General features: G+C 41.6%; 4 protein-coding genes and 1 non-coding gene across 7 annotated transcripts; 4 read left to right on the top strand and 1 right to left on the bottom strand.

Annotated features, from left to right (window-relative positions):
• Positions 1-47,160: 47,160 nt before the first annotated feature.
• On the bottom strand, positions 47,161-302,524 carry TRDN (triadin). Its single transcript, XM_069974192.1, has 27 exons — positions 302,494-302,524; positions 280,023-280,209; positions 223,064-223,273; positions 212,073-212,114; positions 200,409-200,462; positions 197,252-197,383; positions 189,238-189,267; positions 185,029-185,055; positions 178,252-178,311; positions 169,994-170,050; positions 166,553-166,612; positions 148,173-148,232; positions 145,811-145,867; positions 136,828-136,887; positions 134,008-134,070; positions 131,747-131,806; positions 128,096-128,155; positions 126,395-126,454; positions 126,109-126,165; positions 124,639-124,695; positions 120,056-120,112; positions 119,018-119,074; positions 117,007-117,189; positions 109,718-109,777; positions 71,949-72,020; positions 49,083-49,145; positions 47,161-47,255 (listed from the first exon to the last, which is right to left on the bottom strand). The coding sequence occupies exons 2-27, from the start codon at positions 280,129-280,131 to the stop codon at positions 47,161-47,163; spliced, it is 1,902 nt and encodes a 633-aa protein (XP_069830293.1). The 5' UTR covers positions 280,132-280,209; positions 302,494-302,524.
• Positions 302,525-310,437: 7,913 nt separating this feature from the next.
• On the top strand, positions 310,438-865,954 carry NKAIN2 (sodium/potassium transporting ATPase interacting 2). 2 transcript variants are annotated; one of them, XM_069973668.1, is made up of 7 exons: positions 310,438-310,628; positions 493,482-493,619; positions 548,273-548,353; positions 729,250-729,450; positions 813,687-813,747; positions 846,749-846,830; positions 865,303-865,954. In XM_069973668.1, the coding sequence occupies exons 1-7, from the start codon at positions 310,575-310,577 to the stop codon at positions 865,310-865,312; spliced, it is 627 nt and encodes a 208-aa protein (XP_069829769.1). In that variant the 5' UTR covers positions 310,438-310,574; the 3' UTR covers positions 865,313-865,954. The 2 variants fall into 2 exon arrangements, with proteins under 2 accessions (XP_069829769.1, XP_069829770.1); XM_069973669.1 differs by lacking the exons at positions 729,250-729,450; positions 865,303-865,954 and having other exon boundaries at positions 846,749-846,834.
• A 19,651-nt stretch (positions 865,955-885,605) lies between these two features.
• On the top strand, positions 885,606-885,708 carry LOC138796112 (U6 spliceosomal RNA). The gene has a single exon (XR_011363723.1). It is a non-coding gene; the product is annotated as a U6 spliceosomal RNA (small nuclear RNA).
• A 20,369-nt stretch (positions 885,709-906,077) lies between these two features.
• RNF217 (ring finger protein 217) lies at positions 906,078-972,883 on the top strand. Its single transcript, XM_069974893.1, has 6 exons — positions 906,078-906,797; positions 947,047-947,280; positions 950,149-950,313; positions 956,598-956,799; positions 962,779-962,850; positions 964,149-972,883. Exons 1-6 carry the CDS (start codon positions 906,285-906,287, stop codon positions 964,220-964,222), a joined length of 1,260 nt encoding a protein of 419 aa, XP_069830994.1. The 5' UTR covers positions 906,078-906,284; the 3' UTR covers positions 964,223-972,883.
• An 8,271-nt stretch (positions 972,884-981,154) lies between these two features.
• LOC138794794 (myosin heavy chain, embryonic smooth muscle isoform-like) lies at positions 981,155-1,016,224 on the top strand. 2 transcript variants are annotated; one of them, XM_069973667.1, is made up of 8 exons: positions 981,155-981,227; positions 982,454-982,568; positions 984,883-985,067; positions 986,919-987,073; positions 988,796-988,958; positions 992,732-992,887; positions 995,564-995,731; positions 1,015,613-1,016,224. In XM_069973667.1, the coding sequence occupies exons 1-8, from the start codon at positions 981,219-981,221 to the stop codon at positions 1,015,808-1,015,810; spliced, it is 1,149 nt and encodes a 382-aa protein (XP_069829768.1). In that variant the 5' UTR covers positions 981,155-981,218; the 3' UTR covers positions 1,015,811-1,016,224. The 2 variants fall into 2 exon arrangements, with proteins under 2 accessions (XP_069829768.1, XP_069829767.1); XM_069973666.1 differs by having other exon boundaries at positions 992,729-992,887.
• The last annotated feature ends 2,225 nt before the right edge of the window (positions 1,016,225-1,018,449 follow it).

Genomic DNA, 1,018,449 nt, shown 5'->3' with positions numbered 1-1,018,449 from the left:
ATTGCCGTTCCCATGCAGTTTGTTGTGTAATTCTGTGTCTGGTAAGACCTTTTGGAGCACCGGGGACACAGGATTACACTACAAACTGCACCGGAACGGCACCGAAGATGAAGGTAAGAGACATACTTTCATCATCAGTGCCCAGAGCGCAATAGGGAGCTATCAGCAGTTTCAATTTGTCTAATCTGTTAATAAAATAGTTTCCCTTTAATGGTTAGAGTAATGATAAAAGACTAATAACTTTTGGGGAAGTGAATGTAACTAGTGTTAAGAGAGCATGCTTGATGCTCAACAGAGCACCTTGTGGTGATCGGGTAAAGGTGGCCACACCTACAATAATTAATGGCTAAAGGATTTTTGGGCCATCAGTTATATCTCCCACCCACTGCACTAACATATTATTTTTTATTATTTATATTTAAATGAACATAACCTTATTCTGCATTTTTAAGTGCTCAAGCTGTGCAATTAGGCTATGTTCACACACAGTCACAATGATGGCCATTTTTATTAGACGGCCCTCATTTATTCACAAATAACAGCCATTATTTTTTACATTGGCCATTATATAAATAAAGGATGTTATTTATCCAATAAAAACTGCAGTCATTTTGGCTGTATGTGAACATGGTCTAATGTTGTCATCTTTCATCTCATCCCTTGCCCTCTACTAATAATGAATGAGATTAATCTGCTGTCCTTACCCTAGTCTACACAGCAAAGGCAAGAAATACTGACAGAAACTCTGACCAAAATATGAAGCGTGAACACAGGCAAAAATTGGAATGTAAAATAAATAAATTAATAAAAATAATAATTATCATTTTTATCAAGTAAAAATGTCATAATAAAATTTGACTTCGGATATGTTCACGCTATGGAATCCGTGCAGAGACTTCAAGCAGATTCTGATGGGTGGCCTCCAATTGAAGTTCTGCCTGCCATATAGAGTCAATATTTGCTGGCGGAATCCGGATTCCGCTGTCCATCCAAAGAATTGGCTTTTTTTTTCTTTTACAATTCTCAATTACTGCATATAAAAATATATTTCTTTGAGGACTGATAAACATCACTGCTCATGTAATGTAGCTTTTCTCACAAATAATATGAATACGAAGAGTCTGATGACTATGTGGATTCCTGCATCAAAAGTTTGTTTTCCAAAAATAAATTTTATTTATTTCATGAATCTGAAAAAATAACTTTATATAGGGTAATTACTAATTATCTAGTAAGTCCAATAGGTATCCTTTACCTTTTTTTGGTGTTACTACAGATGGCTCCTCTGGTTCTACAATAGAAAACGATTTTGTGGGTTAAATTGTATGACTCAAAGATATCATAGCACTATGAGCATTATAGGTATAACTGCCAGAGCGTATAACACAAAGCTATTGGCACCTTAATGCTAAGGATTTCCCTCCTATTGAAGCACATTTTTGTGCTGTAGTTACCTTATGAGTGTCTTTTCTTATTATAATACCTCCTCAGTAATAAAACTTAGTTCTCTAGGAACTTCCTTCCTAGTGACATAGTTGTGAAGGTATAGGCTATGTTCACACAACATCAAAAATAGAGAAAAGGCGGCTTTTGATATTTAAAAAACGTCTGTTATTGCCGCAATTTAACTGACTGCAATAGCAATGCATTGAAGTCAATGGAAAGACAGACATCCAATGCTCACAGTGTATTGAATAACTGACGTTTTTGCCGCGGACGTCAAAATAATGAACATTGTCATTATTTTCGGACGTCTTTTGCAAACAGCGGACGTTTTTTATTAGTTGTTCACACACAATTTTTCTTTTGTTGACCGTTCTCTCTGTTTTTACTATTAAATTTAATGGACTTTTCAAATAAGCAACACCCAAAGGCCAAATAGTAAACCCAAACTAGAATAATGTACAAATACCAGTCAAGCGGAGGCCAGACAGCTAAATGACGTCCCTTATTTTAGACTCAAAATGACGGACGTCATTTTAAACTAAGTTGAAAAAACACTGTGTGAACATAGCCATACACAGAAATCAATTTATACAAGCCTGCTTCTCTTTAAAATAACAGCCATATCAGCAGTAGCAGCCTTGCCCTAGTAAAGCAGTACTACAAAGCAACCAACTGGCAAACACTGTCAAATTAAGTACTGTAGCTTGTAGACAATAGTATTGTAATACAGTTTTCTCTTAGTATACTAAGTATCCTATGCTATCCTAAAACTATACTAAGTATAATAAGAGAAAACGTAAGGTTAAAATCTCTGAACACATAGCAGATGTTAACTTAGCTTACAGATCCATTCCGAAAAGATCCATGTCGGGTTTGTCCTGACATTTTTTTTAGGGTACAAACCCACACACCGTATACACAGCAGATACGCAACAAATAAGCAGCAAATACGCAGCAGATTTGTTGGTGCAGATTTGATGCTGTGTTCAGTTATTTAGATCTAATCTGCTGAGTATTTGCTGCGTATTTGCTGCGTGTTTGCTGCGTATTTGCTGCGTATCGCAGCAGTAAATACGCTGCTTATACGGTGTGTGGGTTTATACCCTTATAGGTTACAAACCCACTTGGCGGGTCTGCAGCGAGTCTCCATGCTGCGTTTTTGCAGCGAGACTCGCTGCAGATCCCGGCCCTATACTTTTAATGGCAGACAAACATGCAGCAGGGATGTACATCCCTGCTGCGAGTTTGTCTGCAGCCCACCCCATTAACCCCCCGGCCGCCGGAGCTGATACTTCACCTGATCCCGGCTCCGGCGGTTCCTGATGTCTTCAGCAAGCCGGAGCGGGGACCAGGTGAAGTATATGCTCCAGCCAGCCCCCCGCAGCCCCGGACGACCGATCACCCCCCCGCAGCCCCGGCCGCCCGATCGCCCCCCCCGCAGCCCCGGCCGCCCGATCGCCCCCCCCTGCAGCCCCGGCCGCCCCCCCGCAGCACCGATCGCACGCCCCCCCCGCAGCACCGATCGCACGGGGGTGTGCGATCGGTGCTGCGGGGGGGCGATCGGGCGTCCGGGGCTGCGGGGGGGCGATCGGGTGGCCGGGGCTGCGGGGGGGCGATCGGGCGGCCGGGGCTGCGGGCGGCTGGCTGGAGCATATACTTCACCTGGTCCCCGTTCCGGCTTGCTGAAGACATCGGGAACCGCCGGAGCCGGGATCAGGTGAAGTTCCAGCTCCGGCGGCCGGGGGGTTAATGGGGCGGGCTGCAGACAAACTCGCAGCAGGGATGTACATCCCTGCTGCGTGTTTGCTGCCATTAAAAGTATAGGGCCGGGATCTGCAGCGAGTCTCGCTGCAAAAACGCAGCATGGAGACTCGCCGCCAAGTGGGTTTGTAACCTTAAGGTACATCATGGTGATCTCACTAGTTTATGCATATTGGGCATTAATTGTGTACATGAACTACACCGAGGAGGTGATTGGGTTAGCTTATTACAACAACGCAAGGCCAGCTGGATCTTGCGTTTAGATACCCGATCACCATCAGGTCTAAATTTCCGTAACAATTTGCCCTATATTTACTAAAGGATCTCCTCCCATCTTCGGCTATTCATGTGTTACCTTTTTGTATACTTGTCCAGTGCTCTCATATAGGACTATAATGGTCTGATTTTTATTTCTTATACACTAACATACTTCTTTGCCTTCAGTTGTTATTTTTTCTTACATTGTTGTGGTATATTTTTTATGCATAGTATTAACACACAATGGTTTGTGTGGATGTCCTGTCCTCAAATATTGCCTTCTATAGGCAGATTTTACTGACATTGATTCAAGAACATCCACCATAAGCAATCAAGTCAGTGTGTTATAGTGTTGACTCATGGTGCCTTTTAAACATATGCGTTACTATACAGACACAGCGTGCTACTACAGTAGCGCTAATACTTAAACAGTTTTAGAGCTCCTGGCATCAACATCATTGTGATACCAGAAGCTCTGAAAATGCCTAACCCTTAGAGGATCGGGCCAATTTCAATTTTAGCGTTTTCGTTTTTTCCCTCCTTGTGTTTAAAAGCCCATGGCAGTTGCATTTTTTCACCTAGAAACCCACATGAGCCCTTATTTTTGCGCCACTAATTGTACTTTGCAATGACAGGCTGAATTTTAGTATAAAGTATACTGTGAAACCAGGAAAAAATTAAATGTGTGGTGAAATAAAAAACAAACAAACATTTTTTTTGGTTTGTTTTCATGCTGTTCGTCCTGGGGATAAAACTGTCTTGTTATATATGTTCCTCAAAATGGTACAATTACAATGATATGTTACCTGTTTACCTTTTTTTTATTTGATGGCTTTTAAAAAAATTCTAACCATTGTTAACAAATATATGTTCCTTAAAATCGCTCTATTCCCAGGCTTATAGCGCTTTTATCCTTTGGTCTATGGGGCTGTGTGAGGTGTCATTTTTTGCGCCATGATCTGTACTTTCTATCGGTACCTTGATTGCGCATATGCGACTTTTTGATCACTTTTTATTACAATTTTTCTGGATTTGATGCGATCAAAAATGCGCAATTTTACACTTTGAAATTGTTTTGCGCTAACGCCATTTACCGTAGGAGATCAGGAATTTAAAAAATTAATAGTTCGGACAAATGCGGCGATAACAAACATGTTTATTTATTTATTAATTAATTAATTTTTATTTATAAAATGGGAAAAGGGGGGTGATTCAAACTTTTTATTTATTTTTTTATTAATAACACTTTTTTTTTTTTTACACATATACTAGAAGCCCCCCTGGGGGACTTCTAGTATATGCACACTGATCTCTCATAGAGATCTATGCAGTATAGATACAGTATACTGCATAGATCGATGAGATGGGCACTCTATTGCTTTTCTGCCGAAAACAATAGAGTACTGAGAAGGGATCAGCGCCATTACGGCGCATACCCCGGCTGGTATGAGACGCGGGGATTGCTCCTTCATGACCAAGTATGGCTGCCTATTGCATTTTTTGTAATTATGGTTTAAACAAATGAAATGCTTGATATTTTTTTTTTAATAGTAGTAAATTGGCTACTTTAGGTTTTGTGCTCCTAGCTTAATTATATCTGATGTTTCCACTGGTTGTATTCCTGCACAAAAATTGCTTTCTGGAATTTCTCATTCTCTAGTTAGACAGGGGGAAAAATAGTACATATCAAATCATGGTTTTCTTTGTAATTTAATTTCAAGTTTTGGTATTCTCTTTTTTCCCTATGGACCATCCAACAAAGTAATTACCAAAGTATAATTATTCTAATTTGTGATCCGTTCATGATATATTGAATGCACTGTTAACGGATGCAATGAATTTCTAGGTCAGATTTTCTGGGAGTAAGCTAATGAGATTAGGTTATGTCTTTATATCTCTAACGGCATATATGACATCTAATGGCATATATAGTTCTACAATAGAAAAGGAAATTGTGGGTTAAATTGTATGACTCAAACAAAGATATCATAGCACTATGAGCATTTTAGGTATAACTGTCAGAGCGTATAACACAAAGCTATTGGCACCTTAATGCTAAGGATTTCCCTCCTATTGAAGCACATTTTTGTGCTGTAGTTACCTTATGATTGTCTTTTCTTATTATTATGCCTCATCTGTAAAAAAACTCAGTTCTCTAGGAACTTCCTTCCTAGTGACATAGTTGTGCAGGTATAGGCTATGTTCGCACAACGTCATAAATAGCGGTCTTTCTGGTCTATTGCTCAGTGACAGCCAATTCAGCCAATCACTGGCTGTGGCGGGACAGCTCAGTGATTGGCTGAGCATACTGTCATTAAGTGGGGGGCCGGAACTGGCTCTGGAGGGAAGAATGTGGACAGGTAAGTATGGCTACCTATTGCATTTTTTGTTCAATTATGCTTTAAACAAATGAAATGCTTGAGATTTTTTTTTTTTTTATAGAAGTAAATTACAAATCTCTGGCACTTTCTGGCTACTTTAGGTTTTGTGCTCCTAGCTTAATTATATCTGATGTTTCCACTGGTTGTATTCCTGTACAAGAAGTGCTTTCTGGAATTTCTCATTCTCTAGTTAGACAGGGGGAAAAAAGTACATATCAAATCACGGTTTTCTTTGTAATTTAATTTCAAGTTTTGGTATTCTCTTTTTTCCCTATGGACCATCCAGCAAAGTAATTACCAAAGTATAATTATTCTAATTTGTGATCAGCTCATGATATATTGAATGCACTGTTAACGGATGCAATGAATTTCTAGGTCAGATTTTCTGGGAGTAAGCTAATGAGATTAGGTTATGTCTTTATACCTCTAATGGCATATATGACATGATGAGAGAGAGAGAGAAAGAGAGAGAGAGAGAGAGCTGTTTTATGTGGATTCCATGTTACAATGCACTTCACACCAGGTACTTTCCAGTTCATGTAATAAAAAGAATTGAAGCAACAATGTCATCTGCAATTTATATTAAAAACACTAGATGGCAGCCTTGCCTTTTAGATGTGCTGATCAAATCTACAGTATTATTTGTATTTGTAATGTAAAATCATACTGACAGTATAGAATTCATAAAATAACATAGAAACTCCCATAAATGAATGACATTAGTTTTCCCCATCATCTTTTTAGATGTAAAAGAAATGTTTTATTGGTTAAATGTGTTATTAATGCGAGTCTTGCAGATTAAAATGTATATTGTAGTATATCCACCAAAATCATTAAGTGAAGTATAGTACATTACAAATAATAGCAGTGATAGGCAATGTTAACACAATGTTTTTTTTTAGCTCTGTTTAAAATTACGTCCGTTATTTTGAATCTAAAATAACGGACGTCATTTACCTGTCTGGCCTCCCCTTAGTGCAATGACGGCTGTTGGTACATTATTCTAGTTTGGGATTACTAATTGGCCTTGGGGTGTGGCTTAATTGAAAAGTCCATTGAATTTAATAGTAAAAATGGAGAAAGAACAGTTAAAAAGAAAAACTGTATGAGAACAACTAATAAAAAACACTCCTGCTGTTTCCAAAAGACGTCCGAAAATAATGATCATAATCATTATTTTAATGTCCGCTGTAAAAACGTACATTATTAAATACAATGTGTGCATTGGACATCCGTCTTCCCATTGACTTCAATGCATTGCACTGCAGTCAGTTAAATTGCGGCAAAAACGAACGCTTTTTAAAATATCAAAATCGTTTGCCATTTCTCTATTTTTGACGTTGTGTAAACATAGCCATATGCTGTATAAGGCTTTGGATTAAATTTCCCAGGTATGTTTCTCCTTTAACCCTTAGGCGACCGTGGACATACCCAGGGCCGCCTCACCGCTCGTAGCCTGGGACCACAGGTATTAGCGGGCACGGTCCGATCGCCGTGCCCGCTAATACAGTAATCGGATGCAGCCGTTCCCTGGTGTCTAGTGGGGAGAATCGATCCACACATCTTACCCCTTCCGGGATCAGCGCCATAATGGCGCTGATCCCGGCTCGGCACTCGATTGCTTCCGGCTGCAGCATCCGGAAGCAATCGAGTGCCTATCTCATTGATTTGTGCTGCATATCTATGCAGCACAGATCTGAATGAGAGATCAGTGCACTTATACTAGAAGTCCCCCAGGGGGGCTTCTAGTATAAGTGTAAAAGTTAAAATAAAAGTGTTGTTATTAGTAAAAAGCCCCCTCCCCTAATAAAAGTCAGAATCACCTCCCCTTTTCCCATGTTATAAATAAAAATAAACAAATAAATAAACATGTTTGCTATCGCCGCGTGTGTAATTGCCCGAACTATTAATGAATCACATTCCTGATCTCGCACAGTAAATGGCGTAAGCGCCCAAAAATCCGAAAGTGCAAAATTGTGCATTTTTGTTTGCATCAAATCCAGAAAAATTGTAATAAAAAGCGATCAAAAAGTCGCATATGCGCAATCAAGGTACCAATGGAAAGAACACATCATGGCGCAAAAAATGACACAGCCCCATAGACCAAAGGATAAAAGCGCTATAAGCATGGGAATAGAGCGATTTTTAGGAACATATATTTGTTAACAATGGTTTGAATTTTTTACAGACCATCAGATACAATGAAAAACGAATACCCCCCAAATAAAAGAAATGTGTTTTTTTGGGGGTTTTTTTCAATTTCACCACACTTTGAATTTTTTTCTGGTTTCACAGTGTCTTTTATGAAAAAATTCAGCCTGTCATTGCAAAGTACAATTAGTGGCGCAAAAAATAAGGGCTCATGTGGGTTTCTAGGTGAAAAAATGCAAGTGCTATGGCCTTTTAAGCACAAGGAGGGAAAAACGAAAACGCAAAAATTGAAATTAGTAGGGTCCTCTAAGGGTTAAGGGGTGTGAAGTGTATCTATTACTATGTATGAGCAGACCTGTCCATGTTCAGTTCGACCAGTTCGGCCTAACCGGAAAAAAATATCCAGGTTAGGGTACCTGGACTGTACTTGGGTCTGAATCCAGCCCCACTGAAATCAAGATGGACCAGAATTTTTGGGCCCAAAAAGTTAGCATCCATATCATCCCAAATTAATCTACTGGGGGCCAGACTGTTCTCTGTTGGGAGTGAGGGGGTTAAACTTAACCTCCCTGACTCCTCGAGTGCGGCATTTTCTATCCTCGCCAGGTCAGCTCCTTCAACAGCCAATCAGCCTATTCAGTCTGGCTACCAAGGCATTAAATGGGTATGCTATGCATCCTCACTTAACCCCCTGGTAGTCAGATTGTTCTGGTGCATGGGATTCCCACATACCACCCTGGGGGCCAGAATATGGGAGGAAGTAATTATATTAACCATCATGGGCTCAGGTCTTTTGTCTTCAGCAAAGATCTTCTTTCACAGCACTTGATGTGCTGGGTCGGCTCCTGCAGTGTCTACTCAGCCAATCAGCCACTGAGGTGAGATAAGGTGGGATACCGGAGTGCAGTGATTGCAGGAGCCAACCAGAGCACAGCAATCACTGGTGAACAGAACAAAACAGAAGACTGGCGCCCGGGGCAGTAAGTACAATTTGGGCTTGAACCCCAAGTTCGCTGATCCCTATTTAAAACCAGTTGTGTGGCCTTGAGTGGCCCTGCACAAGCCTTGATTCAAATATAATCGGACATCTATGGTTCACATCCAACCTTAAAAAGCTTGAAATGACCTGCGGATAAGAATGACAGAAAATCCCCGAATCCTGGTGTGCAAATCTGTGACATTAGTAATCGATTATTAAAACACTGCTTGTTATGTCGATGCAATAGTTTAGTTTTTTCATTTTCTGTTTTCATTTTGTTCAGGGGAATGCAGAACAATAGGGGGAATTTTATTTATTTATTTTATTTTTTTGAGTCAACAACATCAATTTAAATAGATAAATGTATGTTACAGAATGAGGAAAATAAACAAAGAAAGCAGAAGAGCAGCCACTGCCAGAGCTAGGGATGGTTATTTACTGTAAAGAAGGAGGCTCTGCTTACTTTTCCGTTTAATTGTCTTGAGATGTTTGGCTGATGGGATAAAAGCATGAAAAATAACTAATTTCAAGTCATTACTACTATGTAGTAATTTGATGACATTTCAACATATGCAGTATGGTCAGTGTCTACTTTACATTCAGTTTTTTATGTTATGTTACATTTACTGTATTAGGCTCACACTACGTTCACACTACGTAAATTCACACTACGTAAATTCCACAGAAATCACGGCCATTGTTACAACAGCTGTGATTTGTGTGGTACTTACGTAGTGCTGCAGGCTGAGGGAATCCCAGCCGGAGTGCATTCACATAGTATACACTCCGGCAAGGATCCCTACCAGCGCCATAGAAAACTGACATGTCCGCACGCTCCATTGTGTGCTGTGGGGAGTTCTGATGCGAACACGCATTGCATCAGAACTCAGCGGGACTAAAGATCTTTTCTGAGACCGGCCGTTCCATTACCTTGCCGGGTCATGAAACGGCCGGTCTCAGAAAAGTTCTCATACTACGTGTGACCATAGCCTTAGACTTGTTCTGTGACTCGTTATATTGTTATATACAGGTATGTGTAACTGATGTAAGATCAGTTTCATCTATAGTATCATATGTTGAGTTAACTATGTGATTAGAAACAACTGTTAATGATTCAGGCTTTTAAAATTCTTAATAAGTAATCCGCCAATATTAGATCAGTAGGGGTCTGACTCCTGGAACCACCTCCAAAAAGCTTTTTGGAGGGACTACAGTGCTCATAAGAGCTACAAGTGCTACAGGCTGTTCTATGTTTACATTGATTTCTGGTTTGTACTTTTACATGGGACCCTATTAAATGGGACGATTATTGTGCAAAAAAAACATTATATTGTTCAAATTTAAACAATAATTCCGTATAATTGCAGGCAACAATGAAAAAATCGTTCGTATGTTGTTGATTGTTGATCTGAACCTTAAATTATTGTTGATCGTTCGCTAATCCTTTGCTGTAATTCCACATTCGTTCGCTCAAGTTCCGCATTTTTCCACTAATCATTCAGTGTAATTGCAAATTTTTCATTGTTTTGTTGGGATCAGAAGGAATAAACAATCGTAACTAATGACCATCGTTCGTTAAACGTTAAAAATTGTTAAAATAGGACCCTAAGCGAGTATGTGACAATGCAACAATACCCTTTGCAGTTCCCTTTTAAAATGTCCTTTGATGTCCATACACATACCCCCTCTGAATTCTGTAGATTGAAAACTAAAGGTAAGTTAAAAAAGATACATTGGAAATGTATGAAAAGCTTATAACTTGCTTTCTTCCTAGCCATAACGAGTACAAACATGGATCAGAATCTGTTTAGAATCTGTTCAGATTTGACAGGTATTTACAGTAAGCATTAAGATACATAGATGTGAACGCCAATTACACAATTTACCTGCTTTCTTTTCTTCCTTCTTTTCTTTATCTGAAAGATAAGCAAAAGAATTATTAAACACAAAATGCAAGATAAGAGAAAACCAAAAAGCAATTTTGATTATTTTTGCTTTAGTCAATGGCATAGCATTTAGCTGTAAATATAAACATAATGTAGATTACTTTTGGGTAAAATAAACCATGGTATGGGAAATTTTTGCAAAAAAAATTAAAATTGATTAACCCCTTCAAGACCAAGCCTATTTGCACCTAAAAGACCAGGCTCATTTTTCAAAATCTGACCTGTCTTACTTTATGCGCTTATAGCTCAGTGATGCTTTAATGTATGCTAGCAATTCTGACATTGTTTTTTTGTCACATATGGCACTTTATATTAGTGGCAAAATTTTTTTGTGAAAAACATCAAAATATCATGAAAAATTAGCATTTTATGAACTTTGAAATTCTCTGCTTCTAAAAAAAGAAAGTCATATCACATAAATTAGTTACTAAGTCACATTACCTATATCTCCTCTTTATTCTGGCTTCATTTCATAAACATATTTTACTTTTTTAGGGTGTTACGGGGCTCAGAAATTTATCAGCTAATTACCACATTTTCGTGAAAGTTTTCAAAACTGATTTTTTTAGGGACCAGTTCTTTTCTTAAGTTGATTTAGGAGGTTTGTATACTGGAAATCCCCATAAGTGACCCCATTTTGGAAACTACACACCATAAAGAATTAATCTAGTGGTATAATGAGCATTTTAACCCTACAGGGGCTGGAGGAAAGTATTCACCATTAGGCCGTAAAAAAATGAAAAATTTAAATTTTCCAATAATATAAACGTTTAGATTAAAGTTTCTCATTTTCAAAGGGAACATGAGAGAAAAAGCACCCAAAAATTTGTAACGCAGGTTCTCTTGAGTACTATGGTACCCCATATGTGGGCGTAAACCACTGTATGGGCACACAGCGGGGCTCAGAAGGAAGGGAGCGCCAGTTAGCTTTTCCATTGCAGATTTTGCTGAAGAAGTTTCCGAGCGCCAGGTGCATTTGCAGAGCTCCTGTAGTGTCAGCAGAGAGAAAAAAAACATAAGTCACCCCATTTTGGAAAGTACACCCCTCAAAGAATTCATCTTGGGGTAGGATGAGCATTTTGACCCCACAGGTGTTAGAGGAAAGTATTCAAAATTAGACAGTAATAATGAAAAACTCTAATTTTTCCAATAATATGTTCGTTTAGTTTGAAATTTCTCAATTTCACGAGGAACAAGAGAAAAAAAGTACCCCAAAATTTGTAACGCAGGTTCTCATGAGTACAACAGTACCCCATATGTGGGCATAAACCACTGTATGGGCACACAGCAGGGTAATGTGGGGTGGTTACGGACAGTCTGGGGTGGTTCCGGGTAATCTGGAGGTGGTTACGGGCAGTCTGAGGTGGTTACTGGTAATCTGGGGTGGTTACGGGTAATCTGGGGTGGTTACGGGTATTCTGGGGTGGTTACGGGTAATCTGGGGTGGATATGGTCAACATGGGGTGGTCACGGACAACCTGCTGTGGTAACGGCAACCTGGGGTGGTTAGAGGCAACCTGGGGTGGTTAGAGGCAACCTGGGGTGGTAACGGGCAACGTGGTGTGGATACGGACAACCTGCTGTGGTTACAGACAATCTGGGGTGGTTACAGGCAACCTGCTATGGTAAGAGGCAACGTGGGGTGGTTACAGACAATCTGGGGTGGTTACGGACAATCTGGAGTGGTTACAGACAATCTGGGGTGGTTACAGACAATCTGGGGTGGTTACAGGCAACCTGCCGTGGTTACGGCAACCTTGGGGGTTACAGGCAACCTGGGGTGGTTAGAGGCAACCTGGGGTGCTTATGGGCAATGTGGGGTGAATACAGACAACCTGCTGTGGTTACAGACAATCTAGGGTGGTTACAGGCAACCTGCTGTGGTTACGGACAATCTGGGGTGGTTACAGACAATCTGGGGTGGTTACAGACAATCTGGGGTGGTTACAGGCAACCTGCTGTGGTTACGGATAAACTGAAGTGCTAATAGGTAATCTGAGGTGGGTACCTGTAATCGGGCATGGTTACGGGCAATCTGGACGGGGTCACTGGCAATTTGGGGTGGTTATGCGCAACCTGAGGTGGTTACGGGCAACCTGGAGGGGTTACAGACAATCTAGAATTGTTACGGATAGACTGAATTGCTTATAGGTAATCTGGGGTGGGTACATGTAATTTGGGGTGGTTACAGGCAATCTGGGGTGATTACGGACAATCTGGAGGGGGTCACTGGCAACGTGCGGTGGTTACGGACAACGTGCAGTGGTTACGGGCAATGTGCGGTGGTTACGGGCAACGTGCGGTGGTTCCGTGTAATCTGGGGGGGTTACGTGCAATCTGACGTGATTACAGACATCCTGGGGTGGTTACGGGCAACCTGCGGTGGTTACGGGTAATCTGGGGGGGTTAGGGGTAATTTGGGAGTAAACTGCAATTATTACTATAATAAAAAGTGTGTGTTTTATTTTTTTGTATGTTTGTCACTTTTTGGGGGTGGGGGCACATCACTTTTTATCCCCTGTCACCTATCATTTATGGGGAGCACATGGCACAAGCAATCAGCGGTAAAAAGTATATACCGCTGATCGATTGTACCGGGACCCCACAGGGGGGTCCCCGATCACTGTCCCGTGCTCTCCGCTACCTCCCGTGGCGGAGAGCGTGGGGCTTTCATTAATTTTTACTTTAAATCACTGTGAACAGACATTAGTCTGTTCACAGTGATGGCGGCGGCCATCTTGGATCTGATGGCCGCCGCGGGGAGGGGGGGTTAGTGATCAGGGCACTAAGGGGGCTGATCTGGGGTCTGATTTTACTTATTTCATCTCCCGCCACCGTGGATTCACGGTGGATTCATGGTGGGGGGGTGAAATACAGCAGCGGCACCGGCCCATTAGTGACCGCCGTTTCGGGTTAATGGGGGTCAGCTGCGGGATCACAACTGATTCTCATTATCTCCGTTGCTTCACTCAGATGAGAGCGGGATCGCTATCCCTCCAGCGATCCAGCTCTCATCATAAAGCCCCCTGAAGTCAGGAACATATATATACATTCCTACTGCACGGGGCATGTGCAATAGGAACGTATATATACAGATTGCTGACGTGAATGGGTTAAACTGCGCAGTACTGACCTTTAATGTCCTCCATGCTGTTGCTTATTGCTTATAAGTGGAGTATAGATGGGCCAACATGCTCTCTCAAGCTCACTATTTGCTCGACGTATGGGAGTTAAAAGAACTTGACAGAGTATAAAATTGATAATCTCTTCCCTGAATGTTTGACAGCTTTAATTAGTGATTATTGCTATGCCACAGCCATGTTGGCTGCAAGCATAGTGTGATTCGCCAGGCACATCAGGTGACCTGGGTGTACATAGACCCAGGTCTCCTGACACTCAATTGACTTGTGTTCTGTTACCCGACAGAAAGAGTTGTTTGAGCAGGGACAGAGCAAGTGGAGGGCTTAGTGTACTTAGCTAGGTACTGATGATTAACTTAAACACAAAACAGAAAAAAATAGTAGTCTGTCAATGTGCCTGAAAAACAACAACAACATTATATTCCAAACAATATACCAGTATTTTACAGAATAGTGATACTGGTATACAGCAAGTAATACTCAGTAATCCAGTCCTCTCCTGGGCTTGGCTCCAATACTGCATGTATGCCAGGAGGGGCTTTGGGTTAACCCCAAAGGACTGTCTCTGAGGGTCATTGATATCCCTATTGGTCATGCATACAGTTTCTGACATGTAATACTGCAGCCATAAAAGTGTACTCCTGATTGTGTGTGGTTTGTCTGTGTCTTGGGGTTATCCTGACCTGTCGCTCCAAGTGCTTGTCGGAGGCCGGCCCGGGGTGAACACCCGACGCACACACAGAGTACACACACTATATATATCCCCGCTTGTCTCCTACCCTTTTCTATATTCATCTGATTTTTCTATTTATTTAAACACAACAATTCTATATAATCTCTAAACAGTAACCACTGTGTTTTGTGAAGGTCTCCTGATGATCCCAGGGATATATCTGGGTGAAACGCGTAGAGACTTGGATTGAGACAGAGATACTTGTTTATCGCAATTTTTTCTGAAGTCTGGTTTCATCTTTATACATCTGGGCTAATCTATCCCTAAGTATACCAGTCTATCAGAGGGTCAACACCCTAGATCTGTTGTGAAGTGCCTATTTCATATGTGTAGAACACTTGTTTTAATACAGTTTTTACTTTTAATGCATATCTAATAAAAGTTAGATTTTATACGTGATTCTGGGAAATTAAATATAATTTACACGTATTTGGACCGTGGTTATTGCACGCCCAAACGAGGTGGTGCATCTGTGATTTCAGGAGGTGTTGCAGGAGTAAAACCAGGTGGTATTGTAAGAGCAATGACAGGGGGTGTTCAGAAGTATAACCAGGAGGGTTTTAGGAATAATGCCAGGAGATGTTGTAAGAGTAATATCAGGAGGTGTTCAGGAGTATAACCAGGAGCCGTTGTAGGAGTAAGGTTAGGAGGTGTTGTAAGGGTAATGCCAGAAGATGTTGCAGGAGTAATGCCAAGAGGTGTCGTAAGAATAATACCAGGAGATGTTCATGATCAGAAGGTGTTGTAGGAGTAATATCAGGAGGTGTTGCAGGGGTATTATCGGGAGTTGTTGTTAGGGCAATAGCAGGGGGTGTTCAGAAGTATAACCAGGAGTTGTTGTAGGAATAATGTCTGGAGGTTTTGTAAGAGTAATACCAGGAGGTGTTCAGGATTATAACCAGGAGGTGTTGTAGGAGTAATGTTAAGAGGTGCTGTAAGGGTAATGCCAGGAGGTGTTGCAGGAGTAATGCCAGGCGGTGTTGTGGGAGTAGCTTTCTGGCCCCTTACCTGGCACCTAAGGTTTATTGGTTGTAGGCACAGCTGTTATGTAGTCCTGCAGCACATACTGGTCGACAATATTGCCTCTCATCCAAAAGTCCTTTTGATACAGTACCTTGGGAGTCTTCATTGCATCCATGTATGCTCCCTCACTTTCTGAGGCTTTAAAGTGCACCAGACACCTTCCCCTCTTCCTCCACATTGACTTTAATGGGGTTGAGCACTTGAGCATTTGAAAATATTCGACTTGAGTAACAAGCATTCAAGCATTTTAGTACTCAATGATCTCTAAAGTGGAGATGGCATCCAGCTTATTCTCCCCAGTATAAACACAGATACTACACAACAAAAATTCTAACCCCCCCCCCCATTACTATTGCAAGTGGGGAACACTACCCCAATGCTTTGCTGCTACAGTAATTCAGCTAATTGGTTATGTGGGAGCATACAGTATGTCACAACTTTGTCTCCTACTCTGTACCTCCAGTGACTGTCATACCATTGCAAGTGTGAGCACTACTGGAAGTGAGAGGGAACCATTTGTTCTAAATTTAAAGGCCACCACTGGACAGAGAAAGTAGCATCTCCTGCTCTGGGTCTGTGCAGTCTATGCAAGTATTTTACAACCAGTTCAGAGGCAACTAAAAAATAACAGATGAAGCCCGCAGGATAGGATAGACTGCTCAAGACATCTAAGATCATGTTAAAGTTTAAATGAAAAACCACAAAAATATATAGAAATACATGTTTTATGTATTTTTATATGTTTATATTTTCCAAAGGATGATCTCTACGTTTTGAAAGTAGATATTGTAAAAAGTGTATAAAATAATATCATTTTAACCTTTCACATGGCGACTTCACGCTCCATTCTTAAATTGCTCATATTAAGTACCTTAGGAACTGAAAATAGCATCCCATATTACTCCAGTTCTTACAAATGAGGTGAAGAAAATGAGTAAATCACAAAATTTGATGGAAAAAAAAAAAGAAAAAAAAAAGGAAACAGGCATGACACATGGAAATTGAATGTCTATCCAAAAGCTTAGGCAAGAGACTTTAATAAAATTCCAAATGTGTTTCAGCTGATAAAATAGGTGAAAAATCAATGTGGAAATATTCCCTGATTTCAATTTGTGCTGAACGCTTGTTAAAGCCTCCTTCTTTAGATGATGTTATAGGGCTGCCTAGAAATCCAGCGCTCGCTATATCTCCAGGAGTTGCGTCATTTCGAGATGGCCAGGTTATCTTGTTATGACATATTTTCTAGGACATTTCTTACAGTTATTTTCAGCATTCAATGTTTGCTGAGCAATACATGTCAAAAAAAGTAAATGGAACAGAAATGATCTAAGGAGATGACGGCAGGAAGAGATAAACTTAAAGAGCACTTCAATAAGCTGCTGTATTTTTCGATTTCAACCTCTAACTCTGGGTCAGAGAAAAGTTGCAGAGAGTGCTAATAAAGGTTGTACATACCGGAGAGAACAAGAAATCCATATATTGATCAGGTGCTAGTATAAATCTTTTCAGGGCAGAACGGAATAATGGAATCCAGGTCAGAGATAAGAGCAGGAATCTCAAGGCCCTATTAAACTAAACGATTATCGGCTATGTTTGGCCTTTACGACCAATTATCATCTGGTGTAATAGAAGACAACGATCAGCCGACATGAATGATGTCAGCTGAACGTTGCTGTCATTTGTCTTTCAACATGTTGAAAGACAAACGACCAGGATAGCAACGATCTGCTGCTGTTGCTTCGTGGTATAGGAGCATGGGCAGCAGATCGCCGCTATCTTCTATGGGTTGCCCAGGCGATTAAGCGATCACCCGGGCAGCCCACACCTCTCCGCGCCCCGTCCCCCCAGGTCTCACACGCTCGCTGCCGACGTGTGTAATAGCGCCGGCAGTGAGCAGGGAATGAGGAGCAACCGAGCGCTGTCAGTGCTTGTTTGCTACATAACATCGCCCTGTGTAATAGGGGCTTAACACTTGAGGTCCAGCCATCTTGGGCACCCCTATGGCTTGCATTATCCTCAATTATGTAGGCAATTCAAATAAATAGTATGTGCATATGTCCTTTTATCTGTGATTTTATCTGTGATTTGTAAGAGCTAACAAGTGACAACAGGTTTCAGTAAGCCCTTCCATACATCATCTACCCCTCTGGGTTTAAAGTAGAGATAAACTAATTAAATCTTTCTAACCAAGATTGGTTTTGAAATTTGCAAAAAGTTTGATTCAGTAAAGAGGGTGGCAACGCATAAAAAAAAATGGAATGTTTATCTGTCCACTCTTCATTGGTATCTCCAATGTCTCCGATGAGTGAGCGGGCTGTCACTCTCAAGACAAGAATGAAAGCCTGTTCAGCCAATCATTGACCACTGCGCTGTCCTGTCTCAATCAGTCATTGGCTAGGGGGATTTTGGCAACTGCTGGGGACATAAGAGGCTGGAGAAGGAGGACACCGGGGGAGCGCGGACAGGTAAGTATAGATAAGCAAGCTTTGTGAACTGCACAAAAACAGCTAAACACCTACAATCTTTTAGCATTTTTATTGCAGTCTGTTTAATTCAGTTTGGACAAACCAGAGCTTAATGTCAAAGTTCGGTCAACCAGACAAACGAAACTTTTAAAAAGTTTGTTCATTTCTAGTTGAAAGCAATTTTACTTAGGCCTTCCAATTTGGCTTTTGCACAGTACCCCTAGTATGGCATAAATCTTCTGAATGATTTCCTATATGAGAACTTATTTACTTACTGAGAATTTATGTAAATGTTGGTTATATCAAAGAGCTTGGAAATTCTATCTAGACAAATATTTTTCAACTGAATGAATTTAGAATGCTTCTTTTTTTAGAATAGCTATACTTTATAATAAGTATATATTGTAAGTATAAAATATTTGATGTAAGCGGTACAATAGATCATGCTTTAATGAGAGTTTTACCATATATTCACACACAAATGCCAGTATATGCACACACACACACACAAAAAAAAAAATATATATATATATATATATATATATATATATATATATATAATATGTCTCTTTTTCTCTTTTCAGAATGCCGAGGGAGGGGATGAGTGGGAAAAAAACTTCTTACCTCACAGGCTCCAGCACTGCCGCTTGCATTTTGCTGTTCTGGTCCCCGTTCCCCTGCATTACTGGTATTGAAACAGGACTTGGGACTTGATATGGCAGGCCCGCATAGCCATGTCCTGCCTCTACTGCTAAAGGGCTAAGCAAGTCCCCAAGTTCCATGTCAAGACCAGGAAGCGGCCGTGGATGGTAAGTGGATGTTATTTTTTTCTCCCAATCCCTCCCCAGGCATTATTAAAAAATGGGTTCCCTTTAAAGGAGAAGTCTGGGCACAGACTTTTGTTTTTAAAACTGCTGGGAAAGAGGTGGGTAAAGAAAACAACATGCACTTCTACTCTATTCCCCTGATCCCTAACCCCTTTCTGGCCTAGAAAGGGGACTTGGGACGTGAAGTTCCAAACCCGCTCAGCCAATCAACGGCCATGGAGGGGTCCCGTATCTGCTGCTGACTGGCAGAGCAGGCTTGAGACCTCACATCTCAGACCTAGAAGCAGACAAGGACTGGGAACTAGAGCAGAGAACAGTGGGCTCAATGCTGGAGCCGAGGAGGTAAGAGCATGTTGTTTTGCTCCCCCATCTCCTCCCTGATTGTTTTTTTTTTTTTTTGGGGGGGGGGGGGAATCTGTGCCCAGTCAAAATATGGCAATGTTTTATACCTATCTTTCTTTTTCTTTACTTTACAAAGCCTAAGACTTCATATGTACTGTATGTATCCTTAACCAATTCAAATGATCAATAAAGGCAATTGTACTCTGTGAACAAGTTTTTGAAGAGGATGTACCACCAAAGCTTCAATATAGAGATATACATATCATCCTGTTGGCGCTGCTGTGTAGAATGCAGTGATGTGGAGCTTTTGTCCCTCTGTCGCTCGGTTCCCGCTATTTTCACTGAAATGTAGATATGCTAATTACCCTCAGTGAAGCACTGGAGGCCGACCGGGTGCCTGGAATTCAAGTACCCCCCCCCCATGACGCGCTCATGACAGCACGCCTCTTCTATCTACTCTTCTATGCCGAGTCCGGCCTGCTGCACAGCCCCACCTCCTGTCTTCTTCACAGCCGACCCATCATCACGCTGTGATTACAGGGGCCGTTATCAGAGCGGGGTATAAGTCCTACTGTGCAGGCTCATACCCCGCTCTATGCTGCTGCGTTGGAGAACTGTCAGTACAGTAGAGAAGCATAGAGCTTATAGAGCGGGGTATAAGCCTGCACAGTAGGACTCATACCCCGCTCTGATAACGGCGCTTGTGATCACAGTGTGATGACGGGGCGGCTGTGAAGAAGACAGGAGGCGGGGCTGTGCAGCAGGCCGGACTCGGCATAGAAGACAAGATATTTCAGGATTAGCATAGGAGGCGTGCCGGCATGAGCGCATCACCGAGAGGGGAGGAGAGAAACTTGAATTCCAGGCGCCCGGACGGCCTCCAGTGCTTCACTAATGGTAATTAGCATATCTACATTTCAGTGAAAATAACAGGAACCGAGTGATGAAGGGACAAAAGCTCCACATCACTGCATTCTACACAGCAGCGCCAACAGGATGTTAGGTATATCTCTATATTAAAGCTTTGGTGGTACATCCTCTTTACACCTATGTAGTCATCTACTGAATAAATCATACATAGCCTGGCAAAGGGAGAATATGCTTTGAAGTGCCCATGAATAAGTTTACAAGGGCTATTACAAATAGATTGTGGGAACGTACGGTGCGTATCTTGTATTATTTTATGTACATCCTACAGATGACCAATAGGTGGCACTGTTAGGCTATGTATAATACCATATTTAGCTGTGAATCCTACAAAATTCAAGAAAGCATGCCGAATTACCTTGAATTATTTTTGGATACTCTTCCTTAGCTGCTGCAGCTTTCACATGTTCTGTAAAAAAGACAAATTGCTAAGCATGGTATTCCATATCTTCTGTACAAGGTTTACAAGCAAACATTCATTGTAAGCTGATCTTAATCTCTCTTATGTTAAGAATATATGTTGCTGGAGAAACTGAAGAACTGCAAACTCTGTGGTGTATACTGTTCTTGCAGTCGTAGAAAAATTTATCAGAAATTAAGAAAACAAAATAAAAGACTTTGTGGCGAAGGTTCCTCTGTATTTGTATTCCTTTGTATTTACTACAATTTACTACACATAACACTTGTTTTCTATCAGACTTAATTATAAAAAAAACTAAATTTATTGTTCAATGTTTGACTTTGAAGTATGATGTTTACCTTTGAGAATATATATATATATATATATATATATATATATATATGTATATATATATATATATATATATATATATATATGGAGAAAAATACAAAAAGGCTAGTTTTCTCCTATTAATCACCAATTAATAAAATGCAAATTAATGAAAATGTAAAACTAAATTTAAAAATTTTAATTTATTTTTTTATTTCCCATGGACATATAATATAGCTCTTTGGGCCTCTAGTTTTTCTTACTCATCTCCAATCCTCTATGCCTTGATTGCAGTCTATCTGGTAAATTGAGTGGTTGGACATAGGCAGTGGTGGGTCATTCTTATGTGAGACTGTGGTTTCCACATTTGTGTTTAGAATTCACTCCGAAAGCTAAAAGAACCACAACCCTTTTCTTTACCAATAATTCTGTGATGGTGCTGGGATTATCTGTAGAAATGAGTGAACCTAACAAAATTTCGTAATGAACACGATCCACGATGATGGTCGCACAACTTAATACACAGAGAAAACAAAAAAACAGTATGCTCACCTGTCAGTGCTTGCCTGGTATCCTCTTATGGGCCTTCTGTGCCCCCCCCCCCCACTGATCACTGCCATGGTCAGTGATTGGCTGAGTGGGTTGTCACTGCTGAAGACAACAGTGACAGCCTATTTAGTCAATCATTGACTGAGAAAAACAGTGCTATGGCCAGTGATTGGCTGAGTGAGCTGTCACTTTCGTCAGGTTCTGGATCTTTAGTCCAGAAGCTGGGCCCACTCCATACACAGGAGATGTAGGCTGCTGAATCAGTGATCCCGCCAATGTTAGCCAATGAGCTGTATAGTTCATAACTGCTGTTATCAATTGGGATATCTATACATTTTTGGAGTGCCTCAGTGGTGGTGCAAGGGTATGTCTTAAAGCTTCAGTTACTGACTGCAGCAATACTCACATGTGAGGACCTGCTGACAAGACCTTATAATCTTGGAATGTATTAGGAAAGTATTTATTTTTTATGGCTGTCTTGTAAAGTCTCTAACAAGAATAAATCATGCACCAGTACTTTTGAATACCCATATACAGTATATGCATGCCTTCATACATCTTTCAAGTGAAGGCAGAGATTAAAAAGCTGAAGACTGCCCTTCACTGAACATTTAATATAAACCACAAACAAAACTTCTCTAAAAACTTGGGAGGATTTTAGTTTCTCTATCTGAGTCCTCTTTAGTCTGTCTGCAAGGAATGGACAACCACCCCGCAAAACCTACATACCTCTATGAGTATCTATCAAATAGAGTCTGTCGACAACCACCGTTCCTCATTCCTACTGCGTCCAGCTCCCATCTGGCTAGAGCTGCCTCGAAAACATGGATACAGCCATTGAACGCCTATGGTTGTATCCATGTCTTCCAGGCAGCCATAGGGCTGCATCCATCTCTGGGAGGGAAAAATTTAAAAACCTGAAACTTGATGTGGCACTAGTATTGGCACTATTTACATTTAAATAGTATAGAAACAAACATCCAAAGACCCGAACGCCAACCTGGCACAGTCTGGGGTATTGGTTTCAACAAATACCATAGACTGCAGTGTAAACAAAGCAGAACTTTATGGGCAAAGGCCAAGGAAGAAACCATTGCTGGAGAAAAGAAATAAAAAATAAAGACTGGTCTTTGCAAAATAAAAGTAACTTTACAAATCACAATCCTTTTTAGAAAATATTTTGTGGACAGTTGAAACATAAATAAAGTTTTTTGAAATCCAAAGCAACAATTTGTTTACAGACGGCCCAATGAAGCTTATAAGGAAAAGAACACCCTATCAACAGTTGAAGGATCCATAATGCTGTGGGGTTGCCTTGCTGTGTCTGATACAGGTGGCCTTGACTGTATCACAGGAATAATGAAATCAGAGAATTATTAAGAGATTTTAGAGCTAAATGTCTTACCCAGCGTAAGGAAACTTGGTTTGAGTCAAAGACTATGGGTCCTCCAGCAAGACAATGACCGAAAGTACACATCTAGTACACGGTAGAGATAAGCAAGCTGGTTCAAGGTTTGGGTTTGTACGAACCTGAATCATCAGCATTTTAATCCTGCTGTCTTCCTGCCTAGGTTATAGGCTGTATCCCTGTTTTCCTGGTCAGACTAGGGCTGGCTCCACCTTTCCCTCATCTCTAGTACACAGGAATGGTTAAAACAGAAAAGTATACTGTTTTTAAATGGCCACCCAGACTCCTGATCTCAATCCCATTCAAAATCTTTAGAGATGAGCTGAAATCTGCCATTGGAAAAAAAATAACCCTGCAAACATTCAAGAGCCTGAAAAAAAACTGCAAAGAAAGAGTGGGAGAAAATACCAGATGCAAGAAGTGCAAGAAGCTTATAGATGGTTACAAGAAATGTTTGGAGGCTTTCATCAATACCAAAGGGTGTGCAGTCAAGTGTAAACTAGGGGTGCCTATATTACTGCACATGCTGTTTAATCTGTTTCTTCTTTGAAATTACAACTTGTAAGTTGAAAAGCAATATTTTATTGGTGTATTACTTTGGATCACTTATTGTAATGACTGGAGTCAGGGATCCGCTGTACCACCGCTACAATGGTGTAGCTGCACCAGGGAACCGAGTCTAAGGTCTTCGCTAGTCACTACCCCTGGCAAGGCTTGCTAATGGCGGCAGGTGAGGTGCAGCTGGAGACATGGAGGCAGGCAGGTACACAGTTGGACTCAGGAACCACAGGCAACAGGGACCACAGCAGTACTGATGGAAGTAACCATGGGCAGGAAACACAGAGACCTGGGACCACACACTTTAGGAAGCATTCAGAGGCTCCAACACTGGGATCAGGGCAGGGCAGGAATTTAAATGGTGTCTGTGCACATAACCAATTAGAGATGTACTGTCCCTTAAAATTTCACAGGCTAGGTGCACGCTCACCCTAGGAGGCAGGGGTATGCACGCCGGCAAACAAGGTAGGAGGCAGGAGCACAATGAAGGGGTAAGGCGCCCTGCATGGCCAAAGAAATTGTGGCGCTGAGCCACAGCAGAACAAGATGGGGAGTGGACAAGACCATAACATTAAAACATTATGAAGATATAACATTGGTACATTTCCATTTATTTGTAAAGATATTGTACAGTCTATGAAAAAATTAAAGGGTTCCAATAATGGTGAGCAACACTAGTAGGCCTGGCTAGTATGTGGGGCACATTTATGGGATTACCTACTGCTTGAGGGATATAATGGGTAACTACCATGTGGGGACAATGACTTTAGGATAGGCAGTGCCAGGAATGCTGCACGCTGCTCTGACGGTGCCAGAAACACTGCATGCAATCTTCATTAAATATTAAGGTTGGCCCGCAACTTTCTCTAATTTCTTTATTTTGGCCCACTGTGTATTTGAGTTTGACACCCCTGCTGTAGATCCATTGTAAGCAGGCAAAAGTAAGAAACTATTTATATGAACTCTTATTTTCCTTTGTTTGGTATTAAAACCTCCACTTTATCGTGAAATAAAATTCCTTTCTCTATTGATTTACTTGTTATTTGTACAAGGCAGCTAAGTGAATTAGTTTAAAACGATAACAACAGTCAGTACAATACACTCAACCCTAAGCCGAAAAAAGTCACTGTCAAAACACAGTCAATAATAATTCCAAGAAGAACTCAATAACAGAAATGAAAAGTAAATCATTTAAAAATTGTATATCTAGATTTCAGGACTGCAGAAGTCTAGTCATGTCTGGGAACAAAAACATTGATTTATAATAGACACGAACAGATGATATGACAAACACTTGTGTAACCTACTATAAGTATAATACAATATTTTCTTCATTCTCCTACATTTACTCTTTTGCAAACTTTTTCCATTGTATTATTAGGTCTATTAGTCTTAACACCATTAAAACTTTCCATGGATCGGAAACATTATTGGACATCTTTCCATTTCTTTGGGATCTACTAACAATCTAATATCTACAGGATTTGTAATGTAAATTGCTATGACAATTGCTATTGTGCTTTACTAAACTAGCATCCCATATCAATTCCCACCTGTCTTGGAAAATCAGCCATTTCAAGGCTTGTATGCTAAGATTTCCCTATAGGCAATGGATTCCCCTTTAGAAAATTTAAGGGATGAAAAAAATAAAATTAATAATAATAATTCATGAGGGGTAAGTCTGCCTATTATAAAGAAATATTTTCCCTATCGGACCACCCCTTTAATATTATTTAAATAGCTTCTATCCCTGAATTTATTCTATTTTAGTATCTTTCAATGTGCCGATACTATAAATTTAAGAGAAGCAAACCAAACTTCACAGATCAAGACTCCTTACAAAAGCTTTGTAAAGTTCGTAATTAGTTCGTAAAGATGGCAGCCACAAATTTTAATGCACATACAAAACTAACCATATACAATTGTGCTTAAAAGTTTACATACCTCGGCAGAATTATTGCTTTCTTGTTCTTTTTTCAGAGAATATCAAGGATAACCCAAAAACTTTTGGCACTCATGGTTAGTAGTTGGGTGAAGCCCATTATTGTCAAAATACTGTGTTTTATCTTTTTAAATCGTAATGACAACCGAAAACATCCAAATGACCCTGATCAAAAGTTTACATACCCCAGTTCTTAATACCATGTATTGCCCCCTCTAACATGAGTGACAGCTTAAAGCCTTTTGTAGTAGTTGTGGATGAGGCTCTTTATTTTTGCAGATGCTAAAGCTGCTCATTCTTCATGGCAAAAAGTTCCTGTAAATTCCTGGGCTGTCTTGCATGAACTTGATAAAATGATATTGAGCTCAGGAGACTGAGATGGCCACCCCAGAACCTTCACTTTCTTCTGCTGTAGCCAATGTCAACTTGGCCTTGTGTTCTGGACTGTTGTCACGGTGGAACGTCCAAATACGTCCCATGCCCAGATTGGCTGCATTCATCTTTCCTTCAACTTCAAATTTGACAGTAAATGGCTTCACCCAAACACTAACCATGAGTGGAAAAAAAAGGTTTTATGTGATCATTCATATTCAAAACAAGAAAGCAAAAATTCTGCCGGGGTATGTAAACTTTTGACATCAACTGTACTTGTAATACATATTCAAGGAAAAGAATTCCAAATTTAACATTAGTTCAAAATATATATGTTGCTATATATGCGTAGACATAGCACTAATTAGATCATTCAGCTAAGATATTTTATGAGGCTGCTATGAGTCATGAATACTGTGGAATTAATAGAAATGTGATTTCCTTCCACTTACAATCAACTGGTTGTTTTTCCCTATAATTTTACTCACAGAAAAATACATGTTCTGGAGAAAATAAATCAAATTTGATTTGTTTGGAATGACGAGACAATCAGTGTTGGACCAGATTCAGAAAAATTTCATGAAACTAAATAGCTGATGCTAAATGTACATTGTTCTACAACAGATTTAGATTTTCTTAAGGAGACCATAGTCATTTCACTTTAGAGTATGTTCACACTGAGTAAAACAGGCGGAATTCTGCCTGTCTCAGTGTGTCATAGCCTGATTATGGGAGAGAGCGCGCTCCTCCAAAGCCGCCGCTCTCCGCTCAATGAAGTTACATGTCACTTCTTTGAGCGGAGAGCGGCGGCAGCGGTGGAGCGTACGCTCTCCCATGCACATGACACAGTGAGATAGGCGGGATTCCACAACGGAAAGTTCCGCAGCGGAATTCTGCCTGTTTTACTCTTACAGTACCCTTACAGTAAAAATTATATATTAATTTTAGTGAATTGTAATAACAGTAATATATAGTATAAGACAATCAAAGAGTGGTGATAAGAGGACATTAACGCCTTCATGTCACCAGTCTCCCCTGTTTATGGGTCTTTTTTCTGTGAGCATTGAATATTTTTTTTTACAATCTCAGTGTAGGGGGCTGGGATCATTATAGATTTGAATATGAATGAATGGAACCGACTCCGTTTGTGTGCTCTCTCTAGTCTATGTGTATGTCAGTGTATTTATGTGGTTGAAGTCGATTTTAGTGTCCAATATGTGAAAAAGCTTAGGTTACAAATACAGATGAAGGCAACTCAAGTCTCAGCATTTGAATACCAGTGGTTGAAGAAGTTGGATTCAGTCTTAGGGCTTCCTGGAAAACATGGATACAACCATAGGCTATGTTCACACTACCTAAGTGCCGTGGAAATCACAGCCGTTGTTACAACCGCCGTGATTCTTGCGGCACCTACGTAGTGCTGCCCTCTGAGGGAATCCCGGCCGGTGTGTATACACCTAGTATATACTCCGTCTGGGATCCCTAGCGGCGCTGTAGAAAACTGACATGTCAGTTTTCTGCGGCCGCTATTCACTAACCCTGTCATTTCACACAATAGAGTGAGCGGCTCCGGTCACTCGCTCTATTGTGTACTGTGGGGAGTTTACTAAGTGTGAACATAGCCACAGGCTGTATTCAGTTTTACAGGACTCCAGAGGGCTGCATCCACCTGGTTTGCACAAAAATCTGCACCTTTTCCGTGATTACTTGGAAGGTGAGGAGGAGTCGTGGCCTGTGTCTGATTTATCATGGTTTAAACCTGCAAACAGGTGTATAAAATGGCAGAAGACTCTGGAGCAGATGTAGATTCCTGTTCCCATTGTCCAGCAGGTGCAGGTCCCACTGGATCCAGCAGTCTGCTGGATTTTAGCGTGCGCCTTTAAGTAAATCCAGCAGACTGCATGGGGGTGAAGCTTTATTCAAGACTGGCGTACAAGTACACTGGTCTTGATAAATCTTATCTATAATGGCTAATTGAAAAACATTCCTAATAAGTATCTATATCTAATTTGTTCAAACAAGTTTATAAATCCCAAGTGTATGACCATAAAGAGGAGGAAGCAAATGTTAGCAGTTATAACAATAACAAAATATAAGCAACACCTAAAAAGAAAAAAAAAAGAAGACTACAAGGACACAGATATGGAACATCACAAGTTGCACTACCATAAATAGTGTTATAATAAATAAAACAGTGTAATAAATGCGGCAGTCACATATAGAAAGCTGTTGAGGCATGTCAGTAACATTAATATATGGGATGATAGCTGTTCTTTTCTGCAAGCTCTTAAGCGTGAACCCAACAACGCAATGATTCTTTACGGTGACACTGATCATGGGTGACACACGGTGTCTCCTCAGTGAACTCTGAAAATGTAAAAGGTTGAATAAAGGTTTTACTAGAATAAAATATATGATGTTGTACTGCTTCATAGAGGTAGATGTGTGTTCCAATTCAACAATAACTCCTTTTTCAAAATAATAGACCTCCAACACAATGAGGATAAGATGCTGTGTCTAACTACCTTCCAAGTAACAGATTTTAGCCGTTCAATAAACCTGAATCCAAATTATTAAAAAGAATGACTTATAATTATAAGATAATAAACTAAAACCCTTTTAATTCCAAATCAGCCATGGACTATTTCTGATACAACAACTCATCTTCATTGAACTAGATGTAGATGAACTGCAATATCAGAACCAGCTTATGGACTGGCACATTGCTGTTTCTGGAAAAAAGAACAGGCTTTTTGTGATCCTGGAAAATCTTTTAATGAATTCACGTATGTTGCCGGCTTTAGGTATGTCTGATTTAGCAATTATGACTGGTGGCTGACACCACCAGTCAACTCTGGTTAGGGGCTGGAGGTTGGGATCTCTGTCCTAACCACGGAATGGGACTGGGACTCCAGCCTCCATAAGAATATTCCCCTCATCATCCTTCTTGCCTGCGATAGAGGATAGCGTTATTCCTGAACTGAATTTACTGGTTTCCTGACTTTGCTGTCTTTGACTTTGTTACTCCCCTCCCACCCTTGGATTATGTTTTTTGTATTGTGCAGACCAATAGTTACCGACCCGGTCCTTTGACCATGATTTTCGTATTTGTGTGTGTTAGTCTTGTCCATGTTCTGTGTCTCACTTTGCATAGGCTAGGGACTGTCGACCAGCTGTCCGCTGCCGCCTAGGACAGTCGAGGCAATTAGGCAGGGACAGCGGGGTGGGTGCCAGTTCCAGGACCTCACCTGTCCAGTATCATCTAGTTCCCTAGTCCTAACATTAACATTACCCAGAGGAGTAGATACCATGATCTACGTGCCAGCGCTAACCAGGCGATGTAAAAAAATCATTAGTCATAGTGGTCCATTCACTTTAATATTAAAACATATATTTAAAGCAGTACAAAGCTATTGGGTGAGTAGGTGTGTGGGACTTGTTGCAATACACGCATCCTCCTAGTTTGTATTTGTATATACTTTTTGGTGATTTCACCTATGTGTGTTGCTCATTGAGCAACTGCAGCTTTAAATAGGTTTTTTACTGTTTACACTTTATCTTTTGCTGCTATTTACTACTGTTTATATTATTCAATACCCAGTGGAGGGTGCCTGTATTGCCACAGTTACTTTAGTCTTCATTAATTCTCATGCATGTGCAATATATGACCTCATAAAACATTTTTCTATGTCCCCTCACCAATTTATGTATTTGGTTCTGTTTCATTCCCCTTACCTTTTTAAATTTTTTCATTCATTTTGTATGTATTTTAAATTAAAATTACCTAAATAAAGAATACAATTATATTTATTTGTGATTGTCCTGCACTTTTTTGATCCCCTGTGGATCTTTGTTTTGGTGTAATATATATTTCTATGTGCGTTCAGGACTGAACTATTTGGGCATTTTTTGTTTGGACAGTACAAAGCTATGTTGACACAATATCTTTGGAACATAGGCCTTTTTTGCTTTAACTATAAACATAAAGGGAAACTCAGTGGGGGGAATTCTTTCAAATCAACTGATTTAAGAAAGTTATTTAGATTCGTAAAATTTTTTTCTATTTAAAAATCCTTTCAGTACTTATCAGCTGCTGTATGTACTGCAGGAAGTGGTGTATTCGCACAGGAACTTTCCAGAACAGTAGCAAATCCCCATAGAAAACCTCTACTGCTCTGGACAGTTCCTGACATGGACAGAGGTGGCAGTAGAGAGCACTGTCTCAGGCTACAAAGAATTGGCGGGGGGGGGGGGGGACCATAGCTGGCATATTTGACAACAGTACCTTTACCTGGTTCCATTGCTTACTTCTGTGGCCAATCACAGGATAGTAACTGTTCCTATCTGCTATGCGATAAAATAGTGACATAGTGCTCAGGTGCCCCTGTCTAAACAGGTTGTCTCCATACCAGGAAATGATTTACAATACACTGCTATAAATAGCATGTGTGGCCAAAGTTATTGATGCCCTGGCTTTGCAAGGTAATATGCGTGAAGAAAAGTGAAAAGCTTCAGCATCACAGCAAGGGAGGGGTTAAAAAAAAAGCCACTTTAAACTGTAAGTTACTTTTGCTAATGACAAGCTATAGAGAGAATGGTAGAGGGGATTACAGCAAAAAGGGATTAACTCGCAGAAGCAGAGCTGATGTAACTGTCAGTCTAATTCTTGATTTTACATTTTAGGCACAGCATGGACCCTGTGGAGGAAACAGGCCCAGTTCGCATACGCACAGTCCAGACTTACTCCTGCACATAGTACTAGTTAAGCCCTTCCCCCCAACTTCCTATGTTTCACTTTGGTGTGTCTGTTACTAGAGATGCAAGAGCCTAACAAAAGGCAGCAAACTGCAAATCAAAGCTGTGTTCCTCCATCAGGCCATTTGACGGCTGTCTTTTTGGATGGCCATAATTTTGAGGCCAAATAGCATTCATTGTTTTACAATGACGGCCATGATTGTACAAATGGAAGATGTCCATTAAATGGCTAAAAAATACAGTGTGAACATAGCTTCAATTTGCAGTTTACTGCTTCTTGTTAGGCTCGGTGCATCTCTAACATGTTTAAAAGTAAGAATGCAAACATTTTTAAAGATTTTTTTTGCTAGCAGATGAGCACAAGGCAAAGTAATAGGTTAACTACAGACAATAATCTGACTACTAGAAAATACTGTTCATGGTATATAGTTGCCAGTCTACAAGGAGTTGCCAGACAACAAGGTTTTTTGACATCATACAGCTGCTAACTTCAGTACTGTGAATTCCAATACCTTATCAAGTACACTAATACTGCATGTACTGTATATAAGAGATTTTAACACAGGAAATAATTACAAAAAAGTTGCCTTAAAGGGAAACAATCCAAAAGGAAAAATTGGCAATTGCAAGCAGCGCTACATCAAAGGCTCACCGATCGCTGTCGACTCCAGCTTCGACTGGGTTCTGGTGTTGTCATGACCTGGCGGGAAGGGCCTGCTAAGCCAGTCAGTGATTGCAGATGTGTCCTACCCTAGTCCCTGCTGGCTAAGTGCCATTCCTGAGTCGGGTAGTGACAGTGCAGGAGCTGGAGATCCAGTAGTCCTGCATCGGTCAGCCTTTTTTAAAGCACTGTGGGGGCACAGGGATGGGTAAATAAAGCTTCTTCATTATGTTCCTGCACCCCTGTGCCTGCAGAGAATTTTTTATTTTGGCCCGGCTACTTCTTTAATTATATAGCATTATATAAATTTTTTTAGGCTATGTTCACACAACGTTTGTTTTCTTAAAAGTACGGCCGTTGTTACCGATTGCAACAACGGCCGTGGATCAGTTCTCTATTATAGACACATCATTGATCAGAGCTGTGTACAGTATATAGAAGTCCTCCAGGGGGCTTCTAATTACCGTGTATGTTAAAAAAAAAAAAACACAGCCCTTTTTTTTTAAAGATTTACATTTTTTAAAAGCCATCAAATAAAATAAAAGTAATGCAAATTGTATATTGTTACAATCGTAAAAACCTGAGGAACATACAGTATGTAACATGTCAGTATTACCATAGAGTGATCGGCGAAAACACACACACAAAAAAAAATAATAAAATGAGTTTTCATTCCCATTTTTTCACCATAGATATAATTTTTTCTATGGTTTGGCAGCATATTTTATGCAAAAATTAAGTCTTTCATGGCAAAGTAAAATTATTGGTGCAAAAAATTAGGGCTCATGGGGGTCTGTAGGTGAATAAACACAAGTGCTATGGCCTTTTAAACACGAGGAGGAAAAAAATAAATTAGAAAAACAAAAATTGGCTCAGACATTAAGGGGTTAAACTTACAAATTTTCAGTCAGTGATCAGGTCATTAACAAACACAGCTGCACCTATGTAGACAACATATACTGCGGTGACTACATTGGCATATACTAATGTACCTATTAATTAAAAAAATAAAAAATAAACTGCTGATAAACGATAACAAATAAGCAGCAGATCCAAGAGGGTGTAAGCACACGGAACCTCAGTCATGCAGTTCTACTAGTTACTAACAAAGAGTTCCAGCTAGAATTGAAATATTTCAATATAGGTTAATACAGGACAGACACTTTCTTCCATTATGGGGTGCTGCCATTATCTTTGTGTTGTTGTTGATAAATGTGTTATACCAGATGTCAGTCATGTTTTGGCACATATATTATATTTACTTTTTTAAGTGACATATTTTCAATATTCCATGGCTCAGCATAGGCAAAGGCACGAGCAATGCACTAAACTAACTGCCTGATAAAAGCAGAACAGAAACAAAATGATTGAGCTACAGTCAAATCACTGCTCGACTTTTATAAGTGTAAAATAGAGGATTTGGCTCTAAAGACTATTCTAGTTCCTTGACATCATATTTCCAATAAGTAATCTTAATAGTCGAAATACAATTTTGAAGTGGAAAAGTGGATCAGGCTGATTTACCTGTCAGCAGAATTTCCTTTGCACTTTTAAAATCTACTGAACCATTGGAATTGAATTTGCTACACAAGTTCAGTCTAGAATATGAGCTTTTATGCTGGAAAATGATGGGATATCATTTCCATAAATCACAATATTAAATGACAAAATGGCAGATTTTACAGGAATAATACCTTAGAAATGATAAAATGCATAGATATGTATCCTATAAAAATACATAGAAGTGTATGTAGGATATTAAACCACAGTAAACACTGTGCATTAAAAAAATCTCTTTTATTAACCCCTTAAGGACCGGGCCTGAAATGGCCTTAAGGACCGGAGCAAATTTTATGAATTTGACCAGTGTCACTTTATTCATTAATAACTTCGGGATGCTTTTACCTATCCGGCTGATTCTGAGATTGTTTTCTCGTGACATATTGTACTTCACATTTCTAGTAAATTGGAGTCGATACTTATAACGAATCTTTATGAAAAAAACCAAAATAGCGTGAAAAATTGTGAAAAAATGCATTTTTCCAACTTTAAAACTTTTCTGCTTATACAGAAAATGGTTATACCACATAAATTATATATTAAATAGCATTAGCAACATGTCTATTTTATGTTGGCGGCATTTATTAAACTATATTTCATTATTTTTAGACAATAGGAAGCTTAAAACATTAGCAGCAAATTTCCAAATTTTCAGTAAAATTTCAAAATCAGATATTTTTAGGGAACTGTTCAGGTTTAAAGTGTATTTGAGGGGACTGTGTGTTAGAAAGCCTCACGAAGCACCCCATTTCAGAAACTGCACCCCCCACACTCTGCAAAAGCATATCCAGAAAGTGTTTTAACCCTTTAGGGGAGTCACAGAAATAAAAGCTAAGTGTGTAAGAAATTTGAAAATTTTAATTTTCTGTGCAGAGATTTTACTGTAATCCAATATTTTTCATAATTATAAACCTATTACCAGAGAAATGCACCCCAATATTGATTGCCCCATTTCTGCAGTTTATAGAAATACCCCATATGTGGCCCTATTGCGCTATTTGACGCAACCACAAGCCTCAGATATAAGGGAGCGCCTAGTGAATTTCAATGGCTCCGTTATTTTTGGTCATTTTTGACTGTACCACTTCAGGTTGGCAGAGGCTCTGGGGTGCCAAAACCTAAAAAACACCCCTAAAGGGACACCATTTAGAAAACTACACCCCTCAAGGAATGTAACAAGGGGTGCGGTGAGCATCTGGACCCCACAGGTGCTTCACAGATTTTCCCAACAATATGGCTTGAAAAAAGACTAAAGTATTTTTTACACTAAAATGTTGTTCTAGCCTTCAATTACTCATTTTCACAAAGGGATAAAAGGAAAAAAAAAAACACAAAACATGTAGCGCAGTTTCTCCCGAGTACGGAAATACCCCACATGTGGACATAAAGTGCCAAGCGGGCGCAGGACGAGCCTCCAAAGGGAAGGAGCGCCAATTGGCTTTTGGAAGCTGGATTTCACTGGAATGGATTTCAAGGGCCATGTCGCATTTACAGAGCCCTCGTGCTGCCAAGACACTGGAAACCCCCCAGAAGTGACCCCATTCTGGAAACTACACCCCTCACGGAATCTAACAAGGGGGGCAGTGAGCATATGGACCCCACTGGTGACGGGCACAAATGTGGAAAAATGTGACGTGAAAGTGAGAATTTTCATTTTTTCACTTTCATGGCACAAATGTGCCCGTCATCCAGGGGTCCATATCCTCACTGCACCCCTTGTTAGATTCCTTGAGGGGTGTAGTTTCCAGAATGGGGTCACTTGTGGGGGGTTTACAGTGTTTTGGCAGCACAAGGGCTCTGTAAATGCGACATGGCGTTCATCATCCATTCTAGCCAAATCCAACCTCTAAAATCCAAATGGCGCTCCTTCCCTTCAGAGGCTTGCCCTGCGCCCACATGGCACTTTATGTCCACATGTGGGGTATTTACGGACTCGGGGGAAATTGCTCTACACATTTTGTGTTTTTTTTTCTCTTTTAACCCCTTGTGAAAATGATAAATTCAAGGCTAGACCAACATTATAGTGTAAAAAATTTAATATTTCATTTTCACGCCACATTGTTCCACATTTGTGCCAGTCACCAGTGGGGTCCATATGCTGACTACACCCCTTGTTACATTCCTTGAGGGGTGTAGTTTCCATAATAGGGTCACTTGTGGGGGGTTTAACTGTCTTGGCAACACAGGGGCCTTTTGAATGCAACATGGCCCCTCGAAATCCATTCCATCCAAATCCAGCCTTCAAAAACCAAATGGCGCACCTTCCCTTTGGAGGCTTACCCTGCACCCGCATGGCGCTTTATGTCCACATGTGGGGTATTTCCGTACTCAGGGGAAATTGCTCTACACATTGTGTTTTTTTTTATCTTTTAACCCCTTGTGAAAATGAAAAAATCAAGACAAGATCAATGATTTAGAGTAAAAATTAAAAAAAAATTACACTAAATGTTGGTCTAGCCTTGATTTTTTTCCATTTCCACAAGGGGTTAAAAAAGAAAATGAACACAAAACGTGTAGGATAGTTTCCCCTGAGTACGAAAATACCCCACATGTGGACATAATTTGCCATATGGGCACAGGGCAAGTCACCAAAAGGACAGAGCGCCATTTAGAGGCTGGAATGGGGGATGGAGGCCATGTCGCAATTACAAAGCTCCTGTGCTGCCAGAACAGTAGAAACCCCCGACAAGTGACCCAATTCTGGAAACTACACCCAATAAGGAATCTAACAAGGGGTGCAGTGAGCATATGGACCCCACTAGTGATGGGCACATGTGTAGAACATGTGCCGTGAAAATAAAAAATACCATTTTTTTCATTTTCACGTCCCAAATGTGGCCGTCACCAGGGGGCCATATACCCGCTGCCCCACTTGTTAGATTCCTTATGGGGTGTAGTTTCCAGAATGGGGTCACTTGTGGGGGGTTTCTACTGTCCTGGCCGCACAGAGGCTTTGTAATTGCATCATGGCATCCTCTAATGGGAATGGCGGCCATACCTATTTAGCTGGGGAAAAAGGGACAATTCTAATTTATTTGGGGGTATTAGGCCAATTATTAGTTTATAAGGTTGGAAAATGACAGGTGTCCATCAAACTCAACCTGTGTTGATCCAGAGGAAGGCAAAAACCCCTCGTGAGGCAGACGACAGTAGCCTCATCACAGGGGAAAAATTCCTTCCCGACTCCATATTGGCGATCAGAATAATCCCTGGATCAATGTGACCCCTGAAATAGGAATAAGGGACAGAATTTAGATAATGTAGAACCCCAATGACGTGTGGTGCGCCTTGGAGCGATCCAGTATGCAGAGGCTGGGGTGATCAGGACAGGTGTCACACTGGAAAATGGCGTCCTTCCTGATCCCCCTGTTACCCCACACTCTGCACTTCTTCTGGGGTCTCCTGTTCTCCAGTGTGGGGGACGTCACCTGGAAAATGTTGTCCTGGTGCGATACGAGGTCCTTCATATCCAGAAGCGCTGGGTCCGCTCCATGGCTGCTAAATATTAGGGTTCTATTACTGCTTCTGATATGTTCAGATCGTGCCGCAAGCTACAGTAGCTCAGGCAGCGAGGGACCAGAAGAGGGGGTGCTGGTATAAAAGTTATCCCCGTACAGGTGGTGACCTTTATCCAGCAGTGGGAAGATCAGTTCCCCAACGATCTCCCCACTAACTCCGAGGATGGGGGGGGGGGAGTGGGCATCTGGGGGCTGGATTCGAGTGTCCCTTCCTTCATACATTCTAAGGGTACGTGCACACTGCGGAATCGCGAAGGATAACCCTTTGTGCATTCCGCAGTTGGCACCCGCCGGCGGACTGATGCAGGCGCACGTCTCCGTCCGTGTCGTAGACTCCATTCTATGCAGGGGCGGATTCCGCTCTGCGTCCAACGTGTTGATGGAATGACGGATGATGGAATCTGCCCATGCATAGGATAGAGTCTATGACACGGGCGGAGACGCGCCCCTGCATCAGTCCGCCGGCGGGTGCCAGCTGCGGAATGCACAAAGGGTTATCCTTCGCCATTCCGCAGTGTGCACGTACCCTAAATCTGTAAGTGTACCCTGAGGTACTCTCACAGAGTTTGTAGAATTTCACGCCATACCGTCATCTCTTATTGGGACGGTACTGGCGGAAAAGACGTGTCTGGGGGGCAGCGTACGCTACGCTACCTCCAGATACGTCATTGGAGGATGAGGATGAATGGAGGAACAAAGGACCCCCCATTCATCCTCACTGGCTGTTTCGGTGTCGGAGGCAATAATAACGTATGCGTCCGACACCGAAAACACCCTGGGGGCCACTTTTATATAGGGATTGGTATATGGGGTATGTAGTGGTGTAGTGTAAAACTTTATTCAATGTAGTGTGGTGTAATGTAGTGTTTTTTTACGTGTTTTTTACAGTAAGTATACAAAAAAAACCTACGCCAAAAATGGTGTTGCTGATAAATGCCGCACTTATGTTCGGCACTTATCAGCAGACCGTGGCAGTAGGATATAAAAAAAAACCACCCTACGCCAAAAAGGAGGAGTTGCTGATTAGCAGCGCACTTTCGTGCGATGCTGATCAACACTCAGCGGCGATAGGGTGCGGAAAATAGAAAAAAAAAAAATTGGGAAAAAAAAATTTTTTTTTACTACATTCTGAACATCCCTGTAGTGGCTGATACGTGTATTACACTTATCAGCCGCTAGGGGGCAGCAGAGCGCAAGATCCGAAAATAGACGACGCTGGAGCCGGAAAAATACGAAAAAAGACGACGCTGGAGCCGGAAAGAGACGATCGGGACTCACGGAAGAAGCCGAAGTCCCGACAAGATGAAGAGGACGCCGGGAACCCGGAAGACGCCGATCAGGACCCCGGGACAGGTGAGTAATGTACAAATACCTGCTCCGGACCCCTCAGCTACCTAGCTGAGGGGTCCGGAGCAGGTATTTATTACTTGTGGGGACTTTGATCGCCGTGAACGGCCGGCCAGCCAGTTCACGGCGATCGGGACGGTGGTACCGTGACCACCATTACTTTTTACAGTAATGGCGGTCGGTGCCGTCCTCGGACAGCACCGACCGCCATTTTTTTCCGGGTCATCGGGCCACCGATGGCCCGGAAAGGTTCCGATCGCCGCTATGGGCTTATCAGCCAATAGCGGCGATCGTCGGCATGGGGGGGGGTTAACAACCCTCCATGCCGACAGGGAGAGATGGCCTGCTATGTATTATAGCAGGCTATCTCCCCCGATCGGGACCCGGCCGGCCGCGGCGCCCGTTTAAAGGGATGACGTACCGGTACGTCATGGGTCCTTAAGTGACAGTGATCCATGACGTGCCGGTACGTCATGGGTCCTTAAGAGGTTAAATTAAATGGGCTCCTGTTATACACAAATAAAATTTAAAAAAAAATTAAAAAAAACATGTCCGTTTTTCATAAAGTCTGTTTTAGGCTATGTTAGCACAAAGTTTGTTTTTGGGCGTATTTTTTGACAGCCGTCATTTTGATTTTAGAAAATACAACTTTATTGACAGCATGGAATCATGCAGAGTAACAGGAAGACTGTAAGTAAGAGTCCTTTTACACAGATAAATCACTAAAGCCATCATTTAGCGAACGACGAGTGATAATTTGTTGTCTTAAAAGATGTTGTGTACCTCTGACGCATGTGTAACGGTGGCCAGGAGTGATATGTGCCCACTCCTGTATGTACTTGCACATGGCTCTCTAAAGGTAGAACATGTGTAGTGTAAGTGTAGGTGTGAGAAACCGCAGAGTTCAGCAGTGATACTTAACCAGGAACATGCCTAGTGAATTTTTTAAGGTAAAGTACAATATCTGTCTAGTGCAAAAAATATAAAAACAATATAAAAACACTGAATTCCTTGAGCTGGGTACTTGTAATACTTAAATGGACTTGAATACATTGGATACTTGTTACTTGGAATAGACTTTACTTGACTTAAGGTAGTGGTGGTGGACTGACAACAAGTTCAAGACAATTTGGGCCCTATTAAGACCCTAAGGTATTTAGCTATGAGGGCTTAAGAGAAAAAGTTTCTACATCCACAGGTATAAACATTCCCCTAATGCTGTTCATGGGCAACAAGTGACACAGATCCAGTGATGTAGGCACCACCTTATGGGTAGAGCTAGCTGTCAGGGAGACTCCTAAGGAAACCTAGCAGTTGTCAGTAAGGTTTTTGGATTTAATTGCATGTACTTCGCAACTGTCTTTTCCACCTGTGTCAGTATTCAGGTTTGAATAAAGGAATAGCTGCTCAGTGTGGCTAGAGTTGACCCCTTGCCCCTAGTTACTGCAGCCTCCCCACAAGAAGAAAATACATTTTGACAGTTAACCCCTTAATTACGTCTCTTCAGCTGTGTTAAATAGTGAAAAATACAAACTGACACCAGGTGGCAGGAATGCAAACTACATCATTTAGTCCCAAAGCATATAGATACCTACTGTAGTTACTGACCTTAACATGTTGTATACAAGCAGTGCATCCACGCTCTGGGACACTGCATTTATACAAAAAAATAAATCACTACAAAACTTTGTCAATTCCACTGTTTTAATATTGTTTGTAAAGTAATATTATACTGATCCCAGCAAATGACCAAATTAAGTTTGTTTACACCAAAAGATTTGCAAATGATCAGCACAAAAGATGTGTTGAATAACAACAAACTACTTTTCATCCATCGTTAGAGGCACTGTCGCAATTATTATTATTATTATTATTATTATTATTATTATTATTATTTTATTTTTATTTTTTTAAACAACAGGGATTGTAATCAAAAACATTTTTGTAATATACTCTTTTTAGTTTTCTGTGTTTAAATCAACATTATACATATTATACATAGGTGTTTCCCTTCCTGACAAACTAAAGCCCATGCTCCCTTTGTGTCGATATTTGGTCTTTTCTCTGTTCAAAAAAGGAGACTAAACACAGGAAAGCCTTAGGGGAGATTTATCAAACTGGTATAAAGTAGAATTGTCCTAGTTGCCCTAGCAACCAATCAGATTCCACCTTTTCATTCCTCACAGATTTTTTGAAAAAGAGGTGACATTGGATTGGTTAATTGGGGCAACTATGACAATTCTACTTTACACCAGTTTGATAACTCTCTCCCCTAGTCCTTTGCACACTCACAAATATGGCTTAGTATTGATTGACAGCCATTTCTAAGAGTGCACGGAGTGTGAAAAATCGTCACTGCGCATATATATACCTTATGCACATCCAAATTCAGAAGCAGAGAATCCTGGGGGTGTTCGCATTGTATGGTCAGCTCTCCTGTCACACAGCACCAAAACCTCTGTAACAATTCAGTGACGTTATACTTACTGAACTGTTGCATAACAAAGAGCATTGTTTCCTGGTAAGCAGGCCTACTGTATATTGCAAACTGCTTACCATAACAACCCCTGTTGATTTCTTAAAAAAAAAATGTGACAGTGCTTTAAATTTGGACAGTATTAATCTTTCTTGAACAATAATCATTCTGTGTAAAAGGGCCTTAAAGAGGACCTGTTAGAGCCCGGCCAACCCCCCGCTAGAGCCCCTTATACTCACCTCGTTCCCAAAGTCCAGCTTCTTCAGCCAGTCCTGGGACGGGGACATCACCGTGGGAAGCCCGGCGCGCTGCTGAGGTGAGTCCGACGCTGCTGAGATGAGTCTAACGCCCATAGAGAATGACGTCTCCATTCATTCTCTATGAGTGTTGGACTCATCTCAGCAGCGCGCGCTGAGCTTCCCACAGTGATATCTCCGTCCCCGGACCGGCTCCAGGAATGGGACTTTGGGAACGAGGTGAGTATAAGGGGCTCTAGCGGGGGGTCATCCGGGCTCTGACCCGACACAGGGGGTGACAGGTTCCCTTTCAGCATAATAGTAATTAACATTATCCAAACAAGAACAAGGATTTTGCAAAAAAGAAAAAAAAAATATTATCAAAGAACGAAAAGCTTGAGACACAAGACAAAAACACTGGCAAGAACAAGAGGGAAGAGAACATGGTAGAAATAAAGAAGCCAAGAAAAAGGTCCCATGGGTTGTCTACAACATGTAGAGTATGTCATGAATCCCACTGAGCTAGAAAAGCATCCAGTTTATTCTTTAGGGTAACCATAAGGTAACTGTATGATATTTTTAGACACGCTAAATACAATATGATAGTTAACTAGTAAAAAAGAAGTAAAAAAAGAAAGTAAAAGTAAAGTAAACATTCATTGGACCAAAATGTAATGATTAATGCACTCGCTAATCACAATTAGTTAATTTCTTTACATATTAGATCTTTAAAACCATCATGAGTTGCCATCTTCAACTGCTTTACTGAGTATTTTTCATGTCTACTTATAAATCAGAGTAAATCCATTTAAAGTCATTTCAATTATGATTTGCTTGCCAGCCTCTAATGCTCTAGTTTGCATCAAAGAGGAGGCAATTAAAGGATGTTGAAAAGCCCTTCAAGCTAACAGGTGCTGCCAATCAATATCTCAGCGATATCAAGAAGCCTTAGACTAATTAAAGTAATAATCTAAAAAGAATTTCAAATGGACTGTCATGACAAGCTCAAATTGCTTGCAATTGCTCCAAATTTTCAAGGCAGTTAGTACAACAGCAATATATGCAGCTGTCAGTCATCTTAATTTTATAGCAACAATACAAATGGATAAACTCTTTTTTTTTTTTTTAAAGCAAAATGTTACTTTTCTGGAACTCATGCAATCAAATGAGAGATAATTCATCATTAGAAGGATTTTACTTTATATAGAAATCTGTTCCCCCGTGATGCAGAAGTACCAGCTTCTATTACTGGTATCTATGCCAGGCTAAAGATAAATATCTCCTGATTTTTTACAGTTTCTCTTCACATCTGCATAAATTACCTTAAAACATACATTCTACCAAATCTAAAGACTTTGTCAATTCTAATATGCAGTAATGAATACTATGTTTTCCTTTTACTTTCAGGTTTTTTTTACAGCTACATTTGTAAGCCGTATTGTTTCACAATTTATCAAAATATCTAATTTACCCTGAAGACTGTTGCTCCTTTGTTATCCAATCAAACTAAGGCTAGGTTCACACTGCGTTTTTGCAATCCGCTTTTTTCATCCGTTTTTTGCAAAAAAAAAAAAAAAAAACAGATGAAGAAAACAGATGCATTTGTGTGCATCCGTTTTGATCTGTCTTTCCATTGACTTCCATTGGAAGTCAACGGAAGAACAGATCAAAACAGATGCACACAAATGCATCAGTTTTTTTTTCCATCCGTTTTTTTTTGCGAAAACAGAGGAAAAAAAAACGGATTGCTAAGACGTAGTGCGAACCTAGCCTAAATAAACTTCCCCCTCCCTTCACTCTCCCTCTTAAGAGATATGGTTAGTGATGAGCACAACTCAAGCATGTTAGAGTCCGAATGTTCAACATTTTAATACCAATGGCTGTTGGATGCAGCCCTAGGGAATCTGGGAAAACATGGGTAGATATAAGTTATAGGCAGTGTCCTTGTTTTCCTGAGCTGCATCCAACTTCTTCAGCCACCAATATTGAAATGCCAAACGATCGGACGCAAGCATGCTCCAGTTGCGCTAGTCTCTAGACATGGTTTATAACACAGTTCGGGAGTAGCAGAAAAATAATGCACATTTAGCTTATTAATGGGGTACTCCGGCGGGGGGGCATTTTTTCCCCGGAAACGGGGAGGAGGTGGCTGAGGGAAATGAGGTCCACTCACCTCCCCGGTTCCAGCAGCGGGTCCCGTAGCGCGGCGCTCCGGTCCCTGGCCGCTTTCTGGTGTCTGACGATAAGTCTCTGCTTAGCCAGTCAGTGACATAGGCGGGATCTAAGCGGACTTGAAACGGATTCCACCTCCAACTGGCTGAGTGGACCTGAGACGTCATGTCTCGGGCCCGCGTCAGACACCAGGAAGCGGCCGGGGGCCGGAGCGCCGCGAAGCAGGACCCGCCGCTGGAACCGGGGAGGTGAGTGGACGTCGTTTGCCTCAGCCACCTCCTCCCCGGTGTCAGGAAAAAAATGCCCCCCCCCCGCCACAGTACCCCTTTAAAGTTAAAGGAAACATGTTATGATATAAATATATATATATATATATATATATATATATATATATATATATGTATATATATATATATATCTTTTGTTTCCAGTACTGGTATTTTACAATACAAAGGTATATCAAGTGATTACATGTACATTCTTGGTAAAGAACAGTTTTCTGAACACAGGTACTGAAGCATACAATATATAGTACATCCAAATGTCATTGCAATCCATCAAACGGGAACAGTTGTCATGTCATTGTGTACTGTCATAGCCTTTCATAACTTTTAATATTTCTTATACCTTTAGGTATTTCACGCTGGTGACTGGAGCAGCAAACATGTATGTAATTGAACAAACAAGTCCATGACTACAACAGTGACCAAGGAAACCCCTACAGAAAGAATCCAAACCTCAACCAATTACTCTCAACAGTCACAAATTCCATAGTATATGTAATCTGTCCAAAGTACTTTTCAGTGCTTCAGTATTATACAGTTCTGTAAATCGAAAGATAGACATTAACTCGGTAATCTACTCTTAGTAGTGGTGTAGAATAAAATCTTTCCATTTTGTGAAAAACATTTTGGCCTTCTTTACTTTACAGTATGTACAGTATCATATAATAACATTTTTCTTAGTAGTAATAGCAGCTCCTCCAAAATGGGAAATAATAGGTTGAAGCCAGTGGCATAGAATACAGCCAGTGGCAAAAATGCAGCATTTTAGCCCCAATATGGCCTAGGGTCAGCTGGTCCTCGGTTAAATCAAGGGAAGTAAACAAAATTCCTAATTTTCCACTTTACTATATATATTATAAAAGAATCTTGAAATCTTTTCTTTTTCCTTTTTCATCACACCTTGAACTAAGCTGAGACAGAGACATGTGACACCATTATAAGACAATAGCAGCTCCCTTTGGAATGACCTCTATAAAGGTTAGCTCCCAATAATCTCAAGGGGAAAGGGTGTCTATTGTCCTCTATGTCCATGGGGCTTGCTATAAAGCATATCACTAAATGCTGTGAAAATAGGTTTAAGCAAAAGGGCATCCCCCATAACAATTTACAAAAAAATGTTACAGTCAGAGAACAGAAACATTATTGAGACTTAGGGCCAGTTCACACAGAGTAAAACTGGCGGAATTCCTTGGCAGAACTCTCTGTGTCATACAGGCAGTCTATGGGAGGGCACGGAATTCTGCCAGTTTCAGGGAAATACCATTACGCTATGGCTATGTTCACACAACGTCAAAAATATTAAAAAGGCGGCCAATTTTAATGTTTAAAATAACGTCCGTTTTTGACAAGATTTAACTGTCTGCAAAGCAATGCATTGAAGTCAATGGGAAGATGGACGTCCAATGCACACAGCGTATTGAATAACGACGTTTTTCCGCGGGTGTCAAAATAATGAACATGATCATTATTTTCAGACGTCTTTTGCAAACGTCTAGTTCACACACAGTTTTCCTTTTGTCACCGTTCTGTCTCCGTTTTAACTATTAAATTCAATGATGGACTTTTCAATTAAGCCACATCCAAAGTCCAATTAGTAAATCCAAACTAGTATAATGTACAAACACCCGTTAGTGCACTAAGGGGAGGTCAGGCTGCTAAATAACGTCCGTTATTTTAGACTCAAACTGACGGACGTTATTTTAAACTGAGATGAAAAGACGTTGTGTGAACATAGCCTTACTCTGCATAATGTACTATAGTAAAGATATCTTACCTGTTTTTTTCTCTTTCTTTATTTCAGGGATCGGCTTTTCCTTTTCTATAGCCTTTACTGAAATAGTTAAAATTAAAAATATTAAATAAAATAAAAATACAATTTATGATATTATGCACAGGTCAACTAAGTTTTGTAAAAGTTACAAATTGCTTTCATTCATCTCAGTTCAAACAATGAAACAATTTGACACATTCTCCATGTTTATGTACTGTATGTCTTTTCACATTGAGGCTATGTTCACACCCTGTTAAAATAATGGCCATTTTTTGGACACCCCTCAATAATAGCAAATAGCCTCTATTATTTTATAACAACAGCCATTATCATATATATATATATAACAGCCATTACTTGTCATTAAATGAAGGCTGTCCAATAAAAATGGTCATCATTTTAACAGGGTGTGAACATAGCCTAAAGGGAACTTTGGATAACACATTTTCAAAGGAATTAAATTATAAAGAGTAATATATATACAGTGGTGCCTTGGATTACGAGCATAATTCGTTCTGGGTCGGTGCTTGTAATCCAAATCCCCTCTTAAACCAACGCTAATTTTCCCATAAGAAATCACTGATATGCAGACAATTGGTTCTACACCCTAAAATAATGATTTATTATTCTGAATAATATGTAAAACAAATGAAAAAAAAACATTCAGAAACAGCAGAATATGTGATATTATAAGTTACTGTACAGTAATGGAGAGGATGGGAAACACAAGGGCTGACAGAGACTGCAGGGAGCATGAAGGAATAAGCAGGGCAGATGTGGGCACATACATGCAGCACTCTGTCTGGGGAGAGAGGCGTTACAGCTATGGAGAGATCACCTCCACAGTCCTGTCCCCTGATGTAAGCCTCAGCCTGAAGTGGGGGAGACTTCCTGGGTCAGAGTACAGGGCTGTAGACCCCGCTATAAAGACCATGCCCCTCCTCCACCCGTGCTCCCACCCAGTACAGGGAGCTCTTAAACCAAAGCAATGCTCTTAAACCAAGTCACAATTTTAAAAAACTGTGAGCTCTTAAACCAAAACACACACTCTCTCTCTCTCTCTCTTATGTCAGAAACTTATTTTACACATTTTTTTGCACAATTTTGATGTCATGGTTTAATGGATTGCCAATAAAGAATAATTTTTATTCCGAATTGCTGGGCTCCAATCAATGTTTTTACATTAAGGGGAACCTGTCAACTGTGTACTATGTATGGAGCTGCAGACCCCAGCAATTATTACATACCACATAAACTAACCATACCTTTCCGTAATGTTATGACTGTAAACTTATAATGCCGCACTATTGTAATGCAGCTTTAAAGGCTGGGTTCACACTATGTATATTTGAGGCTGTATTTGTGAGGCTGTATAGCAACCAAAACCAGGAGTGGATTGAAAACACAGAAAGGCTATGTTCACATAATGTTGTAATTGAGTGGATGGCCGCCATTTAATGGCAAATTTTTGCTGTTATTTTAAAACAACGGCTGTTATATTGAAATGATGGCAGTTATTTACCGTTATATGACGGCCATCCACTCAATTTCAACATTGTGTGAACAGAGCCTTTCTGTGTTTTCAATCCACTCCTGGTTTTGGTTGCTATGAGGACCTGACTTGAGGACCAAATACTGCCTGAAATATACAGTGTGTGAACCCAACCTTAAAGTGTAACTGTCATTTTTTTTTTAATTGTAGAAATCAGTAGTCTAAAGCGATTTTAAGAAACTCTGTAATAGGTTTCATCAGCCAGACAGAGCCTTTCTGTGTTTTTAATCCACTCCTGGTTTTGGTTGCTATGAGGACCTGACATGAGGACCAAATACAGCCTCAAATATACATAGTGTGAACTCAGCCTAAGCATGAGTCCCAGACTACGTGTTTGTCTCCTGCCTTGGTCTGTATTTTTGTCCTCTTTTTTTTATCTCTTTTTTTTTTCATTGACTTTCATTATTGCCTAGCAACTTTGTACTAATATCTGCCCCTCCTGTTTTGACCCTAGCTTGCCATTGTGTATATTTGTCCATGTCTCATATTAGTCTTAAATTTGTCTCGTATTTGTCTCCTGTTCAACCTATGTAAGTGTAGGGCATGGTTCCGAGTTGTCCAGTGTGGCCTAGAACACATTGAAGCAAATAGGCAGGGACAGTGGGCATGGGACAGCGTCAGGGCTGCACATGTCTCTGCGTCACCTATGTGTTCCTTTACCTGTTCTGACATAAACAGTCACAGAGAGAGAGAGAGGGAGGTGCTAAACAGAGAGGTGGTGCCAAACTGCAGCAGAACACTTTCTCCATGTCCTGCTTTTCATGAATGATGTTAAAGGTTCCCTGTTGGAGGCTAAATTTGTAGTTAAAAAAAAATATATATATATATATATATATATATATATATATATATATATCTTAAGGAAGGTCCGAACCCACCGAGGTTCGGGTTCATATATATTTCCCCTTGCTGGATTTAATACCTGTTTTCTTTGCCTCTTGAACTGCCTTCTTCTCTGGAGCTTTTTTCTTTAGTTCTTCTTTCACTGCAATAGAGTGAAATTACAATTATATAAATGTAGGCCATATAATTATTTAACTTAAAGGGGTTGTGGGGGATTTTTACGGTAAACTGTTTCACGTTTCCTGTTCCTTCCACTGAACATGATAACAGCTGGAGTCATCGGGTGGGTGGGGCAGGTTTTAGCCCTGCCCCTGTAGACGGAGCTGATATTGGAGCTCAGTTGAAGTTGTAGCCATAAGGGTAGCAGGACATGGAGGAGAGAATGGGCTTATAGCTACCTTGTGGATGGCACACTGGCTAGCCTTGTTGCCTTGTAGTGTTGGACCCCAAAAAAGGTAGCTACCCCTGCTCTTCTCCATTTCATGCTGCCCTTTCTGCTACAGCTTCTACTGTGCTCCAATATTAGCTATGCCTCATTAGCTGAAAAGATACAATGTAGCTGTCATTTTCTTGTCTAGTATGTTGGCTTACTGTTTGCAACTAAATAGCATAATAGTATTATAATAATTTATTTTAGCATCTACTAAAAAAAAATAAATAAAAGAAAACCCCCCAGTAATTTACCACCACACGAACAATATGGTTTCAGCTGCTTGGTCAGGTCAGTGTAATAAAGTTATTAAAGCACAGGCTCTTTTATGTTTTCTGTACAACAGCAGCAGTATTCAGTAATAAAAGTTGTCGAACATTGGACAACCCCTTTAAGGTCACCTGGAAATTTTACATTATTTTTATAATAAAAAAAGGTAAAAGACAGAAGTTCTCTTGATTCAGAAAGAACCCCACTCCCAGCACCTGAAATGTAGGATGAATAAAGTGGAACTCTACAAATGACTACATTCTGTCTGCTTAATGGCTGCATACAGTGTGTCCTATTTTATGATGGAATAGCATGTCACAATATTGTGCCCCCAAAATAAGCTGTTTACTACTAGAAAATGCTCCAAACGTAGTCTCAAATATAGCTTGTTCAGTCTATGCAGCTTTTTGGCTATGCGGCAGGTATACTATGGAATAATCTTACATTTTTTCTCGCAATTTATACCCACATTGGAAAAACAATTTTTGGAGTCTCTGATTTCATACTAGAACCTTTTTAAAGGTTGTAAACCTCCATTTCTTCAGAATTAAATCTACCTTTAGGGTACAAACCCACTTGACGTATTTGCTGCGTGAATCAGTCTTAAAAATAAGCAGGCAAAACGCAGGTTGGCTTTATACAATTGTTCTGTGTTAAAATACGCAATTGCGTATTTTTGAAGCATGAAGCTACATGCGTTTTTCGCACAGGTTGTTAACAACTGCTGCTTTGCTAACAACAAGCTTCACGCTTCAAAAATACGCAATTGCGTATTTTAACGCAGAACAATTGTATAAAGCCAACCTGCGTTTTGCCTGCTTATTTTTAAGACTGATTCACGCAGCAAATACGTCAAGTGGGTTTGTACCCTAAAAGGAAAGTGACAGCCATACAGGCCACTCACAACAAAATATTTTCTCTCCTTGTTGAGTTTTGATCTTAGATACAATGTTTAAAGCTCCAAAGTGACATGAGTTTTGGAATGATCTGATAGAAGTCAGGTAACCATTGTTATTAGAGATAAGTCCAATCGTTCAGCATTTGATCACCAGTGGCTGAAGAAGTTGGATGCAGCCCTAGGAAGTAGGGGATATTCACACACCGTCAAAATAAGGGCCGTTTTTTTGTACTGTCATTTAACAACAAATTGTGTCCATCATTTTGACAGCGTGTTAACATAGCCATAGACTGTGTCCACGTTTTCATTGACTCTCTAAGGCTGCATCGAACCTCAAATTTTGAATGGACACTCATTGTTATGCATTCTACCTGCTTTCTTTGGCTCTTGAACTTCTTTCTTCTCTGGAGCTTTTTTCTTAAGTTCTTCTTTCACTGCAATAAAATGGAATTACATGGATAAGGGGGAGGTATTGTTTTATGACATGAATAGAGAAAAGTCTGTTAGGTCGCTTATAATAATTTTTAAAGAAACACTGAACTTTTGCCATTGTTATTAAAGTTGTTAAAAATTCACAAGTTCTTTGAGTGGATAACCCTTATAACTAGAGATGAGCGAACTTTTCAAAAGTTTGTTCTGACCCGACTTCCGGATTTTTAAAAAAAGTTCGGTTCGACCGGATTTCGGATTTCTTCGGAAGTCATAGTTTAAAGCATCTATATGATACGGGAGTAGTGTATTTGGTTGTATTTAGGGCTCTACATGTCAGTAACATCATTATCGTTTCAATATCTCAAAGTCAATTTTATTTATTTATTTTTTTTAGACTTCAATATTCACCATTACAGGGTCTATGCAGGAAAGTCATCATTACAGGGTCTATGCAGGAAAAAGGTCACAAATGCAATGAAGGAGCAGCAGTAGTCATTGGAGGCCAGTGGAGGTCCAGCAATAGTCATTTGAGGCCAGTACAGGAGCAGCAGTAGTGAACATGGAGGCCGCTCCTCTTAAAGCTATACCGATGTGACACAGGGGGTGGGCTAGTGCAACATCCCTGTTGGTTGGAAGTGTCCCGGGCATCATGGGAAAGCGCTTTTACCGCCTGGAACACTTCCTGCTTTCTAAAACGGCGGCTGCCATTTTTGAAAGCAAGATAAAAAATAAATAAATAATTCGGAGTGGACTTCCAAAAATCCGAATCCGACAACACTCGTACTTTTGGGAAAATCCGACCCGGATCCCATACCCGCCGAACCAGTTCACTCATCTCTTCTTAAAACATTGCAATTTCGGATGACTGTCTCAAACACATTTCAGTGTACTGTATCTGGCCCCATGCGCAGAAGGAACATAGCGGCAGGTTCCATTCTTCTCTTCCCTTTAGTATATACTTTTAGGATCTTTTTTATATCCAGTGATTTTGAAATGTATGCTATGTTTCTGTACATATTTTATTTACTAGAATGTATTTCTCTTTTTACATACTTTGTATCTGGTATGTTTAATTTCACCTGTCTATGTTGGTCATATTTGTTCTCAGACCGGGTATATGCACACTACGAAAATCATGTGTATAAGTTGCAGAAGATTCCACCACTTGTCCCCCTGCGCTCCCGCTTGATGTTCCAGCCATAGTTGTTATTTCTGTAGTGTGCATATACCCTAAACTATGTAAACTATAAAATTAAAATAAATTAAAATCATGAGCTTATTTGTTGTTACCATTAATTTACTTGGTTCCTCTGAACTTGTTATTTGGTCAATGGGGAAAAAAAAGAGGGAGATACAAAGGCTTCATTTCCGGCCATATATTCCCAACTGGGTAAATTTAGGATGAAATAATTATTGTTAAACAGCTTTAGATTATTTACACAAGACAACTAAAATGCTTATTGGGTAAAAGAAATAAATGATCAGAAGACAGGTTTATGGTCAGTAATATATTCACTGAAAGTGCATTATTGCACTAAAAGCAAGACATTTTTCACTACTTCTTACACACGTGATTTAGGAGGTAAAAAGTTAATAATGCTTTTCAACAGATCAATAGCCTGATCCCAGACAAAGCATGGCTTTGGACATCAAGAAATGTGTACCTGTTTAATTTAACGCAAAACTCTGGGTAAAAATAACCATTTGATATAAGCTTTTCTATATGGTCCAGCTGTTCATTGGTGCCAAGAAATTACCACTGCATTGCAAATAGGAGGAAATGGGAGTGCAGATGCAAGATATGAACATTGTGGACCTCACGTGAACATAAAAAACTAGGGCAAAAGCAGTAGTTTTAATCACAATTGCTAGGCCACTAGGTAAAAAAGATGGCCATTTTTATTGGATGACCAATATTTGATGACAAATAAAGGCCTTCTTTTTATTACATCTGTTATTGTTTTAATAACAGCTGTTGTTATAAAAAAAAATGGCTATTTGTTGTTAAATGATGTCTGCCCAATGAAAATGGACATTTGTTAGGGCTAGGAAACTGGACGAAACTGGACAGTTGATGCCCTAGCACTGACACCCGTCCTGTTGTCCCTGCCTAATTACCTCGCTGCCCTGGACAACAGCAGACAACTTGTCAACAGGACCTAGCCCATGAAGATGTGACACTAAACATAGACAAGACAAACAAACACAAATAAACAAGGTCAGAGGTCCGGGTTGGCAACTAGTGGTCTGCACGGTACAAAAAATGTAATCCAAGGGTTAGTCAAATTGTCAAAAGCCAGAAAGTAAGGGAACCAAAAATTCAAGTCAGGAACAATTGCTAGGTCAAGAGGAAACTCAGGGTATGAGACTTTATCACAGGCAACGAGGAAGGAGAAAACACAGGTCTATGGGAGTTGAAGTCCCAACCCCAGAACTGATTGGGGCCTGAGACTTCAACCTCCTGAACATAATTCAAGCTGACTGGCAGCTGCCAGTAAGCATTACAACACACACCATAAGCTGACCACCCGGCCGGGGAACGATGCAGCCGGTTACCAGAACTGGCATTGCCGCATTTAACAGGCCGGGCGCGTCCTGTGGCAGTGATGGTAGCCAAGCATGCAGCCCAGCTCATGACAACATAATGGTGTGTGCCTTAGGTTATGTTCCCACATTGTCTTTTTTTGTACCTAAAAAAACAGTACCACTCTTGTTGATGGGCTCCTTTCTGGAGTTACTGTTTAGCCTCATTTACATGAATAAAGTAGAGTTTCAGCGTTTCCTTTTTTAATCTACTGCTGCTTTGCTGCACACTTGAGTTCAGACAAACCCTAGCGTGTTGGAGGTTCCCTCATGTTTACTCTTTAACCACTATTTTTAAAATAAGGAATTTTTTTTTACTTTTTTTTTAATTATTAGTGTTGAGAGAACCTGTCAAAATGCTTGGGTTCAGTAATATTATCCCAACCTGAAGGATTTGATTACTGGTAGCTGCAATGTTGTGGCATCCAACTTTTGCATCTGTGGGGAATCAATTTTAGGTTTGGATAATGTCGCTGAACCCAAACATTTGGACATAGCCTAGTGGTGATCTTTTAATTGTATTAAAAATAACATGATATTTAGCCGCATTTAAATTGTCTTATGTTTTATACATATATAGAACAGAAAACTTTGCACATATTCATATACAGCAAAGAAAAAAAAAACAAACACTTAAGCCATTTACTGGCACTGGCCCATTCCCAGGGACATATCCAGAAGGTTTTCTTAATTATTTTTACTTTGATTTCACCTTATGTTGTAAACAGGAAAGACAGTGATCAAACTGTGATGCCACTTGGTGTTCATATGTGTGTGAAAAAACACAAGGACACCTCCAATGTCAGCTACTAAGGAGCATGAACATTTGGGCACATTCTAGGCACCGCTGGGATATCAGAAACCAAGCTGCTTTTTTAAAAGACTTTCAGAGCATTAAAGCAGAACTCCAATTACACCACCTGCTAGGATGTGTTAGCTAGATGTTTAACATCAGCTGTTTCTTTTTTCTTAATACTTTTTCTTAGCTTGCCCTGCGGTGAATTAAAAAAAAAGTATGTAAGGGTTAATTGAAAACTTTTTTTCTGTGCTTGGTTAATGAATAGTTGTACAATACTGTTCTTACTGTGGAGTGAAAACACACAGGTTTGATTGCAATTGCATTGCAGGTTCTAATACTGCAACAAAGTTCCTATATACCTTACTATTAGAAAAAATAATATGAGGCTGTGAAATACCACAATGCAACTGCAATGTAACCTAAGGCTATGTTTACACTACGTAAAAGTACGGCCATCGGCAACAACGGGCGCACTTTGTACGGTGTGGAACACTGCCTTTACTGCTATGGGATCCCGGCCGGAGCTTATATACATAGTATACGTTCCGGCTGGGATCCCATACGGTGCCGGTCATATACGTAGTGTGAACATAGCCTACAGTAATTGTACATATTCACCCCTTTAGGATTTTTGTGAATGTAAAGGACACTCTGCCTTGGAAAAATGACTACTTATGTATAATCTATTATTTTTTTGAGATGTTTAAAGGGAATCTCTCAATTGAAGGTCAGGCTTCGAACTGCAGACACTAATACAGCTATTATGACAACAAAACCTATGGTACCTCTAATGGAGCTGTCTGTGCTTCAAAAAATAGAAAAGTTCTGTTTTATCCAAAGCCAAGTGTTAAAGTGGAGTTGCCAGGCCTTTGAAGTGCCACAGACTGCCGTGCCTCCTTGTCCCTTCTTGATTGACAGTCAAGTCTTGTCTAGAATGATGGACTGTTGTCTATTCCAAGTAAGGTGACTAATCCCCAGCTTGTTTGCAGACTAACTTTTCCCATGACATGTCTCTTCACTGCATCACACGTTCCAACTTTTGTCATCACTTTTGTCACCAGCACTGGACCAATGTCACCCCAACATCCCCTAGAAGGCTCCATACTGCCCTGGTCAATGACCTCTGTTTCAACTAATTTGGGGATCTGTGTGGAGTTTAGGCATTTTAGTGGTCCTGTTCTTCTCCCTAGCACTCCAATTCCTCCTTCTATCAATCTCAGAAGTATACCTTCCATGATATCCAGAGGGTGGAATTGAAGTGTCGAGAAGCAGAGCAGGTAGGACCTTTTCTGCTCCTCAGGTAACCCCTCTAACATTAAAAAAAACACATTAATATACTGATTACGTTCAGATATAACATATTTTGCACTTACAAAGTTTACCTGTACCACTGTTTGCAGTGCTTTCCACCCATAGCATTTGCATGCAGGATAACTATTGGTATATATTTTAAGCAAAACTCCAACAAGACAATTTATTTAACTGGCAGGGTTATTTCAGAGGCCTCATTGATGGGCAGAGGCTAAACATCCACCAGGTATCTCCATTCCCCCAAAGCTCTGGCATTTGGCATTGACATCAGCCACTTTATACTAAGACTTCTGTTTGGAAGGTAAGTAGTTATCTCCAATGCCACTGGCTGTCAGTAGGCCACACATACTTCTTTCCTGATATTATAACATACAGTACATGTATGTTTATGGGGAATCTTTCAGCTTTAATTCAGGTTCCCTGGTTCAAGGAGAAACATAGTACGTGTCATATATCAACAGCACAGCAAAAAGTAGCCGACACTACAGCCTAGAGCCGAACCTGAAAGGCAACCAGGTAATGAATGGGGGGGGGGGTGTTCGGCGGTGCTAGTTATTTGTACAGTCTCTGTAGTACACAATAGATAATGGAGAAATGAGAAAACTGCACTCACCGAGCACCCAGCTGGCGTCTGCTCCATGATGTCCGCACTTAAGAAATAAAAGAAGTTGTCACAAGTGTCGGTGAGTGCAGTTTTCTCATTCCTCCATTATCTATTGAGTACCTGTCATATATACCTGTCGTGTAAATGCTTTTATTCTCTGGTACAAAGAGTCAAAGAGGCTGCAAGCAATTTGAAATATGAATTGCAGCAGATAGTTTCACTTTAACAATTGAGAGTAGTTAAAGGGAATCTGTCATTAGGTTTATGTTACCTTAAACTAGGGCAGCATAAATTAGTGACAGAAATGCTGAACAGATCTGTGTATAACTTACATTATTCTGTTTAGCCGTTCTCCTAATATGCAGTAGAATAGGATTCTTGCCCCAATCAATCCCCCTGCCCTCCAGCTGCTGATTGAAGTTTGCTGCCTTTAGACATCATGGATATATAACTGCCAATAAACAGCTGGTGGGCGGAGTTGTTTGCTTCTCATGAATAATATGGACTACTGAGCTCATGCACATAATGGAGAGGACTACTTATTGTCTATGTTATTCAGGAGGATATCTCTGGATCAGCTGTACAGAACAGTGTAAGTGATACATCATTCTGTTCATCTTTTTTTCACTAGTTTATGCTTCTCTTAAATAGGACACCATAAACCTATCGACAGAGTCTCTTTAAAGGGAGCAAATTCATTCTCACTGTTTAGGGCAGCATGAGCTGTAAATAATTCTCTGACTATGCAGGGAAAATGTAGCTTTACCTAATAGTCCATTCCTAAATTTAGCTATTCGACTATTTTAAGTTTACTTGATAATTAACTTTATCTTGTTATGTCTAGCATTCTCAGATAATTGGAAAAGTTGTCAAAAGTTCTGTAGTCTGATTTTACAGACTTACTTTTATGAGAAGAAAGAAAACAGAATTGAGATCTTGTTAGTTGTACATGTGTTCGAAAATGGGAAGATGCCTCACTGGCTAATGGGGATTAACTTAGAACTCCAGAGATTCCAAGGATTATGATTAAATGGGTTGTCCGGCAGTGTCCCTGGTGGGTCCCCATTTATATCCACTTCCTGGCTGAGGTCAGTCACCATAAGAGTAGTGATTGGCTTAGCAGGCGTTTCCTATGTGATGATAACACCTTCAAGAAATATAGGAATTGTCTGGGACCGACAAAACCTCCAAAGCGCTCCCTTGAGTGAAATGGAGCAGGTGTCATAAGGTTTCTCCGGAAATCGGCATCGCACGGTGGATTAATAACAAAGTAAAAATGGATTCATTTAAGGCAACGTGTTTCGGCTTGTTTGGCAACGGACAAGCCTTTCTCCATTGCCAAACAAGCCAAAACGCGTTGCCTTAAATAAATCGATTTTTACTTTGTTATGAATCCTCCGTGTGATGCCGATTTCCGGAGAAACCCTATGACACCGGCGCCATTTTACTCAACGGTGCGCTTTGGAGGTTTTGTCGGTCCCAGACAATTCCTATATTTCTTGCTGGATTCTCCTGCTAACATTCTGTTAGCTGTGATGCTCCCTGTGATACCGGCTGCGGTGTATTCTACAAGCGTGATATAGTGTTGTGCCTATATTTTGCACAACACAAAAAGGTGAGTGCACTTGCAACTGCACCAGTTAATAATTGCACCCTGAAAACACAAATTGCACCAGAAGGCGCTCCCCTGTTTTTTCTCTCTTTTCATGATAACACCTTTTAATATATATGGCCATGTTCACACGTCAAGAATAGAGAAAAAGCGGCGGCTTTTGCAATTTAAAATAACATCCGTTTTTTCCGCAATTTAACTGAGTGCATTGCAATCAATGGAAAGACGGACATCCAATGCACACAATGTATTGACTAACGGACTTTATTGCCACAGACGATTTAACTGCAGTGCATTGCAATCAATGGAAAGACGGACATCCAATGCACACAATGTATTGACTAACGGACGTTATTGCCACGGACGTCAAAATAAGGATCATGACAATTATTTTTGGACATCTTTTTGCAAACAGCAGACGTTTTTATTAGTTGTTCACACACAGTTTTTCTTTTTTCACCGTTCTTTCTCCGTTATTACTATTAAATTCAATGGACTTTTAAATTAAAGGGGTACTCCGGACAAAATTTATTTTTTAATGTTATTACAAAAGAAAAGTTATAAAAATCCCTAATATACACTATTTATGGGAAATGCACATATGGTGCTATTTTCCCTCAACTTAGGAGGTCAGGCAGGCTCACTTCCTGTAAAAAAAGGTGACGTCACATCTCAAGTGCCGGGTCCAGCAGGGGGCGCATGTATGCATCTATATAGATGTATCTCCCTCTCTGTGCTGGCTGATACTGACCCCGCTGTGGAGGCCCCTCCCCCCAACTAACTCACCCTGCCGCCCGGTCAGCATTCCCCCATATAACTCTGAGCCCATCCGTCCTGTGCAGGAGCGCTGACCCGCCGCTCGTTCCTGGCAGGGTGAGCATTCCTGTACCTCCCCATCCAGCCGCCCGTGCTCTGATCTGACCGGTCCCTTGCAGGAGCGCTGACCTGCCGCCCGGTCGTGGTGCTGTGAATGTTCCTGCACCTCCGTATGCATCAACCTGTCCCCGTCTCAGATACCCACAGCGCAGGAGCAGGAGCGGGTGAGCGCTGAGGCGAAGCGAGGACAGCCTCTGTGCCCCACTGTGCCTCACCCGGACGCCCGCTCCTGCGCTGTGGGTATCTGAGAGGGGGACAGGTTGATGCATACGGAGGGGCAGGAACACTCACAGCACCGCGACCGGGCGGATCAGAGCATGGGCGGCTGGGTGGGCAGGTACAGAAGCGCTCACCCTGCCAGGAACGAGCAGCGGGTCAGCGCTCCTGCAGAGACCGGGTGGGCTCAGAGCTAGTTGGGGGAACGCTGACCAGGCGGCAGGGTGAGCTAGTTGGGGGGAGGGGACTCCACAGCGGGGTCAGTATCAGCCAGCACAGAGAGGGAAATACATCTATATAGATGCATACATGCGCCCCCTGCTGGACCCGGCACTTGAGACGTGACGTCACCTTTTTTTTTACAGGAAGTGAGCCTGCCTGATCTCCTAAGTTGAGGGAAAATAGCACCATATGTGCATTTCCCATAAATAGTGTATATTAGGGATATGTATAACTTTTCTTTTGTAATAACATATTAAAAATAAACTTTGCCCGGAGAACCCCTTTAAGACACATCCAAAGGCCAATTAGTAGCCCCAAACTAGAATAATGTGCAATGCGCCGTCATTGCACTAAGCTAGACAGATAAATGACGTCCGTTATTTTAGACTCAAAACAACAGACGTCTATGGGGAAAAACACTAATGTTCCTGTGGAGAAATGGCAATGCATATTTGGTGTTTTTAATGGCTTTTTCCCCGAAGAAAAAAATCTAGTCTAACAGCAGCAGAGTTTGTTTGTGTTTGTCATTTTCTCATAGCCTTTTTTTTTATCATCTCTGGCATTTTACCCCTTTTTATTTTGAATCCAGTCATGTTGATTGTTTACCATGTGATTCCAGAATTTCTAAAGAAGAAATGGGGTAAAAAAATATATATATATTTCTGGCGTTTTTACCCCCCCTATTGAAGTATAAAAAAACACCATAGCAAAAAAAACCTCATGTAGATGTGGCATCTCATTTTTCCCAATTTACTCTCAGCTAACGTCTGGCTGCAGTTTTTTTGACCTAAAAAAACACCATGCGTCATGACCTGGGTGTTTTTATTAACTTTACTTAAGTTTACTCTATGGTACATAAAGTGCCCCATAATTAGCCTCAAGGGCTTAGCATAACAGAAGGAAAAGGAAACAGGTAAGATATCTTTGACAAGGATTATTATCACCAAATGGAGCTTTTTAAAATGTTTGACAAGCCTGTGCTCTATCAAGTGACGCTGCATTCTAATTACCTGCATTTTAACTAATCATTAAGTCTCACACCCTGCTCCAAACATCCAGGCTGCATACAAATGTGTTACTTAAAATGTAGATAACATATATTTAACATTTCATTACCAAGTTATATACATTTGGAATGCTAAAGTGAAGGCTTGAGGTGTTTAGCAGTAAAATAGTGGCCAAATGAAAGTAAGAAACATGGTCACTTCAAATCTTGACACTTTGACTCTTTACTAAGGCTGCATGAGGTGCAGTAAATATTTTTGACACATAATTGTACTTGGACTTGCACAAACTCACAGTTGTATAGAGCGGCAATGGAGTATCCATATGTTGTCCAGTATGGAGGTTTACTATTATTATTATTATTATTATTATGAAAATATGTTTACAGCAGAGGACACAGTATCTTTCTTATACATAATATGGAGTCAAAGATACAAGCCTTAAGCGGAGAGGTTGACTTATTACAGCTAAAGACTCCAACCACACAACGTCATTTTTTGGCTGTTTGACGGCCGTGTTTTTGGATGTCAGTCATTGTTTCAAAACAACAGCCACTATACCACACCCTTTGAAATAACAGCCGTTATTTGTGAACACAAGGATGGCTGTCCAAAAAAAAAGGCCGTCAAATGGTCAAAAAAAGATGTTGTGTTCATGGCCATAGTCATGGTCATGGTCATACGGCTGCATCCAACTTTTGCAGCCACAGGGAGTTAATTGCCGAGCATTCCGGTTCAGAGAAAGTTGCCGAACCCGAACAGTTCAGCCTCTCTGCTCAACACTAATAGAGTATCCATGAACTGTCATACAGGCCCAAAGCTCATGGCTCAGCCATGTACATGATGCCTAACGCTCACAGTTTAATGTAGATATTCTTTACTCTACTGCATTTGTTTAGTAGTGTTGCCTCATCAGAGACAACCCTTTCAAAATGCTCCTGGCACCTATTCGAAGAGCTGATTTTGCCAGGGGAAGTCATAGACAGCAAAGCATTTTTCCTAGGAAATGTATATAGCTCTGCATGTTACCTCACAGAGCAAGGACATAAGTAGCAGATCCAACTTTATTATGTACTTTGGCCACAGCAGGACATCTGGACAGGGTTTACATTCATGACAAAACCATTGCGAAGCGTCACTATGGTTTTAGGTGAAAGTTCATAATAATGTGTGTGTACATGAAGAATAACTAGCAACTATAAGAATTGATTTTAAAAAATGTTTCAAGACAGTGATCATCTGATGATCGGCTCCCCGGATGATCACTATCTCTATTACACAGGGTGATATCTGCCTGATTTAGTGGATAATAGCTCTGAGCCAGGGGTGTAGCTCGGATTCATGGGGCACCATAGCAAAACTTCCCACGCACAACTGACACGCTTGCTCTGTTGGTCCACTGCATTTAACTAAAAGGGCCCATTAGGAGCTGTTATGGTTAAATACATAGGTGTAGGAGACTACTTTCTGCCTAACCCTTTATGCACTGAAATGTTTAAGTGACACAAGCCTCACTTACATGCTGCAGCACAAAAAAGGGTTAAAAGCAGAAGAGAAGGAGATGGCTGGTGCACTGATAACCTCTGACCTCTGCAGAAGCTTCAGAGATCAGAGGTCAGGGGTTATCAGAGTATTGAAGCAGAGATCTTCTTCTCTTCTTCTTTTTACACTTTTTTGTGTTGCAGCATGTAAATGAACTTTGGGTCAATAAGGCGTTAAGCAGAAGGACACAGGCCGGCTCTTATCTTTCCTGTGCATCCCCGGGCCCCCCTCCCCCATGGGCCCCATATAAGCTTCCTACCCTGCCTTTATGGTAGCTACACCACTGCTCTGGAGGGATGGAGAAAGCTATATGTCTTGATGATCCAACCTGTATCCATGTCAGGTACTGTCCCGAGCAGGACAGTTCTCGGCATGGACAGAGGTGGTAGCAGAAAGAACTGTGTCAGACTGGAGAGAATACACCATTTTATGCAGCACATACATCAGCTGATAAGTACTGTAAAAACTGAACTTGAGTCTTTTAAATTGAATTAATTTACAGATCTGTATAACTTTCCAGACAATTTAAAAATACTTTTTTCCTCTTTTATACTCTTTCCTACTTTTTCATTTTGCATTCCCACTTTCCATTTGTGTGTCTCTACTATTCACCGAGGTATGTGACATATGTTGCACTAGAAATAATTTTCAGTGGTGTCAGGTCATTTACTAATGGTTCACCTTCCATTTCAATCTGCAATGTGATGAATTTCTTCAGTGAATGCCTCAATAACTAATACAGGCTATAGAAATCTATGTAAACCAATGGAACCTGGAGGCAATCGGGAAGTCATGTCATGTCTGGAGATGTGAGCATCCTCAGCGGTATATTCGCAGCTCACATTCTGAAGCATCCCAGTTAATGAAGAGATGAGTAAACACGCTGCTTGCTCCTGATTGCACAGTTGGCTTCTCAATATGTTTCTCAGATCGTTTTTCCTTTTGAGCGTTGGGTTATGGAGTCTGTATTTTCTCTTGTACTATGTTTAAGTGAGGATTGCATCCTTTCTGATTTTAATTCACAGCCTGACACAACACACTACAGAAAAAATGTTTTTAAATGACTTTTATTACTGGCTTGTTTGATTCTACCTCTAGAGTATTTATGCCATGCGAGAGATTTAGGAGAACAACTAATTTGGCAAGTATTATCAAAACAACCTCTTGTTTGGTACAGATAAGGATGACATGTAGACTGTGCAGGCGAAAGTGTCCGAGAAAAATAAAGGAAGACCAAATTTCACAAGCAAAAAGATTGAATAGAAACAAAGAAGAGACGGCAAATGCTACTGATAAGCACTAGTGGCAAAAGTGATTCAGTGAATAACAAACAGCACACACATTGCATAGCAACGGACGCTGTCTTCAGGACATTCCTGCAGCCGAAACCTCAGCAATAACAGGTGCATTTATACCCCCAATGTTAAATGGGGTAAAAAGAACATAGAGCTTATTCATTGTATAGTGAATTTTTTTAAAATATTTCCAATATACTTTTTATAATTAATCAGTTTTTAACTTCTTATTGACCGTAGTGTTTCAGTCCTAAGTGAGTAAGCAGTTTTAGCACAGGGCGATTAAGTGGTTCCCACATTTTATTGGTTGGTAAACCACAGTAATATTTCTTTTTTTCATAAATCAAAAGGTTCTTTTTTAATATAATTATAGAGGATTTTATTTTTATATTTTTAAACATCCCAAACAAAAATTATAACGACAAATGCTATAGGTTATTCAGGCACTTTTTGCTCTGCTAAGCAGGGGGCACCTGATGATTACATGCTCAAATCTCCCATTGATTTCAATGGGGTTTGTTACTTAAGTAGAACACTCGAGCGTTGAAAGATGCTTAAATCCAGTAAGGCAGCATTTTAATGCTTGCTTAATATTATTGTCAAAGTAATACAATTTTGTGTTTTAAATATTGACAAAACTAACTGTCCCAAACCTCCTCATCCCTTGCCCTCCATTGATTATCATTAGAAGGGGTGGGTTGGATGACGCAGCAGTGCTCCTAATGGTGATCTATTCAATGAGAACCGGTCCTAACAAAGCGTCAAGGACACAGTGTTTTATTAAAGGGGTAAAGAAGACACAGCTGCACTTGATAATGGGTGTCAGTAATGAGCAGGGATTACTACACCACACATGGGGCATGTTCCTTGGTCTGGAGAATATCTGAAGCTTAAGGGTACGTTTACACTTACCGGATCCGCAGCTGATTTTCTGCTGCGGATCTGCAGCGGATCCGCAGCAGATGTCATTTTAATAACTGAAAACAGCATCAAATCTGCACTGTCAAATCTGCTGCAGATCTGCTGCGGATCTGCTGCGGATCCTGTAGGTGTGAACGCACTCTTTAGGAGAATTCTAAGACTGGGGTGATTTTTGGCAGAGTGCTAGGGAGGATGAAAGAAATAACATGGACTCACCTCCCCTACTCCAGAGCCCAAATCCCGCAGCTCTGGTCCCCCAGTCCCCAGACGCTTCCTGGTTAGAGAGGGGACCTGGGATGTGATGTGCCTGGTGCACTTAACCAGTAAGAGACCAAGGCTCCCGCACTGCTGACTGGCTGAGCGGGCCTGAAATATAAAGTCCCAGGTGCCCAGTTTTACCAGAAAGTGTCTGGGGTCCAGGGAGCAGAGCTGTGAGATACCAACATCAGTGCTGGAGTGAAGAAGGTAAGTCCATGTTATTTCTTTACCTCCACCTCCCCAGCACTTTGCAAAAAATCTGTCCTTTAACACTCCTTTTAAAAAGTTTTTTGGGGAGCTAAAAAGTTGCATAGGTGAAAAAAATTATCCTATTTTGCACTGAATTTAAAAAATAATGTATCCTTTATTATTGAATGTTAATATACTTGGGGGAATTCTGGATTGGCCTAAAGTATGATTTACTGGTTATTTTGTTTCCTTAAAAAAAATGAAATACTGTCATAAGCATTACTAAATTAGCTTGATATCAAGAAGACTGCAGACTGAACTGTTAGCTGAATTTTCCCGACTATGCCAATGAATGATAGCTAGACTGCTGACTTTTTATGCTTGGACTAGTTTAGAATTGATAAATACTGTATGCAGGATTTAATTAAGCATAAAATATTGTTATAGTAAAAGACCTTTCGAATATATCATTCCTAGATCTGAAATCAATATTTTGTATGATAAAACTGCTGAAATCTGCTAAATTATAAAGCTAGCAAATGATTCAGGGAACACAATAATATACTAACATTTGTCACCAAGTGATTTTATTCAAGCTTTGCTTCGATAGAGCACTATTCAGGGAGAAAATTATGTAAAAAATGCTGCAAAATAGGATTACTATCTAAAATAGTAATGCTACTAGTTATAGGGATAATATAATCTAGTTATAATGGATAATATAAATCATTTATTAAATTTCACCTGCCTAACCCAACAAGAAGTGTGGCACTGCCTTAAAATCACCAGGCCCAGATGACATCCACCCCTGTGTTTTGCAGCAATTAAGTATTGTGCTAGACAGACCCTTATTCCTAATATTTGAAGATTCTATAAAAAGAAGGATTGTTCCACAAGACGGGCGCACAGCTAATGTGGTACTAATATTCAAGAAGGGTTCAAAAAGTGATCTTGGAGACTATAGGCCTGTAAGTCTAACATCTATCTTGGGTAAAGTGTTTTGAGGGTTTTATAAGAGATGAAAAACTGGAGTGTTAGTGTGTTAATAAAAAATATCTTACAACACAGCAGAGTTAGAGGAGTTTTTAAGTGAAATGGGTGGGCTACAGTACCAAGACTGATTATCAAGCTTGAGCTTATTTAGTATTGAAAAACAATGTTTTAGGGACGATAAGATCACAATGTACAAATATACAGAACAGAGATCTTTCTAATGATCTTTTTACACCTAGCCCTGTAACCATGACAAGTGAGCATCCTCTACATCTAGAGCAAAAAAGGTTCACCACCAGCACAGGCATGGATTCTTTACTGTAAGGGCAGTGAGAATATATAACTCTCTGCCACAGTATAATGATTCATTAAATAAGTTTAAGGGAGGCCTGGATGCTTTTCTTGATAAATATAACATTATAAGTTATGATCACTAGAATACATGTGATAGGGACATTAATCCAGGGATTTATTTTACATAGTAACATAGTAACATATTGATTGCCTTTTTGGAGTAAGAAAGAAAGTTTTCTCCCTGTGATGGGGGAATTGTCATCTACCTTTTAAGAGTTTTTATCTTCCTCTAGATTATTATAAGTTGAACTTGATGGACTCTTTTTGGATAAATGGTCTTTTTTTACCATATTTAGGCTATGTTCACACTACGTATCTTTCCGCTCGTAGTGCGAACCGCAAATATACGCACGTAGTTTTGAGGTTGATGCGTTCGCTTGAAAGTATACGATATATGCCCGCACAGTGCACACTACGTATGAGCTTATGGCCGGATTGTATACGACGCCGTGAAAAATGAACAAGACCATTGTTTGAGGACGGAAATGTTGAAACTCACGGCCGTGGATTTCCATGCGGTCCCGTACGAAGTACTTATTTCAGCCAAATTGAACTTGATTTTTCGATTCAAAAGGTTCTGTGTGGTTTACGGGGCTTGGCGAAGATTTCCAAGTAAATGACCTGCCTCAGATCGCTTCGAAACAAGCTAGGGAAGCATAACTGTACTGCGGGCATATGTTCGCGGTTAGTACGCATCCTGCCGCGTGTCTATTTTTCCCATGTAGTTTCACGGCGTACGATCTACGGACGGATTCATACGCAGTGTGAACATAGTCTTACTATGTAACTATGTAACAAAATGCAAAGTGAAAGAAAAGAAATCAAAGTCAATTTAATTAATGTTTTGTTTTAATCTACATAGATTTTTTTTGTGTCGTATGTCTTGGGGCACCACAAGTTTTTATTATAATATTTGTGTAGATGGGAATTTTTGATCTGGTTTTTATTATTTTTTTCTCATAGATAATAGGACAAAAAAAAAATCTGCAATCCTTGCTTTATTTTGCTCTTCTTTTGTTTATGTCATTCACCGTATGGGAATAATATTTTTATATTTTACTAAATAGGACAATTACACATATTAAATATTCATATTTCATTCAATCATTAGATTGCTTACAGTGGTCAATGCTATGCCCATGCATAGCACTGATTAGTGTTATCTGCGCTCATCTCATTGGGCAGACTCTATGATAAGATCGCTGATATGACTGCATGGAGGTAAGTATGAGACCTCCGTCAATCAGAGAAAATAACTCGATACTCTGCAGTCACACTGCAGGGCTTCCAATCGGACAGTGGCAAGAGCGCAATGTTTAAGGGGTTAATGGTGGGCAGCAGCCGTCTAATGAACAAGAAAACCATAGAAAGTTATGGTTACACCAGGGCAATAGAACTGGCACAGTGGGGGAGCTTATATTGATTCCTGGCATTTTTTTTTTTTTTACAATTTTACCAATTTATATTTTCATAAATAATATTTTGGGGGTTCTGTCTATTATAGAATGATATACAATATACTATTGTAAAATGAAAGGTGCCATTACAAAGTATTCTCTTACATGGCCATGTAAATAGAAAAATGAAAGTGCTAGAGCTCTTAGAAGGGGAGGAGGAAAAAACTAAAGCGCAAAAATGAAAATTTGTGCGATCCACTGGGTCATTTTGGGCTTGGTCCTCAAAGGGTTAAAAGCTGGTCCATCTCTCACCTTAGTTCCTGTCATCTTCGACAACCATAGATGCAAAGTGTAGCACAGTATACAGAGGCATATACTGTTACTCTACTGAATGGCAGATGATTTTTTTTTTCCAGACAGGAATAACAGTAGTCCTAAAAAGAACTTTGGGGCAGTTGTGGATTACTGTGTATACTCCTACTGCATACTCCTATCACATAAAGTGTAGCACACTATACAAAGGTGTATACTCACTGTTCACCAGTGACTGTCACATGAATGTATAAACCAGACACGGTAAAGCACTGTTCATTCATTTTCTTTTACATTTTACTTTTCCTTCATGACTCAAAATTTCGACAAAAAATATAACAAAACTTATTCAGTGCACATAAACTCACACCACCCCGAGTGCGGACACTTTAAGGGAGTCCCGTCTTCACGCCTTGCATCAGCGCTGCTGGTCTTCCAGTGTCTCTTAGGCTGAGACCTCCGTTATGAAGGAGAGGCCTGTAGCTGGCGTAGTCACGCCACTCCTCCTTTCTCAAGCAACACCAGGCCGGTTAGACTTTATAATACTGGTACAATACTGTACGGCAGATGATTTTTTTTTTCTAGTCCTAAAAAGAACTTTTGGGTAGTTATGGATTACTGACTATTACTAGCTGTTTGTCAGTATCACTATTCTGTGTAATACTGGTGTAATGTATACAATACAATTTATTTTTCAGTCAAACTAACTGACTAATTATTTAGAAAAGCACTATTGGATGATTTTTTAAGCTAATCGCCAGAACCTAACCACACTAAGCCCTACACTTGTTGCCCCTGCTCCAGCAGCTCTTCCTCTCAGCTAACAGAACTCAAAGGAGCATCAGGTTAATTGGGTCTCTATACACCCAGGTATCCTGATTAGGGATGGTCCGAACCGAGTTCGGGTTTGGGTTCATACGAACCCGAACGCTCGGCAATGATTCCTGCTGTCTGCCCTCTCCGTGGAGAGGGTGGATACAGCGGGAGGACCGCCTGGAAAACTGGGATACAGCCATAGCCATAGGCTGTATCCCAGTTTTCCAGGCGGTCCTCCTGCTGTATCCACCCGCTGCACGGAGCGGGCAGACAGCGGGAATCTGATGCCGAGCGTTCGGGTTCATACGAACCCGAACCTCGGCAGTTTCAGACCATCCCTAATCCTGATGCAAATGGCCAATTAGTACTATGAAAGCAGCCAACATCTTTGCTCTCCCAGCCACTTTTCAACAGATTTATTGGCTGATTAAAGCCATGCGGTGAGGACTCTTTCAGTTTTAGTCAAGTATCAAGTACTTTCGAGTACTGTGTTTGAAAGAGCATACTCTATCATCTGTAAAAGTTCCATGAATGCCAGACACCAATCCTTATATCAATATACCGTAATCCCTATATCTGTCAGCATATGTTTAGAATTTTAAAAGAAACACTCTGGACAAAACATTTACACTGTGCTATGCCTTATGTATGCTCTTAAGTACAGGCGGTAAAGCTTTTTCAGTATTTTAAGAAGCACATGTGGAGATAATGGCAATCTGGCACGGTAGTAACTAACAATGTGTTAGGTAATTGCTGGTAGAAAAACAAAAGTATTAAAAAATGCATTTCATATTCAACTGTTGGTATTTTATCTGCTCAATAAGCTGAGGGCAGAAAATAATATATGGCAGAGAAAGTGGAAAAGAGGAAATACAAGGTGAGGCCACGTTCATACAACATAAAACAACGGCCGTTGTTGCAGATTGTTTATTGACAGTGGCCAGCTGCATTTGTTTCTATGGAACACCGGCCGCACTGTATATACTCTGTATACTCTCTTGTTCTCTACAGCATCACAAAAAACTCACATGTTCATTTTGTGCAGCCACAACTCACTGAATTGCGGCCGCACAAAATAGTCTGTGCACACAATGAATAGTAGGAAAAGGCTAATTCAGTAACCTAATGCAAAGGGGAAAAAAGTTCCTGTAGCTCTGTGTGGTGCAGAGAGATATAATTCTGGGAAGAGCAGCAAGAAAGTAAAACATTCTACAACATACTTCTGATGGTATAGAATATTAGTTGATTGGTTAAGGGGTTAAGTGCCACACACTACTGCAGAAGAGTCAGAAGGAGCTGAACAGTCTGTCTTTAATGGCTCACTGGCCAATCAAAAGTCTTTGGCAATAATTCCAACACGTTAGTGGTAGATGATTGGAGCAGGGGTCATCCCCGAGCCAATGCAATAGTGTGAAATTGTGTCCCACTCTTCATTACTTTGCTTAAAGTGTCACTGTCGTGAATTTTTTTTTTGCAGAAATCAATAGTCCAGGCGATTTTGAGAAACTTTGTAATTGGGTTTATTATCCGAAAAATGCATTTTTATCATGAAAAAGCAGTCTGAAGCTCTCCCCCCTGTCTTCATTGTTCTCCTATGGAGAGAGCTAAAGAAAAGACCAAAACAGGACAACAAAGAGTTAATCTACAAATCCCTCACGGGATATCTCTACTGACCATCACCAGTGACCTGTCTGAGCTCAGATTACAGCTGTCACCCAGCTCCGTGCCTGTAATCCTCTGTTATCTGCTTTCTGCTGCCGGCTAACTCCCTCCTTCCTCCTCCCCCCTCCCCTCTCCCTAGAGCAGACAGGGTACGACTCCTGCAACAAGTCACAATTTTCAGATTTTTTGGAGTGGATGAAAAAGAGGAAGGAGGGGGGGACCTGGGAAAAGGCTTTTTACATGCAGATAATGGCAGATTTGGCTAATAAACCCAATTACAAAGTTTCTTAAAATCGCCTGGACTATTGATTTCTGCAAAAAAAAAAAATACGACAGTGACTCTTTAAGCCACTGTAGAATGTGACATTCAGTTCACAGTCTGTACTTTCTGGAATGGGTTTCCCACTGGTAGCTGTCTATGAGTATCTAATTCTTGTAGTACTCTTAGTTTTGCTTTTCTGCAATATCCAATCTGCAGAGTTAAGGTATAGGTCCTATAGACAAATAGAAAACTAGGCCCAGCCCCAAATGCCATAGGTCCTAGACTTGCAATGGAAATCATGTGTTTATTCATCTAGCTTTTCCATCTGCACCTCAACTCCACTATGCCTAATACCCCATCAGGGCATGCCTCAGAGAAGTTTCTTATACACCATTAGTGCAGCCCTCTCTATTTTTTGACCATCTTAAGGTGAGTGGGAAAGACTGAAGGATTGTCCAAGTCTATCTGACTATGGACTATGCCGATTTGCACATTATTTTATTCGCAAATGGCCGATTTGCAAATAAAATATTTGCAAATCGGCACTTTCCGCCGGGTACGCCGGGGGGTGGGGAGGGGGGTGAAGGGGGCGGAACGGAGGGTGTGGACTTAGAGTCCCCACGATTCACCATCCATTCCCCCAAAAGATACGCTTAAAACCTACTCCAGTCCTCATCTGGCGTAGGTTTTCTGCCGTGCGGACCGGAGCGCACGGGATTTATGTAGAGGCATCCGCCTCTACATAAATCCCTGTATCACCGGAGATGCGGGGACATTTTTAAGTCCGGCGTAAAAAACGTCGGACTTAATAAATGTCCCCCAAAGAGTTTGGAAATTCCACATTCCATTTTCTCCTTAAGGAGACTTTAGACATTTCGGAAAGTAAGGCAATCACAATAGTCCAGGTCAGGTGAAGTTGGTGTCTCGTGTAGGTCCTTGATTTTAACTGGTTAAGCTTGTTTGTGGAGAAATAATGTTTTGGAGAACATAGTAGGGGATGATGCTTTTCTTAGTTCCCCAACGATGGCAGACTTATCTATATGGTTTAAGTCCTGAATGCTAATTGCTCTGTTAGTTTGCAAAAGTCAGTTAAAGACACCTGGTTAGGAGATGAATGAGGCATCAAACTGCCTCAGAGAAGTCTAACCTTCATAGAAAACTTGATTCCGACTTTGCTTTCCCAATAATAAATAGATATGTGAAAGTAGATTTGTGGATGATGACCTTTGAGTACTTGCAGGGGACATCGGATCAAATTTCACAGTTTTGATAAGTTTAATTTTTTCCCTATTGATTTCTTTTCTAACAGCCATCTAGATAAAGCATCCGAGTATCTTCCCAGAATTTCGTTAGTTCGAAGAGTCCTGTTGATTCTTGTCGGAATTTTTTTGGCATGTTTCATCTTCATTACATTCAAATTAATTCAATCAACAGAAGAGAGAACTTAATGGATCTAATGAACGTCTCATGGTTATTAGATTCATCCTTCATTAGACTGATTAGAAGAAGAGACTTCTGTCTCAAAAAGTTATGTAAAGTAATATGTGATTATTATTAGTTTAATTCTAAAATAAAGTGAGTGCATAAATCCGTGCAAACATGTCAAATATAAAGCAGATTTTAGTGGCATTGATCAGCCGTTCTCTCTTGATAGCTAGATAACTATTCTTTACAAAAAAATACATATTTTTATATATTATTTTAGAATCTTAATATAATAATCCCCATCCTGCAGTGACAGCAGTTTTGGATGTGATTCTCCGGTAGCCCTGGATTTACATCTAAAAAAAACCTGCATGTCTTTTGAACCATTCCTTAGGCCTCAAGAGCATGGCAGAGGGTAGCACACATAACCTTACTATTTCCCATTTTGGTACCGCAAGCCATTCATTTTTTTATTGGTTTCTGACATATCAAGAGCATATGGAGGTACAGCATGGACTGGTAACAAATTCTACTTCGCAGAGTATCATTCCTAGTCCATTCTAAATACATTTCAAAGGGCAAAGACAGCAACAAGAGTTTTAGGGTTTCAGACCAGACCTAGAGATTTTGTCTTTGCCAAGCCAAAGGTCCTTCACCCCGCAGCAGGCAATGCAGCTCAATGCAGTGGACACTGTTATTTCAAGATATCTGCTGAAAGGAAACCAGTTGTATTAAAAGTACTATGCCTCCATTTCTCCAAGATTCTAACAATCTTGTTACATTACACCTATCTCTGTGTCTGGCTCATCTTCTGCAAACTTAACATTAGTGGTACCCTAGACTTTATGGAAAATGACACTATACAGGGTATGCTTTGGGAAATTGGTACCATCTATAGCTTTGGCTGTCCAGGCATGATGGGAATTGTAGATTTGTAAAAACTGGAAGGCTTGAGTTTGACACCTGTGATCTATAGGCTAGCTGTGCCACCCTTCTTCACTGTGCCAACCCATGGTGCATTGGAAGGTCTAATAGAAAGCTTTGCACCAACCTGAAAGTAACAACATGTGGGACAATTTTCCTAGTCATCAAACACTTTCTATCCCCTTCGATGCTCCCCTTGGTTTACCACATATTAAATCTTATGTAAATACAAGAAACAAACACCACTTAGATACAGCTCAGGCTACTCTCAAACTTAACACTGTCTATCATCCCCTGTCAGTCATATTTTTTTTTTAACATCCCTTTATTAAGGGTTTGCAATTTTTAAAGTTAGCCCTATTCTCAGGAGTCCCAGCAGTCGGACCACCCATGATCACGAGGGACCTGAGTGTTCTGTTCCCGTACCAAAAAGTGCATGCACCTAGCTACTTCATTTTTTCAAAAAAAGCTGAATGTTCTTATTTTTTTCTTTCTGTATAGTATTTGGTAATAGAGATGAGAACAACTCAATCATACTCAAATACCATTTGATTACCGGTGGCTGAAAAAGTTGTATGCAGCCCTACGGAGTCCAAGAAAACAAGGATACAGCCTATGGCTATATTCACACAACGTCAAAAAAGGAGAAAAGGCAGCTGCCTTTTCTTTTTAAAAAGACATCCATTTATGCTGCGATTCAATTGACTTCAATTAAATGCATTGAAGCCAATGGAATTACGGACATCCAATGCACACAGTGTATAAAATGACGAACGTTGATCTTGATAATTATATTTGGATGTCTATTGCAAATAGAGGACATTATTTTTTAGTTGTTCACAGACATTTTTTCATTTTTCTCTGTCCTTTCACCATTTTTACTATTAATTTCAATGGACTTTTTAATTAAAGACATTTCCAAAAGCCAATCAGTCCAACAGCCAGAAAGGGAACAGCAGGAAAAGCCAGACAGCGGAATGACAGATGCCATTTTAAACTCAGAATGAAGAATGTCCGTTTTTCTTTTCAAAAATGGACAGGAAAAAACTGTGGGTGAACATAGACTATAGCTGCATCCACCTTTTTCAGCCACCGGTATTCAAATGCCAAACGATTGCACCTGAGCATGCTCCAGTTGCTCTCACATTTAGTAAAAAATAATAAATAGGTTATTTAAACTAAAGCAAAAGACTCAAATAATGTTGCATAATACACTATAATAACATACCTTTTTTAGAGGAAAGTGAAGGTGCTGCTGCTTTTGCAGAGGAAATTGCAGGGGTCATTGGTTGTTTACCAGCTGTAAGAGATTTAAAAAATATATATATATATCAAAATCAATTACATAAAAACTTAGGTTTACATTTCCCATGGATAGATTAAATATTGACGGCTATAATATTCTTTAGAAGATATTCACCACCTGAATTTAGGTTTTTAGGGAAATTAGGTTTGCTGCCAATTCCCTCTGTTCATGTTCTGCCTTTATTTTGTTTTCAGCTCTGCCTTCAACATTGGTTTCTAGGGATGTACCAGATGACTTTTTTTTCTAAGCATCTCTAGAAACTAATCTCTTTTTTTACATGTCTTTACTCTTCTGAGCTGGGTTGACACAATAATGGTAAAAGAAAAGGGTTAAGTAAGCATGCCTGCTGTCAGTTCATATTATTTCCATTCCTTGGCTGCTAATGAGATTTTTCCAAAATTTTGGCTGCATTTTTCTTAATAAAAAAGGCTCTCACGCACAAGCATATAAAATCATCTTACAAGCTGCAAGTTGTATGGAGCCATAATATAGAGGTCATAGACTTCCAGACTTCCATGTCCCCTTTGTTCCTTCATATACAATTTTATACTGAGGCATATAGAGACTGTCTGCAAGATGACCTGATGAGCACTGTGTGGTAGAACTGTGCCTATATTTCCAGTTCCATAGTGCAGAGCCTCAGGACACTGTGTGACTGTGTGGCTGTTAAGGTCATAGCTGGATTGACACTCTATTGTAGAAAGCCATGCCATTAATATCACCCCAGAGTATTCTAAAAATGGAGTATTAAAAATAATAAATAATAATAACAGAAAAAAAGAGGATGATATGCGGAGAGTGGAGAACATCATATGTTATTAAAGAAATCCGTAAGTGGTTCAAATTGACAAATGTTCAGTTTTGTGGATTTTGTTTTAAATTAATTTCTATGTAATGATGATGATAATAATAATAATAATAATAGACTTCCGGTTCCGGCGCGCGCATGGTCGGCTGCAAGTGAGGGAGCTCCGCATCGTGATCTCGGGAATCTGAGCCCCCTAGCCGCGAACCACTCTGCCGAGGGTCTCTGACTCGCCCACCGTACTCCCATACCGGGTACACATGGATAAATTTGTACAACGCGGCGGGGAGCCGCCGGCACAGGTCCAGACGCCGCAGCCACAGAGGGAGACTAGGAGGCAGATGGACAAGATGGCGCCCGACACACCGCGCAGCCAAACACCCCTTACAGGTACCAGCTCAATGGCGTTTTCCCCCCCTGACACCCTGCTGGGAGAGACGATACAACCCGCACAGGCAATATCGGGGTTCTCCTGTAAAGAATTAGCTGCGGAAGTGGCGAAAATACTGGGCCCGGACATAAAAGCCTCTCTGGAGGCCACCGTAGCTGCCACCCTCACGAGCCTGCAACAGGAGGTGACTACGCACTCGGCCCAGATCTCAGATTTGGACAAACGCTATACCATCCTGGAAGATGAACTATTTAATACTCAGAACAAGGTCAGACAGCTCATGCGAGCTCATGATTTTATGAGAGATAAAATAGAAGATCTTGAAAACAGGTCTCGCCGGAGCAATTTGCGCTTAGTGGGTCTGCCGGAGTCCATAATGCCACGCCAGCTAATACAACTATGTGCTGTTGACCTTCCACAAGCGCTTGGCATAACATCTGCAGTGACTGTAGAAAGAGCGCACCGCATTGGACCACCGCCCCAAAATCAGCAGACTAAGAGGGGGGATATGACCAAGCCAAGACAAGTTATTGCTAAGTTTCTGAATTTCGCGGACAAAGCAAATATTTTGCAGGCATATAAAAAGTCCAATACCCCTCTGCTTTTACAAGGGCACAAAGTCCTATTATTTGGAGACTATTCGGCGGATGTAGCAAAAAAGCGCAAGGCTTTTGCCCCCATTTGTACAGCCATGGTTAAATACCAGATCCGTTTTGCCTTACAATATCCTGCACTGCTCAAAGTGTTCCGGCCGGATGACACTTTTGAAATATTTCATACCCCTGAAGCGGCAAGCCATTACCTGGATTCTTGGAGGAATCAAGAAGCTTCCCCTTCTGCGAGCCGAAAAAGGGGCAGACTGGAACCCCCTATTTCTTCTGACAGCATTGCTGACTGACCCGTATCCGATGATGCTACTGGACCTTTTCTGAAGCAGGACTTGCTGGGACCCATGTGACTGTAATGTCCATAACTGAATTGGGACTTCCTAATTCCTGATTGTTCCTGTTAATAAGATGGTTTGGCGTTTTGTTTGTCTTACTTTTAGCCATAAGGGGTTTAATGTTTGCTTGCATTGGAATTGGGGGGGGGGGGGACAAAAGGGGAGGAAAAGGGGAAAAAAAAAAAAAAAAAAAAAAAAAAAAAAAAAAAAAAGGGTGTTGGTTTACTGTTTCTGTCGTAGAAATCTTTCTGCCCCCTTTTCTTTTCTTATAATCTACTTTTAACACGGGTCTTTTGGAAGACCTCTGTGAGTGGTGGGGTTTTGTAAATTCTTCTTACTGAGAGATCCAGCGGACTAGAGGTAAAATCTGCTGGACAATGGTTACGACTTTAGGCGAGCGGGGCGATGGCTCGACCACAATGCGCGGAAGAAGCGAAGTCCTTGATCTTTTCTCAGTCGCCAGTTTCTTTATTTTTTTGATTTTGTTTGAGTACATTTTGTGTTATGTGTTCTTTAATCTTGTTGTCTTTTTGTTCTGTTATGACAGGATTCGTCTCACATCACCTCCACTTTCCAAGGGGCCCTACTGGATGATCTATATTGCAGGTATGCTGACGCCGTATCTTCTCTGTGGAGACATTACCTAACATGAAAATAGCTACCTGGAATGTAAAGGGGTTGAGGTCTCCACAGAAGAGATATATGGTGCTTAGACACCTCAAACGGCTAGATGTTGATCTGGCACTGTTACAGGAAACCCATTTAGCTGAGGAGGATTATGTTCGTATGCAGAAGTTATGGGTAGGGAAAGTACTAGGCTCCCCTTCAGTGGGCCGCAAAGCGGGCGTCTTGCTGTTAATACATTCACGGGTGTCGCACACTATACTTAAGGCAGATGCAGATAATCAGGGTCGGCATCTACATGTAGTCTTAGATACCGCGGCCGGGAAGCTGAGCATCCACAATGTATATGCCCCAAACTCCCCGAATGAACAGTTTCTAACACAACTGACTCATTCCTTGCTCACTGACCCGGAACATTTGGTGTTATTAGGGGGAGATATGAACGAGGTGATGCATGGCTCGGAGGACAGAAAACGAACCCAGTCTGGACACACTCCTGTACCCTCTGTAATTACTCCATTAGCAAAGCTAGCAGATTCTACCAAGCTATATGATATATGGAGACACTATAATCCAGCCGAACGGGAGTATACCTTTTACTCCCATTCCAGACGATCATGGTCCAGACTGGATTATTTTCTGTCCTCGGAATCATTATTACGAAAAATTAGTTCAGCCTCCATATCTGACATGGTCATTTCGGACCATTCCCCGGTTCTGATACAGGTAGAGGAGCAAACTCCCCATGGTACAGATATACTGTGGCGCTTTCCATCATTTATGACAAAGGACGAGGAGTTTGTCCAACACCTCAAAGGTTGGTGGATGTCATATAGTCGGGATAATGAGGCACATTCTGATAATCCTACATTGTTCTGGGAGACAGCAAAAGCTGTCCTCAGGGGACAGATAATGTCATTCACTGCGGCGCGTAAAAGAGAGGCCAGGAACAAACATATGATGGCCACGAAACAACTTAGGGAAACATATACAACATTTTTACAAACTGACACTGAGGACTCTAGGGAGGCTTGGAAAGCGGCTAAAATGGTGTATGACCTGTGGTTGGACAGACTAGAAAGCTTTCAGCGAGATAGACTTAGCTCGGAATTTTTTAAATATGGAAATAAAGCAGGGAGGCTGCTGGCTCGATTAGCGAAAGGACGGCACCCGGCTCAGCACATACTTACTCTGCGGGATGCGCGTGGCTCTCTCCACAAGAAACCATATGACATTAATAGGATTCTGGGGGAATTTTATAAAACCTTATATGAAAAGACGACAGTGGATTTGTCCCTGGGTAAAAGTTTTCTAAATAAATTGCGAATGCCCACATTGTCTGAGGAGGATATAGAATTTCTAAACTCGCCGATCTCCATGGAAGAAATTGTAGGTACGATAAAAATATTGCCCAACAGTAAAGCGCCCGGCCCAGACGGCTTCTCTAGTGAGTTCTACAAAGCCCTACATGAGGACGTCGCTCCCATCTTAACAAAACTATTTAATGGCATCCTACAGGGTGGCCCAGTGATGCCCTCTAGTAATGTGGCATATATAAAAGTCTTGTTAAAACCGGGCAAGGACCCAACTTTGCCCGGTTCGTATCGGCCGATCTCCCTCATGAACCAAGATATTAAGATACTCACTAAGATCATGGCAAATAGGCTGGCACACTATATGCCGCAGCTCATTGGCCCTCATCAGGTAGGGTTTATCAAGGGGAGATCGGCGGTTGCGAACATACGACAAGTCTTATTGGCTCAGGACTGGACCCGCCACCACAGCTCACAGAGTCATAAAGAAGCTTTATTGAAGATTGATGCCGAAAAGGCTTTTGACAATGTGGACTGGGGGTGGCTAGGCCTGGTACTGACCCATATGGGAATCAAGGGGAATTTCCGCTCACTGGTGGATTCTTTATATAGCACACCCCTGGCACGGGTACATACTCCCGGATTTTTATCCGCACAGATACCACTGCAAAAAGGGACACGGCAAGGGTGCCCACTGTCACCCTTGTTATTTAACATAGCACTTGAGCCTCTGGCGCTTTATCTATCCCGCACAACTGAATTCTCTGGTATCGCAGTGGGTGGAGCGGAGCTGAAAATAACATGCTTCGCAGACGATATGCTAGTCTTCCTGCAGTCACCTGAGGTCCATTTAGATGAGGTCCTTCGGATTATCTCAGATTATGGGACATACTCAGGTCTCAGGATAAATGTGAGTAAGTGTGAGCTGCTCTTCTTGGCACCACATGTCTGGTCACCCACGGGGCATTACCAGGTCACTGTGGCCAGAGATCATATCACCTATTTGGGAATTAAAGTAGGTAGGACTCCTGCAGCAATTTATAACTTAAATTACCCGCCCCTGATAAAGAAAATAGTGCAGGAACTAGAGAGGTGGAGGTCCCTAACATTGTCCCTGTTTGGTAGAGCCCACCTACTAAAAATGATCAGTTTTGCACGCATTCTGTATCCTCTTCAGACAATCCCGCTGTTGTTAACTCATGTGGACATCCTAAAGCTACAGTCATCTTTCACACGCTTCTTGTGGAACGGGAAGAGACCACGTATAGCATATACTAAATTATGTATGTCTAAATGGGACGGAGGTGTCAAGTTTCCACATATCCGTCATTATAACTTAGCGGCTCTGCTAAGACATATTAGGGATTGGATATTTGACACCTCTTTCTTCTCCAATACTGCCCTGGAAAGAGAGTTGGCGAGACCGTATGACCTGACCATGCTTCTGCATACGAAATACTCCTCCTTACCCCCCCAAATAAAGAATAGTTGGTTATTGAGGGATACTTTGATGGCGTGGAAAACGCTACGCAAATTATACAGGTTGCCCATATACGTGTCCGATTACCTACCGCTTTGGACCAATCCGCAATTTCCCCAAGGCAGCTCTAACTGCCAATTCCGACAATGGGAATCAAAAGGGATTTCGAAGTTAGGAGATGTTGTTGACCCCCAAACGGGTAAGCTTCTTCCCTGGCTCAGCCTCATGAGTAAATATAATCTGCCCGAACAGCATTTTCTAGCCTATTCGCAGCTTCGAGCCTTTTATACCTCCATACAAGTTAAAGACGTAGATGTGGATAGATGTGACCACTTTGCTAACCTTCTGGGTCCCCCCAAAGATATGCACTCACTATCAGTGCTTTACAGGGACTTAACTAGTCAACTGCTTAGCTCAGTGGCCACAACTGCCTTTGGTAAATGGGAACGGATACTAAATGATAACTCCATGTCCAGGAAAATAAGGGAGGGCTTTGAAAAGGTGAAATTGGCGATAGTAAATGAGCAGTGGCGGGAGATGCAATATAAAATTATTCATAGAGCTACCTATGCGTTTGATCTCACATATGCTGCAGCCCCCGCTCACTACTTGCGTAAGTGTCCTAAGTGTGATCTGGACAAAGCGGACTTATTACATGGTCTCTGGGCTTGCCCCTCTCTACGCCCTCTGTGGGAGGAAGCGAGAATCTATATACATGACATATGGGGAATAGAGGTGCCTGACGATCCCAAGGCGACTATATTCCACTATATGCCTTTAGACCCGGAGGATGATGCATCCAAATGTATAGCTGTTAAGGGGTTGCATATAACCCTATTGGTAGTGAAGAAATGCTTGCTTAGACATTGGTTGGAACCACAAATACCAACTTTGCAAGAAATAATAGCAACCTTGAAACAGCTTATGATTCTCGATAAAAGGGATACTGAACGTCACAAGGAGAAATCCACCTCCGGTTTTTTCAAGAAGTGGAGATGCTTCTTGGAAAAAGCACTTACTGACTCCGAGAGGACTCAGATTATGGAGACATTCAAGTATACCACTTGGTATTGTAAGGAAGATCTGAGGGGCACATTACGGAACCTTAGAGTACGGTCATGATAGCAAGGGCGGATGCTGTATGGTTCCGAGTAGGAGGAGGGTGGCGGTTTTTACATCATCGGGGGCATCTGTTTCCCTTTTGGAATGGGTTACTACTGATTTTTGGTGTAATTTCTGAAAAATTTCTGTGGAGATCCTTTTGGTTTTTTTTTTTTTAGGCCCTCATGGAGAGTGATGGTGAGACGAATCCTGTGAGAGTTTCTGATAGTTTTGCCGGTTGACAAGTTTGGTATATACCTCGCTTCTACTTTACAAATTTATATGTTTTGCTTGCCCTTACTTATTATCCCCTTATGTATCAATTGGATTTACTGCCTATCGCTAGCGAGTACTTTATTATAGTGCCTAGTCTAAGTTTGGACGGGCTTGAAATGGACCGATATTTGCAGTAATTTAAGGGATGCATCACGGGAAAATGGGAAAAGGTGATGGAGGCACAGTATTAGTATCTTTAATGTTGCTCTATAACATGGATTGTACCGGATTGTTATCGCTTGTTATAACTTGAGTAATGTATGTACAACCCTGCAACAGCCTTTCAATAAAGTGTTTTGAAAAAAAAAAAAAAAAAAAAAAAAAAAATAATAATAATAATAATAATAATAATAATAATAATAATAATAATAATTTCTATTACTAATAAAATAATTATAAATAATAATCCTTTTTAAAAGCCAACATTTATGTGCATAGGTTCCAGGAGTTTTTAAATATTGCATTACTTGTCATATTATATCAGGTTTACACTTTATTCTTTGCTCTATCTCTTAGAATAATACTGTGACAACCCATCCTGGTGTCTATCCAGGTAAATAATGTATGACTTCTTTAAAGAGCCCACAGCCACACTCTAAGCACATACAGTACAGCCTGCATCATGAAGGATTAAGCTAAAGGAATATTATTTGCTTGCCATTTAATAGGTTGCATAATCTATCATGGAAACCTAATATAGTGTGGCAAAAGTATTTAAAAAAAAAATTGATTCATCAAGGAATAGAAAAAGTAAATGTGAGTTTTAATTTTATTGAATTGTTTTTTCACTTAGAAAACGGTGATATGTAAGTGTAGACTCTTTGCTATAATGAACTATATTAATTTGTAGGTTGTTATTATTATTATTATTATTATTATTACTACTACCACCGTTTTTAGGCCTTTCTTCAAACTACGTAAAGATTCAGTGCCCTTCCTTACTTAAGGGGTTGTCCAGCGAAAATCTTTTTCTTTCAAATCAACTTGTTTCAGAAAGTTATATAGATTTGTAATTTACTTCTATTTAAAAATTTCAAGTCTTTCAATACCTTTCAGCTGCTGTATGTCCTGTAGAAAATGTTGTTTTCTTTTCAGTGCGACACAGTGCCCTCTGCTGCCATCTCCGTCAGAGACAGGAACTGTGCAGAGCAGTAGCAAATCCCCATAGAAAACCTTTCCTGCTCTGGACAGTTCCTGACACAGACAGAGGTGGCAGCAGAGAGCACTGTGTCACACTAAAAAGAATACATCATTTCCTGCAGGACATACAGCAGCTAATACATACTGGAAGACTTAATATTTTAAATAAAAGTAAATTACAGACATATGTAACTTTCTGAAACTAGTTGATTTTCGCTGGATAACCCCTTTAATGTTTTATTAATACCTTTGGCAAGGGGCAATTGTTACTTGGAGACACAACTACCACTCTGCAAGGCATAAGCCAGCCTTCAGCTAAAACCTACTTATACCATCTAAACTTTTATATGTCTTTTTTGGTATCTGAGTTTGACAAAATTTATTAAATTTACTAAGTGTGCCTTTGCAGCATCACATAGTTTACTTATTTGTCTAATTTATTTTTTATTTTGACTGGATCGCTTAAGCCGTTCACACTCTATAAGAAGGTTTATCAGTTGCATGACTGGTTAGTAGAGATGAAGGAACCTCGAGCATGTTGGAGTTCATCCGAACCCGATCGTTCGACATTTGATTAGCGGTGGCTGCTGAAGTTGGATAAAGCCCTAAGGCTATGTGGAAAACATGGATATAGTCATTGGCTGTATCCATGTTTTCCAGACAACCCTAGAGCTTTATCCAACTTCAGCAGCCCCAGCTAATCAAATACCGAACGTTCGGGTTTGGATGAACTCCAACATGCTCGAGGTTCGCTCATCTCTACTGGTTAGACATCTACTGGATGTCAGTCAGAAAGTAACAAAGAAATGGACTTATTTTAGGCCTATTCATTTGCTTTGCTTTATTTGATAACAGTAAAATGAGCCTGTCTACTTACTTTATTTTTAATAACAAATTTCATTAGTTAAAGCCCTTCCAAATCCATCATCCAATAGTTAGTATCTCATGAGTTTCCTTTTTATCAAAGAGGAATCAGATGTACTGTATATTCCTCAATAAAATAGCAAGAAAAAAAAAGAAATAATAAAAGTAAGATTGTGAAATGAATCATGACTTTAAATATGTACCTTCAAAGTAAAACTTGGATTAATAGGATGCAAGTACTTCTTTGATAATATATAAACCTATGCACCTGATAATGGAATAACCCACTGTTCATCCAGACCATGTTCACATGCAAATTGTTTTCATGAATCGACTGCTTTCAATGTTATCTTGTATAAAGAGTGTTTCAAGTTCTTGGTTACTGTATATCTAAAATTATATGCATGAAGCTCCATCTATTTATCTATCTATCTATATATCTTTCTATCTATCTATCTTTGCTTCAACTAAATATATTTATTTGCCATATTAGAATTATTAAAATATTTTTTACTAATATATTGCATTAATAAAGTTATATTACTTTGTTACACAATTTCAATAATAAAAATGTATACTCTTTCATTTATTTAAGGCTTTAGGCTTTAGTTTTTTATCTTGTGCAGGGTAAGTAGTTAGTATTATGTTCCATTTACACAGATCGATTATCGTTGGAATTTTCGTGATAACGATGGCATTTGAGCGATAATCGGCTCGTGTAGACACAGCGAACAATCAATCGACAAGCAAGAAACCGTTCATTGTGGTCTTTCAACCAAATCAAATCATTGTTGGTCGTTCGGTAAAAATTTGCAGATCACTTCGTCTAAACAGTCTTTTACAGATTCATCCTAATGTGTGAGATGGGCTTAAGCCATATTAAAACTATTGCAAAAATGATTTTTTCAAACAATTTATCTATTTGTGTAAATGTTGATCGTTATAAAAATCAAATTGCTTTAAAATTGATAAACGATCGATTGAGCGAATTATCGCTCCGTGTAAACAGACCATTAGGTTTTCTCAGTCTCACATCATCTTCTTTTCCTCCTTCTTTTTGGCCACTCTTTCTTATATAGGCTGGTTTAAGAGGTGAGTCCCCTAAATTCTCCTTGTAATATCCATTTAAATTAGGAACCACACATGCAGTTTTTGGGGGAGATTTATCAAAGAGTGTAAAATTTAGACTGGTGCAAAGTGGCCACAGCAACCAATCACAGCTCAGCTTCCAGCTCTGGTGAAAGGCAAGAGGAGCTGTGATTGGTTGCTGTGGCCAGTTTAAATTTTACACCCTTGGATAAATCTCCCCCTTTGAGTGAGTCATCCAGTGGATTGCACAAAATCCGGACATGGATCCAAAAAGAAGGAGATATATGGAGATGAACTCACTTGCAACATTTTGAGTTAAAGTGACACTGTCACCCCCTTAGTGCATTCTGACATCTCTACACAGGTGTAAAGGGTAAATTTAGTGTTTTTCATACCTTATTTCATATCATACGTCATGGTGCTTGTTCAAGTAAAAAGTGTCCTTTTATCAACTGCAGATTGTATTAAGTGGGCGTGGCCTCGCGGCACTAGAGCCACATAACCCCGCCCACAACGGCACGGTTGGCCCCGCCCCCTTGACGCCCATTGGTTGTCCAACGTAAAGGGGGTGGAGTCTAGACCTTTTCGGCCAGCCTGTTCCAATGGCCGGCGAGGGGGCGGGGCCAATTGTGCCGTTGTGGGCGGGGTTATGTGGCGCTAGTCCCGCGAGGCCACGCCCACTTAATACAATCTGCAGATGATAAAAGGACACTTTTTACTTGAACAAGCACCATGACATATGATATGAAATAAGGTATGAAAAACACTAAATTTACCCTTTACACCTGTGTAGAGATGTCAAAATGAACAAAGGGGGTGACAGTGTCACTTTAAATTTGTTTTTGTGTTGCAATATTTAATGGCATTTTATTTTTTATTTTTATTTTTTTAAGGTCAATAACTCTACTTTCAGATGTTACTTTAAAATCTAAAAGGAAATTACTGTGGAGTTTGGTTTTCAGTAGAGATGAGCGCAACTCCAGCATGATCAAGACAGATTGCATGGCATTTAATTACCAGTTGCTGAAAAAGTTGGATGCTGCCTTAGGGAGTTCTGGAAAACACTATAAGTAATGTTTTCCCAGATTCCCTAGGGCTGCATCTAACTCCTTCAGCCATTGGTATTCAAATGCCAAACGATCAGGCTTGAGCATGGTTGAATTGCTCTCATTTCTAATTTTGAAGTCTGTAAAAGTGCAAAGCAAATGTATGATTCCAGCCTAACGCTATGTTCACACAATGTAAGATTCATACTAATCACGGCCGTTGTTGTTGATTTGAACCACGGCTGGGATTTATACGAACCTTACATTTTGCTGCCTTTTGAGGGATCCTGGCCGCAGTGTATACACATAGTATACACTCTGGCGGGGATCCGTAGCAGCGCTGCGAGAAAGTGACATGTCAGTTTTCTGCGGCCGCTAATCATTAAATAGCAGCCGCAGAAAACCCTGTCAGTGTACACTATGGAGCGAGCAGCTCCGGCCACATGCTCCATAGTGTGTAGTGGGGAGTTCTGATGCGGCCATGCACAGATGCACCCGTATCAGAACTCAGCAGTGCTAAAGATCATCCGGCAGGTACTGCAGTACCAGCCGGGATAATCTCCGAAACTAGCCACTCTATGACCTCCCACATGTGAACATGGCCTAAAGCAGTAAAACCAATACATATAAAAGAGTAAAGAGTTAGAAGCTGATTAAGAGTTATACACAGTTATATAGGTCTAAAACCTATAAAGAAATGTATTTAAAAAATTCATGAAAAATTATCCTTATTATCTTTAAGTAACTTAATGCTTTGGCAGCTGGAACCCTTGGAGTTGTAGAATCATAAAAGTTACATAATCAAACATTACCTCTCGGCTGTAGTATCAAGGAGATATAAAGATTCCTAATGTAGTGCGCTCTCCACAAATCAGATGTAATATCTCTCTACAGACCTCAGGATCAGCCAAGAGTTAAAGCAGCCACCGTAATGTGCTATTTATGAGCTGTATATTCAAAGGTCTAAAATCGCTCACAGTTTATTTAACCAACATTACAGCTGTATACCATTTCCAATTCCCTTTTTCTAACCTTGTGCTGGGAATTCTCATCTAGAAAATCATATTTCATGTCACATACAGAGGTCTGTTTTCTCATTTATACCCACCCATGCAGATAAATTCATCCTTGGCCAAGCCAGATTATTAGTTGTTCTGCCGTCTACCCAGCAGCAGTAAAATCAGGAGCCCTGCGATAATAAACGTTTCTCGCTTCTTTCCTGTGCTACAGCATGAAAGAACGGAAAAAAAACCTATACATCTTAGGATCTTTGATACTTTTGCTCCTAAGTAGAAACCTTCAGATGAAAACTCCACAGACGTTAATGGTATTTTCTATAAAAAGTTGATTGTTTCCCTGGAAACTTGCATAAAATACATTCCTAAAAAGACTATAGAAGATGATTATATTTCTGTTAACACTGAGAATCATGCTGCCAAATGTCTCATTACTTAGTGAATGCAGGAAAGACAATAAAACATATTGAATCTTCTAAACATTAATAGTCAATACATCCTCTACATCTTCATTTTGGTTTGTTTCCCATTAAGCAGCAAATATATAGCGTGATAATTATGTGCTGGAGCAGTATGGAAACAACATATTCGCTTCTCGTAATATCGTGTAATGAGATTGCCGTCACTGGTCCTATGGCGGAGCTCAAACTGAGAGCTGTAAATGTTAAGCTTGTTGAGGCATGAGCAATAAAAATATTTCTAGATGCCATTTAATTCCAGACATTATTCCTGTAATTTCTTAGGAAGTGATCCTCCATATGTTTTTTTTAGAAATAGAATGTGAGACCTCTGGAAGAATTTATGATAGTGGCAGGTTCTTGAATTTAGAGTTACGGTTGTAAAGGCTTAGTAGGGAACGAAGATGTAACGGTGGATGACTGACGTACAATCACGGGTATTAAGCTGCCAGACACGGTTTTAGTAAATGAAGATGTAACTTGACAGGTGACTCAAAGGTTTCAAATAACCCAGGAGAGCTGTGGACAGTGGTGGAAACTGTGTAAGGACACACAAAGTGACTACAGAAATTTCCCTGCTACAGAGATTCCACTGCTATTTTTCTCACACTTTCCTCTATGTCTCCTTTATACCTAATAAACCTTCTATGACCTTGCTTCTCGCAGACTATCTCTTTTTTCTCCCTGCCTCTCCCTTCTCTCCCCTAACACTGTGCTCTGTCCACTGTACATCAGCTGAAAGGTGGGCTGACAGCATATTCTGTATATTTACTGAAGAAGGAAGTGTAACGCGGCAGGGGGGTAGTTTGCAGCCGATTGGCTGGCTGCAAGAGATTATGATGAATCCTTTGCCCCTGTCCAGGGCTGTATTAATAGCTGCTACTGCCCTAAACCTGAAGACGTCCCATCTTGGGGAGCGTGGGATAGAGTTGTTTCAGCCACATGAATTTCTCTACATGTAGAAACATTGTCTGAATTACGTTTCCAATTTTTAACTGATTAAAACATACATTTCCACATGGAATGAATGATTAGAGCCATCTGCATATTGTCTGAAGGAATTCTCACCACAGGGTTGGTAGATTGGTAGATAACAGCTCCAGGCGTCATTGCCATACCGGACCTGACCAATACTGCCACACGAGACCTGATCATACCTCCCTCCTCCCCCCCTCAAAAAGTCACCAGATTAACTGGCAAGTCTGACCGGGAGGTGGGAGACAAAACAAATAAAAACAAAAACAGTTGTTTTTTTTCCTCCCCTGCTTCCTGGTGCCGCCCCTCCTGCAAGGTACTGCCCTGGGCATCGGACCACAGGTGCCTAGTGGTAAATATGACCCTGCCCTGCCTTTTCACTGTATTATCTAAGGCCAGCAGGATATTGTCATGCATTAAAACAGGCATGGATTCTCGGGACAGAGATATAATATTACCAGTTTATAAAGCTATGGTGCGGCCTCATCTGGAGTATGCCGTCCAGTTTTGGAATCCGATTCATAAAAAGGATGTTCTAGAGCTGGAGAGGGTACAAAGACGGGCAACTAAACTAATAAGGGGAATGGAGCATCTTAGTTATGAGGAGAGATTAAAAGAATTACATTTGTTTAGTCTGGAGAAGAGACATTTAAGGGGAAATATGATTAATTTATTTTTAGATGTTCCAGGTAAAACCCCCTCAAAGGACAAGGGGGCACTGCCTCCGACTGGTGAAAAAAAGGTTCAACCTTCGGAGGCGACAAGCCTTCTTTACCATGAGAACTGGGAATCTGTGGAACAGTCTACCACAGGATCTGGTCACAGCAAAAACAGTAGAGGGCTTCAAAACAGGGCTAGACAAGTTCTTAGACCAAAATAATATAAATGCATATGTATAGAACCTATCACCCCTCCCCCTTCCCTGTATCCATCCCCTCCGTGGTTGAACTTGATGGACATGTGTCTTTTTTCAACCGTACTACGTAACTATGTAACTATCCTGCACCATCTTCATGAACTCATCACGAACTTAAAAAAAAAAAAGTTTCAGTTGTAAACCCAACTTTTTGCAAAGTTCGTAACGAATCTCGGTTTGAGAAGTACAATTTGCTCATCTCTAGTTGAAACCCAGGAGGCATATTTCAGCCAATACCATTAACACAGATGCATTTCTTTAAAATCTATCGGTCCGACATAAGGTTAGTGGATCAATAGGAAATTGACATGGCATGTCTTTGTAACAAAATTATAGCTGCACGAACTGCAACCCTACTCTAAAATAATGAATTTGCTTTTATCTGGATTTTATCCTTTTACTATTTATTAAAGATTCAAAATGAATGAATCATGAATAACAAATCCAAATACACTTGCGATGTGACTAAAGTTGAGCGAACTTCGAGCATGCTGGGGTGGGATTCAAACCCGAGAATACGGCATTTGATTACTGGTGGCTGAAGAAGTTTGATGCAGCCCTAGAAAGTCCTGGAAAACATGGACATAGCCTATGGCCTATGGCTGTACCCATTCTTTTAGGGCAGCCTTAGGGCTGCATCCAACTCCGTTACCCTCCAGTAATCCACTCCAATACTCATCATTATGGCACTCAATTCTCTCAGCGGATTTTCACTCCACTGCAAAAATTTATAGTGTCATGGCCTTGTAAAAGTTAACTATTTAACTGCTGTGATGTTAAAAATAATAAAGAGATTGTGCTTTCCTGTCCACACTCACCAGGTGCACACCTGATTGCTTCTCAAGGTTCTCTGCTCAGTAACGGACTGCTTAGCCAATTACTGGCTGTGGTGGGATGGCGCAGTGATTGGCTGAGCGAGTCGTCACGAGCAGGGGACCTGGAGAAGCAAGTAGGAGTGAGCCGGGGGATATACACACACTCTTTTAAAGTGTACCTGTCATCTGGGCCTCTGCCAGATCTGTGGTGTACTTCACTCTGTGGGTGGAAGTTCGAGTCTCCATGGCTATGAGCACATACAAGACCACAATGCGTGCATTCCTCATTCTAATCTAGTGGGGGCTGCACGCATTATTGTCTCATATGTGTTTGTAGCCATTGAGGCCCCTTCTTCTTCTTCTGGAATTCACAGCTGATCCAGCAGCAGCTCTGATGACAGGTACACTTTGAAAGGGAACTCTGGGTAAGAAAAATTTACCCCTTTTTATCCCAACCCATAATCTAAGCTTGTTTATAATAAGTTTCTATTACATGAATTGGGCCGTTTATTCGCAGCACATCCTGACTCCCTGAGGCTATGTTCACACACAATATTTTTGCTCAGTATTTTGGTCCTCATATTGCAACCAAAACCAGGAGTGGATTGAAAACACAGAAAGGCCAAGTTCACACACTGTTGAAATTTAGTGGATGGCCGTCATTTAATGGCAAATAATTGGCGTTATTTTAAAACATTGGCCGTTTTTATGAAATAAATGCCATTATTTGTCATAAAATGATGGCCATCCACTAAATTTCAACAGTGTGTGAACAAAGCCTATCTGTGTTTTCAATCCACTCTTGGTTTTGGTTGCAATATGAGGACCAAAATACTGAGCAAAAATACTGTGGTGTGAACCCAGCCTGAAGCTGCTGAAAATCCTCTCTTCCTGTTCCACTCTGTCTCCACTCTTCTGTCCTCCCCCTCCCTTCTGAGACAGAGGTCACATGCTCTCTGTGTCTATTGTTGCCATGGATGTTGTAACATCTCATCTTTAACCCCGTTCATCACTGACATCACATAGTGATCACCTGGCCAAGGGTGGGAAAATAACAGTGAAGGGGTAAGGAAACACTGTTGTTTCATCTCTCTTATTCTATAATCTCTAATTTATAAATAAATAGATACTGTGTTTACTGGGCAAAGCAGAATTAGATTGAGACAGTGGTGGGCAGATACTCCAAGACAGGTGGATACCTGGCAGTTGGCTTTGAGGTGCAATGCATGCTGGGAGATGTGGTTTTCTGACCTGCTGCCATGATGTAAAACTGGGATCATTTGTAAACTTTTGAATATGGCTGTACACAAGTTGGAAAAAAATGTATAGCATGGTACCGTGTTAGCCAGAAAAATACATATTGTTTGCTGGCCAGTAAAGGTATCACTCCTAAATTACTTTGATCACAAGTATTTACCACGATATGTACACAAGTTGGAAACTTTTCATTTTCATTTTACTTTTTATGAGATCGCTGGCGTTCCCTTTCAAGTTACTTTCATATTATGTAAGAAAAACACAGCAGATCAGTCCCTAAAGTTCAATAAAACACTTAATCTTATTTTTGATTCAAATATTTACTACTGGGGTTTACTATATTTTTACAGTTATGTCTTGCTGTCAGTATAAAGTGTATGGAGGTCTTCCGAGAGTCCACTGACCACTGATGGCGAGTAGATGATTTTGGTGGCCATAGGAGTCGACTATGATACAATTTCACTACCCAAGTTCTGGAAGAGATAATTATTGGTCAAATGATTGTTTGGCCACCACGTATTGACGGTATATAGCCACCTTTACAGTTGACAAAAAAAATTAAGCTCAAATACAGTGTTTTCAGTAGGATGCCACCAACTAGTACCATGGTGATAACTAGGGATGAGTGAACCGGCTGAGGTTCGTGTTCGTATGAACCTGAACCATCGGCTTCTGATACCTGCTGTCTGCCGCTCCGTGGAGAGGGTGGATACAACCTTGAGGACCTTCTGGAAAACTGGGATACAGCCATAGCCATAGCCTGTATCCCACTTTTCTAGGCGGTCCTCAGGCTGGGGGCAGACAGCAGGAATCAGAAGCCGATAGTTCAGGTTCATACGAACCAGAACCTCAGCTGGTTCGCTTATCCCTAGTGATAACCTATACAAGTGTTTTCCAAGTTGTAATACCACTTACAACCTGAGACAGATGTGACACTGTTGTTAGAAGAAAGCAGCTATGTTTTCTCAATTCTGGATATCCCTTTAAAATTATTTCACTAATGAGTATGTTTTGCAGTGATTCTGTGGTTTATTTTATGTACTCAGCAGTAAAGCTGCATTCATTAAACTGGCTTCTTTTATATTTATACTCAGGACTTAGTCCTTTGTCTACTGGTGTTTGTTTCTAAAATAAAAGGGCACATTGTTTAAACAGAATCTTTGTCTGGCCTTGGTATATTATCCAAGACTTCGAACACTATATGTACTTAAGGTTTTAAAAGGTCAGATGATGACAATGCTGTGAAAAGTAATTTTGTAGAAATGTTTCATTCCTATCAGCTTTGCCAGTTATGGATTTTTCTTAAAAATACCAAGGCATTCATGCTACGAAATGATTTATAACTACCTTTTACCCAGGACCAAAATGTATAAACGCACACTTGCTGTACATACTGATAGATCTCTTACTCTGACGTGATGAATAGTCCTGCTTACCTGATAACATTTGTAACATGATTGTGTGTTTTACCAGTTGGGAGATGGAAGATATTTTTTATATAGTTTACAAGCTGCAGTCAATGAATTTGTGATTATGTATCTGAACTGTATTAATATGTGTTCTGCAAGCTGTCTACTGACAGAGGGATTGTATTATCATCTGAATACAGAGGAATAGTGACCTGTGCAATAGGATATGATTGTTAGGAAGTATTTTTAGTAGCTATGGTTCATAAACATGTAGCATAGAGTTTTTTTTATCTCACACTGGTTTCCCTTCTAAAGAACGGAACTGTGGTATGGTTTAATTCAAATCAGTGAATTTACTAAAATGTTTCTAAATTTAATGCACTTAAAAATCTTAGCGGCCACAGTTCTCTAGGTACATATTATGTACACAAGGAGGTGCAATGTTTTTTATTTTTTTATTTTATTTTTTTATAACACAATGTTATATAATATATGCTTATTTGAAACCTGATTTTTTTTTCACTCTAGACATCATACTATTAAAGCTTACTGCCTTGTGTCTGGCAATTTGTCACAGTATTAGACTCTACCTAACCAATAACCATGTTTTTTGTTCTTTTGAGCATTTTTTTCCTTGTGACACCGCTTCAACCTCACTGAAGTCTATGGCCCTTATGATGTTGCAGGGATGGGGATGGGCGGCAGCAGTGATCCATATCTTGGTGAATCAGGCACATTGAGGGCATGTAAAGAGCAAGTGACTTCATTGCCTTATTGTGGCTGCACAATAGAGACAGAAAACAGCACTTTCAGTGCATATGGATTATTCACAGCCAAGTCAACATCCATGGGTTTCAGAGCTGGGCAGCAGCAGGGAGAGGGTTGAAGGGCCAGGAATGACACTGACTACCAATGATTAAAAATGCTGTAAAAGGAATGCATGGTATTGTAAAGTGTACCAAGAAAAATTAACTTCTTCCTAACCTGTCTCGTTGCTGTACCTGATTGTCATCTATTAGTGTATCTGATTCTGATGCATCTGGCTGCTTTTCAATAGTGTATCTGATTGTCCCCACTATTGTAACAGTTCGCTTTAAAACTTCTAAGCTACTATGGCCCACCACAACTATTTCTCCCACAACAGCCATTGGGTAGAAAAGAGAACCCGAACCCCACTCACAGGGATATAGTCAATAATAGGATTGATAATTACTTTTTTTGTCAGTTGTCTTCTGTCAGGACTCTAATGTTAGTCTCTTTCTTAAAGACATGGCCAGGTATATCAACCGTGCAGCATCTGTACTAGATCTCTGTGTCATACCAAGATCCATAGTTGGACTTTTTAGATTAAACAGTAAATATACATCTAAATATGCATCTTATTGTGGAATATGTTATAAAGCATTTATTGTCAATTTTCATGAATTCTTGCGATGCATAAACAAATAAATAAAGTGTAGTAGCAAAAGTAATATGTCCTGTGAATTATACTGTAATTGACCTACTTACAAGGACTCTAAAGGCCACTATACACCTTCAATAACTGACGCCTGTCCTCTGTTCTCCACATACACAGGAACATTCAGCAGGGCTGAACATCCCTGTGTTCTCTATGGGGAAGGGAGGGGAAAGCCGCAGCGAGATTTTCCGTCATGGCCGGCCCCTATCACCAACGATATCATCTGTTGGTGGGTTCTCTAGATGACATCTGCCAGTGACAAAATACGCAGCAAGCGGCACAATTCGGACGCCATAAGTCTAAGGTGTATGGGGACCTTAACTGGTGTAGCCCATTGCTAATAGGACTGGCCTAAACAGGTTTATTACATTCTCTGACCTGTCTGCATATGTAACGTTACTGACCAATAGAGGTGTTTACTAACTTAACCTGAACTAGGAACTTTTGGCTCAGCTCCCATAATGGATCCAACTTCACTGTTAGGCAAGTGCATATTTTGACCATACGCAAACACCACCTTGGAGACAGTTGAAACTTTAAGAATGGGCCAAGAACTTCTGAAGAAGAGGAGATGAGACTGACTATTGACAGACCAATGGGCCCAAGGCTGTATCAGAAATGGGCACAGAGCTCCACTTTAATGCCAGCAAGGTGATAGCATATCATAGATGGGGTATCGGTATGGACTGGTATTAATAAAAATGGGCTTGTTGCACCTTTTCATATTGAAGAATGACTCAAAATCAACTTTCAAACCTACTGACAGTTTTTAGAAGACACTCTCTTCAAGCATTGGTAAAAGAATCATGATTTTTAATTAAGGACAATGATTTGTATGCATGCATTGAAGTACTTCACTGCCTGGCTAGCCAGTAAATGCCTTAAAGATGAGAAAATAATGATAAGGCTACCTTCTTCACCAGACTTAAACCCTGCTGACAATTGTGGGCCCTTCTTCAATTGGAGATTTACAGTGAAGGTAAGCAGTACTCCTCTCTGTCACTGTCTAGAAGGCTGTGCTTCCTGCTTCACAAAAAAAGTGATTAACACCAGTATACTCCTTATAGCTAGCCACTTGGAGGTTTATGATGTGCTTAGCCTTAACCACAGGCCATGTACATCCACGAAAAACACACGGCAAAAGTCAGTCCATATCTAGCCCCAAGATGACAGAAGCGGTGATTTTTACAACTCACAGTCAACTTGGCAGGATACATTGTCTGTTTTTCGAAGAAAGACTCCTTGTCATGTTGCATCTGCCTACCTCCAACACACCAGTGGTTTTTAAAGGGCTTCTACCCCCAGCCTCCCCTTCAGACACTAAAGTTAGTGCTTTGATGTAAAGTATAAAGCCTACTATGCTCACAGGCCAACAGCATGTCCATGTCTGCATCCTTTCTGGTGGTTGGTAATTTAGGATACCTTTAGCCTTGTTGCCAATGTCACAATCCAATATGGCAGAGACACTGGCCACTAAGGGGACCTCCTTGCATTGCCTATATGTAAAACTATGACTATAAAGCACTAAAAATCAGAGACTCTTTAACTGTTGTAGTCATCAATTGGACAAATGCCCAATCCCCAATTCTCCAGATTGCCCGATTAGTATAAGGATCTAACTTCTAACTGCACGGGAAAAGCGCTGAGGATTGAGTTAAGAGACTTACCTTCAGCCTAAATTTTTATGAGGGGCATAAGGGGAAGAGTGAGTGGTTAACTTTATCAGTGTACTGAGGCCTAGGGTTCCTTCCCCAGTGCACCAAATGGCCTCATTGACATAATAATATATCTGTTGCGAACATCCAAGCACCATACTATGTGCCTCTATATAAGGTCCACTATTATACTCTATTAACAGGTTAGGATATTCCCTTTAACTGGTTGTCATATAATACTATATTTTTATGTATGGACACAATTATTGCTGATTCATTTGTTTGAAATTTCAAAAAGTGAATCATAGTAAGGTTACTGGAGATAGAGGCCGGTCACGATGAAAAGTTTTATTTTTATATCGTCTTTTTTGAATCATGCAGTGAATCATTATTGTAATATATGCAGCATCAAACACATTTTGATACATCTAATGACACCTAAGACAATTGAAGGCATGGAGAGCTGTGGCATATTTGTCAATATTCTAACATAATATTGTGTTTTATTTTACAAAAGCGGAGCACAGTGACAAATTCATTTCCATTGTTAACATAAAAAAAGGCTCTGCTGTATCAATGTAAATATACTAAACTAAAGATCAGTCACATAAACATAATGTAAAGCTGTTTCTATTTGGAAATTCAATTTTTATAATACAAAAGGGGACAATTCTGGCAACAATAACAAAAAAACAAGAATATTTATAAAGCTTTACATCTTCACTTTGAGGGAAACCTTAGTGCAATTATTATGTGATTATAATAAATATTGAGCAATTATCTAAAGATTAGTACACAAGTAAGTCTTAATGTGTTGTGCTTCTTATACTAATAACACAATTATTGTTGTAATGTTCTCCTAGCAGACAATACCAGGAAGTGCTTTTAGGGTTATAATCAAATGATCATCAAAACTGTCAAAATTGCAAAATACGTAAATATTGTATTGAACTGTTCATTACGATAGGAAAGGCTGCACAAAATACTAATAGGTTTGACAGCACTTGTCTATCTCAGTCAAGCTAGGGACACATTATATCTATTCTTTTGATAAGTCAGGGTCCTAGATAGGGGGCTTCTCAGGAAAAACTAATAACACAAATAATAAAAAGATAAAAAAAAGAACAAGCGACCCAATCAGAGATTAGTTGGTTGGAATTACAGATAAGCGAAGCAGGTGGAAATTTGTTTTGCAAATTTCGCAAATTTTTGATCAAATTCGTTGCAATTTGTGAATCGAATCTTAAATAATTTCATTACAACAGCCAAAACTATAGTAGCTACAATACTGGGACTATTACAGAAGGGCGAATTTGTTAAAGCATGTTGTTGTAAAAGTGTCAAATTTCCGCCATGGACTGTAGTGGACCTTGGTGGATCAGTGGCGTAATATATATTTTTTTCCCAGGACAGGAGTGGAGTGCAACCACTGATTATGTAAGGCGCACACTCAGTTCAGTAATGAAACCCAACTTGTTTAACCCAGTAGGAGTGGAGTGTTAGCACTGATTAGGTAAAGCATAAGCTCAATTCATTGATCCCAGTAAATTGGTATAACTCAAGAGTTTACAGGAGTTTATAGTGCCCAGTGTGTGAATAATATGGACTTTGTCTTCACTGGTCCCAGTATATTCATATAGGCACCCAGTTACTTGGTAAACTAGACATTCAGTTGCAGCTACATCAAAGAATCACCCATATTCAGCCCTCCTATCCTCTCCGTCCCTAAATCCCTCTGTTAGTCTCTCCCTGCTCTGCTCTAACTTCCTGCTGCAATCTTGTTCTCTCCTCCAGGATTCGCTTCACTCATCTCTAGTTGGGATGATCAGAAGAAACACAAGAATATATTATTTTACTGAAACAGTAGTTGGTGGTTGGTAAAGAGCTAGCTAACTTTTTGTGCAGTGATCTACAATAACATATTGATGCAAATGGTTGTTTTTTTATCATTTTTATTTATTTTTTTCCGATATTTTGATAAATTGTCAATCCTGGTATGTGTCCCCCCTAACATTTTTTGTTTACACTTTTTACAGCAAGGGAACAAGATTGTTAGATTTTACTAGATGTAAAATATGTAAACTTTTATTGGGGGGAGGGATTTAGCTGTTTTTGAAAACAGTCCCTTAGGGGACTTATATATGCAATCATTAGATTGCATATACTGATCAATGCAATGCTATGGTAGTAAGTATTATACCCCCACCTGTGCGAAAGTAATAGACACCCCCGCAGTTACGCAGGGGTAACAATCAGTCAGTGACAGTTACTTCACACACAGGGGGATATTTACTAACAAATCTAAAAACACGATTTTGTCAAAGATGTTTTGGCATAATTTCCAATCTAATGTGTTTAGTCAAATGTATGTAAATTGTCTAATAGCATAGTAAATGTGTCTTAAAAATAATGATCTTTTAATTAGTCTAATAAATTCGCACTTTCGATCTAATTAACAACAAAAAAAACTAATTCAAAAAGTCGCATCGAATTTGGATAGTCTTGTCTAAATAATCTTCATAAATTCATATTAGATTTATTTTGAGCACAAACTAGATATATTAGACTAAAAACAGGCGCAATTAGTTTGATAAATGTCCCCCACAGTTTTTCTTTTTTTCACCTTTCACAGTTTTTACTCCAATGGACTTTTCAATGAAAAGTCCACCAATAGTCCACCAACAGCTGTCACTGCACTGATGGGTGGCCAAAGAGCAGAATGACCAACATCATTTTAAACTCAAAATGACGGACACAGGGAAAGATTTATCAAACATGGTGTAAAGTGAAACTGGCTCAGTTGCCCCTAGCAACCAATCAGATTCCACCTTTAGTTTTCCAAAGAGTCTGTGAGGAATGAAAGGTGAAATCTGATTGGTTGCTAGGGGCGACTGAGGCGACTTTATACCATGTTTGATAAATCTCCTCCGTAATTTTTTCTTTTCAGAAACAGAGAGGAAAAATGTTGTGTGAACACAGCCTATGTCTGATGCTGCAGTGACATTAATTAACATACCTGGTTGGCAGAAGCAGTGCCTGTGCCATCTGCAGTGGGTCTAAACTGTCAGTAACAGCTGGGCACCCAATGGAAACTGTCATCAAGGGAGCCATGCTCTGATCATGACAATTACCTCTATAGGTGCTGTGGTCAGTAACACCGCAGCATCTAGCGGTGTTATCAGGATGATTGTAGAGTCCTGATGGTAGCCATAGATGATAACTATGAAAGCCAATCAAGCTCTGCTCTAAGAAAGATTCTGATTAGCTATGCCTGTTAGTTTAACACTGACAGGCATAATACACTGCAGTACTGATCGGTTATTATATCAGCCATCAGCAGATGGCACAATCAAGTCTCCTAGTGGGACAGCTTTAAAAAAAAAAGAAAAAAAAGAGAGAAATAAAAAATTAAGTTGTTTTTTACCAATTTGGACAAGAAAAAACCTGCACGGTGAGCACAGATAATTTAAAAACTAGAAAAAAGCAAATTTTTCCAGTTTTTCCTGAAACGGCTACCGACCAAAATCTACCATTAACCTAAAGTACAATGAAAAGAAATAAACGGTTTCACATCAACTTGGATAAGTTAAAGCATTGTGGAGCTATAACCACATAAAGGGAGACAGGTCAGATCTGAAAAATGAAGAATGGGCTAAATTTACCCCGGACCAGAAAGGGTTAAACATACAATATAAGGATTTTTTTTTTTGTTTTTTTTTTTTTAATCTTTCATTTAACTACATATATTACAAAAATAATCCTGAAATGCAATAGCTTCCCTTCTGGCCATTAGGCCTAATAGTAAACAGACCCTACCTGTTCTGCAGTCTACATTTTAGCACAGACAGGATTATAGTGAAAGGCGACACCAGTAAATAGATACAAAAGGATAAGGAAATTTAAAAGAGGTAATAGTCAGATCACAGAGCATGCCTACAAAACTAGCCCATAAAAACCATTAGGTTCTCTTCAGTCTATTGTTTCACATGTCCATGGGGCTTGCTGTAAAACATTTCTTTAAATGTTGATTAAAGCAGCTCATGCCAGATAATTTCCTATAATAATATACTAATAAAACAAAATACATGGTCATAAAATAGACACATATTAGAAGATATAAACATGTTTTGGTACCTGGTCCTCATAAATTAAAACAAAATTCAGACAATGAGTTCCTTTTTATTCCCAGGAATTGTCTGTGCATACTCTTATATGTACAGTAAGAATGGAAAGAAAAAAACACAGTAAAATTAGAAAATGTACTATCTGTCATTATATATTTATTATGCAGTGAAGATGACAATAGTATTAATCATCCAGTCTACTGCTCAGAGATGGACTAATATAAAATGACTCATATTTGCCCTATGCTGAGTCATTTGTTTAATGCATCCATGTATTTCACTGCATTGCAGGAAATATTCTTTGTTAATAAGGTGACTACAATTATTTGTTCCCCAACTCCAGACAGCGCCATGAGCCCTAAATACAAGCTGTAAAAGTATTAAATTGTTCTGATTGTTTAAAATACAATTAAACATGGTTGAGATCTCAGTAAGTCATGGCTTCCCCTATTCATTGAGTTTCTACCTTGTTCTGTACTTGGGAGGGGAAGAGATTTTAGTAGAAAATCTATTGTTACTTCTCAGGAAGCTATTGCACTGTATTGAATTTTATTTGCTGCACAAAAGGCAATGGTAACGATTAAAACAAAATACAGCACAGTATGGAACATTCAATAGATAGATGGTGCTGCTTTGCAATTCATTTTAAATTGTTAACACAATGGGATACTTACTACAGAAGATATTGTCATTTCATTACTGGCTTTTAAAATGCCATTTCCTCAATGAAGGCAAATTCACCACCGGACAACAATACGCTACATAACAAGCTGTGGGCATTATAGTAGTAGAGCATACAATATTTGTAAAATTCCTTGGATTAAATGCACAGACTGGTTATCTTTTTAACTCATTAAGCTAGTCAAATTTTACATAGAAATACTACCAGTTTATATTCATATGGTTATTGTGTGCATTGTGCCGGACCAGGGACTGTTCTATGACCCCACAGATTAGCTGGACCAGCAAATCTACTGGCAATAAGCGGACAATAAATAAAGCATCATTCCTGAGGCTATGTTCACACGTTTTTTCAGCTCAGTTTAAAATTTAGCAGACTGGCCTCCCTTTAGTGCAATGACTTGTGTTTGCACATTATTTCAGGGTCCATTTACACAGAAAGATTATCTGACATTATCTGCCGAAGATTTGAAGCCAAAGCAAGAAACAGACTATAAACAGAGATCAGGTCATAAAGGAAAGCCTGAGATTTCTTCTCTTTTCAAATCCATTCCTGGTTTTGGCTTCAAATTTTTGGCAGATAATCTGTCAGATCTTTCTGTGTAAATGGACCCTTATGGTGCGTTTACACAGAGAGATTTATCTGACAGATTTCTGAAGCCAAAGCCAGGAACAGACTATAAACAGGGTGCAGGTCATAAAGGAAAGACTGAGATTCCCTTTCTTTTCAAGTCCGTTCCTGACTTTGGCTTCCAAAATTGGTCAGATAAATCTGCCTGTGTAAACGCACCATTAGTTTGGGGTTACTAATTGGCCTTTGGCTGTGTCTTAATTGAAAAGTCTATTGAATTTAATAGTAAAAGCAGAGAAAGGAACGGTGACAAAAGGAAAACTGTGTGTGAACAACTAATGAAAAAACGTCCGCTGTTTGCAAAAGACGTCCGAAAATAATGATCATGTTCATTATTTTGACGTCCGCGGCAAAAACATCCGTGTGCATTGGACGTCCGTGTTCTCATTGACTTGAATGCATTGCCATTGTAGTCGTTTACAATGACTACGTATGATTACGTTTTTTAAAATATGAAATTCAGACGCCTTTTCAATATTTTTGACGTTGTGTGAACATAGCCTTACTATGCATTCTAAGTGCATGGGGTCCTTTAATTTGACTGAAATCCTTGCTTTTCTAAGTAGTTTGTAATGTTCTGTATGCATGGAACACCTCGAAAACTGCAGACAAATCCTGCAGGTCATAGCTGCAAGGTGCAAAGAGGGGTGATGTAGGCGCAAGGAGAGCTGTAGCTTTAAAATGTTGCACCACTGCCATATGTTTGCCTGTGGTTACAGCTTACATATACCTTAAGGCTATGTTCCCACACAGTATTTTTGCTCAGTATCAGGTGTGGATTGAAAACAGAGAAAGGCTATGTTCACACAACGTTTTTGCAGCTCCATTTAAAATGACGTCCGTCATTTTAACTCTGAAATAATGGATGTTATTTAGCAGACTGGTGTTTGCACATTATTGCAGTTTGGGGTTACTAATTACCTCTGCGGCTTAATTGAAAAGTCCATTGAATTAATAGTAAAAACGGAGAAAGAACAGTGACAAAAGAAAAACTGTGTGTGAAAAACTAATAAAAAACGTCTGCTGTTTGCAAAAGACGTCTGAATATAATTATCATGTTCATTACTTTGACGTCAGCGGCAAAAAAGTCTGTTATTCAATACATTGTGCGCATTGGGCATCCGTCTTCCCATTGATTTCGATGCATTGCCATTGCAGTCATTTAAATTGCGGCAAAAACAGACTTTTTGTAAACAGAAAAATCAGCTGACTTTTCTCTATTTTCGAAGTTGTGTAAACATAGCCATAGGCTATGTTCACACACACTGTTGAAATTTAGTGGATGGTCATCATTTAATGGCAAATAATTATTGCCATTAAATGGCGTGCATCCACTTAATTTCAACAGTGTGTGAATATGGTCTTTCTGTGTTTTCAATCCACTCCAGGTTTTGGTTGCAAAATACTGACCAAATACTGAGCAAAATAACTGTGTGGGAACATAGCCTAAATGAGTAATCAAATCTCATGAAAAGATGGCATATTGATAGGATATGCTATTACTTTTTGGTCAGTGGAGTTCTGACCTTTGGGATCTCAATGATTGTGAAATTGAAGTGTGGCCCCATTCAAGTGAATTCTATTGAGATGAGAAAATTCCTCAAAATAGAAACTTGCAGAGCAAAGACAAGACACAGGGATGGACAAATACAAGGGTATAGAATATGCTGAATGTTATGATAAGTGCACCCAACTGTTTGCTTATATTTTATTGAATGTTTTAAAGTCATACATGAATTTATAGCACAAAATGGGTGGAGTTTAGCAATCTGTGCATACAGAAATATTCAGACCCTTTCACTTTTTTTTTTTTTACATGTTGTTATGTTGTAGTTGTGTGTGTGCTAAATAAAATGAAAAAGTCAAGTTTTTCTTAATGAAAGTTTTGGAAATATTTTCAAATTTATTAAAAAGAGAAAATTAAAATGTTTACAAAAACGTATAGTTCTAAAGGCCTCACAATTCTCTTGGTAATCTTTGAGATGTTTCTATACCTTGATTGGAGTCACCTGTGGAAAGAAAAACACTACAGGCTAAAAGACTGTTTCCAATTATTATTGCATTTATTGTTGCCAGCTAAATCATCATACCTGGTGGATGCAGTATGATGCAGAGTACCTGAAATACTGGTGAATAGGAATAAAACACTATTGCATTGCCCCAACATCTAGTTTCACTCCACCAGTACCATCATCAGGCAATGGGGCTAATGGGAATTAAGTTGTGAATCACCACACCATCCCTTTTAAACACCTATTGTGTTTGTTAATAGGATTTGAACCAGTGTTTGGTGTATCTGGGGCCCACCAGAGGAAATGATCCTGGGGGCCCTCCAATGAAGAACTAGTGAGAACCAAGATGTCAGTCAGTGTTTGTGCAGGTTCTAAAGGTGTGGGCCCACCAGAGGATCCTCTGGTCTTCTGGTGGGCCAGTCCGACACTGATTCAGACTCAACCCTGTCCCAGAAAAAAAGCCAGGCCATGGGGAGTACAGCCTTGAAGGACCTTGGTAAGAGAGGTGACCAAGAACCTACTGGTTCCTCTAGTTGAGCCCCAAAGATCCTGTGTGCAGATGGAAGAAACTTCCCGAAGGTCAGTCATCACTGCAGCACTCCACCAATGGAGAGCTTTATGGCAGAGTAGCCAAAAAGAAGCTTCTCCTCAGTAAGAGACACATAGAAGCCCTCTTGTAGTTTGCAAAAAGCACCCAAAGGAATAATTTCCTGATCTAATCAAATAAATATTAAACTTTTGGGCCTGAATTTTAAGAACAATACTTGTATGGCAGTGTTCAAACAAAATTCCAGCTCCCAGGCTCTACTTAATGTGCTGACAGTGTGCAGTAGTTGGCAGTCCCCTTTTGAGCATGGTACCTTTTGGTAATTAGTTTGCGCAATAGATTATTCACAATCTCAGGTCTCCTATTGTAATGAAGAGTCAAACAGGAGTTGTTTGTGCCACACACTTGCACACCTCACTATTCCTTCCTCCTCCCTCCTTTTCTTAATGAATAATCAATGCTGCCCGGCCTCATGCTTACTCAGCTGTCACACAGTGTCCTCTGTAGGCAGTTTATGTCTGAAAGAAACACTCAGATATAGTTGAATCTCTGAGCCCAAATGTGTTGGACCAGTAGTCTAGGAGTAACTCGTCCTGTCTACAAACCTGCCAGCAGTTCATTCTTTGGTTCCGATCTCCGTTGAAATTAAGTGGATGGCCTCCATTTAATGGCAAATAATTGCTATTATTTTAAAACAACGGGCATTGTTCTCCTGGTTTTAGTAGAAAAAAGTGACCAAAATACTGAGCAAATTCAGTGTGTGTGAACATAGCCTTAAAAATGATACAATAATGAGAAAAAAATAAAATAAAATGCAATCTTTCATTTACGTTAGGGGATCTGAACCAGAGAATGAACTGCTGGCAGGTCTCTAGACAGGTGAGTTACACATAGACCACAGCTTCAACACATTTGGACTCAGCGATTCAAATATATCTGAGTGTTTCTTTCAGACATAACCTGCCTATAGAGGACTGATCTGCAATCGGAGACACTGGCTGACAGCTGAGCGAGCAGGAGTCTGGTCAGCAGTAATTATTCATGAAGATGAGGGAGGAGGAAAGAGTGGTAAGGTGTGCCAGAGTGTGGCACAAACAACTCATGAGAAAAAAAGAGACAGGGGGCGCTTCCTCGTGTAATAAAAGATAACCAGGTGAATGGTAGCAAGGTCTTACAGGGATCCACTCACCTGGATAGGTTGTGCAAAATTTAGGCACAACTCTATATGCAGCATAAAGGGGTGTACTCCGCAGCTGTACTGGGGGACGTCACCACCGACGGTGGGAGAAGCAAATGCAGATGTGTAATCAGCCGATTACAGGACCAAGAGTCGAATCCACACCAGGTATAATAAGCGCAGGAGTATTCAGATTTGCACACAACGGTGCAACCAGGGATTATCCAGAGGTAGATGGCATAGTAAACATATACTCTTTTATTGCAACGCGTTTCGGCCCTATTTGTCTAACATGGGCCTTTATTAAGCATACAGAGCAGACACTACATGAGCAATATATGGGCACATCTTAATGACATCATATTGGGCTTCCGGGTTGGTGACCTCAGGAAGTCCTGAGACAGAGGTAAACAAATATAAGCACATGACAGACAGAGGTAAACAAATATAAGCACATGGCAGTCAGAGGTAAACAAATATAAGGACATGGCAGGTTGTCACTATGTAAACCAAGGGCAAATAACATATGTAAAGTTCATCAGCCCATAAGTCCATGAGATTCCGAAGTTCACACACCAGAAGGATCACTCCGTTCCTCCACACCACTGGAGCCCTGTTTATCAGTCCAGGATGGGGGTTATTGTCCTCAAGCAATGAATTTTACCCACATAAGAACACAATCATGTTTATTTAAACAGACCATGCACTTTAGTGACTACATTCACTTTATGCTTAGTCTGTACAATCATTTCTTTGCATGGACTAACCTCTTCATTTATGTGGAGATATATGGTTGTTTATTTATTTATTGATTTACTGGTAAGAACTGGTTATGAATTTATGGACCTATGATTTTATGAACTTCGGAATCTCATGGACTTATGGGCTGATGAACTTTACATATGTTATTTGCCCTTGGTTTACATAGTGACAACCTGCCATGTGCTTATATTTGTTTACCTCTGTCTGCCATGTGCTTATATTTGTTTACCTCTGTCTGCCATGCGCTTATATTTGTTTACCTCTGTCTGCCATGTGCTTATATTTGTTTACCTCTGTCTGCCATGTGCTTATATTTGTTTACCTCTGTCTCAGGACTTCCTGAGGTCACCGACCTGGAAGCCCAATATGATGTCATTAAGATGTGCCTATATATTGCTCATGTAGTGTCTGCTCTGTATGCTTGATAAAGGCCCATGTTAGACAATATAGGGCGAAACGCGTTGCAATAAAAGAGTATATGTTTACTATGCCATCTACCTCTGGATGATCCCTGGTTGCACCGTTGTGTGCAAATCTGAATACTCCTGTGCTTGTTATACCTGGTGTGGATTCGACTCTTGGTCCTGTAATCGGCTGATTACACATCTGCACAAACAACTCATGTTGGACACTTTATTACAGTAGGAGACTGAGATTTTGCATAATCCACTGCACAGGCAAATTACCGAAAGAGAGCATGCTCATTAGGGGATTGCCAGCTACAGAACACTGTCAGCACCTTAGGTAGGGCCCGGTTATTGACAGATTCCCTTTAATAAAGTCCCCCTTTTTTATTAACCCTGGCCAGATTTACAGCAGATTTACTAAGAGGCGCACAATAACCCTAAGCAAACAGCCCAAATCACATAAGACTGGCTTTCATACAACTCTGTTAATGTCCTTGCATGGCCAAACCAGAGCTCTGATTTGAACCTAATTGAGCATCTCTAGGAGATATCTCAACATTACTGTCCACTGATGACCCCCATCCAATCTGACAGAGCTTAAGAGAAGCTGCAAATAACAAGGCCAGAAATTCCCCAGATCTAGATGTGAGAATCTTGTGAGAAAAATGTATTGCTGCCAAATGATATTCAAGTAATTACTGAATAAAGGGTCACGTTATCACTTTATGTGGGGTATTGACAGAATGATTGTGGGGGGGTACTTGAACTTTTATTTAAGCACAAGGCCACGACATAACAAAATGAGAAAAAGTGAAAGGGTCTGAAACCTTTCTGAATGCATTGTAAATGCAAAACGAACGAGTTTATAGTTTTAAGTCTTCAGTAAGAATTTCCAACCATTTAACTGCCACTTAAAGATAACATAAATGTGCCACATAAACTTTCTCTCTTCATGTTTGAGATTATAGCAGAAGAAAGGTTGTACAGTAGTCCAGACAATGGATGGATGGGGTACAGAAACCCTGGACACATTTGGGCTATTTTCCCACAATGTCTTGTTAGGTGAAAAACTGCCACTTTTTAATAATGACGACCATCAATAACAAAAGATTATTACAAACAGCCGCCATGCTCAAAAAACACCAATTTGTTGTTGTTGTTTTGTTCCTTATATGCAAAATGAAGATGAGGAAGTGAAGAGAAACCTTTAGAGAATAACACACAAGCTGCAGAGGGTGTTGAAGCAAAAAGAAGGATTTTTTTTTTTTTCTTAGAACCTATGGAGAAAATTTATTTGTTTGCACCATAAGGCTATGTTCACACAACGTTATATTTAAGTAAAGAACAGACGGTGATTGCAATGGAATCAGCATCCGTTCTTTACTGTAGGGGCTGCATTGCATTGAAGTCAATGCAATGCCGCCCGCTTGTTCACATATCGTTATGTCAATGTCCGTTCTTTACAACGGGCGTTAAAATAATGTACCTGTCTACTATTTCCAGGTGCTGTTAAAGGAACACCGTTCGGAAATATTAGCTGTTCACACAATGTAAAGTCGGCCGGCACATTACAATGAAGTGAATGGCTAATGGATTTGTTGGCATACTCAAAGGTGCCCGCAAGTCAATTTTAAGAAAATAACGTTCCTACAGCCGATACAGAGGAATCATCTGCAGGAATGTTTTGAATGCAGCTTGCTGGCCAACCGTATAACTATGCAACGGATGTTGTTAAACGTAGTGTGAATATAGCCTAATAAGTACAAAGCAAAAGTAAATTGCTCTTCAATAAAACCAATGACCTGAAATAATAATAATAATAATAATAATAATAATAATAATAATAATTATTATTATTATTATTATTATTATTATTATTCCAGATTATGACTCCAAATGTCTGGTGGTTTGCAAAAAACAACATTTTTTTCTATAGTAACAAACGGACAGTTTAAACATAGTTCTGAGATAAAGTTTCAGGTAACATACAATCTTCCAATTTAGCTTATTTCTACACACTAGAGGTTTGCTTTTTTTAAATGATCACAATTTCCTTAATTGTATATTACCTTAAGTGATAGAAATTCTTGTAGAAATATACATTTCATAAGTAAATGGGCCCAGAAATCATTTCATATGAGTTTTTGTGGGGGTGGGGACTTCACAACACTACATCTAAATAAACCAGTAATCCTGAAGGCAGTTTTCATGCTGTGAGATTTTTTTTCCCCTAACATAAAATGCAGTAAAATAGTTTTTTTTTGTTTTTTTTTCTTCCAGCCTTACCAACATGGTTTCCTAGCATTAAAACAAATTCTTCTTCTGCAATGCTGATCCAGTCTTTTGCAAGGTGTCAACTCATAACTCTTTTGTGCAAAGTGGGTTTGTGGACAATTTTGCAATATAGGTTTTGAATGCAGGCAGAACCAAATAACAACATTCTGTTTTTGCTATACAGTTCTGTGTAATATTAGTTCTGACTAGAGAGGAAAGCAACGGGAGCATGCTAGAGGAGGACTGCTCGGTATATAAATACCAGCGGCCTGTGGCTGTATCCATGTTTCCCAGGACTCCCTAGGGCGCATCCAACATTGTCAGCTATCAGTATTCAAATGTCAAGCAATCCGACTTGACACATCTGATTTGCTATTGTCTTAGGAATATATTGGAAACTGTTGGGTATCTATTATTGATCCTCATCATTCTTCATTGACTCCTATTGTCATGTGGTACCCCCTTGTTTACTGATTTCGATCTCACTGGATTACATTCACTAACATTGCTGTTTTTCTGCTACATTACTTTGTGTTTTGCATACATGGTTTTGTATTGTGTGGCTGCAATGATACATAGGTGTACAAGCCTACAGCCACCAGTATAAATACCATTTAAAGGTATTTTCCAGGTAAATATAAAAGTTTTGTATATGCCTACCTGTGCCTAAAGGCTGACATACTTATCTCCCTTGCCGCTGCCTCCATCAGATCTTCCCTTTCCTGTTCTTTCTCCTTCAAATGACATCCTGCTCTGCCCTGTGTTTTAAAAATATAAAGAACAGGACCACAATGGGGACCAGAAGATCTGACACAGGAAGTGATGGGAAAGCAGGGGAGGTAAGTATTCCGGCTTTTATTGTTTTAATGCACAGGGAGGCACATACTGAACTCAAATAAAGTATGTTACTATTTAAAAGTGTACTCTAGAAAAAAAAATCTTTCAAATTAACTGGTGCCAGAGATTTGTAATTTATTTTAATTTAAAATGTTTAAGCCTTCCAGTACTTATCAGCTGTTGTAAGTTCTGCAGGAAGTGGGGTATTTGTTCCAGTCTGGAGAGCATGTTCTAAAAGATGGCCGTAAAACGCGCCAAAAAGATAGTGTTTGAAGATAGCATGATAGTTAAAAGACACACAATGTGGTTTGCGGAAAAAAATAAAAGTCAGCTAAATATAATGTAAGCACAAGTGTACGTGATTACACATACATAGCAACTATAGTTTAATTAATTATTATTATTATTATTATTATTATTATTATTACATTACCCCTTCCAATACTTAGCTTACATGATGACTTAATAGATTTGTGTTTTCATGTAATTGAATGTAAGTAATTTCAATATAGTAAGCAACATTGAAAAGTTGAAGAAAATCCAAACTTCTATCATAACAAGGAGTGTAATATACAATGTTAATAGAACAACCAGACAAGCTTATAGCACTTTATATGTACTATATATCTCTTGGCCAATGCAGATCACATCTTCTCCAAAAACCAACACACAAACCCTTTCTGCTATAAGATTATCTCATGCAAAAGCCTTCTAAGCTGCTGTGACAATCCACTCCTAAATAATACCAGTTCAGCTCAGTAAGCTATGAACGACAAGAATTTGCAGGGCTAGAATAGATTGTGCAAAGAATTTTGCTTGAAAGTCGTTCTTCTGTGCAGTTTATATAATCTGAAATCACTTTCTGGAACAGCATTTGCTAGGTTTGCCATAAATGTCTGTTTGCAGGTGTTTTTGTCACTATAAGAGCGTGCTATTTTGTAAGCGCTGAAGCCTGGCAGTAGGTCAAATATATTCTTAAGTTATTTAGAAGAGAGTGTCCACATTCAATAAATTGCATTTTTTTTTATTCTATAACGGTAAAAGAAAGAATACACAGAAGGAGGTGTTAGTCTAGTTTGACACATTATAATATCATATCTGAGAAAATATTTTAAAACGTTGGGACTTACATTGGGTAGTAATCAGCCAGTTTGGCCTATTATTGTCCCGTTTACAAGGACAATAATAATCAAAACAAAAATCAATATAATCAATAACAAAAATCCACTCTATTCATCTGATGCAGAACTCTGGAATGTGTGGATTTTTGCTAGCATCTTACCAATCAGAAATATATATAACAAATCTGCCACATGTGCGGTGGTGTACAAAGAAGAGCACCACATACAGTAGCATGGATCACTTATTTTACCATATTTCTCTACCCAGAACAGACGATTTGAATGTTTGTTTCTTAGTTAACACCTTTTCCGTAACCGCTGGGCCAATGTGCCTCTACACTAGCTGCTAAGAATTAGGGATGGTCCGAACCGAGTTCGGTTCGGGTTTGTACGAACCCGAACTTTCGGCAATGATTAACGCTGTCTGCCCGCTCCATACAGCGGGCGGATCCAGCGGGAGGACCGCCTGGAAAACTGGGATACAGCCATAGCCATAGGCTGTATCCCAGTTTTCTAGGCGGTCCTCCAGCTGTATCCGCCCACTCCACGGAGCGGGCAGACAGCGGGAATCTGATGCCGAGCGTTCGGGTTCATACGAACCAGAACCTTGGAGGGTTCGGACCATCCCTACTAAGAATGCATTTCCACTTCAGAAGGAAGTGCTGCACAGGTACAGGTACTTGACTTACAACCAGAATGGGAGCAGCTAAGGCTGGACTTCTTTTCCACAAGCGTTGCCTTTATGGTACATTGACTCCTTAACATTGATTCATTTACATTTTCCATATATTTTAGCCCTCATTTGAATGTTTGTTTTTTTTTCTCAGAAGATAAATACCCTTTAAGATTTATAGACACGAGTAAGCACTAAAGAGTAAGAAAGTGCAATAGCCCAGAATTCCATCAGGTCAGTTTATGTACCTTGCTCATTGCAGATTCACAATACAGTACAGTACACCAGTGCTTACCTACAGTAGTTGTGTACCACTATAACTACTCAATTAAGATTTCCAAATCCATAACTATCAGTTCCTTCCATCTCTGCCTGGTTCCTGAGATCTTTTCCAATTTATACTTACAAATGTCCGGTTTGGTGCACTGAAGGCGGGCCCAGAACCCCCAGTGCACCAATATCCCCTCCCCTCAGTGACGCACCACCTTCAGAATCAAGTTTATCCCCAGTCTGATGTGTCACTATGGAGAGGAGACATTGGTACTGGAAAAGCTGGGCTAGTCTCCAGAGTACCAAACCAGAAAATTGCATAAGAGATCTAAGGAACCAGGAGGCAATGGGAGGAATGAACTGCACTGTTACAATGTGCACTGTGGCACCATTCAGGTGATATGGAAACCTTAATTGAGCAGTTATAGTGGTTCTTTCTCTTTAAAGATGAAGAGATCTTAGAGATATTAAAGAGATCAGCAGAATAAGTTTAATACTGGATATCTGTCATTTGACACTACTCTTTGTGAGATCATTATGTCTAATGTATGATTGCACAATGAATGAATGATGACAGGTATCACAAAGTGGCATTGAGTAGAGACGACAAATTCAGCTTTGCTACATCTGTATCTATTTTATCATACATTGATTCTTTAAACTTTGCTGTTAGGCTCAATCACATGCATAGCCATTATATACCTTATTTGGGGTGCAATATGCTATAGCAACTATTAGTAAGAAAAAGTCTTTTATTCTTGTGGATAAAAAAAAACTGATAAGACATTAAGTTTTGTTGGAGTAAGATGAGACTTATTAGAGGAAATGCTCTTCCATCCAATCGGAATGGTTTCTTATACTATCTTGTGCAGTACGGGAGAATTCTGTTTGTAAAGTAGAAAAGTTATCACTGCACATGAAGTTCTAATTAGACTTGTAAGAAAGGTAAACCCTATTAATAAGAAGTTTCCCAGAGTGCTATCTGGGTAGATTTAGACACAATTAGCTGCCAGTTCTTGTCTTTATTACAGAGTTTTCTCTGTGGAACTAGTTTATCCACAAGGAATTAAATGCCAAGGTAAGTTGATCCTATCAGAAAAGCAGAGAATATTAAGCTAGCGCACAAAGACTTTTTTGAAATACCTGTATATAAATCCCCGTGAGCATACATGTCAACCACATAGCGACAGAACTGATACTGATCTAACAGAACAAAAAGGGAAAAAAAGACCAATCAACAGAATGGATACATCAAGATGGCTGAGGAAGAGAGAAAAACACATACAGAACAGAGGTAACAAGCTATAGGAGATGATGTGCTGAGTAATTCATGAAGAGCAAGAATAGAAGAGCTGAACTGATACATAGTTTAGTCTACACATAGTTTATTCTACACCATACCATATCTGCCTAGAATATACAATTCACTAAGCAAGGTACAGCTGTAGAAAGGGAATGTAGACTCTACTGGGTTATTTAAAAGAAACTGGTCACCGGAGAAGAGAGGGAAGAGCCCGCCCGACCCCCCGGTGGAGCCACGGATACTTACCTCATCCTGCAAGTCCCACTCCAGAAGCAGGTCCGGCCGTGGAGAAATTGCCGCCCAAAGGTCTCCACGCGATATATGTAAATGGGAAGAGATGAGTCCGACGTCCATAGGAAATCACTGGATCAATGATTTCCTATGGACGTTGGACTCATCTCCTAGAGCATTATTAAAGACCCTAAAATTTGGCTGTGGTATAGTGTTAGGCCTCATTTACACGTTCCGTGCATGGTCCATTTACATGGACAGTGTGCAACAGAATACATTATCAGAGGTCCTAAACAGTTTTAATTATCGCAATATTGTACTGACACAGCCGATACCATGAAGATTTAGGGCTTATTCCCACATCCTGTATTCCATGGCATCGACAAACAGGGAAGCTCTGTAGTAAATGCTTTCTCCTCCCGGCATCACATATCAATATGATGCTGGGAGCAAGAGAAGTATTTGAATCTATGCATGGTACCGTAATGAAGCAGCTGTCTGGCTGTGTCATTACAGTGCCATGAAGAATCAAGCACTTACCCCGATCCTGGCATCATATTGATACATGATAACGGGCGGGGAAAGAGTCCTCTACAGAGGTTCCCTGTCCATAGGAATACAGGACGCAGGAATAAGCCCTGATTCAGAGATCTCCACATCATAATGATAAATGATGCCGGGAATCATGCACAGATCATATTCACAGAACATCTAAACTTTTACTTTTGACACATCATACAGACATATACAGGACTTATACTTCTCCTTCTTACTCAACTTCTTTCTTTCATTCAAAAAGCTCCATGAAAAACTTCGGTGTTTTATCTTTTAAATTTTATACAGTTTTTTATAAATTAACCAAAATATTTTATAAAATTAAATTAATTGTTATTGTAATGCAAGCACCTACAGCTGATTGTGCTTGCATCAGACTTAAATTAAGAGGGGTGGGGGGATTGGCAGTCTGCATCTATTTATAGCAATTTAAAAAAAAAATGTGTAGATCTGCCATTATACAGATAAATTTAAAAGGTTATTCCTATATTGACTATGCTTGACCAAGCACCTTGTGGTGCTTGAGTTTCAGCAAGACACTTTAGAGTTTTATAGTGAAATGTATTGCATTTTTTCATTCAAATTTTTGTATATTTCATCTCTTAAAGGATGATATATAAAAAGTGGCATGAGAAAATGCAATATGTTTCTGCGAGACACATTAGAACTCCGGCAGTATGCTATTAATTAACAATTTTAATGTGTTTTGCAGTAACATATTGCATTTTATATTCTTTCTATTTACACATTCCTTGAAGGTGAACCAGGCATCTTATGCTGTGTTGAGCAGGGAGCACCTGGTCAAATGCTGGAGTCTTCCATTATTTCCAATCAGGTTCATTTCCCCAAATTTAAAAAATGCTTGACTCAAGTAACAAGCTCGCCCAACACTACTTTTGGCTTGTTGTGGCTGCTAGAAGTGCTCAGGAGGAACCCAAAAAACAGTCAAGATTGTTTTACAGTTTATGCAACTCTTATTGTCATCAATGGGAACTATGCAAACAGTGTAGCAACAAAGGCTCCTGGTGATGTGAACTCTACTAACACTTTCTAAAAATAACAATTTGGGCCACATATATTAATCAAATTAATGCAGTTTTTCATACAATAACATTACATGATATTCATTTACTAAGCATATAGCTTTAATTTTACAATAATATAATATTGCAAAATATTTACTTTACTTCTAGGCGAAAAACTACACAAGGTCAGAATAGGCATTCACTGTAGAAAGTTCTCTTAAAGGGCATTGGTGGTGCCACTATTACAGATCACCAAGAGGGCTGTTATATTGAATTTACTGTAATATATTCAGCAATGAAAAAGATGAAGGTCTCCAGCTCCAATCCATAAAAACTTTAAACTATGCCATAGATAAGAACTGCAATAGTTTGAGATGCATAACATTCCATTCGGTTTTTAATATGTATGTGAAGATTTCTTTTAATTGTTAACAATAGCTTAAAGTTGTTGTTGTTGTTTTTTTATTCTTTATTTCCTTTTACAAATATTTCCATTAAAGCATAAAAGCTGCAGATCATAAAGCCATGTACAATTTTTATCTTCAAATATATAACACATCCCTATAATATACATGTACAATTGTTTACTCAATAAATTTTAATAATGATTGTAGCTGGTGACCTTAGGAGTGAGATATCTTTCCTTTCATGTGTCACGGAACGGCCAGTCTCTGCACAGATCATCCTGGCTGGTACTGCAGTATCGGTCGGATGATCTTTATGGCCGTAGTGTTCTGATGCACGCGCATCAGCGTGCACCCGCATCAGAACTCCCCATAGGACACATTGAATCAAGTGGCCCGAGCCGCTCGCTTTATTGTGTGAACTGACAGGGTTTCCTACTGCCGCAATTCACTGAATTGCGACCCAAAAAACTGACATGTCAGTTCTTTGCGGCGCCACACGGGATCCCGGACAAAGCATATACGATGTGTATATGCTCCGGCCGAGATCCCATAGAACAATAGGCTATGTTCCCTTCTGCACAAAGTACGGCCATTGTTGCCAGTGTGTTACATAGTGTGAACATAGCCTAATACTGTATATTCAGCTTAACCCATTCTTAAAGGGGTTATCCAGCCTTAAAAAGAATCGATAACCTATCTTTAAGACAGGCCATCAGATGTTCGTAGAGTCCACAGTTTGTGTTGTCCTATTCAAGTTAAGAGGACAGCACTACTGTTCCTTGCATTATGACCACAAATAGTAAATTGCAATCATGGAAGAGGAAAACATTGAGGAAGTTGCAGCATTTATTAGTGTTGAATCCCCTTCAAACAGCTGATAGAAACGTTACCATGCTGATCTAATATTGATGGCCTATCTTAAAAAAAAAAAAACAATTCCTGCAGCTAAATAACCTCTTCACAAAAATACTTTTTAATTTCTACAATGCATTCGGAAAGTCTTCAGACCATTTCACTTTTTTTATATTGTGGCGTTGCGCTAAAATAAAAATCAAGATTCCCTCAGTATTCTGCATATAATACCACAAAATGACAAAGCAAATTTACTAAAATGGAAAAAAACTCAATATTTATTTGACACAAATAGTTAAACCCTTTTGTGAGCAGCCCCTGTGCTCCCAACCTCCGTCATTCCTGATGAGAACATGGCTGGATTCTGTCCTATTGATTACATCTTGGTTAAAAGGGGTTATTCAGTAGCGGTGCGGCGCTAAACAATTATTCACTAAATAACACACATTACAAAGTTATACAACTTTGTAATGTATGTTATGTTAGTGAATGGCCCCCTTCCCCGTGTTCCCCCCACCCACACTAGACCCAGAAGTGTAGTGCTCTATACTCACCTGATTTGTGTCGACCCCCGTCCGCCATATTGTGACAATGATGTCATCTTCGGGAGGCCGGCCGGACCGCAACAAGCCCTCCTTCATGCGGCCCCCCCCCCCTCTGTTTGCGGCTGAGTAGCTGATGATGCGGCAGAGGGGGGGGGGGCGCATGAAGGAAGGCTTGTTGCGGTCCGGCCGGCCTCCCGAAGATGACATCATTGTCACAAGATGGCGGACGGGGGTCGACACGAATCAGGTGAGTATAGAGCACTACACTTCTGGGTCTAGTGTGGGTGGGGGGAACACGGGGAAGGGGGCCATTCACTAACATAACATACATTACAAAGTTGTATAACTTTGTAATGTGTGTATTTAGTAAATAATTGTTTAGCGCCTCACTACCCCTTTAAGACCAGGACCTGATTTCCTTTAAAACTTAGTCTTTCACTGTACCAAATGCCTGGTACAGAATAGCGTATACTTAGTGTGCCTATGCTCACTTCCTACCCTGTGATTAGTTATCCTAACTTATTGCCTTCCTGACTTTAGTTTGTATCCCTGACTATGTGTTTGCCTTCTGTATTTTGGTCTTCTGTTTTTTTGACTCCGGTTTGCCTTTATTGCCTTGCAACTTTGTACTAGTTTCTGCATCTCATGGTTTGACCCTAGCTTGCTGACCACCCGCCATTACATATATCTGTCCTTGTGTTATACTTGTTAAGTTTGTCTCATGTCCTGTCCCACCAATATTAGTGTAGGGGATGTCTCCAAGTTGTCCCGTGTCATTTAAGACATGTTTTAGCAAATAGGCAGGGACAGTGGGCATGGACCAGCATCAGGGCTGCACTTGTCTTTGCATCACGTATGTGTACCATGACCAGTCCTGACACCTTTACTTGGTACTTAGTTGAGGAACCTTTGGAAATTACAGGCACCACGCTTCTTTGGTATGATGCTACAAGGTTCGTACACTTTTTGAGAATTGTCTGCTATTCTTCTCACTAGATAATCTCAAGCCTTGTCAGGTTGGATGGGGATTTTCAGTGGACAGCCATTTTCAGGTCTCTACAGAGATGTTTCATTAAGTTCAGGTAAGATCAGGCTGGACTAGTCAAGGGCATTTACAAAGTTACATAGAAACATAAAAACAATTATCAGCAAAAAAGGACTACTTGCTCTATCTAGACCGTCCATAAATTATTTTACTAATTGTTAACTTATTATTGATTGTATACTTTTTAAATTCTGTGTCACCACACAATCCTGTCTCTGAGCTCTACAGGCAGTTTTCCCCTCCTCATTGCTTCCTTTTCACCTGATATACATTGCCAGCTATGAGAACTTATGTTGACAGGTCTGTGTCTTTCCACATCATGTCCAATCAATTGAATTGACCAAAAATGACTTCAACCAAGGTGTAGAATCATCTCAAAGATGATCAAGAGAAATAGGAGACCCCCGGAGCTAATTCAAGTGTCACTTCAAAGGGTCTAAATATGTGAGTGAGTGGAATGCACCCACACTACACAGTGAACAGGGCCGGAAGCAGTTTGTCTCTGTTCACTGTTTTGCAGTGGCAACGTGTAACTGCAGCTCAGCTCCTATTCGAATAAACAGGAGTTGAGCTGCAGTTACAGTTCACCAGAGTATACAGGGAACAGAGAGAAACTGCTTCTGGCCCTGTTCACTGTGTAGTGTGAACTCTGAACAGTGACTGAACATGGTCCTGTGGGGGGAGACTTTTTATTTTTAAGCACAAGGTAACAACATAACAAATGTGAAGACTTTCTAAATGTATCGTATGTATTCTTTCTTATCTTGTCTTTATTGAAATTGCATAGTCTGATGATTCACCAGTTGCTGATATAAGACTTGCTGAAAATATCACTTTAACCAAGCTTTTTATCTTCTAGTTGCCTTTTTTCTAGTTTATTGTTATCATTTTATTTTTTTTGTAATTAAATTCCAAATATAAATGGCAAACATTATATAATTACTATTTGCACTGTTTGGTGCTATTACACTGAATACAAGGCCAGTTATAGACTAGAGATGAGCGAACCTCGAGCATGCTTGAGTCTATCCGAACCCGAACTTCTGAACTTGGCTAAAGCCCTAAGGCTATGTGGAAAACATGGATATAGTCATTGGCTGTATCCATGTTTTCCAGGCAACCTTAGAGCTTTATCCAAGTTCAGCAGCCCCCGCTAACAAATACCGAATCCGGTTCGCTCATCTCTATTATAGACATTTACCCATTACATACCATTAGGTATCTCATCTCCTTGAAAATATCAAGTCAAATTTAGCTACATCTGTAATTTGCAATGCGTATGGCAGCTATCTGCACGGTGTATAGCATAGTTGTTTGGATCTTACTTGACAGAACAGTTAGCATACGGTAGAGCACTTAACGGAAAACTTACAGCACGTATGCTATATGCATATATAAGTGCTGACTGTTATTAGGCTTATATAAATCCTGTGTTCCTTCATCTTTGTAATAAATGTCCTTTATTTTCTGGTGACAGTGTCACAGAGGCATGTCTGATAGACTACTGGCTCCTGTCCCTCTATTGGAATACCACTGCCAAGCGCCCTACCAGGATACTCTAAAATTTTGCACAACCTTAGATGGCTGAGCAATTGTCCAAGAGCTCATAGAACACCAGCAATGCCAGAGACACATCGCTGTGATACTGTCACTGGGGAAAAAAGGACATTTTATACAAAGATTAAGGAACGGTACAAAAAAAAAATACTGTAACCGGTAACTGTCATCATTTATATAAGCATATACTTGATGTGAGTTTCCCTTTCATTTTTGACACGGACGTTTGTGCATTATGTGGCATTTTGTAGCATTAACACATATATTTATATGACCCTATAATTTACACATATAACCCAGTCGCCAGACTACCTTAGAATGCTTTCTAACTTGCTTAGTGTGGTTGTTTTTTTAAAGGGCAAACATGTTTTTCATGTAACAACCTTTAGATTAAAAGTGTGTTCACATGAAGAAGATGCTTTGCTAACAATCTTCAGTTTGATTGGGTTCTGGATTTCTACAAGCTTTATACAGACAATTGGAACAATGACATACATTCCTGAATCTAGTGGCAGTGTCTGTACTCTGCAGTACAGAAAATGAAAGAAAATATGATTATTTTTCAAAAGCAACTTAAGGCTATGTTCACACAACGTTTAACAGTGTCCGTTGCATAGCAACAGACGCTGTTAAACTGATGGCCGCCGGGCTGCATTCAGGACGTCTGTGTTAAAAGAACACCGTAAACTATAGCTGTGACCTGTGAGCCCTCAGCAACTGTTCAGAACCAGCTATTGGAATTTATACCATTACTGGTAAATATTAAAAAAATATCCTTTAATACTTTTTTTTTTTGCAATAAGTAACAATAAATAAACATTATTTGATTGGTCTGGGGTCTCTTTGCCACATTTACAGTTTTATTTAAATGAGTTCTACTTGTTCTGTTTGGAAAATCTTATTAGTTTTTACCTTGCGTCTCGACTTTGCTTTCCACCTTCTCCTTCTTTTCCTCCTTGGTCTTTAGCTTTGTTTTGCTTTCCTCTGATGTTTTTGTTTCCTTTGTGGCTTTGGGTACTTTTGTTTCAGATGTTTTAGCCTTTATTTTTTTCTCTGCCTTTTCCTCTGTTAAAGAGACCTTAGCTTTCTTTTCATCTGAAAGCAATAAAATCGATGGGTTTTAACATGTAGAAATAAATGTAAGGTAAATTCAGTGAATTATATAATTTAAGCTCATTGATTTGTTTACACATCATCAAAAATATTAAAAAGGCAGCAGATTTTCATATTTAAAATAACGTCCGTTTTTGCTGAGATTTAACTTACTGAAATGCATTGAAGTCAATGGGAAGACGAACGTCCAATGCGCACAGTGTATTCAATAAAGGACATTTTTTGCCATGGGCATCAAAATAATGAACATGATCATCATTATTTTCGGACGTCTTTTGCAAACAGTGGACGTTTTTTACTTGTAGTTCACAAACAGTTTTCCTTTTGTCACCGTTCTGTCTCCGTTTTTACAATTAAATTCAAAGGACTTTTAAATTAAGTCACACCCAAAGTCCACTTAGTAACCCCAAACTAGAATAATGTACAAAGACCCGTCAGTGCACTAAGGGTGAGGCCAGGCTGCTAAGTAACGTCTCTTATTTTAGACTCAAGATGACGGACTTCATTTTAAACGGAGATGAAAAAACGTTGTGTGAACATAGCCTAAGAATAGTTTCTCCTTATTTCTAAATTCAGAATCCGAATCTTGATAATAATGGCTGTAAGGATTATAATCATTAACTGTCAAAATCTTACATATATAGGCTATGTTCACACAATGTCAAAAATAGAGAAAAGGCATCTGATTTTGATATTTAAAAAAAGGTCTGTTTTTGCCACGATTTAACTGCCTACAATGGCAATGCATTGAAGTCAATTAAAAAAATTCAATTAAACAATGGACGTTTTTACAGCGGACTTCAAAATAATGAACGTGATCATTATGTTCGGAAGTCTTTTGCAAACAACGGAAGTTTTTTATTAGTTGTTCACACACAGTTTTTTTTTGTCACCGTTTTTTCTCAGTTTTTACTTTAAAATTCAATGGACTTTTCAATTAGGCCGCACCCAAAGGCCAATTAGTAATCTCGAACTAAAATAATATGCAAACAGCAGTCATTGCACTAAGGGGAGGCCATATAGCTAAATGATATTAGGAAGAGCCCGGCACTCACCAAGTAGATTATGCTTCTTTATTGTAGTGTAGCAAACATATGGTACAATATCTTGTACCATATGTTTGCTACACTACAATAAAGAAGCATAATCTACTTGGTGAGTGCCGGGCTCTTACTAATATCTGAACATTTTTCTCACCTCGAGCACCACCGCCACGGAAGTGCCGTCTTCTACATATTTCTACATATAGCTAAATGATGGCTGTTATTTTAGACTCAAAATAACAGACGTCATTTTAAACAGAGCTGAAAAAACGTTGTGTGACCATAGCCATATATTAGGCTGGGTTCACACTGCATTTTTGATGTCCATTTAACTGATTCATTTTTAAATAATTACTTTTAACATGCACATTTTTTTTATTTTTTATAATGGAAGTCAATGGAAAAAAAATCTGATTTTGCATCTGTCTTTTCATCATTTTTTATACATTAAATGGATGTATTAAATAGACTGCTAAAACATAGTGTGAATCTAGCCTTAATATTTCAATTAGTCACCATTAAATGAACATTAACTTTACTGTAAGGCTATGTTCCCACAGCATTTTGTCCTTTATTATTTTTTAAAATGACATCCCTCATTCCAAGTTTTGGCCACCTGTCATTACAATAACAGCCACTGAAACAGTATTCTAATTCAGAGGAATTTCATTGACTTTAATTATAAATCAGTAATAACGGACAGTATTTTTTTTTTTTTTACTTAGTGTGAACATAACCTACAGTATGTCAGAAGAATAAGTACTAACCTTTGACTGGCGTTTTTTTGTCAGTTTTGGCAACTTTTTCTGGTTCAGCTTTTTCTGCTATTAAAAAAAAAGATTTTATTTTAACAAGTGTACGATATTTTAAGTGCATTTCATTAGTTAGATGGTATGTTTGTTAGACTGTACATATATATATATATATATATATATATATATATATATATATATATATACATACATACATACATACATACATTCATATTAAGACACACACACATACACATAATTCATAAGTCATTAAATAAATTATTGACATTAATTATCTGTATGGCTATGTTCATGCAATATTTTTTCCTCTCCATTTAAAATTACGTCCGTCATTTTGCTGTTTGGCTGTCCGTCAGTGCAATGACAGCTGTTGGTACATTATTTTAGTTAAGGGGGACTGTTTGCCCTTTGGGTGTGTCTTTAATTGAAAAGCAATTGAATTTAATAGTAAAAACGGTGAAAAGACGGTGAAAAAAAATGTGTGAACAACAAAAAAATTACGTCATTTGTTTGAAACAGACGTCCGAAACTAATTGACCTGATCATTATTTTGACATCCGCGCAGATAAAATCTAGCATTTTATACACTGTATACACTGGACGTCCGTCATTCAATTGACTTCAATGCATTGCATTACGGTCAAATACATCTCAACAATAGTGGATGTTAAAGATGAGCAAAACGAGTCTTACGAATTCCAATTCACAACGAATCGGGCATTGAATTCACTTCATAGCATATTGCAAATTTGCTGGATTCGCTTCATAAATTCGCAGCAATGGCAGCCGCACATATTAGCTTGCAGTACTGTCTTTTACTGTCCGTAATCCCTTGCGCCCATTCAATCAGCTGCAAACCCCACTGTGATGTCAGCAACATCCCCCCCCCCTGTATATAAGGTGATATATTTGTGAATTTTGCGAAATTTCCGAGTGATTTGCTCAACTCTATTGGATGTCTTTTTAAATTTTCTTTTTTTTTTTCTCTAAAGTTGTCTGAACATAGCCTATGTCAGAAGCATAAACACTAACCTTTGACTGGGGCTTTTTTGTCAGGTTTGGCAGGTTTTTCTGGTTCTGCTTTTTCTGCTATTAAACAAAGAATAATGTTATTTTAACAGATTTATGTAATTTAAGTGCATCTCATTAGTTACGTAATATATTGATTTTAGCTCATTCATAGGCTATATTTCCACTACGGGATTCTAGTATGAAATGGCGGCTGCAAATAATTATTATTATCGTTATTTGTAACCATCTTTATGAAAAGATGTCCGTCTTTTGCCATTAAACGGTGAACTGGTCCGTTAGTGCGAACATAGCCTAATAAAAAACACCAATAGTCAGTACACAAAAAGCTTGTTAAAAAGCTGCTGAGATGCATTTTTAACAAGCTTTAAGACTGTGGAAATGCATAATGCATTTATTTATTTATACTGTATACTTACTGCTACAGTCTTCTATTTTCACTATTACAGCTCAGCCGCTGTAATAACTGCAGTAACCTGGTACCACCACAACACAGATTATAGAGTCAACACCCTGCTAATTAACTATCGATGGCCATCTACATAAACCATCTTTTTTTTTTTTTTTTTCTCGGAAAACCCCTTTAAATGAAACTGTATATCAATTTTTAGTAATTGCAAATTCAGGGTAGCTTTACACCTACCAGATCCACAGTGGATTTCACACTGTGATTTGCAGCTAAATCTGCTGCGAATCCTGGTATAATGAAGGCCTATGGGGGCACATAACTGCAGAGGAATTTTCATTCCGCTGTAGATATGTAACATAACCCCTTTAACCCCCGACCCCCCACAGTCCTGGCCCGAAGCATACATTACCTGCTCGGCGTCACGGCTGTGTGAGGTTCTCGGCTCCCCTCCTTCCTCATCAGCCATGGCTGACTGCCGGGAGATGCTGGGACGCCCCGAAGCAAGCAGGAGCCTGAAGCAGGTGATGTATGCTTCGGACTGGGGCTGTGACTGTGCCGATGCCTCTAATAGTTAATATATTAAATTAATAAAACACATTTTCTTTGTAATAAAGTCTCTTTCGTTGGTCAATAATTTAATTCTAACGAATCCATCATTTTGCAATTAAATATACTGTTAAAATAAATAGATATATAAATAAATGTATATTTATATATATTTATTTTTTGACAGTATATTTAATTGCACAATGATGGATTCGTTAGAATTAAATTATTGAACAACGAAACTGAATTTATTTAATCGAAAATGTGTTTTATTAATTAAATATTAACTAGTACAGGAAGCTCCATAAGCCGTTAATTCATATTGCCGGCAAAAGAGCTTTCTGTACTAATCATCACTTTACTTTAATGAAAACATCAAATGTTTCTTCTAATTATGTTATCACAATAGCATTATTAGAAGAAACATTTAGAATTATATATGCGCTCAGCTGATTGGCTGATCGGCTGAGCGCACATATAATGAGTCGGTCCGCAGTACAGTGACTTCATTGTGCTGCGGACCAGCAAAGAGACAACATCGGGGTGAGTATTCAGCTCTCCCCACCCCCTCCCCAGCACTGCACCCCTCCCAGCAAGGAAGGGGGGGTCAGTTAACCCCTTCCTTGCTGGGATGGGTGCAGTCTGACATCAGTCTGGCCCCCAAGGGGTTAAGGGGGATGCAATACATCCTCCCTTAACCCCTTGGGAGCCAGACTGTAAGCAGCGATCTGTAAAGATGCTGCATACTGTAAGGTGCACAACACCGCTCACAATGATGGGTGTTGTGCTCCTGTTTGTGTGTTTTTTGTGTGTTTCTCCCTTTTTGTTTTTCAGATATCGGTATCCTGGGGATTACGTCGGATTCCGTGGACTACGTCGATGACCAGCGTTTTTTTTTTTTTTTATAAAATGGTCAATGAGGGGTGTGGGGGTGTTTTTATTTGAATAAAAATGTTTTTTAACTTGTGTCTTGTCTTTATTTCTTTACTTTATAGACTTAGTAGTGGAAGCCGTCTAATAGACGGAATCCATTACTAAGTTGGGGCCTAGTGTTAGCCGGTATAAAATGGCTAACACTAACCCCCTATTATTACCCCAGTACCCAATGCCACCAGGGGTACTGGGAAGAGCCGGGTGCCAGTGGTCCCGGAGCGTCAAAATTGGCGCTCTTGGACCGAGCAGCAGCAGGCTGGTAAGATTTAGGCTGGGGAGGGCCTAAACCAATGGCTCTTCCCACCCTGGTGTTACCAGGCTGCTGTCGTTTGGTTTTTAACCCGGCTGGTTATAAAAATAGGGGGGACCCTATGCGTTTTTTTTTAATTATTTATTTATTTTAAAAAAACGCATAGGGTCCCCCCTATTTTTATAACCAGCCGGGTTAAAAACCAAACGACAGCAGCCTGGTAACACCAGGGTGGGAAGAGCCATTAGTTTAGGCCCTCCCCAGCCTAAATCTTACCAGCCTGCTGCTGCCCGGTCCAGGAGCGCCAATTTTGACGCTCCGGGACCACTGGCACCCGGCTCTTCCCAGTACCCCTGGTGGCATTGGGTACTGGGGTAATAATAGGGGTTAGTGTTAGCCATTTTATACCGGCTAACACTAGGCCCCAACTTAGTAATGGATTCCGTCTATTAGACGGCTTCCACTACTAAGTCTATAAAGTAAAGAAATAAAGACAAGTCACAAGTTAAAAAACATTTTTATTCAAATAAAAACACCCCCACACCCCTCATTGACCATTTTATAAAAAAAAAAAAAAAAACGCTGGTCATCGACGTAGTCCACGGAATCCGACGTAATCCCCAGGATACCGATATCTGAAAAACAAAAAGGGAGAAACACACAAAAAACACACAAACAGGAGCACAACACCCATCATTGTGAGCGGTGTTGTGCACCTTACAGTATGCAGCATCTTTACAGATCGCTGCTTACAGTCTGGCCCCCAAGGGGTTAAGGGAGGATGTATTGCATCCCCCTTAACCCCTTGGGGGCCAGACTGATGTCAGACTGCACCCATCCCAGCAAGGAAGGGGTTAACTGACCCCCCCTTCCTTGCTGGGAGGGGTGCAGTGCTGGGGAGGGGGTGGGGAGAGCTGAATACTCACCCCGATGTTGTCTCTTTGCTGGTCCGCAGCACAATGAAGTCACTGTACTGCGGACCGGCTCATTATATGTGCGCTCAGCCGATCAGCCAATCAGCTGAGCGCACATATAATTCTAAATGTTTCTTCTAATAATGCTATTGTGATAACATAATTAGAAGAAACATTTGATGTTTTCATTAAAGTAAAGTGATGATTAGTACAGAATGCTCTTTTGCCGGCAATATGAATTAACGGCTTATGGAGCTTCCTGTACTAATTAATATTTAATTAATAAAACACATTTTCGATTAAATAAATTCAGTTTCGTTGTTCAATAATTTAATTCTAACGAATCCATCATTTTGCAATTAAATATACTGTCAAAAAATAAATATATATATAAATATACATTTATTTATATATCTATTTATTTTAACAGTATATTTAATTGCAAAATGATGGATTCGTTTAAATTTAATTATTGAACAACGAAAGGCACTTTATTACAACGAAAATGTGTTTTATTATTTTAATAGATTAACCATGAGAGACATCGGCATTAGTGCAGAGGATCGCAAACCCCGGTAATAGCAATTCATGTAAACTGTGTTCTCTGCTTTCCCAGATGCATCCAGAGGTGTTTGCATCACTTTCTTAAGATTTTATTTGTTATTTGTAGTTGAACCAGATTTCAAAGTAAATGACCGTATGTTTTGAGCCGCATGTCTATTTTTTCCCACGGCCGGAGTTTCATCCGCACATTTACAGCCGCATAAAAAATACAGCCGCACAGTTACATAGTGTGAACCTAGCCTCAATGTGTACAGCAAGTATATTTTTCAGAAATCTATTGTGCAGCACTGAGCAAGATTTCTGTAATGCATATATATTTAGAATTTGGTAACAGTAAACATTCAGATCAAAGTTCTCCTCACTCTCAACTGCATAAAGTGAAACCTTAGGAAATGGATTATTCCATGCAAGTCTATGGCACTGGTTCTGTCACCAGAGATGTGAGCTATGGAGATGGAGAGGGGCACTCTATCTGCTAAGGTTCAACTGTATTGGGCAGGGAGAGTGGTTCTCAGAGCTCTTTTCTAGTGCCAGTGCTATTTTGAAAAGAGTTGCTAAACAGTCATTTTTAATGAAAGCACTGGAGGTAGACATTAATAAGTTTAAACTCTCGGGCTATGTTCCCACAATGTAATTTTTTGGCCGTCTTGTAGGTGTCTTTTTGGATATCGGTCATTTTTAGGTCAAATGATCTCCAATTTCTGCAAAACATTCCTACGTTATTTGCAGAATACAGCTGTTATTTGGCCTTAAAATGTCGGCTGTCAAAACAGACGGACATAAAACGGCCAAAAAAAAAAAAAAACATTGTGGGAACATAGCTCTGGAGTGAACTAAGAAATAATAATGTATTATTAAATATTTAATCACTAATTTAATGAATACAGTAGTTAAATAAAAATAATAATATTAACATAACAACAATAAACAATGTACATTGTATGGTATCATTGGTAAATTAATTGCTCACCTTTAGCTGGGGACTTTTTCTCAGGCTTTAAAACTTTTGCTATTTCTGTTTTTGCAACTATTTAAGACAGAAATATACTACTGTAATAAAATGCAATTACAAAGTAGAAGAAAGTATATTGTATAATTCATGTATAAGTGATATATTATTTTACCTTAAATACTGTAAATAATGTGTGCTCCGTCTTCAAGCAATCCATCATTAGTTTAACTGGCATGTTTGCTTAGTGGATATGCTCTGAATTTTCCACACAGTATTCGCAGGCAGAAAATCTGCAGTGTATGGCTATGTTCCCACCTCAGGAAATATAGCCGTCTCGTGAAAGAGATGCCAGCTAACAATAATCATGTTCATTATTATTGGCCGTCTCTTTTACAAGACAGCCACCTTCCCCTATTAGGCTATGTTCACACGGTGTGAGAGACCGGCCGTTCCGTGACCCCGGCCGGGTCACGGAACAGTCGGTCTCTGCCCGGATCATCGTGGCCAGTACTTAAGTACCGTCCGGATGATCTGTCCGGCCGCAAAGCTCTGACACTCCGGCCGGGATCCCATTGAAAGTAAGGCATTGTTCCACCGCACCACCATGTTGCCATACGTAGTGTGAACATAGCCTTATAGTAGAAAAAAGTGGATGACATTTGTAGAATTTTCATCTAAAGGCTATGTTCACACAACGTCAAAAATATTAAAAAGGCGAACGATTTTCATATTTAAAATAACGTCCGTTTTTGCCAAGATTTAACTGACTGCAGTGCAATGCACTGAAGTCAATGGGAGGAGACAGACGTCCAATGCTCACAGCGTATTCAATAACGGACGTTTTTGGCGCGGGCGTCAAAATAATGAACATGATCATTATTTTCGGCCGTCTTTTGCAAACAGCGGACGTTTTGCATTTGTAGTTCACACACAGTTTTCCTTCTGTCACAGTTCTGTCTCCGTTTTCACTATTAAATTCAATGGACTTTTTAATTAAGCCACATCCAAAGTCCAATTAGTAACCCCAAACTAGAATAATGTACAAACACCTGTCAGTGCACTAAGGGGAGGCCAGGCTGCTAAATAACGTGCGTTATTTTAGACTCAAAATGACGGACGCCATTTTAAACGGAGATGAAAAAAAACTTGTGTGAACATAGCCAAACAGTGTGTAAAAAAAAAAATCTGCACATAAACTGTTAATCTATGTTGTGTGCAGCGAGATGAAGATATCAGGGAGCTGGGGAGAGAAGTGTTCAGCTCATTGCTTCTTCCAGATATATCTACAGATTGGTGGAGGTCTGAACACTCAGACCTGACCAATCAAAACTTTTGAAATGTCTCTGTGACATGTCAGAAGGTATTTTATAATGACAGGACACATAAAAAATGATGTACAATAATACTCTTGTCTAAAGGCAAATTCACCCTAAACTTTGCCCCCAACTTCTATATATGCCCCCGTGCTATGTTTATCATGGTGCTTACCTTTGGTAACAGCTTTTTTGTCCGTTTTGTCCTTTTGATCCTTCTCTTTGACAATTGCTGGAATAAAACAGAAATAAAAATATGCATGGGCAATTAGAAATGAGCCATATTATTATGAGATGAACATTTCCTATCACATTTTAGTTATCGTACCGTAGCACATCTTTGTATCAAGTCTCCCGCATGAAACTTTTGTCTCAATAAATCCCGCAAGCTCTAACCAAAGTAGATTTTAGTGTCCACATGACTATCTCTTTCTGCTCTCTAACTTGGGATATTAACAAACCTTTTGCAGTGACTTTCTTCTGAGTTTTGTCCTTTTCTTTAGGTTCTTCCTTTGGAGTTTCTGAAATATATGTAGGTAAAATATGATGCGTTACCAATAACATTGACTGTTTATAGGCACTGATAAGAAGATCAGCACCTGAAAGCTTCATATCAATCATGGTGGCAGCTTTATTTTCAATTATAAACAATAATTTCTAGCCATTTACCTGCGCCTTTTATTCTTAGGTGAAAGCAGAATTCATAAAAGTTAATTCTTTAAATAAGAGCTGACATTTACAGCAAGACTGATTAGAATGCAATAGGTCTTTGTACACTTCATAGTCAAATGGCAATGGTTTAAAGGAGTATTCCGCTCAAACTAAACTTTTCATATGCTGCTGTCCTTGGGTAGAACATAATAAACAACCTATTCTTAACTCTACACGTTTCCCCCGTGTCGTCTGACGTCATCTTCAGGTCCCAGCTGACCGTTCCTCCACTTTTCGGTCGAACTAGTTCCACCAGTGACAGCCCTCTTAATTAATCACTAGTCGCTGCGCTGTCCTATCTCAGTCAGTGATTGGCTGAGCGGGCTGTCACTGGCAAGACAAGTCCGCCTCAGAAGGGGAGGAGGAAACCATCAGCCAGAAGACCTGAAAAGTGCAGAAAGGTAAAAAATAGGCTTTTGTTTTGTTCTCCTCAAGGGCAGCAACATATTAAAAGTTTAGTTTGACCAGACTAGCCCTTTAAAGTGACTCTGTACCCACAATCTGCCCACCCCAAACCACGTGTACCTTCAGATAGCTGCTTTTAATCCAAGATCGGTCCTGGGGTCCGTTCTGTCCTAAAAATCAACTTTTAAACTTGCTGCCCTATGTAAAACTGGCGTGGTCTAGAGTGTCTGTGCATTAGGCTGGCACAACCTCTCTGTCCCTCCTCCCCATCCTCTTTATCATTAGGAATGCCCCAGGCAGTTATTCTTCTCTTCATCAGCTGTGTAAACACTGCATATGGGCTAGATTGTTAAAGCACCTGTGCAGTGTTCACTACAGAGGGATAGGAAAAATCCTGGCAGCAGCATTCCTAATGATGAAGAGGGGGGGGGGGAGGGACGGAGGGGTGGTGCAAGGTTAAGACACAGATACTCTAGGGCACGGCAGTTTGACACAGGGCTGCGAGTTTGAAAGTAGTTTTTTAGGACAATAACTACATCACCTGCCGAAGGGACCCCAGGACAGATCATGGATTTAAAAAAAGCAGCTATCCGAAGTTACAAGTGGTTGGGGGCGGGGGGCAGATTGTGGGTAGAGAGTTGCTTTAAAGGAGTTTGTATTTTATATGTATGTTGCCTTGGAAGTTGTGAAGATTTCCTGCAAATTAGTTTTGACATTGTATTTTGCACAAGAAAACAAGAGGAAAACAGGGTGGTCTATTTTAGGCTGTGTTCCCACTATTGCTTTTTTTGTCTGTTTGGAGGCAATATAACGGCCATTATTTTATAAAGACGGCCATCAATTGTGCAATAGCAACCAACATTATCAAATAACAGCCATTATTTGGCCTCAAACGGCTAAAAAAAGACGTAATGGGATCCTAGCGTTATAACTAAAAGTTTAATTTGCGGTTTGGAGAATGCAGGTCAGTGGAGACAGCAGACAGGTTGTCTTATTAAAAGAAAAGAAAAAGTTTGTATCTTATGAATAGCAGAAATAGATCTTACCTTTGCTTAGAGTTTTCTTCTCAGCTTTCTCTTTTTTTGCAGGGGACTCCTTTACTGCTGCTAAAGTACAACATAATTATATGTATGAGGGGATCATAGGAACCAACAAAAGGAGTAATAAAAAAAATCTACCTAATGTCCTTACATAGTAACTTGTAGGCTATGACAACTCAATGTCATTTTATGGTCGGATGACAGTTGGATGTTGGTTATTTCACTGCCAAACAACGAACAGTATTTTAAAACAACGTCCATTATTGGTGGAATAACCCTGTTGACTTAAAATAATGGCAGATGCTTGTCCGCAAAATTGCAGCCTTTCAAAAAAAAGTCTGTCAACTAGCAAAAAAAAAAAAAAAAAAATTGCTGTGTGGTCGTGGCCTTAGGCTACAGTATGTTTACACATCGTCAAAATTATGTCGGTTTTTCAATTCTAGGACATGTGGGGACAAACTTCTGGCATAGCAACCTTAGTTAATTTGCATCATTTTTGCACCAAGTTGGAACTAAAGACTGGGAAAAATATGGTCACTTTCTATTGGACCACCATTATTTAAAAAAAAACTAAAAAACGGTCATACAATGTGCGTTGTTCTAAAATAATATCCGTTATTTGCCCTTAAATGTCAGCCGTCCAATAAAAACATTTGTCATTCTGACGGTGTGAGTTCATTTAGCATGATTATGTTACTATTAAACTTCCACGCTTGTATAACAATATACTTTTCCCTATGCTCACTTAAATGCTCCAAATATCGATCTACCACATGAAAGCACTGTTGAGATGGGAACACAACACACCTTGGAAAATCTTCCACTAATTGCCAAAATTCCTCTATAGATTTAACAACTATACGGCCATGACTTAATGTTTGCATGCTATAAACTAGACTTAAACCCTCTTTCTACTCCTCCCTTTTTTGTATGTGTGTGTTTTATAGATCTCAGAGAATGCAAAGATGCCAGAACAATAGAACAACAGAACTATAGAAATGTTGCCCAAAGGGGTATTCCGCAAAGATTTTTTTTTATTTCAAATAAACTGGTATCAGAAAATTATACAGATTTGTATATTACTTCTATTAAAAAATCTCAAGTCTTTAAGTACTTAGCAGCTGTATGCTCTGCAGGACATGGTGTATTCTTTTCAGTCTGATAAAGTGCTCTCTGCTGCCACCTCTGTCCGTGACAGGAACTTTCCAAAGCAGGGAACATTATCAATGGGACAGTTCCAGTCATGGACAGAGATGGCAGCAGAGAGCACTGTGTCAGACTGGAAGGAATAAACCACTTCCTGCAGAACATACAGAAGCTGATAAGTACTGAAAGACTTCAGATTTGTAAACTGAATTAAATTACGAATCTTTATAACTTTCTGACACTTTATACATAAGTTAAGAAGTCTAAAAACTCCCAAGAACAAGTCAAGGAGAAAAATAATAAACTTATCTCTGTGAATATTGTCTTCTATTATTCCAAGCAGATTCTGAGCATTAAATATCCTTTATATTAATATAGTGACATTTAAAATGCTGCATTTACATTGCTAACTGCCTGTCCATAAAACATGCAGCAAATGCGTCATGTGCTAAATATAAAAGCCTTACTCACAAATGCATTTATCCAAATCCATGCTGAACAATTACACAGAAATCACTTTTATTTGCCATATGTATGTAGTCAGCAGATACTTCTACAAATACCATGAAGTCAATAAATCCCAACTTATAACATTGGACACGTAATAGAAAAGCCAAGGACGCAGATAAATAAGGCCAGCTGCTCCCTGCATAATTAATAAGGCATTTAGTGTAAGTAATGGAACTCAATTTATCAACACTTGGTGCTACCATTGTAACATACAGTACTGCTGCCAAAGTTACCGAGTGCATATAGACACAGCAAAATTGACAAAGGCTCAGCTTGGTTTTGTCCTCAATCCACTTCCCATCCATCCACATAGATGCAGTTATTCCCAAATATATGTACTGCATTGCATGGTTTATGATAATATAGGAAGCTGCAGGGATCGCCTAGGATGCATTTATATACAGTACTTCTGTTTATGAAGGCAGAAAAAAGTAGGGACAAACACATATGGACAACTTTTTTTTTATATGACCCTGTTAGGTAAAACTCTATGAACTGGAGTAGATCAAGGGCCTTATTACACGCAGTGGTAGTCTGCCGAATCTTCCCAATTCGGCCAATTGTCGCTCCATTTAATAGAGAGAACGATCAGTCGGTGAAACAATCATTGGCTGATCGTTTCTTTAGGCCCTGACCTTAAATCATTGGCCGCCGAAAGTGCATTGCTACATGTGATAGCGATACATGGCCGACAGATGACGATTCAACAGTTAATATTACCTGTCCACGTCCCCAGCCAATCACTGGCCGCAGAGCACAGGAGGAGATTGGGCACATGGACGGGTAATATAAACTGTTAAGGCAAAAGCTTCACGGACTTTGCTAACAATGTCCGTGCAGCCCTTGCTAAACGTTTATCGGGCCATGTAATAGGCTCAGTAAAAAAGTGCCGACCTAGCAGATCTGCACTCATTTACAGTATTGATCCTGCTATTATCGGCCCATGTAATAGACCCTAACTGCAAAATGCAGTGAAACACTTTGAACTTGACTAGTCCAGTGATACAGGGTCACCCAGATGTACTACTACCCCCAGTATACAGTACACTGTATTGATTGCAAAGGTAGAGGAACTGATAGTTAAGGTAGTTTCATTATAGGAAGGGTTGCTCAGCCTAGATAACCACAAATGGAGGGTACTGTTATTTCAAATATCCTCCCTCTATGGGATTCCCCATAGAAAACCTCTCCTGCTGTGGACAGTTCCTGTCTTGGCCAGAGATGTCAGCAAAGAGCACTGTGTCAGACTGAAAATAAAACATTTCCTGCAGGACATACAGAAGATGATAAGTACTTTTTAATAGAAGTAAATTACAAATCTCGATAACTTTCCGACGTCAGTTGATTTGAAAGAAAAAGATTTTCGCTGGACAACCCCTTTAACGCTGACTAGCCATTGGCTGTACACTGAGTTAACAAACTGATCATAGGGCTGCCCATAGGCTCAAAGTTAAATGCAGAAGCATGGGTACTGCAGTGGGGCACTAATATGGCTGCTGCAGCCGTGATATTAAAATCTAAATAGACCTCATACATAAGGCAATTATTAATTATATATTTGCCACTGTGTTTTTTTTCCTTATAAAACATAACAGGTACACTTTAACAGGGCCATATTTACAGCTAGTGCTGCCCCTGGCACTCGGACTGCATACACCCCATTAGGGCAATTCCATAAGTGTCTGAATACTTTGCATGCAGAATTATCACAAATATGCAGCAAAATTTGCATGAGTTATGTACAGATTTTGTTTCAGATTCACAACAGATTATATTCCATCTCTTTAGCTTGTGGCCATCATCCTGATGCAAACGTTTACAATTTTATAACCCATCTTTGGACCTTTAGACTTTAGATTGTTTTTTCAATGTTATTAACAGAATAGGTTCTAGATCTTGTAGTCCCCCCACCTTGCTGGTCATAGACTGTATTTCAACCCCTCTTCAATAAAAAGAAAAAAAAAACTTCCCATTTAAAAACCATTACACATAAAAAATTACCTTTTGCTGGAACTTTCTTTTTCTTTTCATCTTTTTCCTTCTCTTCTGTTTTTGCCTTCACTATAATTGATAAATGAAACTAAATGTACTTATACATTTACAAAATTCCAATTTAGTCTTATCATGGGTAAGATATCGGAGCTTTGTCAACTTATATCATTTGGAAATATTTATTTTACTGCAGAGGGGGTGTAAGCAGTATGGCGGAAGAACTACAGAGGGAGGTATACAGTATGGAGGCCTAACTACAGGGAAACTTACAGTATAGGAGCCTAACAACTGTGGGGGATAAAGTATGGTGCCTTACTACTAATACGGTGAGTATAGGGGCATACTCTGTGTCTCCAAAAATAAGAACGACCCTGAAAATACCATATACAAGTTATATAATGGTCAAAAATAGTGCTACTCCTAATGTATTCAAACAGGCCAGATTATTCTGAAAAGTTTTCTAAAGTGACAGTTTCACTTTAAATCACAGTTTCTCTCTTATTAGCAGAACACACACAAGCAGGTGTAAGCAGTGGTGTTCTGGAGCTGGATGCATCACCGGCTCCTGCTTGCCCTGTAATTTTTTTTTTGCTACTTGCTAATGTTCTATTCCCAACAAATTGGCAAACACTCGCTTGGCAAACAGCTATTTCTCCCAGCTCGTCCATAAACATTTACCCTTGACTAAGTGTATATTATTAGTTCAACGAGATCAATTTTTACCATCAATGTCTGAGGATGGAGGGCTGTCAGGCTGCCTCTATACATGTTAGATCATTGGTGATTGTAATAAATAGATTCTGTAAAACCAGTCTAATGTTTATAGCCAGTGTAAGAGGCTAAATAGGAGACACAGGAAGGTATTTTATCCGTGGATGTTATGTTATTAGGTTTATGCTATTCTTATAATTGTGAAATCTACTGCAATCCTAAATATTAGTGCACATCTGTAGCATATTTGGTTTTTATAGCAATTACTGTTTACTTGTTACATTAATTTGCGTATAGTGAGTGTATTAGTGAGTAGAATAATTTTTTCTTATTTCCTCCCTCCTTCTAAATTTGGATGCATACTATACAGAAAAAAATATGATTATTATTAAAGTGGTTGGCCACTTTATAGTATAATTGCTCAGTGTACAGTATAAGTACAGTAAGTGTATTCACTGCACTTACTGACAGTAGTTCCCCATGTACCTCATAGAGCTAATATTAGACTCCCCTACTTCAGGGTGGGCTGTCCTGCTCTGTGGAGAGTCTGTCCATAAAATGGCTGACATGAAGGAGCATGTGACCATGCATCACCGCCAAGTGTCCAACACTGAGCCTTTATATGCCTACGGTGGACACTTGGGGGGCGGAGCATGGTCACATGTTCTTACATGTCGGCCATCTTATGAACAGACTTACCACAGAGCAGGGCAGCCCAGCCTGGAGGACGGGTGTCTGATTTTAGCTCTATGAGGTATACAGGGAGCTGCTGTAAGTATATACAGTGAGTATACAGTACTTACTAAGGCCATGTTCCCACTATGTAAGTTCCGTAGTTATCGGCAGTGATTACTACGGAACTTATGTAGTGCTGCCTTATATGAAATCCCGGCTGGAGTGTATACACACACCAGGATCCCTAGCGGCACCGCAAGAAACTGACAAGCTGCAGAAAGTCCTATCAGTTCACACAATGGAGTGTGTGGCTCCAGCCGCACGCTCCATTGTATGCAGTGGGGAATTCTGATGTGGGCGTGCACGGATGCGCCCGCATACGAATTTGAGGGTGGTAAAGATCATCCAGACAGTACTGCAGTAACGTCCAGGATGATCTTTTCTGACACTGGCTGCTCTGTGAACCGGCTGGTCATGGAACGGCCTGTCTCTTACAGAGTGGGAACATGGCCTAATACTGTACACTGAACAATTGTACTATAAAGTGGCCAACCCCTTTAAAGCCATCTTCTATTTACATCCTAAAATTACATTTTTCTGAGAGGATAAACCCCCGTCTTCTTTAGTTAATACCTCAGTTTTTTTGCACGTATACATCTTTTGAGGCATGCAGTTATTTAAACTGTTGGGGTATTTAAGTTCAGTTACAATTTATTTAATTCAGCATCCTCTTCTGATTAATTGCAGCATAAAAATGTTGCTTGGTAATTGCTGTACAAACTCTTAATAAATTCTACTTTATATATCATAAAGGTTGCTGAATGCAATGACATGGAGATTGCTGGCCTTGTTTGTCCCTAAAATAGAAAGTAACATTAACTAACCTTTGGTTTGTGCCTTGGTTTTTTCTGCTTTCTCCTTCTCTTCAGTTTTTTCTTTGGTAATTACTGTAATCAGACAAATAAGAGAAGAAAGTGGAATCAGGTTATTATAGCCATTGTATATATATATATATATATATATATATATATATATATATATATATATTTTATAGATTAGAGTGGTACTCCAAAGGGGGAAAATTCTCAGATTAACTGGTGTCAGTAAATTATATAGATTTGTAAATGACTTCCATTTCAAAATCTGGAGTCTTCCAGTACTTATCAGCTGCCGTGTGCAGAAAGTGGTGTATTCCTTCCAGTCTGACATGGGGCTCTCTGCTGCCACTTCTGTCCATGTCAGGAACTGTCCAGACCAAGGGGAATTTGCTACTGCTCCGGACAGTTCCTCACATGTACAGAGGTGGCAGCAGAGAGTACTGTGTCAGACTGAACAGAATACAGAACTTCCTGTAGGGCATATAACAACTGATAAGTAAGAAAACATGGAGTACTCCTTTAATGGAATGTTCAGAACGTAAGTATGTCTACCCTTTAACTCCATGTGCCTGAGCAATTTAAAAAAAAAAAAAAAAAAAAAAGGTTGTGGCTGGAAAAATACAAATACATCAGTAAATATTTCGTTATTAAAACTATAGAAACTATATTAAACAATATTAAACAGTTGCATTTTGTTCTGTCCATATAAAAAAAAAAAAAAAAAAGCATTTTTCAAGTTTAAAGGGGTATTCCAGGGAAAATCAATAATTTAGCAAAGGAAAGGGTTAACCAAGGTTAACACTTTCCTAATATACTTACCTGTTGTTTTTTGGCCCCCCAAGGAGATCTCCGGTCCGGTCACGTGATCTTGCAGCTTGTGGCTTGGATCCTCTTCTCCTTCCGGTTCGGTGACGTCACCCAGCCGGCGTCGCTCTCCGTCTCATTAGCAGTAGAGCACTGAACCCTGACTGGCTTGGTAGCGTGCAGCCAATCAGGGTTCAGTGCTCTGAATCCCCACCACGCTTCAGAGTGGGGGTCCCCTGAGGCTGCAGTAAATTATCAGGGGTCGTCGGGCTCAGTGCCGGTCACCAGTTACATGGGCCGGCACTGCACTACAGCAGGTGAATGCGTCAATCATCACTGCGCCTACCGAGTCCCGGGAGGGGATGCGGCGGGCGGCATTACTTCATTCATAGCTACCAGACACCCGGCTGCCCGCCGCATCCCTTCCCCCCAGGGACTCAGGGTCGGCATCGGTGGGGAAGTAATGTGTAACGGCTGCTGATCCCCCCCGGCCCCCCCTCCCTGTGTCCCTGTCAGAGATCGCTCCCCCCTACCCCCGGAGCGTGCTGCTGGCCCCGATCTCTGCACTGGTCTGAAGCACCTGTACTCAGCTGACAGGCTCTGTGTACGGGGCAAGACAGAAATCTCTCCTGCCTCACTCACACTGAGCCTGTCAGCTGAGTACAGGTGCCTGAGACCAGTGCAGAGATCGGGGCCAGCAGCGCGCTCCGGGGGTGAGCGATCTCTGACAGGGACACAGGGAGGGGGGCCGGGGGGGATCAGCAGCAAATACATATTACTTTGCAGGACTTCCCCCCCTCCCTGTGTCCCTGTCAGAGATCGCTCACCCCCGGAGCGGAGCGTGCTGCTGGCCCTGATCTCTGCACTGGTCTCAAGCACCTGTACTCAGCTGACAGGGTCTGTGTACGGGGCAAGACAGAAATCTCTCCTGCCTCACTCACACAGAGCCTGCCAGCTGAGTACAGGTGCCTGAGACCAGTGCTGAGATCGGGGCCAGCAGCACGCTCTGGGGGTGAGTGATCTCTGACAGGGACACAGGGAGGGGGGGCCGGGGGGGATCAGCAGCCGATACACATTACTTCCCCACCGATGCCGACCCTGAGTCCCTGGGGGGAAGGGATGCGGCGGGCAGCCGGGTGTCTGGTAGCTATGAATGAAGTAATGCCGCCCGCCACATCCCCTCCCGGGACTCGGTCGGCATTGCTGACGCAGGGGGGGGGGGAGGGGGTTCTGCGGAGTGATGATTGACGCCAGACCCCGCATTCACCTGCTGTAGTGCAGTGACGGCCCATGTAACTGGTGACCGGCACTGAGCCCGACGACCCCTGATAATTTACTGCAGCCTCAGGGGACCCCCACTCTGAAGCGTGGTGGGGATGCAGAGCACTGAACCCTGATTGGCTGCACGCTACCAAGCCAGTCAGGGTTCAGTGCTCTGCTGCTAATGAGACGGAGAGCGACGCCGGCTGGGTGACGTCACCGAACCGGAAGGAGAAGAGGATCCGAGCCACAAGCTGCAAGATCACGTGACCGGACCGGAGATCTCCTTGGGGGGCCAAAAAACAACAGGTAAGTATATTAGGAAAGTGTTAACCTTGGTTAACCCTTTCCTTTGCTAAATTATTGATTTTCCCTGGAATACCCCTTTAAGTAATGAACTTCATTGAAATAAACAGGGGACTTGAGCATTTAACCAGGTGCCACCTGATTGACAGAGCTGAGGGTATCTGGTTAACCTATTGCATTTTTAGCTTCAAATTTTTGTACCTTGAAGGTACAATGTTTAAAAATCCCTTCAAGGGCCAAAATATACACTAATTTGAACAAAAAAATGCAATAGGTTACTGCAGTAGGTGGGAGATATAACTGATGGACAAAAGATTGTTCGGCCATCAGTCATTGAAGCACCACAAGGTGCTTGGTGAAGCATCGAGCTCGATTGAGCACTTTGATGCCATATCAAGCACTATGTTCTACTTGTTCAACACTAATATATACATGTACTGTATAACCAATACTAACCCTTGATTTGGTCTTTCTTTTGGGTTTTTTCCTTTTTCTCTGGCTTCTCTTTTGTTGTTTCTGAAGGAAAAAAAAATGTCAAGTGTGTGTAACAATATTAACTACAATATCTACAACAGGCTAAAAATCATCATTTCATGTGGCGTCTATGTCTCTATAATAGCTAAAGTTAGAAAAAAAAAATCATGAAATTTCTACCTAGACAACCAAACCTCCCAGCAATTGTAGCAAGTCACATGTTTACTTTGATAATATAAGAACTGGAAAACTGTGCTGCTTGAATGGTGTAGTAATAATGCAAAATAAACCTGGGTGATTAGGCTCTCTAGAACTAATATACCATTTGCTTTAAAGATCAAGCACCCTACAGTGTGGCCCATTTACAATAATAGAGGACAAATACTTATCACAGCACTTTAACTTGAATTCTTTCCAATTTTGCCGTTTCCTTGATGATGAATTAAAGTTATGATGAATTGGTCTTCGGCAATGTCATACATTAGATATGTTAATGAGGATTTGCTGATATACTATGTAGATTCACCCCAAGCAAGCAATTATGTGCTGGACTAATGCAACGGAGGCCATGATTATTGAAGCCTACCGAAAAGCACATATGCTTTGACCTTTAGTTAACCTGCACTAATATATGAGGGATCTGCACTTACTGCAATTGCCTAATGTAAATGTATTATTAGGATTGCTCATTTTTCCAAGTGAAAGTGACTAAACGCTAGAAAGACTAAAAGAAATGTGATTTTTTTCCTCTGGAGTTTTAGAAATGAGTAAACAAATAGCCTTTTTATGTGTATTGCTGTCACACCACAGATTGGGGATCTACCCAAAATGGGGGGAGGAGATGGTCTTTGGGAAATCCAACCAAAATTGTTTACATAGAGTGAGCCAGCACATGTTAGCATATAAGACTATGGTCAGTGCTGGATAGTTGCTGGGAAGTCATGCTGAAACATAGTTGACGTTTAAGGGCAATGAATCACTTCAATAATATGTCAATGTGCAGTGACTGATAATGACTATGTATTTCCACCCCAACTAAGCGATTATGTTGTTGACTAATGCAACCAAAGGCATGATTTTTGCAGCTTACTGAAAACTAATATACGCCCTGGTCATTAGCTAACCTGGGCCAAAATATGAGGAATCTGAGCGTACGCAATTACCTAACATACACGTTTCCTCGACAAGATTCAATTTACTGAAGTTTATAATAAAGTAAAAAACTTCCTTTTGTTTAACTTCCATTTTTAAAAAAAGGAAAAGGTTAAAGCTTTGGCCAATGAGGGGGCGGAGCCAGATGCCGAGCTAAGAGGACGTGTGCTGCAGAGCTCCGGCGAAGACACACAGAATAACGGTGCATAGCCCGCCTGAAAGCATCTGACTTGGAGCCATGGGGAAGAGGAGCACTCAAAAGACCCCCAGGAAGACTTCGGCTGCCGGAGTAGTCGTGGCGGGACTGCTAGACGCCTATTTAGCGGGGGACCCGACCGGGACTCAGGGCAAGATGGCGCCGGCGCCCCATGCGCTGCAACCGACCCACTTCCATCTGCAGTCCGGATTGGCAGGTGAGAGAGAGCCTGACCGGACGGCCCCTCTGGTGTCTGACATACTCCCCCCACCCAACCCGACGGTTACGGAGGGACATGAGGTAGGGGTGCGCAGCAAGATGGCCCAGACGCAGCTACCGGCCGGCTCCTGACTGCATGCGGAGGTCATAGGTGAGGAGGAGTGTGACCTGAGAGCCCCCCTGGAGGCAGTGGAGCTGTCCCCCCCAGCCTAGCCACATCGGAAAGTTACGATTCTCCTGCCGGGAGTCCTACTACCCAGGCTCACCACGTGACGGCGGCCATTACTGCCTCTAGGGACACAGACTTACTGCAACCACAGGCAGCCACTGTGGATGACGCCTCCTGTTCTTCCCGATCCTTCTCCGCTCTCCCCCCCTGACCGACTAAGCAGAACAGACTGAGAGGGGCTCCCCACCCCATGGGCTTACAGAACCCGATACCGGCCTGGTCCCTGACTGGGGTGGGACCCCATATAAACAACATGACTGGGCCTGGTATGGAGCAAACATCTGCCTGGGGATCTTCCCCATTCTCCCCCTCAGATGTGAAGGAGGCTGACAGGGCACTGCCTCCCCCCCTGCGTGCTTACTTGCAAAATATTCCCACGAAAGAGGACTTTCAATCTCTCATACATAAGTGAAGGCAGCCTGTAAGGGTGAAATAGCGGCCCTACGATTGGATATACAACATATTGGGCAGAGGGTGGACACTCTGGAAGAGGACCACGATTCCACCAGAGCATACATAGCTGACTTGCAAGAAACAGTGCAGGCACAGAGTGAGGCCCTACATGAATGTCAGAAACATCTAGAGGACTTGGACAATAAAGGACGCAGACATAACATCAGGATCAGGGGCCTTGCAGAGCCGCCTCAAGGAGAGGACTTACAAATAACACTCACTGCCCTATTCAACCAGATTCTAGAAGCTCCCTCGGGTCATGTGGTGAAAATGGATAGAGCTCACAGAGCTCTTAGACCCTAGGGCACCAATGCCCAGCCACGAGATGTAATCTGCTGATGTAATAACTGACTTTACGCTTAAAGAAACTATAATGCAAGCTGAGAGGAATCAGAGGACCATCAGCTTTGTGGGAGACCAGGTCCAACTCCTACCGGACCTCTCATGGGTCACTTTGCAATGACGTAGGCTGCTACGTCCCCTCTTGCGTACCCTGCAGGAAGCTTGCATCCCGTACCGTTGGGGCTTCCCATTCAGTTTGAATGTACACTATTATGGGGTGTCCGCAATACTGCGAAGTGCAGCTGATCTCCCACGATTTTGTGATTCCCTCGAGCTCCCGATTCCAGATCTCCCCAATTGGGAACTTTTGCCTGCCAGACCACCCCCTCCTCCGGTGTGGGAACGAATGGGAGCACGCCGAAAGCGGATTACCCACCCATCTTCCCCGCCAGAAAATAGACTCTCTCGTAGGCAACCGCGACTGTGAACTCCCACTATGGCCATTTATGCTTAGGTCCTCCTTACCCTTTTTGATATTTGGTTTCAGGTTCAATGCTAGTTAATGTTACTCTATTTTGTTGATGCACCTTTTTTTTATCATGCAATGTTTATCTCTAAATTGTTGGCTGTCCCCCCGGCAGCTGGTTGGTCTGATTGCTTACATTTTGGCGTACTCCTTCAGGGGCGTCTTCTCTGATCCCCCCTCTCCTGACAGGGACTTTGTCGCTCCCGTTGGACCCTATTGTGGATCCTTGGGGTAGACAAATTCACCCAGAAGTTTTGCACTAGAGTCTATTGATGGCCCAGTCAGCGACTGTCCTACCACAGTTGACAGTTAGATCCATTTGGATTGTGTTTAGTTCAATGTTACTAATGGTTTGCTTCTTCTTTTTGTTTTTGTCTGTCTTGTCTCCCTCCCCTCCCTTCTCTCCCCCCCCCCCCCGAAGGTGCTACCATAGGTCTCGTAGGTGGATCTCCAATCGGCGCTGCTGGCTCCTGGCTCCGGGCGCAGGGCTCTCTGACCTCCATGTCAAACTCACAGGTGACTACACTACTCCACCTCCCCCACTGGCTATCATGGTGCGTCTAGTGACCTTTAATGTAAAAGGGTTAAATGTGAAGAGACGCTTGCTTCTTAGAGAGTTGAAATCTCTTAAGGCAGATATTGCCTTCATACAGGAGACACATCATGATAGCTCATGCTCTTTTAAATTTGCCCACTTTCAATACCCCACGGTGCATACTGCCACCCTTGACAAAAAGAGAGCAGGCGTAGCCATTCTGATCTCCAAACTATGCCCTTTGACCGTCACTCAAACTGACTCTGACCCCGGTAGATATGATCCGGTAGATATGTCATTCTTACTGGCCTTCTGTGGGGCTCCCCAATACTTCTCTGTAACCTCTACTGCCCCAACACAGGCCAGATTGCTTTTTAACGAAGGTGTTTGTTAAAGTTTCTCGACTCCTGGCAGACATGGCTTCCCCGATTCTGTTCATTGGGGGAGACTTTAATGTCCCTCTTTCCCCGGGGATTGACCGTGCTACCCGGCCCAACGCCCCAACCTATACTCCTACAGTCCCAAAAATTTCGCCAATTGATCAGGCGATACGAACTTTTTGACCTCTGGAGGGTGCAGCACCCTTCTGAGCGGCAGTACACTTTCTTCTCGCACCCTCATGAGATGCATACGCGTATCGACTATCTTTTGGGAAACATCTTGTGCCTACGTCTCACAGCTGCTGTGGACATTACGGGTATTACGTGGTCAGACCACTCACCCATTACAGTAGACCTCAAAGATTCTACCTCACCATGTCGGGTCTGCCACTGGCGACTCAACGAGCTGTTGGTGAAAACCCCTGCCCAGAGGGATTCCCTTAAGGAATGTATACGCAAATACTTCTCCATGAACTCTGGGAGTGTCTCCTCCCAGGCCGTGCTATGGGAAGCCCATAAGGCAGTCCTGAGGGGGCACTGTATCTCAGTCTCCACTAAAATGAAAAAGGATTCCCAAGCACAGGCCCTGGATCTTGCCGCACAGATACTCTCTCTAGAGGAAAAAATGGTTGCCGCCCCCTCCACCTCCATCCTGAAACAGCTAGTGGAAACCCGTACCCGCCTCAAAGACCTAGCGGTCCTAAAAGTAGAAAAATTGCTTACATACACGAAGCACAAATACTACGAGAAGGCGAATAGGGCTCACTCTCTCCTAGCCTTCCAGTTGCGGGATAGCACGGCGCTGACTGCCCCTTTTGCTGTTAAAAAAAGGGGAGGTGAACTTAGCTATGACCCTGCTCAGATTGCGGAGTCATTTGCCGAATACTACACTTTCCTCTATTCCCTACCATCCCAGTTCCCAGGGGACCCAAAGGCCCGTGAACGTTGTTTACAGGATTACTTTTTGGCCTGCCACCTGCCCACTAGCGACGAGAGCCTGGCCGCGTTGAATTTGTCATTCTCCATGGAGGAGCTCACGGAGACTATAAAGGAACTGCCCAATGGGAAATCTCCGGGAGCTGACGGTCTGCTGTACTCCTATTATAAAACGTTCCAGGAGGTGCTAGCCCCACATCTACTGGAGTTGTATAATTCCTTCCTGCAGGGGACCCCCGTACCAACCAGAATGCTAGATTCTTACATTACAGTAGTCCCTAAACCTAACAAAGACCCAACAGACTGCAGCAGCTATAGACCAATCTCACTTCTAAACGCCGACTTGAAGATTTTCACTAAACTGCTCGCAAATAGACTGGGGGCCCTCCTGCCGGGTCTCATAGACAAGGATCAGGTTGGCTTTGTACTGAACCGTCAGGCTGGGGACAATACGAGACCCACGATAGACCTCATAGAGGTGCTGAACCGGATCAAATCCTCTGGCCTTCTCCTCAGCTTAGACGCTGAGAAAGCCTTTGATAGGCTGAGCTGAGGCATTCCTGACTTAAGGAAATATTACTTGGCGGTGCCCTGTTAGGCCCTATGAGGCGAGCAGTCTGGACGGAGGCAAAGCAGTAGCCCCACTCCACTCTGCTCCCTCACTGCTTGAGCCCTTTCTGTATTACCCGCAAATCCCTGGGAGTTTGGATGCTGACACCATAGCTCCCTGGCTGGCTGCGGGACTATTTCAATATGCAGATGTAGTAGACCCACTCAAAAGCACAATTCTTCCCTTCCCGAAACTTAGAGACAAATTCTCTCTCCCCCTGCAAACTTTCACCTTTTGACACTACGGGCAGCGGTCAGAGGTCTTTGTGGAACTGTACCCTTTCCCAAACCTTCTGCCTTTGAATATCTATGTAGAGTGACCAGGAATACTCGGGGTCTCATATCTGTGATATATGACTACTTGACTCCTCCATCTGATGACCCGGAGGCAACTCATGGATACATGACAAAATGGGAAACGTACTTGGGGAGGCCGATCCCGTATAGTTTGTGGCAGATAATATGGTCCCAGGCAGCAAAGTCCTCTGCCTGCGTAAGTTTCAAGGAAAACCAGTTTAAGATACTTGCACACTGGTACCACACACCTGACCTCCTCTGTTGTATCTGTCCACAGACGCCCCCCACGTGCTGGAGGTGTGGTCGGGACAGGGGGACACTTCTGCACATTTTTTGGGAATGCCCACTTCTGGTATTTTACTGGCGGGATGTCCGCTCCCTAGTTAGGGAGGTGCTTCAGGTGGAGATCCCATTAGACATTGCCAGCTGTATGCTAAATGTTCCCCCTAAACAAATGCGTAAGCCAGCTGCGAGACTGCTCTTGCACATACTCACGGCTGCCAAGTGCTCCATCTCGGCCAAGTGGAAACAGTCTCAACCTCCCACTCGGGCACAACTCATCCAGAAAATGACTGAGATTAGGCGAATGTAGTACTTGACCGCCTTGAATGCCAATACCATAGAGAAATTCTCCAAGATTTGGGACCCTTGGGTAGCCAAATTTAGGTCCACCACTTCTCCCTAATGTTTCTTCCCTTACATGTCTGTCTGTGTCTTTGTCTCGTCTTTTATAGTTCTGTTTGGATTTAGTGAGCCCAGGTTGTTGTGCTCACAGACTGAACCCGCTACAGTTTTTTACAGATACAACTACTCTCAGAGCGCCCACTGGCGGTATCGGCCTAGATACCCCTGTGAGTCCCTAACCGGACAATCTCTCACCTTTGGTCACCCCTGGACTTTCTGGGTCCGACGAGTAGGGATGCGTACATGTGACTTTTGAGGCCGAAATTCCACGGCGCAGTTCCACGTCTATGTGCTACAATAGTATTGCAACGATATTCTGTCTGAGAGACGTCTTGTATTTGTGTCATGGCTTTATACTAATGTTGATCGTTGTATGTATAAATAAACAGTTATAAAAAAAAAAAAAGCTTTGGCCAATTGTAATCCTCACCAAATAGCAAAAACACAAAATGACTGCTGCTTCTGTTGGTTTGACAAAGGCCAGAATTGGCCAAAACATTGCAATTGAATTTATTTCATATTGTATAGACTGTGTTCAGGTGGAAGACCAGCCCTGGCTAAACACAGAAGTTATAAATTATTAAAGGGTATCCCTAGCTCATGTTATTTCCTATTTACATGATTAGGATACCATGGTGATCAGTGGCGATCTGTCTCCTGCACGTTCACAGCCAATGCTCTATTTATTCCCAATAGGGCTTAGAGCTCGGCAATGTTCTGAAGCCCAATATGCACAAAAAATAATAATAATAATACTGGCCACACATGACTGGTGCACTCTGTTCATCCAGGGGGACATTTTACCTCCATTCTATGGATAGTGGTTTGACCCCTACTGATCAGCATTAGCCTTCTACCACCACCACCATCATCTGACAGTTTTCGCTTTGCAGTCAGTCAAGATTAAAGGGCAGATTATGGGAATAAGGAGGTTAGATAAGTCTTTAGTGGATGCTTGAAGGCCTCTATAGAGCTTGGAAATTAGAGCAATCCAAGGCTCAGGAACATCAGCTTCTGTATGTTTAAATGTAATTTCTGAGCTATCTGGCACTGGCCTCATCCCTTTAAGAACTGAATTTGTGAAAATTTATTTTCAGTGAACAAGTCATAAAGTTTAGATCCTGCCTTTTACCTTTACATATAGTACACATACAGGTTCTGGAACATTAAACATTTTGGATAGTGTTGAGCAGACTTACTGAACTGTTTGGGTTTGGAAAAGTTCTCTGAACCTGAATGCTCAGCATTTGACTCCTGGCAGTTAGAGAAGTTGGATAGAAAGTTGGAAGAAAAACATGGATACAGCCTGGACACAGCATGGATACAGCTGGAGAAGTTAGATGGTGCCCTAGGTAGTCCTGGAAAACATGCATGCAGCCAAAGGCCACGTTCAGACACTGTATAACAGCGGCCATTCTGTGACATGATCGTGTCACAGAATGGATGCTGTCTGTAAAGTTCACTTCAGCTGGTACTGCAGTATCGGCGGGATGAACATCACTTCTTTTTAACTAGAATGCAAGCACATTCAGGTGTGCCCGCGTTCCAATTACCGATAGAGGACAATGTAAAGTACAGCTGGAGACGGACTTTACATTGTCTGCACAGTCTATTTCGTGTGGCCACTGTCCACCGAATAGCGGTTGCACAAAATTGACATGCCAGTTTCCTGTGCAGTCACAAGGAATCCCGGTCGGAGTGTATACAATGGGGGACATTTATTAAGTCTGGCGTTTTTTTTATGCCTGGCGTAAAAATGTCCCAGCAGCTCCGGAAGTCATGGGATTTATGTAGAGGCGCGCTGCCTTTACATAAATCCAGATATCACAGAGCCTCTACATGTAGAAAATTTGAAACCTATGCCAGCGTAGGTTTTAGAAAAATGACAAATGCAGCAGACCCAGAGTCCGCGTCCCCCGTCCCACCCCCCTCCACGCTCCACTGGCGAAGGTGGCGTAAGATGGCCAGATGCAAATATTTTATTCGCAAAACGTCCATTTGCAAATAAATTAAGTCGCATCTGGCCAACAAATACAACTTTTTGCTTGATAATTTTCCCCCAATGTGTCTACACTCAGGCCGGGATTCCATAGTAGTGAAGTCGATCAAACCTGCAATACCGGCCGTTGTTTAATCAAAAAATAGAGTGTGTAAATGGTCCAAAGGCTGTATCCATTTTTTCCTTGCAGCCCTAGGGTGCCATCCAACTTCTCCAGCTGCCGGGAGTCAAATGCTGAGCCTTCAGGTTTAGAGGACTTTTCTGAACCCGAACAGTTCAGGAGTACACTCAACATTCTGGATTATTAGATCACACAAAAATATTATGAGGTAGAAATAGTGCCATATTAACAGATTGTACTGGATTATCAGGTGTGATATTAGAGAATGTGCAGATTTTTTTTCCTGAGCTATTTGCAGAACATATGAGCTGTACAGTACATAGCAACTGATATTGCTGGCTACTAACCCTTGGTTACAGGTTTCTTTTCAGCCTTTTCCTTTTTAGGTGTTTCTTTTGCTACAGCTGAAATAAAAAAGATATAGTCGTAATAAGTATAACGTTAGTTGAAGGAATCTAAGATCTCTCATGGCCTAATGGCCAGGGCACAGTAATTATACCTGTCAATCATCTTTTCCAGAATAAAAAAACAAAAAAAAAAAACACCTGTCTACATGCCTCAAGTGACTTCTGGGACACACCATAGATAAGCTGACATGTTGGTCATGTTTTATTAATCATCCCCATTTATGCATTATAGTATCAATATTATAATCATAGTCTGATGAAAATATTTTGAAAGCTATGAAAGTTAAAGATTGTTGAAAGATAGTTAAAGAATGAATATAAAAGTAAAGGGGTATGCTATGCTGCAATGTTTATAGTGACAGGAGAAGTAGGAAAAGAACTACTGAATATTTTAGCAGATATATTTTATATAGAGAATTAGATATAACATTCTAGTTTTTAGCTTTGTATAAGTTACAGTATTTTATGATGGGTCTAGAAAGGAAAAAGTTTAAAAGACTATTTTAATGAGGACTCCAGATTTTTTAACATTATCATTTCCAGATGGCTGAGCTTAGTGGAAACTTTCCTGCCAAATGTATATTTTCTTTGAAAAGATGGTGGCAAGCATTCTGAAGGGGGAAAAAAAACCCATATCCCATATTGCTAAACATGGGAACACCTGAACTCTTAATATACTTTCCCAAAGTACCGGAGTGTAACAGTGCACTAACATTTATAACAATACTCAATATTATAAAGTATAATAAAAAATAAAAAAAAAAAAAAAATATATATATATATATATATATATATATATATATATATATATATATATATATATATACTGTGATGCCTAATTCTGGGCATGAGTGAGCTGCCCATAATTTTCAGTGTACTTGAGTCAAGCCCTTCACTAGCTATAACAAAGTGTACCTTTTTTTTCCTGGAGTGTTTATTTAACATAACATTAAGTATTATAAGAAACCTCTAAAAGTTGTATAAGAGTATTAGGGCCCTATTCCACCGGACGACTATCATTTAGATTATCGTTAAATCGTTCGAATCTAAATGATAATCGTTCGTTTGAAATGCAGTTAACGATTAACGACCGAACAAGAAATCGTTGATCGCTTTATAAGACCTGGACCTATTTTTATTGTTGATCGTTCGCAAAACGTTCGCAAATCGTTCGCATTGAATAAGACATTGTTCGGTCGTTCGCAGTAGATACGAACGCCATAGCGAAGAAATAGCGAAGAAAAAACAATCGCAAATACGATCATAAGTAACGATTATCGTTCCATGGAAATGAGTGAACGTTTTCAGGTCTTTCGCAATAGCGGTCGTATGAGATTGTTAATCGTTAACAATTATGCGAACGATAATCGTCCAGTGGAATAGGGCCCTTAGTGTATTAGTGTATTAGATATATTAGAGTTCTCATCTCATATACAAGCTTTACTGTAGCTATTCAAAGGTAAATTATAATTTATTTTATAATAAATTGAGTCTCTATAAAATTTCCATTTAGAAAACCCTCAATGTTGTCTTAAAAGGGTACTCTGGCTAAATGTATTTATTTGTTTTAGATCAACTGATGTCACAAACTTATATAGATTTGTAGCTGATTGCAACTTAAAAATCTAAAGTTTTCCAGTTCTCATCAGCTGCTGTATGTCCTACAGGAAGTGATGTATTCTTTCCAGTCTGACACAGTGCTCTCTGCTGCCACCTCTGTCCATGTCAGGAACTGTCCAGAGCAGGAAAGGTTCTGTGTGGATTTGCTTCTGCTTTGGACAGTTCCTGCCACAGACAAAAGTGGCAGCAGAGAGCACTGTGTCAAACTGAAAAGACTACATTACTTCCTTAAGGACATGCAGCAGCCGATAAGTACTGGAAGACTAGATTTTAAAGTAGAAGTAAATTACAAATCTATATAATTGTCTGACACTGGTTAATTTAAAAGGAAAAAAAAAATCGTCAAAGTACCCTTTTAATTCTAGGAAGATGCTGGAGAAATGAGGGATCAAGCATGTTGGATTTTAACTGCCTGATTCCTCTGCAGTTAATTTTTCTTTTTTTTTTTTTTAAAGAAAACAACAGATAAATCTAGTATACTGTGTTATACCAAATGCAGGGATTGTGATAGCTGAACATAATTCACATACATGTGGATTGGCCGCCTGATATGTTTGGTGGCCTCCTGACTTCCTAATGGCAGATCTTCGGGGAGCAATAGGGACTTTGAAGTCTGGCAGCAGCTGTATGTACAATATCTATGAGAAAATACTGTATATACATATACATTTTATCTACATACCTGCCGCTGGCACCTTTTTGGCAGTTTTCTCCTTTGTATCAGGCTTCTCTTTTTCGGCAGCTACAATAAAGAGGTAAATATATTCAATAGCTTTCGAATGTCTATTTGGCATTTGGAGCTACACTCAGCTATTATTTTACAATACAACAGTATTATGATTCATGAGTACTCAACATGATTTCAGTGCTTATGGGTTGGTTAGAACTGAGCATTGTCACCACTGAGATATCCACAAGGCTCTTTGAAAAAGAAAATTTTTAGCCGATTTTCATAATCTGGCTTTGATGCAATGATCATTCTCTGGTATTGCTCTAGACAGTAAGTATAACCCCCCATTCACCCACCATGAGCTCTGACAACCCCCCCCTCCCCCTCACACACACACACACATACACAGGCAGGGTTAACCAAACAGGAAAAATTACTTACAGTCCCGAGCTCCTCAGTCGATCAGCAGCTGAGGTGGTACACGGCTACAGATGCTGATTGGCCGAGTACAGTTTCCACTAATGGTGCGTTTACACGGAACGATTACCGTTAAAATTTTCTCAATAATGATCACATTTGAGTGATAATTGGCTTGTGTGAACACAGCGAACGATCAATCGACGAGCGAGAAATCATTCATTGTAATCTTTCACATGTTCTCAACATGTTCTCGTTGGTCGCTCGCTAAAAATTTGCAGATAGCTTTGTGTAAACAGTCTCTTCACCCTATGTGTGAGATGGGCCTAAGCGATCTTAAAAATTATCGCAATAACGATTTTTCTAACGATTTATCTCTTGGACTAAACGCTGATCATTATAAAAACCAAATTGTTGCTTCAAAATCGTTAAACGATCGAGTGGGCAAATTATCGCTTAGTGTAAATGGACCATAAGTCATTCATTGACTACAGAGGTGTCCTGCCTCAGCTGCTGACTGGCTGATTGCAAGTGAAGTGAGAAGACACCCCAGTAGGAGTAGGGTACTGTCACAACTTCCCCTCCCCCCTTGTGATAAATGAGATGGCCTATGCAGCCTTCACGGACTTCTGACCACCTCATTTTTAATTCATGTCTATCCATTCATCCCTAGGTTCCAGTCTTGATAACCCCCCCCCCCACACACACACTCTAATGTGTTATTTGTTTGACTTTAAATGACCCACAAGGCTATACTGTATACTTATGTTTGTGCTTGAATTTACAATAAAATCTAGAATAAAAAAAATACATTTTAATAGAAAATAAGTACAAGTAATATTTACAGGAGACCAACTTAACAATAGATAAAGCAATACATTTCTAGATACTTTCCGCATGGAATTATTGCTCATTGCTCTTAATGTTAAACTGTTATTGTGATTTTGTATGTGGTTTCTCTGTGCCCCTATACCATATGTGCTGGGGACGCTCAACGAGGTTAACTGCCATTTAGTCCCTCGAGTCAAGTTACCTGCATTTAATCGTATTATCGACACTCTGGGATATGGAAGAAGGTTAACTTTTATTAGAGATGAGGGGTAAATAGGAAACTAGGTTTATTGGCAAAAGTTTTACTGCACAACCTGACATTTATTTGCCAAAAGAGATGTTTTAACATTGTTATAATATGGTTAAAGCCAATTCCCCTATTTGCTTTGCACAAAAGAAACATCTCACTAAAACCCAGAGGGCAATTTATTTTATGACACAGTGAAGAGAAATAAACTGTTTTATTTTTCATGGAACACTGTGTTAGGAAATGCCTAAGGAGGTGGTGCATGACACAGAGGTTTAATCCACAGCTTAACCACTTGCCTCCGCAGCCTGTTTTGTCCTTAATGACCAGGCTCATTTTTCGAAATCTGACCTGTCTCACTTTATGCGCTTATAGCTCAGTGATGCTTTAATGTATGCTAGCGATTCTGAGATTGTTTTTTCGTCACATATGGCACTTTATATTAGTGGCAAAATTTGGTCACTACTTTGTGTGTTTTTTGTGAAAAACATCAAAATATCATGAAAAATTAGTAAATATTGCATTTTATGAACTTCTGAAATTCTCTGCTTCTAAAAAAGGAAGTCCTAGCATATACATTAGTTATTAAATCACATTACCGATATGTCCTCTTTATTCTGGCATAATTTGGAACACATATTTTACTTTTTTAGGGTGTTATGAGGCTTAGAAATTTATTAGCAAATTATCACATTTTGTGAAAGTTTCCAAAACTGATTTTTTTTAGGGACCAGTTCTTTTTTTAAATGGATTTAGAAGTCTGGTATCCTGAAAACTCCCATAAGTAACCCCATTTAGGAAAATAGACACCTTAAAGAATTAATCTAGGGGTATAATGAGCATTTTAACCCTACAGGGGCTGGAGGAAAGTATTCACAATTAGGCCGTAAAAAATCAAAAATGAAAATTTTCAAATAATATATACGTTTAGATTAAAGTTTCTCATTTTCAAAAGGAACATGAGAAAAAAAGCATGCCAAAATCTGTAACGCAGGTTCTCCTGAATACAATGGTACACCATATGTGGGCGTAAACCACTGTATGGGCACACAGCCGGACTCAGAAGGGAAGGAGTGCCAATAAGCTTTTTTAATGCAGATTTTGCTGAAGAAATTTCTGAGCGCCAGGTGCGTTTGCAGAGCCCTTGTAGTGTCCTCAGAACAGAATCCCCCTAAAAGTCACCCCATTTTCGAAAGTACACCCCTCAAAGAATTCATCTTTTGGTAGGATGAGCATTTTGACCCCACAGGTATTAGAGGAAAGTATTCAAAATTAGACAGTAAATATGAAAAACACGAATTTTTCCAATAATATGTTCGTTTAGTTTGAAATTTCTCATTTTCACGAGGAACAAGAGAAAAAAAGTACCGCAAAATCTGTAAAGCAGGTTCTCCTAAATACAACAGTACCCCATATGTGGGCATAAACCACTGTATGGGCACACAGCAGGGCTCAGAAGGAAAGGAGCGCCAATTAGCTTTTTTAATGCAGATTTTGCTGAAGAAGTTTCTGAGCGCCAGGTGCATTTGCAGCGCCCCTGTAGTGTCCGCAGAAGAGAACCCCCCCCCAAAAGTCACCCCATTTTGGAAAGTGCACCCCTCAAAGAATTCATCTTGGGGTGTGGTGACCATTTTGACCCCACAGGTATTAGAGGAAAGTATTTAAAATTAGACAGTAAAAATGAAAAACTCTAATTTTTCCAATAATATGTTCGTTTAGTTTGAAATTTCTCAATTTCACAAGAAACATGAGAGAATCCGCACTCCAAAATTTGTAACGCAGGTTCTCCTGAGTACAACGGTATCCCATATGTGGGCATAAACCACTGTATGGGCACACAGCCGGGCTCAGAAGGAAGGGAGCGCCAATTAGCTTTTTTCAGTTCAGATTTTGCTGAAGTAGTTTCTGAGCGCCAGGTGCGTTTGCAGTGCCCCTGTAGTGTCCGCAGAGTAGAACCCCCCCTAAAGTCACCCCATTTTGGAAAGTAAACCCCTCAAATAATTCATCTTGGGGTGTGGTGACCATTTTGACCCCACAGGTATTAGAGGAAAGTGTTCAAAATAAGACAGTAAAATTGAAAAACTCGAATTTTTCCAATATGTTCGTTTAGTTTGAAATTTCTCAATTTCACTAGGAACAGGGGAGAAGCTGCATACCAAAATCTGTAATGCAGGTTCTCCTGAGTAGAACGTTACCCTATATGTGGGCATAAACCACTGTATGGGCACCCAGCCGGGCTCAGAAGGGAAGGAGCGCAAATTAGCATTTTCCGTGCAGATTTTTCTGAAGAAGTTTCTGAGCACCAGGTGCGTTTGCAGCGCCCCTGTAGTGTCAGCAGAATAGATTCCCCCCAAAAGTCACCACATTTCGGAAAGTACACCCCTCAAAGAATTTGTCTTGGGGTAGGATGAGCATTTTGGCCCCACAGGTATTAGAGTAAAGTATTCAAAATTGGCCAGTAAAAATGAAAAACTTGAATTTTTCCAATAATATGTTGGTTTAGTTTCTAAATTTCTAAATTTCACAAGGAACAGGAGAAAAAATGTACCCCAAAATCTGTAATGCAGGTTCTCCTGAGTACAACGGTACCCCATATGTGGGCATAAACCACTGTATGGGCACACAGCAGGGCTCAGAAGGGAAGGAGTGCCAATTTGCTGGAGCAAAACCGCAGCTAGTAATGGTTATTAGAATAGCGCAGTTACTAAAATAAAATAAAAAAATTAGATTACAGGTAATGTGGGGTGGTTACGGACAGTCTGGGGTGGTTCCGGGTAATCTGGAGGTGGTTACGAACAGTCTGAGGTGGTTACGGCTAATCTGGGGTGGTTACGGGTATTCTAGGGTGGTTTACGGGTAATCTGGGGTGGATCCGGTCAACATGGGGTGGTCACGGCCAACCTGCTGTGGTTAAGGCAACCTGGGGTGGTTAGAGGCAACCTGGGGTGGTTACGGGCAACGTGGGGTGGATACGGGTAATCTGGGGGGGTTAGGGGTAATTTGGGAGTAAACTGCAATTATTACTATAATAAAAAGTGTGTTTTATTTTTGGTATGTTTGTCACTTTTTGTACTTTATACATTCATTTTCACTATATTACTATGATTACTGTGATATTTTCTATCACAGTAATCATAGTTTAGTGACAGAAACCAAATTGGTCTCTTTCACTTTAAATTTTCAGAGCTGGCTGGTTGTGGGGGGGGGGGGGGACGCTATAACTTTTTATCCCCTGTCACCAATCATTCATGGTGACAGGGGATAAAAAGTGCCTGGAGCACATGGTACAAGCGATCACTGCCCCATGCTCTCCGCTACCTCCGGTGGCGGAGAGCATGGGGCTTTCATTCCTTTTTACTTTAGATCACTGTGAACAGACTGTCTGTTCACAGTGATGGCGGCGGCCATCTTGGATCTGATGGCCGCCGCGGGGAGGGGGGTTAGTGATCGGGGCACTAGGGGGGCTGATCTGGGGTCTGATTTTACTTATTTCATCTCCCCCCACCGTGGATTCACGGTGGGGGGAGATGAAATGCAGCGACGGCATCGGCACGTTAGTGACCGCCGTTTCGGCGGTCACTAAGGGGTTATTGGGGGTCAGCTGCGGGATCGCAGCTGATTCTCATTATCTCCGGTGCTTCACTCAGATGAGAGCGGGATCGCTGTCCCTGCAGCGATCCCGTTCTCATCACAAACCCCCGTCAGTAACAGGAACGTATATGTACATTCCTACTGCACAGGGCATGTGCAATAGGAACATATATATACAGATTGCTGACGTGAAGGGGTTAATGGTGTTCATCGGGTGGTATATTTAATGTACAGGTTAATAGAGGGGGTCATTACGGACGCGGCGATACCAAATATGTGTATCTTATTTATAGGGGGTCGTTTATAAAGGTAGGGTTGGTGAATGTGTATATTTATTTATTTATTTTAACTATTTATGTATTTATTTAATTAATTTGTAATTAATTGATTAATTAATTAATGTATTTGTGTGTGTTTACTTTTGCAGATATATATATCATGCATTACAGCACATGATGTGTGCTGTAATGCATGATATAGTGAATGAGCTGTCAGCTTTACAGCTGACAGCTCATTCAAAGCTGAGTACGGGGAGGGAGCCAGAGCCGGATCCGGGCAGGGGTAAGCCAGGGGAGGGAGAGGGAGGGAGCTGGGGGGGACGAGGAACGGGGAGCCGGAGCAGGAGGGGGGGAGGAAAAAGTGGATGAATGGGAAGCCGGATCGGGGGAGGTGGGGGCAGGGGGGGGGGGCTGATCTCATGGATGGAGAGGGGAGGGGGCCGGATCGCATGGGGAGGAGGGGGGGGCGGATCGCATGGGGAGGAGGGGGGGGCCGGATCGCATGGGGAGGAGGGGGGGGGGCAGATCGCATGGGGAGGAGGGGGGGGGGCCGGATCGCATGGGGAGGAGGGGGGGGGGGCCGGATCGCATGGGGAGGAGGGGGGGGGGCGGATCGCATGGGGATGAGGGGGGGGGGCCGGATCGCATGGGGAGGAGGGGGGGGGGCCGGATCGCATGGGGAGGAGGGGGGGGCGGATCGCAAGGGGAGGGAGCAGGATCGAGGCGGGGGAGCTGCAGCACGGAGAGGAAGCTGGAGAGGGAGCTTGACTGGGGCGGGGGGAGCAGCACGGGGTCAGAGCAGGAAGGATAGAGGCTGGGGGAGGAGATCAGCAGAGGTGGCAGGAGGAGGCAATGTCCGTAGCCTCCTCATGCCGCCCTGATCAGCCGGAGGCATCAGATCTCCCTATAGACGCAGGGGTCGCAACGACCGCGGCGTCTATGGGGTTAACTGCCCGGGGGGGAGCACGGCTCCCCTCCGGGCAGTGGCAGCGGGAGGAGACTGTGTTACACAGCCTCCTCCCGCTGCCCGATCTCAGATAGGGAGAGCGGGGGGAGGCAGAAAAGGCATGACGTCCAGGGACGTCATGATGCATTCTGGCACTGCTTTTCATGACGTCCCTGGACGTCATATTGGGGGAAGGGGTTAAAAGGGTAATCCAATGAAAAAAAGTTGTTTCAAATTAACTGGTGTCAGAAAGTTGTATACATTTGTAAATTACTTTTATTTAAAAATCCAGTACTTATCAGTTGCTGTATGTCCTATAAGATGTGTAAAAGAAAATGCAAAAGAGGAGCCCGTGGAGCCTCATTGAAGAGTCTCAAAACACAGGACTAGCCAGATATCCGTCCGGGAAGGGCCTATAAGATGTATGACACAGTGCTCTCTGCTGCCACCTTTGTCCTTGACAGGAACTGTCCAGAGCAGTAAAGGCTTTCTATGGGGATTTGCTATTGCTCTGGACAGTTCCTGACATGGAAAAGGTGGCAGCAGAGAGCACTGTGTCAGAAAGTATACAGCACTTCCCGCAGGGCATACACCAGCTGACAATTACTGGAAGACTAGAGAATTTGAAATAGAAGTAATTTACAAATCTGTATAACTTTGTGGGACCAGTTGTTTTTTATTTATTTTTTTCCACTAGAGTAACCCTTTAAAAGAAATCTCAGTGTCTGTAGTGTGATTATGCAGTCAGACTCCCTTCCATCATCTTACTAATATTCATTTGGTGAATGTAGCAAAATGCAGGAGCCAGATTAAAGGAGATATAACTGCAAGAATATAATACACAAGGTTATTGTAGTTTGTAACCATAGATACACAAAAAATAGGCTTAGAAAAAGACAGGACAGAGTGTGTTCTGGTGTCAGGGATGTTACAAGGGTGAGGCTGCATTCACACGTTCCGTGTTCTGCACGGAACGCGGACGTGGAATGCCTGTAATGGACTTCTCCCCCCTCCTGGGCAGCATCTGTGATAAGATGCTGGGAGCGGAGGAACTGTACAGATATGTGCAGCGCTGTAATGACAGCGAAGCGCGGCTGATTCAGTACAGCGTGGTACATACTGTATCTGTACAGTTCCCCCTCTCCCAGCATCTTATCACAGGAGGGGGGAGAAATCCGTTACAGGCATTCCACGTCTGCGTTCCGTGCGGAACATGGAACTTGTGAATGCAGCCTAACAAAGGTGCGTGGACAATGGTCAAGACATTGGGAGAGATTAATGAAAGGGTGTAAATATACACCTGGTGTAAACTGCTCACAGCAACCAATCAATGCTCAGCTTTCAGCTCTGGTAGAATAAAAGAGGAGCTGTGATTGGTTACTGTAATGCTGCGTTTACACGAAACGATAATTGGCCCGATCGTACGATTAACGTTGTCGGAGTAACGATTTTTTTTTTCATAACGATCAGCGTTTAGACGGTACATTATATCGTATGGAAAATCGTTTTGCAATCGTTTTGTGATCGCTTAAGCCTATCTCACACATTGGTTAAATCGGCGAACGACTGTTTACACGGAACAATCTGCGAATTTTTTGCGAACGATAAAGGACAAATTTGAGAACATGTTGTAAGATCAAAATGAACGATTTCTCGTTCATCGTTTGATCGTTCGCTGCGTTTACACGTACGATTATCGTTCAAATTCGATCGTTATCGCGCAAATTTGCACGATAATCGTTACGTGTAAATGCACAATAAAACTCCCTCATTGACTTTAATGCAATGCCTTACCTGCAGTAAAGAACAGACGCTGATTTGATAGCAATCAGCATCTGTTCTTTACTAAAAAAAAATTACATTGTGTGAACATAGCCTAAGGGTGCATAACACATCTGAAACGTGTTAATGTTAGTTGGGGTCGGTATCGCTTTGTGTGAACATTATTGGTGAAAGAAAATAAAGCTGAAAAACGCTTCTTCATTTTACGCCTGTACTCAAGCCTTTTTCTCACATGCTACAATTGACAGAGATTAGAGTGTGAGTCTGAGCGGGTGATGTTGACTAAGCGGTAAACTGGCATACCATTTTTCTTTTACTGTTCTCAAGGAAAAACATCCAGTGAAAGGTATTCCTGTATCACCATCTAATTAGCTTAAAGGGGTACCCCGGGCAAAATATATTTTTTAATATTTTATTACATATGGAAAGTTAGGCTGCATTCCCACGTAACGTGATCCGTCACGTGGAATGCATGTACCGGAGTCCCCCCACGCCCGGGCAGCATCTGTAATTAGATGCTGGGAGCGGGGGAGACTGTATTCATAAGCGCCGCGCTGTAGTAACAGCACCGTGCGGCTGATTCATTACACCGCGGCGCTTATGAATACAGTCTCCCCCGCTCCCAGCATCTAATTACAGATGCTGTCCGGGCGCAGGTGGACTCCGGTACATGCATTCCTCGTCCGTGATCCGTTAGGATCATGGAACGTGGGAATGCAGCCTTCGACAAATCCCTAATATACACTATTTACGAAAAATGCACATAAAGTGCTATTTCCCTCGATTTAGTAGATCAGGCAGGCTCAATTTCTCGTAACGTCTACGTCTCAAGTGTGTGTTTTCAGGCAGGGTCCAGACGGGGGAGCATGTAGAAGTATAGAGAATAGGAACGGATGGAGGAAGAGAGCACTGCACTTCTACATATACGTCTATTCTACAAGCGCCCCCTGCTGGACCCTGCTGAAAAACATATACTTGAGACGTAACGTCACTTTTTTTAAAGTGAAATTGAGCCTGCCTGATCTACTAAATTGAGGGAAATATCACTTTTTGTGCATTTCCCATAAATAGTGTATATTAGTGATTTGTCTAACTTTACATATATAATAAAATATAAAAAAAATACATTTTGTCCGGAGTACCCCTTTAACTTGCAAGATGCTACCTTTCCACAAGGGGAAATATTTCTGCATGACAATTAATACCCTTAGTAAAAATCTGTGCCACAATGAATTACTGTCTCCTGTAGTCCTAGAAGGCCAAAGGAGGTAAACACGAGAGATCAGCAAACCGAGTCTGGCGAATCCAGATTCGCTGCGATTGTGCATGTAGTTTGCATTTTGTGAAGCGAAGGCTCTGTGATTTGTTACATATCTCACATTTGCTAAATATGGCAGCCACGATGGCCCCGCAATATTAGCTTACAATACTGTCACTTGGCGGCAGCAAGGGATTATCCATAATCTCTTGCGGCTGTCCAATCAACTGCAAGCCCCATTGTGATGTCAGCTCCTCCCCCTCTATATAGGGTGAGCTACTTCCTGGAGGAGGGCACTTGGCTGTGCAAAATGGGGAGCAGGATTGCTGAAGGCATTTAGAGAAGAGCAGGGAGAGAAATAGAGAGAGATAGGGACAGAGAGGAGAGGATAGGAGGGTACATTGTGGGTGATTGCATGTGGGAGCTGTGAAGCCAGTGTCAAGTATACCAAGTCACAGGGTGCTGGGTGTGCATTATACAAGGTCACTAGGTGCTGGGTTTTTATTATACCAAGTCATTGGGTGCTGGGTGTGCATTATACCAAGTCATTAGGTGATGAATGTGCATTATACCAAGTCACTGGGTGCTGGGTGTGCATTATACCAAGTTACCCAGTGTAGACAGTGTCCATTCTAATAAATAACTGGGTGCTGTGAATAAAGTGTGCATTATACCAAGTCACTGAGTGCTGCAAAGACAGTGTCCAATCTAATAAATCTCTGGGTGATGTGAATACAGTGTGCATTATACCAAGTCACTGGGTTCTGTGAAGACAGTGTCCATTCTTATAAATCACTGGGTGCTGTGAACATAGTGTGAATTATACCAAGTCACTGGGTGCTATGAAGACAGTGTCTATTCTAACAAGCTTTATGGTGCGAAGACCATTCCAATCTAAAAACTTCTTTGTCTTTGGTTCCCTTTAAAATTAACAAAAAAAGTAAAATACCCAAGCGTGCAACAAATCTCTTTTTCAGGGTATGACCAGCTGCCAAGGTGGCTTACAAAGTTGTCCCAGCAGAAGACAAACTCAGACTCCATGAGACAGACTCATCAACTGGAGGAAGGTTGAAGCTCCTTGTTACAGCTAATAGGCACGTGAACACCAGCCAGGCCAGGGTTGTTAACTGGATCTGGAGTAGTACCACCACCATTCCATGCCAAGACAAGGATGTTTTCTCTGCCCTGTCTCCTGTTGTGCCCCAGACCCAATTCCAATAGCCAGTGCTGCCAGCAAGAGAATTCCTGGCAAGCCTAGTACTTTCCCTAAACTTTGAGATGCTGGATTTGGAGGATTTTTTTGAGGGATATCCTGACAGACAAGAATTGCAAGAAATTGTTGAAACTTCCAGAGAAAACACGTCCCAGAGCAGTCAGGAGAGTCAGGCAGAGGTAGTTTCTGGCTAAAGAGCGGGACCATACTGCATGCCTAAGGAGGATGAGAGCTTTGGAGATGACAAGTTTTTCCCAGACTAAGATGATGATGACGTTGTACACCCCACATGGAATCTTGGTCCACAGATGTCATCATCAGACGATGAAGCTGCGTTTCTTCCACTGATTTAGCGTCAGGTTCCATCTAAAGATTGTGGGTCAGGAGGAAAAAGGGGTAGGCATACAGCGTCAGCCAGTAGACATCTGGAAAGCCCTGACACTCAAGGGCTACCACAAGGCAGCAGCAGCGGCGGAGGTCCAGAAAAGTGATCAGGCAGTTCTGTCTTGGGGCGCATTCAGCTATTTGAAACATCTATGACCATAAAGTGGGTCAGGGTCCAAACCCAGGCACCACTTCTTTGCATCAGCAAATGGAGTACCACTACCCCACTGCCTGGAAGAACTGGGACTCTCAGGGCTCATGTCAGTCTCCATCTAAGTAAAGTCCTCAATAAAATATTCACCCACCATAATTGATCTTATCTTTTTTTTTTTTACATACAAGTAATTTTACCCGTTACGCTAAAAACTAATCCTGTAGAAATACCCATAGTCGATTCGGATATATATATATATATATATATATATATATATATATATATATATACACAGTATATAGTATATGTAGTATACTATGTAGTATATGTAGTATATATATACACAGTATATGTATAGTGGGTAACTCTTCACCAACTTAAAGTTGTTGGAAAATGTGTCACTCTTTTATTTAATACAATCAGTATAAAGCTTTTTTGAATCTGTGCTTTTCTCTATTCCATTCCTTATCCCATGCTATGTGCTTTTTCTGGTGGGGTTTTTCGGTCTGTTTAAGTGTATCCAAATTCACTACATGTTCATCTCCATTATTTGGCAGTTGGATGGCCAATTCAGCTCAGATGTCGGATTACAGTAATTTTAATTGACACGTTAAAAAAAAAAGTTGATTTAAGAACTCAAAAAATTCCTATTACACTAAGCAGCGAACATCTTGAAAGACCACGATCAGCCTACATTGTGCATATCGACTCATCGTGGTCCTTTAACATGTTGTAATATACCGAATGGTTATAAGCCAGAACAGCTGGTAATTGGCTAATGCTGCGTTTAAGCGAAACAATCATTGGCCCGATACGATTTCGGAGTAACGATTTTTTTTTCATAACGGTCAGCGTTTAGACGGTACGATATATCGTACGGAAATTCGTTTTACGATCGTTTTGCGATCGTTTTGCGATAGCTTAAGCCTATCTCACACATTGGTTACATAGTTACATAGTTACATAGTTAATACGGTTGAAAAAAGACACATGTCCATCAAGTTCAACCAAGGAGGGGATGGTTACAGGGAAGGGGAGGGGTGATAGGTTCTATACATATGCATTTATATTATTTTGGTCTAAGAACTTGTCTAGCCCTGTTTTGTAGCCCTCTACTGTTTTTGCTGTGACCAGATCCTGTGGTAGACTGTTCCACAGATTCACAGTTCTCATGGTAAAGAAGACTTGTCGCCTCCGGAGATTAAACCTTTTTTTCTCCAGGCGGAGGCAGTGCCCTCTTGTCCTTTGAGGGGGTTTTACCTGGAACATCTTTTCCCCATATCTCTTGTAGGGGCCATTTATATATTTAAATAAGTTAATCATATCTCCCCTTAAACGTCTCTTCTCCAGACTAAACAAACGTAATTCTTTTAATCTCTCCTCATAACTAAGATGCTCCATTCCCCTTATTAGTTTAGTTGCCCGTCTTTGTACCCTCTCCAGCTCTAGAACATCCTTTTTATGAATCGGGTTCCAAAACTGGACGGCATACTCCAGATGGTTAAATCGGCGAACGACTGTTTACACTGAACGATCTGCAAATTTTTAGCGAACGATGAACGGCGATTTTAGAACATGTTGTAAGATCAAAATGAACGATTTCTCGTTCGTCATTTGATCGTTTGCAGCGTTTATACGTACAATTATCATTCGAATTTGATCGTTATCGTGCGAATTCGCACGATAATCGTTCCGTGTAAAGGCAGCATTAGTCTGGCCGATAATCGCTTGGTGTAAAAGCCTTTAGTGCTCACTCAACACTAAACCCCATCAATCTAGCATTTACTTCTTATTCATTGTATATGTGATAACTGCCTCTAACAGAAATATTGCTTAGGCTAGGTTTACACTGCGTTTTCAGCATCCGTTTAACGGATCAGTTTTTTTTTAACGGTCAAAAAAGTACTGTCAACAGTACTTTATTGTGCGTAAAAAAAAACGCATCCGTTTGGATTCGTTTTTTTTATATTGGAAGTCAATAGAAAAACGGATCAAAAACGGATGCACACAAATGCATCCGTTTTTTGCAATCCGTTTTTTGCAAAAAACAGATCCGTTAAACGAATGCTGAAAACGCAGTGTGAACCTAGCCTTAAGGGTACAAACACACACACTATATACGCAGCGTATTTACTGCTGCGATATGCAGCAAATACGCAGCAAATACGCAGCAGATTAGATCTAAATAACTGAATACAGCATCAAGTCTTCACTATCAAATCTGCTGCAGATCTGCTGCGTATCTGCTGCATATACGGTGTGTGTGTTTGTACCCTTAAGGGCTCGTTCCCACTGAGGAAAGGTAGCGGAATTCCGCGACGGAATTGTCCGCCGCGGAATGCCGTTAGCCTCCCGCTCATAATGGGAGTCTATGGGAGGCGCGCGCTCCTGCCCTGTCCGCGCTGAAGAATGAACATGTTCATTCTTCAGCGCGGACAGGGCAGGAGCGCGCGCCTCCCATAGACTCCCATTATGAGCGGGAGGCTAACGGCATTCCGCGGCGGACAATTCCGTCGCGGAATTCCGCTACCTTTCCTCAGTGGGAACGAGCCCTAATGTAATAGGTAACCCTTACTTATAGACTAGTGCATAAACTGATTAAAGGTGCGTTTACACCTACAGGATCTGCAGCAGATTTGATGCTGTGTTCAGTTATTTAAATGAAATCTGCTGCAGAAAATCAGCTGCAGATCCTGTAGGTGTGAACGCACCATAAAACTAAATAAATTGTATTTGCATAAAGTGTTAAGTAAAATTTGCTGGACATAAGGCTTCAATGCTGCAGGCTTAAAGCTCATATGTTTTGAAGCTGTTAATCATTTGGAACATATTGAATCAGGCTGCAACAATGTGCTAGTTCAGCTGTTGGCTATCACCACTGCTAATAATAATGTGCAGCCACATAGACAGACCTTACTGGCACAGAATTCCTCGGTCCTGATTTCTTTCAGTCTGAACACATTCTCCCATCTCTTCATTTCTTTTTCTCTGCCAGAACATTATTCTGAGACCTTTTAGCTGAGATTTTTAAAATACTGCAACACTGTAATCTTTACATTTTTAGATTACACAAATCATTGATATCCCTAATTTATAATAGGGACAGCAGTTCAAATGTATTATTTGGCTTTGATAGCTCTTGTACATATATTAAAAAAATGGTTCAGGAAGACTCAAGGGTATAGATAATCAACATTTCCTACACCAAAAATCTAGAATCTAGTGCAATTTGTAAAAATAAAAAAGTTAAAAATCACCAATGTTAAAAACTTAGTTTAGACAGCCTTAGGGTACAAACACACACACCGTATACGCAGCAGATACGCAGCAAATATGCAGCAGATCTGCAGCAGATTTGGTGGTGCAGATTTGATGCTGTGTTCAGTTATTTAGATCTAATCTGCTGCGTGTTTGTTGCGTATTTGCTGCGTATCGCAGCAGTAAATAGGCTGCGTATACGGTGTGTGTGTTTGTACCCTAAAGCATTTTTAGGGTGCCTTCGCACCTACCGACTCGCAGCGTTAATAACGCTGCGAGTCGGCTAGGTCCTGGCAGATCACTGTCAGTACATACACGCAGCGGTCTGAACGACCGCTGCGTGTATGTAAATCTGCCTGCCGCTTAACCCCTACTGATGCCGGCCGTCCGCCTCCCGCTCAGCTCTGTAAACATTACCTCCTCGCTTCACGGGGTCCCGGCGTCCTGCTCTCGTGCCCGGCCAATCAGTGTGTTGCCCTGCCGCAGCCACTGATTGGCGGGGCGGGAGAGCAGGACGCCGGGACCCCGTGGAGAGAGGAGGTAATGTATACAGAGCTGAGCAGGAGGCGGCCGGCCGGCATCAGAAGGGGTTAAGTGGCCGGCAGATTTACATACACGCAGCGGTTGTTCAGACCGCTGCATGTATGTACTGACAGTGATCTGCCAGGACCTAGACGACTCGCAGCGTTATTAACGCTGCGAGTCGGTAGGTGTGAAGGCACCCTAACAAGTATTTTGCATGATTGTATTGTAACAGATCTAGAAGGCAGGGTAGAGGAGGAAAACGGCACTACGGCTGTGATATCAGAGGTACTGGGGACACGGGCTTCTGTGATGCAATGATATGTTTGACATCGGCGGTGCTCTATACCTTATGTACAGTCCTAGCTTAACTTGCCCAAAGAAGATATAAAGAAGATCTGTAGTATATCCTGCTAGATGGGCATACTATGCATCTGTGTACTTTGCAATTTACATGGAGTTACTGAAAGGTTTCTTTAACTTTCTAGATGCAAATCAGTTTGAGGGTAGCTTCACACGTACCGTATCGATGCATTTTTATCGCGTTTCTATCGCTGCGTTTTTGGTGCGATTTTTACATGCGAGTTTTGATTTTCACATGAAAATCAAATCATGTGAAAATCAAAACGCGCATGTAAAAAACGCACCAAAAACATACCAAAAACGCACCATAAGCGCAGCAAAAACGCAGCGATAAAAACGCGATAAAAATGCAGTGTTAAAATAGCAGCGATACGGTACATGTGAAGGCACCCTGAAAAAATATGGTCTGCAGAACTGCATTGCTTCTAGAGGAGTATACAGGGCCTAATAGATAGCACCTCCTGTGACATTGTGCAGGCTTTCTGAAGATGACATTGCTACGGACATGACCCTTATTGACAGGATTCACTGCAAGCCTCAGAGATAGACAGATAAGATGTGCTAAATGCATGGTATATTTAGACACCTTACAGCTATCTCTCTCTCTCTCTCTCTCTCTCTCTCTCTCTCGGAAATTGCAGCATATTATAATCATAGTTATTCAGAAAGGTTTGTCATTAATAGAAAATATATCAGAAACATCGTTCTTAGCTCTTTGATATATTTATTTTTAGCCTCTACCACATATTTCTTCCCAAGGTTAGTGATTGAAAATTGTTTAGCAGCAGTATAAAAACGTGAAAATGCTCTCCTATTCACTGAATGTGCCGGCTCTGAGGAAAGAGACACTTCATCTTTATTGTCGTGTCACTGTCATTTCCCACCAGGGAGCTAAGAGTGAAGAGAACAGCTGACGTTACTGCTGTTACACTGATCCTGCTTGTGGTGACATTTGTGAGGGCCAGGACTGGCTATCATGTTCTCTTACTGATGTCACAGCTATTCATATGGGCAGTCTGCACTGACATCATAGGAAAATGAGGTTAAATAGCTAGTAAACTATAAGGTGCTAGACTGGAGTCCTGATAGGTGTAATACCCAGTGCTGAGAGCAGAAACAGAGACTGAAACACTGACCTGGTGTTGACTTTGCTTTATGTAAACAAGATTTCTTCTGTCTAGTGTTAAAGAGGCACTGTCACCATTTTTTTTTATTTTAAGAAATCGATAGGGGTTGTGATCAAAAGTAGTTTTTCAATATACTCTTTATTATTTTTTTTTTAAAAGTTTTCTATATTCAAATCAATGTTATACACATGACCACTAGGTGTCTCCCCTTACTGCCCATGTGTACAGCTGCTGTGCATCCAAATTCAGTAGCAGAGAATTCTGGAGATGCTCGCATTGAATGGTCAACTCTCCTGTCACACAGCATCAAAACCTCTGTTACCAGCGACATTATACTGACTGAATTGTTACATAGCAAAAAACATTGTCTCCTGGTAATCTGCAGAGCTAATAATATAATTAGCAAAAGTTAATAATATTATTACCCTAAGGTAATTGCCCTCAGTTGATATACAACCTGCATGATCAACAGGTGTCTTTCCTTGTGTAATCCCGCAAAGTACTGGGACTTCCTGTGTTTGGTCACTTGACATGTCACTTAATCATATGATGGAAGTCAGAAGTCAGGTTGATGGGGTTAAACAAGTAGAAAGATCACCAAGTCAAGGCCCAATATGCAGTTCTTGCACTGCAAAAATTTCACATTTATTTCGACAGTGAGAGAGCACGACCCAGGATCGGGATCCGATTTTTTTTTTACATATTTTAAACTATGTTCACATAACTTTGAAATTATGGTTTGCCTTTGTTTTTTTGGACAGAAGTCATTTAACACCAACACATGTCTATCTTTTGATAATTCCGGCCACTAATAATGTTCATGTTGGGGCATCATTTTTAATTTTGTGTACACAAAGCCAAATTAATTTATTTCTATATAGTATAGTCAGATGAGGAAAACAAAAGGTAATAGGGGTTGGCCACTTTATAGTTAAGTTGCTTAGTGTACAAGATTAGTAGGTGTACTCAAAGTACTTATTGACAGCAGCTCTCTGTGTATCTTATAAAGCTAATATGGGACCCTCCTCCTCCAGGCTGGACTGCCTTGCTCTGTGGTGATTCTGTCCATAAGATGGCTGACATGGAGGAGCATGTGACCATTTCCCGCCCCCCAGTGTCCACAATAGGCATATAAAGGCTCAGTGTTGGACACTAAGGGTGGGGCATGGTCACATACTCCTACATGTCAGTCATCTTATGGACAGACTCTTTACAGAGCAGGGCAGCACAGTCAGTCAGTGAGTAGACTTACTAATAATGTACACGTCACAGTTTTACTAAAAAGTGGCCAACCCCTTTAATGACTGCTGCTATTATGTGATATATATATATATATATATATATATATATATATATATATATATATATATATATATATATATATATATATATATAAAAAAAAAAATATATATATATATATATATATATATATATATATATATTTTTTTTTTTTTTTTTTTTTTTTTTTTTTTATTGCTGCTTGAAATACTGTAAATACATTCCACAGGTTAGGACATTAAAAGTTCATCATAGGCTATAAATATATTAGAGCTAACGAAAAGCATGATGCTGTACTGAATCCAAACAGCTATGGGCTTTGAGCCAATACAATGTTTGTTATTTCAAAAGAACAGCCATCATTCTCAATGTTGGGCTTAAAATTATGGTCATTCAAAAAATCTGACAGAATTGCAAAGAAAAGCTTTTACCGAAACCGTCAACATATTTTTAAAAAGAGCCATTATTGTTTCAGCAGTGTAAAAACCCTGGCAGATATTTTAGATGTCGGTGTGTATACACACAAAGAACCCGCTCATATGCCAAATTTCACAGTGATTGTTTGCCAGCACATAGCAGTAAATGTTTCTTTTAATAAAGTTTCTAAGTGACAAGTATGAAACTAAGTTGTGCTTATAGTACTTATTAATATTTCAATGTTCACATTGTCTGCCCACTGCTGGCTTTGCTGGAATAATCTTTTAAAATCATATTTTATTCAACATCGAGAACACTTCTGTTACCTTTGGCAGGGGCCTTTTTCTCTGGCTTTTCCTTCACTTCAGGCTTTGGTCTTTGAATTTCTAGAATGTAAAACATGATTTGGGTTAAGCTTTGAATTTACCACAGTTAGACCAGGTATGGTCAATAGCGATTACACATTTTGGATTCCATTCAGCTAGTGCCACCCGGCAGTATAGTGCCACCCGGCAGTCCCGTGCTTAAGGGGCCTTTTACATATAGCGATTTGTCGGCCGCAAATGAGCGCTGATCATGGTTCTCATTTGCAGTGTCTTTGGTTCATTGCTTAGGAGGCAGCTTTGTATGGGCGGCAGATTTTATGGAGGGGCCATAAATTATTCTATCTGCTACACACCACTGACTTTTGCTACACAACACTGACACCATTGACCCCATGACCTGCAAATGATAGTTGGACATAGATGTAGAATGCATGGAAGTCAGGACTGCAAACACTTGGCAAATTTTGTTATATGCCTCAGATATCACTACGCTACAAGTGATCACTACTAGAGATGAGCGAACCGGGTTCGGGTTCGAGTCCATCCGTACCCAAATTTTCGGCATTTGATTAGCTGGGGCTGTTGAACTTGGATAAAGCTCTAAGGTTGTCTGGAAAACATGGATACAGCCAATGACTAAATCCATATTTTCCACATAACCTTAGGGCTTTATCCAACTTCAGCAGCCACCGCTAATCAAATGCCGAACGTTCGGGTTTGGATGGACTCAAGCATGCTTGAGGTTCGCTCATCTCTAATCACTACCCCTTTATATGAAGCTCAAGGTGTAATGGTAGCATGAACAGAAATAAGATCATCAGGAGTAATCACAATTAGAGAGCGAGAGAGCGAGTAGTGAAATATTCTAAAGTTCGAAATTCAAATCGAATAGACCAAGATACTCGACTATTCGATCTAATATCAAACCCCATTTAAGTCAATAGGAAAAAATGCACGTTTTTTGGAAACCTAAATTTGACCACTTGGAGGTCACCAAGTGGACATTGACACCTTTAGAAAATGGTGTAAACCTCTCTGGAATGAATGGGAAAGCAGGAGAGCAGTATTAAACCACTATTACAGAGAGCAGAAATTACTAGTAATGAGCGAATAGTATTCGTTCGCATAACTATTCGATTGAATAGTACGCTATTCGATTGCGTTCGAATTTTCAAACGATAATGCTGTAAAATTTTTATTTGCCCTCCCACCCCCCTGGCACTTTTTCCCAGCCAATAAACATGTAGGGGAAGGGACAGGCACAAGGAATAGGCAGGACTTTAAAAAGCTTTAACTGTGATTGGCTGGCTAAACTACGTCACCTCCTGAATATACGAATAGGGGATTTCAGAATCGTGTCACTTGCTGGTTGAAGCTAGAAAGGGAGAGACTGTATACCAGGGAGAGAGAGCTTTTAGGTGAAGTTAGGTAGGGAGGGACCCCCAAAAGCCCTTGTTAGGGCTTAAAGTATAAAAAACATATATTTAGAAGCTGTTGTGAGACAGGCTGTATTCTGTGGGTATGGGATAATAGCTGTTATCTTGCTACTACTTATTTGCGCAGTCTGCGTCCTGTAATGCAGTTTACCAGCTCTTTAATTTTATTATTGTAAAATTAAAAAATAATAATAGTAAAAAAAAATATATATATATATATATATATATATATATATATATATATATATATATATATGCGGTATATGGCTGTATGGTGTGAGTGTGGTATAATACCTGTTACCTTGCTACTTCTGATTTACGCAGTCTGTGAAGGCGTTGAAGAGCTCTTTAATTTTTTTGTTGTAAAAACAATTATATATCTGGTATACGGCTGTATACTGTGATTGCGGGATAATACCTGTTATCTTGCTACTACTGATACTGATACTACTGTAGTTATCGTTAATTTTCGTTATTACGTATTTTACACTGCACCTGACCTGATACCTATGTAAGTGCGTACTGCTAGACAGAAACATACGCTTCTACTTTACGTTCAGAATTTGTTCGTAAATCTTCGGCGTACACTATGGAAAATTGGGATGTTTGTTCATCACTAGTATTAGATGCAGTCAAGCATGCTTCCCCTGCTGTCCCAGATGCATTCCAGAGGTGTTGGCATCATTTACTAAGGTGTCATTGTGCACTTGGTGACCGCCACAGGCAGCAGAAAACCTAGAATCGGCCCTGCTTTACACACCATGGCAAATCGAGGGGCCCAGGCTGCGCAAATGACCTTTGTATCGATCGTGCAGCCCGGTAAAACTGACAGCACAGATACATATATAAATCACAAGCAGCAGTATCTTTACAGTTTTAAAAATGTTAATTTACAATCTCCCACTGGGCTACTGACCTGATCTTAAGGGTCTCTGCATGGGCTGCTGACTTTTTTAGGCAGCAACCTATGCAGTACTCAGTGTTGCTGCATGTGACATGCTAGCAGTGCAATGTCAATGCTCCTACCAGTTGTATTGGGCAATTTGGGGAATATTATTCTGTATGTGGCAGCTTGGGAAGCATCATTTAAAATGGGACACTATGCGGGCACAATGTTATATAAGAAACTTAAAAATATATACTGTATTATACTTTAAATATATACTATACTAGCACTTTTGTACACTATCTGTATGGTGTTATTTGGCCCATCTAATAAAGGGAGGGCTACACCAAGGGCCATCTACTTAGAAGCAATGTCCACTATAAAGGGAACTTATATAGGGGGTTATTAAGGATAGGTTCTTTTCTATTATATTTTATGGTTCAAAAAACATTTGTTTTAGCAAAAAAATTACAGCCAGAAACAATCCCATTAAATTATTTTACATGAATTGGGCCATATGTCTGCAGAACCTCACTGCCTTGTCCACTCTGTCTCCACTCCTCTGTCCTTCCCCTCCCTTCTGAGACACATGATACAAAGCTCACACAAAGGTCACATGATCCCTCTCTTCTGTCGTCAGGCAAGCTGTAACACTTCAAATCTAACCAACAGCCTCTCCTAAATAGTATAGGGGAGACACATTTGTTTCATCTCTCTCTCTCTTTTGCTGATCGTTTTTTTTTTTTTTTATTTTTTTTTTTTTGCACTTTTGAAAATCATTTGGACATATGCAATTTTGTAAAAGAATGAAAGGCTTTGTGCACAGACTTCTAGTAGTAATTACACCTTTAAACAATATAGCAATCACTTCATTATATCCAAGACTGACATTTTATTCCCTAGTTCATTTCAAAGAAAAATTAATTTGCTTGACAGTAGTTTATATAGAGCTGACATTATGAAATGAGGAAATTCCTCTTTATAGTTGCCCCTGTGAGGTGTACCTCTATGTGATATTTACATGTGGATAAAGCCAAAAGGCAGGCAGGAAATAAAAAACACATTCTCATATGATACTGGCTGACATTTACAAATGTTATCTTATATTTATATACATACCTTTGTGTTTTGCCTTTTCAACTTTTTCTTCTTTTACTGGCCTGTCTTTAAGGAGTGCTGAAAATGAAAATTACATTTACAACTATAAGAATGACTGTTTATAATATGGTGTCTTACTTCAACTTCTCCAAAGGAAAAAAAAGTTATATCACCGGCTCGGCGCCGGAATGTAGATCCCAGCAGTGTGGTCCATCTCTAAAACTGACTGGGCCTCTTTGCAGATAAAGATAGTGGTGCAGATGGCAGGAACCAGGTGTCAGTTTGAAAAATGTTGGGTTCTACTCACTGGCACCGACCCGGTAAAATATTTTTTCTTTTTCCTTTGGAAAATTGATACATTCACTTTTTATATGAATTAAAAAAGAAATCATATAAGTCATAATAAAAAACCTAGAACAAATTAAGCCTAAAAAGTGCTCTATATTTATGGAGCTGTTCCTTAAAGGGAATGTCATATGAAGACGACCCCAGTCCATGTGCCCTATGAGAGTACATGGGCATCAAAGAGGAAAATCCCCTCTGTAAGCCAGAATGGAAAACGGTTCTGTGTAATTTGAAGTCGTACTCGTATTAAAAAGTCATGGCTTCACCTGGCAAAATTAGCTGTTTTGTTTATCAAAAGTGCCAAATTGGAAATTTTAGGAGTATATTTCAAGTGCTATAAATGTACAGTGCATGATGGTAAAGGATTAAAAACTACTATTTCTAAACAAATACAAGGGTATATGCAAAATCGATTTTTAGAAAACATCTGTATATGCAATGTGTATTAAGGTCCCAAGCCCCTATTCCTTCCTCCTCGAAAATCTGCATAACAGGTTTTGCTTCCAATATCCCAGCCCAACCAAATCATGGTGTTGCTCAGTAAGAGTACAGTTACAACGCTCAAAAACTCTTACTGTACATGCATGGAATTTGGCCTGGCCATGCCCAATGGGCAGGAATAGGGGTGCACCAGGAGCTTGGGACCTTCAACAGCACGCTAAATTAATTAATTTCCATATTATATTTTTATAGCATGTCTTGTGAACAAGATAGTCAAAACACCAATGTATTTAGAATCCAAGAGGCCACACATTCATTTCACAAGGATTGTATGTGTTATGGTGGTGATGATTGATTTTATTGATTTTAAGACATTGTCCGGCTTCTAAATCATATCTTTTGAAATAGCGCTCAGTTATTAGCCAGGGAGGACAGCTACAGAGAATAACTCACCCTTAAAGGGGTTATCTAGCATTAGACAATTTTTAATGTAATACTGCCCTATTAAAAAATATAAAAAGCATCTTATGCTTACCTTTGTGTGCTCCTTCAGTATTCTGCTGCAGCTTCTAGGTGCTCCTATGGCACCTTCTAAGACAAACTCATTTCAGGAGTGACAGGCCGTTCAGCCAAACACTGCCTGTGGTGCTATCCCTTTTCAGTCAGTGATTGGCTGAGCAGTCTGTCACTCCTGATGTAAGTGTAAGTGTGGGGGATTCACAGATGCCACAGGAGGACATCAGGGGAGCATGGATATGTAAGCATAAGATGTTTAACCCCTTCACATCAGCAATTTGTATATATACGTTGCTACTGCACATACCCCGTGCAGTAAGAATGTACATGTACGTTCCTGACTGTGAGGGGGTTTGTGTGCAGGCCGCTGCAGCGAGAGCGGACCCGCATACATCAGTGTCCCGGGAGCTGAGGATAATGCAGTTGCCTTTCATTAACACCTTAAATGCAGCGATGCACAGCATTAGCGGTGTTTAAGGTACTCAGTAACAGGACAAGCTCCTGTCACAGAGTGATCGGGACCCGGGCTGCAGGGGTCCCGATCGCCTGTACCGATGGGTGGGGGTAACGTTGCATTAATTTGACCCGGACATTTGTGCATCAATGGGCTCGGTCTTGAAGGGGTTTGTCAGTAACTTACCTGACCGCGCTCCAGCGTCGTCTGGTCCGGCTGGAGCGCAGCGCCGTCCTCCTCGGCCGAGCCGGGTGACGTCACGGAGACCCGACGGCGTCCCTAGTAACCAGGGAAGCCGCGGGTCTCGCGTTAGTGTACGTCGCCCGGCCAAGCAGCTGAGTGCTGTTGAGCTCAGGCTGAGTGACGGATCGCTCTGCCGCTCAGCCTGCAGCGCACCAGCTGCTATGTGTCTGGATTCAGGAGGCCGGACCAATCAGTCTTTGGTCCGGGCTCCTGATCCAGTATAAAGTGTTTGCAGTGCCAGCCTCTAATCGCTGGCTATTAGTTTGTTCTGATCCCAGCTCCCCAGTCCCTTGTATTCTGTCCTATCCTTTTCCATTTTGTCTTGCCTGGATTCTGACCTTTTGCCTGTCCCCTGACTCTCCGCTCGGTTCTGATTTTGTACTGCGTTGCTCGTTTGGTTCCTGACTCGGCTAGTTGACTTTCCGCATTTTGTTTGTCTGTCTGTCTGCGTTTTATGTTCTGCACGTATACAGTATAGGGATTGTCTTCGTGGTTGTCCGCGACCGCCTAGGGTCGACTGAGGCAAGTAGGCAGGTGACAGTGGGTGGGGTCAGATTTAGGGCCCACTGTCGAGTGTCTTGTCTTCACCTGCCGATCGTGACAGAATAGCCAGCCTGTACAGTTTCGTGACGTGCACCAGGATTTCTATTATGGATCCTATGAAAGCATTGTTGGAGCAAATGCAGAACCTAAACTCTATGGTACAGAGCCTTGCTGAGCGGGTTCAGGAGCAGGAGGCTGCTCCCCGACAAGTTACTATGACCACCCCTTCCCCCCCTGAACCACCGGTACAACTCCCAGAAAAATTTAAGGGTGATAGAAGGAATTTCCGGACCTTCAGAGAGGGGTGCAGACTGTTCTTTCGACTACGTCCCCGCTCCTCAGGGGACGAGTCCCAAAGAGTGGGGATTATCATGTCACTGTTGCAGGGGCCACCACAGGAGTGGGCATTTTCTCTTCCTCCCAACGCCATAGAGTTAACCTCGGTTGATTATTTCTTTTCAGCTTTGGGTTTATTGTATGACGACCCTGACAGGACTGCTGTAGCCGAACGACAGTTGACATCTTTAAAACAAGGTAAAAGGCCAGTTGAGGACTATTGCGCAGAGTTCCGCCAGTGGTGTATCCCATCCGGTTGGAACGACTCTGCTCTGCGCTATCAGTTTCGGGTGGGCCTATCTGAGCAGCTAAAGGACTGGTTGGTAGCTTATCCTCCCCCTGAAACGTTAAAAGAAACCATGACGTTAGCCATCAGGGTGGATCGTCGTACGCGGGACAGACGTAGGGAGAAAGGAATCGTTGAACTCTGTAAAACCCCTACCTCTTTTCTGTCTCCTTCTAAACCTCCTCCTTCCCCGTTACCACCTCCGGAGGAACCCATGCAGATCGGGGCTACCGATGCGAAAACTAGACGGGCCCATCGTATGCAACATAATCTGTGTCTGTACTGTGGCAAAGCTGGACATCGTGTTCGGGAATGTACTTCCAAGCCTGGATCATCGCCGGAAAACTCCAGCGCCTGAGTGACTATCGAGGGGGTCACTCAGGCGCACAGGTACCACTCGATAAGAATAAATTAATGGTCCCCATCTCACTATGTTTGGGTGAGAAGTGTATTTCGGGAATGGCCCATGTGGATTCAGGGGCATCCGCTAATTTTATTAATTCCGGGTTTTGGTCCAGTCTGGAGGTATGTCCACTTCAGCTTAAATGCCCGCTGAGTATTACTGGGGCGGACTTTACACCACTGGCTCAAGGTAGAGTGAAATATATCACTCCTCCTCTAGAAGTAAAAGTGGGGTCGATCCATTCGGAGTGTCTTGATTTTTTGGTTATGGACAATCTGTCTTCCAATGTCATTTTAGGTTTGCCCTGGTTGACCCAGCATAACCCTGTTTTTGATTGGGCAAGCAGGGAGCTCGTCCAATGGGGGCCCGGGTGTGCTGCTCACTGTCTTTCTTTAAATTTAACAGGATGTTCTTCATTAGAAGGGGAGATCCCCGAGTTTCTGTCTGATTTTTGTGATGTTTTTGATGAAAAATCGGTGGATGAACTACCCCCTCATCGTCCATACGATTGTGCTATCGATTTGGTTCCTGAATCTAAATACCCGAAAGGGCGTATCTTTAATTTGTCTAGACCAGAAAGGGAAGCTATGCGGGACTATATTAAGGAAAGTTTACATAAGGGTCACATCCGTCCCTCCTGTTCTCCCCTTGGGGCCGGATTTTTCTTCGTAGGTAAAAAAGATGGTGGATTACGTCCCTGCATTGATTATCGGGAGCTAAATAAAATCACCATTAAGAATCAACACCCGCTCCCTTTGATTCCAGATTTGTTTGATCAGATTGGGGGGGCCCGGTGGTTTTCTAAGATCGACCTCCGGGGGGCCTATAATTTGATTCGAATAAGGGAGGGTGACGAGTGGAAAACTGCATTCAATACCCCCGAGGGACACTTTGAATACCTAGTCATGCCCTTCGGGTTGTGTAATGCGCCTGCAGTTTTCCAACGCTTCGTCAATGATGTGTTTCGTGAGTACCTGGGTCGTTTTGTAGTGGTGTACTTGGACGATATCTTGGTTTTTTCTCCAGATTGGTCTTCACATGTCAATCATGTTCGCAGAGTTATGGAACTGTTAAGACACAATCAGTTATTTGCGAAGTTGTCGAAGTGCCAGTTTGGTGTTCAGGAGGTCTCTTTCCTGGGATATAAAATCACCCCTAGTTCTTTTGGTATGGATCCCCTTAAGGTGGCAGCCATTGAAAAGTGGGAACGCCCCAGGAATCTTAAAGCTCTTCAAAGATTTCTGGGTTTCGCCAACTACTACAGAAAATTTATTAAAGGCTTCTCAGTAATTGCTAAACCCTTAACCGATCTCACCAGAAGGGGTTCCGATATAGATAACTGGACTCCTGAAGCCATTCTGGCCTTCGACAAACTCAAAACATGTTTTTCTGTCGCTCCAGTGTTGATTCAACCTAACTTTGAATTACCTTTTATTGTCGAGGTAGACGCATCAGAGGTGGGTGTAGGGGCTGTCCTCTCACAAGGTCCCGTAACACTCACTAACCTCCGACCCGTTGCCTACTTCTCTAGAAAGTTCTCCAAGACCGAATGCAACTATGACATTGGCAATAGAGAGCTCCTTGCCATTAAGTGGGCATTTGATGAGTGGAGACATTTTTTAGAGGGGGCTAAACACAAAATTAAAGTTCTTACCGATCATAAAAACCTCGTTTATTTAGATAAAGCCAAGCGCCTTACTCCACGGCAAGCCAGATGGGCATTGTTTTTTGCACGGTTTGATTTTGAAATCACCTTCAGACCAGGTTCCAAGAATGTAAAGGCAGATGCGTTATCTCGTAGTTTCAGTGTTAAAGAGGTCCCTGTAAGAGAATCCGAAACCATCTTATCTCCTGGGGTGGTGGTGGCAATTCTGCAGCCCGATCTGGCTGCTCAGGTGGTTCAGTCTCAGTCCATGGCACCTAGAAACACCCCGGAAAATAAACTATTTGTTCCCCCTAATCTTCGGTTGAAAGTGTTGGAAGAAACACATTGTTCAGTACTGGCAGGTCATCCAGGTATTGCTGGTACCAAGTATCTACTGTCTCGTCATTATTGGTGGCCATCCTGGGCTACGGATACTAAACTGTTTGTAGAAGCTTGTGAGATTTGCACCAGGTCCAAGGTTCCTCGCAGGTTACCGGAGGGACTTCTTCAACCCCTGCCTCTGCCTGCTAGACCTTGGACCCACATCTCCATGGATTTTATAACTGATTTACCACCCTCTAAGGGTAAAACGGTGATTTGGGTGGTTGTTGACAGGTTCTCGAAGATGTGTCATTTAATTCCTCTCAACAAACTGCCCAATGCTCGTACTTTGGCCTCTCTTTTTATTAGTCATGTCTTACGGTTGCATGGGGTACCAGAGAATATCGTGTCGGACCGGGGGGTACAGTTTATATCTAGATTCTGGAAAGAGTTTTGTGGTCGCCTAGGTATATCTTTGTCATTTTCTTCAGCCTTTCATCCACAATCCAATGGACAAACGGAGAGGGTAAATCAGTCACTGGAGCAATTCTTAAGGTGTTTCGTTGCAGGCTCACAGGAGAAATGGAGAGAATACTTACCATTGGCTGAATTTGCCCTGAACAATCGTGAAAGTCAGTCTCTCAAAATGTCGCCTTTCTTTTGTAATTTTGGGTTTAATCCTCGTTGTTCTTCTGTACATGCGTCCGAATCCACTAATCCATCCGCCGAAAGAATTTACAGAAAACTGTGCACAGTTTGGGCCCAGGCTCTGCAGAACCTGGTTAAAGCCCAAGAGAATTGTAAAAAACAATCTAATAAAAGACGCATATCTGGCCCTGAGTACAGGGTAGGGGACAAGGTGTGGCTCTCCACTAGAAATTTGAAATTAAAGACACCATCTGGTAAATTGTCTCCAAAATACATTGGCCCTTATCCTATAGTAGAAATCATAAATCCAGTTTCATTTAAGCTGCTGTTGCCTAGGAGTCTTAGAATTCACGATGTTTTTCATAAATCTCTATTGAAAAAATTTGTTAATCCAGTGATTCCGTCTGCTCCTCCCGCTCCGTTGGTCATTCAAGGTGAACTGGAATATGAGGTGGAGAGAATTCTGGATTCTCGTCGGGTTCAGAGTTCTTTACAATATTTAGTTCATTGGAAAGGATTTGGACCAGAGGAGCGCACTTGGGTAGCTAGTAGAGATTTGCATGCATCACGTCTAGTTAGACAGTTTCATCTGCAAAATCCATCTAAGCCTGGTCCCTTAGGTAGAGGTCCGGATGCCCCTCCTGAAGGGGGGGGTAATGTCAGTAACTTACCTGACCGCGCTCCAGCGTCGTCTGGTCCGGCTGGAGCGCAGCGCCGTCCTCCTCGGCCGAGCCGGGTGACGTCACGGAGACCCGACGGCGTCCCTAGTAACCAGGGAAGCCGCGGGTCTCGCGTTAGTGTACGTCGCCCGGCCAAGCAGCTGAGTGCTGTTGAGCTCAGGCTGAGTGACGGATCGCTCTGCCGCTCAGCCTGCAGCGCACCAGCTGCTATGTGTCTGGATTCAGGAGGCCGGACCAATCAGTCTTTGGTCCGGGCTCCTGATCCAGTATAAAGTGTTTGCAGTGCCAGCCTCTAATCGCTGGCTATTAGTTTGTTCTGATCCCAGCTCCCCAGTCCCTTGTATTCTGTCCTATCCTTTTCCATTTTGTCTTGCCTGGATTCTGACCTTTTGCCTGTCCCCTGACTCTCCGCTCGGTTCTGATTTTGTACTGCGTTGCTCGTTTGGTTCCTGACTCGGCTAGTTGACTTTCCGCATTTTGTTTGTCTGTCTGTCTGTCTGCGTTTTATGTTCTGCACGTATACAGTATAGGGATTGTCTTCGTGGTTGTCCGCGACCGCCTAGGGTCGACTGAGGCAAGTAGGCAGGTGACAGTGGGTGGGGTCAGATTTAGGGCCCACTGTCGAGTGTCTTGTCTTCACCTGCCGATCGTGACAGGGTTTATATGTTTTCTAATAGGGCAGCATTATATAAAAAATTGTCTAAGGCCAGATAACCCCTTTAAGAACCCAGTGGTAGAGGAACTACTGTACATCCAACAGGAAGTGGGTTTCCCCTATAAAAAGTTCCTATATAGGAAAGTACAGCTCAATGAAGGCTATCACAGCAGTGGCACACCCCGATATTCTCCTCTTGAGGAATCAAAATGGATAATCCCTTTAAACAATTTTTGTTTTTTTTGGGGCCTCCAGTATTCTCTGAGACTGAAAAGGAATGCAGAATAATAGTTGATCTGGTTGTAGCATGCAGGTGTGTCATTAAAATCATTCCAAGTTATAAAGGCAGCAATTCTGATAATGACATTATAGAAGGCAAATGCTTATATTATAATAAGTGTTTGGGTTTGACAAGGATATCCAAATCCAAACACTGAGCATTTCATTCCCCGTGGCAGCATAATTTAGATGCCACCCTAGTAATGCCTGGAAAATATTAATACTGCCATAGGCCATAGGCCATATCCGTGTTTTCCTGATAGCCCTAGGGCTGCATCCAACTTCTGCAGCAGCATTGAATTAAATGCTCAGTGTTCGGGATTGGAGAACTTTATCAAACCTGAACAGTTTGAAAGCTCCGATCAAGAATCATTCATTGTTAAATACACATTTATTTAAACACTGAACCCTCCACACATTTCTTAAGACATTAAAAGGAACTACTACTAAATGATCAATCATTTATGTATTTAAATTATCTTACGTCTTGATATAGGTTTGACTTGCAATTTTTCGTGTTTTTCTTCTCGGTCTATATGAACAACTGTAACAGAACAGAAAGAGAACCTATTAAGATAACAGACTGACTAATGGACATAGGCTAACATAAGGGCTATGTTCACACACTGTAAAATAGAGGAAAATATACGACTGTAATTTTGTGGTAAAAATACATTTTCAATATATGGCTATTTTCACACAATGTTTTTTCAGCTCCATTTAAAATGATGTCCATCATTTTGAGTCTAAAATAACGGACGTCCTTTAGCTGTCTGGCCTCCCCTTGCAATGACTGGTGTTGGTACATTATTCTAGTTTGGGGTTACTAATTGGCCTTTGGGTGTGGCTTAATTGAAAAGTCCATTAAATTTAATAGTAAAAACAAAAAAAAGAACAGTGACAAAAGAAAAACTGTGTGTGAACAACTAATAAAAAACATCCACTGTTTGCAACAGAGGTCCGTAAATAATGATCATGTTCATTATTTTGACGTCCGCGGTAAAAACGTCAGGTATTTTAATGCATTTTGTGCATTGGAGGTCCGTCTTTCCATTGACTTCAGTGCAATGCTATTGCAGTCAGATAAATCGCGGCAAAAACTGACGTTTTTTAAAATATCAAAATCAGCCGCCTTTTCTTTTTTTTTGACGTTGTGTGAACATATCCTAATAATGCGCTAAATTCAAGTCAATAGGAAATTGACTGGCAGTGCCTATTATGTATAGAATAACGTCTTTAATTGATAACAACCATCCAAAGGCTATGTTCATGCGTCGTTTTGTTTTTAAAGAAAGGATGCTGATTGCAATGAAATCAGCGTCCGTTCTCTCTGCAGGGACGGCATTGCATTGAATTCAATGCAATGTCGCCCACTGTGCTCCGACATCGTTATTTTAAGAATGAAAATAATGAACATACCTATTATTTCCGGACGCGGCCGTACTTTACATTTGAGTGAATGGTTTATTGATTGTAAAAAAAATAATGTTCCTGCAGCCTACAGCAGAATCAGCAGCAGGATCGTGCAGAACGCTGCCCGGCAGCTGGAATTATAACACCATCCATTGCTATGCAACAGACGGTATTATACGTTGTGTGAACATAGTCTTATAATGAATACACAATAATGTTCACATATTGTTTTATTTTCGATCACAACTAGAAGTTAAAAATTATTGTCCCTTTGTATGGCAAGATGAACAAATGAGCTGACATTACCTGCCAATTGGCATCTTATATTACTAGTGTGTGCTATCTATATAGATGAATTCCAGTGCTGTGTGCATGAGATGTATTTTCACCAATTATAACGAGGATAAAAAAAATATAGGTCAGTTTATGGAGAAAGTATTTTGTAGTTTTGCAAAGACAAGAAACATGACCTAAATATGTTTATACCATCATTCTGACTTATGTAAATAAATATTTCGACAAAACAAAATCATATGGATGTAAAAGTAGGTGAATTAATTAATTCTGAAGAACATTCTGCAAGAGATATCTCAATCTGTCCATGAATTGCAAATGTTTAACCAGCGTTGAAATGAAAAATGAAGTGTGAAAATGTTCCATGTTGTTCTGAGCATCCATCACAATCAACAGGTTAGTTGATGCATTAGATAGCAAAATATTTCAATTTATGAGTTATAGCCGTACATTGTTGAAGGGAACCTATCAGCTGTTTCATGCTGCCTGAACAATGGCGTCTGATCCTGACACAATTGGTTGGCTGGTTCAGAGGAATAATAATACCTCTCAGATCATTGTATGATATATATATATATATATATATATATATATATATATATATATATATATATTTTATTTTTTTATTTTTTTTGCTCTTTTGTCAAGTAACAAAGTAACAAGTTTTAAAATACAAAAAAATTACTAAAAGTTAATACTTAGCTAAATATACATAGAACATCTTAACTACTGCCAAATATGCCTTTTCATGGTGGTTGTTATGTATAGTGTGGGCTTGGGAGTTTGTGCATGTGTCCCATTTATTTCACCTGCCTGCAACTACTGGAAGCTGGAATAGAAGCATACAGAGAGTGAACTGACACGTGCTGCACCTGTCAGTGTCCCAATCTGCACAATCAAAACCCAATATTAAAAGGGTTATCCAGCAATACAAAAACATGGCCACTTTTTTTTTTTTTTTTTTTTTTTTAAAGACAACGCAACTCTTGTTAGCAGTTCAGGTGTGGTTTGCATTTAAGCTCCTTTCACTTCAGTGGAACTGAGATACAAAATCCCACTCAAACTGGAGACAAAAATTTTGCTGTCTCTGGAAGAAAGTGGCCATGTTTTTGTAGCAGTGGATAACCCCTTTAAGGAGCTAATCAGTTACCATAGCAATATGATGCCTTCTGAAGGCCTCTGTAGCTGCTATGATAATCTGCTTGCACAACTTGCTTCAATCATGCCATACAAACAGTGCTAATTACACTGATCAATGCAAGGCAATAGAATTACATTGATTAGTATAAGCAATCTAATGATTACTTGTAAAAATAAAAAGTAAAATAAATAAATCAGCCCCTTCACCACCACCACCACCACCACCAAGAAAATTAAATAAGTAAATCATTTGTATCAATGTGTAAAGAATTAAGGGTCATTGGTGTAAATAAAAAATAACACCAAACATCAAAATTGCTGATTTTGATGAATAATAAATGAAAAAAAAATCCCATCTACTGCAAACTGGTCCCAATAAAAACTACAGATCATGGTACAGAAAATGTAACTGCTTCAAAGATGGAAAATGAAAGGTAATTCAAAGCCTTGTTTCTTTAAAAAGAAGACAAAAACAACATAACAAAAACTATATTATTTTTTTTTTTTAAAGTTGCAGACTTGTAACTGTTTGTCAGTACATTTTGGGGGAAATTTATCAAAGTGTGTGAAATCTACATTGGTGTAAGCTTCCCATAGCACCCAATCACAGCTCAGCTTTCAGCTCTGGTAACATGAGAGCTGAACTGTGATTGGTTGCTGCAGGCAGTTTACACCAGTGTTTATCTTACACCCTTTGATAAATCTGACACCAATCGTGTTTTTAAAACATACTACTGGTCCCACACAAAAATAAATAAATGAGATGGCTCTGAATAAATACTCGTACAAGAAGAAGAGTTATAAACATACCAAAAATCATTGACTAAGGGGTTATACATGTGCACACTCAATGGCTATGTCCCCACAACATTTCTTCCTCTCTGTTTTTGAAAAGAAATAACGACTTCCATCATTCCACTGTTTGGCTATCTGTCAGTGCAGGGATGGCTCTTGGTGCATAATTCTACAAAGTTTAGGTGGACTAATTGGCCTTTTGGTGTGTCTTTATTTAATTGAAAAGTCCATTGAATTTAATAGTAAATACGGAGAAAGGACGGCAAGGAAAGAAAAACTGTACAACTAAAAAATATCATTAAAAAAATTGCAATGATCATTGTTTTGACGTCTGCGCAAACACAATGTGCATAGGCCATCGATCATTACATTAAAAAAATCTATGAAATCGCTGAAATCAATTAAATCGACGCAATAATGGACGTCTTTTTTTTTTTTTTTTATAAAAAAAAGCAGAGGCTTTTTCTGTTTTTTAAACGTAGCGTGAACATAGCCAAAGAGTGATCGATTTGTTAAAAATAAAATAAATTCGTAACTAAATAATACTAATCTTATTTTAAATTATAATAATTGTCAATAGAATTTACCATGTATCGTCACTGTATCAGTATGTTAATGGAGGGACTTTTTTTTTTTTGTCCCAGTTACCAGTGTGATCCTCTTAAACGTGAAATGCTCAGGCAGCATTACCACTGAATGTATGCACAATGGAAATAATAGGAATGCATTTAGAAGTCAATTTCTTTCCTATTGAGTGTTTTGATATGTCGCCTCTTTTATGACAAATGGCTTTAATTTTCTGGTAATCACATCATATTATATTGCTAAGTTGATAAAGAGGATCTCATTTTAAGGAAGACTTACATGCCCGGCGTAAAACATGCAATTTATCCTTATCAATGTGACACATTGTTAATAAATCCTAATATTACCAGCTAGTATTCAGGAAAAAAAAATGACAGGATGTAGAAGCTGCTGGGCTAATCTTTGTTGCCTTGGCAACTGAGCAGTTTGTGAAAAGTTTATTACATTATGTAGAGGCCGTATATTTTTTAGAGCATGCATTTTATTATTAGATCCCTCATTATGCCGTAGACATTCACAAAACGCCTCATTTTCTCATGCCTCTCTTGCCTGACCTCATGTCATAGTGTTAGTGTACTTGTTAAATTTTATGCCGCTGAGCAAGGCAAACATGATAAGGGGTTTATGGCGGAAAAAATAACTGAGGATTAATCGGAATTGTTGTCTAAATATCGTGAACAAAAGGTGCTGGGAAATTTGTCTTCTGGAGAGGATCGCTGTATTCTTCCTGACAAATCACCTGCTGCAATGGTTATAAAAACAATCATGGGGTAATGACTACTGTTTTATTTCATTAGATTTATAACCATCATATTTCACACAGGCCGGCTTAGCTGATCAAAGCATTTAATAGCTAGGCCCTAGAGAAAAGGTTTAAGAAGGATTCTAGGAGGCTGTGGCTGCTTATTGATAACATTCACACAGCTGATAACATTCACACTCGCACAGCTGAATGAGATTGTTTACAAAGGGTTAATTGTTAAACTGTCGAACTGTAATATGATCTGTGTCTATTCTACTGAAGTATGGGGTGATTTCCCCTAACCAATCCTTGAGCTGGGTACCTCATGATATTCCACCAATCACAGACCAGAGTGAGAGCCTTTCAGTTTGTTTCTGCCCAATCAGAGAACACTTAATACCCTGAGGGAACACTAGTCAGTTAGTTCCAGTCAGGATATCTCTAGGGGAGGTGTGCACCAGAGGGAGCTCCTGCTGTGGTTTTCTTATAGGGCCTGGCTGAGGCCAGGTCCCCTGTGCAGGGCTTCAAGCCAAAAGATTCCTCATTATTTCTTCTCACACAACCCTTTATTGGATATGTATGGCTAAAAGCCCACAGAGGAGGAGGTTGAGGTGAACAGAGACTAAAAAAGAAAAACTCTACCTACTCTCTCTTCATTCTGATAACTAAGACAGGATTTTCAGTCAGTGGCTAGGTAAGCGTGAAAAGCCACAATACTCCACTGCTTTTGCTAGCTCTACCCACAGGGTGGGGCCTGCATTGCTGTTTCTATGTCACTTAATTCCAATAGACAGCAATAGGCAGAAGTTTATGCCCGTGTTCATAGGTACTCTTTCTCTAAAGCCCCCAAAGCTGAGGTCTAGTTAGAGCCCCTAATAACTCTGAAGTAGCCCTCAGCCCACTCCCCTCCTCATCAAGACAGCGTATCCAATTAAGTTCAAGTCAACTAGGCCAAGCCAAAGTAACCTAAGGACTTGTCAAGTACTGTACTACAAAACTATTTCTACTCCAGCGAGAAGCTGAGACATAACACTGTTACTACTCCAGCGAGAAGCTGTAAAAAGAGAGTATATATTCAAGTGTGTCACTTACCCAGCTCAAGTTATTGAGTTTTTTACTATTACTATTATTATTATTATTATAATTATTATTATTATCTCTATGATTGAGTGAGAGAACTGTTTATCCTTTATACTGCACTACAAACGGATTCTTACAGTAAACTTGTTCCTGTTTAAGTTCACCAGATACCAGATGTGTGTTGGTACACCCAGGGGTGGGCTTATACCACTCCTGGCCACCATGACAAGTGCCTCAGGTGTACACCACCATCTTTCACTATGTAAGTCCACCTGGCTCCCCTGGGTCGCCACCCCGCTACTTACTTTAATTACCTAAATGTAGTCAGCTAGGGACCACGTTTGGACCACTTCCTGCTCTAACAATTTATTTTGCTGTAATCAACAGCAGACTATGGTATTGAGTACAGCAAAAAAAGCAAAGAAAGTGGTATTATCACTAGCTGGCTACACTTGGGACATTAAAGGGGTATTCCACTCAAACATAACTTTTGACATGTTGCTGCCCATGATGGGAATAACAATTCCTTTCATACTTATTATTTATTCAGTCTTCTTCCCCCAGTTCTCATCTGCTGCTTTTTGCTGAAGACACAAAAATATGTGTGAGTTTTTCTCTCTGTCTCCTCCTCCTCCCCCTCCCTTCAGAAACAGCTGATGTAAACAAGTCCCTGAAAGGCTTTATCTGCAACATTGTAGCTTTTTTGTAGTGTTGGAAAGGTTATTTGGAGGTCAAGTTGCTAATAAATTCACTGTGATTAACCCTCCGACAGACAGAGGAGGCAGCAGAGAGCACTGTCGCAGACTGGAAAGAATACACCCCTTTCTGCAGAACATACAAGAGCTGATAAGTACTGGAACACTTGAGGTTTTTTTTTTGTTTTGTTTTTTGCTACAGTATCCTTTTAAGATATGAATATGATAAGATATGAGTTATGCTTGGTTGTTAACTAGAAAGTTGCTTTTAGGCAGATTAATAAATTTGGGCTATAATCTTATATACTTTATTTTTCTTCTTTCAAATATTTTCCTTAACCCTGTTAACATAGAAGGCACAACTAAATGTATAGCTCTTATATGTGTATACTCACATATGTGTGTCTCATCTTTTGTTAATATAAAATCTTTATTTAAAAAATGTAGTTAAAATAAAACTCATTTTGTAGTTGATTAAAAAAAATAAATAAAAAAATTAACAGACCAAGAGCATTACCTTTTCGTGTGATTGGTTGTATCCCACCTGAAATGAGTACATCAAAGAATTCATAAAAAATTATTATTCTTAAAATATACATATCAAGGCTAAGTTGCCCCAATGGGAAAATGACGTCCATCTTTCTGGACAGCCTTCATTTTAATGCCAAAAAACAGCCGACTATTTGTAACAACGGTTGGAAATAATGTTCATGATCATTATTTGTGACCATCATCACCAATGGATGGTAAGACGGCCGTCATTTTACTGTTGTGGGAACATAGCCTAATGTGGACAATTTCTAACTATAAAAATGATTGTCTTATGAAGAAACCCCCTGCCATGTTTTCTAATAAGGCTCATTGGCATCACAAATAGAGTTCACCACAACGATCTGTACAAGTGTTCCCAATCTTATGGACTTTTACAGTCCTTGCATTACTGATCCAGATGAATGGCTACCATGCAAGATTACTGTACATTTTCCCTGCAGTGACTCCCTGTGGCTTCTTTTGCAGAACTGGGTCATTTCTGGAAATCCCAGAGGTAAGACCACACATGATCAGCTAATTGCCCCTGGGGTCATATTCTGAATATGTCTCTAAACAGAGCTCTGTACATAGGCTTGCATTGTCTTATATACAGTAGCTTTTAAATATATTATTAGTAACTTAAGACCTTAATACACCAACAGATATCTACATCCGTGACGTCCGTAAAAAACATGGAGCAAATCTATCCAAACTAGTAGTATTCACATTTTACGGAAACGGAGAGGGAAATGGAAACAGATGAAATTCAGGATGCAAATACATATGATATTCCATGGATCACGGAGAAAAGATAGCAGGAAGTTTTGCGGCCCAGAAAAATCACTGAACATGTCAATGAGGCCTAAGGGTTGGAGGGGCAGGTGCTAGGGAGCAGGGACAGTTTCGGAAGAACACCTTGTCTGTGTTATTTAGAAACAGGAAGATAAACAGATAAGGAAATGGAGAGAGAGCCTCAAAGTGAAAGCATACTATGTTGATTTATTTGTGACAATATCTAAAATCTGTATTCATAAACCTCATGTGTAAAAAATAGGTATAGATATAAAACATATAAAATAGATACAGATATACAAACAATATAAAAAAAAATTGCATCTGATCTTATATAGGCAATAAGGAGATGTCCATGGCAATGTGCCAATAGCTAAAAGTCTATTATGTCCGTATATCTCACAGTATCCATAATGCTTGCTGTATATCTTGTGATCTTACCGGTCCGATGCAGCAGTTCATAGACAATTTGCTGGTAATAATGTAATCTTACCGGTCCAATGTAACAGTACAGTAACAGTAACAGTACATCGGACCGGTAAGATTACATTATTACCAGCAAATTGTCTACGAACTGCTGCATCGGACCAGTAAGATCACAAAACATACAGCAAGCATTACGGATACTGTGACATACGGACATAATAGACTTTGAGCTATTGGCACATTGCCATGGACATCTCCTCATTGCCTATATCGGATGCAATATTTTTTTTATATTGTTTGTATATCTGTATCTATTTTATATGTTTTATATCTATACCTATTTTTTACACATGAGGTTTATGAATACAGATTTTAGATATTGTCACAAATAAATCAACATAGTATGCTTTCACTTTGAGGTTCTCTCTCCATTTCCTTATCTGTTTTTCTCCTTTACCTGGTGTGAACAGGGACACATTGCTGAGAGCTATCCAGTGGCTGCAGCAGTAATTCTGTGGTGGCACGTACCTATCTAGATACAGGAAGATGTAGATGAATTTTGATCCCGGAAGGAAAGCTTAGCTATGTATGTATGTCTGAAATAGTGTCCCTGTACCTCTAAATAAAGATCAGTAAAAGATCCTATTACCCTGCATTTAGTAAAAAAAAAATATACAAAAGCATTTCAGGAATGTCTGTAAGGAACTATGTTGTGCAATATGTTTCTATTACTGTAACTCCTGTAACCTCTGACCAGTCCTTTACATATGACCACCATTAGTGTATTGTCAGCATGCCGCATGCTTTACATATAATCTTTATTTGGCTTTTATCTATTATTATCTTCTTTAATAAATCAGCTTGAGAATAAGGACTTGTTTGGCAAGTGTCATTGTTGATTTTAATCGTGGTAGTTGATTTATGATAGAACATGACAGTAAGTGAATATGCTGTAGTATTAGCTGGTTTCTCATTACCACACTTCAATACATCTACTATTGCATTCAACTATTTTAGTCACAATTGAATTATGTTAATAGGTGTGATTGAGTAAAATGGAAACCCATTCAAGCAACTTTGAGTAAAGTCATAAAATACTGGCTAAAGCTCAGTGTACCTATTGTAAAGGTGCCTTAGGCTTGAAAGTACATAGATAAAGACCTTATTTATACCCATAAGGCTCCCAATCTAGTCCGTGAACACTTTCGGATTACAGACGATGAACCTTGTGTATGCTTGCGTGCGGCATTTGAATACCAGTGGCTGAAGGAGTTGGGTGAAGCTCTAAGGAGTCCTGGAAACATGGTTACATTCTATGGTCTATGGCTGTATCCATCTTTTCCAGGCAGCCTTAGAGCTGCATCCAACTTCTTCAGCCACCAGTAATCAAATGGCGCACCTGAGCATACACAAGGTTCATCATCTTTATTTTGGATGGATCGAGACTTGACAGGTTAGACGGAGATATTAAGTGCGGATTCTGCAATGCTATGTTAGGAAATAATTTTTCAAGACCCCCTAAAAACTTGGTTTTCATACGATTTGCCCCCTTATTTTTATGCAGAAAAGAATATATTTTTTCTTTTCAACTGTGAATCTCACTCTTTTGCAATACATAAAGGTGAAATCCCAGAGACTCTGCACTGGAATCTATAGCAATATCCATGTCTTATTGATTTTGAAGGGGGATAACAATGTATCTACTACAAAAATATTCTTCCACATCTGGTCAACTGTTCCCCCTTACAATTCTATGATTCACTGTAAATGACAACTTTAAACTGATTGAAAAGATAACTATTAGGGATGAGCAAAGCGAATCCAGCAAAGGTTGCAAGAATTGACTTTGTTTATAAAAAAAAAAAAACAAGGTTGCAAGCTTTTTAAAAAAAAAAAAAAAAAAAAGATATGCTCCACGCTCCACCAGTGTCCTCTTTGGCTCCGGTGTCCTCAGCCACCTCCAGCCTGCTCAGCCAATTACTGGCTGAGTTGGCTGTCAATCTTGTCCGGAAAGTGACAGCCTGCTCAGCTGGTCAGTCAGCGTGCTGGAGATGACTGAAGACAGAGACAACGGGGACACCAGAGGATCATGGGCAGGTGAGTATTGATGAGTGTGCTGAGTATTGATGAGTGAACTGCACCAAAACAGCTAAACAATTTGTTTTAGGTTCGGTTCGCAACTTTGCAAATTTTACGCCAAAATTTGCTTTTTGGCAAACAGAAGTTTTGAAAACTTCATTTATCTCTAATAACTATGGATCACTGTAAATGCACAGCAAATGCCCCAGCTTTGGCTATTCAAGTATGAAGGAAACGGTAGTTTTGCAACAATTGGAGGGCTGAAGGTTCCCCATCCTTAATCTACTGCATAAGGATACTTTACAGAACTTCTTTTTATGCATAAAAGTTTTCATACTAAGGCATGCTAAAGTATTTATTTAATATTCTACAAAGTGTACATTAATATGCTTGACAGGAGTTTGTAGCATAGTCATGATATGTGCTAAGGATTAATGGTTACAGAATAATTAAAGGGGTTATCCAGCGCTACAAAAACATAGCCACTTTTCCCCTTCTCTTGTCTCCAGTTCAGGTGTGGTTTGCTATTGAGCTCCATTTACTTCAATAGAACTGAGTTTGAAACCCCACTCAAACAAGAGACAAGAGACAAGAGAGGGGGAAAAGTGGCCATGTTTTTGTAGCGCTGGATAACCCCTTTAAAAAGACTGTTGCTTGTATGTTGTGGGCTTCCTAGGATGCTAGAATTTTCCTGGTAGCTATGGTAATGCATTTACAGTATATATTAGTGCAATTATATAGGTTTCAATGTTTGCATCTATGATCGACTACTTTAATAGCTCAGCATTATATCAACTTCATAGTTTTGAAACACAACTCAATCCACTGAGTATTGTAAAAGTTCCTCTTATGTTTTTCTCAAATGAGAAAACCAAAAACAAAATCAGAAATAACTAACCTATTTTTTTCACTGCCGACTCTGTAAGTCCTATATTGGAATAAAAGAAGACTCATAAAAAAAAAAAAAAAAAGAAAAACTTGCTGGATGCTGGCACGTTGTTACAGGGGTGTTTGGATATATTTAGTTTTCTGTAGCATGTTATATGCTACACATGAATCCCACAGATGTTAGCACCACAGACGCTTGATATCCAAACTGTTACATTTAGCATGCATTACACTAAACAGTATTAATGCTCACCCACTGATACTTTAGAATGAAAAATCACATCACACTGGTTGCAAAACAGGCAAAGTAAGAAAGCTGGCATGCAATAATGAAAGAGTGCACGGTCCCTGCTTAGAGGGTTCTGGCTCAGTCTCCTGAAATGAACATATTTCCTTCAGCCCTCATTCTTTAACTTCCCGGAGAGTTGCAGATGTTTATTTTTCTTTCGTTGATCTGCTATGTCACCAGTGCACAAAGTATACTATAAAACATGCAGTAGCATATTAATGTAAGCCACACAGAAATGTATGAACATGGCTCTCCTTATTATTATTTCCATCTAAACCTCATGTAACTTTCTTTGCTTTTACTGGCAGGTCCAGTAGATTAACATCAGGTCCAGTAGATTAACATCTTGATCAGAGATGAGCGTACCACGTTCGGTTTCGAGTCGATCCGAACCCGAACGTTCGGTATTTGATTAGCGGTGGCTGCTGAACTTGGATAAAGCTCTAAGGTTGTCTGGAAAACACGGATACAGCCAATGACTATATCCATGATTTCCACATAGCCTTAGGGCTTTATCCAACTTCAGCAGCCACCGCTAATCAAATGCTGAAAGTTCGGGTTCTGATCGACTCGAGCATGCTCCAGGTTCGCCCATCTCTAATCTTGATCATTAATAATGATAATAAATAATAAAAAACATAAAGTTAAAATGTAAAGTGGGGAGGGGGTTAAACTCAAATCGCAATGCCTAGGTTGTTGTGTTTTTGGTAATTTATTATTCATTGTTGGGTTGTTGGGAATTTATTTAGCTTGCACTACAAATAGGAAACTGCAAAACTACAATCAAAAGTACAGTCAATGACTGTAACTAGAGATAGGAGAGCATGGTCTATAGAGTATAGTATTTGATCGAGTATCGGGCTATTCAAAAGTACTTGATACTGGAGCGAGTTCCTTGTGCTGCTCAGATGCTCGTTAACAAAAAGCTTGTTGAAAGGCTGCTGAGCATAACACATTTCCACAGCCGGAACCCTTCAAGGCAACAGTGGATTTTTACCTTAAGGGCCTAGACAAAGATAAAACTGAAATCCTAGGTGTATTGATCCCTGGGAAACATGAATATGCAAATAATAATAATAATAATAATAATAATAATAATAAAAAGCCTATAGATCCTTATTTAAGAGTCTTAAAACACAGGACTAGCCTGTGGGAAGGACCTAGCCAAGGGGTGGCTACTGTAGGGAAACCACCAAAACCACCATATTAAGTGGCCCTATAAGTCAATGTAATGACAAGGGAAAAATCAAGGCCAGGTATCCATCCACATACAGCTGTTTCGGGGTGTTGCCCCTCATCAGTGTAGAACAGGATTCTGGCAAGGTGGGAGCAATGCCTAGTAGAGCCATAAGAGAAACAGATCGCTGATCTCAGGGAGACCAGCTAAAGATAACACTGCCGGCTGCTAGTTAAAGCGCTCTATGCAGTGAAATCCTAGGTGCATTGCTTTCTGGGAAACATGAATATTAAAAAATATATATATATTTTTGCACTTTTATTTTCCAACTTACAGGGCTGTTTGGGGTCTCATTTTGTGTTAGTTTTCATTGATGTCATATTCTTAGAAGGGATATTTTAATCGCTCTTTATTTATTTATTTTTTCTGATACACAATGCAAAATGCAACAAAAAGAAAATCATCAAATTTGGCACTTTTTTTGCTTCTTCTTTTTTGTTTACACAGGAATTCTAATGTTATATTTTATTAGATCAGACAATTACGCACACTACAATATATAATATGTTTATTTATTTTTATGTGTTTTATATATAAAATGGGAAAGGAGGTCATTAAAATTTTTATTTGAGGAGGGGCTATGTCATATTTGAAACCTTTTTTTTTTTAAATTTTACACTTTTGAAGTCCCTCTAGGGGACTATCACATTCATTCATTACATTTCCAACACTGATCAATGCTATGCCTTTGCAAAGTATTGATCAGTGTTATCTGCGGTCCTTATATAGAGTCAGACTTTATTAGAGAATCATAGATCTGACTATAATGAGGAAGGTCAGAGACCTTTGGCAGCTCCTGTCCCTGTTAGTCAAATGCCACTAAGGATTAATGGCAGACAGCTGCGCAATTGCAGTGACCCATTAACAGTGAGGACCTGGCTGCTGATAGTTTGCTTCATAGAGCCTCTAGACCAGTCATGTCAAACTCTGGCCCGCGGGCCAAATCTGGCCCGTGGTGCCAATTTTTTTGGCCCGCTAGGCAATTCTGAGTTTGAATTACATCTGGCCCGCAACGGCTATGGGGGAGGGTTGGCTACTTTATGAGACAATGGGGGAGGTCTGGCTACTATATAAGAGACTATGGGGGAGGGCTGGCTACTATATGAGAGTACTAGGGAGGGCTGGCTACTATATGAGACTACTAGGGAGGGCTGGCAACTATATGAGACTATGGGGGAGGGCTGCCTACTATATATGAGACTATGGGGGAGGGCTGGCTACTATAAAAGAGACTATGGGGGAGGGCTGGCTACTATATGAAACACTTGGGGGGACTGGCTACTATTTGGGCACTACTGGTAGGGCTGACCCTTATATGTGAGACTACATGGGAGGGCTGGCTACTATTTGGGCACTTTTGTGAATGCTGGCTACTACTGGCTGGCTACTGTATATGAAAATACAGGGTGGGCTGGCTACTATGAGACAACAGGGTGGATTGGCTACTATATAGGAGACTATGGGGAGGACTCGCTACTATATGAGACTACTGGGGAGGGCTGGCTACTATATAAGAGACCATGGGGAAGACTCGCTACCATATGAGACTACAGGGGAGGGCTGCTTACTCTAAGACTATTGGGGAGGGCTGGCTACTATATGGGACACTTGGGGGGCTGGGTACTATTAAGGCACTATTGGGAGGGCTGGCTAATATGTGGGGCAATTTTGGTTGGGTTGGCTACAACATGGGGCAATATTGGGGGTTGGCTGGTACATGGGATGGGGTTTAATCACATCATAGCAATTTATCAGGTCATTTATCATAGTGCACAGCAGAGGGAGACGCACACCACTGACAATGCCAGGAACATTGCACGCTACTCTGACAGTGCCAGGACCGCCGCATTCGCAATTCAATAATTATGGCCCGCGACTTTGTCCAATTTTTACATTTTGGCCCACTGTGTTTTTGAGTTTGACACCCCTGCTCTAGTCCTACTGGCCTACCAGTATGCAAAAGGTCCTTAAGGGGTTAAAGTGCACTTGTCACCTTGCCACAATCAGCCCTTCCAGATCAGCGGTGAGATCTTCTGCTAATCCAGACGATCGGGTCTCCATGGATACAGAGATGCAATCAGACAATAATGCTTTTTTCTTTGGCTGTTTGACAGGCGTTTTTTAGGCTAAATAACGACTGTTTTTTCATAATGAGGGACAATATTTTAACAGAGCTGTTATTTGTTCTCAAAATAACAGCTGTTCTAAAAGACGCTAATCTAATGGCCAATCAACGACTTCAATCATTTTTATTACATTTATTAAAAACATCTTTGCAGTTGTGATTTGTTGAAAATTTACTTAGTGTGAACTCTGTGAACTCTGTGCGGCTCTGTCTTGGTCATTCCTGTCTTTCCCTGACTGCTCATCAAGGCTATGTTTACACTATGTAAAAACAACGACCGTATATTATAACAACAGCCGTTGTTGTACAAACAATGACCATTGTTATAAAATGCAGCTGTTGTTTTTACATAGTGTGAACATAGCCCTAAGCTGAATTCTGAGTTTTCTATCCCCCATGATTGATTAAAACCCACTAAAATTCTTGAGATCTTGTGAGATGTTACATGAAGCTGTAGGCCGGAGTTTCCCTTTAAATTTACTTTAACTTTCAAACTTCATTTTCTGACTCAACCAATTTTAATTGATAATGTGAGAACAACTATCAGGAAATCTACGCAGCGAGTTCTGGAGCAAAGTGTTTATTTAGGATTATTTATAATCAGGAGCTAGATCTTATAGCGTTTCAGCAGCTGAGTAACCAACACAGTCAATCACACAGTCTAAACAATAATCAGTGTACAAACATTTGATAAAAAAGTTTTATTTTAATTAGAGATATGCTAATATTGGTAAGCTGAAGGATCTCTGACATAGTGTAGAATACAGCATAGCCGCTTATGGACGCTGTAGTACACAGAAATCCTCTTATCATCCTATCATCATACCATCAATATTCATATAGTTAAAAAAAACAACTTGTGTTTGTGTGATCGAGCTTAAAAAGTAATAGCTGTCTATCTATCTATATTAGGCTATGTTCACACAAGGTATGAGACCGGCCGTTCCGTGACCTGGCCAGTCTCTGAAAAGATCATCCCGGCCGGTACTGCAGTACCTTCTGGATGATCTTTGCAGCCACAGAGTTCTGATGCGGGCACATTCGTGCGCGCCCACATCAGAACTCTCCACTGCACAATATGGAGCGAGCGGCCAGAGCCGCTCGCTCCACAGTGTTCACTGACAGGGTTTTTTACAGCTGCTATTCAATGAATAGCAGCCACAGAAAACTGACATGTCAGTTGTTTGTGGCGCCGCTAGGGATCCCGGCCGGAGTGTATACCATGTGTATACTCTCCGGCCGGGATCCCATAGACAGCAAGGTAACGTATATTTTCGTAATAATAATAATGACCGTTGTACAACAGCCGTGGTTTTACGAAAATATACGTTGTGTAAACATAGCCTTAAGCTGTATGAAATTAGTTTTGAAGGAGCATGCTCCGAGCATAATGCTCAGTCAAGCCTCATGATGCCCTATCGAGCTTGGTGCTCAGGGTGCTGTTTAAATATTGTGCTATTGTAGTGACACAGCAAGTACAATAGTATGCCGGTAGCTACAAACTGTTTAAAAACTAATCCTAATTTTTGTATATTTCGTTCACACATTCCTCCAAGCAACGAAATGCTCAAGTCTCCCATTGGTTTCAAAGGGTTCATTACTGGAGTTGAGCACTCGAGCATTTTAGTGCTCGCTTTTTGAGGAGGATGTGCACACAGATCAATGTATTTCATCCATTCAATCTTATTACAATACTGTACATCAGGGCTTTTTTTTTAAATATAGCAAAATGTGTCACAGCTAGACATTTTTAACCTTTATTCTTGAAGGCTTAAGTTTCAGATGTAGCAGAGCTGAGTTTGTTGTGTTGTGCAAATCACATATCTATCTCTTCTTGTAAACCTGTTGTATTACCTTTCCTGTTTTATTATGCTTACATCTAAATGACCAATGGCCTCTCTTTCAAGAGATAAAATATACAAAAAATAGAACAAAAAAATGCATTAGGTCAATCAAGCACCCTCCATGCTGAGCAAGAGGCAGCTGGTTAAATGTTTCAGTCTCTCATTGATTTCATTGGAGTTTGTTGCTAGAATTAAGCACTGGAGAACTGAAAAATGCTTGACTCCAGTAATAAGTACTCATTTCAGCGCTCACTCAACACTAATTCCCACATATGGGTATGACTGTGAGAGTGGTGTGGCTTAAAGTTGCCAAAACTCTACCACTTTTCATTGGCACATTTTTTTTTTTGTTACAAATAAGCTCATTTAAATCTTGTCAGTGTTTCAATAGATTTTAATTGAAAACTGGATCCCTGAATGTGCTGACATTAATTAGTCCAAATACTTCACATGCAGTGGTATGAGGCAAACCATATTATTCTTTATTGATTTAATGAAACATACAGGTTTCAAAGGCAGCCCTGCCTTCTTCCTCAGCTGTATATACCAAGGTGGTGGCAATACTTTGTTGAGGGATCTGGCCGAGAGTGAGTTGGCATTTAAAGAGGTTTTAAAAGCAAAATGTACTGGTGATTTCTGCACAGGATAGCTCCTCAGTCACTGATCAGCAGGGTTACGACAACTCCATTTACTGTGTAGTCTGGATGTCGAACAACTGATCCTTAAATGTAAAGGGGGGTCTAAATTGTGACTGTAGGTGCAGAGTGTATATATGTGTATTTGTGAAAATGAATCTGCCGTGTGTATTTGTGTGTGTGTGTGTGTGTGTGTGTGTGTGTGTGTGTGTGTGTGTGTGTGTGTGTGTGTGTGTGTGTGTGTGTGTGGATATAGTACTAGGAGAAAGCTGGTGAAAAGTAAATTTCACTTTTCATTCCTTGGAAAATGAAAGGTGGAATCTGATTGGTTGCTAACGCAACTAAGCCAATTCTACTTTATACCAGTTTGATAAATCTCCCCCAGTGTGTTGGGGGTGCTGGGCAGAGGCGGACATATCACTTGGGCAGCCTGTTTAGCCAATAGAGGGGTCCACCAGACTCAGACTCTAAAGTATCAGCTTAGCATGGCACATGTCTGTAGTGGGCCCCTCAGGCAGTATTAGCACCCGGAAAGTGTGGGCCCCCTGCTCCTGTGGGACCCACTTAGTGACTGGATGCTGTGCCCGGCCAGGGCTGGTTCTCCTCTCTCATCCTCTACTCCTGCACACTGCTGCTGCTGCCACCACCTCCTGTACTCCGCTCCCCCTCCTGTACTCAACTGTCCGGCATATCTTGTGTGAGGAGGAGAGAAGAGAGAGTATGTGATATATGTGAGTATGTGTATATATATATATATATATATGTGTGTGAATAAATTAGCTGTGTGTGTATGCCTATAGGGGAGATTTATCAATTTATCAAACTGGTGTAAAGCAGAATTGTGGAATCAGATTCCACCTTTCATTTTCCAAGGAATCTGTGAAGAATGAAAAGTGGAATCTGATTGGTTGCTAGGGGCAACTAAGCCAATTCTACTTTGCACCAGTTTAATAAATCTCTCCCATAGTGTTGGATTGCAGGGTGTATATATGTATATATATATATATATATATATATATATATATATATATATATATATATATATATTTGTGTGAATGAGTCTGCTGCGTGTGTAGATAAATTAGAGAGAGAGAGAGAGAGAGATTCAGACTGAATGTCTGAATGGGGGGGATTATTTACTAGGGAGTGGGAGTTATCTATCTCCCCCAATGACTTGTTTCAAGTGCAATCCTCACGAAACCATACATTGTAAGGTAACATTAATTGTAATGTACTTAGAATTCACATGCTTAGCTCTGCTACATCTGTACAAAAAATACAAGTTTTAGAACAACGTCATCATTTCACAGAAAGTAGAGCATGCTTTGCATAGTTATTATAAAGAGATATATCCCTTATATTTTAGCAGGGCCTTTTCAAGCACTAGCCTGAGGATACACTCAGCACAATGATAGGATGGGTAGGGGGCACTAGGGGCAACCTGAGACAAGTCAGAAGAAGCACTGCTGCTTGTTAAAGTACTAGCCCACTATCAGGACATGCTGAATGTAGAGGGCAGTAATTGCTGCTATGGCCGAAGGAGGAAAGGAGTGGAGCAGTGTGGGCTTTTCTCTGCAGCCGGGCTGTCATTGTTTTCTCTGGGCTAAACCAGTAAATGCCGCAAGGGGGAGGGGTGGGGGGCTTTTGGCCAAATTACTTAAAACTGCCCTGCGTTTTACTACTAGTCATGTTTAACCCAGTGGTTAAATAACTGAGGTTAAACATGTATAAGGACCTTTACAGGTGACATTACAAAACATGCTGCACTTTATATCACAAAACACAGACCGCATAGAAAAATGATAGTACATGCGGAAAGAAACCTCACAGCACAATTGGAATGAATATGCATGTAGGCATATTCAGTGATGGTTGTACAATATAGTGACAATACCTTTTCGCTCATCATCAAATGATATGAAGTCAGAAACAGTAGAGAAGATAGCATGTATCCAATCATAAGTGTCGTCCACAGCTTCATGTATGATTCTCACTGGGTCGTTCCTCAGCTTGCTTATTGGTCCTCCTGAATATATATGTAAAAAAAAAAAGAAAAGATTAGTTTTTTATCCCTAAACTCAGAAATGTATCCCTGTAACAAATAGCATTCAAGGCATTTCCCAGTAATAACCTGATTTTTCTACTATAACTGCCCTATTCCACCGGACGATTCGCATAATCGTTAACGATTAACGATCTTAAACGACCGCTATTGCGAAAGACCTGAAAACGCTTACTCATTTCCATGGAACGATAATCGTTACTTATAATTCTTCGCTATTTATTCGCTATTGCATTCGTATCTATTGCGAACGACCAACCGATGTCTTGTTCAATGCGAACGATTTGCGAACGTTTTGTGAACGAGCAATGATAGAAATAGGTCCAGGTCTTATAAAGCGATCAACGATTTCTCGTTCGGTCGTTAATCATTAACTGCATTTCAACCGAATGATTATCGTTTAGATTCGAACGATTTAACGATATTCGTCCGGTGGAATAGGGCCCTAAGGGTCCTATTACACAAAACAATTATCAGCGGTACTTGGTTGATCACTGGTCGTTCCAGCTGATGTTTGTTTTGTGTAATAGCTCACGTTGAAAGGCCACGATCAGCCGACATGCACGATATCCGCGGATCGTTGTCCTGATTGGATCTAATGCTGGATTAGGGGTGCATACTGGTAGGAGACATTTAAACTTCCATTTTAGTGGTTTCTTCTAGGTATTTAGGATTATGTGTATGAATATATACACATAGGTTGTTCAGTAACACGGAAATAATTGTGAATATGTATTATAAAATTCCTAAACATTGTGTTAAGTATATTGTCATTCAGATATCATTTTACTCCAAGTCAGCAATAGAAACTAATCTAATCAGATGTTATGTCCTGATATCCTATTGTTTTTTTTATTCCCTATGCAAATTAGGCAGTTTGGTGCAGGGGGTGGGGCTTCTAATCCACCACAGCCGACCTGCCTCTCCTAATTAATATTGGCACTCTGCAGGGACATCACTATGGAGATCATCACTGCAGAGCACCAGAATTAGAATTAGAAGAGGAGAGCCAGACCGGGCGGATCTGTGCTCTAAGGGTTTTTGCCCCACCCCCAGTGCACCAAACTGTCTTATTTGCATAGGGAATACACTACAAACTTAATGAAACTGGTGCTGAGGATTATCATAAGGAAACTACCCTCATTCTCAGTGCCCTGTTCTCTACAATGACATATCAGCAGGTTAGATGTGTGTAATCTACTGTTAGTTTCCCTTTAATAGTAATAAATCTCTTTTAATAAAATGTAAAAGGTTCATTTGAAGTCCTATGTAAAATCACAAATAACACATTATTCGTCCATGCTTCAGAAAATGTATGATATCACAGAATAAAAAAAAGTAAACCAATGTCTGATACATCTGTATAAGTGTAAAATCTACTACTCAATTCTTTATTAATTAATTTTCTCTATTAAAGTGCCTAACTCCACCCTAAATAATGGACTGTATTAACAGGCATATGGTTTCCATCAAAGACCATGCCTCAGTGCAAGTGGACATTCCAGGCCACCCCCCACAGACTTCCAGCAGGCTATGCTAGTCCTTAGTAGACAATAGAATCATTATAAACTATATCAGTCATTTTTAAGCAACGCCATTCTGTTTACCACCATATCTAACTGCAGTGTTGCATCAAACATGCCAAAAATACATATTTGCATTCCCATTATCACAAATGTCCAGTGTAAGCAAGCCAATGCAAACGAGGAAGATGCACAATCAATTTTTAGTTGATTGCAAAATCCAGGGGTCCTCATCTTCACAAAAATAATTTCCTAACTACAACTTTATATAGGAAAACTATAACTTTAGTAAGGAATAAAAAATCTAGTTAGGGGCATGGAGTATTTAGAGGAATTATTTGACTTCTTGCTTGTAATTCTGCCGAGGAACTGGACACATATTGGCAGGTTTTAACATTTTGCTATTTCGGACTGCTCCAGTAGAAGAGAATTAAAGGGGTACTCTGGTGATTTTTTTATTATATTATTATTATTATTATTATTATTTATTTTTTTCCAAATCAACTATTGTTAGAAAGTTATGCAGAGTTGTCAACTGATTTTATAAAAAAAAAAAGAAGAAAGAAGTCTGACGCAGTTGATAGCAGCTGATAGGTACTGGAAGGCTTGGGTGTTTAAATAAAAGGCATTTACTATTCTGTATCACTTTCTGACACCAGTTGATGTAAAAACATTTTTTTTTTTTAAATCTCCGGAGGTCTCAATAAAAAATTTCGTCCCGTTAGATGACTGAAGCCTACAGACAACATTATATGCACAATTGTTTGTATCCTCTGAACACCCCTTCTACCGAAAAAGCTTTTCTAACTTTATTTTTGTCTTTATTATTTGTGTAGTATTGTTTTGTTCATACAAAATCTGTTCATATGTATAGACTACATATTCTGATCCATGACTTTAACTGTAGCCTGCCTATGAAAGGGGTAAATTTATGCAAAACTAGAGGTTGGCTGGAATTATACATAAATGTTTGCCTTGATCATTAACATAATTGTAGATATACTGCAACGTTTACTTTATAAATCAGCTTTATTACAGCTTTATATTAGCATTAAGCATAGTTATATAGTAGCATTTAGTAACTGAAATCTTATCTTGCCATTTACCATTTGTGCTGCAGTCTTATCTGCCTGAATTTACTGAGTAATTGATGTAAATATGCAACAAGTTCCCTGAATAATGCAACGTCAAGTGTCTCTTCTAAGTTTCCTTTTCCATTCTAAAACGGAAAATCTCTTTTTCATCCCATAATGACAGTTTCATGCATGACATAAACTGATCCATAAGTGACATTAATAAAGCAGTGAATATGCCATATAGCAGCCTGCTCATAAATAATACCCCACTTCTGGCTTTCCTAACACTATATTATCATCCAATGTTATGATTTATCCCTGAACACAAGCTCATTCGGGAGGCAAAACCATGCTCAAACAACATGCAAAGAGATGTAGAATGGTCCTTGCCTAGAGGGCTTTCAGCTCCCTTCAAAGCATTGCCAGCAACAGGCTGGTGAGATCCTATTAGGACAAAGCAAGTGTAAGTAGGAATAGAAGAGAACAGCTACAGGTTCAGTATATGGTACCATACATACAGTAGACAGCATGAAAACTGTTAGCTAATAGCAGAAACCCCGGACACAAAACACTTTAGCTCTTGTAATGGAAGTTAAGTGACTATTATTTTGTGCGGCTGAAGCATTCAGTGAACCATATGTTTAGTCTATGTTAGTATTAAAGCAACAAAAGACACCTGTGCTAGGAAAGGTAGGCTGTCTATTGATGGACTTGCTAATATTGTACCCTGACAGCAGAATAATGGTAACCTTTCAGCAGCTAATGATTTCATTTATCAATGCTGACCCAATTAGCAGGTGAAGGACCAGTACAGAAAGCAAACTTTCCTGAAGTCCTAGCGTCCTAGTCCTAGTCTAAGAGAGTGTCTGCATCACTAAATATAGTGATGGACTGTGATCTAGTGTAATATAAAGAGACAGGAAATATACTGACTAGAGGTACACTTGTAATTATATCCGACAGAACATGTTCCGTTATAGAACAGCTCTAGACTAGTCTGCTATTACCTACGAGTGGAGGATTATTGTTTGTCAGCATACACTGTTATGTTAGGCAATTGCATAACTGACAATTCCGTTACACTCTAGCGCTGTTCCATAGGCAGACCACAGCCTAACGGATTCAAAGGGGATCTGTCACTAGGATCATATTGCCTTAAAGCCAAGGTACCAGTAGGAGTAGTGCCCCCAGCGTAGCAATATCCCCTTCCCCTCTGTGACGCTACGTTATTAGAGTCGAGCATGGCCCAGTCACCGAGGGGAAGGGATATTGTTACAGTGGGGGCTCTGGGCCCACCTACAGTGGAAAGAGCAGGCCAGTGCACAAGAAAATGGTGCAGAGTGGGGGAACCAGGTGGCATTTTGAAAAAAGGACTGCTCCTAATGAAACATTCGCTTTAAATGCAGGCAGCATAAACTAGTGACAGAAACACTGAACTGATTGGAGTATTACTTACATCATTTTTTTTCAGTCGTTCTCCTGATATGCAGGAGAATGAGTTTTGTACCACACCACTACCTCTGCCCTTCAGCTTCTGATTGACAGCTATCTGCCCATAGACAGTATAAATAGACAACAGCCAATCAGTGGCTGGTGGGCTGAGTGGGCATCATTATCCAGGAATAATGGCTGTTGTTTATTTACGGACATTATTATGAAACAATGGCCGGTATTTGGCCTCCAAATGACAGCTGTTCATAAACACGGCCATTATTGTGTTGTATTGGGGCATTTTTCTATCATATATATTGAGGCATTTTTTAAACTAAAGGAATTCATTTTTATGCAGTGTTCCTACCAGTCACTATATATATATATATATATATATATATATACTATACTACTAGTATATATATATATATATATATATATATATATACTATAGATCACGGTGCTGGCTGGTAGATAGGGAGGACTTTGTTGTAGGACTGAGGAACTTGAGGAAGTGCTACCAGGCATTTGGAGTCTTATCGGCCACGCAGTGATACACTGGGAAAAAAATATGCAAATTTTCTCTCCTCCAGAAGAAAAAGATCTTGCTTTCTTGAGTAAAACATATTGGAGGTAACAACCCTGAAAGTCACTGCATGGTCTATAAGACTCCACAGACAAGGTTGACACTCTTCTCAAGGAGAAACACCACACTAAGCAGTCAGAGGAAGTAATCCTGCTCTGATCACATTTCTGCTTCTAACATTTCTTTCACTTCTTGAGCCAAATCAGCATTGGCAACATGAACTAAGCCGAGTGGCCATACTACTTCAGCACTAACTATAAAAATAAAGCAAAGTGGAGTTGGTCATTAGACATTACGTAGTGTCTCAGTACGGCGTATTTTGTGTGGTGCGATGAAAGTTCACCTGATTAACCCCTTAAGGACAGAGCCTGAAATGGCCTTAATGACAGAGACAAATTTTATGAATATGACCAGTGTCACTTTATTCATTAATAACTTCGGGATGCTTTTACCTATCCGGCTGATTCTGAGATTGTTTTCTCGTGACATATTGTACTTTACATTTCTGGTAAATTGGAGTCGATAATCATAACAAATCTTTATGAAAAAAACCCAAATAATGTGAAAAAATGTGAAAAACTGCATTTTTCCAACTTTGAAACTTCTTTGCGTATACAGAAAGTGGTTATACCACATAAATTATATATTAAATAGCATTAGCAACATGTCTACTTTATGTTGGCGGCATTTATTAAACGATCTTTAATTTTTTTTAGACAATAGGAAGCTTAAAACATTAGCAGCAAATTTCCAAATTTTCAGTAAAATTTCAAAATCAGATATTTTTAGGGACCTGTTCAGGTTTAAAGTGTATTTGAGGGGCCTGTATGTTAGAAAGCCCCACAAAGCACCCCATTTCAGAAACTGCACCCCCCACACTCTGCAAAAGCATATCCATAAAGTGTTTTAACCCTTTAGGGGAGTCACAGAAATAAAAGCTAAGTGTGTAAGAAATTTGAAAATTTTAATTTTCTGTGCAGAGATTTTATTGTAAACCAATATTTTTCATAATTATAAACCTATTACCAGAGAAATGCACCCCAATAATTATTGCCCCGTTTCTGCAGTTTATAGAAATACCCCATATGTGGCCCTATTGCGCTATTTGACGCAACCACAAGCCTCAGATACAAAGGAGCGCCTAGTGAATTTCAACGCCTCCGTTATATTTGGTCATTTCTGACTGTACCACTTCAGGTTGGCAGAGGCTCTGGGGTGCCAAAACCTAAAAAACACCCCTAAAGGGACACCATTTAGAAAACTACACCCCTCAAGGAATGTAACAAGGGGTGCGGTGAGCATTTGGACCCCACAGGTGCTTCACAGATTTTCCGAACAATATGGCGTGAAAAAAGAAAAATGTATTTTTTACACTAAAACGTTGTTCTAGCCTTCAATTTTTCATTTTCTTAAAGGGATAAGAGGAAAAAAAAGACACAAAATGTGTAGCGCAGTTTCTCCCGAGTACGGAAATACCCCACATGTGGCGATAAAGTGCCAAGGGGGCGCAGGACGAGCCTCCAAAGGGAAGGAGCGCCAATTGGCTTTTGGAAGCTGAATTTCACTGGAAAGGATTTCAAGGGCCATGTCGCATTTACAGAGCCCTCGTGCTGCCAAGACACTGGAAACCCCCCACAAGTGACCCCATTCTGGAAACTACACCCCTCAAGGAATCTAACAAGGGGCACAGTGAGCATATGGACCCCACTGGTGACGGGCACAAATGTGGAACAATGTGACGTAAAAGTAAAAAATTTCATTTTTTCACTTTCATGGCACAAATGTGCCCGTCATCAAGGGGTCCATATCCTCACTGCACCCCTTGTTAGATTCCTTGAGGGGTGCAGTTTCCAGAATGGGGTCACTTGTGGGGGGTTTCCAGTGTTTTGGCAGCACGTGGGCTCTGTAAATGCGACATGGCGTTCATCATCCATTCTAGCCAAATCCAACCTCCAAAATCCAAATGGCGCTCCTTCCCTTTGGAGGCTTGCCCTGCACCCACATGGCGCTTTATGTCCACATGTGGGGTATTTACGGACTCGGGGGAAATTGCTCTACACATATTGTGTGTTTTTTTCTCTTTTAACCCCTTGTGAAAATGATAAATTCAAGGCTAAACCAACATTATAGTGTAAAAAATGTAATATTTCATTTTCACGCCACATTGTTCCACATTTGTGCCCGTCACCAGTGGGGTCCATATGCTCACTACACCCCTTGTTACATTCCTTGAGGGGTGTAGTTTCCATAATGGGGTCACTTGTGGGGGGGTTCAACTGTCTTGGCAACACAGAGGCCTTTTGAATGCAACATGGCCCCTTAAAATCCATTCCATCCAAATCCAGCCTTCAAAAACGAAATGGCGCTCCTTCCCTTCGGAGGCTTACCCTGCACCCGAATGGCGCTTTATGTACACAAGTGGGGTATTTCCGTACTCAGGGGAAATTGCTCTACACATTTAGTGGTTTTTTTTATCTTTTAGCCCCTGACAAGATTAATGATTTAGAGTAAAAATTTTACAAAAATTACACTAAATGTTGGTCTAGCCTTGATTTTTTCCATTTCCACAAGGGGTTAAAAAAGAAAATTAACACAAAACGTGTAGGGTAGTTTCCCCTGATTACGAAAATACCCCATATGTGGGCATAATGTGCCATATGGGCACAGGGCAAGCCACCAAAGGGATAGAGCGCCATTTAGAGGCTGGAATGGAGGATGGAGGCCATGTCGCAATTACAAAGCTCCTGTGCTGCCAGGTCAGTAGAAACCCCCGACAAGTGACCCCATTCTGGAAACTACACCCCATAAGGAATCTAACAAGGGGTGCAGTGAGCATATGGACCCCACTGGTGACAGGCACTTACGTAGAACATGTGCCGAGAAAATAAAAAATACCATTTTTTTCATTTTCACGTCCCAAATGTGGCCGTCACCAGGGGGCCATATCCCCGCTGCCCCCCTTGTTAGATTCCTTATCGGGTGTAGTTTCCAGAATGGGGTCACTTGTGGGAAGTTTCTACTGTCCTGGCCGCACAGAGGCTTTGTAATTGCATCATGGCATCCTCTAATGGGAATGGCGGCCATACCTATTTAGCTGGGAAAAAGGGACAATTCTAATTTATTTGGGGGTATTAGGCCAATTATTAGTTTATAAGGTTGGAAATGACAGGTGTCCATCAAATTCAACCTGTGTTGATCCAGAGGAAGGCAAAAACCCCTCGTGAGGCAGACGACAGTAGCCTCATCACAGGGGAAAAATTCCTTCCCGACTCCATAATGGCGATCAGAATAATCCCCGGATCAACGTGACCCCTGAAATAGGAATAAGGGACAGAATTTAGATAATGTAGAACCCCAGTGACGTGTGGTGCACCTTGGAGCGATCCAGTATGCAGAGGCCGGGGGGATCAGGACAGGTGTCACACTGGAAAATGGCGTCCTTCCTGATCCCTCTGTTACGCCACACTCTGCACTTCTTCTGGGGTCTCCCTTTCTCCAGTGTGGGGGACGTCACCTGGAAAATGTTGTCCTGGTGTGATACGGGGTCCCTCATATCCAGAAGTGCTGGGTCCGCTCCATGGCTGCTAAATATTAGGGCGCTATTACTACTTCTGATATGTTCGGATCGTGCCGCAAGCTACAGGGCAGCGAGGGACTGGAAGAGGGGGTGCTGGTATAAAAGTTATCCCCGTACAGGTGGTAACCTTTATCCAGCAGTGGGAAGATCAGTTCCCGGACGATCTTCCCACTAACTCCGAGGATGGGGGGAGGGGGCATCTGGGGCTGGATTCGGCTGTCCCTTCCTTCATACACTCTAAGTGTACATGCACACTGCGGAATCGCGACAGATAACCCTTCGTGCATTCCGCAGTTGGCACCCGCCGGCGGACTGACTCCATTCTATGCACAGGCGGATTCCGCTCTCCGTCCAACGTGTTCATTCTTTGGATGGACGACGGAATCCGCCCGTGCATAACATGGAGTCTATGACACGGGCGGAGACGCGCCCCTGCATCAGTCCGCCGGCGGGTGCCAGCTGCGGAATGCACAAAGGGTTATCCTTCGCCATTCCGCAGTGTGCATGTACCCTAAATCTGTAAGTGTACCCTGAGGTACGCTCACACAGTTTGTACAATTTCACACCATACCGTCATCTCTTATTGGGACGGTACTGGCGGAAAAGACGTGTCTGGGGGGCAGCGTACGCTATGCTACTCCCAGACACGTCACTGGATGATGAGGATGAATGGAGGAAAGAAGGATCCCCCCCATTCATCCTCACTGGCTGTTTCGGTGTCGGAGGCAATAATAACGTATCCCTCTGACGCCGAAAACACCCTGGGGGCCATCTTTATATGGGGATTGGTATATGGGGTATGTAGTGGTGTAGTGTCAAACTTTATTCAATGTAGTGTGGTGTAATGTAGTGTTTTTTACGTGTTTTTTTTACAGTAAGTATAAAAAAAACCTACGCCAACAAAGGAGTTGCGGATAAATGCCGCACTTATAAGCAGACCGTGGCAGTAGAATATAGAAAAAAAACACCCTACGCCAAAAAGGAGGAGTTGCTGATTAGCAGCGCACTTTCGTGCGATACTGATCAACACTCAGCGGCGATAGGGTGCGGAAAATAGAAAAAAAAAAATTTGGGAAAAAAAATAAAAAAAATTTTATATTCTGAATATCCCTGTAGCTGCTGATAAGTGTATTACACTTATCAGCCGCTAGGGGGCAGCAGAGCGCAAATTCCGGAAAATGACGAGGCTGGAGCCGAAAATAGCCGAAAGAAGACGACGAGGACCGCCGGAAAGACCCGAAGACCGAACGGAATGACGGAGGACGCCGCGAACCCGGAAGCCGCCGATCAGGAGCCCGGGACAGGTGAGTAATGTACAAATACCTGCTCTGGACCCCTCCGCTACCTAGCTGAGGGGTCCAGGGCAGGTATTTACTATTTTGTGGGACTCTGATCGCCGTGCCACCGGCCCGATCGCCGTGAACGGCCGGCCGGCCGTTCACGGCGATCGGGCCGGTGGCACGGCGATCAACATTACTTTTTACAGTAATGGCGGTCGGTGCCGTCCTCGGACAGCACCGACCGCCATTTTTTTTCCGGGTCATCGGGTCACCGATGACCCGGAAAGGTTCCGATCGCCGCTATTGGCTGATCTGAATTGATCAGCCTATAGCAGCGATCGTAAGCACGGGGGGTGTTAACCACCCCCCGTGCCGAGAAGCTATGATGGCCTGCTATGATTTATAGCAGGCCATCTTCCCCGACCGCTGTGTGTGAACACGCAGCGATCGGGGAAACATCGGGCGTAAATTTACGCCCTGATGCGCTAAGTACCAGGGCGCCAGGGCGTAAGTTTACGCCCGATGTCGTTAAGGGGTTAAGTTATACTTTAAGTATAATGTACGGTAAAGTTCATTTGCATATTTCTGTCATTGTAGATGATAGTCAAGGATTTGAACCCAAGCACATTTATACATCTACTATTTGTTGCCAGCTCTGGTTGACATAATTAGGACCTTTAACTTGCTAGATTAGTCTAGAACTTTCCAGAAAATGGGGATAACCCTCTGGCCTACTCAGTTATACTTTAAAGGGCTAAAGCCAATCACTGCAAGACTTTGGCTAATTTACCCCAAATAGTTTATAAATCCCAGCCCAGCCCAGATACCGACAGCTAACTGGGAGAGTCAGTTGTCAGTCAAATCACTGTGATCACAAACACCTAGTGCTGATCAGCAGGTAGAGTGCAACACTGGACACTGCTACAACCAAGAATAGCAGAGCAAAACATGAAAAGCAGTTTGACTGCTATGGATGCCGAACTGATTTATCATAAAATATACTGAAAAAATAAATAAATTTCTGGGCCAAAATTGAAAAAACAAAACAGCAGTTCTGCACCATCTAAGGTACAGTGGTACCTTGGTTAAAAAGTAACTTGGTTTAAGAGCGTTTTGGTTTAAGAGCTCACAGTTTTTCAAAATTGTGGCTTGGTTTAAGAGCATTGCTTTGGTTTAAGAGCTCCCTGTACTGGGTGGGACTGTGAGTGGAGGAGGGGTATGGTCTGCATAGCGGGGTCTACAGCCCTGTACTCTGACCCAGGAAGTCTCCCTCACCTTCCAAATCATAGCAGATCCACTTCAGGCTGGGGCTTACATCAGGGGACAGGTCTATGAAGGTAATCTCTTCATAGCTGTAACCCCTCTCTCCCTGGACAGAGTGTGCTGCATGTATGTGCCCCCATCTGCCCTGCTCATTCCTTCATGCTCCCTGCAGTCTCTGTCAGCCCTTGTGTTTCCCATCCTCTCCATTACTGTACAGTAACTTATAATATCACATATTCTGCTGTTTCTGAACGTTTGTTTCATCTGTTTTACATGTTATTCAGAATAATAAATCATTATTTTAGGGTGTCTGCATTTCTATGATTTCTTATGGGAAAATGTGCTTTGGTTTAAGAGTGGATTTGGATTACAAGCACAGTCCCGGAACGAGTTATGCTCGTAATCCAAGGCACCACTGTATTTTGTTCCTACTACATTTAGTTCTCAATAAAACTGTTTTGTTATCTTTATTCTGTAGGCCAGTACAATTACAGTGATAGGCAGTTTATATACTTTTGCTCTTTTGTACTAACTTTAAAAAATGTAAACTTTAAAAAAACAATCAAAAAACAAAAACATGATTTTGAATCAACCTATTCTAACTTCTATAATTTCGTAATTTTTTAATTTATATGACATATAACAAATTTTTTGCACTGTGATCCGTAGTTTTTATCGGTATGAGACTGGGGAAGTCAACAATTTTGGTGTTTAGTATTATTTTTTGTTTATGTTGATAACTGTGCTGGATCAATAGTGGTTTATTTTAATTATTCAGACTATTCTGCGGTGATACCATTTTTTTTTTTGTTAATGTTTTTTATTTGTTAAATGGGAAAAATGGGATGATTCCAACTTTTATAAGGTAAAGGTTGTGTTGAACTTTTAAAAAAAATTTCCACAACACTTTTTAAGTCCTCCTAAGGGACTATAATAAGCAATCATTAGATTGCTTATACTGATTAATACTATGCTTCTGATCAATGCTGATCAAAGCTATGCTCCTAAGGCCGCTCTATATACACCACAAAAAGATGCCATAAAAAGGTGTATTACTGGTTAATACTGTCCTTAAAGCAAATGTACCATCAGGTACATTCGCTTTAAGTCTGGCCCATGGATAGAATGGAGCTGGCACGGAGAAGCTGGTGAAGTGTTTTTTTTTTTTTCTACCGCAACCCGATTCCTGTGTACGGCACCGTTCACAGGCACCGGACCGGGGGTGAAGCACTGGAGACGGGCCGTCCCTCCCCCAGTGGGAGGAAACCCCACGCCCCTCTATGATGCGGCCCCATTGACTTTAAAACGCTGTACATGGGAACTGGGCGCGGTTCAAAAAAAAAAACTGCGGCACCAACTACCCCACGCTGGCGTCATTCTATATATGTGAACGGCTTGAAGAGAATGTTGCATTTTTTTGTGTTCTTGTGTGTTTGCAACTTCAGCCATAGTAACGTGCTCCTGCCTAGTGTGAATGGTGTTCTAGGATAGCTGACCAAATTTTTTTTTTTTTCTGTGTTGAAGACAATGTACCTAATTCTCTGTGGAAAAAAAGGGCTTTTTTATAGCATTCACGTGTCTGTTGCCCATAGCAAACCTGCTTTCCTGTCCAAAATTACACTAATAAAATGAAATAGTGAGTAGTTGTTATTGCCAACAATGTTTTTTTCTTTTTCTTTATGCAAGACAGTTCTATACGTTTCTGTACACACGAACAGCTGTTATCTGGAGATCCTCTATGCTCGCTGTAAACCATAGATACAACAGATGCAACTTGTACAAACAGTGGTGAACTGTACACTCAGTGGGAAATAGAAAATCTTTATTTAAAGTGTACCAGTTACCATGAAAACTTTTGACACATCGTAGAGACAGGTAAAAAATGTTGTGTGCTGCCACATGTTTCTCTCCCCTCTCTGTGTCTATGAGATAGCCCCATAGACTTACATTATGAAGCCATCTTGGTCACATGATACAGAGTTGGGAAAGAATGCTGTAAGGCTGGGTTCACACTACGTTTTTGCAATCCGTTTTTTTGGGGGAAAAAACAGATGAAAAGTGGATTGCAAAAACGGATGCAGTTGTGTGCATCCATTTTGATCCGTTTTTCCATTGACTTCCATTATAAAAAAAGCGGATCAAAACGGACCTGTTTTTTTTTTGACAAACACAAAAACGTTGCTGACACTATTTTTTGTCCGTTAAAAAAAACAGATCCGTTTAACGGATTGCAAAAACGCAGTGTGAACCCAGCCTAAGTGTGGACTATTTCCTGCTTATTCTCCTGATCAGTCAGGATCTGAAGACTCAGATCCCAACCGATAAAGGCTTTGGATATGTCTCAATGAATTATCGAAAATGGTGGGGTTTTTTTCCAGTAGACCTTACAGGTCTTTTATATGTAAAATTACGGATCTCCTCAAAAATACGGCACTCCCATAGACTTCTATGGGACAATATGGGACATGGGACATACTAGAGCTTTTTAAACATGGATTAGCAGCTCACAGCAACAAATCAGATATCTCCTACACAATAGGACACTTATTAACTTTCATAGGGCTGTACTTTATCCTTGTAAGCCTTTGATTTAATACAGATCTCTTTTTTTTTTTTTTTAGGGGGGGGGGGGTAAAAAAAGCAAGAGGAAAAACACATGAATGAATAAGTTCCATGTTCCAAAAAATCTTAAAGAACACGCTAGGGCAATAAAGTCATAAGTCACTGCTAGGCCGAACCCCCTTTAAATAAATATGAGTCATGTGTAGATTATCACAACTGCTGTCCAAACCTCAAATGGTCATTAGTCAGCTGGGTATATTCTATTTGTGTACTTGCGGATTATAATTTGCAATGTTGGTTTTATATGTAACTCATTCACTGCCAGAGTTTTTATCTTTTCTTGTACAGGGTCAGTACACTGTTTACTAAAGATGCTGGGGTAGAAAAATTAACTGTGTGCTAAATATTTAGTGTAATCTGAGCCCCCCAAAGATAATCATGTCAATTGCACTACATTTTTTTAATGTGTTTTAGACATTTTTTTTTTTTTACAAAGGGGCATGGGATTTAGGAGCATAGCTTAAATCCGTTATTGTGCACTATAAATGGATCAAAAGTCTATCTTTATACAGATTTGTAATTAACTTCTATTTAAAAGTCTCAAGTCTTCCAGTACTTATCAACTGTACATAGCAGTAGCTAATCCCCATAGCAAACCTTTCCTGCTCTGGACAGTTCTTATGGACATGGACATAGGTGGCAGCAGAGAGCACTGTGTCAGACTGGAAAGAATACACCTCTTCTTGTGGGACATACAGCAGGTGATAAGTACTGGAAGAATGGGGATTTTTAAATAGAAGTTAATTAAAAAATCTGTATAATAGTGATGAGCGAATAGTGAGATATTCGAATATTCGATATTCGTACGAATATCCCGCGAATATTCGAATATTCGATCCCATTAAAGTCTATGGGAACAAGTATTCGATTAGTGAAAAACATCTATTTGACCATTTGGAGGGTAAAACCGGAAGCTGGGGGATTTGAACACATATCAAATATTTATCGAATATTCATGGGATATTCGTACGAATATCGAATATCTCACTATTCGATCGAAAGTCTATTCAATCAAACAGTATTCGCTCATCACTGCTGTATAATTTTCTGCCACCAGTTGATTTGAGAGGGGAAAAAATTATCTATCTATCTATCTATCTATCTGTCTATCTATCTATCTATCTATCTATCTATCTATCTATCTATCGCTGTGCTATCAATTAATTCACACATGATTAGTATCTGGAATCAGTATGCCTATGCATTGCAAATACACCGCATAGCCAGTTTCAAAAACAACTGTAAAAACACAAAAGGTTAATAAAAAAGAAACACTGCAGGCAGAATGTCTTTACCAGGTGGTAAACAGGGGTCATCACAGTACTGGGAATAGGTGGCTATTGATGATGGCAGGAGCATTCATGGAGATGATGATAATGGAAAAATAAAGGAAACATGTTAGTGGATTGCCCTGGAAATTCTATGTATGAAGAATATTGGTAAGCACTGAGCACTTATGTGACTAGTAAACTAGTTATCATCATCATCAAATATCAGCCTCTTTGGATAGTAAATATAATGTTCAGCAACCAGTTTCTAAATAATGTCCTTTTTTCTCTAGAATACTGTACCGAAATTCCAGTGAGCAGAAGCTTCTACGTATTTCCCTAGAAGCAGCAAGAAAGTTACATATTCAGCTTCTAATCTCAAGCCTTCAGTTCTATGGCTCCCCACTTTGTTTACTGGGCTGCAGCAATGATATGACCATGTGACCACAACAGCGGATCACTGGCAGCTTCAGCCTATTAAACAAATACAAAGCTGCTGGAGAACTATATAACTGCTGGTTAAGAGGAGAGGAAGATGTTTTAAGTCGTATGTGCTTACCACAGATGGTCAGAGTTGGGTGGAGTTTAAGTATTATTAGACATTCCTGGGCATTTTGTATATGGTACTCGGGGGGGACCCCTAACCTGCTATAAGGTTGTCATGTGCCAGGGACGCTACAGCCTTGGCGCCATTTTTGTTAGATCTTCAGTTGTATGACTATGCAAATTAGGTGGGGTAGGACTAAAGCTTCTAGTGTACCAATCTGCCCACCAGCTGCCTCCTCTTGAGGCTATACTCACTCAACGTATAATAAAAGAAAAATGTGGCCATAACTGTTGTGGATCCGCTGTACTGCTGTTAGCGATGGCGTAAACCGCACCAGGGAGCGGAGTCTAAGCTGCCGCTGGTCTTTACCAGTGCCCACCATAACGTGGGATGGACTTGCTGCGGCAGGCGACCCCAGGTCGCTACCTCTGGCTTAGCGTGCTGGTGGCGGCGAGCAAGGTGCAGATGGATACTGGTAGGCAGGCAGGAACACAGCTGGAACCGGGACAGCAATCACAGGCAAGAAGCACAGATAGCAGGAAAAAGGTACGACAGGTGTCATGGGTAGGAATCACGGGCAGGAATACAGAGAGTTGGGCCACACACTATGGTAACATGCAAAGGCTCCAACGGGGAATGTCAGGACAGGTGCTGAGTTATAGGGGAGGTAATAGATGCAACATCCAATAAGGGACGTACTGTCCCTTTAAATTGCCATCGGAGGCGGAGACACGCGACAGACAGAGAGTGGCTGGGCAGACCTGAGCAGGGCCAAGTAAGGCGCTCCGAGGGGCTAAAGAGGGGCAACCTTGCGCCATGGCATGTGGGCACCAGCGTCTGCCTGAAGACACGAGCTGGAAGAACGCAGGGAACGTGTGGAGCAGTTGCCCAGAGCACGGGACATGGCTGCAGCCGTGACAATAATCTTTAGGTAGGACATATTTTTTTTTATATAATAATGCACTCCAAGGCTATGTTCACACAACATCTTTTCATCTCCGTTGAAAATGACATCCGTCATTTTGAGTCTAAAATAACGGACGTTATTTAGCAGCTTGACCTCCCCTTAGTGCACTGACGGGTGTTTGTACATTATTCTAGTTTGGGGTTGCTAAGTGGACTTTGGATGCGGCTTAATTGAAAAGTCCATTGAATTTAAAAGTAAAAACGGAGACAGAATGGTGACAAAAGGAAAACTGCGTGTTAACTACAAATAAAAAACATCCGCTGTTTGCAAAAGACGTCCGAAAATAATGATCATGTTCATTATTTTGACGTGGCAAAAATGTCCGTTGTTCAATATACGCAGCAAAAACGCAGCAAAAACGCAGCAAATACGCAGCAGATGTGAAGGTGAAGATTTGATGCTGTGTTCAGTTATTTAGATCTAATCTGCTGCGTATTTGCTGGGTATTTGCTGCGTATCGCAGTAGTAAATACGCTGCATATATGGTGTGTGGGTTTGTACCCTAAGGGCAGAAAAAGGGGCAGAATGGTGCACTGATGGCTGTAGTCCCACTCCTAGTGCAACAAACCACCTAATTTACACAGTATCTAACTTGCTTATATGCCTGTATAGCTCACGGAGAGCTGAGGATGAAGGTAAGTTTCTCACCTTATGTCTCAGTGATATTTTCCTCTACTTTGTAGTTGAATCCATATGCTAATAAGACAGTTTGGTGCAATGGGGGTGGGACTACAGAACTACAGTGCACAGATCCGCCCAAGCCCGCCCCTTCTGTTGAATATTTAAATGGCACTTGCCAGTGATGAGCGCCAGAGTGCCGTCACTGCAGAGTGCCACCCAAGTATTCATTAGAAGGGGCGGGCTGGCTGGGGCGAATCTGTGCACTTAAGTCCCGCCCCCAAGCCCCCTATTAGCATGTGGTTTAAACTACAAAGTACACTTAAAAGGCACAGAGGATGAAGGTAAGAAACTTACCTCCATCTTCAGCATCATGTGCTCTATAGGGACAAAGATGCTTCTAACCTGACCAACAATCTAGTCATTATTTGCATACATTTCCTTTGTACCAGTCAAATTTTTACAGTTTAAGGGAGTGGATTGAAAACACAGAAAGGCTCTGTTCACACAATGTTGTAATTGAGTGGATGGCCGTCATTTAATGGCAAATATTTGCTATTATTTTAAAACAACGGCTGTTGTATTGAAATAATGGAAGTTATTTACCGTTATTTGGTCCTCATGTCAGGTCCTCATAGCAACCAAAACCAGGAGTGGATTGAAAACACAGAAAGGATCTGTTCACACAATGTTGAAATTGAGTGGATGGCCACCATATAACGGTAAATAACATCCATTATTTCAATATAACAGCCGTTGTTTTAAAATAACAGCAAATATTTGCCATTAAATGACGGCCATCCACTCAATTACAACATTATGTGAACAGAGCCTTTCTGTGTTTTCAATCCACTCCTTGTTTTGGTTGCTATACAGCCTCAAATATACAGCCTCAAATATACGTAGTGTGAACATAGCCTAGCTAGGCTATGTTCACACTGCGCAAACTTACGGTCGTAATTTTTCACCGATTTTTGTCCGATCGCACTTCCGACCGTAAGTGCTAGCCGTGAACATACGGCTGTTGTTTAATGTGGCTTCCTAGCATGATTTCAAGCGGGCTGCCACAGGTCGTTTACTTTAAATATACCGCCCAGCCCGAGAAACCACTCAGAATATATTTTATATCAAAATCAAGTTTACTTTGGCAGATATAAGATGTACGTTCGCGTCGGCATTGAAACTCACGGTCGTAGGTGCAGCATTTCCGGCCGCAAATTTTCACGGGGCCGTATAAAATCCGACCGTAAGTTCGTACGTAGTGTGCACTTCCCGGCTGTAGTTCCATTGCATTACATTCATATCAGTGAACCTCAAACTTACGTTCGTATTTTTGCGGTCGTAAATACGACCATAAATTTACGCAGTGTGAACATAGCCTTACAGCGCAATAAGACAGTATTGAAATCCTTTAAAGCAGTTACTGTGAAAAAACACAAAACACATTAAACATGTTTGGTGGGCAATTTACTTTAAGTGGATAACACTCAATTTCTTACCTTCTTTCCAGAAGACTGTAATTTAATTAAGGTTTTCTTAGTACAGAGGCTTATGTGAAATAGGTTAGTAATTGCACCAAGTGTTTCCAGATATGGTCATCAATTAAAATACTGTTAAACGCACATAGAGCGAATACAGAAATGATCAGCAGGAGTTGACAAAACAAGTTATCAGAATAAGAGATGAAGATTGAATTTTAAATCTGTGCACGGCATGTGGTTAATAAAGGAAGAAAAATGGACTTGTAAACAGTGGACATGTAATTGAATTACATGGTAGAAATACATTATTGTGTAATTCCGTTGGTTTAAAAGAAAAACTATTTTTTTATTTAGAAAAATCGTAAATAATAAATTGGGCCTCTGCTTGAAAAAAAAAAAAAAGCCATTAAAATTTGCATGATAAGCATCACAAATTAGGACATAAGGAGGTATGGATTTTCTCACCCATTTGCCCTAGTTATTAGATATGAGCGAATAATTTAAAAGTTCGGGTTTGTCTGAAATTAAACTAACAAACGCACAAAAACAGCTAAACATTTGCAGGTGTTTATCTGTTTTAGTGCTGTTTAGCTCAATACTTTGTTCGTTCATCAATACTTACCTGTCCGCACTCCCCTACAGTGCTTCTCCTGTCTTTGGTTGCCCCAAAAGGCAACTCCAGCCCAATGAGCCAATCACTGCTTGAGACAGGACAGTGCTGCGGCCAGTAATTGGCTAAGCGGGCTGTCACTCTATCGGCTGGAGACACCAAAGACCTGTAGGAGGCATCAGGAGAGCCCAGATAGGTAAGCGTAACCTTGGCTTTTTATGTGTATAAAGTTGTGCAGCTACCATTTTTATGAACTTGTCAGAAACTTTGGGGACACTCTTGACCATCCACGACAAATAATATAGGTGGAAATATAGGTCAGACCTGATGGAGCGTCACTGCCTGACACCTTAGTTGTAGGACAAATAAGCAGCAGCCAAAGCTCAACTCTGAATGCTCATCTAGGAATGCTTGTCTGTGCCTAACATTCCTGTGTATTGGGGGATGGGAAGAGGGGGTGGATGGAAGAGATAACTGATCAGCTGTCAATTATTGAGAAATATGGCCACCTAATGCAAACAGCCTGTTTAGTTGTTAACAAATTCCCAGCTATTCTAAGCAGGTTAGATAAGACTGGGTCGGGGATGGGGTGGTGTGTTTGGTTTCAGCGTTTCTGTCCTATTCTGAGCTAAATCTTAAAATAAGTCAGTTTCACTGCTATGACAGGATCAATGTGCTTCTCATAGGAAGGACTAGATAAATTATTTATATATGACTTTGTATTGTGAATATCTCCACAATAAAGACACTGGTAGCCTAATTTCTATTTATTTACATAATATGATTAGTAACAGGTCAAATCATAAACAAATGGTTGGAGTGTTTCTTTAAGTGTATCAATAGCCTTCAATTGTCATCTATAATTCTGCGTTTACACGGAACAATTATTGTGCAAATTCACACGATAACGGTCAAATTCGAACGTTAATCGTACGTGTAAATGCAGCGAACGATCAAACGACAACAAGAAATCGTTCATTTTGATCTTTCAACATGTTCTCAAATCGTCGTTGATCGTTCGCAGCTCGCAGCCAAGCCACGCATCCTACAGCCCCCTGCGCAAGCACGATCGCCACCCCCGCCGGCCGATCAGCACCCCCGCCGATCCGATCGCCACCAACAATTTTTAACGACAATATAACGATTTCGCCTTTGTTGTTCCACAAAGCGATTATCGTTAACGAGCAGTCGTTTATGAACGATAATCGTTCCGTGGAATAGGGCCCTAAGTATCCAATCCTGTTATATACTCCAATATTGCTTGCAGACTTGAACATTGTTATATTTACATTTTATCTTTTGTTTTTGATTTTACATAATTAGGAAAATATGTTCTCCTAGAACTTTATATAATCAACATATAACACATGAAGATTTTAGTATGTTTTCCCTTTTTGCTTGTTTTTCCGACCTAGACTTTGACCTGCCACAACTCATTAGTTTTTAGTACTGAATATGAGATCTTCTGGCCTGAGAATAATAACCATAGGGAAAGAATCACACTAGACATTTTTTTGCAAAAAAATAAAATAAAATAAAATAAAAACATAAATACATAAATTTTAGATTTAGAGTCAATAAAAAAAAATATTAAAATCCATATCCACATGGCGTTGTTGTTTTTTTGTGTGATCCTTTGCAGTTTTGCAAAAACACAGCATGCTCAGAAATGCTTTTTTTTTTTTTTTTTTCAACTGGTTCAGAAAATTATATAGATTTGTAATTTACTTATATTTAGAATTCTCAAGTCCTTCCAGTACTTAAAGGGGTAGTGCGGCTGTGAATAATTATTCACAGAATAACACACATTACAAAGTTATACAACTTTGTAATGTGTGTTATGTCTGTGAATCGCCCCCTTCCCGTGTCCCACCACCCCCGCACGTGTACCCGGAAGTGTGTGGTGCATTATACATTACCTGATCCGTGTCAAGGGCCACCCGCCATTTTGTGCCAAACGTCATCTTCGGACGGACGGCCGAATCATTGCCGCCGCCCCCCTTCCGCTGCGTCACAACTGCGCTCAGCCGCGATTGGCAGCGATTCGCCGGCCGGACAAAGAAGACGTCACTGACTGAAGATCGGAGACGGGTATCGGCACGTGATAGGTAATGTATAGCGCACCACACTTCCGGGTACACGGGTGTTGGGGGTTGTGGGACACGGGGAAGGGGGCCATTCACAGACATAACATACATTACAAAGTTGTATAACTTTGTAATGTGTGTTATTTTGTAAATAATTCTTTACCGCCGCACTACCCCTTTAACAGCTGCTGTTTGTCCTGCAGGAAGTGATATATTCTTTCCAGTTTGAAATGGTGCTCTCTGCTGCCCCCTCTGTCTTTGACAGTTTCTGTCACAGGCAGAGGTGGCAGCAGAGAGCACTGTGTCAGATTGGAAAGAATACAGAACTTCCCACAGGACATACAACAGTACAAATCAAGTATTATTTATTTATTTATTTATTTATTTATTTATTTATTTTGCTGGAGTACCCTTTTTAAGAAAAAGTGTTGTTCTAATATTAGTATAAATGCCAAAGAGTGTTTTACATTTTATACTATATAAGTTTCTATAGAATACTGAGGTTTATTCTGTTATCCCTACCTTTGGCCTCTGGTGAACGAAGCAATATGGATGCACTTGATGTAAACAGTACTTTATGTGTATTAGGATTCCTGGATAGCCAAGCATTGTGGCAATAGCTATCTTCACTCATACAAGCAAAGGTTGCTGTTCCTAATTTACTAATCTAATATACATATGATGTCATGTATACAGAATAATAAATGAGTAAACTGCAATGTTAAATTCAACAAATGGCATAAATATACAGTAAATCTTTGCCATTTTTATGATATACAACAGCTGCTTCGCATTATAGCAACATTATATACTGATTAGTACCGAGATTATGTTTATGTCTTTTGTATGAATATTTAGTGTCATAATCATCAAATGCAAATGAACAGATATGTATAGTAGTCTACATTGCTGATGCATGTTACAGAAATCCCAGTGGGGAAATATTATAACCGCAATCTAAGCTGGTGTAAAGCTTAATGACACAAATAAATAACATTGCATTGGCTTTAGCCTTATTTCCATATCTACAGTACCATCAAATTAAGCGCATGATGTATGAGGAATGGAGTAATGAAAGGCATGGATTTGTAGCAAACATTAACTGGACTGAACACTAAATAGAAATTTACATTTCATTATCTGAATGTGAATAGGGAAATGACAATGCCAGAAACTTTATTACATTTTGTGCTGAAATTAATCCTACTGTCAAATTTGGGAAAGACAGGAGCTTTTCTAAGACTAGATGTAATGAACTACCTGCTACCAAAGCAAAAGGTAATGATGAATAAGATGGTTGAAGATTATTTTTCTTGTTATAAAATTATAGTCACCTTACAATAAATTATGTTTTGTTTTTAACGTTCAAAGTAAAGAAATTATAATAGATGCCCCCCAGAGAAACCCTGGGAACTTCGGTAAAAAAAAGTGTTTTTTTTTTTTCTTTACAACCAACTGAGTCAGAAAGTTATTTAGATTTGTCCTATATATAGATATAGATTTACTTCTATTTAAAAATCTTAAGTCTTTCAGTACTTATCAGCTAATATATATGCCCTGCAGGACGTGATGTATTCTTTGCAGACTAACATGGTGCACTCTGCTGCCACCTGAGCAGGAAAGGTTTTCAATGGGGGTTTTCTACTGCTCTGGACAGTTCCTGACATGGACAGAGGTGGCAGCATAGAGCACTGTGTCAGACTGGAAGGAATACACCACTTCCAGCAAGACATACAGCAGCTGATAATTACTAGACTCGAGATTTTTAACTAGAAGTTAATTACAAATCTATATCTTTTGGCACCAGTTGATTTGAAAGTAAAGACAAAAATATATATTTAAGTTCCCCTTCAACTTAAAATTAATTAATTGATACTATTTTAATTAATTATACTATATTGGCAAAATTGTAAAAAAAAATCACAATGCTGCTGCATTCTGTGTGCAGACAAATAAAAAAAATAAAAAAAAGGATTAAAAAAAAAAAAACTGTGGCCACAAAGTCACAAATCCTTAATAGATCAGTTGGGTTTCTATAAAAGGTGATAGTGGCTAAAGCTGTTTTCTTTCTTTCTTTCTTTTTTTCTTTTTTTTTCTTCTTCTTCTTTCTTTTTTTTTTTTTAACATGATTATTATGTACTTTTAAATTTTGAGTGTCACACCTTCAGTATTTTCAGTATGTTTAGGAGTTATCTATTGTAGTAAAGGACCGTGAAAATTTTACTGTGAGTGTAAAGAAACAAAGAGTGGGCACAATATAACACTAAATTTCCCCTGCAGTAGCTGAATTGGGCTTCCTTTCAAAATAACAGATATTCACTAGGGGTAGAAATCACCTTTTCATATCTTTAGTCTCTCTTTCTGTTGTCCTGGCACTCTATCCATGATATTGGAAGGTTTCCAGAAGAACTATCCATGTAAGATCTACAAGGCATTCACAAAGACTTCAGACCCAATCCCTTTTTCATCTTGTGCTAGGTTTTCTCCCTCAATCTTTACTCAATGACCCATAATTAAGAAGTAAAAACAGAATTTTAGAGATTTTTGTAAATTTACTAAAAGAGGGGAAAATTTAATTTCACCTGGTCATAAGTGTTTGGTATGGCACCTGAAAATTAGCTCCCAATTTCTCTTGATTATCTTTGAGATGTTTCATGTTACACCTTGACGCTATGTTTACACATAGCATTTAATGTGGGTTTAATTAGCGTTAATTTAATTTGGATTGAAGCGAATCTGTACCCACAATCTGCCCCCCCCCCCCCCCCAAACCGCTTGTACCTTCAGATAGCTGCTTTTAATCCAAGATCTGTCCTGGGGTCCGTTCGGCAGGTGATGCAGCTATTGTCCTAAAAAACAACTTTTAAACTGGCAGCCCTGTGCCCAATGGCCGGGGCTCAGAATGTCTATGCATTAGGCTGGCACAACCTCTCTGTCCCTCCTCCCCGCCCTCCTCATCATTAGGAATGCTCCAGGCAGATTGTCTCCTATTACCCACCTGTGTCAGCACAGCACAACGTTAAATCGTTAAAGCACCTGTGCAATGTTCAGACAGGAGAAAATGTTCAAGTGGCATTCCTAATGATGAAGAGGGTGGGGAGGAAGGACGGAGGAGTGGTGCAAAGTTAGGGCACAGATACTCCTGTTGGGCACGGGGCTGCAAGTTTGAAAGTTGTTTTTTAGTACAATAACTGCACCACCTGCAGAATGGACCCCAGGACAAATCTTGGATTAAAAGCAGCTATCTGAAGGTACAAGAGGTTGGGGGGGGGGGGGGGGGGACAGATTGTGGGTACAGAGTCACTTTAAAGAAAAGCTAACAGCAGGTTAGACAAATCTAATTTGGCTAAATGTCCCTATTGCACAAGGGCACTGAGGATTAAGGTATGTCTCTTATCTCCATCCTCTGCGCCATTCTCATGCACTAAGGCAGTTTGGAGCACTGGTTGTGAGGCTACCACCCCCAGAGCACCGATATAGCCTGCTTTACTGATAATCATTTGTAGCCCTCTCCCCTGGCCCTCTCCCCTGTTGTTATACAACAAACTGCATGAGAACTGCGCTATGAATGGAGGTCAGAGACTTATCTTCCTCCCCATGCACAATAGGGAGCCCCTATAGGGAATGTAACATAACAAAGTTTGAAAAAGTAAAAGGGTCTAATGACTTTGTCTATGCTTTGTACATGTACAAATAAAATGCCTGCATAGCATTGGAGGACGTTTTTCAAAACTCTAGTTACATGATATTCTCAAAACATTAGTTCATATTCTACAGACTAGCTGGCCATATTATTTGGGTTATACAATACTCTGAAAGCAATGGCTGTGTTATTTTGAGCTGAAAAGGTAATAGATCTGTCATTTTAGTTTTTCCATTAGACTTCCTTTCAAACAACAGGAATTCTAATATATGGATACGATGGACAACCTCAAGCAGCCCTGTACATAGATGACCTTGGGAAGGAGTGGTCTGTCAGATCAAGAAGTTGAGATAAGAATGGTCTGGCCCATAGGTGAGCTCAGGAGGCAATAGCCTGGCACAGGAGCTACTGAGAAATAGGCTAGCACATAAAAGCTGAGAAATAGATTATCTGGCCGAGAAGGGATTGATTTGGTGGAGCTTAAAAGGAATAGCATGGGACACACAGGTTATATGGAACCGGAGGTGTTGATTAGCAGGTACTATAGGAATGGCTCTAGCAGATGATCAAGCAGATAAGGATGGCTTATTTTTTTTTAAGTCAACCTGAACTCTCTTAAACGTATTCAGGCTTAAAAAAAAACGCCCACTCTCTTCCAGAAAAAGCACCACTCTTGTCTCCAGTTTTAGTGTTGTTTTGCAATTTAGCTCCATTCACTTCAATGGAAATGAGTTGCAAAACAACACCTAAACTAGAGACAAGAATGGTGCTGTTTCTGGAAGAAAGTGTCCATGTTTTTCTAAGCCTGAATAACCCATTTAAATCTTTCTCTAATGCCAGATGACCCCTCTAAGATGTGATGATACCATGTCTACCTCAGGAGCTAGTCACAATAAAAAACAGTGGAGGGCTTCTAAATAACATGTACTGTATGTAATGTAAAAATATAGAATTTGTCTATCCATCCATACCCCTTCCCTTCATCCATCTCCTCCCTTAGTTAAACTTGACATACATGTGTCTTTTTTCATCCTTACTATGTAACTATGGTAATTGTGAACCTACCTGCAAAGGTTTTGTAATCCACTAAATCGAAAATTACAATAGCAACTGCCGACCATGTCACTATGAGGGCGACCACAAGAATCCATGCCGCTGGAGAGCTGAATGTCGTCTTCAGATCTTGTGAGACTGATCTTGTCATCTTCAGTGGTGGCTTGTGGACAGATCCATTCTTACCATCTAAAACGGTTGTAGTTGTGGTGGATGAACGACCTGCGCGACATAGTACAAATAAGAAGGACTTAAATTAAAATGTTTTTCAACATCAGTTTTATAAATGAAAGAATGGCAATAATCATGGGGAATTAAAGTGAGGTGACCTTATATTTGTATATCTTATATCTTGTCATTAAAATGAGCAGCCCTTGCTCATTTAGAAAGTAAGAAAGTATATACTTACCTCTCCATCCTCCCTGGTATCCTCCTGCCTGTTGCCTGCTGTGTGCAGCTGCCGCTGAAGCTTTTGAACTCGTTTATATAGTGACATACTGATCAGCCAAATACTGGCCAAGATCGAACAACACCATAGCCCGTGATTGGCTGAGTGGCCTGTCACTTCAGAGATGGTTTCAGTAGCTTCTGCGGCAGATGTAGTGAGGCAGAAAAGGGCAGCAGGACCCCAGGGAGCCTGCAGAGTTTAGTATACTGCAGAGTTTAGTATGACTGTCATCGGCCATCTGCCGCACATTACATTTATCGATGCATGGCCAGCAGCCGATGATTTGTATACTTACTAAAAGACAACGATGAGCTGATGATCAGCTTTTTGACTGATCGCTGTTTTATTGCATGGAATATCTGCCCGAAGCTGCCGGATTTGGCAGATTATCGTTCCGTGTAAAAAGACCCTAAGTATGGATGGTTTGTTGTGTCATGCTAGGGGGAGGCTGTAAACTACGTTTAAGATTTCCCTGGCCAAACTCTTTAAAGTAATAAAAAGAGAAAACACATTGAGGAACATTTAATATTGAGTCTAAAATGTGCAATTTTTCATTTTTCTACAGAGTATTTGTCTGTTTTTTTTACCCAGCCAAGTAGGACTAATTCAGCAAACTTTCATTGATTTGTGAATAGAATACTCACTGAATACAGTGGTGCCTTGGATTACGAGCATAATTCGTTCCAGGTCCGTGCTTGCAATCCAAATCACTTTTAAACCAAAGCAAATTTTCCCGTAAGAAATCACTGAAATGCAGACAATTGGTACCACTCCCCAAAAATGATGTCGGCTGCTCGTTGCAGTCGTTTGTCTTTCAACATGTTGAAAGACAAAAGACTAATATTTCAACTATCTGCTGCTATTGCTCCGTAGAATAGGAGCGGCGGTAGCAAACACCCGGGCAGCCCCCCCCCCCCCCCCCCCCCCCCCGCAGCTCCCTGCGGCTCCCCTGTACTCACCCGCTTGCTGCCGACACGTGTAATAGGGTCTTTAGGCTAAAAATGGGCAAAAAAATCCAATTATTTACCTAAAAATAGGCCCAAAGCCCTTGATAAATACTCCCCTTTGTGGTATGAAAAATTATTGAATTAGCAAAAATAGACAATACATACAAAGATGAGATCCAGTAAGTGATTATTTTTCTGTGATATCTTTTTTCACTCAACGATAAGCAACAGCAGAGATGTCTAATGTTACTTATCTCTCAACTACTTCTGAGCTAAACATGCATGTAAACTCTAAAGCTGGTCAGCAACAACTGTTTATCTAATCTTCAACGAATGTCTATGGTTGTTTCGACAGGATAAGCTAACATTCTCCTTCAATATAAACTACCCAGCTGTCCAATGTCTCATAGGGTAAGAAGTATCTGGAAAGTCATTTTTAACCTGCGTAATCCGTTTTTACCCCAGTGGTCACCAGAAGCAGCATATATTTCTGACATCCACTGTCTCCCTCGATATCCACAACCAGCCCCCTGAAACTGCTTGTATCTTCAGATAGCTGCTTTTAATCCATGAGCTGTCCTCGGGGCAGATTGTGGGTACAGAGTCACTTTAAAACTATAGGGGGTGGAGTAATAAACAGGGTTTTAAAGATAGAATACTTATGTAATGCTCAACCCTTTTCATGTCAATGTTCATGGTTCAAAGTATGAGAGGAGACAGCACTTCCAAAAGCAGAGAAAGGCTTGGTAAAAGCCAAAACATCGATACGCTGCGTGGTATAAGTACACGTTTGCTTTTGGAAATGCTGTCTCCTCTCATACTTTGGATTATCAGACGGATGGATGGTTCAGTCCGGTGAGACAAACACCTGGTGAAATTTCTACTCTATTTTCTGTGCTGCTATTTTTGAAGATTTATCTAGAATATTCATGATTCAGTCCATTCCGAAAGCAAGTAGAGATAATAGAACATATTTCTTTTAAGTTTTAGGTCTTCTGAGAACAAATTGGCCATTGGATTTGATTCAATGGAAAGTATCAAGATTGCTTTGAAATGTGTCTCCTAGCAATGTGTTTAATAGTCAAAAGTATCTAAGCTATTTTATGGCAAGGCAGCATAATACTTTCGATAAACTCAGGTTGGGTTTAGTGGGATTTTGGTTTTTTAACCCTAACAGTAACCTTATCCTTTTCTGTACACAGTTTTGAGGGATTTCCATGAAAATAATCCCAAGATTTGGTAAAGTTCATATCTTTTGGGAATTAATTTTATTTGTTAAAAATTGATTTACTCATCTCTAGCTGTTAACCATAACATTGTCATACAGTATTTATGGCCGTATTCAGGGAACAAACATTATTTAAAATGACAGACACTAATATTTGGGCATTGATACAATTCTTGGCATAAATATCAATTAGAAATACAACATATTGCTAAGTAAATTTTCCAATTCACTCTGCTACAAAATAGTCAAGACAGACTGTCCTTAATCAAAATCATAACTTAAATATTTGTCGGCGCAATGCCAGTTACACAAGTAGCAATATACATGGGCCATAAACAAGATAGGAAATCCAAATAATTAGACTTTTTATAAATAAATAAAACTTTTCACTTAGACTCCTCGCCAACACTCTGTAATGAAAATGCTTTACAGTTCAATCTTTTTGCTTAATTGCTTCTTGTTTTGTCACAATCCTCCTCCATGTCGGAATCTATTTCTGTGTAGTTGAAAATCTTGTCTTTTGAATCCATAATGAAACCGAAGTACTGTACTGCGAGACAGATTTATGGGCCGGGTGCTAACATGAACAGCTGTGATTGCAAAATGCTAAACTGCTAACAATCAGCCCGAAGGGGGACTTGACATGTATATGAAAATTATTCATTTGACAACAAAATGAGGGGTTGACGATGTATAGAAAATTTAACGCATAAAAGTTTGTTTATTTTGTGCGTTAATTTGAACATATATTGTATATTTATTGACATAGACAAGTTCAGCTGGAATTTGGTTCATTAACAAAACTCATGGTGGAAAAAAAGGTGTAATTTACTTATATTTCCCCATTGTTTTGTTTTTTTTTTGTTTTTTTACGCTATGACCATTTAGAGTACTGTGATGCTTTCCTGAGGTACAGTAGATGATAGGTTTTCGTAAAATTAGACTACAAAAAGTAGTAGATGCCTGGAACAAATTTCCAGCAGGTGTGGTAGGTAATTTTTTGTAACTGACTGTAATGACTGGAGTGGATCCACTGGACCGTCACCAGCGATGGCGTAAGCCGCACCAGGGAGGCAAGTCTAAGGGGCCACTGGTCTTCACCAGGGCTCACCGCAAGGCGGGATAGACTTGCTGCTGCAGGCAACCCCCAGGTCGCTACCCCTGGCTTGGCTTGCTAGTGATGGCGGACGAGGTGTAGCGGGAACAGTAGGCAAGCAGACGAGCAGGAAGGCAGGTGGTCACACAGATAGCAGTCACGAGCGGAACCGCAGGTGGCAGAGACTACAGGCAGGAACAACGGGCTGGAACAATGGGCATAAACAATGGAGAGCTGGGCCACACGCTAATGGGAAACATACAAAAGACTTCAACAAGGCCAGGGCAGGACATGTGGGGACATATTTATAATGTCAGTGTGTTTGGTGCAACTAACAGGGCGACCTATCCCTTTAAATGTGTGACAGCCGGCGCACATGCGCCCTAGGAGACATGGACGTGCGCGCCGACCAGGACAGCGGGGAGCAGGCACAAGGGACTGTGAGACGCTCCCAGGGGCCAAAGCTACAGCAGCACTGGGCCCCTACCCATGGGCTCAGACGACTGCAGCAGTGGGAGGAGAGGGAGAGCGGGTGAGGCGGCGGCTCGGAGCACGGGGCGCCGCTGCAGCCCTGATACTGACGATCTTCAGTAACATGCCTGGGATAAACATTTTTAATTTTTTTTTTTTGCTTTATAAGATACACATGACAAAGGCACCCCTGGTTTAGACAACTGAAAGAGGGGAAAAATTATTTCATGCTAATTAAACATCCCTGTCAATGCAGAGCTGGTTGTCTAATTTTCTGAGACAATGAATTTGGGGTTTCCCTTGGCTGTAAGCCATAACCATCAACATTAACAGAAATAAACTCTGTTTGTAATGATACAATATAGGGGGTTCAAATTGTAAATTAACTTACTGAAAAATAATGACTTGATGATAATATTCTGATTTATTGAGATGCACTTGTAAGTATGCACTTTAGAAGTCAATAATATCATTTTTATGTCATATGTCAATAAGGCATTAATGTTTCTGAGGGCCACATTGCATACATGGGGTCAACTACCCAATTCTTACATATGAAGAGACCAATAAATGAATAGGTCAAATCATTTCCTTCAGAAAATAGTGACAACGAGAAGTATGATAATGTGTATTTTGCAGCATCTGTGTTCAATGGAAGAATGGCAGTATAAAAGTACATGTAACATCTGCCACACACAAGGTAGTGTATGAGTTTTATCACTTAATTTGTTGTATGAATATAAATTTTAGCGCAATGTCAATTCACGTAATGAGTAGCATCTGCTAAATATATATAGAACTGTCAACGTTCATAAAGATTTAGGAATGATTATATCAAACCATACAAAAGGTTTAGAAAAATTTATTTTATTTTAAAGGGGTTCTTTAGGATTAGAAAACGGTAGCTGCTTTCTTGCAGAGACAGGGACACTTTTGGCCTCAGTTTCAATTCCATTTTGTTCATTTTGTTCCATTCCAGTTTTATCTTCAGTTCCATTGAAGCCCCAATGACAGGTGTGGCACTCTTTTTGGAAGAAAGCAGTTATATTTTACTAATACTAGACGTCCCTTTGATGATATTCTTTACGATAGGCCATCAATGTTAGATCTGTGGACCTTCCAATATTACCTATTCGACAGAGCACTCCAGTACACGCTGCAGATTTCTCATTTCTACATGAGTGCTTGTACTAGCACATGCAATCCATAGTGATTGCTGCTGCTGTTACATAGTTTTTAGGTCAAGGAGACACATGGTACCTTTCATATATTCATCTGTTCTTCTAGACTGTAAAAACATGCTTTTGATCTATTGTACAAAGAGTCAAAGAGGCCCGAGCAAGCTGTAACGCCTCCCTACTGCCCCTCCCATATCTGACCCGGTTTGGGATTCAGCTTCCATATGTCAATCAAGCAAGAGGGGGGGGGGGGGGGGGTGAGAAAGTGCATCTTGCAACAGATCAGGCTTTGTATCAAAGAATAAAATCATTCTGAAGTTACATAAAGAACCATGTGTCTCCTTAACATAACCATCTTACAGTGTTAGCAGTTTGGAATGTGAATTACAGCTGACAGATTTCCTTTAAGCCTTCCAGTACTTATAAGCTGCTGTATGTCCTGCAGGATGTGGTGTATTCTTTTCTTCCCAGTCTGACACAGTGCTCTCTGCTGCCACCTCTGTACATATCAGGGACTTTCCAAAGCAGGAGAGGTTTTCTATGGGGCTACTGCTCTCCTGTTACTGACAAAGGTGGCAGCAGAGAGCACTGTGTCACACTGGTCAGAATACACCACTTTCTGCAGGACATACAGCAACTGATATGTAATGGAAGACTTGAGATTTTTAAATAGAAGTAATTTACAAATCTGTATAAATTTCTGAAACTAAATGATTTAAAAAACTTTTTTTTTTGTCCATCCAGAATATACTTTCAAAGCCTGGATAACTATTTTAATATACTATACTATGTAACTGTTGTGACTCACAAGCTACTGCTGAGTGGGTGCTGGGTGCTGAGATCATGCAGGGTGTAGGTATAGTAAATAAAAAAAAAAAGATACTAAATAACACTAGATGCTTTTATGTCTTTTGTGAACTAGTCATTTCAAGGCTTTGTTCACACCCCGTTAAAATGACAGACGTTTACATTAGATGACCATCATATAATGGCAGATAATGGACGTTATTTTGAAACAGATGGTGTTAAATGACGGTCACCCAATAAAAACGTACGTCATTTTGACGGTGTGAACATAGCCTCAAGATGAAAATGGGCAAAAAATATTTTTTAAAAAAGCACATTTTTAGAAAAATGAATGAGTCATGAATACTTAAAAAAGGACTTAGCATTTTTACAGCTGGTAAATTACAGCCTTAAAATTTTACTGAATGGGAATTATTGGCAATCTTTCTTTCAAAGCAAGTTGAATGGACTCTATAGAGACACATCAATTGTGTTGTCTTACATCGATGACGTTAAAATTTTTACTTGACTGCATGAATTTATTTGAACTATGTTGTGTCAATTTGCGATTGAAGATGAAACTTTTACATATAGAGATTGCTGCTTTAATACCTTTTGGTGTTAGATTTAAATGTGATCTGACAGAAAAGACCTTTGTACGCTCCTGCATAAAATCTGGGACGTGCAAGGTTCTGTAGGCACCTAGATGGATACTAAACTAAGCTGTAAAACAGCAGGAGGCCTTACACTTTGTGTGAACTCACTTTAAGCATCTGATTTGAATGGCAAATTGATATATGGTCTGCCAAAGATAAAAATAAAGTTTAGGTTGAATTTTTTTTCCTAGTCTTTCTTTGTGCCCGACTGTCTGATAACATTACCGATTCCATCTGCATAGTATTATTTTGATTATGCTGATTTAATTTCTGCATACAATTAGTTATTGTGGTCCCATTAATTGCAAACCTCAATCAGTTATATTCAGTCACATTTGTAATCAGGTTACCATTAAATTCTTAACTAAATAATTTTAATGATATGATATGCATATATAATAATTCCAGTAGATTTTCATGAAATGCTTTCAGACAGTGCACCTGGGCCCTATGCAGTTCACATGAAATTGTTGGACTGTATATCCAAAGTGCCAGTAACTGGATTTTAGTCTGCAAAATAGTACACCATTTATTAATTAATTGCTAAAGTAATCAAAATGCATGAAAAAGTCTAAAACTGTGTACATATTAGAGATCCAATTGTTCGGTATTTGAATACCAGTGGCTGAAGAAGTTTGATGCAACCCTAAGGAGCTCAGGAAAACATGGATACAGCCATTTTTTCCATAAACAACAATAAGATTTTTTGCTTTATGCTTAATTTTGAGTAGTTTTTTTCTTTTTGAACCTGAATCTGTTTCCCTTTGGAAAAATACCTGTCACCATAGGCATTTTTCACCGGTTTTCCCCTTTGCAGGCTTCATTTATGATTTTCAGCTGTCCCTAACCTAGTGGCTGGAGGCTAGCTGCAAATGAAGCACTTAACTGAGATACAACACTTACTAAATCATTTCTGTGCCTGTCTCTGGCTCTTTTTAGTACTCCTTCCCCCCCCCCCTTATACTGTACCTTTGCTAAAATATTTAGACTTTTTTTATTCTAATTGCATATAACATGCTTTTACCTTGTCATCATTTTTACCTTTTTAAACCCTGTATTGATCAATGTGTGTTTTTACCTAAAGAAAGTTCCACTCTAAAGCCTCTATTACACTGGACGTTCCCTGCTCGGGTGAGTACAGGGGGTCCGCAGGGAGCTGCGGGGGAGCTGCCTGGGGAGCTGCTATCACAGTCTTTTATCTTTCAACATGTTGAAAACGACAGCAATGATCAGCCGACATCTTTAATGTTGGCTGATCGTTGCCTTCTATTACACGGGACGATTATCGGCTGATAAGCGTTCTGTGAAATAGGGCCTTTAGACCTTGTTCACACTACGTTTAACAGCATCCGTTGCAAAGAAACCTCCTGTATCAGCTGCAGGAACAATTTTTTTCTACTATTGAGTTACGGGCACCGTCGGGTGTTCCCGCAAATCAATTGACCAGTCACTTCAATGCAAAGTGCAGCCGCCGCTGCACTTTATATTGTGTGAACAGCTATTATTTCCGGACGCTGTTAATTGAACAGCGTCCGGAGATAATAGGCATGTACATTATTTTAATGCCGTTCTAAAGAATGGGTGTTATACAGTAGCATAGCTACCATAGAGGCAGTGTAGGCAGTTGCTATGGGGCCCATGCATGACTGGGTAACCTCTGACCTCTGTTCTCCAGCTGGCAATCAATTAGGAAAGGAAAATGTGCAGAAATCAGTGCAGCAATAAAGCGTATGCATTGTGTTGTGCGTAGGGGAGGGGGGCCCCTTACAAATTTTTGCTATGGGGCCCTGTGAATCCTAACTACGCCCCTGACGATATAATAACGATGTGTGAACATAGCGGGCGGCATTGCATTGCCTTCAATGCAATGCTGCTCCTGCAGTAAAGAACGGACACTGATTCCATTGCAATCAGTGTCCATTCTTTACCTAAAAATGAACAACATGTGAACATAACCTAACACTGTAACACATAATATCAGTAAAAGTATAAACTGAACTGAACTGAATCTAGCTGCTATTTCTTTTTTGTTATTTTGTGTGCTTCATTTTCACCAGTGACTCAGCTTTAGGTCCATTTTGGTGTCTGCTTTCTCTGGCAAGAGTACTCAAGTATTGCGACCCAGTCCATTAGGATTTATAGTTCCACAAATGAATATAATTCTTTTCATTTGACCATAGATGCAATAGGATACTTTTTACTACCATTTGGGGCAAAGGTAAAAGGAAGTAAGTAAAACAGTGCAGAGTGTAGTATTATTGATACTATACGCAAAGTGAAGGCATAGGTGAAGCAGGCAGAAAGGCAAGTGTGGTACAAGTACACCCAATATGTGCAAAGCCCTGATGTCTGAAAAGGAGATACGCTTTTGTCAGTGTCTGCTGTACAGCCCAGTAAGATGCAGCAGCAGTTGTTATTGGTAAGGGTGTTGAAACACTATAATGAGAAACGTGCATTTGAAGGACTAGAGTAAAAGAATTAATTTCTCAGGTTCGTACCAAGTTTCACGTTAAAGCGGTACGCCAGCAAAATAAATAAATAAATAAATAAATAATAATAATAATATATATATATATATATATATATATATATATATATATCAAATCAACTGGTAAAAAAAAGGCCCAGAGAGTTGTAATTTACTTCTATTTTAAAAATCTTGTCTTTCAATACATACAGCTGCTGTATGTCCTGCAGGAAGTGCATTTGTTTCAGTCTAGAGAGCAGGAAAGATTTTCCATTAGGATTTGCTACTGCTCTAGACAGTTCCTGACATTAATAGAGGTGGCATAAGAGAGCACCACTTCCTGCAGGACCTACAGCAGCTGATAAGTACGGGAAGACAAGATTTTTTCTAATAGAAGTAAATTACAAAGCTCTGGCATTTTCTGGCACTCACTGGAGTACCCGGAAAAGAGCAAACAAACAAACTCACTAACTACGGTAACTAACTAACTAAATAAATAAATATAAATTGCTGTATTGATCTATAAAGAAATAAAATGAGACACAGTAGCCATTCTGTCCTCATGAACAATTCTGTTTTTAATCAGGTAGCCATTGTTATGTCGTATCTGATTTCATTTAGATACGCAACAAGCACTGCTACATTGGCTCTATAATCATCAGAGTCTATAACTGACTATATTAATATTTAGATAATGGGGTCATGAGTAGCTCCTGAGTAATAATGAAATCTATTATGAACTTTAATTTACTAAATGACTCCCCTTATTTTCTTTCACAGAGTCAAATATATGCATCACCAATTTCCATATTCTGGGTATACCACAGAGAGCCTGCCAAGTCAGGCCAGACCCAGCGAAGCAATTAATCACAAGTCCTTCTGGTAATAATTTCCTTTTCCATTATATGAAATGAGCCGATGTGCTGCAATATATTAGTGAGTGCTGGTAAGTAAAGCTGGATATGTATACATAAATGCATCATTCTTTCATCAAGAAAATGAATATTTATGATGCAATTAAACCACAGGGCCCAGAGCAGCTACTATAGTCTAAGCCTATGTATTTGCTTGGAATTCACAACAATTTCTTAGGTGTGGGGCTTTAACAAACAACATAAACTAAGATACCGCTGTGATGCCCCTGCACACGTCTGGTAAATTTATCCAAATTTATTTATCAGAAAATCCAGATAAATTTGCAGACCCATAGGGTTCTATTGGACATGGATATACCTTTCAGGATTTAAGATGCATTGCATGGCAGCCCAGGCCAGCACCAGCAACGAGGCAAGTGCCACTGAGTGCTGACGCTGGCCCTTTAATTGTACATACTCCTGATCAGGAGCACATCCAGTCTTATTGGCTACTGTGATTGACAGGGCCGGGAGCCATTGGCTCCCAACCTTGTCAATCACTCTTGTGGCTGGAGGCAGCACAAGAATGAGTTGCAATATACTTACACGCTACCTCCCCCCTCAGTATTGTGGTGTACAAGTGATGCAGCTCCATAAGAGCGAAGAAGAAGAAGCTGGCCAGGAGCACCACTGCAGCCGTGCAGCAGGTAAGTATGTATTTTTCCCTTTTCCATTTTTATGGCCGTTTTTTTATCCTCCTGAAAGGCTTTTAGATCAGTGTTACCTGTCCATAAAAGACATGTGAAAGGGCATGATGAATTAAAAATAGAGCATACTGCTACCCCCTAAACCAAAAGTTGCATTCATTCTAGAATGCTGCCTGTGCAGTTTTTCTGAGAAAAAAAAAAAAAAAGCCTTGTCAGCGAGCAGGTCTTCTTCATTCAGTTTTACAGAGGCAACATCAATATAACAACAGCAATGATTGATGTAATATACTTTTATTCACTATACTAAAAGAATTTGTAACTACCCTATGACTCAAGATACGACAGACCTGCTATGCATTAGACCTCATAGACATGCTAACATTTTGACACTCAGTATTTTCAGGAGTGCGGTTTTTATGCATTATGTGTTAAATACATCAATCATATTTTTTGCTTCCTGTAGGCAGGAAAACTGTATTTTTGACATTTCTGAAATCAGAAATCAAGTAAAGATGACTTAAATTACTCTCCTGGCTCTCTTTACTAAGGCTCATTTCCCTCATAATATTTGTGGTATGTATCCAAAATCATCTTTTCCACACTGGTGCTTTAGTAATCTGTGTATTAAAATATTTTAGTTTTTGTTGTAACAGAATTTAGCTTTCTATTTCGGGGAAAGTGAATGCTGACCTTTCAGCTCAGCACTTGCCTCCCCCTCATTCCCTGCTGCCTACCTGTGCTATTACACTAACAGACAGCAATTGGATAGCAACGGGAAGGGCTGCCTGAACAATTCTTAGATTGTTTGAGCAGCCCTTTTAAATCAGCAGGGGTCTGTTGCTACTGCTCCGATTACAAGGAGTGATGTGTAACATGTTGAAACACCACGATTAACATACACTATTACACTAAATAATTATAAGCCTTGTAGGCACTATAGCAAATGTGTAGTCATACACGTGTCCTAATGGATCTGAATTAAAAGACAGTCACAAGTAATATGTGGGTAAAATGCATTTCAGGTAAGGATGCCATAAAAATATGGTACACCAAAAGGATCAAATTTTTTCCCTTTCAATACAACAAAACTCCAGTCCATGGGCTGGGCTTTAAAATGTACCTATCATTAGGAAAAAAAAAAAACAGAAAAAAACTTTTGACATGTCACAGAGACATGTCCAAAGTTTTGATGAGTAAGTCAGGAGAAGAGCGCCATATACATGTTTTCTCCTAACTCTTTGTTATGTGACCTAGGCGGACTCCTAATGCCAGTCTATGAGGCCTTCCAAATCGGGCGGACACGTAGCATGGCAAGGAATGAACAACAGCACTTCTGTCTCCCCACAGGTTCCCCTGATCGGTTGTGTCTGAGCTCTTAGTTTTAAATTGTTTAGCGCAAAGATTTAAACAGTTTCAGAACAACCTGGACTCGTAATGATACACGATGCAGAAAATTCCGCATGACAGTCTGTAGGACACCTTCCCTTCACAGACCGCAATGATGGAACGGAACGTGTGAATGCCCCCTTAAGAGCCAGCAATCCCCTAACGGACAAGAAAATGTCCACTCTCCGGCTGATCGTTCAATCCTGACGGGTCATAAAATGATGAAGTAGGAGATGTTGTGGCCAATGGCTGATTAATACTAGAGCCGCATTATTGTCAAGCCATGTACTAAGCACTAGAATGTTCCTTGTAAATATGTATAGGAATAAGTGCAGTACATTGGTTAATATACCTTACTTTCAGCAAAAAGTGGTAAAAATGCACTAGAATGACAGCAGTACCAAACAATACAAAAGATCACTTTGTAAAAACCCTCTAGAGACATGCTGTAGATCCAATGTAACACATGTTGAAAAATAGCTCAATAAGTATACCAGTGATGTTTCCTGCAGAGAAAATGTAGAGTTCCCGTACAGGTGTGCCACTGCGCTTTTATTCCACCTGTCAAATGATATCTCTGTCAGGTGTCACAATCTGGCATATTAAGTGCCTTTCCACACTATTACCACTTGGTGTCTCACTCTCCCCTAATGCTGAGTACAGCTGAAGGTCTAAAGGGTTAACTTTGTTTGTTCACTGTTTATCTGTAGTCCAGTCAGTGGCTTTGGTGCCTCACACTTCCTCATCTATCACACTCTTACTATTAGACAGGCCGATTGTGGCCCAATAATGAATGTAAACGAGCGCTGATCTGCTAGATGGGCGCTCGTTTACTGGGCCTATTAAAGAGCCTGATAATTGTTTAACAAGGGCTGCAGGGACCGGCACGGCCAGTGATTGGCTGAGTGGCCTGTCAGCTGACAGGCCACTCTGAAGCTGGAGTGCACGGACACGGGGAGAAGCACAGAAGAAGAGGAGCCCTGCAACCTGGACAGGTAATGTATAATGTTTAAACAAGGGCTGCAAGGACATTGGTAACGATGTCCCTGCAGCCCTTGTTAAACGATTACCTGAGGGAGAAGTACAGAGGAAGAGGAGCCCTCAACCTGGACAGGTAATGTATATCGTCAGTCACCGGCCGCACACCGGTCTTACAGGTAGCTATGCGCGGTCAGTGGCCGACAATTATAGGTCAGAACCTATATCAACGATCAGCCGATGACAACGATCATTGCCTGATCATTGTCTTTATTACATAGAAAGATAATCGGCAGAATCGGGCCGATTCGGCCAATTATCGTTCTGTGTAATAGTACCCTTACACTTCACCCCTTCTACCACTTTCACACCAATAAGAGGTTAGTCCCAGTCACCCCTATTTACATCCTTTATTTTGTGCTCGCAGGAGCTCTTTTGAGTCTTATTTAGTGAATGGTGATGAGAGAGAAACTGAAAACTAGGGTCCCTGCTAAAGTCTATACCCAGGCCTGGCCCTCAGGCCAGGGCCTGGGGCCTTGTCAGGGACTTTCTACTAATAGTTTTGCAGTGCTAAACCCAGAAGTGAGGTAACTGTCACCTGGGAAATCCTTGCCTACTCCAGGGAAAACCGTCCTACAGATAATCCACTTATTAAGGATTAATCTGTAGTGGAGCAAAGTAGCTAAGCTGATGAACTCCACTGAAACCTGCTTGACCTACTTGGGGAACCTGGAATGGTTAGCTACACCCAGTTGTTCAACCCTGTGACTAGTTATACCAGTCCTGACACTCCATGGGCCCTTCTGGCATAAGGCAGTCTTCTTCTTCTTTCTTCTCAGTCCTAAGCATGAGTATAAAATTCTTTACCACAAGTCACACACTACAAGCTGTCCCTGCAGAGTTCTGCACTACTAGGCGAAGCCCCAAGACAAGCCCTGAACCTTACTACACCTAAGTAACACCTACCACAAACTACCTTTCTTGGTTCAACCTTTTGAAAGCCTAGTGTAAGTATACTCAGGGGTGGGCAAAACACTCCTATTCACTGTGTCAAGTGCCTAGTCGATACACCAACAACTATCCGACTGCTAACAACACCTAGCAATCCCAGATTTCTGCAAAAATGTCAAATTTTATCTTTACTGGTAAAATTAATGAATAGATTGTCAAACAATACGTGGGCTAAGTCTACCAGAGAGAAAGACACTCTCCACTGTCCCGAGCACTGGAGATTCCCCTATCATATCTATATGCCTGGTTTCTCTGATACTGTTTCCCAACATTTTCTGTGGAATTTTTGTACATTATTTTTTTAAAAATGTTGCAGCCAGACATTACTTGCAAGTATATAAAATTGAATAGTCTACATTTACAGGTCATACTCTAGGTAAGGTGCTGTTTTCTGAAGTTCCTATGGGATTTTTTCTTATCATACATAATAATGCAGGGATGTGGAATCTTCAGCCCTCTAGCTGTTCCAAAACTACAATTCCCAAAGCCTGTCCAGGCATGATGAGTATTGTAGTTTTGCAATAGAGAAGGGCCAACGGTTCCCCATCCCTGTAATTGTAGGAGACCTCAGTATTTTGTGTAGATGAACTCCATTTAGAATAGAATTAAAAAAAAAAAAAAAAACATCTTTGACCATATTTTAATCCATCACTTTTTTTTTTTATCAATTAAGAATGTGTCAAGGAAGCAATATATGTCTTCTTCTCAGACACTTGGCAGTAGACTGAAGACTTGTGATTGCTTTGAGGATTTTATTAGAACTAATTTGTCAATAACGTTGACAAAAATTCCAAAGTGGAGATTAGCAGATTCTGCCAGCCGAGAGCAAAATATTTATCATGATGGTCTGTGAGAATGGAGAAGAGCACAGAAAAAGATTTAAATTTTAGATGCTATTTTCAACATCACATAGTGAGAGGATATGCGAAAACTGTCTGATTTACATAACAAAGGCCTTCTCACAGGTTTGGATTCCCTATCCCTCTGACAGTCTGACATTAGCCAAACGTGGGGGAAGGCTTTTGATGTTCTCTATGGAAATGGAACACGGAACAAAAAATGACAGGCTTTGTAAGTTACCTATTATTTTCCATTCCAATAAAAAAATATGTATTTTTCTGACAAAGTGTTAACCACTTTTCGAACCTTCTATATACTGTACATTATAATAAGGTTAAGACAGAGGAACTTTAAATCTAAATATTATCAAGGCAACCTATTTGGTATTTCTGCATACAATTTGACACCCATGTTTAGAAATAGAGCAAGCACTAAAATGCTCGAGTGCTGGTTACTTGAGTCGACAATTTTTCAATGCTCGAGTTCTCGTTTCGAGTAATGAACCCCTTTGAAAACAGTGGGAGACTCAAACAATTCACCAGATGCCCCCTGTGTGGCTGAATCCATTGATTCTAATGGAGCCATGTCCCAGAGGGGAGGGGAGATCGTCACACTGGGGGCTGGCAGTGCTTCATGCCCGGTCGGTGCTCCATAATAGATTGGCGCTGTGCACAGGAACTGGGTGGAGGTTCAAAAAAGGACCATGGCACCGGCATCCCTGTGTCGGCGCCGGTCTATTCATTTAAAAAAATAAAAAAATCAAAGTACAAATGGTACATTCACATTGAGTGAATATTCACGTTTTTGAGGCAAAAATATAGTCTAAACCATGTTCGCACCACGTAAGTAAAGTATTAATCACAGCAGTTTTTGCCGATTTTCATTGTGCTGTAGCTAAAGGAAATCCCGGCCGGAGTGTATACACATAAGAGGGATTTATAAAGACCGGCATACAAGTACGTTGGTCTTATATTAGGCCCTGACTTCGCCCGAATCTGCGCCCGGCGTACTAAATCCAACTTCCAGCAGGTGTAGATTTGGATCATGATTTCCACCTGAGAGCAGGCGTAAATCATGATAAATGAGGCGCAGGAGGAGGCCATGCCTCCTCCTCTCCTTGTCATGTCCCCCCAGCTCCCCCATCGGGAGAGCGGGGCATATGGCAGGTGTACGCCAGGGAGAAGGGGCGGATCTGCACCTTCTCCCTGGTGTACGCCTCGGGCGGACGTTTTATAAATATCCCCCATAGTATACACTCTTGTGACGCCATTTTGTGCAGTGGGGAATTGGGATGCGGACACGCACTGGTGTGCCCGTATCCGAATTCAGAATCTTCAGTAACATCGGCAGTTCTGTGACCCGTTCTGTGACATGGCCGGTGTTATACGTTGTGTGAACATGGCCTCAATTATGAAAATACTGCCTTATTTTCCCTCAAAATATACTATATTATGAACATACCCTTAAAGTAATGATATAAAAAAGCATGACTTGATAGAATACAAAGTAACAAAATAGTTTTAAAATCCACAGTGAATGAAACAATATATCTATATATCTATCTATCTATATCTAATTATATTATATATATATATATATATATATATATAGTGAATATATATATATATATATATATATATATATATATATATATATAAAAAAAATCTCAATATGACAGCGATTCCAAAAGTAACAGGAAACTGACAGAATCTATACCAGCATAATGATGGTGCTTCTTAGAACAAGCACCAAAAATAAGGTTTGAACACATTTGGCACACAACCTCTAAACATTCCACACAGTCCTTTCATGAAGCTGTAAGGATATGCCACCTGTTTTAGCTTTTTCCCCACTGCCAAAAGCAGAATAAGAATTCATCCAACGGCTGACCAAAATAAAAGGGCTTGCATCAGCCATATGTCTACTAAGGCTACAACGTCATTAAACTATAACAACATATTATGTACTCATGGGATTTTAGAAACTATAAAAACTGTCATAAAGATCTACAGAAAATATATAAAATGTGAACAAATGTATATCAGCATTAAAACATTATACTAGGCGAATAATCCAATTGTGTCACTATATCGAAATGACCAGAACACTATAGTTAAACTTACAGCTGCTTCTTGTTTTATGTTGGTTTGTGCAGGATTTGAGGCACAAAAACTTTTTTTTCCCCCTTAACCCTTACATGACTTGTTGATCATTAAAAGCTCTTCTGCGTTTCTGCAGTTATAATAACATTCAGTTTTAAATCTTTTAGCGTTTGGGATATATATATATATATATATATATACTAGAAAATGTACCCAGCGCTGCCCGGGTATAAAGTGTCAGTGTGTTAATTAGATTTGTTCTAAGGTGCCCAGGAGGCCAATCTAAAGGTATTCTTTCATCAGTGGAATTAGTGTATACCTGTTGTGCATAGTTGGAGGGGTTCTGTATACCTACAGTGTATAGTTTTTAGGGGTCCCGCATATCTGTAGTGCATAGTTGGTGGGTGGGGGGGCTGTATACCTATAGTGTATAGTTGGGGAGTCCTGTATACCTGTAGTGTGTAGTTGGGGGGCTGTATACCTGTAGTGTATAGTTGAGGGAGGTCCTGTATACCAGTAGTGTATAGTTGGGGGGGCTGTATACCTGTACTGTAAAGTTTGGGAAGTCCTGGATACCTGCAGTGTATAGTTGGTGAAGGTCCTGTGTACCTGTACTGTAAAGTTGGCAGGTCCTGTATACCTGTAGTAAATAGTTGGTGCTGTATACCTGTAATGTATAGTTGGTGGAGGTTTTGTATACCTGTAGTTTATAGTTTGAGGGTCCTGGATACCTGTAGTGTATAGTTGGTGGAGGTCTTGTATACCTGTAGTATATAGTTTGGCAGTCCTGTATACCTGTAGTGTATAGTTTGAGGTTCCTGTATACCTGTAGTATGTAGTTTGTGGAGGTCCTGTATACCTGTAGTGTAAAGTTTGGGGTCCTATATACCTGTAGTATATAGTTGGTGGAGTTCCTGTATACCTGTAGTGTATAGTTTTGGGGTCCTGTATACCTGTAGTATAGAGTTGATGGGTGCTGTATACCTGTATTATAGAGTTGGTGAAGGTCCTGTATACCTGTAGTGTATAGCTTTGGGTTTCTGTAAACCCGTAGTGTATAGTTTGGGGTCCTGTATACCTGTAGTATATAGTTGGTGGAGGTCCGGTATACCTGTAGTTTAAAGTTTGGGGGTCCTGTATACCTGTAATATAGAGTTGGTGAAGGTCCTGTATACCTGTAGTTTATAGTTTTGGGTTTCTGTAAACCCGTAGTGTATAGTTTGGGGTCCTGTATACCTGTAGAATATATTTGGTGGAGGTCCGGTATACCTGTAGTGTAACATTTGGGGGTCCTGTATACCTGTAGTATAGAGTTGGTGAAGGTGCTGTATACCTGTAGTATAGAGTTGGTGGAGGTCCTGTATACCTGTAGTGTATAGTTTTGGGGTCCTATATACCTGTAGTATAAAGTTGGTGGAGTTCCTGTATACTTGTAGTGTATAGTTTTGGGGTCCTGTATACCTGTAGTGTATAGTTTGTGGTCCTGTATACTTGTAGTATATAGTTGGTGGAGGTCCTGTATACCTGAAGTATATAGTTGGTGGAGGTCCTGTATACCTGTAGTGTATAGTTTTGGTGTCCTGTATACCTGTAGTGTCTGTATACCTGCAGGGTCGTATTTACCATTAGGCACCCATGGTCTGGTGCCTAGGGTAGCACCTTGCAGAGGGGCAGTACCCTCCCGTTCAGAAAATCTGGCGTTTTTTCGAGGGGGGGTATGGTAGTATTGGTCAGGTCTGGTATAGCGGTGTTATCCAGTCACAGTATGGCGGTATTGGTCAGGTCTGGTATGGCAGTGTTATTCAGTCACAGTGTGTCGGTATTGGTCAGGTCTGGTATAGCTGTGTTATCCAGTCACAGTATGGCGGTATTGGTCAGGTCTGGTATAGCGGTGTTATCCTGTCGCAGTATAGCGGTATTGGTCAGGTCTGGTATGGCAGTGTTATCCAGTCACAGTATGGCAGTATTGGTCAGGTCTGGTGTGGCGGTGTTAAATGTGATGCCTGGAGCTATTACCTACCTATCCTGATGCTAATTGGTGAGTGAGGATGGGGCGTCTTCAGGTTTACTGCTTAGGGCAGCAGCAACTGGTAATACTGCCCTGTATACCTGTATAGATGGAGTAGGGGGTCCTGTATACATGTCCTGTATAGATGGAGTAGAGGGTCCTGTATACATGTACTGTATAGATAGAGTAGGGGGTCTACCAGTTATTTCTGTGGATCTGTTGTGAGGCAGCTGCCCTAGCAACCATTTACATTCCAGCCTTCTGTGAAGGTAGTAATCCTATTGGTTGCTAAGGCTCCCAACTGCCGTTTACTGCTGGAGACATGCAGCTAATTATATCACCTGTGTTTGCAGTGAGGAGATTTTCCCATTCATTTCTATGGGTCGCCGTTCTTCCCCCTCCCCCTCCCCTCCTGTACATCTGGCGGGGACGGGACCTTTCGCAATAACCTTCCCGGGCACCCAATGTATCTATGTGCCAAATTTGGGGTCAAATGGTTGAGGCGTTCGGAAGTCTATACGGGACAGACAGACTTTCATTATTTTTATTATAAAGATGTAAACACAGCCTGTGTTAATTTGATCATAATGACGCATTTAACTCGATGTTCTAATTGACCTAACTGACCTCCCTGACACAATTGATGTTAACCATGTCTATCTGTGTATATATATATATATATATATATATATATATATATGTATATATATATAGATATATATATATACAGTGGTACCTTGGTTTAAGAGTAACTTGGTTTAAGAGCTCACAGTTTTTCAAGATTGTGACTTGGTTTAAGAGCATTGCTTTGGTTTAAGAGCTCCCTGTATTGGGTGGGAGCGCGAGTGGAGGAGGGGTATGGTCTGCATAGCGGGGTCTACAGCCCTGTACTCTGACCCAGAAAGTCTCCCTCACCTTCCAAATCATAGCAGATCCACTTCAGGCTGGGGCTTACATCAGGGGACAGGACTGTGGAGGTAATCTGTTCATAGCTGTAACCCCTCTCTCCCTGGACAGAGAGTGCTGCTATACTGTGCTCACATATACCCTGCTCATTCCTTCATGCTCCCTGCAGCCTCTGTCAGCCCTTGTGTTTCTCATCCTCTCCATTACTGTACAATAATTTATAATATCACATATTCAGCTGTTTCTGAATGTTTGTTTCATTAGTTTGACATGTTATTCAGAATAATAGATATTTATTTTTGGGGTGTGGAACCAATTGTCTGTATATCAGTGATTTCTTATGGGAAAACTTGCTTTGGTTTAAGAGTGGATTTGGATTACAAGCACGGTCCCGGAACGAATTATGCTCTTTATCCAAGGCACCACTGTATATATATATATATATATATATATATATATATATATATATAAATATATATATATATATATACAGAACATCAGAACTCCCCACAGCACACTATGGAGCTCGCACTTGATTAGCAATGGTTGAAGTTATATGCAGCCCCAGGGAGTCCAGGAAAACATAGATACAGTCATAGGCCATAGGCTGTTTCCATGTTTTCCCGGACTCCCTAGGGCTGCATACAACTTCTTCAGCCACCCGTATTCTAATGCCGCACAATCAGTCAATCAGTCAGATCGGCTTCTAACCCTCCGATTCCCAAGAGAGTTTCCCTAAAGCCTCTCTGTGCAAGTTGCAAGCCTCCTTTTTAAAAGGCCAATAAAAAGCTCCAGTACCGGGTCTGTCTTGAGCTACAGTGGGGACCTGGACGAGCCAGGATGGGAATGACAGACCCTGCCTCTTTCCAAATCCAAATCCAAGTCCATAAACAGACATTTCAAAAATTTCTATACCAAGTATATGTTGCTAGGGATTCAAACTACTTCCAGATTCCCCATATCTCCCCAGCTTTCCCTGCATGAGACATGAACTTTGTTAAACCTAGTAGACACATATCACAGGTATCTTTTATGGAGAAGTCCGGACAAAATTTGTATTAAAGTTTTGTATCCCCCCCCCCCCCCCTCTGCATCCCTCTGCCATTATCCTCTCCAGCAGCCACAGCCCATACAGCTCTGGGAGTTGGGTCGTGACATCACCATTTTATCCAGGAAGTGAAGCCTTGATGCAGTAGTAAGTGCAGGGAAAAACAGCACTTTATAAGCATTTCCTGTACTAAGTGTATATTAATAATTTGTATAACTTTTGGGGGGCAATACAATACTTTAATAAAAATTTTCACTAGACTTCTCCTTACAGTATTGTAATGAACCCCAATCACCATTCATGTCAATGTATGTTTAAAATGAAGATGACACAGTTTCCATGACCAATAAGCAATAATCATCATAGATATTGATGTGACCTGTGTGAGTCATGCTTCCAGACAAAGGATCATAACAGACATGGGAACATTTTTATTCAGTTCAGAAAGGCTACATGTTCACAGCATTCAGCGAATCTGAATTGGTGATATGTCACTGCTGATTTGTGATACTAAGCAGCCAATAGCTAAGTGCCTTGTCATGTAATACAACCATCCCATGTAGTCAGTGCAAATGCCAGCTACACATATAATCAAAATCTGGAGATAAATGTGGATCTTGTCAGTCTGCCAAATTCCTCTTTTTATGTCTTCTGCCTGCAATCATTTTGATGCTGAATGCAGCAGGTAATAAAAACACTAGCAGTGAAAAGTTTTTCTCTGTGTACACCTAATGTTAAAGGGGTAATCCAGAGGGGAAAAAAAGGTTTTCAAATCAACTCTTCCCAGAATGTTATACGGATTTGTAAATAATTTCTATTTAAAAATCTCCAATCTTCCAGTACTTATCAGCTACTGTATGTCCTGCAGAAAGTGGTGTATCCTTTCCAGTCTGACACAGTGCTCTTTGCTGCCACCTCTGTCCATGTCAGGAACTGTCCATATCAGTGTCCGCATAGTAACCCTTTCCTGCTCTGGACAGTTCCTGACATGGACAGGGGTGGCAGCAGAGAGCACTGTGTCAGACTGGAAAGAATACACCTCTTCCTGCTGGCATACAGCAGCTGATAAGCAGTGGAAGAATTGAGTTTTTTTTAATAGAAGTAAATTGCAAATCTACTGTATATAACTTTCTGACACATGTTGATTTGAAAATGGAATACTTTCTGGAGTACCCCTTTAAAGACATGTAATAAAATGTAAGCCCTCAATCAGTTAACTTAGGTACATGATGTCCTCACACAATGTGATACTTTTCATGTTACTGTGTGGCCTGACTAAAGTAACTTCAGGTCTGTTTGAGGTTTAGCATTTGTCCAAGTGAAAGAGTACTTTTTAATGTACATGTATTACATGGCCAATGCACAATCCCAGGCATGTATTGTCATATATACACCTAGAGAGATAAGTTGAGAGGGAACTACAGAATATTATAGGGGGTATCTACTAACAGCTTTTAGGGCATATCCCCAGGTTTATATTTAAATAAATGTGCCTTTTAGCATTTTTTGGTATTGACATTTGAGTTCTATGGAGAGTGTGGCTATGAAATTGGGTGTTTTTTAATTTAGGCATCTATAGGTACAAGTTCCAGTGGTTAGATCTACCAATTGTAATTGTAATATACCAGAAGGAACAATGAAATAATTTTCCATTAGCGGTAATAATAGTAAAACTCCTACATGGTTCTAGATAATAAAGATATGCAAAAAAACAAAATCCTCTTTATAGTTCATTAAAACTGCACGAATATAGGCACTTGTGAAAATTGGGTAAGGGACAATTGGTGTCAGCATGAACACATCAGGACGCTGCTTTTATGACAAACACCAGCGTGGAACAATAATAGGAGTAATAATGCTGTACGGATAAGCAGCAAGGTCTTATATTACGTCCATAGCCTTTAATCTAGTCATAATTGTACGAAGAACAAGTAATATACTCGATAACTGAAGCACTTAAAGGAGTCTGCATTAAGTCAAAGACACAGCGTACAGTGTTTTTATCATGCTTGGGATTTGAAGAGGAAGAAAAGAAGGAAGGATACATGCCAAAGAGATGAGAGCAGCAGATGCATTGGACACAAAGCACAAAGACATCAGACATCAAAAACACACATCAGAAGCATCAGCATAGGATAGTATACACATCCGACACACATCATAAGGACAGCATACACATCAGACAGGTGTAACATGTCACTGGCAGTCCGCAAGTTTTTTCTTTTTCCTCTGTGTGGCCTGCACCAGATGAAAGAAGAGAATATCCTGTTGACATGGGAGTGGGGAGCAGGTGAGTTATTTGTTTTTGGTATGGGCGGACCTATTTACTGACTGGGGACAACCATTTAGCCATTAGGGGTAAACAATCTACCTACTGGGGTACACTTATGTATGTACTGGGGTCTTCTACTGACTGGGGGAAATTATCTACCTACGGGGAACTATCTGCCTACTGGAGTAACCTGCCTACTTAGGACATCTATCTACTGGGGGCACCGATCTACCTACTGGGGACACTACATTGCCAGGGGAACCGCTGTACCTACATGGGAACGTATCTATTAAATGGACGCATGAGCATTTAGCACACTATAGTGGTGGTGTTAAAAAAAAGTTACAATCCCATTCCTATGTCTGGCAGATTCTGCTAAATTTATGTGAATTGCAGCTAGATGAAATCATCATGGTAGTCCAGGATGGATATGGTGCTTTTACAGTATGACAGTTTTTTTTTCAGTCACTGGGCAGTAGTAATATGTAGTCATGGTGTGGCAGCATTACTTGTCCCTTGTACAGAGGTCATATTAGTCATTTTGGAAAATTGGAATTTGTGTAGTAAATTTATGGTGATAATATTTAGCCATTAGAGATTGTAATATAATGTTATAATGTAATAATATAATTTTGGTCTCATCGCAGTGGATTTTATTCAGTAACAGTATGATGGTAATGTAGGCTGCCTTTGAGCCCCATGCCACTCCATGCCCCTCTGCTGGAAAAGCTGGATCCAGTCCTGTAAAATATCTCCCAGTTTCCCAGGACTGGATCCAGCTCTCCAGGCACCTGAAGTGAAGTAGCATGGAGTGGAACAGAGTTCAAAGGCAGACGGTTTACAAGTTCACCATGGAGCCTAGTGTAGCTCCTCGCTTTACTACTACTGAAAATTTTGAGCACGCTTGGGTCGTTCTGAAACTGAGCTTGCAGCATTTAATTACCTCTAGAGTCCTGGAAAACATAGAAACAGCTATGGCCTCTGGCTGCATTCATGTTTTTTAGGCAACCTTAGGGTTGCATCCAACTTCAGCAGCCACCGGAAATCAAATGCTGCAGGTTTGGCATGCTCAAAATTTGCTCCTCTCTGTGAATGATGGTCATCTTTCATAACAATGGCCACCATTGTGCAAATAATGTCTGCTATGTCTAAAATAGTGGACATTATTTGCGCAATAACAGACTTTATTATGAAAGACAGACGTCATTTTTACATAGCGTAAACCTGGCCTAATAGTGATTAGAGATGATTGAACAAGGCCGAAGTTCAGGTTAGTTTGAACCCGAACCATCAGCATTTGACTCCTGCTGCCTTCCTGTTCCATGGGGAAGGTGGGGACAGCCCGAGTACTTGGGCTGTCTCCACCATCCCCACAGAACTGAAAGGCAGCAGGAATCAAATGCTGATGGTTCAGGTTTGTACGAACCTGAACTTCGGCACTGTTCGATCATCTCTAATAGTGATATTTGTTCCTTGTATAGTGGTATTATTTGGTATTATTATATAGAGGTATGCTATATGCTGCAGACTTTATGCACAAAAACCTTATTTATGATTTTCATTGAGGATGAGGGAGGAGTGCAGCATTTTGATTTTTACCTCAGACATCGGAAAAGCTAAACTAGATACTACAAGCAACAGTCAAGCAAAACACATACATTGGAAAAACACCTCCCACAAAATGACAGGCATGATCCAGACAATGGGCACAAATCAGGCAACTGCAGCATAGACAGTACCAGGTTATATACTGTGTGCTTATAGCTACACTATAAACCCTCCCTAGGGCCATTGGACATTCTAGTTGACTGGCCAGGGCCCAGCTGCAAATTAAAATTGTGGCTCCTGATTGGCTGTGAGTCTATATCCTGTGCCAACCATGATCACAAAAGTTTGAGAATACAATACAGAGGCAGTGATGGTGGGCGAGCAAGAGAAGGAACTATGTTTTTTTTCCTTCACCTGCTTAAGGACAAACTTAAAAAACCCAATAAAGCCCCAATGACCTCTGGGTGCTGCTGTTACTGCGCAGTGTGGGATCTGAGCTAGGATAAGAAAACGTCATAACTTTATACATTTACACCGAGAGGCTGGGGAACGTCAAACCAGTGCGCCAAAGCAGGTCATTTAAATATTGGCTTTTTCATCTATAACTCCAAAACAGCACATTATGACATGAATATCGATGGAATCTGCAACATCACCTGCATCACCACATCACCTACAGGTATATAACAGCAGGTTGATATTTAGAGGAAGCCCATATTATTTAGGGAACATACAGAGAACAACTATATAAAAAAAAGGAGAACACAGCTGAATGGCTGTTTAATAATTTAAATTCCCCTGTCAATGCATTTAAATGGCCTTGCTGTGTGCTATTGGTGGTGCAGTAGTTCGGTTGGACTCCCTGCAACCCTATCAATGTAGTAATTGTTCTTGTGGCCGTCTTGTGGCCGTCTTGTAAAGGCAAATGAGTGCTGATCTTGCTGATTCGTGTCCAATGGCCGAATAGCGTATAATATAAAAGCACCCTAACTGTTTGTCATGAGTCGTTAAGGGGTTAGGGTTCATAAAGAAATAATAAGTTTATATACTAAGGCCCAGATATATCCACTTGTCTGAGACAAAAATGTGTCTGATGTCAACCAGTAACCTTTATTCTTGGAGAACAGGCTGAGCTGTCATTGGTTGCTAACTCTCTGAGACCAAAAATCAGGCACATTGGCCCAGATTTATCAAGCTGCCTGCAACTCACACCATTTGGTTTAACCCACAGCAACCAACCACAGCTCTGGTTTTACTTCACCAGAGCTTGTTAACATATAAAACCTGGGATGTGATAGGGGATTGTAAGGGGGGGGGGGGGGGAAACAGGCAATGTAATCATATTCAATACTTGCAGCCATCAATATCAACAGACAGACGACTTTTCCTGCTATGATCACATTGTGGGAATATAGCCTTAAAGGTATTTGTTATTTGGTATAAAATAGTGGCCATTATTTGCCATTTAATGATGGCAGTCCAATAAAAACGACTGCCATTTTGACGGTGTGTGAATAATGTGATAATGACTGTGACAATCATTATCAATAAATGGCTGCCTTTCCCTAATAAATGATGGCACATTTCCATAGTGAGAACATACTGTACATAGGGCTATGTTCACACACCTTCAGGCTATGTTCACAATACGTATATGTCCGGCCGTAGTTCGTACACGGCCGGACATGTGCGGCTGAAACTACGGCCGTGGGAAAAATAGACATGCGGCTGGATTGCGAACATGCGGGCGAACATACGCCCGTAGTACAGTTATGCTTCCCTGGCTTGTTTCGAAGCGATCTGAAACAGGTCATTTACTTGGAAATCTTCGCCCAGCCCCGTAAACCACACAGAACCTTTTGGATCTAAAAATCAAGTTCAATTTGGCTGAAATAAGTACTCCGTACGGGACCGCATGGAAATCCACGGCCGTGAGTTGGAACAGTTCCGGCCGCAAACAATGGTCTTGTTCATTTTTCACGGCGCCGTATACAATCCGTCCGTAGGCTCATACGTAGTGTGCATTGTGCGGCCAGAAATCGTATACCTCCAAGCGTACGCATCAACCTCAAAACTAAGGGCGTATATTTGCGGTTCGCACTATGGCCGGAAATACAGGTAGTGTGAACATAGCCTCAAAATGGTGGCCATTTTTGTTGGCCTTTCATCACTTAATGATAAATAACAGATGTTATTTTGAAGCAACACCCGTTATTCCTATAATACCTGCTGTTATTTACCAATAAATGTTGTCCTGCCAATATAAACGTTGTAATTATGATGGTATGTTAACATAGCCAATGTTCAAAAAATGCTTTCAAAAACATTTGTAAAGAACAGAATGGGTCTACAGTATGTTCCCACAACATTTTTTTTTTTTTTGCAGTTTGAGGCCTAATAATGGTAGTTATTTCATATTAATGTCAGTTATTGCACAAATGAAATTTAGCTGTGTTCACATACAGTTGAAAAAACGACTGTTTCTATTGGACGGTCATCATTTAATGGCAAATAACAGCCATTATTTAACAACACAGCCATTGTCATAAAATAACTTCCGTTGTTTGCTGTTTAAGCTGTCCTATAGAAGAATTGAAACTCATGGGGTGTTAACAAGTATTAAATCATGATGAATGTGTGTGAGAGAGGCCTAAGCCACATTTTTTCCTATGCACTTTTGCACAGATTTAAAATGGAAGCCTGGGGTCGGATATTGCTTTCAATAGAGCCAGGGAGGAGGTGGATGAACATGCACCTACCTCCCGAGCGGGGACCTAGGTAATGAGGTGTCAGTCCTGCTCAGAAAGACAGTGGCCAAGGTTGCGCTGGAGCTGGGAAGGTAGGTGAATGTTGTTATGTTCAGCCACCTACTCCCCGGTTCTCATGAAAAAAATTTCGACCCCGAACAGATACAGAATAAAGATCATGAATATAGATCAGATATACACCAGCAGACTAGAGTGAGGTCAATATAACATTCACTAGGTCTTGCACTACAACTACCAGCAACTCCTGTTTGCATTTACTGTAGGAGAATGTAATTTGTCACTAAATGATCCTGTGGTGTTACAGTAAATCTCACATAGTTATATAAGAGGATACACTGTAACTTTAACTACAGTTGTCCAAATACTTCCTGTAATAACTGCAAGCATGCATATGTACAAAGGGTTAAAAGCACAAGGAGCTGATGAGTCCACTAAATGTTGTTCTTATGTCACATTAGAAGATGGTCAGAGATTATCCTCAGCAGGTTTCGGATTTCAAGTTATTTATAGAGGGTACAAGAGATTTTCTTCTCCAGCATCCAAAAAAAAAAAAAAATGTAAAACCAAACTCTTATTTAATAACTATACAACTAGATACAAAAACAATGAAGATCATATTATTCTCCTCTTTCCTAAATAGTAACTGGCAGATACAACAACCAAAAAAAAAGTTTTCTTTCATCAAATCAATAGAGCAATAGAAAGAAATAGCAGGTATGGCCTTGAATGAGAGATTTAATTATTGACATGCCTAATGTAACATTAACTCTACCATTGCGAATCAATACAAACTAATCGTGCCTTAAAAATGCTTGTATTACCTTCAGCTGCGTTTTCCATCATGGCGATGATTGGACATTAAGGATGGCGGTAACAGGTCATAAGTCTTCAGGTCTGGAGACGCGCAATTGGAGAGTTTTTGGGTAGGATTCTGTGTTTTTGGTAACTCAGTTCCTTCCTCTTTTATGCTGCCTGGAGCTACTGTAGATTCAATTCAGCGTCCCCCTCCTGAAGGCTAAAGGTAAAAGAGTCCTACGCGTTTCCAGGTCACTGCTTGAAAAGTTTTACAGTCCTTCTGAGGATCCCTAATAATATTAGGTGTTCAACTCTAAGAAGAACCGAAAATCTGAGACAGCAAAAAAAGCAAAGGAACTGATTCGAGCCAGTCAAGGCCCTGCAGTTTGTCTCATAATAACTGCACTTTGCCTGGGACAGGTCTCTGAGTGTCTTGTAACATTATCCAATAATGTTCAGGTTTATTCTTAGCACACTTGCCTTTGCATTCTTCTTGGCCTTATTTGGTTGAGGGTGGGTCCCATCTGTGTTGTCTGTCAAGCACTGCTGGACGTGCCAGTGAAGACCCTCACTTCAGACGCTTCTCACAGCCACTCTTATTTACATTATGTTAACATGGTGCTACTTCTGGCCTCTTGTTTCCATGCAATAATGCTGAACACAGAAACCAGAATGGGAGCTGGGATAACCCACGTTAACAACGCATTGTGTGCCAAACAAGAAAGTCAGGCCTGCTTGGATAAAATCAGCTCCATTACATCTCAACGCAATCTACAGTTCAAGCCAGATTTAGTATTGGATATAAGGTTGCATCCTTAGTCATTGCAAAACTGGATACCGATGATAGACGCAGTATTGTAGACTATGGGGGAGATTTATCAAAGTGGTGTAAAGTAGAATTGTCTTAGTTGCTCCTAGACACCAATCAGATTCCACCTTTTATTTTTAAATGAATGTGCGAGGAATGAAAGGTGGAATCTGATTGGTTGCTAGGGGCAACTGAGCCAGTTCTACTTTACACCAGTTTAAGAACTCCCCCTATAGTTCTATAGTAATTGTAGACTACAGTTCTATAGTAATAATAGTAATAAAGACTGTACACTATGATGGAGATTTATCAAACATGGTGTAAAGTGAAACATGGCTCAGTTGCCCCTAGCAACCAATCAGATTCCACTTTTCATTCCTCACAGACTCTTTGGAAAATGAAAGGTGGAATCTGATTGGTTGCTAGGGGCAACTGAGCCAGTTTCACTTTACACCATGTTTGACAAATCTCCCCTATAGTTCTATAGTAAAAGAAATAGTAATAAATAGGAGATCAGCTGGTCAAGAAGCCATTTATGTGGAAACCAGGGTCAGGCAGATAAAAAGGGTTTCACCTGGATTGTTTTATATTCAATGCCTTCTGCCTACAATAGAAGCGTTTTTAACACAAATATTAGGCCGGGTTCATACTACGTTTATGCAATCCATTTTTTTTCATCAGTTTTTGCAAAAAACTGATGGAAAAATGGATGGATTCATGTGCATCCGTTTTTATCTGTTTTCCCATTGACTTCCATTTAAAAAAATTTTTAACGGAGATGAAAAGACGTGTGAACATAGCCTTTTTATGATGGAAGTCAATAGAAAAATGGATCAAAACAGATGCATACGAATGCATTTGTTCTTCCATTTGTTTTTCATCCATTTTTTGCAAAAACGTATTGCAAAAACGTAATGTGAACCCAGCCTTACTCTATGTCTATGTTCACAAACAGTATTTTCGTCAGACTTTTTTCAACCAAAACCAGGAGTAGATTGAATACACAGAAACTATATGAATCTTTCCATTATAATTTTGCCCTGTCAGTTTAACTCCTGATTTTGGTTGAAAAAATACAGAGCAAAAGACTGATGGAAAGACTATGTGTGAACATAGCTTATGGGGGAGATTTATCAAAGGGTGTAAAATTTAGACTGGTGCAAACTGGCCACAGCAACCAATCACAGCTCAGATTTAGGCAGTGCTGATAGGAAAGCTGAGCTGTTATTGGTTGCTGTCGGCAGTTTGCACCAGTCTAAATTTTACACCCTTTGATAAATCTCCCCCATATATGTGTTGCTTATAACAGGTGATTGCACAAAGGGATCCTGGGTGGAATAAAGCTCCTCGCAGGCCACTGACATGGAACAGGTCCAGCAAAACTACAGAAAGCACTCTATAGCTATGTTCACACAACATCAAAATGTTGGCCGTTTTTTTTTATGTGACCCAAGTAATGTAGAATAATAGTAAATAAAATTGAAAATGAAATAAAACTTTAGATGCATGGGGTGACAGAAATGCGGTGCTTGCAAAAAAGTAAATTCCCACAATAATATATTAAAATTATTGACCCAGTTCCCTAAGCCTCACCTACTTTTTAAGAAGAATTTGTGAAATTTGCAGACATGAAAAAGTCATACGTTTTATGCAAAATTTAAGGAAACAAATATAAATTTTTGCCAAAAAAACATGATAGGCTATGTTCACACATAGGGGAATATTTACTATGAAGTCTAATGTGTGCAACTGTTCTAAAAAGGATTGGTGTATATTTTCCAATATGTTCCAATATCTTGTGACTGATTTATTAAAATGTAGCTCTGCCATAGTAAATGTAAGTAAAAAGTCGCACAAAAGTTGCAAAACTTGTGTTAGCATATATTTACCTAGTACTGACCAGACGTAAGCCTGCACCTGTTTGTGCAAATTTTTAAAAAGTCACAAATTATAAATTGGGCGTTAATCCCAGATTATGTGAACTTTCAGGTGAATACTCAAAAAAGGCAGATTAAAAAAAAGTTGCATCTAATAATATTAATATTATAATAATATAATATTTGCCAGTCAAATACTGGTTAAAAAATAGAACTTAGACTAAAAATGGGTGAAAAATCCAATTATTCACCAAAAAATCAGCACAAAACCCTTGATAAATTTCCCTCATCAGTCTTTTTTCAACCAAAACCAGGAGTGGCACTCGATATTACTGTAAATTCGCTCATTTTTAATTAAGAGTATTATAAATAAACCCTGTTACTATAAAACTGTAGACATAAAAGACTGCAGTATAAAACATTTATAGCAATTCGGTTTTTCCACAATAACATTGAGAAATTTGTGCCAACATATTGGTGAAGTTAGTCTCTATGTAGCTTAAAAGGACAATGAACAGCAAAACATTTATTGCTCCCGTATCTCATACAATTAGTAGAGGAGTGATTTTTGTCACTGTTTGGCTATGTTCACACAACGTCAAAAATGTGAAAAAGGCGTCCGATTTTCATATTTTAAATAACGTCCGTTTTTGCCGAGATTTAACTGACTGCAATGCCATTGCATTAGAGTGAATGGGAAGATGGACGTCCAATGCACACAATGCATTGAAAAACTGACATTTTTGCTGCGGACGTCAAAATAATGAACATGAACATTATTTTCGGACGTCTTTTGTAAACAGTGGACATTTTTTATTTGTAGTTCACACAGTTTTCCTTTTGTCACCGTTCTGTCTCCGTTTTTGCTATTAAATTCAATGGACTTTTCAATTAAGCCCCATCCAACGGCCGATTAGTAACCAAACTAGAATAATGTGCAAACACCCGTCAGTGCACTAAGGGGAGGTCAGGCTACTAAATAACGTCTGTTATTGTAGACTCAAAATGACGGACGTCATTTTAAACGGAGATGAAAAAACGTGTGAACATGGCCTTTCCCTGTAATACTCATTGTCACATTGGCATGACACCGCTATGGGATTTGTGATGAGGAGGGGTGCTGAACTGTTTCCCCTGCTTGCTATAAGACTGTTATAGCAGCTATGTGCAGGCACCACTCAGTACAGCTCATGGCATATAGATTTATATCACTCCATGGAGTTCGGCACTTGTCGTATAAGTTCATATGCTCTAAGCTCCACTTAGTGGCAACTGCTTGCTGCCAGAATTTTATTCCAAAATGTACAGAAAACACCACTGCTGTACAGAAACAGTATAATATGGAATTAAACAGCAGACCTAAAACTGAAATTCCAGACATTAACATGAATAGTCATTGAACATTTGGCGGAGCTCACAGAAGGTAAATGCTGTGTCCTCTTGGGATTACTCTATGCTTGTGTGGGACACACATATAAACTTTAAAATGCCATAAAACCAATCCAGATTTTTACATTCACTTATCATATCCGTCTGCTCCAATTTTCTAAACTAAAATTAAAAATGAATTTTAATGGTGCAGACCTGACATAAGCAATTGACCAATATTGGCTAATAATAACGGTATAGCTGACGGTTTCTCATTGGGTGCTTTACTCTTTCCCTATATAGGACACTATTTTCCTATCATGAACATGAATAACTAGTTCTCGGATGGACTATTATTTTCTGACATAACCTGTATTGCAATGTGGCAACTCTTGCAAAATATGCCGTGTACAATGGTAGCATAGGTAGCATTATAGTCTGTGAGCTCTTTATAGCCTCTAAGCTCTTGCAGGCAGAGCTTTCACCCCTCATGTATGGATAATTATATGTGTATCTCTGTAATGTCTGATTTTTGTCTATGTATGTTCCTCCAAAATTGCAAAGTGCTGCGGAATCTGTTGGCGTTATGTATAAAGAAAAATTTTATTATTATCATTGGTTACTGTTTCCATTACATTCTTTGTAGTCATTAACATCAGCAGCGCTTCCATAGACCAGGAAGATGCAACGGGCAGTCATGAGGCCGGACAGCGCAGAACATATGTTCATGTTTACTCCGTTCTCCCTATGGCACAAATTCCTCAAGTCAGCGTGATCACAATGATAGACAATTTCTTTAACTTTTATTTTATTTGACTGCTTTTAAAAGATTAAAACCTTTAAAAGAAAAAACTAAATATGTTTAAAGGGAATCTGTCAGCACCTATGGAGGGGGAGTGGTGATGGCCCGCCTCACCACTACCTCCTCCCAGCTTGTATTGAATATTCATGGCGCCCGTCCCCCGGCCTCCAGGCGATGGCATCTGTAGCTTCCTGGTTCAGTGTAGTGCATGCACGTTCCCGCGGCGTGATTCACGCATGTGCCGTAGTGTGTCGAAGTGGCGCACTGAGGGTCAAAGCCTATGCCCTCAATGACTTCACTCAGTGCCACTGAAGCACTACACTATGCCACTTTTTGATCACTTTTTATTACAATTTGCTGTGACAAAAAATCTGCAATTTTGCACTGTTTTACGCTGTTTACTGTTTGAAATCAGAAATGCGATAATTTAGTGGTGTGGGCGATTCTGCATGATGCGATAGGGGAAAAGGGGGGTGATTTACAATTTTATTATGGGATGGGATTTAATTAATGAAAAAAATCTTTTTTTTTTTTGCAGTAACTTTAAGTCTCCCTGGGGAACTTCTATGACCACTGCACTGATCTCTCATCTATGAGATCAGTGCTTGATTACTATGGGCCGCTGGAACTCATCATAAAGGATTGCCAAGCCAGGATCAGAGTCATAGTGTTACTGAGGCCCAGCCTGGCCAGAAAGCACGGGTTGCTCCTCCGTGATAGCAGCGCGTGGGGGTGGGCAAGTTTGGGGCGCGATCCGCCACTAGACCCTAGGTCATGGTGTTTTATTGCCATCTAACTGCTGCTACCAGTTTTGGCAGCGGCATTTAAATAGTTTATTAGCTGAGCACCTGCAACGGCTAATATCTGCCGTCTTTGGTTGCTGTCAGAGTGTGACAGCATGACTCCTCTCTGAAGCCCCTTACCCTCCCCAGAATAGCGCCACCCCTGTCCCAGGTTGTATGTGGTATTAAAATTTAGCTCCTTTCGCTTCAATAGAACCCTGCTGCAAAGCAACGTGGCCATGTTTTTCTAAGCCCTGACAACCTCTTTAATAAAAATTCAGTTTAAATGGATAAAAACAAAATAAGATTCTAATCTCACAAAGTGGTTAATGTTTAATATTGCAATTGATTATCTAGGTGACATAATCTTGGAAATAACATATTAATTGAATAAAGCTATGTTGAAGCAATGATGTTTTTAGGCATTTAGAAATCCAGTGTTCTAGAACAGCAATAGGTTCTCTATACTTATTATTAATCTACATCATTTGTACCCAGTTTCTGTGTTATAAATTAAAAAAAAAAAAACGGCATATTGGTATAGTTTAAGATAAATTTTTGGCTCCTATAAATCAATGAAATACTGTAAAAATGGTGAAAGTAGGATCTGAGTGCGAACAAAGAGCAGATAGTTGAATATGTATTTCTAGAGGCAGATATACAAAGGAAAAGATAAGTTATAGGAATATTCCATTTTCATATAGGCACAATGTGCAGCCTGGGGTTCACAAGCTGCCAACAATACTTTTCTCTGCATTCAGTAGAAGAAGGGACCGTCATAATCCATAATGCATAAAAACACTTGTCTCTGTTATTGCTAATGTATACAATACCATTCCATAAGTTTGTAGCGTATAGTACACATTGGGGAAGCATTTTCAAAACTAGTGCAATTGGCCATTATTAGTGATGAGCGAATACGGTTCGATCGAATAGATATTCGATCAAATAGTAAGGTATTCGATCTATCGAATATTATCGAATAGTTCGCCGAATATTCGATAAATATTCAATAAGCGTTCAAATCCCCCAGCTTCCGGTTTTTACCTCCAAGTGGTCGAAAAAATGTTTTTCAATAATCGAATACTTGTTCCCATTGACTTTAATAGGATCGAATATTCAATCGAATATTCGAATATTCGGGAGATATTCGTATGAATATCGAATATTCGAATATTTCTCTATTCGCTCATCACTAGCCATTTTCCACTTTATTCTTTAGGGTTCCTTTTGAAAAGAAAGATGTAAACTGGTTGATAAGGCCACTGCTCCTATTTTACTCCCTACCGGTTGTGATGAATCCCTCACAGTATGTCAACATCCATGGAATGGACTGTAAGTTTCATCTGTAAGAAACTTAATTGTGAAATTCATGCCATGTCATGAAAGTAGGGCATTTAAGTAGAAGAATTGAATGGTTCCCCATCTCTATGCTGTTCACAGGTCGACACATTGTCTACTGAGGCATGGCATCCCACTCTTCTTGAAGGGCAGCCCTCAGATCATTGAGGTTTTGGGGTACAGAGTTTTAAGCCTCTACACAGTGATAGAATTTCTATGGGATTCTATGGGTCTGGAGAAAGTGCAGACCTCTCTATTTAAGATCACAGAATCTCCAGCAGTTGATCCATAATGATGTGACTTCGATGAGCTGGAGCATTGTCATCCATTAAGATGATGATAGACCTGTGTTGTTCATGCAGAGGCACAATGACTGGATTACTGATGGGCTTTTCACTGAACCATTCACAAAGTGTAGGGCAGTTTTGTGTTGACTAGACACATCTGCCTACAATGTAACAGTGGCTGAAGCACAGTGTTTTCCTTGACATCTCCAACATCATTGATGGCCTTCATTTCTGCTCAGCTTGAATTGACTTTCAACAGTAAACAGCACCGAGGCCCAATGGTCCCTCACCCAGTGAAGATGCTCCCTTGACCATGCAAGACTGAGCCTTTAGTGTTTGTGATGTTACAGTGCAGGCAGGTGTCTAGGTGTCTAGTCAATACAGAACTCTATTGCCTCATATATGTCCTTATTAGCGATAAGCGAGCATGCTCGTCCGAGCTTGGTACTCGTTTGAGCATTAGGGTACTCAATGGTACTCGTTACTCGGACAAGCATCTTGCGATACTCGAGAAAATCGCATCATCCGTTTCCTGTCAGTTTGGGTGCGATTTCTCAGCCAATAAACATGCAGGAGACCCTTTGGTACATCCTGCGATCACGTGGGACCCATACATGTCAATAGCAGCGATTGGTTGGCCAGATCAGATGACCCTGCCATATAAAAATTGTGGCAGCCGAGGCTCGGCTCACATGTATGCTGGAAGAGATTAGGGACAGAGCTGCTGCTGGTCAGGGAGAGCATTAGGGAGGGAATTAGCATTCCAGTAGGCAGGGAATACTAGCGAAACAACCAAACAGCCCTTGTATGGGCTTCAAATAGTTTTTAAATGTTATTACTACAGACTGCTGGCTGGGACTTGCAGTGCTGCTACCACTCACCAGCACACTGTGGTGATCAGCTGCTGGAAGAAAGGGGACATTAGGTGTTGCATACAGACCCCTAAGAAGTGCTCAGTAACTTTTATTATTTTGTGGCTGGTGGTGCTGCTGATGTACATTGTATTGCTGTGATTTGTAGTACACCTGCATAGAAATTCACTGCTCATTGCAAGGGGGTGCCATAGAGTGTATTGGGGCAGCCACCACCAGATTGTATACCACAGCCCCCCAAAAACTAGTGGGACCACTAGTATATTTCCAGTTTTCTGTCTTTCTTACTCAAGCCATATCTAAGTTCACTGCTGCTTGCACAGTGTAAAGGGGATGTCACAGAGTTTATAGGTGCAGCCACCAACAGATTGTATACCACTGCCCCCCAAAAACTAGTGGGACCACTAGTATATTTCCAGATTTCTGTCTTTCTTACTCAAACCATAACTAAGTTCACTACTGCTTGCACAGTCTAAAGGGGGTGTCACGGAGTGTATAGGTGCAGCCACTAACAGATTGTATACCACAGCCTCCAAAAAACTAGTGGGACCACCAGTATATTTTCTGATTTCTGTATTTCTTACTCAAGGCATATTTAAGCTCCATACTGTGCAGTGTCCATAAAATGGTGAAGCCCAGGGGTAAGGGTCGAGGACGAGTGCGTGAGGTTCCAAGCGATGCAGTGGGCAGAGGCCATGGTTCAGGGTGACACAGCAGCACCCGTTGAGGAGGGAGCAGTGGCACACCGCAGACGTTCACTCCCTAGCTTCTTCGCCCAACTTATGGTAGAACAATATTGAAACCGCAGCAGTGTGAACAGGTGATCACGTGGATAGCTGATAATGTGTCCAGTATCCACCACCCAGTCTTCCACGCAGTCCATCCATGCTACCCAAGGGAGTGGAACCCTTGCTCCATCAGCTCAGCCTCCTTCCCCACAGCCTGGCCCCTCCAGGGAAAGAAGGGATTCAGATCCACCACCATGCTCCCAGGAACTCTTTTCTGGAACCTTCCCTGAGTCTGAGCACATTTATTACAAATTTATTACACATTTATTACAAAATCGTAACAAAGACTGCACAGTGTTTTGCTCATTCTGGAAAGATGATGCTCAGTGATACACAACTCTGGAAATTGCCCAAAAGGTTGCGGCAATATTGTTCTTCTTAAGAGTGGATTATTGGTTTTGTCTGCCCGTTCCCTGCCACAGGGGCCTGCAGATCCTTGCACTGTAAGGAGATACATACTCCTCTGGCTGCGAAGGGGCAGAACATGGCAGAAAATTGCCTTTCAAAAACGGGAAATAAAATGAAGGAAGCTGACCTTGCCCATCTTTCCAAATGAAATACGAGAAGGATCTTCACATAAAAATGCACAAACATGTGTTTCTTTTATTACCAAATAGTGCTACAATGAACAATGCAAACTTTGCTGTCTAATTCTGTGTTTGTCTCTCTCTCACTCTTTTTTTTGTACAATTTGGAAACCGAGTGGTAAACTTTGTCAGTATTCTGTTCTGAAGTGTGTGTCTGTATACAGACCTGTGTGTGTCTGTATACAGATCTGTGTCTGTCTTCTGGCATAAAATGATAACAAAACAAAAGAGGAAAAAGGAAAAAAAAATCAGACCATGCTCAAACTAAAGAAACAAATGACAATTCTAGTTGTCGGGCAGCACATAATTAGTAAGGCAGGACTTCAAGTGATGATCCCTTTGCATGAGACAATTGCCAGATCCTCAAGGAATTAAAACCAGGATGCCTGAGCCACATCAGTTCTGCAGTTATGTTGAGTATTGTGCTGAGACAGCCATACCCCATGAACATCGCCATATGCCTGCCAGGAGATGTGTCGCTCTGCTCCCCCGTCCGCCACCAAAAATAGAGCCAGGCAACTCCTTGATCATTCATTCCATTAGTTCCCTGAACAAGGTCAGTGATTTGATCAAATCCCTAGGGAAATGATGGAACGGCGCTTAATTTCCCTAGTGATTTGATCAGATCCCTGGATTCTATCATTTCTATCATCTTTACCTTTGTTGGCCGAACAAAACCTGTTTACACAGGATGATGTGCGGCCAATAAAGATTTTTTTTAAGCAGGTTCTAAACAGACGATTAGCTGATAATCAGGCATTTCTTGCTGATTGGTGTCACTTTTACATAAGTCCATTAGTGTTTCTAGCGAAGCTCCTGGCAGATAATCGGCCCGTGTAAAAGGTCCTTAAGAGTTCTAACCTGTAAACTTGCTTTATTAGACCATTTAAAATAATCTCTATTATTAATTCTGTCTTATACATAATGTATTCTATTGATCTCTGCTAAAAATATATATATATATATATATATATATATATATATATATATATATATATAAAATTAAATATAATAGTATGTTGTTCCTGTCTCATCTACCGACACCTCTTGCTTCAGTCATTATTCAGGGGGAGTTGGAGCATGAGGTCTCCAGAATGCTTGATTGCACTAATGTCCATGGAGCTTTTCAATATCTGATACATTGGGAGGGCTACGGATCAGAGGAAAGGGTTTCTGCAGGAAATCTGCATGGTGATAGGTTAAAGTGTCACTGTCGTGAATTTTTTTTTTTTTTGCAGAAATCAATAGTCCAGGCGATTTTAAGAAACTTTGTAATTGGGTTTATTATCTGAAAAATGCATTTTTATCATGAAAAAGCAGTTTGAAGCTCTCCCCCTGTCTTCATTGTTCTCCTATGGAGAGAGCTAAAGAAAAGACCAAAACAGGACAACAAAGAGTTAATCTACAAATCCCTCACCTGATATCTCTTGGGACAGTCACCACTGACCTCCCTGACCTCGGATTACAGCTGTCACCCAGCTCCGTGCCTGTAATCCTCTGTTATCTGCTTTCTGCTGCCGGCTAACTCCCTCCTTCCTCCTCCCCCCTCCCCTCTCTATAGGAATAGACAGAGTGTGACTCATGGAACAAGTCACAATTTTCAGATTTTTTGGAGTGGATGAAAAAGAGGAAGGAAGGGGGGACCTGGGAAAAGGCTTTTTACATGCAGATAATGGCAGATTTGGCTAATAAACCCAATTACAAAGTTTCTTAAAATCGCCTGGACTATTGATTTCTGCAAAAAAAAAAAAAAAAATACGACAGTGACTCTTTAAGTGTGCTCTAATGTGTTCAGTGTATTGGTTTTTCTGTTTCGGTTCTGTGTCTATTCCTCTCTGCCTCCATAGCTTATAGTCCATTGTAGGGTCTGCATTGTAGGGTCTAAGAAGTTCTTTTGGGGCGGCACGTCTGTGTCAAGGGTGGTGCTCGTAGTAGGAAAAAATTCCTATAACATCATGAAAGTTCAATCTCGGCACTCACCATTTTCATGCTTCAAAAAATCTTTATTGTAGAAAATTCATAAGGTTTTTTTTACAGCGGTAAAAACAGGACGTTTTGGCATCAAGTTGAGGAAGGCTTGACGCTGAAATGTCCTGTTTTTACCGCTGTAAAAAAACCTGATGAATTTTCTACAATAAAGATTTTTTGAAGCATGAAAATGGTGAGTGCCAAGATTGAACTTTCATGCATTGTAGGGTCTGACCCAGCAGAGAGGGACAGGGCCGAGGGTGGGTAGCAGCGCTTCACTATCCTACATTTATTGCCCTAAAGCATTTCAGTACTGTTTAATAAAAAAGCAAATGGCAAAGCAAAATTAGCTAATTTTGAAAGTCAATGGGGGACATTTACTAAGGAGTCTAATTTGTGCGACTATTCTAATGAGGATTGGTGTATATTTTGTTCCAAAATCTTGTGACTGGTTTATTAAAAAGTAGCACTATCATAGTGAATGTACAGTATCTAAGTAAAAAGTTGCAAAAAAGTCGCAAAACTGCAAAAATTGTGCAAGCATATTTACCTGGTACTGACCAGACATAGGACTGCACCTGTTTGTGCAACTTCTAAGCAAGTCGGAAATAATAAATTTGGCGCTAATTCCAAAGATGGGTAAAAAAATCCAATTATTCAACAAAAATAGGCAAAGCCCTTGATAAATTCCCCCCAATGTGCCTGTTGATATCTGAACATCAAAGTATTTGGAATGATTTGAAACATGTTTGTTTCTATAATAAATCCATGTAACCCCAGTTCCTCTAGAGATACATGTTTTTTCTTTGAAGTCTTAGGCATGATTACAATTAATTGTCATGTTATTCTAAACTCAGGATATATAAAGTTGATACATGAACAAAACGCTCTGTGTCAGAGCTCGTTTCTATGTGACATTCTGTAAGATATCTTTGTAGGCCATGAACGATTTCTCAGAATAGTCAGATTTCAATATGAAAGCATTCTGAGATTAGAAGAATATGTCAACTCAGACTTGTAGCAAAGCATATGTTGGAGCTTATCAGTCTGTCATGATTTTAAAACTTTTGATCAATAATCTTTTATTTTTGATAGCTTTGTAGATGTATTAAATATACATTAGAAAAGTACACAAAGCATGCTACAAATCATGAGTGTTTAGTTACATTTCCTTAACAAATTAACATTCATAATTTAAGGCCCTATTACTATCAAACCATAAACTATTATTTCTTTGAGGCAAGTTATTAAGGTATAGGACAATTTACTACTTATGATTATACTATATCACAGTAAATAATATTTAAAGTCATCAAATAATTTCAAAAGCAAATATTATATATATATATATATATATATATATATATATATATATATATATGAGAAAATAAGTAATTACTTATGAGTATTTATGGAATAAGTATTTGATGATAAAGAAAAACAGAATTTAACATTTGGTCCAGAAACCTTTGTTTGCAGTTACAGAGATTAAATGTTTCCTGTAGTTCTTGACCAGGTTTGCACACACTGCAGCAGGGGTTTTGTCCCACTCCTCCATACAGATCTTCTCTAGATCTTTCATGAACAATATACACCATGAAATTAGTATTTTATGACCATTTTCATTATAATCCGTTGTTAGATAATTTTATTTTATTTAAAATGTCCTTTATTTACAGTATGTAAAAACATAAAACTTATACAGTTAACATTGCTGCTTACATTGCGTTTCCAAGTTGTATTATTCTGTGTAAAAAGCCCATTCTTTTATCATTACTGGATTTTAATAATACATTTCTGTTAAAACACATTATTATCTGCATAGAAGCCTGACATGCTGCAATGTGCACTTCAAAGGATGCTTGGTAACTACTCAAAGTACCATAAAATCCCAATATGCCGGTGAATATACAAGGAGTATTGTGCCCCCTACTGAACATTACAAGTGCACACATCTACTGTGACTTTCATTGATTGAAAAAGATAAATATACTATATAAACCTTATCTTTTCTAAACACATAAAATGTTTTGTATTCACTTTGAAGTTTAGAAAAACATTTCTTAAAACAAAGCTATATTTAAAATTACTGTCATAGTCATTATAGTGCACTTTGAGGTTATCTTCCCACAACAATTTTTTTCAGTTTAAAAAATGCTGTTTTCCATTTATAACGGCTGCTATCAATGATCATAATCGTTCTTGATGGCCGTTATAAACAAACAAAAAAAACAGCAATTTTTTTCACCTAAAAAAGTTGTGAGAGCATACTGTAGCCTTAAAGGGGTATTCCACTTAAGAGCTAAAAAATGAAATGCTCCCAAAACCTAGCTGGTTTCCATGAGTAATTTGAGACATGTTCTATCTCCCTTTGGTGAGATAGAGTGGTCGGCACTGCTGTAGGCTATTATGTCTATAGGAGGTATTATACTGACGTATATAAGAGGACTGATGTGATGTCAATACGGGTAGTGCTCACTCAAAACGAAGGACAGTGTAGTCCAAATAGAAACCAATCCATACAAAGAGAGTAGGAAAAGATGAGGGCACTCACCCATGTGCTTGACTTCTTTATTTCATTCCATGCATGCAGACGTGGACATGGTCTGCCCGCTGCAGTGAGGACGCCAACCCCTCCCCCGGTGACACGTGACAGCTGTTTCACACGTAGATCACGTGCTTCGGATGAAATAAAGAAGTCAAGCACATGGGTGAGTGCCCTCATCTTTTCCTACTCTCTTTGTATAGACATGTTCTATCTTACTAGCTGCCGCTGTTCCTGAGCTACAAGTTTTTCTAAAAGCCAATCTATATCCAAGATGGCGCAGGCCAGGAAACTACACTTCCCAGCATACATTGCACCTCAGAGCCAACTGCCAAGTACCTGCCGATTACTGGCTCAATCTGCTTCTGTTTTACAAAATACTGTATCTATTAATCTATCTGTTATCCACAGTCACTTTTATGGTATGGCAGTGTGGGGTATTGTGAGTTCTCTGTGATTCTGGGGGAATTGAGAGAAAGGTGCCTTGGGTCGGGAAGCTCTATTGTAGTGAAGTTTAACAGGATTTAACCAGGTATTTAACCAGGGGCCATACTTACAGGTATCTGAGCTATCCTGTAATCCATCTGATCAGAGTCCGACTGGCCCACAAGAGGGACGGAAGATCCTCCGGTGGGCCCCCAGCTTTAGAACCTGCACTAACACTGACTGACATGTCCTTTCTCACTGGTTCCTCATTGGTGGGTCCCCAGGATCATTTCCTCTGGTGGGCCCCAGATACCCCAGTCCAGCACTGCATCTGATTCCCACTGGGCTGAATGTTCTCCCCTTGTGGCAAATCCAGTTCATGTGCTGTGATCTGTCTGCTCTTTCCATATATATCTGGCTTTCTCTGTCACTGTTTCTCCTCATACAAACAGGTGTGCTTCATTTTACCTCACAGAACACTTACTGGACTCTTTTCATGATTTCTGTTAACTCTCTCACTGCCAGCCAACTAGCAATGTTGTGTGCTGGCACACAGGAGGCTGTCACTGTTCTGATGTTTCCTCATGCCTTGGCCAGGTGCTCACTGATTGGTGTGATGTCAGTGGTGGGTGGGGTTAGAGAGGAGGTGTGCTTTCCTCGCAACAGAAGAGACCAAGTTCATGTTACTTGGGTCTCAGAAGGGAGAGGGAGAACAGAGTACTGGACAATCCGTTTAAGGCATTCATTTTTAATTGGTTACTTTTAACGGACAGAAAAACATAGTCAACGCTATTTTTGTGTCCGTTAATAAAAACGCATCTGTTTCAATCCTTTTTTTTTTAATAATGGAAATCAATTTAAAAAAAAAAACTGATCCAAACGGATGACACACAATTGCATCCGTTTTTTCCATAAAACCTATACATTAAACGGATTGCGAAAGTGCAGTGTGAAGCCAGTCTTACAAAAAGTTTAGATTATGGGTGGGGATTTAACAGGGTTAAATTTTATTAATTGGAGTACCCCTTTAAATCTAGAATCTAGAATATGAAAAAAATGATGGCTGCTTTTTTTCAGAAACAGCACCACTCTTGTCCTTTTTGTGTGTGGTTTTGCAGATCAGTTCCATTGAAAGGAAAGGAAAGGAGCTGAGTTGTAATACCAGGCACAGCCAAAGGACAGGTGTGGTGTTGTTTTTGAAAGAATTCTTGATAAGCCCTTTTAGGCTATTTTCACTCATGGTATTTTGGTCAATATTTTGGTCGGTATTTGTATCCAAAATCAGGAGTGGAACTGACAGGGAAAAATTATATTGGGAAGATTTGCACAGTTTGGCTATGTTCCAACTATGTATTTTTTTTGGCTGGGTGGGCTATAACTCTCCGCTCAGCCACTCACTGACTGAAAATGGACAGCACTGCAGCCATGGTTTGGCTGATCGAGCAGCTGAAGACACAGAAGAGAATGCTTGGGGAGCGCAGACAGGTAAGTATTGGTACAAAAGTTCAAGTGTGGTACAGCACACTGATTGGTTAAGCGGGGCAACAGGGAGCTGGGAGTCTGAGAAGCAAGCACAGATAGGTAACGTATTAGCCCGGCAGCAGTGGGTTAAGCAGGAAGGGGCTTTACATAATCGTAGTGGAATGAAAAATCTGCTGTGAGTATGTAAAGCCATAGAAATTGAAAAGAATGAGTATTGTAGCGGATTTTGCTGCGGAACTTGCAGCGTGAAATCTGCTTCGATACTGTACTGTATGTGTGAAACAATTGACTTAGTAAAACAATTGCTCTTCATACAATCCAATGCAATCAGTTTTACTGGTGGCAAGCAAACTAAAAAGTAGTGTTTAAAGCAGAGGACCCCTTTAAAGCAATCATCGCTCCTGAACGATGCACACTACGGCTATGTTCACACTACCTTTCAGACCGGCCATTCCGTGACCCCGGCCAGGTCACAGAACGGCCGATCTGTGCCCGGATCATCGCGGACAGTACTTAAGTACCGGCCGGATGATCCATCCGGCCGCAGAGCTCTGATGTGGGCGCATCAGCGCGTGCCCGCATCAGAGCTTCCCATGGCACACAGTGAAGCAAGCGGCCAGAGCCGCTCGCTTCACTGTGTGAACTAGAAGGTCTTTCTGTCATGTCAGTTATTTGCGGCCCCGCATGGGATCCCGGCCGGAGCGTATACAATGTGTATACACTCCGGCCGGGATCCCATATCAGATAAGGTTATGTTGTACACCGCAAAAAGTACGGCCATTGTTGCCGATGGCAACAACGGCCGTACTTTTACGTAGTGTGAACATAGCCTACATATGTAATACTGCTCTTATCATTTCCTACAAATCTATAGTATACACTCAATAGCAGTAAATACCTCGGAGGAATGTATTACATAAACCACAACTGCGAGAGTTTGAGAAATATGTTGATAAAAGTGGGATGATCCTTGTATTACCCTTGAGACTAGTTTGCCTGTATAAACATTACAGAAGTACAAGCTTGTGTGACTTGCTGTTTCAATTAGAGCCTGTTTGTTAGTATTGATATATAATGATATGGGAATCTCAGACATGAGAAACAGCAATTTGTCATTCTAACAGACGGGTTCCAAATTAGCTCTTTTCCTTAGCAGGCTTGGGATGTAGACTTTGCATACACAATGACTCCTGACATTACATCATATTTTAAGTATATATAAATTACCAGTTAACATTAGACCTGTTACATCAGTTTACCAACTGTAGCCATATAAAAGGAAAGCAAAAAACAATAAAGCTTTAAGATAATGGGATGGAGATACACAAATGTTATTTCCTAGTTTACAGACAGACTGCTTTTACAGATAGGCCAACTGCACTGTTTAAAAGGGTACTCTGACAAAAATATTTTCCTTCAAATCAACTGGTTTCAAAAAGAGCTAGAGATTTGTAATTTACTTTCATTTAAAAATCTCAAGTCTTCCCAAACGTATCATATGTTATATGTCCTACAGGAAGTGGTATTTTCTTCCCTGTCTGACACAGTGCTCTCTGCTGCCACCTCTGTCGGAGACAGGAATTGTCCAAAGCAGGAAAGGTTATCTATGGGGATTTGCTACTGCTCTGGACTAGAAATGAGCGAACCGGGTTGGGGTTCGAGTCCATCCGAACCTGAACGATCGGCGTTTTATTAGCAGGGGCTACTGAAGTTGGATAACGCTCTAGGGTTGTCTGGAAAACATGGATACAGCCAATGACTATATCCATGATTTCCACATAGCCTTAGGGCTTTATCCAACTTCAGCAGCCACCGCTAATCAAATGCTGAAAGCTCGGGTTCGGATGGATTCGAGCATGCTCGAGGTTCTCTCATCTCTACTCTGGACAGTTCCTGTCATGGACAAAGGTGGCAGCAGAGAGCACCATGTCAGACTAGAAAATACACTGGAGTATCCCTTTAAAGAAAACTTGTCATCATGATAAACCTATTAAAATAAGGAAATCAGTGTACCCACTTAACAGCATTAACACGCCAGGGGGGCTGAGAAATGGCTTCCAGTTTTGTAAGATAACATGAACGCTTTGAGACTATTTAAAAATATGTAATTAGGGATGAGTGAATTTACAGTACTAGCGAAGCACTTCACTAGGCTCGCTGGTTGGCTTGTCAGCCGGCTGCATTTGAACTTCACGCGGCTCCTGTCTGGGTGTCTAGAAAATCTTGATCCGGGAGACTTCTCCCAGTTTTCCAGGAATGGATCCAGACCTCTCAATCACCAGACAAGTGCTGGGATAACAGTTCAGACTGGTGGGAAACATGCACACTGAATCATGGCCAAAAGTGCAGTCTCAGCCGTACAGCTGCAGACACAACAGGTACACTAAGCATATGCCGCAAATTTTATATTCTGTGGCATAGAAGCCATACACCCTCACCCAGGGGCCCTCTATGGTCCCTTGACTGTTAGATCTGTTATTAAAAGTTTTGTTTTTCATGTGGCTTAATTCCTGGCATTATAGAACTGTTGTTGTTGTATTTTTTTTTTTTTTTATAAAAAGATAAAAAACATTATCTATTGAAACTCTCATTCCCAGCCTCTATTGTCAGCATTCTCATGTTCTCTCAGGTGTACTAAGTGCACCTGTTCTGTCTGTCCTCTCTTTGCAGGCAGCTGGCACTATGAGAGCGTCATTTGCTCTCTGCCTTGCCTTCTGCTCTGTGTTTGCCAGGATATCAGTTTTAACTGAAGTCAGTTTTTATCATTTCTGGTTCGCTGATTGGGAAGCAGCAATTGAAGTTAACCATAATGACTCACTGATACTGCAGCTTAAATACAGAGCACATTTTCCACCACTTATACCTTTGTGTTCAGTTGGGCTGAGCCTTCCGAAACCTATTTTTCATGGTCTGTAAATTGCATAAAAATTTACTGTAATTGTAAGAAAATGTCTGCAAACAATTTTCTTGATATATTTAATAGTTTTAACTAGATATGAGAGAACTGAATCCATAGAATCTGGGCTCATGTCAAACTTCACAGAAAATTTTGTTTCTAAAATAACCCTTACTTTTGGACAAGTTTGATAGAACCTTTAACAAATTTTTAAGGTGTTTTTGGGCAGTGGCTTGAGCAAGGGATTATCCCTAATCCATTTTGTGAGTGTAATTTCTGCTCAAAGTCTTCCCCTATTGATGGCCTCCCCCTTCTATATAGTATAGCAAGGAGTAGGAAGTCGTCATTCAGTTGCTGGAGCTGGGCAGAGAAGCATCTGTGTAGTGTAGTGGAGACAGAGAGCAAAGAAGATTATAGCTTTAGGAAGGTAAATGTAGAGTTAGACTCCTTTAGAGTAGGAGGTGTCAATCAGTGTGTCAGTTGACCCACTAAGGCACTTCCAGGTTACATCAGTTCCCTGTTTTTAGTGTGTGGCACTGTGCTAGTTGTGTCACTGTTCCCAACAACATTTTTGCTGGCTATCTTGGGTGAATTTAACCCACTGGAGCACCTGGCATTTTACATCCCTTACCTGTTTTGGGTATATTTTGGCACCATCATAAGTTTCTTATTACCAAATGAATTCCTTTCTGGTTATCTTGGCTACGGCCACCTCCAGCTGTCTGTCCTCGGCCCCCATCGGGTGCATGCTACTGCTGCTGCTTCCACCTCCTGGTCTGGGTGCTAGGCCCCTCAGGATCAAGAAGGGTATTCTTGCTGTCGCTGCCACCTCCAGGTCTCTCTGATAGGCCCCTTTAAGTCTAAAAAAGTTCCATTGCTGGTTCCAGGTGTATGTTCTAGGCCCCTCTGGGTAAGATAGATTGCCCCTCAGGGTGCTGCCACTTTGAAGTGTCCACTGCTTTACTGTGAGAAAGCATAATTTAATGTGTGGTGACCAGCCAGATATGATGTAGGTACTGGTGTTTTTTAGCTCAGCCGGAGGTGTGACGCCAGAGCTAGTGCAGCAAACAGGTGTGATGTTGATACCTGCTTGTTATGTATGGCTGAATGGGTTCCCCAAATGGTCGGTTGTTGCGGGTCCCTTGGGCTCTTGTCACGGCAGTCCTGAGAACTGACCCACCCGGACTGTCGGTACCTCCACCCCTTAAAAAAGGGGAAAAATAACTCAAGGTGTGCGGTGGTGTGTGCATAGGTGGAGCCAGAAGATGACAGAGTTCTGTGCGTTATTATAAAAGTATAACAGTTTTACTGTAGAACTTTGCAGGTTACAGTACATGTTTCACAAATAATAAATATTGACACACTTGAATGCTTGATCTTAGTGCTGTAGGTAGGTGCAGTACTTGAGAGAAGTAAGAGAGGTAGTTGCGGTAGTGCTTGTGTAGAGTAGAGTAGAGTAGTATAGAGGAGTTTGCCAGAGGAGCCTTAACCCAGTGTAGCTTTGTACTCTGCTGGAAATTTTAGTAGATATCTTGAGTGAACTAATACTCGTATTCACATTTAGACTGTGTCTGATGACCTTCTACCCTCTGGTAGCGTACAACTCATCCCAGTAGGGTAGTACAAGCCCCAGCCATGGTTATCTTGGTATACTGGTTGCTTTGTCCTACTGAGGCTAGTTCCTATCTTGTACAGGATAATGCCCTACTCTGTTTAGACATGTTCCTGGCATTGGTCAGGGTGTTCCTTGGTGACTACTCTGCCTGTTGTGTGCTTAGCACTGCATGGTAAACATAGTGGTAGTTATAGAAGAAGTGTCGGTCTTTAACTGCATCTGCTAAGTTCGGTGGCTAGACTCAACTGAACAGTGTCACTTCCTCCCACACAGAGCAAACTATCTTCTCCTACAGGGAATGAGTGTTTGTAGAGAGCCAGGATAGGTTGAGAGAGAAAGAGCACCTTCTATTGATCAGCAAAAAACACATGGTACAACAAACATTAACCTATGACTTCTTTCAGCTGTGTAAAACAAATAAATACATAGGAAATACTGACACCTAGTGGGGAAACTTAATAAACCTCATCCACCACCTAACCTGAGAGAAGGCTTTTTGACAGGAGCAAAGAACACTAACAGTGAGACACCACAAATGCAGCTCATCCGCCATCGTCCACTGCTGACCAGGGATAAAAAGTAATTTTACACTGCTGATCCACCAATGTCCAATGCTGTCCTGGGAGAAAACATAATTTTATGCCACTGATCCACCACGTCCACTCCTGTGCTGAGAGAAAGCGTCATTATACAACACTCATCCACCGAAACTGTCAATACCATCTTCTACTGACAGCTTCAATGCAGTAACATCAGATATGGTGAAAGTAAAATTTTTCGCACTGTAAAATGTTTTTTTCACTGTAATAGCTACTGATGCCTCACAAACCTATTCTCTGTAATACTAACACTAATATAGCTACAATAGTACTGCTATTATAATGTGGTTTGTTTAGGTACTATTCTCAAAGATGGGTTAGAAAGTGTCAGCAGCTGCAGTTAGCGGGGAACAAGTAGTAGGACACTGAGGACCATGGAGAGGTAGGTAATTATTAACTATTTTCTATATACAACTTGCAGGTAGGTAATTAGTAACTATTTTCTATATACAACTTGCATGAAGTGTCACTGCTGCCGATGTCCGTGTTGTCCTGCACCATGTCAGAAGTCCATTAGTCTAAATTTTATTTAATCACGTTGACACATCGGCTTGGTAGCCATCTTATGTCAATGTGTCATGCTGTGACATTTGGGGGCTGGGTTAAGCCAGCCCCCAGCTCTGCTCCCACCTGTGATGTGGCTGCAGATTACTCGGCATCTATTGGAGCAAGCTGCAGATTACATGACTGCCGGCACGCACTTCACAGACAGGGGCAGAGCTGGGTGCTGGCTTAACAGGGGACGGATGCTTGGCCAGCCCCCAAATCCTCACAGAATGATGCGTTGACATAAGATGGCCGCCAGGCCTATGTGTCGACACAATTAAAAAAGATTTAGACTAATGGACTTCTGTGGAGGGTTGGGGGGAGACACAGAAAACGGATATTCCAGCAAGGAAGCTTATAGCACTACATGACAAAGTTATATAATTTTGTCATGTGGTGCTAGATTAAAAAAAAGGCAGCTCTGCACTACCCCTTTAAGTGCTAATCCCTTGAAAGAGTTTTGCCACTTTATAGTAAAATAGTTCAGTGTACAGTATTAGTAAGTGTACTCATTGTATATACTGACAGCATATCCCTGTGTACCTCATAGAGCTAAAATCAAAATCCCTTCTTCCAGGCTGGGCTGCCCTGCTCTGTGGTGAGGTTGTCCATAAGATGACCGACATGGAAGAACATGTGACCATGCCCCGCCCCCCAGTGTCCACCACTGAGCCTGTATATACCTATGAAGGACACTGGGCAGATTGTAGTGAAGCTTTAATAATGGGGGGGGGGAGCATATCTTATAGTGTTTGTTCATTTTACCTCAGGTATAAACCATTGAGCTCAGTTCCTGGGGTTACCAAACTCTCAGTCTCCTCAGCGCTTCTGGAACGCATTAAGAATCGGATGCTAATAAAATATTTCAAATATAATCGAAACATTCATTAGTGTAACATTTTAAATGTTTTACTTAAAAGCAATGATTTCCCCAGTAAAAGATGACACTAATATGCAGTGTTTCTAATGGTATTACACTACACTGGTAACCATAGCAATAGGAGAAGCCTATAAAGGACATTATTGTTAATTACTGCATATTTGCATCTAAATTGTGTGTCTACTCTTGGATATGATCTTTTTACTCATATAGAAAATAAAAGCATTAACTTCAATCCTTTCAGTGAAATGTATAAACACCACAATATTTATACTGGGATTCTTAATAGGTCTGCAGGGTAAACATAGCACATAATGGTGCTCATCCTAGAGTTCTCCTGTGCAGAAGCTGGTCTCCTCCTTGAAGGTCCGGTATTTAAAAGCACCAAGGCTGTAAAAGAAGACAATTATATTATATAAGGAGGCTATTATACGTAGCGATGTGTGCCCAGCAGCCAATGATTTTTAGGCAACATGAAATGGCAAAATTAATAGTTCACTGTGCGCCACTGTCAGTGTTTTTATAACATCCACTGACATCTTATTCCCATTGGAAATGGACGTTCAGCCTAGAGTCTATGCTAAGCAGCTATTTCCGGTGGGAGTGGCACATCATTGGATGTTATCAATGGATCATTGGATGTTATTGGATCAGTGAATTCCCTACAAAACATTTTTGTATATTTTCTTGCCTCCACTCATCATTTGTTCCTATTTATCACTTTTTAATTGCTATACTTTTGATTTGTCATAATCTTTCCCAACCCTACACACTACAACCATGTAGTTATTAGAATTGATTACATTGATCTTTCCTGCAGAATTTTGTACTACATAATTGCTTTGTACAGTATGCTTATCCATCCTTACTCTATTTATTATCTTTCTCTTTCTTCTGTTAATTAGGGCGCCTACTGTTTTCCTTTCTTACCATGCTTAATAATCGCATTCCCTCTTACACATTTATTAATCCCATAATCCAATTCCCTTGAATTCAGTATCTACTTTCCTTGAAATGACCTTTCAAAATCATCAATAATAGAATATGATGGATTTTTTTGTTTCCAATTAAGAAATTTACAACTTAAAGGGATACTAAATGCCAATTTTACAGCCCATTGCTTTCAATTGGGCTATTCAGATGTTCCGTGATTTCACGGATCCGTGATCCGTTAAAAAATAGGACATGTCATTACTCGGAACGGATGCACGGAAAGGATTCCCCATAGAAATCAATGAGATCCGTGTTTTTCACGGATGTACACGGATGTGACATCCGTGTTCATCCGTGAAGAACACGGATGTGATGTAATCAATGTAATTTAAAATGCTTTAACACAGATCCATGAAAAAAACGGACATGAATACAAAACGGATGCAAAACGGATGAAAAACGGACTGTTTTGCACGGATCACGGAGGTTGCTGCCGGACCACAATCACGGACCGGGAAAAACACTGAACGTGTGAATGCAGCCTTAGTAGTTAGGCAAGGGCCTCCTATCCAGCCCCTACCTCCTACTACAGAGTTCCTTATCCTATTTCACCTCAAGCTTTCGTTGTTACTACTGATTTATTGCCCTAAGTACCAAACCACTGTTACCTTTTGTATTGCACTGAAGATATTTTCAAGTAAAAATCAGCATTGTTTAATTTGGGACTCTGTCATAACGGCCAGGGGTCTTGGTAGAAATGCTCTTGCCCATGTGACGGCGTGACAGCCATCAGTGGAGGAGAGTGAAAACGCCCGATCCTATGCTGACTGGGTCTTTACAGCAGGCTTCTAAATTTTGCATTATCACCAGCACATCTTCTCGTGTATATAGGGTTATGTGTGGCTGATAAAGTTAAAGGGAAGCTGACAGCACAGATATGTATAAATCTGGGCTGTCACTATACAGATCACAAGCCGTCTATATTTATCAGCCGCACGGTATGTGATCCAGCATCCAGTTCTCAAGTCCTCCAGCCACTGCTGTATCCTCAGGCCACCACCTCCTCCAGAATGACTGACAGCCTAAGAAGGTGGGCCGGTGGCCAGAGAACTATAAGCCAAATACTGTCTCACAACAGGGCCGATTCTAGCTTTTCTGCCGCCTGAGGCAAGAACCGACAAAGCGCCAATACACCAAGACACAGATGAAGCAGTACTAGCAGCTGTACTTGAATGAGCTGAAAGATTGCATTTCAGCATTATATCCCTGTTCCCCCACATTCCCCCTACAAGATTATCATTCCCCCTGCCCTCCTCACATTCCCTGCAATATCACCATGCCCATAGTGCCCTCCTCACATTCCCTGTAATATCACCATGCGCATAGTGCCCCTCAAATTCCCCATACAAAAACTCCAGCACTCCCAGGTCCCCCCATTCAACATGATTAATGCCTCAGCTGAGTATCTTACCCTGTGACCTGGCAGCAGTCTAAACTGCAGGGACCTCAGAGCAATAGTCAGGGAGAGAAGATCCAGGACAGGCACAGTGCAGCATCGCAGTGTGTATGGGACAGCACTATAGATAACAGTGTGCGCCGTGCGGTGACCAGATCTTTTAACTGTTTGAGCCACTATGGGCCCCCTGAGAGCTTCAGGCAGCTGCCCCAAACAACAATCTGCAACTTCTGACCTCTGACCTCAGGAGCCGGAGTATTGCACTATGCTGAGGTCAGCTCGGAGTTCGGCAGTGCAGAGAAGACATAATATAGCGTCCCAGCTGCTGTTAACTTTTTCTTTTCTACAGTGTGTAAGTGATGCAGAGTATAATGACTGCATTACTGAAAGGGTTAACAGCAGGAGACAATATATCTATGTCTTATGTGATGTGAATACCTGTGCATACGAGGCTTCCAGTGCCTCCTCAGCGCTTCTCATGAGGCAACTGACAGGAAACACGGCTGGGCACTGAGCACCGTAACTAGTTGTAATGATAAGGACACAGGGCGCTGATGCCGCCCCCCTCAAGGGCTGTGTTATCTGCCGCCTGAGGCGAACACTTTACTTCGCCTCATGGCAGATACGGGCCTGTCTCACAAGCAGGTAAAATAGTAAGGCAGAAGGTAAGTATGCACTGCTTGGAAACTGTATTAACATATATGTATATGCATTTCCATGTCTGCATGAGTGATACAAGGATCATTCGTGCTGCCCGGCAGCTCGATTTGTTGTTTCGTGTTAAGGCACTGTAAACGGGCACCGATCTTGCTGATAAGCGGCTGGTTGCGGCAGCCCACAGATGACAAATCCTTTACTTTGAAAGGACCCTGAAAGTGCAAGTTAGCAGCAGACAAATGTAAACATAAAATAATCCTACAGGCAAGATGGTGCATCCTGTATAATGAACATGTATGTAGACATTTGCCTAAAGTTTTATTTACTTTACTCGGGGGCTAATATCTACATCTGTTACGATGAGATGATTGCCAGACCAGCTTACTGGGTCAAGCCTTTTAGCGAAAAATGTTCTTATAATAGAATTACACATTTCTGAATTATGCTAACATAGTTACTATTAAAAAGAAAAATTGTAAAATCAGACTAAGTGATAAATTGTTCTATTACCTAGTGTAGTTATTTTTTCATCACATGTATTCTAGTAATGAATTTTGCACAATTAAGCTAACAAGTGCACTCACAGTGCTATGTAATTAGTCTGGAACATCTATAATTGCTCAATTGAGTCAAGTTATTAACACAGGTAGTGGTCTGGATGCTTCAAAGGTTTGATTTTCTCTCGACAAAAAATGACTAGTATGTGGGCAATAGATATTCAGCCAAGCGTTCTGATTTGTCATTTAAGGCTTATGGGACAATTCCACCTCAGAGAACTTCAAGGAATGTCAAGTACCCCATACCAGTACATGCTTATGGTTTCAAGCAGGAAAAAATAGAACAGAATTATTATTGCCGAAATATTTTCTATTTTGTGAGTTAAAGGCAGACAAATCCAAATATGTGTTTATATTCAATGCATTCGGAAAGTCTTCACTATTTTCAAATTTTATGCTGAGGTCTTGTGCTAAGGTAAAAACTAAATCAAGTTCCCCCCCAATCAATCAACACTTAATACCCCATAATTAGAGAAAACTGAATATTAGAATTTTATTTTAAATTTATTAAAGATTTAAAAAATTATAAAATTTTATCTGGAGTATTTAGACTCTTTGAAATGACTGAAATTTTTTGAGATCTTTTTACACATTGATTGAACTGTTCTGACTTTTTATTTTACCACAAGGTGGCAATATAACTGAATGTTAAAAAATTTAAATGGTCTTAAAGGAATTATCAAGGGCTACAAAAACATGGCCACTTTCTTCCAGAGACAGCCCCACTCTTGTCTCCAGCTTGGGTGGGGTTTTACTTCTCATTTCTATTGAAGTTAATGGAGTGTAATTACAAACCACAACTGAACTGGAGACAAGAGTCGTGTTGTCTCTGAAAGAAAGTGGCCATGTTTTTGTAGCGCTGGAATATTGCAATCTTTGTGCATTTTGGGGAGCTAAAAAAAAGCTAACAGACTTTGCCACACATTTTTGCGTAAAATAATTGCACATGATAAATCTGACTAGAAAGGTAAAAAAAGTGCAGCCAGGGTAATCTGAGAGCTCTGTGTTTCTTTCAGTCTGGTCCATTTTGGGACCTAAATTGTAACATTGAACAGTATGATGCTGATAATGCTTCACCCTTTATCAAGGTACAAGAATGATTGTCCCTGGGCAGTGAGCAGTGGTTACAGGGCAGCCAGTTGCACATGACCTGCTGTGGCTCTGCAACCACATGTCTTGCATATGGCTAAAGCCACCCATGAACACACCAAATATATTGCATCGCCTCCCCTTTTAACTGCCAGAAGTCACAGTTGCTAATGATTGTGGCATCTAGGGGGTTAAACAGTCTAGGACAGAAATCAGCGTATTTGGAGCGGGCTTAGTATGCATATGACACTTATTTACAGTAAAATACTCAGACTCCCGGCAGTGTAATAGCACATATTGAAAGATCATGCTGAAAGATCACAATTTTGTAATAGGAGCAGCAGCTGCAGACGATTGCTGATTTCAATTGGCCCCTCCCACTGCCCCCTGCTTGCTGTCTGTGTGTGGGCTCACAGGGCTGCTTTTGCTGAATATCGGCCCCTGAATATCGGGCCTTAAGGTAGGTGAAATAATCTATCCCTGCTCGTTTGGGAAACCATTAAGGTAGACTCCTTCATAAGGGCGCCATGCTACCCCTTATGCCAGATCCTAGATTCACCTTTGTAATACTCCCTACACGTTTTATTCAATACAATTGGTCAGAGGAGATTAATATATATTGTCTAACCAAACCTCGGTTACAATATCTAAATGGGTCAAGTACGTGTCAGCAGTGGCTGAGAGAGACGAGAGATAGAATCTATAGAGGTTACAAGAATCCTTGAGAGACACTGGGGTGTATTTCAGCTGGATCTAGACATCACAGTGACTGAAACATACCAAGTCATCTATAGACGTGGTCATAGCTTACATGACAGATGGGTGAAAAGTCCCTCCCCCCCAAAAAAAATAAAAATAAATAAATAAAAATTTACGGGGCACCTGGCTAAATAGGAAAATGATTAAGAATCAAAGGTGTAGTGAGTACATCGCATGCAAATACATGGATGTCATCAAATTAACATACAACACTGTCATAGATACGAGGTACCAAATCAGGATCTACATCAGCTGTAGATCAAAAGGAGTTGTGTATAAAGCTACTTGCACCTGCAAAATTGAGTATATAGGCAAGACCACAAGAAAATGTAGGTGCTGCATAAGGAAATGTGAGAAACGTGTGTAACAAGTTAGATAAACCTTTTCCTCCCATCACATAAATTATGTATAATGGTGATATGTCATTTGCTATACTAAGTGTCACTGTCGTTATAACTTTCAACATCTAAATCAGCAGTAGATGTGATATAAAGCAAGTTTGCAATATACATTTTTTTTGTTATCATGCTGTAAAACAAAGTTGAACTTACCAGAAATCCAGGTCCAGTCTCCTGAAGGCAGATCTTCTGGCTTGAGCTGGTTGAAAAAAAGAGACAGGAATTCCGTCCAGTACAGAGAGTCAGGGCTCAATGTGTCCATCAATCACATGACTGCCTTCTCTCTGTGAGCGCTCAGATAACCTGGGATACACAGGACTTCCTGTTTTCTGACTGTTTCCTGTTTTTTAAGAGAATAAAAAAAGTCAGAAAACAGGAAGTGTCATGTTTTCCATGATAACTAAAAAATAAATAAATAACAAATGTAAATTGCAAACTTGCTTTGTATCACATCTAATGTTGATTTAGATTTTGAGAGTTTTAACAACAGTGGCACTTTAACTGTGCAAATATATAGTTTACTTTATCCATGATTTGACATTGTGTGTTCCGAGGTGGTAAGATTGCTAATCCTATTGTTTACACTAGGGCACATGCAACAATAGATAGAGACATGTCTACTTTTGGCAATAAGCCAGTGCTGTGGAGGGGTGCATTATTTGTGTGTTTTATCAACCTTTTATAGCACATATCTCTATTAGAGTACCATTCTGTGATCAGCATGCATGTGACAGTGTGCCTAAAGAAGTCGATTTTAAATAACACAGCAAATATTAATGGAATACCATGATTAAAAGTTCCAAGAATACTAGTATCGTCATGGCCTGGACACATTCATTAGCAAGAACAGGTGAATGAATCTGTAAAGCAATAATGGTTTTCAATTACATTAAATACAGTAGACCCTTTTTCCTCCGCTAGTGTTTGACCCTGCATATTGTGCTCACTATTTACGTCAGGCTTCAAGGACCATTACCTCTGATTAAAATGAAAGCCAAGGTTTTACAGCTAGTAGACTATAAAGGAACAAAATGCAACTTCGTAATAAGCAACAAAAGAAAAGTGTACAGAATCAATCAAATATGTTCTTTGTTCATATTATCGCATCAATACCATTGTAATACAATGCTGCGGGGTTTTAATATTTTACAAAATGGCCTTCATGTACATTTCTACATTCCTTTTACAGATTCTATCACAGATTCCAAAAATCATAGAAAATCTGTAATATAACTTGAGGGGGGTTTCCAGGTAAAATGAAACAATGGTCTATCATGAATAACAGATCTGTAGGGTGCTTACTAGGGGCCTAACTAGAAATGGCTGGGCCCCATAGCGACGTTTTCAATGCCACCCCACCCATTGCTGAATGTCTAACTCTTTGGGGGACATTTATCAAAACGCACCTAGTCATATGCCATGGGGCAATCTCGATGTCTGTCCAGACTCTAATCAAGTGAACGGGTGGGATTTGATTGACAGATGGAAAAAGATGCAGCCGTGCTCCCCACCCCTTCCCCCCGGTATGTTGGGATCGGGGCAATCGCCACACACCCATGCCCCCATGCACGTTTTGTAATCTGCCTTTGTCAACCCCTTGACAAAAGCAGATGCCAAAACGTGTGTCAGGGCAGGAAGGCATGACGATCCGGGGCAGATCGGTATACAGTATATTACTTCTTTAGGCTATGTTCCCACATAGTATTTTTGCTCAGTATTTTGGTCAATATTTTGCTATCAAAAGCAGGTTTGGATTAAAAACACAGAAAGGCTATGTTCACACACTGTTAAAATTGAGTGGATGGCCATCATTTAATTGCAAGTAACATCCGTTATTTCAAAACAACAGCCATTGTTTAAAAAAAACAGCAATTATTTGTCATTTAATGGTGGCCATCCACTCAATTTTAACAGTGTGTGACATAGAAACAAACACACTTGCTGCACGGCAGCAACGCAGCTCCTGTGGCTGGAGGTATAATTCTGCCTCCAGCCAGAGGAGTAAATGACAGGATGGAAAGCTAATGGCTCCTCAAACACAGCAACACATTTAGCTGTATGTGTACGGGTGGGTTCACACTGCGTTTTTGCAATCCGTTTAACGGATCCGTTTTTTTAACGGACAAAAGAATAGTGTCAGCAACGTTTTTGTGTCCGTAAAAAAAAAAAACGGATCCGTTTTGTTTTTTTTATAATAGAAGTCAATGGAAAAAGGAATCAAATTGGATGCACACAAAGGCATCCGTTTTTTACAAACCGTTTTTTCATCCGTTTTTAGCAAAAAACGGGTGAAAAAAACGGATTGCAAAAACGCAGTGTGAACCCAGCCTACCTTATTAGGACCGCAAACAGTTAAAGAGCCAGGTGCATTTTCTGGATGCGCATCCAGAGCTGTCCGGAATTCTGGATACTCACAAAAGCTTCTATGACATATCGGTGGTCATTAAGAGGGTAATCCACTGTTTTTTGGGAAGCATGTGGAATAAATAATGTTATGTTTTAACAATTTGAACATATTCAGATGCAACAATACCGACTGTGTTTATATTTGTAATAAATTGGAATTGTTTAATTTTATATAGTTTGAATTATTAACCTCAGAGGTTGTGCATAGGGGTGACATGGTGCCCATATGACCATTCCAGCAAAACTCAGGGCCCTTTTACAGAGCGATAATCGGACGAAAAGAGATTTAGGTTTGAACCTATAATCATCAGCCGCCGGCCGCACATCACAATTACACGTAGCGATGCGCGACCAGCGGCTGGCGATTTTCAAACAGTATACATTACCCATCCATGCTCCAGGGCTCCTCTTGCGATCTGTATCTTCCTGTCTGAGCTAACAGGCCACTCAGATAATCACTGGCCGTGATGGTCCCGACTAGTGATTCGCTGAACGGCCTGTCAGCTCAAACAGGCCGCTCTGAAGCTGCAGTGCACGGGACCTGGGAAGATACAGATCACAAGAGGAGCCCTGGAGCATGGATGGGTACTGTATATTGTTTAAGCAAGGGCTGCAAGGACATTGGTAACGATGTCCATGCAGCACTTGTTAAATGATTATTGTGCCGGGTAACAGGCCCAGTAAACAAGCACCAATCTAGCAGATCGGCGCTTGATTACAGTTATGATCGGGCCCCCATTGGCCCGTTTAATAGTACCGTTATACTTTAAATGCCTGTCATTCTAACATGAGCCCTGCTGTGTGCCCAAACAAAAGTATATGGTGACATACATTTTGAGATGCATATCTGTGTTTCGAGGGTAGAGATGGGCTAGCACGCTCAGGAGGCGATACTGCAGTCACTGATTGGCTAAGCAGACCCCCCCCCTCCCCCAAGGGGGCTAGATTGTCATTGTCACTTTCAGATTAACCAGGGGGCACCTGGTTAAATACTTGAGGCTCCCATTGATTTCAATGGGGCTGGTTACTCGAATCGAGTACTTAAGTATTGAAAAATACTCGACCAGAGTAACACGCATTCGAGAATTTTGGTGCTTGCTCATCTCTAGAAATCAACAATTTTAAGCTTAATATACATACTATTAGAAAAATTTAATTTTTAAATGCAAATGCAAAGACAAGAGTGACAGCCAATTACTAGCTGCGGTGCTGTCCTGTCTCCGTCAGTGACTGACTGAACAGGATTTTGCTGGCTTCGTGGGACACCACACACGAAAGACTCCGGGGGAGCATGAACAAGTAAGTATAGATGAACAAAGTTTTTGAACCGCACTGGAATAGCTAAATGCCTGTAATGGTTTAACTGGTTTAGTACGGTTCGTTTAAAGGAGAAGTTTGGTACTTTCTAAAAGCTGGCAGCCTGCAGGGGGAGTGGGGAAATTGATAACAAATAGGAACTTACCTCTCCTCGTGCCCGCTGGACCTGCACCAGAAGTTATTTTCCCCCGAGTTGGGATGGCATCACGAATCGAAGGAAAATGGCTGTCCCGACTGACAGACTGGCCGTCACTGACTGGCTGAGTGGCCAGTCCATCATCCAGTTTGTGAAGTGGACACCCTGGAGATCTACAATCCTGGCAGGAGTCTCGCTGCCGCTCTCACCACTCACCGCGGGCACAGGAAGAGGATAGTTCCTACCTATAACTAACCCCCACGCACACACTTGCAGGCTGCCGGCTTTTAGAAATCGCCGGATCTCTCCTTTAAGGTTCAGTTTGGATGAATCTGAACTTTACATTAAAGTTAGCTCATCTCTATTTAGAGCAAATATCTTCAACCTAATTCTTAATATTAAAATTAACTCCCATCAGTCTTAATGACAGAAACATGACAGTCCTGAGTTACTACACAAGCTTTCCCGAGAAATGTAATTAATATACCAATTTTAAATATTTTCTAATGACCACATCGGCTCTTCTCTATTACTCTACATAGATTTAACATTGCACAAAAAGAAATCTTCGCTGACCGATGTTGAAATATGGGGGGGGGGAGTTCTTTTTCATCTTTTTATTAATTGCAGTACTTTGAAATGCCCACAGGAACGGAGCTACTCAATAGAGCATGTCTTTCATCCCTTTTAATAGAACAATTCTACATTATGAGATGTGCCCTGTTATCTGACATTTTGAGAATATTTTCATTTCTTCGGCACCAGCTTAACAAGTCGATGCTAACCTGGTTGACATTCAATTAAGATATTGTTAATGAAGCCACACATGCGGGAGTCTTTAGGGACGGCTGATTACTGGCCGATTGTTCCCTCTCGCTCACCAGCATTGAGCTGCCAGTTTCCAGCTCTACCCCCCTTACAAAGTTACCTGTCAGAAAGGTGTAGAGCCATCTAACTTGGTTATTGTTTTCAGTGAATAAAACCCCAGCATGCCGAATGTTTCTATGTTTATTCTTAAATAAAATCCAGGCTGCAGCTATTCCTAACTCCTACAAGTTTAAATGAATGTAAAGCGTGGAAATAATTACCTATGTAGGCAACCAAGCACAGTAGAGTTTTTCAGTCATGTCAACCAAAACAATTGTCACAGAACAGAGGAAGGAAAAAGGTCTGATGTGAATTCAGTTTACAAGGAAAATAGAGCAACAGGAATTCTTTTTATCAAATGACAATTTTAACAAATATAAATAGGCTTTTTTTTTGCAGTATTTGGGGGGGTTTCTGGTTATTTTTTAACACATGGAAATATTGTATGAAATTTACTCAATATGAAAAAGCTAAAAATATATAGATTTTATATCAAAGGAAAAAAATGTATCTTTCTTTCGATAGATATATAGATATGACACAGATGATAAATAGATATATAAATATCACATAGATGATAGATAGATAGATAGATAGATAGATAGATAGATAGATAGATAGATGGATAGTTAAAAAATCCACTGCACTCTTATATAAAAGGCTGGGTGCCTGTTACCAACACCCGATTCAAGGTGTAGTAATATAGTATCCAAAATTGTAGCGGCACATCCAAATCAAGTGAAGAAGTGTTTTTTCTTAAGGGACACTTCTTGAGCAAATAAACACTTCACTTGATTTGAATATGCCGCTACATTTTTGGATACTAGAGAGATAGATAGATGGATTATGAGCATAATTTGTTCCGGGAACGTGCTTGTAATACAAATCCACTCTTAAACCAAAGCAAAATATCCCACAAGAAATCATAGAAATGCAGACAATTGGTTGGGAGACTTCCTAGGTCAGAGTACAGGGCTGTAGACCCCGCTGTGCAGACCATGCCCCTGATCCACTCGCACTTCCACCCAGTACAGGGAGCTCTTAAACCAAAGCAATGCTCTTAAACCAAGTCACAATTTTGAAAAACTGTGAGTTCTTAAACCAAAACACTCTTAAACCAAGGTGCCACTGTCAGTGGCTTAGCTACAGGGGTCGCAGCGGTCGCGACCCGACCCGCCAGCTAGGGGGGCCCAGCCCCCCCTGCCACCTCAATGTGCCCCCACTTTAACAAGCTGCTTGCATTCATGGGTCACACGGACCCATGGATGCACGCAGTTGCTTAACAGCAAGCCAAGTGGGGGCCCGCCCATGTTCCGCCCGTGTCCCGCCCACATCCCGCCCATGTTCCGCCTACGTCCCACACGTTTCTCTGGCCACAGCTGTAGCCTAGTGGGGGCCCGCCTATGTTCCGCCCACATCCCTCCCATGTCCCGCCCGTTCTGGCTAGTCACCGCGGTAATGGAGGTGAGTGGGGGCCCGTCTACGTCCTGCCTGTTATCCACCTGCACCCCACCTATTCTTCAGCTGCCGGTCATCCCAGGTGTCAGAGGCAAGTGGTGGTACTGCCTGTGTCCCACCCATTCTGCTCCATCACCCTGCTCTGTCTGTGTGTGTTGTGGACCTGGGTGTGTGTGGTGGATCTGTGTTTGTGTCCTGTGTGTGGTGGATCTGGGTGTGTGTCCTTGGTGTGTGTGGTGGGCCTGTGTTTGTGTCCTGGGTGTGTTGTGGATCTGTGTGTGGTGGACCTGGGTGTGTGTCCTGTGTGTGTGGTGAGCCTGTGTTTGTGTCCTGGGTGTGTGTGGTGGGCCTGTATTTGTGTCCTGTGTGTGGTGAGCCTGTGTTTGTGTCCTGTGTGTGTGTGTGGTGGGCCTGTGTTTGTGTCCTCTGTGTGTGGTGGACCTGGGTGTGTGTCCTGGGTGTGTGTGGTGGATCTGGCTGTGTGTCCTGGGTGTGTGTGGTGGGCCTGTGTTTGTGTCCTGGGTGTGTGTGTGGTGGGCCTGTGTTTGTGTCCTGGGTGTGTGTGTGGTGGGCCTGTGTTTGTGTCCTGGGTGTGTGTGTGTGGTGGGCCTGTGTTTGTGTCCTGTGTGTGTGGTGGATCTGTGTTTGTGTCCTGTGTGTGTGGTGAACCTGTGTTTGTGTCCTGTGTGTGTGTGGTGGATCTGGGTGTGTGTCCTGGGTGTGTGTGGTGGACCTGTGTTTGTGTCCTGGGTGTGTGTGGTGGACCTGTGTGTGTGTGTGTGTGTGTGGTGGGCCTGTGTTTGTGTCCTGTGTGTGTTGTGGACCTGTGTTTGTGTCCTGGGTGTGTGTGGTGGGCCTGTGTTTGTGTCCTCTGTGTGTGGTGGATCTGTGTTTGTGTCCTGTGTGTGTGGTGGACCTGGGTGTGTGCCCTGGGTGTGTGTGTGTGGTGGAACTGGTTGTGTGTCCTGGGTGTGTGTGGTGGATCTGTGTTTGTGTCCTGTGTGTGTGGTGGGCCTGTGTTTGTGTCCTTGGTGTTTGTGGTGGACCTGTGTTTGTGTCCTGGGTGTGTGTGGTGAGCCTGTGTTTGTGTCCTGGGTGTGTGTGGTGGATCTGTGTTTGTGTCCTGTGTGTGTGGTGGACCTGGGTGTGTGTCCTGGGTGTGTGTGGTGGACCTGTGTTTGTGTCCTGGGTGTGTGTGGTGAGCCTGTGTTTGTGTCCTGTGTGTGTGGTGGGCCTGGGTGTGTGTCCTGGGTGTGTCTGGTGGACCTGTGTTTGTGTCCTGGGTGTGTATGGTGGAACTGTGTTTGTGTCGTGTGTGTGGTGGACCTGGGTGTGTGTCCTGGGTGTGTGTGTGTGTGGTGGACCTGGGTGTGTGTGGTGAATCTGTGTTTGTGTCCTGGGTGTGGTGGGCCTGTGTTTGTGTCCTGGGTGTGTGTGGTGGACCTGTTTTTGTGTCCTGGGTGTGTGTGGTGAGCCTGTGTTTGTGTCCTGCGTGTGTGTGGTGGACCTGTGTTTGTGTCCTGGGTGTGTGTGGTGAGCCTGTGTTTGTGTCCTGGGTGTGTGTGGTGGATCTGTGTTTGTGTCCTGGGTGTGTGGTGGACCTGGGTGTGTGTCCTGGGTGTGTGTGGTGGACCTGTGTTTGTGTCCTGGGTGTGTGTGGTAGACCTGTGTTTGTGTCCTGGGTGTGTGTGTGGTGGACCTGGGTGTGTATCCTGGGTGTGTGTGTGTGGTGGGCCTGTGTTTGTGTCCTTGGTGTTTGTGGTGGACCTGTGTTTGTGTCCTGGGTGTGTGTGGTGAGCCTGTGTTTGTGTCCTGGGTGTGTGTGGTGGATCTGTGTTTGTGTCCTGTGTGTGTGGTGGGCCTGGGTGTGTGTCCTGGGTGTGTCTGGTGGACCTGTGTTTTTGTCCTTGGTGTGTATGGTGGAACTGTGTTTGTGTCGTGTGTGTGGTGGACCTGGGTGTGTGTCCTGGGTGTGTGTGTGTGTGTGGTGGACCTGGGTGTGTGTGGTGAATCTGTGTTTGTGTCCTGTGTGTGGTGGGCCTGTGTTTGTGTCCTGGGTGTGTGTGGTGGACCTGTTTTTGTGTCCTAGGTGTGTGTGGTGAGCCTGTGTTTGTGTCCTGCATGTGTGTGGTGGATCTGTGTTTGTGTCCTGGGTGTGTGGTGGACCTGGGTGTGTGTCCTGGGCAGGCCCGGACTGGTAATCTGGCAAGGCGGGCAAATGCCCGCTGGGCTGGCCGGATTACCAGTCCGTGGGCCGCCCGGGCTGAATGATACAAAAAAAAAAAAAAACAGCGCTGCGGCCCGCTTCTTTCTGCCCAGACGCTCGGCCGGCCGCTGCCCGCTCCTAACATGCTCCTCCAATCTAATCAACGTGGAGCAGGAGCATGGGGCCGATGCGGCCGGCCGCAGCGGCCCCTCGTTAGTTGGAGGAGCATGTCAGGAGCGGGCAGGGGCGGGCCAGCCGTGCCAAGGTGAGCGGGCTGTGATAGCGGGAGGGGGCTGCGGTGGCATGTCTCCGCCCCGCTTGGTACCTCTAAGTGCCGAGGCCGCAGACGTGCCGCGCGCAGGCACGTCTGCAGCCACCTCCACCAGGCCCCCAGCGGTGACGTCACTTCCCTGACGCGCCGCTGAGGACCTGGAGGAGAGAGAGGAGAGGAGCTGCCGCCGCCGCGCTGCAGCTGTGGACCGAAGATCCAGGCCGAGGAAGAAGCTGCTGGGGAGCGAGGTAAGGTGAGAATGTTGTTTTTTTTTGTGTTTTTTTTTATATAAAGCCCTTCACATGTGGCCACATATCGGGAGGGGGGAGACACGCAGGGGGGCTATTCTATGGGGGGGGGGGGAGGTGTGCAGGGGGCCTATACTATTGGGGGGATGCAGGGGGGACTGTTCTGTATGGGGGGATGTAAGGGGGTTGTTCTATATGGGGGGATGCAAGGGGGCTATTCTATATGGGGGGATGCACAGGGGGGCTATTCTGTATGGGGGGTGTGTGCACAGGGGGGCTATTCTATATTGGGGGATGTAAGGGGGCTATTCTAAATGGGGGGATGTAAGGGGGCTATTCTGTATGGGGGGATGTAAGGGGGCTATTCTGTATGGGGGGATGTAAGGGGGCTGTTCTATATGGGGGATGTAAGGGGGCTGTTCTATATGGGGGATGTAAGGGGGCTGTTCTATATGGGGGATGTAAGGGGGCTATTCTATATGGGGGGATGTAAGGGGGCTATTCTATATGGGGGATGTAAGGGGGCTGTTCTATATGGGGGGATGTAAGGGGGCTATTCTGTATGGGGGGATGTAAGGGGGCTATTCTATATGGGGGGATGTAAGGGGGCTATTCTGTATGGGGGGATGTAAGGGGGCTATTCTATATGGGGGATGTAAGGGGGCTATTCTGTATGGGGGGATGTAAGGGGCTATTCTGTATGGGGGATGTAAGGGGGCTGTTCTATATGGGGGATGTAAGGGGGCTATTCTATATGGGGGGATGTAAGGGGGCTGTTCTATACGGGGGATGTAAGGGGGCTGTTCTATATGGGGGATGTAAGGGGGCTATTCTATATGGGGGGATGTAAGGGGGCTGTTCTATATGGGGGGATGTAAGGGGGCTATTCTATATGGGGGATGTAAGGGGGCTATTCTGTATGGGGGGATGTAAGGGGACTATTCTGTATGGGGGGATGTAAGGGGCTATTCTGTATGGGGGGATGTAAGGGGGCTGTTCTATATGGGGGATGTAAGGGGGCTATTCTATATGGGGGATGTAAGGGGGCTATTCTATATGGGGGATGTAAGGGGACTATTCTGTATGGGGGGATGTAAGGGGCTATTCTGTATGGGGGGATGTAAGGGGGCTGTTCTATATGGGGGATGTAAGGGGGCTATTCTATATGGGGGGATGTAAGGGGGCTGTTCTATATGGGGGATGTAAGGGGGCTATTCTATATGGGGGGATGTAAGGGGGCTGTTCTATATGGGGGGATGTAAGGGGGCTATTCTATATGGGGGATGTAAGGGGGCTATTCTGTATGGGGGGATGTAAGGGGACTATTCTGTATGGGGGATGTAAGGGGCTATTCTGTATGGGGGGATGTAAGGGGGCTGTTCTATATGGGGGGATGTAAGGGGGCTGTTCTAAATGGGGGGATGTAAGGGGGCTATTCTAAATGGGGGGATGTAAGGGGGCTATTCTATATGGGGGGATGTAAGGGGGCTATTCTATATGGGGGGATGCATAGGGGGGCTATTCTATATGGGGGATGCACAGGGGGGCTATTCTATATGAAGGGATGCACAGGGGGGCTATTCTATATTGGGGGGATGTAAGGGGGCTGTTCTGTATGGGGGGATGTAAGGGGGCTGTTCTGTATGGGGGGATGTAAGGAGGCTATTCTGTATGGGGGGATGTAAGGGGGCTATTCTATATGAGGGGATGTAAGGGGGCTATTCTATATGAGGGGATGTAAGGGGGCTGTTCTGTATGGGGGGATGTAAGGGGGCTATTCTGTATTGGGGGGCTATTCTGTATTGGGGGGCTATTCTATATGGGGGGATGTAAGGGGGCTATTCTGTATTGGGGGGCTATTCTGTAAGGGGGATATTCTGTATTGGGGGGCTATTCTGTAAGGGGGGTATTCTATATGGGGGATGTAAGGGGGCTATTCTGTATTGGGGGGATGCAGGGGTGGCTATTCTATATGGGGGATGTAAGGGGGCTATTCTGTATTGGGGATGTAAGGGGGCTTTTCTGTATTGGGGGCTATTCTATATGGGGGATGTAAGGGGGCTATTCTGTATTGGGGGGGCTATTCTGTATTGGGGGGCTATTCTGTAAGGGGGCTATTCTGTATTGGGGATGTAAGGGGGCTATTCTATATGGGGGGATGTAAGGGGGCTATTCTGTATTGGGGGGATGCAGGGGGGGGGGCGATTCTATATGGGGGGATGTAAGGGGGCTATTCTGTATTGGGGGATGTAAGGGGGCTATTCTGTATTGAGGATGTTAGGGGTTATTCTGTATTGGGGGGCTATTCTTTATGGGGGGATGTAAGGGGGCTGTTCTATATGGGGGGATGTAAGGGGGCTATTCTATATGGGGGGATGCATAGGGGGGCTATTCTATATGGGGGATGCACAGGGGGGCTATTCTATATGAAGGGATGCACAGGGGGGCTATTCTATATTGGGGGGATGTAAGGGGGCTGTTCTGTATGGGGGGATGTAAGGGGGCTGTTCTGTATGGGGGGATGTAAGGAGGCTATTCTGTATGGGGGGATGTAAGGAGGCTATTCTGTATGGGGGGATGTAAGGGGGCTATTCTATATGAGGGGATGTAAGGGGGCTATTCTATATGAGGGGATGTAAGGGGGCTGTTCTGTATGGGGGGATGTAAGGGGGCTATTCTGTATTGGGGGGCTATTCTGTATTGGGGGGCTATTCTATATGGGGGGATGTAAGGGGGCTATTCTGTATTGGGGGGCTATTTTGTAAGGGGGCTATTCTGTATTGGGGGGCTATTCTGTAAGGGGGGTATTCTATATGGGGGATGTAAGGGGGCTATTCTGTATTGGGGGGATGCAGGGGTGGCTATTCTATATGGGGGATGTAAGGGGGCTATTCTGTATTGGGGATGTAAGGGGGCTTTTCTGTATTGGGGGCTATTCTATATGGGGGATGTAAGGGGGCTATTCTGTATTGGGGGGCTATTCTGTATAAGGGGGCTATTCTATATGGGGGGATGTAAGGGGGCTATTCTGTATTGGGGGATGCAGGGGGGGGCGATTCTATATGGGGGGATGTAAGGGGGCTATTCTGTATTGGGGGGATGTAAGGGGGCTATTCTGTATTGAGGATGTTAGGGGTTATTCTGTATTGGGGGGCTATTCTTTATGGGGGGATGTAAGGGGGCTGTTCTATATGGGGGGATGTAAGGGGGCTATTCTATATGGGAGGATGTAAGGGGGCTATTCTGTATTGGAGATGGGGGCTATTTTGTATTGGGGGGCTATTCTATATGGGGGGATGCAGGGGGGCTATTCTATATTGGGGGATGCAGGGGGACTATTCAATGTTGGGGATGTACAGCAGGGGGGCTATTCTATATGGGGGATGTACAGGGGGGGACTATTCTATATGGGGGGATGTACAGCAGGGGGGCTATTCTATATGGGGGATGTACAGGGGGGACTATTCTATATGGGGGGATGTACAGCAGGGGGGCTATTTTATATGGGGGCATGCAAGGGGGACTTCTCTATATGGGGGGATGCAGGGGGGACTATTCTATATGGGGGATGCAGGGGGGGCTATTCTATATGGGGGGATGCACAGGGGGGCTATTCTATATGGGGGGATGCACAGGGGGCTATTCTATTTGGGGGGATGCACAGGGGGGCTATTCTATATGGGGGGATGCACAGGGGGGCTATTCTATATGGGGGGATGCACAGGGGGGCTATTCTATATGGGGGGATGCACAGGGGGGCTATTCTATATGGGGGGATGCACAGGGGGGCTATTCTATATGGGGGGATGCACAGGGGGGCTATTCTATATGGGGGGGATGCAGGGGGGGCTATTCTATATGGCGGGGGATGCAGGGGGGGGCTATTCTATATGGGGGGGATGCACAGGGGGGCTATTATATATGGGGGGGATGCAGGGGGGGCTATTCTATATGGGGGGGATGCAAGGGGGCTATTCTATATGGGGGATGTACAGCAGGGGGGCTATTCTATATGGGGGGATGCAGGGGGGCTATTCTATATTGGGGGGATGTACAGCATGGGGGGCTATTCTATATGGAAGGATGTACAGTAGGGGAGCTATTCTATATGGGGGGATGTATAGATGAGGATGTTGCTGGAGCGAGAAGCCTAAAATGTCTGTCTGGCAGATCCCGTGGAGAGGAGTCCTGGCCAGAGAAGCCTTCATGATGGCCGGAGATAGATTGAGAAGAAAAGGAAAAGTGGACGTTTCTTCATACAGAGAAGACGCCGACTGTGAGTCACAGTATGTAACTGCACCATAATCACATATAAGGTCTGCAGAACCTTTATACAGCTGGAATCTACCTAATGGGCCTATTACACGGGTCGTTAGAGGAGCAAACGAGCGCTCTCAGCGCTCGTTTGCTCCTCGTTCCCCGCACGCTGCCGCTGCTATTCAGCGCGGCAGCAACGAGCGGGTGAGTGCGGGAGGGGGCGGCGGGGAGCTGCAAGGGGGCTGCCCGGGTGATCGCTGATCGTCCGGGCAGCCCATATGATATAGCAGCGTCTGCTGCCGACGCTCCTATTCAATGGAGCAGATCGCTGCTATATCAGTCACTTGTTTTTCAACATGTTGAAAAACAAGCGACTGCAACGATCCGCCGACATGAACGATGTCAGCTGATCGTTGCACTCTATTCCACGCGACGATTATCGTCCGTAGCGGCCGATATCGGCCGAATACGAACAATAATCGTTCCGTGGAATAGGGCCTTAAGTATCAGGGGTGTCAAACTCCGGCCCTCTGGGTGTTGCAAAACTACAATTCCCGTCATGCTTTAGCTGTCCAGGCATGATGGGGATTGTAGTTTTGTAACAGTTGGAGGGACGGAGTTTAACAACTGTGTTCTATGGTCACTGCTTTGGGAGAATATTGGCCATTATAGAGTGGCTGTTATTTGGTGCCAGAATAGTGGTATTATCCAGTCACCGTATGGTGGGAGTAGTGAGCACGGTGTGATGGTATTACTCGTATTATTGGTAATATTAGTGTTTTATATAGTGGATTGTATTCAGTCACAGTGTAGCGGTATTAGTCATTATGTGGTGTTAATGGCAGTGCTTATGGTGTGGTGATATTATTTGTTACTTATATACTGGTAGTTTTGGAGAGAGATATAAGATAGATAGATAGAGAGAGAGAGAGAGAGAGAGAGAGAGATAAATAGTAGATAGATAGGAGATAGATATATAGGAGATAGATAGATAGATAGATAGGAGATAGAGAGAGAGATAAATAGGAGATAGATATCCCGTAGGAAATTGCTATGTAGCACCTTATTTTGTAGCTTTGATTACACATTTGTAGCAGACACATTTTAATAAATAAAACCTTACTACTTATACCGCCATTATATGGAGTGCAGACATAGGATAAAAGGGATTTAAAAAATATAGTAACTTTTATCCAAAAACAGCACCACCCTGTCCTCAGACTCTGTATGGTTATTACAACTTGGCTCCATTCACTTCAATGGAACTGAGCTGCAATACCTCACACAAACTGAAGAAGAGTGTGGCACTGTTTCTGGAAGAAGGTGGCCATGTTTTTCTCCTTTAAAGGGAATCTGTGAGGTCCGTACCAGGTCTAGGGCTGTAGATCTCAGCAGACAGGAGTGAGGTAGATATCACTGACAGGACCTTTAGTCCAGTGTAAACTTATATAATTGTCTTTTTTATTTCCAACTAAAGTTTCACAAAAGCAGCGGCAGCAGCAGCACCCTATAGGTCCATCAGTTAGAGCAGGAAGGGACGGGGGCAGAAGGTGCTGCGGTGGCTCCACCTCTGTGACACTTGATGAATATATGATTACAGAGGTTTACAATGGACTAAAGGTCCGGTCCCCGACCTGTACGCTGGGATCTACAGCTGTGCACCTGGTATAGACCCCACAGGTTCCCTTTAAGGGCACGTTCATACCTAATCCAATGCGGATTTGATGCTTCTGATTTAATCAGTTGAAATGAATGCATAAATATGCCGCATCAAATCCACAGCAGATCATGTTATAGCATTATTTTTGTGTGCTGGTGGTGGGTTCACATGTTTAAGGGAGTAGTGGGGACATGGCTAAATGAAGCAGAATTTGCTACAGTGCGTATTTTACACGGCTATCCATGATATGGTGTGTGGGCTGCTGGGGTTTGATTGCCAGGGCTGACTTTAAGTCCCAGTCCGGCCCTGGTCCTGGGTGTGTGTGGTGGACCTGTGTTTGTGTCCTGGGTGTGTGGTGGACCTGGGTGTGTGTCCTGGGTGTGTGTGGTGGATCTGTGTTTGTGTCCTGTGTGTGTGGTGGGCCTGTGTTTGTGTCCTGGATGTGTGTGGTGGGCCTGTGTTTGTGTCCTGGGTGTGTGTGGTGAGCCTGTGTTTGTGTCCTGGGTGTGTGGTGTACCTGTGTTTGTGTCCTGGGTGTGTGTAGTGGACCTGGGTGTGTGTGGTGGATCTGTGTTTGTGTCCTGTGTGTGTCGGTGGGCCTGTGTTTGTTTCCTGGGTGTGTGTGGTGGATCTGTGTTTGTGTCCTGGGTGTGTGTGGTGGGCCTGTGTTTGTGTCCTGTGTGTGTGGTGGATCTGGGTGTGTGTGGTGGATCTGTGTTTGTGTCCTGGGTGTGTGGTGGATCTGTGTTTGTGCCCTGGGTGTGTGTGGTGAGCCTGTGTTTGTGTCCTGGGTGTGTGTGGTGGATCTGGGTGTGTGTCCCGGGTGTGTGTGGTGGATCTGGGTGTGTGTCCTGGGTGTGTGTGGTGGATTTGTGTTTGTGTCCTGTGTGTGTGTGGTGGATCTGGGTGTGTGTCCTGGGTGTGTGTGGTGGATCTGGGTGTGTGTCCTGGGTGTGTGTGGTGGATCTGGGTGTGTGTCCTGGGTGTTTGTGGTGGGCCTGTGTTTGTGTCCTGGGTGTGTGGTGGGCCGGTGCTTGTGTGCTGTGTCCTGGGTGTGTGGTGGGCCGGTGCTTGTGTGCTGTGTCCTGGGTGTGTGTGGTGGGCTGTTTGTGTGCTAGTGCCATCCTCTGTCGGGCCCACCTCCTGGAGTGGTATGGTGTTACTGGTCAAGAGGGGGCCCCAAGTTGACCTTTCGCACCAGGGCCCATGACATTTTAGCTACGCCCCTGGCCACTGTAGATAGATAGATAGATAGATAGATAGATAGATAGATAGATAGATAGTAGAGTAGAGCTGAGCGAACCCTAAACTCTCTGCATTTCATTAGAGGTGGCTTAGGAAGTTAGATGCAGCCCTAAGGCTGCCTGGAAAATATGGGCATAGCCATTGGCAATAGATTGTATTTATGTCTTCCCACACTCCCTAGAGCTGCATTCAAACGATTCGGTTCACTCAATTCTAATAGATTGCACAAATCAAGGGTTGGTACAGGCAGGTGTGCAGAAACCTTTGTCAAAGGTACAACATTCAAGTAGTTGAGGAAGACCGCTGCAGTACTTCTTCACAATGAAAAAGTGTTATTTTTATTCCCTTTAAAGGGGTTGTTCACCAAGAAAAAAAAAATCTTTCAAATCAACTGGTGCCTGAAAGTGCCAGAGATTTGTAATTTACTTTCTTTCCAGTCTGGAACGCAGGAAAGGTTTTCTATGGAGATTTGCTACTGTTCTGAGCAGTTCCTGACATTGCCAGAGGTGGCAGCAGAAAGCACTGGGTCAGATTGGAAAGAATACACCACTTCCTGCAGGATATAGATAAGTACTGGAAGACAAGATTTTTTTTTTTTAATAGAAGTAAATTAGAAATCTCTGGCCCTTTCTGGAACCAGTTAATTAGAATTTCTTTTTTGGGTGGGTGGGGGGTGGGGGCTGGGATCTCGCTTTATTGAATTCAGCAATGATTCTGCTGCTTCACATATCCATTTCAAAAGCTTTAAAAATGGCTCTGTAAGGGGCAGCTGGAGTGTTGCTAAATTTGTTTGATGAAATAAAGCTAAGTCTTTATAACTATGCCATAGTGTTGCAGTGATCTTCTACTACTTGCATTGCTAGAAAGAAATGAAGCAGCACTCTAAGAGTTCATAAAGTGTTGCCAGCCGACACAGGTCCCGACCAAGAGTTCTATCAATGTAGTTGCAGAAAATCCATGGCACAACAATCTTCAAGAGCCTTATGAATATTTATTCAAAATTCATTGTGCAGCAATCTAAAGACCCAACGTTTCGGCAGCTACTTGCCACCATTTTCAAGCTTAAAGGGAACCTGTCACGGGGTGACAGGCTCCTGACCCCTCCGCTAGAGCACCTTATACGTACCTGATCGCGCTTCTTGAGACGGTCGGGTGACGGAGATTTCAGTGCCCGAAGCCCGGCGTGGGCACTCCTCAGATGAGTCCAACACTCATAGAGAATGACGGAGCGTCGGACTCACCATTCATTCTCTATGAGTGTTGGACTCGTCTCAGGAGCGCGCACGCCAGGCTTCGGGCGCTGAAATCTCCGTCACCCGACGGTCTCAAGAAGCGGGACCCGGCGCGATCAGGTACGTATAAGGTGCTCTAGCGGGGGGTTGGGAGCCTGTCACCCCGACACGGGGGGTGACAGGTCCTCTTTAAAAATGGTGACAAGTAGCTGCCGAAACATTGTGTCTTTGGATTGCTGCACAATGAATTTTGAATAAGTATTCTGTTTTAGAAGATTGGTGTACCGTGGATTTTCTGCAACTAGATAGATAGATAGATAGATAGATGATAGATAGATAGATAGATAGATAGATAGATAGATAGATAGATAGATAGATAAATAGATAGATAGATAGATAGATAGATAGATAGATAGATATGTAAAGTAGATTGTCGGCACTCCGGATAACGTGAAAAAACTGTGCAAATTTATTCAAAGTTGTCACAGCATTACAGGAAGGTAACGTTTCTGTGGCCTCTCGCCACCATTTTCAAGCCAGTGGCGAGAGGCCACAGAAACGTTGCCTTCCTGTAATGCTGTGACAACTTTGAATAAATTTGCACTGTTTTTTCACGTTATCCGGAGTGCCGACAATCTACTTTACATATCTACAAGTGGGCTCGAGGTTGGAGTTCCTTGCCTGGCACCCTTATTCTCCTGAGTGCTGCTGAATTTACTTAAAGATAGATAGATAGATAGATAGATAGATAGATAGATAGATAGATAGATAGATAGATAGATAGATAGATGATAGATAGATAGATAGATAAATAGATAGAGTCCAAACAACGTCAGCATTACAAAAATGAAATTAATAGTGATTTATTTTAGCTCATAGGATACAGCAGCAACGTTTCTGTTCAGTCAATGTGAACTTTTTTCAAGCCAGTGAACACTACCCAGCATACTGGTTTCTTATATACAGCACAAAACACATGTGGGTAATTGAATCAGTGTAGCAATAAAAATGTACAAACATAGTGCAGATAGATAGATAGATTGATAGATAGATAGATTGATAGATAGATAGATAGATAGATAGATAGATAGATAGATAGATAGATAGATAGATTGATAGATAGATAGATAGATAGATAGATAGATAGATAGATAGATAGATAGATAAAAAAAAAAAATCACATTTTCTATGCTGGTTTGTTTATTGAAGATTGTGGACCCAGATCAAGACACCCAATCCTGTATGTACACCAGAGGTATGCTACTTTTCTTGAATAGATAGATAGATAGATAGATAGATAGATAGATAGATAGATAGATAGTCATTAATATCTATTCATGCCTTACACCTTTAATTTATTGTATCAATAACTTTGACCCACAGATACCTACTGTACGCATGCTATAGTTTATATGGTTGAAAACACACAAGAATCATATGGGACCCGTGTCCTCCTCCAGGTGTGCGGTGTTTTCAGCCAACTCAAGCCCATTCAGCCAATCACGGACAGAGATAGGACAGTGCTGTAACCAGTGATTGGCTGAACAGCCTGTCATTTTAGTGACAACCCAATGACAGCCTGCTTAGCCAATCACAGGCCGTGGTTCTTTCTTGTCTCAGTCAGTCAGTAATTCGCTGAGCAGGCGTAAATTTGTTTAGCTGAAATGGAAAAGATAAAGGATTCTGTGCACTTTTTCTTTTTGTTCTGGAAAATTAATTAAAGAAAAACAATCCACCATATATCTCAGCCAATTACTGCCTGCGGTGCTGTCTCAGTCAGGATTTTAGTGGCTGTGGGAGACACCGGGGGAGCGCGAACAGGTAAGTATAGTTGAGAATTTTTTTTCATTGCACCAAAGCAGCAAAATGTCGCAATCTTTCAGCTATTTTAGTGCTTCACTGAAGGTTCGGTTCAGAAAAAGTGTGCCGAACCTGCCAAACTGAACGTTTGAAAAGTTTGCTTATCTTTACTAAATAGCTAAGGGGCGTATTCCACGGGCCAATCAATAATGTAAACGAGCGCCGATCTGGTAGATCAGCACTCGTTTACTGGGCCTATTCCACGCCTCGATGATCGGTTAGCGAGGGCTGCAGGGACATCGTTACCAATGTCCTTGAAGCCCTTGCAGCATACATTACCTAGCAGGGCTTCTCCTCCGCTCCATCTTTATCCTGGTCCCGCTCGCAGCATCAACTCTGGAGCGGCCTGACTGAGCTGTCAGACTGCTCAGCCAATCACTGGCCGCGGCGGTCCCGGCCTGTGATTGGCTAAGCGGTCTGACAGCTCAGTCAGGCGGCACGGAAGCTGCTGCTGTGTGTGGGACCAGAAGACAGAGCGGAGGAGAAGCTCTGCTAGGTAATGTATGCTGCTTGAATCGTCAGTCGCCCGCCACACACCGCTATTCCACGCAGCGATGCACGGTGGGTGACCTGATTATTTTAGGTTTGGGCCTAAATAAACATGATGACACGATCATCAGCTGATCGTTTTCTCTATTCCACCGAGCGATTATTGGGCCGATTCAGCCGATTATCGCTCCGTAGAAGAGGCCCCCTAAAACTATAATTTATCACTGGACTCAAGATGCTGTGGTGAGGGCATGTTTAAGGCTGGACAGCATGACTTTTCAGAAGAGCATCACTATCCCGTGACTCTTCGGCAGTATTATACATCCATGACTCTTCAGAACAGCAACCTAACCCCCGGACTCTTCAGCAGTATCACACATTCATGACTCTTCAGAACAGCGACCTAACCCCCGGACTCTTCAGCAGTATTACACATTCATGACTCTTCAGAACAGCGACCTAACCCCCGGACTCTTCAGCAGTATTACACATTCATGACTTTTCAGAACAGTGACCTAACCCCCGGACTCTTCAGCAGTATTACACATTCATGACTCTTCAGAACAGCGACCTAACTCCCGGACTCTTCAGCAGTATTACACATTTATGACTCTTCAGAACAGCAACCTAACCCCCGGACTCTTCAGCAGTATTACACATTCATGACTCTTCAGAACAGCGACCTAACCCCCGGACTCTTCAGCAGTATTACACATTCATGACTCTTCAGAACAGCAACCTAACCCCCGGACTCTTCAGCAGTATTACACATTCATGACTCTTCAGAACAGCGACCTAACCCCCGGACTCTTCAGCAGTATTACACATTCATGACTCTTCAGAACAGCGACCTAACTCCCGGACTCTTCAGCAGTATTACACATTTATGACTCTTCAGAACAGCGACCTAACCCCCGGACTCTTCAGCAGTATTATACATTCATGACTCTTCAGAACAGCGACCCAACCCCCGGACTCTTCAGCAGTATTATACATTCCTGACTCAGCAGTGCTTTGCATATAATTTATTTAAAATCTAATTATCCCAAAGTATAATAAAGTCACTTGACATGTTTCCTTTAACATTTGTTTTATATTTTTTATCCATAGTTTTAAAAACTATCTTTTACTGTACTGTACAGTACTAAGGTATTTCTATATCTTGGAACATAATGGCTGTGCATAATGATATGTACAGGTATCTGCTTACATTATAGTGTATCTAAAGTCTGCCACAGCCATAATTACAAGATTGCAGGATTCTTCTGCAGTGATACGCTTTAATATTCCAAAAATACAGAAGAAAATATTATTATTTATAATAAATTACCATTACATTTATATAAAAATGCAATTATTTTCCATACCATAGACCAAGATCACCGCTGTGCATACGAAATAACGCTGTTCTAAAATGACTGTAGTATGCATAGATGCTTTGTCCCACATGATTGCCCTAGCAGCGTACAAGTAGCCCAGAAGGAAAGCTATTTGTTGAAAGAAAAAGAAGATTGGAGTGCAGGTGGCTTATTGGTGACAAGTGAATAAGTGACAAAATGGAAGTGCTTCACATGGTTATAAGCTTTTGTTCCCTGGGGACTATGAGAGGATACATTAGCTCTTCATCCTACTCTATTAAAATCCTTTCAGCATGAGAACCTGAGTAAAATAAACAACATCCCATCAATACAAGTTCTTGGATTTCCTACTAATTTTTCAATGCAACAAACATTGCGTGCAGATAATAATAATAGGATCTTGTCATTTAGTGTAAATAGATGGTTCTTTTTAGTGTTTTACCATCTTATGTGTTTTCATTGATGGTATTTTATCATGCTGAATACAAACAAAGGAAGACAATTTGAAACTAAAAAGGGAACTCCAGCAATTTTTTCTTTCTTTTAAATCAGCTTGTGTCAGTAAGTTATACAGATTAGTAATTTACTTCTATTTAAAAATCTAAAATTTTTCAGTACTTATCAGCTGCTGTATGTCCTGCAGGAAGTGGTGTACTCTTTCCAGTCTGCAAAAGAAGAGCCCGTGGAGCCTCATCAAAGAGTCTCGAAACACAGGACTAGTCAGATATCCCTCCGGGAAGGACCCAGCCAAGGGTTGGCTCCTGTAAGGGGTGGCTCCTCCTTCTTTTGCATATTCATGTTTCCCAGGGGGCAATGCACCTAGGACTTCACTGCATTGAGCGCTTTCACTAGCAGCCGGCAGTGTTGTTGTTTGGCTGGTCTCCCTGAAATCAGCGATCTGTTTCTCTTATTCTTTCCAGTCTGACACAGTGCTCTGTGCTGCCACCTCTGTCTGTGACAGGAACTGTCTAGAACAGGAGAGGTTTTCTATGGGGAGTATGAACCCTCTCCTGCTCTCCAGAATGGAAAGAATGCACCACTTCCTGCAGGACATACAGCAGTTTTGTAAGGCTTGAGATTTTTTTAAAGAAGTAAATTACAAATCTCTGCTATTTTCGGGTACCAGTGGATTTAAAAGATATTTTTTTTGTGTTTTAGAGTATCGCTTTAGAGGTTTTTTCTTTTAAATTAACTGTTGTTAGGAAGTTATATAGATTAGTAATTTACTTCCAGTACTTATTAGTTGCTGTATGTCCTGCAGGAAGTGGTGTATTCTTTCCAGTCTGACACTGTTCTCTTTGCTCTCATCTGTCCATTACAGGACATGGTTAAGTTAAAAACATTCAAAATAACTACCTCTAATTGGAAGCACAAGAAAAGACACTGTATTTCCTCTAGAAATAGAAATAATTTGCAGTTTGGGTAATATAGGACAAGAATAATAGCATGCGCTTTGTTATATTAGGCATATAGTATCCCATTTGTTTGGACCATCTAGTAGAATTGGCTGTGAAGAAGTGATTACTATCACACAAAAACATTCCACACACCCACTAATATGGGACCAACATACTCTCATACACCTTATGGATCAGGTCACTGACATTGTCTCACCTTGCTTGTGACTTGTGATTTGAGCCCGAAATGTAAACGCAAACATAAAAAGTGAAAAAAAAAACCAGGAAAGCTTGGAAGAACATTGAAGCGTTACATATGTAGGTTATTCCTTATCTTGGTGGGCCCAGTTTTTTTTTTTTTATTTCCCTGGTGATAGTGAAGATGAAACACTGTGGTTAGACAACAAGAAGCAACCAAATTAACAACAGGAAGTGCTACCTCACATAATACAGAATGTGGGGGAGATTTATCAAACATGGTGTAAAGTGAAACTGGCTCAGTTGCCCCTAGCAACCAATCAGATTCCGTCTTTCATTCCTCACAGACTCTTTGGAAAATGAAAGGTGGAATCTGATTGGTTGCTAGGGGGCAACAGAGCCAGTTTCACTTCACACCACGTTTGATAAATCTCCCCGTGTGTTTACCAGTCCCTGCGCCCACCCAGATGTACGCAACTGCGCAAGTTTCCTCCCATCAATCTGAAAGAGCCAATGAACGTGTGGGGAAGGAAGGTTATGTATTAGCCATGTTCCCTACTGGAATTACTGGGATTGGTTGTTGTACGATTATCATCATTATGTATGTTAACCTCTTAAGGACCCATGACGTACCGGCACGTCATGGATCACTGTCACTTAAGGACCCATGACGTGCCGGTACGTCATCCCTTTAAACGGGCGCCGCGGCCGGCCGGGTCCCGATCGGGGGAGATAGCCTGCTATAATACATAGCAGGCCATCTCTCCCTGTCGGCATGGAGGGTTGTTAACCCCCCCCATGCCGACGATCGCCGCTATTGGCTGATAAGCCCATAGCGGCGATCGGAACCTTTCCGGGCCATCGGTGGCCCGATGACCCGGAAAAAAATGGCGGTCGGTGCTGTCCGAGGACGGCACCGACCGCCATTACTGTAAAAAGTAATGGTGGTCACGGTACCACCGTCCCGATCGCCGTGAACGGCCGGCCAGCCGGCCGGCCGTTCACGGCGATCAAAGTCCCCACAAGTAATAAATACCTGCTCCGGACCCCTCAGCTAGGTAGCTGAGGGGTCCGGAGCAGGTATTTGTACATTACTCACCTGTCCCGGGGTCCTGATCGGCGTCTTCCGGGTTCCCGGCGTCCACTTCCTCTTGTTGGGACTTCGGCTTCTTCCGTGAGTCCCGATCGTCTCTTTCCGGCTCCAGCGTCGTCTATTTTCGTATTTTTCCGGCTCCAGCGTCGTCTATTTTCGGATCTTGCGCTCTGCTGCCCCCTAGCGGCTGATAAGTGTAATACACGTATCAGCCACTACAGGGATGTTCAGAATGTAGTAAAAAAAAAAATTTTTTCCCAATTTTTTTTTTTTCTATTTTCCGCACCCTATCGCCGCTGAGTGTTGATCAGCATCGCACGAAAGTGCGCTGCTAATCAGCAACTCCTCCTTTTTGGCGTAGGGTGTTTTTTTTTTATATCCTACTGCCACGGTCTGCTTATAAGTGCCGAACATAAGTGCGGCATTCATCAGCAACACCATTTTTGGCGTAGGTTTTTTTTTGTATACTTACTGTAAAAAACACGTAAAAAAACACTACATTACACCACACTACATTGAATAAAGTTTTACACTACACCACTACATACCCCATATACCAATCCCCATATAAAGATGGCCCCCAGGGTGTTTTCGGTGTCGGACGCATACATTATTATTGCCTCCGACACCGAAACAGCCAGTGAGGATGAATGGGGGGATCCTTCTTTCCTCCATTCATCCTCATCCTCCTCATCATCCAGTGACGTGTCTGGGAGTAGCGTAGCGTACGCTGCCCCCCAGACACGTCTTTTCCGCCAGTACCGTCCCAATAAGAGATGACGGTATGGCGTGAAATTCTACAAACTCTGTGAGAGTACCTCAGGGTACACTTACAGATTTAGGGTACGTGCACACTGCGGAATGGCGAAGGATAACCCTTCGTGCATTCCGCAGCTGGCACCCGCCGGCGGACTGATGCAGGGGCGCGTCTCCGCCTGTGTCATAGACTCTATCCTATGCATGGGCGGATTCCATTATCCGTCATTCCATCAACACGTTGGACGCAGAGCGGAATCCGCCCGTGCATAGAATGGAGTCTACGACACGGACGGAGACGTGCGCCTGCATCAGTCCGCCGGCGGGTGCCAACTGCGGAATGCACAAAGGGTTATCCTTCGCGATTCCGCAGTGTGCACGTACCCTTAGAGTGTATGAAGGAAGGGACACTCGAATCCAGCCACCAGATGCCCACTCCCCCCCCCCATCCTCGGAGTTAGTGGGGAGATCGTCCGGGAACTGATCTTCCCACTGCTGGATAAAGGTCACCACCACCCGTACGGGGATAACCTTTATACCAGCACCCCCTCTTCCGGTCCCTCGCTGCCCGAGCTACTGTAGCTTGCGGCACGATCCGAACATATCAGAAGTAGTAATAGAGCCCTAATATTTAGCAGCCATGGAGCGGACCCAGCGCTTCTGGATATGAAGGACCCCGTATCGCACCAGGACAACATTTTCCAGGTGACGTCCCCCACACTGGAGAACGGGAGACCCCAGAAGAAGTGCAGAGTGTGGTGTAACAGGGGGATCAGGAAGGACACCATTTTCCAGTGTGACGCCTGTCCTGATCCCCCCGGCCTCTGCATACTGGATCGCTCCAAGGCGCACCACACGTCACTGGGGTTCTACATTATCTAAATTCTGTCCCTTATTCCTATTTCAGGGGTCACGTTGATCCAGGGATTATTCTGATCGCCATTATGGAGTCGGGAAGGAATTTTTCCCCTGTGATGAGGCTACTGTCGTCTGCCTCACGAGGGGTTTTTGCCTTCCTCTGGATCAACACAGGTTGAATTTGATGGACACCTGTCATTTCCAACCTTATAAACTAATAATTGGCCTAATACCCCCAAATAAATTAGAATTGTCCCTTTTCCCCAGCTAAGTAGGTATGGCCGCCATTCCCATTAGAGGATGCCATGATGCAATTACAAAGCCTCTGTGCGGCCAGGACAGTAGAAACCCCCCACAAGTGACCCCATTCTGGAAACTACACCCCATAAGGAATCTAACAAGTGGGGCAGCGGGTATATGGCCCCCTGGTGACGGCCACATTTGGGACGTGAAAATGAAAAAAATGGTATTTTTTATTTTCACGGCACATGTCCTACACATGTGCCCATCACTAGTGGGGTCCATATGCTCACTGCACCCCTTGTTAGATTCCTTATGGGGTGTAGTTTCCAGAATGGGGTCACTTGTCGGGGGTTTCTACTGTTCTGGCAGCACAGGAGCTTTGTAATTGCGACATGGCCTCCATCCCCCATTCCAGCCTCTAAATGGCGCTCTGTCCTTTTGGTGACTTGCCCTGTGCCCATATGGCAAATTATGTCCACATGTGGGGTATTTTCGTACTCAGGGGAAACTACCCTACACGTTTTGTGTTCATTTTCTTTTTTAACCCCTTGTGGAAATGGAAAAAAATCAAGGCTAGACCAACATTTAGTGTAATTTTTTTAAAATTTTTACTCTAAATCATTGATCTTGTCTTGATTTTTTCATTTTCACAAGGGGTTAAAAGATAAAAAAAAACACAATGTGTAGAGCAATTTCCCCTGAGTACGGAAATACCCCACATGTGGACATAAAGCGCCATGCGGGTGCAGGGTAAGCCTCCAAAGGGAAGGTGCGCCATTTGGTTTTTGAAGGCTGGATTTGGATGGAATGGATTTCGAGGGGCCATGTTGCATTCAAAAGGCCCCTGTGTTGCCAAGACAGTTAAACCCCCCACAAGTGACCCTATTATGGAAACTACACCCCTCAAGGAATGTAACAAGGGGTGTAGTGAGCATATGGACCCCACTGGTGACGGGCACAAATGTGGAACAATGTGGCGTGAAAATGAAATATTAAATTTTTTACACTATAATGTTGGTCTAGCCTTGAATTTATCATTTTCACAAGGGGTTAAAAGAGAAAAAAACACACAAAATGTGTAGAGCAATTTCCCCCGAGTCCGTAAATACCCCACATGTGGACATAAAGCGCCATGTGGGTGCAGGGCAAGCCTCCCAAGGGAAGGAGCGCCATTTGGATTTTAGAGGTTGGATTTGGCTAGAATGGATGATGAACGCCATGTCGCATTTACAGAGCCCTTGTGCTGCCAAAACACTGTAAACCCCCCACAAGTGACCCCATTCTGGAAACTACACCCCTCAAGGAATCTAACAAGGGGTGCAGTGAGGATATGGACCCCTGGATGACGGGCACATTTGTGCCATGAAAGTGAAAAAATGAAAATTTTCACTTTCACGTCACATTTTTCCACATTTGTGCCCGTCACCAGTGGGGTCCATATGCTCACTGCACCCCTTGTTAGATTCCTTGAGGGGTGTAGTTTCCAGAATGGGGTCACTTGTGGGGGGTTTCCAGTGTCTTGGCAGCACGAGGGCTCTGTAAATGCGACATGGCCCTTGAAATCCATTCCAGTGAAATCCAGCTTCCAAAAGCCAATTGGCGCTCCTTCCCTTTGGAGGCTCGTCCTGCGCCCGCTTGGCACTTTATGTCCACATGTGGGGTATTTCCGTACTCGGGAGAAACTGTGCTACATGTTTTGTGTTTTTTTTTTCCTTTTATCCCTTTGTGAAAATGAAAAATTGAAGGCTAGAACAACATTTTAGTGTAAAAAATACTTTAGTCTTTTTTCAAGCCATATTGTTTGGAAAATCTGTGAAGCACCTGTGGGGTCCAGATGCTCACCGCACCCCTTGTTACATTCCTTGAGGGGTGTAGTTTTCTAAATGGTGTCCCTTTAGGGGTGTTTTTTAGGTTTTGGCACCCCAGAGCCTCTGCCAACCTGAAGTGGTACAGTCAAAAATGACCAAAAATAACGGAGCCATTGAAATTCACTAGGCGCTCCCTTATATCTGAGGCTTGTGGTTGCGTCAAATAGCGCAATAGGGCCACATATGGGGTATTTCTATAAACTGCAGAAATGGGGCAATCAATATTGGGGTGCATTTCTCTGGTAATAGGTTTATAATTATGAAAAATATTGGATTACAATAAAATCTCTGCACAGAAAATTAAAATTTTCAAATTTCTTACACACTTAGCTTTTATTTCTGTGACTCCCCTAAAGGGTTAAAAAACTTTCTGGATGTGCTTTTGCAGAGTTTAGGGGGTGCAGTTTCTGAAATGGGGTGCTTCGTGAGGCTTTCTAACACACAGTCCCCTCAAATACACTTTAAACCTGAACAGTTCCCTAAAAATATCTGATTTTGAAATTTTACTGAAAATTTGGAAATTTGCTGCTAATGTTTTAAGCTTCCTATTGTCTAAAAAAAATGAAATATAGTTTAATAAATGCCGCCAACATAAAGTAGACATGTTGCTAATGCTATTTAATATATAATTTATGTGGTATAACCATTTTCTGTATAAGCAGAAAAGTTTTAAAGTTGGAAAAATGCATTTTTTCACAATTTTTCACGCTATTTTGGGTTTTTTCATAAAGATTCGTTATAAGTATCGACTCCAATTTACAAGAAATGTGAAGTACAATATGTCACGAGAAAACAATCTCAGAATCAGCCGGATAGGTAAAAGCATCCCGAAGTTATTAATGAATAAAGTGACACTGGTCAAATTCATAAAATTTGCTCCGGTCCTTAAGGCCATTTCAGGCTCTGTCCTTAAGGGGTTAAGTACATGCTATAAAAACGCAACGCTGAGGGGAATTTTTTTTATAGTCTTTCCTGATTCTTGTTCTGTCCAGTAGGGAGAGTGAAATGAGCAGGGACAGCATCTGAATTTAGTTAGGCAGCAATAGTCACAGTGGTAGTTGTAGTGTGGTAGTGGTAGCCGCAGAGTTCTTATACGGGCTCATCCGAGCGCGCCTGCAGCTGAACTCCCCACTGCACACTATGGAGCGAGCGACCGGAACGGCTCACTCCATAGGTCGCACTGACAGGGTTTTCTGGGGCTACTATTTAATGAATAGCGGCCGCAGAAAATGACATGTCAGTTTTCTACTGCGCCGCGAGAGATCCCGGCCGGGATTCCATAGAAGATAAGGCAATGTATCTTTTCGTAAAAAGTATAGCCGTCGTTGCCGATTACAACGGCCGTACATTTACGAAAATATACGTTGTGTGAACATAGCCTCAGGATGCATTTCTTAACCCTATAATGACTAGGCATCCTTTGTGGGGGAAAAAGAACCCAACAGTCCTTTTTAGGAATATATATATATATATATATATATATATATATATATATATATACATACAGTGGTGACTTGGATTGCGAGCATAATTCGTTCCGGGACTGTGCTTGTAATCCAAATCCACTCTTAAACCAAAGCAAATTTTCCCATAAGAAATCAGAGAAATGCAGACAATTGGTTCCCCACCCCAAAAATAATGATTTATAATTCTGAATAACATGTAAAACTAATGAAACGAATATTCAGAAACAGCAGGATATGTGATATTATAAGTTACTGTACAGTAATGGAGAGGATGGCAAACACAAGGGCTGACAAAGACTGCAGGGAGCATGAAGGAATGAGCAGGACAGATGTGGGCACAGTATAGCAGCACTCTCTTTCCGGGGAGAGAGGGGTTACAGCTATGGAGAGATTACCCCCCACAGTCCTGTCCCCTGATGCAAGCCCCAGCCTGAAGTGGATCTGCCATGATTTGGAAGGTGAGGGAGACTTCCTGGGTCAGAGTACAGGGCTGTAGACCCCCTATGCAGACCATGCCCCTCCTCCACTCGCGCTCCAACTCAGTACAGGGAGCTCTCAAACCAGAGCAATGCTCTTAATCCAAGTCACAATTTTGAAAAAACAAAACACTCTTAAACCAAGTTACTCTTAAACCAAGGTACCACTATATATATATATATATATATATATATATATATATTTCCCATTAATCTTTCTGTCTGGTTCTGCTATGTTCCAGAGTGATTGCCAGTATATACACACAGGCGAATAAAAGATACACTAATGCTCCGCTATTATGCATTTTACACTTAGCACCTGAAAATCTGAATGCTCGTGCGTACCTCTAGACCGAAACGTACGCTTCTACTGTACATTCATTATTTGTTCGTTCGTTTTTTATGTCCATGTTCGTGACCCTTTTTCTCATGTCTGGATCCACTTTTTTTCAGTGATTCTCATAGTATGTAGTCAATAGGGTATAAAACACAAACATGGTACAAATCTTTCCATATACTTTTTCTCAACGTTTTTCAACCTTAGAATTGTCTAAAATACACGTTAAAGTAACTGAAACCAGCTGCTTTACTACAAGCATTCAACCAGTTGCTTTTTCTTAAATGCTTCTACTGCGCTATTTATTACACAGGGTAAACCCCATGTGCATTGTCGTTTCTTCCTCCTAATATGTAGACAATGTATCATAATTCTGTGTTTACAAAACAAAACAATTCATGTTTAACAAACTTTGACTTAAGAGGGTATTTCTGTATGTGGAAGCACACAGCATGCTCTGAAAGCCTTTCCACAAGCTTGATGCCTTGGGAATCTCCCTATGGATCTCTCCAGCAGATGTGTGAATGGCACAGGGTGAAATGTCTATCAGATGACTATACAACCAAGACAAGGAGGAGAAGGAGGTGGTAAAGAAACTGAGAGAGGATTCCCCCCTGTAGCCCTCCTCCTCTTCTCCCTCACACCTCCTCCTCCTTCCCCTTGTGTGGATGAGAGCATCTCTCCTCTGCTGCTTGTGATCCAGGCTCAGGAGCTCTCTCTCATTGCTTGCAGCATGCAGGGAATGACATGTTGCCAGGCTGCTGCTTCTTCTCTGTGCTGCCTCCAGCCCTGGGATATGTGAGCAGCTGGAGAGATCAGCAGCCTCTTGTGTCCCACTCCAAAACCCCTGACTGATCCTAGCAGTAAAGGTATGCTGTGGCTGCAGGTGACCTCCTAGGTCCTAATGCCGAGGTTTGCACTGAGACCTACACAAGACACTTGCTATTTGACTTCCCTGGGAGCTTGCTGACAAGGAGTATTGGACATCAGGCTTTTGGAAACCATGGGTGTTTGCAGCGGCAGGTGCACACTGCTGTTTATTTGTGGGATGCAACTGGTAAGTGACACACTGGCTATCTGCTTCCCTCTTGCATCTGTACTGTGCCAAATTGCATATATATATATATATATATATATATATATATATATATATATATAAATTTAAAGGGTTTTTGGATGCAATCTGAACTGTGTTCTAAATCAATTTTGATGCCATTGATCTCTGCAAAGCCTAATTGAGTTGAACAAGGAAAGACCTCTACTATAACACTCATCCTCCTTCCAAATTCAACTATAGTTAATCCTCCAAAGCATGACTTGCCTGGGAGAAGTAGTGTTAATAGAAGTGGAATTGTGAAGCAGAGAGGAGGATGACACAAGCCCCTGAACTGCAGACAAACTGGCAGCTCAAGGGTAACCTATAGTGTAGTAGAGGTGTTTGCTTATTTGCATGAAAATGTATGAATGAGCTTTGGTCCTGGTTAGCAGAAAATGAATGAGGACTGAAGGAAGGCTAAGGATAGTGCTATGCTATCTTGTATACCATTGCTGCATTTCATTCTATTAGTATAATTATGGTTGTGGCAGCATGAAAGAAGTAAGGACTGCAATATAAGCTTTCAATGTGTTTTCATTATATTGATCTGTGTCTTTCAAATTGGTGAACATACCCTTTAATGTTCTGTCTTCACAACTTGCAAAAAATTACAGAACTGTCAATAAGTTATGAGGAAAAAGAGAAGGCCCAAGGGGCATGTAGGGTATCCACTTGCAAGGCTTGACAAGTCATGTGATCTGGGCTATTTGTGTTATTTGGTACAGTAATGTGAAGATGTGGTCTAGTGTGCACCAAGGAGTCGTAGAACTCACTTAGTGCAGCTATGCGGTGTGTCCTCTATGATTTGCTGTATGCAGTTACTGGAGTTCATTGTAGCTCTATTGACTAAGCAATAGGGTGGAAATAGCAGCGTGACCTTATTGTATGTTCTCTGTCATTTCTTTTCACATCTCTATATGTTTAGGATGCAAAACCTTTGTGTAACCGACATGATTCATTTATTTACGGTCTAAAAGGAGCAAAGTTGCATTGAGTAGAATAACACTGGGATGTGTGCCAATGTCCTTTTGTTTGCAGTAGTGCGCTCCCACAGCTTTAAAAGCCTTTTTTTATTGGCCAGAAGTAGTCAATATTGTGTGATTTTTATAGCAAAACAGTCTTGAAATGATTTATGCTTTGTTAAAACAATACACGGCTAATAGAGCTGTTTTTTTTTACATTTATTTGAATACAAAGTAAGATACAGTGCAATGTATTAAAGGGGCGGTATGTCAATCATGTTTGTATAGAAATAACAAAAAATTATATTTCTGAGCAAATTGTGGAATTTATTTTGCAGAGGAACAGAACTATAGTAAAAGTACCTATAGAGTAAAAAATAGTTTCTATGAAGTTTGTCTATTCCTATAATGGCCACTAGTTGGCAGCAGATATATAATTTATTGACAGAATGAAATGTTAATTCCTTTCTTATTAGGGGAAGAGAATAGGGAAGGAAGGATGTTCACAGCCTATTGCATTGACTGGAGTATGTCTTTAGGTGAAGTCTTGTTGGTCTTGGTTAACCAGGGAGCCTATTGCATACAGTGTCTTTACTTGTGTAAATTTCATGTGATCATAACAATACGACAATATCAATGTGTGTTTTCTGTGATTTTACATACTGTAGAACTGCAGGTAAAGCTGCTAAATTATCTTATGGTGAAAACGGCAGAAAATCAATTGTTTTTTTTTATGTTACACCTGATATGTAGGTGGCGGAAATGTGACTGAACTTTACATCTATACATCTGAATGGGGCTGTTTCTGCAAAGCGTGCATTTATTTCTGCAAATCCCATTTAGACATTTGGGCCAGTTGCAGAACTTTCTGCAACAAATTTGATACTTTATACATGTACCCTCAGTCAGCTATTTACTGTATGTACTTTGTAAGCTAGAATGATCTAATTCATCAGTATATGCACAACATAGGTTATTGTTCTCCAAGTATTTCCTTACCTCTTTATTGATCAATAGCATCAATGAATTCCCATCAATTTTAAAATTCAAGGTCCTCAATGTTGGAAACTACGATCCACTCCAAACAACCCTTTTCTCGCTAGAGTACATCCGACCTATGTGCATATCATTTTGAAATTCAAGAGAGATGAATGGTCACTGATTTGATAGGAGTGCTCCAATATAAACCCATCATTTGATGGCATTTGCTGGGAGAATGTGACTTAATGATCTTCCTTTAACAAAATTATTTTTTCATAGCGCATAAATAAATTGGCAGCTTGTCTTTTTGGGCTTTGTCCTACATTTTCTATGTGCTGAGATGTAGAATAGTATCATATCACATTGTGTTTAATTGTAGATAATTATGTAGCATCACAAAGATTAGATGGATTCATTTGCTTCCTTATTGTATTTTGTGAAAATATCTAGTTCTTCTAATATTGTTATTATAATATTAGTGGTACTGTTTAATGATACTGCAGATCTTTTTATTGTGGACCACCTGCCTATGGATGAATACTCACAGGTGGCTTTGCGTCTGTATCTGGAATATTGGGGGGATGAGTAAGGATGGATCAGCTGTGAATTGCTATAATTGTTGAAATGGCATTTATCCGGAATATGCTGCAATACATTTGCACTTCTTTTCACTTGATGCTTTAGAATTTCCTAAGTGCTGGATTTTACAGCTTTGACCCATGTCTAGTATATCACATTGTGTCATATTCTTTATAATACAGAGATTACTGTGTAATACATTCTGATGCCATAGCTATCTCTAATAAAAAAAAAAAAACGTCCAGAAATGTGATTTTAAGATCAGAATGTTGAGTAACGTGCACAGAGAAAGTTGTTGTCCTACAGTATTTTCTAATAGGCTTGGTTCACTTTTTGTTTTAACATACAGAAAAAACTTGGTCAACAACATTTTTGGGTACACTAAAACATAAAAAAATATCCAACGATCCATTTCAGTCCGTTTTTTTTTTTTTTTTTTTAATAATGTAAGTCAATGGGAAACTGATCCTGTTGGAAGGCATGCAACTGTATCCGATTTTACCATTCCTTTTTGTCATTAAACGGACAGCAAAAGTTAAACAGACAGCAAAAACACAGTGTGAACCTAGCCACAGATTTATCAATAAGTGGTCATGCTGCAACAAATAAATAAAAATGTTTTCCTACATTTAGGCTATGGGAACTACACCTTCACTTCCAACGGATGTATATAAGCTCTAGAGATGAGCGAATCTCGAACACACTCGAATCCGTTCGAAGCCGAGCGTGTGGCAATTGATTATTGGTGGCTGAATAAGTTGGATGCAGCCCTAGGGAGTCCTAGAAAACATTAACATAGCCTATGCAATTTTTGCTTGTGCTGCTATTTTGTAATAAGAAAATTTTACGGGATGTCCAGGACTCCGGAGGATGCCTGTGCAGTGGCTCCTGACTCCAATCTTACAGTGCCATTGATTCTTGACTTCTCAAACTGGCACTGGTGAAGGACAACTACTGTAGTCCTCAGCGTCCAGATTCTGCTACTAAATTGACTCTTAGGAGCATGGAGAGCAAGCATGGTAAGGCCAGCAACAGTGATGTCACCACAGCGCTACTGGCCTGAATTGTTAGTCAATTTTGAATGTCCTGCCCTTCCCAAGGATATGTTCACACTGAGTAATATAGTCCCTTCTTCCTCTGTGTCTCTATGGGAGGGCTCGCGTGCCTCCACCAACCGTCGCTCTCTGCTCAAAGAATTGACATGTCAGTTGTTTGAGTAGAGAGCGACGGAAGCTGAAGTGCGTTAGCCATCCCATAGAGACACTGTGTGACCCTGAGTGGGTGGGATTCTGCCTATATTACTCAGTGTGAACATACCCTTAACCAGAGAGGAAGAGAAGGACAGACTGCAACACAGTGGGGAAACAGCCAGGTGGGGAATCCTCTTTAATGAGTATACAAAAGGTTCTCTCTCTCTCTCTCTTTCTCTCTCCCTCTCTCTCTCTCTCTCTCCTTCTCTCTCTCTCTCTCTCTCTCTCTCTCTCTCTCTCTCTCTCTCTCTCCCTCCTTCTCTCTCTCTCTCCCCCCCCTTCTCTCCCTTCCCTCCTTCCTCCATTCCTTTCTTCCTTCCTCCCTCCCTCCCTTCCTTCCTTCCTTTCTTCCTCCCTCCCTTCCTTCTCTCTCTCTCTTTCTCTTCCTTCCTTCTTCCCTTCCTTCCTTCCTCCCTATCCTCCTCCCTTGCTTAATTTTTTCTTTTACCTCCTTCCTTCCTCCTTATCTTCCTTCCTTCCTTCCTTCTCTCTCTCTCTCTCTCTCTCTTCCCTCTTTCCTTCCTTCCTCCCTCCCTATCTTCCTTCCTTCCTCCCATCCTTCCTTTTCCCTTCCTTCCTTCCTTCCTATCTTCCTTCTTTTTTTCCTTCCTTCCTTCCTCCCTCCCTTTCTTTCTTCCTTCCTTCTCTCTCTATTTCTCTCTCTCTCTTTCTTATGTATGATGACACATAAGAGTATACATGTTTAATTCCCTAGTTAACACAAATAGTGTCAGGTATACAAAATGTTCCCGACAGTATAACAAGCTGCATGGGTTTCACACAGCCCGGCTCACCAATTATTTACTACATCTTTGATCACACTGGTTCATGGTGTCAAAACAACATTTTCCTTTAGTTGGTGTTTCGTTTTCTAGGCTAGCACTTCTGCAGAAATAAGAGATATCCTAAAACTTATATCCAGTCCAGAAATTAGCAGTGTATGCAGAAGTGAACATTAGGCAGCAATTTACTTTACATGAGGTGATTTATACATACTTTTCTGCTTCATTATCATTGCTGGTACAGAAAATCATGAAAAATTATTTCTTGCTACCTCAGGAGATTATCTAGTTCATGGCAGCAGAAAAACACATCCCAGTGTATTGTATCGCGCAGTATAGTATATCCTTATTCCGGCCATTAAATCATTTTCTAACATTAAGTCACTCCACTCAGTTGTGAATCCGTAACTTCACTGTTAGTATTAGTCATTGACCCAGAGGTTTTCTTTGCTTAATGTAACATTTCATATGCCTAAATGATACACTAGAAGAATATTAACTAACCCTCAACTGGAGATGTGATTTCATATTGAAAAAAGGGGTTGGAAAATGACTGCTTAGATTGTGGGCTTCTTTTAGATACTATAATCATACAGAAGATATCTGGTTGCTGGAGCCCATGATCTGCATTACATCTGTGTAACATTCTGAGCAGTCAGTCCTTAGTAGTGAGGAGCAAACATGTTCGTAAATGTTCATATGTTCGTACAAACATGACGCTAATTGATTGTGTTCGCCGATCATAATAAATTTGTTTGATGATCAGAATAGTCATAATGATCATTTTCGAATGAATTTAAACTTGCAAATGTAAGCAACTCCAAATAGAATAAGACCATCAGTAAGATATCATAGACCTTCTATTACGAGTACACGGTTTGGGGTTTACTGGCAGAGCGTCTAATCTTTTCTGTGTAGCAAAATTCATAAAAGGAACATGAAATAACTTCTGTGTACTTTGCCTGCAATGTAAAGCTGCTTAAAGTCTGTCTGCTTTATTTTCTGATCTGACTGGCCCCACACAGCTATAATCAGTTTCTAAGCTTTGTACTATGTCTTTATATCCCACGAATGCCAGTCCAAGTTCATTCTGTAAAAAAAAAACATACACGCTTAGCATCTCTCTTCCCATGGGAACGGGAAACCTATTTCCATCCGATGATATATAATGCACCACAGAATGGTGGATCACATGTCTAGCACAAGCCAATTTTAATCATGTTATTACAGTATTTGGTAAAGGTAACCTGGAATGAATAACAGAGCATTACATCAGTGATTATAGAGAAAATAGTTTTTAATTTAAATAATTGCAGATTTTGCAAACAGAACTTAATAAATCTATACTTACCTGTCCATGATCCCCTGGTGTTCTCTTTTGTGTCCTTAGCCGCCTCAAGCCCACTCAAGCAATTACTAAGTGAAGGGCAGTGCCCCAGCCAGTGATTTGCTGAGCGGGCTGTCACTCTTGTGAATCACTGGCTGTGGCACTGTCTATTCTCAGTCAGTCAGTAATTGGCTGAGTGGGCTGTCACTCTCTAATCAGCCAATTACTGACTGACTGAGAAGGGACAGCACCAAGCCAAGTCATTGGCTGAGCAGGCGCTGTACCTCACTCAGTGATTAGCAAGCGGGAGGGAGCAGCCTTAGCAAGCTGGAGGGGGCTGAAGACACAATGAAGATGACACTGGGAGAGCGCAGACAAATTTTTTCGCTCTTCTCTACCATTTACCATACAGGATCAATGACAGTTCCACACAGTGATATGTGTTTTTGTTTTTGTCTTCTGCCGGGTCCTGGCAGTGAATTACCTTTTGGCTATTCCTACTCAACATTTGCTTGTTGTGGTCCCTCCAGTGTGCTGCGGTGACTTCCCCAATACGTTGATTAGCGTTGTGCCTACTTGCACAACCCTAGTAGGTGAGTGTACAGTTAACCCTTTTCGGGTGTTTCTACTGCTCACTTTATTTTACTTTGACTATATTGCACCAGGAAGCGCCCTTCTGTTTGTGTTTTGTTGTAGTACTATAAATCAAAGTAAATTGGAGTTAATTATGGCAAAATTCTATGCCAGCCGATCGATGGCCTCAATCTGACAGTGTGGTGGAAGCAGTGTCAATATTGTGTAAAGTTTATTAAGATACATGCACCTTTTCATAAAATAAGAGCATTATATGCAAGTGCTTCTCTTGTTAGAAAATGCTTGTCTTGGTCTACTCTCCCATGTATCTGTCAAAAGCAGGTCAGTCCTCCGCCTCTTGCTTTGCTTCAATCATTCTGGTGATATTATAATTCTCAACTCCAGTCGTCAAGACCCCACAACAGGTCCTGTTTTGAGGATCTCCCTAGTATTTCACAGGTGACAGAACTATACTCAGTTCATCAGGTATGACCACAGCTGTTCTTTGTATGGAATATACATGACCTGTTGGCCAGTCATGAGGGCTGGAGTTGAAAAACACTGTTAGGCCATGATCAGATCATCGCGACCGGTACTGCAGTATTATCCGGATGATCTTCACTACGAATTTCCCGCTGTATACAATGGAGCCTGTGGCCAGATCCGCACGCTCCATTGTGTGAACTGACATGTTCTCTGTGGCCACAGAAAACTGACATGTCACTTTTCTGCGTGGCCGCTAGCGATCCTGGCCGGAGTGTATACTATGTGTATACACTCCGGCCAGGATTTTCTCAGCTTGTAGCACAATGTAAGTTCAGTATTAATCACAGCCGTTGTTGAAAATTGGCAACTATGGCTGTGATTAATACTAAATTTATGTTGTGTGAACATGGCCTTAAACTGTTGTTGTATGTGTCAAGACAAGCGTGAGGTTGTATAATCAGAATACATTTGATATGTTTTGTGGCTTTGATGTCATAAAATTGTGCTTGCTTTTAAAAAAATTTTTTTAGTCCCAATCTAATTTTTAAAAGATGCTCTGTTATATGTCTATATGACAATACATTACTGTCTCTGCATTTAAAATGCACAGAAATGTGTTAGGACATACTTTAACTATTTAGGGATTATAATTAGACATTGTTGGGGTGTTTGTTAGGCCCAGGGTTATAAGGGTCTTCCAGCCAATCCCAGTAATCACCTTACTGAGAGCAGTAAGACAAGGAGATAATCCTCCCTTTGATTGTATAGTGATCAGCTTATTTTTACAGTGCTTCAGAGGCTACACTTCCAGGATCAAAGATAGCCATCTCCAGCCCGCTCAGCCAATCACTAACTGAGACAGGACGGCACCAAGGCCAGTGATTGACTGAGCAGGCTGTCACTCCTGACATGTGGATGACAGCCCACTCAGCCAATCACTGGTCGTGGCGCTTTCCTGTCTCAGCCAGCTATTGGTTACGTGTCTGGAGGCGGCTGGAGACCCTAGAGATGGGAGGAGGACACTGGTAGAGTGCGTACAGGTAAGTATTGATGAATAACCTTTAAATTGTGCAGCCGCCATGTTTACTAACTCTTTGCAAAAGTTTGACTTTTTGCTAAGTTTATAACAAACCTTGTTTCATATTATTAGTTTTGCTAATCTTTATTCTTAATATTTTTAACTTACTTCTTATGTAATTTTCAGTGATAAAGTCAAGGGATTTCTATGCAGTACAAAATATTATGGGTACATGAAAATACTGTATAGTATAGCAGTCTTCATAACCCCTGACCACCTCCTTTGAAATCATTGTTTATCTGTCTTGAACTTCTTTGGGGTTATCTCTGTATGGTTATACTTTGACCATCCAAGACCTTATAAGCCAATCATTTAACAAGCCATTATTAGGACTCCCTTACAAAATGTTATGGAATAACATAAAAGTAAAGTGTACTTCTCAAATATATTATTTCTAGTATAGCTATGACTTATTATTATTATTATGACTTATTATTTACTATTGTCTACATAGGAAATTTCGGAAGTGTATCCACTTTCTGAATGCCTCCCTGATTTTACAGTTGTTGCATCGTAATATAATACTTAATTTAAACATGCTAGTTTTCTTACTATCTATGACCTCTTTGAACTAACAGTACTAAAACAGTGGCTTATACTCTTTTAAAGGACTGATTATCACTGGAACTTCTTTATAGAAAGAAAGATATTGTAACCTTTATATAATCTTGTAAGAGGATCACTTTAACTGCAGTGGATTCAAACAGAGAAGAAAGGCAACCATTGCTGGCTCTTGAGCCCTCAGAACAACAGGCTGAGGACTGCAGATATATAATGGGTTATTTTTTAAAGTGAAGGTGTACTATTTTTTTTTTTTTTTTTTTACCTCAAAGCAAGGTCTTCATCAGGTACCTGATGAAGTTTTCTAATTCAGGGAAGAAGCACATTTTCTTCTTGGCTTTAGAAATAGATCAAGAGGCAAGTGAGTTTACCATGATAAATAATAGCCTCCCAAAAAGTAACACCATTAATTTTCTCAGACAAGAATATCTCTTCTGAATAGTCGCTATTAGTGAAGTATATATACATATGCTATATATACTCATCAATGTGATGTCCTAATATAATTTTAAGGGGTTGTCTACAAAAAATAAATAAAAATCACTCTTAGACATGCTGCCAGGGCTGCCGGAGACATGTCAGTAATGTATACTTACCCAGGGGCGTAACTAGAAATGGCTGGGCCCCATAGCAAACCTTTGATTGGGGCCCCCCCTACCCCAAATCCACCCCCACCCCTGACCGACCACTACGCCATCAACACACCCAGATCTACACAGGTTCTGTACTCCATATAAATTACAGTGTAGTTACATCAGGTGACTCACAGGGGACGTCTTCTCTGATCGGAGTTCTTCCCTTTTCATCATCTTCTCCATCTGTCCTGGGCCGTTATGAGAACTTCTCGGAGCCACGAATCCACAGAATCTGCCAGACAGACATATTAGGCTCCTCACACTGACACCATCCTCATCTGTATACAAACTGCACATCTGTAATGGCCCCTTTGTACCCTCTTTCAGTGAGTAGCCCTGACTCCTTGTATAGGAACATATATATATATATATATATATATATATATATCCCTTATAGTATATGCCCCCCTCTGTGTAGACAGCTTATAGATTGCCCCTTGTTCAGTGCTCCGTATAGATGGCCCCATGTGCATCACCTATATCAGGGGTAGGGAACCTCGACTCTCCAGCTGTTGCAAAACTACAACTCCCATCATGCCTGGACAGCTAAAGCAGTAGTTTTGCAACAGCTGGAGAGCCGAGATTACTTCTGTGTAGTCCTCTTAGAGATGACCCTGTATGTTGTCCACTCCCCCATATAGCCCCCTTATGTTGTCCAGCCCCCATAAAGCCCCCTTATGATGTCCAGCCCCCCCCCCCGTATAGCTTCCAGTGTTGTCCATCCCCATCCCACATAGCCCCCAGTATTATGCATCCCCAGCCCCCACATAGCCCCCAGTATTGTGCATCCCCATCCCCCATATAGCCCCTAGTATTGTGCATCCCCCCACATAGCCCCCAGTATTGTGCATCCCCATCCCCCACATAGCCCCCAGTATTGTCCATCCCCAGCCCCCATATAGCCCCCAGTATTGTGCATCCCCAGCCCCCACATAGCCCCCAGTATTGTGCATCCCCAGCCCCCACATAGCCCCCAGTATTGTGCATCCCCAGCCCCCACATAGCCCCCAGTATTGTGCATCCCCAGCCCCCACATAGCTCCCAGTATTGTGCATCCCCTTCCCCATATAGCCCCCAGTGTTGTGCATCCTCAGCCCCCACATAGCCCCCAGTATTGTGCATCCCCCTATTTAGCCCCCAGTATTGTGCATCCCCAGCCCCCACATAGCCCCCAGTATTGTGCATCCCCAGCCCCCACATAGCACCCAGTATTGTGCATCCCCAGCCCCCACATAGCCCCCAGTATTGTCCATCCCCAGCCCCCATATAGCCCCCAGTGTTGTGCATCCTCAGCCCCCACATAGCCCCCAGTATTGTGCATCCCCAGCCCCCACATAGCCCCCAGTATTGTGCATCCCCTTCCCCACATAGCCCCCAGTATTGTGCATCCCCAGCCCCCACATAGCCCCCAGTATTGTGCATCCCCAGCCCCCACATAGCCCCCAGTATTGTGCATCCCCTTCCCCACATAGCCCCCAGTGTTGTGCATCCTCAGCCCCCACATAGCCCCCAGTATTGTGCATCCTCAGCCCCCATATAGCCCCCAGTATTGTGCATCCTCAGCCCCCTATTTAGCCCCCAGTATTATGCATCCCCAGCCCCCATATAGCCCCCAGTGTTGTGCATCCTCAGCCCCCATATAGCCCCCAGTATTGTGCATCCCCCTATTTAGCCCCCAGTATTGTGCATCCCCAGCCCCCATATAGCCCCCAGTATTGTGCATCCTCAGCCCCCATATAGCTCCCAGTGTTCCCCTCTGATAAAAATAAACAAAATACAACTCACCTAACCACACGCTCCCCCGTCGGTCGCCGGTCTCCTCTTCTCTCTTCCTCCGACCAATAAGCCGCTCCATGCTGAAGTCCCAGGCAGCGCCATCACTGAGTTCAGGCTGCGCCCCGGCGGCTGGGACTTCCTGTACAGGGAACGCAAACCGGAAGTCCCAGCCGCCGCGGCGCTCAATGATGGCGCTGCCCGGGACTTCGGCAGGGAGCTGCTCATCGGGCGGAAACTCTTGTGATCGCAAGCAAAACGCTGCTTGCGGTCACAAGAGTGATTGACAGCGCGGGAAGCCTATGGTTTCTCGCGCTGTCAATCACGACACTTAACACCCGGGAGGCCCGCTCGGCCCCCGGGTGCTTCAGACAGTCAGCTCTGGGGGGCCCAGGCCACGGGCCCCCTGGTGCCAGGGGCCCCGTAGCGGCCGCTACGGCTGCTACGGCGGTAGGTCCGCCCCTGTACTTACCTGTCTCGCTCCCCCGATGATACTGGTGCAGAGCAGGCAGCCTGGGAATTGTACACAGCAAGGGACTTACTTGTCATCATAAAAAAACTTTTGACATATCATAGAGACATAGATTGGAAATATGCTGCAGCAAACTGCAAGTGTCAGGACTCGCATATACTCCATTCAGCTTACATACAATAAAAACTTCTAGAGTTTTTGTTTATAAAAAAAAAAGTTGCTTAGAAAACCATTTGATCAAATAGAATGTACAAACTCACCACATTAAGGTGAACCCCAGATAGTTGGACTCTACACTTAGCTCATGGCCTCCCTCGGACCTAAATTCTACAAAACTGGGCATTGGGGATCAACTAAACTCTGTGTAAAACACCCACGTAAGCTGGGTGGAGTGCAAGACTAAAAGGAGGTAGCCACACACCCCACATGTAACACAAAAAGCAAAGAAATAGCCAGCACTTTACTTACACTTTTTCACACTGTGCAGTTTGAATAAGAATAAAATAAAATAAAACTTTAGAATAGGATTTTATTGTATGTAGGCTGGAGGGAGTATATGTAGTGAGTCCTGACACTTGCAGTTTCCTGCAGCATCTTTCTATTTTTGTCTGTATGTTAGCCATGGTAGTGTGCAAACTGCACAGTGTGAACAAATGATAGTGAAGTGCTGGCTATTTGTTTACTCTTTATGTCATAGAGACAGGTTAAAATTTTTGATCGGTCTGGGTCACATGATTGTGAGAACGAGCAGGGAGAGGACTGTTCTGCAGCGCTGTCCACTTCCCACTCTGTATCAATGAAAAGTGGTGGGCTCCGTGGTGGTTGACTTATATTAGGAGCCCGACTCATCACAAATATACAAAACTGGGAGAGGACCAGGCTTAGCGCCGTCTTCTCCCATCTCGTTCTCACAATTGGTACGGGTCAGAACATTCAGACCTGGACAGATCAAAGCTTTTGACATGTATCTAACACATATCAAAAAATGATTTATGATGACAGAAACACAAATTTACACTAGCAAAGAAAATGATGTACTATGAAGAAGTTATTGGAATGTAATGCAACTTTTTATGTGTGAATGTAATGATGATATGTAAGTCCTTACAATACTTGGGGAAACTATAAAACTGAAATAAGCTCTAGTATTCTGTTCAGCCACATCTTGTAGAACATTTTCCCACCGATGTTACAGCCAGGCCTGTAGATCCTGCACACTAGTAGGTTTCCAAAGCCAGCTCGCCATAAATACTCAACTGGCAAAAAATCTGGCAACTGGGTAGGTTAAGAAAGTTTTGTTTTCTAGAAGCCCAGCCATGTGAGGCTACACATGTGGCTGCACAATTTCCCGCACATATTACTGACGTAAACAGAATGTAGCCTCGGAGAGTCTTTTTTTGTAGGGCAGTGGAGAAAACAATTTTACGCCCTCTTGTGAAAAATCAATGTGTAATCCGATCACACCTGTAATCATTTACATATCTGCCAACCGCCCGGTGCAGCCTCCGGATACTTACCCTTTTCCGGCAAGTCCCGGATATCAGATATTAGCGCCCGAAGCTGTGCGTGCGCTGTATGCAAATTACCTGAGATGAGTCTGATGCCCATAGAGAAAGACTTGAGCCGTCTTTCTCTATGGGCATTGGACTTACCTCTGCAGCGTGCTCACGGCTTCGGGCACTGATATCTTCGTCCCGGGACCGGCTCCTGGAGCGGGACTCGCAGGAAAGGGTAAGTATCTTGAGGAACATGTATACCAAGTCAGTTTTACCCTAAGGCAAAAATTATGTCTGCCATTGCAAATTACAAATAGTGGCGCAAAAAAATAAGGGCTCATCTGGGTATCTAGGTGGAAAAATGCACTCACTATGGCCTCATATACACAAGGAGGAAAAAAGGAAAGTGCAAAAATAAAAACTGGGTGTGTCCCCTAAGGGTTAACAGGGGGGAAAAAAGTGGCTCCTGGAATGTAGTTTATTTTTTTTGTATTTATTTTTAATAAAAACACACTAAAATATAAAAAGAACTGTATGTATTTGATATCAATGCATTTGAGACTATTTCATTTTATGTCATAGTTTCTCCAGAATAAAATTAGCAAAAATGTATTTGTTATATAACACTTTTTTTTTTACCCATTTTCAAAGTTCAAAGAAAGAAAAAGAGAGAAAAAAAGTAAAAGAACTGATGTTCTTTTACTTTTTTTCTCTCTTTTTCTTTCTTTAAAGATTAAGGCTATGTTCACACTAGGTATATTTGAGGCTGTATGTTTGAGGCTGTATAGCAACCAAAACAAGTAGTGGATTGAAAACACAGAAAGGCTCTGTTCACATAATGTTGTAATTGAGTGGATGGCCGTTGTTTAATGGCAAATATGTGCTGTTATTTTAAAACAACGGCTGTTGTATTGAAATAATGGAAGTTATTTACCGTTATATGGCGGCCATCCACTCAATTTCAACATTGTGTGGACAGAGCCTTTCTGTGTTTTCAATCCACTCCTGATTTTGGTTGCTATGAGGACGTGACATGAGGACCAAATACAGCCTCAAATATACATAGTGTGAACCCAGCCTAAAGGTTATGAGATCACCCCTTTGACAGAATTGACCAGTTTGTGCTACCACTTTTCATTGTTCCAACACCTGGCTGTTCCTTGACAGAGTGCTCAGTAAAATCAATAGTTGTCCATTTCAATGGTGCCTGACTGCAGACAACCACTTCTAATCTTATAATTAGGATATCAGTCATTTACTATTATAGGGAGTATATGTATAAGCTTTGAATAATGAAAGTTGTAATTAGTAGGATTGGCATCACTATGACATTTTTTTACAGCTGTTAACTACAGAAATGCAAGCATACTGTATATCATTGTAGCCTGTTTATTACACTTCCTTTCTGCTGACAGTACTTTATATAATCAATTCATTTCTATGCACTACTCATCAGCAATATGTAGTGGAAATCTGGCTAATCTAAACTTTTGCCATTATGTGTACATTCAGATACAGAAACATAACTCTTTTACTCCTATTTCAATAAGAACAATTTGTCAACCAATACCCTGCTCTGCACTGAAGAGGGGCAACAACCCCAAAACAGCATATGGTAATTCTTTCCTTTTAAAGAGATTGTTTGGGTTGGCATACATCCCCAGTCAACACTCCTAGATGGAATGAAACACTGACTTGAAAGGACAGCACTTTGACCAAATGGTGTGAGAGCTATTTTGCATATCCTTTCTTCCCAGAATTGCTAGTGAAACAGGAATAGCCTTTGAGCCTCCACATCTCTTTATGATGGACTTTCCTTAAAAAGAATTAGTATCCCTTTGACCCACGTCTATAGACCTCTTCCTAGCCAGCCAACACCCTACTCTGATACACACTTGATACCAGAATCTTCAGTATTGCAATTTACTTCTCACAAAAAAGACAAGATACACTTGTTTGCAATACTGAAGATTCTGGTATCAAGTGTGTATTGGATCACTGTGCGGGTTTTATAAGCGCCCGTGCGAATACCGGTTGAGGACTGGCACTTGGCGTTTTGTTTATTTTTTAACCCCCTACTCTGCACTGAACAGGTATAAGAACCCTGAAATGGCCGTCTGCAGATGAGAAGTCTTTTCTTTTGGAGAAATTGTTTAGCTTGGAATATATCCCCAGTCAAGGCTCTAAGACTCCTAGATGGAGTGAAACACTGACTTGAAGGGATACCACTTTTCCTATGTAGTGTGAGAGCTATTTTGCATATCCTTTCTCACAATTTACAATAGAAACTCTTGAATACAAATACAAGTAGTGCCTTGGATTACAAGCATAATTCGTTCCGGAATTGTGCTTGTAATCCAAATCTACTCTTTAACCAAAGCTAAACTTCCCATTAAAAATCACTGAAATGCAGAAAATTGATTCCCAACCCCAAAAATAATGATTATTCATTCTGAATAACATGTAGAACAAGTAAAAAAAAGATTTAGAAACATCTGGATATGTTATATTATAAGTTACGGTAGAGTATAGCAATCAGCATGTGGTGTTTAATGTATAGTAGGAGCATAAACCTGAAAAACAGCTGCTGTTTGTAGATACAGGATGGAACTACAGATCCACATAATGGAAAGGAAAGGAAACACAATGGCTGACAGAGACTGAAGGAATGAGCAGGGCAGATGCGAGCACAGTATAGCAGCACTCTCTGTCCAGGGAGAGAGGGGTTACAGCTGTGAATAAAATTCCCCCCACAGTCCTGTCCCCTGATGCAAGTCCCAGCCTGAAGTGGATCTGCTGTGATTTGGAAGGTGAGGAAGACTTCCTGGGTCAGAGTACAGGGCTGTAGACCCCGCTGTGTAGACCATGCCCCTCCCCTGCTCCGCCTCCCACCTAGTACAGGAAGTTCTTAAACCAAAGCAATATTCTTTAACCAAGTCACAATTTTGAAAAACTGTGAGCTCTTAAACCAAAACGCTCTTAATCCAAGTTACTCTTAAACCAAGGTACCACTGTATTAGATTTATGTCTATAATTAGGGTTTTTAATACATTTGCAAGATATTTGTAATGACTAAAGGGTTACTATTAGCTCATGCAGAAAAATAATAATTATTTTATTAATGCAAACTATAACAATTTCTTCAAAATATTAATTTCTACCGCCACATAAAAAAAAAACGGGCCAAGAAAAAAATAGTTATTACCTCCAAGTGATTGAATGTTTCGGAATGTGTTTCCTCCCATTTAACGAGCGACTGTTGGAGAGCAAGACTGTAAGGCTCATTATTAGTAATTATATGAATTATGTAAAATTTATAACAGCAGCATCCATTATAATGAGTGTGTAGCATCAGGAAGATTTACTGTATAGGAATGAAAGCTCAGAAACGTGGCATTAAACGTACAACACTGTAATTCACCTTTTAAATCTTAGGCTAGAACAAAAAAGTACAATAAAAATAGATTAAAGGATCAAATCCAACAAAAGAAATACTGCTTGGGAAAATTAGCCATCTGTTCAATGAGAAATCTGCATGTAGAGTCAAATCGGCTAATCAGAGAACCCAGTTAACTTCTGGTCACAATAAAGAAGTTAAGTAATGAACTAAAACCACATTGCCAGTGAACATCATTTTATACTTCTTCAAAGCAATGAGGCAGTGCTATCTATGTCTGATATGGAAGAGAAGCGGGAATACAGAAATAAACGATGCCCCAGGATGTACTGGGACAAGTGAATCATATCAAAGGATGTTTTGCAGTTTTATCTAAATAAAACTTTTACTTTTTTAACTTTGTGTTTTAATTCTACACATTTTTCAAATTTTCTTTTAATAAACAAAAAACATAAAAGAAGCTGGCAGAGTAGAAAGCAATAGATGTGATTCCCATCAAGACACAACTTTAGTTTTTCAAGAGAATCATAATTGAATGTTGTGTTGTAATTGCTATCTTTTCTTGACCCCAGAAAGTTTGTACACTCTACAGGAAGTGTCAGATTATCTCCTTATTACATGGCCTGATCACTAATGCAAGCGAGTGCCCAGTGACCAATGGGTTTTAGGCTGGGATAAACGACAACGATCAGACAATAACTGTTTCATTAGCTCATCATTGTCTTTGGCAATCTCTTAGCAACTACTCACTGTTGGTTGCTCTTGATCTTTCTGCAACATATGACATTGTAGATAACCAGCTTCTCAGTATGGTCTCCTCAATTAGTCTCATCATGGAATCTCTTCCCGCATGATTTTCTTTTTCATTTTTTAAACAGTTTGGTACGAGTGCCAAGAGTCAGAAGCCCACTAAATGTGATGGTATTTTCTAAGAAATACTCCTCTGAGCCAGGGACTTTGCATCCAAGCCAGAAAAAGTCTTCATCCTCCTGGTAACAGTCCTGCCTTTAACTTCCTTCCAGTACTGGCGCTGTTGAGAACCAGAATTTAAATGAAATCTAACAATAAATTTGGGAAGATTTGCTTATCTTTATTCTAAACTAAGTAATTTTATAATCAATGTGGGTACTGAAGTCTACTTTGGTTGTCAATTGTCACAGCTGCCAAAATTAGGCACAACAATAAAGTTTGGTCTGATCATTTAAGGTCTAAACCCATTTTAATTTTTGCACTTTTGTTTTTTCCTCCTTGTATTTAAAAGGCCTTTTTTTTTTGCACCACTAATTGTACTTTGCAATGACAGACTTATTTTTTTATGAATTATGCTGCCAAACTGGGTGAAATTGAAAATAAGATGCAAATTTTATTTTATTTTTTTGGCAGGTTTTGTGTTCACCCTATGGTAAAACTTTATATGTTCCTCTAAAACATTAATTTTATTTGACAGCTTTTAAAAAATGTAAATCTTTAAAAATAAAAAAGTTCCTAAAAATAACCATCCTTTTAAAGCTTTTATCCTTTGGTCTATGGAGCTTTGTAAGAAGTAATTTTTTGCGCCATGATGCTATACTTTCTATCAGTACCTTGCCTATATATGTGCGACTTTTTAATCACTTTTTATTACAATTTTTCTGGATTTGATGCGACCAAAAATGCACAATTTAGCACTTTTATTAGGAGAGGAGATTTTTTTATTAATAAAAGCAACTTTGTTTTTTAACTTATACATTAATTAGAAGTCCCCCTGTTGGACTTCTAATATAACTACCACGATCCCTCATAGGGATCAGTGTAGTATACATTATACAGCACTGATTGATGAGATCAGTGCTCTTTTGGTCTGGTCTGCTGTCGGGATCAGCGTCATTCTGACTCTGAGACCCAAGCAAAACGCACCCTCAAGCACACTAGATTCTCTTTAAACCCATAGTGAAATAAAGTAGAGGGAACAGCTCACCACTCCAGATGGGAACCACCTGTGCTCAAACTCCTCAAGTGGTAAAAGCGGCCAGAAGTGAGAAGTAGGTTCTGCAAGGTGTTCTCCAAGCCAAACATTTTTAGGCTGTGTTCACACTACGAATATTTCAGTCAGTATATTTCAGTCAGTATTGCAACCAAAACCAGGAGTGGATTAAAAACACAGAAAGGATCTGTTCACACAATGTTGAAATTGAGTGGATGGACACCATTTAATGGCAAATATTTGCTGTTATTTTAGAACAACGGCTGTTATATTGAAATAATGGAAGTTATTTACTGTTATATGGCGGCCATCCACTCAATTTTAACATTGTGTGAACAGATCTTTTCTGTGTTTTTAATCCACTCCTGGTTTTGGTTGCAATACTGACTGAAATATACTGACTGAAATATACGTAGTGTGAACGCAGCCCCCTTGCATAAAAGCACAGTCCTTATGTCCCAACCAATGCGTTTGGGTACGCTTAACTTTATAATTGTTTTTATACAGCAAAGATGTTTGGATTGGAGAACACCTTGTTGCTGAACCTACTTCTCAATTCTATTTCAACCCATAGTTTCTTTTATTATAATAGTTATCTTGTGTGAGTGGCTTTCTGTTTTCAGCTCCTCTCTTTCAGCTGCTCAGAAGTGGATTATGAATATTTTAATATGTTATGTAACCTAAAGTAACAGATTTCCTCATCCTGCCAACACATAATGCCATTGGCGATATTAAATGTCTTCCATGTACCTTTGATACTCCAGCATTTCAGCAGTTCACAATGGTCTGGTACATCATTTTTTTCTGTTATGTATTCAGACACATTGTTGTTTTTACAAGCTCTGATATAGTTCTTATCTGCCTGTTTTTCCTCCTTTTAGAGCTTTGTTTCATTTACATATCATTCCTCCCCCCTAGGCATTTTTGACATTCAACTAGCCCTGGTGATTTTAATGTTAAATGTTTTACTGAAATTTTAATGTAATATTTAATATAATTGACATAAAGTCTGTGAGATTCATATACTGATTGAGGGTCTAAACTTGAAAGTGTAGCTTTACAATAGTCTGGGCATGTTACCAAAAATACTGCATACGAAACAGTTGTTGCATTTCTCAAATCTGGGCTTGTTTCCAAAGCATATATAATCATGCATCAACCTGTTAGTTTAAAGCAGCAGCCCTGAGTTTCACTTCATAAAACTACATTTTCTTCTATAATGTCTTGATTTTATTTGGAGGTGCACTAAGCAAGTCTTGGAGATTTTCTTATGTTGATAAGAACAGTTGTAGATTTCAGCATGGTTTACAGCTATTTCCAGTAATAAACTGTGATACCTTAGGAGCAGGAGGAGGCCATGTTTCATGCCCCCCTTCCTCGCCCATCAAAAAATGCCAACATTTTCTCAATGTGTAGCTGCAAAGCTACAATATTAGTACCCCTTCTAGCACTAAGTGCCATTGTTATACAATATTAATACTACAATCACTAATAATTGTGCTCACAGATACTGTACTACCCTCAATGAGTAAAACAAAAAAAATATATATATATATTTTGTCTGTTTTTTTTTTTTTTTAACAAACTATTGATACATATGGGAATAGATAGATCTGTGGCAGATTCTATCAGAAGATTAGACTGCACGGAGGTAAGGAGTATAGCTCCGGCAGTCAGGCAGTGAGATCGGGACCCCCACAGACACGCCGCTGGGTCCCGATTGGTAAGTGGCAGGAGATGCTTCTGTCACTTACACTTAAAAACAGCATTTAAGGGGTTAATGGTGGGCGGCCGTGCGATCGCAGTGGCCCGTTTTTAACGGTGAGGGCCTGGCTGCTCATTGCAGCCGGTCCCCACCTGCTAGGAAGCTCCTGAGCTCGCTTCATAGCGCGCAACACCTCCCCCACTTTGCATTTAGTCCCAGCCAGTAGGGGTGTAAATGTATGCCCCTGGTCGTTAAGGGGTTAAACTGGCTTGAGAAAGTACTTACCCTTCCCAGTTCCCTGCATTTTTTGTATTTGCTACTTAACAACATAAAATTTAAATAGATTTTTGAAGAGTTTTCATTATTTCATGTAACAAACATGCCGACAACTTTGAACATTTTGGTTTCTTATTATTGTGAAGCAAACAACAAATAGGATAAAATAACAGAAAACGTCATTGTGTATAACTATTTAACCCCTAAAGTCAGTACTTCTTAGAGCCAACTTTTGCCGCAATAATAGCTGCAAGTTGCTTTAGATACGTCTCTATGAGTTTGCCACTAGTGTTTAGCAAAGAACTTGAGTGCTCGCTACTCGATTCAATCATTTTTTTAATGCTCAACTGCTTGACTCTAGTAACAAACCCCTACTGAAATCAATGGGAGACTCAAGCATTTAACCACCCCCACCACCCCTTGCTCGGCAGAGCAGAGGGTGCCTGCTTAACGTATTACCTTTTTGCGTTCTAATTTTTGTATATTTTGTGAAGGAATATTTTAATATTTGAATTAAAAAATGTAATAGGTTTCTGAAAGGCACAATAGAATTCTGGTGGTATGCCCGTAGCTTGGGGCTTCTTGCTGAAGTTGCAAAGTGCCAACAAACTGACAGTGTTAAACATGTAAACCGATTGTTTAAATAAAATGAACTAAACCCAGATTGATGAGTGAAGCATTTTTTTTTATTTTTCATGAGTATTTTCAATTTCCATTGTATGACGGGAATTTTTAAAACCCCAAATAACCCTTTTAGGCAATAATTATATGAAAGCAATGTGAACGGATTTGCTATCCTACATTTAGCATGAGATAGATCTGTTCAGTCTCCCCGTCTATTCACTTTGCAATAAACGATAGGCATAAAAGAAAATAGTAACATAAAAATGTCACAGAATGTCAGCAGAAGGTCAATGATATGTCCTGTTCATTTCAGAGAAGCAGCTTTGGCCACCTGCTTAAATTTTTAACATCTCATGTATTATTTATATTTACAATAAAAGAATAATAAAATCTCACTCTAAGACAATAAGTACATGAAAGAATGTTCCACGTATTGTGCAGCGTTTTCCATCTTATTAATCGCCACTTTTCAGAACTGAAGCCAAGGATGTGGTTTTATAAATTCCTCTGCAATATGATTTTAAATCATAATTGAAATGCTGAAATATAGATCAAGAGAAAACAATAATATAAATAATAATAATACAAACACTTTGTAATAAGAGAGGGACAGGGCCTCTCTACAAGTATTTTGGGTGAGCCTCTCTTCCAACTATTGCATGTCGGAACACCATCAAAATGCAGACATAAAGGTGGAAATTTATCATTGTTCTGCGGCTGATGTATGCCACGGAGAAGGGGCAGATTCATTCATTCTCTGTAGCGTACATCGACTGTAACCCTTGCATGCCTCCTTCCAACATGGCTGTCTTCCCGCTCTGGACCCCTAGACATGGCACATGTCAAAAGTAAAATATATTAGGATGGTATTATAAGGGGTATTCTTGTGCACCTATGGTGGTTATTGGTGTCAGATTGTAGTAACAATTGTTCTGCTTAATTTGACCTTTGTCTTCCAGTGTGAGACACAGGCAGCTTTAAGCCTGTGCTAGGAAAGACAGCATCAAAGTCAAATATCGTCATAAATTGGTGATATTGAGGATGAGGCTTAAAAAGAGAACCAGGGAAGCTATGTAATGTATAGTTTGTAGTCAGAAGCCTAAGTTTCATTTCGTATATGTGCACAATGTTGCCTGGCAGTGACCAGTTTAAAACAAACCACTATATGGGACTACAATTTGTGGTGTGTCAGCTATCCTAGACCCGAGTAATGGCGATCCCTGAGAATGACTAACCCCCATTTTGTCACAAGCTCCTACTGTGATCCCATTCAAAAATAATCTTCACAAGAATAGATACAGCGATGGCACTCACCAACTCCAGTATTTCTTACAGGTGCAGTTGTGCCATCTATTACTTGCTATGGATTATTACCCATTCACAAATGATGCCTCAACAGTACCCCCCACTCATTAATAATGTTTCCTTCTCCACTTGTGTAATCTGCACTCTGTGCCCTCCATACAGTAATAATCACTGTGTTCCCACTTACAGCAGTAATAAAGCCCAGTGAGCCCTCTTACAGTTATAGGACCTTAAATTGTAATAATGTCCTCCTTAGACTCTTGAGTAATATTGTCCCCCTCTACCCCATAAAGTAATAATGTCTCCTATGCCTAATAATAATAATAATAATAGCAGCATCCCCCTGTCGCTCCATAGTAATAATGCCCCCCTGTGTCCCCATATAGGAATAATGCCCCTTTTACCCAATACAGTTATAATTTATCATACATGGTGTAAAGTGAAACTGGCTCAGTTGCCCCCAGCAACCAATCAGATTCCACCTTTCATTCCTCACAGACCCTTTGGAAAATGAAAGGTGGAATCTGGTTGCTAGGGGCAACTTAACCAGTTTCCCTTTACACCATGTTTGATAAATCTCCCCAATTGTATATAATTTGTATATAATTTTGCCTATAGATATAACTAGGGTTAACATTATCCCTGACGCAACAATTGTTAAGTCAACTAGAAAGTTGAGTTAAACGCCCCACCGCAGCGCACTGATTGGCTGACCGCCAGGAGACTGAGAGAGTGAAGTGGCGCTGAGGGATGGGATTGACACACAATCCCGCTGCGAGTATGTTAGCCCATTGAAGTAAATAGGAAATTTGCTGCAAATTCGCAGCTAGAAATCCGCTGCGGGTACGTTACGTGTGAAGCTACCCTAAAGCAAAGTGATCATTTAACCTCTTTAGTAATATCACCAGACCTCTGAAACAGACCACATACCTCAACATGTATTTTGGGTTGTTCCTTCATCAAGGGGTGAAAGACACCTAGAGATAGGGGCAGTAGGTTATAAATTCAGTGATTGCAGCCTGGATGCCCGTTGCTAATGATGTTCCCATGATGTTGTCATAATGCAACAGTAATCTCACATGTTAGCAGTTATGGTAGCATCTAGGCCCCAATGCAAAATACTGCATATAACAGTGCCAGCATCAAGTGTCATAGTCTTCTTATGTATAAAAGGGGCCTTTGAGCCAATCAGGATCATGTGTGACCACTAATTTTGTACACCATGTGTGCTGTACAATAGCCCGAAGAAACCTCTCTCCTAAACATAGAAAGTGATTTTCAGACTTGTATATGTAAGAGGATGGAGGCGTTTGGAACTGATAACAAAGATTCAGCTCATTCCAGAATGTGCAGTGACTGAGAGTGATTTCTTCCTCGTCAGACAAATTCATTGGCAAGTGCTCATTTGGCTTAGAACCACATGAAAATTAGCTATTGTGACATGGAGATGTGTATGAAGCCAGCTGGGTTCAACCCTGTCAGACACAATTAAAGTGAATTTGCAGTTGCAGAAAAGAAAAGTCAACCTCCCCTTTCCTGCAGTGAGCACAGTAATACTCAGCCGGTAATGTTCCTACTGACATATCCAGCCCCAGGGACATCATTTAGTAAAATTCTATTTTTACATTAGATTTTGTAGAAGTTTGAAACATTTTCCTTATTAATTATTCCCAGTATTAAAACTCAGAACAAGTAAAATAAAGAATACAACCTGATGTTAAGAAGAATTAAAATATAATGATTCTTTTTTTACACAGTAAAAATAGATGGAAAATAATTAGAGATGAGCGGACCGAATTAGAGATTTGTTACAAACTTTGCAAAAAGTTCAGTTTATTACCAAACCAAATTTCCTGCAGTTTCTCACAGTTTGTAAACAGTTCGTGAAGACGGCAGACACACAATTTAAAGGGGTACTCCACTTAATAAAACCCATAATCTAAGCTTGGGTGTTATAGGTTTCTATTACATGAATTGGATCATTTGTCTGCTGCACATCCTGACTCACACCCTGAAGCTGCAGAAAATCCTCACTTCCTGGTCCACATGGTCTCCACTCCTCTGTCCTCCCCTCCCTTCTAAGACCAAGGTCACATGAACTTGGTCTCTTCTGTTGCCAGGCAAGCTTTGACACCTCATCTTTAACCCCACCCACCACAAACATCCCACTAATCAGTGAGCACCCAGCCAGGGCCTGGGGAAACAACAGACCAGTGACAGCCTCCAGAGCAGTATGAGGAAAAGGAAACTGTTTTTTTCATCTATCTATCTATCTATCTATCTATCTATCTATCTATCTATCTATCTGTATAGATGGACATGTGGCACAGGGTAAGCGTGCCTGTCACTGTATAGGGTTAATTAATTACCTCTGACTGGCAGTTAGAAAATGCCAGAAGTGTCAGTACACAACATTGCTAATTGTTAGCCTGACCAAAGCGTCCCCACCCCCCACCCCCCAATTCCCTCAGAATTAAAAAAAAAAAAAAAACTCACAATACCCCAATACTTCTAACATGGAGTGGCCTGCACACAGGAGATGTCCTTTCCAAGGAAGAGTGGATAAAGATTGCCAAGTGCCCTTACAGCTGTTTCCCTAAAGCTTGTTCTCTCTATTCAATGAAGCTGAGTATGTTTTATCTATTCTACTCCATACACCAACCAAACTATTCTTCCATCTGCAGATACCCCTCCACCTCCCACATTTTTAGAGGAAGCAAGTGATTGGTTGAAACAGACACTTATCACAGTTTGCAAGCAGTGAGCGTTTCCTCCAGTGACAGGTGGGTTTTCAGGCAACTGGTGCAATTCAACACAATATCATTACATTCTGTCGGAACATTCAAAAGGCTTAATTTACGTTGCAACCACTGAGTAGACGGAACAATAATGCCCCAAATTTATTACACCTATCTAATTCTTTCTGTCAGATTCTGTTTAAAAAAAAAAGAAGAAGAAAAAAAACATAAGGAAAAAAAAAACAATACAATAAAGCAAAGTTGCATTACCAGTAAACTATCATATGTGTCTCTAGTGACATGTATACTGTACAAACATAATTAAATTGTCAGGCAGCAGATGAAAGCATTCCTAGTCTTTTAAAAAATTTTATCTAAAATAATTTCCTCATAAGACGTACATTGCAGTAAATCAGGATTTAATCAGCATAATCATCGGTAAGTGCAATCAATAAACAGCAAAATATCTGCTAAATGTTTCTTGGTAAGGGCTCATCTTCTGTATTTAGCACACAGTATCAGTAGATATAGTGTATAGCATGTAGCATTTTGAGAACACAACCCAAGGTAAATTACAAAAATCTATAATTAATTACAAAATTCATAATTCAATGAATAGCGGTGCTTCTAGGGAACCATGTGTATAGACTCCGGCCGGGATTCCATAGGTGGCAATGGCACGTATATTTTCGTTTAATCATGGCCTTTGCAGTCGGTAACAACGGCTGTAGTTATACGAAAATATTTGTTGTGTGAACATTGCCTAAATGAGTAAAAGCGACACTTTTAAAAATATCAGTTTGCTGAATGTTGTTCAATTGTTTAAGCCGATTGCAGAAAGCAGAAATTGCAGACACTATTAAACATTGTACATTACATGATTGTTACTCTAATAAACACCAGTTAAAAAACGAATCGGTACATGTTCAGTATTATTAAAGTGTGTTTAAACATCAGGTTTTTCTTGTGGGAAAATGTATAGCACATTTAGAAGACAATCCTAGACAGACATTAAATTTTCTGACACTAATTTGCCGCTTAAGATGCTGTAGATTGGCAATGGAATTGGAAAGCAGGAGAGGTTTTCTATGGGGATTCGCTGCTGTTCTGGAGAGTTCCTGTCTCAGACAGAGGTGGCAGCAGAGAGCACTGTGTCAGACTGAAAAGAAAACATTTCCTGCTGGATATACAGCAGCTGATAAGTAAGGGAAGACTTGAGATTTTTAAATAGAAGTAAATTAGAAATCCATAAAACTTTTTGAAACCAGTTGATTTGAAAGAAAAAGATTTTCGCTTGATAAGCCTTTTAAACTTGTTCACTTCCTGTTTTCTCTTTGTGGCAGGAGACAGACCTCAATAGAGGTCTATGGCCTATTTCCTGCAGCGAGGAGAGAGATGGGAAGAAAAGCGTTCAGCTGCACACTTCTCCTGGCTCACTTTAGTAAACAGTGGAGATCTGAGCACCCAAACCCCAACAAACCAAAGCATTTAACTAAAGATGAACAAACCAAACTTCATGGACCAAGATTTGTTACGAACTTTGCAAACAACCTTAACCTTAAATCTCATTCTTAGTCTGTGGTACTAACATCACTCCTATGCATCAAGCTCGATGTCTGGGGGTTTATGCCGGACTTGGATCTATCTTTTACTCCCTATATTTACACTCTTGCACACTCCTGTCAACTACATCTCCAGAATCTGGCCATTTCTCACCGATGACACCACTCAGACTCTTACTGTCGCCCTGATCCATTCTCGTCTTCACTACTGTAACTCCTTACTTATCAGTCTTCCTTTCTCTAAGCTCTCCCCTCTCCAGTCTATCCTGAACGCAGCATAGACTCATCTTCCTCTCCTGCCATTACACTAATGTCTCCCCCCTGTGCCAGTCACTGCACAGGTTGTCCATTAAGTCCAGAATTCAGTTTAAATTCCTCACCCTCACCCAAAATATCTCTCCACAAATCTGCCCCTCCATATATCTCCTCCCTCATCTCCACCTACCATCCTACCCATGCAAGACTTTTCTCGAGCTGGACCAGTTCTCTGGAATTCCCTACCCAAAGACCTCAGACTCATTTCCAACACTTTCACATTTCAAGTGTACCCTAAAGATTCATCTCTGAACTACCTTTGTTGCATATTAGATATTTTAATAAATGAGCATAGAAAGGAAGTGCTTCAGCAGCACATATAACACTAAACACTGTAGTGTTATAAACACTATAACATATATAACACACACACACAAAAAAAGTCGTGATGGTTGCACCTGCACATGGGGGCTGCGTTCACACTACGTATATTTCAGTCAGTATATTTCAGTCAGTATTGCAACCAAAACCAGGAGTGTATTAAAAACACAGAAAGGATCTGTTCACACAATGTTGAAATTGAGTGGATGGCCGCCATATAACGGTAAATAACTGACATTATTTCAATACAACAGCCGTTGTTCTAAAATAACAGCAAATATTTGCCATTAAATGGTGGCCATCCACTCAATTTCATCATTGTGTGAACAGATCCTTTCTGTGTTTTTAATCCACTCCTGGTTTTGGTTGCAATACTGACTGAAATATACTGACTGAAATATACATATACTGACTGAAATATACGTAGTGTGAACCCAGCCTTAGTAAAATTGGGGAAAAGGTGTTCAATACTTACCACCATTTAGCGCTCAGAGATAGACACTCGTCAATATATGATGTGATGGAGATCTAGCCAAGAACGATATAATCCACTTACTTTAATATGGAGGAAAGATCATATGCACTGACCTGACCCCCTCCAAGAAGCTTGATATCAAATGGCATCAGATGACATGTGGCAGATGTGTATTCCAAAAAGTGGTTTATTCCAAATATAGACGGCAACACGTTTCAGTGGGTACTAATTCCACCTTTTTCAAGCCAACAGTATTTACAGAAAATAGAGTTTTTATAGTAATGATTACTTACTGTACATGACCACCGGGGAGCGGTATGGATCTCTCGCCGGGCCGGAAGTGACGTGACGCATGGCAGACCGGAAATGCCCTGCGTTCCAATGGAATCAATAGGATTTTTAATCACTTGAGGAGAGATTTCATGGTACCAAACACAATTGATGATTGACGGTATCTCATAAATTTCCAATAGGACTGAAAACAGGAAAAAATCACAGCCGACTAATATACTCTGATCCTAAATTCAGCACCCGGATCCTAAATTCACAGAATATTGCTTTTACCTGAAATAGTTACCATTTTTAGAAGGACTGTTAGATTAGTGATTATATAGACATGTTAGTCAAAAGTGAATCTTCCCTTTAAAAATTAAAACTACTAACATTTTTATTATGTATTTATTTTAATTACAATGTGATGTGGAAGGGTTGAATTACCTGGTTTATTCAGATGTTTGGATATCATTGCAGTTAAAGCAAAGTACATATGTAAGGTATGTTCTCACTACGTGAACGACCGGCTGGTCTCTGCCAAGACCATCCCGGACGGTACTGCAGTACCGGCCTGATGATCTTTCCGGCCGCAGTGTTCTGATGCGGGCGAATCAGCACGTGCCAGCATCAGAACCTCCCACAGCACACAATGAAGCAAGTGGCCGAGCCGCTCCCTTCATTGTGTGAACTGACATGGGTTTCTGCGGCCTCAATTCACTGACTGCGGCCGCAGAAAACTGTCATGTCAGTTATTTGCGGGCCTGCATAGGATCCCGGACGGAGCATATACAATGTATATACGCTCCAGCCGGGATCCCATAGAAATGTAGGCAGTGTTCACAGGCATACAAAGTACCTCCGTTATTGCCGATGGCAACAACGGCCATACTTTAACGTAGTGTGAACATAGCCTAAGTATGGTAAAAAGGTTTATCATAGGTATCAAATATTTAACAGTCTCTTTAGTTTAGCTAGTCACTATGATAAAATCCTCAATTCATATTGAATTAATTTATAGTACAAGAATACATATGTATGGTTTTGTTTAAAAAAAAATAAAAATAAAAAAGCAACTATTAGAATTACATTTGTTAACATAAGATACCCTAAAGGAAGCTTCTAGCAAGAAAAAGTCTCAACTAAAGGGAATTAATTGAAAACAATAAAAAATTAACATTTTAAAAAAATTAAAGAAAATCAAATAACCCTTACTATAAATCCAGCATCGGGATGAAGCAGTGAAACACTAGAGGCAACAGTGTGTATTTGCATGGTATGTGTGTGTATGTACCTCTCCCACTTCAGGTCATGTGCAGAGGCTATTAACCCCTTAAAGTAAATTTGTAATCCTCCAACCACATAAACCCCCTTCCCCCGTACCATTGTGTGTCTTTCAATAGAACATGTTCAGTTATGAGGTTGAAATCTGTGCTGGTGATGTTATTTTTTATTTTAGGATAGCAGGGTCAAAGAGGTGAGGCCTAGAGCTGCCATGCCCTAGTCCTGCAGTTCCTGTCTGTGCCTATACCCCACCTCTCTTCCATTCAGCTATACCCTTGCCCTTCTTCCCCGTTTCTCCACCCATAATGTTGCATATGCAGGATTGGAGAATGACCAAGCTATAATCCAGCCCAATGGAAGAGGCACGGAGAGACCCTGCTGGGAGGCAGCATTGGGCCCCTCTTTTTTTTTTTAACCCTGCTTTACAGAAATTAAACGACGAGGACGATACCAGCACAGATTTAAAGCTTAGGAGTGAGCATGTTTTATTGAAAACTTGACAACAATAGCAGCAGTTTTAAAGGATAATCGAAGGGGTACAGTTTTGCCTTAATGGAAAATTATGTACTGTACATGTGCGTCTGGGGTTGCTGTACTTAAATGCAACCTCATATATATGCATGGGAAGAAGTTAAACTGTCATTGTGCAAAATATATTAGCACAAGGAGTCAAAGACTTTTCTGAGCTCCTGAATTGCGGCAAGCTGTAACACCTTCTTACTGTCTAGGTTATCGACCACCACTCTTCTCCCAGGAAAGTTTTTTTGAAAATAATAAAGTGCACTTACCTCCCTGACTCCCGTGCCACCAGTTTCATATTGTTCGGCTGCTTCTGGGATCTGATGTTCTAATGCTGCAGGTCCGTCCCAGCCAATCAGTGGTGTCCTGCCTCAGTCGCTGATCGGCTGTGTGGCATGCAATGTCACAGCCCCAGGACCTGGAAGCAGCCAAACAATGTGACTGATCAGTAAGATGACAGCAGCACAGGAGTCAGGGAGGTAAGTACACTTTATTTTTAAATAACCTACCACCAGGCATGTATTGAAAATGACTCCGGTCCGGAGTACCCCTTTAACTCATGATAAGATGCTACTTTTGATTTTTGCCGATATCACATATTTGCATTTGAGTTCTTTAAAAAGTGTTGCATCAGATTGAGCAATAAATGGAAAGAATTCCCAGTCATTAACTGTAGTGCTTTTTATGTACTTTTCCCAACATACAGGCTTTAGTACAGCATAGAATGTTCTGTATGAAATTACTTCCCGAAACCCCTGTTCAGTCGTGTAAATGTTGAGCATGATTAACGAGAATTAGTGATATCCCGATGCATTTATATGCAAGCTTCTAATAGGCAGGGAAAGTTTGCTAACAACCTATGCTTTAATTCAGTTAGTAGTGCTAAGAATGGGTGATAATCTGATTAATTCTTGTTTTACGAAGCCTGTTGTTGCTTTTTAATTATAGAAAGTACATCTTTATCATTACAATCCTGACCTGCAGGAGCGGCTGGTAATATATTACATATGCTTGATAATCCTTTTCTTTTTTATACTGCTACAGTGCACTGACAGTTGAAACTGGTAGACCGCTGAATATTTTTTTTGCTGAAAAGCAGGGCATTTTTCAACTATTGCATTAAGCCTTTTAAAGCTAGTGAGGCTGGTGGAACACTGATAAGCAGAACTTCAATGATTACAGCTTAGAATGGATTCTTCAGGCTGTTCTACTTGGAGCTAGAAAACCAAACCTAATAATTTATTAGCAACCTAACAGAAGACAATTAGAAATTAGAGCTTTTTGTATTTCCATAGTAGAGGCTGATGGTTATTTTCATGAGAAATATTAGGTTGGTGACAATAGAGATCCAGATTTTTGTTATGCCGCTGTGTTCTGTTGATGGTTGCGGAAACATTCTAATTGACTTACACTTTAAATTAGCCACTGTGCTAGGATGAGAAAATCATTTCACATGTACAGGGTATAAATTATGTCAGGGTCTCAGAATTAAGGCTATCATTGGCACCGCATATCACATGATTAATGTAGTACATTACACCGCAAGAGTTTAACAAACAGGCAATTAGTGCAACAATTATATGGAATGCAGTGAACAATGCACAACTCATTATTTAAATCACTATGGCCAGTGAAGTATAAATTAGAAGTGTTAAATTATCATTCTGCAGCAAGAAAAATCTCCATAACATTCCATATAGAATTAAATACGTTTTTCGGGCAAGATGGACTGATGATACATTGTAGTAATATAAATAAGCAAATTCCCAGGATTGTCAAACTGATGCATTGCAGTGGACCTACACATTTCTATGTAAGCAGTAGTGTTGAGCGAGCACTAAATTGCTTATGTGCTTGTTACTTGAGTCGAACAATTTTTAAGTGCTCAAGTGCTCAACTCAAATAACAAATTCTATTGAAATCAATAGTAGACTCATTAGACCATTAGACTTGTGGTAGAGCATTTAACCAGGTTTCCCCCTGTGCTCCACCTATTGCATTTTTTTGGTATGTATTATGTATTTAGGTAAAAGCAATATCACACCCTATACAATTTTTAATGTCCAATGTGTCATGCAACTACAAAATAATAGAAGGCATTCCTCATACTGTAAAATAAATGTTACCTTTCCTTTGATGTTACAGATAATATTTGTCTTGGTAGTTGAACAACTAATGTATTACCAACAATCCCAGATTTTAGTTCCTTACTGTAAGAAATGTGGCAGCCAATATCTAACACAAGTTTGCTGGCAAATCCACATAGCCACTGCCTACCAAATTTTGGCCGTTGTGTTACAGCAACAATGACCTAGTCCAAGAGAAAGATCATATACTACACCTGTGCAGCTGTTGCACCCTGGCAACATCCTGGCTGCAAGTGATGGACGATGGCTGCGTGATTCTGCCAGTGATGCCACAGTGTTTCCAGCGAGATTGTGCCGACATTGGAAATCATGAGGGGATCTGCATATTAGCCACATGCAATTGTTGGACCATGAAACAATATCCCAAATGTCTGAGGTTCAACCCCTTAGTCACTCATGTGACACTGGTATATCATGGGAGGCTGTCACTTAAGGACCCATGATGTACTGGTACAGTACATCCAGAGGCTTCATAGAGCGTGAGAACCTCACCTTTAATGATGGGCTGCTGCAATTGCGCACCACAATTGTGGCATTTAACTGTCAGTGACAGGAGTGGAGTCTGACCAGGACCCTATCAGTGTGACTGCAGGAGTCTCAAAAATTGCTCTTGACTGCCGGAGGTCTCTTACCTTCCTCTGTGCAATTAGATTTGTGATCCTCTAATATAGTGCTACCCAAATAAATAGCTCCCTTTTCCCAATGTAGTATGCTTAATTGTCAGATGTAATAAAATATAACAATAGTGTTCTCAAACGGTCAATAGCCACCACCCCCCCCCAAAAAAAAACAAAACAAAAAAAAAACTGATGATTTTTTGTTACATTCTATATTAGAAAAAATAATGAGCGATCAAAACATCCCATCTACATTAATTTAATACCGATGAAAACTAGAGATAATGGAAAATAACCCCAAACAGCCAAGTAGGTTGAAAAATAAAAACGCTCTGGCTCATAGAAGGCGAGAAGGAAAAAATTAAAGCACAAAACTGAAAATTGACCTGTTCCTTAAGGTCAAAAACCACTTTTTCCTTAAGAAGTTAAAAAAGGTCACCTTTTGAAAGCTCACATGCTTAAGGCTATAAGGCTATGTTCACACACGGTCAAAATGATGGCCGTTCTTATTGGATAGACATCATCTAATGGCAAAAAGTTACCATTGTTTAAAAATTATGGCCGTCCTTTTGACAGTGTGAACATAACCTAACAATGTTATAGTCATTTTCACCTTCTGAAGTGTGCCTGATTTATAACTTAAATATCACTCGTATAAATTTTAGGTTTGCTAAATTAATTTAAAGTCACTTCACGGTTTATGCTCATTCATATCTCTTATTTATAAAATGTTTAAGATGTTGAAATATTTTAAAATATTACTTAGTGTTCCTTTTTGACATGAATGAATGCAAACATTTTGGAAACGATCATATTGGACTATGCAATATCAAAATCAAGATTTATGTATAAATATTAAAAACATAATATAATAGTCATCATATAATCTCTATGTCCTCATTAACTTGGAATATGCTTCTGTGTTTCAGGGCAATCACTGTCATTTTGTCATCTCATAAAGTGTATTGGGCTTGATGTGAGTGATATATCAGGCATTGTTGGTCAGAAGCTTCCTGAGGCAATTACCGAGCTGATGTTGATATGTCCAGTTATCCCTCAAAGGACTTTTCCTGGTTGTTTACTAGAAATGAATGACAGCAAAGCATTGCCAAGGCCTAGAGACATATTTAGATTAAAGAATATTCTGTATTATTTTCTGGAATTTAATATTAGACATGTATTAAGGCTTTAATTAAATATATTTTCTTTAAAAATGCAATTTAAAATGCATTCCCTATACAATAAAAGAAATGAAAATATTTTCTTTTTGTCAACGATCAATGTGATGTTGACAGAAACGTAATTATGAATTCATTGTGTAAGAACTGTGCTCTTGTGTTACCGTTCTGCACAACAATAAAAGCAAACAAAAAAAGAAAATAGTAAATATAATACATAACCATGTTTACTTTGGTAAGTGGTCAGTTTGGTTTACTTATATTTAAACTGAACAATGCATATTAAATATTTAGTGATACATTTTCTTATGTGCAAGTATTACGGGCATGAGAAGTGTAGCCACAATAAGTACACCCTGTAAATGAATACTGCCTAATAAGCAAATCTAGTTAGATTAAACCCTAAATGTTGAATATATTTGCCAATTATTAATATTATAATTAATTCCCTCTATCATAGAATTTTGCTAAATATATAGCTCTAACATTCTAACAGCCATAAATCTTTTATTTTTTTTATACACAGAGCCATTTGGGGCTTCATTTTAATGGGACCTATGGTATTATATTTTTATTATTTGTAGGCTAAATTGAAAAAAAAAAAAAAAAACACGATTCTGCAATTTTAGGGGTTTAGTTTTTATGCTGTTCAGCAGTGTTGAGCAAGCACTAAAATTACTGAATGCTTGTCACTCAAGTTGAACACTTCTCTCATCCTGGTAGATACAATGGGAGCATGGCCTTCATTGGGTATTCGAGCCGCCTTTTTCCACCCACAACATAAAAAGGTGGTGGGCTAAGGCCTTATTCACACGTTCCGTGCAATTAACCATGGTCGCGGATCCACAACCACAGATAATTATAGGGCCCTTTGAAGTTAATGTGGCCATTCACATGATCTGTGGTGCGACCCACACCACGAAAAAATAGGACATGTCCCAGTGCGGATCGCCCCACCCCCACCTGGCAGCAGAGATAACAGGAGCGCATGATGTGCTCTCCTGTCATCTCATCTACTACTCACCTATTCCCCGTGCTGATCGGCTACATGCTCTACCCGGAAGTGGCCTGGACTACGCTACCTTCTTCTAGCAGCGTAGTCCAGGCCACTTCTGGGTAGCGCATGTAGCCGATCATTATGGGGAATAGGTGAGTAGTAGATGAGATGACAGGAGAGCAGATCATGCGCTCCTGTCATCTCTGCTGCTGGGGGGGAGGCGTGCCGGGCCGCGTTGGGGGCCGTGGCACAGACAATGTGAATGAGCCTTAATATCACAGCTATAATCAGGTGTTTTGGTGATCATTAATCATTCGGGTTTGCACGGACCTGAAGGATTGGCATTTGAATCCTGCTGCCTTGAGAAGGTGGATGAGGCCCAGGGATTGCCAGGCAGTTTTCTCACTGCATCCATCTTCTCCAGGCAGCAGGATTCAAATGCTAATGCTGTATCCCACAGTTGCCACTCCCAGGTGCATCTGATCTTGACACAAATTAACATTCCTATGTGACACTAACAAACCTTAAACCGTCCAATTGGAATGCTTGTCGTATGCAATTCAAGTTCCTGTGTGGCCAGTGTTCTAGCTGCATTTTAGCAATAAAAAATAATTAAAATAATAAATTAGAGATGAGCGTACTTGCTGAAAGTTTGGGTTTGAATGAACTTGAACGATTGGCATTGAATCCCACTGCCCTGAGAGGGTGGATGCAACCTGAGGACTGGCTGGAAAACGCAGATTATCATGACTATCCAACTTTTTTAGACACTGGTGATCAAATGCAGAATGTTCAGGTTTGGATGAAACCGAGCATACTCGAGATTCGCTTATCTCTAGAGAATAGCATTGCCATAAAGGGGTGCTCTTGCTATGTAACAACATTTAGGTACGTATTACTTATCAAAATAACTTACACACATTGTGATATTTTTTGGTAAAAAACCTTAGTCAGCATAGTCACTATATACAGTCTGCAGTTTCACAATTCCATGAACAGAAACCTGAGGTGTGTTTTGACACCTTTATCTCAACAAACATTACCTTGTCAGGAATTGATCTTCCTTGGACTTTAACTTTAGACTTATGTCATACTTAACAGATTTAAGCACTATACCACCTGGAGGGAATTATTGATACTGTGCACCTAGGGCAAATTGGGGAAAAGACATAACATTTTATTATACAGTGGTACCTCGGTTTTTTAACTTAATTGGTTCCGGAAGGCAGTTTGAGAACCAAGCAGTTTGAAAACCGAGCAGTGTCTTCACATAGGAAATAATGTAAATGTGATTAATTGGTTCCAGCAGCCACCAATAATTACCTACAATACTCATCTATTACACTGATAAGTGCTCAGTATAATCACTACAGTACAGTACAGAACAGCACTATACTGTACAGGACATTAAACACAAGAAATGTTCATCAGAACCAGCAATTATAGTACAGTAGTCACCAACTCCTCACCCATCCTTTACTGTATAGCGTCCCCCCCATCCAAGCACTGTAATGTATGGGAGATGGTGGTGCACTGCCTGTACTACTACTGCACTGTATATGCACTCCAGCAGTCTTATACAGCACTGTACTGTATGTGAAGCCTCACCACTGCTTAACTCGCCAGGTACAACCCACCATCCACACTCGCAAAAACGTTCAAAAACTGAGCAAAGTTCGAATTCCAAACACTACTTCTGGGTAATTCGTTCGAATACCAAGTAGTTCGAGTTCCAAAGCGTTCGAAAACTGAGGTATTACTGTACTTTACTGATCTCCACCTCACTTGCTAAGTGGGTGGGGCTTACCACAGAATGGGATTGGTTTTTCGCAAAGGGAGCATGGCCATCCCTGCATGCTCAATTTGATATAATTTACACCTGCAGGAAATCACTACAATTTACATGGACAGCCTCCAAAGCCTTCCGTAAAAAAAATTCCCTCTATAGAGTCTTGCTTCATAGAGCTTTGCCTAACAACATGCTTGCTGCATCCAGGAATTAGACAGTGTTTGCAGTTGCTAGCCATCAAGGCCGTTTGCAGTAAGAGCTGTCTTATAGTTACACTCAACTTTATATTTCCTGTGATTATTCAGGCTGGTCAGTGCTCTAGTTTTACTGAGCTTAACAACATAACTCTCTCCTGCGTACCGTACTTTGCGTAGATTTTAGCACAGCTGATCTCTTGCTCTCCTGTGTGCTGAACTCTATGGCATCAGATTATAAGTGTAAAACTGTTCTATTGCCTTTCCTCTTAGATTTTAGATCTGAGAACCAGCCTCATTACAGAATCATCTGGCTTTGTATTGAGTCTGGCAGGTAAAAATCTGCTCTGTTGCATAACTTTTTTTTTTTGTGATTAAACTAATGGACTGTCTTATATAAGTAACATTCTCTAAAAATTAGACTTTTTTTGTAAATTTTATAAAGAGCCAAGTAGCAATTAGAATTGCTAGTTCAAGTGTGGTGTCTTATTTTACTGTTCTAATTGTAACCTCATAAACATATTGGAAGAAAAGTTTTTGGGATAAGGTACCCCTGACCTCCCTTTATGTGGTATTCACCAGGGTGCTGCGCTTTCACTTCTGCCAGTCCATTGTCCAGTGTCACTGTGAGACGTCAATCTCGTCTGGCTGTTTAAGTCACTCCTCTGTATCTTTCTCTACGAGACACTAGATCGAGCATCTCCAAAGTAAAATGCAGCTGGCCAGCCAATAGGTTACATACTGTATGCCCTAGTTAGACCAGAACTATATCAGCGGACAGGCGTAGGTGACTTAAGAAATAAAGGGGAGGGGTGCTTCTTGCACATTAACCACTGCCAGATGACTTTTTTTTCTGTTTTTGCCTTTCAGTACCCTACTATTGAGGAGCGAACTTGCTGTATATTTAGGTTTTTCCAGTCTGGAACACTTGGCATTTGACTCCCAGTGGCTGCTAAAGTCGATTTTAACCATCAAGAGTCCTCTCTTCTTTCGATCACTGAGCAAGTTACTTACCCACTTCCACACATTTTCCCCCAACCTACAAATTCTCATTTTATGTACCAACCTTTTTGTGTGGCACAAAACTCAATATATATGAAATCCAGTGATTTATCCCTGTTCAATCTTAAACTCACCTACTCACAAAAGCTGATTATGTTAGTTTGATAGGAACAAACCTCATAAACCCATACGTATATGGATCTATATATTTATTTTTATTGAGACTTGAAACTTGCCTCCTTCTCCTAATATGCTGCTCTTTCCATCCTACCCCTGACAGCTCATTGTCTAGGTTATGACCACCACTCTGCTCTAAAAGCAGTGGTCTGGTTAATAGATAGAAATATAGATAGATGGAAGATAGTGTTGAGCAAGCGTTAAAATGCTTGAGTGTTTGTTACTTGAGTGAAGCATTTTCCTGTGCTTGAGTGCTCAACTCGAGTAACAAACCCCATTAAAAACAATAAGAGCCTCAATCATTTAACCAGATAGATATTGAATTTATATAATTAAAAAGTGTAATTCTTGACTAACTTTAAGGAGAGATAAAGGGGGGCATACCTGCAGTTAATAGCATCCCTGATGATGAAGCGGCTAACTACTGTTAGTCTCAAGACGGGGAGGTAGGGACAAGACGAGACAGATGACCCTAAGCCTTAACCCACCCAACTAGCTACTTGCCTCAGTCGGCCCTAGGTCACGGACAACCAGGAAGACGTGCCCTACACTTAATAAGAGTAACACTGAACAAGACAGACAAACAAAATATAGGATAGTCGACAAGCCAGGTCAGAACCAAATGGACAATGCAGTACAGGATCAAGATCGAACGGATAGTCAAAGGTCAAGCGGGAGGTCGGGTAGTAAGGCAAGCAAACTGAGGGATTAGGAACAGGGATCGCAGGAATAGACAGGGGGAGCTGGGATCAGGGTATAAACCTTAACTGCCAGCAGGGAAAAACTGGCTCTGCTTTCATTAATGAGGATCAAGAGCCCGGTCCGGATCCCCATTGGACCGGCGCTCTGATCCTCAAGGTTCTGGACAGGAAAAGGCATCTGTCAATCACAAAACACTGCTCAGCGGCAGTGATCAAGGCTGGCAGTGAGCAGTGTAACTCCTGCATTGCCAGGAGGCTGAAAGGCAAGTGGGTGTGTCACACAGAAAGTAAAAACATGTATGTTATTTTATTTCTAATGTGAATCAAATTTTTCTTAAAGCCTCTTTCTATCGTCTTTTATACAGCCTAATATGTTTTTGTCTATAGCATAGTACAGGCCAGAAAAAAGGATTGAGAATAAGTTACTAACCAAATATGCCCTAAGGTAAAAAATATTATTATAGCTGAGAATGTTAAAGCGTAACTGTCATTTCAGGGCCATTTTTCTGAAAACATTAAATATCAACAGTACAAGCGATTTTAAGAAACTCTGTAATGGGTTTTATTTACTAAAAGAGTTTCCTTCTGTAGTGAAAAAGCAATCTCCCAGCCTCCCCCCTCACATCAAATGAAGCAGGATTTCTGTCTCCATTATGTGGCTATGGAGAGGGGAGGGGCTGTTAGGAGTGACTGAGCACGGAGCAGCCCTGCAAGCACAACACCCTGCAATCTTCTCTCAGTAAGTTCATAGATTAGCTCTGACCTTTCTGACCCCAGAATCCTGCGGTTTAGGTGCCCAGAAAGTCTACAAACAGCTGACCTTCATGTCACCTCTTCCTGCTCCCTCATTTCCCTCAGCCCCTCCCCCATTCATAGGCTTACAATGGAGAGAGCAGAGCCCGTCTTCACTGGCTTCTCTGTAATGAAGACATGTTTGCCTGATAATGCACAGATAAGAAGTCAGGGGGGGAGGCTGGGAGATTGCTTCTTGAGTACAGAAGGAGGCTTTTCTGGCTGATGAAACCTATTACAGAGTTTCTTAAAATCGCTTATACTACTGATTTCTGCAATAAAAAAAACATGACAGTTATGCTTTAACACCATTTTATAGAAAATTTCTTCTACTGAGGATAAAGATAAAGGAAGATATAATGCTCCGAAGAGTGATATAACAATGTGTAAAATATTGTAGTTTACAAAAAAATTATCCAGAAAAATCTGTCCAAAGCCATCATCCAGGGAAAAAGGACCAGCTTTCAAAAGTGATGAGAATATTGTTTAAGATAAGAATGCATAACACTGAAAAAGACAAATCTTCCAATACTACTTCACACATATTTTCTATCATAGAAACTTAGACTTATAGCACATAGTGCCTATGGGATGACAGCTACATATAACCTCAATTCCAAAAAAGTTAGGATGCCCGGTATAAAGTAATTTAATGTCAATAAAAACAGAACCCAATTATTTGCACATTTTTTAGAATTATATTTTATTCACAATAAATATAAAACACATCAGATGTCAAAAGTGAGACATTTTACAAGGTCATTAAATAAATATCACATTTAAAACTTAATGGCATCATTGCATTTTACAAAAGTTGGGGCTGGACATGTTGGCCATTGCTTAGCATCCCCTCTTTTCATAACACTCTGTAAACATTTCGGAAGTGAGGAGACCAATTGCTGGAGTTTTGAGAGAGTAATCTTGTCCTATTCTTGTCTGATTCAAGTTGGATAGTTCCTCTTCCTTAGAAATCTCTATCATTAGGTGCTTTTTTTCTGAAGTTGTGGCTAACACAGAACTACCCATGGCTATGTTCACGCAATGTTTTTCCCTCTCCATCGTTGAAAAGAAAAAATTACATCCGTCATTTTGCTGTTTGGCGGCCCGTCAGTGCAATAACAGCTGTTGGTATTTTATTCTAGTTAAGGAGGACTAATTGGCTTTTGGATGTGTCTTTTATTGACAAGTCCATTGTGTTTAATAGTAAAAACGGTAAAAGGACTGTGAAAAAAATAAAACTGTGTGTGAACAACTAAAAATTAACATCCAGTGTTTGCAAAAGCTGTCCGAAAATAATTGTCATGATCATTGCTTTGACGTCCACGCAGACAACATCCATCATTTAAGACACTGTGTGCATTGGACATCCATCGTTCCGTTGACCTAAATGCACTGCATTAAAGTCAATTAAATTGGGGCAAAATCCTGATCTCTTTTTTGAACATTGTGTGAACAGAGCCTATATGTGTGCCCAGATATTACTTCATATCTGATATCCTTATGATCCTTTCTTATGATATAGCCATAGGCCATAGGCTGTAACCATGCTTATCACGACTCCTTTGGGGTGCATCTAACTTCACCAGCCCCCGGAAGTCAAAGTGGATAGTTATAGGATATTCATTGCATTAACGGACGTGATTTATGCTAAACATGGCCTAAGAGTGTAAGATAAAATATTGCATTATTTGTAACCAGCATAAGAGCTTTGTAATGCTTAGGAAACACTAGGAACAAAATACAGTATAGCAGCTACCTATATTACAAGTGTTAAGCGAACATACCATCAGGTACATTCACTTGTTGCACATTAATAGAACGGCGCCCATGTCACGGAGGGGAGGGAGTTTCGTCCTACTGGGGGTAGCCAATCCCGTCTCCAGTGCTTCAGCCGGGGCTGGTGCTCAGCAATAGACTGGTGTAGCGTGCAGGAATCGGGCATGGTTCAAAAAAAGCATCGGCTTCCCTGCGCCGGCACTGTTCTATTCATGTGCAACACTTAAAGCAAATGTACTGATAGTACATTCACTTTAAAACTCATCATAGGTGGTGGGCCAGATCAAGTGATTGTTTTTTTGTACAGTGCAGACTGTATAATGATTTCACTTTTACTGTTAGATTATTTCCCCTTAAAGTTACCTTTATATGTTAAGCATACTGTTATTTCAGAAGGACTGTATGTATATAACAGCTGTGTTCAAGGATGGTTTTGTCGCTGTAATAAAAATAGGAGACAAGCTCTATATTAACATAACTAAAAGGCTAGATATTGATGCAGTTATTTTTTTCATTATAGCTGCTCACATCATGTCTGCCACAACTCATAATTTTTATTTCATTCCATAATAGTGTTAAACCTTAACCTTGAGAATACACATGCATTCATTTCTTATTGTTATAGTAGTACTAGGGTTTTTACTTAAATGTGATGGAATGATGATTTATACTCAACATAGCCCATCCATTTATATTTATATTAAAGTGGATTGGCGGATTTGTCATTTAAATAAGTGAATCTTTTGAAATGTTTTCACATATTGGATATACATGATGAATATGATCTAGTACAGTGTTTTGAGGTCAGATTTGCTTCTCGCTCAGGTTCCTTAATGCTCAAACCATTCAAATCTTTAACCCTTTGAAGACCAGGCCAAATGTTATCTTTGCGCTTTCTTTTTTTCCTCCTTGTGTTTAAAAGGCCATAGCGCTTGCATTTTATCACCTACAGACTCACATTAGCCCTAATTTGTTGCAACACCAATTGTACTTTGCGATGACAGAATAAATTTTTGCATGAAATATGCTGCAAAACTATAGGTATCTTGCTTACATATATCTGACTTTTTAATCACTTTTTATTACAATTTTTCTGGATTTGATGTGACTTAAAATCAGTAATTTTGCACTTTGGCAATTTGTTTGCACTTACGCCATTTACCGTGCATCAACAGGAGTGCCATAATTTAATAGTTTGGGCGATTACGCACATGGCAATACCAAATTATGTTAGGGGATTCCTCTCTGAACTCTCCTCGTACATGTACACCCTTGGTCGTCAAGGGGTTAAAGAGTTGGTTTATGTTCACACACCATCAACATGACAGCCGTTTTTATTGGACATCCGTCATGTAACAACAAATAACATTTTTTAACAATGTCCATTATTATACGCATAAAGGCAGTTGGTTTTACAAAAGAAGACTGTTCTTTGTCATTAAATGATGGCTGTCAGTGGTGTGTACATAGCCCTACTGTCATGTGCAATAACTTCTGACATGCCATTAGACATGTCAAAAGTTACAGATTACATTGGATCTCACTCTTGAGAACTGCTGCAATGCAGAATTACAACTTGTGTTTCTTCTGTTAAACCATTAGTGCTGGCTTTTAAAGACTTTTCTATATACAAATCCCATTTGTTTCAAAAGAGTTGTATGCTGAAAATATATGCATCTTTCCAAACATATGTACAACAAGTATGAAAAATCTGATAACGATTTTAGTAATATACAGTATAATGTATGCCCTTAAATAAATTAAGGCATGTTACGAGTCACAAAAAGATAATTGACAGCAACTTCCTGAACATTCGGGTTCAGTCGGAGCCGAAGACTCAGCATTTGACTTCCAGTGGCTGGTGAAGTTAGATGCAGCCCTAGGGAGTCGTGGAAAGCATGGATACAGCCTATGGCTGGGTTTACACTACGTATATTTGAGGCTGTATTTTTGAGGCTGTATAGCAACCAAAACCAGGAGTGGATTGAAAACACAGAAAGGCTATGTTAATGTTGTAATTGAGTGGATGGCCGTCATTTAATGGCAAATATTTGCTGTTATTTTAAAACAACGGCTGTGGTATTGAAATAATGGCAGTTATTTACCGTTATATGACGGCCATCCACTCAATTTCAACATTGTGTGAACAGAGCCTTTCTGTGTTTTTAATCCACTCCTGGTTTTGGTTGCTATGAGGACCTGACTTGCGGACCAAATACTGCCTGAAATGTACGAAGTGTGAACATAGCCTATGGCATCAAACTTCTCCAGGCAGTGTGAGTCAAATGCAGAGCATTTGGGTTCAGCCAAACTTGAACATTTGGAAAGTTTGTGTAACAATAGGCAGCATACAATTACAAAGTCAAATAAATGCTTTTGTACAAAGCATCGAAAGGATGACCATGACTTAGATTGGTGCCTATGAGATTCTTTAAGGAGTAACTATCATTCTTCAGCCACACGCCAGAGATGGAATTCTTTCAGCATCCCCACTAACTGCATTGTATATAACGGTGCTGCCGGAAGAATTCCTGAACAGGGAATGCAGTGGCAGGATTTTGCCAGCATATCTTGCTGTCAGTGAAGATTAATAGTTATGCTAAGAGTTTTCATATGGGCTGATACATTGCCATTTATTTCTCTTTTCTCAGATGCTGACTTTAAGATCTGTATGTTATTCTAATATTTCTACTGACATCAATGAACATTTACAATTAATGTTTGTTATATTGATTCAAATTGTATGCAACTATGTGAATGTACTTTATCATGAAGAATTATTGAGACATTTGTTATAAAAGGTTCTGAGACGGTCGTGTTATTTATTCCCTATAGATCTGTATTTGTCTGTATTGTCCTGTAATGAGTGCAAATGAAATATACAGGGTTATCCAGGCTTACAAAAACTCTGATGCTTTCTTTAAGAAATAGCACCACACCTGTCCTCAGGTTGAATGTGAATTTTGCAGCTAAATTCTTTTTAAGTGAATTAAGCAGAGATGTAATTCCACACTTAACCACACATAGGGGTGGCGCTGTCTTAGCAAGAAATTAGCTGTGTTTTTCTAACGGTGGATAACCCTTTTAATGAAAGGGGAATAATAAGGTTTTTACCTATCACTGTCAGTTATCATAAGTTGCAGAAAGCTAGAACTGGCAGAAGTTGACAGATGTTTTCTTCCTTTTACAGCAGGCCTGACAGTCTTGTTTTCTTTCATTAGTAGCATAAAAGTGGATTGTTGCTAGGTTTGTCTGATGTGTGAATAATTGTGTATAGAATTTTATTCAAGCTACAAAATCCTCCTCTGGCGGCATCATGCCCCTTTTAAGCTTTTCAAGTCCATAAGTGGCTCGGAGATAACAAAACAAGTATGCGATTTGACAAAAAGGTTAAGTTAATTATGTTTTGTTTCAGTAGAATTCAGAAGGATATTATGTCCTGTACATTGTTACACTTTATACACTTTATATAGTAAAGCTAAGCAGGCAGGAGTTCAAAAGCTGTATTCTAGAATAGCTTTATAGCACATGAGGGGGGATCTAAAATATTTCAAGATGAGGGGAGGGAGGGAGAGTGGGAAGGGGCACATTTATAATAAAAATTTAATAGAATAAACATTTTGTACACTGCTCTCTGGTAAGCACCTTCCTTAGATTGATGGATGTGCTCATTAACTATGGAGCACTCCCATAAGTCTTAGTGATGAGAGCAGCTCTTATTTTGAGGAACAGGACCTCAAAGAGAAAGTGAAACATGCAGGTGAAGTTTAACATTGTATTTACATTTGTGTGTGTGTGTCCCAAATTGATTTTCTCTCTCCGAAGGCTATGTGGGTACAATGTCTTTTTTTGGCCATTTTGCAGCAGCATTTTTTTTTTTAGGTGCCGGAAAGTGTCAAGTTTATGCAAATGATGGCTGTAATTTGCATAAAACATTAGCGTATGGGTATCAAAATGATGGCCATTTAAAAAATGTCTGCAAAGTGGCAAAAAAAAGATGTGTGCACATTGCCGAATTTGTTTTGAACTTTGCAGTGGTACCGTGTTTCCCCAAAAATAAGACCTCCTCCTAAAAAAAAGACACCCCAACTAGCCTAAAGTAAGGCCTCCCCCCGAAAATAAAGTACCGCCACCCTAAACAAAGGCACACTCCCAAAGTAAGGCCCCCGCAGCCGCCCGCCACCCGTGTCTCACCTAATCCACTTACTGACCTTCACAGCCGTCATTACAGGCATACTGGTTCATGCCCCCCAACATCCTGCCGCATGTCCATACGCACGCCAGGGGTCAACTGATGCACGTCCCGCCATATTCTCCCGGTCGGCCGCTGGTTACACTGAGGATGTCGGTGAGTATTCGGGGGGGGGGGGGGGGGGGGTTGGAGAAAAATAAGAGTACAAATATAAATACAGCACTCTTTTGGCATACTCTTTCCGGCTCTTTCCGTTGCTCTATAGAAATGAATAGAGTTGCGGGTCGTTGCCAGATCTACAGCTCTATTCATAATAGAGCCGGCGTGGCCCGATACAACCTCCTACTTTTCCTCTATCCTGTGGAAAGGGGAAAAGTTGTTTTTTCCTGAACAACCTTTTTAAGTTATGAGACTAGCAGCATTGAGGAGGAGTTAGATGCATCTAACCTGCTGTTATATCCCTACAGTCCATGGGGCGCTGCGGATGAAGGTAATTAGTTTCCTTACCTTAATCCTCAACACCAATTTTGTTAAATTTGTAGTTTATTCTCTATGTAAATTAGGCAGTTTTGTGCACTTGGGGTAGGAGTACCACCCTCAGGGAACAGATACTCCCTGGCGGCCACCCCGTTTAATAATTATTGGAGCAGTACTCCGGCCAGCCAGCTCGGTGGTAGTGCCGCCCCCGTGCAGAAAGCCAATTTATTTACATAGGGAATAAACTACAAATTTAAAGAAAATGGTGCAGAGGATCATGGTACAGAAACTACCACTATTGGTCACCATATGGCTGTGTTATCGGTTGTATTGGTGTTTGTATAGTAATAGTGTACACCATAACATGTGTATGTCTATATTTTGCAATTGGCCCGTTGTGAGCCCTCTGTTTATCCCCTTTGGAACACCATCATGTACCAGGTACATCATGGGTCCTTAAGAGATTTAAGCTTTGCATACTGAGCTTTCCTTCCAAGCTTCTGCCCATCAGTGCCTGACCATGGTTAGATACTATAATTACTTAGACAGATAGCTCCATCCGAAGCAATGTCATGTTGCTTTTGGTGTTTCATTTTGAATGAGATATTGCGTGCATAGCCTTTAGTGATCTTAGCTGGTTTGGTGCGAGCTGATGGCATGACACCTGCTATTGACCTATATACGGCTTGATGGATCCTAGGTTCTTGATGCAGTTTAAAAACATTACAGTACATGTATTTTTCCAGTCATGTTTTAGAACACAAACAGGCCACACTATCTTTACATGTATTATAGAATTGGCTGAGTGCTACTTAGTATTAGTATAATAAAGTCAGTTATCAGAATATAGAGAAAGTTAATAATACAGTTAATATACAGTGAAAGTTAATAATGATACTCTCATGAAAATGGTACTGTCAATATGTGGGCTATATGAAGCAGCAAGTGTGCAGTCAGTTCCTGACATCAATGGTCAAGAATATAGATCTGACTTAGACAATGGCTAAATTGTGACGGCTAGTCACTGGGTCAGAGAATTTATAAAACACCAGGTTTTGTGTTTTTTTTTCCAGTATGCAATGGTTAGTGCCCACTACAAGTGGTGCATGTTGAGACAACCATTGGAGACAATCATGGGAGCCCAAGATTCATCATTGACATACAGTACATAGGGAGCAAAGATTAAAGTGACTCTGTACCCACAATCTGACCCCCCAAACCGCTTGTACCTTCAGATAGCTGCTTTTAATCCAAGATCTGTCCTGGGGTCCATTCGGCAGGTGATGCAGTTATTGTCCTTAAAAACAACCTTTAAACTTGCAGGGCTGTGCCAAATGGCCGTGGCCTAGAGTGTGTGTGCATTGGGCTGGCACAACCTCTCTGTCCCTCCTCCCCGCCCTCCTCATCATTAGGAATGCTCCAGGCAGGTCTTCTCCTATTCATCAGCTGCGTCAGCACGGCATATGGGCTGGATGGTTAAGGCAGTTGTGCAGTGTTCACTGCAGAAGAATAGGAAATATCCTACCAGTGGCATTCCTCATGATGAAGAGGGTGGGGAGGAGGGACGGAGGGGTGGTCCAAGGTTAGGGCACGGTTACTCTAGGCCACGGCTGTTTGGCACAAGACTGCAAGTTTAAAAGTTGTTTTTTAGGACAATAACTGCATCACCTGCCGAACGGACCTCAGGACAGATCTTGGAATAAAAGCAGCTATCCGAAGGTACAAGTGGTTTTGGGGACACTTTAGCAGAAATTTATGTATGGGCCTACATAGCCAAAGAGGACTGTTTACCACCAGAAGCGCCGACAATCTGCCTACAGAATGGGGCATGAAGCCATTGAAGCCGATAAATCACATTTTCTTTTATAATGTGGGTGCATATGCCTTGCTACCTGGGGAAAAGATGGCACCAAAATGTACAATGAGAATAAGGAGAGCCAGAGAAAGTATTGATGCAATGATGCAGCCAGTGAATGCAGCCATATACAGTAGTTCTATCTCTGCTTGCTCTCAGTGAATGCAGGTATATGTAACTGTCTTTGTGTCTCAGCTCTGCATATTGTGTTTTTTGCTCTAAGGTGGATAACCCCTTTAAAGTTAACTAAAATATGATGTTCCTTTAACACCGTTTATGCCATTTTTTTTCAGTCAACTATTCAGCCATAGGCTATGCTCACATGACGTTTTTACCTTTCCGTTTATTATTTTTTAAAATGCCGTCTGTCAGTTTGAGTTGAAGATGACATCAGTCATTTTGCGTTTTGGATGCCTGTCATTATAATGACGGCTGTGGGTACATTATTCTAGTTTAGGTGGACGGATTGCCCTTGTGTCCTTGATTGAAAAGTCCATTGAATTTAATTACAGAATTTGAATGGGGTAATAACGGACGTCATTTTAAAACAAAAAAGCGGACTCCTTTTCTCTCTCTCTATACTATCTAGACAGCTTTTTTGGTATTTAGCAGAATCTTTTAAAGTATCATAAAAAGGATCAATTCCTTGCGACATATGACAAAGCATAAGTCTCTAAGATTATGAGTTATATTATAGCGCCTTTTTTTTTCATTGTTTTATTACCATATAATCAAAACTAAAAATTGTTTTCTGCAGCCTACTTACAGAAAATGCTTGTGGCACTAAACGGAAGCTTGTATATTGCTAAGGCTTCCATTAAATGTATCTCTATGCTGTACCTTTACACTTGGTCAGTCTTACAAATTAGGTTTATACCAAACAATACGAAGCATTATGTAACATTTATATTATGCTTGCTATTTAGATTGTCCAATGTAGCAGTGTTAATACAACAAAACTGTGCACGTCCTTGCCACTATGTGCTATGATATTATGAAGTTGCTTGTGTTCTTTTTCATCAATTGACCGGCAAGTCTTATAAATGATTTTCCTAAAAGGTTAGACTTACTTTTCAGGCACTAAAATTATTTGCAAAAGATTCCTACATTAAAAGCACCTGTCAGTTTTCCTAACATCCAAAAAAGCATCATGGAAAAAATGTTTAAGTCCAGCCAAGGTAACAGCATCTCACGAGGCGGATATAGATGAAAAAATATCAACATCAATATAACATTTCAACCGCAATGGTCTTTTTCAAGTATCATTGCGGTTGAAACGTTGTATGAGTGCCATGCTGGAATAAACAACTTTATTTTTTCATCTATATCCGTCTCGTGAGATGCTGTTACCTTTGCTGGACTTGAGACTGTTTTTGCCCTATTTTGGCACTAGGGTTGGTAACTATTGCATCCCATATTGATATATTTTTTACTTACCTGTTAAGACTGGCAAGTCTATGAAGAGGAGTGCTATAGTATTTTTCTATTTTTGAAAAAAATGTTCAGTCATTATTCATTGCATTAAAATCTCCATACAAAATTCAGGGGGGAAAAGGACATAAAAACACCAACATGTTTCGGGCTATGACGGTTAGTTTTTCTTAGACCACAAAAGAAACTGAAATGTAATATATAGGAGCACACCAACAATAATTGAGAACATACAAAAATATGTTTATTAATAATTACCACACAATACAAAAACACAAAAAATGGCAAAGGAAACTGGATCCCTGCACATTAAAAACATTTAAAATTCCCAAAAAGGGAAAAACACACTGGGACCCACACAATAATGGAAACCCACAGGCCAGCAAGCGGTCATGAAATGTAGCCCTATAAACCCTCAAACATCATGAAGTGAATAAACAACATAAACAAGAATGGAAGTGTCTACATCAAAAAACCAAAATATGCAAGTGTAATGTGAATGGTGGATAACTATGAAATACTAAACAATAAATAAATCAGTAGTGCATGTCACCAAACACAGAGGGAAAGGAGCGACTCGTTGCGGCCCATGATGCCCCTACGCGTTACGTTCCACCGGAACTTCGTCAGGGAGAAAGAGTACCATGCAGGGATCCTATTTATTTGCTGTTAGAGCTAGAAAGACATCTGTTACAAATAATTCATTAAGTTTCATTACATCACCAACCTGTAAGCAGCGATTCATCTCTCATGATGTATGTGAACACAGCAAGATGGCGCCCGCGGCGTGCCGATCCCCCCACTGCGCATGTGCAGGAGAGGTGCTGGCAAGAAGTTAGACCGGAAATTGCATCAATAGGGCAAACGGCGCGTCACAACCTATCATAACATATTAAATCACATGTAGAGCAGCACTGATGCCTACTAGTATGCCGGGCGCGTGCGCACAAAACTATTGGCAAAAGTAAGACTCAGGGCACTGCATAATACACAACATGATAGAGTAGTCATAGATCAATCAAAAAATCAATATTGCATATATATCATTGATCTCTTAAATACCATAATATGCCATTGACAAATTCATTATAAACTATACGTTTCACTCCTCCATCACATGCGCAGATAAAACCAATCATAATACATCACCGACTTTAGTTCAACCACTGAGTAAGGGAATCAGAAAGGTACGGCACAGGTATCTAGTCGCCGATAACATATACAGATTTCATATCGACGAAATACTCGTGATAGCCCCAACTAAATATCTAATATCAACGGTCAAATAAAACACTTACAACTATCCAAACAAAAAAAAATATATATATACTGTATATATATAATATATTAATATAAATAAACAGTAGCACCTGTATATATGGGAATAATTCAGATTGCCCATGTTAGTTCTTCTTATTGGCATACAGAATGAGGCCATGTTCACACAACATAAGTAAAGTATTAATCATGTCCATTGTTGCCGATTTGCAACATGGCCGTTATTAATACTTTACTTACATTGTGCTGCAGCTGAGTGGATCCCGGTCGGAATTTATACACATATTATACGCTCCGTCCGGGTTTGCTAGATGCACACCAAAAAACTGACATACCTGTCAGTTCACACAATGGAACGTGCGGCGAGGGAGTGGGATGCGGGTGCACATGGGCACCCGCATCCCAATTCATCAGAAAGGATCTTCTCTGACACGGCCATTCTGTGACCTGGCCAGGTCACAAAACGACCAATGTCTTACGCCATGTGAACATGGCCTAAGGGTACGTTCACACTGAGGAAAACAGGTGGAAATTCCTTAGTGTCTCAATGTAATCTATTGCATGCCTCCGCTCTCCTCTCAAAGAACTGACATGTCAATTCTTTGAGTGGATAGCTGTGGAGAGCGGAGGAGCGCAACAGATTACTTTGAGACTCTAAGGCAGTTGGGATTCAGAGCAGTTTCCACGGTGGGGGTTCCACTCGGAATTTCCGCCTGTTTTACCCAGTGTGAACATACCCTTAGGTTACAACACTCAAACATATTTGGGACAGACAAAGAACCAATAAATGCTAATGGTACCCTAATACTGTATGTACTGCCCTAACACATAATTATTATCACATCAGATGGAGAAATACACATATGCACCTAAATGTGTTACATATTTTTTTTTTAAAGTATTTAAATAAATGTAGTGAAACTAAAAGTGTCCGTATCCATGTTTTCCCGGACTCCCTAGGGTTGCATTCAACTTCTTCAGCCACCATTCCAATGCGAATGATCGAACTCAAGCATGCTAGAGTTGGAAAAATTACACAGGAAAATATTTTTTCATATTACTTTACTCTTGATCGCCCGTGTTCCTTTATTTTCCAACAATACAGACCTAGGTTTCTCTGTTTCGTGTATCTTTAAAATAGCCGTGTATGTAAGAAATTTAAGATTGCAGCAATACATATCTCCTCACAAAGACGTTCTGCCAGCTAGGCTGCCACTGTACAACTAAGGCCCCGTTCCCACTGAGCAAAGCTAGCGGAATTCCGCAACGTAATTGTCCGCCGCGGAATGCTGTTAGCCTCCCGCTCATAATGGGAGTCTATGAGAGGCGCGCGCTGCTGCTCTGTACGCGCTGAAGAATGAACATATTTATTCTTCAGCGCGTACAGAGCAGGAGCGCGCGCCTCTCATAGACTCCCATTATGAGCAGGAGGCTAACGGCATTCCGCGGCAGACAATTCCGTCGCGGAATTCCGCTAGCTTTGCTCAGTGGGAACGGGGCCTAATAGAAACGCCAACACCGTCCCTAGTAAAGCGGGGCCTATTGCTGGGGGTGTGTCAACGGCGTCCCTAGTGGCCGGCCCGCTGCTATAGCGCTGCGGGGCTTTAATCTTATGTAACCGCGTCCGGGATTTCACCACCCCGGCCAAACAGCATAAGGTGTGTGTAATTGCCAGTCAGCTGTCAGCAAGTGGCCAGGACCTGGAATCTCAGCCCCATTTGGATCTGGGGCCAGGACTCCAGGTTACATAAGTACCTTCCCTTGTCTCATGTTCTTTGCCTGTGATAGTGCCTAGTTAACTACTGTTACTGTACTTGACCTAGCGTTTTTCTGCATTTGTATTCTAGTTACCTGACTTCTGCTATTAACCCTTTCACCACCCCTTTGGACACAATTATGTACTTCGCTGCTCTGTTGGTTTTTGACTTGGACTTCAGACCTCCCCCTCAGCTTCAGGACTCACCTGTACTTGTGTCTCCCTGTCCCTTTCCTAACAGGTATGGTGTAAAATCAATTTCTAGAGCAAAAAGAATTCAGCTGTGTTCAGACACGTAGAAATAAAATATCTACGAGCCAATAGCAACGAGCCAAGGACTGTGTCAGGGTCCTAACAGGTACAGGCATCACATGTTTATTAACCTCTTAACGACGCATGACGGGTATACCCATCATGCGGCCGTTAAGAGTAAATAGAGAGGGCTCCCGGCGTGAGCCCTCTCTGCAGCGCGCGGTCCCCGGTTGCTAACTGCAGCCAGGGACCGCGTGTATTAGCCGGCGCGGCCGATCGCCGCGGCCGGCTAATTAACTATTCAAATGCCGCTGTCAAAGCTGACAGCTGCATTTGAATAGCAGCTGTGCCCCCTCTCCCTGGTGTCCAGTGAGGGATCTCCCCCCCGCGATGCGATCGCGGAGGGGAGATCCGTTCTAATGAGCCGGCCGGGGCTCAGCGTCAGAATGACGCTGATCCCGGCTCGGCAATCTATTCAGATGGTCTGCAGCAGACCATTATAATAGAGCACCGATCTGATGGATCATTGCTCTATTATATACACAGGATTGATCTCAATGGGAGATCAGTTCTGTGTATATAGAAGTCCCCCAGGGAGCTTCATATTACTGTAAGGGAAAGTTAAAAAAAGTGTTTTTATTAATAAAAAATCCCCTCCACTAATAAGAGTCTGAATCACCCCCCTTTTCCAATTTTACAAAAATAAATAAATAAATAAACATGTTTGCTATTGCCGCGTGCGTAATCGCCCGAACTATTAATTAATCACATTCCTGATCTCGCACGGTAAATGGTGTAAGCGCAAAAAATTCCCAAAGTGCAAAATTGCGCATTTTTGGTCGCATCAAATCCAGAAAAAATGTAATATAAAGCGATCAAAAAGTCGCATATGCGCAATCAAGGAACCGATAGAAAGATCACATCAAAAAATGACACCTGACAAAGCCCCATAGACCAAAGGATAAAAGCGCTATAAGCCTGGGAATAGAGCGATTTTAAGGAACGTATATTTGTTAACAATGGTTTTAATTTTTTACAGGCCATCAGATACAATAAAACATATGTTACATATCGTTTTAATCGTAATGACTTGAGGAACATATATAACAACTAAGTTTTTCCATAGGACACACGGTGTAAAAATGAAGCCCCCCAAAGAAAAATAATTGCGGGGTTTTTTTTCAATTTCACTGCGCATATAATTTTTTTCTGGTTTCGCAGCATATTTTATGGAAAAATACAGCCTGTCATTGCGAAGTACAATTAGTGACGCAAAAAATAAGGGCTCATGTGGGTCTGTAGGTGTAAAATGCAAGTGCTATGGCCTTTTAAGCACATGGAGGAAAAAACGAAAACGCAAAAACGAAAGTTAGCACGGTCCTTAAAGGGTTAAGTGATCTTATGCCAGGTACTAAAGGCTTAAGTGGAAAGACAGCTGTACAACCCCAATCTCCCAACCTCTCTCGGAGCTTAGACCTCTTCTTGGATACAATGTGATTCTTCATAAAAGCTGTGTACGGTAGGTCCCTTATAATTGTATTAAAGTTTACATCTATATCTGGGACTCTTTGTTGTGGCAAAACGGGGCCCATTTGGAGTGAAGAAAAGACCCATCCTTTAGACCAACATTCAAAAGAGAGGAAGGGGGAGATGCGCGCCCACTGAACATATATAGTTTACCCTTTCAGGAAGATCCCACTGTTCATATATCAGTCTCTGTAGAATAAATCTGTTGTGGCTCTTCCTTTGACTCAGAGACTTTCCTTTTCTTTTTTTCTTATTAATTTTTCATCCTTTTCCCTGTCATTCCCTTGCCCTTCCCTCCCTCACATTCCCCTTCTCCTCCTCTCCTCCCTACCCACTATCCCTGTTTCTTTCCCTCCCCCTCCACTTCTTTTTTTAGCCGGATCTGGTTGTCTTTGTTTTTGTTTCTTCCCTTTTAACCTATTTGGTAATAGTTTAGAAACCCCAGAAATAAGTCGGATACAGTATTATGCGCTAGCTGTTTGTTTAGAAGAAAGTTTAAGGCTAGGCCTTGATGTAATGTGAGCATTTTTGTTTTGATTTCTGCCTGCTGATTTTTTCTAAAACTTCTGATTTCAAAATGTTCAATCAAATCTTAATACGCAAAAAAAAAAAGAAAAAAAGAAAAGACAAATAGCTGTAATGTTCCATAATGAAAAAAATGTATAAATGATAGAATATTTCCTGAGAGGTATATGCTGGTATCTATTGTGAAAAAACATGGCATACCAAAGGGGAAATGGGGGCTTGGACAAAACGTATTTGAGACCTGAGTGGGCCCCCAACCCAAGTAACATATATTAGTATTGCTTCAAAGTAGCTGTAGTAGCTGTAGATAAACTTACTCCTTTAGCTGATTCCTTTACTAGAGTCAGTAAAATTGAAATTGCATTATATTTTTTATTAACCTTAGATGCAGTTTCCATTTCCTGTGGTGCTCTTGATTATTACATTTTTTCTCTGTAGTAGGTCAACCTATTTTTCTGTTATAAGTTTTCATTTCAGCCATGAAGCCTCTTTTTCTAGCGCTTTGTGTTCTCAGCCTAGAGATACATAAACAGTGGAATTCACCACAGATGACAAGATTCTTTCCAATAGTCATTAGTCATTTTGTTTTTTGCTATCTTCCAGCTGGCTGCTCAGAAGGTACCAAATCCTTAACCTTCATTTTGGTCATTACAGTTCAACAGGTTTGCTACTCTCTATGTTATTTCCTAGATACTATTTATGTTCTCATTTCTTAATTTTAAATGTAACATTTCCCGGGATTCTTTAGTTCTGTAGTATTTATTTACAACTGGAAAATGTAATGTTTATTGATAAGTAATAAACTATACCATACATTTATATATTATTTATTACATACTGATGTGCACTATACAAAGGTGTTACATCATTACCTATCCACCCTCCAGAGCCATCCCCCATAGCGCCTGGAGTGCCACTCCGGACTTACAGGACCCTTCCCCAGAGCAAGAGCACGTCCCACTATTCTGCTCTAGCTCCACTTGCTGGGTCACGTCACAGATACCCGACAGCATCCCTGGTTACCAATAATGATGGACTCAACACCCAAGTTGACCGGCAGGAGTCCCTGCCAGTCAGTTGTCTCTACCACATGTATTCTGGTGGAAGATCAGGAGGCTGGTCCAATCACTTCCTGGATTGGGTTCCTCACCTCCTCTAAAATGAATCATTACCCTGTTATCCACACTGGCTATTAGACTTGTTTTCAAGCATGCTAAGTGTCTTCATATCTCTTTCCTGTATTGTTACCTGGCTTCTCCTGACTTTGCCTGTTACCTGACTATTCTCTTAGATTCGTTTTTGGTTTGGCCCATTTGGTTTTGACCCTGACCCGTTGACCACTCCTTATTTGTAAGTTTTTCTTGTCCATCTTCTGTATTATAAAATTATTGCAAGTAGGGACCGTCTCTGTGGTTGTCTGCAGTCGCCTAGGACTGTTGAGGCAAGTAGGCAGTGTCAGTTGGTAGGAACAGATTAGGGCCCACTGTCTGTGTCTTTCCCCGCTTCTTCTCAGGCTTTACCCTACCTATGGTTATGTCGGGCAGGTTTACTAGTGCAAATGTGCCACATTATAGCCACAATTATGTGGCAAAAAAACTGGTGCAAAAATGTGTATGTGTTTTAAACTTGTTTTAGATATTTTGTCACCACATTCGACAAGTAGACATGGCGTAAAAAGAAGATGGGTTGAATTTAGTGCAAAACTTTTTTTTAAAGTGAGCTAACTTGGTATCAACTGGAGTAGACTAGAGTGTCTAAAGCTGCATCCATGTCATTAAACAGCATTAGCCACCAAGATAAATATGGCACATGTTTAGATTGCCTAGTCTAAAATTTTTCAAAAAAATACTTACTAAGGTTCTGCCAGGGGAGGGGGGGGAAGGGACCTAAGGACTAATACGGTTAGATTTTCCTTAAAGGGTTATTCCCACCTCCTCTTTATACCTTGCACATTGCTTAGAGATTGCTCCACTTCCTGGTTTCCTCAGCAGGAGGTCTCCTTCACTGGATAGGTTCTCTTCCCCAGCAGCACTAGGGCTGGCATCATGCTGTTGGCCTGTGCTCTGTTCTAAGCTTTGCTGTTCTATGCTCCGCTAAGCTACACCAACTCTGACAGTTCCATGGAGCAGAGAGCTGTCAGTTTGATGGTTTACTGCAGATAAGGTGGTGGCAGGGGAGCCTGTACACACTGATGGGCCCTCTGGCCATGGAGTGAGTCATCAGCGCAGCCACTGCTGATAACATGGGGGTCAGTAACCAAGATAACACTGCAGACACATCAGATGGCCTAGCAGGGAGCCAGAGCTAAAAGGGTAAAAAGAGCCAAAGCTTCTTAACTTTTAATTACCTAATGTTTTAGATATAGCTATGAAGATGGGAATACTCCTTTAGGCTGGGTTCACACTACGTATATTTCAGTCAGTATTGTGGTCTTCATATTGCAACCAAAACCAGGAGTGGATTGAAAACACAGAAAGGCTATGTTCACACAATGGTGAAACTGAGTGGATGGCCGCCATATAACGGTAAATAACTACCATTATTTCAATACAACAGCCGTTGTTTTAAAATAACATCAAATATTTGCCATTAAATGGCGGCCATCCACTCAATTTCAACATTTATAGATTGTAAGCCCTCGCGGGCAGGGTCCTCTTCCCCATGTATCAGTCTGCCATCTGCCTTCATGTAATGTGTTTCGATCTTGTAATGTTCTTGTTTGTTACCCTTGTCGCCTGTATCGCGTTTTGGAATTAAGTGTGCTTTATAAGTAAATAATAATAATAATAATAATTGTGTGAACAGAGCCTTTCTGTGTTTTCAATCCACTCCTGGTTTTGGTTGCAATATGAGGACCACAATACTCACTGAAATATACTGTGTGTGTGAACCCAGCATGAGGCTATGCGAACCGCAAATATACGCCCGTAGTTATAAGGTTGATACGTACCCTGGAAAGTATACGATATACGGCCGCACAATGTACACTACATATGAGCATACGGCCGGATCGTATACGGCGCTGTGAAAAAAGAAGAAGACCAAGGCCGGAACTGTTCCAACTCACGGCCGTGGATTTCAATGCGGCCCCGTATGGAGTACTTTTTTCAGCCAAATCGAACTTGATTTTTATATTAAAAGGTTCTGTGTGGTTTACTGGGCTGGGCGAAGATTTCCAAGTAAATGACCTGCTTCAGACCGCTTCGAAACAAGCTAGGCAGCAAAACTATTCTACGGGTGTATGTTCGCAATTCTCCCGCATGTCTATTTTTTACACGGCCGGACATATACGTAGTGTGAACATAGCCTGAGGGTGCATTCACAGGTACAGGATCAGCAGCAGATTTAATGGTGCAGATTTGATGCTGTATTCAGTTATTAAGATCAAATCTGCTGCGTATCTGCTGCAGATCCGCAGCATTAAATCCGTAGTAATACGGTGTGTGTGAGGCTACCCTTAAGGGGAGTGCCAAAAAGTTAAATGAAGACTTATAGGCCACTTATATGCTTGCTTTACTGAAATTTGGAAAAAAGATATGCAAAGTAGCTCTAAACAAAACAAAGAGCATGTTTTCTGGTGCCACCTTTTGAAATGTGGCCATCTACAGATGGGTAACTGTCCCTCCCGGGTGGGATTTTGGCTTGGCCTACTAAAATACCCAGTCATTTTCTTGAATGAATCAGTAACTTGAAAGGAAGCAAGATTCCAATAGGGGGCATTATGCAGTAACTTGAGGTTGCTAGGTGTTGTTAGCAGTGGGCTAGGTGTAGGGGCACTTATCACAATCACCCCCCCCCCCCAGGTATACTAACACTAAGCTATGAAAAGGGTAGAACCAGGTGTGTGTGGGTACAGATGCGGAGCAGAATGAACACAAAGTCCAGCTTAAATAAGAGAATACTTTACTTAGAAAACATCAGTGCAATACAGCTTCAAGAGTCAAATGTGCAAAACAATGTCAGTTCAGTGATGGACAAAACAGAGAACTTGGCTTAGGTGCTTGTAGTATAAGTATTAGGTGTTACCTTAGTACAATTAGGCTAAGGGACTGTCTTGGGGCCTTTTCTAGTAATACAGAACTCTGCCAGGGCAACTTATACTGTGTGTGACTTAAGAATCTCACGCTTAGGACTGAGAAGAAGATTTAAAAAAATGCCTTAGGGCCCTATTCCACAGTAACGATAATCGGCCGGATCGGCCCCATTTGGCCCGATTAGGCCGATTATCGTTCGGTGAAATAGAGAGAACGATCAGCCGATGATCGTGTCATCGGCTAATCGTTCATTTAGGGCCAGACCTAAAATCATCGTTTCCCCACCACGCATCACTACGGTTGAATAGCGGTGCGTGGCGGGCGACCGACGATTTGAGAAGAAACAGCAGCATCATCATACATTACCTGGCTGCAGGGCTTCTTTTCTGCGCTGTCTTCATCCCCTGGTCCCGCGCACTCTATCTTCTGAATGGCCGGTCGGCTGACGGAGCGTTCAGCCAATCACAGGCCTGGACCGCCGTGGCCTGTGATTGGCTGAGTGTGGCCTGTCAGCTGATCGGCCATTCAGAAGATAGAGCGCAGGGGACCGGGTAGGAGACGGAGCGGAGGACAAGCCCTGCAGCCAGGTAATGTATGATGCTGCAAGGGCTGCAAGGACATCGGTAACAATGTCCTTGCAGCCCTCGCTCAACGATCATCGGGCCTTGGAATAGGCCCAGTAAACGAGCGGCGATCCTCGACCTGTGGAATAGGACCCTTAGGCTAGAAGAGCCCACAGAGTCTCTGGTCTCAGAGATCTGGTGGTACGAGTCCCAGGGTTGAACAAATAGGTGTAGCTAACCTTTCAAGGTTCTCCGAGTAGGTTGAGCCGCAATTTGTCGGATTACAGGCACTTTGCTCCACTGCAGACTTATCCCTTGTTGCTGGTTGTCCTTACTAGGTATCTCATGGTTACCCCCGATGTAGACAAGGTTTTCTCAGGAGACAATTACCCCACCTCTGGGTTTAGCACTGCATACTTGTTACTAAAAAGTCTCTTTGGAGAATATGTGATCCGTGATTCCTCTAAATAAGCTTCAGCAGGAACTCCAGTTTTTTTTCTGTTTCCCTTTCTCAAACTGAACCCAAAACAACAATTTCTCCCACCTTGAACTAGCTATCCTATATAGGGGTGACCATGACTAATCTCCTATTGGTTGGAAAAGTGTTAGAAAGAAGTGTATCTGATATAGGGGAGAGTGACATAGGGTAGAGTGAGACACCAAGTGGTGAAAATGCAGAATAACACCCCTCATCCCATAGTAAGATACCTGACAGAAATACCGTTCGACAGGTGGAATTCAAAGGTTGTGGCACACCTGTACTGGTACATTACAATTAGATCAGACAGCAAACTCTTGTTTCTTTGAGAGCTACTGTGCACATTTTTCCCCAAGTGACCTTGGAGTATGCATTGTATGTTTTTTATTCACTTGATTAGAAGTGCTCTTATAAACAATACTTAAGTGGTATGTACTATAACTATTTTATTATGAATTGCAGTATTTGTACACATAAGCTGCTAGCTTGGTAAGTTTTTTTTTATGTTTTATTTTTTTTATGGATGTGCTTTGGACCTAAAACAGCTTAGTCACTTCATAATGCATCATGTTTATGGCACATATCAGGGTTCTTTTTAAAAATAAAAAGGTCAATAAAACACAATACAGTAAAACAGTACAGCATTATGGATATCTTTATGTTCCTATTGCTGCTTAGAACATAACATGCTTTCATTGGAGAAAAATCTGAATATTTTACAATAGATTTGTATTCTAATAAACAGAGGTGAGTATGTGATTTCAGGATTAATAAATTCATTTTACACCATTCTGTTTCACTTTGTTACTAAATAAATTGATGAAAATGGAACAATGTTATATACAAGCTGAACAGAATGATATAAAATAGTTACATATTCAACTAACAAGGGAATTGGTGGGTTACTCTAATGCTGGGTTTACACGGAACGATAATTCCCAATTGAACGATTAACGATGTTGAAGCAACAATTTGTTTTTTTATAACGATCAGCGTTTAGATGGGGAAAAATCGTTAGAAGATTTGTAAGAAAAATTGTTATTGTGATCGTTTTTAAGATCGCTTAAGCCCATCTTTTACATAGGGTGAATCTTTGAAAGACTGTTTACACAAAGCGATCTGCGAATTTTTAGCGAACGATGAACGACGATTTGAGAACATGTTGAAAGATCAAAATGAACGATTTTTCGCTCATCGCTTGATCGTTTGCTGTGTTTCCACAGAACGATTATCGCTCAAATGCGATAATTTACGGCTGTCGTTGTCAAACGACAGCCGTTATTTTGCATAAAAAAAGACGTGTGAACATAGCCTGATAGTGAAAAGGGAAATACAAATATTATGGTATGCTGCCTGAGTTTTAGTCAAAGTAACAGCCATCTTTTCACAATTTGAATACTGCATACTGTATAAGGATATGTTCCCACTATGTCTTTTTTAGACGAATAAGTCCAAATACCATCTGTCCTACAAATTATGCAAATTTGAAATAATAGCTGTTATTTGGTGTTAAATTTGAAATAATAGCTGTTATTTGGTGTTAAATGTCCAAAAAAAAAAAAAAAAAAAAAAGATGTGGGAATATAGCATATGTTTGATCAATGCCTTCATAAGAAAGGAAACAAGGTGCAGGGGTTGAGCCAGGGTTCACAGTATTATTGGCTTCCATCCAAGGTATACATTGGTGTCCTGGAATGAAAGGGTGCATCTAACGCCATAGATGTACTGTATAATAACTGTAGTATATTAAATGTAGTCTGGTTGACACAAGAATGAGGGCAGAAGAGGAATGCAACTTGAGTAGCCAACCCTGTTGAAATCATTGGGAGACTCTAGCATTGAATGAAAAATATACAAAAATTTTAAGGAAAAAATTCAATTGGTTTCTGCAGCTGGTGGGAGATATAACTGATGGCAGAATGATGAGTTATTAAAGGCACTCGACCAAACATACTCACTCAAAAAAATAATAATTGTTTTTTTATTTTTATTATTGTTATTAGATGTGAGTGAACGTGCTCATTCCAGTATAATATTCGCTTTAGTATCTGGCTACTCGAAAGTACATAATACTCAAGTGAGTACTGTGTGCTGCTCAGTAAAGAAAAGCTTGTTGAAATGCAACTGAGAGGCCTTTCCACAAGCTTTAGGGTGCCCCCAAACCGCTTGGCAGAGTGGAGTGTAACTGGTTAACCTTAAAGTGGCAGTCTGTTAAATTAACCCTGTGGGGGCCAGACTGTACTCTGTTGGTGGGGGAGGGGGGATTATGCTTACTATCGTAAGGATCGGAGATTGCATCTATTGCATTAGAGCCGCCATCTTCTTAGCAGTAAATTAGCTTAAAACATCATATTTTCGGTTCAGTTTTGCTTTTGTAAATGAAAAATATCAAAATTTGAATAAAAATATGCTGTATTAAGTGAATATATAGTATAGTATATATATAGTATAGCTATAATGTTATAGATGGGAAGGGGATTGATTCTATTGCATTATAGCCGCTAGCTTCTTTACAGTATAGTACCTTAATACAGCATATTTTCAATCTAATTTTGCTATTTTTCCTTTACAAAAGCAAGACTGAAATAAGTTTTAAGTTAATATACTTTTAAGAAGCTGGCGGCTATAGTGCAATTGATGTGATCCCCAATTCTTTATTCAGCCCCCCCCCTCCCCCAAAAGAGCCCACAGGGGGCTAACTTAACACCCTGGGGGCTAGACTGTCAATTACAGATTAAGCAGGTACCCTCCGTTCTGCCGAGCGAGGGGCACTTGGTTAATTACTGAAGTCTCCCATTGATTTCAATACTTAATTACAATTCATTGATCAAATTGAGCACTCAATTTTTGAAAAATACTCTACTCAAGTAACAAGTATTTTGGTGCTCGCTCATCTCTAATGGTTCTAACTTTGTGCTTCAATTTATACCATATAATTGTGAGAAAAACGAGCTTTTCAAAAATGTTCTGCTTGTAATAAAGATAGTCATACCTCATGATTGAGTTAATGATTCACATTTACAATATGTCTAATTCACATTGGCATCTTTTTTTTTTTTTTTTTTTTTCAAATTAAAAGTCCTGCATCTCTCCCTCCAGCCCCAAACCCTTCCTTTCACTTTGGTGCCAAAACAGCATGAGATGTGGCTGAGCAGGGAGAAAGAACAAATCTCTGGCAGCCATTTACCAGACTCCACACTGGGTCAGAAGTTGGCCAGCGGGTTGTGAAGCTGCACACCAGTGATTGTTAATCATCAGCTCTATATTTTCTCTCTATTTCTTTGCCTCTGTCTGTTTTCTACTTTCCTTCTCCCTGCAACATTGGGCTCCTTGGCATACTGAATGTTCTAAATGTCAGAGTTGTCCTGGAACAACTTTCTGTATCATACAGATACAGTACATCCATATAATAATAATAATAATAATAATAATAATAATAATAATAATAATAATAATAATAATAATAATAATAAATATATATATATATATATATATATATATATATATCACAAATTTTGTGGTATGCAATAATTTTTTTTAGACAAAGCAGCACCCCCTGATCATCTGCTCGCCACCCTTAGTACACTAAGAACAGTTCTGGGAGCAATTGACTCATACTCAGTGTTGCGGTGGTGCCAGGTTACTGCTACCTTGGTTGTTATCCACTTCAATAGGAGACAAAAATCGCAGTAACGCAGTGCTGCTGCTTCACTGACTATAAGCAAACTGCTTCCAGGTTTAGCAATAAAAAAAAAAAAAAATCTGAGCCAGATTAATAAAAGTCAGAGTAATAAAAATCCAGACAATATGCAAACAAAAACATAAAAGTATCTAAACTCCATAGGATGGGTTGCAGAAAAAAAAATGCATAAACTTTGAAATGGGCCACTAAATCCTTTCCCTAAAAAAACACCCTAATGCACACTTCTTGGCAAATGGGGTAAACACTAGAGATGAGCGAACCTCGAGCATGCTTGAGTTCATCCGAACCCGAGCGTTCTGCATTTGATTAGCGGTGGCTGCTGAACTTGGATAAAGCCCTAAGGCTATGTGGAAAACATGGATATAGTCATTGGCTGTATCCATGTTTTCCAGACAACCTTAGAGCTTTATCCAACTTCAGCAGCCCCAGCTAATCAAATGCCGAATCGGGTTTGGATGGACTCAAACATGCTCGAGGTTCACTCATCTCTAGTAGACACCCTTATAATGGTGGCCCTACACAAGAACCTCTAAATATTAGGCCCTGACTGTACCATTCTTTCTTACGCATTTCCTCCATGAGTATTGTAAGGACCTCTCGGGAGATATCTTATAGGACTATATTAGATATAAATTGTAACTTAAGGGTACAAGCCCACTTGCCGGATCTGCAGCGAGTCTCCTTGCTGCATTTTTGCAGCGAGACTCGCTGCAGATCCCAGCCCTATACTTTCATTAGTATAGGGCTGGGATCTGCAGCGAGTCTCGCTGCAACAACGCAGCAAGGAGACTCGCTGCAGATCCGGCAAGTGGGTTTGTACCCTTAAGTTACAATTTATATCTTTATTATCTTTCATTAGCTGGGCGATCGGGGCTGCAGGGGGCGATCGTACGGCCGGGGGGTGCGGGGGGCGATCATGCGGCCGGGGGCGATCGGGGCTGCAGGGGGGGCGGGCAGGATATACATTACCAGGTCCCCGCTCCTGCTTGCTTCGGCGGCTCCCGCCACGTTCTGCCCAGCCAATCAGTGCGCTGCCCTGCCGCAGCGCACTGATTGGCTGGGCGGGCGGTGAAGACACCAGGAGCCCCGAAGCAAGCAGGAACGGGGACCCGGTAATGTATAATGTCCGGCGGCTAGGGGGTTAATGGGGAGGGCTGCAGACAAAATCGCAGCAGGGATGTACATCCCTGCTGCGAGTTTCTCTGCTAATGAAAGTATAGGGCTGGGATCCGCAGCGAGTCTCGCTGCAAAAACGCAGCAAGGAGACTCGCTGCAGATCCGGCAAGTGGGTTTGTACCCTAAAAAGTAGTTTTCGACATAAAAAACGTAATTTGTTCCCAAAAGAAGAGGCAACATTTGCCCAGCAGTGGATGAAATGTTCATTGCGGCTAGGTTCACACTATGTATCTGTGCGGCTGTATTGCGGGCGGTAAATCATCGGCCGTATTTTTCCGGTTAATGTGTACGCTGGAAAGTATACGATATACAGCTGCACAGTGCACACTATGTATGAGCCTACGGCCCGATCGTAAACGGACCCGTAAAAAATGAACAAGACCATTGTTTGCGGCTGGAACTGTGCAAATTCACGGCCGTGGATTGACAGGCGGTCCATATGGAGTACTTAAAAAATAGCCGGCAATAATGCCGAATGCCGATACCTCTAATAGTTAATATATTAAATTAATAAAAAACATTTTCTTTGTAATAAAGTCCCTTTCGTTGTTCAATAATTTAATTCTAACGAATCCATCATTGTACAATTAAATATACTGTTAAAATAAATATATATATAAATAAATGTATATTTATATATATATTTATTTTTTGACAGTATATTTAATTGCACAATGATGGATTCGTTAGAATTAAATTATTGAACAACGAAACTGATTTTATTACAACAAAAATGTGTTTTATTAATTAAATATTAATTAGTACAGGAATCACCATTAAGCCGTTAATTCATGTTGCCGGCAATAGAGCTTTCTGTACTAATCATCACTTTACTTTAATGAAAACATCAAATGTTTCTTCTAATTATGTTATCACAATAGCATTATTAGAAGAAACATTTTGAATTATATGTGCGCTTAGCTGATTGGCTGATCGGCTCAACGCACATATAAAGAGCCGGTCCGCAGTACAGTGACTTCTTGTGCTGCGGACCAGCGAAGAGGACACATCAGGGTGAGTATAAAGCTCTCCCCACCCCCTCCCCAGCACTGCACCCATCCCAGTAAGGAAGGGGGGTCACTTAACCCCTTCCTTGCTGGGATGGGTGCACTCTGACATCAGTCTGGCCCCCAAGGGGTTAAGGGGGATGCAATACATCCTCCCTTAACCCCTTGGGGGCCAGACTGTAAGCAGCGATCTGTAAAGATGCTGCATACTGTAAAGAGCACAACACCGCTCACAATGATGGGTGTTGTGCTCCTGTTTGTGTGTTTTTTGTGTGTTTCTCCCTTTTTGTTTTTCAGATATCGGTATCCTGTGGATTACGTCGGATTCGGTGGACTACGTCGATGACCAGCGGTTGTTTGGTGTTTTTTTTTTTATAAAATGGTCAATGAGGGGTGTGGGGGTGTTTTTAACCCCCCATTATTACCCCAGTACCCAATGCCACCAGGGGTACTGGGAAGAGCCGGGTGCCAGTGGTCCCGGAGCGTCAAAATTGGCGCTCCTGGACTGGGCGGCAGCAGGCTGGTAAGATCTAGGCTGTGGAGGGCCTAAACCAATGGCTCTTCCCACCCTGGTGTTACCAGGCTGCTGTTGGTTGGTTTTTAACCCGGCTGGTTATAAAAATAGGGGGGACCCTATGCGTTTTTTTTTTTAATATTTATTTATTTTAAAAAAACGCATAGGGTTCCCCCTATTTTTATAACCAGCCGGGTTAAAAATTAAGCGACAGCAGCCTGGTAACACCAGGGTGGGAAGAGACATTGTTTTAGGCCCTCCCCAGCCTAAATCTTACCAGCCTGCTGCCGCCCTGTCCAGGAGCACCAATTTTGACGCTCCGGGACCACTGGCACACGGCTCTTCCCAGTACCCCTGGTGGCATTGGGTACTGGGGTAATAATGGGGGGTTAGTGTTAGCCATTTTATACCGGCTAACACTAGGCCCCGACTTAGTAATGGATTCCGTCTATTAGACGGCTTCCACTACTAAGTCTATAAAGTAAAGAAATAAAGACAACACACAAGTGAAATTTTTTTTTTATTCAAATAAAAAGACCCCCACACCCCTCATTGACCATTTTATAAAAAAAAACACAGAACAACCGCTGGTCATCGACGTAGTCCATGGAATCCAACGTAATCCACAGGATACCGATATCTGAAAAAAAAAAGGGAGAAACACACAAAAAACAAACAAACAGGAGCACAACACCCATCATTGTGAGCGGTGTTGTGCTCCTTACAGTATGCAGCATCTTTACAGATCGCTGCTTACAGTCTGGCCCCCAAGGGGTTAAGGGAGGATGTATTGCATCCCCCTTAACCCCTTGGGGGCCAGACTGAAGTCAGACTGCACCCATCCCAGCAAGGAATGGGTTAAGTGACCCCCCTTCCTTACTGGGATGGGTGCAGTGCTGGGGAGGGGTTGGGGGGATCTGTATACTCACCCCGATGTGTCCTCTTCGCTGGTCCACAGCACAATGAAGTGACTGTACTGCGGACCGACTCTTTATATGTGCACTCAGCCGATCAGCCAATCAGCTGAGCGCACATATAATTCTAAATGTTTCTTCTAATTATGCTATTGTGATAACATAATTAGAAGAAACATTTGATGTTTTAATTAAAGTAAAGTGTTGATTAGTACAGAATGCTCTATTACCGGGAATATGAATTAACGCCTTAATGGAGCTTCCTGTACTAATTAATATTTAATTAATAAAACACATTTTTGTTGTAATAAAATCAGTTTCGTTGTTCAATAATTTAATTTAAACGAATCCATCATTGTGCAATATACTGTCAAAAAATAAATATATATATAAATATACATTTATTTATATATATATTTATTTTAACAGTATATTTAATTGCAAAATGATGGATTCGTTTAAATGTAATTATTGAACAACGAAATAGACTTTATTATAACGAAAATGTGTTTTATTAATTAAATATATTAACCATGAGAGGCATCGGCATTACTGCAGAGGATAGCAAACCCTGGTAATAGCGATTCCTGTAAACTGTTTCCCTGCTTTCCCAGATGCATCCAGAGGTGTTTGCATCACTTTCTAAAGATTTTATTTGTTATTTTTAGTTGAACCAGATTTCCAAGTAAATGACCGTATGTTTTCAGCCGCATGTCTATTTTTTCCCACGGCCGTAGTTTCAGCCGCACATTTTCAGCCGCATAAAAAATACAGCCGCACAGATACATAGTGTGAACATAGCCTGAAGGGGTAATCTGGGAAAAAAAGTATTCCAGGACTTATCATCTGCTGTATGTCCTGCAGGAAGTGGTGTATTCTTTCCAGTCTGACATAGTGCTCTCTGATGCCACCTCTGACAATGCCAGGAACTGCCCGGAGGAGGGGTTTTCTATGGGGATTTGCTACTTCTCTAGCCAGGTCCTATCACAGGTGGCAGCAGTAAGCATAATGTCGGACCGGAAAGAAAACACCACTTGCTGTAAGGGAACCCAGGACTTGGATGGAAGACGGACAGTCAGTGTGAACCTGAGAAATAGGCCCCCAAGATTGTCCCTGCCTTCTTGCCAGCCCAGCCCTAGGCAGTTGGCAATATGTGAAACACAGAAAAAGATAAGGCAGACAACCACGATAAAGAATAGTCAGGCAGATACAGAACACACGGGAGATAGCAGAATAGTGCTAATAATACGGATATACTACAGATGCGCAATGGGATTGTTCGGGTGGATAGCGGGAGGAAACTACAAACATAAAAAAAAAAATACTGAATTTGTCCATAAAGCCTAAATCTGGCAGAAGAAACCAGACGGGTGTGGTGGAGAACCTGTCAATCACCACACAGGGTGTTCTAGAATCAGAGTTCAGACCAATACAAAGGAAAACTAAATCTTTGAGGGGTGCAATAAACAGCATAAATAGCTTCATCCTAAGGGATTATATGCACAGGTGCGTTGTGATTCAATATATGCCTTAAAAGACGGTACGCACAGGAACTTTGGGTGTCTTTATTATATGCATTAACACTTTAACATCTGTATTCTTATATGCATGGATACTTTACCATCTGCCTTGTTATTATGCACTAGCACTTTAACATCTGCTTTTGTGTTCTATGGATATATGAATTTTGTTGTTGTTTATGTTGGAAGTGTCCAGCTTATCTTATTACTATTAGATTTTTGGCATCTTGCACCATGAACCCAACATGTATTTGCACTTGTTCACACAGTGTGGCTGTCTTGTGGCCATAGTGTGACTGAGAAACAATGCTTAAAGGGGAAATATCATCAGGTTAGACGAATCTAACCTTCTGATAGTCCCTAATAGTGCCCGTGATGCTGAGGAGAAAGTTATGTGTCTTACTATCCTCCTCAGTGCCGATCCCAAGCTGTTAGTCGTCGTAATCTTCAGCCTGTTAGTACTGCTCTGCCCCCAAAGCATTATTTGGCCCACTTCTTTTAATGATAATTAATGGAGCTCATGGGCCAGATGATGCGGCCGGGCTCTTAACAGTGCTCCCAGCCAAAGATTACGCCACCTAACAGCGCGGGACTGGTGCTAAGGAGGGAGTTTAAGGGGTGATGCGGTGACCCCCCCTAAAAAAAAAACACAGAAGCACTCAGATATATACTTACCATCCCTCCAGTGATGATCGCCATTCGAATCTCCCGCCGGCCGTGTCCCCGCCATCTTTGGATACCGTCCTCACTTCCGGGTCTGGGTGCACAAGCACCGGCTGCCTTTTCATTGGTTTGAGCGCATCACATGGCTTCCAGCAAGCTCAGCTAATCAGAGCTGAGCAATCTGAAAGCCATGTGATGCGCTACAGCTCCAGACAGCTTATTAACACAAATTACAAAGTTATATAACTTTGTAATGTGTGTTAATTAAGCAGAAAAAGTAAAACGCTGCACTAACCCTTTAAGAAACATACCTTCCCCCTCAGCACCCCAGGTGCTATAGAGGGCTATCAGCAGGTTAGACTCATCTCACCTGCTAGTAGTTCCCCTTTAATTAATTAGTCCCACCCATACGGCCTGCACAATTGGATGTATTTAGCACAGCTATTTCTTGCGGTGGAACACGTAAAGCAGCGGCCATTGTTTGACAGTAAAAACATCAGGCATGTCAAACAATGGCCATTGTTTTACATAGTGTACACATAGCCTAGGCCTGTAGTATAAGCTCATGCCGATTTGTCTGCTTACTGTGACTACTACCCACCTCCAGATCCCTTTACAATCTATCTCTTACTTTTTTTTTTTATTTTATCTACTGCTTGGCAAATGTTGCTTCTTATTTTGGGAACCCATTATATTTTTTTTGTTTTAAACCACTTTTTAAGTTACCACACTATATCTAACATAGCCCCATAAGATATCTCCCATGAGGAATCCTTGTAATACCCATGGAGGAAATGCATAGAGAGGAAAGGGCCTAATAGGAACAGGTTCCTTTGTAGAGCCACCTTTAGAGATGAGTGAATCTCAAGCACACTGTCAGACTAACACAGACACAACCAGACAGTGGGCCCTATCTGAACCACCCACTGTCCCTGCCTAATTGCCTCAGCCGACCCTATGCGGTCGCGGACAACCACGGAGACGTTCCCTGCGCTATATACGTGATACACAAAACAATACGGACAGACGAACACAATAAGGAATAGTAAACCAGGCCGGGTCAAACCACACGGGCAACGTAGTACAAAATCAGTAATCCAAAAGAGTAGTCACAAGTCAGGCAGGAGGTCAGAAAAACGAGTCGAGCAGTAGGAGGGATAGGACGGGGAGCGCAGGAATATACAAGGGAGAGCTGGGACCAGGAATACACCTAATTAGCCAGCGCTGGGACTCAGTCTGTGCTTAGCTTTTATGCTGACCAAGAGCCCGGTCTGGATCCTCATTGGACCGGCGCTCTGATCTTCCAGGTACAGACAGGCAGAGAAACCTGTCAATCACAGCAACAACACAGGTGTAAAATCAAGACCAGGAGCTTCTCAGCTTAACTCCTGCATAGCCAGAAGCTGAGAAGCAATCGGGTGTGGCACACAAAGGAAAAACACCAGGTCCAGTTCACACAGGCTACTGCAGATTCCTGACACACACTTGGTTCTTCCGAATCTGAACGTTCTGCATTTGATTACCGGAGACTGAAGACGGATGCAGCCCAAGGAGTCCTGAAAAACATGGATACAGCTTATGACCATTACTAATCAAATGCAGAGCATTCAGGTTTGAAAGAAGTAAGTGCACTTGAGGTTTGCTCATCTCTACCACCGATATAAGGGCATCTACCCTATGTGCCAAGAAGGGTGCATTATGGTGATTTTTGAAGAAATTAATTTGGTAGCCCAAGCCTAAGTTTATACTTTTTCGTGCTGCACCCTATCCTGCACTGTATGTACAGTAGTTCAGATACTATTTTGGTTATGTTCATACACTCACCGGCCACTTTATTAGGTACACCTGTCCAACTGCACGTTACCACTTAATTTCTAATCAGCCAATCACATGGCGGCAACTCAGTGCATTTAGGCATGTAGACATGGTCAAGACAATCTCCTGCAGTTCAAACCGAGCATCAGTATGGGGAAGAAAGGTGATTTGAGTGCCTTTGAACGTGGCATGGTTGTTGGTGCCAGAAGGGCTGGTCTGAGTATTTCAGAAACTGCTGATCTACTGGGATTTTCACGCACAACCATCTCTAGGGTTTACAGAGAATGGTCCGAAAAATAAAAAAAAACATCCAGTGAGCGGCAGTTCTGTGGGTGGAAATGCCTTGTTGATGCCAGAGGTCAGAGGAGAATGGGCAGACTGGTTCGAGCTGATAGAAAGGCAACAGTGACTCAAATAGCCAACCGTTACAACCAAGGTAGGCAGAAGAGCATCTCTGAACGCACAGTACGTCGAACTTTGAGGCAGATGGGCTACAGCAGCAGAAGACCACACCGGGTGCCACTCCTTTCAGCTAAGAACAGGAAACTGAGGCTACAATTTGCACAAGCTCATCGAAACTGGACAGTAGAAGATTGGAAAAACGTTGCCTGGTCTGATGAGTCTCGATTTCTGCTGCGACATTCGGATGGTAGGGTCAGAATTTGGCGTCAACAACATGAAAGCATGGATCCATCCTGCCTTGTATCAATGGTTCAGGCTGGTGGTGGTGGTGTCATGGTGTGGGGAATATTTTCTTGGCACTCTTTGGGCCCCTTGGTACCAATTGAGCATCGTTGCAACGCCACAACCTACCTGAGTATTGTTGCTGACCATGTCCATCCCTTTATGACCACAATGTACCCAACATCTGATGGCTACTTTCAGCAGGATAATGCGCCATGTCATAAAGCTAGAATAATCTCAGACTGGTTTCTTGAACATGACAATGAGTTCACTGTACTCAAATGGCCTCCACAGTCACCAGATCTCAATCCAATAGAGCATCTTTGGGATGTGGTGGAACGGGAGATTCGCATCATGGATGTGCAGCCGACAAATCTGTGGCAACTGTGTGATGCCATCATGTCAATATGGACCAAAATCTCTGAGGAATGCTTCCAGCACCTTGTTGAATCTATGCCACGAAAAATTGAGGCAGTTCTGAAGGCAAAAGGGGGTCCAACCCGTTACTAGCATGGTGTACCTAATAAAGTGGCCGGTGAGTGTATATTGTATGGCCATCTATGACTGTGGTTTGCTCCAGTTTCTTTTAGTATTTTGTAAATTTAGTTGAAGTATTTTTCATAATTTGATCAGCACTATCACTTGCACATTTCCAACTGGTTTCAGACCTCAGTTAAGTGAGAGTGCCCAACAGCTGATTGTGGGGGTTCAGGGCATCCAGTGGATAGACTACCGTGTTTCCCCGAAAAAAATAAGGCAGTGTCTTAAATTAATTTTTGCTCCTAAAGATGGGCTTTTTTCTTTTTTTTCAGAGGCTGTCTTATTTTTCCACACTTAGGGTATGTGTACACTGAGTAATTTATACGGAAAGTCAATTGTGTTATCCGTCCCTCGCTCCCGCTCACGGATAGCGGCGGGCGCGTCTCTGCCCGTGTCATAGACTCCACTCTATGCATGGGCGGATTCCACCCTCCGTCCAAAGAATGATCAAGTTCATTCTTTGGACGGAGGAAGGAATCCACCCGTGCATAGAATGAAGCCTATGACACAGGCGGAGACACGCGCGCCCGCTGCAGTCCGCGAGTGGGCGAGAGCTGGGAATTCCGCAACAGAGGTTTTATCTAAATTCCTCAATGTGCACATACCCTTATTGTTAAAAAAAAAAAGAACATTTATTATATACTGTATAGTAGTTGTCATCACAAACCAGCATAACCAGACAAATCACCCCCTCCCTTTAGTGGCATGGTGGCGGCGGGGGTCTTACTTTCGGGGATGCCTTATTTTAAGCTATCCTGTAAATCCTCCACTATGCCTTATTTTAGGAGGATGTCTTATTTTTGGGGAAACGGGGCATAAATAGCTTTTTTTCTTGAAAAAGGTAAAGTCTTTGGTTCTAAACTCTATTTGTTCAAATGATTGACTATTTCTTGTGTAGGAAAAGTTTTGCTGTGTTTCTGCTTATTTCCTTGTTTACTTTTTTTCTTTTACACGCTGAGCTGGAAATAGTTTATACTTTTTCTTCCTCATTTTTGCATAGTTATTAAAATTATTTGTTTGGTTCCATGAATCTTAGTGGCTTTGGTTATACAACTATAAACTGACAAATTTGTTATCTATTTCCATTTCCTCCTTCTGCTTTACTGCAAAAGATATTAGTGAGAAAATGTGATCGCATAAAATAACAGAGGCAGCACTAGGGTATACATACTATTTCAGAAAGTAAATTGCTGTTTTCTAAGAGAACACAAAACCCTGTACGCACCTCTACAAATAACTCAGAAATCTATAAACACAGCAGTTTTTTTGCGTTATATACGATGAAGCTCGGGTGTAGATCATTGAAACCTCCACATGGGAGATGATAGGCAAGATGCAGCAGTGGATATTTATTGATTTTTTTACTATATTATGTAAGATATAATGTAGGTGCTTGTCCATTTAACATTTCAGCTTTGAACATTTCCTGCCAAACATTATTTCCGATACGGTATTAATCTTCAGCATTCTAAGGCAAGTTGGTTCCTATTTCATACTACATAACAAGGACATAAAAAGGATCATGGCAGGCCTTAACTAAATGGGACCAGAACATTGGGATAGGTGAGTAGTAGTTTATAGAACCCCCTCAAAAAAAAAAAAATAATAAAATATATAAATATTTATATATATTAAAAGTCGTCATTAAAAAGTATCATTGGTCCTGCAAACAAAAAAAAGGCTCTTACATGGCCATGTAGATGGAAAAATAAGAGTCTTAAAGGCTATGTTCGCACAGCGATTTTCAATGGACGTTGATATTCAAAATAACGGCCACTGTTTTGCTTGCCAAATAATGGTTGTTATTTAACGTACTTTGGCTGCATTTAAGTTTAGGTTAAATGATGGCCATGTTCCATACCCTTTTGGGTGTGGCTATTATTAAAGCTCCATTGAATATTTTTGAAAAGATGGTAAAAGGACAGCAGAAAAAAAATCTGTGTGAACCATTAAAAAATAATGTCCATTGGTCGCTAAATAACGTCTGCCAATAAATATCTTAAACATTAATTTGATGGCCGTAGTGAACAATGGCCGTTATTTTATGCACTGTGTTAACGATCTTTGTTTCCATAGACTTCTGTGAAAATCCTTAAAGACTGAAAACGGCCATTATTTTAATAAAAGAGACAGTGTGTGAACATGACCAAAAGGTGATGAGCAAAAAAACCAAACTGCAAAAATGAATACTAGCTCTGTCTTCAAAGCCAAAACCGATTGTGACCTCAAGGGGTTAAATTAAAGCGAGCCTAAACAAAAATATTGGAAAGTTGGAGAGCAATTTGCTTATTCGATCACTATTGTTACAAGCTGCAAAAGTGCGATAATAAAGGATGGAATTGATGATGATCTCTAATCCCTAGCTATTTGTCTGAGAACTCATTAGCGGAATATGGACTGCTAGGTACAGAAACGTGTACAGTGTTTTATCTATCAATATTCTATACACATAAAAACGGTTTGCCATCATTTTAACTGCTTTATAGATGAGAACAAAAGTCAAAAATGTCAAAATTTTGCTGTGGTCATAAGCATTAGTTTCATAAAAATAAATCTAATAAAAAGAAAATTATTTAAGGCATATTTTCTACCAAATCTTATATAAATTAATAATTTGTTTTCTGTAACTAAAAGAAGATTAATTAATAGCAGGACATGGTTCACAAGGGCTGGAGCTTAAGCTATATGCTTCACACATTAATCCTAGTTTGTTAAGCTTTGCATTGCCTTAGTGGAAAATACTAATTAAAATAGCTTACTATTATAATAATCCAAATACTTTATAGATGAACTGTTTTAAAACAAATTTTAATTGGTGGACTCCAACATTGGTGGATTATCATAGTAGCAATATAGTGATCAAAACAGACCAGTACTGTAGACTACAATTACTTATGTACATATGTTCTATTTTTATCAGACAAAATAATTGTACTGTTTAAAGGGTAAATGTTTTTTTTCTTTCAAATCAACTGGTGTCAGAAAGTAATATAGATTTGTAATTTACTTCTATTTAAAAATCTCCAGTCTTCCAGTACTTATCAGCTGCTGTATGTCCTGCAGGAAGTGGTGTTTTCTTTCTAGTCTGGCAGAGTGCTCTCCGCTGCCACCTCTGCCCATTACAGGAACTGCCCAAAGCAGGAGAGGTTTTCCATGGGGATTTGCTACTGCTCTGGACAGAGGTGGCAGCAGAGATCACTGTGTAAAACTGGAAAGAATACACCACTTTCTGCAGGACATACAGCAGCTGATAAGTACCAGAAGGCTGGTGGTTTTTAAGTAGGAGTAAAATACAAATCTGTATAACTTTCTGACACCAGTTGATCTGAAAGAAAACAATTTTTGCCGGAGTACCCCCTTAACAATGCTAAAATAGGCACAAAAAAACATACCTTGCATCCCAAAACACAGAAAAACCCAGCAGTAGCACATCTATTAAAAAAAGAAAAAAAAAGTTATATAGAGTATACAAAAGAGTAAACCCTTTCTTACGTGAGGGTAAGTCCTCTGTGGACAGATGTAGTCAGTATTTTAATTTCATGATCTGCAGAAGGACATTTTTTAACATATGGGAACACTTAAACAATACAATATAACTCCAATTCAATCGCACCTTTATGAAATCACCATGTCCAGTTATGAAGCAACACTGATGGTAAATCAATGTCTCCTGTTTTTGTTAAAATGGAACAATTAACAGGCAAATCACAGGAGAGATTCTGCAGGTGGTGACCATTTTTCTGTTCTCATCCCTTTTGGCAGTCTTTTTGGTCACTTTTGCATCTTGTCATTGCTCTCACCCCTAGTTGCTCTCACATGAGGCAGTGCCTACAACCCACACAAGTGGCTCAGGTAGTGCAGCTCTTCCAGGATTGCACATCAAAGTGAGCTGTGGCAAGAAGGTTTGCTGTGTCTGCCAGCGTAGTGTACAGAGACTGGAGGCGCTACCAGGAGACGGGCCAGTATACCAGGAGACGTGGAGGAGGCCGTAGGAGGGCAACAACCCAGCAGGACCGCTACCTCTGCCTTTGTTCAAGGAGGAACAAAAGGGGCACTGCCAGAGCCCTGCAAAATGACCTCCAGCAGGCCACAAATGTGCATATGTCTGCTCTGTCAGAAAACTGTCAGAAACAGACTCCATGAGGGTGGAATGAGTGCCTAACTTCCACAAGTTGGTATTGTTCTCACAGCTCAACATCGTACAGGGCGATCGGCAAGGAGAACACAAGGATTGGCAGATTCAACATTGTGCTCTTAACAAATGAAAGCAGATTCACACTGACCACATGTGACAGACGTGAGTCTGGAGATGCCACGGAGAGTGATCTGCTGCTGCCAACATCTTTCCGCTGGACTGGTTTGGCAGTGTTTCAGTAATGGTGTAAGGTGGAATTTCTTTGGAGGCTGCACAGCCCTCCATGTGCTCTTAGAGGTAGCCTGACTGCCATTAGGTACCGAGATGAGATCCTCAGACCCTTCGTGAGACCATATGCTGGTGCGGTTGGCCCTGGGTTTCTCCTAATGTAGGACAATGCTAGCCTGTAGTGTGTTATTCCACTTTAATTTTGTGTGTGACTCCAAATCCAGGCTTTCATTGGTTGATACATTTGATTTCCATTGATGATTTTTGTGTGATTTTGTTGTCAGCACATCCAACTTTGTACAGAATAGATATAGGATATGTTATTTGAGTGTTCCTTTTATTTATTTTTTTAGCTCTCTATCTCTTGTTCTACACCACAGACCAAGATATACTGACACAAATAATAAAATAAAGACATCAATTGAATGATGATATAAAAATCGCGATAAGTTATTGTCAGATAATGTTCTTCCACTGACCAAATCAAAGGATTAAGATTGCCAGGAAAACAGCGGGAGTGAGTTATAAACTATACTGGCCGTATTTTATGATGACATTTCTACAATACTGCCGGAGATCATAGACATGGATGCACATACTTTAAAAAGCTGCTAGAACAGATAAATGCCTATGAATACACCAGGTGTAAAGGCTTTGGTATAAACAAAGAATCATAAGGGGAAGACATGTGATAAATAAGTTGAAGTAAAGAACTGTAAATGAGCACAGCATGAGTCTGACAAAGCAAAGCTGCGCCGATCAAAAGGAAAACAGAGAAAAATGAATATATTAATAATGACTGCAGGCAGAATCGCAGTTTGACGAAACGCTTTCTGGGAATAAGATCCAGTGCTTGGGGGGGAAGAAGTATTGTCATATTCCTTTCTGAGTTTTCAGTTTGATACTGTAAATAATCAAGTAATTTAATGTAGAAGCATTATTATATTATGCTGACAGCTATTATACTGTATAATAACACTAGCAGGTGTCCTCTGTAATAGTGAATTAACCTTAATAGTAGGATTTAGAAAACTGAAATAGCAGGCATAAAATTAGGCTATTTAAAGTGAATGTACCGATAGGAATAACAAAATAAGATTTCTATACAACCTGATCGGTACTGCCAAGCAGAGGCTAACGGTGCCTTTATTTCCTCAAACCGTTGTCCAGGTCTTGAGATCTCCTCCATTATGGAAGCATGCAAATGAGCTAGTTTGGTGCACTGGAGGTGTACCAATACCCCCTCCCCTCGGTGACACAGCACAGAATAGATTCTGAAGGAGGTGCATCACCAAAAGGAGGGGATATTGGTGCACTGGGGGTGCTGGGCCTATCTTCAGTACACCAAAGTAGCACATTTTACACGTACAGAGAAGATCTCAGGAATCTGCGGCGGTTGGAGGAACAGACAGCACAGTTAGGATCTGCTCGGCGGTGCCGATCAGGTTGTATAGAAATTTTACTTTGTGATTCCTATTGTTATATTTGCTTTAATCCTGCTACTGACTGTCCACCATGCAAATATATGCAGAACATTTTTTTAAATTCCCAATTAGGCAATTTAAAGGCATTATCCAAGCACTGCAAAAAAGGCACACACCAACCTTAGTCCCTTACAGCTCCTGTTATGATTTCATCCGGTCAGTCGCTCATGCCATTACTTCTAAGATGAATTGTCCCGGTGACGGCCCACTCAGCCAATTAGTGAATGAGGTGGGACATCGCTTTGGTCAGTGATTGGCTGAGCGGGTAGTTCCTGCGAGACATCTTAGAAGTAGAAAGTAACTAGATGAGCAGAAGGCTTGATAATGCCACACTGGATGCTGATTGGGGACTGAAGTATGTGAGTATACCTTAATATTTTCATACTGCTATTAGCCATACAGTCTATAAAAATGGTGCCTAGAAACCTTTCAGAAGGAGTATTCCCATTGTGTAAAGTAATGGGGTGTCTATAGAATTTATTTGGTCCCAGAAGCCCCACTATTCCTAAAGATATAATGATGCTCCTTTCATTGGCTTTTACTGTCCAGTAGTGGCCACCCACATGGCTGTGTAAGAAGCTGTACCAGTTTTATGTAGATGAATGATGCTGTGTTGTAGTTTCCAGGGCCGCGGATGGCAGAGCCCTGCTGTGCCATTTAAAGAATGAAGGGGGTGCAGTGCTACAGCTTCTTCATTCTCTTTACCGTTGAGATGCCAAAGGTCAGACCCCAACCAATTACCAAATGTGATGAGATATGACGTTACTTTATAAGATAAGGAGAAACTTTTTAGCAAGGATCAATGAGTTATGTATTTGAGCATGAGAATGTGAATAAGAAACAAACTAGGAGTGCTAAGGAATGATATGGAATGATATGCGTGATGGAATGATATACGTGATGATCTTTAAAGAATGCAATATGACTGCTCCCTGACAAGACCAGATAGAAAGCTCATTAGTGACTCCATCCCAAATAGCGAGGACCATGAGAAATGTCTGATGTTGCGTAAATGACATAGAATTCAATTACTGTATATGCTCTTGAATTGAAGGAAATGTGTCTAATAGCCTCAGTCTTAGAGGATTACCTACCAGGACTAATTTAACCCCTTCATACTGCAGCTAGTTTGGGCCTTAATGACCAAGCTCATGTTTCAAAATGTGACCTATCTCACTTTATGCAGTTATAGCTCTGTGATGCTTTAGCGCTACTGCACTTTATGATAGTGGAAAAAAATTGGTCAATATCTTGTGTGTTTTTCTTGTGTGAAAAACATCAAAATGTCCTGGAAAAACTTTTTAATTAAAATAAAATTTTTAATTTGACGATCTTTAAAATTCTCTGCTTCTAAAAAAGGACTTTATTTTGGCATCATTTGTTAAGAATATTATAATTTTTTAGGGTGTTACATGGCTTAGAAGTGGATCAGCAAATCATCGAATTTTCATGAAAGTTTCCAAAACTGATCATTTTAGGGACTAGTTCATTTCTGAAGTGGATTTAAGAGGCTTGTGTGCTATGAAACCCCATAAGTAACCCCATTTTAAAAACTTACTGAGCCTGTTACACAACTGGACAATAGTTAGTGATGTCCATGCAGCCCTTGCCTATAAAGTAATTTTCCATGTTTCCCTGTCTTCTAGCTTCTACTCACTACTTGCAGCCCCCACTGGAAGTTCTGAGCTGGTCTCTGAAGTCACAGGTCTCTCAGCCAATCACTGGTCATGGCACTGTCCTTTCTTGGCCAGTGATTGGCTGAGCGGCCTGTCACTTCAGAGGTTGGCTTAGAAGTTCCAGTGGCAGCTGTGGGCAGAGCGCAGAATTGAGAAGGACACCAGGGAGTGTGGACAGGTATGTATAACTTAATAACTTAATTAATAACTTAATTTTTTACACTGTCACCAGTTTTTGGCCATGCATCGCTATTACACATAGCGATGTGAGCCCAGCAGCCAATGATTTTTAGGCAAGATGAAACTACATATTTGGGGAGATTCATCAAACTGGTATAAAGTAGAATTGTCTTTGTTGCCCCTAGCAACCAATCAGATTCCATCTATCATTTTTCAAAGAATCTGTCAGGAATGAAAGGTGGAATCTGATTGGTTACTAGGGGCAACTAAGACAATTCTACTTTACATTAGTTTAATAAATCTCGCCCATCGTCTTTATTAAAAAGAGTAAATTGACCTATTTCAGCAGATTATCGCTCTGTGTAATAGGGCCCTAAGGACCCATGTGTATAAGCCCTAAGTGTGATGTAAGTCACAAGTTTCTTTCATATTCTGCAAGACAGTGACAAGGGACATACAGTAAAGAATGAGTTTTAAATATCGATTAATCCAATGTACAGAAAAATGTATGTAATGTTAAATGCTGATGTGTGAAAAAGTCTAAGGGGATAAGTGGTACTCCACTTGAAACATAGATACCACACTGTGTCACATGGGTTACATAACAGCAGTCCTTTACTAACCGGTTACAAAGTATCAATCTAAAAAACACTTTTGAAATACATCGAAAGACTACTACTAAAACATACTGTGCATCTACAGTGTAAAGGAAGTTTCATGGGTAAAAGTGTCATTACAATCCGGTGATCTTTTCATTGGTAAACTAGTGGAGGAATTTTTATTACCAATTTGCAACATCTGTATCGGGATTCAGCATTGTCCTCTGTAAAGTACAGCATACTGTAGGATCTACTGTTGACCATGATTTTGTACATATTTTATATTCTTTCACTGGTCTGAACATTGCTCTATTTCACTTTTTGCTGCTTTGATTGGATTCCGCTACATCCATCTATTTCTCCTGCTGAGTTTGATGTGGGCTGTAGATTGTTAAAGTGTACCTGTATCCAGGCCCGCTTTTGCCATGAGGCGGAATGAGCCTTCCGCCTCAGGCGGCAGATTTTGCCGTCCGGCAGGGGGCGGCATTATGTCCCCCCTGCTGTCATTTTTGTTAAGTATCACTTAACAAAAATGACAGCGGCCGCTCACCTGTCCCGTCGCCTGCACTCTCCACATCCTGTCAGGTCCCGCGATGTCACCCCGCAGCTGTCACGGACCTCCAGGCTGTGGTGAGTGCCCGGGGTCGGTGGGGGACGCGCTGGGGTGATCGGGTCGCACGGGGCCGCCCTGCGCGACCCGATCACCCCACTCACTCACCACAGCCTGGAGGTCCGTGACAGCTGCAGGGTGACATCGCGGGACCTGACGGGATGTGGAGACAGCGGAGAGCGCGGGCCGGCTGCGGCGTGGGACAGGTGAGCGGCTGGCTGCGGGGGGGGGGGGGGGGGGCGGGGTTGCGGGGGGGATGCCGGCCATCACTCGGGGTGGCCACCTGAGGTTTGCCTCAGGCGGCAGAAACCCCAGAATCGGCCCTGCTTGTATCATTAAAAAAACAAACACTTTTGACATGTCATAGACATGTCCCTCTGACATTAAACACGTCTTCAGGGGCAATCCACAATAATACCAATAAGATAAAGTAAAAATTATATGAATAGGCGCACACACCACCAAATATTGGAAAATGTATAACAATTAAAAAAACCACAAAGTTTATAGTCCACCATGGAAGTAAAAACATAATAATTAACCTCCCACTGGGAAATTCAGGCAGGATATAAGTCCTGAATGACCTCCAGGGACAATCGATTCGCTTTATACACATGTAGGATGTCAGAGGGAGACATATAACTAGTAAAATAATACTTACTTGGTTACGACCACTAGTCCCGTCACTGCCCGGCCTCCTCTCACAGGTTGCGATCCTAGGCAACTGTGTTAACATGACAATGGGAAAAGGGGACAAAAAACAAAAAAAGCACTTTTGTTAATTCAAAGTATTTAAAAAATTTCTTTCTTTTGCATTTCTAATAAAGTTTAGGTGATGGGAGTACCCCTTTAAAGTCTATAGCGCCCCATTCTCACAGCACATTTTCATTCCGCTGTGATAACAGATAAACTTTCAGATATTGTGCTGCTGTTGTATAAAAAAATAATAAAGAAGCCATTCTTACCTCTCTGCATTCCACCAGTGCCCTTCTGCAATGTCTCCAGGTTCCTCCATCATTGACAGCCTGCTTAGCCAATCACTAGCTATGGCACTGTCCCATCTAGCTTCTATTGTCCTTCCATCTGTAACAAAAAACCTGAGTTTTATTGCTCCGGCTTATCCTAATGATGTATCCCCATGTAAAAATGTCTTGGTGTACCTTCTCTTGAATGTTTTTCTCTTCTCTCGGTTATTTATTCTCTCAGGGGCCTCTGGTCTCTGAAACCTTGCAGATATATTTGCAGTTAGCCAATAATATTCCTTACTACCGTACCCTGCGTACAAAATGGTTTAAAAGGAATTCAAGAGCTTGGCGTTTTAATGTAGCAATTGAGAGGAGACACAGGGCCACAAATAGTTAATGTGAGCGTCCAACAAAGTGTCTGAATTCTTCTTAAATACATTTTACCATAGTTCTTTTTGTAAGCAAGGTATTTGTTATTTTAAATTCCTTCTGTAAACATGTCAATTATTCATTGAAATACTGATTCCTTTCTGCCATGCCTAGAAAGACAGCTTCTGCTTCAGAGTGATTATGTTCTTGGTGACAAAATGCCATCCCACCACAAGAAAAAGAGAGCGCTGAATTATTAAATGTCTGATCTTCAACTCATTCGGGAATTTTCTGAAGTTGTGGAACCTGGCAGGTTGTCAGGGAAACAGAAAAATGCAGTATAATGCTTGTGTTCTGTGTAGACTATCTTCAGACGTTCTTTTTGGATGGGTGTAATTTTACTATGCAGCTGCTTTGTAGATAAAAGAAGTTATAAAATAAACAAAGTTGTATTCATGTCTCATTACATAAGTTTCTCGCCGAGTTATATTGGTTAGTGGATGAAATCAGATCTAATTTATGCTCAAACGTAGTCATACAATACACACTGGTGGTTTCTACAGCTCCAATTGTAAAGGAATAATCTTTAATTAGGAATATTTTCTGAAGAAGCTTGTACAATATGACTTGAGTATAAATCTTGCTCTCTACCTAGTAAACAAAAATCTTACATTAGAATCTAGATAGAAAGTGGGAAAATGGTTAAAGTAGAACAGGGCTATGTTCACACTCAAAATGAGGGATGTTTTTATTGGACAGCCATCATTGAACAGTAAATAATGTCTGTTATTTTATAACAATGGACATTATTTATATAATAAAAACAAATAATCTGTCTAATAAAAATGGCTGTCATTTTTTTAACAGCCCAGGAGTATTCAGATACAGGGCTAGGGCAGTGAAAAATTTTACTAGGGCATACAAAATTGTTAGCGTGGATGGCTCTGGGTTCCTGCTGCTTGCCACTGCTCCCTATTCTGCAATTTTATTTCTGCAGGAAATGCTATCTCAGCACATCACTGGTGAGGTCATCACTGCTGCAGTCAGTGACTAGCTCAATAAGCATTTTGGGCAGGAATGAAATGTCAAAGGAAGTTGGGAGCGATGGCAAGCATTGAGGATAGGGAGCCATTGGAAGGGCAGCTGTGATGGGTTGAATGTACACTGTTATTCTCAAATCAGGAACCATTATGACAAATGTCGGGTGTGAGGTTGCAGCTGGAAGTTCCTAGCCAAAATTACATCCAGCAGCCGTCAGTGGGACCTGGGAGAAGTGCTACAAAGGCACATGGAGAGGGCATGGAGGGTATTGTCCACAAGTCCTATGTCAGGACTGGCAGGCGTAGACAAGACAAGAGACAGTGACCCTAGATCTGAACCCACCCACTGTCACCTGCCTACTTGCCTCGGTCGACCCTAAACGGTCGCGGACAACCACGGAGTCGGTCCCTACACTGCGTAGGTGAATACACAAAACGTAGACAGACAAACAAAACACAATGGAGGATAGTCAACTAGCAGGGTCAAAACCAAACAGACAACGCAGTACAAAATCAGAAGGAGAGCGGATAGTCAAATGTCAAGCAAGAGGTCAGAACACGGGCAGAGCAATAGCAAGGGGATTAGGACAGGGAACGCTGGGAAAGGAGTAGGGGAGCTGGGACTAGTGACAACTAATAGCCAGCGGGGAACTGAGGATCTGACTGCTTTTTATCCAGGGAAAGAGCTTAGGTCCAGCAGTTGATTGGAGCAGCCCTGATTCCAGCACCAAGCTCAGCTGAACAGACCTAGCAGTGCAGTAACCCCTGCACTGCCAGAAGTCTCACAGGCAAGGCAGGTGTGGCTGAAGTAAAACACAGTTCAGACACAATTCATATGCAAACACAGACAAAAATTCAGCGCTTCCTCGGCCGCCTGGCACAGACCGAGGAGCGCAAAGTCACATTCCTAACAGTACCCCCCCTCTTATGAGGGGCCTCCGGACCCTCTTTCAAAGGACTCGGCTTAGAGGGATTGCGAGCATGGAACTGGCGTATGAGACGAGGAGCATGAATATCTTTGCTCGCCACCCAAGTTCGCTCTTCTGGGCCGAACCCCTTCCAATGGATGAGGTATTGGACAGAGTTCTGCACCCGACGAGAGTCCAGAATCTTTTCCACTTCAAACTCAAGATCCCCCTGAACGATCAGAGGGGCAGGGGGAGTAGATGGCAACACCGGAGTAACATACATCTTTAATAAAGATTTGTGAAACACATTATGAATGCGCATGGTTCTTGGCAGTTGTAACCTGAAAGAAACAGGGTTAATGATTTCAGTAATGGCATATGGACCAATATATTTAGGTGCTAGCTTTCCGGACGGAACCCTAAGCTTCAAGTTTTTGGTGGAAAGCCACACTTTGTCACCCACACAATACTCTGGGCCAGATATGCGTCTTTTGTTGGCTTGTCTTTTAGAAGATTCTTGGGCTTTAACCAAGCTCTCAAGAGCTCGAGCCCAGACTGTGCACAGTCTACTATAGGTCTTTTCAGCGGACGGGTTAACAGATTCAGAAGCATGCGCAGATGAATACCTTGGATGAAAACCATAATTACAGAAAAACGGCGACATTTTGATAGATTGATTTTCCCTATTATTGAGGGCAAATTCTGCCAAGGACAAATACTCCTTCCATTTGTCCTGGGCACCAGAAACAAAGCATCTGAGAAATTTTTCCAATGACTGGTTCACTCTTTCAGTTTGCCCATTGCTCTGAGGGTGAAAGGCAGATGAAAATGACAATAAAGTGCCCAATCGACCACAGAACTCCCTCCAGAACTTAGACACAAACTGCACCCCTCTATCAGATACAATGTTCTCTGGCACCCCATGTAGCCGTAGAATATGATTGATAAACAAAGATGCTAAAGCACGTGAATTAGGAAGTTTCTTAAGGGGAATGAGATGGCACATTTTGGAGAATCTATCAACAACAACCCAGATGACAGTCTTTCCTTTTGATGGCGGCAAGTCAGTGATGAAGTCCATTGAAAGGTGAGTCCAAGGTCTCTCAGGTAAAGGTAGAGGATGTAAAAGACCTTCGGGTAATCTGCGAGGGACCTTGGACCTGGCACAGACCTCACAGGCCTCAACAAACAGTTTAACATCTCTGGCCCAAGTAGGCCACCAATAACAACGTGAGAGCAAATACTTTGTGCCAGCAATGCCCGGGTGACCTGCTAATACAGAACAATGGGTCTCTTCAAGAACCCTGAGTCTAAGATTAGGAGGTACAAAGAGTTTCCCATCTGGAGTATTCCTGGGTGCTAGGGACTGTGAGTTTACCACCTGAGCTGCAAGTTCAGGTTGGAGAGTGGCAATGACCACTCCTGGTGTTAAAATAGTCTCAGGTTCTTCCCTGGGGGCACTGCTGACATCAAAGCTGCGAGACAGGGCATCAGCTCGGACATTTTTAGAACCAGGACGAAAGGTAATCTCAAAATTAAACCGGGTAAAAAATAATGCCCACCTGGCTTGCCGGGGGGTAAGGCGTTTAGCCTTGTCCAGGTATAATAGGTTCTTATGGTCAGTTAAAACCTTAATCTTATGCTTAGCCCCTTCAAGAAAATGTCTCCATTCATCAAAGGCCCACTTAATGGGCAGTAGTTCTCTGTTGCCGATATCATAATTACACTCTGTTTTAGAGAATTTTCTTGAAAAGTAGGCTACAGGGCTTAAGTTAGTCAGTGTCACAGGACCCTGTGAGAGAACTGCTCCAACCCCTACCTCCGAAGCATCCACCTCAATGATAAATGGTTGCTCAGGATCAGGCTGAATAAGGATTGGAGCTTCAGAGAAACACCTCTTCAACTGTCCAAATGCCTGTACGGCTTCGGGGCTCCAGTTCACCAGATCTGCCCCTTTTCTGGTCAAATCAGTTAATGGTTTAGCAATGACAGAGAACCCCTTAATAAATTTTCTATAGTAATTGGCAAACCCCAAAAACCGTTGCAGGGCCTTGAGGTTAGTTGGGCGTTCCCATTTCTCAATAGCGGTCACTTTAAGGGGGTCCATACAAAAAGAGTTAGGGGTGATAATATAACCAAGAAAAGAGACTTTCTGGATCCTGAACTGGCACTTGGACAATTTAGCGTAGAGGTGATTCTGTCGGAGTAACTCCAATACCTTACGGACGTGACAAACATGAGAGGACCAATCTGGTGAAAAAATTAAGATGTCGTCCAGGTATACTACCAGAAACTGACCAAGATATTTACGAAAGACATTATTTACAAAGTGCTGAAAAACTGCCGGCGCGTTACTTAACCCAAAGGGCATGACTAGGTATTCAAAATGCCCTTCAGGGGTATTGAAGGCAGTTTTCCATTCATCCCCTTCTCTTATTCGAATCAGATTGTAGGCCCCACGAAGATCAATCTTGGAGAACCACTGAGCACCCACAATCTGATTAAACAGATCCGGAATAAGAGGAAGGGGGTGCTGATTCTTAATGGTGATCTTATTAAGTTCACGGTAATCTATGCAGGGTCTAAGTCCACCATCTTTCTTCCCCACAAAAAAGAAACCAGCACCTAATGGAGAGCAAGAGGGACGAATATGACCTTTGCGAAGACTATCCTGGATGTATTCTCGCATGGCCTCCCTCTCGGGTCTGCACAAATTAAAAATTCTCCCCTTAGGATATTTGGACCCTGGAATCAAATCAATAGCACAATCGTACGGACGGTGCGGTGGCAGAACTTCCACAGATCTTTCATCAAACACATCTGCAAAGTCAGCTACAAACTCAGGAATCTCTCCCTCCATAGTAGAGCAGTCTGTGACATTTAATGCAATACAGTGAGAAGAACACTTAGAACCCCATTTAATCAACTCCTTAGTGGACCAATCAAATACAGGATTATGTTGTTCCAACCAGGGCAAACCCAAAATTATGTCAGAAGACAAGTTATCTATGACCAGAAAATCAAGAATCTCCTTGTGTACTGACCCAACCTGCACCTCCATAGAAGGAGTAATGTACCTGACTTTACCCTGGGCCAGGGGTGTAAAATCAGCACCAGTAATAGTCAACGGACATCTAAGCTGAAGCGGGCATATTCCCAGAGCTGACCAGAATGCAGAGTTAATGAAGTTGGCCGAGGCCCCCGAATCCACATGAGCATAACCAGAAACAGATTTGTCTCCCAAAAACAAAGAAATAGGCAACATTAATTTGTTTTTCTTTTCAAGAGGTACCTGGGCACCTGAGTGACCCCCTCGATCGTCACTCAGGCGCTGGAGTTTTTCCGGAGGTGGTTCTGGTCTGGAGGTACATTCCCTCACCCGGTGTCCGGCCTTTCCACAGTACAAGCAGAGATTATGTTGTAGGCGGTAAGTCCGTCTAATCTTGGCATCCGCAACCCCGAGTTGCATGGGTTCATCTTGCAATCGGGGAACAGAAGGACTTAACTTAGGAGTAGAAACAGCAGAGGACAGGGTTTTAGAAGATTCAGGGGTGTCTTTCTCTCTGCGTCTGTCTCTGAGTCGTCTGTCCACCCGTATGGCTAATGTCATGGTCCCCTCTAAAGTATCAGGGGTAGGGTACACTACCAATAGATCTTTAAGCTGATCCGACAACCCCATCCGGAACTGGCAACGCAGAGCTGGATCGTTCCAGCCGGATGGTACACACCACTGCCGGAACTCAGCACAATATTCTTCTACAGGTCTCTTACCCTGTCTCAGAGAAGTAAGCTGATGCTCTGCTACTGCCGCCTGGTCTGGGTCATCATATAATAGCCCTAGGGCAGCAAAAAATTGATTCACGGAGGTCAACTCCATGGATCCAGGGGACAATGAAAAAGCCCACTCCTGAGGGGGACCCTGCAAGAGGGACATAATAATGCCCACCCTTTGGTCCTCGCCCCCAGAGGAGCAGGGGCGCAAACGAAAAAACAACTTGCATCCCTCTCTAAATGTTCGGAAACTCCTCCTGTCTCCCTTAAACTTTTCAGGGAGCTGCACAGGAGGTTCCAGAGGTAGAGGGGTGGTCATGGTCACCTGTAGTGGTGCAGTCTCTTGCTCCTGGACGCGCTCAGCAAGGTTCTGAACCAGCGTGTTCAGACCTTGCATCTGGTTAACCAGAGCCTCCATGGCGTCCATGATGCAAGGTGACTGCAAAAAAAAAAATATATATATATATATATATTTTTTTTTTTTTTTTTTTTTTTTTTTTATGGCTGGCTATTCTGTCAGGACTGGCAGGCGTAGACAAGACAAGAGACAGTGACCCTAGATCTGAACCCACCCACTGTCACCTGCCTACTTGCCTCGGTCGACCCTAAACGGTCGCGGACAACCACGGAGTCGGTCCCTACACTGCGTAGGTGAATACACAAAACGTAGACAGACAAACAAAACACAATGGAGGATAGTCAACTAGCAGGGTCAAAACCAAACAGACAACGCAGTACAAAATCAGAAGGAGAGCGGATAGTCAAATGTCAAGCAAGAGGTCAGAACACGGGCAGAGCAATAGCAAGGGGATTAGGACAGGGAACGCTGGGAAAGGAGTAGGGGAGCTGGGACTAGTGACAACTAATAGCCAGCGGGGAACTGAGGATCTGACTGCTTTTTATCCAGGGTAAGAGCTTAGGTCCAGCAGTTGATTGGAGCAGCCCTGATTCCAGCACCAAGCTCAGCTGAACAGACCTAGCAGTGCAGTAACCCCTGCACTGCCAGAAGTCTCACAGGCAAGGCAGGTGTGGCTGAAGTAAAACACAGTTCAGACACAATTCATATGCAAACACAGACAAAAATTCAGCGCTTCCTCGGCCGCCTGGCACAGACCGAGGAGCGCAAAGTCACATTCCTAACATCCTACAAAGCAGATATTAGATGTTTGTTTTTCAGGGACCCAAGTGAAATGCCATAAATTTAGGGATATTACACCAGCTGTCCTGGATAACTCTACATTCCTAAATATATGAGAATTTGTAACAGTGGTTATCAGGCCTCCGAGACATTTTGCTAATCTATGCACCTACATGCTGGATAAAGGGTGTAGTATATTCTGTGGGGAAAAACATTACCAGTATTAATTTACCTTAACTAGAGATGAGCAAAAGAAACCTGTCTTACCTGGCTTCTGTCCAAATTTAGTTTAAAAAAAATGTTAAGAATCGAACCCCACCCACTGTCCCTGTGTTCTTGCCTCTATCGGCCCTAGGCAGCTGAAGATAACCATGATGACAGTCCCTAACTTAATTATAATGGTTCACAGAACGAGACAGACAAAAAAAAAATAGTCGACAAGCCGAGGTCACAAGGGACAGATAGCAGAGGTACACAGTCGGGTCACTTAGCAAATGGTCCGGGCAGGCAGAAAGCAATTATAATCATAATACCGAAAGCTCGGGTCAGATAACGCCAAAAGATACACAAAAGAACAACACAAGAAATACCAGCACAATATAGATCCTAGTCTAATAGCCAGCAAAGAGGTTGGACCCACATCTATCATAATGTAATGGCATGTCCTGCTGAAACCTTTACTTTATAAGATGAGAAACCCTTTAAAAAAATCATGTAAAGGCTAAAGTAAAAGAGAAGAGAGAATAAAAAAAATATTTTTAACAAGTTTATTTCACAAAATTTCCATAGATGAATGCACAGTATAATTTATGTACTTTTCACAAGTCTAAAAGGGAATTCTGAGCAGTAACTGTGATTATATAGCAGCTTATATCTTCCCCTAATTTGTTTGCTAATTAGTCAGAAAAGTTTTTTGAATGTACACATCTCAAATTAAACAAAGCCAATGCTTAAATTTACAATTCACATCATGTTTTGTATAGCATCCTGGCTTGTGGCTTTTGTCTTCAAAGAGCTATGTTTCTGCATCTTGCAAAAGGACCAAATCAAAGAATTGCAGTGCTTTTTTTACTTTGATTTGGCTTGAACAAAGAAGAGCGTTTACTAAAATTGCATCAAGAACAATACCACATATATTTTAAGCCTTATAAATATAGAGTCCTGAATTATACATTGAAATCAAATATATTAGTTACAACTAGAGATGAGCGAACCGGGTTCGGGTTCGAGTCGATCCCAAACCCGAACGTTGGGTTGCTGCTGAACTTGGATAAAGCTCTAAGGTTGTCTGGAAAACATGAATACAGCCAATGACTATATCCATGATTTCCACATAGCCTTAGGGCTTTATCCAAGTTCAGCAGTCACCGCTAATCAAATGCAGAAAGTTCGGGTTCAGATCGACTCGAGCCACAGTTCACAAAGGGTCTGTTTGTAGTTTATAATATGGAGACACAAAGTTCTGCCTAGTATTTAAAGATGTAGCCCAGTAGTATCGCTAATTTGGTTTCAGGCTTCTTAAATAACAGCTATTTTTTTTTAAATGCAACATTGTTTTAAAATAACGTCAGTTTTTTCACATCAAATGGTGGCCGTCCAATAAGATGTAGCCTGTGTAAACTTGATTAACATTGTGTCAGGGATCATGTTAACCATGGTTACATCTGTATTATTTAAAATTTCTCAATTTCTATTATCACAGTAGAACATTGACATGAAAATAATCAATAATGATTTTTCTCTCCGTTTTTTTATTTCTTAAAAAGACATCCGTCATTTTGAGTTTAAAATAATGGCCGATTATTACAATGATGGCTGTAGGTACATTATTCTAGTTCAGGAACTTTTGGGTGTGGTTCTTTTTTGAAGTAATAGAAAGGCGGTAAAAGGACAGTGAAAGAACTTTTGTGTGAACAACTAAAAATAACGTCCATTGTTGGCAAAAAAAGTCTGTAAATAATTATCATGAACATTCATTTGACGTCCACGCCAACATTTGTCATTTAATACACTATGTGCATTGAGCGGACGTCTCCAATGCATTACATTGACGTTAATTAAAATGCGGACAGATGTTTTTTTTTTTTTTAAAGAAAGAGCAGGCGCCTTTTTGAACTAAGTGTGAACATAGCCCAAAGCTGACAATTTTCTCAATTTTCCCTCAATATGTAAGTTATAGCTCCAAGGCTGAAAGGACTTTGCTCTACGGTGCTGTTGGAATCCTTTTTTCTGGTATGTCCTTGGGACATGTCAAAAGGTTTTATTGGTCAGGGCCCATGTGTTCAGACCCGATCAGTAGAACGAGCGATGAGTCACTATGCCTTCCAAGAAGTGGAGAGGTGGGTGCTTGACTACAGGAGTTGCATGTTCATTCAACACACTATCACTGGAGCAGGAGATTGACTGCCAGTGGACAAGGGATCCTTAGCATGGGACTGGCAGGGGGTTCATAGGGTATTGCTCCTTTTATAACAATAAAATCTAGCACTCACCATTAGATGTGGCAAAAACGCTCAGTTTATTCCATTGTTAATATGCAGCAGGGAGGGAGACATGCAGTGGGGCTAGGACCTGGCCCAGGAGTGTTTTTTGCCTTATCTAATGGTGATAATTATCATTTGTTTCGAATATAGACATGGGTCTATTCTCTATAAAGACACTGGAAAGAGCTGAGTACTGTACTCGTCTCTCTCCAGCAGCTCCATAAAGAATGAATAAAGCTGCGGGTCATGTGCTGACCCATGGCTGTATTAAAAAAAAAAAATAGGAACCAAGGGCGATCTGGGGATACTGAGGTCAGATTTCTTACTTGTCCCCTCCCCTGTTCGAAAGGGGACAAGTAAATTTTAATTGGAGAACCCCTTTAATTATAGCTCAAATTCCAATGACATTGTATAGAACATTTACACAGTGATAAAAAAGCAGCCACATACACTTGAACCCTAAAACATTTAAATAGAGTGAGTTTCACTGCATAGATTTATTACCAATAAAAAGGTTTGTTTATAACAGCCAAGTGGCTGCATTGTTGTATCCCTATGATTCCGCCATTCTCCCGTGCTATGCTGGTATCATGGTACTGTATGTAGAATTCTTCAAATCTATTCTGTGAAATCTCAGCACCTAAACCACAGTGGGTAGCTGCTGCTGTTGGCACAGAGATTGTTAATTTAAGCATCTCTTCCATGATAATGAAACTAAAGTGGAAGAGGCTAATTATAGATATTATCGACTAGAAATGGGTAAAAAAGTCTGGTTCTAAAATATCAGCTGCCAAGATTGTTTCCCACACATTAACCTGCATCTGTGAACTGGCAGTGTATGTGCAGCGCTGCGTATAACTATCTGGAGTTTGCACAATTAATATCGTTATTAGGTTTGGAATTTTTGCCTTCAGTTCTAATGCTTTATAGCAAAACAGTGTTCTTTTTATCAACTGAAATAAGATACATGGTTTATTTTGAAGTGCAATAAATTTTAGGCCTGTATTCAAATCATATAGATGAACTAATAAAAAATAACTTTTACAAGTTTATTATAACATTGCCAACTAAAATAAGAAAAATACACAGATTTGTAATTATAATTGTTGGCAGAAAACTGAAAAAAAAAAAAAAAAAAAATTACAAGGGCCAAATAGGTTGCCGTTATGGTCCTCATATTTATTCATTGACATTGTTGCTTTGTAGTGTGGATCAGAATGTTGTTCCAGAAATAATGATTTTTGACACCCTGCCAGAAGTCTAATATAAGCATGAAGTTCCTCTTTTGAGATATTTTTCTATGTTTTGTTTTTCCCCTAAGCAATATGTTGTCCTTCTAAGGCCCCGTTCACACTACAGAATCGGTGCAGAGAATCTGTGCGGAACTTCCCCCGGGCGGACTTGACGCCAAATCCTGCCTTCTAACAGTTTGAATGGGAGGGCTCACGTGCCTCTGCTTTCCACTCCTCTCCGCTCAAAGAATTGATATGTCAATTCTTTGAGCGGAGAGGCGTGGAGAGCAAAGGTGGATGAGCCCTCCTATTCAAACTGATAGAAGGCAGGATTCAGTGCCAAGTCCGTGCGGGGGAAGTTCCGCACGGAATATCAGCACTGATTCCGTAGTGTTAACAGGGCCTAAGTTTGTGTGATACAGTAGATACCAAACCTTATCTGAGAGTCACTTAGAATTACTGTTAACACCTATGAGGACAAAGTCCCCTCATAATGCTTTTATTTACCAAGAGGCTAAAACATAACTTTTATCATATGCAATATGTGGTCATGTTCACACAGTGTGAAACACCGGCTGTTACTGAGGATCATCCCGGCCGGTACTGCAGGGATTTAATGAACTTAATTTCTGTCAAATTCGGCACCCGTGTGCGCCCGCATCCCAATTCGCCGCTGGAGCCGCATGCTCCATTGTGTGAACTGACATGTTCTGTGCGACCGCTATTCAATGAATACGGGCCGAAGAAAACTGACATGTCAGTTTTTTGTGCGGCCGGATGAAATCCTGGCTAGAGCGTATACTATGTGTATACGCTCCGATCGAGATTCCATTAATTCCAATACAATGTATGTTTTGTGTAAATAACCGCCGTTATTGCAAATTGCAACAACAGCTGTGATTCATGCAAAACATACATTGTAGGAACATGGCCTAAAAGACGAGCAAGTGACACAGTGCTCTAGTCATGATTTTAAAAGGACACTGCAGTTATCTAGTATTGTCAATAAGTTAAATTGTTATTTGCTAGTGAGGACCGTAACTGTAGAACGCTAGCGAGATATGCGGTCAGTAGAAGCAGTCCCCAGCCGGAGGTGCTAAAGTACTGAATATGTATTCTATTTTGAATGAACGTGACTGGACTACAAGCGATTACGCTTAAGACACGCTGCAGTCCAGACCACTCTCACTGTTTCCAGTACTGGTTGCTCTCTATGGAATGATACAATAGGTCAGTGTGTGAGAAAGGAGCTACCGTTCCCTATTCTGGATATCTGCTCTGGCTGGACTATTAGCTGAGTAAGCGATTTTGCGGTACGCTCCTCCTACCTTGCTAGTCTAGTCTTCATACACTGATCCTACTAAACCTGCAGCAAACAATTAAAATGTTTCATCAGACACACACTGACTTTCTCTAAAACATCATCAAATGGTGGTCTGATACCGGTAACCTCTTTTCAAAGGTGGCTGGCTTTTTAGATCGAGGGCAATAGGAGGAGAAAGGGAAGCCGCAGTCGGTTATCCACCAATAACCTTTGAATGTGTCATCAAACGTCATTGTGGTCCTTATAGGTTGTTTCAATTGCACATGTTCACAAACGTAGTCTTAAAACTGCTACTGTGTGGACAACAAGTGTGCATGTCACTGGACATCGGTATATCCTTATTGCACATGTGTGCATACTTAGTCTCAAAACCCTTTTTTTTTTTTTTTAATTCACAGTGCACAAAGCGACTTTATTACTTTTTTGCGCATGTGTGAAGACCTAGTCTTAGAACTGCAATGGACTCCAAGGACATATGTCACTGGACTTAGTTGATTTAAAGTTACAGTATATTCTTTATTGCACATGTGTCCACATTTAGTACTAAGGTTGCTTCCCATTTCACATATCACTGGACTTAGTAAATCCGAGGTGTCAGTATATTCTTATTATGCATGTGTGCATTGCTGCAGTGCATGTCCCCCGACTTAGTATTTTTTCCTAAAGTATAAACCTGGGGCATTGATGCATTTTGATTCGTTTTATTTTTATTTTTTATGGAATGAAAAATGGATGAAAAAAAACAAATGAAAAAAACATAGGGAGGCATTTATTAAGTCCGGCGTTTTTTACGCCGGACGTAAAAATGCCCCCGCAGCTCCGGCGCAACGGAGATTTATGTAGAGGCGGACTGCCTCTACATAAATCCCGTGCGCGCCGTTGCGCACCGCCGAAAACCTACGCCAGCTGAGGACTGGAGTAGGTTTTCGGCGTACATTTTGGCGGAACGGATGATAAATCGCGCGGACTCTGAGTCCGCGCCCTCCGTTCCGCCCACTCTCCGCCCCTTTTCCGCCCCCTTTCCGCCCCCTGGCGTACTCGGCGGAAAGTGCCGATTTGCGAATATTTTATTCGCAAATCCGCCATTTTTGCTTAAAAAAAGACGCAAATCGGCACTTTCCGCCGAATATCAGCCATTCGCCGGATGATACATGTGGCCCATAGTGTGAACCCAACCTTAGTGTAAGTTCAACTGCTGGGAAAAGATTGTCGAGTAGCAGCCGAGGTTAATCTAAAACTTGTATATACCTTTAAAAGGATTTGAAAACGTGAATATACAATGTTGGTCCTCAAGGCTAAATACTGTACTCATATTGTGAAAAAAAAAAAAAAAAAAGCACTTTGCCCCTCTGCCATTCTGTCTCGCACCCCCTCCTGATAGTGTGTAAGCTCATGCATGCGAGCAGGGACCTCACTCCTCCTGTATGGATAATAATATGTATCTCTCTGTAATGTCTATTTTTGTTTGTGTATGTACCCCAGAATTGTAAAGTGCTGCGGAATCTGTTGGCGCTATATAAATAAAAATTATTATTATAAATAAAAATTATTATTAATTATTAAAAGCAGCAATATGTAGGTAATCACCTAATCTTATAATCGTAGAGTAAATAGAACGTACAGGGCAATTCAATACAACCACATGAAGAAAAGCAGTAATTTAAAACTCTACTATGAAATAAACAGAGAGAAAAAATGTGGGAAAAAAATAAATATAAAAATAAAAGATGAAAAAAGTGATAAAAGGCCTAAAATGAGGCTAAAAAGGGAAAACTAAAAATAAAAAAAAAAGAAAATGCTGAAGAAAATAATAAAAATAATAAAAAGGTGGAAAAATAATCCTTGAAAAATGTACCTCTCATTTCTTTTATATGGTCCTACATTCGAATTTGTAATAAACTTTTCAAGAATAGTTGGCCAAACCCGCTAACGTTGATCTAAGTTGTACCATGATCCTCTTTTTATAGCTCCTTGTTGCGCCCTGGAGTAATGTGCCAGAGCAGGATCCTGGTGAACCCCTGCTCCACTATCATGATTCTTTTTCTAAAATTTTAGTTATTAATCATTTAGTAAATGACCCATAGTGCACTGCTAACATGAAACCACTAGATCTAAAGCTGAAGGCTGCAATGTTAAATAATGGTCCACAACAATGGTCAGCTTCTTTGTGTGATGTACAGTGGATTTTACCAAATAAATGTCTTTGGAGAACTGTGAATGCTTTGTATTACAAAGTCAGATCAATACAAGTGTTGCAGTTTTACTACGAACAGCGGAGCAGGGGAAATGGATCAAGGCAATGCTGTAATCAGTCAGGTAATTGATGAGATGGCTGGAGGTAATATTTCCTTTCTTCCCTGGACTTTGTCAGGCTTATTCAAGCAGTTTATTAGAATCTCTCATTTATAACTGTTTTGTAATACACTGCAGCCTTTAATTTCGAACAGACTTATAAGCAGGTGTTATGTGGTTGTAAACATTAATAAAAAGGTTAAAAAGCTTAGAAAATTGGAAAGTGTAGACTGACATTCAATAACATTTTACAGTTTATAGAAAACATGTTTAAAAATAAGTTGAGTAACATCATCTAACTTATATAAAGCATGCTCTAATATCTCTGTTTGCTTTGCAAATTTTTGGTCAAATTTGATAAGATTCACAAATTGAATCTTAACGAAATTCATTAAAACAGCCAAACTATATTAGCTGCAGTAGTGGGTCTATTACAAAAGGGTAAATTTTTTAAAGCATGTTGTTGTAAAAGTGTAAAAAAATTGGAAAATCACCCAAAATGTCAATCACCCAATTTCCGTCATTCTTGTTCTCTCTGTCCCTATATATGTGTTAGTCTCTCCCTGCTCTGCTGGAACTGCCTGCTGCCATCCTGCTCTCTCCTCAACAAACAGCAGACTGGCCACCTCTGTTAACGAACCACCTTATATGGGGGGGGGGTGCTGACATCACAGAGGGGCCTGCAGCTGATTGTATCGGCGCTAGGAATTATGGTTAATCCCTTTCTCCCACCTAGTGACGCTTCAGACAGCATGTGCAGCCGCCATTTTGTTTTTTTGCAAATTTCCTTAACAAATTGGCGGGAATTTGCTTCGCAGAAGGAAGCAAATTACCAGCGCGATTTGCATCGAATTTCTAATTACAATTCTGGTCATATGGTAGACACTTTGACAATCAAGAAATATGATGCCTGTGACATTGCAACCAAAGTAGCCATGAGCTTCAAGTTACATGGGGCACTGGACATATTACCTGTTCCTGATTTAGTTTAAGTTCTTACTTTGTCACATACAATTCACTGCCATGGTGTTTTTATGGCAGACCCATTAGTCATACATTTTTCCAATTACTCTTCAATTGTTTTTAAAATGTGGGGGAAAAGCCTACTGGTAAGATTGGATAGGTTGAAAGAAAAAAGTGGTTTGCTGTCTTTCACAAAAATCATGAAATTTTGGAATTTCCACAATTATAGAATACTATCTTGTGGAGAGGGTTAGCGGCACATACAGGTGAGAATGAGCAGGTATAGCCAATAATGTATATCGGTTCGGATCTGAGCCGACTGGCAGGCGGTGCTAACTGTGTAAAAGACTAGTAGAGGCAATCAACAATAGGAGAAAAAGAAAGCCAGTTGCACTCACCGGAGTAGTCTTCTGTAGTTTATTTCACTTTATAAAAAGCAAGGGCATGGTGCGGACATATCATGAGCAGGCGCTCAGTGCAAGGGGTGGTGACAGTCTGTTTCACGCTCACGGCGCTTCTAAGGACCTCCTCCTTCTGCCACGTCATTACGCTATTCAAATAGCTTAATGAAGTAGTGACGTAGCAGAAACATGTGAAGTGAACAAAAGTGAGGAACATAAAAACAATTAAAAACAAAACAGTAATGAGTATATTAATATTTACAATAAATAATTCCTATCTACTCGCTCATTAAGGCCTCCCGGTCCTTCGGCACCCGTTTTTATTATCCATTCTAATTCGGTTTTAAGTAGTTTGCGGTGATTGTCTTGTCCCCTTTTAGAATACACTCTTTCGATCCCGGCTACTTTTAATGCCGATGGATCCCCTCCGTGCACACTTTTTATGTGTTCGATCAAGCGCGGGGCACCTACGCCAGTCTTTAAGGAGTATATATGTTCTCTAAAGCGTGTGCATAGTGGTCTTTTGGTTTGGCCGATATAGAAGCGGCCACATGAGCAGAAGATAGAATAAATGACTGAGTGTGTTTTACAGCATATAAAGTCTTTTATAGAGATATCTATACCATTTAATGTTATAGAGGAACCTTTTTGTACATAATTGCACCATTTGCAGGAACCGCATCGATAATTCCCTTTAAGATCGTTGCTCAACCATGTTTGATTTTTATATTTTTCTTTTGATGTAAACTTAGTATGAACTAGGATATCTCTTAAGTTGGAGCTACGTCTAAAGGCTATATATGGTTTTTCTTTTGTCCATTCATCTAAGTCGCTATCCCCCTGTAAAAGATACCAATATTTTGAGATGGCTTTGCGAATTGGCATTGCCATGGCAGATAATTTAAATGCAAAGGCAAACCTTTTATTAACATCTTTAATTTTTTGTTTTTGTTTAGTGGATCTCAATAGTGTGATACGATCTTTACTGGCCGCTTTACTCCTGGCCTCTTGTAAGAGTTTTTCAGGGTAACCTCTATGCAGCAACCGGTGGTGAAGATTGTCTGCTTGCTCTTCGAATGACTCTAAGTTGCTATTAATGCGCCGTAACCTGAGAAACTGACCATACGGGACGGCCCTTTTGGTAGATCCCGTATGGTAGCTCTCATAGTGTAGCAGGGTATTAGATGAGGTAGGTTTCCTGTACCCTGATGTTTCAATGGTAGTGCCCCTTTTATGTATCATCACATCTAAAAATTCAAGCTCATTAGAGCTAACCTTATAAGTGAATAACATATTCATGTCATTACAGTTATTCAACCAGGTTATAAAATTTTCGAAATTCTTCTGTGTACTAGTCCATATGACAAACACGTCATCTACAAAGCGAGTATATTGCTGCACAAATGGGAGAAATTGATTATTCTCCGAAAAAATGTATTGCATTTCAAAGGCAGCCAGATAGAGATTGGCTACACTGCAGGCCACCGGCGTGCCCATAGCGACGCCGGAGACCTGCAGGAACCAATCCCCATCAAAGATAAAGGTGTTGTTGGAAAGGATCAGATCCAAAGCCTCAGAGATGAAAGAGACATACTCTTCACTTTTATCAGTCTGGCGAAGCAGGTTACAGATACTCTCTATTGCCGGTTTTTGAGGTATGCGAGTATACAAAGACTCTACGTCTATAGATGCCAACAAAAATTCCTCCCCATGCGTGCAGCTCCCCAGGACATCCAAAAATTCATTTGTGTCCTTAACCAGGGAGGGAACCCCTCTCAAAAGCGGGTTCAGCAGCCAGTCGACATACTGAGAGAGGGGTTCAAGAATAGAACCTACCCCTGACACAATAGGGCGTCCTGGGGGGCTGCACACATCTTTATGCATCTTTGGAAGGAAGTACCAATATGCTGGTCTATACTCCGTAGGTAAAAGCTTGCGAGCCATGTTGTGAGAAATCATACCTCGCTCAACCTGAACTCTTAGGAAACTCTGTAGTTTTGTGAGGGTTTTGGGTGAAGGATCTGCGTCTAGTTTTTTGTAATTATTGCTATTATTTAACTGACGTCTAGCTTCCATAACATAATAATCTCTAGTCATGAGCACGATTCCACCCCCCTTATCCGCATTTTTTACTACTACATCTTCTCTTCTCTTTAGCTTCTGTATGGACTCCCATTCGATGCTACTCAGATTGTACGATTCTTGGGGATATATTAGAGCACGTACATCCCCGAGGACACTTTTGTGGAAAAGATCAAGATTACTACCTGGCACTAGTGGGGGGTTAAAAGTGGATTTAACTCCCTTAGTGAAGGTTTCCTCTGGTATTATGTATTCTTCTTTTTTTATAGGTATGCCACCTGCCAATTCTGCTAATATCATGAGGCTTTCACGTTCCTGTTCGGTATTTAAACTAGGGGGAATAAATCCCAATGGGCCTATATCTGAACGTATCTCACCCTCACATTTAGTATCTGTAGGACTCATTTTATTTTGGAAAAACTTTTTTAGGTTTAATTTACGAATAGCGGCATAGAAATCTTTCTCAAATTCTGCTATGTCGAAGGGCTCAGGAAAACAGAAGTTGAGACCTCTCGACAGAGCAGAGATAGTAGCCTCATCTAGGACAATATCTGTAAGATTAAAGATTTTTATAGTATTAGAGTCATTAGTGTCTTCTAGTGTCTCCAAGACACACTCTTTCTTTTCCCCTTTCTCACTCCCCCCGGAGCTGTTTTTCTTTCTTCGACCTCCCCTCCTGATCTTCCGCCTAAAGGGAGAGCACGTCCATCTTCATTCGGTTTGGATGCGATTTTTTTATTTCCATATGATGTTCCTGGGTCAGAGGCACTCGAATCAGAATCGGTAGTCCAGAATTCGCTACGGGGGCGATTACGGGGTTTATTTTTTCTTTGTTGTCTCCTAGTTGTTTGTTTTTTCTCAAAGACTTTATTTGTTTCATAGTCCGTCTTATCTCTCAGATATTTGTCTCTTTTTTGTTCCTTTATGGTTATTTGAAGCGTGGTCAGTTTTTTCTCTAATTTAGAAGAAAAGACTTTAAATTGTTCTTCAGTCATTCTGGCACTTAATTCAGTTTTTGCTCGACTTAGTTCATTTGTTACCATTTGGTATTCTTTTCCATTTCTCTCAGTCACTAATTTCATGATTTTCAAAGAGTGGTCTAAATGTAACTGGACCCATTCCTGCATGAATTCTGGATCTTCCGTATACTGAGACGCTTCTTTGTAGCATCTGAGGCCGCGTGGCACTCTTTTACACTCAGCATACGACTTTAAAGAGTGAATGGTCCAGAATAAACGGGTTTCTTTTTCAGCAAGTGTTTGTATCTTAAATTCTAATTGTCGAATACTCATAAACTGCAAAGGATCACTTGAATCACATGCTGTGAAAAAATCACTGGCACCTGCTCGTCCAGCACTCAACGTAATGTCCATGCTAGCTCCAGCTGGGGCTGTATCCATCGTGCTGTCATTAGTGTCCATGGTATAAATTCGTGGATCACTTCACGTCCGATATGGTTTATACCTCTCAAAACTGTGTGCTCAGCTAAGAAAAGGCAGTCATTAGAAATACTATCTTGTGGAGAGGGTTAGCGGCACATACAGGTGAGAATGAGCAGGTATAGCCAATAATGTATATCGGTTCGGATCTGAGCCGACTGGCAGGCGGTGCTAACTGTGTAAAAGACTAGTAGAGGCAATCAGCAATAGGAGAAAAAGAAAGCCAGTTGCACTCACCGGAGTAGTCTTCTGTAGTTTATTTCACTTTATAAAAAGCAAGGGCATGGTGCGGACATATCATGAGCAGGCGCTCAGTGCAAGGGGTGGTGACAGTCTGTTTCACGCTCACGGCGCTTCTACGGAACTCGCATACCTCAAAAACCGGCAATAGAGAGTATCTGTAACCTGCTTCGCCAGACTGATAAAAGTGAAGAGTATGTCTCTTTCATCTCTGAGGCTTTGGATCTGATCCTTTCCAACAACACCTTTATCTTTGATGGGGATTGGTTCCTGCAGGTCTCCGGCGTCGCTATGGGCACGCCGGTGGCCTGCAGTGTAGCCAATCTCTATCTGGCTGCCTTTGAAATGCAATACATTTTTTCGGAGAATAATCAATTTCTCCCATTTGTGCAGCAATATACTCGCTTTGTAGATGACGTGTTTGTCATATGGACTAGTACACAGAAGAATTTCGAAAATTTTATAACCTGGTTGAATAACTGTAATGACATGAATATGTTATTCACTTATAAGGTTAGCTCTAATGAGCTTGAATTTTTAGATGTGATGATACATAAAAGGGGCACTACCATTGAAACATCAGGGTACAGGAAACCTACCTCATCTAATACCCTGCTACACTATGAGAGCTACCATACGGGATCTACCAAAAGGGCCGTCCCGTATGGTCAGTTTCTCAGGTTACGGCGCATTAATAGCAACTTAGAGTCATTCGAAGAGCAAGCAGACAATCTTCACCACCGGTTGCTGCATAGAGGTTACCCTGAAAAACTCTTACAAGAGGCCAGGAGTAAAGCGGCCAGTAAAGATCGTATCACACTATTGAGATCCACTAAACAAAAACAAAAAATTAAAGATGTTAATAAAAGGTTTGCCTTTGCATTTAAATTATCTGCCATGGCAATGCCAATTCGCAAAGCCATCTCAAAATATTGGTATCTTTTACAGGGGGATAGCGACTTAGATGAATGGACAAAAGAAAAACCATATATAGCCTTTAGACGTAGCTCCAACTTAAGAGATATCCTAGTTCATACTAAGTTTACATCAAAAGAAAAATATAAAAATCAAACATGGTTGAGCAACGATCTTAAAGGGAATTATCGATGCGGTTCCTGCAAATGGTGCAATTATGTACAAAAAGGTTCCTCTATAACATTAAATGGTATAGATATCTCTATAAAAGACTTTATATGCTGTAAAACACACTCAGTCATTTATTCTATCTTCTGCTCATGTGGCCGCTTCTATATCGGCCAAACCAAAAGACCACTATGCACACGCTTTAGAGAACATATATACTCCTTAAAGACTGGCGTAGGTGCCCCGCGCTTGATCGAACACATAAAAAGTGTGCACGGAGGGGATCCATCGGCATTAAAAGTAGCCGGGATCGAAAGAGTGTATTCTAAAAGGGGACAAGACAATCACCGCAAACTACTTAAAACCGAATTAGAATGGATAATAAAAACGGGTGCCGAAGGACCGGGAGGCCTTAATGAGCGAGTAGATAGGAATTATTTATTGTAAATATTAATATACTCATTACTGTTTTGTTTTTAATTGTTTTTATGTTCCTCACTTTTGTTCACTTCACATGTTTCTGCTACGTCACTACTTCATTAAGCTATTTGAATAGCGTAATGACGTGGCAGAAGGAGGAGGTCCGTAGAAGCGCCGTGAGCGTGAAACAGACTGTCACCACCCCTTGCACTGAGCGCCTGCTCATGATATGTCCGCACCATGCCCTTGCTTTTTATAAAGTGAAATAAACTACAGAAGACTACTCCGGTGAGTGCAACTGGCTTTCTTTTTCTCCTATTGTTGATTGCCACAATTATAGAATACTTACTCAGCATTTTATCTTATGATGCCTTAAAATGGAACGATAATCTTTCAAATTTTGAGCGATAATCGGCTTGTGTAAACACAGAGAACGATCAAGGGACGACCGAGAAATCGTTCATTGTGATCTTTCAAAATGTTCTCAAATCGTCGTTGGTCATTTGCTAAAAAATTTGCAGATCGCTTTGTGTCAACAGTTTTTCACAGATTCAGTTGCTCATTAGAAAGAAAGCCCCCGCACCACTTCCTTGCCGCTTGAGGGTCTCACCCTCCTGCTGCCACTCAGGACCCCTTGTTGCCAGAAGGTGCTCAACGACACAATAGGCAATAGTGTCATAAACGTCTGTCTTTCACAGATTCAACCTATGTGTAAGATGGGCTTAAGCGATCTTTAAACTACCGCAATGACGATTTTTAAAAAGATTTTTCACTTAAACTAAAAGCTGACCGTTATAAAAATCAAACTGTTGCTTCAAAATCGTTAAACGATCGAATTATCGCTCCATGTAAACGCACCACTAGTAAATGCGATTGTCATCTCATGATTAGTTGTTTTCGGTCAGCTGTGTGTAAAATAAAGCATATGGTTAGACCAAGCAAGATGTGACAGAAGTGTCAGAACAAAAAAATCTGAGCAATATACCATGAAAAAACCTTTAAAAATGTACAAAAAATCTAACAGAATACGTGTGTTGAAACAGGAGTCAATGCTTGTCACTGCAATTGACTGAATGAAATTGAATTCACACATAGAAAAGCTGTATGAAAACCAACACTAACACTTTAATGGTCAGAACACAGGTTGACGTTTATAACAGGTTGTTGCCAGTAGTGTAACATTCATTGCTGTACCGCTTAATGGTCTGGTAGTAACGCCGTGGGAGACCTCCTCCATAAAGGTCCATGACTATTCTCATAAAGGGAGTAAATAAGATATCGAAACTACACAAGCAGTTTGCTGTATAAGCCAGTGGTTAACCTAGCTACAATGCAGAAAAATGTGCAGCTTTCTAGTTTTTTGAGCAGATTCTTCACTCTTTTCCGTCTGTACCAACTACAGATGAATATTAATGTACTGTATACATGCCTACTTCAGAAAATCTTCCTATTAAAGTCAATGTAATTACAAAACAATGAGTTATGTAAAACATAATTACATTTAAGAGTGATAAAGAAATCAGAGAATAACTGAATTCATTTTTAATTATTTTAAAGATAGAACTGTGCAGATTTATTACTCTGGGGAACTTCTTATGGTGAAATAAAAGTTGTATAAGAATAAACCAGAGAGTGCTTGAGAAAGAACTGAATTTGGATCACTTGTGCCAATGTATTACTCATTTAGGTACTGTATATTTGGGCACCTGGCACCTGGGCAGAGGCCTGTCAGGAAATAGAGGGGGGTTACCACTCCCACCTCCTCTAATGAGCAGAGAACTTGTAATAACTGCAAGATGACAAATGGGTAGACCACTGTAGGAAAGAGGTTCTCCAGAAGGAGGATTAGATAAAAGCAAATCTTCAACTGAGGGCACTAGAGTTTAAGATGACCCAAGGAGCCCTTTAAATCCTCTATTCTCAATTATTGTTGGAATACAATTTATGAACCTTTGGGAAAGCTGGTACCCGGCTCTTCACAATACCCCTGAGGTGTTGGGTACTAGGGTAATAATACATGGGTTAGTTCGAGCCATTTTATGGGCTAACATTAAGCTCTGGCCAAGTAATGGATGCCAACAGCTTCCACTACTAAGCCAGTAAATAAAAAAAAAACTATAATACACCATACAAAATGCACTTTATTCTAATAAAAACACCCCCAAACCCTTAGTTGACCATTTCATAAAAAAAAAAAAAAATCTTCCAGTCACGGAGGTAGTCCACCAAGTCTAACATTAGTCTTCTGGAAACGGGTTCCTGTAAAACAAAAAACAAACAAATAATTAGTACATGGGGGGGGGGGGGCTCTTCCTTTCTGTGGTAATGGCTGCAGGTAACACATGCATTTGTGAACTGCAAACGGGACCTGGACTTACAAGTCTTGGCACTGTCTGTAATTCAAAAGTTCAGTTCAGTTGGCTGAACTGCCAAGCGCAGTGGGAAAAAACGCCCACAAGTACCCACAAGTACCCACATTGTGTACCCACAATACATGGAGTGGCAGTGGGTGATATGCCGGCTATATTCAGAACTCCCTGAACTCCCAGTTATGCCTGACTTTGCTCCAGGACTTGAGCTGTGACTTCTCCCTTAAGCCAGGCTTTTATATCTCCTGCAGCAGTAAGAGTTTAAAGGGGTTATCCAGCTCTACAAAAACATGGCCGCTTTCCTCCAGAGACAGACCCACTCTTGTCTCCAGCTTGGGTGAGGTTTTGCTCCTAAGTTCCATTGAAGTGAATGAAGCTTAATTGCAAACCACACCTAAACTGGAGACAAGACTCGTGTTGTGTCTGAAAGAAAGTGGGCATGTTTTTGTAGCACTGGATAACCCCTTGAACCTGCTTATTCCTTATCCTGGCCCTTGAAACTGGGTTTGAATGACTAGCCATTTAAGTGCCCTATACAACAAGAAACCCCTTCAAATGTAACAATAAACTCATTACTTAACCTTAATAATTATTGTTTATTAATTCTTTATTTACAGGAACCAACTCTCAAGTCCTTTATTCTACTAGTCAATAACTACAAAGGCTTAGTAGTTACAATGATTTTGACCTAGTGCAGAACAGTACAATTGCAAAAAGCAAGGATTTGTTGTGATTTTAGTATTGATGTCCATTAAAGGGAATTTGTCAGCTGTAATTCATATTCCAAACTAATAAATTAAATCTGGAACTGCACACGGATAAATTAGAATAAATGGCTGCCAATACACTATTTTAGAAACGATACCTCAAGCTTGAGGTAGAAAGAAAGTACCGTACATTGGTTCCTCGGTTCTCAAACTGCTTGGAACTCAAACTGTATTTTCAAGGAAAGTTTGCTTTGGTTCTCAAACTATTGCTCAGTTCTCACTTTTCAGGCACCCAATCTTGAAGTACAGTAATACTGGGATATTAGCACGAAAATTTACCTGGAAGTAACGTTCAGAATTCAAACTTTGCTCGGTATCTGAACGTTTTTGTGAGAGTTGATTGTGGGTTGTACCTGGTGAGTTTAGCACTGGTGAGGCTTCACATACAGTACAGGGCTATGTTCACACTACGTAAAACAACGGCCGTTGTTTTCACCAAAACAACAGCCGTAGAATTACGAGCATACAGGCTGGTCGTGAAACAACGGCCGTTGTTTAACCCCTTAGCGACCCATGACGTATCTGATACGTCATGGTGCCGCGGGGGGTGTTCCAGGCTGACATGTGCAGCCGGGCAGTGCCTCTATTAGCCGGTGCGGGTCCCGTTGCCGCGCCGGCTAATTAAGCCTCTAAGTGCAGCTGTCAAACCTGATAGCTGCACTTAGAGGCTTCAGACCTCACGTCCCTGGTGTCTAGTGGGACGGATCTCCCCCCGCGATCTCCGTTCTTCTGCCCATGCCGAGCCTCAGCGTTGGAATGACGCTGATCCCGGCTCGGCAATAGATTGCTGTGGCCTGCAGCAGGCCATAGCAATCTATGACCAATCTCATCGATCTTTGCTGTGTATATACACAGCATTGATCTCTATGAGAGATCATTGCTGTTTATATACAAGTCCCCCAGGGGGACTTCTAGTTAAAGTAAAAATAAAAGTAAAAATGTTTTTTTATTAATAAAAAATCCCCTCCCCTATTAAAAGTCCAAATCATCCCCCTTTTCCCATTTTATAAATATAAATAAATAAACAAACATGTTTCTATCGCGCGTAATCGTCCGAACTATTAATTAATCACATTACTGATCTCGCACGGTAAACGGCGTAAGCGCAAAAAAATTCCAAAGTGCATTATTGCGCATTTTTAGTCACATCAAATCCAGAAAAAATGTAATAAAAAGTGATCAGAAAGTCGTATATACGCAATCAAGGTACCGATAGAAAACGCATCATGGCGCAAAAAATGACACCTCACACAGACCCATATACCAAAGGATAAAAGCGCTGTAAGCCTGGGAATAGAGCGATTTTAAGGAACATATATCTGTTAACAATGGTTTGAATTTTTTACAAGCCATCAGATAATATAAAAGTTATACATGTTACATATCATTGTAATCGTAACGACTTGAAGAACATGCATAACCAGTCAGTTTTACCATAGGGCGAACGGCGTAAATGCAAAACTCCCCGAAAATAAAACAAATTCCTTTTTTTTTTCAATTTGACAGCGCAAATGATTTTTTTACGGTTTCGCAGCATATTTTATGGAAAAATAATGCCTGTCATTGCAAAGTACAATTGGTTTTGCAAAAAATAAGGGCTCATATGGGTCTCTAGGTGAAAAAATGCAAGCGCTATGGACTTTTAAACATAAAGTGGAAAAAGCAAAAGTGCAAAAACGAAAATTGGCTTTGACCTTAAGGGGTTAATATTGCCTCCTTGCATGTTTTTAATCGGGCTGAAACATGTCATTTAATTGAAATACTGCGACTAGCCCAATAAACCACTCAGTAAATTTTTTACATAAAAATCTAGTTTAATTTGGCAGAAATACATTTTACGTGTGCGGCCGCATTAAAATTACGGCCGTAGTTGTAACATTACCGGCCGCAAATAAATGACATGTTAATTTTTCACGGGTCCGTACGAACTACGGCCGTAGTCTTATACGCTGTGTGCATTGTACGACCGTAGTTCGTACGGATTGCTATATCGTATTTTCCACAAAACAACGGCCGTAGTTTTGCGGTGAAAACTACGGCAGTTGTTTTACGTAGTGTGGACATAGCCCAGTACTGTATAAGACTGCTGGAATGCATACACAGTACAGTAGTAGTACAGTCAGTGCACCACCATCTCCTATCCTGTACTGTATAAGACTGCTGGAGTGCATATACAGTACAGTAGTAGTACAGTCAGTGCACCACCACCTCCCATCCTGTACTGTATAAGACTGCTGGAGTGCATATACAGTACAGTAGTAGTACAGTCAGTGCACCACCACCTCCCATCCTGTACTGTATAAGACTGCTGGAGTGCATATACAGTACAGTAGTAGTACAGTCCGTGCACCACCATCTCCCATCCTGTACTGTATAAGACTGCTGGAGTGCATATACAGTACAGTAGTAGTACAGTCAGCGCACCACCAACTCCCATCTATTACAGTGCTGGGATGGGGGGGGGGACTCTATACAGAAAAGGATGACTGAGGAGTTAGTTACTACTGTACTATAATTGTTGGCTTTGTTGAATTTTTCTTGTGTATAATGTAGTGTACATTATATAGTGCTGTTCTGTAATGTCCTGTAGTGATTAAACCTGACACTTACCAATGTAATAAATGAATATTGTAGGTGATTATCTGTTGGTGCTGGAACCAATTAAACACATTTACTTTATTTCCTATGGGAAAACACTGCTCGGTTCTCAGACTGCTTGGTTCTCAAACTGTCTTCCGGAACCAATTAAGTTCGAGAACCGAGGTACCACTGTGGGCACATACAAATATCATAAAATGTAATAATCTTTATTAGAAATGAGGACTAAAAACATTCTGTATACAGAAAGTAAAGATACAGATCCATTCCCACCTCAAGACATGCATACATGCAATGCTATGCATTATAGAAACCTCTTTTCAGATGCAATGAACAATATCTATTATAACTGATGAGGACATGCACAACCCTATGTGCAATTGGATGGTAAATTATAAATACAAAAAAAATACAGTGTAAGGCTAAGTTCACACCAAAGGATTTTTTGATATTTGTTAGTGACAGCCGTCTATAAAGATCATTTTCCTGGCACAACCCTTCCCCACTTGTCTAAAAAAATTTCTGCACAACAGTGCTTTATATATTAACCGATATTGTGTGGTAACAGAAGGAAAAGAGAAGAGCCCAACTCACAAATGGTACCGATCGTCCTCACATGTGTCCGCCTTGGTAAGAAGGCCACAATGCCGGAAGGCCTGCCATCGCATCACATGGCACTTTGCCATTGGACCATGTTAAGCAGGGGCGTTGCTAGGGTCCTAAAACATCCGGGGCACGGGCCCTCTCAGTTGATATAAGTAGATCACGGGGGAGTTCTCTGCACTGACTTTATATATACAGATGTATGTGTATATGTGTTTTTACTTCGGGTTTATTCCCAAGTCCTCTTGCTTGCAGATGCTACGGATAGGGAAGCCCTGTAGTGGAGTATTTCCCCATCTGGCATCATGTATCAGTATCATACTAGGAGCGGGGAAACTGAATCTCCACGTCTCTGTCATTACAGTGCCGCAGAGTTTCACACAGTTTCTCCGCTCCCAGCATCATATTGATACATGATGCCAGATGGGGAAATACTCCACTACAGGGCTTACCCATCTGTAGCATCTGTAAACTACAGGATTTGGGAATAGACCCTTATTTTATTTTTTTAAACAAATGGTCATACAGGCTAGTATTTAAAATAGTAAAAGGGACTTACAGTTGATGTCTTTTCTGATTAAAGTTGCTCAGTTTTCTTTTTCTTTTGCATTTGGCCCAAGTCACAACTCTTCTCTGCAGAATCTGCCAGATAAACATTTTAGGATCCTTGCTCCAGCACATACAATAAATAGACCCCCCCCCCCCCCCCCTCTGTGCCCATATGCCCTCTTTGTGCTCCCATATATTATAGGCCTCCTCTCTCCCCCACATAGTATTAGGCCCCCTCTGTGCCCCTATATAGTATAGGCCCCTTGTGCAGCAGTCCCCATATAGTTCATGCCCCCCAATGCAGCATCCACATATAGAATAACCCCTCCTGCTGTGAATCATCCTCATATAGTATATGCCTCCCGTACAGCATCCCCATATAGAATATGCCCCCTGCTGTGCAGCATTCCTATATAGAATACACACACACACTGTGCAGCATTCCTATATAGAATACACACACTACACAGCATCCCACACACATACACACACACTACGCAGGATCCCGCACCCACATACACACACTATGCAGCATCCCACACACACACACACACACACACACACTATGCAGCATCCCCCACACACATACACATACTATGCAGCATCCCACACATATACACACACTATGCAGCATCCCCACACACATACACACACTATGCAGCATCCCACACATATACATACACTATGCAGCATCCCACACATATACACACACTATGCAGCATCCCACATACACACACTATGCAGCATCCCCCACACACATACACACACACTATGCAGCATCCTACACATATACACACACATACACACATACACACATCCCCCACACACATACACACACACTACGCAGCATCCTACATACACACACACTACGCAGCATCCTACATACACACACTATGCAGCATTCCCCCCCCCCCACACACACACTATGCAGCATCCCACATACACACACTATGCAGCATCCCACATACACACACTATGCAGCATCCCCCACACACATACATACACTATGCAGCATCCCACATACACACACTATGCAGCATCCCCCACACACATACACACACTATGCAGCATCCTACACATATACACACACTATGCAGCATCCCCCACACACATACACACACACTACGCAGCATCCTACATACACACACTATGCAGCATCCCCCCACACACACACACTATGCAGCATCCCACATACACACACTATGCAGCATCCCACATACACACACTATGCAGCATCCCCCACACACATACATACACTATGCAGCATCCCACATACACACACTATGCAGCATCTCTCACATACATACACACACTATGCAGCATCCTACACATATACACACACTATGCAGCATCCCCCACACACATACACACACACTACGCAGCATCCTACATACACACACTATGCAGCATCCCACACATATAAACACACTATGCAGCATCCCCCCACACACACACACTACGCAGAATCCTACATACACACACTATGCAGCACCCCCCCACACACACACACACTATGCAGCATCCCACATACACACACTATGCAGCATCCCCCATCCCACATACACACACTATGCAGCATCCCACATACACACATACATACACTATGCAGCATCCCACATACACACACTATGCAGCATCCCACACATATACACACACTATGCAGCATCCCCCACACACATACACTACGCAGGATCCCGAACCCACATACACACACTATGCAGCATCCCACACACATACACTACGCAGGATCCCGCACACACATACATGCACTACGAAGGATCCCGCCCATTCACCAGGGGGAGAGCTAGGGTTTATGGGGGCCCCATAGCAACAAAAAAATTTATGGGGGCCCCCCCTCCAGTATGCACCACATAAAACGTTTTACAAAGTGTGTATCTTCATGCCCTATATAACAAGTTATGCCCTGTGCGCCCCTCTGTGCACCCATATAGTATAGGAGGTCTTCAGTGCATTCATATAGTGGTTGTTCCCTTAGATGTAACCCCCATCCATTAAGTACAATCATATATCTAGCCTCCAGGTTAGTATTCCCCCCCCCCACACACACACACACCTGTAAGCTGTGTCCCTTCGAGTAAATGACAAACATACATACATGCTCACCTGGCTTCTGCTTAGTCCTTCACTTCTCCTCTTTCAGACACTGGGAGTTGGGGGGAGACAGATTCTGCTTAACCCCTTATGTACTGCAGGGTGTAAGTGACAAAAACTTCACTTACAGGCTGCAGCACAAATATAATTGAAGGGCATAAGAGATGGAGAGGTCTTCTTCCCTGGCTGCACTGGTGACCCCTGACCTCTGCACAGATCCCCGCACATTTTTCTACCTGGTGGCAGCTGGAGATCGGAGGTCAGGGGTTATCAGTGTACAAGAAGTGAAGAGACCTCTAATTCTCTAAAGCTCTTTAACCCTTTGTGCTGCAGCCTGTAAGTGAAGTCTGTGTCACTTACACACTGCAGTACATCAAGGGGTTAAGTACTCTGCCAGGCTCAGGCACAGGGTCCAGGAAACGCTGCAGCCGTGCTGAGACCCTGTCTGTGAGGTAAGGCAGGGGGTGAAGGAGGGGTGCCGATCGTGACATTGAGACACTGTCTGTGTGGGGCAGGAGGGGTGGATGGAGCTAGGCTAAGCTGTGCTGAGGGGGGGCCGCCATTGCCACTCATTCTGCAGCATCTCCCCTCCCCCTCACACTGCCCATCCGCTCACTGTGCAGCCTCCAAGTGGACACAAAAATAAATTAAAGGCCACTTACTCGGCTCCTCAGCTGTGTCTTCCTTCTTCTGGAGCCTGGCTGCACACTCTCATCACCCTCCCCTGCCGGCTCCTCTGAGGTGCGTCGGAAAGTGACGTCAGCCGTCAAAAGTGTGTTGTAGCAGACGTGCCTGCGCATGGCACGTCTGCTAAATTGGATGTGATTGTAAAGGGGCTGAGCGAGGCTGCGGCCCCGAGGTGTACTGGGGGGAGCTGGGCACAGCACCCGGGGGCTGGAGGGACGCAGCCCCGGAGTGCAAACTCAGGAAATTCCGTAGGCAAAAGATTCGGGGCAGTGACCTTCCTATTCGGGGCACTGGCCCCGAATCTTAATGCCTAGCAACGCCACTGATGTTAAGTACAAATATAAAGGCCCTAAGTATGTGATAAAGAGGGGCACATGCATCACAGACACATATCAACGTGGGCCAGTTTTGTGTACGCTTAAAAAAATGATGCTCCTTAACCTTTTTTTTATAATGAAAGTCAATGGAAAAACAGATCAAAATGGATGCACACAAATGCATTGTTTTTTCATCAGTTTTTTTCCATTAAATGGATCTGTTAAATGGACAGCAAAAACGTAGCGTGAATCCACCTTAAGGCCATGTTCACACAATGTAAGTTCAGTATTAATCATGGCAGTCGTTGCTAATTTGCAACATGGCTGTGATTAATACTGAAATTACACTGTGCTACTGCTATAGGGAATCCCGGCTGGAGTGTATACACATAGCATAAACTTCGGCCGGGAACACTAGATATGTCAATTTTCTGCAGCTGCTATTTATTGAATAGTGGCCGCAGAAAACATGTCAGTGCACACTGTGGAGAGTGCGGCTCCGGCTGCACAGTCCATTGTGAGCAGTGGTGAATTCAGATGTGGGCGCACACGGGTGCGCCCGCATCAGAATTCAGCAGAAGTGAAGATCATCCCGGCCGGTACTGCAGTACCGGCCGGGATGATCTTCTCTGACACTGGCCGTTCCGTATCTTACGCCATATGAACATGGCCTAACAGTGTAAGCAGATTAGAACTTGAGGTGAAGCTTACATATTCCCTTTACGATAAATAGATAATGTTGTAATGCATATATCAGCATCTTTCTATGCATCTATAAAGTAAGCAACCACACTTTATGATTGGAGCAGGGTCAGATGTTATGGGCGCCTATAATTAATGCAGCATTCTTTTATTTACATCTACAGTAGCTTAATCATATCCGTATATAATATTTAATGATGGGGCTGGGAATAAATGATGAGCAATGAAAAGAGAAGTGTTAAGGGTATTGTACAGTATTGTACTGTAGCACCAGAGGAAGCTCAGATCATGCATAGATGAGGAATACGCCATTATGGTTAAATCAATGTTTACTTACTTTAATTAATTCTGGCTTCCCTCCCTTGTCGTCTTTAGTATAAGCTAAAGGAGGTGATCTATATTCGTTTGCTGCTATCAATAGAAGCTGACACAAGATATTAGTGGTGATGATGGTAATAATGAAACAATAAGCAGAGCTAACCTACCTTTTTAACAAAAATCTATAATTCAGCGTTGTAATTTTATACTTTTTTTCTTTTCCTTTTTAAGGGTGCCTTCACACAGGAGGACACGCTACAAGGTAAGGTCCTGGTAGGTCCTTGAGACTACATACTCTTTCAGACCGCTGCGAGTATGTAATTCACCGCCCCCCTTAACCCCTTAATCGGCTTCTGCGCTGTCTGTATACATTACCTAACTCCTTGCTGCATGGGGTTTCCGACTTCCTGCTCTGCTGCCCAGCCAATCAGTGTGTTGCCTAGCCGCAGCCACTTATTGGCAGAGCAGGAAGCCGGGACACCATGCAGCAAGGAGACAGGTAATTTATAAAGACAGCGATTAAGGAGCCAATTAAGGGGTTAAGGGGGCTGGTGAATTACATACTCTCAGTGGTCTTTCTGATCGGTGCAAGTATATATTCACAGGGACCTGCCATGACCTTACCTCATAGCGAGATTTCCGCTGCAAATCGTCCTATGTGATTAGGGCCTAAAGCTATGTTCCCACACAGTGTTTTTGTCAGTATTTTTACTGCAACCAAGTAGATTGGATTGAAAACACAGAAAGGCTATGTTCACACACTGTTGAAATTGACCGGATGGCCGCCATTTAATGGCAAATAATAGCCATTGTTTTAAAATAACGGTAATTATTTGTCATAAAATTTTACTTAATTTTAACAGTGTGTGAATGTAGCCTCCTACATTCCACTCCTGGTCTTGGTTGCAAAATCCTGACTAAGGCTATGTTCACACACACAGTATTTTGCTCAGTATTTTAGTCCTTATATTACAACCAAAACCAGGAGTGGAAAGGCTACATTCACACACTGTTGAAATTTTGTGGATGGCTGTCATTTATGGCAAATAATTGCCATTATTGTAAAACATCAACCGTTGTTATGTAATAATGGCCATTATCTGTCATTAAATGGCGGCCATCCACTAAATTTCAACAGTGTGTGAACATAGCCTTTCTGTGTTTTCAATCCACTTTTGGTTTTGGATGCAATATGAGGACCAAAATACTGAGCAAAAATACTGTGTGTGAACCCAGCCTTAGGCTGTGTTCTCTTATTGCCATTGAATTGCCCTTTTTTCGTGTTTTTTAACTGCATCAGGTGCTGGATTGAGAACAAACAGGACCGGAATGGTTTTGGCCTTAAAGGGAACCTGTCACCCCCCGTGGCGGGGTGACAGGCTCCCGACACCCCACTACAGCCCCCTATACTCACCTGATCCCGCCGGGTCCCGCCTCTGGATCCGGTCAGGTCACAGAGATCTCAGCCACTGCAGCCCGGCGCTCGCACTGAGAGATGAGTCCAACGCTCATAGAGAATGACAGGAGAGTCCAGCGCGTTGGACTCATCTCTCAGCACGCGCGCTGGGCTGCAGCGGCTGAGATCTCCGTGAACCGACCGAATCCAGAGGCGGTATGCGGCGGGATCAGGTGAGTATAGGGGGCTGTAGCGGGGGTCGGGAGCCTGTCACCGCGGCACTGGGGGTGACAGGTTCCCTTTAAGGTACAGAGCCCATTTTTTTTTTATTTAACCTTTCTCACTTTATGTGGTTACAGCTCTGTGATGCAATAACTTATCCATGCAATTCTGAGATAGTTCATGAAATGTTGTACTTCAGGGTAGTTCTAAATTTTGTCTGATATCCATACAATTTTCTTGTGGAAAAAGCTTTTTCATGAAAATAAAGGACAAAATAAGCATTTTTCTAATTTTTTATTTTCTGTGGTCACTGTGCAGGTTTAATCATGTGATAATTTTGTTGCCAGCATCATTACACATGCATACTAAATACTGTATGTGTATTTTTTTTTCTTTCTACATTTATTATAGCGTTGGGGGCTATAGGGGTTATGTGTTTTTTTCACTTTATTTATTTATTCATTTTAGTGTTTTTTTTTATGTTTATGTTACTGTCCCACCATGGAATTTATTTGATTGCCTGATGGCAGGCACATTACATTGTGGTGCTGATCTGCACTTCAATGTAATGTGCCTATCATAGGCAAAACTGATCAGACTCAGCCTTGGGCTATGTTCACACAACGTTCTTTTTAAGTAAAGAACGGACGCTGATTGCGATTGCCTCAGCGTCCGCTCTTTACTGGCGGGGCGGCATTGCATTGAAGTCAATGCAATGCCGCCCGCTGTGTTCTCACATTGTTATTCTAACACCCGATCTTTAGAACGGGCGTTAGAATAATGTGCCTGTACATTATTTCCGTACGCTGTTCACTCAACAGCATCCAGAAACATCAGCTGTTCACACAACGCAATGTGCAGCACGGCTGCACATTGCATTGGAGCAGTGGCGAAATTTGGGGGGTGCAGGGGGGGCTGTCGCTCCCGGGCCCACTCAGGAAGAGGCCCACTCAGGTCTCAGACAGTTAATGCTGTCTGCAAAAGCTATTGCTTTTGCAGACAGCTTTAACACATGTCTGTAATGGCCAGTGCCCCCAAGACGGCAACAGCACCTGGCAACAGCGGGGCCCCTGCTCCCGAGGGGCCCGCTTAGCTGTCGGACGCCATGCCCGGCCAGGGCTGGTTCTTCTCCTTGCTTGCTTCCTCCTCCCTGCACACTTCCTCCTCCACGCTGCTGCTGGCCCCTCCTCTCCCCCACTGGCTGCAGAGCATTGTATGAGGGGGAGGGGAGACAGCAGATGGAGGGATCCTGCCGTTCAGGCTCGGACTGGGCCACCCAGAGGCAGGAGATAAAAGCAGCACAGAGAGAGGTGAGAGGATGTAATGGCTGCTCCCTGTCATGTAATGCCCTCCAGCTGTCCTGATGGCATACAGTTACACCCCAACACTGTGCAGGTGCTCCTTCCCTATAGCACATTAGAGACCCCCTCCTCCCCATTATACTGTATCTATGACGCCCCTCTCCCACCTAGCATTACCCTGAACTCTGTATAGGACCCCCAGCACCCCCCCAAATGCCACCTCCCTCAGCACAGTATGTACACCCTCCAAAGTCACTTTGGACTTGAGTCCCCCTCCCCCCAGCAGTGTATATATATATATATATATTCCCTCCTTCCCAGCCCTGTATATATATCCTCTCTCCCAGCCCTGTGTATATATCCTCCCCCACCAGCCCTGTATATATATATATATATATATATATATATATATATATATATATATATATATATAATTCCCCCCCCCAGCCCTGTATATATATATTCTCCCCCCCAGCCCTGTATATATATCCCCTTCCCCCAGCCCTGTATATATATCCCCTTCCCCCAGCCCTGTATATATATATATATATATATATATATCCTCCCCCCCCAGCCCTGTATATATATATATATATATATATATATATATATATCCTCTCCCCCCAGTCCTGTATATATATATATATATATCCTCTCCCCCCAGCCTTGTATATGTATATCCTCTCCCCCCCGGCCTTGTATATATACATATCCCCTCTCCCCCAGCCCTGTATATATATCCCCTCTCCCCCCAGCCCTGTATATATATATATATATCCCCTCTCCCCCCAGCCCTATATATATATATATATACAGGCTCGGACTGGGCCACCGGGGGGCCGGGGAAACCCCCGGTGGGCCCCGAGCTGGAGTGGGCCCCCCCGCTCCTAGGGGGGCCGGGGGCCGCGCCTCCCTTTTTAACTGGAAGCGATCGCAACAATCGCTTCCAGTTAAATGTAAGGAAGTGTTCTAATTGACAAAGCGGGAAGCCGTAGGCTTCCCGCCCTGTCAATCACTCTTGTGACCGCAAGCAGAGATTTGCTTGCGATCACAAGAGTGTCGCAAGCTCCGTTGCGAAGTGCCGCCAGCGCCATCACTGACCTCAGTGTGCGCCGTGGCGGCTAGGACTTCCGGTTCATGGAGCGAATACCGGAAGTCCCAGCCACCGCGGCGCACACTGAGGTCAGTGATGGCGCTGGCGGCACTTCGCAACGGAGCTGCTCACCTGTCAGGAGAAGAGAGAAGAGGAGGCCGGCGACCGACGGGGGATCGTGTGGTTAGGTGAGTAGTCTTGTGTTTTTTGTTTTGTTTTTTTATCAGAGGGAGCCATCTATAAGGGACACTGGGGTAAGATAAGGGGGGGGGGGCTGTATACAGGGGGAGGACAACATTAGGGGGGCTGTATACAGGGGGGACAACATTAGGGGGGCTGTATACAGGGGGGACAACATTAGGGGGGCTGTATACAGGGGGGACAACATAAGGGGCTATATACAGGGGGGAGGACAACATAAGGGGGGCTATATACAGGGGGAGGACAACAGAAGGGGGTCTGTATACAGGGGGAGGACAACAGAAGGGGGGGGCTATATACAGGGGGAGGACAACATAAGGGGGGCTATATACAGGGGGAGGACAACATAAGGGGGTCTGTATACAGGGGGAGGACAACATGAGGGGGGGCTGTATACAGGGGAGGACAACATAAGGGGGGCTATATACAGGGGGAGGACAACAGAAGGGGGTCTGTATACAGGGGGAGGACAACAGAAGGGGGTCTGTATACAGGGGGAGGACAACAGAAGGGGGTCTGTATACAGGGGGAGGACAACAGAAGGGGGTCTGTATACAGGGGGAGGACAACAGAAGGGGGGGGCTATATACAGGGGAGGACAACATAAGGGGGGCTATATACAGGGGGAGGACAACAGAAGGGGGTCTGTATACAGGGGGAGGACAACAGAAGGGGGTCTGTATACAGGGGGAGGACAACAGAAGGGGGTCTGTATACAGGGGGAGGACAACAGAAGGGGGGCTATATACAGGGGGAGGACAACATAAGGGGGGCTGTATACAGGGGAAGGACAACATAAGGGGGTTATATACAGGGGAAGGACAACATAAGGGGGCTATATACAGGGGAAGGAAAACATAAGGGGCTATATACAGGAAAGGACAATATAAGGGGGCTGTATACAGGAAAGGACAACATAAGGGGGGGGCTGTATACAGGGGGAGGACAACATAAGGGGCTGTATACAGGGGAAGGACAACATAAGGGGCTATATACAGGGGAAGGACAACATAAGGGGCTATATACAGGGGAAGGACAACATAAGGGGCTATATACAGGGGAAGGAAAACATAAGGGGCTGTATGGGGCAAGGACAACCTAAGGGGGCTATACGGGGGAATAGACAACATAAGGAGCTATATGGGGGGTAGGGATGGCCAACATAAGGGGGCTATCTATATGGGGGGATGGATAACACAAGCGGGCCAGTTATAAGGGGGATAACACAGGGAGCCATCTATAAGGGACACTGGTTGGGGGCAATTTATAAGGAGGACAACACTGAGGAGGCATCTATAAAGGGCACTACACAGAGGGGGACAACAATGTATAAGGGTAACTATACTGGGTGCGGTGTGTATACAATAGGGCATGCACAGAGAGGGGCATCTACTTTAGTGGACTACACAGAGGGGTCATCTATAAGGGGACTACACAGAGGGGGCCATATACTATAGGGCAGGAATAGGGAACCTTGGCTCTCCAGCTGTTGCAAATCTACAGCTTTAGCTGTGGCTGTCCAGGCATGATGGGAGTTGTAGTTTTGCAACAGCTGGAGAAGTTCCCTACCCCTGATATAGGGAATGCACAGAGGTTGTCATCTACTGTAAGGGGATTACACAGAGGGGGATCTCTACTATAGTAGAGGCACACAGGGCCATCTATATGGAGAAAAGGGGCCATCTACAAGGTGTGTACACTATATATATATATATATATATATATATATATATATATATATACACACACACACACACACATACACACGCTACAAATAGTCAGGGCTAATCACTGAGAGAAGGTGTAAAGGGGCCAATACAGATGTGCAGTGTGTAGAGAGATGAGGATGGTGACAGAGTGAGGAGCCTAATATATTTCTCTGGCAGATTCTGTGGATTCGTGGCTCGGAGAAGTTCTCATAAGGGCCCAGGGCAGATGGAGAAGAAGATGAAAAGGGAAGAACTCTGATCAGAGAAGACGTCCCCTGTGAGTCACTAAATCTATGTGCACTGTAACGTATATAGTGTAGAGCTGGGGCTACCTCTATATGACTGTATGAGGGGATATTGATCTTTTGTTCAGAGGATTTTATTCAGTAGCAGCGGTGGTGTTAGTCAGTATTTGGTGGTGTTAGTCAGTATGTGGTGGTGTTAGTCAGTATGTGGGGGTATTATTTGTTACTTGTAATCTGGTGTGGTGTTCATTGGTCTTAGTATACCAGATTTGGTCAGTAACAATATGGTAGCAATGGTTGTGGTGTGGCGGTAATATTTCCCCCTTGTGTACTGGTAATATTGGTCTCAGTATACAGGATTTGGTCAGTAACAGTATAGCGGTAATATGTATGGTGATACTATTTCCCTCCTGTATACTGGTTTATTGGTAATATCGGTCTTGATAGACAGGATTTGGTCAGTTACTATATAGCGGTAATATGTGTGGGGATATTTGCTCTTTGTATACTGGTGTTATTGGTAGCTGTATGACTTGTATCTAAGTATACAGCGTTATCATACAAAAAAATTGTCTTATAGCCTAATTACACCGGCCAATAATCGGTAACAAGTGCTCCTAGGAAGTCTATTCAGCCGATGATCGGCCCATGTAAAAGTGCCAGAGATCTGCTGACATGCAAGCAAATGTCCCATAGTCGGCTGATTTGATCTTTTGTGCGGCTAAGATCATTGCTGTCGGCTGCACATCACCTGCCCTGCTGATTAGCAATCATTTGCAGCCCTATGCTGCCCCATATCACGCCGTGTTAATGGACCCTTATTAATGTTACCATAGATAAGTGCGGTGGCAGAAGGGTGGGCCCCAAGAATGATTTCCCCTGGTGGGCCAAGGCACTCCAGTCCGACACTGTATATATATATATATATCCCTCTCCCCCATCCCTGTATATATATCCCCTCTCCCCAGCCCTGTGTCTATATATCCCCTCTCCCCCCAGCCCTGTATATATATCCCCTCTCCCGCTACCCCTGCCCTTAGGTTGTGTGTGGTATTATAACTTGGCTCCATTCACTTCAGTGGAACTGAGTTGCAATACCACACCCAAACTGAGGACAAAAGTGGTGCTGTTTCTGAAAGAAGGCAGCTATATTTTTCTAATCTTAGATAAGCCCTTTAATTTTTTTTTTGTGGTTCTATATATGAAATGTAATGTAGAAGAATATTCCCTTTCAGAAAGCCTTGAGGTTTTCTGTGGGTAACATCGGTTGGGGGCCCACTTAGACTCACTCGCCCCCCTAGGCTGAACCCCTAGCTACGCCCCTGCATTGGACTGAATGGCTAATTGGTTTGCGGGCACAGCCGCCGGTGCTTGCAAATCAATTGTGAAAAAAGAACATTCCTGCAGCCGATACGGAGGTATCAGCTGCAGGAACGGGCTGAGTGCAGCCTGATGGCCGGCTGTTTAACAGTGTCCGTTGCTATGCAACAGACGCTGTTAAACGGTGTGAACCTAGCCTTAGGATTGTGGGAACAGTTATTCAAGTAGTCCAAAAATAAACAATGACAGCACTTCCAAAAATAATCCTTGGGAGTTTAATACACACCAATGCGACGTTTCGGCATAGTAGCCTTTTTCAAGCAGTGATACAACATGTTCCACAGACCCAGTATAAGGCGATGTTCACACTACGTAAAAGTACGGCCGTTGTTGCCATTGACAACAACGGCCGTACTTTATGCAGTGTTGAACATTGCCTATTCCTCTATTGGATCCCATATACACATCGTCCGGCCGGGATCCCGTGCGGCACCCCAAATAATTGACATGTCAGTTTTCTGCTTTCAATGAATTGCGGCCATAGGAAACCCATGTCAGTTCACACAATGAAGTGAGCGGCTCTGGCCGCTTGCTTCATTGTGTGCTGTGGGAGGTTCTGATGCAGCCGCCCGCTGATGCGCCCGCATCAGAACCCTGCGGCCGAAAAGATCATCTGGCCGGTACTTAATTCCCAGCCGGGATGATCCAGGCAGAGACTTTCTGCCTGGATGATCCAGGCAGAGAGTTTCTTACAAAGTGTTAACATAGCCTAAATGTGCAAGGCAATCAATTAATTAACCCCTTAACGACCGCAGACGTATATTTACGCCCTGCGGTTGTTAAGGACGTTCAGAGCGGGGCCGCGCGGCGGCGGTCCCGGGTGCCGCTCGTAGCCCGGGACCGCAGGTATTAGCGGGCACAGTCCGATCGCCGTGCCCGCTAATACAGTAATCGGATGCAGCTGTCAAAGCTGACAGCTGCATCCGATTACCGTTTGCAGTATCATCCCTGGTGTCTAGTGGGGAGATCGCTCCTCCGAGACAACGTGATCTCCGTTTCTGAAGCCGGCCTTCCCCGGCTCGGCACTCGTTTACTTTACTGCAGCAGCCGGAAGTAAACGAGTGCCTATCTCATGGATCTCTGCAGCATATCTATGCTGCAGAGATCTCTATGAGAGATCAGTGCACTTATACTAGAAGTCCCCCAGGGGGGCTTCTAGTATGAGTGTAAAAGTAAAAAAAAAAGTGTTGTTAATAATAAAAAGCCCCCTCCCCTAATAAAAGTCTGAATCACCCCCCTTTTTTTCCAGGTTATTAACAAAAGTAAATAAATAAATAAACATGTTTGCTATCGCCGCGTGCGTAATCGCCCAAACTATTAATTAATCACATTCCTGATCTCGCACGGTAAACAGCGTGAGCGCAAAAAAAATCCCAAAGTGCAAAATTGCGCATTTTTGGTCGCATCAAATCCAGAAAAATTTTAATAAAAAGCGATCAAAAAGTCGTATTTGCGCAATCAAGGTACCGATAGAAAGAACACATCATGGCACAAAAAAATGACACCTCATACAGCCCCATAGACCAAAGGATAAAAGCGCTATAAGCCTGGGAATAGAACGATTTTAAGGAACATATATTTGTAAACAATGGTTTTAATTTTTTACAGGCCATCACATAATATAAAAGTTATACATGTTATATATCGTTTTAATCGTAACGACTTGTGGAACATATATAACAAGTCAGTTTTACCCCAGGACGAACGGCGTAAAAACACATATCCACAAAATACACAAAATGTGTTTTTTTTTTCAATTTCACCACAAATTTAATTTTTTCCTGCTTTTGCAGTGTCATTTATGCAAAAATTCAGCTTGTCATTGCAAAGTACAATTAGTGATGCAAAAAATAAGGGCTCATGTGGGTCTCTAGGGGAAAAAATGCAACTGCTATGGCCTTTTATGCACAAGGAGGAAAAATCGAAAACGCAAAAATCAAAATTGCCCCGGTCCTTAAGGGGTTAATCATCAATCAAGAATATATTCATGTGTATAAATCATGTGTACAAATAAAAAAACAAGTGCCAATAGTGCTTACATATTTCAAAAACATAATCTAGTTTGAAATCTGTGACAAACTGAAATTCATAATGTTTTCATACTTTAATAATACATAATCGGTGAAAAAATCCACACATTAAATCAATACCTAATCAATAATATAAACAAATAGCAGAAGGTACACATACATATATTAGACCAGGTCCCTGGAACAGCGTCATCATGTTGCGACCACGTCTTACCATGCCGGGCTGCGCTGCAGGGACATGTGACCGGAATCTGGTGACCCTAAGCCCGATCATGTGACCAAAACAGTGTTGCCACGCATGCGCATGAGAGGTGCCATACAACAGGGGAGTGCATGCGCCATGAGAGCATACAAGTAAAGGCCACCATAGATACCTATCAGATACTTATATTATGCAGGCCAGCTAGACCAGTGCTTCTCAATTCCAGTCCTCAGGCCTCACCAACAGCTGTACTGTGCATGTGACTTCTGATCCCTTATACATGTGCCTCTCTCTTCACTCAGGGCTCTTGATAGCGTTGTTCAGCTTGTCTGTCTGCTAGATCCTGCCTTTCCTCAGATTGTCTGTATTCCTGGTTTCCTGATCCCTTGCTTGTTTATAACCTTCTTTGTCTTTTGATTTAGTGTTCTCCTTTAGTCCTCAGTGTGCCTTGCTTGTCCTCTGAGTTCCTTGCCTTGTCCTCTAGTTACCTGGTTATTGTCTCTGGTTTCTGTTTCACCGTGTACCTTGTTTACTGTCTGTTATTGCGTATCGTTCCTTGTACCTTTTCCTTGTATCTCCGTTCCGTGTTTATTAGTGTTTCTGACCCGGATTTTGTGACCTTGACTTTGCTTGTGGATTCTGACTCTGTACTTCTGCTGCCCGTTTGTTGCCAACCTTGCCCGTCGACTATTCTTTATTGTGTTAGTTTGAGTTTCGCACTTACTGCAGCGTAGGGAACGCCGCCCAGTTGCGGACGGTTGTTTAGGGCCTGCTCTGCAAGTAGGTAGGGACAGCGTGGGGGGGTCTTAGCCATAGGGCCCACTTGTCCTGTGTGTCTTTATTCCCTGGGGCCCTGACAAAATCTGCCTTTTTATTTATCTTCTACAGACCTACATCTAAATAATTGAACTAAAGGAAATAAATTTAAATATATATATATATATATATATATATATATATATACACACACTGTATTTTTGTGGCTATAGATTTTTAATGGTAACCACGAAAGAGGAGGAGGAGGAGAAGGTTATTGACAATATAGCAATCATTCACCTTTTTGTAAGCTGACACTTCTATCCACCTATTAATCATGTTCAATACGAGATGGACTGGAAAGCCATGAAACTGCCTTTACATGTAAAGGAAATCTGAAACAAGCTGGAGACGTGTTTTTATACTCACCTTACTGGCCTACAAAGGTAGCAACCTCCAAAGAGTGATTATTTCTTCCTGTACTACTGATTTATGATGTGCTTGAGGCAAGAAGGGCATTTATATATAAAAAAAAATTGACAGTCTGGGATGTAAAATAGGAAAACTAAGGTAAAGACAAAAAATCATATTGTTACCTCATAAATTAGAATAATGTATATGATTAGGTACATACTGTCAAGCATTGAATTAAACCCTACATGCAAAAGGACATACAGTAGTGTCTGCATGGGTGGGTGAAAGGGGTGAAGGGTGTGTGGAGAGGTCTCTACAGCTTAGTCTGCTCCATACTCATTGGCTGGTGACTTCTTTTATAAACTGAAAGTTGCCAATTATAGCTGTCACAAAGCCAACTCAATTAATGGCCATTTTATTTTAAACACTACACAGCAGCATTTAAAAAATATTAGTGGATGTGATTGGTGGTTAAGTAGTCACATGGGCTCACTATGATGTGGTTCTGGGGAGCCAATTTGTTGCCATAACAGCCTGTGGAATTTACAAGGCCTCCATGGCTGTCATCAGTGATCTGCTCTTACAGCCTGCCATAAGCAGAAAGTACTAGTAGATCATGGATTGAATTTAGTATTTCCCTATACAGAATTGTCTAAACTACTAACCTGTTCCCAACCATGGACGTAACTGTACATCTCATTTTACATTGTGTTTATGCTCAGGGACATACAGTTATGTCCTGGGATAAAACAGACAGGAGCTGTGCCTGTGCAATCTGTGGTGGGTCCCAGCCAAGCATGGGTTAACCCTATAGATCAGTGCGATCGCAGCATCTATATTGTAGAATAGAGGGAAAATTCTCTCTGTGTTCAAAACCAAACATAAAACAAATCACACCTGGAAGCATTAGGGCTCTAAATTCTGCTGTTATATTATAAGAAAAATACAAAGGAAACAGCTCATAAAAGTGGCCATCTTGAGGCTGGCAGCTGTACACATAGGTTGGCAGTTGTACACATAAGCCACACCCCCAGATTCCAAGCTTATATGCTGCAGGATTTCAAGCTTGTGTGCAACACAGCCTCTTATCAGCAGTAGGGTCAGTACATTAGAGTAGTATTACATGGGCTGATGAAGGCCCAATAATAACTGTAAATGAGTGCGATCTGCTAGATCGGCGCTCGTTTACTGGGCCTATTACCTGGCCCGATTATCGTTTAACAAGGGCTGCAGGGACATCGTTACCGATGTCCTTGCAGCCCTTGCTTAACTTTATACATTACCGGTTCAGGCTGCAGGGCTCCTCTTGTGGTCTTCTTCTCCCTGAATCTCGTGTCTCAGCTGACAGGCTGCTCAGCCAATCACTGGCTGTGGCGGTTCCGGCCTGTGACTGGCTGAGCGACCTGTCAGCTCAGACAGGCGCTCTGAAGCTGGAATGTGCGGGACCAGGGGAAAAGAAGACCGCAAGAGGAGCCCTGCAGCCTGGATAGGTAATGTATATCGTCAGCCCGACAATTATAGGTTTAGGCTATGTTCACACTCTGTGTGAGACCGGCCGTTCCGTGACCCCGGCCGGGTCACGGAACGGCCGGTCTCTGGCCGGATAATCTCGGCCGGTACTTAAGTACTGGCTGGGTGATCTTTCTGGCCGGACCGCATCAGAGCTTCCCATAGCCCACAGTGAAGCGAGCGGCCGGAGCCGCTCACTTCACTGTGTGAACTGACAGGTCTTTCTGCGGCTGAAATTTACTGAATTCCGGCTGCAGAAAACTGACCTGTCAGTTTTTTCTGGCGCCGTACAGGATCCAGGCCAGAACGTATACAATGTGTGTACGCTCCGGCCGGGATCCAATTGACAATAAGACTATGTTCCACACCACAAAAGTACGGCCGTAGTTCTGCGGCGAGAACTACGGCCGTAGTTTTACGTTGTGTGAACATAGCCTTAAACCTATAACCTATCAGCCGGTAACACTGGTCAACAAATTTTCAAAAGTTGTTTGGTTCAGAAAAAAATTTGCCATTTCTTAATAATTTTTATGTGCTGAATTCAAATATCAAAAATGTTAATTGTCTCTAGTTTCTATGATATGGAAGAGTTCTCATATTACTGTTTTGTGAATTGTATAGAATACAGAATAATAACCGACATATTTATTACTTCTGCAATCATAAGGAAGCAAGTTTACTGTTCATAAACTTTTGAAATATATTCATAGGAAACTTAGTTCTATCTGAAATCAACTACAATTTACAGGCATATCCAAGAATTTTTACTAATTAATTATGTTTATTGAACTTTAAAATGTAGGTCATCTGATTGGTTACCATGGGAAACTAAGACAGTTTTACTGTTAGTTTTTGATTATCTCACCCATGGTCTTTTATATCCTTCTATTGGTCTTTCTAAGATGATGCAATATACCAGTTGATGATGCAATACTGATGATGCATACTTTCCCAAGTATTGTATCACAGGCTGTGAGAAATATAGAAAGTACGTCTATATCTTGAAAATTAGAGCCAATTTAAAAATTTGATTGAAATCATTTTTAATGTCAGCACCCCAAAATTAGTTAAGTTCAACTGTTTTCATGTCGGAATCTTTTTGGCTGTTGACCAGTGTAATCGGCCGAATCGGTCCGATTCGGCCGATTATCGTTCTCTGAAAAGGGGTTACTGTCCCCTGAAAAGGGGTATATAAACCTACAATATCTGAAGCTACTGGACTAGTGTATGCAAGCATATAATATTTTATGAAGTTCCTCTGGGCCTTTGCATCTAATCTCAAGATTATTGGTACTGTGCTGCTGAACTCATGTATCTAATCCTATGATAATTAAGTTTTAGTGCAGCAGTGTATCTAAACCCATGAAATTCTTTGACTTTGCAGCTATGTCCGTGATGCTGTCTGCACAGCATGTGTATCTAAGCTGTTCTGGTCATTCTATCTATTGAGTGTGTCTAAGCTTATCATGTATGACACAGTTATACTGTACCAATGCATCAATCCCATAAAAGTCATAATAGTGCTTATATTATATGTAAGCCTATAAGAATTATCATGGGATTAAATACACATGCACAGCAGTGCATTATAACAGTGAGTGGCACAACAGAACAATATCAAACATGATCGCTTTCGGTCCTTTTCAGTGTGTAGAATTCTCGTCCGTGGGGGCCGCAAATGAGTGTCGATTAGTGAGATTGGCAGCGTGTTTGCAATGTCTTCACAGGGTATGAGAAATCACACAGATGGGCTGCATGAATGATCCTTGTATCGTTAAAGCAGCCCTGGAAACTGACAGCACAGATATGTATATATTGGGTTCTGGGATATGTATATATCTTATACTTGCCCACTTGTACTGCTTCCAATACATTAGCTGCATGAACTAATAGCTTACTTGCTGCCTTAGAGATACTACTATTTTTGACATGTGCCATGTAATGAGATCAATTTTATACATGTACTATATGTACCACTTTAGCAAAGTATGAAGATATATATATATATATATATATATATATATATATATATATATATATATATATATTCGCTTTGCATATGCATGTAAATGAAGGAAAAAATAAATAAATAAATATATATATATATATATATATATATATTTATATACATATCCATCCATAACACCGTACACTATGGTGTTTTTTCTCTGTGTACAGTGCCTGGAGATTTGGGTTGCTCTAGTGAAATATTGTTATGGATTACTGTCATCCTGCATAACAAAGAGACGCTTAGATTTGCTGGTTTTGCGAAGCGAATCTACAAATGCTACAGCTGTAATTGTCTTGTTAGGCGGTAGAGTAAATTAGTGTGAGTTATATTGATATAGCTTTAATTGTGGGACATATTTTAGCAGTGAAAATATTTACATTGTTACATTTGTCTGGAATTAATTTGCTGCTGACACAGTTGTTTGCTTTGTGTGCGGCATGATTGACTACAGTCTGCTTCTCCAAATTTAGAATAATTTTTCTGCCCTTGCACCGCAGACAGTTGCTTTGTATCCAATTGAAATTATTCCAGTATGTTTCTTGGTGAATAGATTCAACTATAATTAAAGAGAACCTTTCACCAGGTTTGACATCTTTAAACCTTTCCCACCACATTGTGTGACATTAACTTTCTAAACACTTAGCTATTGGCCCCCAGTAGCACCACATAACTTGGCAAACAGAATTAAGAGGGGTACTCTGCTCAGGTAAAATAAATGTTAATCACCCACCCTCTCCTGGAGACTAGCAATTTGTTCCATACCTGTTTTTGCTTTTTCAGTCCCCCCCCCCCAGTTCTGAGCTGATGCTTTTTACTGAAGACACAAAAAAACAGTTTGTGAGCTGTTCACATCATCTCCGCCCCGATCTCCTGCAGAATCAGCCGACCAGGGGCGTTGTTTACATGAGCCGTCTCAGAAGGGGGGATATCAGAGCGGAGACGAAGTGAACAGCTTACACACAGTTTTGTGTCTTCAACATAAAACAGCAGGCTCAGAACTGGGGAAGGAGACTAAAAAGACGATAACATGTATTGAACAAACAGTTAGTCTCCAGGTAGGGAGATGATTTAACGTGTATGCCTTAACGATCCAGCATATGTTCTGTGTTTAGACAGGTGATGAATAGGAGAAATTCTGCCTGGGGCATTCCTAATGATGAAGAGGGTGGGGAGGAGGGACAGAGAGGCGCTGCAAGCCTAGGGCACAGACACTCTAGGCCACCCCAATTTGATACAGAGCTGTAAGTTCAAAAGTTGTTTTTTAGGACAATAACTGCATTAACTGCCGAACAGACCCCAGGATGCATCTTGGATTAAAAGCAGCTATCCACCGATTCATATGGTTTGAGGGAGGGAGGGGGCAGATTGTGGGTACAGAGTCACTTTAAGGGCCTTTTACACAGGCCGATCATTGGCCTGGACTGTTGCTAGAAATGCTCCTGCGGCCGAAAATAGGCCTAGCTATGGAGCATCAGTTACTGATTTAAATCTCCAGCTCCCGATTTGCATGGAGAGCCTGGCAGCTGCGATTTGGCCCCACCGCTGATAGGCTGGCCGGCCAGGCGGGTACGGGACTGTCAGCCCGCCTCAGTGGCTGCAGAGACACAAAGGGTGGCACAGCTAGAGCGAGTCCAGGTAAGTAAGTAACAATAAATGGGGAAAAGTAATGTGCGAGTGCTGCCCTGTGTGACATGCTAGTACAGGACAGTAAGGCATCCATATTATATATCCAATATAATTTGACTATAACATAGAAGGCACCTCTACCAGTCAAGCTTTTTAATATACATATTACATGTAATTACTTTACATTTCGAACATAATGCCATATGTAAATCATGCATTAGCAAACATGCTTCCAATTAACAAGCTGATTATTTGTTTTTTTGCACCTAGAATACATTTAGATGTATTAGATGAACCCCAATTAGAACATTCAGCTCCCAAGTATAGCACTTAATAAATCCCCGGGGGCTGCGATTATACAATGCCAGTGACTCTGCTTCACATACATGTGTTCCACTCTCTAGAGATACCCTAATGAGTTTATTAAACCATTGAAAGCAAAGTGGCAATAGCTAATAGAGAACTATTCTCAAGGTAATTTACTTAACTGTTGGTTTTGTTCAGGCTTTAATAGCATCTTATTTAGAAATGGCCACAACCTAAATTCTATCTTTAAATGATCTTTCTTAACTATTTCCAGCTTTATGTCTTCTAGTCTATTATTTGCAGAGCCTCCTTTTGGAAAATGGAGATACATTGCATTTTTTATTTATTCTCCTCAGGCTCAGTGCAATTTCTGCTTTCACTTCCAGACTCAGATTTTCCAATCATAGATACCTCTTTTTTATTCACTGGTGGATTGTGTCTATGCGCTCTCGCACTCGTATTTCTGTATGCCTTACGCTCTTATATTTAGATTTTAAAGTGTTCTTATTTCATTCATGTGCGATTGCCTCTCAATGTGCAAATCATATGGGTATATTTTACAGCATTAGATTCTTAGTCTGTATATTTTAATTCTATGTTGTTTTTATCATACATATATATATATATATATATATATATATATATATATATACTTTAAAAAAAAAAAAAATAATGTTATGAATAGGTTGATCTCTATTGCGGTTTCTTTTGATGGCAGCATGCTCAGTGATTTCTCGGCTGTGGAAGAGCACACCTCCAGCCAGGGCTGTATTAACAGCTGCTGCTGCCCCAGGCACTAAACCTGAAGACGCCCCATCTACACGCACCTATTGACGATACCAGACCTGACCAATACCACCATACCCCCCACCCCCCTGGAAAATACACCAGATTTACTGGCAAGTCTGAACAGGAGAAGGGAAACTAAAAAAATAAAAAATAAAAAATAAAAGTTTTTTCTGTCCCCCTGCTCCCTGGTGCTGCCCCCCTGCAAGGTGCTGCCCTAGGCACCGGACCACGGGTGCCTAGTGGTAAATATGGCCCTGCCTCCAACCGCACGCTCCATTGTGTGCAACGGTGAATTGGGATGTGGGCACACACGGGTGCGCCCACATCCCAATTCAACATACAGTAAATAAAGATCATCTTCTCTGACACGGCCGGTGTTATACGCCATGTAAACATGGCACAACACTGTAATAGGTTTTATTAAGCAAATAAGTTTCCCTCTACTAAAAAAGCTGTTTTCCTACCTCCCTCCCCCCAATACTGGTATTCCATACTGTATGTTTGATTTTTTTTTTTCTGTGTCACACAGGGATATCCCTAATCCTAAAAAGGACTTTTAGGTTGTGGATTAATGCTAGTATTCTTACTGTGTACTCCAATAACACAAGCTGAAGCACAGTTTATAACTGTGTATACTAGCTGTACCATATATCAGTATTCTGTATAATACTGGTATATTGTTTGTAAGATCATCTTTTTTCTGTCACACTGTGAGATTACTAGTCTTGAAAAAGGACTTTTGGGTCTTTAACAGCTACTGGCCTGACCAACTTACCTGCCTGGCCTGCCCAACTACTAAACCTATTGCCTACACTTCTATCCCTGCTTCAATATCTCTCCATGTTAGGAAAACGCCAGCAGAGTCGAGAGTCAGGTGACCTTAATCTATATACACCCAAATTACCCGATGCAGCCAGCCTACCACTGCTAAGCCAGTAACCAACATGGCTGCAGCATAGCAGTATGTGTCGGCCTCCTCTCCGCCATTTTATTTTCTAACTAAAGACACCAAACATGCGGGGAGGAGACTTGCTATTTAATTGAGTAGCACTCGATACTGAAGTATCAAGTTAAGTATTGAGTGCTTTTGAGTACCCCAAGCAAATAGTGTGATTGAAAGAGTATGCTTTCTCATCTCTAAAGACAACATTTTGATTTTTCTTATTTTGTTTATTTGCCCCTTCATGCTCCAGGGATTTCTTTGCAGGGATTTTATTCTGTGCTGTCACTGTGCTAATGTCCCTGTGTTTTACATGCCTCTATTGTTTTACTCTTCTATTGTCCCACTCCCCCACTTTTTTCCTTTTTAATTGTTATTTTTAATTCCTTTTGTTACTAAAAAATTAAAAAAAAATATTAAAAACTGAATGTGTTGAAAAATGTTATTGTACAGGCTTGGTAAAACTACATTGCGTTAAGGTGTATTCCATGGTGAGACTAAGAATTTGGTCAAGATTTGTTATTATCTATTCAGTCTTCTTCCTCCAGTTCTGAGCTGCTGCTTTCTGCTGAAGACACAAAAATACCAGGAGGATTAATCAGTGAGTTCATCAGCAACTTGACCTCAGATTAACCCTCCCAACATTACAAATAAGCTACAAATACAGCCTTCCAGGGACTTGTTTACATCAGCTGTCTTAGAAAGGGGGAGGGGGAGATTGAGAGAAAAGCTTTCACACAGTTTTTGTGTCTTCAGCAGAAAGCAGCAGCTCAGAACTGGGGGAAGAAGACTGAATAGATAATAACAAGTATAGAATGAATTGTTAGCCTCACCATAGGTAGCAACATATGAGAAGTTATGTTTGAGCAGAATACCCCTTTAACCAATGTTTACCCGGGGTTCCTTGGACTTGCCAGATAAAATTACTCTGATGAGCTGCACTACAGTTATACAGAACATTTCTGCATTCTCTTTAAATTCCAAACTGAATTTGTTATCTTTTAAACATACAGGACATATGACCTGTAAAATCTAACAGCCTTACCTCAACATGACATGGACAATTGTAATAAATGTTTCTCTTCAAGGTCATCTCCAAACAGGTCTGTTTTCTGCTAGGCCATTGGAGCCCACTATTATATCAGAGTGGGCCCATTGGAGGATTCTTTGGGACTAGTTGGGGTAGGGCAAGCTTGTTCTCCTTACTTAGCTACAGAATGATGGACACAGCTTTGCTAAAGATAGCAGTGGAAACTTTATCCTATTAGTGCACAGTCCAATGTAAGGTAAAATAAAGTAATATGTCCCTTTTATTTTTTAACACGTAAACATTGCTTTTTTGTCAGATCCCGGTCCCGTTTTTTTTTCTGCAGACAGTATCACATTGTTTATGTCTGCTCAGCAAGATGAGCTCATGTTCTGAGTTTGTTTTATGACTTTGGGGCATTTGGGGACTTTAAAATCAATACTTATAAGTGTGCACTTATTTTTATGCCCTAGAGGAGCATTGAATAGGTTGACAGCTTGCCCCACTTGTATAGAAGAAGATCGGATTTGTCAAACTAAGTGTAACAATAACTGATGTAAACATCCAATTGTAACCAATCACAGCTCTGTAAAATGAAAGCTGGGCTCTGATTGGTTGCAGTTTCTATGACACAGTTTGGATAAATCTGGGCCCATATATTTATATACAGAAGAAGATAAGCATAAACAGATCTCAGTTAAAATTGCAAAAAGATTATAGATCTTGCATATATATTTCACTTTATAAGACACACTTTTTATCAAGAAAATATCTTCATAAAGAGTGTCCTACTGCCTACATTTTCCTACAGTTTGGGCTAGCTGCTCAGTCCTCTCCCCTCTCCTGCCAGAAACTGATCAGTGTTGGGCAGGGGATGAATCTGGATGTGATGTGCATCACATCTAGATTCCCACATGTGGAAGCCCCATATAAAAACTTACAACGGAAGCTGAAGGGCCTGCAGGACCTTCAGTGATGTCTCAGTCATGTGATTAGTCACATGACTGTGAGGAATGTACAGTCCAGATACAAATATTGTAAGAAGGGACAATCTGTATTAAAATGTGCGTGTGCCAGTCTGTCTGTCTGTATGTATGTATGTATGTATGTAGCAGAGCTGTTTGTGTATGATGATGTAGCAGAAGTTTGTGTGTCTGAGGGTATGTTTATGTAGCAGAGCTGTTTGGTTCTCTGTGTAGCAGAGCTGTTTGTGTATGGTAATGTAGCAACAGTTTGTGTCTGTGGGTATGCTTATATAGCAAAGCTGTTTGTGTTTCTATGTAGCAGTGCTGTTTGTGTTTGGTGATATAGCAGAGGTCTGGGCCTGTATATTGATGTAGCAGAGCTGAGTGTATTTTGATAAAGCAGAGCTGAGTGTGTATAATGATGCAGAGCTGTGTATGTGTGAGTATAAGGTACTTGCATGAAGAGTGTTAAACTGAACTTCTCATTTCAATAAACTCTAACCTTTTCACTGCAATGACCTCTTCACTGTCTTAAACCACCAAGGAAGCTTACTCAGCATAAACTTTTTGTTTCCACAACTGGCCTTACCATTTTACCCGACAGGCCACTGTCAATTACTCGCTTCACTAAGCAATAACAAGAACATTCTCTACTGATACAAACCACTTGTCAATGTGACACCTTTGAATAGTAAAAATAAAGAGCACCTTCAAAAATCAAGCGGAAAAAATGTGAAGCTGAAAGAGAAAAAAATCATCAAGTACCTGTCATATTATTAGACAAGGAATTGCAGAGTCATATTGCAGTGGACCACTGTGGGTATTTAATGTTTTCTGTACTTTATTTCTAAAAATTGGGAAGTCTTTTGTTATGGTAAAAAAAAAAAAAAGTTGCCTTAGATGTTAATGGGTCCAACACAGAGAGCTGGTTATCTTTTATAGCTAAACTAGAAAAAATAGTAATTCACAGGGTGTACAGCTTTACTCAGTTTTTGCCTTTCTCTGCAATAGTCTGTTGAAAAGAGTGACAAGTTGTTATAGAATTTAATACTAGACATACCATGCAGCTTCCAGAGTACTGTAGTTTGAGAAAGGAACATGCTTTTTCTTTCAGGCAAGTAAGAATAAACTATAACGTTAAAACCATATGATAGATGATGCAAATAACATTGATTATCTTGTTACAATGCCACCTTGAAATGGGTGGAATATATTAAACAGCAAATGAACAGTTAGTTTTTAAAGCGAACTAGTCAGCAGCTTTTTGCTGTCTAGAGTTAAAGTCTTTTACTATGGATGGTCCGATCTGAGTTCGGTCCGGGTTCGTACGAACCCGAACTCTCGGTAATGATTTCCGCTGTCTGCCCGCTCCGTGAAGAGGGTGGATACAGCTGGAGGACCGCCTGGAAAACTGGGATACAGCCATAGCCATAGGCTGTATCCCAGTTTTCCAGGCGGTCCTCCCGCTGTATCCATCCGCTGCACGGAGCGGCCAGACAGCGGGAAATCTGATGCCGAGCGTTCGGGTTCATACGAACCCAAACCTCGGCAGTTTCGGACCATCCCTATCTTTTACAATACAACTTCCATGTTGTCCTATTTCAATCTGTCGCTCCAGCACTGAAATACGGTAAATTCCAAATTCCATTTCTGTTCCTCTGGGCAAGCAATCTTAGGCCCGCTTCTTCTCCTTAATTAAAGTATGCCTACATGTAAATACGACCATTGGGGATCAATATAGCCAGCCACACGCTAAAAGCAGGTATACCATCACACCTGTGTGCTGAGTTGGCACTGGCGTCACGACTATATCCTATCTGGCTGAGCTATATTCCTACCACTGACATGACATCATCCCAGTCGGTTGACCACCCGGTGACCACCACAGAAGCAATTTAGACCTACAGTACTTTGGAGATATTTGCACTGTGTCATGAACACACAGCTCAGCAGCATTCTTGTAGCGAGCATTTTCACTCGCAGTGGATGGTGGAAAGTGAAGAGTTAAAAACTGCACATTTTTGCCATATAAATGGATTACTGAAGATCAGTGGCATACAAATAACCAAAGCAAAGGCCTTGCTGACAGACCAAATGTCTCTCTCATACAGCAACCTAAAACCACCTCTTCAACAAAACCACAGCAGTTTGGGCATGGTATACCTGCCTTTTCTCTTATACAGTAAATGTTGTGATTGGTCAGATAGTATTGACTATTCATGTACAGTGTCATCAGGACAGGACTGCTGTGATTAGTGTAAAGTAACATACAGTATGCAGTGCCATCAAAATACAATTATTTGCAGTAGACATCCAAGAGGTTAATTGAGTTAGAAATTAGAAATGACTTTTTGTCAAAAATTGTGCTATTGATGTGCTATTTACCATGATCATTTGTAAACTAAAGAAAACCTGGTAACCCCTGTTCATATTTAGCATTACATAGCTTTATTAAAATCACTGTCTATGTGCCAGGACATTCAGAACAAGAAATGCTCTGTATGACCATGCTACAGTGTACACTGTGGCTATTACATGAGGTTCTTGAACACTGAGGCAACTCTATTAACTCTAAATTCTCTGAGAATATCTGAATATTTTTAAAACTACACAAAATTTCAAATGATTCTGGATGTAGTTTCCAGATGCTGATCACAGAAGCTTTGCAGAAACGGTTAAAAAGCATCTTTATGCCGGGCTAATAAGTGTCAAAGAGGTGTGGCTTTGACTCTATCAGCACTTGCCTCACACAGCCTCAGGCCACACCACTCTCCGGTCATACTGTATCTTAAGGGCCGGCCTTAGAGTAGATGGCACCCTGTGCAGAATTTGCTTTAGGTGTCCCCCACCCAAATGTTGTGATATCAGATTCAGTGCTCCATACAAAGTATAATGCCCTGAAAGTGCCCACACACAACATCAAGAGCTCCAGTACATACATACGGTAGTTATCTTGTAACACTCTTACCACCATACAGTTATTACATATTGCTTAAAAACTGCTCTGAACAAAACAAAATTTTTTTTTTACTAATGATACCACTAGATAATACTGCCACTCCATGACCACTATCACTACCACTATAGAACCTATAACAAAGTGCAGTTACAACCAGTGACGCGCAGGGGGCATCTTCTCTAATCAGAGTCTTTCACTTTTTCTTTTTCTCTTAATCCAGCCCTGGACACCTTGAAATCTTCCCCTGGATGTAAATCCTCTCTTCAGAATCTGCTAGAGAAACATTTGAGGCTCCTTGCTACATCACATAAAGGAGTTAGGCCCCCTCTGCCCCTATATAGTAGTTATGCCCCTCTATAACCCCATAGCTTTAAGGTGCCCTTGTGCCCCCACATAATAATTAGGTCTGCTCTGTGCTCAAATATGGTAGTAAGGTGCTTATATAATATAGGCTCCTCTATGCAGTTCCCACACAGTATAAGGCCCCTCTATGCAGTCCCTATATAATATTAGGCCCCTCTGTGCAGTCTCAGTGTAGCATAGACCAAAAAGTGCTTAACAGTAGTATAGACTAGTGTGTGCTGCCCCAGTAGTATATACCCCTTGTGTGCTGAGCAAGAAAGTCGGAAACGTCGAAGCGCTCCGCTGTGAAATCCCGCCTTGCTCAGTGTCTCACTGTGATTGAATGAGAGGGCGGACGCTCCTCTGCAGCCTCCGCTGTCCGCTCAAAGAAGTGAATTCCGACGTTCTTGCTCAGTGTGAACGGGGCCAAAAAGGTGCTGGTGAAACTTTACAAGAGGTAAGATGGGTTGCCTTCACTTACCTTTCAGGAACAGTGTGGATCATCATCCAGGTACACAGCTCATTCTCAGACTCTCTCCCTCTCCTTCCAACACATAGCACATGCTCAGTCTTGCCCCCTTCTGCTAAGTTCTGTACTGACCTAGCTGTTACTAGAGATAGAATTTCCCTAACAGCAGGCAATGGACCACAAATTATGGGAAGGCTGACACCTAGTAGCCAAGGTTTTCAAGTTGCCTTTCTAGGGTGTGGAGTCATTTAAGGCACATTAAGTCTATCAATTAAGGGGAAGTTGTTTAAATTGACTGTGAACATTTTTACATTTGGCTCAACAAAGAGCGATAAATAATAATAAACTTTAATAATAATAAACTTTATGTGTTTACCGGATCACTTTGCAAAAGAGACTTGAACATAGTTCACATCATAAAATCTGTAGTGTAGCTTCTGTAGGCTACTTCTGATTATAGCCAGAACTGTAAAGTAACCAACCCCCTTTGATACCACTCAGTTTTTATCATTGAGAATCTTTGAAACATAACTGAGCAAATTGACAGGGACTCTTTGCTTAGAATGTAAAATCAAAAGGTTTCAGTAACTAAAATCTCCAGTGGTGCTGAAATGGGATGAAATGAATATATAAGCAAAGCTAAGACTTTTCAGTTTGGAAATTAGTGGTGGTTCAATATTATGGGCTACCTTCATGTTATCTGCTGACAAACATCTATTACATGTCATAAGATCAAGTCTGCATGGAATTCCCTTTAACTGTGGATTTTCTACTATTGATGGATTCCAAAGGTGTGAAACAGATCTGTCCACCAATAGGTGTCTAATAACATGTCATGTGTGAAGGATTACATAGATGTGAGTATCGCATACAAGAAAAAGCTCTGTTTACTGTGTTTATAATTCATAGCAAAGGGTAATTCAATGGCAATAAGAACATAAGGACAAGTTCAGCTCTGCTACTTCAGCAAACTAACTTTTCCCCATGTTCAAATTACAGCATAGAACCATTATGTTCACCCATAGAGAAAAAAGAATTAACTACTTATCATCATTACAATTGTCTTTTAGTCAAGCAGCCGAGTATTTCTTTGTGCTCTTATTGACCAAGCAACATAAATTCAGAGCTACTATTAGGAGTTTGGTACAAAGGCATAGTTTGGTATGGAATTGTGCCCCTAACCTGGCCCATAAATTCAAGCTAGTGGTAATGCGGACAGTGTATGCATTGCTGCTTACCAGGGGCATAAGCAGGATCCCAGGTAAATAGCAGCAGTCTCCTCATTTCCCTGCTGGCAATTGAGTGTTACTCAGCTAAGCACTTTACCTCTCCTGGTTCTATTACTTCTGTTGCCTGACTCATTGCTTGATCTTCTTACCTGCTTTGTCTGCTGCCTGCCCTGACCCCCTTGCCTCTCCCCAACTCTCCTTCTGCCTTACGTTTTTGTACCACGCTGACCGCCGTTGCTTACCCTGACCGAAGACTCTTCTTTTTTGTGTTTGTTTTGTCTGTCTTTGTTTTGTGTATAACCTGGTGAAGGACAGGGACCGTCACCGTAGTTGTCCACGGCTGTTTAGGGCTGTTGAGGCAAGTAGGTAGGGACAGAAGGTGGGTTCTAGTGGCTAGGGCTCACTGTCTTGTCCTGTTCCCTACCTCGGTCCAGCACATTTGTGACAGTTGGTTAGCTGATTTTAAGAGTAGATGACAGGAGAAATGGGAAGAGGGGAGGTTCTTGATAACAAAAAGAAGCATTTTTGACTGATAAGATATATTACACTGTTACTTATATTTGCTTTAACTATTGATATATGCAAGGATTCTAAAAAAAACAACAAGTAAAACTGTTCCTATTGAACTACAATTCAATTGATTTCATAGCAAAGCTGTTGATAGTTCTAACCTACTGACCTGTACTTAATGCAAAAATAGTAGTTGTCAAAGGGTTTCACAGTAGCTTTATAAAGCAAATTCTCTACAGAAAGGAGATACCACATAAAAGGGACATATAGTAGAAGGATGGCAACCTATTTTTACTGATGTGAGGCTCTGACAGAGCCCATGTAGCATTCGAGCCCTATAAAAGCTGTTGTGGCTGTAGTTACCCCCTGATTCCACATTAGCATATTCACATTATTCATTAACCAAATTGAAGGTAATTAGTGGTACATTCCAATCAGAGTGAAGTTAAATCTTCATCCACTCACGCTGCGTACAGAAGTCTGTCGTTTTCCTGTTATTCTTGACCGTGTCGCTAGCTAACTACATTAATAAGATTGGACGGTCTAGTACATTTTGCTTGGGAGCACAATTAAGAAGACATTTACATTACATTTGAAAATATACTGAAAATAGTGTAATGTGGGAAAAATTAAAACCTCCAGGGAGAAAGCTAATGGTCCTATCGGGTTTGTTCATTACTGGTTAAATTGCACAGGAGTTTTCAGTAATTCATGCATGACCTTTATCTCCTGTAAAATAGATTGGGGAATTTAGCTTTTCTCACTTCTTGAAGTGGCAGGGGATCATGCCTTCGGAAACTTCAAGGGATTTTTATTAATGAGCAACACTTCACAAAACTGAATGACAGAGATGAAACTGTGAAATTTACTGGGTCTCTGAAGCCTGAAAAACGAGATTGCAATCGTTGTTTAGCATATTCATAGTAGAATGTGGAGTACAGCAGACACTACAGCTCATTCGTATACCACTGGCCATAAGCAATTTAATTTATTAATGGTTCATTTACATACAGTAGCACAGCTACATTCTGTCTAGAGGAAATTTGACTTTTTGGATCCCACATTGCAGCAATATACAGGGAAATATACAAGTGATATAAAAGTGTGTAATAAACTAGACTCATTTTCTAAAATATTGCTGTAGACAAGGTGATAAATGGATAACGTATTCACAAACAACTATTCCATCCTCTGGCTCCAATCTGTGTCTCAACCTCTGTTATGTGTAAATATTTCCCCAGATCTGATTCTTCTAATACATTCAATATCTGGTGCAGTTTAAATTCCATAAAACTATTGATATTCTGAAGCTGTAGTAGTTATGTATAAGAGAGATTATATAAGATTATATATTAAATCTAGAGGCAGTGTAAGATGGAGAGAGTGGGGTGAATTGTTTGTCAAGACAGGAGTTTATGGGAACTGATTAGTACCACCATACCATATACCAAACCCAATACTACCAGTACTGCCAGTATCTAAGAAATATATTTTATGACCAATGGTACACAGGCTTTCTATGCCCATATACAGTTGTTAGGTCTTCTCTGTGTCTCCATACAATAGTTAGGCCACCTTCTGCACATCCATATAGTAGTTAGGTGTCCCTCTGTGCATCCATATATTATACAGATGTCTTTGTGTCCCCCATATTGTAGTTAGGCCGCCTCTGTGCATCCACATAGTATTTAGACCCTCTCTGTGCATGCATATACTAGTTAGGCTCCCCTCTGTGCATCCATATAGTAGTTATACACCCACTGTGCATGTATATATTAGTTAGGCTCCCTCTGTACCCCCATTCAGTAGTAAGACCCCTATATGCCCCCATAGCTAGGTAATCTTTCTCTAGGTAAAACCTCCCACCAGTAGGTAGTATCCTCCTGTAGGTATTTCCCCTGGATTTTAGCCCCCATCCCACTGTAGGTAATGCCCCCTGGTGGTTGCCGCCCCCCCCCCCCCCCCCCAATACATAGTATCACCCACGCTACTTTGTAGTAGGCATCCCCCTAAGGTGGTACCCCTATATAGTAGGCATACCTCTGCTGGTAATCTCCCTGTTATACCCGCAAAGGGTAGTATCCTCCATGTAGTAGTAATCCCCTTGTAGGTTGTCCCCCTGCTAGCCCCCCAATATGTTAATAGCCCTGCTAGCACTCCCAGTAGATAGCCCCCTCAATAGGTAGTATCCTCCATGTTGTAGCCATCCCTCTGTAGGTAATGCCTCTTGGTAGTTAAACACACCCCCACCCTCTGAAAGTATAACTGCTCTCTCCAATCCATTAGCGCACGAGTTACGTCATTTATGCGCAGGGGAGAAGGGAAAGAGAATGACCTCTTGTGGCTGGAGGCAGAGTACTGCCAGCGACCACAAGGGTGATTAGAATTTAACTGTATACACTTATCAGAGGCACATACAGTTAACAAGTTAGTCCCAGTACCAAGCAGCCAATTTGGCTACCCCAGAAGCAGGGGGCCCTGATACTCTGTCATTGGATTAAGTTAAGAGCCCAGTCAGATGACCGCTTGCACACACTGACTTTGACAGCCCGAGGCTCCAGCAGCAGGATGCACAGCAGGGTACAATCAAAGTCAGTGTGTGCAAGCGGTCTTCTGACTGGGCTCTTAACTTAACCCAATGACACAGAGTATCGGGCCCCCTGCTTCTGGGGAAGCCAAATTGGCTACTTGGTACTGTGCCTAACTTGTTAACTGTATGTGCCCCTGATAAGTGTATACAGTTAAATACAATGTGCAGTGTTCTTGGCTGGGGGCCCACCAGAGGTTCCTCCGGTTTTTCGGGGGGGGGGGGGGTCAGTTTGACATTATCTCAATGGATAATAGATTGTGGTGGTATAGAAAAACAATACGGCAGAATTCAAGGAGCAGAGACGTTGAGTATAGAAAAACTGCACTAGAACTTTTTTTTTGGTAACCAGGTTTGTGCTCTTTTATAAAAACCACATTGTACACTATATGCCATATATGCTATGTAAACCTGCCAAGCATAAGTATAGTCATTATGTATTCTGCATTTCAAATAGACTTTGTCTCTGCATTTGTTGCCGCACCATCTCCTGCTTGCTTTACCATCATAAATCCATGGATCTTAACTTCGTTGTATGCTTCCTGCACCAGTCTCTGAAACACTAATATACACATTGGCGTATTCATGTACACTAATGCACTCCTAAAGGGATTGTAAAAGTTAAGTATTATAAATGCTGTGGAGTAGCAAGAGGCACGCATATACTACATATTACATATTCCTCTTAGTGTTCCCAGGCTTGGTATTAGGTCCTAAAATATTTTATAACCACAAGGGAAAAAGTGCTATGTAGCCTTGTGCATGAATAATGATGTGTAAAATTTCTCCACTTGCCACTTCCACCATTGATATTTAAAGGAGAAATCTGGTGAAATGTATTTATTAAAGTATTGTATTACCCCCCAAAAGTTATACAAATCCCCAATATACACTTATTACGGAAATCCAAGTGATTTTTTTTCCCTGCACTTACTACTACATCAAGGTTTCACTTCCTGTATAACTTCCTAGACGTGTGGAAGGTGCGTTGGGGGTGTGTGGCAGCTCGCAGAGAGGGTGAGGCCTCAGTATGCGCAGCATTTATCATTTTTTTCCGGTGGAAAAACGATAGTGAAACCTACACCAGCTCTGAGCTGGAGTAGGTTTCACTTTGTTCGCATGTACAGGCACCGTGCACACAGGATTTATGTAGAGGCAGTGCGGAGCTGCGGGGACATTTGTAAGTCTGGCCGAAAAAAAACGTCTGACTTAAATGTCCCCCAAAGAGCTGTGCGGGCTGTGGCTGCTGGAGAGGATGATGGCAGGGGGACACTGAGGGACACAGGGCACTGAAGGGACAGTTTTTACGCCTGGCTTACAAATGTCCTTGCAGCTCCGGAGCTCAGAGCTCAAATCCTGTGTGCACGGAGCCCGTCCATGCGAACAAAGTAGGTAGCTGGCGTAAGTTTCACTATAATTTTTCCACCAGAAAAAATGATAAATGCTGCACACTCAGAGGCCGCACCCCCTCTGTGAGCTTCCACACACCCCGTAACGCCCCTAAACCGCCTCTCTGCTGCAAGAGGGACAGATTTGGACAACTTTTGGGGGGGGTAATACAATACTTTAATAAAAAAATTTGCCAGACTTCTCCTTTAAGAGGCAAACGAAACATGGCACACAGCAGAAAAAAAAACCTTTATACAATCCTTTTATTTTTTATTTTTTTTATCAAATTGACTAATGTTTTGAAAAGAAGATATTTGACCAGTTGTCTATGTGAATAAAAAAAAAAAATCAGAAGCCAACTGCTCTCTAATTATGACCCAAAAGCATATTACTTTTACATGTACAACCAGCTATTTCAATTTCCTACACAGGTTAGTGAGAACCTCCTAATGACTAAAGCTGTTCTTGTTTTTCAGAGCAGCTTGGCTTGTTAGAGCAAATGTACTACAGAATTTGGCTCATTTATAGAAACCTCTTCCATTAAACCTGGGAGACTCCACATTTCAGAAGAATTCAGATCTAAAAGTATTCACCATCATCTAAGTATGATTTCAGTATTACTACACTGGCAGGTTCTCACTTGTCAATGATACTACTGTCAGAGTATTTTCATTAAAAAAATTTCAAGTAAAATATTCTCAAGTTACTCCAATTTATCACATAAATGTTATCTTTACAAACGTCATTAATTCTGATAATATTGTTTGGCGAATTGCTTATTTAAAAATTGGGAAACTTGTTTTATAGTTTGTATTATATTTTTGTTTTTTCTAAATGATATCACCTAGGCTTTATTGAAATACTCCAATGTCCTCTCTGTGTCAGGTTCCAAATTTAAAAAAATTTTTTAAGGGGAATGTGTCATCGGAAAATTTTCTAATTTTCTATTTATATTATAAAATAATCCTGATATCTATCCTGCAGTTTTCATTCTCACCACATGGGCTAAAACTAAGCTGAGACTTCCTGTTGTGTCTGAGGTGATAAGAGAAGGCAGCTATTAATTGATCTGTACAGCATTTCAGCAATATGTGATATCAGTAGACAGCTTAAATAAAAGACATTAGCAGCTGTCTGTGGAATGATCTTTTCAAAGGCCAAAGAGGATGCCCAATGATGTTTCATGTTCTTTTTAAAGGGACAGAATCTGTCTATTGCTGTCTATGTCTATGAGTCTTGCTGTAAAGCATGTCACCAAATGCTGTTGAGAACAGCCCAGGCAAAATCACAGCCCCCATAAAAAGGTACAAAAAAGAAAAAAAATTACGTCAGAAAATAGAAACAGATTAGAATAAAAGAACACATTAGGAATCTGACTCTAATAAGAATAAGAAAATGTAGGTGACACATTCCCTTGGAGGGAGCTTGGAGAGAAGTTCACAGACATCAACAACCTTGGTATTAAGGCAAATTCTTCTGTTTATTTAGAATAATACCCCATATTTATAAACATAGAACAAGAAGGCAGGATGACGTTGGTGACCCCCAGGTTCCAACTGGCTTAGCTGTTCCATACAAATTAGTTTTTAGTTTGAGTAAAGCAGCGGGTCATCTACATATAAGGCTAGTAGCATGACCAGGTAGATTGGTAATACAACTTGTTTATCCAAAATTCCAACCAAGTGCCTTAAAACTCATGGCACTAAAGTTCTCAAGGCCTTTACATCAACACCTGCATATTTCACGATTATCCATTTCCATCCCTCACAGCCTTCTAAGAGCCTTACAAGAGCACAGAGGCCACAAACTTCTAGAACTGCTGATGATTAGACTGAATTCTGTATTTAATGGAGACGTTCACAGTTCAGCCTTATCTGGCTCCATACTTAAATCCTTGGAGCTGTATAATATAGTTATGTACAATATGTTATCTATAATATAGTTTTGTTCTAGCTGTCCATGGGATGTTGGACTGTGCCATTATTGGAACAATAGCATAGTACAGTGGAGTCTAGAAATCAGAAAAATATGGGATCAGTAGAAGACTGAAGGCTGGATTGCAGGACAATGAGCATAATATGCATAAAGGCAACCAAGAACTTAATAGGTAGAGGGGGCTATAATGTGTCACGGCCGCGGCGGCGGCCCGTGTTCCGAGCTGCCGCCGCGACCTCGTCCTGCCCCATGCAGCCGCCGGGGTCCTTGTGCAGGGACCCGGCGCTGCTGCTAGTTCGGCCCCTGGGGGCGCCTCACCTCTCCTCCGCTCCTGTCTCCGTCTGTGCCGGCCGGCGCGCGCGTCCCCGCCCCCTAGGGCGCGCGCGCGCCGGCTGTCTAAGATTTAAAGGGCTGGTCCGCCCTTAATTGGTTAGTTGCACCAATAACTCCCTATAAATCCCAGCATGCCCTGTCCCTTGTGTTGGAGCCTCTACATGCTTCCCATAGCGTTTGGCCCAGCCCCCTGTTGTTCCTGTTTCCTATCCGCTACCTGGTCCCTAGTCCTTGTTCCTGGTTCCTGCTCCCCTCTCCCCTGTCACTCCATTGCTCCTGTGTTCAGCCTGTCACCTGCGGTTACGTCTACAGACCTCTGCTAGCACCATCTCCTGCCTACTGCTCCTGCCACGCCTCGCCTGCCGTCGCTAGCAACCAAGCCAGGGGTAGCGACCTGGGGGTCGCCTGCCGCAGCAAGTCCATCCCGCCTTGCGGCGGGCTCTGGTGAAAACCAGCGGCCCTTTAGACTCCGCTCCCTGGTGAGGTTAGTGCCATCGCTGGTGACGGTCCAGTGGATCCACTACTCCAGGCGTTACAGTAGGCTCCAACCATGGATCCCGGCGAGGTGCCTGATATCCGCGAAGTAGCCCGAGTGGTCGCCCTACAGGCTCAACAGATCCAGCAACAGTCACAGCTTATCCAACAACTGACTGCAGCCGTACAGCAGCATACCACAGCTCAGCAGTCATCACCTCCTGCAGCCTCTTCAAAATTACGACTGGCTCTCCCAAGTAAATATGGAGGTGACCCCAAGTTGTGCAGAGGATTCTTGACCCAATGCACTATGTATATCGAACTTCTAAGCAGTCAGTTTGCCACCGAGCGCTCTAAAGTGGCTTTCATTATCAGCCTATTGGAGGGTAGAGCTCTGGCCTGGGCCACGCCACTATGGGACCGTAATGATCCGGTTGCTGCCAATCTCCGAATCTTCCTGGACGAGTTCCGCTCTGTCTTTGAGGAACCTGCCCGTGCGTCTTCGGCTGAGACTGCTCTCCTCAATTTATCCCAGGGGACTTCCTCCGTTGGTGATTACGCCATCCAGTTCCGCACCCTGGCTGCTGAACTAGACTGGAATGAGGCCGCTCTGATTGCCACCTTTAAAAAGGGCCTGTCCAGTCAAGTGAAGGATGTGCTCGCTGCCCGAGACCTGCCTACCTCTTTGAACGAACTCATCCTACTGGCTACCAGAGTCTACACCAGGTTTTCCGAGAGAGAGGAGGAGGTCCGGCAAGAACGGCGTCTGAGTCTGCCCCGTCGCCATCCTCGGCTGGCACCGGTGTTCCAGAATCCCGTTGCTCCCATGTCCCATTCGTCTCCAGAGGTTCCTATGCAGGTGGAACGTGCTCGCCTGACAACTGATGAGAGGACTCGTCGGCTGAACCTGAATCTCTGCCTCTACTGCGGTGGTTCGGATCACTTTCGGCTGAGATGTCCCCAACGTCCTCAAGCGTCCGGGAAACTCCAGCACCTAGGTCCGGTGGGAGAGGTCTCCCTGAGTGTGAATGCCACCTCTCCAAGTTTGTCTGTGCCAGTTTCCATCCAGACACCCTCACAGGACCAGCGGCCCCTTAGACTCCGCTCCCTGGTGAGGTTAGTGCCATCGCTGGTGACGGTCCAGTGGATCCACTACTCCAGGCGTTACATAATGATAGTATAGGTTTCTGCAGGAGGTCTTCTTTAACTGTACTACTACCGGGATTGACTCCCAAACTTGAAATCATTGCGGCATATATTTGTCAAGGTATTGGAGACATCCCTTGTGACATGACACTTTACACTGCTGATTTTGCTATTGCATATTTATGCTGCAAATCTCTTGATCTATAACATCCCGGAGGAGCTTTATTGTAGACTGGAGTGCAGCTGGGTTCACATATTGTAAGGCAAATTCATTTATCAAGACCATTAGAAACAGTCTGACAAATATAAGTATGCAACTGAATTTTTATACATATGTCTCTCACTGATTTCAATTCTCCAATAATAGGAATGTATACAACACTGTTGAGGTAAAGTAAATCTAATGTATACTGTGCAAAAGTGTTAGGCAGGTGTTAAAAAAAAGTTTGGTAAGTCAGAATACTTTAAAATATAAAAGTGTAATTTTTTTTTATCAAGTACTAAAATGCAACATGTATAAACAGAAGAGGACTCTAAATCAGTGTTTGGTGTGACCACTCTTTGCCTTCAAAACACCATCAAATCTGCTACCCTGTTACCAGTGTCTTATATTGATTTTTTTCTCCCAAAGATGTGCTATGTCTTATTTACAGGGGATGTCTTATTTTTCCATGAAGAAGAATTAACACTTATTGTTGAACAAAAAGAAATGAACATTTATTATATCCTGTACAGTAATTGTCATCACAAACCAGCATAACCAGACAAAACCATCCCCCATCCCCCTCCCTAGCGGTGTGCAAGCAGAGGTCTTAATTTTGGGGGATGGTTTATTTTCAGGGGAATGCATCATTTTAGGCTATCCTGTAAATCCTTCTATGTATGCTTTATTTTCGGAGGATGTCTTGTTTTCGGGGAAACAGGGTATGTACACTTGCTGTACTTCTCAGAGAAATAAAACCAGATCTTCTGTAGATGTGGGTTTTCTCAGATCCTCCATGTCTTCATGGAATGACCACAGTTAAGTGAACCTAATGAACTGCTAGGGTTCGTCAACATTCTCTGAACCCGAACACTCAGCATTTGACTCCTGGCTGCTAGAGCCAGTTGAATGCTGCCCTAGGGCTGGCAGGAAAACATGAAGACAGCCTATGGCTATGTTCACCCAACGTATATTTTCTTAAAAGTTGTTGCAATCGGCAACAACGGCCTTACTTTTTACAAAAATATACGTTGCCTTGTCTTCTATAGAATGCCGGCTGGAGCGTTTACACATAGTATTTGCTCCGGCTGGGATCTCTCGTGGCACCGTAGAAAACTGACATGTCAGTTTTCTGCGGCCACTATTCAGTGATGGCATCAAACTTCTCCAGCAGCCGTGAGTCAAATATGTTTAGGTTCGGAGAACGTTGTCGAACCTGAAGAGTTTGACAAGTTCGCTCAATAATAGTAATGACAGACTCGATGATCTTGAGATCACAGGTCTATAAAAACCATGTAACTATCCAGCAGCGTCCTGATATTTGCCACTGGTGACACCATCCAGGTCCTGCTTCTGCTTGCTGCCTTCATTCTTTCCGCTCCCCTCCTGCCCACTATGCTCATCATGAGTCTGTCTGCTTGTGGCCCAAAGTAAAACTAGTTGACTATCACAATGGGTCCACATCCGTGCTAGGAAAAGAAGAATCCAGTCCTGGGAAACTAAGAGACATTTCCCAGGACTGGATCCATCTTTTTCTAGCACTCAGGAAGGAGTGGCAACAGAGTTAAAAGGCAGATGCAATGCTGATAAGTGGATTGCAGAGATAACAAAGTGTTTTGGTTTGTTATTACTGCAAATTCGCTCATCTCTATTTGGGATCATTGACTTGCTTTGGCGTATGAGGTGGCATGAAATTGTTTTTTACATCCTCACCTTTGTAATAATACACCTGACTATAATCCTACAATATCTCTGAACTTGTGCAAGTGCTCCTAAAAGAACAGATGATCTTTTGAAGCCAAGGAGAGGAAACAATAAATATTGGTTTGATCTAGACTCTATTCTGTTCATTCACATTGCAACACTACTTTTTTTGTATTTTCAATTTGATGCAGCATGTGACATAGTGATGCTGCTATCAATTCAGAGTAAAGTGGTACTAATGGCCAGAAACAACACCAGTGGCAAGGCTGGTGGCATTAAAATAATGCCTGTGGAGATGTTATTATACCACTGTCATTCTTAGTCTGAACTAATGACTCAGGTATCACAGATCACCAGTTCCCAGATGATCTACATTTTTTCAGTTCTTCAAAGATACAAAAAACACTCAACCTGGCCTCATCAATCTTTCCAAGGCCAGGGTCACAGAGTATACATTTGTTGTCACAATGAACCTCTTCACTATGTCTTGACACTTGCATGCATGGTGTGCGTCATAATATCTGTACAATGCTGTAAAATATTTTGTCACTTCATAACCAACAATAAATAATATGGTGTGTGTTATCACACCTAATGTATTAATGTACACTAATGAATTTGTGTACATTGACATCCTATTAAAATGCTTTAAGAACCTTTGGGAAGAAAGGATATGCAAAATAGCTCTCACACCACTTAATCAAAGTGGTTTCCCTTCAAGTCAGTGTTTCACTCCATCTAGGTGTCATACAACATTGACTGGGGATATATGCCAAGTCAAACATTCTCCCCAAAAGGAAAGACTGACCATCTGCAGACAGCTGTTTTGGGGTTGTTGCCCCTCTTCAGTGCAGAGCAGGGTATTGGCTGGCTAGTGAGAGGTCTAGAGACTCCAGGCCATAATAGTTCTCCATAGGGATAGCTATTTACATATCCGTTCTTCCTAGAACTGTCATTGGAGCAGGAATAGCCTATAAGTCTTCACACGTCTTTATGGTGGATTCCCCTAAAGGAGAACTAATATCCCTTAAGGAACATTGTGATTTATTTACAAGCATTATTGCTTAAATGTGATACAGTGAAGGAGAACAATTGTAAAAGAAGGCTACTCCTCACATGGAGCAACACAGCATTCTATTGTAAATAATAATTTTTGATGTTCTTCACATCAGTAGCATGATATGCTTGATGCTTGTAGAACAAACTAGGTGGCACAATTTGCTTAGTGATTGAAAGTCAAACTTAATAGTACTGAAGCCTTGCAGTTGCAAACATATACACGTTTCTGAACTGTTCAGGGTCAGGTGCCATGACATACAGGTCCAAACAGGTCCACCACAGTCAAGATGCGCCTAAAGTAATTGTCATTTTTTTTCCCCATTCTACAGTGCCACTGTGGGTCCTCTTCCACACTGCCTAGGTGTTTCACAACTGTTGTACCTCTATTTAAAGGACAACTGCAGCGGGCCGGAAAAAAACACAGACAAACACACAGATCATATTCACCATCCCTCCGGTGACGATCGGCACTTGAATCCCCCGCCGCCTACGACTCCGTCACCTCCGGCCCCGGTCTTCAGAACTCCCTCACTTCCGGGTCGGTGTGAAGTCAATGGGAGAGAAAAGGCTGCAGGTGCGCATGCGCAGCGGCAGCCTTTTCATTGGCTGGAGCGCATCACATTGCTTCCAGCAAGCTCAGCCAATCAGGGATTTCCAAGCTGGGAGCCAAGTGATGCCTTTTCAGGTCCCATTCACTTCAGCAGAAGAGGATGAAGACCAGGCCCGCCCCCTGCTGTGACGACATCGTCACAAAATGGCGCCGGGAGAAGAGGACTGGGTCGACCGTAATCAAGTACGTACACTACAGTTCAAAAGTTTGGGGTCACCCAAACAATTTTGTGTTATCCATGAAAAGTCACACTTATTCACCACCATACGTTGTGAAATGAATAGAAAATAGAGTCAAGACATTGACAAGGTTAGAAATAATGATTTGTATTTGAAATAACATTGTTTTTACATCAAACTTTGCTTTCGTCAAAGAATCCTCCTTTTGAAGCAATTACAGAATTGCACACCTTTGGCATTCTAGCTATTAATCTGTTAAAGTAAGCTGGAGAAATTGCACCCCACGCTTCTAGAAGCAGGTTGGATGGGCACTTCTGGCGGTCCATACGGTCAAGCTGCTCCCACAACAGCTCAATGGGGTTCAGATCTGGTGACTGTGCTGGCCACTCCATTAACGATAGAATAACAGCTGCCTGCTTCTGCTGTAAATAGTTCTTGCACAATTTGGAGGTGTGTTTAGGGTCATTGTCCTGTTGTAGGATGAAATTGGCTCCAATCAAGCGCTGTCCACTGGGTATGGCATGGCATTGCAAAATTGAGTGATAGCCTTCCTTATTCAGAATCCCTTTTACCCTGTACAAATCTCCCACCTTACCAGCACCAAAGCAACACCAGACCATCACATTACCTCCACCATGCTTAACAGATGGCGTCAGGCATTCTTCCAGCATCTTTTCATTTGTTCTGCGTCTCACAAACGTTCTTCTTTGTGATCCAAACACCTCAAACTTGGATTCATCCATCCGCAACACTTTTTTCCAGTCTTCCTCTGTCCATTGTCTGTGTTCTTTTGCCCATCTTAATCTTTTTCTTTTATTGGCCAGTCTCAGATATGGCTTTTTCTTTGCCACTCTGCCCTGAAGCCCAAAATCCCGCAGCCGCCTCTTCACTGTAGATGTTGACACTGGTGTTTTGCGGGTACTATTTAATGAAGATGCCAGTTGGGGACCTGTGAGGCGTCTGTTTCTCAAACTAGAGATTAGTTTGTGCTTATCTTCTTGCTTATTTGTGCAACGCGGCCTCCCACTTCTTTTTCTACTCTGGTTAGAGCCTGTTTGTGCTGTCCTCTGAAGGGAGTAGTACACATCGTTGTAGGAAATCTTCAATTTCTTAGCAATTTCTCGCATGGAATAGCCTTCATTTCTAAGAATAAGAATAGTTTCAGATGAAAATTCGCTTTTTCTGGCCATTTTGAGCGTTTAATTGACCCCACAAATGTGATGCTCCAGAAACACAATCTGCTCAAAGGAAGGTCAGTTTTGTAGCTTCTGTAACGAGCTAGACTGTTTTCAGATGTGTGAACATGATTGTACAAGGGTTTTCTAATCATCAATATGCCTTCTTAGCCAATGAGCAAACACATTGTACCATTAAAACACTGGAGTGATAGTTGCTGGAAATGGGCCTCTATACACCTATTTAGATGTTGCACCAAAAGCCAGACATTTGCAGCTAGAATAGTCATTTACCACATTAGCAATGTATAGAGTATAATTGTTTAAAGATAGGACTAGTTTAAAGTTATCTTCATTGAAAAGTACAGTGCTTTTCCTTCAAAAATAAGATCATTTCAATGTGACCCCAAACTTTTGAACGGTAGTGTATATTTTATTTAACCTCCGGGGAAGGGGGGGGGGGTCGGAACGGGGGGGTCGGAAAGGGGGGGATCGGGGCCAGATAGGTTATTTAGACACATTACAAAGTTATATAACTTTGTAATGTGTGTTAAATAAGCTAAAAAAAACACCTGGAGTTGCCCTTTAACCACCCATTATTGTGATTGTGTGACTGTCTTACCCTCTGCACAACAATAGTAACATCCTGGACTATACTGGTGTGGAACATCCATGTCCTAGTTGCATCTAAAACCAAAATAGCTGAGTTACAAAAGTGTATGAGCGAAGAATTCCAACAGCTTTTCCCAGTAAGTTCAAACGTCAGGTTTATTCAATCACTTAAAAAACACACAAGGTGCAGCACAGCATTTCAAGTGACGCCTCTCCCGTCTCACACAGGCATTTTTAACCTTGAAAATACCCGTGTGAGACGGGAGACATGCCTTTGAATTGCTGTGCTGCACGTTGTATGTTTTTTGAAGTGATGGAATTAATCTACACGTTTGAAGTTACTGGGAAGTGCTGTTGGAATTCTTCGCTTATATACACTGATCTGTGGTCAGGATCATCCAACTGGCACCCCCAAGACCTACGAGCTCCAGGCAGTGCTGTCCACATTCCCGTTGTAAGTTAGAAGAGTGCAGATATACCTGTTTCTTCAAAAATTCTAAATACTATACAATTTAATTGGGCAATGGAACATGTAATAGCTATGAAGATGGATTAAATGTCTATATTATATAATGGAACAAATGGCTTGACTTTAAGGGAAACCAGGTATAATGCCACTCCCTTCTCACCTTCTTGGTTTTGTTTGCTTGCATGTATTGATGCCCTTTACAAAATTGTAATTGTTTAGTATATGAGAATTTGGAATCTTTAACTAAGTTCAAGAAAAAGTAAAAATCTGTAGCTAAGAATCCAGCACTGGGGTGAGGCAGTAAAACATGCTAAAACCAGCATTGCCTCTTTGTGTTTCTCTACCTCTCTCCTTTCACCAGCCCTCTCTTCTCCATGGATGTCTGGGGGAGGGCTGTAAGCTTATCTCAGTGAAGCTTAAAATCTTATTACTTTATGGATTCTAGCATTGAAATTTGCATGAGAGCACGGTATGAAGGAGAAAGAGTCTGATAAGTGAAGAAAGAGTCATTTTTCTTTGCTTTGATTTTAAGTTTCTTGTCTTCGCTTGTACTGTTGATTTATAAAAAGTTGTTCATAGTCAGCTATGCACTTTAAGGCTGGGTTCACACTACGTATATTTGAGGCTGTATAGCAACCAAAACCAGGAGTGGATTGAAAACACAGAAAGGCTATGTTCACATAATGTTGTAATTGAGTGGATGGCCGTCATTTAATGGCAAATTTTTGCTGTTATTTTAAAACAACGGCTGTTATATTGAAATAATGGCAGTTATTTACCGTTATATGACGGCCATCCACTCAATTTCAACATTGTGTGAACAGATCCTTTCTGGGTTTTCAATCCACTCCTGGTTTTGGTTGCTATGAGGACCTGACATGAGGACCAAATACAGCCTGAAATATACATAGTGTGAACCCAGCCTAAAGTTGTTTTAGCTGTAAAAATCTAAATCATATACAGCAAGTTTGCAATTTACATTCACTATTATTTTTGTTATCATGCTTTATAACAAAGTTATACTTACTTGTATGCAGGTTCAGTCTCCTGAAGGCAGCTTTTAAGTCTTGTGTTGGTTGGGAAAAAAAAGAGGGACTAAAGTCATCTGTGTGCAAAAAGAGAAAGCAGTCGATTGATGGATGCATTGAGCCGTAACAGTCTGTACTAGCCAGACTTCATGTGTTTGGTCTCTTTTTTTTTTTTCTTTTCAAATAGCCTAAAAAGCTGCCTTCAGTAGACTGGACCTGGATACAAGTAAGTGTAGCTTTGGTTTAAAGCATGATGACCAAGAAAAAAGAAATTATGAATGTAAATTGCAAACCTGCTTTATATCACATCTCCTGTGGATTTAGATTTTGAAAGTTATAATAGAAGTGACAGTTTAGGGTCGAACTAATTAACTTCTGATATTTAACAAAACATAAAAGCATTAGATCAAATAGAAGATTGCATTTAATAAACGTTTTAAGCATATTTTTTTTTTCTTTAAAATGAGTTCAGTAAGTTAACTATATGAGTATTATAATAGGTTGAAACATGTGCTATTTAGGTTTGTAGAAGCACCCAATTTCAATGTCTTACTTTTATCTTTTTACTAGTATTACCTCTGTAATAGACTTGTGCCCCTTAAAAATCAACAAAACATATAATTGGACAAAAAATGCTCACTTTTTTTGTACAATATAATACTAGCTTGTGCCATGCTGTTCTAGTCAGTATCTGAGATTGCTTCTTGCTAGAGCCATAAGGTAACTTGCAGCCAAATGCAAAATCTTCCATATGTCATGTAAAATACTGGTTTCAGCTTCTGTCATCTTTAGCCAATTTTAGACATCTGGGGACTAAGAGGCTAAAGTGCTACCTTCCTACCATCTATAGATATATTGTTGCCTACTGCAGTCAATGCCTTTTTAGCAATACACCTTGTTTCAACTGCATTTTTGGGGCACTGTAGCAAAAATGTTTTTTTTTTTTTTTTTTTAAAGAAATCAAAAGAGGCTGTGATCACAAGCAGTGTTTGAATATTAAAATCAGTTATACATATGGTCACTGGGTGTCTCCCTTCACTGTGCATGTGTACAGCTGCTGCGTGTCCACATTGAGTAGCAGAGAATCCTGGGGGTGCTCGCATTGTATGGTCAGCTCTCCTGTCACACAGCACCAAAACCTCTGTAACCACACAGTGACGTTATACTGACAGAATTGTTGCATAACAAAGAGCATTGTCTCCTGGTAAGCATGCATAGGTGATAATATAATTTGCCTAAATGAATTGCCCTGTTATACAACCTGCGTAGTAAACAAGTATCTTTCCTTTAAAAAAAAAAAAAAAGTGACTGGTACACTTTAAGGATATGTTCCCACCAGGTTAAAATAAGGGCAAATAACAGCCGTTCTTGCAAAATAACAGCCATTATTAATTATGATCATGAGTATTAATAAGTCCCATTGTTTTGCAACACCTAGTGGGAACAAAGTCTAAAACTGATTAGTAATATTTAAAGGGGTATTCCACCCAAGAGCTTAAAAATTACCTAGCTGATATACTCAATAAATCCCCCTGAATATTTTGATCTATTTTCCTTCTTTCTAGCTGCCACCGTTCCTAAGTTCCAAGTTTTTGTAAAAGCCAGTCTATATCCAACATGGCGCCAGCTGGGAAACTACATCTCCCAGCATGCATTGAAACTTCAACTGCCAAGTATCTGCCTCATCTTGTAGTATCTGCCCACCACTGGCTCACTCTGCATCTGCTTTAGGCTGGGTTCACACAGCATATTTTTTCAATTACCAGCGGCTGTTTTTGAAGATCGCTACTCTGGTCACAATTTATTGAAAAAATACATTGCATTGTTTTCTATGGAATCCCGGCCAAAGTGTATACACACTGTATACACTCCAGCCGGGATTCCATGCGGCCGCACAGAAAACTGTCACATCAGTTGTGCGGCCGCTTTTCATTGAAAAGCGGCTGCAGAAAACTGACAGTGCAGACAATGTAAAGTTTGTCTCCGGACGGATTTTTCATTGTCTGCAATGGCGAATTGGCATATGGACACACCTGTATGTGCTTGCAGTACTGGCCGGGTTGAACTTCACAGACAGCGGCCGTTTTGTGACACGGCCATGTCATAGAACAGCCGCTGTCATACATTGTGTGAACTTAGCCTTACACTGTAAACAAAATATCTATCTATAGTATTTTCCCTATATTGCTCAGGGGGCTGTCACTGTTTTGTTGTTTCTCCTCTCCTTGGCCAGGTGCTTACTGATTGGCAGGATGTCAGAGGTGGGTGGGGTTACAGATGAGGTGTTATAGCTTGCCTGGTAACAGAAGTCACAGATCATGGGACTTTGGTCTCAGAAGGGAGGGGCAGGACAGAGTATTGGAGACCAGGAAGTAGACCAGTTTAACCAGGAAGTGAGGATTTTCTGCAACTTTAGGCTATGTTCACACTACATAAATCTCCGGACGTATCGCGTTCCGTGAATAAGCAGCCGGAGATTTATGTAGTTTGCGTACAATGGAAAGTATACGATGTACGGCTGCACAGTTTACACTACGTACGAACTTACGCCCGGATCGTACGCGGCACCGTAAAAAATGAACCACACCATTGTTTGAGGACGAAAATGCTGTAACTTACGCCCGTAGCGTAACATGCGGTCCCATACGTAGTGGCGATTTCTTCATTTTTCCACTTTTCTTTGCCGATCCAAAAGGTTCTGTGGGGTGTCCGGGGCTAGGCGAAGATTTCCAAGTAAAAGACCGCTGTCAGATCGCTACGTAGGGCGCTCCGGAAGCGTAAGTAGACAACGGCCGTAAGTTCGCGGTCCGTACGTAGCTGGCCGCAACTTGCGTAAATTCCCGTCCGGAGTTTAACACGTATATGTCCGGCAGTGAAAATATGCGGCCGGACAAATACGTAGTGTGAACATAGCCATAAGGGTGTGAGTTAGGATGTACAGCCAACAAACAGCCCAATTCATGTAATAGAAACCTATTACAAGTAAGCTTAGATTATGAGTAGGGTTACATTTTCTTAAGTGGAGTACCCCTTTAAGGACGAATGATAAAGGGAGAAGAAGTTAGTCTTAAACAAAAAAATATTTGGACCTATCATCGATATTTTACTTTTTACTCCCTCGGAATCGTTGTAGCTGACAATGTTATAGGCCTTTTACTTGCCTCGCTTCTATCTAAGAGAAAGACAACCAGTGTTTTACGGCCAATCAATAAATGTCACTTTATAAATATAGAGCAATGTCATTACTGTCTGTTTTATGATATAGATAATAGGATCATTTCAGGGCATTACCTCCGTTACAAAGCATCTTTGTCTTTCATTGTCAGGCTGTTGGCTACTGGTTGCAATAGAAATGTGGTAATGCCAATAAAAGCTAAAATGGGTTATTACAATTTAGTGTGAAAATTTCAACTGAAAAAGAACAATAGAAGCATTTCAATTGCTAAGCATCTTAGAAAACCACATCCACCTTGAAACATTATATGCGTAATTGGAAGATGCATTCAAAGACTCATATATAATCTAAATGTTTCCTGATTGCAGGCGTCATTGTAGAGAATTAAGAAAGCATAATGATACCTGGCGTACTGCATTACATAATGGTTTGATAGACTCCATGCCATGAAACGCCCTTTAAGGAGAGAAAATCCATTTTTATTGTTGCAATTTTGTTTGTAATGGACTAGAAGAGCTGAACATTTCTTACCAATTGTGAAGTCTCGAATGAAAGACAAGAAACATAACAGAGGGTTTAACTGTATTTACTTTGAGGCCATTCTATCTAAAGTAATACTTTCATGTGGATCATGTTCAATGCCTAACAAAACATGGTAGAAATATTGCGACACCAATTACTGTATTGATGAAATCACTGTCTTTTGAACCCATTGAGCTCGTACAGCTTGTTATCCATGATCAAATAGACCTTTCATGGATACCAAGGGAAATTGCTGTTAACATTACGACACAGTCTTTAGGGAAAGTTGTGACCGAAGGTTCTAAGCAAAATGTGTATGACTTACTATAGTACAGAACACTTAGGCAGCAGATACCTGATACTTATATGATTGCTTATGGTATACTGTAGGTATACAGTTACAAATGATCTAATGGTTTTACAGTTTAAGGCTGGGTTCACACTATGTATATTTGAGGCTGTATTTGTGAGGCTGTATAGCAACCAAAACCAGGAGTGGATTGAAAACACAGAAAGGCTCTGTTCACATAATGTTGTAATTGAGTGGATGGCCATCATTTAATGGCAAATATTTGCTGTTATTTTAGAACAACGGCTGTGGTATTGAAATAATGGTCGTTATTTACTGTTATATGGCGGCCATCCACTTAATTTCAACATTGTGTGAACAGATCCTTTCTGTGTTTTCAATCCACTCCTGGTTTTGGTTGCTATGAGGACCTGACATGAGGACCAAATACAGCCTCAAATATACATAGTGTGAACCCAGCCTAAAGGAGAAGTCCAGTGAAGGTGAAAAACGGGAGAAAGGTAGAAGGGGTGTGGGAGAATAATACACAAAGTATTCTTCCCCATCCCTAAGGCCCTGTAGTGCCACTCTGTAGTGCTCTTCCACTTGCAACATCATAAACTCGAGTGATCGACTGCCCACTCAGTCATTCAATGACAGAGGCGGGACATTGCCCCAGTCATTGACATGCTGAGCAGGCAATCGCTCAGCTGGGCCGTGACATTGCATCTGTCGGGTATCTGACGTACCCAGATTCCAGCCGAAAATTACATCAGTAATTACGGCAGTTATCACAACCTGGGAATGGCGCAGTGAATGGACGGTGAGGGGTGAGTTTACTTGTTTATTATTTTCCGGCACCTCCTGTCTTGCTTACTTTTTTCATTTCCACAGGACTTCCCCTTTAAGATTTAAAATGTATAAACTACAGATAAAGCAGAGCTGTATGCGTCAGTAAACTGTGTCTAGTGTGCAACGCAATAGCGCACAATAAATTTTATTGCATTATAACTGAAACTCATAAACAGCACTTTGTGATACTGTAAAACAATGATATGCAAAATGACAAACATCTCAACTGACAAGCAATAACAACAGCAGCAACTGGTGGCATGCCAAACTCTGATGTATATGGATAGATTGTAGATACAGTATAAGGCTATGTTCACACTATGTATAGAGACCGGCCGTTCCGTGACCCGGGCGGGTCACGGAATTGCCGATCTCTGCCCGGATCATCCCGGATGGTACTTAAGTACCGGCCAGATGATCTTTCGGCCGCAGGGTTCTGATGCGGGCGCATCAGCGCACGTCCGCATTAGAACCTCCTGTAGCACACAGTGAAGCGAGCGGCCGAAGCTGCTCGCTTCACTAAGTGTACTGACAGGGTTTCCTACGGCCGCAATGTCAGTTATTTGCGGCCCCGTGCAGGATCCCATAGAACAATAGGCATTGTTTACCCGTACAAAGTATAGCCATTGTTGCCGATGGCAACAACGGACGTACTTTTACGTAGTGTGAACATAGCCTTATACTCTTTCAAAGCTCTGGGTATTATACTATGTACAACTAATCAGGCACGAGAGGAGGTCATGCCTTCTCCCAGCTTTGCCGTGCCCCTGGCCTGTTCATTAGATGAATGGAGTTTAAACTTGAAAATAATCACAGATTTAAAATTAAACATATTTGGTATTGCTGCATATGGAATTGTCCAAACTATTAAAATATAATGTTAAAATAGAATATAAAACAGGAAAAAAATAAGTCAGGTTGAGGCCAACACAGGAGATCACGCAGAACCAAGTCTCAAATTCAAGGACGTAAGTCAGGAAAATCAATCAGAAAGTCGATAACAAGAAATACTAATGCTAGTGTAGGTGGCAAAGTACTCGATCACAGGCACCTGTCAGTGACAGAGACCTGTTTAAATCTCCCTCTATGGAGGACAGTGGGCCTCTAGCCATTCATCATCAGGGCTGGTAATGGGTGAACAACATTCTTCCATTAGCGGCAGCCCCGGACAAGGGATGCTGCAGGAACATGGGCAGGTAAGTTCAGGACAATTTCAGGCCACAAGTATTTTTTTTTTCTGTTTCACAGTACATTTTATGGTAATAGAAGAATGTGTTAAAAGGATATGTACATTTATAAAGATACAGACTGTCTTTGCAGTCTGTATTTTATACTTTGCCTAATTCCACTGTTCTGGTCCTGTATAGTTGGGTGCCGCCATCTTGTTTTCTTCAATGCAATTCAGCAATGCGTTCCGCCACTGATTTTCTTCATATCTCAGCACGGCACATTTGTCGTATTATCCTGCACATTTAGAAGAGGACAGAGACCACCCAAACAGTAAGACACAGCTGCATAACGCAAAATCCCTATAAAGAAGAGCAGCGGGCAAAGGCTCATGGGAGCCAAAACACCACCGCAAAGGATACTGGGAATAAAAAATATTAATAGAGAAAAGTAACGAGCATAAAATTAATTATTTATAATTTAATTTAAAGTTCATATAACAACAATTTACTGTAAATAATAACATAAGAATACCCCCGTAATTTTTCTCTATGTAAGTATGGTGACCATGAAATCCCCACTGAATGGAGACTGCCCCTCTATTCATTCTCTGTGGGATCACTGTACTGTATATAGACAAATGCAGCTTTTGGAGGAGCGGCACACATGCACAGCCAGCCGCTTGGTTCTGGGCATCTCAAGGAAGGAACCCTATTGGTCGCCCCCACCACCACCCGGCACGATTTCTTATACCCTGTACTGTGGATAGAACATAACTTGTAAAGAGAGGAATCTTTTTGCAGGCTAGGGCATGCTGATTCTTATAGAAAACCTTGCACAGAGAAACATGGTGCCTTTAATATGGTGCTCTGGTGTGCAGATTTTATTGTCTTATCAATATATAAATGAGGGTGTATGGTTCACCGGGAGGGAAAGTCCTTTGGTCCTTCGGTGCACCGGCACAGCAGATTGCCAACAGCAGAACAACCCAAATGAATATTGCCCCCACCCCCTCCCCAGTGCACTAAACTGATTATTTTATATACTGAAAAAAAAAAATGTTGATAAAAATGTCTCACCCGGAGAGAATTTATACCACGTGTATCTGTGGAAGGTCCGCTATAAGAATCTGTAAGCAGGTTAATATACCCTAACCCATTGATTCCCATTGATACGTAATTATTTGTATATTTATGCAAAGTATGTTCTACATAAAATGTAAAATTCTTATATAATATGATGCCATATTGCCATAACTGTAAGCTGATTTCAAACAGGTGTGCTTGTGCGATCGGCTTCATGGATCATTTAGCAGAATATTTATTACACTTGTTAGCAGCAGAACACTGTGTCATTTTCAGCCATTTTTAACTGAGAAATCAGATGTATATTAGTCATTTATGGGAAAGCAAAATTATTTTCAGAAAAAAAAAATCATACAAAAAGCCAGTGTGTACAACCAGTGCCCATAGATGATCTCTGCCTGCATCTGTGGGATCATACAAATGCCTACATTAACATGAAAAATTTGGCACTTAGAATAGAATATCCCAAATCTAAAAACAGCTGCAATGTGCGTTTCTTTCACAAGAACATGCCGTAGAATACAAAACAACATTTACTATGCACAATAAATGCTTACCGTTCTGGCTTTACTTTATGCTTGCAAGGACTACTTAAAGGGGATCTCAGTGATTTTTTTTTTTGTTTTCAAAATAACTGGTATCAGAAAGTTATATACATTAGTAATCTATTTCTGTTTAAAAATGTAAAGGTTTCCAGAACCTATTAGCTGTTGTCTGTCCTGCAGGAAGTGGTGTATTTTTTTCAGTCTCAGACAGTGCTCTCTACTGCCACCTCTGGCCATGATAGAAACTGTCCAGAACAGGAAAGGTTTTCTAATGGGATTTGCTCCTGATCTGGACAGTTCCTGACATGGACAGAGGTGGCAGCAGAGAGCACTGTGTCAGACTGGAAAGAATGCACCACTTCCTCCAGGACATCCAGCAGCTGATATTAGAGATCTATCTGGAAATATTTTTGCCAATCTTTGTGGTGTCATGTACCAGCAGTATAATAATTTACGTGTTGATTCTAGGTGGCCAATACAATGCGAGACTCTGGATGGAAGACTATAAACTAAGTCCCATTGTTGCTGTGTATAAACACAGATTTTTAAATAGAAGTAAATTACAAATCTATATAACTTTCTAAAAACTAGCTGATTTAAAAGAAAAAGATTTTTGCTGGCTAACTCCTTTTATGTCCTAGGCCAGCAGGTATAGGCTGGGTTCACACTGCGTTTTTGCAATCCGTTCAACGTATCTGTTTTTAATTGGTTACTTTTAACGGACAGTAAAACGTAGTCAACGCTACTTTTTTGTTTGTTAAAATAAAAAGCGCATACGTTTTGATCCATTTATTTAAATAATTGAAATCAATGGAAAACGGTTCCAAACGGATGACACACAACTGCAACAGTTTTTGCATGCGTTTTTCTATAAACAAGCGCGTTAAACGCTTTGTGAAAACTCAGTGTGAACCCAGCCATACTGACATTAATCCTGTAACTGTCTTAGATATAATTCATCGGCTCCTGTGTGATGAGGTTATTCTTCCATAAAAGCAATGCATTGATCCAAAGGAGCGTGCCAAACATTTTCTTTCCAATTGCGAAGACTTCTTCAGGAAGTCTATAGAGGTCACATAGAGCCTAGTAGAAGTATTTGTTGCTTTATTACAGCTTAGCTTAGAAACAGTCATACTGTATACATTAACATTTCCTTTTCTGTTCCCTTGAGTAAATAACAAAGTAAAATGTATAGTATTTATTTTTTTGTTTCCCTGAAAATATATAACTGTGCTCCAGTTAAGTATATAAGTGAATAAAATACACATCCTTACCAAGCTCTTCATGTAAAGATGAAATAAAATAATTGTATCCCTTTAGTATGATTCCTGCTGTCAGTTTATCCTGTAAAAAAAAAAATCTTTTTTTTTTTTTTTTTACATTGAATTCCAATAAATCATGACTATTTCACATCAAACTGGTAAAAGTTTCCTTGTACTGCATTAACAACTGCGCTAATAATAAAAGAGAGAGAAGAACATTGTGAACATACTAAAGGGAAATTAACTCTGTTGGAAAATATTGTAGAAAAATACATCTTTATGGACTGAATTATAATGTTCTTTAGCTATGTAATTTTATGTATAAAAAATATTCCCTAGTATAAAGTAATATGCCATTCCTGTAGCTTCTAAAACCAGCGTTATCTATTTCTTTTACTGCTGTATTTTATTCTTTTAACTACTTATAACCCAAAGAATATTATTCAATTTATGTCAAAACTGAAGCTTAACACGGTGACATGCTTCCATATCACCAGGATATTATTGAAATCCATGATCCTGTCAATCATTATGATGGAAATATTTTACATCACGGATTTGGCCATAGTACAGTTGTGCTCAAAAGTTTACATACCCCGGCAGAATTTTTGCTTTCTTGTCCTTTTTTCAGAGAATATAAAGGATAACACAAAAAACTTTTTTTTTTTTCACTCATGGTTAGTGTTCTTGTGAAGATATTTATTGTCAAACAACTTTTTTTTTTCTTTTTAAATCAAAATGACAGCCAAAAACGTCCAAATGACCCTGATCAAAAATTTACATACATACAAGTTCTTAATACTGTGTATTGCCCCCTCTACCATCAATGACAGCTTGAAGTCTTTTGTGGTAGTTGTGGATGAGGCTCTTTATTTTCTCAGATGGTAAACCCGCCCATTCTTCTTGGCAAAAAGCCTCCAGAAAACTGTCTACTCTAAGCTTGCACAGTTTTAGTACATCTGGGCCATAGACTTCCATGTGCTTCTGTCATGGCTAAATCTGTGATGTAAACTTACACCACTTGTGACTTTATCCTGAAAGCTAACAAAAGTACTTTTATTATTGGCAATGACCGGTAAATCAGACCATGACTAATGCATATGTACATTTAACCCCTTCATGACCAAGGTCATTGGTGCCAGGATGTCCGGGTCAAATTAATGCGTTCCTCTTCGCCTCCTAAGAGCCATAAGACTTTTATTTTTCCACCTACAGGGCTGGTTGCGGTGTCATTTTTTGCGCCATGATCTCTAGTTTTTTTTTAATCATATTGGTGTACAAGAAAAATTTGAATAGCTTTTTATTAATTTTTTTCCTGGTATATAACTTGAAAAAAAACATTTATTTGTTTGTTTTGTTTACGCTGTTCACCGTGCGGGAACAATAATGTTATATTTTAATAGAGCTACGATATGTAATGTTTATTTTATTTTTATTTAATTTTTATACATATTTTTATTTTTATAATGGGCAAGGAGGTCTTTTAAACTTTTATTGTGGGGGAGGGGTTTATAATGGTTTTTTTCATACTTCTTTTTATTATACTTTTTTTACACTTAAATTTTACTGTTAATCATGCAATCATTAGATTTCATATACTGATCTATGCTATGCCATAGCATAGTGTTATCTGCGATCTGTGCAGAGACCCTGCCTGAGAGCAGACTCTATTTACACAACTGTAACACTTTGAGGCCATGTTCACACGCTGTCAAAATGAAGGCCATTTTTTATTGGATGGCTGTCATTTAACAGTAAATAATAACCGTTAATGGGGTTTGTTACTAAAATAAGCATCTAAGTATTGAAAAATACACAAATAACTACACCTATAAGTCTTCATAATACACAAATAAAAAGCATTTAAGTATTTTAGTGCTCACTTCACTAGTTTCCACTATACATGTATACAATGGGGATTGTGGGAAGGTGTCTGGACTGTTGCATGGCAATAGCAGGATCAAAGTTCCGAGAGGAAACCAGGATTGCATGGAGGAGCAGATCTCTATTGTGATATATAGTAAGTTACTTTACAAAAAAAACAGCACATCTGTACTACTTTCTATTAATGTGTGTTGTACCCATCCCATTTTGCTAAATACTTTGCTTAGAAACAACCCCTTTACCTTAAAATTAAACAGATTTTGCACCAACAAAACTGTGCAGTGCTGCTTTATCTACAATTATTGCATTTGTGCAGTCTTACACCTATCTGTATTGATCACTAACTACAGTCCCTCATAGAAACCTTCTCCTATTCTCTATTGGGATATAATGTAGTCTCATTAAACAGTGGATTTTTTCCACCATGGCCACCCTTTTGGATCCTACATACATGCAGCAAACCTGCAGTGCCATTAAGTATTTCTGTACTACATAAAGTAGTTTGACCATTTGAATAATTGCATATTGGAAGTAAATGTGGCAAAATCTAGAATTTCCTTTTATGTCTGAGGCAGTGGAGTGACACTAATGAAGATAAGTGTGATTCTAATATCTTCTATTCAGCTATATCTCAGCTCATCAGGGAGTTGGGAAAGCAATGCACACAGCTCAAGGTTGGAAGATTTCCGTAATTATTCTTAGTTCCTTGCTTCTTTCTCATCATTGAATATATAGATTGAACATACAATGTTACTGGACAGTTTATGACATACACAAGTATTCTTCTTGTTAGGTTAAGCCTTTAACCGTATGTGCTTAATAAGTGCAACTACAAACTAATTATTTTATTACTGAAGGTGTTTTGGCACATGGCTTCTTAATGAAGCAATTAAAGGGAACCAATCATCACAATTGTGCTAATATGGTTCCCTGCAGCACAGTATAGATCTAATGTGCTGCGTGCAGTGCATGGATGATTGACAGGCAAAGAGGCTACTAATGGTAATTTGTGCCTGTCAATCATCCTCTCACTGCATGCTGACAGGCAGAGAGCCGTGACTAGTCACAAACTGCTCCTGGCTCTGATGACTAGTTGCCGCTCCTCTCCCTGCCTCACGTGGCATAATAATACTTCTTTTTCACCTTTATAAAGCTAATGGTGCAGCCATGGCTGGTATGCTCTGTGAGCTGCACAGTATCTCTATACTGTGCTGGAGGAAACCATTTCAGCAAATTGTGCTGACTGATTCCCTTTAAGGACATTCATATGTAACAGTGTACACATACAGCTTTATTAGATATGCCCATACACATACACATTAGATACACATTAGATATGCACATACATATAGGTTTCTTTAATATCTTAATTGAGAAACCATTTGCCAAGACCAAAGAGCTAAGCAAAAGAACACTGCAGAGACACCATCACATGTCTCAACGTCAGTGAACTAGCCAGACCTTCCTCCGGGAAGGAACAACCAAGCCAAGGAATGTCTCCAACAGACAGCTGTTTCGGGGTTTTTGCCCCTCATCAGTGTGGAGTAGTTTTCTGGCTCGTGGGAGCAATGACTAGTAAGTGCATGCAAAAGGACGCTGGTTGACCTCAGGGAGATCAACCAAAACACCGCAGAGACATCATCACGTGTCTCAACATCAGTGTATTCTAGAACATTGCCCCCTGGCAAAAACCCCGAAACAGCTGTCTGTGGATGGATACCTTGCTTAGGTGGTTTCCTTAATTGGAGACATTCCTTGGCTTGGTTGTTCATTCCCGGAGGAAGGTCTGGCTAGTTTACTGACGTCGAGACATGTGATTGTGTCTCTGCAGTGTTCTTTTGCATATTTGATTTCCCAGGGGGCAATGTTCTAAAATACACTGACGTTGAGACACGTGATGGTGTCTCTGCGGTTTTTTGGTTGATCTCCCTGAGGTCAACCAGCGTCCTTTTGCAAGACAAAAGAGCTGTCTAAGGACATCAGGGACAAAAGTGTACACTTGCACAAGGCTGGGATGGGCTACAGGAAAATAGAGAAACAGCATGGTGGGAAGGGAACAACTGTTGATGCAATTATTAGAGAATGGAAGAAACACAAGAGGACTGTCAGTCTTCCTCGATCTGCAAGATCTAACCTCGTAGGGTTAGAATGGTTCTGAAAAAGGTCAGCCCAGAACTGTACAGGAGGACCTGGTCAATGACCTGAAGAGAGCTGGGACACCATTCTCAAAGATTACAGGCATGCAAGGTCCCCCTGCTCACGCCAGCACATGTCTGGGCCAGTTTGAGGTTCACTAATAACCATCTAGATGATCCAGAAGGCATGGGAGAAGGTCATGTGGTCAGATAAGGCCAAAATAAAACTTTTTGGTACAAACCCAAGAACATAGTCCTAATGGACTGGTTCATGGCCTTTTTAAGGTCCTGGAGTGGCTTAGCCAGTATCCAGACTTGAACCCGAACCTAGTAGAAAATTTGGAAGGAGCTAACTCAGTATTATCAGGTGACAGCCCTAAAAACGGAAAGATCTGTATGGAGTAGTGGGGCACAATCCTTGCTGCAGTGTATGCAAACTTGGTCAACAACTATGTTATCATAGACTCCATCTTTCACAGTTGACGTGTACCTACGACACAGACCTCTTTATTCTCTGTGGGTGGAAAAACTTGCAAAAACTGCAGACTATGAAATACTTATTTTTCCCACTGTGTGTATATTAAATGACTGATTTTACTGCTTTCTGCGTATGGTGATGAGATCCCCAGTGAAGTTTTTGCAATTGCTTCTAAAGTAAACAAATGAAAATTTATCTATGATAAGATATTACTACAGAATATACATACATGTGACACATCTTAGTTTAACGTAGAAAAAAAATATATATATTTTTCTATTTTCCACAATTTTTTAGTAAATAAAAGCATCAGACTTTTAAACCACTTAAATACAGTATGTACAGTAAGTACAGTATGGGACAACAGAACGATCCTTAACCTCTTCACCTCCACAATACAGCTACAGTATATACATTCCCCAGAGCCAGGCATAATGACAGGCAGCCTTGGTCACACCAGTCATTATACCTGCATAGCGATTGCAGTGTTTAAGGAAGTTAGTGACAGAATAAGCGATGGTGGAGGTAACTACTCATACCTCCGTCCTGTATTATGGGTGATCTGTGCATAGAGTCTGCTCTGAGGCAAAGTCTATGTACAGTTCACCAATAGTATTGATGAATGCCATGTCATTATAAAATATGTAAAAATAATTAAGTAAAAAATAAACATATTATTTATTGTAGCGTTTTGAATTGAGAGGCAATGGCTGCTTGCTCTGCTAGTCCACTGTTTTTAACTATAAGAGCCCATTAGGAGCCCTTATGGTTAAATACATAGGTGCAGGAGCAGCCTACCTTCTGCTTAACCCTGCTTAACTTATGTACTGCAGTTATCATTTTAAGTGGCCCATTGGCATGACTGAAATCTAGTGCTGAATGAACATCCCAATGTTCGGTTCGGATCCCATACAAAGAACAAAAAAAATAAATAAATTATCGATTCAGTTTGTGTTTGCTGAACATTCCTGAACAAATAACAAACGTACAGTAGAAGCGTACCTTTCTGTGTGTACAGATTATCAGGTGCAAAGCGTAAAATATGTAACAGTGGAGTAATTACGAGGTGCGTAGTATTAGCGTATCTTTTATTCGCCCATGTATATATACGCAATGGCGTGCATACATGTATCATGCAATATGTGCGAGCTATGCTAGGCCGCAGCCTACAGTCAGCTCAGCAAGTCAAGATGTCCCAGCGAGGCTCCCCTTTTGGCCTCCAAGAACTCAAACACATTGAGAAGATAATGGACAGGATGGACTAAGATGGAGCATGTTCACTACAGGGTTAGGAAATGAATCCTTATAGTGCTAAAACACTGGATTCCGTCACCCTCCCTACACTGACAGTTTCAGAACGTTCCAAGCCCTACTCAGTCAGCTCTCCCTCCGTTCACTGACTAAATACCACTGTGAATATTGCTGCCTAAATTCAGATGCTGTCCCTGCTCATTCTACTCTTCCTACTGAACGGCACAAGAATCAGGAAAGACTGAGAACATTTTCCTCAGTGTCTAATCTATTCAAAGGTAACAATATGGTTCCTGCAAGGTGAACAGTCTAAACTAAAAGAATTTAAAAAAAAAACACCAGCTGCTGGAAAGGGTCACAGGTGAGCTAACTGTTTTTTTGTTTTTGTTTTTTTTTAAAGTGGTCGTCCCATACAGTGGGGATCCGGCCATTTTCGAGCCCCCCTACACACACACACACACACACACTATACTATATATATATACTACACTATACGATGACCCCCAACTTCTAAGAAGATTTTTTTTAGGTTAAATTGTTGTCTTATACGCTGGAAAATACTGTACTTGGATATATATTACTTGGATTTTTGCTTTTATATATGGAGTTATCCAAAAGTGTAGCTAGGATTCACAGGTCCCATAACAAAAATTGTAAGGGGTCCCCTTCCCTTACGCACAACACAACATTGCACATATATATGTATACTCTGTGATGTGGCTAAAAATAAAATTTCTTGTGGCCAGAGGCAGCCTGCAGCCACAAGAGTGACTGGCAGAGCAGAGAGGCAATGGCTGCTTGCTCTGCTAGTCCACTGTTTTTAACTATAAGAGCCCATTAGGAGCCCTTATGGTTAAATACATAGGTGCAGGAGCAGCCTACCTTCTGCTTAACCCTGCTTAACTTATGTACTGCAGTGTGTAAGTGACCCAAAGTTCAGAAAACAAGGAGACATCGGGGTTATTAGTGCGGTGAACCAGAGATCTCTTTGTTTTCTGCTTACTAGCCCTTTTTTGTGTTGCAGCATGTAAGTAAACATTAGATCACATACACACTGCAATACATAAGGGGTTAAGCAGAAGGACACAGGATGGCTCTTACCTTCTTCCCCAGCCCCCCCCCCCACTCCAGCATGGGCCCCATAGCAGTTGCCTACCCTGTCTCTATGGTAGCTACTCCTCTGGAGTTATCCATATCAGATTTTTTTAATCTGGCTCGGTCATTAAGACACAAAAAAGCTTGGTCACTAAATGGTTAAGAGGGATAACTGTGTATGAGGGTGTAACGTTTACCCATGATGACTATCTTCTACATATCACTAGATATTAAAGAATCTTATAAAGTGTTATGATTTTAGATCAATAAAAATTAAGCCACTTTTTTTTTACATCTTTATATAGTGTATGTGGCTGAATATACAACAATTTACTTTTAAGATAATAATGGATACAATGCTATAATTTGTCACAGTAAAAACAGTTATTTTGCTTTTAGAGTTTGTGAAAAATGAGGCTCATTAGACTAGTACCAGTTCTCATCTGAGTGGTCGCAGGCTTTTTAGACATCCTCTCAATACTGTACATAGCAAATGACTTGAATCCTCAATATGCCTTCCGGCAAGGAGGGGAAATAAATTAAAGTGCTGTGACAGATTACTGTTTATATCCAACATGACAGGAAATTATGTAGGTTTTCTGAGATCGTTCTCAGGTTATATTAATTGAAATAAATCAAATGAAATCAAGTGAAATTGTGTAGTACCATGTAAATGGGCAATATGCCTTAGGATAATTATACAAATCATAGGATAGTTATCATTTTAAGTGGCCCATTGGCATGACTGAAATCTAGTGCTGAATGAACATCCCAATGTTCGGTTCGGATCCCATACAAAGAACAAAAAAAATAAATAAATTATCGATTCAGTTTGTGTTTGCTGAACATTCCTGAACAAATAACAAACGTACAGTAGAAGCGTACCTTTCTGTGTGTACAGATTATCAGGTGCAAAGCGTAAAATATGTAACAGTGGAGTAATTACGAGGTGCGTAGTATTAGCGTATCTTTTATTCGCCCATGTATATATACGCAATGGCGTGCATACATGTATCATGCAATATGTGCGAGCTATGCTAGGCCGCAGCCTACAGTCAGCTCAGCAAGTCAAGATGTCCCAGCGAGGCTCCCCTTTTGGCCTCCAAGAACTCAAACACATTGAGAAGATAATGGACAGGATGGACTAAGATGGAGCATGTTCACTACAGGGTTAGGAAATGAATCCTTATAGTGCTAAAACACTGGATTCCGTCACCCTCCCTACACTGACAGTTTCAGAACGTTCCAAGCCCTACTCAGTCAGCTCTCCCTCCGTTCACTGACTAAATACCACTGTGAATATTGCTGCCTAAATTCAGATGCTGTCCCTGCTCATTCTACTCTTCCTACTGAACGGCACAAGAATCAGGAAAGACTGAGAACATTTTCCTCAGTGTTGCGTCTATATTGCATGTGTGTAACTATGATAATGGTATGTAATTATGCTAAAGGTACAGCCAATCACAGTAATGCCAGTAGTGAACATGGCTACTACATTACCTGATGTGCTCTTCCTTCCCTACACATTCATTGGCTCTTTCAAATTGGTGGGAGGAAACATACGCAGTTGCATACATCACAAGATAAACATCATAATATGTTTACGTTATCTCTAGACTATTGCTCAGTTTACAGGTTAATTAAAACATTTATTACTTTGTTTTTCTTATTAGACTCTGTTTTCAAGTCTGTGAAATTCAAAAATGGGAAAATCTTACATTTATACTGCTGCCTTCCAATATGAAGATCATCTGTAGGGTGATGGTTGCAGAACCATATATAGTATCACACCTGCAAACTTGGCTGTTATCACAACAAGATAATGAAGTACTTAAGATTTTCATTTTCAACCTGCAATCAACTGAACTTTTTTTTTTTTTTTTTTCTGTGGAATGCATTTTTACATTAGTGATAGTTCTATTTAAAGAGGAACTACAACATCAGGTAAAATGGACATGCTGCAAAATTCTTGACTAAGAGAGTGGGAATATCTAGCCCTGTCTTCTCCAGTTTGCTAGGCCTAGACAGTTTCCAATTCCCCTAAGCAATCAAATGTGTAACAGCATCAATGCTAGCAACAACACATAAGTCCTCCAAACCATCAAGAGACTGCTGTCCAGTAAAACTACGTACAGAATAACTGAGAAAGGGGTTGGTTGGCTGCTCATTTTTTGTACCCTGATCTATCATTTTTATTGGAACACCATTGGTAGAAGGCTTGGTTTACACTACATTTTTGCAATCCGTTTTTTTTTTCCATCCGTTTTCGCAAAAAAACAGATGGAAAAACAAATGAAATTGTGTGCATTTGTTTTGATCCGTTTTTCAATTGACTTCCATTGTAAAGAAAAAAAAATGGGTCCGTTTTTTAACGTACACAAAAATAAGGTCAAGTACATTTTTGAGTACCTATTTTTGTGTTCGTTAAAAAACGGATGAGTTTTAGGGTATATTCACACGAACGGGCTCGCAGCGAGATTCTCGCTGCGAGCCCGGCAGGTCCTGGCAGTTCCCATACACTACATACTGGCTGCGGTCTAAACGACCGCAGCGAGTATGTAATTCTGCCGCCCTTAACCCCTTCTGCTCCCGCCCGGCTCCCCCGCTGTAAACATACTTTACCTGTCCTCGCTGCACAGGTCCGGCGTCCTGCTCTCCTGTCCGGCCAATTAGTGTGTTTCCCAGCCGCAGCCACTGATTGGCTGGACGGGAGAGCAGGACGCCGGACCCGTGCAGCGAGGACAGGTAAAGTATGTTTACAGCGGGGGAGCCGGGCGGGAGCAGAAGGGGTTAAGGGCGGCAGAATTACATACTCGCTGCGGTCGTTTAGACCGCAGCAAGTATGTAGTGTATGGGAACTGCCAGGACCTGCCAGGCTCGCAGCGAGAATCTCGCTGCGAGCCCGTTCATGTGAATATACCCTAAATCTGTTTCTTTTATAATGGAAGTCAATGGAAAAATGGACTGTGCCTGAGATAGACTCTACGTGCAGTTTGCCAATCTGACAGGATGGAGTTAAGTATTCTTCCTACGTCTGTCAGGGAAACTGATCGGGACCCCCGCAGGACATACAGCAGCTGATAAGTACTAGAAGACTGGAGATTTTTTAATAGAAGTAAATTTGATTTGAATGATTTTTCTTTTTACTGGAGTACCCCTTTAAGGGGATAATGGTGCTCAGCAGCATGATTGCTGGTGCTTGTCATTATCCTCAGTTCCTGACACATTCTTGTGTGCAGGGCTGATCACACTGAAGCAGCCCTGTATGCATTAAAAACCCCAGCTGCACAAGTTTCAGCATTTGATTACAATCTCTAGACACTTCTGACAAACTCTGTCCCAGTGCATCACTTTTTCCTGGAGTGTTTATTTAAATCTGACAGTATTTAAGTATGTACATTTACTTATATTGAATGTTTATGAACAATACCCATTGTTTAATTGCATGCTGGATACATACTACATTGGTTCTTCTTGTTATCATCTTCAGCAAAAGGAAAGAAACCCCTGCGGCTTCCATGTTTACAATTCTGTAAGCAATCATCACTTGGCTTTGAAAGTTCTAATTGCAATTTTTTTTTGGATGATGATGTCCTGGGGTGTACTCATCATATTTCTTCATATAGTATTTCAGTTAATTGTTGTCACTCAACTGTAATTAAAATATCTATGTGATTTCACACTGTTTGAGATGTGGACTCCCTCCAAGGTATTATTGTCCCACTGCTTTCAGTAGCACACAATGCTAACTGCCATAATCACAGTCCTCTTTAGAATTTCAAGATTACAGACATTAAACTAAATAATTTAATACGGATTAATGGTGTCACTCTACATATTTGGACTTAAAGGGAATGTGTCAACAGAAGGTGACCTACAGTTTAACTCCTCAAGGATCAGGCTAATATTGGCTTCAATAAACCTGACTTGTGTCACATTATGTGCTAATAATTTTGTGACGATTTTACCTTTTCAAATAATTCTGAGATCATTTTTTTGTGACACATTGTTAGTGATAAATATCTGCAACAAAAAGTGCAACAGCAACCTACAGGTGTAAGTGCTAATCATATATACTCTCCCCCCAGCATACAAACAATAAAAACCTGTTCCACAGATATTTTAAAAATATCCTAAAAGTATCTTAGCAACCTTTTTGACCAGACAGAGTGTACCATGTCACCACATTAATTTGTCCTCAGAGACATGGTCCTACTCTTGCATTTTCACACTAGCAATGGACTCTCCTGGGATAAATAAGCCTACAACTGGCCAGATAGGAGATCTCTTTTTATAACACTTGTGAGACATGGGTGGAGTGCACCTTAACACGGTGACATGGTACATTCTGGTCATTTTGCTAAGATCCTAATTTTTTAAATATCTGTGAAGCAGGTTTTTATTGTGTGTATGCCAGGGACAGGATATACATTAAGCACTTGCTCCTGTGGGTTGCTGTTGCACTTTCTGTTTTTTTGTCTGTACTTAAAGAGTAACTGTCATTTTAATGTCATTTTTCTGAAAACAAATAGTCAAGTCTGAAAAATCAATAGTACAAGCGATTTTAAGAAACTCTGTAATAGGTTTTATTTAGCAAAGGAGTTTCCTTCTGTACTAAAAAAGCTGTTTTCCTAGCTCCTCCCTCATTGCAGAAGAAGCAGGATTTCTGTGTTCATTATGCTCTATGCATAATTCATTGCACTCCACCCATGTCTTTCAAGTGTTATAAGTAGAGATTTCTATCTGCCCAGTTGTAGGCTTATTTAGCCCAGGAGAGGCCATTGCTAGTGTAAGAATACTAGAGTAGGACCATGTCTCTGAGGACACCTTAACCTGATATACTCTGTTTGATCAAATAGTTTGCTAAGATCGGCTGCAGGAACGTACTGAATGCAGCCCGGCAGCCGGCAGTTTCACAGCACCCATTGATATGCAGCAGACGCTGTTAACCGAAGTTTGAACATAGCCTAATAACGCATTTATTTTTTGGCCTATGGTGTTGTGTGAAGTGTAATTTTTTTGCACTATGATCTGTAATTTCTTTTGGTACCTTGGGTAGATGCGACTTTTTGATCAATTTTTATTACAATTTTAATTACACTGTTTGACTATGTTCACACAACATTTAACAGCCAGCTGTTGGGCTGCTTTTAGGACATTACAGTAGCTGATACCTCTGAATCGGCTGTATGAATAATGGGTGTGCTGGGAAAGTCTGGGAAAACAGGGATGCAGCCTATGACTCAAGTTGTACTCATCACTGGTACAGTACAGTTTATTTTGTTTACATTGTTATTTAGTTTAGAACTCTGAAGGCTGTTTTTTTTTTTTTTTTTTTAGCTCAGACGATTCCTTTAAAGCGAATAAACCATGAGGTACATTCGCTTTAAGTGTGGCATATCAATGGAATGGCACCGGAGCGGGGAAGATGGTGCTGTTGTCCTATTTTTGAACCATGGCCTGCTTCCCGCGTACTGCGCCGGTCTATTGCCGGTCACCAACCAGAGCTGAAGCACTGGAGGCGGGCCGGCCCGCTCCCAGTGAGAGGAAACCCCTACTCTTCTGTAATGCGGCTCCATTAGAATCAATGAAATAGAATTAGTGCTTTATTATTGGCTTCAACAGACCTTGGTTATCAAGCACTGATTGCAGAGACCAATGCATTACATATGTACTGCATTGATCTCTATTAACAATCAGTGTACTGCTCATTGAAGTACCATAGGGGGATTACAAATTATAGTTAGAAATACATAAAAAAAAAATCAATTAGAGACGAGTGGAGGAAATATAATGATTCTAGATTTGCTGTGAATCATGCTGTCAATTTGCTATGTTTTCCTTAAATTCCTTCTGATTCGTTTCAACGTTCGCTAAACATGGGTACATTGTGGGTGGTTGTCTGTGGGAGCTGTGAAGCCTGTGTCCATTTTTTGAAAGGAGTCAAATAAAATAAAAGTTATATAAATTGCCTATCGTAATTGTACTGATTTGAGGAACATAGATATCATGTAAGTTTTACCTTATGGTGTCACAAAGAATATGAGCTCATATGGGTCAGTAGGTAAAAAAAATGCAAGCGCTATGGCGTTTTAAACACGAAGAGAAAAAAAATGAAAGCACAAAAATTTAAATTGGCTGGACTGTCATGATGCAAAAAGGGGTTAATAGTTTTGAAAAGATAAAATTCTGGTTTAAATAAATCAGAAAACAGAGTCTAAGTATATGGAGTGAGAATGAGCTGGTGATTATGTTTGTTAATATTTTACTGACAACAATGCTGCTTATTTGCACAGTGTGAGAATATTTAATACCAAGTTTATTTCTGTAATGATAGCAAAATTGAGAAGAACAAATTACAAACTCCTGTATTTATAAGCTCAGTGATCACAGCAAACAATGATAGAACACTACAGCTTGATTCATGAATGATGCTGAATATATTATTCATGGCACTCCGTCTTCTAAATATACCCAAAGCGGCAGCTATGGCAGCAGGGGATCGGGAAGAGAAGGATTTAGCAGATCAGGTGATTGTCACCTTTTCTATATCTATGTATTTTGTATGAAGGTAAAGTAAATACATTATTGTAAAGCTAGCTGTTCGTAATCCATTATTTGAGTAATTCTATAAATATTAAAGTATATTACTTCTTCAAATATATAGTAAAATGTGTAATTCAGTATTTTATTTGAGTCATCACGCAAATGTTAAAAATATTGTTTTATGCAAATCCCATTCAAAATAGAGCGCATTATAATGTCTGCCCTATTTAAAAGGATTTTCTAGTGAAATACTTTTAATGGCATATCCACATATCCATTTTTATTTTAATTTTTTTGCTAAAAAAAAATTTCAAAAATCTATTTGCACAGTCATTTTTTTTTTTTTTTTTTTTTTTTATTTATTTATTTACTGGACAGTAGAACTGACACATTACCATTATGCTGTAAGTCAGTATAATGTCAGCAATACCAAATTAGACACTTTTTGTTCTGTTTTACTGTTTTTGAAAAATAAAAAAATCTGGAAATCACTATGACTCCTAAAACTTTTTTCCTTTTTCTACCTTCGGAACATTGAGAGGGCTTATTTTTGTTCTGTTGTTCGGATTGGTAACCTTTTGAGTTAGATATCACTTTTTACTCTCTGTTTTGTAAGATTTGAGATATATATTTTAGTTTACTTTTAGTTTATATTTTCTTGTTTGAAAAATGGAGATAATTTGACATTGACAGCAGATTACAGCTCCAGATAGGAGCCAGCACACTCTGTGACATAGCTGTACATTGTGGAGGGGAAATGGTTAATATTAAACATGCTGTGTAGAAGAGTTCACTATAGAGTATATGTTTGCCAAGTAGTAGTACTATAATATGTAGTTCCTATATAGTAGTGGTAAAAAATAGCTGTTCACAATGGTTGTGCTGTACTATGGTGCTATAAGACTTTGTTCACGCATTGTAAAATAAAAGTAAAAGTCTGTGCACATACTCTTAAAAAAAAAATCATTTTTACAATTTGTGCACAGAAAGACATTTTTCCATAGACTTTAATGTGCCTTATTAGATAAGAAAAACGGCAGTATTTTATACTTATTTTATCCTTATTTTCCAGTCATATTTTTTACTTCTATACTACTGTGTGTGAACATAGCCTTAAAAATCCCTTGTCTTCAGCAGTCCCTGTTTCATCTCCCATTCTTAGGGTCCATTTACACAGAAAGATTACCTGATAGATTATCTGCTAAAGATTTGAAGCCAAAGCCAGGAATGGATTTGAAAAGAGGAAATATCTCAGGCTTTCCTTTATGACCTGATCTCTGTTTACAGTCTGTTTCTGGCTTTGCCTTCAAATCTTTGACAGATAATCTGTCAGATAATCTTTCTGTGTAAATGGACCCTTACAATGAGACAATATCTATTCACATCAATATTAACCAGGTAGTTCCTGGCAATGAAAAAAATTATGTTTATTGGTAAATTTCAGTATATAGTATAGCAGCATTCAAGGTCCATTCAGTGCCTGGTGGTCTGTGAAGCTTTTAGTTACCAGCTCTGTTTAGACCACAGTAGGTTCTGTGACTGCCGGTGACTTTGTAATCTTTTAGTTCAGTGTATTTATAATTGATTCTGGTCCAGTGGCTAAGATATTCATGGTGGCAATTTATTTTAGTTTTACAAGAACATTTCATTTCCTGGTGGTTAAATGTTGAAGGATTTGCCTTCTTTTTAAGAAGTTTTGTCTTTGAACTAAGGATACTGCTTTAACCTTTGTTATTGCTTTAAATCTGCATCTAATCAGGGTCCATTAACAGGTACCGTATCTCTGAATTGTTAAACTAGTAGCGAAACTTGCCGAAAACTTGTTAGTTTAACAATCCACGTGTTGGGTGAAGATCTAGTTATCACTTTTTACCTCCTTGAGCTGTCCAGCAAGCAACATTGTATAGCACAAGCTTCTTACCATACAAGAGACAAGACTCCTATCTGCTCAAAGTGAAATCTTCAATTCCTAAGCGTGTCCGTGACCATACAGTCTTGGCCCCACTTAGGCTGGGACGTAGCCATACATTGTATTCCTTCTACCCAGTCTGTAAAGAAGGAGATATGTATTGTTGCCATTTAACTCTATTGGTGGCATGGATCTGTGTAGATTGCTGCTTACTGTCCCCATTTCCAGGTATAAAACCAATCAGCAGCAGTAATACGAATTAATACCCCAGTATAATTCCCAGTCTAATATTACCAACCTGCTACCGCTCCAGAACAGAAACAGCCGAAGCCTTGTAGCATCAGGTGCTGGGGTGATAATACGGGGGATAGGGTTAGCCGCTTTAGGATCTAACACTCAGCTCCAGTTTAGTAATGGTTGCCGCCTATCAGACAGCTTCCACTACTAAAGGCCCTATTCCACGGAATGATCATCGCCTGTATTCGGTCGATATTGGCCGGTATGGATGATAATCGTCCCGTGGAATAGAAGGCAATGATCAGACAACATCATTCATGTCGGCAGATCGTTGCGTTGTATGACTTTCAAACATGTTGAAAGACAGACGACTCATACAGCAACGATTTGCTGCCGTCGCTCCGTGGAATAGGAGCGGTGGCAGCAGACCGCTGCTGTATGCTATGGGCTGCCCGGACGATCTAGCGATCACCCGGGCGCCCCCCCCCCCCCCCCGCAGCTCCCCGCGACTCCCCCCGGACTCACCCGCTTGCTGCTACCACGTGTAATAGCACTAATAGCGCTTGTTTGCTCCTCTCAGTCTGCCCGTGGAATAGAGCCTTAAGTCTGCAAATGAGTAAAAGAAACACTACCGCCCATATTTCAAACAATACTTTTTTTTTTTTTTTTACATCATGGTCCTGACACGGTCCTGAGTCGAGATCAGCTGTCAGTATAGATCAGAGATTTTTTTTTTACCTTTTTATTTCAAAAATCGGAAAAGGGGAAGGATTAACATTTTTTATTATTGGATGGATTATTAAAGATATCTATGAGCAATAATTTGATTACTCATAGAGATCAGTGCGATCAAGACATCTCAGTGCAATTAAGGCTCTATTACACATACATATTATCTGACAGAATTTTGAGACAAAAGCCAGAAATAAATAAAAAAAAGGGAGACATCTCAGTCTTTCTTTGATGACCTGTTCCCTGTTTATAGTCTGTTTTTGGCTTTGGCTTTAATGATCTGTCAGATATCTGTCAGGTACATCTGTGTGTGTAATAGGGCCTTCAGACAGTCATTGAAGGCCTAGCAGAGCCGATCTAAAGCACTGAACTAGCAATATCATGCTGTTAGGTCATTTAAATTGAAAGTGACAGTCAGCACCCTGAACTTAACTGTACAGCAATTATAAAACAGGTACATGCCTACTCCTCACGCTCGGTACGAGTGACGTCGAACCTTGCACCTTACACTATATTCTTGCGCTGTATTACATTTTTATGATCAGTATTTGCACAATAGATGTGTTGTTATATTGCACTTTATCAATATTTTTACATTGTTTACATGTTTCTGTACTTTATAGTGGTTTATTTTTGCAGTAATATTTGTGGGGCTATATAGTCATTTTATTGGATATTGTAGGCTCTATTATGTAGCTACATGCTTTACCTTGTTGAAATTCTTTGGAGGCATAATGTTTAATAGATAGAGTTCTGTAGAGGTCCAATGGCCATTGGGCAATGGTGGAATCATACCCTTTACTTTTTATCTAGCTGCTTGGAGGCGCGTCTCTAGAGGTGGATGTGGTCATCGCATCCGTGCAGCCTCAATATGCCACTCTGTGCATGTCCAGAAGCATATTGTTCTCTGGGCCTATGTGAAGGGTTTGAGCTGCGCCCCGAATGTGATGATGTTGCTCCGTTGCTTCTCGTGACATGAACCGAGGATCCAGTGGTGTGTAATTACATTAATTTATGACCAGCATAAATAGGATGTTGACAATAGTGTTCATATGCCTCTAGAGGAAGCATCTTACGTGAAACACTCTTGGAGTAAGTTCAGGGTACTTATTGTCACTTTCCATTCCCAATGGCTGCAGGGCCGCTATACCTATAGGGCTTACAACTGTGATCATTATGCAGAACCTATAAATTGAACTGGGATCTGGGCATTGAGCAATCGTTACTATTGTTTGATTAATCCCATGCATTTGTGTGTAGTGATGCAGTGTTAATAAAGTCTTAATGGAAAATAACACCCATGTTTGGTGGGTAAGTATACTTTGTAGTAGTGGATTTCCAATTTGTTGATTAAGCTAATATGATTGAGTAAATTAGTAAAAATATAGAAACTTTCTAAGTATTATCAGAAGTTTTTTTTTTTTGTCACACAAAACTTTAGTATATAAAAGTTGCTCTCTCCATGCCCCTTAACAGTCTCATGCTGCAAATAAAACAAAGGTTTTTAAGGGGTTAACACACCGTTAATTAAAAGTGTGTGACATGTACATAGGCAGCAGGACAGAACCTCATTTATCTTCACTCCTTTTCTCTCTAAGTCCTAGTATAGGGATTTGTAGATGATTTAATGTGTCTATAACTTTCTGAGTGGGACGATTTCAGGAGATATGGAGCCTAGGTGAAAATATTATTATTGTCATATTTGCCTTGTAATGGAAAAAGCTATATACATTCTGCAGTTGCTCATTTGGAGCCCGTTCACTGCTATGCATCGCTGATTTAGTGCTGAAAAGCAATTGGCTTTAACTGCTCACAAAACATTTCCTTATGTAAGAGTTATAAAATGTAGTTATCAAATATATAACTTTAAAGTACATGAAGACTAAAGAGATGGAGAATGAATAGAGGAGTTCTCTTGTGATAGTATGTAACACTAGAAGCTTATGTAAATGAGTTTGGACCATAACTGAGATTACAATGCTGAGTTTTTACCATCTAAGCTTCTGTGTCATTCGGTGAAGGACTGTGGTTCAGTGTAACGCTAAAACATACTGCTGAAAATTGAACTTAATTGGAAATGTAGTAACTTTTCATCAGTATGTATGAGTATAGTAATGTTACAGTATATTAGGAGAATGTTATTTACTAATAGTAAGTAATGACTTACTTAAGAGGGTATGATAACCACCTAAACTTTTGACTTTTAATCATTTTTAGCAATTTGTGGCTTCCTATTTCATCTACAGTTCCATAGTGAAGCCTTTAGTTTGTGATACCGCAACGGTAGTAATGTGACTTGGGGTCAATTTGAATGTCTAAAAGAAAGCTGTAATTCTCCTTTAAAAAAGGTCCCTGTGAACTTTTCTACCATAAATAAAACAGTGACATTTCCCAATAACACTATACTTTTACCCCAAGCCAATACTTTTCCCATTTCACAGTGAAACACACTTTCCCAAAATATTGTGAGCTTCGTAAGATTTTTTTAAAATAAATTTGGATTTTATTAATATTAAATAATATATTATTTTATTGTTATATATAAAAAATAAATTATTATAGAGTTGTGTCTACAACTAAAAACTTTACCACTAGCAAATTGTACATTGTAATTGACCTCAGTGGAATGCATTGAAGTAAATTGAATGATGGACACAGTGCATAAAATAACTGACGTAGATCTTTTAGTTGTTAACACACAGTTCTTTTTTCACTGTCTTTTCACTATCTTTACTATTAAATTCAATGACACAAAGACACACCCAAAGGGCCATCAGTCCATCTGAACTAAAAATGGCAATCTGAACTCAAAATTTTGCATGTTATTTTAAAAATAATAAATGAAACAGAAAAAAATTATGTCACCATAGCCTATAGATGTTATGAAGATGGCCAGCTGATCGGTGTTGGTTTGACCATTGGGACCACCATGTTTGGTCACCATTTTCTTCACTTGGACTTGTACTTTATTATATTTCATAATTTTTTGTAATTTGTTTATGTAAATTTCAATTTCTTTGATTATCATGTCTGTTTTTTTTTTTTTATAGGCCTGCATTCTGGAGAGACAAATATTTGACTTCCTTGGCTACCAGTGGGCACCTATTTTGGCAAATTTTGTACATATCATTATTGTTATACTTGGATTATTTGGAACCATTCAGTGTAGGACGCGTTATATAACAGGCGTAAGTATGTGTACATTTCTAGTATAGTTATTTCAACTTTTTTGCTAATGTTGGATTATGATGAGTAGAATAACTTGCAAACTAGTTCCATTAAACTCTGAAAGTACTCTGGAACTTTCTAAATAAATGTTAAATTCCCACACAATAAAAGGTTATCAATAAATATAAGCAAACTGAACTTCCAGAAATGAGATGTGTTGCAAGTTTTGTAAAAAGTTTGGTTCAGGACCAAACCAAACCTTTTACAGTTCTTTATAGAGGGGTAACTAGACCCTACACAGACCCTTCTCTCTGGGTGCCCTGCCTAACACAACAAGACACCCACAATTATAATGGCGATCCTATACTCGTATCTTCTGATATTCCTTCAACACTAACACAAAATGCAAAAGAAATCAGAAGTTAAGTATGTCAGGTATACAGCGGAGCATCACCAAGATTCCATAATTAGTAGGACTGATTTTACTATTGTCAGTTTTTATACACCTATTGGGTTCCACTTACAATATGAGGACCACCAAAATAAAATAGAAATCATATATTGGCAACATGAAATCCAGATATATACATTAAATGATGCACAGAAGATCCCGCACAGTAGAAGAAGTTTTTCTCCATGGTGTTTCCTTTTGTTTCTGTTATTGTGCTTAATTCATCAGGGAAATACTAAAAATCCATAAAAATCCATAAATAGAAATAAAAATAAAACCATAAATAGAAAAAGTTGTTAGTAGAGATGAGCAAAGTGTTTCTGGTGAAGTCAGAATCACACTGTCAATTCCCTTTATTTTGCAAAGTGAATTTATAGCCAAATATACTAAACATGGCGGCCATACATGTTAGCTTACAGAACTGTCACTTTCGAAGTACGGGATCGAGGAAGAAAGCTTGGTAGAGGACAAGTGTGTCCCAGAATACAACGATGATGATGACATTGAAGATCCCACATGGAATCCACCTTCACAAATGACATCCCATGGCCATCAATGGAGATTAAAACTGTGTCTGTGCCGTTAAGCCAGTGTCAGGTCCCATGGAAAGATTATGGGTCTGGAGAGAAAAAGGGTAGGTGTACAGCATCAGCCGAAAGACATCAGCGGAAAAGACCATTCCGCCACCTATAACATCTGTGATTACAAAGTGGGTCGGGTCCGAACCCAGGCACCATGTTTCAGTATATGAAGTACTGCCAAACAACTGACTGGAAGAACCAGGACCCCCAGGGGACCCACCTTAAGTAATCTTATTTTATTTTTTAACATACCAAGTAATTTTACCCCTTATACCAAAAATTATATCCTGTAGCAAATGCCCATAGTCAATTTGGATGTATTTATAGTGCATTCATCTGTGGATGTTTTTTTTCTTTTTTTTGCTGGTTTCTGCTGCCTAAATTATCAGCTGTTTTTCAGCCACCTTTCATTACTATGGGGCGGGCAGGTAATACAAAGTTCAGTGCGGAACTACCTAGTTCAACACTGAAACTGTGTATTTTCCAACTTCTACATTGTACTGACTGGCATATTGATCCACTGGTTTTAAGCAGAAGTCCTGGAGGGACATGTGAATGCACCATTAGGGTGTGTTTTTTTTAGAGTGACCAAAGCGAGAGTGGGACAGTCACTCCCATACCCCATCAGTGGTATTCCCCTTCCCTGTTCATCTAAGCTGGAGACCGCTTAAACACCCCAAGAGATGCACACATAAGTAGTGTCTTGCACTTTGTCAAACCCATAACCCGGTGTTGATATGTATGCATGTAGCAAGGTAGAAGACGGAACTCCGGACAATGAGTGGTGCTCGTGGTAGGAGAAGGTCCCAGTAAGTATAATAGTTAAATCCACTCACAGTTGAAAAATGCTTCTTTTATTTAAGTGACTAAAGCAAGTACATGAGAGGACGCGTTTCGGCCTATGGCTGATGAAGGCTATAGGCCAAAATGCGTCCTCTCATGTACCTGCTTTATTCACTAAAATAAAAGAAGCATTTTTCAACTGTGAGTGCCTGGATTTTACTATTATTGATATGTATGCATGTCTTGGAAAAAGCCATAGTCTCGGATTTATAAAAGTTTTTAAACACATTATTTCCACCATATTGTTTACAGTACAGTACAATACAGTACAATGGGAAAATCTTCTTCAACTTAAGGATGTTGGAAAATTTGCCACTCTTTTATTTAATACAATCAGTGTCTTCATGAATCTGAGCTTTTCTCTATTCAATTCTCCATCCATCTCCATTGGGCTGATTCAACGGCGTCCTAAGATGTCCATGGAGAAAAGGTTAAGTATACACCGCTCATTCGCCAATGTCCACTGCTCTCCTGGGAGAAAGTGTCATTTTATGCCTCTCATTTACCAATATCCTCTGCTGTCCTGGGAGAAAATTGATATTATGCCGCTGATCCACCAAGGTCCACTGCTGTCCCTGGCGGAAATTGACATTGATCGACACTAATTGACAGTTTTTTTTAAATTGGCATTTTCCAATTATTGACACTATTACAAGAACATCCTTTACACTATTGCAGCTACTATCTCCAGGGTCCAGTAGCCCTTCATGGTCAAAATGAGTGTGCCCAGATTGATGTAGGTGGTACCTTGATGGTTGTCTCCACACTTTATACTTCCCCCCTCTGTAGTTGGCCTGTGTATCTTCTTTCCCTTATATTCAGTGTCCCCTACTTTGCATCTTCTTACCCCTTTGGCCTCCCCTGCAGCTTGTAATGAGTAGGTGGGGTTGAAGCATAACCAGTCTGGCACTGATTGGCTGATTCTCACACCCAGTGTCAGACATCTGGTCAGCTGACTTTATCTAGGGTTTTGATTTTTTTGAGCATCGGGCTTACATTTCATTTTAATAGGTTCTGCTTATATATAATGCTTAGTAAGGAATGTAAGGAGTGTTTTTGACCTCTTCGTAGCAAATGTCATCAAGATGATTTGGATTTTTATTTTTTTTTATTCAAGTGAGCTTTTGATACATTTAGGTTGAAGCAATGTTAAAGACTGCACATCTGTTTGTTAGCTCGAGGCACTGGCTTTGTGTTCTGGTTATATTTAGTAGGAAACATTTTTATTAGTCTCTGTGGAAATCTTTTTACATCTGGCATTTTCAGGAACACCTTGTACGAAAAGAGCACAAGACAGTTTTTCTTAAATTGTCCTTGGTCTGTCATATTAGTCTGCTTTGCCCCTTAATTCCTGCTGTAAGAACCGACTGATGGCTTCTCTACTGCAGGGTCTGCTCTGTGTGCACTCCATGTTTACTGCTTCCCACAATGAAAAATGACTGTGAGCGTTCCATAAGCAGCGGTTTCAGTAAGAGAGGATTACTTTCTTAAATAAATGTCATACGGCGGGTTTCTAGATGTGTGACCAGTATATATATTTAAAGGTCTCTGGTTGCAGAACAAATCAAAAATATCAATGGTCATAAAAATAGCTTCTATTTTTCATTCGTCTTTACTTCATGCCAGCTTTTTAAAGTATTGTTGCATATACACGTACACTGTTTTTTTTCCCCAAATTGCTCAAAAAATCTCCTCTTTATATCCTATTGTTGTTATTATTATTATTACATCAATATACAGTTGCTGCCTGAAATATTTAACCCCTTAGTGACCGCGGTATCGGCTGTATCAACGGTCACTACTGGGCTTTATTCTGTCCTCCTTGGCTTTTTACGGTGGGAACAGAATAAATGGTACTGGTGCAGGAGCGCTGGTACCGCAGGAGATCAGCTGTCAACAGTAATTTACGCCTCTGGTAAGTTTTAAACTGTTATATGCCGCTGTCATGTAATTGGTTCTGGTCAGGTGCAGGATTATACTCACCTGATTGGAAGTCCCGCGGTGAGGTCCAGGCCTCCGATCATTGTCATGGCAATCCTAGATTGCCAGGGTGAAGCCTCTACACAGCCATGCAAGAGGCATGGCTGTGCAGATTGCCTGTAGCTTGTTGATGACAGGCAGCCGTAGTAGTGCAGTGTATTGTAACAGTGATCAAAATATCACTGCTTAGTGTACACTAGTGTACAGTAAAGTACACTAGTGTAAAAGTGAAAACAATGTTTGCACCAAAACACAAAGAAAAAATACCCCCCCCCCCCAGTCCCCACAATAATATCCCCTTCACATAATAAAACATTACATGAAACCACCCAAAAAACATAAAACCTATACATGTTTGGAATCGCCACGTCCATAACGACCCAATCTATAAAACTATTTTATTCATTATATTGCATGACTCAAGCTGTAAAAGAAAAATAGAAAAAACAGCACCAGAATTGCTGTATTTTATAAATCCGCTTCCGAAAATACGTCATAAAAGAGATCAAAACGTCATATATATGTAATACTTGGTATAAAAAAAAAAACTACACATCTTCCCGCAAAAAAATTAGCCCAAACCCAGCTCTGTCGTGCGAAAGATAAGAACGCAATGGATTTTGCAATGTGGCGACAGTTTTTACCCTGTTGTTCAGGAAGATAGTTTCTATTGTGTCAAAGTGGTAATAATAAAAAAAAAATATGCAAATTTGGTCTCGACATAACTGTAGTAACCCAGAGAATACAATAGTTGTGTTATTTTTACCGCATGCATAATAGCATATGTTTGATATTTAAAAAAACAGGAAAAAATAATTATCATTTTTCCAATGTTTCATGATATTTTGATGTTTTTAACAAAAAACACACAAGATAGTGACCAAATATAAAGTGAAATATGTCATAAACAATCAGAATGGCATACATTAATGCATTACAGCGCTATAACTGCATTAAGTAAGACAGGTCAGATTTTGAAAATTAATCTTGTCACGAAAGCTCAAACTAGCTGCAGCACTAAGGGGTTAATCCCCTCACCAAACAAAAATATTTACTGATACATATTTCAGTTATTGGGAAAACCAACATTTACTTAAAGAGGTATTCCAATCTCAGTAATATACAGTATGTATAGTTAAAATTGTAGGGTCTATCAAGTTAAATGCTTTGAATAGTACATTAATTTTGCAAAGTTGCCTCCTCCTAATATCTCTGCTTTTTCTCTCTGATTGTTCACAGCTCATTGTCTAGGTTACCAACCATCACTTTGCTCCAAAAGTAGTGGTCGGACTGAAGAACCTGTCACCTGGGATGACGGCGCCGAGCCCGCCCGATCCCCCTCCGGTGGAGCCCTGGATACTTACCCTTTTCTGCAAGTTCTGCTTCTGGACCCGGTCCCGGGACAGAGATATCGCCGTTGGAAGCCATGCATGCTCTCAGCAGAGATTAATCCGATGCCCATAGAGAATGACTGCTCCAGTTATTCTCTATGAGCATTGGACTCATCTCAGGTAATTAGCATACAGCGCACGGCGATATCTCCATCCCGGGACTGGGTCCAGGAGTGGGACTTGCAGGAAAATGTAAGCATCCGGGCCTCCACCAGGGGGTCGGGCGGGCTCGGCGCCGTCAGCCCGGGTGATAGGTCCTCTTTAAATCATAGTGACAACCAAAAACATCCAAATGACCCTGATCAAAAGTTTACATACCCTAGTCCTTAATACCATGTATTGCCCCCTCTAATATCCATAACAGCCTAATGTGTTGATAATATCCATGACAGTCTTATGTGGTAGTTTTGGATGAGGCTCTTTATTTTGTCAGATGGTAAATCTGCCCATTCTTCTTGGCAAAAAGCCTCCAGTTCCTGTAAATTCCTGGGCTATCTTGCATGAACAGCATGCTTGAGATTTCCCCAGAGTGGCCGAATGAGATTGAGGTCAGGAGACTGAGATGGCCACTCCAGAACCTTCACTTTGTTGTGCTGAAGTCAATGGCAGGTCGAATTGACCTTGTGTTTTGGATCATTGTTATGCTAGAAGGTCCAAGTACGTCCCATGCACAGCCTCCAGGCTGACAGGCTGATTAGTGCAAATTTGCCTCCAGTATTTGCTGATAAGGTGCTGCATTCATCTTTCCTTTAACTTTGACCATGTTCCCTATACCTTTGTAGCCCACACATCTCCAAAACATCAGCAATCCACCTCCAAGCTTTACAGTAGGAATGGTGTTCCTTTCATCAAAGGACTTGTTGAAACCTCTCCAAATGTAACATTTATAGTTGTGTCCAAAAAGTTCTATTTTGATCTTAATACTCTAAATTACCTTGTTCAAGAACTTTTGGGGCTTGTCTCTGTGTTGTTTGGCGAGATACTTTGTGTCATTCGCGCAGTAATGGCTTTCTTCTGGTGACCTGACCATGCAGCCCATTTTTCTTTAAGTGCCTCCTTATTGTGCATCTTCAAACAGCTACACCGCTAGTTTTCAGAGAGTCCTGTATTTCAGGTGATGTTATTTGTGGATTTTTCTTTGCATACTTAGCACAATTTTCCTGGCAGTTGTGGCCAAAATCTTTTGTTGGTCTACCTGACTGTGGTTTGGTTTTTACAGAGCCTCTGGCTTTTCATTTGTTATTCACAGTTTCAACACTGGTGACTGGCACTATCAATTCCTTCGATATCAGAACAAAGTGAAGGTTCTGGAGTGGCCATCTGGAATGGCCAGAGTAGGAGAGGCTTTCTATGGGAATTCCCACAGAAAACCTATTCTGCTCTGGACAGTTCCTGTCTCAGCCAGAGATGTCAGCAGAGAGCACTGTGTCACACTGAAAATAAAACATTTCCTGCAGGACATATAGTAGCTAAAAATATGGGAAGACTTGAGATTTTTTAATAAAAGTAAATTACACATCTATATAACTTTCTGACACCAGTTGATTTGAAAGAAAAAGATTTTCACTTTAAAACCCCTTTAACTTCCATTGACCTCCAGCCAACATCTGGCCGCTAGCGTTTAAAAAAAAAATGCCATGGCGTTTTATTGATGTTTTTCTGAGGTTATAAGGCAGTGTGAAGCCAGCCTAATAAAGTAAATCAGACACAGACATTTATATAATTATTATGATATCTATAATTTGATCAGTTTATGAAGTAAATCACTCCCTTTCCTAATATACAAATAAAAATATGTTTAAAAAAACACATATATTATATCTTAACATGCAGAATTATCAGATCTAATAAAAGATTACAATATTGCTTTTGCATCTTGACCAGTATAAATGAAAACAAGGAGAAAAAATAGGTTTTAAAAAAATGTTATTATACATCAGAAAAAAATTTCTACAAAGCGATCAAACACTAATATGATACCAATAAAACTATAGAACCCAACCAACCTTGTAGGTGCAAAAATAAGCATTTTGACTGTTAGAAGACGAGGAGGAGACCACTGCTTTAATGTGATCTGGATATCCGTGCATCATGTAGGGGTTAACGAATGTATTTGCAACAATATTCAATTTGAAGAGCCCTACAAGGTTCACTATGTTAGTTGGCATGGGAATATCCCTTTACCTTTGAAGTTTAAATGAAAACTGTAAATCTTTTGACATGTGCTCTGGTATTCAACCCCCAGCTTCAGTACATCCTTTAGCTTTTTGGTAATTGCTAACAAGTTTCCTACACCTCTACACTGAAATCTTTGCTTACTCTTTGTCAACTTTTGATGTTCCTTGTAGTTAAAAATGGAGTTTGTCTTGGAGTCTGGCCATGAAATCTTTGTTTATTCGGTGCACATCTTATAGTTTTCAGTTAAGCACTTGTACCAGCCCTCACCATGTCATCCTTATAATGTCACCGAATGGCACCACAGTAGCTGTCATGATCTTGCCCACTCTGTTTACCACCCAAGGCTCAGTCCTGGCTACTTCTCCGCTACAATAAATAACCAACACCGCACTCCTCGAGTAATATAATAGTCCATGCACATCAAGCGGATTCCACCAAATCCGTTATATAGCAACGATACTTATAAAAAGATGTGTACAATGTGCGAGAAATACCTTCAAGTTGCAGCTTTTCAGTGTTCACTCCATACGATCAAGGAGAATACTCACACAGATGCAGACTTTTGCGTTATTTTTATTTTTCATTACACCGGTATCTCGTACAGGACTAAATCCAATGCTCACAGGCTGGCGTGTTCCAATCTCAGTCCAAACCATCCAACCTCGCGGCGGACGTTTCGGAGGACAGGCTCCTCCTTCCTCATGCGCGAGGACGTACAGGTGAGGAACGCCTTAAGACTTAGACAAAGATCATGTGATCCAACACTACCTGGATCATTACAGGTGAAATACCCAATATATGTATACAACTTTATGATAATATACATAGTACAGACGCATGATGCATAATGGAGGAAAATACTGAGCTTTATAAGATATACGCATGCGCATTAAAGAAATGCTCTGAAGCTGCATACCTCATTCAGTCCAACAGGACTGAGAGTCTCCAGCTTCAGAATCCACCATGTTTCCCTCCGGAGCAATCGCTTACGATTCTCCTCCACATCGCTACAAGACTCAAGTTGTTCCAATATTTGCCATCTAAGGTCACATACATTGTGGCGATTTTCAAAGAAATGACGTGCCACAGTAGTTTCTCCGAATTCCTTAGTATCTTTTTTATCCTTATTGTCGCTGAACTTCCTAATTGCTGACTTATGCTCATTCAAGCGAATTTTAATTTGTCTGCTTGTTTGGCCGACATAGCCAAGCCCACATGGGCATTTAAGCAGGTAAATTAAATTGCGATCGTTGCATGTAAAAAATCCTCTTACATCTATTTTTGTCCCCTTACTGGGGTGGTAGATCGTGTCCCCTTTAATTATATTGTGGCAGTGTTGGCAATTCATGCAAGCAAATGTACCTTTTCTACTCGATGTCAAAAAGGTCTGTCTGCTTTGTTTCTTTTTCTGTATGTCACTTTTAACCAATAAATTCCCTATTGCAGTATTTTTCTTGTACCCAAAAATGGGACGTTCTTTAAAAATTTTCCCATACTGGGGGTCGCTAGCCAGCAAGCCCCAGTGTTTCAATATGGAGTTTTTAATTAAATTTGCATGTCTATCGTATGTCGAGCTAAATAACAGCCTGTTCTCCATCTTATTCTCCTTCTTCCTCTGTTTTCTCACATCATTCCTATTCATTTCTCTGACTTCTCTTTCTGAAGATTTTAATTCTCTTTCCTTATATCCTCTCTGTGTGAATTTACATTTAAGAGCTTTTGCGTTTTTTTGATACTCCTCTTCTGTACTCGAAATCCTTTTAGCACGGATGAATTGTGATTTAGGGAGACTTTTAAACACATGTGGAGCATGATGGCTACTACGAACCAGAGTATTGTTCCTATCCGTGGGTTTCGAGTACAGAGTGGTATCAAAACCGCTCACGTTTTTCTGCACTTCAACGTCTAAAAAATGAATCACACTACAATGATATTCCAGTGTGAATTGTATGGACGGATGACAGGCATTTAGCCTAGAGACAAATTGTACCAAAGCACTCTCACTTTCTGTCCAGAACAGGCACACATCGTCCACATAGCGAACCCATGTGGACGACGTGGGCATGCCACATTCAGCAATGTACTTCTCTTCAAATTCATGCATGAAGATGTTTGCGAGACTTGGTGCCACCGAAGACCCCATGGATACGCCATGTAGCTGTAAGAAAAATTCATCATCAAATCTGAAATAATTTCTGGTGAGCACCAAGTCTAGCAACCCCATGAGGAAATTAATCATGCTATTGTCCAATCGGGCATTCCTGCAGAGTTGCTGTCTGACACAGGACATCCCCTCCTCCTGGGGGATGTTAGTGTATAAACTTTGCACGTCCAACGTGCATATGAAATTAACATCTTTAGAACTTACACTATCCAGGATGTCGAGGAAATGTCCTGTGTCCCGCAAGCAACGTCCCAGGTTTTTGACTATGTCCTGGAGAAACGAGTCCACATACACCGACAAGGACTGCAGCAGCGACCCGGAACCCGATACAATCGGGCGCCCAGGTGGGCTGCTGCAGTCCTTATGGATCTTGGGGAGGAGATACAGTACTGGCACTCTCGGGTGATCTACTTGCAACATTCTAGCGGTCCTTTCTGCAATGATACCTGATGTCAGTGCATCTTCTACATATGTATCAACCTCTTTTTTAAATTTAACCGTGGGGTCCTGGCTAAGCTTGCGATATACTTTCTCATCTGAAAGCTGACGAATGGCTTCCGCGACATAGGAGGTGCGATTCTGAACAACAATCGCACCTCCTTTGTCTGCTTTCTTGATAACTATAGAAGGATCACTTCTTAGATCCTGAAGAGCTTGCTGTTCTATCTTGGTAAGATTACCGTACCCTTTCGGGATACCTTCCCATTTGCTATGTACTTCCTCCAATACCATACGTTCAAACATTAGCAGAGATTCATTATTTACCATCGGATCAAACGTACTTTGTTTCTGCAGAGAGACGGGGACCACATCTAATGGGGATGAAAAACATCTCCCAGATCTTTTTACATCAAAAAAATGGACCTTGATCCTCATCTGTCTGCAGAATTTATACAAATCCACGCGGAAATCAAATTCAGTAATGTCCTTAGTCGGAACAAAGCCCAACCCCCGATCCAGAACTCGGAGTTCCATCTGGCTAAGTGGTCTATCAGAAATATTAACCACCAGGCTGTCTCCTTTGCACATATCTCCAACTTTCTTCATTTTTTCTTTTTTTCTTTTCCTCGAGTTTTTACGGCCTCTCTTTTTTCCTTCGTTGTATTTTGTATCTCCACCTCCTCTGACTGTGAACTCGTCTCCAGGTCTCCTATAGCGTCTTTCTGTTTTGTTGTTTTCTCTAAAAAACGCAACTGTTTTTTCTGTGTTTTCCCGGAGCGGCTATCAGCCCCACTTGAGGTTTCTGATAAATACTCTGTAGATTCAGAAGATCTTGAATTTCTATCTTTTTGCCTATCTTGTCTAATCCGTCTCCTCTCTTCTGCCCATGTATATACGCGGTTGAGAAGGTAATCCCTTGTATCTCTCTCAAATTTAGAAATTTTTCCTTGCAATATTACATTTCTCAATTTATCAATGGATTCAGATAAATCTTCCTTAATCTTCTGACATTCTTCCAGAGTTTTATTATGCTTAAGTTTTTCTTCAATGTCACAAATTTCAACGTCAGCTTTTTTAATAGCTCCTTGTAAATGCTGAACTGTCAGGAGCATAAGGTCAAGCGAATGTTGGTTATTTAATGCATACCATTTCTGGTGATATAATGCATCATCATGTAATAGGATTGGGGATAGTTTACATCTTAATCCCCGCGGAATTCTCTGCACTTTTAAATATTCTGTCAGCGTGGACGCGTGCAATACAAGGCTAAGTTGTTTCTTTTTAATAGCCTCCAGGTGTTTCACATAATCAATCTTGCATTGCTCTTTGGCTTTGTCAAGTGTTAACCCAGCCGATGTAGCTTGAGTCAATATGCTTATGCGATCATCTTGAGAAAATGAGAACACGTCAGCCTTATTTTCAGTGAGCTTTGAAATCTCATTAAAGGACATATTCACACGTGCAAAACAAGTCCAGGTCAAAGCCTTCAGTGGAAATACGTCTGACAATAAATAACCAACACCGCACTCCTCGAGTAATATAATAGTCCATGCACATCAAGCGGATTCCACCAAATCCGTTATATAGCAACGATACTTATAAAAAGATGTGTACAATGTGCGAGAAATACCTTCAAGTTGCAGCTTTTCAGTGTTCACTCCATACGATCAAGGAGAATACTCACACAGATGCAGACTTTTGCGTTATTTTTATTTTTCATTACACCGGTATCTCGTACAGGACTAAATCCAATGCTCACAGGCTGGCGTGTTCCAATCTCAGTCCAAACCATCCAACCTCGCGGCGGACGTTTCGGAGGACAGGCTCCTCCTTCCTCATGCGCGAGGACGTACAGGTGAGGAACGCCTTAAGACTTAGACAAAGATCATGTGATCCAACACTACCTGGATCATTACAGGTGAAATACCCAATATATGTATACAACTTTATGATAATATACATAGTACAGACGCATGATGCATAATGGAGGAAAATACTGAGCTTTATAAGATATACGCATGCGCATTAAAGAAATGCTCTGAAGCTGCATACCTCATTCAGTCCAACAGGACTGAGAGTCTCCAGCTTCAGAATCCACCATGTTTCCCTCCGGAGCAATCGCTTACGATTCTCCTCCACATCGCTACAAGACTCAAGTTGTTCCAATATTTGCCATCTAAGGTCACATACATTGTGGCGATTTTCAAAGAAATGACGTGCCACAGTAGTTTCTCCGAATTCCTTAGTATCTTTTTTATCCTTATTGTCGCTGAACTTCCTAATTGCTGACTTATGCTCATTCAAGCGAATTTTAATTTGTCTGCTTGTTTGGCCGACATAGCCAAGCCCACATGGGCATTTAAGCAGGTAAATTAAATTGCGATCGTTGCATGTAAAAAATCCTCTTACATCTATTTTTGTCCCCTTACTGGGGTGGTAGATCGTGTCCCCTTTAATTATATTGTGGCAGTGTTGGCAATTCATGCAAGCAAATGTACCTTTTCTACTCGATGTCAAAAAGGTCTGTCTGCTTTGTTTCTTTTTCTGTATGTCACTTTTAACCAATAAATTCCCTATTGCAGTATTTTTCTTGTACCCAAAAATGGGACGTTCTTTAAAAATTTTCCCATACTGGGGGTCGCTAGCCAGCAAGCCCCAGTGTTTCAATATGGAGTTTTTAATTAAATTTGCATGTCTATCGTATGTCGAGCTAAATAACAGCCTGTTCTCCATCTTATTCTCCTTCTTCCTCTGTTTTCTCACATCATTCCTATTCATTTCTCTGACTTCTCTTTCTGAAGATTTTAATTCTCTTTCCTTATATCCTCTCTGTGTGAATTTACATTTAAGAGCTTTTGCGTTTTTTTGATACTCCTCTTCTGTACTCGAAATCCTTTTAGCACGGATGAATTGTGATTTAGGGAGACTTTTAAACACATGTGGAGCATGATGGCTACTACGAACCAGAGTATTGTTCCTATCCGTGGGTTTCGAGTACAGAGTGGTATCAAAACCGCTCACGTTTTTCTGCACTTCAACGTCTAAAAAATGAATCACACTACAATGATATTCCAGTGTGAATTGTATGGACGGATGACAGGCATTTAGCCTAGAGACAAATTGTACCAAAGCACTCTCACTTTCTGTCCAGAACAGGCACACATCGTCCACATAGCGAACCCATGTGGACGACGTGGGCATGCCACATTCAGCAATGTACTTCTCTTCAAATTCATGCATGAAGATGTTTGCGAGACTTGGTGCCACCGAAGACCCCATGGATACGCCATGTAGCTGTAAGAAAAATTCATCATCAAATCTGAAATAATTTCTGGTGAGCACCAAGTCTAGCAACCCCATGAGGAAATTAATCATGCTATTGTCCAATCGGGCATTCCTGCAGAGTTGCTGTCTGACACAGGACATCCCCTCCTCCTGGGGGATGTTAGTGTATAAACTTTGCACGTCTCTCTGCAGAAACAAAGTACGTTTGATCCGATGGTAAATAATGAATCTCTGCTAATGTTTGAACGTATGGTATTGGAGGAAGTACATAGCAAATGGGAAGGTATCCCGAAAGGGTACGGTAATCTTACCAAGATAGAACAGCAAGCTCTTCAGGATCTAAGAAGTGATCCTTCTATAGTTATCAAGAAAGCAGACAAAGGAGGTGCGATTGTTGTTCAGAATCGCACCTCCTATGTCGCGGAAGCCATTCGTCAGCTTTCAGATGAGAAAGTATATCGCAAGCTTAGCCAGGACCCCACGGTTAAATTTAAAAAAGAGGTTGATACATATGTAGAAGATGCACTGACATCAGGTATCATTGCAGAAAGGACCGCTAGAATGTTGCAAGTAGATCACCCGAGAGTGCCAGTACTGTATCTCCTCCCCAAGATCCATAAGGACTGCAGCAGCCCACCTGGGCGCCCGATTGTATCGGGTTCCGGGTCGCTGCTGCAGTCCTTGTCGGTGTATGTGGACTCGTTTCTCCAGGACATAGTCAAAAACCTGGGACGTTGCTTGCGGGACACAGGACATTTCCTCGACATCCTGGATAGTGTAAGTTCTAAAGATGTTAATTTCATATGCACGTTGGACGTGCAAAGTTTATACACTAACATCCCCCAGGAGGAGGGGATGTCCTGTGTCAGACAGCAACTCTGCAGGAATGCCCGATTGGACAATAGCATGATTAATTTCCTCATGGGGTTGCTAGACTTGGTGCTCACCAGAAATTATTTCAGATTTGATGATGAATTTTTCTTACAGCTACATGGCGTATCCATGGGGTCTTCGGTGGCACCAAGTCTCGCAAACATCTTCATGCATGAATTTGAAGAGAAGTACATTGCTGAATGTGGCATGCCCACGTCGTCCACATGGGTTCGCTATGTGGACGATGTGTGCCTGTTCTGGACAGAAAGTGAGAGTGCTTTGGTACAATTTGTCTCTAGGCTAAATGCCTGTCATCCGTCCATACAATTCACACTGGAATATCATTGTAGTGTGATTCATTTTTTAGACGTTGAAGTGCAGAAAAACGTGAGCGGTTTTGATACCACTCTGTACTCGAAACCCACGGATAGGAACAATACTCTGGTTCGTAGTAGCCATCATGCTCCACATGTGTTTAAAAGTCTCCCTAAATCACAATTCATCCGTGCTAAAAGGATTTCGAGTACAGAAGAGGAGTATCAAAAAAACGCAAAAGCTCTTAAATGTAAATTCACACAGAGAGGATATAAGGAAAGAGAATTAAAATCTTCAGAAAGAGAAGTCAGAGAAATGAATAGGAATGATGTGAGAAAACAGAGGAAGAAGGAGAATAAGATGGAGAACAGGCTGTTATTTAGCTCGACATACGATAGACATGCAAATTTAATTAAAAACTCCATATTGAAACACTGGGGCTTGCTGGCTAGCGACCCCCAGTATGGGAAAATTTTTAAAGAACGTCCCATTTTTGGGTACAAGAAAAATACTGCAATAGGGAATTTATTGGTTAAAAGTGACATACAGAAAAAGAAACAAAGCAGACAGACCTTTTTGACATCGAGTAGAAAAGGTACATTTGCTTGCATGAATTGCCAACACTGCCACAATATAATTAAAGGGGACACGATCTACCACCCCAGTAAGGGGACAAAAATAGATGTAAGAGGATTTTTTACATGCAACGATCGCAATTTAATTTACCTGCTTAAATGCCCATGTGGGCTTGGCTATGTCGGCCAAACAAGCAGACAAATTAAAATTCGCTTGAATGAGCATAAGTCAGCAATTAGGAAGTTCAGCGACAATAAGGATAAAAAAGATACTAAGGAATTCGGAGAAACTACTGTGGCACGTCATTTCTTTGAAAATCGCCACAATGTATGTGACCTTAGATGGCAAATATTGGAACAACTTGAGTCTTGTAGCGATGTGGAGGAGAATCGTAAGCGATTGCTCCGGAGGGAAACATGGTGGATTCTGAAGCTGGAGACTCTCAGTCCTGTTGGACTGAATGAGGTATGCAGCTTCAGAGCATTTCTTTAATGCGCATGCGTATATCTTATAAAGCTCAGTATTTTCCTCCATTATGCATCATGCGTCTGTACTATGTATATTATCATAAAGTTGTATACATATATTGGGTATTTCACCTGTAATGATCCAGGTAGTGTTGGATCACATGATCTTTGTCTAAGTCTTAAGGCGTTCCTCACCTGTACGTCCTCGCGCATGAGGAAGGAGGAGCCTGTCCTCCGAAACGTCCGCCGCGAGGTTGGATGGTTTGGACTGAGATTGGAACACGCCAGCCTGTGAGCATTGGATTTAGTCCTGTACGAGATACCGGTGTAATGAAAAATAAAAATAACGCAAAAGTCTGCATCTGTGTGAGTATTCTCCTTGATCGTATGGAGTGAACACTGAAAAGCTGCAACTTGAAGGTATTTCTCGCACATTGTACACATCTTTTTATAAGTATCGTTGCTATATAACGGATTTGGTGGAATCCGCTTGATGTGCATGGACTATTATATTACTCGAGGAGTGCGGTGTTGGTTATTTATTGTCAGACGTATTTCCACTGAAGGCTTTGACCTGGACTTGTTTTGCACGTGTGAATATGTCCTTTGATGAGATTTCAAAGCTCACTGAAAATAAGGCTGACGTGTTCTCATTTTCTCAAGATGATCGCATAAGCATATTGACTCAAGCTACATCGGCTGGGTTAACACTTGACAAAGCCAAAGAGCAATGCAAGATTGATTATGTGAAACACCTGGAGGCTATTAAAAAGAAACAACTTAGCCTTGTATTGCACGCGTCCACGCTGACAGAATATTTAAAAGTGCAGAGAATTCCGCGGGGATTAAGATGTAAACTATCCCCAATCCTATTACATGATGATGCATTATATCACCAGAAATGGTATGCATTAAATAACCAACATTCGCTTGACCTTATGCTCCTGACAGTTCAGCATTTACAAGGAGCTATTAAAAAAGCTGACGTTGAAATTTGTGACATTGAAGAAAAACTTAAGCATAATAAAACTCTGGAAGAATGTCAGAAGATTAAGGAAGATTTATCTGAATCCATTGATAAATTGAGAAATGTAATATTGCAAGGAAAAATTTCTAAATTTGAGAGAGATACAAGGGATTACCTTCTCAACCGCGTATATACATGGGCAGAAGAGAGGAGACGGATTAGACAAGATAGGCAAAAAGATAGAAATTCAAGATCTTCTGAATCTACAGAGTATTTATCAGAAACCTCAAGTGGGGCTGATAGCCGCTCCGGGAAAACACAGAAAAAACAGTTGCGTTTTTTAGAGAAAACAACAAAACAGAAAGACGCTATAGGAGACCTGGAGACGAGTTCACAGTCAGAGGAGGTGGAGATACAAAATACAACGAAGGAAAAAAGAGAGGCCGTAAAAACTCGAGGAAAAGAAAAAAAGAAAAAATGAAGAAAGTTGGAGATATGTGCAAAGGAGACAGCCTGGTGGTTAATATTTCTGATAGACCACTTAGCCAGATGGAACTCCGAGTTCTGGATCGGGGGTTGGGCTTTGTTCCGACTAAGGACATTACTGAATTTGATTTCCGCGTGGATTTGTATAAATTCTGCAGACAGATGAGGATCAAGGTCCATTTTTTTGATGTAAAAAGATCTGGGAGATGTTTTTCATCCCCATTAGATGTGGTCCCCGTCTCTCTGCAGAAACAAAGTACGTTTGATCCGATGGTAAATAATGAATCTCTGCTAATGTTTGAACGTATGGTATTGGAGGAAGTACATAGCAAATGGGAAGGTATCCCGAAAGGGTACGGTAATCTTACCAAGATAGAACAGCAAGCTCTTCAGGATCTAAGAAGTGATCCTTCTATAGTTATCAAGAAAGCAGACAAAGGAGGTGCGATTGTTGTTCAGAATCGCACCTCCTATGTCGCGGAAGCCATTCGTCAGCTCTCAGATGAGAAAGTATATCGCAAGCTTAGCCAGGACCCCACGGTTAAATTTAAAAAAGAGGTTGATACATATGTAGAAGATGCACTGACATCAGGTATCATTGCAGAAAGGACCGCTAGAATGTTGCAAGTAGATCACCCGAGAGTGCCAGTACTGTATCTCCTCCCCAAGATCCATAAGGACTGCAGCAGCCCACCTGGGCGCCCGATTGTATCGGGTTCCGGGTCGCTGCTGCAGTCCTTGTCGGTGTATGTGGACTCGTTTCTCCAGGACATAGTCAAAAACCTGGGACGTTGCTTGCGGGACACAGGACATTTCCTCGACATCCTGGATAGTGTAAGTTCTAAAGATGTTAATTTCATATGCACGTTGGACGTGCAAAGTTTATACACTAACATCCCCCAGGAGGAGGGGATGTCCTGTGTCAGACAGCAACTCTGCAGGAATGCCCGATTGGACAATAGCATGATTAATTTCCTCATGGGGTTGCTAGACTTGGTGCTCACCAGAAATTATTTCAGATTTGATGATGAATTTTTCTTACAGCTACATGGCGTATCCATGGGGTCTTCGGTGGCACCAAGTCTCGCAAACATCTTCATGCATGAATTTGAAGAGAAGTACATTGCTGAATGTGGCATGCCCACGTCGTCCACATGGGTTCGCTATGTGGACGATGTGTGCCTGTTCTGGACAGAAAGTGAGAGTGCTTTGGTACAATTTGTCTCTAGGCTAAATGCCTGTCATCCGTCCATACAATTCACACTGGAATATCATTGTAGTGTGATTCATTTTTTAGACGTTGAAGTGCAGAAAAACGTGAGCGGTTTTGATACCACTCTGTACTCGAAACCCACGGATAGGAACAATACTCTGGTTCGTAGTAGCCATCATGCTCCACATGTGTTTAAAAGTCTCCCTAAATCACAATTCATCCGTGCTAAAAGGATTTCGAGTACAGAAGAGGAGTATCAAAAAAACGCAAAAGCTCTTAAATGTAAATTCACACAGAGAGGATATAAGGAAAGAGAATTAAAATCTTCAGAAAGAGAAGTCAGAGAAATGAATAGGAATGATGTGAGAAAACAGAGGAAGAAGGAGAATAAGATGGAGAACAGGCTGTTATTTAGCTCGACATACGATAGACATGCAAATTTAATTAAAAACTCCATATTGAAACACTGGGGCTTGCTGGCTAGCGACCCCCAGTATGGGAAAATTTTTAAAGAACGTCCCATTTTTGGGTACAAGAAAAATACTGCAATAGGGAATTTATTGGTTAAAAGTGACATACAGAAAAAGAAACAAAGCAGACAGACCTTTTTGACATCGAGTAGAAAAGGTACATTTGCTTGCATGAATTGCCAACACTGCCACAATATAATTAAAGGGGACACGATCTACCACCCCAGTAAGGGGACAAAAATAGATGTAAGAGGATTTTTTACATGCAACGATCGCAATTTAATTTACCTGCTTAAATGCCCATGTGGGCTTGGCTATGTCGGCCAAACAAGCAGACAAATTAAAATTCGCTTGAATGAGCATAAGTCAGCAATTAGGAAGTTCAGCGACAATAAGGATAAAAAAGATACTAAGGAATTCGGAGAAACTACTGTGGCACGTCATTTCTTTGAAAATCGCCACAATGTATGTGACCTTAGATGGCAAATATTGGAACAACTTGAGTCTTGTAGCGATGTGGAGGAGAATCGTAAGCGATTGCTCCGGAGGGAAACATGGTGGATTCTGAAGCTGGAGACTCTCAGTCCTGTTGGACTGAATGAGGTATGCAGCTTCAGAGCATTTCTTTAATGCGCATGCGTATATCTTATAAAGCTCAGTATTTTCCTCCATTATGCATCATGCGTCTGTACTATGTATATTATCATAAAGTTGTATACATATATTGGGTATTTCACCTGTAATGATCCAGGTAGTGTTGGATCACATGATCTTTGTCTAAGTCTTAAGGCGTTCCTCACCTGTACGTCCTCGCGCATGAGGAAGGAGGAGCCTGTCCTCCGAAACGTCCGCCGCGAGGTTGGATGGTTTGGACTGAGATTGGAACACGCCAGCCTGTGAGCATTGGATTTAGTCCTGTACGAGATACCGGTGTAATGAAAAATAAAAATAACGCAAAAGTCTGCATCTGTGTGAGTATTCTCCTTGATCGTATGGAGTGAACACTGAAAAGCTGCAACTTGAAGGTATTTCTCGCACATTGTACACATCTTTTTATAAGTATCGTTACTTCTCCGCTACACCCACCCTCTCACTTGTCCTAGGTCCATTGGTGTCCACGGGCATACCATGGTCTGCTGCTGGCTTCTGGCTAAAGCTACAATTCCACCTCCACTAGGGTGCACTTGCTGCTGCTCATCTGGGATATTAGGGAACAGTGTGTCTCCACCTATTTTTGCTTTTCACTAGTGCTGTCCTACCTGCACTTATTTACAGTTGCTCTGCATGTTTCTCTTTGGCTAAGCATTGTTGGATTCTCTCATTCCTGGCAAAGGTGTGTTCTGGTGTTTGCTATGCGACCTGTATGTGAAGCCTCCTGCCCTGTTCCTTCACCTGATTGATAACGCTGCTACCCCCAATGGGGATGGAATGACCTGGTGTTTTCTAGACACAGAGGTCCAGTATCTCTGCCCGGGAACAAGATAAAGGGTAAAGACTAGAGATGAGCGAACTTTTGAAAAGTTCGGTTTGCCAAACTTTACCACAAAGTTCGGGTTCGATCCGAACCTAACCTTAACAAACTACATTATAATAGGAGAACAATTGCAGGTATATTAGTGGTAGTATTACAAAATATAAGTTCGTGAGGCTGGGGGTGCGACAAGCTGACTCCATTCTGGTCAGGTGTTTTTGATGCCTACCGGTTGATATCAGGGCGGACGGCACCCAGGACTCCCCAGGTGGAGCTTCTATCTATTCTCCCTGACCATAAGCGAAATTTGGGGGGTGCAGGGGGGGCAGTGGCTCCTGGGCCCACACTGGCAGGGGCCCACTGAGGTCTCAGAGGCTTAATGCTGTCTGCAAAAGCTATTTCTTTTGCAGACAGCCTGCAGAGCGATGAGGAAGGACCTGTGGTGACGTCATAAGGGGGCGGGGCTGAGAACTGGAGAGGATTCTTGTGGAGGAAGGACCTGTGGTGATGTTATGAGGAGGCGGGGATGAGAAGATGCTGGTGCATGAAGGACATGTGATCATTGTCCTCTTATATCTCCTCCTGTAATGTGATAGATAGATAGATAGATAGATAGGAGATAGATAGATAGATAGTAGATAGATAGATAGATAGATAGGAGATAGATAGGGGATAGATAGATAGATAGATAGATAGATAGATAGATTGATAGATAGATAGGAGATAGATAGATAGATAGATAGATAGATAGATAGATTAATAGATAGATAGGAGATAGATAGGGGATAGATAGATAGATAGATTGATAGATAGATAGGAGATAGATAGATAGATAGATAGATAGATAGATTAATAGATAGATAGGAGATAGATAGATAGATAGATAGATAGATAGGAGATAGATAGATAGGATATAGATAGATTAATAGATAGAGATAGATAGATAGATAGATTAATAGATAGATAGATAGATAGATAGGAGATAGATAGATAGTAAATAGATATCTAGCAGCTCATCACATATCTTGGATTGTACATGTATGATCACAACCAGCTCACCCCTTTGAGGCTATGTTCACACTGCGTATGTTTCTGCACGTAGTTTTGAGGTTGATGCGTTCGCTTGAAAGTATACGATATACGCCCGCCCAATGCACACTACGTATGAGCTTACGGCCGTATCGTATACGGCGCCCTGAAAAATTAACAAGACCATTGTTTGAGGACGGAAATGTTCCAACTCACGGCCGTGGATTTCCATGCGGTCCCGTACAAAGTACTTATTTCAGCCTAATTGAACATGATTTTTCGATCCAAAAGGTTCTGTGTGTTTTATTGCACTGGATGAAGATTTCCAAGTAAATGACCTGCCTCAGATCGCTTTGAATCAAGCTAGGGAAGCATAACTGTACTACGGGCGCATGTTCGCGGTTCGTACGCATCCGGCCGCATGTCGATTTTTCCCACGCCCGTAGTTTCACCCGCACATGTACGCCGGCGTACGAAATGCGGCCGGACTCATACGCAGTGTGAACATAGCCTTAATGTCTAAAAACATATTACCTATACCACTATTATTTTTAGGCAAAGATAATCTGGTTAAAAGGGTTCTCCAGAATTAAGAAAAAAAAACATAGTTGCTTTCTTCCAAAACAGCGCCACCCCTGCTCTTAGGTTGTGTGTGGTATCACAGCTTGGCACTATTCACTTCAGTTGAATACCACACACAAACTGAGGACAAGAGTGGTGCTGTCTGTGGAAGAAGGCAGCAATATTTTTCTAATCTTAAGCACTTAAAAAAATTTTGTGGTTCTATATGTGAAATGTACAGAAGCTTCTTACACTGCTCTTTATCCTTATCCACTATGAGTAATGTAGAAGAATATTCCCTTTATTATTCAGAAAGCCTTGTCACCTGCTGAGGTTCCCTTTGGGTAAGGTTGGTTGGGGGCCCACTCAGACTCACTCGCCCCCCCTAGGCTGAACCCCTAGCTACGCCCCTGTCCCTGACGCTATAGGCCGACAGAAGAAGAGTATCTTACGTTTCTGTCTGTCTGCAGCTCGGACTGTCATCCCCCGCCACTGGCGCTCTATGCAGATCCCCACCATGGCGGAGTGGCAGGCCGAAATGTCGCACCTGCACCGCATGGAGGAGCTATCTGCTGAGGCTATGGGGTCCAATAAGCGATATAAGATGGTTTGAATGCCTTGGTTACTCTTTCGAGATACTCCTGCCTTTCAAACATTGTTTTCTGAGGAGGTAACCCAATGAGTATCTCAAATTCACGATTGCCTTTCTTACCCCTGTAGGGGGTTGGTCCCCTTGGTCAGGGCAAGTACCCCCTCCTTCCCCCCCCCTCCTTTTTCCTCCTGTTCTGCCCTGTCCCCCACCTGTCTTTTCTTCTGTTTCCTTTCTTACTTTTACTTACTTACCTCCTCTAACCTCCATCCGAGGTTTCTCGTCTATAGAATGTTTTGGTATTGGTTGTCTCGCTGCAGTTTTCTTGTATTGATAGTGGCCCACTGGGCCCGGTGTAGCTGATGATTATTGAACCATTAATGGTCCTGGGGGGTTTCTTGGACTTCATTGTCCCCATCGTTGGGAACACCTCGGGGTCTCTGACCCATGGACTGCCTGTTGGGTCTGCAATGTTGCGCCTACCCCCATTCACAATGTCTTACCCAATCACCGAGTGCCCCTATAGGTGCCCTCTTCATTTCACTTCCTGCTTACAGCGGACTTTTGCTTATGATGTGTTACACATTCTTTTTTTTTTTTTTTCCTTTTCTGGTCCTGTATTTGTTATGATGGACCCTCTTTGTATACTGTTTTTATGTTTTCTTGTCTTCTTTTGAAAATAATAAAAATTGATTACACATAAGTTGGTGAGGCAGCAGTAGCTATTACAGTTTTAAAAAATTAGAAAATCTCATAGTGCCAAAAATGTTAATCCTCAGAGAGGGCATTAAGCTTTCACTATCGGCGCACGTGCACCAGCTCAACTAGATTTAATGGGCCAGTGTGCTCATGATTGGCTGCAGCCTTCGGACTTTCATTATTTAAACCCTGGCTTCATTCAGCTCTCCTGTTATAGCCTCAGCTCTCTGTTGCAACCTTGCATAGGGCCCCCAGCTTTCCTGCCTGTCACTCCTACCCGTGGTTCTTGCCCTCTGTGACTGTTGCCCAAGTTCCAGCCCTAAGTTCTGCTGCAATCCAGCCTGCCTGCCTACCTACGTGTCCTTTACTGCACCTCGCCCGCTGTCGCTAGCAAAACAAGCCAGTTATAGCAACCTGTGAGTCACCTGCAGAAGCAAGTCCAACCCACCTGGCAGCGGGCATTGGTGAAAACCAGTGGCCCCCCAACACTCTTAGGCATAGACGGGAACCTGACATAATGGGTTCACGTCCGCTGATCCTGACATTAATTAGGGGCAATCTATGTTACCAAAAGGGGCCTAGAACAAACACCTTGAAGTGGCAGCACCAGCATTGACACTTTTTTACACCTGAAGGGGCCTATCACCGAGATCTGGAGGTGAAAGCTGCAGCGCACTAGATTATGAGGGGAAGAGTTATCTCTCCATTCTTTTACTTCTGGTGGTTTGCGTGGGGGCTGCACCTCAGTGGTAAATAGTGGTACTTCTAGTTACCAAGGGTCTATTACTGCTGTCTGAGGTGTTGGTAGTGTTGCCCTTGATATTGGTAACAGATAACAGACATCTGTGGTGTTGCCACAGAAATTGGTAAACAGAAAACAGACATTTTTCATAACATTTTTTTTTATAAAATTAGCATCTTTCTCATTTTAAAATTTTTGCGGTCACCGTTCAAATTTAATAATATGATAATTTTTTTTGCCAGCACGTGCCAATACTAAATATGTGTACTTTTTTACTACTACATTTATTATTGTATTCAGGGCTATGTGTATATTACTTTTTTTGTTTGTTTTTAACTTTATTTTATTCTACTGTCCCACCATGGGGACCTTACTTTGGTATTGCCTGATTACAGGCATATTGCATTGTAGTGCTGATCTGCACAAGGAATGATGTCTGGGAAGTAGCAACCCAGGTGTGTGATTGCCCCCACCCACCATTCTTGTGGGCCTGTCATAGGTGTATAATCCACCTCTTCTCCTAATGTTAGGTTTTGGAGGTAATCCCACTTCACTGATCCCTGACTCACAAACAGGGTTCCTTGATGCTCCTTGTTTTTTAGTAAACCGTAACCCCTCTGCAGGTTGAACTCCGCCACCAGTGCTTCTTTTCTTTCAGGAGGCGTTTCGTTCGGCTTCAGTGTTCTCAACCATCTCTTCACATCCCACTTCTGCTGTTTCTTTGTTTTGCACTAGCCCCAAAGGTTCACGTATGGCCCTGCAGGGTTGGGCTTAGGGAGTTATATAGATTGGACATATTCTTCTTACTCAAAAAGCCATTCCGGAATTGATGCTTCTGGACTTGTAGGCCTCAGCATTAAAGTGGGTGGCCTCATAGCAGGTAGCTCAGATGTTTCTGTTGATGCCTCCGCTTGGTTTATCAGGTCACCCAAACTGGATGATACTGCCTTTATACTGTGGGAAGAGGAGCTGAAGGAGAAGGGACCCGTTTCACTTGAGATGCCTGTTGTACTCTCGAGCATGTCAGGTGTGGCTTGAGTGGAAGCGCCCTCACCATGTGTTAGCTATGCTGACAGCTTCTGAGCTATCATCTTCCCCGGATGGTTAGATATCTCCTCCCACTATGGCAGGGCCATAGTCTCTCACTGGGGCATCACGCTCCCTAAAATGGTGGCGCTGTGTGGATATTCCGGCAGTTGGTAGAGAAGTTTGTTTTGGTCCTTGTAAACTTTTCTTCCTTTGCGAGGAGGCAGGTCTTGGTTCTTTCCCTGTTTTGGACAAACGTGCTACACTATATTGGAGAGCAGTGGCCATCAATAGGGGGAGACTTTGAGCAGTTATTACACTTATAAAAGAAATTAGGGATAATCCCATGCTCACGCCACTGTCCTAGAACAACTTAAAAACCTTTTAAACCACTATTTTTTTAACGTTTTTGGTAAAGCTCGAATTGAACCCGGGTTTGATAGGTTCGCTCATCTCTAGTGAAGACCTAGGGGGCACTCAAACTTTGCTCCATGATGTGGCCCAAAATCATGCCGTTTGCAATTGTTCCCTAATTTTATAACTTTTTTAGAATGCACCCACTGGGGTCTTGGAATGTTAAATGTTTTGGATCTTTTTTTTAGTTGTGATGAAAAAAATCTCCTACCTCAGCTTTTTGGAATTTTATCTATGAATCAAAAAAGCTTACTTATGTTTCAACTCTGCATAAGGCGATAAGAACTGCCAGAAACCTTACATACAAATACTACATCCTGCATTTTCTGTGTTTATTTTATCTATTACTGATCTCATAAAGAAGTCATCCAAAGCTGAATCTTGCTTCTGCAAGAACTTTAATTAATAAATGCTTAAAATATTTAGTGAGGTTGAAGTGAATTTCTGATTGTAACTGTATATACTTTACAGAGGAAGGTGTAGTAAACTTATAGACCATTCACACGTCCGCAAAATACTGACTGTGAACACACAGTATTCTGCAAACCGGACCACAGAAACTCTTTTAATTTATCTGTACAGTAGCACAAATATTTAAACAGTTTTCAAGGTTCCAGCATCATAATTAGAGATGAGCGAGTACTACTTGATCGAGTAGGTATTCGATTGAATAGTACACTATTCGAAATACTCGATTTTGATTGAGCATTCGATCAGAAACGCAGTAAATATTTAAATCCCCTCCCACCTTTCCTGGCGTTTTTTTTTAAACCAATAACTATGCAGGAGGTGTGGTACAGGCACTAGGAACACACAGGTAGTGAAAAAAAATCACCTACATTCATTGGCTGGCTAAACCATGTGACTTTTACAGTCATAGAATAGTGTATTTGAGATTTGGATTGAGGGAGGTAGTCAGGTATTAGGTTATATTAGGCAGGAGAGACCCACAAAAGCCCTTTTTAGGGCTAAAATGATAGAAAAACTCATTTAGCCAAAGATACACAGCTATTAAATCGGCTAGCAGCACAAGCACATAGGTGTGTTCAGACAGGTAGCTGGAGTACAGTGTGAGGAATAGGCTGCAGTGTATCTGTCAGTGTAGGGTATATGGCTGTATACTCCTTGTGTGCCACCTTAAAAAATCTAAGAGTGGTGCAACTGTTCTTGGTGGTGTGTGCCACATCATAAAGCCAAACACCTATTCCCTGCTGTAGGGAATTCTTCCATCATATTAGTCAGGGTATACGGCTGTATACACCTTGTGTGCCAACTTAAAAATTCTAAGTGTGGTGCTACTGTTCTGGGTGGTGTGCGCTACATTATAAAGTCAAACGCCTGTTGCCTGCTGTAGGGCATTCTTATATTATATTAGTCAGGGTATATGGCTGTATACTCCTTGTGTGGCAACTTAAAAAATCTAAGCACAGTGGAGGAGAGGAGCCATCGATTGCAGGAATATAATAAAGAAATCTTGCAGAACATGATGGAAATATTCCCACCTACCATCGCTGGCGACAGAGAGGAGTGTTCCTCCCAAAGCCTGACAACATCCATCAGGTTTACAGCCACCAGGGGAACACTCTCAGAGGTGTGGGACACGTTTATGTCACCCCCTCGTGAAACTTCCAATGAGCAGGAGGGAGTACTTGGCTGACCGCCGCCCTGTTCTCCCCACGCCCTACACTTTCTGTGTCACCAAGTTGGACACGTGGCTGCAACTGTCCCTGTACACCTTGGAGGTGCTGGTCTGCTCTGCTATCAGTGTTCTGTCAGAAAGGGTTTTCAGAGCTGCTGGGGGCATCATCACAGATAAGTGCAGCCACATGTTAACTGACAGTGTTGACAGGCTGAGACTGATAAAAATGAACAGCCACAGGATTGACCCAGACTTTGCTTCTCCACCAGTGGAAAGCAGCCAAAAGTGAAGTGCCATGTGTCTGCTCCAGATCATTTTCTCCTCCTCAACCACCGTATAAAAAAAAACACCATTGAGGCTCACCTGAAGGGCTATTCTCATAATTTTCTTGGGGGCTCTTTCAAGGGCCTCCATATAATTTTTAAGAGGGCTATGCACATATTTTTTCAGGGGCTCTTTCAAGGACCTCCATAGAATTTTTAAGAGAGCTATGCTTAAAATTTTTTGGGGGGGGCTCTCCCGCTGCTGCACAGTAAATTAACATCGCTGCAGCCTATGCCTGATGCTGCTGCAACATTAATTTACGCTGCAGGTTGACACAGGCATAGAAGCTGCGCCTGTGTCATCCACAGCGCGTCCTGGCTATCAATGATAGCCGGGGACCCGCCGCAACTCTCAGCACCTGAGCACCCCTCCGATGCTGAGCATTAACCCTATAGATACTCTTCAAGGGCCATCCATACAATTTTTCTGAAGGCACACCTCAAGGGCCTCAAGCTAATTTTTGAAAGGGCCTGTAACTCCACTTTTAAAAGGCTCACCTCAAGTGCCTAAAGTAAATTTTTGGAGGAGTCACCTCAAGGGCCTCAAATCCGCTTTTAAAAGGCTCAACTCAAGGGCCTTGTGAGAAGGTACAAGGTGTCATAGTATATGACAGATACGTGTCACTGAGGTGCCTGGCCTCGGTGAAGTTAACTAGTAGAAACCCTAGGTTACTGACACTTTAACCCCTAGATGACTCTGGGCCTACCTGTACGTCCATCGATCGCCTAGGGGAGTTCAGAGCGGGGCGGCGCGGTAGCCCTGCTCTGAAACGCCGTGGTCCTAAGTGCTGCATGCTGCATGAGCTATAAGCATAGGAAAAGGTACGTCCAGGATAGTCTACGGGTGTTCAGAGCGGGGCAACGCGGCGGCCCAGCTCTGACCGCCCGGGACCGTGGCTATTAGCGGGCACGGTCCGATCGCCGTGCCCGCTAATCAAGTAATCAGATGCAGTTGTCAAACTTTACAGCTGCATCTGATTGCTTGCTGTCAGCCATCCCTGGTATCTGGTGGGGTGGATTGCATCCCCGGGACCCGGAGGAGCAGTCCACGCGTTCGGCACCGTCCGGAGTCTGCGCTGTAATGGCACAGATCCCAGTTGGGCACTCGATTGCTTTCGGCTGCATAGATCTCAATGATTGATCAGTGTGCTTATACTATAACTCCCCCAGGGGGGCTTTTAGTATAAGTGTAAAAAAAAAAAAGTTTTTTTTTATTAATAAAAAGCCCCCTCCCCTAATAAAAGTTTGATTCCCAAAAGATCCCAAAGTGCTAAATTGCGCATTTTTGGTCACATCAAATCCAAAAAAATTGTAATAAAAAGCGATCAAAAAGTTGCATATGCGCAATCAAGGTACCGATAGAAAGAACACATCATGGCGCAAAAAATGACATATGACACAGCCCCATAGACCAAAGGGTAAAAGTGTTATAAGGATGAAAATGGAGCGAATTTAAGGAACATATATTTGTTGCAAGCCATCAAATAAAATAAAAGTTATACATGTTACATATCGTAGTAATCTTAACGACTTGAGGAACATATATAACAAGTTAGTTTTACACCAGGGCAAATGGCGTAAAAGCAAATACCCCCCAAATAAAAGAAATGCTTTTTTTTTTTTTTTTTTCAATTTCACCACACATTAAATTTTTGTTCTGGTGTCGCAGTGTACTTTATGAAAAAATTCAGCCTGTCATTGTAAAGTACAATTAGTGATGCAAAAAATAAGGGCTCATGTGGGTTTCTAGCTGAAAAAATGCAAGTGCTATGGTCTTTTTAAAAATTTTATTTTGCCCGGTCCTCTAAGGGTTAAGGAACATATATTTGTTAACAATGGTTTGAATTTTTTACAAGCCATCAGATAAAATAAAAGTTATACATGTTACATATCGTTGTAATCGTAACATCTTGAAGAACATACAAAACAAGTCAGTTTTACCCTTTATCGGCTGTTTTTTTAATCTTCCATTTCAAATTAACTCGAATTCAATTCTAACTTTCATTTACCTTTTTTGGGGGGGAAATTAAATGGGAATGTTAGATGCCTCACCACAAAATCAAAATCAATTTTTAAAGGACTCACTTCAAGGGCCTGCTAATTTAATTTCAATATGTTTCAGGTGAAAGAAGTCACTATTTAGAAGCAGGATTAATCAGGTCAGTAGAGGCAGTAGTGGTGGGTGTTTTTTACATCAAATATAATTTAAATTTGCCTTCTCTTGAACATTCAATTAACTCAAATTCAATTTAATCTTTCATTTAACTTTTTTTTTAATCAAATCAATTTTTTGGAGGACTTACTTTAAGGGCCTGGTAATTTTCTTTCTATGTGTTTTAAGGTGTAAGAAGTCACTGTTTAGCAGGCAGGATCAATCAGGTCGGGAGAGGCGGTACTAGTGGGTGGTTTTTTCATCAAATTCAATTTAAATTTGCCTTCTCTTGGATATTCTTTAAAGGATATAAAATATGAACAATAAAATTCCACAGTCTCTTGAAAGGACTGTATTGTTATCAGTTTTCCTGTAACTTCCAGGATTTTTGGAGAGCTCACCTCACCAATGGGCCTCAATTTCAGTTTTTACATGGTCTCCATGAGAACCACACCCCTTCATGTATAGAACGTTTCTGACCACATCACACACACAAACACACTCTGACATTTAGCGATGGGTGCTGCTGTTTGATTTTCCCCTTGCCTACGCCATCTGTAGTTGTCATAGCCAACGTGATTTCAAAGGGTGCATGAAATTTTTTTTTTGCTTAAAATATGGCTTAATGTCCATGCCAATGTAGAGGAAAGAAGGTTTCCTGGTGTATTTTCAACTTTACATAGAGGTTATATTGTATTTGGAGTTTATTGTTGAAAGGCTGTGATAGTGGCGTAATAATGCAACTTTGGCCTGTTAGATGCACCCAGGCATGCTTCCCCTGCTGTCCAAGTTGCATTTCAGAGGTGTTGGCATAATTTCCTGAGATGTCATTGTGGACTTGGTGACGAAGGCAACGAAACGCGCGTCGGGGTGGTGGCGTCCTGGAGGATATACATTGCATACTATTATAAAAGGTATTTAACTGTCTGGATTCCTTGATTTGATGGGGAAATAATATTTGATGAAGGGTGGATCAGAGACTTATGAATTATCTGTGGGCTGAGTCCATGAATTGAATGCACTTGCACTTTATTATTTATCACATTTACTATAGTGTCCTAATATGTGAATACATCCCCCTGTTCTGTGACATTTGTTGTCGGTCAGAGATTCCAGCATATATGATCTGGTTACTTTAGAAACATCTCCAGGATAGTCACTGTTCTTTTTAATGTTTGGTCTGTCTCTCTTTTATGTTAGTGGTTTTTATGTATATTCAATAAAGATATATATGGTATTTGCTACGAAATTTCAGCATTTGTTCTCTTTTTTTGGGTTAATCTATCTTTAAAGAGTTATTCCAGGGGCCGACAGAGACTGCAGAGGCCCCCTGTGCAAAAAATGTTTTTGGGCCCCCCATAACCTATTTGTATCTCCACCTTTGTGCCTTAAAAGCACACATATGTATGCCCTGGTATCCGGTACATGAGTCCTGGTTTCTCGGGAGGGCCCTACACCACAGATGCCAGGGCCCATTAAAGGACTGTACTGCAGTCTGTGCAGGCCCCAGTGTGAGACTGGGGTCCTTGGGGCCAACCAATAGAACTGATCATGGGGGGCACCCAAATAAAGAGCTTATCAGAAGCAACATGCTGACCTGGTCCTATCCTGTACTGATGGATCTGTGACCACAACTCCTGGAATAACAATTAACTTCAACTCTCTTACACCTCATGAAGCCCTCAGAGAATGCTGGGAGTTGAAGTTTCCCAGGGCACAATCCCTTGAGGTGTCTACTGATTTGTACTTCAAATCCCAGCACATCCTGAGGGCTGCAGACTGCAGTAAATGCTGGCAGTTGTAGTGTTTGCAGCTGTTGTACTTGGAGGGTCCTGGGTGCATTATACACTGGATGCTTTGGGGGGATCAGAATATCTAGCTGAGAGTGTGGCAGTGACCTCAGAACAGCACTAATAGCGGATAGAATAAATGGGCCCTTGATCACTGCTGGGGCACAAGTGGGTGACATGTACTGTATGTGGATGCACAGGTGGGATACATGAACCAGCCTGGCCGGGCACAGCATCCGACTAAAACTAAGAGAGCCCCCAAGGATCAGGGGGCTCGCACTTCCCGGGTGCTGATGGCACCTGGGGGGGCCACAACAGACATGTGCCATGCTGAGCTGACACTGTACAGTCTGATTCCTGGCGGGTCCCAGGAAAGGAGGTTTCTCCTAATAGAACAGGGGTCATACTGACAGCCAGGCTCCGGCATTCGCCGCATGGGGGACTCCTATCCCATATTCTAAGCCTGCTGTAAAAAGGCAGTGCCCTAGAATAAGGACCGCTGTGAAAAATCTTATCGGCGGTCATTGAGAGGTTGAAAATCCAAGATATAGATTACTGTTTTTTGTTTGTTTGTTTTTTAGCTAAATGATTGCAATTAATAATCCAATTGTAACTCCAAGCCTCTGCATGTAATATAAGATTGCCTGGCACAGGCCCTAGACAACAGCAAATCGCTGATGTGTCTGTAGCTAGAAAGATGGCATTTTCAATTTTGTTGCCTATACAGATATCAAAGTCTAAACAGAAAATTGGATGCACATGTCTTTTGAGTGACACTACTAAGAAGAAAGCTATTTTTGCTCTGACACTAGAGACAAGCATAACAATGTGCAGTCACATGATAGAAAACATAAAAGTGCTATAGAATGTTATTGCGGCTTCTACTCTTGTGGTTTGGCTGTTAAATCTTCTATTTATTTAAAGCTGTAATATAAAAATGATTGTCTGAGTTTAGCAGCCAGTGGTGCGTTATTATGTCTGTGGATGTTACTACATATAAGTATGTGGAGCTGTGTGCTTTGCCCTGGACTGATACTGTATGCTGCTTAAAGAGAACCTATCACCTAAAAATCACTGTCCCTATTATTAAAGGTCCTCTCTCCCTAAGTCTATTCCTGAAGATACAGACTGCCTTTGCAGTCTGTATCTTATTCTTTACCTAATCCTCTTCTTCGGTGTAGTAATGCACGCACGTCCTTCTTCGGTGTAGTAATGAACGCACGTGCGTTCCAGCGTGACGTCATCAAGATGGCGGCGCCCCGGCATTACTGCACCGGAACAAAGGAGTAGGTAAAGTATAAGATACAGACTGCAAATGCAAATGCAGTCTGTATCTTTATGAAGTCTATTTATGAAGATACAGACTGCATTTGCAGGCTGTATCTTATACTTTACCTAATCCACTTGTTCCGGTGGAGCAAGGCCGGTGTCGCCATCTTGATGACGTCACTTTGCGTTCCACCGCTGGAACGCAAGTGACGTATTCAAGATGGCGGCGGCCGGCCTTGCTGTACGGAACAAGAGGATGAGGTAAAGTATAAGATACAGACTGCAAAGGCAGTCTGTATCTTATACTTTACCCAATCCTTTTGTCCGCTGCCGGGCGCCGCCATCTTAATTTAGTCACTTGCGTTCCAGCGGTGGAACGCACAGTGACGTCATCAATATGGCGGCGCCCCCGGCATTGCTGCCACTCTGCATGACGGGAGCTTCCTGTCTCGCGCCGGCTCTTTTGAAAAGAGCCGGCGCGAGACAGGAAAGTAAAGTGTGTATATCTAAAAAATACAGTTAAAAAAATAATTAAGTGTATTTGCAAATATTAATAAAATTTAAATGTACAGCTAATTAGCAAAAAAAAAATTTTTGAATTTCGGCCATGATTGGTTCTCTTTAAGTAAAGTCAATTGGGTAGCATTCAATTTAGCATGAGGATGATCAGACTGACCACTGATTTAATATGCTCTGTACTATTAATACTTTAAGGATCATTTAATATGCATTGCAGTGTTCCGGTCATTTCAAGGCTATTTTAGTCTTATTACAGCGACCTTCATGCAGAAACCAGCTCTAATGCTTAGTTTCCCTGTTGATCAATCCAGTTAAAAAGCTACTTACCAGTGCTTTTGCTTTGAGGCCAATAGGAACTTAACATTTGTTTTTTCTCCATCTAAAGATCAAATAGGGATTAGCGTTCAGTTATAATGTGATGCTAGCGAGATGAGTTGGTTAACCATCCAGAAAATGTACTGTCTGCTGAAGCTGACTGCAAAGATATCTTAATTCTCTTATAGCAAAATTGTCAGAGACAACTGACATCTATTCTTAAGAAAGATTCGGCTTTCTTTTTTCTTTTTTTCTTGTCAAATCTGTGTTTATTAGTTTTTTTTAGTATGAGAGTGTATAAACGGTATTGAAAAATAGAGTTAATAAATAACAGAACAATAGGGGGGGAGCATTTCTTTGGAGGGTGGCACAACCCTTCATGTGCTATCCAGAGGTACCCTCAAAGCCATTGTGAGACCATACAGTATGCTGGTGCGGCTAGCACTGGGTTCCTTCTGATGCATAACAATACTAGGTCTCATGTGGCTGAAGGTTCAGCAGTTCCTGCATGATGAAAACATTGATGCTATGGACTGGCGTGCCTGATCCCCACACCTGAATCCAATCCAGCACATCTGGGACATCATGTCTCGTTCCATCCACCAACACCTTGTTGCACCACACACTGTACATGAGTCTACTGATACTTTAGTCCAGTTCCGGGAGGAGATCCATCAGGAGAACCATCTGCCATATCATCAGGAGCATGTCCAGGTGTTGTAGGGAGGTCATACAGGCACGTGAAGGCCACACACACTACTAAGCCTTTTCTTGAGGCATTTCCACTGAAGTTGGATCAGCCTGTAATTTGGTTTTCCACTTTGATTTTGATTATCATTCCAAATCCAGACTTCCATGGGTTTGGAATATGGCAGCCTTGTCCAGCCAATAAGCAGTTGGAGTGTAGACCTGCTCCAGCCACTGATTGCATGACAGTTTTCTGGTGTAAAATAGACGCAAATGTTTGCACAACCCTCATTTTGCACAACAAAATGTGCAACCTTTCTGTGCGTATGCTCCAAAATTGGAAGTATTGAACAAAAATTTGCTCTGCTAGGCAGTTTAGTTTTGAAGAAACTTTTTTTTTCAAGGAAATGCTTTAGAATTCTAGAGTGAGCAAATACAGATCTTAGATCTGTTAGAATTTACAGTACATGTGTCAAGAATGTACTATGACGAGATAAGTGACTATTAATTAATAAAATATTAATAGAGATGAGCGAAGCGAATCTGGCGAAGTGAATATGGCAAATCAAGAGTTGATATGAATCGCGCTGTCAATTCGCTTTATTCGCTCACAAGAAAACACAATGGCGGCCACACACACTTTCTGGAGCGTCATGAGATGCGAGAAAGAAATTAACCATAATCCCTAGCGCCTGTCCATTTAGCTGCAGACCCCTCGGTGATGTCAGCACCTCCCCCCTCACCTTCTATATAACATAGTTCATGAGCAGAGGTGGCCAGTCGGCTGTGTGTGAAGGAGAGAGCAGGATGGTAGCAGGCAGTTAGAGCAGATCAGGGAGAGACTAACAGAGCGATATAGGGACAGAGAGGAGAGGAATGATGAAAATTTGATGATTGACATTTTTTTTTTAATTCTGATTTTGACACTTTTACAACATGCTTTATCAAATTCAGCCTTCTGTAATAGTTCCAGTGTTGTAGCTACTATAGAGATCAATGCTGTATATATATCTCTACTATAGAGATCAATGCTGTGTATATACACAGCAAAGATCGATGAGATCGGTCATAGATTGCTATGGCCTGCTGCAGACGCTGAAGCCCCGCACGGGCAGAAGAACGGATCTCCCCCCGCGATCACATCGGGGGGGGGGGGGGGGGGGGGAGATCCGTCCCACTAGACACCAGGGGCGTGAGGTCTGAAGCCTCTAAGTGCAGCTGTCAGGTTTGACAGCTACACTTAGAGGCTTAATTAGCCGGCGTGGCAACGGGACCCGCGACGGCTAATAGAGGCACTGCCCGGCTGCACATGTCAGGCGGGATCAGCGCCGTTCAGAGTGGCTCTGAACACCCCCCGCGGCACCATGACGTATCAGATACGTTATGGGTCGCTAAGGGGTTAAAGAAATTCATAAAGATTCTATTTGCGAATATTACCGATTTTCACCAAAAGTTTGCGAAGCTCTTGAAACAACTTTCCAGCTACTTTGCTTAATTCCTAACTATAGTAAATACTAGAAAATGTACCCGGCGCTGCCCGGGTATAAAGTGTCAGTGTGTTAATTAGATTTGTTCTAAGGTGCCCAGGAGGCCAAGCTAAAGGCATTGTTTCATCTGAGTTAATCAGTGGAATTAGTGTATACCTGTAGTGCATAGTTGGAGGGGTTCTGTATACCCACAATGTATAGTTTTTAGGGGTCTCGCATATCTGTAGTGCATAGTTGGGGGGGCTGTATACCTATAGTGTATAGTTGAGGGAGGTCCTGTATACCTGCAGTGTACAGTTGTTGAAGGTCCTGTATACCTGTACTGTATAGTTTGGGGGTCCTGTATACCTGTAGTATATAGTTGGTGATGTATACCTGTAATGTATAGTTGGTGGAGGTCTTGTATACCTGTAGTTTATAGTTTAAGGGTCCTGGATACCTGTAGTGTATAATTGGTGGAGGTCTTGTATACCTGTAGTATATAGTTCGGGGGTCCTGTATACCTGTAGTAAATAGTTTGAGGGTCCTGTATAACTATAGTATAGAGTTGGTGGAGGTCCTGTATACCTGTAGTGTATAGTTTGGGGTCCTATATAACTGTAGTATATAGCTGGTGGAGTTCCTGTATACCTGTAGTATATTTGGGGTCCTGTATACTTGTAGTATAGAGTTGGTAAAGGTGCTGTATACCTGTATTATAGAGTTGGTGTAGGTCCTGTATACCTGTAGTGTATGGTTTTGAGGTCCTGTATACCTGTAGTGTATAGTTTGGGGTCCTATATACCTGTAGTATATAGTTGGTGGAGTTCCTGTATACCTGTAGTGTATAGTTTTGGGGTCCTGTATACCTGTAGTGTATAGTTTGGGGTCCTGTATATCTGTAGTATATAGTTGGTGGAGGTCCTGTATACCTGAAGTATATAGTTGGTGGTATATAGTTGGAGGTCCTGGTATATAGTTGGAGGTCCTGTATACCTGTAGTATATAGTTTTGGGGTCCTGTATACCTGTAGTGTAAAGTTTGGGGTCCTGTATACCTGTGGTATATAGTTTTGTGGAGGTCCCGTGCACTTGTAGTGTATAGTTTTGGGGTCCTGTATACCTGTAGTGTCCTGTATACCTGCAGGGTTGTATTTACCCGTATGGCAGTGTTATTCAGTCACAGTGTGTCGGTATTGGTCATGTCTGGTATGGGGGTGTTATCCAGTCACAGTATGGCGGTATTGGTCAGGTCTGGTGTGGCAGGGTTATCCAGTCACGGTATGGTGGTATTGGTCAGGTCTGGTATAGCGGTGTTATCCAGTCACAGTATGGCAGTATTGGTCAGGTCTGATATGATGGTGTTATCCAGTCACAGTATGGTGGTATTGGTCAGGACTGGTGTGGCGGTGTTACCCAGTCACAGTTTGCCGGTATTGGTCAGGTCTGGTATGGCAGTGTTATCCAGTCACAGTATGGCGGTATTGGTCAGGTCTGGTATGACAGTGTTATCCAGCACAGTATAGCGGTATTGGTCAGGTCTGGTGTGGCAGTGTTATCCATTCACAGTATGGCGGTATTGGTCAGGTCTTATATGACAGTGTTATCCAGTCACAGTATGGCGGTATTGGTCAGGTCTGGTATGACAGTGTTATCCAGTCACAGTATGGCGGTATTGGTCAGGTCTGGTGTGGCAGTGTTATCCAGTCACAGTGTGGCGGTATTGGTCAGGTCTGGTGTGGCAGTGTTATCCAGTCACAGTATGGCGGTATTGGTCAGGTCTGGTGTAGCAGTGTTACCCAGTCACAGTTTGGTATACCTGTTGTGACCTGTATATACATGTACTGTATGGATGGAGTAGGGGCTCCTGTATATACATGTACTGTATAGTTGGAGTAGGGGGTCCTGTATACATGTACTGTATAGATGGAGTAGGGGGTCCTGTATATACATGTACTGTATAGATGGAGTAGGGGGTCCTGTATATACATGTACTGTATAGATGGAGTAGGGGGTCCTGTATATATATATATATATATATATATATATATATATATATACTGTATAGATGGAGTAGGGGGTCCTGTATATACATGTACTGTATAGATGGAGTAGGGGGTCCTGTATATACATGTACTGTATAGATGGAGTAGGGGGCCCTGTATATACCTGTACTGTATAGATGGAGTAGGGGGCCCTGTATATACATGTACTGTATAGATGGAGTAGGGGGCCCTGTATATACATGTACTGTAGAGATGGAGTAGGGGGTCCTGTATATACATGTACTGTATAGATGGAGTAGGGGGCCCTGTATATACCTGTACTGTAGAGATGGAGTAGGGGGTCCTGTATATACATGTACTGTATAGATGGAGTAGGGGGTCCTGTATATATATATACTGTATAGATGGAGTAGGGGGCCCTGTATATACATGTACTGTATAGATGGAGTAGGGGGCCCTGTATATACATGTACTGTATAGATGGAGTAGGGGGTCCTGTATATACATGTAATGTAAAGATGGAGTAGGGGGTGTACCAGTTATTACTGTGGATGTTGTGAGGCAGCTTCCCTAGCAACCACAACTCCCTGTGAAAATGAAAGCAGTAAGGCTAGGTTCACACTGCGTTTTCAGCATCCGTTTAACGGATCCGTTTTTTTTAACGTCCAGAAAAATAGGGTCAGCAACGTTTTTTGGTCCGTTTTGGTCCGCCAAAAAAAACGGATCCGTTTTTTTAAATAATGGAAGTCAATGGAAAAACGGATGCACACAAATGAATCCGTTTTTTGCAATCCGTTTTTCATGCGTTTTTTGCAAAAAACGGATGCGTTAAACGGATGCTGAAAACGCAGTGTGAACCTAGCCTAATCCTATTGGTTGCTAAGGCTCCAACTGCCGTGTCTGCTGCAGCTAATTATATCACCTGTGTTTGCAGTGAGGAGATTTTCCCATTCATCTCTATGGGGCGCCTCTCTTTCCCCTCCCCCTCCCCTCCTGTACATCTGGCGGGGACGGGAACTTCGCAATAACCTTCCCGGGCACCCAATGTATCTGTGTGCCAAATTTGGGGTCAAACGGTTCAGGCGTTTGGAAGTCTATAGAGGACAGACAGACAGACAGAAGGACAGACAGACAGACAGACTTTGATTTTTATGATATAGATACTTTATACTAAATTAGTGAACAATCAACAATAAATAGTAAATGGTGGACATTAATTCAGTTACAGCAATAAGCGTAACAGGAAAATATATTGATGATTTAAGAAAATATTTATTATAAATGGAAGTGTTGACTTCTCTACAGGAATAGCTGAGTCGTGGAAGGTGCTGACTTAATAGATCACAGGTCCCATCTGTCTTTGGGTTACCTTGTTACATTGGAAGCCGTATTCAATCCCCTAGATAATTTGCCCACCTGAGCCACATTATTATAGCCATCAAGCAGCACGTTCACTATTACTTCAGCCATCCATGCCTGAAAGTGATTCATGATTTGTTGTCAACACTTTAAACCCCACTCATTTGTCTTCAAAGTTTTCATTTAAGTCCTTGTTTTATGTGATTTCGGGAACAAAAAAAAAACCGTAAAATAACACCTACACTGTATATCAGAAAAAAACATTTAATGTTAATAAATGTCTTATTTTATTAAATGGATGATGAATAATAATTGATGATATAATAATCAGCATTATCTAATAAATTAAAAGAGAAAAAAAGAAGTACAGTGCAAATAGAATGCACAAATTATTAGCTAGCTACCTACCAAGTTAATGTCTCTTGTATTAATGTACTGTACTGCATTAAAAAAATAATAATATGAAAATGTAATATAAAATAGGTTTATTTCTTATCCACATAAAAAATGTTATTTATTATTTATTTATTATTTATTATGGTGTTACACAATTAGTGTTAGGCTATGTTTACACAACGTCAAAAATGGAGAAAAAACATCCGATTTCGCTATTTAAAAAAAAGTCCATTTTTGCAGCAATTTAACTGACTTCAATGCAGTTGCATTGAAGTCAATGGGAAAACGGATGTCCTATGCACATAATGCATTGAAAAACGGACGTTTTTGCCGCGGACGTCAAAATAATGAACATGAACATTATTTTCGGATGTTTTTTTCAAAATATTGTTCACACACAGTTCTTCTATTGTCACCGTTCTTTCTCTGTTTTTACTATTAAATTCAATGGATTTTTCAATTAAGCCACAACCAAAGGGCAATTAGTAACCCCAAACTAAGATAATGTGCAAACACCCGTCCTTGCACTAAGGGGATGCCAGGCTTCGAAAAACGTCTGTTATTTTAGACTCAAAATAACGGTCGTCATGTTAAACAGAGCTGAAAAAAACATTGTGTGAACATAGCCTTAGTGTAGTACAGATAAATGATAATATTACTACTTACAGTCAATGTTGTGTAGGATGCTTATTTATTACACTAAAAAGACTTTAGGCTTTAAGAGTACTTTTGACATGTCATCAGGCAAGAGACCCGCTGTGATCAGGTGATATAGCAGGGGAGAGAGTTCTAAAAATATAAGTCTATGTCAAGATTTGTAGCCAGGTCTCAACCGTGAAACCCACTGTGATCAAAATAAATTTTTTATGACAGGTGTAGCTGAATGGCGCTCCTGTATATACTGAAGAAGGAAGTTTGACGTTGAAAGGGGGTGGCATACAGCCGGTTAGCCAGCTGTAAGGGATTATGGTTAATCCCTTGCACCTGCCCTCTCACTGTACTGTCCCAATACATTCTGCCATCTTTATGAACTTTTTAGAAACTTTTAAAATGTTTTAGTTTGGTCGCAAACTAAACATTTTGCAAAGTTTGTAACAAATCTTCATTCGAGAAGTCCGATTCACTTATCTGTACTCACAATAAAAGAATTTGTGCATATACAGTGTACACACACAAATAGTTTATCATTACACATTTTTCATTTACTGGTGATATCAGAGAGATTCCAAAAACAGTTGTGTGATAAGTGAGAGATACAAGGTTCTTTTTCTGTTTTTTGTTTTTGTTTTTAATAGGTCCACCTATTTAAAGTACAACCCTCAGTTCTAGGCAAAATGATATGAAGTACAAAGGAGCAATTTCATTTAAAAAAAAAAAAAAAGTTTTGACATATCCTGTATTGGCATGTAAAAAATGTTTGATTGGTCAGACCCCTTTAGATAGTTAGCGACAGAAACATTTTCAGAAGTGATGTAACCAATCCACTACAAACATTGCTAAGGCATAAGTTTTATATCATCTCTCTGAAAAATGTCTTTAAATAGCAACAGCTTTTCTATATTATATCACCATTTACAAAACGTAAAAACACAGAGCAGATCAGCAATCTCCAAAGCATCTGTTAACCAAATTATTAAGTCCCTTTCCAGGCACTTATTACAAGCTTTATTTCTTGTCCCTGTCCTTGATTATTTGAATTTAATGATGTTCTGGAACTCATAATACTGCCATCATGCTTGTGTTAAGCGAGCTTAGAGCGCAGAACATAAGGGTGCTTAATCGAGCTAGATGTTCCACCAAGCACCTTGTGGTGCTTAGGTAAAGGTGGCTATACACCATCAAAAACGAGTAAGTTGTCATTTATATCCCCCCTGCCCTACCTGAGAAACCTATTACATTGTTTTGTTCTAATGTTTGTATATTTCGTCCCTTGAAGGGATGTTTAAATGAAATATACAAAAATTTGAATGTAAAAATACAATAGGATTTTGGAAAACAAAGTAGAACTCTGGTGAAATGCTGACAATTGCGAGCAGGGGACACTAGGTTAAATGCTAAAGTCTCCCGTTGATTTTATTATTATTGAAAAATGCTCAACACAAGTAATGAGCACTCAAGTGTTTAAGTGCTCACTCAACAGTCGTCATAACCAAATTTTCAGGCTACAATGTTAGGTTTGTATGTTACAGGCTCATAATTGTGAAGGACAAGCAAACAACAAACAGAGTTGTTAACAACATCTATTCCTATCACTTGTCTACCAGAGAACCTAAGCAAAACTACATTCTAAATATGCACTGCCAATCTAAAAGCAACACGTTTTTATTTTAAACACGTCAGCAGGAAGAAAAATACCCTACATTTTTCCATCACATGTAATAGGGATTTCATCTGGGACCAATGATGATTAAGTGGTCATTGTTAGAAAACCATAATTGAAACTGTCAATATACTGCATATATGGTATACAATGGCCTAGCCAAAAATCTATTTGACTGCTGCTCTTAATATAGGCAGAAAACCATTTACAGTACTTACGCCATGCTCTCTAACACTGCTACATAATGCATTTAAATAGCAAATTACTCATTCATAGCACCATAATATTGCAAACTCCACACTTAGATCTGTTCGTGTAAAAGTACCCTATCACTTAAAGGGGTGCTCCAGCGTGGGGGCACTTTTTTGGGGGGACCGGGGAGGAGGTGGCTGAAATAAAAGACGTCCACTTACCTCCCCGATTCCAGCGGCGGGTCCCGCATCACGGTGCTCCGGTGCCCGGTTCCCGGACGCTTCCTGGTGTCTGACGCCGCCCGAGATGCTACGTCTCCGGGCCGCTCAGCCCCTCAGTGAAGGAGGCGGGATCCGTTTGAAGTCCGCTCGGATCCCGCCTCCTTCACTGAGTGGCTGAGCGGCCCTGAGACGTAGCGGAAGCGGGCGGGAACCGGGCACCGGAGTGCAGTGATGCGGGACCCGCCGCTGGAACCGGGGAAGTAAGTGGACGTCTTTTATTTCAGCCACCTCCTCCCCGGTCCCCCTAAAAAAGTGCTCCCATGCAGGATAACCCCTTTAAGCGCTCGTTTAGCGAACCACAAGTCATGTTTTTTTCTTTAAATGATAGACGTTTAGACACAAAAAAATATTGCTACAAAAAGTCGTTAATATGTGCAAGCAACTGAATGGCGAGCGTTTACACTTCAAGCGATTGATTTTAAGGTCAGCTCAAAAGATGCGATTAACAACATATGAACAAATTTTCGATCATTGTTTGGTCATTTACGTTGTTATTATTGTTTGCACAAGAAGATTATTGCTCAAATTTAGATGATTTAACAATTTATTGCACGATAATCGGCCTGTGTAAAAGGCCCTTTAGATACTAAATTACATATATAGAGCCTTGTGCTCCTAGTAAATACAAACCCAAGTACAAAATAAATATAGCCCTCTGACCATGTCCCTCCCAGAAAATAAGACAACCTACCAGACTCCAGAACAAATAAAGACCCCATATCAACTACTCTTTCAGTGCAAAGGTTTCCGTTAAGCCGATTTATGTATTTAGTTGTCAGATGTTGATTACATTAATGACATTTTTTGTAGCAATCTATAATTTTAGTTACAATCTGTTACTATCTTTATGCTACAAAATTCTAAAAATCTCAGACTATTTTAAAAAGAATTATAAGTAATCATTACTAATTATACCGAGGTTTTTCCCTCATTCTATAAATAATGTTTGCTGTTCTCATAGCTCTTGCTGTTCAATAATACAATTTCTATTGAATAAATTTGCCACGCATATTAGATAAATAACCTGTTTATAAGATGATATCATAGCTTTTTCAGCAAAACAACTTGTATAGAAGATACTTCGGATGACCTTCACAGATATGTTGTCAGATGAGAAATACAATATTGTGTTTCCCTTAGCTGAGCAACATTTGCTGCTCCATAGTCAGTGGACTGTAACTGTTACAAGTCAACTCTTTAGACTCCTTTATTTATTTATTTTTTTCTTGTTTTCCATCTTGAATAGGTAATACACTTTCAACAAACTCTGCATACATCAGTAGTACAAGCCAATGTAAGGAACGTTTTAGGCTGACCCATACGAGCGCTTATGTTGTAAATTGGCATTTGCTAAGAAGATCATTCATGTGGCCCTTTTACTTACATCATTGTTGGCCACACATTCCCTCATGTGCTCAATCGAGATGAGAAAACATGCCTAAAATTAAAGTTCACACAAATCTGAACGATCGGCATTTGAACCTCAGTGGATGCACCCCGAGCACTAACTTAAAAACATAGATACAGCCTATGTGAACCTGAACTTTTGCTCACCACTAGTGGTCAAATCTCACAACCACAGGTACATTTAGGCCAGGATGGACACAGACAGTGAACCCTAAACTTGTCCCCGTTTGCTGTCCCTGCCTACTCGCCTTAAACAATCCTAAGTGACTGATGAAATCCACAGAGATGGTACCTTACCTGTGACCTGTGAAACACAGAAGAAAGATTAATAAACTTAGAAATTATATGTAGGAGGCCAGGGATCTGGTCCAGCACATGATTGGACAGAAAGACAGTGGAAAGACAAGATGTCAATCACCTGGGCAAACCAAAGTTTTTGACTGTGAAATGGCCAGAGGGAACTCAGCAGGGAAGAGACAGGTGCTGCAGATAAATCAAGCACAAGCGATTAAAATTGTTGTGTGGCTGAGGAATACCTTACTTACCACTTAAATATGCTAAAAAAGATGAGCTGCATTTTGAGAGTGCAGTAAAACAGCTAAAAGCCTGCAATCGTTTAGCTGTTTTAGTGCAGTTTATTAAAGTTTGGTTCGGCATGGACACAAACTTTACATTTAATTTTGGCGAACCTGCCAAACTGAACTTTTGAAAAACTTGCTACTTTCTAGTGAAGATCCTTTGTAAGTAGAGTCTAGTCTAACCAGGCTGAAATCCCTTTAAGTAGATATATAAGCCATAGAAACCAAGCTATATAACTGCTTTAAATGCTTTAAAGCCAAAGTCTTTAATTAACCTGCTAACTGCAGTATCCGTAAAGGCATTGTATGATTATTGGATTTTGCAAAAATAACAGTTCAGTAAAGTTACAGTTGGTTCACAGAAGTCTGGAGTTCTGAATGCACCTGCACTGAAACAATTTATTGACAAAGGAGTGTGTCGTACACTAGGGACACCTAACATTGCCCCCCTGCCACATGACATATGGTATGCCCTACTGCACCCAGCGAGCCTTTTACTATACCATCTGATGCAATCCTGGTGGCCCCCCTATAACAACATATGCTTTAACTTGCCCAATCATCAATACCCCCCTCCCTCTGACACACTGTTAATTAATTGTGTCTGTGTCATCTGCGGTGGGGGCCGGCTATCAATGATAGCCGGGGACCTGCCGCAACTCTCAGCAGCGGAGCTGCGCTCCGGTGCTGAGAGTTAACCCTATAAATACTGCTGTTAGCATGACCGCAGCATCTGCAGGGCTCCAGATAGAGAATTCTCCCTCTACAGAGGGAGAATTCTCTCTCCAGTGTCCATCTGGTAGCCATGGAAACCGGAAGCCTCATCATTGTTATGATCCCATAAGCTGATGTCCAAACACGACCTGGGCATTGAGGCATCATTGACCCTAGGTCGTGAAAGGGTTAAATCTGTAGTTTTATCATTTAGATCCAGATGCACACTGTACATTTCCTATTTGAAAAAAGTAAGGATATTATAGACTCAATAGCTTCTTCATGGCTAGGTCCACTTTTTTTATGAGTCTAAAGGCGGCCATACACCTTCAATAACTGATGGGCAAATGATCGTTCAGCTGTCAGTTAAATCTCCTGCCCACTGCCCGTCCTCCCCATACACAGGAGCTCCAGCATGGCCGGGCACTCCTGTGTTGTCTATGGGGACATCTCTCTCTGAACAAAGGGGTCGGCCATGATTCATCTTTGATATACTCTATTAGTGATGGTCCACAACGGCCCTATACACGCTAGACTGACAGCCAAAGTACGTATAGATAAAGTTCTAGGTGGTCCTTGTTCTTTTTTTATTTGTATTTCATATATATATATATATATATATATATATATATATATATATATATATGCATATCCATTGGCAAAAAAAAAGAAACATAAAACCCCACACATCCAATTATGTGCCATCAGTGGGCTGTGCTACAGGGATTCAGTGTACTGTTAGATACCCACTGAGCTTTTGTGAAACATAGATCACATCAAAAAGGACGTACAGAAAGCATTCCCCCGTATTTCCAGACATGAAAGAATTGTCTCAGAAATGATGTTTCCAGGCATCCTTTAATAGGAAGGAAACTATGATTTTCACATACTATATTCTTGAGCTTAGATCCAAAGCTTCTTTCATCTGTGAAATAACTATAAAATGTATGTGGGTTTCCTCTGTAGCTCATTTTCTCCATCCAGAATTGGGGAGTTTCTTACTGACGATGGGTTGTTAAAAGTTCAGTTTAAGAGAAATGTAACTTCTGCATTACTTTATGCAATATCTCATTATGAATATCATATGCCAGCTCTTTTCCACACCTTTATGTTCTCTAATGTAAAAATAATAATCTATGGGTTTTTACATTTGCACTACATATAATCAGTTGTGCAGTGTCTAAGGCCAGGTTCATATATGATGAGCAAACTTTTCACTTTTTTGTTTGGTAGGTTGACAGAACTGTAAAACTGAGTTTGTGTTCATCCGAACCTTAAAGTGAATGTACCATCAGGCCTGGGCTGAAGCACTGGAGGCGGGCTGACCCACCTCAGTGGGCAGAAACCCCCGCCCCTGAATGACACTGCTCCATTAGAATCAATGGAGCAGTATCATACAGGGGCGGGGGTTTCCTCCCACTGGGGGTGTGTCAGCCCGCCTCCAGTGCTTCAGCCCAGGCCTGATGGTACATTCACTTTAAACAAACAAACAAACTAAAACAGTTTAACAATGTCAGGCATTTAGCCGTTTTAGTGTTTATTACAAGGTTTTCTTCATCACACCTGCCCACATTCCCCCAGCTTCCTTCTTTTCTGGTCTCTGGATTCCTCTGCAGCCAATCACTAACTGATACTCTTTTCTTAAGGGTAAATTCACACGGACGGATCCGCAGCGGATTTTACGCTGCAAATTTGTAACAGCCCGCTCAGCCAATCAATGGCCATGATGCTGTCCCATCTCAGTCAGTCAGATTCTCTCTCTCTCTCTCTTTTTTATTTTTTTATTTATAATGTCTCAGAGGCTAGTAGCTTATAGCAAGCTAGCGGCAGACGCTTATTCTTTAGCACAATACAAACTCAAGGTCATATTACACTAAACGATTATTGGTCATATTTGGCCGATATCGTCCGTTAAGGCCGATAACACTGGTCAACAGCCAAAAAGGTTACGACATGAAAACAGTTGAACTTAACTAATTTTGGGGTGCTGAAATAAAAAATGATGTTCAAATTTTGAAATTGGCTCTAATTTTCAAGATATAGACGTACTTTCTATACTTCTCACAGCCTGTGATACAATACTAGGAAAAGTTTGCATCATCAGTATTGCATCATCAACTGGTATATTGCATCATCTTAGAATGACCAATAGTTATGGTATAAGGCTAGGTTCACACTGCGTTTTTGCTATCCATGTTTTTCATCCTTTTTTTGCAAAGAAAAACGGATGAAAAAAACAGATGCATTTGTGTGCATCCGTTTTGATCTGCTTTTCCATTGACTTCCATTATAAAAAAAAAAAAACACGGATCCAATTCTTTTTAACAGACACAAAAGTAGTGTCAACACTACTTTTGTGTCCGTTAAAAAAACCCAGATCCGTTTCGATCTGTTTTTTTTTTTTTTTTTTTTGGAAGTCAATGGAAAAACGGATCAAAACGGATGCACACAAATGCATCCGTTTTCCATCCGTTTTTTGCAAAAAACAGATGAAGAAAAACGGATTGCAAAAATGCAGCGTGAACCTAGCCTAAGGTATCGGGGTAAATGGAATCCATTGCAGATTACTGTTGGACAGTTATCAGAGACAATCCCATGTATGAATACAAAAGACGTGTAAATGCACTGAGAAGCCATTGTATAAGGACCTACATTCAAGAGTTCAATAAACATAATTAATTAGTAAAAATTCTTGGATCTGCCTGTAAAGTGTAGTTGATTTCAGATAGAACTAAGTTTCCTATGAATATATTTCAAAAGTTTATGAACAGTAAACTTGCTTCCTTATGATTGCAGAAGTAATAAATATGTTGGCTATTATTCTGTATTCTATACAATTCACAAAACAGTAACATCATTCAAAATCATAGAAACTAGAGACAATTAAAATTTTTCCTTGTGATACTTGAATTCAGCACGTAAAAATCATTAAGAAATGGATAATTTTATTTCTGAACCAAACAACTTTTGAAAATTTGTTGACCAGTGTAATCGTCCCGTGTAATAGAAGGCAACCATCAGTCAACATGAACGATGTCAGCTGATCATTGCTGTTGTTTGTCTTTCAACATGTTGAAAGACAAACAACTTACATAGCTGTGATCTGCTGCCGTCACTCCATGCTGCAGCTATTCTCTTGGGCTGCCCAGACGATCTAGCGATCACCCGGGCAGCCCCCCCCCCCCCCCCCCCGCAGCTCCCAGCGGCCTCCCCTGCTCTTACCTGCTTGCTGCCACTGCATGTAATAGCATCGACAGCAAGCACTGAACGAGGAGCAAACTGCTCCTCCAGTCAACCCGTATAATAGGGGTATAGTTACATAGCTTATAAAGTTGAAAAACGCTCCATTGTGTGAACCGACAGGGTTTTCTGCAGCCGGTGTTCAATGAATAGCGGTCGCAGACAACTGACATGTCAGTTTCTTGCGAGCAGCTAGGGATCCCGGACGGAGTGTATACTATGTGTATACACTCCGGCTGGGATTCCTTAGAAGGCAGAACTATGTAAGTACTATAGAAATCACGGCCATTGTAAAAGAATGCACATGTTCATTCTTTGTACGGAGGGCGGAATCCATGGAGTCTATGACACGGGTGGAGCCCACATTAGTCCGCCTGCGCGTGCAAGCTGCAGAATTCACAACAGGTCATCCGTCGCCATTCTGCAGTGTGCACGTACCCTTACACAGTGGGAACATGACCTCAGTTTGTAACCAAAAAACCCTCTTGAGGCAGATGTCAATTTCACTATACCTTCCTGACTTTAAATATTGCACTCAGAATACATTTCCGGGTGAATACACTGCCTCCTGAAATCTAGTACCCATAATTAGTGTTATTATATATTATTAAGGAAAACATCCAGGCCAGTTCTATAGTCTTATGAAATTATTTTTTTCTCTAGATGTAAAGGATGCCCCCTTGGGGATTTTCTGAAGGAGTTTTTTTTACTATATAGTTATAAAAAATACTGTCAGTGATTTTCTTGTCTACTACATGTATAGTATTATCAACTTCAGTAACACTTTATATGCACACTGTAGACGGTAGCAATATAAAAAGCCTGTGTAATACAGATCATCGAAACAGATGTTTACAAGCAGGCAGAAGCCCGGCCTATACAAGTTTACAATCTAAAAAATATAAGTGTACAATTTATGGTATTCCCCTATTCCCAGAAGTTGATCGCAAAGTTATTATAGACATTTATTGCATCTCAAACTGATAAGCCATAAATGTTCCCTCTCAGGAAAAGCCCCATGAGTTATATGTTTTTATTTGTCCAAGTTGTTCTTACTCAAACTCCGAAAACATGTCAGCGGACCAAAAATACTACCAGCAATGAAAACATTTCTTAACTTGTCTATGTTTTAATAATAGAAGAACGGATCACTCATGATTTCACAATAGGAGAAAGGCCAGGAAGGTTCGATTTTCATACAGTTTTCTTAAATGTTACAGTCAGGTGAATTTACAACTCATACTAGTGTTTCAATGCAGTAAACATATTCAATGTAAGTTATCCTCCTTTAGTGGGCCCATGTCACCTCCAAACTAGACGACATGGAATCCGCTTGGATTCTCCATCAAAGAAGTGACATGTGAACACAGCCCCATACTAATAAAAACATATAGGGGGAGATTTAACAAACATGGAGAGAGATTTATCAAACATGGTGTGAAGTGAAACTGGCTCAGTAGCCACTAGCAACCGATTCCACCTTTCATTTTCTAAAGAGTCTGTGAGCTAGTTTCACTTTAAACCAGGTTTGATAAATCTCCCCATGGTGTAAAGTGAAACTGGCTCAGTTGCCCCTAGCAACCAATCAGATTCCACATTTTTTTTTAATCACAGACTCTTTGAAAAATGAAAGGCGGAATTTGATTGGTTGCTAGGGGCAACTGAGCCCGTTCTACTTTACACCAGTTTGATTAATTTCCCCCATAGTCTACAGTCTGTATTACTATTACTATTATTGCTATAGAACTGTAGTCTACAATTACTATAGAACCATAGGGGGTGATTTATCAAACGGTGTAAAGTAGAATTGGCTCAGTTGCCCCTAGCAACCAATCAGATTCTACCTTTCCTTTAAAGAGTCTGTGAGGAATGAAAGGTGGAATCTGATTAGTTGCTAGTAGATGAGCGGACCATTGGACTTTTGGTCCAACGCCATTGGCGCTCTCTCATCATGCCTTTGATCCCGGCCACATACTTGTGCTCCCGCGAATATGCGGCCAGCATATCCCAGGGAATTCAACAGGGATTCCCTGGAATATCCTGGCTGCATATTCCCGTGAATGCAAGTATGCGGCCGGGATCAAAGGCATGCCGAGAAAGCAAACTGCTTTTGGACCAAAAGTCCGAGCAATTCGCTCATCTCTAGTTGCTAGGGGCAACTGAGCCAGTTTCACTTTAATACAGGTTTGATAAATCTCCCCATGGTGTAAACTGGCTTAGTTGCCCCTAGCAACCAATACAATTCCACCTTTCATTTTCCAAAGAGTCTGTGAGGAAAAAAGAAGGAGTCTGATTGGTTGCTAGGGGCAACTGAGCCAGTTTTACTTTACACCATGTTTTACATACAACAAGAAAAAGATCCCATTACGGATCAAAGAAATGCAGGGACAAACATAGATCAATATATCAAACAGAATTTTTTATTTAGACAATTCATATGAATAAAATACAATATATCACATTATCATGAAAAGAAAAAACACACAAAGGAATAAAACACGACCAAACAGATGAAAAAACATACAGGTGGTGAGGGGAGATATACACATATTTTATAGGATCATATATTGCACATGCTATTCAGGATATATGTAATTGAGGGAATGCAGGCAGCCTCCACTAGATGGCGCACTGAATGTAATTATATACAACACTAGATAATGTATAACCTGGCAGAAGCCCTGGAAAGTACGGGAGATACACAATTAAGTGTCTCCCACACAGAAAATAAACTAATGTCTAAAATTTATAAGTAATGGAGGATGGCTGCATTCAATATAGTCCCACTCACCCACTCACCCTACGCGCGTTTCGCGTGGTTTTATCAAGGGATGTGAGCATTGGGGGGAAGCCATGATCTTATATACCACCTTACAACCAATGAGAATTGCCTATGACAGGTGAAATAACTCACCCTAATGACGAGCTGACCGATAGTCTGAAGTTGCATCCTAATGGAGGAGGTGGGTGGAGACCGAGGGGATAGTCTATGTGGTCACGTGACAACGTGCGTCACACGTGACTAAAGGGGATGGTCATACTAGTCATGTGACAACAATCGTCACTTGTAACCGGAAGTTGCGTCAGATCCCTCAAGTCACATGATCGCAATTGCGACCATGTGACTGGGAAGCAGCTAACACAGGCAGGAACTTGTTGTCATGACAACGCCTTGTAGATCACATGACCGCCTGTGTTAGCTGCTTCCCAGTCACATGGTCGCAATTGCGATCATGTGACTTGAGGGATCTGACGCAACTTCCGGTTACAAGTGACGATTGTTGTCACATGACTAGTATGACCATCCCCTTTAGTCACGTGTGACGCACGTTGTCACGTGACCACATAGACTATCCCCTCGGTCTCCACCCACCTCCTCCATTAGGATGCAACTTCAGACTATCGGTCAGCTCGTCATTAGGGTGAGTTATTTCACCTGTCATAGGCAATTCTCATTGGTTGTAAGGTGGTATATAAGATCATGGCTTCCCCCCAATGCTCACATCCCTTGATAAAGCCACGCGAAACGCGCGTAGGGTGAGTGGGTGAGTGGGACTATATTGAATGCAGCCATCCTCCATTACTTATAAATTTTAGACATTAGTTTATTTTCTGTGTGGGAGACACTTAATTGTGTATCTCCCGTACTTTCCAGGGCTTCTGCCAGGTTATACATTATCTAGTGTTGTATATAATTACATTCAGTGCGCCATCTAGTGGAGGCTGCCTGCATTCCCTCAATTACATATATCCTGAATAGCATGTGCAATATATGATCCTATAAAATATGTGTATATCTCCCCTCACCACCTGTATGTTTTTTCATCTGTTTGGTCGTGTTTTATTCCTTTGTGTGTTTTTTCTTTTCATGATAATGTGATATATTGTATTTTATTCATATGAATTGTCTAAATAAAAAATTCTGTTTGATATATTGATCTATGTTTGTCCCTGCATTTCTTTGATCCGTAATGGGATCTTTTTCTTGTTGTATGTGATGCTTTTGGTGCATTTTGGGACTAGTTATTTTTTGGGCGTTTTCTTTTATTTTGGTTTACACCATGTTTGTTAAATCTCCCCAATTGTATCTTTATTATAACTTAATTAAAACATTCAAAATCCATACGTTGCTCTTATACGGGGGAAGAAAAGCATTACAAACTAATAATTATGGTGCGTTTACACAGGCAGATTTATCTGACCAATTTTGGAAGCCAAAGTCAGGAATGGACTTGAAAAGACAGGGAATCTCAGTCTTTCCTTTATGACCTGCCCCCTGTTTATAGTCTGTTCCTGGCTTTGGCTTCAGAAATCTGTCAGATAAATCTCCCTGTGTAAACGCACCATAATTCAAATTAAAAGGGTAGATAAAGCATTCAACTTCTGCAGCTGTGGGTAATTAAACTGTTCGGGTTTGGATAATGTTGCTGAGCCCGACAGATCTGCTCAACACTACTTAGAAATCCGATTATTAGATACATATAGTTTAGACCATATACAGGAATTATAAGTTACAAGTCAGGATAATATCAACTGGTGCTCCCAAGAGTTCGAAAAATCTCTGTCATATGACCTTTAACTCGAAATTATTCTGTGCACCTCATTTACTTCAATTTTAATAAATCTTTACATGCAGAAAGTTAACCTTTCTTATTATAATCAGAGGTGAATATTCATATATTGTACAAAGCCTTTCAAATCATTCATCAATCACCATCTAAAACGGTGTCAAAATGTGGCCCCTCCAGCTGTTGCAAAACTACAATTAGAATCATGCCTAGACAGCCAATGCCAAAACTTTAGCTGTGTAAACATGATGGGAACCTAAGCATCAGGTTGCTTAGGTTGTTCTGGGAGCAGTGGTGCCAAGGAGTTAACCCTCAATGACCTTTAGGAGGATATGTAGTAAAAGTTAACACCCTTCTACAGCCCATTGAGGGTTAACTCATTGATGTGTTGACTGTTAAAGGGGTATTCCACCCAAGAGCTAAAACCTAGCTGGCCTTACCAAGTCCCCCAAAGTATTTTGGGCCATCTCCGGTCTTTCCAGCTGCTGCTGTTTCTGAATTACAAGTTTGTGTTAAAGCCGGTCTATATTCAAGATAGTGGTGGCCGAGAAACTACATCTCCCAGCATTTCACCTCAGACTCGCCATCTGACCACCAGGGATGATTTTTACAAGGAATTTAAATGTCACTGTCAGTATTGACAGCAGCATTTAAAGGGGTAATTAGCCAGCACAAACAATTGGTTTGTGATAGCTAATAGCTGTGGTAGCTGATAGCAGCCAGGGGCTGTGCAGTACAGAGAGGGCTCTCTGTACCCTCTTAACACCACCATGCCTGACAATATGATGGGTTATGAGGTTAAGGTCATAAACTGTTTCCTAGAAAGCATTGGTCAGGACTTTTAAAGGGGTATTCTCAGCTCCCGTAGATTCATCTCAGCACCATTGCATCACACACTCACTTTCTGGTTTGGGGGGGGGAGGTAGCAGTGCAGCGATGCTGAGCTGAATCAGCTCTCCCAATGAGATCCAATAGCCCTGGAGACATGTATGAACTCAGAAGGAGACATGGAAGGTCTAAAAACATTGTTACCAGCTCTCCAGGATCCTGGATACCCTGTGTTTTGCTAAATAGCTTACTTTTACATTCTCTCACCTAACAAAAGTTTAGGTAATGAGAATAATAGTGTGTATAAGTCCTTTTGCCTAGGTGTCACCTCTAATATGTGTCCAGGATGTCAAACATGTTGGCCAGCATTTCTTAGAGGTGAATATGGGTATATTTTTACTTAAAGTGACACTGTCCCCCCCTTTTTGCATTCTGACTTCTCTACACAGGTGTAATGGGTAAATTTAGCAGTTTTCATACCTTATTTTACATCATACGTCATGGTGCTTGTTCAAGTAAAAAGTGATCTTTTATCAACTGCAGATTGTGCTAAGTTGGCGCACAATCGTCATCGGCACACAGTCCCGGCTCCTCGGCGCCCATTGGTGGGCCGACCAAGATGGGGCTTAGACCTTTAGGCCAGCCTATTCCAATGACCGGCGAGGGGGTAGAGCTTATGTGCCTATGACGTGGAGTGGTGGGGCCAACGGTGGTGCTGTGGTCGGGGCTAAGTGGCACTAATATCACGAAGCCCCCGCCCACTTAACACAATCTGCAGGTGATAAAAGATCACTTTTTATTTAAACAAGCAGCATGACGTATGATATAAAATAAGGTATAAAAACTGCTAAATGTACCCATTACACCAGAGTCAGAATGCAAAAAGGGGGTGACAGTGTCACTCTAAGTTTACTAAAGGTAATGTTTCTTTTTTAGATGCAGAGCCTGCCTTTTGTGCATGGTGCTTTATTGTAACACTTCTTAATGCTCTACGATCCCAGCTTGGAACAGTTCCTGTTAAAAAGCAGAAACTATCCCACTGAAAGGGATTGGCCTTTTGCATGCATCCATGTGTTAACTTTTGTAGGCTCTCTAGGTCTACCAAGAATCCAAGAAACTAATCTCAAGATCACAAGTATCAATAACAACCTGTCATTTGTCAATAGAATGATCCATGTGATAAACATTTTATATGCAATATGTAATGAAGCTAAACATACTTTCAATAAATAAATAAGGAAAATTAAGAAAGTAATCAGTTCCAAGTAAAGGAATGTGTGCAAAGAGGCAGAAAAAGACAAGACAATTGCAGCTTTAAAAAAAAAAAAGTAATAAGTAAGAAATTTCCTGCTCTCTGCTCAAAATGTTCAATAATGATTTTTTTTTCTTATGTCTTGTCTTTTACCTCTGCAGTATGCTGCTTGGCTCGTAGTGTGGGTATCTTGGAATGTATTTATTATTTGTTTCTATTTGGAAGCGGGAGATCTTTCCAAGGTAAGTTATTCTTTTACAGAGCTTATAAATATATTATAAATAACTATACATGATTGGAGAAATAACTCTGAATAATCATGAGATTCATTATAATTTTGAGTGTATCAGAGCCGGTTTTCCATTTACCTTGTTCTATTTAATGTCCTTGAGATTCTGAGCCAATCGTCTAAAGCAACATGATCTACCAAATGTATGCCGTGCCGTCAGTTGTACTGTTTTATATACAAGGAAATGGTCAACTTCAGCTTCAAGTGTTACTGTTGTTGACAATAAATACTCTAGTGATTATATAACTTTAGAACAAGCTAGTGGACAATCACTCTTATCATGGTTAAACAATCCAAATATATGGTAACTACTACAAAAGTAATCTTTTTTGTTTGATATTTTTACTAAGTGTAATATTCTTTATGACACATATTTTCTTTGCAAAAAATTATAAAATAGATGAATTACTCTCAACATGACTTATAAAATGTAATGCGAGTAAAATTATTAAAACAAAAAAAACTTAAAGTACAGGTGTTCATAAGCTTAAAACCAAATGTAAAACCAAATGCATAGGATTTCCTATATCTCCAGGCGAGATCCAAAGGAAAGTTTATTCTGTATGTAAAATATAATTTTAGTCACAGAAAACACTATTCACACAGGAAAATATAAAGTAGGCTTTTAATTAAAGCATATTAATTCCAAAAAATACAGGTTAACTGCTGTTAAGCTAGAGATCAGCCGAGTACAGGCAGGAACCTTGGTCCAGGATTCAAGGTTAGATAAACATTTAGAAACTGCAGCACTCCATGTAATCCAAATAGTCTGATAATTAGAGATGAGCAAACTTCAGGTTTAGTCTGTTTAGTCTGTTTTCGGTAATTTCTCAGAAACATTCGGCATTAACTCCCTGTATCTGGAAAAGTTGGTTGCCGCTCTCAGCAGTCCTGTAAAACCTGGATATAGCCTATGGTTGCATCCATGTTTTCCAGGACCCTCGGGGGCAGGTATCAGCTTTTCAGACGTAGGGGGTTTAAATGCCGAGTGTTTGAATTCGGAGAGGATGCCGAACCTGGACTTGAACTTGAAATTCACTAATCTCTACTGATTATTTATCAATAATAATTCATCAAATCCCATGTCTGCTTTAGCTTGCTCATAGAGCCTGTTCAAACAAACTGTAGCGGAATATGATCGGTAGGTATATAAAGATTAAACCCATACTGGATAACTAATGCAACCATTTTTTATAATTTTATTAAAAGATTTTTGCATTTTTAACAAAAGAAGACTAGACAAGGCAACAACATGTTGCACATCAATAGTAACATTGGCAACATGCCTAATATAAACAAAACAAACAAGAAACCGTTGTCTCTTCCAGGAGTCACTAACATACAAAGTACATCATATTGTAATAATCACTTACGGTATCTATTCTTAAAAGATATAACCTTTTTGTCAGGGTCCAGGTCCAGGAGCCTTCAGGGGATCACCACAGAACTTTATAACTAAACCCAAAATAATATACATTAGTCCGAGAGTATGGCGTAAGGTGTGAAGTGGATCAGGGTTATGCCTCTGAGTGTGCATAAGGGTTAGTATCTGCTGATAATATAGTTGGGAGGTGTCCAGGAGAGTTAAGAGAGAGATTAGGGGGGGGGATCTGGAAAGGGAAAGGAGGAAATTAGGGGGTAGGCTAAGCCATTTTCCCCAGTTGGATCTAACCTTTGTACCAGAGTTCAATCTAGACGCAATTGACAATTCCATCTGACAATTGTAGTCGACTACATTCATGATTTCATGTACATTGGGAATAGTAGTACTCTTCCAATTTTTAGCAATACAATTCCTTGTAGCTAACAATATATGTATAAAGATAGTAAGGTCAGATACATTCCAGTCTTCTGTGCCCAACCCTAAAAGGGCCATACCTGGGGTCCACAAGAACGGGGTACTAATAAGACGCAGAAGAATGGAATGGATCCGTGTCCACAGAGGCTTAATCTTTGGGCAAGACCACCAAATATGCATTAAATTACCAGTGTCAGCAAGGCAACGCCAACATAAAGGTGAAGAGGTAGGGTAAATTTTTGATAGCCTATATGGGGTTAAATACCACCTATATAGCAGCTTGCGAGAAGCCTCTAGGTGGTTAATACATCTAGACACTTTTTGCACTGACGTAAAAACATGCTTCCATTGATCTTGTGAGATGGCGCATGCTAGATGCAACTCCCATTTAGCTAAACATGATAGGGTATATGAGTTTTCTTGTAAGGCTTTGTATGCCCGGGAGAGCCCTTTAGGTAACAATAAAGGATTAGTAAAGTACTGTTCATATGCAGGGTTGGTGGATCTGCTCTGATTTAATGGTAGGTGTTGGCGCAGACAATGTCTTAGTTGAAGATATTTGTAAAAATCTCTATGGGGTATGTTATAAGATGACGTCAGCATATGAAATGACTTAAGTATATCATTGTCATACAAATCCCCCATTGTGCTTATACCCTTAGCTAGCCATGCATTGTAGTTGGAGTTAGGGATTAGTCAGTGCAAAATGCTCAAGGGCATAGATAAATAATGGGTTGGGAGAAGAGAAGTCGCAACCCTGGGGTTCGACCACACATGCAGTGCCGCTATGATCGTAGGGGATTCCTGTTGTACTTTAGGCGGCCTAAGTCTGGCCGATCCCAAAAGAGCTTTCAGATTCCCGTCAGGAGTGCAATATGATTCAATATCTACCCATTGTCTGGATTTATCATTTGCCCACCAGTACCTAAGCTGATCCACCAAATTAGCATAATAGTATGCTTTCACATCTGGACACCCTAATCCTCCATCTGCCGGTGATAAACATAAAATGCGCTCCGAGACTCTCGCTCTCTGTCCACGCCAAACAAAACTATTAATAACTTTTTGTATACGCTTCAGCATGAATACTGGGATTTTAACCGGAAGGTTCCTAAAATAATAAAGTATCTTGGGAAGCATAACCATTTTAGCAGAGGATATCCTGCCTATCCAAGATATCGGTAACTTAGAATATTGCGCCACATCCTTAGATATATCGGAAATAAGGCTGTTAAGATTTTTCATAACTAGTTTGGACAATGGAAAGGTTAGGGTAATACCTAAATACGGAACTGAACCGTCGGACCAGGCATAAGGGTAAAGTGATTGTAAATGAGAGCGTAGACTTGGTGGAATGCCCATGTCTAGAATGAGGGATTTATTTGCATTAACTTTATAGTAACTAATAGCTCTGTAACTCTGCAGTATACGAGAAACATGGGCAAGGGAGTCAGCAGGTGAGGAGAGACATAAAACTATACCATCAGCAAAGAGCCCAATACGGTGCTCATGCTTACCTACAGATATACCCTTAATCCCATGTGCAAACCTAATAGTTTGGGCCAGTGGTTCAATGGCTAACACAAATATGGCTGGTGACAAAGGGCAGCCCTGTCTCGTCCCGTTAGTTATCTTAAACGGGCAAGACAGGGTGCCAGAGGAAAATACTTGAGCAGAGGGTGAGGTGTATAAGGCCATAACTGCTCTAAAGAAAGGGCCCTGGAAACCAAACTTGAGTAGTACAGATTTTAGGTAGCCCCAATGAACCCGGTCGAACGCCTTCTCCGCATCCAACGTTAGGAGCAAAGAAGGCGTTCGCCGGTGTTCAGCTGCTGAAATAATATTAATCATTCTACGGGTGCCATCCACTGTTTGTCTACCTTTCACAAAGCCCACTTGGTTGTTGTGTATTATTTGGGGGATAATGTCTACTATACTATGGGAAAGTAATTTAGAAAATATTTTTAAATTCGAATTCAATAGGGAAATTGGGCGAAAGAGGGTATATCAGGTTTTTTACCCGGCTTAGGCAGGGTGATGATAAGGGCCTTTAGCATTTCGGGTGGGAAGGAACCTGAGGTCATGGTAAGGTTAAAGATTCTAACTAAATACGGGGTCAGGATGTCTTTATAATGCTTAAAGTACTCGTTTGTGAGTCTATCCGGCCCTGGGGATTTGTTGGACTTAAGTGTACGGATAACAGTTAAGACTTCCGGGGCTGTTATGGGTTGGGCAAGCGTTTGTTGCTGTTCCAATGTAAGGGAGGGAAGGGATATCTTTTTTAGAAAGTTATCTATGTCGACCTGGGTTGGCTGAGGTGTAGACTGATCACGGGATAGATTGTATAGGGAATCATAGTATTCTGCCATGACATCTGCTATACCCTTGGGGTCCATGATCTTTTGTTGCTGTTTATTGAGCAGGTATGGGATACGGGCTCTAGTTGCCCAATTGGACAAACACTTAACTAGTAAGGCAGATGGCTTATTACCATGCCAGTAATAGCTAAGTTTCATCCTCTTTAGAGCATAATCATGTTTATGAGCCAGAAGTTCATGAAGCTTCTTTGTTAGAGTAGAAATTTCCTCTGCATTTGGTCCATCGAACTGTGTTTTATTTTTCCTATGTAGAACGCCTAGTCTATCTTGAATTGTAATTAGTTGTTGCTGTCTCATGCGTTTGTCATAGGCGGCCTGTTTGATAAATTGACCTCTAATGGCTGCTTTATGGGCGCACCATAGGGTATAGTCTGAGACTGTGTTGTTATCATTAAAAGAGAAATACTCAGAGAGTGAGGTACTGTAGATACAGCAGGGGAGTAAGAGGGATGTTGTAAAATATAATTATTCAACCTCCACACTGAATTTGAAGGAGAAGTAAATTGTTCTTCTATTTCTAGAAGGATGGGTGCGTGATCGGACCACATGATGGTTCTAACAGCAGAGGAAAGGATACGAGGGAGGTTAATATGGTCTACTAAAAAGTAGTCTATCCTCGAGTAGGACTTATGAGCATTAGAGTAAAAAGTAAAGTCCCGCTCTGATGTATGCTGTAGGCGCCACACATCGTAATATCTATGTGTATGTAACGTGTTAGTAAAGGATGACGGCTCAGACCTTGATCCCGGATTGGTAGAGTCCATAGACGGCCACAAAGTTTTGTTGAAATCTCCGCCTATGATAACAGCGCCATGTTTGAGTACATCCACTTTAGCTAAGAGATGCAACAAAAATTTGTGCTGTTGTTTGTTTGGAGCGTAAGCTGACACCAAAGTATAAGGGGAGTTATGAAGCTTACATTGCAAAATCACAAACCTGCCGTCTTTGTCTATTAGTGATTCCGTAATGGATACCGCAACAGAATCCCTTATAGCTATAGCGACTCCACCTTTTTTTCTTGTGGCGGGCGCAGAAATTATAGTAGGGTACTTTTTATGCTTCAGGCGGCTAATATCCTTATCATTTAGGTGAGATTCTTGGATATATAAGGCATCAATGTTTTGGGAGGTTGCTTCTCTCCATATGAGAGACCTTTTATAGGGCGAGTTTAGTCCCTTAACATTCAGGGACAAGAATTTACCATTGTGACCAATAGGAACTAGGGTTGTAGCCGCATAAAGAAACAAAAGTACCCAAAGTACATCAGTTAGATACCAATATGCTAGGATAGGAGCATTGACATACCTAGAGGAGACCAGAACAGATGAACAAACAGATGTATGAACAACAAACAAAAACATAGACTGTCTCAACAAGACAGGGAACCTGAGGGGAACCATTGTGAAGACCAAGGGTCTGTCCATGGGGGACATATGAGATAAAACTCAACGTCACTATGTCCTCACAGCCTTCATGGGAATGAAGGACACCCAACCTGAAAGAAAAACTGTTAGGGAAAAGAACTGTTAGGGGAAAGAAGAGGAATTAAAAGAAATGAGAAAGGCATCAAACGCTGTAGACTCATGGCACTCGTCATCTGCTCGGTCCGACCATAGACCATTCCGGATCCAAGCGAGGTGGTGATGGTCTTTTCTCAGCTGCTGTGGATGGTGTTGAAGACAAAAGGTCCTATTCTTTGCAGAGCTGCAAAGCCCCGGCTGGTGTGCTCACCATGCGTTTGGTACCGTCTTTCGTTATGATCAGTTTCATTGGGAAGCCCCAGCGATACGGTATTCCATGTTCCCTGAGCACTTTGGTGCTGTGCGCAAAGGCTCGCCTTCTTGCCATAGTGGCCGCAGAGAGGTCAGCAAACATAGCAATCTCACGGAAGCGTTCCGGAAGTACAGGTTGCCGTCTCATTGCCTCCATTATTCTTTCTTTGACATGAAAGAAATTAATTCTCAGGATCACATCCCGTGGGATATCGGCAGGTATACTTTTCGGTTTAGGCAGACAATGGATCCTATCGATTATGAGATCGGTGTTAGACAGGGAGGGCAATAGAGCTGTAAAGAAATCAGTTGCGAATTCAAGCAGAACATCCGGTCTAACTGTCTCTGGAATACCGCGCAGGCGCACGTTATTCCTGCGGGAACGGTCTTCAACGTCCGCTAATTTTAGTTTTAGGGCCTCTATTTCTTCCTCCATGTTGTTGGTGGCATCTGCCATTGTATTATGTGCCGCTGTGAGCTCCGCCATTTTGCTTTCTACATGTGCCATGCGTTCACCAATACCATCCACATCTTTTTGTAAAGAAGCACACATTGTCATGAAATCCTTATGAATGGAGCATTTTAAGTCCTCTAACATGTTGCGCATCATATTTACAGTGAGGGGAGCATCCCCCGCCATTGTCCCTTTATGTGCCCTGGCTGTAGATAGTGGGGAGTCATGACACTGTGGGCTCCTCTGTAGGTTTTTCCACGACATAGGAGTAGGAGGCAGAGAGGGAAAGTCCAGGTCTACCAGGCATTTATCGCATGGTGGGGAACCGCTGCCTTCACAAGCAGAGTATGCCACTACACTGCCCTGTGATGGGAGAGCCGAGGCTGGGCTATTGTCTGTGGATGGTGGTAAGGATAGCAGGGGTTCAGGTAGTGAGGCATGTCCGCTTACCTCCTCCATCATCAGGTTCTGTAAGTGGGAGCCCGTGGAGTCTGATCCTCGGTGGTTAGGTGCTTGTGCTTGTGGCGTAGTTATATACACAAAAAGGCTCACTGGTGGATAAGACACAATAACCCTGTATAACAATATAGGGCACAGAAATTTACCGCAACCCCGGGCGTCACTCCACCAAACAACCAGAACAACCCACCAACAGAATGGATACACAACAAAAACTATGAGCATAAAGTCTGAATAGTATCAAAGTTTATTTACCATGGTACATAACACAACATGATTAGGAATAAAAATTACATAAAAATTATATATATATTTCTAAAATAACCACTCAATGATAAAATTTCCATATATATAAACAAACCCACATAAAATGAATGGTTCGCCAAGTTATGAGTGTGAAGACTTGTCTATTTACATGTCAGAGATGTGTAAACATAGCCACCCTATTAGTACACGGACTATATGATTATCTGCAGACAGTACAAGTCTTCCATAGTGTCTAAAACTCACCCATAGACAAGTCTTCACACTCATAACTTGGCGAACTATTCATTTTATGTGGATTTGTTTATATATATGGAAATTTTATCATTGAGTGGTTATTTTAGAAATATATATATAATTTTTATGTAATTTTTATTCCTAATCATGTTGTGTTATGTACCATGGTAAATAAACTTTGATACTATTCTGACTTTATGCCCATAGTTTTTGTTGTGTATCCATTGTGGCGTAGTTAGCATGTCCGGCGCGCGCCCGGTGCCATCTTGGACGGGTGCCGCTGCTGTTGTAAACTCATCCACCTTCAAAGAGCTTCTCTTCTTGTTCTTGCCCTTCGACATGTTGCTGCCGGTGGTGTAGCACAGATTATGCTGCAGACTATGCTATTTGCGAGGTTCGGGTGTCGAGTTTGAGCCGGTTTCAGGCCGTGCAAGGCAGGAGCTCAGCGTACACGCAGCTTACTCCATGAGCAGCAGGACACGCCCCCCAAGGTTGATAATTCTGCATGAATACTGATCATAACATACAAAATACATATTATGTTATGCTCAGGTGTTATAGTTGAGTGTCCTTAATAATTCAATTATTCATGTCTCTTGAGATTTGGCTCCATGACCTTACCACATCTGGGCACTAGGATTTTTGCCCATTGTGCAATAGTCTTGCAGCTGGTTCTGAGCTGCACGCTGAGCATTGCTGTAAGCGTGTTAAACAATGATGTGCCGCTCCCACCAGAAATGGCCACTCAGCATAGAGTTTATGCAGACTGGCCATTTTAGATAGAAACAGATCATCATTGGATGTTGTGAAAACACTGAAAGGAGTGCAGAGCAGCGGGGGAGCAGGACAAGTAAGTATACATTCCTAACATGTCCTCCGCAGCCGGGGCTAAGTATGATTTTTTTTCCCTGACAACCCTTTTAATAGCTTTAGCAGTATGCTTGGGTAATTTTTCCGCTGGAAAGTGAACTTCTATCCTAGTTTAAAGTGTACCAGTTATTTGTAAAAACTTATTACATCATAGCAACATGTTTTGATCGACCTGAATGTTTAGAACCGTATCGATTGGGAGAACAAGCCTGGCTGCCTGTCACGTGACATCAGTCAGGCTCGATAGACTTGTAGACTTGATGATCATGTGAATGGAGCCAAACGCAGTAGTCTCACTGTGTAGCAAGTTAATGGCATCTGAGACGTAATAACAAGGTCTGGCCACCACACAGCAAATGGAGGAAACTCCTTCTAGCCCTATTCACGGTGTAATAGGGCTGAGATTAGGGGTGCTGGGTGTTGGCACTCCGCCAATCTCTGACTAATCAGCTATCCTGTGGATAAATCATCAGTGTGTTTTGCCCGGAAAACAGTATGGCTGACAACATTTTGGAGTGATTGAAAATGTGTATGACTTATGTCATGTTTATGTTCATTAGAGTGGTTAATATTTGGAATTTAGCAACCATTTACATTTCTGGTATACAACTTTTTTGTTACATTTGGCTGATTCACGATGCTCACACCACCTTTGAGAAAACCAGATTTACTGTTTTACACCAATGACGTGGCATATATCATAGTGGACAGAACTGGCATACTGTAGATATCTGTGTGGAGCCCAGGAGCAGATTTATTAAAGGACCAGTGCTTCTTCATAAAATCAGCAAAACGAACGGTGGCTGTGACAACACTCTTAGAATGTCACTACCTCCCCTATTGTTATTATACAGAATGGAATAAATAAAACATATAATATTGGGCTAAATTCAAAAGATTTTCCTAACTTAAAACATTTTCACAACATGAATAAAGTGTCAGTCATACCAAGTGTTTGGTCCCTGTATTGTTAAGCTTCATACAATAAGGCTAATGATCCAGCACTGCAATAAAACTTTAGATTTTATTCCAACTTTAGGTTAAAAATGCAGACATTGCACCATAATGCAGCACACCACAGAGGTTCCAATGTCTTGTCCCCAGGAAGCCAGAAATGGAACGTGTGGAGTCCTCTCTAAACCCACCCGACCCTTTTTCTATTTTAGGGACAGCACATGGTGAATTCCTCTTTTTTTTCTACTTTATTCACTTACATACTGCATTATTTACTGTTTTCTGGATGGGTTATGGGATATATCTTCTATTTTAGCTTATGTGCTTTCCTCCTGGGTCAAGTTGGACCAATGTTGACATTTTAGTATTTTTAATGTAAAGTGGTAGCTAGAGCTTGTCTCCCTAGCTTTATTGCTCCTGTACTTTCTGCTGTTTACATTTCTATATTTATTATTCTCTATTTAGTAAAGAATTGTCTTGATGTGCTACCACTTTCGTGCATACGCTTTTTCTATTGGGCTATCCTATAGTGCACATGGGCTAAGTTTCATACCTTCATCCTCAGCACCATTTTCGGATATGAGCAGTTTATTCACTATGCTAATTAAGCTTTTTGGTGCACTGGGGTGGGGCTACCGCCCTCAGTGCAATGCTACACCCTGATTGACCTGCCCCTTCTAACAACTATTCATTAGGAGTCGGGGTGGCTTGGTGCACTGAGGCCGGTAGCCCCACCCCCAGTGCACCAAAACGCTTCATTAACATATTTAATAAACTGCTAATATCCTAAAAGGTAAAACAATTATCTTAATCTTCAGTGCAACATATCAGCAGGTTAGATGCTTCTAACTGCTGATTGTTTCCCTTTCGGTGTGGGAATAGCTTGGTAGGAAACAATGGTAGTAGTAAGCATCTATAGGTTTTAGGTTATCATTTATTGCTGTCATTTAAAATTTAAACAAGTGAAAGTTTTTTATATATATATATATATATATATATATATATATATATATATTTTTTTTTATCAATTACTGTTTTATTAACAAGTTGCATAAATAAAACTGTGCCTAATATCTCTGTTTAACATAGCAGTTCTGTCTCTAATGCATCTAATGGAGTGTAGCCTGAATTACATTTCTGTTTGAAATGCTTGATATTCACTTAGCAAAGATAAAAGAAGCCTTTGAGGCTATTGTGCTTTATTAGCTGTCATTTTTGGCATATTGCTTATTAGCCAGCTATTCACATTTCACACTCATGTTTTCATTTTGTGCATTCATAGCTGAGAAATAAATATGACACCAACCCGTAATGACACTCATAAGTATTTCCTCTTGTTAGAAAATGACATGTCGAGGCTGAAAAATATATTACATTAAATTGGTTTAAAATGGAGAATAAAACATACCCTTCAGGCAAGTAATGATATAAAGTATGACTTTATTCCGAAGCCACCACAGGAGGTAGGTTTATGGTGTTCCTTTGTATTGGCAGAATTCAAACCTATTAATGTCACTTTAAAACAACATAAATTATGCTCTATATACTTCTATCAAATGTGATGGAGTCAACCCACGAGCTTCCTGTACTAAGCATTGCCAGAGGGACTTTTAAAATGTGTACATATTACCCTTGACTTTTTAATCTGATTTTTTTTTGTGTACTTTTCACACTGCTACAAAATTTGTCCTTTTATCCATTCTGACCTTAAACCAATATTCATGCGCTAAATTAAATAACATGGTAGTTTTGTTGTAAAATGGTAATATGCTGACCCCAGGAGTGCTAGGGCATCCACAGCTGTGTGCCTGCCCATTGTACTTAGGTGGTGGGTATACTTCTCTATCATTTTATCTCTTCTTCTTCTTTACACAAAAGTTAAAAGGATATCTAATTGAATTATCTTTTATTCTCTAAAAGCATTTCCAGAGCAGGAATGTCACAAGTAAGAAAAATCCTTTACTCTAACTCCGGCTTGCAGCCCTGCTTGGGCTAATGAATGTATGAGAGAATTTTAGATAATGCAATTCACTGATTTATGACTTTATATTCTTCTAAATTAGAGGGGTACTCCAAGGATTTTTCTCTTTGAAATGAACTGGTGGCAGAAAGTTATATAGATTTGTAATTTACTTCTATTTAAAAGTTTCAAGTTTTCCAATAATTATAAACTGCTGTATGTGGCGAATTCCTCACTTAATGCAAGGAGGACATATAGCAGCTGACAAGTACTACAAGGCTGGAGATTTTTAAATACAATTAAATTACAAATCTTTACAACAACAGTTGATTTAATTTCCCCCCCCTTTTAAGCGCCCCTTGACATTAACCGGGATTACTAGAAGAAGAGAAGTAACTTTTAGTATTTTCTTTCTTATTATCTTAGGATAGATATATGTTTATCCCAGGTGTTTAAATTCTGTTATTGTAGATTTACCAACCACCTCTTCTGGAAGTTTGTTCCAGGTATCTACTACTCCTTCAGTAAAATAATATTTTCTCACGTTGCTTCTGATCTTTCCCCCAACTAACCTCTCACTGTGTCCTCTTGTTCTTGAGCTCAGTTTTTTACTAAACACACTCCCCTCTTGAACCTTATTTAGTCCTTTAACATACCCCTTATTTAGTCCTTTAACACTCCCCTTTCCCTTCTTTCCTCCAGACTATACAGATTCAAATCCTTAAGTCTTTCCTGATATAGCTTATGTCTGACACCCTCCACCATTTTTGTAGCCCGTCTTTGGACCCGTTCTATTTTATCAATGTCCTTTTTTAGATGAGGTCTCCAGAACTGGACACAGTATTCCATATGTGGCCTCACCAGAGCTCTATACAGCGGGATCACAATCTCCTTCTTCTGCTGTGTGAAAGTATTAGTCTTTCCTTTATTTTATTTTTTTCTGTTGGCATTTTTTTGTGTGGGTGTGTTTTTGTGGCACTTATTTAGCCCAAGAAAAGACAGTGAAATATTGTGTCTGGGGGAAGCTTCAGACAACTTACCAAAGGTGCAGTAAAGATTAGTGAAGGTGACTCCTGACATTAACACTGGGTAACTGAATGAAGCAACCATGGAGTACTGTGTTGCCGTGTTTTGTGTTGTATTGCAGTAAGGGACTGAAAAACAGCAAGCAGCGGTACCATCATTTATATAATATATATACATCAATGTGAAGGGGATGCAAGACTCACCAGTGTTTGCACCCCCTTTATTGGTGGGGTACCCCGAAACCGACCCCATCAATCTGGTATGAATAGCTTTTCCTAGGAATAGGCCTTTAATAATTACAGAAATGTTAAATATTTTCATATGCAGGTGAAGAGCTGTTTTAACAAATAGTGCCCCATTAAAGTGGTATTCCAGTTAAGTAAAATACATGCTTTACAATCCCTCCTCCTGGAGACTAACAATTTGTTCCATACTAGTTATTACCTTTTCAGTTTCCTTCCCTCAGCTCTGAGCTGCTGATGTCTACTGAAGACAGAAAACTGTGTGTGAGCTGTTCACTCCATCTCTGCTCTGAATACCTCCCCCCCTCACCTTCGAGACTTTTCATATATCCCTGGCCTGCTGTCTCTATATCTCTGCACTCTGTAATGCTGTGAGGGTTAATCTAAGGTCAGGCTGCTGGTGACCTCACTGTGATTAACCGTCCCGGCATTACAGAGTGCAGAAAAAGTCGGCCAGGGACACTGCTTACTTGAGTCATTTCGGAAGGGAGGGAGAGGGAGGGGTTCAAAACAGAATATGAGATAACAGCACATGCACAGTTTTATGTGTTTTCAGCAGAAAGCATAGGCCCAGAACTGGGGTAAAGATATTGAAAAGATAAAAACAAGTCTGAAATGAATTGTTAGTCTTAGAATTATTAGAATTATTTAACATGTGTTTTACCTGATCAGAATACCCCTTCAAATTTAGGGCCAATAATTTATAACAAGAATGGTAAGATTTCACATGAATATCATAACACAAAGGGCAAGATTTATTAATCTGTCTGAGACAAAAATCACATACATTTTTTGTCTCAGACAGATAGTAACCAATTACAGCTCAATTTTCAATTCGCAAACTGTGATTTGTTATTGTCCATCTCCACAAAGGATCTATAAAGCTTAGCCACAATGAACACTAGATTCTTTGTCACCGTTGATTACTTAGTTTGGTGGGGCAGCCAACTCGAGGGAGAATCCTAGTTGTTCCAAAAAAATTTCATTTAAGGATTATGGATGGCACTGTGGTCTTTGGAATTCATCATACGGACAATTAGTATCCTTTGGACACATGTTGATAGTTCTCTAACTAGCCAGCCAACACCCTGCTCTCTACTGAAGAGGGGCAACAACCCCAAAACAGCTGTCTGCAGTTGGAAATGGTTTTATACCTTTCTCCAGATCTGTGCATTTACATAATCCTATCTATGAGCTCTACAGGCAGTTTTTTTCCCTCCTCATAGCCTGTTTTTTGCATCTATCTGTCTATCTATCTATATATCTATCTATCTACATAGCAAAATCCGCAGCACACCAAAAGTAAATGCAAAGGTGATTTATTCCATCTAAAAGTGCAGGTACAAGTTACAATGTAAAGGATCTCCAAAACAAAAATACAGCTTTTGTCCTTATCAAAACAACCCCCCTCCGACACACATAAACTGAGGTCCCACCCCACCCACAGTGCAAGAAAAGCATTACATAGAAATCACAGGAAGATGTGAAGAAGAACAAATCCTGAAGGCAGGCAGAGGGTCATGAGTAACCACTTTCCGGCACCTACACAGCAATAAAATTTCCATAAAATACATATTACATTCTCAAACAGTGGTTAGACAGTCCACGGAGCTAGGGCAAATGCACTCAAGGGACACAAGAGAATAATATATATTATATAACCAGCTTTTTTTGTAGAAAGAATTCACTTCCACGGTACACTAGTGGGAGAACAGATACTTTCCACCATACAAGGGCTTCAAAAGTCATCTGAGGGACCACTATATCAAACTCCTGGCCTCCCCTAAAATCTCAAGTATTTTGGTTAGCCAGTAAAAAGAAAAGCCTTCATCCGTATTGGTATTAACTAAACCCAGCACAGTACACAGAGGCTAAGTGGGAATATTAATGCCATATACTCATGTGATCAATGTCAGGACCTCCCTACAATACCTTTCAAGGGCTATGCAACTCCACGTCCAATGAAGAATGTGGGCATCTTAAAGGGTAACTGTCATATTTTTTTTATTGCATAAATCAGTAGTATAAGCGATTTTAATAGGTTTTATCAACCAAAAAAAGCCTCCTTCTGTACTCAAAAAGCAATCTCCCAGCCTCCCCCCCCCCCCCGACTTCTTATCTGTGCATTATCAGGCAAACACGTCTTCATTACAGAGAAGCCAGTGAAGACAGGCTCTGCTCTCTCCATTCTATCCTTATGGAGGGGGGAGGGGCCGAGGGAGATGAGGGAGCAGGAAGCGGTGACATGAAGGTCAGCTGTTTGTAGACTGGGCACCTAAACCGCAGGATTCTGGGGTCAGAAAGGTCAGTGCTTATCTATGAACATACTGAGAGAAGATTGCAGGGTGTTGTGCTGTGCAAGACTTCTCCATGCTCAGTAACTCCTAATAGCCCCTCCCCTCTCCATAGCCACATAATGGAGTCAGAAATCCTGCTTCTTCTGAAGTGAGGGGGGAGGCTGGGAGATTGCTTTTTCAGTCCAGAAGGAAACTCTTTTGGTTTATAAAACCTATTATAGAGTTTCTTAAAATCGCTTGCACTATTGATATTTAATGTTTTTACAAAAATGGCCCTGAAATAATAGTTACGCTTTAAATATCTATTATTGCCATAGTTAATATATAGTTGATTGGGCAGGGATGGGGCTTAATGGCCTCTGTGACACTCTCCACCGCAGATAAAAAATAGACTATTGAAAATGGTATTACATGTCCAATTGATGGTGGTGAGAACAGTACATACCAAAACAGGGGTAACAGTATCACTTAAAAGCCTTTTCACCCCTTCAATTTACTTACTAACAAAATGACAGAATTTTAGAATAGAGATAGATAGATAGATAGATAGAAAAGAGAAAGAAGCCACACACCCAAATATTGATGAATGGGTGCTTGCCGAGTCAGTCCTTTGGCCAGGGATCCCCAATGTACGTAGCAAAATCCGCAGCACACCAAAAGTAAATGCAAAGGTGATTTATTCCATCTGAAAGTGCAGGTACAAGTTACAACGTTTCAACTCACTCCAGAGTCATTTTCAATGCTTGAAAATTACTCGGGAGTGAGTTGAAACACCTTTATTTTTTCTATGTTTATGTCTTTTTTTTTTAACTTTAGAAATTTTTATTTTATATTCTTATAAAAAGTTAACAAGGAAACAGGATAAAATCCAATTCCTCTCATACCACTATACATCAATAGACCTAAAACCCTCCCCAATCACCTACCCCCCCAACCTAAGATTACCTTGTGCTATAGTAACCCAAACCAACTAAATTTACAAATACATTAATCTTTTAAAATCTTGTGTGGTTACAACCCGCAGGGCATCCAAACTCTTATCCTATATTCCCTAATCTCCTATTCTCCTCCACTCCCATTCCTCAACCTACCATATATTAGTTTTAATCAACCACACAGGCGGCGGCGCAACGCCCCCCCCCCCCCCCCCCCCCCGGGGACCCGAGCGGGACAAGGGACCGAGCGAGACCCAGCCACACAAACCCGTTCACATCTTACTCTATGCTTTGACTTAGCCTCTTATCCTCCGCACCTCTCCTCCATACTGCACTTGCTGTCAGACCTACCCCAACGGGTACCTCGGGCAGCCGGCTATTCCCCCACTCTCACATTGAAAGACTAGGACCCTGTCTCTCCAGAGCCCCCAGTCTCCAACCCCGATCCTTCCAGTGGACATCCACCACCCATATATTATGAGCAGCAGGTGCCTCCGAATAGGTGGGTTATACCATACCTCCATCCGACTCATGAGGCTAACACTCAACAAGGCTTAAAAACCTAAAGTGGTTCTAGGCCCATCGCTCCCTTCATTACTCATCGCGGCGGCTCCAACCAGTTCTTTTTTATTATTTGACAGTGCTCTTACGGCTGGACCCCTCACCCCCCAATCCCACCCCCGCTCCCGGGCCGGCACGGGCGGCACCGCGCCACCACCTCATTCATCCATCATGCTCCCATCCTTATTACCTTTACAATATAGATGCCCTGAGGGCACCACGCAAGTTACAATTCTTATTTCATAACCTCCCATTTATTACTTAACCTCCCCAAATGGATTACCGAAACACATTGTATTACAAAAAAGGAAAGGAAATAACATTTGCAATCCCACCCCCCACCCCCCTCCTCGGCTGGCAGGATAAAAAAAAAAAAAAAAAAAATTCTAATTACTATGACTACACCAATATTCCTCCCATTGCGCTAATTGTTCTATTAATTTAGCCTCTTTCTTTTTCTTAATATAAGTGTTATGCCAGAGTTCATTCCGTAGAATTGAGGTACCCAATTCTTTCCACTCCCCAATCCTTAAAGGATTGGGCGACATCCAATTCCGCAAAATAATCACCCGTGCTGCCAAAAGAAGCATGTAGTTTACCTTTTTTGTATCTTTAGACATATGCTGTTCTTCAAACATCCCCAGAGTTGCTGAGATATATTCATCTTCAGTTACTAACTCAAATAAATGTGTCAAAACAAGAAAAACCTCCCTCCAAAATTTATTTATCACCCTACATTCCCACCAACAGTGTTCTAGTGATGCATTGTCAGCTCCACATTTACAGCAACCAACCAAAACTCTTTTTTTCCATTTATTAATATCACTTGCTGTGTAATGCAGTCTATGAGTGCAAAAAAACTGATTTATTGTGTATTTTTTATCTGTGATATATCTGCATGCATTAGTGTATACTTTCGTCCAGAAAACTTGATCCTTATCACCAATTATTTTCCCCCATTTCTTCTGTGAAATAATTACAACTTCTCTCTTAAATAAATTACTATATATCTTATACATTTTAGTAATTTTACCCTTAACATTGCCCGGTGTACCTACTATTTGTGCCACTCCTTCTGAAATTATTACATTCATATTTACATTTGATTTCCTAATAGCATCTTTTACTTGCATATATCTAAAATAACATAACGGTGCTCTCCCATCACTATTTAACTCATCATATGAATTAAAATTCCCATTTGTGAAGAATTGACAAACATATTTCAACCCACGTCTAATCCAGTACTCTGGTTCTGGGATTTTCGCAACCTCTGGGAACTGACTGTTATGCCACATTGGCGTGAAGGAATACACTCCTTCTTTTTTCCCACCCTTTCTCATCACTTCCCATACTTTAATCATCAATTTATACGTCGTATTTCTCGGATGATGTTCCCTTAGTTTCAACTCTAATACCTCAAAAATATCTTCCGCACATCCTTTTTGATCTTTCACCCACATTTCCATAAATTTTACTCCTCTCCAATTCACTAACCACGCTAAATTAATGGCAATGAAGTAACAAAAAAAATCGGGCACTGCTAGTCCCCCCTTCTCCTCTGGCAATCTTAGAGTATCTATTTTTAGCCGCACTCTTTTTCTGTTCCATATAAGTTAATTTAGTAATCCATGAATTTTTTTAAAGATCTTTCTATCTAGCCACACCGGGGATCCTCCTAACATATAATTCAACTGCGGTAGCCATATCATCTTTATTAGTCCCACCCTATCTGCTCTTGACAGGGGGAGCCTATTCCAAATTCCCAATTGCTGCTTCATCTTTTTTAACCTTGGGTGGATATTTAAGCTTATATATCTGCCCATATCTGCTGCAATCCACACCCCTAAATATTTAAACATTCCATCCCGGCTCAATACTTCCAAGTCTGTCTTACATTTCACTTTAACCCCGGGGTCCAAGGGTAGCAAGACTGATTTCCTCCAATTAATGGTTAACCCAGAAAGCAGGCCGAATCTCTGCAGTTCTTCCATCACTCTTTCCAGACCAACCTCCGTGTTCCCCAAAAACACCAATAGATCGTCCGCATAGAGAATTCTCTTTACTCTTTACATTAATTTTTAACTCCTTGTATGAATATGTTTATTGTTTTGCCTAAGTATTACTTATACATATACTGAGCACACTATTTACCATCCGATACTGCAAGGGTCTTGTGGAATAAAAGGCTCAGTGTATTAGTGTATCAGCTATATCTCTAGCAATAACAGTGTCTATTTTATGTGTTTTAAACACTAATAAAATAGTAAATAATTTTAAGCTTTCTTTGATTTCTTTGCATATAACATTCAGCAGGAACAGTTGGAGACTGTAAATTACTTTCTATGGACTCTAAGGACTAGAGTGTTTCCAGGTGCTGAACAGTTCCTTCAGGGTCCCAGAAAAATAAAATAAAGCCACCCTCACCTGGTGCCCAAAGAAGGAGCTCATCCTGACACAGGTAAATAGCAGTACAGGACATGTAGTATCACACTGTGCTGTAGAGAGGAAATACTAGGCACACAGCAGTACAGGACATGTAGTATCACACTGTACTGTAGAGAAGATACTAGACACACACATCAGTACAGAACATGTAGTATCACACTATACTGTAGAGAGGAGATACTAGACATACACAGCAGTACAGGACATGTAGTATCACAATATTTTGTAGAGAGGAGATACTAAACACACACACAGTACAGGACATGTAGTATCACACTGTACTGTAGAGGAGACACACATCAGTACAGGACATGTAGTATCACACTGTTCTGTAGAGGAGATACTAGACACACACAGCAGTACAGGACATGTAGTATCACACTGTTCTGTAGAGGAGATACTAGACACACACAGCAGTACAGGACATGTATTATCACACTGTACTGTAGAGAGGAGATACTAGAAACACAGCAGTACAGGGCATGTAGTATCACACTGTACTTTAGAGGAAACACACAGCAGTACAGGACATGTAGTATCACTGTATTGTAGACGAGATACTAGACACACACAGTAGTACAGGACATGTAGTATCACACTGTACTGTAGAGAGGAGATACTAGAAACGCAGCAGTACAGGACATGTATTATCACACTATACTGTAGAGAGGAGATACTAGACTCACACAGCAGTACAGGTCATGTAGTATCATACTGTACTGTACAGATGAGATACTAGACACACATAGCAGTATAGGACATGTAGTATCACACTGCTCTGTAGCAGTTGAGAGGTGATAATTAGAGTGATACTGTAGAGAGTTGATACTAGAAACACAGCAGTACAGGACATGCACATAACAACCACTGTATGCTAACACTACTACCTCTGTTTGCATTTATCTCGTAAAAATGTAGATATACTCGATCTTTATACTATGACAGTGAGAGTTGACACTAGTAGCTAGATAAGACAAAAAGATCAATCTCCTTTCCTCTGTAGAAAGACCTCTGCACAAGTCACAGAGGTCACAGATCATGCATAGAAAGCTGACCCTCATAAAGAATAAGATCTGGAGATGCTCATTGTGTTCATGGGGCTTGCTCTAATGCATATCACTTAATGATGTTAAAAATAGCTTAGCCAGATGACTTCCCTATAATGTATTAAACACAAAATATTTCGTATTTCAGAACGGCTGTAGTTGTGCAAACAACGTCGATTTCACAAATAAGGGCCGTTGTATTGAAATACGGCTGTTGTTTTTACATAGTGTGAACTAGTGATGAGCGAATACTATATATATATATATATTTATTCAGAACAAAAAATGTTTCAGTATTGTGATCTTAATATTAAAAAAAGGTTAGGCAATATATTTTAGACAAAATAGCTCCAGTAGTAAAAGTTCAGCACAAATTCTTTCCTATGAAACAGCAGCCACTAGAGATAAATTCAGAGACAAAACTGTGTAATCCTGACAATAACTGTGATTGACTAAACAATAAAATAGGAGGCAATAAAAATACAACAAAATGTTAAGAATAACGGGCTGACAAATTACAGTTTATTACAGACAAAAAAGCAGAAAAAAATGAAAATAATACACAGAAATTATCATATAATAAATTGGATTTGCACGAATTTGCACAATTAGATTTAGAGTGAAGCATGCCAAGCTTATTAAGCACATTTCTTATATGTTCATTTAACAGTGTAATTAACACTGTATACAGAGTAAGGAACATCCTGTCAACATTTTGCCAGGGTTGGGCGATTGATCTTTTATAATGAGCAACTTCATTTAGAATTGCTTGATTCAGAGCTATAATATGTACAGAGCTATGATTTTGTTGGAACTAAGCGGAATGAAAAAAAGAGAATTTTAAGACTTAACTGTTTACAGAATGCATTAGAGTAAATCTGCCACCCCCTGACCACCCACTGAGCTGACAGCACTGCTGGATAGATAGCAATAAAAACATTAAGAAAATACCTATGTTGCCTGTGTCTGTGTTTTTATTTTCATGAAAAAAATGCCTTTATTTAGGCCATGAATAGTGTCAGGGAGGCGGGGCTTGTGATTTCTACATATGCACATTGCATGTCACTGATTATACAAAGGGGCAATACATAGCACAGTCATAGTGATGCTAGGGCACTGGGAATAATAAGCCTCACCGCTTCGACTCTATTTATGACTTTTTGAGTGCTTTTATTGTTATCTATACAGTGATACCACCAGCTTGGCAGATAGTAAAGGGGTAAGGGATTCATAAAAAAAAAAAAAATTTGGAAAAAAAATACTTTGTTAAAATACAGTATTAAATGTTGGACTTTAGTCTTTCGCAGGGATCTTTGGGCACTAACAAAGCTGGGTTTCATATCCATCATTATTAGCACTCACTAAGGTATAGAAATATATAAGATGGCCACTAACTTCCTGTACTATAGAACATAAGATTTTTCGTTTTCATCCCTGGGGAGCTGTTTTATTAGTGCAGTAGTTTCCATGGATTTAAGACTGTTTGTATCATTATGTTATGGATTACATCCTCTGGGCATACTCTAGAGCAGTGTTACTCAACTCCAACCCTTAAAGAAGCATTCTGATTTTTTTTTTTATGTTTTCCCTGGCAGCAGGCTGACACATATACCAACCATTGAAGATTGGTGTCCCTACACACAATGGGACAATTATGGTCTGGTCTACATTTATGCTCCTTCTCTGACCTTATGCTACATTACTCACTGCCGAAACAAGACTTCTATAAATTTCTGCAAATACGACATTACCTGTCTGGTGAAGGTGTGCCTGAGTCTTACCCCAAGACGCTTTATGAACTTTTCTTTTACAATCCCAGGAAACTACAGAAGGGGACATCTAAGGCTTATCAGGCCATTTGTGATGCCACCCAAATAATGGATCTCCCAATTATGCAGAAATGGCACAATGATCTGAATGTGCAGATCCCAATAGAGGACTGGAGAGCTTCATTTAGACTGCCTTCCCTGGTGTCCAGATGTACTAATCACCTGGAAGCAGCAAGGAAGGTTCTTTACCAATGGTACTACACTCCAGAGAAACTAGCAAAAATATATTCTACATGCTCGAGCCTATGTTGGCGTTGTGGGACGGACACAGGCACACTACGTCATATTCTGTGGGCGTGCACCATGATAAGGCCATTTTGGAACTCCATTAATCTGCTTTTATCTGAAGTCCTGGCGAAACCTTTTATATGTGACCCACTGATTGGTCTCCTACATATTGGAATTATAGACCTTCCTCCAGATGAGCGTTCCCTAGTTTACCATGTTTTAGCAGCATCAAAAATCGCCATTAGCCGACATTGGAAATCTCCAACCGCCCCCACCAAACAAGAGGTGATTGCCTCAGTTAATTTTAATTGTCGAATGGAGCGTTCTATAGCGGCATATCACCACACTAGTGTAAAAATGGATAATATATGGCACAAATGGATGTCTTCTAAATACTACCAATATTAGCACACATTACTCTTCATTACTCTTATTATCTGTGTGTAAGCGGGTTGTTTCCTTTCTTTCTTCTCGTTTGGTAGACCATGTTGGTCTCTGGTTGGCCTCCGTCAAGGCCTCTAGTTACAATAACATAAATGTATGGAAAACTTAGTCACTCCGTACTGATGTATATTGCGATTGCATTACCCTACAAATATACATGTTAAGGATTTACATACAATGTGCAATGATGTCAATATGCCTTGTAACCTGAAGATTATTACCTGATTGTGACTAATAAAATATTTTGAAAGAAGATTGGTGTCCCGCGGCACGGCTTCATTCCAGTCCTATGGCGCCGTTCAAATCCCATGGGTGCCCAGGTGACCTCTTTGCCAGCTGGCACACAGTTAAGGAGAGCGGTCTCATAGAGATGCATTGGAGACCCTTATTTCTGGCCTTTAAAAGTTTTATAGAAAGAAGAGGGTGTAAAGAATTATGACGTCACTGTCAGCTGTATGTGAACAGCATTGTAGGACTGGAATGATGCTGCGGCACACAAATCTTCAATGGTAAGCATATGTGCCAGCCTGCTGCCATGGGAGACATTTTTTTTAAAAAGCGTATTGCTTCAAATGCTTTACGCCCCCACGAAAGGTCATGTTTTGAGGATTTCCTTAGTATTTTACAGATAATATATAATTATAATCAGTACATTAGGTATTACTACAGCTGTTCTTTGTACTTGATAACTGGCCTTGAGAAACTCCGCTGTAGAGGTAGCCAAAAGCTTGGGTTTTGGCAGATTACTTGCCAAGCCACATGAATTACAATGTTGCTTATATTGATTTTAACTCTTGTGAGTATGTAAATACTAGCCCTTTGGTGCTGTTGTATGAGGGAGATTTATTAAAGCAAATGTACCATCAGTACATTCACTTTAAGCTTTGCCCACAGATAGAAAGGCGCCGGCGGGGGAAGCCAATGCTGTTCTTTTTAAACTTCAGCCCAATTCCCATGTACAGTTCTGTTCTATTCTTGGGCACTGGCCGGGGTGAAACATTGGAGGCGGGCTGCCCCGCCCCCAGTGGAAGTAGACCCCCACCTTTCTATGACGCAGCTCCATTGATTCTAATGGAGTCGCGTCTTAGAGGGGCGTGGTTTTCTCCCACTGGGGGCGGCCTGGCTAGCCTCATGTGTTTCAGCCCTGGCCATGCCCGGGAATAGAACAATGCCATTTACTCGTGGCAGGATACACTGTCAAAATCCTGTCACCATGCTCCCAGTTTACGCCATTGTATACAATGCAGTCAATGGCATATGCCCTTACAGGGAGAGCGGCAGTATATACTGCCGATTTCTTCTTCATTCCACTCCACTCACTGCTTGGAGACAGTCATATTTAAGGCTATATTCGAACTAGGTAAAAATTACAGACTTTTTTGGACAGCATCATTTCACAGCAAATACCGGCCATTATTTTATAACAGTGGTCGTTATTATACACTTAAGGGCTGTTATTTGCCATGAAATGATAACCGGCAAAAAAAGATAGCCACCAATTTTTCATAGTAGGAACACTTTTCTGAAGGTTTGGGTTCTTCCAAAGCAATTTCCCAGCATCTTCCAGTGCTAATTTGCATACTCCTGCTTTTCAAGTCACAAGATTCCCCCCCCCCCCCCAAGCCTAACCCAAAGGATTTTCCCAGCTTTAATTACTATTTTATCGTTTATTTTAATTAGCTTTTGTTGATCTTTAAATGAAGCTAAAATGAAACATGTTTACTGACCCTTAAGCTATACACATTGTAATCAAATCTAACATAATGAGTTTCTCTTTTAGTGTTTAACATATGTATGTTACTGTATATTCACTGCTTACAACGTTACAGTTTTATAGGAGGAAAATAGATATCATTAATCTGATCTAATTACATTAAGGAAAAAATTGTTTCTGCACAAATTATGTTTCTAGATAATTGCAAATAGAGCTGGACGCTTCCACCATTAGTGTTACATTTAACAACAGTGCTATGATAAGCACATTTAAATGAGAAAATTATTTGCATGTGTTAGGAGATTATGCTTAATCGAGGGATTTCTATGAAAGTATTAAGTGTTTAAATGACCTTTTAGCAGATCTAGGATATGGCAGCTATGCCATAAACAACACTGTCTCAGAATGGAGTTTATTTCAATTTACAATTACCTTTGTTGCTAATGCTATAAGTTTTTTTTTAAAGTGAAAAGTTCGATGACTATAACATTTCTTCTTAATTATACACTAATTTGTATTCATATTTCTAGCGCCCATAAAGAAAAATAAAAAATAACAGGTAACAAAATAGATTATTTACAATTGTGTGTTTTACGAGATCATTCTTTAAATAAGGGAATCTACAATGTATGGCAGTGCTGCACCCTCTCACTGCACAAAGATCAAGCAAATCCTAGGATCAATGTAGCTGAAATGCCTGGAAAGTTGCTCCTGGAGTTTCCTTTTTCAAAGCTCTTCTATAGAGTTGAGCGAGCACTTAAATGCTCAAGTGTTTGTTACTCAAGCCGAGTATTTTACAATGCTCGAGTGATTAAAAACAGGGGGAGACTGGAGCAATTAACCAGGTGCCCAACACTTGGCATAGCAGAGGGTGAATGGTTAAAGCAAATGTACCATTAGGTACCTTTGCTTTAAGTGTTGCATATGAATAGAACGGTGCTGGGGAAGCTGGTGTCAAGGTCCTTTTTTGGAACTGTTCCCGTGTACGGCACCGGTCTATTCCCAATCACCGGTCTGGGCTGAAGCCTGCCCCCAGTGATTCTAATAGAGCCGTGTCATAGAGGGGAGGGTGTTTCCTCCCACTGGGAGCAAGCCGACCTACCTCCAGTGCTTCAGCCCAGGCCAGTGCTCAGTAACAGACCGGCACTGTGCGCCGGAACCGTTAAAAATAGGACTGCACCACCAGCTTCCCCGCACCAGCGCCGTTCTATTCATATGCAATAACTAAAGCAAATGTACCTGGTGGTACATTTGCTTTAACCTGAAATGTTACAAAGTGACACTCTGGCCCCCACAGTGATAATGTGACCCCCTAGGGGCCAGACAGTGCTCTGTTGAAGGGGGGCTTATATTATACTTACTGCTCCGGTCTTCTATGTATCCTCCCTTTTTGCCGCTCAGCCAATCAGTAGCTCAGGAGGGAAGCTGATGCAGCCGATGATTGGTTACACTGAGATTCCACTTAGGTAATTAGCATCTGAGACAACACAATGCTGCAACCGCTAAGTTTCTGTATGACGATTGTGCAGCTAGAATAACTAAGTATCATTTTAAATTCACCCCCTATGGGTTTTAAAGATCACCTGTCAGAACAGACGCTGGCTGACTGGCACCGACTCCTAATGCAGAATTTAGGCATCATTGTTCTGTACAGTTCAGGCACAGTTGACCTTAGCTGAGAGGTACTCTTTAAGGCGGAGGAAATGTATTATGGATTCTACAGCCTCAAAGCCTGTTGAAAGGCTGCTCAGCTACAAGATTTTTGTAACCCGAGCACCCTAGCAGCACAAGGTTCCCGAGCACCCTAGCAGCATTGGGCTCGATCAAGCACCCCAATGCTTAATGGAGCACCATGCTCAACTAAGGGTGCTCGCTCATCTCTACTCTTCTATTCACTATTTGAGAAGTCAAATACTGAAATCTCTTTAAAATGGACACCTAAAATTGATATACAAATGGTCTACTAAGGGAAAGTCCTCTCAAAGAAGGGATATACAGACATCTAAAAATATCATCCCAGAAAGTTCTGTTCTATATTGGTTGGGTATTTTGGAATGGGTTAACTCACTCTTTCTCTCTCTCTCTCTTTCTCTCTCTCCAAATATATATATATATATACCGTTCAAAAGTTTGGGGTCACCCAAACAATTTTGTGTTTTTCATGAAAAGTCAAACTTCTTCGCTACCTAACGTTGTGAAATGAATAGAAAATAGAGTCAAGACATTGACAAGGTTAGAAATAATGATTTGTATTTGAAATAACATTGTTTTTACATCAAACTGCTTTCGTCAAAGAATCCACCTTTTGCAGCAATTACAGCATTGCACACCTTTGGCATTCTAGATGTTAATCTGTTGAGGTAAGCTGGAGAAATTGCCCCCCACGCTTCTAGAAGCAGCTCCCACAAGTTGTATTGGTTGGATGGGCACTTCTGGCGTACCATACGGTCAAGCTGCTCCCACAACAGCTCAATGGGGTTCAGATCTGGTGACTGCGCTGGCCACTCCATTACCGATAGAGTACCAGCTGCCTGCTTCTGCTGTAAATAGTTCTTGCACAATTTGGAGGTGTGTTTAGGGTCATTGTCCTGTTGTAGGATGAAATTGGCTCCAATCAAGCGCTGTCCACTGGGTATGGCATGGCGTTGCAAAATTGAGTGATAAATTAGTAAGCAGGCTCTCTAGGAATAGGTATATGATTAGTATATATGATCAAGTGAATATGTAGGTTGTGGATAGTGGTGTATACTGTCAGGATAGTATTGGGATAGTACGAAAATAGATATACAGTAATTATTACTTATACAAAAGCATGACTTAATATGTAAAATAAAATATAGTAATTTAATAATTCATATACATGATATAAAACACATAAAAAGGTGCAATTCATAGAATCAGAGCTCTCATGGATGAGCTCATATAGTGTCCGATTGTATAATATGTAGAGCCAAGTTCAGCTGTCCGTGCCGGGCCCTTTGCGCAGGCAGCTGATAAGGAAATATATATCTATTGTAGATGACAGATAGCCTGTAGTTATATCAATCAGTCAATTAGATAATGATTATTAGTATTATGATACCGTAGTGCTCCTTTCGAGACTTGTGAGTTATTGCAGACGTAGCGCTTGTATATGGTGAAGTTCAATTGCGTTAATTATCTCTGTATATATGGCTCTGTATCTCCACGATACAAGGCACTTATTGTTTCCACTGACAGTAAAATAGTCTTGTAGGAAAATAGTTCTTGGAATATTTATTCCTTTGTAGGATGTAACCTATGCACACTGTAACCCTTAGGAGACAGATCGCACTCGTCCTGCAGAGTATGATAGCCTTAGTGCACAAGATGCAATCGGCTTGCATATATCATATGGGTTTACAAGGGCAGATATAGCAGATAAAAGCATATATTCAAATATTGATGGTGGATCATCCACCTCTCACCCGACTTTCAGTGGTTTGTAGAGATGTAAGTAGCCGGGCAGGGAGCTCCTCTGTGCGGCTCTGTATTCCTGTTCACGCTGGGAAGCTCAGAGATCTGTGTCATCTGCGTTATCTGCGTTCACCGTTCTGCTGATACTGTCAGGGCGTCTGCATGTTGGAAAAGCGCGCGCTCATTCGAATGTCAGTTGGTAGTTCATGTTGACATACTACGGCTGTAGGATTGTTTGATAAAAGGTGTGTATGGCTCTGTTATCCTCTTTAGACGCGTTTCTGGAGCTTTCTCACTCCTTTCCTCAGTAAAGTATGGATAACTATAGGATATGGATATAGTTATCCATACTTTACTGAGGAAAGGAGTGAGAAAGCTCCAGAAACGCGTCTAAAGAGGATAACAGAGCCATACACACCTTTTATCAAACAATCCTACAGCCGTAGTATGTCAACATGAACTACCAACTGACATTCGAATCAGCGCGCGCTTTTCCAACATGCAGACGCCCTGACAGTATCAGCAGAACGGTGAACGCAGATGACACAGATCTCTGAGCTTCCCAGCGTGAACAGGAATACAGAGCCGCACAGAGGAGCTCCCTGCCCGGCTACTTACATCTCTACAAACCACTGAAAGTCGGGTGAGAGGTGGATGATCCACCATCAATATTTGAATATATGCTTTTATCTGCTATATCTGCCCTTGTAAACCCATATGATATATGCAAGCCGATTGCATCTTGTGCACTAAGGCTATCATACTCTGCAGGACGAGTGCGATCTGTCTCCTAAGGGTTACAGTGTGCATAGGTTACATCCTACAAAGGAATAAATATTCCAAGAACCATTTTCCTACAAGACTATTTTACTGTCAGTGGAAACAATAAGTGCCTTGTATCGTTGAGATACAGAGCCATATATACAGAGATAATTAACGCAATTGAACTTCACCATATACAAGCGCTACGTCTGCAATAACTCACAAGTCTCGAAAGGAGCACTACGGTATCATAATACTAATAATCATTATCTAATTGACTGATTGATATAACTACAGGCTATCTGTCATCTACAATAGATATATATTTCCTTATCAGCTGCCTGCGCAAAGGGCCCGGCACGGACAGCTGAACTTGGCTCTACATATTATACAATCGGACACTATATGAGCTCATCCATGAGAGCTCTGATTCTATGAATTGCACCTTTTTATGTGTTTTATATCATGTATATGAATTATTAAATTACTATATTTTATTTTACATATTAAGTCATGCTTTTGTATAAGTAATAATTACTGTATATCTATTTTCGTACTATCCCAATACTATCCTGACAGTATACACCACTATCCACAACCTACATATTCACTTGATCATATATACTAATCATATACCTATTCCTAGAGAGCCTGCTTACTAATTTATTCCCTTGTTCACTCTCAGGCGTAGAGACAGTAGTGCACTCGGAGTCAGGGTTTAGCCACCATATTGTAGGGGTGTAGCAAACAAACATAATTTCTTCCTTCTAAAATTGAGTGATAGCCTTCCTTATTCAGAATCCCTTCTACCCTGTACAAATCTCCCACCTTACCAGCACCAAAGCAACCCCAGACCATCACATTACCTCCACCATGCTTAACAGATGGCGTCAGGCATTCTTCCAGCATCTTTTCATTTGTTCTGCGTCTCACAATTGTTCTTCTTTGTGATCCAAACACCTCAAACTTGGATTTATCCGTCCACAACACTTTTTTCTAGTCTTCCTCTGTCCAATGTCTGTGTTCTTTTGCCCATCTTAATCTTTTTCTTTTATTGACCAGTCTCAGATATGGCTTTTTCTTTGCCACTCTGCCCTGAAGCCCAAAATCCCACAGCCGCCTCTTCACTGTAGATGTTGACGCGGGTGTTTTGCGGGTACTATTTAATAAAGATGCCAGTTGGGGACCTGTGAGGCGTCTGTTTCTCAAACTAGAGATTAGTTTGTGCTTATCTTCTTGCTTATTTGTGCAACGCGGCCTCCCACTTCTTTTTCTACTCTGGTTAGAGCCTGTTTGTGCTGTCCTCTGAAGGGAGTAGTACACACCATTGTAGGAAATCTTCAATTTCTTAGCAATTTCTCGCATGGAATAGCCTTCATTTCTAAGAACAAGAATAGACTGTCGAGTTTCAGATAAAAGTTCTCTTTTTCTGGCCATTTTGAGCGTTTAATTGACCCCACAAATGTGATCCTCTAGAAACACAATCTGCTCAAAGAAAGGTCAGTTTTGTAGCTTCTGTAACGAGCTAGACTGTTTTCAGATGTGTGAACATGATTGCACAAGGGTTTTCTAATCATCAATTAGCCTTCTGAGGCAATGAGCAAACACATTGTACCATTAGAACACTGGAGTGATAGTTGCTGGAAATGGGCCTTTATACACCTATGTAGATATTGCACCAAAAACCAGACATTTGCAGCTAGAATAGTCATTTACCACATTAGCAATGTATAGAGTGTATTTCTTTAAAGTTAGGACTAGTTTAAAGTTATCTTCATTGAAAAGTACAGTGCTTTTCCTTCAAAAATAAGGACATTTCAATGTGACCCCAAACTTTTGAACGGTAGTGTATATATATATATATATATATATATATATATATATATATATACACACTACCGTTCAAAAGTTTGGGGTCCCGGGCTACGAGCGGCCCTGCTCTAAACGCATGGAGGCAGCCCTGGACGTACGGGTACGCCCAAGGTCGCCTAAGGGTTAAACTGAAGGGTAACCAATAACCATCATTTCCAAATTTCTGACATGTCACCAAACTTGTTAGGGTCCAAGTGCTGACCCTAACCCTACTTGCTTAAAGGAAGGGGCAGAGGGCCCTCAGCAGAGTGCGGCATCTGTTCCTTCCTGATCATCACTTCCCGGATAGACAAACAGCAACAAAAAGTGACGACCTCACCACCTCTGCCCTATTTTGGCAACTGTTGGGGGTAAGGAGGCTGACATGTCAATATGAAAGTTATAGTTACGTCAATCGTTCTATGAAGTGATAGTTACCCTTCCCTTTAAGGCACAAACAGCATTAACAAACTATTAACTGTGGCGGTGTGTATCCTAAACATCATTTTTGTCAACTCCATTTCCTCACTCTCCTCCTCACTTTGAGTTACATCCATGACAACAACCTCACTGTCTGACAACCGTATCTCATCGTCATCATCAGCAGGGCCGGCGTCAGCACCCGGCTAAGTAGGGCAAATGCCGGGGCCCCCAGCTCCTCTAGGGGCCCACTCCCGTTTGTTACTACATTTTTTTTGTTAGTAAAAAAGAAAAAAAAGTGTAGTAACAAAGAGGACTGGGCCCCTAGAGGCCGCATGTGACATTTAGGGGCCCGCCGATCCATACTGGGGCCCCCGAGCACCTGTCTTCCATCACAAATCTTCCCTACAGCCGAGTAGGAAAGAGGACCTTTGAGTCTGAAGGACCTTTGATGATGTCACGGGTCATGTGATCGGACACATGACCTGAGGGCAGCAGGTAGGCTCTGCAAACTAAGTGTCCTGTATGTGCTGGTTCTTCTACTTGTTTTGTGTATAGAGGTCCTGCTGTAATATATCTATATCTATTACAGCAGGATATATATATATATATATATATATATATATATATTACAGCAGGACCTCTATACAGAAAACAACTAGATATCTGTATCTATCTATCTATCTATTTCCCTATCTCCTATCTATCTATCTATCTATCTATCTATCTATCTATTTCCCTATCTCCTATCTATCATATGAACATGGTGAGACCTCTAGTTCTCCTATATTCAGGCCCTGCAGTGATATACAGTGTGTGTGTGTGTGTGTGTGTGTGTGTGTGTGTGTGTGTGTGTGTGTGTATATATATATATATATATATATATATATATACACACACACTGTATATCACTGCAGGGCCTGAATATAGGAGAACTAGAGGTCTCACCATGTTCATATTATAAATAAATATATATATATATATATATATATATATATAATGCTGGTGCTGCTAGTTCTCTAGTATACAGCTCCTGCTCTGTGTGTGTGTATGTATATACACACACACACACACACAGAAGGAGCTGTATACTAGAGAACTAGCAGCACCAGCATGATATATATATATAATCCTGTCACTGTGTCTGACTCCTCCAGAGTCCTGACTACTGCAGAGATCAGGAGATACAGGAGGAGAAAAATATGCAGCAGCCGCATGTTTCTTCTGCTGCAAATCTTTCCTCGCCTGTCTCTCCATGATTTGCTCCTCAAAGGGGCCCGCCGAGGCTCTGTCGCCCAAGGGCCCACAAAAAGCTGGAGCCGGCCCTGATCATCAGACACCTCTTCCCCACTCTCATCACCCACTGACTGCGTGAGCTGCATAGATTAGGGCATCAGGACAGATCGACTGCTCCGGTTGCTCTGACTCAGGGAAGGGTCCAGAAAAGAGTTCCTGTGGGCATGGTGGTGGATCTGAATCCCTTCTTTCCCTGGAGGGGCCAGGCTGTGGGGAAGGAGGATGAGCTAATGGCTGGACCTAGATACACGCTGTGATACCCCCTTACAATGAGCAGTGAAGCTTTATAAAGGTGTACTACAAATCCCAGCAATACAATGTAGTACCCACTAGTTTAGGGGGGGCTGTACGGTACTATCTGGTACCGGCTGGACCTAGATAAACGCTGTGATACCCGCTTACAATGAGCAGTGAAGTTTTATAAAGGTGTAGTACAAATCCCAGCAATCCAATGTAGTACAGCAGGACCACCAGCCCCAAAATAAAAAAAGAGTACACTGAGCACTTCTTAAGGGTCTGTATGCAACACCTAATGTCCCCTTTCTGCCAGCAGCAGATCACCACAGTGAGCTGCTGAAATCGTGGTCTCAGCACTGCAAGTCCCAGCCAGCAGTCTGTAGTAATACTATTAAAAAAAGATTTGAAGTCCTGAAAAGGGCTGTTTGTTTGTATTGCTAGTATATACCCTGCCTACTGGAACGCTAAATCCTACACTGACACTCTCCCTGAGAAGCAGCAGTTCTGTCCATAAATTCTCACAGCATGCGTCTGAAGCGAGCACTGCCGGCTGCGTGTTTTATATGGCAGGGTCATCTGATCTGGCCAACCAATCGCTGCTATCGACATGTATGGGTCCCAAGTGATCGCAGTATGTACCAAAGAGTCTCCTGCATGTTTATTGGCTGAGAAATAGCGCCCAAACTTACAGGAAACGGATGATGAGATTTTCTCGAGTATTGCGAGTACCAAGCTCGGACGAGCATGCTCGCTCATCACTAATAATGACACTTTTTTTTCCTTTTACACTTCTAGTATCTGCACACTGATCTCTCATTGAGATCTATGCTGCATAGATATACAGCATAGATCAATGAGATAGGCACTGCTTTGCTTCCGGCTGCTGCAGCCGGAAGCAATCAAGTGCCGAGCCGGGATCAGCGCTGAGTAGGATGTGTAGATCCACCCCACTAGACACCAGGGATGAGGCTGCATAAAGTCTTCAGATGCAGCTGTCAACTTTGACTGAATCCTTAATTAGAGGGCACGGCGATCGGACCATGCCCGCTAATAGCCGTGGTCCCGGGCTACATGCGACCCCACTCTGCACCGCTGTGGTCCCGGGTGCCGCATGTAGCCCGGGACCACGGCTATTAGCGGGCACGGTCCGAACTTCCTGAGTTAAGGGCTTAAATCAAATTTGCCCGTCTGTATTATTAAATTGGAAATGTTATGCTCAATGTAGGTTTAATTCCAACACTTCTTGGAAAAGAACGATGGTTTCTAGATTTATTGAATAAGTTGGATGTCTGACATGAAGACAATATATCAACATTTATCACAGCCAATGAGATTAGCATATTGAAAGCTTGCCCTTTACTTCATTAAACTCATGTACCTTTCTAGTATCATGACTATTACAGGAAAGACGTATCTTTAAAATTCTTAAAAGCACTTCGGGCAACCAGCTAGAGATCTAATTTCCTCAGACACCAATCAGAACATGGAACCTGTCTGTGTATGTATTCATCATTCTAGACACCAATTAAATATGTCCTCACATTGCTCATTGCCGGCTCTCTTGGCAAGATCATCTAACTGTTCTATCAATTAATGGGATTTTTCAAAGCCAAACTAAACAGTATAGCAAGAGTAATAGAGGAAATAAATTGAGTCTGAAAAAGCCTGTAGGTTATGCTGCTTTTGCCAGCCCTGTGCCTTAATCATTTAATTACACAGCATCAGATTCCCAAGGAAGACTTTTAGCTTTGGAAGAAAACACTGTGCTTTTACGTCTTTAGATTGTTGGATAAATGTACAATTCTCACAGCTGGGATGACAAATAGGCAAAAGTAGGCATTTGCCAAAGTAGCACCTGCTACCTGCTCTAGGGGGGTGCATTAGCTCTAAAAGCAGTGGTCTATCTGGGGTATATATAGTTATAATGTAGATGCATAGAGATATAGGGGGACATGAGTGCACCGGTCTTAAATTCTTTTCTCTGGACAGACTTACTAAGAGGTGCACGCCTCTTAGTTAACGTATAGTAGCTAGCCCTGTGCAATAGCAGGTGTAGATATATATCACAATTATTTACACCTTTGAGCCTCCTCCCCACCTCGGCGCACAGCAACTCAAAGAGCATGGTCGCAAGCTCTGTCCCCTCACCTCTCTCCCCTTCCACTGTTATAAGCTTCTAACAGCAGCGGGGGCAGAGGGCAGGGGACAGAGATAGGGACTTCCACTTATGGCATCATTATGATTCCATAAGCTGAAGTCTTAATTGACCTGGGTAGAGATGGAGCGAACCGGGTTCGGGTTCGAGTCCATCCGAACCCAAACGATCCGCATTTGATTAGCGGGGGCTGCTGAACTTGAATAAAGCCCTAAGGCTATGTGGAAAACATGGATATAGTCATTGGATGTATCCATGTTTTCCAGACAACCTTAGAGCTTTATCCAAGTTCAGCAGCCCCCGCTAATCAAATGCCGAACGTTCGGGTTCGGATAGACTCGAACCCGAACCCGGTTCACTCATCTCTAGACCTGGGCATTGAGGCATCAATGACCCATGATCATGAAAGGGTTAAAACATTTTCTAGCAGTATACATTAGGTAAAAGTCTGTGGGGGGGTTTTCCCACATGACCGATTTGTCAGGAGCGCATTTCACTTTCCCCACTGAAATAAACATACATAACGGACGTGATTTAGCAGCCTGGCCCCCCCTTAGTGCAATGACTGGTATATGTACATTATTCTGGTTTGGGGTTACTAATTGGACTTTAGTGGCTTAATTGAAAAGTCCATTGAATTTAATAGTAAAAAAATGGTGACAAAAGAAAAACTGTGTGTGAACAACTAATAAAAAATGTCCGCTGTTTGCAAAAGACGTCTGAAAATAATGATCATGTTCATTATTTTGACGTCCGCGGTATAAACGTCCGTTATTCAATACATTGTGTGCATTGGACGTCCCTCTTCCCATTGACTGCAATGCATCGCGGCAAAAACTGACGTTATTTTAAATATCAAAATCGGGTGCCTTTGACGTTGTGTGAATATAGCCATATTCATATCATTCATACCAACAAATGGATCAGTTTTTGTACTGTACAAGTATATGGCAACAAGGTGCTACAGGATACGTATCCTGCTTGACGTCATATTTTTTTTTACTAAACACGATTTTTTGAATTTTTTTAGAATTTTTCTAAATCTCAGCTAATTCTGCGTAAGAGTAATTATTGCACGGTCTGTTGCTGTATAATATTCTGCACATACGAGAACTAATCTACATATGCGCGAATGCGGATGTCAAAGTTGACTTTATGAATGCAGTGGGTTGCAACAACATCCAGAGAACTTACTGGAATTCGATATCTTAAGCCAAGAACTCTTGTGTGAAAAGAGCAGACTTAATAGCTAAGCAAGTTGGAAAGTTGAATTAATTAGCTTGGATGTCAGTTTGCTCCCTTTTAATGCTTCATCCTGTAAGTGCGAATGTAAGAGCATAATTGAACCTAATTCTCTTCTTGTGCCACTGACACATATTCAAGTGATAATTCTAATAGGTATGGAAATGCCAAAAACAGTGTAAAGATTTGAATGATCTGTTGAACAAAATACTTTTGACTAAAGCACAATAATACATAATTATAGCTTGACACTAGTTAAGACCCTAGCAGGGCTTTGTAAGGAGGTATTGTAGTTCCATGCTTCATGTCTGGTGGCAATGTCCAATGTTCTATTTAAAAATCTCAGGTCTTCCAGTACTTATCAGCTGCTATTTGCCCAGCAGAAAGTGGTATTCTCTTTTTATTCTGACAAAGGGCTGTCTGATGCCACCTTTTTCAATGACAGGAACTGCCCAGAGCAGGAAAAGTGTTTTATCAGGATTTGCTACTGCTCTGGACAGTTCCTGACACGGACAGAGGTGGCAGCAGAGAGCACCGTGTCAGACTGGAAAGAATACACCACTTCCTGAAGAGCATACAACAGCTGATAAGTACCGGAAGACTTTAGATTTTTAAATAGAAGTAAATTACAAATTTACATGACTTTCTGACACCAGTTGATTTGAAATTTTGTTTTTAAAATTTGGATAAGGTAAATCCTTCTGAGATACAGTACCAGTAGATAACCTAGTGTAAGGTTTACTTGATCTCAATAAACTTCTTCACTGCTTATATAGTCACGTATCAGATGTAACAGAGCTCAGTTGTTACTTCGTAAAGTATTATAATAAAGGACTTGCCGTTTATGTTCAGGAAACGAGGGAGTTCAGAGGTGAGAAAAAATCTGAAACAATCAGCTTGGGTCGGTAGCTTGGTAATTCATATTCATAATCCATAGTAATAGACATTGTTACAGGATAAAAACACCCCACAGACTGGCAAGTCTTAGCTGCCAGCTGGCGGTGAGCTGGAATGCTTTTGGTTCTTTTCATGAGGTCAGAGGTGCCACTGGGCCTAGCTGGAGGTGGTAATTCCCCTGTGATGTCACGCTGTTGGGTGGTGTTGTTCACTCAATGTAAAAGTAGCAGTTTCAACAATGCAAAGTTCAGGAATGAGACCTCTGAACACTAGGATTCAGTGAAACAACTTTATTTCTTTACTGACAGTCTCTGTATAAAAAAAAAAAATCTGGCAAAAACTTCTAATATGACACAGGCTGTGAATTACAAGACTTGCAGTGGACAGTAAAGATATAGTCACAGTTCCCTTTAGCAATTTTACTTTAGGTAGTGTTATTGGAACACAGTCTCAGAATGTTTAGGAGGACTTAAGGCCCCGTTCCCACTGAGCAAAAGTAGCGGAATTCCGCGACGGAATTGTCCGCCGCGGAATGCCGTTAGCCTCCCGCTCATAATGGGAGTCTATGGGAGGCACGCGCTCCTACTCTCTATGCACTGAAGAATGAACATGTGCGGGCTGTGGCTGCTGGAGAGGATGATGGAAGGGGGACACTGAGGGACACAGGGCACTGGAGGGACACTGAGCATCCCTCTGCCATTATCCTCTCCAGCAGCCACAGCCCACACTGCTCTGGGAGTTGGGTCGTGACATCACCATGTTATCCAGGAAGTGAAGCCTTGATGCAGTAGTAAGTGCAGGGAAAAAAGCACTTTATAAGCATTTCCCATAATAAGTGTATATTGTGGATTTGTTTAACTTTTAGGGGAAAATACAATACTTTAATAAAAATATTCACCAGACTTCTCCCTTAACCTCTAAGGGCCCATCGGGAACATGTAGCAACCTTTTTTGACAGGTTACTAACATGTAAAACATGTATATATCTTCATGCAGTGAATTATCATGATGCACTAAGAAAGCAACTGCAGTAACTTTGAACCATTTCTAGGGTATATTTTATATTAAAGGAAAACTAGGAGAGCAGGTACATACATCTGGTGAGAACAGAGAGAAGTCTCTACTTATGCATATACTAATATGCTCAAGTAGGAGGGCATAGGAACCGACGGGCAGGACCGTGCACCATGCTCCAAACGGATTTATTATCATATTTCTTTTTTTTTATAAATTACTGATAAACAGTGTCGAGGAGCAACACAAGATCTGCGGTGGTGCCAGTAACTACTCATGTGTATGAACCTGCTGATAGTTTTACCTTAATAATTACATACAATAGAGGATATAGTAATAAAGACTTCTGCCTGCTCTCTCTGTGTGCCGTACAGCCATTCCTCTTCATTCATACATGGTAAAGGGTTAATAATATATATGTGTCTTAGGGAGAAGACAATTCTTACCTGGAAGTGGCAGGCCTTGGAGGGATGGAGTAATGAGAAGAGATACATGTCACTCTCTTTTCCTCTAAGGGGTGAGCTGTCATTCTTGGTCATGCTGATGATTTTGCTTCTTTTCTTAGAATTTCAGAACTGGCCAACAATGTTTTGAGTTAAGATGTTTCTAGGTTTTATAAAATGGTCGAGTTATTTGCTTCATTAGTTCTATTGAAACTTTACAAAGCACACTTACCGAATAGCTAGAATGCATAGATTTTCTCACATTTTGGCTTCACACATAGTATTTCCATCAGTCTTTTTGGCAGTATTTTTTAAACCAAAACCAGAATGGGTTTGAAAACACAGAAAGATTAGGTTCACAATACGTAAACATGACAGCCGTCATTAAAAAAAATACATGTAGTCATTGTGCAAAGAACGTCTGTTAAAAAATAAATAATGGAAGACAGCCGTCATTTTTATGTAGTGTGAACCTAACCAAACTGTGCAAATCTTCCCATTATAATTTTGTCCTGTCAGTTCCACTCCTGGTTTTGGCTACAAATACCGACCAAAATGCTTACAGAAATATTGACCAAAATACGTGTGAACATTTGGCTACTAAATGACGTCTGCCCAAAACAATGGCCAATAACAGACGTTGTGTGGTTGTGGGCAGAGCCTGCAGTGAATCATTATCTCTGGGGGTTGGGAAAATTGTTTTACATATTTGTTAACTAGCACAAGAAGGGTAAAGGTCCTGATTATAGGAAGGGCACACACCAAGCACATGCCCTTAGGCTGTATGCTCCTTGGGGTCGCCATCATCCATACTTCCTGCCCAGGTAGATACTCCTTACTCAGCTACCTAACCCCTTGGCCCATGATGGCTTACATGTATGTCATGATGTGCAGTGTCTTGTTGTACCATGATACCAGTGGGAGCTGGCTGTCCTAATACTCCTGCCCTCATTTATATGGAAAAACTATTTTCTCAATGCAAAAGAAGTTAAAGAATCACAAGGTTATTAGCACATAAATTAAGCCAGGACAGATAGGAAAAAGAGTCTTGAACTTTGAGGCCAAAATTAGCCTGGTCCTTAAAGTCTAAATGTCATGATGGCTCCCTGCCGAATCAGCAGAAGTTTTAATTCCAGAAGTTTGGGATGCCGTGGATATGAACACACAATGAGACCATAATGGGAATGGCCCCCATTGGATCAGGATGGGGGATGTGCGTGGTGCAGTTTTATTGTGTGTTCATATCCATGGAGACCCAAACTTTCAGATTAAGAAAGGAAATCTCTTCTAATCCAGCAGCGGGTCGTCATGACAGTTACACTTTAAGTTGTTCACGAACTTCCAGCACATCGTTACAATTGTTCAGGTCACACTGCTAGATATTATTCCACTCAGACTTTAAAACGTTTACTATAGGGCCATGAATTTTACTGATATTGATTATTTATATGTATAATCACTTATACTTACTTTATTGTTTATACACTCATTGATTTAAAAAAAAACAAAACACAGCAAAAAGGAGTAATTGGTAATGAATGGAACTCATATGCACAGTATGAACGTAATGATAATATGTAACCTGACAAAATGAGGGGGAAAGGATATGTTTGTTATACAACTATAAGGCTACATTCACACAGAGCAAAAGGGGCGGATTACGCGAGGAAATATTTCCGCCTGAAATCAACTGACGCTGAATTCCGAGCAGAATATAAGCAGAATGTAAGCAGAATCCCTGCGTATTCCGCTAGTAAAGTATTCAGCTCGTAATCAGCTCTTGACAAATTCAGCGCGGAATACTCAAGGAATCCGCGCTGAATCCGCATGCATTCAGCGCTGAAATTCAGGGAGTATTTGGCGAGTAAACTAGACTATACCAGAATATATACTAGAATCCTCCTCCCCCCTTTTTTCCCCATTTCCGCGCTGATTCAGCGCGTAATTTCCGCTTGTATTAGGCTTGTATTCCGCCCTGAATACGCGCGTATTCCGCGCTGAAACAGAAAATCAGAGCCCCATTGGTTTGTATAGGCTTCCGCTAGTGGAAGAATGAACATGTTCATTCTTCTGGCGGAAAGCGGATTAGTTCAGTACGGAAATTCCACCGTGTGAACTGCAAAGGAGAATTTCCATTCAACACAATGGAAATTAGCTCTGCACCTATTTTAACGGCTGAAATTTCAGCGCTGATTCAGCGCAGAAATTCAGCTGCTCTGTGTGAACGAGCCCTAAGGCCCACAGATGTTATAGCTAGACCTGTAATTCCTGCACACCATAGATTAGGGACCCTGACATGCCAGCTGGTCTTTTAAATGATTGATAATTAAACCAGTGATAAGACAAAGGAAGTGTTGCATTCTGGCAGAGTTATTCGTGGGAAACCCTTGCTGTGTGTGGGTGAGCCTTATCCTGCTGAACTATGCCAGTTGGAAGCCATGAGAGGCAGCACAGATGGCCTCAGGATGTCCTGTATATATATCGCTGAGCTGTTAGTGTCCCATATATCACTACTAGAGGTGACCAACTGTTATAAATTATGTTTATTTTTGTCAAAAAGTGCATACTGCTTCCCTCTAAAAGTTTCATGAAAATAGGCATCCCTACATACTTTCTGGCCACATCTCCTATATTTGGCTGCACTCGGGAGTCAAGTGAGACCTGGGTTCTATAGGTAGGATAGGGTTCCACCCTGCTTTTTCTCAGTGGATTCTACCAACCTTTAACTGACCTTTGATGATTTATCTGGAGCTGAAATCAATGTACTTAATACTGATGCTACAGGAAAAAGCAGTAAGAAAGTTTCCAATCCTGTAAGATGTACAAGTAGTGCTGATGTCCTATGCTAAATATGTCAACTAAAGGGCATCTAAGGTACAGTAACTATCACTTATTGAATGAAGGTGAACAGTTTAAGTTTCCTTCAAGCCTTCACTGAAGGAAAGGCATGGCTTATGTACAGACACAATATTGGATAAAGGGGTATTCTGCTCAGAATTAACACACAGTAACACAGTAACACAGTAAACAAGGTTGAAAGAAGACAAGAGTCCATCAGGTTCAACCCAGGAAAATCCTACTGTGCCGATCCAGGAAGGCGAAAAACCCCCACGAGGCAGAAGACAAACGCCCCACCACAGGGAGAAACTCCCCCCCCCCCTCCCCCCTCCCCCGACTGCAATGGCAACCAGAACAATCCCCGGATCAACGTATCACCAGAAATCTAATGCCCATAACTTGTAATATTATATTGTTCAAGAAAAGCATCCAGGCCTCCCTTGAACTTATTTACTGAATCAGCCATGACAACATCATGTGGCAGAGAGTTCCACAGTCTTACCGCTCGTACAGTAAAGAACCCGCGTCGATGCTGATGATGAAATCTTCTTTCCTCTAGACGTAGAGGATGCCCCCTTGTCATTGTTACAGACCTAGGAGTAAAAAGACCACTACAAAAATCTCTGTACTGTCCATTCATATATTTGTACATTGTGATCAGATCGCCCCTAAGACGTCTTTTTTCTAGCGTAAATAACCCCAAGCGTGATAACCTGTCCTGGTACTGTAACCCACCCATTCCCTTAATGACCTTTGTTGCCCTCCTCTGCACCCGAACACAGAACATAACAAACAGCCTAGTCTTGCTTTTTCACGCTCCCTCTGTGTTCTACTGTGTCATGGTCGGTCCTCGGCTTTACAATCCTGCCTCCACTTTGGACATGTACTTGTCTTGGCTGAGCGGGCTAATACTACCGGAAGAGTCCGTCTCAGAAGCTGAGGTGGGATAATTTAGACGGGGACCAAAGGTGATGCAGGAGAACACTGTGGGGGGGGGGGTGGAAAGGTAAGAATGGGCTGTTAGTTATGTTATCATATAGGACAGCAACATATAAAAAGTTAATTGTGAGCAGAATACCCCTTTAATATTATTTCTCAAAGCTGTTATTAATAAGCCCATTGCATTTCAGCTATTATTTTTACATTATAGCATAGAAAATATAGAGGCTTTCAGTAACAACTTCTCAAAGCAATGAGTGTCAGCTGAAGAAGCAGCTCAATAAGACTATCATTTCCCATCAGCTCCCTCTGACAATCACACATTTACCGGACAGAGAAAGGAGAAAAGATTGACATTCAGTGCCAGGTAAGCCAACACTATCATTGCATCAGATAGACTTTCCTAGTTATGAAGGACAATATGAATATTTGATGGCATACACTTCCCAGAACTGCTACTGTTATTTTGCCTCACTTGCTGCAAATTATTCTTCCTTCTCTATGAATGTCTTCTTATATATCATAGTTCCTCCAGGAAACCACAAGTCTTTCCTGTGCGAGCTTATGTCTTCTCTCCTGTGTAGGCTGCAATTGTAATTCTTAGTCGTGATAGAATGATATAATGTCAGGATCAGTCTTTTGAGATTTTACCCACTAAACATCTGTCATGATGCATCTGCTTGTGTGACAGCTCCGGCAGCTGAGTCATGACTGTGTCAATTGTAAACAGATTGCAAAGAATTCACTATTTCTCTCATTTTAGGTGCAGTATTCTGAGCTTTCTATTAATACTTTTTATGTGTGTTTTTTTTATACTCTGCTAGCTTGCAGTCACAAATGAACATTAAAGGGGTTGTCCAGCAAAAAATGTTTTATTTCAAATCAACTGGTGTCAGAAAATTATATAAATTTGTAATTTACTTCTATAAAAAAAACTCAAGTCTTCCAATACTTATCAGCTGCTGTATGTCCTGCAGGACGTGTTTTATTTTCACTCTGACACAGTGCTTTCTGCTGACATCTGTGGCTGAAACAGGAACTCTTCACAGAAGGAGAGGCTTTCTATGGAAATGCCTATGGAAAAATCTCTCCTGCTCTGGACAGTTCCTGTCTCAGCCAGAGATGTCAGCAGAGAGCACTGTGTCAGAGTGAAAATAAAACATGTCCTGCATGACATACAGCAGCTGATAAGTATGGGAAGACTTGAGATTTTTTAATAAAAGTATATTACAAATCTATATAACTTTCTGACACCAGTTGATTTGAAAGGAAAAGATTTTCACTGGACAATCCCTTTAAGATTATATAAATGTAGGTAGCACATATTTTTACCAAAATTTTTCCCTTATTTTTGTCTGAGGTCTAACTATATTGCTGCGTATAAATATGAAACCCATTTGGTCTGTGTTAGAACGTACCGCATTTGCAGCAGATTTTACGCTGAGAGTTCCGCAGCAATATGTGGTACAGTTATGTCCTATGGCCTCTTGCCATACTTGCTGCAGATCCACTGTGAGAATGTAGCCCCTCTTCATTATTAACTAATTATCCGCTGGACCTTTAAACAAGCTAATACATTACATGCTCGCACTCCGGCTTGCTTTTCTGGCTCCCAGGTCACTGACATCACTCAGCTGTCCCGCTGCAAGACACTGATTGGTTGGGCGCCGTTAGTAACATTGAAGCCGAAGCGGTAAGCATCAGCTCCCCGCTATTGTATAGTGCGAAACTGATTCCCCCCCCATGTCCTGCTGCAAGACACTGATTGGTTGGGCACCATTAGTGACATTGAAGCCGGAGCGGTAAGTATCAGCTCCCCACTATTGCATAGTGCGAAACTGATTCCACCACAATGGAAGCCTTTATTAACTGCATTTAGATGCCACTGTCAGTTTTGACAGAAGCATTTAAATTAGCCAGTGCTTACCTCTCCGTGCTTCCCCGATGTCCTGTTACATCGCCCTGGTGTCATCGATGCTCAGCTGAGCACCTTGTGCTGTTTGTGTGTTTAGAATACAAAAAAAGTCTAATGAAAGACATTTCAAACCCATTTGAAGGGGGGGGGGTGAAATTATACTTACAGCTCCGATCTTCTATCTTCTAGCTCCACTATCGCAGCTCAGCCAATAAGATCAGCAGCTGCAATGGTGTCTCTACTAATTGGCTGAGTGAAGATGGTAAAAATAGAACATAAAAGACTGGAGCTGTAAATAAAATTTCCCCCATCCAGCAGATATCAATCTGGCCCCCAGGGGGTTAACTTAACCCGCTAGGGGCCAGACTGTCTCTTTGTAACATTTCAGGTTTACCAGTTATCCTCCACTTAGCAGAGCTGGAGGCACCTGATGCTCAAGTCTCCCATTGTCTTTAAAGGGGTTATCCAGCGCTACAAAAACATGGCCACTTTTCCCCCTACTCTTGTCTCCAGTTCAGGTGCAGTTTGCAATTAAGCTTCATTTACTTAAATGGAACTGAGTTTCAAAACCCCACCAAAACTGGAGACAACAATAGGGGGAAAGTGGCCATGTTTTTGTAGCGCTGGATAACCCCTTTAGTAGGGTTTGTTAGTTGAGCACTCAAGCAATAAAAAATGCTCGACTCGAGTGACAAGAACTGCAACATTTTAGTGTCCGGTCAACACTGTGGAATAACACTTCAAGTAATCTTTAAGGTGGTTTTACTGGCAAAATGGACTGATAACTCTCCACAGGATAGGTCATCAGTCCAGCACCTCACCGATCAGGGATTCTGTGGATAGTTTATTAGTCAATTTTGCCAGAAAACCCCCTTCAAATGTGACTCTTGAAAAAAAGATGAGGGACCTTTTGAGTGTTTTGGAAAAGTCACAATTGTTTGAGTTGTAGATATAGTAAAATGTTCAAAATCTTTATGATCAGTTTATAAACTCTGCAAGTAAGCAGACATAAGTTATTACTCTCTTTTACACCCTACACTTCTCTCCCAACACCTGCATATGCTTAGATAGAATGAGATTGAAATGATTATAGATGAAATCTGAAAGCTTTTGTATTCAATTGTTCCAATAACCCCTAAGGGCCAGAACCAGGAACATGTTATGACATGGAGCCATCTAAATAGATGATGGCCACAGCTGTTTGCTGAGCACCATGGTGTTACTTAAAATTCCATTTGTAGTTTATATCACAGACAGATTTAATGCAATGTGCAAAAACACAGAGAATCAAACACATGGCAGCATTGTTTTAACCAAAGTGATAGGGGTAGAGGTTCTGGTGTCATGTTTGACATTTCCCTGTAAGCAGTATGAGGCCATTGGTGCAGATCATATACAGTAGCCCAGGTTTATCAAGCTTCCTGAAACAAACTGTGTCTGGCTTTTTCTACAGCAACCAATCATTGTATCAGAGCTTATTAAAGTGACTCTGTACCCACAAACTGCTTGTACCATCGGATAGCTGGTTTTAATCCAAGATCCGTCCTGGGGTCCATTTGGCAGGTGATGCAGTTATTGTCCTTAAAAAAAACAACTTTTAACTTGCAGTCCTGTGTCAAATTGGTGTGGGCTAGAGTGTGTGTGCCCTCATCAGCAACACCCCTGGCCAGGATTTCTCGTAATCATCACTTGTCTGAACACTGCACTGGTGCCTTAAAGATCCAGCACATGTGCAGTGTTCAGACAAGTGATGATTACGAGAAATCCTGGCCAGGGGTGTTCCTAATGATGAGGAGGGCGTGGAGGAGGGATGGAGAGGTAGTGCAGGCCTAGAGCACAGATACTCTAGGACACACCAATTTGACACAGGGCTGCAAGTTTAAAAGTAGTTTTTTAGGACAATAACAGCATAACTGCCGAACGGACCCAGGACAAATCTTGGATTGAAACCAGCTATCCGATGGTGCAAACAGTTTGGAGGGGGGGGGGCAGATTGTGGGCACAGAGTCGCTTTACGATATAAAACATTAGCTGTGATTGGTTTTTGTGGGTAAACCAAACAGTATGGGTTTCAGGCAAGTTGACTAATCTGAGCTTTGAAACAATGACTTACACTGTATAAATATACTTCTTGTAATATATTAAAGGAGTACTATTTTTTTTTTTCAGTCAACTGGCGTCAAAAAGTTATAAACATTTTTAAATTACTTCTATTAAAAAAAACTCCCATTTTCTTTTGAGTCTGACGCAGTGCTCTCTGCTGCCCCCTCTGTCCATGTCAGGAACTGTCCAGAGCAGAAGAGGTTTGCTATGCGGTTTTTTGGATAGTTTCTGTCATGGACAGAGGTGGCAGCAGAAAGCATCATGGGTCAAAAAGTGCTTGAACATATCTAACATGGTACGGATTTTTAGGTATGTTCACACTCTTGAGCCTGATTTACAAATCTGTAAATTACTATAAAAATGGAACAAAGGCAAAAAAAAAAAAAAAGGGAAAAAGGCAAAAAATAGTATAATACTGCTTCTTCTGTACCTCCTATAGCTACACCCCTGCATAAGATAATTAACTTAATAAATACACATTACTTCGTGATATTCTTTTCGGGACTTTACATATGCTATGCCCTTTGAAGCCACATAGTGGTTGTGATTTGTCTTGTGGACAAATTGTTTTCTTATGTTTTTTTAAATCCATGAATTGCATCTTAGGTTCCTATTTATTTTATCATCCCTTTGCCATGATGCTTTTGTAAATAGTACCTCGGGAATACAATTGCACAAACTAACAATCTCCTCTAGTAAAGATGTGCCATAACTTTGAAGCCAGAAGTCAGGAGAAGTGGCGCTTACATTTTCTGTCCCCATACTGGCACTGTACGATGACATTTGGCTGGCATAATTGTATTCACTAATTCGATTTTGATTGGATGTGTAACATATGTCATATTCTAATGGGAACTTGTCCTGGAGACAGATTTTCTTTAATAAAATTTGTACAATCAATTTGTGGGCAAGCATGTCATGCATTATATGTCTACTGAGTCCCATCCCAATATGTTACTGTGAGCATTCATGACATTAAGTACAGACTATCATTGGGGCAGATATGCTTTTATTTTTGTGAATTTAAATATTACTTTTGAAGCTAAGATTCTATTACGGGAACAGGCCGGCATTAAACTACAAAACGCTTCCCTCTATTGATAACAATGGCAGCAAATAATTACTATTATTTGTGGCTGTCATTATTAATAGGCAGCTGCCTTTTCCCAATTAAATCCCAATAAAAATGTAACTTTTTCCTGATAAAATAATTCTTTTTTTGAATTTCATAATAACTTTCACTTATTTGTCTCTCACTTAAAGGCTAGCCAAAATACTTCTGTTATTGTCTGTTGGTAGAGGAGCATTGAAATATTCAGTCCTAAGGCAAACTTAAAGTGTAACTGTCATTTTTTTTTCCACAAATTGATAGTACAAGCCTCTTACTATATTCCAAAAGCTGTTTTACAACCTTCCCCCTCACTTATTATCTGCTTATTATGCAAAATTGCATAACTTGCTAAGTTGTCTTCATCCCAGTGGAGAAAAGTGAAGATTAGTTTGCTGAGGCCATTATAACCTAAGGAGGGGGAGGGGCCGAGGGGGTTGAGTGAGCAGGAAGAGGAGAAAACCGGCTCTGCTGTTTTTGACGGTCTGGGCATATAAAACACTGGATTCCCAGGTCAGTGCTTATCTGGAAATTTGGTGGGATAAGTTTGCAGGATCATGTGTTTTGTAGGGCTGCCTCTTCTGCTCTCTATGCTCATTCACTCCCCTTGGCCCCTCTCCTTCCATAGACCATAATGGACATAGAAATACTGCTTCTTCTGAGGTGTGTGTGTGTGTGTGGGGGGGGGGGGGGTCAGTACAGAGAGCAAATCTTTTGCTTAATAAAACCTATGACAGAGTTTCTTAAAATTGCTTGTACTATTAGTTCTTATTGAGTTCTGAAAAGTGACATTTAAATGACAGTTACACTTTGATGGAACAAGAGTAAAATTCACTGGCAATTTTAAGTAGCAAACATGCTTAAAGCATTATCCATGGGGAAAAAGGTACTTTATACCAAAAGCAGTATATACATATCCTCACAACTCCTTTCAGTTCAATTATAGAGCAAATATCAAATATCGCATAGAAATTTAGATAAATGTGATACTGTTTCTAAAGGAAATCAGTTATGTTTTCCCACTCCTGTATAACCCCCTTAAAATTTGCCAAAATCCTTATCCCTATTTTAGATAATCTAATAACATTTAGGTATTTGATCTTTAATCCCCCATCACACTGAATTCATTTTTGATGTATAAGGGCTCGTTCACACAGAGCAAAAGGGGCGGATTACGCGAGGAAATATTTCTGCCTGAAATCAACTGACACTAAATTCCGAGCAGAATGTAAGCAGAATGTAAGCAGAATCCCTGCGTATTTCAGCACGAAATACTCAAGGAATCTACGCTGATTCCGCATGCATTCAGCGCTGAAATTCAGCGAGTATTCAGTGAGTAATAATAGAGGGAGGTGCCAACAACAATTTTGCAGACTTTGGAGACTAGACTATATGGTACCTGAATTTTCTAGAACAGACACAGATAACCATGACTGGGGCTCGTGCTACCCACCTAGGATGGGTTCTATGACACTAGGGGGCAGGAGGCGGTCAGACATAGTCTAAATGTGAGAGCGAGTATCTCTTCACTTCACTACAAAGATATCTCTACTAGTGTTTGGCAGAGTACAAGGCTACACTGGACAAAGGCTACTCTGGCAAACTCCTCTCCTCTCTACCTTGTACAAGCACTATGTCAGCACTCAAGTGTATGTCAACATTATTTATATCTGCAAAACATGTACTGTCAGAGTTATATAGTAAAGTTGTTCTATTTTTCTATAAAACGCACAGGACTCTGCCTATGTCTGTTTGCACCTACACACACACCACCGCACACCTTGGGTTATTTTTCCCCTCTTCTGTGGGTGGTGGTACCCACATCCCGGGTGGGTCAGTTGCCACCCCAGGTTGCCCTGACAAGAGCCCAAGGGACCCAATATAAACCCGGAAGGTTACCAACCATTTTGGGGAACATACCACTGGCCATACACAAGCAAGTATCAACATCACACTTGTGTGCTAGACTAGCACTGGTATCACAACAAATAACATCACTGGCCAAGTAGTAGCTAACATCTTGCCGTAGGACCACCACAGAGGCTTAGGAAGGAAAGCAACAAAGTGGGATGCAGCCATAGGGTAGTGCGGTTTGCTGGAATCTGGCAGGCAATTAGTGACAGCTGGTGGGAGATTTCGTCTGTAATCATGCCCCTCTGAGCATAATTACAACTGCAGAGGGGGGCAGTCCTTTAAGCTTGTAAGGACACTGTCATTGCTGGCCCATACCCAAGACGTGCATGGCGTACTGCACATGTCCGGCCTAGGGATAACGTCGGCGTCTATACAAGATTATAGGATGGCATTCTATGTGATGCTGTATGCTGTGCAATAGTAATCCCTCTGAGAGAGGCATGATTACAGCCGAAATCTCTCACCAGCTGTTACTACTGGAGGACGGCCTGGATGACTAGATAAAGGTAATTAGTATTAGCAGGAAATTTTATAATGTCATTTTTGGGGGCTGGGAGGAGAGCTAGTAGCAATTATTTATGTTGTCAGAATCAGTGCTGGGGGCTTTATAGCACTTTATATAGCGTTGCAGGTCCGTTTTGGCAGTGATTGGTTCCGTGAAGAGACAAAAACACCGCTTTCAGCTTGGCTTTTCATTGTTTTGTTTTTTTTACTTGTGGTGCTGCAGTGTCTACGATAACGCTAGTCGCTGAATATCATCTTGTACTTATACACTTCTTAAATTTACTGCTGGAAATTATATGTTGTTAAGTTACCACATTTCATAATTTGTTGACCGCAAGTAAAACTTTATTCAGGAGCAGTAAGCTTCTAACCTTTACACAGAAAATATATAAAAAAACATAATTTGCAATCAATATCAATAGTAAGATATATGCTGTATACTAATGGTATAGGGAATCTAGTCTTTCTCCATATTGTATAATTTTCTGCTTTGTAAGCGCCCTACCTATCCGACTTCCATAATCAATTTATTGGGTTTTAGAAGCCCAGCGAGGAATAGGAGACAATGTTAAATGCAACCTATCAAATTAATAAAAAAGACACATTGGGCAATATGCCTGTCTTCTATTACTTAGTGCCAAGCTCCTGAAACTTTGGAATATAGCCAGCTGTTTTATCATGGAAACATAAATAAGTAAATGTACCATTTTGACTTCCCAGGTTAAAATAACCGTGCATAGCACATTGAAATTTTGATCCCCCAGGCTCACACAGTGGGTGATGCTGTAACTGCCAGGACCAAAGTCTTAATGTGGTTTTAAATGCAGCCTGAAGGGCTGAAGGTTCTTTATGACTCATTGGATGATTGCTTTCCCATTGTAACAGCTTGCTACATCTTTTACTATTTCACAGAATCACATTTTACTTTTTAATGGCAGTGGAAAACAATCTTTTGTCAACTGATGTGATCTGATTTTATTTAAATCCCTCTATACTTTTTACATTTAGAGAAAAGCAATCTGCCCATAATGAAAACAAAGAGCATAGCCGAGACAAGTCTTCTGCAGACGTTACCGTAGGGTGAGCTGTTTAGTATACATAATTTATTATGCTGAAATAATGTGTCCATAGCTACTAATAAAAACAACATTAATGGGAAAGATATGGTCCTTGACATCTCAAGATTGCATGTAAAGTTACAGCTTAAAGCTCTTCCAGTTTGAAGAGTAGATACGGTCTTGTTTTAGTATCATTAAACATTTTAGATTTTCTTTGGAAAATGGGAATCCTATTCTTATCTGAGCGGCGATCTTCATACAGGATAACATCAGATTTATATTGTATACTGTGTTTCTCATTGTACTGTATTGTCATGTATTGTAAGTATTTCAGAATTAAAGCAAATCTGTCCGGGCCGGTACCCACCCCTAAACCACTCCGTAGGCCTTTAGGCCGGTATTTTAGGGAAAAGCCAATTTTATTCTAGTGGGCAGAGGCCTAGAGAATCCATGCTCTAGGCCTGCAGCTCTTGTCTCCCTGCTTTTCTTAATTTCCAGCATGCCCCTGGACTGGATGGAGGCATGGAAAGAAGCTCTGCAGGGCTAGGGTTCAGATGCCCTAGGCCCAGCCTTATTGGCTCCCCACCTTGCCGTGCTGCCAGAATAAGACTTGTTTTTGCCAAAATACTGACCCCAGGAGACAGGGCGACCCCAAGACAAGACATGGCTTGATAAAGTTTACAAATATGTACCGGTGGTTTAAGGGTTGCTACCGGCCAGTATAAAATGTTCTTTAATGGTGCGTTCACACCTACAGGATCTGCAGCTGATTTTATGCAGCAGATTTCATTTAAATAACTGAACACAGCATCAAATCTGCTGCAGATCTGCCGCAGATCCTGTAGGTGTGAAGGCACCCATAGTAAGTAATTTGCTTTAAAGAGGACCAATCACCTAAATGTAACTGTCCCTATTATGAAAGTATATCTCTCCCTAACTCTATTCATGAAGATACAGACTGCATTTGCAGTCTGTATCTTTATACTTTACCTGATCCTCTGTTACCTGGCTGTTCCGGTGGGCGCCGCCATCTTGATGACGTCACTTGCGTTCCAGCGGTGCGTTCCAACGTGACGTCATCAAGATGGCGCCGCCGCCGGAACAGCCAGGGAACAGAGAATCGGGTAAAGTATAAAGATACAGACTGCAAAGGCAGTCTGTATCTTCATAGATAGACTTTATGAAGATACAGACTGTATTTGCAGTCTGTATCTTTATACTTTACCTATCCTCTGCTTCAGTGCCGCACGGCCGGGCGCCGCCATCTTGATTACGGGCCTTGCGTTCCACCGCTGGAACGCAAGTGACGTAATCAAGATGGCCATAAAAAATGTAAAGGTAACAGCATCAAGGCGTAGGTAAAGTGCAAAAAAGAAGTGTTTATTCCCTCATGGCAATAACATAGCAGCAACGTTTCGACCACAAGGTCTTTCTCAAGCTGATACAGTATACAAATGAACAGGGTATATATACAACATACAACCAATCACGTGTTTAGGCTAGCAAGTAGTTGCCAAATACATAATTAACTTTATTAACCCTCTTCACCAAAAGCAGTGTGTCAGTGAACATGATAACTTACATATTAAAAGCAAACAATACCCCAGGACTTGTATCCAACCGACTCCACGGTACAGCTAAAGCGCGCTAACATCGGCGTCTTGCCGGTGTCACTGCGCAGGTGCAGGGTATAACCAATCCACAGTCCGCTGATGCTAACACACCGGTCAGCTGACCGGTGCTATAGCAACCGCGACGCTCATACGGCATGATAGTACATAGAAAAAAAGAAAAGAAAAAAGAGACACAGATGGGATGTAAAAAAACAAATACACTTCAGTCCACATGACAGATGGAATATAATTCCTCCTATGTAGCTCCAGCTGCTGAAAATTAAAAAAATAAAAAATAAAAATAAGTAAATAAAGTCCATGACCGTTGCGGGCACATCCACAGGTATATATAGGTAACAAACCGCACTTGTGGGAACTGTTGCTAAGCCGCATTGTCCAGCTTGTGTAGCTCCACCTCCTAAAGCTAAGCTCGCAATCGTTCCAGTCCAACCATCGGCACAGAAACGCATCAGTGTGTACTGTCCCAACACAAACCGTCCTGTCCCACACATCTTCCGAATGAACACGGAGACCAATATACGGATGTACAATCCAGTCTCTTACGTAGCGACACAGGAACTCCAGGTGGCAATGTAAAGAGCTTAGCTGAAAACATGATAGGCTTGCCGTAATTGTAGCATCATAAGCTTGGCTGTCTATACATCATCGTCACCGTTTCACCAAAAGTAAGGGTCATGCAGGTCTCAGGGTCCACTCCGGGCGTTCCATTCCTGCTAATCGGTGACGAACTGATAACAAGACACATAGCTCACCTAATCCATGCCGGATTTTAAATCATCATGAGTCACATCACTTGCATGCCTATGTGAACAGGCGTCAAAGGAGTCACTGGAAAAGTGTCGGCAATACACACTGATAGATGTCTCCTTAAAACGATTTCATGCACACTGTGGGCTGTAATTCACGGCAGTAACCATTCAAGCTTGCTTCATAAAAGTATGCTTATGCCCAAGGGAAAAAAAAAAGGGAGAGGAGAGAGGATAGTTCCTTATAATCATGATTCATGTATGTTGTGTGGACTGCATAATTTCAAAAAAGGAAAAAAAGAAAAAACACAACTAATCTGGATATACTCATCATGCCGTTCCAAAAGCAAAAACAAAAACCCCACAAAAAACTAAATCCAACCAATGGAGAGTCGGGAGCAAGTCGTTGGAGTAACTGCAATAAACAAAATAAAACAGTTAATATACATGATCTAAAAACATTTAAAAACAAACTCAAATGTATACAATAAAAATACTGACGAGGAGTATCACATACCTGGAAGCACCTTGTACTCAAGGTTGAGTCCCTTAGGGCTCAGCGTCTCAAGTACAAAGATCCATCTAAGTTCTAATTTCTTAAGCCTCAATTCTCTGTTTCCGCCCCTAATCAATGGGGGTACGTGATCAATCACCCTGAATCTGAGCTGACTCACTGTATGTCCTGCTTCACTGAAATGTTTAGGAATAGGCAACTCTGTTTTCTGTGTCCTTATCGTGCTTTTATGCTGTTGTATTCTATGTCTAACCTCCTGCGTGGTCTCCCCGATGTAATATAGACCACAGGGGCATACAATCATATACACAACAAAGTCCGATCTACAGGTAAATCTCTGTTTTATTGTAAATTGTTTTGTGGTGTGTGGATGTGCAAATGTCTCACCTTTCAAAAGGTTACTGCAACATGAGCAGCCAAGGCAGGGAAAGCAGCCCATCTTGGCTAAACCCAATGTAGTTTGTCGCGGTCCCCTGGATACCCCAATATCGGATTTCACAAGCAAATCTTTTATATTCTTAGTCCTCTTATATGACATCATCGGTGGACTGTTGAATTCCACTACTTTCGGACATCCTTTACTAAGTATACCCCAATTCCTCCTCAATATACCACCAATACGTCCACTTAAGGGTCCATATGTTGATACAAAGGGTATACGTGGTGTAACCATACGTGCCTCTCTCCCATGCAAAGAGTTCCTATTCACATTTTTAACCCTTTCACAATGTCTGTTGACCAATGCTATAGGGTAACCACGTGCAATGAATTTACCACACATTTCGTCTAATCTGTGGTCAACCACAGATTCGTCAGCCACTACACGTCGAACCCTTAATAACTGGCTCCAAGGTAACGAATCAACCATTTTCCTGGGGTGATTACTTTATCACCCCAGGAAAATGGTTGATTCGTTACCTTGGAGCCAGTTATTAAGGGTTCGACGTGTAGTGGCTGACGAATCTGTGGTTGACCACAGATTAGACGAAATGTGTGGTAAATTCATTGCACGTGGTTACCCTATAGCATTGGTCAACAGACATTGTGAAAGGGTTAAAAATGTGAATAGGAACTCTTTGCATGGGAGAGAGGCACGTATGGTTACACCACGTATACCCTTTGTATCAACATATGGACCCTTAAGTGGACGTATTGGTGGTATATTGAGGAGGAATTGGGGTATACTTAGTAAAGGATGTCCGAAAGTAGTGGAATTCAACAGTCCACCGATGATGTCATATAAGAGGACTAAGAATATAAAAGATTTGCTTGTGAAATCCGATATTGGGGTATCCAGGGGACCGCGACAAACTACATTGGGTTTAGCCAAGATGGGCTGCTTTCCCTGCCTTGGCTGCTCATGTTGCAGTAACCTTTTGAAAGGTGAGACATTTGCACATCCACACACCACAAAACAATTTACAATAAAACAGAGATTTACCTGTAGATCGGACTTTGTTGTGTATATGATTGTATGCCCCTGTGGTCTATATTACATCGGGGAGACCACGCAGGAGGTTAGACATAGAATACAACAGCATAAAAGCACGATAAGGACACAGAAAACAGAGTTGCCTATTCCTAAACATTTCAGTGAAGCAGGACATACAGTGAGTCAGCTCAGATTCAGGGTGATTGATCACGTACCCCCATTGATTAGGGGCGGAAACAGAGAATTGAGGCTTAAGAAATTAGAACTTAGATGGATCTTTGTACTTGAGACGCTGAGCCCTAAGGGACTCAACCTTGAGTACAAGGTGCTTCCAGGTATGTGATACTCCTCGTCAGTATTTTTATTGTATACATTTGAGTTTGTTTTTAAATGTTTTTAGATCATGTATATTAACTGTTTTATTTTGTTTATTGCAGTTACTCCAACGACTTGCTCCCGACTCTCCATTGGTTGGATTTAGTTTTTTGTGGGGTTTTTGTTTTTGCTTTTGGAACGGCATGATGAGTATATCCAGATTAGTTGTGTTTTTTCTTTTTTTCCTTTTTTGAAATTATGCAGTCCACACAACATACATGAATCATGATTATAAGGAACTATCCTCTCTCCTCTCCCTTTTTTTTTTTCCCTTGGGCATAAGCATACTTTTATGAAGCAAGCTTGAATGGTTACTGCCGTGAATTACAGCCCACAGTGTGCATGAAATCGTTTTAAGGAGACATCTATCAGTGTGTATTGCCGACACTTTTCCAGTGACTCCTTTGACGCCTGTTCACATAGGCATGCAAGTGATGTGACTCATGATGATTTAAAATCCGGCATGGATTAGGTGAGCTATGTGTCTTGTTATCAGTTCGTCACCGATTAGCAGGAATGGAACGCCCGGAGTGGACCCTGAGACCTGCATGACCCTTACTTTTGGTGAAACGGTGACGATGATGTATAGACAGCCAAGCTTATGATGCTACAATTACGGCAAGCCTATCATGTTTTCAGCTAAGCTCTTTACATTGCCACCTGGAGTTCCTGTGTCGCTACGTAAGAGACTGGATTGTACATCCGTATATTGGTCTCCGTGTTCATTCGGAAGATGTGTGGGACAGGACGGTTTGTGTTGGGACAGTACACACTGATGCGTTTCTGTGCCGATGGTTGGACTGGAACGATTGCGAGCTTAGCTTTAGGAGGTGGAGCTACACAAGCTGGACAATGCGGCTTAGCAACAGTTCCCACAAGTGCGGTTTGTTACCTATATATACCTGTGGATGTGCCCGCAACGGTCATGGACTTTATTTACTTATTTTTATTTTTTATTTTTTTAATTTTCAGCAGCTGGAGCTACATAGGAGGAATTATATTCCATCTGTCATGTGGACTGAAGTGTATTTGTTTTTTTACATCCCATCTGTGTCTCTTTTTTCTTTTCTTTTTTTCTATGTACTATCATGCCGTATGAGCGTCGCGGTTGCTATAGCACCGGTCAGCTGACCGGTGTGTTAGCATCAGCGGACTGTGGATTGGTTATACCCTGCACCTGCGCAGTGACACCGGCAAGACGCCGATGTTAGCGCGCTTTAGCTGTACCGTGGAGTCGGTTGGATACAAGTCCTGGGGTATTGTTTGCTTTTAATATGTAAGTTATCATGTTCACTGACACACTGCTTTTGGTGAAGAGGGTTAATAAAGTTAATTATGTATTTGGCAACTACTTGCTAGCCTAAACACGTGATTGGTTGTATGTTGTATATATACCCTGTTCATTTGTATACTGTATCAGCTTGAGAAAGACCTTGTGGTCGAAACGTTGCTGCTATGTTATTGCCATGAGGGAATAAACACTTCTTTTTTGCACTTTACCTACGCCTTGATGCTGTTACCTTTACATTTTTTATGGACTTTGTCCTGATGGACTACAGGAACGGTAACTTTGTTTCATCTATTTATTATATCATTTTTTCATTATTTTGAGTCTCCAAGGGACCACACAGGTGTGCTATGGTATTTTTTGCCCTATTTTTGTAATCAAGATGGCGGCGCCGGCCTTGCTGCACCGAAGAAGAGGATAGGTAAAGTATAAAGATACAGACTGCAGAGGCAGTCTGTATCTTCATAAATAGATTAGAGAAGAGGGACTAGAAAATACACAGCGATCTTGCGCTGTATAGCGCGAGATCACTGTGTATTAACGGAGCGGCGGGCAAAGGATCATGGGAACCTTTCCTGCCGCTCTGCATGACGGGAGTTTCCTGTCTCGCGCCGGCTCTTTTGAAAAGAGCCGGCTCGAGACAGGAAAATAAAAAGTGAATAATTAAAAAACGTGACAATAAAAATAATGAATTATATTTACAAATGTTAATAAAATGATGATTTACATCTAATTAGGGAATAAAAAATTTTTAACTTTCGTCCATGATTGGTTCTCTTTAATTAGTAATGATGAGCGAATACTGTTCGATCAAATAGATATGCGATCGAATAGTAGGGTATTCGATCGTATCGAATATTATCGAATAGTTCGCCGAATATTTGATAAATATTCAATGAGCATTCAAATCCCCCTTCTTCCCTGTTTTTTCACAGTTTTTTTAGCTAATCAACATGCAGGGAGGCTGCCACAGCCCCTTGGTGTACGTAGCATCGCGAGAAATGAGAATAACAATGATTGGATGTCTTAGTCACATGACCCAATAACATATATACGTGTTCATCTAATGCTACGTGCTGCTACGTCATACATAAATCCAAAGGGTAGTGCAAGCACTCTGCTGACCAAGTGCTTTGTGCTGCTGATACGTGCTAGACTGCTAGATCTAAAAAGAGTAGTACGTGTGTTCATCCAGTGCTACGTGTTGCTACGTCATACATAAACAGGGTGGTACAAGCAGGCTGTTGTGCTACTATAAGGCACTCTGTTTACCAAGTGCTACGTGCTACATAATACTGTACAGCCGACGAGCTGTACCTATAAAATATTCATACACCCTTTAATAACCAGGTAATTCACCTGTATGACATCGACTTGTGACTTTACTACCAGAGATTTTGGGGTGTTAGATGCTTCCCCTGCTGTCCCAGTTGCATTCCAGTGGTGTTGGCATCATTTCCTGAGGTGTCATTGTGGACTTGGTGAACTTTCAAGTGGTCGAATAGATGTTTTTCAATAAACGAATACTTGTTCCCATAGACTTTAATGGGATCAAATATTCGATCGAATAGTTAAATATCGGGGAGATATCAAACGAATATCGAATATTTGAATATTTTACTATTTGCTCATCACTATTAATTAGCCAAAATGTGGGTTCATATTAACAATCTGGCTCATACATAACTGGCAGGCCAGGGATGTAATAAATTATTAACTATAATTGGCCAGTCATGCTATAAATGTATGGTTATAGCCAACAGCAAAGCCTAGAGGTTTTCTATAGGGTTGAAAGTATAGAAGAAAGTTGAATCGGATTTTATCACATTAGTTAAAGTAATGGTTTTATTAAAGATGTTTTTAGGGGAATCATCCACAATAAAAGTATCTACCTAAACACATTTAATAAAAAAAAAAAATACCAATACAGCTAAGAAATAATGATAATCAAAAGCCTTTTGTTAATGCATCAATATTTATTGATTCTACACAGACTAAAGGTTTGCAGAATAGCATAAACATCAAACTTGTTCGTGAATTTTGGGTCAGATTTGTAAAAATTTGTGAATCGAATACAAATGAATCTCATTAAAACAGCCAAACTATAGTAGCTACAATAGTGGGACTATTACAGAGTAGCAAAATTTTTTACAACAGATGTTATTGGAAAATGACAATTTAAAAAAAATGTCAATCAGCCTGTCAATCATTCAATTTTTGCCATGGACAGCAGTGGACCTTGGTGGATCAGCGGTGTAATATCAATTTTATACCAGGACAACAGTGGACATTGGTAAATGAGCGGCGTAAAATGACACTTTCTCCCAGGACAGCAGTGGACATTGGTAAATGAGTGGCGTAAAATGACACTTTCTCCCAGGACAGCAGTGGACATTGGTAAATGAGCGGCGTAAAATGACACTTTCTCCCAGGACAGCAGTGGACATTAGTAATTAAGCGGCGTAAAATGACACTTTCTCCCAGGACAGCAGTGGACATTGGTAAATGAGCGGCGTAAAATGACACTTTCTCCCAGGACAGCAGTGGACATTGGTAAATGAGCGGCGTAAAATGACACTTTCTCCCAGGACAGCAGTGGACATTGGTAGACCAGTGGCATCAAATCAACTTTTCTCCTAGGACTGCAATGTACAATCCTATTTTGCAGCAAGAGGCTGCCCCTTCCTGGCTCTCCTTTCTGCTCTGAGGCGCGTCAACCCTGGGAGTCTCAACACTTCCTTCAACTTGTTGTCTCTCAGGAGCTTCCACAAAAAGTTTCTCCAAATCCAGTGTCTCAGAGTTTAGTAAAGCTGCTAGGCTCAGCAGGAGCTCTCTTGCTGATGGCACTGGCAATTGCAATTGGATCTTAGACACTAAGTCACCACTCCTACAACTTTGTCTTCCATTGGCCCCACTCTATGTGCTACCTTAGCCGCTGAACTGTTTTCATAGTGTCCAGCAAGTTATAAGGGTGGACGCTGTCTTCACTTATCCCAGTGCATTGGTATAACACACTATGAGTTTACAGTGCCTACTAAATTATTAAGGCGGACGCTGCATCACTGATCCCAGGGAATTAGTATAACACACGATGAGTTTACAGCACCCAGTAAGTTAATAATATGGACTTTGGGGGAGATTTATCAAACATGGTGTAGAGTGAAACTGGCTCAGTTGCCCCTAGCAACCAATCAGATTCCACCTTTCATTTTCCAAAGAGTCTGTGAGGAATGAGAGGTGGGATCTGATTGGTTGCTAGGGGCAACTGAGCCAGTTTCACTTTACACCATGTTTGATAAATCTCCACCTTTGTCTTTACTGCTCCCAGTGACATTAATGCATAACAGGCACCCAGTTACTTGGTACACTGGATACTGGCTTGACAGCTCCCACAGAAAATCACCCACAATTTATTTACAATTCACCCACCTATCCTCTCTTCTCTGTTCCTATTTCTCTCTCTATTGCTCTCCCTGCTCCAATTGCCTGCTGCAACCTGTTCTCCACTATACACAGCCGCCTGGCCACCTCCAGGAAGCGAATCTACCTGTATAGAGGGGGAGGTGCTGACATTACAGTGGGGCTTGCATGTGATTGGACATGCGAAAGGGATTATGGATCATCCCTTGATCCCACCAGGTGACAGTACTGTAAGCTAACATATGTGACAACCATGTTTAGCAAATCTTATAATGAAATTTGCTTCGCAGAAAGCAAGCGCAAGCAGGGAAGGGGGGGCCATAGACTGGCCATGCAACCCCACTGTCACAGGATCAAACCCCAATTTGCTTCGCAAAATAAAGTGCATTGACAACACAATTCACTCATCTCTAGTCATATTCATTAGATCCAGGCATGTATAAGATGACTAATAGTAGTAAAAATAGAAGTATGCAGCCCTTTCAACTCTGGATTGCTCAGACAGTTGCAGGTACATCTTATAAAGTGTTGTATTCCCGCCCCCTGCCTTATCAGCCGCATAGACTCTGCATGAGGCAGTAGGAGAGGTGTAGCAGTGCTAGGGCCCAGGGAAAAAATAAGCCCCATTTCTTTGATACCATTCACAACCCAAATAAAGTTGTTTTCATGAAAAAAATACAAACACAGACAACAAAGGTATGTTCTGAATGCTTTAAAGGAGAAGTCCGGCCAAAATTAATTTTTGATATGTTGTTACTTATGAAAAGTTATACAAATTTCTAATGTACATTAATTATGGGAAATGCACATATAGAGCTATTTCCCTTAATTTAGTAGATCAGGAAGTGTTAGAAATATCTCTGAAGAAGTGCCGTCACGACCCAGGGTGTAATTCCTATGGAGTGTCCAGCAGGGGGCGCTCTCTATATAGAAGTCTATGGGACTTTATTGTTTCTATGGGTTTCTATGTAATGTAATGTAATGTAATGTAGTGTACAGTGCTTTATTGAATGAATACATCTATGGAATACTTTGGGGAGCAAGTGTCCTTGCTCCCCAAAGTATTGCATAAATGTATTCATTCAATACATTCAATACACAGTAAGCCCGCCGATCCGCCGAATTTCCGCCGCATTCCCGCCGATCCGCCACACGCTGATCCGCCGCATTCCCGCCGATCCGGACCATATACATTGAACTACAGCTCCCATCATCTGCTTCTAGTATGAACAGGTGATGGGAGCTGTAGTTGGGTAATGGATATGACATGCCGCCGGGCGCAGGGGGGAGCCGCTCAGTACACAGGAGCGCTCCCCCCTCCTCCTCCTCCTCCTTCCGGGATAACTTCCGCCTATAGCACTGCTGAGTCCCTGCCTGGCCGCCGCTCTCCACTCTCCCCCCATACATACCGGCTCCCGATGCATCCTGGTGTCCGCGCTGATGCCGGGAGCCGGTATATGTGAGCGGAGAGCGGCGGCCAGGCAGGGAGTCAGCATTGGTATAGGCGGAAGTTATCCCGGAAGGAGGAGGAGGAGGAGGGGGGAGCGCTCCTGTGTACTGAGCGGCTCCCCCCTGCGCCCGGCGGCATGTCATATCCCTTACCCAACTACAGCTCCCATCACCTGTTTATACTAGAAGCAGATGATGGGAGCTGTAGTTCAATGTATATGGTCCGGATCGGCGGGAATGCGGCGGATCAGCGTGTGGCGGATCGGCGGGAATGCGGCGGAAATTCGGCGGATCGGCGGGCTTACTGTGTATTGAATGTATTGAATGAATACATTTATGCAATACTTTGGGGAGCAAGGACACTTGCTCCCCAAAGTATTCCATAGATGTATTCATTCAATAAAGCACTGTACACTACATTACATTACATTACATAGAAACCCATAGAAACAATAAAGTCCCATAGACTTCTATATAGAGAGCGCCCCCTGCTGGACACTCCATAGGAATTACACCCTGGGTCGTGACGTCACTTCTTCAGAGATATTTCTAACACTTCCTGATCTACTAAATTAAGGGAAATAGCAGTATATGTGCATTTCCCATAATTAATGTACATTAGAAATTTGTATAACTTTTCATAAGTAACAACATATCAAAAATTAATTTTGGCCGGACTTCTCCTTTAACTGATATCTATACTGCAGTGCCAGCAGCTTGGTAAGCAGTCAGTGGGTTACAGATTCACTTTAAACTATTTTAGTCTAATCATAATGAGTCCATACTATTACATGGCATTAATCTACAAACCTATTCCTACCTTTATGGTTATTTGTGTTTTTTCTATGAAGAATTATACTCTGACCAGTCTGCCAGTCTTCAACTGCCTGAAAACTACAAGATCCACCCTACTAAGGGGGCATTTAAAAAAAATTAAAGACAATACAGTTGCTTTATGTTTTATCCTGTGAGCAAACTTTTTTTTTATTATTTGGGCAAACACGTGGGGTGCCTTGTCCTCGCGTTACATTTATAATGTTATAATGTTTATTTTGTTGATGGGATATAGCTCATTTGTTTTCTAAGAGCAAATGAAAAATAATTAACTGAAATCACAAATTTTCCCTAAGTGGCTCATTAATTTCTGCAGCACTGAAGAGATCAAGTTTATAAAACACAGAGAGGCAAATCTAAACAAAGACTTGCAATATAATGGGTGACAATCACAATGAATACTTAACTCTGCTCTCATTACGGACAGTTCTCTGTGAAAGGTCATTGACAGACTATTTTACACGTCCTCTAATGCCTGGTTAGCAAACCAATTCATTATATGAAACATATTTCTACATCTGATAAAAAAAACATGGCTTTTTGTTTGTCTGTATGTATTGTTCTGCCAAAATGTGAGCCAATCTGGTAAGTGAATGGACAAAAGGCTTAAATGCCAAGAAGGCATTAGTACAAAACCTGCTTTATATGAAATTAATTGTTAGTGCTTTACTAATGCTTTAGATTTTATTTGGTTGTGTTCTATTTAATAAATTATAGTTCCCAAAATATATATTGAGATTATGTTCATACTATTTTTTTATAGGGGAAAATACAGCCGCATTTTGATAATTATGACTGTAAATGATGATCAAGTAATTCAATCAAAATATGGACGTATTTTTGTGTCAAAAACATTGTATGAACATAACCTTTAAAGTGTCACTGTCCTTATAACCTTCAATACCTAAATCAACAGTAGATGCAAGTAGAAAGCAAGTTTTTAATATACATTCCTTACTTTTTTTTAGTTATCATGGAAAACTCAGCACTCGTGTTTAGAGTCTAAACACAGGAAGTGTTATTTCCCAGGTCATCCACCCTCACAGAGAAGGAAGTCATTTTATTGACAAACACATTGAGCCATGACACTCTGTATTGGACAGACTTTATGTGTTTAGTCTTTTTTTTCAACCAGCACAAGACTTAAAATCTGTCTACAGGAGACTGGACCTGGATACAAGTAAGTATAGCTGTGTTTTAAAGAATGATAACTAAAAAAAAAAAAAATGTAAATTGCAAACTTGCTTTATATCACATCTAATGTTGATCTAGGTTTTGAAAGTTATAATGACAAGGACACTTTAAGGGATAATCTGGACAGTCTGTATCAGGAATTGTCCATAGCAGAATAATGTAACAGTCTTAGGCCCCATTCACACATCCATATCAGTTTTTACTGTCAGGAAATCCTGATCTCGAGGCCTCAAAAGGCCTGACATTAATCTGTTTTTACCTTAAAGGGGTAGTGCAGTGCTACACATTTATTCACTAAATAACACACATAACAAAGTTATACAACTTTGTAATGTGTGTTATTTAAGTGAATGGCCCCCTTCCCTCTGTTCCCCCCCACCCTCGGAAGTGTGGTGCATTATACTCACCGAATTAACGCGTCATCAGCTGCTCAGCCGCGATTGGCTGAGTATAGTTATGCTCAGCCAATCGCGGCTGAGAAGCTGATGACGCGCTGGAGGGGGGCCAGAATTAGGGAGGGCTGGAGCGGTCTGACCAGCCTCCTGAAGATTACATCATTGTCCCAAGATGGCGGCAAGGGTCGACAGTATAATGCACCACACTTTCAGGAGTGGGGGGAAGACACAGGGAACACAGGGAAGGGGGCTATTCACTTAAATAACACACATTACAAAGTTGTATAACTTTGTAATGTGTGTTATTTAGTGAATAAATGTGTAGCACCGCACTACCCCTTTATGGAAATCATAAGGAAATGTCTTCAGGACTTCCGGCGCTCCCATAGACTTCTTTGGGGGCGTCCGTGCCAGGTTTCTGAACGAAAATAGGACAGGATCTTAAAAATTCCAACCTATTTTCCGGGTCATTAATGCGCGCCTATGGGTCCGGAAATCCGTCTGGAGATCCAGGTGGATTTTTTGGATATGTAAAGGGGGCCTTAGATATGACAATTGGTTGACAAGTTACAGTAGCTTGGGAACGGGACTGTTGAATAATTTCCCTTTGAGGGACTTAGAATCACTGCTTTTTGCAGGAGTACAGAGTTTTGGGAGAATTTTGGATTGCTTTAGCATAGTCTCTCACCAGAGGTTACTTTAGTGGTTAGGTACACAAGAGTGGCAGGGCAGACTTCTATGGGGTGGATTTGTCCACACAGTACTCTACTCTTCTGGAGAGGGTCCTAACAACTTTGGATTGTTTTTGATGACTTAAAAAGACTTTATAGAGAGAACCAGAGCTCACAGTAGAAAATCCATTTGTAATGAGCTAACCTCTGATCCATACCAGTAGGACTTGGCAAGAGCAGGGGCACTTTAGCAAGAAAGGGAAGCTTCTCCAACCCCGACTAGACTTGAATCTTTGTGGAACGTAGGACTTGACTCAAGACTTGACTTGAAGTCGATACAGCAGTCGAGTAGCTACAGCAGTACAGTACACCCTCATCTATGGATACTTATGCAGTCAGGAATACAGGAACACAGCAGTCCATACACTTCCACTAATAGCTTACATAGTAAAAAACTATAGAAATGCTGCATCTATACCCTTCATCCACAGAATACCATGTATATTGGAAATAAATGTAAATACAGTGCTGCACTTCACATATGTACACATACCGCAGTAATAAGATGCAGGGTTCTAGGAAATTGCATATTCAATAATGCTATATGAATTGTGACCACATGGTTTTGTAATGAATTATTATTTATTATCCACTGGATTATAGATATAATTATACACTGCTCAAAAAATAAAGGGAACACTTAAACAACACAATATAACCTTAAGTAAGTCAAACATCTGTGAAATCAAACTGTCCACTTAGGAAGCAACACTGATTGACAATCAATTTCACATACTGTTGTGCAAATGGAATAGACAACAGGTGGAAATTATTGGCAATTAGCAAGACACACTCAATAAAGATGTGGTCCTGCAGGTGGGGACCACAAACCATTTCTGAGTACCTATGCTTTCTGGCTGATGTTTTGGCCACTTTTGAATGTTGGTGGTGCTTTTAAACTTGGTGCTGCCTTTAAACTTGTGGTAGCATTCAACTGACTCTACAATCCACACAAGTGGCTCAGGTAGTGCAGTTCTTCCAGGATAGCACATCAATGCTAATGCTAATCAAAGCTGTGGCAAGAAGGTTTGCTGCGTCTGTGTCCAGATGCTGGAGGTGCTAACAAAAGACACGCCAGTACACCAGGAGACGTGGAGGAGGGTGTAGGAGGGCAACAACCCAGCAGAGCAGCAGGACTGCTACCTCCACCTTTGTGCAATGAGGAACAGGAGGAGCACTGCCAGAGCCCTGCGAAATGACCTTCAGCAGGCCACAAATATGCATGCGTCTGCACAAACAGTTAGAAACCAACTGCACGAGGATGGTATGAGGGCCCAAAGCCCACAAACGGGGGTTGTGATCACAGCTCAACACCATGGAGGTTGCTTGGAATTTTCCAGGGAATACCAGGATTGGCAAATTCACCACTGTCACCCTGTGCTCTTTACAGATGAAAGCAGGTTCACACTGACCACATGTGACAGACATGACCGAGTCTGGAGACGTTGTGGTGCGTGATTTGTTGCCTGTAACATTCTTCAGCATGACCGGTTTGGCAGGGAGTCAGTAATGGTGTGGGTTGGAATTTCTTTGAAGGGCCGCACAGCCCTCCATGTGCTCACCAGAGGTAGGTGCAATAACAGCTGTTGGTACATTATTCTAGTTAAGGTGGACTGATTGCCCTTTGGTTGTGACTTTAATTGAAAAGTCCATTGAGTTTAATAGTAAAGACCGTAAAAGGATGGTAAGAAAAGAACTGTGTGTGAACGACTAAAAAATATCATCCGCTGTTTGCAAAAGCCGTCTGAAAATAATTGTCATGATTATTATTTCCTTTCCCCTTAACTGCTCAGAAGGCTGTTTTGTTTTTTTTGCAAATGAGGTGTAACAGCTTGCTTGGCCACAAAAGAAAGAGAGGGATTATGTGACCTCTATTTCAGAAGGGGGGCAGAGGACTGGAGAAAAAGTGGACCAGGAAGTGAGGATTTTCAGCATCTTCAGGGTGAGTCAGGATGTGCTACATGTGCTACAGACAAACAGCCCTGTTTATATAATAGAAACCTATTACACATAAGCTTAGATTCTGGTTGGGGATTAAATCTTTCTTAAGTGAGTTCCCCTTTAACCCCTTAAGGTAAAAGCCAATTTTCGTTTTTGCACTTTTGCTTTTTCCACTTTATGTTTAAAAGGCCATAACGCTTGCATTTTTTCCCCTAGAGACCCACATGAGCCCTTAATTTTTGCGAAACCAATTGTACTTTGCAATGACAGGCATTATTTTTCTATAACATATGCTGCGAAACCAAAAAAAAAATCATTTGCGCTGTCAAATTGAAAATAAAAAGGAATTTGTTTTGATTTCGGGGAGTTTTGCATTTACGCTGTTCGTCCTATGGTAAAACTGACTTGTTATGCATGTTCCTCAAGTCGTTACGATTACAACAATATGTAACATGTATAACTTGTATATTGTCTGATGGGTTGTAAAAAATTCAAAGCATTGTTAACAAATATATGTTCCTTAAAATCGCTCTATTCCCATGCTTATAGCGCTTTTATCCTTTGGTCTATGGGTCTGTGTGAGATGTCATTTTTTGCGCCATGACATTTACTTTCTATCAGTACCTTGATTGCGCATATGCAACTTTTTGATCACTTTTTATTACTCCCACTAGACACCAGGGATATGTGGATCTAAGCATCTAAGTGCAGCTGTCAGGTTTGACAGCTGCACTCAGAGGCTTAATTAGCCGGCGCGGCAACGGGACCTGCGCCGGCTACTAGAGGCACTGCCCGGCTGCACATGTCAGCCGGGATCAGCGCCGTTCAGAGCGGGGTCCCGGCAGTCCCGGCAGCACCATGACGTATCAGATAAGTCATGGGTCGCTAAGGGGTTAAAGCATCTCCATTATTCTCCATTTTATTTATTTAAACTAAGTATATTACAAAGTATATTATATATAATATATATATATATATATATACTTCAGCATATGTTCAGGTTCTACTGTTACGCTACTGTTTTCTACATAGGTATAGGAAAGAATATCATTTAACTTTAACATGTTTGCTAGATTAGAAAGAAAATGCTACAAAGGGAATGTTTCCCAAATGTATCAAGGTTTTCTGCTTAGAAGATTTATTGAAGATGAAGGCTGTGCTTTGTGCTTATTAATGTGATAGAGTTCAACCATGATTTGCCTTGCCTTTGCAAAGCTAACCGTTTAATCCACTTTTCTAGCACTCTGCTTTAAGACCCTTAGCGCAGTCTATCTGACCTTTGTACAGTGAATGCGTTAACCTGTGATCTCCATATTCCCTAAAGTGTACTAGTCTGTACTTCAGATCTTATTGCCTATTTAAAGTACTTGATTGGACGTGTCTGCGATGTGGTATGGGTCAAAAGTGAAACAGCACAAGGAAAGTAGTCTGATAAAAATACATGAGGGAGAACTAGATGTCAGATAATAAAGCTAAAAAGTGTATCAGGTTGTTCCTACAGAACTGCTGTAAATTATTCAACCTGGCACTTCACATCCAATCATTTTCATTATTAGAAAACCAATATCAATATTCTAAATGGAAATATATAAGGCACATGTTTACGCTTTTTCATCATAGCTATCCATGTATATGTTTTTATGTTTGATTCAGCATTTATTTATTTAACTGTGTTTATCACTATACTAAATACTTTATATACAGTACATTTCTGTTGATACGCCAATGGAATATCTAATGAGCAGGGGTTAATATGTGTGTGTGTGTGTGTGTGTGTGTGTGTGTGTATGTGTTATTGCATAAAATATATTTGAAAAAATGGTGTCTTGTTTTTTAAGACTAGTTCATGATTTATTATTTTAAGTATTATTATTTTCTTGTCCCACAAACTAACTTTTCAACATGAGGCAGGTTCACGTAACATTAATGCAATGTGACCTTGGTATATGTTGGCATTGGAGTTGAGTAAGCATGCTTGGATGCTGCTTGGGTAAAATCCAATAACTGTCTTCAGTTACAGCTCCATCAGAAACCTGAAAAGAAATTCATTTTTTATTTCTACTTTTTTGTATATTTCTTTCCATCAGGACTCAAGAGTCTCCATTGATCCATAGTCCCTTAAAAATTTAAATCTGCAAAAAAAGGGTCCATGGAGCCTCAGTTGTGAGTCTCAAACATTCCCTGAAACTCATTTAAACATCCCCTGAAGAAACGAAATATACTAAAATGACTTAAAAAATGAAATATTACTCTATCTATCTATCTATCTATCTATCTATCTATCTATCTATGTAGATTAGAAAAAGAGAGAGTGAGAGAGAGATGAATAACTGTGTTTTATTTTCCCTATACTGCTCAGGAGGCTGTCACTGGTCTGTTGTTTCCCCACTCACTGATTGGTGTGATGTCAGTGGTGGGTGGGGTTACAGAATAGGTGTTACAGCTTGCCTGGCACTGGCAACAGAAGAGACAGAGATCATGTGATCATCTCAAATAGGTTGTGCTACATTTATTACACTTAAGCTGCAACTTCTTAGCTCTAAATGAAATTGTCAACTACTGGACATTTGTGGTTTAATATTGTGCCAGAGCCTTGGCACCCTGGAGGATCTGTTGGCCATCTGACCCTACGATCAAGGGTGCATGGAAGCCATGTAAATGTCTCCTTGAGAGTACCTGTGCCTCTACAGCTTGTGTGCAAGATGCCTTACAGTTACTATTTCCCCATTGCCTCTTATTTAGCATCTTTTTTAATCATATAATCCCTCTCTCAGCTCTCCCAATCAGTGGAATATGTGGCTTAATATCTAGACCTGAAAAAGCATGCAAAGAGGAAATGACCTACCATCCATGGCAGGCGATATGGGGGGAATATGAGACTGGAATTGGAGGGGACTTCTGAGGCAGCATCTCCGAGCAGCATCTGTGGCTGACATATTGTTATTGATGGCAGTAGAAGGTAATTATGGGAATTTTAAGCGATACTGAATGAGATACATCTCTGACATCTTTATCAGCACTAAAATGTAACACAGGCAAAATGATTTTATCTTTTCTATACCATTGGGTCTTTTAAGTCATTGATGCTTCTGCTATTACTATTCACTGCATAGTGTTGAAAGCAATAAGCAACTTTGGTATGTTTTAATTAGCCTGTGATAATGATGTGTCTAATATGCACCCAAAGAAGATTATCATATCATTGCTAATCCCTTAATGTATCTGAATGTACTTCACTACAAATTACATCTCCCATTCTTTTACCTTTATCCATTATGATAGGAAGGTATCTGTGGCTAATTGTACTGTGTGGGCACTTTTGGCTGTGTCCGCAGGGGGCATCTATGATGAGCACTATATAGAGGAGCTGCGCTTAAAGGGGAACCCTGTTCAATCCCCACCCATAATCTAAGATTGTGTGTAATATGTTTCTATTATATGAATTGGGACTTTTTACTCTGTCTCCACTCCTTTGTCCTCCCCCTCACTTAAAGTGCGTGCGTGTGTGTATTAATATTGTTGTCAAAGATTGGATGAATATTTTTTTTTCATAACAATTGCCACTTATTGATCATAGACTTACTAAAATATCATTTCCTCACTGTCAGCTTGTTTCCTCTGAATAATGACACCACACCTGCTTTACTCCAACTTTTGGCACTAAACTGTAAATGTGAAAAAAAAGCATATTAGTATCATAAATCATATTCTTTCCAATAATGAGTACATGTGGGTGAGTACCATCTGGTTGAAGAAAAGGCTTTTTTTAATGTTGCCATTTATAATGTGTCCCATTTTTATTATTTCGGTAATTTAACATTTTTTCCACAGTTCAATAATTCTATTTTGTTAATTTCTGTCATTTTATATTTTGTCAAATCTATTAATAACAATCACTTATTTTTTGCGTCTTTCTCGAGGTGAGTGAAAAGCGAGATTTCTAATTGTAGTACTTTGTATCACATGTTAGTTTTAGTGTGGTCCATTGATTTCTTTGTGTTACTTTAGGAAAATGTGTGATGCTGTTCTGTGCTACAAACTGCAATGTAATTTAAAGAGAAAGGAAAAGCCCACTAACCTTTACATCAATCTAAGGGTATGTTCACACTGAGTAAGAGGTGAAGAATTTCAAGCTGAATCAGCGCTTAATTTTACATGTATTCTGCTTAAAATTCTGCCTGTAAAATATGTACAGAGCAAAGTCCCATTGTGTTCAATGGGATTTCCATTTTGTTGTTCACACAGCAGAATTTAGGGACCTTGCACACTGAGTAAAAGAGGCTGAATCTGCATAGCGGATTCCATGTGTAATTCTGTCTGTCCTTTTTCTTTAGGGTGCCTTCCCACCTACCTGATCAACAGCGGATCTCACTTCTGCTGATTCGAAGCGAGAACCGCTGCGGATCCGGTATCAATTCACCCCTATGATAGCACATATTCGCAGCGGGATTGACATCCCGCTGTAAATATGTGCTTTAACTCCCTGGTGCCCACAGCCCCGCCGTCGCATCCCCAATCCCTGGCGGCAGCACGTCCCCCCCATCAGCCCATCTCCGGCCCGCAGCCACGAGCATACATTACCTGCTCGGTGGCGCGGCTGCAGTGAGGCTCCCGGCTCCGGTCCCGCTCAGCTGATCTGAGCAGGACCGGAGCTGGCAGCCTCACTGCAGCCGCGCCGCCGAGCAGGTACCGTATGCTCTCGGCGGCGAGATGCAGGCGGTGGCGGGCTGGGGGTGGGCTGATGGGGGGATGTGGCCGGGATGGGGGGATGCGCCGAGGATGCGACGGCGGGGCTGCGCGCACCAGGAAGTTAAAGCACATATTTACAGCGGGATATTAATCCCGCTGCGAATATGTGCTATCATAGGGGTGAATTGATGCCTGATCCACAGCGGTTCTCGCTTCGAATCTGCAGAAGTGAGATCCGCTGTGGATCCAGTAGGTGTGAAGGCACCCTTAATGGGATTTCTCTTGCGCCTCTCCTCTCAAAGAATGAACTCAGCAAACCCCTCCTCACTTTGCTCCTCTGTAATGAAGACAGCTTTGCCTGATAATGCACAGATAAGAAGTGTGTGTGAGGGGGAAGCTGGGAAACAACTTACTGAGAACAGAAAAAGGCTGTGATAAAATCTATCACAGAGTTTCTTAAAATCCCTTGTCCCTTGATTTGAGCAAAAAAAAGTAAAAAAAATAACTGTAATTACTGTAAGAATGTACTTATTTTTAAATGATCACTGCTTTTTATATGTTTGTATTTAAAGCGCTTCTGTACCCACAATCTGACCCTCCCAAACCGCTTGTACCTTCGGATAGCTGCTTTTAACCCCTTAAGGTCAAAACCAATTTTCGTTTTTGCTCTTTTTCCATTTTATGTTTAAAAGTACATAGCACTTGCATTTTTTCACCTAGAGACTTATATGAGCGCTTATTTTTTGCGAAACCAATTGTACTTTGCAATGACAGGCATTATTTTTCCATAAAATATGCTGCGAAACCGGAAAAAAATCATTTGCGCTGTCAAATTGAAAAAAAAAATGAATTAATTTTGATTTCGGGGAGTTTTGTATTTACGCCGTTCACCCTATGGTAAAACTGACTTGTTATGCATGTTCCTCAAGTTGTTACAATTACAATGATATGTAACATGTATAACTTTGATATTATCTGATGGCTTTTAAAAAATTCAAACCATTGTTAACAAATATATGTTCCTTAAAATCGCTCCATTCCCAGGCTTAGGCTGGGTTCACACACAGTATATTTCAGGCAGTATTTGGTCATCATGTCAGGTCCTCGTAGCAACCAAAACCAGGAGTGGATTAAAAACACAGAAAGGATCTGTTCACACAATGTTGAAATTGCCATGATGTTCAATACAACAGCCGCTATTTTAAGATAACAGCAAATATTTGCCATTAAATGGCGGCCATCCACTCAATTACAACATTATGTGATCATAGACTTTCTGTGCTTTCAATCCACTCCTGGTTTTGGTTGCTATGAGGACCCGACATGAGGACCAAATACTGCCTGAAATATACTGTGTGTGAACCCAGCCTTATAGCGCTGTGTGAGGTGTCATTTTTTGTTCTTTCTATCGGTACCTTGATTCCGCATATAAGACTTTTTGATCACTTTTTATTAAATTTTTTCTGGATTTGATGCGATCAAAAATGCGCAATTTTGCACTTTGGAATTTTTGGGCGCTGACGCAGTTTACCATGCAAGATCAGGAATGTGATAATTTAATAGTTTGGGCGATTACGTGAGTGGCAATACCAAATATTTTTATTTATTTGTTTATTTATTAATTTATATTTGTAAAATGGGAAAAGGGGGGTGATTTGGACTTTTATTAGGGGAGGGGATTTTTTATTACTAAAAACACTTTTTTTTATTAAAAAGGGACTTGTATATAAACAGCACTGATCTCTCATCGAGATCAATGCTGTGTATATACACAGCAAAGATTGATTAGATAGGTCATAGATTGCTTTGGCCTGCTGCAGGCCATAGCAATCTATTGCCGAGCCGGGATCAGCGTCATTGCGACGCTGAGGCCCGGCACGGGCAGAAAAATGGATCTCCCCCCCCGAGATGCTTCCCACTAGATACCAGGGATGTGCGGTACAAAGCACTTCAATGCAGCTGTCAGGTTTAAAATTTGTTTTTTATTACATTAACTGCATCAGTTGCCGAATGGACCGCAGGACAGATCTTGGATTAAAAGCAGCTATCCGTAGGTACAAATGGTTTGGGGGGGTCAGATTGTGGGTACAGAGTCACTTTTAAAACCATGGTATCAGAAACAGCTTGGGAAGTCTGTAACATGTATTTGGTTTCTTTGTGAACTTTTTACATATACTAATGAATCCTGGTTTTACATGTTCATACTATGCTAGAATTGTATTAATTGAGGTTAAGAGCTTTACAACCAAAGATCTACAAGTCGCGTGTTAATTCGAAAAGATAACACTCCTGTCACTTACACTTAAATGACACTTAAGGGGTTAATGATGGGTTGCAGCATCATCTCTGCTGCCCATCATTGACAGCGAGGGCCCAGCTCATATGGGCCGCTATGAAGCGAACTCATCTCCTGAGCTCGCTTCATAGTTACATAGGAAATAATAGCTTACAGGAACGGCAAGGGTCATTCAGGCACAGGAGCCCATGTAGTACCTGTAAACAATTTGATGCTGGATGTTTGTAAAGGGTTGTAAAGGATGAAAGAAACTAGGTCCTTCTACTTCCATAACTGACCCATCCCATGGTCTCTTTGAAACAGGTAAAAGTTTACAATAGCATTGACCTTCTTACCCTCTGAAGTACATATATATGTACAGCGGTAATGTAGATTTATATGATGTCGACATCAATTACTGTATGTATAATTTAAAGCTTTGTTAATAGCAAAGGCATGACCTCCTCAGCTGTGTCACATTTGACAGGTGCATTGAAAATAGTACAGAAGTTTCTGTATGGCAGCAGCGATCTGCCAGAAGTCACATCTACCTTAACAAAAAGGGGAATTAGTATGTGTTTTAGTCTTGCTGTCATATCCAATATGATATCTCCACCTAAGACATGCAATAGAACTCTTCTGTTTTTATGACTTGGTAAAAAGGTTGTGTCATTAGTGTCAGCATGGAGCCATCCACCTTCCGTTATTAAGGGATGAGTCAGTCTGCATCTTCCTCAGCTGTCATCTTTTAAAATTCCTATCATGTCATAGAGAATAGCAGCTGCTTTAGAATAGAGCTTCTGTCACTTAGAATGACCCCTTTCCAAGGATCTGTTCTGTCTGTTGAATTAGCACATTCTTACCAATACATGTCTGCTGAGCACAGCATGAAGGTCAGGAAGCAGGCTGGCTTTGTACTGTTTCTTCTATTATTTCTCTCCCAAGGTGCTGACAGAGTATGTAATACTTTTATGTAGCTAGCTGGAGAAATCAATGTAAGCAGGCTTTTGTTTCCCTGGATAAATGCAAAGATTTCTGATAAATTAAAGTGAAATAAAGAATGGAAATGGCCAAGTCTTAATGTAATATGTTGCAGCCAACAATTTATTTTTGAGTTTGTTGCTTGTTGCCGCAGGTGTCTCCAGATATCATCAAACAATACAATAAAAACCTTGTACATCCCACCATCATACAATCCTAGAATGTCTGGTACTGCCAAGTAGTAATAGTATTCATTGGCCCTTTGGTGGCTTACATCTCCCATCTAACATGGCTTTTCTTACAGATGGGAATCTCATCTCATGGATCCCCAACTATCATTTCGTAAGGACCAAGTTATCACAAACATAAAATGGGATAAAGACAGACTGAAAACTTACTGGTGAACAGAAGTACTATCCTGGCTGTGTGGGACAGTAGAAAAATATGGGCAGACCCTCCAAGTAAAGTATGGATTCCCCATGAACTGACAATGCTCTCTATTTATTCAGGCATTTTAAGCCAAATTTTTACAGTCTAAAATTCTGGTGGTGATGTCACTGAGAGGAGGCCAGTCACATGGTAATGAGGGACACTTCTCTTTTTATAGATTTACCCTGTTGTGTATAAATCCCACAACAATCACCATTTTTCAGGATAGGGACCTCCTAGAAGTATAACATAACTGTGAATTATCTAGGCATGTATGCATATATGCAAAACCACTGCAGAGACACCATCAAGTGTCTAGACGTCAATGAGCTAGCCAGACCTTTATCCGGGAAGCAACAATCAAGCCAATGAATGTCTCCAGTTAAGGAATCCACCCAAGCAAGGTATCCATCCACAGACAGGTGTTTCAGGGTATTTGCCCTTTATCAGTGTGGAGTAGGATTCTGGCTAGTGGGAGCAACTCCTATTATCAAGGCATATCCCAAAAAAACATTTGATAATATACATGATTGCATTCTTTCCATGCTATCAGCCAATATCTAATATTGCATGGCTCCTATGGGCTTATAGCCATGATTTTGACATATGTATACAAGTGACTTTTCCCACTCAAAAATACCAAATTGGATCAATCCAAATATTAATAATTATGACAGTCTTTTCTTTAATATATAAATTTTCTTTTGAACTCTGTTCTATCTTAAGCAACTCAAATCCAACCTAAGAATGTAGTTGAGGGTCAGAGGTGTCAATCTGTGTCCCTAGTGTAGGACATTATCTCAGTGCTTTAAATCTATTTACAGGCAAGCAGTCTGTAAAGATGTAGAGATCTAACACTTTGACGGAGAACAAATCTGTTATCCCTTGCAAGAGTTAGAAACAGGTCAACTCACAGTTCATCTTTTATTAAGATGCCTGTAATATCGCATCCCTCTTTAAATTCAATAAAATGTATTTTCTGGGATTCTAAAATGATATAATCCCACAGAATACTGCATAGACAAACATATAATGTACACATTTTTTATGTCAATACATAGACATCTAGCTTCGTAGTACAAAATACACACTTAAGTGGATGGAAATGCTGGTTACAGAACAGCTTTGTGTTAGCATTGCATACAGTATAATTAGGCTGGGTTCACACTATGTATATTTGAGGCTGTATTTGTGAGGCTGTATAGCAACCAAAACCAGGAGTGGATTGAAAACACAGAAAGGCTCTGTTCACATAATGTTGTAATTGAGTGGATGGCCATCATTTAATGGCAAATATTTGCTGTTATTTGACAACAACGGCTGTGGTATTGAAATAATGGCCGTTATTTACTGTTATATGGTGGCCATCCACTCAATTTCAACATTGTGTGAACAGATCCTTTCTGTGTTTTCAATCCACTCCTGGTTTTGGTTGCTATGAGGACCTGACATGAGGACCAAATACTGCCTGAAATATACATAGTGTGAACCCAGCCTTAAAGATGAGAACCCAGATTGACCTGTAATATGCTTGCTGATAAGCCTTCTCTTTCTCTTTTAGGATCTAAAACTAGACTTGTCCTTGGAACAGACCAAGTACAAGTGCAAGTCACTAGTACAACAATTACATGATTGAGTGTCAAATCTCAGTTGCATGGCAACTTTAAAAGCTATGTTAAGAAAATTGGCAGATTTCATGTTAGAGCTGAATTGACAGACTGATAGAGCTTTTTTTCTGTTGTTGTAACTTTTATGTAAAATAAAGGAAATCCTATCTATCTATCTATCTATCTATCTATCTATCTATCTATCTATCTATCTATCTATCTACATAGAAAGATAAGAGAAAGATAGAGATGAAACAACAGTGTCCCCTTTCCGCTATACTACTCAGGAGAGTCTGTTGTTTCCCTGCCCTTAGTTAGGTGATTACTGTGTGATGTCAGTAGTGGGCGGCATTACAGATGAGGTGCTACAGCTTGCCTGGCAACAGAAGAGACAGCAGAGATCATGTGACCTCTGTCTTAGAAGGGAGGGGAAGGACAGAGGAGTGGAGCAGTCAGTGAGGATTTTTAGCAGCTTCAGGGTGTGAGTAAGGATGTGCTTTAGACAAATGGCCCAATTCATGGAATACAAACCAATTACAAACTTCGATTATCAGTGGGGATCAAACAGGGTTAAATCTTTCTTAACAGGAGTTCCCCTGTTAGCTTGGTCAGTGACAACCAGTGAAAAATAGGACATGGACAGTGAGCCCTGCTCTTTTTTCGACCACTGTCCCTGCCTACTTGCCACTGACAGCACTAGGCAACTGCAGACAACCACAAGGACGGTCCCTGTACTGATGACGAAACACAGACAGACAAACAAACACAATAATACATAGTGGACAATCCGACTCAGCAACAACGGGCATCAAAAGTACAAAAAGCAGTTGGGTAGTCAAGGGTCAGGCAATACGATCAAGGCAGGCGGCAAAGTGGGAAGTCAGAGAACAAGCAAAGGGTCAGAGACCTATAGGTCGCAGCAGAGAAATGCTTAGCCTAGCAAGGAAAACTAATATCCAGCATGGATTTCTGGAGCTGAATACTATTTATGGAGGGTCAGGGACTCAGTCCAGCGACTAATTGGCCTGTCCTCTGATCCTCAACACAGATCACCTGAACAGCAGCAGGGTTAACCCCAAAGCTGCCAAAAGCATAGCAAGCAAGGCAGGTGGGGCTGAACAAACCTAAGATACACCTGTGTTCAGACAAGGTTCAGGACCGTGCACAGAAACATCAAACTCAGCGCCTTCTCGGTTGCACAGCCCGAACCGAGGAGCACCGAGGCACAGTCCTGACATGCCCTTTAACATTCTTTACACTGCAGAGAAGTACCCATCAAGGATGTCTACTTTACCCCTTATTATTTGCTCTGGCAATTAGAGGCTTTAGAATCATATGTGCTGTGAAGGGAGGCAGATGGCACACCAACATTATTGTTCTATCATAAGGTATGGTGGACCTGTAAGAAGTTGTTTGGAATTACTGGCTGTATGAAATATAGACCCTATATATGATAGGTCTGTTTCTACGTTTCCAGGTGTGGGGCAAAAAGAAATTATATACTCTCATACTATCTGGGATCTGAGTATGTGAGTATAGGTTACCTTTCCCTGAAAATTCCCTTTAAGATCAGTTCCATTGTATAGCAATTACTAACCCAATTTGCTTAAAATACAATGAGAAGAAGATCAACCGTTAGGGTGAAAAATATGTCAAGTTGTCAACAAAATGAGAAATAAAAGAAAAAGCATAGAAGCATGATGCCTGAAAAGCACCATTACATATTATATTACAAATATGCTACATTGTTAGAGATATCTTCAAATAAATGTTTATAATAATAATAATAGTAATAGTAATAGTAATTCTCTTACATCTCAGCAGCCAAAAATCACAGCCTGCCATAAAAAGATTATAAACACAACCAGGGAATTATTGAAAAATTGTAGTCTGTGTTACATGACTATTTTCTTGTATCTTTTGTTTGTTACAAAATTACAGGTTATGTTCTCAAATCCTTAGTTTTCTGCCAAATGATATTTTGTAGCTCTTGAGGTACTCCTTATGTGGAGAGAGCAAATTAATGTTAGTTATTGTAATTGGCGCACTCTATTGCTTTCTGGGATTTGTTTGTTTTGCCATTCTTTGTATGTTTTCAGTTATTATTGGAGTTCAGACCTATGCATTTTTTGTCCTTTTTTTTGTTTATTCGGAACAGAATATTAAAAATAATATCAGTGCCGGATCCATCACATGGTGGACACTAGTGGATTCCAACTGACCACAACAACTACAAAGGAGTAAAGTGTTTTTTGTAGTAAATAATTTTGGAAGATTTTGCTTCCTGTAAACCTTTGGGTTAATTGTATGTAATTTGAGTTGCCTTAAAGGGGTTATCCAGTGCTAGAAAAACATGGCCACTATTCCCCCTACTGTTGTTTCCAGTTCAGGTGCAGTTTGCAATTAAGCTCCATTTACTTCAATGAAACTGAGTTTCAAAACCCCACCCAAACTGGAGACAACAGTAGGGGGAAAGTGGCCATGTTTTTGTAGCGCTGGATAACCCCTTTAAAGTTTTCCTATCACCATTTTTGAGTGTTATTTATTTTTAGTTTTTTTCAGGCTGTCCATGTTTTGTCCACAGTATATGTGCTGTTATTTAATTTATAGGCAAGCAAAATCATTTTCTTGCATTTAATTTAAGTTGCAAAACTTTAGTGGAACTGTTACAGACTAGGAACACTTAGACATGTCTGGACACTGTCTGCAAAGGCAGTAAAATCGGCTTGCAGAGTTGTTTCTAATGTAATGAGCTATACACTACTAAAGTATGATCTGATATAGCTAAAATTTCTTGTCAGTATTGAAGCTAGCTATATATTTTGTTTGTTTATTATGGTTGCATAGGAATTGGTGTGAACCCAGCTGTTTAAATGGCCGGTGTGTAACTATGTTTAAGAAGCGTTCTGCGAACGAGCTGTGCAGTTTGCATAGATCCCTGAATGCCTCAGGGAGTTGTGGTACGCAGACTGTGTTACTGAGGAAGGAGGGACTTTGGTTCTGTGAAACTCTTTCTAAACCAGAGAGCAAGTGTGTCATCATTGTAGGAGGAGTTTAATGACCCGCAGATTTCCCCCGTGAATCATGTCACTTGCCACAATATTTTCCATATACAATTATAACATATAACACTTTCAATTTCTATTCCACATTTTATTAACCTAAATCCCCCTCCCCCCCCATCTGTCGGAACAAATAAAAATAAATGACAATATTATTTCAGATTATGATACATTTCATTCCAAGAAACTCTCATATACAGTCAGTAGCGGATTATAATAGGTAGCCCGCTGATTTTTACCGAACCTTTGCACAAATCAGGGCAAATTTGCAGCCAGGAGACAATGCAGTAACATTAGAGAACATACTGAAGGACCTTATCATGTGACAATGATGTCACCACAGGTCCTTTACAGGCTGCATTATGGAAGAAAAGACTAAAGCTAGTGCCGCCATAGTTACAGTGGGTTGGGGGGGGGGGGGTCAAGCTTGGTGAACAGCCCGGGGCCCATGGCAAAGTTAATCCACCCCTGTATACAGTAGTTTTATTAAGTTTTCTTGAGATGCAAGATCAATGATAAAGACAAATGCTGGACTCCTCACATCTGTTGTGCAAGATGTGTTGTTAATCTTAAAGGTTGGGTGAGAGGTTCCCACAAGTTAATGCATTTGCTATCCCAATGATGTGGTAGGAACAAGAGAATCATGTGACCGACTGGTACTTCTAAATGACCAATGTCTGTGGTTCCTCTGCTAAGAATAAGAAATCCATTGAATCTCCCAATCTGCATCAGTTATGAGACATAGGGCACATGATAACACTCTTTCATTACCAAAGCCCTCAGAGACATGGAGCCTGGAGGAGGCAGCCGATGAAGATTTTGCATGCCATGAGTCTGAAGACACAAAGATTTGTGTGTGAGCTTTTCTCTCCCTCTTCCCCTACTCTCCTCTCTTTTTCTGAGACAGCTGAACAAGTTAACTTTGAAGACCCTAATGTTCTGTGGTTTCAGGCAGTTTTCTGTGTATTATAGATCTCCTCTCACTAGTAATCTTAAAAGATTTAAAAATAGCAGTACTAATGTCATTAATGTTACCTTAAAAAATATCAAAAAAAAATTATCTTATTTGAAGGGTAAAAAAGGAACAGCTTTAATTAATACTGTAAAACCATTTTTATTAATGAATATATATATATATATATATATATATATATATATATATATATAGGTTCAATGGTGTTGGTTTACTTCAATAAACCAAAGAAGGTTCTATAAGCACAAGAATGCACAAAACGTATCTTAATAAGATTTTCAGTTATTACTTTGTTTCAAAGGAAAACTTTCATTTTAGCATTAAAGGGTAAGTTACCCCCCCCCCCTTCCCAGTTTTAGATATCAGTATGGAGAGGTGAATACTCCTTTAAGCCTTGTTTTAAGAAAACATCAAATTTACCATATTTTTTTTTACTTTGCAATGTCCCAGGGACTCTAATAATCTTGGTGACGCCATTGAATGTTTCCTGTTAAACGTACTCTCTTAGAAGGTGGCATTTGCATCAGCCAACAATGTACACTATTTGTTTTCATTTGTGTGTTGATTTTTTTGTGCTAGTAAAGAAGGCAGCAAAAATATCCAGTTCCCAGAAAAGTATGAGCAATACAGTACACATAAAATGAGCTCCTCTGTATGAGTCACCAGAACCACAATGCTGGAGAATTATAATGAGGAGAAGGAATAATGGACTCCCAGAATTTAATGAGATGGTTTATATAAAGCTTCTTCTGTCAATTCATGTCAACCTGTTAGCCAGCAAAATTTCCACTTTTTTTATAATTACGTACACAGGCAGTATAAATCAGTATAAATTGTGGTAATTAACTTAGACTGTAACCACACAGTGTGAACTGCTCACAGCTTTGCTTCCCTAATCACGCTGTCGATGAATGATCACAGAGTATTGTCACCGTTGTATAACATACACATACAGTGACTCCGTTTATCCTAGAAGCTTAAAGATTAAACGCTCCCACCGTGTTTATGGCCACATTTAGGTACATCAGGAAATACATTTAAATAGAACATGGAGGGGATTTGCCTGTAAAATGGTAATAAACTAAATTCAAATAGCAGAAAATCAATTACTGAAAATTTTAAAATTCACTGAAAAGAAACAGTTCAATGAAAAATTCAGTTTTGCTAAATCTGTCGTTCTTTCCTGCTTCATGAATAGGCTGTGAACATTGCCCGAATTCATTAAATCGTTCCAAGGTTTATACGCCTTCGAAAATTTCCAGGGTTAAAGAAAGATCACAAAGGAGCAGATTTTAAACTGAAAACAGCAGTAATAACCTTGTCAAAAATATGAACATTAATGATGATATATACAGTAAAAACAGCCAGCAATCAATAAGAGACCTTGACACGGGATTAATACAAAGAACTATTTGCTTTTCTTATTTAACAGCGCTATAACCTAGTTAACTGATAATATGGTCAAAATACATGACATTGTTATCTGATATAAAACTTATAATTAGAATATTGATTTTCATGAAATAATAAATGCTGCTTAGGTTTTGAAAAATGTTAGTGTTAAAGGCGTTATCCAGCGATACAAAAAACATGGCCAATTGTCTCCATCTCAGGTGTGGTTTGCAATTACACTCTATATACTACTACTGAGTTTCTAAACCCGCACCCAAACTGGAGACAAGAGTGGTGCAAAAGTGGCCATGTTTTTGAAGCGCTGGATAACCCCTTTAAATGAAACGGATTAGGGATTTGTGTTCTTATGAAAGGGAAACAACCTGCTTATTAGAAGTCTCTAACCTGCTGTTATGATCCAATAGTGCACAGGGTGCTGAGGATCAAAGTAATTTTTCTACCTCAATCCTCAGCACCATTTTGGGGGAAATTGTGCTTTAATTTCTATGCAAATTAAGTGGTTTGCTGCACTGGCTGCAGTGGCTGCCTCTCGGAGTGAATATTCATCCAGCCTTCTAAGTAACATCACTGCAGAACACAACTCCAATATTCATCAGGAGGGGTGATTTGGCAGTGCAGATTGGTGACCCCCCCCCCCCTTCCCCAGTCCGCCTAACTCCCTACTTTACATAGTAAATAAAGTACAAATTTCCTGAAAAAGGCACTACAAGATCAAGAAAATTACTATTCATCCTCAATGCCCTATGCAATATGGGAACATAACAGCAGGTTAGAGACTTCTAACCTACTTTAAGTTTCCTTTTAAGAGAAGACATCATTGGGTATCCTGTTTGTTGCTCCTAGGAAAATAGAAATTGAAGAAGTGTAAACTGAAACACGTATATTTTAATCATGCTTAAAGATTCTCCAAGATTAGATGCTGCACATTCTATGTATACCTGTATAAAACTTGTTTGTGTCTTCTTCCAGTCTGTTACCTTGACTATCCTTGCTTTCTACTTACCCTGACCATTCGCTACTTGACCCGACTATGCATTTGTCTACAATTTTGTACCTCACTGTCCTCTGGTTGTGACACAGCTTCCTGACCCTGCGTTATTGTGTATGTCCTTCTTTTCTACGTTGTGTACCACTGTACCTAAGTTAGGGACGGTCGCCCAGTTGTTCGCAGCCCCCTAGGGATGATTGTTGCAAGTATGCAAGGACAGTGGGTGGGGACAAGTGGAGGGTCCACTGTCCTTGTGTACTCCCCATCCTTTCCCTGACCGAGTGTACCACCAGTCATAACACCACCATTATGAAAAGTGGGTAGAGATTAAAAGGTAGGGTTGTAGCATTCCTGCAGGTCGTCAGATTTATTTATTATTTATTTAGTAGAGGACATCCTCTACATCTAGAGGAAAGAAGGTTTCACCATCAGCACAGACATGGATTCTTTACTGTAAGAGCAGTGAGACTATGGAACTCTCTGCTACATGATGTTGTCATGGCCATTTCAATAAATAAGTTCAAGGAAGACCGGGATGCTTTTCTCAATAAATATAATATTACAAGTTATGGTCATTAGATTTCATGTGATAGGTCGTTGATCCAGTGATTATTCTGATTACCATATTGGAGGCTGGAATTTTTCTTCCTGTGATGGGGAAATTAGCATCTGCCTCAAGAAGGTTTTAGCATTCCTCTGGATTAACACAATAGGGTGACAGGTTAAACTTAATGGACTCTTGTTCTTTTCAACCTTATTACTATGTAAGGCTATGTTCACACTTAGTAAGACACCGGGCGTTCCGTGATCTGGCCAGGTCACGGAACGGCCAGTGGCAGAGAAGATCATCCCAGTCGGTATTGCAAAGGAGTGTGTGGCCGTAAGCACTGACAGTTTTCTGCTGCCCTGCTAGGGATCCCGGCTGGAGTGTATACTATGTGTGCACACTCCGGCCGGGATTCCCTCAGATGCAGCACTACGTAGGTACCGTAGTAATCACGGCCATTGTTGAAAATCGGCAACAACGACCGTGATTACTTTGGTACTTACGTAGTGTGAACATAGCCTAACTATGTAACTATATATATATATATATATATATATATTATAACTTACCCTAGAAATTGGTGCAAGGTATGATAGAAATCCACTCCAGTTTGACAGAGTATATGAAATGCATCAAATTTACTTTGAGCCTTGTGCCTTCACCTTCAGCCAGCCATCTTTAACTTAACATTGGCATCTGGGACTCCTGTCTTAACCCCCCACCCACCTACAGTATTTAAAAAAAGTAGTAAAACTTCATTTATAGGGTAGTTTAAACTCATTTGAGTAAAACTATTAATAATGTTTATTCACCCTGTAAGTGGAGCCAGAGAAGAAACTGTCTGATACTAAGTAAATGCGTCTTTGACAAGACAAATGTATGTACTTCACCAATACATTAGCAAATGCTACACACTAAACCTTGGACCATGAAAGCTTAGATGTTGAGTGATTAACATAGTAATTTATAAAACTAGTGACAGGTTTCCTTTAAAGCAGAGTAGGTAAGATAGACTTAACTGCCTAAAGCCTCTAAATCTTTTAATCCTGGATCCATTTTATGTTGGAAATCAGCTTCTGGTACTTTGCTCAGTTCTAACTAGTAATTCCTTTTCTTTTACATGTTTTCAGTAGTCTACATAACATGGTATATTCATTGTGGGAAAAAAGTATTTCAATGACTCTATAGTAAAAGCTGACTAAAGTCAATAACTCATACAGTATATCAAATGATTACTAAAAGGGATTTCCCTATGCTGTGAAGATGATGTTCAGCAGTGGTTCTGGCCATTCACCTGAGCGGAGCTCTGTACAGTATTTCAGGTTGCTGGGACAATGCTGTATAGGGAAAAACAGTAAAAAAAAAAAAAAGGTCAGAAGCACCATGACTGTTTTATTCTCAGATCACTGGGGTGGGGGTCGAGGTAGGGGTAGATGGGGTCGAACCTCACAGTTATGAAATGATAGAAAATCCTAGTTATAAGCCAACACATTATAAGCTGAAAAAAGCTCCTAAATTCCTTAATATGGTGTTCTAAATTAAAAAAAAAAAAAAAAACTCCTCTTAAGGGTACGTTCACATGTACAGGATCTGCAGTAGATTTGAAGTTGCAGATTCAAAGCAAATCAATCTGGGCCATTAAATCTGCTGCAGATCCTGTACGTGTGAACGCACCCTAACTCTTTTTTTCCCCCCCAATAATGGCCGGGGAAATTGATCCTTGTATGGTTGACTTATTTGACAGAAAAATACAGCTAGATGCATTATTGTTCTGTAATTTGCTCTATATTTGTAGGCTTTCCTCAATCTTTTTAAACTGCATGTTAAAGCTTTTAAGACTGTCAATGCTTCTCAGTGCTTGCAATTGTGTTTGGAGAGAGAATGTATTAATAATTGACAAATGTTTCTGAGGCCCATCATAAATTTAAATTCAGGATTTTTTTGCTTTTTCTTGTACCTTAATGAAAACAGAGGCATTTGATATTTTGACCATTTAATTAGATTAGAACACATTAACAATACAGTCATGCTCAACTTAGAATAGATTAGAATAGAGCAGAATCCCCATAGAAAACTCCTCCTCTGAACAGTTCCTGTGGTGGACAGAGGTGGCAGCAGAGAGCACTGTGTCAAACTAGAAATACACCACTTTCCGCAGGACATACGGCAGCTGATAAGTAATTGAAGAATGGAGATTTTTTAATAGAAGAAACTTACAAATCTGTATAACTTTCTGACACCAGGTAATATGATAAATAAATAAATAAAATAAACAAGCTCCTTAAGCTTAGTAAATTACAGAATGCTTAACAGGTGTTAGTAAACCACATCTCTACCAATGTATAGTATACCGCTCAAAAAAATTAACGGAACACTCGAATAATACATCTTAAATCTGAATGAATGAAATATTCTCATGGAATACTTTGTTCTGTACAAGTCGAATGTGCTGTCAACAAAATCACACAAAAATCATCAATGGAAATGAAGTTTATTGACCAATCGAGGCCTGGATTTGGAGTCACACACAAAATGAAAGTGGAAAAACAAACTCCAGGCTGATCCAGCTCTGATATTATGTCCTTAAAACAAGTCCAGATGAGGCTCAGTGTTGTGGATGACCTCCCTACAATGCCTGGGCATGAAGTCTCAATGGATGGTGTTGTATTTATTTGATATGAGGAACTACTTAAAGGGCTACTGTGGGCAGGCTTTTTTCACTATGGGCAGGGAAGGGGTCAATGAATGCAACAATGTCTACTTGCCTCCCCAGTTCCAGCACCGGGTCCCGCATTGCTCTTTTATACACATTTACCCACCAACCTACCCCACTATACCGCTAGTACCATCCCCTTGATGAGAGTAAATCCTTACCAGTCATGTCTTTTAAAATGTGCCAGGTCCCTTGGTTACAGCAAAAAATTATCTTTAATCTGCGGTGCTGTGTAATACAGGCGTGGCCTAAAGTGTCTGTGCCTCAGGTCTGTAATGCCTCTCCTTTCCTTCTTCCCACCCTCTTTATCATTAGGAACACCCCCAGGCGGGATTTCTATTTATCACTTGTTTAAACAGTGCACATGTACAAAAGCTACACAGGTGCACTGTTTAGATGGATTCCCTGAATGGATGACCCTGTAGCAGTCTACTAGAAATAGTTATGCTTTCCTGATGCGCATCCAGAAAGCATCCAGAAATACTGACACTATAATAGATATTTTATCCTGATCTGAAAATTAGGCAAGCCTGATGGTTTCCTCAATACTGATTACAGTCAGGAAATCCTGATGGTTTCGTGAAGCTTCCTGATCAGGATTGCCTGACAACAAAAACTGTTGAAAGACAAGTCCTTGCACAGCTTTATTGACCAAAAATTAAAACAAGTTGAAACAAGTGGCTGTCAGAATATGGCACAAAGTATTTTTTTACAATCTGCACTAAAGATGGAGTTCTTTCCCTTCTAAATCATGGTGTCTTCCCAAACAGCAATAGGTGCTCACTTATAGGGTACTCCAGGGGTCAGGAAAATATGCCTATTGGTGTGTTTAGAAGTAGGGTTTCCAAACTGCGGCCCTCCAGCTGTTGCAAAACCACAATTCCCATCAAGCATGGACAGCTAAAGCTTTGGATTTGGCTGTCAAAACATGATAGGAAATGTAGTATTGCAACAGCTGGAGGGTCACAGTTTGGAGACCTATGGTCAGAGATTAATATAATAGATTTTTGAAGCCAAAGCCAGGAATGGATTTGAGAAGAGGAGAAATCTCAGTCTTTGCTTTATGTCCTGTTCTCTGTTTAGTCTGTTCCTGGCTTTACCTGACAGATTTATTGATATACCTCTCTGTCTAAACACACTATAGCTCATTTTTAGATGTTTATTGTCCTCTTTTCCTTGACAAAATGGGAAAATGTAAGCTGAAATTAACGGGGGGGGGGGGGGGATGTTCTTAGACTATGTTCACACAACATCAAAAACAGAGTAAGGCCGGTTTCACACGTAGTAACAGTGCGGGCGTTAAAATTTCTGTCCCGTACATCTCCGGGTGGTCTGGCGGCTGTATTTGAAAACCACTTACGGTCTTATCGTAAGAGTCCGGCCGTAGTGTCATGATGTGTCTTGGCTTGTTTGGCCCCGCTCAAAAGCATGTATTTGATTCATGAATCTGCCCCCGGGCCAAATAAGCACACCCACATCCCTATAAAATCTCCGCCCACTCGCGAAGTACGCCCATATGCTTGTAGTGTTTTGAATGGCAAAAAAATAAAAAAAAAGATGTCTGATGGCGCTAATAATGCGCCCTATGGGCCAGCCCGGCGTATGAGGCTGCGCCGCAAGCACCAGCTCGTGGTGCTTTCGATCCTGTGGAAGATGCGTAATTATTACCAGCGTTTGTGTGTAAGTCTCTATATATTTTTTTTTTTTTTTTTTTTTTTTTTTTTTTAAAGCTTTATGTAACTTATTTCAAACTAGCCTTACAAACTGTTTAGGCTTATAATCCGTAAAACATTGATTTAAAAGTATTGTTTATGCAAGCTCCCTTAAGTACTGTTGACCAAAGGTCCTTAAATGCAACTGTGTAATAATTTTGTGACTAATTGAGATGTCTTAAAAATAATAAATTTAATTTTTTAAAAATTCTTCTCAGAGGCAAAAAGACGCAGAGCAGCGCCGTCTGCAGGAGGTGGGACGGCGATATTGGGTCCACCCCATCAATGTTCGGAGGGAGACCCGGGGCCACATTGGTTGCCTGTATGATGATTTGCGACGGTATGTCGATTTGAATACATCAAAGTCGTCAAATCTTTGAATGTAATATTGCAAATGTAAAGGTTACTGTCCACAAATGTTTACCCCAAAGTCCATAATTTTATTATGTTTTTTGTTTATCCTTACAACGTTTGATGTTAATTTCAACATTTGTAAACCGTATGACATCTTCCTATGATGTGTGTTTGTGTGTAATATTAGTGATCAATATTTTTCTTAATTTGTTGCAGACATCCTGACAAGTTCCAGGACTTCGTGCGCCTGCCTATGGAGGCCTTTGATAATTTACTTTCCATTTTGACCCCACATCTCCAGAGACAGGACACCTACATGCGGAAATCCATCCCTCCTGTGGGACGTCTGCTCATAACGTTAAGGTGAAGATGCTTTATTTTAATGCGAACTATTTGTTCATGTAATTGTAGTGAAATCTAATATAGTGTTAAAATATGTAATAATTTAATATGTAGCTGAATGTGAAATAGAATCATAAAATACTATTTTTCATTTTTTCACAGATTCTTGGCGACAGGGGAGAGTTATGTATCGTTGCACCTCCAATTCAGGGTTGGTACGTCCACCATCTCTGGAATTGTGAGTTGCACGTGCGCCGTGATCTGGGAGCATTTGCAGCCCATCGTGATGCCCAGTCCGACCCGGGAGATTTGGTTGCAGTCAGCAGCAGGCTTTCAGTCTGTGGCCAATTTCCCCAACTGTATAGGGGCGGTTGATGGTAAGCACATACGTGTGAAGCAACCACCGCGATCAGGATCACAGTATTTCAATTATAAGAAATTTTTTTCTGTGGTCCTGATCGCGGTTGTTGATTCCACGTATCGTTTCCTTGCCATCGACGTCGGCTCCTATGGCAGTACTGGGGACTCCCGGGCGCTACTGAGATCAGAGTTTGGGCGGCGCATACTCTTAGATCACGTGACTCTACCTCCTCCCACTCCTCTTCCGGGTACCACGCATCCCGCTCCATTCGTCATGGTAGGGGATCAAGCCTTCCCTTTACTGAACAACCTGCTGCGCCCTTACCCACGGAGAGGGCTGGATGAACGGGGGAGACTATTTAACCGGAGGCTGAGCCGGGCACGTAACTTCGTGGAGTGCGCCTTCGGGATCATGACTAGTCAGTGGAGAGTGTTTACCACTGCCCTGCAGTTGAAATTGGCCACAGTTGACATGGTCATTAAAGCTGCCTGTGTTCTCCACAACTACCTTCGGGACTATGCTCCCACCCCGGAGGTGAACGTGGAGACACTGCCAGCTTTTAGTGCCCCTATCAACTATGGCCAAGGGAGACAACTCAACCGCGGGATAGTGGTCAGGAACCTCTTTGCTGACTACTTCATGACTCCTGAAGGCGCCGTGCCCGTGGCCCTTTCACAGCCTCCCTTATGAGCCACGGCCACAGGACTGATGTTTTCCCGCATGTATGTCACCTGTCTCTGGGATGTGTGTTTTTTTATTTTCTTTTGTAGTTTGAACCCGATGTATTGGTTGATATTTAATTTTCATTCTCTTTTTACTAAAACAACAAATATATTTTCTTATTCGACTAAACAATGTGTCTGCCTTTTCAATGTATGTAAAACATGTTGTGTGTTCCCACATAGTAGTGTTCGAAAATACACATTACCTCACTCGATATACTACTGGCCAGTAATTATCGAGCATGGTCACATCATGCTAATGTTAATTGTATAGTCCTTTGAACCTAGTGTGCTGAAAGATTGATGTGATCAAAACATGTGCATTTCCTATGGAGTGACCAGCAGGGTGCGCACTATATGTCTAACTTTCTAGTGTGGGATATGTAACAGGATCTGATATCTTCTAGTGCCACAGTCCATCTCACTTCTTAACAATCACTATTAACACACCACATATATCCCTCCACACATCACCCAGGTGCGCCAGCTGGATGTGGTCTACTTAGGTTGCGGTTCAAAAATATTATTTTATCATCCATTTTTTTTCTGTAAAACACAGAAGAGTGTATTCAAAGATTAGAAATCTCGCTCTTTACTTGATCACCTGTTCCTTGTCTACAGTCATCTCCTGGATTTCTTATCCAAAATCCATCACATCAATCTGCCAGTGTAAACGCTACATTATGTAGTTTATTGTGTGTACGTTTATATATCCTCCACTTTGTACATAATGACCACATGCTGGATGTCCTGCAGGAGGAGATTTCTACTACCATCGGACATAGAGCTCTATGTGGAAATGATAGTGTCATGATAATAACATTAATGTCCCAAAATATGTTAGTGCTCATCACAAGCCTCTCCTGCTCTGGCCACTTCCTGCCTTGGCTACAGATGTCAGCATAGAGCAGGCTCAGACCTCAAAAAGAAGGAATCGCAGCATTCACTACATCTTCGCTAGTGGCTTCACAATACGTGTATTTCACTCAGTATAGCTAACAAAAACAGCAGTGGATTCTAAACACCCAAAGGATCTCGACACAATGTTGTAATGTTGTGGATGTGCGCCATTAAAACACTAAATAAGGACATTTCCAAATAACATCCATTCTTAGAAAAAAACTTAGCAATATTTCACTTTAAATGGCGCACAGCCACTCTATTTCTACATTGTGTGAACACAGCCTTTGTGTTTTTAAGCCACTACTGGTTTTGTTAACAATACTGACCAAAATATACTGACTCAAATACACGTATTGTGAACCTACTACGAACATGTAGTGAATGTTGCGATTCCTTGTTTGTCATGTATGACAGTGCTCTCTGCTGCCATCTGTGGCCAAGGCAGGAAGTGGCCACAGCAGGAGAGTGTTGGCCTGATAAATGAAATACTTAACTACATTATAATATTTCCTATCATGACACATTCATTTTAACACATACAGCAATGTCTCACATATGATTAGAAATATTCTCCTGAAGGACATCCAGCATGTGTTCATTTTCTACTAACGTAAAGCATACAACAAAATTTTATAAGACACAATAGCAACATTCAATACAGCTTTCTATGCAAACAAAGTCCACTAAGTATTTTGAAGCGTATTTCGTAGTTCCTTAGTGGCAGTCAATAATCATTTGTTTTTTTAACCCTTAAACACTAAAACATAAACAAGTAAAAAATAAGATTTCGGGAAACAACAAGATATGTCGCAATGGATTTATTACATGTCAAAAAATAAAACATTCACATGATAGTGTGTGTGGGTGGATGTGGGCGAGGGTGTGTGGAGACTACTTTGGACCATGTTGACAGAAGTTAGAATAGTGTGCAGAGGCAATAGTGTGGGCAATATGTGAAGGACACAGCCAGCCTGACTGTATTCTGGCACCACAAAAATAAAAGGGACATCCCAATCCCCCAAAGCTGTTATTGTCATCCCTAGCTAATGTGATGCCAGACCTTCTAAACAGTGTGTTATTGATGTGGTCCTGGTGCACACAAATGTTAGGAAATTATTAATGCTAGTAAGGCGCGGTTGGCACTAAGGCCCTACAGTGTAGCAGACAAGGGGTGGTGTTGGTGTAGCTGAGGAGAGGGAGTGCGGAACAAACACAAATGTTGTTGGACGGTCAAGGCACATGTCACTCTCTCTCGCCAGGCTCCACAGGACCCTCTTGACATCTTGGTGGTGGAGTCCTGGCCAACCCCTCTGCCAGATTAGGTTCTTCATTCTCTTCATCCGATGAGGCCTCTGCTGGTTGCTGAACTACTTGTGGTCTGAGGAGAAAACAACACTGGTCACTATCTAAGATGGCACTTTTGTTTAAGGACATATTTAGCCAGATAACTAAAATGGAGGCATCCAATGCAGGATTACACTCTGCCTGCTTTCACACTATTTTCTATGTACGAGGTGCCACACTAGAACTTTTTACAATATATTCACACACTGTTGACCCAAAATGTGGGTCTTCACAAGGCCACCCGAGTGGAACATTAGTTTACTCTATGGACACATTGCGTACATTGTTTAAACATTATGAAGACAGTCCACGCTATTGGCATAACTGCCATTTCATGTTCTGGATTAGATCCTGGAGGGATCAAAAGCTGTTCCCAAAGCGGTTAGGCCAGGCTGCATTTGTTAGTTATCTGGTGTCCAGCAGGGGGCGCCTCATCTTACCGAAATCGAGATTACTCTAAAGTGTTCACTAAATATACTGCTCCCCCTGCTGGAGCCTCGATGTATACAATCTATATAAATCTAACACATGTCTATGTCTGCACACATAAGACACTGAGCTACCTCCGTCATCATCTGCTCCTACCATGGACACATGCAATTAACACACACACTTACCTGCGGCGTCTGGGGGAATTCAAAATGAAACGCAGCATTGGGGCAAAACGCAAAGCGGCCAGTTCTTCTTGGGCGGCCCCACGCCTGATCAGCTGCCGTCGCTGCCTGATGAATCGGTCCCTCACACTGGACCACCTGGTCTCCACATAGTTAGCTTCAAGCAAAAGCATCCACACATTAGGAATATATCAGCGTCAGGTGACCATAACACTCGAGTTAATGGTTTGCCACAGTGGCTAAACAACTTACCAATTATCCATTGCTGTAATCTAGTATGCTGGTCCCAATCTGGGTATACAATCCGGGCAACCTCCCTCCATGCGGCACTCCGTGTTAGCCGGCTTCTGTACCCAGGCGCAGGGCCGGCCCATAGCACTGGCCGAGCATGGACCTGAAAATCCAAAATAATTACAGTAACGTCTTAGAAATTATTAGTCAATAAGGTCATAGCTACTACACCCATGTCACATGCTACACGCCATGTTTGATTGTAAATAGTACGTCACTTATGTGGGTGGGGTCTCCAGCTTCACCTGCAGCCAACTCCCTCCCTCCATGATGTTTGCTGGCGCCACATATCATATACACAGTACACTACTACTCACATCATGTCCTCATAGTATTTGCCCTAAATATATGTGCTTACTACTAGGGAATGGAAGGCCACAATCCGGCGCGGGGGTCTGGGATCGGATAGCGACACGGGGGGACACGCCTCCTCTCTGTAGTCTCGCCACCTCAGCACTGGGCGTAGCGGGGGTGGGGGGGGGTTAACTATTGCGTGTCGTGTGCTCGGCGAATTGCTATGTGACACCATGTAACGATGCTCAGCTTACCCATTTCTGTCCGGCATTGTCACGTCGTAAGCCGCTGCACTACAAGTGCCATAATGGTCGGCCACGCCTCTTTGAACGTGGCTGCTGCGGATTGTGTGTGCTTCCGACGTTACAACGCCTGACAAAGTACAAAGCAGAGCAGCGCTAAAAGCCAAAATACTCATTAGCCGAGCAGTGAACAGAATTTGCACAGCACACCAAACACTCCGGCTAAACAACAACCCCGCTACGCACACTGATGACGTGCATGTACTACAGAGAGGGGGCGTGTCCACGCTGTGTCGCTAGCCTATAGCATCATCAGCCTGCGCCGGATCTTGTGCGTGATTTGCGTACTATTTAAGCGACCTCCTTATGATGACACTATCAGCACATTATATGGTAGGATTTCTACTATGTATGTGCCGCCAACAACCATCATGGAGGGAGGAGGGAGGAGGGAGGAGGGAGGAGGGAGGAGGGAGGAGGGAGGAGGGAGAAGGGAGAGAGTTCGCTGCACGGCCATCTCGCTAAGAGCAATCCTAAGTCACGCCCTGTTTGCCCAACAACATGTGCTATTACAAGGACAATTCCTCGACCAGCCATTACTTACAAATCTCGCCTAAAATACGATGTGCGTTACATGGTCCGAAAGAGCTAACACATTCACAGATTTGGAGGAGACACACACATCTGAAAAGACTCATGCAGTCATTGCTGGATTTCAAGCGCCCCCTGATGGCAAACACATAGGAATTACACACAATCGTACTTACATAAACTACTCGGAGCGATGTATCGTGCCACTAAATGACTATAGACAATCGTACACATAAAATAAATATTATCTAGCATCTATTGATCATTACATAATCGATTTGTTTTCACTAAATTATTTACCACTTAAACAGGATGCAATTACAGATGTGACTTTTGGACATCACAAAAAGCGATATAAAAGACAAGACTTGTAAATTACATGTATGTAAATGTGACTCACACAACAAATGACAGTCATACATTAAGTCACGGCCACACAACTATCTTCTCCGAGTCCAAAGGACGATCGAAATCTTTCTATCGATGATCTTATCTATGTATAAAGCACTCCCAACAGCTCCAGAAAATACTTACTTCACTGATCAGCTGGCCGACGGCTATAACAGACCGATCAGGATACATCTCGGGCTCCATGAATCACTCCGGCTTTGTTGTCCAAATCACTTCTTCTTCCAGCGACGTTTTTCAAAGTGCAGATTCTTACAATGCAGACACATCCTAAATAACCTTGGCTTCTACCCATAGGAACTCAAAATGATACATTTGTTATCTCCATCCAGTCACGGACACGGCCTAGGTGAAGCCTGGACACAAACAGTTGTTACATTCATCCCTGTATTTTGAGTTAGATTTAAAAATATACAAGGACAATTACAAAATAAGACCGTGAGAAATGTGTGGCAAACAATATTTCTCTCATGGCTAAGCTTCAAATAAATAATTCCTTTCTTCTATCATCCTATGTCAAGGCCAAATGGCAATCCTGCTCTCATCACACAGGTGCAACTAGCCACAGTGCAGGGTGGCACTCAGATACATGCACTAACAATGCTATATAACATTTGGCCACTTCTCCAAGAAATGGACCACAAACACAACATTCCTTTCCCTTCCGGCCCAAAAGGCACCTGCAAAGGTCCAGGACACATGTCCACTCTCTGACAAGGCCGAGAGCACACCTGTACCAACGATACCTCATACCCAGCCCTCAGGCCAGGCACTCACTGGTCGTCAGTTAACTGCAAACTAAGGTGTAATCTCCAGAAGGAGAAAACTGGTGCTCAGCCATGAAATGACCACAGAACAACACGTTTGTTATTCCTAGATTCATTCCTTAAACCCCTTTGTTTGCACCATGTCGTACCTGCTTGCCGCTTGGGCCCCACGATTTCTGTGATCCATTCTATATTGGAGCTACCGAACCGGTGGATCAGCCCAGCCACTATCTCCATATGTGAGCGAACACACTCATTTACATATGCAAATAACCAGCCCTTGGCGGCAAAGGCCACTGTTGACTAGAAATCAACGTTAGTTTTCACTTTGGTTACTGACAGGGTTACGAAATGTTGAATTACCATATGAAATAGAGGCTTTGTATTCAGACTGATAAAGTGTTGCCATCTGTATACATGGCTAAAATAGGCATGTCGCATTAATGCAAATCATTACGCGAAACAAAGTGCACAACCAGCTAAGCTTTTTCTGGGAGAGGTGAAAAAATGAGAGATTATATAAATACACAAGGAATTTTTTTCAAAAACATTCTCAGACTTGCCAAGCAATATGATGTCACAATAGTAAAGTCAAAGTTAGATTAGGACAGAGGGGGAAGGGCGCATGAAGCTGCAGCTTACTGCAGACAGATCATTGCATTCTGCTGCAGGCTCCCAAAGGCCGATCTCGTGGGCCAGTCTAGGAGCAGACTATCAGATATTCATCCAGCACACACTGAGTCAATGATTAGCGTAGTGACACAACATGTTAATAAAAGCCTGAGACTTGTGGGAAATGTTACATATATATCGTCAACACATCCATTAACTGCACTATGTGCAAAGGCCAAACCAATACAAACATAATAATGGTTAATTTTTAGCTTTTTAAACTGAAAACATGTGAATAGATCCTTGATGTATCCTTGGCAAGGCTTTAGGCCTCTCCATGTGTGAAAATGTGGATTTGATTCTAGGATACAGTACATTGTGTAAGCGCGCGGTACTTTAGTAACCTTGAGCCAAATCACTACATTACACCTCCCAATCGAGAGAGAACAACGCAGATGTGTGTGGAAGAATGTCAACTATTCGACTTACACACACACACAATGTAGCATTGTTTTCTCCAGGCCAAATGTAGTTTGGATTTTATTGTTGATCATTAAAATACTTATAATGTTGAATTAAATATTATATATAAAATAATTTTACACCAAACTCTGCATGTTCTGTATGAAATATCACATTAAACCCATTATTGTGTATAAAGGTTAACAAAAAGGATACATTTCCCAAATCAACCTTCTGTGCAAGATGCTGAGTCAAACATAGGCAACAAAAGTCAGTAATGGATGTAAAAACCGGACACATCAGACACTTGCCTTTAGGAACTCATCTATTTGTATGACAGTCCTTTTTTTTCCTTATTGACGTTTAAATGTAGTGACATATTGGTTCTGCTAACAAGGGCCCCTACACACAAGAACCATTCGCCCTGGAGATAGCTAAAGGAAAGACATTATGATTTTACTTTTTTCTATAGATTCTTTTAAATGAGGATCTTAGCAAACTGTTTTTTCAAACAGAGTGTACCATGTCACCCCGGTAAGGTGTCCTCAGGGACATGGACCCTACTCTACCCTAACACAAAATGACCTCTCTGGGCCTGAAAAAGGAGACCACTTGCCATAAACCAAAAAAAAAAAAAAAAAAAAAAAAAAAATTAAAAAAAAAAAAATAGAAAAATTAAACCAAATAAATATAATAATATTATGATGTATTGCCTCATACATCACATAGTAGAAATCATAAACGTCGTGGGTAACGAGATGCCCGAGAGCGCCGTCCACGCCGTGGCTGGCGCCTAGGAACGGCCCTAGTACCCTCAGATGGAGGGGGCATGGCACCAGGTGGCTCTGGGGACAATGCTGGGGGGACAAGGGGGGAGAGAGGTGGGGGCACAGGTGGGGGCGCAGTGGTCTCGGGGAAAAGAAAGCCCTCCGGCGGGATATGTGGCCTCCGTGAGTGTAACCCATACACAGATTGTAGGAGGACGCCCACATAGCAAGGGTCGGGGAAAGTATCGGGGTCAATCTGCTCGTGACACGACAGCAGCACTTCTGTAACCATCCGCGCACTACGTGCCAGATTAGTAGGGAGATTCCGTAAACGGACTCCCAGATAGTAGCAGAAGAAATCATTCTGATCATCTCCTCCATCAAACCGCCTGACAAAGTTGACGACAGATTGATCCAACTCACTCAGTGCTGAATGAGCTTCTTCTTGCTCCCGACGCCTCCTGGTGGTGGTAGTAGTGGGCCTCGTGAGTGGCTGACGTGGCCGAGCTGCCAGGGGCACACCACTAGGACCTGCACCAGATGTTGATGGTGCTGCAGCCTCCTCCTCTTCGTGCATGGAAGTCGAGCCAGAAGGTCCTGGCATCGGCTCCGTGCCCTCAGAAAGAGTAGGACTGCCAGGCTCCTGTGATGGCGGTGGCGTGGCACTATCCCCCTCCTGCTGTGATGCTGCAACATCAGAACCAGCAGCATCCTGTCCTCCCGGTGGGTCTGAGAAATTGCCACTGGTTCTGTGGAGAGACAGAAAGGTTAGCTAATATGGACACATTCATAAAGGTACTTCATATATCGAATGTTTAAGTTTTGATAACATACAGTATGTCGAAATGTGTGTTTTGGTAACACGAAGACATTATGTAGTACTATGCGCATCCTATGTTAGGACATACAACTATTTATATTAACTCATTCACATTAGTGTTTTCTAATAAACTTAAACAAAAAAACATTAGCCAAAAATGTTCCCCGTTCTGAGTGTGGAAACAATGCTCTCATCTTCAGGGCATGTTGTGGGCATGGAACCATTCTGGTGACAACACAACAACAAGTGTTTTTTAATGTGGCCCAGCAGGGAGAGGAGCCTGAGTTAGTCATGTGACCAGATACACAAGCGGCCAGTAAGAGGCCTGTGTACCTGTCATAGATCCCCGCAGGCCACACTGAGACAGTGACAGAGCAGCAGGCCGCCCAGCATTGAGTATAAAGGAAGTGAATAGTGTGGGCCGGAGAACAGCTCTCGGACTGCTTAGTACTGTAGGACACTAAATATAAAACATTATCCGCTGCATAGAAACAGCCATTTCATTCACCATGCTTACTGGCTCTGCCACCTACAGCACACGCTAAACAACTGAGGGAGTGACCGTGATCTGCAAAAATCACGAGATGTTGTTCTAGCGCCATGACAGAAACTAACATATTTTAGAGAAATGACAGGATGTTGAAGCACGAGTCAGAGTGGTGTGTAAGCATTTGTTTGAGTGTGAGCAAAGGGGACTATTGTGATTGGTCAGGATACATTAACCCTCTCTGGACAGTCACATACACCAGCATGAAGGCTAACAAACATGACACAACTAGGGCCTTATAAAGAATGGCAATAGTGTATGTAGTCAAATTATCGGGATACATTAAAGATAATTGTCTGCACATTCCTATAAAACATATACATAAAGAGGCAGATTGGTGAAATCGGATGAGATTATCTGCTAGTGAGTATGGACCAGGTTCTGCTGAACAACCAAAGGCAGAATTAAAATTCATTACTCCCATATAACATTTTATCTCATGTATTACATATTGTACACTATATGATACTATATACATTATGGAATAAGAAAAATATACTTACTGCCGTTGACTGCGGCTCGGGATAAAATCCAACAAAGGCGCATAGCGCATGGAGATCGGCTCCCCACCCCTCTCCTCCGTGCGTATCGCCCGTTGGTACTGGTCCCTGACACTAGACCAGCGTGTCTCCACTGCTCGGACTGACAAAAGCAAAGATTTATTAGAAATAGATAGATTTTAATAATTGATAGATATTTCGAGGTCTTGGTAGAAATATCGGACATTGTTCTCACAATTTTATGTCATACATTATTTGACAACACGACATACCCATCCGCAGCTGCTCGCTGTCCGTCACATCGCCCCACTGTGGGACTACCACAGCCGCTATCGTCTCCCACGTCTCGCGACGCAGGACGCGGTCGTGGTAGCCACGCACAGTCAAGTCCCACAAATGGGGACGGGACCGCACCTGAAAAATTATATAGAAAGACAGAAATCACTAGACATCTCCATCTGACTTCACCTCTCTGTGTGTCTACATCGATTAGAATAAGAACATGTTTTCCATTATGACATTACATAGAGTGGTGTTGGGATTCCAACAGACCACCTGTGTAATCTAAGGAACACAGCCTAATAACCACTGAGCCAAGACTCACTAAACCAAGGAATGCCAGAACTCTTTGAACACACTTCTGAAAACATACCAAGATTGGTGTCTAATGATTGAATTTAGGAAAGGCTTTGTATCTTAACTAGCACTAATTAGTAGGCCACAAGACCAGATCAATGCCAGCTTTGCATTCACACCTGATGAAAGAGAAAATCAACATTGTTTCGAAAATACATGAACACATGTGCAAACGAGTGAAGCTAACTATTTCACTGCTGCGGTGTTTGTTCTGGTGTGTGTGTGGTGTTTTGTTATCTTAGTGTGTGGATAAAACATGTCACAACGACTATGGTTAGAGATCTCGACATTTTGTAATAACTATGGTCAACATTTATGTATTAAACAGTCGCTGATATAGAGTGACAAATATATTTTAATAATTAAATACATGTAAGGTTAGGTATAGCATTAGGTCGAACATTCGAGGAGGAGCACACAATAACATGAAACTACGTGCAAAAACGAGCTACATGAAAAACGCATCAAAAACGCAACCTTGCTCGACTCGATTTGCAAAAGATTCCACAAACATTACTTGACTATACTGTGTACGGTGTAGTGCGCACGCTTACTCAGATTCACATGCACTATATCACACAAAAAACGCATCAAAAACGCAACCTTGATCGACTCGATTTGCAAAAGATTCCACAAACATTACTTGACTATACTGTGTACGGTGTAGTGCGCACGCTTACTCAGATTCACATGCACTATATCACACAAAAAACGCATCAAAAACGCAACCTTGCTCGACTCGATTTGCAAAAGATTCCACAAACATTACTTGACTATACTGTGTACGGTGTAGTGCGCACGCTTACTCAGATTCACATGCACTATATCACACAAAAAACGCATCAAAAACGCAACCTTGCTCGACTCGATTTGCAAAAGATTCCACAAACATTACTTGACTATACTGTGTACGGTGTAGTGCGCACGCTTACTCAGATTCACATGCACTATATCACACAAAAAACGCATCAAAAACGCAACCTTGCTCGACTCGATTTGCAAAAGATTCCACAAACATTACTTGACTATACTGTGTACGGTGTAGTGCGCACGCTTACTCAGATTCACATGCACTATATCACACAAAAAACGCATCAAAAACGCAACCTTGCTCGACTCGATTTGCAAAAGATTCCACAAACATTACTTGACTATACTGTGTACGGTGTAGTGCGCACGCTTACTCAGATTCACATGCACTATATCACACAAAAAACGCATAAAAAACGCACTATACTGATTTGTGCAGAAAAATTGTCTACATTTGTACACATGTCACTGTTATTAAATACAATTGATACATGTAAGAAATCAAACAACCCTACACTCAATAGGGATACTAAATTCGACATATGTAAGTAGTGGTTTTATATGGGAACTGCACTAGAAATTAATACTATAGCAGATAAGGAAACACATGACGATACTTTGTGGTTTTTTGCAGGCCACATTCCCACGCCCGTGTCGCATGACTAAAACGATTATATTTAAGACCACTAACAGTGTTGACATTCATATGTGTGTTACATGTGGCTTAGGTGCGTTTTGGTTGGCCGAGACGACCATGTGCATTTCTAAGTCCAAGTAAAACATTTTAACACATCACATAAATATATTAACAGAGATATGTATTTGGGTTCGCATACATTACATATTATTAGACATATATTTACATAGATATATAGATAGAGAGAGGGATAAATAGATACACAGAAAGAGACTACACATCCTATTTTCCAAGTAAAACCATTCTAGAAAGATGAGTGTAATTCTTCGATCAAACTTACCTCTGCGATCAGGCGTGGAACATCAATGTCCCGCTGCCAGGAACCACGTCGCCCACGACCAGCACCACCATGCTCCGCTCGCCGTGCCATCGCTCCAGATCGGGACACCTAAAAGGATGGTCACCTATTGAAGCCCATTCACTTGGGCCTTTTAAACTGAAGGGGCGTTACGCATTGATGAATTATTCTAATGAGAATCCAGATTGATCCGGCAGTAATCAGAGGTTCCGCCAGGCCCGAATGTTACTTCCTACGGTCGACTTGGACCATTTCGGCCCGGAAATAATGGTCTTGCTCATTTTTTACGGACCCGGATACAATCAGGCCAGAAACTCATACGGAGTGTGCACTGTGCAGCCGCATATCCTATACTTCCCAGCATACACACGAAACATCAAATATACGGCCTCACTATTACATCCGTACATACGGACGCACTATTACTACGTGTGAATCGAGCCTATAGGTGTACGCTTTTGCAATTTAAAATAGCGTCTGTTATTGTCGCCATTTAACTGACTGCAAAGCATTGCATTGAAGTCAATGGAAACACAGACGTCCATTGCACACAATGTATTGAATAACGGACGTTATCACCGTGGATATTAAAAGAATGATCATGACAATTATTTCCGAACTTCTTTGGCAAACACCGGACGTTTTTTATTAATTGTTCACACACAGTTTTTCTTTTGTCACCGTTCTTTCGGTCAATGGGCTTTAAATTAAGCCACACTCAAAGGCCGGTTGAAAAAAGGTTGTGTGAACATAGTCTAACTCTTTTGCAAACCAAATATGAAAAAAAACATAATAAATAAAACTATAAATAAAACTATAGTAAAAAGAATATCTGAATATCCACAAAATGGTCTTTTATTTATGAGACTCTTATGCCAGTCATGCAGCGTACCTGGGCCACATATAGAATATTACAAAAAAAATATCTGATTTGAGTTATAAAGTTTAAATTTAAACACCTTCTTTGTCAGGCTAGGTTCACATTGTGTTTTTTCTGTCCATTTAAAAACAAATGCTGTTGTATGCCATACTGAAAAAAAACATTTTACATTGACTTTGTTTCCTGTTGTGAAATTTTTGAAATTACAGCAAAAACACACCATTAAGGTAAAACGCCATGTGTGAACACAGTCTAAGGATATGTTCACAATCGCGGTAAATGCAACACTATTTTTGCCACAATTCCGTCAAAATTGCAGCAAAGATAGCACAATTTAACAGTGAATTACTCAATTGAGGTACAATAGTGCAAGTTACTGTTAATTAAAAGCTATGTGTGAAGCTATGTTCACACATAGCATTTAATGCACATTAAATTAGTGTAAATTAGCGCTATTTTGCAGCGAATTGCACAATTTACAATAAAATATCACTATTGCTACTGTGTAAGTACAAATTTACAACAAAATAGTGCTATTTAACACGTGTTAAATGCTATGTGTGAAGACTTAAAGAATAACTGTCAAATAAAGGTCACTTTTCAGAAATCATTAAATATCAACAGTACAAGTGAATTTAACCCCTTAGTGACCGCCGATACGGCTTTTTACGGCGATCACTAAGGGTCCTTATTCTGCTGCCATCAACTTTTTACGGCGATGGTAGAGAATAAGGCTGCGGGGCCGGGACGGCCCCCACCCCATCCCCCCAGCTACCGGAGGTAGCTGAGGGGTTGGGGCAGTGTGTGGGGTCCGTACCGCCCCCCCCCCCCCTTACCGACGATCGCTGCTATTAACGTTATAGCGGCGGCCGTTGGTAAAGGGGATTACCGGTGCTGCCGCCGCCTTTCATCTCCCCGGCGGGGGGAGATGAAATAAGTGTCCTCCAGACCTCAGATCAGCCCCCCCTAGTAGGGCGATCACTAACCCCCCTCCCCAGACGGCCATCATTTCCAAGATGGCCGCCGCCATCCCTGCGAACAAACAATGTTTGTTCGCAGGGATGGAAAAGTTTAAATGAATGAAAGCCGCATGCTCTCCGCCACCGGAGGTAGCGGAGAGCATGGGGCAGTCATCGGGGACCCCACTGTGGGGTCCCGGTAAAAGCGATCAGCGGTATATACTATATACCGCTGATCGCTTGTACCATGTGCCGCCGGCACTTTTTATCCCCTGTCACCATGAATGATTGGTGACAGGGGATAAAAAGTGATGTCCCCCCACCCCCCAGTCGCCCCCCACCCCCCTGTCACCCCCGTCCCCCAGTCACCCCCCCCCCCTACCCCTTATACGTTACCTGATCCTGGAGCTCCTTCCTCTTCGGCGTCCTGGCTGGTTATGAAGTGCGTATGCGCTTCACAACCAGCCAACTCTGGAAAATTTAAAGTGACAGAGACCAATTTGGTCTCTGTCACTGAACTATGATTACTGTGATAGAAAATATCACAGTAATCATAGTAATACAGTGAAAATGAATGTATAAAGTACAAAAAGTGACAAACATACAAAAAAAATAAAACACACACTTTTTATTATAGTAATAGTTGCAGTTTACTCCCAAATTACCCCTAACCCCCCCCCAGATTACCGGTAACCACCGCACGTTGCCCATAACCACCACACGTTGCCCGTAACCACCGCACGTTGCCCGTAACCACTGCACATTGCCCGTAACCACCCCAAATTGCCAGTGACCCCCTCCAGATTGCCCGTAACCACCCCAAATTACATGTACCCACCCCAGATTACCTATAAGCACTTCAGTTTATCAGTAACAATCCCAGATTGTCTGTAACCCTTCCAGGTTGCACATAACCCCCCCAGGTTTCCCGTAATCACGCCAGATTACATGTAACCCCCCAGATTGCACGTAACCACTGCACGTTGCCTCTGACCACGCCACGATGCCTCTGACCACTGCACCTTGCCTCTGACCACCGCACCTTCCCTTTGGCCACCGCACGTTGCCTCTGACCACTGCACGTTGCCTCTGACCACGCCACGTTGCCTCTGACCACCCCAAATTGCCAACGACCCCCTCCAGATTGCGGTGCCCATGCCAGATTACAGGTATCCACCCCAGATTGCCTATAAGAACTTCAGTTTATCCGTAACCACCCCACGTTGCCCGTAACCACTCCAGATTGTCTGTAAGCACTGCAGGTTGCCTGTAACCACCCCACGTTGCCCGTATCCACCCCAGATTGTCTGTAAGCACTGCAGGTTGCCCGTAACCACCCCACGTTTCCCGTAACCACCCCAGATTGTCTGTAAGCACTACAGGTTGCTTGTAACCACCCCACGTTGCCCGTATCCACCCCAGATTGTCTGTAAACACTGCAGGTTGCCCGTAACCACCCCACGTTGCCTGTAACCACCCCAGATTGTCTGTAAGCACAGCAGGTTGCCCGTAACCGACCCACGTTGCCCGTAACCACCCCGCGTTGCCTGTAACCACCGCACGTTGCCTATGACCACCTCACGTCGCCTCTGACCATGCCACGTCACCTCTGACCACGCCACGTCGCCTCTGACCACCGCAGGTTGCCTCTGACCACCGCAGGTTTCCTCCGACCACTGCAGGTTGCCTCTGACCACCACAGGTTGCCTCTGACCACCCCAAATTGCCAATGACCCCCTCCAGATTGCGGTAACCATGCCAGATTACAGGTACCCACCCGAGATTACCTATAAGCACTTCAGTTTATCCGTAACCACCCCACATTGCCCGTAACAAACCCACGTTGCCCGTAACCACCCCAGATTGTCTGTAAGCACTGCAGGTTGCCCGTAACCACCCCACGTTGCCTGTAACCACCCCAGGTTGCCGTTACCACAGCAGGTTGCCCGTGACCACCCCATGTTGTCCGTAACCACCCCAGATTACCTGTAACCACCTCAGGTTGCCCATTACCACCCCTGGTTCGCCGTAACCACCCCACATTACCTGTAATCTCATTTTTTTTTATTTTATTTTAGTAACTGCGCTATTCTAATAACCATTACTAGCTGCGGTTTTGCTCCAGCAAATTGGCGCTCCTTCCCTTCTGAGCCCTGCTGTGTGCCCATACAGTGGTTTATGCCCACATATGAGGTACCGTTTTACTCAGGAGAACCTGCGTTACAGATTTTGGGTGTTTTCTCTCCTGTTCCTTGTCAAATTGAGAAATTTCAAACTAAACCAACATATTATTGGAAAAAATTGAGTTTTTCATTTTTACTGTCTAATTTTGAATACTTTCCTCTAATACCTGTGGGGTCAAAATGCTCACCACACCCCAAAATGAATTCTCTGAGGGGTGTACTTTCCAAAATGGAGTGACTTATTAGGAGATTTTACTCTGCTGGCACTACAGGGGCGCTGCAAACGAACCTGGCGCTCAGAAACTTCTTCAGCAAAATCTGCATTGAAAAAGCTAATTGGCACACCTTCCCTTCTGAGCCCTCCTGTGTGCCCATACAGTGGTTTATGCCCACATATGGGGTACCATTGTACTCAGGTGAACCTGCGTTACAAATTTTGGGGTACGTTTTTTCTCTTGTTCCTCGTGAAATTGAGAAATTTCAAACTAAACAAACATATTATTGGAAGAATTCGAGTTTTTCATTTTTACTGTCTTCTTTTGAATACTTTCCTGTAATACCTGTGGGGTCAAAATGGTCACCACACACCAAGATGAATTCTTTGAGGGGTGCACTTTCCAAAATGGGGTGACTTATGGTGGGTTTTCTCTCTGCTGACACTACAGGAGCTCTGCAAACGCACCTGGCGCTCAGAAACTTCTTCAGCAAAATCTGCATTGGAAAAGCTAATTGGCGCTCCCTTCCTTCTGAGCCCCGCTGTGTGCCCATACAGTGGTTTACGCCCACATATGGGGTACCGTTGTATTCAAGAGAACCTGCATTACAAATTTTGGGGTATTTTTTTTCTCATGTTCCTTTTGAAAATGAGAAACTTTAATCTAAAGGTATATATTATTGGAAAATTTTAATTTTCCATTTTTTTACTGCCTAATTGTGAATACTTTCCTCCAGCCCCTGTAGGGTTAAAATGCTCATTATACCCCTAGATTAATTCTTTAAGGTGTGTAGTTTCCAAAATGGGGTCACTTATGGGGATTTTCAGGATACCAGACTTCTAAATCCATTTAAAAAAAGAATTGGTCCCTAAAAAAAATCAGTTTTGGCAACTTTCATGAAAATGTGATAATTTGCTGATAAATTTCTAAGCCCCATAACACCCTAAAAAAGTAAAATATGTTTACCAAATTATGCCAGAATAATGAAGACATATTGGTCATGTGATTTAGTAATTAATTTATGTGCTATGACTTTCTTTTTTTAGAAGCAGAGAATTTCAAAGTTCAAAAAATGCAAATTTTTTAAATTTTTCACGATATTTTGATGTTTTTCACAAAAAACACACAAAGTAGTGACCAAATTTTGCCACTAACATAAAGTGCCATATGTGACGAAAAAACTATCTTAGAATCGCTAGCATACGTTAAAGCATAACTGAGCTATAAGAGCATAAAGTGAGACAGGTCAGATTTTGAAAAATTAGCCTGGTCATTAAGGCCCAAACAGGGCAGCACGAAGGGGTTAAGAAACTCTGCACTCTTGCCATAAGCAACAATTTGCCTATTAGGTTTCTATCTTTTGCGTTCTCTATTATATCTTGTTACCCCATAATCATCAATACTGTATCCCACAGGATCTTAATTAAAAATGTTTCCTCTATATACTTACAAACTCAGCACCAAAAGTCCCGCACTGTCGAGCAGGACCACATTATATGATACAGATCCACATCCTGCATATCACATTTAAGGCAGCTTTTCATCTCTTGACCTTCCTTAAGCATTTTATTTAGGATCTTAGGAGTATAGTATAGCCCATACACTAACTTTAGCTGTATTATTTTATGGTTTGCATTAGTTGGAATTCTGTCTATATTAGAAAGGACAGATTTCTAGGCCTCCTCTGTGATCTCCCCCATCTGAAGCTCCCAATATTTTTTATTTTTTGGTTTTGTTTTTTCTGCTGTTAACATTATCAACCCTTTATATATCGTGGCTAAGCTTTTCCTTTCGTCCCCTGAATTACCAACTATAAACTCAATCAATCGGTGCGAATGTGCTTTATACACTTCCCTCTCTTGTGTCTTCATCCAAGCATTTTGTAATTGTCTATAATAAAATCTATAAGTGTCTGATAATTGAAATTCCTCTCTAAGTGCATCAAAGGTCTTCAATCCTCCATCTGTGAACAACTGGGTAACATAACAAATTCCTTTTTTCTCCCAGATGTTGTAACCCGATATCTTTACTAACTCTTTAAACCTTGAAGAGTCACTGTCATATTTTTATTTATTTTTTTGCAAAAATCAATAGTCCAGGCAATTTTAAGAAACTTTGTAATTGGATTTATTAGCCAAATATGCCATTATCAGCATTTTAAAAGCATTTTCCCAAGTCCCCCCCTCCCTCCTCTTTTCCATCCACTGCAAAAAATCAGGAAATTGTGACTTGTTGCATCAGACGTACCCAGTCTGGTCTATAGAGAGGGGAGGGGGGGAGGAGGAAGGAGGGAGTTAGCGGACAGCAGAGAGCAGATAACAGAAGATTACAGGCACGGAGCTGGGTGAATGCTGTAATCAGAGCTCAGAGAGGTCAGTGGTGACTGTCAGAGGAGATAAAGGGCTATAGATGTGTAGATTAACTCTTTGTTGTCCTGTTTTGGTCTTTTATTTAGTTCTCTCCATAGGAGAACAATAAAGACAGGGGGGAGAGCTTCAAACTGCTTTTTCATGATAAAAATGCATTTTTCAGCTAATAAACCTAATTACAAAGTTTCTTAAAATCGCCTGTACTATTGATTTCTGCCAAAATATTTCACGACAGTGACACTTTAAGTTCTGCCATAAGGGGGTGTGTCCCAAAGCACCATTAATATCCAAAATCTTTTTCAACGTGCTCCAAGCCTTCTGTAGTGCCATAAAAGTGCAATTCTCTATTTATTTCTATATTGTTTTTCTTAACAGTGATGTATACTATAATTGTGATTCTCCCACTGTGCCGCCATCCTAGTGCCCAAATTGCCCCTCACCAACCGTTTAATCATTGTTAATTGGGACGCCAGATAGTATAATTTAAAATTAGGCAGAGCTAGTCCACCCATCCCACTTGGGAGACAAAGGTAATGCTGTTTAAAGGGGTTTTTTTCCGTCCCCATATTAAATAATTAATACATGCTTAAATTTTTTAAAGTACTTGTCCTTGATCAGGACTGGTGTAGCTCTAAGTATTTATAAGAATTGGCGAAGGATCACGCTCTTAACAAGCATTATCCTGTCCACCATGGACAGGGGAAACGTTACCCAAGAATGTATCCTTTGCTCCAATCTAAGAATCAAGGGCTTAATGTTGTATTTAACAAAGTTCTGAACATTCCCTGAGATTTTAATTCCTAAATATTCAATAAAATCCTCTTTCTCCACAAGCCTAAGATCTTGCCCCACCTGCAACACTCCCTCGTTCAGCTTGAGGAGAGAGGATTTCTTCCAATTTATGCTTAGGCCTGCAAGCTTTCCGTATTGTTCGACAGTGTTTATGATTTCTGGACCAGCCGTTAATGGATCGTTCATAAAAAAAAAAAAACATTGTCAGCATATAAAAGAAGACGATCTGTACATCCTCTAAGACCAAACCCTTCAAAGTTAGAATCTCTATTAATTTTCCATACCAACGGTTCCATCACCAGGGCGAAAAGCAGGGGCGACAGAGGGCACCCCTGTCTTGTCCCCCTGCTGAGCTCCACTCTCCCAGAGGTCTCCCCGTTTACCAGTACTCTTTCCGATGGGTTATTATAACAAATATGTGTCCACCTAGCTTCAAATGTTTTAATAAGAAAGTCCCATGTGACCCTATCAAACGCCTTAGTTGCGTTTAGGCTAAGGAGTGCTCTCGTTTCCTCCCCCGCTGGTACCTGCAGATTGTAGAAAACTTGCTCAATGTTATTAAAAGTTGAGCAACCCAGGATAAATCCGTTTTGTTCAACACCCACTAGAGATGACATGACTTCTGAGAGTCGGGTTGCCAACACCTTTGCCAATAATTTAAAATCCGCTTTCAGCAGTAATATTGGACGGTGAGCCTCTGGGTCCAGGTGGTCTTTCCATTTTTTAGGGATAACTATAATAATAGCTTATCTCATGGAGTAAGGAATCTCCCCCTGTTCCCAGGCATTTTTAAGAATTGTCAAAAGGGGTGGCAACAACACTCTCTTATATTTTTTGTAAATCTCCTACGGTATCAGAGCCGGGTGAGCCATCAGAGCCGGGTGCTGACTCATTTTTAACTGACTTGAGGGCTTTTTCTAACTCGTCTAACATTAATGGTTCATTCAATTTATTTTTTAGCTCAACAGACTAAGGACAAATTTTCTTGCTTTTCCCTGTTCCACATAAGTCTTCTGCCCCCTAAAGAAAAGACGATGCTGCGCTTTTTCCCACATCATATTTTTAAATTCCTCCTGGGCCTGGTTTAATTTATCTAAGTTTCCTTGTGATCCATTTTGGGCATAATTTGGGCTTTTTAGATGTCTTTTATACATTCCTCTTCCTTTCTTCTAGCTTCTTTGCGTATATACATAATTTCACTACATAACAACCCCCGTATATACGCCTTTAATGTGTCCCACACAATGTTCAAAGGAGCTGAGTTTACGTTAATCTCCCAGAATTCCCTTATCTGGCCCAACAACTGGTCTTCTGGACTTAGCAATTTTGACCAGTATGGATTGATTTTCATGGGTCTAGATCCAGCCCGTTTTTCCGGCCCTAGATTGATTTCCACCAACACTGGGAAGTGATCGGAAACCGACCTAGGTAAATATTTCATCCTCTTAGTTACTAGTACCCCCGCAGCGTTGGTGAACAACAAGTCTATTCTTGAGGCAGTGGAGTGGGTAGTACTAAAACAAGAAAAAAAAATGTCCAGAAAGAGTTCTCTCCAAAGATCCTTCCATCCCAGGGAGTTTACATATTTACCTAGAGGCGTGTCTCCCACCTTTAGTGTCCCAGTTCCCCCCTGTCTGTCTAACACAGGATTCATAGTCATATTTCCATCACCACAAACAAAAACCGCCATTGAGGGTGAGGACCTGGCTGCAGAGAGCAGCCAGTCCTCATCGGCCATGGAGCGAGCTCAGCTCGTGAGCCCGCTCCGTAGCCTGGAACTGCCCCAGGGCGTACATTTAAGCCCTCCTGCATTAAGGCACAGGCAGTGGGGGCGTAAATGTACGCCCACGGTCGTTAAGGAGTTAATTGCCTCTTTTTTAAATCGTTAATTATTTGTCTTCATTTTTCTCTATATATATTGTTAAATTTTATACATAATTTCATGTCTGCATTTCAAATTGCAACCCTGGCACAAAAGAAATTTTAAGAAATGGATTTATTTTTTGAAGGTATGAGATAGGTTCAGATGATTTAATTATGTCCTACAGCTGCAGTACTATGTTCTACAGCTGTGGTTATTGAGTGACTAATGAAGTTGAAAAAAAATAGGCCAAAATCAAACCTTAGTGGATAATAAGGTGATGGCTACTTGACTACTTATTGATTGTAACTAATGAGTGACAGGTGCAGTCTACAGGATAAGTACAAATTGATGTATTCTTGTGGACTGCAGCTGTAGCTCTATAGTTAAATGAATCAGTGAAACTACAAAAAGTCACTATGCAGCCCACACTGCACACTTAATAACAGGGGACTCTGTGGGCTAATAGATCTCTTTTGGTGTATATGTTTGGCATAAGAAAGGTCAGAAACGGATTAACTGAAAATATGGGAAATAATATTTTGTTACTTTAATGTTTTTATTTGTACATTTATATTATTAAGTTTAAAACCAAATCAATACTTTTAAACTTAGTATTTAAAGAGACTCTGACAGAAGGTTTATGCTGTCCTAAGGGTAGCCTAAACTAGTAACAGAAAAGCTGAACAGAATGATTTATCACTTACATTGTTCTATGCAGCTGATTCGGAGATATCCTCCGAACTTACCTTCATCCTCAGCACCCGTACGCATTATGGGTATATAAACAGGATAGATAACATGCTGATTTTTTTCTATTTATATAATTAAAGAACATTTTTAGATTAGTTTTACTCTCTTTGACAATGAGTCTCTATGTTTTAAGTTTTGTTGCTGAGGTTAGAATCATTCATGTTTTCTTTTTCTTATGTAATTTGTAATATAACTGTTTTGTGCATCGACTTTCTTTTAGGAGTGGGGGTTGGGTTATCAAGGGTGTATTCCAGTTGTGTACCACAGTCTAAAATATGGCTGGATGCCATGAAAGCAGTCATACCGGCTTCTGGTCTGTGAGACATCTTCACAGCAGTGGGGGCACAGTAAGAGGCTCGGAAAAGCTGCATCATTAATCTTTTGTTGTACCCGGTGTATGTAGGCCTTGGTGCAAGACAGTGCTCTGTACTGAACGTAGCAGAGTGTACACACTATATATATTTGTATATGGGCGGCTGCCGATGGTTATAATAGCATCTGATTTACTTGTTGCACTTTATCCTGCTAATTAATTGTATACTGAAGAACTTTATATGATGTTGTTTACGCACCTGGCCTATTCATGAGAGATTTCTATTTTGTACATCTCTAGCATTCTTGATGCCTTATTTGGCTAACTGGAGCAATTACCCCTTGATGAAACGCAATCATCAGTCATCATACAGGGAAACACGTTGGGTAGTTCCATTTGCAGAATGTGTTTTGTATTCATAAGGTTGTCCAATTGAATAGATTATTCTGACCCAGTTATACTAGGTCAGTAATTTGGCTGACTGGTATATGTGTGTGGTTGCGTTTTTAATTAATTAATGTTTTAATTGAATGTAATAAAGCTATATTTTAGGCTGTGGTACGCCTCTGTGATTGATGTTTTCATTTTCATGTACTTGTTGCCTTGGTTGGATATACATCATAACAAAAAGTTTTTGTGCTACTTATTCCAGTTGTCTAGCAAATAAAAAACACTTGTACCTTCCTCATGAATATGGCACATCTTAAAACAGCTTCCTTTCACATAAAGCAAATGTCCCATTAGGTACATTTTTTTTCTTTTTTTTTTTTTTTTGCATTTTTGAAACGCCGTATGGTTCCCGCGTTTTGCCCCGTTCTTTTGCCCAGTGGGACCATATCTTCTCCCTTCTGTGACATGGCTCTACTAGAATCAATGGAGCCATGTCACAGAGGGGAGGTAATAATGTCACACTGGGGGTTTTGGGTCCATCCCTAAAAAGCCATGCCGGTGCAAGGCAAAAGAACATCGCCAAGTGCGAGAACCAGGTGGTGTTTAACCCCTTAAGGACCGGGCCTGAAATGGCCTTAAGGACCGGAGCAAATTTTATGAATTTGACCAGTGTCACTTTATTCATTAATAACTTCGGGATGCTTTTACCTATCCGGCTGATTCTGAGATTGTTTTCTCGTGACATATTGTACTTCACATTTCTTGTAAATTGGAGTCGATACTTATAACGAATCTTTATGAAAAAACCCAAAATAGCGTGAAAAATTGTGAAAAAATGCATTTTTCCAACTTTAAAACTTTTCTGCTTATACAGAAAATGGTTATACCACATAAATTATATATTAAATAGCATTAGCAACATGTCTACTTTATGTTGGCGGCATTTATTAAACTATATTTCATTTTTTTTAGACAATAGGAAGCTTAAAACATTAGCAGCAAATTTCCAAATTTTCAGTAAAATTTCAAAATCAGATATTTTTAGGGAACTGTTCAGGTTTAAAGTGTATTTGAGGGGACTGTGTGTTAGAAAGCCTCACGAAGCACCCCATTTCAGAAACTGCACCCCCTAAACTCTGCAAAAGCACATCCAGAAAGTTTTTTAACCCTTTAGGGGAGTCACAGAAATAAAAGCTAAGTGTGTAAGAAATTTGAAAATTTTAATTTTCTGTGCAGAGATTTTATTGTAATCCAATATTTTTCATAATTATAAACCTATTACCAGAGAAATGCACCCCAATATTGATTGCCCCATTTCTGCAGTTTATAGAAATACCCCATATGTGGCCCTATTGCGCTATTTGACGCAACCACAAGCCTCAGATATAAGGGAGCGCCTAGTGAATTTCAATGGCTCCGTTATTTTTGGTCATTTTTGACTGTACCACTTCAGGTTGGCAGAGGCTCTGGGGTGCCAAAACCTAAAAAACACCCCTAAAGGGACACCATTTAGAAAACTACACCCCTCAAGGAATGTAACAAGGGGTGCGGTGAGCATCTAGACCCCACAGGTGCTTCACAGATTTTCCAAACAATATGGCTTGAAAAAAGACTAAAGTATTTTTTACACTAAAATGTTGTTCTAGCCTTCAATTTTTCATTTTCACAAAGGGATAAAAGGAAAAAAAAAACACAAAACATGTAGCACAGTTTCTCCCGAGTACGGAAATACCCCACATGTGGCGATAAAGTGCCAAGGGGGCGCAGGACGAGCCTCCAAAGGGAAGGAGCGCCAATTGGCTTTTGGAAGCTGGATTTCACTGGAATGGATTTCAAGGGCCATGTCGCATTTACAGAGCCCTCGTGCTGCCAAGACACTGGAAACCCCCCACAAGTGACCCCATTCTGGAAACTACACCCCTCAAGGAATCTAACAAGGGGTGCAGTGAGCATATGGACCCCACTGGTGACGGGCACAAATGTGGAAAAATGTGACGTGAAAGTGAAAATTTTCATTTTTTTCACTTTCATGGCACAAATGTGCCCGTCATCCAGGGGTCCATATCCTCACTGCACCCCTTGTTAGATTCCTTGAGGGGTGTAGTTTCCAGAATGGGGTCACTTGTGGGGGGTTTACAGTGTTTTGGCAGCACAAGGGCTCTGTAAATGCGACATGGCGTTCATCATCCATTCTAGCCAAATCCAACCTCTAAAATCCAAATGGCGCTCCTTCCCTTGGGAGGCTTGCCCTGCACCCACATGGCGCTTTATGTCCACACGTGGGGTATTTACGGACTCGGGGGAAATTGCTCTACACATTTTGTGTGTTTTTTTCTCTTTTAACCCCTTGTGAAAATGATAAATTCAAGGCTAGACCAACATTATAGTGTAAAAAATTTAATATTTCATTTTCACGCCACATTGTTCCACATTTGTGCCCGTCACCAGTGGGGTCCATATGCTGACTACACCCCTTGTTACATTCCTTGAGGGGTGTAGTTTCCATAATAGGGTCACTTGTGGGGGGTTTAACTGTCTTGGCAACACAGGGGCCTTTTGAATGCAACATGGCCCCTCGAAATCCATTCCATCCAAATCCAGCCTTCAAAAACCAAATGGCGCACCTTCCCTTTGGAGGCTTACCCTGCACCCGCATGGCGCTTTATGTCCACATGTGGGGTATTTCCGTACTCAGGGGAAATTGCTCTACACATTGTGTTTTTTTTTATCTTTTAACCCCTTGTGAAAATGAAAAAATCAAGACAAGATCAATGATTTAGAGTAAAAATTTAAAAAAAATTACACTAAATGTTGGTCTAGCCTTGATTTTTTTCCATTTCCACAAGGGGTTAAAAAAGAAAATGAACACAAAACGTGTAGGGTAGTTTCCCCTGAGTACGAAAATACCCCACATGTGGACATAATTTGCCATATGGGCACAGGGCAAGTCACCAAAAGGACAGAGCGCCATTTAGAGGCTGGAATGGGGGATGGAGGCCATGTCGCAATTACAAAGCTCCTGTGCTGCCAGAACAGTAGAAACCCCCGACAAGTGACCCCATTCTGGAAACTACACCCCATAAGGAATCTAACAAGGGGTGCAGTGAGCATATGGACCCCACTAGTGATGGGCACATGTGTAGGACATGTGCCGTGAAAATAAAAAATACCATTTTTTTCATTTTCACGTCCCAAATGTGGCCGTCACCAGGGGGCCATATACCCGCTGCCCCACTTGTTAGATTCCTTATGGGGTGTAGTTTCCAGAATGGGGTCACTTGTGGGGGGTTTCTACTGTCCTGGCCGCACAGAGGCTTTGTAATTGCATCATGGCCTCCTCTAATGGGAATGGCAGCCATACCTACTTAGCTGGGGAAAAGGGACAATTCTAATTTATTTGGGGGTATTAGGCCAATTATTAGTTTATAAGGTTGGAAATGACAGGTGTCCATCAAATTCAACCTGTGTTGATCCAGAGGAAGGCAAAAACCCCTCGTGAGGCAGACGACAGTAGCCTCATCACAGGGGAAAAATTCCTTCCCGACTCCATAATGGCGATCAGAATAATCCCTGGATCAACGTGACCCCTGAAATAGGAATAAGGGACAGAATTTAGATAATGTAGAACCCCAATGACGTGTAGTGCGCCTTGGAGCGATCCAGTATGCAGAGGCCGGGGGGATCAGGACAGGTGTCACACTGGTAAATGGTGTCCTTCCTGATCCCCCTGTTACCCCACACTCTGCACTTCTTCTGGGGTCTCCTGTTCTCCAGTGTGGGGGACGTCACCTGGAAAATGTTGTCCTGGTGCGATACGGGGTCCTTCATATCCAGAAGCGCTGGGTCCGCTCCATGGCTGCTAAATATTAGGGCTCTATTACTACTTCTGATATGTTCGGATCGTGCCGCAAGCTACAGTAGCTCGGGCAGCGAGGGACCGGAAGAGGGGGTGCTGGTATAAAGGTTATCCCCGTACGGGTGGTGGTGACCTTTATCCAGCAGTGGGAAGATCAGTTCCCGGACGATCTCCCCACTAACTCCGAGGATGGGGGGGGGGGCATCTGGCGGCTGGATTCGGGTGTCCCTTCCTTCATACACTCTAAGGGTACGTGCACACTGCGGAATCGCGAAGGATAACCCTTTGTGCATTCCGCAGTTGGCACCCGCCGGCGGACTGATGCAGGCGCACGTCTCCGTCCGTGTCGTAGACTCCATTCTATGCACGGGCGGATTCCGCTCTGCGTCCAACGTGTTGATGGAATGACGGATAATGGAATCCGCCCATGCATAGGATAGAGTCTATGACACAGGCGGAGACGCGCCCCTGCATCAGTCCGCCGGCGGGTGCCAGCTGCGGAATGCACGAAGGGTTATCCTTCGCCATTCCGCAGTGTGCACGTACCCTAAATCTGTAAGTGTACCCTGAGGTACTCTCACAGAGTTTGTAGAATTTCACGCCATACCGTCATCTCTTATTGGGACGGTACTGGCGGAAAAGACGTGTCTGGGGGGCAGCGTACGCTACGCTACTCCCAGACACGTCACTGGATGATGAGGAGGATGAGGATGAATGGAGGAAAGAAGGATCCCCCCAATTCATCCTCACTGGCTGTTTCGGTGTCGGAGGCAATAATAATGTATGCGTCCGACACCGAAAACACCCTGGGGGCCATCTTTATATGGGGATTGGTATATGGGGTATGTAGTGGTGTAGTGTAAAACTTTATTCAATGTAGTGTGGTGTAATGTAGTGTTTTTTTACGTGTTTTTTACAGTAAGTATACAAAAAAAACCTACGCCAAAAATGGTGTTGCTGATGAATGCCGCACTTATGTTCGGCACTTATAAGCAGACCGTGGCAGTAGGATATAAAAAAAAAACACCCTACGCCAAAAAGGAGGAGTTGCTGATTAGCAGCGCACTTTCGTGCGATGCTGATCAACACTCAGTGGCGATAGGGTGCGGAAAATAGAAAAAAAAAAAATTGGGAAAAATTTTTTTTTTTTTACTACATTCTGAACATCCCTGTAGTGGCTGATACGTGTATTACACTTATCAGCCGCTAGGGGGCAGCAGAGCGCAAGATCCGAAAATAGACGACGCTGGAGCCGGAAAAATACGAAAATAGACGACGCTGGAGCCGGAAACAGCCGATCGGGACTCACGGAAGAAGCCGAAGTCCCGACAAGAGGAAGTGGACGCCGGGAACCCGGAAGACGCCGATCAGGACCCCGGGACAGGTGAGTAATGTACAAATACCTGCTCCGGACCCCTCAGCTACCTAGCTGAGGGGTCCGGAGCAGGTATTTATTACTTGTGGGGACTTTGATCGCCGTGAACGGCCGGCCGGCTGGCCGGCCGTTCACGGCGATCGGGACGGTGGTACCGTGACCACCATTACTTTTTACAGTAATGGCGGTCGGTGCCGTCCTCGGACAGCACCGACCGCCATTTTTTTCCGGGTCATCGGGCCACCGATGGCCCGGAAAGGTTCCGATCGCCGCTATGGGCTTATCAGCCAATAGCGGCGATCGTCGGCATGGGGGGGGTTAACAACCCTCCATGCCGACAGGGAGAGATGGCCTGCTATGTATTATAGCAGGCTATCTCCCCCGATCGGGACCCGGCCGGCCGCGGCGCCCGTTTAAAGGGATGACGTACCGGCACGTCATGGGTCCTTAAGTGACAGTGATCCATGACGTGCCGGTACGTCATGGGTCCTTAAGAGGTTAAAAAAAAAGATCATGGAAAAAAATAGAAAGAGAGATGTAGCTGACTGTACATTGGCTTTAAGATGGGCATCTGAGGCACCAGTCTTAATAAATTCAGTCAAACATATTTATCTTTAACCAATGTAAAATCACAAATAACCAATTATACTACTATAAAGCAATGCTATGAAATAAACTCAACTCTGCTCCTCTACATTTCAGAAATTCTGCCCTACCGCATCTCCATTTATCTTTCATGCCAATAGACTCCTCATGAGGTTTGGGCTATTTAGATGCAGTTTAGCCATGTAGACTGAATTGAGCTTTTTAACTGTGGCTTTCAGAGGAAAACAGCAATTTCTTTGCATAACACAGCACTTTAACCAACACCAAATCATATTGTGAATCCATAAGAGAGGAAGAGTCATTAAGAAAGCATCAGCAGTGTCATCAAATAACATCTGCAGATACTTATTGTGTGTAATTTGTAAGTCATTTCTGAACATACAGCAAATCTTTTCCTGCATGCCTCCTCTCTGGGATAAATTGCTCCTGATTACATCAATGATGTACATCGAGATTGTACTTCTTACTAAGACAGTAGCAATAAAAAATAATAATACCATGGCTCCCAAACAAAGGATTCTGAAGTAGCGCCTGGAGGGAATCATGCACAAAGCCTAAAATTAGCAGGGGTTTTTGATCACTTGACTCACAGTTATTGTGCTGATAGATCCCATTCAGCCTTCTCCATAAAATGCTTGTTTGTATACAGTTTATTTTCTAATACTAAACTAGACTTTACAATGACATCTTATTTTCCAAGTTTTCTTTACACTTTTTCACATTTTTCAAAAGGTTTCAGTATGTAAACATACACAATATTATTGAATAACTTTAAAATGCATACCTCAAGAAGTCAATCCCATCCTTAAGCCTTAAAGGGGAACGCCAGCAAAAATAATTTTTTTTTCATATGAAGTGGTGTCAGAAAGTTATAAACATTTGTTATTTACTTCTATTTAACAACCTCAAGTCTTCAGGTACTTATCAGCTGCTGTATGTTGTGCAGGAAGTGGTGTATTTTTCCAGCCTGACACAGTGCTCTCTGCGACCACCTCTGTCTGTGACAGGAACTTTACAGAGCAGTAGCAAATCCCCATTAAAAAAAAAAAAAAAAAAAAAACTCTCCTGCTCCGGACAGTTTCTGTCATGGACAGAGGTGGCAGCAAAGAGCACCATGTAACTGAAAAGAATACGCCACTTTCTGCAGGACCTACAGCAGTACTGGAAGACATGAGATTTTAAAGTAGAAGTAAATCACAAATCTATATAACTTTCTGGTACTAATCGATTCGAATGAAAAATATTTTGCTGGGGTTCGCCTTTAAAGAGAGCATACAGATAAGTATCAGAAAAGATTATTTACTGTTCGATCAATGGCCAATTTTGATCCCAATGCAGTGAGCGCCAAACTGACGCACATACAGGGTGATTTATCAAACATGGTGTAAAGTGAAACTGGCTCAGTTGCCCCTAGCAACCAATCAGATTCCACCTTTCATTCCTTACAGACTCTTTTGAAAATAAAAGGTGGGATCTGATTGGTTGTTAAGGGCAACTGAGCCAGTTTCACTTGACACCATGTTTGATAAATCTCCCCCATAGAGTAGTCGAGTTGCCCTGCTTCAGTGACACTGTTCACCAATGATTAAAAGCATTTTTCACATAAAAAAGTGTGGTACTCGGCCAGTGATGTTAGTTGTCGTGAAGCAAGTGCTAGTCCAGCACACAGGTGTGATGTTGGTACCTCTTTTATATATGGGCGGTATCTCAAGGTGTGTGGTGGTGTGTGTATGGTGCGAACAGAGACAGACAGGGTCCCGTGCGTTTGGTATATATAAAAATATAACAAATTTACTGAAGAGCTTTGAGAATACAACAGTACAGTGTAGAAGTAGAAGTAGTGCTTGTAGAAGGTAGAGAGAAGAGGAGAGGAGTTTGCAAGAGGAGTCATGTGCCCAATGTAGCCCTTGTAGACCTTAGTAGAGATCTGTAGTGAAGTGATACTCGTACCCACCGGGAACTCATCCCAGGTGGGTAGCACAAGCCCCAGTCGTGGTTATCTGGGTGTAGCTAGATGTCCGAGGTTTCCCAGTTACCTGCACTGCGCAGTAGGATACGTAAGAAACTCTGACACCTAGTGGGGAACCTTAAAATACCTCATCCATCACTTGTTTAACCTTAGAACTTTAGGACAGGCGCATAAATAAAACCACTAGCAGTGGGATACCACAAAAGGGCCAAGACACCTTTCTGAAGGTATTTTTTGGAAGGTAAAGAAAACACAGTACCTGATGGTGCAGAAAGCGGCACCTACCCAAAGGGGAGGACACTTTCACTTTAAGATCACTCCCAAAACATAAGAGCATAGAATGAGGGAGGTGAAAGAGGCAGGAATTAACCAAAGAGTAAAAGCAAAAGATCTACAGAAGACTTTACAAACTGCACAAGTGTTTGTTTGTGTGTCCACTATTAGAAAAACAGTGAACAAGAAGAGTCTTTATGGATGGACATCAAAGAGGCAAACACTACTATTAAAAAAAAAAAAACATTGTAGCCTGCCTCCTGTTTGCCCAAGACCACCTTTAGGCTATGTTCCCACAAAATCTTGTTTTGTTTTTATGGCAGTTTTTTTTGGACAGCCGTAATTTAGATTAAAAAGTGCATCCATATTATGCAAATTATGGGCATAATTTGCATAAAAAATTATAGCTGTGGTCATATAGAAAATAATGAACATCCTATACTGTTGGTGTTCCCCCAGTGTCCCGCTGGCGGTGTCTCCAGTGCCCCCTGCTGACTGAAGACACTTGACTTCCGAGATAGACTCGGAAGTGAAAGCCACTCAATCATTGGCTGTGGTGAGTAAGCGGAGGTCACCCATGACTTTTCCAGTAGGATACAGGGGAGCCTGGAGAGGTAAGCATAGGATGTTTATTATTTCTATATGGAAGCTATATGGGAAAAAAATTGCTAACACCGAACAACCTTTCTGTCCCTCTAAAATGCTGTGACATGACATGAGGGGTTATTTCTCATTGTTACGCTATTCATATTTGCAGCTACAGGAAATATTTGGTGAAACTAATTACCTCTACAGAGGGCTCTATGGGTTAAGTGATCACTTACTTTCTCTCCTTGTACTATGGATGTTTACTCTATGTACTGAATAAAAGACATAAAAGATGTAACCGTTTCTGTGTTATCAATCTAGTAATATTGTGTTGCACAAGAAGCACTGTATATCATTAAGTACAGTAACTGATAAAGTGTTTTTTTTCTATCAGCTGAAAGGTGGCCAACCCCCTTTAAATCAGTGACAGATAATGATGGTAATTATGTATTTAGCAGTTGTCTACTTTTTATGGGGTTTATTTTTCAAACAATAGAAGAGTTTATTTAGGAGTTCATTTTTTTTAATGAGCTTCTCTGAAACTGCTTGTACATCTGTTGTTCTGCGAGTATCTGAGGGTGTGGGTTGCTGCTCAGAATCACAGGGTAGATTCGGCAGTATAGCACTGGCTGGAAAGCACAGACACACAGTGGATATTGGTGACAGATGCACAGTGGGGGGAATTTAGCATTTTTTTTCTTTAAACTTTGGTGGAAAATCATAAAAAAAATTTAAGCACTTATTTGCTAAAAAATGTCATGCTTTTCCTGTGCTTTGTGCATAAAATACTTTTTTTTCACTCGTTTTTATGGTGAAATAAAATTGAAAAATCCCCCTGATGGTATTCCACACTTGCCATGGATTCCGTTGAATGCGCAATTGCTCCCGCTTCACTGTCTCCTGGTCCCATAGACTCCATTCTATGGTCAGGTGGATTCTGCTATCTACCCAAAGGATGAACAGGTTCAGAATTTGCCTGACTATAGAATGGAGTCTATGGGACTGGCAGACAGTAAAGCGTGAGCGGGGGGGGGGGGGGGCTGGGGGAGGGTGTCGAGCGACAGAATCTGCGGCAAGGTATCCACGCGAGTTTCGTAGTGTTGACATACCCAAAATCTCTGAATCCTCCCGAACAAGAATATCACAAGGGTAACAGCAAGCTAATATTTAATCTTATACGCCTCAATGTTACAGGGAACAGTACTATTATCTTTCTTTTACACCCTTTTATTTTCATAGCAGGCCGGAGGGAGCTTTTGGTCTCCCTGTCTTCTACAGATCTCTGGACCTCTGCTCACTTATTGTGCCAAACAAATCATTTTTGGCACTTTCTTTGGAGATAGGCCTCACATCCTCCATTGACTTTTCCCTTTGTTTCATAAAACCCCACCCCTTCACAACCACAACCCTACCTATCACATGTGTATATCCATGCTAACAGTTTCCAGATGTTGATCACATCAGCAATGCATACTTACCATCAGTGCTGTGTGATCTGGCATCTTCTTCCTGTCAAAGTGATTTTCTGCCCCTCCCTCCATTTCTCCAGAGTGATTGAAAGCTGGAGGAGTGGAGGTGGGAGATACAGTACAGTAGACAGAGAACAAGATGTGAACAGGATGCATCTGTAACACTGTCAGAAAGAATAGTAAAGATGCCGGATCACACAGCAGCAGTACACTGCTGATGAGATAGGCATTTGGAAGCTGGCAGCATATCCATGCTGTCAGTCTTCCTTCTTTCAATGGCCGCATGGATGTTACAGGCATTGTTTGTGCTGCCTAGCGCAAATCTCACTGGTGGATTTTGCAGCCTTGCACAGCCCCATGTCGGCTGTGTAAGAGGACCCTAAGGCCCATTGTGTTGTGTCCAGAATCTATGGAAAGGAAGAGACTGACAAGATTATTCTCCAGGGGAATGTTTCTTTCCTTGTCGGTAGTGAAGAGAATATAAAGCATTAGTTTTAATATACTGTTAGTATTGGCATAAAAATTCTCATTTTCTTCCTGTTAATAAACTTTATTCAATCAATGTATCTCAGTAAGTGGCAGATATTCTTTTTATGGTTGTGTCAATTGCTAGAGTTATTTAATGAAAGATATAATAAATGGATCCTTACTTTCCATAAGATTAATCTGACCTTTGCTATAAGTAACTTATTTATACTAATGTTACAATCTTCCTTTCATTCAGATTCAATCTTTTTTCCTTTTAATATAATACTACAAATGAAAGACAGTCATGTACTGCTTTATCTTTATGTATTATAAAAGGAAAAAAATATGTAAAATATGAGAATACTAGATACTGGTTCACCAAAAAGATAGCATCGGCCATGCATTGTTGGAATCAGATACATTTATATATTACAAAAAAAGAATGAAAAGAAAAAGTTTGTTAGAGGTTTCATGATTTCATGATTTCTTTTATTTAAAAAAAAAATTAAAATTATTTTTATTTTATGCCTTTAAAAAACATATCCCCATCACTAGCTTATTTGTATGGGCAAATAAAGTTTACAACAAACAAATATTTAAAACCAAAAGTCAGACAGGTATATTGAAATTACTCTGGACAGTTAGGGTGCGTTCACACCTACAGGATCTGCAGCAGATCTGATGCTGTGTTCAGTTATTTAAATGAAATCTGCTGCATAAAATCTGCTGCAGATCCTGTAGGTGTGAACGCCCATCCACCCATGTACATCCACCCATGTACATACATACAGGTTCAGGCAGCTGATGGTGCCCTGTCACTGTCTGGCGGGGTGAGGTGAAGGTGGCTGATGGTGCCCTGTTACTTTCCGGGGTGTCGGGATGCGAGCAGTGCAGGTGGCTGATGGCGCTCTGTGACTGTCCAGGGTGGAAGGGTGCCGGTGTGAGGTACAGACAGCTGATGGCGTCAGTGTGATCGGGGGAGCGCCAGGCACTGGCAGAGGCTGCAGATGATGGTCTCTCTCCGGGGGGTGTTGGGTGCTGTTGGTGAGTGAGCTGACAAGTGCAGCAAGGCCGCCCTCTATTACCATGGCAGACAACGTGTTGTGCCCTTGTCCCAAAGGCCCCTTAGCAGTTGCATGGTCTGCCTCCATGGTAGCTACACCCCTATTCAAGGTAAACCTTTAAAATAGAGATGAGCAAAGTGAATCCGGTGAATCATTGCAAATTGTGCTGTTAATTTGCTTCGTTTTGCAAAGCGGATTCCACGCGATTCGCCAATAAATTCGCTAAACATGGCGGCCACAATGGCAGGCACACATGTTTAGTTACAGTACTGACATTTGTTGGGAGCAAGAGATTATCCATAATCCCTTGCAGTTGTCCAAGAGCGAGCACATCTCCTGTGATGTCAGCATGCACCCCTCACACTCTATATATAGCATGGCACTTCCTGGAGGTAGGCAGTTGGCTGTGTGTGCAGAGGAAAGAGGAATCACAACAGGCATTTAGTGCAAGTCAGGGAAAGATATAGGAAGAGGAGAGGAGAAGATAGGAGAGTCTATTGTGGGTGGGTGTCTGTGGGTGAAGTTATCCCAGTGTGTGGGTGCTGTAGGAGAAGTGAAGCCAGTGTCCAATGACCCGAGTCTGTAAGTGGTTAACTCATTGGTATCTCAGTGTATGGGTGCTGTGAAGCCAGTGTCCAGTGAAACAAGTGTGTGGGTGATGTGGGTGCAGTTTAAATTATTGGCATTCCAGCGTGTCCGTGCTGTGAAGCCAGTACTCACCTGACCACTGGATCTGACTGGGAGCTGCAACCTTCTTCAATCCTTCTTCCACATCCTTGCAGAGGACAATTTATTTGAATAAAAATTTATTTAATAAAAATTAATTAAATTGAAATTAAATTGACACTTATATTTGTGTCACTTAAACTAACAGGGGACACAAAGGGTGCCACGCAACAGGTGGTACTTGCAGGGTAATGGAACATGTCAAATGGTTTATTAAAAAGTTTATAGATTTTATGTCACTAATACATCAACGTCCACTACTGTCCAGAGTGAAAATTCACATTTTTTTTTTTTTTTTTTTTTTTTTTAAAAGGTGAAATTTTCCAATTTTTGGCACAATAGTTGTTGAACAAAACATTACTCTGTAACAGTCCCAATATTGTAGCTACAATGTGTTCGTTTGCATGAGATATGCGAATCCGACTGAATATTCACAAATCTCTTGACTGATTTGCTCAAATTTTTGACTGATTCGCTCATCTCTACTTCACAATGAACAAAACGTCTCAATTGATTTTAACACATACAATAGTTTGATAAGAAATAATGTACTTGTTTCTATTTTTTTTAATGTGGCTTTTTAACTGTTATTTTTAGGCCATGTTCTAGCTCTAGTTGCTCTTTTTTTAATAGGTTTACTTTATTAGCTGTGTATTTGCTGCATCTGGGATTTATTTTTTTTTTTTAAAAGCAGGTGGATATACTATATGATGGACACCAACCAAGCCAGACAGACCCTGTTGACTTTAAAGGGCTCCTTTGGGTTTATAACAATTTATTTATATGGCGCCAATTGATTCCACAGTACTTTACATAGTTTGTCAAATTTGGTCCCTGTCCCCAAGATCCAGAAGAAGCCCACACAAACACGGAGAGAACATACAAACTCTGCAGATATTGCTCTTGATAGGATTTGAACCTAGGACCACAGCACTGCAAGGTTACCACTAAGCCACTCTGGCTAGTTTTCTGGCATGGCTACTGCATTTGTACTGAAAGCCACAAAGAAGCCTCCATTGCAGATGTGAACATATCTTTAGCCATATTTGAGTGCGCTTTATGGCAGATGCAATGAATGGGAGTAAACTGACTAATGTATGTATGCACATTATGACATTGTCCAAACAATGCCCTTTAACCCCTTAGCGACCCATTACGTATCTGATACGTCATGGTGCTGCTCGGGGTGTTCAGAGCGGGGACCCGCCGGGACCCCGCTCTGAACGGCGCTGATCCCGGCTGACACGTGCAGCCGGGCAGTGCCTCTATTAGCCGGCGCGGGTCCCGTTGCCACGCCGGCTAATTAAGCCTCTAAGTGCAGCTGTCAAACCTGACAGCTGCACTTAGAGGCTTCAGACCTCACGTCCCTGGTGTCTAGTGGGACGGATCCGTTCTTCTGCCCGTGCCGGGCCTCAGCGTCGGAATGACGCTGATCCCGGCTTGGCAATAGATTGCTATGGCCTGCAGCAGGCCATAGTAATCTATGGCCGATCTAATCGATCTTTGCTGTGTATATACACAGCATTGATCTCTATGAGAGATCAGTGCTGTCTATATACAAGTCCCCCAGGGGGGCTTCTAGTTACAGTAAAAAAAAAAAGTAAAAAAGTGTTTTTATTAATAAAAAATCCCATCCCCTAATAAAAGTCCAAATCACCCCCCTTTTCCCATTTTATAAATATAAATTAATAAATAAATAAATAAACATATTTAGTATCGCCGCACGCGTAATCACCCGAACTATTAATTAATCACATTCCTGATCTCGCACGGTAAACGGCGTCAGCGCATAAAAATTCCAAAGTGCAAAATTGCGCATTTTTGGTCGCATCAAATCCAGAAAAAATGTAATAAAAAACTATTAAAAAGTCGTATATGCGCAATCAAGGTACCGATAGAAAGAACACATCATGGCGCAAAAACTGACACCTCACTCAGCCCCATAGACCAAAAGATAAAAGCGCTATAAGCCTGGGAATGGAGCGATTTTAAGGAACGTATATTTGTTAACAATGGTTTGAATTTTTTACAGGCCATCCGATACAATATAAGTTATACATGTTATATATCATAGTAATCGTAACGACTTGAGGAACATGCATAATAAGTCAGTTTTACCATAGGACAGACGGCGTAAATGCAAAACTCCCCGAAATCAAAACAAATTCGTTTTTTTTTTCAATTTGACAGCGCAAATGATTTTTTTCCGGTTTCGCAGCATATGTTATGGAAAAATAATGCCTGTCATTGCAAAGTACAATTGGTTTAGCAAAGAATAAGCGCTCATATACGTCTCTAGGTGAAAAAATGCAAGCGCTATGGACTTTTAAACTTAAAATGGAATAAGCAAAAGCGCAAAAACGAAAATAGGCTTTGACCTTAAGGGGTTAATGACCAGTTTTAGTCTATACAGCAAAGCTGATAAGAAAAGTGAGCTGAAGAGAACAGGTTAAATGTCAGCCTATTATGGCTGCTCTATTGGCTTTAATAGTTTAAGAAGTTTTACATGGATAGTCACTTAATATTTTAAAACAAAAATGTAAGTGCCTTAAAAGTAGAAGCTTTGTGTTGTAATAAATATCTATATTAAATAATGTATATTTTGATTATACAATTATTTTTTGTGTAATACCAGTGAATAGACTTTCACTATGGAATATTTATAAGGGAATAATATATTATTGCATTGGAACCAGTGCTCAAGTGAAAAAGCATCTCATGTGTCTAGAATGTTATTACAGGTCCACATCACATTTTCAAGTTTTTCAATTATTCTGTGTAGCTACTTCTAGAGCAACTTAATTTTGAGGCTAGGTTCACACTATGTATCTGTGCGGCTGTATTGCGGGCGGTAAATCATCGGCCAGATTTTTCCGGTTCATGCGTACGCTGGAAAGTATACGATATACGGCTGCACAGTGCACACTATGTATGAATCTACGGCCCTATCGTTAAAGGACCCGTAAAAAATAAACAAGACCATTGTTTGCGGCTGGAAATGCAGCCGTGGATTGACAGGCGGTCCGTACAGAGTACTTCAAAAATAGCCGGCAATGATTTTAAAATAAATAAATAATTTAAAAAAAAACGCATAGGGTCCCCCCTATTTTTATAACCAGCCGGGTTAAAAACCAAACGACAGCAGCCTGGTAACACCAGGGTGGGAAGAGCCATTGTTTTAGGCCCTCCCCAGCCTAAATCTTACCAGCCTGCTGCCGCCCGGTCCAGGAGCGCCAATTTTGACGCTCAGGGACCAGTATCCCTGGTGGCATTGGGTACTGGGGTAATAATGGGGGGTTAGTGTTAGCCATTTTATACCGGCTAACACTAGGCCCCGACTTAGTAATGGATTCCGTCTATCAGACGGCTTCCACTACTAAGTCTATAAAGTAAAGAAATAAAGACAAGACACAAGTGAAAAAATGTTTTTATTCAAATAAAAACACCCCCACACCCCTCATTGACCATTTTATTAAAAAAAACACCAAACAACCGCTGGTCATCGACGTAGTCCACGGAATCCGACGTAATCCACAGGATACCGATATCTGAAAAACAAAAAGGGAGAAACACACAAAAAACACACAAACAGGAGCACAACACCCATCATTGTGAGCGGTGTTGTGCACCTTACAGTATGCAGCATCTTTACAGATCGCTGCTTACAGTCTGGCCCCCAAGGGGTTAAGGGAGAATGCATTGCATCCCCCTTAACCCCTTGGGGGCCAGACTGATGTCAGACTGCACCCATCCCAGCAAGAAAGGGGTTAAGTGACCCCCCCTTCCTTGCTGGGAGGGGTGCAGTGCAGGGGAGGGGGTGGGGAGAGCTTTATACTCACCCCGATGTGTCCTCTTCGCTGGTCCGCAGCACAATGAAGTCACTGTACTGCGGACCGACTCTTTATATGTGCGCTCAGCCGATCAGCCAATCAGCTGAGCGCACATATAATTCTAAATGTTTCTTCTAATAATGCTATTGTGATAACATAATTAGAAGAAACATTTGATGTTTTAATTAAAGTAAAGTGATGATTAGTACAGTATGCTCTATTGCCGGCAATATGAATTAACGGCTTAATGGAGCTTCCTGTACTAATTAATATTTAATTAATAAAACACATTTTCGTTGTAATAAAATCAGTTTCGTTGTTCAATAATTTAATTCTAACGAATCCATCATTGTGCAATTAAATATACTGTCAAAAAATAAATATATATATATATAAATATACATTTATTTATATATATATTTATTTTAACAGTATATTTAATTGCACAATGATGGATTTGTTAGAATTAAATTATTGAACAACGAAAGGGACTTTATTACAAAGAAAATGTGTTTTATTAATTTAATATATTAACTATTAGAGGCATCGGCATCGGCATTACTGCAGAGGATCGCAAACCCCGGTAATAGCGATTTATGTAAACTGTTTCCCTGCTTTCCCAGATAGGTGTTTGCATCACTTTCTAAAGATTTTATTTGTTATTTTTAGTTGAACCAGATTTCCAAGTAAATGACCGTATGTTTTCAGCCGCATGTCTATTTTTTCCCACGGCCGTAGTTTCAGCCGCACACATACATAGTGTGAACATAGCCTAATGCTGTATTTTGTATGCAGTTACTGAAGCTTTTGCAGAGCTCTAAAATAGCTAGTATGGTTGCCATTGCCTTTATTTCATGAACAGAAAGGGGTAAATGTTTTTTCTGTATTTAAACTTTGTACTTTCAACTTAAAGTGTCACTGTCATTATCTTTGTTAACTTTTAAAATCCAAATCAACAGTAGATGTGAAATAAAGCAATTTTGCCATATACATTTGTAAGCCATGTACCGGGGTGGGCTCCCCAGGATACAGCGAAGTCAAGAGCGAGAGAGACGACTCCAACACCAAGTTAACCCAAATTGTAATTTTACTGAAATGCACCAATACTAGTATCACAGGTACCAATAACCCCAAACCCTCACAATAATACAACAACTAGTAGAGACCCCCATGCTACACAACGTGTCTCCACACTGTATCTAATCGGGATGTTCACAACAACTTTTACCTACCAGCAGTCTCAGATAGACCAGATGCTATTTACCTCTTAATACCCTCATAAGACAGGAACGATTGGGTGTGGATGCGTTACACAGGCGCACTCGTGGTGTAGCACAGCAGTTTACAATCTTAACAATAAATCTATAAATCCCAAACCAAACCAAATTTGACAGTAAGACAGCAATCGGCCGAGAATATTGTCAGACGGGCAATGCTGTGGTATATAAGTCCCACACGTGTTTTGTGGGGAAAGGCTTGTGGTCTCATACAAACAAGAAACCTAACTAACTAACCACTTGTAGGCCATGACTCAGTCTCTCATACGTTGGCGTGCACGCTACTGTCTGTTTTACATGAACACTTGCTCACTGTGTCTAGATGAGAAGCTCCTCTGCCAACATCCAGTCCCACGATGGTGACCACTGTTTACAGCAGCACGATCCAGCTCACAGTGGATCCAATCGCCAGCAACAACAGCTGATCTGCACCGCAACTAGAAGTCCCAGCAAACCAATTCCCAGCTTGGATAGATCAGGATCTCCACCAACAGCTCACAGGGAAAAATGGCCGCTCTCCTTGACAACTGAAGACCGTTAGTGATGTCACAGACATGTGACCAGTCACATGTACTTCATGTCAATGCTCAACAGTGGCATCTTGTGGCCAAAATAAAGAATTTCAGGTACAGTTACAATGACATCTCCTACATGCCACCCCACTAGAGGTTGGTGTCCTCGCCAACCCTCCCCATACAAACTCGTCTTGCACATAGCGCTGTGGGGGCACACCAACATTACACCTGGGAGTTCTACGTGAGGTTATAGACTCAGGGGTATCAGGAGTGTCAGCCAATCTCTCTGGGGGAGGGACCACTGACTGTGTAACCCTCTCCCTGGGTGGCAGACTTGCCCCAGTTGGAACCTCTGTGGGGGTTGGGACAGGAGCAATCCACCATTCCTCATCTATGTGGGGTTCTACTGCAGTCTGGACAGTGACAGGCAACTCCTCTACTGTTACAGGCTCCTCAAAAGTATAGCATCTCAGCATATTACGGTGCAAGTTCCTTGAGGGTCCCCCAGTCCCCACTGGCTCCACCTCATAGACCAGGATGGCGGGGTCTACCCTCCTCTTCACCATGTATGGAACTGCCTCCCACCGCCCATCCAACTTCCCAGATGGTCTCTTGGCACTAACCATCACTCGGTCGAACGGGACAAATCCACCTCTTTGCATTGGTCTCTGGTTGAGGTGTACTACTTGTCTAAGGTGTTCCCCTACAACCTTGTGCACTGCTCTTAGTCGGCGGCGATGCTCTTGCGCCCATGCAGTAGAACTTCTTGGAAGTTGACCCATCGGATCAGGCATGTGAAGGTCCTTGATTTCCTGACCCACCCTCCCAAACATAAGCATATGTGAGGAGTAACAAGTGGTGCTGTGTACCCTGTTATTGTAAGCCCACATCAATTCAGGTAAGTTCTCTGACCAGCGGGCCTTCTGAGTATCCTCCAAGGTTCGCAGCATCTGAAGCAGGGTGCGGTTGAATCGCTCACAAGCTCCATTCCCCTGAGGGTGATATGGGGTGGTGTGTGAACGTTCAATCACGTACAGCAGATACAGTTCACTCATCAGGGTCCCCTGAAAACATGCCCCCTGATCTGAATGAATCCTTCGTGGACATCCAAACACCTGTATAAAATGTTTACAGACTGCTTCGGCGGCAGACTCCGCCGTCTGGTTCTCAAGTGGGCACCGCCACTGCATATTTTGTGAAATGATCCGTCATGACCAAGCAGTATAAATGACCTGAGGCGGAATACCCAATCTGTTCATAATCAATCAGGACCTCGAGTGGTGCAGATGTCTGGATGGTCTGAACAGGAGCCCATTGCTCAACACTCTTATTTAACCCACAGGACCGACACTTAAGGCAGGCCGCGGCCACCATATCTCCCAAATCGGGGCAATATACCAATCGCTGGAGCCACTTGTATGTATTAACACTCCCAAAGTGAGCCACCCGTTTGTGGGCTTCCCGGGCGGCCTCTGGTCCCAATGACATGGGAATGACAATCTGCTGCCGAAACTGCAATTCGGACTGTAGGTATGTGGTCCGGCACAAGAGCCCCTGGATAATACTCAGTTTATCCCACTGTCTCAACAGCTTCTGACCCTCTGAAGTTAGTTGGGCCCGTTCTTCCGGCCGAGGCCAGACCCTGTCCCGGACCCACTCCATAACTTTTTGCAGATCTGGACAGTCACCTTGGACCCTCTCCCAGTCCGCCAAGGTCTTTCCTAACACCATTGCCATCCCGGACACCACCCCACTTGAGTGTGCCACATCCCGGAACATGGGCAATCGACCTAGGTCGGGAGTTTCGGTGTCCTCCAGCTCATCGTCAACACTCACAGTGGGCAGTCCCACTGGAACCTGGGAGAGTGTATCAGCATTGCCATTCTCTCTCCCTGAGCGGAACTTAATGCGATACTGATACTTAAGAGAGGCGAGCCATCCATCTCTGTTCGAGGGTTCCAAGCTTGGCGTTCTCCAGGTGTGCCAACGGGTTGTTATCTGTCATCACGGTCACCTCTGCACCTGTCAAATACTCGGCAAACCTTTCAGTCATGGCCCACACCAGCGCCAACAGCTCCAGCTTAAAGGAGCTATAGTTGTCAGGGTTGTGCTCTGTCTCGCTCAAAGACTGACTGGCATAGGCAATTACTCGCTCACGTCCATCCTGGACTTGGGACAGCACGGCCCCCAGACCATGTAGGCTTCCATCAGTATACAGCAGGAATGGGGTATCAAATCGTGCATAATCCAAAATCGGAGCACTGGTCAGGGCCTCCTTCACCGCTTCAAAGGCCTCCTGCTGCCGTGGTCACCACTTGATGGGCCGATTCTTCGGGCCTCCCGCTGTGCCACTTACCAGCTCGTTTAATGGACCTGTCAAATGAGCGAATCGCGGTATGAACCTCCGGTAGTACCCAGCCAGTCCCACGAATGCTTGCACCTCTCGTAGTGTTCGCGGCTGAGGCCACTTCTGAACGGCCTCCACCTTTCTGGGGGCTGGCTGTACCCCTTCTGAAGTGATCACATGTCCCAAGTACTCTATCCGCTGCTGAAACAATTGACACTTCTTGGGCTTGATCTTGAGTCCGTGGTCCCGCAGCCGCCCCCAGGACCTGCTACAGTTTTTGGAGATGATCCTCAAAGGAGTTCCCAAACACCACCACATCGTCCAGATATATCAGCACTGATTCAAAGTTGAGGTCCCCCAGACAGTGTTCCATCAGCCGCTGGAAGGTCCCTGGGGCATTGGTCAGACCAAATGGCATCCGATTAAACTCGTAGAGTCCCATAGGTAGGATGAAGTCCGTCTTTGCCTTGTCTTTTTCGGCCACCGGTACCTGCCAATAGCCACTGGCCAGGTCAAGGGTCGAGAAGAACTTTGCATGACTCAGGGAAGACAGCAACTCTTCAATCCGCGCCAGAGGATAGGCATCTCGTACAGTCTGAGCATTCAATTTATGGTAATCCACGCAAAACCTAAGGCTTCCATCTTTTTTTCGCACTAATACTACAGGTGCAGCCCAGGGACTCTCTTGAACCACCCGATGGTCCAACATGCTGGCCATCATTTTTTTCACCTCCTGGTACATCTTTGGCGGGATTTACCGGTACCGATCCCGGATAGGCGCAGCATCGCCAGTAGGACTTTCGTGCTCAATGCCCGAAGCACAACCAAAGTCTTCGTTATGCCTTGAGAACGCCTCCTGAAATTCCCAAAGGGTATCTTCCAACAACTGTTGTTGTCCTGGAGTCAGAGTCTTGCAGTCTACTCCCATCAGGGCCATGATCCCTTGGCCGTTCCACTCCGTAGTTGGGGACTCCCCTTGTTGAACCTCCACAGCATAGGTCCAGGCCAACTCCTCATCCGGCTGTAGCGTAAAACTCTTGCGTCGAATGATGTCACCCTGGGGTACATAGACATTGGCCAGTAAGGTAGTCCCAGGATTGGTCAACTCACTGTCCATGACATTGAGACATCGTAAAGATACGCATCCATTCTTCACAGTTGTGAGAGCCCGGGCTATCAATGGGCGGGTTGAAGACTCTCCCTGAGTGGCTGGTTCAATCAGGACCTCCAACCCGTTCAGTTGTTGACCAGCTCTCACTGGGAGCATCAGTATTTGTTCTTGTTGAGGTGGGATTTTTTATCGGGGACTTCAGTGGCACCTTCATGTGACCTAAAGCCAATCCAGACATGAGGCTCTTTTGCAAACTGCAGCTCCTCACCATCTGTTGTAGGACTTTCTGGGTTGGTCGATGTGTGGTGACCCATTGCCAATACCTTGGTCCCTCCTTAGCATAGAGGTGGTGATCCAAGTCTCTCAACACATTCATGCCCAGCGTCACGTCCATTCCTTTCCGGGATGAATGGTCTACAAGCACAACCCCCTTCATTCCAATATCTTGCCCAAACAATCAGACCCGCATCCAGACAATTCCCTACACATCCAGTTCACTGTTGTTAGCAGCTGTGAGCTGGATGACACTTCCATCTTCTGGCTCCATCATGTGTCCAAAATGCCTTTCAAAGAATTCCAGGGTGCACTCCAACCCTGTGTCAACCAAACATCATACTCTCTGGCCCTCCAACTCAGCTTCCATAACAGGGCTACTGGCATATAAATTATGTTCTTCATGCCTGGTGCTTAGAGTCTGACAAACCGCCGCAGGATGCCCCATTACTGCGGCAGTTTGGGAGTTTAAACCTGGCTCTGTTCCTATCCGTACAGGGCACTCTCTAGCAATATGGCCGTACTGTCGACAGGCCCAACAGAGGGGTCCTCTAGATTCCCGCACGCCAGATGGGCCCCTCCCTAAGGGACCCTGCACTTGAGTTATCCGGGATGGAGTGACACGGGACGCCTGGGTTGTGTCCAGAGGCTGAAGCAGGTCTGCCTTCATCTGAGCCACCTCCAACCGAAGTTCTCTCAATTCTGCCCGCATAGCCTGGACCACCTCCTTTAAAGACTCAGAGTCTTCAGGCCCTGAGCGATTCCCAGTTGCTTGGGTTCCATTTACGGCTTTCACAGTCACCACTGTGGATTCTTCTTCCCTCTCCACAGCAGCTAAGTAAACATAGTAGAATGTCACATCAGCTGTGGTCTTTTCCTGCAACTTGTCCTGTAAGAACACATTCATTATTTGTTTTGTTGTTATCATGCTGTAAAACAAAGCTGTACTTACCAGAAATCCAGGTCCAGTCTCCTGAAGGCAGATTTTCTGACTAGTGATTGAAAAAAAAAAACAGACTTAACACAGGAATTCCGTCCAGTACAGAGAGTCACGGCTCAATGTGTCTATTAATCACATGACTGCCTTCTCTCTGTGAGTGCGCAGATGGCCTGGGAAACACAAGAGGTCCTGTTTTCGGACTCTGTGAAAACAAAACAAAAAAAATAATAATAATGAATGTAAATTGCAAACTTGCTTTATATCACATCTACTTTTGGTTTAGAAAGTTATAATTACAATGACACTTTAAGCTTCTGCACCAAACTGTGAAGTAATAGGCTTTGGTGCACATAGTAATATCCAAGACTATGTTCCCACAAGGTAACAATAAGAGAAAATAAGGGCCGTTCTTTTCCCTTATTTTTACCTTGGGGGAACATATTCATACAGTGTAATATTATATATTAGTTCTTGAAAAACAGCTCCCACAACATACAATTTTGGCAGGTTTTTTTACAGCCGCTTTTTGGATGGCCATCTTGTTGGTGCCAAAATAGAGACAGGTTATGCAAATTATGGTCCTAATTTGCACACTTTGCTTGTATTTTGGCGCCAAAAAAAAGCCATCCAAAAAGGCCAAATAAACATACTCAAGTCGTGCTCTGCTCTAGTTAAAAGAAAAAAATGCTAAATTAAAGCCAAAAGTTCAAGTCTTGAAACTGAAACAAATTTGAAAGTCTGAATAGATCAAATTGTTTCATCCCCACTCCCTACTTTTAGCTGTTTCTGTGGGTTTGATCTTTAAGCATCTGAAAGCCTTATTCTTTTTTAATGACTCCAAGATCTAGTACTGTCCAGCTTTTATGGGGTTTTTTGTAGACGCTGTACATTTTGGTGGACTCAGCATTAGCAGCTTATTTCATGACTTAAAAGTGAAATATGAAAATAAAGATAAATTCAAGAATCGTATGCTAATATGCCATATGAAATAATTGTCTAGAGTAGAAGAAGATTTAGTCATCTTTAATGGATAAAAGTTTTCTGCAGTGTTGATATATTTTATGGCCATTTGGGTACATCACAGTCTTCTGCTGATACAAAGTTATTCTGCATAATTTAAAACGTTTGAATACTCCACAACAAGTTATGTGCTTAACAATGATATACTCACTAGACATTAAAATGTAGCATTTTATTCCATTTAGAAAAAAAAGCAAAAAAATAAACAAAGTAAATTGCAAAGATAAAGCATATTACGTCCCCTGCTGATTTGCCATTATTCATTGGTAATGACAGTGCCCATCTAACTTCTTAATGCCAATACACCTTTTTTTTTGCTGTAGCTTGGCAGTCATTGCATGTACAGTGGGCTCAGGAGTTAAGCCCGTGCTATAAACGGTGGGTTTTTGCTGTATCTTACAGCTAACACCTGCCTGCATCTAGCGGGAACAGATACCAGCCTGAAAGAAAAGTTAACTAAAAATATCCTTACTAGGTTCTGGGAGTACTGTAATTATTAGCAATGTAACTGGCATGAGTGGTTCTCCCTTTGCTGTCCTTTGTCAGTTGGAGGTCTTAGAAATAAACAGTAGCATTGAGCATACTCAACAAACTGTTCGGGTTCAGGAACGTTCACCAAAACTGAATGCTTAGCATTTTACTCCTGGTTTCTGGAGAAGTTGGATGTCATCCTAGGGAGTCCTGGAAAACATGGAAACAGCTATTGGCAGGTTCAGCAAGCCCTTTCAAAAAAAAAAAACAGCAATGAGTCACTTACAACACTATTCTAAAAGAAACTATTCTAAAAGAGGTGCAAGAATGTAATAATTCTTTAAATGAACTCTTCTAAGATAGAAAGTCTTAAAATCTCCTTAGGGGAACATGGAAGGATTTTAAACGAATAAATGGTAAGACAAGAAAGATAGATCAAGTAGGTGTAACATGAGGATTATTAGATGGCGGAAGGAGAAAAGAAATATGATTAGGTTAATTTCTGTCATAAATGGATAATGGATGCATTCTGTAGAGAGTTATTTTCCACTCTCTATGGCTTAGAAAGTGCATATAGAGTACCTTTGAACCCACCCCTTTACTTCCCCGTAACCCTTCTAGAATCATACTAATCCAAATTCTAACAATAGGGATAAGTTGCTTAAGAAAGCTTAAAGAGAACCAATCACGGCCGAAAAAAAATAAATAAAATTTCCTTATTGGATGTATATTATAATTTTAAGAATATTTGTAAATACAATCAACCATTTTTATTGCCGCGTTTTTTTAATTATACACTTTTTCCTTTCCTGTGTCGCACCGACTCTTTTCAAAAGAGCCGGCTCGAGACAGGAAGCTCCCGTCAAGCAGAGCGGCAGCAGGGCTGGGCGCCGCCACCTTGATTACGTCACTTGCGTTCCAACGGTGGAACGCAAGTAATGTAATCAGGATGGCGGCGCCTGGCCTTGCTGCAGCGGACAAGAGGATTAGGTAAAGTATAAGATACAGACTGCAAAGGCAGTCTGTATCTTCATTTTGTCTACTTATGAAAATACAGACTGCCTTTGCAGTCTGTATCTTATACGTTACCTGATCCTCTTGTCCGCTGCAGCAAGGACGGGCGCCGCCATCTTGAATACGTCACTTTCGTTCCACCGCTGGAACGCAAGTAATGTAATCAAGATGGCGGCGCCGGACTTTCTTCACCAAACAAGAGGACTAGGTAAAGTATAAGATACAGACTGCAAAGACAGTCTATTTATGAAGATACAGACTGCCTTTGCAGTCTGTATCTTATACTTTACCTGATCCTCTTGTTTGGTGCAGCAAGGCCGGGCGCCGCCATCTTGATGATGTCGCTTGCGTTCCAATGGTGCAACGCAAGTGACGTAATCAAGATGGTGGCGCTGGCCTTGCTGCAGCGATCAAGAGGATCAGGTAAAGTATAAGATACAGACTGCAAAGGCAGTCTGTATCTTCATAAATACACAAAATGAAGATACAGACTGCCTTTGTAGTCTGTATCTTATACTTCACCTGATCCTCTTGTTCGGTGCTGAAAGGCCGGGCGCCGCCATCTTGAATACGTCACTTGCGTTCCAGCGGTGAAACGCAAAGTGACGTCATCAAGATGGTGGCGCCCAGCCTTCGTGCAGCGAACAAGAGAATTGGGTAAAGGGATAAGATACAGACTGCAAAGACAGTCTGTATCTTCATAGATAGACTTAGGGAGAGATTACTTTTGATATTAGGGACAGTGATTTTTAGGTGATTGGTTCTCTTTAACCCTTTGAGGACCAGGCCCAAAATGACCCAGTGGACCGCGCAAATTTTGATCTTTGCGCTTTCGTTTTTCCCTCCTCCCCTTCTAAGAGCTCTAGCACTTTCAGTTTTCTATCTACAAGGCTATGTAATGGCTTATTTGTTACAGGAATAGTTGTACTGTGTAATGGCGTCTTTCATTCTACAGTAACATGTATGACGGAATCCCAAATATATTATTTATGAAGACATAAATAGGTGAAATCGTAAAAAAGAATGCAATATAGTAACGTTTGGGGGGTTCCTGTGTCTACGTAATGCACTATATGGTAAAAACGACATTATACTATTACTCTATAGGTCAGTCCGAACACAACCATATGCAGGTTTAAACAGATTGTCTAATGTTATTTATTTATTTTTTTATAAAATCCTTTTTTTTGGCAATTAAATATTAATAAAATGGGCCTATTGTGACGCTTATAACGGTTTTAGTTTTTTACCTATGGGGCTGTATGGGGTGTAATTTTTTCTGCCATGATCTCTAGTTTTCAATAATACCATATTTGTGAAGATCGGACGTTTTGATCACTTTTTTTTAATATATAATGTAACATAAAATCGGTAATCTGCGCACTTTTTTCCCCTCTTTTCGTGTACGCCGTTCGCCGTTCGCAATGACGCTTGCTATAGTTTAATAGATCGGACAATTACGCACGCTACGGTATATTATATGTTTATTTATTTTTATATGTTTTATTTATATAATGGGAAATGGGGGGTGATTTAAACTTTTATTGGGGGAGGGGTTTTGAGGTTGTGTGTTGGTGTTTTTAACTTTTTTTTTTATACATTTTAAGTCCCTTTGGGGGACTTCTACATACACTACTTTTATTTTAGACACTGATGATTGCTATGCCACAGGCATAGGCATTGATCAGTGTTATTGGCGACCTGCTCATTGAGCCTGCCTGTGCAGGCTCAGTGCAGCAGATCGCCGATCGGACCGCACGGAGGCAGGTGAGAGACCTCTGGCGGTCCGTTTTACCGATTGGGACCCCCGCAGTCACACTGCGGGGGTCCCGATCGGTAAGTGACAGGCGGCGTTTAAGGGGTTAATGACACGCGACAGCGCGATCGCTGCAGCTTGTCATTACCGGTGAGGTCCCGGCTGCTGATTGCAGCCGGCCCCCACCTGCTTTGAAGGAGCGGGGCGAGGTACGGCGCCCCCCGGGGCCGAACATGTAGCAGCGCCGGGTCCCTGCACAAGGACCCCGGCAGCTGCATGGGGCAGAGGGAGGTCGCGGCGGCGGCCCGGAGCACGGGACGCCGCCGCGGCCGTGACAGTACCCCCCCCCTTTGGCCTCCCCCTCTTTCTAGCCTGCAGGAACCTCTTGATGAGATCTTGGTCCAGGATGTTAGCCTCGGGTTCCCAGGACCTCTCCTCAGGACCAAATCCTTTCCAGTCCACCAGGAAGAACCTTCTGCCTCTGACAGTTTTCATGGCCAGAATGTCTTTAACAACGTAGACGTCGTCAGAGACGGCTTGTGGATCAGAGAACGAAGATTTATCGGAGAATCAGTTGAGGACCACTGGCTTTAAGAGGGAAACATGGAAGGCGTTCGGAATCCGCATAGTAGGGGGTAGGCAGAGTTTTTTAGGTGACAGGGTTGATGCGTTTTAGCACCGAGAAAGGACCGAGGAATCGAGGACCCAACTGGGAATCTTGAGTCTGACATATTTGGCCGAGAGCCAGACTTTGTCACCTGGGAGAAAATTTGTGGCGGGTCTTCTTCTCTTATCCGCCTGGCCCTTCATGCGGTAAGATGCCTTGAGCAAAGATTGTCGAGTCTGTTCCCAGATCGACTGCAGGTCAGATAATAACTCCTCCACGGCTGGGACCTCAGAGGATGGAGAGAGAGGCAGAGGAGGACGAGGGTGACGTCCATAGACCACATAGAAGGGTGACTTGCCGGTGGAACTCGAGTCCAGATGGTTGTAGGAAAACTCCGCCCATGGAAGCAGACTGGACCCGTTGTCCTGGCGAGCGGAGACAAAATGTCGAAGATAACTGCCAAGGACCTGATTGACCCTTTCCACTTGCCCATTGGTCTGGGGATGATAGGCCGATGAGAAGTCCAGCTTCACTTGGATTTGAGAGCAGAGAGCACGCCAGAATCTGGAGACGAATTGTGAGCCTCTGTCAGACACTATATGACGAGGAAGACCATGTAGGCGGAAGATATGCTGAAAGAACAGCTGGGCCAGGCGAGGAGCTGATGGTAGTCCAGGAAGAGCCACGAAGTGGGACATCTTGGAGAAGCGGTCAGTAACAACCCAAATGACCGTGTTACCCGCAGAGGGAGGCAAAGTCCATGCCTATATGGCAACAGGGGCGGTCTGGAACTGGCAAGGGCTGAAGTAGGCCGGCAGGTTTTTGATGGGAGGACTTGTTTCTGGCACAAATGGTACAAGAAGCCACAAAGTCCTTGACATCTTGGAGTAGGCTAGGCCACCAGTAGTGGCGGGAGATCAGTTGCCCGGTCTTTAGAACTCCCGGATGCCCGGCCACCATAGAGGAATGACCCCATTTCAAGATGTGTCTTCGAAGAGCAGGGCGCACATAGGTCTTACCGGGAGGCACCCTTTGAAGAGTGGATGTGGCGACTGGCACTAGGCAATCGGGAGGTATAATGTGGCGAGGGGAATCCTCTTGTCCCATGACGTCAGATGCTCGGGAGAGAGCATCGGCTTTCACGTTCTTCTCAGCCGGACGGAAATGGATAACGAAGTTGAAACGTGAAAAGAAAAGCGACCACCTGGCCTGCCGGGGATTAAGGCGTAGATTGGAGGCTGAGAAGGTTCTTGTGGTCCATGTAGATATTTACCGGATGTCTAGCCCCCTCTAGGAGATGACGCCACTCCTCCAGTGCCAACTTAATCGCCAAGAGTTCTCGGTCGCCAATAGTATAGTTCCTCTCGGCAGGGGAGAAAGTCTTAGAGAAGAACCCGCAGGTTCGGGTTTTGCCTGATGCGTCCTTTTGCGAGAGGACGGCTCCAGCGCCTACAGAGGACGCGTCGACCTCAAGTGAAAACGGCTTGGTGGCATCCGGGCGAACTAGCGCAGGAGCAGAAGCAAAGGCTGACTTTAAGCTAGTGAAGGCTTGCTCGGCCTCAGGTGGCCAATGCCTGGGATCCGCCCTCTTCTTAGTGAGGGCCACGATGGGTGCGACCAGGGTAGAGAAGTGTGGGATGAACTGCCGATAATAGTTGGCAAATCCTAGGAGGCGTTGGATAGCTCTGAGTCCCACAGGACGTGGCCACTGGAGAACAGCTGAGAGCTTGGCCGGATCCATTTGTAGACCCTGGTCGGAGACGATATACCCAAGAAACGGAAGACTGCGCTGATGGAAAACGCACTTCTCTAGCTTGGCGTACAGATGATTGGCCCGTAGTCTTCGTAAGACCTGACGCACTTGTACCACGTGAGTCTGCTGGTCAGGGGAGAAGACCAAAATGTCGTCCAGATAGACAATGACGCAGACATAGAGGAGGTCTCTGAAGATGTTGTTAACGAATTCCTGGAAAACCGCTGGGGCATTGCATAGGCCAAATGGCATGAGCCAGTGTCACGCCGCCGCGGCCGTGACACTGATTGACAGCTGTCTACCTTTAGACAGCAAAAATTGACAACTGCCAATTAGCGGCTGGTGGGTGGAGTGTGCTGGTGCTCATGAATATCCAGGACTAATGAGGACATGCACATAATAGATAGAACTGGTTATTGTTGTTATTATTTAGGATGATATATCCAAATCAGCTGCACAGAACAATTTAAGTAATACATCATTCTGTTCACCTTCTTTGTAACTAGTTAATGTTACCCTTAGATAGGGCAGCATAAACCTACTGACAGAGTCTCTTTAGGATATCTTATAATCACAATTTCACAAAAATGAAAAGGTTCATTTATAGATGTTAATTTTTTTTTAGTAGGGACTAAGATTCCTTTCTCCATGATATAATACAAAATAAAACATTGTGCCAGCATTTTACTACATCCCTTTCCCATTCCCCTTAAAGGTAGTGAAAATCTTACTTGAGTTGAATGAGAAAGAAAATATGAATGAGAAAGAAAATATACCCCTTATTGTCAGTGGAGATTTAAGTGCTGTTATCTATTGCAATAAGGATAGAACATGCGTGTCATCTATGACAAAAAATGTGGGTAGCTACATTTATTGAAGAAGAGTTGGTATATCAGATACGTGGACATAGCTTAAGCCCCCATTCTAAAGCTTTATCCTGTTTCAGTACTACATAGAAAGCTACACCACATATTGATCTGATGTTGTGTAACCATTTGACCTGGAGTCGCGAACCATCTCTTGTCCTGTACCATATCACTTATGGAATTGATGAAGTAATAGGCAGTAAAATTTTCTGATTAAATAATTACTGGTTGAATATCATGACCAGGAAAGTACTAATTTGGGCTATGTTCACACTAAGTTAAAAAAAAAAAAAAAAAGAGAGAGAGAGAGAAAAGGCATCCGACTTTTCTTTTTTAAATGATGTCTATTATTACCGCATTTAATTGACATCAATGAAATACATTGAAGCCAATGGAATGACAGGTGCCCAATGCACACAGTGTATTAAATAATGGACATTGTTTGAGTGGACATCAAAATAAGGATCATGACAAATATTTGTGGACGTTATGTTTTGGTTGCTCCACAGACAGTTTTTTCTTTTTCCTTGCACCGCCTTTACTATTAATTTTAATTGACTTTTCAATTAAAGACACACGCAAAGGGCAATAAGTTCACCTGATCTAGAATAATGTACCAACAGTCGTCATTGTAATGACGGGCATCTAAAACACAAAATTACAGACTTTTTAACAAATAATAAAGGGACAGAAAAAAAACTAAAAGTGTAAAACAAAACTGATTTTTTTTATTTTACACAAAAATGGGATCTATAGAAAAGTCGCTCTGCCCTAAATGTACAAATCTGGAGGCTGACCTTTTCCATTTGCTGTGGGGGTGCCCAATGGTATAGGAATTTTGGGGAGAAATAGTGAAATGTTTGGATTTCAAACTGGGGATTAGTAATATAAAGTGGCATTTTCTTGCAGTTCTGGGAGTCTTCGAGAAATATGGCGAGCTACAGATGCTTATTAACAGATTGGTTGCTGGTACTAGGAAAAGGGTGGACAAAATAGCCCTTTCACTTAAAGAATGGATTCATTTTACTAGTATCTTAATAATGCCCTATTCCCAATTATTAAGCCAGACAGACCCGCACCTGTTGCAGTGAACGGGCAAATATATTCACCTGCTCTGGAGCAGGCATAGATTTTTGCATGATTTACGCCATAACCATGATCAATTAGGCCACGGCTGCTCCCCACCGTGGCGCACCCCCCCTTGCTCACTCATCAGGTCAGCGGAGGTTACGGCTGGTGGCCTATGCCCCAGAAAAGGTAATAGTTTTTGCCTTTTCCGGGGAGTATTTCAGGGGCACAGGTTTAATAAATGTGCAGAATTCATATCTAAGTATAAAAATAAATTAATTGTGCCTATTCCATCCTATTAAAATGTGAATACTAATGTTTCTGCAATTACAACTGTCTTTTATTTGTAAGATCTCAATATTAGCTGAATATTAATGGAATCAACACTTTTTTTTTTAACATAGCTTAAAATTCATTCAAAGAAAGGCAGCTGTCTTTCTTCGAATGGGAGCTTAACTACAAAGCTACAATGTAAAATTAATAACTCCAACATTTTGGACCTCACATTGAAATATTATAGTTAGAGGTCCAATTCTGTAACAATTCCTGTGTTCTGGGACTTAATTGAGGCTTTGCAGACAATTTCGTAACGAGACCTTTTGGCACATAGAAGAATAAAATTGACAAGACAATGCAATGATGCAGAATAAGTGCTGAAATGTAGACTAGGGGTATAATTACATTTGCTATCAGAGCTGCAGCCCTGCTTGCTATTTCAGTATAGACACTAACTCCTTAGGTGCCAATAAAAGCATTAAACAACAACAGAGACAAATCGACAAGACATAAATATTACACTTGTCCAGGGACTTTCTAATTTATGAGAAAGACTTTTGTCTTTGCTTGCAAGGATAACATAAATCTTGAACAGAAAGAACATAAAATACATTTCACAGTATCCTTAAATCAAACAATACTACTAAAATATATAGTGTATATGAAATGAAGACATGGCCACACACAACCTTAAAATTGTCTTTTTCAAAAACTAGTGAAAAGGCTCCAGAAACCCCTTTAGCATATCCTATTAGAATTTTATGAATCATTAAAATATAATATGCACTGATTGACTTTCAGATTAAATATTCTGTTTAAAATGGCATTTTAAATTGAGCTCTCCAACAAACTAACATCAGCTAATGGTCCTGTTGAAAACAGTTAGTTTCACTGTACATTGTATTATATATTAATGTAAAGATGATCAAACTATCAAAGGAGGTTATAAAAGATAACAATAGCTTGCAACAAAACAAACTAAAAGAGGTTTATCACTGATCAGTAATAACATTTAAACCTAATTGAACATTAAAGTCTAATATTGTATAGGTCTGTCTCATGATGAAGGTTCCCGTTGGGCTGGGAGGGCAAAAATAAAGAGCCCTTCCTATCCTGGTATTACAAGGCTGCTCCTGGTTACCTGATTGGTTATGGAAAAAAGGGGGAACCTACACACAATTTTTTAAAATAACTAAATATTATATATATAAAAAAAAAGTGTGTAGGGTTCTACTCTTTTCCATAACCAACTAGGTAAAAAAAAAAAAACAGACAGCCACAGTAACACCAGGGTGGGAAGAGCCATTTATTTTAGCCCATTCCAGTCTAGTTATACCAGCCTGCTACTGCCCAATGTTAGAGATCTATTTTTTTAAACTCTGGAACTCAGGTACCTGGCTCTTCCTAGTAGCCCTGTGGTGGTGGGTCCTGGGATAATAATGTGGTGGTTAGTGTTAGCCATTTTAAGGGTTAACACTAAGCCCCAGCTCAGTGATGGATGCCGTTTATTAGACGGCTTTAAGTACTAAGGCCAGGTTCACACTACGTAAGACACCATCTGTTCTGTGACCCAGCCGTGTCACAGAACGGCTGGTGTTGTGTGAAGTTTATCCTAGCCGGTACTGCAGTAAGCACTCCCCACTGTGTTACCTGTCAGGCTGTCATGTCAGTTTTTCGTGCAACTGCTAGGGATCCCGTCCGGAGCGTATACTATGTGTATATGTCATTTTTTTTGCGCCACAATCTCAAATTTGTATTCATGTTCTATTTATGTAGATGATACCCTGTGCACAGTGCTTGATCACAGCAGAGATCGGGAACTGCAGGTTTTGGACAGCTCTGCAGTTCCCAAAGCAGACATTGGTGGCATCAGCAGGGCCTGTATTGCCACATTCTGCTGTCACTTAAGGACAGTGGCAACGTACAGAAAAAAAATTATAAAGTTATAATACAGAGCAATATAACTTTATTAAAGCAAGAGTACTCCTTTAACTCTCCAACTGTTGCAAAACCTTTGGCTGTCTGCGTATGATGGTACTGTAAGTGTAGTTTTATAACAGCTGGATAGACAGGGTTGGGATACACAGGCTTCAGTAACACAAGTATCTTTTTTTATATATATATGGGAACATTTATGAAGACTGTTATACTCATACTCCAGTCTTAAATAAAGCTCAATCCCCTTTTTCCTGACCGGATTTACTAAGAGGTGCACGCTTCTTAATAAATCTGTTCAGCTCTGCACCTGGCACCACAAATCATGAGCAGGTGTAGATTTGTATAATGATGCCAGGTGTAAATCATGATAAATGTGGCGCGGGAGGAGGCCACGCCTCCTCCCACCTTGACTCCCCGCCCCATCCGCTCACCTTCTCCTTGGTGTGTACCCGGGCGCTGCCTTAATAAATCTCCCCCTTCATATGCAACAGTTATCCCAGCAATCGGTATTATCCAGCATTCAGCTTTTAATTTGACAAAAAAAATTTCAACTGAGTTTCCTTTTAGTCATCATAGTTAATGTTATACAGATTCTCCCACTGTCTGTAAAGCTGGCCTCTTATAAGTTGAGTTATTCCGTGCTCTGTATTTGTATATCTAAATGTAAGCTTTGACACTTCTGCAATAAGCGAGCTTTCTCATATCCAAATCCAAAACTTGATTAATTGCACTAATTACAAGGCATCCCATCCACTGTACTAAACACTGATGAGCTGTGCTAAGCATGTGCCGCCGAAAATAATAATGAGATTGTTTGTATCATTACCCAGCAATACTCAAAGAGGCAAGCTGCACACATGGAAAAACAGACTCGCTTTTCAGGACTGCAAATTGATGTCTCCCAGCTGCAGAATTAATGCCGTCTTCATGTGTGAAGGATGGCATCTCTCATTATCAATATTATGATATAGACTGTTTATAGTGCACTGGACATGAAAGGTGAAATTAGGATATTGATTGCTTCTAGGTTATTCAGAAACCCAAAAGATATGAATGCTAAATCATAGCTATCTTTTACTCAGTATAACTACCATTAGAGATGAGCGAACCGAATCTTATAAACTGAGATTCGTTTAGAACAATGCAAAAAGTTTGATTTGGTATGAAACCAAACTTTTTGAAAAGTTAGGAACAAGATTGTAAAGAGCAGACAATAAAATACACATAAAACTAAAAAAGGGTATGCTTACGCTCCTCCGGTGTCCTACGGGTCTCTGGTGTCTCCAGCCGCCTCCATTCTGTTCAGACAATCACCCAACGTTGATCCGGGGATTTATTCTGATTGCCATTTTGGAGTTGGGAAGGAATTTTCTCCCTGTGATAGGGCAATTGGTGTCTGTCTCATAAGGGTTTTTGCCTTCCTCTGGATCAATACTGTAGAATTTATGTAGGTTGAACTTGATGGATTCTTTTTTTTATCCAACCTTATTAGCTATGTTACTATGTTACTGTGTTACTGACTGAGACGGAACACTCCCAAGATGAAAATGACAGCCCACTCAGAGACTGACTCACTGACTGCACCACAACCAGTGATGGGCAGAGTGGGCAGTTGCTTTTATCTCAGGAGCGATAGCCCGCTCAGCCTATCACTGAGACAGAACAGTGCCCCCGACAGTGATTGGCTGTGAGGGCTGGAGGCAGTGAAGGGACTTCAGAGACCGGAGAAGAGGGACACTAGGGGAGCATGAATGGGTAAGTAGAGATGCGCCAAGTTGCTGAACTGCACTAAAACTGCTAAATGCCTGCAATCGATTAGCTTTTCTAGTGTCATTTGTTTATGGTTTGGTTTGATTAAACCTGAACTTCCCCTCAACTTCACCTTCACCTAACCTGCCAAACCAAACTTTTGAAAAGTTGTGGCTGAAACCAAACCTGACTGTGATTTGGGTTTTACAAAGCCCCTGATTTTTCATGTGTTAATTACTGTTTGAACACTGCCGACTTGCATTATCATTGAGCCCCTCTGGGAAAATCTCAAGCGTGCAGTTCATGCAAGACAGCCCAGGAATTTACAGGAACTGGAGGCTTTTTGCCAAGAAGAATGGGCAGGTTTACCATCTGAGAAAATAAAGAGCCTCATCCACAACTACCAAAAAAAGGCTTCAAGCTGTCACTGATGTTAGAGGGGGCAATACACGCTATTAAGAACAGGGGTATGTAAACTTTTGATCAGGGTCATTTGGATGTTTTTGGTTGTCAATATGATTTAAAAAGAAAAAACAGAGTAGTTTGACAATATATGGCTTCACCCATGCACTAACCATGAGTGGGAAAAAAAAACTTTTAGGTTTATCATTCATATTTTCTGGGGTGTGTAAACTTTTAAGCAAGACTGTATGTCGGAACACCAAACCGACAGGGAAAATGGACAAAAACCTGACAATTTGCTGCCGGGATCACATTAGTAAATCAACCCCATTGTCTATGCTGTATAACCAGTCAATCTCTTTACTAGAGATGAGCGAACCTCGAGCATGCTCGAGTCCATCCGAACCCGATCGTTCTCCATTTGATTAGTGGTGGCTGCTGAAGTTGGATAAAGCCCTAAGGCTATCTGGAAAACATGGATATAGTCATTGGCTGTATCCATGTTTTCCAGACAACCTTAGAGCTTTATCCAACTTCAGCAGCCACCGCTAATCAAATACCGAACGATTGGGTTCGGATAGACTCGAGCATACTTGAGGTTTGCTCATCTCTACTCTTAACTAAAAATATAAACTTTTCACTTGGAATCTTACCTTTGTCTTCTGGGCAGGGGCCTCTCCTCTTGCACCATTGTTTTATACCTTTGCTTTGACTACTTGACATTTTACTTGTTTTCTACTTTTCCAATTAAAAGACGCTGCTAAATATATGGCACTCTATAAATATAAAATATGCATAGAAATTTTGTAATGGACATTTTCTGTTTCTTCTTCCCCAGAAAACTTCAAACGCTCTGAAGGCACAGAATATTATTAATGGCGAGTAACATATTAACTGCTATTTCCAATTCTTACTAAAATATATCATCTGGTCTTCTGGCCATGCAGATTATCAAATCTATCACACCAAAGCCATAAGACAGCTAATAACCCTATGGACCATCAGCAGCTGTCATTATTCACATTATTCATGCCATTAGACGCTGCATATGTGAAACATATTGTTTTTTTCTGTCACAATGTCCCCTACATTTGATATATTAAAACATTTGCTATTAATGATAAAGCGCTCATTTGTCTCGATATGAATTATTTTTTTCTCTATGTTCAACTTGTCAGTAACATTTTTTTTTTTAAGTGAGGGACATAGAGCTTAAAAAAAACAAGTGGCTAATTTAATAATGATGATCACTTGGGGTACAAAGAATGTATTTAATAAAAAAAAAAAACAGGCACCTATAAATTCCAGAAGCCATCTCTGACTGACTAGGTCACTGCATCTGTGTCCCCCGCAGTCAAGTAGAACAGCAGTGCTGGAATCTGTCAGTTCACTGCACTGCCATTCAGTCACACAGACTGCAGGCTCTTCAAGCTTAGGGCCTATAAGCAACAGGGATGCTCCATTCATTTTTAAAAATTTACACCACATGGCCTTATTGAAACGTGGCAGCAGGGGCACGTGGCTACTGCACGAGTACTTATAGTTACATAGGAGCACAGGGAGCAACTACAGAGAGCATTATTATTACATGGGAGCACAGGGGGCATTACTTCCAAAGAGGTCATTATTAATTAGTAGGACACAGGAGGCATTATAAATACATGGGGACAGGGCGCTGTACTGCCACAGGGAGTGCTATTAATGTATGGGGGCATAGGGGCACTATTACTTTACAGAGGCAAAGGGATAATTATTACTGTATGGGGGCATTATTGCTATTTGAGGGGGCCCAGTATGTATGGGGTCACTAGTATTGTGTTAGGTGCATGGGGACATTATTACAGTATGGTGGGGTAGGGGGGCATTATTACTATGGGGGGACAGGGGGCATTATTATTGCATGAGGGGCAAAGTGAGGGCATTATTACATGAGGACACAGAGGGCATTATTACTGTGTTGGGGGTGTTAGTACTGAATGAGGGAACTGGGGGGGCATTATTACATTGAGGCACAGGGGGACATTCTAAATTAGTGGGTTAATAATAGGGATCACAGTTAAAGTATTATTAGTAAGGACATTGTTACTGGTACACTAGTGGGTGCAAAGAGGTCATTGTTAATTAGTAGGACACAGGAGGCATTATAAATACATGAGGACAGGGCGCTGTACTGCCACAGGGGGTGCTATTAATGTATGGGGGCATAGGGGCACTATTACTTTACAGAGGGAAAGGGATAATTATTACTGTATGGGGGCATTATTGCTATTTGAGGGGGCCCAGTATGTATGGGGTCACTAGTATTGTGTTAGGTGCATGGGGACATTATTACAGTATGGTGGGGTAGGGGGGCATTATTACTATGGGGGGGACAGGGGGCATTATTATTGCATGAGGGGCAAAGTGAGGGCATTATTACATGAGCACACAGAGGGCATTATTACTGTGTTGGGGGTGTTAGTACTGAATGAGGGAACTGGGGGGGGGCATTATTACATTGAGGCACAGGGGGACATTCTAAATTAGTGGGTTAATAATAGGGATCACAGTTAAAGTATTATTAGTAAGGACATTGTTACTGGTACACTAGTGGGTGCACCATACTGTGCAAAAGCAAAATGAACCCCAATCAGAGAAGATGCCACCTGTGAGTCACTGGATGTAACTGCACTGGAATAAATTATGGGCTGCTAAGCCCATGTAATATTGGTACCTACCACTATATGGGCACTGTATGGGGGTAATATTGATTATATTGGTCTTTATAGGTGGTCATCGTTTGGAGGGATTTTTTGGCCCTTGAATAATGATATTAGTAAGTGCAGGAATATATGTGTGTGTTAAATGTACATGCTGCAAAGCTGTGTATGCATGAGTATACAATACTGTTATAGTAAGTGTTAAAAAATACAGTTTTCAAAATCATAAAAACATATTGCAGAGCAATATCTTTTTAAAAAAACTTTTTTGATCGGTCAGGGTGCTAATGGTTGTTTTCCATAGGTACAACATTTTGCAACCCAAAGAACGTAAAGTGAGTGCCAATGCATACATGTATACATCAATCTGCCATTAAACAGGAAATGCTGCCCCTGTACATTACGTACATTCTGTTGTAGGGATTTCAGTGTTGTCCAGACTCCCTGCTGCTTTACTATACAGCAATGCAGGGCATCTAATGCGGCTTTGCAGGATGATGTCATTTCATCCTGTGCCTCCTTAAGGGGGCCTGCACTACTCCAGGTGAGTGGAGGGAAGATAAAAGGGATATTTATTTTCTATTTTCGTGGGCAGCTGTCTAATGGGGTGGTTATCTACCTAATGATCGCATTTTCCTAATTGGGGGGGGGGGGTCGTCTACCTACTGCAGCATCTGCGTGATGGGGGGGATTACCTACGTAATGGAGGCTTCAACCTAATGGGAGGATTGCCTAACAACTGGGGGACATTAACCTAATGGGGGATTACCTACCCACTGGGGTAATCTACCTCGGGGGGTATCTAATTGAGGGAGTTACTGTATGTACTTACTGAGGGAATCTACCTAATGGGGGATTGCCTATCTACTGAGGGCATCTAACTCATTCGGAGGGGGGGTCTACCTACTGCAGCATCTACATGATAGGGGAATTACCTACCTAATGGAGGCTCCTACCTAATGGGGGGATTGCCTAACCAGTGGGGGACATTAGCCTAATGGGGGATTACCTACCCACTGGGGTATTCTACCTCGGGGCGTATCTAATTAAGGGAGTTACTGTATGTACTTACTGAGGGAATCTATCTAATGGGGGATTGCCTATCTACTGAGGGCATCTACCTCATTCGGGGGGGGGGGGGATCTACCTACTGCAGCATCTACATGATAGGGGAATTACCTACCTAATGGAGACTTCTACCTAATGGGAGGATTGCCTAACTCTTGGGCGACATTAGCCTAATGGGGGATTACCTACCCACTGGGTTAATTTACCTAAAGGGGTGGGTGTTATCTAATCCAAGGTATTATGAATTTACTGAGAGAATCTACTATCTAATGGGGGATGGCCTACCTACTAAGGGCATCTACCTAATTAGAGGGTTATCTACCTACTGGGGGCATCTACTTAATAGTAAAGGGGTCAACTTAAAGAAAAGGGAACAACTCAATGAGGAACTGTATGTAACATCAACATTGATTTCCATGCTCAGCATGAATGCCTGGATTGCCGTAAAAGTCAGTCCATAAGTACACGGACAATTAATAACATCCGCTGTTCATGCACAGCGGCCGTTATTAATTGACATGTCAATTCTATTCATGGCAGGAGTTGTTAAGTGCAGCGTGACAACAGAGCGGGCGGCATTGCATTGATTTCAACTACAAAGTAAATATAGTTTTACAACAAAAAAAAGAGCCTATATTTACATTTTTGGGGGTTAAGGGGTTAAAAACCCAAAGCAAACCTGTCAAGTGGTTTATGCTGCGTAATCTGAGAGAAGAATATAACAGAGGGAGCGAAGAGTTTATATGATTTGGAGCAAGATTTCTGAATAAAAAGCAGAATAAATCCTGACAGGACTCCTAGGAGAGACAGGACTACAATCATACAAACCCATACATCACAGAGTTTAGTTTCATCCTTATGCAGCATAAATCAGCAGATGGGTTCACTGTCAACATTGTTTGCCACAAAAAAAAATAAAATAAATAAAATAGGTATATTGTGTTGCATTTGGCGCCTAAACATTAAAACCAATTTATTTTGACAGAAAACTTTTTATCAATCTTGCAATTAATCCTCAAATACAAGCCTTCAATACCTGGCAAACTAGCAATTTGTTTTGTGTTCCAGAAATGTAGAGAGAATAGCCAAGGGAAACATCCCTGCATTTACTCAATCTCTTAGCTAGATCTGATTGGGATATAAAAAAAAAGAGCAGTTTAGATAGATAAGAAGAGTAAAGTAATTTAATCTAGCCCTAGAAGGCAGAGATTACATATCTCCAAGGAAACACCAATGAACAAACAAAATCAATTTAAAAATCCTAAAAATGGAACCAGTCATTTTATACAACAGCTATTTTTCTCTTCTTTTAAAGTACAATGTACCTTCAAAACTAGCAATTGCTTAATTACCTGGCATTTTCCAAATCTCTAACTTTAGCCTTTTATATTTCCTATAATAACAGGACTGGTAATGAGCGAACTTACTGAACGTTCTTATTCGTCTGAACTCGACTGCTTCGCATTTGCCTCACTGAGGCGGAAGAAGTTGGATGGTGTCCTAGGACTGCCAGAAAAATATGGATAGAGCCTATGGCCACTTTAAGGGTAGCTTCACACGTACCAGATTTGCAGCAGATTTTCAGCTGCAGATGCATTGGCAGTTATTTTCTATGAGGATACATACTCGCAGCGGGATTGACATCCTGCTGCGAGTATGTAAATGTCACTCAGCCAATTAGTACGCATTCCTCCGCCGCAGCCTCTGACTGGCTGAGCAGGACATGCAGATGCCAGGAACCCCCAAAGCAAGCCAGAGCGTGGAGCAGGTACAGTATGCTCCGGCTGGCGGGGGTTAACTTACATACTTTCAGCGGGATGTCAATCCCAGAGCAAGTATGTGTTCTCAAAGAAAATAACTGGCAATGGATCCACAGTGGAAAATCTGCTATGGATCGGGTCTGTGTAAAGGCACCCTAACACTACATAGGGCACCGGCCATTCTGTGACCCAGCCAAGTTACAGAACGGCCAATCTCAGTAAGTTCATCCCGCCCGGTACTGCAGTACCGGCCGGATGAACTTTGTTTCTTTAGAATTCCACATTACAGTGTGCCCGCTTTCCAGTTAACCAAAGCCGACAAAATATAGTGTAGCCGAAGCCGCACTTAACCTCGCCTGCTCTGTTAGTCTTGTGCGGCCATGTATAACGGCCGCACAAAACTGACATGTCAGTTTTTTCTGCAGCCCAAAGGAATACCGGCCGGAGTGTATACAGAGTGTATACACTCCAGACGGGATTCCATTACAATCAATGTAATCAGCAATTTCATTAAATAACAGTCGTGGTTGCAAAACTGCAACTACTGCTGTTATTTATTGAAATTACACATTGTGTAAACTTAGCCTATGTATGCATGTTTTCCAGGACACTCTATGGTGGCATCCAACTCCTGCAACTGCATGTTACCAACCCGAGGCTTTACATAAGAAGAGATAGGCTAGCTAACCCTAGGCTACAGCCCTGCTGGGGAACAACCACCTTGGTGATTGAGCCTCATTCACACATTGACAAAATTAGACATTGACAAAATAAGCCTGATGAGATCTAGCTATGGGCTTATTTTTACCCTTATTTAGCTGATGATAGATCTGCTTTACATTGCTGCAAAATAGGCAGATTTATGATTCACACAATGCTCTTTCTGTCTAGGAAATGCTGCCTGTATCTTAGGGGACCCTAGAATATGAGCCGAGCATGTTTACTGCACAGCTGCTGCAATAATTCCACTATCTGTCTCCACTGACAGAGGCCATTAGTAAGGCATGCTATCTGGTAATCACTTATATTGCTGTCTAAGTGATAATATTACAATAGTCCTCAGTTAAATGCAATCATTCTTATTTACAATTCTCATTTATAAGACATTAGATCACACTCCATCTTTCTCTGACAGATTCCCTTCATCTTGTTTATTCTACTATTTACATCCTACTAGCGTTGAGTGAGCATGCTCAGATGATCGTTCGGCCGTCAGTTAAAGCTCCTGACAAAACTATCTCAAATCCCCTTACTTATGTGTTTTGCATAAAGCGATTACATTTTATCGTTCTAGTTTTTTTGTATATTTTGTTTAATCATCCCCTGAAGGAACAAAATATGCAAAAATGAGAGTAAAAAAATGTAATTTAACTCTGAACAATCATTCGTCCTGAGCTACTTTCCTTGTTAACCAGACACTCCTTACTCTCGAGTAGCGGGCACCTGGTAAAATGCTCAAGTCACCCATTGATTTCAGTGGGACTCATTACTCGAGTTGAGCATTTGAGTATTTTACTATTCGCTCAGTTCTATGTCCTGCCATAAAATATACAATCTAGTGTACTTTACAGAGTCAGTGACATCAATGACATTTTTGGGCTTGGGGGGATAATAGTAGATTGTGCGGGACGATGGTATGTTCTTTACTTCATTGATTAAAAATCTCAAACTGATTGGTGACTAAACTATGGGGCAAAGAAAGCAGATCAAGGGAAAAAACTGGGGCCTTTATTCACACCCTCTTGTACGACTTTTCGGCTAACAATCGCTTAAAAAAGGCCTTTAGCCGAAACGTCGTGCAGGAGGGTGTGAATAAAGGCCCCAGTTTTTTCCCTTGATCTGCTTTCTTCATTATCAATTTGTTGGATTTATTCTGGACTGAGGAGTCCCATCTGGTAAGACATGCGCTTTCTACTCTTTTGATATTACCTTAGTAGCCGGTGCTGTTTCTCTTCTTACTTACTTGAACGATGTGGCAGTCCTCAGGCTGCATCCACCTTCTCCAGGCATCAGAATTCAAATACAAGGTTCAGTAATCCCTAGTGCTGAAATCTTTACATAATCTTTACATATTATCTCTGTTAATAATGAAGAGGAGCAGATTGTCGCGTCTGGGCATAAAAGCAGGAAAAATCAGCAACCTGCTCAAAGAGACCAGTTGAGATCATGAATGACAGAGGAAATAACAACCTGTCCAGCTCATGAGGTTTGGAGTGTTCATTAACTGAAAGAAGCAGGGAAACTTGGACATCGCTCTAAAAGATCTAAATTAGGTTGTTTTTTTTTTTTCATATAATACTTTCATGTTAATAAGTTAACTCACTAAGTCCTGAAAGGTTGATTGCTGTTTTAACCCCTTCCCCTTCCAAAACATACTGGTCAAACTCCTACCATGACTGCAGAGATTGGGTTGGGAACCATCAGCAGGTTAGACACATCTAACCTGCTATAGAACATACTCATGGACAGGCGTACTCCTGCTCATTTAATAATGGACAGACATATGGTGACTTATTTAGTCAGGGGCAGGCATGCAGCCGCTCATTTAGTCTTGAACAAGGGTGCAGGGACGGGTATATACTACTTCCATACAAAGACTAATATAAATAATCATTTTGGTTAACTGCTTTCATTATTCACCAAATAGCAATTATTGGTCAATTACCCTAGATCAGTGCTTCCCAACCTTTTCCACCTCGGGGTACCCCTTGGAAAAAAAAATTACCTCGGGGCACCCCTACCAAATAACGTTCTAAAAAATAATAAAACCGCCATTCAGTGACTCAAAGGTGACGTCTTCTTACATCTGAGGAGTTACTTTCCCTTTTTCACTTTTTTTCCATCCGGCCCCGGCCTCCATGATGATTTCTTCCAGCTGCAATTCATCTTTTCAGAACCTGTGAGACAAACATGTTAGGCTCCGCACATTTCTAGCAACGTTCTTTCCTCTCTCCCTCCTATAGGCTCCCATACAGTAGTAACTGCACCGTTTGGTGTCATGTGCAGTAAAGCGAATAGGAATGTGGGTTGCCTCCATATGTAGCATCCCCTGCTGTGCCCCCATATAGTAATAATGCCCCCTGATGTGCCCCCTTATGTGTCCCATTATACTAATAATGCCCTCAGTAATTGTCCCCATGCTCTTCCCCCAGTAATGGCCCCCATGCTCTGCCCCCCACCTGCTGTGCACTAATTGTTATAAAAAAAAAAAAAACATCCTACTCACCTAATCCAGCTGTGTGGCCGGAGGGAGCTTCTCTTCTTTTTTCTGGCTCCATCTTCCGAGCCGCGGGGACAGAACCTCCAGCAGGCGTGATGACGTCACATCATCACGCCTGCCGCAGAGGTCGTGTCCTGGAGTTCCATAGGCTGCTGGCATGAAGTGCCGGGGGCCTATGGGAGTGAATATAGAAGCAGGACGCTGACACTTCCTGCTCCTATATTCTGCTCACTTTAATGTTTAATGTTCTCACTGTGCGGGCGGAACATCAAAGTGATTCGTGCATCCTCAGAAGCTGCGCGGCTGCAGCTTCTCGGGATGCTTAAAGAGACAGCGCACATTTCCCACCGGGATCCCGCGGCACCCCTGGCGGGTTCTCCCGGCTCACCAGGGTGCCATGGCACCCCGGTTGGGAAACGCTGCCCTAGATGTATTCAATATGGGCTGATTAGCCCTACTTGTATTTGCCCATTCAGTGTGAAGGCATGGGGCACATTATGAATACATCATAAAAAAGGTTTGCCGCTGCATACATAACCCAGGGATAAACTAATGAAGCTAAACAGAATGATGTTGAAAAAAAAGTTTTTAAATATTCTGGCAGTAACCGAGTTAAGCCAGTCAATACATATCTGGTTAAAGATAAGAAAACATTCATGACAGCCATGTGCAGCTCACTCAGGTAATTCCTCCAACCACCCCTACTTCTGTTTTAGCGCTCTGAGTGATAAGAACAAGCAGAAGGTGTGGGAAGCTTCTCATCTGTAAATATCTTACTCCTCCACATCTCGTAGGCATGAATCAACAACCCTGACTAAAACTAATCATTTCAGATTGCATTTTGGTGCAGCAAAGCAGCGAAACCACATGTACCCTAATCAGGTGTTTAATACAGTCCTATGCATGTGAATGTGCCTCACTGTAACAGGTCAGGGAAGCACATTTGGTTGCGCTAGTAGTAAAAGTAGTAACATATACTGAAAAATAGCAACATCACGTGTTATCTACAAAATGTGCAAATACAGACTGGGTAAGAGTATATTCACACATCCGTAATGCAACCTGTAATTGTGGACCTGTAAAGGTGCATCCGTACTGCTCTGCAATTCATGGAACACTGCATTGAGGATTTTTATTTATTTATTATTTTTTTTTTTTGGGGGGGGGGGCACATATCACGGCTGCATACACAAATATAGACGTGAGAACGGGACCATTGAAATATCTTGCTCCCATGCCCTAAAGAAGTGTGGGTGAGGGCTATATATTTTAAGTATAGAAAATGAATGTTCAGCAAGGCTTCAATTATGTTATGTAAACTGTATTACAGCAGTAATGCTGCACTTACACGGAACGATTATCGTTCGAATTTTCGCTCTAACGATCACATTTGAGAGATAATTGTTCCGTGTAAACACAGTAACCAATGAAGCGACGAGCGAGAAATCGTTCATTTTGATCTTTCAACATGTTCTCAAATCATCGTTCATCGTTCGCTAAAAATTCGCAGATCGCTTTGTGTAAACAGGTTTTCAAAGTTTCACCCTATGTGAAAGATGGGCTTAAGCGATCTGAAAAACGATTGCATTAACAATTTTTCTTACGAATTTTCTAACGATTTTTCTAATGATTTATTCGTCTAATGCTGCTTTTACACGTAACGATTATTGGCCCGATCGTACGATTAGCGATGTCGGATTTACGATTTTTTTTATAACGATCAGCGTTTAGATGGTACGATATATCGTACGAAAATTCGCACTGCGATCGTTTAAGCCTATCTCACACATTGGTTAAATCGGCGAACGACTGTTCACATGGAACGATTTGCGAATTTTTTGCGTACAATGAACAACGATTTGATGACCTGATGAAAGATCAAAATGTACGATTTATCGTGCGTCGTTCGATCGTTCGCTGCGTTTACACGTACAATTATTGTTCGAATTCGACCGTTATCGCGCAAATTCGCACGATAATTGTTACGTGTAAACGCAGCATAATCGCTGATCGTTATAAAAACCGCTTATATCGCTTTGTGTAAACGTAGCGTAAAATGCACTAATTCCACAAATTCCCACAATGGGGGAGATTTATCAAAGGGTGTAAAATTTAGAGTGGTGCAAACTGCCCACAGCAACCAATCACAGCTCCTCTTTTCTTTTACCAGAGCTGAAAGCTGAGCTGTGATTGGTTGCTGTGGGCAGTTTGCACCAGTCTAAATTTTACACCCTTTGATAAATCACCCCCACTGTCTTTTTATTGTAATTTGACAACCGTTTTTTGTTTGTTTGTTTGTTTTTTTGTGGAATATCCTCTGATATTTTGAAATAATGACTATAATTTGGCCAGGAAGTGATGACAGTCCAAAAAACAGCGTGAAACTGCCAAAAAAAAGACGCTGTGTACTTGTGGTCTTAATTTGTACCTGTCATGTTTAGCCCTTCCGGATCATTGCGAGACCCCCTTCAAATCTTGAAAGTTAGATCTCTATGGATACACAGATGCAATCAGACAATAATGCATTATGGTTCATGGCTGAATTGTTGAATGGGGATAGTTAAGATAGATAGAAGACCAGAGAGGTAAGTATAATTTCCCGCCTCACAACCACCACTACCAACAACAACAAAGCACAGTCTAGCCCCAAGGGGGTTAACTTAACCCTCTTGGGTCCAGACCGTCATTTTAAGATTAACCAGCTAACTGGGGGGCACTTGATTAAATATTTGAGGCTTCTCTTGTTTTAATTGGGGCTTGATACTTGTGTCAAAGACTCGAGCATTAAAAAAAAAAAAAAGCTATCAATATGTTACAAAATCAAAAGTTTTACATGAAATCTAAAAAGTTCACTTGTAAAGAGTTAAATATAAAGGGTCTTTTTTGCTGCACTTAGTCCCACTACCATCCTAAGAGTTTTAGCTGTATTTGTGTATGTAACATTTATCCAGCTGTTACTTAGTTGTACCCGTTTCTTTCCTTGGTGCCTAATGACAGCTATTATAGTTCCTCTAGGAGTTGTCATGAAGTTTTCCGAGACTGCAGGACTGCAAACTAAATTGGGGGATTTATCACTGCAAAACTAGGACAGTCAGGGATGAAAATATGGGTGGCAACTACTCTGGGAATAGTAGCGTTTTTATTATGGCATCTTATAGATGGGCTAAGTTCTGTTACCATGACAGATTTTCTTCACACAGTGATAACTTCTAGTGGTCTGAAAAAATTCTAAAAAAAAAGCTTGTTTGCTTGTTAAAAGCATTTTTTTAATTAAATTTCATTTTTTTCTGGCATCTTTGATGGCTTCTTTCTTATGTAAGGTGTTTTGTGGCCTTTTCTTTGTCCTCACTCGGGGTGCATTTTATTTGTCAGTAGCAGTTTTGCAGTTTTTAAATATACAGGGTTTTTTTTTTTTCCATTTTTCACAAGATACATTGTTCATTTAAAAGATCAAAGAATAAAATGACTTGTAATAGACAAATTGCCAAACATAGCAAAAAAATAAACACACCTTATGGAAAAATTTCACACACAAAAAAAAACCCCACATGGAACACTACATAAAACACAGACGTTTTTTCCAAGGGAAAAAGCATAAAGGAAAGACTGCTATTATCTTTTGTATCAGGTCCTGTGTACAGCTAAAAAAAATCTATCCCAAAAACTGCACCTTAATGTTGAGCGGACCTGTCAAACTCTTCAGTTTGGCAATATTCCCCAAATGCTCTGCTTTTGATTACCGGTGGCTGCAGAAGTTGGATGCTGTCCAAGGGAGTCCTGGAAAACATTGAGACCATAGACCATAGGCTTTATCCATGTTTTTCTGAAAGCCCTAGGACTGCATCCAACTTCTTCAGCCATGGTGAATCAAATGCAGAGCGTTCAGGTTCAGAGAATGTTGCTGAATCCGAACAGTTTGACAGGTCCACTCAACACTACTGCATATGTCATTACAGCCTGCCCGAAATAAATGTTCCATCCCAAAAATCACTGACAAACTCCGACTATTAACGTGTTTCTCCAGCAAAGCTATTTCAGTTAGCATTCAAAGTGCATATTATACTTAAAAGGCGTCAATGAAAATATTGGCTGCTATTTAGCATACAGATCAATGCTCTATAAGGTCTTCATGATCACTTCGTTCAAGATTAAATAATCCAAAAGCTTTGGCAACTTAAAGCTTACATCAAGGACACAAATTCTAGCAGGTGTAAAAACTATTTAGTATTTATTAGTGGAATATGATTTCAAATTAACTGCTTTCCAACTGTTAATTGAACCGTTGATCGTGATTACTACGGCACTTACGTAGTGCTGCCTTCTAAGAAATCCCGGCAGGAGTGTCAATTTTTTGCGGCCGCAATTCAATGAATAGCAGTAGCAGAAAAACCCTGTCAGTTCAAATAATGGAGAGTGCGGCTCCAGCCACACACTCCATTGTGAGCAGCGGGGAATTTGGATGCTGGATGCAGGGCACACTGATGTGCCTGCATGCGAATTCAGCGGCAGCAAAGATCTTTTCTAACACCAGACGGTTCACAGAACGGCTGGTCTCTTACAGAGTGGGAACATGGCCTTAGGCTATATCCATGTCTTCCTAAGTGCGATAGAGCTGCATCCAACTCCACAGGGGTTCAAATGCTAAATGCCCATGTAAACTAAAAGCTGCTAAAAGCAGCTCAAACAAGACAGCTATCCCCCATAATTTAGCACTAAAATGAAACACTTAATCAGAAAATAAACAATTCTTCAAGAAAATGAATATATGCTTTATCATCTCATTTTATTCAATACAAAATGTAAGTGATTTGTTCACTTTAATGCAATATACTAGCTTGTGAGTTTAAGAAATAATATATAATGGATTACTGTAGGTCTGCTGGTGTAAACATATCCTACAAATCCAAGAAAAGATCTAAAGAGTTAACTCGTAGTTCTCTCAAAAAATCCGGTATAATGGCAATGACGTTTCAGGAAGGCCTAATGTGCTCAGGATGCTTGACTGTTCTTTTACATCATAAGACCTCTCTTACCTCTCTTGATAGCAGTGAATGAGAAAAGTATATCTTTCAGATGATGTATTGTCATGGAGCACTTTGGATAGGGTTTGAGTGCAGTCTTCTCTTACTGCTTTCTTCAAGTAAAAATACTAAGGACACTTAAAGGGGTACTCCAGTAGGGGAAAAATAGTTTAAATCGACTGATGTCAGAAAGTTATACAGATTTCTATTTTACTTCTATTTAAAAGTTTCAAGTCTTCCAGTACTTTTCAGCTGCTGTGTGTCCTGCAGGAAGTAGTGTCGTTTTTCCAGTCTTACAAAGTGCTCTCTGCTACCTCTGTCTAGAGCAGGAGAGATTTTCTATGGGGATTTGCTGCTGCTCTGGACAGTTCCTGCCATGGAAAGAGGAGGCAGCAGAGTGGCAAGAATACACCACTTCCTGCAGGACATGCAGCAGCTGATACTGGAAGACTGGAAGATTTTTTAAAACAGAAGTAAATTACAAATCTATATACGTTTCTGACACCAGTTGATTTAATGTAAACGTTTTTGCCAGAGTACCCCTTTAAGGTAAAAATAAATGATGTCCATAAATTATAATGCAAAGCTGGTTGAGTAGAAATTATAAGTTGTAGATATTTTAAGAGATCTTATAATTCCAATCAAGGAATTACAAGATCTGCCTAGCATAGAATATAAATTGCTAGAACTGAATTAAGTACAAGTCAAGTCCTTGTCATGTCTGTTATGGTGCCAACTTCTGTTTCCAAACTCTTCAAGAGCCTTTTAGTAGATGAAAAAAATAAAGAACATGATTATGCATTTGCATTGACACAATAGTTTAATTGGGTTTAGATCTCTCTCAAATCTGCACAGAAGGAAGATTCCAACAGCGATAGCATTGATTCAGTTTCTTCTTTTGAAGGCAGCTAGGCAATTAGTCTTTGAGATAGTCTACTTGCTAAAAAGCATAAGAAATACAATAAGAGAGTGTGATCACAAAAAAAACATTGGCCTTTTACCAATAAACAGTGCTATGTGTATGGGCGACTCAAGTATTTAGCCAGGTACCTCCTACTCGACACCGATGTCCTCCCCCGGGGTCAGAAAATATTGCTTTATCGTCTTATTGCATCTTCATATCCATGGATACCTGACCTTCCGGATTAGCAGAGGATCTCACCACTGATTCGGAGGGTCTGATTGTGACAGGTACACTTTAAGTCTTAAAGCTTGTTGAAAGTAGTACTTTTATGTAGGCCTTATTTCAGTCAAATATAACTTGTGATATGTTGCTGCCCATGGTGAGAGAAACAATTCTTTCCAGAGTTGTTATTATCTATTCATACTTCTTCATCCTGTTCTCAGCTGCTGCTTTCTGCTGAAGACGGATCAATGTGTCAATCGGGAACGTGATGCAGGGTAAGCTCCATTGTGGGATGGAAGAGAGACCACCGTGGTGATGTGACATGTGAATCATCATCGCAGTGGTGTGTCTCCCTGCGCCGGAGCGGTCATCATGAGGGGCAGCACTTAGCTGGGCACATCATGCAGGACACTGCTGAGCAGAGAGCAGGTTCCTCTGCCCCCTCAGTTTTCCAGGGAACACAGCAAGCCCCAGAGGAGAAGCGCCATATGGAGCCAGGTGACAATTGCTACACTGCCTGAGAGGATAGAGAGCAAAACACATAGCAGCCAAGTGTCCTTTGCAATACATCTGCCTGTCATAGGCCAAGCTGATCAGTCTCAGCCTTAGGGCTGAGCTTGATCAGCTTCCATAGCTGTGACACAGGAGACCTCAGGGAACCATCCTTTTGTCATAGCAACCATAGGGGGCGGTGAATGCTCCCTCTTTTCTGCAAAAGGTAAACAAGAACTACAATATAGTATCAAAATGGATAATTAAAGTAAAATAACACAGCATTTTACAATGTAGTGGTTAATAGACACATAAATATCAATAGAGTTCAACTAAGAACATTCTAAAATTCAGCAGTTCAAGTAGTTTCCTTCTGGTTGACAGCACAAGAGTTCTTCAGGGGGTTATATACAGTATTAATTGCGAGATTAGTTCAGAACACAGACTCCAAATAAATATGCTTAAATCATCAATGCATAATGAGCTAAAAAGACAATAAATGTGTCATGAATTCATGAATGCATACTGTCATACGGCAATAAAAAATAAAGATGTCAACAATTTATGATTATATTACCGATTAATCTCTAGTAGAGATGATCAAACTAGCAGAAAGTTCAGTTTTGCACAAATCGGAACGATCAGCATTTACATACCCACTGCCTGGAGAAGGGAAGAAGGTAAATGAAGCCCAAGGACTGCCTGGAAAACATGGATCTATCCACAGCCAAAGCCCAAAATTGCAGATTTTTTGTAACATTCAAGAAAATAATAGAAAAAAAAAGTGATTGAAAAAAAATAACATATATGCAAATGTGGTAGTAATAAAAAAAAAAAAAAACGACATTGATGCTGGTTTCACACATGGCAGATTTTGCGCCCAAAACAGATGTGGAAGCACTTATATGTCTTCTACCTTCCCGATCCTCTTCCAGCTTGGGCTCAAAAACTGCTGTGACAGTTTTAAAAAAAAACATATGTGAAACCAGCATGACAGGTATTATGTTGTTCCAGGCTTCCATTGTGCAGTTGCTCCTGGGTTCAGGGATGTGAAATAGCAGGCCCACTCAGAACTTAAGGGCAACTGATTTAAATTGTGGGAAGTGGGAATGAAACAGGGTCCTTTGCAGGACAAAAAGCACGCAATGACAAGCACTCAGAATAAATTACAAGTGATATTTAAGACCTATGGCCAATATTCTTTGGTCTAGCATCACTAGATTTACATACACTTAGAGTGGCATATGTCTGTGCTAAACATTAAACTGTTAAAGGGCACACAAATCGTTAGCATTATGTTAACACGCTGAACAAACAACGACCGTTCCGCCGTGAATGGCCGCTGTTTTTGTTTTTTGGCTTTTGCTTTTTCCTCTTTATATTTAAAATGCCACAGAGCTCAAATTTTTTCACCTAGCAACCCGCATGAGCCTTTACTTTTTGCGACACCAATTGTACTTTGCATTGACAGACAATTTTCCCATAAAATATGCTGCGAAACCAGAAAAAAAATAATTTGCGCTGTCAAATTGAAAAAATTTGAAAAGGAATTTGTTTTCATTTCAGGGAGTTTCATGTTTACACTGTTTGCCCTATGGTAATTATGACATTATGCTTATGTTCCTTACACCAGAACGATTACAACGATATGTATAACTTTTGATTTATTTGATGGCTTTTAAAAAAAAATTAAATGTGTTTAAAACTGCTCTATTCCAGTCCTCACAACGCTTGTTATGTGTGTTTATTTGTTTATTTATTTATATTTATAAAATAGGAAAAGTGGGGTGTAGGGATGGTCCAAACCCGCCGAGGTTCGTATGAACCCGAATGATCGGCATCGGATTCCCGTTGTCTGCCCGCTCCGGCTATGGCTGTATCCCAGTTTTTCAGGCGGTCCTCCCGCTGGATACGCCCTCTGCACGGAGCGGGCAGACAGCGGGAATCATTACCGAGGGTTCTTACGAACCTGAACCGAACTCGGTTCGGACCATCCCTAGTGGGGTGATTTGGACTTTTATTAGGAGAGCTGATTTTTTATTAACAAAAAACATTTTTAATTCTTTTTTCACTTTAACTAAAAGTCCCCCTTCTATGTATGTATATAACCATAACTGATCCATTAGATCAGTGATCCATTGCTCCCCCACAATTGCATCTGTCCCACTAGACACCAGGGACACCAGGAGCAGAGCATTTAAATGCAGCTGTCAGGTTTCACAGCTGCATTTAAATGCTTAATTAGCTGTCGTAGCAACGGGACCTGCGTCGGCTAATAAACGAACTCCCCCGGCTGCAAATAGAACCCTTTTGCGCCGTCATGACATACAAGGTACCCAAGGGGTTAACCCTACCTATGACAAAAATTTATGATCACAATCATTAGGTAGTGTAAAACGGCCATTGTTTATTCAGCGTGTGAACATAATCTTAAAGTCTCACTGTCATTATAACTTTCAAAATTAAATCAACAGGGAATGTGATATAAAGCAAGTTTCCAATTTACATTTTTTTTTATTATGCTTTAAAATAGAGCTATACTTACTTGTCGAGGTCCAGTCTCCTGGCAGCTTTTTAGTCTTTTGCTGGTTGAAGAAAAAGAAACTAAACACAGGAAGTCACAGTTATCTGTGTGCTCACAGAAAAGGCAGTCATGTAATTGAAGGACACATTGGGAGGCATTTATTAAGTCCGGCGTTTTTTACGCCGGACTTAAAAATGCCCCCGCAGCTCCGGCGGTACGGGGATTTATGTAGAGGCGGACTGCCTGTACATAAATCCTGTGCGCGCCGGTGCGCACCGCCGAAAACCTACGCCAGCTGAGGACTGGAGTAGGTTTTCGGCGTACATTTGGGCGGAACGGATGATTCCCGCCTACTTTCCGCCCCCTTTCCGCCCCCCGGCGTACTCGGCGGAAAGTGCCGATTTGCGATTATTTTATTTGCAAATCGGCCATTTGCGTATAAAATAATACGCAAATCGGCACTTTCCGCCAAAAATCATCCGTCCGCCGGATGATACATGTGGCCCATTGAGTTTTAAGACTGAGACAGGAGACTGGACCTGGACAGAAGTATAGCTGTCTTAAAGAATGAAAAAAAAAAATAAATAATAATAATAATAATATATATATATATATATATATAAGGATGGTATGAACCCGGACGCTCGGCATCAGATTCCCGCTGTCTGGCCGCTCCGTGCAGCGGGTGGATACAGCGGGAGGACAGCCTGGAAAACTGGGATACAGCCTATGGCTATGGCTGTATCCCAGTTTTCCATGCAGTCCTCCCGCTGTATCCACCCATTCCACAGAGCGGGAAGACAGCAAGAATCATTGCCAAGAGTTCGGGTTCGTACCATCCCTAATATATATACAGTATATATATATATATAAATAAATATATATATATATATATTTATATATAAATGCAAATTGCAAACTTGCTTCATATCACATCCCCTATTGAGTTGAAATTCAAAAGTTACAACAACAGTAACACTTTAAAGGATCTTTCTAAAGGCCCTATTCCACGGACTGACAGTGAGGAACAAACGAGTGCTGCTATTTCACGTGGCAACAGCGAGCGAATGACTACAGGGGCAGCCGCGGGGAGGTGCGGGGAGTCTGCCGGGTGGTCGCTGATCTTCCAGGCAGCCCATAGGGTATAGCAGCGGTCTGCTTCCACCGCTCCTTTTCCACGGAGTGGCGGGTGCAGATCGCTGCTATATAAGTTGTTTGTCTTTCAACATATTGAAAGACAAACGACTTCAACAATCAGCCGACATGAACAATGTCAGCTGATCGTTGCCTCCTATTCCACGGGATGATTTTCGCCTGTAATGGCCGATAATCGTCCCGTGGAATAGGGCCTTAAAGCGTAACTGTCATGTTTTTTTTATTGCAGAAATCAGTAGTATAAGCGATTTTAAGAAACTCTGTAATAGGTTTCATCAGCCAAAAAAGCCTCCTTCTGTACTCAAGAAGCAATCTCCCAGCCTCCCCCCCTGACTTCCTATCTGTGCATTATCAGGCAAACACGTCTTCATTACAGAGAAGCCAGTGAAGACGGGTTCTGCTCTCTCCATTGTAAGCCTATGAAGGGGGGAGGGGCTGAGGGAGATGAGAGAGCAGGAAGAGGTGACATGAAGGTCAGCTGTTTGTAGACTCTCTGGGCACCTAATACGCTAAATTCAGGTGTCAGAAAGGTCAGTGCTTATCTATGAACTTACTGAGAGAAGATTGCAGGGTGTTGTGCTGTGCAGGACTGCTCTGTGCTCAGTCACTCCTAACAGCCCCTCCCCTCTCCATAGCAACATAATGGAGACAGAAATCCTGCTTCATTTGATGTAAGGGGGGAGGCTGGGAGATTGCTTTTTCACTACAGAAGGAAACTCTTTTAGTACATCAAACCTATTACAGAGTTTCTTAAAATCGCTTGTACTGTTGATATTTAATGTTTTCAGAAAAATGGCCCTGAAATTACAGTTACGCTTTAAGAGTATGCTTATCTGGCTGTATTAAAATATTGGACTCATGCTATCAGATTTTAGCCTCTGAGCTCAAAAACAAGAAAAAGAAAAGGTGAGAGAGAATTTATGATTTAGAAACGCACCTGCTTGTCTCCTCCCTTCCATGCCGAATCCAAAGCCACTTCAATAAAGACTTATTTAGGCTAAATAAGTAGTGAGTGCTGCTTCTGTATCTCCCATCAATTTATGAATTTATGATCTTACTGCCTATTGTGTTGTTGTTAAGGCTGGGTTCACACTGCGTTTTTGCAATCCGTTTTTTTCATCTGTTTTTTCCAAAAAAGGGATGAAAAAAATGGATGCATTTGTGTGCATCCGTTTTAATCCGTTTTTCCATAGACTTACATTGTAAAAAAAAAGGGATCAAAATGGATCCTTTTTTTGACGGACACAAAAACGTAGCTTTTGTGGCTTTTGTGTCCGTCAAAAAAAAAAACGGATCCGTTTTGATAAGCTTTTTTTACAATGGAAGTCAATGGAAAAACGGATCAAAACAGATGCACTCAAATGCATCCGTTTAAAAAAAAAAACGGATTGCAAAAACGCTGTGTGAACCCAGCCTAACTTGTTTTTATTCAGTTAAATGTTTAACAGCGTGCAGTAAACTTCTGTATCTGAAGAACACCAAAATAATACATTGTCAATCAGTACATCATTTTGAATCTATTTTGATATTTAAAAAAAGAAAAAAAATGGTGGGAACAATCACTTTAAAGTCAAACAGTGTTCATTGGTACTATGACCTGAGTTATTGCATTTTTATTAGACTTTTCAATATGAACATGTCAATGTGATATAATAAGAAGATAAATATATCTGCAGGTTTCTGTAGAAGCTCAATCCAGCGAAGAAAGTAGATTATTAAATTTAGAACATCAGAAAGGAACAGAAACACAGCTGTCATTAAAGCCATCAATATACTCTCTATACAATTTTTTACATTTCTTATAATAGAAATTATAATAGTTGACAAAAATAACAGCTTTTGACACAATCCTGTTCTCTAGTAGAAAGCAGATGCGTAGAAAAGAACATGACAGCAAAGATTTGCCACAAATTAGTCCCAATGGCATATAATAAATGTAAACATGACCCAGATGTGATCCATGTTTCCTTTAAAAAAAAAACTTTTTTATTTGATATTTTTTATGCTATTTTCAGTAAAAAAAAAAAAAAAAAAGACCCACTAATAATTTAGAATAAACTATTTCTGTGTATGTGCAAAATAAAAATCCTTGGATAACCTTGCATACTGAGGATTCTGTAAAAGTTACATTTATTCACTTTATTCTAATAACATTATGAGGTATTCGGTTTGAGAAAACTGATTGACAATTAGAGATGAGCGAACCTGCCGAGGTTCGGGTTCATATGAACCTGAACTCTCGGCGTCTGATTCCCGCTGTCTGCAGCCTCCGTGAAGAGGGTGGATACAGCCTGAGGACCGCCTGGAAAACTGGGATACAGCCATAGCCATAGGCTGTATCCCAGTTTTCCAGGTGGTCCTCCAGCTGTATCCACCCTCTTCACGGAGGCTGCAAACAGTGGGAATCAGACGCCGAGAGTTCAGGTTCATACGAACCCGAACCTCGGCAGGTTCGCTCATCTCTATTGACAATCAGACTAACCGGACTGAATTTTCTAACCCTAACCAGACTATAAACTAGTGACCAAAAAACTGGACCGCATGATCTATTACTCACTTCATTCTATTCAGCAGTTCTCCTGATATGCAGGAGAATGGGCTTTTAGCGGCACCACTCCTTCTGCCGTCTAGCTGCTGACTATACACAATATATATGCATAGCATAGATAATTCCCAACCACTGTCAAATAATTTCCCTCCATGTGATACCTTACGTCGTTCCTAAAATATTTGTAAATCACTTGAATTACTAGAAAAAAAGAAAGCAATAATTTTCTGGCCACCAGGCATCTGTTTTCCCTGCAATAATAATTCCTTTGTTTATGTAATGCTAACTTATTCCTCAGTGATTTATATTACTTAAATTAGTTCTCATATCCATAGTTAACAGAAGAAATTGCATGGTGATCGGGTGAGGAATCATAATGACAGGTGTGCTTAAATTTTTATGTTATTTTTTTCTATTTTTGGGAAAATGTAACAAAAAAACAATATGTGGAGAAAGCTGACAGTTAGACTTATATTTTTCATTTTGCTTTCACTTTGCACATATCTTCTATTTTTAAAATTGGACCCTTCTAGTGTACAAAAAAAAAAAAAAAAAAAACATTTAGTAGGTTTCTGCAAGGCACATTAGAATTCTGGCTATACAGTATGCTAGAAATTGCAGGCACACTGATGGAGTTCTAATGTGTCTTACAGATACCTACTACATATTTTCATTCTAATTTTTGTATATTTAATTTAAACATCCCTTAATGGGACAAAATATACAAATAGAACAAAATATTGTAATAGGTATAACTGAAGGTCGATCATTCATCTGTAAGCACCATGAGGTGCCTGGTTGAGCATCGAGCTTGATCAAGCACTATACTCGACCTAGCATGCTCGATCACACTAGGCCCTTCCCATACTAATACTAGACAGAAAGTAGGAAGTCTTAGAGCTGATCGCTTATGTATATGACACTTATTGAGCACAATGTATACAACCATCAGCAAGGACAACCACCGATTGCAATGGTTTAACCCCTAAAACACTTAGGCCGACCTAGGGCTCTGAACAGCCGTGTGCCCGGGACCACGACTATTAGCGGGCATGGTCCGATCCCTGTGCCTGCTAATTAAGTATTCGGATGTCAGCTGCATCTAAATACTAACTGCAGCCTATTCCCTGGTTTCTAATAGGTGGATCCCCCCCCCTTCCCGAGAGGGGTGATCCCTTCTTCTGACCTGGGCCGGGGTCTGTGCCGTAATGGCGCTGATCTCAGTTCACCACTCTATTGCTTTTGGCTGCAGCAATTGAAAGCAATCCAATGCCTATTTCATTGATCTGTGCAGTATAACTATAACTGTTTTTATTAATAAAAGGCCCCCTCCCCTAATAAAAGTTTGAATCAGACCCCTTTTCCCATGTTATAAATAAAAATAAACAAATAAATAAACATGTTTCATATCGCTGCATGTGTAATCGCCCAAAAATATTAATTTATCACATTCCCGATCTCGCACGGTAAACAGCGTAAGTGCCCCCAAAAAACAAAGTGCTAAGTGCAAAATTGTAATAAGAAGCGATCAAAAAGTGGTATATGTGCAATCAAGGTACCGATAGAAAGAACACATCATAGTGCAAAAACTGACACCTCACACAGCCCCATAGACCAAAGGATAAAAGCGCTATAAGCCTGGGAATGGAACAATTTTAAGGAACATATATTTGTTAACAATGGTTTGAATTTTTTAAAAGCAATCAAATAAAATAAATGTTATACATATTACATATCGTTGTAATCGTAACGACTTGAGGAACATATATAACAAGTTAGTTTTACCCCTGGGCGAACGGCGTAAAAACAAAACCAAAAAAATGTGGGTTTTCTTTCAACTTCACCAAACATTGAATTTTTTTCTGGTTTCGCAGTGTACTTTATGCAAAAATTCAGCCTGTCAGTGCAAAGTACAATTAGTGGTGCAAAAAATAAGGGCTCATATGGGTTTCTAGGTAAAAAAAAAAAATGCAACTGCTATGGCCTTTTAAGCACAAGGAGGAAAAAAAGAAAACACAAAAATTGAAATTGGCCCGGTCCTCTAAGGGTTAAGCTGCACCAGGGAGTCTAAGGGGCTGCTGGTTTTCACCAGTGACCGCTTCAAGATGGAATGGACTTGCTGCAGCAGGCCACCCCCAGGTCACTACCCCTGGCTTGGCTTGCTAGTGGAGGCAGGTGTGGTGCAGCTGGTGACACGTAGGTGACAGCCAGGACCACAGCAGGACTCACGTCTGGAAGCAGGGCTGGTACCATGAGCAGCAAACACAATGCAGGAACACTCACAGCAGGAACTACGGGCAGGAATCATGGGCAAGCTGGTACCACACACTAAGAAACATGCAGCAGCTTCAACAGAAGGGTCAGGAAGGTGTACGTATTTATAGGGTAGTGTTTAGGTGCAGCAACCAATTAGGGATGTACTGTCCCTTTAAATCTGTGAAAGCCGGCGGGCATGTCAGATGCATAATAAATCTAGTGGGGTGAGAAACTAAAAGTCTAATGTGAAAGTATATGGAAAACCCAACAATCTTAGTAAATCTGGACCATTGTTTGGCCAGTGCATTCCACCAAAGAGAAACATTCCAGTAATAGTACTAGTTGTTTTTTTTTCCTGTGGATGGTTGGCGTTGTAGGTTGAATGGAGGAAGAGCAAGTAGAGGCCCTGTTCAAAGTGATGCTGATGGAAAACTTATAATAAGAGCTATAATAATAATAATGACAGATAAAGAAAGATATTTAACTGGTAACATGAAAATTAATTACGGAAAAGACTCCTTCACAACCCCTCTAGTACCTGGTTGATGATACACCCATTGGAAATGTGGCAGAAGTGGTCAAGAGAAGATATTGGTTGAACAGTTAGCACCCCTTGCTGGCAAGTGAGGGAAGATCCTTAAAGAGGTGGAAACAATGAAATCTATAAAGGGTGAATAAGGGGATATAAAGATATAGGAAAGGATCTGAGAATAGTCATGAGGTCTAAATAATGAGTGAGTAGTGTGGGTGGGATGGAAGGGTTTTTGTTAGTTGTTTCTCTTGTGTTTGTCTCCATTTGTCACTCATTTCCCCACCTTCGGTTCTTGTTGTATTTATCTCTTGTCTCATAGAGGTGAGGTGAAGAAAGAAAGGAGGGTAATACAATAAATATATTTTTAAAAAGATATATTTAAATTAGTACATTTTATTTATATTATTAGAGATTCAGCAGTTACTTTTACAAGCCCATATTGAAAATAAAGGGGGGGGTGCAATCCCCATTAGAGTTACAAATTACTTGCTGTAAATTAAGGGGATATATTCGCTATGATTTAAATCATTTGAAATAAAATTCCCATAAGCATCGTAGACATTTTATAAATAAAACTATTTTAGTAGATACATCCCTGCTGCATTTCTCTTTCTTATATTATAGAAGACTTAGTTCCCGTGTGATGCCCTGACCTAGATTCAGGAAAGAAGCAGAACATTCCTTTAGGCTTTGATAACTATAGAAGATACAGTGGGCCCATATTGTCTTCATAAAGGTGGAAAGTAACTTTTTTTCCTACTTTCAATATTGTAGCGCATTTTTCCCCAACCAAAAATAACACTGTTGTAAATAGAAGAATGACCTAGTTCTGTCTAATTCTTCCCACAGTTGTTGCTGTTTGCTTTTAATTGCTTACATCAGTTCAAGGATTTATCGTTTTAGATCTTTCCTAAGACAGTACATCGCTGCTCAGCTTTATTTGCCAATTTCTTTGAAAAAGTAGACATAATATTTTTGAAATATGTATTTCTTCCCTTTAGATCTAACTGTGCACACTTGTTTTGTTTTTTACATTAAAGTAATTTTATAGAACCTGAGTAACTAGCAGAAAAAAAGAAAATATAATCTCTGTCTTAAAATTCTATTCATAATTGTCTGGCCAGGTCAAAAAGACACACTATGCCCCAAGAATATTGCAAAAGCTGAATTTACTAACATAACTGCTATCTCTCTCTCTCTTTTAAAAATTAATTTCTTTAGCACCTGACAAGTGTACTATATTGAGGTCAATAGATAGACGACGGCCAAATGTTCAATGTGCATCTATACTTTTGGCCTGGGGTACATTATTGGATCCCATGGCTTCTTCTACCACCTCTAGGCTGATGACACTCAGGTCTACCTCTCCGGTTCATATATCCGCTCCCTGCTATCCAGGATTCATGAGTGGCTATATCTTCCTTCTTCTACTCACGATTTCTAATGTCAACATGGACAAAACAGAACTAATCATTTTTCCTCCATCTTGCTCCACCCCTCCATCTAATTTTTCAATCACAATCAATGGCTGCACTCTGTCCCCTGTCCCCCAAGTCCACTGCCATAATGGTCCCTTTCTTTTAAACCGTACATTTAAACCCTGACCACCTCCTGCTGCTTTTACCTCGAAAACATTTCCCGTATCTGCTCTTTCGCTAATTCAACAAAACTGCTGGTACATACTGTACTCTCATTATCTCCCACTTAAAATACTCAAACATTCTCCTCCCTGACCTTCCATCTAACACCCTTACTTCCCTTTAGTCTATTCTTAACTCTGCTGCCCAACTAATCTACTTTTCCTCTTCTTTGCCTCTGCCTCTTCTTTCTGCCAATCCCTTTACTCGCTCTCCATTGCCCAATATATTCATTTAAAACCGTTGACCATGACATACAATGCCATCCACAACCTGTCCCCTCCGTATATCTCTCACTTGATATCCTGCTACTTTCTCTCACACAACCACATCCCCTAGTGACCTCCTTTTTTGTCCCCCCCCCCGTTCATACGTCACACAACCACCTCCAAGATTTTGCCCGAGCCTCCCCCATACTCTGGAACTCACTACCCCGACACATCCGGCTCTCATCCACCATCAAGTCCTTCAAAAGTAACCTGAAAACCCATCTCTTTGAACTAGTCTACAACCTAAAATTCTGCACCCCACTTGACTTTCTGTCTCTCTCCCGTTACCTTGTAGATTGTAAATCCCAGCAGAACCATGAACCAGTGTGTCATTTACTTTATTCATGGAATGTGGTTTTTATCTTGTAATGTTCCTGTTTGCTAACCCCTATCGCTTGTATAGGAAAAGATAGATGTCCAGACACATTTTCAAATTACAATGTCTTTATTCATTGAAAAAACACCCCATAGTCCAAATCCACCAACATGTTTCAGGCTAAACGCTCTTCGTGCTGCAGCTAGTTTGGGCCTTCATGACCAGGCTAATTTTTCAAAATCTGACCTGTCTCACTTTATGCTCTTATAGCTGAGTGATGCTTTAACGTATGCTAGCAATTCTGAGATTGTTTTTTCGTCACATATGGCACTTTATGTTAGTGGCAAAATTTGGTCATTACTTTGTGTGTTTTTTGTGAAAAACACCAAAATATCATGAAAAATTAAAATATTTTGCTTTTTATGAACTTTAAAATTCTCTGCTTCTAAAAAAAGAAAGTCATATCACATAAATTAGTTAGTAAGTCACATTACCAATATGTCCTTTTTGTTCTGGCATAATTTGGTAAACATATTTTACTTTTTTAAGGTGTTATGGGGCTTAGAAATTTAGGGTTAATACAGAAAACAATTAGCTCTGCTACTCCTGCACTGATAACCCCTGACCTCTGCAGGAACTCAGAGAACAGAGGTCAGAGGTTATCAGAGTAGTCAGGCAGAGAGGTAATTGTCTTCTGTATTAACCCTTCTTTTGTTTTGCAGCATGTTAGAGAACACTGGGTCACTTATACACTGCAGGGGTTAAGCAAAAGGGCACAGGAGGCTCTTATCTTCCCTGGGCCCCCTCCCTCCATGGTCCCCATAGCAGCCGCCTTCCCTGCCTCTATGGTAGCTACGCCACTGCCAGTGGGTTACTCATGCTTCTAGGCTCCACTATTGTCAATGTAGCAGGAAGGTTGAGAAGGTTGGGCCATACTCCTTCTCCCCCCTCACACAGCTGGCTCTCTGTCATTATGATATATGTTTTTGTACCAAATGTTACGTGTGTATTTTTTATGTTGACAACAGCATTAGGTAAACATTTACCCACTTTACCTAGTATATGCAAAAGAGTGTCGTTTGTCGCCTCTGCCTGGTTAGCACGCATTGGAATATATTTTTGTTGAGTGGACTTTTGTTTCCCAATCAGTGGCATGCAAAATGCATTTGAAAAATCTACAGACTCGCTATTTTGTTATGTTGTGGCCTTGTGCTGAAATTAAAAATTAAATTTGCTGCCCCCATAAATATACACTTTATACCCCACAATCGAGGATATGAAAACAGAATAAAAAAAATTACAAATGCACTAAAAAGGCAAAAAGACAAACTTGGTGAGCTGCTGCTGTGGCTAAAATTGCAAACACACAAAAACACAAAAAAGCAACAGCTCAGGGCTAATGGCAAGATACAGACCCAATACAGATATGAAAAACGCTAAAAGCTGCCCCCAACTGCTAAAAAGTCTGCATAAGAATAATGACGCTCTTGGCATACCATTTGCAAATAGTGTATACCATCCCACCAGGATATTGGTATACCAAGAGCCTCAAGATTTTGTTTAGCAGTTGGGGGGGGGCTGCTTTTAGCGATTTTCATATCTATATTGGGTCTGTATCTTACCATTAGTGGTGAGCTGTTGCAAATGTACCATAAAGGCAGTATACATTTTCATGGTCATAAGTATTCATACTGTTTGCTATATTACTTAAAATTTATCTCTGGGGGCCTTATTTTTCTGTTTATTATATGTGAGATATTTCTACACCTTGGTTGTGGTCATCTGTGGTAAATTCAGATGATAGGACCTGATTATCATAGCTGAGAATGTATCCAGAACAAAAGCCAAACCATAAGGTGGAAAGAACTGCTGGTAGAGCTCAGATACAGAATTGAGTGAAGGCACATATCGGGTGAAGTTTACAAAACAAGCGCAGTCCTCTCCCGACTCTGTGTCACATGATGAGTTAGGCTCCTAATGTAAGTCTATGGACCCTAACCAATCAAAACTTTTGTCATGTATCTATGACATATCAAAAGTTTTTCCAAACGACAGGTACACTTTCAATGGAAGCAGTTTGAAAAAAAAAAAAAAAAAACATACTCTTCATCGAGCTGGTCACCCCACCAAACAGAGAACTTGGGGGGAGATGCACTCATTGCCCTCCACCTATCTGGACTTTATGGCAGAGTGGCCAGAAAGAAGCCTCTCCTAAATATTGATAGGGGAAAACGTGTGAAGACTTTCCGAATGGATGTAAAGATTTTAATATTGTATGTAATGACAATGTTATATATTTTTTGTTTCTTTTTGAATTTTCGATTGTAAGAGAATAATGCTGACATTTTGATACATTTCCCTGATTAGAAATTGCCAGCAGCATAAAGTGTATCATGTATTACAAGCGAAAAGTAATTTGTTTAATAGAAATGGCCAAAGGCAAAAAGTACAGCATACATAGCATAAAAGATGAAATGTAAGGAAAGATAACAGAAAAATAGCATCATATTGAGTACTGTATATGAATTGCAGGACATAAAGCATGTCATAGTTTCAGAGTTTCTTATTAAAAGCAAACCTGCCACAGTAAGACCTTTTAAACTTCCCTGTGCTGCCAAAGAAAGTTTTGGTTGCTGTGGAAATGTCTTAAGCATCGGTAAGTTCTGTGCTCTGTAGCAAGGAGGGGAGATGAGTGGCAAACTCCATCACTACCAGTCCATCACTACTCAGTCTAATTCCTCTCCAGCCCGGCACAAGACTAGCAGAAGAAGAGAACCTGTCAATCACCACATAGAATTTAAGTACTAGAATTGGATAAGAGTTCAAGCTGGAGCCAAGGAACCATACAATTCAGACACTAGATCATGGCCAAAATTGCAGTCTTGGTTGTACTTTACAGGCACAGGCATGGACATAACACCTATCCTCTGCCATTGACCCAGCCAACCATAGCCTTTTTCTAGAAACTCCTTTATTTCTTGGCTTCACAAGCTTGTCCCTCTCCCGAATCTCATCATCAGTATCTCTCACTGGCACACCAGTTCCCACTGTGTCACGTACCACTTCTATGCTGTTGAGACCCAAATGTATCTCTCTGGTCGAGATGTCACCTTTCTGCCGTACAGGATCCCACATATCTATCACCTACAGTATATTTTCCTTTTTCTCCTTACGCTTTCTAAAGCTCAACATGGACAAAACAGAATTATAGTACTTTCCTGCTACTACTTTTTAGGCCAGGAAAAAATTCTCAAAAGTCAGGGATCGTCTTATATGACGAGTGTCATCCTATAGAGCGAGTGCTGAAAAACTTCGGAAGCAGACTGGAGAATCTGTGTCGCAGCATACGGTAGGGGGAGCTCAAAAACTGCCATATCCCAACGTATGCAGCGACTGCATGAAGGGTAAGGCAGGCTGCAGGCGTCCAGGGTATGGAAAAAAGAGATACGGTAGAATCGCGCTGTCCTCAGAAAAACACACCTCTTTCCCCCGTCCGGCCGCCCTTGTATCCTCCCAGTATTACTGTACCTGCTTCTCTGCCTCTCAGATTTCACTGCTGATTTTATTCATTTTTAAGCGTTGGAAGAGGGGTAGTCTTATACAGCAAGTATATATCAAACTCTATATTTTAACTGGAAAAGTTGTGGGTCGTCTTATACGCCCAGTCGTCTTATATGCCGGGAAATACGGTATTTATCCCCTATCTTGCTCCACTCCCTCACCAAATCTGTCAATTTCAGTCGATGGTTGCACTCTCTCCCCTGTCCCACTGATTGTGTAAGATTCTACCCACTGGACCCTTAAGATCAATAGCAGTTGCAATGCTTAGCAGCCCTCTAGTCTTTAACAAATTATGCATTACATATGAGCCCAAAATCTATAAAATCTATGTAAAGTAGAGACAAGAGCATGCCTATAATTATAGGGCACGTCATTTCAGTGGTTCTCCACTCTGTTATATTTTTAAGTCATAATAAGACATATGGATTTTTGGTTTCTATGCAATATGTTACTAATACTTTAGGGTAGCTTCACACACACACCGTATTGCAGCGGATTTTATGCTGCGATCCATCAAATCTGCTGCAGATCAGTTGCGGATCCTGTACGTGTGAATGCACCCGGGTGCTATGTTCACACTACGTATATATTTCCGCTCGTAGTGCGAACCACGAATATACGCACGCAGTTTTGAGGTTGATGCATTCGCTTGAAAGTATACGATATACGGCCGCACAGTTCACACTACGTATGAACTTACGATCGTATTGTATACGCCGCCGGGAAAAATGAACAAGACCATTGTTTGAGGACAGAAATGTTCCAACTCACGGCTGTGGATTTACATGCGGTTCCGTACGAAGTACTTATTTTAGTCAAATTGAACTTGATTTTTCGATCCAAAAGGTTCTGTGTGTTTTATTGGGCTGGGCGAAGTAAATTACCTGCTTCAGATCGCTTCCGCCCGCATGTCGATTTTTCGCACACCCGTAGTATCATCCGCACATGTACGGCGGCGTAAGAACTGCATACGGATTCGTACGCAGTGTGAACATAGCCTGAGGCTGGGTTCACACATAGTATATTTCAGGCAGTATTTGGTCCTCATGTCAGGTCCTCATAGCAACCAAAACCAGGAGTGGATTGAAAACACAGAAAGGCTCTGTTCACACAATGTTGTAATTAAGTGGATGGCCGTCATTTAAAATATTTGCTGTTATCTTAAAACATCGGCTGTTGTATTGAAATAATGGCAGTTATTTACCGTTATATGACGGCCATCCACTCAATTTCAACAGTGTGTGAACATAGCCTTTCTGTGTTTTTAATCCACTCCTGGTTTTGGTTGCTATGAGGACCTGACATGAGGACCAAATACTGCCTGAAATATACGTAGTGTGTTAAAAGGGTTATCCAGGGTTAGAAAAACATGGCCACTTTCTTCCAGAGACAATGGGACTCTTGTCTCCTGTTCAGGTGTGGTTTGCAATCAATCTCCTTTCACTACACTGGAACTGAGTTGCAAAACCTGCTCCCAAAGTGGAGATATGAGTATGTTTTGTCTCTAGAATAAAGTGCTCATGTTTTTCTAATGCTGGATAACCCCTTTAAGTTAAGAAAGATTATATATTTATAAAAATTGTGCAGAACAGGAAGACCAGATGTTTATATCTATAGTTATACTGGGACTAAAGAGAACGTCCCAGTTCACTGCTGACCTTACAATCTTATTATGAGAAACTTTTCCATAGATAAATATACACATTGAAATAAACTTGGCTCCAGCAGTAAATTTTTTAAGTATCTAAGCTTTGTACAGAATGTTTACGGCATTCATAATTACTACAATGTCCAGGGATTTACTAACAGCTAGTGGTACTAATGCTGCATTAGGTAACAGCCATCTATAGACAATTAGCGCTTCCTCAATATACCACCTCGGGAGAGATTAGTTCTCATAGACCTAAATTCACTAAAACATCTTAACCTTTTGTGAACGGGTTAAATATATAATGCCCAGAAAAGAATTAAAGACTGCAGAAATATTTATATATCAGTAATAACCTGTAAGAATTTTATTTTCAGAATACTTGGTATCAATGAAATTACCTTTAAAGATGGATTTAGTTAATAGTTAACAAAGTAAAAATCATCAGACTACAAATACACGTTTGAAGAGTAAACATGTTACAAAAATAAGACAAATAAAACATAGAATAATAGGCAATAGAATACCTTAAATGCAACAAATGCAATGCAGTACAATATATACATTATTCTATGATAAATTGCCTACAGTATTTATTATGCTGACCATTATTCTTCCTGGCATAACTTAATTGAACTGTATATGCATATGTAAGTTTATTTAAATAATGTTGAGTACTGGCTCGATTTTGTAATATTACTTATATAATTTAAGATGACACACATGTCAGAATCGTATAATCACATCCCCTACAGAGGTACTCTTATGCTTCCATACTGTGGAGCAATTGACACTTAATATGCTCCTATATGGTGATACTAAGATTTTCTTGCCTGGAAACAGCGTTTATTGAAAGAATACCTAAGAAATATGACATCCAATAAAGCGTGCTACATTTTTATACATTTGAAAAAATTTAAAGGAAAAAACATGTCAAATATGGTCTCCCTACTGAGCTTAGATAGAAATACTGTATGGCCCACACTGTGCCTGCTGATTTAGAAATATCCCTCTAACTGTGCCCTTTCATTTAAATATTGCCCCACACTGTGCCCCCCTATTTAGGTATGTGCAACCCCATTAGAGGGGTATTCCACCTAAAGTAAACTCTTAAATATATCTTAATATGTTGCTGCCCCTGGGAGAAGATATCAAACATCCTATTCTTACCTTTCCGTGCTCCTCCGTTGTCCTCCTACTTCATCTCCAGGTCCCAGGCTGAATGATCCTGTTCCACTTCTGAGATGGACTCATCAGGCAGTGATAGCCCCCAAGGCGAGTCCAATCATTGACTGAGATGGGACAGCACCGTGGTCAGTGATTGGCTGAGCAGACTGTTACTGCCAGGCGAGTTCATCTCAGAAGTGGAGGTAGAATTGCTCAGCCAAGAACCAAAGATAACACAGGAGGACACCGGGGAACGCCGGAAAGGTAGAAATAGCCCGTTGTTACTTCCCCCCAGGGGCAGCAAGGCCCCTTTGACCCCATAGGCACCACAGCAACCACAATGGCTGCTGCGGCTGTAGTTCTGCTCTTGCAGTAGAATAAATTTAATCAAGATCAATAATAGAATAATTAAAAAGGAGGTTTTAAAATAATAACATGTCCATATTTGAAGTAAATGTGATAAAACATTCAACAAATGTTACCTCTTCCTAAAGACCCCTTATAGAGACAAGATTTCCTGTGATAGTTTCACCATACACTATGCATACTGCCCATAATCTTCGAGAGGGCAACCCTTTAAGAAGGCTATTTCTCTGTTTTTTGGGTGGTTGCCTCTAATACATTTCATTGTATTAAAACTACTCCAAATCTTTAGATTTGCCAGTATTTATTAGTTGTCATATGGAAAACATGAAATTCTCCACACCTTTCTCTAGTTACATGTGTACTAAACTAGATATATATCTTTATCTTCTAGGAAAGAGACCTTATTTTAACATTTAATGTATCAATGCATCGTTCCTGGTGGATGGAAAACGGACCAGGATGCATGGTAACCTCAGTAACTCCTGCTCCAGACTGGGCACCAGAGGATCATCGCTACATTACTATATCAGAGTGCTTACTAGAGTACCAGTATATAGAAGTAGCACACAGCTCTCTTCAGATCTTTTTTGCAGTAAGTACATTTTTTTTTAAGTTTTTTATGATATATGCAGGATTACTTGCATATTATCTCAACAAAAGAAAAAATATATGTGTACAGTTTATTCGGAACACCATAGATCTTCCAGGTCCTTTTTCGTAGTGATGTCATAGTTAAACGGGTCTTCCAATAGGGCACACAAGATAGGAGACAAGTAAGAGATCACAAGGGTCCGACTTCCGGGCCCCCCGGCAATCTTCAGATCTGACTCCTGACTCCTTTGCTTTGAATGCAGTGGCGGGTTGGCCGGCAACCCGGCGCTCTATTCATTCTCTATGGAGCCACCAGATAGAGATGACTACAGCACTTGGCTCTTTCCAGCAGCTCCACATAGAATGAATAGAGCCACGGGTCACATGCTAAGCTATATTTGTATTCAAAACAAAGGAGCCAGGGGTCAATCTGAAGATTGCCGGGGGGGCACTTGCAAACTGTTGAGCTTTGCACAGAAAGACTCCACGAAGTAAAGCTGCTTGTGACCATTTCATCCTACATAAGGAAGCCATAAAAACTCCAATAATTATTACAAAAAATGTCATTAAATTATAAAATGCATATAATAGAATCATGAAGACATGGTAGCATGTACACACTCCCATTTTTTATGATTTTATTGTATGCTTTTTTTCTAATACAATAAAGTTTTTTATAATAGTTATTTTTTCTTTTGTGGCAGTGCACGGCAGTGTAGTGTTCACTGAATCCAGACATAGAGACAAGCCAGCAAGCCAGGAAATAGTCCAATTCTTTATTAGCAAAAATTTGCAAAAAGTGTGACATTCTGCCCTCCTCTCTGTGACGCAACACTATTAGAATCAACGGAGCTGCGTCCCAGAGGGGAGGAGTTTTTTCACACTGGAGGTGGACGGGCTGGAGGAGCTTCCAGTGCTTCACGCCGGGCAGGTGGTCAGGAATAGTCTGGCAACATGCGTGAGAACTGGGACGTGATTTAAAAAAATAAAATAAAAATGCGGCATTGGCATCTCCGCGTCGGCGCCAGTATATTGATGTAAAGATCTTAAAGCAATGTACCTGCTTGGACATTCAGTTTAAATTATAACTAATAACAGATGATCGAAATGCGTGAGTTGGCTATGTACAGCCTCAAGCGGGCATAAATCGTGACAAACTGGTGCAAGAGGGCGCCATATTTCTTTCCCGTTTTGCCACACTCCCCTGCTCGCCCTTCAAGCCAGCAGGGGATATGGCTGGGGTGCGCCATAGAAAAGGGGTGTATCTGCCAGGGGCCAAGGCATGTTAGTAAATGTCCCCTATAGTCTTGTTGTTATTATTGAATCAAATGACTTAATATTTTAGTAGCTCACAACCTCTACACCAGCACATTCTTACTAGATTCTTATACTGGATCTTTTACAAAGCAATGGGACATTGTGAAGCTGTTTTAAGCACACAAAACACATTTCCCCTCAGATAACGTAGTACTTTATTAATCTGATAATTACAATGGAAGCCTTTGTAAAGAGAGTGCACCAGGTTGATAATGACCCTGCTAACACTACATAAGCCTGGTCCTTGTCTTTGGCTTGCTCATGTAACTCTGCTACAGTCATTATACTGTTAGTGCATGCCTTTAGCTGTGAGTTTAATTAGCAAAGAAAATACCTATTCACAGGCTTTATTACCATCATCAACGGGCTTTCCAGTTTTCTAGATCAGGGATTATTTCCACCAAACAAGCAGCTACATCCTAGTGCATGTGGCAAGAGGTGCTTAGTAGTCACTTTCCATAGCAATAAACAATAACATTTTAACGCAGTCATTTGGACTTCTTTCAAAACCAGTTTCCCTTCACTTTCGCTTCATTGTGATCTGTCTGCTTTTCTAACAATTGTTTCCCGCACAAAAAAAATAATGGGAAACGAAAGTGTAGGGAGTGGACTTGGTATTTTCAATGTGTGATCATTACAGTCATTCTGTTTACATTACTGCTTCAATATAGAGCAATTTTAATAAACCTGGTTGCTTTTTTGTGCTTGAAAATTCACCAAGCAAATGTTATTACTCTCTTCTTATTGCTACTTTAAATAGCTTTTCTCCACTTAAAGGGCACCTATTGTTAATTATTTATCTATTTATTTTAAAGAAATCAACAGGGGTTGTGATCATAAAGCAGTTTTGCAATATACATCTGTTCATCATGCAGATTATAAATCATCTGAGGGAAATTAAATTAGACTAATTATATTATTTTGCTAATTATAATATCAACTCTGCATGCTTATCAGGAGACAATGCTCCTTGGTATGTAACCATTCAGTCAATATAATGTCACTATTTGGTTACAGAGGTTTTGGTGTAGTGTGACAGGAGAGCTGACTATACAATGCAAGCATCTCCACGATTCTCTACTACTGAATGTGGACACGCAGTAGCTGTACATATGCACGGTTTAGGGAGGCACCTAGTGGCCATATATATAGCATTGATTTAAACTTAGAAAACCTAAAAAATAAATATATATAATGTACAACTGTTTGTGATCACAACCCCTGTTGTAACAGTGCCTCTTTAAAAGGGGTACCACAGCTAAATCATTTTAAGTTTCTATGTTGGATATTGTTGCATGATCGGTGCTACTGAGCTGCGGGAGGCCTCGTAAGAGCAGGGAGACTGGGATGGTGCTACCGCGGGTGAGAGGGGGGGGAGGAACGTGTGCCACGGGTGAGGCCGGGGTGGTGATGGCCGCCCGTGAGACGGGGTGGGGAGGTCAGGTGCTGCCGCAGGTGAGACGGGGGGAAGGAACGTCCCGCGGGTGAGACCGGGGGGAGTAACATGCTGCCACGGGTGAGGCCGGGGTGGTGATGGCCGCAGGTGAGATGGGGCAGGGGTGGTCGGGTGCTGCCGCAGGCTACATCTTCAACACCAACTCAGCTCTGCTACATCCCCAACACCAACTTAGCTCTGCTACATCCCCAACACCAACTCAGCTCTGCTACATCTTCAACACCAACTCAGCTATGCTACATCCACAACACCAACTCAGCTCTGCTACATCCCCAACACCAACTCAGCTCTGCTACATCTTCAACACCAACTCAGCTCTGCTACATCTTCAACACCAACTCATCTCTGCTACATCTTCAACACCAACTCAGCTCTGCTACATCTTTAACACCAACTCAGCTCTGCTACATCTTCAACACCAACTCAGCTCTGCTACATCCCCAACACCAACTCAGCTCTGCTACATCTTCAACACCAACTCAGCTCTGCTACATCCCCAACACCAACTCAGCTCTGCTACATCCCCAACACCAACTCAGCTCTGCTACATCTTCAACACCAACTCAGCTCTGCTACATCTTCAACACCAACTCATCTCTGCTACATCTTCAACACCAACTCAGCTCTGCTACATCTTCAACACCAACTCAGCTCTGCTACATCCCCAATACCAACTCAGCTCTGCTACATCTTCAACACCAACTCAGCTCTGCTACATCCCCAACACCAACTCAGCTCTGCTACATCTTCAACACCAACTCAGCTCTGCTACATCCCCAACACCAACTCAGCTCTGTACATCCCCAACACCAACTCAGCTCTGCTACATCTTCAACACCAACTCAGCCCTGCTACATCTTCAACACCAACTCAGCTCTGCTACATCCCCAACACCAACTCATCTCTGCTACATCTTCAACACCAACTCAGCTCTGCTACATCCCCAACACCAACTCAGCTCTGCTACATCTTCAACACCAACTCAGCTCTGCTACATCTTCAACACCAACTCAGCTCTGCTACATCCCCAACACCAACTCAGCTCTGCTACATCTTCAACACCAACTCAGCTATGCTACATCCACAACACCAACTCAGCTCTGCTACATCTTTAACACCAACTCAGCTCTGCTACATCTTCAACATCAACTCAGCTCTGCTACATCTTCAACACCAACTCAGCTCTGCTACTTTCCCAACACCAATTCAGCTCTGCTACATCTTCAACACCAACTCAGCTCTGCTACATCTTCAACACCAACTCAGCTCTGCTACATCTTCAACACCAACTCAGCTCTGCTACATCTTCAACACCAACTCAGCTCTGCTACATCTTCAACACCAGCTTAGCTCTGCTATATCCCCAACACCAACTCAGCTCTGCTATATCCGTATCACCATCTCAGCTCTGCTATATCCGTATCACCATCTCAGCTCTGCTATATCCGTATCACCATCTCAGCTCTGCTACATCCTCAACAGTATCTCAGCTCTGCTATATCACCATCACCATCTCAGCTCTGCTACACAATCATCAGACATAAGCATTGCATGATGGGAAATGTAGTTTCCTATCTTGAATATAGAACATCTTTTAGAAAAACTTGTAACTCTGCAACGGCAGCAGCTAGAAAGACGGGGGATGGCTCAAAATACTCAGGGGGGCTTGGTGAGTAAGCTAGGTTTGGGAGCATTTCATTTTTTTTTGCTCTTGGGGGAATACCCCTTTAAGGACCAAGCAAAGTTTAGTTTTAGCACTTCTGTTTTAACTCCTCATGTTTAAAAGGCCATACTGCTTTAATATTTTTCACCAACAGACCCATATGAGTTCTTATTTTTTGCAACACCAATTGTACTTTGTAATGACAGACTACATTTTTTTTTATAAAATATGCTGGGAACCTAAAAAAAAAATGAATTGCATGGTGAAAAAACAACTTTTGTGTGTGTGATAAAACTGACATGTTCCACAAGTCAGTGCTATTACAATGATACCCAATTTATATAGCATAATTTTATTTTACTAGTTAATCTGTTTAAAATTGTTGTATTCTTATCCTTATAAGGCCTGTTCTCACATAGTAAGACACCGGCCGTTCCGTGACCCGGTCGGGTCATGGAACGGCCGGTGTCAGAGAAGATCATCCCTGCCGTTGAATTCGGATGCAGGCGCATCCGTGCACGCCCGCATCTGAATTTCCCGCTGCACACAATGGAGCTCCACTGTGTGCACTGACAGGTTTTCTGCGGCCGCTATTCGCTGAATAGCGGCGGCAGAAAACTGACGTGTCAGTTTCTTGCTGAACCGCTAGGAATCCCATCCGGAGGGTATACCATGTGTATACGCTCCAGGCAGGATTCCTTAGAAGGCAGCACTACGTAATTTCCGCAGTAATCACGCCTGTTGTTACAACGGCAGTGATTATTACGAAACTTACGCAGTGTGAACATAGCCTAACATTTTATTTATTTATTTGTGGTCTATAGAGCTGTGTGAGACGTCAGTTTTGTGCCATTATCTGTACTTTTTATCAGTCAGTACCTCACTTTTTGATCACTTTTTGGACATTTTTTTATGGATGTTTTTTGAATTCCGGACAAATATAGGACAGGTTCTATATTTCTGGATTTCTGGAGCTATTTTCCAGTAGAGACACCCTTCAGGAAAAATCCCAACAGGTGTCCATGCCCAATAGAATCCTATTGATTTGGAAATTTATCCAGAGTTCTGATAACAAATCTGGAACAATTTACCGGACATGTGCAGGGGCACTGAAGGCAAAGATTTACCTGGCTAACTTGGGATGTTTTCATTTTACATGGTCCGTGCTCTTAGATGTATAGAGAGTAATATAGGAGAACCAGGATTAGCAGGCAATCACACTCTTGACCTTCCAGCTATCACACACAAGGTCACCTTTTGGCAAATATCTCTGAATCAATATTTTCTACATATTGGATGTAAACATTTCTACAGGAATATAGAAAGCATTATGTCATTTATAAAGAACTCAACCTAATTACAACACATAACAAAACTATAGACGGAACAACAAAAGGCTACATGAAATTAAAGCCCCTGTACCCACTTAAATCCTGTAGTACATCATTCACTATAATGGATTATTAAAGTGGTTTCCCTATCTCAACTAATATAGTTAATCTTGTTGGGCTAGTCAAGTTATATATTTTTCCAAATACAGTGGTACCTTGGTTTAAGAGTAACTTGGTTTAAGAGCGTTTTGGTTTAAGAGCTCACAGTTTTTCAAAATTGTAACTTGGTTTAAGAGCATTGCTTTGGTTTAAGAGCTCCCTGTACTGGGTGGGAGCGCAAGTGGGGGAGGGACATAGTCTGCATAGCGGGGTCTACAGCACTGTACTCTGACCCAGGAAGTCTCCCTCACCTTCCAAATCATAGCAGATCAACTTCAGGCTGGGGCTTACATAGGAGGACAGGACTGTGGAGGTAATCTCTCCATAGCTGTAACACCTCTCTCTCTGGACAGAGAGTGCTGCATGTATGTGCCCAAGTCTGCCCTGCTCATTCCTTCATGCTCCCTGCAGTCTCTGTCCGCCCTTGTGTTTCCCATTCTCTCCATTACTGTACAGTAACATATAATATCACATATTCTGCTGTTTCCGAATGTCTGTTTTATTTGTTTTACATGTTATTCAGAATAATAAATCATTATTTTTGGGGTGTAGAACCAATTGTTTGCATTTGAATGATTTCTTATGGGAAAATTTGCTTTGGTTTAAGAGTGGATTTGGATTACAAGCACAGTCCCGGAACGAATTATGCTCGTAATCCAAGGTACCACTGTACATTCATTTAGCAAACTTGCCTACTTTACCTGTCATGCTGCTCTTTCCATCCTACCCCTGAAAGCTCTTTGTCCAGGTTACAGACCACCACTCTGCTCTAAAAGCAGTGGTCTAGCTGAGGTGTATGTACAGTAGATATAGTATACATATTTTACAGTATACGCAAACTATTTCTCAGTACATCTACATTATAGCTATATATACACCAGCCAGACCACTGCTTTTAGGGCAGAGTGGTGATTGGTAACCTAGACAATGAGCTGTCAACAATAAAATGGAAAAGAGCAGCATATCAGGAGAAGGAGGCAAGTTTGCGAATGAATGATAAATGTATTTGCAAAAAAAAAAAAGTCCTACTAGTCTAGCAATGTTAATTGAGATGAGAATATCCCTTTAACTTGCAGTAAACATGATGTTTTACAAGTCTGTAGTGTAGTTGTCGTCTGGTTGACTTGATTTACATATTTACGTTTCTTACTCCATTTTGGAAGAAAGCAGATTGTCACAAAAAAATCAGCAATTATAAATAGACATAACCTTTTTGTGACAAACACCCTCTCAATCTGTTAGGTGTAAAACATATGCGATAAACACTTTAAGCTTGGAGGGCTTCCTGTTCTAGCTGATGAAATGCCTTTGAGTTTTATAGGAATAAACCGTATTGTCTTTAGGCCAGAATTCATTTTTGTTTTGCAGTATTGTTTTAAGTCCAATGTTTTTTTTCTTTATGGGGGATAAAGTTCCTATTCTCTGTAATAAACCTCCTAAATCCTACTTCTGTATATACAGCCATAGAGTTCATTTCAGCGCAAATATATTTACTTTGTTATGTCTATTGTAGCAGCCAAAGAGGGCAGTAAATGGATTCAATGAACGTCAATGTGAGAATGACTATGTCAAGCGTCTCCAATCAGGCCCTGCACTAAGCAAAATACTTTATTGTATGGATTGTTGGTGTCCAAAACTCAGCACCCCCTCAGATCAATGTATATAGCTCAGGGGAGGGATGCCATGTGCTGGTCACAGTTCCCAAAAACCCCATTAAAACACTCCAATCAGATGTGTCAAATGTTAGGGTTGGTCGTGGTGCGGAGATCCCTACTGGACATTAGATATTGCAGAGTGGTTGTGCGATTCACAGAATTTTCTGTGGCGTATTTTTCTAAAATAATTCTGAGATCTTGTAGTTTTCATTCTTACCACACTGGGGCTGAAACTAAGCTAATAATTCCTCTTCTGTCTGTGGTAAAAAGAGGTAAAAAAAGGCTGCTGTAAAGCATTACAAGGGCATGTGACACCAGTAGATAGAGGAGACAATTATGTGTAATGACCTCTTCACGGGTCACAGAGCATGCGCAGTAATGTTTTACATTCATCTCAATGGCATAGAGTCTGTCTCTTGTCGTCTATATCCTTGAGTCTTGCTGTAACGCATGTCATTAAATGCTGTTAAAAACAGCTCAGGCTAGATGGCAGCTCCCATAATTATGTACAAAAAAAAATCAGAAAAAAAGAAACCGATTATAATAAAAGAACAACTTTTATTATCTGACTGTAATCAGTTAAAAAAAATCCAGGTAATACGCTCTTTAAGTCTATGGGACCTGACTGCTGCAATGAGCCTATGTATGTTAGGTTTTTGTTGTTGTTGTTTGTTTGTTTTTTTCAATGACAGCCCCCTCCACGGAACGATTATCGTTCATAAACTCGCTCCAACGAACTCTCGTTAACGTTAATCGCTTCGTGGAATTGGTGTAAACGAGCGAACGACAAAGGCGAAATCGTTATATTGTTGTTCAAAATTGCTTTTTAGCATGTTGAAAAAAAATCGTTGGTCTTTGAAAGATAATTCGCTAATTGGTTCGTAAAATTAGAAATCTTTCAGTCGTTCGTAAAAAGGTTTAACCCTTTAAGGACGGGGCCAATTTTCGTTTTTGCGTTTTCGGTTTTTCCTCCTTGTGTTAAAAAGGCCATAGCACTTGCATTTTTCCACCTAAAAACCCACATGACCCCTTATTTTTTGTGTCACTAATTGTACTTTGCAATGACAGGCTGAATTTTTGCAAGTACACTGCGAAACCAGAAAAAAATTCAAAGTGTGGTGAAATTGAACAAAAAAACGCATTTCTTTTATTTGGGGGTACTGTGTTTTTACGCCATTCGCCCTGGGGTAAAACTGACTTGTTATGCATGTTCCTCAAGTCGTTACGATTAAAATGATATATAACATGTATAACTTTTCTTTTATCTGATGGCCGGTAAAAAATTCAAACCATTGTTAACAAATATACGTTCCTTAAAATCGCTCCATTCCCAGGCTTATAGCGCTTTTATCCTTTGGTCTATGGGGCTGTGTCAGGTGTCATTTTTTGCGCCATGATGTTTACTTTCTATCAATACCTTGATTGCGCATATATGACTTTTTGATCGCTTTTTATTACATTCTTTTCTGGATTTGGTGCGACCAAAAATGCGCAATTTTGCACTTTGGGATTTTTTTTGCGCTTACGCCGTTTACCGTGCGAGATCAGGAATGTGATTAATTAATAGTTGGGGCGATTACGTGTGCGGTGATAGAAACATGTTTATTTATTTATTTATTTATTTTATTTAAAACCTGGGAAAAGGGGGGTGATTCTGACTTTTATTAGGGGAGGGGGCTTTTTACTTATAACAATACTTCTTTCTTTTTTTACACATATACTAGAAGCCCCCCTGGGGGACTTCTAGTATTTACACTTTGATCTCTCACTGAGATCTTTGCTGTATACTTATAGATCAATGAGATCAAAGATCAATGAGATCGGCAGTCGTTTGCTTTCGGCTGCTGCAGCCAAAAACAAACGAGTGCCGAGCCGGGGTCAGCGCCATCTTGGAGAGGTCCCCGGCCGGAGGAGCGATCTCACCCACTAGACACCAGGGATAAGCTGCGTCCGGTAATCGGATGCAGCGGTCATGTTTGACAGCTGCATCTGATTACTGTATTAGCAGGCACGGCGATCGGACCGTGCCCGCTTATACCCGCGGTCCCGGGTAACAAGGGGCACCCGGAACCGCGGCCCCGCTCTGAACACCTCTTACCATTCTGTCCAGTCTGACACAGTGCTTTCTATTGGCAACTCTATCCATGACAGGAATTGTCCAGAGCAGGAGAGGTTTCCTATGGGAATTTAAAACGGCTCTGGACAATTCCTGTCATAGACAGATGTGGCAGCAGAGAGCACTGTGTCGGACTGGAAATAAAACATCACTTCCTGCAGGACATAAACCACCTGATAAGTACTGGAAAGTTTGACATTTTTTAATAGAATTTTTTGAACCAGTTGATTTTTTTTCATTGGATGTACAATAAAACAGAAAAATACACTTTACTTTTTTTTCTCAAGTTCAGTGGCAGCTGTTCAGTCTACTCCAGTCCCTCTGTTTACTTACCCTGTTACCATATTCTCCCAGTGCTCCAGATGACAACTCATTGCAGCCTAAGTAATTGTCCATAGTGGGTATGATATACTGTATCACCTGTAGGGCCAGGAGAGTACCACATACTGCTATTTCTATCACTACACCCCTTTAATGGGTAATAGAATCTGCTGATTCCATACTTGAAATCAGTATGTAAAAAATAAGTAAAATAAACAAGACTTAAATTGATATTTTTATGTATTTGAAAAAAAAGCAACAGGCGGCTGTAAAATATCTAATTATGCTGTACTTACCTCTCCTGGTCCAGTTTCAGCACTTTGCTTTATTTTTGAGGTAAGTAAACAAAAGGGGCAGGTGGAAGTGAGTGCTGGATTGAGGGGATGAATATAGTATACTTAGTTATTTTGCATCCTAAGTTTTGACAGTGTTTTTTACTCAGCTGCAACATCTCACTAGCAGTGACTGATGCTATACATTACTTTGAACATACTGTACACTAACAAACCTTTTAGATTCTTTTATACTGTCTTAGAAATTCAAAATATTTTCTGTACAGATATAGACAGCACTCTTGATTTTTTTTTCCTTTTTCTATTGAATAGTGGTATTAAAATATATATATATAAAAAAAGTGGTTGACATATTGCAAAATGACAGCTCAAGGCGACAAGGTATTTTCACTCAGTTGGATGCCAAGGATTGGATATCTGACAAGGAAAATAATAGTATGTGTATTTGCTGTAACATTTCGAGATTCTTAAAAAGACTATAGAAGGAGAAAAGGAGGAAAACAGATCTGTGCTACTAGGAAAAAAATGTGTTAGATCTTGAAAGACAATTTAAAAACAACTTTTTTTATTTTTTTCTGATATTTTCACATTCTGTCCTGCTGGTATAAAGAAAATAATAAAATGTGAAGTATAAAAAGTAAAGTAAAAAGGAAAGTTTTCCTGCTGTCAATCATTATAGGGTAGCCAAGAAGTCAAACAAACAAATTGCCGGCCTGGGAAACTGGAGCTCCCGAAACATCTTCAGGACCAGCGATGGACTTACCTATTGGAGGATCAATTGTAGCTTTCAGCTTTGCGTGGGTCTTGAAGCAACATAGAACAGGGGCTGCTGGGTGCTTCTGGTGCAGGAAGCTTCTCTGTAAAAAGCTGCCTGCACTGGAATCTCAGAGAGGAGAGCAGTTGAACAGTGTGACCAGAGAAGAGCAGCAGAGGAGCGGTAATGTGAGCTTTTTACTGGTTTATTTTTTTTTATGGGGCTGCACAGATGAGACCTAAAACTTTATGGGAGCTGCACAGAGGGGGCTTTACTTATAGGGACTGAAAGAAGGAGACCAATATGGGGGCAACATAGAGGAGTCTAATACTATATAGGGGCTGCATAGAGGGGACCTAGTACTATATGGGGACACAGAGGGACTAAGGTAAGTATTTCAAATAATAAATTGATTAACAATAATTTGTATCTTATCACATTTAAAAGGAATTAAGCCCATCAAGTGAGGTAGCTACTCTATTTATTATCAGTTACATTTTATCTTAAAATATATCTGTCTAAAAAAACGATAGACATGTCACAGGTACATGTCAAAAAGCTTTGATTGGTCAGGGTCTCACTGTGTGAAAGTCCAAGGGGTATGAATAATCAGCTAGATGTGGTCGCTAAAACAGCGAGAATCAGCTGTTATCTCTTACCAAGCGGTCAGAGGAAACGCAGAATTCTCCAGAGCCTATTTTGTGCCGTGACCACCAGGGCAAGAGCTGCTCTTTTGAAAGGCTCTATTAATTGCCTTAGGGCCAGTTCACACGGAGTAAAACTGGTAGAATTCCATGGCGGAACTCTCCTCCGTGTCATACAGGCAGTCTATGGCAGGGCTTGCGCGCCTCCTCTCTCCCCGCCTCTCCGCTCCAAAGAATTGACATCTTTATTCTTCCGAGCGGAGAAAGGAGGCGTGAGCCCTCCCATAGACTGCCTGTATGACATGGAGGCTGGCGGGATTCTCCATCACGGAATTCCACCAGATTTACTCCATGTGAACTCGCCCTTAGACTAAGTAGTGTCTCTCAGCTCTATAGAGTATTTATTTTTTATTATTTTTGATGGTTGTTTTGATTGGACAGCCATTATTTTATAATACTGGCACTGTTATACACATAGTAGCCTGTATTATAAAATAACAGCCATTGTTCTCCTTTAAAAGACTGCTGTCCAATAGAAGGGGCCATTATTTTGTTGATGTGTGAACATAGCCTATTAATTAAAGTGTCATTTTTGTAAATAATATGAATCAAACATGTATTTCATAGGTGCAATGTCTTTACATATCCCTCTATTCTTTGTCGTTTTCACATATTATTTTTTTTTAATGAACGTAAAAAATCTTTATGAGAGAACCCTTTAAGAACAAAACCTAAATATTATGTGCACGTTTGAAACTATTTCTATTGCTCTGATGCATTCTGCCAGTCTCCTTGGTTATAGAGTAGTAACAATCCCTGCATTATCTTACAGGATTGTGTTATTCTACTCCCTCTGCCTCTCTCTAGCCTTCAGACAAAGAATAAGAGTAAGATTTAGAATTCTTTTATTCCATTGTGAAAATCTGCATATAATAGTTAAATTATAGTTTTCATTATGTACAGTATGTATTGATTGTAACTAGAAGGAAAAGTCTGATATACTGTGCACTTACTTCAAAACTATAATAATTTGAAAGAGCATTGTAATGGTAAATTCTCCTGCTGCTACTTGGTTCTACCTGTTATTTTACAACTTTGCCAGGAATAAAATATGGACTCTCCATGAAAACATCTTTATTCACATAATGGCTATTGATTTTGGCTCTCCGACCAAAAGGGCCTATTTCATTAGGTGCCTGTTAGATAGCTAGGGAGGATGTTATTAAATCTTCTATGGAACTGGCCATTTCAAGTTAAGGTGAGGTCATTTTATCATGTCAGATTTTGTAATGGAAGTATTACCTTCAATGTGCTGATAAGAGCTTTCATTCAATAAAACAAATTGTGTCTCCCAATCTCTGAGATATCCTTAGTAGTCTGTTACAAAATAAGAGTAAAATCCCACAGGAATTGGTTCTTAAGGGTGCCTTCACACCTACCGGATCCACAGCGGATCTCACTTCTGCGAATTTGGAGTGAGATCCACTGCGGATCCGGTACCATTCACCCTAATGATAGCACATACCCGCAGCGGGATTGACATCCCGCTGTGAGTATGAGCTTTAACTCCCTGATGCCCGCAGCCCCGCCGCATCCCCGCCTCCTGCAGCTCCACCGCTGCCCCCATCAGCCCCGGCGACTGCATCCCCAATCGCCGCCCGCACGCATCCTCGATCAACGCCCGCATCCCCCATCATCTCTGCCGCCCATCTGCATTCCCGATCATCCCCGCAGCCGGCACGCATCCCAGATCGCCGCCCGCAGCCCCCTGCATCATCCCTGCAGCCCGCCGGCCGCCGCCGAGAGCATACATTACCTGCTCCTCGGCGCAGCTGCTGGGATGATGCGGGCGGGCTGCGGGGATGATCTGGGATGCGTGATGGCTGCAGGGATGATGGGGGATGCGGGCGGCGATCTGGGATGCGGGCGCCGGGGCTGATGGGGGCAGCGGTGGAGTTGCAGGAGGCGGGGATGCAGCGGGGCTGCGGCCATCAGGGGGTTAAAGCTCATACTCACAGCGGGATGTCAATCCCGCTGCGGGTATGTGCTATCATTAGGGTGAATGGTACCGGATCCGCAGTGGATCTCGCTCCGAATGCATTTGTTTGTACCAGTTGACTCTGACCAGTTTTATACAAGTTGTTTGCTTTTTTTTGTGGGGTGGGGTGGGGGGGGGATTGCTATGTGTTTTTAACCCCTTAAAATCAGAGCCTGAAATGGCCTTAAGGACAAAGACAAATTTTATGAATATGACCTGTGTCACTTTATTCATTAATAACTTGGGAATGCTTTTACCTATCCGGCTGATTCTGAGATTGTTTTCTCGTGATATATGGTACTTAACATTTCTGGTAAATTGAAGTCGATACTTATAACGAATATTTATGGGGAGAAAAAAAATAATGTGAAAAATTTTGAAAAAATGCATTTTTCCAACTATGAAACTTTTCTTCTTATACAGAAAATGGTTATGCCACATAAACTATATATTAAATAGCATTAGCAATATGTTTACTTTATGTTGGCAGCATTTATTAAACTATCTTTCATTCTTTTTAGACAATAGAAAGCTTAAAACATTAGCAGCAATTTTCCAAATTTTCTGTAAAATTTCAAAAACAGATATTTTTAGGGACCTGTTCAGGTTTGAAGTGTATTTGAGGGGACTGTATGTTAGAAAGCCCCACAAAGCACCCCATTTCAGAAACTGCACCCCCCAAACTTTGCAAAAGCACATCTAGAAAGTTTTTTAACCCTTTAGGGGAGTCACAGAAATAAAAGCTAAGTGTGTAAGAAATTTGAAAATTTTAATTTTCTGTGCAGAGATTTTATTGTAATCCAATATTTTTCATAATTATAAACCTATTACCAGAGAAATGCACCCCAATATTAATTGCCCCGTTTCTGAAGTTTATAGAAATACCCCATAAGTGGCCCTATTGCGCTATTTGACGCAACCACAAGCCTCAGATATAAAGGAGCGCCTAGTGAATTTCAATGCCTCCGTTTTATTTGGTCATTTTTGACTGTACTACTTCAGGTTGGCAGAGGCTCTGGGGTGCCAAAACCTAAAAAAAAAAACTAAAGGGACACCATTTAGAAAACTACACCCCTCGTGGAATGTAACAAGGGGTGCGGTGAGCATCTGGACCCTAGAGGTGCTTCACAGATTTTCCAAATAATGTGGCGTGTAAAAGAAAAAAATAAATTTTTTACACTAAAACGTTGTTCTAGCCTTCATTCTTCATTTTTTACAAGGGAATAAAAGTAAAAAAACAAACAAACGTGTAGCGCAGTATCTTCTGAGTACCGAAATACCCCACATGTGGACATAAAGTGCCAAGCGGGCGCAGGACGAGCCTCCAAAGGGAAGGAGTGCCAATTGGCTTTTGGAAGCTGGATTTAACTGGAATGGATTTCAAGGGCCATGTCGCATTTACAGAGCCCTCGTGCTGCCAAAACACTGGAAACCCCCCACAAGTGACCCCATTCTGGAAACTACACCCCTCAAGGAATCTAACAAGGGGTGCAATGAGCATATGGACCCCACTGGTGACAGGCACAAATTTGGAACAATGTGACGTGAAAGTGAAAAAATGAAAATTTTCCCTTTCACGGTACAAATGTGCCTGTTATAAAGGGGTCCATATCCTCACTACACCCCTTGTTAGATTCCTTAAGGGGTGTAGTTTCCATAATGGGGTCACTTGTGGGGTGTTTTCACTGTCTTGGCAGCACGACGGCTCTGTAAATGCCACATGGCGTTCATCATCCATTTTGGCCAAATCCAGCCTTGAAAATCCAAATGGCGCTCCTTCCCTTTGGAGGCTTGCCCTGCGCCCACATGGTGCTTTATGTCCACATGTGGGGTATTTACGGACTCGGGGGAAATTGCTCTACACATTTTATGTTGTTTTTTTTCTTTTAACCCCTTGTGAAATTGAAAAATTTAAGGCTAAAACAACATTATAGTTTCAATAATGGGGTCACTTGTGGGGGGTTCAACTGTCTTGGCAACACAGAGGCCTTTTAAATGCAACAAGGCCCTCGAAATCCATTCCAGCCAAATCCAGCTTTCAAAAACCAAATGGCGCTCCTTCCCTTTGGAGACTTACCCTGCACCCGCATGGCGCTTTATGTCCACATGTGGGGTATTTTCGTACTCAGTGGAAATTGCTCTACACATTTTGTGTTTTTTTATCTTTTAACCCCTTGTGAAAATGAAAAAATCAAGACAAGATCAATGATTTAGTATTAAAATTAAACACTTTTTACACTAAATGTTGGTCTAGCCTTGATTTTTCCATTTCCACAAGGGGTTAAAAAAGAAAATAAACACAAAACGTGTAGGGTAATTTCCCCTGAGTACGAAAATACCCCACATGTGGACATAATATGCCATATGGGCATAGGGCAAGCCACCAAAGGGACAGAACACATTTAGAGGCTGGAATGGTGGCCATGTCGCAATTACAAAGCTCCTGTGCTGCCAGGTAAGTAGAAACCCCCCACAAGTGACCCCATTCCCCCCAACTACACGCCTCAAGGAATCTAACAAGGGGTGCAGTGAGCATATGGACCCCACTGGTGACGGGCCCATATCCCTGCTGGCCCACTTCTTAGATTCCTTATGTGGTGTAGTTTCCAGAATGGTGTGTTGGGTTTCTACTGTCCTGGCAGCACAGAGGCTTTGTAATTGCATCATAGCATCCTCTAATGGGAATGGCGGCCATACCTATTTAGCTGGGGAAAAGGAAAAATTTTTTATTAATTTGGGGGTATTAGTCCAATTATTAGTTTAAACGGTTGAAAATGACAGGTGTCCATCAAATTCAACCTGTGTTGATCCAGAGGAAGGCAAAAACCCTCATAAGGCAGACCACAGTAGCCTCATCACAGGGAAAAAATTCCTTCCTGACTCCATAATGGCAATCAGAATAATCCCTGGATCAACGTGACCCCTGAAATAGGAATAAGGGACAGAATTTAGATAATGTAGAACTCCAATGATGCATGGTAAGGCTTGAAGCGATCCTGTATGCAGAGGCCAGGGTGATTAGGACAGGTGTCAGGTGTGATGACACGATCATCGGCTGATCGTTCTCTCTATTTCACCGAGCGATAATCGGCCGAATGGGGCCGAATGGGGCCGATTCGGCCGATTATCGTTACTGTGGAATAGGGCCCTTAGTCCAGTAAATTAAATGTAGTCCTCAGGATACTGATATCTGAGAAACAAGAGTGAACGGCGGCTAGTGACGGCAGCTAGTGCATGAATTTGTGAAGTGCTGGTGGGATCTGGTACAGGTCCTGCCTGTAGTTCACAAGGACATATGCTAACTGCTTCAGTTAACACAACAGAGAAAAGCACCCATAAAGTGCTGAGCTGTTGTGTTCCCATATTGTGTTTTTAACCTAAATACAATGTGGGAACACAAACCAAAACTAACTATTCCCCACTCCTGCCTGTATGGCCTCTTCCTTTGCACCGCAGTCTACAATGATCATGTGATGGTCATCAGAGGCTGCAGTGCAGGTGAAGACACAACCAAGAGCTGAAAGGGGTAAGCTCTTTTCAGGAAAGAAATTACTATCTCTTGACTGAGAGTGAAAATCATAAGCTGGATCACAAAGAAGATTTAACCAAAGAACAAGGAGAAAAGAGTGTTATGCGGATGAGGACCCTATAGACATCTATATTGGCAAGCTTTATAGTGATGGGTGACCTCTTTTAGTTCAGACATTATTTCAGAGCCTGTTGTGTACAAATTTTACTATTTTGTTTTGCATAAACTGTAATCTTTTCAATTGGTTAAAAATGTACTTCTTTTCTTCTATTCAAACTAAAGGAGTCTATAATAAGTTATGTAAGATCACACACAACCTCAGAATTCTGTTCAGGTGAACACGTAAATGCAACTCATATATTTGATAGTTTGTAATTCCTATTAGCAGTATATCATTGGGATGTGCCAGTAAGCTCACATATATTTATGATTTACTGTACTTGGTAGCCTCTAAAACTTGGCTCTATTACCACTTGGCTGTCCTCACTCTAGAAGCCTACAACATTGAGAAGCCCTTGCAATTTATAATGTCTGACCCATCCTTTATAGAGCTAAGAGGGTGTTAAACTTAATGTGCTTTGATCTCTTACAACAGCTTTCAAGGTGTGCAGTCTATGTAGATTCACCACAGTTCAGTTTGACTGCAGACCAATTTAGATATCACAATACTTCAGCACTTAAAGGAGAAGTCCGGCGAAAATTTTTATTAAAGTATTGTATTGCCCCCCAAAAGTTATACAAATCACCAATATACACTCATTATGGGAAATGCTTATAAAGTGCTTTTTTTCCTGCACTTACTACTGCATCAAGGCTTCACTTCCTGGATAACATGGTGATGTCACGACCCGACTCCCAGAGCTGTGCGGGCTGTGGCTGCTGGAGAGGATGATGGCAGGAGGACACTGAGGGACACAGGGCACTGGAGGGACACTGAGCATCCCTTTTCGCCAGACTTCTCCTTTAAGAGCTTTGTATTTTAGCAGTCAAAAATGTAGCTTTTCTGTTGCAAAGGCCACAGAGGGATAATTTAGTAGTTGTACCAAATTTTTCTAGACGATGTTTGCCTTAAAATGAAAAAAATAACATGATATCCCTTTGTCCCAACCTACTTCTTTGCAAAATTATGAAAGCAAGTAAATATGATATGATCTAACACTTCTTTGTATATGTATACATAAGTGAAACAGCATACAATTCATACACAAAACAGCTGTCACTCATCTAAGTTAATGCCTGGTTGATGGATAAAGCCATAGGCCATAGGCTGTATCAATGTTTTCCAGGACTCTCCAGGGCTGCATACAACTTCTTCAGCCACCACTAATCAAATGCTGCACGCTCGAGTTCAGATGGACCCACGCATGCTCGAGTTGAGCTCATCTCTAGTCCTTATTCCACCCTCATGCTAGTGTACATTTATGTTAATATTGAGCACTTAAAAGAGCTTCCGTATTCAATATTTCATATTTGATATATTTTCTTAATTTTCCTATGCTAAGTTCCCTCTGCTTAAATAAATTACGTCAAACTACTCCCAAGACTACCATAATATATTTGTGTACCTGTAATAAAATCACCGCTAAAGCACAGATGGCAAATCAAATCTTCCAAGAGCTTTAGGAAAATACAAACAGAGCAGACACAGAATTTTTTTTTCTGATTCGCATTAAATTGTACAGGGGCACTATAGCCTTTTTTAAAGAAGGTGTGAGGCACAAGACAGATCATCAAAGACTTAAAGAGGTATTCTGGGGAAAATCCATAGGATAAAGGAAAAGTAGGAGGTCGCGGGGGATCCAACCTCTAAACCACCTGGCGACCTCCATACAGTAGCTGGCCCTGCCAGCTCTGTTATAAATCGGCACGCGACTTACAGCTCAATTCATTTCTGTGGACTGGTGGAAAGAGCGCTGTACCCAGATCTTTCTGTCGCTCCATAGGAATAGAGTCACGGGTCATGTGCCAACCCCGGGCTCTATTCATAACAGAGCCGGCGGGGCCCGCTACGGAGATTGCCGGGGAGTACAGAGATCGGACCCCCGCGACCTCCTACTTTTCCCCCTTAACCCTTTCTCGCACGAGGACGTAACTGTACGTCCTCGCGCGGGTGCGGCGTTCAGAGTGGGGCCGTGCGTCGACCCCGCTCTGAACCGCCGCAGTCCCAGGTGCCTCATGTAGCCCGGGGCCGCGGCTATTAGAGGGCATGGTCCGATCGCCGTGCCCGCTAATAAGGTAATCAGATGCAGCTGTCAAAGATGACAGCTGCATCTGATTACCGGATTCAGCACTTCCCTGGTGTCTAGTGGCAGAGAAAATTGCGCAATAAAAAGAATTGTGTTTTTTTTTTCAATTTCACTGCGCATATAATATTTTTCTGGTTTCGCAGCATATTTTATGCAAAAGTTCAGCCTGTCATTGCAAAGTAAAATCAGTGACGCAAAAAATAAGGGCTCATGCGGGTCTGTAGGTGTAAAAATGCAAATGCCATGGCCTTTTAAGCACAAGGAGGAAAAAATGAAAACGCAAAAACGAAAATAAGCCTGGTCCTGAAGGGGTTAAGGATTTGAATCTGTATAGTCTGGAGGTAAGAAGAGAAAGGTCGTACATGTTCAAAACCTTTAAATACGTGAAGGGACTTAATAAGGTTCGGGAGGAAAGTGTTTAAGAAAAAAAAGTGAACTCAAGAACAAGGGGTCACAATCTGAGGTTAGTTGGGGGAAATATAAGAAGCAACATCAGAAAATATTACTTACACAGTAGTAGATGCTTAGAACAAACTTGCAACTTCTGCAAATACTAAGATTACTTTTGTAAATTTACAACTGCACAAAATTACATCAAGCTTTTTTTTATATTAAATCTGGACAAATGTGTTCTGTCACCTACATGTGTTAATATTTGCAAAACTGTTTGCACACTTTGATAAATGAAGGCCTTTATTCATAGAATAGGTGGGTGGCATGACTGCTACAGTATATCATTGTCTTTTTAAAAGGCAAATGACTTGCAATAGGCATTATTCAAGTAATTGTAGTTATGCCATTGACATGCAAAAGACCACATGATGTGTGTACAGTGCAAACAACACCAGTATTATCTGAAGTAATCCCTCTTTTATATACCTGCCATCCTCCTTCACTTCTCTTTTTTATTAGCCTGGAGGGAAAATATATTTATATCATCAAATGATAGCCTTTACTTTTAAGCCCTGCAGTTTGGAAACACATATCTGACTTCCTAAATGTCATGGTTGATGTGCTTCATATCAGTGTTCAGAGAGCTTCTCTCTTAAATACCACCTTTTATCATGTATTGAAAGCTTGTAGTTAAAATTCTGATGTTAATATTGCAATAGAGATGAGCAAGCTCGCTCTACTGAGTATAGAATTTGCTCAAGCATCAAGCTACTCAAAAATACTCTATACTGAAGCGAGTACCATGTGCTGCTCGGTAACAAAAAGCTTGTTGAAAGACAGCTGAGCAAAATGCATTTCTACACCCATCCAGCATTTCAGCAGCAAGGTTCTCTGCCAGTCCGGAAGGTCAGGTCTCCATGGATATGGATGTTTAAATAAATTCCCATTACGTGATTCTACATTGCCTACTTTTATGATATAATATCACTGTAGCGTGAACGTTTTAACCATCTCATGACCCAGGCTCCAGAGGGGAATCAGGACGTACCGGTACACCCAGGGTCATCTGGTGACAGGCGGCCAGGGCGTACCCATATGCCCTGGGTCATCTAGAGGTTAATATATGTAGTTGTCTCTTTTCATCACTTACCTGTTGTTGGGTAAGGTATGCATGCCAACTAACTAGTCTTGTATATGCTAATTAGTGCCACAATGGTGGGGGATTTATCCGGCATCTCCTACACCAGTTGTAAAAATCCCGCTGCCAGCACACATGCACACTAGATTTAGGTAGAGAAATACACCTGTACATAAATCCCATGTGCATCGGAGCCCCCAGTGCTCATGCAGTGAAATGTCTGAGTTGATGTAGATTTCACTAGCGGTTTACCCCAGCAGTGTAAATAGTTGTAAATGTGGCATATACTGAAGCTGTGCCCTGTGCCTCCGTGTGCAGCCATGCCCACTGTCCCACCCTTTGATGAGAGAAGTGCAGAGGGCAAATATTTGCATATTAAAACAAATGGTTATGCAAAAATTATGTAAATATTTGGCCCTTGCACCTCTTAAGCGACCTGGTAAATTGGCCCCAATATATTTAGCTCTTCTCCTTCTCCGTTTTAGATAAATAGACTGTACTATGTAAAGTAGACAAATGGACAGTTCCTCTAGAGATATTTTTGATAGACTGAAGGGGAAATAGTTAATTTAACAAGGCTTATATCATCATATAATTAGTACAAATCATTCTTTAAAAAAAAAAAAGTGTTTACTAGACTGCAATTTAATGTGAAGAGGAGTGAGGAAACTTTGCCAGGATTTTCAATAAGCAGCTGTGCGCCATTCATCACAGGCTCAGTGGCAGGGTGAAAAATACCTTCCGAATTTCATCCCATTTCTTCTCTCCAGTTTGCAGCTTATGTGCCCGTCATCACTTAATCTAATGTGTCATCACGATCCATTTGTTTCTAGAACGATTGCCAGTTATACAATCCCTGTTTGTAGCGTGCTGATCTGAAATGATTCATAAGGAAACTATTTTTTATCATTTCACAATAACATTAATTTATTATTTGGAATAATATCTGGTTAAAAAAATATGTTTTGAAAAATAACTTTTTTTTTTGTAAAAAATTGTCCAATAATCTTTTGTCAGGAAAGGAAGAGTTTTCAATTAGCATCTATCAAATTGATTAGCTTTCCTAGGAACTGGCTTCATATATCGCACCATGTAGACGTGGAAATTCATTTATTCGTTTCAAGCTCAATAAACTCTAAAACAGAAACCAATGATACAGTTTGTTTTTATTGCCTCATGGTGAACAATTGACATTGTGTAAGTCCATTAGATTAGGTGTCCCCCACCACTGGGCTGTGAACCATCACTAGTCTTTGGATAATCCCAGGCCACAGTTTAGGAGGGGAGTCCAGATTCTAGACCTTTTTCCTGTGGCAGTGTCCATCAGCACAGGCGGGCTATGTATGTGTACAGACTCCTGTCTCCTGGAGACTGTACTTCTCCCTCTCCTTCTTCCATCCACCAGCAGACATATTGCAGCCCAATAAAGGGACACTCTGGGTGGGGAAGTTATTGGCAGCACTAGCATGAATGTGGAATGGCAGAAGAAAGTACCTTTCATTCATAGATGCAGCCTGGTGAGTCACCCAGCAGCAACCCCTCCAAAAAAAGTCAAAATAAAAGAGCAGTCCAGCGATTTTTGAAATTTGTCATCTGGCAGGGGCAGCAGGAACAAAAAACAATTGCTACTTACCTCTCCTCATGCCCCCGAACTCTGGACCTACACTGAAAGGCATTTTCCCCTAAGTTATGATGTTGTTGCGACTTGAGGGAAAATACCTGACCGATGACTGATGGATTGGCCGCTAGCCAATCAGTAACTGCAGGGGTGTACCATCCCAGTCATTGACTGAGCAGGCAGTCTATCAACCAGGCTGTGACATTTCAGCTGAAGGAGATCCCGGAGCCCAGTGGGAGCCGTACTTTACATTATGTGCGCAGTCTATTTTGTGCGGCCGCTGTTCACTGAATTTTGTGCGGCCGCACAAAAAAAATTGTGTCAGTTTTCTGTGCGGTACCATGAAATCCCGGCTGTAGTGTATACAGTGTAAGGTAAATGGCAGCAGTCATTAATCAACATCCGTTATTGCAAACCTGCAATAGCAGCCGTTGTGTAATAAAAAAAAAAAAAACACTGTGTGAACTTGGAAACAGGAAATCGGAAAGGAAACTTTTGACAGGAAATTGACCAGCACACTTAGTAAAGAAAAGCAGCTGTAATTGAGTATGGGCATAAAAATAATGACTATGCTCATTATTTTCTTCCTCTTTTTGCAAAATACTGACTTTTTTTACCTGTTCACATTTTCCTTTTATCTTACTGTGTGTAAACATATATATATTTCCCTAAGACGGCTGTGATTTCAGAATATATAACATCCTGCTGTCATATGCCATTATTTACCATTAAATTATGTCTGTCCAATAAAAATGGCCATCATTTTGACAGTGTGTGATCATAGCCTCAAAGTCTGGAGAAACATGTCAGTCTGTGCACACATTGTAAAAGTTAACATAGACATCTAGTTTTCCATAGACTTTATAATGATACTATCACTAGCCCAACCCCCTGCCCCCTACCCCACCCCATGCGCACCATCTCCCCCCCTTTACTCTGTGTGGTTCTCCATCCCATGGTGGAGGTGGAGTTGCAGTAGGTGTTGCTGATGCTTTAACAATGAAATCTCTAATGAGGCGAGTTGTGCTGTAAAATGCCTGATATTCTTAGTCAGAAAAATGTAATAACAATAGCAATGTAATAACTGGAGTATATTTTGATATAGCAGGGGGGGTTTATCAAGCTAAGTGAGGGAAATGCCCTGTTTCTACAGCACCAGTCTACTAAAGGAGAAGTCCGGGCACAGATTTTTTTTTTTTCAAAACAGCTGGGAAAGTGGTGGTTGAACATAACAACATGTGCAGTGGTCGGCCAAGGGTGAGCAGAAGCGACACAGGGTGGGGGGCAGATGTTGGGTAGGTTGGAAGCACCCCACAGGCACACTTGCCACATTGAGCCAGGAGTGAGACCAGCTGGCCACCCCTGAGCGCTGGCTCGGCTGCAGCGCACACAGATGAGAGTTGTAGTCGCTGTAGTGCAGTGTAGAACCTTGCACAGCTTCTTGTATGTGAGCCAAGGGATGAGTCAGACACACATTTAAGTAAACCAAGGATAGCTTTTACTTTAAAAGTCCGATACAGATTCTGGCAGCTTAAAATACAAGTTTTTTGTTCAAAGAGATAACACTCCAGCAGGGAACGCAAATATACGTAATTCACATACACTTTAGCAGCGATATATATGTATATAGTCCTGACTGAGAAATATGGTGAGGGCAGAGGCCATGTCCATCTGTGTGCAGCCGTACCCACCATCCTGCTCTCTCCCTGCCCCTTAGTGTGACCAGGATTGATGGGAAGAAAAGGTCACAAAATGTCTGCACAAAACAGGGATTTGCACAAAAATATTGCAACTTTTGCCATTTGCCTGGCATGCACCTTGAGAGATCCTCCCCTATATGCCCCAATTTGAACCAGAAAAACTGTCATACATGCCCTGCAACATAATTATTATTAAATAATACTTAATACAGGAATTTTCCACCCTTCCCCCCAAAAAAGTAAAGTACATTTTCATTTTATATACTTCAGAAAAGCTTAAATGAAAACTACAGCTAAAAAAAAATATAAAAAAAACATCATATGGCTATGTTGATAGGAAAAAAAGTTATGGCTCTTGCATTTTAAAGGGTACCTGTCAGCACAGATGCTGCCAGACTGATGGCATTGTTGAATCCTAATCCGGAAGTTTGGAGTATGCTTGGTTATGCACCATGCATGACGGAAATGCGCATGACCTTTCCTGTGTGCACTTCCGTCACACGTGGTGCAAGACCAAAGATACCTGAACTTCTGGGTTAGAAGTTGACAATGCCGCTAGTCCGGCAGTGTCCATACTGACAGGTACCCGTTAAAGCTAAACTTAGTTCTTAGAAACTAGGGTCAACATTTATCATTTGAGCCTATTTAGGTAAATATACAGAGCTTGCTCCAATTTTTTAGACATAGTGATACTTATAGATTCGCCTGTGGAATATTTATTAGCTGTGACTATTTTAGTATTTGTCTTTTTGGAGTATTGGCAAAAATATTCACATCGGGACATTGAGCCTTACTTATATCTAAACAAAAACATAAAAAGCTGTGTGCAATTTTTTAAAACCATGCACAATTTTTTAAAAATATACCAGGCACAAGGAAAAATACAAATGGTTAAAAGTAGATAGAAATATTGCAGCTATTTAGATACATTTCCCCCTAAGGCTATGTTCCCTATGTTCCAGCAGATCATGATTGTTGTTGGCGGCCATCTATATTACAAGTGGGAAACATAGCGTTAGGGCTTAAAAATAGGCCTAATGAATGAGAGTTATGCACCAACAAAATTTAAAACTTAAAAAAGAAAAACACTTTCTCTTAAGGTTTTTTTTTTTCTAATTTTAATGCAACTGTTAAGCGATTATTTGCCTGATGTTAGATTTGTTTTTAGTAAGGAGTAAAATATAAATTTAAAAAATAGATAATGCACTTTCTTATTACTATTTTCAAAACCCCCTCAGAAATGGAGAAACAGCGTAACATTTTATAGACAATAAGTACCTCTAGATTACAGTTAGTGAATAGTAATTTGTGATGAGGGCAAACATCAATGGATTTCCTAGTAATTGTTTTTGAGCATTGGTTAAATAATAAATATATTTTATGTTTATATTGATTGGTTGGTTAAATTTACAGTATTTTATATTTATTGGTTATATTTCCTGTTGAGCCTGGCAATGTCACCTTCCTTGGGATGGTTTTATAAACTTGTGTTTTATATCTAAAAATATAGGTAAAAAAATATTGCACAGAAATAGAATTTTCCTTGTATTGCTACCATCATTTCATTTCTGCTTCTGCTAGACGCCTCCAAGTTATGCTAACTTTTTGCAGCATGATTTCTTTAGGAAATTCCCAAAAGGTTTACAGTGTAGCCTAATAATGGAAATTAAGCAAACAGAATTTAACAAAATCAACTCATTTGAGTACAAAAAAAAAATAAAAAAAAATTGAGGGGCGATCATACAGGATAAATACCCTGGATACTACTAACCTTATAGGGTTCAGCTTTTATAACAACTCCTTGCTCCCCAAAGTATTCCATAAATGTAATCATTCAGTACATTTGGAGGGCACCGAGCAGGGAGGGAGAGAGGTGCATCTACCTCCCCCCTCCCTCCCTGTTCGGTGCTGCTGCCATACATACACACTACTACTCCCCCATCATTTCCTCATAGTATGAGCAGATAATGGGGGAGTAGTACCATGGCCAATCTCCATGGTAAGCCCGCCGAATATTTTTTTTTACTAGAAAATGTCCCTAGCGCTGCCCGGGCATAAAATGTCAGTGTGTTAATTAGATTTGTTCCAAGGTCGCCTAGGAGGCCAATCAATTTTTTTGTTTGAAGAGAAATCGCCAGGAGCCCTATATTTTTTCTCTAAATTGTAACTTATGAACTTTGGAAATAAACTAAAAGCATTTAACATCCTAAATACAGTGGTGCCTTGGATTACGAGCATAATTCGTCTTGTACTTGTCATCCAAATCCACTCTTAAACCAAAGCAAATGAATCCATAAGAAATCATTGAAATGCAGACAATTGGTTCCACATCCCAAAAATAATGATTTTTTATTCTGAATAACATGTAAAACAAATGAAACAAACATTTATAAACAGCTGGATATGTGATATTATAAGTTACTGTACAGTATAGCAATCAGCATGTGCAGTATAGTAAGTGCATAAACCTGAGAAACAGCAGCAGTTTGTAGATACAGGATGGAACTGCAGATCCCCATAATGCAGGAGCGTAGTACAACAGGCTAGAATAGAGAAGCAGGGCTGCTGTCAGAGGTCTGTGTGGTCACATGACAGCAATGGAGGAGGTGTGTGCTCAGCATGGACCAATCAGGACTGACAGAGACTGCAGGATGCATAAAGGAATGAGCAGGACATATGTGGGCACATAAATGCAGCACTCTCTGTGGAGAGAGAGGTTAAAGCTATGAAGAGATTACCTCCACAGTCCTGTCCCCTGATGTAAGCCCCAGCCTGAATTGGACCTGCTATGATTTGGAAGATGAGGGAGACTTCCTGGGTCAGAGTACAATGTTGTAGACCCCGCTATGCAGACCATGACCCTCCGCAACTCGCCCTCCCACTCAGTACAGGGAGCTCTTAAACCAAAATAATGTTTTTAAACCAAGTCACAATTTTGAAAAACTGTGAGCTCTTAAACCAAAATGCTCTTAAACCAAGTTACTCTTAAAACAAGGTACCACTGTACCTAATAGCCAAACTGAGATGTCATGTGATCAGACTGTATACAGAGCCTAGTTATATACAACATTGGCAGTGTTATATACAGAGCCTGGTTATATACAACATTGGCAGTGTTATATACAGGGCCTGGTTATATACAACATTGGCAGTGTTATATACAGCCTGGTTATATACAACATTGGCAGTGTTATATACAGCCTGGTTAAATACAACATTGGCAGTGTTATATACAGCCTGGTTTATATAAAACATTGTCAGTGTTATATACAGCCTGGTTATACACAACATTGGCAGTGTTATTGGCAGGTGCATAGACATAAAGATTTTTACCTGATGGAACTATGGAGTAGCAACCTACAATTGTCCATGCGGAAAACATGCAGAATCCAGATTTATGCCACCACCTGCAGTGATCGGCCTTGGGCCTTGTTTATTGTCATTGCAAATTATGCTTAATAGGAAATTGTCTAAACGATATTGTGTCATTCGAGTTAATCAGTGGAATTCGTGTACACTTGTAGTGTATAGTTGGAGGGGTTCTGTATATCTAAAATGCATAGTTTTTAAGGGGTCCTGTATACCTGTTGTGTATGGTGGGGGTGGGGGTCTGTATACCTGTGGTGTATAGTTAAGGGAGGTCCTGTATACCTGTAGTGTATAGTTGGAAGGGGGCTGTATACCTGTAATGTATAGTTGGGGGGTCCTGTATACCTGTACTGTTTAGTTTAGGGGGTCATGTGTACCTCTAGTGTATAGTTGGTGGAGGTCCTGTATACCTGTACTGTACAGTTTGAGGGTCCTGTAAGCCTGTAGTATATAGTTGTTGGTGGCGGTGCTGTATACCTGTAGTGTATAGTTAGTGGAGGTCTTGTTTACCTGTAGTTTATAGTTTGAGGGTCCTAGATATCTGAAGTTTATAGTTGGGGTCCTGTGTACCTGTAGTGTATAGTTTGGGGGTCCTTATACCTGTAGTGTATAGTTTGGGGATCCTGTATACCTGTAGTATATAGTTGGTGAAGGTGCTGTACACCTGTAGTGTAGAGTTGGGAAGTCCTTTATACCTGCACTGTATAGTTTGGGGGTCCTGTATACCTGTACTGTATAGTTGGTAAAAGTGCTGTATACCTGTAGTATATAGTTGGTGGAGGTCCTGTATACCTGTACTGTATAGTTTGGGGTGGTACTGTACACCTGAAGTGTATTGTTTAGGGTTCCTTTATACCTGTAATGTAGAGTTAGTGGTGGTCCTGTATACCTGTGGTGTAGAGTTGGTGGAGGTCCTGTATACCTGTAGTGTAAAGTTGGTGGAGGTCCTGTATACCTGCACTTTATAGTTTGAGGTTCCTGTATACCTGTACTGTATAGTTCGGGGAGTCCTGTATACCTGTAGTATATAGTTTGGGGGGTCCTGTATACCTGTAGTTTATAGTTGGGGGGTACTGTATTCCTATAATGTATAGTTATGGGGTCCTGTATACCTGAAGTGTAGAGTTTAAGGGGTCCTATATAGCTGTAGTGTGTAGTTTTGGGGTCCTGTATACCTGTAGTGTACAGTTGGGGGTCATGTATACCTGTAGTGTATAGTTGGGGGGTCTTGTATACCTGTAGTTTATAGTTGGTGAAGGTCCTGTATACCTGTAGTGTATAGTAGATGGAGGTCCGGTACACCTGGAGTGTATAGTTTGGGGGTCCTGTATACCTGGAGTGTATAGTTATGGGGTCCTGTATACCTGGAGTGTAAAGTTTGGGGGTCCTGTATACCTATAGTATATAGTTTGGGGGGCCCTGTATATCTGTACTGTACAGTTGGGGATGGGGGTCTACCATTTATTTCTGTGGGTCTGTTATGAGGCAGCTGATCCTAGCAACCAATCAGATTTCAGCTCCCTGTGAAAATAAAAGTAGTAATCCTACTATTCTCCCAGTCATTTCTATGGGGCGCTCTTCCCCATCCCCCTCCCTTCCTGTACATCTAGCAAGGACGGGACCTTCGCTCTAACCTTCCCGGGCACCCAATGTACAGTATCTGCCTGCCAAATTTGGGGTCAAACTGTTTAGGTGTTCGAAGTCTATCAAGGACAGATGGACGGACAGACAGACTTTCATTTTTATGATAAAGACATTTTTCTGTATAGGCTCTTTTCAAAAAGCTCAGCTCTTTTCAAAAGAGTGGGCGCGCACAGATACATCCCAATCAATCAGAAGTGAAGATCATCCGCCGTTACTGCAGTACCAGCCGGTATGATCTTTTCTGACGTCGGCCGTTCCGTGACCCAAAGATTTGCCAAGTTTACTCCTCACAATCCATGGCTTTCCAGGTGTTTATGGTTTCAAACTGGCGAGTGAAGTCTTCAAGACAATAAAGTCCAAATATTCAAAATAACCCTTCAACAGAAGTGAGAGAGCTGATTGGCACCTATTGGAGGTGGGGTACATCAGGTTTCTTGATTCTTGTCAGTACAAATCAGGGTGTTGGTACCAAAGGGCTTATGTTTCTCCTCAAGGAGAAAATCAAACTGGCATCTGGAGTTTTATAAACCATGCAATGGTCCACTGGTATAGAATATGCAAAGTGATCCTCCTCCAAAAGGAAGAAAGTTCTCTCCTACAGTATATAGAGGTGGACTACTTTACATATTTTTTTCCAGTGGAACACTGCATGAGTTAAGATTACAGGTGCCAGTTTGGTGTCCTACTCAAGGAAAATGTTAACCCTTTTAGACCAAACAAAAAAGTCTCTAGCCAGCCATCAAGCCTACTTTTCAGGTGTATATGTGCATTCTTTTAAAATTAATGGGCAGTTGTCAGGATTAGTGGAGGTAAGCCCACTGACCATCTATCCCAAACAACGTTGTCTAAGCATATCCTGTGTTCTTCACAATATACTCATGGTGGAGATACGCTTTCCCAGAGGACACACCAGGTCACTCTTAAGACGAATGGCAGCTGGTTCGGGCAGACCAGATGACAAGGTTGGTAACCCAAGTTGCCAAACAGACAGTACAGACAAATATGTAGACACAGGACACATCGGATGCACTAGACGAATTCAGGTGACAGATGATGGAGATGAAGACACAGGTGCAGCTCACACAGTGCAGGTAACACAATGCAGGTAACGATGCAGGACAAGACGGGAGGAACAGTATGAGGACAGTGACCGGAATTCCTAGCCACCGTTACAGCAGTACCCAGGTTTTCAATGTCCCACATATGCCTGTTATATTTTCCTCAGCTTATCTTAAGATCCCTGCCCATGTACTTACAATGCGGTGTATAGTACTTTTGGGAATTCCCGTACCTCGCTAGCGTCAGGAGAGACAGCCTACCTTTCTGCATTTTCCCAGCGTATTCTTCCGCACTGACAAAGTGATAGGTATCCTTTAATCATTAAACCATTATCATCCTCAACGCATATCTGATGTTTTATAAAGCTTATGTAAGAAATACTTGACAAGTATTAAGATGTTCTGAGCACATGAAAGGAAATGCTGTTATTACCTTATTTAAAATTTTTATGGTACTTTTGTTTCCCTTGCCATATTAAAAAAAATGATATTCACACATTAAAGAGTACAGCTTTAAAACCTAATAAGTCCTATAGGAATAAGAGAAAAGCCATCAGTTCATTTTGGAGCTGCACGATATGTCTCATAAATTTAGAAACTGTTCAAATATTAGTTAATTAAAAGTCAATTTAAATTTAAGCAATTTTACAAGAGCCATTAAATTAGTTAATTAAAATATCATTCAGTGATCCTACAAAATATACCTGAAATAAGTGATGATTATATTTTGTACCATAGGTCTAGGGGGTACCAGTTTTCACTAAGGAGATCCCACTAAAGGCAAGGAGTCTGGAGCAATAGTCATTGGAGAAAAAAATATAAAAATTAAATATAACTTATAAACTTATATTTCAGACATATTTTATGAAGTATGATTCTGTGCCAATCATGAAAAAGTAGGACTGTAAGCTAAAAGAGTAAATAAAAGTATGTCCCCCTATATGTCTCTGTATATCGATAAAATACTTCAACAATTAGCCTACAACTTTGATACCTAATCACCAGCCTGTAAACACCAGAGCTGATGGTGCCCTTTTAGCTAGACTCCTGTTTGATGTGTTAAAGTATACCTGATTTTGAAGAAATCAACAGTTGTGATCACAAGCAGTTTTTCAATATACTTGCTTTTTTTTTTTTTAGGTTTTCTGTGTTTAAATCAACATTATACATATGGCCAAATTGTGGTCCATGCTCCCTTTATCCTTTATGTTGATATATGGTCTTTTCTCTGGTCAAAAAATGAGACCAACAACGGGAAGTCCCAGTCCCTTGCGTGCTCACACAAGGAAAAAGACCTGTTCATCGTGCAGGTTGTATATAAACTGAGGGCAATTAATTAAGGCTACTTATATTCAGTTTTGCTAATTATATTATCAGCTCTGCAGCTTACCAGGAGACAATGATCTTTGTTATGTAACAGTTCAGTCAGTATAGTGTCACTGTGTGGTTACAGAAGTTTTTGTGCTGTGTGACAGGAGAGATGACCATACAATGCAAGCACCCCCAGAATTCTGCTACTGAATTTGGACCAGCAGCAGCTGTACACATGGGCAATGTTGCTTTAAACATAGAAAACCTTAAAAAAAATTTGCAAAACTGCTTGCGATCAGAACCCCTGTTGATTTCTTTAAAAAAATTGTGACAGTTCCTCTTTAAAAACCACAAAGAAAGCAGAAAAAATGGTTGAAACTTTACATATAGATACAATTACTCATCGCTTTCCAAAGCTATAAGGAATTTGGTGCTCTGTAGGTTGTATAAAAGTGTACAGTGGGCAGCAGTCCTTAAATAACCTACTCACTCTCATATTTAACCTTAGTCATGAACTTTGATGAAATCTGGCAAGAAACTCACACATTAATAACTAAGGACTCCAGCTTCGCATGCAGGTTATTCCCACTGAAATACCTTGAAGATTCCATACCAATTTTAAAGAGGTTGTCCAGCAAAAAAAAAAATCTTTCAAATCAACTGGTGTCAGAAAGTTAAATAGATTTGTAAATTACTTCTATTTAAAAATCTCAAGTCTTCCTATACTTACAAACTGTTGCATGTCCTACAGGGAGTGTTGTTTTATTTACATTCATAAACAGTGCTCTCTGCTGCCACCTCTGTCCATGTCAGGAGCTGTCCAGAGCAGTAGCAAATTCCCATAGAAAACCTCTCCTGCTCAGGACAATTTCTCTCGGCCAGAGATGTCAGCAGAGAGCATTGTGTCAAAATGTAAATAAACAAAACCTCCTGCAGGATATACAGCAGCTTTAAAGGGGTACTCCAGCGTCGGGGCTATTTTAAGCTCTTGCCGGGGAGGAGGTGGCTGAAAGAAAAGACGTCCACTTACCTCCCCGGTTCCAGCGGCGGCTCCCGCATCGCGGCGCTCCGGTGCCCGGTTCCCGGCCGCTTCCGGGTGTCTCATGCGGGCCCGAGACGTGACGTCTCAGGTCCACTCAGCCACTCAGTGAAGGAGGCGGGATCTCTGTACTGCAATCTTTAAGAATACAATAGAGCTTTCTAATTCTTGATAAGACAGCTGTGGTTGGGAATAGGCTTGATATAATACTGTAGTTAAATATGCTGAGAATATAGCAGACGAGTTGAACACTGGTAGAATATATACTGACAGTTAGCGGTAGTTGAAGTGGACTTTTGTCGCTAGTTGAAATAAACTGTAGTTGTGGAGAGTAGGTAAGTTAGGATACTGTGCATTATTGGAAGTGGGGCCTGTTGGCACAGTGGCTCAGCTGGGGCTGTAGGGTCAAGTCTTGAATCCAAGTGAAAGGATACCGCTGAACTCCAAAGTGGGCATGAAGTGACATGCTAATAGGGATTACAGGTACACTTAGTGGAAGAGCTAGTTGTCCGGGAGACCCTCTAGGAACACGCTAGCAAGTTACAGTAGAGACTCGGCCTTTGTACTTACACTACCGTTCAGAAGTTTGGGCTCACATTGAATTGTCCTTTTTTTTGAAGGAAAAGCACTGTACTTTTCAATGAAGATAAGTTTAAACTAGTCCTTACTTTAAACAAATATACTCTATACATTGCTAATGTGGTAAATGACTATTCTAGCTACAAATGTCTGGTTTTTGGTGCAATATCTACATAGGTGTATAGAGGCCCATTTCCAGCAACTATCACTCCAGTGTTCTAATGGTACAATGTGTTTGCTCATTGGCTAAGAAGGCTGATTGATGATTAGAAAACCTTTGTGCAATCATGTTCACACATCTGAAAACAGTCTAGCTCGTTACAGAAGCTAGAAAACTTACCTTCCTTTGAGCAGATTGTGTTTCTAGAGCATCACATTTGTGGGGTCAATTAAACGCTCAAAATGGCCAGAAAAAGAGAACTTTCATCTGAAACTCGACAGTCTATTCTTGTTCTTAGAAATGAAGGCTATTCCATGCGAGAAATTGCTAAGAAATTGAAGATTTCCTACAACGTTGTGTACTACTCCCTTCAGAGGACAGCACAAACAGGCTCTAACCAGGGTAGAAAAAGAAGTGGGAGGCCACGTTGCACAACTAAGCAAGTAGATAAGCATGTTAGAGTCTCTAGTTTGAGAAACAGACGCCTCACAGGTCCCCAACTGGCATCTTCATTAAATAGTATCTGCAAAACACCAGTGTCAACATCTACAGTGAAGAGGCGGCTGCAGGATTTTGGGCTTCAGGGCAGAGTGGCAAAGAAAAAGCCACATCTGAGACTGGCCAATAAAAGAAAAAGATTAAGATGGGCAAAAGAACACAGGACAGAGGAAGACTGGAAAAAAGTGTTGCGGATGGATGAATCCAAGTTTGAGGTGTTTGGATCACAAAGAAGAACGTTTGTGAGACGCAGAACAAATGAAAAGATGCTGGAAGAATGCCTGACGCCATCTGTTAAGCATGGTGGAGGTAATGTGATAGTCTGGGGTTGCTTTGGTGCTGGTAAGGTGGGAGATTTGTACAGGGTAAAAGGGATTCTGAATAAGGAAGGCTATCACTCAATTTTGCCATGCCATGCCATACCCAGTGGACAGCGCTTGATTGGAGCCAATTTCATCCTACAACAGGACAATGACCCTAAACACACCTCCAAATTGTGCAAGAACTATTTACAGCAGAAGCAGCAGCTGGTATTCTATCATAGGTAATGGAGTGGCCAGCACAGTGCCCAGAGCTGCTTGACCGTATGGTACGCGTGTGGTGTTGTGAGTTCTTTGGGATTCTGAGGGAATTGAATGGAGTGCTGTGTCAGGTCTCCTAAGTGTATCTTCTCTGTAGCACACTTGTTAGGCAGACTCCATTGTAGTGAGGTTAACCCTTTGAGGACCAGGCCCAAAATGACCCAGTGGACCGCGCAAATTTTGATCTTAGTGTTTCCATTTTTCCCTCCTCCCCTTCTAAGAGCTCTAGCACTTTCAGTTTTTTATCTACAAGCCATGTAAGGGCTTATTTGTTACAGGAATAGTTGTACTTTGTAATGGCGTCATTCATTTTACCATAACATGTATGATGGAATTCCAAATATATTATTTATGAAGATATAAATTGGTGAAATCGCAAAAAAGAATGCAATATGGTAACGTTTGGGGGGTTCCTGTGTCTACGTAATGCACTATATGGTAACAGCGACATGATACTATTATTCTATAGGTCAGCCCGAACACAACCATATGCAGGTTACACAGATTCTCTAATGTTATATATTTTTTTTTAAATGAAATCCTTTTTTTTGGCAATTAATTATAAATAAAATGGGACTATTGTGACGCTTCTAACGGTTTTATTTTTTCACCTACGGGGCTGTATGGGGTGTCATTTTTTCCGCCATGATCTCTAGTTTTTATTAATACCATATTTGTGAAGATCGGACGTTTTGATCACTTTTTATTAATTTTTTTTTATATATAATGTAACATAAAATCGGTAATCCGCGCACTTTTTTCCCTCTTTTCGTGTACGCCGTTTACCGTTCGCAATGACGCTTGTTATATTTTAATAGATCGGACAATTACGCACGCTACGGTATATTATATGTTTATTTGTTTATTTATTTTTATATGTTTTATTTATATAATGGGAAAGGGGGTGATTTCAACTTTTATTGGGGGAGGGGTTTTGGGGTTGTGTGTTAGTGTTTTTAACTTTTTTTTTTTTACACATTTGAAGTCCCTTTGGGGGACTTCTACATACATTACTTTGATTTCTACACTGATGATTGCTATGCCATAGGCATAGCATTGATCAGTGTTATCGGCGCTCTGCTCATTGAGCCTGCCTGTGCAGGCTCAGTGTAGCAGATCGCCGATCGGACCGCACGGAGGCAGGTGAGAGACCTCCGGCAGTCCGTTTCAACGATTGGGACCCCCGCAGTCACACTGCGGGGGTCCCGATCGGTAAGTGACAGGGGGCTCCCCCTGTCACTTACACTTAAACGCCGCGGTCGCGCCGCGATCGCGGCGTTTAAAGAGTTAATGACACGCGGCAGCGCGATCGCTGCAGCGTGTCATTACCGGTGAGGTCCTGGCTGCTGATTGCAGCCGGCCCCCACCTGCTATGAAGCGTGCTCCGCTCCGGAGCACGCTTCATAGCGGGAGAAACACCCAGGGCGTACAGTTACGCCCTAGGTCGTCTGGGGACAGACTTCCATGGCGTAACTATACGCCCTGCGTCGTCTAAGGGTTGAAAAAGTTTTATTCTGGTACATTATCCATACAGTAAAACTCCATCAGCCATAAACATCAGAGTGAGACAATGTTGAAATGTTTCTTCACATAGGGAGGGTATGTTTCAGGTACCTGTATTTATCAGTCCTGTCCTGTAACACTCTTTGCTGCTTCCCACTGGGCTGGAGTCTCTCTCCCTGTGGTAAATCCTGGTCTCTCTCTCTCTCTCTCTCTCTCTCTCTCTCTCTCTCTCTCTCTCTGTGGTAAATCCTGGTCTGTACTGTTATTTTCTGGCTCTTTATATAAATCTGATCTCTTGTTCATTTCTGTCTTTTTCACACAACAGAATCCTGCTTCTTTTTACCTCATAGCACACACACTGACACAGACTGACTGAATCTCCACACAAGATCCTTCTGAGCTCCTCCCCTTTTTCCCAGCATGCACAGCACACATCTGCCTGTTAACTCCTTCACTGCTGGACAATTACCAATATTATGTGCTGGCACCACTGGCACTCTCTAACTGCCAGACAGTGGTCATTATTACCCTTTACAGTAATAGTCAATATTACCCTGGGCCACAGGTGCAATTTCTCCAGCTTACTTCAACAGATTAATAGCTAGAATGCCAAAGATGTGCAATTCTGTAATTGCTGCAAAGTTTGATGTAAAAACAATGTTATTTAAATTACAAATCATTATTTCTAACCTTGTCAATGTCTTGACTCTATTTTCTATTCATTTCACAACGTATAGTGGTGAATAAGTGTGACTTTTCATGGACAACACAAAATTGTTTGGGTGACCCCAGACTTTTGAACAGTAGTGTGTGTATATATATATATATATATATATATATATATATATATATATATATATATATATATATATATATGAGAGAATATATATATATAGCTATCAGAAGGAGAACTGATTTGACAATACACTTGGTCTTAACTCCCTGTGACTATAGCTCTTGAGCTAACTAGCTCAGTGATTGGACACTTGAATATCTGAAGACAGTGGCAGGAAATACATAATAATAGAGACATCAGTTAACCCTAATGCAGTTTTAGCTATCAGCCGTGCAATACAACCGTGACACCTAGAGGCAGGAGCTGTGTAATAAAGACACATGGTACCGACCTATACCTGTTAAGAAAGAGACAGTGGGCCCCTCTCTAGAATACTGCAACTACATTTGGATTCTGATTCCATACTTTTGCTGCCTGTCGGTTGTGACCGTGGACTGTCGACTCTTTTCATTGTGTTTGTGCATCTGTCTGCATTTTGTGTTTTACCTGACTAGGCTAGGGACTGTCGCCCAGTTGCTTGATGTCACTTAGGGCAGTCGATGGCAAGTAGGCAAGGACATTTGGCAGGGTACAGTCTAGGGCCCACTGGCTGTGTCCACTTACTTGCATTTCTGGGTGAACAGTTATAACAGTTTCATACCTTTCGTATTGTGGTTCCATCTAAAGAGGGGGAACATATTTGTTTTAAATAATGATCCCATTGCCTTTATACCAGTAGAACACTGCAGGTTCTACTGGTTGCAATTGGAGAGGGAGTTCCCTCCCATGTATACTGGGCTAATAGCAGGCATTTAGGAATTGTAATTTTATTTACCGTCAAATATCACATTCTATTTTTAACCCATTCAAGACAGAGCCCCTTGATGCCCCGATGTCCAGGTCAAATTGATGCAATGTTCCTCTTCGCCTTCTAAGAGCCATAGGGCTTTTATTTTTCCACCTACAGGGCTGGTCAGGGTGTAATTTTTTTCACCATGATCTCTAGTTTTTATTATTGTTATTAAAATCATATTGGTGTAGCAGAAAAAATTTGATCGTTTTTTAAAAAAAATTTTCTGATATATAATTTAAAAAAATCATTAATCCTGGTGTGTGTGTTTTTTTTTAATTAACGCCGTTCAGCGCGCAGGAACAATAATGTTATATTTTAATAGATCGTACATGTAATATGTTTATTTATTTATATTTTTTTCTATTTTTATTTTTATAATGGGCAACGGGGTGTTTTAAACTTTTATTGGGAGGGGAGTTTATAAGAGGTTTTTAATACTTTTAAAACTTTTTTTTACACTTGGTTTCACTGTAAAAGATGCAATCAATAGATTACATATACTGATCTATGCTATGCCATAGCATAGATCAGTGTTATCGGCGATCTATGTATAGCGACTACCTGAGAGCAGACTTTATACATGGATCGCCAATCCAACAGGACAGAGGTAAGAAGCTTACCCCCGCCTGTTGAAACAAGCGATCGGGCAGGCATGCTGCGGGGGTCCCAATCACTCAGTGACAGATGCTTGATCTGTCACTGAATACCTTAAACACCATAATCGCTATAGATTGCGGCATTTAAGGGGTTAATGAGACGCAGCTGCCTCTCATTACCCCCAGCCCCGGACACACTGATGAGTGCAGGACCGCTCTCACTGCAGCGGTCCCGCACACATCAGGAGCCCCTGTAGTCAGGAACGTATATATACAGTTAAGGGGTTAAGTGGTCTTTGTACCCTAGGCCAAGTGCCTGAGAGTGTTTGGTTTTTGTTTTAATCTAAAAAGAGCTGAGCACAATTCTGACAAACGGGGCACAGTAAAAACCCATTGAAATTAGTGGGGAGAATAACAAACCACTGGGTTCTACTTCTGTGTTACCAGAACGGAAAAGAGAGACAGAATTGTGGCAGAGGATAAAACACTGGTGTTAACCTAGCCTAATGCTGTCAACAGTTAGGAACGTGATTTGCATCCAACAGATTAACTTTAATTTTTCCTCTCCATTTTATGTTGCTTTTCCTTTTGTAACACAAATGGTGAAAGAGGAAGTCGTGTAATCAGGATATTTTTGGAAATGCCCTCGTTCCGAGACTGAACTGTATCCATGATTATTTTCTATCTACTCTTAGGCTTAGGCTATTTCATCTTGCTCACTGTTCCCATGTGTATGTTGTGTTTGGTGGCCTTTGTCCTCTTTGCTCCCTCAAGCTAGTAGAACATGGTTGCTGAAGGTCACATAAAATATATGACTAATATGTGAAACAAGTTAAGTGAGGTGTAGACAAGGAATATCTCATTATACAGCCCAGAAGTGAATGCCGGATAATTCCCATGAAATATGACCGGATAAAGTCTTGCGTCTACTTCTTGAAAAGACCAGTGTGATCATCATTCAGAGCCGGCGGAATCAGCAGGGAAATCATGTCCACTGTAGCATTTGACAGATGAGTATCTTTGTTTAAAAGATCCTTCACCTACTCTTCCTATTCCCTGTGTTAAGATATTTGATTGTATTGATCTGTAACTAACAAAACAACTTGCACAATTCGAGATGTAAAAATCAATAAGCTTTATGTCCTTCTAAAACACCCAATTATATTTGATATATGATGACAAAATATTTCACTTTGTAAAAAAAATTATGTTACACAAAATAACACTTACTATCCATCAAATGGATTGAACGCATCTGCAGCTGTACCATCCTAGCTTCAAGTATTCCGAGACATGAAGACAGGGGGGAGAGCGTCAAACTATTTTTTTCATGATAAAACTGCATTTTTCGGCTAATAAACCCCAATTACAAAGCTTCTTAAAATCGCCTGGACTATTGATTTCTGAAAAAAAATTAAACGACACTTTAACACTAGTTAAGCCCTACTCTACTTTCTGTGTTCCATCTTGGTGACTTGCTGTTACTGAGACAGACTGAGTCTATCATCAGGCAGTGAAACACAATACATTTTTTAGGGGTAAGTAAGCCACATTTTAAAGGCCAAAATTTAGATTTTTTTTCTTCGAGCACTGCTATGAGATTAGGTGTGTGTGTGTGTGTGTGTGTTTAAAGTTGTGTCCATTTAAATCCTGGTAGATAAGGGACTGGAGGCTAAATATCTTAAACTAGTCGCTTCCAGTTAACTCTGGGACAAGGGGAACGAGTGATTGATGGCTAATCATTGTTTTTTTAATAGCTGTAAACCAGAGCTGGCACTTTAGAAAACACCAGAGGAAATGATCCTGAGGGCTTCTCTATCTATATAAATCATGTCACATCCACATGTAATACATTGTACACCCAACATTTCAGCAATAAGATGTATTATGCTTTTTAAGAATCATTCCATAAAAAATATACCCAAGTGACAATAGTTTGCTTTAAAATAAGTTCCAAATAGGGTGACATCTGCTTGATCAACAGGGGCAGTCACTATGTAAGAGCAAGGGCTCACCAGGGAATTCCCTGGTACTTTAGTGTGTAAGGCCAACCCTGCCAGAAGATTCTGTTATGGAAATAGGAAAGACTTCATACCAACCTTCAGACATACAGTAATCCCCCAAGCTGTTATGGCAAGTTGATATATTTTCCACTTACAGTTGCCTTTCTGGACCTTGAAACCTGATTAATTAAACTTTGGAACTAATTTTTTACTTTTCTACTGTGGGAGATTAGCTCTGTAGAGCCGGGCAGACAGCAGGATTGGCAGTCAGAGACAGGGACACAAACTTGTATAAAACAGAGATTCTCCTGTTTGTTTATTGAAACCAAAAGAAATTCAGCCTTACATACAGGCACAAAGTAAAATAAATCCTGCTCGTCTGAGCTCTAACTAACACAGCAAATCCTAGCTATACAGGTGACTTGCTACCAGTCACCCAACATAAAACAACAACAGTTGGTACAATACCAGTGTGGCTCAAAGTCCCAGCAGAAGCTTTAGCAGTCCTGACCCTCTCCACAGCCAGGAGAGACCTCCATGCACAGCCACAGCTCTATACACTCTGTGCATCCTCTTATGAGACCTGTGATCAGTGGCCTCCAGCACCTGGGCTGACTTGGCCAGATAGAAAAACCTGGACTGGCCAGAAAGGGAATGACAGGCCCCACTACCAACCTGCCTGTCATTCCATAAAAATCCAGGCCCTTTTTCAGCAACTAAAAACAGTCCCATAGCAAGTAGTTTGCTATGGGTTTTAACTTTCCTGGATTCCTCCATATCTCACCCAGCTTTCCCTGGATGAGGTATGGACTTTCTGGAACCTAGTGTTCACATATGACAGGTACCTCGGGGAGATATAGCGATTCCCAACCACAATCCCTGTCACTGTCTCACATACCCTCCCCCTCTGTTCGAACCTGTGGGGGCGAACACTTTTGGCCATCAAACAGTGTGTTCGGGACAGCGCATCTGCGTTACCTTGAAGTTTACCTGACCTGTGCTCTACTGAGAACTTAAAATTCTGTAACGTGAGGAACCACCTTGTAACTCGTGCATTTCGTTCCTTGGCCTGACTCATCCAGGTAAGAGGGGCGTGATCAGTAACTAACTTAAAATGTCGGCCTAACAAATAATACCTGAGCGATTCTAAGGCCCATTTTATTGCCAAGCATTCACGTTCCACAATGCTATAATTTTTCTCAGGTGGTGTAAATTTCCTGCTCAGGTACGTTACAGGGTGTTCTTCACCTCCCACCTCCTGTGAAAGAACGGCACCTAAACCCACATCAGACGCATCTGTCTGAAGTACAAAGGTCTTTGCAAAATCTGGGGTGATCAGCACTGGTTCACTACACAGAACGGACTTTAACCTTTGAAATGCCCCCTCGGCTTCTGCACTCCACTTGACCATAACAGACTTGTTGCCCTTAGTAAGATCGGTCAGGGGAGCTGCTATGGTAGCAAAGTTCGGTATGAACCTGCGATAATACCCCACTATACCCAAAAAGGCTCTCACTTGTTTCTTGGTTAAGGGTTTGGGCCAATTTTGGATAGCTTCCACCTTGTTTACTTGGGGTTTAATCACACCTCTTCCTATTACATACCCCAGGTAACGGCCTTCTTCCAGACCTATAGCACACTTTTTAGGGTTGGCCGTTAACCCTGCCGCCCTGAGGGAATCTACTACTGCTTGCACTTTTGCCAAATGACTTTCCCAGTCATTACTGAAAACAATGATATCATCCAGATATGCGGAGGCATACCTGCGATGGGGTTTGAGGATTATGTCCATTAACCTTTGGAATGTGGCGGGGGCTCCATGTAACCCAAAGGGTAAACAGACATACTGAAAGAGACCATCTGGGGTGACAAATGCGGTTTTCTCTTTAGCAGTGTCAGTGAGGGGTACCTGCCAATATCCTTTAGTAAGGTCCAGGGTAGAGAAAAACCTAGCATGGCCAAGCCGCTCAATTAATTCATCACCCCTTGGCATTGGGTATGCGTCAAATTTTGACACCTCATTCAGTTTTCGGAAGTCATTACAAAACCGAAGTGTCCCATCTGGCTTTAGAATGAGGACTATGGGACTTGACCACTCACTTTTTGACTCCTCAATAACCCCGAGGTCCAACATGTTTTTGACCTCTTCCGATATGGCCTGCCTACGAGCTTCTGGTACCCTGTATGGCTTCACGTGAACCCGTACCCGTGGTTCGGTGACAATGTCATGTTTTATCACAGAGGTGCGCCCAGGCAAATCTGAGAACACATCTGTGTTTCTAAGGACAAACTCCTTTGTCTCCTGTTTTTGGGCTCTGGATAATGTATCTGATATCCGCACCTCTGGGACCTTTTTACAAGGGGGCTTACAACTGATACAGGCTCTACTGAAACATCCTTACTAGTGGGGGCTCCTGCCGACAGAGACTCTCTGTCCTTCCATGGTTTGAGTAAATTTACATGGTACAGCTGTTCTGGCTTCCGTCTACCTGGCTGGTGCACCTTATAATTTACAGCTCCCACTCTCTCGATCACCTCATACGGCCCTTGCCACTTAGCTAGAAACTTACTCTCCACAGTTGGTACTAGCACCAACACTCGATCACCTGGGCTAAAGGTTCTAATTTTAGCAGACCTATTGTAGACACGGCTTTGTGCCTCTTGCGATTGCTGTAAGTGGTCCTTGACTATGGGCATGACAGCAGCAATCCTATCTTGCATAAGGGAAATATGCTCTATTACACTTCTATAAGGAGTGCGCTCCTGTTCCCAGGTTTCCTTTGCAATGTCAAGGAGTCCACGTGGGTGTCTGCCATACACCAACTCGAATGGGGAAAAACCTGTGGAGGATTAGGGAACCTCACGGATGGAAAACATTAAATAAGGCAAAAGACAATCCCAATCCTTCCCATCCTTACTAACCACCCTTTTCAGCATGCTTTTTAATGTCTTATTGAACCTTTCAACCAAACTGTCCGTTTGTGGGTGATACACAGATGTACGCAGGTGTTTAATTTTCAATAGCTTACACATTTCTTTTGTCACCTTTGACATGAAGGGTGTCCCCTGATCGGTAAGGATCTCTTTGGGAATACCTGTGCGAGAGAACATGTGGAAAAGCTCTTTAGCAATTAATTTAGCGGAGGTGTTTCTCAGAGGCACAGCCTCTGGATAGCGTGTAGCATAGTCCAACACCACTAAGATATATTGATGTCCTCTTGCGGACTTAACTACTGGGCCGACCAAATCCATGGCTATCCTTTCAAAAGGCACCTCTATAATGGGCAGTGGTACTAAAGGACTCCTAAAATGTGACACCGGAGCAGTGAGCTGACATTCTGGGCATGACTCACAGTACCTCTGTACTTCCTTATGGACCCCTGGCCAATAAAAGCGCTGCAGAATACGCTCTTTGGTCTTTTCGCATCCCAGGTGACCACCAAGTACATGTTTGTGTGCAAGATCTAAGACCATTCTGCGATATTGCTGAGGTACCACTAATTGCTCCACAACTTCCCCACGTATGTTATCTACCCTGTACAGTAGATCTTGGGTGACTGCCATGTGTGGGTACATCTTGTTGGCCCCTGGAAGTTGTGACACCCCATTTATCACGGTAACATTCTCTCTGGCCTTTATCAAGGTGGGATCCCTGAGCTGAGCAGTGCCAAAGTTATCACGTGACACTTCCAAGTCAGGCATATCAGGAACTTCCTCCTGGACTTCACCCTCACCAGCCAGTACAGCTAAGGGAACATTGTCACTTTCTGTGGTCACCCCTACGGCTGGTACCTCAGCATCAGGGTCAAATCTCATGACATACATTATCAATAGTAACATTCTCAGTGTAAGTTACCGGTTTTCCCCGCCACAAGTCCCAAAATAGGGGAAAGTCTCTTCCCAGTATCACATTATACATTAGAGACTTAACCACACCCACTTCATGAGACGCTATCCCACAAGTAGTCATTATTGGGACCACAGCGGTAGGATACTCTCTGGTTTCACCATGTATGCACAAGACCCCAACAGTATGTCCACTGTGTGTTCCAGGGTCTATTAGAGAGCCATGCACTAAAGTCACCAAGCTCCCAGAGTCCAGCAGAGCTAGTACTGCATAACCTCCAATTGACACAGTACACATTTGAGGTTCAGTCTCTGACATAGTCTCTGCAGCAAGAACAGGTCGTGCAAATAAGGAGATACGTCTGGAGGTGTTGCATTCCATGGGCTCAGTCGTCAGGGGACAATTAGCAGCTATATGCCCCAGTTCATGGCACCGCCAACACTGTATACGGCCCTGGTCTCGACCTTGAGACCATGGTCGTTGACCAAATGTCCCACTGTTCCTGGGCCCAACCGCTAGGTCCCCCTCTGAGCCACCTCCCCTTGAGACCTTTTGCACCCCTTTAGTAACTGGAACAGTCTTACCAGTTGGCTTCAATGGCTTGTTTTCCCTGGAGCTGGCACGTCTTGGTGACACCTGTAGTAGCTCCTCGGTGGCACTATACCTCTCCACAAGATTCACAAGCTGGTCAGCATCTGTAGGCCCAGCTTGTCCAACCCAGCGCTGGATCCTTGGAGGAAGGGAACGGATGAACTTGTCCAGGACCACTCTCTCCACAATTTGACCAGGGGTAGTTTCCTCAGGCTGTAGCCACTTCTTAACAAGATGGATCAGGTCATGCATCTGTGACCGTGGTGGTGAGCTTTCAGAAAAAGTCCAGTTGTGCACCCGGCCTGCTCGCACATGCATATTGACCCCAAGTCTGGCAAGGATCTCGTCTCTGGAGTCTTGCTCACTCAAGTCATAGTACGCCTTCTGGGATTCTCCAGTCAGAAATGGCGCCACAACATCTGCCCACTGGTCAGCCGGTAACTGCTCACGCTCTGCAACTCTTTCAAAGACCATGAGATAGGCTTCCACATCATCTGTGGGTGTCATCTTTTGGAGTGATGCCTGTACAGTGGCCCTTGCAGATGGCTGTGGACCCTGAGTCCCTTGCAGTACAGAGCTGTTTCCTGCAGTTTGCTGAGCTGAGATTGCCTCGGCCATTTTCTCCACCACTAGCCTGTGTGCCCTTATTTTGCTGCTGAAGCATGGCCCGGGTTTCTTGCTGTTGCTTCAGCATGGCCTGGGTAAAAGCTTGCTGCTGCTTCTCAGCTTGCATCATGACTTGTTTCATAAAGTCCTCCATTGCAGCAGCCTCCTTTTTCAGCTCTCCTGCAGCTTTTATCCAAGACATAAACAGGTATCTCTGTACAAAGTCCTTTCAGTGTGTATGTCTCTTTAAGACTGCATTTTTATGCCCGCATCCTCCACCATATGTGGGAGATTAGCTCTGTAGAGCCGGGCAGACAGCAGGATTGGCAGTCAGAGACAGGGACACAAACTTGTATAAAACAGAGATTCTCCTGTTTGTTTATTGAAACCAAAAGAAATTCAGCCTTACATACAGGCACAAAGTAAAATAAATCCTGCTCGTCTGAGCTCTAACTAACACAGCAAATCCTAGCTATACAGGTGACTTGCTACCAGTCACCCAACATAAAACAACAACAGTTGGTACAATACCAGTGTGGCTCAAAGTCCCAGCAGAAGCTTTAGCAGTCCTGACCCTCTCCACAGCCAGGAGAGACCTCCATGCACAGCCACAGCTCTATACACTCTGTGCATCCTCTTATGAGACCTGTGATCAGTGGCCTCCAGCACCTGGGCTGACTTGGCCAGATAGAAAAACCTGGACTGGCCAGAAAGGGAATGACAGGCCCTTTTTCAGCAACTAAAAACAGTCCCATAGCAAGAAGTTTGCTATGGGTTTTAACTTTCCTGGATTCCTCCATATCTCACCCAGCTTTCCCTGGATGAGGTATGGACTTTCTGGAACCTAGTGTTCACATATGACAGGTACCTCGGGGAGATATAGCGATTCCCAACCACAATCCCTGTCACTGTCTCACACTACGGAATTATGGTGTCCTGGACTGAATTAATGTTGCAACTTTATAGACTACCGTGCACTGTTTAAAGTGAATGTTCTACTTCCCTAAGTTTTATTTTCTTTTTACACGTTTTACATGACCTGGTCGGCACTGACACGTAGATACTGGTGGCGGCATCTATTTTTGTATCACTGCCTGGTTCCCGCCATCTGTAGCATTTTCTTGATATGCGAATAGGGCTGCTCGGTGCACTGCAGGCAGGCCCAATGCCCCCAATGTACCAATATGCCCTCCACTTGTTGGCACAGACGGATTTAAGAAAGACGGAACAGACGAAATTAAGAAAGGCCCTCATCATATTGTAAGGGCCGAAACGTGTTGCTTTTAATAAACACTTTTGATACATTACTTCGGCAAGGCTTGATATCTGCTACAGTGAGAACAAGCTCTCTTTTATCTGGATATTTACCTGTCACCTGCGCTGATCCTTGAGAGGAGTTTAGTCCGTTGATCTCAGCTTAAGATTGTTCTTTCCATTTGTATGCACCACAAGGCGTGTGGTGTCCCCAGAGCTGCAGCGGTGACCTTCCTATTACATGTGCACGATATTGGTGTGCCTATTGTTTAACACAACCATCCCAGGTGAGTGGTTACTTGCTTACCCACCCTGTGTCCCCGTGCCATTCTTATAGTACTACACCAGAAGGTTCCTTGGTGGCTTTTTTTCAGACAGGTTTAATGTGACAGGAGAAAATCTATAGCTGCCCTACAACTGACAAGCTTCAGCAGCAGAAGATTAGTACTGGGACACTGCAGTATTTATTGGAGACTTTTCTGAAGTTGACCATGGTGTACTTGCTGTGGGCCCATTCAGTTTAATGGCAACTATATTTAGGCTATTTTCACACATACATATTTGTTTTGTGGGACCCAAAAGACTACCAGACTACCAATATGAGTCCTGCTAAATAAACATATACATGCAATAAATGGCCCAAATTTATTACTATTTGGCTACACTTTGGGTCATTTCACTGAATAGACCTGCTACAAGTCCACTGCACTATATATTGGCATACCTTTTTGGCAGGTTTCTGATGTATGTTACCAACAGGTATGTGTGCACCCAGCCTTAGTGGATAAAAATCTATTCTTATTAAAAGGGGAATTCTTTTGGAGAAAGATTTAATCCTGTTCAATGTCCACCCATCATCTAAGCTTGTGTGTAATAGATTTCTGTAACATCAATTGGGCCAGCACATCTTAAAGGGAAACTACAGGTAGAGGTTAAAAAAAATGAAACTTCTGCAGAAGCATAACGCATTACTTACCTGTCTATCCCAGTTTTGAAAATACCAAAAATCCATTTGTTTGGGGGGGGGGGGGGTTTGCTCTGTTTTGTATTTCTGTTCTTCCTGGTTTGGCATTTCCCAGAATGCAATGCTTTCCCTCATGTGATCATCACAGCCCCCACCCATTACAATCAGTAAAATTAGTGCAGCAGCTGCTTCTGTTCGGTCAGAGATGGTGAATCACTCAGGGGATTGGGTTATCCAGGGCGCCTCCTATGACATCACATCCTGCCCCCTGTCTTCATTCATCATCAGCAAACACATACAACGTGAGACTAGAGGCATGTAAGATTTGTCTCCTAGGGGGATAGCAGCAGGAGCTGGAGACAATATGAATTGTCACAGGGGCCATTTTTTTCACTTCCTGGATTTCTTTCAGCTACCAGTGTGGCAGAACCGCACAGATACAGTAATACATTGTATAGACACATCTATATAACTTTTAATGTACTTTTAATAGAAAACAAGTTTTTCTTATCCAGAGTTCCCCTTTAACTCACACCCTGAAGCTGCCTGAAATCCTCACTGCCTGATCCACTATGTCTCCACTCCTATGCCCTCCCCCTCCCTTCTGATAAAGAGGTCACATGATCTATGTCCCTTTTGTTGGCAAGCAAGTTGTAACATCTCATCTGTAACCCTACCCACCACTGATATCACACAGTGATCACCTGGCCAAGAGCAGAGAAACAACAGCCTCTTCTGAGTAGTATAGGGGAAAGAAAACATTGTTTTTTAATTTCTCTTTCTCTCTCTCTCTGTTCTCTAGCTATGTCGATGACTAGATAGATAGATAGATAGATAGATAGATAGATAGATAGATAGATAGATACTGTGTTTACTGTGCAAAGTAGAGGCAGATTGATACAGTGGTGGCCAGATACTACAAAACAGGGGCGGGTAGCCAGCAGTTGGCTCTGAGGTGCAATGCATGCTGGAAGATGTAGTTTCCTGGTTGGGTGCCATGATGTAAAACTGGGATCATTTGTAAAAGTTTTAATCTGGGGCTAGGAGCAGCGTGGACAAGTGAGAAAGGTGTCAAACAATTGATGGGGGATCTGTGAGTGCACCTATATGCCTTTTGTGCATTTTGTTTTTTTATGGGATAGCTGTAATTTTCTTTTAAGAGCAGGACTGAAGACAATGTTCTATAACAAGTCATGCATCAGTGTCTCCATATCATGACAAAGACTGATCTTTATCTTCTTGGATTAAGCAGTTGAAGTTCCCTTTAAATCACAGCCAGCAAAGATCTTGAAATATGTAAGATTTGGCGCAGAAAGTTCATTAGAAAATTGATGTATTTTTCATTAAACAGTACATAAAATATCCCTTTAAAAGTTTAATAGCCATTTGTTTTTTAAAAGAAAATGTTATGTCCCGTTTCACAACAGTAAATCTGAGTCATATACAGTAGACTGTAGGTTTTAATGTATGATTTGTGGTTACAATTCCCACTGCCATGAACAATCACTTGGGATAGTGTCCAAGCCATGGCTGTAACAACCTATGTGGGTAAACTTCGCTGTCATTATATTTTATATACAGCTTAATATTGGGAGAGGATTTATATAGCATTCTGTCTCATGACAACTTGTTAAAAAATACATTGATTGCCATGTTGAAAAGTTACAATCTTAGGACAGCTTTTTCACTTCCCTCTGGTGCAGATATACAGTATGTGTCAGTTAAAGCCTATGCGACAATTTTATTTTATTGCCGTCTTTCTCCTGTTGGTTTCATTGGATAGATTGTACATAAATGGACATAGTTATAATAGCGTTTGAAATTCTATACATTTTTAAAGGTATATTTTTTTAAAAAAATCTGGTAATCCCATAACTGTCCCCTGACACAGAGTAATTAAAATTCATTATTTAGTGCTGGGTCCTAGCTGACTAGGGCCTTCATTACTGCCTCATGGAGTTGAGCAAGTAGTAAAAGGCTTGAGTGCTCGTTACTCAAATTCGGTATTTTTCAATGCTCAATTGCTTGACTCAAGTAACATGCCCCATTGACATCAAGAGGAGGTGCCCCCTAACTAGCAGAGCGGAGGGTGCCTGGATCACCATCAAGCCATTATGTTTTGATAACTGATGGCTAGCGATCATTCGGCTGTTGGGTATATCTCTGACACAAACTAAAAAAAAATAATTCTTGTGCAAATTTTTGTGTATTCCGTTACTTTAGGGGATGTTTAAACAAAATGTACAAAAATTTGTGGGGACAAATGAAATTGACTTATTAGAAGTCAGCTGGGACATATTAGAAGACATATTAGAAGTCAGTTGGGATGCCTGCAATTTCCACATTTCACTTATACATCCTTTGAAGGAATGAAGTAAACAAAAATTAGAAAAAAAAAATTCTGCAGGAGCTAAAACTGACGGCTGAACAATCCAAGCTCGACAATAGTGTCGCAAATGACAACCTATCATCACCGCTTACAAAGGTTGCAGGAAGTGGGGGGCAATAGGCTTACATGGGGACCCCCCTCCCTCTGCCTAACCAGTCTGTAGAGGCCAAGTTATCTCCAATGTAGCCAGTTTGACCATTTGTATTAACCACACTATTGCATCAGTATGACCTCTATACATGCAGAATACGCTAATGACCTGCTGATGATGTGCTCATGCCAATGACAGATCCCAGTGTATCAAGCTGTTAACATATAGCTATATTTCTCTGTGTTAGTCACCAGCATTAAATCTCACACCACTGTAACCATATAGGAAATATTAAAGGAAATAGATATATACTAAACAGACACCGAAAGCCAAATGTATTTAAATCAGATTTTCATCCTTTCTCACACAATTCACCTCAATAATTTGTGTGAAATCCATTGACATCAATTAAATGAAATGTGTTTTAATAGCACATAATGGAAACATACTGAACATACTGTGTACCATACAGTCACAAATGCCCCAGGGTAGACTATACAGCACTGAACTACCTGCCTGTATCTGGTGAAGCAACAGAAGGCAATAGCGCTTCCCTTTCAGTGCGTCCATCCATCTGTTCACCCATATGAATAGAAAAACCTGTTCTACATATTATATACTAATAATAACAATAACAATATTAAAACTACTTATAAACTTGTGAAAAATGGAGATGCTATTTATATTCTAGAAATTCTAGTATATAGTTTATAATGAGTAGAATGTATTAAATGTAAAAATCCCACTATAAGCAAAAGTGATAGTCCAATATGGAGAGGTGTATCTAGAAGGAGGAAAAATAATACCTTTCCTTGTTCCCCAAACTCTTCTTCCTCTACCCTAAAGCTATAGAAGAGGGTTGGTACCACATCACAACCATTCCATGTGGTCGAGTTGATGCCCAAATGCGATGACCAATAACAATTGTTGTTTTATATGAGCAAGATGGTGGACATGAAGAATAATATCACTTTTCCTCCACCCAGATAACCTCTGGGAAAGGTTGCCACAGTTTTGTACAGCACAAGGCTGCCTGTAGAGGGTGAAGATGATGATGGATTTGTACTCACTTTGTACTCTGATGATGATGGATTTGTACTCCCTTTCTACTCTGGGAGCTGTTATAAATCTTTCTACTGTTTCCTATCTCTAGATGCAAGTTAATCTATCATGGTCTCAGTTTCCAATCCAAGTAGACAACCCTCTTACAATGTAATATTAACCACTTTTTTGGGGACTTTGGAAGTAAACAGTTTTTTTATGGAGGCAGGGCCTTTTCAAGGTTTAGGGGACATTCTTTAAGGTCTGCACAGAGCGTTGGAAAAGTTGAAATTTTGCTTCATTGTAAATAGCATATTAAACTATGGCTTTCAATATGTTACGGTATACTGATATGCTGATAAGCTTAACAGTGACTCTTCTTCTTAGCTAAAAACTTCTAATGGTACCCTGGTGAATTGGCAAATTTGCTGTTCCCTATTATTCCTCAATATTTTGGTGCTGCAGAAAGCAATATTGTGGCCTACAGAGCAGTATTCTGGTTCTCTTCTTTATCAGGTGCCATCATTCTATGATCTGCACTCATTTTGCTAGCCCCATTGTATCTGACCTCTGTCTTCTTCCCTGAAGCCCTTCCTCAACCTTCCAAACTTCAAAAACACATCAACCATAGGTGCAGGCTTTGTATCCAATGGGATAAATTTATTACATAGTCCAATAATTATAAACACATTTTCAAGGCACACGGCCTCTTCCTCAGATAAGAATTGACAAAAAGTTAGTAGTTTGAGAGACCCAGCGTACTGCTCACACCTCCTGGCTAAACACAACCTAATCAGATGAGCCTTCAATCACCCTATTGCCTTACCATGGTCCTGAGCATACTACCCTATCAGGCGCTCTGCCTGTTTTTTTGTTTTTGTCTGTGTTAGGCTTCATCAACCTTGTCACTGGTCTGTAGTCTTACTCTGTCATGTCTCCCCACCCAAAGGTGCATTCACCGTTATGAAACAGCAACATAACCTGCACTTGGATCATAATGAACAGCCCCCCTGCATAACAGAGCACACTGCTGTTATACCCCTGAGGAAGTCAGCAGGTGGCGTGTATGGCAGGGTTTTGTGCCGGGACCATTCTGTCTCCCTATTTGTATTTGTGGTATACATCATGTCCCCAAACCAGCAATCTGCCAACAATGGGGACGGGAGCAGTGTAGTACAGGTGGAAGCATGGGGGCAAGGGAAGTAAGTGTATTTTCATTTTTTCACTCACCCCCTCCCCAAAGATAGAGCTTATAGAAGTCCTGGCAGGACAACCCCTTTAACAACCAATAATAATAATAATATAACAGCCTGTGAATGTATATTCACAAAGGTAGATCAGGACTGGACAAAGCAAATCTTTCATTAAAAGCATTCACATCCCACCAAATCAATAAATTAACACTGTCATTGACAATAAATAATGATAAGTCAGTAGGGGAGGTGATATACTACATCTTTGCAATTTTTTTTTTACCATTTTCTATGTGAAATACAATGCTATACAATTGGCCACTAGGTGTCTTACTTACGGGAAGACTGCAGTCTAAGCTCCATCACTAAGGCCATTAGGTCTTTAGTAACAGAAAAGAAAGAGACTACATGCAGGAAGTGATGGCAAGTGGCCAAGTGAAGATGAATGCTGATTGGCCGGTAGCCGTGCAGTGTTGCAGCTGAGTACACTAACTGATCTTAGTCCACAATGGGGCATTTAATAGACCAATTGAACAAAATTCAAATTAAAATGTATAGCATACATAATGCAGGCATCAACTGTATATTTGCTAGGTGTTTTATTTTTTATAAATGTCACGACAGGTACACTTTAAACAAGAAAATCACTAGAACCACAGTACGCCGTATGAAAATTATCCCTTTTATTGATCAAACGTGCAGTGCTTGAGATGAAACAATATAGAAAATAGAAAACAGCTGGAGTTACCTTCCTGTGCCACCATTGAATGCGGTTGTTGGTGTCTAAGTTTAGTTCTCACGCTTAAACTAGGATCCACATATAAAGTATTTACACAGACCTTACTGTACTTACCATTTAATACCTGCTCATATTATCCATTTTTTCCAAAGCATTTAAGAATTAAAATTTGAAAAGAAACCATATGGGTGAACAGATGTGACTTCTGCGACAGTAGAAAGCACATTATTGTTGTCATAAAATGTGAAGAAAGAATTACATATTTTCTTCTTACTCACAGTAACAAAGGCCACAAATAGCAAAGCTCCATAAATGGCTGTTTAAGCTTTAGGATATTTTCTATATAAAGGGTCGTTCAAGAACTTCATACTACTAAACTATTCTATTTAATCATGAAATAAAAGAATGAACCCTAAGTTCCAAATAAAAGATCAAGAAATGGTAGTATATAAAAAACCTTGTTAACAATTTTATTTGGCCCTCAAATGTTATGTACTATAAATCCCACTGGGCAGTGCCATCTGTCTCCATGTGCCAGTGTGCCACTCAGTAAGCTAATTATTGCATAAACAGGGTCTATCATCATGAATGGCCAACTAAATGGTCTTTTTCCTGTGCTAGATGGCATAATATTATGGCAATTTATTATGTTACTATGTAGTTACAACAGTCATTGGCTATATAAATTAGCTAGAAAACTCCTTAAAGCGACTCTGTACCCACAATCTGACCCCCCCCCCCCAAAACCACTTGTACCTTCGGATAGCTGCTTTTAATCCCAGATCTGTCCTGCGGTTCGTTTGGCAGGTGATGCAGTTATTGTCATAAAAAATTACTTTTAAAATTGCAGCTTCGTGCCCTACGAGCGTATCTGTGCCCTAACTTTGCACCACCCCTCCGTCCCTCCTCCCTGCCCTCCTCATCATTAGGAATGCTCCAGGCAGATTGCTTCCTATTCACCACCTGTGTTACCACGGCACGTGGGCTGGATCATTAAGACACCTGTGCAATGTTCAAACAGAAGTAAATGTTCCAGTGGCATTCCTAATGATGAAGAGGGTGGGGAGGAGGGACGGAGTGGTGGTGCAAATTTAGGGCACAGATACTCCCGTCTCTCCGCAATTTTAAAAGTATTTTTTTATGACAATAACTGCATCACCTGCCAAAAGGACCGCAGGACAGATCTTGGATTAAAAGCAGCTATCTGAAGGTACAAGTGGTTTGGGGGGGGGGGGCAGATTGTGGATACAGAGTCGCTTTAAAGTGATACTGTCACCCATGCAACAGTGGTTAACGTTTGCAGTAGAAGCCGCAAAGAGGCTGTACATTGCAGATTTACCTTGGTTAGGGCAGTCAATGGCTTCTTTACCTGTAACTATGGTTTTACTTATTGATGGACAGTGTCACCAGTCTGGCCATGTAATCCACACCCCTTGTGATGTCACACACGGGGGGCATTGATCCTGGCAAAGCAAGAACTGGACCGAGGCGGTGAGAGGGGACTCAATGTCAGAGAAGCCCCACCTCTGACACTGTCCACCAGTTATTAAAACCATTTTTACAGCTAAAGCAGCAACAGACTGCCCTAACCTAATCTACTTACAGTGTAAAAAGATTTTAAATTAAAAAAAAAAAATCTGTATTCAATGTTTAGGGCAACCATTGAGGGAGCTGGCTTTGTGTTCATATTGGTTGTAAACTACCCTTTTTAGAAACAAAATCATTTAAGAAAAAATGGTGAAACACCATGTGAACTTGAACACTAGTATCACAATTTCAAACATCTGAATGATTTCTGACCTATCCCATCGATAGAGGTATTAGATGTTGAAAGGGAGACATTCACCATGTCAAAAAATAACTCAATTAGAACTTGATAGCATCAACCGACTCAAAAAAGTTGAGACGTGGCCATCTCTACCATTGCTTAGCATCCTCTTGTTTTTAACAGCACCCTGTAAATGTCTGACAAGTGAGGAGACCAATTGCTGGAGCTTCTGTAGAGTTAGTTGTCCCATTCTTGTGTGATGTAGAATTCTAACACTTTGTTTGATTTTTTATTTGATGATGTTCCAATGTTTTCTGTTGATGAAAGGTCTGGAGTGGGGGCAGGCCATTTCAGTGCCTGGACCATTCTTCTTTGAGCTTTGAGCTTACTTTTCCAGCTTTTTGTTGCCCATGTCTTTTATTTAGGTGGCTTGGTAAATGGTAAAATCTGTCACTTTCAGCATCTGATATGTGTCCTGTTTTCTATTGTAAATAAAATACGGGCCTATGAGATTTTTAAATAATTGCATTAGTTTGTTTTACATTAATTTACATTTTACATAGTGTGCCAACTTTTTTGTGAATTGGGGTTGCAAATAGGGTCAGCTCCAGTTCAAAGCAATTCAGTCAACATAACTACCCCTAATGGACTAAAATAAGAAAAAAAAATGTACAATCACAAATAGATTATAAAATGTGTCTCTAATAATTTTTGTATTAATGTTTTAAAAAATATGAAACAATCATTTTGCACACACATTGCTTAAAAATCCTTAAAGCCACGGAGTAAAGACAACACCTATGATATGGCAAATAAATTCTTTTTAAAAAGCCTAATATGCTCTGATAAAATGACAGAAAGGATAAGTTAAGAAAGTAAGAGAGACAACATCTGTTCTACACAATAATAACACATCAAAACATATGGCAACAGAGGATGTCAAAAACATAAGAAAAATGATACATCCCTCTCAGGGCCTGAAACTTCTTTTTCCACTGGGGTCAATCAGAAGATTACAGAACTCATGTCAACATGTGATAATCTGATTTTATGAGAAAATTATCCTAATTTATAAAGTAGAAGTAATGGAACTGATTGAACGACATGTTTTATTGGCATGTATTTTATAGTAAATGTAATCAGCCAAACACAATGAATTTGTAGAGGTGCCTTAGGATTTAAGATCTATACATGCAGTCAAATGTATTGTACGGTCCAGACAGCGTTTACAAGATACATTAGTAGTATTGAGCGAGCATGCTTCAATGCTACATGAATAACCTTCCAAAAAAATTATTTCTTTTTTTTTTTGGTCTCAGTATTGTACATCTGGTTCCTTCAGGGGATGTGTAAACAAAATATACAAAAATTAGTTCGAACATATTATTAACTTTATGTAAAATACATTACAAGTGTGGGGGAATGGCCTGCAATTGTAGCAATCCCTGCCTCACTTGTAATGTGTTTTGCATAAAGCTATTACATTTTTTTTATTCTAATTTTTGTATATTCTAGAGATAAGCGAACCTCGAGCATACTCGAGTTCATCCAGACCCAAGCGTTCGGCATTTGATTAGCGGTGGCTGCTGAAGTTGGATAAAGCCCTAAGGCTATGTGTAAAACATGGATATTGTCATTGGCTGTATCCATGTTTTCCAGGCAACCTTAGAGCTTTATCCAAGTTCAGCAGCCCCCGCTAATCAAATACCGAACGTTCGGGTTCGGATTAACTCGAGCATGCTCGAGGTTCGCTCATCTCTAGTATATTTCATTTAAACATGCGCTAAAGGAACCAGATGTACAAAAATCAGAGCAAATTTTTTTTTTACTCTGTAGCATCGTTTGTCCTAGGTTAAATTCTCGACATTAACCAAGCATATTCCACTCGCGAGTAAAAAAAAAATGCTTAAGTCTTCCATTGATTACAATAGTGCACGTTACTCGAGGCGAGCATTTGAGCACTGAAAAATGCTCAGCTCAAGTAACAAGGACTCAAGTATTTCACTACTCACTCAACTGTAAACATTAGGCAGGAGTCCTGCACATACAAGTATATAATCTACCAGATATCTGGAAATAGTGTAAGCAATCCTACACACTTCATCTAGTCAGTAATGTGAGTATTATTTTTTTATTAGTTTACATGCTGAGCTTTTTTTCAAAACAGCAAGTAGAAGGACAACCCCTTTAATTGAACTAAACAATATGGATTTGGATAAGAGTACTTCTTGCTCTTACTGGTTCACACAGACTGTGTATAGAATTGACAATTTCTTGAATGGTTTTCTTCATTAGAGATTCTAACCGGTAGCTTTAACGCCATAACAATAGTGAGAAAATGACCTACTTGTTATGATATTTATTGCTGAGAAGAGTAGCTTAATTACATTTTTACAACTAGCATAAATGTATTGAAACCCTGGCCGCCAGACATCTGCTTTTATCTAATTTATACCAGGCTGATGAAAGGGAATATTGGATTGTGCTGGATTTGTGCTACATCTTGGCACTATAATAAGTCTATGTATGACTAAGAAGAACATGCTATTGCCTAAACTTAAAGCACAATGGAAGTGAAGATTTTCAGTTCAGATAGATGGCTCAGCGAAGAATCCATTTATTGTGGATCTGTAGCACCTCAGTTACTAGATACCTAAAAGTTCTGTAGACATAAAAAATGCAGATTCTATTTAATCACCATTAGTTGCTCTTGATTCATGTAGAGAAGAATTGTCTAGATCAATATGAGCTTTAAAGAAATGACTAACATAACAAATGAACGTTGTTACCTTGACAACTCTCAATGTCTGTATTCACCAAAGTAATTGAAATCACTAAGACACTGCACAGTGTTTGATAAAAAAATAAAATATAATAATGAATACTTCGCACCTGGTAGACTTCAGAAGGTCCACTGGAACATTCTACCATACAATAAGGTCATTCTTTTGTTTTGTGAACCAACATGAGCACACATTCTGGGCATTATACATTGGGGCTTATTGGTTGATTTGCATATTTTAATAAAAATTCAAGGAAACCTTTTTTCCTGTACCTTAGCGTGGACAGAAAGCCAAATTGTAAGAAAAAATTTTTCCTGCACCCCTTTAATCCTTTGAGAGCCAAGTCCAAAATGACCCAGTGGAACATCCATGATGTAACTGTACGTCCAGGGTCATCTAGGGGTTAAATCACTAAATCACATTACAGTTCCATGACAACCACAGATGGCATAAGCAAGGGGGGGGGGGGAGTCAAACAGCATCCACCACTACAATTAGAATGTAACAGCAAATAGGTCTAGAGAACCTATTCTAGAGAATTATCAGCTGTCTGCCTGTCTGTCTAAATAGATAATGTGCTGGTAGGCAGCCTATTCACTGGACAGAGCTATATGCTGTCCTGTGTGGTAGCCCTGACAAGGGATTTTTAGTTCTTGTCTAACTACAATCACTTAAAATCCTCACTGTCCCTACTCCAAGACCTCTCCCTCAACTTGTCCTGCAACAATTAGAATGTAGGAGCAAATAGATAAACTGAAGCCTTTTCTTCACAGTGAGCAGCTGCCTGCCTGTCTGTCTGTGAAAATAAGCTGCAGATGTTCTGGTAGCTGCCTATTCACAGGAAATCTGTAGATATTTACTGTGCTGTGTACGGTAATAGCCCTAAGAATCAGCCTGTAATAGCCTGTAATAGCGTACAATCAGCTAAATCCTCACTGTCCCTGCTTCAATCTCTCTCCCTGACTACCTTCAAGATAGCATCTCATGACGAGCAGAAAAAGCCAAGTTCTTATAGTTCGGAGTTACATGAGTAAGCCAGCCAATGATTGTAGATGCTGTTCTCGTGATGCCAGCGTGCTCCTAGGGCCTGTCACACACCCCTGCATAGTTATTGGCTAGAGAAAGGCGCCAGGCAAGGTGGGAGGAGAAACACATTTTTACTGCATGTTCGGTCAGATGCTCGACCAAAAACGAGTATTTCGAATAGTGTAGTAGTCGATTGACTAGCTACTCAATCGAATACTACTCGCTCTTCTCTAATAATTAATAGCTGATGAGTCTTTACTTTTTTATCTTATGAAATTAGGAATTATATGTGTCATACTGTTCTTCTCCCTCATATAAGTTTGTTTGCTTCTATTTTGATTTTATTATCAAAACTAAGAAAAGATTTTTGCTAATTCATTCTCAGGCTTGCATTTCTACCATATTCTGTTTGAAAGTTTACTTGTCATTATACTTTTCTTAATCAACAGGGGGGCCTGAAATAAAGCATGCTTGAAATTTACAGTACATACATTTTTTTTGTTTTATTATTATTATTATTATTATTATTATTCAAAACAAAGCTTTTCTTGAAATCCAGGTCCAGTCTCTTAAAGTCAGCTTTTTGTAAATGTAAGTTGCAAACATGTTGTTATGACTGTACCTGTTGGGACCTTTGCACAGTCCTTGGTTTGTAAGGTACGACTGAGAGTGTGCTTTTGGCCATGAATTTGTTTTTAGTCTGTGTTTTATTTGTGTTTGTCTGAGCTCTGTCTGAACACTGTCCTACTTCTTCTGCCTTGCTTATTGATTCACCTGCCACACCCGTCTCTCCTCTGCTGAGTTCCCTCTGGTAATTTCACTGTTAACTTTATTTTTCTTAGGTGATTGACATTTGGTTTCTCCACCCTTTCTTTTTCCATGTGTGTGTCTGGTCCAATCATGTTCTGGTTTGGGTCCCTGCTCTCCTAAAAAGTTTCAGCATTAGTGCCCTGATATCCACGCTAGCTATTTAGAAAAGGTTCCCAAGCTTGCTAGTGTTCCCTGCGTTCTTCTGTGTCATCCCTTGGCTTTATCTGACTTCCTTGATTATCTGGCTTCCCTGACCTTTTGGCTTTGTAACTCAGTTATTCTCTGGATTACTCTATGTATCTTCATTGCCCACAGGTTGTGTCCTCAGATTCCTGACTATCCCTTTCTGTTTGTTTGTTTGTTTGTTTGTCCTGTCCTTGTTTCATGTTCAACCTAAATCAAGTTATAGTCCACAGCTGCCCACAGTCGCTTAGGACTGTCTGAGTCTTAGTTTCATTCCCAGAATTTTTGCAAATGTTTTCATATCACTATTTCATAATAAAGAAGGACTTTAGCCTTCTGCTCCACAGACAACCCCTTTAAATAACCTATCATTTGACATTCATAACAATGAAAAAAGGTAAATATATTACTGTAAGAGGGGTAGATGACCATGAACAAGTTAGGAGGAGAAGAAAAGAGACAGGAACACAGCCAAGTTTGAACTCCACAGTGTTTGCGTGGGTTTTAGACATGCCTGTAAGAATTCAGTTTGTCATTTAGAGTGGCTGGAGGTGAAGGGGGTGTTTGAAAAAAAAAAAACAGGTAGCAGGGATAGCTGGGATTGTCAGTGCCGCAGACACACCCTTATGACACTCAGAAAGAATGGGCAAAAGCATGTTTAGATAACATTAATTATATATGTGATTCAGAGGTAACATTTTCCCTTGAAACATATTTTTAAGAAGTTTTGGTATTTTTTTTTCTTATTTTCCATTTTACTGGCTGCATTTTAAAATAATCTTAAAATTACTTTAAAATCCAGACCCTGGAAGCTAAATCCACACTGGTTGAATATTTTGGATTCTGAGGAAAGGATGATCCTTCAGATTGGTGAATTTTGTACTGCTTTAGAGCGGCACCGATTCAGATTAAAGATAAATATTTTAAAAAAATTGAGAACATCATTAATAAACTGATTTGGGGAAGAAAGAGAACACGCATAAAACAGCATTATTTGTGTCTTCCACGGGATAAGGGGGGTTTGGGACTCCCTAATATGAAATTATACTATCTTGCAGCTCAATTAACGCAAATTAAACAACTGCTGATTAATGGGAAGGGGTATAAACTTGTTGCACAATGGGAAAATACAGCATTGGATTTAGCACAATGTATGGAAAAAAAATATAAAAGTTCTGTTAATAATTGTATATTTGTCTCACTTGAGAGGGCTTGGGCCCTCCTTAAAAAAGTGCTGGGGGTTAATGGAGCACTATGGTGTACTCCCCTATGGGAAAACGGGTTATTTAGGGAATATGAGAAAATAATAAATTACAAAATTTGGGAGAAAAAAGGTTTTTTTTATGTTTCACATTTATTTGGGGATGGAGCACTTAAATCGTTTCATACGCTTAAAAATGAGTTAGATTTACCTGATACATATAAATTTTATTATTTGCAACTGCAGAATGCATGGGTGAAATCATTAGATAAGGGGTTGTTTAAAATTTCTGCTCACTGCTTAATTGATTATGTTTGGGATAAATCGGCAGGCAATAAGCAGCTATCCATTCTATATAAGGGGCTAATGATGGAAACAGTAGCTAATACGAGACCCAAAAATAAAAAATACTGGGACGAACATCTTGGTACTATCCCTGTAGAATGGTGGAATAACATTCTTGGCAATATAGCTAATATCTCGCTTAACGCAAATCACAGGATAATACAGTTAAAGGTTGTTTATGGCTTATACTATACTCCTAAAATTCTGAATAAGTTTTGTTCTGCAAACAAGGAACCAAAGAAATGTCTCAAATATGGGTTGATAGATGCAGACCTCCTGCATATGTTATGGGCATGTCCTGAGGTGCGGGATTTTTGGCGGGGAGTCATCGAGAAGATAGAGAGATGCTAGAGGTTGAGATACCATGGGATCCCATAATGTTAGTACTGGGGTATACGGAAATTATTGCGGTAACAAATATGAGAAATTTAACAGGGAAACTTATACATGTAGCGAGGGTCGTATTAACTAGAAACTGGATCGATGCCTCCCCGCCACAGGTCTCGCACTGGGAAAAGCTGTCGGAAAAAGTTGTTAAATATGAATTGTTCTTTTTCAAGGGAAAGAAGTCGTATGGGCAGTTTGTTAGAAACTGGAGGTTATGGCTGAATTAAGACTATCCCTTTTTTTTTTTTTTGGTACACCATCTCGGGTTGGGTGGTTGGAGTGGGGGGAGGGGGGGTTATGGAGAAAAATAGCTGTTTATATTGTTAATACTCTGTTGAACATTTTCGATAATTGTAATTTTTTTGTTACTCTTTTCACTCTTTATGAATCAAATTTTAAAATTGGAAAATAAAATTATTTAAAATAAAAAATAAAAATTATTTAAAATCTTGCGATTTTCACTCTGGCCACTAAGCCTAAAAATAAGCTGATACTTCCTATTCTGTAAAGAAGTATGATGATGAGATGTAGATAAGAAGGTATCAGATCATTCATAACAGTTGATACTCAACCTTCACCCTCAATGCACACCTACTTCTGCACCAATCAAAGAGCGTGCTTACAACTCTTCCACAGTAGTGAATAAGGTTGTCCCCCCCATTCCATTGTCCATGGAAATATGCTGTAAAGCATATTCCTAAATGCTGTTAAAAGCAGCTCAAGTAAGATAGATAATATTAATAAAAATATACTAAAATAGAATTAACATGATTTTCATATGAAAATCAAGACTTGCATGTAAAAATCGCACCAAAAACGCAGCAATAAAAACGCAGCGATAAATACGCAGCGATACGGTACATGTGAAGCTACCCTTAAAGGAGAGGCAAAATCAAATACTACAGTGCAGGCAGGGGGTGTTGGAAACATATTCAATACATTCATATTCATGTATACTTACCTGTCCCCGTGCTGCCACAACAAAGCATTACCACACCCAGCCCCCTGCTGGCCTTCTCCAGCTCTCCTCATGATGGATTGCCACGCTCAGTCAGTGACTGGGGCTCCTTCTTAAGGTCACTGTGGACTTTTTATTATCAGTGCTCACATTTTAAAAAGGATAAAGACATGACATTCATTTAATTTATTAGGCTTAGCATGCTATTATTATAAATACCAAATTGTTATATAAACCAGAATAAAAAAGAAAACAAAATATTTATCTTTCTTTAATTTTCTAGTCTGTGACATTATGTTTGAGTTCCATGACAATATACACTCACCGGCCACTTTATTAGGTACACCATGCTAGTAACGGGTGGTCTTCTGCTGCTGTAGCCCATCTGCCTCAAAGTTCGACGTACTGTGCGTTCAGAGATGCTCTTCTGCCTACCTTGATTGTAACGGTTGGCTATTTGAGTCACTGTTGCCTTTCTATCAGCTCGAACCAGTCTGCCCATTCTCCTCTGACCTCTGGCATCAACAAGGCATTTCCGCCCACAGAACTGCCGCTCACTGGATGTTTTTTCTTTTTCGGACCATTCTTTATAAACCCTAGAGATGGTTGTGCGTGAAAATCCCAGTAGATCAGCAGTTTCTGAAATACTCAGACCAGCCCTTCTGGCACCAACAACCATGCCACGTTCAAAGGCACTCAAATCACCTTTCTTCCCCATACTGATGCTCGGTTTGAACTGCAGGAGATTGTCTTGACCATGTCTACATGCCTAAATGCACTGAGTTGCCGTCATGTGATTGGCTGATTAGAAATTAAGTGGTAACGTGCAGTTGGACAGGTGTACCTAATAAAGTGGCCGGTGAGTGTATATGTATGTATTAAATATTACTGATCTGATGCTTGTATGACTGATCACATGCCTCTTTCTCAAAGGCCATTTCTTATTATGGTGCTTGAAAAAGTATTGTATTGTAGTTCCTTTTATTAATTCTTGTTCTTTTCCCAATTTTCTGCAATTATTACAGCACAAACCACTTTGCTTATAGACTCAAAGTGCCCTTATAGTTCAAACTGCCCTTCAAAGCCCTCAGATATCACACAGCACAGCACTAACCATCCAATCACAGCACACAGGCAAATAACTGAAATGCACCTGAGAAGGGTCAGCGCCTCAGCCAGTGATTGATCAGGCTGTCACTCTTGTCTAAAAAGTGACAGTCCACACAGCAAATCACTGGCTTTAGCAATGTCTTGTCTTAGTAAATGATTGGCTGAGCGGGCTGTTACTCTCAAGTGCGGTTCAGCAAGTTCGCTCATCAATACTTACCTGTCCTCAATCCCTGGTTTGCTCCATCACCTAATCACTAATTGGGAAGGGTCAGCGTTGCAGCTTTGTGGGCTGTAACTCTTGAGACAAGAGTGACAGCCCACTTAATCACTGGCCATTGTGCTGACCCTTCTCAGTCAGTCATTGGCTAAGAGGGCTTTTGGCAGCTGGAGAAGGAGGACACCAGGGGAGCACAGACCGGTAAGTATCGATAAGCAAGCTTGCTAAACAAGCTAAATGCCTTCAATTATTTAGTTGTTTTACTGCAGTTTGAGGTTTGATTCAGATGAATCTGAACTTTACTTCAAAGTTTTGCTAATCTCCAATCATGACTATTTTTCTCAGAATCATTTGGATGAGTAAAATATCCAAAAGTAATGACAACCCAGTCCTACAGGGGTTAAATGCCCTTGTATTCCTCTCGTGGCTAATCCTGTTTATAAGATCAAAAAAAAAATTTACAGATTCTGTAAAAACAAAAAATATGAGGACTCGCTACAACCATTATGGCTGACAGGAGTGATTAAGTAAACAGGGTTTACAATATCAGGTTACCATTTTTACAAATGATTAGATACAAGATGCTCAATAAAGAATTTTCACAACAAACATTGAAAATACCGCCGAGAAGCTGCCGGCAGGCACCAAATTATTACCTAGTGCAGTTCAATCATGCAGATGCAAAACAAGTTGAGTGTTCTAAAACATAACCCCTGAATCTCTCGGTTCAGCCATTAGCTCATCGGCTGCACTCAAATTATTGCAAAGCGGTTTAGGGCCACTTTAGGCCATCCATGAAAAGGCAGTAAGTAAAACAGCAAAACTGATCCCGATTCACCTCATCACATTAGTGCCAGATGCATTAGCTATTTAAAAATAATAATTGATGACAAGAGGCATCATGAAACATTGCAACAGAAAAGATAAGTTGCAAAACAAAAAGTTTAAAATGTTAAAAGCTTCTGTTGACTTGTATGAATGATCCATAGAAAGTACCACTTCCATATTGTATATATATATATATATATATATGTTCAAAATAAATATATATTCTGAACCAACAGTTGTGGAGGGACAAAATGAGAATCTAATGTGTATGGGGCCTAACAATGTTATCTAATTCAGTACTTCCAGCTATTGACTGTAATCAGTGGCATAACCAGAAATGGCTGGGCCCCATAGCAGACTTGTGATTGGGCCCCCTCCTAACTGACCACTAAGCTGTGAAGAATGGTCATAAGTGCAGTGCTTTCAGTTAAAGCAAAACCCGGGAGGCCCGCTCGGCCAACTCGTGCTGCAAATGGTGACAGCTCAGGGGGCCCAGTGTATTGTAGGAGAAGGCCAAGGGGCCCCCTGATGCAGTGGGCCCCATAGCATCTGCTATGGCTGCTACAGTGGAAGTGACACCCCTGACTGTAATGGGCCTACTATGCAGACTTGAGTGCTGTTAATAGTCTATTTTAAGAGGATAACAGTGGACAGACAACAACGGATGAGACATAAGTGAAATGTGGTAACAGTATGTCATCAATGTATAAGGTGAAACAATTGCTTTAACTCTTTAACATTGCTACATAGACTTTAACCATCAGCAACATAAGGGGGAATATGGAGCGGGCTTAGGAGCTGAGTCTTGGCACGCACTGTTAAACCTTGTCTTATGGTGGAGCTAAGGTTTGTCCCTATAATTGTGTTGGAGGAGGTCTGGGCCTCTTCAACTACTGAGGGGCACACTGGTGGTTTAAGTCAGAGGTAGTGTTGTATCCCTTTGAATAACGCCTAGGTGGGTAATACTGTGGGAGAGGATAGCCTTCTCTTGACCCGTTGTGAGAGAGTTGGTTTGAGCCGTCTTAGGTGCAACTTTGAGTTTTTATGGTTTGGTGTTCCAGTCCCAGCATGAAGACTGCTGCCACTACTGTACTCCATAGTTTTTTGATGTTAGAAACTTATACAGACTTCCAGTACTTATCAGCTGCTGTACGTCCTGCAGGAAGTGGTGTGGTGTATTTCCAGTCTGACACAGTGCTCTCTGCTATCACCTCTGTCATAGACAGAAACTGTCCATATCAGTAGCAAATCCCCATAGAAAACCTCTACTGCGCTGGATAGTTCCTGTCATGGACAGAGATGGCAGCAGAGAGCAGTGTGTCACACTTGAAAGAATACAATGACATGTTCACTTTAAATAATGTGCTACTAGTCAAGTGGCACCAACTAAACACCAATATTCCACACTAAGCTTCTTGCATGCTAAAAGCCTTGCTTTATCTCTTTAACCTTCATAAGAGACAGGTACTAAATTGGTAATTAAAAATTATAATTGCATTAATTAATTAAAAGAGACCAAAGTTCTTCCCTGTGAAATGCTATGTGCATCTTGACAGCACTCGTCATAGATACAAATTAACTGTATAATGTGTGTTTCATGTACAGTGACTTCTTTAACATGAGCGGCATAAATACGGTATTTCTGCATTCCCTTTGATGATATAAGTACTTTGCACTAAATACGGACATCCTTCCTTCTAGTCACGTATTCCTGTTATCTTTGCATCGTGGTTCACTTTAATTTGACCTGTTCCTTTGACCTTAGAAATCAGTGCATCGGAAATTACCAGTGAAAATGACAGCAGTAATTAATTACCCGAACTGACTTCTAAGATTAAGAAAGTCGGTCAGAGAGACGTTTTCCAGCTGACAGATGATAAGTTGATAGTTGTCTCTATATAGAAAAGTCTTTTTAACATAGATAATCTCTCTGTATAATGCACTGTAATTAGTCAATGTTTCAGTGATGGGATGATTGTTCCAGTCATCTCGGGAGTCTCAGACACGTTCCATTGAAGGTAAGATAAAAGCAGTTGTAGGCTTCTTAAGAATTGCTGCATTGTATGTTTACATGCCAAAACAACTGACATAGCAAGCAGTGAAAGGCCTAAGGCAATGTTTTATTTTGAGGGGAATAAACATTATGGAAAAAATTATATTCTATTGCCATATGGCAATGGTAGTTAGGACCAAATTGCCACAGAAAGCAATATCTCTAGGGGAAAATAGCCATGCAATATATTTATTAATAGGAAATAGTAAAGTTTACTCCCAACCCACAATGTAATGGTAATAACCGATAGGCCTTCAAGTAAAAAAAAAGGCTAGATAACTGCTTTAACATGCTTAGAATATAGGGGGGCTATTTAGGCTATTGAGCCTAAAATGTGCGACTTTTCGACAGAATATTCGTCTGTTTTTTTACCAATCTGAATAGGACTAATTAAACAAAATAGTCATACATTTGAAAAAAAATAAAAAAAAATCCGCATTGCATGAAAAAATATTCTCCTGTTGAAAACTAATTAAGAAGGAGAAAAATTGGTTAAAATTTGGTTAAAATTGGTTAAATCAGTGCATACTGATTTAGGCTTCATTTAGCAAGTACAATAGTTTCTGACAATGTGAATACACCGGAGCCCAGATGCCAGGGTCCAGCGCTGCCTCTCCTTTGGTCTCACAGGACACCTTACCACTCCATGCCCTTGCTCGCTCCCTCCATCGCTGGCACACGCCAGTACCTGCCTCCTAGGATGCGCGGCTCAGTAAAACTTAAAGGGGCAGTACGCCCTTAATTGGTTGTTGCACTAATGCACTCTCCTATAAATGCCTGTCCCTGCCCTGACCCGCCTGTTGGAACCTCTGCATTGCTACCCTTGGCATTGTGATTCCAGCTCTCCTGCCCATGACTCGAACATGATTTCTGCTGTGTACCTGCCTGCTGTCCTGCCTATGTGATTTTGCTGCACCCTGCCCACCTAGCCAGGGGGAAGCAACCTGGGGATCTCCTGCTGCAGCAAATCAAACCCACTTTGTGGGGAAGACCAATGACCCCTTAGACTCTGCTCCATGATACAGCTTATGCCATTGCTAGAGGTGGTTCAGTGGATCCAAGACTCCAGCCAATAAATTGATGACTAGCGTTGAGTAAGTACTAAAGGGCCTGTGTCCTTGTTTCTTGAGTCAAATGCTTGAGTGCTCGACTACTTATGAGCCCCATTTAAATCGGTGGTAGATGTGAGTATTTAACCAGGTGCCCCCCACTCTGCAGAGAGAAAGGTGCCTGGATCACCCTCAATTAACCTATTGCATTTCTCTTCCTAATTTTTGTATATTTCCCCTTTTGAATGGATGTGTAAACTAAATATACAAAAACTAGAATAAAAAAACATTCTATTTTATTTTAACACCACCCAGCTATATATAGTTGAAAAATTATCCCTGGGCAACCCCTTTATGTAGCCTTCCCTAGCATTGTACACCATTAGCAGCAGAAACAGGTTCAGTCCCACCCTCCCTTAAATTAAGTGTTATTTTGGGTGTCATGGTAGTAGATTTGCACATTGCCAATCCTTGTAAATACTGTTAAATTAGCGGTAGGGGGGTTTTCACAGGTATGTTGTTCCCCCTTTAATAGGCTATGTTCACACACTGTCAAAATGACGGACATTTTTATTAGACGTCTGGCATTTAACAGCTAGTAACAGTTGTTATTTTATAATTCATATAAATAACAGCCATTGTTATCATAATAACAGCTGTTATTATAAATGTTGGTGGCTCCAAGGACATCCTACATTGCTATGTTAGTGAATACACTGTTATGATAAATCTGTTATATATATATATATATATATATATATATATATATATATGTTTAATAATTGGTTGCTGCGATCCAACATCTATCCCCAGTGTATTACTCAGTCTATTACACAGAGCGATAATCTGCCCAGTCAAGCCGATTATCGCTCAATGTAATAAAGACAACAGTTACCTGAAGAAACATTCATCGGCTTATCATTGTATTTCAATCATTGGCCTGCGACTGAGCATCATTAGGTGTAATAGTGATGTGAGGCCGACGGCTGACAAATGTATAAAAAAGATATTAAACTATATACATACCTGTCCATGCACCCGGTGCTCTTCTCCCTTCTGTCCTCTGCCTGCAGCCATTGCTGGAACGTCTGAGCCAATCATTTAGCCAATCACTGGGCATAGCACTATTTCATCTCGCCCACTTATTGGCTGAGCAGCCTGTCACTTCAGAGGCCGGCTCAGAAGCTACAGCGGCGGCCGTGGGGAGCGGGCAAAAGCTAGAAGTACACCGGGTACATGGAAAACTACAGTATGTGTAAAGTTTATTATTTCACACTTAAGGCATGGGCTAACTATATATATATATATATATATATATATATATATATATATATATATATATATATATAAGCAGCCGATCATTGCAGTTCCTGAGTCCTGTATTCCCTACGTATTCTTGATGGCATGACGGCAGGCCTTGTAAATAGAATATTCTAACCTTGGAATTTTTTTTCTTTCTCTTTTCACATAAAATCTTTACAATCAAACTATTATTAGGAAATTGAAAGCATCCACAACGTACACATTCTTTCTGTGCAAATCTGTAGTTTTTATTCACACCTTGTCTGCTGAGGTCTTGTATGCATATACAGGGAACACAGTAGCAGCAATAGAGAACTCAGTTATTTTGGAAGCACAAGTGTGAGCACAATCTTACATCTGTGTATCTTCTTCCTCCTCGGGATATTTGAGCAGCAAATCCTACTGCTGTGATAAACTGCAGAGATTGGATTTTCCTTGCATTTGGGTTGGAATATCCCCGCTGCCTGTTGTAACTCTCTGTGGATTTTCTCTGTGTCTTGCAGCAAAATTAGATTCATATACCCATATATTTATCATTCCATGCCACTGCCTATCAAGTCAAACGCTTTTTACAAAAGTCAACAACCAGCTATTCTAATCAAATGTTTTCATGTAAACCTGTACGATATGGTTTCCCGATTTGTGCTTTATGATTCATGCGTTCATTGGTGCTGTGAATCTTTTCATGCTTCCCTCAGATCTCAGAAGAAAGAAACCTGTTTTGTTATACAACTGATAGAAAGAAGTGACACGCAGAGACAGAATGATAAAAAGCTACATCTGCCTCAGGCAGTGAAATAGCAGCCACATGATTAAACTATTCTATGGCATTCCCAGACGGGCAGAAAAGCAAAGCCTTAATACTAAGAAACAGAAATCCTTCAGAGTTATCCCACGCAGTCTTAGCCATTCTTTGCTTTTTATATGTCCAGTGAAAGCCACCATATGCTGCAACATACGTTCCCTGAAGCTCCCTTTATTTCAAACAACTTTCATTGTAGTCCAAAAATCAATATAGACATGGTCAGCAACACTATCCAACACTAAGTGTCCATGGACTGAGCTTGGTAGTACAGATTAGCGCCATTTAGATTAAAAGGGATCTACAGTTAAGAAAGATTTACCCATAATATATGTTTGTTTGTATTACATTTCTATTACTTGAATTGGTCAGTTTGTCTGCAGCACATCCCGACTCACACCCTAAAGCTGCTGAAAATCCTCACTCCTGGTCCACTCTGTTTCCACTCCTTTGTCCTCCCCCCTCCCTTCTGAGACAGAGGTCACATGATCCCTGTCTCTTCTGTTGCCAGGCAAGCTGTAACAGCTCATCTGTTCACCCGCCCACCATTGACATTACACCATGATCACCTAGCTAAGTGGGCTGAAAAAGCCTCTCCTGAGTAGTATAGGGGAAAGAGACACTGTTGTTTCATCTCTCTTTCGCTAATCTATCTATGTAGATTAATTGACAGATAGATGCTCTGTTTATTGTGCAAAGCAGATCAAATGGTGGGCAGATACTTCTGCCATACTGCCATACTAGTAATCTGCCAGGACGATACACGTCATTCTGTGGAGTGGAAAGCTTAGATGAGACAGTGCTGATGCATGCAATATAGAGTAAGGGCTTGTTCAAAACTAGTGCAAAAACAGTTTGTTTTTTAACATGGAAACCACAACCATTTCTGGTTCACAATCATGTGGTTTTACCTTGATATCATTGGCATTAATGGGGTATGTTTAAAAAAAAAGGGTAGTTTGGAAGTTAAATGGGAGTTTTAAAAAAATACTTGAAAAGTCATATGAAAATTTACATAGATGACCTGATTTTGAGGGTATTTTTTAGAGTTTTTCGCCCATGTGAGCACACCCTAACAGATATATATGCCAGTAAGGATATGTATGGTGTTGTTAGTTGGATGACAGCTAACGCATCTTTATTCTTTTGTTGGTATATGACAGAGACAATATTTATCATTTTATTTTACATTACATTATATTATCAAAATCAAAAACAGCCAAAAATATATATTTTCTATGAAAATTGCATTTAAAAAATACCTTCTATAACAATACAAAAATACACACAGTCCTTCCTTGCATCTTAGCAGCCTTGGCAAGCTTATGTGAATGATTACAAAATCACGGAATGGATAAGTTCTGAGGTATTTAATCACCTTTGTCCTAGAACATTTGCATTGTTTGTTTTTTTGTTTGTTTTTTACATTTTTCTCCAAGTACCAAATATTTTTTTAAACCCATTTTGGAGCCACCATGCTGCAATAAACTTCTTAGCTTGCATTATTTTGCTACCCTATAAGAATATCTTCTACATAGCCAAAGACACCCATGATAGGTGGTGCAGTTATGTTTGACCCATACACTATCATAGTTACATAGTTACATAGTTAATACGGTTGAAAAAAGACACATGTCCATCAAGTTCAACCAAGGAGGGGATGGATACAGGGAAGGGGGAGGGGTGATAGGTTCTATACATATGCATTTATATTATTTTGCTCTAAGAACTTGTCTAGGCCGGTTTTGAAGCCCTCTACTGTTTTTCCTGTGACCAGATCCTGGGGTAGACTGTTCCACAGATTCACAGTTCTCATGGTAAAGAAGACTTGTCGCCTCCGGAGATTGAACCTTTTTTTCTCCAGGCAGAGGCAGTGCCCTCTTGTCCTTTGAGGGGGTTTTACCTGGAACATCTTTTCCCCATATCTCTTGTAGGGGCCATTTATATATTTAAATAAGTTAATCATATCTCCCCTTAAACGTCTCTTCTCCAGACTAAACAAATGTAATTCTTTTAATCTCTCCTCATAACTAAGATGCTCCATTCCCCTTATTAGTTTAGTTGCCCGTCTTTGTACCCTCTCCAGCACTAGAACATCCTTTTTATGAATCGGGTTCCAAAACTGGACAGCATACTCCAGATGGGGCCGCACCAAAGCTTTATAAAGCGGTAATATTATATCCCTGTCCCGTGAGTCCATGCCTGTTTTAATGCATGACAATATCCGGCTGGCCTTAGAAGCAGCTGACTGACATTGTGTGCTGTTCTGTAGTCTATTATCTACAAGTACACCCAGATCCTTCTCCGTTAGCGACTCTCCCAGAGTAACTCCCCCCAGGACATATGATGCATGTGGGTTATTAGTACCCAGGTGCATAACTTTACATTTATCCACATTGAACCTCATTTGCCAAGTGGACGCCCAAACACTCAGTGTGTCTAAGTCATCCTGTAACATCTGCACATCCTCCATAGACTGTACTGTACTACAAAGCTTGGTGTCATCTGCAAAGATAGAAACATTGCTGTTAATTCCATTCTCAATATCATTAATAAACAAGTTAAACAGAAGAGGGCCCAGTACTGACCCTTGGGGTACACCACTTATTACCGGGGACCATTCGGAGTAGGAATCATTGACCACCACTCTCTGGGTACGATTATTAAGCAGTTTTCAATCCAGTTACACATAAAATTTTCCAAACCGATAGACTTTAACTTACCCATCAGACGTCCATGAGGAACTGTGTCAAACGCTTTTGCAAAATCCAGGTACACTATATCCACAGCCGCGCCGCCATCCAGGCTTCTACTTACCTCTTCATTGAAACATATTAGGTTGGTTTGACAGCTTCTGTCCTTAGTAAAACCATGCTGGTTATCACTTATAATACTATTAGCCACTACATATTCCTGGATGTAGTCCCTTATAAGCCCCTCAAATAGTTTCCCCACAATGGACGTTAAGCTTACGGGTCTATAGTTACCTGGGGAAGTTCGAGAGCCCTTTTTGAAGATCGGTATTACATTTGCCTTACGCCAGTCCCTCGGCACAATACCAGTAAGCAAAGAATCACGGAATATTTCATACAAGGGTAGAAAAATTACAGAACTGAGTTCCCTAAGAACTCTGGGGTGCAATCCATCAGGCCCTGGAGCTTTGGTTACATTGATTTTGTTTAATTTATCTTGGACCATATCTATAGTAAACCAGTTCAGTACATTACCCACCCACCACAGCTCCATCCTCTTTTGTATATACAGAACTGAAGAACCCATTAAGTAACTCAGCTTTCTCCTGATCCCCAGTTATTAATTCCCCGTCGCCATTATTTAGGGGTCCTACATGCTCTGACCTTGGTTTTTTTGCATTAATATATTTGAAGAATTTTTGGGGGTTTCTTTTGCTATCTATAGCTACCTGCCTTTCATTGTGAATTTTTGCTGCTTTTATTACATTTTTACAGGTTTTGTTGACTTCTTTGTAATGTTTAAATGCTACAGCTGACCCCTCTGATTTATATTTTTTGAATGCCCCTTTTTTTCTCATTTATAGCCCTTCTAACCTCGGTTGTAAGCCATGTGGGATTGGATTTTAACCGTTTATATTTGTTACCCATAGGAATATATTTGGCAGTACAGTTATTTAATGTGGATTTGAAGATTTCCCATTTATTAGCTGTATCCGTATGTGACAACAGCCGCTCCCAGTCTATGCCCTGAAGTTCTGCCCTTAACCCAGGAAAATTGGCCCTTTTAAAATTAAGAGTTTTTGCTCTCCCAACATGTTTTTCTTTTCTACACTTTAAGCTAAAAGTCACTATATTGTGGTCACTATTACCCAGGTGTTCATGGACAGTGACATCCCCAACCAGCTCAGCGTTGTTAGAAATAACCAGATCCAACAAGGCATCACTTCTAGTTGGCTCCTCCACAAACTGGCCCAGAAAATTATCCTGTAGGAGGTTAAGAAATTCCCTCCCCTTTGTGGTTTTAGCTGAACCGCGACCCCAATCTATATCTGGGTAGTTGAGGTCCCCCATTATCACTACTGTTCCCTCCCGGGCAGCCCGCTCTATTTGTCTATTCAACTGGCCATCTACCTCCTCAGTAATGTTGGGGGGTCTATAGATTACACCAAGAATAATTTTTTTCACTCTTTACCTCCTTCTGTAGTTCTACCCATAATGCTTCCACATCATCACAGTCATCGCCCACTATTGCATCTTTTACACTCACTTTAATATCATTAAATATCATTAATATCGATATGGATTAAAAACATTTCCATTGAACAGCCCTCTAATTTAGGAAAGGACAATATCATATACATGAAATCTAAATGATCTGCAGGACCCCAATAGCTGCATGCGCCCATATTTGATATGAAAAAACAGAAGCACAGTTACCTCTAAGGCTTAAAAAATTATTGTGTATCTGTATTTTTATTAATACTTTACTGGTTATAGGATCCACCAACCATTTTAATTTCTACTGTATCAAGTTGTTTTTTAAATCCACTGTAAAAAAAAAAAAATGATATAGCGATGAGATTATTTTCTGGGTTAAGGGAGTATTCCTGCCATTTTTTTTCCAAATCAACTTGCCCCAGAAAGTTATATAGAGTTGTAAATTACTTCTATTTGAAAATCTTAAGTCTTCCAATACATATCAGCTGCTGTATGTCCTGCAGGAAGTGGTGTATTCTTTCCAGTCTGACGCAGAGCTCTCTGCTGCCACTTCTGTCCATGTCAGGAACTGTCCATATGAGTAGCAAATCCCCATAGAAAACCTCTACTACTTTGGACAGATCCTGTCACAGTAAGCACAGTATCAAACAGGAAAGGATACACCACTTCATGCAGGACATACAGCAGCTGATAAGTACTAGATGACGTAAAGTGACACTGTCACCCCCCTCCCTTGTGCATTCTGACATCTCTACAAAGGTGTAAAGGGTAAATTTAGCGTTTTTCATACCTTATTTCATATGATACGTCATGGTGCTTGTTCAAGTAAAAGGTGTCCTTTTATCAACTGCAGATTGTATTAAGTGGGCGTGACCTCGCGGCATTAGCGCCACTTAGTCCCGCCCACCATTGGCCCCGCCCCTTGGTTGGACGACGTAAAGGGGGTGGGGTCTAGACCTTTCGGCCAGCCTGTTCCAATGGCCAGCGAGGGGCGTGACCAACGGTGGTATTGTGGGCGGGGCTAAGTGGGGCTGATGCCGTGAGGCCCCGCCCACTTAACACAATTTGCAGTTGATAAAAGATCACTTTTTACTTGAACAAGCACCATGAGGTATGATATAAAATAAGGTATGAAAAACGTAAAATTTACCCTATACACCTGTGTAGAGATGTCAGAATGCAAAAAGGAGGTGACAGTGTCACTTTAAGGTTTTGAAATAAAAGCAATTAACAAATCTTACTTTCTGGTTTTAGCTGATTAAAAAAAATATTTTTTTCCCCTATTTCCCCTTTAAATCCATCATAGCTAACAATTCTTGTGGAAGTTATAGTGAGAAGAGCTAAACAAGTTACAAATCACTTCCTACAGGTATACAGTCTGCCATATTACCAACAGTTTAGTGCATTGTATAGATTGTATATTTTATCATGTTTTAAAAAAAAATCTACTTTTTAATACTCTCTACTTATGTTGTCACATTAGGAAAAGTATCAATGACATTAGGCGAGATTTATTAAACATGGTGTAAAGTGAAACTGGCTCAGTTGCCCCTAGCAACCAATCAGATTCCACCTTTCATTCCTCACAGACTCTTTGGAAAATAAAAGGTGAAATCTGATTGGTTGCTAGGGGGCAACTGAGCCAGTTTCACTTTACACCATGTTTGATGAATTTCCCCCCATATTTTCTGCTTGAACTTTGATTTTCCTCAGGTTTTATGAAAACACTATGTGATATTCACTATGCTTTGTAAAATAACTCTGTCAGCTGAAGCATACCCTAAGTAAATGTGATTTTCTAATTTGTAGCCTTGTCCTTCACATAAGGTCTCAATATAATGTTAATGTTTCTAGTGAAAAGACAAACCAAATTGTGCCTGATATTTAGTCTGGTGACAAACAGCAGTTACAGAAAAGCTACACATTATTCAATCTAAATGAGGGCAAGAACCTATTCTATCCCTCGAATTGTCATATCATTAATCTTCCCAGAACACCTGCCCCCATCCCACATCATTGTTTTCATTAGGCGGCAGCCTGTTCTTCCTAATTTAGGACACATTCATGAATATACTGTATAGAGGGTTGCTTAAAGCACACACCAACTTCATTGTCTATATTAAGGTGTCATGTTAAATCATATATTTAAGTACAATTTGGTTAAGTTGTGTGTGTTATATTAAATTATGGAACAGTATCCATGCCTCAATTTAATTTTCAGTAAGTATGTAATAAAAAAACAAAGATAAATAAAATGAAACCATTGTATTTGGTAGTGATTTTCTGTTTTGACTGTAGTGTAAAAAGGTGCCCCTCCAGCCGAAAATGCAAAGGGCATACTCATGGCACAAATTAAGGGTGATTTTTACTGTTTTATAAAGATGAGCCGTTTACAGTTAAGGCTGGGTTCACACTACATCTTTGCAATTCGTTTTTTTTTATCCGTTTTTTGCCAAAAATGGTTGAAAAACGGATATAAAACACGTATGCATGTGTGTGCATCAGTTTTTCCATTGACTTCCATTCTAAAAAAAAAAAATCATCAAAACTGAAAGAGGACACAAAAATGAGGTTGACCACGTTTTTGTGTCCGCAAAAAAAATGGATCCATTTTGTTTCGTTTTTTTTTTTTTATAATCGAAGTCCGTAGCAGAGATTGAGCCGGTACCAGAATTCTCCTGCGAGTCTGGGGAGGTTTAGTCAGTGGCGGATTATAATATCGGCGGTTTGGGCGGCCGCCCGGGGCCCACACCATGCCGCCCACATTATAATCCGCCACTGTTAACTGTCCCCCGGCTGATGCGCGGCTGCCGGGGGTGTCCCGTCCTATCCCCGGCAGCGCGCATCAGAGAGCTCTCTGTGCGCCTGTGGCTGTGACTTCCGGCGCACAGGGAGCTCTCTGATGCGCGCGCAGCAGGGGATAGGACGGGACACCCCCGGCAGCCGCGCATCAGCCGGAGGCTGCAGGAGAGAGGCTCAACGGGGGAACGATAGGCAGGTGAGTTGTGTTGTTTTTTTTTGTGTTATCTGCTGGGGGGGAAGGGCGACCATCTATAAGGGGGGGGAAAAGGGGAAGAGGGGGGACCAGCTATAAGGGGGGGAGAGGGGGGACCAGCTATAAGGTGGAGAAGGGGGACCATCTATAAGGGGGGGGGGAGGGGGACCATCTATAAGGGGGGGGGAAGGGGGACCAGCTATAGGGGGGGAGGGGGACCAGCTATAAGGGAGGGGAAAGGGGGACCAGCTATAAGGGGGGAAAAGGGGACCATCTATAAGGGGGGAAGGGGGACCAGCTATAAGGGGGGAAAAGGGGACCAGCTATAAGGGGGGGAAGGAGGACCAGCTATAAGGGGGGAAAGGGCGACCAGCTATAAGGGGGGGGGAGGGGGACCAGCTATAAGGGGGGAAGGGGGACCAGCTATAAGGGGATGAAAGGGGGGAACATCTATAAGGAGGGAAGGGGGACTAGCTATAAGGGGGGAGGGGGACCATCTTTAAGGGGGAAGGGGGACCATCTATAAGGGGAGGGAAGGGGTACCAGCTATAAGGGGGGAAGGGGGACCAGTTATAAGAGGGGGGGAAAGGGGGACCAGCTATAAGGGGGAAAGAGGGGGGGCATCTATAAGGGGGAAGAGGGGGACCATCTATAAGGGGGGAAGAGGGGGACCATCTATAAGGGGGAAGAGGGGGACCATCTCCTATAGGATTATCACCCTCCTCTCCTGACATCCACTGTGCTGCTGGGATGCTGGGACCTCCCCTATAAGATCAGCACCCTCCTCTCCTGACATCCTCTGTGCAGCAAGGGACCAAACATTATGTTTATTGTGGCCAGCAGGGAGAGGAGGCAGGCAGTGTTTATTGGGGACAGCATTGGCGGGGGCAGTAGTGGATTATAATGTGGGCGGATTGACCGGGGGGGGCAGGTTGGGTGGACAGCCCGGGGCCCAGGGTACATTTAATCCGCCACTGGGTTCCGTGCTAGACTATTAATGGACTCTGTGTGCAGACCTGTGGTTGAATGCTCATCTGGTAAAGGTGCGTGACCGTCACAGGTTATTACATCACTGTCAAGTATGGTTGTTGATTGGCTGTGTAGGGATGCTGGGGCTGGATCTGTTTCTGTGTCGCCTGGAAGGGAGTTGAGATCCGTATTACTAAGTTACTTTATATAACTTTGGATGATATTTATTTATATTGAATGGTTGAAGGTCCGGCGGGGCCCGGGCTGGGGAGCGGTCCTCGTGCGGGTGGGCGGGGCTAGTGACTGTAGCTATTAGTAGCTAGAGGGAGGTGGTGTGGAGGTAGTGGTAAGTTCTCCCGAGAATGTTATCGGGTGCCCCGCGGAGATGACTCCAGTGGAACAATAGGTCTTTTATACTGATCCATGGTCTTAGTGGAAAAGTGGACACTTGGGGAAATGGTATTTTTATAAAATGTAATAAAGTATGTAAAAAAAAATCGAAGTCAATGGAAAAACGGATCAAAACGGATGCACACACTTGGACCCGTTTTTTCTATCCGTTTTTCATCCGTTTTTTTTTTTTTGTTTTATTTGCAAAAAACGGATGTAAAAACGGATTGCAAAAACGTAGTGTGAACCCAGCCTTAGGGTCCTTTTACTCACACAGATATCTGAAGCCAAAGGCAGGAATGGATTGGAAAATTCCTGGCTTTGGTTTCAAAAATCTGTCAGGTAATCTGTCAGATATTTATGTGAGTAAAAGGACCCTAATTCATCTGTTGGCAAAAAAGACTTGTATCTGCAATACAGGTGCAAGACAGGTGCCATTTCTGGAAAAATAAATCAATAAACTCTGAGAACTCCTTTAAAATAATTAAATTAAATTATAAGAAGGTAAGTACCCCTAACCAAAAATACAGTACACACTTGCATTAAAAGTGGTTTTCTATGGGTTGGTCATTTAAAAAAGAAAATTGCCACAATGCACATTGTATGATGGATGGAGAAGCTGTAGTACAAAATCTGTACTGTATGTTCACTGTATGATCATTTGATATTGAAACAATACTTAGGGCCCTTCTACACTGAGTGATAATCAGACAAATCAGGCCGATTCGTCCGATTATCCCTCCATGCAATAGAGACAGCGATTAGCTGATGACAACGTATCTTTTGGTCCTGAACTAAAATTATTGGGTGCTTTCTGCCCATCACCATACGTAATAGTAATGCATGGGCAAAGGCTGATGACTGTGTGAAGAAAATAATAAACTACTGTACATTACCTCTCAGCGGCCCCCAGTGTTTTTCTGCTCTCTCCTTGCTTTCTGGAGCTGACACTGTAGCTTCAGAGCGGGTCTCTGAACTAACAGGCCGCTAAGCCAATCACTGGTCATGGCAGTACGGGACAGAGACCCACTCTGAAGCTACAGCGGTGACTCCAAAAAGCAAGGAGAGAGCAGAAAAACACCAGGGACCAGGGAGGTGATGTATACAGTTTAAGCTAACGATGTCCATGCAGCCCTTGCTAAATGATTATCGAGTCGTGTAATAAGCTCAGTAAACGAATGCAGTTACAGTGGTACCTTGGTTTAAGAGTAACATGGATTGAAAGCATTTTGCAAGAAGAGCTCATAGTTTTTCAAAATTGTAACTTGGTTTAAGAGCATTGCTTTGGTTTACGAGCTCCCTGTACTGGGTGGGAGGGGAAGCAGGGGAGGGGCATGGTCTGCATAGGTAATCTCTTCATAGCTGTAACCTCTCTCTCCCCAGAGAGCTGCCCTTGTGTTTCCCATCCTCTCCATTACTGTACAGTAACTTATATCACATATTCTGCAGTTTCTAAATGTTTGTTTCTTTATTTAACATGTTATTCAGAATGAAAAATCATTATTTTTGGGGTGTGCAACCATTTGTCTGCATTTCAATGATTTCTTATGGGAAAATTTGCTTTGCTTCAAGAGTGATTTGGATTACATACAGTACATGGTACCAAAAAGAATTATGCATAAAGTTGTTGCACAGCTGACCCATTCAAGTCTCAGTTTGCAACAAGGTGTACTTGTCTATTCAGAGGCTTTTTTGTTTGGTAATATTGCAATAGGCATCTATTAGGACTGGGCCAATAATAGCCTTAGGGACCAGGGACCATTTTTCAAATGTGACTGGCCCAACTTAATGGTAATAATGTTTTTTCTCCAAATATGAAATGCCAAATCCATATGCCATATAAGTTAGTTATTAAATCCCATTGACTACATGTCTACTTTGCGTTGGTATCAATTCATAAACACCTTTTTACTTTTTTAAGTTTAGCAGCAATTTTCCAAAACTTAAAAAAAAAAAAAAAAAAAATCAAAATTAGATGGTATGGCATAGCTGAGATGGCAGCAGAAAGCACTGTGTCAGACTGGAAATAATACACCACTTTCTGCAGTACATCCAGTAGCTGATAAGTACTGGAAGACTTGAGATTTTTAAGTAGAAGTAAATTACAAATCTATAAAACTTTCTGACAACAGCTGATTTGAAAGGAAAAACTTTTTGCTGGAGTACCCTTGTAACTGGTGTCAGAAAGTTTTATCGATTTGTAACCTTCTATTTAAAAGTCACAAGATCAGACAACTGCGCACTTATCAGCTGGTGTATGTCTTGCAAGACGTGGTGTATTCTTTCCAGTCTGACACAGTTCTCTCTGCTGCCATCTCTGTCCATGTCAGGAACTGTCCAGAGCAGGAAAGGAAAGGTTTACTATGGGGATTTGCTACTGCTCTGTACAATTCCTGTTGTGGGCAGAGGTGGCAGCAGAGAGCACTGTGTCAGACTGGTATGAATACATCACTTCCTGCGAATGATAAACAGGGTAAATGAAAAGAAAAAAAAGGGCCAGGATGGTATATTTTTTTATCACATTATCAGAACAAAATGAATAAAAAAATCATCGGAAATTCCAATTTACAACAATATGAAACCAATAAAAACTACACCTCATGGTGCAAAAAAATGAGCCCCAAACAGCCCTGTAGGTGGAATGATAAAAGCGTTACGGCTCTTAGAGGTCCTTAAGACCGAAATCTACGGTGTCCTGAAGAGGTTAACAAAAATAAGTTATATTGTTAAGTTTTTAATAAAATTTTTTTACAACATTCACCATCAAAATTGTATTTGGTTATTGTTATATAGTTCAGATCGTCATAGAAGTGAAGATACCAAGTTGGTACATTCCTCCCTTTAAGACAACAAATGCCAGTAGATGCCATATATTAGGGAACCGTGTGTGATGAGTATCACACATTTTTTGTCTGTCATACCGCCAAGGATCACACAGAATGACATTTGGAGACTTAAATTGCATGTTGGATTTATTTGATCTCTCCGGGTCATTCTGAATTCACCATAAGGCTCACGTTCGGCTAGGCTAAAAATACCAGAATGGGTAATCTGCTTAGAGAGCACGTGACAAGACACTAAAATTATTGCCAAAGGTTTGTAGGTAAAGACTGTGTTTTACTCGGTTATTTGCTGCAATTCTGATTCTTTTAAACAAACAGGATATTTTTGACAGCCAATATTGCAATATAGGAGGGATTCATTAATTTTCTGCTGCTTTTCCAGCACATACTTCAGACCGATATGAAAATGTCTTAAAAATGAAATCAAATCTCTCTTGAAGATAAATGCCAACCCATATGCCGAAACCGACTTATCTGATGAATCTATCCAGAATACTACATGACATGAGTACATATTGAAGTCGAGACTCAGAGCAATATCTCCTGGTTGTTTTATTGCCTTTCTTTGCCATAGTGCATTGCTCATTATCCTGTTAGATGTCGGCTCCAAGCATGTGCGCGGCAGATATTCATAATGATAATTGTGACACTACATTAGCTGTAGACATGGAAGTGAAGGGAATGAAAAGCGTATTTGCTTGTTCATCCTAATCAATAATTAATTAAGCTGGTGTCATGCATATTTATAGGCTCTTTATAGAAATACAATTGTTTACCTATTCTGGATAAACTATTTAGGTTGACATTTCTATACTACGTCTTCTAGCAGATTAAATACCACAGCGATGACTGAAGCTAATCTAATTCCAGAGCTATTGTATTGTATGGATGGCGGTGACCAAGGACATAAAGATCTATTTAAAACTTTACATAAGGATTAGAGATGAGTGAACCTGGAGCATGCTCGAGTTGATCCGAACCCAAACTTTCGGCATTTGATTAGTGGTGGCTGCTGAAGTTGGATAAAGCCCTATAGCTATGTGGAAATCATGGATATAGTCATTGGCTGTATCCATGTTTTCCAGACAATCTTAGAGCTTTATCCAAGTTCAGCAGCCCCAGCTAATCAAATGCCGAATGTTCGGGTTCGGATGGACTCGAACCCGAACCCGGTTCGCTCATCTCTAAGGGGGTGACATAAATGTTTACGTGCTGGAGTTAAAGGGGTATGCCGGTGGGGAAAAAAATTTTTTAAATCAACTGGCATCAGTATGTTATACAGATTTGTCATTTACTTCTATTTAAAAATCTCAAGCTCTCTATACATATCAACTGTATTTTTTCCAGTCTAACACAGTGCTGTCTGCTGCCACCTCTGTCCATGTCAGAAATTGTACAAAGCAGTAGCAAATCCCCATAGGAAACCTTTCCTTTCCTACTGTCCTGGATTGTCCAAAGCAGTAGTAAATCGTAATATCCCCATTTAAAAAAAATGCTCCTTCTTTGGACAGTTCTTGTTATGGACAGAGGTGGCAGCAGAGAGTATTGTGTCAGGGTGGAAAGAATACACCACTTCCTGCGAGGCAAACAACAGCTGATAAGTACTGGAAGACCTGAGGGTTTTCTTAATGTAGAAGTAATTTACAAACCTATTTAACCTGTTTATTTAAATGCAATTTTTTCTCTAGAGTACCTCTTTAAGGTGCACAGATTTAGAGCTCTTTCAAGGACCTGTGTGAACAAGAGATCTGTGCAGGTACTGCCACCACTGTGTGTGCACAACTCGTGGAAATGTCCAGGGGAGACAAAATAGTACAACTGATTCATTGACAATAAGGTTAATAAGAGAACATGAGACGTCTTCATTTCTGATAAATATTGTATTTCATATGCTTATACTACTAGCCTCACATGGGGATTTGTAAAACACCTTTAACCCTGTAAGGACCATGCTAATTATGACCATAAATGGGTACTCTGAAGCTTTTTATATAGCGATACCCTTTAACATAGTAACCTTATTCTTACCTTTCGGTGCTTCCCTGGTGTCCCCCTGTGGCGTCTCCGGGACCCCTGCTGACCGTAGTGGCTGCCACTTCTGAGATGAATTCACACCAACTTAGCCTATGAGTCACATGCAAATTTGTAATAAAATTTTCACACATCTCACTATTAACTGAAAGGTACAGATAGTCACCCAAACAGGAAACCCCCAATATCTTAGGAACTGAGGGGTAAAGCAAAAAAGAAAACACCTGAAGCTATAAAATGGTTAAAACAAATGATTATTTATTTATTTTGATTGACCACTGGTCCTCTAAAAAGAAGCCGTCTATTAAGAACCTTCCCATCCATAAACTGTATTATGTCCCAAGGACATTCAGGGAATGGTGGAGATGAATTGATGCCTAACAGAGGGATCTAGTTACATACCGCCTATAGAAGTCTATGGATAGGTGGTGGAGGAGGAGAAAGCTGCTGGGATGAAGGAGAAGGGTGACAAGCTTATGTAGCTGCAGCATCTGGAAAGTGTTACATCTCAAGCAGTGCTGGATTCACAGCTTACACTGCTCTACACTGCCCTATGCTTTTAAACTAGGGAGATCATTACATTGAGGCTGTCATTTGTTAAATAGCAGCCAGGGAGAACAGCAATAGTATAATTGCTACTAGACTATCGTCATTAAATAAGATATGCAATGTCACATACTTATCCGTTATGTTTCCTATTTATATCATTTGTTTTGTGCATAATGAAAATGTTATTCTATTGTTTTTAAATGATTGATGAAATATTCTGCTTTTACACCTACCTGGATTTTAAAATATTTTATGTGTGTAAAATACACATTAAAATAAGGACAATAATCCACCATTCTATGATATAGCATATGTAGTGCTGTAAACCAACCAAACTACTGTAAACAACGTATTATTGACTCTATACCCTAACATATATTCGTTTTATTTCAGCTCGTTGGGTTCATCTATGCCTGTTATGTCTTGAAATGTATTTCTGAAGAAGAGGACAGTTGTAAGTATTCACGCTTTCACGTATTATTTTCCTGGTTATAAACTTCAGTGACATCAAGCAGAACACATTAAAATGCGTCGAGAAATGTTTTGTAAAGGGGTTATTGGGTTAAGTAAAATACATGTTCAGTATTCTCCACCTACTGGAGACTGACAATCTGCAATATGCTTGTTATTATTTTATCTGTCTCCTTTCTAAGTTCTGAGTCTGCTGCCTTCTGCTAAATACACAGAAAAATGTATGTGACCTGTTCTCTCCATCCCCTCTCTGAACTCTCTCTTTCCTGCTTCCTTCAGTGTCCCTGGCTGGATGTCTCTGCACTCTGTCATGCCAGGAGGGTTAATCACAGGGAATTCACCAGCAATTTGACCTCAGATTACAGAAGAAGTCTGGGCAGATCTCTTTTTTTCACAAGTGGTGAGGAGGGGGACGATAAAAGAAATAACATGCTCTCATCTCTATGGCTCCAGCGCTGGTGGCTGCTTACCACCAATCTGGTCCCTGGCCAACTGCTTTGTCTAAGTGGGAACCCGGGTTGTGAAGTGTCAGGTCCACTCAGCGGCCGGGGGGGGGGGGGGGGGTACCTGGGGATCAGATAGGCAGTATGCGCACACCATGACTGGAGCAGGGGAGGTGCCAGCATGTTATTTCTTTTATCCTACCCCTCCCCAGCACTTGTGAAAAAAAGAAGTCTGCCCGGACTTCTTTAAAGGGAACCAATCAGCCCATATCTAGTCACTGTGCTCTGCCTGTCAGCGCGCTTAGCGGGATGATTGAAAGGCAGAGAGGCCAGTAAGGGACCTCTCTGCCTGTCAATCATCCCCTCTGAGCGCGCTGACAGGCAGAGCGCAGTGACTAGATACGAGCGGGGAACCGCCCACCATGACTACTTCCCCGCTCGTATCTAGTCACGAGCCGGGGAATAAAAGTCATTTTCTCCATTATAAAGCACCTGCTGCGGCTGCGGCCGGTACGTGCCGGGGCCGCTCCAGGTGCTTTATACAATGCTCAAGGGAACCATATCAGCCCAAGCGGACTGATTGGTTCCCTTTAACCCTTCTGTCATCACAGAGTGCAGATACAAATTGCTATCTCTGAAAGGAGAGGGGAAGAGGAAGTTCATAGCTGGACAGAGAAAATGTCTTGAGCAGAAGGCAGTGGACTCAGAACTTGGGAAGAAGACTGATAAAGTAATAACAAGTATGGATCCGATTGGGGGGGTGGGGGATTATTGAACATGTGTTTTGCTTAATCGGATAACCCCTTTAAAACAGAAAACTTGTCAACCAAAGTAAAGAGTTCTATAACCATCCTAAGAAAGTGATAGTGGAAATTCAACAAAACCTCTTTTTATTGTTAGGTCAAAACTTTTTGCAGAATGATGCCATAATATAGACTTATTTGGGTTAATGTTGTGTTTATTTCATGAAGATCTCCAAATCTTCTGCTTCGCTTCATAGTCTTAAAGAAGCATAGCAGATTACAGTATATGTCTTTATTAATGTGAATTGAACACTTTTGCATGCAATAAGTAAGTACCAAGACCAAGAAAATTGCTTTTATTTTATTTGTGCTGGTAGTTATATAATGTCTCATATTATTGAGTATTTAGGCTATGTTGTATGCTACAGTATATAAAGTGATCTGTCAACTTACGATAGCCTTAGGTTTAGTACTTTCATCTTACAATGGTCTTGCTTTTCAGGGCAAATGTACTTTGAAAGCAAAATCCCCTCGCAATGCCACAAGCAGTACCAGTCTGTGAAGAATAGCTAAAATCCATTGCATTACACAGTAGAGAAAATCAGTATTAAACACTGTATTACTTATTGCTTATTTTCCTGCACTGCATGGATTATACTGCTCTTTAGTTGTGTTATTGTGAGCTGCTTCCCTACACACACATCAGTTGTCCAGTTGTCAAATTAATATTGTAACAAGTGATGAACAAAGCAAAGATGGAATCGCAACAAAGTTTGCAAAAATGTTCTTAGTTAACAAAGCAAAGCAAAGCAAATGTGTTAAACATGGTAGCCCCACATGGCAAAAAGAAGGTATACTCACCTGCCCTCACTCCCCTGGTGTCCTCCTCTGTGTCTCTGGTGTCTCCAGCTGCCTCCAGCCCACTCAGCCAATTACTGACTGAGATGGGACAGTGCCATGGCCAGTGATTGGCTGAGCAGGTTGTCACTCATCGCTGCCCCTGCAATGCTGTCCAGTTTCAATCACTGATTGGCTGTGCAGGCTGTTACTGCAGAGGTGAGTCAGTGATTGGCTGCATGGAATTTGATTGGCTGCATGGAATTTTGTCTGCGGAGGACACCGGAGACAGGGCCCGCTTGAGAAAGGCACTGATGGATTATAGTGCCGAAATGCGTCGCTACTTTTAATACATTTATTTTATTTCTTTGGTACTACTATCTCAGTTTGGGAGTCATAATAATTATTGGTAGTTATAACTGCTAAATCTACCATTGACTACCCTTATTATACCTGCGCCACCACTGTAGAGGATCTGGTTGGGTTCCTGAACTCCCTGAAGGACCTGGTTGTTGTTGTCTTTCACCAGAGCTGGAAGCTAATCTGTGATTGGTTGCTGTGGCCAGTTTGCACCAGTCTAAATTTTACACCCTTTGATAAATCTCCCCGTAAGTGAAGTATCGGTGAACTGGATACTTTTACAATTGTGAATAAGGAGATGCATATGGTGGAGATTTTATTATGGTGTCATATAGCTATTAATCTAATAGGTTTAGCATCTAATATAAGTACTCTAGCATCTAATCCTTTTATTTACAAAGCTAACACCACCCTTGTCCGTGGGCTATGTCTCGTATTGAGTGGTGTTCTTACTAAATAAGTAAACTTTTTTCTAATATCGAACAGTAGCTTTCATTTCTAACATTATATCTATAAAAGTAATATTTGCTTAAAGCTTTTATTTATTACTACTTTATTTCTTCTCCCTGTGCTATATATGCTTAAAGGGAAACTAAGCATACAAACCTGCTGATAATTCCCAGGAGCTGCCTACATCTTGTTACTGCTGCTGCGGCGGCAACCCGTACCATGGGCTGCTGCAATGTCTACTCCTCTGGCCCGGTAGGTACCGCATCCCTGATGTTGGGACCTCCGCCAGCGCTGTGGCCCTCTCACCTGTCCGTCCTGCCTTGCCGCAGGCTGTAGTGAAGACCAGCGGCCCCTTAGACTGTCCGCTCCCTGGTGCAGCAAACTCCATCACTTGCTGTGGTCCAGCGGATCCACACCCCTGTTTGTTACTCATCTTCTTACTATCCTGATTCTTCTGATCCTTGTAAGAAACTAAAACGAAAATATGCAAATAACTCCTTTGAAGCATCAGAGCATTCTTCAGCTCCCTAGAGCACCATTTAGACCACCTGCCGCCTTTGCTACTCATACCTACTGATATTCCATATGCTCATGTGCATGAGTAGGCATGAGCATCAAAGACAGCGGGCAGACCAAACGGTGCTCTGGGAGGGACACATGAATGTCTCCAGTGCTCCAAAGGAGCTAATTTGCATGTTTAAAATTTTTGCTTCCCCTGACTTCCCTGTTGGAGCCTTAATATGCTTATCCCTATACCATGCTCTCAGCCTGTCCTGTCCATGTATCCTGCCTTTATATCCAGCCCATTTATTCTGCCCAAGTATCCTGCCAGTGTTTCCCACTGCTGTCCTGTCTAAGTTGCTTCCTGCTGCACCTCACTCTCCCCTTTAAGCAAGCCAAGCCAGGGGTAGCAACCTGGGGGTCACCTGGCTTGGCTTCAAAGGAGCTAATGTGTATATTTTTAAGCAACTAAAATCTTAAAAACAGAAGGATTTAAAAGAGCCGCGCCAGTAAGATGAGGTAAGCAGCTACCATGAACTATCAGTAGGTTTATATATGCATAAACATGCTGATAGTTTCCCTTTTATTTACATTCAGAGTAATATACCGTATTTTCCAGAGTATAAGACGACTTTTTAACCCTGAAAAATCTTCTTAGAAGTCGGGGGTCGTCTTATATGCCGGATATGGTTGCCCCATACGGTGGGGGGTCTCAAAGATGGCCCCATCCCACCGTATGGGGCAACCACTATAAAAAAAAAACATAACTCACCTAGGGCCCGTTCCCGGCCTCCGCGCGCTTCCCTTACCGTTCCCAGCGCAGGTAGTTTACGCTGGAGATGGAGATCGCCGAACCTCTCCTGGGCAGCCGAGAGTCTCATCGGAGGGGGTCGGAGACGCCTGGCTGCCGGGAGATCTTCGGGAGAATGAGAGAGGCTTCGGGAACTTCCAGCGCCTCTTTCATTCTCCCGAAGCTCTCCCGGCAGCCGATCATCTCCAAGCCTCTCTGATGAGACGCTCGGCTGCCCGGGAGAGGTTCGGCGATCTCCATCTCTGGCACAGGTAGTGTACGTCACACTGCCTGCCCCGGGAACGGGAGGCGCAGAGGCCAGGAACGGTGAGTTAAATGTTTGTTTGTTTTGCACTTAACCCCTGCATGACTGCAGCAGGGCTGTCTAGATGTATTATGTACCGTATTTTCCGACGTACAGTATAAGGCAGTAAAAGTAAGGGGTCGTCTTATACGCCCAGTCGCCTTATACGCCAGAAAATACGGTAGATAATACATGTAGACAGGAAATTTTTAAAAAAACTACCAAAACTGGTAGAGCTCTTCTAGTGACTGACACAATCTGGACAGTTTAAGTAACATCCCTATGTGACGGTGAAGACCTAATTTCACCACCAATTCCCATTCTCCCATTCCACAATTAAAAGTAATGAAAGTTTCCTCTTCTTACCTGTACTAATAATATCCCGCTGAGACACACTCCGATTTTCTCTCAATAGACACCAGGGATACAATATGTAATTAGATTTCTGGACTCATTTTCATTTCCTCTTTTCTTTTTGAGGAATGGAGACATTTAATTCATATCAGAGAGTTCATTTTTAACATAAATGAAGAGAAAATCGAAGAGAACAATAAAACAATGTTCTATACAATAACTATATAAGGGTAAACTCAAATGCACACTATTATAGAGACATAAAAATATTCCAAACTACACTCCATTAACTGTTCTTCTATAATCACCAAGTTAGAAGGTAAGCAGATGCCTAAAGCACCGGTTGACTTAGCTGCGTATGGCTGGAGATCTGTAATCAACAGACATAGTTAAGTTCATCTGGAGTGTTATACAGAGCTGGGTCAACTGGATTGTATTTAACAACCACATTTGTTCCAAGCATCTACTACTCTTTCCGTAAAATAATATTTTATAATATTGCTTCTGATCTTTCCCTTTTTGACCTCAGAAAAAAACCCTTTCCCTTCTGAACCTTATTTAAAGGGAATCTGTCAGCTGCACTTCACGTTCCAAACTACTGACTGTGTTAGATAGCTGTTATAGCAAGGATATACATAGTACTTTTCATATATCCGGCTGTTCTTCCAAGAAAAGTTTTTAGTTCTTTTATGTTCTGGTACCAAGACAAAAAGAGACTTTCCCAAGCTGGGTCAGGTGTCAGCAGTTTGGAACATATATTGCAGCTTACAGATTAAATTTAAAGGTTTAGACACCCCCCCCCCCCCCCCCCCATTCTCTTCCTTCCTCCAAAAAATAATCTTAATTGCTAGTATCACACAATCAGAGCTCAAACACAACCAAGCTCATGCCATAACTAGAGACTGGGCTGCTGCGGGTCTCTACAGTTACTTACAGGGTTGAAAGGTAGAGGGGACTTCCCTTGTAGTCCACCAGCAAACTTGTGATTCGCTTGCGAGGTTGCTGATGGTTGCCACAGCATCCAGGGGTCAGATCAATTATCAAGGGCCGTATTACCAGCTGCTGCTGCCCTGGGCCCTAAACCTGCAGACGCCCCATCTTCACTCACCAACTAGCATCAGGATTTTCTAGTTACTGAACATCATATTGATATCTGATCAGTCTTAGGCCGCAGTCCCACATTTACTGTACGTTACCACATGCAGCCGAAACCAGACCCTCATGCAGTAACTAACAGGCGTATGGCCACTAATCCTGGAAACAGCACATGATTAAGAACCATGGGAGCGTGGTTTCAGCCACATGCATTTCTCTACATGTAGAAACGTTGTCTGAATCGCGTTTTTTATGTTTTTTAACTGCTTAAAACATAAACAAATTTCCACATTAAATCACTCATTAGAGCCGTCTGCCTATTGTGTGAAGGAATTCTCACCACAGGATTGGTAGATTGGTAGGTAATAGCTCCAGGCGTCACATTTACCACTGCCACACCAGACCTGACCAATACCGCCACACTGTGACTGGATAACACCGCCATACCAGACCTGACCAATACCGCCGTACTGTCATACCAGACCAGACCAATACTGCCATACTGTGATTGGATAACACCGCCAAACCGTGACTGGATAACACTGCCATACCACACCTGATCAATGCCGCCACACTGTGACTGGATAACACCGCCACACCATATTATAATCCCCCACACACACGCGCACACACACCCATCGAAAATTCTGGGTGGTGGGAGACAAAAAAAAATGGACCACGGGTGCCAAGTGGTAAATACGGCCCTGCATGTATCTCTGCCTGTGAGACCCAGCCACAGACTATAACTGTCAGTGTAAGGCCATATTCACACACTGTCTTTTTTAGTAAAATAACATCCGTTATTTGATACTCAACATCCATTATTTCCAGACTTCAATTATTTCCAATGAAGCCTATGGAAACAACAGACATTAGTTAACACAATGCATAGAATAACAGCCTTTGTTCACAGAAGCCGTCAAATTAATGTTTAGGCATTTATTGGTGGCCGTTATTTAGTGAACAGGGGACATTATTTTAAGTTATTCACACACAGATTTTGTTTTTGATCGTCCCGTCACAATCTTTTCAACAAAATTCAATGGACTTTTAGAAATAGCCACACACAAAAGGGTGTTGAACATGGTCATCTTACAACCCAAACTTAAATAAATGTACGAAAAGCCGTCATTGTAATGACGGCCGCCAAAGTATGTTAATTGGTACTCAAAATAACAGCCATTATTTTAAGTACCAAAAAAGGGCAGGGCCATATTTACCTCTAGGCACCCGTGGTCCAGCACCTTGCAGGGGGCAGCAGCGGGGAGCAGTCTCCCGCCTCCCATGGTGGTATTGATCAGGTCTGGTATGGCGGTGTTATCCAGTCACAGTATGGTGGTATTGATCAGGTCTGGTATGGCGGTGTTATCCAGTCACGGTATGGCGGTATTGATCAGGTCTGGTATGACGATGTTATCCAGTCACAGTATGGCGGTATTAGTCAGGTCTGGTGTGCTGGGCCGTATTTGCCACTAGGAACCCATGGTTTGGTGCCAAGGGCAGCATTAGGGAGCAGGGGGAAAGAAACAGCTTTTTTTTGTTGTTTTTTGTTTTTTGTCTCCCATCTCCTGTTCAGACTGGTCGGTAAATCTGCTGTCTTTTTGAGAGGGGGGTATGGTGGTATTGGTCAGGTCTGGTGTGGCGGTGTTATCCAGTCACAGTATGGCAATATTGTTCAGGTCTGGTGTGGTGGTGTTAAATGTGACACCTTCACACAATATGCAGATGGCTCTAACAGCTCATTGATTCAATGTGGAAATTTGTTTATAGTTTAAGGAGTTAAAAACCATGAAAAACGCGATTTAGACAATGTTTCTACACGGAGAGAAATGCATGTGGCCAAAACCACTCTCTAAGATGGGGCGTCTTTAGGTTTAGTGCCTAGGGCAGCAGTAGCTTTTAATATAGGCAGTACCCCCAGTAACCAGGCCCCCCTCGTATGTTGTTACCCGAAAAATTAGGTTCACACTGTAGATAGTATCCTCAGTAGCGAACGTCTGCAGGTAGTTGGCATCCCATTAGTTGCACCCCTCACTCGATGCTGGGTATGGAAATCCAGGCTTTATTAGTCAATTAATGATTGTGTATAGGAAAACAGGATTTGGAACTCTATGCACATAAAACAAAGTTTTTGTATACTATAGTATACTTCCCCCTGTCTGCAGTCTATATAAAACCAGAGAATAACATATCATAATGAATTGCACCAAATGACAACATAAACCCAGCACTGCATCTGTCCCTCTTTGCGTTACAGGAACCAAATTCTACGGATCCCCACCTTGGTATACGGCCTGCTGCAGCTGGCCACAAATGTGTCGCTCTTCCCAATTCCGATCATGCACAAAGTTTTCTAATTAAAGAACTGGAGCACATTATCATTATTGCTTGTAACACAAAGTGCTTGGCTGCCCACTGGCCGTCTTCAGTTCCCTTAATTGTCTGGAAAGAGAGATACTGTACACCTACTGTGTATAACTGGCTACTTGGACGAGGCATGGTATTTAAACAAGCAGTGCAAAATTCCTTAGTGCCTCTGTAACAGCAGAAAAGAAAAGTACTCTTGGGTGGCAATTATTTCTTCTGCTTGTATCTGCATGATACAGAAAAGCATTCTCTTTTTCTATTACACAGTTTATCAAATCTGTGTGCCACCTGAGGTTTGACATAGCAATTGAAAAGCAATGAATGGGAAAAGTGATGTGAAAAGCATAGGGGTTGCCATTATGATCTACGTCTGTTGATTAACCTCTCTCTGTGTAGCTCCCCCCTCATCACCAAAATCTGAAATAAAGCGCAGTAACATGAAGAAATGGTTTACCGTTAGTTTTTTGGGTTTTTTTTTACTCCAAAAGCGTTGATTCCACAATATCTTTACAGTAAATGAAGGAGATGCTGGGAATCACATCAGGAGAAGTTCGGCAGACCTTCTTATAAACTGTAGGAAATTCACAATGTCTCTGTAATACTGATCTGTGGTAACACAAGCAAAGTTTTCTTAAAGTTGTACAACGGAGCAAAAAAAAAAAATTTATCAACTGGTGTCAGAAAGTTATACACAATTTACATTTAAAAATGTTATGCTGCGTTTACACGGAACGATAATTCGCCCGATCGTACGATTAACGATTTCAAAGTAACAATTTTTTTTTAAAAACGATCAGCGTTTAGACGGAATGATATATCGTACGGAAAATTCGTTTTGCAATCGCTTAAGCACATAGGAAAAATCGGTGAACGACTGTTTACACGGAACGATCTGCGAATTTTTTGCGAACGACAATTTTAGAACATGTTGTAAGATCAAAATGAACGATTTCTCGCTCGTCGTTTGATCGTTCGCTGCGTTTACACGTACGATTATCGTTCGAATTCGATCGTTATCGTGCAAATTCGCACGATAACCGTTCCGTGTAAACGCAGCATTAAACCTTCCAACACTTATCAGGTGCTACACAAAATCACAAAAAATGCAACAGCTCGCTGCTAATGGCAAGCCATAAACCCAATACAGATATAAAAATTGCTAATGTTGCTAAAATTGTCATAAAAACATACCATTTGGCATAACATTTGCAAATAGTGTATACCATTTTTTTAAAAAAATTTTTAAAATAGAATAATTTAGCAAATCTGTATAACTTTCTGACACCAATTGATTTGAATACACTTTCTTTTCTGCAGAGTACCCCTTTAAATAAACTCATTTTACCTATGTTGGATAAAATCCAAGTAGCAAGGTGTAAAATGCATTGCAGATAAATCACCTCCTCCCCCCCCCCCCCCGTACACACAAACACACACCTTATTTCAGTCTCTCGTTGTGACACCCTCACATGACCTATTTTAAAAAGTACATTTTGATGTTGGCGCTTACTGTGAAAGCAAAAGAATTCCATTCACTGTGAGGCAATTGCATCTCCGTTCTTGGGATTGTTGTAGGTATGGTTGGACCTCCACTGTGTAACGCTCACTGGGATTGCTCGTATCTTCTGGCATCTTCTTCCTTCTTCTGTTGCAATGACACCTGTGGCAACTAGGGTGCGCAGAACAACAACTGCTCTTGATTTATAAAGCCAGCTTATATTCACCTGCTACTGCCAGTTGCCAATCCAGAGTCACTTGCATCTCTTTAAACCATTTGCAGCAGACCCTCCCCTGCCTGAGCATTGTTGAAGTCTAGCTGTAGTATCTGTCTGCTGTTTCTGCTGTATTTCTATGTATCCTGACTCGTGTCTGTTCTTCTGATTACGCTTTCTGTCTGACCCTTGTCAGTACTGCCTGCATCTCTCATTGCATCTCTCATTGGATTGCCTAACGTGCTTCTGAAGCCGCCTGCCTTGACCTTTGGCCTGTCTAACTACGATATCCATCTTATCCCTGAAACTGCCTTGACTCTCCTGATGACAACTGCTCCTGCAGAAGTATTGCATAGGGGGTTAGGCCGCTACTAAAACTGTGTTAGGGCATATCCAGTAGCATATCTACCATGAAGCCTCCAGGGTACTAGCTAAGGTGGTCTGCCTCTATGGAACTAGCCCGCCCTGCCTCTGCCTTGCACCAGCCTCCCCCCCCCCATTTTCATACTTACCTGGCCCAAGGTAGCCCCCCCCCGCATTCGAACTTCTGGCCAGGGAGCTGGGAGAACAAAGTTACGCTCCGGGACTGCGCTGGGCTGGGTGACCACGAAGAGATGGGGCCCATTGAATCCTAGTTACACCCCTGAGCATATCGCAGTAAGGTTGGACAGTAGGGTGGTCCTATTTTGGGATGGTTACTCTGCATAATACAGGGCTTATGACTGCCTATAGGGCTAGTAGGGTAAAGTTTGTAACCTGTCACCCCTAGCTTGCTTTGAATGAGCGATAAATTAGAGATGATAGAATAAGTGGTAGGGCCTTCCTCTGTTTAACCTTCGAGGTCCTGCGTGATGTAATCTCTCTACTGGATCTCAAAATAGGAGACACAAAAGTTAACATGATTTAGCTTTTGACTTGTATTTTTAGGAACTAAATATTGGATTAAAAATATTACTCAGAAAAAACCCTGCTTAAAGGATTACCTAAATTATTGTCGAATAAACTGCGATGTCAAACAATGCTTCTTGTGATTAACATTGTAGTGTAGCACGGTAAATACAGAACTGCAGCAAACCAGCGATGAGAAGGGAATCGCTCCAGTGATTTGCAGTTAAGTTACCTCTGTGGATTCGTTTTACAGAGTCTCAGAAAAAAAGTATTTTAATTGTTCTCTTGTAGCCTTTAGTTTATCCAAATAGCTTGAAATTAGACTAATAATCTCGCACAATCATCCCAGCATATGCCAGTATAACACTGCCAACTATAGTAAAACACCAACAGGTGTAACTGAGAGCGCTAATAATATACACTACTTGTCAGCAGAAACAAACACGACCAGACAGTGGGCCCTAATCTGAATCCACCCTCTGTCCCTGCCTAATTGCCTCAGTCAACCCTAGGCGGTCGCGGACAACCACGAAGACGTTCCCTGTACTGAATACGTGGGACACAAAACACGACTGACGGACAAAACACAATAGAGAGTAGTGAACAAAGCCAGGTCAAACCACACGGGCAACGCAGTACAGAATCGGCAAGCAAAGAATAGTCACAGGTCAGGCGGAGGGTCAAGAACACGAGAAAACAGGCAGAAGGGAATTAGGACAGGGAACGCTGGGAAGGAGCAGGGGAGCTGGGACTAGTAGAACTAATAGCCAGCCATAACCTGCTGGCAATACTGAAACTTTATACTGGACCAGGAGCCCGGACCAGAGGCTGATTGGTCCGGCCTCCTGAGTCCAGTCTCACTGCAGCTGGTGCACTGCAGGCTGAGTGGCCGGGCGACCTGTCACTCAGCCTGAGTGCAAAACACAGCAGCTGCATGCCGGCCGGCTGGCAGTCACGTGACACCACGGCGTCCCCGGTTGCTAGGGACGCCGTCGGGTCTCCGTGACGTCACTCGGCTCCGGCGGGCGGAGCAACGGCGCGCTCCCGAGCCGACCGCCGGAGCCGGGCTGAAAGGAGACGCCGCTGGAGCCGGGCAAGGTAAGTTCCTGACATTACCCCCCTCTTATGAGGGGCCTCAGGACCCTTATCCACTGGACCGGGCTTAGACGGGTTTTGAGTATGGTATCGTCGGATCAGCTGAGGAGTGTGCACGTCCTTAAGTGCCACCCATGTACGCTCCTCTGGTCCATAGCCCTTCCAGTGGACCAAGTACTGTAATGATCCTTGTACCCAACGGGAATCCAGAATTTTCTCCACCTCATACTCCAATTCACCCTGAACGACCAGGGGGGCAGGAGGAAGTGATGGAAACACCGGCGGCACATATTTTTTTAACAGAGCTTTGTGAAACACAGAATGAATTCTAAAAGATGCAGGCAGTTTAAGTCTGAAAGTAACCGGATTAATGATTTCTACTATAGTATACGGCCCAATGTATTTGGGCGCCAGTTTCCCCGATTGTACCCTTAATTTAAGATTTCGAGTAGAGAGCCAGGCCTTATCACCCACTACATATTGATGGCCAGATATGCGTCTTTTGTTAGCGAATTTTTGGTAAGATTCTTGGGCTTTAACCAAGCTCTGATGAGCTTGGGCCCAAACTGTGCACAGTTTAGAAAAGATTGTCTCAGCTGAGGGATTAACAGACTCTGCAGAGTGAACAGACGAATACCTGGGATTAAAACCATAATTACAAAAAAAAAGGTGACATATTAGTAGAACGTTGTTCATGGTTGTTAATAGCAAATTCAGCTAGAGAAATGAAATCTCACCATTTATCCTGCGTATCAGCTATAAAACATCTCAGAAATTGTTCCAAAGACTGGTTGGTCCTCTCAGTTTGTCCATTCGTCTGGGGATGGAAAGCCGACAAGAAGGACAAAGAGATTCCCAGCTTCCCACAGAACTCCCTCCAGAATTTGGCCACAAACTGGACACCTCTATCGGAAACAATGTTCTCCGGGACACCATGTAACCGCAGAATATGATTGATAAATAACGCAGCCAATAAACGAGCACTAGGGAGTTAACGCAGTGGAATAAGGTGACATATTTTGGAAAACCGATCCACCACTACCCAAATGACAGTCTTACTCCTAGATACTGGTAAGTCGGTAATAAAGTCCATCGATATATGTGTCCAAGGTCTCGTAGGAATCGGCAGGGGATGTAACAATCCCTCCGGTGGCCTACGGGGAACCTTGGACCTAGCACAGACCTCACATGCTTCAACAAATGATTTAACATCTCGGGCCCAAGTTGGCCACCAGAAATGGCGCGAGAGCAAATATTTAGTGCCTGCTATCCCTGGATGTCCTGCCAAAACGGAACTATGGATTTCCTCCAGGACCCGGAGGCGAAGGTTCGGTGGCACAAATAGGAGGGAATCAGGAGTGTTATGGGGGGCTAAATCCTGAGATTCAGCAACAAGAGTAACCAAGTCCGGTTGTAGGATGGATACCACAACCCCTGGTTTTAAGATCGTATCGACCTCCTGGATACCGAATTGGCACTTTGACACCTTGGCGTAAAGATTATTTTGTCTCAGAAGCTCCATTACCGTGCGGACCTGCTTTACGTGGGAAGACCAATCTGAGGAGAAGATCAAAATGTCATCAAGGTAGACAACAAGAAAACGTCCAAGGTGCTCACGGAAGATGTCATTAACAAAGTGTTGGAAGACCGCCGGGGCATTGCATAACCCAAAGGGCATAACGAGGTACTCGAAGTGGCCCTCTGGGGTATTGAAGGCGGTCTTCCACTCGTCACCTTCCCTGATTCTGATTAAATTATAAGCCCCCCGCAAGTCAACCTTGGAAAACCATTTAGCGCCCACAATTTGATTAAACAAGTCTGGAATTAACGGTAGGGGGTGTTGGTTTTTAACAGTAATTTTGTTTAGTTCCCGGTAATCGATACAAGGCCGGAGACCCCCCTTCTTTCTTGCCTACAAAAAAGAAGCCTGCACCCATAGGAGAAGAGGATGGACGTATGTGGCCTTTGCGTAAACTGTCCTTTATGTATTCTCGCATGGCTTCTCTCTCAGGGCAGGACAAATTAAATATTCGACCTCGGGGGTATCTGGCACCGGGAACTAAATCAATGGCTCAATCATACAGCCTATGGGGTGGCAACCCGTCCACCGCTTTTTCATCAAATACATCAGAATAATCCAACAAGAATTCGGGAATTTCTCCCTCCGCCTGGGAACATTCTGCAAGGGAAACAGCGATACAATGGGAAGCACACCAGGCCCCCACTGCACAAGTTCCCTATTGGACCAATCGAAGACTGGGTTATGAGCATCCAGCCAGGGTAACCCCAGGATAACATCAGAGGATAGATTATGCATAATAAGAAAATCAAGATTTTCAACATGGACAGACCCTACTTTAACCTCCATGGAGGGGGTCCTATACCGTACATCACCCTGGGCAAAGGGAGCAGAGTCTGCTCCAGTGACATTAACTGGACGCTGGAGCAGCAAGGGGCATACCTCTAAGCCTGAAAAAAACATGGGGTTAATGAAATTTGCTGAGGATCCAGAATCGATCTGGGCATACCCACTAATACTTTTATCTCCCAACACCAAAGAAATAGGCAACAACAGCTTATTTTTGAAGGATACCTGTGCGCCTGAGAGACCCCCTCGATAGTCTCTCAGGCGTTGAAGTTTTCCGTCGGAGACCCCGGCTTGTTGGGACATTGCCGAACCTGGTGTCCTGTCTTCCCACAGTAAAAACACAGCTTATTCTGCAGGCGATGGGCTCGTCGGGCCTTGGCATCGGCGGAGTCTACCTGCATTGGCTCCTCGAAAGTGGGTGAGACAGGAAAGGGAGGTTTGGAGGACAGGACAGGAGAGATAGGGGTTCTGTGATGGTCAGGGGTACCCTTCTCCTTTTGTCGATCCCTTAATCTACGGTCAACTCTGATCGCTAGTGTCATGCTCTCTTCGAGCGAGTCGGGGGTGGGGTATGCTACTAGCATGTCCTTCAGTCGGTCAATAAGACCCCCCCGAAGCTGAAATCGGAGGGCTGAGTCGTTCCACGTGGAGAGACAGCTCCACTGCCTGAACTCAGAGCAGTACTCTTCCACTGGACGGCGACCCTGTCTCAACCCAGTTAGCTGACGTTCGGCATTGGCTGCACTGTCCGGGTCATCATACAGTAATCCCAGTGAATAAAAGAACTGGTCGGTGGTCCTTAGGTTAGGAGAGTCAGGTGGTAGAGAAAAGGCCCATTCCTGCGATGGTCCTTGGAGTGGGACATGATAATGCCCACTCTCTGGGCCTCATCTCCTGAGGAGCGTGGGCGTAACCTAAAAAACAACTTGCACCCCTCCCGAAAAGTACGGAATTTACTACGGTCCCCCGAGAACTTGTCGGGGAGCTGGACGGGTGGTTCGGGAGGTAATGGGGAGGTTACAGTAAGCTGTCGTGATGCCGTCTCCTGATCCTGGACTCCTATAGCAAGTTCCTGGACCATGGTGTTAAGTTGCTGCATTTGGTCCACGATATTGGACATGGCGGTCCTGTTGTCCATGGGGCAAATGGCAGTATGGGGGCTGGCTATTCTGTCAGCAGAAACAAACACGACCAGACAGTGGGCCCTAATCTGAATCCACCCACTGTCCCTGCCTAATTGCCTCAGTCGACCCTAGGCGGTGGCGGACAACCACGAAGACGTTCCCTGTACTGAATACGTGGGACACAAAACACGACTGGCAGAAGGGAATTAGGACAGGGAACGCTGGGAAGGAGCAGGGGAGCTGGGACTAGTAGAACTAATAGCCAGCGATAACCTGCTGGCAATACTGAAACTTTATACTGGACCAGGAGCCCGGACCAGAGGCTGATTGGTCCGGCCTCCTGAGTCCAGTCTCACTGCAGCTGGTGCACTGCAGGCTGAGTGGCCGGGCGACCTGTCACTCAGCCTGAGTGCAAAACACAGCAGCTGCGTGCCGGCCGGCCGGCTGGCAGTCACGTGACACCACGGCGTCCCCGGTTGCTAGGGACGCCGTCGGGTCTCCGTGACGTCACTCGGCTCCGGCGGGCGGAGCAACGGCGCGCTCCCGAGCCGACCGCCGGAGCCGAGCTGGAAGGAGACGCCGCTGGAGCCGGGCAAGGTAAGTTCCTGACACTACTGTTCAAAAGTTTGGGGTCACATTGAAATGTCCTTATTTTTGAAGAAAAAGCACTGTACTTTTCAATAAAGATAACTTTAAACTAGTCCTAACTTTAAAGAAATACACTCTATACATTGCTAATGTGGTAAATATCACTCCAGTGTTCTAATGGTACAATGTGTTTGCTCATTGGCTCAGAAGGCTAATTGATGATTAGAGAACCCTTGTGCAATCATGTTCACACATCTGAAAACAGTCTAGCTTGTTACAGAAGCTACAAAACTGACCTTTCTTTGAGCAGATTGAGTTTCTGGAGCATCACATTTGTGGGGTCAATTAAACGCTCAAAATGGCCAGAAAAAGAGAACTTGCATCTGAAACTCGACAGTCTATTCTTGTTCTTAGAAATGAAGGCTATTCCATGCGAGAAATTGTTAAGAAATTGAAGATTTCCTACAAGGGTGTGTGCTACTCCCTTTAGAGGACAGCACAAAAAGGCTCTAACCAGAGTAGAAAAAGAAGTGGGAGGCCGCGTTGCACAACTAAGCAAGAAGATAAGCACATTAGAGTCTCTAGTTTGAGAAACAGACGCCTCACAGGTCCCCATCTGGCATCTTCATTAAATAGTACCCGCAAAACACCAGTGTCAACATCTACAGTGAAGAGGCGGCTGCAGGATTTTGGGCTTCAGGGCAGAGTGGCAAAGAAAAAGCCATATCTGAGACTGGCCAATAAAAGAAAAAGATTAAAATGGGCAAAAGAACACAGACATTGGACAGAGGAAGACTGGAAAAAAGTGTTGTGGACGGATGAATCCAAGTTTGAAGTGTTTGGATCACTAAGAAGAACGTTTGTGAGACGCAGAACAAATGAAAAGATGCTGGAAGAATGCCTGACGCCATCTGTTAAGCATGGTGGAGGTAATGTGATGGTCTGGGGTTGCTTTGGTGCTGGTAAGGTGGGAGATTTGTACAGGGTAAAAGGGATTCTGAATAAGGAAGGCTATCACTCAATTTTGCAACGCCATGCCATACCCAGTGGACAGCGCTTGATTGGAGCCAATTTCATCCTACAACAGGACAATGACCCTAAACACACCTCCAAATTGTGCAAGAACTATTTACAGCAGAAGCAGCAGCTGGTATTCTATCGGTAATGGAGTGGCCAGCGCAGTCACCAGATCTGAACCCCATTGAGCTGTTGTGGGAGCAGCTTGACCGTATGGTACGCCAGAAGTGCCCATCCAACCAATCAAACTTGTGGGAGCTGCTTTAATGTAAAAACAATGTTATTTCAAATACAAATCATTATTTCTAACCTTGGCAATGTCTTGACTCTATTTTCTATTCATTTCACAACGTATGGTGGTGAAGAAGTGTGACTTTTCATGGAAAACACAAAATTGTTTAGGTGACCCCAAACTTTTGAAGGGTAGTGTAAGTAGAGTAATTAGTACAGTCCGAAAAATAATTGGAGCAATTTTAACTAGTAGAGATGAGCAAACCTTTTAAAAGTTCGTAAGCATGTTTTTGTACCAATATTGCATTGTAAAGTTCACTTATCAATACTTACCTGTCCACGCTCCCCCAAAGTCTTCCTTCTCTGGTCTCCGGTGCCCCCCGCTGATCATAGTTGTCCTCAACTCACTCACTGGCTGAGATGTACAGCACCGTGGCCAGTGATTGGCTGAGCGGGCTGTCACTCCCGAGACAAGAGAGACAGCCTGCTGAGCCAATCACTGACTGACTGAGACAAGACAGTTCTGTGGCCAGTGATTGGCTGAGCGGGCTGTCACTCTTGTTACGGGAGTGACAGCCTGCTCAGCCAATTACTGGCCATGATCCGCGGTGGGCACTGGAGACCCAGAGGAGGACACCTGGGGTGCACGGACAGGTGGGCATACCCTTCTTTTGTTTGTTTTTTAACGTGTATTGTTCCGAACTTGTTCCGAACTTTGCAAAAAGTTTGGTTTGGTACAGAAAAGATTTTTTTACAAAGTTCAGAACGAATCTTGGTACATAAGATTCAGTTTACCTCTTTATCTCTACTGACTGGGTTTTGATTTCAAATGGGGCACCTTCTGGACCCTGTCATTTCCATTTTCATGGTTTGGTCTGTAGTTTATCATACACATAAAGGAGTGGACATAGACAGGGAATGTGTGGGCAAAATTAAAAAAATAAAAAAAAAATGACTCATCCGTTCCCACTGACCTGCAGCCACTGCCACTGAGGGGTCCCTTCCAGAAATGCTGCAATGATGTCCCCAGTATGTAACTGGGACCAGTGATTGGCTGCAGTTCCTTATACTCAGTGAATGTACCAGAGACATATTCCCAGCATTTCCAGCCTCCTGAGCTCAGGGACAGCTCTGAATTGGTGGGAAGCAGATAAGCGTGTATTTATTTTTTATTTGTAACCAATTAATTGTTATTTGTTGTTTTTAAATAATGCAATATGGTGTAAGAAAGGGGTGTCAAACTCATGGTCCTCCAGCTGTTGCAAAACTACAATTCCCATCATGTCTGGACAGCCAAAGCTGTAGCTATCCAGGCATGATGGGAATTGTAGCTTTGCATCTGCTGATGGGGCCCCAGTTTGACACCTGTAGAATTTGAAAAATGAACAAAAAATGTCCATGTCGATTAAAATCCAGTAATAGACTATGCTGTGGAGCTGCAATACTTCTAACAGCAGAATCCGCAACACTGATGGTTTATTGTGAATTTCAACTTCCACATTGAAGTATATGGGAAAATGTGCACTAAATCCATATTGGATCTGCACCATATGGCTATGTTCACACAACGTATATTTTCGTAAAATCACGGCCAATGTACAACGTCCGTGACTATTATGAAAATATACATTACCTTTCCTTATATGGGATCCCGGCCAGATCATATACACATAATATACACATGACATGTCAGTTTTCTGTGACCGCTATTCAATGAATAGCGGTTGTATAAAACCCTGTCAGTGCACACTATGGAGCGAGCGGCTCCGGCCACTCGCTCCATAGTGTGCAGTGGAGAGTTATAATGCGGGCTCACACAGATGCGCCCGTATCAGAACTCTGTGGCCATAAAGATTATCCGGCAGTACTGCAGTATCAGCCGGGATGATCTTTTCAGAGACCAGCCGTTCCGTGAGAAAAACCATAGAAAACCGCTACTACTTTGGACAGTTCATGGCAAGGACAGAGGTGTCAGCAGAGAGCACTGTGTCAGACTGGAAAGAAAACACCACTTCATGCAGGGCATACAGCAGCTGATAAGTACTATAAGAATTGAAATTTTTAAACAGAAGTAAATGACGACTCTGTATAACTTTCTGACACCAGTTGATTTGAAAGAAATAAAACCTCGCAGAATTTTCCCTTTAGGTTTGCTGTGTGCTTTTGCTGTACTTTTGAAGGATTATTTTCCGCTGGTTGACAAATGCATTTGAGGAAAATGATAATAAATTGCGCATCTCATTGAAATATCAGGTTTATTTGAAACTGGATGTAATTAGTTTAAAATCTGCCATTGCTCTAATGATAATTAATTTTAAGGTTAATATCCTTAGATGCTTAAATCTTATTTAAAACATTAAGAAAAGACATGAAATTAGGATGTTACAACCGCGAGACATCGTCAGCTTTCGAGAATCTCTCCATGTCTATTATTAAAAGAAAATTAGGTCGGACTTAATATGGGAATTTTTGTTCATTATTCATTGTAATGGATGGAAGTCAGGGAAAGAATCAGCTAGAATTGGTGAGGTTGACAGCACAAGATTTGCATTTGCTTTGTTCACAGGATTAATTGCAAATGTATCCAACAAAAGAACTGGATTTATACATGAACAAGCTTGACATGGAAAGAAAATTGGATATGGATTGCTGCTTTCACAACTAATGAAGTTTAATGTTAAAAGAATTCCCCACAGGCTGTGTTATATTATAACACACAAAAAAATAATGAAAAGAGGCATAAAACCCAGTACTCTTATCCCATGGTTAACTGTGACTGCGAGGGATTTTTAGGGCAATTCTTGCAATAAATTGGACACAAACACAATGTACAGTGACAGAGAGAAATATATTTCACTCAAGCTCTGGCTTTTTTTTTCCCCTTTAAAAATCTCCTGTCTCTTTAACTAGAAGGATGCAAGTAGAGTCGACTACTGGCAATGAACAAACTGTTAGCTTTTACCTACATCATTGATGAACACTTGTGGGGTTTATCACTTGTAACGCTATCCTGCAATTACTCACCTGAATTCTTTCCAAGAGACGGACGGATTTTCTACTTTATTTGTAACCTTTCAATTCAATCCGCTAAACACTTCAGAATATTACCAGCTACAAACCAGATCAGTCACAGGCATTGCGCTTTTTTATTATCCAATTTATAGTTTTACACATACAATTAACGGGAAAGGAAAGGTTTATGTTGAAGTCAACTTGTGTTTTAAAGGGGCTTTTCTGGCAGGTAATTTCTTAATAAAATCAGTGAGCTCTAAAAATTAAAAGCAAAGCATATTCACAATCCCACTCCCTACCCCCCACTCCACCACCCGCCATGGTAAAATAATAACTGATCTGCTGATGAACCCCCCCCCCCCTTCCTTGTCATTTACTTCTATTTAAACATCTAAGGTCTTCCCATACTTATCAGCTGCTGTATGTCCTTCAGGAAGTGGTATTTTCTTTTTAGTCTGACACAGTGCTCTCTGCTGCCACCTCTGTCCATAAGGAACTCTGCAGAGCAGTATCAAATCCCCAAAGAAAACCTCTCCGGCTCTGGACAGTTCCTGACACGGACAGAGGTGGCAGCAGAGAGCACTGTGTCAGACTGAAGAGTAAACCACTTCTTGCAGGACATACAGCAGCTGATAAGTACTAGAAGACTGGAGATTTTTAATAGAAAGAAATTGGAAATCTATATAACTCTCTAAAACCAGTTGATTTGAAAGGAAAAGATTTTTGCCGGAGTACCCCTTTAATATAAGAACATATAACTGATAATATTTGATCGGCTCACATGGGTTAATGGAAGGGACATCAGGGAGAGAAATAAAAAAAAATCTGTTCATAAAGTGAAAAGTCTGAATATTACCAGTCTGAATTTAGTTTTTTTTATTAAGAGCGCGTGGCTCCAGAGCTTCACGCATTTTCTTCTGTTGTACCACCCCACCTCGAGACAGAGGAATATGTTCCAAAGACTGAAATGGTAGATGGTAAAGGATAGGGAGCAAATTTACAGCATTTGAATTCAATAATTCGCCACTTTGTGTGATGGGAAAGGCTGGATCCAGTCCTGGAAATCTTGTTTCCCAGGACTGGAGACAGCTTTTCCAGGCACGTGGGGAGGAGCGGCACAGAGCGGCATGGAGTTCCAAGGCAGCCGACTGATAAGCAGATTGCTGAGCTAATGAAGCGTTTTGCTTTGTTTATATTGTAAATTCACTCATCTTAGTTTTTGCAGTGGATTGTAGATGTATGATATGACATGTTGTCTTAGCACATAGAAAAAGTGGAAAAGCAATGATTTTCCTGGCACAGTCCTTCTGGCCCAGGAGTCTGATGTCTGGATCACTAGGTTTCCCCAGTGTCACTGGCTCCACGTTTTGGAGTAAAAAGGTTCTTTATTTGCATTCAGCTAGATGTTACGAGGAGGCCACCGATATGATACGCTGTCTCACACAGGCTGCGTTGTTTCCCCAGCGTATGGAAGACCAAGCAGATGTATCACATTGCAGAATGTAAAGTGGCATTTCTAGATGATTACTATAGAAGCTGTGAGTTCTGTGTTTATCTTGCTGGTATTGTGTTTGCTATAAGGGTTCATAGTAAAAGTTACAAATGTTTATTGATAATAACTCTTGTGGATTTGTTTATAAATAGTAGAAAGTCCCCAAAATGTAAAGAACTAGGAATAACTCTACAATATGGACAACATTTGGGGACAATCAACTCTCTATTACATTAGTGATTTAAAGGGGTTATCCAGCACTACAAAAACATGGCCACTTTCTTCCAGAGACAGCCCCACTCTTGTCTCCAACTTGGGCGGGGTTTTGCTGCTCAGTTCCATTGATGTGAATGGAGCTTAATTGCAAACTGCACCAGAATTGGAGACAACAGTCGTGTTGTCTCCGAAAGAAAGTGGCCATGTTTTTGTAGCACTGGATAACCCCTTTAAAGAGCTTATCCAGCACTACAAAAACATGGCCACTTTTCCCCCTACTGTTGTCTCCAGTTCAGGTGCGATTTGCAATTAAGCTCCATTTACTTCAATGGAACTGAGTTTTAAAACCCCACCCAATCTGGAGAAAACAGTAGGGGGAAAGTGGCCATGTTTTTGTAGCGCTGGATAACCCCTTTAAAGGGGTAGTGCGGCGCTAAAAAATTATTCACAGAATAACACACATTACAAAGTTATACAACTTTGTAATGTATGTTATGTCTGTGAATCGCCCCCTTCCCGTGTCCCACCCCCCCCGCCCATGTACCCGGAAGTGTGTGGTGCATTATACATTACCTGATCCGTGTCGAGCCCGCCCACCATCTTGTGCCAAACGTCATCTTCGGACGGACGAATCGCTAACGCCGCCCCCCTCCGCCACGTCATAACTGTGCTCAGCCATGATTGGCTGAGCACAGTTATGCTCAGCCAATCGCGGCTGATGACAGGTCCGCCAATCGCGGCTGAGCACAGTTATGACGCGGCGGAGGGGGGGCGGCGGCAGCAATTCGTCCATCCGTCCGAAGGTAACGTTTGGCACAAGATAGCGGACGGGCTCGACACGGATCAGGTAATATATAATGCACCACACACTTCCGGGTACACGGGCGGGGGGGGTGGGACACGGGAAGGGGGCGATTCACAGACATAACATACATTACAAAGTTGTATAACTTTGTAATGTGTGTTATTCTGTAAATATTTTTTTAGCGCCGCACTACCCCTTTAATTCAAGTCAATACTCTATTGTAGACCTAGATAGGGCAGGACAGCAACTTTTAAAATGCTTATCTCACCAGGACACCCTCTTTCTAAAAGCCCTTTTAAAGGGGTAATCTGGTGGGAAAAAAATGTTAAAATCAACGTGTCAGGAAGTGCCAGAGATTTGTAATTTACTTCTATTTAAAAATCTCCAGTCTTCCATTACCTATCAGCTGCTGTGTGTTCTGCATGAAGTGGTGTATTTTGAGACCAGGAGAGGTTTTCCAAGAGGCTTTGCTACTGCTCTGGGCAGTTCCTGTCACGGACAGAGGTGGCAGCAGAGAGCAAGTGTCAGGCTAAAAGGATTTACCACTTCCTGCAGCTTATACAGCAGCTAATAAGTACTGGAAGACGTGCACTTTCTGACACCAGTTGATTTAAAAGGTTTTTTTTGTTTGTTTTTTTGCTGGAGTACCCCTTTAAGGTCTATTAACATCATAGAGAGGGGACCCCCACCTCTGAATTCCTTTTCTATATTGTACACGGTGCTAGTAAAATGTCTTCAATAAACGCGCCAATATTTTCACTAGAATTAAATACAACCGTAAAAAAAAAAACTTCTTCAGTCGCACAGAAAATGTTCCATTACATGTAAACACTAAAGGGCTTTCAGTTTTAAAACCAGTCACTGAAAATTGCAAGCTGTCAACTTCTGAGCATTATTCAAATATTTCCTACCAGTTCATGTACTTGCCTAATGCTTCACATCAGAATATAAAACAAGAATGGCATTGGCAGCTTTCTTTTCATAATCTGCTATTTACCTGTCATTTAATAAAAACCACTTCCATAAGGATCTATTTGTAAGTACGCCTCACATGTAACATCTGAAATAATAAGAGTTCGGCAGGGTTGTCATGGTTATGATTTCCATTATATTTACATGTTTGTAAAATAATACATCACTGTGTTATGGGAGCAAAACATAGACATTATAAATACAGTACAATAGCGAATTCCATCCAAGGAAATCTGCCACTATGTTAATTCAGCCTGACGGGAACATCAGGTAGACACAGGGCCAGTATGCATAGCATTAAGTGTTGTATTTGTATCATTGTCTTAATGGTATATATAGCATAAAGGCTGCATTCACATGGTGCTGTCTGGTGCAAGGCTGGGACCAAAAGATCAGGCGGGAGCAGTAAGGGAGCAAGGGAGGTAAGTATGCACTCCTTTATTGTCTTAATGCATGGGGAGGCAGTAAAAAAAATTTTAGGTTTGGCTGTAAAACCGTTTTAAGGGCTGTCTTCTATGAAGAGATCTGCCAATTTCCTTTACTTAATGCGACTCTGTGCCAGCTATGAAGTACCCCACAAACACTACTTATACCTTTCTTTAGATGAAGTGAAGACCTTTATGGCAGTATTTTCCAAAACGCTGCTGGTACTTTCCTGAGGCTTAAAATTCAACTTTTGCTATAGCCGTGTCAATGAAGCAGGGCCTAGAGCGCTCGTGCCTTAGGCCAGCACCACCTATGTGGTGTTGCTCTTCGCATCCCCCGGCCTCCTGATCTGCCCCCAGGCCGAAAGCACAGTGTCAGCTGTCATGCTCTGCAGTTCTCCCCTTGGGGCGCATTGTCAGTGATGCAGCCGGGCCTATGCCACCTCTGTGGTGTTTCCTCCTTGCATCACCCCCTCCTGATGGCAGTGACGCCCCCTGCCCTGCACCGCCTTTCCTCTGCTTGTCGCCCCCCCCCACCACCACCTACTGCCACGGTTAAGCCCTGTGTCCAGATCAGCATCCTCCAGATCAGGTGCAGTGATGCACTGGGCTACAAGGAGAAGCCTGTCCGTGTCACTGCGCCGAGAGGACAAAGGGAGTCACTATGGCAGGCGGGGGTGGCGAAAGGCAGAGCAGAGGCGTATTAGGGCTGGGCACGTCATTGCCATGGGGCGTGGGCGGTGCAGGGAGGACACAACACAGAGGCAGCCTAGGCCCATCCATTTTACTGAAGTTGTGCCCCGGGGGGAGAACAGCAGTGGCAATTGACATTGTGCCTTCGGCCTGGGCAGAACGGGAAGCCAGGGGACGCGGAGAGCAACACCACATAGGTGGCGCTGTCCTAGGGCCCGAGCGCTCTAGGCCCTGCCTAATTGACAGCAGAATAAAAGATGAATTTTAAGCCTTAGGAAAGTACCAGCAGTGTTTTGGAAAATACTAATTGCTACACAATTTCCATCTTAGTGAAAACGTGGCAACATGGACATCCTCTTCCAATTATATGAGGATGTTTCCCACCAGGGGTATACTATTAAAGGGAATCGCTCAGCTGCAATTCACAATTAAAGATAGATAGCTGTTAGGTTAATGAGACACATTTTATATACAGTATCTGTCTGTGCTTCCAAAATGTAGAAAAATGCTTTTATTCCATAGTACAAAGAGTCAAAGAGGCTTTTCCGAGCTCTTGCAGCAAGCCGTGACACCTACTTACTCCCCCCTCCCATAGGTGACCCTGCTGGGACTAAGCTTTCAGGTGTCAACCAAGTAGGGAAGGGGAAGAGAAGAGACATTTCAGCTTGTAACAAATCATGAACTTGGATAAAGCCTCTATGACCCTTTGCAAGAGAATAAAAGTATTTCTTTACATCTGGGGGGACACAGAATTGTATATGAAAAGTACCATGTATCTCCTCGCCCTAACTAGGGCCGTTGCTTAGGGTCTCAAAACATCTGGGGCATGGGCCCCCTGAGTTGATATAAGTACATCATGGGAAAATCTCTGCACTGACATTACATATACAGTGGTACCTCGGTTTTCGAACATAATTGGTTCTGGAAGGCTGTTCCATAACCGAGCAGTTCGAAAACCGAGCTGTAAGTTCCCATAGGGAACAATGTAAATGTGATTAATTGGTTTTTACACTCGGCCCACAGAGCACCCGGCCCACAGAGTGCAAAAACACTCCACATCCCCCGCAACAGTGAGAGGCAGGAGCAGGCGGCTATTTAAACTTGCCGCCGTGCTCCTGCTCCAATCAGCTGCGGGGGACACCCTGTAAAGAAGTGGGGAATCCCATCATAATGATGGGATTCCCCACTTCTTTACAGGGTGTCCCCGGCAGCTGAGAGGAGCAGGAGCACGGCGGCAAGTTTAAATAGCCGCCTGCTCCTGCCTCTCACTGCGGGGACAGGCTGTAAAGAAGCCGGCTCCCAGCGCTGTCCTCCTGTCTCTCCCCACCAGCCCCCGCCGTCCCGGGGCGCTTCCGATAAACTTACCCAGCCTGTACACCCCTATAGACTGCGGCGCGTCCGCAGCCCCGCTCACCAGCTTCTTGCTACGCTGCTCCCCGCCGCCTCTGCAGGGTAAGAGAGAGTCTGCAGAGGCGGCGGGGAGCAGCGGGAGCAAGAAGCTGGTGAGCGGGGCTGCGGGCGCGCCGCAGTCTATAGGGGTGTACAGCGCTCCGGGCTGGCGGGGGGCGGAGGGGCTGGTGGGGAGAGACAGGAGGACAGCACTGGGAGCCGGCTTCTTTACAGCCTGTCCCCGCAGTGAGAGGCAGGAGCGGGCGGCTATTTAAACTTGCCGCCGTGCTCCTGCTCCTCTCAGCTGCCGGAGACACCCTGTAAAGAAGTGGGGAATCCCATCATTATGATGGGATTCCCCACTTCTTTACAGGGTGTCCCCCGCAGCTGATTGGAGCAGGAGCACGGCGGCAAGTTTAAATAGCCGCCCGCTCCTGCCTCTCAGTGTTCCGAACACCTCTAACTGTCAGCTGAACATCAGTTCAGCTGACAGTTATCCCCCTGGTTTTGTTCGGATACCGAGCAAAACTTCCGGGGGAAATTTAGTTCGAAAACCGAATTGTTCCAACTCCGAGGTGTTCGGAAACCAAGGTTTTACTTTATATATATATATATATATATATATATATATATATATATATATATATATATATATGTGGTGGCCGTTTAGTCTTCAGTATCCAACCACCGGGATGATGTTATGTCGGTGGTTGGAATACAGCTCAGCCAGTGATGGTACTGCTGCGATGCCAGTGCTAGTTCAGCACACAGGTGTGGTGGTATACCTGTTTTTTTTTGTGTGGCTGGTTATATTGATTCTCAATGGTCGTAGACCTGCCGGGTTGTGATGGGTCCCTTGGGCTCTTATCACGGTGGTCCAGTGGTCCACCCTGCTCTGTTAAGAGAGGTTCTTGGCGTGGGCTGGGGTGATCTCTGACTTGACCTCTTTAGCTGCTTAGCACTGCATAGTGTCTGTAGATATAGCTTGTTGAAAGTCTCTGTGTTCTCCATACACATGTGTCTGTCCACTACCACAGCTGGCCTGTCCCAAACAGGGAACCTGGCAAAGCCAGGCCCTGGCTAAGTTCAGCATGGATGCCTGATCTGTGTGAGTCCTACTCCTCAGAGAATCAGAGGGGGACTGACTAAGGGGCCTATTCCACAGAGGGATAATCGGCCGATTTTGCCTGATTTGGCCGATTAGAGAGAATAAAGAGAACGATCAGCCGATGATCATGTCATCGGCTGATCGTCCATTTAGGTTCAAACCTAAAATCATCGGTCATCACCCGCGCATCGCTACGTGGAATGGGGGCGCGGTGGGCGACCGAGTATTTTAAAAAAACATCCTACATTACCTGTCCTGGTGCAGGTCTTCTCCTTCTCCCGATCCCGGGCCGCAGCAGCTTCGGAGCGGTCTGCCTTAGCTGACAGACCACTCAGCCAATCACTGGCCAGGAATGTATGAAACAAGGGCTGCAACGACATCGGTAACGATGTCCCTGCAGCCCTCGCTAATGATTGTCGGGCCATGGAATAGGCCCAGTAAACGAGCGCCAATCTAGAAGATCGGCGCTCGTTTACATTGTTGATCTTGCCCCCATCGGCCTGTGAAATAGGACCCTAAGTGACGCTACGCTTCCTCTCCCCAAGTGACTACTTCCTACAGTGTGTGTAAGGGTCCCTGTGAGTGGTGGAGAAGAGAGTGTGCAGAAGAAGAAAGATAGGGATACGTAGAAGAGAAAGAACATTTCCAAATGGTTCACAGAATCAGATAACAGAACAGTAACCCCTTAGTCAAAAGAAAAAAATGACTGAAAAAAAGGACTGCACTTCACGAATAACATAAATAGCAATTTTTATTATACATAAGTGCCGGGGACAAACAAAAAACTATTAAAAACAATTAAAATACAAACAAGCCTCTGGCCCAGATCAGACCAAGTGGAACCCAACCCACTGAACAATATCTTTATGTAATGACCATGATCATAAAAAATGGATTAAATAGATAAATAAATAAGTATATCCTATAGATCAGATGAATATGTACAATAATCAAGACCAGTGGCGGTCTTTGGCACCAAGCACACCAAGCGATCGCTTGGGGCCCCCAACATCCAGGGGGGCCCCCACACCCCGCTCTTATACTCAACGCCACTGGACAGGGTCGCTGCCCCGCTCGCTGCTGCCATCTGAACTGTAACTATAAGCACTCGTAATGAGTGCACAGGGGGAGCACACAGGGGTCTGTTTGACTGGGGGAGCGCACAGCGGGGGTCTGTATAAATGGGGGAGCACACAGGGGGGCTATAGACTACTGGGGCTTCACAGAGGGGTCTATATACTACTGGGGACAGCACACAGGGGGTCTATATACTACTTGGGGCAGCAGAATGGGGTCTATATACAACTTGGAGAGCACACAGGAGGTCTATATCCAAGTGGGAGAGCACACAGGGGGGCTATATACTACTGGGGGAGCACACAGGGGGTCTATATACTACTGGGGGAACATACAGGGGGTCTATATACTACTTGTGAGGCACACAGGAGGTCTATATACTTCTGGGGGAGCACAAAGGGGGCTATATGTAACTGGGGGAAGCAAACAAGGGGTATATACTAGTGGGAGCAGGACACAAGGGGTATATACTATTGAGGGCAGCATACAAGGAGTATATATTACTGGCGGTAGCGCACAAGGGGTATATACTAGTGGGGGCAACACACAGCGGTCTATTGTTTTGGAACGTGTGATGAGGGGGGGCCCCAGACATAACTTTGCTTGGGGCCCCAGAAATGCCAGGACCGCCCCTGATCAAGACAAGTGTATATCTAAACCTATGTAATACAAAACACTGCCGGATGAACAGATACGTAATACCAATGCAAACAATCAAAGTGCAACCAGGGACGTCTGTCCTAACCTACTGAGTGATGGCCATGTCGGTTGTATTATACTAAAATATTTTCTTTGCACTTTTTCTTGCACTTGCATTTGATTGTTTGCATTGGCACTACGTATCTGTTCATCCGGCAGTGTTTTGTATTACATAGGTTTAGATATACACTTGTCTTGATTATTGCACATATTCATCTGATCTATAGGATATACTTCTTTATTTATCTATTTAATCCATTTTTTGTGATCATGGTCATTACATAAAGATGTTGTTCAGTGGGTTGGGTTCCACTTGGCCTGATCTGGGCCAGTGGCTTGTTTGTATTTTAATTGTTTTTAATAGTTTTTTGTTTGTCCCCGCCATTTATGTATAATAAAAATTGCTATTTATTTATGTTATTCGTGAGGTGCAGTCCATTTTTTCAGTCCTTTTTTTCTTTTGGATACATGTATATTTTGGGTTGTTAGGACTTGCACTCACTTGTATGTTGTTTTCATGGTGCCAGTCCGTTTACAATATAATACCAGTAACCCTTTAGTAACTACAGCTGTACATAGTGACATCTGGTGGCGAAACTCATATACAACCTCATCATCACCTCATCACAAGGCTTTTGCAACAGGTGCCACACTAGAAACACCTGTGTGGGGACATTACGTGTGTGTGTGTGTCTTTGTGTATGTATTTTACTTTATTTTTTAAACAGGTGGTCAGAAAGGCTAATTAAATAGTTACTTATATCTTGTGACTCACAGTTGACGATTTCTCTTATCAGAGTCACTCACTTTTCTTTTCATTTTGTTTTTCACTCGGCCTGAGTCATGACCCTTCTCTTCAGAATCTGCCAGAAAAAAAATTTAGGCTCCAGCACAGAAAGTAATTAGGTCCCCTCTGTGCCCCATATGCTCTATCTGTGCTCCCATATAGTAAAGCCCCCCCCCCCCTTTCCTCTGCATCTACATAAATTATAGGCCTCTACTGTACCTGTAGAGGCCCCTATGCAGCATTTCTCTTATAGTATATGGCCCCCTGTGCAGCACACCGTATATATAGTATATGTCACCTTGTGCACCAGACGCCATGTAGTATATGCCTCCTCTGCTGTGCAGCATGCCTATATAGAATACGCCCCCCCCCCCCTGTGCAGCATCCCCATATACCTCCTCCCCCCCACTGTGCAGCATCCCCATATAGAACACCCACCCTTGCTGTGCAGCATTCCCATATAGAACCTCTCACACACACACTCATCCCCACATCCCCATACCAAATACTCCCCTCGCTCCACAGCGGCAATTTTCTTCTCCCATAGCCCGGCCACACTCAATCATATCTCTTCCCTCCCAGCTCTTCTTCAGCAAGTCCAGAAAAGTGACGTCAGGCACATATTTCAGCAGACGTGCCTGCACGCAGTCCGTCTGCTACAACGGTGGGGATTTTAAAGGGGCAGAGTGGCCTTGAAGGATGCGAGGTACAGCACAGCATCCAGTGGGCAGGTGGCAGAGCTGACACTGATCCTGCAGCCCCCTTTCTAACAGCATGGGGGGGCCTGCCGAAGCTGGTCCCGGAGTGCGTAGAAACAACTCCCCCTAGAGCTGGACGTCAGTAGGCAAAAGATCCAGGGCAACAACCTTCCTATCCAGGGCACTGGCCCCAAATCTTTATGCCTAGCAATGCCACTGGCCCTAACAGATATCTAACAGTGTCTGCAGTTTGGAAGATGAATTACAGCTGACAGATTCCCTTTAAAGAATATAATAATGATAGAGAGAGAGAATCCCTGTCCTCAAGGGAGTAAAGGGCTATGGCCTCATATAGGGTGGGGAAAATGTCGGCTGTACCAGTACCCAGAGAATGGCAAAAGGAGAAAATGTTATGCATGCAGAATAATACCATTCTTCAAAAGCTATAGGTATGTTGGAGCAATGAGGTAGCAATAAGATGTTTATGTGCTTAAAAAATGTTTAAGTCTGTACAATCTTTCGTTTACCCACCACCAATAAAAGTGTCATATGGCCAAATAATAAAAAGACATTGAAAACAGCTCCTCCACACTAACCCAAAGGTATAGCTAAAAGTAACACAATTTTGAGGCTGAGAATACCCCTTCTTCAAACTACAGGATTACTTGTGCTTACTGTAGACTATCTGTGGACTGTGTTTGTACCTTATGGTCAGCACATAGGAGCTGTTTTTTATTTGACCATATGGCTAGATATGAGTGAGAATGCTCTATCATGTGCAGTATTCGCTCGAAAATTGGGATACTCAAAAGTACTCGATACTAGAGCGAGTACTGCACGCTGCTCAGGTGTTTGTTAACAAAAAGTTTGTTGAAAGGCTGCTGAGCATAAAGCATTTCCACTGCCTTAAAGTGTACCTGTGACGATCGGTCCTTCCAGATGAGCGTCAGCATCTCTGCTAATATATGCAGAGATGCAATCAGACAATGCACTATCCATGAGACCCAATCTTCCGAATTAACAGAGGATCTTGCGGCTGATCCGGAAAGGTCGATCATCACAGGTACAGTTTAAACCACTAAGGGGAAGTGGGGATTAACAGGGAAAGTATACTTACAGCTCCAGTCTTCTGTCTTCACTATCCCCACTCAGCCAATAAGCAGCTGAGACAGGACAATGATGCAGACGCTGATAGGCTGAGCAGTGATAGTGAAGACAGATAGAAGACCGAAGTGGTAAGTATATTTTCCCCTTTTCTCCTGCCCACTAACAGAACACAGTCTGTTTCCCAGGTGGTTAACTTAACCCCCTGGGGGCCAGCCTGTCACTGTCAGATTAACCAGGTAGCCTCCAATCTGCCAAGTGGGGGCACCTAGTTAAATACTTGGGTCTCCCATTGTTTTCAATGGGGCATATTACTTGAGTCGAGCACTGGAGGATTGGGAAATACTTACGAGTATAATTTCTACATATGATACACTTTTATTTTGGGAGCATACCATAGGACCAGTGTCGGACTATGGTACCTTGAGCCCACCAGGGAATTTGATTCTAGGGGCCCACATACATACACCAGATATAACTAGCGCCCAACCTTTCACATTCCTATAGCGACTTTGCACAGAGCTGTGTACTGTATGTGACCAGTGATGCTAGCTCACTGCTTGTCACCCCGGTCACTCCCTGCCTCTACATAATAAGATAAAACCCCAGGTTACTATATAGAGTCAGCGAATGAACAGTTGACAGTTGTTTGCAGCAGTGCTGATAGATTAAATGTCATCCTGGAGATGCTAAACAGGGAGACCCACCTCCTGCTCAGGGGCCCACCAAGGGATAGGGCCCACCAGGGGATTCCCCTGCTTCCCCGTGGGCCAGTCCCAGCCTGCATAAGTCAGTTAATTTTAGTTGGAATTATGTCTAGTTTTTTGTACAATCATTGACATTTTGAGCGGGGGGAGCATCAAGGAATTTTATCTTACAGGACACCATCCAACGTGAGACGTATACAAGTTGTTTCCTTGTATGTCTGTAATGTATCTTAGTAGTTCTTTCATATCACATTTAACCCTGTTCTCTTGTTTCCTCTCATCAGCACTTCAGGCATTAAAAAAAATGTTGGTGTCTCCGATCCAAGGACAGTGTTGAATAGTGATTCATCATTCTACTATTTTCCCCTCATTTTGCAGCATGAATCATTTCTGTTCATATGGGTAATTAGTAACCGGACTGATTATTACCAGCCTGCCAGATCTCCCTGCAAGTTCCTTAGTGATGGATGGAAGCATTCTGCCCGAGGTGAAAAAGATAATGATGTTTTTCTTTTTTCTTTCTTTTTTTGCAGTTGATTTTATAGGTGGCTTTGACTCCTATGGCTACCAAGGTCCTCAAAAGACATCTCACTTACAGCTGCAGCCCATGTATATGTAAGTATTTCATTTCCACACATGCTGTGAGAGACAGTTATTAAAAGGCTATTCCTGCTAAAGGAGAAAAAATACAAATTAACCACATTCACATTTCCTCTCTTCTGACCCCGGGCTACACGTTTCGATATTAAGCCAGATATTACTCTACTCACTTTTCAGAGTAATGATCTTTGGAAATGGGATCTGCTTAAAATTAACGGTAATGGTTTCTTGTCTTAAATGTGAAAAATGATATATGACCACACAGTTATCTTAACTTTCTCTTTAAGACCGATATCAATATTTTTCACAGCGTTTCAGATGTTGTTTAAGTTATGGAACCATTATATAAAGTGGTCTTAACTTTCTCTTTAAGACCGATATCAATATTTTTCACAGCGTTTCAGATGTTGTTTAAGTTATGGAACCATTATATAAAGTGGTCTTGTATCAAGGTGCCTTAAATCCGCCAACACATTAAGTCAGGGGTGGGGAACCTCCGGCCCGCGGGCCGCATCCGGCCCCTGAGACCTCCCGATGCGGCCCGCGGCCCGCAGCTCCCCTGTGATGCTCGCCGCTCTGCTGGGGAAGAAGCCGGCATACACCGCATCCTCCGGTGTCTGTGACAGCTGGCGGACACCGGAGGATGCTGTCTGTGCCGGCTCCTTCCCCAGCAGAGCGGCGCGTGTCTTTAGTCTCTTGCGGGCCGCGCGCGATGACGTCATTTCATCGCGCGCCGCCTGCAGGAGAAGGACCTGGGAGAGAAGAGGACCTGGACTGCGTGGGAGCGGAGGTAAGGTGAGTGGGATGCTTATTTTTTTATTTGGGGGTTAACTAGGATCCCAGGGACATGACTGATGGGGGGGGGACAACTAGGCTACCAGGGACATGACTGATGGGGGGGACAACTAGGCTACCAGGGACATGACTGATGGGGGGGGGACAACTAGGCTACCAGGGACATGACTGATGGGGGGGGACAACTAGGCTACCAGGGACATGACTGATGGGGGGGGGGACAACTAGGCTACCAGGGACATGCCTGATGGGGGGGGGGACAACTAGGCTACCAGGGACATGACTGATGGGGGGGGGGAATAACTAGGCTACCAGGGACATGCCTGATGGGGGGGGGGGACAACTAGGCCACCAGGGACATGACTGATGGGGGGGACAACTAGGCTACCAGGGACATGCCTGATGGGGGGGGGGGAATAACTAGGCTACCAGGGACATGCCTGATGGGGGGGGGGACAACTAGGCCACCAGGGACATGACTGATGGGGGGGGGGAATAACTAGGCTACCAGGGACATGCCTGATGGGGGGGGGACAACTAGGCCACCAGGGACATGACTGATGGGGGGGACAACTAGGCTACCAGGGACATGACTGATGGGGGGGACAACTAGGCTACCAGAGACATGACTGATGGGGGGGGATAACTAGGCTACCAGGGACATGACTGATGGGGGGGGGGGAATAACTAGGCTACCAGGGACATGACTGATGGGGGGGGGAATAACTAGGCTACCAGGGACATGACTGATGGGGGGGGACAACTAGGCTACCAGAGACATGACTGATGGGGGGGGAATAACTAGGCTACCAGGGACATGACTGATGGGGGGGGAATAACTAGGCTACCAGGGACATGCCTGATGGGGGTTAACTAGGCTACCAGGGACATGACTTGGGGGTTAACTAGACTACAAGGGGCATCACTGGGGGTTAACTACAATAGCAGGGGCACTAGGGGAACAATACTATGCCTTGTCCTGGGTGCTGCAAACCCCCGCTACTAACTGCCGCGCACGGTATGCGGCCCTCGAATGATTTTATTAATGCCCGACCGGCCCTCGACATGGAAAAGGTTCCCCACCCCTGCATTAAGTGGACAAGAACATTGGGATATTGTAGAAAGACATTATTATACCCTGGGATGATAGGAAAAGGAAACAAAATTACTTTTCTAAAAAAATAAAAAAAAATAAAAAATTTTTTTACAAAATCAGTTCAGTTCTGTTGCTTTTCAAATAATTTTATTGAACTACAAAATATAGGTTTATCCACTAAAGTACAGAGACTACCGCCAGGCTGGGAGGGGATCCTGCACTGTCATGGCAGATATTATCTTAAGATAAAAATATATGATACGAAGTAAATGTACACTAGCAATAGCATGTACACTAGTCGGTGCCAGCCCATACATCATGGTGGCACAGTCAATTTTTTAAAACACTACGCGGTTCCTGTGATTGACAGCGGTTTCTTTATGGGTCCAGCACCCCCAATGTGTAACGATATCTCCTCTCCTTGGTGACGTCACTAGACTTCATAGAGTCTGCACCAAAGGGCAGATGAAGAGACGGCTGAGGATCATGGCAACCAGGCAGCATTATGAAAAATGGACTGTGCCACTGTTACGTACGTGCCGGCACCGACCAGGTTGTGTAAAAAAAAAAAAATCTGTGAGGGAATTGGTACATTGGCTTAAAGGGAGAATTTACAGAATGTTATTGGGTACACCAAAGTATTTAGATCACACGTAGAGATGAGAGAACTGAATAATTCTGTACCGAAAATAATTCCCATGGCAGCTGCACAATTTAATACACATAAAAACCTAAAAAAAAAAAGTATCTTCACCTGTCCGGTCTCCCCAAGGGTCCTCCTCTGTCTTGCATGCACCAGAGTATATTTACAATGACTGTTTTATGTATAAATATTTTTACATTATGTATTGCCTTCTGTGTATATTGTATTCAGGAGCCATATAGATTATTGATCTATAAAGGAGTAGATAAACAGGTAAGTTATCATTCGTCAGAAAGTCTCCTTTTACAATTTAATGCTGCTTCTGCTTTTTTTTTTAATGTTTATGTTATGGTTTTAACCCCTTAACGACATCGGTCGTACACTTACGCCCCCCTTGCCTGGGCTTTAACGCAACAGGGCGAAAAAATGTACGCCCGCGGTTTCCCCGATCGCTGTGTTCACACACAGCGATCAGGGAAGATGGCCTGCTATAAATCATAGCATGCCATCTTAGCTTCTCTGCACGGGGGGTGGTTAACACCCCCCGTGCTGACGATCGCTGCTATTGGCTGATCAATTCAGATCAGCCAATAGCGGCGATCGGCACCTTTCCGGGTCATTGGTGGCCCGATGACCCGGAAAAAATGGCGGTAGGTGCTGTCCGAGGACGGCACCGATCGCCATTACTGTAAAAAGTAACGGTGGTCACTGTGCCACCGGCCCGATCGCCGTGAACCGTGGGCCGGTGGCATGGCGATCAAAGTCCCCAAATGTAATAAATACCTGCTCTAGACCCCTCAGCTAGGTAGCTGAGGGGTTCAGAGCAGGTATTTGTACATTACTCACCTGTCCCGGGGTCCCAATCGGCGTCTTCCGGGTTCGCGGCATCCTCGTCTTCTCGTCGGGTCTTCGGCTTCTTCCGTGGGGTCCCGTTCGGCTTTTTTCGGCTCCAGCGTCGTCTTTTTCCGGATTTTGCGCTCTGCTGCCCTCTAGCGGCTGATAAGTGTAATACACTTATCAGCAGCTATAGGGATGTTCAGAATGTAGTAAAAGTTTTTTTTTTTTTCCAATTTTTTTTTTCTATTTTGCGCACCCTATGGCCGCTGAGTGTTGATCAGCATCGCACGAAAGTGCGCTGCTAATCAGCAACTCCTCCTTTTTGGCGTAGGGTGTTATTTTTTCTATATCCTTCTGCCACGTTCTGCTGATAAGTGCCCCACATAAGTGCAGCATTTATCGGCAACACCATTTTTGGCGTAGGTTTTTTTTTATACTTACTGTAAAAAAAGAAACGTAAAAAACACTACATTACACTACACTACATTACACCACACTACACTACATTGAATAAAGTTTGACACTACACCACTACATACCCCATATACCAATCTCCATATAAAAGTGGCCCCCTGGCGTGTTTTCAGTATCAGACGCATACGCTATTATTGCCTCTGACACCGAAACAGCCAGTGGGGATGAATGGGGTATCCTTTTTTCCCCCATTCATCCTCATCCTCCAGTGATGTGTCTGGGGGTAGCGTAGCGTACGCTGCCCCCCAGACACGTCTTTTCCGCCAGTACATTTCCAATAAGGGATGACGGTATGGCGCGAAATTCTCACAGTGAGAGTACCTCAGGGTACTCTTACAGATTTAGGGTACGTGCACACTGCGGAATGGCGAAGGATAACCCTTTGTACATTGGACGGAGAGCGGAATCCGCCCGTGCATAGAATGGAGTCTATGACACATGTGGAGACGCGCGCCCGCATCAGTCCGCCGGTGGGTACCAGCTGCGGAATGCGTGAAGGGTTATCTGTCGCTATTCCGCAGTGTGCACGTACCCTTAGAGTGTATGATGGAAGGGACACCGGAATCAAGCCCCCGGATGCCACCCCCCCCCCCCCATCCTCGGAGTTAGTGGGAAGATCGTTTGGGAACTGATCTTCCCACTGCTGGATAAAGGTCACCACCTGTACGGGGATAACTTTTATACCAGCACCCCCTCTTCTGGTCCGTCGCTGCCCAAGCTACTGTAGCTTGTGGCACGATCCGAAAATATCAGAAGCAGTAAAAGAGCCCTAATATTTAGCAGCCATGTAGCGGACCCAGCGCTTCTGGATATGAAGGACCCCGGATCGCACCAGGGCAACATTTTCCAGGTGACGTCCCCCACACTGGAGAACAGGAGACCCCAGAAGAAGTGCAGAGTGTGGCGTAACAGGAAGGACACCATTTTCCAGTGTGACACCTGTCCTGATCCCCCCGACCTCTGCATACTAGATCGCTTCAAGGCGTACTATACGTCATTGGAGTTCTACATTATCTAAATTCTGTCCCTTATTCCTATTTCAGGGGTCACGTTGATCCAGGGATTATTCTGATTGCCATTATGGAGTCTGGAAGGTTTTTTTTTCCCTATGATGAGGCTACTGTCGTCTGCCTCACGAGGGTTTTTTGCCTTCCTCTTGATCAACACAGGTTGAATTTGATGGACACCTGTCATTTTCAACCTTATAAACTAATAATTGGCCTAATACCCCAAAATTGTCCCTTTTCCCCAGCTAAATAGGTATGGCTGCCATTCCCATTAGAGGATGCCATGATGCAATTACAAAGCCTCCGTGCGGTCAGGACAGTAGAACCCCCCCCCCCCAAGTGACCCCATTCTGGAAACTACACCCCATAAGGAATCTAACAAGGGGTGCAGTGAGGATATGGTCCCCTGGTGACGGCCACATTTGTGCCGTGAAAATGAAAAAAAAAATATTTTTTATTTTCACACCACATGCTCTACATAAGTGCCCATCACCAGTGGGGTCCATATCCTCACTGCACCCCTTGTTAGATTCCTTATGGGGTGTAATTTCCAGAATGGGGTCACTTGTGGGGGGTTTCTACTGTCCTGGCCACACAGGAGCTTTGTAATTGCGACATAGCCTCCATCCTCCATTCCAGACTCTAAATGGCGCTCTGTCCCTTTGGTGGCTTGCCCTGTGCCCATATGGCACATTATGTCCACATGTGGGGTATTTTCGTACTCAGGGGAAATTACCCTACACGTTTTGCATTTATTTATTTTTTTAACCCCTTGTGGAAATGGAAAAAATCAAGGCTAGACCAACATTTAGTGTAATTTTTTAAATTTTTTTTACTCTAAATCATTGATCTTGTCATGATTTTTTCATTTTCACAAGGGGCTAAAAGATAAAAAAAAAAACACAAAATGTGTAGAGCAATTTCCCCTGAGTACAGAAGTACCCCACATGTGGACTTAAGGCAACATGCGGGTGCAGGGTAAGCCTCCAAAGGGAAGGAGCGCCATTTGGCTTTTGGAGGCTGGATTTGGATGGAATGGATTTCGAGGGGCCATGTTGCATTCAAAAGGCCCCTGTGTTGCCAAGAAAGTTGAAACCCACCCACAAGTGACCCCATTATGGAAACTACACCCCTCAAGGAATGTAACAAGGGGTGTAGTGAGCATATGGACCCCACTGGTGATGGGCACAAATGTGGAACAATGTGGTGTGAAAATGAAATATTAAATTTTTTACACTATAATGTTGGTCTAGTCTTGAATTTATCATTTTCACAAGGGGTTAAAAGAGAAAAAAAAATGTGTAGAGCAATTTCCCTCGAGTCTGTAAATACCCCACATGTGGACATAAAGCGCCATGTGGGCACAGGGCAAGCCTCTCAAAGGAAGGAGCGCCATTTGGATTTTGGAGGTTGGATTTGGCTAGAATGGATGATGAACACCATGTCGCATTTACAGAGCCCTCATGCTGCCAAAACACTGGAAACCCCCCACAAGTGACCCCATTCTGAAAACTACACCCCTGTAAAAAGTAACGGTGGTCACTGTGCCACCGGCCCGATCGCCGTGAACGGCGGGCCGGTGGCACGGCGATCAAAGTCCCCAAATGTAATAAATACCTGCTCTGGACCCCTCAGTTAGGTAGCTGAGGGGTTCAGAGCAGGTATTTGTACATTACTCACCTGTCCCGGGGTCCCAATCGGCGTCTTCCGGGTTCGCGGCGTCCTCGTCTTGACCAAGTATAACAGAGGCGTTGAAATTCACTAGGCGCTCCTTTATATCTGAGGCTTGTGGTTGCGTCAAATAGCGCAATAGGGCCACATATGGGGTATTTCTATAAACTGCAGAAACGGAGCAATAATTATTGGGGTGCATTTCTCTGGTAATAGGTTTATAATTATGAAAAATATTGGATTACAATAAAATCTCTGCACAGAAAATTAAAATTTTCAAATTTCTTACACACTTAGCTTTTATTTCTGTGACTCCCCTAAAGGGTTAAACACTTTCTGGATGTGCTTTTGCAGAGTGTGGGGGTGCAGTTTCTGAAATGGGGTGCTTTGTGGGGCTTTCTAACATACAACACCCTCAAATACACTTTAAACCTGAAAAGGTTCCTAAAAATGTCTGATTTTGAAATTTTACTGAAAATTTGGAAATTTGCTGCTTATGTTTTAAGCTTTCTATTGTCTAAAAAAAAATGAAAGATAGTTTAATAAATGCCGCCAACATAAAGTAGACATGTTGCTAATGCTATTTAATATATAATTTATGGGGCATAACCATTTTCTGTATAAGCAAAAAAAGTTTAAAAGTTGCAAAAATGCATTTTTTCACAATTTTTCACATTATTTGTTTTTTTTCATAAAGATTTGTTATAAGTATCGACTCCAATTTACCAGAAATGTAAAGTACAATATGTCACGAGAAAACAATCTCAGAATCAGCCAGATAGGTAAAAGCATCCCGAAGTTATTAATGAATAAAGTAACACTGGTCAAATTCATAAAATTTGTCTCTGTCCTTAAGGCCATTTCAGGCTCTGTCCTTAAGGGGTTAAACTCGTGACTTCCAGTTGTTGCAAAACTACAATTCCCATTATGTTTGGACGACTAAAGCTTTTGAGTAAAAAAAAAACATTGATCAATGCAGTAGATAGGTACTGCATTGATCCCTATGAGCAATCATTGAATTGCTCATAAAAAAAACTCTTCTCATATTGAGGCTATGTTCACATGCTTTATAAACAATGGCCATTTCCCATGATCATTATCAATAATTGATCATTACTGATCATGATCATTAATTCTTGCCATAGGAGAGCGTTAAGCCATTCACGCAGAACAGCCATTGTTTATACAGTGTGGGAACATAGCCTAAAAGTTTCAATGATCCCCCCTCTGGCCATCTTATAAAAATTAAATAAATAAACAAACATATTTGCCATCACCATGCGCAAAATTGTCCAAAGTCATCACATTCCTGATCCCACACGGTACACAGCGTAAGTGCAAAAACTCACCAAAGCACAAAATTGACGATTTTTGGTCATGTCACATTCAAAAAAATTTATATAAAAATTTATCAAAAAGTCACATATACGCATGCAAGCTACCACTAAAAAGTACAGATCAAGGCACAAGAAAGGACATCTCAAATATATTCCAGGTTTTAATGTTTTAAAAGTAAAATTTAAGTTATATAAATTGCTTATAGGGATGAGCGAGTAGTGAAATATATTAGAAATTTGATTCGAGTAGACCGCAATGCTCGACTATTTGATCGAATATCGAATTCCATTTACAAATGCCTTCAGGCAACAGGAGTTCCAATGGTTAATCTTATGCACAGAATGCAAAACAGTAGTACCAAATTATTTTTGGGGCACACTCAGTTTACAGCTGTATACCCTATATCTGAGGTTTCCACCAAGTAGATACACTGAAGCCTTTTCCTCACAGTGCACTCCTGCTGCCTGCCTATCTGAACACACTGATGTGCTGCTAGCTGGTTATATAGCTGTATATATTTGTGTGATCAATCTCTATCTATAATTTTAGCCCTCCCTGTCTAGCTCCAAGTAGCATCCGAAAACCGAATCTGAAAAACACTATTCTTGTACTTTGAAGGTCACATGGTTTAGCCAGCCAATGAATGCACATGCTTTTTTTTTCCACTTCCTGTATGCTCGTAGTTATCCACATACTGAAACACAGCGATGTACCTGATAGTACATTCGCTTTAATAAATGATGACAAGTGATGACAACAATGCACAGAAAGCCCACAGTGACCAAGGCCATACTGCGATGGGTAACTGTCATCCCAATTCTGCTAAGCAGAACATCCCTGTGGGGCAGTAAGGGCTCGTTCACACAGAGCAAAAGCAGCTGAATTTCTGCGCTGAATCAGCGCTGAAATTTCAGCCGTTAAAATAGGTGCAGAGCTAATTTCCATTGTGTTAAATGGAAATTCTGCTCTGCAGTTCACACGGTGGAATTTCCGCACTGAACTAATCCGCTTTCCGCCAGAAGAATGAACATGTTCATTCTTCCGCTAACGGAAGCCTATACAAACCAATGGGGCTCTGATTTTCTGTTTCAGCGCGGAATACAAGCGGAATACAAGCGGAAATTACACGCTAAATCAGCGCGGGAATGGGGAAAAAAGGGGGGAGGAGGATTCTAGTATATATTCTGGTATAGTCTAGTTTACTCGCCAAATACTCGCTGAATTTCAGCGCTGAATGCATGCGGATTCCTCGAGTATTCCGCGCTGAATTTGTCAAGAGCTGATTACGAGCTGAACACTTTCCTAGCGGAATACGCAGGGATTCTGCTTACATTCTGCTTATATTCTGCTCGGAATTCAGCGTCAGTTGATTTCAGGCGGAAATATTTCCTTGCGTAATCCGCCCCTTTTGCTCTGTGTGAACGTAGCCTAATTGTAGATGTGCAGTAATTGAAGCACTATTGAGGAGTATGAGATTAAAGGAGGGGAATAGAAATAAAGATTACTGAGGCGGGTGTGCTCACAAAGAGTCTGAAAGAAAGCCTTTACATGTTCTTTTAACAGGAAGGAATTACTCTCTTTGAGATTTAACTTGAGCCGACTTGTCCTTGTCCTGCAAATTATATAGGGAAGATGTTCCATCAATTTAGGAAACAGATTAATGAACATGTGGGGAACTTAATGCATCGGCTAAACACCCCTAAATTCTACAGTTTGCTCAGAAGTGCAATAGCCAGACAGAAGGGTTAGCATTTCAAGTAACCGAGGTGATAAAGCCCTCCAGGTAAAAAGGTGTCTGGCATAAAAGACTGGTAAATAAGGAAGGAAATGAACATTCAGATCATATACAGAAAGACCACGTCTGCAGTTGCTAGGTTACCGACAATATGATGTTGTCACTAGAGATGAGCGTAACTGGAGCATGTTTGAGTCTGATCGTTCGGCATTTGATTAGCAGTGGCTAAAGAAGTTGGATGCAGCCCTAGGAAGTCCAGGAAAACATGGATATACAGCCTATGCCCTACAGCTTAATCCATGGTTCCCAGGACTTCCTAGGGCTGCATCCAACTTCAGCCACCAGTAATCACATGCTGAACAATCAGACTCGAGCATGCTCCAGTTGCGCTCATCTCTATTGTTCACCAGTCTGGACAGAGATTTGGCATGTGTACCAATGGGGGTGGTGTTGGGGACATTATGAGCATATATGCATAATAACAAGAGACTGGAACTCAGTTTACCAGGAATAGACTAACAATGCAATCATCATACCCTGATATGCCATCCTGTAATAACCACTACATAAGCATGAACGCTCCAATGTATGTGTGCGGGAGAGGTGGGGCAGTTCTTCCAAACTTTTAAAAAAGAGGCACTGTCATGAAATATTTTTTTTTAAGGAAATCAGCAGGGATTGTGATTGGAAGCAGTTTTGCAATATATTCTCTTTATTTCTTTTATTGTTTAAATCAACATTATACATATGGCCACTAGGCCATATACTATGGCCACAGTTTCACAGTTGTCCCCATTCAGTAGTAAAGAATTCTGGGGGTGTTCGCATTGTATGGTCAGCTCTCCTATCGCACAGTACCCAAACCTCTGTAACCTAACAGTGACATTATACTGACTGAACTGTTACATAACAAAGAGCATTTTCTCCTAGTAAGCTGCATAGCTGATAATATAATTAGTAAAATTTAATAATATAATTAGCTGCCCTCAGTTAGTTGGCCTCATTTGCTATACAATATGCATGATGAACAGGTGTCTTTCCAAGCGTGAGCATGCAAAGGACTGGGACTTCGTGTGTTAAGTCTCTTTTTTTAACAGAGAAAAGACCATATTACAGCATGGACCACAGTTTGGATATATGTATAACACTTTTTAAACATAGAAAACTTTTTTTTTTTTATTCTTTATTTCTTTTACAAATGTTATAATACAACTACAGTGCAAAACTGCTTGCAATCACAACCACTGTTAATTTCTTTGGGGGGAAAAATGTGAAAGGTACGCTTTAAGATATATAAATAAAAGTTATTTTTTTAAGCTCTAAGGCTGCATTTACACGTTCAGTGATTTCCCCGGTCCGTGATTGTGGTCCGGCAGCTACCTCCGTGATCCGTGCAAAACAGTCCGTTTTGCATCCGTTTTGCATCAGTGTCCGTTTTTTTCACGGATCTGTCTTACAGCATTTTAAATTACATTGATTACATCACATCCGTGTTTTTCACGGATGAACACGGATGTCACATCCGTGTACATCCGTGAAAAACACGGATCTCATTGATTTCTATGGGGAATCCTTTCCATGCATCCGTTCCAAGTAATAACATGTCCTATTTTTTAACGGAAAGGATCACGGATCCGTGAAATCACGGAACATCTGAATAGCCCCATAGAAAGCAATGGGTGTAAAATTGTCCGTGCGCACGGATCCGCGAGCACAGACAACTTCTCGGAACGTGTGAATGCAGCCTTAGGGTTCTGCGGAATTCCACCTGTCTGAGTGTGTCATAGCACCGCTGCTGCCGCTCTCCGCTCGTAGAAGTTATGGAGAGCGGCAGCAGCGGAGGAGTGTGCGCTCTCCGATAGAGGTGCTATGACACACTCCGGCGGAATTCCGCCTATTTTACTCAGTGTGAACATACCCTCAGTGCAAACAAAATGTACCCCTAATGTCTACAATGAATCCATAGTAGACATAATTTATCCTCCCATGATATAGTTAATCCACAGTAAGCACCATTTATTGTTTTATCTTCCCTCCTATGCTGTACACAACCTGTATGCACCTCAGTCAAATTTATAGCGTTCACAAGAGAATTTCTATGCAAGATGAATTAATATGTTATAATGCTTGATGTATTGTGATGGATCTCAGCATTACAAAGCATTTATCAATATGTCTCACTATAATAATGTGCACTGAGAGCATATACAGTAAATCACAGCTAATATTTCCAAACACGCTGCCGTACCACCTGTCTGTTAGTGAAACTATAAGCAGGTCTATGATTTCTATAGAAACACCTTTGTACTGTCTACTGTTAGATTGTACAAGAGTAAAAATGAAAACAATCAATATAATCAGAGTATGGCTGGGTTCACCCTATGTTGATTTTAGGAAAGCTCCTAAAAGAATGTCCTTTTAGCTTCAATCTGGATGGAATACCTCAGTATAATGCAAAAAGAAAGGAATAATTTATTCAATTGATTCAACTTTTAATCTGTAAAAAATATATTCCATTAATAAAAAACACTCTAAACAGACCAATATTCCTGTTGCAGTAGCCATGTAGTTGTGATACCAGACAGTATATGAGGTAACACTGCGGTTACATCCAGTGACTCACAGGGGGCATCTTCTTGGACTTATTGGGGGAAATTTATGAAAGGGTGTAAATATACACCTGGTGTAAACTGCCCAGAGCAACCAATCACAGCTTCTCTTATATTTTGTCAAAGCTGAAAGCTGAGCTGTGATTGGTTGCTGAGGGCATTTTACACCAGGTGTTTATTTACACCCTTTCATAAATCTCCCCCATTCTCTTTCCCTTTCTTCTCTGTGTGGCTTAGACCACAATGAAGAATTTTTCCAAGAAGTAATTAATTTAAACATGCCTAGGATCAACATATATTTATCTAAGATAATAAAGGAAGTAATATGAGGGCAGGCAGGATGGACCAGGTGGTCTTTTCTGTCAAAAATTTTCTATGTTTCTGTGTAATCCCCCTATTACCTAAATGCCCACAATAAGTACTTAATAAACCCCCCACCGCCCCCATTAAGCAGATGCCTGCAGTAGGTACTCAACCCCCACAATTAAGTAGTTGCCCCCAGTAAGTAGGCAATCCCATCATTAGGTAGGTAATCCCCCTTTATTAGTCTGTAGATAATCACATCACTAGGTAGGTAACCCCCATTAGGTAGATGCCCACAGTAGGTAAGTAATTCCTTCATTAGTTAGGAAATCCCCATCTCCAAATTAGGTAGATGCCACCAGTGGGTAAGTAATCCCCCATAGTAAGTATATGTTCTGTAGGTAGTAAAAAACCCACTCCCCTTCTGCTCCAGGGCTAAGGCCAGGCCCTGTTGTTTTCTCTCCTTTGCTCTGTGCCAGTACTCTAAAGAGGTTCAGGTCTTCTCCTTCAGGCGGCACACAATGATATTACGTCATTGCAGCAGACTCCCTGATCCTGTACCATAGTTAGTGGTGTGTACATTTGGGGACATTTATTAAAGGGAATCTGTCTGCACAGAGACACAACCCAAGTTGCTGACAGTGTTATATAGGTCACAGCACCCTATTGCACATAGTACCTGAAGCTTCTCCGTCCATGTAGCAGAAAATGTGCAACATTTATTTTCTTATTGTAACCAAGTGTCAAAGAGGAGTTGCGGCTCTCTGGCCATGCCACACTCTGTCAGTCCTCCTCTTTGGTCGTTCCTTCCTCCTCCTTTTAAATAATAATTTCATCTCAGCCTCCAGTTCCGATGCCACTGATGACGCACATGTCCTGCGCCCTGAACGTGTTCAAGCGCTGTAGCCAGGAAGAGAGACAGAAGTAAGCTTCACTGCTCAGCACGCATGCACCTCTCTTCCTGGCTACGGCACTTGAACAAGTTTAGGGCACAGGATATGTGAATTGACATCATCAGCGGCGTGGGAACTGGAGGTCGAGATAAAAAAGGAGGAGAAGTGAAAGAGCGCAGCACGGCCGGAGAGGCGCAACTCCTCTTTGACACTAGGTTACACTACGAAAATGAAGACTGCACATTTGCTGCTACATGGACAGATAAGCTACAGGTACCATGTTGAATAGGGAACTGTGACCTATAAGACACTGTCAGAAAGTCAAGTCATGTACAAGGGCTGACAGATTCCCTTTAATTCTGTTTTTTACGCTCCCCCCCCCCCACACACTCCTGGGGCCTTAACGCAGGAGGGTGTAAATGTATGCCCTGTCTGGGTCCCGGACTGTGGAGCGGGCTCAGGAGCTGAGCTTGCTCCATAGCCGGTGAGGACCAGCTGCTGTCTGCAGCCGGTCCCACACCCTCAATGGCCCCTTAAACGCAGTTTAAGTGTAAGTTTCAGGAGCATCTCCTGTCACTTATCGATCGTGACCCCTGCAGAGTGTCTGCGAGGTCCCGATCGCATGGCCTGACTGCCAGAGGTCCCTTACCTTCCTCCATGCAGTCAGGTCTTCAATTTTCTAATTCAGTCTGCCACAGGCAGGTTCTATCAGAAGATCACAGATAACAGTGATCTCTGCTATGCTATGGCAAAGCAGTGATCAGTGTGTTCAATCTAATATATGTATGTAAAAGTCCCCTAAATTGTAAAATAAAAAAAAATCAATAAAAGTTTTAAAAAAAATGTCCCAAAGCCCCTCCCCCAATAAAAGTGAAAATCACCCCATTCTTATTTTATACATAAAACACATAAAAATAACAAAGTTAATTAACATATAATATACCACAGTTTGCGTAATCGTCCTATCTATTAAAATAAAACAATATTGTTCCCAGACAGTGAACGGTGTAAACAAAAAGCGGTGAAAAAATGCAAAGATTGTTTTTTTTTTTTATTTTATGCATAAAAAAAAAATTAATAAAAAGCGTAAATACGTTTGATCTAGAAAAAATGTTACTAATAAAAACAAGAGCTTATGGGGCAAAAAAATCATACCCCATACCACCCTGTGGGTGAAAAAATAAAAGTGCTAGAAGAGGCACAATAGGGCCATTTTAAATATGCCTATTTGCAAAAATAAAAAGTTTTACTGCTAATAAAAATAGTAAGACGTTAGAAAAACTAGTAAACATGCACAACACTGTGTTCAGACAGACCTATAGAATAAAGAAAAACTGTCATTTTAACCATACAGTGCATTATGTAAACATGGAAGCCCCCAAAATTAGCTGAATTGCATTTTTTTCACCCAAATTCACCCCATAAATGATATTTTGGGGGTTCAATAAACCCTCACATGGCCCTGTAGTTGGAAAATGAAAGAGTTAGGGGTCTTAGAAGGCGAGGAGGAAAAAACGAAAATGCAAAAGTGACAATTGGCCCGGTCCTTAAGGCCATTTCTGGCCCGGTCTTTAAGGGGTTAATAAGTTATGTATAACAACACAAATAAATCATTTGCAAAATATCATGTTTTATAATATGCAGCATAGTATTTCTTTACCACTGAAAGAGATGTCTGAGAGCCAATATTGTTTACTACACTTGTTTCTTATGGCAGAAAATTTTTTTTTTTGTGAATACCGAAATGTACTCTATATACTGGACTCCTCAACCATAAAACAATGTTACCTATGGATACAGTAACTGGTAAATGGTATACAGTAAATCTAAGAACCTGATAATCTGAATAGAATTAGGCCTGGTTCATATGCCATTTGGGTTATGAATTTTGGCAAGCAAAACATGCCAAAATATATGCCAATAAAATGCACGTCCCATAGTTTTTAAGGGAAGCCAGCAAGGCCTTCGATTAAATTATTATCAGACGCACATCTTTGTCTAAACAGGCTATGTGTGGCAAATAATGTGTTTAAATGGCCACATGAACAAGCCAGGCCACATTATTAATCCAGCCTTGTGATTGGCGTTTGTTTTCTGCCTTAGATTGGGTTGTATATGTAGGCATTCAGTTGTGCTTACAAGTTTAACCCCTTAAGGTCAAAGCCTATTTTCGTTTTTGCGCTTTTGCTTATTCCATTTTAAGTTTAAAAGTCCATAGCGCTTGCATTTTTTCACCTAGAGACGTATATGAGCGCTTATTTTTTGCGAAACCAATTGTACTTTGCAATGACAGGCATTATTTTTCCATAACATATGCTGCGAAACCGGAAAAAAATCATTTGCGCTGTCAAATTGAAAAAAAAAACGAATTTGTTTTGATTTCGGGGAGTTTTGCATTTACGCCGTCCGTCCTATGGTAAAACTGACTTGTTATGCATGTTCCTCAAGTCGTTACGATTACTATGATATATAACATGTATAACTTATATTGTATCGGATGGCCTGTAAAAAATTCAAACCATTGTTAACAAATATACGTTCCTTAAAATCGCTCCATTCCCAGGCTTATAGCGCTTTTATCCTTTGGTCTATGGGGCTGTGTGAGGTGTCAGTTTTTGCGCCATGATGTGTTCTTTCTATCGGAACCTTGATTGCGCATATACGACTTTTTGATCGTTTTTTATTACATTTTTTCTGGATTTGATGCGACCAAAAATGCGCAATTTTGCACTTTGGAATTTTTTTGCGCTGACGCCGTTTACCGTGCGAGATCAGGAATGTGATTAATTAATAGTTCGGGCGATTACGCGCGCAGCGATACTAAATATGTTTATTTATTTATTTATTAATTTATATTTATAAAATGGGAAAAGGGGGGTGATTTGGACTTTTATTAGGGGAGGGTATTTTTTATTAATAAAAACACTTTTTTACTTTTTTTTTTTACTGTAACTAGAAGCCCCCCTGTGGGACTTGTATATAGACAGCACTGATCTCTCATAGAGATCAATGCTGTGTATATACACAGCAAAGATCGATTAGATCGGTCATAGATTACTATGGCCTGCTGCAGGCCATAGCAATCTATTGCCGAGCCGGGATCAGAGGCCCGGCTGAGGCCCGGCACGGGCAGAAGAACGGATCTCCCCCCCGCGATCGCATCGCGGGGGGGAGATCCGTCCCACTAGACACCAGGGACGTGAGGTCTGAAGCCTCTAAGTGCAGCTGTCAGGTTTGACAGCTGCACTTAGAGGCTTAATTAGCCGGCGCGGCAACGGGACCCGCGCCGGCTAATAGAGGCACTGCCCGGCTGCACATGTCAGCCGGGATCAGCGCCGTTCAGAGCGGGGTCCCGGCGGGACCCCGCTCTGAACACCCCGAGCGGCACCATGACGTATCAGATACGTCATGGGTCGCTAAGGGGTTAATACCCCAGCAGAATTTTTGCTTTCTTGTTCTTTTTTCCAGAAAATATAAATGTTAACACAAAAACTTTTTTTTGTTAGTGTTTGAGCGAAGCCATTTATTGTCAAACTACTGTGTTTTCTCTTATAAATCATAATGACAACCAAAAATATCCAAAGGACCCTGATCAAATATTTCCATTCCACAGTTCTTGAAACTGAGTATTGCCCCCTCTAACATCAATGACAGCTTGAAGTCTTTTGTGGTAGTTGTGGGTGAGGTTCTTTATTTTTTCATATGGTTAAGCTACCCATTCTTCTTGGCAAAAAGCCTCCAGTTCCTGTAAATTCCTGGGCTGTCTTGCATGGACTGCATGCTTGAGATCTCCCCAGAGTGGCTCATGATATTGAGGTCAGGAGGCTGACATAGACACTTCAGAACCTTCACTTTGTTCTGATATCCAAGGAACTGATAATGCCAGTCAGCAGTGTTCCCACTGTGATTAATAAATAGAAAATCAGGGGCTCTGTAAAAAACAAACCTCAGTCAGGTCTACCAACAAAAATTTTAGCAACAACTGCCAGGAAAATTTTGGGGATGCAAAGAAAAACCCACAGATAACATTAGCTGAAATACAGGACTCTCTGAAAACTCACGGTGTGGCTGTTTCAAGATGCACTGTTAGAAGGCACCTAACGAAAAATTGGCTGCATGATCTAGTCGACAGAAGAAAGCCATTAATGTGAAAATGCCAAAAAGTTTTGCGTCTACAATATGCCAAACAGCACAGAGAAAAGCCACAAAACTTCTGGAACAAGGTCATTTGGAGTGGTGAGACCAAAATCAAACCTTTGGATACAACCATAAATGCTGCATTTGGAGAGGTGTCAACAAAGCCTATGATGAAAGGAACACCATTCCTACTGTAAAGCACAGCGGTGGATTGCTGATGTTTTGGCGATGTGTGAGCTACAAAGGCACCGGAAACAAAGTTTGAGAAAAGATTAATGCAGCACTTTATCAGTAAATACTGGAGACAAATTTTCACTCATCAGCCCGGAAGCTACGCATAGGATGCACATAGATGTTCCAACATGACAACAGTTCAAAACACAAGGTCAAGTTGAGCTGTCATTGGCTACAGCAGAACAAAGTGAAGGTTCTGGAGTGGCCATATCAGTCTCCTGACCTCAATATCAGTGAGCCACTCTGGGGAGATCTAAAGTGCACAGTTCATGTAAGATAGCCCAGAAGAATGAGCCTCATCCACAACTACCACAAAAGACTTCAAGCTGTCAATGATGGTAGAGGGGGCAATACACGGTATTAAAAACTGGGGTATGTAAACTTTTGATCAGGGTCATTTGGTCGTTTTTGGTTGTCATTATGATTTAAAAAGAGAAAACATAGTAGTTTGACAATAAATGGCTTAAGTCAATCACTAACCATGATTGGAAAAAAATTGCGTATCTTAACTTTTGAGCACAACTGTATCAGAAGCTAATGTGCTTCTAACTTACTAATAATTATTAGCCCTATAGAATCCTAAATAGTGTATGTACATCTTGTTATATTTCAGTGTTAGATGTTTTTTAGATAGTTTATAGTGTTGTGGCTGCTACTAATACTAAATGTCTGATCATTTTAAGTTATGGTGTCTGTTTGTGTTCTTCTTTTTTAGGTCAAAATAACAAAGCATTAACCTGAAGTGTTATGGAGCACCCCTATATGTTGCTTCATGGAATCATTCCCTTGGATTGTTAAAAAAAAAAAAAAGAGGGCAAAAAAAATGTTGTGTTTATGGTTCCTATTCCCCAGACAAGTTACCAAAATGAGCCTTGCTTTCTAAGTGCACAAGCGGATGTAATTTTACCGGCAGATACTGCAATCCCAGGAAGACAGAACAGTGTTTTATGGTTGGTGCTTTGGTGCCCTCTTCTGGAACTCTCTCGCTTTTCCTTCTCTTTGCACTGTTAGCACTAGGTAGGCCTCTTGAATTACAATATGAAATTTGCACAGGCGGTTACTCTGTGAGAGAGACCTAAATGTTATAAACCAATCGGACATCAAGGACTGTGATCAAAAGTAAAAGTGCCATAAAACCCCCTGAGGCAGTGGAACCCATTGAGTTGCTTTGCAGGCGGACACAAGGGAACGTTATGTGCCTGTACTTTGCCTTAACCCAGCCAAAATGTGATTGTTAGAGGAGAACACACCACATAAAACGCCAACTGTCAGGGCTTGAAGACTTCCATCATTTCCTTCTTCGTCTGGGCATCTGACCACCTGAATGGACATCAAACTTGATGTGACCTGTATAACATTATCCCCTCCCCCCCAACTGACCACAACCCTTTGATAACCCAAGAAACACACGATGAGTTGCCTTTGAGGTTATTTCATTAAAACGCCCCCCCATAGATCAGAACGTATCTGTAAGATTTGCACAGGTGCTTTGTCACTATAGTAATTTATGAAGTGAATATAAAGTGCAATGATATATATATATATATATATATATAGATATATATATATATGGCAATATAAATACCCGGCACCACTTTTGCATACCGCAATATGACCCTTCATATATTATCCTTATATCAAGGATAATGAACACTATAAAGCCATCAGTCCTGTGATTTTGGAGCATTGTGAATCCCCTTCATGCATGATAGCCTAGCTCCCAAAGTCATGTGTCATGGCAATTGTGAAGAATCCAAGCATTGCTGTGCAATGCACTCCATAACCTCATGCCAAACGGTTTCCAACTTATGGGTTTTTACTAATATTCCATATCAGTAGAAAGCATCAGAAAAGGCTGCTCTTTTGTCATTGTTTTTATCTTTTGCCACTGTTGGTGTTTTCTATGTGACTCGTCTTTTACAAAAATAAACATCTACAGATTTCTATAGAGGAAGACCAATATAAACATTTAGAATGAATATTTTATACCTAAGTTTAATGTAATATATGGTGTATGTGAGTGCTTTTCCATGGGAATGCTTTCTTTTGGGGGGGGGGGGGGGGAATTGTGATCTCTGGGGAATTTGTTAGAGTATTAGAATACATATTTTACCTTCCTGTAACTCTGTGACTAGAACAAAGTTATCTTTCAGGAAATTATTTTTCCAATGTATAATGCTGAATACAATTTTTTCTTTGACATTTAACATTTGTTGAGAAATATTATCCCTTTAGTACACGTATTTAGCTGCACAGTTATCATTCAGTGTACACCTCCAGGAAAGCAGCATGTGAATAGAGAGGCAGCAAAGCTGCTCAAAAGTCTATATTGCTTAAATGTATCCATAACTGGACAGGTGATAAATGAGTTGTGCTTTACCTCTGGTACCCCCAGAGTCACTGAAGAGAAGTTTGAATGGAGAAGTTTGTTCCAAAATTTGCAGTAAGTTCACTTCCATACCAAACCAAACTTATTGCAACGTTCGATACAAGTTTGGAAAGATGGCAGACGCATATCTAAAAACCCTCTAAAAATGATCACCTGTGCGTGCTCCCCCAGTGTCCTCCTCTGCATCTCCAGTGTCTCCACCTCCAGCCCATTCAGCCAATCACTGACTGTGACAGGATAGTGCTGCAACCAATGATTAGCTGAATGGGCAGTCATTCTTGTCTAGAGAGCCACAGCCCACTCAATCATTGGCCGTGGCACTATCCTATCTCAGTCAATGATTGACTAAATGGGATTTTGGCTGCTACGGGGATAACAGGACACTGGTGAATAAGGACACAGGAAGAGTACAGACAGGTAAGTATAGATGAGCTAGGATGTTATACATAGATTTCATAAAGAGCGGCAGTTCACATGATTGACCACCGCTGTTCCATGTTTTTCTTATCACAGTGAGTAGATGAGGACAAATAAGCTTTTAGGGTCCTCATTCTATTGATTGTAGAAGTGGGGGTCCCAGTGTTCATACTTTTATCACATATCCAATGTAATTTGTTTAAAAACATTTTAGGCTGTGTTCACATGGCGCATTTCAGTTCTGTTTTCAAAATGCGTTTTTGGGTTTAATGAGGGAACTTCCATGTCTCTGGTTCACCAATCAATACCAAAAACATATGTTAAAAATGTGAAGAGAGCCTTAGGGGGCATTCACACGTTCCGTAATTACAGTCCGTGTATTGAAGATGCTCTACATGAAGATTTCAACTGTTTCAGAGCTCATCATGCATCATCATGAATCATTTACAGACCATGCACGGAACGAGTCAATGCCCCCTTATAGAATATTTTCCTCTAAAATCGGTTAATCACCAGTCATTTATTTCTCCTCAAGTGTATTAGTTGTTCCTAAGTGCTGTACTAGATGTTCCAAGCCGCTGTGTAACTGAGCGCCTAGCAGGTCATTGCTCATTTACAGAGCCTATTACACAGCTCAATAATTGTGAGGCCAGGGCTACACAAACAATCCCTAGATTGTCCATGTAGACCTAGGGTTAATCATCCGTCAGCCGGCGACAGATAATTTTTTGACATGCCAAAAGTGAGCGTTTAGGTAGCCTGCATAATAAGATCTTTGGTTGTATTTGTTTCTTCTTGGAAAGGAAGCAGTTTAGCTAACATTACACCAGCACCAACAGGCACAAATTTTGTTTTCACATGTGGCTTAATAAATAAAATTTATACTCTGACCAATCTTTCCATCCCCCACCACCAACCGACATCCCATGCTTGTTGACGATTCTTAATGGTTTTTATGATATGTCATAAAACTTTTAGGGGAAACCTGCAAAATTGTTACAAAAATATGTGTTGAAGGGGTTGTCCGGGGAAAATTCATACTTAGCCATGCTACCGGGGTTGCGGGGGACATGTCAGTAACATATACTTAGCTGCCAGCCCCCCCCCCCCATCACCACTTCTGGTTCCTGGCTGCCCACTCTGTGCTGCTGTCAGCATTTTGGAAACATCCAATGACATACGCTCTCAGTATAGACTTTTGGCTTATTTATACCAGGTGCAGGCAGGGGCAGATTAACTTTACCATAGGTCCCGGGCTGTTCACTAGGCCTGGGCCCCCCAGCCCCACTGTAACTATGGCAGCACTAGTGTGGTGTTCATAGTATAGGACAGATAATGTCATGATGCCCTGATTTGTGCAAAATTGTGGTAAAAAAGCAGTGATTTTTTGCAAATAATGGCAGAACTGTAGCCAGGAGACAATACGCCACAAAAAGTATAATTCTTTTTGGGTGGCCATGGGCCCCCTTGGAGCTCAGGGCCTCGGGCTACTGCCTGAAACGGACCTATTATAATCCGCTACTGGGTGCAGGGCTTAATAGATTCCTATCTTACCTTTGTCCAACTGTCTATTGTTTTATGTTCATATTTAATTTTTGTGCTTTTTTTTTCTGACTTTAAATTTTTTTGTCTATATTATAAAATAATCCTGAAATCTTGCAGGTTTTATTTTCACCACTTAAGGACCCCTTACCCCCATACATTGTCGAGCTTATGGGGCTCTACCAATGCTCTGTTGACAGATGATATTGATGGAGATGGAATCACTGGCCTTCTAAGAAATAAACCGCCCCCCATCCCACCCCCCACACGGACCTGAGAATGGCAGTTCCCAAGTCCCCCTTGTAAATGGAGAAGTGGACTTTCTTGACAGCCACTCCCTTCGCTAGTATGGGACTGACAGGGATCACCTTTAGAAATCTCTGTTAGTCTAATAGCACTAAAAAGTATGGCGGTCACGCAAGCACACTGCTGCTCCAAGGGGCACTGCTGCTTCACAAGGGGCACCCTGGAACCTGTATTCTTATGATCAGTGGGGGTCATGGCCGTATAAATTATTTTACATTAAAGTGTACCTATCATTTAGGTGCAGGAGGATACCTTTTCCAAACCCTAGCAGGTTTGTAGTCTGCTCTTGTTCAATAATTTTTATTGAAAATTTTTAAAGTAATATAAAGATATTACAAACTTAGAAACATGTGAGAAAATATTTACATTATGAGGTATACCAAGTATTCCTGAGATCATTTGAGGTATAACATAAAAAGAAACATGTCCCAATTTTAGGACTAGAAACGGATACTTGAGAGAAAGGAGTTCAATTAGTTCAACTAGTTATCCGGCTCCTAGTGCAAGTGGTGTATGAAACTGCCTGATGCTTAATACGCAATGCAAGGCTATGGTGCTTCCAGCAGCTTTATACACCATTAGCTTTAGAAGCAGACTACGAACCTGTCTGGGCTTTGACAGGGTATCCTACCACGTAATCACGACACCACCGCGACATCGCAAAATTTATTTTTAATTTATTATGTAGATATAGTTATTGAGGATCTCCTGGGGTATGTGCTTATGAATGTTTTTATAACATGTGGTTCCTGATCATTGTAGGGTCATGCTAGACTATCAACTAATGCCCTGCCCTATAGCTTTAACCAGTATGAAGAAATTACATATATTTTTATTTAAAATACATTAAAGGGGCGGCATGTAGCCACCCCCAAACTGCCGGTATCTCGTTGTAGAGGTCCTCACGCAGTGTCTTGTTCAGGGGTCTGCGGAGGATGGCTCAGAGCATCTGTGCCCTTGGCCTGCGTCGCCTTTCTCCCCAACTCCCTTCACTTTCAGCATGCCCCTGGGCTGGATGGATGTGGGGAGAGAAACACCGCAGGCCTAGGGCACAAATTATCTAGGCCAGCCCTGCTGTGCCACAGCAATAAAAGTAGTTTTACTTTAAAATACCAGAACCAACACTCAAAGGGGACACTGCGTGAGGACCTTTACAACATAGTAGCGGTGATTTTCCATGCTAAAAAGTAAGAAACCAGCCACTCCTGTCAATCATCTGTTCAGGAGATTGACGGCGCCTGCACTACACAGTGAACAGGGCAGAAAGGAGTTGGCTCCATTTGTTATGTAGTGGCCGCATCAGGCTACTGCAGCTCAACTCCCACTGAAGTAAATGGGAGGTGAGCTGCTGTAACCCAGTACCATCACTACACATTGAACAGAGCCAAAGGCTTCTAGCCCTATTCACTGTGTAGTACAGGCACTATGGTCCACCGAACAGCTAGTCAGTGAGGGTGCAGGGTGTTGGTACCCCACCAATCAGCTATAGATGGTCTATCTTTCGTATAGGCCATCAATCATTTCAGCCTGGAAAACCCCTTTAAACCTATATGATATTCTATGTCTCATAGGTCTGGCTCTGGACCCTAGCCAATTGTGAGAAAGGAGTCCTTGTTTCTCTGTTAATCTGCCAGATATATCTACTGTATAAAAATAAAACTTTGGGGCCAGATTTATCAGAGGGTGTAAAATTGAAACTGGTGTAAACTGTCTACAGCAAGCAATCACAGCTCAATGTTTTACTTTACCAGGGCTAAATACTGAGCTGTGATTGGCTGTTATGGCCCATTTACCAGCTTCTATTTTACACACTTTGATAAATCTGAGCTTTTATGTTCAGAATTTGTGTAAGTATTGATGCTTTGTATTTTTTCCAGGCAAAGCAATGAAATCCACAAAAATGTTCATGTATCGTCATCACATTTTCTGCTATTTCCTCTTATTATCTCATATTTGCAGTTGGAAACCATCAACAAGCAGGTGTACAGTTTATTAAGATGTACAATCTTTAAGCATGTTTCATCATTTATCATGGCTCAAACCGCCCAGGAAATTTACAATAACTATGGTTGCATGCTGCTCAGTGTATTCCTTTGGACTGCAGCTCTAGCTCCAGTGGTACAAAAACTCTTCGGGCCACATGTATCAACCTGCGAACGGATGATTTTCGGCGGAAAGTGCCGATTTGCGTATTTTTTTATACGCAAATGGCCGATCTGCGAATAAAATATTCGCAAATCGGCACTTTCCGCCGAGTACGCCATGGGGGCGGAAAGGGGGCGTGTAGTGGGCGGAATGGAGGGCACGGAGTCCGCGCGATTTACCATCCGTTCCACCCAAATATACGCCGAAAACCTACTCCACTCCTCAGCTGGCGTAGGTTTTCGGCGGTGCGCACCGGCGCGCACGGGATTTATGTAGAGGCAGTCCGCCTCTACATAAATCTCCGTAGCGCCAGAGCTGCGGGGGCATTTTTAAGTCCGGCGTAAAAAACGCCGGACTTAATAAATGCCCCCCTTAATATAGGCCTGCCCTAGACATAAAGTGACACAAGCAGTTACCTGGCTTGTTGATAGTTTCTAGGTAGCTACTACATTTCAAAGTATAATTTGAAAAGGAAAACAAGATAGGTCATGAAGATGTAAGGGAAATCTAAATCAAATCACTGTCAACAGTAAATACACTTTGTCCTATGATATGTATATGATTGCCTATGTGTTACTTAAGGATATATATATATATATATATATACACTGACTGTAAGATCACATTCCCACATTGCAGTTAGGGAATGCAGCTGGAACCACAGCCCCATGCAGTCACTAACGGCCGTGCAATGTTGTCAATCAATCCCAGCAGCATTGTGTGGCTACTGGTGACAACGTAGGGGTATGGTTGTAGTCGCATGCAGTGAATGCAATGTCAGAATGCTGCCTTAAACAAAGTGACTATATGTAAAGCAGAACTCCAGCCAGATTGGGTAGGGGGTGTTGGGAACATAAAGAAGAGATACTTACCCATCCCGATTCCTCCACAGCACTGTGTTACTGCTGACAGTCACCAGCTGATCTCCTGTATTTCCTGGTCCTGTGATGTCACAGCCCCACTCAGAATTGCCCTTAACCAATCAGTGACTGAGGAGGGACATCTCTACAGTCACTGACTGGTTGAGTGGGTAATTTTTGCTGTGAGACCTGTGAGCTAGTGGTGGGAAACAAGGACGGGTAAGTATCACTTTATTATTATGTTCCCACCCCTCTGATTTTTTACATTTGGATGAAGTACCCCTTTAATGATCATTGGGCATTAAAGAATTGATCATGGATTACATGCATTATCTGACTCACATCTCTTTATCTGTGTCCATCCACTACTGCCCAAACTCTGTCTAACAGGTCTGATATTGGGAATTTTGTAAGAATGAACCTTATATTTGGAGTTTCCTGACAACTACTGTATATGACCTTGATGCAAGTGAAATGCCCCTTATTATTGAGACCACCAATCAAGCTCTAAGTGTTCATGGTGCTTCTTAGGACACAGATGACAGCATATATCGACTTATTTTATAATATTACAATGTCAGCCATTTGCATTTCTTCCATAATAAAATTTTGTTATTGTTTCTTTCTTAATTATTTTTAAGGCCAGTTATTTATTGTGTGTAATTTGTGTGTGTGTGGGTGTGCGTGGTTTTAAAAAGGGCAATAAGGCACACTGAAACATACTTACCTGTTGTAAAGCTTGAAGGAGTTCTCTGATTAAAACTCACCTGTCCACTATTCACAGGATAAGTGACAAGTTAGAGATCACAGGGGGTCCGACCAGGGGCGTAACTAGAGATGGCTGGGCCCCATAGCAAACCTTCCAATGGGGCCCCCCTCCAGGCTACTGGGGGGAAATGGACGCGTGGTTTCGGCCACATGCAGTGTCTGAATTTTTTTTTTCTACATGGTTTTTAACTGCTTACACTATCTGCATATTGTCTGTAGCGATTCTTGTCACAGGATTGGTAGGCAACAGCTTCAGACAATGCACATTTAAAGCTTACAGCCACACCAGATCTGAACAATACCGTGACTGTATAATAAGTATATAATACAGTGCTGTATACCTACACAGAATGGGGATATATATACAGTGCTGTATACCTACACAGAATGGGGATATATATACACACTCATACAGGAGGGGGATAAGTATATAATACACTGCTGTATACCTACACAGAATGGAGATATATACACACTCATACAGGGTGGTAATAAGTATATAATACACTGCTGTATACCTACACAGAATGGAGATATATACACACTCATACAGGAGGGGGATAATAAGTATATAATACACTGCTGTATACCTACACAGAATGGAGAGATATTATATACACAGTCATACAGGAGGATAATACATATATAATACACTGTTGTATACCTACACAGAATGCAGACATATATACACCCTGCTGTATACCTACACAGAATGCAGACATATATACACCCTGCTGTATACCTACACAGAATGCAGACATATATACCCACTGCTGTATACCTACACAGAATGCAGACATATATACCCACTGCTGTATACCTACACAGAATGCAGACATATATACACCCTGCTGTATACCTACACAGAATGCAGACATATATACACCCTGCTGTATACCTACACAGAATGCAGATATACTGTATATAACCACTGCTGTATACCTACACAGAATCAAGAAGCAGTCAGACAGCAGTGTGATGCTGTTCCCCCCAGTGGTGTCAGGATGCCGGTAAGCTCCCGAGTGCCGCTGGGACCACACAGTGTGACCTCTCCCTGACCCCTGTCTCTCTCTCTCAGCCCCGATAGTAAACAGTGAGGATTCTCCCAGATACAGAGAGAATTATCTCTCTGTAACCCTTTAAATGCTGGAGCCGTGCTGGCCACAGCGTTTAGGGTTATCTGTCAGCACTGAAGCGCGGCTTCAGTGCTGACAGGTGAGGCGGTCCCTGTCTGACAGCCGGGACCCTGCGTTTGTGTCATCTGTGAACCTTAATTACCAGGGCAGGAGGGGGTTACTTACCATCAGCTCGGACTGTCTGCTGGGTGACTCTGGAGGTCCCAGACAGGCTTCTGGAGCTGCTCTTGGGGGTAACGTCCATCTGGGTAAATCTCTGAGGGCTCCTGGTGGCAGCTGCTGAAACTTCCCGCGCCAGGAGACCCAATGTACTGATTGGTTGCTGACCATCACATGACCAGCACAGCCACCTTCAGTGATTGGTGGAGACTGGGCCATGATGGTCTAATGATATTAAAGGGGTTGTCCGGCGATAAAAAATTATTCACAGAATAACACACATTACAAAGTTATACAACTTTGTAATGTATGTTATGTCTGTGAATGGCCCCTTCCCCGTGTCCCACCACCCCCCACCCGTGTACCCGGAAGTGTGGTTCGCTATACATACCTGTCACGTGCCGACCACGGTCTCCGATCCTCAGCAGAGACGTCTTCTTCGGGCGGCCAGCGGATCTTCCCGAGTGCTGGCCGCCCTCTGCAGCGTCATCCGAAGCTCAGCCGCGATTGGCTGAGCATAACTGTGCTCAGCCAATCGCAGCTAAGCAGCTGATGACGTGGCTCCCGGGACAGTTGGGAGCTATGCCGTCAGGAGATTGGAGGCGGCAATCCTAAGTTTGAATGCAGGCTGCAGACAGTTTCTCCCCGGTTAGGTAAACCGGGGAGAGAGGACCAGCTGGCCGGGCCCGGGCCCCATAGCAACTGCTACGGTTGCTATGGCGGTAGTTCCGCCACTGGGTCCGACTTCTGTCCGATCTCCAGATCTGCCCCCAGCTCCTTTGTTTTGAATATGTGACTCGTGGCTCTATTCATTCTCTATGGAGCCGCTGGAGAGAGGAAAGTACAGCACTCAGCTCTTTCCAGCGGTTCCATAATAAATAGGGCAGCAGGTCACATATCGACCTGCGTCCGTATTCAAGTCAAAGAGGCCGAGGGGTCATATGGAGATAGCTGGGAGGTCAGGAGGTCGGACCCCATCTGGATAGGGGACAAGTAAGCTTTAATTGGAGAACCTTTTGTGATGGTTCCAATTTCTTTTCGGGGGGGACGGGGACGGGGGGGAACAATGAAGTAGCTGTATGTACTGTTAATTTATATAGGAAAACATTATTATTGATATACAATAGAAAATAATAAATTTACCTTACAAACACTGCAAATTTCATCACATTGAATACTCTAGGGAAGCAGTGGGGTTAAATAAATTCCAATTTCAACATTATAGCACATCCAAGAATGGCGAGTATTCAGATGATCTGGAAATTAAAGACATTGTAACATTGAAGTATTAGTGAAGTTGATCATCTGGGTCATCTAAATAGATGGGATCTAATAAAGGTTTTAGAAGAATCCTGTGGAGTTTTAGTCATAGTCATCCAAGTAGTAAAACCCCTGTATCACAGGGCGTAGCAAGAGAGTAAAAACACTTGGAATCAGAGCACCTGAGACAAAATTATAGGTGAAGTGGCTCAACATGTATGCAGCGTCTTGTACAGCTTACCCATACCCATAAGTCCTTGCACTAAAACATTTTCAGCTGAAAAAAAAAACACCATCCAACATGCATAGGTTCTCCCATGTAATCCCTGACAGCGTGCTGACTAGTGTTGAGCAGGTATGCTCGGTGCCCAGTGAAGCATAGAGTTGCTTGATCGAGCTGAATGCTCGACCGAGCACCTTGGGGTGCTTGTGGTGCTTTTTATATATTTGCGCTACTATACTAACTCAGCATGACAGTACAGCAGTGCAAATATTTAAACAGTTTTATAGCTCCTGGCATCATTATTCATTATGATTCCGGGAGCTCTAGAGATATTTAAGTACAGAAAAAAACTATACTTACCTCTCCTCCCAGTGTCTGCTGGCTTCAGTCCTACGCTCAGTGAAAGCCTGCTTAGCCAATCACTGGCAGTGTTTGGCTGAGCGGGCTATTAGTGAGCCTGGAACCAAAGCCAGTGGGCACTAGGAGGAGCGCAGACAAGAAAGTATGGCTATCAGTTGCATTTTTTTTTTATTTTGCATATTTTGTCCCTTGAAGAAATGTTTAGATGAAAAACACAAAAATGATACCAAAAAAAATGTAATAGGCACATAAGTTTTCTGCCGTAAGTAAAAGGGTGTGAATTGACAGGTTGTCTGCAGCTGCTATTCAATGAATAGCAGCTGCAGAAAACCGACATGTCAGTTTTTTGCGGGCCGCTATCAATCCCGGCCGAAGTGTATACTATGAGGGAGATTTATCAAACATGGTGTAAAGTGAAACTGGCTCAGTTGCCCCTAGCAACCAATCAGATTCCACCTTTCATTCCTCACAGACTCTTTGGAAAATGAAAGGTGGAATCTGATTGGTTGCTAGGGGCAACTGGGCCAGTTTCACTTTACACCATGTTTGATAAATCTCCCCCAATGTGTATACACTCCGACTGTCATTCCATAGACGGCAGCACAATGTAAGTTTCATATTACCGTATTTTCCGGCGTATAAGGCGACTGGGCGTATAAGACGACCCCTGACTTTCAGGGTATATTCACACGGACGGGCTCGCAGCGAGATTCTCGCTGCGAGCCCGGCAGGTCCTGGCAGTTCCCATACACTACATACTTGCTGCGGTCTAAACGACCGCAGCGAGTATGTAATTATACCGCCCTTAACCCCTTCTGCTCCCCCGCTGTGTATATACTTTACCTGTCCTCGCTGCACGGGTCCGGCGTCCTGCTCTCCTGTCCGGCCAATCAGTGTGTTGCCCAGCCGCAGCCACTGATTGGCCAGGCGGGAGAGCAGGACGCCGGACCCGTGCAGCGAGGACAGGTAAAGTATATACACAGCGGGGGAGCAGAAGGGGTTAAGGGCGGTATAATTACATACTCGCTGCGGTCGTTTAGACCGCAGCAAGTATGTAGTGTATGGGAACTGCCAGGACCTGCCGGGCTCGCAGCGAGAATCTCGCTGCGAGCCCGCCCGTGTGAATATACCCTCAATCAGATTGTCAGGGATTCGCCTTATACGCGGGAAAATGTTAACCCCTGCCTGACCGCAGCACTGCTATGATCAGGCAGGGGTTAACTGCAGCTAAATGAATAAAATAACAAACAGTTAACTCACCTGGGCCAGTTCTCGGCCTCCACGCGCTTTCTTCTCCGCTCCCGTTCTCTGGCGCAGGCAGTGTGACGTACACTGGCTGCGCCGGAGATGCCCGAAGCTCTCCAGAGCAGCCGAGCGTCTAATCGGAGACACTCGGCTGCTCGGGAGAGCTTCGGAAGAATGACAGAGGCTTCGGGTATTTCTGGAGCCTCCCGAAGCCTCTGCCATTCTTCCGAAGCTCTCCCGAGCAGCCAAGCGTCTCTGATTAGATGCTCGGCTGCTCGGGAGAGCTCCGGGCATCCCCAGCGCAGCCAGTGTATGTCACACTGCCTGCGCCGGGAAACGGGACTGGAGAAGAAGACGGTCGGAGGCCGGGAACGGGCCCAGGTGAGTTAACTGTTTGTTTTTTTAAATGGTCGCCCCATACGGTGGGGATGCGGGCCATTTTTGAGCCCCCCCACCATATGGGGCGACCATACCCGGCGTATAAGATGACCCCCGAATTCTGCCAAGATTTTTCGGGGTTAAAAAGTAGTCTTATACATCAGAAAATACCGTAATCATGCTGTTGTGGCACATTTCATATTAAGGCCAATTTGCAACATCAGTGCAACTACATTCTCCCCATATTAGGATAGTACAAAGCAGAATCTACCTGGTCGGGATGGTCCGAACCTGCTGAGGCCTATGGTTATGGCTGTATCCCAGTTTTCCAGGCGGTCCTCCAGCTGTATCCACCCTCTCCACGGAGCGGGCAGACAGCGGGAATCATTGCCGAGAGTTCAGGTTCGTACGAACCTGAACCTCGGCAGGTTCGGAGCATCCCTACTACCTGGGAGAAGAGCCTTCACCTTACACACATAGCTTTTTTTTCTTCCTGGAAGTGTCATTGCTAAATAGAAAATTGCCAGGTCCTGACATCATTTTAGCTCTGTTCCAGGTAACACGTAACTTTATTATCTGCTAACACTGGGAGGCTTCTGTTACAAAGCCAGCACTAATAGACTTGCTGTCATTTAAGAAATGTCTTTTGGTTTTGTTGGCTCAGCAGGAAATTGATGGAAGTGAGAAAGCGGTTTCTTGCCAATAGTTCTTCACATGCTCCAGAAACCTTTAATATATATTGAGCTTACAAAAATGCTTTCAGTATTTATTTTTGTTTTTATGTCTCTGTATTTTAACCCTATAAAATGCACGGGAATATTTAGTTGCCACGTTTTCCAATGGCGGATTTAATTTGAAACGCAATCGCAGGAAGATCTTAACCGAAACACCAATCTCTCAATATCTGAGGTAAGCAAAAATTAGCAATAGATTTACAAACAAAAGATATACCTTGTGAATTATTACATTGATTTTATTGCTTTGACTAAAAATATACATATTAATCTGTTAAAGCGGAACTCCAGTGGGGAGAAAAAAAAAATTCAAATCAACTGGTACCAGAAAGTTACATAGATTTGTAATTTACTTTGTAATTTAAAGGGGTACTCCAACAATGCTAATAAGTTATATAACTTTGTGGAAGCATTGCGTTACCTTGTCTGGTCCTGTTTACCCTCTCCACATCCGTGTTGACCCCCTTAGATAGTTCTTCAGTTGCCATATTGTGACAATGCGTCACATGATATATTGAGATCTGGAGGTCGGGCTTCTTTCGTCGGCTGACTGTGTTCTTCCTCCTGAGCTGCATACAATGTGACGTCTCCTGGTCAGCACTGATTGGCTGAGCCAGCTAACGCCCACATTGTATGTTCTAACCAATAATAGTTATCCCCATGCACTTGTGCAATGGGGACAACAACATTCAGTGTCTTCCTGCTATGCCAAAGCCAATCCAACTAGACTGCACTTTCATTGTAGTGGGTTTGCCAATCTCTTTAGCAAATCCACGTCATCAAAGAAGTGTTTTGTTTATAGGCGTTTTACTATAGCCCATAGCAGTGTGGGCGGGGAGCATAGGAATGAATAAGGGCAGAGCAGTAGCAAATCCCCATAGAAAACCTTTTTATATAGAAGTAATTTTAAAATCTGTATAACTTTCTGGTACCCCTTTAAGGACCCAAGAAATTTTTTTTAAAAAATTATTTGATAAATGGAAAAGGGTAGTGATTCAAACTTTTGTTATGATATGTTTTTTTTTTTTTATGAAACTCTAGATAACTTCTATGAGGAATAAAATCATTGCTCATAGAGATGAATGCTGGAAAGAAAAACCGAAGTTTTTGTTTGGGTCTATTACTGTGGTAGTTCTATACGCATTTCACCTGATGAGAGTGGAGGTGGTGGGACAAGATCACCTCTTTTGTGAGTGTATCCAACATATACTGTGGCACACAGCAGCAGACACCATTCATTTCAATGGCCCAAATTAAAAGGGGTTATCCAGCGCACTCACAATTTTTTTTTACATCTTACTGCCATATAGGAAAACATAATGTACAGTATATACTTGCCCAGTGTCCCAGTGCAGTCGCTAGTGTATCCCGCTGTCTGTAGCCAATGTTACTTCCGAGACAAGCTTGTTTAGGGAGTGACAGCCTGCTCAGCCAATCATTAACTGAGACGGTACAGTGCCGTGGCCAGTGATTGGTTAAGCAGGCTGTCCCTCCCAAGACGAGTTTGTTCTGGAAGTGGTAGCCAGAGACACCAAAGACACCATATAAAAATGCAGATAAGTGCGGAAAAGTATTTTTCTGCAGCACAATATAAAAATTTTAAAGCATCAGATGACCCCTTTAACTTCCAAAATACTATGCTGGATAATTTTAGAATATGCCTTTACAGGGGATCAGTGCTCAATTACACTCCAAATATCCTACTTCCTTCACACAGTCAGGATGAAATTCCACACAGTCTTGAACAGTGTCAGACTGGGGTACCTTTCACCCACCAGTGGAACTGATCCTTGCGGCCACTAATGAAGAACCAGTAAGAAACGGTATACTACCGAGGTTCTATCCTGGACTGAACTCTGCCAATTTACGAAGCTGTCAGAGTTTGCTGGGATTTGTAGTTTCTGAGAAGACAAGCCTTTAGTAAATGATAGTTATGTACTGTTAGATTTCTGTTTTTGTATAGGGGATACAAATGTTTTGGAAAGTGAGGTGTTAGTAGTAGTATATATTAACATTGGCTTAGAAAATAAACATCTCAAAATCTGCATGGAATTTGCTTTGGTGCTGATTGTTAATAATTCTGCTTATTCATGTTATGTCCCAAATCAGCTTTTGTTATGGAGCTTATCCACATGGCTGATTAACAATTTGTTATACCGTATATAAAGTGCTTATGTGTAACAGCGCATAATGCATAGTACAACAGCGCCCTCTCATGGTCAAAAGTTAGAAGCATCTCATCTTATTTCAATTAAGTGTTTTCTAATAGAAGCGCTAGTAAGATAAGATAAATCCTCATAAATGTACTAAACTAAGTATGCTGTATCCTTATCATTACTTTTCTATAAGGATAGAGATATCACATGATGATAAACGACAGGCATAAGTGAAAACCCTATGGGGGAAATTTATCAAGGGCTTTGCGCCCATTTTTAGGTGAATAATTGGATTTTTCGCCCAGTTTTGGTCTAAGTTCTATTTATGAACCAATATTCGACAGGCGAATATTTTTTAGATGCAAATTTCTTTTTAATCTGCCTTTTTTGAGTATTCACCCAAAAGTTTGCATAATCATTTATCATTTGCGACTTTTTAAAAAGTCACAAAAACAGGTGCAGGCTTACGTCTGGTCAGTACCAGGTAAATATGCTTGAGCAATTTTTGTATTTTTGCCACTTTTTGTGCAACTTTTATTGCAAATTTTTACTTACATACATTTACTATGGCAATGCTACATGTTAATAAATCAGTCACAAGATATTGGAACAAAATATACACCAATCCCTATTAGAATAGTTGCACACATTAAACTCCTTAGTAAATGTCCCTCTATTTGTTCTTTAAATAAATCTGGACTATTACAATGTAAGGCCGGGTTCACACTATGTATGACACCGACCGTTCTGTGACTGCAGTACCAGCCAGAATAAACTTCAACTTTATTGACATCAGTGACTGAAAACCCAAATCACTGTATATAAAATCACTCTTTATTAATTTTCAATAAAAAAAATACTAAATAATGACAAAAAGACAAATCAGAACTGCATTGGCAGAGCACATGGGCAACTATATAACAAATAATGGCAAATAGAACATCCCGCTGAGGGTTAAAAGTATTTGCAAATAAGGGGCATAATAATGCAGCATCCTTAAATATAAACCCAAAAGAAAGAAAGGAAATAACACCGTCAAAAACACAGTATATACGATGATAAATACCTAAAACGTGCTGGTACACACAGAAGCCCAGTGCAGTTCGCCCCGACGTACGTTTCGGCTGAACACCTTTATCGACAGAAGTCTCATAACAACTAATACAGACAGGCAAAATAAAGAAACTATACTCACCAGTCCCCGTGCCCCTGGACCGCTCTCTCCCACAGCCGCTGGAAGTCATTTTCAGTCATTTTCGACCAGGTTGTGTGTATGTCACGGCCCCAGCTCAATGTCACATACTGGGCTGATGGATTGCCTGCTCAGCTAGTCAATGACTGCAGCGGTGTCCATTCCGTCAGTGATTGGCTGAGCGGGCGATCCATCAGCCGAGTATGTGATGTTGCAGCTAGAGGAGCTGGAAAAGGCCGGTGGCTATTGGATATCATTAAGGAAGAGCTTTGGGGGCACAGGGATGGGTAACTATATTTTCTTTATTATGTTCCTGCACCCCCCTGCCTACCTGAGATTTGTTAGCTTTATGGGATTTCTCCTTTCAAGAAACCTAAGTGGCACGTCACAAGTTACTAGAAGTGAGCTAGCATCGCCGGTCACATACACAGCTCTGTGCAAAATTGCTATAGTAATGCAAAAGATTTGGTGCTTGTTATATCTGGTGTAAGTAGGGTGGGCCCCAAGAATCAAATTCCCAGGTGGGCCCACGGTACCCAGTCTGACCTTGGCCAGCTGGTGCTCCCCCTATAATCCATAGGATAGGGGATATCAAGCTAAAAAAACAATCTTTCAATTCAACCGGTGTCATAAAGTTGTATAGATTTTTAATTTACTTCTACTAAATACCCTCAAGTCTTCCAGTACTTATCAGCTGCTGTATGTCCTGCAGGAAGTGGTGTAATCTTTCCAGTCTGACACAGTGCTCCCTGCTGCCACCTCTGTCCATGTCAGGAACTTACTTTGGACAGTTCCTGACATGAACAGAGGTTGCACCAGATTTCACTGTGTCAGACTGGAAAGAATACACAACTTCCTGCCGAACATACAGCAGCAAATAAGTACTGGAAAACTGGAGATTTTTTTCATAGAAGTAAATTACAAATTTCTGGCGCCAGTTTTTTTTAAAGATTTTTTTTTTCCTTTTGCTGGCGTACCCCTTTAATACTGTGGTCTATTTTACATTCAAACAACTTAACAACCCCTTTTGTACAGTCAATGCAGTTTCTCCATTGATTAACTAATCAGGTGATCACTGATTTCCTATGACAGCCTGGGAAATGTAGTGTTACATGCCACCCATACTCCTTGTCTATACTCTGGGGGATTTCCAGGTAGGGATCCCCTCCTTCTCTATTCTTTTCAGCAGCTTTATGTATAATACTCTTTGGCCGCCCTTTCTACATACGATTAAATAAAATTGTCAGCAGTCTCCTTCATGTTAACAAATCCGCCTTATATAACCGTATACCAGTGGTATCTAAACTAAATGACAGGAAATGCTGGGAATTGTAGTGTATAGAAATGTCTGTGAACAACAAGTGTCCCTCCAAAAAGTTGGGAGGTATGGAGGAAGGGCTGACTGCAAAGCATTATGGGGAAGCTTGATGTCATGTGTTTTCAGTCATCATCATCATCATCATGACAAAACACGGTCCGATTTGCCCATAGCAACCAATCCAAATCAACTTTCATATCTTAACAAGCTCTTATAAAATTAAAGCTGAGCTTTGATTGGTTGCTATGGGCAAGTCAGACTACGTTGGACATGGCAACCAATCACAGTTCAGCTTTAATTTTACCAGAGTAATTTGATAAACAAAAGGTGAGCTGTGATTGGTTACTTTGGGCCACATTAAACCATATTATTTAGTGTTCTTAGTGTGGCCTAACCATAAGCTGTTGGTCACAAGTGTGTTTATATCTGGTGTATATCTGGTTTATATCTGCAGTAAAGCGCATCATCAGTCATTAATGGGTTAATGCTTCAGCTGTGTTTGCCTGCAGTAACCATGGCAACCATGCACTGTGATGACAAGCGCTTATGTCATAAAGGTTATATAAAGCAATGCACCGCGCCCTGATCAGTGCCATCTTGGATGCGCCACAGGACCTTGAGCTTGACTACTTTACTGCCCCCAAACCTTGTTGTAATTTGGAGGTTCTAGCAGGGGAAAAGGGGTGGTCTACTTTAGACTACCCCTTCATCGAGTCTCCACCTTCTTAAGAAGTGGACCTGGATCTGTGAAGGACAAGAGATACATCCGCCTAGCCATCAATAAGGTGACAGATATTGCAGCCAGATCTCTCTCGTATCCAGCATATTAAAGTTATAGTATGGTATTACCTTCTAAGCCCAGGGGAGGGGCAACTCTCCAGCCATGGCTCCCTCAAGGTTTCCCCCACAGGGGTTTTTTCCTCGCCTGAGTGCTGGAGAGTGACTCTCCGTGAGTCGGGGGTCTGCCATTTTTCAGTGTCATGTAATTTTAAATAAAATTTGCACCCTTTGACACCTGATTACAATGTGTTGTGTCTTTATTTTGCGTTCATTGGTTTCAATTATTATGCTTCGGAGTTGGGGGACCATAACATATTGAAGAGTCTTAAAGCTGGACATCTGCCAGCTACACAGATCTATCACCTGCACAATGAGCGCAAGTAGGATGGAGCAGTGGATAGTATAACTTCTGCATATATATGTATACCCCTGGATTAAAGGGACACTCAAATCTTGAAGAAAAACATGCATCACAAGGTTTATACCTACATCTACAAGGCTTGTCAAAAGTTTTTTTTAAGTGACAGGGTCACAGCAATAAAAGCTTATCATAGCAACATGGACATCACCATAAATATACATCATATATACACAACCCACTGGCTCTTGTGTGTGTGTGTGTGTGTGTGTAGTGGCAGCATGAGGGGCCAGACAAAGTATTGCGCCCCCACACCCATCCGTGCAGGTGTGGCCTAGGTAGCTGCCCCCTCCCCCAGCAAAATCCACAGGATAGGGGATATCAAGCTGATTGGTAGGAGTCCCAGTGGTCACGAGAATGTGGGAAACGTGTCCCCCTCAAATAAACTCTAATAAATTCTCTATAGGTCTTGTTATCCCTTATCATGTGAATAACTTTGGGAGAGGGGTATGTTCTCATGTACTATATGGCAGCACTAGGCGTTTTTCAGAAATATGGCATATAGCAGAGACCAGATGTTAGCTGATAGTCAGTGAGGAAAAGCGAAACACAATACCTATAGGACATTTTTCTGCTATGGTGTTTTTTTGTGTGTGTGTTTTGTGAAATCATAGCAGGCTATGCGTTTGGTATTTTGCCACAGACTTCCATAGGGGGAATATTGTCATGTCTATATGGAAATTAGTGTTTTTTTTTGCAGTTCTTCAATAGCAAACCTGGAATCACATGATAAAGAATCACATGACTGTTACTGAAAATAAAAAACCCCGTAGGGGATACAAGGCTAATATGAAACACTAAAATATGAACATGGCACAAAAAGTGCCACAAAAAAACACCAAAAAGCAGAAAAATGTGCAACAGTCTTAATCTTGGTTCAGATTTGAAGTAAATTCAGTTGAATTAAATGGGTACTCCAGCTAATTTTTTTCTTTCTAATCAAGTGGTGTCCAAAAGTTATTAAGATTTTTATTAATAAAACAAACTGTACTTATTCATTCACACCACAATTTGACACTTTTTGCTCCCTGACACGATGGACGCCACTTTATACCATAGACTTCTACATAGACTCCCAAAATTCTTGCTTTTTTTTGTCCCCCAGGGGGACTTAAAATTAATATAAGAGTAAGAAGAAAAAAAAGGTTGTTTTTATTTAAATAAAAAATCCTCCCCTAATAAAAGTTTAAATCACCCCCTTTTCCTATTGTATGAATAAAAATAAATAAAAAGTGCTTTGGCAGCACAGATACTAAAATTGGAACGAAACAGAGACGATTAGCATGGCCCCTGCGCAAGGATGACACGCAAATTCATGAAGCGTTCCATATAAAAAAAATAAAAAGAAAGAAACCGATTTGGTATTGCCGCTTGCGTATTCTCTTAAACTATTAAATGATCACATTGCTGATCATGAACGTTAAACAGCGTGAGTGCAAAAAAAAAAAAGACAGTGTGTAAAATTGCATATTGCTGCATATACGCAAGCAAGCTACCAATGGTAAGTACGGACCATATTGATCAGGTTGAATGGAGTAAACACAAACACACACACTCCTCACCCCCCTCACCCCCCCCCCCCCCCCCCCCCCCCCCCCCCCAAAAAAAAAAAAAATTGCATTTTATTTTCAATTTCACAACACAAATAATTGTTTTCTGGTTTTGCAGCATATTTTATGTAAAAAAATAGGTGAAAACATTGTAGCTGACAAAATGTAATTGCTATGACCTTTTAAACATGAGAAGTAAAAAAGCGAAAGCTAAAAAAAAACTAAAATTGGCTTGGTCCTTAAGGGGTTAAGGAAGCGCTACGAGGACACGGGAACAGGTAAGTATACTTTCGTTATTATGTTCCTGTCTGACTGAGATTTCTCAGTTTAATAGGCCTCCTTTTAAGATACTTATGTTACAAGTTACTAGCAGTGGGCTAGCATTGCTGGTCACATATACAGCACTGTGCAAAGCCGCTATAGTAATGTGAAAGGTTTGGCGCTGGTTATATCTGGCATATGTAGGGTGGGCCCCTAGAATTAAATTCCCCGGTGAGTCTGACACTGTATCGGGCTATTTGAGGCACCATCATCTGTACTTTTAAAGGTACATGCAACTTTTTGATCATTTTTTATTCAAATTGTTCTGGATGTGATGTGACAAAAAATCTGAAATTTTGCACTTTTGCAGGTTATTGCGCTGGCATACTTTGCAGATAAGGAAGCTGGGATAAAAGGCATGAACAGTCATCCCAGTAACCAGACCAAGTCTTCATTTCAGAACTTACATTGTTTTGGTTGTGAAACCAATGGTATGGCCACAGGGCCAGCTCCAGGTTTTTGTGGGGCCTTGGGCAACAGAACCTCAGTGGGCCCTTCATCCATTCACTATGCACACACCCATCATCCACACTATGCAAACACCTGTCATCCCCACACTATGCACACACCCATCATCCACACACTATGCAAACACCCATCAGCCACACACTATGCACACACATCATCCACACACCAATCATCCACATCATGCACACACCAATCATCCAAAAATTATATATACATCCATCATCCACACATTATGCATATACCCATTATCCACACACTTTGCACACCCATCATCCAGCCCATTATCTACCCGCTATGCACACACAGATCATCCACACACTATGCAAACACCAATCATACACCCACAATCACTTGAGACACCACTAACATACCCAAACACACATTACATGACGTAGACAAACATGCAGTACAGAACAGACACACACAGACAAATTATATATATATATATATATATATATATATAGATCCTCACAGATACAGTACACACACACAGCACTTACAGCTCAGTCTTCTCCCTCTTCTACTCTGTCAGGCTGCTCACCACACTGTAGGGTTGAGAACCTTCGGGTCATGTGATCAGGTCCTACACCCTTTTCTCTCTCTGTGCAGGTCCTCCTCCTTCTCCTCTGTCTTCTGATGTTCAGTCTGCGGGCTGTACATTACAGCGTCTGCATAGCCTAAATGCACTACTAGTTACTGAAAAAGATTACCAGTGGCTGAAGAAGATGGATGCAGCCCCAGGAAGTATGGGAAAACATAGATACAGACATAGGGGGAGATTTATCAAACATGGTGTAAAGTAGAACTGGCTCAGTTGCCCCTAGCAACCAACCAGATTCCACCTTTCATTCCTCACAGATTCTTTGGAAAATGAAAGGTGGTGTCTGATTGGTTGCTAGGGGCAACTGAGCCAGTTTCACTTTACACCATGTTTAATAAATCTCTCCCATAGACTGTATCCATGTTTTCCAGGACTCCTAAGTGCTGCTGCGGCCCCCCGCTCATCCACAGCCCCCTGCGCTGGCTCGATCGCCACCCCTGCCACCGCCGCCACTCCGATCGCCGCCGCCGCTCCGATCGCCACGCCCCCGCCGCCAATCGGATCGCCCCCGCCGGCCCGCGAGCATACGTTACCTGCTCCGCGCAGTTGGTCTTACGACATCCCCGGCTCCACTCTTCAGTGCACTGATTGGCTGAAGACTGGAGCCGGAAGTTTCCCCCATAGACTGTATCCATGTTTTCCAGAACTCCTTAGTGCTGCGTTAAACTTCTTCAGACACCGGTAATCAAATACAGAGAGTTTGAGTTAGGACAGCCCCCAGCATGCTTGATGTTCGCTCCTATCTAGTGATCAACTTTTTTATTTCATTACAAGGTTATAGACATTTTAGGTTGGTATATATTCATCCCTAGAGGTTAAAGACAAAAGCAGCAAAAAGACACAAAGTAGTTGAGTTTGCTACAGTTAGTAAAAAGAGATTGCTTATTGTAGGTTCAAAAAATAAATGTTCAGGTACTGTGGACAACAATAAAGGCATTTCAGACCAGTCTGAACCCAGTTACAGCATATACAAGGAGAGACAAACTAGGGAGTCCTGGAAAACATGGAGATTCAGGCTATGGCCTATGACTGTATCCTTAGGCTACATCCAACTTCACCATCCACCTCCTTACTCGAACGTGCTTGAAGTTTGCTCAACTCTGGTGGAGACCCCATGGCTGACGTTACCCCCATAATTCACTCTTCATTGATGAAATCTTTTATGATGGACTAAAAGTTAGAATTTGTATATGTTATATTACATCCTGTAAACTGTCAGCTGCTAGTTGTTAGCAGAAGAAAAGGGAGGAAAGACAAGCCATCTCAAAAGTAAGAAGTTTTACATATGTAAAAAAAAAAAAAAATCATTTCTATAAGGTGTTACTAGGTCCAATACACCCTGTCACAAAATGTAAGGTGGCCATACACCTTCCATAACTGACAGGCAAAAGGTCATACAGACATCAGTTGTCTCTACTGTCTGGCCCTCATCCTCCTCATACACAGGAACGTTTGGCATAGCCGAGCACGCCCAAACCCTATCTCCATCAACATGATCTGTCGATAGGGAAGGCCCCGTGCACCTTATATTGATGGCCAAACCCGCTGCAAGAGGAAGGTATGGACTACAAAAGTATAAGGTGCAAAAAAAAACAAATATGTAAGTTAAAATATGTAACAATTTTTCATAGAAGGGAAAATGCAGTCTTTAGAAGACCTAAGGTTGGAGTATGAGATTGGGAAAATTGTGTATTTAGAAATAAGATATGGTGTTAGCAATAGAACACAAAGAAAGATAGATGGAGGAGGACTCACAGAGGAGAGGCGCCAATTTTCATTTTTCCTTTTCATTTTTTTCTCCTCGTCTTCTAAGGAAATGTGCACACTATGCAATGTGTGCGGAGACTTCAAGCTGATTCCGCCGCGTGGTCTCGGCTTGAAGTTCCGCCTGTCGCATAGACTCAATGATACTCGCTGGCCAAATCTGCCATCCACCCAAAAAATGGCCATGTCAATTCTTTGGGTAGACGGCAGAATTTGATGGCGAATATCATTGAGTCTATGGGACGAGTGAAACTTCAAGCGGAGGCCACGTGGCGGAATCCGCTTGAAATCTCTGTGTATATTCCATAGTGTGCACATTCCCTAATGGCTATAGCGCCTTTATTTCTCTATCTACAGGGCCATGTAAGCGCTTGTATTTTATTTTCAGGAATAAGAGTACTTTGTAATGGTGTCTTTCAAACTACCATAATGTATGACGGAACCTCCGAAAATATTATTCATTGGGTGAAATTGGAAAAAATGCAATTTTTTTTTAACTTTTTGGGGGTTCTTGTGTCTTCATAAAGAGCTTTACGGTAAAACTGACATGATATCTTTATTCTTATAGTATAGCTTTGCTTTAAAGCATGATAACTAAAAAATAAAATAATTAATGGAAATTGTAAACATGCTTCATATCACATCCTCTATCGATTTAGATTTTAAAAGTTATATTGAGAGGTACCCTTTAAATAACTGGCAGCATACCCCGCATAGTCCATCCCAGCAAGTTCAGCCTCAAATCAGATCCTCAAAATTTCATCATCTCCATTGAGGCTACAATATCATGTTTACAATTACTATGGTAATGTGAGACCATCTGTCAGACAACTGAAATGCTGTAGCAATTGGTTGCCATAGCAGCCAGGAGCCCCCTGAATGTATCCCTGTCTGCCATGCCAGAACTACTGTTACAGCCTATCATACCCAGGCAGTATTAGCAGATTACATGTTCAAAAGTCCGTAAAAAATACGGAGCCATAATTATGTTAAACCATTCCTGTTTAACTATTACCATACCTTTTTTTTAATGATCTGCAAAAAATACGGATTACAGATGTAATCTATTTTTTTTGTGGATTGCCGACAAAGATTGCAGACATATATGGCCTGGAAAAACTACTAAACGTGCAAATGTAATCTATGAGGTAAAACAAAATATTTAAAGCAACTCTGTACCCACAATTTGCCCTTCCCTCAAACTGCTTGTATCGTTGGATAGCTGCTTTTAATCCATGATCTAGATGTCCTGGGGTCCATTCGGCAGATGATGCAGTTATTGTCCTAATAAATAAACTTTTAAACTTGAATCCCTGTGTCAAATTGGTGTGGCCAAGAGTGTCTCTGCCCTAGGCCTGCACCACCTCTCAGTCCCTTCACCCTCTTCATCATTAGGAGTGTCCCTGGGCAGGATTTCTTCTAATCATCACTTGTTTGAACACTGTACATGGGCCCTAACATTCCAACACATGTTGAGACAAGTAAATAGGAAAAAACCTGCCTGGGGCATTCCTAATGGTAAAGAGGGGGGGTATAGGACGGAGAGACTAATTGGGACACCTGATCGCTTGTACCGATGGGCGGGGTAAGTCACTTACCTCAATCCTGTTGGATCGGCATTCTATGCATAGAATCTGCTCTCAGGCAGGCTCTATGCACAGATTGCCAATAACACTGAGCTATGCTATGCTATGGCATAGCATAGATCAGTATATGCAATCTAATGATCTAATAAAAGTGTAAAAAAAAGTGTAATTAAAAAATAAGTTTTAAAAGTATTTAAAAAACCCTTATATAACCCCTTGCCCATATATAAAAATCAAAATATGTTAAATAAATAAACATATTATATATCGCAACGTGCAAAATGTCTGATCTAATAAAATATAACTTAAATATAAGTTTCGTTCCCGAACGGTGAGCGGCGTAAACAAACAAACAATAAAAAGAAAAACACACCAGGATTGTTGATTTTTTAAAATTATATAATCAGAAAAAAAATAATAAAAAGCAATCAAAATTTTTCTGTGTGGAAAAATAAAAGCGCTATGGCTCTTAGAAGGCGAGGAGGAACATTGCATTAATTTGACCTGGACATCCGTGCATCAATGGGCTTGGTCTTGAAGGGGTTAAAAGTAGTTTCTTAGGCTCCGTTGACATGAAGCAAAACTGGCGGAATTCCGCAGCATAATTCTCCGCTGCGGAATCCCTCCAGCCTCCGTGTCATACTGGCAGTCTATGGGAGGCTCATGTCCATTCTTCAGTGCGGAGAGAGGAGGTGCGAGAGCCTCCCATAGACATCCTCCCATTTTCCGCCGCGAAATCCTGCCAGTTTTGCTCCATGTGAACAGAGTCTAAGGACAATAATTGAATCACCTGCCGAACAGACCCCAGGACAGATCTTGGAATAAAATCAGCCATCCAATGGTACAAGCGGTATTTTTTTTTTTATGGGGGGGGGGGAAGGAGGGCAGATTGTGGTTAGAGAGTCACTTTAAAAAAACAAAATCAAATCAAATAACCCTTCTTTTTAAATAAACCAAAGTTATATATCAAAGCGATTGCCATAAAGAACTACCCAATGCCAGAATTGCAGTGTCTGTCTATGTTCCCACTATAGGATATTAGCTGGAAAAGGCGGATGCCAATTAATAATGAGGGCCCCAAATAATGATCATGATTAGAGATGAGCGAACCGGGTCGAGTCGATCCGAACCCGAACTTTCGGCATTTGATTAGCTGGGGCTGCTGAACTTGGATAAAGCTCTAAGGTTGTCTGGAAAACATGGATACAGCCAATGACTATATCCATGTTTTCCTCATAGCCTTAGGGCTTTATCCAACTTCAGCAGCCACCGCTAATCAAATGCCGAAAGTTCGGGTTCGGATGGACTTGAGCATGCTGGAGGTTCGCTCATCTCTAATCATGATCATTATTAATAGATGGCTGCCCTTTTCTGTTAAATGTTGGCCCATTCCTGTAATAGGAACATAGACGACAAGTGATCCAAATTAGGTAATTATGTAATTATCTGCAAAAGGGTTAACCCTTGTTGTATATTATTTTTCTTGATTTTATCCACATAAGAACAGTAACTGTTTTTCTGCTTTACTTATGCCCACAAAACAGACATTTAAGCAGATATATTTTTAAATAAAATGTTTGTGGAACGTCTATTTATAACCAGTGAAATATGCCATGTGACTACTGCCTCTTCCGTCATTCACCTCCTCCAAGTTTTCTATTTTTGATAAATTCTTATATTATTGCATTTTTTTTTTCTTCCATGCAACAGCTGTTAATGTTTGCTTGCCACAGCTTACTTCCTTCTTGTCATCCAAAGGGAAAGCTCTAGTGAGTTCCTATCACTTGGGAACCATGACACATGCCTGTGACCAAGACGTCAGCAAGCTACATAACAATCTATGAGTCATATATCAGGGGACTTGAGAAGATGCTATCAAGAAAAGAATGTAGGTAAAACTGTTATAAAGTAAAAAAAAAAATAAAGGCCCTATTCCACGGAACGATTATCGTTCATAAACTCGTTCCAACGACTGCTCGTTAACGATCACTAAGCGTTTTTTTTTTAGCGAACGATAACACATAACACACGTGGGAACATGAACGATTTATGTAGTGTAACGATTATTTTGCGGTTTTTACATGGTCGTTTAAAACGTTCGCGGGGTGATCATGACCATACGACACACCTACTTTTTTTTAGCCCTTTTTACGAACGACTGAAAGATTTCTAATTTTACGAACCGACAAAATACAAGGGTCATACACATACGGTAGCAAAGTACAAAACTAACAGGTGAGAGCAAAGTTGGGGAAAACAAGTCCAGGTCAGGGACGGTAGGAAAACACTACAGTAATGTCAAGGGAAACGCTGGTGATGTAGTCAAGATAAACATTTACAGGCAGCTGTGGGATATTAGCTGCCCGTTTAAATCTCCCGCCAGATAGCGCTCCGACTTGGCCATCCTAATACCCCCTCGGACATCGAATGGATAGCCGGACAGCATTTATGACCGGTAAGTGTCTAACAGAAACTCAAATTAATTTTTCCCATAACCAATACTGCCATTTATCCGATTTATCCTACCTTCATGTCATCCCAACCCTGCAGCAACTGCCCACTCACCAAACACTGACTCGGACGGGGCACCAATGTGACCAGTGATTGGCTGAGCACTCAGTCCTTGTAGGATTGTCCTTTCATTGGAAGCAGCCCAGAAGGACTGACCCCAGACAACCCCTTTAGGCTGTTAAGTATAAGGTCTTCCTTTATAGTCCCCTATTCCTTGCAGTGGCAATTTTTTCAAAAAATCTGCTGTTGGTGATGGCAGCCTAAATCCTCAAACTCAACTTTGTTATCGGAAAAAACATCTGATATTACAGTGAGGATTATAATATAGACTTATCATCTTGAATTTAATATCTGGCTTCAACCAAACATGCTTATTGGATCAGAGGCATTCTCATCCCGCGGCTATGGAATTAATAATATATCTACGTTCATATGCCATATGTCAAATGGTCTGTAGTCATAGCAATATTATAATAGCAGAAGCTCCCAAGCAGGCAGCCTTATCTGTCTCAGCTAAGACTTCAGTACATACATCGACAAGAGGACAAGTTTTATGCTATGAGGCCCCTAATGAATATTAACTCTTTAACTCCTTCAGGATCAGCCCATTACTGACCTAAAGGACACAGATATATATATATATATATACATATATATATGGTGTTGCATTCCAAGAGCTTTGGATGTCTTTTTTGTCAGAGTTGCATAATGGCTTTTTTGTGGCATGAGTTGTATCTTTAATGATATCATTTTGAAGAATGAAGAATTGTACACAGAAACGTAAGTGAATAACACAGATTATTTTGTGACAATGGAACTTGTCAAGGTGGGATATATTACGCAGCAGGTGAGCAGTCAGTTCTAGATGTTGATGTGTTGGAGGCAGGAATAATTTAAAACCATAATGCTGCGTTTACACGGAACGATAATTCGCCCGATCGTAAGATTAGCAATTTCGAAGTAACGATTTTTTTTTTATAACGATCAGCGTTTAGACGGAACGATTTAAGAACATGTTCAAAGTCGTCGTTTGATCGTTCGCTGAGCTTACACGTACGATTATCGTTCGAATTCGATCGTTATCGTGCAAATTCGAACGATAATCGTTCCGTGTAAACGCAGCATAAGGATTAGAGATGAGTGAGCATGCATGAGTTCACCCGAACCCGAGCGTGCAGCATTTAATTACTGGTGGCTGAAGACGTTGGATGCAGCCTGGAAAACATAGATACAGCCTATGGTCTATGGCTTTGTCCACGTTTTCCCGGGAGACTTAGGGCTGCATCCAACGTCTTCAGCTACCGGTAATCAAATGCTGCACGCTTCGGTTTGGATGTACCCAAGCATGCTTAACTTTGGCTCATCTCTAATAAGGATCTAAGCCTCTCCAACACAGAAAAGCAGCTGTAGCACAAATTGCTAAAGAAAAGTTAATCATGGCTGTCATAAAAAAAAGTGTCAGGACACACAGCGCACCGCAACTGCAACATATGGCTGAATAGCCCCAAACTGGTGAAAGTGTCTATGCTGACTCCCGATCAACAGCAAATGCACCTTTTGACCATGTTCTCACATAGCTAACAGCGTCTGTGTCACAGAACGGTCGCTGCCTGAGAGGTTCAACTTCTGAGATGTTCAGGGGTTGAACATCACTTCAACTTAATCGGAATGCGGGCATGTTCGGGTGTGCCCGCACTCTAATTAACCATAGCACACAATGTAAAGTACGGCCGGAGCTGTGCTGTGTTTGCATTGAAACCCTGCTTAATTACCGCATCTGTTAGGTTACCTTGGAATATGTCCAATCTTCATGAAGGACTGGTTGGCCCAAAACATTTGGCTCTGCCTACACATCCAGAACAATGACCTCCTCCTCCTGTGGTGTCTTCTGGTTTATATCTCTGTCTGTGGCTCTCCCCAGGGAAGCCTAAACCACCTGTGGGCTATTCTGTGGCTCATTTGTTGAAGCAAACTCCCTTTTCATTAAAGTTCTTATAATCCATAAACAGGACAGGACAATTATTTTTAGTAAAACAGAAACATCTTTTATTTTGTATATCAGGCACAGCACAATTACAACAACTCATTACAAGGCATAATACAGGAGAGAGGTTGTAGCAGTAACATATTGTAAACCGGTAGCAAATAAGTGAAGCCCACTTAAAAATTATAATACATTACCTTGCTTTAATAATGTTATATCAGTTTGCAATATACCATTAAAATAAATAAATTAATCAACGGGTGTAACATATACACTGGTCTAAACTGCTCACAGCAACCAATTACAGCTTCTCTTTCATTTTACCAGAGCTGAAAGCAGAGCTGTGGACAGTTTACACCAGCATATATTTTATACCCTTTGATAAATGTCCCCTACAGTTATTTTTCACATATACACTTTTGTTGAGGGGCAGCTGTAAGGGACAACATGGCCCCTCTGCTGCCAACAACGTCTGAGTTGGGAACTGCAGAGCTATCAACGCCCTGCAGTTCCTGATCCCTTGCTCAAACTCTGCCATGCAGCGCTATGTAGAGCAGGGTCCTGTACCCTCTGTTTATTCAATATTCTTATACATAGAGTACAGGGGGGATGGAGGGGGCAATACCACCCACTACCACAGTGTGATGTTTTGTTTTTCTATGTTTTTTCTAATCTTGGATAACACCTTTAACATAAGGGTTAATTAGGGGTCTTTGGGGGTTATTTTATTGTTTCTTTTACATTTTTCTTACTCATTTGGTATTGGAATCCAATACAAATATATTGGCCCATAAAACAGCTATTGCTAACTCCCATTATAACCACCAAGGTTACTGGAAAGAACCGGATACTCTGGCTGCTAAACAATACCACGACACCCTCAAAACCAACCTGGACAAACTTGCAACGCCTATACCCCAAACAGCCTGACACAGACGGCCACAACCCTGGCACACATCCAGAACTAGTTTTCTTAGACGGTGTTCTAGGTGTGCTGAACGTCTGTGGAGGAAATCCAAGACAACAGCCAACCTTCTACATTACAAGTTTATGCTTAGAAGCTACTACTCTGCTCTTCACTCTGCTAAGCAATCCTACTTTACCACTCTGATCTCTTCTCTTTCCCATAACCCAAAACGCCTCTTTAATACCCTCAACTCTCTCCTTAAACCCAAAGTTCAGACACCCATCACTAACCTCTGTGCTGAAGACTTAGCCAACTACTTCAAGGACAAAATAGACAAAAGAATTGACATGGCCTTTTTTTGGGTGGATGGCAGATTTGGCCAGCGAGTATCATTGAGTCTATGCGACAGGCGGAACTTCAAGCCGAGGCCACAAAAAATAGACACAATCCGCCAGGAGTTCATCTCCCAGTCCCCAGGAAATATTAATCCTATTCCTTCTCACTGTTCCTCCTCCTCCCTCTCAGCCTTTGAGCCAGTGACAGAGGAGGAAGTCTCCAGACTCCTAGCCTCCTCTCGCTCCACCACCTGCCCTAGTGACCCTATTCCCTCACACCTTGTCCAGTCTCTCTATCCTGTAGTCACTACCTACCTTACTAAAATCTTCAACCTCTCCCTCTCCTCTGGCATCTTTCCCTCGACTTTCAAACACTCCACCATCACTCCATTACTGAAAAAACCCTCTCTAGACCCCTCCTGTTCTGCCAACTATCAACCTGTCTCTAATCTTCCTTTTATCTCTAAACTCTTGGAACGTCTGGTCTATTCCCGCCTACCTCTCTAACAACTCTCTCCTTGACCCCCTTCAGTCCAGTTTCCGTCCTCACCACTCTACAGAAACTGCCCTGACTAAAGTCTCCAATGATCTCCTCACTGCCAAATCTAAAGGTAACCATTCACTTCTCATTCTCCTGGATCTATCTGCAGCTTTTGACACTGCAGACCACCAGCTCCTCCTCTCCACACTCCGCTCTATTGGCCTCAAGGACTCTGCATATCACTTTCTGGCTCCACGTCATCTTCTCTTCCCCTTACAGTTGGGGTTCCCCAGGGATCAGCCCTGGGCCCTCTCCTTTTCTCACTTTACGAATCATCAGTAAGTTTGGTTTTCAGTACCATCTCTATGCTGATGATACCCAGCTGTATACCTCCTCCCGTGATATCACCCCCGCTCTTCTCCAGAACACCAGTAACTGTCTGTCTGCCGTCTCTAACGCTATTTCCTCCCTATTCCTAAAACTCAACCTTGTTAAGAGTGAGCTTCTTGTATTCCCTCCCTCTGCTAACCGCCCTCCACCTGACATCTCCATCTCTGTCTGTGGTGCAACCATAACCCCTACACAACAAGCCCGCTGCCTTGGTGTTATGTTTGACTCAGGTCTCTTCTTCACTCCTCATATTAAATCTCTTTTCACGTTCCTGTAATCTGCATCTAAAAAACATCTCTAAAATCCGTCCCTTCCTTACTGTCGAATCTGCTAAAAACTCTCATTGTCGCCCTGATTCATTCCCGTCTAGACTACTGCAATTCCTTACTAATCGGCCTTCCTTCCTCTAAACTCTCCTCTCTCCAGTCCATTCTCAATGCTGCGGCCAGGCTCATCTCCCTGTCCAGCCGCTATACCAATGCCTCCCCCCCCTGTGCCAGTCACTACACTGGCTCCCTATTAAACACAGGATACAATATAAAGTCCTCCTGCTCACCCACAAGGCTCTCCACAGTGCTGCACCTCCCTATATCTCCTCCCTCATCTCTGTCTACTGCCCTACCCGTGCCTTACGCTCCTCTAATTACTTAAGACTAACATCCACCTTAATCCGCACCTCTCACTTCCGTCTCTAGGACTTCACCCGAGCTGCACCAGTTCTATGGAATGCATTACCCAAGACTGTCAGACTCACCTCCAATACACAAAGTTTCAAACGTGCCCTCAAAACTCATCTATTCAAGCAGGCTTACCAGGTTCCCTAATTTTGACTGCTACCCTCAACCTCCCCCCCACCCCCACCCCCACCCCCACCTACCTCCACCACGCACACACACACACCAAGCATTTAAGCGCTTTGACATGTGCATGCAGGCATTGGCTGGTGACAGGTTCATCCACCCTTACCTGCACTGTCTTATTTATAATGATGGCCGGACCAGAAGAACAATGCAGCACTTTGCCCCTCTGCCATTCTGTCTCGCACCCCCTCCTGATAGTGTGTAAGCTCATGCATGCGAGCAGGGACCTCACTCCTCATGTATGGATAATTATATGTATCTCTCTGTAATGTCTATTTTTGTCTATGTATGTACCCCCAGAATTGTAAAGTGCTGCGGAATAAAAATTATTATTATTATTATTATTACTGTCAAGGCCAGAGTATCAAACAAATGAGGTATGGGTCTGGGAGGTAGCAGGCCGGTAAGGGGGATCCCCTATTTTCCATAACCAGCCAATTACAAAACCAAGCAGGAGCAGCCTGGCATTACCTAGTTAAGAAGAGCCATTTACATTGGCCCTTCTAAGGCTAATAACACCAGACCGTTACCACCCAGTCCCATAATAAACCCCTACTTAGTAGTGAATACCATCAGACAGCTTTCACTACTAAGCCAAAAATAGGTAAGGAAAATAAGAAAAGAAAAAAACACACATACCGCAAAACCACCTGGGGCCCCTCGTGAACCCTTCTATTTATAGAAAAAAAAAAAAATCTTTGTTTCATTTAGTCAGGTCTTGAACCAAAGTAGTCCTGGCTGGTCTTCCTGTAAAAAAAGAAAAAAAAGAAAAGGGAATTACAATGAAACTGTGAATTAAATTCAACAATATTTCTAGGAAGTTTGAACGTCCTGGTGCAACTATGGGAGTTCAGAAGGGGGTCCCCCCCCCCTGCGGCGCGATCGCAGAGGGGTGATCCCTGTATGTGTCCCGGGCCAAAGTCTGCACTGTAATGGCGCTGATCTCGGCTCTGTAGCTCGGTATTCTATTGCTTTCGGCTGCAGCAATAGAGCTCAGATCTCATTGATCTATGCAGTATATCTATACTGCATAGATCTCTATGAGAGATAAGAGCAGGCGTACTAGAAGTCCCCCACTGAGGCTTCTAAAATGTGTGTGAAGTAAAAGAAAAATGTTTTTTTAATAACACAAAATCCCCTCCCCTAATAAAAGTTTGAATCACCCCCCTTTCCCCATTTTATAAATAAAAATAAATATATAATAGCCTGAACTATTAATTTATCACAATCCCGATCTCACACGGTAAACGGCATTGCACATTTTTGGTCACATCACATGTCAAACAATTGTAATAAAAAGCGATGAAAAAGTCACATATGAGCAATCAAGGTACCGATAGAAAGAACACATCATGGCGCAAAAAATGACACCTCACACAGCCCCATAGACCAAAGGATAAAAGCGTTATAAGCCTGGGAATAGAGCATCTTTAAGGAACATATATTTTCTTAAAAAGGTTTACATTTTTTAAAAGCCATCAAATAAAATAAAAGTTATACATGTTACATATCGTTGTAATCGTAACAACTTGAGGAACATATATAATAAGTCAGTTTTCTGGTTTCCCAGCATATTTTAGGAAAAAATTACATCTGCCACTAGTTGCGCAAAAATAAGGGCTCATCTGGGTCTCTAGGTGGAAAAATGCATGCGCTATGGCCTTATAGACACAAGGAGGAAAAAACAAAAGTGCAAAAATGAAAACTGGCTGTGTCCCCTAAGGGTTAAAAGAGAAGTCTGGCGAAAAGTATTGTATTGGCCCCCAAAAGTTATACAAATCACCGACATACACTTATTATGGGAAATGCTTATAAAGTGCTTTTTTTCCTGCACTTACTACTGCATCAAGACTTCACTTCCTGGATAAAATGGTGATGTCACGACCCAACTCCCAGAGCAGTGCGGGCTGTGGCTGCTGGAGAGGATGATGGCAGGGGGACACTGAGGGACACAGGGCACTGGAGGGACACTGAGCATCCCTCTGCCATCATCCTCTCCAGCAGCCACAGCCCTGGGAGTCGGGTCGTGACATCACCATGTTATCCAGGAAGTGAAGCCTTGATGCAGTAGTAAGTGCAGGGAAAAAAGCATTTTATGTGCATTTCCTGTAATAAGTGTATATTGGTGATTTGTATAACTTTTGTGGGAAGGACAATACATGGGAGGTACAAAATTTTCGCTGGACTTCTCCTTTAAGTGAAGAATAACAACAACAAAAAATTGTGTAAAGTGGAACTGTCATTCCAGGTGACTTTTTAGGATATACTGTCCTGGGTATGTATAGCAGGAGCAGGACTATATCTGTATAGCAGGAGCAGGACTATATCTGACCATTCTATCTATCATTCTAGTGTATGCCATTTTCCCTCGTTACCCCCTGCAATCTCCATCCCTGTGTTTGCTTTTTCTATGCTCAGTTGCAGTGTGGATGCAGACCAGCTATGCTGCCTCCTACACATGAATAGTCACTTAAACAAGATCCTACAATCAGGGGCGTAGCTAATGTCTCCTGGGCCCTGGTGCGAGAGGTCAACTTGCCCCCCCCCCTTTTCACAACCAAATGATACTACTGGTAGGTGTATGTGTGTGTATATAGATAGATAGATAGATAGATAGATAGATAGATAGATATGTACTGCAAGACAGATATTACCAATAACACCAGCATATAGAAAGAAAAAATATTATCACCATATATATTACCGCCATACTGTTACTGACCAAATCCTGTATACTGAGACCAATATTGCCAATAATACCAGTATACAAGGGGGAAATATTACCGCCACACCACAACCACTACCATCACCACCATATTGTTACTGACCAAATCCAGTATACTAAGACCAATAAAACACAGTACCGGATAACAAGTAACAAATATTACCACCACATACTGACTAATACGACAACATAATGACTAACACCGCCACATACTGACTAATACCAGCACATACTGACTAATACCACCACATAATGACTAACACCGCCACATACTGACTAATACTAGCACATACTGACTAACCCCACCGCTGCTACTGAATAAGATCCACTGTACACAGATCACTATCACCTCATACAGTCATATAGAGGTGGACGCAGCTCCACACAGGTTGTATACACCATATAAATTGCATAGCAGTAATATCAGATCACTCACAGGGGACGTCTTCTCTGATCGGAGTTCTTCCCTTTTCATTTTCTTCTTCTCCATCTGCCCTGGGCCGTTATGAGAACGTCTCCAAACCACGGATTTACAGAATCTGCCAGACAGACATATTAGGCTCCTCACACTGGCACCATCCTCATCTCTTTACACACTGCACATCTGTAATGGCCCCTTTACACCCTTCATTTAGTGGGTAGCCCTGACACTATGTGACCCCCCCTTATAGTTTATATAGATGGCTCCCACTGCATGTTGCCCCCCCCTTATAGATGGCCCCTTCTCCCCCCCACCCCTTATAGATGGCCCCCCTTTCCCCCCTCCCCATATAGATGGCCCCTTCTCCCCCCCACCCCTTATAGATGGCACCCCCTTCCCCCATCCCTTATAGATGGCCCCCTCTACCCCCATCCCTTATAGGTGGCCCCCTCTCCCCCCATCCCTTATAGGTGGCCCCCTCTCCCCCTATCCCTTATAGGTGGCCCCCTCTTCCCCCATCCCTTATAGGTGCCCCCCTCTTCCCCCATCCCTTATAGATGCCCCTCTCTTCCCCCATCCCTTATAGATGCCCCTCTCTTCCCCCATCCCTTATAGATGCCCCCCTCTTTCCCCATCCCTTATAGATGCCCCCCTCTTCCCCCATCCCTTATAGATGCCCCCCTCTTCCCCTTCCCTTATAGATGCCCCCCTCTTCCCCAAGCAGAATTTAAAAAAAAAACACAAACTCACCTAACAAGGCGCTCCCCCGGCGATCCTCTCCTTCCTCAGGCTCCGTCCGGTCCCAGCCTGATGCGCGGCTGCCTGGGGTGTCCCGTCCTATCCCCAGCAGCGCCACGCATCAGTGAACTCCCTGTACACCGGGGCTGGGACGTCCGGCACAGGAAGCGTCTCTGACATGCGCTTCCTGTGCCGGAAATCAGGGCCCCAGGAGGTACAGGGAGTTCACTGATGCGCGGCGCTGCCGGGGATAGGACGGGACACCCCCGGCAGCCGCCCCTCAGCGTGGGGCCCGGACGAGCCCGCTCTTGTGACCGCAAGCAAAACAATGCTTGCGGTCACAAGAGTGATTAACGGGGAAGGGGGCGCAGTGCAGTGGCAAGGGGGGGGGGCCCTCGCAGGCCCTCCCTCATGACGGGCCGGGTCGCAGCGGCGACCGCTGCGACCCTGGTAGCTACACTACTGCCTACAATCCTACCTCACTGTACCAAACCTTCAGAAGTTCCCAAACCAGCTTGGAGCAGTCTAACATGTAAATCCAGTGTTTTCAGTGGCCACAATGTCTGCAAGTTGCACAGGCTGAAGCTAGTAAGGTGAAACGTGCGCCAGGGTCTGAGGTCCCCCTGTTCCTCACTGTTACATGTTGTTGCCAGAAAGGATCGTCAGGGTTTTGTTTTGCAGGTCGTGCTTTATTTTTTGCTCATTTGCACGTTTTTAGGAGCTGCTATATTTTATATAATGCACATTCTCAAATCATTTTCCTTCTGTGTTGATATCTGCAATTGCTATTATATATACATAAAACTCATAGGGACTGAGTATACTGAAGGCTGCTTATTTATGGCATTGCATACAGTTTATACATGCCGCTGTGATTGATAGATTTCTAAACTTGCTGGTATGAAATATGATGTAGATATTCATTTCGGCTATCACTTTTTTAACCCCTTCACATCAGCAATCTGTATACAATGGTACCTTGGTTTAAGAGTAACTTGGTTTAAGAGTGTTTTGGTTTAAGAGCTCACAGTTTTTTCAAAATTGTGACTTGGTTTAAGATCATTGCTTTGGTTTAAGAACTCCCTGTACTGGGTGGCAGTGCGAGTGGGGGAGGGGCATGGTCTGCATAGGGGGGTCTACAGTCCTGTACTCTGACACTGGAAGTCTCCCTCACCTTCCAAATCATAACAGATCCACTTCAGGCTGGGGCTTACATCAGGGGACAGGACTGTGGAGGTAATCTTTTCATTGCAGTAACTCCTCTCTCCCTAGACAGAGAGCGCTGCTATACTGTGTTCACATATACACTGCTCATTCCTTCATACTCCCTGCAGTCTCTGTCAGCCCTTGTGTTTCCTATTCTCTCCATTACTGTACAGTAACTTATATTATCACATATTCTGCTGTTTCTGAATGTTTGTTTCATCTGTTTTACATGTTATTCAGAATATAAAATCATTATTTTTGGGATGTGGAACCAATTGTCTGCATTTCTATGATTTCTTATGGGAAAATTTGCTTTGGTTTAAGAGTGGATTTGGATTACAAGCACGGTCCCGGAACGAATTATGCTCGTAATCCAAGGCACCACTGTATACACATTCTTACTGCACATACGGCTAGGTTCACACTGCGTGTTTAGCATCCGTTTAACGGATCCGTTTTTTTGCAAAAAACGGATGCATTTGTGTGCATCCGTTTTTCCATTGACTTCAATTATAAAAAAAACAGATCAAAAGGGATGCGTTTTTTTTTACGCACAATAAAGTACTGTTGACACTACTTTTTTGACCGTTAAAAAAAACTGATCCGTTAAACGGTTGCTGAAAACGCAGTGTGAACCCAGCCTACCCCATGCAGTAGGAATGTATTTATACGTTCCTGCTGTGACTGGGTTAATAATGTGAGCTGGAGCATAGCAGTCCCGCTCACATTTAAAGTGTCACTGTCGTGAATTTTTTTTTTTGCAGAAATCAATAGTCCAGGCGATTTTAAGAAACTTTGTAATTGGGTTTATTATCCGAAAAATGCATTTTTATCATGAAAAAGCAGTTTGAAGCTCTCCCCCCTGTCTTCATTGTTCTCCTATGGAGAGAGCTAAAGAAAAGACCAAAACAGGACAACAAAGAGTTAATCTACAAATCCCTCACGGGATATCTCCTGTGACAGTCACCAGTGACCTGTCTGAGCTCAGATTACAGCTGTCACCCAGCTCCGTGCCTGTAATCCTCTGTTATCTGCTTTCTGCTGCCGGCTAACTCCCTCCTTCCTCCTCCCCCCTCCCCTCTCCCTAGAGCAGACAGGGGACGACTCCTGCAACAAGTCACAATTTTCAGATTTTTCAGAGTGGATGAAAAAGAGGAAGGAGGAGGGGACCTGGGAAAAGGCTTTTTACATGCAGATAATGGCAGATTTGGCTAATAAACCCAATTACAAAGTTTCTTAAAATCGCCTGGACTATTGATTTCTGCAAAAACAAAAATACGACAGTGACTCTTTAAGTCCGGGTTTACATTCATCCATCATCTGCAGTAGAAAAGCGGAAATGGGTGCAACTGATCAATGTGGATCCAGCCTGTACTGCTGTATACTACCACTCTATAGGACTACTGGAGATAGCCAAGCACTGTACTGCTGTATACTATCACTCTATAGGACTACTGGAGATAGCCAAGCACTGTACTGCTGTATACTACCACTCTATAGGACTACTGGAGATAGCCAAGCACTGTACTGCTGTATACTATCACTCTATAGGACTACTGGAGATAGCCAAGCACTGTACTGCTGTATACTACCACTCTATAGGACTACTGGAGATAGCCAAGCACTGTACTGCTGTATACTATCACTCTATAGGACTACTGGAGGTAGCCAAGCACTGTACTGTTGTATACTATCACTCTATAGGACTACTGGAGATAGCCAAGCACTGTACTGCTGTATACTACCACTCTGTAGGAGTACTGGAGATAGCCAAGCACTGTACTCTTATATACTATCACTCTATAGGACTACTGGAGATAGCCAAGCACTGTACTGTTGTATACTATCACTCTATAGGACTACTGAAGATAGCCAAGCACTGTACTGTTGTATACTATCACTCTATAGGACTACTGGAGATAGCCAAGCACTGTACTGCTGTATACTACCACTCTGTAGGACTACTGGAGATAGCCAAGCACTGTACTGTTGTATACTATCACTCTATAGGACTACTGGAGATAGCCAAGCACTGTACTGTTGTATACTATCACTCTATAGGACTACTGGAGATAGCCAAGCACTGTACTGCTGTATACTACCACTCTGTAGGAGTACTGGAGATAGCCAAGCACTGTACTGTTGTATACTATCACTCTGTAGGACTACTGGAGATAGCCAAGCACTGTACTGTATTATATAAATGTGCAGCCACATGCCCCCTACAGAACATTGCATAAAAGTGCAGCCACACGCCCCCTGCAGAACATTGCATAAAAGTGCAGCCACACGCCCCCTACAGAACATTGCATAAAAGTGCAGCCACAGAACTTATGTTTGCAGAACACTGAATAAAAATCTAGCCACATACAAGACCCCTGTTCCAGCAGAACATTGCATACCAGTACAGCCACAGCCCCTATCTCTGCAGAACATTGCACACCAGCACAGCCACAGCTCCTATCTATGCAGAACATTGCAAACCAGTACAGCCCCTATCTCTGCAGAACATTGCAAACCAGTACAGCCCCTATCTCTGCAGAACATTGCATACCAGTACAGCCCCCATCTCTGCAGAACATTGCATACCAGTGCAGCCACAGACCCTATCTCTGCAGAACATTGCATACCAGTACAGCCAGAGTGTGGTTCCCTCCTGTGGATCATGTTCCACTGCACAGAGACCTTGGTAAGAGAAATACCTCACACACAGCCCAGGAAGCCAGGGTAAGCTACAACGAGCCCGCACTGCCTGGCTTCTCTGTGCCCGGCACGCAGACTGAGGATAGCCACGCCCACACTGGTCACATGGGCATGATGTCATCAAAGGTCCTTTAGCCCACTTGGAAATAGCATCTCCCGTGGAGTATACAGGAGCGCGGCTCCGGAGTGACAACTTCGGCGCAGTACATGGGGCTGCTGCCCGCTGGAGGGAGACGCCAGGGAGCAGAGTCGGCCTGGACAGAGGAGTGTCCGTTCCCTACACAGGTGGGAGGGTGAGAGGCCCCTAACGGACCCGGAAGCACCAGAAGTGTTGGGAGTGTGGGCAGCCTGGCACCGGCTATGGGGGATCAGCATGAGGAGGCTCAGCACAGCCCGGACACTGACCAGGAGGAGGACGATGAGGAGGAGGAGGACGGCCGGGAGGGGGAGCCCCATTGTCCGCCCGCTGGGGAGCCCATAGACGACAGTGTGCCCCCACAGCGGAGCGCGCACGGCCCCGACAGCTTCCTCAGCTCCGTGGGACACAAGCCCAGGAAGAGGTGCAGCGTCCTGTGCAGCGTCTACTGCGTGGAGAGTGACTTCTCGGGGGAGCTGGCCCCGGGCTCCCCGGCCGAGCAGCTGCAGCGCCCCCTGTCGGACAGCACCCCCCGGGGCTCAGTGCGGGGGACCGGCGAGCTGCCCCTCAGCCCGGCCGGCCTGGAGCTGGAGCTCTCCCCCTTCCTGATCAGCAGCCTGGCCGACAAGGTGCTGATGAGCTGCCGGGTGTGCCTGGAGGACAAGTCCTTAAAGCCTCTGCCCTGCTGCAAGAAGGGGGTGTGCGAGGAGTGCCTGAAGCGGTACCTGAGCTCCCAGGTAAGAGATGGCTGCCGGGGCATTGGACATTGTTATCATGTGACGTCACTGGGGGAAACATTCAGCTGTCGTCATGGATACGACCCACTTGCCTATTACTGGCCTGCTCCGCCATGCAGTGGGCCACCACATCCCTATACGCTGCCATAGGGGCCCAGGTGTCACAACTACAACTCCCATCATGCCTGGAAAGCCAGAGCTGTAGCTTCCATCTGTCCAGGCATGATGGGAATTGTAGTTGTGTAACAGCTGGAGGACCGGAGTGTGACACCTGTGCCTATAGTAATGTATACTACTACTGTATGGGAGACGGGATTATATATATATATATATATATATATATATATATATATATATATATATATAATTACACACACTTATATATACACCTGGGCTTCTCAGAGCCAGGATGTGGCGACCAATGGGCATCATCACTAGGTGAAGTCGGTGCCATTCACCTGCAACAGCTGTCGGCTGAATGTTTGGTCATCAGCCGATCGCTCCTCAGGCCGCACCAATGTACGTACATATAATGTATACAGAAATAGGCGGACCTGTTTTAGGGTGTGTGTGAAATAATTTTCATTCCAATTATTGAATACAAAGCCAGGAATGTATTTAGGAAGAGAAGACTCAGTGTCTCCTTTCTGCATTAGTTACCTGCTGCTATCCCTTTCTTCAGAGCCAGGGATCTCCTTCTGAGCCTACTGGGCCATATCAATTATAGCATCTATTTATCACCCTACTTCTCTGGACTCCTGAATGGCACATCTTCCATGATATGTACCTTTGGTAACAAACTTAATAAAAAGGTGATCTAGATGGAAGAGGTCATCTTGGGTTTACTAGATTATTATTTTTTTCTCCTGTTTTCTTGCTCCTACATTGTAATGCATTCCAACCTGATGTAAAATGTCAGCAAACTGATATGGAAAGAGAAGGACTAGCTCCCCCACCTCTGCCCTACATGACAGGTCACTTCCTGTGCTGCCAACTGCTTTATCTTCCTTCTCCTAAGAAAACAGGCTCAGCGCTTGGTGTCAGATAAGAGGTGACAGGATGTGGCCCTGTTATTCTTGACCTCTCAGGCAGCTGTACTGGCAGGGAGGTTAGGGTTGAGAGCACATGTTCAGCAGGAGTAGGGGGGTAGTGTCAGTAGGTCCTCATACTATGTGCATCCCTCAGTGCTGCGTTCTGGTTCGGCTAGATCTATACACTGTTTCTATTGGATAGCAGCTCTCCCAGTCTGACCACCAGGATGTCACCGTGACCTCATGGAATGGAATTGGACCTCATCTGCAGTATTGTAAAGCAATGCTGCTCCTTTCTAAGAGCATTGGTGAGGACAAGAGAAGCTTCTCTGCATTATTATTATTATTAATTTAAAAAGCGCCCTTAATTCCAGAGCTCTATACAAGAGATAGGGGATAAGCAACAGGAACATTACAAGATCAAAACACATTACATGAAGGCAATTGGCAGACTGGTACTTGGGGAAGAGGCCTCTGCCCGTGAGGGCTTACAATCTATAGGGTACAGAAGAGAGACAGGAGGTAAAGTGCAGTCAGCCAAGTGTGATGCAGAATTATTATAGGTTGTAGCCTAGTTTGAAGAGATGGGTTTTCAGGTTACTTTTGAAGGACTTGATGGTAGATGAGAGCCGGATGTGTCGGGGTAGAGAGTTCCAGAGTATGGGGGAGGCTCGGGCAAAAACTTGAAGGCGATTGTGCGAGGTACGAACAAGGGGGGAGTGCAGACGGAGGTCACTGGAGGATTGAAGGTTGCGTGAGGGACGGTAGCGGGATATCAGGTCAGAGATGTACGGAGGGGACAGGTTGTGGATGGCCTTGTACGTCATGGTCAACAATTTTAAAGTGAATACGTTGGGCAATGGGGAGCCAGTGGAGGGATTGGTAGAGGCAGAGGCAAAGCGAGAGGAAAGGTGGATTAGTCGGGCAGCAGAGTTAAGGATAGACTGGGGGGAGCAAGGGAGTTAGATAGAAGGCCAGAGAGGAGGATGTTACAGTAGTCCAAACGGGAGATAATGAGAGCATGGACCAGCAGTTTGGTGGAGTCAGGGGTGAGAAAAGATCGGATTCTGGAAGTGTTTTTGAGGTGAAAGCGGCAGGAGGTGGTCAGGGACGGGATATGTGGTTTAAAAGACGGCAGAGTCAATGGTGACCCCAAAGCAGCGGAGTTAGGGGGGCAGGCAACAGGGTGCAGCAATTGATAGTGATAGACAGGTAAGACAGTGGAGTGAAGCGAGGTGGGTAAAAGATAAGTTCTGTTTTGTCCATGTTGAGCTTTAGAAAGCGAGAGGAGAATAAGGAAGATATGGCCAATAGACACTCTGGAATCCTGGATAGCAAGAAGGTTACATCTGGACCAGAGAGGTAGATATGAGCGTCATCGGCATCATCCAACCCCCCTCATACTCACACAAGATGCCTATTGGACATCGCCTGCAGGTGTGGTTACACAATGACCACCAAGAAGTGGTGTGAGAGGAGGTAAGTGCAGGGGAGCAGAAGGCTTCAACCATCTTAAAATGAGCATTCTGCTAGCACTATTTTTTTACAATGTTCCTGCAGGGAGAACACATAAGAGGAAGCACACAACCCAGTGCTGTGTCAGGCCGTGCTCCCATAGTCACATATTTGTTGCTGTTCCTTCAATATCAGCCAGTGCCAAATTTATCATGATTTGACAGATTCTATTTTATTTTTATTTTTTATTTTTTTTAAATCAGTTTTGTGCTACAGTAGAGCAGGTATGGCACAGAAGTGTTTAGTCAAGGCGTCCTCCAGATCTAGAAGATGCTGCACTTACTAGATTATTAATAACTGGGCTTTTTTTTTTCTTTCCATCATTGGAATAGGTGTTGAGTAAAGCTTCCTGTGAACATTCTCCTATTGTAGAAAATATGCTACTGCAGCAAGCTGCTGGATTTGGCATAGTCCAGGGCATTGAATGGCTATATTACAAGCCGACTGCAGGAACACTCAGACGTAAGGGTTTTATACTCACACACCGTCAGCTTCACTGACCCAGCGTCATGTGGGCACAGGATTGCCACTTACAAGTAATTATAGGGGTTGTTTGAGCCTGGTCAGTCTCATTGTTTTACCCCAGATGTGATGTGTGGCACAAGCTTATCTATCTTCATAGAAATAAATGTTACTTATGGATAATTTTATTGGAGCAATACCAAGCAGAGTGTGATAGAATGCCTTTTGGCGGTATATCGTATGGCTAGGGCAGGCATGTCCAAACTTTTTTCGAAGAGTGCCAAATTTGATGAAGTGAACATGTGCGAGGGCCGACCATTTTACATGCTACATGCTATATGCTTTATAACACAGGCAGATAATAGCAAGCTGGATACCTGGGCGGCCGTAAAAGTTCGGAACGCGGGCCGCAAATGGCCCTCCGGACGTACTTTGGACATGTCTGGGCTAGGGAGACACCACCAACTTTTAGGTTAGGGCTACAGGGTAACTTTGTCTCTTTCTTCTACTGAGAAATATCTATGTATACCTGATCTTTTCTAGACTTTGTATACTTAAGGTGCTTAACCCCTTAAAGACCGGACCAATTTCGATTTTTGCATTTTCATTTTTTTTCCTCCTTGTGCTTAAAAGGCCATAGCACTTGCATTTTTTCACCTAGAAACCCACATGAGCCCTTATTTTTGCACTACTAATTGTACTTTGCAATGATAGGCTGAATTTTTTCATAAAGTACACTGCAAAACCAGAAAAAAAATAAATGTTTGGTGAAATTGAAGAAAAAACAAACAAACAAAAAAAAAACCTATTTTTTTGTTTTTACCCCGTTTGCCCTTGGGTAAAACTGACTTGTTATATATGTTCCTCAAGTCGTTACGATTACAAAGATATGTAGAATGTATTACGTTTATTTTATTTGATGGCTTGTAAAAAATTCAAACCATTGTTAACAAATATATGTTCCTTAAAATCTCTCCATTCCCAGGCTTATAGCGCTTTTATCCTTTGGGGCTGTGTGAGGTGTAATTTTTTGAGCCATGATGTGATCTTTCTATCGGTACCTTGATTGCGCATAAGCAACTTTTTGATCGCTTTGTATTGCAATTTTTCTGGATTTGATGTGATCAAAAATCATAAATTTTGCACTTTGGCGGGTTTTCACGCTTACGCCGTTTACCGTGCGAGATCAGGAATGTAATATTTTAATAGTTCAGGCGATTACGCGCGCGGCGATACCAAATAGGTTTGTTTATTTATTTATAAAATATGAAGAGGGGGGTGATTCAGACTTTTATTAGGGGAAGGGATTTTTTTATTGATGAGAAAACTTTTTTTTTTCCCGACTTTAAAGGGGTATTCCCCCCAAGAGCTAAAAAAATTAAATGCCCCCAAACCTAGCTGTTCTTACTCACCAAGTCCCCCTGAGTATTTTGAGCCGTCTCCCGCCTTTCTAGCTGCTGCCGTTCCCGAGAAAAAGTTTTTTCTATAAAAGCAGTCTATATCCAATATGGCGCTGGCCAGGAAACTACATTTCCCATCATGCAGTGCTTCTCGCTGCTTGCTGGGACCTGTAGCTCTACAGAAGCTCTGTGACCTGAAATATTGTGATGTGGATGGATAGCACATAGTTCTACACAATATATCAGGTCACAGAACTTCTGTAGAACTACAGGTCTCAGCAAGCTTCCATCAGTCCAAATCAGAAACTGTGTGACCTGATATACTGTGATGTGGATGGATAGCAGCTTGCTGGGACCTGTATATCTACAGAAGTTCTGTGACCTGATATATTGTGTAGAACTACAGGTCCCAGCAAGCTGCTATCCATCCACATCACAATATATCGGGTTACAGATATAGATGGATAGCAGGATCACGGGGGTCGGCTGAGACGGGGCAGGCATGGGGGTTAGCGGTGGACTCTGCGGGGAACTGATGTGGCGGTGCGGGAGAGGAGCGGAGGCCGGTGGGCAGATCAGTTCCGGAGGTGGAGTGCCGCAGGCAGCCGGGTGAGTTGCCAGGTGACTTCGGGGGGTGGGGGGGGGGGAGTTGTGCCAGGCATCTCACTTACCGGGTGAGGTCGGGGGGAGGGTTCTGAGAGTGGGGTGCCGGGCCGGTCAGCTGCCGTGTGAGCTCCGGGGGTGGGGTGATGCAGCTGGCAGCCGGGAGAGTTCGGGGGGAGGGTGGGGGGCGCTACCGCTGGCGGCCGGATGAGCTCCGGGGTGGGGGGGGGGGGGCGGCCGTGTCACCTGGCGCAGCCGCTGGCAGCCATCTCACTTGCCGGGTGAGCTCCGGCGAGGGGTGGGGGCGGTCTGGTGGGGTCTGTGCCGCTGGTGGCCGGGTGAGCTCCGGGATGGGGGGGGGGCGGCCGTGTCACCTGGAGCTGCCGCTGGCGGCTGTCTCACTTGCCGGGTGAGCTCCGGCGGGGGGGCTGTGCCTCTGGCGGCCGGGTAAGTTCGTAGTTCCCGGGTGAATTCCGGATAACTTGGGGGGGGCTGCCAGCCGGGTGAGTTCAGGGGGGGGATGGACAAGTGCCGCTGTGCTGGGGATGATTGTTCTGAGGACCGGTGCGGGAGAGGAGCAGTGGTGGTGGGGGGTGCAGGGTGGGTTTGCTGGATTGTGGTGCCGGGTGGGTTCCGGAGGTGGGGGGGCTGCTTTCGCAGAGGGAGATGGTGATCTGCAGCAGCAGCTGTCACTGTCCTCTATCACGTCAATGGGCAGGGTTAGAAGCGCTAGCCCAGCCCATTGAAGAAACTGAGGACACGTGATGCCATCTCGGAGGGTGCGGGCCAGGAGCAGGGAGTCGTGTCGGAGTGGACTGAGATCTGATGATTCTATGCATTCGGTGGGGATGGATGCATCTAGATAACAGCAAAACTGTACAGAATCCATAATAACTTTATATTAAAAAGTTGTAAAGCTACGGGTGGGCAACGTATTAATGCAAAAATAATTTTGGGGGGAATACCCCTTTAACTTTTAGTCCCCCTGGGGGAGTTTTATTATTACTGCAGTGATCTCTCAAAGAAACTTACAATACACAGGGCTGCTGCAGCCAGAAGCAATCTATTGCGAAGCCGGGATCAGCGTCATGCAGACGCTCAGACCCGGCCCGGGTAGGAAGAAGGGATCGCCCCTCCGCGATCGCGTCGCGGGGAGCCGATCTCCCCTACTAGACACCAGGGATGGTCTGTAACGTAAGTTAGATACAGCTGTCAGCTTTGACAGCTGCATCTATCTAGCTAATTAGCCGGCCGCGACGGCTAATGCGTGCGGTCCCTGGCTGTACAAAACAGCTGGGTGCCGCGCGCTGCAGAGAGGGACAGCGCCGGGAGCCCTCTCTGCATCTCCTTAATGGCGGCAAGACGGGTATACCCGTCATGGGTCGTTAAGGGAAATTCTCTATTAAAGGGGTTATCCAGTGCTACAAAAACATGACCACTTTCTTCCAGAGACAGCATGACTCTTGTCTCTAGTTCAGGTGTGGTTTATAATTAAGCTCCATTCACTGCAATGGAACTAAGTTACAAAACTTCACCCACTAACGTAAGTCTTTTTCCACCATAAGGGTGGGTTCACACTACAGAATTCTCGCGGATAAACTCTGCTTAATTCCGCCGGCTGTACGCGCTCACGGCTACGCGCCTTTCCGCCAGCTCCATAGACACCACTCTATGGACCGGCTGATTCCGCATTCCGCCGAAAGAATTGACATGTCAATTCTTTCGGCAGAATCAGCCGGCCCATAGAAGGGCGGGTTCACACTACGGAATTCTCGCGGACAATGTCCGCGGAATTCCATCAGTTGTCCGCCCGTACATCTGGGCGCCTTTCCGCCTGCCCCATTGACACCATTCTATGGGCCGGCGTATTCCGCTATACGCTGAAAGAAGTGTCATGTCACTTCTTTTAGCGGATCGCGGAATCCGCCGGCCCATACGCCGGGCGGACAGCTGACGGAATTCCGCGGACATTGTCCGCAAGAATTCCGTAGTGTGAACCCGCCCGAATGGTGTCTACAGAGCCTGCGGAAAGGCGCGCGGCCGTGAGCGCGTACAGCCGGCGGAATTCCGCAGAGTTTATCCGCGGGAATTCCATAGTGTGAACCCACCCTAATGCAGCCTGTAAAAGACCTATGGTGACATCATTGTTACTTGATAAGGTCCTTCAATATATTCTCTAATGTTACTGCATTGTCTCCTGGCTGCAGCTTTGCCCTGATTTGTGCGAAATTGTGGTAAAAAGCTGCGATTTTTATGCAAATCATGACTGAACATAAGTCTGTTTGGGGGGCCATGGGCCCCTCAGGAGCTCAGGGCCCCGGGCTACCGCCTGAAACGGACCTATTATAATCCGTTACTGTGTCTATAGAAGAAAGTAGCCATGTTTTTTTGGCACTGGATAACCCCTTTAAAGGTAGAGGTGCGGCATTTCATTATCCACTATTTGAGATGAGTGCTTCCACGTTTTAGCATCTCATGCCTGGCATCTCCTCTGCTGACTGATCTCTCTGATCAGTTCCACCCATCCTATGTCCCTTCATAGACACAAATGCATACTAAGGCTATGTGGCTCATCACTTTACAGATAGACCCATGGCACAGATGCCAAGCTGACTCTGACTTCTGCTGGAGATCTGCATGAGGATTAGCCCCTTTTGGCTATACTGTAGCGGGATAATCTGTGGCTTTTCCTTTCTGACAATGAGAGGATGAGGTAGAAGAAGCTTTTTCTTTAACTCTTGCATTAGGGTAAAATTGGCATGGTCGACATTATTCTTCCTGAACCACCAGTTATCTGGGTGTAAGACAAATGCAGGTCCCTGTGAAGGTTCTGTCTAATGTCTGTCTGGCAGGCTTGCCATAAAGCATGTTACTAAATAGTGTTTAAAAAAAAAAAAAAAAAAAACAGCTTAGGTGCAATAACAGCCCCCATAACAATGTGCAAACCATTTAATAAAATTAGTCAGAAAATAGAAACAGGTTAAATACGAAGAACATGTTTTAGTATCTGGCTGTAATCTGTAAAAAAAATTTAGACGACACATTCCCTTTAAATAATTCCTAATAAAAATGAGAACCATTTTTAACAGCAAGAAGGAAAAAAGAAACTTCTTATAGTCTGTACTTTCCCTATGACCTTATGTTTCTAAATCTATAGTAGTCCTACTGGTATGGTAGCTTGGCCAGTATATAGATAGTGTATGCTTCTGTATTCATGACTGGCCCATTTATTTATAGCATTAATCATATAAATGCAAAAAAAACAAGAAACAGGAAATTATTATAAATTGTAGAGCTATTGGATAGTGTTGCCCAAAATATGTTAGAGCCTATGTAAAGGGTATGCTCACAGCCGGAGGACATACTGTATTGCAGTTATCGTACTTACATTTAGAGGGCTTTTCATATAAAACACTGAATACAGTAAATATTTCTTCCCTCTGGGGGAAAAATATTTTTTTTCAAATTAGCTGGTTATGTAAAAAGTTATATAAATTAGTAAATTCTATAAAAAAAAAAAACAACTCCAGTCTTCATGTACTTATCAGCTGCTGTATGTCCTGCAGTAAGTGGTATATTTTTTTTCAGTGCTGCCACCTTTGTCGGTGATGGGAACTGTCCAGAGCAGTAATCCTCATAGAATGTCTCTTCTGCTCTGGACAGTTCCTGCCATGGACAGAGGTGGCAGCAGAGAGCACTTTGTCAGACTGGAAAGAATACGCCACTTCCTGTAGGACGTACAGCAGCTGATAAGTACTGAAAGACTGAAGATTTGTTAAATAGAAGTCAATTACAAATCTATATAACTTTCTGACACCAGTTGATTTGAAAGAAAAACATTTTCACTGGAGTTCCCCTTTAAAGGGAATTTCTTGCCTCTTTACATTTAATGTTTTTTGTTTTCTTGCACTGCTTTTTGGCTTCCTCTTTATCATTGCGTACATACAGCACTACACAGTCATATTTTTGTTGCTCTGGTATGACACAAGGCCCCATCACATGTAAAGATGACAGGATGCCTGTGTTTTCTCTTGGGGTAATGATAGTAAAGGAAATTATATGAAAAGAATAAAGTTGGATAGAAGGAATCGGGGTAAAATCACACATCCCAGATTTGCTGTTGATCTGTGCAGCTAGCCTGCAGAAAACTACGGTAATGTCCATGTCAGTGATTGTGCGGTAGTGATTCTCTATGTGGACAACTGAGCATACAGCTGATCTGCAACATGTGCCCGCTTTTCACCATAGAGAACACATGCGGATTTTACTACAACTCTGCAGTGTGAGCTGTAGCAGAAAATATCCACTGCACTCTTCACGAATATTTTCTGCTGGCTGGCCTCCTGCTCGCTATGGTCATCATCGGTGTATGCACATATGCTGCACGCACCATCTTGACAGTTTGCAAATGCAGTGATGATCTCCCAGGCCACGATTTCCAGCAAGGATGCTCACACAAGTGGTGCAGGCCAGAAGAGCGGCACACACATCAACTTTCGAGACGCGCAGCGGCCCTTGCCAGCAGCAGTGCATGCGGGCACAGCGATGATGAAGAGAGTGAGCAGCAGGCTGGCCAGCAGAAGATATTCATGAAAAAGAGGGAGGAGAAGTAGTGGTGAGACATCCCAGAGTGCAGCACAAATGCCAAAAAAACGGTAGTTATAGCACACAATTATACTGCCAGTGGTATTACATGGCCCAATGATTGTTGTAAGCTAGCACTGATCTAGCATATTGCTTACAGAGGCTATTATATGGCTCGAGAATTATGCAGCAAGATCTGCATGGACATTGTTAGTGATATCCTTGCAGCCCTTTATTTATATAGAAAAAAATGAAGTTATACTTACCTCTCCATGTTTCTCCGGTGTCCTGCTCACCGGAGTCGCCATTGAAGCTTTTAAAGCAGCTTGTGAAATCACAGCCCGCTTAAACAATCACTGATCAAGACTAGACAGCACCAGTAATTGGCTGAGCGACCTGTCACTTAAAGTGAGAAAAGACAGCAGGACACAGGAGAGCCCAGAAAGGTAAGTATGCATCTTTATTATTTTCTTTACACCATAATTAGTCGCCAGCTGCATACCACTATTACACATAGCAATGCATGGCCAGCAACTAATGATTTTTAAAAAACATTGAAAGACAATGTTTAACTCATGATCAGCTTCTCAGCTGCCATTAAACTCACTGCTGTTCTGTTTCACTCCACCCTGGGTGCTGGGAAAAGCTGCATCCAGTCCTGGGAAACTTCGCCCATTATCCCAGGTCTGGATCCAACTTTTCCAGGCAGGAGCGGCACAGTGAGTTAGAAGGCAGCCGGCTGATGAGCGGATTGAAGAGATAAGAAAGCGCTTTGCTTTATTACTGTAAATTCGCTCATCTCTAATCCTTGGGATTGGACCTTCACACAATTCTCCCTACTGTATACTCGGGACTGTGATGCCTGGTGTCTGTGCCTTATATTGACTCGCATTCTCTGCAGACGTGCCGTAGCTTTATTTATACGGCACTTCAAGCAGATGAATACATAGACCAAAGTTCAACACGTGACCTAAATGTGTTCTTTTCATAGAACGTTGTTATAAAAGCACATGAGAATCTCCGCTTATAAAATCCACGGTGATGCAGGGTGCACCTCATGTCCAGATCTGTATTGTATCTTCACCATATACATATGTCAACTGTATGCATATTTACTTGTAGTTCTGGCTTGCCTTGTCTCCATGGGCTGTAATGTTCTGTACTGAGTCTTTTATCTTTTATGTTGATAGTATAACGTGTAGTACTTGCTTACTACTTAAGTGCGGCTTGTACTAGAGGTTTTACAACTCTTATGTTCACTATAAACATGAACAGCCATGGACAAAACTGGTTTGTGTTGTGCCCACTATCATGATGGAGCACCTACTGAGTTCTTGACATTTGATGCCACGTGATCTCGCTTTGTATTATGGGACTGATAAGCAAGTTAAACTGCATTAACCTGTCATTGTGGTACTAAAATACCTGTCCTCTGCTGTGGGTGTATCAGAGGGAAACCTGTTTCCTAATGGATTACATAAGTGTCTTTTATGTCTTTTATTTCAAGTGTGTTTAGCCCCCACAAAGGCTTCTATCTACAGGTAACAGATAAGAAACTCTCTACAACAACACCATCTGATCACATCCTATATCTCTATAGGTAACAATTTACTACGGATTAACGCCTATTTTGGGCCTTAAAGGGGTACTTTTTTTTTTTTACTTTTATTAAAGTTATAATATTTTGTAATATAACTTTAATGAGTGCCAGCCGCAAGGGGACACACGGGTCTCTCTGCTGCCACAGTTTGTATTGGGTACTGCAGGACATTGTTAGCTTGGCAATCTGCTCATCAGCCTGCTCCCTTTGAAGTTTGTGCCGCTCCACTCCAGGTGTCTGGAAAAGCTGGATCCATTCCTGGGAAACTGGGAAAAGTTTCTCAGGACTGGATCCACTTTTCTAGGCACCCAGAGAGGAGCGGCGACTTCAGAGGCAGCAGGCTGATAAGCAGATTGCCAAGCTAACAGTGATGTGCTTTGTTTTTACTGTAAATTTGCTCATCTCTACTTACCACCTGTGCCATTCAGCTTACAGTACCATATGGAAATACACGGCCACAGCAGCATCATTTCCATCCATTCATGTTAGTGATTGACGGGGGTCTCATTACCAAGTCCTGACTGATCAGAATGTCTCATGTCAGAAGGGAGTTTTTACTTTTGATGTGCACAAAAACCTGTTTAACCACATTTGTGTGTACGCTAAGAAAAAAGAACAGATCAGTGTGTGTGTGTGTGTGTGTGTGTGTGTATATATATATATATATATATATATATATATATTGGAAGTCAATGGTAAACGGACTGCACACAATTGCATCCGTTTTGTCATCTGTGTTTTTATTTTATTTTGTTTTGTTTTGTTTTTTTACTAAAATGTATATGTTAAACATACTGCAAAAACGCAGTGTGAACTTAGAGCCAACATAACCAGGACATCAAAGCTTTTGGAGAGGCCTCCAGTTGCCCTGGCTGCCATTGGGACTCTGATGGTGAACAGAGGGATATTTCTTCCTCTGCACCTCTACAGGATGATCCAGCATACATAGGGTTAACTGTCAGGATTGGAGCACTGCGCCATTCTTGACAGTTGCAGTGGGCGCCCAGCAATGATTGACAGCTGGGTCCTGCTGCGGATGACATGGTCACTTCTTCTGACAGGTAAGTATAGTATAATTTGTTGTTTTACAAACCTAGATGAGAAAATTGTGAATGTCAGTAAATACTAAACTAGGCTTTCAGTTAAAGGAGAAGTCCTGTCTATAAAAAAAAAAAATCAACTGCAGGCAGGGGGATGCGGAAATATATGTTGCCATACACCCCACCCCCCGCCCCCCTGCTGCTGATTCTCATTGTGGCCCATGTGGAGCATAAATCTGGGCTTCAATATTTAGCTTGGTGCAGTGGTGCCTCCACCTTCCACACTTTGCACTTATAAATAAATGGCAGGACCCCCCCCAGACGGATACTAAAGGCCCCCCAGCAGATTATATTTAGCAGCACTTGATGTTCAGGCCCCCAGCACTTGTGATCACACTGGATAGAGGCAATTGTTTCTATGTGGCGTGGAGGCTAGAAATCTCTGGAAGGAAAGTGTTGCAATTTGTTAATGTTTTCATTATTGGATGACTACCCTGCATGCACATCAATCAGCAAGTATAGGCTGTTGTTTGTAACAGGTCTGCAAATCCATATTATGGATATTTGTGAAAGAAATAGTCAGATTTCAACACACCTCGGTGTTCCTACCACATTTCCCACGTAAGTTTTGATGGGAGTCTATGGGAGGCGCTCGCTGCTGTTCTCACAGCATCTCTCCGCGCTGAAGAATGAACATTTTCATTCTTCAGCGCGGGGAGAGCAGCAGCGCGCCTCTCCCATAGACTCCCATTATGAGAGGGAGGCTAACTGCATTCCGCCACCGAATTCCACTAGTTTTGCTATGTGTGAACGTAGCCTTAGGGTACAAACACACACGACTGATTCGCAGCAGATCCCTGCCCTGTAATCTCTATGGGCAGACATACTTGCAGCAGGATTGACATCTGGCTGCGAGTATGCCGGGAGACTGCCCTGTTAACCCCCCACCAGCTGGAGCATATACATTACCTGCTCCAGGATCCGGCTTGCTTCGGGGGTTTCTAGCTAGACATCTTGCTCAGCCAATCAGTGTGCTGCGGCAGGGCAGGCCTGAAGAGGGGGCAGGCGGGCCGAGGTGTTTTCTGCAGCGGGTGAAAGCTGTGGGCAGCGGCAGCTGGGTGAGTGATGAGAATCTGAACCAGCTGCAGGCACCCATCTCCAGGCAGCCGGTGCTCTGGTTTCAGTGACAGCAACCCTCCCCACCGCCCATCTGTCAGCTGCTGGCCACAGCATTCCAAAAAATATTTTTATTATTTTTGTCTGCGTCTTATTTTCATTCCTATACTCTGTATGTAGCAGAGCTGTTTGTTTTTGGTGATGTAGTAGAAGTGTGTGTGCAGGTGTAATAGAGCTGTGCTTTCGTGTATGTAGCAGAGCTGTGTATGTGTGGGGATGTAGTAGAGGTGAGCCAAACCGCCTTGTAAACAGGTGTCAATTTCTATTACACCGCTTAACTCAATCATGGAGGGCCACACAAATCCTTGGATTCTTTTTGTGGCATTTTGCTTATTTCGTTTGTCAGCTGGACATCCCCTGTTTCTTGGGCAGATGTGCGGCTGCTGACATGCGGTGGTCTTTAAGCAGGGCAAAACCAGCTGACGGATGAGCAGTACGAGCTCATCTAAGTATTACTGGCCCTATTACACTTGTCTTTAGTCTCTCTATTGTGTGCATGAGGCCTTATGCTCATCTACAACAAATTAGGTTATGCTGTTCCATACGTCTGCCATTGACGTATGTCCCATTGGAATATCTGATCTATCTCTCAACCTCACTTTTATCCTTTTGTTAAACCACCAGCATCCCAGAGGCTGCAGTCTTAGGATGACTGTCACTATGTCTGTGGTTATCCTCCAGATATATGTCACTAGGTCCGATAATTGTGGGATCAGTTCTAATCGGGTTACCTTAGGTTATAAGTAGAGTTTTGGAGCCACATATGACCAAAGGCCAATTTTTACATTACTTTACAGCATTTATTCTGCCATTCTCCCCCCCTCTACCATCATCGTGAGATGTGTTCATGATCTTCTGCAACTAGTTACTAACCAAACAAGAAGCGGCCATGACTTTGGTTTTCAGGATTGTTCCATCATAAAAACCCAGTAAAATCCATAGCCCCATTGAAATGCTCTACTGTGTCCTGTAGCCCATATCTAGCTTTTTAGGTAGCACTCCTCCTCCTATAGACACCACCACAGTGTGAAGAGACAACATCCAATACCTGTTAAGAAACATTAAGGTCATTGCTCCTTTAGTGCCGCCATCTGGAAGTGTCACCAGAATTAATAATTGATACCTGTTCTTTTTGATTTCCTTTTATTTGCTAGACACCAGCGCTTATTCAGGAGCTCTGAAAGGTTAAAATCTGCCGGCTTCAGTGGTCTAACCACCTGCTGTGTTCTGCGGTTACATCATCAGACGTTTCATTCATTGATTTATAATGCTGTAGGGCACGGAGCAGTCAGGCTGCTGTTCTTTTCACTGTACTATGAATTCATGACTGGTAATACAGTGCTTATACTGTACCTCCATGCATCTCTGGGAGATTTTATACACCGGTACATGGGGCCTTACTTTTCTGCATTTTATGTCTGGTTACCATGTTTCTCCGAAAAAATAACACAGGGTCCTATAATATTTGTCTAAAAAAAAGTCCTATTTTCAGGGTAGGTGGTTTTTTCCCCACTCACACATTATGCTGGATTCATTTCTTGTACTCTATGGAATACCTTTTTTCTTTTTAGAGTAGCGCTTATATTTAAAGCGAGTGTACCACTAGGTACATCGCTTTGTGTTTTTTAACATGAATAGACCTTGAATAGACACCGTGCGCGGAAACCGGGAGATGGTTAAAAAAAAAACAGAAGTACCGTGTTTTTATTTATAGAAAAAAAAAAACACTAAACAATGTATTTAGTGGTACATTTGCTTTAAAGTCTATTCCAAAAACCCTTCAAAATCAAGTTAGTGCTTATTTATAGAGAAAGGGTGGGTTCACACTACGGAATCCGTCGCTGGTACCCTCTCATGGCCGCGTACCTTTCCACCAGCTCTATAGACACCATTCTATGGGCGGGCCGATTCCGCATTACGCTGAAACAACTGACATGTCAATTCTTTTGGCGGAATGTGGAATCGGCCCGCCCATAGAATGGTGTCTATAGAGCTGGTGGAAAAGGCGCACGTACTAGCGACGGAATCCGACAGAATTTATCCGTGCGGATTCCGTAGTATGAACCGGCCCAAACGGGGTAGTTATATCCACCAGAAGGAGTGCTATGTTACCATATGGCAGCGCAAAGTCTGTTGCTTCTGAGTATGAGACCATACTGACTCAACAAAGTTTATGCTCATTAAATCCTAAATGAGACATAAGCCTTTTTTGATGGGCATAGAAAACTTTTGTAATTAAAGTGGTACTTCGGGCGGGAGGCCTTTTTGTGCTGTGGCCGTTAAGGGGGTGGATAAAAGCAATGACGTCCACTTACCTAGCCAGTTCCAGTGCTGCTGCTTTGGTCCCCTTGTCTCGGTCTGAGACAGGGCTCGAAACAAGATGTTTTCAGTCCACTCCGCCATTCAGCGGCAGAGGCATGACCCCGCTACAGACGCTAAATGGCTGAATGGTTTGATACGTCACGTCGAGCCCAATCTCAGCTGGATAATTGGCTAGCCATGGATGGTCCTGACACATATAACAGTTCAGTGCTGCCCAGGGGAAAATTTTAGCAGGCTCCAGTTGTTTGGTCGTGTGCTTTGAGAAAGAAGCTGTCTGCAGCGGTGCAGCCCCAAACATTGCTTTCGTTAGAACAAAAGGTGATGTGTAGCGTACTGTACCTCGCTTCATTGCCCTCAATATTACTATTCTGGGCTAGTGACTGGGACATAATCTGGTTAAAGCGCATTGAGCACGGCCCTACATGGGAATCCGGTTTCACTGCCCTGGGGGCCTCATCTTTATCTCCATTTGTTTTTTCTATTTAGAATAAGATTGCATATTATAAGTGAGACCTCACAATATGGCTATGTTCATACAACGTAAAAGAAATGAGAATAGGAATCCATTATTGATGGAACTTTAATTTAACTTTAAAGCGACTCTGTACCCACAATTGCGTCCTACTCTGTGGTCTATCTGGGTACAGACTTACACATCGGAACAGTGAACAGCAAGCGCTCAACCCGGAGACATGCTCCTGTTCTCCTGCGTTGGCGGAGTACTCAGATACTGATAAGTACTCCGATACTGATAAGTACTCCGATAAGTATACTGATTGGTATACTTCATTAGTCGGGAGATATTGGCGACAAGCGTCTGTCTGCTGTTGTGACTGGACTCGGGACTGCTATCTGTGGACCTATACAGAGCTCCCCCATACCAGCTAGGACAGGTCGGTGACACCCCCTCCCCATGACTACATATCATTGGAGACTTTTGTAAATATTTTGGTATAATATTATATTTTAATTTTGATCCAATAAAGGTAATTTTTAAGCTTATCCTTTCTGTATTATTCTAATGGTGAAGAGGGCAGGTGGTGAAGAGGAGAGACGGAGAGGCGATGCAGGCCAAGGGGCACAGACACTCAAGACCATGACCGTTTTACACAGGGCTGCAAGTTTAAGGCTGGGTTCACACTACGTATGGTATATTTCAGTCAGTATTGTGGTCCTCATATTGCAACCAAAACCAGGAGTGGATTAAAAACACAGAAAGGCTCTGTTCACACAATGTTGAAATTGAGTGGATGGCCGCCATTTAATGGCAAATATTTGCTGTTATTTTAAAACAACGGCTGTTATATTGATATAATGGCCGTTATTTACTGTTATATGGTGGCCATCCACTCAGTTTCACCATTGTGTGGACAGATCCTATCTTTGTTTTTAATCCACTCCTGGTTTTGGTTGCAATATGAGGACCACAATACTGACTGAAATATACGTAGTGTGAACCCAGCCTAAAGTTGTTTTTTAGGGCAATAACTGCATCACCTGCCGAACGGACCCCAGGACAGATCTTGGATTAAAAGCAGCTATCTGAAGGTACAAGAGGTTTTTGGGGGGGGGGGGGGGGGGAGATTGTGGGTACAGAGTTGCTAACAGTGGACATTGTTTTTTAGTTGTTCACACACCGTTTTTCTTTTTTCACCCTCCTTTTACCGTTTTTACTATTAAGCCGTCGTTGCACAGATGGGCGGCCAAACAGCGAAATGACGGACATATTTTATTTTTATTTTTTTTAAACGGAAAGGAAAAAACATTGTGTGAACATAGCCTATGTCTGCATGGTCCAGAGCAGGAGAGGTTTTCTATGGGGATTTGCTTCTGCTATTGACAGAGGTGGCAGCAGAGAACACTGTGTCAGACTAGATAGAATACACCACTTCCTGCAGGACATACAGCAGCTGATAAGTTCCAGAAGACTTGAGGTTTTTACATAGAAGTAAATGGTAAACTTATATAACTGTCTGACATTTTGAGTGAGGGGTAAAAAAAAGGGGTTAAAAAGAAAAAAACATCATGTAGGGAAATGGTGAAACTACGATGAAATGTTTTTCCATTTTATAGGTCACTAGTAATGGTTCCGAGGAAGGTCTTCAGCCTTCTTTATACCAAGGAGGACCCAGTGTAATTGGTGTGACATTCCTGCCAGCTGTTACAGCGGGATTCTCTTGGCACAAATGACGTCTGGATTCCTAAGTACTACTTATCAGAATAGAAACAGATTGCTTAATGGCTGTTTGAGTGTTTACTAGCATGTAAACTAAGCAAAACAAGGAAGTGGCTCTGAATAGCAATGTAATTGGCAGTGTGCTGGGGGCACTCCTCTGTGCCCGGCCCGGCTGCATCACTTGGTAAATGGCACATAGGGCATATTCATTTCAATAAGCCAGTGAGATGCTACTAACCGTAGGCTTTACTGTTACTGTAAGGATGCTAGAAAACTAAATGAGGGATCCTTTAAGTAGCAAACTGGATTAAAATCTGTATAATATACCCCTCCTTACTGGAGACCCCCATCTAGTAGCACATTGGACCTCCTTTAGCACTGCACTATATTGCACTAGGTGATGAGCTTGTTGTACAGACATATCGGCCCGGCGGACAGTATGGCTTCTCACAGTTGCTGCAGACTAGATAGAGCTGACATGCTCAGCATAGTCGGTTCCAGCTCGCCCCACAGATGTGCAATAGGATTAAGGGACTGTTATGGGCAGGGAAAGCTCGCTGCCATGTTCCTGGATTAAATCCATGACCATATGACCCCTTTGGTATGTTGCTGCCATATTAAACAGCCGCCGCAATGCTTAGATGACCCTTGGGGCTAGTTCACACAGAGAAAAGTCGGCAGAATTCCACCTCCGCTCCACTTCAGGGGACCCAGGAAGTGGCAATAAACCATCCTCACAAACCATTTAGTTGTTTACATCCACAGGACTTTATTCACTTTTGTTGCATGTGTTAAAGGGGTACCCTGGAGATAAGTTTCCAGATCAACTGGTTTTAAAAAGTTAAACACAATTGTCAATTACTTCTATTTGAAAATCTCAAGTCTTTCAGTACTTATCAGCTGCTGTATGTCCTGCAGGAAATAGTGTATTTTTTCCCAGTCTGACACACTGTTCTCTGGACAGTTCCTGACATAGACAGAGGTGGCAGTGAAGTATGAAATCCCCATAAAAACTCTACTGCTCTGGACAGTTTCTGTCATGGCCAGAGGTGGCAGCAGAGAGAGAGCACTTTGACAGACTATAAGGAATACAACACTTCCTGCAGGACATAAAGCAGCTGATAAGTACTGGAAGACTTGAGATTTTTAAATAGAAGTAATTTACAAATCTGTACAACTTACTTTTTTTTTTCTAGAGCACCCCTTTAAATTCATTAAACCATTCCAGGTACATGGTAGACATGGTAGACCAGGCCTCGCTCAGAGTATACCAGACCAGTATACCAGTTTTCCCATCTTGCACACAAAAACTGATCTGCTGAAAACACCCATGGTTTTATACTGCACCCTGGAGTCCCATGTTGAATTTCCAGCAAGGAAGTTTCAATTGTGTAAGGACGGAAGTCTCTAATGGCCATAGCATTACAAGTAGCAGGTCGTAGCTAGGCGAAATTTACATCTGTTTGGATGTAGGGAATGATCTATCAGTCCAGGCCAGCGATGGGGACCCTTTAAAGGGGTTGTCCAGCGAAAATATTTTTCTTTCCGATCATTTGGTGTCAGAAAGTTATATAGATTTGTAATTTACTTCTATTAAAAAAATCTCAAGTCTTCCCATACCTATTAGCTGCTGTATGTCCTGCAGGAAATGTTTTCTTTTCAGTCTGACACAGTGCTCTCTGCTGACATCTCTGGCCGAGATAGGAACTGTCCAGAGCAGGAAAAGTTTTCCATGGGGATTCATAGAAAACCGAGACAGAATTCCTGTCTCGGCCAGAGATGTCAGCAGAGAGCACTGTGTCAGACTGAAAAGAAAACAACACTTCCTGCAGGACATACAGCAGCTGAGAAGTATAGGAAGACTTGAGATTTTTTTAATAGAAGTAAATTAAAAATCTATATATATAATCTATATTTCTGACACTCGTTGATTTGAAAGAAAGATTTTCGCTGGATAACACTTTTAACATAGAAAGGAGTCTTTTTACATCTGTGACATGTCAGTGACCTATATATAGATTCATTCATCCCCAGACTATCCATATCCACTGTGACAAGAGAAAAGGAGTAGTACCAGGTACCAAGTGTATCTCTGCATATGTAGAAGGAAAAAGAGAATCCACTCTTTAGCTTTACTCTCATGTGGCCAACAATAAAATGGGCTTACCTATATTATACTTACCTATATGTTTTACTGAACAGAGGCTGTGATAGATGCCATACAGTGCAATCCGTCACCCACATCACATGACGTATTCAACCTTGCCAGTTCGTTGGTGGCAGATGCCACACAATGGCCTCCCTCACAGGGAATGGATATGTCCCGTATGTGTAGGGTATGACGTGTGCCATGCAGGGCACCGCTCACCCATATGGTGGCATCTGATAATACATCTCTACAGGGTCATATGTATGGAATAGCTCAGGCTATTGATATTTTGCTGTATACTGGCCATATGTTACCCTATAGACAAGCTCCCAGCATACCATCTAGAAGCTGTATACTCTGTACTACACTATACTGTGTAAATCTACAGCTGGCCCGGGCTGACCTATTAAATGGGTAGAATCATGTCATGTCCTCTTCTACATACTTTGAAGCGATGACTATTCATGGTAAATGGCGGGCACGCCTAGATCTTGTCTCTGTGCTTTTGCTATTGTAGATAAAGGCAGAACCTAAATACCAAATGTGTGTGCAGTCATTGCTGCCGTAATAAAGGGCTGGCATCTGTAATAGGATGGTTGGCATTCCATGTCATTGCTGCTGGGAGGAGAGCTCACCCTTTGTAAGTGTGCCGCAGGTGAACTAACCTGCCTGATCATTGTAATCCAGGTTATAAGAGGCAATATAGTATACTGTAATACTGTCTGCAGTTGGCACAGTGGGACACCTAGTAGTTTATTGCTTTCCTGGTGTCAGAAAGTTATACTTGGTGTCACAAGGTTATACAGACTTGTCAATACTATTTAAAAAAAATAGTCTTCCAGTACTTCTCAGCTGCTGTATGCCCTGCATGAAGTGATGTATACTTTCCACAGTGCTCTATGTCCAAAGCAGGAGAGGTTTTCTATGGGGATTTGTTGCGGCTCTGGACAATTCTTGTCACAGACAGAGGTGGCAGCAGAGAGCACTGTGTCAGACTGGAAAGAATACACCACTTCCTGCAGGACATACAGCAGCTGATAAGTACGGGAAGACTTAAGATTTTTAAATAGAAGTAATTTACAAATCTGTCTGACTTTCTGACACCACTTGATCTGAAAACTATATTTTTGTGCTGGAGTTCCCCTTAATGTAGGGATGATACCTCTGCTGGCTTGAAAGTTGTGAAATCTGCAACAGAAATTGACATACTACAGATTTCAACATCTTTTTGTTCTCTGGAAGCCTTGCATAATGCCTTTACTGAGCATTTAGAGTGATCTGTGAATATAAAATCTATTAGTTCTGCTCCGCAGAGCGCAGGTGATATCTCCATGGCTTTCACTGTAGAATGAGAGTGGTCGGCCTCTGATCATAGATCTTATTGTGTTGGTTTTCTGTAGTCATTATTAGTATGGGATACGGCTTGTGGGGTGGATAGGGTGTGGTGGTTTCTGTGTTATGTATCGGTCTCCTGATCTCTCCAGCTCTTCCCATCTGCTTACAAGGTTATGAAGGCAGCAGGCTTCTGTTGGCGCTTCCTTAGATGACGCAGCATTCTGCAGGTCCACAAAGCATTTGACATGACAAAGCATTTCACAGTCGTTTCCCAAGAGCCGTGTTTGGTTTTTTTTTCCACAGTATAAACCTCAGCGATGATTTCTACACAATGATCCAGAATTACATGGAATGAAAATGCTTATATGTGGGCTTACACTTAGGCCGCACTCACACGTTCCGCACGGAACACAGACGTAGAATGCCTGTAATGGAGTCCTCCCCGCCAGAGAAGCATCAGTGATAACATGCTGGGGAACTGTATGGATATGCCCCACGGCGCTGTTATTACATTGCGGCACATATTCATACAGTCCCCCGCTCTCAGCATCTTATCACTGATGCTGCCCGTGCAGAAAGGACAGTCTTTTCCAGGTATTCCACGTCTGTGTTCCATGAGGAACACGGAACATGTGAATGCGCCCTTATTGTCTGACAGTATCAGAGGTTTACCATTCCAAAGCTTAAAGGAGCACTCCGGAAACTATTTTGTAACTATCAAATTTAGCAGAAATCAATAGTACAAGTGATTTAAAGTGTCACTGTCGTTTACATTTTTTTTGCAGAAATCAATAGTACAGGCGATTTTAAGAAACTTATTGGGTTTATTAGCCGAAAAATGCATTTTTATCACAAAAAAGCAGTTTGAAGCTCTCCCCCCTGTCTTCATCATTGTGTATGGAGAGGGGAGGGGTGGGGTGGAGGGAGATGAGGCACCAAAACAGAACAAAGGGTTAATTTACAGCTACATCACCGGCTATCTCCTCTGACAGTCAGCACTGACCTCACTGACCTCTGAATACGGCTTTCATCGAGCTCCCGGCTGTGTAATCCTTTGTTCTCTGCTCTCTGCTGCCGACTCATCTTCCTCCTCCCCCTCCCCTCTCCATAGAACAGACAGGGTTGTGTCTGCAACAAGTCACAATTTCCTGATAATTTGCAGTGAATGGAAAAGGGGGGGGGGACCTGGTAAAAGTAATTTGAATGCAGATAATGGCTTATTTGCCTAATAAACCCAATTACAAAGTTTCTTAAAATCGCCTGGACTATCGCCTGGCAGCAGTAAGATGTGTGGATCGCTCCTCCTCAGCCAATCACTGGCCAGGACCGCCACGGCCAGTGATTGGCTGAGCGGTCTTGCCGAAGCTGCTACTGTGCGCTGGACCAGAAGGTAGAAGGAGCGCAGGAGAAGACCTGCTACATGTGTAGGTAATGTATGCTGTTTAAACAAGGGCTGCAAGGACATCAGTAACGATGTCCCTGCAGCCCTCGCTAAACAATTATCGGGCCGTGGAATAGGCCCAGTAAACGAGAGCCGTTCTAGCAGATCGGCGCTCGTTTACATTATTGATCGGGCCCCCATCGGCCCAAGGAATAGGACCCTTACAGATAGAGCTGGGTAGGGAGGGGAGAGATCTAAGAAAACTAATATATTTGCCTTGCATAAAAAAACAAACAAACACTTGACTGGATTCACACTATGTAAAATAGGAGCAGAAAAAATGTGTGTGTATATAAAGGCAGAAAAGTTTTCATGTATAGTTGAAGCATGTTGCATGCAGATTCAGAAGGGTTTCTTTTATCCCACTGATTTTTAAAAATTAAAAGAAATACACCACTTCCTGCAGGACATACATCAGCCGATAAGTACTGGAAGACTTGAGATTTTTAAAAAGAAGTAAATGACAAATCCATATAACTTTCTGACACCAGCTGATTTGAAAAAGAAAAATTGTCTCCAGAGTTCCCCTTTAAATAGTACATGGACAGAGGACCTGACTGGACGTTATGGTGTCTTACCTTTTTCCAATTTGCCTTTAAAATGAGATCCGTCATCTGGTTGCTATGGGCCCTATATGTGTATACGCATTCACTCTTTACTCCTGTAGTTTCCTGTATCGTATCTTTCCATGAAAAGTGTGACGTCAAGCTGAAAAATATGCAGCAGAACCACAGTTGCCTTTCACCTTTAACACAATGTAAAGTGGGTGTATGGCCCAGTCTGTGTATACATAGTGTAGATCAGCGTCATGGGGAATCTTTTGTTTATCAGCCACCCCAAGCCATAAAGGATACGCAATACTCTATGTAGTTATACACATGGGAATTCAGATTTATCTTTTACATTGTGTAGAAAATATTCCATCTACATATGTCTTACCAAACTGATAGAGACATTTGTTGTGATCCCATCAGTCAATGTGAATGAGGCCCAAAGCATTCGGAGGATACATTACATGGGCTGAGTTTAGAGTCTCTTGGGTAAAAGCTGTGAGGTCAAACTCTGTAAGCCTCTTGTTTGCACGCTTGTATACCCGGTCTATCCTGGTGTCGGCTACATGAACGTCTAAAAGATAATAGTCTGGTAACCTGAGACTCCTTGCATGGTGACAGCTGGTCAGTGAACATAGAATAATGTTGTTCTTTTGAGCTCTAGCCAACTATACCATAAGATAAAAGATTTGTTAGCCAAGAAAAAATGTAGACTGGCCATTGTCAGTGTAGTCCGTTCTTCTGTTATCCTTCTGTGATTATACTGCATAAGTGCTCTGCCGGATCTGTTGCACTATGGACCTCATTGACCATTCTGGCGTGTTGTCCATTGCTTTGACAAATAGCGCCACATGCAGTCCTATTTTTCACTGTCAAATTTTTTAATTTATTTATTTGCAGAAATCAATAGTCCAGGCGATTTTAAGAAACTTTGTAATTGGGTTTATTATATATGCCATTATCTGCATTCAAAAAGCCTTTCCCAGGTCCCCCCTCCCTCCTCTTTTCCATTCACTGCAAAATATCAGGAAATTGTGACTTGTTGCATCAGACACAACCCTGTCTGTTTTATGGAGAGGGGAGGGGGGGAGGAGGGAGGCGGCAGCAGAGAATAGAGAACAAAGGATTACACAGCCGGGAGCTCCATTAAAGCTGTATTGAGAGGTCAGTGCTGACTGTCAGAGGAGATAGCCGGTGATGTAGCTGTAAATTAACTCTTTGTTGTCCTGTTTTGGTGCCTCATCTCCCTCCACCCCTCCCCTCTCCGGGTTGTGACCTCACAGGACGACTCATTGGGTAGTACTGTGCTGCGGGGGGTTAGTATCCCTTTATTATGTTCCCAACACCACCTGCCCCTCCTCCCACTTTTTTCAACATACATCTGGCTGGAGTTCTATAGAGAAGCTTAGGCTGTTTTCACATGCACGCCGCTAGTCCCATCAGGGGCCTCTGTGACACATTCTATTGTTTTTGATGGAAAAAAACAGCTGAGCATGCAGCGCAATTCTTCCGTCAGTCCCTGATTGTTTCTGTTATTTGATTTGAATGAGAAATCACAGCACAGATGTGAACACGGCCTTACAACATATTTTAATAATAAAGTGACCGTATACTATGACTGGGCAGCCGATCGGAAGGATAGCACCTACTTCCAGGTTGTGAGGCTAAACTGGATGAACCTTAGCTATGGGGCTTCAGAACTGTGATCATTCTGTGTCACACTGATTATTTCTACATAGTATACTGTCCAAGTGTGCCCATGTGTGATCCCACTACTGGGAAACTGGTAGCCATGGCCAGAAATGGTGTTCAGGTAAAATTCTCTGTTCATCAGCATTTAAAGGGTACCTGTCACCCCCCGTGCCGGGGTGACAGGCTCCCGACCCCCCGCTACAGCCCCCTATACTCACCTGATCCCGCCCGGTAACGCTTCTGGATCCAGTCGGGTCACAGAGATCTCAGCTGCTGCAACACTCATAGAGAATGACGGAGCGCTGGACTCTCTGTCATTCCCTATGAGTGTTGGACTCATCTCTCAGCGCGCGCGCCGGGCTGCAGCGGCTGAGATCTCTGTGACCCGACCGGATCCAGAAGCGGGACCCGGCGGGATCAGGTGAGTATAGGGGGCTGTAGCGGGGGGTCGGGAGCCTGTCACCCCGGCACGGGGGGGTGACAGGTTCCCTTTAAATACCGGTGACTGGAGAAATTGGATGCAGCCCTAGGGAGTCCTGGAAAACATGGATACAGCCTTAGGCCTATTGCTGTGTCCATGTTGTCCAGGACTTCCTGAGGCGGCATCCAACAACTTCATCCACCGGTGTTTAAATGCCGAACGATCGGACTTGAACATGCTTGAGTTGAGCTAATCTCTAATGGTTATCAATGCCCAGTAAAGGCCCTATAACACCAAACGATTATATTGGTCGTACTTGGCTGATTTCCGGCCGATTATCATTCGGTTAACAGGACATATTAAAAGACATTGATCAACGCAGCAACATGTAACGGTAGCGCTGACTTTATTGGTCGGCCCGAACCATCTAAGGATCATCCGGGCCGCTGCTGTCTGTGCAAGTGATAGCACCGGCAGCGAGTAGGGAATGAGGGGGAAGCGAGCACTGGTTTGTACATTGCCTAGTTTGAAAAAAATTTTTTGATTCTTTACAAGACTGATGCTGGCACAAACCCCGTATATTGATGGTATCAGTCAAAGTGAAGGTTTTTGGCGAGGTCTTGGCTCCAGAATGCCTTTGGGTGGCTGCCTCTGATCTGCGCTGGGATGACTGGCTGCTTTCACAGAGTTTGCTACTCTGAATAAATATAATTTTCTGAATTCTGGCACTTCCTGTGCATGACTCGGAGGAGGAGGACTATTTAATGGCTCAGAGTTAACCATGTGAACTGCACTATTGGCCATTAGCATCAGCCAAGTAGTTAAGACTCACATAAAGTCTTGTAGCTGGCAGCTGGTCAGAGTACCCGGGCATGAGAACTCTTCTAATTGGCGGGCACTGAGAGTGACCTGCTGGCTTATTAATAAGCTCTTCACGGCTTCCTCTGGCTGAGCATCAGATGTGTTTTTACCTTCACATCCAGATCTGTGCTCATGCCATCCTCAGGCTCCAATACAGGAAAACACTGTTGGTTTCCAGATGGGTTTGTCACTTCACTAGAAGGCTTATGTGATTAGATGCATTGGCTATGTGACCCTAATAGAGGTCACTGTTATAAGCTCAAGCTGCTGGGGTGCCCTTCCTAGACCTAGTCCTCCACCGCTCCCCTGCAGCTTCCATTCACTTATGTATGGTCCACTTATCTTCGACACACCTTGGCCATCATATTTATTTCTACACAGTGGCTAGAATACCCCTTTAGGGTGCGTTCACACCTACAGGATCTGCAGCAGATCTGCAGCAGATTTGATGCTGTGTTCAGTTATTTAAATGAAATCTGCTGCAGAAAATCAGCTGCAAATCCTGTAGGTGTGAACGCACCATTAAGGGTCAGCTCATGGCAGGGGCAGTGTTAATCTTGTTGTTTTTTTTTTTCCTTGATATTTCTGTGTTGAGATAGAACATCCGTTCTGCTAGATTCCTGTAAAAAGGGAAAGTAGATGTTAAAGGAAATTTAATAGGGGACATTGCAATCTTAACATGTAAAAACATATAACTGCACGGAGATTCACTGGAAAGAGGCCCCGAATATTCTTTAATAACTTGTGCTGGGATGAAGCAGTCTGAGCGAAACAGTGTGTGATGTGCTCCGCAATTTTTGGTTATTTGTCCCTACATTGGAGAGGTAGGGCAGGCACCGGATAGCCGCCACCATGATTTTTCTTGAGTGCATAACCCTGTCTGTCACTCAGTCACTCAACTTCTTATTAGGATGGTGGTGTACCATACTAAGCAGCGCATCTTCATATTGGGTCACCAGTTCGTTTCACGGGAACCTGTCACCAAGACAGTGTTATCTAATCTGTCCCCATCATTATAGAGCTGGCAGAACTGAGCAAAATGATAATACAGTGGTGCCTTGGATTACGAGCATAATTTGTTTCGGGGCTGTGCTTGTAATCCAAGTCCACTCTTAAACCAAAGCATATTTTCCGATAATAAATCATAGAAATGCAGACAATTGGTTCCACACCCCAAAAATAATGACTTATTATTCTGAATAACATGTAAAACAGATGAAACAAACATTCAGAAACAGCAGAATCTGTGATATTATAAGTTACTGTACAGTAATGGAGAGGATGGGAAACACAAGGGCTGACAGAGACTGCAGGGAGCATGAAGGAATGAGCAGGGCAGATACATGTAGCACTCTCTGTCCGGGGAGAGAGGGGTTACAGCTATGAATAAATTACCTCCACGGTCCTGTCCACTGATGAGTGGAGTTTACCCCAACTAACAGAGCAGGACATCCCCCCAGTTCTATAGGGGTCTATCAGCAGGTTAGATTTGTCTAACTTGCTGATAGTTGCCCTTTAAGGTGTCCTGTGGACAGTGTCACTCAGTGAACTGCACTTTTTAGCATGAAATTATCATATCTTAATATATTATCTGATATATTATTATGTTATCCAAAACCTATATCTAACAGAAAACGATGATCACCTCCAGCATTGCATGTGGGGAAGGAAATAACATAACTAATGTGGAACAAAAATCAACACTAAACCTAATACTGCTGCTAAATTGACCTGCTGCAGCTGACTTCTATTTCATTGGGATTTAATGGGGTATCTCATTTTAGCGATTTATCCTCTACTCACAATAGGGAACAACTATCTTGGTTGTTGTCCGACTGTTGTGACCCCCTCCAATTCTGAGAACAGAGGTTGTTGCATGATGTTATATTCATCCTGACTTTTGGCTAGAAATGAATTTGAACTTAAAATGGGAAATGTGTATAATGTGTGTTGTTGTGGTGTTTTTATTTTTGCTTTTGTTTTTTTTTTTAAATATTTATAGTTATTCAAGTTGGAGAACGCTTGCTTTATTTCTTGTCAATTTAAAAGAAAACTAAAAGCTGGTTAGAACCATCAAACCTGCACTTATGTCCTGAGGTGCTGAGGATGTAGGTTATTTTTTACCTTCATCCTTATCACTGTTATTGAGAATTTGTTCTTTGATATGTAAATGAGCACCGGGTGAATATTCATCAGGAGGGACAGGCCAGCCAGGACAGATCAGTGCGTTGAGGTTAATAGTCTGGCCCCCCAGTGCACCAAACCACCCCATTTACATATAAAATAAATTACACTGTTCCCCAAAACTGCACTGAGGGAGGAAGATTAGCTTCATGATGATTCTAACCTGTCCTTAGTTTGCCTTTAAATAAATAGCATTAAAGCAACTCTATACCCACAATCTGTCCCCCCCCCCCCCCCCCAAAACTACTTGTACCCTGAGATAGCTGCTTTTAATCTAAGATCTGCCCTGGGGTCCGTACGGCAGGTGATGTAGTTATTGACTTAAAAACAACTTTTAATTCGGCAGCATTAGGCCGGCACACCCTCTCTGTCCTTCCTCCCCGCGCTCCTCATCATTAGGAATGCTCCAGGCTGATTGCCTCCTATTCCCCACCTGTGTGCATAATGAACATGGGCTGGATCGGTAAGACACTTGTGCAAAGCTCAAACAGTAGTAAATGTTCCTGGATCATTCCTAATGATGAGGAGGGTGGGGAGGAAGGACGGAGAGGTGGTGCCAGCCTAATGCATATACAAATGTAAGCCCCGGCCTTTAGACACAGCGCTGCAGGATTAAGTTGTTTTAGGAGAATAACCGCATCACCTGCTGAACGAACCCCACAGCAGATCTTGGATTAAAAGCAGCTATTTGAAGGTACAAGTGGTTTGGGGGGTCAGATTGTGGGTACAGAGTCGCTTTAAATTTCCCGGGCCAATGTTGTTTTAGGGTACAAACCCACTTGACGTATTTGCTGCGTGAATCAGTCTTAAAAATAAGCAGGCAAAACGCAGGTTGGCTTTATACAATTGTTCTGCGTTAAAATACGCAATTGCGTATTTTTGAAGCGTGAAGCTTGTTGTTAGCAAAGCATCAGTTGTTAAAATACGCAATTGCGTATTTTTGAAGCGTGAAGCTACATGCGTTTTTCGCACAAGTTGTTAACAACTGATGCTTTGCTAACAACAAGCTTCACGCTTCAAAAATACGCAATTGCGTATTTTAACGCAGAACAATTGTATAAAGCCAACATGCGTTTTGCCTGCTTATTTTCAAGACTGATTCACGCAGCAAATACGTCAAGTGGGTTTGTACCCTTAGTCTTTCACAATGCAATGCTAGGTATTAGTAGGGAAGAGGCTGCATTGCTTACATGCAAGCGGCAGGAGCTGGTCTGCTATATGAATGCACAGGATTTGTAAAGTGCTGGTGCCATTGTGCCCAGTGACTCCACGTGATGCGCTCTTGCTCTTCTTAGTGGTAATTAATGATCACTACCATGCCCCCACCTGTCCGTATGCCGCTGGCTGTCACTACCTTGCCGAAACAGATTAAAAGCTTGTAATAGCTTGTGTTCATCCAGGGCTCTTGTTTCGTAGAGTACTTCTAAAATGTCCAACCAGTAACAATAGCTCCCACTATTATTTTTTCATGAGGTTTGAACTACCTTGAAGTTTCTGTGACACTGAGTAAATGCAGACCCTATGGACTGTGACCATGTTGAAGACCTTTTTCCCATGGTTTGTCAGTGTGGGATCTATTGACCTAACATTGCATCATACTTGCCTTTATTCATAAGACAGGTCTGTAAAGAGCGCCGTCCCACTTCTGTGTACTTATAATGTTTGTTCAGTCCACTTCCACCCTGCCTGAAAGGTCTATACTGTTCCTCTGTATATTTCTGATTTTCATAGAAGAAAAAATTAGTGATGTGGATCGTAACCCCTGTTATGAAGGTACAAGTGATACTTTAAAGTACAGTGGTGCCTTGGATTACGAGCGTAAGCCGTTCCAGGATCGTGCATGTAATCCAAATCCACTCTTAAACCAAAGCAAATTTTCCCATAAAAAATCATAGAAATGCAGACAATTGGTCCCCCCCCCCCTAACAATTATGATCTATTATTCTCAATAACCTGTAAAACAAATGAAACAAACATTCAGAAACAGCTGAATATGTGATTGTACAATAATGGAGAGGATGGGAAACATAAGGACTGACAGAGACTGCAGGGAGCATGAAGGAATGAGCAGGGCAGATGTGGGCACATACACTCACCGGCCACTTTATTAGGTACACCTGTCCAACTGCACGTTACCACTTAATTTCTAATCAGCCAATCACATGGCGGCAACTCATTTAGGCATGTAGACATGGTCAAGACAATCTCCTGCAGTTCAAACCGAGCATCAGTATGGGGAAGAAAGGTGATTTGAGTGCCTTTGAACGTGGCATGGTTGTTGGTGCCAGAAGGGCTGGTCTGAGTATTTCAGAAACTGCTGATCTACTGGGATTTTCACGCACAACCATCTCTAGGGTTTACAGAGAATGGTCCGAAAAAGAAAAAACATCCAGTGAGCGGCAGTTCTGTGGGCGGAAATGCCTTGTTGATGCCAGAGGTCAGAGGAGAATGGGCAGACTGGTTCGAGCTGATAGAAAGGCAACAGTGACTCAAATAGCCAACCGTTACAACCAAGGTAGGCAGAAGAGTATCTCTGAACGCACAGTACGTCGAACTTTGAGGCAGATGGGACCTAATAAAGTGGCCGGTGAGTGTACATGCAGCACTCTCTGTCTGGAAAGAGAGAGGTTACAGCTATGGAGAGATTACCCCCACAGTCCTGTCCCGATGCAAGCCTCAGCCTGAAGTGGATCTGCTATGATTTGGAAGGTGAGGAAGACTTCCTGGGTCAGAGTACAGGGCTGTAGACCCTGCTATGCAGACCATGTCCCTCCTCCACTCGCGCTCCCACCCAGTACAGGGAGCTCTTAAACCAAGTCACAATTTTGAAAAACTGAGCTCTTAAACCAAAACGCTCTTAAACCAAGTTAAACCGATCTAGCAGATCACTTCTTGCTTACTGCATAAATCAGGCCGTGTACTACTACTGCACAATCCATATATCCCAGATGCTGCATAGTCCATATATCTGTATGAAAGTTGTCTTTGTGGCATCTATGGTTAAGTTGCTGGGATGTGAGTTGCAGGCAGATGGTAGCTGTAATAGCTTGTACCTTGCATGTATGCAGCAGTCTCGGCTACTGTCCCTGCTCCATATTCCCCACCCATCATTGATGCGGCTCTCCTGTGACATGCGCCGCTCTGGTAGGGAAGGAGCAGGCACGCAGGGCATCCTTCTGCGTCTGTGAATGCGTTGGCCACCAGACACAGGAGTATGCTGTGCGTGCTGGCTCCTTCCCTACCAGAGTGGCGCATGTCTTCTTTCTCCTGCGGGCCCCACACGATGATGTCATGACCTAGAGGAGAGAAAAGAGGACCTGGGCTAAGCAGACTGCCAGGGGCATCACTAGGGGGTTAACTAGGACTACCAGGGACATCACTGGGGGGTTAACTAAACTACCAGGGGCATCACTGAAGGGGTTAACCAGGACTACTAGAGCAGTGATTTTCAACCAGTGTGCCGTGGTCGGGTGTGCCGCGGGGAAAGTTCCCCACACTATGGTGCCCCTGTGAAACAGGAGAAAACAATGGGGGAGAAACAGGGGAGAGAAGCAGGGGGGAGAGAAACATGGGGATGGGGGAGAGAAACAGCGGAGAGAAGCAGGGGGGAGATAAGTTTGGTGGAGAGAAGCAGGGGGGAGAGAAGTATGGTGGAGAGAAGCACAGGAGAGAAGCATGGGGGAGATAAGCACAGGAGAGAAGCATGGGGAGAGAAGCACAGGAGTGAAGCACGGGGGAGAGAAGCAGGGGGGAGAAGTATGGTGGAGAGAAGCACAGGAGAGAAGCAGGGGGGAGAAGTATGGTGGAGAGAAGCACAGGAGAGAAGTAGGGGGGAGAAGTATGGTGGAGAGAAGCACAGGAGAGAAGCATGGGGTACAGAAGCACAGGAGAGAAGTAGGGGGGAGAAGTATGGTGGAGAGAAGCACAGGAGAGAAGCAGGGGGGAGAAGTATGGTGGAGAGAAGCACAGGAGAGAAGTAGGGGGGAGAAGTATGGTGGAGAGAAGCACAGGAGAGAAGCATGGGGTAGAGAAGCACAGGAGAGAAGTAGGGGGGAGAAGTATGGTGGAGAGAAGCACAGGAGAGAAGCACGGGGGGGGGGAGAAAACAGGCCCAGGTTTCACACTGAGTGAGTATAAATACATTTATGGTGCGTTCACACCTACAGGATCTGCAGCTGATTTTCTACAGCAGATTTCATTTAAATAACTGAACACAGCATCAAATCTGCTGCAGATCCTGTAGGTGTGAACGCACCCTTAGAATCTATATTATTAACTATATGTATAATATGTACTGTTTTCGTGTCATTTTGTGCCATTTTGGTTGGTGGTGTGCCCCGGGATTTTTTAAGTATAAAAAGTGTGCCGCGGCTCAAAAAAGGTTGAAAATCACTGTACTAGAGGAATCACAGGGGGGTTAACTAGACTACCAGGGACATCACTGAGGGTTAACTAGGATTACCCGGGGCATCACTGGGGGTTAACTAGACTACTAGGGACCTCACTGTGGGTTAACTATGACCATACCTTCCAAGTGTCCCTCTTTTGGAGGGACAGTCCCTACTTTTGACCCATACCCCGCTGTCCCTTTTTGCACCTTACTTGTCCCTCTTCTTAACTAAGAAATAGAAAGTTTATTAATGCCAATCCTATGTTATTCTAGAAAAGTTATGTTCGGATGAATCAAGAGACGACATGGTCCCTTCACACATGCAGTTCTAATGGCCCCATACACACATCTGTAGGTGTTACAGATCGTTTTGGGTCTGCAAAAAGATGATTATTCTATTTTGCAGTCTGGGTCACTGATTTGAATCAGTTGGTCCTTGCATATGCTGACAGAAATGCTGGGTTCACACTGCGTTTTTGCAGTCAATTTATCGTATACGTTTCATGCAGTCACACATACAGGATCTGCTGCAGATTTGCAGATATCAATGTAACTAAATGCATCAATCTGCAGCTGATCCTGTATATATGTAAATGTATCCTGGAATTAAAAAGTATAGAAATGTCTGTAAAATTTTCCTAGACTGAACCACAAGTGTCCCTCTTTGGCCGTCGAAAAAGTTTAGAGGTATGCTATGACTACCAGGGACATTACTAGGGTGGTCACTATGGTTACTAGGAGCATCACTGGGGGGTGGGGGGTAACTACAGCTACCAGGGGCATGACTGGGGATTCACAACAGCCACCAGGGGCATCACTGGGAGTTAACTGGGACTACCAGGGACATCGCTGGGGATTAGTTAGACTACCAGGGACATCAATAAGGGGTTAGTTACAGCTACCAGGGGCATCACTGGGGGTTAACGCTGGCTACTGGGCATCACTAAGGATTCTCATCAGGAACCAGGGTCATTCCAAAGGGTTAGGGGAGCAATACTTTAGCATGCCCTGGGTGCTGCCAACCCACGTTACTTCATTGCCGCACACAGTTTAACATTAAGTGCAGCAGCCCTTTGAATAATTTTATTAATGCCCGAATGGCCCTCGACAGGGAAAAGGTTCCCCCCCCCCCCCCTGCACTACACGATAGAGGTTTTGTGCAGTGCTAGAGTTAATCCCTTCTGATGTAAATAGGAGTGACTAAGCTTTAGAGCCGGCTGCTCCGTGTCAGGCTGTACACAGGACGCCGCGATTTCATTGTGTCAACACAACGGCTAAACCAACTGAAGTCAGAGATCAGTGGGCCACAAGTCACCTGTCTAGGTCTGGATCCCACCAGCACTAACCAGGAGCAGCACTATAGGATGAGAACAGCAACACACACTAAAGGCCAATCTGTTAATCATTACTGAGTGTTTCCTATGTGGTGCCCATACATTCTAGTGCTAAAGGGGTGGTGTCACAAAGCAAGGAAGGTAAAATCAGATGTGTACCAAATATAAGGAGAACAGAGCCTTTTTTTTTATATACTTAAAACATTACGTCCCTGTACCATTTTCTTCTTGGTTGCTTGAAGATTTCTAGATTTGTCTTACTTAGAAGTATTGAAAGGCTTGCCATACATGTGAATTCGAGTGCACTAGAGATGAGCGGGACTAGGGCAATCGAGGATTGCTCATTTTTTGAATGACGATGGCTGACTAAGTTGGATCCAGCCCTAGGGAGTCCAGGAAAACATGGATACAGTCATATGTGGTATCCATGTTTTCCCGGACTCCCTAGGGCTGCATCCAACTTCATCAGACACTGGTATTCATGTGCTGAGCAATCCGGCTCCAACATGCTTGAGTCGTGCTCATCTCCAGAATTCACAAATTGATCGAGGTCATGATATGTATATTACTATACCATAGTTTACTATACCACTACAAATCTTAATCCTGATAGGGCACCATAGTCTTCTATTACCGATATTACATGATCTAGTGACCTCTCCGGCTCCTCTAGAAACATCAACATATCGTCTGCAAATAAACTTAACTTGTCTTGGATACCCCTTGCTCCAAAGCCTTTTATTTGTTCATCTTGCCTTATCGCCATTGCCAATGGCTCCAAAGCCAATATGAACAGCAATGGTGATAGGGGACATCCTTGACGTGTCCCTCTCCCCAGACTAAAGGATTCCGATCTCTCTCCATTTATATACACATTTGCTCTGGCTCCCCTATACAGTAATTTTACCATTTTTATAAATTTTTCTCCGAGGCCATATCCCTCCAATACCCGCCACAGAAACCCCCACTCCACCCTGTCGAACGCTTTTTCAGCATCCAGTGACAGGATGGAGTGGGAGCCTGCAACCGTGCCCACCTGGATATTATTAAAGACTCTATTTATATTCTGTCTTATATTTCTTTTGGGGACAAACCCACACTGGTCCTCATGGATCATATCAGGAATACATTTTTTCAGTCTATTGGCAAGTAACTTGGCGAACAGCTTTATATCCGTATCCAGTAGGGATATTGGTCTATATGCCTCTGGTTCCTTCGCATCTTTCCCTTCCTTATAAATTAGTGTTATTCCTGCCTCCTTCATTGAATCGGGCAGTTCACCCTGTTCTAGAGCCCCATTTAATACTTTACATAATGCTGGCAGAAGATGCTTTTTAAACACCCTATACACTTCGAATGGTAAACCATCCTCCCCCAGGGCTGTATTCCCTTGAATCCCCTTCAATGTATCTTCTAATTCACCGATTAATATTGGGGCTCCCAACATTTCCTTCTGTTCCTCGGGGATCTGGGGGAGATCTATTCTTCTCAAAAACTGTTCTATAGCATCCAGGGAATAGCTCGTTTCGGCCTGATATAGTCTATGATAATACCCCTTAAACACCTCCAATATTTCCCTTTGCGAGTGTACCAATTTACCTCTCTCATTTCTCACTACCGATATAGCTTTCCTTACCTCCTGGTTTTGTACTATTGCCATTGTTTGTTTATTTGGTTTACCACTTCCCAGGTACCTTTCTTTCCCTATGAAAAATACCCTGTTTCTGGCTTTCTCTTCAAGGACTTTATTATATATCTCCTCCGCCTGCTGCCACTCATTTTTGTTCTCCTCATTTGGGTCCCTCGTATATTCTGCCTCTAATTTCAGTACCCTATCTCTTGCCGTTTTTTCTTCAATTCTGAACTCCCCCCTCTTCTTCATTATGTTTTTATTCAATATCCCTCTTAAATAGGCCTTGATAGTATCCCAAACCACGTTGTCAGAAGCCGTTCCCCAATTCACCTGTATCATTTCTCCCAGCTCCACCATTATGTCTTCCAGATTTCCCAATAATTTGAACCAGTGTGGGTTTATCCTCCACTTTTGTTTGTTCCCTTTCTCTCCAGTTATCAATTCGACTGTGAGTGGGGCATGATCTGATACTGCTCTAGCACTATACTTAATTTCTTTAACGTATTTCACCATTGAATCATTAACTAATGCAATATCTATTCTGGATCTTGTTTGGCATGTCTTGTTGTAACAGGAGTATATATTCGCCTCTGGGTTTTTTTCCCTCCAGATGTCCCTTAAACCCATCTCCTCACATATTTTTGCCAATGGAGTTATCTTGGGCAGATGTTTAACCTTTTTAACCCTTACTCTATCCCTATTTTCACACATAACACAATTCATATCCCCCAATACTAACACCGGGCATTGTTCCTTTTCACACATAAACTCAAAGACTTTCCGTAGGACAGAGGATGAATACGGGGGTGGAATATATATTGCTACCAATATAAATTTTAAAAAACCAATTTTACAGTGTAACATCATAAATTTCCCTTCTATATCATTTCTTTCCTCGTATAATTCCCAGTTAACTCCTCGGTGTACCAAAACCGTTACCCCCCGTGAATATACTGAATAAACTGAGTGATACTGATAATGCCATAATTTTTTTGAAAAATAATAAGTGGTGGATTTTGTGAGATGAGTTTCAACCAAGCAAATAATGCCTGGAACATATTTCCTGATTATCCCTAAAATTACGTGCCTTTTTATTCTATCCCCCATTCCTCTAATATTCCACACCATCACTTTAGTAGTCATCCTCTTATCCTATAACAATCCTTTATTATAATCCTTGAGCACAAAAGCAGACATAGACATTTCGTGTATAAAACTCCCCCCCCCTGCCTGGAAAAAAGCCCTCCCTACCCTCCCTACCCCCCCCCCCCCTCTCCTCCCCCCCCTCCCCCCCATAATCCGTGCTCCCTCATAGGGCCACAGATTTCTTTACTCAAGGAATCTCCCCCCCCCCCCCCCCCCACCGAGCACTTCATACTCATATTACATCCCTAAAATTACTTATTCCCAAGAGTATCAATCCACTTCCCCGCTTCTTCTGCTGAAACAAAAAACCACACTTTGCCCTCCATCACCACCCTCAATTTTGCTGGATATAACATAGAGTACTTTATTCCCAATGTTCTCAGCCGTTTTTTCACTCCCAGGAAGTTCATTCGTGCCCTATTAGTTTCCACAGCAAAATCGCCACCTTACAATTATTATACAAACGGTCCCCTTCACTTCGACCTTTCCTGAGAATGGTGTCCCGATCTTTAGCTGACAAAATTCTAGCAATTAGCGGTCTAGGAGCATCTCCTGTTACCGGTGGTTTACTTGGAATCCTATGGGCTCGTTCAACTGTGAATGACTGGGGGAGGCTTTCCCGAAACTGTTCAACCAGCCAATCCTGAACAAACCTTGTTGGATCTCCTTTCTCCTCCTTTTCTGGAATACCTATAATTTTTAAGTTTTTCCTCCTTGACCTGTTTTCCAAGTCCGTTACCTTTTCTCTCATATACTTATTACTCCCTTCTAGCTCTGCCATTACTTTCTTCATTTTATGAACCTCATCCTCTACCGAGCTAATTCGATTCTCAGCTTCATTGCATCTTTCCTTGATTTTGCTCATATCTTCTCTTATCAGAGAGATTTCCACTTGGATGCTCCCAACTTGACCAGTAAGGGTTTCCAGCGATGTGTTACATTTATTTACCGCCTCTAATATTTTCTCTAATGCCGGTGCCGCCCCCCCTGCATGACTCTGATGACCACTTTCCTCCTCTATTATGGATTCATTTGCTGTTTTAACATTTAACATTTTGCCTTTCCCCAGTCCTTGCGAGGGAGACAGGAATCTTTCCATTTTGTTTATATTCTTCCCCTCCCTACCCTCCTTTGGGGGGCTAACTGGTACCTTTTTTGGAGCCATTTTTATCCAAGGGGTGAAGGGGGGGGGGGGGGGGGGCACGGTCACTATCTTATTTTTGTAAATAGACTTTAAATCAATGTCTCTCTTCCATTAGAGGGGAACACACTCACAATATATCAGATGCTTGGAGGCGGTATACAGCAGCTAAATATTACCAGCGGTAGCTTTGGGTTTTAATAAGTACTAGTCCTTCAGCAGGCAAACCAGATAGAGGATTCGACCTAGAGCAAGCACTTATTAATGGTATACCCGTATTGTGGCTCCAACAGGCTAAGTTAGTGCTCTACCACTGGTCACTCTCACAATGTTAGTTATAGGTATTAATACATTAGTTCCACTTTTTCCACCTATGTTAGTGGGGTGTAGTTAGAAGAGCTGACAGTCATCTAGTGCACAGCCACATGGATTTATCTCACCCCTGACGCTCTGCCATGCTGCCGTCTTCTCCGGTCTTCAGTCGGGAATCCACCCTCTCTTCCAGGGGGACTATACCACTACAAATCTTGATGACCTTCAGACCACTGCAGCTGTAAACGTCAACCACCAAGGTATACACCAAGCCTAAATGATGCAGCCTTGAAAACAGCAGAGTCGGAGCTAGTTTTGGCTGGAGTCGGAGCTAGTTTTGGCTGGAGTCGGAGCTAGTTTTGGCTGGAGTCGGAGCTAGTTTTGGCTGGAGTCGGAGCTAGTTTTGGCTGGAGTCGGAGCTAGTTTTGGCTGGAGTCGGAGCTAGTTTTGGCTGGAGTCGGAGCTAGTTTTGGCTGGAGTCGGAGCTAGTTTTGGCTGGAGTCGGAGCTAGTTTTGGCTGGAGTCGGAGCTGGAGTCTGAAAAAAATGCACAGACTCCAGCTTTAAAAAAATCTTTACAAAAAAGTAGAATTGAATTTTGATATGAATTTTACTCATGAATATATATTAAGAGCAACATTCTAATAGGACACTGGCCCTATTACATAAGGGTGGTCATGGAAAAGTTGTCGGTCACTATTTCGAAGTTTGTTTCTGAGCTGGAAGAGTCCATTGTGTGGGGGGAGATCTGTGCTGTTCTCTTCCTGGATGTTGGATGACTGTATATGAGCAGCAGTGTAATATGAAGATATCCTGTGTAATAAAGAGGAGGAGGAGAAGACATAAGTAGTGTAGCAGTAACCTCTGTCCTCAGTGTGGTGTTTTCTCTCTGGGAGAAGATTGTGTGTTTTTCTTCAGTGTTCTATGGTTGCAGCTGTGTGTGTGCGTGTGTGTGTGTTTGCTATGGCTGCAGTAGGTTGTGTGTGTGCTATGGCTGCAGCAAGCTGTGTGCATGTGTGTGTGCGTGTGCTATTGTGTACCCCCACAGTGACCTTCTATATCACTGTGTGACCTCTGTATCACTATGTGTGCCCCCTGTATATCACTATGGCTGACCTTTATATTACAGGTATCTGGCATTGTTAGCAGTGTTTCTGTGTTTATGGTGAATATTTAGTTAGAAACAGAAGACTGTCGTCAGGAAAAGACCACCTGCTCCATCTAGTCTAGTTGTGAGTAGTTCAGGACATGGAGGCTGGAGACTGGCTGCATCCACTGCACACACAGGAGAATCTGCTTTATATACAGTATTCCTTTATTTACTCAGAAGTCGCCCCAGGATCATGTAGGACATTAGGCAGAAGCTGCTGAGCCAGTGTGACAAATGACTCCCCTGGTATATGATTGGCCATTTATGAAGGAGCAAGAGTCGAGAGTCGAAGTCGGTCCTGATAAAATTCAGGAGTCGGAGTTGGAGTCGAAGCTGCGGCTTACCGACTCCACAGCCCTGATTGCTAAGCACAAATGCACAAATTGATCAATGACAATGAACAAGAAAGTTTTTTTTTTTTTATTTTGTCTATCACGATGCTTGGCTATCTATGTATGTACTTTATGGACAAGATGCTGATTTCATTGGAAACCTGTCCTTATGTTGGAATTATAAAATGCCGTATAACGTATGATTACAAAACTGACTTCTGAATGAAAACCCTTTTAACACTTTGCTTCCCATTTTTCTTTACTTACAGGTTCACATTGGACAAGTGGAGATAAAATGCCCAATAACGGAGTGCAATAAACACCTGGACGAATCCACCATCGTGTTCAACTTGCCACAAGATGACATCATCAAGTACAAGTACTTCCTGGAACTTAGCCGTATAGACTCCAGCACCAAGCCCTGCCCACAGTGCAAGCACTTTATAACCTTCAAGAGGAAAATCCACATTCCAACCCCAAGCAAATCCGAGAACAAGTTCAAAGTAAGCCAATGACCAACACAATGGTGATCCAGAAAATACTACCTAGGCCTCATTTACATTTGGATGTATGGTACAATACACAGGATAACACTCCACCCTTGCCTGATTTACCATGATTTACGACCACAAGCTCGTCTGTAGAGCTTCAGGGGAGCCTGGATGCACCTCTAAATAAATCCGGCATGGTGTGTGGGGGTGGGGAACTGTCCACTGTAACACTGAAGGATCCCTGCAATGTCACTTTAAAGATAATCTATCATTAGAAAATAAATGCTTTAAAAGGAGACTAGACTCTAACCTGCTGATATCTCCCTGTTAGCGCATGGGGTGCTCAGGATGAAAGTAAGTTTTCACACTATTAAGAGTTTAATCCTTATGCTAATTAGCTGTTTTGGTGCTCTGGGGGTGGGACTACAGCCCCCAGTGCACCGATCCAGCCCGCTCTGCTTATATTCATTAGAAGAGGCAGGCTGGCCGCGGGCCAGTCTTGCCCCCAGTGTACAAAAATGCCTACCTATCATAAATATTGAATTCCCAATAGCATGGAGACACCTTCGTAAGAAAATTGCACTATAGTCCCTATAGTGCACCAGTGCACTATAGGGACATATCAGCAGGTTATAATCATGGTTTTTCCCATGAGTACAGATGATTGAATCTCGAGCACCCTCAGGTTTGTCCGAAACAGTGTGTCATGTGATTTATCTGTGGCTACCGAAGATGGATGCAGCCGAAAGGCTGCCTGATGGTTATGGACTCCTGGACTCATTAGGGCTGTATCCAACTTCTGTAGCCACTGGTAATCACATGACACGCTTGGGTTCAGACAAACATGACCGTGCTCGAGATTCACTCCTTTCTACCCATTGTCAATTTACTGATTGTGGCAATAGATTGTTCAGATTCCTGCTGTTCTCTGCTATCCCTCCGTTCTCCCTGTGATCTCAATCTTTGAAACACAGAGAAGCCAAAGTAGTATATAGGTATAGCCAGACTCACTACCTCTATTCCAGACCAGATGGAGACAGAGATGAGAATACAATTGGTAAGAGAAATGTATGGTTTGTGAGAAGCCTCTGATGACTCTGTGGCAGTATTGCTCAGTTTTCACTGTTGTCCAGGTAGGAGAATTGTCTGGTTTATCATTTTTTTGTCGTATTGTGTAGATCATCAGAAATGTATACTATACACAAGCTCTTTTGCTTGGGTAAACCAATTTTGAATTTGAATGTGCTCCTATATTAGACGTGACTGCATTCCCTTTGGGATTATCAGCGGATCACATTTTTAGCATACCAGTCTATTGACTAAACTGAAGCTTGTTGAAAGGTTTAGATATGTAGAGCTGTTATGTAGCACCCAAATTACCACAATTCATTAAGGGACAATATTCCTGGCTGCTCCATGGCCTGCCCTAGTTTACACATCCCATATTATAATGGGATGCTAGTTTGGTTGTGGCACAACAGATTTGCCACAGATCATCTGCAACATAAAATGAAAACAAAAACAAAAAAAAACTGATACATGAGACAGCAGCCTAAGGCTGCATTCACACTGTCTGTAGGTCACAGAAGCTACAGAACATGAAGCTGCACACCGGAATCTTCTACATCCTGGCATCATGTATCATTATGATGCTGGGAGGTTCGAATCAGTTTAAGGGTAGCTTGACACGTACCGCATCGCAGTGGATTTTCTGCTGCGAATGCGCAGCGGATCCGCAGCAGATTTGACTTAATGAATGAACACAGCATCAAATCCGCACTGTAAAATCTTAATCTTTGTGACTCTGTACTGACACAGCCACGTGAAGATTTTAACAGTAGCCAAAGTTGTGTTTTATGATTCTCAAGGAGATGAATGAACCTCAAGCTCTGCCTTTTGATTACCGGTGGCTGAAGAAGTTGGGTGAAAATTTTTATTTAAGTATTGTATTTCCCTCCAAAAGTTATACAAATTCCCAATATACACTTATGGGAAATGCTTAAAAAGTGCTTTTTTTCCCTGCACTTACTACTGCATCAAGGCTTCACTTCCTGGATAACATGGTGATGTCACAGCCCGACTTCCAAAGCTGTGCGGGCTGTAGCTGCTGGGGAGGATAATAGCAGGAAGACACTGAGGGACACAGGGCACTGGAGGGACACTGAGCATCCCCCTGCCATCATCCTCTCCAGCAGCCACAGGCCACACAGCTCTGGACTTCCCCTTTAAGGCAGTCTTAAAGGACTTGGAGGCCTATGGTCTATGGCTGTATCCATGTTTTCCAGAGCTCCCTAGGGCAGCATCTAACAACTTCAGCCATCGATCAAATTCGGAGTGTTCAAGTTCAGACGAACCCAAGTGCGCTTGAGGTTCGCTTATTTCAAATTCTCGTCCTATTACAATAAGAATACATTGTTTTAAACACAATCAGGTGCATCTTGTGCTCCTGCACTGATTCAGTTTGGTAGAAGGTATGCCGTGGTTTGTACACCCTGGAATGATGTATGTGACATCAGCTTTAGGGTTCATTCACACAATCCGTGCCGCGATCTGGAGGATGGATCCCCTAGCCGGAGCCCACTCGCCGCCCGGCACGCGATAATGCCGCGATCTGCATTAGGACATGTCCTATTGCGGTGCAGTTAGCAGCACGGATCATGTGAATGGCCACATTCACTTCAATGGTCCCTAAAATTGTCTGTGGTTGCGGACAATTTTACGGGACGTGTGAATGCAGCCTTAATATTTGTATAGAATAAAGAAAACTAATAAAAGTATCCTAATCTGGTGGTGGCTTGACCAGACTTACTGGAGGACTGATTCACAGCAATAGCAAACGTTGTCTTCTAAGTAATAGCTCTTATTTTCTTCTGCATTTAGATTCAGTGTCCATCTTGCCAATTTGTATGGTGTTTTAAGTGCCACGCTCCCTGGCATGAAGGAGTTAACTGCAGGGACTACAAGAAAGGGGACAAGCTTTTGCGTCACTGGGCCAATGAGATTGAGTATGGGCAAAGGAATGCTCAGAAGTGTCCCAGGTGTAAGGTGAGTGTCTGAAATGGCCAATGGCTAACATTTGGTGTAATGTTATTTAGAATTTTACTATACAACACTACTTTACTATATTTTTAGTAATGTGCAAAGTTACAAATTTTTAGCCCAAATTTCAGTCGTAATTTTAAAGAACTGGTTGCTTATCCTGTTTGTATATGCAAGGGTATGAGTGGCTAAATAGGCACTGGTCATCCTCCAGAGCAATGTTTCCCAATCCAGCCCTGCGACAACCCCAACATGTCATATACTGAGGATTTACCTAAGGAGAACCTGTCGTCTCTCCTCATGTGTTTTAGTAAGTCCTTCAGTTATTCCTCCAAGAATTGTATACTTGGGGTCCTATTACACAGGCCGAATCAGGCAGATATTGTTCCATGTAAAAAAGACAACGATCAGCCAAAGAGCTGGTCAATGTCTTTCAGCAAGTCTAAAAATCAGTGGAGGGCTGCTGCACAGTGCTGCATGTAATAGGAGGTGCACGGTCGGCTGGCCACATCTCTTCAATGACAGGCTGCTCAGCCAATCAATGGCCGTGCTGTCCTGACTCTGTCAGTGATTGACTGAACAGTCTCTCAGGGAAGGCATGAGGCCAGAAGTGTCAGGGAAAAGGCTGCATGACACCGTTGGAGCATAGGTAACTATAATTTTTTTTTAATGTAAAAAGCAAGGGCCGCACCACATCGCTAACAATATATATATATATATATATATATATATATATATATATATATATATATATATACAGCCCTCATGCACGATCATCGAGCCGTTTAATATGCTCACTAAATGAGCACCGATCTTGCAAATCAGTGCGTGCTTACATAGAATATGGGGCCATGTATTACTGCCCTTACAGTGTCATCACTCCTCATGCCTTAGGGCTTTGTCTGTCAGCAATGATTGGATAGTGTCAGAGTATATAAAAGTGGAAACAGCCTGAAGGAGGAATATCTAAGGAGTGGGGCACAAAAAAGAGCTATGAGGAAAGATGTTTCAGACTTGTCACTTCTTTTGGAATACAGTTTTTTGCATGTTGGAAGGGATGACAAGTCTTCCACAAAATTGCACCAATGATTTTTTGTTAGATTGACAAAATTAATAAATCGCAGAGGATCCCTATGAGGGAAATCCTGAAGATGTGACCAGTTGGGGTTGCATGAAGACAGGATTGGGAAATGCTGCCTTGTTTTTATTCAATTTCTGCTGTAAACTGAAAATCATCAGATAATTATGACTTTGTCCTCACTGGCTCTATAAACTAAATGTATACATATACTTCTGTACATTGTACATGTGCTAAGAGAATGACTTTGTTCAGCGGCCGCTATACATGTTGTTAGCACACAGAGGTGACTGTGCAGCTGGCCTGCTGACCTGCTCCCCCTGCACATCCTGACACTTCTGGAAAGGATATCCAGGGGCTCGGTGTAGTCCAATCAATAAGTCTTTGTATAAAAACACACACCAAAATCTCCAGACCAACATTTTTCAGGCTTGCAGGCCCTTAGTCATGGTATCACCTGACACTTCTATGTTTAGGAGAGGAGGACCAGCGTGCTGGGGCCCACTGAGGCCCCAAGGAGAGCAGCCCATGGAGTTTGCCTATAACAGGAGGCCCTGGCACATACTGTCATCTGACTTGTAAATATATCACCCAGGGGCCTAGTCAGATGATGGCTAGTGTGTAGTGCCAGTGTTATTATAGGTTGGGAGCTAATGTGTCACAGCTCTGTGCAGACACCAGCCCTGCAGAGGCACACCAACAGGGAGGAAGGGATAGGGCCCACCAGGGGTTTCACCGGCTCCCCGATGGCCCAGTCTGAGCCTGTCTCTGCTCATGGCCGTGGAGTCCATTTGATCTCCGATCCTAATGTTCACATGGGGTGCATGATCCAAAACATCAGATGTCTCCCGTTGTTTGCAAAGAAAATAACAAAATACTGGCACTCTCGTTTGCAATAAAGAAAGTGTGTTGATTTACACAGATAAGTGGTTCGCTGCACGCGTTCCGACCATATGGTCGGAACGTGTGCAGCGAACCACTTATCTGTGTGAATCAACACACTTTCTTTATTGCAAACGTGAGTGCCGGGATTTTGTTATTTTCGTGGGTACAGTGTTCCCTTGGCACCACGACCCTTACTGGAGTGCCGATCGTTGGTGTACATTGGTTGTTTGCAAAGAGACACACTATGCCTGCATGCAGCTAAGCACCCTTGCAGCAGATGATCGGGTTATGCCCGGAACTCCAATACATTCATGAGTGCTCATGCTCTGGAACACTCCATCTCTACTTTGTAACTTCTGAGGAAAATTCTGTTGCAATCCCATCTACTATAATGGCGTATGTCACTATAATGGCCAAAATAGTGCGGTATTAAACAAAAGACACCAATCCGCACCTTAGCATTCAGATCAAAGCAAATAGAACGCCATTCAGACCACCAGCTGTGTAGAGATGTCTATAAAAAAAATTAGAAACATATTGAAAACGTTAAACCACTCCGCTGCTATATGCTGGACAAGCTTCAAATACAGGAGACAAGAAATAAGAATAAGGAGAGAATCTCATCAATAATTGACAGGAGTCAGCTCTGTAACCAGAGTTTATGGTCCAAAGCAATGGTCCCATCTCACATTACAGTGATCGGCCCTTGCAGAACACTTCCCACCTGGGCCTACTGCGAGATGTGCAGTTGTACCAGTCTATTGTACTGTTTGCTTTGGTTATGTTCCTCTGTGTGCCCTCCATATGTGGTTTGCTTTGAAGGGCAAGGCTGACAATAGGCGGACTATGTGAGATTGAAGCTTTGGTTTCAGCAACGCCTCAGAGTTGAGAAAAGTCAAGTAAGTTTACTGTTTTACATCCCCTGAGGCAGGAACGGGGACACCCCCATTCACTATTCCTGTGCAACCTGAACATACTCTGTTATACATATGCTAGGTTGGGAAGGAGAGCTCTTTGTTTGTGGAATCAACAGAAGATGACAGTCACTTGGTTTCCGCAGTTTTATTAAAAGGTTGTTATAACCGGTGCAAAACAACCTGGTCAGACCATCACTCGTCCCTTACCTACATTGTGTGTGTTTAATCCTGAGAGGAGACCAGTTAGGTTTAAGTGGTGTTTGCACTACAAGCAGCATTAGTATAGGTATAAATACAGATACAGGGATGACTAGTCCCTTTATCTGTTACTATCACCATCGCCAGCCTTGTATAATAGCCTAGAAGCATTGGTAATCCAGAATTATAGAATCTGATACTAATTGTATACAAAACATACATCCTCTAGAAAGAATAGACCACTTCCTGCAGGACATACAGCAGGTGATATATACTGGAAGAATTGTGATTTTCACATAGAAGTAATTTACAAATCTATATAACTTTCTGGCACCAGTTGATTTCAAAATAATTTTTTTTTGCCACAGTACCCCTTTAGGGCTTGTTTATACGTAACTGATCCGCAGTGTATTTCACGCCGTGTGTTCGCAGCTACATCTGCTGTGAGTCCCTTAACTGCCATTCTAAATAGGATTACATACTGACTGCGAGTATGTAAGCAGTAGCTCCCTTAAAGGGGTACTCCGGCGCTGATAAAAAGCAATCAATCAATCATAAACATAATTTTTACATTTACCATCCCTCGGAGTCTGTCTCTGTTTGAATTTCCCGCTTTTTGCAGGTCCCTGAAGCTCCAGTTGGTGGCTTCATTTTTTCTTTACTTCCTGGTTTGGGCTTTCCCATGATGCATTTTATCTCCTGTGATGTCTAACTGACTCTGTAAAACTGTTAGATGGCTTACATGTTGTTCAGCCAATCAGAGCTGAGCAACCTGAATCATCTGACAAAGGGAGGCTGGCCTAACAGGGCTTAGACCCGCCTCCCTCTTGATGATGTCATTGTCACAAAATGGCTGCGACAGAACAGCCTGGGGTCAACAGTCATTAGGTAAGAATGAGTTTACTTCACTTCCTGGTGGGCGATTGAGGGGGGGGGGGAAAGATAGGAAAGGGGGGGCAGATAGGTGATTGAAGCATATTACAAAGTTATATAATTTTGTAATGTGTTTCAATTACTCGGAAAAAGCTTTTCGCTGGAGTACCCCCTTCTAACCCGCTGTGGCCCAGTACATACATTACCAGTCCACACTCCGGCTTGCTTCAGGGGCTCCTGGCATCCTGACGTCCCGCTCAGCCAATCAGTGCGCTGCCCCACCGCAGCCACTGATTTGCTGAGCGGGACGTCAGGATGCATGGACTGGTAATGTATGCGGCGGTTTAAGGGGGCCGGCGTTCACATACTCGCAGCAGAATGAAAATTTTGCTGCGAATATGTGATCCTGTTCAGAATGACAGATAAGGGATTCGCAGCAGATTTAGCTGCCAGCTCGTTGCGTGAAATCCGCTGCGGATCAGTTACGTGTGAACCCTTAAGAGAGGGGGAAAAAATCAACGCAGCACAAAATATTAATAGAGCATCCCCCTTCACAATAGCAGCAGTCCAGCAGTCTTGTGCAGGAGGAGAATGAGAGCAGCCGCTCTCGCTCACCAGTCGGCCGGCATGTCTACCTATGCAGCTGACCCACCAGCCGCCTGGGGGGGGACGTCACTGTACAGGAGCTCCAGGTCACCAGAAATACCCGGTGCAGAGCCCCTCTCTGGCTGCCTTCCTCTGGTTTAGAGCCTAGTGCCGTTTCTTCATCAATAAGCTGTGTACATACCTGTTTGTATATTCCTTCTGGATCACAGTCTGTCCTTATTAGAGAGGGTATCAGACTCCCTTACTCTACCTTAGGACCAGTGAAGCCAGCGTTATGTTCACTTTGGTAGAAACATTTGTTACTGTGCCAGTAAATTTTCCCTGTCACCTTCACAAGTGTAATCTGGATTAGTGGAAGGATTACAGCAATGGGTAGGATAATCAGGGGGATAATGGAATACCCTGTACTGTGGAGCCGTTAGAGACCACCATCAATTCAAGGATTTGTGACAGATGATTAAATATCCTGTCTATACTACCTGGCTTCAGCTGGCTGCTCTTTAATGCTGCGCGTGCGAGCGGTGCATGGATTCTGTATGACATCAAAACATTGTGTTGCAAGGTACTCGCTGCATCACCTATTTCCATTGAGATCTATGCCTTTTTGCTATATATATATATATAATATAATTATATAATTATATAATATATATATATATATATATAAATAATGCACTTTATCAACTGTGGGTATGGCTTTACCAGTCTTCCGTTATAGTCATTTTCCCACATCCTTCAGGACTGAAACATTGTACAATGTTGTACATATTTTCATGTTACTATTATTTTTATGATCCTAAAATGTATTGAAACATAGATTGTCGGCAGAAAAAGACCACTTGGTCCATCTTTTTCTGCCCTTTTAGTATTTTCCTTCTTATTATCTTAGGAAAGATGTATGTTTATCCCAGGCAGGTTTAAATTCTGTTATTGTAGATTTACCAACCACCTCTGCTGGAATTTTGTTCCAGGTATCTACTACTCTTTCAGTAAAATAATATTTTCTCACATTGCTTCTGATCTTTCCCCCAACTAATCTCTCACTGTGTCCTCTTGTTCTTGAGCTCAGTTTTTTACTAAAAACACTCCCCTCTTGAACCTTATTTAGTCCTTTAACATACTTTGTTACATTCTTTTGCTACATTTTTGTAGCCCGTCTTATTTTATCAATGTCCTTTTTTAGATGAGGTCTCCAGAACTGGACACAGAGTGGATTGCACTTTGCAGTTTAAAGCATGGAATAGAAGGACCCCACCTGCTCCTCTTTACAGGCCCACATACACATATTAAATAGTCATCCAAACCTGCCAATATTGGCGGGAGCGGCCAGGCTGACTATCTAATGTGTATGGAGGTCGCCCCACTCTTCCCTGCCAGATCATATAGGGGTGAGGGATATTATAAGAGATAACAAGGATAGGGCATGTTGGATTTCCACTACTTAAATATATAAGGTTAACACTGCTTTTTAACCTTTTGCTCCTGTTCCCTTTGCCAGTGCTCCTGTGCCAGTGTTCCTGTTCCCTTTGCCAGTGCTCCTGTGCCAGTGTTCCTGTGCCCTTTGCCAGTACCCCTGTGCCAGTGTTCCTGTGCCCTCGCCAGTACTCCTGTGCCCTCGCCAGTACTCATAGATAAATTTGGAACCATCAGTAGAAATTCTCATTCGATCGCTCCCATCAGAACTTGAGCTAGACTCTGATGTTTGATATAACTTGTCATTTTTTATCTTCCAGGTCCACATTCAGAGAACAGAAGGATGTGATCACATGACCTGTTCTCAGTGTAACACTAATTTCTGCTACCGTTGTGGGGAGAGATACCGTCAGCTGCGATTCTTTGGTGATCACACGTCAAACCTCAGTATATTTGGATGCAAATACCGCTACCTCCCCGAGCGACCGCATGTAAGGAGATTAGTGCGAGGCTCTGTTTGTGGTGAGTGCATGAATTGCTAGGCATTTTATTTACATAACATAATGCATATTCCTTAAAGGGGTAGTTCACCCAAGAAAATTTTTTGAAGCAACTGGTTTCAGAGATTTGAAATTTATATCTATTAAAAAATCTTAGGTCTTCTAGCACTTATCAGCTGCTGTATGTCTTGCAGGAAGTGATGTATTCTTTCTAGTCTGACACAGTGCTTGAGATCTGCGCATTGCGCATTTTTGGTCACATCAAATCCAGAAAAATTGTAATAAAAAGTATGAGAATGGAGCGATTTAAAGGAACATATATTTTTTAACAATGGTTTGAATTTTTTACAAGCCATCAAATCAAATAAAAGTTATGCAATTTGCATATTGTTTTAATTGTACGAACTTGAGGAACATATATAACAAGACAAGGCTTAAAAAGAAGCCCCCCCAAAGAAAAATAAATGCGTTTTTTTTTCTATTTTACCACGCATATAATTTTTTTTCTAGTTTCGCAGCATATTTTATGCAAAAATTCAGCCTGTCATTGCAAAGTACAATTAGTGATGCAAAAAAAAGGGCTCCTGTGTGTCTGTAGGTATAAAAATGCAACTGCTATGGCCTTTTAAGCCAAAAAACGAGGAAAAAACGAAAACGCAAAAATGAAAAGCCCGGCCCAGAAGGGGTTAAGAGCTCCCTGTACTTGGTGGGAGCGCAAGTGGAGGAGGGGCATGGGCTGCATAGCGTGGTCTACAGCAGCGCTTCTCAAAGTGTGAGGCGCCGGCCACAGGTTGGTGAGGTGCGTTAACCTAGCCTGGTCAAACAGAACTTTTTTTTTTCTTCAAATTTAAAGTTTTTTATTTTCAAAGACAAGAAAAGAGAGTATACAATACAAATGGGAACTCGGGACGGCAAGTCCCTCTGGGGGGAAGGGGTAAATATAAGGAATGATGTAAATGCACAGAATGCAATCGTAATCGTGAACTGTAACAAAGAACAGTAGGAATGTCAACATCCGTAACATGACCAGAAAAAACGGGATCAGTATTCCGGTCGATCTCAGCATAAGTCATTACAAAAACAATGTACTATCATATGCAAGCTGTACTGCAGAGATAGGAGAGACAGAAGCAAGAAGACGACAAACAAAACACACCGGACAGGAGAGGACAAGACAACAAGAGGATCATAAAAGAGAGGCTGTCCCTGGCGGCAAAAGAGGGGGGGCACCCTTCGGGCAACTAGGGACAGAAGGACTGTTTCAGGCCGTGACGGTTCTATAAGAATCAGAATCCTGGAATAGGAGCCATTGGCCCCAAGTGGCCGTGTACCTCTTCACTGCTGCCGGGGTAACAGCAATGAGGTCCTCCATGTGATGTGTCTGGGCTATTTCCGCAAACCATTTGTCAATAGTTGGAGGGTCGACGGATTTCCATTTCCGAGGGAGGACTGACTTGGCAGCTTGGAGCAGATGGCGTGCCAGAGATTTTTTGAAGCGCGACTGGGCTGTGGGGAACATGAAAAGCAGTGTCGCTTCAGGGGTATTAGGGATAGTGATGCCGGTAATTTCCTTAATGAGACGCAAGACCGTGGGCCAAAATGACCGCAATTTGGGGCATCCCCACCAAATGTGTGTCATGGTGCCTCCCACGCCCCCACAATGCCAACAAATGTCAGGGACCAAGGGGTACCAGCAATGAAGGGCAGCTGGAACCCGATACCAACGGGACAAAATCTTATAACTGGTCTCCTGTGTCTTACATGCCATAGTAGCTTTGTGAGATAGATAAAAAGCCTTTGACCATTGTTGAGGCGTAAAAGTTTTTCCCAACTCTGTCTCCCATGCCGAGCAGAAGGAGGGCAGATGGTCCAGTCTAGAGGAGAGCAACAGTTGATAAGAGAGAGAGATGGCATGTGGGGGACAGGAAGGTGCCACACAAAACTTTTCAAAGTCCGACAACGTATTATGGAGAGCGTGAGTACGTGAAGTGGTCGTGTACAAACAGAACTTTTTTAAAAGATTTGGGATTCCTACGCCAGCTTGGTTTTGGCGCAGGGATCCAGTGCATCGCCGGCCCCTTTTGCAGTGGATAGCTCCTCCTCCAGCACTTGCATGGGCTTTTGCCAGAAGACATGGAGGGAGGACTGTAAATGTCTGCTACTTGTGGTGAGCGGGGGCCTCATACACAGCTCCTATCAGCAGTAGGATACACTTGCAGGGTCGGACAGAGCTAGAGGTGCCTGCATGTAACCCACTGCCACTCTGCTGACAGGCTATGAAATGTGACAAGCAGACTGATGGTAACCGTTGGGGGCGCCGCCTCATACACAGCTCCTATCAGCAGTAGGATACACATGCAGGCTCGGACTGAACTAGAGGCGCCTGCAAGTAAGCTGCTAGCAGGCACTGTGTGACCAAGGTTCAGGCTGTCTGTTCAATCGTAAATGAGCTCCCTTAAAGGGGTATTCCAGGGAAAATCAATAATTTAGCAAAGGAAAGGGTTAACCAAGGTTAACCCTTTCCTAATATACTTACCTGTTGTTTATTGCCCCCCCCAAGGAGATCTCCGGTCCGGTCACGTGATCTTGCAGCTTGTGGCTCGGATCCTCTTCTTCTTCCGGTCCGGTGACGTCAACACCCGGCGGGCGTCGCTCTCCGTCACATTAGCAGCAGAGCACTGAACCCTGACTGGCTTGGTAGCGTGTAGCCAATCAGGGTTCAGTGCTCTGCATCCCCGCACGCTTCAGAGTGGGGGTCCCCTGAGGCTGCAGTAAATTATCAGGGGTCGTCGGGCTCAGTGCCGGTCACCAGTTACATGGGCCGGCACTGCACTACAGCAGGTAAATGCGGGGTCTAGCATCCATCATCACTCCGCAGAAACACCCCCCCCCCCGCCCCCCGTGTTAGCGATGCCAACCGAGTCCCCAGAGTCCTCACTCACACAGCACCTGTCAGCTGAGTACAGGTGCTTGAGACCAGTGCAGAGATGGGTTCAGTGCTCTGCTGCTAATGAGACGGAGAGCGACGCCGGCCGGTTGGTGAAGTCACCGGACCGGAAGGAGAAGAGGATCCGAGCCACAAGCTGCAAGATCACGTGACCGGACCGGAGATCTCCTTGGGGGGGGCAATAAACAACAGGTAAGTAAATTAGGAAAGGGTTAACTTTGGTTAACCCTTTCCTTTGCTAAATTATTGATTTTCCCTGGAATACCCCTTTAACAAATCCCCCCTCCCCTCAGCTCAGAGAAGCCTCAAGCTTCCTGTGTCCACGGGTCGGGCGGTAAGTAAGGGCAGGGGATATGTGCAGACACAGTGAACACACATTTCCCTCATCCTTGCACCCTGTTTGCTCTCATTCCTGCTGTGTAACCCCACAATCATGCCCCCACATACCTGCTGTCTGCCCCCAATATTCCTGCCCCCAGCTGTCTGATCCCATCCCACTGCCCCCAGCTGTCTGATCCCATCCCACTGCTTCCTGCTGTCTGCCCCCACATCTTTGCTGTCTGCCCCCACAATCCTGCCCCTGCATACCTGCTGTCTGCCCCAACAATCCTGCCCCTGCTGTCTGCCCCCACAATCCTGCCCCTGCATACCTGCTGTCTGCCCCCACAATCCTGCCCCTGCATACCTGCTGTCTGCCCCCACAATCCTGCCCCTGCATACCTGCTGTCTGCCCCAACATTCCTGCCCCCTGCTGTCTAACCCCACAATCCTGCTCCCAGCTCTCTATCTGCCCCCACATCCCTGCCCTTTGCCCCCACATCTCTGCCCTCTGCTCCCTCCCCCCACATCTCTGCTCTCTGCCCTCACATCCCTGCCCTCTGCTCCCTCCCCCCACATCTCTGCTCTCTGCCCTCACATCCCTGCCCTCTGCTCCCTCCCCCCACATCTCTGCTCCCTCCCCTCACATCCCTGCCCCCACATCCCTGCCCTCTGCTCCCTCCCCCCACATCCCTGCCCTCTGCTCTCACATCCCTGCCCTCGCATCACTGCCCTTTTCTCCCTGACCCTGATAATCTTTCACTTCTGGCTTCAGCGTCCACCAATGGTGAGGCCCGAGCAACACTGTTGTTTGGTTGGTGAGGCCCGAACTGAAAAAGTTTGAGAAGCACTGGTCTACAGCACTGTACTCTGACCCAGGAAGTCTCCCTCACCTTCCAAGGTCTGTGTGGTCACACGACTGCACCAATGGGGAAGGGGGTGTGTTCAGCATGGACCAATCAGGAAGTGAGAATCACAGAGCAGAAACTTTTCTATACAGCAGTGTGTATAGCTGAGTGTAAGGGCCCTATTACACGGGACGATTATCATGCGAAAAATCGTTTTATCGTTCAAATTTAAACGATAATCGTTCTGTGTAATTGCATGCAACGATCGAAAAATCGTTTGTATATCGTTGATCATTGATTTAGATCTGAAGCTAAAATTATCGTTAATCATTCGCTGTAATTCCACATTCGTTCGCTCAAGTTCCGCATTTTTTTCCCTAATCGTTCAGTGTAATAGCACATTGCTCATTGTTTTCCTGAGATCAGAAGGAATAGACGATCGCAATAACGATCGTAATAACGACCATCGTTCTGTGTAATATAATGAACGATTTCAGGCTAACGATAAACAATCTCGTTTGCGATTTGTTTATCGCTCTCAATCCAAGTTACTCTTAAACCAAGGTACCACTGATAACACACACGTGTGTGTATATATATATATATATATATATATATATATATATATATATATATATATATATATATATATATACACACACACACAGACACGTGCTATTATATTATGATATATCGCTCTGGGTTGGCTACAAAGATCCTGTGTGCATATGGGTTAAACTTCTGTCATTGCAGCCTCCACCAATCTGCGCTTTATGGCACAGTGACCAGAAAGAAGCCTCTCCTCAGTAAAAGACCTGTGAAAACCTTCCTTGCAAAAGAAGTAGATTATTTCTAATGAATGAAACAAAGATTGACGTTTTGGCCTTGGTCCTAAGTGTCATGTCTGGTGGAAACCAGGCACTGCTCATCACCTGCCCAATACCATCCCTACAGTGAAGCATGGTGGTGGCACACCCCTGTGGAGGTGTCTTTTAATGGCTGTACAGGGTGACTTGTCAGGGTTAAGAGGAAGCTAGATGGAGTAAAATATATAGATATTCTTAATAAAAACCCGATCCAGAGTGTTCTAGACCTCACACTGGGCAGAAGGTTCATCTTCCAACAAGACAATGGAGGAGATTTATCAAAGGATGTAAAATTTAGACTGGTGCAAACTGGCCATAGCAACCAATCACAGCTCCTTTCACCAAGAACTCGAAGCTGAGCTGGGATTGGTTGCTGTGGGCAGTTTGCATCAGTCAAAATTTTACACGCTTTGATAAATCCTCCCCAATGACTCCAAGAACAGTTAAGACATCACAGGAGTGGCTTAGGGGCAACTCTACATGTCCTTGAGTGGCCCAGCCAAAGTCCTAAGAACCCCAATAAGCAGAGATCGGAAAATTGCTGTCCACTGAGGGTCCCATCCAACCTTATAGGGCTTGAAAAAATCGCAGAAAATACCCAAATCCAGGTGTGCAAACCTTGTGACATCACACCAAAGAAAAGGGTTTGGATACTTCCGTCAAAATTTGAGTTTTTCCTATTCAATTCAACTAGTAACTTTTTAAAACATTTTGTTTTTGTTGCTATTGGGGTATTAGGTGCAGAATGATTGGGGAAACCTGAATTTTTTTTATTTTTTTTTTGGCAAGGATTTGAAGACTCCCCAAATGTTTTGTATAGAACATACCACCCATGCAGAATCCACGTGTGTGATGTATTATATAGAGGTGTAAGGGTTTTATTAATGCACGAAATTTGCACCACTTCTGTGAGGAATAAGGATTTATACAGTCACACATACAGATCTAATTGTTACATATATGTCTGCCTATTGTTGTTTGTTTCATATTTAGATAAAATGATGGCTTCTTTTCTTTTTCAGCGGGGAAGCTACTTATTGCACCCTTGCTTATCGTCATTGGCCTGGCATTAGGAGCTATTGCAGTTGTAATAGGTAAGAGAAATTCACAATAATGGTTTTGGTCTACTTGTGCAGTTGGGAACGGTTATCTAGTGGGTTAGGCACTGTGGAGGAATCTTTCCCTTTCACTGCCAGCGCTATTACAGATGCCAGCAGCGAGCGGGTAAGAGCCGGGGGGCCTTCTGGGCAGCCCATAGAAGATATCGGCGGTCTGCTGCCACCACTCCTATTCCACGGGGCGACGGCAGTAGATTGCTGCTAACGTGATTGGCGATTTTTTTAACTTTTTGAAGACAACGAGCAGCTGACATAATTTTTTTCACTTTTGTGTTTGTTTATATAACCGTCACCACCACTACACAGAGTACGAGCCAACTGCTTCCGGCCCCATTCTTAGGGTAGTGCAGGTGCTGAACAGCTGATTGGCAGGAGTGCGTGGTGTATTCATCATCCTGGGCATAATTTATTGGGTTCTGTTTTTAAGGATTTTTTTAGATGAATTGATCTACCCAGAGGTAACCTTTTCAGGCACCGTCCACATCACACAGACAGAGATACTAAACCGAGGCAAAATCTGACTATTGTCTGATAAAAACAAATGGAACCCTACATTATTACACATCCATTGATTATAGGTTCACTGGAAAAATATTTTCTGTCTACAAGTGGCATGCTGCTGTTTTTTGGCTTTGCCCGCTGGCAGCTGAGCACATGTAGCCGTCTGCTCCCTTCAGACATAATCTGGGCCACCTGTTGTGCATCCTCCTACAGACTGTATACAAGCTCATACAGATGGAGGATAGACCTAAATCCATGTTTAATATATAAATCCTTTTCAATGCCTTTTTATGTATTTATTGTTTAACAACCTGGTGACATCATTAAGTGACATTCAAGAAAGTCCTGGTTGGGAAAACACACAAGCAAACATATCTACTTGCATATGCATGTCAAGTCACATTATTATGACCTACTTTTGATGCCAGCCGTGCGTAGTTCATGAAGGAAGTTATGAGCTGGCCTTGTATGTACGGTGAAGAAAATAAGTATTTGACACACCACTGATTTTGTTATCCCATCTACAAGGAATAGAGAGAGGTGTGTCATTTTTATCGTAGATTTACTTCAACTGTGAGAGACAGAAATTATTTCCAGAAAATCACATTGTATGATTTTCCTCCCATGAGGAGTTGTGAAACCTCTTTGGTGTGATGGTCACCACTAGCTTACATATATTAGGGTATCTAATAGTTTCCATTACAGATCTGTCTGGATACCTGTCCTCTCTTTTAGATAACGTAACAGTGCTCTGTTTTCTCTTTTTACCTTAGGGTTATTTGGACTGCCTATCTATTGCCTTTGTAAAAAGCAGCGGAAAAGAACACGGACTGGTATGCCATGGTAATAGTGGAGGTCTTCCTGAAGCTTGAAAAAGTCCTGTGGGGGCCAAGCAATGCTGTGTGCCGGAGAACATTACCCTCATGTCACCTGATCTTGGAACGTGGACAGTAGACTACCTTTACTTCAATATTCCACTTAAAACAGCCCCCAAAGGCAGACAGTAATGCCACCTGATGACGGTGCACTCCCAGCTGGATAAGCCCAGAATTGCTGCTTTTTTTATTTGTGATATTCATATTTTTATTTTGGAACATGTATTTGAATTGCCATTCCCTTCATAGAGTTGTAGACTAGATTTCATTTTATTCTTTTTTTTTTTTTTTGTTAGACAATCAAAGTAACCTGATCTGAACTTGAAGGCTTGAGCAGCCTGTGTCTATTTCTAAAGCCTTTGTCACAGAACTGAAAGACACCTTAAATATTGGAAAGTTTTACCAAGTCTGGTATAGAGCAAAGTCTGTAACCAAGGTCGCGCTAATGACAACTTACAGACAGCATGTGTTATAAGTAAGACGTGGCAAGTGAGATTTCTACAATCTTGGCATTACAAGCCTGCAATTGTTTATGGATTAGCATTTATTATATCGCAGGCTTCAGACACTGCCTTTTCCCCATTCCTTGTGTATCTTCTTTTAGATACGCTGTCTAGCTCCTGTAAAGGCAACATTTCTTTTCCTTTGACACCTCCGGAGGGAATACACAAGTGCTGTGTATTCTCTGAGTCAAAGGAAAATTCTATTTCTTCCTTTCTTATGCTGATGACTCACAGCCCAGGAACGGTTTGATATAACACTAGTATAAAAGATGTCAGTTGCGAGTTATCATCTATCCAGCAATGCTCTGGCACAAAATGGCATGTATTCTGGCTTCCAGATCATGGTTGCAATCTCTAGTATGAAAATAAGGCCACTAATAGAAGCAATGTCCAGTACTGTTCCTCTTCAGCAACAAATAAGATCACTCATTTAGCCTCCTTTTAGGGTTTCAAATGTAAAATATGTACATTGTGTTGTTTCAGTGCACAACTTCGACCCTTTGTGCCCCTTTTGCTATATAGAGCCAACATCTTGTTATGATTGGCAGTCTACGGGCTAAAGGTATTATTCTTGTGGCTTTGGCTCAAGGCTTTATAATACCTTTACAGCTTATCAAATGACTGCCTCAGTCATTGCTTTCAAGTTTGAGCCTAAGGGTCCTTTTGGATGAGTAGATTTCTTGGCTAAAGGGGCCGCAAACAAGCGCTAATCAGCTAAATCATTTGCTATGCCTTTACACGGCATGAGAAATCTAGCAACCGGGCCGCACAAACAATCCATGTGTCGTTTGTGCAGCCATAGGAACTGATCGCATGGATATACATATATCCGTGCTTTCAGTTTCCAGATCACACAGCAGTACATACTTACCGCTGCTGATGTGACGGATCCTGTTCCACCGGCTCTCCTGTCCAGCCGCTGTCCTTTGGCCTGCTTCCTCCAAATTGATTGACAGTCGGAGAAGGCGGGTCCTGAAGACACAGCGGCTGGACCGGAGAGCCGGGGAATAGGATGCCAGATCACAGCAGCGGTAAGTATGTATGGCTGTGTGATATGGAAACTAAGAGCACAGATATATGTATATCCCTGCTGTTTCCCTTTCCTGATAAATTTTTACGTTTGCTTTAAACAGATGATCAGCCAAGGATTGGGCATTTTGCATTTCCTCGGCTGATCACTGTCACTTTTTCATTGGCCGAATATCTGCCAAAGTAGCGTTTCTTGCAACGCTCCTGGGTGATGATCGGCCCATGTAAAAGGCTCTTTAAGGCATTTTAACCACAAAAAACTGTTGGCCTATCCGTATTAGATTGGTGGCTGTAACAGCAGTAAAAACTTGACCTATATAATACCGATCTGTTTGAAGTGGCCATAGCACTCATGCGATTACTACAGCCTGTTCATTGTTTACATCAGTCTCAGGCTGCATTGTACTAAATGGAATTCACGCGTTCCATGCTTACAGTCCATGCATGGAAGATGTGCTACAGACGGCAATCACTGAACTCTTGGCACTGCTGTGGCTGTGTCAGTACAGTAGCATAAAGATTTAAACTGATTCAGATGTCCTGGCATCATAATGAATCGTGATGCTGGGAGCTCCGCGTTCTGTTTCACAGCACATTGTTCGTATTTACGGTACATGTGAATGCCCCCTAACTCTCTGCAACAGTCATGCAAGGTATTTCAGTGTTTGGCCTGTTCACTAAAATGGGGCAATGCTGTAAAATAGCTGGCATTGCTCTTATAAAGATTGCAGCCTTTGCAAATACAAACTGGCCTGCAGCTTATGTCAAACAGCTGCGGGTGATTCGTGCGGGTGTTGAGTTGGACCCCTGCCAATCTAATGTTGATGGCCTAATCCTGAGGATAGGGGGTGAGGATGATGCAGAGTCTCACTCAGCTAGTGATAGGGGAGCAGCTGGGGGATATAGTCAGGTAGTCAGACCAAAAAACCTAGAATAACCCCCCAATCAGTTTGGTTATAGAGAAGAAATTGTGCTAGCTGCACTTCTCTAGTATATATCTACAGCTGCTTTTTTATACTGCTTATATACCAGTGCCACAAAAAAAAAAGAGAAAGGAAGCTTGATTACATCTAGATTTCTGTTGGATCCATAAAGTTTTAGAGTTGACCCTCTGAAGTTGCCAAGAACAAAAATGCCAAAAAGAACTGCAGTGTTTTTGTTTTGCCAATAAATGCTTCCAGCTACGCGGTGTACAACTCTTACAATATTAACATTCAAAGATCAATGTTACAATGTGGGGAAAAAAATACTCGTCCTGCTGTATTTCCTGCGATTTTTAGCCAACTGTTGTCTAAACTGTTCTGGTGCCACTACTGTGAGGTTAGTAATGATGCCAACAGAACATGCTATGGGGAAGTAGGCATGACTGAGAGATTTAGTTATAAAAGTCTAAAATGACAATTTGTGGGGGCACTCTATATCATGTCAGTATACGCTCAGCGGCCACTTTATTAGGTACACCTGCTGTTACTGGGTAGCACCAGCCCTTTGCCATGGGAACAACTTAATTCTTATATTAAAAGTTACTAGAAAGGGTTTTAGTGGATGGTGACATGATGGCATCACACAGTTGCTACCTATTTATTGTACAAATCTTCCATTCCACCTAAGTGTGTCGGATTAAAGGGGTTACCTGGGATTAAACAATTGATAGCCTATCCACAGATCAGCTGTTGGGTCGCCCGCTCTACACAGTAGTTTCCACTACTCAGGAAACAAAGCCAACTGCTGCTGACCCCGTTCTCACTTTAGTGTGGGTGCTGAACAGCTGATCAGAGGGGTAGCTGGTTATCGGCTATTCTATGGGTAGGCTGTCAGTTGTTTAATCCCTAGATCTATTGACTGTGTAGGCTATAGAGCCCATTTAAAATCCTTTAAGGTTCAGATTCTTTGTGTCTTGGTTTGTTTATTGGATAAAGTTTCTTTAGTTGTGCAAGCGTGTGCCCACTGTATTGCCAGTTTCCCTATCTGAACTGTCCGGAGTGGAATCAGTCATGTAATGTGATGCAGTTCCTTCACTTTAAGTTGCCATGTTAAATGCATCTGTTGTAACATATGGTCATGTCAAGTAATGTCTCTTTCCTGTCAGCTTTAACCTGTCTGGCCATTGTAAATTATTTTCATCTACTAAACAGGATGCCTTTAGCTTTGGAAATCATCAAAGACCAATGTTTCAGCCGTCTGCCTTTCAACTCTGTTCCACTCCCTGCCGCTCCACCCCAGATGTCGGGAAAAGCAGGATCCAGTCCGGGGAAACTGGGAGAAGTTTCCGAGGACTGGATACAGCTTTTCCCAGGAAGGAGCAGCAGGGAGCGGAGCAGAGTTAAAAGGCAGGTGGCTGAAGAGCCGATTGATGATCAAACAAAGCGTTTCACTTTGTTTAGATGGGCGATTCGCTCCATATTCCACAGTATTGCTGGGAGACCTAAAAGTAGTCTTGCAGATGGGATGCCTTTTAATGGCTGACAAAAGTAAGAAGTTATGTTAAAGGGAAAGTATCAACAGGTCAACCTGCCGAAATGTCCTTATAGTGCACGCGGCTCTGAGGATGAAGGTAGGATTCTTACCTTGATCTTTGTCATTGTTTTTGTGAGATTTGAAATGTAATTGATATGTTAATGAGGTAGTTTGGTGCGCTGGGGGCAGAACTAATTTTAGTAAGGGTGGGCCGGCCAAGGTGGATGGGTGCACGGAGGGTGGTAGTCCAACCTCCAGAGCACCAAATCGCCTCATTACCATTTCAATTACAGTTCTAATTTCCTGAAAATGATGCTGAGGATCAAGGTACAAGAAACTTTCCTTCATCCTCAGTGCTCCTTGTCCCATAGGGACATAGCAGGTTAGATTGCCCTAGGCTTTTCTGGGACATATGCCTACATGCCATTTTGATTCAACCCCCTTGGTCCTATTTACTTTTAAATACACATTGAGTGGATATGCCTTTTACCAGTGTAACTAAGGCAGGGGCATATTTGTTGCTGTAAGAGGACTTGTCACACGAGACATGTACGTTTCCTAATGCTGTACGGATCCTAACTTCCAAATCGGTAATGGAAAAGTTCTTTCCATTCCAGTTCCCCTTCTACTGAATAGCGTCTAAGAATTGATGTAACTCTCATTAACCTTGAAAGTGGTAGCACATTTTTGAAGACTACTGTGTTGTCGATGCCATTTTGAAAATTACTTTGCCAAATAGAGGTGGTAAATGTGATATTGCTTTATGTTTTTTTGCCTTTTAGGGTGATCAGGCTCTGTTAGTGCCCTGTCCAGAGTCCCAGTCCTAGTCAGAAGCCATAAATGCTGTCCTCTATGGACTGTACTGAAATGTTTCTATGTTTCTTAAATGTCTGTGCAATTGGGGCCAGAATGTATATATGTTTTGGAGGATGATTTTGTCATTGCCTTATTTCTTATTTACATCCTTTCCTAGCTCTCCAATGAGATTGTGTTCTAGCTTTCACATGTAGCGGGACGTGTACGTGCAAGTAACTTACTCAGTACAGTGATGTGTATTGCACTGATAGCTTTCACATTCAAGGTCATTGGAATTTTTTTTTTCCCATTGGGAAATTGATTGACCGTATTTTCTACTAATAGACGTACACAAAACAATAACCTTCTGTGTATCCAGTCAGCAGATTCTCCTTAACTTGATATATGAGTTTGTGTGACATTCACATTTGATTTGGCCACATTAATAATATGTACCTCTGGTTTAGAAGTTTCCGACCTACTCTAAGAGTAAATTGCATTACATTTATCCATTGTCATTAGATGAACTGTTACAGGAGGATACTATAGGGTAATCGGTTTCCCAGCAGTTTTCATACTTATTTCCTAATGTAGTCATATCTAGTGCAGGGGATGTAATTTTGATGCCCGCCCTGCTGATATTCATTTAAAGGGGGGGCTGGCCAGGACGGCTTGGTGCACTGGGGTGGTAGCCCCGCCTCCAGTGCACCAAATGCCTAATTAGCATAAGGAGACAACTGCTAATGGCACGAAAACGGCATTGATGATGAAAGGAAGTAGCTTGCCTTTATCCTCAGCGCCCCGTACACAATAGGGACATATCAGCAGGTTAGATACTGTACTTCTAACCTGCTGATAGTCTCCCTTTTAATATTGCTTACATAACCTTTGCACCCTAACATATTGGCCTATAGTCCTACAACTCCACCCCAACTGAGGACAGGAAAGATGTTGGTTCTGGAAGAAATCAGACATGGTATTTCAGAGCCTGGATAACCGTTTTAAACGCTGTCTATTCACCTCTGACAAAGTCAGATTATATATGGAACTAGCCTATTGTCAAGGTAGGTAGTAACACCCAGTGATTAAAATGATTTTGAAAGCTGTATACTGTACAGTTCCTCTGCTACTACTAGATATTTAAAGGGGAACTCTGGCAAAAAAAACTCTTCCAGTACTTATCAGCTGCTTTATGTCCTGCAGGAAGTAGTTTATTTGTTAAGTCTGACACAGTGCTCTCTGCTGCCACCTCTGTCTATGACAGTAACTGTCCAGAACATGCATCAGGGAGCACTCTGTCAGACTGGAAAGAAAATACCACTTCCTGCAAGACCTACAGCAGCTGATAAGTATTAGAAAATAGTAAAATACAAATCTATATAACTTCCTGACACCAGTTGCTTTAAAAGTTTTTTTTTTGCCGGAGTACCCCTTTAAATAGAGAAGTTCTAGAATTATTTCATGGGGAGTACAATAAAACAGTGTCAGGAATGAGGACAGACTCTCCTTTATCCATCTAGAAAATCACTAGAGGTTTGAAAAATTAAGGTGTCAGCCCTTAGTGATGATGATATTTTTTTTATTTATTTTTTCTTAAGATCACTTTTAGGCTGTGTTCACACAGCAGGGACACCAGTATATTTAAGATCCATAGTAACATCAGGTGAGGCATTGGTTATATAGACAACATTTTTCAGCACATCATGTTTGAGTTGCAACCATCTTGGTTTAATTTGAAGACGTAATGAAATGTTTCTGTCCTGGGGTACACAGCAGGTTGTGGCTGTCAACGTTACATTTGCTTTGTTCTATCAAGTAACAACCAGTATGACTGCGTCTTTGTGGCCAATTTATGCGTTTTACTTTTATTCCCCCTCTAAATTTTTATTCCATTCCTAAGTATAATCTATATTATAGATGACCTCAGTCGTTTGGATGCGTCTCCTTTGGTGATTAGTGTGTATTTTTATTTGATTTTTTTTTTTTTACTCTTTTTGTGTTTGTTGTATGCGCCATACAATCTTAGTGAGTTCTGATGATACAGTTAATGCCCATTTATTCTTTTATTTTATAGGACTTTTCAGAAGTTTTTTGGTAACGTTATGTTAGCTCTGAGGACGAAAAGTTAAGATGTTTGCATAGTTTATAATTTGGTTCTTTTGGTTTCTTTATAACCTATATGTTTTTAATTGCCTTTTTTTCTGTAATTTAGCATTACGGGGGTAAATGGGTGACTTTGTCTCTTGTACTGTAATTTAATAATATTTATGTTCGGCATTACACACACCATCGTTCTAATGTAACTTATTTAATGATAATGTACAAGCTGCACTTTAAGAAATAAGTTTTAATTGCACATAACTTAAACATGGCTTCTAGGTGACGATAAACATTGGTTCCATAGGCTTCCATTCGGTGCTGTGTCAGAATATGGATGTGTGTATATACTGCTAGTATATGCATTTACACAACGGTTGCATACGTGTTTAAATACTATACTTTAGTGCCTTATTTTCTGAATCAATTGTTTTCCTATTAGTTATGTATGACAGTGCCCAGAACGTTCCAGCCTTTCTGTTTGATATAGCAGTTTGATGAAACAGGTTTGCAGAAGGCAGGGCTGTGGAGTTGGTAACCCGCAGCTCGACTTCTGAATTTTATCAGGGACCAACTCTGACTCCCGACTCCAGTTCCTTCATAAATGCCAATAAGACACCAGGGGAGTTATTTATCACACTAGTGTAAATTTAGATCTGGCTCAGCAGCTTCTTCCTAATTTCCTACATGATCCTGGGGCGACTTCTGAGAGAATAAGGCAAAGATATAAAGCAGATTCTCCTGTGTGTGCAGTAGATGCAGCCAGTCTTCAGCCACCATGTCCTGAACAACTCAAAACTAGACTAGATGGAGAAGGTGGTCTTTTCCTGCTGACAATCTTCTATGTTTCTAACTAAATATTCACCATACACAAAGAAAACCTGCTAACAATGCCAGATACCTGTAATATAGAGGTCAGAGATTTATCTATCAGCTGTCAGTCTTCATGCTCCTGAATCAAAGCGACCCCACAAAAAATGCCTGCACAGCCAGTCAAGGACTGCAGCTGTGTCCCGCCTCACTCACTTATTGGCTGAGTGGGCCTTTTTCAGTGGGACCGTGACATCACAGGATCAGGAGCCCAGCGGCCCTGATGCCGAACTGCAGGGGGCCACAGGGATGGGTAAATAGGTCTGCTTTATTATGATTCCACCACTCACCCCCTGTCCCCCTTGGGCTTTTCACTGTTGCCCAGAATACATCTTTTAATTTCAGCCTCTCTTTCTCTCAAACACACACACAGCCTGCTGCAGCCATAGCACACTCAAGAAAATCACACAATCTTCTCCCAGAGAGCAAACACCATATAGCGGACAACAGGATATCTTCATATAACATTAAAGATCTCCCCCTCACACACAATGGACTCTTCCAGCTCAGAAACATACTGCCAAATAGTAACCACCAACTTCTCCCCAACCATCCTAATCTATTAGGGCCAGTGCTTTATTACTGATTTTTGGAGTAAATGCTTCACCCTTTCTAAGTGTATGTGAGAAAGTGTTTTTCTGGTTTTAATAAATAGGGCCTTAGATTAATAGAACATAAAATATATTGATGAGGAACATTTTATAAAATTCTTATGAAATTAAAAAAAATTTCTCCAGCCAAAACTAACTCCGACTCCACAGCCCTGGCGGTAGGTGACTACTACCATGCCATCTTGTCACATCATACAGATAAGTTACTTGTCATTGGAATAAACAGATGGGCTGGGTAATGTTTCAGAAATAAAGATTTTTTTATACTCCCTATGTTGTCTTGTTCGTTGTATAAGGTTTGGGTGGTTTTTTTTTTATTACATATTTTGATATAATGTAACAACTGAAATCAATATAATCAAGTTTTCTATACACTTAAAGAGGTACTGTTGTGAAACTTTTTAAAATAAATAAACAAACGGGTTCATGGGGTGATCACATGTAGTTTTGCAATATATTCCTTTTTTTCTTTTTCTTTAAGTTTATATTAACATTATACATATGGCCACTGGGTGTCTACCTTCAATGGGCATGTGTACAGCTGCTGCACGTCCATTCAGTAGCAGAGAATCTTGGGGGTGCTTGCATTGTATGGTCAGCTCTTCCGTCACACAGCACCAAAACTTCTGTAACCACGCAGCAACATTTTACTGGCTGAATTGTTACATAACAAAGAACATTGTCACCTGGTCAGCTGCAGAGTTAATAATATAATTAGCCTAAGATAATTGCCCTCAGTTAATATAAAACCTGCATGATGAACAGATGTTTTGCCTTGTGTAAGTGAGCAAAGGGCTGGGACTTCCTGTGTTTTTTTTTTTTTTGTTTTTTTGTTTTTTAACAGAGCAAAGACCAAAAATTGGCTAAGAGGGATCATGGACCACATTTTGGCCATATGTATAATGTTGGTTTAAACAGAAAAAATATGGAGTATATTGCAAAACTGCTTGCGATCGCTACCCCTATTGATTTCTTTATAAACATTTCACGCCATGTATGCTTTAAAAGGAATCTGTCAGCTCCCAGGCCCTACCTGAAGTGCTGACAGTATGCTGTAGCTGGCATGTGAGCATGTTGCCTTTTGGTAATTTATGGAGAGGATTATGCTCAATGTTGCATCCCCTTCTGTAATAAAGAGTCAAAGAGGAGTTGTGGCTCAGTGTTTGTGCCGCGCTCAGGCACACCTCACTACTCATTTCTCCTTACCCCTTCTTCGTGAAATATCATTGCTGCCCAGCCTCCTGCTCGCTCACGCTGTCAGTCAGTATCAGCCAACAGAGGACTGATCTGCAATCAGATATAGTTGAAAAACTTACCCTGTGTTGGAGCTGTGGTGTAGGGGTAGATCACCTCTGTAGAGACCAGCAACAGTTATTTTCTTTGGTTTAATTTCCCTGATGGAAAGTTGTTTTTTTTTTTTTTTTTTTCTTCTCATTATTGTATAATTTTTTAAAAGGCAAAGAATTCCCAATCAGGTCTGAATTCTGTCTTTTTTTTTTTATTTATTTTTTTTAATTTTAATACAGTGATGAGAAAAAAATAAATAAATAAATAACTATTTAATTTCCATCAGTGGGATCGAACCTGGTAAAAAATCTTATATTAGAGTCTAGGCAAGTGATTTGCCCCTAGACCACAGGTTCAACATAGCTAGGCTAGGAGATTCAACTGTGTCTGATTGCAGATCAGTCCTCTGTTGGCAGATACTGACAAACAGTGTGAGTTTGCAGGACGCTGGGCATGATTGATTATTCATAAAGGAGAGGGAGGAGGAAGTAGAGGTGAGGTGTGCCTGCATGTGGCACAAATGCTGAGCCACAACTCCTCGCAGTGTATTAGTCCCTGTACTGTACAGCTGAATGCAGTGTATTAGTCCTTGTACTGTACAGCTGAATGCAGTGTATTAGTCCCTGTATTGTACAGCTGAGTACAGTGTATTAGTCCCTGTACTGTAAAGCTCAGTGCAGTGTATTAGTCCCTGTATTGTACAGCTGAATGCAATGTATTAGTCCCTGTACTGTACAGCTGAATGCAGTGTATTTGTCCCTGTACTGTACAGCTGAGTGCAGTGTATTAGTCCCTGTACTGTACAGCTGAGTGCAGTGTATTAGTCCTTGTACTGTACAGCTGAATGCAGTGTATTAGTCCCTGTATTGTACAGCTGAGTACAGTGTATTAGTCCCTGTACTGTAAAGCTCAGTGCAGTGTATTAGTCCCTGTATTGTACAGCTGAATGCAATGTATTAGTCCCTGTACTGTACAGCTGAATGCAGTGTATTTGTCCCTGTACTGTACAGCTGAGTGCAGTGTATTAGTCCCTGTACTGTACAGCTGAGTGCAGTGTATTAGTCCCTGTACTGTACAGCTGAATGCAGTGTATTAGTCCCTGTACTGTGCAGCTGAATGCAGTATATTACCTGTACTGTACAAATGAATGCAGTGTATTACCTGTACTGTACAGCTGAGTGCAGTGTATTCGTCCTTGTACTGTACAGCTGAGTGCAGTGTATTAGTCCCTGTACTGTACAGCTGAGTGCAGTGTATTAGTCCTTGTACTGTACAGCTGAATGCAGTGTATTAGTCCTTGTACTGTACAGCTGAGTGCAGTGTATTAGTCCTTGTACTGTACAGCTGAGTGCAGTGTATTAGTCCCTGTACTGTACAGCTGAGTGCAGTGTATTAGTCCCTGTACAGCTGAATGCAGTGTATTACCTGTACTGTACAGCTGAATGCAGTGTATTAGTCCCTGTACTGTGCAGCTGAATGCAGTATATTACCTGTACTGTACAAATGAATGCAGTGTACTAACACCTGTACTGTACAGCTGAATGCAGTGTATTAGTCCCTGTACTGTACAGCTGAATGCAGTGTATTCGTCCTTGTACTGTGCAGCTGAATGAAGTGTATTACACTGCACTCAGCTGTACAGTACAGGTAATACACTTCATTCAGCTGCACAGTACAAGGACGAATACACTGCATTCAGCTGTACAGTACAGGGACTAATACACTGCACTCAGCTGTACAGTACAGGGACTAATACACTGCACTCAGCCGTACAGTACAGGGACTAATACACTGCACTCAGCCGTACAGTACAGGGACTAATACACTGCACTCAGCCGTACAGTACAGGGGGTAATACATTGCATTCAGCTGTACAGTACAGGGACTAATACACTGCACTCAGCCGTACAGTACAGGGACTAATACACTGCACTCAGCTGTACAGTACAGGGACTAATACACTGCACTCAGCCGTACAGTACAGGGACTAATACACTGCACTCAGCCGTACAGTACAGGGACTAATACACTGCACTCAGCCGTACAGTACAGGGACTAATACACTGCACTCAGCCGTACAGTACAGGGACTAATACGCTGCATTCAGCCGTACAGTACAGGGACTAATACGCTGCACTCAGCTGTACAGTACAGGGACTAATACGCTGCACTCAGCCGTACAGTACAGGGACTAATACGCTGCACTCAGCCGTACAGTACAGGGACTAATACGCTGCACTCAGCCGTACAGTACAGGGACTAATACGCTGCACTCAGCCGTACAGTACAGGGACTAATACGCTGCACTCAGCTGTACAGTACAGGGACTAATACGCTGCATTCAGCCGTACAGTACAGGGACTAATACGCTGCACTCAGCTGTACAGTACAGGGACTAATACGCTGCACTCAGCTGTACAGTACAGGGACTAATACGCTGCATTCAGCCGTACAGTACATGGACTAATACACTGCACTCAGCCGTACAGTACAGGGACTAATACACTGCACGCAGCTGTACAGGAGTAGACGTGCAGGTAGCGGCTCCTCCACCCTCCCCACACCGGAAGTGGCTGCATCCCCGGGTAACCAGCACCGCGTCCTCCCTTTAACAGGAAACGTGATCAAGAGGAGAAGGTACGGTACCGAGTGTGACAACGGAGGAGATTACGGCACTGCTCACTGCCACTCTTTTATATTAAGCGATGTGTTACGTAAACAGCCAACGTTATACTAAGCTAAGTTGTGTTCTACTGAACCGCCACTAGAGGGCAACCGCCCCTCACTAATGTAATGTATCAGCGGCGCTATACTGCTCAGTCACCGCGATAATAGACAGCTGTCCTATCGGGCCTGAGACTTTTCCTGTGTTTCAGAGAAGAAATATGGACTCTGCAAAGTTCAGGGTGGAAGGAGAATATATCAAGAACCTGCAGCAGCAGATCTACTTCCTTGAACTTGAGGCTAGCTTCCTATATCCTTTACTAGAGAAGAATAACTGCTGTAACATCTAGCCTATCTGTATCTGGCGCAGCCAAATAGCTTTACATTGTGTAATGGGAAATTCTGTTCTATAGCACCACAGTATTCATCATATTAGCAGTGCCCCATTATATCCATCCTATCACCAGTGCACCACAGTATTCATCATATTAGCAGTGCCCCACTATATCCATCCTATCACCAGTGCACCACTATATCCATCCTATCACCAGTGCACCACTATATCCATCCTATCACCAGTGCACCACAGTATTCATCATATTAGCAGTGCCCCGCTATATCCATCCTATCACCAGTACAACACTATATCCATCATATCACCAGTACACCACTATATCCATCATATCACCAGTGCACCACAGTATTCATCATATTAGCAGTGCCCCACTATATCCATCCTATCACCAGTGCACCACTATATCCATCCTATCACCAGTGCACCACAGTATTCATCATATTAGCAGTGCCCCATTATATCCAACCTATCACCAGTACAACACTATATCCATCCTATCACCAGTACACCACTATATCCATCATATCACCAGTGCACCACTATATCCATCATATCACCAGTGCACCACTATATCCATCATATCACCAGTGCACCACTATATCCATCCTATCACCAGTGCACCACTATATCCATCCTATCACCAGTGCACCACTATATCCATCCTATCACCAGTGCACCACAGTATTCATCATATTAGCAGTGCCCCACTATATCCATCCTATCACCAGTGCACCACTATATCCATCCTATCACCAGTGCACCACAGTATTCATCATATTAGCAGTGCCCCATTATATCCAACCTATCACCAGTACAACACTATATCCATCCTATCACCAGTACACCACTATATCCATCATATCACCAGTGCACCACTATATCCATCATATCACCAGTGCACCACTATATCCATCATATCACCAGTGCACCACTATATCCATCCTATCACCAGTGCACCACTATATCCATCCTATCACCAGTGCACCACTATATCCATCCTATCACCAGTGCACCACAGTATTCATCATATTAGCAGTGCCCCACTATATCCATCCTATCACCAGTGCACCACTATATCCATCCTATCACCAGTGCACCACAGTATTCATCATATTAGCAGTGCCCCATTATATCCAACCTATCACCAGTACAACACTATATCCATCCTATCACCAGTACACCACTATATCCATCATATCACCAGTGCACCACTATATCCATCATATCACCAGTGCACCACTATATCCATCATATCACCAGTGCACCACTATATCCATCCTATCACCAGTGCACCACTATATCCATCCTATCACCAGTGCACCACTATATCCATCCTATCACCAGTGCACCACTATATCCATCCTATCACCAGTGCACCACAGTATTCATCATATTAGCAGTGCCCCATTATATCCTTCATATCACCAGTGCACCACAGTATTCGTCATATTAGCAGTGCCCCACTATATCCATCCTATTCAATGGAATGGAATGGAAAATAAAAATATGAATGAGGACTTGAACTTCTTTTTTTTTTTTATCTCCTTCTGGTTTGGGCACAAAAACAAAAACAAAAAAACTGCGATGTATGAAACCAGCATAATGCTGTCTGTGATAATGGCAATAATATACACACTGCGGTTTTAATGCAATAATATTTTTATCCAATTTTGCACAATAACCGGGTACAGACGAAAGAATAATCACCCCATATCCATGCACAATAAGTTCAGGTGCTGACGACAGGACAATATCAGTCCATACTTTTCTTCTCAGAAGGGTGCGAATGCCAATGATTGTGAGGTTTCGAGGATCGCTCCTCTTTGTCAAGCCCTTGGAGCTTGAGAAATGTGGCAATCATTGGCGCTTGCACCCTTCTGCTTTTCGGCGGGATTTTTGAAATCCCTTCTAGGAGTTACAGTCTGGCTCCCAGGGGCTCAACCTCCTGGAGGCCTGACTGGAGGCTCTTACTGTATCTGTGCCAGCAAGGAGTGTGCAGGCTCTGGTACAGACATGCGCCTTTTTAAAATTTGTGCAAATATTGGCCTGGATTTAGTAGTCTAAAACTTACACTGTCTGTTTTTTTTCCCACAGAAATCAATGACAGCTCAGGTTTAAAGCGGCACTATCAGCAGGTTCTGCCCAGAGAACCTGCTGATATGCTGCAGAAGATCAGTAGCTTTAGGAGTATATTGCTGTGAATAACAATCCTCTTCTCCTCCGCATAGTTTATTAATTTCCTTATTGCTTTAATGCAAATCTCATTCCTAAGAGCATTTTGGACGTTAGGCTCCGGCCCCGAGCACCACTGCATCCCGCCCCAGTCCGCCCCCTCCCGTCCCGCCAACTATGCTTATTTATATATGCATAGTGAGCTCTATGTACTGCGCCGGCGCAGGGAAGATGTCCCATCGGAGACGGGCTGCGCGATTCATCTGGGCCGTCGCAAATCCTCCCAGAGGTCACCCGAGATGTAAGTATAAATCTATGTTTGTCTGTGAATTAAAGTGATTGGTTTTTTTTGCTAATTGTATGAATGAGAGTAAGAGTTGTAATGTTTGCCTGTTGAGAGAGTGTGGATGATGGGAGTGTGCATGGTGTGGATGATGGGAGTGTGGATGATGGGTCCACACAATGCTCATCCACACCATGCACACTCCCATTATTCACACTCTCTCAAAAGGCACACACTACAACTCACTCTCATTCATACAATTTGCAAAAAAAAAAATCAGTTTAATTCACAGACGGATATAGATTTATACTTACACCTTGAGTGACCTCCGGGAGGATTAGTGGCGGCCCGGATGAATTGCGCATACACTGGAAGCAGCCCGTCTCTGACGGGACATCTTCCCTGCGCCGGCGCGGTTCATATGAATATGCATAGTAGGTGAGATGAGAGGGGGTGGACTGGGCGGGACGCAGTGGTGCTAAGAGCCGGAGGGTGACGTCCCAAATGTTCTTAGGAATGATATTTGCATAGGAGCAATGAGGAAATTAATAAACAATACAGAGGAGAAGAGGATTGTTATTCACAGCAATATACTCCTAAAGCTACTGAGCTTCTGCGGCATATCAGCAGGTTCTCTGGGCAGAACCTGCTGATAGTGCCGCTTTAATTTTACTACAGCTTATTTCATGAGCTGTGATTGGTTGTTGTGGAAAAAAGTACACAGTGTGAGCTTCAGCCAGCCAGATAAATCTGGGCCAGTGAAACTTTTTCGTGACAATTCTGAGACAAACAAATCCCGCCATAGTGGTTCAAAGACAAGTGTGAGACCACAGTGGTTGCACAAAGCGGTGACTGCCAGACCACAAGGTGGAGACAGCAGAATGGCTGTAGCTACCATCACCCCTACTATGTACATCCACAGCACGCCACTTGGCCTCTTCACAGAATGGCTCATAGAGGCCCCCCTCTTCTCCTCACAGGGCACTGTCTCTTCCCCTCATAGGTCGGACCGCACAGCCGTCATCTTGCTGGGTTGCAGGACGTGACCTCGAGCATGCGGCTGGATGTGGGGCCATGGATCAGTGGTATGCCTGCGGTATCAGCTGTGAAGGACCACAAGGGGCTGGTGGTGAAGGGTGGTCTTATTTTTGAGGGGAATGCCTTATTTTTAGGGGAATGCCTTATTTTAAACTATCACGTAAATCCACCACTATGCCCTATTTTCAGAGGATGACTTATTTTAGGGGAAATATGGTAGTAAATTGCACTTTCAATAGACCAGTCTAAGGGTGCGTTTACACAGAAAGATTTATCTAAAAGATTTTGGAAGCCAAAGCCAAGAAATCCCAAATCAAAAGAGGATAGATCCCAGTCTTTCCTTTATGACCTGTTCTCTGTTTATAGTCTGTTCCTGGTTTTGGCTTCAAAGATCTGTCAGATAAATCTGTCTGTGTAAACGCACCATAACACTGCCATAGCAAAAATAGACCACGCACAGAAAAATCCCCTGTTAAATAAATCTCCCCCACAGTGTATTTACAATGGCCATTCTTCACGGCGTAGGTCAAAATAATATTCATGCCATGTAATTGTGACCGTTATTGCGTGAACAGCGGCCGTTATTTTAGGTAGTTCACACACAGTCCATGGATTTCCCTGTTCTTTTCACCATTTGTATTACATTCAATGGATCAGCCCACCTGAATTAGAATAATGTTGAACTCCTAAGCTAATTCATAAGTTATTGACATAGATCCTTAATTCTCAGTCCCCACTCGGGAGCAGACTAAGAAGGCCACAGATCTCCAGCCCCAGCTCACTTTGGAAACAGATCATCTCTACAGAATGGTTTTGGTAAGAGACCTGTTATCCTTGAATGTGGTATTTAAAGGGAATCTGTCAGCAACCGGGTCCTACCTGAGGAGCTGACAGTGTGCTGTAGCACCTTGTGAGCATGATACCTTTTGGTAATTTGTCTGTGGAGTAGATTATGCCAAAGAGCAGTTGTGGCTCAGTATTTGTCCCACATTTTGGCACTCCTCACCACTCCTTCCTCCTCCCTCTTCATGAATAATCAATGCTGCCTGGTCTCCTGCTCGCTCACCTGTCAGTCAGTATCTGCCAACAGTGGACTGATCTGCATTCAGATACAATGGTGCCTTGGATTATGAGCATAATTCGTTCCGGGACTGTGCTTGTAATCCAAATCCACTCTTAAACCAAAGCAAATTTTCCCATAAGAAATCATAGAAATGCATACAATTGGTTCCACACCCCAAAAATAATGATTTAATATTCTGAATAACATGTAAAACAAATGAAACAAACATTCAGAAACAGCAGAATATGTGATATTATAAGTTACTGTACAGTAATGGAGAGGATGGGAAACACAAGGGCTGACAGAGACTGCAGGGAGCATAAAGGAATGAGCAGGGCAGATGTGGGCACATACATGCAGCACTCTCTGTCCGGGGAGAGAGGGGTTGCAGCTACAGTAGGGAGAGATTACCTCCACAGTCATGTCCCCTGATGTAAGCCCCAGCCTGAAGTGGATCTGCTATGATTTGGAAGGTGAGGGAGGCTTTCTGGGTCAGAGTACAGGGCTGTAGACCCCGCTATGCAGACCATGCCCCTCCTCCACTCTCGCTCCGACCAAGTTCAGGGAGCTCTTAAACCAAAGCAATGGTCTTAAACCAAGTCACAATTTTAAAAAACTGTGAGCTCTTTAACCAAGTTACTGTTAAACCAAGGTACCACTGTATAGTTGAACCACCTACCCTATGTTGGAGCTGTGGTCTAGGGGTAAGCCACCTGTCTAGAGACCTGCAGCAGGTTTTGCTTTGGTTCGAGCCCCCTGATGGAAATGAAATACACACAGCATCATAAGAAATCTGTTCTGTCACGGACTTCGGAGCTCCGAAACTGTTACAATCTTTGCACGACTGTACTGTGCACGGAACCTGTGAATGCCCTCTTAGGCTGGGGTTTAACGGCGAATCCTGGAATCCTGTTACCACCGAATTTACAACAAGGATACACATAAGGGTACTGACCATTCAGTGTTTTATGTTTTTTAGGATCTTCGTTCTGAGTGTGAGAGTATGAAGCTGGAAGTAAAGCGACAAGATGCTCATATACTCATGTTACAGCGAGATCAAGACTCTCTCGGAGGACAGATCAGAGAAGCTGAAGGTCTTCTTATCTACATATTAGTTTACTTTATTTTTCCATTTTAAAGAGTAAAAACAACTAACAATAAGGGTGCATTCCCATGCAGCATATCTGTTCTTTCATCGGTTCACTAGCCATGTGATTTGATTTATTTACAATATTCTTGCAGAAAAATGGCAATGTACAATGACAGGTACAGCCTAGTGTAGCTCCTTTAGCGTATCATCTGCAGGCTTCCTCTTACTGTTAGGCTTCCTAAGGGATCAATTCTAGATCGCCTTCTTTCCTTGCTGTTTACATTACATATTGGACACATCATCAGTAAATCTAAGCACAATCTTTAATTGTCACCTTGATACCCCCTCCCCATAACTATTGCAATTCCTTACTAATCGGCCATGGACTCCAGTTCATCCTAAATGCAGAAGCCAGGCTCATCTCCCTCTCTAGTCAATACACCAATAGCTCCACCCTTGGTCAGTCACTATACCAATGCTTTCCCCTGGGTCAGTCACTACACCAATGCCTCCCCCTGGGTCAGTCACTACACCAATGCCTCCCCCTGTGTCAGTCACTACACCAATGCCTTCCCCTGTGTCAGTCACTACACCAATGCCTTCCCCTGTGTCAGTCACTACACCAATGCCTCCCCCTGTGTCAGTCACTACACCAATGCTTTCCCCTGTGTCAGTCACTACACCAATGCCTCCCCCTGTGTCAGTCACTGCACCAATGCCTCCCCCTGTGTCAGTCACTACACCAATGCCTCCCCTCGTGTCAGTCACTACACCAATGCCTCCCCCTGTGTCAGTCAATACACCGATGCCTCTTCCTGTGTCAGTCACTACACCAATGCCTCCCCCTGTGTCAGTCACTACACCAATGCCTCCCCTCGTGTCAGTCACTACACCAATGCCTCCCCCTGTGTCAGTCACTACACCAATGCTTCCCCCTGTGTCAGTCACTACACCGATGCCTCCCCCTGTGTCAGTCACTACACCAATGCCTCCCCCTGTGTCAGTCACTACACCAATGCCTCCCCCTGTGTCAGTCACTACACCAGTGCCTCCCCCTGTACCAGTCACTACAGTAATGCCTCCCCCCTGTGTCAGTTACTACACCAATGCTTTCCCCTGTGTCAGTCACTACACTGATGCCTCCCCCTGGGTCAGTTACTACACCAATACCTCCCCCTGTGTCAGTCACTGCACCAATACCTCCTCCTGTGTCAGTCACTGCACCAATGCTTCCCCCTGTGTCAGTCACTACAGTAATGCCTCCCCTCTGTGTCAGTCACTACACCGATGCCCCCTCCTGTGTCAGTCACTACACCGATGCCTCTTCCTGTGTCAGTCACTACACCGATGCCCCCTCCTGTGTCAGTCACTACACCGATGCCTCCCCTCTGTGTCAGTCACTACACCGATGCCTCTTCCTGTGTCAGTCACTACACCGATGCCTCTTCCTGTGTCAGTCACTACACCAATGCTTCCCCCATGTCAGTGACTACATTGGCTGTCCATTCAGCACTGAGTACCCTATAAACTCTTCTTTCTCAGTGAGGAAGGTCTCCACAGTGCTGCTTCTCCCTACATCTCCTTCCTCTACCACCCTACCCATGCTTTACTAACATACTTTACAATCCGCACCTCTCACTCCCGTCTCTCGGACTACCTGAGCTGCACCAGTTCTCTGGAATGAATTACCTCAGAAAGTCAGACTCATTCTTCACAAAGCTTTAAACATGTCCTCAAAACTAGCGCTAAATGGACTTAAGTAAACTGTCCAGGTTCAGCAACTTCTCAAAACCGGAACACTTTGTATTTGATTCCTGGGCTCTGAATAAGTCTGATGCCACCCTTCACTCCAAGCACTTGGCCTTGTACATGTAGACATTGGTTGGTGACTGCTTCACCCACCTACACTTGCACTAATTATTAAAGATGGCTGGGGCATTGTAGAAATGTAGCAGTTCTGCCTTTCATCTCCAACTCTCCCCTCATAGATTGTAAGCTCTTGGGAGCAGATCCCTCACTTCTTATATATAGCTTGATAATTTCATGTGTATCTCTGTAATGTCAGATTTTGTCTATGTGTGTAACCCAAGAATTGTAAAGTGCTGCAGAATATGTTGGTGCTACATAAATGAAGTTATTAGTTACATATTATATTAGTTATATTATTGATGATGCAGCAGCACAGTGATGATACATGCTCTACATGAGTGGTATACAAGCATATATCAGCAGTGCCCCAGTATTAATAAATAGCATACTGTATTTTCTCTTGTGCAAAATAAGTACAACCCTAATATATGGAATTTTTTTTACTGTAGATTCCCATTCCAAAGAAAAGCAGCAGCTGATTGAGGATATAGTTCAGCTGAAGAAAGCAAAGGAGCTGACTGACAGGCGGATGTCCCAGAAGGAGATGGAGATGCTTCTTAACAAGCAGGAGGTAGAACGTGAGATGAACACTGTAACCAGCAATGACCAGAGAATAGCTGCACTGCAGACACAGGTGTGTGTGGTGTAAGGTGTTTTAACATCCACTGTTTGCAATATAGACATCCGAAAATAATTGACATGATCATTATTTTGATGTTGGCGTGGACAACGTTCGTTATTTCATACATCGTGTGCATTGGACGTCCGTCATCCCATTGACTTCGACTTGAAGTCAATTAAAGGGCGACAATAACAAACAGCTTTTTAAATAGAAAAAGCGGATGCCTTTTCTCTTTTTTTTTAAAGTGTCATGTGAACATAGCCAAATGCTGCGTCCCTACATATGCCTTCTGAATGCAGCCAAAACCACGTCCCCAGGTTCTCTCATAGCCAAATGATGTCACTTTAAAATCCCAGCAGCATCCTGAGGCTGGGGGGTTGGGGGCGGGGAATACAGGCGTGGTTTCCACCCTGTTTGGAACCCATTTCAAACTTGTATGTGGAAACCTGGCGTTAAAGGGGTTATACTGCCTTAGGGCCCTATTACACACAGCAATAACCTGTCGAATCAAGACAATTTAGGCAGATATCGCTTCTTGTAATAAAGACAACATTCGGCCAAAGAGCTGATCATCGGCTGATCATTGCCTTTAGAAAGTATACAAATCATTGGATGCTGGTTGCACTTCACTGCATGATTGTCATGTGCGGCTGACAGGTGATGATTGTGTAAACAAATTAATAAACATTATACTTACCTGTCCATGCTCCCCCAGGAGCATGGAGAGGTCAGTATATACTTTATTAATTTGTATATAAGCAAGGGTTGCACAGGCATCGCTAACAATATTTATATATGTATATCCCTGACATATCCTTAGATTTTTGAGTCCGACCCCTAACATAGTTGCTGATCAGCTGGTTGCCAGAGCTACGCCACCTGCATACACATGAATCAGAGCTGGAAGCAGAGATGCCAGTACATTGTGTCACTAACCTGTTCAAACCTCAACAGGCAGCATTTGATTACCGGTGGCTGAAGAAATTGGATGCAGCCCTAAGGCTGCCTGATAAACATGAATAAAACCATAGGCTATGTTCACACAACGTATTATTACGGATTATTACGGATATATACATGCATTTGCTGCCTATGGGATCTCGGCCGGTGCGTATTCTCATCGTATACGCTCTGGCCGGGATCCCTAGCGGGGCCGCAAGCAACCGACGTGTCAGTTTTCTGTTGCTGGTATTCAGTAAATAGTGGCTGCAGAAAACCCTGTCAGTTCACACAATAGAGTGAGCAGCTCCGGCCACACGCTCTATTGTGTGCTGTGGGAAGTTCTGATGCGGGCGCGCACGGTTGCGCCTGCATCAGAACTCTCGGCCCGAAAGATCATCCGGCCGGTACTGCAGTACCGTCCGGGATGATCTTTTCAGAGACTGGCCGTTCCGTGAGCATGTGAACATAGCCTAAAGCTGTATCCCTGTTTTCCAGGACTCCCTAGTGCTGCATCCAATTTCTTTAGCCACCGGTAATCAAATGCCGCATGCTCAAGGTTCGCTCATCTCTAGTCAGCACCTTATGACACTTCAGTATTACACAGTAATGGATTTGGTCATTGGGTCACATGCACAAAACTCTTCAAAAACCTTGGCCCATTGCAACTATAATACTTTTGCCTATATATATTTTTAACCAATATTGTCTTCTAGTATAGCATGCAGGAATACTATAATTATCTAAACTGGATCGACCTGTTAAGGCTTGTGCTATTTGTTGATACCTGGTCATGTGACCATATTGCGCTGCTTGTCACGCTGTCTGATCCTGTGACTCTCAGCATACTGGATGTGGACATAGCAGTCTTCTGTCAGTACTGTCTATTCACTTGTCAAGTTTGTCATTTTCCCTTTTGGACAGCTGAAGCAAAGACTGGAGCAACAGAAGGAGATGGAAAACCAGCTGTCACAGAAGAGAATGGAGGTGCTGAAAGCCAACTCAGCCAGGCATGAAATGGAGGAGAAACTGATGAAGCACACAGTGGTCACTCAGAATCAGCTCACATCTGATTCAAGGTGCACAGACTTGTTTCCTCTAAGGCTGGAATCACACATGACAGTTTTTGTGCCAAAACCAGAAGTGGATTGAAATGGCGGACTTCTACTTCTCTTTTCTGTTGGATCCTCTTCTGACACGAAAACTGCTAACTGCTTTTTGGAAGTCAAATAATGGCTAGCTACTGACAGGGCCGTCTCCAGGTTTTTGGGGGCCCTTGGGCGACAGAGACTCAGTGGGCCCCTCATCCATCCACTATGAACAATCACGTAAGACACCACTAACATACACAAACACACGTTACTGACACACACACTTACTAACACACACACTTAATGACATAGACATTACTGACTTACACACATCACTGACAAACATTACTGACTGACACACATTACTGACTGGCACACACACACACACACACAGCACTTACAGCTCAGTGTTCTCCCTCTTCCTCTCTGCCCGGATGATCTCCACACTGTAGTATTAAGGACCTGCAGGTCATGTGATCAGGTCCTTCAATCAACCTCAATTCTCCAAAGAAGCTGTAATTGTGATTTCAGTAAGGGGTTTTCTATATACCCCCAGACCTAATGATCAATGTAGTGACCTATTTGTTTTATATTGTAGTACACACTGCACACTGTCACCACACTAGAAAAACATCCAATAGGAACCTACCTCCCTGCATATATCTATCACTGCAATCTCCTTATTGTAGTGTGGGCTAGCAGGATGCCAGCACAATAATAAGACCAGTACAGAATAGCTCACACAATTCTGCCTCCACATAGAAGCGACTATAAAGTAATCACATGTAAGTGTCATACAGACGTTACATGGAGAAGGCTGTCAAGCAGCTATTATCTAGTCTTTTCTAATGCTGAAATAAATATACCAGTAAAGTACACGAATCTTTAACCATGGCCATCCCTGATCTGTATGATCCATGTTCGGGAGCCAGGAATTAGAAATAGCATGATCTGTTCCTAATCCTGTTATATAGCCTCCCATTATTGACATATATAAAGGAACTTGAATTTTTGGCTCAGCTTCAGGAAATTAGGTGTCGGTGAAAAATTTTATCTGGTATATCAAATCTCCAGAGAGGTCCACAGCATTCAGTAAAGTAGCACACGGGCCCTGGGGTAAACTGGAGATTTTTCAAATTAACTGGTGTCAAAAAGTTAAACAGATCCTAAAAAATCTCAAGTCTTCCAGTACTTACTAATGGCTGTATGTCCTGCAGGTAGGGGTGTATTCTTTCCAGTCTGGCACAGTGCTCTCTGCTGCCACCTCTGTCCATGTCATGACCTATCCAGAGCAGTAGCAAATCCCTATAGAAAATCTCTTCTGCACTGGACAGTTTCTGACATGGACAAATGTGGCAGCAGAGAGCACTGTGCCAGACTGGAAAGAATACACCACTTCCTGCAGTACATACAAAAGCTGGTAAGTACTGGAAGAATGGAATTTTTAAATACTGTATAAGTAAATTAAAAATCTGTATAACTTTCTGACACCAGCTGATTTGAAAGAGAAACCCCTTTAAACTTTCTTCATTGGCACTTTTACATGCTGTTCCTAAAGACAAAACCACCTTTCCTTGTGGATGGGGGGGGGGGGGGTGATTCACAGAATGACTTAACTAAATTCTGTTTGGAAGCTTTTTGGATAATGGTGTTTGTTATGTTTGTTATACCATTTTAGGCATAGGATGAATGAGATATTTGGTTTTACAGGAATGAAATAAGTTTTCTACATCAGCAAATTCGGGAGAAGGAATTGCTGTCTGAACAGGAGCGAGTTCTGAGACAGAAAATGATGATTGACTGTGCGGAGCTAACCAGTGAGAACAATGCCCTGCAAGCGCAACTACTGGATCTTACCAAACAGCTAAACATAGTAAGATTATATTATTCTTGTATAAGTATATAACATAATAATGGAGGATTGGGTTTCACAATCCTGCATGTAATCCTGCATGGTTACCTCTTAATTTGTTGACTGAGACCTCCTCAAAAGGGATGGTCCGAACTGAGTTCGGTTCGGGTTCGTACGAACCCGAACTCTTGGTAATGATTCCTGCTGTCTGCCCGCTCCATGAAGCGGGCGGATCCAGCGGGAGGACCGCCTGGAAAAGTGGGATACAGCCATAGCCATAGGCTGTATCCCAGTTTTCCAGGCGGTCCTCCCACTGTATCCACCCGCTCCACGGAGCGGGCAGACAGCGGGAATCTGATGCCGAGCGTTCGAGTTCATACGAACCCGAACCTTGGAGGGTTCGGACCATCCCTACTCCTCAGCTGTATGATAACATAAAGCTCACACCTCACATGGCTATGCCGTTGTGTGTGTAAATGTATATATTGTTTTTATTTCAAAAGACAAAACTTTACTCCAGTACCAGATCATTTAAAGGCCAGGTTCACACAGTGTAAAATAAAGCCTGCCATTTGAATTAAAAATCAACGCAGTTGTTTTCTTTCTTCAATTATTTCCATTCAAGTCTATAGAAACCTAGTGGTTTATACCCTGCTTGTATATTGCCTGTACCATTTTGTAATTTTTGATCTTGCTAAACTTGGAGCTTGATAGAGTGTCACCCATAGATTGGGAGTTCCTAGCTGGTACTGGGAATGGATGAGTGTGGCAGCTCTGTACAGATACTGAAAATCAATCAGCCTTATGGCACTTGTTTCACAATAACATTATATTAGAGAATTGAGCTTACTATAGTCTCCTAAAATATTACTGTATATTAACCCCTTTATGTCAGTAATACGTACATAAACGTTCCTACTGCACATACCCCATGCAGTAGGTATGTATATATACATTCCTGACGTGTGAGGGGTTTGATGTGTGCGGGACCGCTATGACTCTTAGGAGGAGAGGAGGAACATTGCACTAATTTGGCCTGGACATCCGGGCATCAAGGTGCTCAGTCTTGAAGGTGTTAAAGTATAAATCCTATATAATTGACAGCATATTACTATACTATATTTGATAATGCTAGAACATTTTGTATTCTTAGTAGAGATGAGCGAACCTCGAGCATGCTCGAGTCCATCCGAACCCGAGCATTCGGCATAGTGGGGGCTGCTGAACTTGGATAAAGCCTTAAGGCTATGTGGAAAACATATCCATGTATTACTGTTTTCCAGACAGCTTAAGAGCTTTATCCAACTTCAGCAGCCCCCGCTATGCCGAATGCTCGGGTTCGGATGAACTCGAGCATGCTCGAGGTTTGCTCATCTCTAATTCTTAGTACAAAGTACCCTTTCTCAGCCTCCTATATTTGTTAATGTGTTTGCAGCTCCTTATGGTGCTCAGAACCACATCTAGTTGTGTACAGACTGGCGCTTAGTGGTGGCAACAGACAGATGATAAATAGTGTTGAGTGAGTATGCTTAACATGGTTCTCGGGTATAGGTGGCCATACACCTTCAATAACTGATGGCCAAACACTCTTTCCGCCGTCAGTTATATTGCATTTTTTCATTTTAATTTTTGTATGTTTCAGAATGTGTAAATAAGATATAGAAAAATTAGAATGACAAAAATGCAATATGTTACTGGAATACACATTAGCACTCCTGCAGTATGCCGGCAATTGACTGCATCCCGCCAGAGTTCTAAGGTGTCTTTCAGACCCTATATCTTTTTCTCGTTCTAAGTTGTAGACATTCTTTCAAGGGATGAAATATACTTAAATTAGAATGAAAACATGAAAAAATGCAATACATTAAGCACCCTCGGCTCTATTGAGCAGGGGGCACCTGGTTGAATGCTCAAGCCTCCCATTGATTTCATTGGGGTTCATTACTTGAGTTGAGCACTGAAGCATTTTAGTGCTCTTTCAACACTAATGATAATGTTACAAATGTGTATGGGAAACCGGAGCGCTGTGGGGTGGGCAGCCCAACAACCCTATACCTCCAAGTCATCTATGCTGTTGGTTTTGTAGAAATTTTCTGTAAAGGAAAATAAGAAAAAAAAAGTCTTTACCAGAAAAAAAATCTTTCATACTTTCCATATTTCTTTTAACTTGCTCAAGAACATTCCAATGGCGAGGAGCCGTCCTCTTCCTCCTCCATTGCTACGGCATATAATTATATAGGAGGGGCAGAGACACATAGGTGCTCCCGGTTGTCTCCCACTCACTATTGACCTCACTAGTTACCAGGCAACAGATGTCGGTTTAGAATATGAAATCATTTGATGTAACGTCGGCTGACTCATGGTTTGCTCGCTTGATGTTTCGCTGCTCTCTGTCAGATATGGAATTACAAGGTTTTAGGATTTTAGATGGTTTAATACCTGCAGTTCGAAATGTAGGCATGCCTATAAAGTTACATAATACTACTTTTCTGTTAAATAGACATCTGATCAGGGTTGACTTTATCCTGTACACTTTGAGCGCACACGCACATATCTATTTTCTAATACTATGCACAATATATTAAAAGCATACATTTCTCAGGGCTTGAAATAAGCAGGGGATCCCAATAATAATGGTCTATCCCACCAACATCAGCAACGTTAAACCATTAATTTGATAGGCTTCAATATCCCGCACAGTTGCCACAGTGGCCGCAGCACTCGATCAAGCATCACTGCCCCTTGAAATTGATGATTAGTAAGGCTTTATTCACATTCACACGTTTCGTAGTTTTGTCCATAATTGCGGATAGGTAATTACAGACAAATTTAGGTCCCATTGATTTCAATTGGGCTGTTCACACTGTCCGTATATTTATGGATCTGTAATCCGCAAAAACTGCTGCTGTAAAAATCACTGACAAACTCTAGTATTTGTGGCACGGATTGTCCCATAGAAGTCTATGGGAGCGTCTGTAATTTTTGCAGCTCCTTAATTGTTATGAGAGAAACGTCTATAGCATCTAAAAATACAGATAAGTAATCATTTTAAATCATTCCCACTTATTTAACGTTCACCTTTCCCTTCTTTGCTGATCCGCAAAAAAAAAGCGGATTGCAGATGCAATTTTTTTGCCGATTTCGGACGAAAATTAGAGACAATTGCAGATAGTCCTGAAAATTTACTAAACTTGGAAATGTAGCCTAAGGATGCCAAGAGTTGTCCCTGTACTGAGATGGTGGAAATCCCCGCTCATTTCTGGCTTAGAGTCCTATTACACTGAGCAATTTTAAACGATTAACGACTAACGATAAACGATCGCAAACGAGATTGTTTATCGTTAACCTGAAATGGTTCACCATATTACACAGAACGATAATCGTCAGTTACGATCGTTATTGCGATCGTTATTATGATCGTTTATTCCTTCTGATCCCAGAAAAACAATGGGCAATGTGCTATTACACTGAACGATTAGTGAAAAAATGCGGAACTTGAACGAACGTGGAATTACAGCGAACGATTAGCAAACGATTAACGATAATTTTAGGTTCAGATCTAAATCAACGATCAACGACATACGAGCGATATTCCGATCGTTGCCTGCAATTACACAGAACGATTATTGTTTAAATTCGAACTAACGATTTTTCACACAATAATCGTCCCGTGTAATAGGGCCTTTACTTGATGGGCAAAACATAATGCAAATTCCGTATTGTGTGTGATATATTGAGTGTGATTTGTACATTACAGTTGTAAATTAAAAGAACTTCATTGATTATTCCAGCAGAGAGCGCTGAAGGAAGACGCCTTTACCCACAGCTCTACTAGTGTTGCTCAGCTTCTAAGTGTCAGATCCAAAGAAGAGCAACTGATCAAGCAGGTGCAACTGCAGCAAGCACTTCTTGAGAAGGAAAAGGAGCATTTTAAGGATTTGATGGGACAGGTAAGATTAACAGAGTAATCATCCTGTTATTCCGTCTTCTCCTGTCTAGTAGGTTGTTTGGGGCTCATAGCTGATCCATTCCTCTAGATCAGCTGATCATGACTGCTGTGCTGTAGGCTAGCTTTGAGTGGAATTCCATATGGGAGAGCCTTCTAGCCATCAGTGGTTTTTGCAGTATGATGTGGATTATTGGGTATGCTCTGTGCATTTCTTGTGTATTCCACTGCATTCTTCTAGCCATGTTTTATTCCTAGTTCTTCGGTTATTTCTTTGTTCTTCTCTGTAGTCCTTGGGGGGCATTTATGAAGATCGGCGTACTCGTACTCCAGTCTTAACTTACACGTCCTTGCCCCCCGCACACGCCTCTTAGTGAATCTGGCCTGCGCCCAACGTACCAAATCTACACCTGCTTCCACCTAGAAGATAGAAGATATTTTTAACGTGGAATTTTAAAGTTTTGATAGTTGCAGAAGTTGATGTAAGGCTCCATTTACATTAAGCTTTTGCTGTATGCTGCTGGAATGCCATCAAAAGATATTAAAGAGGTTGTCCAGGGAAACTCTTTTTCTTTCAGATCACCTGATATCGGAAAGTTATACAGATTTGTAAATTACTTCCATTAAAAAATCTCAAGTCTTCCCATATTTATTAGCTCCTATATGTCATGCAGGAAATGTTATTTTATTTTCAGTCTGACACAGCGCTCTCTGCTGACATGTCTGGCCGAGACAGGAACTGTCCACAGCAGGAGAGGTTTTCTATGGGGATTCATAGAAATCCGAGACAGAGTTCCTGTCTCGGCCAGAGGTGGCAGCAGAGAGCACTGTGTCAGACTGAAAATAAAACAACACTTTCTGCAGGACATATAGGAGCTAATACTTTGGGAAGACTTGAGATTTTTTTAATAGAAGTAATTTACAAATCTGTACAACTTTCTGATTGGATGATTGGAAAGAAAAAGATTTTCGCTGGACAACCCCTTTAAAGGGGTACTAGAATTCCAAGTCCTGGTCATCTGCACGCTTAAAGAGAAGCCAGTCATTTGAGTGATGCCATTCTCATGAATGGTCATCAGTCAAGTGACCGCCTTCTCTATGTGTGTGCAGATAACTGGGACTTGGATTTCAAGTAAGTATAGCTTTGTAATAAAGCCTGATAATTTTTTTTTTTTTTTTAATCTTGATATAAATGTAAATCTAAGGAACTTTCTACATTAAAAGTACTGTATGCATATTTAATAAATAATAATAATAATAAAACATTTATTTGTATAGCGCCAACAGAGTCCGCAAATATTAGATATTTGTAATATGCCATTCATTTTTACAGTCAGGCTGTTTTGAGGCTTCTGGTTCAAGGGCTAAGTAGGCAAATCCCAATATCAGCTACTTCTTCAATAGGTTGATTTATGCCATAGAATGACTTCTAGGTTACTAAATACAGTGAAGTGCTTTCCTCAGTCTCCTCAAGTAATCCTGTTGCTATAGTTTCTTAAGCATGTGTGACAGGTGTCAGCGGTGTAGTCACTTAAATACACTCTATGTGATTCCAGCTTATGGATGAAATATAATTATCACAGTTAAATTCAGTTACAAAGTAGAAGACTTCAAGTTGTTTTCCAGGACTTTTTTTTAATTTTTTTTATTGATGGCCTATCCTCAGGATACACCACCAGTATCTGATCTGTGGGCTGCTCACACCCTCGTGAATCAGGTATATGCCAGAGCCAAAACACCAGCATACACCAGAGCAGAGCAGGAAGCAGACAGCACCTTACATTGTGAAGTTACAGGGGAAAAAAAATACTTACCTCCTGCTGCAGCAGTGACCTCCTCCGGCTTCCGACTCTGTCTTCAGACTTAATGAACGCATGAGTGACCTCACTTGTGTGCCACAACAATGGAGGGGGGGAGCTGCCTCTTGTGGCTAGAGGTATAATGCTGCCCCTTGCCAGAAGAGTGATTGACAGAGTTTGGAGCCAGTTGCTCCCAGCCCTATCAAACACAGGGCCACATTTAACTGTATGCACTCCTGATTAGGATCATATACAGTTAAAAGTCCAGCGTCAGCACCCAGCTATACTTGCCCGATACTCGCACTGGTTCAGGCTGGATGCACATTGGGAGCTGTCCAGAATTCCAGATGCCTTCATAGGGTTCTATGGGGGCATCTGTGCCAGAACTGTGGACAATTATAAGACATGTGCCATAATTTCCAGGCCTATTTTCTGTCAGACACCATTCAGGTTAAACCCTGTAGGAAGTCCATGCCCATAGTAGCTGATAAGAAATCTGGATAGATTTTCCGGAAGTGTGAAGGGTGCCTTACTGCACCTCAGCCCGCATTGAAGTGAATGGGAGCTGAGTTGCAGTGACATATCACTGCCACTACACTACTATATGGAGCTGTCTTTTTCAGTTTCCTTCTCTGTGTATTGCAGGCACCACTACTCTGACAAATAACAGATAGACCATACATGAAAAATATAGACCATAAATAAGGATAGACCATAAATAAAAAGTACTGGAACCCATTTTAAGGGACAGCTTGCCATAAAGATTGGATGGTATCCTGCAAAATATGGTTTGGGACCAAAATTCCCAAGGTATACAAATCACTCCAATACCTTCTGAGCGTGTACACAGTTTGCAGTACAAGTTTCTTTTGTTTTACTAGATTGATCTCCTTCTTAGCGGCAATGATCGACATGACTTAAGAACCACTACATTAAACAGCCAGATTGCTGAGATACAAGCCATATTGGACAAGGAAGAACAAATCAACACAGAGTTAAAGAGAGACAAGACATTGCTAGTTGACCATGTTTCTTCTTTACAAACCCAGGTAATGAACCGCAATAGTAGCTATTGAAGTTGCTAGAAGTTTTTGAATTGTGTTACTGTGTTTGGTCACTTATTACATTGCATTGTGCCAATGTAGATAAGCTTCTTGCTTATCTACCAAATACATTTAGGCTTATTATTGAAGCATAAAAAAACGCAAAAACACACGGTGTGTGAACACAGTCTGACAGAGGTAAAGTCTCTTCACATGTGCTTTATCCACTGCCGTTTTCAGGTTGCAGATTTGATACTGTGACTTTAATCAATATAAATAAAAAGCTGAAATACGCAGCCTGAAATCTGCAGAGCATTAAAGGGGTAGTGCGGATGGGGAGTTCACAAAAAAAAAATCTTTTAAATCAACTGGTGCCAGAAAGTGCCAGAGATTTGTAATTTACGTCTATTAAAAAAAAGTCAGCTGCTGTATGTCCTACAGGTAGCGGTGTATTCTCTCCAGCCTGGAGAGCAGGAGAGGTTATCTATGGGGATTTGCTAGTGCTCTGGACAGTTCCTGACATGGACAGAGGTGGCAGCAGAGTAAGTACAGGAATACTGGATATTCGTAAATTACAAATCTCTGGCACTGGCTGGGACCAGTTCATCTGAAAGAAAAAACAGTGAACAACCCCTTTAAGTATTGTTTGAACGAAGGCTAAATATACCCTAAGGGTATAAAAATGCTGCTCTCTGTCTCTTTTAACAGTTGTGGGGGGTCTCTGCAGCTGGACCACCAATCATGTCACTATGGCACTCCAGAAGTTCTATAAAAGTTGAAGTTCACTTCAATCTGTTACTTTAATTTGTAAAACCTTTTGACATATCATGGAGACTTGTCCACAGTTTAGATCGGCTGGGGTCACAGTGCTGAGACCCCCAAGCGACAGACACCTATTAGGCACATATGTTTGGCTTGTTATACAGCACATATTTTGGGGTATTATGTATTGGATTGGAAGGAATCAACACATTACTTGTATAGAGCCCAAAAGTTCCTGATGGTGGCCCCCTTACAGCTAGTCAGCTAGTCTTTACCTGAAGTGAAAATTCGAGCCATCGGCAGGGGAAACTGGTGGACAATGTCATATACAAGTTCTTTAGTGGACAGAAATTCTGCTGCTCACATATACACAAGATAATGCATCCTGAAGAATTACCTGAAGCGGCAGGTATGCTGTAAGGTTGGACATTTTGACAAACCAATACTATTTTTTCATGCAGCCTTATGAGAATAATGTATCATACTGTTTCGCAGTTACGTTTCCCTCCACTAGATGGCGAAAGGACCTTATATAATATGAGATAATAAATTCAATCTAAATCTGTCTACTATTTGTTCTACTCCATTAAGTTGAGAGGCAATTTGTTGCTTGTAACTATAATTAAAGAATCTTTATCTCTTTGTAATTTTATGTATCTGAGAGGAGCTGGTTGTCAACATTTCACAGACCTAATTAAAAAAAAGCTAAATTTTTTTTTTATTATTTTTTCTCGAATAAGAAATCTTTTTAAGTCTGCCCGCAATTTACCTGTGACGTCAGTAAAGTGAAGCCTGTGATTTTCAGATCATTCAGAGTAGATGGATGCTGCTAGATTACTAAAGGCGGACGATTCATATTGGTTGACGAGTTTCATTTCCAGCATATAAATAAAAAAGTTTTTACCAGTAACATATTGTTTTGACGACAGACCTGCCTCGGACATAAAATAGGTGCATGGTTTAGTGCAGGGGTGGGGTGGTTTCTTTTTCCTAACGAGGGCCATTTGGCCATTTATAAAATCATTTGAGGGTCATACACTAAGTGTGTGTTGCCAGGACCCATGCCAAGGCAAAGTATTGCCCCCCCATACCCTTTAGTATTGTAGTGAAAGCCCCTGGTAGTCTAGTTAACCTCTAGTGATGCCCCTGGTAATCTAGTTAACCCCCAGTGATGCTCCCGGTAATCTACTTAACCCCAGTGATGCCCCTGGTATTCTACCTAACCCCCAGTGATGCCTCTGGTAGTCTATGTAATCCCAGTGATGCCTCTTTTAGTCTATGTTACCCCAGTGATGCCTCTGGTAGTCTGCTTAACCCTCAGTGATGCCCCTGGTAGTATTCTTTTAAGATCAGCTGGTGTCAGAAAGTTATACAGATTTGGAATTTACTTCTATTTAAAAATCTCAAGTCTTCCAGTACTTATCAGTTGCTGTAAGTTCTGCAGGAAGTGGTGTGTTCTTTCCAATCTGACACAGTGCTCTCTGCTGCCACCTCTGTTCATGTCAGGAACTGTGCAGAGCAGTAGAAAATCCCCATAGGAAATCTCTACTTCTCTGGACAATTCCTAACATGGACAGAGATGACAGCAGAGAGCACTGGGTCAGACTGTAAAGAATACACCACTTCCTGTAGAACATACAGCAGTTGATAAGTACTGGAAGACATGAGATTTTTAAATAGAAGTAATTTACAACACTTTATAATTATTGACACCAGTTGCTTTGAACAGAAAAAAAAAATCACCAGAGTACCCCTTTAAAGAGTTCATAGTTATGTTTCCAAGTTTTTATTGAAGCACCATTTTTTGCCTTGAAAGTGGAACTATCAGCAGGTTAGATGCATCTAACCTGCTGATATGTCCCTATTGTGCAGTAAATGCAGAGGTATGTGTCCCTTCATTCTAGGCACTATTCCAGTGCAGTCACTCTTTTACTCCACGGCCTGTAAGACTGTTAGGAGCACTGCCCCACCCCCATATCAACGATCTGGCCTGCCCCCGGCAGGTTCACTCCATTGATTATCATTAGAAAGAGACGGACCCGTCGGGGGAGGATCAGTGCTCCTAACGGTGCTCCAGTGCTCCTTACAGTCTTACCGGACCCTGGAGCAAACAACTAAGTTCACAGGAACGACGCTGAGGATGATGGTAAGAGACACACCTTCATCCTCAGTGTCTCCTGCACAATAGAGGGCTATCAGCAGATTTGCCTAAACTGCTCATAGTTCCCATTTGATTCACAGCTGCTCATGTTTCTTACTGTCTTCAGCCAACATTATGGTAGTGAGTGGTAGAAAGTAATTTTTTTTTCTAAATAGTTTTTTTTCTAAACATAATCATTTATGTGATGATAGTCACTGATATGGTTTGTAGTACATAGATGAATTCCTTATAAAAAGAAATGTGTGGGGGCAGAGTTTGTCCAATACATAAGTCAAAATGAGTGCAGTCTTACTGTTATGTGTATGATTCTGGTACTCTCATTTTTGGACCTAGAACTAATGTTGGACTCTAATGAGGCTATAGTTGCAACCAAGGTTTAAAGAAAACCTATTTCAGGTAATTCTTTGCTTCATGCCATTATCTCCCAGTAGGGGAATTTATCAGAGCAAACAGAATCTGCAGGGATAATGTATTCTATGAACAAGGAAAAGCTCAGTTTTAAAAACTGCTTGTGATAAAAGGGCTAATACAAAGTATCAAAAGAGCTGAGAGCAATAGCAGACTCTTGTCCATGTGAAGTATATGAAATATAAAATGACAAATACCAGAAAATCATAAACAAAATAAAATCACAAGTTCATAAAAAACATTATCATTTAACAAACTTGTATCGTGTCAGAGATTTGTATCGGTGGCGTTCTGAGTGCTAACACCCCCTTGAATCGCTAGAACGAAGGGATAGGCACACGGACTGCCCCTTAATGTACGCTCTCGCTGCTAAAGTAGCAGTAGATAGAATTATAATGGCAGCTTATGGAACTTTAGCAGCCAGAGCAGAGATTAAGGGGCAGAGCATGCTGCTGAGTGTGTCTGCCCCTTCATTTTAGCAATCTGGGGGGAGTCAGCACACAGATCCCCACCGATACAAACCTCTGACATGTCGCTATGATATGTCAGAAGTTTGTTTAAATGATACCGCTTTTTAAAAATATAACTAGTAAGAATCTGCCAATACCAAACCTGGCTAGGACTTAAAGGGAATATGTCAGCACCTGGGCCCCACCTAAGGTGCTGACAGTGTGCTGTAGCTGGTAGTCCCCTTTTGGTAATTTGTCCGTGCAGTGGATTCTGCAAAAAAAAGGAGTCAAAAAAGGAGTCGTTTGTGCCACACTATAGCACACCTCACCACTCCTTCCTGTATACAGCCCACTATGCAGTTATGAATATGCATAGTGGATGGGCCGGCAGTGAGCGGGCCGCGGCATTGCTCTCTGGCCCAGAGCAACGCCCTAAATGCTCTTATGCAGGTAATTTGCATAAGAGCATTTAGTGATTTTACAAACAATGCGGGGGCGGAGAGGGCTTAAAGTAGTGGCTATGTATTACTGACATACATAGCTACTACGGCATATCAGCAGGTTCTCTGGGAAGAACCTGCAGATAGTGCCGCTTTAATAACAGGCTTAGACAAGTTCTTGGAGCAAAATAACATTAATGCATATGTAATAATATAAAATGTATCCATCATCCATATCCTTTCCTTTATCCATCCCCTTCTTGCTTGAACTTGATGGACACACACTACCGTTCAAAAGTTTGGGGTCACAAACATTTTGTGTTTTCCATGAAAAGTCACACCTATTCACCACCATACATTGTGAAATGAATAGAAAATAGAGTCAAGACGTCGACAAGGTTAGAAATAATGATTTGTATTGGAAATAACATTGTTTTTACATCAAACTTTGCTTTCTTCAATGAATCCTCCTTTTGCAGCAATTACAGCATTGCACACCTTTGGCATTCTAGCTATTAATCTGTTGAGGTAAGCTGGAGAAATTGCACCTCACGCTTCTAGAAGCAGCTCCCACAAGTTGGATTGGTTGGATGGGCACTTCTGGCGTACCATACGGTCAAGCTGCTCCCACAACAGCTCAGTAGGGTTCAGATCTGGTGACTGCGCTGGCCACTCCATTACCGATAGAATACCAGCTGCTGCTTCTGCTGTAAATAGTTCTTGCACAATTTGGAGGTGTGTTTAGGGTCATTGTCCTGTTGTAGGATGAAATTGGCTCCAATCAAGCGCTGTCCACTGGGTATGGCATGGCGTTGCAAAATTGAGTGATAGCCTTCCTTATTCAGAATCCCTTTTACCCTGTACAAATCTCCCACCTTACCAGCACCAAAGCAACCCCAGACCATCACATTACCTCCACCATGCTTTACAGATGGCGTCAGGCATTCTTCCAGCATCTTTTCATTTGTTCTGCGTCTCACAAACGTTCTTCTTTTTGATCCAAACACCTCAAACGTGTATTCATCCGTCCACAACACTTTTTTCCAGTCTTCCTCTGTCCTGTGTTCTTTTGCCCATCTTAATCTTTTTCTTTTATTGGCCAGTCTCAGATATGGCTTTTTCTTTGCCACTCTGCCCTGAAGCCCAAAATCCCGCAGCCGCCTCTTCACTGTAGATGTTGACACTGGTGTTTGGCGGGTACTATTTAATGAGATGCCAGTTGGGGACCTGTGAGGCGTCTGTTTCTCAAACTAGAGACTCTAATGTGCTTATCTTCTTGCTTAGTTGTGTAACGCGGCCTCCCACTTCTTTTGCTACTCTGGTTAGAGCCTGTTTGTGCTGTCCTCTGAAGGGAGTAGTACACACCCTTGTAGGAAATCTTCAATTTCTTAGCAATTTCTCGCATGGAATAGCCTTCATTTCTAAGAACAAGAATAGACTGTCGAGTTTCAGATGAAAGTTCTCTTTTTCTGGCCATTTTGAGCGTTTAATTGACCCCACAAATGTGATGCTCCAGAAGCACAATCTGCTCAAAGGAAGGTCAGTTTTGTAGCTTCTGTAACGAGCTAGACTGTTTTCAGATGTGTGAACATGATTGCACAAAGGTTTTCTAATCATCAATTAGCCTTCTGAGCCAATGAGCAAACACATTGTACCATTAGAACACTGGAGTGATAGTTGCTGGAAATGGGCCTCTATACACCTATGTAGATATTGCACCAAAAACCAGACATTTGCAGCTAGAATAGTCATTTACCACATTAGCAATGTATAGAGTGTATTTGTTTAAAGTTAGGACTAGTTTAAAGTTATCTTCATTGAAAAGTACAGTGCTTTTCCTTCAAAAATAAGGACATTTCAATGTGACAACAAACTTTTGAACGGTAGTGTATGTCCTTTTTTTAACCTTACTAACTATGTAATTATATGTAAGTATGTGTAGCCAGCCCGCATGAACGATTGCTGGATTGTTCTTGTAGCCATTTCAATTCATTGTTATCAGCCGCTGGTGATCAGCTGTCAAACAAGCGCTGGCCCTTGAGCTCAAAAGGATGATAGTGGGCCTTTTTACATGGCCCGACATAGGGCTGTCCAAAGACACAAACAAGCACTGATCCGGGAGATCAGTGCTCATTTGCAGTGCCTTGATATGCATTAATCCGTACTGTCAGCTTCCAGATCACCAGCAGTGCATACTTACCTAGTGCATTGCTGTGTGATCCGGCATTCCACTCTTTGGCATTTCCATCCTGCTATTTGTCTCTGCCATTAATCAATCATTATAAAGAAGGCGGTGGTCTGAAGAGAAAGCAGGATTGGAGACTCAGAGGGCAAGATGCCTTATCACACAGCTGCGCACTAGGTAAGTATGCACTTTACAGATCTGCTTGTGTGATCTGCAAACTGATTGCTCAGATATATGCATATCCGTGATGTCAGTTTCTCTTTGCTATAGGCCGCATATCTCCTGTTTACACAGAAAGATGTGCGGCCGATAGCGATAAATTTAACTGCAATCCAAAAAGTGTGATCAGGCATTTTCCCGGTCCTCAGCCGCCCATAGCTTTTTATCTGCTTTGTTTGAACCTGGACAAATGATCAAAAGTCCTTTCAGAATTAACAATTACAACTGCCTTTTGGATACCATCTCAACACAGTTCAGTAGAATGCCGTACTATAAGAGCTATTTATTAAACAGATGATTATTTTCAGATCATTGGTTTACTTAAAAGCCTTGTCACTGAAGAGCAGTTGTTCTAGTTAATGACACATTTGGAAGTGTTAGCGTTTCTATAATAACCTCGAATTATTTTCACACTGGTGAAAACAGCACCACCCCTGCCTATGGCCTGTGGCTCTATCCATGTTTTCCAGGCAGGGCCATCTTAAAGGGGTTATCCAGTGCTACAAAAACATGGCCACTTTTTCCCCTCTCTTGTCTCCAGATTGGGTGGGGTTTGGAACTTAGTTCCATTGAAGTAAATGGAGTTTAATTGCAAACCACATCTGAACTGGAGACAAGAGAAGGGGAAAAGTGGCCATGTTTTTGTAGCGCTGGATAACCCCTTTAACAGCATTATGGGCAACTGGGCAGAGCTGTGAACTGCCCCCTCCCCACTGACCAAAGACAAGAGAGAATGGCACAGACAGAGGAGCGATTTGTGTTTTACACTCAGTTCAAAGTGCAGAGGGCCCCCAGGAAAGTTTAGAAAGTTTGCTTATCACTAGCCATCATATGAGCTAAGTAGTATGGATAAAACTATATGTAAAAATGACAAGAGGTGACTGTTGGTCACCACAGTTAGGGACCATAGCAGTAGTAACAGTAGGTGTGAATTTGTACTTGATCTTGGTTTATCCATCCCATTGTTATCAGCTGATAATGAGCCCCGGTGGAGTAACTCCTGACTTCCAGTTCTATTAACACTATAGCTGCCTATGTACTGTAACTGCACCCTACATTAGGGTTGGGCCTGTTATCTTAGGAGTTCCTGGCTTTCTTCGGCAGTTTGTTTCTTTACTAGTCTGTGGTTATTCATGTTCTTGCTTGTGTCCTTATCCATTTTTCCTAACCTTGTGATAGCCACTTAACACTAAAGGACAAGCTGGCCATAGAAGTATGAGTGTTGTCAGCAGTTTCCACTGACAATCTGATGTGTGTGGAGGTTGTCAGACAGGAATGGATATTCATTCTCAGAAAGGGACTGATTTTATTGCTTCTTCCAGCGCACCATGTAAGCCCATCTGCTATACGATATGAGTATTGCCAGTAATGAATCCATTTGAATATCATGAATAATATACCCCCTACTGTAAAATATGAAGATAATAAATATAAGGAGCTCTGTGTCAACAAGAAACATCAGGCTACAGGTTGCATATGTAATTGTTGGAGGTTCTGAGACAAGTACATTATAATATACACTCCAGATGCTGCAGAGGTGCCTTTTGGAATTTGGGTATGTTCACACTGAGGAATCTGCACGGAGAAGTTGTGGCGGATTCCGTTGCTCGTCCCCGCTCACAGCCACGTGCGTCTTCGCCTGTGCCATAGACGCCATTCTATGCACAGGCAGATTCCGCCGTCCGTCCAAGGAATTAACCGGTTCATTCTATGGACGGACGGCGGAATCTGCCCAACCATAGAATGGAGTTTATGGCATGGGCGGAAATACAGGTGATCCGCGCGGATTCCTCACTCTGAACATACCCTAAGACTAGAATGCTATTGCTTTCCTCCAAGTGATCCTGACGCCTCCTGTATAGTAACAGAGATTCACTATTTGTAGGAAATGTTTGTTGTCTTAAAGGGAAAAACATTCTTTTACATCAATTGGTGTCAGAAAGTTATATAGATTTGTAAATGACTTCTATTAAAAAGTCTAAAGTCTTCTAGTACTTAGCTGCTTTATGTTCTGCAGGAAGTGGTGTATTCTTTCCAGTCTGACACAGTGCTCTCTGGAACTGAAAATAATAACCACTTTCTGCAGGGCATACAGCAGCTGATAAGTACTAGAATTTCGCAGGAATTGCGCCAAAAATGTACCCCTGCTCTGGAGCAGTTGTAAATTTTTGAGTGGTTTACGCCTGTTTCCAGGCATAAACCTTGATAAATGAAGCATGTAAGGAGGCCACACCCCCTCCCTACCTTGCCAACACCATGCACCCCTGCTAAACAGCTGTGTGAAGGAGCTTATGCGAGTGCTGCAGCCTCCTTATCTGCAATATGGTTCATACTTTTTGTAGTGCTGCTGCACAGTATTGCAGCGTTTTCATGTTCAATGGAATTAGCTAATGCACCGCCGCTTCAAAAAGTATGTCGTTTGCAGGTACGAACTAGCTTGCAGCCAATGTAAAGGTTCATACAGGCACTTTAATGTCTCTAGAGTGTCGCTGTCGTTATAACTTTCAAAATCTAAATCAACAGTAGATGTGAAATAAAGCAAGTTTGCAATTTACATTCATTATTTTGTTTGTTATCATGCTGTAAAACAAAGCTATACTTACCAGAAATCCAGGTCCAGTCTCCTGAAGACAGATTTTCTGACTTGTGCTGGTTGTAAAAAACAGACTAAACACAGGAATTCCGGCCAGTACAGAGAGTCACAGCTCCATCAATAACATGACTGTCTTCTCTCTGTGAGCACTCAGATGATCTGGGAAACATCGGACTTCCTGTGTTTAATCTCTTTGAAAAAAAAAAAGTCAGGAGTCAGAACACTTTTGTTTTGTGTTTTCCATGATAACTAAAAAAAAAAATAATGAATATAAATTGCAAACTTGCTTTATTTCACATGATTTAGATAACTCCCTTAAAGGGGTTGTCCAGCGAAAAACCTTTTTCTTTCAAATCAACTGATATCAGAAAGTTCTCAAGATTTGTAATTTACTTCTATTAAAAAATCTGAAGTCTTCCCATACTTATCGGCTGCTGTATGTCATGCAGGAAATTGCTTTATTTTCAGTTTGACACAGTGCTCTCTGCTGACATCTCTGGCCGAGACTATGAATCCCCATAGAAAACCTCTCCTGCTCTGGAAGTTCCTGTCTAGGCCAGAGATGTTAGCAGAGAGCACTGTGTCAGACTGAAAATAAAACAACATTTCCTGCAGAACATACAGCAGCTGATAAGTATGGGACGACTTGAGATTTTTTGATAAAAGTAAATTACAAATCTATATAACTTATTGACAACAGTTTGAAAGAAAACAATTTTCGCTGGACAACCCCTTTAATGTCAGTCAATGATTGTCACCAAGCCCCCTTTTACGGTCTCAAAGAGGTTCTACAGCTCAGTACAATCCCCATAATGCATTCTCATGATGTGTCTCTTACTTCATTCTTTGCAATCCACATGTTGAGTAGTGGAGAAAGATTTTGTTCTGGAGACGAGTTCTTTGCGTAGGGTTTATCTCTTACAGCATTGTCACCTACACCGTATGCATTTGGAAATCTCATTGAAACAGATTGTCTGCCAAGTAATAAAATCGAGACTAATTAGAGATTGTGTAATCTGCCATTCTCCGTACCCTAGGTGTTTTCATAGAGCAGAACTTGTGAAGGAGATTATTTCAGGCCTCGATTCGGAGTCTAATTTATGTCTTTATTAAGCTACCATATGTGTTAACGCCAGAGGCTCAACTGGATCTGATTGACAGCTATGGTTTGCAGTGCTTTATAGATAGAGGAGGCGAAGCTGTCAGAGCTGTCGTTTGCTCCCTGACTAAAAAAAAACATGGAGAATTTCTGTTCTTTATCTCCAAAGAGTCGTTGGGAATTACTAAGGATGCGGTGGTGCGAGTTTAATTGCAAGGTGCTATGTAGAGATGAGTGAACCAGCCGGATCTCTGCTTCGTATGAATCAGAAATCTCGGCGGCTGACTCCCGCTGTCTGCCGGCTCCGTGCAGCGGGTGGATACATCGTAAGGAACGCCTGGAAAACTGGCCAATGGCTGTATCCCAGTTTTCCAGGCGTTCCTTACAATGTATCCACCCGCTGCACGGAGACAGCAGACAGCGGGAGTCAGCCGCCGAGATTTCTGATTCATACGAACCAGAGATCCGTCTGGTTCGCTCATCTCTAGTGCTAAAGTATACCCTCACTAGAGATGAGCGCAACTGAAGCATACTCCTTTCCCTCTGAACCCGATCTTGCGGCATTTGAATAACGGTGACTGAAGAAGTTGGCTGCAGCCCTTAGGAGTCCAGGAAAACATAGATATAGACTATGGCCTTAAGGCGGCATCCAGCTTCTACAGCCACTGCTAATCAAATGCCGCACAATCGGGCTTGGAAAGACACAAGTATGCTTGAGTAAAGGTGCGTTTACACGTAATGATTATCGTGCGAATTTGCGCGATAACTATAGAATTCGAATGATAATCGTACGTGTAAACGCAGCGAACGATCAAAAGACGAACGAGAAATCGTTCATTTTGATCTTTGAACATGTTATCAAATCGTTGTTCGTTCGCAGATCGTTCCGTGTGAACAGTCGTTTGCCGATTTAACCAATAAGTGAGATAGGCTTAAGCGATCGCAAAACGAATTTTCTGTACGATATATCATACCGTATAAACGCTGATCGTTATGGAAAAAAATTGTTACTCCGACATCGTTAATCGTACGTTCAGGCCAATTATTGTTTCGTGTAAACGCACCTTTATACTCATCTCTAACCACCACCCATTACAGGTGTAATAAAGTAATAGTAAAGGTGGAACATAAAATCCTGATCTTGCTCAGCCACCATACAGTACCTGCTGGACACATCCATGGCCAGTCACCGTCTGTGGTCAGATGATGTAAACTTCCAAGGCTGGAGACTATACACTCACCGGCCAATTTATTAGGTACACCTGTCCAACTGCACGTTACCACTTAATTTCTAATCAGCCAATCACATGGCAGCAACTCAGTGCATTTAGGCATGTAGACATGGTCAAGACAATCTCCTGCAGTTCAAACCGAGCATCAGTATGGGGAAGAAAGGTGATTTGAGTGCCTTTGAACGTGGCATGGTTGTTGGTGCCAGAAGGGCTGGTCTGAGTATTTCAGAAACTGCTGATCTACTGGGATTTTCACGCACAACCATCTCTAGGGTTTACAGAGAATGGTCCGAAAAAGAAAAAACATCCAGTGAGCGGCAGTTCTGTGGGCGGAAATGCCTTGTTGATGCCAGAGGTCAAAGGAGAATGGGCAGACTGGTTCGAGCTGATAGAAAGGCAACAGTGACTCAAATAGCCAACCGTTACAACCAAGGTAGGCAGAAGAGCATCTCTGAACGCACAGTACGTCGAACTTTGAGGTAGATGGGCTACAGCAGCAGAAGACCACACCGGGTGCCACTCCTTTCAGCTAAGAACAGGAAACTGAGGCTACAATTTGCACAAGCTCATCGAAATTGGACAGTAGAAGATTGGAAAAACGTTGCCTGGTCTGATGAGTCTCGATTTCTGCTGCGACATTCGGATGGTAGGGTCAGAATTTGTCGTCAACAACATGAAAGCATGGATCCATCCTGCCTTGTATCAACGGTTCAGGCTGGTGGTGGTGGTGTCATGGTGTGGGGAATATTTTCTTGGCACTCTTTGGGCCCCTTGGTACCAATTGAGCATCGTGGCAACGCCACAGCCTACCTGAGTATTGTTGCTGACCATGTCCATCCCTTTATGACCACAATGTACCCAACATCTGATGGCTACTTTCAGCAGGATAATGCGCCATGTCATAAAGCTAGAATCATCTCAGACTGGTTTTTTGAACATGACAATGAGTTCACTGTACTCAAATGACCTCCACAGTCACCAGATCTCAATCCAATAGAGCATCTTTGGGATGTGGTGGAACGGGAGATTTGCATCATGGATGTGCAGCCGACAAATCTGCGGCAACTGTGTGATGCCATCATGTCAATATGGACCAAAATCTCTGAGGAATGCTTCCAGCACCTTGTTAAATCTATGCCAGGAAGAATTGAGGCAGTTCTGAAGGCAAAAGGGTGTCCAACCCGTTACTAGCATGGTGTACCTAATAAAGTGGCCGGTGAGTGTATACACTCAACCATTTTTGTTCTCGTAAATTCCCCAATCATTTTTATAGTTCTTGAAAAAGCACTATATTGTAATCTGTATTCTTCTTCTTCCATCTATTCTTCTGTGAATAATACAGAGAAATTTACATTTAAAGACCTCTAATTTCCCATAGGAAATAATGGCCCACAGGAAATAATGGACACACTCTACAGCACTAACAGCCAATCACAGTACATATGCAAATAGCTGAAATATAGCAACCAATAGAAATTCTAAGGTCTTGCCAGTCAATGCCTCACAACATCCACACAGTCACATGTCCACTATTGTCCAATAGAATATGCAGAGCTGAGCTAGTGATGTAGCCGAGCCGATAACCGCATGACACAGCAAAGCTGAGCCAGTGATGTAGCAGAGCCGATAACCGCATGACACAGCAGAGCTGAGCCAGTGATATGTAGCAGAGCGGATACCCGCGTGGCACAGCAGAGCTGAGCCATTGATGTAGCAGCGCCGATACCCATGTGGCATAGCAGAGCTGAGCCAGTGATGTAGCAGAGCTGATACCCGCATGACACAGCAGAGCTGAGCCAGTGATCTATCAGAGCTGATACCCGCATGAAACTGCTGAGCTGAGCTGAGCTGAGCCAATAATCTAGCAGAGCCGATACCCACATGGCACAGCAGAGCTAAGCTAGTAATGTAGCAAAGCCGATACCCACATGAAACAGCAGAGCTGAGCCAGTGATGTAGTAGAGCCGATACCCGCATGACACAGCAGAGCCAAGCCAGTGATGTATCAGAGCTGAGTCAGTGATGAAGGTACCAAAGTCACTCTTAAAGTGACGTTATATAAGTTGCCCCTAAAGCAAGGTACCAAAGTAGCTCTTTAAAGGACAGTACCAAAGTCACTCTTAAAAGGAACAGTACATAAGTCATTCTTAAAAGCGACGGTACGTAAGTCACTCTTAAAGGAACAGTACTAAAGTCACTTTTACAGGGACAGTTGCTCTTCAAAGGGTGGTACCTAAGTCCATTTTAAGGGACAGTACATAAGCTGGTCTCAAAGGGACCATATATAGTTAATTCTTAAAGAGTTGGCACTAAAGTCGCTCCTTAAAGGACTGTACTAAAGTCACTCTTAAAGGGACAGTACCAAAGTCGCTCTTAAAGGGAGGGTGTCAAGGGTTAAAGTTTCTCTTAAAGGGAAGTCACTGTCAAAGGGGCGCTCTTTTTAAGCACTATGTATTTCCCTGGAAATGCAGATCTAGTTTGTCATTCATGTTTTTTTTCCTGAACTACTGCTCCACGTATCTTGAATTATTTATTAGCTTCATCTAATGAGGAAACGGAGCTCACTTGAAGATGTTTAGAAGAAGTCTATATCTAATTCTTACTGTTTTGATTGTTATATAAAATGGGCTAGGATGAAATAAAAGGATATAAGAATATTAAGGGAGAAATTACTGTGACATTTATTTCTTATTTTTAAGTGTTTTCTACATTTTTTGCTATTTAACGGGTTATATATCAGCAGTTTTAAGCCAACACAACTGCTAACAGCACTATGTAGAAGATGGTGACAGCAATTAAAATACTCCTGGAGTTTCAGTCATATAGATTGCATGATCGTGAAATGCATGCACTAATGTTGCAGCAGGTGCTCTTGCAAGTGCTAAGGGGTGAACCATACATGTAAAGGGCATAGATGAGAGGAGGTAAGAGATAAGCGCTCCGTGCTTTGATCTCTGGGCACTTACTATGACAGCAGCCAGGACACTAAGGGCCCTATTACACTAACAGATTATCTGACAGATTTTTTCGGGCCAAAGCCAGAAATGGGCTATAAACAGAGAACAGGTCATAAAAGAAAGACTGAGATTTCTCCTCTTTTCAGATCCATTCCTGGCTTTGGCTTAAAAAAAAATCTGTCAGATATCTGTTGGTGTAATAGGACCCTAAGACACTTTATTCTTGAAACCATCAACAGAGGTATACATTAGCAGTTTATTAGGACAGCCGTCCTGTCTGCTCCTTTGCTGTGCTCCCTGCTTGTTCTAGGGCTGCTAATGTCTTCCAGCATCTTATTCCTCCTTCTGCTGCAAAGACCCCTCTGACCACTAGGTTACGCAGGTGGCCAACTTCTCTGGATTTATATTGGCAGCTTGTCTCCACCTGTTACTGCCATCTGCCAATCCAGAGCCACCTGCACCTATTTTAACCAGCTCCACACCCTGCTTTCTGCCTGAGTGTTGTTGGATTTTGAATTCTCTGTGGATTCTGATCTGAGTCTGCTCTTCAGATTACGCTTATAGCCTGAACCCTGTCTGTACCATGTACCTTTCCTGTTGCCAAGTCTGATTGTCTGACCTGCCCTGATCCTTCACCTGTCTGAATCCGATACCTGCCTCCTCCCAGGTACTGCGCTTACTCTCCTGCTGATGACCTGGCTTGCTGACCACGCATTTTAGTGCACCCCCCATTTGCTTAACTACAGCCATCTGGCCATAAAAAAAATTGTCATACCTTTTGACTCCTATGGGAGAATGTTGCACACACCTGTTGACGTGATGAAATTACTTGATTGAGTGTCATAATAACCTGTTCTCCGGGGCCTTGTACCGACATGGCGACCACACTTGTGGAGTGACCTGGTGTCCTCTGGCTGGAGAAGTCCAGCTTCCGCATCTTGGAGTGGGAAAAATAAAGAAAACCTAGTGGGCACTTAGTGGGGGGGGGGGATTTATCAAAGTAGTGTAAAGTAGAATTGGCTTATTTGCCTCTTGCAACCAATCAGATTTCACCTTTCATTCCTCACAGATTCTTTGGAAAATAAAAGGTGGAATCTGATTGGTTGCTAGGGGCAACTAAGACAACTCTACTTTATCCCAGTTTGTATTATCCAAAACAGCATAAACAATAGGCATCCACTATGACATGTAAACCGCTAAATGGTGTAAATGAGTGGATAACTGCCTGAGCCTAAATGCTACCTCTGTATAACTGAGCTAAAACAAAAAACAAAAACTGAGTAATGTAGCCATAATTTTAATTTAAGCATAATAAAAATACATAATAGAAAGAAATGAATCAACACTATAAAAACAGGGTGGCAATTAGTGATGAGCGAGTACTAAAATGCTCGGGTGCTCGTTACTCGAGATGAATATTTCCCGATACTCGGGTGCTCGTTTTGAGTAACGAACCCCATTGAAGTCAATGGGCAACTTGAGCATTTTTGCAGGGGACCCAAGCTCGGCAGAGGAAAGGTCGTGTGAAAACCTGTCAACCTGGAAACACCACAGAAATAGACAGGAAACAGCAGGGGCAGAATGCATGGATGCCTCTGAGGCTACCTAATCGCACCATTACACCAAATTTTGGGCAACAGCCTGGTTAAAACAGAGGTAGGCATATGAACCACCCAAAAACTCAGCCTGTCACAGCATGGCAGTGAGAACACAGTGAACCATTAAAACAGAGGTAGCATATGAACCACCCAAAAACTTAGCCTGACACAGCATGGCGGTGAGAACACAGTGAACCATTAAAAAAGAGTTAGCATATGGAGCACCCCAAAATTTAGCCTGACACAGCATGGCGGTGAGAACTCAGTGAACCGTTAAAACAGAGGTAGCATATGAATCACCTCAAAATTTAGCCTGAAACAGCATGGCAGTGAGGACACAGGGAACCATTAAAACAGAGGTAGCATATGAAGCACCCCAAAATTTAGCCTGACAGTATGGCGGTGAACAAGGTAGATAAGGCAGACGTTCAACCTCAGAAAAATTATTCTAGACACAGCATGACAGTGAGGACACAGAGAACCTTTAAAAGTGAGTAAGGTAGCAAGTGAGCCTCCCAAAATTTATGCCAGACACAGCATGGTAGTTAGGACAAAGAGAACCATTAACCCATAGGGGACACAGCCAGTTTTGGCATTTATGACACGGCCAAATTTTTCAAATATGACATGTGTCACTTTAAGCATCAATAACTTTGGAATGCTTAAACCAGGCATGTCCAAACTTTTTTCGAAGAGTGCCAAATTTGATGAAGTGAACAAGTGCGAGGGCCGACCATTTTACATGCTACATGCTATATGCTTTATAACACAGGCAGATAATAGCAAGCTGGATACCTGGGGGGCCGTAAAAGTTTGGAACGCGGGCCGCAAATGGCCCTCCGGCCGGACTTTGGACATGCCTGGCTTAAACCAATCCTTGTAATTCCAAGATTGTTTTTTTTCGTGACATATTCTACTTTATGTTAGTGGCAAATTTGGGTTTATAACTTAAGAATTTTTTTTGTGAAAAAACTCCAAAATGTTGTGAAAAATTAAAAAAATTGCATTTCTCTATATTTGAAAGTCTTTGCCAATAAGGAAAATAGTAATACTACATAAATTATTTATTAATTCATATCTAGAACATGTCTACTTTATAATAACAGTATTTGGTGAACATGCTTTTACTTGTTTAGGATGATAGAGGCCATTAATGTTTAGTAGCAATTTTCAAATTTTTCATGAAAATTTCAAACTGAGAAATTCTTTAGGCACCAGTTCAGTTTTGGAGTATATTTTGGAGGCCTGTATACTAGAAACCCCCATAATTTACCCCATTTTGAAATCTTCACCCTTTCAAGTATTTAAATCTACAGTCACACAGTTTTTTTTAACCCTTTGGGCATTTCACAGGAATAGCTGCAAAGTAAGAGTGAAAAGTAAAAATTTGCATTTTCTTTGCAGAGATTCCAATGTAATCCTATGTATTTTTTACCACACCAATTACCATTACCGATCCACCAATGCCGGCAATTGCCGATGCTGGAACTCTTTTGGGGGTCCAGTGGCAGTTACACTAGACTGTCAGCTATCAGCTGACAGTTTAGTTGCGGCTCCCGGTCACTGTTTGTGTAAACAGCAAGCATCTGAAGCTGCGCAGTTATAATACGTCATCGTGCTGAAACTAACCTTCTACCATGACGTATTAGAACATGCACGGCTAGGGGTTAAAAGTGAGTGAGGTAGCAAGTGAGCCTCCCAAAAATTAGGCCAGACAAAGCATGGTAGCACTGGCAATCCTGGAGAGATATTACATGTTACATAACCATACAAAAGCAGTTCATACGAAAGAACACTGGGACCGTGTATAAAGTGCTAAGTGCATAACAATCCAATTAATTAAGGGTAAACCCTGTATTAGCTGTAAAAACCATTCCCACCCCAAATATGAACCACAAAATATTACCAAAATCACAAAGTCTGCTCGCTCTCCAGGATGCCACCACCCCGACGCGCGTTTCGTAGCCTTCTTCCAGGGGTCGAAAGGACACAGTGTATATTTGTCCAGCACCGGGGAGGGAGGGGGGAGGTAGTTAGATGCACAGGCACCTCTCTCCCTCCCTGCTCGATGCCCTCCAAATGTATTGATTCAATACATTTATGGAATACTTTGGGGAGCAAGGACACTTGCTCCCCAAAGTATTCCATAAATGTATTCAATAAACAAAGCACACTGTACATTACATTACTTTACTTAACATACACTTCCATAGACACAATACAGTGCCATAGACTTCTACATAAAGTGCGCCCCCTGCTGGACACTCCATAGGAATTACAATTGATGCGACATGGAGAGAATTACAACTGATTTGTGACGTCACGTTTTTTTACAGAATCTGAACGCTACCTATTCTAGTAAATTAAGGGAAATAGCACTATATATGTATTTCCCATAATAAATGTAGGAATTTGTCTAACTTATTATAAGTAATAACATAACATTAAAAATACTTTTGGCCGAACTTCTCCTTTAACATATTATATAAACTGCTATGATCCTGCTGTGCAAAGCATTTCCAGAGATTTGCTTAACTACAGGCATCTGGGCATAAAAAAACTGTCATACCTGTTGACTTCTATGAGAGAATGTTGCACACACCTGTTGTCAGAGGCGATATTACTTGAATGAGTATTATATAACATATTTACCCTATAGTGACTGTTACATTGAAAATGTGTTGTTAGCTGAAACGTCCCCCTGGCAAAATGAAATGATCAATAGGCATTTTAGGAGTCAGACGCTAAGTAAAGTTAATTGACTAACTTTCTGTGGTCTTTCATGCTTTCCGTCTGCTTTTTTTGCACACTGTCTGCTCCATTGTCTTCAGCACAGCTATCTGTCTGGGGTACATCCTGTAACTGACTTCCTTTTCCTGTGTACAGGACAGTCTAGCCAGGAATTCAGTCAACTTATCCAAGTGTAATGGGAGAGATACAGTTAGCTGTATACCTGGCTAGACTGTACACAGGAACAGAAAGGCTGTTACAGGAATGACACCAGATGAGATGTTGGACTGAAGACAACAGAGCAGTTTGCATGGAAAGCAGAAGGAAAGCATGAAAGACCACAGTACGGTAGTAAAATAACTACCAATATATGTTCATTTATTAGACAGTTGATAATAGGTTTCATCATCAGACAACCCCTTTAAAGTTCTTACAATAGCAGGTCCTTTAATATACACAATTGGGCTGCATTCGCACGTTCCGTAAAGCTGTCCGGATCTGTGCGCACGGACAAATTTATAGCTCATTGCTTTGTATTGGGCTATTCACATGTTCAGTGTTTTCACGGATCCCCAATCTGTTCCATTTAAAAATAGGACATGTCATAACTCAGAATGGAAGTAAGGTACGGATTTCCCCATTGTCATTTACAATGCTTTAAACAGCTCCGTGAAAAACATGGACACAGATGCAAAACTGATGAAAACATGGACGGCTTCACGGACCAGGAAAAACACTGAACGTGTGAATGCAGCCTCATATATTGTGCACTGCTATCCTCCGTATTATCCATTTGAAATACTGCACATGAACAATAAACTGAGTAACATAATTCTCTTTGGATATTTTTTAGGGATAATGTAATATTTTATAAAAAAAAAATACCCTGACTAATTTATTTATTGTAACCATTTCTTCAGTTGCTACAAGCACAGGTTTTTTTCCTTACATATTGAGTTGGACATGGAGAGATCTCTAGCCAGGGTTGTCAATCTGCAGCCTAAATATTCTATGTTCTAATGATTCCTGGTTTTTTTCTCCTTCTCCTGTACAGATCACTAAAAAGGAGGCTGAGCTGCGGCACATTTCTTTAGATATAGAGGAACTGGACAAGCGCCTCTCCACTGTTCAGTCTGAGCATTCTGTACAGAGGTCTCTGCAGTCAGTCAAGTGGAAGGAGATCTCAGACCTGGCCAAGTCCATGAAGAAGCTCTCCTGGTCATCGCCTGATCCACTCTTTGATAAGCAATAATAATCCCTATCTTACACTTCTAGTTACAGGGTCATTTTAGAATTGTTCTTAGGCTGGTGGCACACAGAGTATTTTTTTGGAAAACTGCTAATGCAGTTTTTGATGCAATTTTTGAAGCCAAAGTCAGAAAGGAGAAGTAGAATCCTTTCTTAAAGTGTACCTGTCATGTAGTCTGGATCCGTGCGGTGTGCAGCCCATTTGCCATCAGTACGGGTATCCGTGGGCGCAGTACCGGCCCAGCATGATCATCTCCATGGTTACCCAATCTTCCAGTTGCAAATGGATTGCACACTGTGCCCGGTCCAGACTAAGTAGCTGATAAGTATAGGAAGACTTGAGATTTTTTAATAGAAGTAAATTACAAATCTATATAACTTTCTGACACAAGTTGATTTGAAATAAAAAGATTTTCACTGGACAACCCCTTTAAAAATAATGCCATGGCGTTTTTATTGCTGTTTTTCCGAGATTTTAAGCCAGTGTGAAGCCAGCTTAATACAGTAAATCAGACACAGACATTTATATAATTATTATTATATCTATAATTTCTTAGAGGAAAATGAATAATCAGCTATCACCTGCACACTGTAAAGGCCTTTGTGATACGCTAAGTTCACTTTTCTCGCATGGTTCCTACATTGTAACATCTGGCAGCTACCATGCTAGCTAATGTGTCACACATCCCTGCACATACCATGTGACAACACTAAGAAATATGTACAGGTGTGTGAATTTCAGAAAATACCAAGGCCATGTTCACACAATGAATGCTTTCCATAAATCACCGCCGTTGTTGCAATTTGCCAGTACTGACCGGGATGATCTTCACTAACACCGGCCACTCTGTGATCCAGCCAGGTCACAGAACGGCCAGTGTTTCACGCTGTGTGAACCCGGCCTAAGAGTGACCCATGATGTGAACAGATATAGAAGAATAAATGTAGTACAGTGAACCCTTGGATTACAAGCATAATTTGTCCTGGGAAAGTGCTTGTAATCCAAATCACTTGTATATCAAAGCAAATTTTTCCATAAGAAATCATTGAAACACAGACAATTCATTCCACAACCTCAAGATAAGGTACGTAAGGCATTCTGTATCAATAAAGAAGACGGTGTCAGTAAGAAAGGGGTTAATTAGTTAACTCTCTTTCCACACACTACTCCCCAGGTGGCTGCAAACCTGCTGGTGCTAGTACCTGCTGGTGCTAGTGCCGGCTGCCTGGAGCAGCTATTGGTGAAAGGGGTTAATTCAGGGGTCAGAAGAAAGCAGTCATTCACTATCCAGCACCACATGTAGGTAAGATGGTGACATGTGCAAGGCCCTGGAGAGTTGAAGCACTCACCGATTGGGTGACGTTTGTGCACGCAGGATCTAGGTTGCCTGAACACTGGAGTAGGAGGCGCCGCACCCTCACTCACACTCAGTCCTCCAGCAGCAGGGAGAGGAGATAAAGCTGAGCTGCTCGCTTCCACAGGAGGATCCAGAGGCAGACCTATCACTTGTGCAGCCTGTTCAGCTACACAGGGGCCCAGGCCAATAGAGGGGCCCGCCAGACTCAGACTCTAAAGTGCCAGCTCAGCATGACAAATGTCTGTAGTGGGGCCCATTTCATCACTGGACGCTGTACCCGTCCGGGGCTAATTCTTCTCTCTCCTGCACGCTGCTGCTGCTGACAGCCCCTCCCCCTCCTGTACTCCACTGGCCGGCATATCTTGTGTGAGGAGGAGAGAAGAGAGATTATGTGATGACCGGGGCTCGAGGGATCCTGCAGGGTTATGGCCGCCAGGGACAGGACTGTGAAGAGGAGCAACAGCAGCAGCTCCGACAGTGAGTGATTATTGTCAGTGTGTAAGTTGGATAGAGGGTGGACTGTGGAAGAGAAAGCTCAGAGCCCTCCCATTAATGCTGTAAATTTGATTGTTTTTTAATGCTGTAAATTTGATTTGAAGTTTTTTTTGCCAATAACAGTGCCCTCCTCACCCCTGATGCATAATAGTACATGTCTCCCACCTGTGCAGCCACATACAGTACATGTATCCCACCTGTGCAGCCACATACAGTACATGTCTCCCACCTGTGACCCAACAGTGATTAAGGGCCCATTTGTTCTATCCCCTATTAGTGCTGTTCTGGGGTCACACTCTCAGCTATATACTCTCATCTCCCACAAAGCATCCAGTGTATAATGCACCTAGGATCCTCCAAGTACAACAGCTGAAAACACTACAACTCCCGGCATTTACTGCATCCCTCAGGATGTGCTGGGATGTGAATTACAAAAGAGCAGACAACTCAAGGGATTGTCCTCTCAGAAACTACAACTCCCAGCATTCTCTGAGAGCTTCATAGGTGTAAGGCATTCTGAGAGCTGTAGTTATTGTTATTTCGGGAGTTGTGGTCACAGATACATGAGTACAGGATGAGAGCAGGTCAGCATGTCTCTTTTGACGGGTTCTTTATTTGGGTGCCCTCCATGATCAGTTCTATTGGTGAAAAAAAAGAAGGACAGAGAGAAACTAGGGTAACTGAATCAGGCGCACACCAAAATAATTAGAAAAAAGATAACACTTTATTGAATACCAGCTAAACAAACAAATAAAAACATCTAAAATCCCCGTGAAAGGGGAAACAAACT

The sequence above is a fragment of the Dendropsophus ebraccatus genome, chromosome 6 (assembly GCF_027789765.1).
Source record: "Dendropsophus ebraccatus isolate aDenEbr1 chromosome 6, aDenEbr1.pat, whole genome shotgun sequence".
NCBI classification, from domain to species: Eukaryota; Metazoa; Chordata; class Amphibia; order Anura; family Hylidae; genus Dendropsophus; species Dendropsophus ebraccatus.
This window is presented reverse-complemented; position numbering and strand designations above follow the sequence as displayed.

Bases quoted from the DNA above. Each gene is read 5' to 3' on its own strand.
- TRDN (XM_069974192.1), bottom strand. From the start codon at position 280,131: ATGGACACATTGAGCCCTGACTCTCTGTACTGGACGGAATTCCTGTCT. The intron at 136,888-145,810 runs GTTAGTAGCCAG...TTTTTCCTTCAG, and splicing joins AAAGAAACCTGTAACCAAGG to AAACAACAAAAGAGAAGCCA. The intron at 120,113-124,638 runs GTGAGCAATTAA...TTTGTTTAATAG, and splicing joins GAAAAAGTCCCCAGCTAAAG to CAGAAAAAGCAGAACCAGAA.
- NKAIN2 (XM_069973668.1), top strand. From the start codon at position 310,575: ATGGGTGTTTGCAGCGGCAGGTGCACACTGCTGTTTATTTGTGGGATG. The intron at 310,629-493,481 runs GTAAGTGACACA...TTTTTTTTATAG, and splicing joins TTATTTGTGGGATGCAACTG to GCCTGCATTCTGGAGAGACA. The intron at 493,620-548,272 runs GTAAGTATGTGT...TTACCTCTGCAG, and splicing joins GGACGCGTTATATAACAGGC to TATGCTGCTTGGCTCGTAGT.
- RNF217 (XM_069974893.1), top strand. From the start codon at position 906,285: ATGGGGGATCAGCATGAGGAGGCTCAGCACAGCCCGGACACTGACCAG. The intron at 906,798-947,046 runs GTAAGAGATGGC...CTTTACTTACAG, and splicing joins AGCGGTACCTGAGCTCCCAG to GTTCACATTGGACAAGTGGA. The intron at 950,314-956,597 runs GTGAGTGTCTGA...TTTATCTTCCAG, and splicing joins AGAAGTGTCCCAGGTGTAAG to GTCCACATTCAGAGAACAGA.
- LOC138794794 (XM_069973666.1), top strand. The intron at 982,569-984,882 runs GTCTTCTTATCT...TTTTTACTGTAG, and splicing joins ACAGATCAGAGAAGCTGAAG to ATTCCCATTCCAAAGAAAAG. The intron at 985,068-986,918 runs GTGTGTGTGGTG...CCTTTTGGACAG, and splicing joins TAGCTGCACTGCAGACACAG to CTGAAGCAAAGACTGGAGCA.